The 1,153,433-nt window shown below is 36.9% G+C and overlaps 1 protein-coding gene, 1 long non-coding RNA gene and 6 pseudogenes across 2 annotated transcripts; 4 read left to right on the forward strand and 4 right to left on the reverse strand.

Annotated features, from left to right (window-relative positions):
* Window positions 1–46,330: 46,330 nt before the first annotated feature.
* On the reverse strand, window positions 46,331–739,838 carry ADGRL2 (adhesion G protein-coupled receptor L2). Its single transcript, XM_030825138.1, has 30 exons — window positions 739,502–739,838; window positions 718,321–718,379; window positions 629,726–629,906; window positions 599,047–599,115; window positions 462,795–462,899; window positions 277,911–277,952; window positions 202,694–202,866; window positions 131,742–131,955; window positions 102,274–102,383; window positions 97,059–97,073; window positions 95,334–96,134; window positions 88,648–88,941; window positions 88,008–88,111; window positions 86,988–87,173; window positions 86,110–86,148; window positions 83,070–83,253; window positions 72,958–73,083; window positions 72,531–72,736; window positions 70,924–71,097; window positions 69,739–69,948; window positions 68,512–68,732; window positions 67,123–67,189; window positions 58,810–58,901; window positions 57,926–57,970; window positions 56,792–56,960; window positions 54,034–54,162; window positions 53,392–53,488; window positions 51,713–51,841; window positions 50,861–50,878; window positions 46,331–48,364 (listed from the first exon to the last, which is right to left on the reverse strand). The coding sequence occupies exons 7-30, from the start codon at window positions 202,764–202,766 to the stop codon at window positions 47,610–47,612; spliced, it is 4,458 nt and encodes a 1,485-aa protein (XP_030680998.1). The 5' UTR covers window positions 202,767–202,866; window positions 277,911–277,952; window positions 462,795–462,899; window positions 599,047–599,115; window positions 629,726–629,906; window positions 718,321–718,379; window positions 739,502–739,838; the 3' UTR covers window positions 46,331–47,609.
* On the reverse strand, window positions 239,652–352,301 carry LOC100596719 (annotated as a pseudogene).
* LOC100596390 lies at window positions 370,677–447,638 on the forward strand (annotated as a pseudogene).
* On the forward strand, window positions 485,501–487,546 carry LOC100596052 (annotated as a pseudogene).
* LOC101176868 lies at window positions 531,948–533,284 on the forward strand. Its single transcript, XR_179163.2, has 3 exons — window positions 531,948–532,324; window positions 532,453–532,527; window positions 533,121–533,284. It is a non-coding gene; the product is annotated as an uncharacterized LOC101176868 (long non-coding RNA).
* LOC115837668 lies at window positions 616,826–617,948 on the reverse strand (annotated as a pseudogene).
* Window positions 739,839–838,796: 98,958 nt separating the features above from the next.
* LOC100595699 lies at window positions 838,797–839,339 on the reverse strand (annotated as a pseudogene).
* Window positions 839,340–948,505: 109,166 nt separating this feature from the next.
* LOC115837544 lies at window positions 948,506–949,244 on the forward strand (annotated as a pseudogene).
* Window positions 949,245–1,153,433: the final 204,189 nt, after the last annotated feature.

Below are 1,153,433 nucleotides of genomic sequence, written 5' to 3' on the forward strand. Positions count from 1 at the left end.
ACAAAAACATCACCAAACTTCTAAAGAAAGACCAATACACCTCTAATATAAAACATTGAAATAAATGTAAATTATACATACACTTAAAAAAGATAAGTAAGAAACAGCTAGGATAATTATTTACTCAGCTATTCCCATTCAGGATTGTGGGTAGCCAGAATCTACCCCAGCAACTCAGGGTGCAAGTTGGGAGCCAACCCTGGACAGGATGCCATTCCATGGCCAGACACACTCATACACACCCACATTCATTCCTACTGGGACAAATTAGACATGCCAATTAACCTACAATGCACATCTTTGGAATATGGAGGGAAACCAAGGTACCCAGGGAAAACCCACGCAGATATTGGGAGAGCATGTAAATTCAGACAGTGGCCCCAGCATGGAATTGATTTTTTTTCCTTGTCTATGTTATAATGAAATGATGTTGAACAAAACAATGTTATCTTAAAACCTGCTATAATTCAATCTCAGTTCAAAGGCCTGAGAACCAGAGGAGCTGATAGTATAAAGCACAGTCCATGGGTAGAAGATGAGATGAGACGTCCCAGCTCAAGTGGTGAAGCAAGAAAAAAAGGAGAGAATTCCTCCTTCCTCCACCTTTTGCTCTATTGAGGCCCTTAACAAATTGCATGATGCCCACTCAACATTGGGGAGGGCAGTGGGCAATCAAATTTACTGAGTCCACTGATTCCAATGCTAATCTCATCCAGAATCGCCCTCACAGACACACCCAGAAACAATGTTTAAAATGGGCACCCACTCAAAAATTAACATAAATTTAACCATTACGGTCAAGGGAGTTGATGAGTTAAAGCCTTCTAAAGTATTTTATTACATGGAACAATGAGTAAAATATGAATAATTTTAGACTTAGTTAAGTCTACAAGTTAAAATAATTATGAAACCACTGAAGAAATAGATATAAAGCACACACCTTTCAAAGAAGGTAGAGAGGGTGTCTTAGTTCTTTTTGCATTCCTGTAGCAGAATACTTGAAACTAGGCAATTTATAAAGAATAGAGATTTATTTCTTATAGTTTTGGAGGCTGGGAAGTTTAAGGTAAGGGGCTGCATCTGTTCAGGGCATTCTTGCTGAGTCGGCTCATGGGAGAAGGTATCACATGGCAAGGGAGAGAGAGAAAGAAAGCATGAGACGGAGTGTAAGAGTGGGTGAGAGAACAAAAGGGAGCCACACTCACTTTTATAACAAATCCACTCTCAACAACATTTTCTCTTGTATGTTTATTTGTTTAAGTTCCTTATAGATGCTGGACGTTAGACCTTTGTCCATTGCATAGTTTGCAAACATTTTCTCCCATTCTGCAGGTTGTCTGTTAATGGTTTCGTTTGCTATGCAGAAGCTCTTAAGTTTAATTAGATCCCATTTGTCAATTTTTGCTTTTGGTGTCTTTGTCATGAAACCCTTGCCTGTTCCTATGTCCAGGATGGTATTGCCTAGGCTGCCTTCCAGGGTTTTTATATTTTTGGGTTTTACATTTAAGTCTTTAATCCATCTTGAGTCAATTTTTGTATATGGTATAAGGTAGAGATCGAGCTTCAGTTTTCTGCATATGGCTAGCCACTTGTCTCAGCACTATTTATTGAATAGGGAGTCTTTTCCCCATTGCCTGTTTTTGTCAGCTTTATTGAAGATGAGATGGTCAGAGATGTGCAGCCTTATTTCTGGGCTCTCTATTCTGTTCCATTGGTCTATGTGCCTGTTTTTGTACCAGCACCATGCTGTTTTGGTTACTGTAGTCCTGTAGTATAGTTTGAAGTCAGGTAACATGATGTCTCCATCTTTGTTCTCTTTGCTTAGGAATGCATTGGCTATTCAAGCTCTTTTTTGGTTTGATACAAATTTTAAAATAGTTTTTTTCTAGTTCTGTGAAGAATGTCATTGGTAGTTTGATAGGAATAACACTGAAACAACCCCATTAAAAAGTGGGCAAAGTACATAAGCAGACAGTTTTCAAAAGAAGACATACATGCAACCAAGAAGCATATGAAAAAAACCTCAATATTACGATCATTAGAGAAATGCAAATCAAAACCACAATGAGATACCATCTCACATCAGTCAGAATGAATATTATTAAAAACTCAAGAGGAGATACATTTAAACATAGCAGAGGAGAAAGATTGGTGGGGCAGTGGAGGCTACTGGAAACTCATCTAATACAAAATAAGGCGAAAAAAGGCATAGGAAAAAAGTAACACAAAAAAAGGGACAAATAGAAGGCATAAAATAAGAAAGTAGAAACAGTTCAAATATATCAAAATAAATTGCCTAAGCTCTTCAGATAAAAGATAAATATTATCATACTGGATTTTTTTAAATCCAGCAATATGCTATTTATAAGAGACACTCCTAAAACACACCAAAAGTAAACAGTCAATAAAAGAAATGAGAAAACCAAGTTCAAATAAGCTAAGTAATATGCCCAAGGTCACAGGTTTCTAAGGTTTTTTTTTTTTCTGATCCCATTGTTTGCCATTATGTTATGCCAGTTACTGAGGATAGAGTCACTATCTTATTCATTTTTATGTATCTACCATCCAGCATAGCAACAAAGCAATATCTGCTGAATTCATGAAATCAAAATTGTACAAGTGTGCAATTCATCAGAAACATGTTGAGCATTCTCAAAGAGAGCAGCAATATTTCATATAATTTATGAAGATTGATTTGCTCTGATATTTCTAACATAATAAATGAACTTTACTTCTCCCTAGAGGATAAAATCAAGGCATAGCTCAGCCTAGGATACATCTATATGTGTGGTCATTTTTAAGGTGACAGCCATGTCCATAAAGGATGGCTTTCACTCACTCATTTATTCTACGTATATTTATTCACCTGCTCTGTGACGGAAACTGCATAGGCATGGTGGATAGTGATAAATAAAATGGACACGACCCCTGCCATCTTGGAGAGAGCAGACTAATTGTTGAATAGCAAACTCTAATCTAAACTATTTTAATATATGAGTTACAGTTTAAATTTTCTTTTCTATTATATCACTTTTAAGAAATTTCTTGACCACAAAGTAAAATTTCAGCTTGTCTTAATTTATTAACTGAATAACCTTGGGCACATAATTCAGTCAGTTAGATCATTTGCCATTCTGAAGTTCAGTTTTCTTATTTCAAAGTTTGAAAAAGAATACCTACTTCTCACTGTGACAATTACCAGAGATAACATGCCAGGCATGATTCTGTTCAATAAATGCCAGTTTTTAAATCAAGTTCTTGCTACCATGCCCACATTTAATATATAACATATCCCATTTGTGAATATTAAGCATTATTCCTTCCAGGCATCAGGTTTCAGAAAAGGGGAGCTGTCTAGATGCAGCAAGACTGTCATTTATTAGAAACAGGTCTATCGAGGTCCAAACAGGAATGTAATGTATGCATATTTATTCATCTTTGTATCAGTACACAGATATTGGACTACCAACTATGTATTTACTTGTGAGAATGATCCTATTATATAGTCCATAGAGTTAACTCATATAATTTAGAGTATTGTCCTCCACCTCCACCCCCCAAAAATGTGTGATCTAATGAAAATTTACAAAGCACTGTTTTGACCATTATCTCCAATCTTGCTCTTTACATAAACAGATGGAAAAATGCATTATTGGATATGCTGCATAAAGCTAAAGACTTTGAAATTAATAGAGACCCAGTTGCCACAGGATACGACTATACTTAATGGGCCATTAAAAAATGATTAATATATGTCCCAATGGGCCAGCAAAGAGAAGGGTCATGATTGTGCATAAAAATGAAGAATTAATTTGACCTATCATGGCAACAAGAAGGGCTAGTCCAAGCTACGGAGCAATGACTGTGGGATGAGGCTTACAGCTTTGGCTGGCTTTATTAGCTTCTAAATAAAAAAACGATATTTTTGTAAAGAAAAAAAGCAGTTTACTAGAATGAGCTTTGTGTTTGGTCTTGCTGCAGTGGCTCAATCTTTCAATGTTAAGTGCTATTTTGCCTTTGATTCCCCATGTCAGTATGTTGTAAGTCAATTGCATGAGAGGGGCATTAAACAGTGCCTTTGGGAAAAATACTAAACTCCTAAGGATGTTGGGATGAAACATGCTTTGTAATTGCAAGAATTTATTATTAATTATTCTTATTCAGACTCTCATTTTCCAATATTTCCCATGTTAGACGAACAATGTAAAGCCCCATTTCTGCCTTCCAGAATGTAAACTAAAGATGCTTGAAATATTACAATGCCTTATGTCTTTACTATTCTGTGTTCAGGGCCTTATATGAATAGGTTATTTCTTTTTTCTCAGCAGCTATAAGATGAGCCATTAAATCTCTTAGATATTTGGATGTTTTAGCTGTTGAATGAAACATTACAAATTCAGATTTGCTTTTTATTGTTTCTTTTAAAACACTTTCTCTCTAGCTTCATTTTGTTTATTAACGATTAGTTTTTCATATTATTATTAATAATATTATTATTACATTCTAAATAGTGTCAGTCCAATAATAAACACTTCCAGAAGCCACACATGACAGAATAAGTTGTGGAAGTGACAAGAAAATTGATCATGACATTTGTAAAATTAAAAACATACTAATTAACTGTCTGAAGTAAATGACTGAAGATGGTTAAATACATTAGTTCTTAACTCGCCATTTTTGGAAATGGGAAAACCAATCAGAATTGATTCAAGCCTTGTAGATAACTCACTAAATCGCCAAGAGTACATTCAACTAGACAAATATTGCAAACCATCCTGAGAAAGAATCCTCATGGTGGGTAGAAAGACGGGGAGCAGGGAAGATTTCCTGAAAAGGCCAAATTACACATGCTTCTACTGGCCTTGTTATTTCAGCCTTTACCATGCAGATACAAATTCACACACTTATGTATTCACAGGGGAAGGAGAACTATACTTAATTTAATGCTTATTATGTACCCAGACACATGATATATTTATTGTATTTAAGCTTTACAAAAACTCTGGGAAGAAGATATTATTATTAGTCCCATTTCACAAATGTCTATAATGAAACTAAGAAACACTAAGTAAATTACCCAAAGTCACGTGGTTAATAAGTGATCAAGTTAGATTTCACACACAGATCTGATTGAGTCTAAGTCCAAACTCTTTCCACTGGTTTCACTCACTCATTCATTCGTTAATTTTATTGAATAACTGCTGTGTTCCTGATCCTGTACTAGGAATGAAAATACTTCTAATGTATAGTCGGTGCCTCAGGGAGTCGAGAGCCCTATCCTGGGATGAGAGTCAACAGGAGCTAGAAGTCTCTATGCTCCCAGGGAATGAGGAGAGAAAGAGGGCTAGTTAGAACAAATATTAGGAGAAGGTGAAGCTGAATCTGTCTTCAAAGATGAGTAGGCATGGCCAGGCAGGCTGAGAGGTGAGGCTTTGCAGATACAGCAGTACAAACAAAGGCAGTTTAGCCTGAAATTGTAAATTTAGGAATACAAGGTTCAAGGAGGGGTATAGGGAGTTGGGAGATAGGTCACAGGCTGCATTACGTTGTAGCCAAAAGTCTTTTTTTTTTTTCAAATGGAAACACTAGAAAATTCTCAAATGCCTTTCCCACATGAAAAAGTAAAATATTTACAAAACAGCAAAATCTGTATGAGAAAAAGGACATAAAATCACTCCTCCAATAAAATCTGTCAGAGGATGGCGTTAAAAAGCATTGTCTTTATGGGAAGCATGGAGCAGACTGACCTCCTCATAGTGAAATTAGATCTACTTACTCTACTTATGCAGTCTGTGTCTCTGGTCTTGGCACCAGCGTACCCTGTGATTTTAGCAAGAGTTGAGCTAGCTTTGGGAGAGCCCCTTGGAATTCATGAACACATTAATGGAATCAAGAAATACCCAGAAAGATGGCATATAGTGTAGCATTTCTATTTCTAGGCTTGAACCTACTTCTAAAGTGGGGCAAAGAGTAATTCCATTTCAGTGCAACACTAGTTACTCTGTGACATGCTCTAGATCCAGCTCCACACAGATTGTCTGAGGCAGCCTGTGGGACTTCCTCCTGGTCTTCTGACTTAACCTGTGTGTTGGCAGGTGATGGAAAAAAAGAATGAGGGTGAAGTATGCTGATTAGCATGATTTGAATGTAACCCTAGATTGGATGGAACCACCAACAGATTGACTCAAGCTGGCACCAGGCTCCATGGGATCTTTCCCAGAAGCAGCTGCAGCACTCTCTTCAAGCACCATGACTGCCAGCCGCTGATGAGACTCCCAGGGGCCTGACCAAGCAAGCCAGGGATTAGATAGATTTCACATTAATGAGCTGCAGCCTCTGGGTTTTAAGGTAAACCACTGAGCAATGTGCTTGATTCTGGGGCTGGGTGGCAGGGGGCTGCAGAATGAGCATCTTTTTCACTTTTCATTTTCTTTTTAAATTTTCTGCTGTGCAAATGAAGCCAAAGATGAAGAATGGTGAGTAAAAGACTGACATAACAAATTGCCCATAAAATGTATTTATAATCATATGATAACCAAAAACGGGAAGCAGGCCACCGATCATATTAAATTCATGCTACCTTGGCAAGGATTGTTAAGTGAAACTTAAAAGCAACAATAGTCCCTCCATAGCTCACCAGGAAGATTTTTGCCTTCCCTGTCTGTCCGTCCCCATCTCTGCCTCCTCCGTGGCCTCTCTCAGCCTGCTCTCCCTTTGTCCTTCTCTGCCTCTTTGGCTGTCTTCTCTGTTACTCTACTTTCCCTTCTCTCCTTCTCTTTGTCTCAGTTTATGCCTGGTTTCTCCAGAATTCTGCCTCAATCCTATAAGACGTGTAAACATCATCATTGGCATAATGGCTTCATTTGATAGAAAGGTGCCAAGAGGTTCTTAACCAAAGTAGGACATACACTCACTCTAAGAATTAAACTATTTCCAGCCATAAAATAAGCTTCCAACATCATTTCCTTTTATTGCTCTCTAATAAATTGAGGGAAATAAACAATCTACTACAATGAATTTTTGTATCAAAAGATAAAGGATGTTGATCAACCAATCAATTACAGAGTATTTTCATTTCTTTCAAGCAATATTTCTTCATACCAATTTTCTTTTGCTTTCTTTGGAAAGATGAAAGTTAGCAAGATGCCAAGTGCAGCTATTGTTTCCCACACGTGGTAAAGAACTTCTTCGAGTTGTACACATGCCATTAAAAAAAATTTTTTTTTACTTACCTCCTAAGCTTGATGAATGGACCCCATTATACTACTAATTCTGTACTTTCTTACAACCAGATTTGTAATGAACTATTTTATGCCCCTTAAATAATTTAAAATCCCAAAGATGCAGTTTTCAGCAAAGCCTTAGCATGCACATTGCTATGTGCTGCATGGATCCACTTATTTTACATATTCAGTCACGGATACATTTCAGTATTTTGATATATTCTGCATTTGTTTGAAATAGCTATTTATTATCACAGAGTCATCTCACCAGTAAATATTTATAGGTAGCTTTATTTCCAGTTTAGGATTTGAGAATTGTATCTTACAATACCTAAAACAGGCATTGTAGATTTGCTATTTTAGCTTTTGATAGAGAGCGTGTTTACGGCATGGCTGTGGCAGGTTTTGTCTTTAATAATTTATAGAATTACCTGCAGTAAAATCTTCACCTGTTCTTTGTTGTCTTAGCACCACAAAATTGGAATTACATATAAAATCTTTCCTCCAGGAGATTTATATCTACCACAGAAAGAAAATCTCCACTTAAATTTTTATGAAACATCAAAATTATGGTCCGCTTTAGCAAAACAATACAATGGAGCCTTTGCCTAGTGAGGACTATTTCCAATTTGAGGACATCATTCTTTATTTCCCATTTAATCTTTATGTTTGTGTGACAGCTTTTTTTTTTTTTTCAGTTTCATTGATTCCCTTGTTTGTATGTGCAGTGTGCTAATTTGTCTTTCATCACAGAAAGTTCCAAGTGCCAACCACAGAGGCTAACCCCAGCCCGAGGACAGCCCTCCCGGATAGCTGTGCTTTCTACAGCTTAATTTGAAATGGTTACCTAAATTAACTGATGTTCAGTTTCCTTCTTTTCCCTGGGACTGACCACCCCATCCTTGAAGAGGGCAATGGTCTCAACCTGGCAGCCTCAATTTAGCTGCACATAGAATGAGAGCAGCCCAAATGCTGTCCTTCACTGTGATTCAGATTTAGATCATTTTTATTGAATTATGTGCTTTAATAAAGGGTTTATATAACACCCACAGAGCAGTTATCAATTAATTACCCATGGAAATTTAGGGGATGTTACATGGTGGTAGTTATTATACCCAGGGCATTAGACATATGTTACATAAAAGATGCAGTCACCTTGAAATTATATTGGCAAGGCTACCTTTTTCCTATAGAATATTATACATACTAATGTGAAAATTGAGTTAAAAACCTATTAGGAGATGGGAATGGCATGTTCCAAACGGTTTAATGCAGGTTTATACACTTTTCCAATAAGCTCAGCAGAATTTTAGGAAATTATGCTCACTGGTTGAGAAATTTCAATAGTTCTTTGGACACTCCTGCCTTCTGTGGCTTGGAGCTTTGTATTTCAGAGAGAAAACTGGCAGCTCCTTTACAACCCTGACCCCCATTTGGCTCAACTCATGGATTCATCCTGAGCCATCTGCAGATACCACCTCAGGTCCAGGAGAGGTGATGTATGAAGGTGCATTCCTAAGGGCTGAAAGCTTTGCTCCACTGCACCAGCACCAGGATGCAGGGGCCAGAAAGGGCATAGTAGAGTGAATAATGGGAGAAGATATATAGATGACAATGGGGCCCCCGTATCTGACAGATGGAGAAGGGGAGGAAGGAGATCTTCCAGGTCCCAGAACAGTAGTGGCCAACATGAGGAATGGCAGAGGTATTGGGGCAGAGAGGAGACCTGACCAGTTTTCATGTTAGTTAGAAAGAGGCTGACATATTTAAAAGGGTTATCACTCTCTGTACCCACCCTGAGGACTCTTGAAACTTTTAGCCTCTAAAGAATTGCTCACTTTGGGAATGAAAGCTTATCTTGTTTGATTGGGAGCCTAAGGTATTATAGGTTGTGTTGTTTTTAAAGTCATCAGGAATCAAAATTACTTTCCTGCCTGGCTGAAGAAAATAAGATGTTGCATTAGCTATTTTTGAAGCTATAATCTAAAATATCAGAAAATCAAAATCATTAATTTGGGGCATTGTACTTCATTGATTTTTTTAAATAAAAATTACCTTCATAGTTACACTTTAATTTAAAAATATCAGAAATCTGTTTTCATTTAGCCAATCATTAAATGAATTGGAACAAGATCTAAGTCAAAAATGTATCCTAATACATTGCTTCTATAAAAACAAAAGTAACCCATTCATTCATTCATTCAGCCTTCATTTCTGGGCCTATCTTTCCCTGGAGTCATTGTCAGGGAAACATACACAAAGGACTCAAGCCCTGTCCTCAAAGAGTAAAGAGAGAGGCAGGAATAAGAATGAATAATCAAATCCAGGCTGATAAGTGATTTGCCAAGGAAGCATTAGAACATCTGGAACATCTGGAGGCATTAGTGCCTAATTCTACAAGCAAAAGCTATGAAAGAATGGTGTTGAGCCTTGGTGGACTGACCACCATTCAGAGGCAGAAGAATAGGAAGATGATACCCCATGGAGAAGACACAAAAATCACGTTGTAAATCCACCAGGGTTTGATCTCCCTTCCTAAAATTGTGATTATAAAAGGTATCTGCAGGAACAATTGGGTTGTATCTGGCTCATGTATCAGAGGGTGGCTAGGACAATGAGGAGACCCAGACTCTCTTGCCTGGAACCCAAAATTTTCTCTGAAAAAATCTACTGAGTCTAACTTGAGAGTGAATATTAAAGGGACCAGAGAACCAGGAATAGCATAGATTTTGCATGAAAAACTTTTAATCAAAGACCTCATTTTCCCTATTGGAGTTTTGGTCACTTGACTGCTGTCAAAAATAGCTTAAATGAAAGTTCAACCAGGTTCTTATGATGAGTTTTTAAAAGAATCACAATTGACTTATCAAATATGAAAGACATCACACTTCGAGGATGAAATAAATATGCTGGATGGAGAGTGTTCTGAAGGTAAGTACGTTGCATTTTGGTTTCAAAGATTAGCTGTCAAATGACAATAATCTCTATTATTCAATAGTACTATCACATTTTTTCTATTCTTAGAGCTTTAAAACAAAATCCTGGGCACCAGGAAGTCAGTTACTATTACTGTCATTTTACCATACAGAAAGGTTTTACCCAAAGCACCGTGGATTATCAATGGCAAAACCGCCAAATTGTCCCTATTCCTAAATCCACCATTTGAGCCATTGGACAAATAACAGTTGTCCAGAGAGACAGAACCAATAGGATATTTAGACAGAGGGAGACATGAGAGGGGATTTATTAGGAGAATTGGCTCACAGATTAAGGAGGCTGAGAAGTCCCACAACAGCAGGCTGTCTGCAAGCTGGAGACCCTGGGATGCCAGTAGCATGGCTCAGTTCAAGTCTGAAGGCCTTAGAACCAGGGAAGCCAATTACATGATTCTCAGTCCAAGACCAAAGGCCTGAGAATCAGGGTGAATGCTGGTATAAGTCTTAGAGTCTGAGGGCCAAAGTCCTGGAGTTACGATGTCCAAGGGCAGGAGAAGAAGAATGTCCCAGTTCCAGGAGACAGAGAGAAAGCAAATTTGCTTTTCTTCTGCCTTTTTGTTCTACCTGGGCCCCCAACCAGTTTGATGGTGCTCGCCCCCCACTGAGAGCAGATCTTGCCCACTCAGTGCACCAACTCACATGTCTACAGAGAGACCTGGAGGGAGGTGATTAAACCTTGGGGGTGGTTCCCCCATGCTGTTCTTGTGATAGTGAGTGAGTTCTCATGATATGATGGTATTATAAGGCAGTTTTCCCTGCTTTTGCTTGCTCTTCTCTCTCCTGCTGCCCTGTGAAGAGGTACCTTCCTCTATGATTGTAAGTTTCCTGAGGCTCCCAAGGCATGCGAAACTGTGAGTTAATTAAACCTCTTTCCTTTTATAAATTACCTCCTCTCGGGTATTTCTTCATAGCAGCGTGAAAATGAACTAATACACAGATGCACCCAGAAATGATGTTTTACCAGCTCTCTAGGTATCCTTTAATCCAGTCAAGTTGACACCTAAAATTAAACATCATAAACCTCTACACCGAGGTACACACATTATCAAAAAAATAAAACCTAGTAATGCAAATTTTAAAATATGATATAAATTGTTGTTTCCTAAAAAAAATGTACGCTATGTGAAAATAAAGATTATTCACTGACTTGATCTGCCTCTCCTCTTGTACATACAGGCTTAATAGTTTCTTGCCAGCTGCATAGCATGGAAGGACCTGAAATTGACAAGATAACTCAGAGCATGGCACTGTTCTGATGCTGCCCTAGAGATAGCTGGTAAACTCTTATCCATGACATTTAACAAAGATTTGGAAGATGGAAGGAAATTACTGCTTATGTTAAAATGGAAAAAATAATTAATCAACAGAAAATTAGAGGAAGTCAGAAAAGAAGCATAGCTCAAGTAGATAATAAATTTGAGTAATTTGGGCTACCAAAATAACCCACATATTCCTGGCAGCATTAATTATTCAGGTTAGTGTTTTACTTTGAGCTTATTGAATAATTGTAAAATTTGTACTTATTTTTGTTTCACATATTTATGGTTGATATTAATTGTGAATTTTAAAGCTTTATTTTTAACAAACTTTAAATATTACTTTTGGTTTCAAGGTTGATTATTGACTGGTATACCAATAATTCTGTTCCTTCATTCTGCATTTAAAAGATATGTGTATTTACAAAGTAAATTCAAACCAGCTCAAGATTTTCATGTGGCTCTTTAAAGATATTATAAAGATAACATCTTGTGGAGTACTAACTAAACAATAGCTTTATTCTTCTTGTCTTATTATTGTAACTTTTCATTTTTGATAGCACATTTTGCTCTTTGTGGTAATGACTGTAATCTGAATAGTTAGTTGTTAGACCTGAAAGAGTAACTGCCAGCAGAAATCCATGAAAGTGAATTAATTAACACGCTTTATAACGAAGGGGAAAAATTTCAAAACCACTTTTCTTTATGTATTTACATGGTCACCATACTAGTTTGTAGGGCGGCCATAACAGGTTAGTAGAAACAGTGGCTTAAAAGAATAGAAAGTCATTCTGTTGCGTTTCTGGAGGACAGAAGTCTGAAATCAGGATGTTAGCAAGGGCTTGCTCACCTCGAAGGCTCTAAGCGGGTATCCTTCCTTGCCCCTTCCAGCTTCTGATGGCCGGAAGCATTCCTTGGTCTGTGGTTACATCACTCCAGTCTCGGCCTCCGTCTCCATGTGGCCTGCTCTTCTCTGTGCATCTCTCCTGTGTCTCTTATAACGACACTTGTCATTGGATTTAGAGCCCACTGGGATAATCCAGGATGATCTCATCTCAAGATCCTTAATTACATCTGCGAAGATCCTTTTCCCAAATAAGGTCACATTCACGGGCTCGTGGGATTAGGACACAGACATATCTTTTTGGGGTGGGGCATCATTCAATCTGTTAAAGTCGAAGCTTTCTCTTCACATACCGCCCACCATTAAATGGCTCTTCTGTACTGTTACTGCAGGGGAAGGGGACTAGAACACTCTGTTATTGGTGGCATTTCAAAGTCCCATTCACAGTGACCATGTGACTGGGATGATAAAGTTCTGGAGAGTGACCTTTAACTTCCATATGTTATAGTTTTGTTGAGGAAGACCCAGTGTCACACTGCTGATGTCCTGGGGCATCAATTACCACTAGTTTTTTAGGAGTTTTACTAACTACATGTGTCTCTTGTTATGGAAGCTTCACCAGCAACTATCATGTCCTCCCTCTCTTGTTTCTCCTGTCTGCCTTGAAAACATCCTTCTTTTATTAGGTTATTTAAGAGGTTTTTTGAGTTTCTTATTTGTTTTGTTTTTCCATAAGTCTGGGCTTCTGTCAGAAATCAGAAGGCCTCCATTGTTCTGGGACAATGTGTTGAGTATCACCTTTTCAAATAACAAACCCTCGTTGGGAAAAAACCTACCATATTTGCTCCAATTTAAGATTTTTTCATGCACGTAAAGCAGGCAAAATAAAAGGGAGAGTTTCAACCCTTTTCACTTATGTAACTTACCACTGGAAGATTTTACTGCATTTTATTTTATACCTCAGGACAAGATTGAGAACTGATCCGTAAGATGGAGAACTGGTAAAGGCAGTCCCTATCTGCCCATGCCATGCCCACAAACAATTTTATTCTTCATCTATTTCCTTCTGAGCACTTAGCCAATCAGAGCCAAGGCTGGCAGATCAGTGAGCTCCCAGCTGAAGAATTAATCTTGCTGATATAAACCGAGTTTCAGTATGCCTATATAAGAGGTTAACGTATCCTTACTCCTCAGAGACAGGACAACAGAAGCTTCCAGTCTGGGACTCTCCTAGACCTCACCTGCAGTGATGCATGTGTCTCTCCCTTTGGCTGGCACTGGTATGTATCCCTTCACCCTAAAAAAACTGGAATGACAAGTATAGCACTTTCCTGAGTTCTGTAGATTACTTTAGTGAATTATTGAGTCTGGAGGATTCATGGGAACCCCTGACTTTGTAGCCAGTTGGAAAGAAGTGTGGGTGGTCTGTGGAACCCCAGCTTGTGGGTGAAGTGAGGTTAGCCTCATGGAGGACTGTGCCCTTAATCTGTGAAGTGTAGCCCAGCTCCAGGTATTGATGTCAGAAGTCATTGCAGCCCCAAATTCACTGCTTATTACCAAGTATTTCTTACAGTGAATTAGTTTCCTATTGCCACTGTCACAAATCACCACAAACTTAATGGCTAAAAACAATACAAATATATTATCTTACAGTCTTAGAGCTTAGAGGTCTAAAATGGGTTGATAGGTGCTGTGCTTCTTCTGAAGGCTCCAGGGAAGAATAGGGCACCTTGTCTTTTTTAGCTTTTAGAGTTTACCGGCATTCCTTAGTTCATCTTACCCCCTTCACTCCTTCTGTTCCTATTGACACATTGCCACCTCTGACTTTGATCCTTCTGCTGCCTTTTTGTAAGGATCCTTGTAATTGCATTGGGTCTACCCAAATAATCCAGGATAAGCTCCCCATCTCAAGATCTCTACCTTAGCCCCATCTGCAAAGCCTCCTTTGTTGTGTAAATTAACATAGACACAGATTTGGGGGATTAGGACATGGACATCTTTGGGGGACCACTACTATGCCTATTACATATGGCTTCTACCAATGGAAGAAGACTCAAAAAACAGTAGTTCCCACTACGGTTTTGTTCAAGACCAAATTCAAACTTCTGAAATCCTTTCAAAAGGCATAAGTATATTTTGCTTAATGTAATTGGTTTCTGTCCACATAGGCCTTTCTTGTTAAAATTTAATTATTACTACCCTTAGGGTTGTCTTTCTTTAATTTTTCTTTTTACTTCTTCTTACATCCCTATTATTATTAACCCAGATCTCTTACACTGCAAGTTTATATCTGAGAGTGGAGAATAGAATTCTAAGTTTCATTGCTAAATTCATTACATTTCTTCTTAAAATGGCTTCTGATCCTAACACCCTTATTTTCTCAATAGCAATATAGAAGTATAGCAATCATGGGTAGGTGTATTAGTCCATTTTCACACTGTTATAAATATACTACCTGAGATTGGGTAATTTCTTATTTTTTATTATTTATTTATTTATTTATTTATTTTTGAGACAGAGTCTTGTTCCATTGCCCAGGCTGGAGCTCAGTGATCCAATCTCGGCTTACTGCAACCCCTCCGCCTCCAGGTTCAAGGGATTCTCATGCCTCAGCCTCCCAACTAGCTAGGATTACAGGCGTGCATCACCAGCACCAGGCTAAATTTTTGTATTTTTAGTAGAGACGGTTTCACCATGATGGCCAGGCTGATCTTGAACTCCTGACCTCAGGTGGTCTGCCTGCCTCAGCCTCCCAAAGTGCTAAGATTACAGGTGTGAGCCCCAGCACCTGACCCCAAGACTGGGTAATTTTTAAGGAAGGGAGGTTTAACTGACTCACAATTCTACACGGCTGGGGAAGCCTCAGGACACTTGCAATCATGAGAGGAGGCAAAGGGGAAGCAACGCACATCTTACATGGCAGCAGGCAAGAAGGAAAGTGAAGAAGGAAGTGCCAGACACTTATTAAACAACCAGATCTTATGAGAACTCACTCATTATCACAAGAACAGCATGGGAGAACCACCCCATGAATCAATCATCTCCCATCTGGTCCCTCCCTAGACACGTGGGGATTACAGTTCGGATTATAATTTGAGATGGGATTTGGATGGGGACAGAGCCAAACCATATCAGTAGCTAAAAGAGCAGACAAATTGTATTTGAGTTACAAGTTTGGCTTCTCCATTTAACTAAGTGTATGCTCTTGGAGAAGCAGCTGAATCTAAGATTTGGTCTCTTTGTCCATCTAATGGAAATAACAGTATTGTTGCAATAATATTAATAATTAGATTGCTGTGAGAGTGAAACATTTATCACAGTGCCTTGTGCATAGTAGTTCAAATAATCCCCTTTTCCCTTCAGTTTCACCACCATTACAGCCCTTGAGTGGGACCTATCTGGTTTTTGTTTTGTTTTGTTTGGTTTTGTTTTTGAGACAGAGTCTTGCTCTGTTGCCCAGGCTGGAAAGCAGTGGTGTGATCTTGGCTCACTGAAACCTCTGCCTCCCTAGTTCAAGCAATTCTCCTGCCTCAACTTTCCGAGGAACTGGGATTACAGACATGCACCACCATGCCAGGCTAATTTTTTGTATTTTTAGTAAAGGCAGGGTCTCACCATGTTGGCCAGGCTAGTCTCAAACTCCTGACCTCAAGTGATCTGCCCACCTCGGCCTCCCAAATTGTTGGGATTACAGGCGTAAGCCACCGCACCAGGCTTGCCTGCTCTTCAGAGAACCAATTCACACAAGATCACAGTGCCGTATGTCCCACCCTAAGTCATATGTTCCACGTAAGCTCATTGCCGTATCCTGGTGAGGTAGGTCTGCTCCCAGTGTTAACATTGACTTGCTTTTATAAACCACACAGGTGTTCATTACCTGGCTGTGAGTGAAAAGATGAAATATAATATGAGATATATTATATGAGTTTTCTTGACTTTCCTTTTATTTGTCCAACTTCATCTCATTCTCCTTGGCAGCCAGCATGACTTCCTCATGGTTATCTAACATCTCCACAAGAAATGATGTCTGTCCTGTTGACCTCATCTCTCCAGCACCTGGCAGAATGGAAGGCACATATAGATCACTCAATAAATATTTGATAAGTTAATTGAGGCAACTACTAAATGCCTTGCTCTCTCTCGTTTTTTCACTGGACCATTTGCTCTGCCTCCATTCTCCATTGCCATTTCTTTTTCCCTCTGAACTATAGTTGTAATTTAAGGACCAACCCAATTACTACCCAGGGTTTGCTCTTTTGATAAGGTGTTTCTGACCACTTCGCAAAACCTGTTCTCACCTGCTTCCAAATTCCTCCAACATTCCTACTTGTCTGGGACTTATCTTGAAATGTATTCTTCACAACTATTTTGTAATACCTCTGTTAAATGTTAATTGAAAGTTCCCTGAGGAAAGATAATGTGTTATATACACACTTCTACTACAAGTAGTGCTACTGTGTGCCTGACACATACTAGGCACTTGATAAATGCTTCTTGAATTGGCTTTCCCCAACAGAAACTGCACAAGAGCCTGATCATGGTTATATTTATAACTAGTTTGATCATTTTGATGGAATTGACAAAATTGTTCAACCAAATTTCTTTTTTTAACAATATGGCTGATTGATATATTGAATTGATTAGACAAAATTCAAATGCAATTCATATTTGCAGTTTGCAACCATTAAGTGGTATTCGGTGGGAGCCATCAAAAATATTGCTGGGCTACTCATAGCACACCCAGGTCACACTTTAGGGAATTTTTGCCTCAAGTTTTGGGGTTCTTCATTGTGTCTTTTGTAATCACTCCAAGGTGTGTGTCAGGGCTGGAGTGTTATAGCAAATGGCAAACTGTGTTAATGGGAATCGGCAAGGAATTTAATTATTTTCCCAATTTCCAAAGGCAATGATGTATCACATTAATACTTTTCCTTTGCTTTTCCTGCATGCTAGTAGCTGAAAGTGAAATGATGTCCCGGTCCCCAGTGTGTCTGCAAAGGAGTCATAAATTACACCTCTGCACCTTTGCAATGAAAGAGCTGTTCTCTCTTGATGCTACTTGTCCACACAGACCATGGACAGAATGGCACAGTTATAAAAACAAAGTAGACAATGTGTTACTCCACTTATTCTAGGGGTCACTTTTTAAATCAGGGGATTTTTGTTAAATCATTTCTTTTCTTCAGGGTTGATGGTTTCTGCTGACAAAATCTTCTAAGGGTGTGATTTTTTTTATGAGCATGTTCAATAGATTTTAGGAGTAGTCGCAATACCTCTGAAATTCGGAAGATACCATACCTGCAACTTTACAATACTGTGATTGGACAAATCAACGTTTAATCTTCAAAGAATACAAATCCCTGGGGTAATTCCTAATGGTATGTGACTACGGCCGTCCAGTACTTCTGTGTCACTCCCTGAGCAGAGCAGATGAGGTGCTGTCAACTGAACTGATGATTCCCACTGTATGAGCCAACTCAACCGTGCTCTTAGGATATCAGACTATGAGACCTTGGGCAAAACAAGCCCTAAATGTAGGTTGTACAACTGGTAAGTCTTAATCTTCTATTTAGAAATGTTCTGAGAATTACTAGCCAAAATTCCTAAAGCAGTAGAAATTTATAAAAATGAAATTTTTGCCTAAATTCAAAATATTACCGTATCTATAATGTTGAGTATAAAAAGCCAGTTAAAAACAAATTTTCATTTGGGGAAGAGAAAAGGGGGAAAGAGGAAGAGATAGAGGGTGGAGTGAAGGGGAGGAAGGGGGAAGAGAACAAAGTGAAAGGAAGGAAGGTGGGGAGGAGACAAAATTGATTTAGAGGTGTTTAATTCTAGCTATTGAGATTTGTATCAATTTCTTTTCTTTTTTGGCTTATTTCTGCCTATTTTCTGTATAACCGTATACGACATAAGCAAAAAAAATTTATGAAAAAATTGATCTTTATAGAAATATCTATAGTACCAGAATTCTTATCAAATATTTTTGTCAGATCCCAAGATTTTCATTTGTTTAATTGCTCCAAAAAAGTAGTTACTGATTTCTGTTTAATCTTTTTCATGAAAAACTGACTGGAGAATAAATCTGAATTTTACTTTTCCACAATATTTATTTTATTAATCTATTCAGACACATCGACCTTATATATCAGATATGAATTGATAGTTCAACTGTTCTTCAAGCTATAAGAGGAATCAATGAATTCTTTCTTTTTAGGAGAGTTCAGCTCCTGGTGCCTTATGGCTACCAAAAATCCAGGTTTCAAGTAAACTAGGAAATGTTAGCATAGCAGTCATGTTGGTTCTGTTTTTTTGTTTTATTTTATTGTTGGGTTTTTCATTTTTGTCTTCGGAGTTTGGGAGGAGTTGTTTTGCTTGTTTTTGTTTTTCATTTTTTGCTTGTCTAGCTCTTTTGTTTCTCAATTAAATAACTGGAAAATAGTATGGTGACTTAAACATTAAAGTAGTGTAATAGAAAAAGAATGGAACCTATTGGTAATTGGAAATCCGGCCTCTCTTTCTGGACCTTCCAGTTTGACCGCCCACGTCTGAGTGGCCTGGGAAGGTAATTTCACGCCTCTGATGCCTTTATTTTCTTACCAGTAAAATAGGACTGAGAGCCGCCCTTCCTATTACTCGGGGATCTAATAAAAGAACATGGATAGTAAAAGTGCAAAATCTTATGTACATTTAACAAGCTATATTATCACCTGATTAATTTTTGGCTTCCAATTATTAGCTTGTAAAGACCCTATGATAAGCACTTTAGAAACATTATATCTTTTAATCCTTAAATGTGCTATAGAATTATTGTCTTTTTTTTTTTAATTATAAAACTCACCAGTTTGGTTTCTGCAATTAGCCAAGTTCTGCTCATTTGCCACGCTGTCTAGCTGGAGTGACTACAGCAACGGCTAAATGCTGCTCCTCCCACCACGGAGCTGGGTCTCAGCACAGCAGGGTAACATCAACTCAGCTCATGCTCTGGAGCTTCTCTGTTGTCACTGAGACCTAAGACGCTGCCACACCCAGGCAGATTTATATCAATTTCTTTCTTTTTTGGCTTATTTCTGCCTATTTTCTGAATAACCGTATATAACATAAGCAAAAAAAATTTATGAAAAAATTGATCTCTATAGAATGTATATTTAATGTATAAATCTCTGTTTAATGTATTTTTCTTTCTCCTGCTCCACTTTCCATACTGTTTGGAGTCACAATAGCTTCGTTCAGCTTCTCGGAAGATATTCTGAGAAACTGAGCAGTCAGCTGATCACAAAACTCCCATAAAGTATTAGCACTTATGCTTTTGCTTCAGGTTTTGTCTTCCAGAAAAGCCATGCTAAGAGAAAGCCATGCACACAGGGAAGCAGGCCTGATGGGCAATCACAGAATCTCGGCCAAGGATCTATTCTATTCAGTAGGGTGCCACGAAAGATCAGAAATCACGTATGAAGGGAAATCTCTGTCAGAACACTATTTATCTGACATAAATAATAATACATCATGTCTGCACAAAATGATATCAAAGAGTGAGAATAGCAGAAAATGCAGAAAAATACCAGTATCTTTCCGTTAGTCAGAATGGGCTATGTTCATGTGACAGTAACAAACTGTACTAAAAAACTCCGTTACTTCAAATATGGTAGTTCTTTTTTTCTCCTTTAGCCAATTCTCCAGAGCAACCAATCATCCATGGGATTACTAAGTGATCCAAGCTGCTTCAATCCTGTGGCTCAGGTATCTTGGTCTGTTACCTCCACCCTAGACAACGAAGGGATAGAGAAAGAGCTAGAAAAAATCATGCGGACGTCATATTCACTGCCTCACCTCCGAAGGAACACAACATTTTTAGTCACAGAGCTTCACCCAACTGCAAAAAGGCTGGTGAGAGTAGTGTTCAGTGGTCTTAGAAAAAGGGTAACTTTATATTGAAAAACACTGGTGAAGTCTACTATAATCTAATTTACACATATGAGGTGGTTACTGCCTGCTAATGTTTTATGTTTAAAAAATATGTCTACAGGAATATAATAAAAACAAATTCTGAAATGTTATCAGAGTTCACTGATGCTACTTAACTTAAAAATCTACCACACGAGTCAGAATAACTCAATTGCCAATACAACTGTGTGGCTTTGGGAAAGCCATTTCAGTCCTACGGGCCTTGGCTGCTTAATCTATAAATAAGACACTGGAGTCAATGGCATCAATAAGCGTCCCTTCCAGATCTCCATTTCATCATTTTTGCCTCAATTGCACTGGGAAAAATTGAAGTCCTGCAAGAGATGGCCCAGGGTTTTTTATTCGATCCTCTGCTGCCATCTCGCAGTCAGTACTGCAGGCACAGTAAGCCCAGGTTTTGAACCAGAGGATACCGCTTATTCCTATGTCAGAACTGAGGATGCTGAGGTCGCACCTGCCTGAGTTTCATGCTGTGCTACAGTAAGTGATTGAATGTCAAAGAAAAAGTTAGTCCACGGCTCTTAATAGAAAATGGTGCACTAAATTTTGTCATTTTTCCCACTGTTTTATTATCCTTACCTGTTGAGATAAAAGTGATTAAGCAGTGAGTGTTAGCTTTACTTGCAGAGTTAGCAGAAACAGTGCATGCTGGTAGAACGGCTCCTGCGCTATATGATTAGCTAATGAAGCAGAGGAGAGAGCACATGAGGCGAAATAATGACAGCAGCATCGACCAGGGGAGAATGGTCACAGTCCCAGTGGGACGAGAGGACAGACTTACTAGGTGGAGTTTTGTAAGACATATGTGGTTTTCATCTTCTTTTTCCTTTTTCTTGCTGCAGTTGCTGACCTCAGGTTTCCCTTTATGACCATGGTTCAAACCTTGCACCATAAAACACAAATATATATGCAGCCAGAAGATGGCCATTCCACACAACACCTTAGTCTGATTCCTAGTATCAGTGTAACAAAATGGTACCCACTGAAGACCTCATTAACAGTGCAGCGAGTCACATTGTGTTATGCTTACGCTTTTCTAAGTGAGTCAAATAGAATCAGTTTCCATTGTCTACATGCCTACATTTCAGACCACACAATATTAATGTGGTCAAAATAAAATTATCCAACCTGAGTGATATTAGAGCAAAAGCAAGCCTACTCTAAGTAAGCATTACATTATGTTTTGAGTTCAGCAGCTGTGGTTTTTGTGGAGTGAGCAAATAGCCTGTTAGAATAAAGGAGAGATTCAATATCACACACATTTAGTCATGATGGGCTACAGGGAGGAAGGAAAAATAAAAGAGATCTTTAAAGGCTATAAGGGAAAGCATTTGGCAAATCCAGGCGAGGAAACACTCCAGACACAGGGAGAGAAAGACATAAAGGTGTGTAATTAGAAGAAAATTAAGGTGTCTCCAGAATGAAGGAGAGTGGGAACTGAATGAAGGGCATAAAATTGAATTGAGTGGTGAGATTAGGATAGGAGGAGAGGGAAGAAAGGGTTGTGAGATCAGGATGCCAAGAATAACTAGAATGACTGGAAGAACGTGCACTCGAGAGGATAGGTTCTTATTAATTTGCTCGCACTACCAATCTGTGTGGTGCCATTTCCTCGTATGTAGATTTGGAAGTACTGATTCTCAAATTTCTTCTGTTCTTCTACTTTCTTGGAAATTACAAGCATCAAAATCCTGTGACTAGTGGTTTTGTCATTTGAACTTTCGATTAGATTCAAAAAAAGTTGCCCAGAATTTTTCAACTTTAAAATAATTGACTGTAGTGATCTGGGAGAAGTGTTCCCTTACCTGCTTGACTCAAGAAATATTTATTGAGCTAATCTATTTCATTAACTACCCAAATTGATTCGAATCTCTTTGTTATTTAGTCACATATTCAAAACTGTGCTTGGCTTTATTTTTTATATATTGAGAGATCTGGGGATTTGGCAGGATATTTAAAATCCCAAAAACAAATTAAAAACTTATGAAAGTTAACTACCAGAATAATCAATACATTTCACAAATTATAGTCAACTGTGTGTGGATACCAGTCATGAAATGAAATCCTACTTTTTAAAACTAAATTTATGAAAAGAAAATGTCCTCAACTTCTCTCTCCCTTTTGTGGACATATACTTAGCAGTCAAGCCCTGTAAATCCTTCTTCCATAATCTACCAAACTAAGGCCTCCTTCCCATCCCACTCTTCTCTCCTTGTTAATATCTGAACCATTCCAATATCTCAATACTAAATTCTCACCCCCAGCCCCTGTTCACCATTGGCATAAGAACTATGCACAATGCTGGCACATCTGTAATTGGTGATTCCTCATCTCAAAAACTCACAAAGGCTACCTAGATTAAAATACACATTACTGGGTATATACCCAAAGGACTATAAATCATGCTGCTATAAAGACACATGCACACGTATGTTTCTTGCAGCACTATTCACAATAGCAAAGACTTGGAACCAACCCAAATGTCCAACAACGATAGACTGGATTAAGAAAATGTGGCACATATACACCATGGAATACTATGCAGCCATAAAAAATGATGAGTTCGTGTCCTTTGTAGGGACATGGATGAAACTGGAAAACATCATTCTCAGTAAACTATCGCAAGGACAAAAAACCAAACACCGCATGTTCTCACTCATAGGTGGGAATTGAACAATGAGAACTCATGGACACAGGAAGGGGAACATCACACTCCGGGGACTGTTGTGGGGTAGGGGGAGGGGGGAGGAACAGCATTAGGAGATATACCTAATGCTAAATGACGAGTTAATGGGTGCAGCAAAACAACATGGCATATGGGTACCTATGTAACAAACCTGCACATTGTGCACATGTACCCTAAAACCTAAAGTATAATAAAAAAAAAAATACACACTTTTATCACAATGTCCTAAATCTCCCACAATCTGTCCTGAGGCTGTTTTCCAACCGGATTCCCCCCTAGTCACTTCATACCTCCACACTTCTCTTAACCATGCTGTGCCTTACTTTCTTCTTTTTAGAAAGAAATAATTATGGTACCCCCTTCACAGGGTTATGGAAACCTATGTAAATGTCTGGCACACAGTAAACATTATCTGTATTATTATTGTTGTTATTATTATTTGTGGCACTAATGTAAGCCCATTTTTTAATATATCGATATATTCATATATAATGAATATATATGTATACATACACACACACACACATATATATATATATGTTCTAATTCTCGATTATATTTTCTGCTAGTATGCCAAGTCTTCTTGCTGAGGTACCTCCTAATATGAGGTTCTGGGTTATGCCTTTTCATACTGTTAACTCATTTAATCTGCTTCACATAAACCCTGAGAGAATACCTACTTTTCACAGATCCCAAAGAGAGTTCTTTTGGTGGAGCAAATAACTTGCTCCATTCACTTGATCTTGCAACAAATCAAGTACCATGTGTAAGTGAGCCCCATAACATTAGAAGAATATTTTAGCCAAGAGCATGAAAGCTGGTTTTATTCAGCGGTGAGATCTATTTAAAACATGCTTTTTAAAAGCTGCGTTGTATAAAGTCTGGATTTGGAATCACAACTCTAAAGGAGTCCTTGAGGAAGATTTTCCGTGGAGCTTCTCACCTAAAACAGATTCATCTGAAACAGAAAATCTGTTCTGTTTTGTTTTTAAATCATTCAAAAAGATTTTCAAACTATCTTTCTAACTTACTAAAAAACTGGTGTTTGAGAATATCCAAAACATCTTTGACTGTAATATAAATTATCATATAAGATCTACTTCCTGTTTTTTCTTCTATAGAAATGAAGCCAATTAGTACCCTTTGATATAATAATAATTCTACTTTTACAGTTTTAAACACATCATTTTCTTGGATTAAATAAATACCAGTTTCTTTGAGTTTGCTGTGTAGGTCTTAATAATCTAATTATATCTGTATCTTTTCATGAACTTGTCCATAAATTTGCCACATAAATTAGTGAAGGTCAAAACAGTACAGAATACCCTGGTTTCACTATTGATAAATTTAGTACAAATAGTAACGAGGCTGCTTCAGTTAGACATTTTGCCATGATGTGGAATTGCCTGTTTTACTAACTCACCAGTTCTCCCTGGTAATAGTTTACATTTCTTTGATACCAGTAAACTTGAATATATTTTAATGCATTCATTGGATATTGCTTGTTTCATACTTTTTCATTATTTCTAGGTACAATTTTATGACTTCATGTGATCTAATCATTTATATCATGCCTTCCTTCATTGCTCCTATAAACATAAGATCTTTCTATAGATATAGATAACTTCATTATATTTCTTAACTTTAAAATGTTTAACTTTTACATTTAAATATTTAATGGTCATAATTTTTTTACTTGCCTGCTTGCTTTTTGCATGTCACTTCAGCTGAGACTCTATTTTCCTCTCAAAAATCAACATATTTCCTCCATTTGTATGATATTACTTTTTATACACTGACACCTCTTAAAGACCAAGGGTCTTATTTAGGAAAAAGTATTTTCAATCGGTCTCTGGGTCTATTTTATACCAGTTGTAAACAGGTTCAATAAATGTTTAATTGATAATTGATATTTTATAATAAACAGGAAAGTAGTCTAGATAACTTTCTTAAAATTGTCTTAAAGATGAAATTTTTCACAGAATTAGAAAAAACTACTCTGAAATTCATCTGGAACAAAAAACGGGCCTGAATAGCCAAAGCAATCCTAAGCAAAAAGAACAAAGCTGGAGGCATCACACTACCTGACTTCAAACTATACTAAATGGTGTTGGGATAACTGGCTAACCATAAGGCAGAAGATTGAAACTGGACCCCTTTCTTTCATCGTATACAAAAACCAATGCAAGATAAATTAAAGATTTAAATATACAACTTAAAACTATAAAAACCCTAGATGAAAATCTAGGAAATACCATTCTGGACATTGGCCATGGCAAAGATTTCGTGATGAAGACTCCAAAAACAATTGCAACAAAAACAAAAATTGACAAATGGGACTTAATTAAAGTAATGAGCTTCTACACAGCAAGAGAAACTGTCAACAGAATAAACAGCCCGCAGATGGCAGAAAATATTTGCAAACTATGTGTCTGACAAAGGTCTAATATTCTGAATCCATAAAGAACTTAAACAAGTTAACAAGCAAAAAAACCAAACAACCCCATTAATAAAAGGGACAAAGGACATGAATAGAAAATTCTCAAAGAAGACATCACATAGCCAACAAGCATATGAAAAAATGCTCAACATCACTAATCATTAGAGAAATGCAAATTAAAACCACAATGAGTTACCATCTCACACCATTCAGAATTGCTACTATAAAGAAGTCAAAAATAACAGATGTGTGTGCAGAAAAAGAAATGCTTATACACTACTGACGGGGATGTAAATTAGTTCAGCCACTGTGGAAAACTGTGGAGATTTCTCCAAAGACTTCAAATAGAACTACCATTTGACCCAGAAACCCCATTGCTGAGTATATAGCCAAAGACATTTCAATTGTTGCACTATAAAGACACAGGCACGTTTATGCGCACTGCAGCACTATTCACTATAACAAAGACATGAAATCAACAGAGATGCCCATCAACACCATCAGAAGTGGATTGAATAATGAAAATGTGGTATATATACACCATGGAATACCATGCAGCCATAAAAAAGAACAAAATCATGTACTTTGCAGCAACAAGGATGGAGCTGGAGGCCATTTTTCTAAGCAAACTAACACAGGAACAGAAAACCAAATACCACATACTCTCACTTATAAGTGGGAGCTAAACATTGGGTACACCTGGGCACAAAGAAAGGAACAACAGACACTGGGGCCTACTTGAGGATAGAGTCTGGGAGGAGGATGAGAATCAAAAAACTGCCTGTCAGGTACTATGCTTATTATCTGAGTGACAAAATAGTCTGTACACCAAACCCCCATGACACAAAATTTCCCCAAGTACCAAACCCGCACATATACCCCCGAACCTAAAATAAAACTTGGAAAGAAAAAAATTGTGGTAAAATATACATCACATAAAATTTAGTGTTAATTTCAATGGCATTAAACCATTCAATGTGGATTTACATTGCTGTGCAACCTTCACCACCATTCATCTCCAGAACTTTTTTCATCTTCCAAGCTGAAACAAATACATTTTTAATAAGAAAGAAGGCTGATGTTTTCTTTCTTTCTTTTTTTTTTTTTTTTGAGACGGAGTCTCACTCTGTCGCCCAGGCCTGAGTGCAGTGGTGTGATCTCAGCTCACTGCAATCTCCACCTCCCTGATTCAAACAATTCTCCTGCCTCAGCTTCCCAAGCAGCTGGGACTACAGGCGCCTGACACCACACCAGCAAATTTTTCTATTTTTTTGTAGAGACGGAGTTTCACAGTGTTGGCCAGGCTGGTCTTGAACTCCTGACCTCTAGTGATCTGCCCTCCTCAGCCTCCCAAAGTGCTGGGATTACAGGCGTGAGCCCAGATTCCAAGAACTGATATGTATTATTAGGAAACAGGAAACAGCTCTCCTAGACTGAAGCAAGACCAGGTAATAACAGGATCTCTTGTTTTAGTTTGGTGGGGTTCATGAGAAGCAGCAGTTTCCAGGACACACTGATACCATGGTTCTTTCTGACCTTATGGCCACAAAAATGCATACTTCTGGATAATGTATTTCCCAGATTGCAAATGCAATGTACTCTTGTCATTTAAAGGTTCTGTTATTTCTATACTGGATGAATTTAGAAAGAGAAATAAAAATGAGGATGGGTTTATTACTCGGGATGCATTTTTTTAAAAAGGCCTGAATATTAGATGATGAGCCCTTCAGTATTTTGAGTGGTTTCAGCATCTATATATTTAGAAAGTGACAACTTCTTACTATTCTTTCATGTAGGCAGGCCCTTTTAAAAACATTTAAAAACTTGAGATTTTCCCAGTATGAATCTGAGGTAAAAACCCACATGGAAACCAACTTGAAGTTATTAATTCTCAGGAGAGGTCCCTGGAAATTGTCTTCTAATTCCTGTGCCTCAGTACACCATGAAAACCAAAGATCACATTTTCCAGGTTCAGTAAATGCCCCGAGGGAAGAGGTAAGATATGGCTTCAGTGTTTCACTTAGTTTATCTTCTACAGGCTCCATCTTTCTCTTAGTTATTTACTTTACTTTCTTGCCAGCTCATCAATGCACCTTAAAATATTTGTTTAGCATTTTTAAGTGTATTCAGTGGGAGTTTTATACATGATATCGAGCCCTCCACTGCCAGAAACAGACGTTCATTCATTCATATATTTAATACATAGAGACATTTAATGTGTGCTTAGCATGTGTCAAGAACACTGCTACAAACTAGGGATACTGGGGAGAAAAGGCAGTCACGTTACATTCCCTAATGAGAATTATATTCTATTGGAGTTTAAAATTATGAACAAGAAATACAGGTATAAAAATATTTAATTTTTGTTTACACTGGGATAAAATGCCTGAAACAGATAACACTTGCTTAAAGAGTCCATCAAATTGTAGATCCTGGTGTCTGGAAATCAGAGAATCTTCAGAGAAAGGATGGCGGGTGGGATTTAGATAGATGGAAACATGCAAGAGCAAGGCTTGGAGTGAGACACTGAACAGCCCGGCTGGACTGGAAACCTAGTGGTGGACAGTAGTGGAAAGTGCATGTGAACAGGGCCCAGCACTTTGGGAGGTGGAGGTGGGCAGATCGCCTGAGGTCAGGAGTTCACGACCAGCCTGGCCAACATGGTGAAACCCCGTATCTACTAAAAATACAGAAATTAGCTGGGTGTGGTGATAGGCGCCTGTAATTCTAGCTACTCAGGAGTCAGGCGGGCGAATCGCTTGAACCCAGGAGGCTAAGGTTGCAGTGAGCCAAGATCACGCCACTGCACTCCACTGCACTCCAGTCTGGGCTACAGAGCGAGACTCTGTCAAAAAAAAAAAGAAAGAAAGAAAGAGAGAGAGAGATGAAAGAAAGAAAAGAAAGGAAAGAAAGAAGAAAGAAACAAAGAAAAGAAAGGAAGAAAGAAAGAAAAGAAAGGAAAGAAAGAAAAGAAAGGAAGAAAGAAAAAGAAAAAGAAAGAAAGGAAAGAAAGAAAGGGAAAGAAAGGAAAGAAAGAAAGCAGAAAAGAGAAAAGAAAACAGAAAGTGCTTGTGAATAGTTGGGTCAGGTGGGATGGGGTCAGGCCATGGAGAGCTTTGAATGCCAAGAATCAAGAATGAAGATTTTATTTTGCTGTCACTGGGAAGCAAGGGAGTGGAAAGAGGGGAGCAAAGTCTTGGAAAAAATAAATGTGGTGTTAATACAGTGTCTGTATTGGAGAGTGGAGAGAGAGCAGGACGTTCTATAGGAACTGATATGATGGAACTCACACCAAGGCAGTGGTAACAGAAACGGAAAAGATGCTGTCGATTTTAAGATGCGTGAATTGAAATAATGTGTTTAAGGACTTATCAGTGTGCCTTTGCAAAGAATAAACAACAGTTTTATCTTCTTTCATGGAAAGAGAATTAAACTGATGCTTGGCAATTGTCAGATGCAGGTGATGAAGAATGGGAAGAGCAGAGAGACCTCTGCAGCTGGACTCTTTATTATGAGTAGCTCTCCCTATCCATATAGCCCTAATTATCCACATTTTAACATTTTTTTACTCCTAAAATCCCAGTCCATTACACAGTAATTATTATTGATTCTGATATAAAGAGTCCTAAAATTTAAAATATTTAACAAATAAAGCAAAACCTAAAAGCCAATGGAATAATCCTTTGAAAATGTCTCAGACTGAATGTAGAAATAAAATTTGTCATCAACAACTACGATGATTAATTTTATATGTCAACTTGGCTGGAGTGCAGTGCCCAGGCAAGTACTGAAACATTATTCTGGATGTTTCTATGACAGTGTTTTGGGTGAGATGGGCATTTAAATTAGCGGACTTTGAAAAAGAATGAAATAGATTGCCCTCTATGATGTGGTGTGCCGGATCCAATCAGTTGAAAGCCTGAACAGAGCAAAAGGCTCTCCAAAGCAAGAAAAATTTCTTCAGCCTGACGGCCTTCAGACTTAAACTGCAGCCTCAGTTCCCCCTGGGTCTCCAGTCTGCTGCCCACCCTGCAGATTTTGGACTTGCCATCCTCCCTGGTTCTTTTTGTTTGTTTGTTTTTGGATATAGAGTCTTCTGCTGTCGCCCAGGCTGGATGGAGTGCAGTGGCATGATCTGGGCTCACTGCAACCTCCGCCCCCTGGGTTCAAGCCATTCTCCTGCCTTAGCCTCCAGAATAGCCGGGATTACATGTGCACACCACCACGCCTGGCTAATTTTTGTATTTTTAGTAGAGATGGGGTTTCACCATATTGGCCAGGCTGATCTTGAACTCCTGACCTCAAGTGATCCACTCAGCCTCAGCCTCCCAAAATGCTGGGATTACAGGTGTAAGCCACCCGACCTGGCCGAGCCTCCATCATCTTGTAAGCCAATTCCATAAAATAAATCTCTCTCTGTGTGTAGAACCATAATACAACAACATCAAAACATTAATTTCTCTCTAGAACCATAATATAACAACATCAAAACATTAATTTTACTAAGGAAAAATCCTTTCCTTACCTGAACTGTTAATTTAGGGCAAAGTTTATACTGGTTTCTGATAATCAAACTCAATTCTAGGATAAAATGGCCTCTCTAAGCTTTAGTGGGTGATAAAAATCCTCAAGGATATTCGACTTCATTTAAAACACTTACTTTCACTTCATGAAAGTAAATCTTCCTTACAATATTCTGTTAAGCCTGGGCCCGGGAACATTTAAACTGCATCAACTTGTTAAACATTCATATTTGCACGGCCAAGCAATATTGTATTTTAATACGAATTGCATTTGTAGGAAAATAAAAAAGGGTTGAACTTGCTGGAACGGATTGCATTGTTGAAAATTCCAAACTTCTGTAAAGTCCCCTCAGCTCTTTATTTCTTTCCCATATATTCTTACTTTTCCACTCTCATTGGCTCTGTTTGTATATTAGTCAATGTGAGTCAAGACGAGGATAATTAAATTTCACTCAAAGTTCAGAGACAACGTGATTAAATTTGAACTTAAATCTTTTTGAAATAGGTACCTCTCTTGTATTTCACAGAGGGGAAATTCTACTTGAGTATTAGAAGGAATATAATTATCTTGTTCAAGATACTAGATCTTTCAAGAAAAAATACAATATTATCTTGGGTGAAAGGAGGGTAATCAGAAATTCAAAGCAGGTTTTTCTCACAATTGTTTTACATTTGCAGGAAGTCACTGCATTTTCCTCATACACAGACATTGCCACAGCCAAAAGATAGGGAACTTCCAAGGAAGCCACTGTTTATCTCCCTTAATGTAAAAGAAGAAAGGGGAGAAAATCTGATGTCTCCACGTGGCAGGAAGAAAGATGCTGAGGCGGTCTAATCAGAAAACGCTGCAACAATAGCACAACGATGATAGCTGCAATTGGCTTTTTCAAGAAGCTGCAAGCAACAGAGAAGAGTGACAGCAGGGTCTCCCCAGGTGTGCTGGACCCTCTCCAGCATATAGGTCTAGTCCCTTGCCATTGGGTCGGGATGTGAGAGAAGGATGATCTTTACCCAGAATTGGGTGCGGTGGATAAGGATCCCTGGATTGTTAAATCCAGCTTTGTCCAGCAGCAATCGAATTCAAATTCACCTCCTAAATTGAAAGCTATTGAATTTCCTATTGCACTGCAACTTTAATTCAGAAGTCTCCCTTATCCTCCATCCAGCATTGATTAAGGAATCTGAATGCAAAAGTCAAAGTTGCATTACAAGCGAAGGCTGTGCATCAGTGCTGAAGTGACAATCATCCCCATTCTCAGTGTGAACTGGGAGCAAGCGCTAATTAAAATTATAAGTTGGGAGAACATGCATTGAAAAAAAGAAGCCGTCCCTAACCAATAATTCCGGGGATAAATCATACTTGATTTGCTAACATATAGAAGTGTCCAGGAACCATGATCTACAAATGTTTTGAATATGGTTCTAATCAATCTGCAGAACAATAATCAAGGAGGCATATAATTAGAAGAGGCTCATAACTACGAGGAGCACATAACATTTTCTCACCTTGAGACAGTGTAGAGCATCCTGCCTCACAAATAATAACTACTCCCAAACAGGAACAGTTTTTTTTTTTTCATCTGAAAGGAACCCCAACAGATTTCTGGCTTTCCTGGAAACACAGTTCCAGATTTCAGAGGTGCTCTGGTAAAGTTTCATTGAGCCTCCTGTTCTTCCTGTCCTCTATTTTTTTTTTACTCTGACTCCTTGTCACATCTGACACATGAATGTGAAAAGGATTCTGACCTGAGATGCCCTTCATGACAGCTCCAAACCCCAGCTGGCAACGTGTGATCAGTAGTGAAAAATAGCAGATGGGCAACTCTGAGAAAATGTAAGTTAAACACATTCTTACACAACCCACTGGCCTCCTCCTACTGTGTTCCCGGTTTCACCACCACCATCAGGGTAGGAGTGACATTGCAGAAGAGCAAGAGCAGGAAGAAACCAAATTTTGAATACGTACGACTTCCTTTGTCAGTGTTCTAAGCATTTATGTGCATCATTATACCCATTCCACATAAGAAACCAATGCAGTTGATTAGAAAACAACAATGCAGAAAGAGAAATGGCATTTGGTGTGGGCTAAAGGTGGTGTTCCAACCCATGTCTCTAGGGCTCCCAACCTGTACTTGGCCAAGGCCTCATTTCCCTCCACTTTCCTCCTTCTGATCCTTAAATATGCCAAGCTCATTCCTGACTCAGGGTGTTTTTATCTTTCTGCTTGCTGCTGCTTACGTTTGGGTCGTTCTCTCTCCAGATCTTTGAATAAATACCTCCTCTTTACTATTTGGGTCTCCAGCTCAAACATTGCCCCCTCATGGAGGCCTTTCCTAACAATCTGCCTCTCATTCTATATCCCTTTACCCTTCACAAATTATTTCACCCTTCCTAAAGGTGTGATCATGTGCGCAGGGCCTGCAGCCTCACTGTCCTCATTGGAACCTGGCTCCTCTCTTTCCTATCCATGGGACATGAGGCTGGGTACTTCAAGTCTCCACACTTCAGCCCTTCCTTTGTAAAATAAGGATCACAGGCAGCTGCTGTACGTACCACATGGATTCGTTTTGAGAATTACATGAAGTAATACAGATAAAGTACTCAGAACAGAACGGGACCCTCTGCAAAGTCAATATTCCATGCATGTTTATGAGTATCTTCCTCATAGCACTTATTGGGAACTTAAGTTATCTTTTCGTACGTCTGAATGTTTCTCAACAGGGCAGAGAATATGCTTTGTTTCTTATTATGCTCTTGGAAGCTAAAAAGGTTCTTGGAACACAATAAATTATTGTGTAAGTTATTGAGCAAGCACTAAATAAATTATTGTTGACTAGAGATTAAGTGATTCAAACCACATCTTATATTGCTGTTTAGCCTTTAGAATAATATGATACTAGACCAGTCTTAGTTCAGCCACTCTCTAGTTCTGTGATTTAAAACTAGTTTTTTAACCTATCCAAGTTTTGGTTTTGTCATTTTTGAAAGGAAGATACTAGTAAGGTCTTCAAGGCTGGATAAATAGTGTATGACATAGTCATCAATGGAATATTATACCACAAGGAAAAAGAGTGAACTCCAACTGCATAGGCCTGCATGAATGAATTTCACAAGCATTACACGGAAGAAAATACACTATACATAAAATATTATCCAATATAATATTTTGAATCTTATAAGTGCAATATCTACTTCTATAGTTCAAAAATAGGCAACGGTAAACTACAGGGTTAGTAGTCAGGTAGTGTTACTCTTGGAGGTGTAATGACTAGAAGAGGACTCAAGGTAGCTTCTGGGGTTCCGTATTCTGTTTTCCAATCTGGCTGCTACTTACACTGGTATGTTAATTTTGTGAAAATCCAGTGAATGTTACCTTTACAATTTGCATATTCTCAGTAATAATAATGATGATGATGATTGGAGCCTACTTCCTTGTATGGCTGTGAGAACCATTTCATTATATTAAATGAAATATTATTAATAATATAAATAAGATATGAAGTGTATCCAGTGAATGTTACCTTTACAATTTGCATATTCTCAGTAATAATAATGATGATGATGATTGGAGCCTACTTCCTTGTATGGCTGTGAGAACTATTTCATTATATTAAATGAAATATTATTAATAATATAAATAAGATATGAAGTATAGTACCTGGCATTTAAGAGAACTCACTAAACATTAATACCTATTTCCCTTCCCTCCTTCTGCCAGTGGGTATAAAATGGCAGACATCAGTTCCAGAACTCAAGGGATGTTCAAGGCCTCTCTCAATTTGGCCTCAATCTATCTCTCAGACTTTTTTGGTCCACCACACTCCGTCAGACAAACTATATTGTTCAAACCACACTGTACTTCTCCTTCAGATTATCTCATGCTCTGCCACATCTGTTTGCTTTTCACATAATTTATGGTATTTTAGAACACTAAACTTTTTTTCTATTTTATTTGCCTCGACAACCCCTACTTGTCCTTCAAAATCCAGCTCCAACACTGTCTCCTCAATAAAGCCTTTCTTAGTGCTCCTTTCACTGGCAGTCATTCTTTTCTTTTATAGGAAGTATTCTTTTTTTATTTTTTTATTATTATTATACTTTAAGTTCTAGGGTACATGTGCACAACGTGCAGGTTTGTTACATATGTATACATGTGCCATGTTGGTGTGCTGCACCCATTAACTCATCATTTAGCATTGGGTATATCTCCTAATGCTATCCCTCCTCCCTCCCCCGACCCCACAACAGGCCCCAGTGTGTGATGTTCCCCTTGCTGTGTCCATGTGTTCTCATTGTTCAATTCCCACCTATGAGTGAGAACATGTGGTGTTTGGTTTTTTCCTTGCGATAGTTTGCTGAGAATGATGATTAACAGTTTCACCCATGTCCCTACAAAGGACATGAACTCATCATTTTTTATGGCTGCATAGTATTCCATGGTGTATATGTGCCACATTTTCTTAATCCAGTCTATCGTTGTTGGACATTTGGGTTGGTTCCAAGTCTTTGCTATTGTGAATAGTGCCTCAATAAACATACGTGTGCATGTGTCTTTATAGCAGCATGATTTATAGTCCTTTGGGTATATACCCAGTAATGGCATGGCTGGGTCAAATGGTATTTCTAGTTCTAGATCCCTGAGGAATCACCACACCGACTTCCACAATGGCTGAACTAGTTTACAGTCCCACCAACAGTGTAAAAGTGTTCCTGTTTCTCCACATCCTCTCCAGCACCTGTTGTTTCCTGACATTTTAATGATGGCCATTCTAACTGGTGTGAGATGGTATCTCATTGTGGTTTTGATTTGCATTTCTCTGATGGCCCGTGATGAGGAGCATTTTTTCCTGTGTTTTTTGGCTGCATAAATGTCTTCTTTTGAGAAGTGTCTGTTCATATCCTTCGCCCACTTTTTGATGGGGTTTTTTGTTTTTTTCTTGTAAATTTGTTTGAGTTAATTGTAGACTCTGGATATTAGCCCTTTGTCAGATGAGCAGGTTGCAAAAATTTTCTCCCAATTCTGTAGGTTGCCTGCTCACTCTGATGGTAGTTTCTTTTGCTGTGCAGAAGCTCTTTAGTTTAATGAGATCCCATTTGTCAATTTTGGCTTTTGTTGCCATTGCTTTTGGTGTTTTAGACATGAAGTCCTTGCCCATGCCTATGTCCTGAATGGTATTGCCGAGGTTTTCTTCTAGGGTTTTTATGGTTTTAGGTCTAACATTGAAGTCTTTAATCCACCTTGAATTAATTTTTGTATAAGGTGTAAGGAAGGGATCCGGTTTCAGCTTTCCACATATGGCTAGCCAGTTTTCCCAGCACCATTTATTAAATAGGGAATCCTTTCCCCATTTCTTGTTTTTGTCAGGTTTGTCAAAGATCAGGTAGTTGTAGATACGTGGCATTATTTCTGAGGGCTCTGTTCTGTTCCATTGATCTATATCTCTGTTTTGGTACCAGTACCATGCTGTTTTGGTTACTGTAGCCTTGTAGTATAGTTTGAAGTCAGGTAGCGTGATGCCTCCAGCTTTGTTCTTTTGGCTTAGGATTGACTTGGAAATGCAGGCTCTTTTTTGGTTCCATATGAACTTTAAAGTAGTTTTTTCCAATTCTGTGAAGACAGTCATTGGTAGCTTGATGGGGATGGCATTGAATCTATAAATTATCTTGGGCACTATGGCCATTTTCATGATATTGATTCTTCCAATCCATGAGCATGGAATGTTCTTCCATTTGTTTGTATCCTCTTTTATTTCATTGAGCAGTGGTTTGTCGTTCTCCTTGAAGAGGTCCTTCACATCCCTTGTAAGTTGGATTCCTAGGTATTTTATTCTCTTTGAAGCAATTGTGAATGGGAGTTCACTCATGATTTGGCTGTTTGTCTGTTATTGGTGTATAAGAATGCTTGTGATTTTTGTACATTGATTTTGTATCCTGAGACTTTGCTGAAGTTGCTTATCAGCTTAAGGAGATTTTGGGCTGAGACAATGGGGTTTCCTAGATATACAATCATGTCATCTGCAAACAGGGACAATTTGACTTCCTCTTTTCCTAATTGAATACCCTTTATTTCCTTCTCCTGCCTGATTGTCCTGGCCAGAATATCCAACAATATGTTGAATAGGAGTGGTGAGAGAGGGCATCCCTGTCTTGTGCCAGTTTTCAAAGGGAATGCTTCCAGTTTTTGCCCATTCAGTATGATATTGGCTGTGGGTTTGTCATAAATAGCTCTTATTATTTTGAGATACGTCCCATCAATACCTAATTTATTGAGAGTTTTTAGCATGAAGTGCTGTTGAATTTTGTCAAAGGCCTTTTCTGCATCTATTGAGATAATCATGTGGTTTTTGTCTTTGGTTCTGTTTATATGCTGGATTAAATTTATTGATTTTCGTATGTTGAACCAGCCTTGCATCCCAGGGATGAAGCCCACTTGATCATGGTGGATGAGCTTTTTGATGTGCTGCTGGATTCGGTTTGCCAGTATTTTATTGAGGATTTTTGCATCAATGTTCATCAAGGATATTGGTCTAAAATTCTCTTTTTTGGTTGTGTCTCTGTCAGTGGCAGTCATTCTCTCCCTTTTTTTTTTTTTTTTTTTTGAGACAGAGTCTTGCTGTCTTGCCAGGTTGGAGGGCAGTGGCACGATCTCAGCTCACTGCAACCTCTGCCTCCAGGATTCAAGCGATTCTGCTGCCTCAGCCTCCCGAGTAGCTGGGACTATAGGCTTGTGCCACCACACACAGCTAACTTTTATAGAGACAGGGTTTCACCATGTTGGTCAGGATGGTCTCAATCTCCTGACCTTGTGATCCACCCACCTCGGCCTCCCAAAGTGCTGGGATTACAGGCGTGAGCCACTGCACCTGGCCTCTCCTTTGTGCTCTCATAATAGGGAAGACTTTACTTTATTGGGCTGTAATTATCTTTTAAAATATCTGTGTCTGTTTCAAGCCATGTCACTCGTATCATAATAAGGTCCTCAGGAATATAAGCTCTCAGGTGCCCCACGGACTAGATTTTTAATCTTCAAGAAGTTACATAATTTGCTAAGCCTCAGTTTCCTCCCCTATAAAAGGCAGATAATCATAGTATTTATGTTGTGAGATTGTTAAAAGAATTAGGGTTTTTAAAAATGAGATAATGTTCATGAAGGGTTTAGAGACACAGCTTAGCAGAGTAAGTGATCAATATATGTTAGTCATTACCATTATTAATTCAAGGACAGGGACATCCTTCATTACTGTGTTCCACATTTTTATACATGAAACACATAGTGGATAATCAATACTTATTAGATGAAAGAAAGATGAAACAATCAAATAAGTACAGCAAGAAACTTGCCTATGGCTTTGTAGGAAAGAAAGAGAAGGCAAAAGAAGGAAAAGAGACAATAAGGAAGTGGAAAAACTGAGTGCCACACTTCTCTACATAAGGTAAATATATTTGTTAAATTAGCTGAATTAATATTCTGGGAGACTCAGAGGCCTGCTCCCCCTTGCTCTCTTTAACCTGGATCACTGCATAAAGCTGAGGAGTCCTCAGTCACCGTCAGAAGCCCATCCCTGATCGGCCCGGGCCTGGTGGCCATAGGTGCATTGTTCATAGAAGTGTAACTGATATATCCTGGCCACATGGCTTCAGGAAGATAATGGCAATCCAGTTGAAGTCCTGATGACTGATTATTTTTCTAAAACCTAAAGTCACAGGATGTTTATGTTACAATATCTTCCTAAAGAAAAAAAAGCTACTGTCAGTTGAGAGCCTGTCACGTGCCAGCTACTGCAGTAAGGCACTTTACATACATTACTTCTAATCCTCACAGCAACCCTTGGCAAGGTAGCCTGATTCCAATTTTACGGAGGAGGAAACAATTTGAGAGAGGTTAAGTACTTTGCCCAAGAGAGAGCGGAGGCTTAAACCTGTCTATGTGAATCCAAAGTTTCCATAAACATAATACCAGTACTTCATTACATTATTTACAAGAGTATCTTATCATATAAAATGAACACTAACATGGGGAAAAATATATGAGATGGATATAAATATTCAAGGATTTGCTGCTTTACCTTCACTTTTATATTTAAATATGTGATAAATACATTAGATCCTATAATTATTGTATTGAATAATTAACTGAAGGTATATTTATTTTATTAAATCGATTTCTCCGTCAGCAAAAGACCTCTTATTCAGTGTGAATAGGACATTGCTGGGTTAATCAAATAAGTCAGTTTATGCAAGGTCAAAGATTTTTCTTTAAGCATGGGTTTGTTGGTTAGAGTCTGAAACTGTTTTTCTTACATATACCCTATCCAGAATGCAACACTTAACAATGTTTAGTTTCTCTTTCTTTAAAAGGACCCCAAAATCTTCACATATTTGTGGAGTGATCTAAGTGCAGATTCTTTCTAGAATTTTATTATTATTTTGTCTAAACCTTTTCAGCGGTTTTTTCCATGACTGACTTAGCGGCAAATTTCTAGTGTTTCATGCTTATTTTTTTGTTTCCCCTACACTCATTTAATCAGTATATAATATTTGTTTAAATTATTTAATGAGAATAGCCAGTACAACCATAAATGTGTTTGGTGAAAATAAAAATAATACAACTGACTCCTTGCAGACATATAACTTAGATGGTGAGAGAAGTAAGAGAGCAAACTAGTGAGCAGCCTGTGGGCTGGGCTCAGCCTACTAAGGGCTGTCAGTGCATTTAAAAGAGATTAGCAAGCTTAGGCTATTCTAAAAGATTGGTTAGTAACCTGGGGATCAGTTTGGAGAGCTTTTAAGGTATTAACATCGTCTTTAGTTAACAGACACATCCAAGGTTTGCAATTGGTTTTGTTTTAGATTTGTTATAACTGAAGCTCAAAGCAGTTGATATATGTCCAATGTCCTGCAGCATTTAATTGGAGTTCCTGGAACAGGAAGCCAGGGTTCCTTCAATGGCCACACTAGTAAGATGACAATGAACACAGAAAGTCATCCACCTCTTGAGACATCTATATTGTTCTAGCATAACTCTGAGGATAGGGACAGAATAAATCCCCACTTTAGTTCACCATGATGTGGGACCAACTTTAATAAGTTGTGCCTGCTCTTGTTGTTAAGACAGGCTCTCACTCTGTTGCCCAGGCTAGAGTGCAGTGGGGTGACCATGGCTCACTGCAGCCTTGACCTCCTGGGCTCAAGTTATTCTCTTGCCTCAGCTTCCCAAGTAGCTGGGCCCATAGGTGTGAGCCACTATGCCCAGCTAATTTTATCTATGTATCTATGTATCTATCTATCTATGGACAGGGTCATGCTATACCCAGGCTGGTCTTGAAACCCTGGGCTCAAGCAATCCTCCTGTCTCTGCCTCCCAAAGTGTTAGGATTACAGGCATGAGCCACCATGCCTGGCCTGCTATTTTAATTATAAAGTTTCATTAAATATTATGTAAACTGATTAAATGACTGTGGAAAGGAAAGCATTGTTAAGACAAGTCTTTTCAAAAGACCCAATAGGGATAAAACGCTAAAAATTTACTGCTGAGTTAGATGTGGGCAAGATAACAGAAAAGGATTAGAGAAAAATAATAAAAATGTCATTGTGAATGACACAGGACTAGACTAGACTTGAAATCACCTCCCTGTGTGTGTCCTGTTCTCCACCCTGCTCTTCTCTCTGGATTTCTTCTATATAGCTTCTAAAGCTTCAGGTGGCCTCCTGCCTTGCATGGCACTTGCACTACATGCAGGACTGAAATGCAGGAGACCCTTTTTCAATGCTACCATCTTTATGGCCATACCTCAGACTGACTGTTGAAAAAGAACATTCAGAGAAAAACAGAAAATAAAACACAGAGGGATCCTTTTATTTCTTAAAGAATGTAAAGGCAAAAATAAAAGAAGGAAATTAAAAAGTAGAATTAAAAAGAAATTTAAATATAAATAAACTTGTATTCCAATAAAAATTAAAGGTTAATACTAAAAAATAACATTATATGAGATTTTTTAAAAAGCATCTGAGGTCAGAAGACAATGAGATGAAAGAAGAAACTCACAGACTAATTATATATAGGTGTATATATATACATATATATAGGTATATATATAGGTATATATAGAGGTATATATAGAGGTATATATATATATATAGGTATATATAGAGGTATACATAGGTATATATATGTATGTATATATACACCAACAAGAAAAAAAAGCTAAATTCATAAAATGAAAAGATGATATATAAAAGTAGATGTGATTAAGAACTAGTTCTTAACATCAAATAAACATTTAAAAATCTGGAGAAAATTAATAGAAAAACAAAAAGCTTGAAGAAGAAAGAGAAAGTAAAGAATGCAGGAAGGTAGGGAGGGGCTGGGGACAGAAGTGAATGGCACCAACAGGGCCATTCAGACAGTCCTCAGGTGGAGTAGCCAGAAGAGACAGTGTGTGTCTTGGGCAGGAGCCTGGAGTACACAGACTCAAATTCCTTAGGGACTCTTCTTTTACCTCTGTGATGTCAGGACCAGCTACATCTGGAGCAGTCAGTGTGCATGGTTTTTTGGTGCTAATAACTGCTGTGGAACTCCTGGGGTCTCTAGGTGGACCAGACTGTCTCCAGAGCCAGAATTGAACGGTGTTTAAGTGTTTGGGATCAAGCATGAAGCTAAATTCGAATTCCCATCCCACCACTCTGTAGTTGGCTAAGTTGAAGAACGTAGGTACGTAGTTTCCTTCTGTGTAGTAATATGTACCTTTGAACATTGTGAGAATTAATGCAATAAATCATAAAGGTCAGCATAATGCCTGCCTTAGTGGACTACATTTCCAACCCCCTAACACAGGGAACCACTAACCAGCTTGTCTTTCTGAGCTTCCCCCTATAACTCCAGGGCCCTGCAGAACATATTTTGGAACAAAACAAAACAGTAATGCTATTTTAGTTCGAACTCTTCACTTTTCAGATTAGATCTCTGGCCAAATGCGAAAGACAGAGTTAAATTATGAAATTTAAAAGCCCTATAAACACACACACACACACACACACACACACACACACACACACACACACCATTTACAATTAAAACAATATTAACTTTTAAAAGAATGTAAGGAAACTGGCTGGGCTCAGTGGCTCATGCCTGCAATCCTAGCACTTTGGGAGGCCAAGGCGAGTGGACTGCCTGAGGCAGGGAGTTTGAGACCAGCCTGGCCAATATGGTGAAACACTGTCTCTACCAAAAACACAAAAATTAGCTGGTGTGGTGGTGGGCGCCTGTAATCCCAGCTACTCAGGAGGCCGAGGCAGGAGAATCTCCTGAACCCAGGAGGCAGAGTTTGCAGTGAGCCAACACCATGCCACTGCATTCCAGCCTGGGCGATAGAGTGAGACTCTCTGTGTCAAAAAAAAAAAAAAAAAAAAAAAAAGAACGTAAGAAAATTATAAAATTTTTATTTTTCAAATGGCTTTTTAAAAATTTTGCTGTTGTTATAGCTTAGTTGTACAGGGAAATAAAAACCAAATACTTAAATAAATTGATTCTCATTTTTTGAGGGTACTGTTCTCACTGCTGACTAGGTAAACCAGTATTCTTTTCAGCTGAAGATTAGAATTTGGAAGTCCTAAATCAGAATCTTTTGATTTTTCCCCCCACTACAAACTCCCTCCTGATAACCATGTAAGTTTCTCCAAAGGGGGACACATTAGTAACCAATAAACAATCAACTTTACATATGACTGCCACTCAATCTACTGCGTCCATTTCTGCTAAGATTTACCTTTTAGAGGTAAATAGATTATCTTTTACGAGGGGTTTCCTCTTCTGAAACACTTTGACTTATTTAAGTTGACTTCCTTACTTCATTTCCATTTTTCTCTATAGACTCAAAAGCAACAAAAAAACCTTTATGACTGGCAGCAGTGACAGAGTCCATGATCTATAAAGAACATTCTTGGAACTCCAAGTAAAACTAGAGGTGACATGTTGGTTAAATGCTCAAACTATGCAGTCAAAGATAAATCATTCTAGTGAAGGTTCTGCGATTTACCAGCTGTGAGACCTTGAGCAAACTATTTTCCTTCTTTGCAAAAAACAGATAATTAATACCCTACTCAAAGAACTGAGGATTAAGCGCAATAAAGCAACAATATTTAGTAGAGCCTGGCATATATTTAAGCATCTGCCAAAAGGTAGGTGCTAGCACTTTTATTTCTGCTGTACTGTGCAAAATTAGTGAATGGGACAAAATCAATTAGTCTGAGGTATCTTTAGAAAACTCGACAGCAATCCTTGTTTTGTAGCTCCTTTATTACAGTGGTAAAAGAATTTACTGAATGCTAGTACTAAGTTTTGGTTTAAAAGCCATCTATTTATTAAGATTGATATTTCAGCAGAAAAACGTAAATGAATCTTTCATCTAATCAGTACCGTTGATACCTATCATTATTGTTCCTGAGTGGTTCTATATAGTAGCTGTCAGCCTTTCTAAGAGAATATCAAACCATCCGTCATTTTTGCCTAATAAAATCAAGCAAGAAAGCCATGTTGCTGTGATTTCCACAATGCTTTTAAAAAAGCTTACTTCTAACGTGATTTTAAAATGCTTGTGAAAAACACATTCAGAAAACTATTCATCAGTTGATCATTCATCACTAGTCTCTTATGCCCACACAACATTGGCTTGCTTAACTGTGCCTTTTAAACATTTCTAAGAGATTTCGGTCTTACCGCTTTGATAAGTATATAATAGAGAAATGTGTGAAAGATTCATGGGGCAGTATTCTTTCCCCACAGCAGGTAAAGATTTTGGTGAGCTCAATTGTATTAAGTTACTTGTTTTTGTTGTTTCTTATCTCATTGTGATCCATGTTAAATGCCAGTATACCCAACAGCATTTCACAATGTTTTAATTCACAACATTTTCACCAGTAAAAACAACAGGACTTAAAAATCAAACTGGCTTCTGAAGGCTTCTGAGAAACTGAACACTCAGTAAAAGTAATGCCATCCGGAAAAGGAAGACTCCAGAGAAGCCTTATTAAGGGCTGAGGAGTGGTCTATTGCTAATATTTGAAAAATGCGTGTAGTACATTTAATTAGCCTAATTACACGGTGCACTTATAGCTTATTAATGCCCTCTGACAGAGATATGTTATGCTGGCCTTGAAAGCTCGGTGGCCATAGTGCCTTGAAATGAACTTGGATAACTTCCAGGAGTTCCCATTGGTCCCATACGTTGTATAAGGCATCAGTAATATGTATAAAGTACATTTTGGTTAAAAATGTGGTATCTTTCCTTTTTTTTTCTGTTGGGAGATGGAGTCTCACTCTGCCACCTAGGCTGGAGTGCAGTGGCATGATCCCTGCTCATTGCAACCTCGGCCTCCCGGGTTCAAGCAATTCTCCTGCCTCAGCCTCCTGAGTAGCTGGGATTACAGGTGCACGCCACCACGCCCAGCTAATTTTGTATTTTGGTAGAGATGGGGTTTCATCATGTTAGCCAGGCTGGTCTCAAACTCCCGCACTCAGATGATCCGCCCGCCTCAGCTTCCCAAAGTGCTGGGATTACAGGCGTGAGCCACTGCGCCGGGTCCAATATCCTTCTTAAACATTCAAAAATTTCTGCTTGGTGCGTTTAACTAACACAATGCATTTCTACAATCATTTGGAGAAAGAATAAAACTGACATAACCGAAAGTTCTAATTCCAAACCATTCAAATAATAATCAAGTCTGTCATGAATTAATCTCCAAACCCACTACTATTCACTCATTCATTAACACTAATGCTTCCAGTCTCCCCATACATGCTGTTTAAGGACTACTCCAAACCAACTTGGTGCTCACTAGCAGGAAGCATACGATATGGCATTTTCACCAAAAAAAAAAAAAAAAAAAAAAAAAAACATTTTATTATGCTGAGAAGTAATTCTCATCTACATTCAACACGCCAGTAACTTTTCATACTGACATTTGAGACTTAATGAAATAATTTCGGGGAAAGAGAATTAGCTGGAACACAGGATTGTGTAAACTCTAGGTACTAAGTTTAATTTGTAAAATACAGCAGGAAGGACTGCCTTTAAAGACATCAGTATGGAGAAAATACCAAGAGCTATTTTCATTTCAAAAATTCAAGTAGTGTGAATTTCTTCAAGTTTTTCTGCTTAGAAGGTTGTAACTTACTGAGTTAAAATTGTATACAAAACTCCCTGTCCCACAAGAGGACATTAAAAGGTCAGTTTTAAGCCTGAGGTTCAATGTTGAAATGAAGGAAAGATACATTTTCTCTTTCCTCATTGAAATAAATACATAAAGCATAGTAAACACATCCATAAAACAAGTGCATATGAATTCTTTTTTGAAATTTAGCAATAAATTTGTGCATGATGCTTCTCTTCTTTTGGGGAGAAGATAGTGATTTTCTGACAAATAATGTTTTACTGGTTTAAATATTATATGTCAGTGCCCTCAAATGTGGATGAGTGGAAATTGAGGACATATTTAAGTGATTTATAGATTTGTATGGATTCTCTTCCACATAAATGAATATAAACACCTCTGAGACAAAAATATATAAATGGATAAACTATAAGTGGGTCTTGTGTGTGTGTGTGTTTTGCAAATAGAACGGCCTTTTTTAAAAAACAAGAGGTCAATCTGGACTAACCTGTATCAAGTCACATCTAAAACAAATGAACACAAACATCCTTATTATGAATAGACTAATGCTGGGTGCAGTGACTCACACCTCTAATCCCAACACTTTGAGAGGCCCAACTGGGAGGACTGCTTGAGACCAGGAGTTGGAGACCAGTCTGGCCAACATAACAACATTATTATTATTATTATTATTACTATTATTATTATTTAATAAAGACTAACGGAGTGAATGTCCCTAGGAAGAACTATAAAAATGTGACTTTATAAGTTCACAGTTGTGACTATCACAAACAGAAACAATTAAGAATGTGAAAACTGTACATTCAGGTGAAGTCTGGGCAGACCCAAAGAAACTGGGTTAATAAGTACAATAATGCATCAGCATTAAAAGTCAGTAGTTTAGTAATTCCAAACCTAAGAAACTACCTTGTACTAAGGGAATCCTAGATGGAATTTAAGGCAACATTTATATATTTTTGAAAAGAAATGCTTTAAAAATGACTCTTCTTTTGATGCCAAAGATCAATGATGGCTTCCAAATTGAATCCATAGGATAAAGATGTTAGAGAACAGTAGCCATTTAGGTACGATGCACTGTTCATGTCTTTAGAGTTTTGAGAACTGCCTCAAGAGAAAGAAATAGGACTAACTGAATAATCAGTGTTGCCTTTAAAAAAATTTATTACTGAACCAGCCTGACTCTAGGTAGCTTGTATACTAGGAATTACACATCACACAATACTGTATGGTTTTAGGCATTGAAAATAAAAAGTATAACAAGATGGAAAATTAAAAATACTTGATTATCTAATGCCCTCCTTTAGCAAGTAAAGTTTATAAATCCCTGAAGAATTTTAGCCAAAGAAATGAGTACCATTCTCAGAGATGTTAAATCTGTTTGAGAACCTGGGAGGCAGAAATTGCAGTGAGCTGAGATCACACTACTGCACTCCAGCCTGGGACAGAGGGACACTCTGTCTCAAAAAAAAAAAAAAAAAAAAAAAAAAAAAAAAAAAAAAAAAAAAAAAATATATATATATATATATATATATATATATATGCACTTAATTTTTAAATCTCATTCCTTTTTAAATTCAATAGGCATGTGTGTGTCCACATAAAAGTGATTTATAAGCTAGTGGTAATACTTGAGAATTATAGAGAACCATTAAGCTTTAGAATAATTTTGTATAAATGCTTATGATACAAACAGAAAAAATCTATTTCTTGATATTCAATTATATGATTTTTGAACTTGGAATAAGACTTTATCCTATGGATTCAATTTGGAAGCCATCATTGATCTTTGGCATCAAAAGAAGAGTCATTTTTGGTATTCACAGCTATCAGTAGGGATATTTATAATCCTTAAAGTATGTTTAAGAAATTTCCCGATACTACTGAAAAATCACTTAAAAAAATCAGTTAAAAACTTTTTATGATACCCAAATTTGATGGCAGAACTTCCAACCCTTCTTTTTTTAGTCCTGGTACAATGCAACAAACATAAATGCTTTCAGAATATATCCCTCTTAAAACTTATCCAACAGATTTTGTGCATATGTAGTGGGTAATTGGAAGACATATATTCTTTTCAGCATAAAGAACAAACAGGCAACCTAATTGTATCCTCTCATATATCCATGGACTTTGGTACGACATTACTTAAACCAAGGTGGGAAGGGGTGGGAATGGACCAACATGTTAAAGCCAATTATGTATCATACATAAGAGTTCACATGTTAACTACTTGAAAAAATTCACATTTATTTACTGTCAAACCGTGTTAAACTTTACACTGGATATTAGTGATGGGCTCATTATTAACAGGTTTACACAAAGGGATGAAAAAAAAGCAGAATTTTGCTGAAACAATTTACATTTCATTAGAACTTTATCATAAAATAAATTAATTACTAAATATAGGCAGAAGGAATATGGAAGAGTAATATTTATGTTTTATTTTATTTTTTTAAAAAAGAATAGGCACCTTTTGTTCACTAGAAAGTTTGTGAGAAGTGCCCAGTGCCCTCTTTGCCCTCTGTTCAAGAATAAACAGGGGTGACACACAATCTTTTCTAGATTTCACCACTTTTGTGCAAGGCATGGCATAACTGGCTTCAAAGAGTTTGTTTCTCCCCATAAAACACGTTCTTTTGGCAATAAGAAATTTAAATGTAAGTAATAAAGACTAACTTCTCAAAGCAGAACACTGTACACAGTGGAAAAGAAGTGAAAATGGGTAGAACTTACCATGACAAAGTGTAAGAAAAAACATTTCATAACATGTGCAACCAAGAGCTTTTCACAATATTTTCTTCACTCTTTAAAATTATTTTAATGACAATTATATTTCAGTTGGACACAAATGTATTTATTTTACCCTAGCAATAGAACAAAATATAATTTCTTTAGCCATTTTTCATGAGAATAGTTCATTGTACAGTTGAGGAAACATATGAAATAAGGCCTGTGGCTTGATTGCTAGTGGTTAAGCATGTTTTCAATCTTTGCCTTAATGTAAAAGATTTGCAGTGAACTGCAAACTGATGCAGAATATCTCTCCTGCTTTTCCAAGTCTTGTCAGGAATAGTAAGGTACAGTAAATTTGTCCCACAGGATTTTAAAGCCTACGTCTTGTATATAATACAATGCAGGCCTACAAAAATGGTGCAGCCATATTTACAAATTCAGTTCACAGATTGCTGCAGTAAAATGGCTGGAAAGTTTTGTTTTGCTTGTTTCACAATTTCTCTAAACAGCAGCAGAATCTTAAAATACCTGGTTGGCATCTCTTTTCTTTGTAACAAATAATTCACTTTAGTATACTCTGTGTATATACAAAGTTTTTGTATGTTTTATAAAAATTCACAGAACTGCAAGGTTCAGTCATCTTTTTTACACTGGAGAACCACAGGTCAAGAGTCATCTCTTCAAGCCGAGTTTGAGGGAGCTGCGTTAGGCCAATGGTGTCTTTATTTATTAATACTTTCATGTGGCCCTTGGAATTCCTTAGCTGTATGATTAAAGACTTGTAACCAGCTGCATTTGTCCTTCTCTAACATCTCCTTCTGGAATACATCCTTCTTTGTTAATGGGGATTATATAACCATCACTATTGCCCCTGCTGATCTGGTAGCACATCTGAAGCTGATGGCCAGCCCCAAGATTTGGCATGCTTTTATAGTAAATGTCCTCATTCTCACTCCTCCTGGAGGGAGAGAGGTCTTCTTCCATGTCAGGGCTGCTCTCCGGATAGGGAGAGTCTCTAAGATTGGGCATGCTTGTATAAAGAGAGTCTCTGTTGGGGGACTGTAGGTGATCTTCAGCCTCTGCTGTCAGCTGGGAGACATAGCTGTCAGTTCCCTCAGACTTCACTTTCTTCTGGGGTTGGTACAGAAGGGAGTGAGTCCGCTGAGGAATAAGCGGTGCCTTGAGTTCTTTGTGATGGAGCTCCAGCCCTGGGTTGTCGCTGTGCATTAAAGATGAAGCATCTGCCACAATAGCATCATCTTCACTGCTGCTACCTCCAATCACAGGTTTGACTGGTAGCGTGAGCTCGAGGTTGTGAGTCTTGCTGCTGCCCCGTAAGTTGTTGTGCACTAATTCTGAAATGATCATTTTCTCAAAAGCAGTATCATTCAGACTTAGTCCACAGTCCACAACTTGCACGCTGTCATTATAATCACCCTTGCGCAGCGAGTAGCTGTTGTTAAAATTACCATTTAGCGGTAGAGTATCCATGGCACTTGTATCCCTGGCATTGTTCAGTGAATGTCCTGAAACCGAAGAGGGGGAGTTACCGTTACTGTCTCTGTTCCTTTCCACAGAAACTTTATTTCTTTTGTACAAAACTTTTTAATGTCGTTCAGGACAAAGTTGTATTTGAAAGCTAACACTTGAAAAGTGCCAGGCTTTCCCGCATTCCCAACTGTAAAGAGTTGCAACCCCTTAGATAACAGGAAAAAGTGTTAAAAATAATACTGTTTTCTAGGGAGGGAAAATGGCATACAGAATAATACTTTATCAATTTCGGGAGACAGTACTTATTAATTGATTTTGGTCAAATCTCTGACACAAAGAAGACTTCACTCCATGCCCTTGCATAGTTAATGCAAAGCAATTCATTAGTGACATTTACATTTTAAAGTACAAGACTATGGTTTATAAAAATAAAATTAATAACAGAATTTGTCCTAAACAACACTAAATTAAAAAGGAATAAGTCACAATACAAAACTGAAAGGCAAATGTACAACATAAACCCACGTAACTGGCAAGCAACTTTTTAAACAACATTCTAACATTTCCTTTTTCTGGAGATGAAGTAAAAAAAAGAGTGAAAACATGGACAGATACAAAGAAGTCATGTTAAACAAAGACAGCCATCTCTCATACTGACTGGACCAGGGGCCCACAAGCACCATCCAACATCACGATAGACAGCAGGTGGAATGACTCACTTTGGACAACTCACATCATGTCTGTCTGCTCAGGCTATCTGGCCTAAGAGTAGCTGATATATAAAAGAAAGTAAAATGATTTATTGTAACATGATGAAGAATTTCTAAGCTTCTCAGCAACTTAGTCAGAGCAAGGGTTCAACAAATTAGATTACCAGCAATAGCAGCCTTTTTTCATTTAATATTTATTATTTTGAGTTTTTGGTACTAATAATCTCTCTAATAGCAATGGCCCCAGGCTTCTAGTGGTCAAAGTTTGCCTGCAGCCCTGCAGTCTGCATCAGTCACAGTGACAGCACCGAATGAACCAGCAGAGTCCACTGTACAAGATAGGCCCACAGACACCATGGCCATGGAGGTCAAACGCAGAAATGTTAGAGATTTCTTAAGTATGGGTCACAGAAATTAAACCAAGAATAAATATTAACTATGGAATGGGAGAAGGGTGGCAGCCTTGGCTAATATATTTCTATTTCTAAAGGAATGAAAGACTGGATAAGTCTGCTGAAGACAGGAAAAGAGGTTTAGGAGGGGGAAAAAAAAACATGGTAACATGCTCTATTTGAATTAGAGTTGTATTTTCTACAGACACATAAACATGTAAACTAAGACATCACAGTGCTTCTCAAGCAAATGAAAAAAAAAGTCAAGAGAAAATTAAATGGTCTGCACCATGGAAAGTTAGGTTATTCATTCTCAAAATCCTAGAGAAAAAAAAATCACTGTCTACAGATAGGTCTGTAAAAAAAAAAAGAATGAAATGATGTTATTGAAATGAAACTGACCACTGTGAGGCTGCTGCATTGTATGCAAGGCTTGGAGGAGTTTAGGAAAAAATTTAATTCTTGGAAAAAAATACGAAATTTCCCGTTTTAGTGCTCACTCCACTCTTAAAGCTGCAGATATCCTAGAAAATGCAGTTTTCTTCAGAAAAAAAATATCTGTATCGCCTGACACAAACTTCATGACCAATAAATATGTGATCATTGTTGGGCAAATTATCATTAGCAAAAAAATGAGAAAATGAGAGAAGATTATATTTGTTAGTGATCTGTATTGTCTTAAAGACTATCCCAACTTCCACATTTGAAAAATTGACAAATTTGTATCATGTTCCATGTGCAACAAAATGAAATCGTGATAGTTATTTGTAAGGCTTCCTTTAACTTGGTAGACAATTCTCTAGCTTCATAAATTCATGTTATGTGCTATAATCTTTATAAGATTATTAAAAAAAAACATTTCGCATTTAAAGGTATGAGTGACACATGGCTCACTTGCTAGCATTTGTTTCCTCTGTAGAGGTTCACTGTTTTCAAAGATTTTCTTTTGTTTTATCATTGCTTGGTAAATATAACACTATATACTGGATATAATCCAAAAGGTCTTTTCTATGATATACTGCAGATTTAAGCCATCTTTGGTTTTGAAGAGGTATCTTTTTCTGCCCAAGTTCAGGTAATTCACTTGAAGATTTTCCACAGCCTGTAGCAAGATTACTGTGGGAATGCAGAAATGATAAATCAATTATTAAGCATTTTGGTTGACAGTACTTCAGGCTTTATAGAGCAAATTATTTCAGCATTGCGTATACTTAAGTATGGACAGCATTTGCTACAGACCTCCACTACTGACAAAAGGCAGTACAGATGGATGTACTGTTTGAATTTGGTAACATTTTAGTTGCAAATTGTGAACCACTTGCCCGCTGAGTCTACTTCATGACTGCTAGTTATGTTTTAATTGTGCCCGTTAAAAATCATGCTGAAAAAATTTACATTTGATAGGCAAAGTTAAGTTTTACTCCCATACTTGTCTCTCTGTAGGTTGCTAGAGGAAAGCATAAGGAAAGTGAAAAAAAACAAGAGAATGAAAAGAGAAGCTGCAGTTACATTAAAAAATAATTTTAAGAAAAAAATGGAAACGAAGTTCTGTGTTTAATTTAGTGGCAAATATTCATCACAAAGATTATATGCTAGCAGTAATTATGTGAAAACTTTACCAAAATCTTGAAAATTCTGTTAATATTAAATATATATATGCTTTCATTTAAAATAAGCTATTAAACAATATAGTAATATAGGATGGGTTAGTGACAATCTTTCCCCCTCCCCCAATTAAAAACTATAGGTATAAGCTAACTAATATTAACTTTATACTGAAATTTTTCTTAAGAAAAAAGAAAACTACCATAAAGCTGCACTATACTATAGTTTGGATATATTGATAAGCTGAATGTGGTTTTCTATAGCTAGGCATCCAAATTATCTTCATTAGCTAATTCATTCCAGAAGCAAATTTTGTCAGCAAGCTTTAGAATTAACTGAACAGTATATTATATAGATAGGATACCTCTAAATGATATAAATCTTGAAGATGGGCTCTCAGACCATGTGATGTCAGTCCTGTAATAATATATTAAGGTTTATGCCACCTGTGTTAAAAACATGGATCATTATTGTAAATACTATCATGACTGAGCTTTTACTATAATATAGTGCAGTTTTAGAAGCCTGGCATAGGCAATACCGTAATTTTTTTTAACTGAGAAATTAAGAATGTAATAATAAATATATGACAACTTGAATATTTTAGAAACAGGGCAAAGATCATAGCTCTGTTTAGCAGCAAAGAAAGGTAGTTTTATTTGTAAGTAAAGCACACCTGGTGAGTTAAATACAGGAGCTGAAGGGGCATTACATACAACTGTTTCGGCGAGCAATGTGTTATAGGGGTTGTTAGTGCCGTGGGGTCGAAGAAGAGGGTTTGTTAGTAGGTAATTGCCAGTCATTCCTAAAGTAAAAAAACAAACAAACAAACAAACAAACAAAAAACCAGAAAAAAGTACATCAGTTTCTTATCTTAGCGTTACAGTTGTAGTCAACTATTTTTTTATATTCATCAAGGGTAGTGGACAAGTTGGCAATGGAAAATCTGTTGAAATGTTCTGACTGTATTTGAACTACTAATTTGCAGGAGAGAAGGGAGAGGGAAGTTAAATTTCAGTAATTCACAGGTGCTTTCTAAATCCCCCACGTAAACACCTGCTGAGGATGACATTTACTAATTTATACAAAAGCACTGTTAAACAAAAATGGCAATTAAATGCATAGAGATCAACATTATGTTTCAAGATGTTACTGCTTAATATTAAAAACGTAACCACTGAGGCCCAGAAGAGGGAATCTCAAACTTTCGGAATTTACAGGTGTGGGATTATCCCTCATGAAAACATCTGTGTTAATACCAACTGAGCAGGAGGAAAAACACTTTCACAGACAGGTAGAAAGTATGACACATTGCAAAAAGCTTCTCTTAGTAAATGCAAAAGCACACATGCTGAGAAAAAAAAGACTATACAATGAATTATTGGATCATTCACAAGTTCTATATAACAAGAATTTTCATTATGTAATGTTACTTGCCAGGTTTCAAAAATGAATCATTGAATAATGCATTTAGTTTTTGATAGCCAACAGAATGAAGTAAAATACCAAAGCAACAGAAGAAATGCACGTCTTTCATTCTAACTGACAAATAACAAACTTTTAAATACTTACTAATTATGTTTCGCATAGCTAATGTAATTTGAATAAAAATATCTTAAAATTCAGGTTAGTATTGCTACCACACATACACCTTTTTTCGTTTTAAATGAGAATCTCACTAGAACAATGTCAACAGTTTAAAATGTCATTATATTTCATTGTAATAAATTCTAACTTGTATTACAAATCAATACATATCAAACTGAAAATAGCGTGATAAATTACCTTTCCAAGGATATATACAATACCATATAATTTTTCATACTAAATTGGAATGTGTTAAGCTTTTATTCAAGAATACGTGTGTGCATATACTCTTTTCTAAATTACTTCATTTACTAGCATATTTTAAGAACTATATTGATTTATCTGATAAATTTAAAGATGCCACTGTAGACACATCAAACAATATAGAAAAAAATTACTTTATAAACTTTCACGTATTTTTGTTTATGAAGATTTACCACACGTTTTTAGCATTTATTTTTCACTTTTTGAAAGAAAGGTTAAAAAAGTTCATAATTTCCATGGTACTGTTTCATGTGAATAGTAACTATTCTAATTTTATTAATGTTTTATGAAGAAAACCTTCATAAATGTCTTGGTCAGAAAGGATAAATCTGTACTCCCTAGGATATTTTCAATCTGTGGCAAGGTATATTTTCAATAATTACCTTCGAGCCGCATCCTGTTAATGCAGTTTAAAATTATATTTCTTACATTACATTATTGAATAAAAGGAACTTATATGTACTTTAATAAATGGTAATAACTCAAAATTTCCTGATAACTGACCTTGATTAAGTGTTGAAGTGCTATTGATGTCACCTGAGATAAAAGAAGATTCAGATTGTTTTCTCACAGTATCATTCCACATTCTTCTTATACGACTCTAAATACAAAACGGCAAGACAAATATGTTTTGTTAGTTTCCCCAAGCTCACCTTATTAAAGACATACAAAGATTTACCCTAAACAACCTATGTAGGATTATCTGGTGGCCTTTTAAAGAATGTGTGTTGTTTCTGGTCTAAAACTAACAATATCTATTGTTTACTTACTAAGCAACTAAGGGGTATTTAATCCTCCACTCTTAAAAACATGTTATTTTATTGTCTTTCTTTAAAAAGTGGAGATCACTGATTATTCAATATATGTTTATTGAGTGTCTGCTATGAGCATTGTGCTATATGGCCTTAGGCTATAAGACGATTATGACACACTTCTTAAATAACTCCCCACAAAAAAGGACGTTCACATATAAAGAAACACTGAAGAAATGTTTAAGAAGACATTAAAACCAAAATACTAAAAAAGCAAGTATTTGCTATCTAGATCATTATAATGAGGAGACAATTAGTGCATCTGAACAGAACATGTCTCAGTAGGCTTTCTATAAATAAGGTTAATTAAAGATGCTGTCAAACTCTTTGTTACCTGTGTGCCAGAGGAATAGCGAGCACTGGTTCTGGTGGTTGATGCCTTCACTGAACTGTGGGGACTCTCAGTTGGGAGGCCTCCACAGCAGTATGAGTGTCTGAAGCACTTGCCATATTCTTTTCGTACCTGCATTGAATAATCACAAGACCAAGGGATTAATATGAACACACTTGCTTCTCTCTCTCTAATTAAATGAACAGTGAAGACAACCGAAAAGAATTAAAGTTCCACTAAGACTTATCAGTGGAGAAAATAAATTGAACTTGCAAAATCAAGTTCAATTAAAATTACTGAAATAGTAATCAGAAAAGTATCTCTGTCCACTAGACTGGCTAGTAGAATCTTTAAAATGTGATATAAGATGTAGACATACTCTATATCCTGTTATTATTATACAAATCTTAGTTATCAAATAATGGCAATATATTTATAGTTTTATTCTCTTATATATTTAGTAACTCCAATTTTTTATGCTAAGAAAACGGGACAAAAAATTTAGTATTTTCCTTGCTTAATTACATTTAACCACTCTGTAATTCAGTCATTTGAGTTTTATATGCTTCATGTCCTCTTAGGTAGGTCAATACAGAAACCTCTTTTGCTGGATTGCATAGTTCTGCGGGTAACCTCTTTATAATGAAAAGACTACTTTGGCACAAGAATAAAGAAAACAAGTACTTTGATACATTTGCCTCTAATTAGGAAGGAATGTTTTCTTCATTTTCTGATGTGTCTAGCTTTAACATTTAGTGTAGAGAGTCTAAGGTGTCTATTCACTTCATTAGCACACAAGGGAACTATTTATGCAATTTCCATTCACATTAATGAGTTACCCATGTAATTTCCCTTTTCCCCTGAAGCTTGAATATATGAATGCAAAAAAAAAGTTGTTAGGTCTAAAAAAAGTTTCAACTAAACTTTAAAAAGTGAAGTCCGAACAACTGCTACATAATGGGGCCCCATCTAAAGCAGTGGTATAGAATTAAGAGGGAGAGGGTGCTGCTGGACTGTTGCAGCTATACTGGCATATACATGTTTTCTTGTGGGTTAGAGCCAGACTGTGAAATTACAAGACAGACAAGAAGAAACTGCATAAGAAAATATTTTTTCTAATGGGTTACAAAAACACTCAAAGGCTTTCCCTCAACTCAGAAGTCTGTGTGCAGTAACTGCCTGTAAAGACCATGACTTCGGCACTTACTCCTTGCAAAATTAGAAAATTAAAAATCAGTAGATGGCTTTTTAAATCTAAGTGCACTTGCATTTTCATCTTTTTAGCTTTATTTAATTATACCTATTAGAACAAATAACAGTGTGGCTGAGCCTTCAAAGCATTTTCTTGGCCTAAATATGCTCATTCAAGCAGTTAAAACCATGATTTTAACTTAACCATTTCATATCATATTCTTAACAACTCATCCTGGCGCACCCAACTGGATGTATCCGAGACTAAGTTATACTTCTTTTGAAGTACAACATGATGCATTTAAAATGTAATTGTTAATCTAGAAAGCGTAAGAGACTCTCCTGTTCCATTTAATACACATAACTATATGAGGAAATAATGACTACCTCACTCCTTTTCTGCTATGTCTATGATTTGTGTCAAAAATGTTTGGCACAACAACACAAAAATTTTGAATATACAATAATATGCCTGTATATAAAATGCTCACGTATGTAGGAAATATACAAAAGCCCTAGTAATTATTAATGTTACCCCTGTACAATGTTTAGAAGTTAAAGCTCATTGTTATTAAGTAACACATCATACCTCACAAAAAATTTCAACACATTTAATGGGTGTTAACTGCTATGAAATGCTGTATAACCAAGACAATGGCAATCAAAATGGTATTTTATCCAAATAATACCTTCCAGTGTTGGTTTTGCCTAATGCCTATATTGCTGTGAATGTACATTATCTGTCAGTATTGCACATTCCACTGTCATTATCTTAAAATTATAGCTTATTCAAAACTGATGGAAGTAACAACACTATCATCTTGTCAGGACTGAAAACATAATAGTTTTCACTTTCACAATTCTATTTCTCTGTTCAATTTAGTGACCAACTAGTAATAACAGAATAAAATGACTACATTAGATATGTAGGCAGAGAAAGGATGATATCCAGTGAAAGGTATGGAAATTTTATACTTAAATAGCACTTAAGTAATTCCCTTAGGTTTACACCTTCTTGCTGCAGATTAAAGCTTTTCATCTGTAAGTTTTGAATCATTTTTGCTGACTCCACTTAACATAAAATCAGGACAAAATAGTAAGATGTAAGGTACTAATTATTGATTTTTAGATCCTTCAAAATTACTCAAAAGGTAACATTAATTTTTTGTATGTCTGGTGCTTTAAAAATTAACATCATTTATCCTTATACTCAATTTCACTGTGAACCACTGCAATGCCTTTAGTGAGCAAAGAATGAGTTTTATTTAACCTTTTCTTTTACCCTGTATACCCTTTGTACCTAGCATTTTACAGACCCTACGAGCAAGGAAGAAATCTTAACCTAAGTATCTAGTTTATAACATTCCCAAACTGAGATACAAAAGATGACTGGTATTATTTTATAGGTGAAACCTAAATTTTCAGACAGGTATGAAAATTAACTTATAATTAAAAATATGATGCTCTTTAACAATATGCCAAATGTGACTTAAAATATTCTTTATTATATCTATTATATTCAAATCAAAGAATGAGTAACCTGAGCCCCTAGGTGTTTTCAATTACTTACTTTCTTTTGGAGAGCACAGTGAAAGATGAAAATGAACACTCCCTGGAAAGCATTAAATATGGTGAAGAGATATGCCATCACAATAGTCTCCTCATTAATAAAAAGCAACCCAAATGACCAGGTGAGGCCAAGAAGACACAGAAGAGCGAAAGCGCCAAGCACCCAAGACCTGGAAAAATAAAGTGAACTTCTTTAACAGGTTCAATGAGCAAAAAACACGCATCACGCTTAAATGTTAACATATCAGTAGTAGCAGTTGACTTTCTCTATGTTCACATTCAAATTCAACAGCATTTTGGCTTTAACCTTTACTGATTAAGAAAGAACAATAGCATTTAGTACTGCAGCCTCCAGTGAAAACAGCAACAGCAGGTATGACCTTTTCTTATTCCAGAATAAACAAAGTATCAAAACTATATTAAAATACAAGGTGTAACATATCCCCTATGACTTTGTCTTTTACGTGCATTTCGATAAAAGAAATTAAGGAGTGTATAATTAATTTACTCCTGTATTTTTATTCCTGTGGTGTAACTCGCATGACACTGAATAATGTGACACGTACAGAAAGGTTAAATGGCAGATAATCACTTGACACCTGAACTTCAGATTCTAATAAACTAGTCTTAAGTGAACCTAAGGTTTTATAACTAAAGCATGAAGAAGCCTAGCTGAAATGAGACAAAAACATGAGAACAACTTCAAAATAAAATAATTTTGGAGAGATTTCATCATGAACAGCTTAAGAAAAGAACTGTAGAAAATAGGATGGAATGAGAAGGATTTAAAGTCAGTGCATTCCATGTCTAACTAATGATCTTACTTGATAAATGGCTTATTATCTTCATAGCTAGAAAGCATTATAAGCAGAAAAGAGAAACAAAATTATTAGACAGAATTAAAATAGAAAGTAATAAGAAAGCATTTATATATTTTATAAATTAGTCAAAATTAAGAAAGTCAAAATGCAGAGGCAAGCAATTAAAAAATAAAGGCATATTATAGTTTAAAAATACTATAGCAAATTAGATATTTCAAAATAATTATAAAAATTAAGGGTAATTCATGATATTGACGGATTTGTAAAAAATATAAATCATGCCATAAATTTGTTAATGTAGGGTTCTACCTTACCCAGGTAAGTCCGTATTATAGTAGCCATCACAAACACGGTAATTACTGGTGTAGATGAGAAGACAGAAAGAGGAAAAGGAAGAAAAGAGAGAGATGCTAAAGATTAGCTCTCTCTCTTACCATGCAACATGCAATGAAGCTGGCACTAACCTATCTAAAACATCTAATTAAAAAAAAAATTTACCCTTTCTATAGATCTGCCATTTTTGACATTAAAAATACTATTTTTTACAATCACATTATAACCAACTTGAATAATACCTTCTCAAATTCTAAATTAAAAGGCTCACCTATTTTAAAGGTAACTCTGAAAATGTTTCCATAAGATGATTTAATGAACAACAGCTATCATTTTTTGTTAATTAGATAGCATTTTCTCCATTGACAGAATATTGCAGCTTTTATTCAACATTAAGATAAAGTAAATATTTGTTTAATTAGCATGAAAACAACAGATAATCTTCAAGTTAACAATAGTAATAGAGTAAATTCTCTTAGGAAAACAGGATTAGGAGTGGAAACTGCTCAGAATCCTTAAAGCAAAAAGTCATTTAACAAAACAAACTTAACATAATCATATCAGCCATGCAAATACGAAAATCATTTTGAACTGCATTTTAAATTCAAATGAAATTGCTACAGTGATATGGAATTTCCACGAAGCCACTGAAACAATTTATTAGCTCTAGATCAAGACAGCAATTATTATCTAATTTTTGACCAGTGTCGGTGATATAGTAACACTGAGATTCAACTTGAGGGCAGTAAAACTTCATTCTGAATAATTTCTACAGTTGATAGACGGTAGAAATCCCTGTGTTCCCTGTGGAGAGTATCTTTTAATTAGTTTGTCAAGTATTAAAATTAAAATACAAAATACTTACTTAATGTTTTCCAACCTGCTAGAATCTGGTTTCAAAGTGTTTGAATGCTTCACCATTTTGCACAATGTGATCACCAAGAAGATAATATTTAGCTGTTGTAACAAATAAAGAATTAGACCACAATGAACAAACAGCTGAAAAATGAATAACTCTTGCAAATGTATCAATCCATGTTTATATGGAAGATACTGATATAATTTTTTATGTATGCAATGATCAAATTGAGTCTACATAAAAAATACTCTGGCTATGTATGATCAATTATTTAATAGATCATTTGACATTAAATTGCAACCTCATTAAGTCAGTATTATGTGGTAATGATTAAATAAATTAGAACACCTAAATTAGTTTCTTTAGCTAGACGTACTTCAGGGCCTAAAAGCCATCTGATGGAAACACTAAAGTGAATTCCTTAGGAGCATTTACATAATGTACATCATGTAATCTACAAAATTGCTGGGTTTGGAACCATAAGTCTTAGTTGTGAGTCTAGCTCTTGATTTTGACTGATTAAATGAGGATAACATCTGTCCAATCTATTCATAAGGCAATTGTGGGGATCAAATGAAATAACATATGATAAACATTTGTTATATAAAGTAAGATGAAGTTTATATAGGTATGTTTTGCCATTTAACTGTTAAAAGCCATCAGTCCTTTTTTTCTATGTCTCTGTATTGTAAAGAAGTAGATACATTCTGACAAAAGGCTGTTTTGAGTCCTTCTAAACATTCAGCTATGCAAAGAATCTAGGTGCAAACAAAAGCAAAATGAGGAAGATGGAATCTGACAAGAAGGAAAATGAGTGGATTCCAAGAGGTCAACATGAGCTTGCTCAGAGGAAAAGGAGCTGTGTTTTGACTGAGAGACAAAGGTTGGTAATTTGCATTTGTTTCTACAGACACCTGGCAGAATGTTGGAAGAAGAGGAGGAAGTTCCATTTTTATGCTCCAAAAATAGAACTAAGCTACATTGTTCCTGGATTTTTTTTGCAATTTTATTTTTAGATTACTTTTTAAAAGGAAAAAAAAAAAGTCACTTTGTGAGCTTTACATTACTTAACAAAATGCCAGAAATAGTATATTCAGAAAAGGACTCATTTCACCTATTATAGGTAAGAATGAATTTAATTCCTTGTTGCAGATAATCAGCATAGCTGTGTTACAGTAACATGATCATTTTTACTGAGTCACAATATCACATGATCAAATGATAACACTATTTTATTCATCTTTCACTACTTCTGATTTTATAATTAGGAAAAGTGATATAGGGCAATAAATAAAAATGTCCAAGTCCTTCCAAATGATGAGTTTAGGAGCAGAGCTAAGGAAAGCTTTAATGTAGGCTGTGTATCTATCAAGTCATTTTGTCCACTGTGCCCTATGATTTCTCTTAGATGGAGAATTCCCTCTTAAGGGATAAATTAGGTCAATGGGCAAAATTTTACAAGTGTTGGCAGGTTACATTCTGTCCTTTGATGTTAATTACTTAAGGACAAAAACAGTTCTTTGTTTAAAAAAAATTTAATCATTTCTTAAAATACATCTAGAGAAAAAGTAAATACAATTATAGAAACATTATCTGGCTTGGCCGGGCGTGGTGGCTCACGCCTGTAATCCCAGCACTTTGGGAGGTTGAGGCAGGCAGATCACGAGGTCAGGAGATCGAGACCATCCTGGCTAATAAGGTGAAACCCCGTCTCTACTAAAAATACAAAAAAATTAGCCGGGCATGGTGGCGGGCACCTGTAATCCCAGCTACTTGGGAGGTTGAGGCAGAATGGCGTGAACCCAGGAGGCGGAGCTTGCAGTGAGCCGAGATCGCGCCATTGCACTCCAGCCTGGGTGACAGAGCGAGACTCGGTCTCAAAAACAAAACAAAACAAAACAAAAAAAATAAACATTATCTGGCTTAATTTTCCGTAACATTCTAGTTGGTCACAATATAAATAAATACTTGAATTTTCGGAGATGTTACAATATGATACATTTCATTCAACAAATATTTCTTGACCTTGTTCCGTACAAGGATGTGCTTGTCGTATTGTGGATGAGGTAAGACACAATTTCTGCCTTTGAGAAATTAGAGGTCCTTTGGTAGTATAGTAAATATCTAATTTTTTTTTAAAAGGCAAAAATTAAGAGTGTTTTTTTTAATTTTATGCAACCCTAGCTTTAATTAGTAAAATTCAAGAATGGTTAAAAACAAGAACTCTATAAACATCCTAAAAATAAACAGAGAAATCAAAACCCAACTAAACAAAAAAACTATAATAGGTAAGATGGCTGCTTTGCAGATTCACAACTAAAATCCTTTAAATCGTTCTCCCTTTGTTTCTGACCGTTTCTTTTTGAACGGCCTGATAAGAACAATTAACTTTCTTTTATCCCAAACTTCTGAACATAAGGGTTTTTTTCCTTGCTCTTCTTAAACAATTTCCTGAAGTGTACAGGACCATAATTTGGTGTTCATAATTTTCTAAGCATATTAATTATTCCCTTGGGAACAAAATATTAGTAGTACTAAAACATTCTGGAAAGAAAGAAGTTATTCATTATCCACTACAATGTATAAAATTTATAAGGAAACTAAAAAATGTGAATGTGGAAAAATGTGAACATATAAAGTATTATATTGCAAAAAGAAGAGGAGCAGAAAATGATAAAATCTTAGAAGTGAACTCAGAAGTATTTTTCAATGGCAAAAATCAGGGACAACTTTCCAATAAAACTGACATACTAAAATGAAATCTACTAATATAAAAATACAATTAAGACTTAAGTATGATAAAGTCATTCTTCCTAGTTAATACTAACCAAGGTGAATATGCCACAGAAAACTTATCTCAATTAATCCTTTAAAAACAGACTGTTCAATGCATTTCTCCTCTTTTGCTCCCCTCACTTAACTGAGGTTTTTTAACATTACATGTGTTTAATGCATCTTTCTAGTTACACATACAATATATTCACAATACAAGTTCAGAAAATAAAGAAAATTACAGAGGAAAAATACAGCTACAATCCTATATCCAGTGGTAGCAGGCAGCACTTGTATACCCATTTTACAAATAACTGAGATGTGTCCTTCCAAAGATTACTTAGCTACTATACTGTCAGGGCTGGGATTCAATATACTGTGGCCTGGGCTCTACAGCCCACAGACTTCCCATATAAAATTAACCAATTTATTCTGGGCAAAAAGATTAGAAGTCTCCTAACAAAGATATACTAAGTCTATATTAAAAGGTTCCATTTCTATAAAAACTAATCCAACTTAAAAATCACTCAGAGATGAATGAATTGAAGATAAATAAATTAACATATAAAGTACTGGCTCAAAGAAATCCTATTTATGTTATTTACATAATAGGTATGTTCATCAAATGACCTCTGCCGGATGGATTTGCCAGAATTAACTAATTCTCCATTTCCTTTGTAAAACACTACCATCCCACAATCAGCAACTGGCCACGCTTCTACTCCCACTAGTCAAGTTGCATGCTTAACAACAGTTAGTTGTATTTTTTCTAAACCTGTTTATGTCATTTATACTTTTACATAGCTAAATATCACATAAGCTCATAAATCCAAGTGCAAATGTAAGAATAAAATTTTTTAAAGCTGTTTCTAACATATTTAAAATGGAATGCTTTAAAAGATTTGAAAGTGAGTTTCTTTAAAGACAACTAAAAGTATTGGAAAAATAATCATAACTTTGAGGGATGGGCTCAAATTACAAGTGTCTGAATTCTCCAACTTGAAGAAACTGAAAATAAAACTTTTAGCTAATGCACTAATATCTACGTGTAAAGAAATTTATAGTTAAACCCAACACTAACTTAAGCCTCTGAAACACGACTTGAAGGCATACAAATAATGAGGCAATGGTATGTGGAAGCGGACAAAATATCATCATTTCAAGACAAATTAATTATGAAATAAAGCATATGACATATTATAAATCATCAGATGGCAAAATAATGCTGAATAAGATTTTTCTTTTTCCCAACTCAATAAAAAAATTTCACCAATACATATTATTTACTAGTCTTATTAGAGAAATACAAAAATTTTTATATCATTTTGATGCTCAACAATTTATGTTACCACCAACATATATGACAATAAAATATCTTCTGGAATTAAACAGAACATATACTGAAACACAGATACATTTTTTAAAATGTAGTTTTACAGTTATCTTATTTTCTCCAATGTTAAAAAAATGTAATGCTAAATTTTAGTTTGATAGAATAAATATTGTTGCTGCAATCTTTTTCAGGAGGCAATACACTCTGATAATTATAATTTTGCAGAGGAAAATATTCCAAAAATTTTTTCCCCTTTCTTACTTCTTTCTTGTTTTCTTAAAATACAACTGTGGAAATGAGAACAAGAGGCACAGGGGCAAATAAACACATCTATGATAAAAATCTGTAGTCATTTTAAGACAAAAAAGGTAGGTTTCAAATAAACTACTGGCTGCAAGTCTGAATTCCTTTCTTCTTTGCATTTTTCTCATGACATAAATGGCTCTTTCCAGCCATATACTTCTGTGCTTTCCCCCTCTCCCTTGCCCCCACCAATTATAATAAGTGATTTCTTTCTCCTCCTTACTTTTACTTTTGCCCAATTTATTTTTCTGCCTTTGATACACGTTTACAAAATAAATCACAACCATCACACATGGTATTTCCCCTATTTCTCAGTGGAAGGCAGGCAAAGAGGCAGGGAGAGAACAATGTCTCTACCATCCAATTGCTGCTCTTCTCCCTTGAATTCCAATGCAGCCACTCTTTGACCCTCTTGCTCTTTGTTTTTTCTTTTCAGTGTAAATACTACAGAGTTTAAACATAATATTTTGGCATAGGTTGAAAGGCTGCATGCATCAGTGAGAAAGGAAAAAGGTGGAGTTACAGCTGCGCACACAAACATTTGTCTAAACTTGGTAAGTACATGCGGTTACTCAATTATCCACACAGAAGCCACTACTAGTAAGTATAGGCTATTAGGATTGTGGTACATACATATGACAACCCACCAGGCTAAATGTCTATGCTAATAATTAATTCTGGAGATGAAACAACTCATTCAAGAACCAGATTTTAGCTTAGTTCTGGGCGTGTGTGTGTGTGTGCAGGTGTGTGTGTACAGGTAAATAGATGGCTATCTCTTAAGAGAAATCTGTTGAGTGAGAACAAATCGAGAAAAAAAAAAAAAACTCCTTATTCAGCCAAAAAGAGTAAGTCATCAAACTGGGACATTTTTTTTCTCTCCCACTGACAAAGATCATTCTTTTACCTTTCCCCAAAAAATAATTTCATAATTATTTATAACAATTTGCTGATATAATTTGCTGATAAAATTCAAACTGCTTAATGATATGGCACAGCTAAACATCACCCGTATTGATGAACATAAAAATACAAAGAAGTTTAAAAAAAGAAAAAGGTACCACAGATTATAGGAGTGCACAGTTTGTTTTATGGTCATCAACCTGCTCAATTGAATCACATCCGTCTGAGCTTAGCAGCTTAAAATTCATTCCACAGCTTGCAGTGCTGACATGGATATGATAAGACAGAAGAACAGAAACATCACTCTGAAGTAACCTAGCTGAACTGCACATGTTCTGACCCTTTTTGTCCTCCCTGGAGCTTTTGCTACCTGGCAAATGCAACTCTAAAGCTATACTTGTATCTCCAGATCTTTGCTGTTAGCCATGCAGAAACCTATTTCTCCCTGGGACTAGCAGCCAGAGAGGTGTTCTCTGAAGAAGACTTCTAAATGAGTGTGTGAGCTGAACTCTTACTGAACTGAATTAATTATTAACGATGCAGATGGAGCTGTCCAAATGATAAGAACAGCTCCTGACGTGTCATGATCCAAGCTTTCATTAAACCATTTCAGGCATACTAATAGTTTCCCACTGCTCATTACTTACCAGCACTTTTCTCATAGATATAATAACTCTAGTGCCTGTAGGCAAGACATTCTATAGAAATGCAGAAGTAGGAAGTTTTATCTTCCTTAGCATATTATTTTTCTTCACAGATTATTATTTAGAAGGTACACCTATTTAATACAACTAAGTGAAACAGTTTCAATTCAGAAAAACTGAAAACGCAAAGCTATACTTTCTAGGAATAGCAATAGGTAATTTTTGTTATGGGAATATTCCTTAAAAGGATAGTATACAATACAATCTATATTATTAAGATTTGTGCCTGAATTGAGTTTTAAATGTCTTATCATCACCAGAGGGAGATATATATGTATATATATTTTCCCACACACACTGTATAATCATATCATATCTCAATGTAAGTTAGATATTCTTTTGCAAGACGCTGTTTTGTACTCCTATACCACTCTTAATCTCTCTCTGTTGGGAAAATCAGAAAGCAAAGCAATTGCAGGACAATTCCAACAAGATCTGTACTGGGATTGCTACCTACTGGGATTTGTGTTTGAGAATGCTGTTGAAAAGGCCTTTCACATCTCAACCTGAAGGATTTGGTAGAGGACAATAATGACAAGACTTATAAAGTAATAGTGTGCTGTACTATAAATGAACAACATAATAAAATGTCCTTTACCCTTTTTTCTTACTAAAAGCTGAGTATGTTGAAAATTAACTTCTTTTGCTAATTGAAATGTTTTTTTAATGATCTAAAGTCAGTACTTATCTTCACAGGTATCAAATAAATAAAACTACAATATAAAAGGAGTAAACACATGGTAGCCTCATAGGCCAAATATCCCTAAAGCAGTCTTTACATTTTTTCAACATACGTGTTTGACGAAGGTCTTAGGGGAAAATGGAAGGTTATGTCTTCAAGGATCATGCCTCTCTGTGTCAGCCATTGAACTCTAGATAGGCTTAGGCTGTGTTAACATATGAACACCAAGAACAAAAACTTGGGCAATCATCAGATTTAATAATTCTGATGAGAAATCAGCTTTCCCAGGAATACCTGAGAATGTTTTACTGGTTTAATTCACACAGGCATTCATCTCAAATTTTCATTTCACTTTGTATAAGTAATTTTATAAAATAAATAAAATAATTAATTTTAATGACAAACAAATATACACTTGAAGTGGTTTTAAGTTTCCTTCAAGTACTAAAAGTTTTTCTCGATTTTATGAAACACTGCTTAATCATGAAAAGATCCAAAGGAGCTCATTTGTGTTACGTTTTTGAAAAAAAAAAAGAAAAACTTCTTAAAATAGGAAGTATTTATGTTTCCTTTTCAGAGTTAATAACACCATTTCTCACCAGAGTGCTACAACTGAGCAAGTTTTTTGTTTTTGTTTTTGTTTTTCTCTCTCTGTTGCCCAGGCTGGGATGCAGTGGTGCAATCATAGCTCACCGTAGCCTTGTGCTCCTGGGCACAAAAGATCCTTCTGCCTCTGCCTCCTGAGTATCTGGGACTACAGGAATGTGCCTCAACACCAAACTAATTTAAAAATATTATTGTAGAGGGGAAGTCTTGCTATGAAGCCCAGGCTAGCCTCTAACTCCTTGCCTCAAGTGATCCTCCTGCCTCAGCCTCCCAAAATACTGGGATTATAGGTGTGAGCCAGCATGTCCAGCCCTGAGTGAAAGTTTTAAATACCAAAGTCTAGATACTGTAGCTACACTCCTTTATTTCAACTATATCTCAAATGTGACTAAGGGTAATATAAGATGTTTAAAAATATCTTAATGTCATTATCCTTGACTTGTATCAAATTCATTTAAAAACAGTATTTCTTAAACTAGTATTTTCATTTGGTATCTTCAGTCTTATAGAAGTAATTTTATCTCTAATAAATTTTAAATTGATTTAATAGTCATTCGTTAATGCACGCTTAAACAACTTTTTATATACTAAAAAGAATTGAGGATGTGGATATTCATTTAAAATTCACTTAAAATTAATTCATTAGAATTACATAGTAATTCATTAAATTACTATGTGGAAACTAAGATAATAAAAATTAAGGTAATATTCTTTCACTTTCCTGACATATTCATTTAATTTATAACGTGGCCTATATGTAAGCATATTTTTTAGATTATGATGTGATATTTTAGCTTATTAAATTAGAAATGAGAAAAAGTACTTTTAAAGATTTTCAGAAATATTAATTCATAAATTTATAAAAAATATTTAAAATATGCTATTATCCTGTGAGACAGGCATATTTATAAATCTTTGTATAGATAGATAAACAAACAATAAAACAAATTATCCTTGTTTGAATAGCACTGCTAAAGCAGCAAGCTAAAAAGCAAGGGAAAACAGAATCTGCTTACCAGAATAATGAAGGTAACAGGTCCAATGAAGCTCCATATAAAGTAGTTATCAACATGAAGCCAGCAACTATTATGAAAAGAGAAGAATATGCATTAGTAGTTTATATGGAACCTCAACATCACAAGGAAAATAGGATTTTAAAAACCTAACAAACAAAACTATCTTTACATTTGCCTTTGAAGATTCATTTATCATGTGCAAGACCTCTAATAATTCTGAGTTGGCTTTGACTTAACAAAGGATAGTAATTTATTTACTTCAAACTGCTGGTTTTATATTTGATAAAAGCATACAAAATCGTGCTTGTATGGGGAAAACAATAAACACCACTCCACCACTGAATCCTTAAGACTTCTGACTTCCCTAAGAAAGACTTGAAACTCAATATTGCAAATTGTCTCATCATTTTAAAGTCCTACATAGAATTTTTAAAATTTGCCTTTCAGATCTGTCTGAGCTAAAGTGCTTAACCCTATGGAACCTAACAGAACCCCCAAAAACTGTTCAGATGTTATGTTTGTTGCAAAACAGTGTAGCAGAAATATAATACCTCCACTAGGAATGGATAAATGCTAGAAAAGGAAATCAAAGCACAGAACTCACATAGTATTACAGTAAATGATGCATAAACTTATTAAGACAGATTTTACTTAGTGGTTCATTTTTCATATAACATGGAATCCCCACTGAATTTCTTTTATTTGTCTTTCATCATCTGTACAGTCAAAAAGCTTTCTTTAGTCCAAAGAATCTTTATATAACTAATTTTATCAAAGGAAAAAAAATAAACAGAATTGGAAGGTAAATTCATGCCTCTAGCAAATAAAATCCTTAGAAACATGACTATGTCTAACTTCTGTCGCTTTCTGTAAATATCTATACTTTTATGAACGAAAGACAGTGACTTATTTTAATCCTTTCAAACTGCCTGATAAAATATTATCAAAGTAAAACATATTGGATGGAATGTGCTACTGTCACAATTCAGAATGAGAGTTAGCTATAGAGGGTCGGCTGCACAAAGAGAGCTAATGAAGCATTAGCTTAACACTGAGTAGTTAAACCTGTCAGATGCTTTAAGTTCAGAAGAATTTTTACTTAGTATCTCTCTAAGGCCAAAAAGTTATTTACTTTTTCAATTTGTTTCAGGTCAATCTTTTGTGTTAAAAAGAAAGTCCATAATTTAGAATCTGCCTTGCCAGAGTACAAATCCTCTGAACCCAGAAAATTACAAAAGACTTGATTGTAATTTGTGCACGGTATGCCCATTCTCTTACCAATAAAGCTTTCAGATGCTATTTTAATCTGTCAGGGACCCTCACTGACAGCTAACAGGCTTTAAAACATTATTCACTTGAAAAACACTCAGGTCGCTTGCAATTACTTACGCTTTTTCTGTTCCATAGCTCTTATAGTCAATAGCAGCTGAAACTCCAACAACTGTGGCAGGAAACAAGTAACCAGCAACATAGTAATATTTTTTCCTTGAATATTCACTTTCAAAAACTTCAACTAACATTAGATAGAGCTGCACACCTTCTAGGCACATCCAAGCAAAAGCTGCCAAAAAGAAAAAGTGTAGAAGTCCTGCAAATATTGGGCATGCAATCTACAGGGGAAAAGAACAAAAAACACAAAAAGAAAACTCATGAATAAAAATAGCCCACTCCAAAATTATAAAATACTCACTAAGAGAAATCACTATTATTTCAAAAATACATTATGCAGAGTAAACTAATGCTTCCTCAAAATACTCTTTTCGTAAGTGGAAACAAGCTAAAAACCCTGCCAAATCTGAATTTGTTCATTATATTCTGAACAAATTCTGAACAAATTCAGAACAAATCCGAATTTGTTCATTATACTCTGATTATCATGTTCACAGAGTATAATGCCAAGTGTGCTAGGTTTCATCAAGGTAGAGTATTAATCTAGAACATTTTTTAGTGAAATTAAATATCAAATAAGAAAACTTCATAATTTCTGTTTGTGAATTATCTGTTATGAAATCTGAATATTCCACTTGTAGATGATTTGCTTCACAAGTCTTTAAAAGTATTGTTTGCAAATATATTATTTTTATTTTTTTCTATAATGGAATTTTAAAATTTTGCTTTAATGACAAAATCCTAGCTCTAATTACCTAAGATTATTTTCCTGTCATATCTGGAGCATTCTTAAATTATCCAAGTGCAGATGAATATAGGGTGAAGCATTAACTAATTAAGTTCTGTTTCTGATATTAAGACCTCATGATGATGAATAAATTGTTCTGAATACAAAGAAAGGATCATTGGTCAGAATGACTATGTAAACAAAATAAGAATTTTTAAAATAGGATCTTTATATTTCTGTATCCCCAGCATTCTTCTATTAAAATTATGTCTTAATAAAAACACAGAAAAATTCGACTGCATCTTAATATACAAAATGAATTAATTCATAATATTAATAATTGGACAGTCTTTTAATTTACTACAAATTGTCTTTCAATATTGCCGTATCAATTGTATCAAGTTACAAGGTCAAACATTAATGTCAGTATCATATGTCACCTCACACCTACTAAAATAATTTTCAGAGATCTAAGGTCAATTAACTCAACTGGTGCTTACCGCATATTTTGTCTTATCAATGCCTATTAGGAAAATAAATTCAGCAATGAAAAGATTGATACAAAGGTTCTTGTGAATAGTATTTCGGTCGCTCTGTAGGCCACGGAAAAAGCAGAAGGTGAAGATGCAGATAGCCAGGCAAACAAGGGAAATGACAATTCCCACCCAGGTGATGACTGTAAGAAGTAATTCATGAACGCCATCTTTATACTGAAAATAAAAAGATGTGAGGAACATTAGCATTCCTGCATTACATCAACTAGAAGAAAGACAGCTTTCACATGTACAGCTCATCTTTTACTACTGAACTCTGAAGAATACTATTCATATGTGTTCAAAAAAGGTTCAATACCAAAAATAAATTTTGATCATATTGAGCATTCAATATTATTGTCTTTTATACTTAAAAAATGATCTGTGAGACAGGAAGATTTTACCTAGAAAACAATAAAAGAGCCTAATGATTTCAAAGTATGACTGAATTAACTACATAAACACATGGAAACTAGTTACATGATAGAATAAAGAATACTTATTCGTGATTAAAAACAACTGATATTTTAATGATTTTTCCAAGCTAACACATAAGCCAAGTTTTAAGTTTTTATTTTCTCCTTGGGGTTTTGTATGCTTACATATTGAGAGTTGACACATACAACAGATCTGAGACCGAAATCCTACACTTCTTAAAATATTTCTGTCTTCTGGCTGTCATTGTCTTAATCACAAGAAAGAATACTGAGACATATTCCAGAAGCCAGTTTGACTTTTCAAAAGATGCAGCTTTGCACAATGTGCAAAGTGGTTAGGAAACTTAAAGCAAATGTTGTAAAATTAGATTCAAACATTCAAGATGGGAAGGGCATGTTAAACTCGAGAGTCTTCTGTCTCTTTTGTATGACCTATTGCTGCTCATTATTTAAATCTTCTGTTGTCTCTACCAAGCTCCTGCCCCAAGGAGGAAAACTTACAAGTCTATAAAGTCATAACATATGATTTTGAGAAGTAACAATAACAGTGCCAAGACTTCTTAAAATTTACGGACAGTGTAGAAACAATTAGAAATCAACATTACTTTGTTTGCTTTTTAGTTACGAAAAGCACCCAAAGAATGGGACTATTATACAAGCTGTTTTGAATCTCTGAGGTTTTTCTCTGCTACTAATTAGAAGTGCAAATACTTACTGCAATTTCCCTGTGGGCCATGAGGATTGCAAAATTGGTTAGGTGGCTGCATGCACACGTTGTTCGAGTTTTATTAGTGTCAACCAGCTTGCAGCCCTGGGTAGACCAATATCCCATCATAGTTCTCTCTGAGTAGTTCCAGAAGGAGCAGTTTGCATTGAAATAATTGTCAGGCTGGGAAATAAAATGACAAGATAAAATTAGGATTTTATACTCTAAGATGGCAACAGCAATTGTTTAATATGTGTAAAAGGTAATTTAGATTAAACTTTGCATGTTTCAGACTATAAAGTTTTTCATCAGCAAAATTGTGGCCTATGTTATACAAGGCAGGTATCTAGCTTAAAAGGGGCTTTATAGTCCGAAACACTCTAAAGTGTACTCTAAATTACCAAGACCCATTTTACACAATTACAATTTCCATTTTATGATTTTACAATCGATGGTACATTAGAATCATTTTTTTTTTCCTTTCTGATAAAATTAGAGCCATAAATTTGTTCTGAGAAAATTCTATATGGACCAAATGTTTTAAAAATCCATGTTCTATTTTGGGCCCATTTTTGGTTAGTTCTAAGAGATACACTAGCAACAATGTAAATCATATTGTTAGTACCTAAAAGCTCTTAAGAGTCAATCCAATAGGCCAGGCACGGTGGCTCATGCCTGTAATCCCAGCACTTTGGGAGGCCAAGGTGGGCAGATCACAAGGTCAGGAGAACGAGACCATCCTGGCTAACACAGTGAAACCCTGTCTCTACTAAAAATACAAAAAATTAGCCGGGCATGATGGAGGACGCCTGTAGTCCCAGCTACTCAGGAGGGTGAGGCAGGAGAATGGCGTGAACCTGGGAGGTGGAACTGACAGTGAGCCGAGATTGCGCCACTGCACTCCAGCCTGGGTGACAGGGCGAGACTCCGTCTCAAAAACAAAACAAAACAAACAAAAAAAAGAGTCAATCAACTATAGCAGATATAAGTACTGTAACCACACAAATTTATTTTTCTTTGCCTATTTGGAGATCCACTTTTTTATCTGTGGGCATTTATTCACTCTACTTATCACAACAGCCAAACATTCTGCAGACAATCTTCCAATACAGTGTAGTTACATAAGTATCAACTCGCATTCTAAGGCACAGCAGAGGAATCACATCTCCTCAATTGTTTTTTTAAACACAATACTTGGTAACAGTTGTGTCAAATGTGATCAGTAAACTAATGAAAAAAATTCTGCCACACAGAAAGGCAGAGTCCTAAGAGTTAATACTCAGCTATCCTGCTGCTAAGTAAGGTAAGGGTTAATTTTCATTTGAAAACAAATTAGAGTCATTTACATTTTCTTGTTGATTACTGAATTAGCTTTCATTAAGAATACACTTAAGTTCTAATAATCACTGAACCAAGCTCATTTAATTTTATGTTCACAGACTTAAATAAACTTGTGTCTCTGACCTAGTCCAACATTTAAAATTCAAATGGAAAGGTCTTGTCTTTCCTCCCTCCCATCTCCCCAGTTCTCTCCCCATCCCCAGCACCTCAGTTTTGCTTTCCTTTCTTTCTGCTTTTATAACCTTCCATTACTTCATTAGCATACATTAACTTACATCAATGTGTGGCAGGGTAAAAAGCACAGGATCAGTCAGGTATACTCGGCTGGACTCTTTATTGATTGAAACTGAAATGACGTGAGAATTCACTGCAATGGTGCTATTACGACCAATAAAGTCAGCACCCAGTTTAATGGTTGCATTTTCTGTACTAAGGAACTGTCCCAGGCTCCGGTAAATGATGAACACCAACTTTGCAAGCCCTAGGAAGGTAAAAATAGTCACATGATGTACAAAAAACATGCTTGTTAATAAACTAAGATAAAATAAGAATAAAATGATAAAGTCCTAAGGCATTGTTTTAAATCTGCTTTTAAATGGTAAGCCATTTTTTTTGTTATATAAGGAGTCAAATACATTTTAGACTTAATAGGCTTTTGAATAACAACAAAAACTGTCAATTTTTAAAAGACTTCCATCTTACCGTTCCTGCTGTTCTGTTTGACGGTATTTGCAGAGAGCTGGATTGAGCTGCCTGCTCCTTTGATGCCCAGAGGAAATTTAAAGTCCTGGATTTGTCCTTCTGTACTGAGTACGGCAACTTCCAGGACTGGATGAGGGAAAAGATAAAGGAGGTGGGCATAAAAGGATTCTTTAGAGTTAACTAAGGAGGCAAATGATAACTGTATGGAAACTACTGTTTTCTTTTGGCTACTTAAAAAATTTTACTGTTAGGTTTCAACAAAAATCATGAACAAAAAACCAAATTACTCCAAATGATTTAAGTCTTAAATATTCACTTCTCAAAAAAATTTTACATTGTCATTCTAACACCTTCATATTTTTATCTCTTTTGTCATGAACTAATACCAATCTGTTAGCCTATAAGTATAAATAGTGTATGAATTAATACTACCTAATAACTTTCAAGGTTTTATATTTAAATCATGAAGCTAAAAAAAAATATTTCAAACTGATATTTTTTGGCTTTTTATGTTAAGTAACTTTTCAATGACCATTACTTGGCAGTGGTAAAACTAATATGAAGTACAAATTTGAATGTCTTTATGGCATCTAATATGATCCACTTTAATAAGAAAAATTACACAGGTCAAGTTTGCAGTAATACATTTTTTTCTCTAATTTCTAAAAATAGCCCAGAAGAATATATTTATGATGAAAATATCATTATGTTAAAACTTCCCATTAATTCTCACTAGTAACCATCAATCTTTACACACTCAAATTGGGCAAAATAGAACCTGCAGGCCAAGCCTGGCATGACATTTGCTTTTGTAAATAAAGTTTTATTGGAACACAATCATGCTTATTCATTTGTATATTGCCTATGGCTTCTTTAGTGCTACAATGCCAGTTAAATATTTGCAAGAGAGACCACCATGGCTTGCAAAGCCTAAAATATATACTATCTGGACCTTTACAGCAAAAGTGTGACAACCACTGCAATCTAAACCAAATTTCACAAATTCAAACCAAGTATCAAAATTGAAAAACACTTAAGGAAAACAAGTCAATACAAAACACTGAGAACATCTACCTGATCAACATGCCAATGCTAACTTCATTTCAAAAATATAGTTAATAGTAACCACTAACAATATAAATGTTTACTGTCTACTGGGAATCACAATACAGATTGTAATTATTTTACATCAACATTCATTTAGATTTTAAAAGGAATGGAAAAGTACATTGCTTTTACAGGAGTTAACTATCTTATATTAATAATTATAATATTTATATTTTATTGATGAAATCTAAGGAATTATATGAAAAATTCATTAATTTATGATATTTAAATTTTAAAAATAATACGTATTCTTTAAAAATGTTCAAAAAACACAGTCCACATTTTTTTTCTGAATGTCACTCTCTTTAATGTCTCTAATGTCTCCATCACCTATCAGCTATTCACCTACAATCCCCTTTTTATTTTTACAAAAATCATCTCATACCATTGTACGGTAATTCTTGGATACTAATTTTTTTAATCTTCTGCAACTTTGTTTTGTAAAATACATCTACATGTAGGTGTAAATATAATAACATTCATAAATTTTTATAAGCAATTAAACCACATGTCAAACCCTGAAATACAAATTTATAATGAGCATCATGTAACTGCTAAAATTCTATCAGCCACAGAAACTGGTTGATACACTTATTTTACTGATATATGTTTGGAAAGATAAAGCAGGTGGATAGATGGATGAACTGTTCTCAGACTCTGTGTGAGGGGCAGGGAGCAAAGAGGGAAAGAAGTTTGATGAAAGTAACTGATTCTTCCTCACATTGAAGAAGCTATCATATCTTAAAAACAAGAAACGATGAAAGAAGAAAATCCTCTGAGTTTTCATGAATCATCCCAAATATAGATATACATGTACAAAGAGTTAATTGCATTAAACAAATACTTACTTATCAAACTTTAATTTCATTAAACAGAAATTTGCTTATTAGAGTTTAAAAAATAATGTTCACAGTAAAGAAAAAACTGTAAATTGTTAAAAGTAGTAAGATCATGACTACAGCTCTCAGTAGGTATTTCAAGCTACTTAAGATATTTCCGTAAGAAAATGCAATAATGAACTTTGTAACAATAGATAAATTTATATCAATAAATTTTTAAAAGACAATAGAAACTTTCCTAGAAAAATAAAACTGACTAAAAGAAATTAAAAACCCTAATAGTTTATGACCATTAAAAAACTCAACTGATAAATATATACTGAATTTTAAATAAGATTTCTATTTTCTGTTTCAGAAAATAGAAAAAGATGTATCCCTAACTCATTTCACAAAAAATTACGGGATACTTTCAGTCATTAAAATGATGCAAAAAATCTTTAATAAAATATACACACATTTTATAATATCCTGGACAAATTAAATTTATTACTAAATTAAGTTAAAAAAGCATATAGAAATTAATACATTAGAAAATGTATTCATATAATTCATCAAATAGAGAAAAATGTAAAAAGTATTCACAGAAATAAATTCCAACATCCACTTAATGTAAAAAAAAATCTTTACAAAAAAATACGAATTAAAGAAAAATTCCTTGACCAGATAGAAGTTTTCTTATCAGATAAAGGCTAAACCTTTATGTATCCAAAACGTACATAGCAAACAATAGTGAAAAACTCTAGAAGCATTCCATTTAAAGTCAAAATGATCTCTATCACAGGTTTTATTTAGCATTGTACTAGAGGACCTAGCTTAATGCAGTAATTCAAGAAAAGCAAATAAAAGATATAAAGGAAAAAAACAAGTATTATTCACAGTAAACACAATTAACTACCTAGTAGTCACGAGGGACTCTAATGATAAACTATCAGAAATACTAAGAATTTAGCAAGGCTGCTATGAGCAACATCAATCGTGTTTCTATACACCAAACAATAAACAATTAGAATATGTAATTTTAAAAGTGATATTATTTATAATAAAAACAAGAAGAATAAATTATCTAGGAACAAATCTGATTTTTAAAAAGTGCAAGACACTAAAAATAAGAAAAATATGTAACTTTATAAGAAGACGTAAAAAAAATGAAGAATTACATAATGCTGTTATTTGGGAGAATGCAACAGTTCAATCTGGCATCTCTTTCAAAATCAATCGACAAACTCAGTCCAGTTCGAATCAAAATTCCAACAAGATTTTTGTGTCTGGAACTTGATTGATTTAAAAATTCATATAGAAGAGACATGCCAAAAAGCAGCCAAAGCAGCTCCTCGAAAGACTCAACAGGTATTAATATTACTGAAAAAACCAAAGCAGCAAATAATAGACACTGCTAACATGTAAGACATCATTACAAATCATTAGGGAGAGAAATGGATTACGCACTAAACGTACACAAGGAACTGGTTATTCATATGGGGAAAAATCAAATTAGCTGCCTCTCTCATATAATATAATTAAAAATAAATTTCAGGTAGATTAAAGACATAACTGTAAAAAGGGAGAGGTTTATCATTTACAAGGGAAGTATAAGATCCTTATAAACTCAATGGAGAGAAAATTTTCCTAAGTAGAAAGCCAAAAGGAAAATATTTCTTAAACAAGATACCAAGAGTACCAACCCTGAAAGAATAGATTGGTAAATCTGACTCATTATGTAAAACAACAGATTCCTTTTAAAAAGATAATAAGGTAAAGCCCAGACAGAATAAATACCTGTAAACTACATAATCTTTACAGGATTAGTGTCCAGTATACATAGAAGTATAAAGAAAAAAATCAAACAGGAGAAAGTTGTAAACAACAAATTCATAGGAGAGAAAACTAACATAGGTAATAAATCTGTTAAAAAAAATCAACATGAAGCAATCACGGAAATTGTAAATTAAAACAATAACGTAACCAATTCAACCTCATTAGATCAACAAAAGTTATGTCAATAATAAAGTGTCTGCAAAACTAGTAATGGTATTACCAGTGAAAAACTAAATTGGTAAAAGAAGGTAGAGAGCAATTTGGCAGTATTTAGTAAAGCTGAAGGTGGGTATGCTCTACCACTCAAAAATTCTATTTCTAGGGGTTGTGTATGTGTGTATGTATGTCTAGAAAGGCACACATTGGAGCAAGAAGACATACAGAAACTTTCATTACAGTTTTCCTTCTGTCAGGAAAAAAGCAGAAGCCATTAAAATGTCTATCAGCAGTTAATTCTGGTACATTCTTAGAAACAGATCAAATGAACTACAGATACACATGTCAGCATATATAAATGTAACAAATAAAATGCTAAGGGAAAATTATACAATTATGGCCATGTGCAGTGGCTCATGCCTGTAATCCCAGCACTTTGGGAGGCTGAGGCAGGCAGATCATCTGAGGTCAGGAATTCGAGACTTGCCTGGCCAAAATGGTGAAGCCCCATCTCTACTAAAAATACAAAAAAATTAGCCGGGCATAATGATGCATGCCTGTAGTCTCAGCTATTCCGGAGGCTGAGGCAGGTGAATCTCTTGAACCCAGGAGGCGGAGGTTGCAGTGAGCCGAGACAGTGCCATTGCACTCCAGCCTGGATGACAAGAGCAAAACTCCGTCTCAAAAAAAAAAAAAAAAAAAAAAATTATACATTTACAGTGTGAAATTAATGTTAAAAATCTGAAAAGTATTCAGTGTACATACTTACGAAGCAAATTTTTTAAGCTTATTAATGCTAAATAATAAAGATGACAGCTACCTCCTTCATGATATGATCAGGAAGGAGGCAATCCTGGGAACTTCCACACTATCTGTGATTTTCTTTTTCCAAAAAAATCTGAAGCAAATATGGTAAAATACCAGTATGTGGCTCAGCTGACTAACTGGTACACAGATGTTATGCTATCCTCTGTACTTTCTGTATGCTTGAAATAATATATGCCTTATTCAATAGATTTTCTGAACGTGAATACACTTGGTTCATTGGAGAGCCATTCAGAACCTCACTCAGCCAACACTGTAGACAGAATTTTAATATATTTATCTTATTATTTTGCAAATTCCTCAGCAAGTAGTGGCTGTAATGAGAGGAAAGAGGAAGAACTATGACTTCTGCCAGGAGACTTGCACCTTTATGGGCAGGAGCTGGCATCAGCCTGGGTCCCAGAATAAAAACACGGAGCAGAACTGAAGATGACAGGAAGCAGAGCTGAAGCCCAGCCTCAACAATTATGCAGCAGGAAAGAATAGTAAACCTCTGTTGTTGTAAGCAGCTGTGACTTTTCGGTTTTTGTTTCCACAATCTAACTAAGTCTAAAGTGATGATAAAAATCATGCTGGCCACTCAGCTCATTAAAACAATAAATAAGGCCAGGGGCAGCGGCTCACACCTTTAATCCCAGCACTTTGGGAGGCTGAGGTGGGTGGATCACCTAATCAGGAATTCAAGACCAGCCTGGCCATCATAGTGAAACTCTGTCTCTACTAAAAATACAAAAATTAGCAGGGCATCATGGCAGGCACCTGTAATCTCAGCTACTCGGGAGGCCGAGGTAGGAGAATCACTCAAACCTGGGAGGCGGAGGTTGCAGTGAGCCGAGATCATGCCACTGCACTCCAGCCTGGGCAACAGAGGAAGATTCTGGCTCAAAAAAAGAAAAAAGAAAAAAAAAAGACAATAAATAAAAGGGAATTTTACAATGGACGGATCAGGCTGATAACATCTAAACCACGGAACCAATCTGAAAATCACAAGGAAATAAAACCAAAGATTATGTGCTTGTTGATATGATGCAACAGAAAGTTCTTGTTAAATTAAAAAAACAAAAAGTTAAACCTAGCATGATCATGCCTTTAAATCTAACCATCAGTATACCAGGTAGAGTTAAACAATGCACTGTGGATGAAATAAGCCAAACCAAGAATGTAACAAAGTCTACAAGACAAATTACCCACCTGACTTCCTCAAGAAAAACAAAAAATGTTTAAAAAATATCTTTTTTTAGTATGCAAGGAAAAATAACATTTAATGAAAAAATACTTGGCCAGGCGTGGTGGTTCATGCCTGTAATCCCAGCGCTTTCAGAGGCCAAGGCAGGTGGATCACCTTAGGTCAGGAGTGCAAGACCAGCCTGACCACCATGGTGAAATCCCATCTCAACTAAAAATACAAAATTAGCCAGGCATGGTGGTGAGCATATGTAATCCCAGTTACTCGGGAGGCTGAAGCAGGAGAATCACTTGAACCCAGGAGGCGGAGGCTGCAATGAGCCAAGATCACACCATTGCACTCCAGCCTGGGCAACAAAAGTGGAACTCAGTCTCAAAAAAACAAACAAACAAACAAAAAAAACTCAACTGATATATCTATCAGATTTATTACTTGGACTTGTATCCTGGTTTCAACCAACTATTAATAAATTTATGAAAATGTGAACACGCTTTGTTATCTTTTGAAACGTTTTGTTATTTTTTTAAAGTGTGATAATGGTATTGTGGTTTTTTAAAGAGTATGGGATATATCCATATGAAGTTTCTTACAGTAATCATGACAGGATTTTACAATTTGCTTTAAAATATTACAAGAGTGAGAGGAGTAAGTGGAACAGGATTAGCCAGATGCTGCTAAAGCTCAGTAAGGGGAATTTTTAAAATCAAAATTAAAAACTTCTGCTCTTCCCAAGATATAAAGAAAATAAAGTCACATACTAGAGGGAAAATATTCAGAATGCATATTTCTGACAAAAAGGCTTACAACAAGAATATAAAAAGAATCTTTAGAATTCATTTAATGAGACAAACAACCCAATTAAAAATGGGCAAAAGATATGAACAAACACTTCATAAAAGTATATTTGAAAGGACAATAAACACATGAAAAGAGGTTATCAGCAAAATGTTACTTAGCAATCACAGAAATGCAAGATAAATCTACAATGAGATGCCTCCAAGAACCACTAAAAATAAAATGACTGCCAATCCTAAATATTGGTGAGGATGTGGAGCAACTGGAACTCTCATGTGCTGCAGTTCAAGTTTCATATGGTACAACCACTTGGAAAAATGGCAACCAAAAATGGCAGCCAAAAAGTGGAAAAAAATTCAAATGTCTAAGTGAGTAGATATACAAATTGTGGTATATCCTCACAATGGATAATACTCAGCAATAAAAAGGATTAAACTATGGACACTCCCATGTATATGGATAAATCTCAAAAAATATTCCTCTGCATAAAAGCAACAAGATCAAAAGGAGTACTACATACTGTACGATTCCATTCAACTGAAGATCTAGAAAAAGCAAAACTAATCTACATGGACAGAAAGCACATCAGTGGTTTCTGATGTTTTTAGAGCTAGGGTCAGAGGAGAATGACTGCAAAGGAGCATGAAGGGCCCATCTGAGGACACAGAAATATCACCATGCTGATGATTATAAGGGTGTACAATTGCCATACTCCATCAAACTAGACACTTAAAACAGTGTATATTTAATACACTAAATTAATAAAATTGTACTTAAAACAGGTGCTCTTATTGCATATTTTAAATTATACCTCCAAGTTTTTAAATGCACAATTAGATATAATTATAATAGACAAAATTATATCATTTTATGGAGTCATGTATTATAAGGGTAAATCATGCTATGAAGTTAAACCAAGAATTTAAGAAGAAATCACTAAGGAGGAAAATCAAATTGTTTTAATAACCTAAGACATTATAGCCATGTCCTCAAGGGAGTGGGAACATACAGAGATAATAGGCTATTTTAGTCCTCATGTCTGAAAAGAGAACAAGACAAGTCCTAGGAAAAAGGTGAATGTTTCCCTCACAGTAAATCAGGGCCCTTCTCCCCACCCCCAAAATTGTTTATACCTTGGAAATAAAAAAGACACAACTATTATTAGAATATGTAAAATGACTTTTTTTTTTTTAGACGAAGTCTTGCTCTTGTCGCCCAGGCTGGAGTGCGATGGCGTGATCATGGCTCACTGCAAGCTCTGTCTCCCAGGTTCAAGGGATTCTCCTGCCTCAGCCTCCCGAGTAGCTGGGATTACAGGCAGCCCCCCACCATGCCTGGCTAACTTTTTGTACGTTTAGTAGAGACTGGGTTTGGCTATGTTGGGCAGGCTGGGAACTCCTGACCTCAGGTGATCCGCCCGCCTCGGCCTCCCATTTTTTTTGTATTTTTAGTACAGACGAGTTTTCACCATGTTGGCCAGGCTAGTCTTGAACTCCTGACCTCAGGCGATCCGCCCGCCTCGGCCTCCCAAAGTGCTGTGATTGCAGGCATGAGCTACCACGCCCAGCTGTAAAATGACTTTCACATTGATAATTCTTGGGTAATCAGCATTTAGACTAGTAAATACCAAGCATTATTTTAGAGATGCCAGTCTCTCCATAGTGTTTTTTAATTAAAAATGAAAAAAGATCAATATGAAAAATAATCCTTTAGTTTCATTTAATTAAATTTTATTTATTTTTTGAGATGGGGTCTCACTCTATCATCCAGGATGGAGTGCAGTGGCATGATCTCAGCTGACTGCAACCTCTCCCTCCCTGGGCTCAGGTGATCCTCCCACCTCAGCCTCCCAAGTAGCTGGGGACTACAGGCATGTGCCACCATGTCCAGCTATTTTTTTTTCTTGGTGTATTTTTTGTAAAGATGGGGTTTCACCATGTTGCACAGGCTGGCCTTGAACTCCTGAGCTCAAGCAATGTGCCTGCCTCGGCCTCCCAAAGTGCTGGGATTATAGGCATGAACCACTGTGCCCAGCGAAAAATTATCCTTTAGAACTCTGAAAAACACAGGTACTAGAAAAAATGTATTCCTGGACATTTAATTGTTCAGAATATATCTCAAACTGGGATAAAAATATCTTGGACCTATAACTACAGTGTGTTCTATATATGTAAGGCTGATGGGGGCATAGATGTGAATCCGGCCCATGAAATTTTCTTACACAATTGAAGAGGTATAAGAAGGGAATTTTAGTGTTTTTTTTAAAATAATTTTCAGAATATTTAGAAATTGAGGTCATAATATGCCACTTCGGTAATTACTGATTTTTCATTCCCAAACCTCAAAGTAAATAAAAACAAATTATTTTTAAAATATTTCATTTCTTTTTAAAAATTCACTTATATAAAATATAAATTTAAGGTTATGAATTCAAATATAGGTGCTAATTTGATTTATGTCCATTTCTTCCATATACCCCTTTGATCTGCCTTTTTAATATAAAGTCTCATGACTTAGGCAGGCACAATAAGGCATAATTAGGCATTAACATATGGCATCCCAGATAGTTAAGTCTTCATTCAGTATCTGCTGCCCTAATGAAGTTAGCACTGCTTCTGGTAGAAGAGTAGTCTGTGTCCCTTTTGAGTTCTTCCACATGTATGCTTGGGAAGCTTTTTACTTCACTAACTAAGGTATACTGTTAACTTCATCTGAATTCAACCTCACTGAATAATTAACAATTCTAAATTGTTCAAACCTAAATTAATAAAATTTTACTGTATTTCTTTCAAATATTTTTCACAAGTGAACTCCTACCTCTCAGTGGTAGCATTTGAATTCTAAATTATGCTTCAACACTATCTGTAGCTATTCTGCAATCTATGAAGCATGGATGTTCTGCATTGTGGGAGATGTAATTCACTGACCACATTTTCACCTGAAGGCAGTTATGTTTAATATAAACATCTGACTCAAGTTCTGTGTGCTAAAATATCTGACTGAGAGAATGCATTCCATAAAATAAATTCATTAGGAACATATTATATAAAACGGTTAAGCATTTGCCACAGTTTCATAGCAAGTACTTTCATTACTTAAAAAATCTACATTCTGGTATTTAGGCACTCTTACACTTTTTTGTTAATGGTTTTTCAATTGGAAAAACACACACACACACACACAAAACCAACTTGTAAAACACAGGATAGAGTTTGGCTTTTGCATTAATTTTAGTAAGTGTGGTCAATAATTTCTCTTGGGAACAGACAAAAATAATTTGACAAAAAAGAAGTACAGCACTGGGAAATAATAGATACAGAATGGAAACATCACCCTCTTATATACGAATATTCTAAATCAAAATTAAACTTGACAGTAGATTCACTTACCAATATTTTCTGTGGGCATTGAGACCCTTGTTGGTTCTAAAAGATTGTCAGCTAGGACAAAAGCTCCTTCTTCCAATGTATCGAGTAACATTGTTGCAGTATGTGCTTGTTCAGAAGAATTCATATGTTTCCATGATTCCAAAGCTTCAGGTCTCAGAAGGTTGTCCACTGTGTCAACAATTGCCTGTATCCATTAGAAAACTATCATTAGTTTTGGCTGCTTTTAGAACCAAAGCGAGTTTCAGTCGCTGATGAGTAACAATTGTAATATTTATCTGTCATGATGATTTACTCTTACTTCAAGATGGAAGCACACCTGGACAACATATATCTGGTCCATTTTAAAATATACCTGGACCATTTTAAAACAAGACTGACTGAAGATTAACAGACTGCTATTTGATTACAAAGAGTAAGTACAGAAAGGTGGATTCTTTCTATTTATTTAATCACACCTCGATTGTTGACAGTTGACAACCACCTGTGTCAGCTTTTAATCTGAGACATTACTCTTACAGGTAGAGTCAAAACTACTAAAGTCATCCTATTTATAATCTCAAAACTTGAATATTCTAAACCCAAAATACTAATGTCTTTGGAGTAGATTAATATGTATGCTTGAAAATTAAACTATTTTTTTTGGAATCTCAACTAAAATAGTAACCAAATTTATTCCTTATAGACACTGTCTACTTATAATCATTTGAAATAAAAAAAACAAGGTGGCATTAAAGTTCGTAATTTATCTGTGAACATTTTCACTCTTCCAATTCTCTGTCCAGCTAAAAAACACTTGAGCATATACTTTAATTCATCAACAATGATCTGCTTTTAAAGGGATAAAGAAAGGAATCAAAATTAAAGCCTCTACTGATAAGTTAAAGAAAACAGGAAAGTAGAATCAAGTCTTCATAAACACCCAAGCTGTAAATATTCACATATGTAGGTTTAATTTATTGCTACACAAAATAACATTAAATAAAATATAACTCAGTTAATCAACTGAAGGCAGGATCTTACACTAGTACATTCTGTAGCTACGCACTGACTATGCTTTGGAAAGGTGAAATCACTAAGTTTATTTACTCTATTCCATTCACCCAGTCATAATGTGTCATTATGCCCATAAACACATCGTTCTGATCTACTGATAATTACTGAAGAAAAAGAACACACATTGTACAAAGAGAACAACAATAAAAATTGCTAGCGTGAGGTACTGTATGAACGGGGGGGAAGTTGTTTGAAGCTACTGTCAGAGTAAGATTAATTAGCTTAATCCATCTTAATATCCTCGTTCTGTCTGCCGTGTGAGCCACCACGACCTTCCTGGCAGGTGGAAGATACTTCCAAGTGGCGTTAAAGGCTTTTTTTCTCCCTGTAATGGGAGATAGAATAGTCGAAATGCTCACACTGATACTGCTGCAGCCATTAACTAGAGTGGAACAGAAATTGGTCTGCAGAGGCCAGATTCATTAGTCCCCAAGAAATACAGACTGGAGCCTCTCTCTAATCTAAGTTACAAATGAATCCTCTGTCACAAAGTGGGAACTTGCTTCATTTGCATAGTGTAAGTCAGCTTCTGATTTGTAATTTAAAGAGTTTTATTAGTCTTATCTGAACAGAGAAGCTCATTTGAGACATACTGAAAATGACACTGGTCAGAAATTAAGGTCATGCTGAAATTTACTCCATATACACATAACTTGCCAATGGCATGCTTTCATTAATTTGAAACACTCCTTATTTATTACTATTTGTACTTGTCTAGTGCGATCAAAATGATCATTAGCCTAAGAATATTCCCGAAGTAGTCTCTTTCTGCCAAAGGAAAAAAAAAAAAGCTATTCTTTTCCAACTGAGATGTATGTCCTGGGCAACATACCAATTATTACATTTCATACATTAATACCTTAAAGGTGAACTGAACACTGAAGTTTAAAAAAATTCTATAGATTTCAGCAGTTATTTCTCCGCCCCTATTAAATAGGCTAAAAGGGGACTTTCAGACCGTTATTACCTAAAAACAGACTTTCCTACTACCTTTTCTTGTAAAGTTCTCAAGTTCAACAATGTCCAATACTAACGAGTGAGACGTCATTTTTTTCTAGACCTTGCCAACCAAAATTAGTGAAGTCATGCCTTTTTAATACTCTCTAGTCTAAGAAACTACAAAAGTTCTTTTGTTTTCTTGTCACAATATATGGATTCGTTCTTCAAGGTTTGATTTACCACGGTTATGGTCCCCTGAAAAGTAAGGTTAGAAAGTAACTATCTCCCCAAAAGGAACTTCTAAAATTCACAGAACAAAACAAAATACAATTTGGTATTATTATTTTGATCTATCACACAGAACCAGTATGGCTTAATTCCACTGTTAGCCTCAGCATGTTTCCTATTAGTTGGATCTACCAGGGAGAAAACCCGGCTGGAATGGACAGGGATTCTGAGCTCAACAGTGGCTTTCTCTTCCTATTAGCTTGATAAAAAACAGTATGTAACATATACAGATATCACAGTCTAATTATTTATATTTCATTTTTAGTAACCCATCCCCATATTGACCTGATTCCAGAAATGACTCCTAAAAATTTCAGAATAAAGCCTATTTTATTTAAGAGTATACCACAAAGATAAGAAAGCAGTGACTTTTTCATGCACATACATTATGACTATACAGTCTTTGATATGATAAACTGCCGAGAATATATCATAGCTGTTTTACTCAAGTTGTTTTTTAATCCACAGAGATAACAACAGGAAACAAAGAGACTACATAATTACTTTCCAATTAAGAGGATGTTTCATTAAAATTCGTGTACTTTTGGATGAATGGAAAAACAGCAGAAATCATTAAAAGTAAATTATTTGCTTATTCTGAGAGTAATATACCTGTGAAAAGCCAACATTTGTACAGCTGATATGGGGCACATTATATAATTATCAAAGACTGAAATACATTGGATCATGCAGCAAGATGATAAAGCGTGGCAGGTAGCTGAAGAAGGGAGAAAGCAGGGTGACAGCACAGGAGAGATACCTTAAGGTAAGCCCTGCATGTCTTCTCTCGTTTTTGGAGCTTTTAAGTAAGAGAAAAGAAAATCAGAGGTTAGATTTTTATCTGCTGAAAATGAGGAAAGAAGAAATCCTCAAAAATTAAGCTGGTGTTCCAGAGCTTGAAGTTTATATGCAGTAGTCCTCTGGAGTCTGAGTCTGCACTGACTACCAAACCTGCTTATTTACAGTTTTTTATTCTATTTTACGAAGTATACTAATCTAAAATATGTTGACAAAAAGAGACAAAATATATACTGCAGTAAAAAAAAAAAAAAGTCAATTTTTTCACCAGGTAGAACCACATTAGGCACAGATTTGGGGTTCCTATGAACCTAATACAAACACTTATAGTGTGATGAAAAGTAGCAATCCAACTTTTGTCATAACAGGAAAAATTAATGGCACTGATAACAATATATTCCTGGAGACAGCAACTTGTCCTTCTTCCAAAAGCTGCCATTCAAAGAAATACTTCAGTGGCTAATATTCCTATATGTGTCAAAATTTTGCTGCAACTATAAGAGTTCCATGTATTAGCAAAGTATATCAACTGTATAACATATAATCTCTCCAAGTGCAGATAATGCATTATAAACTGACAGTATTGACCACAATCAGATGGATAAAGTTTGCCACCAACTAAGATCTCTCTCAGGTAATTAACATCATTTACACTTTTTTGGGAGGGCAGGGCACATTGCTCTTTTCTCAACTGTAATTCTTCCTCGGAAAAATCAACCAAATTAGAAATTTTGCTTCTAAGTATATGTCCCAGGGCCAAAGATTTGGCTCTCAACTGCTATAAGACAAGAGCTGCCATACCAAGTGTCTAATTCAAAATAACAGAAGAGTTCTCCCCACCTTGTTATAACTCCGTCCAGCTGAATCTTTTTCACTAGGCTTCAGTTCCTGCAGCTGTGCATCAAGGATGTCCACCAACTGCTCCATCAACCTCACTGAAGAACTCACATCCCCAGCAAACACTGGCCCTTTGGTATGTTTAGCCAGTTCATTGGCAAGACTAGCAGCATTTTCTCCACTTCTGATCTGAAACGACAATTTGTATTATCTCATTTAAATTTTTTGTTCTGTTTATGGCTTCTAGTTCTCCTTGAGTATCTTTATTGTGGTGAAAAAAATTTGCGAATGTTAAATTCTCCAACTAATTGAGACCGATAACTTTCTCTTCGTCTTAGAAGTTTCAAGGCTCTTAGATCATCAACACACAAACACACAAAATTCTGAACCAGGCATTTAAAAGAAATAAAAAGGAAAAGAAACCCTTTCTCAAAAATTTCAGCCAGTTCTCTCATTTCACTGCAACCATTTAAAATTGTTATTTTAAAGTCTTATTTATTCCAATGATCCAGAATTTAAGTCAGTATGTAATCAACATGATACTGAGGGTTATTATCTGATGTTTATTCCTCATAAAGGTAGATGAAGGACGAGAAAAAATGGCATTGCATTACACTGTAATATTAAAGTTACTAATGCCTTTTAAAGTAGTTTACTCGTTCTACCATAATCATGTGTGACATAAACATCTGCTTGCATTCGGTGGACTCAGTTGTAAACTTAATGATATTTTATTTAATTGGTGAATGCAGTTTGTCTTATGAACATCAAAAGAAACCGAACTAAATATGAATGAAATTGACAAGCACTACTCACTAAAAAGCTTAACATAGAGAACAGGATACCCCCAAATATATGTAACTTTCAATAAATAGTTTACAGACAAAACTATGCGTAATTTTTTTTACTTTTATACTGAACAAAGAGCAATAAAGCTGGTTTTAACACACAAAGCTAAATTATTTATATTACAAGTTAATGCCCTAAATCACCAATGTGTCATATTAAAAGGTTCCAACCAACCTTCTGAGCCAGCTGATTCACCCAGTGTGAGGTACAGTTGCTAAGATCGGGGCCCTTAGGGTTCCATGTTCCAGTGGAAATCATGCAGAGATATGAGGCAGTTCCTACAACAGATGTAGAAAACAACAGTGAAATTGAAACCATTTCTCTGCATGCATTCGGGAAATCATCTATGATGATCCTGCTCTGCGTGTTAAATTTTGAATAAACTCTAATGCAAGTATTTGATAATAAGTGACAAAAAGTAGGGTATAATGCAGATTATAAATGGTAAATATGAAGTCAGTATAGAAATACCATATATTTATAGCAAACAAACAAAAACCCTTAATTTTCTTGGGACTCATCCATAGTGATGCTTATAATGAGAAAGGCAGCTGTAAGGAAGACTCACTAGAGTCTTGGGGCAAAAATCGCAGGCTTGACCTAGGTCTCTCAAAGGGAGAGGTAATTTATAGTGCCTGATCTCAAATGACTTTTACAGTTTAAAAAACTTTGTCCATAGATGTTATATTACCAAAGTACAAAAATAAAGTTAGCTACTGTAAACATTGCTTTCTTCGAATAAAATCACTTCACTGTAATATAGAACCTACTTACTAAATTGAAAAATGTATGCATGGTTGTTTACAGAAAATACCTCTTGTTCCCTTGGGGCATGGTCGTTCAACCATCATTCCCCTTTGTGTCTGAGGCCACTTTATCCCCTTGGAGTCTAATGCTTCACAGAATCTCTCTGGCAGGGGAAAAATATTTGTTACAGGTGGAATTTTGGTTGTAGAAACTGCTGGAGGTGGTTTTGTCCCTTTGCTTCCTTCCTGTGATCCAGCTACAGTTGTGCTCATGGGGCCTTTCTGTGAAGTAGTGCTTGTGGTTGATACTGTGGTTTTGAACAGCTCAGCTGAAGAAGTTATTGTCACAGCTGTGGTAGGCACTATGGAAAAAAGATGAGTATATTAATCTCAAACACACACTTGCACTCACAGTCATGCACACGTGGAATGTGAGCATGCACACACACACACAAAACCCTATCCATCTGTCTGCCCACAAACCAAGGAAATGAGAATTACTGACAATATCGCTCGTAAGAATAAATCTTTTCATCTATTCCAATTTATTTATACTGATGGCTAAGAGAAGGTAGGTAGTTTAGGCTTTACTATAGCGTTTGCTGTATGACTCAAGTTTATTTCTCAATGAAATATGTGACAGTACAGTTTAAGTATAATTTCATCACATACTGTTTAACAGGAAACGTGGGACAGTTTCATTTAGAAAAATTCTATTGTATAAACTCACACTCTATAAGCAATCAAATTCAAAGCATTAACAACTGTGGTGATTATATATAATTAGGACGATAAAAAAATTTAAAGTCACCCACTTTACATATTGCAAGAAAATAAATACTGTGACATCTTTCCACCCAGCAGCCGTTCTTGCCTGAGCATGATCAGCATGCCTGATTAGATCCAAACAGAAGATAAGCTTGGCATGCTTGCGCTGTTTTATTACGGAAACATCTCAGGCTTCGGCATCGTTACCTTGGAAAAGGTAGGTATGAGGAAGCAGCTAGTTCCAGTCAGAGGTGGAATCTCTTACCAAGATAAAGCATCAGATCAAATCATGCCTAATTCAAACCAACCCTTCATATCTTAGTGACCCTTAACAGAGAATATTTAGAACTACTGTTACACATTTAAAAGCAAAAATGTTTTCATTATTTTTAAAAGTTATTTTTGCCTTCCAATGTTACTAAACTGTTAAATCCACTGGGTTTAAGAAATAGTGGAGCTCAATGCTTCTTCCATTAATTACCATTGAATTAATTTAAACAACAAAAATCTGTCAGTAAAAATTTAATACTACCACACTTAAAAACTATTGGAGGAAATCACACGAAAGTTGTATCAACATTTACAGATTATTGGCTCTTAAAACCTTACATATATGATGCCTTAAATTTAAATTGTAGTAGAGCAAATGAAAAATAGCTATGTTTTCAAATCATCTTAATAAAATCAACTTATTTTACACTTTACCTACACATGAGATAATAAACTAGAATATTAGAATTTATTAGAAAACAAGTTCATACTATCACTGATATGTTTACTATTTTAAGTTCTGGTCCATCAATCTTTCTTTATTGATTCTGACACTACTGAGAGTAAACTACGAAAAAGTACTGTGACATGTTTCTAGCTCTTTAGTAGTTACATACTTCTTGCTACCAATAAGTACACTATACACGTTTTATTCCTTTTCCCCCCTCTATCTCAAGAGAAACTTCTAAAGCATGTGTTTTATTTCCAGGGCATAATTTATTGACCATATGAGAGATGCCTATGTACATTAGTCAAACATCATGCCTAGCCAGCTGCTGCAGAAACCTATTCAAACCTGTCTATCTTTTCTTTAAAGCACTTGCTTGACATCTTGTTAAACCTCTGTAATTTTCTTTTGATTACAATGCAGCCAGGCTTTCAGTGCTTTCTCAATTAACATTTGTCAAAAGCATCACAATCTTTTGCAGAAGTGTCAAATGACTGCTGCTGAATCAAGTCTTAAAGAGGAGTCGGGAATCAGAACAGAAAAAAGAAGGGGGCAGAGCAAAATGCTTGAGTGCTACACTATCTGATATATCCCTTGACACTGTACTAACTAGTACATATTTAATCACTGAAATATGTGTTAATACTACAATTAGTGATTTGTTAGCTAAGCATTAGTCGAGATTCATAAGAACCGAGTCAAGGTAGACAATAAAAGGACCTCAATTAAATGTGCAAAATTTCATGCCACATTCTACAGCCATGTTTCCTTTTTTTTTTTTTGAAAATTTATTTTTATACCTTTTCACCTTTTTGTTTTTTTTTTTGTTTTGAGACGGAATCTTGCTCTGTCACCAGGCTGGAGTGCAGTGATGTGGTCTCAGCTCACTGCAACCTCTGCCTCCCGCGTTCAAGCCATTCTCCTGCTTCAGCCTCCCGAGTAGCTGGGATTACAGGCACCCACCACCACACCCAGCTAATTTTTGTATTTTTAGTAGAGACGGGGTTTCACCATATTGGCCAGGATGGTCTCGATCTCCTGACCTCGTGATCCGCACACCTCGGCCTCCCAAAGTGCCAGGATTACAGGGGTGAGCAATTGTGCCCAGCCACCTTTTTACCTTTTGATCACCAAAATAGATTAAATGGAATCAACTTATTCTTCAAAAATAAATCAGTGAAATATTGGGATATCATGAAAATAAACATGATCATAAAGCTTAAGTGAAAAACTAAATCTTTTAGAGGTACACATAGAATTTCTGGGATTTTGAAGGTTTAAGTCTAGCAATACCGGAAGAAAAGCAACTTTTTTTCTCATGTGAAGGCTAGAAATGCAGATATATTTCTAAAAATTATTATTTATTTCCACTGGTGGAAATGGCCCCAACAGGGCATCTGGTAATGATAAAAGCATATGTTGATTTAGCATTTATGTGCCAGGTGCTATGCCAATCACCATTCATGGATAATCAGATCATCTTATTTAATCCTTATCACAACTCCATGAAGTAGGCACTATAATTATCTTCCTTTTACAGATAAGGAAACTGAATGATGAAGTTAAGTAATTTGTTTAAGGTCACTTTCCCATACTCTTAAATGCTATGATCTTACTTGCCTAGTTACAGATTTTCATAGACTCTAGAAAAATATGGCATCCAACAAGTAACCTTGCAGTTATCTGGGAACATTTAACTCACATGTTGTTCTGTGTAAATCTCTAAAAGAATAACAATTTGGAAGGAAAATACAAGACTAGAATAACAAACAATGAGAAGTTCCATAATGAAACATGGCAAAAGGTTCAAAACTCAAGAATATCCTATAAATAATAATAGAAAACACAACCCACAATAGAATTATAACTCTAATCCAAACCCTTTTTTATAGAGCTCTATTTATCCTGATGCCATATCATGCACTCATGCACTGACTTAGGATTCTACCTACCATTTATCATTTGAGTAGAAACAAAATACCTAAGAAATGATGCTAATAAACATGCTTAATAAGTACCCATGAAGATTTTAACTAACACATACAGAATGGTTCAGTTTACTCTGGTTATGTACTAAGAACTTCTATTTATTACCAGGGTTTTCCTCCATGAAAGGGTTTGAAGACAATAGCCATTTATGCTAAGGGTAATATTCTCCTCATTGAGGTCCAAGAACTCACCCTCATCCACTGTTCATGAAATGAACTCTAGAGTTTCTGTAGCTTGGTAAAGCAAAAACGAGCACCTATTCAACTTGCCCCTGTTCACTGTCTAAAAACACTGATCATCTTTTATACAGCATTCTTTATCAGTGAAAACGTATTTCCGGAAGTATGTATTCTATGCTATGTATAAACAAAACTGGCTCTCTTTATAAAAATTTTTTCCTGGTATTACAGAAGTGTATCACATCACTAATTAGTGTAACACAAATGTTGAGGAACTGCCAAAAGCCAAGTAAAAACACATCATTTTCTTTATAATATTTGGGATATCACATGTGCAGACAGATTAAGTAAATATAAAGCAATCCAGATTAAGAAATGGAAAAGACTTAAAACAGGACTGGAAAGGGTTTTTCCTAAGGCCATTCCAGAGAGGGAGAAGGTGAAAGAGGAAAACCAGACCTCGTTTAGGGGAGTGGAGCAAATGAACTATGCAGGGATCACATAAAGCTCAAAACTCACGAAAAAAAAAAGATTAGGGCACAAAAATAATATGCGTGTGCGTTTAGGAATGAAAAGGCTTGGATTTATAAATGGGAAAAAGTATTGAAGCTAATATATTATTAAACAGTCCACAATGAAAAATGATATGGATAATGAAAAAAAACAAATGGATAATTTCACAGCACAATTTATGCCTTGGCCATATATGTGATAGCAAATCCAGCACAGAGGACTTGAACTACGAATTTCAGCAAAATAAATCAATCACTATTTTATGACAGGCAAAAGACCTCATTTCTCTGATTGCTCTGTTCTATCAGTTTCTTGGATCTTGTTTCTGGAAAGCTGACAGTGGCTTATTGGTTTGACCTAAATTTGTGGGCCAGAATATTTCTGCAAGACCCCACCTACATGCATATAGGTAGCACACATCTTGGATGAGAGAGGAGACGGGAGTCTCTAAATGCATAATATAAATTACAAGGAGAGAGAGAGAGAGAATGAATATGGGTCAAACAGCAGTGAGAGAAATTTAGGTCAGATAATACTTTTCATCACTAAGGGCTGCATAAGGGGTCAATATGAATTTTCATGTTCTGGGACTATTTAAGAATGGCTATTTTGGATGACAAAACATAGTTGTAGGAATATACAGCTGCTACATCTGCCAAAGCTTCTCATTTTCAAGGCTGTTAACTGCTCTTTCCAAAAGCATCTAAACTATCAAAGACTTTTCATCTGAAATGGACCAAATTATTTGCTAGAATATATGACACATGTGGAGGATGACATTACTAACCATCTTTGTATTTGCTGAAGTACTTTGTGGCAAGTGGATGGGTAATGTTTTTATTTGTTGAAGTGAATTATACTCAACTTTATTCACAATTCTTCAGGTTGTTGCCTGATCATGAATTTGCAATTTGTAAAACATTTTTTTCTTTTTTTTTTTTCTGAGGATGACAAAAAATTTACTGCTACCCAAGACAAATCTAACAACTGTGAGACTAATACAGGCTACAAAAAGGTTAACATAAGGATCAATATAATTTTAGCCAATGCCAATACAAGTTTGTCAATGCCTTAAGTTTGCCTTTTGACAAACCTATAGGATAAAGAAGCACTACTGTAGTAGCAGCTTTTGGAAAAACAATTGAAATAGATGAAACAAATCAAACTGCTGCCTCATGAGCAAACATATGTATACATTTTTAAATAAATGATTCCAAGATACTATCAATAAAACTACATGCCCTAAAAGAAGATTTCATGTTATAAATTTAACAATGAACATTACTGCTACAACTATAAGCCAAAAAACACAAACATAACCTGATTTAGGGAAAAAGGGGCTGTACACTAAGTCAGTGGATCGTTATTGTTATTATATGAACAAAACTCACATATTTTGGTATTCTACAATGACTCAAATTAGAAATTCCATGACAAAGAGCTGTGACTTCTGCTTCTGAGGTCCTGACCGTATGACAATATTTAAAACTGATTAACAGCATATCTTAAAATATGTATGGGTATGTGTTTGTTATGAACATATTTAAGTGTGTGTACTTGCATTGCTTTAAGAGAAGAAAAAATATATTAGTCCCTACCCCACCCTATTGAAGATATTAATTTAATCACTCCAAAGAACTTTCTAGTTCCTAAAATTTTGAAATAATGCAATAATTTCAAGATTAACTCAGCAAATTAGGATATTAATTTAGATCTTAAACACACACTGTTCAAATAGAATACTTATAAACGGTGCAAGCTCTATAATAATACATTAACAAGTTATTCTTTCATCATGAGTATGAGATAATCTTGTTTTAATGAAGTATTCATTTATCATCAAAAATTATTTCCCACAAAACTGAACTCACTTAATAAACCAAAGTATATTTCCAAAAATTTAGCATTACTTTCTAAAGTCATGATCCTCCATAAAGAGAATACAAATCACGCAATGCTAGCATATCTGTCATCACAAGTCAACACTTGGGATCATTTACAGCTTGGTTCATGTGATTGTTAAAGTCACAGAAATATTGACTTAAAACTGTCACTAATTTATCAAAAAATAAAAACATGTAATTTTACGTGATAATCTAGAAAAATATTGGATGGCTCCCTCTCCTACTCAGAGAACAGACACCAAAACTTTAGAACGCATGTATCTGGCATTCTACATCAAGCCTAGCCATTCTCCTGGGACTTCCTAACACACGTTTCCTTTAACCACTGGCGCCAAGAAGTTAAAAGGTCTGCACATAGATTGTAATCAATTTAGCAGTCAAGTAGGGAAAAACAATCAAACAAAAAAACATTGCTAACAGGTTTCTGGTTAGTATTATATTTTTAGCAATGAAAAAAGTTTAAACTGACCAATAAATGCCACAATTTCTTGAAGCCAACATTAAAATGAAGAAATTGAGAAAAAGAAAACGAACCATAATAAGACTAAAATGTATCACAACATTGTCCTTTGTCCTTTAACTATGAAAAGGGGAAGAAAATAGGAAAAAAAATTAAGAAGTCTTTAAAAAGAAAAAATGCTTTTCACAAAACGACATAAGCATTAGCAAGTAAACATGCTTACCTTGGGCAGGATCAGGTGGACCAAACTCCAGAGAATACCGTAAAATGAAGTTATTGTTCCACACGTACAGTTGGTTATCTCTTGGATTGTAATCCACTGCAGCAATATACTGATACTGGTTGGGGAAGGGAACATCTACATATTCTCCTCGGTTTAATCGGGTATTATAAATGTAATCAATTGAGTTCTTGCCTGTTTCACTTTCATTGTCTTGATAAACTGACCTAACCACATAGAGGACTCCGCATATCATAAAAGCATTTGATGCGGCACGTTTGTCATATACAGTCTCCCACGTTGCTTCAAATCGAAGAGTGTATGGGTTCAGCTGGCTGATAACTATCATTCCATTGTTCTGTTCAGTGGCATAAATGACCCATAAGCCATTTTCATCAACTGCTAGGTCGATATCAGTCTTTCCTCCCCATCTGTATGGTGAGGTATCATGGTAGTTGGCATAGTTAATTATGGCCTCGCCACTCTTAATTCTAGTCCTCAAGTCAAATTTCACAATATTCCTCGTTCTTTCTTTGTTAAAGAAGACAGCACCATCATATACCACAAATCCAGTACCATCTACTCGATTTGGAAGTTTATATGTTGTTGTTTGGCGACTATTTTGGAAATCTTCTAAAGAAGCATATTCTATTAAAGTATCGGTACGATATGGAGTCCAGGGCATGAAATAAATTTTATCTGCAGCCTGAAGAGGGTCCTTGCACCAAGCACCCGCCTTTTGTTCAGCTTCATATATACATGGTGAGTCCACAATTGCTTTCAAGGTCCCAGGACATACAAAAACTAACAGTTACAGAGAAAAGACAAAAATTAAGCCAAGTTAAAAAATTACACAGGCAAACACGTTTCAGCGATCACAAATCAAAAGGGAAGAATTCATATTATTAGCATTCAATTTTACCAAAATTTATACTTAATACAAATACTGCCTTTCTTTTCTAAAGTTAGCATAATCAGTGTATCAGGGTACAAAGTAATTGGAGTTTATGTTTATTTTCACTAACAAAAGCCTAAGTTTAAGATCATTTATAAGTGGTTTGACAATTTAAATTTTTGCTGTGTTTTCATCTTATAATCTGTTAACCTATGTTTTAAAAGTTTGAGCTTTTGCACAACAGTATATATTTCATTTTATCACAAACATTATACTTTTCAACCCCCTACTTCACCTATGAGCCCCCAAAAGCAAAACCATGAAATAAGGCAAATAAAACAGAAAACCCAATGTGAAGACTTATTTAGAACTTTTACATAAGTTAGACTGAAAACAAAGGTGCTTCAATTTGAGGAACATAAATATTCGGAAAATGCAATTAGGAGCACAGAAAAGTAAATGCAAGAAAAGCAGTGATGAAACAATCAGAAGACCCTGTAACCATGGCATGCTATGGAGAGGGTTCTGGAAGCCAGGCAAGATGACACTTTAATTATAAGAAAATATCCAAGGGTGCCAGAAAAAGAGATAAAGGGTAGAAAAGAAACAGAGAAAGGGCAGTTCCCCCTCGCCGACTTCAGAATTTTTACCCCATCACCAGGTTTAGCAGTCATACAATTTCATTGTAAACAGATGACTTCCTTATAAGGTGGCATTTATGAGATCCTGCTGATTATTTTAATACAGGAGTGTTGTGGGGAGAGGGGAGGGAGGAGGTTAACATCCATAAGGCACATAACAGGGAGCTGGGGTTCAGACTGTATGTTATTTACCTTTTTGCTCCACTTCTATTTTAAGCATCGGGAAGAAAAATAAAAAAAGGTGCAAGGAAAAAAGAAAAAAGATTAAAATAAATTGACTATTAGTCTAAGACTGAATTCGTAACAGATGCTAAATATAGGAAGAATTAAGAGCTGTACTACTTTGGATAAAGAGAAACACACAACAGGAAAACCTAGCAGGAGAAAGATTCTAAAGTTACATAAAAGAACATGGATCAATCATTTTAAGAGATTAAGGAGGCAACACAAATATGCTGGCATGTTGCTTCACTTAGTGTACCTGAATAAATAATGAAACTCTTCACTAATGCATGGTATACATACTCTTGCCTTTCCAAAGTCACTCAGCATTCTTACCAAGTTTTACTTTCTATATGTATTCTATAGACATAAATGCATGCATAGGTACATCATCCCCATTTATCTTATGTGAACTCAATTATTAAACTAACTTTAGCTAAGCATAACAATAGAAAAATACATTTATAAAAATCATAACTTAATTTTGGAGTTTAGATCAAATTTAATTCTGATGTAGTTACATGTTTTTCATAGATATTTACTAAGAAATACATAATTATGCATCTCAGTATGTTTCAATTGTTTTTCTATTATTTTCTATTCCTAGATAAATTAATTTTAACCACTAAAAAAGCCTCCTCTTTAGGAATACATAAATATCCCCCCATCACCAGCAGAGATTTTGAAAAGTAGGGTAAGGTAGTACCTTTCTTCCCCACTAAGAATTAGTATATTTACTTAGTTAGGTTTACATATACATTTTATTATAAAATTCTTATTAAATTTTCTATATTATATATCGCAAACTTGTAATACTAAGTCTATAAAAAAAAGTAAGCAAAATACATACAAGGGAAAAGCAAGCACAGTAGGCAAGGAGAAAAAGGAAGAAAGAATTATGGTTAGATTATTATGACAATTCTACCATCATCAATTTACATAGAAAGCAAGCTAGCATGCAACAACAATCATACCGAGCATTCAAAGCAAATACCTTGACTCCACAGACCTTATAAAAAGTAAATGCTTTCATAAAACAACCCTGATTAGTAGAGTTATATGAGGAAAAAAAAAAAAAAACTCCTACAGTTTCAAGAAACAGATTATGTAGTTAGGAAGGGGGCTATGTAAGATCCTTGTTGGTAAACCATATTCTAATACTTATAAACCATAAAATACTACTTTACATTGTATATAGGTTTGAAGTATGTTGCCTAAATTTCATAAAATGACAAGACTGATGTCTGTTTCTCCCTTTTCTGTTGTTAAAATGCTTTAGGGTGTGCTAATACTGCATTTCCAAAATGTACTCAGACAGAGTAGTGCACATTTTATTAAGACCTTAGTTTGATTAATTTTTAAAAATTACAATAGTTCATCAAGATTAAATGTTGACCTTCTGAAACACGTATGGGAGAAAACGTCACACGAACATTTTTGCCATAGGAATGGCATACAACTTTCCACATTAAGCTACAGCTTTCCCCAGTCAACTTAGTCTATGTAACCACTTTCAGGAAACATACTTGCTCTATAACGTGTAATTCTGACTACATCTGAAAAACAAGAAATTCAACATTACTGTCTTGAAAACAACACTTTTGTATAAACCACTAGTCCTGAAATTACTCCTCAGCGAAGAGCAATATTATACCTGCTTAGAATCAATAACGGAAGGGCGTGGTGAGAAACTGAGGATAAGAGAAATGATTAGCGTTGTGAGTACTCAAACTACATTTACATACAGCTGTACGCTTTTTTCCCCTAAGGAAAGGATAATTTTACTGAAATAAATTAAATGTAAAGGATGGAAATAATACATTTTAAAATGTTTATTTAAAAAAGAACTTAAAACAAGTTCAATAAAAGATGTAGAAAGTGTATTTTGCTTTCCATTCATTGAAAATAGCTAAATTTTATTATTTGATAAACTAGAATTACAATGTAGTTAGTGAACAGAATATCAAAGTCTTTATTTACTTGAGATTTAATTGATATCACATATTAAAGGAAAATAAATATAAATTATATATTGTATATATTTTATAATTCTGTTGAAAAGTAAGTAACACTCAAAAGTAAAGACTTAAAACATTATAAACCTTTGATGATTAATGAATCATATAAGGAAAATATTGCTCTTTACAACAAAGTCCTTACGTTATTATTATGAAAATCAAAAGGACAGATATCTGTGAAACCAGCCAAAATTCCATCAGTAGAAGAGTACAAAAATACAATAAAATTAATATAATCAGTATTCTCTATCACACGCCAAATATATACTACAACTTGTCTTAAGAGCCGTATGAATTAACAACACACTTACTTTTCTTTAGACCAAACATACAAGTATATGACCCACGAACATCAGTGGAGGACTACATGGATATGCAAGACAAGAAATTAACCCAAACTAACTACACAGCCTACATACTCTGTATGTGAAGTGACACACTATTTTATTGAATAATCTTACATGTTTATTCATTAATAATGATTTAATCAATAATAACGGCTATTTTTCATATTAAATAAAATTTATGGCTAATATTATAGTAGTTTTACAATGATACTTTGAAATAAGAGGTACAAAAATCAAAACCAAATCCTGCCTACAGGATGCAAAATTCCAATCTGATTACTCTGCTTTATCCTCCAAGATCTTTATGACTTCTTTCAAATATAAATATATGCAATTCCTAACAGTCTGGCAATGACAATGGATACCCTGTATACGTACACTTTTGACATGGATATTAACTGGGCAAGTACAAGCATCACATATAATGCACGTGCCTATTTATAAACATACTAAAGTAAACAAAGTAACAGCATTTCTAATGTTCTCTGTTGAGCAAATTTCTTTTAAAATTTTCAGAAGTCATGAAAACCTTCTGAAATTGTTTTATAATAGGACTTAATTGGAATATATAAGATCCTGGAGGATTTACTGTGGATAGAAAATGTTATAAAGCCAAGTGGTAAAAAATACATAATAAATGTTATCTGATGGTGACAATTTTATCAACTAAGTAACGTGTAAAAGAGGTATGCAAATGTTACAAAATATAAAAACACTACTAAATCAAGGAGAAAGTGAAAGCTAAAGGCTTAAACTGAAAGAAAGTATAAGGAATGAATACAATGGACAGAGGCACAAAGAAACAAAAGGTGAGGAAAATGGGAAAAAGAGATAAGAGAAGACACTGTCCTACATATGATTAGAATAATCTAAGAAGACTCTTTGCGTTATATTTTAATATTAGTTGAAACCATGCAATTTATAGAGTGTCACTACTGTAGAGTATATAGGAATTATAATTACTTTTATTCTTTAGCAAGGAGTGATTAAAAAAAAAAAAACCCATCGACTTATTTCTGCCTCGTGCAAACGTCTAGAAAGGTAACAGCAAATTAATTACTGATTTTTTTAAATTAAAAGACAAAAACTAAAAGGAACAAATACTTCTCTGAGTATAGCTATTGCAAGTTTAGCGCACAATGTACAATACTTCTGGGGAACTGAAAAAGTAAAATTTTTCAAGTTAGATGTTCCAGAAGATATCCACACTTTCCTTTCTTAAACAGCACAAGAAATAGCTTATGAGTCTGAAAATAATATTTGCTTAACACTGTTCTTGGTCTATAGACTAGGTTACAGGAACTGGCTCCAGAAAGACAATTCTTGGCAGCTCTGACTGATTCCACTGTTTGGGAATGGATGCTGTATTTCTTCTCTAATTTGAGGACAGAAACCATGCTAAATCCAAGTGAAAGTGACTTTAAGGAACAAAATTTTGGTTAGGTCAAAAGAATACAATGTTCCTCTAGTGGCACAGGAGAATGATTACGTAAGCCACCAACACTACACAGGAGAAATGATATAAAGATCAGTGTACTCAGTAGGCTTCCAATCCTACAGACGGTATAGAAAATACTGAAAACATAAAAAGCATCCATTTCACAGTAACACAGGAACACAGAGCAGGGATGAAAAGATAATCTGTGTTTGGCCTTTAACTGATGACACAAAAAGCCAATTTGTCAAAACTGTGTCAGAGAAAAGATGGAGAGTGCCTTCACAGCATGAGTCAGAATGTATTACTACCATATTGGACACAGCAGATCTATCAGAGTTTGGCCCTTTGGTTTTAGAAATATTGATAGTTTGAACATATAAATCTGTCAGAACTAATGACCTAGCTTTTGAGGTTCTGGAAAGAGCAATTTCATTATTTGGCAAATCCTTTTTTTTTTAAAGGAGGAAAGTGTACAAAAACAGTCTCAAATCAGCAAAATTGCTGATAAAAAACATGTAATTCAAATGCCTATGAACTAACATGACTAAATGACATCTCTATCTTTTCTATAATTTAAAAAGCAAAGAAGACAACAATACTATCAAACTAGCTTGTGAAATTCAGGTAATATTCAAACTTAAGTTGTCTAAAATGCTAAGATTTTTAAAATGGAAAGTATAGAATACAATTTTGAAGTACGAACTCTGAGATTAGAAGGAAAACTACACAAAATTTGACTACTAGCCGAAGCCTACCTATAAACTTTTCAATTGAATTTTAAATATCCATCTGTAGGATCTTAAAAATGATGCTGCAAAATTAAAAATAGAACCATGTGCAAGGTTATATTATATCTATTTTATTTAGCATTAAGGTTTCATCATTGAATCCCATAAAGAAATGCTCCCTTAAAGACAATAGAACAAAAAGTAAAGCACTTGCCTCAGTTACTGCAATGGTAGCTTTTACCCAGCACCAAAGTTACTACAACAGCAGGTAGCCATTCAAGTAGCTCACGATTAAAATTGAAGTCAATTCCTTCTTTAGAAAACTGTGAGCCAAACCAATTTGTCAGCAACTGGTATTGGGCAAAAGTACAGATTTCTATCAGCTGTATTGAATAGCTAATTCAAGTTTGTTTTCTGGAAAAACACTAGCCTTAAAAGCCAAACACTTAAGAACACAGACAGACACTTGGCCAGCATCACACTATGGCTTCCTTCCACACTTCATGAAGCTAATTGGAGGCCCAAGTCTGTTAGTGCTCTGCATGCATAATGGTTTTGTAGGCCATAAACATATGCTTCTTTCACATGTGTAGTCTTTCAGCATCAACGAGTAATGCTGGGCAAAGTGTACAAAAATATAAACTGCATACTTACTGTAAGGGACACATTCATATTGGACCTCAAGGTATTTGTATGTTCCAGGACATGGATCAGGAAACACATCTGACCCAGTAATTACTATACACTGTGTTCGATTGTTGCACCTGAAAAACAAAATGTATCAAACTTGTGTAACATAATTTATTTGATTATTTTCACTTAAATATAACATAGAAGATTTTCCCATTTTCTTTAAGCAACTAGAAACATAAAACAAAAATTCAAGTGATGTTGTTACTCTACATTATTAAATACTTTATAAGAGTTTTGTTTTCTTTATGTTGTAATACAGTGTTATCATGGGTCACACTAAATTTTAACTAGAAGTAAAAAAAAAATGGCCAACAGTTTCCTATTATTCTGTTATACATTTTAATTTTTGATATATTCAACATGAACTGAACGACAACAAGAACAACAACAAATATCTTACTAGGATATTAGACATCATACTTAAGAATTAAGATTACAATTTTTAAAAATGGTCCCATAACTAAACAGAAATGTAAGAGTCAAAACCTGAATTTCTCAGCAGGAAGTTTTTGACAACACAAAACAAATAAGGAGCCAGGATTTTAATTTTATCCTCTAAATCCAGTTAGGTGTGAAGTTCTTTATTGTACATACTTTCTGGAATACCAAAAGCTAAGCTAGTAGAGCTCACCTTATATGCTATGGTCCACATAAATGATAAAAGTGCATTTAAAGGATTTAGAAAAATGTTCTGGCACATAGGTAATATCTAAGCATTATTGTTACTCTTTCTATTCATAGATCAATGTGCCTATATAATTAATGAGATGACTATGTACCTCAGTTCAACACCAGCACTCCCTAAAATATAACATTAAAAAGAATGTTGTACTAACATGATGCCTAGAATGTTCTAATTATTGTTATAAGGAATTATTTTCTTATTTTTGCAATGTCATTAATTCACCAAGAATATTAGAAATAGGTTAGAATTCCAGATAAAATGATATGTAAGTTCTATGAATTTGTCCAAAAGGTCTTTTCATAACTTTTGTAAAGGCAAGAACTATTTCTTTTATTTGAGTATAACCTAATGAATGGAATGTTTTCAGGGTTTTTATTGTATTTTCTGATAGCGCATACATTAAGAAGGCAAATCAAGCAGAACAAGAACATTATAACAACATTTATTTAACAGTTGGAATACCACATATTCGATAGTGCATAAAATAACTGAACTATAAAATAGCACTATAAAGAATTTTGAAAAAGCATCCCAGTTTCTAGCACCACTAACTAAAGGGCAGTAGAAGGTGAATCATGTTAAAGATGGGTAGGAACAGTCGTGTACTTTGGTGCCATTTCAACTCAAAACTAGGCTTTCTCCTTGAAGAGCAGCAAAGCCTGAAAACTACAGGATTAAATAGGTAAATTTTATAATTCAAAGTATACTACAATGAACTTCAAACAAGACTCAAATATTAAATAAATTATAAATAACTTTTATCATGATTATAATAGAGTATAGCAGTTTTTTAGAAATATACCATATACTGTAATTTTCAAGAAGGTAAATAATGTAAATGGTATAGTGTCACAGTCTTCTGTAACATATGTTTTCCTGTCATTATTCTGTATTTCTCTTAATTTGGTTCACTCATCTGAAGAAATTTGCCCGTGGTTCACCACTTAGTGTAAACGAATTATTTTAACATGAATCACAGAACCTATTTCACATCCTAAAATTCAAGACAAGAGGTAGGTTTACAGTTCCTCAATAGGTCAATAACTAATGTTCCCAACTAATAAACATAATTCTGATGTTTCATTTTTCTTCTTTTTTAAACTTTTGCAGCAACAAGACAGTTCACTGCTTTTTTAGTTTCTTGATCTGCCAGAAATCCTCAATCACTAACTTGGTCCCATTAAAAACAAAAGTCCTTTCATTTCCTTCTTTGTATTTATTCATACCTACAGTGATCTTCCGTTTATCACACCCTCAACCTCTCAGAAATGAAGATAAACAAACTGTGTGCTAGATATCCCTTTCAGATACTCCCACAGTATACATTTTATAACTACTCAACCAAACTGTTAGGTTTTGAATGGTATTTAAATATGATTACAAAAACCCCTCCAAATAACAACTTCTATTGTGAGTAAACTCTTCATTTAGTTTATCAACCTTCCCTTCTCACAAAAGGCTCCTCTCATATCAACAAACTAGCAACTGGTGGGAGAGAGAGGGAATTGTACTCAAAGTTGAAATGGACCAAGAACATGAAAGACTTTGCTATTAAGGTGAAGGAGAAAGTAACTCAAAGGATTTGGCAATTTATATATATATATATATATATATATATTTTTTTTTTTTTTTTTTTTTCAAAAATAAAGAATACATTGAAAATTGCCCAGATTTTTTCCACCAGAAGTAATTGGATGAATGAATATAACTAGTACAGGGTTAGAGATCTTTTACTGTATGTTTCTCAATGTCGTGGTATGTTCTGCAGGAAGTATATAATATAAGCATTCTGGTTTCCATTACATTTTGTTTGAAAGAGGACCAACACCATAATAAAAAATAACTGTCCATATTTACTCTCTTTCTGAAAAACTTTGCGGTAGTCCTCTGACCAATTACAGGTTCAAATTAATGTCAAAGCAATTATGATTATTTATACCAACCACATAATTTTTATTGATTTAAATAATCACATTACACAAAGCATCCACTTTAAGACAGCAAAACGTATTAATTCTACAACTATAATCTTAAGCAAAACTGATTTAATGAAGCTCCTGCAATAAAATTATTAAAAATTCTAGAATTCAGGGCCTCCCAAAATATAAAAAACATTCATTTTAAATTTGAAAATTTCGTATGTTTATATACACAGAGATATCAGAAGTGCAAGAAATTAATCTTCAGAAAAATGGAAAATTTAGAGCTAAAACAGTTAAGGGTCAGAAAGGAGAGAAACCCAACTGTAAAAAGTACAAGAAAATTAGAGCTTTGCACGCCAGTATCTTGATTCATGGAAATGAATCTCAGCTTTTAGAGGCCCAAATTACAGAAATAAAAATACAGGCATTTATATTCCTTTATAAAGGGTGCAAACAGCATTAAGTTTCCAAATAGAGAGTGAGGAGACAATAAAGTCATTGGGAAACACCCAATGTGAGCTATTAATACTAAGAAAAATCTGAAAATTCCTTAACAATATGCTGTTGGTAAGATTATAAAACTGTAAATTGCTATGGTTTAAAAAGATCCAGAAAGAAAGCAATTACTTATCCACAGAAGCAAAGTAAATTCCCGCCAAGGGCTCAGCTTCAAGTTCTCATACTAATGAAAGCAAAAAGGTAGAGTTAAGCCAAGAAAGAAAAAGTGTTTAGTCGTTTGTATTCTCAGTACTGGGCACAATTCCTGGCATGACTTTCTCTCTCTTCCTCTACAGAAGAAGATTTCTTTACCAATAAGGGTATCATTGTTTTAACAATCAAAATATCAGTATATTTTGGTAATACCATGTGGGTTTATTACGTTAATAACCTACACTTTTCTTACACATTAAGCATAAAAAATCGGCATGAATGAGAACAAGGCAAAAGAGAAAAAATAGGGTTTAATGAGTAGACCTTTTACTACAATTTGAAGGAACTACAATTACGGTTCATCATAAAGAAAGAGATACTAGAATATATTTTGAACACTTCAACTTTCAAATAACTGGTCTTATTTCATTTTATATTTATAAAGAGGAACAGATGACTTAAGATAGTGAAAGTAGTAGTTTTCAAAATGTGGTCCTCATACTAACAGCACCACTATCAGCTGAAAACTTGTTAGAAATACAAATTATTGGCCGGGCGCGATGGCTCACGCCTGTAATCCCAGCACTTTGGGAGGCTAAGGTGGGTGGATCACCTGAGGTCGGGATTTGGAGACCAGCCTGACCCACATGGAGAAACCCCGTCTCTACTAAAAATACAAAAATTAGCCACGCAGGCATGCATGGTGGCGCATGACTGTAATCCCAGCTACTCGGGAGACTGAGGCAGGAGAATTGCTTGAACCCGAGAGGCAGAGGTTGCACTGAGCCGAGATTGCACCATTGCACTCCAGCCTGGGCAATAAGAGTGAAACTCCGTCAAAAAAAAAAGAAAGAAAAGAAATACAAATTATTAATCTCCACCAAAAATTGGCAGGTTCAGAAACTCTGGAAGTGGAAACCCAGCCATCTCAGATTTAACAAGTTTTGCAGGTGATTCTGATCACTGCAACTTGTGTAAGAGCCACAGGGTTAAAACAAGATAGGTTTAGATACTTTACTAAAGAATAAATATGAATGGCAAAACATGATTTTGCTCTATAAAACTTAGTAAAACAAGTGAAACAGAAAACAAGTGATGAGTACAATTTATGTAAGAAGTACATAATACAGTTTACAATGTTAAGATGTCTTCTTGCTAATTCTAAGTGTGGAAATCAAGAGTTTTAGTTGCTCTAATTTTGAGCAAGCTATCTAGTTATTCATCAATTCTTAACATGGAGAATCGAAATAAGTGTAATATCTGAGTATACGTATACATCACATATGAACCAATTTTTTAACAGATAAGAAGTATAACGTTTTGCTAAAAATGTGCTAACAAAACACTAAAATTGGAAATAAAACTTTTGAGAATATGTAAAAATATACTATGTTCTACAGAAGTATGTCATGAAAAATAACAGAAAAACATGACCCATTGTAATCATTGCCAATTTTTCTATATTCAATCTTTGACTTATTTATTCAAAATAAATTTTAATAAAGTGGCTCAACTCTAGGAAGGCAATAAATACAGTTGTTTTTAGAGAGAACTTAGAGGCATAAGTAGGCCTTGCAAATAATGTCTAAACAATTTTGGGGTCAGGCGCTATTGCTCGCGCTTATAATCCCAGCATTTTGGGAGGCAGGAGCAAAGGGGCCAGGATCTTTTGAGCCCAGGAGTTCAAGACCAGCTTGGGTAACATGGCAAAACCCCATCTCTACAAAAAGTTAAAAAAAATTAGCCCGGTGTGGTGGTATGTGCCTGTAGTTCCAGCTACTTGGGGCAGACCAAGGTGGGAGGATGGCACCACTGAAGCACAGGCCAGGGAACATAATGAGACCCTGTCTCAAAAACAAAAACAAGGAACAAAAACCATTTCCAGGATATAATTCATGATTAAATACTAAGTAGAAAATAAACATAAAACTACATAAGCACTCAGTCCCAAATTCTAAACATATAATCATTTTTAGTATTTTTCTAGTCACATTTCCAAAATTTTCAAATTTGGCATATAAAGACAAAGATTTAATCATTATTTCACATCACTGGGTTAAAAACGCACAAAATATCACCTATATATAATTTCTGGTTGCAACTTTCTGACTACAATTTTAAAGACCTTTCTTACTATTCTAAAGTATATACAGTACAACACTCAACCTGAGAATTCCAAATATAACTAAAATAAACCCAATGATAAAACCTTTTAATATTATTAAGTTCAAATACCAGAATAAAAGTATTATTTCCGACATTAAAATTCGTAAAACTTAATAAAATCCATCAACCACAACAAAGAAAATCCAAAGTCTTGCTTTATAGGCCATAAACTAGTTTAAATGGGACAAAACACTGAATTTTGTTTGTTTTTTGGTTTTTTGAGACAAAGCCTCGCTCTGTCACCCAGGCTGGAGTGCAGTGGCACGATCTTGGCTCACTGCAACCTCTGCCTCCCAGGTTCAAGCAATTCTCCTGCCTCAGCCTCCTGAGTAGCTGGGACTACAGGAATGTGCCATGACGCCTGGCTTTTTTTTTTTTTTTTTTTTTTTTTTTTAGTAGAGACGAGGTTTCATCATGTTGGGCAGGCTGGTTTCAAACTCCTGACCTCAGGTGATCCGCCCGCCTCGGCCTCCCAAAGTGCTGGAATTACAGGCATGAGCCACCATGTCTGGCCCAAAACACTGAATTTTAATCATGGTTTAAAAACTCATCCCTGTAGTCTTTCTACCCTACAGGTGTGGGGGTGAGGGTTTCAATGGTTCAATTCTGGAATGAAGCCAAATATGCATCTGTAAAAGCTGAATTGTAACAAATAATTTCGAAGATTAATAGTTTATTAATTTACTTCCTACCAATATATTTGCTGATTACAAAAATTAGGGTAAGTATTTAAAGTTGGTGATATTGCCCAGGCTTGTGCACAACATATATTTCAAAAAAGATTTTAAGAAATAGCTAAGGCATCACTTAACCATCCCAATTTGCAAATGGCAAGGTGAAAGTATTACAAACAGTATATTTTATCTTCCAGATGTAATCAATGTTCTCAGGTCTCAATATTAACTTTTAAGACATCCACAGTATTTTTTGAAATCAAGAAAAATGTTCTCAAAAAAATGTGTGAAGGATGAAAAGGCATTTTGTAAAAGTGTATTATCATTAATTTACATACTAGTATATGGAAATTACTTAAAAATATCATGCACAGATTAACAGCAGTATTTTCAAGAAAGATTATCTATTTTTGAGACATAGTGCCTCATTACTAATGAAATATTAATGAAAACAAACTATTAATATGTTCCCTTTCCTTAATCTTTTAAAACTCTATGTGAAAGAGAGCACAATGCACACATTACTTATACTCTCAGAATAAATTGTATCAAAAAACAATATAGCATACTGTTTATCTCTGCTCAAAAGCAAAATCATTTGATAATTGGGAAGATTAGTGTTTAAAAGCAGAAGCTGTAGAATCAGAAAAAAATTGGTGTGTAAGTTCCAGGTCAGCTGCTTACTTAATTGTGAGTCCATAAGCAATGTATTAAACCCTTCAACCTTAGCTTTATCATCTGTAAAACGTAGTATCTTCTTTAGAAATTTGTTAAGGTTAAATGGGATAGTGCAGGCAACTCTCTGCACAATACCTGGCTAACAAACATCAAGAAATATAAATTACCACCACCACCACCAAAAATACCAATAATAACAATGTCCCCTATGTAAGATGAACAGATTTGCAAACCTTAAAGAAGCAGAACATCTTTTACTCTTCCACAGTAGTCCCTGCATTGTGCATACTCTTTCCTGTGTACAGCTTTAAAAACAGGCTCAACTATTCATGCAAATTTGTTTCCATTCCAACTCTAATCTTGAATTGTACAATGCCCAACAAATTGCGTTTATTCTTCTTTTGATTCTCTTATGCTCATTATTACACTTTACCAAGTGCAAAGTATGGAGATGAGATTCCATGTGTAATCTATTGTGATAGGTGTTTTAATCAATAGTCTTGTTCTGCTGATTAAGCAGGGGCTTCTGTTTTGGCAAGATAACATTAGTTTCTCCAGTCATGCTCCAAAAACCATTGGGAATCTTCAGCAGATCATTAGATATGCTACAATAAAGCTTTGGTGCATTTTCTTTTCTTCCTTAAATTACTTCTTCACTGTCCCATCGTTCCCCGTCACCAATGGCACTGCATTATTATTGCAGCTCCCCTGAAACTTGCACTAGAGCTATGTCTCCAGGCCATAGGATGCCATTTTCAATTGAAGCTTCTTCTTGAAAATATAAATTAAGAAAATTTCATTATCTCCTGCCAGGGGCCATTATTCACCACAGTTCTAAGGAAGATTAAAAATGCAAAATCTACCGCCTTGAACAAATACTCCAGCATTCCAACAGAAAAGCTCAGTATATCATGACAGAAACTAAAAAATTAAAGTTTGCTTAAATTTGAAATTATAGTTACTAATTAAAGAATTAGTTGAATCCTTTATTGAGTCTGCATCTTTGATGAAGATTGCTTCATCAATTTAAATATTTTAGTGGCTATTTATTTATTAAACTTCAATTACAAAATACTAGCAACGGTAAGACTTTTTTTTTTTTTCCTGAGTTACTTCCTGTCTCAGTTAAAAGTGCTCACTTTTTGGAGGTGAAATCAATGCTTCCAAGGTACCAAGGTATCATCTAATGATACTCCTTGTCATAGTACCAAGTATAAACAAAGCATACACAGGATTTCCTGGAAGAGCTTAAACCACGTCCTTAAGTGAATTGTATACGCTAAACAAACAGAATATCTACAGATGAATTCTTGCAATATGAATCTGTTCTTTAATTAATAGAATAGGAATTTTACTAAGTAAAAATAAATTGTATGTTAATAAGTAAATTACATTCTGTTCAGGTACACAAGTTTTAAAAATTTAGAAACTACTAGAAAGTGGGAATTTAAGAGAAAATAATAAAAGAAAAAAGAAGCTGCCAACTTACAAAGTCTTATTGGAGGTGATTATATGCCTAGCACATAAGAATCTGGTGTTTTTGAAAAAATTAAATAATGATTAATGATTATCTGGCTATTTCTGCTCATAAATAAACATGGTTAATAGAAAATACCAGACATCAAATTCTGCCTCAATCAGCCATACCTGATTCTCAGAGAACTCTGTCAATTTGAATATAGTCTTGTATCATGAATGCCAATAATAAACTCTTATGAAATAGATTACCTGTTTAAAAGGAAGGGGGGATAAGTACTCTTTAGCTACCAATCACTTCTCCATATACACTAGCAAATTCCAACTGACCTAGTACTCTAGCCACTGTCTTTTTTTAGTCCAAATTTAGAACACAATTTTATACACACCGCATATAACTTTAGAACATAAATAGGTAGGCGCCAATGCAAATAGATTTGCTCAGGCAAAATAATCAAGTGAATGGAGAGGGAATACAAAGAATTATGCTTCAAGATACAAGGTTACAATCAACCTCACAAATGCAAGAAATGGAGTTGAATGTTAAATCGAATCTTTTCAAAAAGTTTTTTTATTTTATAATGAAATGCTATTTTATCATCTAAATTTGTATTCTATACAGCTAGGGAAAGTGGGTCTTGCTTTCTTTAAATATTTATTAAAGATGACTTGTGAGCTTAACTAATTGCTAGGTAAACATAACATTAGGAAGCTAAATGGTGTGTAATTAATGTGGCAAAAAAGAGGTGTCCTGTAACAATGTTCCCATTTGTCACATAGCTATTGCTCATTATTTATTTAATAATTTGTGTAGTCTAGATTTCTAACCATCATATAGAATTTAATCCTATAGGTATGTTAGGATATTATACAATTTGCATTATAGAACACTGTGTTATTTATTTTGAAATCATTACTGTAATAAAGTTAGTTTCAGAATCTCTAGCATAATATGCATGAATACTGGTACACAGAGATACATATTTCGGAAAAATAAACAATATAATTTTTATTACATTCAATTTCCTACTTTTTTAAAGTTTTAAATATAATCCTGATTTTTTAAAATTGCACCTGTGACTAAATCCTTGAAATTGCATAAAAATTATTTTAAAATTGCATTTATTATTAAAATGATAATCATTAAGCAAAAATGCAAAATGTTTTTCTGTACTTTCAATGTGTAAACATAAATCTATTTGACTGAAAAGGAGTACAGTGTATAAGAGAAACAGAAAGTCATCACTCCCCAAGTAAAAATCAAGTAACTGGTGGCAAGTCAACAAAAGCTTGACAGTAAAATCCTACGGAAAATCAATTCTAGGAGGTTGTCGTGCTTTTTTTCAGTCAATGAAAACAGAATAACGTCTTCCCATAATCTTTGCATTTGAGTAAAATATTATGCCAGAATTTATAAGCACAAAGTATGCATACTTTAATATTTAGTTCATTTACAACTTAGAAACTCCAAAAATTTCCTTAAAAATACCACATTAATTACTAAAATAAGCATTTTGAAATGGCAATGCTGATTTTCTAAAAACAACTTTCTATGTTTTAGAAACCTTTGAAATTCCTTGCAGTTTTTACCGGACCTTGGGGTCAGTTTAATGCAAATTAGGCTTGACTCACTCAGAGCCTTATTAATCCAGTACAAAATCTCGTTTGCAGAAATGCACATTCAACATAAATGTGCTTGCTTTTATTAGCAAAATAAGAAGTATTTATTTACAAAGCATGCCACTGAGACTGTTTCATTCACAGGGTCGTCAGGTCTAACTACTTAATGAAACAAAAAATTTTAAATGGGAATAAAAACCATAAATTTTTGTAATACTTAAAAAAAAATGCTTCTGTTTCCAAGTTTTCAAAGCCTTCACTTTTAATAATTCAAAAAATATTACAACCTGTATCAATTAAGAGCAATTATTTATAAAAATGTTAACCTACTGCAGTTTGCACTTGCAGAAACTATCACATTTTTAACAAGGGAAATGGGAAATCGCTATGGGATGCCCTAGTTAGATTAAATTAGCAAGAAACTTGTTACCAGACTATATAAAAGACACAGCGTAATAAGACATGACCTTGCAGAGTCGTGGAGCCAATCTGTGATGTTTTTCCTTCCTATAACCCTTGCTAATTATCTGCAAAGTTACAGACTCTTTTGTCGTGGGTTATTTTTCTTCAAATTGTGAGGGGATTTTGGTTTCTAAATATTTAATTAGTCTTGTTGTGATATGAGTATTCTTGTACATGCCAAGCATTTCGATTTTCATACTATATTCCTTCTAATTATCCTCAGTTTTAGATTGGTCATCCCAAATCCTTTCCGTTTGTAATTATTTACTTCTTAAAGATCATTCAGTGAAGAAATATTTTCACCCTTATGGCTCTTCTTTTCCACAAATGGCTTTTCTGGTCCGTTAATTACCCGCTCAGAGGATTAGAGTTTGAAATAATGCAAAAGAACCTGCAACTAAAAGGAGTTTTAGAGGGCAGAATTGAGTAAAGTAGATTTGTGTTGTTGCTATTTTAAATTCACCTTAAAGATTACTCCCTTGGTTTAGAAATCATTTTGAAAAGAAGAAAATTATGCCATAAAGATTTTTTTTCTGACTCCTGAGATGTTTGATGAAATGTCATTTAGTCAGTATTATAAATCTCTGAATATAAAACAAACGATTTTCTATTCGAATTGATAACTAATATAATTTCCACTTTTACAGACCTCATTTTGATTACAGCATGGCAACAAATGCTGACAGAACTTCCTATACAAATCAAATTGAAAGTATAGAAATAAAATAACAAGACTTTGGAAGTGTGGCTTTAAAAAACGCATCTTTGTCAAAGTAACTGACTCAGAAACATTTCCCATTTTTTATTAAAATGACTATGTTCTGTAAGTGCTTACTTTTTTTTTTTTTTAAATCAAGAGGGAAGAAAGCACTGCTATTCATTACACAAAATGAATTATGGATCTTTCCCAACTTTCATGTTCACATACTGTATTTCTTCACTAAACTTAATTTTCAGCCAAATAAACATTTCTAATTATACTTTAATTTTAAAGTAATTTTTCTTCCTCTTGTAACTTCTAAATTATTTTGGCAGTAAAATATTTGATGTCATTTATAAACAAACTCATAGGATATTTTGTGTAGAAAGGAGTGAAAAAGAATGAGCAAGCAATATCTGAATATATGAACTGAATTAATAAATTAATGTTGGAGGGCAAGGGAAATACATAGTTCATTTTTCTCCAAAGGTTCAACAAAGTGAAAACTCTTATTCTAAAAGCAAAGCGCTACGTAATTACTCAGAAAGCCATGAATCTTTTTCTATTAACTACTGAATTTCAAATTTGATCTGTTTCCTTATGTCCTTCTTTCCCACATAGAAGGAATTCACTTTACCATCTACTTATTGAGAGTCTACCCTCATGGTCAAATTGTATCCCAACTCCCCTCAGGAATTTTCATACAAGTATTCTGTTCTAATAGAGGATGCTTCTCCCTTAATTTAAAAATGTTGTTAGCAAGTATGTGCTTAATAACAAATATGAGCATAAATTATGTATCATCATCAAATACAGTAGTACCAAATCAGTATCAGATTCTGGCAACACAATCTCTTTGCCATGAAAAATTTTACTTAAAAAATGAACAAAAAAATCCTGCTTAATTGAATGGATTAGAAATAGAAGTTGAGACAGGTCTGGAATTATAGTAGTGAAATTCGGCTCCAAACCCCTGAAAAATCCCTTTGATCTCTGCTCCCATATACCTCAATCGCCCCTCAACCTAAGGGTTTTCTCCAAGAAATCCAGTTTAAAAATCACTCATCTAATATAATTCTTCATTAATACAGGTACAGTATACTAAGGCCCAGCGAATCTGATTGACTTACTAACACCACATGCTAGAGGAATCGCTATATCTGAAAGATCTCTCTTCTAAGCATCTCTCTACTATATTATCTACTCCATAAGCATGGCTCAGTACTTGTCTCTACAAAAATCATCCTAACAGAGGCAACTTTTTCTATGTAGACTTTGAGAATCTTGATATCTATGTAATTTAAAACAGCTAGCACACTAGCAAATACCTCTGAACTGAGTTCTCACATAAACGACTATGTACACTTCTTGAACTATCTCTTCCTTAGTAAGAAGATCCATTTGAAGGACCATTAAGTCCCAGAGGTAGTAAATTATCAGAGCTTAGGATACTATGCTTCTAGTCTGAGTAACTGCTATTTTCCAGTTAGGATTGCGTGGTGCCTTCCACGCAATCCTAAAAACAGGATCTCCCTGTTATGAGGGAGGCACACACATATGCAGGAAGCATCAGCCATACAGATGGTACACAGAAAGCCAATACAAATGATGCTGACCAAACAGGATTATATTCCCTGACTACCTGAACCTGAAGTAGTCTTTTCCTAGAGCAGCAGCTCTGTATAATTAATTTGGAAGTTAATCACATTCTGCTTTATGGCATCTCCTATATTTTGCACTTTAGTTGCTGCTAAACTCACTAATTATTTTCCATGTCTAGAATTGCATGGTAAACTTCTTACGTCCTTGTTTATATTATTTCCCAAACACTCCAAGAGCGGTGGGTACTATTGTATCAGGCCTCACACAGTAATTTTAGTTGTGTCTGGGACTGTAGTTTCACTTTTCTGTTGTACGTCAGGCTTCTTTTCAATCTATCTCAATGCCTAGTCTTGTTTACGGCAAGAAATACTCAATTTAAATACCTTCTAAGTTGGAATTCTCAATCTTCCGTATTTTACTGACGGTTTTTTAATCAAAGGAACAATTCAAAATGTCTTCAGGTATATACTAGTTGTCATTTCTTTAATAAAAACTACAGAAATTTTGTGTAGATCTTTACCAAACTATTCTATAAGATGAGATTTAAAAAAAAAAAAAAAAAAAAAGAATAGTGACCGAAAGCTAGAGACATAGACTCTTGGGATACTCTGAGCAGTAGAGCAAGTAGGGAAGGCCAAAAACAATCCTTAGCACCTGTCACCTGAATATAAATAACCAAACTCAGCAGACTTTCATAAAGAGATGCCTACTTGTGGTTCATACACTCTCAGATTAATGAAGTCTCACCTGACTGATAAATATACGACAAATTTCACTGGCTTACTTCTGATAAATCTGAACCAATCTTTAATCATGACAAAATATTCATAATCTAATCCTTTTATCAAATTGACTACCACTGCAGGAGTCTCATGTGTTTGTACAATTAAAAACCCCATGTTAATTGTATATAATAAGGCATTACATTTGATGCAAATCCTTTTCTACTGAAATAAGTGCCAAGCTGACAGCAGGAAGTAGCTGATAAGAAAGCAACAAGGCATTGCTGATGGCATTCTCTTGATAACTGAACACCAACTCGTAAATATTCAGTCTACAGCCTATTACCCAATGAGCTCTTTCTAAAAAGCACAGATCAAGGGAAGTGTCCTTTTGCTGCATCTCGGTCACAAAAGCAAGAAATTATCTTTAAAAAGACAGACAGATAGATACATAGATGGATCAACTGATCATAGGTAGATAGGAAGGAGGAGGAAAGGAAGAAAGGCAGGGAGGAGAAGTATAATTTTATGTTTTACTTATTATAGAGATGGGGTCTCACTATTTTGGTCCAGCTGGTCTCAAACTCCTGGCCTCAAGCATTCCTCCCACCTCTGGCTCCCAAAGTTCTGGGACTATGGGCATGAGCCACTGAGCCCAGCCAGATAACTTTGTATTCATCTGTGATGCTGGTTTTAAAAAAAAGTGGTAGAAGACATTATGTGCTGTTATATCCTAAAGTGTAGAAATACCTGTAATTTTGGAAACATAGTAATACCATAAATATGCCACATCTGAATAGTATCTATACAGATAAAAATTAACAGATAAAAATTAACAAGTGAATATGAAACTGTATATTACTATTCTCTGCTATAAAAAGATTGAACTCCTTACTGTTTCTGAGTTAATATTAAGGACTCAAATCCTAGCGCTATTTTCCGTGCTGACATGACAGAGTTAAAAATAATTTTTTAAATATGATATTCTGTAGGACTATTTTCATAATTTTTGAGATATATATAAACACAACCTTTGAAAGATCCTTTCCTCCTTAGCTTAAGTGAAAGAAGGGAATTCACTCACAATGCCCGAAAGGAAAAAGAAAGCTGGCGAAGATGCTCCATGTTACAGAGTGTGAAAGAAAGGGGACAGAAGCTGAATAGCTCCCTGAACAGACCTCCTCAGTATCCCCTGAGCATACAGTATTTTTTCCCCTCTCAGGCCATAACTTACCGCTTTCCCTTCTCCACCAGTTTTTGAAAGTTTGTTACACTATAAGGGAGATCTGGTATCACAGTTATTTCTGTACATTATCTCCTGTTCTTCACCAGGCTACAGAGCCTTTGAGGGGTTAGTCACTGTTTTAAGAGTCTCTGAATCATATGCACTGCATAACACTCTACCTTATTCTAAAATGTATTAACTCCATAAACATCAGACTGTACTCTAACAAATATATTAATATATTCTTACCAGTTGTTAATAAATACTGTTAGAGTGTTTGGCACATTTGCTTCTGTATCTCAGAACCCAGTAATCATTGAGCAGCAAATCAATCAATGAAAGACAAGATATCATTTCCAGAAGCCAAGCATGGTTCCATAACCATATGATAGAAACCAAATTAAAATGTATCTGATTTATAGTTTACACAAGCAGTTTGTAGAAGCTTTTAAAAGTGACAATGAAAGCAAAAAGCCTCTATCCCCATATTATACTCCTAGCCTGAATTAGCTTCGTATCAGTAACTTGTCTGAAAGGCTCAGTTCATCAAAATCTATAAAATGTTAGACTCAAGTGCTTTAACTATCACTAACACCATGTGCAGGCTTGGGAGTGGAGGGCCGTGTGCTGTGAAGCAGCAAATGTTGTGCTCTTCTGAAAGCTAACATGCACTCTTATGCCACAGATATAAACAGAGTAAGCACATTAAATAATGAATGACTAGGAAAACAGCTTTATCACTGCAGTTTAAAGACGCACTATACGCATTATCATATTGTATGCAATAAAATCTATTAAGCAATTTTAAAATTTTTTACACGTTTTGCAGAAGTTGCAGCTAAACATATTAATAGACTGAGGGGGCATGTTTTATAGTAACAGTCTTAGAATTTTTTATTTGCAAAAAGTATTATAATACTTAAAGTAGTACACTCATATAATATTACATATTCTATATAAGGAATCATGGTCAACTTCTTAAGCATATTTGATATGACATTATTAAGAAAAAGAAACACTAGAAGAACTTGCTGCTGCTCTTATCTTTGACCCTTAAACTCTTCCATTTCAGCAACCTCATTAATGTCAAAATGCCATTAGAATGTCTGCCCACTTCTAAACCTCTATAGCCAAGGCAAGGCAAAATCTTTTGGATTCAATCAGAAGCACTTTCTTTTTGTATTCAGTTAAAAAGCTTAATAGAGCCACAAAGGTCGAAATATTACTTTTATTAAAGAAAAAGGATGACAAGACAAAGATAAACGTTTTGAATGCAAAAAGCCATTTTTAGACCTGAATTGGGCTTTTTTTGGTTGTTTTTTTCCTTTAAAACCTTTAGTTTTTATACTTAATTACTAGATTCCTATAATGTATATAGCCAGTATTTTTCCACTCAGTATTAGCACTTTTCTTTGGTTGGATAACAAGGGAAGTACAGATTTGAGGCAGAGATCTCTCAGAGGCTTATTGGGAGTGCTCTTAGAACTATCGTTGAAGCCATGACAGATGCAGGGTTGGGGAGAGTGAGAAGGTGAACTCCAGTGCAGTCGCAACAAAAGCCCAGCAAATTCTTCAGGGCGGGAGCTCTGGAGTTGGGAGAGACCTTCAGAGATGTCCCCGAAATGAAGCACAAGATGAGGAGGCCAATCCTTTGTACTCTGGCATTCATTGGGATTCACTGGGGGCTGCCTCTGGGGAGAAGAGTTTAAGATCCCTTCAGCCTGTGACAGTTCCTGTGGAGTGACTCAGCTGTGAGCCCATCAGCAGGCAACTCTCTTGACAGCTGGGAGAAACAGTGCCTGATCCTGAAAGGCGAATGTGGGAGGCACACCACAACACCAACCATAACACTAATGGTGAAGAGTTTTATGAACTGTTTTCAAAGACAGTTCTTTTAATACTACTTCTCATTTTCACGGTTTTTATTCTATTTTATCTTCTTGTACACACTGACATGTCAATCCTGTTTACTAAGCGATATTCAATGGGTTTCCTATAGAGCAATGAACCTTAACAGGCAGCTTTTAATTGGCCCACATAGGAAACCGCATTACTATTAATTCCACAGCTACAGCATAAAATAAAACCATTGCTTCTCAAACTCTAGAGCAATTAGACCTCTCGGCTATTTGGCTAACTCTGCTTCATGATACCCAATGCAGTTAATTATATTTTTTGATGTTAATAGTCTCTGTCAGTCTCAAGCATAACTTCTCTTTGATGAATATTTAAATTATATTTGAATAAAAAATAATCTTGGTTACATTTCATATTCAGTAATCATCACAGCTTAATAAAGGTCTACTCATCAAGGGTTGAAATAAATGACAAGATATATAAAAGTGCCTTGAATCAACTTATTAGATAATACATTTGTTATGACCACTACTCTCTATCTAATACACCTGCTTTTGTACATTTTCAAAGGTACAATCTTATTCACACATTTCACAATTAGATTTCAAAAGTTACTTACAAACATTCTTTCAAGTTTATATAGAATTCTATTAATTAATGATAAGAACACTATAGGATGTCATAAGATAATCAAATGTAGGAAAAAAAATTACCAAATTATAAAATATCATTAAAAAATCAGCATACATTCTATTCCTGTGTCATTTTTGTAAGTACCAAGAGTAAAACTTAAAAAAAAAAAAGGCTTTCATTTACTAAAATTTTTTTTTATTATAGATCTAACAGAAACACCATTACTAAGGAAAAGTAACTTAAATAATAGTTTTCTTCATATAAAGTCTGTAATGGGAATTGAGGGTGAGGGAAACTTCCAAAAATTAGGAGGAGAAGAAGGGGGAGGAGAGTATAAAAGCAAAGTATATTACTGAAATTTATTTAAAATCTGTTTATTCTGCCATTTAGTTTTGTCCATATTATAATAGGAGGGCTTTAAGCCAAACATTTATTTAATATAAACTGTGAAAATGGGTTATTCTAGCTCAAATCTTTTACTAAATAAATGTTTTAGCTTATAAACTTAAATAATGTCCTTTAAAAAATGAATTTGTTTAATTTTTAATCTTTCAGTCTCTCTTCTCCCAAATCCTAAATCTCTGAAATACAAAGAAGATATCTAAAGATACAAAGAAATATCCTAAAATGTACATATCAACCTATGATTGTCCAGTGGAATGCTATGCCAATTTCTTGAAACTATCACCTGATAAATAAAAAAGGTAGGCATGAATTCAAGTTTTGTAGGGTCTAAAGCTTGTAAAATTTAAGGGTCCTTCTATAAAAAACAAAATAGAAAAATTACATACAGAAAATTAGATACCAAAGTGAATGTTTATTTAGAAAAAAAAAATCACAAGAAATAAATTTGTAAAAGCCAACGAGAACCACAAGCAACAAAATCCAGAAAACTAAAACATTTTAATTAATTGCCTGACATTCCTTTCTAATACTTCAATATTTTTAGCGACAGTCTATGACTGTCTCTTCATGTAAAAATTTCAGTTTACTTTCTATAATGTTGCTTTTCCTGTGAACAGCTGATCCGAATTTTTTACTATTGATAGTTGTGATGCATAAAACATGCACCCACACTGCCACAAGAGCTCGTGCTTGCTACACTGCTCCAGCCTATGCCTTACAAACACTGGCATTCTGATAAATTCTATTTGATATTACACTCATCAAGAGGGGGAAAGTATGGTACATTGGTAATTTTAAGTACTACCCTTGTCATGTGCGCTGTGTACTCTACATACTCCACCAAGAATATGTAGGAGAAAACTTCTCTTTGGATTAGCTATCTATGAAAACCAAATGCCCCTTAAAGTTATATATACGTAATGAATGAAGGGATTTTTCCATAACTAGCTTCTGGCTCCATACACTACAAACATTATCTCTCTTCCACTACCCACATATCTCAGGTGTCATAGGACATATTTAAATTGCAATATGACATCTGGCTTTGCACATTTATGTCACGATCAGGAAGGAAGTATAATGAGTAACGGAAGTATTTCTAGAGGCCAATTCTTCACCAGAATAGTTAGCAGTAACAAAATTGTATACAAGTGTCTACAAACCATGTAAAAATAACTCCACTAAACCTAGATTGAATTTAACACCAACTGAACTTCTACCTAACTGCATCTCTAAATGCGCTTGGCTATTCCTAAGCCACCATAAATGAGGGGAAGTCTATCAGAAAAGTCAGAGAATGAAATCAAAGCCTTTAGACATTGTGTTTAAATATTGTATTTCTGCCAATTTTTACTATATATATTTGACCCCGTGAACTTGTTCAAATGCCTTAGAAGAGACCTATGCAAGTGAAGGGCTGTGATGTTTTAAGATTCATTACCTTCATGGGTTTACCATGAATCTATCTTTAGAGACAGAGTAAGATTTCCACAAATTACAGGTGAGTTCAATAACAATAACAGATCTGTGGTCTGCAAAAACAAACAGAAAGACCACTGGAATCATCTCAAGCCAACTTAAATAGAGCAACTCTCATTTCAGACACTTTCTTAAAGCCATGAGTAATGTAGATAGGTGAGTTCTAAAACTATGTCTTTCTTGGTCTTCACATATGACATGTTAACAAATTTTGAGAGAACTGTGACGTGTTAGTTTCACAATATATTTGATTTATTTATACAAAATTTAAATGTGTTAAAGACTACAAAATCATTTACTTCTATTTTTTTCATAACGAGATTTTTCCCTCTAACATCCACAAGAGATGTATTACCTCTAAAACTAATAGTGGACTAACAAACAGCACTAAAAAAATCTAACTACATTGCTATAATATACTTAAAGAAAATGCATAGCAAAGAACAAAGAATGGATCTTTAAAATATGCAAGGCAGAAAAATATGTATTAGTAAAATGCCATCAGAAGCCTAATTACTCACAATTATTCTCCTCAGATAATGTACAAAGTAGATACTGGTGTTTTTTGTTGTTGTTGTTGCTGCTGTTACTATCATAGTTTTGGTATGCAATTTCAGTATAGGATATATGGAAAATTAATAGGGCCATAATAAATGACAGTTTAAGATCTTTAAATAATTTAATATCCTTCGCCAGGAGTGGTTGCTCATGCTTGTAATTCCAGCACTTAAGGAGGTAGAAGCAGAAGGATAGCTTGAGCTCAGGAGTTCAAGATCTGCCTGGGCAACGTAGTGAGACCATGTTCCCCACAAAAAGAAAAAAAAAGACATATATATATATTTTTTTTCTCTTTCTCTTCATTCAATAAAATTAGTCAATACAATATACTGACTCATCATTGCTATCCTGTTCCTAACCTAGTATGAAAACAAAATATGGATTTGGGGTAAGCCAATTTAGTAAGATGTTTTCTCTATTAAATACAGATAGGCATTTTATTTACTTAGATATCTCCTTAAAATGTACAAGAAAAATTAGAATGGAAAATTCTCAATTTTGCCCCAATTATGTTTTCTATTATTTATTAAACATTAAATTAAAAGTATTAATAAACAGCATATTTCAGTGACATTATTCCAAAGTTTTAATAAACACATGTATTATTTTCCTAATAAAAATGCCAATAGGAAATTTTACAGCATACTAAAAACAATTCCAAATTCTTAAGTGACATTACACTTCACAACTTGTTCTTTTTTTAACTGGTAGAAAACATGCATTATATTACATTTCAGTAGCATTTGTTTATGAATTTTGGTGTCAAAAAAGAAAAAAACAGAAGAAAATGCCAAATTACAAGCAAAAACAGTGACTTTGCCTTGATGTGAAACCTTACAATAAAATTTCATTTCTATTTTTTACAACTGTAACTGAACATCTATTCTTATCTGTTCAAAGCATAACTTTTTAAAAAGGATGCTTGTAAGCAAAATTTTTATATTATTAGTATGACATCAACAAGCAGATCCATACTAAAAAGAAATCATACTTAGGAACAACAAAGTCCTTGAATGGGTATCTGAAAATAGTCTTATGAAAGCAGATCTCGTGGTCGTTTAGATAAATGTGTATTAGTAAAATGCCACCACGAACCTAATTACCCACAATAATTTTCCTTAGACAGTAAGTAAATACATTTAACACTTGATTGTTTAGTACATTTTAGAGATATCAGTCAAACACAGTTCTGTCAATTAACTTGTTTAAATGTCACACTTTGTAAATAGAAACCAACGTTTTAGTGTACAGGAAGGAATGTTCTAGGTGAGTGAAAAACTACAAGGTATGTGATGATATAGACACCACAGAAATACCAATGTCATCCCATCCATAATACTCTCCTTTCAAATGAGAAAGGTGGAATACATAATCCCTAAGGATATGAAAAGCACTATAAAAAGATCATTATGATCATACTGAAATGCAGAGGTCAAATGAAATGTTCGTGTTCACGTCTATTGATTTGGATCTTATTTCTTCATCTCTCCGCTTTGGTTTCAAAACTCAAAATAAAAAACTGAAGCAAAATCACCAAAGTTGAAATGAGATATGGCTTTGCTTTCAAAAACTAATTTCCCTTACCCTTATCCAGCCTACATCTGTTCAAAAATAAAATAAAATTCAAACTTTTAAAATATCTTTCAAGCTTCTGAATTTCACTGAATAATCCTTAGGGAATAGTTAAGACCACTAATGTAACGTCCTTATGGAAAATAATCTGGTTTCCTCAACCAATCAATGGACATAATATAAAAGGTAAAAACCCCCTAAATTGAGAAGTACCAGTGAAAATGACCCAATTCACACCTGTATTCTCAGTCTTCAACATCTAGTAGAATTGTTTTACTGATTCTCATTTTAAAAGGAAAAACAGAGCCAGGCCTGGTGGCTCACACCTGTAATCCTAGCATTTGGGAGGCTGAGACAGGCGGATCTCTTGGGTCCAGGAGTTTGAGACCAGCCAGGGCAATATGGCGGAAACCCTGTCTGTAAACAAATTTTTCAAAAATTAGCTGGGTGTGGTGGCATGCACCTGTAGTACCAGCTACTCGGGAGACTGAGGTGGGAGGATCACTTGAGCCTGGGAAGCTGGAGCTGCAGTAAGCAGAGATTGCACTCCAGCTGTAAGACCCTGTCAAAAAAAAAGGAGAAACCGAGGATCCTATAGGGCAGAATTTTTGATGTGACATTATTTCTCTTTTTTCTACATTTGATAAGAAGGGTCATAAAAGATATTTAGATAATTTATCTTCTAAACCATTTCAAAATTTATTAGTCTTTCTTGCACACTAAATGTGAATGTTAATATAGTTCATGTTTATTACTGCCAATAGTCTCCCCTTCCTATGAGTGCTTTGCTTTAAATGTCCATCAGTAAGTGACATGCAAAGTATGTGTCCAATTAGGTATACCAATAAGAGCTTTAATGGTTATTTATTACTGTACTAAAATTCAAGAATCTATATTAGTAGACTGGCCACAGAGATGTGCTTGTAATACCAGTTAGTTGTCTTGAAACAACTAGGCCACGAGTGAGAGAATTGGTAGAAATCCATCAACTAATAGAAAATAACCTAAGTAGATTGCATAAACATGATGGGTTAGGAGTGGCCGAGTTATTTCATTTCCCCCGTATGTATTTTACCCTAATGGACAAGTGGTGGATAAACCTGACATGTCAAGTAGATAAAAGCACTTGGGATAAATAACATAAGGGTAAGAATGCAGTTTCTAAGACATGGTAGGCTTAGATCCTATGAGAATGAGTAAGTATACTGAATGAATATGCTAAGCAAGAGTAACCCTGACTAGTAAGCATTCATAATAATTCAGGAATAAAATATACCAACCCCAAAATATTATGAAACACCGTAAGACATACTGCACTAATTTTTCCCTTTGAAAAATGCCATTAATGAGGAAGAAATATGAAGATTTTAGAAAGATGAGTTTACAGTTTATTGTTACCCTACAGGAAAAAATCAGAAAACAAATATTAATTAAATAAAAATATCTTTCATATAGCTCTGACTTGGATACAAAGCCTCTTTATGAAGAATGCATGATCAATGTAAAAAGTTGAGAGGATTGTACGTCAAGGAGAGTATACACAAGCCGAAATCTATAATCATGAAGTCTGCCAGAGTACACTGGCAGAACTGTGACTGCGTTTTAATGAATTTTCTTGATTAAATTCTGAGAGGCTTCCAATATTCACCACTTCCCATAGTAAAGGGGTGTGTGTGTGTGTATGTGTGCATTAAGTATCTCCTTTATTTAAATATTTTATATAAAATTAGTATCTATTAGTATATTTGAAAATAATAGACATGTTAAAAGTCTAGATAGCAAAACTGAACTTCAAAGTTATTTACAATTACATTTTCATGCCAGTAAGATATTAAATGAATGAGGTTCTAGGTACAGGTGATTTGAGGTTTCAGCCCCTGTGGAAAATAATCCAACCTTTTTCTAAAGGCTTGCAAAGTAAAAAGAATATCAAATTGCCACTCCTTCTCAAGGAGATTTTTTTAAAAGTGAGAATATACATGTAGCTATGTGAACAAAGTGTACCAATTATAATGACATCAATTCCCCAAGTGTAATTAAAGGGAATTAGAATATGATGAGCCTCAAGCTCCTCTGTAGCTCTAACAAGCTCAATAACTCCCTTAAAATAGAAGCCATGGCCTATAAACTCTCCCATCCCCTACAGAGAGTCCCTATTTATATGCCTTGCCTGGGCAAGAATGGGAGGTGTCATGGTAGAGGGTAAGATCATTCTGCTTATTCCAGACTAAGGCATACATGGTCCTTTCCATGTAGTCTTACTTCTAACTGAATGTGGAAGTATGCAATCAATTTTCCAGTCTCACTCTGCATCCACTGTAATGTAAAGAACCACAGAACAAAGTAATGCACATACATATACAACAACACATTCCTTCAAACCCTCTGGCACACAACAAGTTCTCACCACTCCATATGCTCTCGAGTTTAAAAAGGAAAATAAAGTGTAATTATTATACTTAGAGATAACAGGTTAGGATATTGATAAGTTTAGAAAAGGGAAATTCAAGAATAGCACAGTTACTGAATGGGGTATAGAAAGGGAATAGATTATTCTGGTGCCTACATTTAGAGCTTACTTCCATTATCCCAACCTCTCAGAAAACACTGAGCTTTGAAATCAGCTTTGCTGTTTATAGAGCTTAAGTTAATTAAACTATACCTAAAGTTCTAAAGCTACATTGTTTTTTCCTTTCTCGTAGAATAAAAATCCTAGAAGTTTATCCCTACTTTATAAATTCAGGTCTTATATTTATTCACTGTCTGGCTCCATGTGACCAGACTACCACCTAACTCCTGCTGGTCTATGCAAGGCAACGCTAATTGCTATTTCTTGATTTCTATCTTGAAACTCTCCTATCTTGAAAATTCTAACATGTTCTTTTATTTGAGCTGTCAAAATAGAATAAAAATCTTCAACATCATCAAGAAAATTAAAGTATCTCTTTTGTACTTTGCTACTAGCTTCTAAAACATTAATTCTCCCACGTCTGCTCCGTTTTTTTGATGGCAATTTTACCTCTGCTCCTCAAATGCAGGTGTTGTCTAGCAGGTTTTGCGTGCTCAAATTACATAATCTCTGTGGGTGATATCATTTATTCACCAGCAACTATTCAACTTCATGTTTACATTTGTTTCCCCTTTACATTCTTTGTTGACTACTCTTTCAGTGCCAAACCTGTATAAACAATGGCTTGCTGCACTATTTATTTACATGCCACCCAGTTCTGAAATAAACTTCAAGGAATTTAAATGGATAGCATAACAACCAAAAATATACTGAATTTTACTTATTAAGAAACATAGGCTGGGTGCAGTGGCTCCCGCCTGTAATATAAACACTTTGGGAGGCTGAGGCGGGCAGATCACTTGAGGCCAAGAGTTCGAGACCAGCCTGGACAATATGGTGAAACGCCATCTCTACCGAAAATACAAAAATTAGCTGGGCATGGTGGTGCACGCCTATAATCCCAGCTACTTGGGAGACTGAGGCTGGAGAATTGCTTGAACCTAGGAGGCGGAGGCTCCAGTGAGCAGAGATCATGCCACTGCACTCCAGCCTGGGCAAGGGAATAAGACCCTGTCTCAAAAAAAAAAAAAAAAAAAAAAAGAAGGAAAAAGAAAAGCATAATGTAAGTATGCTCTGAGGTTCTAGTCAGGTGCTACCTTTAACTGTGCTTAAGAAAAATTTTTTTGGTTAAAAGCTTTGAAAGAGCCAGGCTAGTTCCATAAATCTAGGCCATAACCTTACTTTCCTTGGGCAATTGCAATCCATCCCCCACCCCTGCAAAAAAATGGGAGGCAGCGGGCCTATTTTATACAAAATACACCTTATTACAATAGGGACTAACTGAAGCACATATTTGCACCATCTTCTTCACATGGTATGTAATACGTTTCGTACTTCTTTGTATTTACAAAGGTACATTCACATGTCTACGAAATGCTTTGCAAAAGACCTAACTATGCATGTGAAACTCACATTTAATACTGAAAAATAAACCAGTAAATATTTACATAACTACTTTCAGATCTCTAGGTCAAAGTGCTAAAAACTTGAGGTCATGTTATAAAGCATCATCCGAAGCAGCAAAACTACCCTGATAACAATGAGCAGGTTTTTAGAGTGAAAAAAAAACAGTTAAAATTTGGGAAGACGATCTTCAGGTATAATCTAGTGTATCACTTTAAGACACCTACTAGTTTGTACCCAGGTGCTGCAAAGAGACAATACTGGTAGCAAAATTCTCATTTATTTGTTAATCAAATACTTCAAAGTAATAGTAGGATTTTTTTTTCGGTTTGTTAATGAATTCAAAGTGTTATAACTTTTATATATTTTTAAGTTACCACCCCCAACAATTATTTTTAAAGAGTACTAAATGGTGACTGTTCCATAAAATATTAAAACAAATATCATTTTAAGAAAGCATTTCGTTTCTCACTTTTTAGGATGAGCCTCTCAGAATACTTAAGACAGTATACTATAATCAGTTACTACTAGAGCCTTTAGTTTCACACTTTTACATGAACAGGAAATAGAAAATGGAGAGTGAATACAATATTTTTACCATGTCCACAGCCTGAATTACAAGTGTATTTATTTACTTGATTCTCAACTGCTGAAGACGTAACAGTGGAAGAAAGGGAATGAAAAACAAAAGAAAAGAGGAGCAAAATGCAATGAAAACATATTTTAATGGTACTGAAATTTCTAAGCCCATCTCTATCATTACATGTAAAAAAAGGCGGGAGCTTCCAAATTTAATGGAAAAATTATAATGTTTTAATGTGAACTTTTCAAAGACAAACTTTCTACATTAAAGAAATAAACATGTCTCCCATCACTACATGACTGAATATCGCATTTTTTGAGGAATATAAAGGGGAAAATCTGCTAAACTATTAGGGTTTTGGGATTTTTAAGTTTTTTTTTTTTTTAAAGGACAAGTTATTCTATATAACCAATAATTATTTATACTATCTTACATATAGGAAAATTCTAATAAAATGCCCGGAGTACCACAATTAAAACAAAAAAAGAAAGATGCCAAGAGTTAGGTGTTTTGTATCTAATACAGAAAAAATGATATCCATTCTCAACAGTTTTCTGTATTATATTTATATGTGGGAAGGCAACAGTCCAGTTAAGAGGTATCATTTATATAGCTTTAAAGTTTATAACACATTCTCAAACACACCATTTTTAAAACACAAAATTAACCAATGATGTATTATCTACTTTCTATAATTAATAAACTGGGGTTCAGTGAAGAAAAAAATCTGCTCAAATTCAATAAAGTAGAAATTATCAGAGTTTACCTTTCAACTCAGGAATTGAGGTAGTCTATCATATTAGGACATACATATACTTTATATTCATCTCTACCTTACTCAATTGTACTATTTTTTTTTTTTTTTTTTTTGAGGCAGAGTCTCGCTCCGTTGCCCAGGTTGGAGTTCAGTGGCGTGATCTTGGCTCACTGCAACCTCCGCCTCCCGGGTTCAAGAGATTCTTCTGCCTCAGCCTCCCAAGTAGCTGGGATTACAGGTGCCTGCTACCACGCCTGGCTAATCTTTATATTTTTAGTAGAGACAGGGTTTCACCATGTTGGCCAGGCTGGTCTTGAACTCCTGAACTCAGGTGATCCGCCTGCCTCGGCCTCGCAAAGTGCTGGGATTACAGACGTGAGCTACTGCACCTGGCAATTGTACTATTTTCAAAGTGGCTAAACGCCAATTTATAACCATCTTTAACACTTTAATACAAACTACAGTACCTCGAACATTCAAACAATTAAGTCAAATTTTATATTGTCTTGAATTTGAATGATCCTGAATTTTGAATGTGGGCAAAATTTTCCTTAAATCTAAATTTAAAAGAAAAGACAATTGGTCTCTTCCTTATTTTTAAAATCATCTTGGGCAACACATAAGGTAAAAAAAAACAAGCAACGGTTTGAACTAGAAAGAATAGAACCTAATCAGAATGTGTTTACCTTAACTATCTCTATAGTATTTGAAGATGGCAGAAATTCCCACTTAATATTCAAAAACATACTTTCCATCTTGGCTTAACACATCTGTCATATTGATAGCCTTCTCTATGACTTCTCTAACCTATTGAGTAAAGCCAAATCTGCTAGGAAGAAAAGCCAGAAAGTGTTTAATCTGTTAAAAGGATATTTTACCTATAATTCGTTGAAGGATACAAGGAATTCTATACTTAGTTTTATGCTTTCTTAAGTTGAACTTGTTATTTAATTCTGTTTGCTTGTTTGCATGTTTTAAGTCTTAACTATACAAATGATAACTCTTAACTGGAAGGAATGAGAAAACAAGGCAAAAACTGGTAGAAAATATTTGAGAAAGAGATATATGATGAAGGACTGTTATCCCAAAATATACAAAGAACTCTTAAAACTAAACACTAAAAAAAAAAACCCTCAATTTTAAAAATGGGCTAAGATTAAATAGATACAAAAAAGATATACAAGGCCACGCATGGTGATTCACACCTGTAATCCTAGCACTTTGAGAGGCCGAGGCAGGTGGATTTCCTGAGGTCAGAAGTTTGAGACCAGCCTGGCCAACATGGTAAAACCCTGTCTCTACTAAAAATACAAAAAATTAGCCAGGCTTGGTGGCATGCACCTGTAGTCTCAGCTACTCAGGAGGTTGAGGCATGAGAATTGCTTGAACCCAGGAGACAAAGATTGCAGTGAGCAGAGATCACGCCGCTGTACTCCAGCCTGGGCAACAAAGCGAGACTCTGTCTTAAAAAAAAAAAGATATATATACAATAAGTAAATCGAAAAATGTTAAACATTTTATGTCATTAGGGAATTACAAATTACAACATCAATAAGACAGCAATACACACTTAATAGAATGGATTTCAAACACTGGCAACACCGAATGCTGGCAAGAATGTGGAGAAAAAAGAACTTCTATTCATTGCTGGTAGAAATGGAAAGTGGTATAGCCACTTTGAGCTAAACACACTCATACTATACAATCCAGCAATTGTACTATATTTGCCCAAATAAACTGAAAACTTATACTCGCAGAAGAGACTGCACACTGATGTTTACAGTAGCTCTATCCATAATTGACAAAACCTAAAAACTACCTATATGTCCTTCTGTAGGTGTATGCATCAGCTGTGTCTATCCAGACAATGAATATTATTCCATTCTAAAAAGAAATGAACTATCAAGCCAACAAAAGATATGGAGGAAATGTAAAAGCATATTACTAAGTGAAATAAGCCAATCTGGAAATATCTCTGGCTACCAGTAGTTAGGAGGATAAGAGAGATGAACAGGCCAAGGACAGAGGATTTTTAGGGCAGTGAAACTAGTTGTGCATCATTAACAAAGGGATACTTTCTGGGATATGCATTGTCAGCCTATTTTATCATTACACGAACAGCAACGAGAGTATTTAAACAAACTGAGATAGTAGAGCGTACTACACACTTGGACTATAAGGTACAGTCTATTGCTCCTAGGCTACAACCTGAATAGCATATTATTGTACTGAATTCCACAGGCAATTATAATACAATGTTACGTGTTTGTACATCTAAACACATTTAAAATAGTAAAGATAATATGTCACACTACGACTTGATGATGGCTAAGAGGTCACTAGGCAACAGTTCAGATCCATTAGCATCTATGGAACAACCACGGTACATGCCGTTCATCACTAACCAGAAAGTCATTATGTGGCACATGACGGTATTCTCAATGATACTACAATGGTGAATACATTTGTCAAAACTCATAAAATGTACAATGCCAAAGCCAATCCTACTGTAAACTATGGACTTTGGGTGACAATTATGTGTCAATGTAGGTTCATGGACTGTTAACAAATGTACTGCTGTGGGGCAAAGTATCTGCAGTGAGAGACACTCTGTGTGTGGATATGGATCATATGAGAAATCGCTGTACTTTCTACTTGATTTTACTAAGAACCCAAAACTGCTCTAAAAAACAAAGTTTATTAATTTAAAAAAAAAAAGCATTTCAAATTTTTGAAGCCTTAAAAACTAAGATTACATTTCAATTATTATTGCTTTTTATTTTGTTTATATAACACAAAAAGATATGTATTACAGATTCTGATACATGTTGAGCTATATTAGAATGATTTACATATTTGAATGTTGATGAAAATATAAAGTGTAGACATCAACATTAGTAGGTAAAAACCCAACTCAGTTTAATAAATAGGCTAGGATGTGGTCTATATCTATTCGCTTTGGAATAACTAATAATTTTTCTAATTTGGATACAATAGCTCAAATGGGACATTAACGCATGAATATTTACCTTTGAGTCATAATTTTGAAGGCATCGGGGAGGTAGCAGTCTGTATTCTCCATCTGAAATGGGTCAGCATCACAAATCTTGTCATCCGTCCGACCATAGTTAGCGCTCTCAATCATGATGACATCACTGCCCGGGCATCGCAGATCTATAGAATAACCTTCACAGGATAATTCTCGCCTCACCAGCCCAAATGGTAAAGCTGCTCTGCTGAAACCTTAAAATAAAAAAGAAAGAAAATTAAACTGTAACTCATTTATAAGATAAATTATTTTAGTAAAGCATTTTCAAGTAATATGATTCATGTCTATAGTCAAGAGATGTCATAAACTCAGGCATTTATTAAATAATTTTTTGGTTCTCTATAGTATGTCAGAAAATTATTTTTTATTCATCTTTATTTGGACTCTTCATCTTTGCAAAATACCCGAACAAATTACTTTCTGTATAATCAGAAACTAAATGGCTTTTTAAGTAAATCCAAATAATAATGACAAATTTAATCATGGATTTTATAAACGGTGACAAGTTTTACAAACAGAAAATATAACTACTAATCAAGAAAGAATTTTCATTTGTGCAATGGAATGAAAGCTCTGCTACACCCACTGGCCTTACTTTCCTATTTAATGTATACATATTAATTGCTATTGCATTATCTTAAAAAATACCTTCATCTTAGCAGTTTTTCCCCCACAACAACTAAGATATTTATGACAATAAGATACTTATGGCACAAAAACTTATTTCCATTTAAATACCCTTTATTTAAAACTGACACTGAAAGGAATCAGCAGATGGACATTCAAAGGAGCCAGCACTGCTCCCATCCAGCTCAACAAATTCAAAGACCCGAACATGATCTTTTCTGAGATGTAAGTATATTCTTCCAAAGCAGTACTGGGTGACACACTGGTATGATTTTAAAAAGCAGCAATTTTCAAATCTGGCTGAACTCTCAGTTCTTCAGGGAAAACTAAAGGTGTAACTGGACTGAAGAGGGAAGAGAAGAATACCTAACCTGGAACTCAGCAATCTTCAGGAGATTGTGGCAAACCCCAACCTTGGTAGGTTTTCACTAAAAAGGTTTATAGTATGTGGAGAGTACTGTAGTATATGGAGAGGTGCACTACTAATGAAGAAGGGCTACAGAAACAGAGCTGGGTAAATGTCAGGACAAATGGTACACAGGCCAAACTTCCAAAATATATTTCTTCCCCAACAAGTTCATAAACTTTTATATGTATGTACACACACACACACACATTGCTTTTTTCTCCATCTCCTGACCTTGTACTGTAATACCTATACAAATAATTCAGCTTAAACTAGTATTACCATATTTATTTTAATAGATAATATTTTTACGGCTTCAGAAGCTGCCACATTTCTGTGATAAAAGTTATGTGAAAATTCCAACAAATGACATCAAATAAAATTTTGAAATGCAACCTATTGTAAATACAGAGGCAATTTGCAATTATAATTCTTTTTTTTTTTTTTTTTTTTTTTTTTTTTTGAGACGGAGTCTCACTCTGTCGCCCAGGCTGGAGTGCAGTGGCGCAATCTCGGCTCACTGCAAGCTCCACCTCCTGGGTTCACACCATTCTCCTGCCTCAGCCTCTCCAAGTAGCTGGGACTACAGGCGCCCGCCACCACACCCGGCTAATTTTTTTTTTTTGTATTTTTTAGTAGAGACGGGGTTTCACCGTGGTCTCGATCTCTTGACCTCGTGATCCGCCCGCCTCGGCCTCCCAAAGTGCTGGGATTACAAGCGTGAGCCACCGCGCCCGGCCTTGCAATTATAATTCTATAATAAAACAGAATAAATCTATTATTAGAAAATGCTAGAAATATTGGAACACATTATTCAAAGACCGGCTTGGAGCCATACTCGCAATTCTTACTATTTTGTCAAAACATAGAACTGATTATGAAGCACTGTGGTTTTTAAAACCCAAGCCCTTTAATTTTTGTTGTTGTTAGTTTGCAGGATTAGAGTTATCATTCTAAGTGAATTTTCCTCTACTTTTGAAACCTATTTGGGAACTGGCATAGTGGAGTGTGTTACTGTTTTGAAAATTCAGGGATGGGAGTCTTAACTTTAGTCACAGTCATCTGGAAAAGTACAGTAAGGTCTGGCGCTGTGGTTCACGCCTGTAATCCCAGCACTTTGGGAGGCTGAGGCGGGTGGATCACCTGAGGTCAGGGGATTCAGGACCAGCCTGGCTAACATGGTGAAACCCCATCTCTACTAAAAATACAAAACTAGCCGGGTGTGGTGGCACACGCCTGTAATCCCAGCTACTCGGGAGACTGAGGCAGGAGAGGAGAATCATTTGAACCTGGGAGGCGGGGGTTGCAGTGAGCCAAGATCGCACCACTGCACTCTAGCTTGGGCAAAAACAGCCAAACTCCCATCTCGCAAAAAAAAAAAAAAAAAAAAAAGTATAGTAAGGAAAAAGAAAAGAAAGATCAGCGCACTTCAATAATTTAGTAGATTGCCAATACAGAATCTACTGGAGAAAAGAGATCACGGTCCTTGCTATCATTTGAATATGGCTTGTTCCCATCAAACTCAAGTAGAGGCTTAGTCCCCAGTGTGGCCATACTGGGAGGTCGTGCATTTAACAGGTGACTGGGTCTTTATAACTCTTTCTTTTCCCCCTGCCCCCACCCCGAGACACAGTCTTGCTCTGCTGCCCAGGCTGGAGTACAGCGGCAAGATCTTGGCTCACTGCAACCTCTGCCTAGCGGGTTCAAGCAATTCTCCTGCCTCAGCCTCCTGAGTAGCTGGGATTACAGGCACGTGCCATCATGCCAGGCTAATTTTGTATTCTCAGTAGAGACAAGGTTTCACCATGTTGGCCAGGCTGGTCTCGAACCCTTGCCCTCGTGATCTGCCCACGTCTGTCTCCCAAAGTGCTGGGATTACAGGCATGAGCCACTGTGCCCAGCCCCAAAGTTTTTGTTTTAAGACTGGGTTAGTTCTCAAAGGAATGAATTAGTTTTTTTGCATTCCCTTGTCCTTCCACTTTTCAACCATTCTAGGAAGCAGCATAAGGCCCTCACCAGATGTGACTGCCCACCTTCGACCCCAGAACCCCAGAACCATAAGCTAAATAAAACTCTTTTCTTTATAAATTACCCAGTCTGAGTATTTTGCTATAGCAACAGAAATTGCACTAAGAGCTCTTAATAGCAAATACCACTTTATTTAATCCTACGATGTATTTTGATTTAAATCATTAATGTTCTTTTCTAAATTCTTTCTCTTACCTGTTTCAATTAAACTTTATGCAGATATATTAATCTTTACTAATGTGCTTATTAACATGTGATATAGTGCATATTCACTTTTAGTATGTATGTATCTACCCTGCTAGACTGTAGTAAGGCTCTTAGTTATAATCTCAATGCCTACAATAGCACATGATACGTAATTCTTATAAATGTGGAACCAAATTGTTGAATTAAACTAGTGATTGTTTAATGCAACGTAAATTGCAATGTGCTTTCCTTTGTAATGTCTATTTCCTTTGGTAGTGAAAACAAATGGTGAACATTAAAAACAAGGCAAACTACTTATCAGTGAAAATGATCTGCCATCTCCCCCCCAAAAAAATATTTAAATTGTCAATTTATTATTATGTATGTATCACTGGAATTGTCATAAGACAGATGGGTTACATATTTATACATTTCTCTTTTCTAAACTCTGTATTTCCAACCAAATATATATGTGTATATATACATAATGTGTATATATATATATTCATTAAAAAACAAATATGAAGAGAGAAATAAATATTACTTGCGAAGCAATTACAATTTGCTGGCACTGGCTTAAATGCTTTATATGGATCGCTTTGTTTTATGTTCAACAACATAGAAAATAAACAATGGAATAGTTGCTGTTATAATACCAATTTTACAGAGTATGAAACTAAGGCATCAAATAGTAGTAAGTTTAGGGTCTCAATCTTACCACACGTTAGATTCTAACCCATGCAGGGAGCTTAGACTCCAGAACCCTTCTCTGATCAACTCTGACTACTCAAGCCATTTTGTTCATAAAATAAGAAGATTTATTTTATAAGTCTTCATATAATCTGAAAATCACCAAAGAATATATTAGTAAAACCGACAGGAAATAATTATTGTAAAGGTTCACAAAACTACATGAATAGTAGTGAAAATCGTATTTGTAGAAATGTAAACATGTGTACCATAAATATAAAGACAGCAAATGCTATACTGTAGGTACACATGGAAAGAGCACTGAACACTTAAGTATGAGTATATGGGTCAGTCTTGTGACTTTGGGCAAAGTCATTTTACTTATCTGGGTTTTAATTAAAACCTTTTCTGAAGAATTAAAGTCATTTCAAAGTCCTATAAAATTTCCCCAATCTGTAAGTCTAAGCAGGCAAGCTCCTTTTAATCAAGTACACATGCTATTCTAACATTTCAAGTGATCGATAATTAATAAACAACTTGCTGTTTTCTTAAAATATAAACATAACAACATTGTTAACATGGATGTGCTGTGCACATCCATATAGACTGTGATGTACTGTCAAAATAATTTTCAAAAGTCCATGTGACAAACTAAGCAGGGTTCACACAAATCACAGGAAAACATCTTCCTAGGTTAACTATTTTAATCGATGACTTAGTGGAAAAGAGAAAATAAACATGAATCAATTATGGAAAAGTTCTCTAGTTGTGGCCATGATGGGAATGGGTGGTCAGACATGCCTCATTGTACTGTCCTTTCATTGGAATTCTGGCACAGCTGACTATCCTTAACATTAAAACAGAGACCTTAAGACTGACAGAACTGCCCCCCACCCTTTGTTTTCTGAGATGGAGTCTTGCTCTGTCACCCATGCTAGAGTGCAGGAGAGCAGTGGTGCAATTTTGGCTCACTGCAACCTCCACCCACTGGGTTCAAGTGATTCTTCCACTTCAGCATCCCCAGTAGATGGGACCACAGGTGCGCACCACCACGACTGGCTAATTTTTGTATTTTCAGTAGAGATGAGGTTTCGCCATGTTGGCCAGGCTGGTCTCGAACTCCTGACCTCAGGTGATCTGCCCACCTTGATCTCCTAAAGTGCTGGGATTACAGGCGTGAGCCACCACGTTTGGCCAGAACTGCCTCTTTAAATCTGATAAGAAATATTTCCAATCTATTCTAATACCTGCTACCTAGAGGCTTCATCTGCATAATAAGAACCCCGGTCCCCACAACCCCTATCTTAACCCAGACACTTTCTTCTATTGATTCAGGTCTTTATTAATAGACAAACCCTTTCAACCAGTTGCCAATCGGAAAATCTTTGAATCTACCTATTACCTGGAATCCTAACTCTACCCTTTGGGTTGTCCTACCTTTCCAAACTGAACCAATGAACATCACTCATGTACTGATTGCTGACTTATGTCTCCCTAAAATGTATAAAACCAAGCTGTAGCCCAGCTGCCTTGGGCACATGTTGTCAGGAGCTCCTGAGGCTGTGTCACGGGCATTTCCTTAATCTTGGCAAAACAACTGATGGAAAATAAAAAGTTTACATAAACTTTTAAGAAAAATATAAATTGTCATGCCTTCTTTGACCATTTTACACTACTTTCCTGAAAACTTCAAGGGATATAGCTCAACCTCTTCCACTAACAATGCTGCTTCAAAGAATTTTGAAAAGCCTTTAATAAAATTATTGTAATTACTATCAATTTTTAAAACTCAACATTTTCACTAAATAAATCTTATGAAAGACATAAAAACCCATTCCTGAAAACATTTATTTACTCCTTTATTTATATCACATTAATGATCTAGAATACTGACTCATGGGAAGAAATCATCAAAAAAATATATATATATATGTATTTTAATCCTTTGCCAAGTTTACATAATTGATTCCCAAATATGGTTACATCAGAATCACCTAGTAAACTTTTTATAAAGATAAATCTTGAAGCTCTATCCCAGACCTACCGAATCACAGTCTCTGGGTCAGGTGAAGCTACACTATCTGTAATTTGTACAACAAAATATTAATTTACTTATAGCACATTGGTATAATAACTAAGATGTGCAAAGAATGTCTCTAAGGCCTTTGAAAAATAGTTTTTTTTCTCTATCTGACTACGTATTTGTTGTCATTGTCATCATATTTCCTCTTAATTCTCCAAGATAGTTTTACTTTGATTTTTGAACATATTTGTAATAGCTGCTTTAAAATCCTTATATGCTAAATCTAACATCTGGGTCCACATCAGAGGCAATTTCTATTTTATGGATCAACTTTTCTGTTTCTTTATGCATCTTATAAATGTTCTGTTGTTGAAAACTATACATTTTAAATAATACACCATTAGCAACTCCGGTTTCAGATTTCTTTCCCCTGAGAATTGCTGCTGCTGTCGTGGTTTCTTTTTAATATCTCGCTGTATTTAACATGCAGAATCTCTGCCCCCACTGTGTGTGGCTGATTATGTCTTTGCTCACTGTTTTATTTTAATTCGTTTGAATTCTTATTTTTATTTTTTAGCCTCGGCTCCTAGATATCACCTCTGTCTGCATGGCTTAGTGGTCAGCCAATGACTGGGCAGAGACTTTGCACAAAAACCATGGGCCCATTATTAAGTCTCCATTCCTTGCTGATGTGATTGTATGTTAGAAAGAATATTAAAAGTTCAAGCAGTTCACAAGTCAGACTCAGTTCTTTACTTGCTGCCAAGTCCTCTCATGTCTCCTCTGTACACGTGTTTAGCTTCCCAGTTAGTTAAGAATGCACACAACGTTTATGGCTGCTTCATTTCCAAGATTTCCCTGTTAACTTTCAGAATGGTTTCCAGTCATCCCAACTGGAACTACAACCAAAGGATAGCAGAGCTACAGGTTTTCCCCATTTTTTTCTTTTCCCTACAGTGTTTACTTTCACTGACAACACTGCTGGGCATGAGTTTCCACCCTCTACTCCAAATCGTGTCAGCTCTTCATGGCAGTAAAGCCACTGGTTTTGAAGGCCAATCTTGCCCTGATGGAACTTCCACAATGACATAGTTAAGGAGTAAGAAGAGATGGAGGGACTGCGGGGGATAAGGAGCAGCCCCATGCTAGAAGGCTTTAAACATCTGCTGTTCGTAACAGAAGTTCTAGTAGATTTTCATAAATAATGTTTCCCCGTTTGTTGTTTGGCTTTGGTTACTTTGCAGCTCCCAAAATGGTTGTTGTTGACAATTCTAATTTTACACTTGTTTTAGAGTGAATTTGCCACCCTCAGAAGTCCCTCTAATTTTATATATATAAATATATAAAATTATAAATATTTATAAATATTTATAAATATTTTATAAATAAATATTTATATTTTTATATATATATTTATAAACATATATATATTTATAAATATTTTTTTATAAATATTTCTTTTATAAATATTTCCTGATTATGAATTCTCAAAACAACCATACAAGATAGGTAACATTATTATCAACATTTTACAGAGGAGGAAATTGAGGCAGAGAAAGATTAAGTTTTCTACAGTTACATATCCAATAAAAATGAAATTAAGATTTCAAACCCAGTAATTCAGCTCCTGGGTTCATGTTCTTAAATGGTACTTTAATGCCTCTCCAAATGATGATGGCCATCAGCAGCAGGTTTGGGGACAGTTGTAAAGAACATCATTATGGTATGCTGGCTGCTACTAGTGTTGGGGGAAGAAAAGGAACAGGAAAGGAAACTGTGTCTGATGGTCAGGGAAATGGCTTGGTGAACATAATCAATATAAAGAAATCCCCAAATTAAAGCCTTTTAACCACACTATTACTGTGATATTCATTCCAAGCCGTATTTTCAATCTATTTCTATTTCAACAACAACAAAAAAAATAAGCATCCCAACCAACAAAATGTAATCCAATCCATCTTGCAACCCTGACAATTGAAGAGAGAACTGGTGGGAGGCCCTGTGAGCAAAAAATCAATATTGCAGCTTTGTGCTGTGCAAATGTGAATACCACCAAATAGCGGTGCTTAGAGTAAAATGAACTGTTTTGCTCCATTTTCTCCTCTCTGAACAAATGATTCTGAAAAGACAGTTTTTCCCCCAAAGCTATAAAATGTCAAGCAATAACTCTCTGTGCTTTAGGCTAGTGATTGGAATAAATACCTCCCGGCAACAGGTGCAGCGACTTAAGACTGAAATCATTCACATTCAGGGGTAACTCCTAATAAACAGATGCACTGCTACCGGATGGGAATTTGTAAGACCAGAATGGAAATTCTATCATTAAATTTGGCATCATTTATAAGCATTTCTGCAAGAAAATATGCTGCGCTGACAACAAACAGTAGCCTTTATTGTGATAAACTTCAAGTGCTTGTTGAGGAACATTTGCTTTTCTAAAAGTCTCCATTAACTCTGTTCCTTAAAACATTTCTGTAAAATCACACATTCCCATAAAAGTGTTCTGACTACGCTGTACTATAAATTCAACTTTTCTTGTACTGTTTTTCTTAATTACTTTGAACGAAATACTGTCATGTTTGCTACTGCTCATGCTGTTTGAGGGTCCCAGGAAGCACCATGCTTTTTGATTATCAGGGACCTGTATGAGAGTGAGGCTGTGACTCTAAGACGTGCTGAAACATTAACTCAAGCCACGGTCTATTACCAGTGCTGGCATATGAAATCTCTTTAGTATCCCTGTTCATATATGTTAGCAAAATGTCTTCCTAAAACGGAAATGAGAAAAATACTTAAGGAGGAAGGGACATGATTTCAACCAGGCTGAAGCGAAATTTAGGAGCATCCAGAAAGCTTATTTCAATTTCATCTTAACTTAGATGAAAATAGTGTTAAAAATAAACCTAAAAGATAAGTTGTCACTGATAGTCCAACTTTTTCACTCATCTCTGCATATTCATGGAACCAACTAAGAACAATTTTTAAAATCAAGGATGCATAATAAAGCTTTTCTATTCCACAAGGCAGAATGTTAAAAACCTATTTTGTGTAAATTTGTAGAAGATCCATTTGTTTTAATTATTTAATTAGATCCACTTTAGAAATGCCTTTATCAATCAAACCCTAAAACATCTACTTTTTTGTGCTTACTTATATGTAATTCCTTTCACCTGTCTGTATTGTTACAAAGCTAAACTATGACATGTGGAAAGTAAAAAAGACCTACCTACTTTCACCTTTGAAATTGTTCTTATGCAAATAATTCAAAAATAAAAGAATGCAATGTCATTTTCCAGAATAAGCACACTGGCCTAGAAAATGTTGCAATTTGTATATAAGTGGGGTGAGCATGAAACACCCAACAAATGCTTACAGAAATATGAAACTGTTGCAAAAGAAAGTGTTCCAACAATTTAAGATCATATAACTACACAATCATCAACTCAGTCCAAATAAGAGATATGCCTTAGCTTTATGTGTCATTTTGGTTTAGAAGCTGTTTTTTTGTTTGTCTGCTTTAAGGAGAGAGTCTCACTCTGTTGTCCAGCTGGAGTGCAGTGGTACAACCATAGTTCACTGCAGCCCCAAGCTTTTAGGCTCAAGCATATGGGCTCGAAATCAGCCTCTTCCCCACTCCAGAGTAGCTAGGACTGCAGGCTCATGCCACCATGCCCAGCTAAATAAGCTGTTGATTATTTTGGAAATATTTTAAATAATGAAATACTTCAAAAAAAAATTTTCTAAGAAGAATGTTTACAGTTTATTTGAAATCTTAAGTAAAATCAACTTAAATACAAAATACTGTTACACTGAAAAATACACCAATATTTTCTAACAAATACATGCATAATGAAAATACATATTTAAATCCAATTATGCAAGCTACAGGGTAAAAATTTTCAACTTGGGGATTTGCTAAGAGTCACAAAATTCTGGACACTCTAGATGCTGTAAGGTAAAAATATACTTTTAGAAAACCATTAGCTGATAGTTTCAAATACTACTACTTCTGAAAAGCCTTTTGACATTTTAAAAAGAAAGTACACATTATGAGTCAAACACACTGTGGGGTTAAATTCCTTACTAGAAAGAAATTAATTTCTCCTACCTAAAAACTTCTAAATGATCTACCACTAATTAATAATTCACAAGTACCATGAAAACATATTTCAGTTATAAAATATTATGTTTAATACTTAAAGAAATTCCTGATAAGCACATCTGTTAAAAATAATATATAACACAAAGAGATGCTATTAGTCTCAGTATATAGTTACAACTTCTAAGTTCACAAAGGCAGAATACTTTTATTCTGATCTGCTTTAAAATAAAAAGTGACTTTCACACTAAGCTTCAATATTACCCAATTATTCAGTGTCTCTGTTTAAACTATCTCCTCCGCACAGGATGCTCCACTCATTTTTCTGTTAGGCAACAATTACTCTTCAACACCCAGTTCAAGACACCAGGTCTTGACAACAGGGAAAGGAGAACCTGAGCTTAGGTTAGGGTCATTTGTTTTGTTTCTTTCAATTAACATCTACTGAGTACCTACTATGTGCCTAGCACTCTTCTAGACACTTGGGATACAAGGAACAAAAGCACAATAATCCCTGTTCCTGAGTAACAAACATGGCGGATGAGACCGCCTTCAGGACAAGTGTCATTTATCTGGTTCACTACTATAACGCCAAAACGTAGTAAAGGACCGGTTTATGGTGTTCTTCATAGAGTGACAAAATAAAGATGTTAAATAAATGGATATATGAATGAATGAACAATTATGAGCTCCTCTATCAGAGCAGGTAACACATTCTAAGGGTCTTTGTACTTATATTACCTCCTTACTGGACTCTGAGCTTTTCAACAGAAACTGAATATTATTTATTCAGGGACACAGTAGGCATTTTATTTTTACTTTATTTTACTTTATGCTTTATTTACTACTATAATTCTTATGTACCAGAAGATGTTAAACATACTCAAGAACATAAAAGTTGTTTTAAGAGGAAAAGAAACAAAAACACTACAGTTCTATCTTTTATATATATATATTAAAGTTTTGAGTTTATAAATTTAAGACATGAACATCATCAGAAAATGTTTTTTCAAAAATCCAGATATCAAGAGAGAAATATAAACAGGACAAAGATGACATTTTCATCAGAGTCCCCTAATCAGTGGGACTCAACTATGAAAATATGCACTTAAATGACTGACGAGTTCATATTTAGAGTTCAAAATCATTCCAGAGTTTCCGCCCCTCTCCCACCCCCCCAGGGAAATAGGAAATACTCTTTACAATTATTATTTATTTTTTATAACTAGTTAAAACCAGTTTAACATGAATAAGTTTCTAGCAAAAATTTAATATCTCAAGTCATTCGCATTGTCCCAGCTAATTAAAATTCTTAAGTAACTCTGTATAATGTATTCACTGTCAACAAAGAAACTAGCAAACAATTACAGAATAAGTAAAGGACAATTTCATCATCTCCTCAGGTATAATTTATTTCCAACTCTATGTTATTTAATATAATCTATCTTATAATTTTTACTACCCTTTTGTTATTAGAAATTTCATTAATTCACTCCCACCTCCATCCAGCCTGAGTATGTATTCATTCTTAAAAGTAATTAAATAAGAAGCAAAAATGCAGAAATGAGCTATTTGTTCCCATAGCCAGTGACTCACTCCAACCTTGCTAGGTAAAGGTTTCCGCTCCTTTTTTGTCACTGATGCTAAAACTCATTAGGGTGGAGACTTCATTTAAAGTATTTCCCAGGCAGGTTTCCCAGATCAAACAGAGTAAAACTTTGGATTTTAAGTCTTTTTAGTTAATACATTGTTGTATTTAAATATAAGCAATCCTTTTAAAGCACTAACACAAAAAAACCTCTTAACCAAAATTTCCTTTTTAAAGGGGTACTTTTAGGTCTGGGGCGGTGGCTCACGCCTGTAATCCCAGCACTTTGGGAGGCCAAGGCAGGCGGATCACCTGAGGTCAGGAGTTTGAGGCCAGCCTGGCCAACATGGTGAAACCCCATCTCTACTAAAAACACAAAAAAATTAGCTAGGTGTGGGCGCCTATAATCTCACTCAGGAGGCTGAGGCAGGAGAAACGCTTGAACCCAGGTGGCGGAGGTTGTAGTGAGCCGAGATTGCGCCACTGCACTCCAGCCTGGGCAACAAGAGTGAAACTCTGTCTCAAAAAAAAAAAAACAAGGTATATTTAAATTGAATCACGAGTGACCACAATGTAGATGAATGAAATATTTCCCTGCCAATTTTTATTGTATTTCCATATTAATTTTTATTAGGCAACAATAAACTCTAAAGGTATAAAGTTACTGTGTAACAACAGCTTCCTCTTCAAAGGTTTCTATAAGGGGGCTAATTAATACCAACTCTAGAACTTATTTGGGTTAACAACATTGAAACTGCACTGAAACCACCCACTCATTTCTCTGAATCCCAAGACAAATCCAAAGGTGACCACATGCAACCACTGCTGACTCAAGCAAGTGTCTTAGAAAGCAAAGACACTATATCCCCATATATATTCTTAGGAGGTATTTATTTTTCTCACTTTAAGTGGGAAAGATTAACACACTGAAACTAGTCGCACGTCTTGACTTTCCACAAATTATTACCCATGCTAATAATTCAATCACTTAAAAAGTATCAGCCATGTAACCTTTTACCCACTTAAGGCTGTGATGTCATGTCTTTCTTCCTGTGTGCTTTAAAAAAGGAAGTTTTCCTAAAACTTCAAAAGGCTATAAATTAAGCCTTTTCTTTTTCTGAACACACTAATTCTATTGGTAATAATAGACACGCTTTTCTGCTGGAGTAACAAGGCATTTTCCAACAGGTTTCTAGAGAAAAAGAAAACATACTGAAATAATTTCTCATCCCAAAAAATAACTTATACAATCAAAGTTGTTTTTTTTAATTTCTACTCTTTTTCCTTTAAACAATGTTTCATATTTGATTCTCAATGATGCTACATACATGAAATTTCTAAAATATACAGTCACTACTAACAATAGATGACTCTTTTTTAATAATTGAAGATTATTTTTATCTCACAGATATAAAGATAAATTTCCAAAAGATATATAGAGCTTGTGGGAACAACTAATCAAGTGGATAATATGATATATACAAAACAAACAAAAATACTCTAGTGAATGCTGTGACTATTGTCTATTACTTTTCTCAATGAATGCTCTTGGACCAATTAAAAATTGCAAAATAGAAGAATAAATAAAATAAAATGCAGTAAGGAACCGACTCTGTGAACTCTACCTCAAAACACAATAGATGCAAACTGAAAATAATTTAAAAAAAAAAACACCACCAAACAGAAAATAGCACTTATTTCTTGCTTCATTCATTATGTATCTGTGTCCTTAACACATTGGAATTCCTCCATTAGACAATGCTGGAATAACCAAAAGAAACTAACAATACAAGTTAGCGACAACTCCACCACTTCCAGAAACTACAGACAGTCCATCCAGTTGTAAAAGCTCTTCCTGAAGCAAAGAAATGACTTATAGAAGTAGTCTATTAACTGTGATACTATGAGTTGGACAGAAAACAATTCCCAAAAATGGTATGAAGGTTATAAAGTCATTCCTTAAATGACAATGTAATGACTTTGATTTCGTGGTTGGTTTCAGTGTTACCATTTTTGTGTTTGCTATTGAGGTTTGTTCAATTTTAATGAAATGATAACGTTTTTATTAAAGAACACAAACTATTTTCCAATCTTGTCAACACAACATTTGGGGAAAGCGGAAAGCAGGGAGTTTATTTTAACATGTAAAGTTACAAAATGTTACCTTAAAAAAAGAAGTAATATTACTTTTCTGCAGTTAAAATTATATCCTTCCTTGTATTTAACTGCAAGCTGAACATCAAGGGAACTAAGGAACAGCACGGTAGCAGATCCAATGGTATAGGCCCTGCCCCTACACACTACAGCCCATTGTAGTCTTTCACACTTGTTCCCTACAGGTACCAACAGTGCAGAGGAAACAGAGCAGTTCCAACTTCTGGATACACAGATTCTGACAAATTACAAGGAGTTGCAGGAAAAAAGGCTCATAGGAACCCTGCTTGAGAGCCATTGTTGCTATGCCCTGGTGTACTACTCTAATGCCCCTTCCTTGGTACTTTAAATGTTTACTTCCCCTTACAACCTCAAATACTTTTAATTTCATCCTTAAGAAGCTGAATGTTACCAGATAAAAAAGTTCCTGTATTATTCAAGAAAAAAAGAAAAATACAAGACAGGACTGATAATAGTCACAAAAACAAGCAAATACTTCTTATCAGAAAATGAGAGTAAGTGTAGGTGAATCTGATTTATAATGACAGGCAGGTTTTAGAAAATTACATTTCCCAAATCTGTGCAGCATCATGACTAAGAACTATGTAGAAGCAGGAACTCATCCAATTCATGCCAGTATGCACTGTGCCTATCTCCATGCCTGGCACAGAAGATATAACAATGAACACATGAAAGAACCCAGGCACTGAAAAATGGGTAAGATTTTGAATTCTAGTTCTGCCATTTACTGACTGGGCAAAACTTTAACAAGTTTCTTTACACATGAACTTCAGTTTCCTCAGAAAACTGTGATGTTAATTTATATTTAATATTATTATAGAGTAAATACTCAAATGTTTTACAAATGGAATTCAAATCTGGTCTACCAGATACCCACAATAGTCCCTTCTAAATAAGGGTTGGACTACTAGTTTTCCCATGGTCCATTTACATTTTTTAATGTTTAAACAAAATCAAAAGAACAATATTTCATGACACATAAAAATGTATGCAATTAAAATGTCAGTGTCAAGTAATAAGATCTGAATATTGTCAATAAATGTGTTGGATATTCATTTCTCTCATTATATAAAAATCTATATAACATCCTCAAATTTGGCCTACAAAGTCTAAAAAATTTACCATCTAGCCATTTATAGAAGACAATTGCTGACCACTATTCCAATTGGTTTGGACAAAATCAGTGAATAGACTACAGTCTCCTCTTGTCAATGAATGTTTTGATATTGAATAGAACAGATTAAAGATAGTAAAACACAATTCTTGTGGCTTATCACAGTGCTAATGAAATAAGAACACAATCTTAGAATATAATTCTCTGCTTATGAAAATCCTACAGGGAGTGTGGTGGGTGGGGAAATAATTAGGTCAATAACTACATTTTTTAAATGCTCCCTTTAAGTATTACTTCCCCCTAAGATATTAATTTAATCTCTACAGATGTTATTGAGATCAAACTACTTAAATCTGAAGTGTTTAATTCTAAAATGGGTAACTATTTTATAGCAAATATAATTCTGGACAAGGAGTTAACTGACTTGGCTTGGAATCCTTGTTCTATCCCTTAAAGAGCTCTGTGACATTGGATAAATCACTTCAAATATCAGTCCCCAATCTCTTCATTTGAAAAGCAGGCATGATACTAAATTAATTCACAGTGTTGGTACAAAGATCGATGGATACAAAAATGTATCTCAACCTAAAAGCACTACCCTAGTAGAAACTGAAATTCATCATAAATTAAAATAAAGCAACTCTGAAATAAAACGACACACACACATACACACACACACACACACACACACACACACACTTATTAGCCACACTTACTATGTTCTGCAAAGGACTAAGTTCTAGTTACAAAAGACCTCCAAACATAAATAATTCAGTGTTAGAATAACAATAATATTTCAGTGTTAGAATAACAATAATACTAACAAGAAAATATGGGTAAATCTGATCTCAAAATAGCAATAAATTCGGATTCATGAAATAAAAACCACCAAAAGACAGAGAAATCAATCTACCTCAAACTGAAGCATTCTATATTGAAAAGCCGTGTAGCGGAGCAAAAAAAAAATCAACTGTCTAAACGAGTAACTCAAGGTTAAAAGTGCTTACAAACAAAGAGTACCAATTTCAAAGTAGGTAAGAAATGGAAAGGGAAAATGAAATAAATATAAGTAGGAAATAAACAAGTAATGCTCAATTTAATTGGCAAGGACAAAAAGGCATCAAAAAATTAAAATACGGTGACATTTTCTCCTATCAAATTACCAAGGATTTGTTTGTATGGCTGTTTTAAAACAGACAGCATCATATATTTCTGAAATTATGAGGCGGTACAGTCTTTCTGAGAAGAGCTTTACCAAATCCCATTTGCAAGAACACCATACTCTAACAATAACCAAAAAACTTGACAAAGACTTAGATAAAATTTATTAATAAAAATGTTGAGACAAAGTAAAGGTCCAAAGAAGTATTTTAAAACTATATTGACAAAATGGAATATGATGCAAAACATCATAAAACAATTTAATAAAATAAAAAACAATATAATATTAAATATAAATACAGTAAAAATAAATATTAGAAATAATACTATAATAATATTTAGTGATTTGGGAATGGGTTCCCAGAAAAGTATGTAAAAGACTAAAATTATACTTCTCTATACATGCATGGGGGAAATAAAAAACAAAAACAAGAAACGGAAACCCTTTTTGGAGTAAGAGTGCCCAGTTCATCTAAACCAACTAGGCTCAGTAATAAGAGAGCTCATGAAGATGGCTACCAACCCTGAGGTACCAAGAAACAGGGCTTGGGTTAAGGTGAGTAGATGAACAGAAAGGCACTCGGCCCAGGAGAATAACAGAAATTCTGCCCCCTTTGTGGGAACAATCTAAAAACATACAATTTCTCACCCTGAGAACCAAAGAGAAGATACCAAGATTTCTATAATCTTACTGGTTCAGAGCTACCAGACTGTAGACCTAGGTGAGCATGGAGATGTGCCAGTTTTTTCAAAGACTGCGTGTATTTCTGCGCCCTACACCACAGTTCCCTTATCACAGCTAAGATACATTTCCCCTGGGTGACGTGTGCCCCAACACATTCATTCAGTAAGAGATATTTTGCTCAAGCAAAATATTCCCATATATTGCGTACATTTTTCCTAATCCCCACCTCTCCCAACTCTTAATTACCTTTTTGCTGTTTGTTCCAAATTCTCCCTGACCCCCAACTCAGTCCAGGTTTCTTCCCAGTATCTCCCATGGCTAGCACTTGGCTGTTGAGTTAACCCTGACATGCTGAAAGGTACGATGGATGAACTATTTTTCTGAAAATAAATTTTCTATAAAAGAAACAAATGGTACCTGTGGCACCAAGGTGCTATAGTAGAAAATTCCAAAATTAACTTTTTCCATATAATTTATTTAAGTAACAAAGTTAATCCGTTTACACTATGGAATTGAGTCTTAAAATATTCACTATATAAAATCTGGTATGTGAATTCCTGTCTTTGTAGCATTCTTCACAGTATTCTCCCCACTTGGAATGCCCTTCTATCTGCTCTGCTTCTCCTATAGGGATCAAGAACTCCCGCCTTTTAAAGCCTCCCCTAACAGAAGACACAGCATAAACTATATCAGGAAACTATCAAAAGATTCAATTCAGAGACAGGATGACAAGTTTAGTGCTTGTAGAAACTATGTGCGTAAGATCCCAAAATTCACACTAACAAACGTTAAGTTTTTCAAAGAGAAGTAATTTATTGCCAGAGATGAGGAGCACTAAAGCACAGGAGACTGAAGTGACCCACACATACAATCCTTGTACACTGAGTCTTGATAAAAAGGCAAAGAGAAGGGCGGGTACATCTGTATACCTCAGGCTTAACATAATTCCTAATGGCCCAAGGATTTTTGAAATGGTAAATGAATATTAGCTTCAACTTAAAGTCACCAGCTGCATTAGCCCCTAACAAGACAGTCTATCCTTTGAAACTTTGAAGCCAGACACTGACTTCTCTTCAGCTATGAAGAGTCCCTAGAGGGCATCTTCTTCCAACAGAATGCTGTTTTGTCTATATTTAAAATCTGTTGTTTAGCGTAGCCACCTCCATCAATGATCTTAGCTAGATCTTCTGCATAACTTGCTGCAGCTTCTATATCAGCACTTGCTGCTTCACCTCCCACTTCTGTGCTATGGGAACAATGGCTTCTTTCCTTCAGCCCCATGAGCTAACCTCTGATAACTGTAAACTTTCCTCCACATCTTCCTCACCTCTCAGCCTTCATAGAATTGAAGACAGTTGGGGCCTTGCTCTGGATTATGCTTTGGCTTAAGAGAATGTTGAGACTGGTTTGATCTTCTCTCCAGACCACTAAAACTTTCTCCATATAAGCAACAAAGGCTGTTTCACTTTCTTATCATCTATGTGTTCACTGAAGTAGCACTTTTAATTTACTTCAAGAACTTTTTCTTTGCATTCACGACTTGGCTAACTGGCACAAGAGGCCGAGATTTCAGTTTATCTAAGCTTTTGATACGCCTTCCTCACTAAGCATAATCATTTCTATCTTTTGATTTAATATGAAGAATGTGCAACTTTTCATTTCACTTGAACATATATAGGCCGTTGTAGGATTATTAATTGGTTAATTTCAAAATTTTTGTGTCTCAGGGAATAGGTAGGCCTGATGAGAGGGGGAGAGATAGGGAAGGGCCAGTTGGTGGAGCAGTCAGAAAACCTAACATTCCTTAAGTTCATCGTCTGGAGTGGGCATGATTCATGGCACTCTAATTATAATAATACACATCAAACAGTTAAAATAATATCAAAGATCACTGATTACAGATCACCTAACAGATATAATAAAAATAATATCAAAGATCACTGATTACAGATCACGTAACAGATATAATAGAAAAACTTGAAATATTGTGAGAATTAACAGAATGTGACACAGACACATGAAGTGAGCACATACTGCTGGAAAAATGGTGCTGATAGACTTGGGGGAAACAAGGTTTCCACAAACCTTCGATTTATAAAAAATGCAGGCCAGGCACGGTGGTTCATGCTTGTAATCCCAGCACTTTGGGAGGCCAAGCGGGGTGGATCATGAGGTCAGGAGATCGAGAACATCCTGGCTAACGAGGTGAAACCCCGTCTCTACTAAAAATACAAAAACAAAATTAGCTGGGCATGGTGGTGGGCGCCTGTAGTCCCAGCTACTCGGGAGGCTGAGGCGGGAGAATGGCGTGAACCCAGGAGGCAGAGCTTGCAGTGAGCGAGACTGCACCACTGCACTCCAGCCTGGGCGACAGAGCAAGACTCCACCTCAAATAAATAAATAAATAAATAAATAAAAATGCAGTATCTACAAAGCTCAATAAAACAAGGTTTTCCTATATGCCAGACTCATTTAAGTCTTTCAACATTTCACATACATTTACTTGGGCATTTTGCACAGGTATTGAAAGCTGTTCCAGTATTTCCAAAATACTAAAGTGAAACTCAATTCGTATGTTGTATGAGCACTGTCAAGCTAGCTAGTTTATTTCACTGTTTATCAAAAAAGGAGTTTCTATGTTTATAGCTGACCTTCTGAAATTCTTGTGACTTACTGTCTCCATACCTTGAATTTTTCTCTACTTGAGTTCAACAATCACATTACTACTTTCATCCTTCTAAAAGGAGAGCTAATCCTAGCAGGTTGAATGGGTTTGACAGCTTTCCCTGGTCTTTTAAGATAAATTCCAAATGCCTATGTATGGCATAGAAGGCCTCTTGACTATCTAGCCACATCCAAAGAATCCAGACTCTTTCCCTGAATTCCCTATCCCAAATGAATGAAATCATACTCATCTTTAAAGGATGTACTCTAGTATTAGTCATGAGGTATTTTCTGGGCCTGACAATGAGAACTAATCATTTGTTTGATATGCTCTCAGCAATTTTGCACAGGCCTAAATTATCACACATAGCAATTAGGAATAATTACAATTTATATAGGTATTAGTCTCTCAGAATATCGAGTCTTGCACCTTTCTCCTTTTTTTCTCCCAAAATGCATCTGCATGTGACAAATTCTATTGAAATAACATAATGATATAATGCTACTTAAGGAAGAGCTACATGTTTAAAATTTCCATCGGGAATGTTGGAACTGGGAGAGATTTTTAGGATCATGCAGCCCGGTGTTTCCTTTTGTATATTTTTACTACGTTCCTTAAGTGTGACATGTTATATCAAAACACTGTACCCTTAAGATATGAACATATAATTAATGCAAATTTCATGAAATAATACTCATTATATAAACTGTACTCTGATATTTGCTCTCTTTCATAAGTGATGATTGTAACCCACTAAATATTGTGCTTACAAACTGATAATGGGTTGGAAATCACAATTTGAAAAGCACTGATTTAGTCTAAACTTTTTAATTAAAAAACTGGAACCAAGGATAGTTATGTGGAGTCCTCAAGTTTCTTCAACTAGTTCATGTTAGGCACTATATAGAAACACACTGATCAAACTACCTGGGTGGCTGTTCTGCACATTCTCAATACACATTTTGTATATTATACAATTGGTTCAGTAAGAAATTTGAAGCTTCAAGTGACACTCAAAGCTCTCTTCTCACCAAAGTAGTAATTCTTCTCAAATCGTATTTAGTATTAGTGTATAATTTACTTATAATATTCCACAGTAAACATACAACAAAATATATTAGGAATGTCTATCTTTAGCTAATTACACTAAGGGGCACTTTTTAATATCTCTAGACATCGGGCCTAAGCGCATCTTTCAGAGAAAATGTGTCACATTCCTGGAATTTCAGAGCTATGGTCTTTTAATCCATTACCAGTTTTCTACCAAGGGATTACCCTCTTGTTTTTCTTACATTAATTATATATAGAATCCTCAGGCAGACATTCTGACAGAAAGAATGTAAACTAGCTAAGCAGACACTATTTTAATTTAAAAGAGTATATGAAAACACTCCATTTTAAATAGAAATCGAATACAGGTTTAAAATTATTTTATTTGAAAGGTTTTGTTTAAATAAAAACCATAGGTTGAAAAGCCTATCATATTTTATTATTAATTAATGCTGAATAAGTAGTCAACTGAGTTACATCTGCAAAGGTAAAAAGCATTTCAGGAATACTTGGGAAGAAAAAAACATAAAATACAAAATTACCTAATGGTTAACTCACTCTAGAAGGTGAACTTTTGTTTTCTGGCAAAGAATTATCTGATTACAAATACATTTTATAAACTATAATTTGGGCGATATAAAAGGTGTACCAGCTGGGCATGGTGGCTCATGCCTGTAATCCCAGCACTTTGGGAGGCCGAGACGGGCGGATCACGAGGTCAGGAGATCGAAACTATCCTGGCCAACATGGTGAAACCCTGTCTCTACTAAAATACAAAAAATTAGCCAGGCATGGTGGTGCATGCCTGTAGTCCCAGGTACTTGGGAGGCTGAGGCAGGGGAATCGCTTGAACCTGGGAGGCAGAGATTGCCTCCACTGCACTCCAGCCTGGCGACAAAAGCAAGACTCTGTCTCCCCGCCCAAAAAAAGTGTACCATTAAGTAACTGCAAAGAAATAACATGTGTATATCTAAAATGATACACTGAAATACAAATCAGGTATAAATTACTTAAAGCTGCTTTCAACAAAAAAGATAAAATTCACTTGTTACAACCACGCTGCTTTGAAGATACCCAGGGAGTCAATGTTATTAAGTTACTAGTAAGCATTGATTACCGTCGCCCAACATAAGATCCAGTTAATTTCAGTTAAATGTTATCTAAGTGACCTGTCTAAATTTTCAAAGAACTACATGGTAAGCCTAATTCGTCACATTTTGGAGTAACATCAGTTTGAGATTATTTCAGTGTACACATAAACAACAGTAACAGGGTGCTCAAATTTAGAAAAGACAGACTTCATGGAAATCTCAACCCTTAATTAAATCACAGAGTGAGATTTTCAAGTAGTAAATAATAAATAGCAATGAATCCTCAATCTGGTTGTCAAGGTAACTACTTTGCCTCTGCCATAATTGCTGTGATCCCCATCTTGCCCTTTTTGACACCAAGCCTTATCATGCATTCTGGTTAGAGACTGAGAAACTAGCTTTTCTGTTCCTCTCAGGCAATCATGTAACATGCACTCAGCGTGACTGAACAGGGCCATGCAGCGATACAAATGCTGAATTAAAGGCCTTTCCTGTTCTATCTGTGAGCAGTAATTAACTAAGTAAGCAGTAGTATATTCTTGTCAAGCCCTGGATAAGAAATGGAACCAAGGTGCTTTGGCAGGCCTTAGCGGCTGTGTTTATGGGAAGTTTTTACTAATGTATTAATTTATCATCAGAAGACTTGTTTTTGAACCACTAATCGCTAATGTCTAAAGTTAAACATTTTTTTAAATTCCCCTGAAAATAGAGATGAAACATCAGGTTAAAAGAGTCATATATAAAATAAACACAAATATTTACACTAATATGTTACAGTTAACATTTACAAATCAAGTATTATAAGCATAACAGTAAAGACATTGCCAAATAGATGATACCAGCTAAAAATAGTTTTCCTTCATTTTCTCCTCCTTACTTCTATTTATTCATATTGGTCGTTTTTCAAATAATAACTATTATAAAACAAAATCAAATAAATTGGCAATTGTATGTCTCTAACTCCATACACTGTTTCCGCTGCTTTATATTAATTATTTTTACTTCCTTAACTAATCCATTAAAGACACTTGTTTTCCAACATAATTCTATTTGTTTTCAAAAGTCCTCCTTTAGTTCATTTTGCTATATGTTATTTTGGAACACTCTTTTACAGATCACTCAATTATAAATTTATCTCTACTCACTTCAACTACTATATAATATAAGCAATATTACCAATATAGGTTTCATTCTATCAGTCTGTATCAAAAATCAAAATGATCTTCTTCATCAGCAGGAAGGGTCATGATTCTATATATTCATTATTTCTGTTTTATTTACTTAAACTCAGTATCCGGTCATATTGACATCAGGTTCCTCTAGAGCTGGTCACTTACCTAGTATATTTATAAGCCTATCTCCCCATCTTATACAGAAAATAGCCCTGATTATGTCATAAGAGTTTCCGAATGTTACATGAAAGAGCAGATACTGTTTTGCTTTGTTCAATATATGTTTAGTCAGAAAGCATTCAATACCACTTTTGCTTTCAACATCATTAGCAATTTTCCCATTTTCAATTTAAAAATAAAATACCGGGCAGGAAATTGTCCAATTTTGGAACAACAGAGCAGAAAGTCTGGTAGACGTTTAGTTTAAAAAAATCAACAGTATCTTTTAGGAAACTATATTCAGTCAACATATAATCCCAAGCAGAAAAAAAGTAGCAAGATTCTTTAAAAATCATTCACTAGCACAGGTTGTTCTCATGGGCTGAGCAAAAAGGAAGGCAGTTTGGGATGGGCGCGGTGGCTCGTGCCTGTAATTCCAGTACTTTGGGATTACAAAGCTTGAGCTCAGGAGTTCGAGACCAGCCTGGGTAATGTGGCAAAACCCCGTCTCTACAAAAAGTACAAAAATTAGTTGGGAGTTGTCGCACACGCCTAAAGTCCCGGCTATTCTGGGGGCTGAGGGGGGAGGATCACTTGAGCCCAGGAGATCAAGGCTGAAGGGAACCAAACCACCGCACTCTAGCCTGGGTGACAAAGTAAGACATGTATCCTTAAAAAAAGTTTTATACAAAAACAAAGAAACATTTATTCTTAAGAATCCACAACACTTGAGTGTACAAAAAGCTGGCAACTAAGCACTTTTTCTCTTAATATTTGCAGCACATCAGTATTATGGCTACTATTCTAATCTCAAAAATACCATATATCTTAACTTTTAAAACTGATAAAGGAAGACAGTAATAATTACAAAAATCCAGATAGAGTGTTAGAAACAGAAAAACAATATAGTTGAACTAATACTAGGAAGACGAGGATGTAAAACAAAAGTTCTGTGCAGTATCAGGAGAGAACCCAGGGTAGCTTACTGGGTTTTAAAGTAACCAGGACACAAAAAATCTCATGGTATGAAATTTATTGCTTAAATATCTTTCCCCCATTTTTATTTTATTTTAAATAAATGGATTCGCTTATATTCTCTTAGAATTAGTAACTACAAAGTGTCTTGGAAATAGGAGGAGGATTTCCTTCAAAAATCTACATCAAAGCAATAGTCAAAGCTTCATTATCCATGCAAGTAGATGTGAGAAGAACATGATCACAAATGTTCCTACTGGCCTGTGTTAATTTGACATTTACACTGAATGCTAATATTTGATTTTCGTGGTTCAAATAATAACAAAGTATTTTTTGTAGCACTTTAGTGCTCAAGTAATGTTAGAATGTTATAATTTTTTAAAAAATTATCTGCTTATGTTCTGTCATATAAAATACACTATACTGAAAATAAACTGGATTACTTCTCAGACTAAAGAAACATACCCCCCAAAATTCTTTGTCTTCTAATGAAACAAACCATACCTTAACTGGGGAAGTTAACTATATGCCTGGGTTTCACAAACCAACTGCTGTTGCCAGCTGCATTCTAAATAAGAGTAAATAGAGACAGTTTGAGCTGTCAAGAAAAGACATAATTAAGTAGGAAAAATGCTGTCAATAAAACACAGCTACATTTAAAACTTTAGAAAACAAATAGGGCCAACCAGATTTGGACTGTATTGTATAGGCAATACATTCTTAACCACTAAGTAATTGAGTCAAGTAAAAATAATCTAGAAGGGTTAAGGTCTTCACACATATACGTGGCAAAATAAGATTCTGTTCAAATAGAGGTTAAAAGAGATTGTATAGCCTTTCTCAACTAGGGTTCCACGAGAAAATAAAGCCCCACATAAAATTATTTGAGGGCTATTTCACAATTCTGCTGAATTCTAGATGCATTAGAAAAATTATTCATTACACACAATGAATGTGTTAGGTCTTAATTATCTACCAGAACTGGTTGAGAGGGGACTGTGGAGCATCTTATGAACTATGAAAACAGATTGCATATTTTTCAGTTTGAAACATGTCATGGATACAAAAGGCATTCCATCCCTCACTCTTCTAACCATAATGTTAATGTGTATGTTCTTCAAATTGCTTTCACATTTACTGTGTCATCATCCATCTAAACAGCTCTGGTTATCTGGACACAGTTTGCAGAAAGCAGATTTTTTTACTCCAGTTTTTAAGAAAAAATTAATTTTTACTCTGATGAATACCAAAAGATCCTAACTATGTGGGACATTTAAATTACTAGTAGTATATTTGGCATAAATTAAATTCTTCAATAGGTCTGCTAGAAAGCGTTATCTCTTAGTTACGGTAGAAAATAGTAAATTCTGCAAACTTCAAACGATTAAGGGAAAAAAAACACATCTGTAGCACCAAGCTGATTTTTTATTTAACCAACTTTCACATTTCTAATTGGAACATATTATGAATCATCATTTCTCTATGTCCACATTTTTCTTCAGATACTTAAAAACAAGAAACAAATTGTACAAATTCTATATACAGACTTTTGTAGTACATCTATCTTGGCATACCAGGAAAGAAGAGAGGCCCATTAAAAAGATAGACTCAGGAAAAAAGGGGGGATGGTGTGTGATTTCTAGCAATTTTCACACTCAGTGAAAGGAAATGGAGAAAAGGAAAAAAACAAATCAATCTAGTATTCACTGAGCACCACTCAGGTGCTCTAACACATTCTTAGGAAGATTTAGGGAAAGATTAAACAAAATATTGTCTTCACCTTGTATAGTCTGAGGTCTACGGGGGAAGCAAAGAAACAGATGAAACATCACCAATCCATACACGGAAGGATATATAAGTAAATATTCAATTATGTGGTGCAGACTGTAAGCGGTGTAGGAACTGAGAGTAAAGCAAGACTAATGAGAACTGGAGCTGTAAAATATATTATGAAGGAAGGGAGATCTCAGCTTACCCTGGCAGGATGAGCAGACAGAACAGAGAGGATAACCACGAGCAAGAACAATCACAAGGGCAGGTTTCTTTCCTTTTTCAGTACTATTTGTAACAACTTGGAAATAAAAGCATTTTGATTAAACAATTTCAAACATGAACATGGGATTAATATTTGAAGTACGGCCAGGCGTGGTGGCTCACACCTGTAATCCCAGCACTTTGAGAGGCCGAGGCGGGCAGATCACGAGGTCAGGAGATCGAGACCATCCTGGCTAACATGGTGAAACCCCGTCTCTACTAAAAAATACAAAAAATTAGCCGGGCGTGGCAGCGGGCACCTGTAGTATCAGCTACTCGGGAGGCTGAGGCAGGAGAATGGCGTAAGCCTGGAGGCAGAGCTTGCAGTGAGCCGAGATCGAGCCACTGAACTCCAGCCTGGGTGACAGAGCAAGACTCTGTCTCAAAAATAAAATAAAATATTTGAAGTACTCAGTGAATTAATGCCTTACCAAAAATATATACATATAAAGTTCTAGCAATCATTTTGAGTCCCAGATCTACCAATTCCCCTACCATTCATAACAATATATAATTTCACACTTCCACATATAAATCTGTTTATCCTGTATTATGCAATATGAGCATACTGACATTTCAAACAAATATATGAAGAAATGGGCTGGGATGAGTAATAATGAGGGCTCTTATAGGAATACTCAAATGATCACTCTTTGAAAAAGGCAACACAGTAAGACATCGCTTTAGACACAGTGAGATAACCAGAAGAATTATAATTTCCATTGTTCGGATGAGGATCCAAAATACAACTTATTTATTGAGGATCCAAAATAAAACTTATTTATTTATTCATATTTATTTATTTATTTAGATACAATGTCTCACTCTGTTGCCTAGATTGGAGCACAGTGACAAGATCTTGGCTCACTGCAACCTCCACCTCCCGGATTCAAGTGATTCTCATGCCTCAGCCACCTGAGTAGCAGGGATTACAGGTGCGTGCCAACAAGTCCGGCTAATTTTTGTAATTTTAATAGAGACAGGGTTTCACCACATTGGCCAGGCTGGTCTCAAACTCCTGGCCTCAGGACTCCTGGCCTCAAGTGATCAGCCCGCCTCGGCCTCCCAAAGTGCTAGGATTACAGGTGTGAGCCACCGCACCAAGCCCATACGACATATTTAAACGACCTGTTCTTGTTCACAGTGCTAGTAATTAGGAGGAATGCAAATCGAATTCAGATATTTTGTATTTGGGTTTCTATTATTACTTGATTTTTTTCAGAAAAAGAATAAATAATATTATAAAAACTTCCTTCTTTCTCATTATAAATCTACCTGGCTCACTTAGGCAAATGTATTTTAAGTTTTTTGTTTTTTTTTTTTTAATTCTGGATTAAGTAATTCATCACCAACCAAATAGTTACAACACTTTTAAAAAAGGACTTAAGAGTTGTCTAAACCAACTTGGTAATGTTCTAGTTGGGGAAATGATCTAAGTGACTGCCCAAAGATACACAGCAATTCAGTGGCAGAGAAAGGTCAAAACAAATAATTTAAACTGTGATGATTCTAGTTCTTCAAACACTACTTCTAAGTATTCTTAGATTTTTTTTCCTGAACTTGCTCGCTAATTACTCTGTGTTTTAAGCATACTTCAGTTTCTCCAACTTATTGCCCAATCATGTGGGGCTCCAATTCTACTCATTTATATGTTGCATTTCTAAATGTACAATGCTACTTTCAGTCTGGTCCTAGTATTAAAATAATTCAATAATCTCTAAACTAATCTTTTTATCAGAGTTACAGATCACTCAAAGGGGTAAAGGAAGGAGATACATTATTTTCATATTTGGTTTTCATTTCATTGTTTGCTAGGCTAACGTATTTGTTTAAGAATATATTCAAGGTATTTTTAAATGTCTTGGGGGAAGTATCTTCTTTCAGAATGTATATACGTTTTAAAACAAATACTAACTTTTGATATGAACTAATTAAACTAGAATCCAGTACAACCAAAATACTTCCGTAGCATAATTTGTGTCTTTTTAGAAAAGAAATATTCCTAGTGTGTTCAAGACAAGACTATAAACCATTACACTGTGTTTATTTCATATTTCCCATGACACCATTTACTCTAGCTTTTAGCCTTTTATGTGACATTGAGCTATTTTACAGTTACAAAATAGTTGAAAAGAATGACCTGTTAATTTGAAAGGGACACATTACAACATCTCTCTCTGGTGCTATAATATTTTAATTTCTTTTCTGAAGACAAACCAGTTGCAAAGTGACCATCTGCTAGTGTGTTAGTATTATTTGGGCAAAGTAATGAATAACTGTCCTCCTTTGCAGTAAGAATAAGATGATTAAATCAAAGAAATCCAGGGTGAACAACTGAAACTAACAGATTGATTCAGTGTCACATAAAATGCCTTTTTCATTAATTGTTTACAACTCAGAATAATCTTAAAACATGCATTGATAGTATAAATAAATCTTCTGAAATCTACTTTTTACAGTCACCAAAGAAATATATTACAAAGCAAACAATTAAAAATAAAACTTTCTATCAATTCTTCTCATATAATTTCTTCAACATGTATTCAAACATAGATAGGCTGTCCCCATCATAAATACCTTACAAACATGTAATTTCAAAAATGTAAACACAGTAACTTAAATTTCTCAGGTTGCTATTTTTTTTCACGTTTTTTGAAACATTTTCCAAAAATATATGCCATCCACATTCAATGAGTTAAGAGATACTTATTTACCAATAAATTATTACAAGAATGTCAAATCAATTAATAAATAGATATCTGATCTTAATTATGGGTAATTTCCCTGTATATACAATGTGGATCCTACAGTAAGTACATAAGCTGGGTACCTAATGAGAAACTTCTTCATGTTAGATATGTTAAGGGAAAAGAGCAAAGCATGCCACTGAAATAGTCTTCTTGTGCCTGAGGGAAGTGCTTTGAACGTAAGAGATTTGCATACTTGGAAAGCTATGGCTTCCCTGAATCTCTTGGAAAGCTTACCAGATGAGACTAAACTCACGAAACTGTAGTCCAATTTTTAGGAGCAGAAACTATAAATGCTTATTCATTACAACTGCATAGTATTCTAATATAGCAAACAAATGGAAAATCATGGATTTTTATAATAAACATTGCCAGCCAGTTTTTTAAAAATCTGTAAACATGATTTACAGAGATTTTTCTTTCTTTCAAATAAGATTTAACTGGCTATGTCAACCCTGACTTACGATTAATATCTGGTAAACATTTTAAACGGATTTAATCGCTATTAAGCAGATAAGTCACACTCAATAACTTCTAAAGGTAAGGTATCCATATAACTACCTATAAATGGCAGTAGCTAGATTTCTTTTAAGGTCTATGTCTAACTTGCCTTCCCAAAAACATCAAGAGCTTTTATTTTTTAACAAAGCAAGGTTCTTAAAGCAAACAACCCCCCCCCCCCCCCAAAAAAAAGCCACGTATTGTTCCTAGGTTTAGTTTCAGTAAAATGTGGCTCTAAAAATAAATGCTACATATTTAAATATTCCTGGTTCATTCAGGTCAAACTAGGAATGTGTGTTGTTCTTGGAGTATCTCCAGAACCTCAAGTACACACACATTAAAACACTGAAACAATTTACTGGCTCCTTCTATGATTTAACACTGATGTAGCATCTTACTATATACATCAGGCAAGATTCTTAGTACTTTATGAATAATATTATAATTACTTTAATCCTCCTAATAGTAATATTTTAATCCTCATTTTAAAGATCTGTAAAAGAAAGCACAGAGAGGGTAAGTGGCCCAAGGTCATGAATAGAAGAGCTATGATTCAGACTTATTCAGACTAGCTCTAGATTATGCTCACAGCACTATGTTATGCCACCTTAGTCATGTCAATTGCAGCAATAAATTTTAATGCACGGAGATGAAGGCAAACACTCTTAAGTGGGAAAGTCAATCCAGAGAAATATACACTACTTTATGCCACCTCGAAGTGAGACTATCTATTAAAACAAAATGTTGTTAATTGATGGACAATTTAATACAAAACTATTAAAAAGGATGGCCAGGGAAACAGAAATAGGAGTTAAGGCTCAATATTGTAGAATGAGCGGTTGGGCAGGAGTGGTTAAGAAGAGCACTCAGAGAATCCTGGCTCAGGGAAGGAATTTGATCTACTTTGAATTCCACTACATTAGAAAACCGAGGTTGTTAATAAACCTCAACCACAGTCCACAGCTTGGAAACTATGGCTAAAACTTTTTGAAGCTGAACTTCCACAAGTAGATTTAGCTGTGTAAAAGCTGAAGGTAGGGAATAACAATAAATGTCAAGAAATCTTAATAATTTTTCTCTAGTCTGAGGATTTGAGTTACCTGGATTCTGTCACTAAATTACTACCTTACCCTGAACAAAAACATCAAGTCTTGAACTACTCTGCATCTGATCCCTCGAGTCACAAATTAGGGTGTTGGATTATTAGCTTCAGAAAGTCCTTTCTAACTTCTACAAGTCTTTAACTTAGTCACTCTAGTTAAGTACTTATTGATAGCCAGGTAACTGTACTTGTTAATACATGAAAAGCTCTGTTAAGTACAAATCAGGGATTTCTCTAGTGGTCTGAAAGGATTTAATAGAATCAAAGGAAAAAGTAACTTTATAGCACATACGAATGAGTGTAAAAGGTCACATATTGTCTAGTATTATTAAGAGGTTTATAGGAAATTAAAATACTACAGATTACAATGTAAAGATATATCGTAAAAACAAATGTTGGGATTCTTAAGTATTATTTCATGACAGAGTATATATAAAATTGTGATAAAAATAAATGATAAAAGGTATTTAACTTACAAGTATCCGCTTCAAAAAATATTTCAGAAACACATTCAAAGCATATAATAAAACCAACCTTAATTCCACTTTTGACCAGGCATCAAAAACTCTACATTTTTAATGTATTTATTTCATATAAAGTCCTACGTGGAAAGCACTGATAACTCTTTAAAAATATTCTAAAAATTAGCTCAAATATGGTAACTTTGGTAAAATGTCCAACTTTTTACAATACCTTAACCATTTATTGAAAAACAAAAACATGATAATTCTCAAGGTCCAGACTCTTAGAAAAAGACTTGTTTTACAAGCACTTTCTATACAGTATTCTCCTTATGCACTTTAAAAAGCTGAACTACTATAGCAAATGCATAATTGATTTATAAGGGAGAAAGTTCAAGTGAAGGACATACCGTTAACTGTGCATTAGAGAGACGGGGTGGAAGAAAATGTACCTCTCTGGAACATTTTGAAAACAATATTACAAAAATGCAAATGCCAGATATAGGTGATGCTCTCCATTTCACAGCAGCACCTAAATCATACATAAACCCTAAGCCCCCTCCAAAAACAATAACAAAAGGACAGACTACATATCAAGCTACAAATAAAAGGCAAGTATTTTTCCATTATGGACATGTAAGAAGAGTGCTACACTTAACTAGTATTTTAAAGAGTAAGATTTAACTGTTGTTCCAAATTTACACAAGTACATCAAGAATCTGGCCACAATATGGTGCAATATTAAATAGATTCAAATATATCACAGTTAAAAATCCTATATAACAATGAACAATGCTATTAACAATGTAATAGAACGTAACATACTCATAATGTTTCTGTCACTCAAAAGCATTAAAAGCTGCTTTAATCAAATTTTGCTTCCTAAATTCTGTATTTTGTTAAATGACAGAAATAGATCTTTATTTTCCTAAATATTTTTCATCCCAAACCCATATGAATAACTACTCCAGCCACTCAGTTTTCAACCGAACACTAGAAGACAAGTATTATTAGGGAAGTGGGCCGGCAGTTGTTCACTCTGTCATATCCCTTTAATGCAACTCTGATTTGCCTTTGTTCTGACAGTAGCAAACAGCTACTTATAAATGACCCACCATCACTGGGCTGCCTCCCATTATTCCACACTTTTGTCTGACAAGGTCACTTGCTGCAGGGATTTTGGGGATAAAGAGTGCGCAGCCTATAGAAGTTAAAAGTTTAAGACACAGGCAACCCAGCCATTTTTCCTCTGGCAGCACAAGCAAATTAAAACTTAAAAAAGAAGGTCAGGTACGATGGCTCATACCGGTAATCCCAGCACATTGGGAGGCTGAGGTGGGTGAATCACCTAAGACCAGGAGTTTGAGACCAGCCTGGCCAATGCGGTGAGACCCCATCTCTAATAAAAATGCAAAAATTAGCCGGGCACAGTGGTGTGTGCCTGTAATCACAGCTACTAGAGAGGCTGAAGCAGGAGAATCACTTGAACCCAGGAGGCAGAGGTTGTGAGCTGAGATGGTGCCACTGTACTCTAGCCTGGGGTACAGAGCAAGACTCCATCTCGAAAAAAAAAAAAAGAAAAAGAAAAAAAGAAAGAAGAGAAGAGAAGAGAAGAAAAGAGAAGAGGCAAGACAGGACAGGACAGGACAGGACAAGACAAACAAGACAAGACAAGACAAGACAGACAGAAAGAAAGAAAATTCAGATCAGGAAGAAAGCAAGTGGAGAAACATTTCAGAAAAACTCAAGGATACACTTTCAGCTTTATCTTGGTTTTAAGTTTCAATAACAATTTCATTTATGACTAATTTCATTAAGAGGAAAAGAGGGCAGGTACCTCTAGGTACCTTCGTAATCCCATCAACTTCATAATTCCATCAGATGTTGATTGTTACTTTTGATAAATTTTATACAATATATAAATCAATCTGAAACTTGTTGGTAAAATGTTTAATCAATATTCCGCCAAGGTTCCAAAAGGTACAACTGACACTATAAAGCAAGGATCCCCTTTAATTTTCAGCTTGACCTATGATCTTCAGAAGGGCTTAAAGCTACATTATGACAATTTCACACAATTCAGTTGTTTCCAAAGGGAGCCATGAAGACTGAAATGGCAAGCTTTCAATGCCACGGAAGAATGTGAAGAAGGAATGTTGGAGTCGCTACCCAACCAAAACAAATCATGATTTTGTGATTTTGAAAGTTTATGAATGGGAAAAGATCTAAGAAACTCTTTACACATTTTTAGGATAAAACTTCCTAAACATGACATAGAAATCTGGAGTTAAATAGTGACAAATACTTATCACACTCCATCTTTTTTACCTACATATATAATTAGAGAGCTTTGTACATTTTTCATCTAGATATATGCAACCATCAGAAGGAATATGAGTCAATAGTAAATTTCAATACTTTATTAATGCTTAACTAAAATAAAACAAATTATTTTCAGCAACTTTGGCACTTTAGATGTGTTTGTTGGTAAGAATTAGATATTTCCATATGTGGGGTGGGACTAAGAATCAAGTGATTATACCTTAATTGACCTCATTCTCTATTCAAAGATTATGATAATATTCATAGAATATACTATCCAAGTTTTCAAATAATTTCCAGCATCCCGCCACCTAACATGATCAGCAAATTTTACCAGTTCTTGTCTCATGTGGAAGGAATTTCAATTCTAAAACCGTTCTGATTACCTTAGCTGGGTTGATGTTATATACCTTGTAAGGGCTACTCCATTTTCTGTAATTCTTAGCCATACACTCTGATCTATCATTTATAATGTTCAAGTAAAATGGGTTTTCTACATTTCAATCAGAATTACCTCTTTACTGTCAAAGCACATTTACAAATTACCAAATTTAGAGACATAAAGAAATAAGTATTATAACTAAACAATATTCAGATTATCCAGTGCTAACAAGTATTCACATAGCAAAAAAATAAAAAGAGGCTAATGGTAATCCTTTATGACAGTCTTCACTTTCACTCAAAGATTTAAACACTCTAGTACTTCACTATTAAGAGTACAGGACAGAAGATTTTCACTTTCATTTATATTCAAAGCAGAGAAATCACCAAAACTCTTTTACATCTCTCCATTTTCCTTAAGGCATGTTAACAGCAGGTGGTCTACACCATCTTGGAAATAGGTAGGTGGCTTAAAATGCCTTTACATGTCAAGAGCCTGAATTAGAAACAAATGTGAGCTTTAACTTCCTTTTCATTTTAATCTACATTCTATATACTGATTTCATACTATAAATTTGCTCATTTTAATCCATGTTCTTCAGAGAGTTAAGCATTATTTAAGCTGATATAGCTGAAAAAAATAAGCCAGTAAGAAATTGTAAGTGCTTCTGATATTCATATTTAACTTTACTTATTTTTGCACACAACAAACTTTTTAGCTTTCCTTTATACTGATGAACACTAAAAGACATTAACACCATCACAATAGGAAAATCATGATTATATTGTTTATGTATTAGTCCTTAAAAATCCAGAAAAATATCCATGTAGGTATGTATAGCTAAGTGCCCTCTCTTGGCAATGACTTTTTAGAAAAAAATGATCTAAAATAATTAAAATAATTTCCAAGGACATATGCCTCCTTCTACTTAGTCTGACATGTGAGTATTACAACAGCCAAACTGAAACACAAAAGTCCAATCAGGACCAACACTTGATTAATCTCTCTCTGGTTATCAGAGAGATTAATTTGTGTAGTGACAATACCTAAAATCAATAAGAAATGAGGTATCACCTGTTGAAATATGTGAACTGAAAAGTATAGTTTTATTTTTCATCTTCCAGCAATAATGTAGTCACTTATGTTTACCATTTGACTAGACAATAAAAACACTGTTTTCAATCCTTAGCCAAAAGAACAAAGCTGGAGGCATCACGCTACCTGACTTCAAACTACACTACAAGGCTACAGTAACCAAAACAGCATGGTACTGGTACCAAAACAGAGATATAGACCAATGGAACAGAATAGAGCCCTCAGAAATAATACCACACATCTACAACCATCTGATCTTTGACAAACCTGACAAAAACAAGAAATGGGGAAAAGATTCCCTATTTAATAAATGGTGCTGGGAAAACTGGCTAGCCATACGTAGAAAACTGAAACTGGATCCCTTTCCTTACACCTTATACAAAAATTCATTCAAGATGGATTAAAGACTTAAATGTCAGACCTAAAACCATAAAAACCCTAGAAGAAAACCTAGGCAATACCATTCGGGACATAGGCATGGGCAAGGACTTCATGTCTAAAACAACAAAAGCAAAAGCAAAAAAAGCCAAAATTGACAAATGGGGTCTAATTAAACTAAAGAGCTTCTGCACTGCAAAAGAAACTACCATCAGAGTGAACAGGCAACCTACAGAATGGGAGAAAATTTTTACAGTCTACCCATCTGACAAAGGGCTAATAACCAGAATCTACAAAGAACTTAAATTTACAAGAAAAAATCAAACAACCCCATCAAAAAGTGGGCAAAGGATATGAACAGACACTTCTCAAAAGAAGACATTTATGCAGCCAAAAGACACATGAAAAAATGCTCATCATCACTGGCCATCACAGAAATGCAAATCAAAACCACAATGAGATACCATCTCACACCAGTTAGAATGTCCGTCATTATAAAGTCAGGAAACAACAGGTGCTGGAGAGGATGTGGAGAAATAGGAACACTTTTACACTGTTGGTGGGACTGTAAACTAGTTCAACCATTGTGGAAGTCAGTGTGGCGATTCCTCAAGGATCTAGAACTAGAAATACCATTTGACCCAGCCATCCCATTACTGGGTATACACTCAAAGGATTATAAATCATGCTGCTATAAAGACACATGCACACATATGTTTATTGCAGCACTATCCATGATAGTAAAGACTTGGAACCAACCCAAATGTCCATCAATGATAGACTGGATTAAGAAAATGTGGCACATATACACCATGGAATACTATGCAACCATAAAAAGGATGAGTTCATGTCCTTTGTAGGGACATGGACGAAGCTGGAAACCATCCTTCTCAGCAAACTATCGCAAGGACAGAAAACCAAACACCGCATGTTCTCACTCATACGTGGGAATTGAACAGTGAGAACACTTGGACACAGGATGGGGAACATCACACACCGGGGACTGTAGTGGGGTCGGGGGAGGGATAGCATTAGGAGATATACCTAATGTAAATGACGAGGTAATGGGTGCAGCACACCAACATGGCACATGTATTCATGTGTAACAAACCTGCACGTTGGGCACATGTACCCTAGAACTTAAAGTATAATAATAATAAAAAAAAAGAAAAAAACAACAGTCTTCAAAAAAAAAAAGGAAAGATTAACATCTACTAATGCTTTAGGTAAAGAGTAAAGAGTACAAAGTTTTCAAAAAGTAGTTTTATAGAAATAATACCAACCACTATAAACACTAAAATTTTCATGAGCAGAAAAATAGAGAACCATGAAAAATAAATATGTTTTTGGTTGTTTTAACCATGCTAACATGTAAGTGAATAAAATACAGGTAAAATTCTTTTTTATTTCAACACTATTAATGCCAATAAAAAACAAAAGCTTGGTTGTTTCATAATACTTTTTGTCTGCAAAAAATAATTTCATTTTAGGTTCTGACAACTTACAATGTAGTTTATATTCCTGTATTTTGAAAATAACTTCCTAGGCCCATCATTTTCAACTATGTCAAAATTAGATGATCACTATTGGTATTACTCAAAACATGAAGTTTTAATGTGAAACTGACTAAAAGTTTCCATATCTACCTTGGTTTTATTTTAAAATTGATCCTTGCAATTTCAAGTGTGACCTTATTAAGTTTCATATTCTGTTCCCATATATCAAAATGCTTCAAGAAAGAATAAACAGGAATATTTCGTTTTGATTTTAGAAAATTTAAATGTATGAACGGAGGAGGATCACTGGTCATTCTTGGTGTCTGGACTGTAGATGTGGGAAATAAAATTTAGGGAATCAGGTATTTCAATTTATGTAATTAGGAGTAAATTAAAGGTGTTTTGTTTTGTTTGCAAATCATCTATTTCAACAAAAGTTAGACTATCAAAAAAATTATAATAAAATAATGACACTTTATTCTCCTTTTATAAAAACTCTCATGAAAATGTATAACTTTTATCTGCAGATACATACGCTAATATGTACAAACTTAACCTGAATAATTGGTTGTAACAAGCTAAGTCTTTAAGTGTTACTTTGTTGTTGCTGTTTCCTAAGGAAAATGTGCATTTCCTACTTTTTAAATTTTGACATGATACATAAGCACTACTATTTAAGATGCACAGCCATTAAACATATTTTACAATGTAGATCAAATAGCTAACAAGTTCTCATAAAGAGATCTGAATACTTCAGTGAATACAAAGGAATTCAAAATTACACTTGACCACACTGAAGACTCAACTTAAATATAAAAAATTTTAATTAAAAAAAAACTTAACACGTCTACCTAAAGTATGCATCTGAACATATAATATATATTACTCAATTTTGAGTCACAAATTATATTTTATTTTTTACATACATTTAATCAACAGTTTTGATGATCAATGTGACTGACATTCACTCTTCATTTTCAGAACAGTGAGAAACTGGAATTATTTATAAACTGTGAAGAGACTAAAGTATTCAAACTATACACATATATTAGTACTTTCCTATCATGATGTTTTTATGTGTCTACTTAGTTATGTTTACAATGGCTGGAAGTCATTATACATGGTGCTCTAATATTAACAGGTGGCCAATATTAAGTGGATTTCCTGAAGAAAGGAACAGCGAGATTACAGCCTCCATTAAGAAAATAAACTGATCTGTGTATCTGTATACTTTGTAGTTTAAAGTAACGTAGCAAGGGCCTTCTAGTCTATTTTTTAAGTGAGTTTTTTAAAATCAGAACTTTGATCAGGTAATAGGTCTAAATTTTTATATTCTTGACAGTCTTTGAAAATAGCTAAAAAGAAACTTCAAAGGTGAAAAGGAAAGAAAAAAAAGACCTCGAAGAGGACCCAAGTGATTTATAACTATACCTTAACAATAATTTGGTCCTATTCTATCTCAGTCAACAACAGTAACATTCATCCAGGTTGCACAAGCCAGAAACCCAAGAGTAAGCAATCCCTGACATCACTTCTCCCATCTCCAAGTCTGGCTGATTTCAATGTTTCATCTCTAAACTATTTTCTTTACACTATCTCTACTGTAGCAAGATAATCCACATATTGATCATTTATTCTACTGCTCTCACAACATCCTTTCAAATCCCCTTCACATATACTTTATATGCAGTATGAATATCCACATTACACATTCCAGTGCATCTTTGGTTACGGAATACGGACAGTATCCTACCTGCGAGTGGCTGAGTAAAACAAAAACAGTATTTCTGCCCAGATAGAGCCAACATTCTAGTGCAAATAACAGGCACCTTTCAAAAAAAGGTGTAAAATAAACAGGTTCATGTTTGTAATAAGTACTAATGAAGAAGCAAAGTTAACAGAGTTTTGTAGGTATGAATGTTGTAGGGGAAAAGGGTGTTTTAATTGGGCAGGTAGCTTCTCTGAGATAGGAAAAATTAAATGTCGTTCTAAAAAAGAAGTTATCATAAGAAGAGGAGGAGACAACGATCCTAGGCAAAGAAACTATAGATGTATAAAGACACTGAGACATTTAGAGGAACTAAAATAAGAGCAGTATGGCTGAAGCCAGGAGAGCTTACCAAAGGGTAGCTCCATGGGAAGCTGGAGAGAGGATCCAGGGCCAAACTGCTTAGAGTTGTGTGCCTACTGAGGCCACTGAGAGTTTTTGATAGGAAAAGTGATCCAATTTATATTTCACAAAGTTCACTTTGCTAAGCTATGGGGAATAAATGGAAGAAGAGGAGGACAAAAATGAAAGTAGCCACCGCAAAAAGCAACCACCTTTGTAGAACATACCCTATTTGTAACTTAGTCAATGCATGTCTCCCCAACATCTTAACCAAGTATAAGTTCCATGGAGGCAAGAACTTTGAGTAGTTTTGTTTCAACAGTATTAGCACTGCTTACTGCAATGCCTAGCACATACCAGTGGCACGGATTTTAACAATAAAATCTCTACAATGTAAAAGGAAAATAATTTTTATCACACACACACACACACACACCCCACACACACACACATCCCACACACACACACACAGCCTTGCCCAAAGTGGAGCTTTTTTATTAAGTGGATTACAATGGCATAATTATTTGTGTCCATATTGGCCTACATATTTATCTGGGAGGGTTGCCCGGCTTTTGTCAGATTCTGCAAAGAGTCTATAAGCTCCAAATTTTTAAGAACAACTAACACTGTAAGGTAGAGTTATCATAAGATATAAAGAGATAATAATCTAAAATAGAACAGAAAATGAAATAAAATCTAAGTTCTTCATAGATGGATAAGTTAACTCATTATTCAAATACAGAGTATCTTATGAATTAAAATTTTTTTGAATATTACTGATTCTTGACTTTGCAATGAAGTATTTGGTTTTCCTTTATAAATTTATTTCATTTAGGTACTTAGTATTAGCAATTCCATGTAAACAAAAGTAGTTCACAATCATCTTTTTAAACATCTGATGTTTGTAGATAAGAATTAATCTACAGATAATCAGATATTATTTTGCACAGTAATTTAAACATTTTCAAGTACAGAAATATAAAACTCATTCATCAGCTTCAATATTGTTTTTTCTCTCATGTAGCAGTAGAGCTGCCTCCTAACTTCTGACTTGCTGATACAAATCTGAAAAGAGCCACATGGCATAGGCCCATGAGCACACAGCAACAGCAGTCAGAATACTCCAGGGAAGAAGTTTGGTTCGTTTTTATAGACACCCAGAACAGCACTCCTCTTTTCCCATGGGGTTCGACAACAATGCTACCTTGTTCAACAGTATAGCAAAGCACTTTATATACAGGCTTTTTTGGCTGTAGTTTTGGGAAAGTAGACATTTCAAAACACTAAGATTTTAGTAATCAAACACTAATCAAAAAAGTAATTTATTACCCAAAAGCAAGTAAGATGACTAAGAACATTAATAAGGATTTTTTATACTACCCACTTTTAAAAGTAACCACTATTTTAAATAACATAGATCTCGAATTCTTGTGTCTAGAAACATAATGCAATTTTTATAACTCTGTACAATTTATTTGTAATCACAGATAACTTATATTCCAGTAATGAAGCACTTACTTGCCACTTTAAATTCTGTGCTTTGAGCTCACTCTTGCTTAATGTTTGTTAAAAGTCACCTAAGATTCCTATGCATGTTATGGACAAGATCCAGAGAGTACCTATTTTATGCACACACCCCAAAAAAACCCCATACATCCCAAATATCAGAGATTAGTTTCTTTGGGGTAAGATATACAATGAAGTTAATAACTGAATCATTAAGATATGTTTGCAGAAATGAATCCTATATGAATAATGGAAGATTATCTTGCATTTTGCAAGATACAAAATTACAAATGTCATCTCAGTAAAACACCATTTCAACAAGAATTTCCACTAATTTTCAGGGAAATTTATATATAACTTATTTCTTTAAAATAACTTTTGCCTGCCACAGTAACAACTCAAATTTAAAACTGAAGGTAAATTTTTAATTATTTCTTTTAAACATTCTTTGACGAAATAGTACTTATCTCTATTACTTAAAAGGATGCCAGAATATATAAAAAGTTGTATTCATCCATTGAACCAATAGCTGCCTACTATACTAATATATGCCAAGTACTATTCTATGAAACAAAACTTTGAACAAAAAGGAAAATGACAGGTCCTTGTCCTTTATATATAGAGTTTATAGTGGGAGAGACATAAAAATAAAGTATTTACAAGTACTAAGAATGTTAAGAAGAAAATAAATAGGATGATGTAATTGGGAGGTGCTTTCCATATAATGGCTATGAAAAGCCTCTCTGGGGTTGACATTAATTAGAACCAAGACCTAAAGGATGCGAAAAAGTCAGTGATGTGACAAGCCTAGGAGTGAGTTCCAGAGGCAAGAAAAAATGTAAGATGTTTTAGAAAGAAGAAAAGAGCATGAAATGTTATTTCCTTCCTATTCTGCTATGAGCATCAAGGCTTAACAGTATAAACGACGGACTTGAGAAACGAAGGCTGGATTTTAATCTCAGCACTAACTTAACAGTTATGTGATCTTGGGCAGTAAGTTACCAAAACATTTTTAGCCCCCTTTTTCTAATCTATTTAATGGAAAAAATAAGATCCCTATTTTATGATTGTTGGCACAAAAAGTTTTCATCACACAGAAAACGCTCAATTCCTTCTTCAAAACTGCTGTCACTTTTATCTTTCTTAACTTAAAAGATACAAACTGTTTTCTCTTTAAATTTCACAATTATGCAGAACATTTTTAATAAAACTATTTCCAACAAAATTTTCAATGCTGCTTAAAATGATCAAGTTTTCATGGACAATTGTGATGTAAGCCCTCTCCTCCGCTTCCCTTTAGTGTGATGAATTGTCTCCCTAAGTTCTCCTTGTCTGCAGGGCAAGTAGCAAAGGTTACTAACAAAGGCCACTTCACCCCCTGGGTATCTCTCAGAAGAAGTGTACCATCGGCTCAAAACTAGTAATGAAACTACTAATCTCACATGAGAAAATATAATAAATTAAGAATTAGAGACAATTTTTTCTTTCTACAATAGGTAGGCTCCTCATCTATGGTGATAAGTGAAGACGATTTTTTTTTTTTTTTTTTTTTTTTTTGAGACGGAGTCTCGCTCTGTCGCCCAGGCTGGAGTGCAGTGGCGCAATCTCTGCTCACTGCAAGCTCCGCCTCCCGGGTTCACGCCATTCTCCTGCCTCAGCCTCTCCGAGTAGCTGGGACTACAGGCGCCCGCCACCACGCCCTGCTAATTTGTTTGTATTTTTTTAGTAGAGACGGGGTTTCACCATGGTCTCGATCTCCTGACCTCATGATCCGGCCCCGCCTCGGCCTCCCAAAGTGCTGGGATTACAAGCGTGAGCCACCGCGCCCGGCCGAAGAGGATATTTTTTAAAACCTTAAACATCTTTAAAGTAGATTTATGTGAACATTCCATATCCCCAAATAAAAGTGACAAAAAATAGCTTCAATGTAGTGAAAGCTGCTAAAATACTTCCAGTTCTAATATTTCACATTTACCTTTATATCAGTAGGAGTCTGACTGGAGATTTCAGACATGGCTGTCATTCACCAACTCTCAATAAAGAAAATGTTGGCCAGTGTCACAACTAGTTTTGTCAACAGTTGGAACTACATTAAATTTTAGAAAAACAAAATAAAGTTACAGCTTTGGGAATGTAGAAGAAACCTGAAAAACAATGGGGTACTTGTGCTAACCTTGTCTCTGTAAGAGTAAAGCCTATTTGTTTAAATAGTGAATAGAGAAAAAGGGTAGAGACATCAACATATACAGACAATCTGCTACCTACAAAGTGGTGTACTGGAAGCTGTCTAAGTTTTTTTTGTTTTTGGGGGGTGTTTTTTTTTTTGAGATAGACCCTCGTTCTATTGCCTAAGCTAGAGTGTAGTGGTGCAATCTCGGCTCACTGCAACCTCTGCATCGCGGGCACAAGGTATTCTCCTGCCTCAGCCTCCCAGGTAGTTGGGATTACAGGCACCCACCACAAGGCCCAGCTAATTTTTGTTTTTTTTTTTTGTTTGTTTATTTGTTGTTTAGTAGAAATGGGGTTTCGCCATGTTGGCCAGGCTTTTCTCAAACTTCTGACCTCTGGTTATCCGCCCACCTCAGCCTCCCAAAGTGCTGGGATTACAGGTGTGAGCCACCATGCCCAGCTTCGTAACTTTTAGAAATAAAGTAAAATAGAAAAATCAAATCCAAGGAGGTGGGGAAATCCCATTTTCCAACTTCATTGTAAATATATTTATGGTGATTAAAACTTTCATATAACAGATACAAATGAGGCTATCAAATTAAATAGAAACAATGCAATAATCACTTAATTTTTTAAAAAATTTATCCTTAATATGTCATTGGTCAATTCATTCTCAGGTGCAATATTCTGGACATGTCAATAACAGCTATTTGGGGGTGGGGAAAGGATTCTTCTAGACACTGTTTCAATGTTGTAGAAATTACATTCAAGTTTTTTCTAAATCAGAAATAGGTCCTCACGAAATATACGTATTTGCCAGCTGATATGCTGACTTCAGACACATGACTTGGCACTTAATTCCCCATTTAATAAAAACTTCTTGCTTGACAATTCTGAGGCTCACATCGAGTCTCTTATAATAGATGGATATACAGAATTAAGCCGTGAGATATACTGAAACTTACTAGAACACTTATGACTGTTGCCATAAGATTGTTGGCCCATATCTATGCTAAATATATCCACAATAAAGTATAAAATTAAAATACCTGAAATGCTAAAAATTTAATGTGGTTTTCATAATTTTAGTGTCCGTGAAGAAAAATTAAATTCTAGCATTTTTAGCTCTTCCTCCACAATAGATTACCACTTAATATCAGAAAATTGTAATTATTTTTAATGTTGTTCCAATAAACACTTAAAATTGTTGAAAAATAAAGTATCTACTGCTCTTCAGATTAATTCAACTCTTGGTACTAAGGAATTACAAGAGTCTATCTAGGGTGTTGTAAAACTTATGACACATAATTCAGTAAGTTTGGGTCAGATGTATTGACTTTAATCTCTTTCTGCAGCTAAATATGTACAAATCACTACCTATCTTTGTGAGAAAACATGCTCTTTTATTCTGTAGCTTGCTCTCAATATATGATAACCTGGTTTCTTGAGTTCACCCCTTAATTAGCCATAAAACACTTAAATCTCACTTTATACTAAATCAAATTTAAATAGCAGCAAGATCCTAAGGTTTCCCATCATCTGCCATCTTTTCATCAGCTCACTACAACCCACTCTCAGCAACTTAAGAATAATCACAGGAGGGAGCCACTGCTATTTAGGGCAGAGAGTCCTCAAGTTACGGGGGTAGGATAGTGGAGCAAAGAGATTGCCAACCGTGATTTTAGAGAGTTTTTTCTGTTTCTGAAGAAGGATCCTTTCTGGGACCATCATAAAGCCTGACATTCCTTGGGCAATATTATGCAATATTTAGGAGGCAACAGAGAAATGCCACAACCAAGCAACCAAGTTCCAACAATGGCTGTGGTTTGGGTAGCTCAAAAGCTTGCAAGACAGTAATGAAGATGAACCTGAGCTGTCTGTTGCCCACCCTCAATTCATGTATGACAGGGCCCAAAGTGAGAAGGCAACCAATCCTGCAAAGATCAACAGCATGGGAACCAAACAACCAGGTTTCTAATTCACGTCTGACACCAGCTAGCAGCAGCTATTAATCACAACCAAATCATCTAACTTCACTGTACTGTTAGACCCCCCCCCATAAAAATTTTAAAAACCCTCGTCTTTAAAAAGTCTATACAGAATATTCCCTTGAAAAAGTATAAACATGATGCCAAAAATCATATTCTCAGCCTTCCAGTGTTTGTTCATTTTTCTTGACTTAGTACTTAGAAACCAGTATTATGCTTATATATTTGGTTTTATGGGGAATTTGTTTTTTCAAAACACATTTTGGTTTTGAAAAAGCTTTTCTTGTTTACAATAGTGTGAATTGGGGTAGGAATCATTCACTTATTCACTCCTCCAACAGTTATTATCTCCTCTGTATCAGATGTGTTTCGTTGCACAGGAGACACTGGTAGAGGCGAAAGTGGTAGTAAACTTGCTTGGTAAAAGAGTAAAAGTACTACAAAAAAACTAAATATTATTCTTCTTTCCCTAGAGTTTATAAAATACAAATCCAGCAACAAAAAAAATGGGCTTACTCATGTTCTATTAACATAGTCACCTGCTGGGAAATTCACTTTTTCTTTCATTCATTCATTCATTCATTCATTCATATATAGTGGCAAAGTCATGGTACCTGCTCTTATTAAGATACAACAAGGCTATGTAAGACTAGCTTGGAATCAAGATCTATTTGTTATCTTAATATTAGATATCAATACAGAGCTATTGGCTAAATGAAAAGAGTACTTACCTAATAACTGTCAGAGTTGATAGGGGCTAAAATTTATAGGCCACAAATTAAAAGGGTAGCAAGAGCTATGCCCTAAAAGGGGTTGGCTCATTATGAATCAGTTCCGTTTTTTTAGTTTCTTTTTCTGGGAAATTTACCCATAACGTAAAAACAATATGTCTAATCTATTCTTTAAAATTATCTATCTTTGAAATTTAAGAAGTTTTTTCTGTCTCATCCATCTTAGTCTCTTTTTTAAATCCCTTAATAACTAACATATTAGGTGTCCACATTATAATCTGACATTTTACCATATTAATTTTCTATTACCTTAAGTTACAAATTTTGCTTGTTTTAACTTCAGCAAGCAAAACAAAATCCCAGGGTAAACGTAATATTTGTTTTATTAAAAAGTATCTTCGGCTGCATTTTATGATGACAAAAAAGACGGATGTAATTAAGAAAAAAAATTATAAATTCTTCTACAACAAAATAACACATAATGAAAAATGTTTAAGGACTAAACCAAGCAAATTCATGTGTTTTTTGTTTTCTTTTGAGATGGAGTCTTGTTCTGTCGCCCAGGCTGGAGTGTGGTGGTGCAATCTCAGCTCACTGCAGCCTTCACCTCCCAGGTTCAATTCTCCTGCCTCAGCCTCCTGAGTCTGGGATAACAGGCAAACGCCACCACAACTGGCAAGTTTTTGTATTTTTAGTAAAAACAGGGTTTCACCATGTTGGCCAGGCTGGTCTCAAACTCTTGATCTCAAGTGATCCACCTGCCTCAGCCTCCCAAAGGGCTGGGAAAACAGGCGTGAGCCACTGTGCATGGCCCAGGTGTTTATTGATAAAGAACAGCATTAAATGTTAAAAGACATTTTAGAATTGATACTGACATAATAAAATATAAATTTCTCTTAGTATAACACTGCACAGTAACACCTTTTGTCAAACATATGGAACATATGGAGCCTGCCATGATATTCTGACATCTCTTATAAAGTGCTAGATGAATTTCTTCAATTAACATTATTGAAATCATTAAAACCTTTGCAAAACTAGCTATGATAAAAATACTTTGCTACTTTATCATCCAATTAAAATTATCAGTGAGGCCGGGCACCGTGGCTCATGCCTGCAATCCCAGCACTTTGGGAGGCCAAGGTGGGTGGATCACCTGAGGTCAGGAGTTCGAATCCAGCCTGGCCAATGTGGTGAAACCCTGTCTCTACTAAAAATACAAAAATTAGCCAGGCGTGGTGGCTGGCACCTGTATTCCCAGCTACTTGGGAGGCTGAGGCAGGAGAATCGCTTGAACCCACCCAGTAGGTGGAAGTTGCAGTGAGCCAAGATTGTGCCATTGCACTCCAGCCTGGGCGACAAGAGCAAAACTCTATCTCCAAAAAAAAATAAATAAATAAAAGTCAGTGAAATAAGTACATATCCTAAATTAATAAGGACATGTAACAAAAATTATCAAAATAGGCCAAAGTTATGCAATTGAACAATTGCATACTTAAGAACAATCACCTATCACATGCTGAAAGTAGTTTCATAAGATAAAATGAAAACAATAAAGAATAAAAAGAAAACTAAAGGCAAGAAAAATTTTAAAGTTAGAAGCAAATATTCTCCTATAGTACACTAATTTTATTTCATGGCTGAAAGTCAGCATAAATATTGGCCCCCTTCTAAAATAATTTCTTAATTTTTAAGATAAGGGAGCTTGAACCAGAGAAAGTAACTAACTAGAACCAAAGGTAGACTCAGAGAATCCAAAATCCCAAATCTTGGATTCCTAGAAATTACACTTCCCCAGAGTACCTTTTCTGTCACGTTACCATGGGGTATTTTTCCAATGAACAGAGATCTAAGTGACTGAACTCATACATTATATGATTATAAAATTTGCTAGCGATAGTGCGTATTTAAAACTTTAATGTACACTTAAAAAGACTTGAGGCCAGGAGCAGTGGCTCACACTTAGAATCCCAGCCCTTTGGGAGGTCAAGGTAGGAGGATCACCAGAGGCCAGGAATTCAAAACAAGCTTGGGCAACATAGAGAAACCCTGTCTCTACAAAAATAGGAAGTTAATAAATAAAACAAAAATAAAAGGTCTTTTTAAAAAATAATTCAAAGGAATTACCTGTTATTTAGTCTTTAAAATACAGAATACCAGTCAAGTGTTGTTTTGTTTTGTTTTGTTTTGAGATGAAGTCTCACTCTATTGCCAGGCTGGAGTATAGCGGCACGATCTCGGCTCACTGCAACCTCTGCCTCCCAGGTTCATGCGATTCTCCTCCCTCAGCCTCCTGAGTAGCTGGGACTACAGGCACCCGCCATTATGCCCAGCTAATTTTTTGTATTTTTAGTAGAGACGGGGTTTCACTATGTTGGCCAAGCTGGTCTGGAACTCCTGACCTTGTGATTCGCCCGCCTCGGCCTCCAAAGTGCTGGAATTCCAGGTGTGAGCCACCACGCCTGGCCCGTTTTTTATGGGGGGAAAAAAACAAAAACAGTGAAACATTCCAAGAGAACGTTAGTTTCTGGAAGTAAGGATTTCTAGTAATTTTTAATGTTCTTTCCAATTTTCTATGATGTCTGAATTTGCTTAGGATTTAATAAAGTCCTTAAAAATACTTTTATTTTAAAAAGCCTCATAAAAAATTAAAGTCTAAATGACATAAAATGATTATTAATTAAATAACATTAAAAATTTTATTTCAGGGCCAAGCACGGTGACACATGCCTGTAATCCCAGCACTTTGGGAGGCCAAGGTGGGTGGATCGCTTGAGCTCAGGATTTGGAGCCTAGCCTGGGAAACATGGCAAGACCCTGTCTCTACAAAAAAATACAAAAATTAGCCAAGCGTGGTGGTGCACACATGTAGTCCCAGCTATTCAGGAGGCTGAGGTGGTAGGACTGCTTGAGCCCAGAAGGTGGAGGTTGTAGTGAGCAGAAATCATGCCACTGGACACCACCCTGGGCCACAGAGCAAGACCCTGTCTCAAAAGAAAAAAACAAAAAAGTTTTATTCTATGGTCATTTTACTTATACGAGAATTTCTAATATAGAAGAACAAAACAAACTACAATATTCAAATATTCAACACTCAAAAAATACTACACAATAAGAGAGAAAATAGCACTGAATTGACACAATGATTTAAACAACACTATTTCTTTTCAAACAAATAAATACATGTATACAAAATCATGTCAGAACTGAAGTGGCAAATGTTTTAAAATAATCTGATGCTCAAATTATTAAAATGTAAAACTCAGCGACAAAATTTTCCTTTACCATCTTAAACTGTCCATTATTTTCAATCTTTAATAGTAGCATCTTCTTAATCTTTCTAGTTATCAAATAATTTGAATGTTCAAACATAATTACTTACATAAATTCTAAACAATTAATTTCATAGAGGTATATATCAAAATTACATTTACTCAGTCAACACTATCCAATATGTAGAAAAAATAAATAATAATAGCTGCCATACGACTATAAAATGGCATGTTAACATGCCGTAACATAAAAACTCCATAGTAGACTGAAAATAAACCACAGCCAACAGGAAATAAGCACTCTAAATTACAAATGGCACACTTTATATTACATCTGGGAAAAAATGGTAAATATGTCTACATTTCGGTGTCTTTTATGTTTACATTTTGCAAATGATTTTTTTTCAGGACCTTTATACTTGCTATCATTTTTACAGTGTGCTAAATTTTCACAGTCCCTGATGGAAGTACTCAACCCCAATTCTGATACTTTAAGAAATAACACCAAGTCAAATATTGACCCTGTGCAGTCTGTGGAAGCTGAACATCTAAAGAGGTAAGGATGTGTCATGTTTAGGAAGACAGCAAAAATAGGAAAGAAATACACTCTCTTAAGTCTTAGTTCTAAACATTTTTATACCACCTTTGTTCTTGCCCTAAGAGGAATTTTACAGGAACAGTAAAATGATATTCATTGTCCTCAGTCTCAGTTCTTCGCACCACCAACTACCAAAAAACTTGCATTTAGTAAAAACTGCAAAAACATAGTATTTGCTGAATGAAATAACAAATGATTTCATGAATAAACCAAATCAAGGAATAGTAGTACTATGGGCTCAGTTATTAATTATGTGTCCTATGTGTTATTGGATCTGGCTTTCCTTATTTTGACATACCTTTTATAGAATTTCAAATTTTATGTATGTAGCCTTAATCTAAACCAACACTGCTATTATCCCCAAAAGAATAATACTGAGTTTCAGTGGCCAGAACTAACTGCTTATATCTCAGAGTGTTAGAGATTATATAATATTTAACTCTTATCCTCTATGATTTCTAGTCTTACCTCCACTGGTCCAAATGTAGTCATTTTTAACTTTTCCTATTTCCCTAATCGCAACTAACAATAAATTTTAATTTCACGTTTGAAATAAAATACATTCCCATATATTTTCAAGGGCCATTCTAAAAATATCAATATAACAATAAAGATTTGGTTGATAGCAGTAAGTATAAAGAAGATTAATTGCTGTATAAATAAGATAAAATTCCAAGATGATTATATTAGTGGTATACACGAGGCAATGATATTCTCTCCAAAAATGCCAAAAAATGGATTTTTAAAAATTTCTTCGTGTATGTAATTTTTTTTTTTTTTTTTGAGAGGGAGTCTCGCTCTGTCGCCCAGGCTGGAGTGCAGTGGCGCGATCTCAGCTCACTGCAAGCTCCGCCTCCTGGGTTCACTCCATTCTCCTGCCTCAGCTTCCCGAGTAGCTGAGACTACAGGCAACCGCCAACACACCCGGCTAATTTTTTGTATTTTTAGTAGAAACGGGGTTTCACCGTGTTAGCCAAGGTGGTCTCAATCTCCTGACCTCGCGATCCGCCCGTCTCGGCCTCCCAAAGTGCTGGGATTACAGGCGTGAGCCACCGCGCCCAGCCTTAATATTGTCTTATATCAAGAACCGAGAAATTTAAAATAAGAAGTGTTATATTCAAATCACAATACAATCTTTCAATTGCATATTTATAGATCAGGAACAAAATCCTTTCTATACAGAAGCTGTCAATGGATGCTGATTTGAGAGAAGAAGCTAATATGTGAAAGTTGCCACCAAAAAGAACCATCTGTGGGCTGATAAAGGCTTTTCTACTGAGGTAACTATGCAATGCCAAAATATCTAGTCAATGCAATTATAACAGAGAGTTAAGTAAGATGTCTGGCATCAGGCCGGGCGCGGTGGCTCACGCTTGTAATCCCAGCACTTTGGGAGGCCGAGGCAGGCAGATCACGAGGTCAGGAGATCAAGACCACGGTGAAACCCCGTCTCTACTAAAAATACAAAAAATTAGCCGGGCGTGGTGGCGGGCGCCTGTAGTCCCAGCTACTCGGAGAGGCTGAGGCAGGAGAATGGCGTGAACCCAAGAGGGGGAGCTTGCAGTGAGCCGAGATTGCACCACTGCACTCCAGCCTGGGCGACAGAGCGAGACTCCGTCTCAAAAAAAAAAAAAAAAAAAAAAAGATGTCTGGCATCAAAGACAAAAGCATATGTTGAATGCAACATCTTCCACTTTCTCAGTTGGCTGTCTGCAGTAGACCTAGCTCAAGTGTGAACAGTGCTTATACATTTATAAACTTTTAAAGTCATTTCCTTTTTACATATATATGCGTTGCTAAAATTATGCATGATTAAACCACAAATACCACAGTATATATATCTAGAAATATGCCAAATCTAAAAATAAAAATGGATTTCCATTATTATGCAAATTGAAAGCATCATGAATTCTGTGTCAGGCATACCTGGGAATGAATCAATCTCATCACTTCATTATTCATTTAACCCTGCCTAAGTTATCTAACTGTGCATAAGTTTCCTTGGCTAAAATGTAACAAAACAACATAAACCTCACAGAGCTGTTGGAAACATTATCCAGGACAATGAATAAAAAGCATCTACTACAGTGATTAATATCCAGTTAAGGACTGACAAGGGCAGTCATTATTTCTAGATTTAAATTAAAAGTACAAAATGAGAGAGACATTAAAATCTAGTTATTTCTATGTATCTATAACAGAAGTTTCCCAAACTTTACTCATGTTTATTATTTAATGATTAAACATGTTTATTATTTAATGATCAAAGCAAGCCTCACATTAAATGCTTGTTATAAATCATGGAATATTAAGGCCCTAATTTTTTTTAAATTCTGTAATTAAGTATGCCCTACAAATAAGCGTGGCTAAGTTTTGGCATATTACTAATATTAATTATATTGTTAATGGCAGTAACTTCATTAAACTAAGCTCACAAATTAGCCATCAAATCCATTTATCTTGTATTTCTTATCTTGGTGAATTCTTGATCCGCCTTGACTCCTGACATTCATCACTCACCAGACCTAGATATATTTAATAAATCACCATTTTTGCTGGTGCTCAGTTTATTCTAACTCAAATGATCTGCTGATAGGCACTGCTAAAGAGGCAAAGCCACCCTATGAGACCCTATCAGCAATCAAAAACAGCTGATCGAAAAAGACATGGTTCTTTGACTCAAGGGCAATCAGTCCATGATCCTGAGACCAATGTAGGCTGTGGCTTCATACAAAAAGAAGAAGCCCATACGTTTCTGTTGTTCTCAAGAATTTGAACTGGGAAACATGAAGCAATTACAGAACTAAAGAAAGAGCTGCAGCTGACAGGGTGGCACAAGACTGGGTGAAGTACACCAGATATCCTCAAACAAAACTGCAAGGGGGAAAAAATAAAAAGACTGAGTTGAGGGAAAGAACAGCTAGTTGCTATTAGGCAGAAGCAGGTAGATACAAAGGGAATCCATGAGCCAAACAACTAAGCAAGTAACCACAGTCCCAAAAGCACCTGCTGCTTCAGATTATGGATCTGTGCTATATATGACCAGTTTCCACACCACCTTCCAAACTCCACAAGGACCAGCTGGGCAATATGACCTCCCCTGGATGCCTGCAAGAATTTCCAGTTTACTTTATTCCCAGACATCAGCTTCTGTCCCTTACCATGAACAAACTATATAAATCACGCTTTCCCTCATCAGTGATCTGCCAAATTGCCTCACTTCTACTGTGAATATGACTTCTGAAATTTCATCAATTCATTCCTTTTATCTACTCTCATTCAATTTTTTTTTCTAGTCTCTCATTCTTTCTTGCTTGGATTACTCCAACAATCTTATTTTTTAAGAAAAAGGGCACAAATGGGCAGACCACAGGATGAATTCAGCTCACAGGTATATTTCATTTGCCCCCTCAGTGTTTGTTTGAATTAGTTGCCAACATTTCAAAATATGGGGATGTAACATTCAAATCCAATGTCTGACTTTTCTTGGGGAAAAAAATCAGCTCAACTGACAACATATTCGTATTGAAAACGTATCATAACTTCCTGCTTGCAAGGAAAAAATATAAAAAAAGTAAAAAAAAGAAAAAGAAGAGAAAGAAAAAGTATCAAAATACTGATAAAATAATCACCTGAAGCTGAATAGCACCTGCCTACTTGATTTTGTTTTAGTTTTTTTTTTTTTTTTTTTTTTTGGCTTTTTTGAGACAGGGCCTTGCTCTGTGGCCCAGGCTGAAGTGCAATGGCACTATCATGGTTCATTGCAGCCTTGAACTACTAGGCTCAAGTGATCCTCCCACCTTAGCCTCCTAAGTAGCTGGGACCATGGGTGCATGTCACTATGCCTGGCTAATTTTTTTAATTTTCTGTAGACACAAGGTCTTATCTATGTTACCCAGGCTGATCTTTAACTCCTGGCCTCAAGTGATCCTCCCACCTCAGTCTCCCAAAGTGCTGGGATTACAGGCATGAGCCACTGCGCCTGGCTTCTGCCTACTTTAGACAAGCATGCTCTTTCCAGTTTTGTATCATTTCTTTATATCCTGTCTACTTCACTTGTTTATGTTAATTCCCTGGTCCCACAGGAACTTGTTCAATATTCTCACCGCTTTCAATAGTCAACCCCATCCAGCCTAAAGAAATATTTCTAGAATAAAAATCTATAATCACCTTTGAAATTTTTCAATGATTATCTCTCACCTACATGATCAAATTCTAACTCTTCCACGAGTCATCTGGCTCCAACTTCATCCAGAGTTATCTTTTGTCACCCCTCACCTTCCGCACACATTGACCTATTTGCAATTCACCCCATTTCTTAGTGGCAATATTTTTGCACACTCTCCTGGAGCTCAGAAGAACTTTTCTCAGCTGGTCACCTCTTGCTCATTCAGATATCTCTGCTGTTTGAGTTTCAGCTGAGTATGCCACCCATGCAGCTCTCTCTGGATTCCCCTTTAGGTGTCATAAGGTACCACCATTACTGTTAAGTTCCTTAAAGATAATACCCACACCTAGCACACTGCACAGTCTGAGCACATGGCAAATGTTCAACAATCACTGATGAATAAATGTTTAAACATTTCATTTCTAAGCATCAACAGTTCTAAAATAGAGGCATTTTCTCAATTTTATAATAAGTAAGAAAACCCAAGTTAAATAACTTGTACAGGTTCACATAGTTGGTAAGAGTCAGAATTTGAACCACTGGACATTACACCAAAACTTGCTGCCTTTGAGTGTATTATACTTTCTGTCTTTCCCATGAGATACTCGTACAAATGTAATTTCACTACAGGGTATGTTGGTGAAAGAAAACAGAGACCAAATCAATACAAATGACTACGCTGCCTAATCCTAAATCAAAGCTGAAAGGATAAATCCAGTGGTTCAGCAGTATCACTGTAATGTGAGTGGCTGTAGAAATGCCATGACAACTTTCAGAGTCCAAGGAAAACTATAAAACATTTTCATAAAATCTTCATTTTGAGCACTTAGCATTTATCTTGCCATAATGCAAAGATGATTAGAAAACAGGAACAGAAAATGCAACCTACATTGGGAAATGTATTAAGAAAATTCACTGCCCATAGAATAGGCAAAAGGCAGGCCATAAACTCTTTTAAAATATATTTATCACAAAAAAAAAACATGATTAACAGAACTAATTAAAGGATAATTCTGTGATCCAACTTATTAAATTTCAAGAAAAGTAACAGTTATAAATGCTTCAATTTGAGCCTACTGCTCAAATACCGCTTCAATTTGAGCCTACTGCTCAAATACCGCTTCAATTTGAGCCTACTGCTCAAATACTGCTTTAATTTGAGCAGTACTTAGTAACATCTTGTGATATAAATTTATAAAGCATAAAATTCTCAATTTTGTTCTCAAACATCATAGTATTATATTATGAAAGAATTTCTTAGAAAAAAATGACAGAAAAATAAAAACCTTAACCTTATATCATGTGATAGTAAATCTTTCCAGTAAGACCACAAAGCTTGAAGAAACAAACATCCTTAATATTTCTTTATTAATACTTTATTTGCTTTCATTTCTTACAGTCTTTGAAAATTTCACTGCTTATTCAAGTAGGTTGCAAATCATAAAGTTTTTAAAGAGATTCAAAGATAAAACCTAATAAAATGTTCCAGTTTTCTTAAAAACACCAACCTCCACTTTTTTGCCCTCACCAGGATCTCTGGGCCAACAAACTACTGACAAGTAGCATTCTCAGGACATTAGGGGGTAAAACCCTTGAAAGCAATCATCTTTCTCACACAGATGGATATAGGTGTTTTCAGTGTTCTGTATGGCATCCTCTTGCCACATAAGCACCTGCAGTCTTACACTGTCCTGCTAGGTATTCCTAAAAACACCTGGGCAAGCTGTTTACTAAAAAAACTACACATTGGAAGAGATGAAGGATAATTAGCAAATAAAACTATTCCTGGCACTCTCTCGATTAGTGGAGAACCAAGTTCCAAGCCAGCACCTGGTGAAGGGAACTGCTAGATGTGATAATTCCAATTTACACATTCAGCACAACATTCTGTCTGCCTGTCAATTTGAAACAGTTTCCTATTCAGTGATAACAGATACCCCAAAAGAATGCAGTGTCAAAATGCTGACATGTATTTTTTATGCACCAACTAGACCCTCTCCTCTGGACCAGCTGCATCTGCCTCTTCGCTGTTGGAATGAACTGACAGTTCAGTTTGTTTTTCCACTATACCAAAAAAATGTTGATTTTTATAGGTTAAATTTAAAGTATCAGATCTTCATACAGATCAAATACCAATAAGATTTTTCTTAAGCACAATTAAAAAATAATTTAATAAAGCTAAAAAGTTCATTATGTTGCTGTATCTTTATTTACATAGTACAGTACTTCTCAGCTGTCAAAACCATGAAAGTATGTATTTCTAATAAACACAGAACTTACTAATTTTTTTTCTAAGTTGACAGAGAGGATGAGAACAGAAATAAGCTAGCGAGACACACAGCTAGAGACAGCATGGCACATCAGATATACATTTGCAAATGCTAAATAAAAAGGAAAATAAATTTTTACTCAAATCCATGGAGGTTCATATCCTCCAAGTGTTTTCACATTTTCATTTCATAATGATCATACTTTGAAGAAGTATTATAAAAGGACAATTAAGTCAATGTTGTATCAGGGGAGAATTTTCTTACTCTCTTCATTATTAAATGACAAACATAGCAACTATGCTTACAGAATACAGCTTTTTTAAAAAAATTTTTCCCACATACATATCAGATTAGATTCATAAATATCTCTTCCCAAAAGAAGCTATATCTTTCCATCTTTCTCTTACCGGGGGGTTACCTGGAAGGTTTTTCATTTGTTCTAAGGATGCAGCAACACTCCTCTTCTATTTGACTTATCAAACAGCAATACATTCTTTTCAGTTACTTTCACTGGTGCCAAACTTTTATTTTTAAAGTGGACTGACTTTCTAAAACAAATGTAAACCATTCAGGAATAAAGTTTGACAAAATAATGCTTTCATTTGAGAGATATCACTATTGTTTTAAAACGAGGTGGTAATGAACTATTAGATGTTAGGATTAGAAACTAGCACTTCTGAAACCTCAAATCCATGCTGAATATGTCAATGAAAAATTCTTAAGTTTACTGAGCGAGCATTTTAGTTACCAAGGACTTGAGGCTAGAATAGTTCATCATTGTACAGAATATAATAATTTTTTAATTCGCCATTCTAAGTCAGATGCTTTCCTCTTCAAAATTAATATACAAAAAAATCCTACAGTTGTACTGTGTATTTACCTCAATTTCTACTAAATATAGAATTTGCTATTTCTTTTTCTAAATTAGACACAGAGACAGAATGGTAAATCAGAAATTCATTTGCAAACGTACATAGAAAATAAGAAATTCTGACAGCCAGAATACATACACATACACATACACACACACACACAAATTTAAGTGGCATTTTATGACAATTTCCCCAAAAAAGCTATGAATTTTTATATATTACAAGTAAAGTAATTAAGAAAAAGAGCCAAAAGTCATTAAGAACCAAAAAAGTAACATATTTTCAGGTGTGATGTATAAATCTATATAAAGTATCATTATAATAAAATACATCATTACCCATTATGAAGATAAAATGTCCTCCTTATATTTAAGCTAAAATCACAGAGGATTTTCTAGTTACTAAAGAATTCACAAGACAAGATCACAAGAATTTTCAAAATGACTAGAGATATTCATTACTCATCATTTTTAACTGATGCCTTCATAATTACTTATATTCTAAAACATATTCTCAAACCATAAAAAGCAAATGGCAATATTAGCTGGGTTCATCAATGGATTTTAAGAAGGAAGTTCCATATTTAGGGAAGAGAAGCCAACGTTAGCTGACTTCAGTGTAGGTTATTACCATCCAAATAATTTAAACAACTATCAAAATCTCATAATAAGAATTAACTAGGGTTTGCTATAATTATTAAAATATGCTTAAAGTACACTTAGCTGTTAATCCTAAGGACTAAATTCCTGTAAGATACACACTATGCAGGCATGGACACTCCTTTGTTTTCGATATTCATAAACTAACCATATTGTTTTTGGGTGATCATTAGTGAAATCCCTGCCCCGTAAATTAAGTATATATTTAAAATGTTGCTTTGGTACTAAGTCTCTTTGAATGTGCTTCTCAATCATTTAAAATAGTTTTGAATGCCTAAGCACTATGAAAAATACAGAAATAAATAAAACACTGTGCTTAACTTCAATGAATTAGCTAAAACATATAAAGGAGGTGTAACAGATAACAACCGCAACAACAAAGCCTTACAGTTAAGAAGTACCTATAAAATTGCTCTGAACAATAAAAATGTATTTTCTTAGTCACATTAGTCACATTTCCAGTGTTCAATAACTACTTGTGGCTTACTGTATTGGACTGTGCTGCTATATAAATTCAGAGGATTCCTGTTTAGATTAGAAAAAGCCTCTTAAAGGTTACTAGCTTTCAAAAAGTATACTAAAGAACAAAAAGGAACTGAATAGATCAAAGAATGAATTTATTGGCATTGTTTTCAAGAAGCAGTTATATAGCTTGGTTTGTGCTATGGGAGGAAAACCTCACTTTGAAGTCAAAAAGGTGAGGTCTGTGAACTTTACACCATGCCTTTTGGATTTTGTTTCACTTAGTGAAAAAGAGGTCGTAGAATTGACTAGCTTAAAGGAAATAATGAAAATATCAAGTGTGAAAAGACAATGACTCACATGTTGTAGATATTCAAAAACTGAAAGAAGGGGTAAAAGATGAGGAGGGGGAGAAAGAAGACAACGAAGAGAACTTAAAGCAGTGCTAAGACAAGATATAGAACAGAGTTGCTGCCTCTTCACTCACTACAACAGACTGATATTAGACAGCTGTAAGACTCCAATGAAATGTTATGGTTAAGCCTCAAAATGATCTATGGATGCTGGCTAATGCTTTTTTTAATATTGTGCTCCAGCACCAGTAATTAAGTTTAAAGTAGCTTTCATTCTGGTAAAGGTGTTTAAAATTAATGTGGCTGTTTGTAGTGGGGAGGAGTATTTCGGCAGGACAAGTCAAACACTCAGTCTGTCCACTGACTATAGCACAGTGTCAACCACATCGTGTCCTTGTACTTCTTGGTATAAAGCATTTCAAATCCATAAATGAGCCTCTGATCTGTGTTCAACTGAAATGTATTCCAAAATACAGAATTAAATAGGTACTAGTCATTCACGTTATTTATATGTATTTCTCTTCTAAATCTATGTATTTAAAGCTGTCAAACTGTGTATCGAAGATTATAATGCAAATAAACATTACTTAGCAAGGTGTCCATCCACTGTGACAAATTTGTCCTCACCTTTAAAGTCTTACTCCTTTACCAGAACATGCAATCTTACGGCATTTTTATATGCTTATCAGTATTACAAGAAAGTCAATTGTCCTAAAAGACCAAAATACTATTTAAAATCAAACTTAGATTAATCTTTTTTGGACAAAATTACTAGAAACATTTGTTTGGACCTTGTCAGAAGGGTTTCAATTTTACATCATTATGTTTTAACTTGTCTAATCAGTTGAACAAAAGTACTTTATGTAAAATGATTCTTTTAGTTGCCTTAGCTACAAATCCCTGCAGGATACTATAATTGAAATCTACTCACGTAAGTTAGGAATAATTAGGGCCCCAAATTAAGCCAAACACAAAGTTAATTCAAATAGTCAGCTGCTGTCATTTAAATGGTTACAGGGTTTTATTGTTGCTTAACATTTCTGAATGCTTTTAAATATACTTTGTTCTTCTAGGCTGTATTTAGTATTTCAGTGCAAACAGAAATAGGATTAAGAAGCAAAGATTCACCAGCCTTTCAAACGGACTCACACCTATATCCAGTCTTTTGTCGCTGAAGGTTTTCCACTCAATCAGTGCTATCGGTCAATTAACAACACTGTGGAAAGAATGGAGTGACAGCTCTCAAAGGCAAGCTTTCTGGTAAATAAAGCAAGATCACACAATCTACAGTGAGTGCCATTAATGCAACAAAAGTAAGAGCTTTTGAAAGCTAACAGGGATGGTTTCTATTTGCTTAACTCTAAAACAAAGCAAAGGATTAAATGAGCTTCCTGTTGTAAGCAAACAAAAGGGAAAAGATAATGTCCAAAACACATACCTGAAGGAGGGGCCCAGGAGGAGCCTGCCTTTTAACTGTTTTAATGATGACTGATAATCTGTGTGGACTGATAACTAAACATAGTTAAGAGTCACAATTCTTGTTATAATTGTTACAGGTTTTCAGTGTTCTAACAGTTAATAGTTCTCAGCAATAGCTGGTAACTTCAAAGACAAATTGTGCTTTTTAAAAAATATATACTTATGGCTGTAAACTTTGGAAGATTATTTGAAAGTTGAAGTGTTAGCATGATTGGTCCTCCTGTATATACATAATTTTCACTAAAAAAGTAAATCTTAACATAGTTATTCATCTAAAATGGTAATAAACATTAAGAAAACTGCGACATAATTAGCTCTTTTGATAATTACCATTAAGTAATGCAATGTTAAGCAATATAAAGTATACTTTAAATATTCTTGAGTAACAGCCTGCTGAGATAGGAAAATATACTAATGATCTGAAGCTAAATATAAAGTTCTACAGCAATAAACCTGGACTGGCAGTTAAGTAGAGCTTGACAAAGGAACAATCTGCAGGCCTTCGTTTCTTCATCTGTAAAATGAAAAATTCTACACTGCTAATACCCAAGCTGTGATTCAAAGTCCAAAATTCTTTAATCCCACCAAAAAAAAAAATCAAAATAAAAACACTTCGACCTCTCAGGTATCTATATAGAACTCTCTATATTTAAAATTTGCTACTAACTTACTTTTGAGAGGTTTAAGAGCCTGAAGAGTCTAATAAACTTCATTAAGAAATAAATTCACTTTATAATTGGTATTATTGTAAAATTAAAACAAATCATATCAGTACCCTATATCTTTGCCTCTGAAAGAAAAGGGAAAAGGCGATTGTGTCCACTAAGGAGAAAATCTTTGATTATATACAATACTAAAAAGTGGAAAAATCACTAGATAACCTTAGGCAGATAAAATATATTTAGCCATTTTTAACGACCAGTTAACAATCAAGTACTTCCATCTTATACTCTTATGGTGCTAATAAGTCAAGGAATTAATACTCAGGCAAAAACAACAATTATTAGTTGATTAAATAAGTTGACTTTGAAAAATGAGTATAATAAAAATAAACTTTTTCTAAATAAGACAAACATACACTTTGCATTACATGACTTTATAGTGTTACTTTAAATAATAAAACATTTGTATTAAAATGCTGTTAAAAACACTGTTTCTGTGTATGACAGAATGAAAGTAGGACAGATCAATAGGGAACAGAGGGAAATATTAGGGAGAAAGGGTCAGGCTGCATTGTTACTCAGGGATTTTTCAAAGCAACTCACCAGATAAAAGGTCAATAGAAAGCATATAAAATAGGATTAGAAGTGCAACAAAATATAAAAATGTTCAGTAAACTTTCAAGGTAGCTTAGTTCCTTTTTTAATAAAACAAGTTATACAATGAAAGTGATGTTATTTCTATATTTCAACTATGGTTGTTTGGGTTTAAAACAAACCTCGATTTTTAAGAGCGGAAGTCACTGTCATGTAAAATCTCATTTTCTAGACTAAACATTTTAATAACCAAAACTCCCTAATAAAGACATTCTCTTACAGACCAGCAACCTCAGCATCACCTGGGCGCTTATTAGAAACGCAGACTCAGAAGGTCCACCCAGATGACTGAAGCAAGAATCTACATTTCAACAAGATCCCTGAGTGATTGATATGCACATTAACTTTTGAGGGGCACTATTCTAGATAAATAAGATGTTTAAAGCCCAGCATGACCTCCTCCGTCATCTTTCTTCTGTGGCTGTACACATCTCTTCCTGAATCTTTCCTCTCTCTGGGTCCTAATACACATTCTTTACTTCCCTGAATGAGCCTTCCTACCAGTGCAATGGGTTCCATTTCCCTTCCTTCCAACTGGAGAAATGTTCAGGTATTCAACATATCTACCAAAAGCAACCAAACAAGAAAACTGTAAAAAAAAAAAAAAAAAAAAAAAAAAAGAAAAACACTTTCCTTAAACAAGGAAATAAACTTAACCTACAGCACCTGTCTCCTTCACTTTACTTACCAACTTTTTAAAAAGCCTGTCAACATCGCCTCATCACAGCATTGTACCATATAAAAGTGGCCTCTTAAAATCCAACAGGTTTTCTATTGTAATGTGTAACTAAAATAAGGAAGTCTCTGACTTGTATTAACCTACTATATTGCCTCTAACCAAAGCCTGAACTTCATATAGGCATATCTACCACCTGGCTTAGATTTTAGTACTACAAAGAGAAAAAGAAGAATCAGTAAGGTAAAAGAGAACTAATTAATGATTAACACACACAAACACACAACAATTAGATACAAAGAGATGGGTACAGGAATAGTAAGACGCACCCTGTAAATATGCAACAAAATAAGAATTTTACTTGGATCCTTTTTTTTAGATTAAATCCCTGTGCAAAACTTAACCAGGCTTCATATGAATCCCTTCTTTTTTTTCCAGGAAATTCTTTATGTTTCTTGAAACTCCAAAATTCCTAAAATGCAGAACTTCATCTTCATGGTGGGATATTTTAATCTATCTCTACAGTCATGCTTTTGCTTCTCTCGGCTGTTTAACAACAACATAAAAACTCTTAAAAATAAACTTTATTAAATACATGGGATACAGAAATGATTTAAGTAGAGAAGAACACTGATACATTACTGGATTCAGAACAGTGACATTTTCATTCACAATTCAATCTGTGTAGATATAAACAGTGTTTATTTCTATTCTTTTTCTTTTTTGTTTTTTCAACTATCATCCATCATCCATTTTTAATTCAACTTCAACTACCGTGTTGGTTAAAATTTAATTCTTACCAGTTGGTTTAATGTTAGTTCACTTGATTTTAAATTAAATGATCAAAGACCTTAGATTTCACCTTATAAAAACGTTAATTCCTGATGGATTCAAAATTTAAATAAAAATATTCAAGAGCTACAGGGAAATGTAAGTGAATAAATATTTAACTGAGATCAAGATATACATTTTTAAGCATAAAATAATGGAAGATCTCACAAAAGAAAATAGCTACATAACAGAAAGGAAAGAAGGAGTGCAATAATGCAAATGTAACAGTATCTCGACAATTGTTAAACCTGCGATTAGTGTTATACTACAAATTTCTCTCTTCTATTTGAAGTTTTCATTAAAAATTTTAAACAGTGTAAATTAAACTAAAAGGCAAACAAATAGGTTTTTATAATAAAAATGAAAAAAGGGGATTATCAATAAATTGTAAAAAAAAAAAATCAGAAAAGTATTAGCAATACAAACAGAAAAGCTGGCAAAAGCAGTGAACAAAAAGTTCATATCAAAATGACAACTGACCAATAAATAAATCTACAAAAAATGTTTTTGTCCTCAGAAGTATCCCCCAAATTACAAATTTAATTCATAATCAGATACCCTTTTTTACAAATCAAAGTGTTAATTCTTTTTAAAATTTAAAAGCATTGCTGGTAAAGTGCATGGATTTATATACTGGTCATCAATGTGTGCACATAGGTTTAACCCTTCAAAAAAGCCAATTTGAAAGATGTCTATATCTCCAGTACAATTATCAGAATTATAGAATTCTAGCCTCAGGAAATAACCAGTTGTGAAGGAAAAATAATTATATAGATATGTATTTTACTTGAAAGAAATTAAGTACAAATGGCTGGCAAGTAGAAAAGGAGGATTAAATAATTGGTATTAAATTTGTATAATTAAATAAATTACTACGCATCTGATAACGTTCATAATCTAAATATATAATGGCATAGTAATACTGTTTCTGATAATTAAAAGTGAAAATATGAATAAGAGTATATGTAGATGAATAACCTAATTTTGTATTTATACATAATTTGGCTTTATCCATATGAAGTATGGGTATACGTGGAAAAACAGAAAAGAAATGTGCTGCGGCATAAGAAAGTCACAGAATTATGAACCTTCTAAAAGTTTTATCTTAATTTTTTAATTTTCTCTTTTCTCATGAAGATATATACATTCAAAATCAGAAGAAAAAAACCCTGTTAAGAAAAATAAGCCCTCAAAGCAAGAATTATGGCAGACATAAAAGTCAAACTCAGGAAGAGTCCCATGCTGACAAGAAGAGATTATAAATGTTGTTTCTGCTTCCTGAAGTGCTGATACGTATTCCCTTCTCAGCTTTACATTTTAGCCAAGAGATCCCAAGGCTAGGACTAGGTATTCTCCTGGAATCACTTCTGTCAAGTTGACAAAAGGAGTTCAGGAACAGGGTTGAAAGATGCCATGAGATATTCACTAATCCAAATTGATGTCTAATCTGTGTAGCCTGCATGGCTGTCATATGTCATTCTTTGTCTTGCAGAGGAGGGGAAAAGAAAATAAAGAGTACCATGGGGTATCAAGCATATGTTTTAGTAAGACACTCCCTTAGTAATATGGCAGATAAATCAGTTTTTTGAGACACAGCACGTTCTACAAAAGTCTTTAGATGTGTTCTTCAGATGTGTTCAATCACTTATCTTATTCTCTAATATCACAAGCTATAGTATATTAAAAAATTAAAAAGTGTATTAATTCAAAAAATGAAGAGCTTCATCAATGCTGAAATTAATGAGTAATGAGAAATTAACAGAATTACAGTTCCACAAAATTAAGGTGCCTTATATGCCTCCTGTGCTTTTAATTAAACTACCTGTAATACACTATTGGTTCTTTCAAACTATAAAAATAACTGTGTAAATGCCTAATATGCATGTAAAATCAGTATTTCTATAATTTACTCTAGTATGCACAAGCTAATAACCTTTTTACTTTTAGCAAATTATTATTTAAAAACAAATTTATTTACTAAATATTTGATATGGTCTTTTCTGTCAGAAAGTGGAGGTTTACAGAAATTAAACAGCCACGCAATATAACGTTTTTGAGGTCTGCTGGGTGACTGTTGTGAATGACATACACATTTGCAATACTTTTTCCGCCAACAATAGACCTATTGGTGAATCAACAAAGATTGTGGATAAACAAACTTTTTCCACAAATGAAAAAGAGGCAAAAGAGGATGGAATCAAGAAGAAAGCATGAGGAAAAGTGGGAAGAAGAAAAAAATCGACAATCAAGCACTTGAACTTTATCTTCATTTATGAAACATGGCATATTCTGACACTAAACATTGGTATATAAGATGACCAAAGTATAATTCAAATTAACTTCTGAAAAGATGCCGGTGTATCCGATTAAGCTTAATTTTATTTTCGGCAACTTTGAGTCACATTTGGAACATATTTACCTTCATCTTGAATGCTGATGGTAATACTACAATAATTTGATTTTTGCAAGAGAAGAAAACAACATCATATAATTTGTAAAGGCATTAAGATTTATATTTTTAAGACTGAATTATCGCTACCTATGGAGAAGAAAGCTGCTGCAATCAAATTACAATATACTGATGAAACAAAATAAAGAATATCTAAAGTGTCCTAAAAGCAATGCAGTTAAGTATTTTCTTAAATAAAATCATTTTTTTGGCCGGGCACGGTGGTTCACGCCTGTAATCCCAGCACTCTGGGAGGCCAAAGCAAGTAAATCACGAGGTCAAGAGTTCGAGACCAGCCTGACCAACATGGTGAAACCCCGTGTCTACTAAAAATACAAAAATTAGCCAGGCGTGGTGGTGGGTGCCTGTAGTCCCAGTTACTTGGGAGGCTGAGGCAGGAGAATCGTTTGAACCCAGGAGGCCAAGGCTGCAGTGAGCTGAGACTGCGCCACTACACTCCAGCCTGAGCAACACAGCAAGACACTGTCTCAAAAAATAATAATAGTAATTTTTTAAAAATTCATTGCTTTAGATGGGTGTTAATTTACATAATTTGTGAATTTAAAAAATAAAGTTACAGTTGCTATGCAGCGGGCACAGATACACAATTCCTATTAATTTAATGGGAGTTGTGACTCCCATTAGGTTTACAGCCAAATCCCCAAGTACCTTGCTGAAAACTGACCTCCTGGACTTCAACTAATCAAATATACTGAAATGAACAAAAGTAGTCAATTTTGTTAGATTGGGAAATCTGAAGTCCCCACAGTAAGTCAATTCAGTGTTATCATAGCATTGGCCATGTAGTTATTCTCAACAAGAAAAGAACTAGGATATTAGAGTGAAAGAGACAAATTGAAACAAGAGTTTTAAGAGCTCTACTAAACAGAGCATTTATCCCTAAGAGGAAAAATATGTTTTTTTCCAATTTGGTGTAAATTTTTCAAAATTTTTTTCTGAGTATACTGTTGAAAAGAGCAAAAAAGGCCGGGCGCGGTGGCTCACCCATGTAATCCCAGTCCTTTGGGAGGCCAAGGTGGGTGGATCACAAAGTCAAGAGTTAGAGACCAGCCTGGCCAATATGGTGAAACCCCATCTCTACTAAAAATACAAAAGTTAGCCAGGCGTGGTGGCAGGTGCCTGTAATCCCAGCTACTTGGGAGGCTGAGGCAGGAGAATCCCTTGAACCCGGGAGGCAGAGGTTTCAGTGAGCCGAGACCATCCCATTGCACTCCGGCCTGGGAGACAGAGCAAGACTTCATTTAAAAAAAAAAAAAAAAACACAAAAAGAAAAAAAAATCCTTTTCTGAAGACTAAAATTATTCCCAAGAAGCCTAATCAGGGGAATAAAGAACAATCTGCAAAGAAACAGACACTAACTCCCAAGAAACAACTGGTTACTAACTTCCGAATCATGATCAATCATCTCATCATTTTTTCCAAAAATACTTTTGAAAAAGTTGTACCATGTCTACACCCATGCACTCCTACCCTCACCCCAACCACCCCTAAGCACATACAACACGCAGTTGCTCTTACAGTGTGATGCTGAGCAGCACCATCAGCATCACCCTGCAATTTGTCAGCAATGTTAACTAATGCTTGGGCCCCACTGCAGACCTTCCAGGTGATTCTGCTGTATCATCACTTCCAGCTACAAGAATTTCCTAACATACATGCAACCATCCAACTATCGCTCATCCCAATGCCTCTGTGAATATCATCATTATGGCACTTATCGCACTCTTATTACAACTGCTCATTGTCTTTTCCTTTACTATACAGACTACGAACCTCTTCAAAGATTTATTCTATTTATGTGACAGCTATGGATTGAGTGCTTACTATAAGCCAGGCATTGTTCAGGCACTTGAAGACATCAATGAACAACAAAATACCCCTGCCCTTGTAAAACTAGCATACTGCATGTTGTGTGTGTGCGCGAGTGTATGTGAGTGCACATATATACACAAGTATGTGTATATATGTACAGATTTTGTTATATGCGTGTATAAATCAAAGAATGAAAGAAAAAAGGAGGAATGAATATGGTAGTCTGAATTATATTAATCTTTCTTAAATTTAACCTTGGAGAATAAAGTTACTAATCATTCCACCAAATTCAGACCATTCTGAAGGAAATACCCATATGCCAGAAACGGTTTTCACTATTTCATATTTAACCCCTAAATCTGCCTTTTTTTCTTCTACCCAAATAGTGAAAAGACCCTACAGACACATACTTTTTAGAGAGATAACATTAACTCAAGTCATTATAAAATGTACTTAGGGAACTTAAAAGTACAGTAAAAACTGGCAAGAAACTATTTCTACAACTGTCATATTTTCTTGATTTATATAAAATAAATACATAAAGCTGTTTCTGACATGTCTAACATTTATACCTGGCGTAACATTTTTCTTTGAAATAAGGATAAGCAACAATGTAATTTGAGGTAATTAAGTAAAATTTTGACTAATAAAATCTAATTACATATTCACTGCATAAAGAATTCAACCTGAAATCTGTTTACTGATTTTGCTGAAGAAGTACTATTATTTGTAACTTATCACTTGAGCAAGCCTTCATGTGTCTAACTTATGCTTGCCAAGGCTCCATTATATAGCATAATTTAATTCTCTAGGACACAAAAATTCAATTTATTTTCTACTTACTGATACATGATTCCACAGTGGGTACTATGCTTATAAAAACTGGCCAAAAGAATCAAAGCATACCAGTCTCTCAACAAAACTGACTTTTCAAGAATCTGAGATTAGTTCTCTAGAAATAAAATCAATTATAAGAAAAATTTACAAAATATTTTGCAAGTTTGGTCTGTATAAAATCATTTTTATTTGGAAATTCTAAATATAATTTTCCCCAAAATACGTTGTAGGAAAGGCTTAGAGAATATGTAAAATATTAATCCTATTTTACAGAAACAGGTAAATTTTAATGAGTAAGACTTGATTCTTACACACACAGGTAAATTTTAATGGGTAAGACTTGATTCAAAATAGAGATAGGTAGATATAACAATTAAACCTTTGTATAATTAGCTTTTGCCATGTTCAAACTTTAAAAATGCTTAGTGATTTGCCCTTTTATGTGTACACAAAATATGACATTTATAAAGTTTGCCTGAACACAGAGTAAGTCCTCATGAATTTGGAAATGTATGTCTCATTACGTACCGACGTAAAGCAAATCCAAAATTATGTGAAGCCTTTAAAATCGTGTACCAAGGTAAAATACAACTGTAACATGAGGGAAAAAAAAGATCTAAAAAGAAAGGCATAACCCATGGCTATTCTATGATATACACGCTTGTTTTTTAAACAAAATCTTAATTAGTTGCCATTACTTAAAAATCCTAATGTTTGATTTCTACTGAAAGTCAGAAGACTGGAAAAACCAAGCTAAATACTGGAACGGTAATGACAGGTCCTCTGACAAGCACTTTCTTGTCTAACCTCAAGTCGAATGTCCTCAAGGCACCAACAGGTATTTAAGGTTTCAATCCCTGCACAAGACCATGAGCTTCTCAAGAGTAAGAATCGTGCCTTCATGCATGGTTACAGCAGCCACGATTGCAAAATCGTGGAACCAACCCAAATGCCCCTCAATCAACGAGTGGATAAAGGAACTGTGATATATGTGTGTGTGTGTGTGTGTGTGTGTATTTATATATATAAATAGACATAATATATATCATATATATGATATATATAATATATATAATATATTATATATAATATAATATATATAATATATAATATATATTTAGATATTATATTATATATTATATAATATAATATATATTTACATATATTATATTATATATTTATATAATATATAATATAATATATATTATATAAAAATAAATATATATCTATAAAATACATATATATATTATGGAATACTACTCAGCCATAAAAAGGAATGAATTAACAGCATTTGCAGTGACCTGGATGAGACTGGAGACTATTATTCTAAGTGAAATAACTGAGGAATGGAAAACCAAACATCCCATGTTCTCACTGATATGTAGGAGCTAAGCTATGAGGACACAAAGACATAAGAATAATACAATGGACTTTGGGGACTTGAGGGGAAGAGTGGGAGCGGAGCGAGGGATAAAAGACAATATATATGGTGCAGTGTATACTGCTCAGGTGATGGGTGTACCAGGATCTCAAAAATCACCACTAAAGAACTTACTCATGTAATCAAATACCACCTGTGCCCCAATAACTTACAGGAAAATAAAAAATAAAATAAACAAAAAAAGAACCGTGCCTTATGCATTATTTTTCCTTGTGTATTTTTGAATCCTAAGCATGCAGCTCAATTTAATCACTAAATAAACGAGGAAAAAGAGAAGAAACCACTCAGGAAAACTTATCTGAGTTTACCTGCAAGAACCTAGAAGCTGGTATAAAAAGAAGTATAAAAAGAACTAAACTGTGTAAGATGTTAAAAGGTTACAATCATGTAAGGGCCCAAAAGAAACTCAATGGCTGAATGGTTTAATTCATATCTGCCTTCCTATGCCTTCTTACCTAACGTTGATTGGCTTTCTCTATAGATGTTCACAGAGCATTATCTGCTTTCTGGCAATAAAGGACTATCATGTCATGTAAGACTTTCTAAGAGAAACCCATGCAATACTAGATCAATGTTCTAACAGTGTGTATTAACTCTGTATACTCTTACAATTAGCAGTTAGCAGTATGGGTTCGTCCCAGGTTCTTTTTACCCGTAGGAGGGAAGTGCTTCAGAAGCAATACCCCCTGGCCTGATGAGCCAAAAATGAAATTTCTCCTAACAGCAGATATGAATGCTGACCTGATAGATGACACTGAAAATAAAGCTGCAGTATCTCATGAAAAAGGTCTCTGTTTGCTAGCCCCCCCACTGAGATGAGCTACTGTGCAAGCAAAGTGATCTCTAACTTGATTAGAAATTTTTTCATTAGGTGGACTAATGAGCCATTGGTCCACACCTGGAATCTTTTTTAAATGTATAAAAACATTCCAACCTAACAGCAGGAATTCAGTTAGGTTTTTTCCCCCAAAAACGAGATATAAAATCATCAGACTACACACAAGATTTTCACAACAATCCAAGCCAGAAATCTATATTATTAAACACAATTCCTGTTCACTGTTGATCATGATAGTATTATTCATTCACACAGATTACATATGATGTTAGATATGATGCAACTTAAATTCTAAAGCAAAGAGCAATGTCATCTGAAAATAAAATATTAACCCAAAGATTGTAACTTCCAAGTGTGATTAAATCCAGGTGAACACTATTTACTTTCTGAATACAGAAACTCTTATTTTAAGTATTTCTAAATTTGTTACTTATTTAAATTACATTATATCAATATATTGAATGTAGGGGACTGGAGGGACAAGGAGAACATGATAAAATATAACTTTGGAACAAGCAATTCAAGTAAAATTCTTTCAGCAAAATTAAAACTTTAACATTTTGAAGCTTATTACAAAGACAATGGAATAATAGACTTCTATTAGTTGACAGTATGCCCCTTCTCCACCTATAATTTTAATAATAGGTATAAGTGAGATCACTTAAAAGTACATATAAAATCAATTTTTTAATTCTTAAACATTTTTTCAAGAATATTTAATTGGAATTTTTTTAAATCCATTACAATTTATATGCATTTCTCAGAGATTTTATACCCTTCACGAACTTTACAAGATTAATACATTTTCATGCCAATAACTGCCACTATCAACTAGCTATAAAATTTATACATCTTAGCTGCATATTACCTTCTAGCCTGCTCTAAAAAACACCTGCATGTGTGTTGTTTCCATATGGAAATAATATTTAAGACTAAGAAAACAATGGATCCCAGAAATCTATATAGTTAATAAATGATGGTTCCAATTATTTCATTAGGCTTCAAAAGTATATTTATTTCTTTAAAAATCAGGTCTGTCTTGAAAAATACACTCATCACTATTCCTAGATTTAAAAAATGTTTAATGCAATAGTGCTGAAGAAAAATTCCACATCTATTTTTAAGTACAAAGAGTTATTATATTTCTGCAAATTTAACATTACAAAGAATATACATATACACACACATATATAGCTAAAGATAAAAACAACATAAAAAGATGAACTATTATTAAAATGTAAGTTTTCATAAAAGACTAAATATTTTAACTTAGGAGTTTTAGAATTATGCACACACTCAAGCAAATGTAACTAAAGATGAAAGTTTCCACAAAATACTTTCCATTTTACTAAAATAAACGTAGTGAATAAATGTAAAACGTATACCAAAACAGAGCTTTCATTTAGTTCCCTCGGGATTATTTAGAATGATTATATTTCATAAATGCACGTAAAATATAAATTCACATATCTAGCACTTTCTATATCATATCTGTGTTATCAAAAGAACTCAACCACCTAATAAACAACTCAATATTTAGGAAATCATTTTAACACCTATTTTTAAAATAATAAACAAATATTCTAGGTACTTCCATATTAAGAAGATTGTATAGTTCAAGTTCTCCTGGATTTAAAAAACAAAATGTAAACTGGATCTTACCTTCTGAATTCGGTAAGAAGCTGATTACAATGATAAACCACAGACTTCGCATTCTGCAACCAGAAGACACCATTATTGATCCCTTTAAATATTTTCTTTGTATTCCTTAATGAATCTAGTTAAAAATGCCCAGCTTCATCAAAACCATCAGTCTGCATCATTGATCTTCATATCTGAAAAGCAAACAAATCCATCACTTACTCTATGGTCTTTCTACATAACAAAAAAATGCAGAAATGACAATGCTCTCTCTCCGTTCCTCTCTCTCTCTCCTGAATATAAAATATATTTTGATTCTATGTCCACTATGGAAGCTGCTCCTATACACTGGATATCTGAATCTTACATTCTGAAAACAGTCAAAAGCCCAAAAAGGTTGACTGCCTTTTTGACAGTCAAATTGCCAAAATTTGTACATGGCAAAATAATGCCATATACAAAGGGATTCTGAAAACGCCACATTACTAATCACCAAATCAAACTTATTTCCCTGACTGCTAGGTATTCATAGCCCCTATGGATCCAGTTCTCCAAGCTGGAGAGTGTACAAAAACTTCAGGAATATGACTTAGTATTTCTCGGCTTCTAGGATCACATGAGACCAGGTCATTTGCTGGGTTCTGCCCAAATGTTTTACTTCTTTCTGAGGTCATGTGAGGAATCACAGCAAACGTTAGCCTTACAATGCACATAAAATGAAGGCATTTCCCAAATATATCCGGCCTCCTCATTTAGCCTCTGAGGGAAAGGAAATTACAAACTTTTCTTTTAAAGGAACATCTTACAGTTTCTTCATGTTCGTTTCCTATTATTTTATTCTAAATAATACTCTTACACCAAGTTTTCTCCAGTCATCCTTAACTTGCTGCAACTAAAGAGTTTTACAAAGTGCAGCAGTGAGGGAACTCTTCCCTCCCTTTCTGAGGTTGCATATATAACTCAGTAAAACACGCGGTGGCTCACGCCTGTAATCCCAGCACTTTGGGAGGCCGAGGTGGGCGGATCACGAGGTCAGGAGATCGAGACCATCCTGGCTAACACGGTGAAACCCGGTCTCTACCAAAAATACAAAAAATTAGCCGGGCGTGGTGGCGGCACCTGTAGTCCCAGCTATTTGGGAGGCTGAGGCAGGAGAATGGCGTGAATCCGGGAGGCGGAGCTTGCAGTGAGCCGAGATTGTGCCACTGCACTCCAGCCTGGGTGACAGAGCAAGACTCCGTCTCAAAAAAAAAAACTCATTACATCATTTCGACGCTGTCACTAAACCATAGAGAAAATTTAGCAAACAAAATTTTCCTGTTAACTTTTGACTCCTTGCACCTTATCTGACCTACTGTGCACTTACTACATGCTTCATGTAGCGTATCACACGGGATGCTATTAGCAGTACACTACATTCTAGTATCAGTTCATTATAATGTAATCTGAATGGAAAAGCAGGCAGATGTTAAATGGTTTGAAACACTTATTACCTATAAAGGTACTATCTTGCTTTATTAAGAACACAACAAAAATAATGTATGAAATTAATCTGAAATCATTCAGGCCCATAGTTTCAAAGATGTAAATGCTTCCCTAAGGATCCTTCTATGACCCAGAATTGGCCCAAGTTTTAGCTCTCTCTGAAAGCACTGAAGACATCAGTATTACGCCATTTAAGAACACCTCAGATGCTTTTCTGTCCAAAGAAACAAAGGAAAATGCAAACTTCCTCAAAAAGAAGAATGATGTATCCAAAATTAATCGATGGAGACACATGGCACACATCCCTGCAAAACTAGCTGGCTGGCTCTGTACATTTTTCACTCTGAGCTCCCATAGACTAATCAAAAGTAACCAAAACCAAAAGTGAACCTGCAGTTTACAACTGCTGTACCAATGTGCCTGCCTTAAAACTGAAAATTATTCTATATAAAACATTTTAAAAAGTCAGATAATCTCATGGCTTGTCACATTCAAAAGGCCATCAATGAACAATTTCTTATATCCTTACAGTCTGTTTGATGATCTGATCAAGCAATCAGAATAATTTAAACGCATAGATGAAGTGCTGCAAGTAAAATTAAGTCAGCCTTTGGACCACTCCAGATTCCAAGCAAAGAATTTTTACTGTCCAAGTTTTCATTGTTTAATTTGAATGAGCTAGTGCCTACAGGCAGCTTGCCCACATGCTCAACTTTTGCACACATTTCCACTTTCTTAAAGTGATCCAAGATCAGTCTGTCTTCAGTCATCCACTATTCAAAAGAGCCCTTGTTTGTGGGAAGGAGGAGGAAGGAAGAAATCAGGGACTGATGACTGCCTTGTAGGAAACAGCTGCCGAGATAGGAAAACCTCTGTTGGTGAAGGGAAAAAGGAGGAGGAAACCACACAATCAAGACCTCTATTGTGGTCTTTGGCCAGGAAAGAATACCCTAAGAAAAATTTTATATACTAAAAATTCAGTGTATTCTGAAGGTTTGAGAATGTGAAACACAATTTTAAAAGTACGTATCATTCAATTATGAGACAGTGTAAGTGGTTGTTTCTGACAAATGGAAACAGGTTCTAAAATGTATAAAATCATGGCTTCTTTTATGAAAATAAAGCTTAAGTCAATCTGCCTGTGTAATGAATAAGTTAAAAAAAAAATCAAATTTATTTTTATCATTCTACAACCTGTGCCCAATCACTTTTACATCAAATAAAATTATTTCCAAAACCTCAAGCTTTAAGTGAAATTTGGAAACTAAATCAAAAGATTTTACTGCTGTGACCCAAGTTTTAAACAACCTTCCATTAAACAAATGTTAATGAAAGTTGAAATACCTAACTAACCACAATCAGCTAAGAATAGAACGAATAATCAAATATCATGACACTAATCCCAAGAAGGCATTCCTTCTACATCATATTGGAGCCAAACCACTGGCATAGATAACAGCTAACATTTGTCCTTCAAATTCTGTAACTGCAAAAAGCTCAATAACAGCATTTCACAAAGCAAAACAAAAACAAGTAACAAAACCAGAAAAGGTCTATTAAATTTCCTTTCAACAAACAGAAAAGATTACTTCAAATGATTCCCACATTAATAACTTTCTTTTGATTTTTAGAAAACCTTCTTCCAAGAACATCAAAGAGCTTAGGATGAAGTGGGGGAGGAACTGGGAGAGTAGAGGTGTAGTGCATGGTGAAGCTCCTGGTAATGCTTGCTACGTAATAGTTCATTTCTTAGTAAAACAAGATACCACAGATTTCTACTTAAACTATAAATTACTATGACTTTCAAAAATCCAAACCACTTCTAACGTACAACCTACTCCCATCTCTGCTTTTTCCTTATTCTTCAAATAAGATTCAAACAATTTTATCCTAATCTTGTTCCTATAAACCACAAACCATTGTCTACCAAACCTCTGTCATTTTTTTTGATCTAAGTATGCTATTACTCTGCCATGTAAAAAGTCAATTAATGCGTCATTACTACCAAACCTTCCAAAGCTGAGCAGTGACTTCCAGGAATATGCTTCAGCTGTGTATATCCCAACAGCCCTCAACATTTTACACACGTGCAATGTACAGTGAGCTGTAGTCTTTCAGACAGTAACCTGCTTCCATTTATTAGCTGCATTAAATATCCCATGCCTAAAATTGTCAGCAAAATTACTTAAAAGGACAACACCGCTAATTTTAAGTCACATATTTATATTACATTACCAGGAAATCACATCTAGCCTTATTATGTGATGAGGCTTATTTAACAAATATAGAAAAAATAAAATGTTTATTAATAAGCATCATTGAAAGAGAGTATAACAAGTTTCAAATTAATAAGGGCAAAAGAAAATCAAACTACAATTTTCTAAAACTGCTTAACTAATGTTGATATTCTACTAGGAGCAAAGCCACCATGAGGAGTTCTATCTAAAGCTTTATTTTTGCTTTCTACTCATGGACAGTGAACTACTGCGAACACTGGATATTAAGCCCAAAACAATTATAAGCATGAAGAGAACAGGAAAAGAAAAGAGCCAGCTAAGCATGAGAACTACCAAAGTCACCCATCCTTGTTATTATGCACTAATGCTGTGTAAAATGAAACATTAATGTTTTAGGTAAGCCTAAATTCTACGTACTAAATATATGTCAACTCTAAATGAAAACTGAAGTTAGCTTTACAAAATCAGTCTCGGATCTTATTTGCATCATAAAATTATAATCATTATGCGACAGAATTTACTAACAAAAGCCGCTTTTCTGTATTTTACCAAAACAAACACAAAAAAGGATGACACTAACCCAACTCTGCCTTTTCATTTTCTATGCAAAGGCTTAGAAAATAAAAAAATAAATTACAGTTTTATTTCACTTTAGCTGAACCTGAATCAGGTTATTCACTTTTCAGAAATATTTTATGTGTAATCTTTACAGACTAGATTTCCCCTTCTTAACATCAGAGAACACATCATTACTCCTGGGAGTTTTCCTTCAGTAAGTCAGCTAAGCAAACCCTTGCTATCCCTAATCAGAAAGGCTTTCTTAGAAACTTCAGACATTCAGCATTCTTCGGGCTTTGAGTTTATTTTCTTTTCTTCACATGGATAGGGCTGGGGCTGGCAATGCTCACAGAGATTTTAAAACCACGTGGCCAACCACTAGTCACCACCCTCTTTCTTCATCTTCTTTCTGCAGGCACTGCTATCAAGTCTAGAGGACATTAATTAAACTATTTATACAAAAGTCCCCTTAATATTCATCATTGGTCTTACCCTTTACTAAAATTTCTTCGTTTCGCAGACAGAGTAGACACTCAGGAAATATTTCTAGTCATGGTACTTGTAATTCAATTCAAAAAAATTGCATGAGGACTCTAGACTATTAGAAAGTTCAGGCCGGGCACGGTGGCTCACTCCTGTAATCCCAGCACTTTGGGAGGCCAAGGCGGGCAGATCACGAGGTCAGGAGTTCGAGACCAGCCTGACCAACATGGTGAAACCCCGTCTCTACTAAAAATACACAAAAAATTAGCTGGGCATGGTGGTGTGTGCCTGTAATCCCAGCTACACAGGAGGCTGAGGAAGGAGAATTGCTTGAACCCAAGAGGTGGAGGTTGCAGTGGGCCGAGATTGTGCCACTGCACTCCAGCCTGGGTGACACAGTGAGACTCCATATCAAAAAGAAGAAAAAAGAAAGTTTGGAAGAAATACAATGTCTTAAAATTGGAGAGGACTGCCATTTAAAAATAACTTTTTCTTTACCTCAAATTGGGAAAAAGCTAACTTCTGTGTTGTCTGAAATACTGTATCAGATACATATCACTAATCCTTACCAAAAAAGCAGGATAAGTATTATAAAGGTTAGAAATCTGAGGCTCAGAGAGGTAAAATAACTCAACCGAAATTACTCAGCTAATAAGTTGCAGAGCTTAGATCCCAATCAAGGCTAACTAGAAAGCCATTCTTTCCACTATTCACCAAATTATTCCTTCAACAAATATTTACTGAGCACCTATTACATATGTTGTGTACTGAGGAAAAAAAGAAACAAAATTTCTCATCCACAGGGAGATTACACTGTACTTTAAAAATAACTCGTCCTAATAAAAAGCTGTAACTGCCTTCCACGCAGTTAGGCTCCCAAAAAAATTACAGCTAAACTAGATAGATAACAGTGTGCTTACTCTTTCATGTAATTTTCCCAACAACCTTAAGAAAGATATATTACCTCCATTTTATCTTAAAAGCAGAAAGCTTAACCTACACAAGGAAAGTAAGCAAGCAGAAGGGCTGAGAAATAAGCCCATGTTCTAAAATCACTACTGTCACTAATTACGTAGACCGGATAAACTTATTTTACTATCTTTTCCTTTAGAATAAAAAAATGAATACGGAACAAAATCATCTTGAGATATGAAAGTGAGGAAATACCAAAAGAATAGTGAGTTGATTTTTAAAATGTTTACATGAGCAAAACATCCCTTAGGTAATAATAGCTAAATATTAACTTAATTTTTACTATTTCCAGATGAGCTATCTTAATTTATTCATTTATATTACTAAAGTGCCTAAATTATATAAGTTAACTAATTACTCTACACTGATAAATTTTATCAACGAAACTACCAGAGAAGTTGTTCATAGTAAGTCAAAGAATAAATATATAAATATTTCCTCCAATATAACTAGCAATGCATCTTTAACAGTCATGGAACAAATGTTTTAATATTAACATCTACAAGATTATGGACTAATCATCATTCAGGTAAGTATAACAGAAAAAACTCAACGTGGCTCACTCATAAGATGCAATCTTATGTTTGGCTCACTGCACTGGATCCTTTGTTCATAAATCACCGTGACTAGCCATTCCCTGAATCAATTTTCAAATTCTCTCTTGGTCTATATATACAACCACTAAATGAAATAATAATGACCCAGGATCTGTCACATATTAGATCATCAGTATCACCATCAGAGGTTTCTTAGAGGTAATGAGGTAATCTGAGTAAAATACATCAAATGATCTTAAAAACAAACATGAAAAATTGGCTGGGCGAGGTGGCTCACGCCTGTAATCCCAGCACTTTGGGAGGCAGAGGCAGGTGGATCACCTGAGGTCAGGAGTTCGAGACCAGCCTGGCCAATGTGGCGAAACCCCATCTCTACTAAAATACAAAAATTTGCCAGGCGTGGTGGCGGGCACCTGTAATCCCAGCTACTCAGGAGGCTGAAGCAGGAGAATCGCTTGAACCCGGAAAATGGAGGTTGCAGTGAGCAGAGATCAGGCCACTGCACTCCAGCCCGGGAGACAGAGCAAGACTCCATCTCGAAAAAAAAAAAAAAAAATATATATATATATATATAAATATATATATGAAAAATTAACTATAAAGAATACACAGTAAGAAGCTGAAGAAAGTTTTGTGAGGTGCTATAGCACACTGCCTTTTTAATTAATAAATGATACAATTCATTTGCAAACTATGTCAATATAGTATTATCTAAACTTACATTTCTTGCCTTTAACATAAAGTAGATCACATTAGCACTATAATTTCATGTATGTCCATTCAAGTCAACGAATATCCAGTGAGTACTTCCTAGACATTTTTAATGGATATCCAGTGCTAAAACGAGTGTTATTCATTAATTGTTTTTACCTTATGTATTAACTGGTCCTGTGTTAGGTTCTAAAGGTATTATAAAACAGATCAAGATATAGCTGCCACCTTCAAGAAATTAATAATCTTATGAGAATTAAATATGCAAGAAAATGACCAAGATCCAAAATAAGCATTAAATAATAATTACTAAACCTCCCAAAACTTAATGGTAATAAATGTGATGAGAAGAGAAGTAACTAACAGCAGTTTCTGGATCTGTGTTTCCTTGAGATGTGTACCTAGATCAATCAGTCATCCTAATGAAAAGGTCAAGATTCAGATCAAGAGCACACTATAGAATTGTGGCTCGACCTGCCCCTACAAGGACTGCAGTAATTAGCAAGCATCTAGGTCTCAAGTTCAGCAACTATATACGGGTAGGAAGAGATTATAAATCTATGATTCCATCATTTTCCAATTTTCCCAATGATAAATTTATGGTCCTGATTCTACCTTAAGTAATGTTAAGGAAGCCATCTGGGGGCTTCTGCAATACGTTTAACTAAGGACTTGTCTCTTCTATCAAAGTATGTCTTGGCAATTATTCTAATTCATATCTTAAAAACAAGCAACTGTTTCAGAAAATCTTTGTTTTTGAAATCTACTTAAAGATTATTATATTGACAGGCATAATATAATAACCTGAAACATTTAGCTCACATATTTCACACTCTCCCTTCCTGGGAAAACTACAGATAATCAAAATTCAAAACAACATCAGGACTTCTTTAAGAAAGAACAAGTTTCTATGCCTTAGCTGGGGTTAGTCCCGATTATGCCAAATGTTCCATACCATTTATATCTGTGTCTTCAAGTAAAACTCAAAATAAAAGGATTTTCTTGAGTTGTACAGAAAAGGAATATACCAATTATTTCTAAATAATTAACTTAATTAACAGTACTAAAGATAAAGCTAGAGTCTAAGTGAATGAACAGAATAGATTCTTTGGCTTCCCATGTCGGCCTGAAACTCTGTGTTTGGTGTAGCTGATTCCTCTAAGAATATTAGGAGATTTATCACACCTGTAATCTCAGCACTTTTGGAGACCGAGGTGGGTGGACTGCCTGAGGTCAGGAGTTCGAGACCAGCCTGGCCAATGTGGTGAAACCCCATCTCTACCAAAAACACAAAAATTAGCCAGGCGTGGTGGCAGGCGCCTGTAATCCCAGCTACTCGGGAGGCTGAGGCAGGAGAATCGCCTGAACCCAGGAGGCGGAGGTTGCAGTGAGCCAAGATAGCCACTGCACTCTAGCCCGGGCAACAAGAGCAAGACTTCGTCCCAAAAAAATGAAAAAAAAAAAAAAAAAAAGAGATTTAGATGAGACAGTAAGAAAAATATTCATGGACACAACTATTAAGAAACAGTAACAGACTGTGTCATTTTGAGTGGCTGTTAGGTATGAAAAAATTAAAAGCCAAAACGTCTTCTATTAAATTAAAATTTATGTTTTAGTGCTTCTTAACTACTCAAACATGGAGTAGGAGAGGTATGTGGTTTTTAGAAAAGAGCTTTTTCAACTTTAAAATATAATTTTATAACCTATTAAAATTTCAAATAACATTAAAGTAGTAATAAAGCAGTGATGTTTAATAAAAAAGAAACACAGGTTATAAAAAGCAGAGAAAAATGACTAGAAGCTTGAATTACTTGCCAAGAGTCCTTCATGTGGTAACAGACTAATGTATTTTTGCAATATTTTAATGGCTTTTAAAATGTTTCAATTCAGAAAACTTTCAGGAAAAATATCACTTATTATTGCTACTCCACATATAAAAGAAAAGCAAAAATCTGCTTAAAAAAAACATTTCCAATGATGATAAAAACTATTGAATTTTCAAATCTCTTGAACTTAAAATTATCAATTATATTCCATTACATTTGTAAAGATTAGAACCAACATTTTATGCAGATTGATACAGTCAGATCAGAAGTTAGGTAACTCTTTCTATGGAGGACCAGACAGTAAATATTTTAGGCTTTAAGGGTGATATGGTCTGTGCCATAACTATGTATGTCTGCCACTGCAGTGTGAAAGGTGCCACAGGCAATGCATACCCAAATGACATTGGCTGTGTGCCAATACAACTTTACTTACAAAACTGATGGCTAGCCACAGTTTGCCCAACCCCTGTTTATAGATGAACAATCCTAAGACCAAGATAACTGGATGCAGTTCAGTCACATAATGAACAACTATTCATGTCTGCCAAAATAATCAAATCAACTTTAGTCTACTATTTTAAGAAATTAATTTAAATGTTAATGTAAAGGTAAATTAACCATACTAGCATGAGAAAAACAAAGTAGCATTACTTACTGATCAAAACAAATTAGAGTTTCAGGCCAGGTGCAGTGGCTCACACCTGTAATCCTAGTACTTTGGGAGTCCGAGGCCGGTGGATTGCCTGAGGTCAGCAGTTTGAGACCAGCCTGGACAACATGGTGAAATCCCATCTCTACTAAAAATGCAAAACTTAGCCAGGCGTGGTGGCACCACCTGTAATCCCAGCTACCCTGGAGGCTGAGGCAAGAGAAATGCTTGAAGTGGGGAGGCTGCGGGTGTAGTGCGCCAAGATCGCACCACTGCAATCCAGCCCAGGTGATGAAGAGATTCTATCTCAAAAAAAAAAAAATTAGTGTTTTCAGTGTGTGTATAACAGAGCCATATGTATACCTTAGAGTGTTTGGGGAGAAATTCTAGAAAAGAAAACAAAGGACATTACCACAGTAACTTATCTTACTACTTTGGCATGAGAGTATATAAAACCAATCAAAATATTAAGTAATGGAGAATGAAAAGTGATGAGGTTTGGACAAGACCCCTGAGGTATTCTTCCATTAGCATGATGGGTTTCAAAGAGCTGCTGGTAAAAGTGGCTTCAAACTCTTGAAATTCCTGTCACCATAGCTACTTACCCATATGAAATACTGGATATATCCCAGATCCACATAACATTCAACAAGAAAATGCTAAATTCTAATTTGCTAAGTTTCTTGTATAATGCTAAAAGTTCTACAAGGCCAACATCACCAATCTTATTCCAAATAATTATGAAGTCACAATAAATGCAAACATTTCTTTGAAACGTATATTTAGAGCTTTCCAATTCCCTATATGCAGACTCCCCTCAATGAAAATACCCTGATTGTTATTATTACAGTAAATATTTTTTATTTTTCTTAAGTCTACTGTTCCTTAAAATTTAAGTCAAACTATAACATATCATTCGTAAAAGTAACATTTTTAACCTACAATTAACAAGTATCACATTAAAATAAATCAAGGCTAAATTTTTCTACCAACATTATATATGTAAGACAAAAGAGTGGAGAAGGTTACAAATTTTTAATAACATTATATTATGGTAGTAATAATCTAGGTGTTTGACTGGAAGTGAAGTGGATTACTGTAAATGAAATTTTAAAATGTCCTCTCCATTTTACAGATAACACAAAATGACTTTTTTTCATGTCTCTGGCGATAAGGATAAATTTGCCACACATTTAAATGGTGCCTTCACCCTTCCCATCCTAGCTCATGAATTAATAATTCAGTGACATTAATACAAGAAGATAAATGATAAAAAGGTTAAGGCGCATGGGCCAACCATACACACATACTTCTTTTAGCACAGTTAATACTTCTCTGCCAAATTATAGCTAAAACTTTTTAACAGTTTTCAGTAGCATTTTTACAATCTAAGTTGCAGCTTATGCACACACAATTTCACACAATTCAGGCTTAATAAATCTCCTGCTGGTACCAAACAGTCATTCTAGGGGATTAAAGTGCAACATCTGTTAACATTAATAATGTTTTATATAGTCATATGTATTAAAGAAGCCTCTACTCCATTATTAGTCTCCTGAAAAACCTTCTAGACCAACATACTAATTTAGCATGAATTATACATATAACCTTCAATTGCTAACTTACAATAACAAAGAAATGCATTAGTGTGAAATGGTAAAAGAAAATCACATCTACTATGAAATAACAGATTTTCTTTAAACCAAGCTTACTAAATATACATGTGCATGTATGCATGGATACACACACAGACAAATGAAATTAGCCTAGTCTTGAATAGTTTTGAAACCAAAAATCCTCTAGAGTATTATTCATCTTAAGTTTGGGTAAAATACAGCTCTGTCAATACAAAAGGTACTTCATTTTAAAGTGGTATACATTCACTGTTCTATTGATTCTTACCCTGAAATACCTTAATCCTCTTCCCATTGCTTTCAATCCCTCTGTCCTAACATCTTTCTTTCTGAACATCTGCAAAAATCTCAAAGCTGATTTATCGCCTTCCATCCATCTTGCCAGCCTCTAGTAATCTTCCTAATTTCACTCTAAACCATAAATGTGTGTAAAACTGGAACAAACCCTAAAAATAATTTTATATGGAAGAACATACTTGGGGTTCTGACTTGACAAAGGTTGATCTCAGAAATGTTTCTAAAATGTCTCCAAAGTACATCTATTATTATTTCACTCTAACTTAGCACAACAAATTTAGCATGTCTTTTTTTTTTTTTTTTTTTTTGGAGACAGGGTCTGGCCAGGCGCGGTGGCTCACGCCTGTAATCCCCGCACTTTGGGAGGCCGAGGTGGGTGGATCACAAGGTAAGGAGATCGAGACCATCTTGGCCAACATGGTGAAATCCTGTCTCTAGTAAAATACAAAAAATTAGTCAGGCATGGTGGCGCATGCCTGTAATCTTAGCTACTTGGCAGGCTGAGGCAGGGGAATCACTTGAACCTGGGAGGCGGAGGTTGCAGTGAGATGAGATTGCGCCACTGCACTCCAGCCTGGCGACAGAGCAAGACTCCGTCTCAAAACAAAGAGAAAGGATCTTGTTCTGTTGCTCAGCTAAGAGTGCAGTGGCACGATCATAGCTCAATGCAGCCTTAAACTCTTAGACTCAAGCAATCCTCCCACATCGGCCTCCTGAGAGTGGGGACCACAGACATACCCACTACAACAAAAAAATTTTTATTTATTTATTTTTGATTTTTAGTATTTCGTAGAAACAGGACTCTATGCTATCCAGGCTTGTCTAGAACTCCTGACCTCAAGTTATCCTCCCGCCTTGGCCTCCCAAACTGCTGGTGTTACAGGCTTGAGCCACTGTGCCCAGCCCTATTGTATCTATTTTAACAACAAGAAAGTTGCAACTGGGGCTGGAATAAAAGGGGAATGGTAATTGAAAATCTAAAAGACAGAGAGAGAGAGAGGAGAATTAAAAAGCAAAACTGGAAACAGAGCCCAAACAGATCAAACTTCAAAAATACTTAATTCAGCACTGTTTCTGTCAAACTTACTTGCTCAATATTTCTGAATATACCTCTGAAACTGACTTTTACTCTAGATTTTTTATTCACATTGAAAACACCTTTCCCCTCCACCTAATAAACTTCAGAATAAACTTGATAGTTTAAAAACCATCTGTGCCATAAAGCCAACCTGACTGCCTCAAACTGAAAAATAAGCTCTCCCTCTCTAGATTCTTACTGCCATTATCTGTTGTCATTTGTACAGTAATTGCTATTGGATTATATTGAGTCCTCTTCAATTAAGCTTTTAAACTAGTTTTAAAATGTCTTTTGCAGCCAGGTGCGGTGGCTCATGCCTGTAAATCCCAGCAATTTGGGGAGCCAAGGCAGGAGGATGGCTTGAGCCCAGGAGTTCAAGTCCAGCCTAGGCAAATAAAGAGAACTCCATCTATACCAAAAATAAAAAAAAATTAGCCGGGTATGGTGGCATATGCCTGTAGTACCAGCTTCTTGGGAGGCTGAGATGGAAGGATCGCTTGAGCCCAGGAGTTCCATGCTACAGTGAGCTATGATCAGGCCACTCTACTCCAGCCTGGGCAACAAAGAGAAAGACTTTGTCTATAAATAAATGAATAAATAAAATGTCTTTTATTGAAATTTTCTATGTTTATCTTTCTTCAAGACAAACCTTTTCAAACCAAGCCTAAAAAATTTATTGGGTACATACTTTGTTCAAGGCACTGAGGCTTAAACTGCAAGCAATACGATGATTCAGAAGATACAGAAATGACACAAATGCACAAATAATGTCACAAATTTATGTAATGTAATTAAGAGAGTAAGTGCTCCTTATGGACCATGACTTTTGCTTATCACTTTGTGATTTTGATGACTAGTATAGTATCCTGGTAATTAAAAAAACACATCAAATATATTAATAAACTTTCTGGAAAATATTTAAATTTTTGAAAGATTTCTTTTTTAGCAAATATACCTAAACTTGAGAAAGACCATCCTTTTTTCACTTCCTGGTTTTCTTTTTTAAATATTATGTAATTTGCTTTTATGTTCTTGGGTCATAGAAGCTTACTCTCACTTCTATACCTTTCTTGGTATAGTTATACTGTTCCTTCTGCCTGGAATCTCCTCTGCCACTTGTCCCTTGGCTAACTACTGTTCCTTTTCCAGGACTCAGTTTGGGTCCATCACTTGACTGTCTAACTGACTGGTTCCCTAAACCTCCACCACACATCAGGGGTACAGTGTCATTTTTGTCCATAGTACAGAGTGCTCATCCCTATCACAATGTAACATTTTCAAAAGATGGTGAGCTAACTGAACACAGTTATGATGAAAGATGGCTTTCATGTCTATCACTTCAGTGCTACCTTACCAGTGAGTATAACCCCATGCATAATGCCTGGCAAAGAGCTAGCACATAATAAATGTTTTTGACAATAAGAAACACAGGAGGGAGAGAGGGACGGAGGTGGGGGGGAGGAGGGAGACAGGAAGGGGGGGAGGGAAACACGGAGGGAGGGAGGGAGGGAAGAAGGAAGGAAGGAAGGAAGGAAGGAAGGAAGGAAGGAAGGAAAAAATGGGAAGGAGAGAGGGAGGCAGGCATGAATAAATAAACTGAATTATGGAAAGTAACATGAATAGTGGAAAGAATAAAGCAAAGTGGGTGGAATTCAGAAACTCGTGTGAAACAGAATTTTTTAAAACTGGAAACTTTCATCTTTGCTTGTTGGTGTAAGAAAGTTTAATTTAAAAAAAAACAAAAAACTGGGAACTAACTCAGAGACCTCCTAAATAGAGATTTTCAAGATTTTTTTCTATGCAAGACTATTTTTTAATTAAACACTTAATTAAATATTAAAGAGTGTCAATCTATAAGGCAGAAAACAAAAATGATTACTTCTTCTGGAAGTTTTAATTTATCATTGTTTGACATACAGTACCTTATCATTTTCATCATTAAACCCCTCGAGAAATAGTTTTTAAAACCAGAGCCTCCTCATTATAAAAATAAAGAAATAGAAAGGTCCATAATTACTGCAGAAACAAAATCTGCAACTCAGGCCCAAATCCAGTAGAATAATTCCTCCATGAAGTTGTCTTTAAAATACTTAGGAATTTAACGGTATCTACAAAAACAATTTATAATAATTTCAAACTTATCTCAAAATGTGAAATTATATGAAACTATATTAAATATACTTGCTAATTTTGCTATTAAATAAAAACTGTGTTACAAAGTGTGGTGGCGCAGGCCTATAGCCCTAGATACTCAAGAGGCAGAGGCGGGAGGATAGTTAGAGCCTAGAAGTCTGAGGCTGCAGTGAGCTATGACTGTACCACTGCACTATAGCTTGGATGACCGAGCAAGACCTCATATTAAAAAGAAGTAAAAATAAGTAAAAGTTAAAAACTAAAAATAAAACCCAGGGATTATATAAATGTACAAATTGGACATTTTCAAAGTACACTAAAAATATTAGAATTTTAATATTAAAATATAAAAATTAAATTATAAATTAAAATATAAAAATTAAAGATTTTTTTCTTGCACAACAAGGTAGCCTTCCACATTTACATATCTCCCTGGCAATATTTTGAACTTGAGAAAACATCGTTTCCATCAGCAATATCCTCTTAACAGTGATTTTTTTCTAACAGCGGGAAACGTGTAGAAAACACTTTCATCACCTTTCAAAACAAAGAATGTAAAAATTAAAATCCGTATTTTATTTTTTCCTCCAAAATTATAAGACAGACAACGGCACTCCAGTTCAACAGCCAATTGTGGGCTATCTCACCTCTATATGAAAAACCAATAAATTCCACACTGGCAATTAAACTTCAGCTATGCTTTGCAAAAAAAAAAAAAAAAAAAAAAAAGTTTCTGATACTACCTATAATGTACACTGCATTGCAGGTTATTTCTTTTTAGTATTAATGATTTACAGAGGCTACTGAAAAAAACATGGCTACTTTGAAATCCTAACTTGCCACCATTCCTCAAATCAGTATTTGCAACTTAATGGACTTTACAAATCAAACAACATTGACAATAAATCTCAGCAACTCATTTACGAAAGATATCTGAATATTAACTGTGAAATGTAACATGCTTTAATAATTAGACTGTGTAAATATGTTTCTTTCCTAATTTGATAAGATGCACTTCTCATGTAATACTCCTCAAATTAAATATAAGAAATTGTTCTGGCATTTCACTAAATTAAAGTCTTGAGACCCTACAGCTTGAATGTATGAATTTAGATTTTATTTCTGCTTTAAATTAAACCATAGATATTATTGTTTCATATAATGCAATTTATACTAGTCTTCTGCTGTGAATGCAAGAACACAATGATATTTTAATCAGATCTTAATACAAGTCACCAGAAGACATTTTGGAAGGCAGATAACCAGCTCCCCCACCAAAAAAAACACTATCATTTCACCATTAAAAGATAAACATAATCCACCTGTGATATGTAATCACCAACTAAAGAAAGGAACTGTGGAGGAAGAGCTCCCTGCATATCAGAAAATGTCTCTAACGCTAAAAATTTGGGCCACCTTTGCTAAAAATGTGTACAAAACATTAAATGCTATTGCTTCACTTAGGTTGCTAAGTAACTAGATGGTTACACAGCCTGGTAATAGTTTGACAATGGATTTGTTAAGATTGTCAAAACTTTCTTTACGTATTTTATCTTATAAACATTAAAAATGTCTTTTTAAGGATGTCATATTTTTAGTTTCCTTAACTAGTTAAATAAAACTCACAACTGCAGTATCGACAACCATATTTAATTAACTTCCCTTTATTTCATGCTGATTACCTTATGCATAGCTATGTCTTCGGCATGACTGATCCTTTCATAAAAAAGAAGCAAGCCATCACACACCAGGACAATTCTGACAAGGATCCTCTACTGACTTCCTCTTAAAGCTGTTAATACATGGGCGGATCCTAACGCTTGGCATGATTTGGGGGCAGGGATTATGGGCCACAGAGAACTACAAAAAAGATTCCTACTTGCATGTTTTCTGTGTGGTTATTTCACCAGGCATCAGACTATAAAAGTAAAACAAGGAAAAACTACTGATCTTTTTTACATAATTGCCCAGTGAAAGTGTAAGCAGAGTATTGTGTTTTTTTGTTTTTTTCAGACAGACAGGTCAACATCAACACTTCCTGTTTTCAATATCAGAACATCAATTTTGATAAAAACCAGTCAGCTCGCTACTGATTTATCATCTAAGGAAGGTAGCAACAATAATAGAAAATTCTGTAATTTAAAAAATAGAAAATCTTGAGCAGTATTGAAAAAAAGAAGAGTCTTCCCCCCAAAAAATGAGAGAAAAAATATCTGAAGAGTGAAAACGGATACCAAAAGGGCCACTTAAATATGTGAACTAATATTCAGATTCAATTTACACCAATAATGATAACAATAAGCATTTACTGAGAGCTTTCCATGTATGAAGCTTTATTAAGCACTGTAACTGCATCACAAAAATTTTCTCTACTATATGGAAGCAAGAATACTTTCAGATTAGGACACACAACTCAGTATTATAACACTTTAATTGTAACTCTTATCATTCTTATATCCAGGCAAGGAATCTATAACTGGTTAGGTTCCAGCACAATTTATTGTGATCTTCATTATAATCGATGATAAGCATTTATTCAAAAAATACATAGAGAGCCTACTCTGAGTTAATCACTGATGGATAGGTGCTGATAGATGCTTTGGGTTGTTGTTCAGGCTTGTCACCCATAATTAACATGACACAAAGGATCAGCTATAAAACCTAAGAACTATTGCTGGGTATGAAGAGCTGAAAAGCTATTGAGGAAATGATTGTTACTCTTTTAAAGAACAAGGTGAAGCAGGGAAATTTCCCCACGTACCAATAAAATAAATACATAATATCAGAAGTTCATGGTAACAAAAGAGAAAGCTGCAGTGAAGATAAATTGCAATGAATTTTTTTAAATCTTCGAAGACATAGATATCCCTAAGCTTTCTGAAAAGGGGCAGGCTGGTATCTAAGGAAACCAAAGAATATCAAATTACTTGTTTAAAGAGCTGTTAAGAATGTTACTAAAATGGCCCTGAACAATGAAGAGTATCTCAACAGGTCTAATAATGACAAAAGTATTCTTTAGCAAAATAAAGATTTCTAATCAGATTACAATAGCTGACTTTTATACAGTCTTGATTACCTACTAGAAATCTCATCTAAAATACAAATAAAAACCTAGATCATGTAGCCTGAATATCACATAATAAAAATTTTCACTTTGAGTATTTAAAAAAAAATTAGTATCACTTAAACATATGCAGTGTAAAAACATATGCAGCTATACACTTGAAAACATTTCAAAACATTTAAAAGGAAGAAAAATATATTTTTTTTACAAATACCACATTTAAAAATATACATACCAACTTAAAGTATCAACTTTCTCAGCAGCTGGTACTTTGGACTTTTAACGCATGCATCTCAAAGTATCATCAGAAAATGGGCTCATTCCTTCTCCCTTCCACTAAAGCAGGCTAATGGAATACATAAAAGACTTAGCTAGAACCTTGGTTCTGAGCTTTGATTCTTAGCTCCTCCTTTACCTCACATTCAATCAAATGCCAAATTCTAACCCACCATTACAAAACTTTTCCTATCTGTCTACTGCCATTGCCTCTCACCAAGGACTGTCGTCCACCCCTTCTAATTAGGCTCCTATTTCTTTCATTAGTTCCCCACTCTAGTTCATTGGATACACCACCTTGAATGCTATCAAATAAGTGTAACATGGCCGGGCGCGGTGGCTCACGCTTGTAATCCCAGCACTTTGGGAGTCCGAGGCGGGCGGATCACGAGGTCAGGAGATCGAGACCACGGTGAAATCCCGTCTCTACTAAAAATACAAAAAATTAGCCAGGCGTGGTGGCGGGCGCCTGTAGTCCCAGCTACTCGGAGAGGCTGAGGCAGGAGAATGGCGTGAACCCGGGAGGCGGAGCTTGCAGTGAGCCGAGATCGCGCCACTGCACTCCAGCCTGGGCGACAGAGAGAGACTCCGTCTCAAAAAAAAAAAAAAGAAAAAACAAAAACAAATAAGTGTAACATGTTCTCAACTGAAAATATCAACAACATTTTATGGCCTACAAGAGAATCTTAAAAGAGCAGGCTGTTTACAAACTAACATACCCGTTTCATCTCCTACTTTCTGTGCACTTCACATTCCCCCTAAGGCACTATATTTTTACCTTTCCTGTGCCTTTACCTCTGAACTTTTCTCTTCTTCAAAAAAGACTATATAGGCTACAATCCTCCTCTGCCTTCAGTTCTAAATTAATGGGGTCTCTTTTTCCATACCACTCATTTTGAATTTACTCTACCTACCCTATATTTTTACAACCTTTTCTCTGCACTTCATTTTGGCATGATATCGTAGTATGACTTTTACAAGAATTATTTGTGCAAATATTTCGCAACCTAGTGAACCTAGTGAGCACAGTCCTTACATAACAGTACAGTTTTCCTGGCATGGCCTTAATAAATGGCTGTTGATCTAAACAAAATTAATAGAATTAAGCCCAGAAGTAATGGCAAGGTAGATGTAATATGCTTATAAGTAGGATCGTTCTTGGGAAGGATAAAATACAATCAACATTTCAAAATACAGCCTTTAAGACCAATGCAAGCAAATGCGTATTTTTGGTCTGGTAATTTTGGCAAACTCAGTACCAGAAGTTCTGTCAAATTTTTAAAACCACACGTGCTGCCACAATAACCTCTGTGGCAGTGTAGGAAACCAAAAATTACATCTTGAATGTAAAATCCAAGACATTATAAATGCTGTGAATTATTAAAGTAAATCCAAGACCTTATCTGTAAAAAAAGGAAATAGCTGCTCTGAACTACAAAAGTATAACATACTTCAAAAGATTGTACCCATATGAAATACCTGCTTTTTCAAAGGATAATTTGATTGTGATTTTTATTTTAATAGGACTCTCAAGAGGAATTTTTTTTCTTAGAGGTCTGTTGCCCAGGTTGGAGTGTAGTAGCAAGACTGTAGCTCAATGCAGCCTCGTACTCGTGGGCTCAAGCAATCCTCCCACTTCCCGAGTGGCTGGGACTACAGGCACGCACCACCCCGCCGGCGATTTTTTTTTTTTTTTAATTTCTGGTAGAAACGGGTCTTGCTATGTTACCCAGGCTGATCTCGAACTCCTGGCCTCAAGTTATCCTACCACTTCATCCTCTAAAGCGCTGGGATTATAAGCATGAGATACCGCACCTGGCCAAAAGAAATCATTCACATAGCAAGAATTCCCTAGTGCTGTGCATTTCAATAAAGTAATAAACTAGGAGTGAGAGGTAGATAATGGTAAAAATTGAATCATTCTGGCTTGGTAGTATCTTGTGGCCTTGGGAAAACTGTAAATGCACAACACGGAATGGTAACAAGGCTGCCAAAAATCAAGATTTTACTCATTCAAATTTAACTTTATGATTTTTATTACACCCTATAAATAAAATGTTGGTTCAAGGAGTATTAGATTAATATAGTCTTGAATTCCAAAGACTGAAACATCTGCCTTTCAGCTAAACAACCAAATACATTATTAGATATTTGTACTATATTTTTAAAGATCAAGACAAATTTCTGATTTTTATACTTAGAATTGAGAACAATTTTCAATTTTTTTAAAAAATTATATTATTTACATATACTAACCAAAAGCTGCACTGTTCTAGACTTATTACCAAATTCATGATCTCTTGTGCTGACGAAGACTCAATAAAACTCAAATTCATAGAAAGGAAGCTCACTACTAAAGATAAGACTTAGCTTCTGATTTCCACCGAATTTTTATATTTTTCAATCTATTCATAAATCTTACCCAAAAAAAAAAAAAATGGGACGGAAGGCCTACCTTTAAAGCTGTTTGTATGCCATCATTTCAAAAAATTTTAACTAGGAATTTGACACTTAAATTTTACCAATTTATTTTATATGCTACAATGATGAAAAATACTTAAGACATACAGAATAGAAAAACAGACACTGGAGAGTACAAAAGGTAGGAGTGTCGGAGAAGTGTGAAGGCTGAAAATTACTTAGAGGGTATAACGTTCATTTATTATGTGGATGATGGGTACACTACTATAAAGTACATGCATATAAAAAGCCTGTGCTTGTACCCCCTAAATATACTTGAAAAGAAAAGCCCCAAAAAACTAAGAATTCAACATTCATGAGATACCATTAACAAAATAAAGGAAGAAAATGTTGAAGCTTTAATAAGTGCTTGGCAATACTGAATACTGAAGCTTATTAAGGACTCGGTAAAGTACATGTAATAAAGTTTTATTTTGTAGGTTGAATAAAAGTAGGCAAGCATAAAAAGAGCATTCATAGGTTACAATAAATGATAATCAGACAAAATATTAAAAGAATCTTTGGAAAGAGTTGAATAATGCCAAACATGAAAGTACTGTAAATATCTTTTTAACTATGGAGGGCTTAAATACACATTAAGTCACATGAAAACACTCCAAAGAACATCACAATATAATAATTCCACATTAAATAAAAAAACCGATACGCTGATACTAATTACTAAATTTATATCCTGGTTCTCTTTAGGAGATCAAATAGCAGTTTGTATGTCAAGTAGTGAAAAATGTTTTTTAAAAAAGAAAAAGGCCCTCAACCATCAATTCAGAAATGAATAATATCAAACTATTAAAACATCTGAAAAAAAATTCTATAAGAGGAAATATGAAAAGTATAAAGCAATATAAAAAATACTGAAAAGGTATTCTTAAATAGTGCAAAAATGTCTAGTAAAATCATCAATTGTACAAATATCTGATAACATCAATTTTATATATACTTAAGAGTTTATGGTGATTTATTCTTTATAAATAGGAAAAACTGACTTGAATAAAATAAGCTGACAAATCAAAGTTGTATTTTCATTTATTTTCAATTAAAAGCTAACATTGTGGTGAATTAACTGCAACCTTGATATGCTCCTCTTGATTTTCACAGAATTAACAAGCAATAAGGAGAATGAGGCCATTAGTGTATGTAATCTACAAGATTCTCAATATTCTAAAAATACTTAAGTGATGCTTGCACTACAAGCTATTCAACTTAGCATTGTTCTAAGAACTCATTCTTACTCCCTAATTTTTTTTAGAAATACTCTTAAACTTATTAAAAATCAATCCCAAATGTTTTTAAGAAATGCAACTCCAGAAAATGTGAATTCTAAGATACTCATGCTTCGTTATCGGATGTTTTAATCATGTAATATTAACCTAAATAATCACTGTTTTAAATCTATTCTAATTTTAAGAAACCAATGACAGGTTTCCAGGCTGAAATGTCAGAGGACTTAGGTACTTCTTCTTAGTAACACTAAGAAAATTAGTAAAAAATAAAACACATGAGGTATGAGGGAGTAACTAACTACACTATTAAAATACGTAAAGGTTATGTTTGACTATCAAGTTCATTATAATTCTATGTCACCCTATTTGTACACTGTCACCATAATTCTATAAAATATTTTAAGCACTAATAATCCTAATAAGGACTCTGATAAGAATCAACCCTGAATTCTTACAGAGAATACAATAATAGAAAAGTGCTTTTGGAATGTATTCTTGAATACCTTACTGTGTTGTAGCTGTTATCTGAATCCCATACAGCAAAGAGAAGAAACAAAGATTTTCTGGAGGTGAAATTCAAATACTTTCAAAAGTACAGGTATTTTTGCATTAGCCAAAGCTATTGTGGGCCACTAACTACTACTAAGAGATAACACAGCATGATGCCCTGTCAAATGGTAAAATGTTGGACTAAGTCTTTTCCTTGAACATAGCAAACTTTTTAGTTAAGGCCTCTGACATGAGTATTAACAACTACCTTTCTGCTTTGACTTATATTTGGTCAAAATAACAGTATCTTTTAAATCAACAATCTGATTTAAAGAGCACTAAAAATTAATAAATTTTCTACACTGTGACATAAAAACTCAGTGATTAAATAATTTTAACAAATGAGGTTTTCCCTTCTTAAACATGTATCTCAAAAAAATTAGTTTTAGCAATCACATTCCTATTAAAATGTATAACACACAAGTATTAGAGACAAAGTTACCCATGAGTAGAAAGCAGGAGTATTTTTGTTCTGAATTTTAGGGATTTCCTTAGATGTTGTGTTTATTTTAAATAAAGGTAATGCTACTGTGTTTAAATTTTTGAAGAAAATGTACAAAATTTTATGATTTATTCTCGTTTTAAAATAACAAACTTGATATTCTAAGATTTTAACATTTCTCTTTAGTGCAGCTTTGAATTAACAACATTACGTGAACACCACAAAATCTACTACATACAGTGTAGATAATAAAAAGTATCTTTTTATACCTTTGTTAGATTTCAATTTGAGAAAATCTTTATTAAATAGGCAAAAGAAAATGGCTGTGAAACATACAACAGGCAAAATGACACTAATATTGTTTATTTTTGTTCCTAAAATAAAAATATTAATTTCTAAATCCTGGGACTAACAGGGCAATTTAAAATAATTTTTTCCAATACAGTTATTAAAACATGCAGGTTTAAAATTTTGCATTCTAGACTCTTCATATACATATATAAATTTTCTAATCTTATTTAGGGTTTATCATATTCTTTGGTAACTTCCATTTAAAATGTTTAACGTTCAAATATTTGACTCCCATTCTTATAAAATTTATATTTAAAATATTATTTCAAATCTATCCTCTTAATACATAATACTCTCATTTGGAGGACTATTCTTCATAATATATACTATTCATAATAGTTTATTATTTTAAAAACCAGTCTGCTCACACAGATGCAAGAACGATTAATACATACACATCTATGCTTCAATAATATATATACAAAGAAGCAGAGATGTTTTATCATAAATTCGTATTTTTTATTAATAATTCAAGAATATGTGATAAAATTTCTCTGATAATTTACCAAGATCATGGTTACTTTAAACTGAAAATCAGTTACCAGTTTCCTTGTCATAAACATCCCTAATAAAATACCAATACTTTTATGAGAACAATTAATTTGATTAACTTTTCAGTACAATTTCTTTTCAATGGATTCAGATTTCAGTATTTTAAAAATCACTCAGTAGTCTACCTTCAAATTTAAGACAAAACAGGTAGAACTTACCCTAGCTGCGCCTTTCCAATAACCTCACAGAAGTTATGCACTCTGTGACAGTTACTGTGCCTCACATTACCATTTTCCTGGAATGAATTCTCCAGTAACCCTTACCTCACTGTGAAGGAAGCTGTAGTATTGGGGGAAAAAAGGTAATGAACTATAACATCAGATCCCATTTTGCAGTGCCTATTATATTAAAAACCAACTATGATAAGAAATATCTTTTTATCATATTATTTAAGACAATGACATAAATTTGGCAGTAAAGAGTATCTATCAATAATTCTATGGAAGAGAAGCAGAAGCATTTGTATACTTTTGTAAAACATACCATCTTAATCCTATTGAAATATAATTGCTGTTGCTAATATTCTTACCCTGTTATAAAAATGCTCTGTATAAATGTGGCACACACTTGTTAAGATAATACGGGGCCACGCTGAGAGAATAATACTTATAAAAAAGCCCATACCAGTACCATAAATCTCTTTATTAAACAAGTTTCCTTACTTAGAGGATTATTCTTTGTCACAGTAACAATCTGACTTTTCACATTAGTAAAGGTTAGCTACTAAAATAATAAATCTAAAACAAGGAAGTTCATTAAGAAACAAAGCTTTTTAAAATGCAAAATAAATATTTTTGTCATATTATTACTTGGTAAAATAAGAGAAATGAACTATGATGTCTCTTTCCAAAGACACATAATGGATAATAACCTTTCTATTTTTTACCAACCAACAAGCAAATTCTAAAATAATGTTACTATGCCAAAATGGAAAAATGAAAAGACTGGAATTGATTTTTTAATAAAATGTAATATAACATCCTATCATAAAATTTCCTGGCACAAGTAAGTGTATGCAGGCAATATGAAAAATTCTACTCACTAAAAAATATCCAAATGCCCCTAAAAGCTTATCGCCCCGCTTACCTAAACACCCAAATGAAAAACTCTCAAGTACTTCTAAGTATCTGGCTTACAATTCCTTAGAAGTTCAGCTGGCACAGAGTCATAAACAGAATTCAGGTTTCAATCAAGTACCGTCTATTCTCCCTGCATTCATTTTTTCCCCAAGTTAGTCAGCAGTTTTCTAAATCATGTAATAGTAGGTCCTTACTAGTAGTTCCCGTGTTTTAATGTCATTGAACTCACGTCCATTATTGCAAGTAAAAGTCATTAAGCCAAAGCGATCATTTTTGTGTTTAGAAAAGCACGTATGCAACTCATCTAATCCGGTCTATTAATTAAATGTAGAGAAATGTAATACACTGTGATATGTTTAGTGGTCATTTAATAATACGTTACATATCTGGAAAATTACCTAAAAAGCTGGGATCTCTCTGGTAATAACTACTATGCATTTAAACAAGACAGTTCTGCAGTCATTCTCCCTGAGCTTTAGACAATCATAAATAAAAATTGTAATTTCAAAATGGATCTGTTATCTTTATTATATTTTAAGTTATTTTTAATCAAAATATAAAAAGGCACATTTGTAATCTGTGAATAAAGGAAATGATAAACAGAAGGCCTTTAGTACATTAAATTGCACTATAATTTGGCTAATCTCAAAATGCCTTACTTTCCTTAGAACAATTTTTTCAAACAAAAATAAAAAATATTTTAATAAAACATAACTTTCAAAAGGAAACTGTCAATTTATACTGCTTTGATTATTTCATCGCATATAGAAGCTCCCTCTGCAGGTAATAACAAGGTTTAGCAAAAATATTTGAAACATGTAAGCAGTTACCTTAGTAAAAATGCAAATTACCATTTTATAGAAATATTACTCTAATATCCAGCATTTTTCTCTCTTCCTTACCAATTACCTGATTAAAATAATTGCTTTTGAAAATCTGTGGTTCAACGTGATTATTCTTGCCCTCCATCCTGGCTAAGATGACAACTTGAGCAGACAGGATACACAAACTTTTCACAAAGTCACCCAAGAACTACTCAGACAGTGCATTTCAAGGAAAAAGAAAACATTACCTTGCTTACACAGCACCAGCCTGAAATGATAGACCACTCCAAAAAAAAAAGCTGCCCGGCCCATTTATCTGATTCATTTTCTGAACACAAAGTAAACAAAGGTAGCATCTTAGGATCAATTTAAAATCAAAGATAAAAGTTCAATTTTAAATGAATGCAGTGATAACTGTATTTTCTTCTTATTCTGAATAATTCTAAAATTTACACCTGGAGAGTATTTATGAAAAATCTATTTTCATTTCAACTAAAAAAAAAGAAAAACTGATCTGGGTTGCTAAATGCTCTTTACCCTTCTGTAATGTTTTCAGAATTTGTTTTAGATTTGTTTACACAATGTGCTCTTCTGCCATATTCCTTTCCACAAGTATACAGAGATATGATGTGATGTATCTCTGCCAACGGAGCAAAAAACAGAAAGTTAAGAACAGTTTCTAAGTCTTGGGGGCAACGTGTTATAAAAAACATGTTGCTGCAGAATGTTGATGCCCCTCTCCCTAAAAATGTCTCCGTTCCAACATACACACACCACCTTGGTAACATGTAAATACTGACTGGAAATTTGAAGCAAAGCCTGTTTGACTTACCTAGAAATGAACTGACAGGCTTATAAAAAGTGATTTTTTAAAACTAAGGTTCTTATTGAACAAATGAAAATTATAAGATATGCTAAAACATACAAAAATATCATACTGAGGTATCAGTTACATCTTTTCCCAATGAAACAAATGAGGTAAGAGGAACAGCAACAGAAAATCAGTAGTGTTTTTTGTGGGGTTTTCTGCTTAAGAAAAAGTAATCAAATTTTGTTTCATGTATATTTTTAGATATTCAGGTTGTAGATCTAGTTTAAAACCTGTAACAATATGAAAAGTCATTTTCGTGCAGGCTATGGGTATCATAGCACTCGTAGCAGAAAAAGCAAAGTGGGAGAACATTCCTATTTATTCATCTATTGAGCTATCAAGAGGAAGCACCTAATATTCAAACATTATCTTCTTTGTGACACAGAGAACTCTGAAAAGTGCAAAGAAGTTAAGTGTCCTTAGTAAAAGTGAACATGTCTAGGACATTATAATTTTAGTGTAATTTTTATTTGTTGATGCGTATGAGGCAAAGTGAAGTGTTTTAGAATTATGCTAATCTCTTTAATATTGGAGAGATGTATTATTTTCAGTACATGAATCTTCAGTGTATCTTCTGTCATTTAACACATTAAGCCTTCATCAAAGTAAAACAATATGTACAATTACTAGGACAAAAATACATAAGCATAAAATATTATCAAAATTAATGTTTCCCAAAATGTCTTAGATTTTAACCATAGGAAAGTCAGGAATTATAAGAACTAAAATACACCATAAGCATCCTGACATTAAGAACACAAAGACGAGTGGAGAAAATGGTACATAAGAAATGTGTTCTGCAATTTCTAATCAATAACCACAGTAGCAAACACTATAAAATGGTAGGCTTTTAATGCAGAGAAAATTTCCATATGGATGGTACCAGTTTAATAAAGGAGTAATAATTCCACATAGAAATACTTTGCTTCAAAGTAAAGACACAGGGAAACTCATTTTCAACATGATTATTTGTTATGTAAATTGAAGTTGAAAACTGATTAAGTAAATGTAGTTTCTGCATAAAACAGAAATATTGTATCAACTAAAAATTTTATCTAAAATCTTGTAATGGTTTGCCCATTATATGGAGAACTGCTGTCAGAGTACTTACAATGTTAAGAATAAATGATTAGAATTAGAACTTACTTTATGGAAAAAACACAATTCTCTTTTGTTCGCTCTATAAATAGACACTATTTACTATCATCTTCAAGAGAAAGCATTAGTCAAAACAAGATCACCTAACCCACCCCCAACAGTCAAGTGCCATTTTTGACAGTAATTGAGGTTAGATTATTCTGTCATCTAAATCCAGAACAATAACTAGCTTGAGGTGTGGACTGATGTAAAAATACCTATAAAAGGAGGCAAAGTGTGGATAGTAGAAGCATTTCTCAGTCCACAGGCAGGAGATATAGACATATTTGACAGCAAAACAGATATTTATGTCATACCATTTTCAAAATCAGTTTTAAAAGAGATACCCTAATCATACGTATTTCATTTTAAACTTCTTAATTTTTAGCCAATAATAAACAACAAGTATTGATATATACAAAAGAACAGACTATAAAATTGTGTGTTTATGTATGTACATATGTGTGACCAAGAAAGGGGTTAACAAGTACTACCTAATAATTGAAAACAGCAAAATTAAGCCCATTTTTATTAGGAACCGCATGGTGCATCCTTCTTCACTAGTATGATGGCTGAAGATTTTTCTTATTCATCCAGAAAAAAAGACAGGATTGTACCTGATTTTGTTCTAACAAATTAACATGTGCTTGAATTGATGCTAAGTCTAAAGTTAACCATCTTTTCAACTTCTCCCATCTCTCATAGCCAAGAACTAATAGTTCATTTTTATCTCCATCTCTTTTTTTCTATCAGATTTTAAAAAATATATAAATGTTACTTAATGCATTTTAAAACAGAATTAAGACTTGGTCACATATTTCAGGAAGTTAACATCTGCTTAACCTACCCAATTTTTAACCATATATTTCTGTTTTTATTAAAGTACTAAATCTACCCCAAAAAAAGTCCTCCAAAGACTTTTCAGCCTTAAATAGGCTTCTTTTAAGATAACTAATTTCAACACTGAAATTCAAAGATTAAGGTGTAATCCCTGTGTTTGAATTTTAATGATTATAATGTACTCCTCACAGATTGGAAAAATCAATGACAAAACCAACAGGGGCCCCGTTTTGCTCAGCATACGTTTTCTTGTCAGGTCGTGATTAATGTTGTGCTCTGTAGAGGGAGACATTACATCCGGGCTAAAACAGACCTAAATTTTACCCTTAGGCAGAAATCTGATTTAAACATCTCTATTTAAAGTGACATTTGTCCTCCCCTTTCAACTATTTTCCCTAGAAATTCCAGGAAGTTGACTTCATGACCTAAAAACAGCCCGGTGGCTTTGAGTAGCGGTTGTGCTTGTTCCTGCACTTCCGTAAATCTGGGTGCCAGAATTAATCAAGGTGGTAATAAAACAGGTGCCCAGCTATCTGCTACGATGAATCCCATGCTACTTTATTGCCACAAGAATTCGGGATTTAGAATTCAATGTAATTCTAGAGTCAGTAGTAAGAATTGCCAAAATGTATTTTGGTTGCTGATAATAACCTATTTATATCTTACAATGGAGTAGGCTTCTTTTGATTCTTAAAATTACACCTGATATTTCACTAATCTAAAATATCAGCTGATTATAAATCCAAGGAATATGGAAAAGCAACTACTTAAAAACAAACCTCTAAAATAAATGAGAATATGCCAGTGGAAGTAGTTTCTCGCATGTCATGCAATAGCTTTCCTAAAAACAAAACAAAAATGAAAAGCAAAAAGAAAAAACTCTGCATCTAACAGAAGTCACCAAGAAAACAAATGTATGCATATTAAAACAGGCGCCAATATCCTTACACTGTGAACATGGTAACTTTTGATATTATTAAGCAATGTAGACATTGCTGGCAAGTTCCTACAAACCAAGGTAACCTAATTTCTGTTGTTTTTCAACCTAAATAGATTTTTTTTTCTTTTAGTCATTCTGGTAATTGAACAAACTTATGTAAGTGTGATGGGATTTTACTTACTACCAGACAATGCATAAAATCATCTGTGAAGACAAACTGTATTACTTCATAAAACTGCATTTTGGTTGTAATTAAACAAATTGTATTTAAACTTGCTTTCTGCTTCCAAAGCAATCAATAGTATTTTGCTATAAGCTGCACTTTACTTGCAGGTGTTAAGCGCTTGGTTCCTTTATTCAATTTACATATTTTTCTTTTAGATAATGTTTATTTGTCAAATATAGGAGGTTTTTTGTAAAAAAATAAAATAAAATAAGCTTTTAAAAAATTGTTGGATAAGAATATATCAAAAAGTATCCACAAATCATTGTCTACTTAGTGCAGCAGATATATGATCTCAGGAAAAAAATGTTAAATATTTTTTATTAGGATCTCCCTTTTCTCATGACACGGTGACTCACAAAAAAAAAAAAAAAAAAAAACTTACATCAAAACAATCAAAACATTAAGCAAATTTCTATACTTAACATGCTTAACAAAACCTATATACTACACTCAAAATACCAAATTAAAGTCCTGAGTAAAATTTAGGGTTGACAGACCCTTGTTACTCCTTTAGAAATTATCACACTAGGTCAAGGAGTATAATTCCCTAATTCCAATAATTAACTATTCATCTCTGTGTTAAAGAAACTATTTCCTTAAGCTTTTTCTTAAAGCATTAAAAAATATAATCACTACCTGGCCAATCTTTGAGAGCATCTTAAGCAGCAAAAAGATTTTGGAGAATAGTCTCAATTTATTTTTGTGATAGCATCAAGCCTAATTACAATAATCTGAGTGATTAAATACTTTTCAATCTTTCAACCTTCAATCAAGAATTACTTGAAGAGATGACTATTTGGGTGGGGCTATAGAATAATTAGTCTTATGTAAGAGAGAAGTAAACTAGCCAACCATTTTAATCTATCTTGGAAATAGAAATGTTCTAATCTTTGTTAAAAATAGAACAAAAGTTATCAATTTAGGTTACATTAACTCATATTTAATCCATAGGAACTGATATGACCAAAACATTCATAGAACTTCAACTCCTTTTCAGGTCTAGTAGCTAAACTTGCTATTTTTAATGCTTTATCTAAATCTATCAATTTGAAAAGTTTTTAGCTAGGCATTTTTGCAAATAATCTTGAGGAACCATTTTTTTGTAACGATGCATTTTATTTGCAAAATATATTACCTTGAAAATAATTGCACTTATTTTTTACATAAATCTTTTCTGCAGAAAAGCAGACAGACGTCAAATGCGCATCTCTCCCTTCAAGACTCAAAATCAGATACGGTGAAACAGTAAGAGGCAAAAGTGCTACAGTCTTTGAAGAAACTTTTGTAAAAATAGCACCTTATGTGAAACTAAATTCCTCCATTTCCAAAGCTATCTTCCATTCCTAATCTAAGTAACCCTAATCTATGTTCTTAAATATCAGCATTGGGGAAGCGGTATGGATTCTTGTTAAAATGAAAACAGATTTCTCTTAGGTAGGTACAAGTATGTTTAACCTACATCTTAGAATACATTGTAATGCTCTCTTCATTCCACCTACATCTGTCAATAAACTGAGTGTTATCTGAATATTTACTCACAAAAGTGAGGTCAAATAAATATTTTGATAGAAAATAAAGCAATAACATTTTATTACTATGGTTTGTAGATTTCTAGTTACCTCTTGACCTTCATGACAACTCAGTCTCAATTCACATATTCTTATATTAAGATATAAAATGCTATTTTAAATTTAATGAAACACAGAAAGCTTCAATAATGATCAAATAAAGATTAACCCTAAGTAAACCTTAGTTTTAAAGCTCTCTTCTAGCTCATTTCAAAAAAGGAAACACCCAGAAGCCTGGTGTTAATGTTTCTGCTGATTGTGAAAATTGCAGCAATAAAAACCCCAACTGTTCGTCTTAAATTGAGACTTGTATTACTGCATGTGAGATCTGTATATTTATATTAGTTTTTATAACATTTGGAAGTTCTGTTGACTGCTTTGATGTTAGTCCATTAATAAAGCAGACAGTCAAAAGCCTGGAAAAAATTATACTTATTGGAAATTCTCAAGTCAAAACTTGAAGTAATTGGTTTGTTCTACCCCACATGATTCAATATTCTGATTTCCCCAACTACCTGCTCCCAGAGCTATCTCCATTTCTAAATTCGTTTTCTGTTGCCAACACATAGTAACCCAGTGATTGAAAATGGCAGCTGAAGTGCTTCTACAACACATTAATTTTTCCCTAAGTAGTCCAATTTTGTCATCTAAATGTTGAAAAATCTTTTCACTACATTTTGCACCTTCAGAGATTTACTGAATTCAAGATCACCCTCATATAAAGTGAAGAGCAATGTTTTCAAGACAATTTTTAGATTATCACTAATAGCTCTAAAGGATAATGTTGTTTATAACACTCTGCATTCAAAGCAGACTAGTTAACAGCAACTTAAGTGCAATAATGGCAACTACATCAATGTGGCCTTTTTTTTTTTTTTTTTTTTTTTTTTTTTTTACCACTAAAGTACTTCCTAGACAAGTGAAGGGATCAGATAAATAAACTACCATAAAATAATTTCAGGGTAATGATGCAATGATATACAATCTCAATGGCACAAAAGAAAAAAAAAAACCTAATTGTAATCCAAAAAAAAGTATCATCCTATTACACTTAAGCTAACAATGTTAGGCAATTAATGAAAGTTTTTCCCCTCTGAAATTGTTACATTGGAATTCATTTTCACTATTAAAATAAAAGCAAGGAGTTTGAACATTAGTAAATGAAAGGTTATCAATTCATATTCAAAAGCAACCAACCATCTAAGGTAAAACTATAAAAAGTATGAGTTTACATCTCCAAAATAGTCTCCCCTGAAATTCATTTCCATCTTAGAACTAAGTTTTGTAAATTCTTAAGTCAAATAAATAAAACTAATTCTTCCCAAGAAATTGAAGATAAAAGTTCCCCCTTGATTTATCTGCACTTGATAACTAACCCAAATGACCCAAGCACTTGTTCTTGTTTTTTTTCATTCATGGATATTGAATTGTTAAAAGAAATTCAAAGATCTGTTCTCTCTGTAACATAAAAAAGCAAGAACAAATAAACTATATTTTTTAAAATAAACCAACTGAATACTAGAGTTTACTGTTTGACAAGATACAAAAATTTTGAAACAATATTTAAACAGAATTATCTCTATTTAAATAGAATTCACAAAAATTTGAATCTTCACTTAAAAAAACTTTTCCAAGCTTCTATTTGCAACAGAAATTGTGTCAAGTTCATTTGAGGTTTTAATTTTCAACATCCTCCGCTGACTTTTTTCCTATTTATTTGGCACATAAAAAACAAAGTTTCCTACGTGTACAAATGAATCTTTTAATCACAAAATTTCTATTGTTTTAGAGACTAATTAAACACTAATTAAATGCCCTTTTCATTTTACTAATAAAACAAAGTGTAGTTCCTAAAAAAGCATTAAGTTAGAAGGAAAGGCTTTCTCACTCTCTCTTACACTGAAGGGACCCCAAAAGACAGGCAACAGTGACTATCATAAAACAAAAGGTCACTCTTTTTCTAGGAACAAACCATTTATCAATAGAAAATAATTGTCTTGCCATTTGCAAGGGCTCCACAGCAATAGACAATATTTTTGGCTCACATAATTACAAAACAGTAAAAGTTCAGAAACACAGCCTGAATCCACCTCCCTATTTTTACCCTTTACAATTCTCATTGCCCTTTGGGCCTCCGCTTGGAAGCAAAAGGAAGACAGGCTGAAGTTTTCTCAATTGAGCTAAAGCTAAGAAACCTTTGATATGCTAATAGTCCCCTTCAAACGGTAAGAATTCACACTTGCATTAATTCAAACAATTTGTGCAGAATGATGTGAAATGGCACCTCTTTTAGAGGCAAACAACAAAAGGAGAGAATCGGAATGTCTGAAGAAACTAAACAACAGAACATTTGTTCTGTAGTATTCTTTCTATTATGCATAAATTTATGGAAGGGTGGAGGGAGAGACAACAAAAAGTTCCATAACACACCTGGACAGAAGTAAATTTTCTTTTAAAGCGTTTCTCAAGCATTACAAGGATACAAAATTTTAAGTTACAAAGTACCCTTAGTTAGGTCAAAACAGTCCCATCACAAGCTGGAATGTTGCCACAGATGAGTACCAAAACTATTCTATTTTTCTGCTCTGGACGCATATTGCCTCTTTAGTGCCTATTTTCTAAGGTTTGCCCAAGATCAAACCTGACTTAGCAAGAAGACATCCTAACAGGTAATTATTTACCAAAGGATGTGACTTTCTTCGCTGTGGAACTTCGTTGAGCAAAGAGCAAACTCGGTGGGGCCCGTTCCAGACATAAATAGTGACAGGGAAATGAATGAATCAACTAGGTCCGTTAAATCTATGCCTCTGGAAAGGGGAAGAGAAGTGCACGTACTGAAAGAATGCAGAATAAAATCAAAGAATTGAGGGCGGGGTGGGGAAGAGAGTGCCTTAGAACCTGGCCTTTGTAACGGGAACCATATGGTTGGTAGCTGCAGCTCAGACGCTCCCAGGCTGCTTGGGAGAAGCTGCTAAGCAGCCTGACACCTTTCAAGAAACAGGAGGAAAACATTTCCTCGGTCGGAATCTGAGACAACAGTTTGTATCGGGAAGAACGGAATGGGGGGCGGGGAGAGGGAGAAAAGATGAGGAGGAGGAGTCCCTAAAAAGAGAAAGGCTATGATAGATACCGCAGGACTTGTCCCTCCCAACTATGCTTTGAGAGCACAGAGTGAACAGATGATTTGAGGGGGAAAAAAAAAAGCCTCCACTCAGCGACACTTTGGCATTAAGTAAAGCTTCCAGCATTCTCCCCTCACCCCAACCCCGCAGTCTGGCGAAAGGAATAAACTTTACGGGTCCCAAGCGCAGAAGTCTCGCAGGCGCACCTCCACACTGCTGGGGCGCTTCCATGGTTTGGCTCGCCCTCGCCCCCTCTGCCTGAGGGTCGCCCCAGCCAATCAAGGAGCCCACGCTCGGGCAGCGTGGGGGTCTCCCCTTCCCTCGCGCTCCTCCCACGCCTTTCTCTCGCCGCCACTCCCCAGTGGCACCCCCATCCTACAAACCAGGCTCCCGAGGCTCCCTGCCCCACAGCCACTCCAGCAGCATACACTCCGTAACTTCTCCCGCAGGCCCAACGCGGCCCGCTGCTGCCCTCTCACTGCGGGTCCGGGAGGCTCTCTGCCCTCCCCGTGGCCCTCCGGGTCCCCGGCCCCTGCACCCTCCCCCGCCCCACGAGGTCGCCCTGGCAGCAGCAGCCCAGCCGCTCCCAATCGTAGCCAGTCCCGGCGGCGGCCCGACCACATCTGGCTGCGCTTTGCTGTCATCCTCGCCTCCCCACACACCAACGAGAAGGAACAGCAACCCGCAAAAACTCGTCCAAGCCCTCCCCCACCGTCCACTTCCCCCGAACTCGCTCCAGCCTCTCAGCCTCCCCATTCCACTTACAGCCCGGGACGGGAGGGCAGGCGGGAGAGACGCTGGGGTGGCCCCGGGCCCCAGCGCCCGGAGCAAATAAGCCCCGCCGAGGACGCGCTTCACACTCCTCCTCCCCAGCCCGCCAGTGAAAGGACGGGCGGAACCTTCCGACCCCAAGCTTTTATGAAATTAAAAAATGCATGGCTACGGGAGCCTCATCCTAACCCCCCTTGCCAGCGCCCCCGGCAACTAGACTGATGCCTGGAGAGCGTTACAATGGCTCCACGAGAAAAGGAGAAGCCGGCTGGACCGGACTGAGAGTTCTGCGGATTGATTTCCAAGAGGTTGAGGGGCGGGAGCGAGCAGCCCGAGCGAGCGCAGGTCTCCCCCTGGGCCGGCCGAACAGAAACAGCCGAGCCCCATTAACCCGCGGCTCCCTCCGCCTCCAGCATCCACCCCCGGACTGGAGGCGCAAAGCAAACAGGTCTCCGAAGCTGGGCACAGAGGCACATTGTTCGCTCCTGCGGCTCTTACCTCCGTCTGCGAGCGCGCCCCGGGGGAGGGCCGTCTGGCGCGGGGGCCGCGCGGGGACAGGCGCGGAGGGCAGCGGCGACCCCGGCCGGAGAGGGCCGAAGCCGGCCTCGAGCGGGTCCTCGGCCGCCGAGTCCGCGCGGGAAGCAGCGCCGCGGCTCCCCGGCCGGACACGGCGCCGCGGCTCGGCGCGTCCTCCTGCTCGGCCGCCGCCGCCTCCAGCCGAGCAGCCAGCGCCGGGCGGCTCCTGGGGTTAAGTCAACATTTTCCCGCAGTTTCCCACACGCCGCTCTTCGAGAGAGGTCTTTCACACACACGCACACACCCCCAGACCGCACGCTCCCTTAGGGAAAAAAAAATCGGGAATCAGAGCGAAAGGGGTGGTGGAGGCAAAAGCCTGACAGAGGTGCGCAGACTTGGGAGTCCCTTCGAAGCGTCGGGCGGGCGCCGGCGGCGCGAGGCCAACTCAGTTTGTCAGGCGAAGCCCCTCAGCCCCCCGAGCGCCGGGCCGGAAAGGCATCCCTCGCGCCGACCCTGCAGCCTGGGGCGGGAGGCGGCGGCGACCCCTCCTCACATTTCGGATCTCCGGCCGGGGCTGAGCGGTGGCTGCTGCCCCAAGGAAGGCTGGCGGCGCAGACTCGGGCTCGGGGAAGGAAGGAGGAGCCGGGAAGAGCCACGCCACACACAGCAGCGGAGGGGAGATGCCCCCCAACAATCCCAAGGAATTCTCTGGTAAGCTCCCGATTTCGCCCCAGCACCTCTGCGTGTGTGTGAGCGGAGAGAGAGTGAGAGGGAGCGAGAGGGAGAGAGAGAGAGAGAGACGGGGGAATGCGAAGTCCTGACACAGACTCTCCGCGAGGTCTGAACTGGAGTCACCTCCAGCCTCCTCCTCCTCCTTCCCCCAAATCCGCCCTCCCCGCCAGTTGGGCTAATCATATAAACATACTAGCGTGTACAGCGGCAAAGGACAAATCTCTCCCTCCTGATTTTTCCAGCAAGGGGCTCGGGCAAACTCAAAAGAAGATTACAGGCAGCTAAGTACAAAACGTGGAGCAGATAATCTATAACTCATTGCCGCCCAATGGCCATTTTCCACTCCATTTGAGCAGCTGCTGCGGCCGTGCGCCCAAGCGGCGGGGAGGGGGAGCGAAAGGGGATACTTACGGGCTCGAGCCGTTCGGACGGCGGTGGCGGTGGCCGAGCAGCCGCCCGAGGACCAGGCCGGCCCCGGCTCCGCCGGCGGGGCGGCCGCAGGGCTGTCCGGGCGGCGGTGGCGGCGAGGGACGCGCGCGCACGGCCGTGGAACGCGCCCCGGAGGCGGCCTGCGCCAGTTCGCGCCCCTCCCCTTCTCTCCCCTCCCTGTCGGCTCGCGCTTCCCCTACTCCCAGGTCCCCGAGCTCTGCCTCCAGCTCCCCCCATTAACACACCCATTCAACCACTAACCCCTAGCCCACCCCCAAACTCCACTCACTGCGCGCTGGGTCCTCCGCGCGCTCCGCCGGCGCGCGCTCTCCATCCTGTCCACACACATGTACTTTAAAAACATTTATTTTATTTCTGGAGCGGGTGAAGAGTATTTGGGTGAGCGCCGCGAAGCGCGGCGCTCGGAGGCTGGGCGCAGGGGAGTGACCAGCGGCTCGGGGCCCTCTCCCCTCTAAGCCCAGGAGCTTGCTCCCGGCCTGGACTTCGGAGAGGCGCCCGGGATGCGTCTTTCACCCACCCCGTCTCCAGGTTTTCTGTTTTCTCCACGCACGGAGCCAGAGGCCCCGAAACTTTTAGTTTCCGTAGCCCTCCTTTTGTGTAACTGCTTGGAGGAGAAAGAACGTCTGTTCGCCGCGGCTGCCTCCGTCCGGCTGCGGCGCGCGGGGGACGCTCCAGGGTTAATGCGTCTTTGATACCTGAGATTTCCGGCGCGCTCGTTAATGAAAGTTACATTTTTTTAAATTGCGATGATTTTTTCTTTGTAGTTACGTAGAGCCAGCTAAACTTTGACTTTATTGACTATATTTCACAAGAGCGTTTTGTTTGTTTTTGATTAAACTCACCAGGATAAGCAAAGGAAGGAAAGGAGACTACAAGGCTCTTTACTCTCAAGTATAGTCACAGAGCTGTTAGGTCTGTTTCCCTCATTTCCTTACATTGAAACTGCCTTTGCTCTTGTCCTCTGAACACACTTCCTTGCCCCTCTCCGTTGGCAATGTCAGCAAACAGCCAGGCAGAGCCAACGATGGACCTAAGCTGAAAGGAACGGAGCAGGACAGGGCGAATCACGCTGGAAAAACGTTTAAAAGCCAGTTAAGTGTCCTGTGCATGCCAGAAAATTCAAACATGGATTTTTTTTTTTTATTACAAAATTTCTGAGCTGGAAGCAGCTATGTTTTCAGATGTATTTGTAAACCACTGATTCTACTAATGAATGCAGCCATCAATTAAATAAGCATATTTACCTTGGTTTTCAAGAAAAAAATGATTCTCTAATATTTAAAACCTAGAAAATAGGATAAAACTTAAGCTGCTTTGCTTTCAGAAACAATATGTACTTTTTGGTGCTGCATGAATGTTGCAAGCATCATACTTCAGGAATCATTCCAAACGATGTTATTAATATGTCAACAGCAGATTGTTCAAAAGACATGAAGATCCTAAATACCTATCAGTATTTTGTCAGAAAGCCAGATAGGTGTAGTACTAAAGTAAATCCAATCCAGCTACTGGTCAAGTTTGTTCTTGACTTGTAGGAAATCATAGGTTAAATGTACATGTGTCCAAATAACTAGAACATGTTCTTTTGGTGGGTTCATTGTAATTCTCAGATTAAAAAAGAATCTTTGATAATCTAATTTCTTCTACCTGATGTATTGATGTTTTAATATTCTCACTATTTCAAAAGATAAAAAGAGCAACTTAGAGCATTGGTGCTTTAAACTACATACACACTTACATCTGGAATTTCTTACATAATATAATTCAAATATTAACCACGCAGGATATAAACTAGTCTGGATAAAGTACACTTATGCAGAGCTCATGCGAAACCTTATAACGTACCTACGTTTTTACATATGTCAAAATACATACATACAACAGATCTACCTAGCAAAATTAAATCAGGCTACTTCAAGTCGTTGAAAAGAAGGCAGAATTATCTAATTCTCAGACCTCAGAGGTAATTTTATGATCTCCTTAGGAATATAAAATTATTTCATTCAGGATTGCAAAAGAGAATATGTCAAACTAATAGTAACTTGCATTTACCAAAATATTTTAGCCCTTTCTTTTGTTCATCTTTGAAGGTTTTCACTCATCTGGGCACCATTCACAAGAAGCCCCAATGAGTGCATACATCAGTCTAATCCTATTTTCTTTTGGGAAGCAAAACTTAGGCTGAAGTTTTTATTTAGTGAGCTTAGTAAGTAATCAATAGACATTTTTGCCTGAATTAAACTGGCCATATGTTGGCTCATTTACTTATTTATTTAACTCTCAGAAATAATCTCTGGAAAAACCCATTATCTATCTGCATCATATATTTGACATTCTTTGATGCTCAGGACATAAGTGAATCACTCTTCACTGTATTCTTAAAGAGATAATATCACAAAAAAGGAGGATAATTGGAAGGGGGAAGAATTTATCAAAAGTGAATTAAAATTATACAAACTAGAAAAATGCCCCATAGAAGTTTCAAATTTTATTTCATTAGGATGTGTATTCTATAGAGTTCAAAGGGTTCCACACTTTTCTCCTAAAAATATAATAGACTTGCTATGTTTTAAAATTACATATAAGAATACTGCCTGTGTAAGACAATGTTTTAAATATGAAAGATTTTTAATTATTTCTTTATTCTTTAGAGGTAAAACTTCAACCTTCTTTGTATATCCACAAAGAAGAATTGAAATAGTGTTTAATTATATTGCTAGATTGAAGATTAAGCTGTTAGCCACAAACCTGCCATTACAAAGGAACACTTAAAAGGCGCACACCATAGAGTATATCTACATTCAGAAAACATAATTTACCTGGCACTCTCTGACAATTCATAACATAATTTATAACAATACAGGTGTTACGGTAGAAAAAAATGAAATGAGAAGCTTAATAATATCTACAGATGTGTGCAAGTTAAGGAGAGTTGGAGTATGTTATACATTCCCTGCAATCCAATCAATTTAATTACTCAATCTAAATTATTATTTAAGTAATGGCAAAATCATTGACTTGTTCATAATAGTTGCTAATTGTTTTTTAAAATAAATTCTACAAAGGACAAAGGAAACACCCATTTCCATTTGTTTTATGTTAAATCAACATATAACCACTCATGGTGATTTCATTCAAAGAAAACAGAAGGAACTCATTAGCTTATGTGGTTAGAGAGATTGATGGGCTTCAAACATTTTAACCATACATGTTTTTTCCAACTGTAGAAACTCATGTTTTTAATTTAAGTAACCTTAAGAAACTGAAGATTATTTTATTCAATGGGTTCATATATTTCTGGTACAGAAATTATGCGAATTTTTAAACCGACATTTATCATCTAAGTATCTTTGTTTAGAGGGAAGTGATCAGGCACTTGTTAAAATATACATAAGAATAACAGTAGTTTGAGTAACAAAGAATCTGAAATAGTATGAAAATGGACATAGGTGCAGAATATTGTGATTAGCATAAGCCAGTAGAACACAGTATCACTTTCACTGCCCTACTCTGGCAAATGGCTATAAGCTAAGTCACTTCTAAAAGGGTCAGGGTTGAAGGGAAGAGGTATTGAGGCTTGAGAGTAGGCCAAAAACTGCCATTAAGTTTGAGCAACACAGTTATAGAAAACTATTAAGGAGGGAAGGTTGTATCTATTATGGGGAGCTTATTTTTGCCTGTGATTAGAGTTTGTGAAAGTTCTCAAAAGAAACAAAAAACACGTGGAATGACTCTCATTTCTAATTCAGAAATAGAAATAAAATTAGCTAGATTGTATCCTAAACCTAACTCAGTTCCATTTTCTTTATCATTACTTGTCGATGATGCTTGGTGCTGAAACTAGTTTTTCCTACTCTAGAAAATAAACTACGTTAAAGCTCTAGAGCAGATCAGAGCAATATATGAATGCCAAACTTAACTAGAACTTGTTGAAAGTTGCTAGCTTTGTTTTCAATTTTTGCCTTGCCATGCATGTAGGCTGAAAAGAAAGCAAAACTCATTTTCCGTAAGAGCAAAAACATATGAAGGCATTTGGCAAAGCCAGTAAGGTTTTAGCTATTCTCCCTGCTCTATAGGCTTAGCAAATTTTGTCCAAGAAGGCCAAACCCTATCCAAAATGTAGAGATGCAGTCTCCAAAAGTAATGACAGTTTAAAGTATAATATAAATATAATTAAGGCATATTGTGTTTAATGGTACAATTTAGAAGTATATAATCACGTATTATTAATAGCTGTCATTTGGTAATTAATACTTTAAAAAAAAAGCATCCACTAGTTCAACTGCTAACATGACTTTTTCTGTGCACTACGTGTTAATTAATATATGCATAATTATATATAAAGATTTAGGAAATTTTTATGTCGTTACCATTATGATAATCGAAAGTAAGCAAATTTAAAAAGATATTCCTCATAATTATTGTTCCACTGAGTCTTAAAGTTTTTCTTTCCCATAGATTGTTCCTATAAACTCTCATTAATCTCTGCATCTTGAGAATTTTCTATAGTTGGGTCTTATAGGTCTTTTATCAATGCTTCTGTCAGATCACAAAGTGTAAGCAAAAGAACACTCATTTTATACAAAGCTGTCTATAACTTCTAATAATTTTGTCCATCATAAATACTCATAACCGTGTTTTATCATTAACAGTACATGGTTTAAAAAAACACCTCCTGCCGTGTGCGGTGGCTCACGCCTGTAATCCCAGCACTTTGGGAGGCTAAGGCAGGTGGATCCCAAGGTCAGGAGTTCAAGACCATCCTGGCCAAGACAGTGAAACCCCGTCTCTACTAAAAATACAAAACTTAGCTGGGCACGGTGGCAGGCACCTGTAATCCCATCTACTCGGGAGGCTGAGGCAGGAGAATTGCTTGAACCTGGGGGGCAGAGGTTGCAGTGAGCCGAGATAGTGCCACTGCACTCCAGCCTGGGCATTGGGCAACAGAGCGAGACTCTGTCTCAAAAAACAAAACAAAACAAAACAAAACAAAAATAAAATACCTCCTGATCACCTTTTAGTGCATACAAACTTCCACCACTGTCAACGATGAATTAAATTTATTTAAACTTTTTTTAAAATTGTTGAAGGTAAACTAAGGATAATCTAAAATTACAACTCTTTGGGCAGTTCTTGATAAAGTATCATGTATTGCTTAGGTGCAGAACAAAAGCAAAGAGATGGTTAACAGTAGAAGTAACTCTATCAAACCTAAATCCTTAAAGATAAACAAGTAGCAATTTCACAGAATAGTCCAAATTGAATTTTTAGTGCCTCTCGAATATGACTGATTATTCATAGTTCATTGTAGTATGGCAAAACTTGCAAAGGCTTTTAAGAGTCAAGAAACAAACTCACATACACCTCTCTGCATTTTAGAAAGTGAGTCAAATATACAATTATATAACACTTAAAATGTTTTCATATTGTTTCAAGTGTGTATAACACTTAGGATGTTTTCATACATTAAAGTTTTCATAATTATACAGCATAAAATAATTATACTCTATGATCCCTTAGTATTTTTGAAACACAAAAAAACTTATTTTTATTTTTATTTTATTTATTTATTTATTTATGTATTTTGGGACAGTGTTTCACCCCAGCTTGGGCTGGAGTATAGTAGCACAATCATGGCTCACTGCAGCATTGACCTTCTGGGCTCAAGCAATCTTCCCGCCTCAATCTCCCAAGTAGCTGTGACCACAAATGAGTGTCACCACACCTGGCTAATTTTTTTTATTTTTTTCTAGTGACGGGGTCTCCCTATGTTGCCCAGGCTGGTCTTGAACGCCTCAGTTCAAGCAGTCCTCCCAAAGTGCTGAGATTACAGCCGTGGACCATCGCTCCTGGACCTGTTTCATTTCTGAAAATCTTTTATAGCATAACATTGTATAACATGAGATGTTTGACTTTGACTTTGGTTGATCCTTCTGATCTATAAATTAACTCTTACTAATGTTTTTCATGACTTTGTTCTCTAATCAATATAACTATGATCTTTTACTCCACTTTGCTGCTTTATTTTTTAAAGGCCTTTATTTGCCATGCATATTTTAATAAAAATAAATATGTCTGAGCATCTGGAAAGTAGAACAGCAGTTTGCAAAGTAAAATAATGTGTTATAAGCCTAATTCCCATCAACATAGTTTCTTAATAAAAGAATAGTATCATTGAGGTTTCAATTTACTGAAACTCTTTACGATGCATTCTTAAGGTCAGTATGAAATCAATCACTTAGATCCTAGACCAAACAATGATGTAATAGGCATATGCTTTTGTGATAGAAAAGAATCAGTTTTCTTTCAAATTAGCATCCAAATTTAGAATCATATTAAAATGTCATTGATATCTCAAAGGAGTACTGAAAGCATTCAGTAATGATAAGGTTTTGTTAAGTAATATTTAATGAAAAATTTGGGGAAAAAATTTGTTTTAGGTTAGAAATACAAACACATAAATAACCTGTCCAGTTATTGTACATTAAAAAGATGTTGCTAAACCATCACCTGGATAATATATTCTTTGAATGGTTTTATTTTAGTGATGGAAATGTGTTTCGCTGGACCATCCACACTCTTAGTCAATTGTCCTGGTTACCAAAATCACCTATCTACAATATAACTAACGATGATTATTAATGCATTAAGAGTGCCCCCTTCATTACGGGGGACAACTTTAGTTGTCCCGAAAATGATGCCAACTTAATTAGTACTGTATCCTTACTGCCCTAATTAATAGCCCAAATTCAAACTATATATTTTTAATTGTTCAAACAATGTAGAATATACAGCAAGAAAAGCTAATTTCTTATTTATTATCTAATGACAATTGAAACACAATAATTCATTATAATACTGGGTTACTGCTATATATGAGGAGACGTGTCAAGGAAAGAGGTAATGGATATAACATAAAAACAATTTTTATAGTTTGTTAAAATAAAATTAGAGAAAAGCAGAGTAAAAATGCTGACTATGAAATGTAAATGTTTGAGGAACCCAAGAATGTGAATTATTTTCAAATTATCTGAATCTCAAGAAGACTATCATTTATCATTTAAAAATAAATTTGTGGGTAATAAAACAAAGAATCTGAAAAATATTTAAAAGAATGAATTTTGACATTTTCATATAATTATTTAATATTTACTTTCCAATGCCCTGTTGCAAAATGATTTTAAACTTGATATATGTATAAATCAAAATACTTTATGCAGGTGTAGATTTGAGATGATAATGCTGGCCTATTTGCTTATATTGAATATTTCTGTACAGGAGGAAATCATGTAAGGTCAAAAATAGATACTAGATTGAATATTTAGAAAACTGTCTTTCCTTAAGAATATTTACAGCTTATCAAAATTTGGAAGTAAAATATTATACCTTATATACTGAGGGAAGTCTGTCTTTGCCTGAATTTTTCAGTTAATGAGAGAAGTGTTTAAATACTCTGAAGTTAGATTATTAACTTCTACAAAACTGAAACAGATGTGTGTCTTAATATGCCATTAAATTTATGATTTACATAGAACTCTTGCATAGAGCTGAGCAGAGGCCGATGATTCTAATTTGCTCTAGATTTACAATAACCTGATCTGGTTTTTGTAAGTACTGAAATACTTTAAACAAAATTAGAAAGCAGTTGTGCTTTGTGTGATTAAAGATGCAATTCCCTTTGGGGTAATGAGAAAAGTTAGAGCATGTTTCTTTCTTTATGGATGTTTCTATTATAAACAAGAGTGCTATACATTACATATTTTTGTTACTATGATTTTCTTGTTTTTAATTATGAAATAAACCAATTGAATTTCAGTAGAGTCTAAAATTGAAACTATGCCAAAATTTCCCTGAAGAATGTGTACTGAGCCTTATAAAAATCCTTAAAATTTTTCCCAGGGTCATAAGGTCTTGTTATATAAATACTAGTTCACCATCATTTTCTAGAGCAAAACATCTTGTGATTAAGACCTATGTAGCAAAAAGACTTGAGTGCAGAATAAATTTTAAGCCTAGAGAATGACCTGAGTAAAATTGTTCAGGACTAATGATTACTAGGTTCATATAAATTACAAATTTAAAAAATGGTCGGTTTTATCTCATTACACAAATAATAACATTTACAGCACTGTTATTTAAACTTTCTCCTTTGCTTTGGTGAATTATGCTTCAGCTGCTAAAAATAAAATCTCTACAAACACTTTATTTTAAATTTTGTAAATACTGTTTCCTTAAAAATCAGCCAGGAAATGTTGATATAAATATCATCATAAGCATATGTGTATATGTTTATGTATGTAGAAAATAAGCACACAAGAAACTAATAATTCATTAAAAGTTTATCTCTCATAAAACCTTTATTAGCCCTTGAAGTCTTTGCCACTTCATATAAAATGATTTATCTTTTGAATAACAAGGTTCCATTAATCTGTTTGACAAAGGAATTTTTAAATCATTTAAATAATTTATTTGAATGAATTATTTAAATTCTGTAAAAAAATATATATGCACATGTATATGTATATATCTGCGTCTATATATTTGTGTTCTGGCACAATATCACATAAGAAATACAAAATGGAATTCAGAATACATTGTCCTTGACATCACCGGTGTGACCTGGTGTTGCTGCTGATGTGTTCTGTGATCACCCACTGTTTGCATAGGACCCCTGTTAGAAGGCCATTTGTGCTACATTTGGCACAACAGGGTAATTTAATGTCAGGGGAAACTCGCACATGATTTTCTATATTCATTTTTAATTTTGCGTTTTTACTGAAATTGTAGGCTGACATATTTTTCAAAATGTAAGGATAATAAAGGCAATTATTCAGCAGTCATAGAAACCTGCTTTCCTCAATTCAGTGCTCTAGGTGCTGCTGGAGAATGGTAAACATACTCCCTCCCCAGAGAAATAAATCATCTGTGGAAACAAAGGAGAAATACGCATGGAAAGGAAACAAGAATATACAAAACTATTTATAAGTTAATACACAAAACTAATTAGGACATAAGGATTTATAGACTGCTTAATATGCATGGCATTCTGAAATTTTAACTATATACTATTTCTTCACAGACTATTCACAAAATTTTCTCTCAAATACATTTTATTCTTGTTTCTTTTTCCCTGAAAATGCACTTTTACTCAGAAAAATAATGAAAACGATGAATAATTTTCCAACTTTGGTGAGGTTATAGAATAAATTTATGACAGGTTATCAATTTTATTTTTAAACCTGTAGGGAAATTAGCTTTCACTTAAGTATATCCTACACAGAACATAATAGGTAATATGTATCTGGTTTTTTTTTTTTTACCTGCTCATTTCCTTTTTTTTTTGGAAATTGCATCCAGTTTTTTTTCCTGTGTGCCACTGTTCCACTGCCCCATTATATTAGGTTTGAGTGGATTCATTCAGATTTTATTTCAATTTTGTTACCCCTCCTATCAACACATTTCCTTTGGCATTAATTTCCTAAAGAGGACATAATTTCACACATAATAATATTTCAATCTGTTTTTGTGGCATGTAGTAAACTTTGAGCCTCCAACTTCTTCAGGTCTCTCACTTTTATCCAACCATCCACAAACCCAGCTAAAACACCGTGCCATTTTATCCCAATTACCCACAATACTCAAACCGTGGGAGGCAGGTATGAGAAGCTCTCAGCAATCTAATACAATTTTGTAAAGTCTCTGGTCTACCAAAATAGCTCATGACTCTTGCGGAGATAATGGTCTTTTAAAAGTTCCTATTTTTAAAAGATGCCTTAAATTTTAAATTTTAATTAAAGAGAAAAAAGACGCCTCAAACTCCTTTCTAGAACTTAGAACTTCCTCTTAGGAAGCACTACCCTCCCTACTCACATTCTTTTTTTTTTTTTGAGATGGGGTCTTGCTGTGTCACCCAGGCTGGAATGCAGTGGTGCCATCTCAGTTCACCATAACTTCTACCTCCCTGGGCTCAAATGATCCTCCCACCCCATCCTCCACAAAGAAGCTGGGACCACAGGCATGTGCCAGCAAGCTGGGTTAGTTTTTGTATTTTTGGCAGAGACCAGGTTTCACCATGTGCCTAGGCTGCCTGCTCACATTTGTGTATCTAGAAATGGCTCCCAGCTTTGTATGGTATAGGAAGTATTATACTATTCAGAATGGTATGCACCAATCAGACTGAGGTAATTTTGAAACATTTCACTTATTCTCAGAAGCTTTTTGAAGAACAGTGACCTTTTCAGTGTCTAGCTGTAGTTGGCTGATGGAAAGTATTTCTGGAATAAATGAGAGTTAGATTCCTATAATGATGAATACCATTGTAATATTTAGTTCAGTATATTGTCCATATTCTGCAGCACTGCTTTTGCTGATATAGATATTGCAAGTTGAATAACCTAGAAATCTTATATAAATGTACTCACCGTATATAAACACACGAATTTACAAAATAATAAATTTGTTTTGTCAATTAATTGAAATATTTTTGTAGGCCATATGTAAACAAATTTTAGTACCTGCATAAATTAGTAATTACAATGAAAATTTGAGTATTTTCCGGAATAACAATGTTTGTGTGTGTGTGTTAAGTAAAAAGGAACAAAAATGTAGACAAATTGTCAAAGGAGTTTCTAGTACTACTAATCATCCTTTTGAGTGTGTGCTTTTTGTGTGTTCGTGTGTGTGTGTGTGCGTGCATTAGATAGGTGGGAAATATCTCAAGGAAAACAGGAAATTAACGCATGTGAATTATTGAATTCAGAAAAGCTGAAATGTTGGTTGTCAATCACATTTTCCCTAGAATACTCTTCTCCCTTATACCTTTCCTGTCCCAACAACTTAGATGAGATAAAGATGTGTCCAGGGAACCTCAGAAATTAGAATCAACAGGACTTACATTCAACTTTTCAAGGGTTATGTTTTGCACCCTGGTATTTTGGTTTTATTCAAAGGAAAAACGTCTTCAACAAATTATACATTATGCTAAAAAGTACCATATTTCTATCGTAGCTCACTTATGACTCACTAAGTTGTCAAAGCCTGGAACCCTACCTCCAACAACCAAAAAGCCTTTTTAACCAATTTTTCCCTGACAGATCACCAGAAATTTTTTTATTAATATTACCTAGAAGAGTAAACTAATAGAAATGTCCAAAAAAGGAGATGTTTGGATTTTTTGCTGACACCTTAAATGCTGTTTCTTTTTGTTTACGTTCCTGTTTTACATTTCTGCTTTTTTTTTTTTTTTTTTTTTGAGACGGAGACTCGCTCTGTCACCAAGCACTCACTGCAACCTCCACCTTTCAGGTTCAAGCAATTCTCCTGCCTCAGCCTCCAAAGTAGCTGGGATTACAGGCGCCCACCACCACAGCCAGCTAATTTTTGTATATTTAATAGAGACGGGGTTTCACCATGTTGGCCAGGATGGTCTCAATCTCCTGACCTCGTGATCTGCCCACCTCGGCCTCCCAAAGTGCTACAGGCATGAGCTACTGCTCCCAGCAACATTCCTACTTTTAAAAAAAGTTTCCCAAGTATATTAGTACAGTATTTTGCTATCTAAGAAAATTATACTAAATATCATTTTATCTTTCTTAGATGTTATGGAATTTTTCAGTGTTGAAGGATCATCAAAATAAACATTGATTATCATAGAACTTATTACACATCACTGTATTTGTTGGTTTATTTGTCCTCTTCCCCACGTGACTGTAAGCTCCTCAGAATCTCTCTAAACTTTATATGCCCAGCTCTTAGCAAAGCATAAAATAGAGGTCTCAAACTGCTGTGGCCTGTAGAAAATCTAGCCCACAAATGTAGTTTGTTTGCACCATAGACAGTGGGTCGCACTGTCTTTGGTTTTGTTTCATTTTTTAATCTATCATCTGTCAACTCTTAAAAATTAGGAGATTTCCATAAAATTATGAATTTCCAGACCGGGTGTGGTGGCTCACCCCTGTAATCTCAGCACTTTGGGAGGCCAAGGCGGGTGGATCATGAGGTCAGGAGATCAAGACCATCCTGGCTAACACAGTGAAACCCCGTCTCTACTAAAAATACAAAAAAATTAGCCGGGCTTGGTGGCACGTGCCTGTAATCCCAGCTACTCGGGAGGCTGAGGCAGGAGAATCGCTTGAACCTGAAAGGCAGAGGTTGCAGTGAGCCCATATCGTGCCACTGCACTCCAGCCTGGGCGACAGAGTAAGACTCCATCTCAAAAAAATATATATGGATTTCCAACTTCTGAAGAAAAAATGGAAAGATCTGGCAGCATTTGGCGTATATTAGCTCATAGCAACATCCAGGAGGAGAGGCTTTACCTTCTAAACAACACATGCCTTCTGTGTTAGTCTGTTTTGCATTCCTATAAAGGAATACCCAAAACTGGGTAATTCATAGGGAAAAGAGGTTTATTTGGCTCACGTTTCTGCAGATTGTACAGGAAGCTTGATGCTGGCATCTGCTTCTGCTGAGGGCCTCAGGAAGCTTACAATTATGGTGAAGGCAAAGGGGGAGCAGACTTGTCACATGGAGAGAGAGGGAGCGAGAGAGAGGGGAGAGGTCCTGACTCTTTTCAACAACCAGATCTTGCATGAACACACTACTGTAGGGAGGACCCCAAGCCATATATGAGGGATCCTCCCCCATTACCCAAACACCTCCTACCAGGCTCCACCTCTAATACTGGGGACTACATTTCAACATGAGATTTGGAGGGGACAAAAATCCAAACTATCACCCTTTCTTACTCCCTGTATTCTCTGTCATTTCTTATTACCTCCTCAAAACCAAGGCAAAGTATCTTGTGCCATGAATCACTCCATTTGTGTAATGTTTTATGTTCTATTTTAATGGTGGCATTAAAGGAAATTGAAATGTATCATCACTCATATTTCTATAAAGTGGAAAATAGAAGATAGATCAAGAGGACTATATCTTTCACCCAGCTGCCCTTCACCCATTATTTTTCTTCCTGGCCCCTATAAACATTTTAATGTTTGAGCTCTGGTGGTCAATAATTTTTATGTAGAAAAAAATGTGAATTATACTGTCAATATACATATGAAGAAATATATTGAATAGTAGTAATAGTGCTTTACTTTGTTCAAAGGATTTGTATATGTATTACCTCATTTGTGTTCTTACTTCATAGGTCATATTGAAATTATATTGCCCCTTTATTTGTACTGATTGACTTAGTCTATTCTCTATATTCACTTTCACCAGTTTTCTTTTTTCTCCCTACCTGTCACCACTTCCCACCACTCTTCTATTGATGTTTTATCTTACACTTTTCTTTTTTTTTTTTGAAACAAGTTTCTTGCTCTGTCACCCAGGCTGAAGTGCAGTGGTGCAACCCCAGCTCACTGCAACCTCTGCCTCCCAGGTTCAAGCGATTCTCCTGCCTCAGCTTCCCGAGTAGCTGGGATTACAGGCGTGTACCACCACACCAGGCTAATTTTTGTATTTTCAGTAGAGATGGGGTTTCACCGTGCTGTCCAGGCTGGTCTGAAACTCCTGACCTCAGGTGATCCACCCTCCTCCTTTTCCTAAAGTGCTGGGATTACAGGCGTGAGCCACCACACCCAGCCACTTTTATGTGACTTGTTCAGTTAGTTTCCCTACATGGAAAGGTGCCTTGACAGAAACAAATAATGATTTTGATTATTTTCATATTACCTAATATCCCATAACTATACTTCACCAAGAAATGACACATGAAATAAATCAGACTGCATTAGTCCGTTTTCACTGTTTACAAAGAAATACCTGAGACTGGGAAGGAAAGGAGGTTTAAGTGGACTTACAGTTCCACATGGCAGGGGAGGCTTCAGAATCATGGCGGGAGGTGAAAGGCACTTCTTACATGGTGGTGGCAAGAAAAAATGAGGAAGATTCAAAAGCAGAAGCCCCTGATAAAACCATCAGATCTCATGAGACTTATTCACTACCACGAGAACAGTATGGGGGAAACCACCCCCATCCCCGTGCGTCAGATTATCTCCTACCGGGTCCCTCCTACAACACGTGGGAATTATGGGAGTACAATTCAAGATGAGATTTGGGTGGGGACATAGAACCAAACCATATCACAGACTTTTTCAATCAAACAAATGGAAGTAAACAATCTTTTATGAATTAATATACAGTTTAATAGATGTAGTTAAATAAAAACACAATATAGCAGAAACCGCCAAACATGAAATGTTTTAAGGCAAACAAGCTAAGCCTTCACTAAAAGTTACCAGATGTAGTTGATGGCCCCAGATATGTTTAAAAAATTCTTCCTTAAGATTATACTTTTCTTTTTTTTTTTTTTTTTTTTTTTTTTGAGACGGAGTCTTTCTCTGTCCCCCAGGCTGGAGTGCAGTGGCACAATCTCGGCTCACTGCAAGCTCCGCCTCCCGGGTTCACGCCATTCTCCTGCCTCAGCCTCCCAAGTAGCTGGGACTATGGGCGCCCGCCACCATGCCCGGCTAATTTTTTGTATTTTTAGTAGAGATGGGGTTTCACCGTGTTAGCCAGGATGGTCTCGATCTCCTGACCTCGTGATCCGCCCGCCTTGGATTACAGGCTTGAGCCACCACACCCGGCCTCTAAGATTATACTTTTCAAAGAGGAATATTTGCTTAAAATTGGAATGACTTCCAGAGTTTAAGAATTTTTAAATTTTATTTTTATTTTATTTATTTATTTATATTTATTGAGACATAGTCTCACTCTGTCGCCCAGGCTAGAGTGCAGTGGCATGATCTTGGCTCACTGCAACCTCTGCCTCTCGGGTTCAAGTGATTTTCATGCCTCAGCCTCATGACTAGCTGGGATTATAGGTGTGCATCACAACTCAGCTATTTTTTGTGTTTTTAGTAGAGACAAGGTTTTACCATGTTGTCCAGGGTGGTCTCAAACTCCTGGCCTCAAGTGATCCACCCGCGTCAGCCTCCCAAAGTGCTAGGATTATAGGCATGAGCCATTGTGCCTGGCTAAATTAAGAATACTTTTTAATGTGCCAAATTTTATGCTATATTTCTTATTGGTGGGTGTTATTAGTATATTATCATTATTCCTAATTTTCTTTTGTATTTTCTATCTTCATATACAAATTTTTAGTATGATTATAGGCCAACACATTTTCCCATGGAATATAACTCTTTATTTAATTTAATTTTATTTTTTGGAGATGAAGTCTCCCTCATTCTCTCGGGCTGGAGTGCAATGGGGCTATCATGGCTCACTGCAGCCTCCACCTCCCAGGCTCAAGCAGTCCCCCAACCTTAGCCTCCAAGTAGCTGGGACTACAGGGATGCACCACCACACCCACCAATTTTTTTTTTTTTTTCCTGTAGAGACAGTCTTCTCTATTTTGTCCAGGCTGGTCACAAACTCCTGGGCTCAAGTGATCCTCCTGCCTCAGCCTCCAAATCACTGGAATCACAGGGGTGAGCCACCACACGCAGCTTATAACTCATTTTAAATTCTCATCTCCACAAGATGAGAATCATCGATATTAAACATGCTAGTTGGTTTTGGAAGGATTTTTTGTTGTTGTTTTTTTAGACACGGGGTCTCACTTTGTCACTCAGGCTAGAATACAGTAGCATGATCATAGCTCAAGGCCTCCTGGAATTCCTGGGCTCAAGCAATCCTCCTGTCTTAGCTGCCTGAGTAGCTAGGACTACAGGTGCACACCATCATGCCCACATGATTTTTAATTTTTTTGTACAGACAGGGTCTCCCTATGCTGCCCAGGCTGGTCTTGAACTCTTGGGCTTGAGCAGTCCTCCCACTTCAGCCTTGCAAAGTGCTGGGACTACAGGTGTGGGTCATCACACCCGGCCTAAACATGCTAGTTTTAAAATTTTCTATAAATTTTATCATTTGCATAATATTCTTTATTATTAGCTTAAAATCCTAAGTAATATATAATTTCTGAAAAGACCCTCTGTGCACATTGTCGTAGTCTCATTGAAATACTCCTCTCCTTTTTCTAACAGTTTTATACGTCTTTTAATCAACTGTAATTTTCTTAATTTTGTCTTAGGGCACACAAACTCCTGCCTACCACTTTATTAAATAATTATCTAAGCAGCTTTACTATTAAAACTTTAGTAAAACAAATATTTGTCAACTGATGGAATAGACTCCGTTTAAATGAAAATCATCACAAATAATTCCCTGTACAACCTGGAAACTAATGTTGGCAAATATGATTGGATCCCCTTCATAATAGAAATTTTCTCTTTTTTTTCCCACTAAGCAAGACACTTCTAAATGAAAAAAGTAAAACTAAGCCTCTCGTATTCATAGTATTTAGCTTACAAAAATTTTGTCTTCTCTCCCTTTTTACTTCGCCAAATTGAAAGATAAAAGATATAGCTAATTCATAAAATTGGATAATTAACACCAATTAACTTAATCTGTGTCCATACTAAAAAAGAAATATTTTTACTATTTTTGGACCCTTAACAAAACACATACATTGAAAAGTGGAATTTTTTTTCTTGATGCTTAGTAAGCATCCATGAAGCTGCAATTTTTTTTTTTTTTTTTTTGAGACAGGGTCTCACTCTGTCGCCCAGGCTGGAGTGCAATGGCATGATCTCAGCTCACTACAACCTGCACTTCCCGGGTTCAAGTAATTCTCGTGCCTCAGCCTCCCAAAGAGCTGGGATTACAGGCATGCACCACCATGCCCTGCTAATTTTTGCATTTTTAGTAAAGATAGGGTTTCACTGTGTTGGCCAGATTGGTCTCGAACTCCTGGCCTCAAGTGATCCATCTACCTTGGCCTCCCAAAGTGCTGGGATTACAGGCGTGAGCCACTGCACCTGGCCAAGGCTACAATCCATACTATTCATAGCTGTAATCTTTTATATTCACATCTTACTTAAAATTCTGCAGTCAAGAATACGGTAAATACCATTTGAGATTACTTTGCTCTGTAAAAGTTTTTGAAACACCACTACTGAACACTTGACACATGCTTTCAAAGAAGTCACAGATACTACTTTTTTAAAGTAAAAGCTATATTAAAGATTAATGTTTTCTTCTCCATTACCTTGAAAACGATCTGTTGAAAAGATCTGAAACGTCCTCATAAAATAAAGTGTAAGGTCACTTAACTCTGGTTAATGTTAATATTAAGATGCTTTTTTAATTTTATTTTTAGAAAAGCAACATAACTTAAAAGCTTGGAATTTCATTGAGACTACCCAAGTTCAGATCTCAGCTTCATCATTTTCAAGCTGTGCATTTTTAAGCATGTTATGGAAGCTCAACTTTAAATTAACTGTTTTTTCTAATTTATAAAATGGGAATGATCATTACCTGTGTCTTATAATGTTGTTGTGAGGGTTATATGAATTAATACAGATAGTACCTGGCACATAACAACTCTTCAAATATTTGCTATTATTTTAGTATCTTTAATAGCATAAAACAGTATAATAGCCTAAAATAGTTGACAACTTTTATAATGCTGTTATATAAATACCTAAACTTATATAAGCTCATATGATACAATTTTGAACATTCTGTCTTACTTCCTGCGTTGTATTATAGCAAAGAATTTTGTAAGTACATTTTGAAATATATAGCTTTATATTGACTACATAAAAGTCCTATCATCATACATATGCTAGTATAATTGTTTGTACTTCTAATGTTTTAAATGATCATTTTGAAGGATCTACTCACTCTTAGTTATGTTTATAGAGTTAATTATTTCCTTATTTATTATTTTCTTTCATATTTTAAAAGGGATTTAAGGAGATTTACAAACAAGAAGAGATAAAAATAATAAGAATGTAGAGGCAAAGAAAAAATTAAAAAGCAAATAAAGAGGCCAGGCACAGTGGCTCACACCTGTAATCCTAGCACTTTGGGAGGCCGAGATGGGCGGATTGCCTAAATTCAGGAGTTCAAGACCAGCATGGGCAACACAGTGAAAACCCGTCTCTACTAAAATACAAAAAAAAAAAAAATTAGCCAGCATGGCAGTGTGCACCTGTAGTCCCAGCTACTCAAAAGGCTGAGACAGGAGAATTGCTCGAACCAGGGAGGCGGAGGTTGCAGTGAGCTGAGATCGTGCCACTGCACTCCAGCCTGGGTGACACAGCTAGACTCTGTCTCAAAATAAATAAATAAATAGCAAGAAAGGTGAACACAGGCAAAGTATACCTATATGCATACTGGACATAAGCCCTTAATTTGCCTTTAAGCTTTCTAAGAGCCACACAAAGAGAAGAGCTATTACAGATTTCCAGTGCATGGCAAAAGCATCACCTGATCATGAGGCCAGAGAGAACTCACTAAATGGTAAAGCCAGCCAATTACTTTTCCTTCCATCCCTTCCCTACTACTGATCCTTCCCTCTGCCCTGTCTTCTTTGATACTCAAGTAGATACAGTCCTGTTTTACTTTGGCTACAAAGATGTCCTTCCTTCTAAACTCTGTTGTCCCAACCAGTAAAACTCTCCAAAGGCTAGCTGAACTTTTTTAAAAAAGCTAACTTACCTAAGAAACCCTACACCGACTTCCAATGCTCGTTCTGGCAAAGATTCTTAACAGGAAGGAGAATATCAAAATCTCTGGAATGTCTTGGGGAAGTGGAGATAAAGACTCAAGTGGTTGTGATAGAGTGGTCTCCCTTTCCACTATCAACTCCAGAGAAACAGGGCTTCAAAGCACCTGAGAGAATTAATCCTTTCCTGCAGGGAAAATGGTAAACTTAGAAGAGACAGAGAATAGGCTCATTGAGTGTAACTAACATTACTACTAGTTAACAGCTGGGTTCTAAGTCAGGAAATAGTTTATAATTAATTTTTTAAAGTAAACCCATTTTACTATAGACCAAAAAATGAATTCTGGCATTAGAAATTACCCCCTCATTAATATATTATTAATTATATTAATTAATTATATTAAATAACCTAAGATTGACTTCTTAGGTTATTTGAAGATGTGTGTTCTTGAATTTACCATTTTTTGGTTTTACTGGATTTAATTCAAGAAGAAGAAGGAAACAGGGTAGGGGATGAACATTAATCAAGCACCATTTATGTATCAGATACTGTGAGGACATTTTAATGTTACTTTATTTTAAGGCTGGCATTTGGCTGGCAGGCACTGGCAGGGCTTGCTGGTAGTTTATGACCAGCATCTGTTCTGATTTATTGGTGCCCAAGCCCAACCATTTACACATTATTAAATATTTTAGTGTTACCCTGCTTTAATCTTCAAAACAAACCTGCAGAAATATGGGAACGCTGGGAGCTGGAAGCAGAGACACTGTTCAGGGACCCATGGCTCTGACTTTGTCTGCTCTTCCCCATCCTGCCTGCAGGAGGTTTTATTCTTTGTGCCAATTTGGTTCTACAAGTGGGAAAGCCCTATATGTGCAAATATTTCCTTGCATGGAAGTGCCTAGGCTGTGAAATATAAATGCTTCCAGAGTAACAAATTTGAGTTTTAAAAATTGTGTCTTTCAATGCTGGCAGTAGTGTCTCTGGCAATTGTGTGGCCCAGAGGAACCAGAGGAAAAGAAAAATCAAGCCAAGATATGCTTTATCTGCATGCACCTGCTTCTGATACCCGTGGTCACCTGGATCCAAGTTCTATATCCTTGGCTAAATACACTGGGAAATGGCAGGTGTGTATGTGATATCTTCCTTCCATCTGTAACCAACCTGAAATGCTATCAGTCCTATGATAACAAGGAAATTCTGATACAGAGATGTTAGTTGGCTTAAGGTGCCTAATAGTAAAAGAAGTATTTAAAGCTGCATTTTTGAAACTCCTTTTAAAGCCTGGATTCTGTTTAGCTACATATCTCATTTCAATCTTTTTTTTTTTTTTTAGCTGAAAAACCTTTTCCTCTGAAAACAGTTTTACATATTAATAAGGAACAAGTATGTCTGCACTGATTAAAGCAAGATAGGGGGCAGAATTAAACTTCAGCTACACCCTCGTCACTACAGCAGGTCCTGCAGCACCTCCACAAAGCTCAATGTTGTAGTCTTAAGAGTAGAGATGGGAAAACATTGACCTACAAAATGCTGCCACCCTCAGACCCATTCCACGTTATTCACCTTGGTAAATAATTCATTCAACAAACATACTGTGTAGCTGTTGAGTGCCAGACTCTAGGAATACAAAGATAAACAAATATAAATAGTGTCTGGCATCAAGCAGCTCATAGACAGCGGGAGGAGGAAAAGAGAAAATAAATAAGTAAAACAAAAACAGCCGCTGATATTTAGCTTTTCTCTATCGATTCTCACAACTGTAAGATAGAAATATTTAACCCTTTAACAAATGAGAAAACTAAAATCAGAAAGGTTGAGAGGATGTATTGTCATGCATCCCTTGAATAACAGAACAAGGATTACCACCCTGGTCTTAGGGATGCCAAAAGCTCTTTCTTCTGTGGGGGGACATAGCCTGCAATTTGTCGTAAACCTACAACAAAGTAAGCACATTTCAACACAGATTAATATTTCAAATGCATATCACTTAAATGAGAAGGAAAAAGTCCAGGAAACCTACAGATTAAATCATTAAAATCATTATAATACCACCTTACACAACCATTATCGTTATATATGTATTATCTCACAACAACCCTATAAGGTAGAAAGGGCAGATATTATTATTCCATTTCATGGAAGTAAATCTTTGGGCTATTAATGGAAGATAACATTGGGATGAAACTTACTGACCTAAGGAAAAGAACCCTATCTTGCAGTCATGATACTATCCCCAACTAGCTGTGACACTTTAAGCAAGTCAGTTAACCTTTTAGGCCACAATTTGCTCATCAGTAGATGAGTAGAGGGTCCAGATTTTTCACCATTAAGGGTCCTTCAGTTCTAATACATGATGAATCTGCAGCTTGTAGGAAGTCTCCCAGCTAGTACATGGCTTGGTCAGGAATAGAATCCACCTTCCATCCCAAAGCTTTCTACTATTTCATGCTGCTTGTTAATATTAAACTGAAGGGGAATGTTCTGGTTTTCTGGGCATAGAATTTGGTCATACAATTAATTTTTAATCCAATTTTAATTATAATTCAATCAAGCTGATTGGAAGACAGGTATGTAGTCCTTGCTGGTTAAAAGTTATGAACCTACATGTAAATCCAAGAACCTGTAGGTGGAGGAACACTGGAGAAAAATCTAGATGAACATAAAATGAGAAACACAGAAGTGATAGCACTATGTGACTGCACTACAGACTTTCTGGTCAGAAGGAAAGATAGGATGTTTTTCTAGTGCACACCTCAGATAATGTTGGCAGAGCTGCAACATATCTTAGTGTTAGGGATTTAAGTCTCCAAGTATCTGCAGAAACTTTCATACCTCAGAAAGCAAAATAGTGACAATTTCTTGACCGGTCTTGCTGATAATTTCATTTCCCAGAAGGCAGAGTAAGCATTAAGGGGAACTCCTGCTCAGGACCCATTCTGACACAAACCGGTAGGTAAAATGGAAATGATTGGAACCTTGGGGAAAAGCAACCATACGCTCTTAGAGTTTGATTTAAGCAGTGTTCTGCCTATGCAAACACAAATGATTCTAATAAGCAAGAAAATGGGGAGGAAACTAAAGAAACCAGTGTGCTGCACAGGGACTCACTGACAGGCTCTGAATTTAAAACAGCATGTGCCAAAGATGGGAAAAGGGAACACATAATCAAGCATAAATATATGAAGGTGGCATAGACCTATAAAACTTTAGCAAGACTAAAGCACAGAATGAGCTATGGCTTGTGAAATCTGCTAAAGAGAACCAAAAATGCTTTTCCTTAGTATGAAATGAGGAGGGCGATCAATAAAGGAATGGACTCATTTTTTTTAAGTTGAAGACATAAAATTCATTCACGAGAAAGAGAGAGCAAAGCATCTTTAGTCTTTTATGTTTCTTCCTGTTGGTTCAGTCATATCTCTGGTCATATGTCACCACTTCAGAGAGGACCCTGACCACCCTTTCTAAAAGAGTTCTCTCAGACTTCTCGAACCCCTTAGACTTTTCATTCTTCCCATCACTGATTACCATTATTTTACATACTTCAGTGTTTTTGTTTTTGTTTTTTTTTTCCTGTAGTGGAATGTAAGCTCCATGAATGCAGGTACTTTGATTTGTTCACTACTTTATCTCTAGGGCCTTGTATGTACCAAGTACTACTCAATAAATATGTGATGAATGAAGTCAAGACCATTGGACATTAACTAAAAACTGAAAGACAAAATAAAGGGATTATAATGTAGATAGCATTTACTAAGGATAAATAAGCATATAAAGTATATACTAAGTATATGCACTTGTTCACTTAATCATCATAGTAACCCTATAAAGCATATGTTACTATTTGGTTGAATAAGTTGCCCAACATCATACAACTACAAACATGTAGAGCTAAGATTTGCAGCAAGAACGTAGGTACAAAGTGTGAAAACTTCACCTGTATGCCCTACTGGGGAAACTTGACTGGTATAGCTGCCAAAATGTCTCTTGACCTCTATGAATTATTACAAGGAGAACTTCTAAATGAGATTATGAAATATTCAACTGATTACCTTTGAAAAATGGGGAGGAGGGAGGCATTGGAGAGGAATGCCTTATGTTCAAAAAATCTCAGTCTGCAAACTTTCGATCCATGAAATGGATGTTGCTTGGTGGCAGTGAGGGGTGGGGAATAGCTTATATAATATTTATTATAAAAGACGATGTCATGAACATTTTTAAAAGTGGTTATTAGGGAAAAGTCTAAATTCAAAAAGAGTAAGCTATTCAGCCTACTCTTAGATGTTCTTTTCTGTCAAGAGTTAAGCTTGTATATCAGAACAATAGATATACAGATCTCTAGATTCTAGCAAAGCATTTAATAAAGTCTTTATTTATTTCCTTGTGAACAAGATGGAGAAATAAATACAGGTTTAGGGATAGTATTTTTTTTTTTTTTTTGAGACGGAGTCTCGCTCTTCACCCAGGCTGGAGTGCAGTAGCGTGATCTCGGCTCACTGCAAGCTCTGCCTCCCGAGTTCACACCATTCTCCTGCCTCAGCCTCCCAAGTAGCTGGGACTACAGGTGCTCACCACCATGCTTGGCTAATTTTTTTTGTATTTTTAGTAGAGACGGGGTTTCACCATGTTAGCCAGAATGGTCTCCATCTCCTGACCTCATAATACGCCCTCCCCGGCCTCCCAAAGTGCGGGATTACAGGCGTGACCTGACCTAGGGATAGTATTATTATGTGTGTTCATAACTGGTTGATGATTGTACCCAATGGCAATGTTAATGAATCTGTGTCAGTCTGGAGGAGGGCTTTTCAAGAAGTATACCACAGACCTTTGTCTTTGGCCTTGTCTAATGTGAACATGTTTATCAGTGACTGAGATAAAGCTATGAGAAGGCATGCCTATTAAAAATAGGTCATAGGTTACATGAGCTAGGGAAGGTGAGAAAATACATTAGATGATAAAATCAAGGTCCAAATATCCATTTTAAAATTTTTGTGAAACAGAGTCTCACTTATCACCCAGGCTGGAGTGCAATGGCATGATCACATCTCACTGCAGCCTGTGCCTCCTGGGCTCAGGTGATCCTCTCACCTCAGCCTCCTGGGCAGCTGGGACTACAGGCATGCACCATGACACCCGGCTAATTTTTTGTAGAGATGGGTTTTCACCATGTTGCCCAGGCTGGTCTCAAACTCCTGGACTCAGGCAATTCACCTGCCTCTGCCTCCAAGAGTGCTGGGATTACAGGTGTGAGCCACCATGCCCAGCCAAATGTTTTAACAACAAAAAGATGAAAGACTCTAAAAATACATCTTTTGGTTGGAATAATTGTAGAGTCTTGCCTTGGGACCAAAATACCCACTGCCTAAATTTAGTTGAAGGGATATGTGACTTAGCAGCAGTACTCCTGGGGGAAAAAATGAGGAACTTTACTTGGCAGTGAATCAGTGGTATAATACAATTACAAAAGCAAACAACAAACAAAGAAGTGGTTTAGGCTGCATTAATAAATTTAGGATGTGTATAGAATAATGGAGAATATAATCTAACTCTATTTCAAATTGTTTAGATTACCATGCTTAGTTCTGAAAGTAATATTTTACAGAAGATATAGATGAGAAGAATATAGAACTTCTAGGAGTTAGCAGCCTGAATGGTAAGATGACTTAAAACTATTTCATGTGGGCCGGGCTCGGTGGCTCACGCCTGTAATCCCAGCACTTTGGGAGGCTGAGGCGGGTGGATCACGAGGTCAGATCGAGACCACGGTGAAACCCCGTCTCTACTAAAAATACAAAAAATTAGCTGGGCATGGTGGCAGGTGCCTGTAGTCCCAGCTACTTGGGAGGCTGAGGCAGGAGAATGGCCTGAACCCGGGAGGCAGAGCTTGCAGTGAGCCGAGATTGCGCCACTGCACTCCAGCCCTGGGGGACAGGGTGAGACTCTGTCTCAAAAAAAAAAAAAAAAAAAAACTATTTCATGTGAGAGAAGGCTGAAAGAATTGGGAATTTTTAGCCTGAAAATGTTTGTATTTGATGATTATATCAGAATAGTATGCATAATAATTTAATCATCATTAAGAATTTATTATTTACTAGACACTGTGCTAGCCACAGTGTTAATTACATTAATTACTGCTAGCAATAAGCCTAAGAAGTAGATTCTAAGTTATTTTAATGTTATAGATGAGAAAAATGAGTCTGAGAGACATAAGTAATATGTCTAAGGCAATAAAAACCAGCAAGTGATAATGCTTGAATTGGAACCCAGGTCAATCTTTCTCCAGTGCCTGTTAACTTATCCTCTATAGAAGATTTCTCTCACCAGCAGGGAGCTAAGTTGTATTGTGTATGTATATGTATGTGTATGTTTACATATGTGATGACAAAATTATATAAAATAACAAAGAATCAAAGCAACACATAGTAAAAAGACTAGAAATATATTTATTACAATGTTAAGAGTAGTTGTACTTGTGTACTGGGAATATGGCAATGTTTTCTTTACCTGTTTCTTTAATTTCCAAAATCCTCTTTACTACACCTATTTTAATTTTATAAAAATCTTACTGGCCAGGCGCAGTGGCTCATGCCTATAATCCCAGCACTTTGGGAGGCCGAGGCAGGCAGGTCACGAGGTCAAGAGATTGAGACCATCCTGGCCAACATGGTGAAACCCCATCTCTACTGAAAATACAAAAATTAGCTGGGTGTGATGGCGTGTGCCTGTAGTCCCAGCTACTCGGGAGGCTGAGGCAGGAGAATTGCTTGAACTCGGGAGGCAGAGGTTACAGTGAGCAGAGACTGTGCCACCGCACTCCAGCCTAGGCAACAGAGTGAGACTCCATCTCAAAAAAAAATGCTTTAAGGTACTGTGAGGCACAGTTCAGTTTAAAAACACAACCACTTATAGTCAGAATTTTTCAGAGGCAATATCATGATAGAAGAAATAGTGAGCTTCCCATTCCTGATGATGCTAACCCAAATTTGGAAGCACTGATCGTAAATCATTACTTGTGGTCAAGATTATAATCTGAAAGATCCAGAATGTTTAAAATACGTACCAGAAAAAAGTAACCCAAGGACTAGGTAGTTAGTTCATATATCACTTCATACTGAGGTCTTTCAGACAGCTAAAAAGACCTTATTTTAGAAAAACTTTTAATATAATACTTGTTGAATGAATACATGAATGTATACATTTAGAAAAGGAGAAGTAGCCCAAGGATAATATTTAGTTTCTGTACCAACCTTTTTACAAGGTATGCATGGACAGTAAAGACTGAACTGAAATGTCATGCTCATTTGCTTGCTCAAGTCCCAGAGTGCTCCTGGCTGTTGACATCTGAGCACAGAGTAACTGGTCCCTCCAGGAAGTGTCATTTGGGCATGACTTCTTCTCACACACTCTACCTCTTTGCCTCCATTTTAGGTTCCTGTAAACATCCCACTTTTTTTTTTTTTAAAACCAGGACCTCTATTACCCAAGCTGAGTGCTCCACAAATGCAAGAATCAGGTCTCTTTTGATCTCCCCAGATTATATAATGTTTGGTATAATAGATTCAAAACAAATATGTATTGAAATAATCACTTTGGCAGATATATTCAGCAACCTTTCCTTTTGTTGTCTAAGTATAGTCAGAAGATCTGCCTTTGATTTCAAGTACAGCACAGACTACAGCAGAGTTTATCTGCGAGGACCGAATGCCATTATTTGTTACCCTTTTCTAGGATCATGCTTTCCTCTCTATGAGTGGCCACAAAGACCCACTGCTTCAGCATTGGAGACATTTTATATTTAAAGTAAGAAAAGGAAAAGCAGTATGTTTTTTTTTTTCAGAGTATAAAGTTGTCAATTTTTATTAAATGATAAGCATAAATTGAGCTTATAATATGGGGGACCAGATAAAATTTCAGACATTACCTCCTCCTTTTCCAAGGTGAACTGTATGTTGTCTTTTACTTGTGGTCTTACCACACAATTTGTATCAATATGAATAGCGTTAGGCCACAAAACAACTACAAGAGAAATCAATGTTTCTGCCAGCTTTTTCTAAATTTTATTCACTTAATTAGGGACATATTGAAGGGGACATCCTAGTGCTGAAACCTACTTATCAGTTTTATAGTAAACAAATTGGGTAGGTGTCATCTTTTGTTACTATTATACATATTAAAGCATATTTGTGACATTTTTATAGCTTCTGATGAGATGGGATATAACATAACCTACCATAAACATAACTTCAACAAGAAAATTACTGAACTATGTAATAAATGTAAAAGAATCACTATTTTACTTCAAAAAAGTGTAATTAAATTTATTATTCCAAAAACTACTGTGATAATGGATGACATAGTACTAAACACTGAGCTAACAATGGTGGAAGACACTGTCCCATGATTATTAATAAAAAGATGGGCAAAAATAAACAACGATGTATACTGCTCATAAGATCAACTTGTGAACATATTAAAAATACCAATATTTTAGCCCACATGCCTACAGATTCTGATTCAATAGACATGGTCAGGAGCCTGAAAATCTGTAACTTAAAAAATGCCACCCAAAATTCTGATGCACAGTCAAGTTTGGGAACCATGGACTCCATCTGGATTAAGTAGACAGTGCAAAGCACACCTTGCTCTCAGCAACCTCACAATCTAATGTGTTTGCCATCATGAGTATGAATGTTTTATTAGAATGAAGAGAAACTGAAGGTTACTGGAATATTTCAAGTAAGACAAATAAAGCCTAAAGTAAGATAGTAATGGAAGGAAGAGAGAGGAGAGCAGACATTTGAAATGTATTTTAGGGTTTGATTGGCCAGCCCTTCATGATTGACTAGTACTGAGTAAGGAGAATATATATAACTTAATGTAGTCATCTGCTAGGGCTGCCATAGCAAATACCACAGACTGGGCAACTTAAACAACAGAAACTAATTTGCCCCCAGTTTTGGAAGCTAAAAGTCCAAGAGTAAGGTGTCAGCAGGATTGTTTCTTCTGAGGCCCTCTCTCCTTGGCTTGTAGATGGCCATCGTCTCCCATGTGTTCACATGTTCTGTGTGTGTCTGTGTCTTCCCTTCTTATAAGGACACCAGTCATATGGGATTAGGGGCCACCCCGATGACCTCATTCAATCTTAGTGTACTCTTTAAAGACCTTGTCTCCAAATACAGTCACACTCTGAGGTACTAGGTGTTAGGACAGCAACACATGAATTTGAGAGGACACAATTCAGCCCATACCACTTAACTAGAAAATAAATTTAAATCGACCAACCAGGTACCTAACATAGAGTAAAATGCTCAATAATTATTATATTCTACCCCTAAATGTCAGTCCCTTCCATTGCTTTTGAGGTCATGTGAACGCTCAAGTAGAAAGTAATTGGAAAATAATATTATATCCAGGAAGGTCTTCCTAATGGAATCTGTCTAGATACAGAAGCTTAATTGTCAAAATACTGGTGGTCCTAACCTTACCATAAGAAGTAACTGTGGGCAATCCTTTTTCCTTTGACTTGCCTCTGGAGTAAAACAGAGGAAGGTGGTACACTCTAGTCAAGGCAAGGCTTCAAAATAACTCACCCAGAAACTCTTCCCAATTCCTTTCTCTTTTGGTGGAAAAGGTATTAAAGGTATTATTAATTCATTGTCTTCTATGACTATCAGCATGTAGGAAACCATCTCAGAATTTAATTTTCTTTATATAAGTGTAGTTATCAGGACCATTTTGGTTGCAAGTTACAGAAACTCAACTCAAATAAGTTTCAGCACAGGCAATTTACTGGTTCATGGATCCCTAGGAAGTTTAATAACTGGAATTAAGGCTCAGAATCAGCCTTGCTTGGGATCCATCAATTGATATATTCTCCTTTTGCCTAAAAGTCTGTTTCACAATTCTAGTTTAAAAAATTATAGGGACAGACTACAATTAGCTCAGCTTTGGCCCACTGCCCAGTATAAGCACCATCAGGGGCTTGGGATCAAGTGAGAACACAACTCCTTTCTAAAAAAATTTCAAAACAGAAATATAAAGTTGAAAGCCCTGGAGATTTGGGCAAAAATGTGCTACACAAATAAAACATATTCTAATAATGTATAATATGTATCATTTTTAGTATTGTGCTAAATGGTTTCTGTCTACAAAAATATTAAAGTTTGAAAACAAAAATATTAAAGTTTATAGCTATGTAATAGCTATAAACATATGTTTTACTATCTTTAATACAATATTTACTTGTTTGTTTAAGCTAAACAAGAAAGGGATTATTCTTATTTCTACTCTTTTTGGCATGGAGTCTCGCTCTGTCTCCCGGGCTAGAATGCAGTAGTGCAATCTCGGCTCACTGCAATCTCTGCCTCCCGGGTTCAAGTGATTCTCCTGCCTCAGCCTCTCGAGTAGCTGGGATTACAGGTGCCTGCCACTATGCCCAGCTAATGTTTGTACTTTTAGTAGAGACGGGGTTTTGCCATGTTGGCCAAGCTGATCTCAAACTCCTGACCTCAGGTGATCTGCCTGTCTCCACCTCCCAAAGTGCTGGGATTACAGGCATAAGCCACCACACTCAGCAAAGGATAAAATGTTTTAAAATATAGTTTTACATGCAAAAAGGATTGAGAATAAAAAAGCAAAACGGCAAAAAAAGAATGAAAGAATTCCAAAGTTTGAAGTCTTTTATGAGTCTGATTCTGCACCGAATCTTCTTTCATCTAATTCTTGCTCACTTACCCTCCCTTTTTTTTTCCAGTGTGTTTGTGATTTCTAACTGTGGGCGTATACTCCTGGAATTTTATCTGTGAGAATTCTTAGAGGGATAGGATAAGGTTGCACTCTCCTGGGGGGATTTTCTTTGGATTCAAAAGGCACAGCTGAGGACCAGTGTAACTAGATTCTTATCTTGGACTCTTTAGACCATTGAGAGTGTGTGAATTCTTGCTGAAAACACAGTAAGGTTGGTTTATGATCATGAATTTTCAAGAGAGAATTTTTTTCCTCTTTAGTGATACATTGAAGTAAGACTTGCAATTTTCCTTGCACTCCTCTATGCAATGCATTTATTTGTACATAAGGTTAATGGTAAGGATATATCTATTTTGCATGCCAGCACTAAGCCCTGGGCTTTGTGACCTTCCCCCTATGCTAGCAGGGAAATGAAAACTGAAATCAGATTCACCCCATTCAGTAAATATCTTTAAGGTGAAAGAGGATGCTCAGCAATTCTTTGTGAGAAAAATTATATTAACTTCTAAATCAGTGTAGGGAAAACATTTGATAAAATTCAATATTTATTAAAGATAAAAACTCAAAGCAAACTAAAAATAAAAGAAAAATCCCTTACAACTTGATAAAGGATATCTACAAAAAACCAACAACTTGATGGTGAACTGTTCAAACTACTTTCTTTTAAAAATCAGGAAAACACAAAGTTTTCCATAATCATCATCTCTATACAATACTGGACTAGAGGTCTAGTTACTAGAATATGTAAGAAAAACATGAAAGTATAAAGGCTAGAATGAAATAAATTGTTAATATAGGAAATCCAAGAGAAAATACATGTAAGTTTTGAGAATTAATAGGAAAGTTTATGTTTCCCAAATAAAAATAAAAATATAAAAATTGTATTTCTATGTATGGAAACAAACTCTTTTTAAAAATAAATACACATATATGATTTAAAAATATTTTGTAAAAAAGGTATTTAAGAGTAAATCTAACAAATTATGGGGGAATAAATACTTTCTGAAAAACATTATTGGCCGGGCGCTGTGGCTCATGCCTGTAATCCCAGCACTTTTGGGAGGCCGAGGCAGGTGGATCACCTGAGGTCAGGAGTTTGAGACCATCCTGACCAACATGGAGAAACCCTGTCTCTACTAAAAATACAAAATTAGCTGGGCGTGGTGGCGCATGCCTGTAATCCCAGCTACTCAGGAGCCTGAGGCAGGAGAATCGCTTGAACCCAGCGGGTGGAGGTTGCAGTGAGCAAGATCGCGCCATCGCACTCCAGCTTGGGCAACAAGAGCAAAACTCTGTCTCAAAAGGAAAAGAAAAACATTGGAAAAAGGCATCCGGGCGCGGTGGCTCACGCCTGTAATCCCAGCATTTTGAGAGGCCGAGGCGGGCAAATTACAAGGTCAGGAGTTCAAGACCATCTGGCCAATATGTTGAAGCCCCATCTCTACTAAAAATACAAAAATTAGCCGGGTAGGGTGGCAGGCACCTGTACTCCCAGCTACTTGGGAGGCTGAGGCAGGAGAATCGCTTAAACCCGGGAGGCAGAGGTTGCAGTGGGCAAAGATTGTGCCACTGTACTCCAGCCTGGGCTATAGAGCGAGACTCGGTCTCAAAAAAAAAAAAAAAAAAGGCTGGGTGCAGTGGCTCATGCCTGTAATCCCATCACTTTGGGAGGCTGAGGAAGGTGGATCACCTGAGGTCAGGAGTTCAAGACCAGCCTGGCCAACATGGTGTGAAACCCCACCTCTACTAAAAATATGAGAATTAGCTGGGTGCCTGTAATCCCAGCTACTTGGGAGGCTGAGGGAGGAGAACCACTTGAACCTGAGGGGTGGAGGTTGCAGTGAGCTGAGATCGTGCCATTGCACTCCAGCCTGGGTGACAGAGCAAGACTCTGTCTCAAAAAAAAAAAAGAAAAGAAAAACATTACTGAAAATCTAAATAAATGGAAGAGTTGACCATATTCTTGTATTGAAACACTAAAAGTGGTAGGAAAGATGTAATTTCCCTTCAGAGTGATCCGTACATACTAACAAATTTCAATCAAGTTTTGTGAGTGTAGAAAGAAGCAGTGACAAGCTTCTTCCAAGATTTGTATAGAAGAGAAAAAGGCCATGGTAGCCAAGATATTGCTGAAGAAGAGCAAGAGAGAACTTACTAGATATTTTTAATTATTATATAATTACAATAATTTAGGCAGTATAATATTGGTAAAGGGATAGACAAATTGACCAGTAGAATAAAACAAGGAGCCACAAATTAGGTTATATATTTGGAAACTTGATTCATAAAAAGTCTAACTTTGAAGATGAGTAGGGAAATACAAACTATTCAACACATGGTGCTAACACTATAGTTTCTTGTTTTTAAAATGTATTACTACTCACACCATACACAAAAAGCAATGTCAAATAGGTTAAATACTTAAATGTAGAAATGCAAAATGCTAAAACACAGATAAGGGAATGCTTTCTTGAGTAGGAAATGCAGGATACAAGCAAAAAAGAAAAGTTTATGAAGTTTAGCTACTTTAAGATTAAGAACTCTGTTCATAAAAGGGCACCTTAAAGAAATGAAAAAACAATGCACAAATTAGAAAGAGACATTTGTTACAAAAATAAAAAACAGTAGATTAGTACAGATATTACCTACAAATCAGTTAGTAGAAGACAATTCAGTTTTTTTTTTTTTTGAAACAGAGTCTCACTCTGTCGCCCAGACTGCAGTGCAGTACCGCGATCTCTACTCAGCAATCTCCACCTCCTGGGTTCAAGTGATTCTCCTGCTTCAGCCTCCCAAGTAGTTGGGATTACAGGCGCACGCCAGTGCGCCCGGCTAATTTTTGTATTTTTTTTTTTAGTAGAGACGGGGTTTCACCATGTTGGCCAGGCTAGTCTCAAACTCCTGACCTCAAGTGATCTGCCTGCCTCAACCTCCCAAAGTGCTGGGATTACAGGCGTGAGCCACCTTGCCTGGCCTAATTTTTAAAATTAGTTAAAAAGAAGGCTGGGTGCTATGGCTCACACTTGTAATACCAGCACTTTGAGAGGCTAAGGCAGGAGGATTGCTTGAGCTCGGGAGTTTGAGACTAGCCTGAATAACATAGTGAGACCCTGTCTACATAAAAAATTTAAAAATTAGCTGGGCATGTGGTATGCGCCTGTAATCCCAGCCAGTTGGGAGGCTGAGGCCAGAGGATTGCTTGAGCCCTGGAAGTTGAGGCTGCAGTGGGCTGTGATTGTACCACTGCACTCCAGCCTGGGCAACAAAGTGAGATCTTATCTCTAAAAATAATAAAAATAAATACATTTAAGTATCTTACAATATTAAGTGCTAGCTATGATATAGAGAAATCATAATATTTATCTTTATACTCCTAGTAGGAGTGTAACATTGATACTGTGTACAACAGTTGTGAATTATCTAATAAATTAGAAATTTTTCATACTCCATGACCCAGCAATTTCTTTTTTTTTTTCTTTTTTTTTGAGACAGGATCTCACTTCATCCAGGCTAAAGGGAAGTGTTATGATCACAGCTCACTGCAGCCTCCATTGTCCCTCTCACCTCAGCCTCCCAGGTGGCTGGGACTACAGGCACTTGCCACCATGCCTGGCATATTTTTGTATTTTTCATAGAGATGGGGTTTCACCATGTTGCCCAGGCTGATCTCGAACTCCTGGGTTTAAGTGATCCTCCTGCCTCGACCTCCCAAAGTGCTAAGATTACAAGCGTGAGCCACCATGGCCAGCCGCAATTTCATTTTTCAGTAGTCATCTAGAGACTGATCTTTTAACCTCATGCTATTAACATTTTAGGCCAGATAATTCTTTGCTTGTGGGGCTATCCTGTAGTTTATAGGACGTTTATCATTAACTGGGGACATTTAGTAGCACTTTCTAGTTACGACAAGTAAAAATGTTTGCAGATATTGCCAAGTATTCTCTAGGGAGCAAAATCATCCCAGGTAAAGAACCACTGCCCGATATAAATTTTTGCACATATCTACTTATAAATTTGCAAGACTGGTCATAGAAGCACTGTGTGTGATAATAATAATAAAAACAAAAAACTGAAGGCAACCCAAATATCCATTAGTGTTAAAGGAAGACTAATAAATCATACAATAGAATACTATACAAGTGTAAACTAATGAATTATAGCTATGTGCTTCAAAGGGTTGAAACTCAAGAACTTAATATTGAGTAGAAGAGTCATAGATAAATACAACTTTCTATTTACATATTCTTGCAAAACATAAACAACAATTATATATTTCAGGATGCAAATATATGAGGTAAAATTATAAAGAAAAGCAAGGGATAGAGAAAATTCAGGATAATGTTTAGCACGGATTAAAGAAGGGTTAAAGAACTGTAGAAGGGTACACTGAAAGCTTGAACGGGTATTATAATGTGTTTTTCTTAAACTGGTTGGTGGTACACAGGTATTCATGATCTGCATTTCTTCTTCTTTTTTTTTCTTTTTCTTTTATTTTTGAGACGAAGTTTTGCTCTTGTTAACCTAGGCTGGAGTGCAATGGTGCGATCTCGGCTCACCACAATCTCCGCCTCCTAGGTTCGAGTGATTCTCCTGCCTCAGCCTCCTGAGTAGCTGGGATTACAGGCATGTGCCACCACGCCCGGCTAATTTTGTATTTTTAGTAGAGATGGGGTTTCTTTATGTTGGTCAGGCTGGTCTTGAACTCCTGACCTCAGGTGATCTGCCCGCTTCGGCCTCCCAAAGTGCTGGGATTACAGGTGTGAGCCACCATGCCCAGCCCTGTATTTCTTATATATGTATTAGAAATTTTATTTTTTTAGCTACTAAATATTTTTTAGAATTTTAAAGGAAGTAGTTTAACCTTCTAAACTATGTAATACAATTCAATAATACATCAAAAATATCTATTTACTTTTAAAATATTTTGATTTGTATATTTGAAGATATAAAATGGCAATAAATCATTTCAGAAGCCAACTTATGATATTGTTTAGGAAAGCTGGGAGAATAAAACAAAATGGGCTAACCACTCATCAAGAAAGATATTCTGTCTGCAAAGGCAATGGCTGCTAACAGATAACATATTCAACTAACTGCTTTAAAAGCGAGACCATTAAATAAATAAATAAATAAAAACAGGATAATGTAGTGGCAGTAATCAGCACTCAGAGTGAACTCCCTCTTGTAAAAAAGCTCATCAGTTGTTTTTTTGCTAATTAAAATGAATATTATTCCTGTGAAATGAACCAAAAAGTTGTATGAAACCGGAAATCCCAAAAGAGAACTATAATCTACAAGAATAATTGCATGCAATTTTAATTGAAGGAAAAGGAGAGGACTGTTTTTATCTTTGCCTTTTTCACTTCTTAAAAGTAATCAACCTGTTGGCCAATTAACAATTCTTTTATATTATTATTGTCTGACCTAAAAATTGACACTTGATAAATTGGAAACTTGTGAAATTTTAAGACTAATGACAAAGTGACTATTGGCTATAGCTGACTATAATGTGGAGCTTTTGTCCTTAATGAAGTAAGGTAATAAATCATTATTAACATTTTCAGAAATAAAGTATGTTTTACTGTTGTTCATTGAAGTGTATATATCATGACTATTAACATAAATATGCATTCAACCTTTATTCATTAAGTACAACCAGAATTGGAAATGAGAGGATCTATTTTGTTGAAGGGCAAATTAATTACATTAAATTTTTTTTTATTTTCTCATCAATATCTTATAAAAAATTGGAATGCTGAAGATTTATTCTGTTTTGAAGTTCAGCCTTAATAATACATGTCAATAAAATATATATTTGCATTTCGATTTAGTTTACATAGTATTCAGAACTTTGTCTGTTTGGTTAAATTAGCACACTTACAGATCAGAAAGAAATAGTTTGAATAAGCAGTATTTTATTTATTCAATAATTTGTTACATTGCCCCTGATTTTGGTTATAGACAAGAGGTTAATTTTGTTCATTTTTCTTCTAAAATGTCATGATATGTTGGACTAAAGAGTTTACCGAGTAGATGCAAAAAAGGAAATTATATATTTAAATATTTGATTTCCCAGTATAACAAATTAGTAATTTGGCAGTCTGAACCTATTAGAAATATAAATTTCCATATACAAATCTGTGTGAATTTGGCTTCCCGCTCTTTAGGAAAGATTGATACTAGATTTTATTTTATAGGTCATTTACAATGTTATCTCATTCAGAGTAAAGTGAAAAAATTCAGGTTAAATTTTTTGGTACATTTAAAAAATAGTAATATAGAAGGAATATTATCAAAATACACAATATATAATCTCTTATTTACACAATACAATTTGGAAAAGACTTTCAGCGAAATATGGATGAGACTTACATTTATGTGAATTTTACAAATGAATGAAATTTACCCCTTTAATCATTACAGTCTTTTTCATTCTAATGACTCTAAGTCTCTCAATGTTATTTTATGCTATGTATATTCAGTTTAAGGATATGTAATTTTATTGTAAAATTCTTGGTCTAGAAAGAAATTTAAGATTTTATTTTAAAAATCTTATAGTATAACCCTCTACTTTAACCACTCAGGAATTTTAAACCTACATATATGATGTGTCTTACTGAAAATTATACAGCTAATCTTGGTCCCTCAATTCTTACTGTTGGTGAATAGCTGAAAATACCCTTTAACTCCTCAATGCATTCCTCCTAGTCTCTTCTAGGTTTTATAGTAATCCTTCTAGTTTGTAGCTACATAATTAGAGAAATAATTCTGTTATAATTTTATGTAAACTGATAACTAATATGATGGAAAGAAAAACTTGGGAAGCATTTATGTGAACAATATTAGATGCATGCTAGAGACTTTTTTCCTAAATTTCTTCTAAAATTTTTGGCTTAGTTCTAGAGAGCTAAAGTGTCAAGACAGTAAGATATAACTAAAATTTATATATTTATGCTAAGTTCTGCCCTATAATAAATTGCTCTTGAGCAGAATTTTTAATATCAAAAATATTCTAATAGTGCCATTTATTATTAATATAATAAATGATTTATTAACATTATTTTAGGTTGAAAGCAATTTTTTGATAAAATTTCTTTATATTTGCCTAGTTATCTACTTTTATTTTTTTTTTTTGATGGAGTCTCACTCTGTCACCCAAGCTCGAGTGCAGTGGTGCAATCTCCGCTCACTGCAACGTCCACCTCTTGGGTTCATGGGATTCTTCTGCCTCAGCCTCCTAAGTAGCTGGGACTACAGGCGTGTGCCACCAAGCCTGGCTAATTTTTGTTTCTTTGTGTTTTGTTTTGTTGTTGTTTTTTTTGATACAGAGTCTCACTGTCGCCCAGGTTGGAGTGCAGTGGCAGGATCCCGGCTCACTGCAACCTCCGCCTCCTGGGTTCAAGCAATTCCCCTGCCTCAGCCTCCAGAGTAGCTGGGATTACAGGCATGCACCACCACACCCAGCTAATTTTGTATATTTAGTAGAGATGGGGTTTCACCATGTTAGCCAGGCTGATCTCGAACTCCTGACCTCAGGTAATCCGCCTGCCTCCGTCTCCCACAGGTGCGAGCCACCGCGCCCGGCCCCTATTTTTTATATTTTTAGTAGAGACAGTGTTTCACCATATTGGCCAGGGTGGTCTCGAACTCCTGAACTTGTGATCTACCCACCTCAGCCTCCCTAAGTGCTGAGATTACAGGCATGAGCCACCACACCCGGCCCCTTTTTTTTTTTGAGACTCAATCTTGCTCTGTCACCGAGACTGGAGTTAGAGATGGGGTTTCACCATGTTGACCAGGCTGGTTTCAAACTCCTGACCTTAGGTGATTCACCTGCCTCGGCCTCTCAAAGTGTTGGGATTACAGGCGTGCGCTACCATGCCCAGCTGAAGATTTTTTTTTTTAATTGGTTATCCAGTTGGCACAAAGAGGTGTTTCCCAATTTTATATATACGTATTTATATAATAATAAATATGCTCTTTTGAATAGCTTATTATTCAAATAATGTTTTTGTTCTGGTTATAAAAATAATATCTATTTATTATAGGAAATGCAAAAAATGAAGAATTAAGACTATGAAACTACTTATATTCCCATTCTTTTGTGTACCTTTTGTGTCTTTTTTCCTTATTTATTTATTTATTTTTTTTTTGAGATGGAGTCTGGCTCTGTCACCCAGGCTGGAGTGCAGTGGCACTCAGCCCACTGCAAGCTCCGCCTCCCGGGTTCAAGCCATTCTCCTGCCTCAGTCTCCTGAGCAGCTGGGACTACAGGGGCTCGCCACCACGCCTGGCTAATTTTTTGTATTTTTAGTAGAGACGGGGTTTCACCGTGTTAGCCAGGATGGTCTCGATCTCCTGACCTCGTGATCCGCCTGCCTTAGCCTCCCAAAGTGCTGGGATTACAGGCATGAACCACCGCGCCTGGCCTTTTGTGTCTTTTTTCTAAGCCCAAGATATACTCTCTCCTCTGTCTATATAAGCACACATGCACACAACATGTAATGTATGTAGTTCTGTACCCTGCTTTTTCACTTAACCTAACACTTTGATGTCAAAGTGATTTTTTTTCTACAATGAGAAATTCCTTCTTTTTATAGGGAATACTCTTAAACCACTGGAAAAATAAAAGAGCATCATAGGAGACAGTAATAACTTCCTAGGAAATATCATCTTACACTGACCTTTCCCGTATAATAAGATTAATTTTTAGTATTTGAATTGTAAAGAGGTTATGATAAAAACTAAAACTAAATATTTCCTGTTTAAGTCATAAAAATATAAAGACTACAAAACTATATGTTTAACCAAAATCATATAGTGGCTAGCTTGCCTAGAAGTTATGATATATACTTTTAGAAAATAAATATTTTAAAATTCACAGATGCTGCAAAGCCCCGGTCAAACATAAATTACAATCAGTTTTTATGTAACAGTAACAATTCCAAAGGACTCTTACCAGCTCTCAATTTGTATCACAGATAACGCTTTCTTTTTCTGCTCGTGGAATGTAAACCACATTTATTTCTATATCTGTGTATATTTTAAAATAAATTACCCCAGAAAACAAAATGTTGGATATACTATGTTCAACTGCAATCCAACAGAGAAAGCAAAACCTTGTATTTCCTGTAAAAATTCTGTAGTATATTTGGCGAAAATTTTGGAATAATTATAGAATTTGAATACAGCATCCATTTATTTGCAAAAGTATAAAGTACATTATAATTATGAGATGACTCAATACATTTAGTAAATGATACTCCAATTTTATTATAACAATTCACCTTTTCTTGTTTGTGTTCAGTACTGTCAAATACAGAAAGAACTCTTTACTTACCATTCTGGGAAAGATGAAATTTTTCATTGTGCCATAAATACCCTGGAAAGTAAAGAAAATATTATTATTTATTATACCTCCATCCACAGGGATCCTAACTGCCAAATGTAATGCACCAGCAGCAAAACAAAAATAAAGTAAATCTATAGCAGAAAACACAAATCAGTGTTCTAAGAATTCTTGAACATATGTTATATGACTATGGACAGAGCTACCATAAGATTAAGCAATTGCTTTGAAAAGTACTTTCAAATACAGGAATAAACTATTTTATTTTCCACAAAAGAAATATTGTAGAATTAGGCGAACATTGTCAATATGTTTTTTTTTCACTCAGCCCTTTAGCTCATTTGAAGTTTTTATTGAAAGGGATGAGACAGCTATACCTAAAACTCTTTAAGGGAAAATATGCTTTTCTCACATCCTGATAATTAATGCTATTAATATTGATCAGTTTTTTAAAGTACAATAAACCTAATTTGGAGAAAAATACACTGAGATCATATCTCTCTGTTAAAACTATATAATGGCTAAGGAAATTTTAATAGATATATATGAAGGAGATTTCCTTGAATTTTCTCAATAGTGATATTTCAGACCTTTAGAAACTTTTTCTATTGAAGTAATTTTGAATAAACATTATGATGTGTTAAGATATCTTTGGACTCATTATTCCCAAGAAAGATATTGTTTCTGTAAATGAAAACTAGCTAAAATTTCAAACTATAAACCCTAATGTTCCTAAATTAAAAAGTTAGTTTTTGTTGTTGTTTTTGTTGTTGAAGAATAAAATCGGGATTTGAAGGATGTCCTACTTAGATTTTCACATAGAAAATACCTTCTTTTTGAGACAATTTTTCTCTTAAAAATTTGAATACTAAATATGGAAGTCAAATTCTGTAATGATTCAGGAATTCTCCCTATGACAATAGTTTCAGGAAATTATTAGTTTGTATTTAATTATAAGTATTAATAATTCCTTTCAAAATTTTATATGTATTGATTTTTAATGCAAGCTCTTAATGTAAAAAAATTTAAACACAGAAATACTTTATTTTATATGGAATTTATTCCTAAAGAATTATCAATACAATTTTGATATAACTCATATCAATCTGCTAAAAAAAAAAAAAGTATTTTTAAGCACCAGCTCCTGAAGAGGGCAGCACGTTCTAGATATTATTGAATTCTAAGCTCAAATGTGACAGCTTTGGCTTTAGTATACTTTTTTTAAGAACTAGAGGGGAAAACATTGATATTTTTTATAGATGTCAGTCCCCATGATATAATAAACCAGCAGAAAGTCTAGGCAGACCAAGGTCAAAACTGTATTTGATTATTAAAAGAGAACATTCAAATTAGACACCTAAAGCAATGTATTTAGAAAAGAAACAAAATACTAGTAAGGAGACATTCCATGAGGAATGTGTTTTATCTTAATACTGTAGATAACTTTTTCTATTGGCAGTGCATTGACTGTCAAAACTACTAAAGGGGTTAGATTTAATTATCTCACTTCTTGCACATTTCATCTCAATTGCTATGGCAACATTCAGTTGCCTCAGCAGCTATGCACACTTTAATCAGATATTTCCTCCTCATTTCTCTATGAGCCAAACTGTGTAGTCAAATTTACAACCAAGTCCTGATGAATCTGATAACACCTCTTACAATTTAATGGGCAACTTGCCTCCACCCACACATATAAATGTTTTCAGAGAGGCTTATAGCTATTGGACAAGTATAAGACTTGATAAGAATATATGTTTGGACTTTCCTACTTCATTGATTTAAAAAAGAATTTTTTTTGCTCTTTTCTCTACCATTTCTTTTTTTAGGAAGTTTTTCACCAATTTGAAACTCACTCCAGCCAGTCACTACCTTGGGTCCCCTATCCTCACTAGGAGAGTGCATGAGTAAAGAAACAACCTCCAGTGTTCAAATGTCAATTCTCATCAACAAGTCTATTGAATTATTTACCTTTTATCTGAACATACTTGGAACTGGCACATCAAAGAGCCATTTTTTATTTCTTGAATACAAGTCAGAGAAGGAAGGAAAATAAAGATAAAGCAAAATCTGATACAGGAGGAAAACTGTAGAATATTATACTTAAACAGATGTCCAAGCATGAAGGAAATTTGGTCAAGCTTCAGTAATACAGCAGTTTTAATGAGAAGTAAAAGCATAATGCGTTAAGTTGTTGATGACACTTTGGTGAATATTAAACATCTACATTGTTGGACAAATCATCACTTTAGTATTTGGTAAAAGACTAGAAAAAACTTTTGTGGGCATATAAGGAATATTCAAACTGTCCTGAATTCTGATTTAAAATGTTAGTTAATTATACTTTCATAAATGTTTTGAATTTTGCAAGTAGTAACTAAATTTTAATTTGATACTGTGTAGTAAACATTTTTTAAACTCTAAGAAGCAAAGTGATCTAAGGTCTTTCTAACAGTTTTAATGGCTGCTAAAATTTGTATTTAGATAGCAATCATTTTTATCCTGAAGTTGTGATAGTTCTCTGGTGAGAAGTTTGACTCCAGTAGCTGACAGTAATATTTCAGCATGTTTTTTCAATCACCACTTGGTAGTTTCTAGTAATATTTTCATTAAGAGGCAACCAAAAAGATGCTTTCTGTAGCTGGATTTATCACTGTGATGTGTAAAGAGCAAATTCTAGATTACGTCTTATGTATTACAGATGGCTAATTACAGCAATCAAAATCTAATCAAACCTTGAAAAGATTGTATTTAAGCGCAGGTCTTATATATTTTTCACTATAATTGAGGTCAGTATTAGCAGACTGTATTCAAAATGTGGTTATTGAAAAGCTAACTTCTCATTAATGATACCGTTTGGAAGCCCTGTAACCTTAGGAGTAGCAGAAGGAATAAGAGAAGTTTAATTAAAAATATATATACATATAAAGGAAGCATGGAACCTATCTTCAAATATTTGAAGGTCTTTTTATGTAATGGAGACAGTAAATGTCTTAGAAAACTAAGACAAATGGTAGGAGTTCCTAAGAATTGGATTCCAGCTCTGTATTTAAAACTTGAAAACACTCCCATTCACAATTGCTTCAAAGAGAATAAAATACCTAGGAATCCAACTTAAAGGGATGTGAAGGACCTCTTCAAGGAGAACTACAAACCACTGCTCAATGAAGTAAAAGAGGGTACAAACAAACGGAAGAACATTCCATGCTCATGGGTTGGAAGAATCAATATCGTGAAAATGGCCATACTGCCCAAGGTAATTTATAGATTCAATGCCATCCCCATCAAGCTACCAATGACTTTCTTCACAGAATTGGAAAAAACTACTTTAAAGTTCATATGGAACCAAAAAAGAGCCCGCATCACCAAGTCAATCCTAAGCCAAAAGAACAAAGCTGGAGGCATCACGCTACCTGACTTCAAACTATACTACAAGGCTACAGTAACCAAAACAGCATGGTACTGGTACCACAACAGAGACATAGATCAATGAAACAGAACAGAGCCCTCAGAAATGATGCCGCATATCTACAACTATCTGATCTTTAACAAACCTGACAAAAACAAGAAATGGGGAAAGGATTCCCTATTTAATAAATGGTGCTGGGAAAACTGGCTGGCCATATGTAGAAAGCTGAAACTGGATCCCTTCCTTACACCTTATACAAAAATTAATTCAAGATGGTTAAAGACTTAAATGTTAGACCTAAAACCATTAAAATCCTACAAGAAAACCTAGGCAATACCATTCAGGACATAGGCATGGGCAAGGACTTCATGTCTAAAACACCAAAAGCAATGGCAACAAAAGCCAAAATTGACAAATGGGATCTCATTAAACTAAAGAGCTTCTGCACAGCAAAAGAAACTACCATCAGAGTGAACAGGCAACCTACAGAATGGGAGAAAATTTTTGCAACCTACTCATCTGACAAAGGGCTAATATCCAGAATCTACAATGAACTCAAACAAATTTACAAGAAAAAAACAAACAACCCCATCAAAAAGTGGGCAAAGGACATGAACAGACACTTCTCAAAAGAAGACATTTATGCAGCCAAAAAACACATGAAGAAATGCTCATCATCACTGGCCATCAGAGAAATGCAAATCAAAACCACATGAGATACCATCTCACACCAGTTAGAATGGCCATCATTAAAAAATCAGGAAACAACAGGTGCTGGAGAGGATGTGGAGAAATAGGAACACTTTTACACTGTTGGTGGGACTGTAAACTAGTTCAACCATTGTGGAAGTCAGTGTGGCGATTCCTCAGGGATCTAGAACTAGAAATACCATTTGACCCAGCCATCCCATTACTGGGTATATACCCAAAGGACTATAAATCATGCTGCTATAAAGACATATGCACACATATGTTTATTGCGGCACTATTCACAATAGCAAAGAGTTGGAACCAACCCAAATGTCCAACAACGATAGACTGGATTAAGAAAATGTGGCACATATACACCATGGAATACTATGCAGCCATAAAAAATGATGAGTTCATGTCCTTTGTAGGGACATGGATGAAACTGGAAACCATCATTCTCAGTAAACTATCGCAAGGACAAAAAACCAAACACCGCATGTTCTCACTCATAGGTGGGAATTGAACAATGAGAACTCATGGACACAGGAAGGGGAACATCACACTCTGGGGACTGTTGTGGGGTTGGGGGAGGGGGAGGGACAGCATTAGGAGATATACCTAATGCTAAATGACGAGTTAATGGGTGCAGGAAATCAACATGGCACATGGATACATATGTAACAAACCTGCACATTGTGCACATGTACCCTAAAACCTAAAATATAATAATGATAAAAAAATAAATAAAACTTGAAAACAATTAGAATAGCTTAAACAATGGCATAAGCCATGAAGCAGCTATTCCTTTGCATAGGCATATTCCATGAAATGTTAGCATATGAACTGTTTATTTTCCGTTCTTAAATTCTGAGACAACATTGTAGAAACGGTGATAGAACCACGCCACAGATTTAGATGTAGGAATTAAGGTGAGCCACTTCTTAATGAATTTTTCAAATACCAATGCTTTATGTTAGTATGGAAACCTAGCAATGAACTGCAAACAGCATATTTAGCAGCAAGTTGGCAAATCCTACTCTGGAGAAACAGACTAAATGAGAAAAACAAACAGGTCTTAGTGAAGTTATCTAAAACCTCCAAGGAGACATATAAATCAGCCCTAATTGGCATTCATTCAAGAACCTCAGGAGATGCCAGGGAGTGAGTAGAGGTGAGGAATGAGTTCCCCTTTCAGTCTTGACTTGGCTCTTGTACCTAAAACTGGGGTGCCGCCAGACAACACTTATGCTGCTGCTTATGTTAGACTTGTTCTCTGGATGAAAGGAAGATTTTGGCACCATCCTCAAACTCTGTGTTCACTTAAGAAATAATAATTGCTCAATGAAGGGCCCAGAGCTTTTCTTCTGTATCCAGAGGAATTAAAAGTTGAAGACAAAATTGCACTTCATGTAGGAAAGCTCATCTTCAGCAAGAATGCTGAATAAGATAAAGGAACGTTGTAACCAATTTGAAGGTTATAAATATAAAGTAGTTGCTGATTCTTGAATCAGAGTAATGTGCATTTTTCATGTAACATTAGATCTTGTAAAGTTCTAGTTTATGTTCCTTGGAAATCGTGTTTTTACTTAGTTTGGTTGTGAAGTTTCCTTGTGTGACTCCACTCCTGAATCACACTGAAGGAACCAAGGGGCTTACTGCCTGTCTTGCACAGTATCTAATCTTACTGTACTCCAGTGCCGCCGCTTGGAGCTTGTGCCCTTTCAAAGACTGGCTATCTGCCTAAGCATCTGTTTCTACCTAAAGAGCTGGTGAGTAGTTTTGCAACAAGAAAAGCTAACTTTTGATAAAATAAAAACTTCAGCCGAATTAACTTTAAAGTAGTTTAATTGAGCAATGAACAATTCCTGATTCAGGCAGCCCCTAGATTCACAGCAGATTCACAGAGACTCCAGTGTAGCCACGTGACAGAAGAAGATTTATAGACAAAAAAGGGAAATGATGTACAGAAATTGGCAGTGAGGTACAGAAACAGCTGGATTGATTACAGATTGGTGTTTACCTTATTTGAACACAGTCTGAACACTTAGCAGTCTATGAGTGGCTGAAATTTGGTCGCTGTGATTGGCCAAGACTCAGTTATTGTTACAGGCTCATACTCCTAAGTCAGGTTTTCAATTTTGTCTGACTATTAATCTAGGTTACAATTCATCCACAAGGACTCAAATATAGAATTACAGGGTCCTTCTCAGGCCATATGTAGTTTGCTTTAACACTTTTATTTTTACTATTAAAGAATATGGGATGTTACATACTTCATTAAGTATTTTATTTCCCCTGCCCCTCCAGACCCTTTCAAATCAAACCTTTACATTAATTTAGGTTGGTTAAAATTCCTCCTGCTGAGGTTTCGCTAGCAAATGGTCATGAAGCTTGTTTCCAAATGCTCACCCACAAAAGCTTTTACTGGCCAATTCCATTTGGTTGGCTGTACTCCAACACAGTCTCTGGTGATAGCAAACATTAGCTACGGAGAAACAGAAACTTCCATGGCACCCTGGAGGAACTTTTTGATCCAAAAGACACTCCTAGTAAACCAAAGTGTCACTACAACTTCATGAACGTTTCCTTATGTCATGAATAACAGTAGGAGGAAGGGGCGGCTGCATTTCTGAAATGGCTGTTCCACGTGTGTAAACCTAGTCCCCAACTTGAGATCAAAGAGTGTCTTCAATCAACAAGTATTTATTTAGTGCCTATCATGTCTAAAATTTAAGGAGTCAGAAAAGGACAAATAGGAGCTATTTTAAAATTCTGTTATTTGTTGAATGAATGGAGAAGGACATATTGCTGGCCTATAAAAAAATCACAATTATCTGCAGGATGGAAAATTAACATGAAACAATTAAAACACAACATCTCTTTGTCATGTCCGTAACAGTTAAAGTAGTTCATCTGTGTCAAACTACAAAAGATTTTAATATATTTTAACAGTATTATTTCCATTAAGTAGTTTTAACAAAAAAGCACAAATTATGTGGCTTTATGCAATATGGTCCTGCACCCTCACATCTACCGACTTGTACCTCTTGCCTATGAAACTTAAGACATCTCTACTGAACCATGATCCCTCATTGGGAACTGACAGAGTAGGGAAAGTCTTGCATTCTTGTTTTATTGTGGCCAATGCAACAATGTCAGGTAAATAATCATAAGCATTAAGAAAATGCATATTCAATGAATAATGAATGAATGATAAAAGAAGAATGGAATTGTTGTTGTCCTAAGTGCAAGAAATATTCAACAAGATTAGTGTACTTTGAAATGGTCTTAGTTTCATGGAAGATAAGAGACTTTTCACCAGTCTTCAAGAATGGATGAGAGTTAGATAGTAGATGTGAAGGAAATAAGATATTTCCAGTGGAGTTAAGAGCATGAGCAAAGGGATTGCTTTGGATGCAGAGAAATTAATGAAAAGATTTAATTCTTCTTGATAAGACTGGGTTGTATATGGATTAGTGATTTTGCTTGGTTTAGATTAAAGGATATTGTAAAGAAATGTTTCTTAAACTCGAATGTGCATACCTGGGGACCTTGTTAAAATGAAGAACCTAATTTAATAGGTCCGGATTGAGGTGTGGGATTATTTATTTCTAACAACTTCCCAGGTGATGTTGGTGCTGATGCCATACTGCAAATTGCAAGACTGTTGAGGATCCTTGAAGCTAGATAGAGTCATTTGGGCTTGATACAGCAGGCATTCAAAAACCACTCTATGTCCTCTAGCAGTTACAGCATGATGAAAACTGCACTTTAGGGAGATTACTGTGTCAACCTCATGAAAAGTATGCTAAAGAAGAGAGAATGTAGAATAGGAAAACCAGCTGGGAGCCTGTCTACACTTTCTCTGCATATTTCATAGATTTGGTGCTCAATTATCTGTTGATTGATTAGTTTGTGTGGACATGGTCAATTCAAAAGCAGTTTCTCAGTAAAATAATGGTGGTCTCAGTGACTTTGAAAACAAGTCAAGTTTAGGTAAAACACATGGGGAATCCATGAATGCTCTTTCCCTCCTCTCCATCTGGAAAAACTGTATTCATTCTTTAAAAGACTTGAAATGTTAACTCTTCTGTTCTTATCATAGTATAAAATTATAATTATGCCCTTATATGTATCTCTCACATATATAATAATGATAATGATAATTAGCAATAGTAGCAAACTAGTGCTTTGAGTGCTTATTAGTAGTGCCAGGCAAATTGCTAAATAATTTTTATAATGAAGTCTTCATTCCATTGCTGTGACAAATACTACAATTATCATCCCCATATATGAAGATATATGTATGTACATATATCTTCATATATGTATTTAAATATATATATCTTCATATACGTATTTAAATATATATATCTTTAAATATATATATATATATCTTTAAATATATATATAAACACACATATATATCTTTAAATCTATTTTGAAAGAGAACTTGTGTGCCCTAATATTCTAATATTGTGTTGGGTATGTACCAGTAAATATATTTATTCAGAGAATCATCACAATGTGTTCTAAGAAGTCACAAATTTCTTAGTGTAGCTTCTATTTTTGCTTGATATTTACACCTTTGTTCCTTATCTCCAATAATTATAACAATGGCTAGCAATTAGTGTTTCCTATCGCTCAGGTACAAATTTAAGCAATTAACACGCGTTGTCTCATTAAATGCTCATAATAATTTGGGTGTTATTATTACCCCCATTTTATATATGAAGAAAAAGAGGCACAAAGAAATTAGTATGTCTAAGTTTCCAAAGCTACAAAGTAAGAAAGTTGGATGTTGAACCTACTACACTGTGTTATTGAAAGAAAGAAAAAAAGAAAGAAAGAGAGAGGAAGGAAGGAAGGAAGGCAAGAAGGCAGGAAGGGAGGAAGGGAGGGAGGGGGAAGGAAGGGAAGGGAAGGGAAGGGGAAGGAAGGGAAGGGAAGGGGAAGGAAGGGAAGGGAAGGGGAAGGAAGGGAAGGGGAGGGGAGGGAAGGGAAAGGAAGGGAAGGGAGAAAGAAGAAAGAAAAAGGGAGAAAGAAAAGAAAAAGGAAAGAAAGAAAAGAAAGAGAGAGAGGGAGGGAGGGAAGAAAGAGGAAGGAAAGAAGGAAGGAAAGGGGAAGGGAGGGGAGGGGAGAAGGGGGAGGAGAAGGAGGAGGAGGAGGACGAGGAGGAGGAGAAAATAAGTCGGCATGGTGGCTCACGTGTTGTCTCATTTAATGCTCATAATAATTTGGGTGTTATTATTACCCCCATTTTATATATTAAAAAAAGAGGCACAAAGAAATTAGTATGTCTAGGTTTCCAAAGCTACAAAGCAAGAAAGTTGGATTTTGAACCTGTGTTATTGAAAGAAAGAAAAAAAGAAAGAAAGAGAGAGAGGAAGGAAGGGAGGGAGGGAGGGAATCTACGAAATCCAAAGGAGGGAGGGAGGGAGGGAGTCTGTTAAGTCCAAGAAGCCTTATTGTCATTTTTTAGTTTCTATCAGCACACCACCATGACAGATCAGGAGGAAGTACCTGCTGGCTGGCCGATGTGTAGTCATGGGATAAAATATTTTCCATGAAGGACCCCGCCCCCCTTGTCTTCTCTCCAGTGACACTCCAAATCCCTTAGACCACAACTCATTCTCACAATAGACTAAAGAATATTCCCTCAAAACATGCACCATCATATATTCAAAAGATAGTCTCCTTTCAACATTTGCCTTTACGGAAAGACATTCAGCTTCTGGGATTCCTTGCTGGTATTAGGAGTAATAATGACAACCTTCCAGATATTTGAAGTGTTTGATATGATAGAAATTGTTACTTGACTGATCAACTAAAAAACAGATCAAAACCAAATAGAATATTTGTTTATTCCACTTCATGAGCTTACATTCTAATCTAAATTTTTAATATTTAAATTCCAAATTGACAAACTGGATATTCTAATATCATAATTTCTGAAATTATGTACTTTTGTATTTTGCTTTAAAGAAAATTATTCTATTTTCTCAAACATATCAATATACTTTTGGGCAAATAAATCTTCGATAGTATATTCAACCCTACTCCATAAATTTACTTGATGCTCTAATTTTACCTGTGTTTGTTACATATTGATATGGTTTGGCTCTGTGTCTCCACCCAAATCTCATCTTGTAGCTTCCATATTTCCCATGTGTTGTGGGAGGGACCCAGTGGGAGATGACTGAATCATAGGGGCAGGTATTTCCCATGCTATTCTCATGATAGTGAATGGGTCTCTCGAGATCTGATGGTTTTAAAAACGGGAGTTTCTCTGCACAAGCTCTCTCTTGCCTGCCACTATCTACATTAAGATGTGACTTGCTTCTCCTTGCCTTCTGCCATGATTGTGAGGCCTCCCCAGCCACGTGGAACTGTGAGTCCAATTAAACCTCTTTTTTTTGTAAATTGCCCAGTCTTGGGTATGTCTTTATCAGCAGCATGAAACTGGACTAATACACACACCTAGATATTGATAACATGAATAGATACAGCGATGTCTTCGGTACCATTCTAGCACATTCCTCATGCACGGCCTGCATAGCCTGTTCTTGTTGGAATTCACTACAAGTTTACACAGCTAGGAAACAATGTAATCCATTATTTGCTGTGCTCTTTTAAAATAGTTGTATTATAGCAATGTAAGAAATACAAAAATGTTACCTGTCCACATATTATTTCTACTAAATTTTCTTTCTCTAGGGAAGTATCATTTTTGGTTTAAATAATATTTGTTGCTATTTTAATACCTACTGTGGCTATTTGGCTTCTTCATACTAAAGGACGTATATTAAAAGGCCTTTAATATAAGACAAAAGAAAACAGAAAACCAACTGGGCACAGTGGCGAATGGCTGTATCCCAGCAACATGGCAAAACCCTGTGTCTACAAAAATTAGCCAGGTGTGGTGGCAAGGACCTGTAGTCCCAGCTACTCAGGAGGCTAAGGTGGGAGGATCACCTGAGCCCAGGGAGGTCGAGGCTGCAGTGAGCCGTGATCATGCCAGTGCACTCTGTGAGACTCTTGTTTCAAAAAAAGAAAGAAAGAAACAGAAAACCATTACCATAACTATCAGTACCAAATGTCTAAGAGATCATAATTGTTTTCATTGGAACTGTCATAAAGTATATATACTGCCTTTTTTCTTTCATTATTATAATGCTGTAGTTTTAAAGCGTGGAGATGGAGAGAGCCCTCTGCTTTCTACACCTCAAAATGCGTCTTAATCTATTTGGGCTGCTATAACAAAATGTCATCAAATGGGTGACTTATAAACAAGAGAAACGTATTTTTCAAAGGTCTGGAGGCAGGGAAGTCGAAGATCAAGTGCCTGCACATTCAGTGTCTGGCAAGAGCTCTTCCTCTTGGACTTCCTCACAGAGATAGCTTCCTTCTCACTTTAATGTCACATGGTGGAAGGGGCATGGGATCTGTCTCTTTATAAGGCAACTAAGCCCTTTCATTAAGGCTCCACCCTTATGACCTAATCACCTCCCAAAGGCCTCACCTCTTAACCATCACATCTAAGATGAAGACTGTAACGTATGAATTTGGGGGGGAACATAAACATTCAGGCCATAGCAAACTGTATTATAAAACTTTGTAACATATAAAAGACTTTTCTCTAAACTAATCTGAAAACTATTCCAGGATTATGACAACATGTCATGGAAGATGTTGAATTTGAATACAATTTTTTTATTTTCTTATTTTGAAACAATCTTAAATCACAAAGCTGTTGTAATGACAAATCACATTTTTTCAGAATTATTTGAGAGTAATTTGTCAACATGATAAGATACTTATTATTCCCAAATACTTTAACATATTTTTTTCTACAAACAAGGATATTTTCCTTTATAACTGAAATACAACCACCGAAATCAGAAAGTTAATACTGATACATCACTATAATGCTCAGATCCCCTTCAAATTTTGCCACTTATCTTAATAATGTATTTTATAACAAAATAATCCAGTCCACAATCAAGCATTAAATTTAATTATTATGCATTTTCAGTCTTTCGGTCTGAAAGATTTCCTTAGTTTTACCATGGCTTTCATGAATTTGACAGTTTTGAAGATTGTGAGTTAGTTTGTTTTGTAAGATGCTCCTTGTTTACGTTTCTCTTTTGTTTTCTCATTATTAGATTCAGGTTTGGCAGAAAAATCACAAAAGTGATGCTATGTTCATTTCATAGCAATCTATCAGGTGGCACATTACTCATGATGTGAATATTGATCTCATGATTAAGGTGATGACTGTATAATTGCTCTTTTCCTCCTTTTTATAAGTATATTGCAGGGAAGTAGAGTAACTTTCTACTTATTTATTCATTTATTTATATATGTCAGAGTGGACTCATGGATATTCCTTTTACCCAATAGATTATAATCTGCTATTACTATTATTATTCACTTTGATTTTCAAATTGTCCCAGATATGGTCAGTATGATCCTCTTCTGTCTGACCTCTTTCTTTGACATGTCCCTGGCATTGTTTTAATACTTCCATGTTTCAGCACAGTAATATATTCCAGACTCATTTTGTATTTTTCATGCCCCAGCCCTGGAATCAGCTATTTCTCTAAGGAGCCTTAATTTCTTTTAGATGAGGTCGTTACTGAGAAACCAAGATCTGGGATGTAGGTGTGCCCATTGTTTTGGGGCTGTCATTGTTCTCAGGATCCAGAACCAAGGAGATATATACATATAAAAATCCATTTATCTATCCATCCACATATTACATTGATATTTATTTCCATATATGTCCATATCTATGAAACACTGCTTCCTCCATTTCCAAACCAGCACCACAGGGTCCAGTGTAGTTTCTCTCTCTGTTTTTTGTTTTTTTTTTTTGAAATGGAGTCTTGTTCTGTTGCCCAGGCTAGAGTGCAGTGGCACCATCTTGGCTCACTGCAACCTCCACCTCCTGAGTTCAAGCAATTCTCTGCCTCAGCCTCCCAAGTAGCTGGGACTACAGGCACCTGCCATCACGCCTGGCTAATTTTTTGTATTTTTAGTAGAGATGGGGTTTCACCATCTTGGCCAGGCTGGTCTTGAAATCCTGACCTTGTGATCCAGCCCTGTCGACCTCCTAAAGTGCTGGGATTATAGGCGTGAGCCACCTGGCCCAGCCATAGTTTCTCTCTCTTAATATTTGTAACAACTTGTCCGACAATGAAACAACTGTCTCCTGTTATTTTTAATATGTTTACTTTTTGATCAACCATACTAAGTGTAACCAACATCCTATTGCTGTTAAGCATCTGACCCTTCCCATTCAGATGCTCTGCTCAGCCTATTTGAGCTCCGACACTGTTGTTTAGGCTACTGAGGATCTCTGTTCACACATTACCTAGAGATTTCCACCTTATTTGTCCCAGCTTCATAGGTTAGGTGAACAGAAAGATAGAAAAAGAAGAGAATGAGAAGAAACTGAGATACTTTTGAAAAAGCTTGTCTGCTATGTAGATTCTAATGCTATTGCATATCACATATTTAATTGAAAATTTTTCTTTTTATTTGAGAAACTAAAAAAATTCTAACTAGACTTCACATATTTGACAAATATTTATTGAGTGCCTACTCTGTGCCAGTAAAATAAATTTTAGTAAAAACCCAATTAACTGCAGTTCTCAATTAATCAATATATTTTACTTACTGGCTTGTTTCTCAGGGAAATTGGCCAATTATAAGCAACTACATTCAGACTGAAGATGTATTCAAAACAGGGTCAGTCATGAAGTCAGTATGAATTTCACTCTAATTCCCATACTTATATATTACCTTATATGATGAGAAATTACATTCAAAATTATGAACCTAAAAAAGACGATGAAACTCACTATTGAAATATTGCTGTGCTAACTACAGACATTTTAGAAATCTTTTCAACAAATATAGTTTTATTCAATTAACCATAAAATTATATTCTCAAAGCATCCAATTTCTAGTTTATGTATTCATTTAACAAACATTTATAGTACATCAATATATTCCAGGCACTGTTCAAGAAAATAAAAATCTCTCAAAGTTCCTGTTCTGATGGAGCTTACCATCTAGTAACAGGAGAAAAGACAATCAACAAGCAATAGCAATATGTGGTATGCCAGGTTATTAATGGTACTAGGAAGGAAAATGAAGAAAAATGAGAGAACAGAGCATGAACAAGTAGAAGTAATGGTAGATGTGCTGTCTTCAATGGTTAGTTTAGTTTTTTTCATGTCATCAGTTTATCACTTATTTGGTAAGAGTCTCTTATGATGAGAAATATGTTGTTCTCATATTTGTTTGCTGTTTTTCTTTCATATGTTTGGGTCAAATATGTAGCAGACTCTTAACTGTCTAAATCATTTTGTAAGGTCTGGAAAGATAGCAATCAAAATGGTAAATTAGGGAAGGTAGAAGGGAAAGAAAGAGTTAGTTGAGGTAACAGTTTGAGTGGAATTTTTAAGGTAAAAAAGAAAATGTTTTATATGGATTGGATTTTCCATGTGCGTTACATTATCTTCATAATTTTAAAATCTATTTTTATTTTTAAAAATATTTTCATTGTAGCTGTTCTGCTTCAAACAGTATGCTGGAAGAATTCAAATGTCCTAGAATAAGAATGAGGCCAGGCACAGTGTCTCACCCCTATAATCTCAGCACACTGGGAGGCCAAGTCGGGTGGATCACCTGAGGTCAGGAGTTCAAGATCAGCCTGGCCAACATGATGAAACCCCATCTCTACTAAAAAGACAAAAATTAGCCAGGTGTGGTGGCACACACCTGTAATCCCAGTTACTTGGGAGGCTGAGGCAGGAAGATCATTTGAACCCAGGAGGTGGAGGTTGCACTGAGCCGAGATCATGCCACTGCACCCCAGCCTGGGTGACGGAGTGAGACTTCATCTCAAAAAAACCAAAAAACAAAAAAAGGAATGAATGAAAAATAAGAGACTGAGATACACAAAAAAAGTTATCATTCATTAACCACTTCTCAGATAAATATGTTTCACTAACTCCCTCAAATAGTGACTCTATTTAAATAATTTAAATTGCAGATATGGTCTAAAACTCTTCTATTGTTTTCTTTTTCTTTCTTTCTTTTTTTTTTTTTTTTTTTTTTTTTTTTGAGGAGGAGTCTCCCTCTATTGCCAGGCTGGAGTGCAGTGGTGCGATCTCAGCTCACTGCAACATCTGCCACCCGGATTCAAGCGATTCTCCTGCCTCAGCCTCCTGAGTAGCTGGGACAATAGGCACGTGCCCAGCTAATGTTTGTATTTTTAGTAGAGATGGGATTTCACCATGTTGGCCAGGATGGTATCGATCTCTTGACCTCGTGATCTGCCCACCTCAGCCTCCCAAAATGCTGGGATTACAGGCGTGAGCCACTGCGCCCAGTCTCTTCTATTATTTTCAAACAAAAATTGGCCATTTTAGTCCTTAGCTTAATAGATGTCTACCTGTTCCAATGATACCATTATAATATAAAGAATTGATACTATTAGTTAAAAGAATAGAAAAGTAAGAATGTGAAAGCGGTTAAATTCTAGGATAGATTTGTAAGAAGAAGTTAGTAGCATCCATCTGTAAAAGAAAGAGCACCAAACAAGGAATTTTGAAACCTGGCTTAAAGTCTTCCTAGTTCTTGTTATGTAATTTTGGACAAGCTACTCCTACTTTCTTACACCTAGTCTTATTTTTGGTAAAATGAGGATAATGTCAGCCTTTGTCTAAAGTCAGCATTTAGAAATAAGATTCCCAGAATTAAATGAAAAAATCCAATAAAAAGAAATCTACCAGTCTTATGTGTTTCTACACAAAACTTTGTCTCTTTCTGTCTCCTTCTCTCTCTCTCTTACACACACACACATAAACATTAAAGGAAAAATTATTTTTCAGTCAAATAAAGGACTATGTTGAATACATCCTATATTATCATTTTCAAATAAATAATGTTTAAAATATAATTTGAGGCCGAGCACGGTGGCTCACACCTGTAATCCTCACACTTTGGGAGGCCGAGGCTGGTGGGTCACCTGAGGTCAGGAGTTTGAGACCAGCCTGGGGAACATGATGAAACCCCGTCTCTACTAAAAATACAAAAAATTAGCCGAGCATGGTGGCATGCGCCTGTAATCCCAGTTACTTGGGAGGCTGAGACAGGAGAATCACTTGAACCTGGGAGGCGGAGGTTGCAGTGAGCAGAGATCATGCCATTGCACTCCAGCTGGGCGACAGAGCAAGACTCCATCTCAAAAAAAAAATATATATATATATATATATACACACACACATATACATATATGTATGTGTATATATACATATGTGTATATATATACACATTAAATATATATAATTTGAATTAGTATACTAATTGTCAGAGAGAAAAATGGCCAAAATAATGGATTTATTATTTAAATTATTTTAAAAAGAATCCAATAATACACATACACTTATATATGTATATGTATATATACATACACATATATATGTATATGTATATATACACATATATGTATATGTATATATACATATACATAATATATACACATATATGTATATGTATATATACATATACAATATATATACACATATATGTATGTGTATATATACATATACATAATATATACACATTATATGTATATAATTTGAATTAGTATACTAATTCTCAGAGAGAAGAATGGCCAAAATAATGGTTGTGTTATTTAAATTATTTTTAAAAGAATCCAATAATATTGTTTTAGTAATTATAATAATACTTTGATTTTATGTAATATTTATTCACAGGATAAAATAATATGAATTATAAACATATCATTTTTCGAGTTCATTCTCAAAGGCTTTTTATAAAATATAGATTAAACAGCTTTAAATATATTTGTTTCAGCTGGGCATGGTGGCTCATACCCAGTAATCCTAGTACTTTGGGAGGCCATGGCAGATGGATCCCTTGAGCCCAAGATTTCAAGACCAGCCTGGGCAACATGGTAAAACCCCATCTCTACAAAAAATAGAAAAATTAGTCAGGTGTGGTGGTGGGCATCTGTAGTCCCAGCTACTCAGGAGGCTGAGGTGGGAGGATTTCCTGAGCCTGGAGAGGTTGAGGCTGCAGTGAGCTATGATCACACCACTGCACTCAAGCCTGGGCAACAGAGCAAGACTCAGTCTCAAAAAATTAAAAAATACATACATTTTTATTTTACTAAAATTGCCTCCATAATATTTGGCATCCTATAACTTAGTTTAATACATTATTCTTTTAATATATACCAATTTAATATATAATACACACGTATTTTCAAAGGCACAATGTCTAACGAGGAATTTACAAATTATTTTAGAAATAAAAATCAAAATGAAAACTATCCACAAAATAAATAGAATGTACAAACAAATATCTCTGAAGGTTCCTCTTATTTATCCCCATGCATTATAAGTTACATTTTATTTATTTCTTTTTGATCAAGCAGTATCTGAATCCATTAAAAAATCTCTTCTGACATATTGACATGCTTTTAAACCCCTCTTTGAATTGACAAGCCTAGCAATACTCATTCTTTTGGCCTCGAGTCATTTTATAAGATAAAATCACAAGAGTATTTACTGAGACCTCACCTACAAAACTAGCCAACTACCCCCTGGATGGCAAATTTGGATGGGAGGGAGAAGCAACCCAAAGAATTTACAAGCTAGCTAATAAAATATTCAATGAGCAGCCTAGAAACCACATAACGAAGCATTATATTGCAGGGTATTTGTTGTAAAGCTACATTTCCCCCCTTATAAATCCATAAATGATATTTATGCTTTTCACATAAATTTATATTCAAAGGTAGAACCCTATTATCTGTCACAGTGTTATTGTGAATGAAATGAGATCGTATTTACGTGAATAACACTGAGAGTGTACTAACAGCTAGACTCTGTTTTTGTACATTGGTCCATTTAATCCTTATGACTCTATAGGATAGGTATTAGATTGAATCATATGAAATTGCCATTTCTGTTGACTATCGGCAAAACTCTGTTTCAACCTAATACCCACTATTTCTCCCATTTTATAATTGAGGAAACTGAGTAACTTGCCTAAGAAGAATAATTGTTTTTCCTATCTTACAATTGAGGAAGCTGATGCTCAAGAAAGCATACGTGACTTTTCCAAGGATGCACAGCTGTGTGCTTCTCAGAGAGAAAGATCAAGAGAGAGACTATCTGCAGATGCACTTCGTAAATTTCATTGTGCTATAAAAAAGTTAAAATATTTTTGTTATTATTAAGTCTTTTCTCCCTAACTCCACATTGGGTCTTTTATTGCTCAACAGCCAAGGATTACCAGGGAATGATGCCACTAGTTATCAAGACAGAAGTCTCTCATATTTGTCATCTTCTGAGATGATTCCCTCTCTGAAATGACATGGCGACTTGCAATCCCCCACCCCTTGTTTTTCTGTTGTCAACTCCGTCCTCAATGATGAGGCACTGGAGTACTTTGGTTTGTTCTCAAATTATTTCCTTCTGTGCTTGGAACAAATGAGTTGCAAGGGCTATTGGGAATAATATTTTAAACAATGAAACATTGTCATCTCTCAAGTAGTACATGAAACATATTCTTCAAACATAATTTCATATGAGCTTATTTGAGCTGGAAATAGAGGCAGTTTAGAAAATATACACAGCAAAAGAAAGAGGAACCTAAATACGGACATCCAGTTGTTCTGTTTTGCTCTTCCACTCTATTTTCACGAGTGTGTCATCTTCTCCCGTGTAGTAAGAGGCACTTTGATACACTAATTTTGAGCAGTATTTGGTGCACTGAAATAAGTCCAGGAGAGACAATCTTCAGCCCTGGAGTAGAGAACACTAAGATCTTTCTCAACTTCTCACCATCTGCTGCCTTTCCAAAGAAGTACTTAAATACTATTGCTAGTTTATTTATAAAAATTCCACCTGCAACAGTAACATTTTATCCTTATGGTTCTCCAGGACACAGAGGGCATAGTGGTTACCAGTGCCCGAATCAGGAGCCAATCTGTGTTCAAAATCAGACACAAACTGTTTGAAACTTCTGTCACTCACCTACCTGTGTGACTTTGAGCAAGTTGTTTTATATCTCTATTCATTGGTTTTTATTTGTAAAATGGGGATTATATTAGTTCCTACTCCATATAGTTTACAAGTACTTTAAATGGGATAATGTAAGTAGTGTTTAGAATATTGCCAAACATGCTCAATATTTTAATGGATAGTGATTTCTCATGAAATTGTGAGCGTGTCTTAATTTAAGATTTAGAAACACAAGTGTTTTTGTCTGCTCATAGAATGCTTAAACATCTATCAGGAGTTTAGGTTCATTTCCTTAAAAATTGATTCATCACACTCTTTGCAAGTATCTTATTCTCCTTTATTTCCTAGGTATATCTTTAGCTTCCCACTTCCCACCATTTATATCCCATCTTAGTTTTCCCACAGTGAATACATTTGATCACCAGCTACATCTATCCTTGTCCTTTCCTTTCCTTCAACGTTGGCATGCATTTAATTGCTTATCTTTATCACTTATGATAACTGCTATATTACAAAAATAGACATCAAATGCTGACATGGGTTAGCAATGCTGGGCACTTTTCAAAGCACAGAAAAACTGTGCCCTACAATTAAAGCTGGTGAACTAGAGACACATAGAAAAACAAATTAAGATCCACTCACCACCACATATATGTGGTTACGACAATGGAAAATTGCATGTGAACATCATACACGGTAATAGGGGAGCTTTGCATTGGAGAAAAAAGTAAAATGTGAGTTATAAGTCACAGTAGGTTAATAGACGACTGCTACCTCTAATTTGCTCATTTTCTTATAGAACCTTTAATTACTTCATTTCTAAAGCACTTACATTTGCCAGTAGTAGTCTTTTTTATTCTTCTAATAATAGTTCCTAAGGTACATCCTATAAATTATCCCTTTCCTTTTCCTCTCTTTCCTCTCTTTAAACAATTCTGAGAAATGGAGAAAAAAAGTGTGAACTGTAATTTTAAATAACTTCTTTGGATTAATACACGTGCCAAAAAAAACCCAAAAAAACAAAAACAACATTCTGTCATTAGCACTCTGCTTTCCTGCCCCCATAAGAATGTCCCTATTCTTATACATGCCAATTTATCAGCTGCAGCCATTGCTGCTGACCTGCCGTTTTCTATTAAGGCACCAACTCTAGACAAACAAGCCCTCTCCATTCATTCCCTACATTCTTTACTTCTTTAACTTGTTCTAATTCCAGGTTTGCTCTAAGGACCCTCAATTTCAAAACCCTTCATTAGGCTGGAGGAAAGTACTTCAAACTTTCTGTTTCCTTTTACTCTGTAAAAGGCTAGCTTTCTCCCTAAACTCATTTGTTCAGTTTTGTCTCTTAGCTTCCTTACCTCTTACATCACTCTTTTGCAAGAATGGTGCCTTAAAAAAAATTCTCTAAGCCCTGTCCCTCTTATCTTTAAGATGCTTCTGCAAATCTCACCTCTCGATTAAGTGGAAGAGATAAGTGTTAGTACTGAACTTGCCCAACAATTTAAGTGATGACTATTCTATATTTGATAAAACAGCAACAACTCACAATTTAGAAATTCTGGGAAAAGCAATGGCTTGGAGACAGAGAAAAATTTGTGGTAAGACTGACTCTGTGGCAAATATTAATAATTAAATATAAAAAGAATAGAATTTTTTTCTTGCAAATATAGAGACATTCATTCAGTTATGCATTCATTCATATCATAAACTTTCCTAATCTGTTAGTATGCTAGGGGCTGGAATGATAATAACAATCACAACAGGAAAAATGTCTCTTTCTGGAGTGTTCATTTATGGAATAAGTTTTTGTTTCAGTTCTTTCCTTGCATTCTTAACTCTTCACATGATGCCAAAAGAAGGAATTTGCATCTTTTGAAGGCAAAATATACAAATAAGACATAACACACTTGATTTTAAATGTTGAATTCAATGTCATCACTCTCAAAATCTTTAATCAGAGTAGTCTGAAGTATGATAGTAAAAGGATGGATTTGAAAATTGAAATGTTTTCTTCCCTCTTTTTCCTTTTCTCTTTTTTCCACTAATGGAAGAACAGTACAAGAGTTTAGCAATATGAAGAAAAGAGGGATAGCCATGTATTAGATAACAGACCTTTAATGAGTGAAGTTGTTTATGATTCCTAAGGAAGCTACACTTAAACAAATTATGTTTCATATGTTTTTATAGATTTGATTTAAAACATCCTTTTATGCCTGGCGAACTAGGTAGGAAACATACTATTCCCAGTTTAAAAGAGAAAAAAATTTAAAGAAATCATACGGCTAGTAGACAAAGCCAGGATTGAAGCTAAAACAGGATTTCCAAATCCTGGACTGATATTTTCCCCACTATAATACATACTACTGCCTTTTAAAAATGCACATGCTAATGTAAACCTAGGGCAGAAAAACTTCAGTCTTTTGTCATACAAATAGTAAAATATACACCACATTCACAGTTAGCTTATGTTTTATATATTTCATAGATAATAAGATATTTGAAAACAAATTAAATTTTTATCAAAATCCTTGGCGAAGTTTGCAGTTTCCTTTTTGTGTGTTCAATTTTTTGATAAAATTTTAATATATATTTTATATTACAGTAGGAAAAAAGCATGTATACCTTGATTTCAAAGTCAAGTGAATTTTGAAATTCTGAGGCATGGCTCTGACATCAAAAATATTCAAATAATCACCACACTGATAACATTAATTTGATTGAATATTGCAGTCCTCTTGGTTAGAAATATTTAAAAGTTGTCTTTGGTCGATTTCTCTTAGTAAGAAAAATATATCTTCCAAAGGGAATTCTGTCAGGGGCTATTACTGCATTTGCTTTTAGAGGAAAAGTAGATAGATTTGTGTAAAATTTACATGTACCTTTAAATTTTAAGTGCAAGAGATCCCAAGCCTTATAAGAAATAAAGGTAATACTCTATGAAATTTAATTGAATATATCCAATTATGATGTTCCAGTATGATCATTACTATGTTAAAGTTGATCTCAAGATGTGAATGTTGAAATGTAAAGACTAGATCTGCGTGAACTATGTTTTAGTGGTTAGCACTAAAAATGTAAAATGTACTGCCCAGTAGGTTTGTTTTCTAAAAATAAGATGACTCTAAATTCATAGGAAATCATAAAATTATTTTTTAAGTTCTTTTCTTTTCCTTATACCTTCTTTTACCATGTTTTGTTTTGTTTTGTTTTTTGTTTTTCCATTTCCTATATCTATTTTGACCTCACTCTTCAAGTTCATTTTACTCCAGTTTTCTTTACTCTTATTCTATAATCTGTCTTTTTTTTTTTTTTTTTTAGAATTCCCTTGTCTCATCTTCACTATGATTAGCCTCTGGCCTATAATACACAAAAAGGACATAAGACCATTCAGTATACTGAAAACATAACACTCTGGTTTATAATATTTCTTTTCTCTATGAGAAAAAATAATTTCCTTTCTTCCTGTGGTAATAGAATCCTTTAACCATGTCTTTCCCCATTCTGCTCTATAATCCATCACTCTGCTTTTCCACACTCAACTTGCAGTCTCTGACCCTCCTTCTCTATTACTTTCTTTGAGGTCTGAATCTCTTTCATCTCTTTTGCTATATTGCATACATTTCTTCTCTCAAAAGCTTCCTATTTCCATTCATAGCAGCCAAGGCTCTAGATATTCCATCTGTGGAGATAATGTAGAGGAGAAAGCACACCAAATGGTTTAACTTTCATATACTAAATGTTGGCTGGAGCTCGGATCAGCAAGTCTATATAGCACAAACAGTAAGCACTATGGGAGCTCAAAATCTTTGAGGCGTGTCCCCATGTATGACTGGATTTTATTTCTGTGTCTGAATAACCATGTGCTTGCCTCAACCTTGTTAGGATTATTTAGTGCAATTGTTTAGGCCAGAAAGCATTGAAGCTTTCACAAAAATGTTGCCAAGTTAAACTTAGCTTCACAAAAATAACAACAAGTAAAAAAATGGTTTTAAGCTCTATTTGTTAATGGTCATTACTTGGAACTCAAGATGTCATTTCAGACATGGCTACTAAATAAACTAGAAATTATATTCAAGGATGCCAGAAACTTACTGTGCAACTAAACCTTTTAAAGGGGATATGCATATAGTAGTGATATGTACTCGGTAGGCATTTAATAAACCTTTGTTTAATGAATAAAAACAAAATAATCAGCATTTTGTAAAATAATTTGGAACGAAAACGCATGCACAATCTACCATCTTTTCTTAAAAGTGACTTCACCCCAGTATTAATTTCTTGGATATTACTTTCCCAGATGTGGGCTAACAAGTGAGTTTAGCCAACCCTCATCTTCCTTTGACATCATAGTACCTATTTCCTTCCAGAAGGCCTATTTCTTGAACAATCCATGTGATTATATTGCCACAGTGGCGGTTCCCAATCTGGATTGGTAGCACTTCTCTAAAGGGACTTCAGAAATGCATGTACATTTGTGTATTTATGTGTTTGTGCATGTATGTGTTGTGTCAGGCATCTGGTATTATCAGAATAACTGAGGAATGCTATTGGCATTTAGTGGGAAGGACCTAGACACGCTAAGGCACCCGTAATGCCTGGAACAGCCTGGATAAAGAAAGGGTGTTATCTTATCAATAAAGCCAAGAATGCCCCTGTTTAGAAACACTGTAGCATTGCGGAGATTTGCTTAGCATGCCGGGTAGACCAAGTCTAACTTTGATTTTCGTAAGGCCTCTGCTGAGGCAGGTATCTCTTGCTCAATTTATCTGCTTTATTTTAATTATTTAATATTTAAGTCATTGTTACCAGGTTAGGCTAGTTTTCTTTGCCTACCATAGGATAAGTCTGGGGTAGAAAATAGAGTAGCTTATATAATGTCCTAACATAAACAGTTAATAAGAGCTCACCTTGGCTCTCTCTGCCTGCTCCAGGCCAGGGCATTTTCTCGAGTAAGCTGATGGTGTTGTTTCTAAGGTATAGGAAATGGGCCCATGGATTCTGTCAAACCACGAATAATTTATTGGGTAATTACTATATGCCGGTACTGTTGTAGATGCATACGTGTATAATCTCATTTTTAGCTTTCCAACATATCTATTCTCTTTTCACAGATGAGGAAACTGAGGCATCAGTCAGTTAAATAATTTGCATAAGGTCACACAGCAAGTTATGGAGCTGAGGCAGAACCCCGCAATTTGACTCCAGAGACTGCAGCTTAGCAACTAAAGTTGTCCTAGGATAACTGACTTAATTAATTCAACTCTTGTCTAAAGTTGTGGTTTTGTTTTGTTTTGTTTTCTGCCTGCCAGGCTTGCTTTACTGTTTGGTTCCTACTGAATAGATTGCCTTGTCTACAGTTACCAGCACAAAAGCTTTTTGTGAAGCTTTCTAAAAGCAGAAGCACCCAGCATTATCAAGAGGGCACTAGGCCACTGGTCCCTGGGGTAGCAGGCAGAAAGAAGCACCCAGTGGGATGAATGACAACAGAAGTAGCCCAAGTCCTGCTGGCTGGAACCTTATAACCAGGTTAATTGTTGTGAAGGTAGAATCCAGAGAAATGATCACTTAGGTCACCAGGCCAAGGGCCTCAGGTAAAGAGCACAGTTCAGAGGCTGAGGTGAGGCCAAGAAAGCATGAAGAAAATGAGGTCAGCAACACAGGTGTTAGAATGCCAGACTGCATCCGGAAAACGGGGGTAGGAAGATCACGCCACATTTCAGGCCCACTGTGTGGAATAGGGAGAGGCCAAACTGGCCAATGCATAACAGAAAAAAGGATACCCCACTGCATGTAGAGGGGTCTCTTCTTCATCTCACCTGAACTGCCATGTCAGCCCCTTTGTGCCCAGGCTGTCCACTTTTTCTGTAAGGTCCTGACAATAAACACTATGATATCATGACAGTAATGTTTACTGTCACTATGTCCCAGTCTTAGTATTAGGTTCCTAAACTGGTTGGGCTACCTCTAGAAATTTGTGGAAACGTTTCATTTTTCCCTCTGCTGCTTCAATGACCTTCCTTGTTGTTGAGCTGTCCTTGCACCAGAGCAATCAGATTGAGACTGGAGAGCTTCTTCAATAGTTGCTGAGTGTAACACTAGAAACCATTATAAAGGGATGAAGTCTCGCTGAGAGAATCTGCCCTTCTTCCAGTTATGAGAATTAGGACCCCAGGAAAGGGAGACATTGGTTGGTGTATTGCTTATCACTTAGCACAGGACTCAGTCTTGACCTACATCCGGATCCTGCCAAATTGTATGGCACCATGAAGACATAATCAGACAATATTGATACATTTTTTGTAATGCAGGATACACAGAGTGTGTTTATTTTATAACTTCATTATTTATGTAAATTTAGGTCTGAGGCCACTGTGGTCTGTCTTACCACACTGTATCAAATTTTGAATTCTAATTTGGGTTTCAGTCTGTTCACAAGTCTAGTTATATCCAGAGAATCAAAGGACAGTTGGATAATTCAGCAAAAGTATTTTATGGGGTAAATGTATCTTGGCTGTCTTGTAGAATCTGGACACCTTTTGTTTTTTGCAACTATAAATTAAAAAGAGACGTGTGTTGTTTTAATTTTAAAGGCAAGACCTGAAAGGTTCTACTTGCCAGGATGACTTCAGAAGTTCCACAGCTACCATTCTTTTGGTTATTTAATCAACTTTTATTTGCACATTCAGATGATACTGACAATTCTGTAGGCTCTTGAGGTGATAGAAAATAAATATATACCCTGACCTTAAAACATATAAATATACGAAAATAATCTAAGCCGTAAGAATATTCCCTTTTATGGTTCAGACCTGTAAGTTAGGAAAACTGAGCTCCATGAACATGACTGATATGGTTTGGCTCTCTGTCCCCACCCAAGTCTCATGTTGAATTGTAATCCCCAGTGTTGGGGGAGGGACCTGGTGGGAGGTGACTGGATCATGGGGGCAGATTTCCCCCTTGTTATTCTTATGATGGTGAATTAGTTCTCACGAGATCTGGTTGTTTAAAAGTGTGTGGCACTTCCCCCTTAACTCTCTCTTTCTCCTGCTACCATGTGAAGACACGCCTGCTTCCTCTTCACCCTTCTGCCATGATTGTAAGTTTCCTGAGGCCTCCTAGCCATGCTTCCTGCAGAACTGAGTCAATTAAACCTCTCTTCTTCATAAATAACCCAGTGTTGGGTAGTTCTTTATAGCATGTGAGAATGGACGAATACAATGACAAAGATTAGTAGTTGGAGCCTGGTAAGAGGTTAAGATTGAGGGAGTTGGCCGGACATGGTGGCTCATGCCTGTAATCCCAGCACTTTGGGAGACCAAGGCAGGCGGATCATGAGGTCAGGAGATCGAGACCATCCTGGCTAACATGGTGAAACTCCACCTCTACTAAAAATACAAAAAATTAGCTGGGCATGGTGGTGGGCACCTGTAGCCCCAGCTACTCTGGAAGCTGAGGCAGGAAAATGGCATGAACCCGGGAGACGGAGGTTGCAGTGAGCTGAGATCGTGGCACTGCACTCCAGCCTGGGCAACAAAGTGAGACTCAGTCTCAAAAAAAAGAGTGAGGAAGTCTCTCTAGGGCTATAAATGGAGAAAAGCCAAACCTTATAAATAGATGGGATAAGAATGCTTATGTAAAATTCCAGGTGGCATCTCGGTCCTCATTCCTTATCTACTTATCCACAGTGAACACTTAGGCTCTGCTCAGGATTTCCAGAGTGAAAAACAATAAAGAAGCAAACCAGGAATCATATTTTGGTTACAAGGCATAGAGATCTGGAGCTAAGGGAAAATCAAGGTTAAAAACTGAAATTGGCCTCTTAGGTCCATGTCAAGGAAGAGTACACTCCTGTCCAACATCAAACTACAGGTGATACTGGGTTCAGCTCTGCTGAATAATAATCCAATAAATAAATAATCCAATAACCCAATAAATAAATTAGCCAGGAAATAAATAAGAGGAACCCCATTAGGAACAGGATGGTTAGAAGAGAAAGATACGGGATGATGCTGGTGCAGGGATTCCCTATAATACCAAGGGGAGATACCTCTTCTACTTACTGCTTGTGCTTCTCTGTAACTGCCTCTAAGAGTCACTGTCTAAGTTCAATGAAATGAATCATTTAAGCACAAAATCTTTAATTCATTATAGCCTCAAGATACTCTTGTCTGCCAGTTCAGTACAGCATCATAGAATGACCATAACATAGAGTCAAACTGATTGTCAGTTTGACTCTTTTTTTTTTTTTTTTTTTTGAGACCAAGTCTTGCTCTGTGGCCCAGGCTGGAGTGCAGTGGCACAATCTTGGCTCGCTGCAAGCTCCACCTCCTGGGTTCATGCCATTCTCCTGCCTCAGCCTCCCGAGTAGCTGGGACTACAGGCGCCCACCACCATGCCTGCCTAATTTTTTGTATTTTTAGTGAGACGGGGTTTCACAATGTTAGCCAGGATGGTCTTGATCTCCTGACCTCGTGGTCTGCCCGCCTCAGCCTCCCAAAGTGCTGGGATTACAGGCGTAAGCCACCGCGCCCAGCCACCAGTTTGACTCTTAGCTTGACATTTATTATTTGTGGTAACCATAGATGTTTACTTACACCTTTTTTTTTTGAGATGGAGTCTTACTCTGTCACCCAGGCTGGGGTACGGTGGCACGATCTCGGCTCACTGAAACCTCTACCTCCTGGGTTCAAGCAATTCTCCTGCCTCAGCCTCCCAGGTAGCTGGGATTACAGGCACCCACCAGCATGCCGGGCTAATTTTTGTATTTTTAGTAAAGATGGGGTTTCACCATGTTGGCTAGGCTGTTCTTGAACTCCTCACCTGAAGAGATCTGCCTGCCTCAGCCTCCCAAAGTGCTGGGATTACAGGCGTGAATCACCATGCCTGGCCAACTTACATCTCTTTAAGCCTCAGTTTCTTCATTGATTAGAGGACTTAAGGGACAACATATACCAAAATAATGCCTTGTGCATGGAGGTCATTGGTATGTGGTAGGTGTGTTTATTATTTTCCAGTACCAATAACTGTATTCGTTTCCTGTGGCTACTTTAACAAGTGATTACAAACTGGGTGGCTTAAAACAACAGAATTTATTCTCTCACAGTTATGGAGGCAAGAAATCCAAAATCAAGTTGTAAGTTTTGTTTCTTCAGGAGGCTTTGATGGAAAATCTGTTCCATGTCTCTCTCCTAAGTTTGTACAACTGTTAGCAATCCTTGGTTTTCCTTGACTTGTAGAGGCATCACTCCAATCTCTGCCTCCATCTTCCTATCACCTTCCCCTCCATGTTTTCTTTCTTTTCTTTCATTATAAAATTAAAAATTTTATTTAAAGAAATGGTTTTTAAATTTTTTTTTTCTTTGAGATGGAGTTTTGCTCTTGTTGCCCAGGCTAGAGTGCAATGGTGTGATCTCGGCTCATTGCAACCTCCGCCTCCCCGGGTTTAAGCGATTCTCCTGCCTCAGCCTTCCGAGTAGCTGGGATTACAGGCATGCACCACCCCATCTGGCTAATTTTGTATTTTTAGTAGAGACAGGGTTTCTCCATGTTGGTTAGGCTGGTCTCGAACTCCCGACCTCAGGTGATTCACCCACTTTGGCCTCCCAAAGTGCTGGGATTACAGGCGTGAGCCACCGTGCCCGGACTTTTTTACCGTTTATTTTAAGTTCAGGGATACATGTGCAGCTTTGTTATATAGGTAAGCTTGTGTCATGGAGGTTTGTTGTATAAATTATTTCATCACCCAGGTATTAAGCCTTGTACCTATTAGTTACTTTTCCTGATCCTCCCCCTCCTCCCACCCTCTACCTTCAAGTCAGCCCCAGTGTCTGCAGTTACCTTCTTTGTATCCATGTGTTCAAATCATTTAGCTCCCTTATTCCAAATAAGGTCACATTCTGAGGTTCCAAGTGGACAGAGCTATTAGCAGGGGGGTAGAAGGACACTGTTCAACTCACTACGACATCCGTTATGGGCTAAATTGTGCCCTGTCCCCCGCATTCATATGTTAATACCTTAACTTCCAGTACCTCAGAATGTGACTGTATTTGGAAACAGTGCCTTTAAAGAGGTAATTAGTTAAAATGAGGCCCCGAGGGTGGGCCCTAATGTAACCTGACTGGTACCCTTATAAACAGAGGAATTCGGACACACTGAGAGACACCTGAGGTACGTGCACACGGAGGAAAGACCAGGGGAGAACAGTGAAAGGCAGCCATCTTCAAGCCAAGAAGAAAGGGCTCAGAAGAAACCAACCTTGCCAGCACCTTGATCTCAGACTTATAGCCTCCAGAACTGTGAGAGATTTCTGTGGCTTAAGCCACCCAGTCTATAGTATTTTGTTATGGTAGCCCTAGCAAACTAATACAACACATACAATTAACGATTGGTCTTCTTTCTTTAGTTTCTTTAGGTCTCTCTGGACAGCAGCTTATACATTGAAGCTGACTCTTCACAATGTGGTAATGAACCCTTGGTTGCAGTGACCTTACAATGTCAAGGGAGCTCAGATACTACCTGATGCACCAGCCAATATCACCTTTTGTAGCAAACTTTTGTTTGATTTTCTTGCTGAAGTAAGTGAATTATAATGAATATACTCAAGAAGCTTGATAAATGCAATTCTACAGTATCTCAGATCATCATAGTGAATATTATGATTATTGTAATATATAGAAGGTATAGAGGATTTAGATTAAGAGTACTTGAAATTTCTTCAAAATAAAAATCCTTATCATAAGCTTGTTTTCTTATGGTCTATTTTTTTTACAAGTTAAATGTAAAAAAATTGGTCAATTGACAATTCTGCCTAAGAAAATCAAATAAAAGTCTTAAGACATATATATAGTATTCCATCCATTTCAACGTAGCCATTGTGATTTGAAGACAAACGTTAGGTCACTTAGTCTACTATCCTCCATTGGCAAATTCTAAAAGCTAGTTTTCATGAGCATGAAACGTTGCATCTTTTTATTTATGGGCTTCAAAAAACCCTTAAACTCCTAAGTGTTATCTTTTTAAACTAGTTTATGATTTGCACAGCTGTTATTTCAGTTTGTTGTTTTATTGCTTTTGTAAAGAGCTCTGAGATTTTTATGAAGGTGCTTGTAGTGTATGTTTAATCACCATTTCAGTAATCATTATCTTTGTCATTTAAAACAGCACCTCTGTAAGGCTGTGCTGGCATTAAATAATATACATAAGCAATTAACAGTAAATGTTAATAATGATATTGGTAAACTCTAAGACATAAAGGAAGAACAATAGAGTTTAAAAAGCATATGTAGTTCCTTCAAGCTTTTCTCTAACAAGTATAATTTCAAATATATGTATTGTTGAGATATGTAGCTGATATATTTCTTACAGCTGGAATACCTAGAGATTTTACAGCAATACATCAACTAGTGCACTAGGGGTGGATCCCACACTGTACTCTCTTAACAATAGTTGGCAGCAGGTAACATTCCGTTCTTCTGTGTCTACTCTGACCCGCTCCAAGGTCAAGACAATGAATATGTGATTCACTACTCACTTCCCTTTGAAAATGTATGGATTTCTCACAGTTATCTACCTGTCCCTTGACTGTGTTAACAGCAATAAGTAGGTTACGGAGAAGAGAAAAAGGGACAGGGACTAGTGATACTCTAGTCTCTGTGGATAGTGTGAGCATCGGAACAATGTTTGGATGGTGTAATGGGTCAAGTGCCTTGAACAGGTTGTCTTGGTCCAGATTATCAACCCTATAGCTGAGTCTCTCTCTTTTTCTGATGTATCTCAAGTGCTTAGCACAGTGCCAGGAGCACAGGAGTTGATCAATCCATAATCTTTAATGGGTAAATTAATGAATTAACAAACCACAAATTGCACTGCCACTCTTCTTTGGGAAAAATTTGTTAGTTGCTTAGTCAATAGTGATAAATGGTACTGAACACTGTCTGGCAAAATTTAAAAAAACAAACAGGCCATGTTGCATCAGGCTGAAGCAAAGCATTATCAAGATGTAGAGAGCAGCAAGCACATACACACATCTGTGAAATACGGAAGTAACTGCAATTACCAAAAAAAAATTTGCAAAGCATAAAGCAGTTCAAACTGAATATATAATAAGCAAGATATATATGCTGCAACAAAAACAGATGATAGAACATTTGAAATCTAGGGAGTCTCTAGAGGAAGTGCAAAGTCATGGCATTTATTCTGAAAAGTTCTTGAAGGAAATAAGTTTTGAATCAGATTTTGAAGAAGGTGAGAGTTCTCATTTGATATAGATAAGTACAAAATTGATAGATTAGAAAGCCAGTGTAGGAATTTAAAAAGCCTAATGGAATTAAGGGAAAAAAAGTGGGTGGGAAAAAAATTTTAATGAACTCAAGTAACACAGAAACACTTAAATAGGAAAACCTAACATAGTATATGCACAAATGTTCTAAGAATGTATTAAACATAATACACTGGTTCATTTCTGTAAATAATATCCCTGGACCCTAGCAGAAGGGAGGCTAGCTCAGATAATGGCTTCCTGACGTCAAATGATTGTGCCTGCCTACACAGCCTAGTTAATACTCTTTTCAAAATGTAACCACCATCAGTGAGATGCTGAGGAAGTAATAAATAAACTATTTTACTGCACCTCAGAGAAATACATTCATAATTTTATCTTACCTGTATCATGGGAGAGTAATTGTGATACCTTAGACATGGCATCCTATAAAATTACAGGTTTTGTCTAAAGTAGCTAAAGTAGATAATCAGGTTGATCAATAATGTTAAGTAAAGAATAATGTAACAAAAAACTTCTTCCTCAATTATCTGAATTATTAAGGTAAGAGTGAATTTTATAACAAGTATATTTTCTGGATCAGTGGTTCTCAACTTGTTTGAAGCACTGAGGACTATTTTTTTTTTTTTCTTTTTGAGACAGAGTCTCACTCTGCCGTCCAGGCTGGAGTGCAGTAGCACAATCTCGGTTCACTGCAGCTTCTGCCTCCCAGGTTCAAGCAATTCTCGTGCCTCAGCCTCCTAAGTAGTTGGGATTATAGGCATGTACCACCACACCCAGCTAAGTTTTGTAATTTAGTAGAGATGGGGTTTCAGCACGTTGGCTAGACTGGTCGCGAACTCCTGACCTCAAGTGATCCACTCGCCTCGGCCTCCCTAGAGATTGCAGGCATAAGCCATTGTGCCCGGCCCTGCACTAAGCACTATCTGTTGACTGAATAAATAGCATGTTTTACACTTATTTCTTTGAATAAGTGTGTTATTATAATTAGTAAATTTAAAATTTATTTACAAAGATTTCTAACCTCAAATATAGGACAAGTGGCCACCTCTATAGGAATGGGAGCAATTTTCAGAGAAAAGGGGTAAAAATGTTAAGGCAATATGTAAAACATCTAAAATGGTATTTGTTACAATGTGCCTGGTGTTGGCCATTGTATATGCTTTTAATAAAAGTGCAATTCTTCAAGGATGTTTTTTGGTATAATACAGGTTTTCTAACTAAAAGAAGTTAGGGACCACCGAGCTAGACAATTGCTTAGATCTGTGCTGACAGTTGTGACTTCCTAGGATCACCGGATTAAAGAGCATCGTAGCAGCTTTGACATCTTTGGCTGTCTTAGTGATTGATGCTCATCACGGTGGTCTGAACCATGATGAAACTATCTCTATCAGTCATTAAGGAAGGCTGTCATGTCATGCATATTGCCACAATTTGAGGATATATCTGAATAAGAGAAGTAATGAAACTGCAAGATGACCAATCCCGTAAATGTAGCCACGTGTCATATATTGCAAGACCCAGAGTATATGGCCAGAATGATAGATATTAATGATGGAGATGGCTTGATTTAAATAGTTTATTGTTCATAGGTGTAACTTAAACGTAATTTATTTTCTTTTTCCTCAAAAATCACCCTAGTTAGAACTGGAAAGATTAACTGTCAGAAATTAGTTAAATGAGAAATAGAAAATGATTTAATTCATTCCATAATAGACTTGAATTGCAATGGAATTGGGGGGAAATATAAAATTATGAAATGCAAAGAAAATGAAAAAGATGGAAAAAATATGTACGTCATTAAATCACTAATTTAGATGAATCATTTTGCTTAGTATAGAGAGCACAGTTGTAATGGATTATCTCAAAAATGCTTGAAATGTGGCATTGCAAGAGGTGGTTCTGTTCATTTATTTAATTTTTGCAGAGTCAGGTAATTTTGAGAAAAACAGTACTGCAAGAAAGTACTAAAATTGCAAGATACAGCAGCTCAGTTAAAAATAACTAGAAATAAGAACCTATACTTAGTAGAACAAAAAATAAACTTTAGAAAATTGTTTTTGTGGAATCAAAGATTTCTGACAGGGACAAATGGCAAAACACTTAAGTTGAAAAATAAATACAGTGAAACTTAGCAATAGGATTAAAACTAGAGTTTTAGAAACCGCTGATTATCATACATGACTTTTAAATGATGGCTGGATGATTATTTAAATTGTATACTCAAGTTGGATTAATACATTATTATATAATAATATAATAAATATTATATAATAATTCTACCTATATTTGTATCCTAGCATCTAACAAGTGAAGGCACATTGTGACATATGCCTTCTGGGATGTTTATCAGATCTAACCCCTCTTCTTTAACTAGTCCCATATCAATAGGGCATCTTTGCTCCCATATTTGAAGTAGGGGATCCTTCCCTAGGGTTATAGCAGATTGGGCTGGAGAAGAAGGACAGTTACCTCCCCAAGAGAAGTGGATCTAATTCTCTTATTCGGAACTAGAGCACAGTTAGTTAAGTGCTTGAATGGGAAAGGGATCTAAAGTCAGTGCAGAACCATGTTTCGGCATGGACAGGCACTGCAGCAGAGAGAGAGGAGAAAAAGAGAGACAGAGAGAGATTGAGTAGGGGCAAGAGCAAGAGAAGAAAAGCAGATGCTCGGTGAGAGGAGACAGCCCCATGAGATGTTGGTGTTCTAGGTCCTAGTTATAGTTCCACATGAGATTTGACTGGATCTCCCAACGTTGGCTTATTTGCATTTTCTCTATAGTTTTTATAATAAACTTCGATTGTGCTTATGTATTAGACTATGAGTTACATTTAGGGCATGAAGAAAAAAAGTTCTGCAGAGAATAGAGAGAGCTAAATATTAGGCCGGGTCATCACAGTTCTCTAGGTTTCTCTATTTGGTGATTTAGTAAAACACAAATACCTGCATTTAAAGGCTTTTTATATGTTAATATGTTATGAGGTAAAGTAGGCTTAGTGACTTCTCTAGTCATATAATTCCTTAGTGGACTGAAATATGATTCCCAAACACATAATCCTGCTGGATTTTGCTTAGTCAAAATTTTAAGATTTTGAGATATTCAGCCAAAATCAGGCTACAAGTTTCTCACCCTATAGAACTTGTTTTTGCCTAACTAAGCATGATTGGACACAATTTGTACTTCTGGAAAAAGTAAATAAGTTAGAACAAAAGCCATAATGAGATACCATCTTATGTCTACAAAACTGAAAAGAAAAAAATATAAATCTCAAAGTTGATGAGAATTTAGGGAAATGGGTCATCTCATACTTGGCTGTTTGAATTATGATGAGTATATTTTTATATACCAATAGTCACTTGCTCATTGAACAAATATTTATTAAATATACTCTAAGTGTTAAACATTGTCCTACACACTGGTATTTAGCAGTAAACAAAACAGACAAAAACCTTCGCCTACATGGAACTTGTCATTTCCAAAATCTTTAAAATGTTAAAAAGAAGTTCATATCCTTTTTACCTAAGAGTTGTAGTTTTTAGATATATATATATATATATATATATTTTATTCACACAATGGAATACTATGCAGCCATTAAACATGATGTTTTTAAAGACCATATGATTACATAAAAATTAAGTTTTCAGCCGGGCGCGGTGGCTCACGCCTGCAATCCCAGTACTTTGGGAGGCCGAGGCAGATGGATCATGAGGTCAGGAGACTGAGACCATCCTGGCCAACCTGGCGAAACCCCGTCTCTACTAAAAATACAAAAATTAGCTGGGCGTGGTGGTGCATGCCTGTGATCCCAACTACTTGGGAGGCTGAGGCAGGAAAATCACTTGAACCAGGGAATCGGAGGTTAGGGTGAGCTGAGATCACGCCACTGTACTCCAGCCTGGTGACAGAGCAAGACTCCATCTCAAAAAAAAAATTAAGTTTTAAAGGATTATCTATAGCAGGTTCTCATCCTTATACAAATGAATATAAGTACTAATATACATATACTTTTTAAAGAAATATGTACTAAAACATTAATGGTAGTTGTTTCTGTGTGATGGGATTATAGATAATTTTTATTTTCCACTAATTATGTCTTAATATTCCTAAATTTTCTGCAATAAACCAGGATTAATTTGGTCTATTTCGTTTCAAGTCTAACATGGATGGTGTCTCATATTTTCACAAAATTGAGAATTAGAAGCTCAGTGATGGCAAGAACCCTGTCTGTCTTGGAAACTTGGTTGAATCAATGAATAAGTCAGCATCAAAGAGAAAATTTGCATACTTCAGTTAAAGGAGAACATTGTAGTGCAATTGTTACTGTACATGTTTGACATCAGCAGTATCTATAAACTGATCACTACTTTGTCATTCAGTTATCTGTATTAAAAATGCCACATGAAATTTAATGTAAACTTGGTTCCATATATGTCATTTAAAATATCCTCTGAGGCCGGGTGTGGTGGCTCACGCTTGTAATCCCAGCACTTTGGGAGGCCGAGGTGGGCGGATCACAAGGTCAGGAGATCGAGACCACGGTGAAACCCCGTCTCTACTAAAAATACAAAAAATTAGCTGATCGTGGTGGCGGGCACCTGTAGTCCCAGCTACTCAGGAGATGCTGAGGCAGGAGAATGGCGTGAACCCGGGAGGAGGAGCTAGCAATGAGCCGAGATCACGCCACTACACTCCAGCCTGGGTGACAGAGCCAGACTCCGTCTCAAAAAATAAATAAATAAATAAAAATAAATAAATAAAAATAAAATATCCTCTCAAAGATGAACACAGTGTACATAAAAGAGAATTCAATTAAAAGCGGTGAATCCCTAATGATAGCTTAGGATGGATTCTTATTCAGGCCTGAACAGTTATCTATCCAAAGTTCCTACTGTATGCATTCTAATTAAGGAAAAACAAAGCATTAGAAAAACTGTAGGTAACATGATGTGAGCTATATAATGTGAAATGAAACTACCAGTCAAAAAAGTGTTAATAAAAAGTTGAAGTTTTGGCCGGGCGCGGTGGCTCACGCTTGTAATCCCAGCACTTTGGGAGGCCAAGGCGGGCGGATCATGAGGTCAGGAGATCGAGAACACGGTGAAACCCCGTCTCTACTAAAAATACAAAAAAATTAGCCGGGCGTGGTGGCGGGCGCCTGTAGTCCCAGCTACTCGGAGAGGCTGAGGCAGGAGAATGGCGTGAACCCGGGAGGCGGAGCTTGCAGTGAGCCGAGATCGCACCACTGCACTCCAGCCTGGGCGACAGAGCGAGACTCCGTCTCAAAAAAAAAAAAAAAAAAAAAAGTTGAAGTTGTAGAGTACGTATAGTGAACATGTGTTACTTTTACCCCTTGGCATCTATATTTCCCAATTCTGGTAAAATAGGACCTCCTCCTCCCAAAACCTTTTCTTTGGGGAACGACTCCTCAATCCATGTAATATAAGTAGGTTTGACTCCCACTCTCAACTCTAGTGCTGTCCAATACAGTCATGGCTATTTAGTTTAAATTTAACATACTTAAAAGAAAGTCTAAATTTTAGTTCCTCAGTTGCCTTAAGCACATTTTGAGTAATCAATAGCCGCACATGACTAGTTGTTACTGTACGCGACATAGTAGATTATAGAACGTTTCCATCATCACACAAAGTTTTCTTTGACCACGCTAGGGGTTTCAGTAACCCAGTATTAATCCCATGTGACTGGCCGCAGGGATGAGTCCAGGGAAGAATGTACGACCCAATTCAGGTAGGTAAGAGCCAGGCTGAGGATTTCTGTAAGGGTTGTGAGAGAGACGTTCTCATGACTATTGGAATAAAAGATGGGCAAGGAGATGGAGCTGCTGCAATTTCCCCAAGGGACAACCCTGCTGAGAGTGGACACTGTACAGAAGAGAAAATACCTACAAACAGAAAACAGGTCATTGAGATGCTTTCTGAGATCATGAATCAACAGTGCCTAAAGACTACCTGTGGATTGTTTTGGTTTTGGGGTTTTTGTTTTGTTTTGTTTTTTCGAGACATGGTCCGGCTCTGTCGCCCAGGCTGGAGTGCAGTGGAGGGATCTCGGCTCACTGCAACCTCCACCTCCCAGGTTCAAGCAATTCTCCCACCTCAGCCCCGCAACTAGCGGGGACTACCAGCGCGCACCATGTCCAGCTGATTTTTGTATTTTTTGGGGGGGTTGAAAATTAAGAATGTATTTTAGATTGTGGAATTTAAAAATCTAAAAAAGCACAGTACACATTTTCAGAAGAGGAATTTTACTATTACTCACTTATGGTGATATTTGCAATATTAGAATATAATTAGGTTAAATAAATCAAATAAGGAATCCAGAAGAAACTGTTTTTGAGTTAAACCAAGTACACATTGGCAATTTTGAGAAAGGAGAACACATATTATTAACATAACACACAAGCTCAAATGCAAGTTTGTTTGTTTGTTTGTTTGTTTATTTTGAGACGGAGTCTCACATTGTCACCCAGGCTGGAGTGAAATGGCATGATCTCGGCTCACTGCAACCTCCACCTCCCAAGTTCAAATGGTTCTCCTGCCTCACCCTCCCAAGTAGCTGGGATTACAGGCGCCTGCTACCACGCCCGGCTAATTTTTTCTATTTTTAGTAGAGACGGCGTTTCACTATGTTGGCCAGACTGGTCTCAAACTCCTGACCTTGTGATCTGCCCGCTTTGGCCTCCCAAAGTGCTGGGATTACAAGTATGAGCCGCCGCGCCTGGCGTCAAATGCAAGTTTATATGGTGAGTGTTTGGTTTTTTTTTTTTTTTTTTTTTTTTGAGACAGGATCTCGCCTTTCGCCCAGACTAGAGTGCAGTGGTGCCGTCTCAGCTCACTGCAACCTCCACCTCCCAGGTTCAAGCGATTCTCCTGCCTCATCCTCCCAAGTAGCTGAGATTACAGGCACCCGCCACCATGCCCAGCTAATTTTTTGTATTTTTAATAGAGACAGGGTTTCACTATGTTGGCCAGGCTGGTCTCAAACTCCTGACCTTGTGATCCACCTGCCTCGGCCTCCCAAAGTGCTGGGATTACAGGCGTGCGCCACTGTGCCCGGCTGTGGTGAGTGTTTTTAAAGGATTTTAAAAGCATGCTCCATCAGCGTAATAGCTTTTTCTCATTTACGGAACAGATGCATTTCTGTCTGCTTGTGTACAGCAAAGGGTTAGAACCTGAATAAACTTATTTATGATTCCAGAAATGTGCTATTTTAGAAATGTACTCCATAGAATTTACTTCACTGCACTACCACTGATTCTTCAAATAACCAAAGTATGCAAGGTCTTATCCCATGAAAATGTTTTTAAGCACTAGCACTTTAAATTGAAACATTGTTAGAAACGTAGCAATGTCAGGTACAATGTCTATACTTAGTCTTATTTAAAATAAGAATTGAATGCACAACAGAAAATTTTCATTTTCTTTATCGTTGGAGGGGAGGGAAAGAAAGCAAGCAGAGGTGGGGGGATGATTACACTATTTAAGGAACAGCTGAATACAAAGACAATGAGTCTTTCATAGTCTCAACAACTCCACAATGAAGAACTGGATTATCTCATTTATAATTCACATTGGATCAAAAAAATTGGTTCCCCTCTGTGCATATCAATTTAATTCAAACCTTATTATTTTCAAAATACAAAGATGAATACTACAAGATAAACTCTAACTCCAATAGGTATTTTCTAAGTAGAATACAAAACAACAAAGGGAATCCCTCTTTCCAGTGTCTTTTGATATGACAAGATCTTGCCAGAGTGGAAGTCTAACACTTAAATAAGCATTCTCATGGCCAAGTAAGAAACTACAGTTGTTGTGGGTATTACCCTACCATTACTCTATGTATTACATATTAAATTAAACTCAGCATTAAATATGCTTGTATAATTATGCCGTTAATGATGATAGCAGTGATGATGCTGGTGGAAAAAGCCTATCTTTAGCCCAAGAAAAGTAAGGGAGAAAAATGTAACAGACAGAAAGCAGACACAGAGTTGGGCATTTTTTGACTAGGAAAGAGAATTTTAAGCATAGAAATATAAAAAGAAAAGTACTCCCTCATTTCCCCTATGTGGAAATAAGATGAAACATTTATTAGATATACTAGACAAGAACAGAACTAAGTACTCCAATTCTACTGCAGCATTACAAAAAAAAATCTCTTCACCACAGGGTGAGATTTAAGGGCAACCTGCCCAAGGATGCATGTTATATAAAACACAGCAAGATTGCCACTGCCCTGCCAAGTACTTCCAGTCTCTACCCAGGTCCTACTGAAATACTGGTGGTCACAGTTAGTTTTACTGAAATAAATATTTAAAGAAAAGGATAAAGCATTTAAAAAGACAAGCCAAAATGCTTCAGAAACCACATATCCGATACAAAGTTTATCCTCAAATGAGTTATGTTTGCCTTGCACTAATAAACTTTTATTTCACTCAAATTAGAGCAATAATTTCCATACATATCTTCCCTGCCCAATAATTCAAAGGAAAAAAAATCCAAAATGATTAGTAAAGAAAAATGTAAGAATTAACAGACCCTTTAAATTTGTTTTAAATATTTTTAAGGTTTAAAAAGTGTTTAAAGTTTGTCATTCCTAGTAGGAAAACATTATCTGAACGAATACCCTAATGGCAAACCACCGTAAAATGCTTCAGTTACATTTGGGGGAGAGAGGTAGGGATTAATTCCTAGTAGGAAAACATTATCTGAACGAATACCCTAATGGCAAACCACCGTAAAATGCTTCAGTTGCATTCGGGGGAGAGAGGCAGGGATTAATTCCTAGTAGGAAAACATTATCTGAATGAATACCCTAATGGCAAACCACTGTAAAATGCTTCAGCTGCATTTGGGGGAGAAGGGTAGGGATTATCTTCAAAGCACCCCAGCTCTCTTGATGAGAAGGTCAGAGGTACACTGGTTTGTATTATTGCGACAGCCATAAGGTAATCTAGGTTGCTTTTCCTTCAGCAAGGGCTTTATTTATCAGAAGGGCATTGTACTTGACTCCCAATTGGCTGACAATTTACTGATAAGATTCATAACCTTTGGGTTGCTCTGGTATGTTGACAAATTTGCTGGGTTCTGAGCCACATCCTGGAAGGCCACCATAACTTCTGGATCCTGCATGTCTGCAAGAACCTCTAGATCACTAAGAATTTCATTGAGTCCAGGCATTCTGGCCATTCCAGACATTCCTCCGGGAAGATTACCAGGCATTCCTCCAGGAAAGCCACCTGGAAAAGAGCCATACTGAGCTTCTGACTGTGGTCTGGCTTATTCTTCCCTCTGGCTGTCTCATGCTCTTCTTGAGCCTTCTTAACTCTTTCTGTTCTTTGATCTCTGTCTCTTCACGTTTCGCTCATACTTTCTTCTGCAATTTCCTGTGCCCTAGGTTGAACTTCTTTCAGCATTGTACTAGCATCTTCATCGTAATCCAATTTACAGGCAAGGGCAAGATCATGGGCTACATCTTCCCAGTGGCCTAGGGGTCTGTGTACTTTCCCTCACCATTTGTAAGGCTGAGCTGAATCAGGATTTATTTCAATGGCTCTGTCACAGTCTCGGATGGCAGCATTTGGCTTCTGTAATTTGACGGAAACACTGGCCCTCTCGGCATACAAAAAGGCCAAGCGCAAATTCAGCTTGATGGCATTTGTGATTAAGTCAATGGCTTTCTGCAGTTCACCATCATTTAGGGCTTCAATAGCAGCCGCTTTCTTATCATTTGCCCGATCTCATATCCTCTGTTATCTCTGCTTTTTTTTTTTTTTTTAGACGGAGTCTCGCTCTGTCGCCCAGGTTGGAGTGCAGTGGCGCCATCTCGGCTCACTGCAAGCTCCGCCTCCAGGGTTCACGCCATTCTCCTGCCTCAGCTTCCCGAGTAGCTGGGACTACAGGCGCCCGCCACCGCTCCCGGCTAATTTTTTGTATTTTTAGTAGAGACGGGGTTTCACCATGTTAGCCAGGATGGTCTCTATCTCCTGACCTCGTGATCCGCCTGCCTCTGCCTCCCAAACTACTGGGATTACAGGTGTGAGTCACCGCGCCTGGTCCTATCTCTGCATTTTCATCTCCCATTTCTTGAGGGGCATCAGTGTCTGGTTCAATCACCCATTCATTATCAATTTCTAGATCACTTTTCTCACTTGATGGTTTGTCTGCCTTTAAGTCTTCCTCCACCTTCTTACTATCAGGGTTTTTTTTCCCTTGGTATTTTCTTCTGATTTAGCTTTCTGAGTAGCAGGTGGTACTTTACCCCCATGCTCTCCATCCACTCCCTCAGGAAGCACATCTCCTCGGTGTACAGAATGCTCGGATCCTGCTTACACATACTCACAAGGGCCTGCTCGTTCACTTTGCTGGGTCCATGGTCAGGAAGCAGTGGGCGAAGCTGAGGAGCTGCAGCCCGGTTCCAGGCCCAGGTGCTGGCTTGGCGTGACCTCGCAGAAGCAATTTTTGTAATTTTTTGGTAGAAACTGGGTTTTGCCATGTTGCCTAGGCTGGTCCTGAACTCCTGGGCTCAAGAGATCGTCCCATCTCAGCCTCCCAAATTGCTGTGATTACAAGCGTGAGCCACTATGCCCGGCCTACCTGCAGATTTTTAACTTACAAAAGCCAATAAATTTCTTTGTTGTTCAAGATTAATTTGGGTCTATTGTTTGGATATATAACTAAACTAGTATTAACTGAGATATATAATTGAAAGTGAATGAACTAAAAGCAGTGTGGTTATCTCTTTGATACCATCATAAAGCCTCAAAAGTGACTCCAAGTATATTAAAATAGGTTTTGAGTTAAATTTTGATTGTAATTCAAAGATGAGAGTGACATGTAATTATACAGATAAATGTATGCTGTTGCCATTTAGCAAAAAGAAAGCTTTTAAATCTGGCGGGGTGCGGTGGCTCACACCCATAATCCCAGCACTTTGGGAGGCTGAGGCAGGAGGATCACTTGTGTCTGGGAGATCAAGACCAGCCCAGGCAACATAGCAAGACCCCAGCACTATTAAAAAAAAAAAAAAGGAAATTGTTTAAATTTTATATAGTTTATTTTCTGAAAAGCTGTTATCAAATCAGTGGGAGTAGGTTTACATAATTGATAGCCCCTTAGAATCCATGAATATTTATTTATTTATGTTAATATATAAAACATATATAGTATAATATATAAAACATAAATATATGTTAATATATAAGTGAGCGTTTTTCCCCAGTTCATCAGACTCACAAGTTATCCAGTTTTGCTTTATTGATATATAGGTGTTATATAATATTTTCTTACACTACTTAAAGTGACTTATGGTTGATTTTGGTGTAGCATACTTCCATCTAATAGCTGCAATAGCCTTTTTATATTGAGTAGTACTTCCTTATGATGATATAGAAAAAAATTGTATAACTGAAACTTGTATTACTAAAATTTTGTAGTTTCATATTTAATTTTATATTTCTTTTCTCTTGCTTCTCACCCTCAGTTTTGTACCTACTGTGAACTAGTTTGATGGTCAGAAGGAACAGTTTAAAAAAATGAATAGTTGAAGAAAATATAAAGACCTCACTTGTTAACATTAAATAAAGAATGCTTTGGCCGGGCGCAGTGGCTCATGCCTGTAATCCCAGCTACTCGGGAGGCTGAGGCTGGAGAATCGCTTGAACCCGGAGGCAGAGGTTGCAGTCAGCTAAGATCACGCCATGGCACTCTAGCCTGGGTGACAGAGCAAGATTATGTCTCAAAACAAAATAAAAGAATGCTTTTAATGTCAATGCTGACCTTTTCAACTACTTTTTAAAAAATATCTGTAGTACAGCTAGAAGAATCTCCATTTTCACTCTGGCAACCTCAGCAGCAATTTGTCTGCATATGCTACCATTACATTTTCATAATAAAATATAGTAAAACAAAAATAAAAATGCCAATAAAATAGATTTGTTTCTAAAAATGGCAGGGGGTGGAATGTGGTACCTGAACATGTTTTCTAACACGGTCCACAAAATCATGTTTTCTCCCATATCACATTTTAAAAATAGACTACCAGGTAGAGGACAGCCCACTTGCAGAAAGGCTCCCTCAGGCATCAGCAGGAGATGTTCAAAAAACGCTCTGAGTCAACATGCTGACAGTGATCAGAAAAAAAGACAAATTCCACTAGCATTGGGCTGTATACAAAGACCCATCATATCCCAGACCTAGGGGATGATATATGATGCACCTGGAAAAGTGCATTCAGTTTGGATAAACTCAATTCCAGAAATATGCGGAAGATTGGAGAGAGTAAAGAGAAAAGAAAAAAAAATGATGAAGTGACTGGGGAGGTGAGGTTGGGAAGGGGGCTTGGGAGGAAAGATTAAAGCAACTGGCTAAGTAACTTAAGATTTGACATGATAACAGCCAACAAATATTTAAAAATAGCAAATACTATAAAAACAGAGAAATTACTTGGGATGGTAAAAGAACACAGAGAAAGAAGCAGGATTGAGAAACCTGATGTTCTGCCTATGTGTAGAGGAAGATTAAAAAACTGAAAAATATAGTAACTTTTGGAATATTGTCTTAAGGAGTCTGTAGGAAGCTTTAATTTATAGCCAATTTACTATTAAACACAAAGAAAGCCATGGATATTGGAAGACAATGATTGTAAGGAACGGATGGTGGCCTATATGACTAGAGATATTCTTTCTTACTTAGTAGTTCTATAAATCTATTGTAATATGAAAACTCTAATTTATGTTGAAAAAGGGTATAGTCCTTGCCATGAGGCAAGGTTTAAACCAAACTTTAAAAAAACCCGTTATTACACAGTTTGCTCTGGGATCTCTGACTAACACAGGGGAGAAAAGTGTTTTTAATCTGCAGTTTTCCAAAACCAATTCAATTAAAAATAATAAAACATCTGAAATCCTGTCCATAAGGGTTAATAACTACAGAGGTGTCCAACAGATATTCAATCACAAAAATTCAAATGCTCTTTTCATTAAGCCTCTGGTGTCTTTTTCCATAGCTAAACCAAGATAATTGTTTTGGGGCTAATTTCTGAGGCTGTTTAATAACACCTCCTGCTAGACTTCTCATGTAAACACAGCAAGAGGAAACATCCAGAGTAATAGAAAAATATTCTGTTCATTTTATAGCTCAAATTCATACTTTTCTTTACAAAAGAGATCCTGCTGTTTGAGTTTGGCAACTGCCATACCAACTGCATTGGGGAAGATTGGATTAGAAGGCAAAGCTGACTATGCAGTAAAGTCTCCACTCTCCAGCAGGATTTTTATGTAAATTCCATTACAATTCATACTTTTGTAGATAATTAAAAGGATACAAAACACTTTAAGGTTTCCAAGTCAGCAAAATAATGAACAGGACAGTCCGCAAACCACTTCACTACGTTTTTGACATGTGGTCACTCATGTAAATGGGCCTTGTGTCTGTTCTTTCACAGAGGATTTTTTTTTTGATGCTACATTCTAACAACTCATAGCTCCACAGGTTATTGCTAATGTGTCAACATGACCTACAAACAGTTCACCATACTTTTAATTTTAGTAACTGGCAGATTTTGCATTACGTTTCCTTAAGAAAATATGGACAATCTTTTCTCCCAAAATGCGGTGGCTCATGCCTGTAATCCCAGTACTTTGGGAGGCTGAGGCGGGCAGATCATGAGGTCAAGAGATCGAGACCATCCTGGCCAACATGGTGAAACCCCGTCTCTACTAAAAACACAAAAATTAGCTGGGCATGGTGGCGCGTGCCTGTAGTCCCAGCTACTCAGAAGGCTGAGGCAGGAGAATCACTTGAACCCAGGAGGCGGAGGTTGGAGTGAGCCGAGATGGCACCACTGCACTCCAGCTTTGCCACACAGTGAGACACACATACCTTATAGACTAATGGCAGTGCCAGAGAGGTATGCTTTTATAATTAACCAACCACAAAATTAAAACTATATAGATTGATCTATAATTATTATTTTATGTAATTTGTGATGACATGTAAAGGTAAAAGTATGTTTTCAAAAGACTAGCCTCTAGAGACAATATGTTTTTAGGTTTCCAAATGGATCTTTCTTAGCAATAGTCAATGACTATAACAGAAACAGTCAAGAAAATATTCTGTAGCACAATGTAAAAAATGTACTATTTTCCTTCTGCTATTGTCATTTTAGTTCCATATATTGTCTTGTGCTGGAAGGTGAAATTCCCATTAGTGTCAATGGGGAATCCAGGCATGGAGTAAAGGAAACCCAAGACTTAGGCAACAGTGACACAATTCTCCAAGTGAAGCAAGAATGTGAACAAAGTATGCATTTGAAATATAAAATATTCTGGTGATCCATGATCCCATTAGTGGAGTTGAAGGTTTCAGGGATGTATGCTCATCTTTATTCTGGGATGACTAACACACATGTAATATTCCCTTTGGTATATTTAATAATTTCACTCAAAATAGGAAGACTATTGACATTGCACTTCATTGCCAAATCAAACAAGATTAGTCATATGAACTGTGTCTCACTGATAGATGAATTTTGATGGTGAAAAGTCAAAACATGATGATGCATAGCCTTTGACTTGTAGTTGGCCTTTTGGGAGCCATGCTGTGCCTCTTTCCAAAGGAGAGAAGCCCAGACTGGGTTCCTGTGGACTTACCCAGAGAATCATATATATAACTGGCTCATGACTCTTACACTCTAGAATGCTTCATTCTCAGGGAGCTCTCAAGTGCATTTAAATGTTCCAGAAGCAGACATTCCCAAGCCTTTGCTTTGGGAAGTCCTGATAATTTAGAGAAACAGCCAGAAGAGAAAATGGAGACAACATGACCAACCGATGCTAAATAGAGGCAAAAGGCTCGTGTATGCTAATAACAAGATTTCATCCTTAACGCAGGATTTTAGTGATTGTTCTACATGCAGTATCCCATATAAGCCTCATGACAATCCTATGAAGTAAGTCTGTTATTATTCCCATTTTTGGATGAGAAGACTGAGGATCAAAAACTAAATAGCACTTTATTTCTTTGAAGATCAAATGCTATATAGTGGAGTTGCATTTGAGCCCATGTCCAGATTTCTTAACCACTTTAAATATGACTTTAATCTTCCTTATTACAACAACACACACACACACAAAATGTAATTTACCTTCTCTCCATACTTTTCAGAATATATATTGATTTTTGCTTTACCGTTTAATGCTCCTTTTGGTGGTTTCAAACCTGGATTAATCTAGTTCTTAGATACTGATTTTGTTGTTGATGGTGGTGGTGGGCTGTAGCTCTTTTATGCAACCCTGACGAATCACAGGTGGTTGCACTGCTTTAATTTCCTTTTAAGAGACTTTTCTCCGAAAGTGCCAGCCACACAGGGAAGAGGAGGTAGAGATTACTCAGTTTGTTGTTGGTCTATAAGGTTATGACTGTAATAAAATGTAATTTCTGAGAAGAAAATTATATTTTTAATGACAACAGCAATACTCAGTGAAAGAACACAAACTCGTGCAGGCCCTGTACTAGATGCTTTGGGTATAAGAACTCATTCACTACTCAGAATAACACCGGGGAGTAAGTATTATTGTAACCATTTTACAGATGACAAAATAGAGCTCAAGTAATCTAAGGAAGCTGCTTAAGGTCATGCAAAGTCTATAGCAGAACTGATCAAGCACACATCTCTCTGCCTGCAGGGACTTTGCTTTTTCCTTTACCACACTGCCTGCCATATCCAGAAATATGAACTGTTCAAGCTACTTTCTTTAAGGCTAGAAATAAACTTTTAAGATTTGACAGACTGTGTTAGAGACCAAGTGAAGGTCATTAGTATAAAAATATAATAGTAAAATGCCTTTCTTTCTTCTCTATCACTTGAGTCTTTCTTCTCTCTGCCCTTGCCCCATTTTCATATGAAATGATATCATATATTTCAGTACCTTGAGCAATTACGATGCTGTGGGGCTTTGAAGAGGCAAACCATCCCTAACTTTAGCATTGCCAAGCTTAAAGATGCCCGTGGGAACAGAACATCTTGCCTTTCTTGATCTGGTTGGCCTCAAAACCTCAGCTATTAATTATAATCCAGGTACTGTACAGGGGACCTAAGAACTCTACTTCCTTTGACTTCTGTTCCTCATTAGGTTCTGTGACCTTGGTCTCATGAAGAGACAATGGAAAAAAAGCAGGGGCATAAGAGATATTTCCCCCTCAGCACTTGGCCATTTGACATGTATGCAGAGCTATATTTGTCTCTGTCTCATCCTTTTGAAGGTAAGCTTGTGGGGAGTACCAGGCATGTCATGTCGCATTAAGTGCTCAGCACACTCTTACTCCACGCTTAACATAATAGCTCTCATATTCATTCATGAGAAAAGCCTCCTTTTCTTATGTCCAGCCAACTGAAAAGATTCATAAGGATGATTTTAAAAGGTTGAAGGGCAACTTTAAGCACAAGAATTTACAAGATGCACATACACACTAACAGAAAAATCTCACAGTGGTAAATTATACTATTTGAGCTGGTGCTTCTTCTCCTGTTTAGACCTAATGTCTGCATGAAATGTTTGTTCAAAGCTGGTACATATTGTTTTACTCAAGAATATATATATATAATATATATATATATATATATATGTCTCTTTAGAATTAAAAAAAGGAAAAAAGAAAAACCCATCTGTTTGTGAACAAATGTGGCTTTTTCTTCTGTACATTTGAGTGGCCTGTTTGGTTGAAAGCTTACAGTACCTATTTTACACAAAAAAAAAATTTACTAAATTAGCTTCCTCTAGAAAATAAATCTGGATATGATCAGGAGCAGCCAAAGCAAGAAGCAGTAAAATCCAAAAATAATGTCACAAACAGCTTAAGTCACTTAACTTTATGTAAATCTACCGAGGAGTAAAAAAGAAAAAAATGGAGCAGAAAAAATGTCTGAACAAAGCAGGTTAAAAACTGGGAGGAGAGACCTCTTGCATCAAAGAAAAAGAAACAAAAGAAATTATAAGCTATTCTTCTTTTACTGGAAAGAAATTAAGGACTTACACCTATGATACATTGAGTAGAAGCAACTACAAAAGAAAAGAAAACAAAAAAAACATGCCTAAACCTGTACTTGAATCAAGGTGGAGTGACTACCTGCCACAATTACATAAAACTGTCTCAAGTTATTGTTACAGGATTATTTCTGAAATAGGAAATATTCAAGTATGTAGCACACTTCTCAAAATTCTCTCCCCTTGATCAGTAAGTTATAATATTTCAGCACATAGTAAGTGCCACATTCATTAATTTCTAATACTGAATTAGGGTTTTCTAAATCTTCTTTATCCCCTTTAGAGTGTTGTGCCTGACTTCTATTATACTGTGTATAAAAATGCATCAAAAAGATGCATGTTTTTTACTCTATAAATTGCTAGGTAAAAATTATTTCTTGAGTATTAAGCATACATATATGCCTTCTCCCTGCCCTGCCCCATACTATAAAAGATTGCTTGAGGTGAAATGATTAGTCAATATTTTAAAAGAAATACCTTGATGCATATATTTTTAAGAAGTTTGATACCACTCATCCTCTATCTTTGCCTAATAGTAAAGTAACTATTTATTCCTTATTTTCTGAGGCAATCTTAATTTATGTCTCTTGCTCTGGCACAGTTATTAATAGTATCTGCTTTTACTTTCAAAAGTATCCAAATTTAAATGATAAATTATATAGGTATCTGATATGGTTTGGCTGTGTCCCCACCCAAATCTCATCTTGAATTGTAGCTCCCATAATCCCCACATGTCATGGGAGGGACCTGGTAGGAGGTAATGGAATCATCGGAGGAGGATTATCCCATGCTGTTCTGGTGATAGTGAATAAGTCTCATGAGATCTGATGGTTTTATAAAGGGCAGTTCCCCTGCACACGCCCTCTTGCCTGCTGCCATGTAAGAAATGCTTTTTCTCCTCCTTTACCTTCTGCCATGATTGTGAGGCCTCCCCAGCCATGTGGAACGGTGAGACCATTAAACCTTTTTTTCTTTGTAAATTACCCAGTCTCTGGTATGTCTTTATTAACAGTGTGAGAACAGATTAATACAGTATCTCTACCTAGTATCAAGGCAGCATGGCATGGAATGATCTAGGGCTTTTGAGACAAGCCCCTCAGGGTCTTTGAGTATTTCCATCATTTACTTACTGTATAAAGTTGGGCGATTACTTATCCACTCTGAGACCAATTTTTCGTCAGCAGCATATGGATAATAATAGCTCACAGACTTGTTGAGATAACACAAATGCATAGTATTATGTCTGGGTACATACACAAATGGGGACAATAAGATCAACTTACAAGATTGGTGTGCAGTTTACTTAAGATGATGAAGTTATGCATAGTGCTCAGCACATGGTAGATACTCAAAAAATATCATTTTCATCACACTCATTCTCATCATCATCACTATCATTGGCCATTAGTGGCTGTTTGTAAATATTAGAGTTAATCGTTTCTTCCCTTCTAACCTTACCTCTCTGGTACATGCTGATGTCACATCTGTGAAACATGCTTAGAAATGTGTATTATACCCACAACAATCAGGAATTAGGAGCAATTTTAGACTGCTTTGCATACTAACTGAACAGCATTTGGTCTAGTTACTGGGCAAAACACATTGGTTTGTCTGACGTAAAAATGCATGTCTCAGAGTGTATCTCAAAAGTTCCCTCAATGCAGAGGACTATGAACTCTGACTCTTGGATGCTCTAGGAAGATCCTAGGTCCTTCCCTCTCAAGATGGAATGCTTTGGAAGTCTCCATCTTCAAATGATTTTCATTCCATTTCATTACATATCTGGGTGTTTTAATTTAAAAAATATTACAAGAATCCTCTATCAAGCCGGGCATGGTGGCTCACACCTGTAATCCCAGCACTTTGGGAGGCCAAGATGGGCAGATCACCTGAGGTCAGGAGTTTGAGACCAGCCTGGCCAACGTGGTGAAACGCTGTCTCTATTTACAAAAAATTAGCTGGGCGTGGTGGTGCATGCCTGCAGTCCAGCTACACTGGAGGCTGAGGCAGGAGAATCACTTGAACCCGGGAGGTGGAGGCTGCAGTGAGCTGAGATCATGCCACTGCACTCCGGCCTGGGCAGCAGAGTGAAACTCTGTCTCAAATAAATAAATAAATAAATAAAAATAAAAAATCCACTATCCAGGTGAACTGGTGCTCCAGCATGACAGGCAGTGTGTTTTCTGAGGCTTATCTTACACCTGCTATAACTCTGCCTGTTCCCAGTTATATATATCCCAGTTTGAGAAAGAACCGGGATTTCCCAGTTAGACACAGCCGGCTTAGAAGCCAGTTCTGCACACTGTGTGCTTTTGTAACTTTTGGCGTATTACTTAACGTCTCTGATCCTCAGTCTCTTGGTCTTAAATATGAGGATATTATGATACCCATTAAATTGTTTGGTAATTAAATGTAATCATATCTGTAAGGTCACCAAGTCATATGTTAGGAATTCAATCCATGTCAATAATTTCACCTTTTTTCAGTGTTAGTTAAAATAGTTGAATGACATCATGTCAGGTCACACTGACGAAGACCGATTTGAATTTATTTCTATTGGGACACAGAGCCCAAAAGTACTTGAAAGATGACATCTGGCTTACCACATACGAATGTCTATGCGATACAACATGGAATCTCATGCAACTATCCAGGTCCTTCCTTCCAAATTCCCATAGTAACTCAACCTTTAGTGGTAATTGTTTATTAATGGCCTTACTTGACTGGGCATATTTTTTTTTAATCCAGTTGCCATATAGAAACCACATGGTTGAGATGTCTTTGGACTGTAGAAAGCATTGGTGAAATGAAAACAGAAATCATATTCCCAGGCACAGGATTCGATTAGCCAAAGACTTCCTTCTTTACTTGGCTGACACTTGGGTGTCCTTCAGGATCACACTCAGATATATTTTCCTTTAGAGTGCTCTGAAAATATTTTTTTGCTTTCCTCTATCACTGTACTTATTACAAACCACTGAAAATTCATGTTCATTAATCTGTCTTCTCCCTTAACCTTTGAATCTCTAGAGTAGGCTCCCAAAGTGAAGTCAGCAGATCCTCTGGGGTCCCTGGACCCTTTCAGGAGGATTTATAAAGTGAAATCTATTTTCAAAATCGTATTAAGACATTATTTGCCTTTTTCACTCTGTTGACATTTGCAATGATGATAGAAAGCACTGGTGTATAAAACTGCTAACATCTTAGCATAAATTAAAACTGTGGCACCAAACCATATGTAGCACTATAGTCATATTCTTAACCACCTCACACTTGCAATAAAACAAAAACAACACAAAACAAACAACAAACAAATACCAATTTTAAGGATGTCTTTTTAAAAACAATCATTGTTAATTTTATGAAATCTAAATCTCTGAATATACATCTTTAATATTCTATATGACAAAATGGATGCATGCAAAAAGCACTTTCGCAGACTACTGAAGTCTGACCGTCTTGAGGAAAAGCACTTATGACATAAATGTTTGAGTTGTAACCTGACATAGCTGCTCTCTTCATGAAATACCATTTTTACTTTAAAAAGCAACTGACAGACAAACGATGGTTATTCAGATTTAGGTGCTGTGCAGATATTTTTTAAACAATGAATGAAAGCAAGCCAAATCACTTCAAGGAAATAATCAGTAGTACTTATTGCCAATGATAAAATTCAAACATGCAGACAAGAATTGTAACCTGAAGAACAATTTATATCTGTCACTGTGAACTTGACAGCTTCGTAATATGTAAAGACTTTTCTGATAAGCTTGGTGGTGATATTAACAGTGGTGATTCCTTTTAAAATGTTTTATGAAATATGCTGACATATGGGAAATCTACATAACTCAGTGAAACAATACTTTCCAAATGACCAAGGCATGACGTTACAAAATCATGCATGTAGTATATTAGCTAAAGATCTATTCAAAATATAAGATTAACCAATGTGTTTTAATGCAGCAGATTTTTAAATGTTCATTGATACGGTTTCAGATTCCACCTTGCAACTAACCTTTAATAAACTATCTGTCAAAGTTTTATTCAGTATCAAAGAAGAATAGCCCATTTATCTGAGAAGGCTAGTAAAATATTCTTCCTTTTCTTTGCATCTAGTATCTGTGCAAGGCTGATTTTCTTCATAAATATTGAATTAACGATTAAATATTTAAAAATTTCTCATTTTAATTTCTAATGTGGTAAATATTGAGAGATATAACTCACAAAAAATAAAAGTTCTTGTTTTTTTTTTTTTATTTTTTGAGCAGAGTCTCTCTCTGTCACCCAGGCTGGAGTGCAGTGGTGTGATCTCAGCTCACTACAACCTCCACCTGCCAGATTCAAGTGATTCTCATGCCTCAGCCTCCCGAGTAGCTGGGACTACAGGTGTGCACCAGCACACCTAGCTAATTTTTTGTATTTTTAGTAGAGATGAGGTTTCACCACGTTGGCCAGGCTGGTCTCAAACTCCTGGCCTCAAGTGATCTGCCCGCCTCCCAAAGTGCTGGGATTATAGGCATGAGCCACCATGCCTGACAAGAGTTCTTAGAATCCTCAATAATTTTTGAGAGTAGAAATGGGTTCTTAGCTTAAAAAGTTTGAGAAACACTGCTATAGAAAGCAGCACTGTTCTCTTTCTGTCCAGAGTACTTGAGACTCGTGAAGTGCTTCATATGGGTTTATTTAACAGATGGATGAGTGATGAGTAAGTGAATATTGCCTATAATGCCAGAAGAATCTGACACGTTAGAAAATATCTTGATATGCAATATGTGATGAATCAATTAAATTGCAATTTAATATTTCCCCCTAGCTTTGTTTCTTGCCTGGTAACGCCTATTTCCAAAACAGGTAAGGAGACACACCACAGGTGATTAGTTGTTCAGCCATTATTAATCAACTAATTAAATCAAGTTGAGCTGGTGAGGGGGACGGGGAACCAGTTATTTCTCTATAAGTCCCTTCTCTGATAGCCAAACAATTGACTTTACTTCTTTCATTATCGGTGTATACATTTTACAAGAATTTGTTTGGAATAGGATAGTTTTTAACATGTTTTGAAAATTTTTTTAAAGCTTGGTTGGCCATGTTTTAATATTGTTTTATAATGATATTTTAAGGCATATTTAGTACCCACCTCAAAATTTCAAATGCCTCTTAATAGTGTGGAGAAGAGAGACTGATGGGCAGAAAAACTGAGAACTAAGGAGACAGTGAGTAGGGAAATAAGTGTCAGCTAGATCAACCCGTAGCCTAAGGACTCACAGAAACAAGAATAAAGTTTAAATTAAAAATAATAATAAACTCCAAACACTAAGGTTTTTTTTGTTTTTTTGTGTGTGTTTACTTTTTTTTTTTTTTTTGAGACGGAGTCTCGCTGTCGCCCAGGCTGGAGTGCAGTGGCGCGATCTCGGCTCACTGCAAGCTCCGCCTCTCGGGTTCACACCATTCTCCTGCCTCAGCCTCTCCGAGTAGCTGGGACTACAGGCGCCCGCCACCACGCCCGGCTAATTTTTTTGTATTTTTAGTAGAGACGGGGTTTCACCGTGGTCTCGATCTCCTGACCTCGTGATCCGCCCGCCTCGGCCTCCCAAAGTGCTGGGATTACAAGCGTGAGCCACCGCGCCCGGCCGTGTTTACTTTTTATACTACTATTCTGATTCCTTCAAGCCAAAGTCATCTCTTTTGAAAGAGAAAATATCTTCTTGATAACTCTGTACATGGGAAACAGCAGAAGCAATTTGGAATCCATGGTACATTTTTTCAGTCTCACTGAATAGAGGAGATAGTCTCTTGCAGGAAAGGAGCACCATTGAGTTGGCTAATGTAGTTAACATACTATACCCAAGAGCTAAAGCTCTCTAATTATTCCATAAAGCCTATTTTATCCATTGTAAAATGGATCTTGTCTCCCATTAGGTTGATGCAAAAGTAATTGCGGCTTTTGCAGTACTTTAACGGCAAATACTGCAATTAATTTTGTACCACCCTAATGACTTCTCTGAAATAAGGATAACTTGTTCAATCAGTAGTATATCATAGTTTCATTGGCAGAGTTTTAGTGTTTCTTTTTAGAATATAAAATAAGGGTACATCTTACCATTGATAGCATCTTAGATTCAATGAAATATAGTAACCTAGGAAGAAAATGTTTGATTCTATAGTTATATGGTGAGACCATATTCAGAAGTGTGGTCTCTAATACTTTGTCTGTTTTCCTTTCCTGTCTCTTTGGAAAATAATGGACTCATCTAATGAGCAAGTAAGTTGACGTGTTTCAAGGCAATAAGCGAGTTTGAATGGCACTGTTTGATCCCTAAGAACTTTAGAGTTTGGTAGAAAGCTTATACAAGCCCAAAGCAAAAAATAAAGGAAACTGTTTAGCTGAAGTATATAAATAAAATGTGATCACATAACAGAGATTTCTATAGAAGGAGTCCATCCTAATTTTTATGCTTCAAAATATTAAACATTTCCTCAGCTTACAATTTAGGATATATATATATATGTGTATATATACGTAAATTTTAATGCAAACAATAGTATATGTAATTACTCTTTGCATTACCCTTCTCTTCTGAAGTGCCAAGGAAAATGTGTGCAAAAACATTTATGCCTACATCATTATCTGTGCATTGGCTAAACAATCAAAAGTACTTCTGCAGATGCATGTATGAAAATTAAGAGCATTCCCACTTCCTCATTCAGTCAAGACAGTCATGCTGTTCTGGCAACAGAGACGCATAATGGAAACAATATTGCTTTAAATAATCAAAATACACAAAGGCACATTTTTCTGAGTGATTGGAAATAACCCTGACAAATGCTTGCATTTGGTAAATTATGAGCTAGCCCAGTTATGTTTGCATAAATATAATGAAAAGCATTTTTGAAAAATTTAGTAAGCGTATAAAGCAAGGCATTCTCTTGGTAATGATTTCTTTGACGGATAAACCAACAACCATGCAGGGCAAGTTTATGAAGGTGCCTCCTTGAGTGCTTTAGAATGTGTATGTATGTGTGCGTGTGTTTGTGTATATGTACACAAATATATGCACAAAAATAAAAAGTTTGCAAAAATTATGTAAGTGGCAGAGATATTCTTACAACTAAAAAGAAATAGAGAACAAGCGTAGGCATTTAAAATAGCTACTTATATTTGAAAAGAAGAACACAAGCTAAGTGCAATTGAATGCTTTGTTAATATGGTACATGGATAATTCATATTCCCCATACATAACTCTTGGATAACACAGAGATTACCTGTTAGGTAAAAACATTATTATATTCTCTTCCAGCAAGCTAGATATCACACCTCAGCTGCACTTTTAAACAGGTATCTGTATGTAGTTGAAGAGGAGTTGTGGGTCGCTAATAAAAAAGTATTTGAATAGGCAAAAATAATATTCTACTCACAGGTAATATGGTGCTATTTGTTATCAGATTGCTTTGGGTAGACCCGAGCACTGAGCATCCAACATGTGGATGCAACAACAACAACAATAATATACATTCAAGCAAAGCCAAGGAAAGATATACATTCATTTAGGATTGTCCAGATTATCATGGTTTTTAAAGTAAGCATAATAAGGTAGGGAGACTGACCACTGAATTTGCTACATGGATAGCAAAGCTATTGTGAGAATTCTATAGCCTTTAAAAGTCACCAGGAGCCAAGGAACACACTTTCACGTGAAAGGATTATCATCAAGGCCTTTTCCTATGGGCAGGCCATACAAAACAAGAAATTTGCACATTCTCCTATGAGGATAGACTGTATTCAAAAAATAAAATAGACCATGAACAGTGGGTGGAGTGGAGATGATATTCTTAGGGGAAAATTCCTTTAATTCCTAAGCATGAATTGTAGGAAGAGCCTGATTGTGATTTATGGCCTTAGTCATCCTTTTTTTCCCCCAGATAATTGTACACTGTAATTTTTCTTTCTGATAATTAACCTTAGTCATCAAGTCTTTCCCCATTAACTGCCACCCACCTTCACTTGAGGATGGGAAGTAACAGCTTGAGAGAAACCAGGATTACAACAGGCCTCTGGTTGGGTAAAATAGCGCAGCAGACCAAGTTGAATTTGTACTACTTTCCTTACCCTTTGAGGTAGTCCCTATTTCTTATCTTCTGTTCCTCCAATTTAGGGCTAAACCCCTAGAAAGCTTAATGCTTTGCTTTTGTTTCAATATTAAAATACATTAGAGCCATTTGGTAAGCCCTTATCACCCAGCTTATGACTTCTCTTCCTATGAAGAGAAATCTTTTCATGAAATTTCTCTCCTGAAAGTCATCCATGGCTAAGTCATTGTGACAGCTAATGTTCTCATATTCCATCTTCCTTGTCTGTGTCTCCTCCTTGTTGCCTGATCAGGCCTTGCTTCCAGAAACTCTCCACCCTTTCTTCCTTTCTTGGGACATTCTCAGTTTTCTTTTTAACTGTGTGACTGCAACTTCTGTCTCTTTCCTCTTTGCATTCTACGTGTATGTGATCCTTAGCCCTTTTCTCACCTGTTCTCTCTTTTCGTTGACAATCTCACCTATGCTTTGGGTCCTGTCTGCAGAGGATGCCCACAGCTCTGCTGTTAGCCCTGCGTCTCCTCAGTGCTAAATACAGGTTTCCACCTGCACACTGCTCTTCCCTGGAAAGACAGGCTCTGGCACCTAAAACACTCATTACGTCCAAATTGGATTTGATATCTTCCCTCTCACATTTACATCCCCTCCTATGTTTCCTATTTTTTCCAAAATGTCATCACCAAGGTTTGAAACCTTAAAGTCAAGTATGACAGCTTTTCTGTCTCTCTCTGCAATAATACGCAAAACCCTGTCCATTTCTCCTCTAAGGTATCTTGACCATTTATATCCTCTTTTCCATCCCTTTTTAGAAAAAATTTTTTAATTTTTTGTTTTTATTTTTATTATTATTTTTTTGAAACGGAGTCTTATTCTGTCACCAGGCTGGAGTGCAGAGACGTGATCTCTGCTCACTGCAATCTCTACCTCCCTGGTTCAAGTGATTCCCCTGCCTCAGCCTCCCAAGTAGCTGGGACTATAGGCGTGCACCACCACGCCCAGCTAATTTTTGTACTTTTAGTAGAGACTATGTTGGCCAGGATGGTCTTGATCTCTCGACCTCGTGATCCGCCCGCCTCGGCCTCCCAAAGTGCTGGGATTACAGGCATGAGCCACCACACCTGGCCCCAAAATTTTTGTTTTTAAAGACAGGGTCTTGCTCTGTCTCTTACGCCGGAGTGCATATAGCTCACATGATCACAGCTCACTGCAATCTCTAACTCCTGGGCTCAAGATATCCTCCTGCTTTGGCCTCCTGAATATCTGAGACTACCCCGCCATGCTTATCTAACCTTTTAAATTTTTTATAGAGATGGAATCTTGCTGTTGGCTAGGCCGGTCTCAAACTCCTGGCCTCAAGAGATCCTCCCATCTCAGCCTCCCAAAGTGCTGGGATTATAGGTGTGAGCCACCACGCCCAGCCCATCACCTCTTTTCTATAGGCTGGCTTCCTGCTGTTCTTTCACAGGCTGACCTGGCTACAGGAATTTTGCCATTTAAGAGCCGCTCCCAGCAGGGCACGGTGGCTCACGCCTGTAATCCCAGCACTTTGGGAGGCAGAGATGGGCAGATCACCTGAGGTCAGGGGTTCGAGACCAGTCTGGCCAACATGGTGAAACCCTGTCTCCGCTAAAAACACAAAAATTAGCCTGGCATGGTGATGTACACCAGTAGGCTTTTCTGCATCCAAACAACATTATACATTGCTGCCAGAAAAATAATACACAGGGCTAGGCGTGGTGGCTCACGCCTGTAATCCCAGCACCTTGGGAGGCCAAGGCGGGTAGATCACAAGGTCAGGAGTTCAAGACCAGCCTGGCCAATACTAAAAATACAAAAATTAGCGGGGCATGGTGGCGGGTACCTGTAATCCTAGCTACTTGGGAGGATGAGGCAGAGAATTGCTTGAACACGAGGGGTGGAGGTTGCAGTGAGCCGAGATCGCACCACTGCATTCCAGCCTGGGCGGCACAGCGGGACTCTGTCTCAATAAATAAATAAATAAATAAAATTAAAAAAAAAAAAAACCACAGTTTTGTTCATGTTTATGTGCATTCCCATATCTACATGCATTTGCTTCAGACATTTGCTTTGCCAGTATTTTTCTTTTTCTGCAGAAGTGTCTTTTTCTGTCATCATCCTCTTTTCCTCTCTTCAGTACCCCTATGTCATCCAGTATTTGAGTTTAACAGTTTTGTCTTTCCAATAGATGATGAATTCCTTAACTAAAAGGCCTGATATGTTTATCTTCATATCTCCCACATACACTCCAGTGCCTGACATAAAGTAGCTCCTCAAGAAATCTTTGGTTTTGAATTAAGGTGAGTTTCATTCCTTTGTTTAAAAATCTTCAACATTCTCTATTTGCTACATGTTACAAATTGTTTTATCTGGTCAACAAGACCCTTAGACTTGGGATCTGGGAAAGGTGGGGAAGAGGAAAGCAGAGAAAGAGGACCAAAGAAGAAGGAAATTGGAAGCAGCAGCAAATGGCAGGCTGGAAGTATTCCGAGACCATTTTTGTGTTGTTCCTTTTCCTACTGATTACTATCTGGTCCTTCAAGGCCCAGACATCCATGTACCACTACCACCAGTCTCTCCAGGAATCTCAATGCTCAGCGCCCCTGTTAGACCATATCCAGACCCGCCGCTCCCAGGGGATGCCCTGTGTCCACTGGCAGCCACTTAGTGGCTGATGTGCTATGCTCTGTCTTCAGGCAGGAAAACCGGACTAGCCAGCTAAGCCTAAGAATGCACCTATCCTAAATGCTAATGGTAATTCCAGACGCATTAAGCAGACAGTCAGACTTTTAGGGCCTTCTCTTTTTGCCAAGTAATGCACAGGTATTAGATTTAACTGGTTTTTAGGAGATGGCTGCCCTGAATTTGGTGTTTCACCCAGGTAGTATGAGCCAACAGAAATCTGGGTTGTGTAAGAGGGGAAGTACAATGATGAAGGGAGGCCTAAGCATCCCCATACAGGCTTGTCTCATGTAGTTAAATAAATCCATTTACTGTTACCAGCAAGGCCAAAGATGAGCAGGGGGAAGGAGTAGCCCCAGAGAGGTGATGGGTTTTTCCTTAAAGACTAAGCTCTTTTGTGTCTTATTGGCCTCCTTTACTTCATATGCAGATATCTGCCCCACACTTCCTTCCTTAGTGTAGAATACAAGAGCACTAAACTAAAAATAAAACAAACAGACAACAAACAAAAAAACCCATTACTTTTGGTGTGCTGATATTGGAAAATGTAAACTTAGAGACTGTTAGGTAATCCTAAGTCCAGACTCACTACTCATTTAACCTTGGCACAAGTTAATGTTTAAGTGAAACTTTACAATAACCAGTTTCCATTTCTTCATTCTCCTTACATTTTTTTACCCATTTTCATTGTAAATTGTTTTACATTATTTTGCTCTTCCTTTTCTTCAGTATGAGAATAAAGTTGTTTTTATCTCTGTGTCATTTCCACCCTTTCCTATACTTACTTTCCCAGGAGATGATCTCAGCAGTGTCCACACCAGACCAAAGGCATCTGGCACATACTCTCATAACTTTCCTCGCCTCCACCTCAGATTTCCTGACACCATCCTCTTTTCCTGTCCTTCTCTCTTGGAATAAGACAACAACAACAACAACAGAAAACAAAAACTCTCTAGCTAGCATAACTACCTGGATTCTCCCCAACTCCTGTTCCATTAATCACACATTTCCCCTAACAACTCCAATTGCCCCTGCTCCACTAATTTCTTCCCTTCTACAAACATGGTCAAATCTCCACTTGCCTAAAACTTTTCTTGCTTACTTCTCCCACTTCACTTTCTGGGTACAGATTCCTCACATTTGCTATCTTCAATTATTCTCCCCTTCATTCTTCTCATGCCCTTGAAATATGTCATCTGTGGAATACGTATTTCGGCCCACAAATCTAAGGAAACAGTTCTTGTTGACCTAATCATTGCTGACTCACTAGCTGCTTTCATTCCTTCTATGGTTCTCACGCTGTATTAATCAGCGCAGTTGACCATCCTGAACTACCCCAGTGTGTTGTGCTTCTACACTGGGTTACATGCTTTCTTCATCTCTGTAGCAAGAGTTTTCTCAGGTTTCCTGAAAACTTTCTAGTTCCAGAACAAATTCCCTACTTTCTTCTTTACAAATGTATTATCTTTCTTTCCTATCCCTTAGTAGCTTCATGAAATTACTTGCATCATCTGTGAATGTGGTTCCTTTCATATATTACCATAACCCCATTAGAATGCATTTCTTATAGGCAAAAGCCCCTAAGATGTTTTTTAACTCTCCTTGGTAAAGATACCAGTAATCCACATAACAAACATTTTTTAATATTTTGGTCCCAGCAAGATGGTGTTTTCTTAATTCATACCTATTTTGGAAATTTCTTTTTCTTTCTTTTTTTGTTTTGTTTCCTAATCACGTGTGTCTGACCATGACAGAGCTATAAGGAAAAGTTGTTTGAGCTCAGGGTACTTGCAATTCATAGTTATTCTCTGAAAACCACTGTTCTTAAATTACTGTGTTGTACATCATGAAGATACCCTGGAGTTCTTTCAGCATCCTTGATTTTCTTCTTCCTTCTTGCATATTTGTGATATGTAGCATGAGAAGGTTATGACTACTCTGAAAGTGAAGTGGAAGCTTAGGTGGTATGTATGAGTGTTTTTATTGTCACCTTCCATCTTTGTACTTGTACATTGGCAGAGTTTTTAGAAAGAAGGGGTGATGCTGTCTAGCTGGTGTTCCTCAGCTGGTCATATTGAAAACACATAGGTAGATGCCTGCCTACTTTTGGTCAGACCCAATGGTGTAAAGTGCCCCATATCCACCTACATGTTGTGTTCACCTTTTTTCCTTGAGAAATGACTATTCTTACAGATATAGGCTTTCAGGGAAAGGTATGACAGCCTTCCTCTTCAATATATTCTTATAAAACTTTTGGGCTTGCCTGATAGACTCTTTCACATATCCTTTAAATTTCCATTCAACCCTCAAGACAGAGGTAGCTTCCTTCATCTTACACAAGAATAGGGTTGAAAGAATATCAGAGAGCAAGTCAGGCTCCCAGGACCATGAAAACTGTATTTATGGAAGGCCATAGATTCAAGTTTCTGTAATGTGGGCTTTCCCCCAAGGTAATGACTGCTAAAAACATGTATGTCCCAGGGAACTGAGTTAGGTTGCTTCCTGAGACAATTCCTGGGAGAAAAGAGATAGCCAATGCAGAGACTCTATCTATCTGACTTACTATAGTACATCCTCTGCTTTGCAGTGTCTAACAGAAATGGGCGCTCCATAAATATTTGCAGAACTGAAATGCATTGAAATGTTGGCAAGAAAACAGACAGCATTGATAGTAGTACCAGATTTGGGGAACTTGGGCAAATTCCTTATTTTTTTTATACCATTTCCTTAATAAATTATCAGATGTTCCTGGTGTAGTGATTTAGGCAGACTTTTTCCCCTAGGGTGTTGTCAAGGTAGTTGGGAATTTGGTTGAAGCTGATCTCTGAAAAGATTCAGTGGAAAATCTCACCGCAGGACATTTTAGGATTAGGTACTTTCACAAAGAAATCAGTTCTGCTGAAGCTTCTGGACCTAGCCAATGCTGACTACAAGATACTAGATTCGACAGACAAGTAGGCAATACAGCTGTGTCTCTCCCTTTGTTCCTCCATAGGATTTAATCATAAACTTATATTGTTTGAATATAGTTTCACTAATTATGAAATATGATCAGTTCGGACAATTACATGAAATGTCAAATAGAAATATCCCAGACCTGGCATCAGTGGTTATAAATCAGTGTTCTAGTAATGTTTAATGTACCCTCAACACTTTTTCAGAAACCAAAAACATTTTTAATCAAAAAGAAAACAAGGTATGCCACCGATGAAAATGACATACATATTTTTGTGCTTATTATTTAAAGAAAGGAGAAACATCTGAAATCTGTTTGCTAACTACAGTATAATACAAATTAGCCTGCAGGCACCGTGTGTGCCGTACCCTGTCTGCTTGCCAGCCCTGCTTAGTCCCAACGTATTAATGAGCAAGTGCAAGTATTTGAACAATCAGCATTTCTGCATTTGCATGCAAACTCCCATGCTGTGTAATTATACACAGAGCTGGCACTCAAATTAATTAAAGCTGATTTTTCTGTGACTGCAAACTGGTCATATCCTCAGCTTTGCCTTCGTATGAAGTCATCACTCTACATTCAACGTGACACTCTGTCCCCGGCATTCTTAGTAGTGCTAATGTTCGACAACTGTGAATCCGGCAATATTTTAGAGAGCAGCTGACAATGGCTGGGTGTTCTTATGCTTTTCCTCTCCTATCTTTGCCCCTTCTGGAGTATAAAGAACAGCTTTTGAACACTTGCTTTGTAATTATCTCAAATACTAATGCAAACAAATTACATATATTGTTTCAGTGGGTTCCCTCCCCTCTTTTATGACACCACCCACTTGATTAGAGCTTACAAACAATTCATCAAACTTTAAAAATTTGTTTATTTGATGCCAAGAAACAATTAGTTGTGATGGTTTTAGTCTTAATTTTGAAAAGGCTTTAACAAGTGATATTTTATTTTAAGAGATAAAGATCTTATCATTCAAAATCAGGGAGATTAGGAAAGAAAGAAGCAGCAATGACTGCTAGATTCGATTAAGACTTTTTGAATCCTCATCAAACATAATGGACTTGAAATGGAGACTATTATTTGCCAGAGAGATCCGTAAATGTTAACTTCTAGGACAGAAGGCTTTCCTCAACTCTTCCCAATAAAGCCATCTCCTTTGGTTTCTCCATTCCTCTGAAGGAAATGTTCCTGTGACAATTCTTTTGAAAAGACATCTTCAGAGCAATTAAGATGTCATTATGATTCTCTTTTCATAAATTTAAATCTCTGAATAAAGGTGGCTACTAAAACATCATCGTGTAGGGCCTCCGGAGATGAGCTGCTTTGACATTTTCCTCTGAAATCATCCGTTACCACACAAGCACAGCTCACCATCTTCCTCATTGCTCTGCATTTCATTAGCCAGAAACTGTACCGACAGCTATTGCAGGGGCTGGCTATCTCTTTTTAGAGCAGGCACCAGACAATTCTATCCCTCAAGTTCAAGATCCTGAAATACACTGGCAAGATTGCCCTAGTAATCTACATTTGAAAGGGAAGATGGAGTAGTAGGAGATTTCTTTATACTCTGACTTTAATGATCAAACAAAGAGATATAATTGCCCTTACCTTATCAGTTGTAATGCTGGATCCACATAGAACACAGTGATCAAGCTCCCTTCAAATTCCAACTGGCAAACAAGTGAGAAAAGAGTATTGAGCCTTTTCCAGAGAGGCTCCTGGGGAAATCACAGTCTCAACACTATTAAGATCCCAAGCCTGCCCTTCTGTGTTTCGTCAAGAATTTCCTAAGCAGACAGGTGTCATATTGGCATGAATTTTGTTGCCAGGTACATCTTAAAAGTTGGGCGTGGCTGTGATCAGGTAGCCAGTTCCACCTGTCTCTAAACCCTCATAACCTCCATTGCTTTCAATATTTTGCTCAAGTACCCAGTGACTTCATGATTTACCCACGCACTGGGCCCGGCTAACTGACGTGTGGGAACAGTATCGAGTTAAGCAGCACCGTCATTGTAGTACACAATGCTCATTGCTACTGGCAAATACCTATTTGCTGAATCAGGATTGGGCTGCAGTGAGCAGGACTGGGCTGTTCTACAGCTTTCTGTTTGTTTCCTTTTTAGAATCACCCTCTTCTAATTAAATCTAACCATTTAGCAAAAATGGGCTCTTTTTCTGTTCCTGCCTTAAAAAGATAGCTTTATTTAAACATAGAGAATGACTGTATTTTCACCTTTTCTAAAGCAACTGTTTGCAAAACAAAAGGCAGAGGAAGAAAATAAAATCAGAGTTCCTCGAACAATCAAAATGAACACCGCTGTGTACGTTGTATGTTGTACATTTTGCTTTTAAATTTTCTGATAGCAAATCAAATACATGTGTTAGTTATGATCCTTTTACTTCTTCTAAAAAGAAAAGGATAATAGGAGAAGCATTCTGTAAACTTATTAAGGAAAGGAAATCATTTTAGCTCCCTAAGGAGCAGTAGACAGTTAATTTATTTTATTGTTGATTGTGGTATTAAAAAAAAGTTGGTTGGCTACATTATCTCTTTATAGTCATGTATGTAAATGGAATTCAGGTATTGAAGAAGCAAGACAAGATTTTAGAAACATGCCAAAATTATATGTATTATTTGTCATGCAAGTATAACATGATCAAAACAAAGTATAAAAAATATAGGGCTAAATAGATGGAAAGGTCATGCATTTGACTTGTAATTTCAACCCATTTTGTCAATGTACTGTACTCTAGAGGTGGGATTTTAATTTTCTCAGACCCCTTGATTCCTTAAAGACATTTAAATCAAGCAAACTGTGCTATTTTTAGATTGATTTGGTCTCAAATACCAAAGTTTCATCCAATATCTCGCCCAAGCAAAAATTTCTTACAAAATATTGCCTTTGCTTCAACTTGCCCATCACATCTAGCACAAGATTGACATGTAATGAGTTCAATAAATATTTGCTCAGTACATGTTTAGAGGTACATTTATAACTACATATATGGAAACTATAAATTATACAAATCAACTAACCTGCAAACTCTTGAAGGCTTCTTTCATATATAGGATGTATACATGGTATGCACATACATGTGAGCAGTAATCATTGGCCAAGTAAATTAAAATTAAATAACTTTGAAGATAATACATTACTACCTCTAAGACAATCTAGTTTCATTTTAAATGAGATTATTTTTGACCAATACCTTCCTGAATTTTCTATTCTTTGGTATGAGCTTTTGCTAAAGCTTCTGAGGATAAATTTAATCCCCATTCCACATGAAAGTTATTCAACTATTTGAAAAATGGCTATCATTTTTCTCTACGTCTCCTCTTTCTTCAGACTGAACATTCCTTTAATCATTATAACATGATATGGCTTTTAATGCCTATCACCATATTGGAGAGATTCCAGTTTGTCCATGCCTTTCCTAAATGTGGCAGTCAGAACTGAATGCATTATTTGAAATGTGGTCTAATTATGCAAAATACATGGGTACTGATGCCTGCCTTGTTCTGGACTCTGTTTCTAATAATTTAGAATTTTGTGGAGGCAGGAAATGCACTCTGAGGAGAGGTTGGCATCATTATTATTCTTAGTGCTTGAACTTTTACAAAACTAAAACATCTAAATCTTTTTCATACCCAATTCTGTGGAATCAAACCTCTTACAACTTTTTCCATCCATTCTAGAGTTTATCTCTGGTACTGGCTCATTGTTCTAATTATTTGGGATATTTGGATTCCTGATTTTGCTATCCAATGTCTTGGTTACCACATTTCATTTTGTGTCATTCTTTAAAAGACATCTGAGCAGCTACTATGGGTCAGGCAATGATCATACCGAGGGCAAGATGACAGGTCCCTTTCCTGAAAAAGCACACAGCCTGGCAAGGAGCCTGACAATATCATTATTATGGCTTCCATGCTTTCCTTCAAATCATTGGCAAAAAAAGTGCTAGTGCATGTCTCAGAGACCTCTCTTCAGATTGGCAACAATCAATCAACCCTAGATAATGAGAATAAAACAACTCCTATCATTTTTATTGAGCACTTATTTAATAAGGTGTAAAGAGCACTTTATGTAAATTATGTCACAAGAAACACAGTATCCTTATGACATAGATAATTTTAATCCTTATTATAGTTTAGGGAATTATGGTTCAGGAAGCTTAGGCAACTTTCAAAAATTTTCATGGTTGATAAGGTACAGGGCTTCAATTTGAACCCCTAAGGCTGTCTGACTCCAAAGTTCATTCTTAATCACATTTAAAGAGATAATTCTGCCATTTTGGAAACTTCCTAACCATATTCTAAAGTATCTCTAACTTATCTTCTAGGAACATATGAGCATTTTGATTAAAATACTTGCAAAAATCCAGTTATATTCTCTTTTGAAGAGAAAACATAAACTAGTTTACTTGTGGCTGCTTTGTTCTTAGGGACCCCATGCTGATTCTTAATAGTCAGTGCCATTTTTCAGCAGGCTCACTTTTATTTTAATAATTGTCTAAAGTTTGCTAGAGACTGATATCAAACTCATTGGTTTGTTCTGAAGTTCTGGAGTTCTCAGAATCTTTCATTTCTGGTAAAATCGAGTTAACATCAACTCCTCTCTATTCTTTTTTGTTTTGTTTTTGTTTTTATTTTTGTTTTTGTTTTTGAGATGGAGTCTCGCTCTGTCGCCCAGGCTGGAGTGCAGTGGCGTGATATTGGCTCACTGCAAGCTCCGCCTCCCGGATTCACGCCGTTCTCCTGCCCCAGCCTCCCAAGTAGCTGGGACTACAGGCGCCCACCACCACACCCGGCTAATTTTTTGTATTTTTAGTAGCAACGGCGTTTCACCGTGTTAGCCAGGGTGGTCTCGATCTCCTGACCCTGTGATCCGCCCGCCTCAGCCTCCCAAAGTGCTGGGATTACAGGCTTGAGCCACCGTGCCTGGCCAACTCCTCTCTATTCTTGCCTCTGCCCCATTCTCCATGATATCTCAAACATAATTGTCAGAGTTTCCACAAGCACATCCGAAGTTCTTTCTTTCCTGAAGACACTAGAATTTATTTATGTAGCTATCTGCTTCACCTTCTTGGGGTTCACTTCCTGTGATGGGAGTTACTAGAAGTAAAGAATGACTTGTTCTGTATAAAGCTTTACATGGACAACACACTGTAAACATATTTTTGAAAAAAAAAATCTACATAGCTAAGAGGGAAAAAAAATTCTGCTATGCTGTTTTGTAAAAATGAAAAAAGATGACTATTTTTGCCTTCTTGGGAGGAGCAACACATGTATCACTTATGAATAATTCTTTTGTTGAGGAAAACAACTAGATAAATCTAGAGTAGACACTCAAGTTGAGAAAGTCTAGGTCCTTCTGGGTGTGGTCTGGTAAGCAGCACTGGATAGACAGCGAGCTACATTTCTCTGTAATAAATTACAAACAATGTGTCAGTCTGCAAAAGAAGACTTGGAAATGGGAAAAATGGAAGTGAGATACTGCCCAGGAACAAGGCAGAAAGCCCAGAACGCAACAGAGGAATACAGCCAGGGAGGAATTTCAAGGAGCTCACACTCAATTCTTTTTTTTTTTTTGAAACAAGAGTCTCACTCTGTTGCCCAGGCTGGAGTGTAGTGGCATAATCTCTCGGCTCACTGCAACCTCCGCCTCCCAGGTTCAAGCGATTCTCCTGCCTCAGCCTCCCAAGTAGCTGGGATTACTGGCACGCACCATCACACCCAGCTAATTTTTGCATTTTTAGTAGAGATGGGGTTGCGCCATATTGGCCAGGCTGGTCTCTTAACTCCTGACCTCAAGTGATCCACCCACCTTGGCCCCCAAAGTGCTGGGATTATAGGCATGAGCCACCATACCCAGCCTCACACTCAATTCTCAAAACATAGCTGCCTCAGCCGTGTGGCAATCCAAGGGGTGACACAGAAATAGCAATATAAGGCAACGTCCTTTCCTTCCAGATGTAAATATAGTCAATGATCCCAATTTAGTAAAATGAAAAATATCTTTAGAAAAGAAAATAGTGTCTATTTGGTAATTTTTACTATTCCAGTGCGAGTGGGTATTAGAAAATAATAAAGTATTATTATTTATTAAAATAAATATATTTATGATTTATTAAAAATAATTTTAATATATTTGTATATCTTTTTATTACATAGAAAAGCCTAAGATTATTTTTGGTAGGTAAGCACAGAATGAAAGGACGTTATGTTATCAAGAGACTGTCGAGTCCCCACTTGTGAGAGATTTTCAGAAAGTTGATTTTACCCTATCTAGAAGAGACTGAATAATCAGTTTCATCTGAATTTTATAGGAATAACCAAAGAATTAATAGGAAATAAAAGATTTTTGAGACTCTTCCAGAAGAATATTGATATTATTTTCAATATTCCTAAAATGTTCTTAGTCAAATAAATATATGTATCAATAAAAATAATCAATTCAAATGGAGAGTATAACACATACTATTAAAAGGGATGCATATATGTACATATGTATGTGTGTGCTTATTTAGGATTCACAATTTAAGAAAATGTAGGATTCACGATGTTCATCAAGGTTTGAAAGTTAATTTATTAGGCCAGGCGCAGTGGCTCACGCCTGTAATCCCAGCACTTTGGGAGGCCGAGGTGGGCGGATCACCTGAGGTTGGGAGTTCGAGACCAGCCTGACTAACATGGAGAAACCTCATCTCTACTAAAAATACAAAATTAGCCGGGCGTGGTGGTGCGTGCCTGTAATCCCGGCTTCTCGGGGGGCTGAGGCAGGAGAATCGCTTGAACCCGGGAGGCGGAGGTTGCGGTGAGCCGAGATCGTGCCATTGCACTCCAGCCTGGGCAACAAGAGCAAAACTCCGTCTCAAAAAAAAAAAAAAAAAAAAAGAAAGTTAATTTATTGCTGAGAATGGTTCTCACTGGTAATATGCAGTACTGGAAGCCACAGCACCGTAGCATTACAGTAATTCATTACAATGGGAAGACGATCCTCACTGAAAAATTCAAGAAACTGAACAGTTAGTTACAGAAGGGCAATTATGGGACCTGGTCTCATTTCATTATCTAAGATGAGTGAGAATAAAATGCAAAACTGACACATAAATGATGCAAGGCATATTAGGTTTGAGATTTCTTCTTTTGTTTTAATTATCTAAGTTTTTATTAATAAGTGCTTTGAATTATATGATCTTATTTTGATGCTGGCTATTTCAAAGAAAAATAGCGCACGGGCTCATACTAGATTATGTTATAGTAATGCTAATCACTAACTTTTTTTATTACTATGTACCAGATAGTGTGCTAAACATTTTACATATATTATCTCATCTATAACTAACCACATCAGTAGTTTCATTATCTATTTTAACAGAGAAGAAAACTGAGGCACAAAGAAGTTAAGTAACTTTTCCAAGATCACACTGCTAGCAAATAATTGAACCAAGATTGAATTCAGGTAGAATCTGGAGACTGTATATTCCTATTCATTTATTTTGCATCTTCTAGGCGCTTCTTTTCAATGCACATACTATATTCTCAAGTGTTTTTCATATGATCTATACCCTTAGGAAGGAGAGATCCATTTTCCAAATTTATTTTTAATGTTAAAGTCTTTAATGTAATCTTCAAAGTGAGTACAAAATATACTTGTGTCCCTTAGGACTCAGCTAACTGGTCAACTTACTTAGGTATCTTTTGTTGATTTCATTGGGCAGAATTAATTGTTGTCTCCTCTGTATCCCTCATATAATGTACAGATGCCCATAATATCCATTGCACCTATGGATTTACATGTCTGCTTACCTCCAGGGCCTAGCTCAGTGTCTGGTACACAACAAATATCAAAAAATGTTTGTGGGATGGATCAATAACTCGGGCCAGTCCATATCTTTTCTTCATCATTTTTCTACATATAATTTCCCCTGCCAGCCACTGATTTGTCTCCTGCTGGGGTAAAATGAGTAGTGCCTTCTCTGGACTTTGAATTAACGTTTTCCCTGTTTACCAAACTAAAGTGGTAAAGAAACTCATGTTCCAAGCAAGGAACATTTTTGATAAATAAATGAGTTTAAAATGCTGAATCCACAGTGTCATGCTGAACTACCTCAAAAAAGAAGTTGCCCAAACTTTGTCCACATTCCCTGGGATAGATGTGGCTCAATGCCATTCTCTTCAAAATCTTTATTGTGAAGTAATCTGACCCATAGTTTAAACAGACATGGAAGTCATAATGTGTCACCCAACACAGACCTTGGGAAAAAAGTAAATCCAGTGCAGACAAATGCATTAGCCTAAAACGACTGTATCCCTTCTTCATTCTCTTATTTGACATTTATTGAACAAATGATGAGTCTGAATAAATGATGGTTGAGGGAGAGGAGGGAGGTTGCAGATAGGCTCTGAGACAGCTGCAGAGAGCAGGGGAACTTTAAGTGGAGCACTAGGACTAAGGTTTAGTTGGGAGACGGGAGAGTGGCAGGTAGACAGGATGAAAAGCACGAGGAACAGCATCAAGCGTATGGGGACATGGGAATGCATGAGCTTTTGGGCAATTGGCAATTGTGAGAAGTTCAGGGGAGCAGAAGGCTCTTGGAGGAGAGGAAAGAAGGATGTGTTAGCCATACATCAGTTCAATGTAAACATTTTATGGTAAAAGAATACAAGCCACAGACCTGCACTCTAGGCCTACCTCTGTCATGAATTCAGGGCATGGCAGTATGAAAATCCTTTTACACCAGGGGTTCAAAAATCAAATGCCTAAAATGACCAAGCTAGTAAAGATTAATGAGTGAGGAGTGTGGGTATAAGACAATAGGAAGTGCTAATGTGTTGTCAGGGGAATATTGGCCCAGTGTCATCCAGTGGTACCAGAACTTTCAACTTTCTAGATAAGTCAGATATCTGAGTTTTTATGTGAAATCTCCAAATTTTAAACTATTGACATCTAATTCAATGTTTTATTAAATATTATACTGGCAAAAAATGCCTATTGCTGCTCTACAACACCTGATTTAACTTTCTGTTCTATAAAATGACTTGATAATACTTGTTCAATCTTCTTCAAAAGATTATTAAAAAGATCAAATCATCTTTAGATAAACACTTAGAGAATTACAATGTGCTATAGCAATTTATGCATCATTTTTATTGCTATTAATGTCACCAATTCTCATTTTTCCCACAAGCCTACTTGTGTCTTGCTTGCTCTTCCTGGTCTTTATTTTTACTTTATTCTAACAGTAATTCAAAAAAGAGCTTAGCATACAATGGCCTAATATCAAAGGAATTGGCTTAACACTGCCGGGTCAAGATGGGTTGGCATCTCTGTTATCCCACATAATTCAATCAACTTGAGTAATTGGATCTTCTCTTGGCAGTAGGATGGGTATAAACACTTTAAAAACACATTATTTAATTTGATTTATTTATTTTTTTTTGAGACAGAATCTCTCACTCTGTTGCCCAGGCTGGAGTGCAGCTAAGTTTTGTATTTTTAGTAGAGATGGGGTTTCGCCATGTTGGCCAGGCTGGTCTCGAACCCCTGACCTCAGGTGATCTGCCCGCCTTGGCCTCCCAAAGTGCTAGGATTACAAGTGTGAGCCACCACTCCCAGCCTAATTTGATTTTATACACATATATATACTGAGGAGAAATTGCTTTCTGTATACTATATGAAAATGGCTTATTTGTGCATGTGTGTGAATATATATGTATCATATATACTGTATATGAAAGTACATGTATATATATCATATATACTGTATATGAAAATAGCTTTGTGTGTGTATATAGATATATGTGTGTATATATCTATATACATACATACATATATAAATACACACACACACACACACACACACATATATATGCCATTTTACCTCAGCCTACACAACTCCTGATAATCAAAAGTCCTAAAAAGAGGGCCGGGCATGGTGGCTCATGCCTGTAATCCCAGCACTTTGGGAGGCTGAGGTGGGTGGATCACCTGAGGTTGGGAGCTCAAGACCAGCCTGACCAACATGGAGAAACCTCGTCTCTATTAAAAATACAAAATTAGCTGAGTGTAGTGGCACATGCCTGTAATCCCAGCTACTCGAGAGGCTGAGACAGGAGAATCGCTTGAACCCAGGAAGCAGAGGTTGCAGTGAGCCAAGATCGTGCCATTGCACTCCAGCCTGGGCAACAAGAGCGAAACTCCGTCTCGAAAAAAAAAAAAAAAGTCCTAAAAAGAAAACTAACAGTAGATATTACCCAAGCATATTGGTATATGCAATCAAAATACTCTGTATTCTTAAGTTATTATTATTTCTTTTCTACGAAGTAGAGATTCTCATGTACTTACAGAGGTTTTGGTTAATGCTTTATCTTTAACCAATTTATAGGCTTAAAAAAAAAAAAAACAAGCAGAACTGATACCAATGACTACTAAAGATGGGTCCCAGAACTAAAGATAACAATTAGATATTATCAGGCCTCCCCAGATGAAGTTGCAGAATCTCTTTCACTTTAAGCCTTTAAACAGGTTTATCTCATTTGTCTCAGATGATTTTAGTGTGGTCCTGCCAAACAGTGACCTCTCAAGTTTTCTGCACATGTGCTTGTGCTGGTTGACAGGACTGTACGATTTTCGTGCAATGTATTCAGATTCTCTGTGGCATGTGTACTCTTTTAAGAAACCAAAAATCTCATGTGAATCTCATAAATTTTCCCCTGCTGCTGACTGGAACTTCTTCAGAAGCAGTACCAGAACAACCAGGTCTTCTTTAAGTGCTTCTGTAAAGACTTTATTTCTGCAGCTGTAGCTGAGGCTTCCACTGCAGGCAGCCCAATAAGGTTTAGATTACAAACGGGAAATAAACCTGTTGAAGTCGTATTCTGAATGTACCTACCAGCAAGAGTGAAACGAATCACATGCTTCCTGTTGGTGACATTTTACTCTATAACTTTAGGAAGCTCAGCAGGAAAAGTGTAGGTTTGCCTAGAAAGGAGAGTAGGAAAAATTTACAAAGAAATGAATAAACTAGAAAAAAGGTAAGGCAGGTGGCCAATCCTGTGATTTTTAACTAGGAATATTAAAACACTGAGCCCTTTGTTTAGATAGCCAAAACAACCCTTTTACATTTTAGAAATAGGGCTTCAACCTCATTTCATCCTCTCCAAGATAGTCCCGGATTAAATGATGAATAGAAGTTGGATACTAAATTTTACAGTCTTCTTTTTTTGAGACAGTCTTACTCTGTCACCCAGGCTGGAGTGCAGTGGTGAGATCTCGGCTCACCGCAACCTCCACCTCCCGGATTCAAGTGATCCTCCAGCAGCCTCAGCCTCCCTAGTAGCTGGGACTACAGGCATGCACCACCATGCCCGGCTAATTTTTGTATTTTTAGTAGAGATGGGGTTTCGCTATGTTGGCCAGGCTGGTCTCAAACTCCTGACCTCAAGTGATCTGCCCACCTTGGCCTCCTGAAGTGCTGGGCTTACAGGTGTAAGCCACTATGCCTGGCCCTAAATTTTACATTCTGAATATAGCTAAGAACAAATAATACTGGGAAGATCAAATCGATGTCATCTGCTGTTGACAGTATGGGTTACAGTGAAAAAGAATTGGAAGTAGTCAATCCCTGCTTCTCATCAAATTATTTCCCTTTCTCTTTGTCCTCCTACTCCTGTGAGTAAGTAAGTTGGGGTCAAAGGAAAATTTGGGATTGAGTGAGAAGCACCTCAGATGTTGGGGAATAGAAGAAATAGTAACAGCGTCTGAGTTCCAGATTGGGAGAGAGAGATCTCATCCAAAGACTAGGTCTGGTCAGTGAAAATGAGAGGGTGTTGTGAAAACTAGGACTGTGCTCAAGAGAGTTGCAAAATCACAATCTGATGAGGCTTTAGGGAATCTGTAACAGCAAATCAGTCAAAATGCTTACTTAGCCTCAGTCTCAAACACACTGGCTCCTTCCTGCCTTTTGATGACCCTTCCCCCGATTCCACTCACGGGAGCCAATTCTAAAGTTCCATCGCTGCATTCTGTCACCCACACAGCCCCCTGCAGCCACATCCGCCGGTGGGTGGACGAAGACAGCAGAACAAACAGGTTTGGGTGTGGTGTGGTTCTTGTCATCTTGCCAAAGGGTCACAGTCATTTTAAAAAATCTTTTCATTTACATCTCAGAATGAGAGTGTGAAATATGATGTGAAAAATCTGAGGCCTCACAAAATGTTTTTTTCATTTTTACAAATAGACCATTTAGTTGCGTTTCTTTGCTTGGCTGAATGTCTCTCCCACAGGCTTGGGTCCTTCTTAAGGAGAGAGACTGAGTCATATATTTCTGAAATCCAAAAGTACCTCAAATATAACAGGTGCTTAACAGATCTATGTCGAATAAAGGAACAAATCTTTAGAAAATCTAATATTCTTTTAGGTGTTCTTTTAGCATGGCTATAGGTCAGAGATAGGGAAAGACTTATGATATCCTAGGGAAAGAATCTCGGCCAACTTAAAGTGTAAACTTTCCTAAGTCAGGCAGACTCACTATAAGAGGAAAGCTGACAAATGCTACACTTTATTTATAATCATTAGCCAAATAAACTACTGTGTCTTTGTTACATTAAAATAGTATTTGAGATTTCACCCTTCACCATGTCCACCAGAACAGGTGCTGGTGGATGCCTGTTCTCCACAGCTGAGAGACCCATAGATGGTTCACATCACAGGACTCTGTGCAGACAATCCCCGGTACCAGCCCGGAGCTGGGTAGACTTGCTGGGTGGCTAGACCCAGAAGTCACTGCAGTTTGGCTCACAGCAAGCCACATCTATAGGAAAAGAGGGAGAGTACTACATCGAGGGAACACCCTGTGGGAAAAAGAATCTGAACAATAGCCTTCAGCCTTAGACCTTCCCTCTGATAGAGCCTACTCAAATGAGAAGGAACCAGAATACTAATCCTGGTAATACGACAAAACGAGGCTCTTCAACACCCCCCAAAAATCACACTAGTTCACCAGCAATGGATCCAAAACAAGAAGAAATCCCTGATTTACTTGAAAAAGAATTCAGGAGGTTAGTAATTAAGCTAATCAGGGAGGGACCAGAGAAAGGCAAAGCCCAAACAATGGAAATCCAAACAATGACACAATAAGTGAAGGGAGGAATATTCAAGGAAATAGATAGCTTAAAGAAAAAACAATAAAAAATTCAGGAAACTTTGGACACTTTTAGGAATACGAAATGCTCTGGAAAGTACAAGCAATAGAATTGAACAAGTAGAAGAAAGAAATTTGGAGTTCGAAGACAAGGTCTTTGAATTAACCCAACCCAACAAAGACAAAAAAGAATAAGAAAATATGAACAAAGCCTCCAAGAAGTCTGGGATTATGTTAAACAACCAAACCTAAGAATAATTGGTTTTCCTGAGGAAGAAGAGAATTCGAAAAGCTTGGAAAACATATTTGGGGGAATAATAGAGGAAAACTGCCCTGGCCTAGCTAGAGACCTAGTCATCCAAATACAAGAAGCATAAAGAACACCTGGGAAATTCACTTCAAAAAGATCTTCACCTAGGCACATTGTCATCAGATTATCCAAAGTTAAGACAAAGGAAAGAATCTTAAGAGCTGTGAGACAGGAGCATCAGGTAACCTATAAAGGAAAACCTATCAGATTAACAGCAGATATCTCAGCAGAAACCCTACAAGCTAGAAGGGATTGGGGGCCCAATCTTCAGCCTCCTTAAACAAAACAAATGTCAGCCAAAAATTTTGTATCCAGCAAAACTAAGCATCATATATGAAGGAAATATAGTTGTTTTCAGATAAACAAATGCTGAGAGAATTCGCCATTACCAAGCCACTACTGCAAGAACTGCTAAAAGGAGCTCTAAACCTTGAAAGGAATCCTGGAAACACATTTTCATGTGTTTCTTCTTTAAAGCATAAGTCACACAGGACCTGTAAAACAAGAATATAAACTAAAAAGCAAAAGCAAAAAACAAACAAAAAAAAACAAAATACACAGGCAACAAAGAGCACAATGAATGTAACGATACCTCACATTTCAATACTAACATTGAATGTAAATGGCCTAAATGCTCCACTTGAAAGATCGGAATCATAAGAACTCACCAACCATCTGATGCTTTCAGGAGACTCACCTAACACTTAAGGACTTACATAAACTTAAAGGAGTAGAAAAAGGCATTTCATGCAAATGGACACCAAAAGTGAGCAGGGGTAGCTATTCTTATATCAGACAAAACAAACTTTAAAGCAACAGCAGTTAAAAGAGACAAAGAGGGACATTATATAATGCTGAAAGGCCTTGTCCAACAGGAAAATATCACAATCCTAAACATATATGCACCTAATACTAGTGCTCCCAAATTTATAAAACAATTACTAACAGATGTAAGAAATGAGATAGAAAGCAACACAATAATAGTGGGGGACTTCAGTACTCCACTAACAGCACTAGACAGGTCATCAAGACAGCAGTTCATCAAGACAGAAAGTCAACAAAGAAACAATGGATTTAAACTATACCTTGAAACAAATGGAGTTAACAGATATATACAGAACATTTCATCCAACAACCACAGAATACACACACATCCTATTCAACAGCGCATGGAACTTTCTCCAAGATAGACCATATGATAGGCCATAAAATGAGCTTCAATAAATTTAAGAAAATTGAAATTATATCAAGCACTCTTTTAGACTACAGTGGAATGAAACTGGAAATCAACTCCATAAGAGATCTTCAAAACCATGCAAATGCATGGAAATTAAATAATCTGCTCCTGAATGATCACTGGGTCAAAAATGATCAAGATGGAAATTTAAAAATTATTCAAACTGAATGACAATAATGATACAACTTATCAAAACCTCTGGGATATAGCTAAGGCAGTGCTAAGAGGAAACTTCATAGCTCTGAACGCGTATATCAAGAAGTCTGAAAGAGCACAAACAGACAATCTAAGGTCACACCTCAAGGGACTAGAGAAATAACAAACCAAACCCAAAGCCAGCAGAAGAAAGGAAATAACCAAGATCAGACCAGAATTAAATGAAACTGAAACAAACAAACAAAAAATACAAAAGTTAAATGAAACAAAAAGCTGATTCTTTGAAAAGATAAATAAAATTGATAGACCATTAGCAAGATTAACTAAGAAGAGAGAAAATCCAAATAACTTCACTGAGAAATCAAACAGGAGATATTACAACTGACACCACCAAAATACAAAAGATCATTCAAGGCTACTATGAACACCTTTACACACATAAACTAGAAAACCTAGAAGAGATGGATAAATTCCTGGAAAAATACAACCCTCCTAGCTTAAATCAGGAAGAATTAGATACCCTGAACAGACCAATAACAAGCAGCGAGACTGAAATAGTGATTAAAAAATTACTAACACAAGAAGTCCAAGATCAGAAAGATTCACAGCAGAATTCTACCAGACATTCAAAGAATAATTGGTATTAATCCTTTTGACACTATTCCACAAGATAGAGAAAGAAGGAACCCTCCCTAACTCATTCTATGAAGCCAGCATAACCCTAATACCAAAACCAGGAAAGGACACAACCAAAAAAGAAAACTACAGACCAATATCCTTGATGAACATAGTTGCTAAAATCCTTAACAAAATACTAGCTAACCAAATCCAACAACATATAAAAAAGATAATCCACCATGATCAAGTGGGTTTCATACCAGGGATGCACAGATGGTTTAACATATACAAGTCAATAAATGTGATATGCCACATAAACATAATTAAAAACAAAAAAATCACATGATCATCACAATAGATGCAGAAAAAGCATTCAACAAAATCCTGCATCCCTTTATGATTAAAACTCTCAGCAAAATCGGCATACAAGGGACATACCTTAATATAATGAAAGCAATCTGTGACAAATCCACAGCCAACATAATACTGGATGGGGAAAAGTTGAAAGCATTCCCTGTGAGAATGGGAACAAGACAGGGATGCCCACTCTGACCACTCCTCTTCAACATCGGACTGGAAGTCTTTGCCAGAGCAATCAGACAAGAGAAAGAAATAAAGGGCATCCAAATCGGTAAAGAGGAAGTCAGATTGTCACTGTTTGCTGAAAATATGATCCTTTACCTTGAAAACCCTAAAGACTCCTCCAGAAAGCTCCTAGAACTGATTAAAGAATTTAGCAAAGTCTCCGGATACAAGATTAATGCACACAAATCAGTAGCTTTTCTATACACCAACAGCAACCAAGTGGAGAATCAAATCGAGAACTCAACCTCTTTTAAAATAAAATACTTAGGAATATACCTAACAAAGGAGTCGAAAGACCTCTACAAGAAAAACTATAAAACAGTGCTGAAAGAAATCATAGATGACACAAACTAATGGAAACACATCCCATGCTCATAGATTGGTAGAATCAATATTGTGAAAATGACCATACTGCCAAAAGCAATGTACAAATTCAATGCAGTCCCCATCAGAATACCACCATCATTCTTCACAGAATTAGAAAAAACAATTCTAAAATTCATATGGAACCAAAAAAGAGCTCACATAGCCAAAGCAAGACTAAGCAAAAAGAACAAATCAGGAGGCATCACACAACCTGATTTCAAACTATCCTATAAGGCCATAGTTACCCAAACAGCATAGTACTGGTATAAAAATAGGCACATAGACCAATGGAACAAAATAGAAACTCAGAAACAAACCGAAATACTTACAGCCAACTGATCTTCAACAAACAAAAACATAAAATGGGAGAAAGGACACCCTTTTCAACAAATGGTGCTGGGATAATTGACTAGCCACATGTAGGAGAATGAAACTGGATCCTCATCTCTCACCTTATACAAATATCAACTCAAGGTGGATTGAAGACTTAAACCTAAGACCTGAAACTATAAAAATTCTAGAAGGTAACATTGGAAAAACCCTTCTAGACATTAGCTTAGGCAAGGATTTAATGACCAAGAACTCAAAAGCAAATGCAATAAAGACAAAGCTAAATAGCTGGGACCTAATTCAACTAAAGAGCTTTTGCACAGCAAAAGGAACAATTGACAGAGTAAACAGACAACCCACAGAGTGGGACAAAATCTTCACAATCTGTATGTCTGACAAATGACTAATATCCAGAATCTACAATGAACTCAAACAAATCACTAAGAGAAAAACAAACCATCCCATCAAAAAGCAGGCTAAGGACATGAATAGACAATTCTCAGAAGATACACAAACGGTGAACAAACATAGAAAAAATGCTCAACATCACTAATAATCAGGGAAATGCAAATCAAAACCACAATGTGACACCACCTTACTCCTACAAGAATGGCCATAATAAAAAAATCAGAAAACAGTATATGTTGGTGTGGATGAGGTGATCAGGAAACACTTCTACACTGCTGGTGGGAATGTAAACTAGTACAGCCACTATGGAAAACAGATGCCTTAAAGAACTAAAAGTAGAACTACCATTTGATCCAGCAATCCCACTATCTACCCAGAGGAAAAGAAGTCATTATTCGGCCGGGCACAGTGGCTCACGCCTGTAATCACAGCATTTCAGGAGGCTGAGGCAGGCGGATCACAAGGTCAGGAGTTCGAGACCAGCCTGACCAACATGGTGAAACCTCGTCTCTACTAAAAATAAAAAAATGAGCCGGGCATGGTGACGCGCACCTGTAATCGCAGCTACTCAGGAGGCTGAGGCAGGAGAATCGCTTGAACTTGGGAGGCGGAGGTTGCAGTGAGCCAAGATCGTGCCACTGCACTCCAGCCTGGGTGACAGAGCAAGACTCCATCTCAAAAGAAAAAAAAAAAAGAACTCATTATTCAAAAAAGATACTTGCACAAGCGTGTTTATAGCAGCACAATTCACAATTGCAAAACGTGGAACCAACCCAAATGCCCATCAATCAATGAAAGGATAAAGAAACTGTGATATAGATCACTATATATATATATATATACACACACACACACACACACACACATACATACACACACACACGTAATGGAATACTACACAGCCATAAAAGGGATGAATTAACAGTATTTGCAGTGGCCTGGATGAGATTGGAGTCTACTATCCTAAGTGAAGTAACTCAGGAATGGAAAATCAAACATCGTATGTTCTCACTGATGTGTGGGAGCTAAGCTATGAGGATGCAAAGGCATAACAATGATGATGGACTTTGGAGATTTGGGGGGAAGAGTGGGAGGGAGGCAAGGGATAAAAGACTACAAATATGGTGCAGTGTATACTGCTCGGTTGATGGATGCACCAAAATCTCACAAATCACCACTAAACAACTTACTCATGTAACCAAATACCACCTGTACCCCAATAACTTATGGAAAAAAATAGTATTTGAAAACATTCTGTATAAGGCAATAATGCTTAATATTTTGGGGTTTAAAAATACTTCTAGAAATCCAAAGAAAGCTATGGACTCTTTCCTGATAAATATGCACATTCGTGTCTATTCAGAAAACAAAACAACCCTTTTTCTTTTCTTCATTTATTTTTTATTTTTGAGATAGTGTCTCACTCTGTCACCCAGGCTGCAGTGCAGTGGCACTATCTCGGCTTAGTGCAACCTCCACCACCCTGGTTCAGGCGATTCTCCTACCTCAGCCTCCTGAGTATCTGGGAGTACAGGCGCCTGCCACCATGCCCAGCTAATCTTTGTATTTTTAGTAGAGACGGGGGTTTCATCATTTTGGCCAGGCTGGTCTCGAACTCCTGACCTCAGGTGATCCACCTGCCTCGGCCTCCCAGAGTCCTGGGATTACAGGCGTGAGCCACTGCGCCCGGCCCAAAACAACCCTTTTTCATGAACACTCTAAAGCACTTTCATGGACAAGCCTGTATACCAGGTTAAGAACTTCCATAAAGGCAAAGCCCTTGAATGGTGACCTTCAAGGTCCAGAAGAGGGCTTTCAAGAAAAGGTTTATTTTAAGGTTCAGAACAATAGACTCCTATATAGTGTAATCACACATTCCATCCATTCCAAGAGACTGAATTGAAAGAAGCAAATATGCACATGGAGCTGCCCCCTCTCTGTGGAGGTAATGGAATTTTCATGCACACCCCACAGGGTAGAAGAATTCAAAGGCGCTTGTTTAAGCCAGATGACATGCAGCCACGTTATGGCCAGACCACACTAGCCTCACATCCAAAGGGACACACACAGTAGGTTCACCGCAGTGAAGCAGATGAAACATAGCAGAGGTATGGAGTTTGTGCCCTTGAAGCTTAACGTCAATCTTAAGATAGTTCCTAAACAAATGAAAAGAGAAATTACTGTCATTAATCACTCTCTGATTCTTAACAATATTTTTGTCCTCAGTCCTAAAAGTTAAGCGGATTACCAGCCATTCCCTGAGATTCAAAGGACAGGGAAGAACTTGCATGAGAAAACAATGTGTATGCGTCTCAGTTGTCTTTTCTGACCCCTCATCTCCTCTCTTTCCAGCAACAGCTTCCTTCCCATAATACTTTCCTTCTTGCAATGGCAAAGAAAAAGAAAATATATATATATACACACACACACACATATATATGTATATATATGGAACTTTCTAACTGAGCCAACTTCAAATTGCCAAACCAAAATCTGGAAGGTTGCTTTTTAAAATGCTTTTGTAGCCAAACAGATGTATTTCTAAATTTTACTTCACTTCATTCACTGGCTTCTCCTCCACTATATTTAGGATTCATTGCTCATTTTCTTATCATTTTCCATTTCATTGCTTTTGTTTCACATTCGAGTAACTGCAGGTCAAATGTACTCCAGACTATTCTGTTAAAGACATGTTAAAATCAAATAGCAACTGTATGATTAACGATATGAATCACCCATTTTATAAAAAAACAAGAAAGTAAACAAGTGCTTGGCAAAGCCCCACCTGCTTTGCTGCTGTTGTGGTGCTGCGCATATGGTGAGGAAAACAATTCCCCCTTCTCAAGGCTGAACTAAAATTAGGCTCCACCTGCAAGATGTTAATGAAAACTTACACAGCTGCATTCCAGAAACAAGTTACCCAGATTGCTTTTGGAAAGCTCTGTGTAAAAGCAAACTTGTTAGCTGTTTGCCTAATTCCCAAACTGTAGTATTAATTTTAATGGCAATTATTAGCACAATAACCAACTGATAAGTAACCTCAAAATAGATCTGATATATCAGATAGGAAATACACTGGGACTTTATCCACACACATTGCTGAGTTTAACCCTTTACTCACACATGCATTCTTCCTGTCTCTGTTTTGGCACTGGCTTTCAAACAGAAGACAGGAGAACATGTGAAGTCACTGGAATGGGTCCCAAACAGTTCCAGTTCACATGGAGGCTCCCGTTATCCACATGCTGCTTACTGGGAAGAAGAATGAGAAGCACATGCTTCCTTTGCCCTCCATCCCTTCTGCAGATTCTCAAGCTTTCTTTGGTAAAGACTCAAATAGGAACCAAATTACATCAGACTCACATCCACCTTTCTCTTACAGATTTAAGATATAGAGGCAGCTGGTGAATTCTCACCAGAGCAAGCAGTCTCTCCGCTTCATTTCCAGGTCAAGTCTTCACAGCTCTGTTCTATAGGCCAAAGGGCTCATTCTTGATCCTCATTATTTTCCTAGCTCGTACTACAGTGCTTATCCTTGGAGGGAAGATGTATTATAGTTTAATTATTTAGTAAACTATGAGTGTCAAAAAATTCAAGAAGCTGCCATTGGGGGATGGAGAATCTCTGCCTTTTAAAAATCCCAGCCTTGAAAAAAAATTCTTCATCATTTCCTTTACTTGTAATTTCTTTAGTTTTATCAAGGAGCAGGAAATGCATGCAGTTGTTCTGAGTTGATCTATGTTCCCAACGTTGCAGGTGTCATTGTATAGATTCTTAATATTTTCATACTTGCCCCTTCTTTAAGGCTCTGATACAATTAAAAAAATTTTTTTCTAAAAGTCAAATAGGCTGAATTGGATCTCGAGCGGCAAATTCAATTCCTGTTAGAGATTAAATAATGGAGAAAACAGCAATGCTAACAAGTAGAAGGCTGCCTTTCATTATCCCATCTGATTTCATTAGCCTAATTCACGATTATTAATTATTGGTCTGATGAGATCATCAGTGTAAGCATGCCAGCCTCATGATGGTTGCATTTGGGGAATATTCAGTCTTTTTCAAGATTTCTACGTAGCTCTGAGACGATATTCTGGTTTCACTTCCATTTTAGGCTGCTGCCCTACTCAATAAATGTATCTGAACCGCCTATGAAATGAACATTGCTGGAATAAACATTTTGTTTACTACCCAGACCTGCTTTGCAACTGTCAACAAAGAAATATAAAAAGAGATTTAAGTTTTCATTCCTAGATAGTGAACTCCTGTGTGTTTCTACAATGCAAGTCATTACAGACTCAGCTGCCCCCTGAGATTGAGCAATTCTCATGCACACTAACAAAGGGCTGCCGATCTGGCAGTGTGGGAGTGGACTGGGCCACTTAGATAAGTTTCATTCACTGTAGGAGCCCAAGGGAACAGTGCATCAAGGCAGCTGTGCTGCCTCGGTTCATGGTGTAACTTTACACTATTTTCCCTTTAAGTCGCTACTAATCCCTTGAGTTTACATGTTTTTTGGGGCTGCATCAGAGAAAAGCAGTGTGAAATTGCCTGAAAGCCTCCTTATAAATAAGACTTACAATATAGACCAGCTCAGTTGATGAAAAGACGGAAAGAAATGCTCTTGAGGGTCCCAAGTACCATTTTACAAGGTCCCCACTGTGATTTTTTTGGTCTCTGCTTAGTGACTGCTAAAAAAAATTACTAACTAAATTAAAGTCTCATTTGCCCCAAATTCAGTAGTAAACAGATCTTTAGCATGAGGTACTTCCAGTCTACATATTTATTAACAAATATTTCTTGTTTAAACCCTATCTTCTCTTTCTAGAAAATATTACTCCTTTGATCAACAGAAAAAGGAGAAAGCAAGAAAAGCAAGAAACCCAGTATAGCAAAGGTTGGGACACTACGCTATGGTTCCAGGGACTCCTGGATTTGCTTCCTAAAACTGTGCAAGGCACTGGTAAGGACCAGGTATAGGCTTCATGGCTTTTAATTCTCAGCTCAACACTTTGAGGTATTATTGCTCCATTTTAAAGACGGGGAAAGCGAGGCTAGTAAATGGAAGAACTATTCATTTAGTATGGGAGTGTCTTACTTTAAAAGAATCCTGTTTTTTTCTCTTACTACCATCCAGAGAAGCTGGAAGACCTGTCTTCATTAGCCAAGAAGACACAGAGAGGCAAAAGATAAACACTCTTCCCTCTTTATTCCCCTGGGTTCTTCATTACCACCAGTGGATCTCTCATGTTGACTCTTAAGAGTCTGGAAATTGGCCTGACCTCCTACCCTATTCCCCTTATGGAAACACTGACTCCTCTCCCACCTCCCATTTTTCTTACACTCCATCCTGTCCACCCAGCCTGCCTCCCTGTTAGTTTTCCTACTCTCTGAATCCTCCTGCAAACAGCCATTTGGAAACAATTTCGAGGTCCACCTACTTTCCTGTGCATCTGTCTTTTGTAATTTAGAGGAGGGACTGTGTGTTTTCTCCTTGTCATGTTAATGCCTCATATTCTGTGGCTACCTAATAAATGCTGAATAATAGCAGCTTTATGACAGTGCAGAACCAGAAACACCGGTTCTGACATTTAGTATTTCATCACCAACAAGGAACATTTATTCACTGTCAGCACTATGCTAGGCACTAACTGCAGTTAATTACCAAGGCCTGGCTCTAACCTTTGCACACCAGGATGTTTGGCTTTTTTCTCTTATTTTCCCAACAAAAGAAAAAAATGGGACCACCTCGGAACCTTCTCATTAAATTAACAGCATCCTGAAGAGAGAGGCCCATACTGTTTAATAGAAGGGGAGACAAGATACAGAGCGTGCTGAATGCAAACTCTGAGAGGTAGTGGCAAAGTCACACATAAAGGTCACTTTGCTGTTATATACATTCCTGGCTTTCCTTTGTGCTAGCATGGAAAGGGAAGAATGGACAATCAGAAATGTGTATTTTCCAGGAATAACAAAAATACCTCTGTGTTCATGCTGTGTCTAAACAAGTGAATTAAACTTCAAAATTTAGGCCAAAGATACAGTTGCTTGTAATATCAACATAATTGATTCAGAAAGGTTGTTGTTTTGTTTTGTAGACATCCCTAAATAATTATCCAATTTCTGTTTCTTTTGCTTACCTGTGTAGACAGAGGCTACAACTACACTATGAAAATAAAAGGCCACTTTCAAATTTGGGACTTATTAATTCATGAGCTAACCCATTATAACACCATCTTTTTTTGTTGTTCTCATTGTTAATTCAGTAAATATCAAATACTGCCACATGTTTAGCTCTATGCTATACACTGGAGCTCGGAGATCAGAGTAGAGACAGACATGTAAACAAGTTACTAAAGAAATATGGTGTGGTATAATGGATATAATTATAAGTCCTACAGGAATGATAAATTCTTCCCATGTGCTCTGAGAAGGCTACATATGGGAGGTGACATTTCAGCTGTGTCTTAAAGATGAATAGTTGTTCACAGTCAGAGGGTGGGAAATACATCATAGGCAAAGGGAACAGCAAGTGCAAAGATAGAAGTTCAGAGAAAATAATAGTATATAGTGTATTTGTTACATAGGGTATATGATGAGAAATGGTAGAAGATGATGTTAAACTCCTTAGTGATGAAGTCCCTTGTGTGTCACTTTAGGGAGATTAAATTCTGTTTTATGGTCATCAGGAAGTCATCGAAAGTTTTAAACAGAAGGATAATGTGATTGCATTTATTCTCTAGAAAGAGAATTCAACATAAAGAATGGGTTGGCAGTAGTTGAGTCTTCAGGGAAGGGTGAATTACATGGTCATTATTTTAGTCAAGGCCTGAGGTAACGAGGGGCTTAATTTAGACAGTACAAAGGAAGACAAAAGGAAGAAAATATAATTGAGAGGTATTTAGGAGATAGAAATGACAGGCCTTGATAACTAATAGGACACGTGGGAGAGGTCAACTTGAACAGTTTTCTAGATGGTGATGCTTCTAAGGGAAAATATTACTATCATTTTGTTGCACCCCATCCCAAATATTTTAGGAGCTATACTGAGTTATTCCTTTATGCTAGTTTATTCAAATGTCACCATAGCAATATGACATAAACAATAGGTGGTTTTATTCCAGCTATATGAAGCTCAGGAAAGTTAAGACAGTTGCCCAGTCTCACAACTAGATCACAAGGAGTCAGGATTTGAACCTGAGTCTTCTGTTTAAAAATCCAGTGAGTTGGGCCAGGTGTGGTGGCTCATGCCTATAATCCCAGCACTTTGGGAGGCCGAGGCGGGTGGATCACCTGAGGTCAGGGGTTTGAAACCAGCCTGGACAATGTGGCGAAACCCCCTCTCTACTAAAAATACAAAATTAGCCAGGCGTGGTGGTGCATGCCGGTAATCCCAGCTACTTGGGAGGCCGAGGCAGGAGAATTGCCTGAAATCGGGAGGCAGAGGTTGCAGTGAGCCGAGATCGTGCCATTGCACTCCAGCCTGGGCAACAAGAGCGAAAATCCATCTGAAAAAAAAAAAAAAAAATCCAATGAGTTGGCCAGGCACAGTGGCTCACGCCTGTAATCTCAGCACTGCGGGTGGATCACGAGGTCAGGAGATCGAGAACACCCCAGCTAACACAGTGAAACCCTGTCTCTACTAAAAAATACAAAAAAAATTAGCCAGGCATGGTGGCAGGCGCCTGTATTCCCAGCTACTTGGGAGTCTGAGGCAGGAGAATGGCGTGAACCTGGGAGGTGGAGCTTGCAGTGAGCTGAGAACACGCCACTGTACTCCAGCCTGGGCGACAGAGTGAGACTCGTCTCAAAAAAAAAATAAAAATCCCATGAGTTCTGTACACATTTCCACAGTCTCCAGGTAACATGCATGAAATTTCCCCCTTAAAACCTTGTTATCAGGGCCCAGGATGGTGGCTCACGCCTGTAATACCAGCACTTTGGGAGGCCGAGGTAGAGCAATCGCTTGAGTCCAGAAGTTCAAAAACAGCCTAGTCAACATAGTGAAATATTGTCTCTACAAAAAATTTAAAAAAAATTAACTGGGTGTGGTGCTGTGTGCCTGTAGTCCTAGCTATTCGGGAGGCTGAGGTGGGAGGATCACTTGAGCCTGGGAGGTTGGGCTGTGATTGTACACCACTGCACTTCAACCTGGGCAGCAGAGATCCTATTTCAAAACAAAACAAAACAAAACAAAACAGGCTGGGCACGGTGGCTCACACCTGTAAGCCCAGCACTTTGGGAGGCCGAGGCGGGCAGATCATGAGGTCAGGAGTTCAAGACCAGCCCGGCCAACATGATGAAACCCCATCTCTACTAAAAATACCAACAATTAGCCAGGCATGGTGGCATGGTGGCGGGTGCCAGTAATCCCAGCTACTCAGGAGGCTGAGACAGGAGAATTGCTTGAACCTGGAAGGCAGAGGTTGCAGTGAGCCGAGATTGAGCCACTGCACTCTAGCCTGGGCAAGAAGAGCAAAACTCCATCTCAAAACAAAAACAAAAAACAAGACAAAAAACCTTGTTATGTGTTTTCGAATCAAAGCAAACCATGAATTTGATCAGTAAGTGTTAGGACCAATTTAAAACCTTCATTTTGCATGAAATCATTTTCTTAAAACTGTTTATTTGCCAGGCACGGTGGCTCACGCCTGTAATCCCAGCACTTTGAGAGGCCAAGGCGGGTGGATCATGAGATCAGGAGATCAAGACCATCCTGGCTAACATGGTGAAACCCTGTCTCTACTAAAAATACAAAAATTAGCTGGGTGTGGTGGCACATGCCTGTAATCCCAGCTACTCGGGAGGCTGAGGCAGGAGAATCCCTTAGCCAGGGAGAAGGAGGTTGCAGTGAGCCGAGATCACACCACTGCACTCCAGCCTGGGTGACAGAGTGAGACTCTGTCTTAAATAAAATAAGAAAAAAAAAAAAAGCTGTTTATTTTGCCAATGCCTGGACAAATTTCTTTGCTGCTAAAAACAATAACAAAAACCCAGAAAATAAGCTTAAACTTCTGTTAACTTATTTATAATTTAAAAAACAGTGACACCTCTTTGTTAGGAAAAAAATCTTTGCCACAAAGGAGTCCGTTAAAATTAAGGCCTCATACATGAGTAGAATAACCTAAGTTTTCAAATAGTAAATCACCTAGGTTTCAGCTCATTGGAGATTTGACTTTCAATTTTTCAGTATTACTGATTCTAACTACTTAGGAAGATATATTGTCAAATTAAAATATTTCTAAAGTTAACCGAGCAGAAGTCTCTTCTTTCCTAACAGCACCGTAGGCTTTTATTATGTAACAGGTTATTAGATGGAAACAAAAAAAGTTATGCTCTTTTGTGTTGAGACCTCCTAATTTTCCTCAATTATCTCTGCTTCTCAGTTATGTTATTTCGTTTCAGTGTGGTGGATGCTTTGTTTCCCAGGATCTTCTTTTGCCTTTGTACTGATTTGGGAGGGTATTCGTTTGCATGAGATACTTGCACTTGGCCTGAAATCTGTGAAAGGGAAAAGGATGAAAAAAAAGAAAATGACATGGCCTCCAGCACTTTCTTCTTTCTTTTTTTATTTTATTTTATTTTTTATTTTTCATATGAAACAGTTTCCTGCAAGGATCTTCTATATACAGTGAAAGATGCTTTTGATATGTAGATCAAGCAAAATGGTAAATACATAGCCCTCTCTTTTCAAATATTCCCTTATTCTACAATGTGCCTGTAGTGCCAATTTCTTTGATTTCCACGAGGCCTACCCTTGGGTTTGTATTGTAACTTGGTATCTTTCCATTGTCTCTTACCACAAAAATTCCTTTTAAGAAACTGCATTCAGAATTGAATCCATCAAACTTCAGCCGCTCGTTCTCCTCCTCCTTATGGAAGATTTAGTGACTAAGTCTTTGCTTTGATTTTCTCTCAAACTTTGAGGGTTCTTGCTTTCTCTCCTAATTGCAACAATTTGGTGTCCCCTTTTGCCTGGGCGTAAATAAAAACAGCAACAATTGGTTAAAAGATATGGGGGCACGGCCGGGCACGGTGGCTCACGCTTGTAATCCCAGCACTTTGGGAAGGCCGAGGCAGGCGGATCACGAGGTCAGGAGATCCACACCATGGTGAAACCCCGTCTCTACTAAAAAAAATACAAAAAATTAGCCGGACGTGGTGGTGGGCACCTGTAGTCCCAGCTACTCGGGAGGCTGAGGCAGGAGAATGGCGTGAACCCAACCTTGCAGTGAGCCGAGATCGCGCCACTGCACTCCAGCGTGGGCAACAGAGTGAGACTCCGTCTCAAAAAAAAAATAGAAGGCACAATTTCTGTTCTTCAGGGCTCACCTTCTAGTAGCATATATATGATAACTTTACAAATATTATACACAAAGCATACTAGCAGATATGCACAAATTCTATTGTTATACCATAGAAAAGTGAGACAATAATTCTGACTAGAGGAATACAGAGTTCCTGAAAAGAAGGAATTTTGTTGGGCTTTGAAAAAAGCGTAGGATTTTAAAAGGTAGGTATGAATAAAGATATATTGGTTACTTTAAGATCAAATAGAATTACTCTGTTTAAGTATGTCTTTTGTCTCATTGAAAAACAAAACAGATACAGTTCATGAAAAAGGTAGGTATGTGTGGCTTGAAATGAATTTTTAAATGATGGATATTCTTTCTTTAAATGCCGGAAATAAGATATTTTTCTTTCTCATTGTGTGAAATAAATAAGACTAAAAGCTGGAAAATTATAAAAGTCACGTGATTAAATGAGGCAAGCAATGCTTCCTAAAGGTTTCAACCCAGTGTACACTTTCCCTGAGGCTAGTTGGAATTAGTACACAGTCACATCATATGGGTGGCCAGTCAATGTGGTGCCAGCAATAAAATGTGTAATCAACTTTCACATGTTTTCCGACATTTCCAAATCACTTTGATCATGACTAATAAGAAAACTGCCCTTTCAGTTATAATCCATTAATTATCAAGGGCAAGTTCAGTTCAATACTCAGTATAATATTTCACATTTTATTTTTTTAACATAGAATAGGGCAATCTGGAAATATATATATCCTTAAAACACTAGTCAATTTTCCATTATGAAATCACAGTTCAATGTCAACATTTTTTAATTGTCATTTCCCACAAGTCCAAGTTGCTTTTGAAAACACACTTATTTTGGATGACATTTCATCTAGGTTAAATGAAAAGCGATAACCTTTATGACAGCTTTCAAAACTGCTTTTAGCAGTTCAACCTGTGGCATCATTGTCCTTCCTCATGCAGCTGAATTTCTCTCAATACAAGAAAAAATAGTTATTATGGCAGAGAAGACAGCAGAGTAACATTTCTCTATGCCAAGTGCTTTTTTAGCTTGTAAAGATGTTCCTAAATATGTGTCAGCTCCATACCACAGGACACTGTTAACTTGAATAGTTAGAAAGGTACCAGGAAGCAGCATCCATCCAGGAAAGCAACATATAAGAGCTTGTTGAAAGCTGAAAATGATTTAGGGAGGGAAATTTCAGAAATGACAGCTTTTTAAATCTAATCAAAAACTCTTTCTACACCAGGAGACATTTAGTCTTCCATTGGCTCTAATAAGTATCTTAGAAATCTGCAGAGTTTTAGAAGGCTACAGACGGCTGCTAAAGCAACACTTGAAAGCCCAATTCTAAGATAAGACATTGTGACACCACTGATAATGGATTAATATGAAGGAGGAATCAATATGAAAGGCTGTTGTCTGAGACATCATCTGAGACAAAAATCTTAAATAATGAAAGCTCTAAAAGCTGTCTTTTTAACTCATGCTGACATGATTTTTCTTTTTACTCTCATGATTAAAATTCCCGTTCCAAAGTAACAGTGTGTACACACACAAACATACCCATACTCAACTGACACCTGTAATATTCACATAGGCTTTGCTATTCAAAGTGTGGTCTACAGACCAGCATCACCTGAGAGCTCATTAGAATTTCAGAATCTCAGGGCTGGGCATGGTGGCTCATGCCTGTAATCCCAGCAATTTGGGAGGCCAAGTTGGGTGGATCACCTGAGGTCAGAAGTTTGAGACCAGCCTGGCCAACACAGTGAAACCCAGTCTCTACTAAAAATACAAAAATTAGCAGGGCGTGGTAGCGGGCACCTGTAATCCCAGCTACTCAGGAGGCTGAGGCAGGAGAATCACTTGAACCCAGGAGGCGGAGGTTGCTGTGAGCTGAGATGGCACCACTGTACTCCAGTCTGGGCGACAGAGAGAAACTCCGTCTCAAAAAAAAAAAAAGGAATTTCAGAATCTCAAGGCCCATCTCAGGCCTGCAGACTAAGTCTGCATTTTAACAAGATCCCTGGATGATTTCTGTGCACATTAAGTTTGAGAAACACTGATTTAAAAACAAGCTTTAGAAGATGCATAGCTCTCTCATCCTTAAAACCTATGGATCTGAATTTAAAACCTTTATGAATCTCCTCATTATCTAAGGCAGTACAGTTTAGTGAGTGGTTAAGAGCAAGTACTTCCAAAAATTTCCCGTCCAAATGGCCTGGAGCCCACTTCTAAGGCCAGCGTGGGCCTCTTCTCTGGCTCAGTTCTCCTGACCAGTGTGACTGTGTGGGGTGAGGAACAGGGGAAAGACGAAGGTTCGGCACATACTTGGGAGGCCCCTTCTCCTACAGAATGTTGCACAGAGTGGAAAGAGATTAGGGCTGGTCCTACGTTGGGGCCTCCATTTGCACTCTTGCCCAGGCCTCGCAAATGTTGACAGGTATGGCTTATTAAAAATCAATCTGTGAAGCCAGGTGTGATGGCTCAAGCCTGTAGTCCCAGCACTTTGGAAAGCTGAGGCGGGTGGATCACTTTAGCTCAGGAGTTTGAGACCAGCCTGGGCAATGTGGCAAAACCTGGTCTCTACAAAAAATACAAAAATTAGATGGACATGGTGGCGTGCACCTGTGGTCCTAACTACAGGCTGAGGTGAGAGGATCTCTTGAGCCTGGGAGGTTAAGGCTGCAGTGACCCAAGATCGTGCCATTGCACCCAGCCTGGGCAACAGAGCAAGACTCTGTCTCAAAATAAAGAAATATGTGGCTATACTAATGATTTTATGAAACAGAGTCTTTTCAAATGTTTTGAAAAAAATTTTTTTTGTAATTCCTTCTCCCTCTCCTTACTGCCTCTGATTGGTGGGTTAGAGGGTGCTGGTCCAGATGCCACGTCCTTCCTTTTCACCTATTTTCTCTTCCTCCATTCACACTACTGCCAGCGTGGCCCTGCTGGGAGCTCTGTTTCCTTAGAGACTCACATCTACACTCAGGCTTCTAGGCTTCGTGCCAGAGGAGTCCGTCAATGACACAGAGGGCAGTGTACTTTCCTAGATACACAAGCACAGCTCCTACTGCCATCAGTGGGAGTTCTACAATTAGATTGAGAGCAGAATACAGTCTAGGACTGGAAATTTGTCCTCAAGGTAAGTCAGCATAAGTGGCCTGGTTACAGAAGAGTCACACTCCACAATGAAATAGCAAATGCATTGAGAATTTAGAGAAGAGTCTCTCCAAGCTCTGGAAGGAGAAGCAGGTGAAAATAAGTTGAGCTACAATCAGTCATCAAAGAATTTTGTAATGTTTTTGAAAGAAAGTATATAGTAAGTGACCCATTTATTAAGATATTTTCAAAATTAGCCATCTCAACTACTTGAAAGATTCTGGAAATAAACAAAAAGTCTCTGAACACCACACACTTTCCTTACACACTGTTTCCTTTTTCTCACCTGCTTAATTCTACCCTTCTCCCAGGTCTCAGTTTAAATAGGAAGCCTTCCTAGATTAGTTCAGGTGTCCTCTTTTTTTTTTTTTTTTTTTTTTTTGAGATGGAGTCTCGCTCTGTCGCCCAGGCTGGAGTGCAGTGCCTTGATCTCAGCTCACTGCAAGGTCCGCCTCCCGGGTTCATGCCATTCTCCTGCCTCAGCCTCCTGAGTAGCTGGGACTACAGGCACCTGCCACCATGCCCGGCTAATTTTTTTGTATTTTTAGCAGAGATGGGGTTTCACCTTATTAGCCAGGATGGTCTCGATCTCCTGACCTCATGATCCACCCGCCTCAGCCTCCCAAAGTGCTGGGATTACAGGTGTGAGCCACCACACCCAGCGAGGTGTCCTCTTTTAAATGTTCTTAGAGCATCCTGCATTTTTTCTTTATAGCACCCATCTAATCTCATTAAATAGTTGAGAGTAATCATGTCTTTTATAATGTTTGTCTCTTCAGGTAGATTATAAGCTTCATGAGGACAAGGACCATATCTGTCTAATTATGTGACTGAAACACAGTAAGTACTTAATAAATACTTGTTCAATGAATGCACATTTAGTAGCCTAAATATATACTCCCATAGTCTTTGTTTTTAGAGATGGAGTCTTGCTACATTGCCCAGGCTGGAGTGCAGCGTGCTGTGCAGTCATAGCACACTACAGCATTGAGCTCCTGGGCTCTAAATGATCTTCCCACCTCAGTCTCTTCAGTATCTGGGACTATAGGTGTATGCCTCAGTGGTGGCTAAAAGTCTTATAGTAAAAGCACATCCACCTCAATTTACGGGAACTTACTAGATCTTCACCCAGACCTGTTTATATTACAGATGTAATTTAGGTGTATTTGTTTATCTATTGTCCCAAATTCCAACTTATGTCTGTTGGAATTTGGGAAAATAGATAAACAAATCCACTTGAAACTAGAAAGAGAAGGCAGGGAGGAGAATAAGGTAGAGATTAAACAGGCCAGCTTGACAGACAGTCTCAGAGCAAGAAGACAGAACACCACAGATAAAAACTAAAAGAACGTAATAATGTGGTGCTAATATTAGGAGCAAGATATTGAGGAGGGTATCTTTGTAACAAACTTGGGAATCCTACAGTTAGTGTTGATCATTATTAATCTTAGTTAAAACAAGCAGGTGGGCCGGGTGCAGTGAATGGCTCACGCCTGTAATCCCAGCACTTTGGGAGGCCGAGGTAGGCAGATCACTGGTGGTCAGGAGTTCAAGACCAGCCTGGCCAACATAGTGAAACCCAGTCTCTACCAAAAATACAAAAAAAAAAAAAAATTAGCCGGGCCTGGTGGCACATGCCTGTAATCCCAGCTACTCAGGAGGCTGAGGTAGGAGAATCTCTTGAACTCAGAGGCAGAGGTTGCGGTGAGCCAAGATCACACCACTGCACTCCAGCCTGGGTGACAGAGCGAGACTCCGTCTCAAAAAAAAACAAAAACAAAACAAAAAAACTCTACCAAAAACAAAAAACCAAGCAAGTGAAATTATATTCCATCTAAAACACTTTTGTATACTTTATTACATTTGATTTTCATAACATACAAAAGAGGGCAAGCTATAATAACCAGGAAAACTTGCTTTTTTTTTTCTTTTTTTGACAGTGTTGCTCTGTCACCAGGCTGCAATGGTGTGATCCCAGCTCACTGCAACTTCCGCCTCCCAGGTTCAAGCAATTCTTCTGCCTCAGCCTCCTGAGTAGCTGGGATTACAGGTGTGCTCCACCACGTCCGACTAATTTTTGTATTTTTAGTAGAGACAAGATTTCACCACGTTGGTCAGGCTGGTCTCGAACTCCTGACCTCGTGCGTGATCCGCCCCCCTTGGCCCCCCAAAGTGCTGGGATTATAGGCATGAACCACTGAGCCTGGTCGGAAAACTTGCTTATATGAAATACCTCATTCCATGGTGAAGCTAATAAATTAGGTGCTACTACAGTTTCTCACTAAATATTATTAGAAGCATTTAGCTTTGATTTTTAAAGATAATTTTTAGAGAAGAGATTTCATAATGATTTCAAAGAGTTTAAAAATTCAACACTGTTTTTAATAATGATTCACTGAGAGAGTTAGACATTATATTTAAATCAAGCTACCTAAATCTTACAACAGAGGTGCATAAATCATATAGATCTTATAAATATGCAATAGATGTAAATTTTATTATTTATAATATTTTAAAAGTAGATGTCTTGGACATTAACTTATAATTTTACATTAATTATACCTCTGTATTTTGACAATGCTCTTTAGAGAATGCTGAATTTAAAAAAAACTTAGATACACCCTCAAAATCATGCTCACTTTATTTCTTTTAATTTTTTATGCTTACTTTATACTAGAAATGCGAAAATATATTTTAATTTTTCAAATGGTGTTAGTATCCAGAATTATATCTAATTTTTTCACTGAAATAAAGAATAATGACAACAAGGTAAAAAGTACAAAGTATGTCAGAGGTGATAAGGAGAAATTGTTGACAGACGAAAGACATTCCCAGCTAAGTTCTTTAGTCAATAGCTGTTAGGTAGCACTATAAAACTGTCTTTATACAAAATGTTCATTTTATGGCTCCTTCTATAGAAGATCAAAAATTAAATATATTCGTAAACTATCGCAAGGACAAAAAACCAAACACCGCATGTTCTCACTCATAGGTGGGAACTGAACAATGAGAACTCATGGATACAGGAAGGGGAACATCACACTCTGGGGACTGTTGTGGGGTGGGGGGAGGGGTGAGGGACAGCATTAGGAGATACACCTAATGCTAAATGACGAGTTAATGGGTGCAGCACACCGACATGGCACATGGATACATATGTAACAAACCTGCACATTGTGCACATGTACCCTAAAACCTAAAGTATAATAAAAAAAAAAATTAAATATATTCAGGAACATAATTAGAGGATTAATGGACAAAGCCAATGTACAAAGGGAGAGATTTTCAGGAAAACAGTGTTATAAGCAGTTTTTTAATGACTGCTTTTGAAAACAAACGTGAATTATAACAATTGTTCTCTTGTTGTGTGGGAAGGGTCACATTAAATAACTCCTGTCTGATTTTATCCCCAACGACATCCACCTAACCAGGGACAGGTTTTGCTTCTTTGATTTGCCAATGTAGGGATTATTTAGCACACCCTTTCTTTTGTTAGAGTTATAAATTCATCTTGGTCTCAACAGGTAATCAGAGGCAAAAATATCCAAGGGCTTCTTTGTAATATTATAAAGAACCAAGTAGGTAGTTTTGCATTTTGAGTTCAGTGTGTGCACTATTAAATATAATAGATGTGGCCACTGTCTAACTCTTCCACTTTCCAGATCTCACCTACTGAACATTTTCTTTTGTTTTCAAGGATACGATGTATACCTTCTAAAAACAGAGACTTACTTTCTGCCATAATTAGAGGAGAATTGTTCAAATCCGATCCCTAGCATTAGCTTCTGTTTAATAAGTTACTGTAAAATGGTTGACCACAAGGCCAATGGTTAGTCACAGCCCTTGTGGGTTAGTTTGAGCCAGGAATGAGATTCCAGACTTCTGAGATTAACCATGGTGAGGCTTTCCAGGAGCTTCTAAACATTCTATCTGGTAACAAATAGTGAACTATTTCAACTCTAACCTGATTGTCATATGTTTTATTCATGGGCCATCATAGGAGCTGCCAAACAGATTATCATGTTTACATCAGGCCTCCTTAGAGAGAGAAATTCTTTAATAGTTGAACTAGCAGGGTCAGTCAGTACAGAGATGCCTGCGGGCAACCCAATAATAAATAAATTCATTAATAAGAGGAGAAGAAATGAAATCAAACACTGAGAGTTTAATGATGTCCTTCAGCAGTTACCAATCAATATGTTTTTATCTCTGGCTGAAAAGGTTATATTAAGGTTTCATCATTTTAGCAGCATCCTCCTTGTATTTATTTATTTTCAACAGGAGTGAGGAAATACAGAGGGGCATGGAAAAGTGCAGAGTCCACAGAAGGCACTTCACTGGAGTTGACAAACCTTTACAAATGTCTGTTTACGGTACTGCATCTTTTGAGCAATTTGGTCTCTTCCAGTAATCTATGGGCCACATGGAGTTGCTCTATTGTTTCTGTTGGAAATAAATGCACTTAAACAGATGTTGTGACAGGCAGTAGCATTTCCTTTCCTTGAGAGTCTATTGAAAAATTGATTTAAAAGGACACATGACATTTTGGCAGGGTAGGAGCTTTACTAGATTGTGCTTGCTTATTTATTTGTTTGATTGTTTAGGAAGGATTTTCCACAACTTTGCCTTAGTCCAGCTATTCAGCTTTAGGGAATAAACTTTGTTTTCTGATTGGAAGAAGACACATGACCTAACAGTTGCAATCATTCACGAGAATACCTTCCTTTCAGATCAGCAGTTATTATGCAGCATGTGGAGAATTACACGGAACCACCCAGAGTATCAGAGATACTCTGATAATTGAGAGTGGTTATTGACATAAACATCATTCTCTGAAGGTTCATAAAGGAATTTGTTACAGTCATAGTATCCTAGAAATGGAAGGTACCTTGAACATCTCCATGTAGACGGTTACCTACATTGCTGTTAATACTGGAGGCTTCTAGATATAGTCTCTCTCTCAGAGATTTATGAATTATAACATCTAGAGATTCTCATATAGAGATAATATAACATTTACCTAACATGCTTCTCAACAGGAATATTAACCTCCATTTCCCAGATACAGAGCCACGGAGGTAGGAGACCCAATGTCAACTCTGACTGTTCATTCCAGTGACAACATATAATTGTATGATAAATGACATTTAAAATTGGAGTTGGGATTAGTAATACCTTCATGAGAATTTATTGCCTATATTGCTTAATAAAGAAATGAAATGTACCTCAGTTTAGGTATTAGTTTATTAAAAGAGAATGGCCAAAAAGGAACAGACGTTTATATACATGGAAACCACGTAAGATATCAATTTTTAAAGGAAAATGCAACTGATATCAGGACACTTCCTCTGTGATTTCCAGGTACTTATGCTGTTTGTATAATGTATCTTTGCATGTTCTCTACCTCGAATGGTCTTCATAAACATGCCTACTTGGCAAACTCTACTAATTCTAAATGATCAGTTTATCCATCTATCTTTGAAGATTTTTTTGAAAATGCCATGCAGAGTTCATTATGAGTCACTTTCTTCTCTCTGCCATCACTGTGCCTTGATCAGCACTTTCTTATTGTCTGACCCACCTAGTATTTATTTTAATTGTTTCTTTACATTTCTCCCTTCTCTGACTATGAGAGCCACGTGGGGAGGGACAATGTCAGATTCATTGTTTGTTGTATTCTTCGCCTCAAGTTCAGTACTTGGCACAGCATAGTAACTCAATAAATATATATAAAATAAATGAGGGTGACCAAAACACACACATAAGTCAGTTTCAGTCTAAAATTCTACCCAGATATATATAATATCCAAATAAGATTAATTTAAGCAAAGACACAGTATTTTCGGATATCCTAGGACTATAGAGGGACGGAAAGAAGAAAATAATATTGCAATGCTATATCATTTGTAGACTAAAATAAAAATAGTTTCTTGAATTGTCTCAATTATCTTTGCCCTCAGATAGCTTTTCAGATTTTGGAAACTTCAGCGTGTGTTCTTTCTGAATCACTATCTGGTAAGCAAGACAATCACAGAAATTTCTTGAATCCGTGCCTGGGTAGGGAAACTCTTGAGAACTGAAAGAATTTGATTCACAAAAAGGTTTAGCACCATTCATGGAATGCATATTCTAATCACTTCATGCTGTTTTTTTAAGGAAATGCCACTGATTGTTTCAGAAGGAAGCACATCAACACTATTATGGTGAAACTAAAGTAGAATTATGGGTTTCTCTACTTGGGCTTTTAAAAATTGATTTTCTGAGGGGGTGTACACATGCACACATCTTAACATCCCCTTGAATTATGAGAATGTGGAAAAATATTCTTATTATAAATCTAGGATGTTGTTTACCTTACTATATTCTAGATGTCTGAGATGTATGTAAAGATACAGAAAATACTCGTCTTTTCATCTGTTTATTTGATCAATATTTCTTTGAGAATTAGTTATAAAACTTTCTGTTGGGCATGGAGGATACAAAGATTTTCCAGACCTGGATAAATTTAGAAATAAAAATTTAAAAAGACATAGTATATAGAAAGTAAAAAACAAAAACAAAAAAGCAATTGACAGCTGAGATATTTTATAACCTGTAGTAATACCAGAGGGCAGCAGGATATACAGTATACCAATGATCTTTCTAGCTTTGTAAACACATGATAAACCTCAAGCAAAAATGGTCATCCTTCCCCCTCAAAAACATAAACCATACTAAACAGCCTTTATCCACCGTATCTATTTACCGTACTTGAAAAAGTCTACAAATCGTATACAAGAAGTACTGTGAGAACAAGGAGCCAATTCTTAAAGGGCATATTCTCTTCCATTATCATGCTACTAAACATGACTTTAACGATTAGCATGGCCAGCAAATGCCTGGACCCTGCAAATGGGAGATTTAATAGCAAGACCAAATGGCCACAATGGTCACCACCTGCTCATTCCCTCTTGTAATCAATCAGGCCTAACCCAACAAAATGACCAAATTACAATGATTGGTTAAGAAGAACTGGACCAGCACACAGTTACCAAGTGACATGGAAGTAATTTTGCCACTGTAGGGGGCAAAGAAAACTTCCTCTTTGCACTCTGAAGGTTCACTGAAAATCAACTAACCTCAGGAAGATTAATAGGAGAAAAGGCATCCAAAGTTTATTAAAACTAGCCCAAGCATTCCCGAGAGTCATACAAAATATGAACTCGAAGAAGGGCCAGCTGATAGAAGCTTAACTACTCTATTCGTAGGGGAGAGGTGTATGGATCTGGGAGGTGGGAGGTGAGGGATGGAGCTGCCTAAGAACAAAGGTTGTCTTATGCAGACAAAGTCCGCCAGGTAATCTCCTGGTGCTACCCTCAGAAAAAGAGAAGGAAAGTCTATTTGGGTGTGGTGAAGACTCCTAGTCTCCTCTCTCTTGTTAGTTGATCTTTACTAGTTATTTGATCAGAGGGTTAAAGACAATTGCATTTCTCTTGGAAAGAAGCTTTCTTGGTCAGATAAGGAAATTCCAGAGTCCCTCCCTGTGCTCCTTACAGTGGTGGGAGGAGTAGTGGGGGGAATGGTGGGGGTGGGAGGGAGGGGTCGGGGAACAAGATAAGGTTTAAGTACCTTGATTCTAAGGCAGTTGGTAAGGCCTGTCAGCATTTCAAAGTGGCAGTCTCTGGGACATGGCTTTCTGAACCTCAACACCACCATTACTTGAAAAACGTTTAAGCTGTGCAGAAGGTGGGGATGGTTAATGGGCACAAAAAAAGTAGTTAAAAAGAATGAATAGGCTGGGCGTGGTGGCTCATGCCTGTAATCCCTGCACTTTGAGAGGCCGAGGTGAGTGGATCAGGAGATCAGGAGTTCAAGACCAGCCTGGCCAAGATGGTGAAACCCCGTCTCTACTAAAAATACAAAAAAATTAGCCGGGTGCTGTGGTGGGCGCCTATAATCCCAGCTACTCAGGAGGCTGAGGTAGGAGAATCGCTTGAACCTGGGAGGTGGAGGTTGCAGTGAGCCGAAATCGGGACACTGCACTCTAGCCTGGGTGACAGAGCGAGACTCTGTCTCAAAAAGAAAAAATAAAAAAGGATGAACGAGGCTGGGTGTCATGGCTCACGCCTGTAATCCCAGCACTTTGGGAGGCCAAGGCGGGTGGACTACTGGAGGTCGGGAGTTTGAGACCAGCCTGCCCAACATGGTGAAACCCCGTCTCCACTAAAAATACAAAAATCAGCTGGACATGGTGGCATGCGCCTGTAATCCCAGCTACTAGGGAGGCTAAGGCACAAGAACCGCTTGAACCCAGGAGGCAGAGGTTGCAGTGAGGTGAGATGGCACCACTGCACTCCAGCCTGGGTGACAGAGTGAGACTCTGTCTCAAAAAAAAAAAAAAAAAAAAAAGAATGAGACCTACTATTTGATAGCACAGTAGGGTGACTATAATTAATAATAACTTAATTGTACACTTTAAAATAACTTAAAGAGTATAACTGGATTGTTTGTAACTCAAAGGATAAATGCTTGAGGGGATGGATACCCCATTCTCTATCACGTGCTATTTCACACTGCACGTCTACATCAAAACATCTCATTTACCCTATAAATATATACATCTACTATGTACCCACAAAAATTATAAATTAAAAAAAAAAACACTTAAGTTGACTTTATTCTTGGGCACTTTTCTCTCCTGTACTCTATCGTAATTAAGTAATACTTCCCTGGTAGGCATTCAAAATGGTATACAGACTGTAAGAGGATATCCAGTGGGGATGGGAGTGCGGCGTTAGCGAGGCACCATCCTGTTGTTTTCAACACATTCACCCAGAATATGGTGAATACCTAGGGTGACTCTATGATTTATTGTCAAAACTTGGTGCTTTTCAAGTGAAAGGAAGTGCTATTTCATTAGTTAGACTAGACAGTTGGTGTAAACTGGAACCATCCACGGCAAACTGAGATGTATAATCAACCTGTGAATAATTAGCCATATCTAGACAGTTTTAAATGAGTTAAGACAGATGAGTGAAGTTAATTGTTCTATATTGACTGTGTAAGGTCATTTTTCAAAAAAAGTTTTGACCACACAGTTGATCAAAACTAGCCCTAGAAAGCATGTCGTTGATTCAAAACAACTTGTTCCACTGTATCTTCTATAGTTTAAATGACATATTTAGATGCTTTTTCCATGGAATAGTTAAGAATTCTTCACCTTTATTTTTCTATAAGCTTTGATAATCTAAAATTGTTCCACTAATACAATGTCCTGAGCAACCAAAAATGTGTAATGATTAAAAAGTACGATGCATAAGGTTTGAATCAAGGAATCTGGAATATTGCTTTGGCTGTAATGTTACTAACAAATTGGACTTAACTTCATTCTGCCTTCATTTTCTCATTGTTACAAAGGTGATAGTATCACTTGTTAATTTCCTAGGGGCACAATAAAGATTAATAAAAAAAATGCTTATGGAAATACTTTAAACACCTAAGATATTTAAATTTGAACATTTTCTTTCCTAAATCTTTATAGCAATAAAGAAGGTAAAAGAGGAGGTGTAAAAAGTCTTAGCATAGAATTAAACATAGTAGTTAAAATAATGCAAAGAAAAATTTGTTAATAAAAGGAAAGGAAAGTCTTTCTGACTGGGCAACTTTCAGCCCCTGACAATTTGCTAACAATTTCAGAAATCCTTCCCAAAATCCACTTCACCCTGAACTCTCCTCTGACAGTTACATGTTTTCTATGTTCCCTATTAGACTGTATGCCTTGCAAGACCCAACTATGCTTTTTCTGTCATATAATTGCACAATGTTTGACCTAAAGTAGGTACTCAAAACATATTTTTGATCAAATTCATTAATGTGTATCACAAATTTAGAGAAATAGAATAAGACATCTCTATTTGAATATTAACAATCTCTAATTTGGTCTTGCCAGGTTCTGTTTTCTTTTAAATTTTTTTGTTTGATCTTTTTCAAAGGTCTCCTTTGAAAAAGGAAAACCACTAAAACCTAGAAAAGGAAGCTTTTAAGAACTACTAAAAGTTCTATAAATTTTCACCATAGGATGCCTTTCTACTGTGTCACAGGAAGAACTGGTTTGGAGACTGAATGTGGATGTGGCTCTGTGCAAATCATCTATTTACTTTTGGAGGTGTTAGGTCAGTTGGTGAGAGGACAGCACTAATAAGGGTAAGGTTGCTGGTTTTATTAGCTTTATACAGAGAAAAACTGCCTCAGAGTCACAGATTGTACCTCCAACCTCAGTGAGTTGTCTTGGGTCACAAAGAGAGTGCAGATTACTCAGTACAACCTATTAACAGTTTGGAAAACAAGCAACTGATGGCAGATCTAATATACAAAAGACAGCACATGATTACTTTTTAGAGTGCTAAAACAAATTGAACCCATCAAACCACTGTAAACTTAAGAAGTGTACTTTTGTCATCTATCCCCTTAGACCTCTGGGTCTATTTTCCACAGCTTTAAATGGGCATATTTAGAAAAGGAAAGTTTAAAGCCTAATTCTTAGAATACACCCAGTTCATTACTGGAACCTCTGCTTGAAGGGAAAAAAACATGGCCATGTGGTATTGGTGATAGATTGTCAAAAGGGCAAAAATCAATAAGAAAATCATTAGTAGTGATCATATTTGGCATTTGGGGGGGTGATAGATTCTGAAAATATTTGTGTATTGAAATAATGGTTTTCTTTGCAAAATGTGCTTTTGCACACAAAAACAACATTTCATTATCTATGAAGCTCTGTTTTTTTAATAAACATTGAATCACAGCTCACTACTTAATGCCAAAAAAGAGAATAATTTAGAAATATTTTTGATAATACATTCGACTATGTTAAATTCAGTTACAGGGTATTTGATGACAATGTGGTAAACCAGTTGGATGCACTAAAAGAAAATGTGATAAAGAAGGTAATGGTGACATGTTAACAGCCATCTACGAGTCATTAACCAACCATGAAATGATACTTATTAAGTGTCTTTGCACAATATGGCAATGCTCTATTGTCATCAATGTTACACATCCTGTGGTCAATCCATTCTTTAAATGAATGTGTTCTCTGGGAAGGCTGATAGAAGCAACCAATTATTTTAACTGGGTTTTCAGATAAGAACAGGAGGAGAAACTCAGACAGGAAAGAAGCCTTATACTAAACTTTCTTGCAGAGTGGTTCCCCTCTGGGTTTATCCTTTCATTCCCATTGGCATGCTCTTTGGGTGACAGGTGCAACAAATATCCATTACTGCTTCCTCAAAAATGTAACTAGGACCGGACATGGTGGCTCACACCTGTAATCCCAGCACTCTGGAAGGCCAAGGCAGGCGGATCACTTGAGGTCAGGAGTTCAAGACCAGCTTGGGCAACATGGTGAAACCCAGTCTCTACTAAAAATACAAAATTAGCTGAGCACGGTGGCACGTGCCTGTAATCCCAGCTACTCAGGAGGCTGAGGCAGGAGAATCACTTGAACCTGGGAGGCAGAGGTTGCAGTGAGCCAAGACTGCACCACTGCACTCCAGCTTGGGCGACAGAATGAGACTCCATCTCTCCCCACAAAAAAGATAATGTTTATGTATACAAATAAACAATAAGATATGACTAGATACCAATGAATGGACTACATAATATATAGTAAAACTATATGGCAGTGAACCAATCAACAATATTCCTCCAGGTGCACATAAGCCTTTTGACTTGCCATCGTTTTTATTTTTATGCTTTATAAGTAATTTACGTGTCCTTATAATAGTAAAATAAGAACAAAAAGGTTCTATGATTGAAAATAATATGTGGTAATAGGATTACAAAAGATGTAATAGTTATAATAGGCTTTATGTCATTTTTAAAAATAAATTTGGTTTTTTGACATATCCTGTAGTTTCTGGTTATACTCACAAAACAGCTTTGCCTACTTACCAAAGAAAGGTACACAAATAGAAAAATGACATCAGGGTTTCTTAAGAATGCATGCAGAATATTAATGGGGTCTTTTCCATAGTAATACTTCTAAAAACTACACATACATGCACACACACACCCCTCTTGTAATTGACTCTGTTTCTCCTGGCAGGAGAAGTGAGATTTGTGGGCCTAGGGGCTCAGTGGGAAGGCAGCAGAAGTGTTACTTCTCTTAGGATATTTAACCATGAGAGAATTCCTTCATTAATATATGCCATGTGTCTTAGTTCGTTTGGACTGCTATAACAAAATATCTTAGACTGGGTAATTTATAAACAACAGAAATTCATTTCTCACAGTTCTAGAGGCTGCGAAGTCCAAGATCAAATTTCCATGAGATTTGGTGTCTGGTGAGGGCTCACTTTCTGCTTCATGGAGGGCACTATCTATTTGTCCACACAAAGCCAAAGGGATAAGCAAACAAACTCTCTCAGACCTCTTTTATAAGGGCACTAATCCCATTCATGAAGTCTCCCCTTTTATGACTTAATTGACTCCCCAAAGCCCCACCTCTTAATATGATCACGTTAGGGATGAGGTTTCAATGCATGAGTTTTGGAAGGACACAAATATTTAGACCATAGCACCATGCTATGAAATCAAACTTGTTCTATTACTGGCTCATATTGGAGCCTTGAATTGTCATCATTCCCTGATATAAATTGCATGGTTTTTTGAATTTTTTTTTTTTTTTTTTTTGAGACAGGGTCTCACTGCATCACCCAGGCTGGTGTGGAGTGGCACAATCATGGCTCACGGTAGCCTCAACCTCCCAGGCTCAGGTGATCCTCCCACCTCAGCCTCCTGAGTAGCTGGAACCACAGGCGTGTGCCACCACACCCATCTAATTTTTGTATTTTTTGTAGAGACAGGGTTTTGCCATGTTGCCCAGGCTGTTCTCAAACTCCTGGGCTCAAGCAATCCGCCCGTCTCAGCCTCCCAAAGTGCTTGTATTATTGGCATAAGCCACCATGCCTGGCCCTGAATATTTTTAAAACCATATGCTAAGTGACGGAATATCTCAGGATGCTGCTTTTTAGTACCTGTTGCTGAAGAAAATTCACAGGTTAAGATACCTAGAGTTTTTTTGGGAAAATGTAGATAGGAGAGTGAAAATTACATTAGCCAACTTTGACTGAAAGCCAGACATCTGGCACATCGTGTCTAATCCTAGGGACAGTGTTTAGAAGTGTGACTGTGACCCTTATAAAGGCAAGATTCAGGAAGATTAAATAACTTCCCAGATCACAGAGCTAGTTAGTGGTGGGCATCCATACTTCAGAATCTGAGCCAATCACATCTAGGTTTGAATTCTACTTCTGTCACTCACGACCTATATGAACTTGGGCAGACTTCTTAACTTCAGTGAGGTAGGTCTCCATTTGGCATATTTGACATGTAGAGGATGCCTACTACACAGGACTGTTGAGAGGTTGGATATTTGAGACAGGGTATGTTAAAGTGCTGAGCTGCCTGGAATAAGCAGCTACTCTGTGAAGTCCATAAGGTAGTTATTGCAGGAGACATTCTCCCCATAAGACTCTCTCCTCCCACCAAGTGTTAGAGATCTGGTGGGAGACAGAAGACAATAGTATATCATGGGAATGTGTTTAGACATTTACTCCAATATACAAAAGAGGTAAAAAGGGTATACTGTTTGAAGGAGTATGGGTACATATGAGAAGGACAGATTCACCCATTCAGCCTTTCCCAAATGCCTCTGGCAGTCCTGAACCTTTGAACCCTGGGGCTCTGAAAACAGTCATTAGGCAAGATGATCTCTGGGGGACTTTCAAATATAATGTCCTCCTGATTTCTACTGTAGATGGCACAAATATCTGCAGTAAAAGCACACACACACACATAAGAGCCATACGATATATGTCCATTTGGGCGGAGGGAGATCACAGCTGATGGTTTCATGGAAGAGGGAAAAAGAAGATCGAGGATGGTATCACAAAGAAGACAGCCTCTCATAGGAATGGGTAGAATTTCAAGAGGCTGAGATCACCATTGAGGAGGAAGGAGAGAAATGAAATGCATGTTAAGTGGAAATGTTTCAGGAAGAAAGGTAAAATAGGTAAAAGCAAAAAAGAAAGAAAAGAAATGAATCTCGGCCGGGCGCGGTGGCTCACACTTGTAATCCCAGCACTTTGGGAGGCCGAGGTGGGCGAATCACGAGGTCAGGAGATCGAGATCATCCTGGCTAACACAGTGAAAACCCGTCTCTATTAAAAATACAAAAACAATTAGCCGAGTGTGGTGGCATGCACCTGTAGTCCTGGCCACTTGGGAGGTTGAGGCAGGAGAATGGCTTGAACCGGGAGGTGGAGGTTGCAGTGAGGTGAGATCACGCCACTGCACTCCAGCCTGGGTGACAGAGTGAGACTTCCCATCTCAAACAAAACAAAACAAAACAAAACAAAACAAAACAAAACAAAACAAAACAAAGCAAAACCAGAATGAGCAGAGTAGCATTTATTGAGCAATTTTGCAGGTGAGGAGACTGAGGCAAGAGAGATTAAGGGACAGACCTGTCCAACAAATCACTTGTCATAGCACTGGTAAGACAGGGATTGAAATCCAGGCATTCTGGTTTCAGAAATTCATTATAATGAAATTCAGCCATTTACTTCATCGACTTAGACTACGGTGAGAGTTAAATGGGCTAACACCCTCAATATGCCTAGCCTAGTGTTAGGTACAGAGGAAGGACTCAATTGAATAAATATTAGCATAAAAAAGGCAGAGGATGAGGAGGCACAGGAAAAGTTTGAAGCCAAACCATGAAGGCTCTTGAATACTTAGGAGCAGTTTTGACATTTTTTAGTTGGCAGCTCACAATTATATGCAGGATTGCAACAAATTTGTGGTGTGATAAGAAGCTTAATTTAGAAAGATTGGTCTTTTAGGAAGTATGGGCTTAAAAAGGGAGCGAATGAGTGGAGACCAATTAGACCTTCACTGCAACAGTCATTAAATGGGCTTGAATAAGGGAGGTGGCAATGGAAAGGCTGAAGCATAGATGTAAAAGCTCTTGTAAAGACTGACATGGAAGGTGGAACAAACAAAAGATGACTCAAGGTTTCGAGGCTGGGTGACTGAGAGAACACTGCTGATGTCATTAATGGAAACAAAGGCATCAAGAAAGAAGCTGAGGCTGGGTGTGGTGGCTCACGCCTGTAATTCCAACACGTTGGGAGGCTGAGATGGGTGGATTACCTGAGGTCAGAAGTTCGAGACCAGCCTGGCCAACATGGTGAAATCCCATCTCTACTAAAAATACAAAAATTAGCTGGGCGTGGTGGCATGTGCCTGTAGTCCCAGCTACTTGGGAGGCTGAGGCAGGAACCTGGGAGGTGGAGGTTGCAGTGAGCCCAGATCACATCACTTTCCACTGTACCCCAGCCTGGGCAACAGAATGAGACTCTGTCTCAATAAAAAGGAAGGAAGGAAGGGAGAGGAGGGGAGGGGAGGGGAGGGAGGGGAGGGGAGGGGAGGGAAGGGAAGGGAAGGGAAGGGAAGGGAAGGGAAGGGAAGGAAGGAGCTGAACTTTGAGGGGGAAAATTGCTGATTGTATTTTTTTACAGGTAGAGTTTGAGATGATGACAAGTCATTTTAGGTGGAGATATTCAGCAGGCAATCATCTTTTCAGGATCTGAGCTCTACACAACAAATATGTGTATAGCAATAGTATCTAAACTTTTTTTCTCAGAACATACCTGTTGATTAAATATTGAAATATTTGCTTGAAAGCATGCACACATATATTTACAAATTCTTTACACACACTTCTGTACATTAAAAAAGAGACACATAGAAAAGAATGAAGAGAAATAAAAATTATATATTTTTTCCCTATGCACCAATGGATGTTTTTGATTACCCTCCGGTAGGTATGTACCCCATTGTGGATATTGCTGCTATATCTTAGGTCCCTTTCCAGTGTTGGGAAGCAGCCTAAACACATTTCACTGAATAAAATGATCTATTGTTTCTTCCATGAATGAACTTCTCCCCTTTTCAGGATCTCTTGATGGTGTACACAGGAGAAAAAGGACTGAAGAAGTCATTGTTCTGCAAAACTCTTGCTTGTATGCACAAAGGTCTCTATGTAAGAATGTTCAAGGTAACATTGTTGATAAAGGTGAAAAAAAAACCTAAAGGTTTATCAGAACGGGAAAGATACAGAAATTATGGTACATCATTCTATGGAATACAGAATTAAGATAAACTTGTATGTACTGAGTAATGGAGGAGGACTCTCCACGATATATTAGGTAAAAAAATAAGTTGCAAGAGACAATATCTTGATGCAAAATACCCTACTACTTATGAAGTATTTTGAATATATATGTATATACATACACTTGACATTGTATCTGAATACACCTGTAGATTAACTACCAATTTATAGGAGTTACAGAGACCAGAGGACTATGTTAGATAACACCAGGGGAATGCAGTTAATAAAATCTAGACTGTGGGATCTGTTCAGGACAAATGATCAAATGATTCACTTTAATTAACAAATTACAATGATAAAAAAAGTTAGAAAGAGCTGAAAGGCGAATATGATTTAAAGAGACTTAAAACATTCAAAACTGGCAAAACTAAGCCATATTATTCAAGGATGTCCTTTAAGTAACAAATCACCCCCTCACTCTGGGGAGAGGGAGAGGGCTTTGATTGGGAGAGGGCATCCGGAAGCTTGTAGGGTGCCCTGTGGTGTCAATAGTATACTATCATAAATTCATTAAGTTGCATATTTGTGTCATATAGTTTCTGAATTTGTGCTACATTAACAATAAAAAGTTGACATTTTTAAAAGAAAAGAAAGTTGTTACTATGACCTTATTTGAGAAACCAAATAAAAACACTAACATTATATGGTTTGTATATTTTTAAACTAAAAAATAAAAGGTCTGGAAGCATCAACAAATATCTAATGACATTAGTTATATATGAAATGAAGGCACAAGTAGATTTTTATTTCTATTCAGTATTCTTCTGTATTGTTTATTCTTTTTACATTAATTGTTCACATGTTATTTATATAACTAAATATATCATTAAAAGTGAAAAAATAGAAACAAACACATAGGGTGATTTGGTGGAATGAAAGTTCTAGGTCTATGTTAAAGTAAAAATCCCACTTACTGACAAAGCTGAAAATGGACTTACATTTATAAGGATGTTGTGTTCAGAGATATAGAATTAAATATTTTCAGCTGGGAAACCATAGAAATGTAGTTTATTTGGAGAACAATTGAAACAAGGTAGCTTTTAAGTTAGTTTTCTCTGAAATTGCTAAATATTCTTGCTGGTTTTTTTATTGGATTCTCAAATAGCAAAGATCATTTTTAATGTTTGATGTACTTGATTCTTGGGTCTAGATTCTAAGGTAGTATAACAAAATGGGCATTAGCCATGCAGCGAAAAGTTAACTACTGAGGTGAAAATCTCAGCTGGGCTGGGATGTGGTGCCTCATGCCTGTAATCCCTACACTTTGGGAGGCTGAGGTGTGAGGTTCAATTAAGGCCAGGACAACATATTGAGACCCCTGTCTCTACAAAAAAATAATAAAAAAAATTAGTTGGGTGCAGTGGCGTGTGCCTCTATTCCTAGCTATGCAAAATGATTGCTTGAACTCAGGAGTTGGAGGTTACAATGAACTATGATTACATCACTTGGAGGTAGGCCTAAGTGACGGAGCAAGACCCTGTCTCTAAAAACAAACACAAACAAACAAACAAACAAAATCTCCTGGTTGACAGGAGCATTCTGTTATTCTAACTTATACCAAAATATAAGGAACTGATGCCAAAGTATAATGAACCTCCTCTAGGTCTAAAGGATGATTGAGTTCAAGAGTGGTGAAACCCTACAATTACTAAGAAAAATAGTATTGTTTTGGCATTCTTTATTCTCCCGATTTGTTACAGGCCATTTTTTCAAGAATAACATTTTAATTTGGTTGTTTTGTGTACGTTCGCAGAAAATTTTGCTTACTGAAAGACCATTATAAGCAAGTGCCGTTGTTTTATTACACTTATCAACCAGCGTAGTGTTTGATCTGTGAGTAAGAATTTCTTGGTTTGTTAGCAAGACTCTGTCCCAATCTACTTTTAGAAACTCTTTTCAACATATTCTTGGTTTGATACTTAAATGCTATTAGAGATGATAGGAATCATACATTTTGATTTTTTTTCTAATTCTTGTAACTAGTAGAAAATGTAAACTGAAATGAAGAAAGAAAAAACCCAGTGTGCATCTTTCCTTTTCTACGACCAACAATTTCCAAGCTATTTTGCAAATATAGGACAGCTGCTTTATTGAGCTAAAAAAACACTGCAAAATCTAATGATAGCACTTTGGACTCTATTCTGATCTCCCTTAAACTCCACACAGCTTGGATTTTTCTGTAATTTTAATGAAAATGTGGCATGGCACATCTCTCTCATTTAAATTATGCACTGTCAGTATTTTCCTTCTTTGCAACTGAAGCACTTCTTGGGAAACATGCCAGGTACAAGAGGGAGGGCAAAAACTGCAAATAGAAAATGGAGGTGGGGGTGGGGAAAGAAACTGGACTAAACAAATATACTCTCCACAAGGCCAATTTTAAAAAGACTTGCAAATGTCTGGGAGATGGGGTACAAAAGTTCAAGTAGGATTAAGGTAGCACTAGCAAGCCTAAATGGTGCTAAATAGGTCTTTAAGTAAAAAATCTTAAAAATTTTGTTGACCTATTAAAATCTAATACAAGATTTCATTCATCTTAGCGTGATGTCTGAATACATCTTGCTACTACTTAGCTCCATAGGGGCTTGATTGTCACATGTAAAACTCATACCAGTGACGATTTTTCTTTTCTTTTTTTTTTTGAGATGGAGTCTCACTCTGTTGCCAGGCTGGAGTGCAGTGGCATGATCTCAGCTCACTGCAACCTCCACCTCCTGGGTTCAAGCAATTCTCCTGCCTCAGCCTCCCAAGTAGCTGGGATTATGGGCATGTGCCACCATGCCCAGCTAATTTTTGTATTTTTTTAGTAGAGATGGGGTTTTTCACCATGTTGGCCAGGATGGTCTCAATCTCTTGACCTCGTGGTCCTCCTGCCTCGGCCTCCCAAAGTGCTGGGATTACAGGTGTGAGCCACCAGGCCCGGCCCACAATTTTTCAATTAACAAAGCCTTCTTCCTTCACCTGCCATATTCCTTCTCTGTTTTCCAAGCAAAAGTCAATCATTCATTTATTTAGCAGAATTTGTTGAGAGCCTGAGTGAAGAACACGACAGAAAGGGTTCCAGTTTACTATCATCTATTACAAGTCCATCTTTTGTAGAATTCACATATACACTGAAATAAAATTCCCTTCAAGGAGGTGATTTTAAGCCGGGCGCGGTGGCTCACGCTTGTAATCCCAGCACTTTGGGAGGCCGAGGCGGGTGGATCACGAGGTCAGCAGATCGAGACCACGGTGAAACCCTGTCTCTACTAAAAATACAAAAAAAAATTAGCCGGGCGTGGTGGCAGGCGCCTGTAGTCCCAGCTACTCGGAGAGGCTGAGGCAGGAGAATGGCGTGAACCAGGGAGGCGGAGCTTGCAGTGAGCCGAGATCGCGCCACTGCCTCCGCCTGGCGACAGAGCGAGACTCCGTCTCAAAAAAAAAAAAAAAAAAAAAGGAGGTGATTTTTTTTTTTAAAGAATAGGCGCCATACTTTTATCACCCAGAAATAACCCCACAAACTTGGTATAATTGTATAAATTGATTTTACATTTAATTCTCACCTTAGCCCAGCATGATACTACTGTTATCTCCCTGTTTCACGGATAAGGACGGAGTTTTAGAAAGATTAAGACACTTAGTGATCATCTTTCCTTAGTGGCGGAGCTACAACTTAGATGTGAGCCTTCTGACAGGAGTCAGTGCTTTTCCATCAGAGGCAGTGGCTGAGAATGCGTTTGACTCACAGCTGTGCTCCTCATCATGACCTTGGGCAAATTACTTAACCCCTCCAAACCTGTTTTCTCTAAAATGGGAATCATGATAAAGCTCCCTCAGGGGTTGTGGGAAAGAAGGAGTAAATAATACTTGTATTTAGCACAAAGTCCAGACCCAGAAAGGGTTAACTGTTAGCTTTCCTGTAGACCTCTTTTAAAAATGAGAAGACAATCCAGTTGAGGTGGAGTAAAAGAAACAAGATATTCCAGGAGAATAGAAATGGAGATGGAAATCAACCATTTAGTGCACCCTAGTCAGTACAGGTGTTGGGAGTAGGTAGTGCCCAAGAAACCTAGGGCCTCAGCTCAAAAATAACTTCTCCACATTAAAAGATTTCCCTTGGGATAAGATAACAGACCTTTTAAAATGTAAGTCCTTGGGGATAGGAAAAACAAGTTGGTAGAGGCTCTCAGTGATTTCACCCTGTTACAAATTCTTTGAATCAGATAATCTCACTTGAGATCTCCTGCAGTGAAAGCAGCAAGAAAAGGTTTTTGGTCCACTTTGGGATAGGGTAGGTCTAGAAGAGGTGGGATTAAGTGAAAGGCGGAATACCTTTGACTGGGATGATAGAGGCCTTAGGGCTCTAGATACTTGGTTGAGGAGAGGTAGGGCATCCCAGAAGAGGGAAGAAGTCTGGAAAATGTGGGAGACTTCCAAAATGAACTTCCTTTCTTTGGGGATTTAGTTTGAGAATGTTAACTGCCTGGTGTCAATAAAAATGATCTCCTGGCTTGCCTTCGCCACCCCTGGCATGGTTTTAATGCCTGAGCTGGAATACTTGGTGTGGGCAAACCCTGGGATACTGCACAGCACTCTCTGGTTCCAAGTGTCCAAAGGATTCTGAAGGTAGACCTGTGTCCTGTGTACAGTATGCTGAGTTAAAGTCCCTGGGAGTGCAGAGCTGATATGCTCCCTGAAACCTGCTTTCATTCATATTTAAATTATACCTTTAAATGTCTTTTCTCAATTATTTCATGCTAGGAAGCCTCTTCCCCACTATTACCAAATGGGTTGGTTAGAATGAAATCTGAGGCTTTATAGAAATGTCACTATGTAACATATATGCTAAGAGCTGTGCGAAGCTAACCCATCCTTCAAGCAGGATCAGAAATTTTATTCTCTTTGGCACCCATGAACTCTTCAATCCCCTCTCCTATCTAGTGCAATCCATTCTCATGGCATTACATTTTAACTGTAATTAACCATGGCATCTGGGCATGATCTTGTGCCCGATGTTCTGGGAGAAGAAAGATACGTCTTTTCTTTGTTTCGCTGCAGTAAACGGAGAGGATTTATAAAGCATTAGGCTCCAACATGTCAATGCACTCAGTGGTGAAGAGCTGCTGCTGAAAAGGAGGTGGGTAGCAGAAGGCAACACACTGGGGCAGAGACCTCTGAGCCTAGAGTTGTGAGTTTGAATCCCAGCTGTGTCCCCTGTCAGGACTTCACTTTCCAATCTATAAAATGAGGGAGTCAGATTCATTGCCCTGTGGTTCTAATCCTCTGAGCTGGCATGAAACAGTCACTGCTGATAGAAAGGTGGTTCTTAGTTCAGCTCTAAGTTAACAGCCACAGCCTCTTGGTTCTGATCTCATTGCTGGCTCTTGGATATAAACCGGCATTTATTATAAAATCCCTCTCTTTCAGACTCTATTTAAAAGGAGAAATCCCAAAATACAATTATACATTTGGTTTTCTTTGCATTTTGCCACCTAGTGACCCACATCTAAATAGGTGGAGGTTGCCTGAAAAGAAAAAAGGCAGACAGTTAAGTCAGAGCTGAATTATAGATCAGTGTCTGCAATTTTACCCCAAAGCAGGGCTGTGCTTCTGGAAGGGCTGAGATGTATTGGTTTCAACACATAAAGATGTAAAATGTGCTGTTATCGCATCTTGCCAGAATGTGTACTGGCACCAGCCTGGGGAAACTGCATGGAATAGCAACTTCCTGTTTAGTCAGTTCTACCATCCATTTTGTAAGTCAAAATTCTGGTACATTACCCACCAATAGATGTTGTCTTGTTGAGACTGCACCTTAAATTATTATGTATTATGACTAATACAGCTTGAATATCCCTTATCTGAAATGCTTGGGACCAGAAGTGTTTTAGATTTTTGAGATACCTTGAGGATGGGACCAAAGTCTAAACATGAAATTCGTTTATATATCATATACACCTTATACACATAGCCTGTAGTGTGTAAAATTACCTGAAGGTAATTTTATTTTTCCGTTGGGGACACTGAATAAACTGTTGTGCCCCTACGTTTTGACTGTGACATGGCACATGAGGTCAGGTGTGGAATTATCCAATTGTGGGATATGTTGGGGTTCAAAAAGTTTCAGATTTTGGAGCATTTCAGATTTCAAATTTTCAGATTAGGGATGCTCAATCTGTGTTGATAATTATGGCTTAGATAACCTGCATATTTAAATAAGGCGAAATCTCATCACATTCAAAATTCTGCATTCAAACACAAGGTAAACTTTCTCTTTTGCATTCATTTGAGGTACAATGATTAAGTACCTACTATGTGTGATATGCTGTCAAAGGATGAAGGCAGATTATGTGCTGAAAAGAACCTAGATTTTAGATTCAGAAAGATTTTGTTTCAATTTTTTTTGCTAGTGCCAAATTTACACTGAGCATGAAACTCAACTTCTTTGAGCTGATACTTTCTCTTGGGAACAATAATATTTATTCTCACAAGATCTTTGTGACTATAAATATGATTTTCAGGCACATAGGTGCTCAAAATGTTGTTTTGTTTGTTGACTTACTTAATAAGTACAGCCTCCACTTAAGAGCTGATAAAAGTACATTGACATAAGACATAACATTTTAATCTCATATCGTCCTGTAAGGCTGGTGAAGGCATTTTAGCTTCATTTAAGTAATAAGAAAATTGAGGCCAAGAGAGGCTGGCATGGGAGGGCATATGTCAGACATTTCTTCAAAATGAATCCTGGTCTCAAAGACCTTCCTCAGAGGCAATATATTTGCTGAGGAAAAAATAGGAAGACCTCTATTATTCCAAGAAAGGACCTACTGACTGGTTGAGATGTCTGATTCCACACATAAACTTGGAAGAAAATATTTCTGACCCTTAAATATACAACAATGCCTCAATATGGCTCCTGTTAATTAATATGAATGAATTTTGTTGCAGAACTCTAGTATCTCATCTTCCCTCCACAGCCATACCACATTGCCTTTCAGAACAGAGCTTAGCGCATTTGCTACTTGAAGAATCCTCTGATATTGAGATTATTTGAGAAGCAATTAGCATAAACAAATGTTTTCTAACCAGAATGTTACGATTGTCAACCCATGAAGTCATTCCTAGTGGATCGTGACCAGGGCCTTTATTCAATAGTGTGATATCTGGAGCTGAGAAAACCTCCTAGACCCAAGAAATAATTTTTCTCTTATATGATTCTTTAAATTGCTGGTACACTGTCTTATTCTGCAATTAGAGATGAGGTTTGAAATGTAAATATCTGTAGGAATAGTAACCACTTGACTTAAATTTGCATTAAGACAAGTGATACCAGATTCTTTTCTGAGCAAACACTTAGCTATAGGGAAGAGCACTGAAAACAAACAACCCCACAAAGGTCATCAGGCCATATGGGAGTTGGGAAGGACACTGCGATGAGTGAGAAGATCTAGCACATACAAGAACCAGTGAAAATATGAATGAGAATAACATTTTTACTCCTTAGAGTGACTTAAGTTTTTGGGATAACATCAGGTATTAACTAGAGTGTGGAAATCTCTCATGCTTTGCTGATGGGAAGAGTGAATTGGTACCGTAACTATGGAGGATGAATTGGCAGTATATTAAAATTAAATTTCATCTCAATATCTGATGAAAGGAGAGTCATACATTTGACCAAAGAGATACATGCTAAGATGTGCAATGCATCAGTATTTATTAGAGCGGGGGAAATATGGAAAAGAAACCAAGTAAATGTCCAGCAAGTGAAGAACGACTCACAAGATAAGGTACATTCATATCATGACACACCACGTAGCAATTGTAGAGAATAAGGACAATCAATATACATTGTCATGGAAAGATAGCTAATAATTTGTGAAGTTAAAAAAAGACGCTTCTCTCCTTTAACCCCTAGGATAAACTTATATATGTTCATATATGCATGGACATGCATGGAAAAATTCTGGAAGGCACACTCAAACTGGATTATGATGATGGCCTCTACCTCTGGGATTGAAGGTAGTAATTGAGGAATAATTTAGGAAGCAATGCTGGAATTTTTTATTGTAATGTACTCGTGCATTTAATTAAAAAAAATTTTTTTTTTTGAGACAGGTCTCATTCTGTCATCCAGGCTGGAAAGCAGTGGTGCCATCATAACTCACTGTAACCTCCAACTCCTGGCCTCAACTGATCCTCCTGCCTCCACTTCCCAAGTAGCTAGGACTACAGGCACGCACCACCATGGCTGGCTAACTTTTATTTTATTTTTTGTAGAGATATATCTTGCTATGTTGCCCAGGCTGGTCTTGAACTCCTGGCCTCAAGCAATATTCCTGCCTTGGCCTCTCAAAGTGCTGGGATTGTAGGCATGAACCACCATGCCCAGCCTGTACTCATGTATTTAAAAAGAGAGAAAATGCACAGTACAACTATTAATACTTAATTGCTAAGACTTCTGAAAATCAAATATATTCTGAAAAAAATAAATAAGACACAACTAAATACCAATCAATGGACTACATCATATATGCTAAAACTATAAGGCAGTGAACCTATCAACAATATATGAATGTGAGAGCTACAAGGGGTCTAAGTGATTTTTGTTTTTAAATAAATTTTATTTTTTTAGAACAGGTTTAGGTTCACAGCAGAATTGAATAGAAGGCACAGAGATTTTCCATATACTCTCCTATACTCCCATATGTGTAACTTTCTCCATTGTTAGCATCCTGCACCAGTGTGGTACATTTGTTACAGCTGATGAACCTACCTTGATATATCATCACCTGGAGTCCATAGTTTACATTAGGGGTCACTCTTGGTCTTGTACCTTCTATGGGTTTGGATGAATGTATAATAATGACATATGACATGGAACATCTTTCATATGCTTATTTGCCATCTGTATATCTTCTTTGGGGAGGTGCCTGTTAAGGTCTTTGGCCCATTTTTAAATGGGATTTGTGTTCTTATTGTTGAATTTTAGGAGTTCTTTGTATATTTTAGGTAACAGTTCTTTATCTGATACATCTTTCACAAATATTTTCTCCCAGTCTGTGACTTCTCTTTTCATTCTCTAGCCAGTGTCTTTTGCAAAGCAGAAATTTTAAATCTTAATGAAGTCCACTTTATCAATTTTTTTCTTTCATAGATTATGCCTTTGTTTTTCCTTCTAAAAAGTTGTTTCCAAACCCAATGCCATCAAATTTCCTCCTATGTTATCTTCTATGAGTTTTATACTTTTGTGGTTTACATTTAGATTGATGATCCATTTTGAGTTAATTTTTGTAAAGGGTGTATGCTCTGGGTCTACATTTATTTTTTACATGTAGATGTCAGTTGTTCAGCACCATTTTTTTTTTTTGTCTTGATTAATCTTTTTTTTTTTTCTTGTTTTTTTTTTTTTTATTATTATACTTTAGGGTTTTAGGGTACATGTGCACAATGTGCAGGTTTGTTACATATGTATCCATGTGCCATGTTGATTTCCTGCACCATTAACTCGTCATTTAGCATTAGGTGTATCTCCTAATGCTGTCCCTCCCCCTCCCCCACCCCACAACAGTCCCCGGAGTGTGATGTTCCCCTTCCTGTGTCCATGAGTTCTCATTGTTCAATTCCCACCTATGAGAGAGAACATGAGGTGTTTGGTTTTTTGTCCTTGCGATAGTTTACTGAGAGTGATGTTTTCCAGTTTCATCCATGTCCCTACAAAGGACACAAACTCATCATTTTTTATGGCTGCATAGTATTCCATGGTGTATATGTGCCACATTTTCTTAATCCAGTCTATCATTGTTGGACATTTGGGTTGGTTCCAACTCTTTGCTATTGTGAATAGTGCCGCAATAAACATACGTGTGCATGTGCCTTTATAGCAGCATTATTTATAGTCCTTTGGGTATACACCCAGTAATGGGATGGCTGGGTCAAATGGTATTTCTAGTTCGAGATCCCTGAGGAATCGCCACACTGACTTCCACAATGGTTGAACTAGTTTACAGTCCCACCAACAGTGTAAAAGTGTTCCTATTTCTCCACATCCTCTCCAGCACCTGTTGTTTCCTGATTTTTTAATGATGGCCATTCTAACTGGTGTGAGATGGTATCTCACTGTGGTTTTGATTTGCATTTCTCTGATGGCCAGTGATGATGAGCATTTCTTCATGTGTTTTCTGGCTGCATAAATGTCTTCTTTTGAGAAGTGTTTGTTCATGTCCTCTGCCCACTTTTTGATGGGGTTGTTTGTTTTTTTCTTGTAAATTTGTTTGAGTTCATTGTAGATTCTGGATATTAGCCCTTTGTCAGATGAGTAGGTTGCAAAAATTTTCTCCCATTCTGTAGGTTGCCTGTTCATTCTGATGACAGTTTCTTTTGCTGTGCAGAAGCTCTTTAGTTTAATGAGATCCCATTTGTCGATTTTGGCTTTTGTTGCCATTGCTTTTGGTGTTTTAGACATGAAGTCCTTGCCCATGCCTATGTCCTGAATGGTATTGCCTAGGTTTTCTTGTAGGATTTTAATGGTTTTAGGTCTAACATATAAGTCTTTAATCCATCTTGAATTAATTTTTGTATAAGGTGTAAGGAAGGGATCCAGTTGCAGCTTTCTACATATGGATAGCCAGTTTTCCCAGCACCATCTATTAAATAGGGAATCCTTTCCCCATTTCTTGTTTTTGTCAGGTTTGTCAAAGATCAGATAGTTGTAGCTATGCGGCATCATTTCTGAGGGCTCTGTTCTGTTCCATTGATCTATGTCTCTGTTGTGGTACCAGTACCATGCTGTTTTGGTTACTGTAGCCTTGTAGTATAGTTTAAAGTCAGGTAGCGTGATGCCTCCAGCTTTGTTCTTTTGGCTTAGGATTGACTTGGCGATGCGGGCTCTTTTTTGGTTCCATATGAACTTTAAAGTAGTTTTTTCCAATTCTGTGAAGAAAGTCATTGGTAGCTTGATGGGGATGGCATTGAATCTATAAATTACCTTGGGCAGTATGGCCATTTTCACGATATTGATTCTTCCAACCCATGAGCATGGAATGTTCTTCCATTTGTTGGTATCCTCTTTTATTTCATTGAGCAGTGGTTTGTAGTTCTCCTTGAAGAGGTCCTTCACATCCCTTGTAAGTTGGATTCCTAGGTATTTTATTCTCTTTGAAGCAATTGTGAATGGGAGTTCACTCATGATTTGGCTCTCTGTTTGTCTGTTATTGGTGTACAAGAATGCTTGTGATTTTTGTACATTGATTTTGTATCCTGAGACTTTGCTGAAGTTGCTATTCAGCTTAAGGAGATTTTGGGCTGAGACGATGGGGTTTTCTAGATATACAATCATGTCATCTGCAAACAGGGACAATTTGACTTCCTCTTTTCCTAATTGAATACCTTTTATTTCCTTCTCCTGCCTGGTTGCTCTGGCCAGAACTTCCAGCACTATGTTGAATAGGAGCGGTGAGAGAGGGCATCCCTGTGTTGTGCCAGTTTTCAGAGGGAATGCTTCCAGTTTTTGCCCATTCAGTATGGTATTGGCTGTGGGTTTGTCGTAGATAGCTCTTATTATTTTGAGATACGTCCCATCAATACCTAATTTATTGAGAGTTTTTAGCATGAAGGGTTGTTGAACTCAGGATTAAGAAACTCACTCAAAACCGCTCTACTACATGGAAACTGAACAACCTGCTCCTGAATGACTATTGGGTACATAATGAAATGAAGGCAGAAATAAAGATGTTCTTTGAAACCAACGAGAACAAAGACACAACATACCAGAATCTCTGGGACACATTCAAAGCAGTGTGTAGAGGGAAATTTATAGCACTAAATGCCCACAAGAGAAAGCAGGAAAGATCCAAAATTGACTCCCTAACATCACAATTAAAAGAACTAGAAAAGCAAGAGCAAACACATTCAAAAGCTAGCAGAAGGCTAGAAATAACTAAAATCAGAGCAGAACTGAAGGAAATAGAGACACAAAAAACCCTTCAAAAAATTAATGAATCCAGGAGCTGGTTTTTTGAAAGGATCAACAAAATTGATGGACCGCTAGCAAGACTAATAAAGAAGAAAAGAGAGAAGAATCAAATAGATGCAATAAAAAACGAAAAAGGGGATATCACCACCGATCCCACAGAAATACAATCTACCATCAGAGAATACTACAAACACCTCTATGCAAATAAACTAGAAAATCTAGAAGAAATGGATAAATTCCTCGACAAATACACCCTCCCAAGACTAAACCAGGAAGAAGTTGAATCTCTGAATAGACCAATAACAGGTTCTGAAATTGTGGCAATAGTCAATAGCTTACCAACCAAAAAGAGTCCAGGACCTGATGGATTCACAGCTGAATTCTACCAGAGGTACAAGGAGGAACTGGTACCATTCCTTCTGAAACTATTCCAATCGATAGAAAAAGAGGGAATCCTCCCTAACACATTTTATGAAGCCAGCATCGTCCTGATACCAAAACCTGGCAGAGACATAACCAAAAAAGAGAATTTCAGACCAATATCCTTGATGAACATTGATGCAAAAATCCTCAATAAAATACTGGCAAACCGAAGCCAGCAGCACATCAAAAAGCTTATCCACCATGATCAAGTGGGCTTCATCCCTGGGATGCAAGGCTGGTTCAACATACGCAAATCAATAAATGTAATCCAGCATATAAACAGAACCAAAGACAAAAACCACATGATTATCTCAATAGATGCAGAAAAGGCCTTTGACAAAATTCAGCACCATTTGTTGAGAAGACTTTCTTCCAATATATTGCCTTTGTTCCTCTTGGAAAGATCAGTTGACTATATTTCTGTGGGTCTATTTCTGGGCTCTATTCTATTTCTTTGATCTATTTGTCTATTCTTTCACAAATACCACAGTGTCTTGATTAATGTAAATGTATGGTATGTCTTGAGGTTGGGTAGAATCAGTCCTTCAACTTTGTTCTCTTCCTTCAATATTATGTTGGTTACTTTAGAATCAGTTTGTTGATATCCACAAAATAATTTGCCAGAATTATTTTGACAAATTGAGATTGCATTAAATCTATAGATTTAGTTGGGAAGAACTGACATCTTGGCGATATTGAGTCTTCTTATCCATGAATGTGGAATCTCTCTCCATTTATTTAGTTTGTCTTTGATTTCATTCATCAGGGTTTTGTAGTCTTCCTCATATAGATCTTGTACATATTCTGTTCGATTTACACCTATATATTTAATTTTGGGGAGTGTTAACACAAATGCTATTGAGTTCTTCATTTCAAATTCCACTTGTGGCTGGGGATGGTGGCTTATGCTTATAATCCCACAGCTTTGGGAAGCCAAGGCAGTAGGATTGCTTGAGTCTAGGGGCTTAAGACCAGCCTGGGCAACATAGTGAGGCCCTATCTCTAAAAAATAAAAATTAGCTAGGCATGGTGCCACATACTTGTAGTCCTGGCTACTCAGGAGACTGAGGCAGAAGAATTGCTTGAGCCCAGGAGTTCAAGGCTGCAGTCAGCCATGATTGTACCACTGTACTCCAGCCTGAGCAACAGAGCAAGACCCTGTCTCAAAAACAAACAAAAACAAATTCCACTTGTTCATTGCTGGTATATTGAGAAGTGACTGACTTTTGTGTGTTAAGTGTTAACCTTGTATCCTACAACCCTGCTATAATCATTTATTAGTCCTGGGAAGTCTTTTTGTGTGTGCCAGTTCTTTTGGATTTTCTATATAGACTACCACGTCATCAATGAACAAGACAGCTGTATTTCTTCCTTCCCAATCTGTATACTTTTTATTTCCTTTTCTTGTCCTAGTGCTTTTCAATAAAAGCAGTGATGACAGGGGATACCCTTGCCTTATTCCTGATCCTGGTGAGAAAGGTTTGAGTTTCTCACCACTAAGTATGATGTTAGCTGTAGGATTTCTTTTTCATAGATATTCTTCATCAAATTAAAGAAGTTCCTATCTATACCTGGTTGACTGAGAATTTTTATAATGAATTGGTGGTGAATTTTATCAGATTTTTTTATGCATCTATTGACATGATCATGGGATTTTTCTTCTTAACGTGTTCATGTGATTATTATATTAATTGATTTTTGAATGTTGAATCAGTTTTGCATACCTGGAATAAATCCCACTTGATTTGGTATGAATTCTCTTTGTACATTTTGGATTTGGTGTGCCAATATTTTGTTGAAGATTTTTGCACCTTGGTTCATGTGAGAGATTTGTCTGTAGTTTCTTTTTCTTGTAATATCTTTCCTTAAATGTTTGGTAAAACCAGTGAATTCATCTGAGCCTGGTGCTTTCTGCTTTGGAAGGTTATTAATTATTGATTCAATTTCTTTAATAGATATAGGACTATTCAAATTTCTACTTCTTTTTGTATGAGTTTTGACAGGTTGTGTCTTTGAAGGAATTGGTCTTTTGTTTTTTTTTTCTTTTCTTTTTTGAGACAGAGTCTTGCTCTGTCACTCAGGCTGGAGTGCAGTGGCATGATCTCAGCTCACTGCAACCTCTGCCTCCTGGGTTCAAGTGATTTTCGTGCCTCGTTCTCCCAAGCAGCTAGGACTACAGGCATGTGCCACCATGCCTGGCTAATTTTTTGTTGTTGTTTTTTTGTTTGTTTTTTGAGACGGTGTCTCACTCTCTTGCCCAGGCTGGAGTGCAGTGGTATGATCTCAGCTCACTGCAAGCTCCGCCTCCTGGGTTCACGCCATTCCTGCCTCAGCCTTCCAAGTAACTGGGACTACAGGTGCCCACCACCACACCTGGCTAATTTTTTTTTTTTTTGTATTTTTAGTAGAGATGGGGTTTTGCCATGTTGGCCAGGCTGCATAGTATTCTTTTATCATCCTTTTAATGTCCATGGGATTTGTGGTGATGTACTTTCTTTTATTATATTTGTGTCTTCTCTCTTTATTTCCCTAGTTAGTCCAATTAGAGGCTTATCAATTTCATTGGTATTTTTAGAAAACCAGATTTTGGTTTGTTGATTTTCATACTAATTTTCTATTTTTAATTTATTGATTAATTTCTGCTCTAATGTTTATTATTTCATTTCTTCTGCCTACTTTGGATTTCATTTGCTCTTCATTTTCTGGTTTCCTAAGGTAGAAGCTTAGGTGATTGATTTTAGATATTTCCTTTTTCCTAATATATGCATTCAATGCTATAAATTTCCCTCTGAGCACTACTTTCTCTGCATCCCACAAATTTTGAAAACTTTGTCTTCATTTTCATTTAGTTCCAAGTATTTTTAAATTTCTCTTGACATGTCTTCTTTGACCCATGTACTATGTAGAAATATGCTTGTTCAATCTCTAAGTTTTTTGAGGGATTTTCCAGCTATTTTTCTGTTATCGATTTTCAGTTTAATTCCCTTTTGGTCTAAGATCAGACATATACTGTATAATTTTTATTCTCATAAATTTGTTAAGGTCTGTTTTATGACCCAGAATGTGGTCTCTGTTGGTGAATATTCCAATGTGAGTTTGAGAAGAATGTGTATAGTGGTATTGATGGACAAAGTAGCTTATGGATGTTGATTATATTTAGTTGATTGATGGCACTGTACAGTATCATCCTGAAAACCCCTACTGATTTTCTGCCTACTGGATGTGTCCATTTCAGATACAGGGGTGTTGAAGTCTTCAACTATAATAGTGGATTATCTATTTCTCCTTGCAGTTCTGTCGATTTTTGCCTCATATATATTTTTAAAAAGATCTCAATTGACTTTGTGATTCTAGAATCAGGCAACACTTCATTCCATAAGTAGAATTAGTATTCCAATGAGCTGAGAAGAAAAGCTTGGCTTTATAGATAGAGAAAGGCTAAAGAAAGCAGAAGCAATGAACAAAGAATATATTAATCCTTTCAAAGTTGTTTCTCCTAGGGCAGGAACAGGAAGACAGAACAATAGAAAATAACTAATTAGTTAACATCAGGTTACTTCCCTTTAGGCTACTGTTTTTTTGTAAGGACTAAAGCAGAGGAAACTTTATTTTCATGTCGATTGGAGATTTAAACTGGCCTATCTGGGAAATCGGCTGTGCTCTCTAGCTCCTGATTTTTGGAAGGTTGGATAGCAGTTTAGGTCTGGCAATGTGGAACTTTAGCATGAGTGACTTCAATTTTGATTTTTAGCCTGGTCTGTTGGGGCCTAGTATAGGAGCTTAGTCCAAAACAATGGGCTCTATAAGTTATTTATTTATTTATTTTTGAGACGGAGTCTCGCTCTGTCTCCAGGCTGGAGTGCAGTGGCGCCATCTTGGCTCATGCAACCTCCGCCTCCCGGGTTCAAGCGATTCCCTGCCTCAGCCTCCCAAGTAGCTGGTACTACAGGCGTCCGCCACCATGCCCAGCTAATTTTTTGTATTTTAGTAGGGGGAGGTTTCACCATGTTGGCCAGGATGGTCTCGATCTTCTGACCTCATGATCCACCTGCCTCGGCCTCTCAAAGTGCTGGGATTACGGGCGTGAGCCACCACGCCTGGCCCTATAATTTTTTTATTTGACAATTTCTCCCTTTTGGTCATGCTCATCTAGGTTTCTCTCACCCCAGTGAGAGCATGACCAAAATTTAGGGCATCAGGACTACTTTCAGTTACCATCATTTTGGGTTTCTGGTCTCAGCATGCCATTTATAGGCAATGGTGGCCTCCTCATTATCATGTGTTTTCTCTGAGTTTCTGTTTTTCCAGCTGGAGAGATACCATTTGACGTTAGGCAGATGGCTGTATGGAAACATTTAAAACTTTGAGAGGATACAGCGCACCAGAGAGACTACTACTATGATTATCAGGAGGATAATACAAAGAGTTTGAAATATGTTCCTTAGCCAGAGTCCCCATGAACCAAATCAACTAAAATCAAATGACCAGACGAGGAGTCTACTCATTTTAACCATGTCATCTGCTCTATAATACTCAATGTATTTTATTTACGTGCAAGAAGAAGTGCCATCAATTGCACAGATTCCTCCCTATTTAGTTAGTAGGTAATCTAGGATCCTGGGTTAAATTTAAGTGAGTATAAATAATCTGCAGAAATTACTGATTGTGAAATAGTTACCACAGCATTATGCTGTGAAGTGAAAGAGGTTGTCTCATATATTTTTACATTCTATTGTTAGGTGCATATATGTTAAGGATTGTTATGTCTTCTTGGAAAAAATAGACCCCTTTATCATTATATAATGCCCTCTATTTCTAATAACTTTCTTTGGTCTGAAGTCTGCTCTGTCTGAGATTAATATAGTTACTACTGCTTTCTTTTGATTAATGTTAGTGTCGTATACCTTCATCTTTTTTTTTTTTTGTAGAGATGGAGTCTTACTACATTGGCCACACTGATCTTGAAACCCTGGCCTCAAGCAATTCTCCCGCCTTGACCTCCCAAAATGTTAGGATTATGGGCATGAGCCACTGTGTCCAGCCTACATCCATTTACTTTTAATCTATATGTGTCTTTATATTTAAAGGAACTTTCTGGTGGGGCCCGGTGGCTCATGCCTGTAACCCCAGCACTTTGGGAGGCTGAAGTGGATGGATCACCTGAGGTCAGGAGTTCGAGAACAGCCTGGCCAACATGGTGAAATGCCGTCTCTACTAAAAATACAAAAGTTAGCCAGGCATGGTGGTGGGTGCCTGTAATCCCAGCTACTCGAGAGCCTGAGGCAGGAGAATGGCTTGAACCTGGGAGGCGGAGGTTGAAGTGAGCTGAGATGGCACCACTGCACTCCAGCCTGGGCAATACAGTGAGACTCCGTCTCAAACAACAACAACAGCAACAATAAAAGAAGTAACTTTCTTGCAGAGAACATAGAATTGGATCTTGGGTCTTGCTGCTTTTCTTTTCTTTTTGAGACAGGGTCTCACTGTCACCCAAGCTGAAGTGCAGTGGGCGATCATGGCTCACTGCTGCCTTGAACTCCTGGGCTCCAGCGATCCTCTCACCTCAGCTCCCCAAGTAGCTGGGACTATAGGCACACACCATCATACCAGGCTAATTTTTGTATTTTTTGTAGAGATGGAGTTTCACTATGTGCCCAGATTAGTTTTCTACTTGCTGCCCTTGTTCTGTGCCCCTGTTTTTGTCTTCCACTCTTTTTCTGCCTTTTGTGGTTTTAATTGAATAATTTTTATGATTCCATTTTCTCTCCTTTATGAGCAGATCAGTTATACTTCCTTTTAAAGTTTTTTTTTAGTGGCTGCCCTAGAGTTTGCAGTATACATATTTACAACTAACCCACGTCCACTTTCAAATAACATTATGTCATTTCTAGGGTAGTATGAGTTCATTTTAATACTAAGATAATTGTAATTTCTCCCTCTCATTGCTTTTACTATAGCTGTTATTTATTACACTTATACAAGTATAAATAGCCATATATATGCACATACACAATCAAATATGTTGTTGCTATTATTGTTTTGAACAAACTGTTATCTGTTAGATCAATTAAGAATAAGAAAAATGAAAGTTTTTATTTTACTTTCACTTATTGCTTCCCTAATGCTTTCCTTTCTTTATGTAGATCTGAGTTTCTGACCTTTCTCATTTTCCTTTTCTCTAAAGAACATTCCTTGCAAGGCAGGTCTAATGGTAACAATTTCCTTCTATTATTGTTTGCCAAAGGAAGTCTTTATTTCTCTTTCACTTTTGAAGGATAATTTTGCAGGGTACAGAATTCAAAGTTGGTGAGTTTTTTTTTTTTCTCTCACCACTTTACAGATTTTATTTCACTCTCTTCTTGCTTGCGTGGTCTCTGAGAGGAAGTTGGATGTAATTCCAGCCCCATTATCATCTAATGGGACCAACATGGTATATGAAGTCTGTCATTGACCAAAACACAGTTATATGGTGGATGACTCTATATTTAAGTCCCAATTCAAATTCAACAAAGAGTTTACCTAGTCAATGTCTACTTGTTAGTTAGACAAAAAAAAAAAAAAAAAAAAAAAAAAAAGCATACCTTTTATAGTATGCTTCCTTAGGCCCGCAAACTGGACATTCACTAGGTGTATGGAATGCTGAATTTTAAGTTAATATGTTCATAATTACTTCAGAAATGTGTATGATTAATCTCTTAAATCTTGCCATAGAAAAAATTTTCAATTTTCCATGTATTGAATCATGTGTGGACTGATTATATAGAGTGCATTCAAACAGAAATGTTCTGTTTCTTCAAAATTCCATGCAATTGTCTAAAAATAATTATTTCTAAGAATATAAAACAATATTTTACAAACAATAAGTAAAAAGAGCAGTTGACATGAGCAATCATTTAAAATATTAAATATTTATTCCCCACCCCCTTGGCTACTATCGTTATTTTTGAGAAGAACATCTAGAAATCTAGAAATCCTTTTCTCTAGTAGCTTCAGCAGAAGCTGCTTCTGAACATTTCAGGTGTTTTTCAGCTGTGCTAAGTGGAAGAAAGGGCCCTGGGAACCAGATCAACATGGTTTCGAATCCTCTTTCTGCTACCTACTAGCTGTGGAAGCTGGGTCAAATTATTTCACTTCTCAGTATTCTCTTCACAAATCGAAGATTATAATTCCTGCCTGGAAGGCTTTTTTGAAGATTAAAGGAATAATTATTCCTTTACCTCACAGGTATACAAGCTCCTATGAAAAGCACTTTGCAGGATATCTGACCTGGAAATGTGCTCAGGGCTGGAATACCATCCTATTCCTTTTGGGTCAGTGCAGTGTTTCCCAACTTGAAAAACAACAAGCCCGGTGTAGTGGTTCATGCCTGTAATCCCAGCATTTCAGGAGGCTGAGGCAGGTGGATCACTTAAGGTCAGGAGTTCGAGACCAACCGACCAAACTGGCCAACATGGTGAAACCCCAAATCTACTAAAAATACAAAAATTAGCCAGATGTGGTGGCATGTGCCTGTAATCCCAGCTACTCGGGAGGTCGAGGCAGGAGAATTGCTTGAAGGCAAGCACAGCTTGTGGTGAGCTAAGATCGCACCACTGCACTCCAATCTGGGCGACAGAGCAAGACTCTGTTTGAACAACACCAACAACAAACTCTAAAAAGGATTATAGGGTCAAATAAATTTTGAAGAAGAGTATATTACACAGTCTTTTGCTTTGGTATATGAAAATGCACATTAGCATTTATTAAAGGCTCTAAGGAGGTTTAATCTACTGTTTCCAGTCTTATTTGAGTACAGATTTTCGTTAATCTCTAGAGAACATAAATTAATGGTTCTGGTGAGCTCAGTTTGGGGAAAACTGGGCCAGAAAATGGGGACGTATGGGTAATGGCTTTAAAGCTCCCGAGAACAGGGTAAAAATTTAGAAAAAAAAATAGGGACAGTTTGTGTAGCCATCCATTCCCATTAGAGTTTCCTCCCTTTTCCAATTAGAGTATGGGTCCCTCCGAGGAAGGCTTTTAGACTTTCCCATCAAAGTAACCCTAAAGCAAGGGACAGTGAACACTTATTTTATCATAAAAGCCCATGAGAATCTCCCATGTTACTCCATAAGATCTGTTTGTTTAAATTTAAAAATAAAAATTTAATTATTAAAAAGTAAATGATTTAAGTGTTTCCACATACACACACACATACATATTCCTACACCCATACACAAATGTGCACATATATATACACTTTGTTTCTGATCAAATTTATGTTTCTAGAAGATATGTTATATTTTATGCTTCTTGGATACGTAAATACAGACTCTCTGATGTAACACCGAGCAGCCAGGCTAGGAGTACATGTACCCCACTACGAGAAGCAAGGCCTTAGGTCAGCCAGTCTACAAATGTTGACTGGGTCCTCTAGTCTGGATACTGTTTTAGGGGTTGAGCAGGAAGCCGAGAGACAGTCTGTGCCTTTAAGGAATTCTTTCAATGTTGTGTCTCATGACTGTGTCTGGGATGTGTGCTGAGTGTGAGGACGGAAGAAGTGAGGCAGCTGATACACTCATGGAATGATAAATCAGGTAACTTTTAGCACTGACTGATGCTATAAAGAAGTTGCAACAGGGATAGAGTGACTGATGGAAGCTACTTGAACCAAAGGCACAGGGAGCTCTTTAATGATGAAACATTCAGGAACATTCAGGTTGAAGCCCACTGCTGTGGTGTGAATGTGCCCCCCACAAATCCACACATTGAAATCTTATGCCCCAATGTGGTATCTTAGGAGGTGGGACGTTTTGGGAGGTGATTAGGTCACAAGAGCCCTTATTAATGGGATTGGGCCCTTATAAAAGGAGCTCAAGAGAGATCTCTTACCCCTTCTGTTTTGTGAGCACATAGCTAGAAGGTGCCATCTGTGAACCAGGAAATAGCTCTTCACCAGACACCAAGTCTGTCTGCACGTTGACCCTTGACTTCCCAGCCTTCAGAACTGTGAGAAACAAATTTCTCTTGTTTATAAGCTTACTAGTTTCTGGCATTTTGTTCTAGAAGCCCAAAGGGACTAAGACATCCACTGATAAGAAGATGACAAGCAAAGGTTTGAGAGAAGTGCTTTCTAAGTCGAAGGCAGAGCACCTGCAAAAGCTAGAGGCTGAGAAGAGGCTGCGCATGCGTCTTCCTTTGAATTTCTTATAATAGACCCTGAGATAAAGACCGAGTGCAGGTAGTTTATTCGGGAAGTCACCCCAGGAAGCACCAGAGAGGAAATGGAGAAGGCGAACAGGGAGAGAGAAAAGCCAATCAAGTGTATGTTATAAGTAAGTTACTGCTGTGGATGACGGAGGCTCATTTCCCCTGGGGCCCTGGGGCTCCTTTGATTAACCACTTGGAACTTAACTCTGGATCATCCTACCAGAGACCAAGAGGCTAGGCTATGTATCTACCTTCTCCCCTATCTCACTGGTTGAGTATAATTCTTGTGTGTTAAGCCCCAGCACTTCTAGATTGTGCCTGTGGAGGTCAAGCAAACCCTGAAGAAAGCCCTCAGGCAAACACAGAAAGAGACACAGTGCTAAAGATGAGAAACTGTCAGAATGCTGAAAACTCTTCAACTCCAGGCAGGATAAGGATAGGCCATCAACAGTGTGTGTCTTCTACAGAATCTAACTTAAAGCTAACATAGGCCAGGCACGATGGCTCATGCTTGTAATCCCAGCACTTTGGGAGGCCGAGGTGGGTGGATCACCTGAGGTCAAAAGTTGGAGGCCAGCCTTCCAACACGGTGAAACCCCGTCTCTACTAAAAATATAAAATTAGCCAAACATGATGGCATGTGCCTATAATCCCAGCTACTCTGGAGGCTGGGGCTGGAACCCAGGAGGCAGAAGTGGCAGTGAGCCAAGATTACACCACTGCACTCCAGCCTGGATGACAGAGCGAGACTCCATCTCAAGAAAAACAAAAAACAAAAAAAAAAACAAGATAGCTAACTTAAAGCTAACATAATTGGAGCATAGTGGGGGGAACACGGAGAGAGATAAATTCAGAGAGGCAGGCAGGAGCCAGATGATGTGTAACTTTGCCTTTTTAAAGTCCACTTGCAATGGGTAGCCATTGGAGGGTTTAAGTGGAGAAGTGCTCTGATATGATTAAGCTTCGGAAAGATCACTGTGGATTTTTTGTGGAAGACAGCCCATAAAGAGGCCTAATGAGAGTCAGCAAGATAGATTAGGAAGCTTTTGCAGTAGTCTGGGCAAGAGATTAATTGGGTTCGGTGGTTAATATTAGTCCTCATCTTAATCTATAAGAAGTATTTGGCACAACTGATCACTTCTTCCTTTTGAAACACTCTCTTGCCTTGGCTTCCAGAATACCACTTTCTTTTGATTCGTCTACTATCTCTCTGGGACTCTTACACAGTCTTCCTTCTTGGAGTGCTCCAGGGCTTGGGCCTGGAACATTTTCTCTATTTTTATATACTCCCTAGGTTATCTCATACAGTCTTATGGCTTTAAATACTACTGGCACCCACAAGTCTTTCAAATGATATCTCTAGCCCAGAACACTCCTTTGAAGTCCAGAGTCATTTATGTTACTACCGCCTTCATCATGATTTGGGTGTCTGGTTGACCTTACCCTTAGCCTTGCAAATGGTGGTAGAGATAAAGGTTGTAACAGTAGAGGGGGTGAAAGTGGTTAATTGATGCAACATTTTGGAGGTGGAACCAACAAGACTTAACGATGGATTAGATGAGGATGAGAGAGGAATCTAAGATGGCAACTCAGTTTTGACCTGAACAACTGGTTAGATGGTGGTGCTATTTACTGAAATCAAGAGGAGTAGATTTGGTAGAGAAAATCAGTGGTTCTCTTTTTTTTTTTTTTTTTTGAGACGGAGTCTTGCTCTGTTACCCAGGCTGGAGTGCAGTGACGTGGTCTCGGCTCACTTCAACCTCCCCTTCCCCAGTTCAAGTGATTCTCCTGCCTCAGCCTCCTGATTAGCTGGGATTACAGGTGTGTGCCACCATGCCTGGCTGATTTTTTTATTTTTAGTGGAGACAGGGTTTCACCATGTTGGCCCAGCTGGTGTTGAACTCCTGACCTCAAGTGATCTGCTAGCCTCAGCCTCCCAAAGTGCCGGAATTACAGGCATGAGCCACTGCGCCCAGCATGTTCTCTTTTTGACTACGTTATGTTTGAGATACCTGTTAGGCATCCATAGGGGATGTGTGAGATGTTTGAGCACTCCTTTTAAAGGAGAGATTACCTCATCCATTCACTCATATCTATATTTTAAAAGCCAAGGTAGAATTCTACAAAGATGCAGCCCATACAAAAGCTCACTGTTTCTCTCTGTATATTGGGACTAAAGAGTTGAAGAACAGTTATCTAACCATCAAACATTTGAAACGAGTGGAGAACCATCTGGTCTGATAAACCTCCTCTGTAGCATATCCTAAAATATTCACAGTCAGGTCAGCAATTGAAAAAGCTAGACAAACATTGTCAAATAGACTTTGGTATATAAAAAAATCTATTATAGCCAAGTCAATCCTTTTTAAATCCCTTGCTCAAATCCCTCCAATGACTTCCATCCCACTTAGAATAAAAGACCTTACTATGTCTGATCTGGCTGTCCCTAATCTGGCCCCTGCCCACCTTTTCACCTCCTAACATAGCCTCTTTGCTCCCTCAACTCTGCCCACAATGACTTTTTTTTTGTTTTTTTTGAGACGGAGTCTGTTGCCCAGGCTGGAGTGCAGTGGCACAATCTTGGCTCACTGCAAGCTCCGCCTCCTGGGTTCACGCCATTCTCCTGCCTCAGCCTCCCCAGTAGTTGGGACTACAGGCGCCCGCCACCACACCCGGCTAATTTTTTGTATTTTTCAGTAGAGACGGGGTTTCACCATGTTAGCCAGGATGGTCTCGATCTCCTGACCTCGTGATCTGCCCGCCTCGGCCTCCCAAAGTGCTGGGATTACAGGTGTGAGCCACTGCGCCGGGCCTATGACCTCCTTACTCTACCCTAAACACTCCAAGCTGCACACTCAGAGCCTTTGCCCTTCTTCTCTCTATTTGAAATTTTCTTCCTTCCAGATGTGTGTGCTTTTTCCCTACCCTCATTTTGGTCTTGCTCCAATGGTTCCTGCACAGGAGGTCCTACTAAGGCCATCCCATGTGAAATGTCTGACTCTGTCGCTCTTTATCCTTTTATTTCATTTTTGTTCATAATTTTTACCACTACTTAAGCTCAGTCTAAGTATGTGTTTGCTTTGGAGTCGTGTCTCTCATTAGCATACAGGTATCAATAGGCTAGGGGCTTTACTTTGTCTGTTTTGTTTAATGCCGTATCCCCAGATTCTATTACATTGCCTGACACATAATAGGTACTTGGTAAAGGATTTAATTGAATAAATAAATGAATGATTCTTTTTAAATGTATGCTATCAGATATTCCTTATGTGGCTATAGAATGCTATATAATAAATATTTGATGGGCAGGAGAAAAATGCCATGATAGGAAATCTCAGAGCCAACAATGTCAGAGCCCAGATTTAAAGATCCAGGCAAGCACGCACTATAATCAGCATCAAGGAAAACGTTCCATATTTAGCAGATCTTTACCAGCCATTCAAGGAAATGCCCCACTGTGTGATTTGGTGGGGGCCCAGGCAGGGGGAAGTGAGAATGGCAATAATCATGTCATGTAGACTTCTGAGACTAGATCACACACAAAGTAGAACAATCAAGGACCAAATTATCAGATCTGGGGTATACATTAAACCAATGTTTCTTAAACTTTGTTATAGATTAGAACCAACTGCGGAGTTTTAAAACTCTCCATGATCCATTGCACCTCATACCAGAAAAGTCAGAGTATCTGGGGATGGGACCTAGATATCGGTGTGTAATTCCAAATGCAGTCAAGTTTGAGAATCAGGGTACTGGAATTTGCTGTTCAAAATGTGGTCTCCTAGCTGGGCATGGTGGTTCATGCCTATAATCCCAGCACTTTGGGAGGCAGATTCCTGGAGGTCAGGAGTTCCAGACCAGCCTGGACAACATGGTGAAACCCTGACTGTACTGAAAATACCAAACTTAGCCGGGTGTGGTTGTGCACACCTGTAATTCCAGCTACTCGGGAAGCTAAGGCAGGAGAATTGCCTTAACAGGGGAGCAGAGGTTGCAATGAGCCCTGATAGGGCCACTGCACTCCAGCCTGGGCGACACAGCAAGACTCTGTCTCAAAAAAAAAAAAAAAAAAAAAAAAAAAAGAAAAGAAAAAAGAAAAAAATGTCGGTTGGTTACAAACTGTAAATAAGCTGGAGGTAGTGAGGGTGTTGGGGCCAGTGAGTGACATGATTAAATCTGCATTTTGGACTCATATTGGAAAGGTAGAAATTTTTGATGCACTCTTGAAAAAAACAATATGAGGATAGTGCAAGAATGAGAATAAGTGAGACTTTTTTCACTGTTCTTTAGTATTAATGTATTTCCACAAGTCTCATAAAGTCAGGTTTTGTAGCTTCATATTTTAATCACCCAAATATTTAAAACATCATTTAAAATTAGGAGACTATGTAGAATCCAGCAGTAGATTAGAAATTGTTTTGCTTGGTTGGCTTTGTTAAGATTCTGCTAAATTCTCTTCTTCAGAAATGTAACTTTTTATTTCCATATCAATAGCATAGTTGACAGGGTTTTTGCCACTTCATATAATTATTTTTGTGATTGCAAACTTTAAACTTGTAGCCTATTTTACATATTTTTGAAAAATATTGGTATATTTAAAAATTCCTTTAGGCTGCTAATCAAGCTCAATATATAACTCCACATGCATATCACCTCATTTTAAATGCATGTGCTGGTTTCATTGTGGAAAGTTTAAATTTCTAGGAAAACTGAGGCATAAAAGAAACTCGAAGGTCATATGAGGAATTTGATTTATGATGGAAATAACCACCTTTCCTATTACAAAGGGTTCTATCATATGTATTTCACCTTTTTTAAAAAATTGCAATTGTACTTTGATCTAGTAAACTATAATCTCTATGAGATTGGTTCAGACTCTAGGACTTCTCTCAGTTCTGGTCATGGAGTAGGTGCTCAAAAAGTATTCGATGATTAAATGAATAAAAAGTTATTAGCTGAGAGGAGTCAGCCTTGTCACTGCCCACTCCTCTGGATGGGGATTGCTCTTGGCTGATGGGAGCTGCCTTTCCTGGAGAAGGCTGGGAGGCTAGACTTTTGAAACCACAGCTTTGCCTTGCTTTCTCTCCACTGTCTTATTCAGCTAATGTCCCTGCCTTACAGGTGTCTCCTGCCAGCACTCTCTCAATATGTCACTAAAATCCCTATCTCAGCTCTGCTTCTAGGAAATTTGTCCTAAAACACTAGATATATGTATGTGCAATTATTATGTATTATATATGTATACATGTATGTGTATACATGTATATATGTATATATATACCTATATATATATATTCATATATACATATGGATATGTACACACACATACAGAGTTTTCCAAAGTTTTTAGCCTGTCCTACAGTAAGAAGTACATTTTATATTATGATTTAGTATAAAGGATTAATAAAAAATTAGGCCGGACATGGTGGCTCACACCTGCAATCCCAGCACTTTGGCAGGCTGTGGTAGGAGGATCACTTGAGGCCAGGAGTTCGAGACCAGCCTGAGCAACATAGCAAAACCCAATCTCTACAAAATATGTATATATACACACAAACACATGCACGCATACACATACATATGTATACATATACCTACATTTATACACGCACACATATATTTTATATATATATACATTCATTCATTCATTCATTTAACAACAAATATTCCTCTGTTGCCTGTTATGATCCAAGCACCATTCTATCTGATAAGGGAACAGTAGTGCATATGGAATTAACATTCATGATATAAAACTTTACCATGTGTTATGCAGGCTGATACATTCTATTTTATTCTAAACTTTTATTTTCAAAAATAATCTATTCCATTCATTTTTTGTAAAAAATGCTGCTCATGACCCACTAAATAGATTTAACAATGTGCTTCAGAGTTGTAGCCATTACCTTGAAAATACTGCCTTAGATAGTGTCACATCTGATTTTATAAGGTATAGGGATGTTTTTGTTAATACCTTCAGGCATCCAATATGATATAATATTTAATACTAAGGAAAAATATATTTAACTGCCATATGCATGGTATTATCGTCTTCCTCTTTGAAGGCTTTTAAGATTCAACCTTTATTTTTATTACTATTTCTTTTCGAAATACCCTTTTCATCTTCTTCAAGTAGAAGTCAATAAATGAAGCTTTTGCCCTATGTCTAAACTGTCAAGGTCTCTAAGAGAAATGTGCTTTAAAGATGTAGCAGTTAATGGTCACTCTTGCGCTATAAATTCTATTGGCAGATACTCTACTAGCTGGTAGGTATAAGGATGACTTTCTCCTTGAAAACTCTAATGAGACTTGGGAATAATATACAATCTGTGATTCAGGTACTATCCTCTAAATGTAAGAGCTTTTAAATAATCTTAAAACCGTATCTATAATAAATCACATTATGTCTTGTTATTTCTTAGAGAAGTAAAGAAATCTAATACAGTTCATAAGTATTTGTAAAGTAAAACAACTTTAGATTTTTTTCCCTAAAAAATTCATTCCCTTATTTGAGAAGAGGTTATAACATATGTATGCCATTTGATTGATTTAGAAGTGAGAAAGTTCTGTTTTCCCTAAATATTCTGCTTGGAGAGAGCTTGGAAAAGCCAAGACTGAAGCAACGTGAATGGTGGAAAGAAAGCATTCTCTTCAGTATCACTTTCATTTAAAAACTAATTTGCTGAGAAAATAGGTAGCTTAGGGCTTGCTTAGGGTTTCAGTTTTCTGATCTGGTAAATGGGATTATAATTTCAAGCTCCTCACAGGGTTGTTGTGAGAAAAAAATACGTTAACATATTGAGTGACTGGCTCATTGTCACTCAACAGACAGTTAGTAAATGTTGATTTATGCCAATCAAGAGTTATCCAGCCTGGACATTTAGTTAGCTGGCGAGAGATGCCACAGGACCATAAGAAAATACTACAAAGTATCCGCTGTAATTGCTTAACACACTTACTGGGACTTACACACCCAAATGATAGCTCTGAGAGGGCACATGTAGAGCCCAGTACTGACGTCCTCACTCTGAACATCTTCAATTCTCCACTTTTCAAGTTGCCCTCAGAATACATTTTCTTACTTTCATTTTGTGACTGATGTTATTTAGTATCAATATTATTTACCTAGCTGGCTCTCCACCTTTCTCATCAGGCTTAGATCTCAATGACTTTGAGTGGGTCCAAGAGTCTAATTCAACCTTGAAAGATTAATATGTGTACTTTTTTCAATGTGATGCAGGACCTGAAGGTGATATTGAAAGAGCAGCTCCAAAAATGCTGTGATTGGCTGCAATGAATATGACTGTTAGACTATCAGCCTGGCTCTTCAGGAAGCCAAGAAGATACAAATCACTGATGGTGATTCTTGAATCAGCTAGCCAAGGATGGCTCCTGGCTGCTCAGGATCTAAGCACAGCAGTGGGCCATGGCCAGGCTGTGGCATCTTGTGCTGAGCTGAGGCCAGGAATATCCAAATTTGGGAGCTTGTGGCATTCTAGAGCTTCAGAGGATCTCTCAAAGTCCCCTGCTCTGACTATTTTAGCTGAAATATGCCTGGAATTATAGTTCTGATCCAGTTCAAGCTCTCTGTCTTACTGTTTTCAATTTGCCCACACTTCTCAGTCTGCTTCCACTCAGAAAATGATACAGTTCCACAATGATCATAGAAACATTATTATATTTAATCTTTCTGAGCCTCAGCTTCTTCCTAGGGAAAACAGAGGTAATAATAGTATATTTTAGTAGGATTGTTGTAAGATTCCATAAAATAATGAAAATAAAGGGCTTAATGGAGTATTTGGCACATAGTAAACTTTCAGTAAATGATAGCTATTATTATTATTAGTATTCATAGCAGCAAATATGGCTCAACCTACCTCAGTGTCCAGCTCAATGACTTGGAAAGTCAGCTCAATTAAAGGCCTGTCCCTCTTAGATTTACCCAAGAGTTGATGCTGAACAACTCTTCTGGGGGCAGGGAACCGTTTGCAAAGTGTCTGCAGTTCAGATTATGGGAACAGACAGAGGCATGAAGGGCACCAAGTTAGTTGGATAAATCGAATATATACATTTAAGTATGTGGCTTTTTAAAAAAATGTTCATGGGCCTTTATACACGCATTTGCTATGGAAATATGATTTTGGTTTTCATGACTTCTGAACCCATTATCCATTTCTAGAATAACAATAATAATAATAATAATAATAATAATAATAATAGCTAACATTTAGTGAAAATTACTAGGGGCACTACAAAAACCTTTTGAAGTGGGATGTGTACCTGGCTTGGCATGACTATAGTGAATAAAGTATTGAAGCAAAAAGAGCAGATCTAGCCCCTCTCCTTATTTTTAACTCAGCTGTCCCCACCTACCCTCCACCCACGCCCCTTACCATTCTGGTGTTCACGAATGTATAAGACGTCATTAAACTCTAACTGCCAATATTCTCCTCCCACTGCTAAAGTACAGGTGCACATGCTTTTATTCACACATCAGAAATATTTATAAAATGCCTGCTCTGAGGCATTGGTCAAAGGACTGAAGTAGAACGTTCCTTCACAGATCATCTAGTCCAGAGGCCTCAGAGTGTCTCCCATGTCCGCCGCCCTGGTCAGTTGACTCTGTTACAGTGAATAATCTTTTCAGCTAAACTGCCCATGTGTGTTTTTACATGTTTTACATGAGGATAACACTTGTTCTGTTTTATAGCTTATGTGAAAGTACAGCGTTCAGGCCAGGCGCGGTGCTCACGCCTGTAATCCCAGCACTTTGGGGAGCAGAGGGGGACAGATTACCGAAGTGGCGAAACTTCGTCTCCAAAAAAGTACAAAAATTAGCTGGGTGTGGTGGCTTGCGCCTGTAATCCCAGCTACTTAGGGGGATGAGGTGTGAGGACTGCTTAAGCCTGGGAGGTTGAGGCTGCAGTGAGCTGAGATCACACCTCTGCACTCTAGCCTGGGTGACAGGAGTGAGACACTGTCTCAAAAAAAAAAAAAAAAAAAGGATAGAGTTCATTAAAGCAAAAGTTCATGTTCACTGATTGGTAGCTACACTACGATCTTTGTCTTTGGTGGTGTTTGTTGGTCTTTGATACTTCCCAGGCAGGGTGTGGAAAAGGGTGTAGTAGTTCTCGGGAAGTACTGCTAGGAAATCCAGCTGGAAAGCAACCAGTTCCTGATGGGGCTTTGTAACAGAGTGTTTAAGCCCCTGTGTTTTGGGTCTCAGGTTCCTGCAGCCTAACACAATTTGTAATCATTCAGGAGGTGTGTCACTTGGGATTGTTATTGTGTCACCAAGGAAAAATACAGCTGAGATTGCTGCAGGCTAGTCACTCTTCAAAGGCAAATGAAAGAATGAAAATTCCTCTCTGACAGCTTTTTAAAATAACGAACTTTTAACCCTATATAGTCCACAATTCAGCTTGTGCCAAGTATGCCATTATTTTTAAGTGTGGTTTGTTCTAAAGATGCTTACTGCCAGTGAGAAGTTTGGGTTGCTGGTGGAGCTTCTGTTTTAATGTAGACTATTTGATGCCGGTGGTTTTGTTTTTCAACTTTCTAGGTAAGAGCACCACAAAGAATGCAACTGTAATGTAAAGAAAAGGCAACATTTTAATACTTTGTTGAAGCATATTGGAAATGTCTCTTCTAAAGAAGTAAGACAGCTTAAGAATTGGTTTTTCCTAGAGAACAAAATGAGGCTCAACTCCCACCACATGAATTTGGCAGCCTTGCAGTTTCTTACCCTAAGTAAAACACCACTGATAACTGCTGCAGTCCTCAAAGACTGGAGAAAACTGACAGCTTTACAGAAATAATGGAGTATTTAACACAACTTTTCTTTACCCATTAACTCGCGGAAGAAAAAACATATAAGGAAGAAAAATACCTATTTTCCTGGTCACCCAACATACCCCTTATTTCTCTTTGTCATGTGTTAAATATTTTGTAATGAAAATCTATTTTTACAAATAAGGGCAAGGAAATTTAGAGGAGAGAGAGAGGGAGGGAGAAAGATATGGAAGAGGGAAAAAGGGAAGGAGGGAGAGGGAGAGAAGGTGATGTGTCTCTTGCTGCTGTTTCTATGTTCTTAGTATTTTCATTAGGTTTTCTCCTGATAAGCATTCTGTCTCATTCAGGAAATATATTACACTGAAGGAGCTTTTTCATTTCACTCTCCCGAGCCTTGGTTTCTTTATCCTTTAATGATGATAATGCTTGTTCTGTTTCAGAGTGAAGGTGTCGGGATTAATTGTATATTATAGATAAAAGTGTTTTGAACTCTCCCAGAAAGACACAGCACAAGATATTCCTATTGTCATGATCACCAAAGAGACTGTATTTTGCTCTTACTGCCTCTTAGCTTCCCAGTGTCTAGACAAAGTATAAGCTTAATGATGGATGTAAAATAATAGAGCTGCACAGCAACTCAATGCTTGTCTCATTCAGCCTCTTATTTTATACGGAATTGGAGAGTGGGGCTTAGAGACATTAAATGACTTTGGGGGATTGCCATACTTCACAGTCAGTTTCCTTAACTGGGAGGGGATTTCAAGGTTATACAGTTAATTCTTCTCCATATATGCCTATTTTCTTTATGGCTTGAACTATTTAAACTTGAACTACAGTTTTTATTCTAAAGTTTCTAAAATTGGCATCTGTATCTCTGACCAGTATGTTCTCCAATCTCATACTTCTATTTGTTTTCACAACGTCAGCAATTAGATAACTGTATTACTTTTTTATTTTTGGGGGGTAGGGCAGTGGCACAATCTTGGTTCACTGCAACCTCTGCCTCCTGGGTTCAAATGATTCTCATGCCTCAGCCTCCGAGGGTAGCTGGGATTACAGGCACGGGCCACCACGCATGGCTAATTTTTGTATTTTTAGTAGGGATGTGGTTTCACCTTGTTGGCCAGGCTGGTCTTGAACTCCTGACCTCAAGTGATCTGCCTGCCTCAGCCTCCCAAATTGCTGGGATTACAGGTGTGAGCCACCGCGCCCGGCCAGATAACTGTATTACTTTTAATGACAAGAACCGCAATTACTTTTGCACCAACCTAACAGTTTCCTAGCGCTTCCATAATAAATACCACAAATTGGGCAGCTTAAAACAACAGAAATGTATTCTCTCACAGTTCTGGATAACAGAAGTCTGAAATCCAGGTATCGGTGTCCCTTTGAGGTCTCTGGGAGACTGTTCTTCCCTGCCTCTTCTTAGCTTCTGGTTGTTGTGGACGGTCTTCGCTACTCCTGGGCTTACTGCTGCATTGCTCCAATCTCCGCCTCCATCCTCACATGGCCTCCTTCCCTGTGTGTGTCTTTGTGTCTCCAAATCTTAGGAAGATATCAGTCCCCACCTTAGAAAGATATCAGCTGGGCGAGGTGGCTCACGCCTGTAATCCCAGCATTTTGGGAGGCTGAGGAGGGCCAATCATGAAGTCAGGAGTTCGAGACCAGCCTGACCAACATGGTGAAATGCCGTCTGTACTAAAAATACAAAAATTAGCCAGGTGTGGTGGCACACGCCTGTAATCCCAGCTACTCAGGAGGCTGAGGCAGGAGAATTGCTTGAACCTGGGAGGCAGAGGTTGCAGTGAGCCGAGATCATACCACTGCACTCCAACCTGAGCGACAGAGCAAGACTGTGTCTCAAAAAAAAAGGAAGATATCAGTTATTGGATTTAGGGCCCATCCTGACCTAGTATGATCTCCTTTTAACTTCATTACATCTGCAAAGACCCTATTTCCAAATATAACCACATTTACAGGTACCTGGGGTTAGGACTTCAACACATCTTTCTGAGGGACACAACTTAATCAACAACAGTAACCTATTCTTACATTAAAATCAACATGGCTAAAATCAACCTCATCTCAGTCTTTTAGAATTGACTACATTTCTGTCTATAGCACCACTAATCTTGAAGTCTTCTAATTTAGGAAACAGAGATAATTTTTAAATCTTCTGTCACACTTATGCTCCATATTTAATTTGTCTTGAAGTTCTCTTGTTTGTTCTTTGAAATATCTGTCAATGTCTTGTAACTTTCATTGTTACTGCATCTGCCCTGGTCCAAACTTTCAGTTCCAAGTTATGGCTGTTGATTCTAGTGTCTCCCTTATATAGTCTCTTCCTACTCAAAGTATGTCCAAGTACCAAGAGCATCAGTATCAGCTATAAGCTTAGAACAATAAAGAATTGTTGCTCCACCCCAGACCCGAGTCTTATTTGGAATCAGAATCTGCATTAAGATCACTAGGTGATGTTCATTAAAATTGAAAATTCTAATGTGGCTCAGAGTAACATTGATGACCACTTAATAAAATTTCCCAAATGCCCAATATGTTGGACATTTTTACAGTTGCTTCAAATTCTGTCCCTTTCCAGATTCATTAAATGAATTAAATCATATATGTAAAATGAAATACCATGTCAGAATAGTAACAAAGGATTAACAATGATGTTTAAGGTCACTAAATAACTGGAAAAACATGCAGGATATGTTGCTAACTTAAAAATGTAGGCTTTGTTGTTGTTTTTAAGAAACAGGGTCTTGCCCTGTTGCCCAGGCTGGAGTACGGTGGCACAATTATAGCTCACTGTAACCTCAAACTCCTGGCCTCAAGTGATCTTCTTCCCTTTGCCTCCCAAAATGCTAGGATTACAGGCATGAGCCACTGTGCCTGGCCCCCAAAAACATAGGTTTGTTTTTTTTTTTTTTGAGATGGGGTCTCGCTCTGTTGCCCAGGCTGGAGTGCAGTGGCGCAATCTTGGCTCACTGAAACCTCCACCTCCCAGGTTCAAGCGATTCTCTTGCCTCAGGCTCCTGAGTAGTTGGGACTACAGGCATGTGCCACCACGCCCAGCTAATTTTTGTATTTTTAGTAGAGACAGGGTTTCACAACATTGGCCAGGATGTTCTCTGTCTCTTGACCTTGTGATCCGCCCGCCTCGGCCTCCCAAAGTGCTGGGATTATAGGCATGAGCCACCGTGCCCGGCCAAAACAAACGTAGGTTTTAAAGGACTCACGGTGCCATATTTTGGATACATATATATACATAAGACCAGTGGAATAATGGACAAAATTAGTGCACATTTCTTGTGCTGTTGAATTGGATGAGTCATCTCCATTATGATTTACTTCCTACAGTGAACACATAGTAGTTTTGTAATGATGAGAAAAAAAGTTATCATTAAAAAAATCCTAGCTTCTATCCTACCTATCCACAGTTTTATTCCTCTACTTTTTAAGATGCATTTGCTATGTTTGGAATTGGATAGGACTTCAAAATGATAACTGAAGAGGAAGAGGCTTTCAACCTACGGTGGAACCACTCATTATTGCAAGTCACCAGGGGAAAAATTGTAAATATATGATAAACTACAACTAGGAGCAGAGGAGGAAGTGAGGGAGTCAAGCTGTGTCTTTGATCCAGATAGCAGCATGACTTTGCCCCTCCATTTGTTCAGGCTAAAGTCAGATTATTAATTTTCTATTGCTGCATAACAAATCACTTCAGACTTAAAGAGGATTAAAATATAGAGGCATCTGTCATCTCACAGTTCTGCCGATGAAGAATCCAGGCATAGTTTAGACAAGTCCTCTTCTTAGGGTCTAACAGGCTGTATCTGGGTGTCAGCCGGGCTGCAGTCTCATCTGGAGACTCAACTAAAGAAGAAAGAATCCACTTCTAAGCTCATTTATATTGTTGGAAAATTCATTTCTTTCCAGCTGTGTAACTGAGAGCTCGGTTTCTTACTAGTTGTGAATTAAAGGATGCCCTGAGGCCTTAGGCACCACTTGTATTCCTTGGCACTCCTCTCTTTGTAGGGAGTTCACAACATGGCTTCCAGGACAGCAGGAAAATCTCTCTTTCCAGTCTTCTAAGATGGAAGCTTAGGTGGGAATGACAACCTACAACTTTTTCTGTGTTTTGCGGGTTAGAAGCAAGTCAGAGTCCTGCATATCCTCAAGGGCAGAGAGAGGTCATAACACTGGGGCATGGAGACCATGGGAGCCATCTTGGAATCTACCTACCTCACAAATCAAAATACACTGAGTACTCTCCAAGACACTGAAAAAGCAAGGAAGACAGACTCTATCCCCAAACCTAGTCCCCTCCCTCTCCAAGCCTTTTCAGACAGGGGCTGCTCATCTAGATGGCCAAAGAGAGGAAAGCACTTCAGCTTCCAGAAGGCAGAAAAACCTACAAAAGGACACAGCCACATATATAGCAAAAGCACCATGATATGGGGGAAAAAGACAACACTCCTGCCGCACTCCTGTTGAGATTCTGATGGAAAAGCCTGGAGTACAACCTTAGCATTTCCGTTGTTTCAGAGTTGATTCTGATGAGCTGCTCGGTACTTCCTAACACTTGGAAGGCTTTGCCTTTTCTATTCACATTTGGCCCTGCTCTGCTTCCGTGTTCATCGCAGGCCTTGTCTGACGATTCCAGTGAATACTAATTTCTTCCTATCCTGAACTTATACCTTTGAAAATCTACTTATCTATATTACCACACAGGTTAGTATGTTTTTGAGTTCTCTTTCATATGTTTTGGATTTTTCTCCTCAACTAAACTGTTCCTTTTTCAAGGGCAGAATTCTTCTCTCCTATTACTCTAAAGCAGATTGTTGGGTATATCACAGGTATATAATTTAGTTTCCTTAATTGGTTAAACTAAAAAATAGAGTCAGAGAACAGGTAGAGTTTTCATTGTGGTACCTGGATTCAGAAAACTATGTTTTAGATGAGACTATACTTGGAGATAGTGTGTTATGGTGGAGTGTTCCTGAATTTTAGATATTCATGTACACACTAATTAATTTTTTGCCATATTTGTGTATTACACGTGCTTTCATTTACACAATATTTTTCTTTAAATTTACTTTTTTACTTGACCTAAACCTAAATAATAGAATCCATAAAACCATGTACTTCATATGCTAGTTGTACATCTTACATTTTTTAATTTCACATGCAAAAATGAATTATGTATTATGTACATTCTACTTTTTTTTGTATTTGCATGTGAAATTGAAACATGTGAGACGTACCTACTGTACCTATGTACCGGTATTGCCTATGTATTGCCTACAATTATATCCTGTACCACCAACAGTGCTTATACAACTTGTTGGGAGTTACTTCTATGGTGCAAAACATTTCTAGTCTCAGAACCTGGCCCTCGTCTTTCAGATCTCAGCCCTCTGAGCCTTAAACCATAGTATAAGGATAATAATGGTAACAGCTAGTGTTCATTATCAAGTACTAGGTAAAGTTCTAAGTTCTTTGTATGTATTCATTTACTAAATCACCAAAACAACCCTGTTACTTACTATCCTCTATTTTTTTTAAAGAAATGGAAACTGAGGCACAGAGAAGCTAGGTAACTTGCTCAAGGTCACACACCTGGTAAACAAGGATCAGGGATTTGAACCTAGACAGTCTGACTCCAGAGTCTGTTTCCTTAATTACTTCATACACTGCTTCCCTGGTCTAACTTGGTATTGTGAGGATTAAATGCAAAACAAAACATCACACACACACACACACACACCCTTCTTTTAGCACCAGACTTAATTTATAGAAATAATACAAATTAATAATCTTTTTAGAAGACATATCAGTATATGTTATTTCATCCTTTCATGAGGATCACAAAATGATATTATATTACTCTTTAAACCCCAGACTGGGTAAGTCTGAGGCCTCATTGAGGCAACTAAGAAAACTTCAGACAATTTTTCAGTGGGGTTAGGGAGCAGAAGTGCATCTGATTTGTGGAATTTTACATTCATCCCTGACACAGGAAAGGTGGCTTAAATTGACCTTGCCGAAAGTTTGCAGGTCGTGAAGACCAATTAGTTGCTATGGTGTCAATAAGTGCAAATTGCTGTAGGTTGTTGGTGAATAGGGAAATCTCCACTGGGTCAGTGCCCAGGGCAATGAGGTACTAAAGGCATGGCAGGTGGTTTGAAGGCAGACACCTTAAAAAAAAAAAAAGCCACAACTGTGCTGGACTTTGGTGTTCCACCCATAAACAGTGATACGTTCCAGCTCCTTTCTCAGCCTCTGCATGTGTATCAAGGTGCTGATCTCAGCTGATACATCACTGTGTGGTCTGAATTAATATTATTCTGAGGATTATATTCTCTTTAGACATGGTACAGCAATTGAGATTAGACCAAATTGCTTATTCTGTGGAACTTTGGATTATCAGTAAAACATCAAGATTTGACTAATTAATGATCCTTCCAAACAATCTTCATTTTAAAGGATTCCATTTTAGAGTTAACAGAAAAGAAAAGAGATAATCTCTGAGTGGAAATGTGGAAACCAAATGTTCAGCCTTTTTCAAAACCCAATTCAGAACTCAACCTAGACATGCCATTATATTACAGTAACAGTGAAAAAAAAAAAAACCTTCTCCAAATTAATGATGCATATACTGTCAAAATAAACAGAGTTAACTGAGATAATTAAAAGTATTTTTATTCAGTTAATAAGATAAAGTGTCACAGTTTAGAATGATTACTGTGAACTTCTGCAGATAGCGTAGAACAGAACACCTTGTCTTTGTAGACATATAACTGTATCCAACAATTGCAACATGTTTTATTCATATGGTGTTTATGTCTGGATATGTCCAAGCTATTTGCTATGTGAACAGTCACACTTGATAGATCCAGGAGGGAATTTCTTGGTACAGTGAACAAAAAGAGCTATTTTGTTCTTATGCTCCAACCTCAGACCAAGGAAAAAAAACTGTCATAAAAATATGGTTACCTTTCTGCCTTTAAAACTGTGCTGGTGCCTGGGGAAAGATTCTCAGAATGTAAAAAATTTGGTGACATTACATGGGAAACTTTCTGTTCTTTCCCTGTAATAGTCAATCTTGTTTAGACAGAAGCCTCTGAGTGGACAGGGAACAGTGTATCGTGAGCTACGGCAAGGGATTCAGGTGCAATAGACCCACAAAACCATTACATGATGACCAATAACTGATTTCTCTACTAAAACTTTACTATTTAGCTTTGTTTCTGGAGGATTTGATATAGCTAAATGTCTATGTCAAGTGCCATAATACAAATTACCTATGATTAAAATTAAATCACTTAATATACCGATTTAATGATGTTTTACTTTCCCTGGCTTCCCAAGGCTGCAAAGACAAAGACACACTCCTTATAAATGGAAGGAAAAAAAAAAACCCAGCATAACCTTTAACGATAAAGTTTTTTGTTATGTAGCTGTAAAAATTCAGCAATTGAAAATAAAAGAGGGCTATAACCAAGTGGAAGGTCTATAGCCCTCTAAGGTTATGCCCTGGGGTATTGCTCCTTCCACATTTCAAGGGTAGCATTAGGTCACCATCAGAAATAAGAGTGGGTGGAATTTTTGTTGTTGTTCATTTTAGTTTCAATGACCCCAGCAAAGGGCTACTTACTGAAGCGTGTCTGTTTGCCGAGGTAATTCCACGGGGAATATTTTAGATTATGCCACAGGAATGGCGCTTGCAATGGAAAAACACCATTTAAAGAAACACTGACATAGCATCCAAGCTCGGCTGTCTTCCTGGTACAATTGAGAAGCCAACTCTTTTCCTGAAAAGGAAAAGATTCTGTGTGCGAGTAGTGTGTCCTGTATCAATGACGTAATTGTAAATCCATGGCTCTTCACATCCCAGGTGGAAAGCAAGTACTCAAAAGCAAAACAGGAAATGAAAAACTAAGACTATTAGCAAAAGTTGTGAAAGAAAGCTGCTCTGCTGGCAATTGGGGAGATTGCAACAGATAACCTAAGTGGAGGATGTGTGTGAGTGGTGTTGCCTGCTATTTTTCCAAGAGTCATCTAGACTAGCAGTCCCCAATCTTTTTGGCACCAGGGACTGGCTTCATGGAAGACACTTTTTCCATGGATGGGTGGAGTGGGAAGGGTGGGGAGGATGGTTTTGTGATGAAATCGTTCCACCTCAGATCATCAGGCATTAGATTCTCATAACAAGTGCAACCTAGATCCGTGGCATGGGCAGTTCACAATAGGGTTCGTGCTCCTATGAGAATCTAATGTTCCGCTGACGTGACAGGAGGTGGAGCTCAGGCAGCAATGCTGGCTCATGGAAGTTCACCTCCTGCCATGCAGCCAGGTTCCTAACAGGCCTCAGGCCAGACCGGCACCAGTACGTGGCTTGGGGGTTGGGGACCTCTGATATAGACTATGTATCATCATATAGACTGATGTTCAATGAACTTGCCCATGGAAGTGAATGCTTTACCTCTATATAAACTAAAACTGGGCTGGGCGCAGTGGCTCACACCTGTAATCCCAGCACTTTGGGAGGCCAAGGTGGGCAGATTGCTTGAGCCCTGGCGTTTGAGACCAGCCTGGGCAAAATGATGAAACCCTTGCCTCTACAAAAAATACAAAAATCAGCCAGATGCAGTGGCAGGTGCCTGTGGTCCCAGCTACTCACTAGGCTGAGGTTGGAGGATCACTTGAGTCCAGGAGGCAAAGGTTACAGTAAGCCGAGATTGTGCCACTGCACTCCAGCCAGGGCCACAGAGCAAGACCCTGTGTCAAAAAAAAAAAAGAAAAGAAAAGAAAAAAAAAACCAAAAAACTAGAACTGGATACTAATGAGTAGGTAGCCTCAGATAGAAAGTGAAAGGACTCATAGTGCTGAACACTTGGAATTAGTAAAATAGAGTACTTGAGGCAAATTGGCCTTAACGAATGAACAATCAGAAAAGCACAATCTTTCTGAAAAATATTCTACACTCACTGAGTTGAATGTGAAGGCTCAGTACCTGAGAGACAAAATCAAGCCCCAATAGGCAACCAGTGACCAGTAACAGACAGATTTTGCACAATTCCAAACATGGTGGATGAACTCAGATGGTTAGACCTGCCTCTTGTAGGGCAACCTAGGCAGCTCTTGTGGGTCCTGTGTGTGGTACTTGTTGATGGGGAGAGAGGTAGGGATCGTGCCTTGTTCCTCCTTTCTGAACACCATCAAAATTCTGTTTCAAAAGTTTCTGTCAGGGAGCCTGTGAGAATTGTCACGGTATGGCTTTCTTGCACGTTGTGGGTGATTTTGTAGTTCCTTGACTGGTTGAGATGCTGCAGCTCCAAACACTAGTAGGGATGGCTCTGCAGGTGATGGTGGTGCCAGTGAATGAGGCTGACTCCGTTTCAGGCCTTGACATTGGGTGGGAGTGGGGAAGGGTGAGGCTTGAGTGCACAGTGGCATAAAGCATGGATATAGTGAAATGATTGATACCTGCAGTCTGAAGCTGTCTGCTTCAAAACTCCCAATTTAATCAGGTGAAAGTGTGTCTATAATAGAATCACCCTCTGAGATGCCATTTTGGATATGTGGAAAATATTAAAGTACAAAAAACTGTAAGCACTGGATCGCTTCTCCCTAACCATTCATCCCAACTAGGTTTTAGCTTCCTGAAGATAGAGAGCAACTATTCTTCATTTTTCATTATTGATTTTTTGATTTTCTGTGGTCTCCAGAGCAGTGTCTATCACTTAGATGGGACCTCAAATAATGCTCCTTGAAGGGATGAATGGAAAAGCAAAATCTAGAAACCAAGATAGTGTGTCCGGAGTTGGTGGGTTCTTGGTCTCGCTGACTTCAAGATTGAAGCCGCAGACCCTCGCGATGAGTGTTACAGTTCTTAAAGATGGTGTGTCTGGAGTTTGTTCCTTCTGATGTTCAGACGTGTCTGGAGTTTCTTCCTTCTGGTGGGTTCGTGGTCTCACTGACTTCAGGAGTGAAGTTGCAGACCTTCACAGTGAGTGTTACAGCTCTTAAAGGTGGTGCGTAGACCCAAAGAGTGAGCAGCAGCAAGATTTATTGCGAAGAGCAAAAGAACAAAGCTTCCACAGCATGGAAGGGGACCCAAGTGGGTTGCCGCTGCTGGCTCAGGTGGCCTGCTTTTATTCCCTGATTTGGCCCCACCCACATCCTGCTGATTGGTCCGTTTACAGAGTGCTGATTGGTCCGTTTTACAGAGTGCTGATTGGTGTGTTTACAATCCTTTAGCTAGACACAGAGTACTGATTGGTGCATTTACAATCCTTTAGCTAGACACGAAAGTTCTCCAAATCCCCACCCGACCCAGAAGCCCCTGGCTTCACCTCTCAATATGAATGGTCTCCAAAATTTTGTTTATATTCACTGCTTTTTGGTTTACTGATATCTGTTTTTATTTTATTTTTGATACATGGTCTCACTCTGTCGCTCAGGCTGGAGTGCAATGGTGTGATCTCTGCTCACTGCAAACTCTGTCTCCTGGGCTCAAGTGATCCTCCTCCTTCAGCCTCCTGAATAGCTAGGACTACAGGTACATGCCCCATGCCTGGCTATTTTTTTTTTTTTTTTTTTAATTTGTAGAGATGGGTTTTTGCCATGTTGCCCAGGCTGGTCTTGAACTCCTGGGCTCAGGCGATCCATCTGCCTCAGCTTCCCAAAGTGCTGGGATTACAAGCGTGAGCTACTGCGCCTGGCCTGATACCTGCTTTTAGAGTTGCTCCTGCAGTGGTGACAACCTCTTCCTTTTTGTTAGACATGTCATTCCAATACACCCATGAACGCTGGCTCTGACTTCCTGCAGAACTGGAATCTAGGGGTAGAACTGCAGATAGACCTGAGAGATGGAGAAGCGGGGGTGACTGGCAAGCTTGAGAAAATGTCTGTGACTTAATGCATTTCCAGATTTACATGAAACAAAATCTTTGGACCACTGGGGAGAGACCTACTTTCTATGCAATAAAGAAGAGATTTTAATGCCATGCAGCCTGATTTCAGAAGCCTCTCTCCTCAATATACACACTCCCCAGTTACTATACCATGGAATGGAGAGATTGATTAGGTTTATCCATTAGGACATTTGTATTGAAGAGCACAGTGAGCAAGAACAGAGAGCGAAAACCCATCGATTTACATGTGTCTCATCAAGTAACATCTTTTTTGGACTTCATATATGTACCCTCGTAGGGGATTATATGGAGAGGGTTAAGGCTCACAGGCCCAAACTAGAGGGTCCAGGTCTTGCCCAAAGAGGAAGCATTTCTCTGTCTGTTTATCTTGTTCACAGATATGAACTAGAAGTAGGAAGGAAATTTCAAGGAGTTTAGAGGTATTATGCCAATAACAATTGGTGTATTGAACTAAGTGGAAGTGTTCAGGGAGGGAAGTGCCAGAGGCAGTGATGGGTCTGGTTTTATTTAGCGCATTTAATAATGATCTGGAAGAGGGGGAAAACACATTAAAATCACAGATTATACTAAATTGACAGGTGGTGTAAACACAAATGAGGGCAAACAAAAGGATATAAAGAATTTAGAACAGAAATGAGATTCCATCAGGAAAAAAATGCGCTCTCACATCTGTGCAAAGTATCTTAAATCAGCAATGGAAATTGTTTTAAAAGTCATTTAGCTCAGAAAATGTTCATAGGCATTGCTCACATTTATAAGTGCTAACCCCTCCCCACTCCTAGCTATTTTTATACCATTCGATCACCCTGTTTATCCCCATCATTTAAAAACACAATCTGATCATTCTATTTCTCTGAAGTCTTTTAAAGATCTCTGGCTTCCTATAGGATCTGACCCAAGCTTCTTAGTCCCACAGTAAGAGACCTTTTCTTCACTATTCTTGTCCATCTTCCCAGTTTTTCAGAAGTCTGTCTGCCCTGCACTCTTCATTGCTTGCAGGCTGAATTATTTGCAGCTCCCTGATTGCATCCCACCTTATTACTAACAGCACCATATGCTCAGAGCACCATTTCTTTCTCTTTTCTGGGTTATCTCTATATGACCTTCAAGATTCAGTTATGGCCTCACCTCCTTCCCAGGCTTTCATGCACAGAAACATCCCACCCCTGAGTTTCTTTTGGTGCCTTGCTTGGCATTGCCATCACACTCACTGGCCACTTCTAACACAACAAGTTGACAATGATAATGGCTATATTTATTGAGCACTTAATTATGTTCCAGACTCTGTGCTATGTATTTTACATGCATTATCTTTGTAATCATCACAACAACCATAGGAGACAAGTAAAATGATCTCAGTTCTATAGATAAGGTAATTTCATGTTAGGTTAAGTAACTAGCCCAGGACTGAACAGCTGCTAAGTGGCAGAACTGGGATTCAAACTGCTTCCAGAGTCCATACTTTTAAAATTATACTATTATACTAATTTGCTTCCTTGTCTCTCCCCTATTTATGTAGTCTTCTTGAGGACAGGGACCATGTCATGATCATCTAGCATTTATAGTACCCTTCATGGTACACAAATCCTAATAATAACAACAAAGATAATTAACATTTAATGAGTGCTAATTATGTGTTTTTATTAATAGTCATCCTGACAGATGTGAAGTGATAGCTCATTGTGATTTTGATTTGCATTTGTCTGATGAGCAGTATCGTTCAGCATTTTTTCATATACCTGTCGACCATTTGTATGTCTTCTTTGGAGGAAGAAGACATACAAATTAGCCCATTTCTTAATTGAGCTATTAGGGGTTTGTCTGTTTGTCGTCATTGTTGTTTTGTCCTTCTCTTTTTGATATATCATTTTGCATTCTCATCTGACAGAAAATAGGCATACTACCTCCATAGGGTTCCACAACAAACAATTGCCAACAAATTCCACCTCAAACACATGGGAGAGACTAAGTACTATGTGCATAATGTATGCTCTGCCAAGTACTATGTGCATAATCCTGTTGACCCACGTTGACTGAGCCATTCTCTTTAAAGTTTAGTCTCACAGAATATTGTTTATTTTTGTGGTAGATGTTATTTTTGGTACTTCATACTTTTGTCTGCACCTCTTATCTTGGCTTTTGCTATTGCTACCTATCAAGGTTTTCTTTTTTAGGAGGATTAGCAAGATCCAGGCCCTGATGGTGCCCAGGAGATTCAATGGAAGGCATGTTGATCCAGATTGGAAAGAAAGCTTTCAATGTAGTTGTGCTACTGGGTCAGTCACTTCTTTGCATTTCCATTTTCTCACCTACAAACTAGCTACTCAGGTGTTAGACTGCGGGCCAGCTGCATCACCGTCACCAGGTGAGTATTTGATAAATATTGATTCCTGGGTCCTATTCACAAGGACCCTGGTTCTGCAGGTGTATTCGTCCATTTTCACACTGCTATAAAGATACTATCTGAGACTGGGTAATTTATAAAGAAAGGAGGTTTAATTGACTCATAGTTCGGTATGGCTGGGGAGGTCTCAGGAAACTAACAATCATGGCAGGAGGTGAAGGGGAAGAAAGGCACATCTTATATGGTGGCAGACAAGACAGAGAGAGCACAGGGGAAACTGCCAGACACTTATCAAACCACCAGATCTCGTGAGAGCTCCCCCACCAGCACGAGAACAGCATAGGGGAAACTCCCCCAGGACCCACACACCTCCCATCAGGTCCCTTCCTCAACACGTGGGGATTACAATTTGAGATGAGATTTGGTGGGGGACATAGAGCCAAACCATATCAGCAAGTCTAGAGTAAGGCCTAGGAAATAGTGTTTTATCAAAGCTCCCCAGGTGGTTTTGGTGCAGTGAATTTTTGTAAAGATTGAGTGATTTCAGATTGAATCATTTTTAGCTAAGAGATAATGTGATTTATTATCCAGGCTCACTTCTTGAAGACACAGGAGAATATATTTTTGTTAAAATTGGTAATTATACATAGAAAAGTCTGTAAAATAAGGGCCTTACACATAGTAGTCTCAGTGAGTGGGTTTCATATTTACTACATTCAGAAATAAGGCTTGTGTTGTTGGGAATTTTTTAATAGTAATAAAAGTAGTAACAAAGATTATAGCAGTTTTACCCAGTTTAAAAAGTTTCACATGCATTATTCAATGTTCACTTTGTAGATTATTTCTCTGTTACAAATGAGAGAACTGAGACTTCCAGACTTGTCCAAAGTCATAGTGTGAATCAGGAGCAGAGACAGAATTTGATCCCATATCTTCTGTGTCTGAAGGCTTTGATATATCCCTTCTCTCAATAATTGCCATGTGGCCTGTGACTGTTCTAATAGGGCTTCAGGTCTTTATATGAAGAACTGCATTTCATTTTCGCAAAGCTTTTAGAGTCTTAAGAAGGATAGGATTATCAACTGCAGAACTGCTGAAAGGCATGGATAGCATGGTGCTACTGAAGGCTTTACTGTGCCTCTAGAAATTTCTACAAACTCTGAAAAAATTTATTTGCCTTAGTGGAAGAAACTGGCTTAGAATTTGTGACCTTACAAGTAGCTCCTAATATACATGTTGATGATCTCTTTGTATCATATTAATCCCCTGTTCATACCCTATCCCAAAAGCATGTATTTCCCTCAATCCTCTGCATCTTAGTAGCTGGTACCACAAGCAATCTAGCTGCAGAAACTCAAAACTAAGCTTTTGTTTTCTTTACCTTCATTCTGCCTCCTAATTTCTTTTCGTCTCTGAGTTCTATTGGCTCTATGTCCAAAGATATTCTTAATTTTGTTCATTTATTTCCACTTTCACTAATACCACTTTAAATCAGACCACCATAATCTCTTTTATGGACCACAAAATCTTCCTAAGTGGTCTCACAGATTCCTCTCCTGTCCACCTGCAATCTGTTCTCCGCACTCAGCAGAGACCTCTTTTAAAATATAAATTTGATGTTGCTCCCTTACTAAAAACTCTGCAATAAATTCCCATTACATTCGGAATAAAATCCAAGTTTCTTAACATGGCCTTCAGTGATCAAGTTTCTCCTAATATTCCCGATCCCCATCTGCTCTCCTTCTGATGGTGTCTCACTGCACTAGCCACACTGGACTTGTGCTGATTACTTGAACACATCAAGCTCACTTTTGCGTTTGAACCTCTGCACTTCCTTTTACCTCTGTCTGGAATGCAATTCACCAAAATATTCTTAAGTCTAGCTGCTCTCTAAACTCAGATATTGGCTTGAATATCTTTAGGTATCGCTGTGCCACTGTCCTTCCCCTAGAGACCTTCAAAAAAAAAAAAAAAACAAAACACCTCCAAGCCACTAACCTGTTTTGTTTCCTTTATAGGACTTAGAGAGGCCACACTGTAATTTACACAAAATGTATCAGAATAGATCTTATGATCTAAGGATGGGTTAGTTGACGTTGCACCCCTGGTGCAGCTAGCATTCTAATCAGGAATTCACTCCCCAAGAGGCAGGTGGGAGGCTGTTAGCTGACAGTGAAAGGCCACACTCCAGAGGAGGCTACTACAAGCAAGCACTTCAGCTATCTTTATCTCTGATAAAGATATTGCACTAATTAGCATAGCGAATGTCAGAAGTGGATTTTTATTGGTGAAATTAGCGCTCTGTTAATTAGCATATGACTGCTAGAAAAATTCAAGGTGGAAGTGTCAAAAATATTTTGGTTATATCCCCCAACCTGACATGAACAAGATATTGAGAGAAAACTCTTTATTCTTAGGACTGGAACACAAAGCTTGATCTATGAATCTTCCATGTGCAAACATTGGTTTACAAGACTCTGGATTGCCTGATGTTGACAGTGAGGGTGGCAGAATACTGCTTCTGGAATATTGTCACATCAGTCTTGAGTGAACCATTCATGCAAGATTGTGGAGGGAACACCTAAAAGGACAGAGAGGTGGCGCTCCATCCAGACACAGAACGGGTTTTATCAACTCTCTCATGCCTGTGAGCTAGTACGTTTTATTTAATAAAGTTCTTATGTGTGGCAGAATTTGTTCTAAGTCTTGCTTTTATCAAAAACAAGGTTGTGGGAGAGGAGCTCACTTTCTTCCATCTCAAAACATGGGATGATTATAACTATTATCTACCAAAAAGAACCCAAGAGTTACTTGTATCAAGTGGGCTTAGGTTTAATTTACAAGAATTAATAGATAAAATACACTTGTATATGAGCCAGGTGTAGTGGATCACACCTGTAATCCTGACACTTTGAGAGGCCAAGGTGGGTGGATCACTTGAGGCCAGGAGTTCGAGACCAGCCTGGGCAATATGGTGAAACCCAGTCTCTACTTAAAATACAAAAATTAGCCAGGTGTGGTGGCACGCAGCTGTAACTCTAGCTACTTGGTTGGCTGAGGCACGAGAATCACTTGAACCCAGGAGGCAGAGGTTGTAGTGAGCCATGATTGCGCCACTGCACTCTAGCCTGGGTGACAGAGCGAGAACTCTGCCTCAAAAAAAAAAAAAAAAAAAAAAAATCACTTGTACATGTATTTGCTTACTTATTTAGTTCTCCTCTCCATCCCGCCTCCTCTTTCTCAATGTAAACCTCTCAAGGGAGCAGAGGGCTTTGGTGATCTCTTCTCAGAGTCTTGACCAGAGCCTGAGATCTCGAAGGCACCTTACCAGATGCTCAATAGTAATTTTAAATTTCTAAAAAGAGAATAAAAGGAGGAAGAGAAGGAAGGGTGAAGGAATAGAACAGAGAAAAGGGCAAGTAATATTGGGGAGAAGAATGAGGAACAGGTGTGTAGAAGGAAAGTCAGCTAATGAAAGAATTCTTAGTCTCAAACAGGCAATGGAGAAGAGTAGCAGAGTTGTGCTTTTCCAAGTATGTTTTTTTTGAACTCTGGCCCTGAGAAATGCTATGAAGAAAAACATAGGGGCTAAATGCGTTGACTAAGGGATACTTAAACCTCTTTCTCTTAAATATCCACAATGCACATGAGCATGTTAAAGACTCCGAGAGGCATTTCTAAAGAACACACACACAAGCCTAGTTAATTTTGTTTCATCCAATATTTCTCAAACTGATTTGAGTATAGGGCTCTTTTTCCCTGTGATGTTTATTAATGAGATCTAAAGACTTTAGCAAAGTGTAACAGATATGGACATGAAACTAGCAAAGAAAATACCTGTGCCTTCATTATGCTGTGAAGCTGCTTCTGGAGCGAGAGTCTCACCTTCCCTTCCCGGGCGCCTCATGCACGAAGAGCATCTGCAGCTGGGTTCTGAGGGAGTCAGGGCAACAACTCTCAGGCTGATTCTACCCTCTGACCCACCCTTCACCCAGAGAAAGGAAGATGGACTGAACAGTGAACCTTCCTGAAGCAGAAACACTGAGAGATAACTAGGAGCAAATGCACTGAAAATCAGATATGAATGTGCCACTCAGTATAGCAGAAAAAATGAACCCACGAGAGTTGCCAGTACAGTGAAACCCACTTACTACATCCTTTTAAAGATCAGCCTAATGCTCACACATGCACAATGCTTCCCTTCCTTGGCCCTCAGAGAAATATTATGAAGGTGTTTCACTTTAGTAAGGTTCATGAGTTTATGGCCTTGAGAATGCCCTTGAGAATAAACTCTAGGGACTCAGAGAGAGGAAAGAAAGCCACTTTTAATGGATTTTGCCTCCATCACCTTTCCAGAATACTGCAACTAAAACATCAGAGTTAGTTAAATTTTCTAAACTCAGTAAGTACCAAAGGGAGGTCCTATTTTCTTTCTGTTATTATCTTTAATTAACTAAATGTCAAGTCATGTCAGGAAGTTAGGCAATTATACTTTGGGAGAGATTTCTAAAATATAAATATTCCAAAATGCATATAGTTACATAGCTAAATGTTTCAACAGTACAAGGGATATATGAATACATGAGGCAAAAGTTAAAAATAAACAAAGGAAAGGTGTTCTTTCTTACCTCCTGAATTTCATGTTTTGTCCTTTCAACTTGGAACTTTTTGGTCTCATCTTGGCCTCACTAATTGCCATTCATCCTTCCACATGCAGTTTAGATAACATTTAATTTGACAAGCCTTTCCTGAGTCACTGGCCTTGTCTAGGTTAGAAAAGCCTGGTTGGGTATTTCCATTGTAACTTTCTTTATCACACTTGGTTGTGTATTTAATTGCTGTTTTACCACTAGATTAAAAATTCCATGATGGCAGAGACTACATGTACCTCATTCACCGGTAAGTCCCCAGAGCCTAATGCATTTGCTGGCAGGAAATAGGTGCTTAATAAGTTAGTTGGTTAATATAGTTTTGGTTTAACTTTGAGTGTGTTTGATACCCAATGTTGCGTTTAGGGAAACTTACATCAGCATAATCATTAATTCTATGCCATACGTATACTAACAGTCATAGTAACTCATAGAAAGATGTACTTTTGGGATTGAGTCCAGGGTATTATAACCAGGATTCAAAGAAAAGCTTAGCTTAAGAGTTACAAAAATTATAAAATAAAGAGTTAAGAAATAAAGTTGGTGAAGAGATCTTGAGTTCTGAAAGTTCATAGAAATGATTTACTTCATGAAAGTGTTGCTTTTGGTTTTAGAGTCAACATTAAATAATCAAGAGGCATTTCATTCTCTAAAATGCTTGATTCATCAAAATGCACAACAGTTGACTTTGTGCTTTTATGGTCACATGATTGCAGAGGTCAAGTACTTATATGAAAGCCACAAATGAATAAACAAATAAATGAAAGGCCTAGGCCATAAACACACACACGCACACACACACACACACACACACACACACACACAAGTTGATCCTCTTGAGAAATTTATCTGCATGTGCTTTTGCTATATTTGGGTGTATGCGTGTGAGAGACAGGGATGAAAAAGAGAAAAAAAGGAAAGAAAAATAAAGACACAGGCAGAAAGGGAAGAAATGGAATTCACAGCCAAAGTCTTGGGTATCTGGTATAAATAGTTTAACCAAGCAAAAGCAAATACTTGGTTGATTAAACTAAAGTGTGGTGTGAGTGTGCATGTGTGTGTGTGTGTGCGTGTGCGTGCACCTGTGTATCTGTGTAGGGTCATTTGTTGGTAGTCTACTATGTTCATTGGCCTATTTAAAAGTTGTTTCAGGTGTCTGTAATCTTTGATAAAATTCACCACTATAAAAAGAAATACTAAAGCAATTTGCTAATGACCAAAATTTGGCTACGCATTACAGAAAGATCAAATGAACTGAAAGAGTTTAGAATTTTGGCTGTAGTTTGTTGCTGTGTAGCAAGTAAGTCTTTCGAGTAGAATCAAGGGAATAGGGAAGAATACAAATTTTTGAAAGTCAAGTCTCAGAATGCTAGTATGAGTTCACTACAAATTATCATCACTTCAGTCTAAAAAAAGCTGTTTGAGCATTTGGAGAGGTACAAAGAAGGAACAGAAAGATAGAGGAGCTCATGACAAGCTATAAATCTTGATGCTTAAATTGAATGGGGGGAGTTAAGACAGTACAGTGTAGTACTTGTTTAAAAAAGTGACAAATGGTGTTTCCATTTGCAAAAGTCATTTACAATTGGCCATTAATAAAGAGGTTGGGATAAGGAAAGCTTCTTGCAGAAGTTTTAAAATTTTAGTCATCAAATTCAGCCTGTTTCATTTAATTCCATTTAACAGCTTAGAGTTGATTTAATTCAAATATGTATAAGGTCTCAAATGGAAAACATTTTGGTAATTTGCATGACTATTTTCAAGACTGCAAAATCTAATCATCACAGACAATAGAACCAGACTGTTGGCAATGGAAATAAGGGACAAAAATGACTGATGTAAATCAGCCTTTGATGTGTTAAGTTTCTCCCAAGATAAACTAAATCATTGCAAGGTCCTAGCTCACAAAGTGGATGCTCATGGAAGTAGCCGACGGCATCATCAGAGAAATTCCAAGTCCTGCCTGGGGCAGTGGTTTACTCGAGGTACACACTCATGCTATCCTCTACCATGAGGAAATAAACCTTTTCATTGTGATGAAGAAGGGTCTCAACTTGTATTATTATGTGGGGGCTTAGTTTAAATTCCTTTTCCTTTAAGTGTCTTTGGTATGACTGTTAGATTTCTTGCTCTCTTGGTATCCTGGAGATCCACTGGGTACTATAACTATTATAATTGTGGGCCATAACTGTCTTGTTTGGGGGCCATCTGCTCTTCTCTCTTGAATAATACAGTTTGTCATTGGCCACACATAAATCACAAACAGAGTAGTTTTCTGTCTCTTGACTTGACAAACACCAAGCACATTTAGAATTCAGCCTTGTAATTAAGCAGGGCAGAATCTCCAGGGGCAGGGCTGATTCAAAGGAATCTGCAGACTGGGGGAAGGGCTCTTTATGTTGACCTTGGATGGCAGGTGTTATAGCATCTGAGGGAATTGCTGCTCCTATGCTGCCCTCATCTGTGACCCTAAATCATATCCTCAGGTCATGTGGTTGGTAGGACTCTGGACACTGAATTTGAGAGAAAAGACCTGAGCCATTATTTCATCTGTAAAGTCTCCTGTCTCGGAAGCTGAAAAGAGATTATGCGTAAGTGCTTTGACATCTAAAGAAGAACCAATGGTGGTAAAAATGAATAAACATAATATCTTTCTCAGAGTGTGTGTGTATGCATTTGTATACCTGCTCTCCGTGTTGTGGTTTAGAACAGGGGTACTTTTTCATGATCTCTCCTCCCTTTCCCCTATCTGAGAACCTAGAGTTCTCCAATGCAAACACACATGGCTCAGCTGAATCCTAATGTGCTGTGTTCTCAATGAGAAGATGCTGCTGCTACTGTCTGAGCACTGCAAGACAAGATTTGACATGGTACCTGGACTCTCAAAAAGGATACCCTTGGTAGCATGGCCAGCTCTCTTGATTTGCCCATGACTGTCTTGATTTTAGCACTGAAAGTCTTGCATCCCAGGAAATCTCTCACTTCTAAGGTTTGAAAGCATCTCAGTCCTTAGTACTTATAAAATCTCAACAATGTAAGACAGTAGCATGCAGTTGGCACTTGTGTCTGTTTCTCTGATAATTTGATTTGGTCTTATATTTACTTGAATCTTGTGAAGGCAACTTGCACTTCCCTTTGTGCTATGCTCTAAGCTGGAAGGTTTTCAAGCTGTAGCTCACTGGATTGCAGGAGTCCACACAATACCCCACATGGGGAATCGAGGATGAGGAGCTCCAGGCCTCCTCTCACTACTTCAACCAAAGTAGCTCATCTATATTCTGTTTAAGATATTGGATTCTTATCGGCCAGGCACAGTGGCTCACGCCTGTAATCCCAGCACTTTGGGAGGCCAAAGTGGGCAGATCACTTGCGGTCAGGAGTTCGAAACCAGCCTGGCCAACATGGTGAAACCTCGTCTCTACCAAAACTAAAAAAAATTAACCAGGTGTGGTGGCGTGGGCCTGTAATCCCAGCTATTCAGGAGTCTGAGGCAGGATAATTGCTTGAACCTGGGAGGCAGAGGTTGCAGTGAACCGAGATCATGCCACTGCATTCCAGCCTGAAGGACAGAGCAAGACTCTGGCTCAAAAAAAAAAAAAAAAAAAAAAGATATTGGGTTCTTATGATCTAGTGAAAGACTGACTAGTGAAAAGAGATTCACTTGATCATTTGTTAAACAAAGCTCAAGAACCATACCCCTAGGCAAGTTACTAACTTTATTTAGACCCTAATAAATGAGCCATACAATTTAAGAAAAGACAAGGAACAGGACTCGCCTTTAATGGCAGAGCCTTTGCTTCTTTTCCTTCCTTTTTTTTGGGCACAAAAGATGATGTGCAAATAGTCATATGTTGGTAATTATAAAATATTTTCCACAATTGTCCTTTCTTCCTGAGCTGTCTTCCTAGTCTTGCTGATAGCACAAGTTACCATGTGAGCATTATTCAGAATGTTGGGAGATGAATGGATGGCACCGTGAAATATAAGAAAAAATGTAAAAGTTTGCAGTTTTAAAATTTGTCTTAGTATGTCAGAACTTTCTGGCATCCTGTAGGTCAGCCTGGGCATTGACATACATACCTGATTTATATAGATTGATTTAGTCATGAAAGAGATTTACTACATAGCTATGCATCTATATTTTCTGGAAGATAAGTAATTATGTGTTGTAGTGCATGTATCATCACACACACATGCATTCAAACACACACACACATGCAAACACACATATACTTCTTTAGAAAGACCCAAATCTTGAACTAGAACCTATAAGGAAAGTACAAGAAAGTGCTGAGGTTAAAGAACAAATGGCCCACTGAGATTTATCGGGTTTGGGTTATGAGAGAAAAGCCGAATTTCAGGTTAGATTTGGAGAGAGGAACTACATATTTTAGGCCAAAGAAAAAATGTTTTAATGAAAATTCAAAGAATTAGGACTAGCCATTGAACACATGAGATGTGTGAGGGAGAGAGAGAAAAAAAAGAGAGAGAAAAGACAGAGTGATCTAGTCTTTGATTCTGTTGCTTTTTCCAGTCATTGACCTTCTACCATCACGTGCTAAGGTATTAACACCAGCCTTCCTCACCTTACCACCAGTGGTTACTGCACTCTCTCATGCTGCTAGTTTCTGCATGTATTGGACACTTTTATTTTTGAGACACAGTCTCGCTCTGTTGCCCAGGCTGGAGCGCAGCGGTGCGATCTCAGCTCACTGCAATCTCTGCCTCCCAGGTTCAAGCAATTCTCAAGCCTCAGCCCCCCGAGTAGCTGGGATTACAGGCGCATGCCATCACGTCTGGCTAGTTTTGTATTCTTAGTACGGACAGGGTTTTGCCATGTTGGCCAGGCTGGTCTTGAACTCCTGACCTCATGTGATCTGCCCACCTCGGCCTCCCAAAGTGCTGGGATTACAGGCGTGAGCCACCATGCCCAGCCTAATTTTTGTATTTTTTTTTTTTTTTTGAGATGGAGTCTTGCTCTGTTGCCCAGGCTGGAGTGCAGTGGCACTATCTCAGCTCACTGCAACCTCCGCTTCCCGGGTTCAAGCAATTCTCTGCCTCAGCCTCCCAAGTAGCTGGAATTCCAGGTGCCCACCACCACGCGAGGCTATTTTTGTATTTTTAGTAGAGACGGGGTTTCACCATCTTGGTCAGGTTGGTCTTAAACTCCTGACCTCGTGATCCACCTGCCTCAGCCTCCCAAAGTGCTGGGATTACAGCTGTGAGCTACTGTGCCTGGCCACTGGTCACTTCATTTTAATATCTCCAATTAACTGCTTCATGTGTTTTAATTTTTTTTTTTTTTTTTTTTTTTTTTTTTTTTTTTTAAGTAGCAGAACCTATATATGGAGAGAGGTTTGCTCGAAACTCAGGAAGGGGCAGGTCTTCATTTCTGTTTGCAGCTTCTAGATTGGAATTAAAATTCGGAATGGTGCCTGGCTGATGCTCTCAGGCTCTTCCACGCTCAGCCCTATCGCAGAAGCTCTCGATTTTCCCATAACATCATCTCTTGTATTGTTCTGCCTTCCTTTTTCTTTCATTCTGCCTCTTTCTTCTCCCTGTATATACTTTTCTGGCTCTGATGTTCACTAAACTGTTACAAAACTCTTCCCCTCCTGATTGAAAACATAGGTGGGACAGAGAGAAATTATTTCTGAAATATAAGAGGGTCACTACTGTCACATTTGTGAAATGACAAGAAAACATCTGAGGGAAAATCTGTGGAGGACATTATTAACTGGGAAGAAATTGCCCACATTCTCAGATGAATCTAGCATATTTTGGCGGCTTTCCTTGTGCTGTTTTTTGTTAGTTAAATTTTTTTCTTCTCTCTCTCTCTCTCTCTCTTTTTCTGAGGTGTAATCCTGGGCAGAAATAAAATTGCTTGAGTCAGGCTATCTTCCCACAAGGACATGGGGAAGAGGGGTTGTATGTGAATGTGCTAATATGATTCTAAGTGCTTTCAAACTGTTCCTTTTAATTCTCTCTGTGGCATGTAATTCCTGAGGGACATGCACCAAATTGATAAGATCAGTGCTAAAGTGAACTGTCTCTTCTGGTCCCCAGGAGCCTCTGACTGAAGTGTCAGAATACAATTGTGCATTAGTGGTGTTGCTGTCCTGTAGAAGAAACACTTCAGCACACTATTGACATCAGAAGCAAATTAAAAGACTCACCAAAGTTAATATTCTCACATTATAACAACATCTCCTATAAATTATTAAAGCCCACACAATTTATTACCCATGTTAGGGGGAAAGAAAAGCAAGTTGAATCATGAGGCATGCTACTTAATGATTTATTTTTTTTGGTCTTCAATGTGTTGAGGTTTATAAATCATTCTGCTCAACTCTGCACTGCGCCAAGGAAAACGCAGTTGCTAGTCATGCCCTCCTCTCACCAATGTTCACCTATGCACTGGATGGAAGCACACTCATTGCTTCAGTATCTATCAGCAGCTCTCTCCTTCAGACTGACTGTTCCTTTTCATTACTGTACTGCTTAAGCATGGCATTGAATGAATATGACTTAAGAGTTTAGATGATAGATCCAAGCCTTTCCAGAAATAAATATTAACTTCATTATTTAGGCAAGGTAGCCAAACTGACTTATATTCTCTCTCAAGGCTTTTAAGTAAATCAAAGTTTACTTAGAAATCTTGTGATCTAAAGTCTGGTCCTCCAGCCACACCACTAGTCTGTCTTGATTAATGTCATGTTTTTAAACAAACAAATATATTTTATTTCCCTCTGAGTGGCATGTTTTATCTCTCATTCTACCACTGAACAAGGGCAAGTCATTCAAATTCTGATAAACACATTTCCTAGTCTACTCAATGAGCATGTTGTATTAGTCTCTAAATTATTATCTTCCAGATATAGAATTCTGATAGAGTGCAGAACTGCAAATCAGGCAGCAATTTGCCCTGCTGCTGGTGTTCTTGAGAGCCCTGTGCATATTTGCCTGGGGCATCTCTCTGCGTTTGCCCTAAGTTAGGTCTAAGAGGCCTGGGGTCTACTCTAGGCCTGTCTGCCTTTCTTGTCTATGCTGGCCATAGAACAGAAGAAAGATTTCAAGAGGAAATGAGCTATATTGAGAAGAAGTTTGAGATGGATTGGAGCCACTGAGATTCTTCTAGAAATAATGGGCAAATGTTCTAACAATTCTAAAAGTTCCTCTGGGGTTAGTTTACAATTCAAGGCTTTGGCGTCCGTTTGGTCTGGTGGTCTTTGCTTAGTTGCACATGTGCCCTTAATGGTACAGTCCTATTACAGGCTGGACATCTTAAGTACAAACACTTATCTATGCTCCAGAACAGTCACCAGCATGTCTGATTTTGAAAATAGCATCACACATTACTGTCTTAAAGTTAGCAGAAAAATAAACGCTCAAGTGCAAACTAAAAAGGCATGTAAACACAAGTTGTTTTAATACAGTTTCTCTTGTAAAGGCAATTTGATACACATACTTCTTTGGAACAAAAATAATAGACATCAATAATGCATGGGCTACACATTTAATTTGCTTTGTAGAAGTAAACAAACATGCCCTGTATTTTTCATACGGAGTCTCAAAACTTGGGAAACATAGTTGGAACTTTTAAAATGTGTAATTTTAGATTACATCTGATAAGCCTGCGTTTGTATCCCTGTCTCTGATATCACCTAAATGGACATCACTTAAGTTTAATGAGCCTCGGTTTTCTCATCTGAAAAATGGAGACGGCAATCCTTAGCTGCTTCATAGGGCCAATGTGTGATTAACAATAGATGATGATGAATTTTTTTTAAAAAATAAAACTATGGAAAGATGAATTATTATGTTGATTTTAACTAATAATGATTAAACCCAATGAAATTCTAATTCCATTATCACTGGAATTATTCTTCATCCAAGAAGAAAGTTGGAATTTCATTCATCTACCATGAAAATCTTTCTCAGACAACATTTACACATTCCTTTTGCTTGAGGAGACTGTTGAATAGGTGGGGTAAAGGAGGTACTCACTTTTACCTTCTACTTCCAGGAACTGTACCACGTTATAGATATCTTAGAGTACACAGGGGCCAGGGCTGATAGTGCTGTTTCTTACTTGTTGGATTAAATTCAGCAAGCATTTATTGGGCTCCAACCATGTTCCAGGCCCTTATTCACCACAGTCAAATGGATGAGTGTACTAAGGGCTCACTACACATAGAAAAATGATTTTCCTGTGTAGGTATCCTTTTCCCAAAAATATGAGTGTTGGGGTGTGGTGAGGACAGAAAGGCATACTTGGGAAAATGAGGTTCAGGCATTGGTTGCCTAAGATCTTTGGACAAACAGACATTCGACTTATTGTAGAAGTTGTAGGATAATGCCCTGTTGCAGAACAAAGGCTTCAGTGGCCTTTGCTAAAATGTAAGGTCCACTCTGCTGATTAGATAGAATCACTGAACCTTATGCTACCCTGTATATACAATGGAATCCATAAGCACCCTCCCAAGAGGGTAGGCATTTAGATGAGATCTTTAAGACTTAGGTATTGTGTACCATGAATGAACATGAAAGGCTCGTGGCATAAATAGCCATTCATTCTGTCAACAACATTAATTGAAAACTCAGGGGTGCTTAAAGCCCCATTCTGGTTTATTGAGTAAGCCACAAGAATACCTTCACATCTGTATGCAAATATTTCACAACTGTGAAACTGAGGCGTGAGTGCCACTGATGTGAAGAGGCTGTTTAGCGATAACATACACATCAGCTGGGACTTTTCCACATAATGTTTGCCTGACCACTTGTGTGTCATAATTTTCTGCAATATACATGTCCTTTAAACGTGTTATGGCACTCGTAAATACAAAAATTTGTTCCAGTGTTCTCAGCAAAATACCACCAATTGGACTGAAAACCTTGGCAATGTATATTGGCAGAGTATTAGCATGTTTGCTATGTAAAGGTCCGTATATTGATATTTCTTTGCATTCTATAAAAGCTTCAGGTTTTGAATAATTTTATTATATGTACAGGGTGAACAAATCTCAATTATTGTAAGACCTTTAGAAAGAATATTTTTTTCCACACTTAATATATTTTCTCTTATCTATTCTCTTTCCTAACCTACACTTTGAGAACAAGAAATGACATCTATTTTACTCTATCAAGGAATCTATCCAAACAGCCAAAGACCTAAGTCCCTTCATGGTCTTGCCAATATTAGCTGCATAACTCTAGTTGGATAAATTGCTTAACCTTGTTGAGTTTGGCTAACCGAGACCATTCTGCCCCACCCGTCATTCACCTCTGCACCTTGAAAGCTGCTTACTCTGAACATCTGTGACTCTGGGAGTGCGGACTTTTTTCTGGCTCTGAGAATATGCTCAGTTTACCAAAAAAAATGCAAACCAGAAGTACACTACAGTTGTTACCTCTGGAGGCAGACTTCAACCAAAGATAGGTGGAGAGTTGGTAGATAAATATTCCAGCTTCTTTACCCCTTAATTAAGCTAACACTGGGCTGCATTGTGTACCAGTTTTCATAGCTCCCCAGCAGGACTGAACTGCCATATTGGAAACCACCTTGAAAACACATCTTCTATTGGCTTTCTTCCCTTCTGACTCATTCCACATTCCCTATCAATGTTTCTGGGGATCAGCTCAAGTAAAATACAAACAGTCACTGACTTCCAGTGGTTTGACTTAAGATTTTAGAACCTTTTGATGGGTTTATTGGGGGTATGAAATGCATTTCTGACTTATAACATTTTCAGCTTAAGATGGGTTTATCCGGATGTAACCCCATTGTAAGTGGAGGAACAATGGGATTTGCATTTGAATCTCTGTCTTACATTTCTGGGGTAACCCAGTTAAGGTATTTAATTTTCTCATGTGTAAAATGAAAACAATAATGCCTGTTCTACCTATCCACATGATTATTATGAGGATCAAATGAGATAATATATGTACACATGCTTTGAAAATTGTGAAACACTAAATAAATTCACATTTTTATCATTACTGCTGTTGCTATCGTGTTTTTTAAAATTTAATTCAAACATGTAAAATATTAGCAAATATATTTTTTCTTTATTTTTTCATATGCATTTTCTGCCTTTGTACAAAGAATTATATTTGTAGCAAATATAATTCATTGGTGGTAAGCTAAAGAGAGAAAATATCTGAAAGTAATATGTAAGATAGGAAGTTATTGACAAAGAGTAGAGAATCAGTATCACAGGATGAAGAGAACTTTTTAACTACTACTATAACACCACCCAACACCCACATAACCCTCTCCCCCAAATGACAGATGTCAAAGGCAAAGGATTAGAAAAGAGACGACTGGCTTTTCCCTATTGTTATATACTTTTCTCAGGAAGAATATCTTTCCATCTTTTCTTTGTTTGAAAGGTGCCTTTTCATTATCTTATAAATTCACAGGGCAGGGACTGTGCTTAAATCCTTATTTTGTAGACTTCTTTAAAAATTTAATCATGTTATTCAAATATTCAAAAAGATAAGGCAAAACCATCTTACTAACCAAAGACAGACAGATGGGGGACAGACAGATGGAAGAGTTCAAGAAGCAGCAGTTGTACATAGCCGTGTCCACTCATCACCCAAAAGCCAAGACAAATACTAAGGCAGAAAGCTGGAGACTACTTAATCCTGTGTGTTACCTCTCAAAAGCAAATGTGTGGGGAATTTTTCAGGAAAAAAAATTTGTTGTGCCAAAAGTTTCTGTTGCTTGATACATTTTAATTACCTCATTCAGAAACTTGTCCAAAAAAGAAAAAGTAAAATCCAGGGATTCTGGAAATAAAAATTCATAAATTAAGATCCTAGTTTCCCTCTTGGAGGAAGACACGGTCGTAGGTGGTGCGGAGCCCTCATCTGCCCGCTCCTTCTCCTGACTCATCGCTGTTCGCTCTTGCCAAGGCATAAGTCGGTCAGGGAGCTGAGCAGCAGCCGTGGCTTTTAAGGATACAGGAAAAACACCCTTGGAGCCAGAGGTGACAATTCACTAAATTCGAATCGCTCTAATGAGCTGCAATGTAAAAATCTCTGGAGAAGGTGTGAGCTGACTTGATCAGAGGAGGAAAGGAAAAGAATCTCATAGTGAAAGGACCAGTTCGAATGCCTACCAAGAGTTTGAGAATCACTACAAGAAAAAATCCTTGTGGTGAAGGTTCTAAGACATGGGATCATTTTGGGATGAGACTCCACAAGCGACTCATTGACTTGTACAGTCCTTTTGAGATTGTTAAGCAGATGACTTCAGTATTGAGCCAGGAGTTGAAGTGGAAGCCACCATTGCGGATGCTTAAGTCAACTATTTTAATAAATTGATTACCAGTTGTTAAAAAAAAAAAAAGAAGATCCTAGTTCCCACTGTGATGGCATTAGGAGGTGGGACTTTCGGTATGTGACTAGGTCATGAGGGTAGAGGCCTCATGAATGGGAAAAGTGCTCTTATAAAAGAGGCCCCAGAGAGCTCCCTCACCCCTTCTGCCCTGTGAGGACAAGGAGAAGACAGCTGCCTATGAACCAGGAAGCAGCCCTCACCAGACGCTGAATCTGCTGGTGCCTTGCTCTTGGACTTCTCAGCTTCCAGAACTGTTAGATATAAGTTTCTGTTGCTTATAAGCCACCTAGTCGATAGCATTCTGTTATAGCAGCCCAAATGGACTAGGATACTCAGATATAGAACTATTATTTAATAGCCCAAAGAGCTAAGCAAATGCTAAGGCAATACATTCATATTGCAGGCTCATGTAATTATTTATATCTTGCCAAACTAAGTAAGTTTTATTAATGGAATGAAGAGCTTGGCACTTCAGTTTTTGTGACATTGTAATTTTCTTAAATGTTAATCAATTTTGACCACATTTGCCCCAGTACTGAATATACTTAGGTGCAAATTTAGTTTTAGCATGTGGTTGACTGCCATGTTGAAATAATGATCTTTGGTAATTGTTAATGATTTTAATGAAGTTGAGTACATTCATAGCAGTTTTAGGAATGCCACTGCACAGAAATCTGTCATTACAGTCACAACTTACATCCTGCAAAAATACTCTTGAGATGTAAAAACAGGCACATTGTTCACAATCTTTCCATTCTTTAAATGTTATTACTCCCATGTTTACTGGGAAGGTACAGTTAAGAATTGTCCTCTAAATTTGTTCCCTCAAAGGCTTTTGTTTGTCTTCATTTATATATTGACTGACTTTCTTTGTAATCCTTGGTTCATAAAAAGTATTGCATTTCTCAATTTTAAACTGGATTCAGGAGGTTACTTCCCATCCCCCACCCCTTTGCTCCTGTAATACTTAGCTGGTGCTGCTAGCATAGCACATGTCACACTCTATTATAGATAGCTGTAGAGGTGTCTGTCACCTCCATTAGACTAGGAGTTCCCTGAAGGCAGTAACCACCATTTCATTTTTGCCTTCTTAGCACCTGTCAGTTCCTGACATCTAGTCAGTGCTCAGTAAGTGTTTGGTGATTGAATCAAATAGACACAATGCAGTGTGTTTATATTAAATGTGTTTGCTGCTTCACTTTACACCAGTTACTACTTATTCTATTATACTTATATTCTTATAAAAGGATACATTTTAAAACCAGAAAGGCACAATCACATTTGGATTGAAAATGATTTACTTTTTCAATGTAATTGTTTTTCAAAAGCTGTTTGCTGTCCAATGGCTTATCAATTTTTAAATATTTTCTTTCTGAAAGGTAGGATTTCAAAAGATTTCTAATTTTTAAATGGATTTTTACATTGTCAAGAAGACACATAATAGGTGAGACCAATCTTTCACCTGCTAAGTGTGAGAATTCTAACTACGTTATGATTTGTTCAATTCAAGCCACTGATTTTAAATAGGAAAAGGAATGGAATAAATGTTTTTAAAAATCCCAACTGTTGAAAAGTTCTGTAATATAATCTAAAATAAATATACTAACTTAACTTTTCCTTATAATAAGGAAACTGGTAGTTTCAAAAACCATCTGCAGGATAAATATTTATGGAGCAGAATGACAACTTGACTTATCCAAAGCACTGGCATGCATTTTCTTAGTTAATGTTTGATGAAGCATTTCCACTTTGAATTCTTCAGTGAACTAAAAGAGGAGTTTCATTAACTATTTTTGAAAGATAATGAGGCCATGATCCCTTTCCAGATGTTTCACTTGTCAAATAATTGTGATCTTTCTTCCAAATCTCCATGGTTGCTTGATTCCTATTTTCTTGTTTATTGAGCAGTGATTTATAAAGATGAAGAGAAGCAGAAGTGCCAGGCAGATGATGGGGATCAGATATATTTCATCTGTTTCCAACGTACAAAATCTTGTACTCTGCATTATTATACATTCAAAAGTATATTTATAAATCTAATAATTGGAAGCTTATACTCTCCTGAGCCAGTGTATATAAACATACAATAAACAATATTCTTTATGTGTTTCTACATACATACATAGTTGTCTATCCATGTGCAGAAACATATAGAAGCCTCTATTTTTGAACTCTCTGAAGCTTCTTGCTTGTGGTCAGCCATGCCAACAAACTTCGCATAATTTAGGCATCATTTTACCTTACAAAAAATTGGAGCCTCTTTAGATTCATTACTAAAGGATAATCATCTCAGATGTGGATAGAGATACTCTTTTTTAATGGTTTTTGCTTAGAAGCATAGGTACACTTTTAACTGTTTGTCTACAAAAGGAACTCAAGAATATGGCTTTTTGCAGAATTTTCCTTGCAGTCTAGGAAAGAGACTTGAAATTTGCTGATTGTAGACTATTCTAATTATATTTTCAAATATTTCAAAGTATAGGAACAAGAGGTAATAGGGCCCAAAACCCAAATTAAGGTACACTGAAAAAGCTACATTTAAAGAAGATAGTAGATAAGTGAGTGATCACAAATAACGGAACATCAACAATAACCAAGCCGATGCTCAGTGTACACTATGCACTAAATACTATTGTAAACGCTTCACGTATTAGTTCATTTTTGCCCACAGTGATCTCATGAGGTAGATACTAGCATTAACCCCAGTTTACAGATTAGGAAACTGAGGAGGCACAGAAATTTAAATATCTTACCCAAGTTTACAGCTCTAGTAAGGGATACCGTGGGATAGAAACGGAAGCAGCTGGTCTCTAGGGTGACTGTTATTACACTATTTAATAGTGAGCACCAGGTGATATGAGAACTTTGAGCTATTTGTGTTTTATCCTGCTACTGCACATGTTTCTTGTAATTGCTCCCCAAACTGTCATTCCATTCTGTTCACTTTGACTATGTTAGTTCTAGTTTTGACAAATGGGCTAAGAAAAGTGATAACACCTATCAAATACAAAACCAAAATGAACAGGAATTATTTTGCATCCTTTTGGCATTATTAATATTCTTTGTATTTTGACCATCCTATTTCTATTCCTTAGAAATTAATGAAAATGCTTCTAGGCCATAAACAGAAATGTAATTGGGGTAAATGGGTTGTCCCAAAGAAGGAATAGGAAAGTACCCATACCCAGCTACTTCCCTTCCCTGAGAAGGGAAATTGCTTTACTTGGGCCATTCCCCCACCCAGGCAGCCAACAGCCAATACATTACTGATATAAGGAATATGAAAGCTTTTCTTTCCCTGCCTGCACCCCCTTCCCCATGCCTACACCCCCTTCCCCACACCTACACACATACTATAAGGGTGAATTGACCTCTGGTGTTCCAGAGCTTCCTGTAGGACCAAGCTCTCACAGTTTTCAGCTGAACATACTTCTTGCTTAGCTTTCTTCCTTTGCCCTCTCCTTCCTTCCCCTTTTCTGAAAGTACTCCCTCAATAAATCAGTTTTATAAGAATCGTTTTCTTAGTTTCTGCTTTTAGAGATCCCAAGTCAAGTTGAATGATACTGGAAGGGTCCTAAGAAGCAGAGACTAAGCTGAGATTCGGGAGGTGGATGGCAATAAGGCTTTTATCACTGGTGGTAGATGCATTATTGTTAGTCCCTGGCATCATATAGCAGGGTGATTGTTAAAATCAGGGGTCAGCAAACTATGGCTGTAGGCCAAACCCAACTCACTTCTTTTTGTAAATAACATTTTATTGGAACACATTCATTTAACAATTTTTAGACAGAATTGAGTATTTGAGACAGAGACCATATGATCTCAAAGCCTAAAACATTTACCATCTGGTTCTTTCCAGAAAACATTTGCCTACCTCTGGCTAAAATTTTCACCCATGACAGCAAACTGGGTTGAGATATAGGTAGAAGAGGATGCAGTAGCTGATGCAATGTCTCTGGCTTTGAGAGGTATGGGGAAATTGGAACTCTAAAGATATGGCTAATTGTTGCTAAATATCACTGACGCATTGAAGAGATAAAATAACAGGGTGTATTAGATATCGATTGATTTGTCACAGATTATTACAAGTTAGGCAGCTTAAAACAACACACACTTATTATCTCCATGTTCTCATGGGTCAGGAGTCCAGGGATGTCTTAGTTAAGTCCTCTGCTTTAGAGTATTTTACAAGGCTGCTATCTGGGTACTATCTAAGGCTAGGGTGTCACCAGAAGGCTCAACTGGGGAAGTATCCACTTTCAAGCTTATGTGATTGTTGACAGGATTCAGCTCCTTGTGAACTATTCGCTGAAGGCCATCTTCAGCTTCTTGCCACATGGGGCACTCCAATAGGGCAGATTAATTGATCAAAGCCAGCAAGAGAGGGATTCTGGTAGCAAGAAGGAAGTGACAATCTTATGTAGCTTAATAATGGAAGTGATGTCCCATCACTTTTGTCATATTCTGTTGGTTAAAACTAAGTCACAAAGCCAGCCCATATTTAAGGGAGTGGATTACACAATGTCATGAATACTACAAGGCAAGGCTCATTGGAAGCCATCTTAGAGTCTGCTTAATACACAGACTCAGTTCTATTATTTGGCATTTAAAGCAAAATGTGAGAGTCAGAAAACCTCATTAGCATCATTTAAAGAGACATTCTTCCCTTGTAGCTAGAAAACAGACAGATTTGGAGATCAGACTCATGGCTCATTTGCAGAAGTGGAAGAACTTTAAAGGAGGCTAAATTCTCAGCCTAGGCAAGCTTCCTGTGCAAATTTAGGGCTCTGAAAAAAAGGAGTAGTAGCCTGAAGTTTGGGATAGGGATATCTGAGGAGATGAGCACCTGACAACTACATTGTCCCCTGAACATGTGTGGCTCACAGAAATGGCTGGTAAGCCCCCTTTTCTCTTGTTGGAAGAGAAAGCTTTCTTCATGAAGACTATGACAAGGTCTCAAATGAGGTAGGTGCCTTATAAGACAATCCTCAGATCTGCCTGTACTTTCCCTCATGGAAGTCAGACTGATAATTTGGGCCACATTTCAGCATGACCCAGCTAGAGAATCGATGGCCTGCTAAGAAAGGAAATGAGTTACACACTCCATGTGATATCTAGGACTTGACTGTATGTATGCTCAAAGAGTATGCCTGGGAGTGGATCCTGAGGGTTCTGGCATAATATAAAGCTATGTAATGGACAGTTTTCTCATATGGGGTTGTTCTGTTGTAACACAGGATTTAATACCTAGCAGAGTCTTATATGAAAAGTAATGTAAGACCGGGATAGCTCTTGGTAGCTTGGAAAAAGTAATGAGTCACATGAAATGAAGTAGAGATCCTGGCATTATAGTAATAGATTGTGGAGAAAGAAATAAACCAATAAAAAAACTGAGCATGCAAAAATGGGTTCATTATGGAAGATTGAAATATCCATATCTGACTATGTTCCTTAGGAGAGCTTGGAGGACACGCTGTTTATTAACATGATGAGGAATTTACTGATCAGAGAGATTCCAACATTGTGGAGAAGCACAGTCCTTCTTAAACCAGGGATAGAAGGACATATGGTTAAAAGACGGGTCCATTGTAGCAAGGGGGATGGTAGGATTCCTGATTAACAGGGGCCACAGGGAAGCACTTAATTGTCAGAAGCAAAGTGAGTGCAGTCACCACAATGGGAAACTGGGTTGAAATGGCTGCTGTGTGGTTGGGGGTGGGAACTGTCCTAAGGTATCCATGGAAATGGTTACTATGTGAAAGGGCAAGATAGATGAGTCACCAACAAGGGTATTGGTTCATACACATAATCAAAAGAGATAGAAAATAATGAGCAAAAGGCTGAGATCAGACGTCTCAATGGAAAGTCATAATTTCTTGCCTTGTCTTCATACCTGAGTGAGTTCTCTTACCCAGAAACTATTGACTGAAGGAGATGCTAGGTCTCCATGAGACAGGAACTGCAACATTATAGTAAGTGTGTGACTCCTCAGTTCTTTCCCAAAAGGGCCAAGAGTATTTACTCAGAAAACTGTACACTGGAACAAAGGGAATGCTCAGATCTTTTTAGGATTGGTAGATACAAGATATGAGTTGATGCTGACAGCACCATCACGGGCCGCTTGTTAGAGTATGGGCATGTAAGTGTCAAGAAATAAATGGAGTTCTGATCTAGACTTATTTCACAGTGGGTCTACTGGGTTTACACACTCATTTAATGATCATTTTTCTAGTCCTCGAATGTATAATTGGCAATAGCCAGTTAGAGGTTGATGAATTCTCCCATTGTTTTCTTGACCAACTATTGTACTATCAAAGTGGAAGTCTTTGAAACTATCCTCTATGGTCAAGTTAGTAAATCAAAACCAGTTATCACATCTTGAGGAAAATTTAACAGACTAGTGCAATAAATAAATAAATACTACTCTCAAAATAGATAGTCTCAAAAATTTAAAGGATACATAGGTGAAGATCCTCTATCTGCACATAGCTGAGCAATCTAGACCATACACAAATTAGATGGATCATGGAATTCTGAGCAGAGTACTGCCAACTGGACCAAGTTGTAGTTTCAACCACAGCTGTTACGCTGCATGTGATATATTTACTTGGGCAAGTTAACCAGATACAAGATATGTGGTTATTGTTCTGGCAAATGTGTTATTTTTAATACCCATTAGGGAGGGGGGATCAGAAGCAGCTTGCATTCATATGGATTAATAACAAGAGTCATGATCTTGTCCCAGGGTTATGTGAGTTCTCCAGCTTGGTCCAAATATAGTCTGTAGGGATTGGAACTGTATAGACATTCTACAGGGCATCATCTTTGTGGACCATATGGATAAAATCATGTTAATTGGACCAAGGAACTCACTTTATAGAAAAGGAGGTATGGCAATGGGCACATGCTCGTGGAGTTCACTGGTCCTACCACACTCTGGCCCAGTTATAGCACCAGCTTAGAGATGGCATCCTATGGGGTAAGTATTATCTTTTGGAGTATAACGTGCACTTTAAAGCAACAGATACTATATGGTTCTCTGTCCTCGATGATTAGAATACATGAGTACAGGAATCAAAGAGTAAAAATAAGAACTCCACTCAACCATCACTCTCAGGGACCCATTCCTGCAACTTCAGGTTTTGGGAGTCTAGAGGTCCTAAGTCCCACAGGAGGGAAACTTCCACCTAGGGGATCTAGGAAAAGTTTCAGTAAACTTAAAGCTATGGCTATTGCCAGATTACTTTGAGCTCCTTATGCCAATAGACTAGCTGGCACAAAAAGTTGCTGTATTGGCAGGATAAATGACCTGATTATCATGAGGAGGCAGAAATGCTGCTACATGTTAGAGACAGGGAGCAATGTGTTTGTCGCTCAAGTGATCTGTTGAGCCGCATCTTGGTATTCCCATGTCTTGTTTAACTGTAACAGGCAAGTTCAGCAACCATAACCAGATTAGGGCCTGGTAATCAGGTGCTTAGACTCCTAAGTTAGGAGAATGTGGCTTTTGCCTTCAGGCAATCCATCTAGACCTGCAGAAGTACTCGCCCATAAGGAGGAACATCTGGAAGAGTGATGAAGGGGTAGATGATGATTATGTTATGGGCTTGGGACACACTGCAGCAGTGGAAGCTACAGTTTGTTTTACTGATCTTTATCTTATACAGGAGCCCAGGACATGTGACTAACCAGAATACTGAAGCTGTTGTGCCTGAATGGAGTAAACTAAATGTTAGAAGCAAGTGGTTCTGAGCAGTGCAAGGGGTGGCCTGCAGTGGCTGCTGTTGGCATCCTTCTTGTTCCCCAGCGGCTGTAAGTGTTTTTGGCTGCTAACAGCTCATAGCTCTCTCCTTCCCAAAGATTAGCCCTCAGCTGAACCAAGCTAACTTACCTGAGAATTATCCTCCCTGGGGATAAGAGGAGCTAACTCTGTGGTACAATATATGCTCCAGAGCTCCCCAAAGGAGCAAGCTCAGCTAAGGCCAGTTTTCAACCTTCTTAGCTACCTTCTTCCCTGCTTCTGCCTATTCTGCTCCTCGTTTCCTTCTTCCCGAGAGCACTCCCTTTGTAAATCATTTTCAGAACAACTTTACTCTCGGGCCCTGCTTCTAGGGATTCTGACTTAGGCACCCATCTTCTACTATTAACTATACTGGAAACATATTTTTTCTACCCATATCACTCTGACCCAAACCTGATAGTATGCACGTGAAAGGTTGTATGTATTGAGGTTGCCAGTTTTGTTTTATTTTTAATTATACCTCCTAAACCTAAAATCCCTCCTTAATTTATTATCATAGCAAAGGCTCACATTTTTAATTCTCAACCTCTCTATAACTCATAAAAACGATTCTATTCTTGTCATTCTCCAAGCCTTCCTCTATACTAATGCCAGCTATTTTTTAAAACACGATTCTTATCATGTTACTCCCCTGCTTAAACATTTTGGTGACTTTCCACTGCTTCCTGGATGAAGTCCCTACTCTTTAGCATAACATACAAGGCTTTGTTTATTGGGTTGCAATTTGGAGCTGAATTATGATAGACTCTTCCTCCTACCACACAGCCTGTATACCATATGCTATAGTCATACTCAACAACTTCTTCTTCCCTGAATAAGACACGCTTTGGTTTGAATCTACATTATTTTTTCTGCCTGGAATGGCCACTTCTTCCTTTTCTGCTTGATGAATACCTACTTATACTTGAAGATGCAGCTTAATTTATTAACTTTTTTGTGAAATTATTATTCACCAATCCAGTACCTCTTTCCAAACTCAAAGAAGTGTTAACAACTCCCTTCTTTGTCTTCTCATAGCACTAAGTACACACCTGTATTATGACGTTTGTCATATTCTTTGTTACTGTTTATTAACACGTTTTTCACCTCCACACAACTTTGAATGTTCTAAGAATCATGTGATTTGTCTTTGTACATCTACTATCTCTCATATGGCTTAGCATCGTTCTTAAATAATGTATATTAATTGAAGGAAGAACTTGTCTTGTTCTTAGATAGCTTCGCAGCCTGACAAGTTGATTGGTTCTGTCCTTGCTCCTGTCTTCAGTCATTTTCCTCTTGTCGGCGATTTTGAAACTGAAGAGTCTCTGGACAGCTGTCTGTTCACCTAAGTCTAATGACACTCCACAGCGTCAGTCCATCATTGCTTGAATTATATAACTTTCCCTCTATGCACTCAAATACATTCATGCTCCCTGTGATTTGTAACAAAGGAGGGTTAAGAAATAAACTTTTAGCTTGGTGACATAAATGCAAGCTAACGTTTTCTCTCTCCTTGAAGATGGTAGGAAGTAAGGAGAAAGTGAGAGAAAATTGCTTGACAAGTAAATAAATCCGCACCTCCTTCATAACTTCTTCTCTGTGCTGTACTCACTCTGAATGCCAATTTAATTGGTCAGTTTTTCTGCTTCATCTAGACTTACATATAAGCAGAAAGTGATGCTTTTTACATTTTTAGCTTTTTCTAAATAAAATTATTTCTTTACATTTTTGAGGGGCTGGGTTGTGAATCTCACCTAAGGGAGTTCAAATAAACATATTTTTTCAACCCCAGTATATTATTAAAAGTTGTATTAGTGATCCTTGATTAAACTAGAAGGTAAAAACGACAATACAAAGGCCCTGCATTATAGCAAACCCAATGGTTAATGTGGCATAAAACATGGTTATGAGACTCTGGCCTGATAATATTCATTTTTTTTTTTCCTCCAGCCACATTCTCAGCCTCAGCTCCTTCATCACCCTCTGACTTCAAAGGAATCTCTGCATGAAGAGGGAGGGCGTACAATAGAAGAATTGGCCCGATTATCCCCTTCTGTTTGGAAATGGGTGAAGATTACAGATATGTTTTACTTCTTCCTGTGCTTTGGACTATATAATGTCAATTACCTCAAGCAAAACCCCCTACCCTGGCTAATATATAGATTTGGATTATACCAAAATTGCCTAAAATTGGAAACAAGGCATTAATAATAATCTGTAATGGTGTAACATAATAGAATACATGTTTATTTTCATTGGCTTTAGCTGGTATTAAAAAAAGGTAAATTAGTTTAGAGATTTAAATTGTATATTTATTATTTCCTGACCTTTTTGCTCATCCTCCACCACTTTATATTATGAATGAAGTAATTAAAAAGGGTCCACTTATTTTTTGTTCTGCTATAGCACATTTTTGCCCCCTTAAATGTGTTTGTGTGTATGTGAATGTGTGTGTGTGTGTGTGTGTGTTGTGTGCATTGATTATTTTAACCAAAGTGTGAAAATGAAGTTGTAATGCTAAAGGCCAAAGAAATGAATTAAACTGACCTGTTAATTAAAAGACCGTGCTTGAAGTATTAACCAGGAACCACTGTTGGACTTTTCAACCTCAACCCAAAATGAGAAGGCAAGCACAATAATCCCACATCACCTCTGGAAATGATGTCAGGAAATGTTTTCTCAGAGTCAGCTACTGGTCAAGACTTACATCAAGTTAAACAAAATAATGAAGGATCAGGGATTCTAGAAGGGCCAAAAGTTCGAACAGGAGACCTTTAGCCCCTTTGCCTGCAATGCATAATAATACTTCCTGTTTGTTTGATATGTCCTTGCCATACTCTGAAAGAACAAACACTTATAACTTCCATATTAGGGACTAAGTCTTCTGTCCCCACCCTTCCTGTTTAGGATTATTTTCCACAGAAGTGAATCAATGCAGTTTGAACTACAGAATGAATGTGACAACAAGAACAAAAACCCCAAATAGACCAATCTACCCAAAGCCATGTCTTATTAAACTTCCAGAATTTGGGAGTGTCCATACTATGAAATAATCACATATATATGAAATAATCACATATATATATGAATTTAACTAAGGTTGGCTTGAAGTTTAAAATGTCTTTAATAAAAACTCCACTTTCCTTATGTGAGTCTAGATAGATCATACAGTTTAAGATTCACCAACAAAAGCTTGTGGCAATACAATAGTGGGAGGCTTGACTTCCAAAAACAGCTCTTTCCTTTTAGCTATTTCTGCCCACAAATACAGATGATTGCAGGTAAGTAACATGTAAGTATTTTTATCATTACTAAAAGAGTTTGGACATATATAAAATATACAGGAATTTTAAAATTATTTGATTGTTGTGTTAAGCCTCCAGCTTTAGTGGCTTGTCATTAATTTCAGCCAGCGCTTAGGCTTTACTTCCTAATGCCCCAAGAAAATAGAGCAAGAAACTTGAACACAAACGTTTCCACCAGGTAACTCTAGAGTTTATAAGCAGCAATGAATGACATTTCCTCAGGAAAATCTTAGAAGTTATCACTGTTGCCCTTTTTATTAATCCATGTTTAACCTGAAGCTAGAAACTACGTCCCCTTTATTTCCGTCTCCAGAATTTGTATTACCAACTGTGCTATGTTGAAGTTTATATGACAGGCCATTTCAACACTTTTGTTTAGTTAAATAGCAGTGCATCACTTTTAAAGAAAAGCACGATTGCCAAAAAATATAAACAGCCCTAACTTTGATTAATATAAATATTTTAAAACCAGAACATTCTGTTACATCTTACAAAAACAATTCAGATGTAGCTGATGGGAAAGAAAAAGTGCTTTCGTACATTAGACAAATCCAACAAAATACAGCTGCAGACCAAATTTTAAGTAAATATGAATTGTTTGTCTTTTCAAAGGGCTATGGTATTTACTTAAATGGAGTTATTTTAGAGTACTTTATGTTTCATTAGTAAAAATGAAAGTTTTAAAGATAGTTTTATTTTTGAGGTATCCCATTTAAGTTCCAAGTCCTCTAATTTAAAAATACCATTAAAATTACTCCCCCTGCCCAGTGAGGGTTATTTGCTAATAAGCCACTGGACAAGAGATGTGTGAAGTGAATAGATGAAGAAAAACGTTGACAGCAAAAGGGAGGTCTAGGGGGTGAAGTTAGTTTATTAGGCCCTGTTTGTCACAAATGGCCCTGCTGCACATATAAAAGCAAATCCCTCTACCTTAGAAGATTAATTCTGAAGGAGGCACTCTTAGGTCAAAGTATACATAAGCGTGTGCCTAATCTCAGAGAAATCAGGCTATTTTCTCACAGCAATTAAGCAGAGGTCTGGGGTTTCACCCACAGTGTATTTAAACACAGGATACAATTAAACCCCAACGTATTAATATCTTTGCTCTGCAAAATTACCCAGGAAATAGATTTTGCCCTCTTTCAAATGAAAAGCAAGTCAAGAGAATAACTTGATTCTTAGCTAAGTTGCTTGAAATAAGACTATCGTAATTTCTTCTAATTGCAAATGTCTTATAGACAGAGGTAGTTCTTACTTTACAATAGGGTAAGAGTTATAAGCTTTCTAGTTCCTTTAATCTAAATAGCAAAACTTAGAAGTGTGCTTGAAAACGTATTGTTTTCAAACTGTAATTAAAATTCTGACACAACATACGTAAAAAATCAATTCATTATAAAAATCTGAGAACTCCCTATTTACCACCAACAAAATATCTTCAGTGGGGAGAAGCTTTGCAACCAACGTGAAGAGTAAAAAAAGTAAATGTAAATCTTAAGCAGTCAAGTGTTTGGAAGGGATTGCTTTCTATAGTTTTTCTTCAAGTTATTTTATTCATATAGCATCTCAAAGAGTGAACCTTCTAGGGAAAATTATAGCCAGTTTAAAATACTGCTTCACAAAGAAAAAATAAAAACAACAAACAACTTTTATTCATTGTACTCAGTTCCCTAAAGGCAAAATTTTTTTAATAGTATAAAAGTTATATTAAATGAACTACCACCTTTATTCAGATCTTGAACAGAATAACCTTTCAGGTACTAAAAGATTTTTAGTACAAATATTGTTACTTCTACGTATCAAGTTAATATTCCAATTTATTGCCAAGCCAAATTCTCTTTGGCTTTTTTAGAGGATAGTATGGGAAGGAAGTTGGTCTTGGAATAGGAAAGGATATAAATTTATAGTTTGTCCTTTACATGGCTGAATCAATAGTTTTTTCTTATATATAGGAGTTTCTAGTAAGACAGTCGTTGGTGTACGGTATAACAGAATATCCAGTGAGAAATCTTTTAACCCATGACACATGAGAATGTTCTTATACATTAATAAAACTGAAAGAATGAAGCAAAATAGGATGAATCAGATGTGGGAGCGAGTGGGTTGTGTGTTGTGTGTTGGGGGTGGCTGTGTGGTTGCCAAGGTATTTTCCCATCTAACACTCCACTGTTGCTTTTAAGAGGAGCTGAGTACTTAAGGTAAAGTGCACGAGGCAATGTGTCTTTGAAAGCACACTATAAATAGTTTAGGCACTTTTTTGATGTGTGGTGGGGTATGTGAGCAGGCGTGCAATCTGAATTTTATGAAGGATTGTTTTAATAGGACCAATGACTTTAATAGTACTTGCTGACATCATTGGCAAATTGGTCTATTCTGTAACCTTTAAAATTGCAGCATATCCCAAAATGAGTTACTTATTAAACAGATGTTCTTTTTTCTTTTTTGAGTGCAACTGACCTTTAAATGATTATTTCTCAGCACTTGCAACAAAGAATCTCACCTCTCACCTTTATACTTTTGATGCTACAGTGAGTGAATCCATAACCTTTTCACAACATGTAAGGAACCTGCCACACAACATGGAATTACAATCACTAATGAGCACTTTTTCTTTTAAGGGGGAGGCTTATTACTTATTATTAAATTATTGCAATACACAGAAGCCATGCAAAAGTACAAAAATAGTTATTTTGATCAATCTGCAACCATTTTAGAAAATATTAACTCCAAAAACACCAAAGAATAATTTACTGCTAATGACAAGTTTCTACTGAAGTTTTCTCCCCTTAACTTATTTTTAACTAAAAGAAATTTTTTTTTTGAGACAGAATCTCACCCTGTCTCCCAGCCTGGAGTGTAGTGGCGTGGTCTCAGCTCACTGCAAGCTCCACCTCCTGGGTTCAAATGATTCTCCTGTCTTAGCCTCCCCAGTAGCTGGGATTACAGGTGTGCACCACCACGCCTGGCTAATTTTGTATTTTTAGTAGAGACAGGGTTTCACCACGTTGGCCAGGCTGGTCTCAAACCCCTGACCTCAGGTGATCTGCCCACCTCAGCCTCCCAAAGTGCTAGGGTTATAGGTGTGAGCCACCATGCCTGTCCTGTTTCCTCTTAACTTCTGAGGCAGGTGTATGTGTGTGTGTGTGTGTGTGTGGTGGTGGGAGGTTAAATACCATCTTTGATTGGAAAAGCTTTGTCTTGAAAGTTCAGGCACTTAGGCAATATTTGTAGGCAATTTGGTTTAAACCTACATGCAACTAGCACAGTACCCCTTTCCACTAACCAGAAGGAAACGCTTTGAAACTCCAGAAGTATTGAAATATATATCATGTAATGTTAAAGATTTTAAGATTGTGCTTTCCTCAGAAACACACACATTTGTAAAGATGAAATGAGTATAATCAAGTCATGGTTATCCTTAATTAAGTGGAGATGGTAATTATAAACGTTATTCTTTAGGAATCAAATCAAATCTAACACATATTTAGAAGAGCTAATGCTTTCTGGGATCTTTTTACATTAGTAAAGATACCCACATTACTTTAAGTCCCAATGACCTTTTCTTGAGTAGATAACCTAGTTTACTCTTCAGTGGAGCTGCTGAATCTGATAAAGATTTCATTAGCTTAAATATTTTCGTGCTTAAAGAAACTGATGTTCCAATCTTGAAAAATTCCAAGGAAAAGTTTTTGATTTGAAGGACCAAAACACTGTAACAGGCTAGTAGTTTTTACTTTACATACATTTTACTATAACATTAATGTACAAACACCTGCTTATGTTCAAGAATAAACTGTTTTTCTTGCAAAGCTGACCTTATTTGTAAAATACTGTTTTAGAAAGGTGTTGGAGTGACTCATAAAATATTTAAATATCAACCCTCTACAGAATAAAAAGGCATTTTTCACTTGTGTGTTCTCTCTTTTTCCCACATCTTTTACAAAAGGAGCATATTGGAATGAATTACAGAAAAATCTGAGAAAATTTTTCTTAAATAATGAAAAACAATTGTTTGGAAGGAATGTTCACTCACGGTTTTCTTTTCGGCTCTGATTTGGTAATGTTTTGTAAAGCATAAGGACAGCCACAAGCCTTCATTGGAGAAACCAAAATCAATGTCCTTTGGAAACATTGGGCTCTAAAAGAAAAGGAAAATAATAACAGATATATGACATACTTGGCTCCCTTTAGTTTGATTTCGAAAAAGGCAAATCAGGTATTATATTGGCATGTAGTCACAGAGAAAAATGCACAGACTTAAGAGTGAACCGACTCATTGTCAAGACTTCCAGAGTCTTATTCATTCATTGTGGTGGCTGCTGACAAACAACAGAAGGAAATCAACAATGCTGGATAACATAATCATCAAGGGCTTCTATGTCTGTAAGCCATTTAAATTCTTGACATTGAATATTTATAGTGAGTGATACTCCTTTAACATAGACCATATTTCAGTCAGCTCTCAGCACTCCTGACCTTCTTTCATACCCACATTCCCCTCGGCTTCATCAAGGCCCCCTCTAGCATCACGCCTGTTCAAAAACTGGGCACCCAGCGTCACCGGCAGTTTCTCAAGCGCCCACTCATTTTTCAACACCCCTGTTTTCTCTTAACACCAGTTCAGCATCAATATACTATCTGCCCTTTCACAGGCAGCCCCCGAGACACAGTTGTGTTTATTTTGTACTTATCAATACAATGTAAATCAGCATGGGCTTACCTCCTTGGGGTTAGTGAACCTACCTTGTCTGTGAGCACAGACAGCACTTTGGTCACAGATGTGACTGGTTAACTGTACAAGCAAGGAGGATAAATCCACATCACAATACTTCATTCACCAAGGAAATCTGCAGTGGATTACGGCTTCTCTATGGTTAAGTCTGGTCTTAATTTACTGCTTTTATTCAGTTTTCAACCACAAACGAGCCCCTTATGAGGCATTCACTATGTAGAATTGACAACTCTTTTTATCTACTTGAAAAATATTTTTGGATAATAATTTATGGTTACGAAATATTTTAAGCAGTTTGAATAGTTATATTATATTCTTTCCATGCTTAACGATGCAGTATCCCCTGTAAAAATGGAATGCCAGGCAATCTGGTAATTTTACGTACAGTATTTATAACAACAGAGCAATTTGGCCATATAGAAACACAAACGTAAAAAAAAAAGCTGTGCATATTTCATAGGAAGTCTTTTAAAGACTTTTTTTTTTAAAGCTCTTAAATTGCATCTCAGGAGAAAATCAGAGTTCAGAACAGTGTCTAAAGGCCCTATATATCAGTAAAAAAATAATTTTGGCAAGCACTGTATTTTATTTATGGGTTATTATGCTTAAAATAGCATATTTTGAACACACTTCAGAAGGAAAAAAAGTTGCAGATGCCTCTGAAGACACAAGGGAGAATTCATATGCTGTTTATATTTTATACATGAAACCAAAATGTGTCGGTAGGTTTGTACTTTTTCACCATCAAATATATTCTCTTAGTGTATATTCTGAATTAATGCTGTCTTTAAAAAATCCATTTGAAAATGCTCATTATTATTGGGCATGGAGTAGTTTTCAAGGTCTGATTGCCAGTAACTGGAACTACTCTAGAAATCCCCGATAGGCTGAAAACACATAATATACCTGTAATAAGTAGGAAGTGCCAGGATCAGTTTGTCATTTTAGGTGCACATCTCCTAGTATTGCCAAGCAGTGATCTTGTAACTGGAAATGGAACCCATGTAAATAAGATGGAATGTGTTATACACATGGAGACAATGGAAGCAGCGTGGTTGATGCTCTTTGAGATGATAGAGTTCCTTTTGCATTGCTTAACTTAAACCATGGGTACACAAAGCTTTGTAACTTTCCCCTTGGTGGAATTTGAGCACTTTCAGACTCATTGATAGTAAGAGATTCTTCCCATTGCAGAATGAACTCCCCATAGGTAAACAAAGGAAAGCATTGAACTGAGGTACTAGCTGTGTTTTCCTCATTAGTGGCTACACTGTTCTGAGCAGGGAATGAGTGTTTGGGGAAAAGAATCCTTGGCATTAACAAGAAGGAGAGGACATTGCTTTTACAAGGAGGAACACTTTATATGATTTTCTAAAACATCTCTCTTCAAGTGCCATATGTAAATCATATATCTTTTAAAAAACCGAATTACGCTTGTGCTTCGGGGGGAGCTACATAAATGTGCAATAGAAAAATAACGAACTGTATCACTTTGGTTAGTTAACCAATTACTGCCTCTTTATAGACTCAGATGCTGTTTGAGTTGCATCATAAAAACAGGTGGGGTTTGTTGTTTGTTGTTTTCACTGGTTTGAAATTTTGCTCAAAAAAATTTTTTAAACACTATCATTCTTATTATTTTAGAACTTGGAGTATTCTGCTTTTTAATCTGGTAGCTAGGTTTCATTACCTTAATAGATGTTCTAATGAAGGTGTAAAAGAAAAGGTTAAAAAGGAGACAAATTAGGCAGTGGAAGCATCAGATTCAAATGCCACTTAATATAATTCCTAAATCATTTATATTAAAATTATTTCATTAACAATATTACAATCACCCTCTGTTCAAACACATTAAAATATAGATAAGAACAACTTTAGTAGTGGATTATAGAAGCTAGGAATTAGGACGACAGCGATGAGCTAGATTTGTCTGTCCAGGCAAAAATAGTTTCCAATCACTAGTCATGGATCAATGAACAACAGATTCCCTAGGCATATTTGGTACATTCTCTCTGATCTTCCTATACCTGTGTACTTGGATACCAGTCTCATTTTTCCTTCCTCTTTCTGACAAGCATTACATGTGAGATAAGAGTGGGAAGATCATTTAACAATGAATTTCCCTATTGTATAACTATTACAAAGCTATCCAAGCTAACTAACTTGTTGTTTTCCAAGTCACTGTGCAATTTCAAGGTTTTAATGGTGCTTAAAATATAATACCCTGTGTCATTTATTTCTTGAAATGAAAGCTAGCGCCAGCCTTTGGAATTCATGTAAAACAAGTGGTTCAATATGGTTTGGAGAGAGAATGAAAACTTGATAAGCAATTAATCTACTTTAAATGCTTTCCTAATGGTTTGCACCTTTTCTTACTGATTTTTAAAAAATTCAGATTTATTCAGAAGAAAATAAAATTAAACATACATCCAAATTTTTGTATAGCACATTTGTTAGAGTGAAACCCACACACAGAGTGAGGCAGGGAAGATTGACTATTTAAATAATTTGAAAATAAAGGTGTGCCTGGTTAAACAGTATCAACTTGAATTTTTTGCCTAGTGCTTTGAAACTATGGGAAATATTTGAAATGGGAAACTAGGTACATGAGCACAGAGAAGGGGCTAATTTCCTAACAATAATCCTGGGAGTGACAGTTGGTTTGGGAAAGGAAATTGTCCTGTCTGACTGCTGGTTTGCACAGGCGGAGGCTTAAGAGTTAGGACAAGCCAGAGGCATCACTGTGACTCCAAGGCACAGCTACAAAACAGAGCTGAGTCTGGTTGGTATGTCTGCCTGTCAGTGCATCACCAAGGAGCCTAGTGAGACATTAGAGAAAACTCACCAGCAATGTCATATTGTCTGAGAGACAATGCACACACAGAGAAGACCTTTGTGGGAAAACCATGTGAAACATACAGAATTAAGACGTAACATAGAAGGACTCAAGGAGAACAAGAGTAGAAGGGGATGAAAGCAGGGACTGCATCTCAATGGTGAGTGCGGCCAAGAGAACTAGAGCCCAGCCTAAATTCACGCAGGATATCAAGAGTCGCATGCTACTGATGAAAACATCATGACTTTTCCAACTCAGCAGAGATAGTGCCTCTCCCCCAGTCAGCAGTGTGGTGCAGGGCACAGATGACAAGTCCAAAGAGAGGAAAATCAATGAAAGATTGAAGAGTTACCAGAGTAGAATTAACAGGGACAGTAACAGAGTGAGAAAGCTTGCTCTTGAGTAAACGTGGAAGGAGTCTCAGGAGCTTCTGCAAGCAAGGCTCCTTCAAGAGATTGCTTACAGAAAAATGATAACCATGCTTGAGAGGACAAACATGGGATCCAACAACGTGATGTCTACGTCCCAGACTAGGACTGAGACTGAGATCGTGTCTTTCTATTTCTTAGTGAGAAAGTACTGGAAGTTAAAGAAAAACTTACCATAAACTTTATAAAAAACTCATAAAACTTATGCAATAAGTACGATAATTCATATACATATACATACACATACATATATATATGCAAATGCCTAAATTAATTGCTTGGTAAACATATTGCTTTACTGAAATTTTTTAGTTAAGAAGAAGAACACTGGTTGCCAATGTTGCAAGCTGCAGAACACTTATTCTGGTGCCATGGAGAGACACTTGAAATGTGGGTGCGCCGAACTAAACATTCCACCACATTTTTGGCACCTAGCAAAGACTGGCCTTAATTGAATCTGCTGCACACCCGGTAACCCAGATAAATACTACATGCATGTCTTCTGAATGGGGGTAGCCTCTGATTTGAGTATTGCCAAGTAACCCAATTTTAGAATAGCACAAGTTTTAATTATATGTTTCATTTAACTGGCACCTGTCCTTGGAGGCTGTCATTAAAATCTAAAAAGCTATGATGTGGGAACTATTATTATTTATGATTTAGAGGGAAGCAAAAATAAATAAAGGGAGAATGGAAAAAGAAAGCAGAAAAGCTGAGAGGTTTAGAGGAGTGGTAGAAGTAGAAGACTAAAAATTCCACTGGTGAAAAAGAGCAACATTTTAATTACCTAGAAAACTGATAGAAAACAAAAATCCAGATCATTGAATTTTTGGCGTTTGAGGTATGAGTTTACTAAATACCCACCTCATCCACCACTTCATGTTGCGTGTAGGGTGCACCCGTGTCTTCCTGGGTAAACTGAAAAGCAAAAACCTCTTAAATAAAATGCTTAATCCTGAGATAGAGATTTTATAAAATAAGTTCCATCAATTTCTAAATCCCATACTATTTCATCTGTTGAAGAAAAGAATTCTGAAGAGGAAAGGGGTTGAGATATAGATGAAACAAAATGGATAATGTGTTGCTAATCAGTGATGTTAAGTAGTGGGTACATGGGGTTTTATTATGCTATTCTGTTTAGTATAAATTTGGAATTTTCCATACTAAAAAGTTAAAAGAAATTCAATTTAGAGAAGCATTCAGATATTAGTGCATATTTATTTGGGTAAATTAATTCATTTTATACTGCAAAATTTGGCCACAAACACAAGAGCAGAACATCTTATATTAATTATATTATATTCCTATATTTACATTAATGATCTCACTGTAACTATACCAACTTCTCCCAAAACCAGGAAACAAAAAAAATCTGTATGTATTTTTCTAGTCTCTGAATTTACAAGCAGGCATTTTATAACAGTCCTGGGTTTCCAGACTAAATGCCAAAATATGCTTCCCGTTTAGATTAAATTCAACTTTAACTAAAAATAATTATCCCTTACTCCTAATTCTAATGGAAATGTAATACTCTTAACTATTCAGTGATAGTAGCACTATTAGATACTGCTGCTAACAGTGATTTATATGAAATGATTAGCGGACTGTTTCTCTTGTGGGTATGTGCAAAATTTCTCCTAAACCAAAGGCAAAACAATAATAAAAATTACTGCTTTTTAACCTTTCCATGAATTTAAATTAAAAAATGTGTACTGGAACTACACATTAATAAGACCTATTAAGCTTAGAAGAATATTTTACATTCATCTGTACTTCATCAGACAAGTTCATGACCTCAGTAGAATTACTATAGCTCCTGCAGTTTTTAAACTGGCATGGGGGAAGACACGAAATATTATTTTACAATCAGAAAAATTTACTAGAATTGACAGAAACAAGAAAACACACTTTGCCATTGAGTATGTGTTTTGAAATTAGTCCATATAAAACTAAAGGTATTGTATGGATTGACTTTCAATCCTCTAGCTACTTTAAACAGAAGCAACTAAAGAGAGGTAAGTATAATGCCATAGTTTTATGTTTAATATAAGAAATTTAGGCGCTAGCCTCTCCTTTGCAGCTGGAAGTACACACAGAGGGGAGCTACGAGCTTTATTTCACAATATTCTAAGGTATCTGGTAATGACAAAAGTATATAATGTTTCTCATTAAGATTTTTGTTTTCCTCGCTAAATGGCCTTTATTTTGGAAGTTTCCTAATGTTCAATTTTGTCCTGCTTTCCCTCAAATTTCCTGCTGAATGACATTGTGTGAAAGCTGTTACTATTCAGGGTATTGCTGCTAGGGAAGGTCCCACTAAAGCAGTGAAATGAGTCCAGTTGCATCTCCACCACGCGGCCTGAGAAAATTTTATCCACAGAGCTGATTCATGCTACTTCTTTGGATCTGCTACTGGCAACACAATAAGAGATGAATGAAATAAGCACTCAGCAGCTGAATGCCCTTAAAGACCACTTGGGAACTTTATTTGGTGCCAAATAAAGTGACCTGCCAGTGTCAGCTGCGGGAAGCATATTGTACTGGGCTCTGCAGTCTGTCCCAGTTGCCCATTCATTTCTGAGGAAATTTTCAGGTATTGAATTTTAATCCATGATGCCCAATTATAATTTGGGACCCTTTTACACTAGAGGCTGGGCTTCACCCCATTTGGCAATTAAGTCAGAGCTGCCTAATACATGATTTTAATTTCCGGAAAGCAGGTGCTTCCTTTGGTCAGTCACCAATCTCTGATTTTTCCTCCTTCTGCAGCTTAAACCACTTTCATTTTCATCCTCCCCCTCCCCCACCACCCACTTCTATAAGCATTCACTGCATGTTAGATAGTTTTCCTGCTTAAGCCTAGAGGAATTCCCTTAGGCTTCTTTTGAAAGTACTCGCAACTCAAAAAAAAATTCATTTTGTAGGTGTCTGTTTGATATCCACTTTGTAATAACTTACTATAATGCTTTTCCAACTAATCTGAATAAAGGCGTGTTTACAACTTTTTCTAACACTTGCAATTATGAAGCAGACGCCCCAGGAATAGCTACTGTCTGTATTAACTTTCTTTGTCTCCTATTTTTTACCAATTCAATTAGAGGCTTCTCTAACAATTGCAAAACTATTGTTGTCTGAGTCTTTGAGACTATGTGTCTTCTCCAACCGGTATTTAATCATATAAAATAAGACTTGATAGATCACCTTGTAATAAGAGAAACTCAAACATAAGGATTCAAATATGAGGTGCCTGACTTGGAGGCAAATATTGCACGAGTCAAATCCTATCTCAAAAGTTCTCCTCCACACACATGCACTAACATGGTGTGGGCTTACCTTTCAAAACCACTTTGTACCGGATGGAGCCAGTACCAATAGAGCCAGTAGAGAGGAAACTGGGAAATCAGATGTCAGTTTGTGCCAACAGGGGACAGCTTCTTTATCCCTTCCATTGCTATGAATGAGCTGCCTACTTCACTATTTTCATTCCCACACATGAATTATAAAATACTATTGCAATATTATTGCTGGGATAGCTATTAGTAGGGTTAAATTTAAATCTCTGGTGATCACAGACAGACCTATGTCATTGAGAAGGAAGTAAGTAAAAGGGAGAGGAAGCAAAGAAACAGAGCGGGAAAGGGAAAAATAAGTTATAAAGAAACAAGGAGAGGAAAAAAGTTAGAGGAAGGGGGAAAAAAAGAAGTGCCTAACCTGGGGACATCAGTTTGCTTCATCTACTCGTCTTTTGGCTGTCCTCTGCAAGCTGAGATCACAGATTCCTCTGCTTCCTATCTGGACTCTCCTGAATGCTGTCACATAATTAGCCAAGGATTAGCAAAACCTGATAGCCTTTAATAGGATCCCAGGGAAACGCTTCTTTAAAAAAGAAAAAATCAACTAAATTCTGAATTTGAAAGATATGAAATTAGAGAGCTTTGCAAAAATACTCTGTTGCATAACAAAAGGATTTATTTAATATTTCACTTAAAGAGTTAGCCCTCCTAGATTATAACGAATATGATTTGATTAAAACGTGTGAAATTGTTGTTGGTAATATTTCTCAAACTGTATTTGGTAGTATTTGTCAAACAATGTTCCAATAAACATTCATGCCCTACTAGATATTAAGTGACACTTTCTTTAAAAAGCATACCCTTATCAAATACATTTCAAAACACTGCAAATCATATTTGCCCTCTGAGTGAGTCACAATGCTTATTACCATATTATAAGTGCTGAAAAGTTCTACAGTGAAAAAAGAAATCTGTTTAATTTTGTTGAACCCAGCATTCTGCAAAATAATTTGGCCAGGAAACTTTTGTCTCCTTAAACCACTTTAGTAATTTGCATTTTCTGTAATATAGTTACAAAGCAGTATATTCCAGTAATGGTGTTTATGATTTTGTTGTTTTTACTTTTGTTTTGAAAAGTGGAAATAGCTGAAATGCACAGTAGGTGTTGTCTTTGGGACCTGTAATATGAAAGTTTAATACTTCTGTTTAATGTGAAGTTAATATACTTGGATATGAGCTTTGTACCTTATGACACTGTGCATTTTTACCATGCCTGTTTACTTTTCTGTATCCCCCATCAGCTTCCAAGCACCTTAAGGGCAGGATCCATGTTTTGTTTTCCATTGTATCTTTGAGAACTTACCTAGTGCTTGGCACATTGTAGGTGCTCAAGAAATAAATGAATAAATATTTGTTTGGATGAGTGAATGAACACTGTGGTAGATACAATAAGAGGTTTTAAGCTATAGATATAACCACATTAAAATGTGGGTTAAAAAAATATAATGCTTGGCCTCAAAGTAAAAATAACTGCAGTAAAAGTGAGAATGACTAAATGGAACTTATCTTTAATAGCTTTGTCAGAGGCCAATAAATTCTTCACCAATTACTCTATTGTCTGATGCTTCATTGCTCCTGTTAGCCAGTCTATTTGAAGTCAATGTTCATTCTATTCTATAATTTTCCAATTTGTTTTTAAGTCTTTATATCTTCAATTATCTTCCAATAACTACTTCTTACCTGCTATTTACTTTTTGTTGGATGACTTCTTAAAAGCAAAACTGACAGTGAACTTCAAGATGCCCCGAAAAGCTTATTGATGAGACAAGAAAAGGCAGCAAAGGCTGGGTGGTGTGGAGCATGTGGAAATTCATTCAACAAATATGTATCGAGTGCCTATTCTGTGTTGGACACAATAGATAAGGTCTAGAGAATTCAAGGTCAGCTAAAAATATGAAGTATTTGTAATACAGACAGAATTAAGAATTATCAAAATTTTATCCACCCTTAATTCTGTTTATTTTCTAGAATGACTTAATATTTTTAGAGTGATGATTTGATGTGTAAAATTTTTGTCTTGTCTATTATACTCTGTTTTTACAGAGGCTCATCTTTTCTATCTCGATGGTGCTGTCAGCTTTCCTAAAATTGTACAATATATTATGGTTCAGGACAAACAACATCATTCTGTCACATAAAATTTAAAGTCATTTTAGTTACCTGAAATCAAGATAGTTGTTCAAAAGTCCACCCAACTACTGAATCTGGCCTACTATATATATATATATATACACACATATATATATATATATACATATATATATATATATATACATATATACATATATATACACACACACACACACATATATATACATATATTTTTTTTCCTTTTTTTTTTTTTTGCCGGAGTCTCGCTCTGTCACCCAGGCTACATGCAGTGGCATGATCTTGGCTCATTGCAACCTCTGCCTATCTGATGCAAGCAATTCTCATGCCTCAGTCTCCTGATTAGCTGGGATTACAGGTGCCTGCCATCACACCCAGCTAATTTTTGTATTTATAGTAGAGACAGGGTTTTACCACGTTGGGCAGGCTGGTCTCCAACTCCTGACCTCAGGTGAACTGCCCGCCTCGGCCTCCCAAAGTGCTGGGATTACAGACGTGGGCCGCCGCACCCAGCCTGGCCTACCATATATTTTTTTAAATAAAGTTTTATTGGAATACAGTCATGCCTATTCACTTAATATTGTTTATGACTGCTTTGATATTCCAACAGCAGAGTTAGGTAGTTGCAACAGGGATTCTCTGGTGTGCAGCTGAAATATTTACTATCTGGACCTTTACAGACGTAATGTGTGAATGTCTTGCCTACACAGTGCTTGCTAATCTGTACTAGAGCAAAATGGTAATTTGAGTGAGAGCAAAATGATTGATAACTGAAAAAAATTAAAGATCTCTCTTTGGATATGATTTTGTTTCTGTATTTGAATATGAGGTAAGTATTATTCTAGGAATTTTATCCAATAAAAGTAATATCCAGGCCAGGCACAGTGGCTCACGTATGTAATCTCAGTACTTTGGGAGGCCGAAGCGGGAAGATCACCTGAGGTCAGCAGTTCGAGACCAACCTGGCCAACATAGTGAAACCCTGTCTCTACTAAAAATACACAAATTAGCCTGGTGTGGTGGCACACGCCTGTAGCCCCAGCTACTTGGGAGGCTGAGGCACAAGAATTGCTTGAATCTGGGAGGCAGCGGTTGCAGTGAGCAGATATCGTGCCACTGCACACTCCAGCCTGGGCAACAGAGTGAGACTCCATGTCAAAAACAAACAAACAAACAAATAAACGTAATATCCTCCATGTTAAAAATATGAATGAGTAGCAATTACAGTTGGATATAGCTTTTCAGTGCAGTTTCTTCATTCGGTAAGTACAGACCAAAAAACCAAGATTGTCTAACTTTTCTAATAATATATTTTGTGCTGGGAACATAGCCAGGTTCCAAGATGGTCCAAGTGATCCCTGTTCCTTGATACTCACTTCCTTGTGTGGTGTCACCCTACAGAGAATAGGGCTGATTTGTGTAACCAATAGGATATTGCAGAAATTTTGGAGTGACTTCTGAGGGAGTATGATGTTGTGACTTCTGTTTTGCTTTGAAAGAATCGGTTACGATGCATTGAGAGGACACTCAAGCAGCTCTTTGGAAGGGTCCATGGAGCAAGAAACTGAGCTTTCTGCCAACAGCCAGGGAGAAACCTAGGCACCCTGCCAATACCCATGTGAGTGAGGCATCTTAGAAGCATACCTTCAAGCCCCAGTCAAACCTTTGGATGGCTGACGTTTCTACTGACATCGTTTTTGGTTTAATTTTTAATTTTAAATTAAATTTGTTTTTAGAGACAAGGTCTGGCTCTGTCATGAGGGCTGAAGTACAGTGGCACAATCATAGCTCACTGCAGCCTTGAACTGACAGACTTAAGCAATCCTCTCACCTCTGCCTCCCCAGTAGTTAGGACTACAGATGTGCACCACCATGCCTGGCTAAGTTTTTTTTCTTTTTTGTAGAGACTGAGTCTCATTAGGTTGACTAGGCTGGTCTCAAACTCCTGGCCTCAAGTGGTCCTCTTGCTTCAGTCTCCCAAAGTGCTAAGATTATACAAGTGAGCCACTGCACCGGGCCTACATGCTGACATCTTGACGACAATCTCCTAAGAGACCTTGAGCCAGAACCAACCAACTAAGCCACTCCTTAATTCCTGACTCAGAATCTATGGTAATAAAAGTTTACTGTTTTAAGCCATTACTTTTTAGAATAATTTATTATGCTGCAATAGATAACTAGTATGGGTGTGGGTGTGTTTGAACCCTGGATCTACCACTTGCTAGATGTGTGACCTTGGGTATATTAATTTATCATGTAATGTAATTGTCTCATACAAAAAAGGGGAAAAATTGTCTCTGTCTCACAGTGTTTTTGTGAGGAATTCAGTGAGATAATGGATGAGGAGACTTTCTACCATCTAGTAATTGCTAAATAAAGAAAAAATTATTCACTTTTAATTATTATTAGAACTGAATCCCAGTACCCACCTAATAATTCTTTCAAACCTTTTATTTGAATGTGGGCAGGGGGTAAGGTAGGGAACTAAGTGGCTATACAGAGGAAATTTAAAGAATTTTTATTCTACATTTTAAAGTTTATAAAATTTGGAAGACCTAAAGTGGATGTGATAGATCAGCAAAGCAAGTAATTGAGAAGCTATTGTCAGTCTACCTAAAAATAAGATCTGTATTATTGCTACATAACACTATGCATTAACAGTAGAGGATGGAGAACAGGCTGCTATCCAAGAACACAGGTAAAAATGTTCTTGGGTAATCCTAGCCACAAATTTTAAAAAATGAATTGAATAATTCAGTTTTTGGTCTAATTTGCTAAAGCCTAAACCATACATATCATTTTTTTGGTAAAAATAAAAGATAAATAGCAAAATAATATGATTCTTTGCAGATTGTGTGAGTTATCTAACCCTTCTTTAATCCAAGGGATTATTGAACAAAACCAACGTTCATTCAAAAACACTTAGAAAATCTGTTGTGGATTACCAATATCATCAGCTAAACCTGTTTCAAATTTATTGCTTTCATTCAGGTTAAATAATAAAAGGGTACATTTTTCCTGCCACATGTATATACACGAATTTAGCTTTCATCATTCTCTACAAGTTTAATCCAGTGATTTATGTTTTTTAACGCATATTCAGAGAATCTGTTGAAGAAACTCATCCAGGCAGACAGAAGAGCTAGATGGGATTAATAGGATGTGTGCAGGGTTTAAACCTGGTTGATTCAGCTCAGAGTAACTTAAAAAGAGAAAAAGAATATAACACTGTAACCCTCCTTGAGGTTCTAATCATTTTAATGACTTTAGCAAAAGAGAACAGGCTAAGGTCAAGAAAGTTCAGAGAAAATGATCGCTCTTTCTAGAAATACATTGCAAGGAAGAAAAGCCATTCCTTCAGTTTTCTTTTTTTAACAGTGGAAAACACCACTATATAATTTTTTAAAGAGAAAATCTGCCTTCTATTTTAGCCATCATATTAATGGTTAATTTTGAGGTTTCAGAATTCTAGATTTTTTTTGAAGCCACTGTATTTCAACGCACAACCAACAGAAAAAATTAGAAAAAACCGGGCAAGCAGACTTAAAAAAATGTAATACAGTACTGCAATACATGTAAGTTCTCAGATACAAAGAAATACTATGACTTATCTTGTTATTTATGACCTTGAACATTTAAACACATTCAGTTTAAGTCTTGCAGGAATAAACTATTGGAATCATAGAAGGAAAAATATCTTTTTCCCAATAGAGTGAAGCCCATTCTACTCTATCAGCTAGTTTGTTTCAACAATATTTTAATCTTTACACACATTAAGAACTTCCTTTCATAATATTGTTTGTTTCATGTAAAAAGCATTTTAACATTTTTATGCTCTTTTCCACTTACTTCATTCCAAACACAGCGGACAAATGGGGACTTGATAAGTATATTTTAGTGCTTCATTGAACCTAATATATAATTCTCAGTATTTCCACCCCTAATTTTGTTGTAACTTTCATGGCTTAATAGAACATCTTCGGCCATGAAGTGTTTTATGTGTATTAACTTTCGAAGAGGAAGATAAGTTCTATCTTATTTTCAGCATTTCAGATAAGTATCGAGTGCCCTACAAATTTTCCTTATTTTTTTTTTTTTTTTTTTTTTTTGAGACGGAGTCTCGCTCTGTCGCCCAGGCTGGAGTGCAGTGGTGCAATCTCGGCTCACTGCAAGCTCCGCCTCCCGGGTTCACGCCATTCTCCTGCCTCAGCCTCTCCGAGTAGCTGGGACTACAGGCGCCCTCCACCACGCCTGGCTAATTTTTATTTTTTTTTGTATTTTTATTGGAGACGGGGTTTCACCGTGGTCTCGATCTCCTGACCTCGTGATCCGCCCGCCTCGGCTTCCCAAAGTGCTGGGATTACAAGCGTGAGCCACCGCGCCCGGCCCAAATTTTCCTTATTCTACCCATGATATGGATCAGACATAGGGACACACAAATGGGAGGGAGAATTCAGGGCTGTACACTAGCACTTTGTGTGATGATGGAAATGTTTCATACCTGTGTTGTCCAATGCTGTAGCCACCAGCTGTATGTGGCTATTGAACACTTGAAATGTGGCTAGTGTGACTGAAGTATTGAATTTTAAATTTTGCTTATTTCAATTCATTTAAATAGGCATATGTTGATAGTGACTACTATGTTGAACAGTGCAGGACTAGGTAATTTATGACTAGAACTTCAAAAAGAACAGCTGATTCCACAGCAATTATCTTAGCTGTTAGCTCATGCCACTCTGATCCCCACATTGTTAATAATGTCTAAAAAGATCAATCTTTATGTTATTTTTAAATGCTATAAGTATACTAGAGAATTTCTGCCCCTTGAAGTAATTTGCATATACAGATACTATGAGATTTATTTAGCTAGTTTGTGAAAAGTTGAGCTGCTCCAAGGAAATTTAATTTAATTTGTTTCAAATTTGTAATTTTTAATATAATTGAATGTCTTTATTGCCTTAACACCATGATTAATTATGAAATTTCTTCAAACTGAAATATCAAGAAATATTTTCAGAATAAATAAAATGCTATCAGATCATACTTTCCTATTTATATAAAATAAGTAAAATATTTTAAGGATAACATTTAGCTTAATAGAGTCACCAGCTAGGCTCAGAGAAGTCACCCTTTTCCTGTTCTCTCTTTCTTAGGCTTTCCTGTAAGGCCTATTCATATTTGCCTGGAGCAGAGGGAAGCTTTGTCCCAGGCAAAATGTACCTGGGAGATATCTAATATCATATTATCTTAAATATTGCCTACATGATGATTTCAGTTCCAAGTAAATTTGTGGAATAGAGTTCCATGTAAAGTAGGGAGGAAGTCAGAATATAATGAATGCAAAATTTTCAATAGACTCCTGCATTTTCAGAGTTGGCTAGAGTTTGACTTATTATGTTAATTTACATTTTAACCATATTATTCAAGTGTAAATCATCACTTTATTATTTTCCGGTCTCAACTATGATGTACTACTATAAGATTATGACCAGGCCATTTGGATTCAGGTTTTGTTTATTTGTTTGATTCTAGTTAGAGGGGTAATACCATTATTATCTGCTGTTAAGTTATTTTAAAACTATGTGGTGGACAAAAACTAATCACGAACAACCTAATGGCAACCAATACATGTTTGCAGGAACACGAATATTTTCAGAGTTTATAGAACACCCTGGAATTTCCTTCTTCTTATAACTCTCTGTATGAAAACTCCTTGTTTTGTTTGTTTGAATTTATAGATATATTACTAAAAATAGAATATGTGATTTCTGTAGTCTAAATTCTATATTTTCTTCCTCCATTTATAGTTCTCCACAAATTACTTCTCTGCTTCTGTACCCCTCTGCAAAGCTGCAATATCTTAACTATTCCAGTCCCAAATCTATTCCACACAGCCTGTCAATCACATCACCTTCCAAGGTACCTCACTGCACACAAATCAAGTTTGAGTCGTCTACTTCTAATCAATAGATCCTTATAGATTGTTTTAGTGTACCTAAATCACTTCCCAGAAAATATCTCGCCATCTCATTTCTAATGGGAAAACATCAGATGAGATTTCAATCTGGGCCACTAAAGAAGAAAGGCTAATGTGCTTTTCTGGTCCATCGGGGCCTACACTCCATGTAGTTCTTACACGATATGAGAAAATGTTTTCTCTCAAGTCAACGACACACACACAATAGGAACATTTTAACTAGGGGCAGCATGAAACGAAGGAAAATGGCTGAGGGAAGCACATGCTGCCAGAAGTTTTCAACGCGGCAGAAAGCTTGTGCATTGCCTCAAAACCTCTGCAGCGTGGTCAAGACAAGCAGTTCCAAAACACAAGTGCCTCTTTGAAACAAAACTGCCTGGAAATCCTTTTTTTCTCTTTAGTAAATCAACAACAAATGTGGATACTCATGGTGCTTTGAATACTGTTAACAACACAGTTTATTCATCATCCATATTCCAAAGATATTTATTGCTCTAATAAGATAGTGAAATAGCATGCTAAGTGCTGTTCTTAACATTCTATCCTGTTCTGTAGCCAAGGAGAGTGCAGACAAAGTTTGTATTTATATGTTGCACTTTCTAGTTAACAAAATCCTGTCATATACGTCATCTTATTTAAACTTCATAGTAGCACTGTGTCCCTGAATCACAGTCAGGAAACTGAGGCTCTAATAGGTTAAGACAACAGTTCAAACAGCTGTTGCCTTTGAGATGTATCTGTAAATGTGGTCAGAAGATTTCAGAACCCATCTTCTTGCCACTACCTTATATAAAAATAGTTATTTACATCCACTGACTTTTTTGATATTTTAAATGAAAATTTAATTCTGAAAGAAGTTAATTTTGTGCTAGATGACTCCTTATCAGAATTACAGCTTCTCTCAGGCAGTGCTGGAGGTTGGCATGCTCATTCTGGCTAATGTTAGGCTCTGCCTGAATTAGGATGGAGGCTACCAAAAGACATGCATTCAGGAAATTTTCTGCAGCCAGACATATAGACTAGAGTCAACTGAACATAGTCCTCGATATCCTCTGAGAACACTTTCTTGACTGTGGTGGGCGGCTTCTCAGGTGGCTCCCAGTGATCCCCTCCTCTTGGTATGCATGTATAATTCCCTCCCCTTCAGCATGGGCTGGACCTAGTAACTTGCATTTTTCGAATGAACAGAATATGGCAAGAGATGAGATGTCACTTCTGAGATAAGACTATAAAAAGACTCTGGCTTCTGTCTTGTCCACCCTCACTTGCTCTCTTCCTTGCTCACCCTGATGGCATCTAATGCCATTCTCTGGGTTGCCCTAAGGAGAGGCCCATGTGGCAAGGCACTGAGGGAGGCTCCGGCCAATGGACAATGAGGAAATGAGACCTTTACCCCAACAACCCACGAGGAACTGAATCTTGTCAACATCTATGTGAATAAGCTTGAGAGTGGATCCTCCTCCAGTCTAACCTTGAGATAACTACAACCCTGGTGGTCACCTGGATAGCAGCCTCATGAGAGGCCTGACTTAGAGAACCCAGTTCAGCTGTGCCCAATCCTAACCCACAGATAATATGTTTGTTGCCTTAAGCTGTTAAGTTCTGGGGGTAATTTGTTACACAGCCATGTGTCACTAATACATTGACTTTAACAGAATTCCTTTCGTCTGCCCTCTATGTACACAATGCCCTTCCCACCATCCAAACTTAATTTTGAAAAAGGATTTGACATCAGTGACTATGAATATATGCATAGTGGCTAGGATCATTGTTTTGGGGTTAGAAACATCTGGGCTGTGTCTGGATTTGCCATTTACTACCTCTAAGACAAGGAGAAAATTATTTAATCTCTTCAGTTCTCTATTTCCTCATCTGTAAAAGAATCTACTTACGCTAAACTACCTTATAGGGTTATGTGTGTTTTATTAATGAGTTGATGAAGACAAAACAAAACATTTAGTACCTAGTAGGCACTTAGAAAGTGTTAACTATTACAACTATGTGTCTTTGGGTGTAATAAAATTTTTGCTTATGCACATGCATGTTTGTATAGGGAGAGGAAATTCAGTACTTATATTTATATATGATGTTCCTGTTTTGAGATCTTATGCTTCTTATAGGCAGGATGGAGATTTAATACGAGAAATAGAGGAAATGTGTGCATCAGAGTTAGGAGACTTGAACTTTATTTTCCTTTTAGATCTTTCTTTCCTCACTGAAAAACAAAAAAAGAGTGAGTTTTTAGCTGTAAAAATCTCTTATTTTTCTGTCTACCTTGTAACTCACCAAAGTACATATAAAATAATGCCATCTACATCATACAGGCCATATTAATAAGCCAAATAAAACAAGTCCATTGTTTATTCCCCATTCTTTGAACTTCGGTTTTCTTTATCTCCTCTCTTTCTTCCTCTTTTAGGTAATGCTTTCTAACAAAGGAGGTTGGTAATTAACCCCAAATGTTGGCCTCTCCCTTAAGTAATCAAAGAACTCCATTAAAAATGGAAATAATAGTGACACAAACACCAGAAGGATGTCAAGGAACAGCAATAAAAACCATCCTAAAATATTTTACAAGACACAAAAATAATCTAAGTGCATGGTAATAACTGATGTGTAATGTCTTACAAATTGAAGCCAAGTTACAGTGATTTTCACTAGACGTTTCTCAAATCCTATGGGTGACACGAGCCCATTTCCTCTGTCACATTTCTGAAGAGATAATTGCAGGAAATACTGTAAACAGTCTAACATTCACAGGTCATATTGAGAAATGTTTATAGATATTGACAGTTAAATACAATGTATCACAGCACCAGGCACAATATGGCATCCACCTAGCAATAAGCTTTCACAAATCAAAGTCAAAAAAGTCAAGCTTTGGTAATAAAGAAATACAGACATATTGTTGAATGGGCGAATGAATAAATGAATGAAATGCTCGTCAAGATCATGGGTTTGTATGAAATACTATAGAAATAATAATGAACATAATTAATTTTTCTTTAGTATTTAAGGTTTTATATATTAATCCCTTGGATTTAGAAATTAAACAATGATTAATCCAAAATAGGGAAAGCAATTCTCTAAATACTAGACAGGTAGTAAATACAAAAAATATTTCCTAATAGTTACTGAATGTTGGTATCAATTTTTTTAAAAAAACTGCAAGAATCTCACAGTTTATAAAAAATAAAAACTAAATTTGCTAAAATTTTAAATAATAGAAAAATCTACTGGGAAGTAGTTGCAAAGAAACAAAGACTGTGTAATTGATACTTCCTAGCTGGGGCTATATAATTTCTTATTTTAGGCTAAGTAGAAACATAAAATTTACTTACATTTATAAGAACATTTTAAATTTACACATAAAAAAGTTTGCATTAAAATAAGGTTAATGTCTCAATCTCCATTTGATAGTAATTTAGTACATTAAACACACACAATCTGGGTGTAATTGTTTCCTAGTTTTCCTTTAAATGAAAATATGGGTGGGTGGTGTGGATTTATAGACATATTTGTCAGTTTACATATGGAACAAAATTACTGGTGTTTTTAATCAAATCACCTTTCTCAGCTACGGAAGAGCCTCAAACAATTTTAACTAATCTATATTTTAACTATCCACTTTCTTCCTTGAGGGCCTCTTTTTGCACAATTTAGTTCCCCCTCCCTACTCATATAATCCCTATCTTCTATTTATTATTTATAAAATTGTCCTTTTCCTTGCAACCAGAACTATGTATTTATGATTGTAAATGTTGATTGGGTTACTTGAGAAGCCATTTATGCCCTTGTCTTTTACCTTAAAAATTAGTTTTAAAGTATTTTAGCTTTTTAAAAAAAGATTTGAGGCCGGGCACGGTGGCTCACGCTTGTAATCCCAGCACTTTGGGAGGCCGAGGCGGGCGGATCACGAGGTCAGGAGATCGAGACCACGGTGAAACCCTGTCTCTACTAAAAATACAAAAAAATTAGCCGGGCGTGGTGGCGGGCGCCTGTAGTCCCAGCTACTCGGAGAGGCTGAGGCAGGAGAATGGCGTGAACCCGGGAGGCGGAGCTTACAGTGAGCCGAGATTGTGCCACTGCACTCCAGCCTGGGTGACAGAGCGAGACTCTGTCTCAAAAAAAAAAAAAAAAAAAAGATTTGAGTCAGGAGTGTTTTTATATAAATGATGCTAACTTTTGTTTTTTGTCAGTTGCCCAAAAAGGCATGAAGTTTTGGCTGAGAATAACAACGAAACAAAGCAGAATCTTGCTCTTCTAAGCTCTGTATGTTTGTTTTTTGCTCATTTTAGATGTGGGCCAGGACATAGAGCATTAATAGTTTAATGAAAATCCTATAATCAAAGTGATATCAGTGCAAAATGATTAAAACTGAAAGAAAAGGCCAGGTGTGGTGGCTCACGCCTATAATCCTAGCACTTTGGGAGGCCGAGGCAGGCGGATCACCTGAGGTCAGGAGTTCAAGACCAGCCTGGCCAACATGGTGAAACCCTGTCTCTACTAAAATACAAAAATTAACCGGGCACAATGGTGGGTGCCTGTAATCTCAGGTATTCGGGAGGCTGAGATGGGAGAATCGCTTGAACCTGGGAGATTGTGGTTGCAGTGAGCCAAGATCGCACCACTGCATTCCAGCCTGGGTGGCTGAGCAAGACTCCCTCTAAAAAAAACAAAACAAAACAAACAACAAAAAAAAAAAATTGAAAGAAAAAAATTATAGGCCAGGCGTGGTGGCTCACGCTTGTAATCCCAGCACTTTGGGAGGCCCAGGCAGGCGGATCACGAGATCAGGAGATCGAGACCATCCTGGCTAACACGGTGAAACCCCGTCTCTACTAAAAATACAAAAAATTAGCCGGGCGTAGTGGCGGGCGCCTGTAGTCCCAGCTACTTGGAGAGGCTGAGGCAGGAGAATGGCATGAACCCGGGAGGCGGAGCTTGCAGTGAGCCGAGATTGCGCCACTGCACTCCAGCCTGGGCGACAGAGCGAGACTCCGTCTCAAAAAAAAAAAAAGAAAAAAATTATAGCAAGAGAGAAAATAACATAAAAAAGAGAAATCTTACAGTAATATGTATTTAGCACCTATTATAGGTCATGCACTGTTCCGGGTCTGGGAGTTATTATATCAGTGAACAAAATCACTAAAAATCCCACTGTCTTGAGCTTAAATTCTAGTTGGGGAGGGCGGCTCAGATAAAGGGAGAGAGACAATAAATAATAAACATAATGAATATACGTGTTAGAAGGTGAAATGAGCCAAGGAGAAAAGAAAGTAGAGCAGCGTAAGGATGTTGAGAGTGTGTGCTGTGGAGGAAGGGTGAGGGTAACGGTGTTAGAGAGGAGGTAATGGTAGGTCTTAAGCTGAGAACATGACCTTTGAGCAAAAACTCGAAGGAGGTGAGGCAATCATCCCAACAAACATCTGGAGGAAAAATATTTGAGGCAGAGGGAATAGCTTCACTGAAATCTCTGAGGCAGGATTGTGTCTGGTGCATTCAAGGAACAGCAAGAAGGCAAAAATGGCTGGAATGGAGGCAGCAAAGGAGGAGTGAAGGGGGACAGGTCAGAGAAGAATGTGTCTGGAGGACTGGGCGGTGGTGCAGATAGACCATTTAGGGACTTGTAGACCATTGTGAGGATTAACTTTTACTGATTCCCGAATGACCAGTGTTTTGTCTTTGCCTCTTCTGCTGCCTGCTCCCCCTCCTCCTCCACTTCCTCCTCTTCCTTCTTCACCACAATCATCCTCACTGATGAGGCATTTATCTAACACATCTTGATTTGAACAATAATAAGATTCTAAAGTTTTAAGAGTGTATTTCCACAATTTTCTTATTCTCATCAGTTCTATTCAACAGAAAAAGATGTGTTGAATTCCCAACACATATGTGCAAAATTGTGTGTTTAGTCTCTATTTTAAAAATAGAGGCTGCTGCCTATTGGACGCTGACTATGGAATACGATGCTCTAGGCCACTATTGAACAGGATACAGCACTAAGCGTTCGATGTATATTAACTAATTTAGTCCTCACAGCCACCCTGTGAAATGGATGCTATAATTTTCCCATTTTACAAATGAGGAGAATGAAGTAGAGAAAGGATAAGTAACTCATTCAAGACACACAGACAGTGAGGCACAGAACCAATACTTGAACTCAGGTATTTTGGACTCCAGTGTCTGTGTTCTTGGCTCTTTGTAATATTGTCTTTTATTGTCATAATCCTTCACAATACCCATACTCTTTGAAATGTTTTGTTTATTCACTGTTAACTCATCAAGCATTTATTAACATCCTACTGTCTGTCATCACTGTTAGGCATTGTGAAGACAGGGTGGCTGCAAGCCTCTATGGTACCTTTGTCTGGATTAAAAAAGGTATCTCTTCTTTGAGGCCTTTTACTTTCTTCTGTCAGTAGATTATCATAATATTTTGATCTTTTAAGAAGAAGACATTCAGCTGCTATTGCTAAAAAACTGTCATAATAAATACACATTTTTTAAGTCCAAAGGTAGAGTATTAAAGATGTTTATTAAAGGTGTTTAATATTAAACTATTAAAGATGTTTATGATGTACATAATGCCCCTTAGATGTGGTGGCCGTGTGAGGTACTATATGACCTGAAGATGCTCCTGGCATAATGCCCCTGGATGAACCAAATAAAATATAATCAAACATTACTCCCTAGAGATGAAAAACATAACACCTGCATTGGGTCAGAAAATTACTTTTCTACAATACTTTTTTGAGTTTTATTGATAGACTCTTCCAAAACCTTTCTACATAAACTTAAACAACCCAGCAATGTTGAAAATTATTATTTGAATAATAATAAGACACTAAAGTTACAGGAGAATATTCCTGCCATTATTTAGAGTTTACATTTTATTCCTATCAATTATATTTGATTCAAAAATACATATTGAATTCTGAACAACTGCAAAACTGTGTGGTAGGAACATTAAAAAAAAACATGGAGCACAGCCTGTTGAGTACAGACCATGTGCTGTGACGCGTTAGAGACCTACTGAACTGTACATGATAGCAATTCTTCATCGTATTTACATCCATCACAACTGACACTAATCAGTTACCTAGAGGAGCTTGTTTCTCTCACCAAGATTAGAGTACACATATACCATTAATTTTATATTAATTAGTATTTATCCTTAAGATATTTTAAAGAAAGCAGGACTGGTTATTAATTCCATCTTTACAAATAAAGAAAAGGAAGTTCAAAGAGGCTAATGGTGAGGTCAGGTCCAAACTCAGGAATTTCTGACTCCAAAGCCCACCATGCTAGACTTAGCATATGGTGGGAAGATGACCAAATCTAAGTCTCCTTACAGAATGACAGAAAAAATCCGAGGTGAAGATTATAGGAATAAGAGAAAGCATACAACCAGAACACCAAACTAGTAAACATCCTACCTATGTCAGATTCCAGCTTGTTTATACCTGACCCAGACCAGGCACAATTCTTTATTGTTTGTGAGCCAATTCAAATGCCTGAACTCTGAACTGTAATTTTAAATGCATGACACAGTCCAAGAACCTGGTGCAAGTTTCATTATATCACTCTTCTTTTCCATCTGTACTTGCTTGAAAGGCTTAGATTCAGTGCCTTAGAAAAGGTAATTTAAATATATCAAGGGGTATGAAATGAGAGTAACAAACATGTATTGAAAATTAACCAGGTACCAGTACTATTATAAACACTTTATTGTATAAACACCCATTTAAGAAGTGGGAATCAAGGTTTTTTTTTTATTGTTATTTCCATAACAAATTTCAATAGCTGAGGCAAAATTTGGAAATATCTGGAGCTGAAAGGTTGCATGAAGAATGAATATGAAGGAATCTCTGCACTCAAATTATCCCATGTAGCAATATGGCCTTGAAGGCATCATCAACAAACCAGTAGGTCAGTGGGTGAGACATTTCAGCCACAGATATAAGGGAGAACATACTATGAAAGGTGTTATAATTTGATATGATTCCGACATTCAAATGACGGTTTATTTCTTACTGATTCATGGGGGAAATAATTTTTTTAGTATTATCACAAATAAACTATTACTTTCTTGCAGCTAATGAAAATAATTTTTGTTATTAATGTTCTTATATTTGTTCTTAGTTCCTTTTCTTCTTCTTTATAAAAAACCTATGTCCATACTGTTTTTCCCACCTTATTGTAAACCCTTCCAGAATAGGAGCTAAATTTTATGCCTCTTTGAGATTTCTAGTATTTACCTTCTACTTTGCACATGGAAGACATCGTTCGTTTATGCATCGACGATCTTTTTGAGCACCTACTGTGTGCCAGGCACTGAATTGTGTGATGGGGTACAATGGGAAATAGATGCAGTCCCTGCTGAAACTCTCACTGTTATGGAGAAGCCAGACAATCAACAGGCAATTTCATTACTGTATAAATATTATGTAGGGCAAAACAGGGTGCTCGCCAGAACAGAGGTGCGTCATCCTCAATGTAAGGTGATCAGGGAGGACTTCCCAGAGAATGTGACAAATATTCAGAGATTATAAAGAAAGTAACAGCTATGAGTGGGCTCCTTCCACGCCATTCCAGCCACAGCGGCTCCGCTAGGGGTTATGTTCTCTGGGCAGCTACTTGGGCCCCTACTGGCCCTCGCGGGACAAACTTCACTTCTTCAGACAGCTCCAGGTGCTCTGAGACCTTCTAACGGTACTTCGGCGGAGTAATTGGAGTCATCTTGCCGGGCATGCTTAACTTCTCCGGTGAGTCAGGACCATGTCAAGGGCACTGATCAGAAAGATATTCAAACTGGTATTGCTCAGTGTATCCAGAAGTTTCTGGATATTGAAAGAAACACAGAATGCTCTTTCTTTTCTTTTCCTTTCTTTTTCTTTCTCTTTCTTCTCTTTCTCTTTTCTTCCTTTTCTTTCTCTTTCTTTTTTCTCCTTCCTTCCTTCCTTTCTTTTTCTTTTCTTTCTTTCTTCCTTTCTTCTTTCCTTTCTCTCTTTCTCTCTTCTTTCTTCCTTTCTGTCTGTCTGTCTTGCTCTGTCACCAGAATGCTTTTTCTTACAAAAAAGATTGCAGTTATTTGTCCAGAAACCAGAGCAGGTTATCAAAGAGGATGTCTCAAAACTAAGGAATGAGTTACAGTGGAAAGAAGTCCAGAAGCACTTGACAAAGCTGAGCCACAGGCAGCAGGTGCTGGAGGACATCAACATGCAGCACGAAAAGCCGGCCAGCATTGGCATCCCTCGGGACTCCTTGGCCTACCTTGAGGAGGCGTCTGCCAACATCCCTGCACCTCTAAAGCCAACCTGAGCAACAGGCGAAGGTGGTCAGCCTGAGACTGGACTGCTGTGTGAGATTTGCTACACATCTCTTCTCTTTTTTTGAGACGGAGTCCACCTCCCGGGTTCAAGCAATTCTCTGCCTCAGCCTCTTGAGTAGCTGGGATTACAGGCACACGCCACCTCGCCCAGCTAATTTTTTGTGTATTTTTAGTAGAGATGGGGTTTCACCATGTTGGTCAGGCTGGTCTTGAACTCCTGACCTCGCAATCCACCTGCCTCAGCCTCCCAAAGTGCTAGGATTACAGGCATGAACCACTGCGCCCGGCCTACATCCCTTCTTGTAGACTTGACATTTTGGAAGAACTCTTTGCCAGAGAATGAGTCGATTTTAGTTTCATGATGTCATCGAAAAATGTTCCACTATTTTTAGAAGCTATTAATTTCTTGAGTACTTTATGTCTGTAGCTTGGATAAGCCAAGTAAAAAAGTTTTTTTTTTTTTTGGTCTTTAGCAAAGTTTAGACTGTTAGTGTGACAACACAGGTTCTTTTTAATGGTGGTTTTGCTTGTTTTTTAACTTTTGTATGACTTTTCATCTTTTTATGTGTGTTTTCCTTTGTTTGATCTGAAGGAAAAATTATAGGCTGGGCTCTGTGGCTCACGCCTGTAATCCCAGCAGTTTGGGAGGCCGAAGCAGGTGGATCACTTCAGGTCCGGAGTTCGAGACCAGCCTGACTAACATGGTGAAACCCTGTTTCTACTAAAAATACAAAAAATTGGCCGGGCGCAGTGGCTCACGCCTGTAATCCCAGCACTTTGGGAGGCCGAGGCGGGTGGATCACGAGGTCAGGAGATTGAGACCATCCTGGCTAACATGGTGAAACCCCGCCTCTACTAAAAATACAAAAAATTAGCCAGGTGTGGTGGTGGGCGCCTGTATTCCCAGCTACTCAGGAGGCTGAATTAGGAGAATCACTTGAACTGGGAGGCGGAGGTTGCAGTGAGCTGAGATCGAGCCACCTACACTCCAGCCTGGTGACAGAGTGAGACTCCGTCTCAAAAAAAAAAAAAAAAAAATACAAAAAATTAGCTAGGTGTGGTGGCAGATGCCAGTAATCCCAGCTACTCGGGAGGCTGAGGCAGGAGAATCACTTGAACCCAGGAGGTGGAGGTTGCAGTGAGCCAAGATCACACCACTGCACTCCAGCCTGAGTGATGGAGCGACTCTGTCTCAAAAAAAAAAAAAAAAATTGTGATAGCCTGAGAATCGGGGGATGAGGATTTTGGTTGTAGGCCTTTTATGATAATTACCCCTCAGGGGTGTGTAGAAAAGCATGTAAATTTGCTCTGTTTCAAGACTTCAAACTACTTCAGGAAGAAAAATCTAATACAATATTTGTAATGCTTCCATAGCTCTCAGAATGAGTATTTTTTGGTAAATAAGTCAGAAGAGGATTAAAATGTCTTGGGTTAGTGTAGTAATATTACAGTAGGATCCTTAGGTTGATGCTGACTTCTTTTGGGGGTAAGTATATTGTGTGTGGTGTTTACTTTTTTTTTAACAGGGATGTAGTAGGAGCAGTGATACGCTATATTTTGCCACGTTCTGCAGTAATGAATCAGTTTAATGGGGCAGACACTGTTTTCAGTAGCGTGACAATGAGGGTATAGGTGAGTTACAAGGGGCTAAAGCCTGCTCTGATCATCTTTTTCTGTTTTGAGTTTTGTTTGCTTGTATTATTTTTGTTTTACATTTTGGGAGGTTAAACATTTTCCGTTAAGGAAGGTTATTGCCAGTAGATTTGATTCCAAGAGACTGGGTGTCGCAGTGGGGGTGAGGAGGGGCTGCAGAGTGATCATTGCCTACTTAACCTCCACAAAAAGCATGTGACACCTCTGCCTTTGGGGGGATATTTTGATATCTTATTAGTTTTTCAGGTCTCCTCAAATTCCCTGTCGAATTGCTGTTAAGAAATAGAGACTATCAGGGCTGGGCACAGTGGCTCATGCCTGTAATCCCAGCACTTTGGGAGGCCGAAGCGGGTGAATCACTTGAGACCAGGAGTTCTAGACCAGACTGGCCAATATGGTGAAACCCCATCTCTACTAAAAATATAAAAATTAGCCAGATGTGGTGGTGGGTGCCTGTAATCCCAGCTACTTGGGAGGCTGAGGCAGGAGAATCACTTGAGCCCAGGAGGCAGAGGTTGCAGTGAGCCAGGATCATGCCATTTGTACTCCAGCCTGGGCAATAAGAATAAAACCCCACCTCAAAAAAAAAAAAAAAAAGAAAGAAAGAGAGACCACTGTTATTTGGCTCCCACTGGGTGAGGTTTTCTGAGTTTTATACAGCCTCTTATTAGATCTTATTAGATCACATCCCTTTACCCAGGACAAATGCTTCACTATCTTCTGACTGACAGTACTCCTGTGGCTCTATGCCTTGGCTCATTTTGTTTTCTTCAGCCTTGAAGGCCCCTTCCCACATGCACTGACATCCACTCGTGTGTCTGTTCCCTGGAGCCTCCCAGCACCCATTCTGCTGCATCCCAAGGGCACAGGACTTTTCTCTCTTCTACTGCCCTTGCTTGGTTCTCCCTTGTGGGCTAGTGCTTCGCACCTGTCTCTCTGCCCCTCACTAATTGTACACCTGTGAGAATCAGACATTATTCCCTTAAATATACAGGGGACATATAGTCTCCTTTTGTTGTGTGTATATATGGTATCTGGAACATGGACCCATGATTACCAGCCTGACACCCACAAATCCCCTTAGTTAGAATGTATAGGTTAAACAAAGCTTTTAAAAGCTCATATAATATGACCTCAAGGCTGTTAACCTGGTCGTCTCATGGTCATTAGAAACTCTGATTGGCAGCTTTATATTTCTTCACTAAAAGCCTAAATAAACTGAATACGTTTTAGGCATTCGTGCAAAGGGGTTCTCAGTGAAAATATTGGGAACTATTCTATTTGGTGCTTAGTGAAAATATTTTGCATTGATGTATGTACCAGTTATTGCCATTTCTTTATTACATTCAAAAGTTGTTTTTTTTTTTTTTGCCAAAAAAAAAAAAAAGAGAGAAAGTAATAGCTAAGAGGGGAAATAGCAGGACAGGTGAAAGGAGCTACATAAGCCAAGGCCTTGAACCCAGCAGCAAGAGCTCAGTCAGTTCTGGGAACCTCATGTATTTCATATGGTTAGAAGAATAGTGAGATCTTGACTGATGAGACTGCGGTGAAACCAGGAGACAACTCACAAGTGGCACTCTGCCAACATTTGGTTTTCATGCTGATGAGACCATTCACAGGTGCCATGATTACAGCTGGAATCCCTACAGGTGTGGCTGAAAAGAAAGTGTCTCCCGGAACCAGTCATTATGACAAACAACAAATACTTCTCATGTTCTCATTACAAGTTAATCCAGAAAATAGTGTAAAATGGGTGAAGAATGCGGCTGTCATCTGTTTTTTAACCTGTCTGCTGGAATTGTCAGAGGTTATTATTAGAAGGCAGGAGCAATCTGGTCAGTAGAAGAATATTTCCCATATTGTCCAAACTTGTGTGGATATCATCTACAGGGCCTTTAGATAAATGGAACCTGAAGCTTATAAACTACCTGCCCATACATAAGCAAAACAGTGTTGGTTTCTATTTGCGTTTTGCAAATGAAGCATCATCTGCAGGTACATATCCCACTGCTAGTAGCTTTTGCTTCTCTCTGGCTTTCCTGGCTTTAAAAGCATTTCTCCAATATGAGCAAGGTACTGAACTTTGAGGAAGAGTCCACTGTAATAACAGTAAAGTTTAATGATGCGTAACTTTGAGAGACTGACAAATTCCCAGCCAAAGTATTGATTCTTACAGAATTTATGAAGCACATGCTGTATTCTGTGTCATTATGGTCTTTTTTTGGCTGAAAGAATCATGTAAAATAGATTTTTAAATGAGTGGTAATAGCCAGACATAAAGAAGGTATTGATGTGTGTCATGAAGGGTGAAATAGCATGCCAGATTAAGGCATATAACAAATCAAAAACAACAGTACTCTCTACTACTACAAATGTCAATTTGCTTTTCCTTTGAATCACCCCTTCTATTTACCACTTTACACATTTACAATTTGCCTTCTATAGACCTCCTCTGAAGAGCATTAAAGATGTGAAAAATTTTTGCATAGCTGCAAATACTGCTTTGGGAGATGCTAAAAGTTCAAAAACTGGGTGCTGAAATTTGGCAAAGAAATTTGCTCTTATATGTAAATAACGCCCTTTGCAAAAATAATGCTAAAAGCTTATAATCTAATCTTTATTATATGCATATACAAATGGCATATATAGCGGATCAAGATTTGATATTTAAATTTATCAGTTCAATACTTTTTAAATAATACTGAAAATTTTTATGTGTTTTTCAGAAACACTAAAAATTTATTCTTCTTTTACAACTTCCAGCTAAGCTCTTTTCTGTTCCCAGATGATTGGGTGGAAGTCATCTCTACACTAACATGTTTTGAAAAAGTAGGGAATTTATTCCTCTGCTGTCTATAAATGCCCTCTTCATCTTAATACCTATTACAACTAGTTTCCCAAGAAACAATTGAAATGTAAGTCTTGGTTGTCTCCCAGTCATTTTGTTTTGACACACTGGGGGAAAGAGTGGCTTTCAAGAATAGTCATTTAAACTTTGATTTTATGCTTCACTTTGGAATACATGTTTATTAAATGTGTATCTTACTGACAGAGTAATCAATACAGATTGTGTAGTACATTACAAGAAAACCATGTCTGAGATTATTAGAGAAATTAAATGCTTTTAGTTTTGCTTACTTGAGCAATATGTGAAAATTAACAGTTTAAACCCTTTCATGTATCTGACCAGGCTTAGTCTTAGTCAGAACTCATGGTTTTTTGGGGGGTTCTTTTTCTTTCTTTTCTGTTTTTTTTTTTTCTAAGTAAAGTTTCATATACTCTACGTGGTTAGCATTCATCTAGTAAACATCAAATTACCTGAAATCCTAATTTTAAAGACTAACATTTATGGAGAGAGATCCACACTTAGATGGGAGACAGAAAGGAAAAGGAAATTGATTGAGTGGCTGCGGCTTTCCCTGAAAAGCAGTGCTGCATTTCCATCACATTCCAGAAACCTTTATAGAGCAAGAAAGAGAGGTCATCCAGGTCTAACTGTGCTAGGGACCAGTGGATCCCAGATGCAAATATATCTCTCATGCACCCAGAAACCTCATGAGAATCAGCCAAATCCTTCTTTGAACAGCTGCTTCTCAACAATTCAGGAGTTTATCTACCTAATAAAAAAGTAACTTGGCAGGAAGAAAAAGGCTGAGACTCTCAATAGACTCTTCTCAGGCCTAGTGGAGCCTGAAGAACTCTTGAAGGTCTTAGTCAACAGTGAACAGAGGAATTTGAACCAGCACACTCATCTATACCACAAACAAGCTGCTGCGAGAGCCAGAGAGGGGTCAATTTTTACATAAACATTTTTTTCCCAGGCCAAATAAAGGCAGATTCAAATAAAATAGGCCAAGCCCTAGATGGAAGATGAGAACAAAAACTCAGGGAACAGGAAAGTGATTCCTTACCTCCAGTACAATATCTCACAAGCAGTTCCCACTAAAACAGTTCAGTTAATCTGGGGAGTATTTCAATTCATGGGATCTATTTTTCATAAGTTTTCCAAATGGACATTTTTAAAAGAACAACTTAGAGTTTGATTGATTGATTGATGTGCTAGAAGAACTAAAATTTTAAAAAGCTATGTTTCAGAAGTATTTTTAAGAAGGTAGTCATACTCAAAGATATTTGAAATGCAGAGGCTGTTCATTCACACCTAGATCTTAATTTCCTATTTTTTTCAACTCAGACCCAGCATTCTTTAGACACTATAGGCAGACTATACACATACGATGTATGCATAAGTGCACATAATCACAGCATTTGGTTGTGACAAACTAGTTTTACTAACATGGAAGATTTAATAGATGAAATGAGGAAATATGTCAATGTAATAGCATATTAGATTTTGCAAATGAGCTATTCCTAAGGCAACATGAATTGCTTTGCTTTTATATTTCCACAATCGTTTGTTCATTTGACAACTAACATTCAGAATCCATCTTTGATCTTGGAGGACTTGTACAAATCAAAGTATAATAAATCCTTACACTTGGGGACTCAAGGTGACACTCGACAAAAGCTGTCTTCTGAAAGAGTCCTTGGCCTGTTGGATATACAGACCTTCCGCCAGACCTGGTGTCAGGGCTAGTCTTTAGCAGACTTGAAAAGAGGGAAAACCTGTCTTTAGGGCTTTCAACATTGCTGTGTACCCCATTTCCCATCAAGCATCTGGGACCCAAAAATTCTAGTTTCCACCTATTGAGGATTTATTATGTGACACGCACTTACATGTATTATTTCTGATCCTTACATCAGCTTGCAGGATCAGAATTTCATCCTCATTGCATAGAAAATGAAGCTCAATGAGTCTCAGTACATCTTCTAAGAGGCAGAGCTGGGTTTCAAAGCCAGGGTCTGACTTCAAAGCCCGTCCTGAAGCCCATGACATCATCATGTCTCAGCCTGAGGCTTCCCTGTGGAGTTCACACCCAAACTTGTTCTTCCTGTTTTGACTCTAGATTCCCTTCCTGGAGCTTTGGCTTGGGACACTAATCATCTGAATATGGGCAGTAATGAATTTTTTTTTTTTTTTCTGTAAAGAGAGTAGAACGGAAAGCATATATGCTCCCCCCTCTTCTATTGGCTTTTATTACAAATTCTATTTACTTTCTGATAGGGACATTTTGGAAATGATACCTTTACCCAGAGGAATTGTAGCAGGATAAATCTCGAACAGCATGCCATATTGTTGATCAGGCAGACGACATGACTGCCAACTCGGCGTGCTGCTAACATTAGCCATTTGTGTTGTGAAAACTCCTGTTAGCTTCTTAGAGCTACAAAGCCTGTGATGAGAAATTGTCTTTATTTTGCTTTGTGAATATCTGCCATTTGATTTTTCATTCTACAACATAAACTGACACCTCCTGGGCTTCTAACAGAATTTTTCCACTGTGAATAAGTCCCTGAAAGCACTCTGGGTTGGCAGAACAGCCCGATGTTCTGTTAAAAATCACTGGAAATTAATTTAATAGAAATTTAATTTCTATTAAAGACCTAGCTTTGAAATTTACTGTGTTACTTTGGGAAAGCCACATCACCTCTCTACACCTTCAGCTATAAAATGGCTGTCATGAGGATCAAATGAGATTCTAGCTTTACAAAAGGTTTTGCAAATTGTTAAGAATTATACAAAAGTAAGGGCATTTCTGATTTTGAATCCTATTCATTCCTTCCTGAGAAACAATCTTGCAATATAAGGCATTGACTTACATCTTCCATCTGTGCTATCCTTTGACCTTACCTTATGATACTCCTTGGATTTTCCCCCTAATTTACCTCTGCTCTGCCAATAATCAATATGGCAGGAGCTTCAAACATTTTCTCCTTGGATTTCCTAATTCCGACCAATGGCAAATCCTGAAGTTATTAGGTATCAAGGCCTCATTTATCAAATCCTTACAAAGAAGCTTTTCTTTTTGTAATTTTTTCCCTTTTCTATCAGTTAGTAGTTTATCTTTTGTTATCACTGATTACTGTGATTACTGTCTACTTGGGATAGAAGGCAGGGATTAACAGAACCATGTGAGGAAAGTTGAATGAAGATACCTCTCTCACTCATCCTTTCTTCCCATTTGCTTCTCACTTGGGGTAACAGGTACCTCTCATGCCCATTAGTCTGATTCTTTCTCTAAAAAGTACCTTAGTGCCCTCTACAGGTTGTGTGAATTTCTCATCCCATGATCTTGTTTACATGTTAGGCTTTCTCCCTTAGCTCTCTCCTAAAACCACTGGTGGCTCGGTTCTTCTCAATGGTGCCAGATTCCAGGAGGATTGCTTATTTATAGTATTCTCTGAAATGTATTTATCTAATGAGAGTATTGAAGAAAATGGTGATTTCAATCTTGTGTGCAATTTGAGGGAGAGAATTGATCCCAACTATTTGGCATGTCAGCAGTTACTAGGAGACCATTTGCAGGTGATAAGCTACAGAAGACATCTGCAGGTGAGAAATCTGAAACTGAAAAAGGTCAAGTAACTTTATAAGGCTGCCAAAACTATTTTGTGGTTGCAGGGCCAGAACCTAGGTCTCCCAGCATTTATTCGAGCATTCTTCCTTTCCTTTGTTTTGAATAGTTTCTTTTCCACATTTTCAAAAGTTTCTGTTTTGTCCTCCAGTTGTGTATCTCAAAACCTACCCCAAGGAGTTACTAATGTCATCCATTTGGCTTCAGTAGGTAACTGATGGATTAGGTCTTCCAGCATGTCAAAAGGATCTGCTTGGTAATACCTATCCAATTTGTAACCACATCCTGGTGCCATTGCAAATGTCTCAGAGTTCAAAAGTAAAATTTAGTGAGAACTAGAAAGTGTAGCAAACATGGGAGAGGGCTCATTTCTTGATTTACTTGAAAGTTGCCTAAAGCAAAGCACTCCAACATACAACCTTGTAATGAGCTTTGGACTGAAAGGCAGAAATCTGTTGGCTTTTTCTAGCCTTCAAGACCTGGAAATTCTTGAACACCTTCTCAACCTTCTGTTTTTTGAAATGTCATTCACTCATTCCCAAATTAATTGACATCATCAGCCTGGAGTTTATCTTGCTCACTCCAAGGGCAGAATGTCCACTGACTCAAATCCTTAATCATTCAAGAATTTGGGACTCATGAAAGTTTTTCTTCTTTGAAATTATTTAGAGATTTGGAATACAATTTGGATGAAACAATGCTACATTTTAATCTGAATCCTTGGGGAAAAATAAAAACCTTGGAATACAATTATGTCCTGCAGATCAAAATTAAGAGTGAAAATACCTAGATAAAAGTTCTGAGAGGATAACCCAAAGAGGACTTTGTGAAACTACTTAAAAATGGCAAGTCAACCACAAATCTATATTTGTTCAGCTTCTGGATTTCCTCTTGCTAAGTAATTTTAAAGCTACTTAACAGTATTTAATTGACATTTAACTCACTATTCTACTTGTTTCAAGTCTTTCATACTGAAGCGCTCACAATTATAACTTGTATATGAAAAATTACCTTAGCCTGATTTCCAAATGGCTAAATAGTTTGATGTAATTTCTACTAGAATTCTGTAATATTGATGCTGCAGATGCTGGAGCAGCATTTTTCAACTGTCAATTATGACCCTTTAGTAGGTCATAAAATCAATTTAGTTGATTGTGATTAGCATTAAAAAGAGTAAAAAAGAAGGGAAGAGAATTGCACAGAACATAAGAAATTGAGTGCAAGTTAAGTATTGTTATGTGAAACTCTTTCTTCAGTTATGTGTGTATTTGGATTGGGACATAAATTATATTTCTTGTGTGGGCTGTAGTCAAACTGAGAAACACTATTTTAGACTGCAGTGGATAAGAGAAAGAACTCCTTCCCGGCTGTGTGAATCATTCTGAGACTTGATTTTCCACTCTGAAAATGTGAGTAATAAGACTTTCATAACAGGGTTGTTGTAAGAATTAAGTAAAACATAAAATAACATTGACACACAGTATCTGACATAGTTAAGAAGCTAATATTGTTATTTTGGTGGGAGTTACAACAAGAATTATTTGAAATCGTTTGAGATAGTAAATCAAAGCACTGACACTTATCCCTTAAATCAAGTTCCCTTGTTGCAAACTTCTACCTCCCAAGCACATAGCCCCTGGGAAGGAGAAGCTGGGCATTCCCAAGATTAGAACAAAGAAGCCATTGATCAGTTTTGAATCTCAAAAGCTGGCTCCTTTGACTTCTTTGCCAAGACAATAGTCACGAAATTTGGATTGTAAGAAAGAAAAAGATTTTCTAAATTCCTTTATTTCTTCTTTAACTATTGAGAAGCCGCCAGACAAATAATACTGGAGAGTCTTAAATGAAATAACAATAATACTAGAGAGTCTTAAATGAAAGTGAGGAAGAAGTCGGGAAATGCCTGGCTCCTCAGTTCCCACTGGATTCTTGGTCGAAGACAGAGAAATAGGAGAACATTTCTCCAGCTTCTCTAGTTTTCACCAGTTCCTGGTGGTGGGGGTTGAGTGAGAGAAGAGTATAGAGATGTTCTAGAGAATTTGAGGGGAATGGTGAGGGGAAAGGGCCTTCTGCCCCTTCAAGAGGATGGGAAGCTATCGCTTTACAGGTTCCTTCTGCTTAACTACTGGGGGTTTTACATAAAATTAAATTCAGTGTCTTACTGTGGTTGTGTATAGAAAGATCTGAGTTTAACCCCTCAGAGTCTCCCTCAGCTCTTGCATGGTATGGTAGCTTTTCTGAGTGTCCTGTGAAACGAACCAGGGGCATCTGGCTGAAAGTAGGTGAAGGTCTTGCCTGGCAACTTTGCCAAACCAGGTGGTCTAAAGAAAATGAAGCCATTCATGGTAGATAAAGATCCAATTGGGAATCATTATTTTCAGCAAAAACAGAGATGGGGGCTTGATCAACAAGGGGAGATGGCTATTGGGGCCCTGAAACACTGTAAGAATTGAGTGAACAAAACATGAATGCCTTGGGGATGGACAAGTCCCTCCTGAGATGACCACCTCCGGGAGAAGACCAGACCGGGAGAACTTAGAGGACACCTCTTCAACTCCAGGACTCCACTGCCCCTAAGATTATGTGCACCTCACTCATTTCACATAATCCATGTAAATCCAGGTGGAGAGGCCGGAAATCTGACAAGTATTTCTCTTACTCATTGAAGCAGAAACTGAGTTACATAAAGAGATAAGATTGAATAAACAATGTAACAGAAATAAGTTTTCTAGACTGCCCAGTGGATGTGGAATTATGAAGAAGACCCAATCAATTAAAAAGAAACGCCATTTCTTGGCACATCTGGGCATGGTGTGAGCACGTCTGTGATGTTCCTAATTTATCATTATTATTATGCTATATCTATGGCAATGAAATGTTTCTGTCTTTATTCACACCAGTCTTCATATTACAGGGTATTCTGACTAATAACTCTTTAGATCCAAATTAACTATCTAATTGAGAAACCTTTACCCAAGAACCCCAAGTATTGAGCCAACGCTAAATGAGTATTCAAAAAGAAAAAAGGAGTAAGCTGGCCTTTGCGTTCCCAAATAAAATGCTGCCAATTCCATGTGTAACCCATAGTGCTGGGCAGAAAGATAATGGTAAAATTTTAATATTTGCAGAGGACTTTTCTGCTTTGGTAGTCACAATTGAAATTCAACTAGAATTCTAGCATCTTAAGCTTTAGAGTTTTCTTTCTTCCCCACAATTCTAGGGGCAGGTAGTGATGGTGGTAGTGGTGGATGGGATATAAATTGTTAAAGCAGGAAACAGTACAGAAAAAAATATATTTTTAGGAGCACTGATCCGTCCAGAGCTATTCCCTTCCCCCCTCACCCAGTGGCAGGATAAACAGCTGCTCCAGGCCTGCTGACAGCAGAGAGAGCAGGGGCTCACTGACACCCAAGGCTGACAGACCATCATGTAGTGATGGTCAGGGCCAGGCCAGTGTGTGCCCCGTGGCTTTTGTTTTCCATACCGCAGGAGGCAAGATGACCCACGAGGAAGCACTGGAGTTTATTGATAGTGTGGGGGTTAGGACCTTTCATCCCAGTTAGATAAAACTGGGCTCTAGTCCTAGAATCATCATTTACTAGCCATGTGAACTTTGGAAAATTACTTAATCTTCCTAATCTTGGTCTCCTGTTCTATATAATGGGGATAACAACTGAAGCTCCCCATAGGCCTATTGGAATTTAAATAATTCATGTAAAAGATGTGTTTCAGTATCTGGAACTTAGATGCTCATTAGAAGTCAGTCAGGCCAGGCTCGGTGGCTCACGCCTGTAATCCCAGCACTTTGGGAGGCCAAGGTAGGCGGATCACTTGAGGTCAGGAGTTCGAGGCCAGCCTGGCCAACATGGTGAAACCCTGTCTCTACTAAAAATACAAAAATTAGCCTGGCATGGTGGTGCATGCCTGTAATTTCAGCTACTGGGGAGGCAGGAGAACCACTTGAACCTGGGAGGCGGAGGTTACAGTGAGCCGAGATCACACCGCTGCACTCCAGCCTGGGCAAAAGAGTGAGAATCAGTCTCAAAAAAAAAAAAGTCAGTCAGTCTTATCGTTTTTATTCTTCTGGGCAGCTATAAGCTTGAATCCCACTACTTATATGATGTTGGGTAAAATATTTTAGTGTTTCAAACCTCAATCCCCTTACTTGTAAGGTGGGACTAACTCACATTATATGAGATTACTTAGAGATTTTAAGAAATAAATGTCGAACCCTTCTTTTTCTCTCCTTTCTCCCTTTGTTCTCTTCTGGTCAGAGTGTGTAAGAAGACCAGAAAGATGTCAAAGGTGATGGAACCAGGGATGTCTCATGACCTGAGTCTTTGTTGTATACCCAGGCTCTTGGAGAAGGAGCAGGTTTGAGATGTGAGTAGGTGGCCAAAGAGAAAGTAGATGAGAAACTGATGGAAAGATCATCACATAGCGGGAAATCAAGAGTTCATGCAGAATCAGAAATGAGAGTTCTGCTGACCTTCAGGTCATTTGATACATCACTGTCAGTGTTACCTTTCTAAAAATTCTGATCTTGCTTAAAAAAATGTAGTGGCTCACTATTGTTTACCACGAAAAGTTTAATTGCCTTGAAGGCCACCTATGATAGAGTTCCGGCCTCCCCTGTAGGATTACTGGCAGTTTTCTCTCTATGTGTGCCCTTCCTAGTGGGGAAGGAGGGAAGGAAATTAATGAGGACATTATTACTGAAACACAGTTGGCAGGGCTAGGCAACTTGGCAAAAAATTAATTTCAGGTACAGAGAAAGGAGTGATAAAATTAGAAAAAGAGAAGTCACAGATGACATTAGCCTTCTTCTTTTTACCAGATATTAAATTAACTCCGATGACAGCGAGTTTGGAAAAATGCAAGTATCCCCCGATTTATATTTCCTAGATTCGAAGACATAAGTAACTATAACAAACACCATAAATATTATAACAGGGAAAAAAGAAACATTTCATTTTTATGACACATTTTGATTTTAAAAACATATATAGAGAACATTCTTTTCTTTTTCTTTATTCAATAAATGTTTATTGAGAACCCAATACATGTTAGACACTGTTCTAGAAATTAGAACAACATCAGAGTAAAATATAATCTGTGCCTCCCTGCACTTTACTTTCTAGTTGGAGTCAGAAATAAACATAATAAATTACTTAATTTTGTAGCATGGTCGTAGATGATAAATGCAGTGGATCCAGGGAAAAGTGGGATAAAGGGAATCAGGGTGCCAGATGGGTTAGGGTAGAGGTTAGCATCTGAAACAGGTGGGTTGGTGAGAGCAGGTCCCACTGAGAAGGCATCACTTGAGCAAATGACTGGAAGGAAGTGAGGGAATATACCCTGTGGCTATCTAGAGAAGGCTCTGCCAAGCAGACAGAACACCTAGTATAAATATGCTTTAATGGAAGCATTCCTGGTGTATTGAGAAACTTTCAACAGACCTATGAAGTTGAAACCGAGCAGGCAAAAGGAGATGAGTTTAGAAAAACTCGAGAAGAGGGAGAGGCAAGAGAACCTGTGGCTTCTCAGGACATGGTGAGGACTTTGGCTTTTGTTCTGAAAGAAATGGGAAACTACGATAGGGTTCTTTGCAGATTTTTAAGGGGTGTTGTTGACTGCCTCTTGAAAATAGACTGTCAAGGGACAGGGCTAGAAGCAGGAAGATGAATTGAATTAGGAAGGCTATCGTAGTAACCCAGTGAAAGGCGATGTTGATTCCAGTTGGGGTAGCAGCAGTAGAAGGGGTAAGAAGTAATCAGAAATAAATATGTATTTTAAATAGAAAAAATATGTTAATGTATTGTCTTAGTCCATTCATACTGCTTTAACAAAATAATGTAAATGGGTGGCTTATAAACAGCTTTTTATAGTTTTAGAGGTTGGGAAGTCAAAGATCAAAGTGCCAGCAGATCTGGCATCTGGCAAGGGCCTGCTTCTTCATAGATAGGGCCTTCTCCCTGTGTCCTCACATGATGGAAGGGGTGAATAACTCCCTTGGGACTTTTTTGTAAGTTCACTAATTCCATTCGTAAGGACTCTGCCCTCACACTTGAATCACCTACCAAAGGCCCCATTTCCTAATACCATCATGTTGGGAATTAGGATTCTAACATATGAATTTTGGGGGAGACACAAACATTCAGACCATAGCATATATGTTCCAGGGTCCTATAGTCACATTAATTGTGGAAATACAGTCCTACATGCTAGATAACTTATCTTGAAGTTCAAAATAAATATTAGCATATTATTACGGCTTTGCAAAAACAGCAAAACCAAAAAAAAGAAAAAAGCAAGATAAAAAGTGTTTAACTTTGACCCAGTATATTCTAAACTTGTTAGCTAACATCAACTGTTGTTGACAGACATCTGTTAAGATTTCCAGAGACACCAGTTTCCCATAGAATAGTGGAAGAAATGTTGAGATAGGGGACTATGATTTTTATAAGCAACATTATTTGCTGAGAAGTAACTATTGTAAAATCTGAATAATCCATTGCTGCATTATAAATATCCTTTATATTTCTATTGAGCTCTGAAGTACTCTTATGTGGTTATTAACTAGGCACTCAATAGCAATAATGCCATGATTCTACTTATTGAATTGATAATCAAAATAATAGCCAGTGTATTCTTAGATTTTATGCCCTCTTCCCAGGGTGGAAATGTTATACAAGTGTTATTGACCTTACTATTCTGAAAATGTCTTGCAAATTAGAGCCTAAATGTTTAAATTATATCCTTACCCTTGCACAGGTTTGAAAGGTGGGTTCTAGATGAGAAAGCACTTTTATTCACCGCTGAAGCAATGCGCATTGGCTGTAACCATGCCTCGCCTAACAGCAAAAGAATGTTCAGAAGCATGCCCAGTTAATTGAAACTACAGGGGGCATTTACGTAGGCAAAGTGTTATTACTCAGTTAAAAATGTGTCCAGGATATCAGAATTACCATTCCCTACTCCTGCAAAAGGCACTCTGGGAATGGTAGTGGTCATGAGTTTCAGGCCTCTGGCATCCTTTTACTTTCCTCATTCCTGTCGCTCTTGACAGACTTGGAGAGATATACATATTACCATCCACAAGAACTGGGGTTACTGTTGTGAATGTGCAAGTCTGATGGTGTTCAAACCTGGGTACGGGGCGAGAACCCTAGGCCATGGGCATGAGGTTTTCACGTGAAGTTCTCCAATGCCAATAATACTTGAAAATTTACCTGAAAGAGTAATTTAAGTAGCAAAACTATAACCCCTTTCATCGAGGACCTTTAAGTCTGAGGCAAGTTACTTTTAGTTTATTCCTAGATATTGTTTGGAAAAGAGATTTCTTTTCTTTTCTTTTTTTTTTTTCGAGACGGAGTTTCGCTCTTGTTGCCCAGGCTGGAGTACAATGGAGTGATCTCGGCTCACCACAAACTCCACCTCCCGGGTTCAAGCGATTCTCCTGCCTCAGCCTCCCGTGTAGCTGGGCTTACAGGCATGCACCACCACGCCCGGCTAATTTTTTTTTTTTTTTTTTAGTAGAGACGGGGTTTCTCTATGTTGGTCAGGCTGGTCTCCAACTCCTGGCCTCAGGTGATCTGCCCACCTCAGCCTCCCAAAGTGCTGGGATTACAGGCGTGAGCCACCATGCCCAGCCGGAAAAGATATTTCTAATACAGTGCACTGATTATTTTAAATGAGATCATTTGCTACATTTGATCTTTCTTTCTTATTTGAAATTTAATCAGTTTCCTATAATTTCCAGAAAGCAAACACCCTATGTTTGCCATCTGTGAGTCTGTCTCTTAGGCTGAGGTGTTTGCCAATGTGGGTGTGTGAAAAGGCGAGAGTTCAGGGTCTCTGTAGGCAGGCGTGAGTGAGATCTTATCATACACTGGTAAAGTGTAAGTGGAGTGTTCTTTTAATCCTACCACCAGCACAATCTGGTATCTACTTCACATCCAAGAGCTTGCCTAAGTAAGAAAAAACATAATACATGGAAAAGAAAGAAATGTCCATTTGGACATTGGTTGCATCCTGGTACTTGCACAGGAAAATCAGTCTGTAAATATAAAAAGCAATAGCAGGATACAACACAGACATAATATTTAAAGTTTTCTTTTTTTTTTTTTTTTGAGACGGAGTCTCGCTCTTTCGCCCAGGCTGGAGTGCAGTGGAGTGATCTCGGCTCACTGCAAGCTCCACCTCCTGGGTTCACACCATTCTCCTGCCTCAGCCTCCCGAGTAGCCGGGACTACAGGCGCCCACCACCATGCCCGGCTAATTTTCTGTAATTTTAGTAGAGACGGGGTTTCACCGTGTTGGCCAGGATGGTCTCAATCTCCTGACATCGTGATCCGCCCACCTCAGCCTCCCAAAGTCCTGGAATTACAGGCGTGAGCCACCGCGCCCGGCGTATATTTAATGATTTCTACACACTCCCCTGTTAATCCAAAGACATAGGAGAAATAAATCACTTTTTATAAGGTATCAGAGAAGTTCTTATAAGATTATTGATATAGTTTCCTATTTGTTAGCTGTTCCCCCACAAATAAATTATAAGTTCCTAGAGGGCAGGGGTAATATATCATTCACCTTCACACTTCCATCTGGACATATGGTAGGACCTCAGAATGTGATTGTTCATTGATTGATTGTATATACCATTAGGTATAAAATTAAGCTTTTAAAATTGCACTTTATACAGGTATTTTTTTTTCTTTCTCTTATTACCACCCTTTGTCTCAACTGCCACCATTTCTCCCTGGATTATTGGTCTCTCTGCTTTCTCTTTTATTTCCTTCCAACAAAAGCAAAAGTGATGTTAGACTGATAGCTAATTCACATAATTACCTTTTTGAAACCCTTCATTGCCTTCCCCCTTTCCTGAGAATAAGTCTTAATACCTTCGAATTTCTTACCAGGGCCTGTCAGTACCTGTATGACCTGGCCTGTGTTTATTTTTTAATTTTTTTTCTCAGGTTCCTAGGGCCTTTATACAGGAAATCCCCCTTTGCCTGGAATGCTCTTTCTATCCCCACAATGTGCACAAGCAGCTCCATTGCTTCTAAGGCCTCTGGCCTTTGTGATCACCCTATCTAAAGCTGGTCACTTCTGTTAGTGTCTTGTTTAGACATTTGTACATTTCCTTCAAGCACTTGCTATGCATTTCCATTATTGTATATTTGTCTGTATTTTCCATGAGGGGAGGCACTGTGCCAATCTTGCTCTGCATTTTATCTTTAGTGTCTGATTCAGTGTCTGGCATGTGGTAAGTGTTCAATACATATTTGTTTAAAAGCATTATGACAAAAATCTAAAGTAAAATTTTTTTTTCATTAAATTCCATCTTCCTAACTTACTTTATAAAATTGGAATGAGTTCGGAAAAATCAATCACCTACAATGAACAGATTGCAAAATTTTTAGGAAAAAAAGTTTTAAGATTTAATCTAGTCATAACGATGTCCTGGCTATTATACTCTGGAATTGGGAAATTAGAAATAACCTATTCACCTCCCTTTTCTCATTTTACAGATGGAGAAATAATCATAGAAGTTAAATGACCTGCCTGAGATCTCCAAGCTAGTTAGCAGTACAACCAGAATTAGAATTTCTAGTTTGGGGTTCATTTCACCATGCCACCTGTTTGGGAGAAAAATACCTACTAGATTCTTAGAGTCATCAATCATCTTTAGTTTTAGAATCTCAAAAATAAAAACATTAAGTTCTAGAGTAAGGGATATAAGAGAAATTGTCTGCTTTTGGGATTTGCCTTTTAAGGAAAGAAAAATGCCTTTTTTTTTTTTTTTTTTTTTAAATCTTTTCCCATTTCATTGCTGGAATACAGATATGATGGCTAAAGCTAGAGCAGTCATGTTGGATCTCTGAAATGGAAGTCGTAGAAATTGAGAATGACGAGCAAAAAGAGAGTAGCGGTAAGGGTCCTTACGTTGTCAGTCTGCCTTCTTAGTTTTAGAACGCTGCGAGAACTTCTACAGGAGAAGAAAATAAATGTCTGTTCAGTTTTGGGTTCCTTTATTATAGCAGTTATACACTCATAACATGCCATATGATTTGGTACCTAAAAGTGAAATGCTGTCCTAAGAAAAGCCTAGAATGTGCAGCATCAGGCGATCGGGGGCAGTGATACAGATATTAGTGGCTGGAAATCTGAGACCCACGTGCGAACGTTGTGAAATGTTTGGTGATATTGTTATCTGCGGTATGTTGGAAGTGAGACCAGATGCTAACATGCCTTGTAGCTCTAGAGCTGTCCAATATGCGTTTTACAGTCCTGGTGGGGAGGGGTGGTGGTGGCGTCATTTTATAAATTTTTGTAGCTGTTTTTGGTTGTCATAGTAATTGAAGGAGGGAATTTAGTGGGCAGGACTAGAGGTGGTAATTGTGTTACAAAGTTTAGGACACAGTCTGACACAAAAATAATTTATCTATATCTATCATGACTTTCAAACTGCTGGACATTTCTTGATAAAAACCTGGATAATTTATAAATATGCACATCTAATTCTGTTTCACATCCAACACAAAGATTTTTATTTTGCAGTGATTTTTCCAGAAAAGTATATTAAGGGAAGATTTTATGTTGTCTTTTTCCTTTTTTTTTTTTTTTGAGACAGGGTCTCACTGTATCACCCAGGCTGGGGCCCAGTGGTGCGATCTCACCTCAGTGCAACCTCTACCTCCCAGGCTCAAGCTATCCCCCAACCTCAACCTCCCAAGTAGCTGGGACCACAGGAAAACACCAACATGCCTGGCTAATTTTTTGTATTTTTGGTAGAGACAGGTTTTTGTCAGGTTGCCAAGGCTGGTCTTGAACTCCTGAGCTCAAGCAATCTGCCTGCCTTGGCCTCCCAAAGTGCTGGGCTTATAGGTGTGAGCTACTGTGCCCAGCCCTTTATGTAGTCTTATTCCAAATTTTACTGAGTTGTCATCATTTCAGAAGATCGTCTACAATAATGCTGCCTATAATGAGTCATCAACATATCACCCTTGTATGAGGCCGTATTTATGGTTATTGTATCCAGAGATTCTGTGTATAGATGCAAGCATCTCACTACTCCATTTTTCTTCTAGTGTGATTGTGCCTGAACATCTATCATGAATAATTTCAGAAATTACATGTGTAAATTTCAGATTATGTCCTCAAAAGAAAGAAGCATGCATTTCCTTTCCTTTTTTCCCCCCTGCTGGCTAATGACAAAGATGATGGCTGGAGCCAGAGCAGCCATGCTGGATCAAGAGATGGAAGCCACAGTTGAAGATGACAGAGTTATTACACAGAGGGAGGCTGTGTATCTAAGATGGTACAGCTGCTGCATACCAACAACCCTGCCTATCCAAACTATTACATGAGTGGGAACTAACCTGCATCTTGTTTGAGCCACTGCGTTTCAGGGTTTCTATGTCATGATAACCCAACAAAATTCCTATCTAATATAGATGGGAAGAGCAAAATATAAATAAAACCTAGTAAAAGCCCCAGAACTTCTTGTTAAATACCCAAGCCCAAAACATTTTCAATGATAAATTTCTAAAAAGCATGATTATAAAATCAGCAATTTGAAAGGACATTTTATTTATATTTTTCCTATCTTTTCCTGTAATCAAGAAGACACGGCCAGGCATGGTGGCTCATACCTGTAATCCCAGCACTTTGGAAGGCCAAGGCGGGTGGATCACCTGAGGTCAGGAGTTTGAGACCAGCTTGGCCAACATGGTGAAACCATCTCTACTAAAAATACAAAAGTTAGCTGGGCGTGGTGGCAAACACCTATAATCCCAGCTACTTGGGAGGCTGAGGCAGGAGAATCACTTGAACCCGGGAGGTGGAGGTTGTAGTGAGCCGAGATGGTGCCACTGGACTCCAGACTGGGCGACAAGAGTGAAACTCCATCTAAAAAAAAAAAGAGAGAAAAAGAAAGAAAAAGAAGACAGGCCTAGCATACAAAACTTGGGAATTGGAAAAATAGCAGTACTCTTAGTAAAGATAAAATGCTTTTCATTAGAAATAGTCATACTGGGCAGGTGCAGTGGCTCACATCTATAATTCCAGCACTTTGGGAGGCCGAGGAAGGAGGATCATGTGAGGTTGGGAGTCCCAGACCAGCCTGACCAACGTGGAGAAACCTCCCCTCTACTAAAAAAAAATACAAAATTAGCAGGGCGTGGTGGTGCATGCCTGCAATCCCAGCTACTCTGGAGGCTGAGGCAGGAGAATTGCTTGAACTCGGGAGGCAGAGGTTGTGGTGAGACGAGATCATGCCATTGCGCTCCAGCCTGGGCAACAAGAGTGAAATTCCATCTCAAAAACAAAACAAAACAAAACAAAACAAACAAACAAAAAGAAATAGTCATACTGTAAGTCCTAACTCATAACTTTAAAAGGCACAGATGTATGTGTTTCTGGTATAGGATGATGCTTTTTTCTAGTTATATACATATGTAAATATACATATTCATGCCAACTTTTAAAATGTATACAGTGGACATATTCCGTAAATTTAAAAGCAGTAATTCAAAAACAATAAAAACAGGTCAAGAGATGTGAAATGTTTTGTGTATTTAACAAGTATTTATCAAAAATAAAGGAGGTCTTTGTATTTAAAGTTCACAGCAATATTCTTTTGGATAATTTTATTCTTACTTCACACAGTATTGCCTACTGAGAACCTTGTATTTTCATGTAATGACAGTTACATAAGTATGTTGTGATTTAAAGACCAAATACACTTATGCAGTGCCTTAGCTCGGTGCCCTTCACGCAGTAGGCACTCACTAAACACTTAGCTACATGAATTTCACATGATTATATTCCTGAATGATGTATGATTGTATTGGTTACCATTTTATCAATATATTGTTTATAGAACAGACCAATTTAAATATCTTAACAAAACAGTTCAAGAATTCTAACTAGAAGTCTGATCATGTTCGTTAAAAACAAAACAAAATAACCACCAAAGGAAAACAGCGACGACAAAGAAAGACACAAACAAACAAAAAACCCTAAGATCATGGAAACCAAGTGAGTTTCTAAGAGTCAGAGCAAATTCTGAAGATAGAGATGAGAACAGAAGTTGTGGTAGCTGATTCCCCATTTCAGTGCTTTGTTTTAGCTGACCACATTTCCTCCCTCCTTAGAGAAAATCGATGTACAATGAAATTATCTGTACTCATCTCTGGTAAATAAATAGGAGAAATCTTTCTTGTTTCAAGACATCAATGTGAAACGATTGTTCACATGAAGAATTTGGTTTGTTTTTCTTCAACGGCTCTTCAATTTTCCATTTTGCCAACTTAAAACCAGTAAAATATTTTATTAAAGTGAGTGAAGAGAGCCTACAGGGGCCAAATACAAAATTGAAAAATCATTTAGAGAAAATTTTACTCAAATACATACTTCACATATTATTCAGAAACAACAAATGTTTGGATGTTTATTCAAACTTGTAATTTATAAAGTTGAATACAATTAAAAATGTAAGGGAGATGAACAGTAAAGATAGCAATTTTCAGGTGGATGCCTATATTTTGCAGCTAAATGTATCACTTTTAAATGGCATATCTGAGATTCATGTGCTTACATCTGCACAGATTAAATCTGTGTAAATATAACTTTATTTACACTGTTTGTATGTGCAGTTAGGAAATTTTATAAATTATGTCTGGAAGTACATTTAGAATGTCCATGATGACATTTTTACATATTTACATGTTAGGTTTTTTTCCTGGGCATTTTATATCCTGCCTCTAATTTGTATTTAGATTTCAAACCTACTTTGCAGGAGCCATATCTAATTCAGTGTTCTTTGCACCATCGGGCATACTACTTGTACTAAATAACTGTTTATCATCATCGAGTATCTTAAAGTAAACACAACATTATTTCATCTGCCAAAATCCTGCTATGCATTTATATGTTTCTTTTAAAAACATATAACCCCAAGTAAACCACATAAACATGGTGTGCTATACAACTTGGGTCTGCTGTCTGCTGCTTTTCTCTTATTATTCTTCCAATGTTACTTTTGTTTCTACTTCCCCTCCTCCCTTCTACATCAAACCACTTTTACTACAAAATCAATTTTGAAAAGACAAGTTTTTAGTCTCTGATAAACCTTTACCATTCAGAGAAAAGGCTGAAAGAAAGGAACATCGGCGCACTCACACACTTACACACACACTCACACACACACACACACACACACACACGAGATAAGGGTCATAATCACCACAGCGCAACAACCCAAAGGTAGAGGCATTTAACTATGGAATGGTTAGCAATATAACTTTAATTTGAAAAAGATTAGAGAACCAAAGAGATATTTAAATTTTTTAAAAATCACTCTCACATCTTCCTTTGTTGCATCTTTTCAGTTCTCTCAAAGAAACTTGACAGCTCTGGGAAAACAAAACCCTTCAACATTTCTTGAAGCTTAGAGTCAGTCCTCAGAAAAGAACTCTTTCTACGTTGTACACACTTAAAGCCGACTTGGACTAAAGTACTAAACAACAGCTCAGTAGCAGCTATTTTAAATCACATAAGATTCACCAGAGATGCCAAAAAGCTTAGAACCAGCAGGCCCTGATTGTGGGTTAAAAAGAGAGGTTGGGGAGGAAGGGGAAGAAAGAGGGAAGGTACTTAAATGGATGTTCTTGTCATCGAAACAAAAATCACAATATTCACCTAGTATTTGAATTCACAAAGAATGTTAAAAATAACTTGCATTTGATTCTGTAACCTTTGAAAAAACTTGAAGAATAGTGGCATTATTCTGTTCTTAACGAGCCACCGAATAGTCTCAGACATAAGCCATGCAAAGTGTCTCTCAGATGGGCCATGATTCTTAGAATCATAGATTTATAGACATGGAAGAACCAGTGGGAGGTAATCAGAAACTAACTAGTTCAAGAATCAGAAAACCTTGCTAGGCATCTGTCTCAAATACTAATTAAATCTAAATTGAAAAAGCCATGTGATCACAGACTCAATTCCTTTATCTGTAAAATGGGAACAGTTTTCTTTGTCTTGTCTTGGCTCAAAGTTGTTGTGTAGCTCATATGAGATAACATGTGTGAGAGTGCTTTGATCTGGTAGAGGATGCTGCAGATAAAATGTATTTTCTTCTAAAATAACTTGTAATCAGGCCTGGTGCGGTGGCTCATGCCTGTAATCCCAGCACTTTGAGAGGCCGAGGCTGGTGGTGGATCACCTGAGGTCAGAAGTTTGAGGCCAGTCTGGCCAACATGGTGAAACCCTGTCTCTACCAAAAATACAAAAATTAGCCAGGCAAGGTGCCTCGTGCCTGTAATCCCAGGTATTTGGGAGGCTGAAGGAGGAGAATCACTTCAACCTGGGAGGCGGAGGTTGCAGTAAGCCAAGGTCATACCACTGCACTCCAGCCTGAGCAACAGAGCAAGACTTGGTCTCAAAAAAATAAAAAATAAATAGTAAATAAAATAAAATAACTTGTAATTAGCAGATAAACTAGATTATGAAGCCTATTTTGGTTAGGTGACACCCACATTTTAATAAACAACACAACCAGAATTCAAGTTTGGGTTGACGATAGTCTAGAAAAGGAGATTGTTCTCATATGTTCATAGTGAGGCTTTGGAGACCCCATGATCTAAACGTAGCGCAGGTGCTTTCCTTCTTTATGTTCTATTTTCTTTTAGGCTAGGAAGGCGTCAAGACTCACACAAATGGGCAAAGACACCCTGACCACCAATTCTCAAGTACCTAAAGCAGTGATTCACAGCTGGTGCCCCTTGGACTCCTAGTGTGAGGGTGTGGGTGGGAGGAGGGAGCTGGATATGGAGTTATTTCCAGAATAATGAACACTAAGCTCTGTAATAGAATAAATTATAGTTTACACACATTTGTATGACTATGCTTTCAATGCATGTAGCTGCTATTAAGATTGTTCAGATAAAATTAATCTAAATGCTTCTGGAATTCAGAGTAGCTCTCCGGTATTTTATTTTCTTTAAAATTAAAGGATCCTTAAGTATAACTCCAAGGAAAAGAAGCCTGTAGACTTTAAATATTTGGGGAAGATTTGGCCTAATTTCTTTCTTCCTATGCCGGAATGATATGAGTAGGTAAAGTGGAAGACAAATTCAGAGGAACATATTTAAGAGCAAAAGAATGTGAGAGTCCTCCCCTCAGTAAAAAGTATGTTAGAGTCCATTTTTATTTATTTGTTTTTCTGAGATGACGCCTCACTCTGTTGCCCAGGCTGGAGTGCAATGGCACAATCGTGGCTCACTGCAACCTCCGCCTCATGGGTTCAAGTGATTCTCTTGCCTCAGCTTCCCGAGTAGCTGGGATTACAGGCGTGCATCAACACAGCTGACTAATTTTTGTATTTGTAGTACAGACAGGGTTTCACCACGTTGGCCAGGCTGGTCTTGAACTCCTGACCTTAGGTGATCCACCCCCCTCAGCCTCCCAAAGTTCTGGGATTACAGGTGTGAGCCACACCTGGCCACCCATTTTTATTTAAAATATGATTATGCAAATAATAAAATTCTCACCACTCTTTAGTTAGTAATTGTTACAGAAGTATGTTCATTTATTCATTGGGATGGATAGATAGATAGATAGATAGATAAATAGATAGATAGAATTTTTTGTTGTTTTTTTTTTGAGACAGGGTCTCACTCTGTGGCCGACTACAGTTCAGTGGTTCAGTCACGATTCTCTGTGGCCTTCCTTGATCTCCTGGGCTCAAGCGATCCTCCCACCTTTGCCTCCCAAGTGGCTGGGACCACAGGCATGTGTCACCACATCTGGCTGATTTTTTACATTTATTTTTTGTAGTGGTGAGGTCTCACTATGTTGCCCAGGCTAGTCTCAAACTCCTGGGCTCAAGTGATCCTCTTGCCTCGGCCTCTCAAAGTGCTGGGATTACAGACATAAGCCACCACACCAGGCAGGCCTATTCAATGGTATATGTGGCTTTTTTTTTTTTTTTGGTTTCCAGATGCTAAAAAAAATGACCACTAAATTATATGATAAATTTGGTTTTTGTTCAGCCTGAAAAATTGCTTGGAATAACTTGGTGAAACAGTAATCTCTGCAGCTCAGATATTATTCATAAAAGCTTAGTGCTTATGTTTAGATTCATACTCAATGGATACTGAGAGAATAGAAGTTAAAAAAACAGAAAATGTATGTTCTGACTCTGGTACATAACTTTTGCAAATCATCATTTCCAGGATTCCTCCTAGCAGGATAACTAGAAAAGTAAAGGAAACGTTAGGGTAATCCTATTTATTGGGGCTGTGAGGGTTTATAACAAAATGACAATTATGTATAATATTTTGAACATGAAAAATAAATAGAATTATCGTTGGGCTAAGTACTGATAATAATGGAGCTCAATTTATTGAATTCTTACGCACATTTAAGCTTATACTAACCCTGAAGGGTTGTTATTGATATTCCCATTTTGCAGATGAGGAAACTGGAACTCAGAGAAATTAAATAGTATATTAAAGCCATGGAGCTTGTAAAGGCATGACTAAAATTCAAACTTAGTTTTAATTCCAAGCTTAGGATGCAGACTTCAGTTATTTGGGATGATGAAAAGGCAAGAGGGAAGTTCAAATCATTTTTTGTGCCACTTGGACCTAAGTATATGACCAGTGGTTTAGTGGTAGGTCCAGGTTTTATGGTGTCTAAAGTATATAAAATTTTAAGAAATTTAGGGGCTTATGCAAGTGAGGGGTCCACTGACCTCCCTGATAAATTCATCTTGGAGTTGGTTTCAGGAATCCAGCCAATAACTAATATAGGCCTTTCATTCTAGACACAATCCTAGCCCTAACCTGAAATCAAGAATGCCACTAGACATTTGTGCTAGTACAGTGGTCCTCAAACATCTCCCTATCTCTGGCTTTTTTCCCCCTGATCTAACTTATTAAAGATATAACAAAGTTCCTTCCGTAAGAGTGGCTCATTAAGACATGGGTTCCCAGCAGTAAATGTCACTGCTCTGAGTTGAGACTCACCTTGAGGATTATGAGAGTTTGGTTTTCAGGCCGGGCGCGGTGGCTCACACTTGTAATCCCAGCACTTTGGGAGGCCGAGGCGGGCGGATCACGAGGTCAGGAGATAGAGACCACGGTGAAACCCCGTCTCTACTAAAAAAAATACAAAAATTAGCCGGGCGTGGTGGCAGGCACCTGTAGTCCCAGCTACTCAGAGAGGCTGAGGCGGGAGAATGGCGTGAACCCGGGAGGCGGAGCTTGCAGTGAGACAAGATTGCGCCACTGCACTCCAGCCTGGGTGACAGAGCGAGACTCCGTCTCAAAAAAAAAAGAGAGAGTTTGGTTTTCTTCTTAAGATGAATACATTATTTATTCAGCACCCTAATAATTTATTGCCTGTCTACTATGAACTAAGCATGTGGCTAGTTTCTAGATTACAATAGAGAATAAGAGAGAGAATTCCTACCCTGATGGAACTTCTAATTCTCAGAATCTCTATCAGTTATATAATTTCTCAAACATAGTATATAGGTTCAAAAGTTGGTGTAGTCCATGACTTTTCTTTTTCCATTACCATACACGAATCTATTATTTTGATTTTTCCTGTGAAAACTCTTTTGATTCATTCCTAATTCTCCTTTTCTACTAGCAACAGTCCTTCTCTCCTCAAATGTGGATTATTAGAATATCTTCTTTAAAGTTTCTTTCTTCTTTTAACAACTATTTATTGCATACCAGGCATGCATCATATAGAGTGCTAGGCATTTATCTTTCTTTCTTTTTTTTTTTTTTGAGACAGAGTCTTGCTCTGTCACCCAGACTGTAGTGCAGTGGTGCGATCTCAGCTCATTGCAACCTCTGCCTCCCAGGTTCAAGTGATCCTTCTGCCTCAGCCTCCCGAGTAGCTGGGACTACAGGCGTGTGCCACCATGCCTGGCTAAATTTTTTATTTTTAGTAGAGACGGAGTTTCACCATAGTGGCCAGGTTGGTCTCAAACTCCCAACCTCGTGATCTGCCCACCTCGGACTCCCAAAGTGCTGGAATTACAGGCATCAGCCACCAAGCCCAGCCCAGGTATTTATCTTTCTAAACTCTGTTCTGTTTCTTCTCCAGCTCATCCTATGTACTAAAAATACTACACTGCTCGTGTCACTTAGAGCTTCTAGAGGCTTTGTCCCAGAGTAATAAGGCTGAACATGATGAAGCTGAGTATGATGAAGATCAAGGCCAGGTGTAGTGGCTCACACCTGTAATCTCAGCACTTTGGGAGGCCGAGGCAATCAGACCGCTTGAACTCAGGAGTTGCTGACTAGCCTGGGCAACGTGGCGAAACCCCGTCTCTACAAAAAATACAAAACAATTAGCGGACGTGGTGGTGCGCACCTGTGGTCCCAGCTACTCAGGTGGCTGAGGTGGGAGGACTGCTTGAGCCCAGGAGGCGGAGGTTGCAGTGAGCTGAGGTACTGCCTCTGCACTCCAGCCTGGGTGAAAGAGCCAGACCCTGTCTCAAAAAAAATACAAATAATAATAATAAAAAAATCACAGGAATGCTTTTGAATTTGTGCCACCTTGAGGAAGGGGCAGCTTGAGTTGATCTGAAATATGATGCATGCCTGAATGAACTGTATCCTGGGCCTGTACTGGTATGAAGATAAAGCTGAAGCCTGGAAAATGTGAGAAGAGGGTACCTTCATCCTCAACTTCCAGGCCTGTCACTACTAGATGGATGATCAGTGATCACTAAGTATTTAATTGATTGATCCCAGTGCATATTGAGTGACAACACTGTTCCTGGCATTCAACCCTGTAGCCATCATCTAGCCCAGACTTATGCCTTTTTGTCAGTGACCTTGGGCATGTTATTGCATATGCAATTTCTCTTGTGAGCCTCATCTCCTCCTCCTGCCCTAAAACAAATTTCATGATACCACAGGTTTTGTTCCTCAATAATATTTAGTGTCATTTAACCTTATTAACTACTTCCATACAGTAAATCCTGTATGGTGTGATGGTGAAACTGCAGACTTTGAGCTTTAGACTGCTGGGATTTTATTTCTGAGTCTACTGTTTACTGGCTTTGTTATGCTGGGCAAGTTAATTTGCCACAGTCACTGTTTGTGTAAGTAAACTGAGGAGAAATTATAGTACAGTCAGCCTTCCCCATCCATGGGGTCCGCATCTACAGATTCAACCAACAGTGGTTCAAAAATGTTTTTAAAATAACAATACAACAATAAAAAATAATGCCAGCATTTTGAGGATGTTCATGTTATTAACTTACTTTCTCTATATTTCCCATAGCCCCTGGCACAGTTGGACAAAAGATAAGCATTCAATAAGTACCTAATTGCACCCAGTATATATTGGACAATTCATGGCAACAGATAACACAATTATTCCCAGAAGAATGCCACAGGGCGCATCTGAAACATGCTGCTTATTCTTTCCGCAGTCCGTTACTACCACCAACTTTATCTTATTCTCCTGGCCCCTGCCTCTCATGCTTCATATTAAAAGTCACCAAATGCTCTGGATTCTTACTTTCCAGTTTCTCCCAAATCAGTTCTTCCCTTCTTTCCACTGTCCTTCACCTCTGCACTATAGCAACAGCTGCTTTGCTGCATGCACCTCCCCTTGTGGGGTCACAGCTCATACTTTCCTCCTTGGATTCTATCCTCCCACCACTGCCAGGTTAGCTCCCTCAAACAGCATTTTTCATCATGTCTTTCCTCCACTGCTCATTTACTTACCTAATAAACTCCACACTCCTCAGCTTAGTTCTTAAGGCTCTTCGTAAATCTTTTTTCACCTTTCCTAGTGAAAGGTGACAGCATGCTGGCAGTCCTCACGGCCCTCGCTTGCTCTCGGCACCTCCTCTGCCTGGGCTCCCACTTTGGTGGCACTTGAGGAGCCCTTCAGCCCACTGCTGCACTGTGGGAACCCCTTTCTGGGCTGGCCAAGGCGGGAGCTGGCTCCCTCGGCTTGCAGGGAGTGTGGAGGGAGAGGCGCGAGCGGGAACCCGGGCTGCGCGCGGCGCTTGCGGGCCAGCTGGAGTTCCGGGTGGGCGTGGGCTTGGGGGGCCCCGCCCACGGAGCAGCCGGCCAGCCCTGCTGGCCCGAGGCAATGAGGGGCTTAGCACCCAGGCCAGCGGCTGCGGAGGGTGTACTGGGTCCCCCAGCAATGCCGACCCACCGGCACTGCGCTCGAGTTCTCCCCGGACCTTAGCTGCCTTCCCGCGGGGCAGGGCTCGGGACCTGCAGCCCGCCATGCCTGAGCCTCCCACCCCTTCCATGGGCTCCTGTGCGGCCTGAGCCTCCTTGACGAGCGCCGCCCCCTGCTCCACGGCGCCCAGTCCCATCGACCACCCAAGGGCTGAGGAGTGCGAGCGCGAGGCACGGGACTGGCAAGCAGCTCCACCTGCAGCCCAGGTGCGGGATCCACTGGGTGAAGCCAGCTGGGGTCCTGAGTCTGGTGGAGATGTGGAGAACCTTTATGTCTAGCTCAGGGATTGTGAACGCACCAATCAGCACCCTGTGTCTAGCTATACATTTGTGAGTGTACCAATCGACACTCTGTGTCTGGCTGCTCTGGTGGGGCCTTGGAGAACCTTTGTGTCCATACTCTGTATCTAACTGATCTGATGGGGACGTGGAGAACCTTTATGTCTAGCTCAGGGATGGTAAATGCACCAATCAGTGCCCTGTCAAAACAGACCACTCGGCTCTACCAATCAGCAGGACGTGGGTAGGGCCAGATAAGAGAATAAAAGCAGGCTGCCCCAGCCAGCAGTGGCAACCAGCTTGGGTCCCCTTCCACGCTGTGGAAGCTTTGTTCTTTCGCTCTTCGCAATAAATCTTGCTACTGCTCACTCTTTGGGTCCACACTGCTTTTATGAGCTGTAACACTCACCACGAAGGTCTGCAGCTTCACTCCTGAAGCCAGCAAGACCACGAGCCCATCGGGAGGAAGGAACAACTCCAGACGCGCCTCCTTAAGAGCTGTAACACTCACCACGAAGGTCTGCAGCTTCACTCCTGAAGCCAGCAAGACACGAGCCCGCCGGAGGAACGACAACTCCAGACGCGCCTCCTTAAGAGCTGTAACACTCACCGCGAAGGTCTGCAGCTTCACTCCTGAGCCAGCGAGACCACGAACCCACCAGAAGGAAAAAACTCTGAACACATCCGAACATCAGAAGGAACAAACTCCAGACTCGCCACCTTTAGAACTGTAACACTCACCGTGAGGGTCCACGGCTTCATTCTTGAAGTCAGTGAGACCAAGAACCCACCAATTCCGGACCCACAAGCAACATTTAGGTTTTACTTTTGGCTCCACCGGCTCTTAGCACTAGCCTGGAAATCTTATTCATCGCCCTCTTAAAACACCCCTCTTACTTCTCTGGAGTTTAGCATCTGCTATTTTCCTCACTTAGAGTATCCTTTCCTGTTCTCCTCATTAATACAAATCCTGCCCATCCTTCAAGATAGAGTTAAAATTCTATTTTATCCGTAGGTTTTCCCTCTGCATCAGCCAACAATGAACCACTTATTTACTTTAATCCTGCAATCAATAGATGTTTATTGAGTCTTTATGATATGCCAGGAAATATTCCAGGTGTTCAGATTACCAATATGAATAAATGCCAGTTTCTTTTTCTTTTTTTTTTTTTTCTTTTTTTTGAGATGGAGTCGCACTCTCGCCCAGGCCAGACTGCAGTGGTGCTATCTTGGCTCACTGCAAGCTCCGCCACCTGGGTTCACGCCGTTCTCCGGCCTCAGCCTCCCGAGTAGCTGGGACTACAGGCGCCTGCCACAGCGCCTGGCTAATTTTTTGTATTTTTAGTAGAGATGGGGTTTCACCGTGTTAGCCACGACGGTCTCGATCTCCTGACCTCGTGATCCGCTCGCCTCGGCCTCCCAAAGTGCTGGGATTACAGGCGTGAGCCACTGCGCCCGGCCGGGTCAGTTTCTATTCTAAAGAATCTCAGCTACCTTCTATCTAATTCCTATAGCACTCATGGGATCACTCATTTTAGCACCAATTGTATCTTGCTTCTTTTCTCCAACTCTCTTAGTTCATCCAGGCTGCTCTAACAAAATAAGACTGGTTAATTTATAAATAATAGAAATTTATTTCTCACAGTTCTGGAGGTCGGGAGGTTGAAGATCAACATGCTGTCAGCGGATTTGTTTTCTGGTAAGGGTTCAGTCTCTACTTGCAAGAAGATATCTTTTTCTTTTTCTTTTTTTTTTTTTTTTTGAGACAGGGTCTCACTCTGTTGCCCAGACTGGAGTGCAGTGGCATGATCTCGGCTCACTGCAAGCTCCGCCTCCCGGGTTCACATCATTCTCCTGCCTCAGCCTCCCGAGTAGCTGGGACTACAGGCGAGTGCCACCGCACCCGGGTAATTGTTTGTATTTTTAGTAGAGACGGGGTTTCACCGTGTTAGCCAGGATGGTCTCGATCTCCTGACCTCGTGATCCACCCGCCTCAGCCTCCCAAAATGCTGGGATTACAGGCATGAGCCACCTCGTGCGGCCAGAAGTTATCTTCTTACTTTGTCCTCAAATGGTGGAAAGGGCAAGGCAACTCCCTCTGATCACTTTATTTTCTTTTTTTTTTTTGAGGCAGAGTTTCACTCTATCCCCTAGGTTGGAGTGCAGTGGTGCGATCTTGGCTCACTGCAACCTCCGCCTCTCAGGTTCAAGTGATTCTCCTGCCTCAGCCTCCTGAGTAGCTGGGATTACAGGTGACTGCCACCACGCCCAGCTAATTTTTGTTATTTTTAGTAGAGATAGGGTTTCTCCATGTTGGCCAGGCTGGTCTCGAACTCCTGAACTTGGGTGATCCACCCGCCTTGGTCTCCCAAAGTGCTGGGATTACAGGACTGAGCCACCGCACCCGACTTCGACCGCTTTTATAAGGACACTAATCCCATTCATGAGGGCTGGTTTAGGGGGCTACCTCAACTCCTCCCAGAGACTCCACCTCTTAATATTATCTCACTGGGGAGTAAGTTTCAACATATGAATTTTGGGGGGTTAAACTCAGACCACAGCTGCGACTGACAACACTTTGAGATGAGGGAACTGGTTGAGGAAGGCTATGTGACAAACTCAAGTGAGGAAATGATCTGCATTGTTTTTGTGGTTCCTAAGGAGAAGAACCAGCTTGGTATTTTATTGGTGATCCTAATAGTACCTGACAGATTAAACGCTGAATTCGACTTTATTGAATGAAAACATTCTCATTTTCACGTATAGAGTTTATATTTTGCTTTTGCAACTTTTGCAGCCAGATGCAATTTAAAGATCATTTTGATTTTAATACCACCCAAACATATCCATTAACCTGATAGCCACAGAAATACTGTAGGCAGAGGTGTCTCCAAACGGTCAATACTATTCCCTCAAATGAGGTTAATCAGGGCATCATAGCAGTATAAGGAGGTGCGCTTGTGTTAGCTCTGCCCTTGGGCGAACTTACTCTAGAATTTTAATAACAGACAAAAATATCTGATTTAATTTACAGTTTCCAAATATGGAGAATGTGTATATTCGAAATAGACTTTCCTCTGGGCATTACTGACACAGGTAATGGCAAGGTAGGCATATTTACATAAGTAGAAACTGTTTTTAAAGCAGAAAAAATACAAACATTCCTAAAAAACCAAAATCTCTGTCCCAGAGAAAAATCCCAGTAGAAGAGAATCCTAATCGGGGCTTTTAAAAGTTTAACACAGAATGATGTTAAACATTACATATCTCTTCTCTACATTCAAAGTAATTTCTTTTTGAAGATGTGTAATGACATTCTGCTTTTTCTTTATTTACATTTTTAAAAGGTTAACTTAATTGTATCTAAAGATATATATATATCTTTTTAAGTAGTTTGCTACCTATCAAGCTATAATATTGACATGAATTTGATATATGAATTTCAAGTGAAAGGAGGGTAATAATGTGAGGAAAATATCTACAGGGAATAGTTAAACTGCAAAATAGCTGATCAGGGTTTTTATATCATAACTTTTATTATTCCTAGGCCATTCTCACTAGACATTAATTCCCATAGGTTCAAAAGTTATTCTGCATGCCTGTATGTTGCAAAGTGGCTTTCAATTATTAATAAAACAGGCAAATATTAAATGAAATGCACTATATGATACAAGGAGACAAAATAAGCTTGCAAATCTGCTTAATTTTACTTCTTTAGCTTTTATGTAATTGTCTAAAAAGGAAACAGAGAAAATTCTTTGTCCAGTTAAACTGGGAAGACACAGTGAGTGGCAGCTCCATGATCTGATCTTGGTCTTCTCAGTGGGTGTCATGGGTTGTGCACCAAGACGAGGATACATTTTTAGTTATTAGCGTTCAACTCACATTATGCTTATCTTTCCTTATTGTGCATCTCTCATCAGCTTCACTGTCAAATAAATATCAACCAATGTTTTAGAAAAGTAATGTCAAGTAATTTGAAAGTTGCAAAGAAAATCATGACAAAAGTTAGAACATTTAAGCCAGTGGTGTGCTGGTCTTACTACTGGCTCCACCATTGCCCCCCACCAGTATAATAAAGCCCTGACGTGTGGCGTTTCCTATTTTCTTGGGGTAAATACTCTCACTAAAGTAGATTTCAAGCTAACAACACGATACCACTGAAAATGGAGTTAGGAAGACATTTTATACATTATGTCAGAAAGTACACTTTATAGGTGGGGTATGGTGGCTCATGCCTGTAATCCCAGCTCTTTGAGAGGCTGAAAGGGGCAGATCATTTGAGGTCAGGAGTTCAAGACCAGCCTGGTCAATGTGGTGAAACCCCGTCTCTACTAGAAGTACACAAATTAGCTGGGCTTGGTGGCATACGCCTGTAATCCCAGCTGTTTGGGAGGCTGAGGTATGAGAATCGCTTGAACCCAGGAGGTGGAGGTTGCAGTGAGCCGGGATCGCACCACTGCACTCCAGCCTGGGGGACAGAGGAAGACTGTCTCAAAAAAAAATAAAATAAAATAAAATGCACTTTGGAATGTCCATGTTGACATTTTTACTACACGCGTGGAATGTTAGGCTCCTTCCAGGTACTCTCTAATTTGTATTTAGATTTCAAGCCTACCGGTTTGAAGAGAGGTGAGCCACTCTCCCTTCAGTTAGAAAATATGTGCCTGAAACAGCCACACTTATGGGGTATGACTGTGAGTTACAAGCTAAGGTGTTTAAAATTTGTTATAATTTAGTTTATTTTTTGAATAGTGATGACCTCAAAAGTGGCGGGCGCTGTCGTCCCAGCTACTCGGAGAGGCTGAGGCAGGAGAATGGCGAGAACCCAGTAGGCGGAGCTTGCAGTGAGCCGAGATCGCGCCACTGCACTCCAGCCTGGGTGACAGAGCGAGACTCCGTGTCAAAAAAAAAAAAAAAGATATAAAAAGTTTGAGAAGTCTCTCTTTTTACCTCTGTCCCCTAACCACCCAACGTTCTTCCTTGGAGATAAACAACTTTGTTACTTTCTTGGGTACTTTTACAAAGATATTCTATACAAATGTATATATTCCATCCTATTTTTATTTTATTTTTTTAAGAGACAAGTTCTCACTGTCGCCCAGGCTGGAATGCAGTGGCACGATCACAGCTCCCTGTAGCTTCTAACTCCTGGACTCAAGAGATCCTCCCGCCTCAGCCCCCTGACTCTCTCCAGTAGCTAGGATTACAGGCCTGAGTCAAGATGTCCTCCCCACCCGCCATTTTAAAAACATAAATGTAGCGGCCGGGTGCGGTGGCTCACGCTTGTAATCCCAGCACTTTGGGAGGCCGAGGTGGGCGGATCACGAGGTCAGGAAATCGAGACCACGGTGAAACCCCGTCTCCACTAAAAATACAAAAAATTAGCCGGGCGTGGTGGCAGGCGCCTGTAGTCCCAGCTACTCGGAGAGGCTGAGGCAGGAGAATGGCGTGAACCCGGGAGGCGGAGCTTGCAGTGAGCCGAGATCGCGCCACTGCACTCCAGCCTGGGCGACAGAGCGAGACTCCATCTCAAAAAAATAAATAAATAAATAAATAAATAAATAAATAAATAAATAAATGTAGCACGCTATACATACTGTTTTGCATCTTTTTTTTTGGTTGTTATTGTTAATATAAATTGAAAAATGTTTAATATTTATACCTGATGGTTTTTTTTCTTTCATATTTGGATAAATATTACATTATATGGTTGTTCCATTACGTGTTTAAACTGTTTCCTATTGATGTCTTCCTATTTAGGTTCTTTCCTATCTTTTGTTTTTATACACACACACTGTATTGGCATCCTATATATATGTAGTTTTTCACATGTATGTGTATAATCCTAAATAGATTCTCAAATTAATTCCTAGAAGCATAATTTCAGTTTCAGAGGATTTGTATGTTTGTATGATTTTTATTTATTTATTTTTTGAGACGGAGTCTCGCTCTGTTGCCCAGGCTGGAGTGCAGTGGCTCGATCTCAGCTCACTGCAAGCTCCGCCTCCCAGGTTTATGCCATTCTCCTGCCTCAGCCTCCCGAGTAGCCGGGACTACAGGCGCCCGCCACCACGCCCGGCTAATTTTTTGTATTTTTTTTTTTTTTAGTAGAGATGGGGTTTCACCGTGTTAGCCAGGATGGTCTTGATCTCCTGACCTCGTGATCCGCCCGCCTCGGCCTCCCAAAGTGCTGGGATTACAGGCATAAGCCACGGAACCTGGCCGATTTTAAAAATTTATTTATTTTTTCTGCTATTGCCAAATTTATTTCTATGGAAGTGGAAGAGATTTAGTTTCTTCAAACCTTCACCAACATAGGGTGTTATCCAACTTTTGGATCTTTGCCAATCTGATACATGAAAAAAGTTTGGGTGATTTTGATTTGTATTTTTCAGATTATGAGTGAGATCAACCATTTTTTGTTTTATTTAAATGTATTTTCTTTTCTATGAGATAGCTGTACATTTCCTTTACCCATGTTTTATTGGGTTATTTTAAAAAATATTGATTTATGGTATAGATGAGTTATAGATTCAAATTATTGTTCTATCTCTCCTCTCTCTCTCTCTGTGTGTGTATGCATGCCAATATTATAATACTTTAATTATTGAAGCTTTATAGGATGTTTTAATAACCGGAAGATCTAGTTCCCTCTCGGTGTTTTTCTTTTTAAGACTTCCTGGCTCTATTTGATTGTTTATTTTTTCATATAAACAATTTGGTATCAGCTTATCTTGTTCTAGAAATACTTTGATTAATATTTTATATTAGTATGACATAATAGCTATAGGTAAAGTTAAGGATAATTGACATCTTTATGATATATCTTCTTATCCAAGAACATTGTATGGCTCTCTATCTACGCAAGTGTTTTTTGTTCTTCAGTAGTTTTTGAACTTCCATCATATAGTGTTTGCTCATATTTTTGTTAATCTTTTTTCCAGGTATTTTGTTTTTTTTGTATGCCATTGAGAAGCCATATCTTTAATTGTAGGCTCAACCACTTTACAATTCTTGAATTACATAGTTTGGAAACTAAATAAAAAGGATATCTTCTCTAGAACATATTCAGATATGAAATTCCTACTGAACCTTTGAATGTAAATAAATTACTAAAAATGAGCCATAGGTTTCTTGTTGAGTAAGAGTAAAATCTGTATACTCAATTTATTGGACTGGATAATGAATGCAAAACAATCAAGCAAAAGTTAGCTTTATCATCCTAATAATTTAAGAGATAAAATGTGGATTTTTATCTGTTGTATTAGAATTACACTTCACTGGTTTAAATCATTTTCAATGTTGTTTTTGTCCTTTTTCCTCTTAAAAAATCAGCAAGCAAGTACATATTAAAGACGGAAAAGGTACAGCTTAAACCACACATAGAACATAACTGCTTAAGCTATGCATCACCTATACTACAGGACAATCCGGGGATCTACACCTCCTTGATATGTGCTGCTGGACCTCCCAATGCCACATAAGCCAACTGTGCACGTGCACTCACCGAATGGAGAAGAAGAGCTCTTGAGCTGACATGTTATATTTATAATGTTCCTCTGGTAATGTAGTAATCCTAGCACCCTCAATATATTCCTTAATCACTTAATCACTATCAACCAGCAATTCTTTTTTCTCTTTTTTTCAAATTTCTGATTCTAACCATTCCATCAATTCCTAGCACTGATTTTATTAAATCAGTATATATAAAAGTATATTTAGGCCGGGCGCGGTGGCTCAAGCATGTAATCCCAGCACTTTGGGAGGCCGAGGCGGGTGGATCACGAGCTCAGGAGATCGAGACCATCCTGGCTAACACGGTGAAATCCCATCTCTACTAAAAATACAAAAAATTAGCCGGGTGAGGTGGCGGGCGCCTGTAGTCCCAGCTACGTGGGAGGCTGAGGCAGCAGAATGGCATGAACCCCGGGGGGCAGAGCCTGCAGTGAGCCAAGATCGCGCCACTGCACTCCAGCCTGGGCGACAGTGAGACTCCGTCTCAAAAAAAAAAAAAAAAAAAAAGTACATTTATTATACAAGTATGTATCTCATTTGAATGCCATGACGATAGCTTCTCAATAGCTTCTCAATGTCTTCTCAATACTTCCCATAGCAGACAGAGGTTAATATACACAGGAGAAGGACTACGAAATCATACTGTGTATTTTGTATACTCAGCCAAAACAAAAGAAGAATTTAATTCCTCCACATCATCTTTTCCCATGTCTCAGTAGCCTGACACCTTCCTCAATCACCTAACTAAAGTGTGGAAAGAATGAAAACTCTTTGAGAAATCAGTGACCCAGAAAGTTAAAAACCAAAAATTATGAAGCATCAAATGACAGGCTATTTATCATTTTTCTTCTACGTAAAATCCACCACTTACAGACTCTGCTTAGTGGCTATATATAAAAAGCTTCAGTGACTGAGTAGTTTATATGATTTTAATATGTAAGGTAAGTATATTTTTATTACAAAATGATTACTTCCTTATTAAAGAAGCCTTAAGAATAGAGAAAAGTAGGAAAAAATCTGTGATTCATTCATGTTCCTAAATTCAAATACAACCACTCCTTTGACTCTTTTGAAATCATAATTTTACCTGTATATATTATATAATTTTATCCTGTATAACATATTAGAAGCATTTTTCTTTTTATATTTTAATTGTGAATAGTTTTAAAGGATGGAAAATAATATAACATTTTCCACATCACTATATAGTATAATTAGCCACAAGAGACAGTAGAATATAGCAGTAAGTGCTATATAGCTTTAAAGTCAGACAGATATGGATTCATCAACTGCATGTGTTTCCCTCTGCATGTTCTTTACTTTTTTCCCCACTGATTGAATCACTGATTTTTAGCTGAGTACATGACCTTCCAGAATAAAGATGATGTTTCCTTGCTTTTCCTGCAGCTAGCAGTTCTATCCAATGTGATGTGAATAAAATGGTGTGTGAAACTTTCTGGCTTATTTTAAAAGTTAGGGCATATGTTCTTCTTTGCTCCTTCCTCCTTTCTGTTGGCTAGAATGCATACACAAAGGCTGGAAATCAAGTAGCCATATTGGTCCCTGTGGTGGGGACAGTCCTGAGATCAGGGAATGAAAAGCTGGAAAAGCTTAGGTCTCTCAGGACTTTGTGGAATGCCATATTTGTGCCAGACTGCCTATCATAGACTTTTTATGAGAGAGACTGTATTAGTCAGTTTTCACCTTGCTAAAGAACTACCCAAGACTGGTAATTTGTAAAGGAAAGAGGTTTAATTGACTCACAGTTCTGCATGGTTGGGGAGGCCTCAGGGAACTTACAATCACGGCAGAAGGGGAAGCAGATATGTCTAACATGGAGGCAGGCAAGAGAGTGTGAAGGAGGAACTGTCAAACACTTATAAAACCATCAGATCTCGTGAGAACTCACTCACTGTCACGAGAACAGCATGGGGGAAACCACCCCCATGATCCAATCATCTCCCTTCAGGTCCCTCCCTTTACATGTAGGGATTATGGGGATTACAATTAAAAGTGAGATTTGGGTGAGGACATAGAGCCAAACCATATCAGAGACTTTAAAAGGTGTTTAAGTTCAAGTTAGTATGTGTGTGTATGTGTGTGTGTGGTGGAGGGGTGGGATGGTGTTTCTGTGTCACTCACAGCTTTATCAAATCCTACCTAATATAATTGCTTTTAGTACTAAAGAGTAGATGAGTAGTGATTTATCCCAAAAGGATGTGTATTGCTTCTATTAAAAAACAAAAACAAACAAACAAAAAAAAAAAAACAAAGAAAACCCAAAAGGCAGCAGGCAATACCAGGGTAGCTTGTTGGCTAATTGCAGCCACTGGGGGCCTAGATTACTTTTCTTGTTTACTTTGTCATTCTCATCATTTGCTTCTAATCCCTTCATGATCCCAAAATGGCTGCTTCAGCCTCCATCATCATCTACTCTCTTAAAAATGTTCAAAGGCAAGAAAAAAGGGAGCAGGAAAAAAAATAAAATAAAATAAGGCTTGAGGAAGTGATTTTCAAGAAGCCCAGGAAAATTTATTCTTAAATCTTATTGACAAGAATTATACCACATGCCCATCCCTAGACTTACTACTTGCAAGGAGATTGGAAGTGCTCTTATCAGCTTAGACTATTCTTGATTTATCTTCTGCGGCTGGGTACCTTTTTTCTCAAGCAAAATCAGGGCTCCTTGGCAATAAAGAAGCAAGAAAGGTTGAAGGATGAGTCATTAGCCGTGTCTGTCACCCTGGGCACACAACGTTGGCTTTGGGGCATTATCTGTGTAGTGCGGTGACAGTAATGCCTAACTCTTAGGAAATCAAAAGAGATTCCATTTGAAAGGAGATAGTAAAATGCATTGCACATACTGTATGCTCAATATACAATAGTTATTATCATTTTCATTATTTCATTAAGTTGATGTATGAGAGTTTACTTAACTGACCAAGTATATTTAGATTATTTGTTGCTTCTTTGGCTATTATATATAACTCTAAATTAGTATATTTTGTTATACAACTTTTTTTTTTCTTTCACTGCTAAAGATTCTTTTCCTGGGTATATTCCTAGAAGTATAATTACTGGGTCATTCAATACTAATGGAATAAATTGTGATCCTTCTGGAATAGTACAGAAATTACATATGAGTCAGGAAGTCAAACACTTCATACACCTACCCAGACAAGTATACTGGATAATACCTATAGGTAGACTCAGCTTTTGGGAATCAGGAATACACATAAACAGAATCAACTGTGAGATGTGTTCATTTTGCCATGATTTCAAAACTTTTGCTTCCAAATATGTCAATGTGGCATAGCAGAAAGTTCATTGAATTTGTCTTCAAATATCTGGGTTTAGGTCTCTGCCTTGTTACTATCCATGTGACCTTGGACATAAGCATAATCTCTGTGACTCCATTCACCCATCTGTAAAATGGGCCTAATAAAAATGACCCACCTCCCTGAAATGAGTAAACACATAGGGAAATGCTTTGGAAATTGTAAAAAACTATAGACATATAAGATATGATTATTAGTATCTATGGAAAAGATCTGAGACAGAAAAAAATAATGCTTTAAACTTAATAAAGCAAACACTTCTGTGTTCCAGGCACAGTTCTCAGCTCTTGTTATATACCTCATTTAATCTTCACAACAAACTAAAGAGATAAATACCTTTTTTTTGAGACAGAGTCTCACCCTGTTACTTAGGCTGGAGTGCAGTCGCACGATCTCAGCTCACTGCAACCTCCTCCACCACGCCAAGCCTAAAAACCATTATTATGGTCACTTTACAGATGAAGAAACTGAGGCACAGAGAAGTTAAATACCTCTCCCATAGTCACTGTGGATTTGAAGCCACAGTTTGTCTCTAGAAATCATGAGCTGAACAATAATGCTACACTGTCTGTCTTATCAAATGTTGAGGATGAACATCTCTTTCCGCTATCTTAACATCAAGTCAGAAGACTCTCACCTGAGAAGCAGCCTGCGTAGTCAACAATGCCCATTTGTCTGGATAGTGGCTCCTGAGTGTAACCACATTGGGCTTCACAAAATGTGAAGCTTGAAGTGAGGTATAACAGAATATCAGGCACAGGTTGGGCTAGTTATCTATTTTGTGGTTTGGAGTGTTCAATGTGTATTAATACAGAGGTTTGCATGTGATCAGACACGATGAGGACTAAAGAGAAAAGAGCAATGAGATCTACTCCCAGGACACATTGTGAAAGGTGGTGTTTGTTTCTGAGGTGCTTATCTAATATTTGCTAACAGCCTCTACTGCCTCTCTGCAGCTTCACGCTGCCCTTCCTGCTCTTTATTTCCTTTTACGCGTCCCTACTCCTGCCTGCCTGGCTAGCGCCTGTCACGCAGAACTGAACTCTCCATCCTTCCTCGCTAAAAACCTAGTCTCAATTAATTTTCTCTTTAAGGGAATTTAATCAATGCATTTATTGGTTATCTAAGGTGTTAAGTACGGAAATGAAACAAGGTGCTAACTTTCCTCCCAGAGATATAGGCATTTTAACATATAGTGGGTGGTAGCTTAATTCACTGATGCTGAAATTTTAGGCATTCACAGAAACTGGTGGATGAGAATTATTGGGTAGGATTTGCAACGCCCCTCTAACTGTGCTAGCTGAGCCTACTCTGTCTCGAACAGGAAGCAAGAAAGAGAAAGAGGTATGGTCAGAGAAAGGAAAAAGGCATCTTTGGCAGACAGATTGTAACTCTGGTTTTCTTTAGAAAAGCAACTGCCCAGCTCTTTGTCTCTTCCTTGCAGTGGGGAGTGGCAGTCACCAATGAGATATTCACAGTCTGCTCTGGACTTCTCACCTGGGTGCTTCCTCTCCCTCCTGATCACTTCCTCTTTCTCCTTTCCTGAAATGGGGACATGGGGCTAAAGCAGTGGACAAAAGCAGTGGCAGTAGCCATATGTTGGTAGCTGACAGGAAACGATACATTAATCCGAAGCATCATGGTTTTGACATTCTTTTTTTTTTTTTGAGAGGGAGTCTCGCTGTGTCGCCCAGGCTGGAGTGTAGTGGCATGATCTCTGCTCACTGCAAACTCCACCTCCCGGGTTCGAGCGCCTCAGCCTACCAAGTAGCTGAGACTACAGGCGTGCACCACCATGCCCAGCTAATTTTTGTATTTTTAGTAGAGATGGGGTTTCACCATGTTGGTCAGGCTGGTCTGGAACTCTGGACCTTGTGATCTGCCCACCTCGGCCTCCCAAAGTGCTGGGATTACAGGCGTGAGCCACCGTGCCTGGCCAGTTTTGACATTCTTAAACCAATAACCACTAACAAGGTCCACCTCTGGATGTGGTGAAGGTGTAGGTGAAGAAAATAAGAATTATTAGTTTAAGCTACTCTTTTTTTGTTGTTACTTGTAGCAGAACATGATTCTTAATCAATATGACCTCTGGCTGAAATGGGCTAAAGGCATTTAAAATAGCCTTCAGTGAGTACCTTGCATCTTCTCTGTCTAAAAATAGCTAAAGTATTTACTGTTTATTAACCACCCACTGTATGCAAGTTAGTGTGTCTGCACCACTGAGATGGCATGTAGAGCATATAGGCACCCGACAGAGGGGGACATGAAACTTTGGCAGCTCGAGTCATTTGCTTGAAGTCATAAAGTTAGTGAATGGAGGGGTTGGGTGTAAACTCAGACCTTTTCCCACAGGGTCTGTACACTTCCACTTAGCTTTCCTGTCTCATCCATCTCCTAACTAGGGATAGAATGATTGCATTCCCTAGTTACTCACATTATTCCAATTTACTCCACAGGGACTTCACACATGATTACATTCCCAAATAGAAGTTGGCCCATGTTAGACTTACAAGAATTTTCATGATTATTGAAAACATTTCTTACAATTAAATATTATTTCGTCAGATGATCAGAGCTCACTATAAAACTAGCCTTATTCATGGAAAACATGTGGGGCTCTTACTATAGACTCTAAAAGTCAGGTAATACTTTGCAGGAGTGATAAGCGGTGTTGAGTAAGATGCAGGAAGAAAATGCAGGAATCTAAATCACAAAGAATCTTGGAACAAGACGTGCATTTGAGTCACTTTGTACTCTTCAGCATAATTGTCTTTCTTGGCCCCCCACTGTATTCTACATTCCCAACCTTCTGGACCTCTTGCAATTACCCTGACAAGGATCAAGTGAAGGTCACAGAAGCAGAGGCATACATCTATTGTCATTCTGAAAAAATAAAAAAAGTAAAGTGCATGCTATTTTTGTAAACATATTTCAAAAGCCTTAAAATGTTGACTAGTTATTTCACTTATGGGCATTTATTCTAAGGAAGAAATTATACACGTTGGCAAAGATTTGAAGGAAAGATCTTATTTTCAAGTATTGTTTATGTAACCAGTGTATTAGGACAGCGTGAAAATTAAAATTTTGAATTATTAAATTTGAATAATTATATTTGAAATTTTTGATGATTAAATAGTTCATTCTGACAATGGAATACCATGCAGTCATTTGAATAATTATATTTGAATATTTGATTTAATATTTCATTCAAACAATGAACCATATACAGCCATCTAAAATATAGCATATCAAAAAGGAAGATTTAAAAACATATAGCATAATCTTCTATTGCTCTATATTGCCACTGACAGTATGTGCTGTATAATCTCATATTTATAAAAAAAATGCAGTGCATGAATGTTTATGTATAAAATACAATGAAGGGACATATGATAGATGTAAATAGCAGTTATCTTTAGAAATGAGGCTTCAGAAATATTTTCTTCTTTTAGTTACGAACATTTTCTTATTTTCCACAATAAACATACAACATTTTTGTTCTAAGGGAAGAAACACTGAAAACAAGAATAATGAAAACTATAAAAGAGCCCACATATACAAGTCACACAGCAAAGTGAATGACCCACTACTATACTGTCTACATAGACACTGTTACAAATAAATGTCAGAACACTGTTATTTATTTTGTGCCAACAGAAGACTTTTAGACTTTTTTTTTTTCCTGAGGTTCCTGGCTCTTTAGGAACATGATTCTCCTCTCTGAGCTGATTCTGATTGGAAGGCACCATTATCATGTTCTAAGCAAAGGAAGAACCACATTATTAGCCTTGAACAAAGGGACATAATCATTTTAGAAACCTCTAAAATAGCATTAATAGCAACAAATGCAGATTCTTTTATACAACCATCCCAAAGACACTGATGCTTCAGTTTAAATGATTTATTTTTCCTCTTGCCTTTCCTCCTCCCAGTGTTGTCTTGGCTTTGTGGTGATGTGGAGGGACCCACTGACCAGAAGATACATCATTGCCTGCACGCTGGCAGGAAATGAAGAGCTGCCAAGTACCAACCAGAAACTAAACGGAGATTGTTGAAGGATGGAAGAAGAAAATTAGATATAGGCTGTCAGTGCATGTATTTTTTGCATTAAATTATAAACAATATGCTGTTAATATTTAAATCACAGAGGAATACCAGAATAAAAAATATGTATCCTTGTTTTTCTATCATTTCACTTTCTCCTCACCATGTCAATATCAAAAGTATACTGTGTCTTTGTACTCCATGTCATCAGGCATATGCCTATCTGCAAGGACACAACACTGTAGAGATGGTAAGACAAAAGCTTTATTAAATTTAATGCCTGATGCAGAATTTTAAATTTGTTGTCTTCAACTCAAATTTAATATTTTGGGGTTTTTGGTACTTATAAGCTTGACAAATCAACTTTATGTTCTTGAGTTAAAGGCAAATAAGCATTCAGAAAACTTCATAGAACATCAAATGTCAATTGCAACACAAGATTTTGATACAACTGTAAGTGAGTCTGAAACATATGGATTGAATTTTCCTTGCAATATTCTAGTGTTTGGAAGGAAAATCTGCGCAAAAAATGTGTTGTGGGTTTTCTGAAACCCCCAAAGTTGAAAAAACATTTTGATTTATTTAGATTCAGAAATGGGATAACCATTTTGCACCCCCGGAAACTTAATTAAGTACCAAATTCAGTTCAGCACTGCAAGGCACAGGGCCTGAATGAGTGAATCCACCTTTTCAGTTGTATTGGACTGTTTTAATTCATTCGAACTATGCAATCTAATCAGTGGAAGAGCCTAGAGGTTATTTCCGCTGCTGTAACTACCCCACATAATCTCTGAGAGCCTTCTGAGAGCCTTCCCCCAAGTCACCTCCAATAAATATATACTCTAAACAAACATCATATGCAATCCAAAACAACCATACCACCTGGGTAAAAACTGAGATTGCTATACAAACTAAGCCTCCAGACAAATCTCCCCAACCTACAGAAATTCCGTGTCTCCACTGAGTGAAGTGCATAGAAACCCCAAAGGACCTTTCTGCTTTTACTTTGTTATTTTTGGATCTTATCTCACACTTTGGTCCTTCAGCTTGATTTGACTGGATTACTTCCCAACCCTCAGTAATGCGCCATTGTGGGAGCCTGTGTCTCAACAGTTCACACCTGCCGTTTACTCCACTGGGTTGTGAAGATTCACAGAAGATGACAGGAAGAGGGGAGAAATAAGATAAAATAAACTTTAGAGGACGGCCCTGTTGCTGTGGCTCTCTGATCTTGGTTGTTGTCTATAGAGCTGTCCTTCAAACACATTGATATGCAGCTGTATTTTAGAAACATTTCCCCTTCCAGGTTAGGAGTCTTTTCCAAATTAAAGATTCAGTCAAGGGAATTGGTTTAGAACCAATTGGTTTGGGACTTCGTCTTCTTGCCTTCCTAAAAACCCTAAAATCTTTGCACATAAACATGAAAAAAAAGTGTAAGCTTTTGATTCAGGCAGTCTTGGGATCGCGTCTTGGTTCTGTTTCATTACTGGCTGTATAACCTGGAGTAAGTATCTTCTGAAACACATTTCCCTCTTTTATAAATATGGAGATACTAGTCCTTCCCTCACTGAGCCATTTCAAGAATTAATAAAATATACTGTTTACTTGACAGAGTGTTTTGTAAGTAGTAGAAGCTCAGTGAATATTACTTTCTCTCCTCCTTTCTTCTAATATCCTAGTATCTACATTTCATATATTTTGGTTCAAATCATAAAATTATTAAATAAATCATCAAGAACAAAGTAAGAATCAATCAAATTGTCAAAAACAACACCCATTTTCTATTCAAAGTTCTCCTAATTTTTGATGCCTAAGGATACAGAGTGATTACCAAGCATCTATCACAAAATCACAACTAATCCTCTAGCTTTGTCCTCAACAAATTGAGAAACAATTGAGGGATAATTAGAAAATGAAAAATCTCTCTCTGTCTTTCTGAAACCAGTAAGCATTAAAAAGAGAAATAAACATGTAAGTTTAATTAGAAATTTTAAAGAAGATGGATATCTTAATTTTTCACACACCCAATATAAAAAATATATATTTATTTTTTCAAGACTCACAAATACATTACAAAATTTAAAGATTCATGCATTTTTCTCTATCAGGTACCAAACATTGGCTTGAAAGATATTTGCTATTAGCAAGCGTTGGGGACTAGGTAAAAAAAAAAAAATTAGCCAAGAGAAAGCAATGATTCTGATTAAGTAAATTCCATTGAACTCTTTCTAGTAAGCATTATTCAGGTCATGAATGCTAATTTGTCCTGCAGGGGGGCTGTGGGTAATTACCCAGAAAAACTATCAGCTTTATTGAGTTGCTACAAAACAGTGTTACTGAATGGTACACTGTAAAGGAAGACAACTGTGATATGTACTCACAGAAAAGGGTATTTTTTTCCCCCTACTGGGAAGATTTTATAGCCTAGATAGAAATGATAATAAATGGCATTTTGCTTAGAAAAATAAAGTCACATTGGTGTCACTTCCTGTTTAATAGTCAAATAAGATTTCTGACATGCAAAGACCTGTATCTGAGAAGTGCCACTAAGATACCCAAACAATTTTAGCTTTCTGCATATTTAACGTGTAGAATCAGAACCATCTTAAAAATGAAGCAAATATGGCACATTGGCCGCATTCCAGCAACTACACAGAACTGCTGACGTTACTAAAATCTAGATAATTTAGCCCCATATGGGAATCCATACCACAATTATATTGTCCCTGCTCCGACACAGCCCTGATTTTGCACTCCTTTAAGCCCAGCTTTTTATAATTTTAATTCCCTTCACCAATAAAGCAATTTGCATTCACATAGTCTCCCTGTAAGAAAGAAAGAAAAAGAAATCTGTTACATGAACTTGGTCTCTTTAGAGTTGATTACAAGGAAACAAACTCTTCAAGTAACCCATTCTCTCATCTTTTTTTTAATTGATGTGAAACATCTCACTATAAACTGTAGAATACTGTGCATAGCAGGCTACAGGCTCACACATTAAAATGTAGACGTGTTTAAAATCTCATTTGCTCTTTTAGCATGATGAAGTAAAAGCCATACTAAGTTTGCACAGACATACATTATGGACAAACAGAAAAAGAGACAGCATTACCCTTTGGAATAATGGAATAAATTATTCCATTATTGGAATAAGCTATTATAAAATGTTGAGATTTTAAAAGGTGTTTTTACAACTTCTCACCCTTTACTGAAATAATTTGAAAAATGTGCTTAGTTGATTTACTAAGGCCTATCTTGACACTTCATAAGTATTTTTAAAGAAAAAAAATAATTTCCGGAACACTGTTTTCTCTATAATTTGGTCCAAATAGTGTCAAAGTCCAATATTCACATGAAACATGATTTGCTTTTGACTCACTTTGCCTGCGTTAAAAGGCAAAACAGCGAATAAGAAACACATGGAAAGTAGAATCATATCGAACAAACTCTGATGAAAAAAGTGAGATTACTAATTTAAAATAAAATGCTTTGGCCACTTCTTTCCTCCTACACAAAGAAAATAAACGTGCGAGTTACCCATAATTATTAACAGTAATAGTTTGAGAGAACTGACATATTAAAGAAGTAATCATTAATCTTACTAATCATTGGTATGTTGAGAAGTATTTGGTCTTTGCTGTTGGTGTTTTCTTGTATGTGTCTATGTGTGTGTGTGCGTGCTTTTTTTGTTTTGTTTTGTTTTTTGTTTTTTGGTTTTTTTTTGAGACAAGGTCTTGCTATGTCACCTGGACTGGGTTTGGAGCTCCTGGACTCAAGGGATTCTATTGCCTCAACCTTCCAAGTAGCTGGGACTACAGGTGCTTGCCACTGTGCCTGGCTTGTTAGTTGTGGCTTTAATTCAAAGAAAGACAGCATCCTCCAAGGTACCAGTGGCATTTTGTCTATGATTTCTTATTTTAGAAGGATTTTGTTCTATGTTCTAAAAAGTCAAGTAATAGTATCTGGTTGTAGCTAAATAAGATATTTCATATTGTTATAGATATAATGTAAATTTTACTTTGAGAGGTAGTAATTTGTATTTAATAAAAAATTTCCTCCAAGACTAAGAAATATCTTCATATTATAGTCTTTGTTTTCCATTCACATTCAGTGCTAAGATAGAGTTAAACTTTGAAGCTTTGATTATATTCAGAGTTAATATGATTAAGCTTGCAGGCCATGCTCTTCATTTACTTTCTTGTGAAAACCTGTGCGAACTTGTATATACTCACATATCAAACCAAGAAGGCTATTTTTTTCCTTGTCAAATAGTTTCTTAGAAGAAGCCTGGAAAAGGTACCAACTATGAAAAAAGACAACCCAATAATGGAGAGTTCAAACTGCTCATGTGTACTAATAATGAAATACACCGAAGGCTTTTTCGTTCTTTCTACACCTTGACAATGACAAAAAGGACCCTACAGAACTTTCTACCCCCTAGGGGATTAAAAGCAGCTCCCAGTTTTCACTGTAACTATAATCCATGTCTAATAATAGTCTTTCAGCAGATTTTTTTTAAAATCAATATTATCACCAATGCATATCTTCTCTATTTCCAACCTTGAGAATGTAAAATTGTTTTTTTTTTAATCATGGCTCATTTTAAGGGAAAATGAGTACCATATGTATTTCCTATATATATTTCATGTGCTACAGAGTTTGAATGAATGTGTTTGTCAGGTTAACACTTCTGGTTCTAATAAGGAATTTTGTTTTTCAGCCTTCTTTTCATTACTCACCTAGGACCTAATCTACCATCCTTATGATGAAAAAATCCCCTCTATTTCTCAAAGTTGGGCCACTGAGGTACTTGCATGTTCCTGTCAAATTTGCTTTAAACTAGAGGATATGAGCCTGAGAAATATTATTATTATATTCAGTTTTCACATTATCATTATCACTCCTAACACAGCTAGCTCTGTAAGTAATAATTATTAACATGAACGTTAGTTCAGTCTAATTTAGTTCATTAGCAAGATAACTCCTTTGATTAAGAAAGAGGCATCATGACACTTTAATCAGTGGGTAGTACCAGCCTGTTTATTACCATCATTCATTAAACTTTTTTTCCTAACAGCGGTATTTGTTGGATGAGCATAAACTAAACATATAACAAAGTTCCTTCAACTTTCTTTTTTGGACTTGACTGTGTTCAATGAAAGACTTGGACGTTTCCTTCATCTGTCACCCTGGAATTCCCTCTGTTGGGCAGACTCGCAAGGATTAAGAAAGCTGTCCTGAGCATGTATTTCACTAAATCCTCACATACCATTCAGAGTGGCCACTGCCTGAACAACTTCCTCCTGTTTGCACACAAGAAATGGCTGGTGCAAACAATTCAACAGAGCGCTTGCCTGGCACAGCGAGTCAGGGTGTCAGTTCAGCTTCATGCCAGTTGTTGTTAATCCATTTGCTTTACATAAAAGATGGAAAGCAGGGCTTTGTTACTTGAGCTAGCTCCTCAGGCTCTGCTTGAAGGGGCCTTTTTTCATTCATGTTTTTAACAGTTTCTAACATCATAAGCCTTCTTGTTAGGAATCTGGTAATATGATTCCTACCACAATGCAGGCAGGCACCAGGTTTACAGTAAATCCGTGTGAACGGTGTTTCAAAATGCTGCATATTCCACATCAGTTACAAAACATGGATTCGAATAGGGCAGAAGGTCAATAGAAGGTCCAATGGCAGATAGAGTGGTAAAAGGAATGTGCCAGGAAGAACCTTTTTTTTTTTTTTTTTTTACCATATCACTTAGGTATTTTTTCTGAAGTGATTCTAAGTGATTTTCCACGAATGGAAGACAGTATGTCTTGAGCAGAATGAGGGCTACATTGTCGCCAAGAGAAGCAAAGGCCACCAGACACTAAGATGCAGTTAACAGGGTATGGGAATTCCTAGCAGGCTTGTTGGCTTTGTGAGTTTTTGTGCATTGATCTCCAATTCATTGTAGCAGTAGAAGTACCATACTCCATTACTCTAGATTTTAATCATTCTGAAAAGCAGGGATTTGATGCACAAGGAATGTGGCAGTGGTTGAAAGGAAGGATGAACAGCAACTTTAATCAAAATACGATTTTAGCCTAAGAAGAGGGAAAGATGAGCTATGATGCTGCATACATTAAAAGACAGATGAACCATTCCATTAGTAGATCAACAGTTCTTTGATCTGAACCTAGAAAAGAAGGTCACATGGGCTGGGGACTTTCTGAGGTTAGTTGTTCTAACCAAGTCCTGAAGCAATTTTCCAACTAATAATATATATTCTTGGCAAATATTTCACCCTCTAAAGGTTATGTCAGGGGCACATCTAGAAAATTAATGAAGGAACAGTGTTGAGAACATTCCTTATGAGATGGCGGTACCCTCGTGTGTGATTCCTATGTTCCCTAATATGTATTGTGTAAAAAGATGGCAGGGCTGGCCTCATGGGTGTGTACCCTATGCACAGGGCTTCATGCAGGTAGGGCCTGGCACTTGCTTTCATGCAGTGCTGTCGCTACCTTGAAATCCTTAATCATTTTCTCTTTCAACTTGTGTTTGTTAGTGAAGTCTAATGGGACAATAGAGCATGCACGGGAGCAGAGGAGACACATGCAATATATGTGTCTATTGTTCCTTGTCTCCTCATTCACATATAACGTTTATAATGCCTCATGAGCACACTGACGGACCCATAATGACTGGCAGGTCAGTGAGTTTCAGAGTGAGTACAACGTCAGCGTGTTATGTCTGTGGCTGAGGTAGGGGTGATGATGATAACATAGAGGGTAACTAAAATATAAGGCAACACACAGCTCTATTCCCTTTAAGGTCTTCCTTACTCATCAGTAAGACAGAAAGTGAAGGTAGAACATGTGTGCTTCGAGAAGTCAGACAAAAACAATTAAGTTTTGTGTAGCGTTTTCACTGTTCTGGTAAGAATAAAACACATATGCATACACAAGCTACATAATATGAATTGTGTTATTTCAGTGATTCCATGTGCCTTAAATGCTCATATTTGCATTTGAAATTGGCATTGCACAATATAAAGCCGAGTGATAGAATTCATGCTAATAAATTAAATGTTTTCTTAGGATAATGTTAAATAGCAAATAAAAGGCAAAATAAAGTCAAGAGAAGGAGATTGGGGAGGAAAGAAAAAAGAAATGTTTTCTATTTTAGGACCTTTAACACTATTTTTTTCCTGTCTTTAAATAAGGGAATCTCATGTTTTCATTTTGCACAGAACCCAAGAGACAATGTAGCTGGCTCTAAAGGCAGAAAATACTTCTACCAGGAGAATGGAAAATGGGATGTGTCCTTAGGTAGTATAAGGTAGCATACACTTTCTACCTTTTCTAAATTATTCTATCTTTGATATCTCAATCACAACAATTATCAATGGAGCCCCTGTCTATGAAATCAAGAATTGAATCAGGCAGCAAACATGCCAGTCCCCTATCATCGTTCCTCTCAATGCGGCTCAGCAGCTTGATGAATCCTTTTCCGCTTACGACAAATGAGGTATGACCAGCCGCTCCCTCGCTCTGCTTCCCTCTTGAGGAGCGAGATAAACGGCCACCATATAATGTGAAATGGAGGACTTGAGAGTAACACACTTCCAAAACACGTGGTCATCATGCAAAATGTCACTAATTAGAGGCCAAGGAGCAAACAATTTGTAAATAAATTAGTAAATGAACAACACCCTAGGGGCCCCAAAGAGTTAATTTGCTTTTAGAGGATGAGCAATTTCCCTATCTGCACTGGTAAAATCGATCTCTTATTAGAACTGCTTAATGCTAGTGCCGCCTTGTAGAACTTTCTGTCGATATTAAGTCTCCTTCTGTGCAGGAGAAAGTGCTGAGGGGCTCCCTCTCTAGGTGGTGATTGCTCTCATACTCCCGGGGGCTTCCACTGGTCCTCCAGCAATTGATCAAATCAGCATATCTCACCTGTTCCTCAAGTGGCATCCTATCAGAGAAGCTTCCCTGATCACACTCTCTAAAACAGCAAGCTTTCCCCCTTGATATTAAAAAAAAAATTCCTCCATTGCACTCTTTTCTTTCATTTATTATATAAATGATTTATTTTCTGGTTTGATTTATCCATTGGTTTATTTTCTGTCTCCTCCTAATTACACAGTCTGCCAAAGGAGAGTTTTGTTTTCTTCACTGCTGAATCCCCAGGACCTAGAACAGTGACTGGCCTGGAGGAGGCCCTCTGTACATTTGTTATGTAGATGAATGTGCAGCGGGAGAGGAAAGGGGTTGAAGGTCAAACAAGTTTGGAAAAGACTGGACTAAGCAAAATTCAGCAATCTTTTTTGTTGCAGGCGTTAACAGGGCCTTCGGTAGCTCAACACTTTATTGTCTGTTTTTTTGTTTTGTTTTGTTTTGTTTTGTTCGAGACTGGTTCTCACTCAGTCACCCAGGCTGGAGTGCAGTGGTGCCATCACATCTCACTGCAGCCTCAACCTCCTGGCCTTAGGTGATCCTCTTACCTCAGCCTCCTGAGTAGCTGAGACCACAGGTGTGCAGCAACACACCTGGCTAATTTTTAAATTATTTGTAGAGATGGGGTCTCCTCCTTATGTTGTCCAGGCTGGTCTCAAACTCCTGGACTCAAGTGATCCTTCCCACCTCAGCCTCCCAAAGTGCTGGGATTACAGGTTTGAGCCACCGCGCCTGGCCAACATTTCTTGTCAAACTCCATCTGAGATACAGTGCATAAATCAATTGGACCACGGGATTTTTTCCCTCTACCCCTCCACCCTCATTTAAAACAAGCATTCTTCGGGACACATTTTGGGAAATGGCATCTTAAGTGGTAATTTATTGATCTCATGGAATTTTAAATGAACCTTTTATCAGTGTAAATCCACCTCTTTCCTCCAAGTTCTTAATATTTAATGAAGCAGCCTCTCTCGGTCTTAAAACGGTGCTACCACCCTGTCCCGCTCTTTCCAGTTTCAACATGTTCTTGAATTTCATAGGAAAATAAGTTTACTCTTGACCTGTATTTGATGCAAACACCACAGTTTTGGTTGCTCTGCCCATTTTGTTCCCTGCATTTCCTGTAATTTTGCATGCTCACCAGTCTGTCTCTTTGAGAACAGGAACAGAAACTCCTACAGGTAGAGGGAAAGGATCTGATTTATGTGCAATGATCTTTGCAGAGGATTTGGGCCCATCTTTTGCACAGTGTGGTGCTTTTTACATGATTTTAATGAAAATTGTGTAATGACATTGATCCCATTTTAGAGAACAAAAGCTGAGGTAGGTATCAGAAAGTAAAAACGTGTTTTTTTTTTAATAAAAACTCAGATTTTTCTCAATTCTAGGTTTCAGCCTCCTACTGTTACAAATGATGTTAATGTGGAAACATGCTCTGTGCCTCGATGAGTGAACCAGGATACAAACTTCATAAGGCATAGGACACATTTTCAGAACAGAATGTGAGCTCTTATTAAAATGGAATTTCAAGTCACAGCAGCTCTAAGCAGAAATAACTTGCATTGAACTCTCAACACACATAGGAGCTGACCCAGAGAGCTAGTAAAATCACATAGCAGAAATATTGCAGAATAGTATACCAATCAGTTGCTGGGAGGTACTTCTAGACAAATCTTCAGATGTCCTTGGTATAACGCATAAAAATGTGTGCATAGTTTGAAGGCTAAAATGCTATGTTGTGTATAAAGGTAAACAGAGTAAGTTTTATAAATCCGAGTACTTTTATACTTGCATTTCTCTATTAAAGGTATCAAATCTATCCTTAAACAATTAACATTGTGGCAGCAGCAATTTTGCCCCTGAGAGTTAGCTCTATGGTACTAATGAGTACTTTCTAGTCTTTAGGATAGGCAAAGGGTATGAATCCGAACACAGGAATTTTTGACTTAGCTTGAACATATTACCATTCAATTCGAGACCCACAATTTGGAGATTTGACTCTAATTGAAGTTTCTATGCTTATATTAGCTCTCCTTTGATAGAATTAGATGATTAGTTTTGGATATCAAATAGTTTCTTTGGAGAATGGGCTCTAGTTTTTCAAGAAATTTGATTTATCTTTTTTATTTTGGGAAAATATACATAAAATTTACCATTTTAAGCACTTTTAAGTACAAAGTTCAGTGACAATAAGTACATTTACTTAAGTACATTCTACAGTAAGTATATTGTTGCACGCCATCACTAGTATCCATTTTCACAACTGTTTCATCATACCAACTGAAACTCTGTACCCATTAAACAATAACTCCCCACTTGCTCTGGTGCTCAGTCCCTGGTAACCTCTTTTCTATTTTTCTTCTTTATGAATTTGACTATTCCAGGTACCTCTTATATAAGTGAGATCCTGCAGTATTTGTCCTTTGGTTTCTGGCTTATTTCACTTTGCATATCTTCAAAGCTCATCCACGTTGTAGCATGGGTCAGAATTGTATTTCTTTTGAAGAGGAATGACATCCCTTTGTATGTATATACCACATTTTGTTTATCCATTCATCTGTAGATGAACATTTGGGTTACTTCCCCCTTTTGACTATTATGAATAACGCCACTATTAACACTGTGGTACAAACATCTATTTAGATCCCTGCTTTCCATGTTTCTGGGTATATACTGAGAACAGGAATTGCTGGATCATATGGTAGTCCTTTGTCTAATTTTGCAGGACCACCATACTGTTTCCACAGTGGCTGCTCCCATTTTACATCCCCACTAACAACAGGCAAGGGTTCCCATTTCTTCACATCCTTGTCACACCTGATTTTGGTTTTAATAATAGCCATCTTAGCGAGGAGATGTGTTTTATCTTTTTGTTTCATAAATACTTTATCCTTTGCATTCCATACAAAACCCCGGCAATATAATTCCTAAGTGACTGACGCTGAGTTAACATTCTTTTTCTTTTTCAGTCCAAGGATATATCATTCATTCTTTCTAAACAGATCTATTAATTTTTTTCAAGAAAGCATAGTAATATTATATATATTTATAAATGGAGATTATTTATGTGTATACACATATGTACATATAAATATAAAATGTATCACTATCATTACTTGGTTTTGTTATATTAACAATACTTACTGTCATAAGAATAATGAAAGTGACTATAAAACGACTATCTGAATTACTAAAACAGGTAAGCCAAATACTTTCTTTTGACACCCAATTTTGCATGTATTTATAGCAGTGGTAAACTTTTGTTTTGGGGCTTGCTAGTGATGGAATCAATATATCTCTTTTAACTTTGTGCATTCAGGTTCACATCATGCTGTCTCACGTAAGCTTCATAAATACAGATGCTTCCTGCCTGTGGGGTTCTCACAAGGGCATAGATTCTAGGCTCAAATGATGAAACATTACCTTTGTTAGAACCAACACCAGCAAGATGCTCCTATTAAATAAGACAAACAGGTGGTTCAATGTTTTGTGATAATTTTAACAACCAGGTTCAAGTCCCATTCTATCTTCTAAATTAACTGCAAAGAGATCCATCACCCAGGCCAATAACTTACATGGCAGATTGTGTGGACCTCACCATATAGGCTTCTGTGATCACGTGTGTGAACCACAGCATTTATGCTGCCTAAGGCACTGGCCTGCAAAAGCAGAGCCTAGACCCAGCTGATTAAGCTGTAGCATAAAACAACACTTCAGTAGTCAGGAGCATGACAGCCCACAATGGTTTATTGGACCAAAGAGTGTAACATTGTAATTTACTTCTTTAATACATGTCATGTTCTCTCTTATTGTTTCCCCTTATGGAGTGAAATATGTAGGTAAGAGATGGTTGTACAAGCTTCATGTGTTATGCCCCTCCAAAATTAGAGGGTAACAAACTGTCTTTATTATCCTGTGCCTTTGGTAAGCTGCCACAAATCACAGAAACCACTGCAGGTGAGCATCTAGTGGTTTAAAAAGTCAAGGCAAACTAAAAGACTTCATGTCTCTGCCTGAAGCTATTTTTGAACTACAGTACACTGAGACGCAATTATTACGCTTCCTGGCCCTTCCTTTTTATTGTACGTTCCTAACAACATTTTTTCTTTCTTATTGACAGGAAACCAGGATTTATAAAGTCTGGCTCAACGCAAATATTTAAAGACTTAATTTTTTTCTTCTTTCCCCAAACATAACAATGTAAGTTGAGTGGTGTTTTGGTGAGTTTATTTTTCTTTTTAAACTGGAATTCATGGCTGTTCTCCAGCTGAAAACAGCACTAGTCACAGATAATTTAAAGAGAATAGCTTGCTTGTTTGTCAAGCAAACATGTGTAATCTGATGAAATTATTAATGTCATCGTGTTAACTCTCTTCTCATAAATACAGTTAACAGTGCTGACACTGCAATTATACTCAAATGTTCTGGCTCTTTGCTTATTCACTCAATCTGTCGGTCCAGTATGGGGGAGACAAATTGTGGTGGGCACTTGACAATGCACAAAAGAGATATAAACCTCTTCTGATTAAGCCTTGATGAAAGATTAAATGGTTCTGAATGCTTGCCAGATTCTTGTGATATGACATTTTTAACCAGTGGTAATAAAAAATTCTACTCAATCAACAAAGATTATAAGGATTGCGTATATATGTATATATAAATAATGTGTACACATGCATATATTAGATATGGTAAGAAAGAGCATGTTCACTTCTTACCTTGAATTCCAACTTTATAACAAGATAATTTCACGATACTTGCTAGATTTTTGCAGACATTTGTTCTGAGAGAAAACAACAAATACTTGATAATTACCAATATTACTGTCTTCTTTACCATCCATCTACCAATGGAATAGTCCTTCACAGTAGCTCATTCATAATGAGGGTTCCTACATTCATTTATTATTATTATTATTATTATTATTATTATTATTATTATTTTAGTAGAGACGAGGTTTCACCATGTTAGCCAGGATGATCTCGATCTCCTGACCTCGTGATCCGCCCGCCTCGGCCTCCCAAAGTGCTGGGATTACAGGCGTGAGCCACCGCAAATTTTTGCCATACCTATTCTGTCAGCAGTCAAGAATGAGTAGTGATCTATTGTATGCTTTAGCCTTTGAATTTTTAAACAGTTCACACCTTTTCACTTTTGGCTTTAGATCAAACAAAAATAGACCAGTTAATAATGGCTAACAATTACGTAACACTTCCTCTGTCCAAGTAGTGTTCTAGGTACTTCACATACTTTGCATCATTTCATTTCTTATATGAAGTATCTATTAGTAGTTTCCTCTTTCTGCAGATGAGTAAATTGAGGTAGAGAAAGGTTAAACAACTTGCTTAAAGTCACATAGCTCATAACAGGTAGTCCTAGGTTTTGAATCTAGATATATCACAACATAAAATTGTAATAAACTTTAGATTAAGAATCTGTAACTATTCTTATCTTCTTAGATTTATAGATTATTATAAAGCCTTTTTGTTCTATAAGATTAGACTTATTTCATCTCCTCACATATCCCACCCTGCATAAAGACATCCTTGAATGAACCTCATAAAATAATTATAGTCCATATTTTTTAAAAAAACCATAGCAACATGGATGTGTTGTAATTATTAGTCTTCATATTAAGAAGTCCACTAAATTGAAAAGTTTCTTTAAATATACAAACAAAGAAACCTCTTGCATTTCAATACGCTAGTGCCTGGAGCAAATGCATTTATTAAAAGTGAAAGGAAATGGGGAACCAAGACAGGTGAACCCAGCTACCTAGACCTTTTTGTTGACATATTTGGAGCAGATAAATAGAAATAATAAAGAAAACTGGCAGTTTTCTACACAGTGTTACTGCAAAAATCTTGCTGCACATTCAGGAGGAACCTATATAAGTCATTCCTGGCCCTTTTGTTCTCTTTATATTTGGTTACAGAAATTATGTAGTTGTGCTCTTTCTTTTCCATTATGTGGAGCTTGTGTGAGGAAAGATCATTTCAGGGAAATGAAAAGGGTTTTTAAGTGGTTAGTAGAAGAAAAAAAATAATCAGGTAGAAAGGGGAGGACAAAGCAAACCCAAAAAATGAAAAAAAAAAATATTGTTTTCTGCTTAAATTGTGTTAAACAGTTGTTTCCCATTTTGAAAGTTCATTATATTTATTTGTCATCAGGGTAATTGATCTACACTTGTTGCTAAGTCTGTTGCTTGCCTCCTGATGAACAGATTCATTAAGCTCATTTCTAATCTCTGTCTTCTAAATTCAATAAGCACTATAAAATTTCTTTCCTTGTATGGGAATTCTAAGGTCTTTTTTTTTTTTTTCCTCAACAGCTTGAATTCTTGTATTCTGATTAAGATAGATGAAGTATTTGCATTCTATCCATATTCATAATCTTCTTTCAGAGTCAACCTAAAATACCACATTTGTTGCCCAGGCAGACACAGGCAATGTGTTGGGAGAGCTCTGCAGCTTTTTGTTTAGATGATGATCCATCCCTTTTCAAATCCACATAAGAGGTGGTCACTAGGTGAATTCAGGCTGTTAAGACATCAGAACATCACAGTGTCTTTTGTGTGTGACAGAAACTGTAATTAATGATTTCTCCCCCTTTTTTGCTAAAGAAAAAAAGAGCGATTTGCAGTTGACAGACATTTTATTAATAGTTTCTGCCAACTTGCCATGCATAAAAGGTTTTATTGGTTGCAATGCCAGCGTAAGAAAAAGTTCTTTTTGATAAAACGTTCAAGATGCTTGTTTTATGGATGAAAAATGAAGGCAATCTGTCTACCGCCACTGAAAGTTTGGGTTTCAATAATAAAATTAAAACGATTGTGACATTTCCTATTGTGTTATGTAACTATCTGCTTCCTACTGGTCTAATCAATGATGGCATTACCTAGCTCTTCTCTACTTAATATGAAGACCTGCCAATATTGTGTCTCATGGTTAATTTATGAGGGAGATTTATTATTGATAAAGGTGTTTGCATATTTGGTAACTGCTATTCCTCCTCTAAAAGGGAATTCTTCTGTCTTGTGTTTGAGGGTTAAATATTCAATTTGACAAACAGCAATGGATGTTTGTACCCTCTCCATAACTAGAAATCTAGAAACTGTACAGGAGAACAATGAGAAATGGTTACCAATGACAAACTCCTCAGGTGTTTTCTGTGTAACTTTAAGTAAGCATCTGTCATTTTCTTGCACAGCATTTAGTTAAAAGCACATCTTCTGAAATATTTTCTCAACAAAAGCATGTTAAATTCCTAGTTACCTGAGTTGGAATTTTTCTCCTTTTAAAATTGTTTCGTGCAAGTTTTTCTATGGAGTTGATGTGCTGTTTCAATGATTTCTGCTCATCAATTAAGAGAGAGAAAAACACAGTTTGCCACATGGATTCACAATAAAACAATGAAGGTGCTTCATTGTAGTTTGCTTAATCAGCCATTATGAAGAGATGAGAGGGAGAGGGTTATTCAATATTTTAATAAGTCTTTGGATTTTGTTGCAGCACAAATGGAGTTTAATTAGAAATGTGAAACATTAGGTACTACTAATTACTGACAAACTTGAAAATATACCTGCTCTATTTTACTTATAATAATCATCATTATTAACTTAAACAACCTTTAGCATTTGCCCATAACTTTTACAAACTTCAATTTTTAAGTCTTAAATCATTCACATTTTGGGAAAAGGGAGGCAGCTGGAGATGAGCGCCTTTTGCACATTGATCTGCAAGTAGTCATTCATTATCTCTGGGAATTTTTATGTAAGCTCCCTTATTGGGAATATGCTAATGACATCCGCCATGATTACTGATTTTCTTTGAATCGTTATTCCTCTGTGGGCAAAGTAATCAGAAAGGGAGAACAGGAGATTTCCTTCTTGCTTGTGTTCCTTCTTCAACCATCTGCTCTACCCTGATTCATTTGAATTAGAGCTGCAGTTTTCTGATTCTTTACTCTGACATCCTAAGGCATTTGAAAGCTTAAAAGGAGTTAATAGTTATCTATCTGTGTCACAAATATGGTTCTCTGTGCGTTCTAAGTGCAAATTTGCCTACTCAAGGTTTACATGGCCGAATTAATTTTATTAAGTATAATATGGTAATGTAGGTTAGCAGCTTCATTATTTGGGATGTGTCAGCTCTGAATACTTTTTTATTAATGGCCTTTAGCACAGACATTTCCAAAAAGGGGAACTGATGTATTAAAACAAAAGATTCCAAGATGAAGAAAAAAGTAAAATCAAGTAAAATTGTAAAGAGAGAGAATTTGTAAAAGAGAAGTGTTGATGTCCACGTTTTCCAGTAACATTTGTAGGTGTGCCAACAAGAATGATGGACTGGTTGGTAATCAAGACTTCTGGGTATCAGGCCACACTTTGGCACCAAAGTGGTGTGTTCTTGAGGAAGTTACTTAATTTCTCAGAGTTCTGTTTTCTCAGTGGTGACATGAAATGAATGTCACAGGTGATCTTTAAGATTTTCTTCATCGGTAAAATTTTGTGACTGTATTATTTATCCCATGAAGCAGATTGCAGACGATGGGAAAGTTGCTTTAGCATGGGCATTTGACCTTGTCCAGGGAAAAGCCATTTCAAGATAAACTGTCCATCTTCAGAAGAAGGATAAGGGACTGAGCCTCCAGATTACACTTTTTAAAATGATGAGTATAGACCAGATTTTAAAAATGGGACACATTATCTTGTTTCAGTTTACATGGAATGGATAAATTGCTGAGAATGTTGCTGATTGATTGAAGCAAGCCTTACACTTCAGTGAGGGAAAATCAGCAAGATTCTGACACCCCTACTGAGACAGAGCTAACTTAATATGCAGAATTGGCATTTAGGCAAGAGAGTTTGCAAAACTTGGTGCTATTAGATCACTGAACATTGTCAAAACATGAAGGAAACATAAGTTTGTGACTGTTGACATTCTAGCATTCAGCTGATTTCAAAGTGAAGTGAGCAATTCATATTAAAATTGTTTCAGAAAGTGCCTCTATCTTGTCCTACTCACCCACTTTGCCTCTTAATTTTCTTCACATTGAGAATCAGACTGAGAACAATACAGCTGTCCCCACGTTTTAAATAATTACTAAGCCCTCTCCCCAAGTAAGCGACAGGATTTTTGAATAAGTGTATAGCGTCTACTGATCCAAACTTCTGATGAAACTGTTGGCTTGTGCTGCAAGTGACCACTGACCACTCCCTCCTGCCTTGTAAATCGAATTTTTTTCTTCTGTCCATTTTTTCTGGCAACCATTACTGATTTGTGTTCTGATTTCTGTTTGACAGTTCTGGCTTATTACAGACCGAGTGACAAAGCCAAGACTTAAATAGAAATTACTTCACTGATGTGTTTCAGCTGACCAGAGACAAACTCTTGCCCAAAATAACCTCCACTCCCTTCCTTCCAAATATCCCAACAAAGGGAAGAAACATACAGCCACTCTGTCTTCTTTTTTGATGTATTATACAAATAGAACACTTTTGAGAAATAGGCCTAAAAATAGGAGGGCACAAGCATATCTTAATAGTTAGTGAGATAAAATTTCAAGGGCCTGAAATTAAAGATAGGCAGGTAGCCAGTGATAGATTAAGATAAGTATTTATTGCAACCATGGACCTATGTTTGATGGACAGCAAATATGCTTTCCCTACAAGTTTGGCTTTTAGCTAGATTTATACACTGTCTTGTCATGCTGACATGCAGGGCAACCTCACATTGCATCTGCTGAGCTATCATGCTATTGCATTTAGTTTTACTGTGGGGCGGGAGTGGGGTACATTTGTTTGATAATTTCTTTGCTCCTGAAATACATTTCACAAACCTGCTGGAGGCTGAATGACTGTGCTTCTTAGAGCTATATCACATTTAGATACAAATATTTTTCACTAGTACTTGGATTGAGTTACATTGTTTTTTAAAAAGGAGTTTTCTTCTTTCAGGTTTTGTCTATCACTTACCTATAGTTTTATGTATTTGCTCCTAGATTTTAAAAATACTTATTACACATTAGATGTCAGAAGAGATCATAATTCAAGGTCATTTTATACCACTCACATACTCTTCTATTCTAAAACAAATGACCTTCCTGTTATGTTTCTGGATAGAGGAAGAAATCCAGAAAGGAAGTATACTCTATTCATCAGTCCCTACTTAGGCAAATTTCTGATTGACGTCAGTAGTAAACTCCACATCAGCAGATCAGAATAGTATCTGGATGGCAGTATTAAATGCCTTGCTGTTTAAAACTTCTTTCTGAACTTAGAATATTGAACATTATATCCAATTTTGAAGATGATTTTATTCACTTGAAATTAGTTTTTCCAAGTTTAGAAATGAAGCATTCTTAGTTTAAGTTTAAATATTGCACAGTGATGATTTTCAACAATTAGAAACACATTGTACTGTAGTATGTCTAGGTCCAAGTATTTCTCATTTATGCATAGTTTTTTCTAGCAATAAGCTAAGCATTTCTTTTTTATTACATTTCTCATTCCCATGTGATCTCAGTCAATAGTCTGTCGTTATCAGAATAAAGTTCTGTGCATTTAACTGAATTTTGAATTTTTGAAACAAAACTATTTGAAAATTGATATTTAAAAAGTAAGTAGAATTTGAGGTGTTTTTCACTTCATTGGTTATTTTACAAAAATATTTACATAAAATCACCTTCTCTTTTGTGTGTTCAATATTTACCCTTTGCTTTTCTTCTTTTTCATTAATTCAAACCACATATGCAAAGTCATGAGCGTTTTCTACATATTAAGTCAAAGAAAATAAAAAAGACTGAAAAAAGGATGACAGAAACATTACTGGAGATGGGCAGTCTTTATTTCCTACTAGAAAGAAACAAAGTTATAAATTATTGCACATACTCCTTTTAAAAAAAATTAAAAGAGCGGTTTTCTTCCTTTAATGTAAAATGCCAGAAGCAGGCAGTCCAGGGTGAAGATGAGGGCCTCTACGGTCATCAGAGACTCAGTTTCATTCTTTGTGCTTAACTACGTTTTGGCACTGGTTTCCATCTTCAGTCATCTCGTGTCATATGGTGACTGCAGCAATACCAGCTTTCATGGCCACATCACTTTGGACAACCCTATTTACAAGGAGAGCTGAAAAATGCAACATTTTGTGGGCACAGTATTGCGTAGAATAAATCTGGGGTTCTCTTGATTGAGAAAGAATGAGAGAAAAAATTAACAAGTGGATAATTAGCAGTGTCCACCACCGTAGAAATTGTTCTACTTTCTAGTCCTGGGTTAAAACGTTTTCTTTTAGCACCTTTTCTATTCCCTGTGGAAATAAGATTTCCTTTCTTTCTTTTTACTCAGCGTTGTCACTTCTCTTTCTGTCATCTTTTGTTCTAGGCTCAGTTTTTCTCTCTTCCAATTTGAGATGTTGGAATCCCTTCTGTTTGTGTTTTTAAAGTAACTCTTTCTAACATTTGCTTCATATTTTAGAATTACGTGTCTCTTCATCTCTAGGCTTACAAATATATAATCTTGAGTAGTCTTTTATTTTTTTGAAGCAGAGTATATATAGCAAAATCATAAAAGTATAGCTTGATGAATTTTCACAAAGAACACACCCATGTGAGCATTACCCAGAATGGGATGTATAGAGAATCTCACCTAAACTAGACTATCTTCCATATGCCTCCTTCTAGTTACTGTTCTCCCAAATGTAATAAAAATTCCAACAGATATCACATAATTTAGCCTGTTTTAGAGCTTTATTTAAATGAAATCCTATAGCATGTGCTCTTTTGTGTTTAGCTGTTTTCACATAACATTATATATTTGTCCACTACATTTCATGTAGCAGAAGTTTATTTTTATTGCTTTAGAGAAGTTATTCTCAAGGGGGTGGGATTTAATCCCCCAAGGAGACATTTAGTCGTTACTGCAAACATTTTATCACAACTAGAGAAATGCTATTGGCATCTACTGGGTGCTACTAAATATCTTAAAAAGTACAGGTCAGATTCTCATAACAAAGAGTTATCTGGCCCACAAGGTCAATAGTGCCTTACTTTAGAATACTTCACTGTTTTATTAATCCATTCTACTGTTGGTGGGCATTGTGTTGCTTGCATCTGGGGTTATGAAGAATAAAGTTGCTATGTACATTCTTGTGCATGTCTTTTAATGTGCACATGTATGCATTTATGTAAAGGATATGCTTAGGACTAAAATTTCAAGTACATTCCACTTTGGAAAATACTGCCAAGACGCCTTCCAAAATGACTGTGTGGTATGCTGAGTTGCAGTTGCTCCAGATCCCTGTACATCATTGGTATTGTTATTAAGAAATTTCTTTAAAAAACTATTTTGTGGGTGTTAGTAGTATCTCACTGTAGTTTTAATGTGCAGTTTCTTGCTGGCTAATGAGGTTGAGAATATTGTCATAAGCTTGTTACTATTTGGGTACACTATTTAATAACTTGCCTATTTAGTCTTTTGCCCATTTTTCTATTAGGCTGCTTCCTTTTTCTAATAATTTTTAGGAATATATTAAGTTGCCAGGCATGGTGGCTCATGCCTGTAATCCCAGCACTTTGGGAGGCCAGGGTGGGTGGATCACCTGAGGTCAGGAGCTTGAGACCAGCCTGACTAACATGTTGAAGCCCCATCTCTACTAAAAACACAAAAAGTAGCCAGGCATCATGGCGCACACCTGTAATCCCAGCTACTTGGGAGGCTGAGGCAGGAGAATCGCCTGAACCCAGGAGGCGGAGGTTGCAGTGAGCCGAGATGGTGCCACTGCACTCCAGCCTGGGCAACAAGAGCGAAACTTTGTCTCGGAAAAAAAAAAAAAAAAAAAAAAAGAATATGTTAAGTTGCTCAAATCACGTAGAAAACAAAAAGCAGATTTACAAATGGTTGTTACTATAATATTAGCTTTTATAATTGACCACATATTTACCTTTACTGAGATCTTTATTTCTTCATATGGCTTTCAGTTACTACATAGTCTCTCATTTCACCCTGCAAGACTCTCTTAAGTATTTCTTGCCAGGCAGTTCCAGGGATAACGAACTTTCTTAGCTTTTGTTTATCTAACCATCCTTTAATTTCTTTTTAACTTTTGAATGACAGTTTTGCTGAACATAGACTTCTTGATTGATGCCCTTTTGCTTTTAACACTTCGAATATATTGGCCCACTGCTGTTAGGCCTCTACAATTTCTAATGAGAAATCATCTGATAAACTTATTATGGATCCCTTGTACGCGATGAGTTACTTCTGTCTTGCAGCTTACAAGATTCTCTCTTTGTCTTTCAATAAAAAGTTTAATTATTATGTGTCTTCATGTGGGTCTTGTTGAGTTCATCTTACTTGGAGTTTGAGCTTCTTGGATGTACATATTCATGTCTTTCATCAAATTTGTGATGTTTTCAGTTATTATTTCTTCAAATATTCTTTCTTCTTTTTCCTGTCTCTCCTCTACTTCTGGGACTTCCACAGTGTGTATGTTGGTCTGCTTAATGGTGTCCCACAGGTCCCTTAGGCTGTGTATTTTGTTTGAATCTTATTTCTTTCTGTTCCTCAGACTCAGTAATTTTCATTGTCCTGTCTTCAAGTTTGCTGATTCTTCTGTCTCCTCTAATATGCCTTTGAATTCCTCTAGTGAATTTTTCATTTAAATTATCGTATTTTTCAGCTCTTGATTTTTTTAGTTTCTTTTTAAATTTTCCATCTATTTTATTATTATTATTATTATTATTTTTTTGAGACGGAGTCTCCCTCTGTCACCCAGGCTGGAGTGCAGTGGTGTGATCTTGGCTCACTGCAGCCTCCACCTCCCAGGTTCAAGTGATTCTCCTGCCTCAGCCTCCAGAGTAGCTGGGATTATAGGAGCACACAATGCGCCCAGCTAATTTTTGTATTTTTAGTAGAAACAGGGTTTCACCATGTTGTCCAGGCTAGTATCAAACTGCTGACCTCAGGTGATCTCAACCCACCTCAACCTCCCAAAGTGCTGAGATTACAAGTGTGAGCCACTGCACCCAGCCAGATTTTCCATCTCTTAATTGATATTTCCATTTTGTTCATACATCGTTTTATTGACTTTCTCTTTATCTTAATTCAGTTTTTTTGAATATCTTTAAGGTGCTATTTTAAAGTCTTTGTCTAGTAGACATCAGGTCTTTTTAAGGGATCATTTTATTGATTTATTTGCTTTGGGGGACAATTCTTTTCTGCTTCTTTGTATGACTCACGGTTTTTTAAATTGAAAACTGGACTTATTTTCCTCTTTTTTGAGACAGGGTCTCATTCTGTCACCTAGGCTGGAGTGCGGTAGCATGATCTTTCTTACTGCAGCCCCCACCTCTCATGCTCAAGCTATCTTCTCACCTCAGCCTCCCAGGTAGCTGGACTACAGGTGTGTGCTACCACATCCAGTTAATTTTTGTATTTCTTTCTTTTTTTTGTAGAGACAGGTATTGCCATGTTGCATAGGCTGGTTTTGAAACTCCTGAGCTCAAGCTATCCGCATGCCTTGGTCTCTCCAAGTGCTATAATCTCAGGCTTGTGCTACTGTGCCCAGTCTCCGGACATTTTAATCTAATAATGTGGTAACTCTGGAAACCAGATTCTTCCCTTTCCCAAGAGTTTGCTGTTTTCTGTTAATGTTTTTATTTATCAATTTTGTGATTTCTGTATTGTTGTAGGCACTCTCTGTGCCAAGGATCCACCTGAGGTGTAAATTTAACGTCTTTTCAGGACTTTTCTGAACCTGCTTTTTTCCCTGGACATACATAGTCACTTTCAAATTTTCCCCATATATTCAGTTGCTTTTGAAAGTCCTAGCCTTTAATTTCCTCAAAAGAGGAAAAAATAAAAATAAAGGGGAAAAATGGTGCTCACTCTTTAAATTCTCTAGAAGTCAATTCAGCCAGAGTCGGGGCGGGGCAGGGGTAGCGTGCAGTAACAATAGCCATTTCCTCTGCACTTCTGTGACTAGAAGTGGTCGTGATGAGAGCACAGACCTGTGATATTTGGAGGGCGGGGTGCCATGCACATATTTTTTACTAAACTAAATACATCACTAAATTGAATATATTATTATGTGTATCTAAGAAACCATCAGTTTCCAAATATTTGTGAGAAAAATTACAGTAGACTAACATGCTTGTATATATTTGTACATCTCCTCCTCAGCCAGCCCATTTTTCAAGTGAGTATTCAGATACAAACTCCATGGAGTATAACCTTAACATGGTTATGTAAGTTGACAGCATTATTGAATATACCATTTTAGCTTCTTTGTACTTCAGTAATATTCCCCATTTTCCATATTTTTCAATATCTTTTTTTTTTTTTTTTTGAGATGGAGTCCTGTTCTGTCTCCCAGGCTGGAGTTCAGTGGCGCCATTTCAGCTCCCTGCAACCTCCGCTTCCTGGGTTCAAGCGATCCTCTTACCCCAGCCTGCCGAGTAGCTGGGATTATAGGCACCCACCATCACACCCAACTAATTTTTGTATTTTTAGTAGAGACGTGGTTTCACCATGTTGGCCAGGCTGGTCTTGAACTCCTGACCTCAGGTGATCTGCCCACCTCAGCCTCACAAAGTGCTGGGATTAGAGGCATGAGCCACTGCACCCGGCCTTCAATATATCTTTAAATGGGTTTATATTTATATTAATTATGTAGAATTTCAGGTGTGATTTGGCCACTTTTATATTTCTTTTTCTTTTCCTTTTGTTTTTTTGAAACAGAGTCTCGCTCTGTCATGATGGCTGAAGTACAGTGGCCTGATCCTACAGCCTCTACCTCCTGGGCTTAAGCAATCCTCCCATCTCAGCCTCTAAAGGAGTTGGGACCACAGGTGAGCACCACCACACCTGACTGTTTTTCTTTCTTCTTTCTTTTCTTTCTTTCTTTCTTTCTTTCTTTCTTTCTTTCTTTCTTTCTTTCTTTCTTCCTTTCTTCCTTTCTTCCTTTCTTCCTTTCTTTCTTTCTTTCTTTCTTTCTTTCTTTCTTTCTTTCTTTCTTTCTTTCTTTTTCTTTTTCTTTCTTTTTGTTTTTGTAGAGATGAGGTCTCCCTATGTTGCCCAGGCTGGTCTCCAATTCCTGGCTCAAGTGATCCTCCTGCCTCAGCCTCTCAAAGTTCTGGGATTATAGGTGTGAGCCACCATGCCCAGCCCACTTTTATATTTCTTTGTTTTAAATTCATACAAGTAGCCTGCTCATTACTTCCGTCTGGTACTCTCATCACTTCCTGCTACATTTGTAAAGTCTTAGATACTTTCAAAAAGGTATGCACTTTGTTTAAGTTTACTTTTTACCTGATGAATCAATAATCACAAATTAGAATTAAAAATGAAAATAATCATTTGGAAACCTGTCAAACTTGAGGTAGGTTTTCTAACTTATATGTCCAAAGCATGAGAAATACATTTTCATGTGCTGTTCAAATGAACAAAGGTCATGGTGGAAGATCTCTCTAACTTTGAGGGCAAGGGACAAATTCAGAATCCATAGTTTCACTCTGGGAGTAAAACAGAAATAATGATGTATAGTTTAATACTCGTTTTAAATAATTCCCATCTACCTAATGGCACTATACAGTTTTTTTTTCAAGTTTTACCAACATATAGTAGATATTCTGCATTGGCCTATAAGTATTTAGATTTAGCTTTTAAAATCTCAGTATGTGTATATTTTTTTCCCAAAGTAGTTAGTACAAAGATGTCAATGCTTTGCAATTCTCTTTTGGATTGCCTTCAGAGACAATTCAGGAATCACACAAAAACATTGGCTCTTTCCAACCAGTGGGCAATGTGCTAGGAGTCAAAATAGAAAGATGAAAATAGCTTGGTTCCTGACCTTGAGGAGCTTATAGTCGAGTGGGAATATCGGTCTTGTAAACAGATGATGTCTATGAAATCCAGCAAGGACCAGAGAGAAAAATGTGCACATAGGGGTTTTGACCACACATGCATTGTCTGGCATATTTACTCATCTGATTTGCTAAACAAAGCGGCAAATAATTCTTGCTTGTTCTCAAAACCAAACTCCTCTTACAAATTACAATCCCTTCTTCTTGTGGATATTCAAAAGAAATATTTAAGTATGATTTTACAAGAATATGAGTACAGTGGCTTGCCCATAGAAGGTAATAAAAAATACTTTTGAAGCTGTAAGTGCACGCAAAGCATGAGGAGAGTGCTATATGTAGGGCAGAGGTGTTAGCTCAGTAGATGTCTGATCTTATGGAGGTTAAGTCCAAGTCTTTAGTTTTCTGTGCTGATGGTCTTTGATCCTCAGTCCTTCACTTGATTCATCATTTATACATGATTCATTGATAGGTGAATCCGACTGCACTGCTAATCAATGTTTACTTGAGTGGATCTGGCTCTCTCTTTTCTAAATGTTTATTTGTCTTATAAGCAGGGGCAGTGTTTCTTAGCAACCTTCCTAATGCAGAAAGGTCACAAGGCTCTTTGGTACCTGTGTGCACCCTACAGCAATACTGTCTAGGCACTGATTATTTCACTACGGAGACTTGGGTTCATTGTTCTTGAGGCATTCTAGAAACATCTTTTAAGAAATAAAGTATTGTATATTAAACCAAGGCACAGAAATACCATTTATGCCATATAAAGAAACGTTTTGCTGTTCATATTTTTATTCTGCTTTAATATCTGATACACTTCAAAGTATACCATTATAATATGTGACAGAAAACTTTTATCATAAACATGTTCAAAAAATCACTCAAAATCTTAAAACAGGGGCAACATGGAGACTCTAGGCTTTTTATTGGAGTTAATTATGCATTTGCAGGAGATCTTCTCTTACAGACCTCTACATTTTTCCCTCTGAATTTTTCTGATCTTGAAAAATCCCTAATGATTTTTATTTCTTTTCCCTGTTTCTGATTACTATACACCACTCAGACAGGTAATCTTTTTTTTGTGTGTGCTCTTCAAACACATATTTTTTCTTTTCAATTCCTTGCTTTTCTTCTTTAGACCTAATTTCCAAGTCTAAGCTGAACTAATATTCTACTGAGAGACATTTGAATATTACAGTTTGTCATAGCATTCAAAGCATACTGTATATTTATCATTGTATGAAACTTTTAGCTTTTCCTCTGAATTTGCCCTTTGAATCTGGTTTCTGGCTCAATTACTAAAACAAAGCAAAAGAAGCAAAATGAAAACAAAACTGGATTTTGTAGACACCTTATGGGTAGAATCTCTCATTTGCTTATACTAACTTCATGCAAATATTTTTTTATGGGAAGGGTACCTGAGGTATGTAAATCCTCCAGTATCAATGGAACAAATAAATGATATTTAGATATTTCAACATTTTCTTAGTACAGTACAAGGAAAGACAGAAAATCATTGTAATAGAATGGCCTTCTAAGACGGTGCTGTTTTTTCCATTTAAGAGACCTTGCTTTGTGCCAAGTTGTCCTGTTCGTGAACAAAGGACTAAAATGCTACCTACACTGTGTACAAGATAACCTAATATACACAGCTCATAACTGAAATAAAATTGAACCACATCATAGTTTAGGGAAGAAAACTAAAAGTGGCCCTTTCTGCTACTGGTTTTACTCAGCAGTAAAGAGAAATCCTTGCAAGTGTTGTTTACACAGTACGAAATCCTTGTAAAGTCATAGTGAAACAAGTCTGCTATCTGACCCAGCCTTCAGGGCTACTTAAACACCTGTGGATTTATGGAGTTCAGATGTCTACAAGGGTCTGTGTTGAAGTTCATTCAGAAACCTGGAGCCCAAATAAAATGATCTGTTGACATGGGCAAGCTGCTTTGTTCCTCTGTAGTCCGACTAGTTGTTGGAACTAGAAAGGAGATTCAGATTTAAGAATGTACTCTTTAAATAATTAGAATTAATAAGGAAATATGTACATATTTGTTTTCTATTCATTGTGGGATTTTGATCAATTAATGTTTGAATTTCATTCTTAAATTTTGATTTATAAAAGCAAGATCAAAAGGGATTTATTTACTCACATTATGTGTGAATAAATAGCCCCCCAGAAGGTATACGTACATCTGGTGACAGGAGCTGGTCTCTTTATAATGAAGACTTACACAATTTAAAACATGGAAACCTATGCCATTTAGAAATGTACACCCTTTAAAAATGATCAAACATAGCCACAAAGTTGTTTTAATTAACTGCATCACAATTGTTTTCATTTGAAGATTTGATTTAGTTTTTTGAAAGTCAGACACCATGATTTAGGGAATGTTCAGTCTTATCCAGGAGACTTTTGAATGAGCTTATGTTATAATTGTTAAACATATGTCTTCCATTTCCACATGTCTATTAAAAGTTTTATGAAAGGAAACATGCTTGAAAACACCTTGTTTAAGCTCAAACATAAAGTCACATCCAATGTAAAAAATAACCTGGCTAACATCTCTCCCATTTCTATAATCGAATCATGCTATAACTAGCAATATTTGGAAATGTGAAGACTTTCGCCATGCCCGGATTCTTGATTCTGTTTGTACATTGTTGAATCATTTTTAATTGCTTCTGGGGGAAATATATATTCCTATGCAGTTTTGGGTTTTATGTAGTGTTATTATTAAAATAATGAATTACTTGAAATAGAAGTAGCTATTTATAAGAATGGGCTCATCTATACATTGCTCTGCTCTCTTTTTCTTATTTAATCCAGTAACAGGAATATTCCATTATTTGTCAATATACTTCTATGTTGCTAAATGCACGAAGGTGCTTGAGCATTCATCTTGATTGCTTCATTTTCTTCATCTTGACTGGTTCATCTCTCTTATCTTCTTAGGCTATAACAACCGTGATTTTTGTTTTAAAGGGCTTAAGTAAGATTCATATAAAAGGCACTTGTCACTCTAAAACTGGAACTTTAAAAAAGTGTCCATTAGAAGCTATAAAACAGATACAGTTTGAGAAACAATCCCACAACATTCAAATTAGATTTGGGTTTCAGTTTCATAAAACAGCTAATGAAGAGTTGTTTTATTGGTGAGTCTGGGTTCTGAGGGTGACTATTCTTTCTTAATATCACGCAGTTGTCAACTTTCTATAGTATGTTTAGGAACAAATTAAATAAAAAAATAGCTCCGTAAACTTGAGTATATTCATACATAAATAGATTAGAGAGAGTAAGAGGAGTCATGGAAGGGAAAGTGAACATTCTAAATAAAATTAGTGTGGTGTACAGGATGTTTCTGTGTGCTCATTGTAAAATATAAGGATATAGCTAATATAAATATAATGTATAAAATATATGTAAAATTCATTCAATATATAAAACATATATAATGTAAAATGTAAGGATAGATACTGTTTTAATGAAGGTATAAGACAGAATGATAACCTGTAAGAAGAAATTATTTATCTCACATTTACAAATGGAACCCTATCTAATATCTCCTGTGTCTACAAACATAAAGATGTTTTTATGCTGCAATACATTTTAATGGTTTTATAATTACCACTATCTAGAATGAAACACTGATAGCGATGGAAACGCAGGTTAAAAGTAAAATATTTAGTGAGTTCTTATAAGAAATTTATGGCAATTAGTATATATCACTAATTCAGGCATTTTGGCTTTAAACTCAGATTTGCACAGGCAAAATGAAGTATCAATAGCTATTTGCCTTATTTTAAAATAACAAATTATATGTGTGGGTTTAGGACAAGAGCAAAGACATTCTTTTTTATTTTTTTAAATTGTTCTATAATAAACATGTATCACTTGGATGGCAGAAGAAAAATTACATTTTTAAGGACATAATGAATCACTGAAATGAATCCTCCATTAGGACTTTTGCAAGAGAAAACAATGCAGAAACATACAGTGCTTTATTCAAACTTTCTTTTTCATTGGCCGCAAACTGTATTTTGTTCTCTATGTCAGAAATAACTAATATCAGTTTCTACTAAAGCCCAAATAATTAATGAATGCAATCATAGCAGTGCGAAATTCTCAAACTGGTGCTTTAAAAGAGTCTAAGCAGTTGGTGGGTTGAATTTTTATTTTCCAACTTTTAACCTTGGGTACACATAGTCTGTTCAGACTGAAAGAGAGATTAGTGAGATCTGTTGGGAGACAAAGAGCCGTAGAGAGCAGTTGTGGACACAGTGTGTCGGAAACATCAATAGAGCACATAGATATGGGTGGGAAGGGTCTAAGGATGTGTTACGTTGGTAACGGACTTAAAAAAATGAGAAGTGGATCTGTGTGAGATGGAGGCAAAGAAACAGGGAAGGGCTACATATTTAAGGAGAGGTGAAGTTAAGGAGCAGGATGACAAGGAATTGACATAGGTGTAGCTACAAAGCAGTAGGATGTAATCTGCCATTTTCAAAGTGTTTTCTGACCCTCTTTGAAAACCAGCCTATACAGTAAATGGGGCCAAAAGTGGGTTAGGGAACATCGTAACCTCATTTCACCTTATTTAGCTATGTGCCAGAGATCTCAGCAGGTAGTTCAATTAACTTCCACTAGTTCAATGAGATGAAAAGGAGGTTACCCAGATTAACAAAACACGACTTTTGGTCTTCCTCCAAATCAGGGAGAGGAAGGTTCACAGCTGAAGCTGGTCCTGCCCCAGGCAGTTGCCCACCTGCCCGGGAGCTTCTGCGCTGAGGACCACATCTCATCCCTGCAATCTTACAAGAGACAGGGGAAACAACCTCAGATGGATGACTACAGTCCCAAGCAGAATGTTGATTATTGCATCCTTCTACTTTCTTTCTATCTTTCTGGAATCAATACATACCCCAAGTGGAGGAAACGTTCCCCATGTGATTTTACATCTGAGTGAATTTGACCGGGAAAGCCTTGTTTCTAAAGTTAAATTTTGCGGAATTATCTCCTTATTGATAGTTTATGGGGCTTCTTAGTTTAGAAATCTCAATTAGCTCCTCAATTACTTTCACAAACAATTTCTAGTATCTGTGGTTATTTTTATTATGTTTAAAAGGATTGTTCCTAGACACTGATGGAAATCATGGAAAAACATTGAACAACAATTTTTATTGTTATCCAATGTTCAAATTAAATTTCTTTAATTTGTATTTATTTTCAACTCCAATGAGTAGTTTTATTGATAATGACTAATTTTAACAAATAAATGACATAAATGCTGAAATATACTTATGATCTAATCCTCTAAGGATACAGAAGTTCAGGAAAATTTCTCCATAACTGTAAGATTTAAATTGATAAAAGTGTCATAACAAGTAATATTTAAATTATTTTAACACAGCATATATGGTTGAATGTGGGTGCTGAGTGGGGTAAATTCCTGTACTAGATGACCTTGCCTTTTTGCAATTCAGTTTCCTTATCTGGAAAATGGGTTTAATGAAAACTAGACATCAGATAACTCATTGTTAGGACACAATGAGTTTTCAAAAACCACTTAGTAGTTATATAAGTGAATGCTAGCTCATATGAATATAAATATTTGTCTATTATGACTATGAATCAGTAAATTTTTAAAATGTATACTTCCTTTCCCCAATACGGACAGCTATATCTTGTATAACTTAAAAAATATTTTCCATCTTTCTTATACAGAGAAAGGGTGGGCTTATGCTATATGTTCTGAAATTAAAACTTATAATGTGAAATATTACTCTGCTTCAGGACAAACTGTCAAAATAAACATCATATAGTTCTTAACTGACCGACTAAGAATATTTCATTTTCATCTAGTAATGCTAGACTAGGCACCTATATTTTTGGTATAAAGAAGAAATGAAGGTAACTATCATTTACTGTGACAAATACTTGACTTTTTACCTTATCTAGTCACAGTAATAGTCATGTGAGTTTGGTATGATTTTTATCTATTATAAATGATAAAACCAGTCTCTGAAAAGTTCATCCACCAGGCCAAGGAAAGTGGTAATAATGCTGGAAACGAATGCCTAAAGCCTCCTAGTTGCCCTTGTTTCTTGTTTCTTAGGAAGAAGATTCTGGTTGAAGGTAGGTCAGTCTAGAACTATTTAGCTGGTTTCCAGCCTTGTGCTGTATAACAGAGACTAGGCTTGAGACCCCCCTCTTCTATCATCAGCTATGTGACCCCAGCTCATGACTTAATTTGTCTGAAATTAAGTTTCCTTACCTACGAGAAATCAGAATTTTCATGAAAACTATATTAGATAATGTCCATAAAACTTCGGTTGCAACTTAAGGTATTATTTTGACTTAAAATGTTACTAATAAAAGTGTGATTTTGAGTTAAGAGAACAAATGAAGACATCTAAATTAGGAAATCCCATAAACTATCAATAAGGAAATAATTCCACAGAATTTAAGCTTTAGAAACAAGACTTTCCTGGTTAAATTCGCTCAGATGTAAAATCACATGGGAAATGTTTCCTCCACTGGGGTTATTTGTTAGTTCCAGTAAGAGAGAAAGAGAAAGAAATTAGAAGGATGCAATAATCAACATTCTTTTTAGTACTGTAGTCATCCATTTGAGGTTGTTTTCCCTGTCTCTTGTAAGGTTGCTGAGAATACTATATAAAAAGGAAGTAATTTTAATTTGAGTTATTTCATTCCTTATCTCCAAAATGTGGGTAACTGATGCCTACAGAGTGTCTAAAGGCATTTAAGAAGAAATTTCTTTTTTTTTTTTCAGACAGAGTCTCACTCTGTTGTACTCTGGAGTGCAATGGCACGATCTTGGCTCACTGTAACCTCAGCATCCTGGGTTCAAGCAATTCTCCTGCCTCAGCCTCCCGAGCAGCTGGGATTACAGGTGCCCGCCACCACACCCAGCTAATTTTTTTTTGTATTTTTAGTAGAGACAGGGTTTTGCCATGTTAGCCAAGCTGGTCTCAAAGTCCTGACCTCAGGTGATCCACCCGCCTCGGCCTCGCAAAGTGCTGGGATTACAGGCATGAGCCACCACGCCCAGCCCATAAGGAGAAATTTTTTAAAAAAGAAAACATATTTTAATCAAGTCTGCCAATCTTGGGGACAAAAGCCAAGAGATATACAAATGGTTACAAAATACATTAATAGACATTATTTTTACACAATACTTTCAAACACAATATATAATAAGATATTTTATAAAGAAATGAGTTAAATACTGATGTTGCAATAACTGTATGGAAAAACAGAAGATATTAAGTTTTCACATGTAGCTCACTGTGCAGTCTTGGATATTAGCACCCTGAGTTATTGAGAGATAACTGCAATAAAACAGAATGCATCTAGTAAGCATCTCATTTTTTTGTTCCATTGAAACAAGAAAAAAAACTCAAATAAATGCATGCAGATGCCAGTATTTTTCTCATAACTTACACTGATCAACAAGCATCACCAAAAATGCTAAAAGCAATCAGCACAAAAACTTTGAACCACAGAGAAATCATGATGCAGTGTAGCGACTTCCTTAATGTGAATAGCATTAAGGAGAATCTGAACACTGCCACTATTAATAAGACGACTACAAATTGTAGCTGATCAAACCAGAAGGAGCCTTGAATGTATTTGCTGGGAATTGCTTAAGGCTTAAACACCAGGGACTTGAAACAAACTGTTCTTATCACCTTTTTCCAAACAGAGATTTAAATTTACAATGAAAGTGCCAGCACCAGCTGCACTTAAAGAAAGCACCACATGTCTCGATAAGCTCCAAGAAAATGGAATGGAGCCCAGTTCAAGCTGGAGGTGTCGTCTAGCTGTAGCCAGCTGGGTGACACCAAGCTGAAAGTGATGAGGTGCTAATTAAAGTGGATGAACAGAGTCTCATTGTAGGCACCTGCCAGTGGCCTCTGCAGAATCATCTAGAGCCCTGGGCATATCGCCCAGCCTGTACGGCCACAGGAACTGAGCATGAATTCCTGCATCTCTTATCTGATACCTCACCTCTCCGATTTTCCCACTGTAGTTTTAGTTGGAGATAATGATTCCTCCTGCCCCTTGCTCCTATTTACCGACTCCCCCAAGGAATAATTATCGCTTGATGCAAAGTGTTGAGCACAGACTCTTTCTGAAAGCAGTATTTTTTTTTTTAAAGACAATACATTAAAGTGTATGTTTAAAGAAAACCCCCAAAAACAAACAATGCAAAAAAATTACTCTCAAATATACAAGAAATGCTCTCTTCAGTTTTGGAACAAGTGTGCCATTTGTTCCATTCACACTTTCTCCCCTCTTCCTTCCTGAGCCACACAAGATGATGCTGCAGCCAGAATGACATTGTAGTGATGGATCATTTAAAAATGTTTGCAGCAGCTGTGGTAGCTGCTTTTCAAAACAGAGAACACAACACGACCTGAAGCAGCTGAATCACTAAAATAAAAAAACACTTTCTTCCTATTTAAAATTCTAGCTTTTCGTTACCAAAGTGTTCATGACTTTAGACGGTTTAATACAAAAATATATTGATTATCTAACATGCAGTATATTTACTAAATGGCTGCACGCATCTATTTTGTTCTTTACAGGATTAATAAACTAACTACTGAAGAGCCATACTACAAACTGCAGCAGTGCCAGGGCATACTGTGAACTTTAGGAGTCTGTGTCATCTAAATGTTCTCATTATGCGAAAGATCCTTTTGCAACTGTCCTGTGTTGGAAGCCGTCACTCTGCCAAGAAACTTGTTTCTTTGCTATGTCTCTTAAGAAGTTCTTTGATAAATTGACAGAAATCTATATTCACGTAATTTCTCTTCACTGCTCCAGACCTGTTTTCTGTAGAAACATAATGAATCCACATTTCCTTATTTAGTTATACATGTTTTCTTCAGGTTGGCATGAAAATATTATTGTCTGTCAGGATAGTCAGGTGTTAGGAGTAATTCTGGTTTTACGATATGTCAGCCTAGTGGCCTTTTGGGCAAGTTACTTAAACTCTTATTGTCTCCATTTCCTTATCTGTAAAATGGGTATAATAATCCATCTTGGAGGGCTGGTGTGCCTATTATGTGATATGACACATGTAAACCATAGCACAGTGCATGGTGGGTACATAGTATTGGTTCCAGGGTGGGTTAGTGGCAATGGTCAACCAATCTGAGGAAAGGAAGGAAAAGTAGTTCTGTGAACAGAGAGGATAAGTTTTATTTGGGCAAGTTCAGCTATGTGTGGGACATCCGTGGATATTTCCACAGGGCAGCTAAAATGCAAAGCCAGTAATATTTAGGGTACCTGTGTGTCCGGAATTGGTGGGTTCTTGGTCTCACTGACTTCAAGAAGGAAGCTGTGGACCCTCGCGGTGAGTGTTACAGTTCTAAAGGCAGCATGTCCGGAGTTTGTTCCTTCTGATGTTCGGATGTGTTCAGAGTTTCTTCCTTCTGGTGGGTTCGTGGTCTCGCTGGCTCAGGAGTGAAGCTGCAGACCTTCGTGGTGAGTGCTACAGCTCATAAAAGCAGTGTGGACCCAAAGAGTGAGCAGTAGCAAGATTTATTGCAAAGAGCGAAAGGACAAAGCTTCCACAGTGTGGAAGGAGACCCAGCCGGGTTGCCACTGCTGGCTCCGGCAGCCTGCTTTTATTCTCTTATCTGGCCCCACCCAGGTCCTGCTGACTGGTAGAGCCCCGTGGTCTGTTTTGACAGGGCACTGACTGGTGCGTTTACAATCCCTGAGCTAGACATAAAGGTTCTCCACGTCCCCGTCAGATCAGTTAGATACAGAGTATCCACACAAAGGTTCCCCAAGGCCCTACCAGAGCAGCTAGATACAGAGTGTTGATTGGTGCATTCACAGACCCTGAGCTAGACGCAGGGTGCTGATTGGTGTATTTACAATCCCTGAGCTAGACATAAAGGTTCTCCACATCTCCACCAGACTCAGGACCCCAGCTGGCTTCACCCCGTGGATCCCGCACAGGGGCTGCAGGTGGAGCTGTCTGCCAGTCCCGTGCGGTGCGCTCGCACTCCTCAGCCCTTGGGGTGGTCGATGGGACTCGGCACTGTGGAGCAAGGGGTGGCGCTCGTCAAAGAGGCTCGGGCCGCACAGGAGCCCATGGAGGGGGTGGGAGGCTCAGGCATGGCGGGCTGCAGGTCCCGAACCCTGCCCCGCGGGAAGGCAGCTAAGGCCGGGTGAGAAATCGAGCGCAGCGCCGGTGGGTCGGCACTGCTGGAGGACCCAGTACACCCTCCGCAGCCGCTGGCCTGGGTGCTAAGCCCCTCATTGCCCGGGGCCGGCAGGGCCGGCCGGCTGCTCTGAGTGAGGGGCGCGCCAAGCCCACGCCCACCCGGAACTCCAGCTGGCCCGCAAGCGCTGCGCGCAGCCCCGGGTTCCCGCTCGCGCCTCTCCCTCCACACCTCCCTGCAAGCTGAGGGAGCGGGCTCCCGCCTTGGCCAGCCCAGAAACGGGCTCCCATAGTGCAGCGGTGGGCTGAAGGGCTCCTCAAGTGCCGCCAAAGTGGGAGCCCAGGAGGCGCCGAGAGCCAGCGAGGGCTGTGAGGACTGCCAGCATGCTGTCACCTCTCACCTGGACTAGGCAGGTAAATGTGAGTGATTTAAAAATACAGTTTAATCCACGGATGTTGATAAAATTTCTAAGATCAAGCATTTAGAATGGCAAATCTGAGGAGAGAATCTGAGAGGATATCTATAGTCAACGAAGGAGAAGCCAGAATGAGAAAAAGGTAGAATGACTGCAGAAAAGCAACAGTATATCACAGGTTAAATTGCACAATGTTATCTGAAAGAAGGTGTAATGGGACATGTTTAATGATGTACCAGAAAGTGGACACTTAGGAATCCTTTAAATAGCAACTTTGTGAGATTTCTATGGAATCCATTGAAAGGAATTGACAGGATAATGGGAGAAGGAAAATGGAAGGTAAGCAGGCACAACAATGTTTCAATAAATTTGTCTAGAAAGAGAAGAGAAGAAGGATCTGGGCATGAGGTGAAAGAGCACAGGTGGAGGAGGTGTTCACTTTGGAAAGGAGAAGGGACATTGTTTCTTTGGTAAATATAATCCATCTTTTTCTCTTCTTCTTGAGCACTAGGATAATATTTGGCTCATACCCAGTTTCTGATACATTTCCTACTCCTCACAATTTTTGCTGCTTTACTCAGACATTTTTGCAGCTTTACTTAGAGTACCTCACCAATCATATTGTCAAGTTCTCTCAGTATTTTAAGGTATAATAGTGGAGACCTAAAGGATGTGATCTAATCAAAAGATTGTACTTTCTTCCTTCCTTGTTTCATCCTTTTTTGCTTTCTCTTTCTTTCCTTTTTTTTCTTTTTCTTTCTGTCACTCATGCTCTTTCTCTTTCTTTCTTTTTTTCCTACCCATATATTTATTTTAAGTGTCTAGTGTAAAGGCTTTTCTCTTCAGTGGAAAATATGAATTCAGACGTAGGTTCCTCAATGTTGACATAGCTGGGATTCCCTGACACTTATGGAAGCGCTGCTTCCTTTGAACACTCACTGGTTTTCTTGTAGCAGAGAACTTTACCTTCTGGAATAGAAATGGAAATACATGGCACTTATGCCCTATTCCTGCTTCTTGCACCCGTGGCAGAGATAACTAACTACTCATGACAGCTTTCCTACACAGACTGTAATAGCCTCACATTTTTTCTGAACATCCTCCTCCAGGAAGGGCACTATTAACCCAAGTTGACACTTGAGTTGACATCAATTTGACATCCCTACTCTTTGTGTCTTTTCTATCATCTTGATCTGCTTGTCCCAGTCTTTATCACTTACAGTTTTTCTTGTCTTTTGTACTTCTCTGTCCATCTCCTCCCTGCAAATAATCCTTTTAGTATGAGAGATCATTGTTTTTCTCTTTAGAAAAGATGAACTCATTTACAAAATTATTAAAGGTTTTAGCATTCTTTTCCCCTCATCCATCAAATGATGGAACATCTTAGGCTAACATTAGTGGTCAAATCTTAACATAGTAAAATAGGTATTCCTAATTCTTTTTCACAAATTATTCTAAAATCTGCATAAATGCTTTAAAAATCTTTTGAGAAAGAGCTCATCTATGTCACCTAAAGGCTAGTAGATACCTTTGAGCAAAGATGTCAGACAGCAGAGAAAGAGGAAGAGTTGTCAAGCCTTAAACCATAGTAATAAAAACTGAGATGGTGAACCAGTACTCAGGGGAGAAGCTGATTACGCATGCATCTTTTTAGCTACGTTCACATACTCAGATAAAATACACCATCATCCTATATTTTGAAAGGCAGTGATGACTTATGCCCATGAGTGTCATTTTCAAAAAGTGTTTAGATACAAGTTTTCTTTAAAAAAAGAAAACTAGATATTTAGCATTGTGTTTTATCCTTATTGTTGATTTTGAGGTGCAACAATTGATGTCAATGAGCTCTAGAAAACCAAGGAAATAGAAGGCTAAAGACTTGGGGGGCCTAAGGAACAAATTGTGATGACTCTGATTGCTTTTAGGCCCTGGGTTCCTAGTGCAGTTGTCACATACCACTTACCAAAATGTTTTCTTAGAAAAGGTTAGGAACTATACTGGTGGCAGCATAAATCTTTGCCAGAGTTATGATCTTTCTCACTGTTACTTGAATCTACATAAAATAATGATGAAAAGTATTCATCATACTCAAAACTCAATCTCAAACAAAATGACCAGTAATTGAAAAAACAAAGGTAATTGGCCATGAATGATGGAAGAAATTTCATAAGGATCTTACTGACTGAAAAATGTTCAATAAGTCTAAAGCACTGGAAATATTTTAAGCATCACAAGCCTTAATATGAGTCTATTGGCAAGGAACATTTAAAAGAGTTCTTGATAGTATAGCATCATGCAGTGATTTGACTCTACTCTATAATTTCTAAAATGGACTGCATTTGCTGAACTGACCAGCAATCCCTCCCCTTATGTACCAGCTACTTCATGCTCATGAATGACATGGATCTTGCTTTTCTGAACACAAGTGTCCAGGTTATTGAACAGGCTAGACTCTGTAGGCATACCAGGAAGCATCTTTCCCCATCCAACTACTGCCTTCAATCATATCATGTCAGATTCATCTATTCATCCATTTAACCAATATTTATTGTACACCCACTATGGGCCAAGTACTATTTAAGGCTCATTAGAGTATGAAGTGGAAACAAAACAACACAAAGGATACACAACAATCCTATCTTCCTGGAGCTTAAATTCTAATGGAGGAGACAGACAATAAACATAATGATTATTTTCTGCCCCTAAACTCAGGCATATTCCATAGGTTTTCTAGTATTTTCCATGTATTAACAGTGTCAATTTCAGCTATTACAAAATCCCATTCTATCCAAACTCGAATGTTCATTTCATATCCAATTCGAAGCTCCTTTCTCTTTTCCAGCTCAAGCTTGCATACACTCGGAGACCTGTGATAGGGAGAGGGAAAGAGCTCTCTGCCTTCTATCTCCTTGCTCTCCCTCTTCTTCTCCTCATTAACTTCTGCTTCTGAGTCTTTCCAATTGCAAGAGGCCTAGGCCAAGTTATTTTAAGAGCTCTGTGGACACTCAACTCCCCATACCAAGGAAAAGAGCCTCCCAAGAGTGTCTGCAACCATGTGGACATCCATGTTGTATGAGGTGTCAGTTTCCTTTTCAGCTCTGCATCTACATCTAAACAAATGGTTCTCTTTTGAAGTTTATCTTGAAGTGGGGAAAAAAAACCTCACATCCCTTGCCCAGTGGAAATAAGATGCTGCAGTGCTTGATAGGCCTATAGTTTTCTTTTACAAAGCACTCTTGACTCTCCAGCTAGTCTCACAATATTAACCTGGACACGGGTGATGGGGTAAGCGTTAAAGCACCATTTTGCTATTTGTTAGCAAAGCCCTTCTGAATGGTGCAGTTCAGTAGAAATATAATGCAAGCCACATACATTATTTTGAATTTTGTGGTAGCCACATTAAAAATGTCCAAAGAAACAGGCGAAATTAATTTTAATAATATGTTTAACTGGATTAATCTACAATTTTATTATTTCAACATGCAACAAGTATTAATGAGATATTTCACATTTTTTTTCACACTACATTATTGAAATCCAGTGTGTATATAACTTCCGGAACATCTCAGTTCCACTAGCCACATCCCAAGTGCTCAATAGACTCTTGTGCCGAAAACCTACCATACAGAACAGTGCAGGGAGAAATTTTCCCTTGAAAGTGGGATAACAGTTACTTTTTATTCTTACTCACGACCTCTGCCAAAACTGTGAGACAATCGCAAAAGTCAATTTAACATCCCGAGCTTTCACAAACCTTTCTTGCCGATCACACCATCCCCTGTCACTCCCACCCACTCTCCATCATCACCTCCTCCTCCTCATCCTCCTTCTGCTCTCTCTCTTTCCCTCTCTCCTTCCTCCCTCTATCTCTAATTTGCTTACATTGATCCATCGAGTTCACATAACAGGCACTGGGGTCCTAATTGTGGAGAAAATTTCCATAAAGTGGTTGAGAAAGAAATGAACGGGTCCTCAAATAGACCCTCTTGCTCTCAGTTTCCTTCTTCCTTCCCTCCTTTTATTCCCTTCCTTCCTAAAACATTCACCATGTTAAATTATAATCTTATGTAAAATGTTGGCAACTTGCAGTATGTATGTGGAAAGCCAAGCAAAGAGAAAAGGAATCTTCTTAAAGCTGTCCTAAAATTTTATTTCTCATCCTAAAATTTCATTATGGTGCCATTTCGTTTAGGGAAGGGTTTGGAAATATAGGATTTTACTAGAGCATGTAACAAGAGATATACGGACTGAAGATTAAATGCAAGATTCCTTTCCCTTTCCCTTTCCTTTCCTTTTTTTCAGTCTCTCTCTGTCGCTCAGGCTGGAGTACAAGTGGTGTGATCCTGGCTTACTGCAACCTCTCCCCACCTCCCTGGTTCAAGTGATTCTCCTGCCTCAGACTCCTGAGTAGCTGGGATTACAGGCATGAGCCACCATGCCTGGCTAATTTTTTGTATTTTAGTAGAGACAGGGTTTCACTATGTTGCCCAGGCTGGTCTCGAACTCCTCAGCTCAGGCAATCCGCCTGCCTCAGCCTCCCAAAGTGCTTGGATTACAGGCGTGAGCCATGGTGCGCGGCCTAAATGCAAGATTTCTTTTAGGCTAGTGGATTTTCCAAGTTCTTTTATTCTTTATTTGGCTGAAACAAACAGATAGGTTCAATGATAAATATCTAGAGAACAAACACATAAAGCTGGAATTGGGGAAAAAAAATTCATCTAGTAAAGTAACATCCCCAGATAAAGATAGTATTTTTTCTTTATTTGTGTGTTTTTGAGGTCAATTTCTCCCTATTTTTCAAGTAAGTTATGACCCCCTAATTTCAAAGGAAAGATTTAAATTACATTTCTCTGTACTGGTATGGTGCTTCAAAAAATAATGAAGTTACTTGGTATGTTTAGGAAAAAGTTATGTACTGTAATTTGAGGGTTAGAGATTGAAGAGTAAATACCCAAACTTCCTATAGCTGATTTTTGGTAACATTTTAAATTATCTTTAATCAAATCACTAATAGCCAATATACTGAAGAAAATGATCTTAGAAACATCCTAGGTTATTTCTTCTCTCTGAATTACTGTCATAACTATGAGAAGGTAAGATACTATCTTTAAAATGAAATATAAAATTTAGGTCTTATCCAGTTTTGAATAATAAAGACTTCGTTGCTCTTTCCACAAGTTAAGTACCTGCAGAAAGCCAATCAGGGCAATTATATTCTACCTATATACATTTTTCTTCACAATTTTAATTCGATTCAGGCTTAAAACTGTTTCTATTCAACAACTGTTTACGCCTCGATGAGGTGAAGCATTTCAGCTGTTAGTGGAGTAAATTCCATAAATATTATCATAAAATTCTCAGAAACCCTTCAATATTAAAATGCCTTGCAAAGGGAGTACATTATTTAATCATTAAATAGGATAGTAGTGAGTCCTTATTAAACCTTCCAGATAAACATTGTATTGACATCTAGTGGCTACAGAGGCTGATAACAGATATACTATATTGGAAGCATATGGAGTAGCTTAATATGTTTTCCATGTAAAACATCTCCTGCATGAAAAATGGGCAAAGTATACATAATACTAAATAATGCTAAGGTATTGACAAGAAAATATAAATATCTTTGTATTGATATGTTAAATACATACATTTAACATATTTGTGGTAGTCTGAAGAAATAATATCAGAGCTGCCCAAGAAATGTATAAAATATACCCAGATATTTGGTGGTAGATTTACTAAGGCATGCAAATAATGATGTCAACCACCGTTTACAGAGTTCTACCTACATCCCGATCCTGCAGTGTGCTTAGCAGATCTTATCTTATTTAGACCTCAAAAATATCCTTGAAATAAAATATTATTTACACCTTGCTGTTACCAGTGAGGAAACAGACTATGAGAGGTTAAATTATTTGTGAGGGTTACACAGCTAGCCAAACTGCAGTCGGGATTTGAAACTGATCTGACCAAACCTGAAGTCCAAACTCAGGGAAACCAAGCTTCTTTCTGCCTTTGTGCATTAATGACTTTATTTGAAATTAATAAATTAAAAATAATTGTATTCTTCCTTTCAACTCACTTTGTGACATCTTCAGCTCACTATGTGACAACTGAAATTTGCTTTTTGATCTTTGAGCAATTACTCGTGCTGCACGTTAATTTGAACTTGTTTCTACATCCAGGACTTGACATCCATCATCATGTGACATATATGTGTGTTCAATAGCTCAGAAATACAACCCACCCACAAAGAAGATAGGGTTCTCTCACTGGTATATGTTTCTTCGACTTTAAAAAATGTTTTTGTGTGTGTTTCTTTGCCTCTGAAAGAAGATTTATTTGAAAAGCTGTCATAGAAAAGTGCCATGGCAAGAAGTAAATTTACAAGAGGAAGTTGAGAAAATTCAAGGTGGTGACCTGGCAAATGAAAATGTGGAACTTGAAAAAGGGCATGCGAACAAGAAAGGGAAGAGGAACAGCTGGGTGCAGGGAGCAGCTGGGGGTAGAATCTGTTGGGAAGGGAAATGGTGGGCAGGAGCACCAGGGGATAGAAGCAGAGATAATGATGGATTTTACAAAGCTCAGTTGATGCAGGAAACAGGCCCTTGATATGGAGGGCCAAAGGGCAGCAGCCACTCTTTTTATAATTGTTCAAATAAGTACATAATTTGCATAACTCGAACAAAAGAAAAACAGAACAGTTATAGATGTGTATAACTATTAGTCCTAGGTCTTACTTCCTGGCTCTTTGGATGATTCTGATGCAGTATCAGATGTGTGTGTTAGAATAAAATAGGTCGTGGAAAGGCAGAAGAACATGACTTAAGGAACACATGCGTTTCTAAGGCCTAAAGCAATTCCAGGAACCCTAGACAGACTCTTGGTCATCCACGTTGCAGAATCACCCTCTGCAGAAGCTCTTTGGTGCAGAAACATTTATTAAGCATGGCTATCAGTCCACAGGCTGACTCCTATCCAGACCCATAATTCTAGGGACAGCTTGAAACAGAAGGAGCCTATGAAAAGAGAATAAAGAGCTGAATTGCATAGGATGTGTTTAAGAAGCACACTGACAAGGTGTTCATAATGAGCAAGGGAAATGACAATAAGTCTGACAGTAGCATTTTGTACAGGAAAGTGATGAGCCTATTGGGAGAAGACAGATAGAAAACTAGAGTCTGAAACAGAAGTCCACTATAATGAGATAAAAAATCACTAAGGGTCTTAACTTAGCTCTTGGATGAAGATTGAAGAAAGGAATAGAGCCTGCCTGTGGTTTTTTTCAGATAAAGGGGAAGAAATAGGTAATGCTGGAAAGGAAACTTTTTCATGCTTAAACTGGTGGATAAGACACCAAAGATAGCTAAAGATAGGAAATTGAATAAGAGCTGAAAACTCAGGGGGATAAAAGTTGATCTGTAGTAATTTAGGGGATGAAAGAGTATAAAAGGGAAAATAAGAAAGAAGTTGAGAGTGGATGAGAGGCTGTAAGCGACTTTAACAGAAGCACTGGGTATGTTCATGTGACGCTTCTCAGAAAAGACAGCAGATCAAGGAGCTGTGTCCCTGAAATCAACTGTGAGATGGAGAAGCATTTTTAAAAAACCATGTACAGGATAGGACGTTGGTGCCTTTTCAGACCAAATTAGAGAAAACAGAGGCAGAAAGCATTTACAGAAATGGTTATCAAATTTTGCTGTACATCAAAACTTCCTGGACTGCTGATTAACACTAAGAAATCAGAGTGTGTGGGGTAGAAGCCAAGCCTTAGAATTTCTAAAAGATTCTCAGGTGATTCCAATTGCAGGAAAGTGTGAGAACCACTGACAGAGCATGCTTTAAATTTTTGGAGGGAAATTGAAGTACAGGTGCTAGGTGGATTGGTCAAAAAAGGACAGAAGTCATCTCGTGATGTGGGAAGTGTGGTTTATTAATAATCCACATCAAACCTAACACTAGCCCCTCACTGGATTGTACTATTTTCTTCATCCTTTCCTTCCACTGAGGCTCCCTCACAGTTTACTTTTGTGATTGTGATGCACTGGATTTTCTCTTACCATCTCAGTATATTAACATACTGAGCACACAGATTACAGAACTTTGTATGTCAATTGAAAAATGAAAAATGCTAGGTTGATGAAAAGTTGGCATAAATTAGTCACAACATATTCAAAAATCCAGCTTGAATGCTGAGCTACACACAGGATATGCATAAAAATCTGATGCAGTGATTATTTCGTGCACAGGTTATTGAATTTATGCTATCATCCTTTAAACATTAACAACTTACGAGGTATCGGAAATGCTTCCATTCAAATTTCTGAGGTGACTTCAAATAATATATTTTGCTCTTCTTTAGTTTTGCTTTTTAAAAACATGGTTTGTATTCATTGTTGTCACAGAAAACTTCTTTTCCATAAGAAATGAACTTTTATTTAAAAATTCTGACAAATGCTGGGGTCCATTTTATTTTTCTTCTTTGATTAGGCTTGTTTAATTCTGAATTATCTGCCTTTGCTTTGAGGCCAAACAAGATTAGAGTTTCAAGTATAGTATGCTAAATTTATAATGTGAATTTAAAAGAAAATTACTTATAAGAAACCAGTATCGGCACCTAGGGACAAAGCTGAGCTATTAGCATAATTTATACCAGTGAAGATACTACCCTAATTATTTGTGGCCAATTATCAATTACTGGTCAATGCTAGAATCACTCTCCGTAATTGTTTCCCTGTGGTATCTTCCCTAGATATAATGGAGAAGTTCATCATATTTTCTATTCCCTAGAAAAACAATACTTAAATTTGTTTCTATAGGATTTTCAATCTTCGAGAAAACCAAATCTAAACTTTCACTACTGAGAAATTCCCTAAAATTTTACATCTTTGAGTCTTAAATAGCTAAGGCAAAGAACTGAATATATCCATTGTCTACAAGGTATTTAGAAAAAAACATTTAAATTTCGCTGTTCCTATCCATATTATTTTTGACTAATTTCCTGATGTTTTTGAATTTGAAAAGATTAATTTATACTTCATAAATTAACATTTTTAACATTAATTCCTTTTCTTACATATATTGTTCTTTTCTATTAAAATCAATCCCAAAGCCTGCAAACATCAACCTTACATTTGAATTCCTAATGACTCCTCCTATTGTCTCATTTCTGTTTGAACCTGTCAATCAAGGGTGAAAAGTGCTAATCACTCCCAGAAACCCCAATCTTGCTCACAAAAGTACCAGTCACTGAAAAAATAATACCGATTGGTCATGGATGGGCAGGAAATCTCACTAGGGATCTAACCGCACAATGGAGTTTATTAAGTCCATTTTGCTCAAGTCCAGCTCTCCCTGCATGCAAGGGTTTGAGACTTTAATTTCAAAGTCAGCTAAAACCGGCTAAGGTAACTTATATTCATTAGCTAGGCTCTGACTGAAGAGCTGTAAAATCTCTTGGTTAGTGCTTTTGGCTTTCGATAATAGCAGTAGCACTTATTTTTACTCTTTATTTTCCTCCCTGTCTTTTAAAAGAGGGGGACGAGATTTAGTTGGATGCTAGTTGTTTTAAATTCTTAATTGGTCCATGTTCTTTTTTAGCTGCTTATTATTTTCGTACCTCATTCCTGTAAATGACTAAACATCCACAAGAAAGATATTTCTCATTAATTCTCCCTATGCAGCAGTGCCCCTTCTCAAAGCCATGGCTGCATTTATTACTGAAAAGCAGTTATGATGCGTATATACAGCATGGGCCATAAAGTATTGTAGCCTCAGGTCACAGAAGGGGATGAGGTTCAGCAGTCTTACTGTCCACATTATGCAGGACACCAACTTTCTTCCAGTCTTTTTTTTTTTTTTTTTTTTTTTTAACTGTAGCTTATTTGCTTTCTTAGAGGTGGCAGCTGCAAAGGGCTGGTGTGAAGGAAGAAAGGAAGACGGCACTATCATTAAAGAATAAACAGTAATTACCTTGTAGAAATCTCTAGAGTGATTGATTACCTCTTCAGTTTATAAGAACAGGCCTGGGAATATACAATAATTGATTTCTGTTACTTATGTGTATTTTCCTTTTAACTTTCCAAAGAAACAATGTGGTTTAATTGACTTTAATTTCAGATTACGCATTTTTATGACTTCTGGAGTTAGCTAGGAATTAAAATGAACAGACTTGCTAGCCCCATGAGCCATATTATCAATTGAAAACAAAAAGACATAGTGTGTATGTGTGTGTGTGTGAGAGAGAGAGACATGTTATATGTCATTACATGTCTTGTACTTATCACTGGGCTGCTTTTGTCTTTTAATGTAGGTAGTTGCTAGGTTTACATTGAGTTAGAGAAACTCCAGGTTTAATCAAAATGTGAGACTGAGAAGTGGTTATAGCAAGGTCTGGCATAGGCACAATAGAGATGAAACTTCTTCAATGCAAACCTGATGGGTATGTGCAGGGCAGTCACCGGAGCAGGGTCAAGCTGGGCATTATGAGACCTCAAATTGTGCTGCCCCTGCCGTAATGCCATGGTCTAGTCAAAATCCTGTAAAACTGCACGAAACCGAATTTATTTAACCTGTACCTCCAGCCTACACTTTGATATCATGAAAATCAGACATGTTTTTTTAATAACTGTATACCTTTTGCTGGCTGGGAAATTGAGGCATGAATTGCCACGTAATGCATCTGGGAGAAAAGGAATCAAATTAAAACCAGACCCTTGCACCTGACAACACTGACATTAGGCTTAGGCCATGTAATATTTTGCCATTAGACAAAGCAGACATAATGGTCTTCTCTGAAGCATTCTATCTTCTGGCTTCTTGCAGATTACTTTACAATACTTCTCTGACACATTACGCATGTACACATGTGGTACACTGTATCTTTCTCATTTATAGTACCTTTCATATTATATTGTAAATATTGGTCACTTGGTCTTTCCTCACTTTTTTGAAATAATTGCTCTGTTTTAAAATTTTCATTTTCCTTGCTTAGCCCAGTGTCTGGCACATTTCAGGTGACCAAAGATGTGTGTACAACAAGCTATAATGATGGATCTCTGCATGACTGATGATCATCTTTCAGGCAGACGCTGAGATTTTCATTTTTCCTTGTTTGGACAAAAGTGATTAGTATACCATTTATTCTTTAGTACTATAGACAAAGCAATGGTGCAAAATAACAAAAGATAGCAGAGCTAAACAGTGAGACAATATTTCTCTAAGTTGCGACACAAAGGCACTATAAATACCATTATAGGGACGTAAAACTAGGAGTTAGTGTACCAACATTTGCGGGATCTAGAAAAATTTTTCATTTTTAATATTACTTTGTACTATCATTTCAATAATGCAAAATCTACTAGATTACCAAGAATGATATTCTTAACACTTGCAGCTTAAAAACAAAATTTTTCTGAATGGAGATCATTTTTCCCCTTCTAAACATGGAACGAAATTAAATATTTAATGTAGCAAACAGATCCAAAATACAAATTAGTTTCTTTTACTTATTTATATATTATCTTATAGTGACAAAATCATGTGCCACATATTCAAAATAGTAATTAATTTCTGATATCTAATTTATACAATTCCCTAAAAATAATACACAAGCATTCTCAAAATCCAAACGTAAAAAGATCAGAACTCAGTAAATTGTCAATGAGTTGACACTGCTGAATAGCTTTCTATTGAAAGAATTACTGCTTTTATGTTGTTTAAAATATTTGTAACTATAGGAAATCAAATTGTGATATTTGAAGCTGTCATTTTAATAGTGAATGATTTCACAAACAATACAGTAGATCTAAACAATGCAGCTGAAATATGTGACCACCGACAACACAGTATCACTTGGACAATGCCACCAACAGCATGAGTGACACTTGATGGTGGAACAGTGGGCGACTGGTTCTTAGTGGCCTTGTGCTTTGCCAAGTATTCCTTTTTCTTTTCTTTCTTTTTTTTTTTTTTTTCTCCCTGGTGGCTATTTGTCATTCTCTGAAGACTACAGCCTTATCTTCCCCTGGACCTTTTTGAACTCTGCTGTCTTTGAATATCATGGATATTGCAAAAGAAACTATTTACTAGGCAGTAATTATATGCCACCCCTCATGTAAAGGTAAATGATAATGAGGTATGTGCAAAGAATAGGCAGTCCTGTCAAAAGGAAAAAGAGTGGCTTTTAAAACTTAGAGCCATACAAAATGCCTTATAGACTTGTTCTGGAGTAACTGTATCAATTAACCACGCTGAAAGCCCTAACTCAGATGGACACTGCACACAGCATGTCTACTAGTGTTTTATTATCAAGTCCATTATGATGAGTTCTTGTCCTAGACAAAGGAAGAACAGAGAAAGAATTCAGGCTGACAAATTAGACTTGAAATCAGTTTCATTTACATAACGACTGGAAGTTCATTAATAACAGAGTTTTAATTATTCATGCTCTTGTTTCACTAGATACAGCAGTTTTCCCCCTGCTGTGTGGGATGTCTGGATTAGCTAAAATGAACCTAAGCAAACTGATAGGCTGCCCAGATACTCAGACGCTTTTCTATTTTCACACTACTAGAGACGGATGGGGGTTGGGGGGATGGAGTGCGTGTACAAATTGGGGCTGGGTAATGAGGAGAGATAGGGAGAAGAAAAGGAAGGCACTAAATAGAGAGAAAGGAAGCTGGTCAGCATGATTTCTTTGGGGCTGTATTACATGTTTGCAGAAAAGAAAGAGAAGGAAAAAATGCAACTGTTGTACATTTGTATTTGATGGGAGCTTCCACTTGAGACGATAACACTTTAAATATCAATCATTTCAAGATTTCCTGCTGGGGCATACTACTAATATGATGATGTGTATGTATGCAATTCATTTCCTTTGGTATAGGAGCACTAGAGGGGTTTGTTTTTGTTTGCTTGTGTTTAAAAAAAAAAAAGAAAAAAGAGAGGAAGAAAGAAACTTTTTTCCTTCCATATTATCTGGACAAACTTGAGAAACAAGTTTAAAGTAGGCTTTAATACAATTTTCTTTTAATGAGAGTGGTGGTGATATTTTCATTCTTACTGGCAATAAATAATGACACCGAGGACACTTTTCTGCAAAGAATCTGAACGGTCTTTATACACATCAGTCTCCTGACCCAGCCTTGAACACGACCTTGTGAAGTAAGTAGTTGAGAGCCAATTGCTCAGGGGGTTATTGCCAGTCTGGTTCATTTGCTGTCATATGTTTTACTAATTTAGTTAACTATCTCACAAAAAGAGAATCCACGACACATAAAACAAGACCAAATTGTTCCCAACATCTTTAAAGTCCACTGAGGAGCGAAAGAGGCCAGAGGAAAACCTCTTTTCATTCTGAAATCTGACAATACTTGCAGCCTTGGGTTTTCAAAGATGTCTCTGGAACAGTTTTGGAACAAAAGTTCTCAATTTGGGGAACTGTCATCTAAAACAAATACCAGAAGTATTTTGAAGAAAATAATTTTAGCAAGGAGAATTTATATTTACCAAGAGCTGACTGAGTACCAAACACTCAGTCTAGAAGAGGGTCTACACTCTTCTGCTTGGTTTAAATGTCAAAAAATTTACGTCTATTTCACTGAGGAAGAATCTGAGTCTCAGAGAGACCACAGATGCATCTAGTAAACGAGGAAGGAATCCAACCCACATCTGCCTGACACCAACTTTCCCCTGCTACATACACATTTGAAGACCATGACCATTTGTATTTCCTACAAAGTTTACACAACTTGTTTTTTCTTTTCTTTTTTTTTTTTTTTTTTTTTTTTTGAGACAGGGTCTCACTCTATTGCCCAGGCCGGAACGCAGTGGTGCAATCACAGCTCACTGCAACCTCAACCTCCTAGGCTCAAGCAATCCTCCTGCCTCGGCCTTCTGAGTACCTGAGACTATAGGTGTGCACCACCCCTCAGGGCTAATTTTTGCATTTTTTTGTAGAAATTGGGTTTTGCCAACTTGCCCAGGGTGGTCTCAAACTCCTGGGCTCAAGCAATCCACTCGCCTCGGCCTCCTAAAGTGCTGGGATTATAGGCATGAGCCACTGCCTAGCCAACTTATTTTTCTGTCCTTATTTTTTTACCCTTTTTCTGATAAATGACTTTCTATAAAATAAATATAATGACCCAATTTAAAGAATATGGATAGCTTTCTTAGGTCTTGAATGATCAAAAAGTCTTAAAAAGTCATATATCAAACAGTTAATAAAATACTTGGAAAATCTCAGGAGCAAGATGTTAATGAGAACAAGGGCCAAGTAACAATAACTGAGTTAAAATCAGACTACACTACCTGGTAACTTTACATCACATGCATTGTTTGTAGGTCATGTAGGAAAAAAATTAATCACCAGAATCTGCCATTTCTTATCAAGTCTGCTTGTCTCCGTCCCTCCCTCCCTCCCTCCCTGATGTGTCCAGAGTTTGTTCCTTCTGGTGGGTTCTTGGTCTCGCTGACTTCAAGAATGAAGCCACAGACCCTCACGGTGAGTGTTACAGCTCTTAAATGTGTGGCGCAGACCCAAACACTGAGTAGCAGCAAGATTTATTATAAACAGCAAAAGAACAAACCTTGCACAACATGGAAGAGCAGCGGAGCAGGTTGCTGCTGCATGCTGGGGTGGCCAGCTCTTACTCCCTTATTTGGCATGGCCTATGTCCTGCTGATTGGTTCATTTTACAGGTGCTGATTGGTCCATTTTACAGAGTGGTGATTGGTCCATCTTACAGAGTGTGATTGGTCCATTTTTACAGAATGCTGATTGGTGTGTTTACAATCCTCTAGCTGGACACAGAACGCTGATTGTTGCATTTACAATCCTCTAGCTAGACAGAAAAGTTCTCCAATTCCCCACCGGACCCCAGAAGCCCAGCTGGCTTCACCTGTCACTCTCTCCCTCTTTCCCTTCCTTCGTCTCTCTCTTTCTCCACCCCCACCTTTCTTCTTTTCTTCCTTCTCTGTAAGACTATCAGCCATTCTTTTCTGTTTAGAAGAATTCTTGTGTACTGGCAGGTTTTAAATTTGTTTCATTTCATGCCTTTATTCCTGGACAGTTTTCCCTGCCTTCCCACACCCCACTCTGCTTTTTGGCCTGTTTTACAAAGCTATCTTTATATAGGAGATTTTGAATGATGAATTACTGCTTCAGAGTGATCAGAAAGTATCAACGTATTTACAACACTGTATCCTCTTTTTATCTCTCTGAAGTATATATAGATATTAAAGTACAAAGAGCTTGCATGACATGCCTAAGGGGGGAAAAGTGTTTCGAAAAGATAAAACAAGATCCTTTACTAGTGAACTACCTACCCCAAGCAACAAGCTCAGTTTGAGATTAAAATGCAATAAATGGACAGTTAACACTATGTAAAAGTTAGAATCAGTGAAGGTAACTGGGCATTACTGACACTTTATGATATCTGAGATAGCACTTTCTCAAAAATTGCCTAGTCAATAGGAAAATTAAGCTAAAAAGGACACTCTTCTAAATCTTTGACCAAGGATTACTACAAACATCCGATATGTTCTTGAAAAAGATAATGAAAATAAAACCTCTTAAAAGGCTAAAACCAAAAAAAAAAAAAAGAAAGAAAGATTTTACTGCTCAGTGGGTAATATGTTTGTTCCACTTTAAAAACATATTTAGTTCTATTTTCTGGGCTTCATTTCTCCTTTAAAAACTTAGAAATATCGCCGAAGGACAGAGAAAACAATGGAAGGTTGTATGGGGAAGAGGAAGAGTTGGAAAAGACATCTGGATTACGTTTGATCTGGCAGCTCTTTCCCTTACCCTGTTCAGTGGATGCTGCCCTGGGCAAGCAGAGGGGTCTGCCTGTACTAATATTTGATTTCCAGGTGCAAGTATTCACTCATCTAAATCCTGACCATATGCTGTCATACATCTGCATAAGTACTGCTGTTTCCTTTAAACATATATAAAATGTACACTTGACAGAGACATGCAGGATAGATGATCCTGAAAGGGAAAACTCCAGCAATTTTGCAAGGAAGACAGTCCATTGCAATGCTTCTTACAGTCTGTGTCCTTGCATGCCTTTTGCCTAGTTAGGAACAGTATTCAGAGGCAATTTGGTAGGACCCAGGAGATCAAAAGTTTCTAGTCTTGTTTCTGACCATTTTATTCCTTGTTAATAAAGTAAAAGGGGTGGCTCTTCAAACTCCTAGGAGCACATCCAATCAATGGGGAAACAGTAAATATACACAAATTCTGCAAGCCGTGCTGCCCAAGATTCTGATACTTTATGTCTGAACTCAGGCCTAGGGAATCAGAAATTTTAAAGAAAGTTTTAAGAGATTATAATATAACCTGTCAAAGACAGGTTTTAGGGATAACCATCCCTTTAAGGTAAAATTACGCAATTTTTTTAACTTTGAAAAATGAATCAATTCATAAGTTTTTCTTAAGTTGGCTGAGGTAAAGCAGCTGTTGTAAATTTTTTCTTTTTTAAAAATAAAATGAAACAAATATCTACTTTAGTTACGTGGTATGATATATAATGGACACAAAATAATATTCTGGAGATATCAACCCAATCACTTCAAACACTATATATATAGTGTTATATAATTAATATAAATCATTAATATAAAAAATTTACATGACAAAAATAAAAATAGACAAGTGGGAGGACATCAAACTAAAAAGTATCTGCATAGAAAAGAAAATAATTAACAGAATGAAAAAGCAACCTAAGAAATACAAATGGGCAACAGGTATATGAAGATATTGAGCATCACTAATCAGCAGGGAAATGCAAATCAAAACCACAATGAGATATCACCTCGCACCTCTTAGGCTGCTTATTACAAAAATAACAAAAGCCAAAGTGTTGGTGAGGCTCTGGAGAGACTGAAACCCTTGCAAACTGCTGGTAGGAATGCAAAATGGTGCAGTCGCTATGGAAAACAGTATGGAGGGTCTTTAAAACACTCCAAATTAAAAAAAAACTCCAAATAAAAAAATGTGTATATATATATATATATATATACACACACATACACACACTAAGTAGCAGGATATATATATATATGTGTGTGTGTGTATATATATGTGTGTGTGTGTATATATGTGTATGTGTGTATATATATACATGTATGTATGTAAAGGAAATAAAATCAGAATCTTAAAGAGATTATTAAGACTCTCATGTTTGTTGCCACATTATTCACGATAACCAAGATGTGGAGACAATCTGAATGCCCATAGACAGATGAATGGATAAAGAAAATGTGGTATGCACATACAATGAAGTATTATTGCACCTTAAACAAAAAAGGAAATTCTGCAATATGTGACGTGGATGGACCTTGAGAACATTATGTTATGTGAAATAAGCCAATTATGGAAGGACAAATACTTCATGATTCTACCTGATTCTACTTGAGGTATAGTAAAACTCACAGATGCAGAGTAGAATGCTGGTTGGCAGGGTTTGGAGGAAGGAGGAATTGGTGAGTTGTAATAGCAACAGGAGACAGACAGATTCCTAGACAGACAGGGATAGGTCCCTGGTGAAACCTGACCTTCAAGCCAATGACAGTTCAAAGCCTGAAAACGGAGCTGCCAGTTCTGGATAGAGTCCGCAACCAGAGTTAGAACTTCCTTGTTGCCTTTAAACCAATTGAGTGGTGCCTTTTCCAAGACCACCCATAGACCAATCAGCACACACTACCCTATTCTGAGCCCTTAAAAACCCTGGACTCAGCTGCACAGATGGCTATCTGCTTTTGGGCCCCCTCTCACACAGAGGGTTACCCACTCGAAGATCCCCTCTCCACTGAGAGCTTTCCTTCTGTCACTCAATAAAATTATTCTCTGCCCCGCTCACTCTCCGGTGTCTGTATACCTTATTCTTTCTGGTGGCGGGACAAGAATCCAGAACTTGCTGAGCTGTGGGCAGTGGGAACAAATGAACTGTAACACGTCCCTGTTCACTGAGCTGCAGTCAGCAGGAATGAGAGAGAGCTATAACATTTCCTGGGGGCTCAGACCTCAGGACTCCCCAAGCAAAAGCTGTAACACTCCTTGGGACTCCCTGGTTTCTGGCATCTCCTAGTTTTCAGGCGCCACCACATCCACCTCATCTAAACACTGGCGCCCAACATGGAAGCCACTTTGTGGCATGCCCTGTTCAGCCGTGGGCTGAGTATGGAGCTGTGGCAGGCACGGGATCTGGGCCGGTAGTGCAAGCTGAGTGTAGCCTGCTGGGCTGAAGCGGACGGCGTGAGTCCAGAGGACTGAGTGACGCCCTGGGCAGAGGTCATGTGGCTGCAGAGATTTCCCACTGGGAAAGTGGCACCATAGGAATCCTGTAACACTAACCCTCCCTCTGGCTGCAACAGAAGAGAAAAACGCGCCGGGCGCCATTCCCTCCCACTCACCAAACTACAAAAGCTGCAACAGTTGCTAATCAACATATAGAGTTTCAGTGATGCAAGATGAATAAATTCTAAAGCTATGCCACACAACATTGTGCCTATAGGTAATAACATGTTATTGTACACTTGAAAATCTGTTAAGAGGGTGGATCTCATGGTAAGTATTCTCACCACAATAAGCAAAACATCACAAACAATATTTACCAACCATTGGCAAATTGCTATTTTTCAGGTCTATTTGCCAAACAGAACAGTCTATGTGGTGTAACTACTGAGTTTGTCAATTTGGGCAACATTGCTTAATTTCCCTGATTCTCAGTTTTATCACCTGTAAAACAAAAATGATAATATTTTTCATATTGAGCCTTTGTAAGAACTCAATGCAAGTGAAAGCATCACAGTAGCTGAAAACATGGCAGTTAATATCTGATTGGAAGTTAGGATGCCAATTTTGTCCATTGGTCGTTCAATTCAAAATCTGAGGTTATGTAAATTCCGTAGTGGCAAATTGAAGCACACATGTAATTTGCTCTCCAGAATGACATCAATAATGATTCTAAAGCTCCTACTATGGCTCCTACTATGAAATGATGTGGGGCCTCCATTTGGAGAGTGTAAAAGGTACGGAGATGACCAGAAGAAGAAATTCTGAAAATATCGTAACTCTCGTATTTCACTTCTGGATCATTTTATATACAAACCCAAACTTTAAAAAAAAATTCATTTGGTTGGAAATCTTGTCAATTCCCACTTTTGAGTTTTAACATCTATTAAAGAGGAATTTGACAAAAAGTAAAAAAAAAAAAACAAAGTTTTTTTGCTAGTGACATTTTACTATATTTCAATTCTTTGGTTATTAGTCAATAATCAAATACTGTTTAATAGTGTTGTTTTAATAAGCAAAAACTTAATTCTCTGAAAATGGTAAAGAATAGATAATACTACTAAAAAAAGAAAAATTTTCAGAAACAATAAGCTGATTAGTATCGAGTGTCTAAATTTTCTCAGCATTCAAAAAATAAATTAATAAATAAATTAATTTTCCTAGTTCATTAAGAGTGGAGGTCCACATTTTCTTTTTGTAGTATATTGAAGTTTTTAAAAATAGGAAACAAAAAATATTCATGTACCATATTAACTTACTATGGAGCAAAGGTTTCTGTGGTCAAGAGACCTTTTTGTTATATTGTAGGGGAAAGAAAGGGAAAGGTTTAGGAAAAAAAGAAATTTTTCAGCACTTGGAAAACCATCTTCACTGAATTAGGCAGAATTTTTGTTTCCTTTCATATTTTACATCTTTCTTGTAAAGGGTGGAAAATGAATTTAGCACCATATTGGGGGATGCCTTCGGGTATTATATAAATATCCTAAGGATAAATAAAATTTGAGTTAAACTTACAACTCTGTGCATTGGGCTTCAGTTCAGGTAACAACATGACAAGGGAAGAAGAAGAGAGGAAGGGAGAAGAATCATGAAAATAAAGTAGAAGCTTAGGAAGGAATGAAGTTAGAAAAGAAAAAGAGGAAGAGAGCAAAGAGGAGGAAAACAGAAGACAAAAGGAGGAGCAGATAGGTGGGATAACAAGTTCTTTTATAAACTGCAGCAAAATCAAGAACTATTTTGTGGGAGGGCAGCTCAAAAGGCAGTTGCACAATGATGGTCAAACCACCTGTAATAAAACTGCCTGAAAATGTTTTCCTCTCCTAGATTGAAAACTGTAGCTTGTTTAGGAAAGGAGGATGTGATGAAAGTATAAATGAAAATTTCATAAGCAGATGGGGATTTATGGGGACAAATACATGACTAAGTTCTATGGTACACATAATTATGCAACATAAATAATGACTTGAATAAAAAAATAATTTGTGGGACCAGGAGTGATGGCTCATGCCTGTAACCCTAGCAGTTTGGGAGGCCAAGGCAGGAGGACAGCTTGAGGCCAGGGCTTTGATACTAGCCTGGACAACAAAGCGAGACCCTGTCTCTACAAATAATAATAATAATAATAATTTAAAAAATTAGCTGGATATGGTGGCACACACTTGTAGTCCCAGCTACTCAGAAGGCTGAGATGGAGCATCACTTGAGCCCAGGAGGTTGAGGCTACAATGAGCTATGATAGTGTCACTGCACTCCAGCCTGAGCAACAGAGATCCCATCTCTTAAAAAAGAGAAAGGAAAAAAGAAAAACAATTGTATAATACAAGCATTTGCCATTTCCTTAAATATCATATCCTAAGTAAACTGAGACCCACACTTGTTATGTAACACTTTGAAGACAATCTCAGCAATAAATTCTAAGGGTGCATTGATACTTAAAATTAATTACTAAGACCCTTCCAAATGTATTAGGCTTTTATGAGGTTATTAAATCTCATTTTTAAAATCAGAAAGTTTGAAACTTACAACTATGATTTCTGTTGATTTAAGAATTCATCCAATTTCTGGTGATCAAGCATTCACTCAAGATTCAAGAATCTAAATATCAAAAATTCACCACATCCTTTATAATATCTCACTATGACCTCATCCTTGATTCATCCTTTCCTATTTCCAGTCTTTCTAAAATCATCACTCTAACTCCAAGTCTTTCACGTTTCAAAGTCCTCTGAGTGTTTGACGCTGTATCTACAGTAATGCTGAACAGCATATATGTTTAGTTCTTTGTTTCAAATCCTGCTAAGAAACAGAACATATACAAATTTTCTTGTATGACTTCCCCTTTTCCACCTTTCAAAAATGACTTCTTCAACTCCTACAGGGAGAAAAAAAAAACAAATAAGCAGAACACAAGGCTTCTTCCTTTATGGTCTTCTAATATGTAACACACCTCTGTGTTGAAAACCACTAGGTGTTTCAATGGAGCCCAGATAACAAGCTCAGTACCAGGATTTCTGTGCATTGGTACGTTTTATTCTTATGAGAAGGAAAATTTTCACGGTTGACATTTTTTTAGGGAGGCAGTGATCTGCCAAGTGCCACACAGCACAATGTTGGAGGTGGAATAGAATTCAGGTCTGGCCAGTTCCAAAGCCTACATCCTTGTGCATCCTGCCTCCTCCTTATCTTTCTAAGACGTCCTAGTTTCCTTTCCACGTTCTGCCCACAGGCTTCTGAGAATAAGGTTCTCTAGGGAAGGTACCAGGTTATACTAATCTGTGCTTTGATACACTGACTGGCAGAGTAAGTTCACAAAATAACCCAGGAAAGAATAAAATGAGTCAAAGTTTCAACTTTATGATCAAGTTCCTCTTGAGCATTACAGAAAGTATTTGCTTCTCTCTTGGTTAGGTTTCTAATTGCCTAAACCAGGTCTGTATGCTCTGAGAATGAGGAGCAAGAGGGAAGCAAGTTAGATGATGAGAAACCTGGTCATCTAATGGATCCTTGGGCTTGCTGGCCTTACACCTATGGTCTTGAATTTGTTGTTTCGTCATTTCCACAAACAGGATGTTCACTCTGACTTTCTGCAAAGGAATCTCACCTATTGATCAAACCACAGAAGGGCACAGGCTTTAAAATTATGGGAACTTATCTTTGACAGTTTCTGTTCTAAAATGTATAAGCAAATCTGGCTTGGTGGAGCCAGAGGCCATAGAAAAGAAAAGGAAGGAGCATTCCAGATATGGAGGCCCGGATGATGAAAGGATCGCTCTTGGTATCTAAATGTTATGGGACATTTTCAAGTTCGTAGTCGATTGATTGCAATGTTCTTGCATTGCTCCCACCAGGTGTTTTTCAACAAAGTCCTAAATTTTTCCTGGCTGATTCCAAGAGGAAACCTTCAGGTAGGTTTAATGCAGAAGATTAAGACTGCATTAAGACTAAGTCTGAAATGTTCTGCTACCAATTAGCCCTCTAGTATTTCTGTAAGCCTTGAATTTTTGATGCGATCAATGACACCAGTGGAGCCATCTTCTGTGGAGTGGTTATTAAAGATATAAAAATCAATACAAAGATGATACTTGGAAATCTATATCACAAGATAATGAATCATCATGAGAGCAGACTAAGAAGAATGTCAGCAAACCAAACAGAAGGTTTGTGCATAACAAAGTATTTCATGCCAATAGAATTTAAGTTAAATTTTGCATGAGACAGAAATCTTCACGCTACACTTATGATACATTTGCATGACAAGGTTTTAATAAGATTAAGTCACAAGCCTAATCAGACAAATGCCTCTAGTGCATTAAAAAAGGAAGAAGAAAAAGAAAAAAAAAGAATGAGGATTGAGATGTTCAAGACTGAGCCAATAATGCCATGGTTTAACTTTAACTAATGACAAAAGAGCATCAAAACTTTCTCTGTCAGTAATCCTCATTCAATTTCTTTTAAACGAAACATTATTTGCCAGCACCTTAAGTCCATAAGTACTGATTGTTATTGGAGCTTCACAGAATAGTCCACATTTAATTTGAACTGAGGACTGATTTCGTTTCCTTCAAAGGAAGATTTTTTTTTCCTTCCAAAATTGAGCTGGTGCATGACTTTGCAAGCTCATTTTGGTTTTCTCCTTGACACAATAGTAAGTGACATGAGAACATTTATGTGTTTTGTCCTTAAGGGACATCGCAACATTGCTAATGATGCCACAAATGACTGGGAGCTGCTTTTTGGCTTTAGATATACGGATTCCCTAAGATTTTTTATCATTTGCTGCCAGGAAAAGCAAAAATCAGCAAGCCTGCTGTAGTCACCAGTCCACTAAACCATTGTATATTTAATACAGACAGAGTTTTATGCTTGAGATTTCCCAGTTTACAACTATGTAAATAAAGTTTTATAGACAGAGATTAAGAGAGGGTGTGTTTTTGTGTATGTTGGGTGGTGCAAAAGTCATAAATGTTTCTCTTTTCTTCTCTCTCTAGGCACATATGTGAGTCTCCCCATCACTAGAACTCTTAAGTGGCTGCTGTTATGGAAGGTCAGGCTCATAATCACTGCATATTAAGTCCTTAACAGCAATGTCTGGCTCTTCATTAATCTGTAAACTTACTGATTTACCAAGAGATGTCTTTGTTTTTCTCAGCGTTTTTTCATCTACTTCTCACCCTGGTGCCAACGCAATTGCCAGAAAATGAAACAATGATTAGTTTATGCTATTGCATATTAAGTTTGGTTTTCTCTGTATTTACATTGCATGTTTCAAAGGTTGACTTAATCAGCTGTGAGTTGTTATGCAGTTAGTCAGAGTGGAATTCCCACAGATTTTTTTACCCAATGTATCACATAACAATAAGAGAGCTAGACACACCTTGTGTAGTTTTAACAAGTCTTTGCAGTTTTACTTAATTTGTTTCCCTTCCCTTTTACCCCTGAGGCTCCCAAAGCAAATGAACCATTCAGGAGCATAAAACAAGGGGAATTAGTTTAGACTTCAATAAAACACAGACCTCTTGCTGGCAATATCTGCCTTGATGTAGAATGTCTGCATTTTAAAATATTGCCATGTCTTGATTGTCCTGACACCTTGTGATTCTCCTCTTGAATTCCCATTGCCTGAGGAACTTCAACACTCTCTCCCTGTTCAGGTCTCATGCTCCTTCTCAATGGTGCTCATACTTTAGCTTCCATGTCTTCATCTGCAAAATCTACTCGACTAATGCATGAATATACTTAGCGGTTTTCCGATAGTTCTAGAATTAGGATTCAACTTGGATAGTCTCTGATATCTCTTTTAGGTAGTGTGGAGAATATATAAGGTGCAAGAAATGCTATTCTCATAGGCAGGAGATTCAAAAGTGGCATTTAAAGAAACGTATTTTTGTAGAATGAAAGATTTTTGCCTCTTACTGAAGCTGTGAAAGTTTTTAGCCCTTACAAGTCAGTAGTCCTGCTTGCATGGGGATGGGTTTTCATATGTTGAATGATATTATTTATTCATTTACAAATAGCTAATGATGACAAGCCATGGGGTGGATGCTGAGGATACACTTTGTACCAGGGGAATTGAGATAAAGGTGTTCAGTAAAATTGTGTAAGGCTGTTTCTCCCATGAGAGTCACATTTTAATTGCTTTTGTGGGGAAAAATCGGTGTCTTTAAAAGTTTGGTTAGTAAACAAATCCAGACCAGATAAATGTCTAAACCTGGGCGGAATAATCAAACATTATTTTTAATAGGTGGAAGAAATGAGATGCATAGTAATTATTTGAGTAAAGTCTTTCCTAATGAGCTAAATGATAAAAACTTGCATCCCGTAATTGGACAGATAAGTCACAAGGAGAAAGTTAGGTTTTCACACAATGTATGTTCACAGGATAAAAAACAACAAAGTCTTGTTAAAGTAAGCTGGGGTGGAGGTGGGGAGGGAAGGGCTTTAAAGATCCCTTTAAAGGGAAAGTTGAACAAGAAAACAATCTTCCATACACTAACGTGAACCCACGGAGAGAAGACAGAACGCATAGAAGGTGTACACTACCTTATATGAATACAAAATAGTTTTTTAGATTTATAATTTAATTTAGAAATCTGAAAGACAGGTGTATTCTTTTATAATGCCATGTCTTTATAATGTAATATTCATATATTTTTCTAACTTCTATGAGATAAAATAGAGTGGTTTTAATTAACAAAAAATTAACGCATGATGGAAGCAAAGAGAAGAATTATTCAAGAGTTGCACATAAGACTGTATAGGATTTATATTTGTAAACAAGCCCAGAAATATGAATGCTTCTAGGCTTCTATGAGTCAATGCTTGACCGGGACTCTTAATGGCAAAATCTCCTACTGGTTACTTGGCTCTTATAAATCTAAGGAACTGAGTGAAACCAAATATTAAGTGGTCCAATTTTAGAGAAAAGAAAGCAGGATAAAAATGTATTAAGGCAGAGAGAGTTTAAGTTAAAACACAACCACATGTGGTGAAAATAGAAAAGGGCTAGAAAGAAATACAAAAAAATGTTAGCAATGCTCTTCTCTGGCATAAACAATGGCTTTCATTTTCTTCTTCGTATGTTTTGATATTTACAAATTTTCTACAATAGCATTTCTACTATAACCAGACAGAAAGAGATCAATGAAAAGTGCAATCTAACTGTTGAAATTACTGCTATATACGAAATGAATACATTTCACCGTTGGTAATGCCTTTGACTCTAGAGGAAAGATGATTTCCATAGAAGGACGGTAGTATTTTATATCTAATTAATTGGGAAGGCTTTGAGCAAAATCAGAACTTCAGATCCTAGAAGCTGAGTACAATAAAGATTTGAGAAACAAGAAAAAAGGTATGATCAATGGAAGATCTTCCAGACAGTGAGGGCTGTTAGCGAGTGTGTAAGAACATGAAGTATGTGAAAACAAGGTGAGTCTTATATGAAAGCGAATAATAAATGAGGAGATTAGGAAGTAAACTAGCCTTAAATGAGGAAGTAAAGAGCCATGAACAGGATTCTGTATTCCGAATGTCAAAATTAAGAAGCTCCATTGAGAAATAAGTTTATGGAATGAACAAAATCAACCTAACTTACAGTCAGATTGATTTTTACTTTGGGGGGACTCTAAGTCATTAGCATGGGGTCTGTTTTATTAACACTATAGCATTCCCTTTACTTCCCAGAAAAAGCACATATAATGCTTTTGCTTTTCATAATTCACTTCTTGCTCAAATATTCATTGATTTGTCTGAATCTATAGCCCACCTGCTTGCAAAACATTCACTGACTTCATGGGACTAAATAATAAGCATTGGTTGATTTTAATGTATATACATGCAATAAAACTGTCAACTCAGTCATCTTCCTGGTACCTGAGCATATTAGAAAAGCATCACTAGACAGTGAGGCAGCACTGTGAGAAAGGTAGTGTACATAATGGAAAGAGCACAGCCTTCGGCATCAGAGAGATGTGGGTTCAAATCCTGGCTCTGCCACTTGCTACTTGTTAATTTCATCAAAGTAAATTTCTCTGTCTATTTCTTTATCTTTAGACTGGGGCCAGTACTTCCTTCTAATATGAACTTCGTGAAAATTAAATGCGATATAATAAATTAAAGTGTATAATAGGATGGCAGCTATACAATAAGCTCTCAGTACCTAATGGTAGTATGATTATTGTCATTGGCATACTCATGGGTTTTCAACACAATACAACTTAACGTTTCAAGACCAATGTCAAATTTTGGTTTTCCTTCTGTGAGTCAAATTTTGGATTATTAATAAGAGAATGATCTCATTTCTTCCTCAGATGGCAAATGGTTTATTCTTAGAGCTAGGTATGGACTCATCTATACTCTCCAGCCTCTCTCTGTTAAAGTCACTGGTACCGACTTTCTCAACTGGTTAACTTTGAGCCTGGTTAGAAACCAAAAGAAAGCAACTTGATGGATTAACAGGGAGAGCTAGGGAAACTGACTCATCGGGGGTGGAGTGCTCGTGCTTGATAAACCTCAGAGACTCTGGTTTTCTATTCAGAGAAATGGGGTTACTCATCGAGCTTTGCACACAAGACCAACATATGGGTCTTAAAAGCCGTAACTGAGCCAGGCACAGTGTCTCATGCCTGTAATCCCAACACTTTGGGAGGCTGAAATGGGAGGATGGCTTGAGCCCAGGAGTTCAAGACCAGCCTGGGCAACATGGTGAAACCTTGTCTCTACACAAAATACAAAAATGGTGGTACATGCCTGTAGTCCCAGCTACTCGGGAGGCTAAGGTGGAAGGATCATTTGACCCTGGAAGGTCAAGGCTGCAGTGACCTGTGATTGCACCACTGCACTCCAGCCTGGGTGAAAGAGTGAGACCCTGTCTCAATAATAAATAAATAAAGTAAAACAAATAAAGGCCATAATTCAACTGTTGTAATTGTAGTTCTCTCTGAAGTGAATGAATTTTTTCTGCTCATCCTGGAATTCTCACTGTTGCTATATAAGAAGAAAGCTTCAGACTCTGGCTACGCTGGGGATTTTGGTGGGATGCCTATTGGTACTTTCACTGAATGTGCAAGAGTGAAAGACTTCCTAGGATTCACCTGCCTTCATAATGAATTACTCGACCCCTTCAATTATCCCTGTGTCTTACTTTTAGTGATCAAAACAGCCTATTATACAGACCCTGGATAGTATAAATCCATAGTATCACTGGTTATTTAGCCCTCAAAAGCACTATGTATCCAAAGTATTCATTATTGAAACCACATCTTTGATGCCACTTATTCCATCAGAATTCCTATAAAATTCATAATTTATTATACTGAAATGAACATATATGTATACTTTTTCTGCTGCTAATATTTATTTTTGTATATGTTAATTTTAATTCTATAAATAAACTGTAAAGTATAGGGGTCACACTTTATCTTCTTTTTATATTTCTTTGTTGTGGAAAAGTTTTGGGTGTAATATAGACCCTCCCCCTAGTAAAATTAGTTAGATGATAAGAAAAAAAAGTCTCCAAATATCTAGTGGGTAAGAATAAAAGTTAAACTTAGCTTTGACTTTTTTTGTGATTTAAAAATTTTTGTGGAATATGAGGAGGGTCCAATTTAAACTAACCCTTTCACTGTCTTTTTTTGTTTGTTTTTGTTTTTGTTTTTTTAATAGAGACAGAGTTTTGCCCTGTTGCCCAGGCATGTCTCTAACTCCTGGGGTCAAGTGATCCTCCTGCTTTGATATCCCAAAGTGCTAGGTTATAGGGGTAGGCCACCACACCTGGCCATGATTCTTGAAATGATGAGATCAGGGGGTGTACAGGCTGTATTATTTCATTCTCACTTTGCTATAAAGAAATATCTGAGACAGGGTAATTCATACAGAAAAGAAGTTTGGCCAGGTGTGGTGGCTCACACCTGTAATCCCAGCACTTTGGGAGGCTGAGGTAGGTGGATCACCTGAGGTCAGAAGTTCAAGATCAGCCTGGCCAAAATGGTGAAACCCTGTCTCTACTAAAAATACAAAAATTAGTTGGGTGTGGTGGCGTATGTCTGTAATCCCAGCTACTCCGGAGGCTGAGACAGGAGAATCACTTGAACCTGGGAGGCAGAGTTTGCAGTGTGCCGAGATTAAGCCACTGTACTCCAGCCTGGGCCACAGAGCGAGACTATGTCTCAAAAAAAAAAAAAAAAAAAAAAGAAAGAAAGAAAGGAAAAGAAAAAGAAAAGAGGTTTAATTGGCTCATGGTTCTGCAGGCTGTACAGGAAGCATGGCAGGATCTTCTTCTGGGGAGGCCTCAGGAAACTTAACAATCATGGCGGAAGGTGAAGGGAAAGCAAGCCACCTTACATGGCGGAGCAGGAGGAAGAGAGAGACAGGGGAGGCGCCACAGACTTTTAAACAACCAGATCTCCTGAGAACTGTATCGGGAGAACAGCACCAAAGAGAGGGTGCTAAACCGTTCATGGAGGATCTACCCCCATGATCAGATCACCTCCCACCAGGCCCCACTCCAACACTGGGGATTACAATTGAACATGAGATTTGGGTGGTGACACAGATACAAACCATATGAGAGGCATAGGTGTACATGTACATGTAAGGAAAGATAAATAGCAGAATGTGAATTTGTGCATGTTAAAATCTGCTAACCATTTTTGTTGCTTGGAAGTTTTTTTCTAAAAATCAGCCTTTTTCTTTGAGGTCCCTTCATCCATTTCTTCAAGTTGTATATCAAAAATTTTAGTCAGACAGATGCTAATTACTCAAGATGACTCAGAAAGTTCACATGCAGATTTGAGACTAGAGCCCAAAAATGCAATCCCTGCCATGTATTTTTAACAGTGACACTTTCCTGAAATGCTGGTTATAGGGAGTAGACATTACCCATATTTGCTTCTTACACTATCATAGCAAATAAAGTTTATTTATATCACAAAGATGCCAGGAAAATTATGCTGAAATATTTTAACATAAAACAATCCTGAATTTCTGAAGTATTACCCTAAAGCACTCTCTTAATATCTAATATTATCCCTTCCACAGTAACTGTTACTTGCCTTGCTCTCAATATATTATACACTTTTAAGATCTACTATGTTTACTGAATTATATTTTTAAAACAGGAAAAAGAAAAAAATTCACGTAAGTATCATCATAGGGAATGGTATCTATTATAATGACTTTTTTCCTTCAATAAATAACCTATTATTAATATATGTTCTTCACGATATCACTTCTACTTCACCAAAGTTTGCCCCCTTTAAATGATTTTAACAGTAAAATTTACTGTTGAGTAATATAAAAATGATAATAGTATGGTTAATTTTAAAAAGATCAAACTTCAGTTTAGGCCTTATATCTCTTTCTAATTAATAGTTTTTTAAGTAGCTCAGCAGATAGCTCATTTAAACTTTAACATTTCATTTTCCACATTTTAGTTATTAAAAGAAAAATATAGCTAAATAAATTATAACATTTGTAATAAATACCTAAATTAAATATAATAAATGATATCTCTACTTATGTCAAAATATCAATTTCACATATTTTCATCTTTAATATTACCTTTGGAAATAGAAGAGTGATATATCATTATGTAAATGTAAATAGGATAGTGACTGATTACATTTTGAAGATGAGAAAACGAGGTCAGAGAGTAGTTAGTGACCAATTTTGGATTGAACCCAGGTGTTCCAGGACTGTATAAGCCATTCCTGGGTGTTATTTTCTTTTCTCTAATTTGTTACCTTCCTCCTGAAAGAAAACTAGGGGATGGTAGAATTGAGAAATACGTTTTTGCTAGTGGAGGAGAGGGAAATCCCATGACTTTACACCATGGGTATGCTTCTTAGAAGAGAAGGATGAACGTGAGTGGCAACATGAACTATTGGCAAATCTACTGGGCAGATGAAGTCATTAGCCCCATATAGGCTCATTAAGTGCTAATGGTGATCATAATCATCCGTTTGTGATTTGGAAGAACTGTGCCTCCATCCCCCTGAAAGGCTTTTTGTTTTGTAGGTTCCTTTTTATTCTGCTTCCTGAAACTCTATGCCAATTGATGTTTGCATGTTTCTGAAATGGTGACAAGCCTTGTAATTGATTCTCCAACTACACTGTGCTGTGCGCTGAGCTGGCAGGCACCCCACTTTCAGGTCACTTTACACGTCACACCACCTAGAGTGAGCCAGGAACCCATTCAAAGGGCAATGCGATGCCAATTATTTTCTTTCCTGGCATTTACATGAAAGTATAGGAGAGAGGCTGCTAAAACGGAATTGAGAGTTTGGTTCCCTTAATAATTCCTATAGCCCCCAAGTTTGTGGACTATGGAAGAATTGAGAACCTGAAGCAAGTAAGGTGAGGAGGTTGAAAAATAGAGATTTAGTCAAACAATCCGTAAAGTGAGGAGATCCAAAAAATAGAGCTTTGTGAAACCAGTAAATTTAGTGCTTACTAGGTGCCAGGCAATATTTTAAGCATTTTACGTCTACTAATTTGTTTATGCTATGCCACAACTCTTGAAAGTAGGTATGACAATTTCTCCCATTTTGCAAATAAGAATGTGGAACCCACAGTCACATAGCTGGTAAATGACAGAATCACGCTTTGAATTTAGGTTGGCTCTGAAGGCTAGGCTTTTAATCATTTTGCTATAGGTGGAATTAAAGATTCTGTATGAGTCCACTTTAATATAGAATTCATAGCTTCTAGGAATATATAATTACTTAGTAATAACCAGGAAAGCAAATGATGACCATGATTCAGAGAAGTAGAAATATGAGGCCATCCTCTCTAAATGCCTTCAGCCCACACTTCCTCATCTAACACCACCACAGGATATTTTGTACCTCATCCTACTTCTACAAAGGAATGCATCCTAATAATTTCTGGCTTCATTTGTGAAAATAGCAACTTTAATTGATCTCTACTTGCCTGTGTGATTTGTGATACTCCAAGGCAGAAAAATGCCTAAGATCACAAGCATAATTTTGTAAGAAATCTGGATAGGTAGACAGCCAGTCTTAAGCAACACACAACGAATAACCTGACTCATGGAGAGAGGTAACCCATACATGTAGTTTCTTCTTCCCTCATCTCCACCCAGGATCATGATTTTATCTTCTACGTTTCATAAAAGATCATCCAATAACAGAACTTAGAAAACCACCAATAGATAAAGCAAATACATTTAGGCAGTGCTTGAATTCATATCATCATTGAAGCTATTATATCTTATTTTGAAATTAATCATTTACCTTATGAGTCTACGTAGGCTCCATACTCTTCAGAACCATTTGTGAAGTTTAGAGTAAGTGGTCTGTAACCTAGAAGGGAGACAAACAAATCCACAGTTCAAATTCAGCATGAAAAGATTATCAATGAAATTGAAAATGCATTAGCATTCGCATTAATTTTTTTATTAGATTCAAATGATGAAGGCAGTTACCAATTTGGAGATACAGAGAGAATAGAATTTAGGTGAGATGGATATTAGCGCTTGTGTCCCTGTGTTTTAAGTATCAGCTCAGACAAAAAAAGCAAAAAGATCTAAAATGATTCCTGGAACTGAACAACGTGACTGAACCCAGAGGGGAGGAGCAGGCTGCCACCCACCTGGGGAGACGGGTTAATAAAAAGATCAATTGCATTCTTATCTTGTTAGTCATTAGGCAGCCCATTGATGCCACCTGCTTACTTTAAATGTAAACGTGCAGGCCAACCACTGGAAAGCTGCCACCATTCTTCGGAACCCTGTTTCTTTCTGGTTTAGTGATAGGAGGGAAAAGGCCAAACTCTTGACTGTTAGGAACTGAGCATCTGTTCCTCCAGCAAATGCAGATGTGAGGGCAAATCAGAAAGCAAGTCTTTACAGGCAGAATAAATGAATATACCAAAATATGAGTAGTTTATAGAGTTAATATCAACACAAACTGAAAAAAACATTTTACATGTAAAAACAAAATGGCTCAGGGGATTTACTCTCCTGTTAGGTAATTATATCCCTTAGATCTGAAGTGGCCATATATTAAATATACTTTTTGTTTGTTTGCTTTACTGGTCTTTGTGAACCACTGACTCTTTTTCGGTAGTCAATTGTTCTTTCCCAAAGTATAAGGAAAGGTTTACCTGTCTTGCATTAGTATCCGTTGCCAGTGATCAAAAGGTTCAAAGGTAAATGTTACATATTTCCTAAGGCAAAGTAAATGCCTGCTCACCATTGGTAAAAAGGGATTATTATACATTGGCAATAGAATCTTTCCTGCGCAGCTATTGTCTACTTCTCTCAGCTTCTGCAAACTCCAGCTACAAGTGGGTCTCCCGCCCTTTCCTTGTCCTCTGACACTACTTACCTGGGCATCAGATAGATGCCTGATAAGAATACTTCATATCATCCCACCTTTGTAGCAGATAAATGCTCATTTTTTCTTCTAACAAAATGAGTATATTAGTTTATCTCATTTATTTTTATGATATAAATATTCATTATTTATTGATTATTACTAGTCAAGCAAGATTTGTCTAACAAAGAGTATCTTTCTATCTGCTTTGAGCATTCCTATTCTAGTAAAAAATATTTTGCAAGCAATAAAATACTAACTCAGGGTAGGAATGGTGAGATGCAGCAGTTACAATTTCTCAAAGCAGTGAGTTGGTGAAGCCAACTTCTGGCATGTTGACTAATTACTACACTCCTGCTCATTTTACTTTCCAAAAGTCAAAATATTGTATATAGGTTCTGAATGCTTAAAATGTACTCCTAACTAAGTAGTGTGTAGGTGGCTGGATTTCTATCAAGTGGGTCTCAAACCAGCAATAGAAAATCAGGCACTGTTTCTGACTTAAAATAGGAATAAGGTCAATCAAGATATGACTACCTATGAAAAATATCATTCAGTGAACTTTTTTTTTTTTTTTTTTTGAGATGGAGTTTCACTCTTGTCACCCAGGCTGGATTGTAATGGCGTGATCTTGGCTCACTGCAACCTCTGCCTCCTGTGTTCAAGGGTTCAAGTGATTCTCCTGCCTCAGCCTCCTGATTAGCTGGGATTACAGGTGCCTGCCATCATGACTTGCTAATTTTTTGTATTTTTAGTAGAGATGGGGTTTCATCATATTGACCAGGCTGATCTCGAACTCTTGACCTCAGGTGATCCACCCACCTTGGCCTTCCAAAGTGCTGGGATTACAGACGTGAGCCACCACGCCTGACCACCATCCAGTAAACTTTTAAACAGCAGAATTCCCAGATGGGCTAACCATTTATACATTTTAGAGTATAGATTAGTTATTAGTTGTTTCTTGAATTTAAAGAATTTGTAAGAATATGCATTTCTTACACTTGGTTACATGTTTAAATTACTAGTGTGAGAGCAACAGAGTAGGTTTTTGGAGACCAATAATTTTTAGTTTGTCAGCACACTGTAAGTTTGACATGAATTGAAACAGGGTAAAAAAACTACCTTGTGAATGCAAGGGATAGCTTTTGCTATCTATCAGATTTGTGAGTGAGGCTGTGAAAGCTGGCCTTAAAATGGTAGATGGGAAATGGACCTATTTTCTTCTACAATGTGACCTTCCTGTGCTCCTCTCCTGAGGGCTCATGGATAGGTCCTTGTTCTTGGCAAATCAGCATCAAAATGACAGTCCTTGGATGCAGTCCAAAGCAAATCTGACTAATACTGAATTTTGCTCCCGAGTACCATGTTAAAACATTGTGAGGGTCCAACATAACTGTAAAGGTTCTATGACAGGTAACAAAGGAAAATTTCCTAGATAGACCCATTTAGGCTTCACACCACTCTTGATTAATTAAGTACATTTACAGGTGGGGATAAAATCTAAGGCTATGGTTGAAAATGCTCAAAAAATAAAGTAGCCCTTCAGTTGTTTTCTTGCCAATTTCTTTATTTCATGATTAGGTAATAGATGTAATATTCACATTTCAAATAAATGGTGAACATTTTATTGTGTAATTTTGTGAAAGAGGGATATTTTCATTTGTAATAAAAAAGCTCATCTTTGTAGGAAGAATTAACATTGGCTATCTAACTGTGTCCGTTTTAAGGAAACAAAGGTAATTGAGTAATGGTTGATTTTTGAAGTTGTGGTAATAGCTTTCCAACTGATAGCCAGACTTCTTTTTTAAAAGGACTTTATATTTGAAAATGAAGCATTCAAGGAATTTTCAATATTTTCTAGATAGCTTAGGTACATAATGTAAGGTTCAATGTATACCATATTGAATAATTCTGGCACTTTGGGAAGTTGAGGAGGGAGGATTGCTTGAGCCCAGGAGTCAGAGACTAGCCTGGGGAACATAGTGAGACTCCGTCTCTATAAAAAATGTAAAAATTAACCAGGCATGATAGTGTGCATCTGCAGTCTCAGTTACTGGAGGCTGAGGTGAGAGGATCACTGGAGCCCAGGAAGTCCTGCAGTGAGCTATGATCGCACCACCACACGCCAGCCTGGGCAGCACAGTGAGACCCTTTCTCAAAAAAATTGAATATTCTAGGTTGGGAGTGGTGGCTCACACCTATAATCCCAGCACTTTGGGAGGCCAAGGCGGGCGGATCATGACGTCAGGAGTTTGAGACCAGCCTGGCCAACATAGTGAAACCCCGTCTCTACTAAAAATACAAGAAAATTAGCTGGGCATGGTGGCACATGCCTGTAATCCCAGCTACTCTGGAGGCTGAGGGCTGAGGCAGGAGAGTCACTTGAACCTGGGAGGCGGAGGTTGCAGTGAGCCAAGATTGCGACATTGCACTCCAGCCTGGGTGACAATGCGAGACTCCGTCTCAAAAACAAACAAAAAACCCCAAAAACAAACAAACAAACAAAAATGGAATATTCAGTGTGGGCTAGAGGTTTCATAGAAGTAAGTCTGTACTCTTAATTGAGGCCTTGTATTCTGGGATGTGGATATTAGACATTAGGTAATCGATTAGGAACACCGATGATGTTTGAGCAGGGAGTAAATTAACCAGAAATCCAATTTGAGTAAATGAAGTGTGTGCACTGTAGATCAAAACAAGGGCGAAAACGGATTTACTCAACAATGAACCTAACAAATAATTTTATCAATTTTTTTTTTTTTTTTTTTTTTTTTTTGAGACGGAGTCTCGCTCTGTCGCCCAGGCTGGAGTGCAGTGGCGCAATCTCGGCTCACTGCAAGCTCCGCCTCCCAGGTTCACGCCATTCTCCTGCCTCAGCCTCTCCTGAGTAGCTGGAACTACAGGCGCCCGCCACCACGCCCAGCTAATTTTTTGTATTTTTAGTAGAGACGGGGTTTCACCGTGGTCTCGATCTCCTGACCTCGTGATCTGCCTGCCTCGGCCTCCCAAAGTGCTGGGATTACAAGCGTGAGCCACCGCGCCCGGCTAATTTTATCAATATTTAAAATTTAACAGTACTATTTTCAGTAGCAATATGCCATATTAATAATATGCCATGTTCATACTATAATAATATTTAATAATAGTACTAAATTTACTAGTAACTAGTACTAAGTAGCACTATTAGGTGCTGAGGCTACAGAGGTGAACTAGTTGGTAAAAGTCTCTGATGTCATGGAGGGAAGACACAAATAAAACATCACACAAAACAGGGATTGAGAGAGGGAGAGAGAGAAACATGTGTTATGAATGTCTAACTCTAGAAGAATGCTTCTTGTTACGTTTAAGCTTTGTCTAAAGCTGTGAGGAAGATAGTAGGCTGTTGTTACAGTCCAGACAAGAAAGAGATTAATGAGAACCTAGGCTAGGCAGTAGCAGTGGGAATTAGAAGGAAGAAAAAGATGCAAGAGGTATTTCAGAGACAATCAATAGGAATTGGCAATTGCTGAGACGTGCAGTAAGGGAGAAGGAAGAGACATAGATAAATTAGAAACTTGGAGCCTCACAGAAGAAATTGGGTTGCTATTAACAGAGATACGGATGTCAAAAGAAAGAACTAGTTTGATGGGGTAATGAATTTAGGTGTGGTGCATTGTGTTTGATGTGTCAAGAAGTCTCTTGGAGATGGCAGTAAGTAGCTGGAACTGTAGGATTATAAATTAGGGGAGAAACTAGAGCTAGAAATTTTGGCATGCTTCCAACAGATGGGGTAGTTAAAATCTGTGGGATTGTCTAAATTCACCAAAGGTAAGGAAGCCTGAGAGTCTCATACAGGTGGGAATTATGAGAAATGGCATAATTAGGAGAAAGCTCAACCAGAGTTAAGGCGAGTAGGAATAATGTCCAACAGTTAAGTACTGATTCCTACGCAATCATCCTGCACAGAGCACTTCACAGAGGCGAATTTACTTAATTTTCACAATATGAAGTAGTAATAGCTACAGGAGGCAGCCAAACGCTTAGGCAGCTAGGGGTGGGTACCCGGTGAAACCCCACCTTCAAGCTGAAGTCAGTTTAAAGCCTGAAAGCCAAGCTACAAGTTAAATCAGCAGACTGTGTTAAGAACTTGTCTTCCTGTTTGGCATGCTTTCCTCTGATTGATCCTCGCCCTTCACCTGTTTTACATATACCTACCCTTTCCTAATTGGTCTTCTACACTGTCGTGCCCAGCTTTGAGTGGTGTCTTCGCTTTAGCCTTTTTTGCATACTAGCAAACCCAATCAGCATGCACTTCCCATCCTGTGCCTTTAAAGACCACAGACTCAGTTGGTAGAGGAGGAGACAGCCTGACTTTGGGGAAGAGACAGCCTTTAAGAGCCATTTTCATTTCTCAACAAAATTCTCTACCTTCCCCATCCTTCAACTGTTTATGTGACCTCATTCTTCTTGGACACTGGACAATAGCTCGGGACCCACTGAGTGCGGGTACCAAGAAAGGCTGTCACGCCAGCCCTTTGCCGTCAGTGGCAGAGGGCAGCCACCTCACATGATGGGGCAAGCGACCAACTGAGCTGCTAACACACCACCGTCTGTGAACGGCACAACTAAAGGAGCACTGTAAAACCTCCTCTGGGACTTCAGAGTTGTGGGCACCCTTACATGGGTGCTGCTGCATTCCCCTCAAGGCGACACACCTGGCCTGGCCATGGGCCCCGCACAGAGCTTGCCTCTGTGTCGGCACCGGGAGTGGCCAGACAGATCCTGCACTCACTTGCTCACGTGCTCCCTCCTGCAAGGGATTGACCCTGGCGTGCCTAATAGAGGGAGCACCCCTGCCGCGAGTCCAGTGAAGGGGCTGAGAAAATCCTGCGTCAGTAGGTTTCGTTATTAACTCTACTTCCTAAATTAGGAATAAGAGGGATAGAAAGGTTGCTAAGGTCACACAGCTCAGAAGTGGTGGAGTCAGGATTCAAACCTACAGTGCTCTGCCTCAGAGTTCCCATACTTACCAACCATGCTGTAATACCTCTTGGGTAGAATGAGTGACTTTGAAAATGAGAGTTTGCTCTTAATAAGATTGAAACCCCACAGATGAAAGTTAGTGGTTAGGATTGCAAAGCGGTTGTCCGTGGGCACAGAGTTAAACTTGGCAGTGATAACACATGAGAAACATGGATGAAAGAGGGGGTTTTGATATTAAGCAAACAACTATGTGCAAAATAATTTTGTTGCACTTTGACAAGTACAAAAGGTTCTCTGGGAGTTTTATGGGAGGTAAAGGGAGTTTCTATCGCAAAGTCTACCTTGAGAAACTGACATTTAAACAGAGACCTAAATAATGGGTAGAAGTTAGCAAGACAAAGAGGAAAAAGAAGAGCACTCCAGATTTGAGGGCCCTTAGGCAGATGGAACTTGGGGGATTCGAGGAGTTTAAAGAAATCTGGGGCAATGATAAGGGAAAAAACACCCTAAGGATTTTGGACTTTATCCTAAGAGTAATAGAAATATATTGAAGTGTATTAAGCAGGAAAATGACAAATTAAGCCGCAGAGAGTTTAAACTGCCCAAGTTCATATAGCTACTAATTGAGCCGAAAGGAAACCCAGGTCATCCCTGCTACAAACTCCTTTCTTCACAAAACCATGTTACCGTCCAGGGCTGGGCTGCAAAATGTTTACAGATCAGCTCTCTGGGAAAAAAAGCACTGATTTGTAGCATTTTCTGATATGGTGGTTTAAATACTATATTTAGCATTATTTACTGATATTCACCGTATTGGGTGCTAATATGATGTCACAGAATGCAGACTCGGGAAGAGATAGTCTATATTGTACCACTATGTGGTATTTCAAACATGTTGATATAATAGATAAAAACACCCTCAGCAACACGGAAAATAATACAATGTGCTAGAATAATTAGGAAGTGATGAATGTGTGTATGTATTACCTTTGTTTTAAGTTTAATTATTTAATTCTAAATTTATGCTATTTATTTATTAATAGTGGTTCTCTGGGGGAACAAACAGCTTGCCAAATTCCTGAAAAGTTAATAATGGGATCTCCTGAGCAGGTATAAGCTGGAGCCAGAACTCCATTGTTACCATCTCAAAGAGCCATTTTTGGTGGGTTCATTTTTATTATACTGTTTTGTTTTGGGAGATGGTTCCAGGAATCTTACATCAAAGCTCACTCATGTCTTTCTACACATTTCATTGTGTTGATCACGGGGCATATTCAGTGAGAAGGAATGGATACAGCTTTTTTTTTTCCCCCAAACAGGCTGAGAATAAAGAGAGACGGTAACTCCTGGGAGGCAACACTATATAGTGGCCTCTGTGGGGACACGGGTGACTAATAGTAGGCATTTGTGGCTGACTCCTCACCATTGCTTTCAGACAGTTGGGAGTACAAGTTTCTGATTTCAAATACAAGTTTAAAACTTGAATCAAAGCTAAATTTATATTCTCTGTATACATTATCATTTAGTTTTATTATTGTCATGCAACCTCCTCTTTAGGAAAACCACTGGACCCTAAAATAAAATGTTCAGAAACATGCAAATGAAAACAGCTTAAGCTCTCAGACTTTGGCAATGTTACTTGAGTTTTACTGTGGCCTCAGAAGGGACAATCATAATATTTTTCTGGCTGTCTTGTCTTGATTTATAATTTGAATCTCCATAAATGATAATAGAGAGGGCAATTATCAAAGAAATGGAAAGGGCAATTATCATTAAATTGAAAACACATCACACATCCAACAGGATGAATGACTGAGCTAAAAACAGATTTTGTGGATCTTGCAACTGCTCCAAAAGAACTTAATGGAAGCAACTTCATCTCCCCACCTCCTCCAATTAACCAGATGACTTTGGATCTATTTTTCTTTTTTTTCCTGGGATGATAACACAAGTCCTGTTAATCTAATCTGCCTGAATACTGACACTGCTTAGGACATGTAAATTTATGAGACTAAACCAGCTGCCGTTTGCCTAGTGTGAAAAAAAGTTTTCCTTTTTTTGTAAAAACAGTAGAGAAAAATTAGTTCTCTTGTTTGTACATTTGTGATTCTAGGAGACTGCAGACACCCGTCTCATGTGTTCTTAACCTTCATGATGAATCTTTTTAAGTGAGGCAGCAACAGCGATTTTGTTCATAACGTTAAATAATAGACTGGATAGTGAAATTCCCCTAAAAGACTTTTGTCTTGGTTGGATAAACTGAACAAATTATAATCCAAACTGTAGGCATTAGTTATCATTACTACAAATATGAAAGAAAAAGGTAAATGTTTATGAACACATTTTGTTGAGAATTCTTGCCGTCTGGATTTACTATTGTAAGGAGTGGAATTATAGACATTCTCTGAAAGGGGTAAGGTGTGGAAAGAAAAAAGGAAAACTCCAAATCACATTTGTCTGCACTTCTGTATAGGAAAAATAGCTATGGCATGAATGCCAATACTGTATCTGATTAAGAGATGAAGCCCTATATAATTGGATCCAATCAGGTCCTGATAGGGGACAACAAGAGTTTCTCCTTTTCACATAAGTGAGGTTCACTGAGCAGACCAGTCCCTGGCATACTGATCTTCCTAAAATGTATCATGGATCATAAAGGAACTAGAAGTGTAAGAATGGAAAATCTCAGATAAATTTATTTTATATTGATTTCATCTGGGCCTCTGCTTTCCCCATATTGGTTCTTCATGCAGGCTATCACCTTCCATTGATTAATACATAACCAGACTAGGCTTGTTTACTTGGGAACAAAGAGCCATAAAGTGATCCCAGCACTCATGGCTATACGCTTAGTCACAGAGGCCAGACATTATGGTAATGGACGAAAAAGCGAGAAAAAAAATAGTTCAAATGAAAGAAGAGAGGAAACCTAATATTTACTAACCACCTTTTGTCAGGTATGTTAAATAGATGTAATTTGAGTGTTGCTACCTATCTGGTATCAAACCCGTCAGTGAGTCCTATATTTGTAAGTCCCCTCTAGAACAAATTTTACCATGCTCTACCGTGATGTCTTCGGCAAGTACACTCTCCTTCACTTTGGAGGACTGAGCTGTGCCTGCCCTATGCTTCTTTGGTGTTTTGCTGATTGGAGAATTGAATACATGTTGTACTGTCTACCTGACAGCAATATGCAACTTTAGTGCTGAATACTTTCCTTTTGAAGATGTATTATTCTTTTTTATTTTTTTTGAGACGGAGTTTCACTCTTATTGCCCAGGTTGAAGTGCAATGGCATGATCTCGGCTCACGGCAACCTCTGCCTCCCAGATTCAAGTGATTCTCCTGCCTCAGCCTCCTGAGTAGCTGGGATTACAGGCATCCACCACCACGCCTGGCTAATTTTGTGTTTTTAGTAGAGACGGGGTTTCTCCATGTTGGTCAGACTGGCCTCGAACTCCTGACCTCAGGTGATCCGCCTGCCTCAGACTGCCAAAGTGCTGGGATTGCAGGCATGAGCCACTGCGCCCTGTCTGAAGATGTATGATTTTTTATTCATCATCCTTTTTTCTAGCTTCCGTCTTTCCCAGGTTCCAGAGAAATGTTTCAGTGTAAGAAATATTATTCAACAGTTTTTGCAAAGCAAGGAAACAGACAAAATTTCTGTTCAATGTATCCACTATGAATTTATATAAATATGTGTGTCTACCTATAAATTAACCATCTTGAATTAAGTATATATATTCCCAATGTTTTGAAAAATGGGTTGTTATATTTATTAGTTCATCTTGGCCTATAAGTTTATTTAAAAATACTAAGCACTCTAAAAAACAAAAAGTGGTTTCCCTTTTAAAATTTCTCAAAGTTCCAAGTGTTTTGAATTCATTGAACTCTCGACAATCACCATCTGGTTGATTAAGTAATTTACATTTGGACATCCTCACAAAGAGATTGGAGGTGGGGGAATTCCCCTTGAATTCTGGGAAGTTGTTCTTTGGACGTGATGTTTATTTCCTCTGATGTCACAATTTCTCTTGATAAACGTAAACATTTATTTTTAACATGGTTGTTAAAACGTAGTGAATATTCAGTTCCAGTTCTTTTGTCAGTTACTGGTGAAGCAGAAAGGTCAGTTTATGGGTCATTATACTCACAGCTTGAATGTTGAGTTAGTAAAAAGTAAATGTAATATCATTTTAATATTTTTTAATGTGTTTGGAAACATAAGTGGGGTTTTTGAAAAACAAAAACTGTAAAGCTGTCTAACTTAATATAGAGTGTAAGTAAAATAAAATTCATGTCCGTAAAGTTTACCTATTGTTAATACTTTTGGGGACTGGTACATTTTTATTAATTGTGTCCAGTACTTTTGTTGAAACCCTTTGTCATCTGTAGTTAATTCTCACAGGAGTCCCTTGCCGTGTGCCTTGTTGTCTGATGTCACAGATTTTACAACTCAGAGAAGTTAAAAAAGTTTTCATGTCACACAGCAAGCAAACAGTGGAGCAGGGACTTAAGCCCAGCCTTGTCAGATTTGAAGGCCTGTGAATGACCACCTGCAGCTTCCCAATTTTGGTTGCAAGGTAGACCTGGTCATATATTTTGTGCTTCCCCAGACAGCTGCCATTAAAACTGCTTCATATGAGAGACGATACTCATCCTAATTTTTAATATATTTAAATAAATCATAATGTCAACGTCTCTGCTTGTAATCCTCCCTCACTCCCAATTTCTACAACCAAACATCCAAGATGTTTGTTTCCTACAGTTTTGTATTCACTGGATTCATTCACTTATTCACTAGTTCACTCATTAATTCAACACATATTTATGGGACCCACATCAAGTACCAGACACTCAGAATTCTAGGCCCTAGAAAAGCAGTTCCTATGGTAATGAAGTTTACATTTGGGTAGGAGAGAGAGACAATAAACACATACTGATAGACATATATAAAAAACAAGCAAAGTTGGATGGTGATAAATGCAGTTGAAGAAAAATAAAATAGAATAAGTAACCAGAAAATAATAAGTAACTTTCATTGAAAATACATTACACGTGTGACACATTGGTCTAAGTACGTTACAAAGATTAATTTGCTTAATTCTCACAAAACTCTATGTGGTTAATACTGTATTTGTGGTAGATCAGGGATGGTATCAAATTATTTACTACTCCTCTAATTGAGATTGAGATGTGGAGTCTAATTCCTCTCCCTTTGAATCTGAGCTGGACTTACTGACTTGCTTGATGCATAGAGTGGGGTGGAAGAGATAGCATATTAGGTCCTAGCTTAGCCTTTAAATGAACTGGCAACATTGCCTTGTTCTCTTGGAACCCTGAGCTTCCATTAAAAAGTCAGACTAAGGCTTCCATGCTATGGGAAAGCTCAGGCAACATGGAGAGGCCAGGTGTCAACAGAGTCCCAACACAGCTTCTAGCCTACAACCAGCATGTGAATGAATCATATTGTGGGGCCAGTCCCCTGAAGCCTTTACATGACTTCAGTTCCTGCTGCTATCTGACTGCTCCGGAATTATGAACCCTGAGTGAGGGCAACCCAACAGAGTCCAGTCAATCCACGGAAAAGTGAGAGATAATAAGACATAATCCTTTCAAGCCATTAGATTTCAGGGTGTTTTATTATGCAGCAAAGAATAATTGGAACAATTATAATTTTCCTTTGACAAATGAGAAAACCAAGGGAAAGAAGGGTTAAATAATTTCCTTGCCAAAGGGTAGAATCTGAATTCAACCCAGACAGGCTGTCCTGCGAGCACCATTTTAAACTCTCCCTGAAACAGCCTAACCCCTAGAGTGAGATCAGCTTTCACAGGGTGCTCCTGACTAAACTTGGCAGTTGCTGACTAGTTCACATTTTATGTTCTTCATTGAATCACAGTGGTTAAAACTCAGGGCACACTTCTATTGGAATATAATCGCTTTCTCAAAGGGACCTTGTGGTGTCCTTGGCCCAGAAGTATTATGTTGCCTATGACCTTTTGTGGATTGGAATCTTAAGAAAAATAAGGAGGACATGGAGGAGATTGACCTGCACTAATCTATAATCCTTTCATTGTGTTGTAAAATTCTCAGAATTATTCAAGTGAAATAGGAAATCGCATGGCATTTTGATTAAATAAAAGAAAAAGAGTACAAAGTAATTCTCTTAAATTAAGAGCAAATAATTGTCACAAAATCAAATTTCTTGGCATACAAATATGTTACATCGCCTGTCTAAGGCAGATAATTTATATTGAGATGGGAAAGGAGTGACCGGATGTCTGTAGCCTGATAGCATTAAGCAGTAAGTTGTTCAGCCAGATGTTCCTTCCTTAGCAAGGAAGGACACATAACTACAGGGTACCAGGCAAGCCCAAGGTACATATTTCCACAGACATTTTTTCCTTAGGGTATTTACAGTTCAGTTTATCTCTTTCCACGTTGAAACTCTGTATACACAACCATAGAAAGGCCCATGATAGTACAAAGGAAAGACGTTTATAGATGCTGCACATTCCCCACGCCACCCCAAGCCTTCCAAGGGAAGCTCCTGGTACTCTTGAAACTTTCCTGTCAGACGATTATACAATCCAGTGCCTTTTCCAAGCAGGAAATATGATGTTCCAACGACAACTTGACCTCCTGTCTGAAAACGGGCTGGGGAGGGGAGCGGCGCCAAGGCGGGGGGCAGGAAGATGAAACAGCCGTGGTCTCAGTATACTTAATTCATAGACCCAATCACAAATACAAACAAGTTAATTTTGTTAAGAACACATGATAACATTTCACTTATGACAAAATCCCAATCATTTATTCTCCTCTGGAGTACTTCTTATGCATCCTTGAGTTTTTAAAAGTTCAAGTGTTGCATAAAAAAATCAACATAATTACAGAAAACAGTCCTTAAACAAGAATATCCTGTTTTGTTTCCTGCATACACACTGGGGTGGCTCATCTGAATCCTTGACAACATCCAACTCCAAGAAGAAAACATCAAGATGGCTTGCTGATCAAGGATTTTACATCCAGCTCTTCAGCAGTAGGGCTGTTGGCCCCATGTGTAAGCCGACAATCGCCCTATTGTTTACTCTCCAGTCAGAAAAGCAATGCTGCCTTTCTTCACTGCCTATGGTCTCCATAATCCTAACAGTCATGTTCACTCAGCAGTAAGCCCAAATACATGTTTCCCAGAGGAATTTCAAATACATGAGATAGATTAGCATCTCTGTGGCTTGATGTAATCTGTGACAGATTCAACAGCAATAAACATTTTAAAGTGTGGTCAGGACTAAATTATTTGTTGAAGAACAATTTTGTTCCCGAAGTAGACAAAAATTAGCAATAACTTTCGGGTAGTAAATACAGGGGCTGAGGGATAATATAACACCCCTGAACCTCTTGCCCTCCCGGCATTTCATTCTGTTTAAAGAGAGGTAAAAAGCCCAATTGTGTGGTGATGAATTAGAAAACTTCATGAACATTCAAGAAATACACATGCCACTACAAATTAACCATTAGCAGGGCAAGGTATTCATCCTTTCTGTCAGATTCTGTGGGAAGTATGCCTTATTAGCATTGAAGCCCAAAGAAGTAATCTATCAGTCCACATTCACTTATCCTACAAAAAAGAACAGGCAATTTGAGTTCTGGAAAAATAAATAGCATAGTTCTTCCCATCCCCATTTCAATCCTAAAATTGAAAATCACCAAATAAAATTCTATTTCCTCTCTGCTTCCAGTTTGTCTCTGTGTTTACAGCGGAATGTGGTTTTGCATTTTAAATCAGTTCCATCATAACCCTGAAAGTGATCACAGGGCTGCTAATTCTCTGTCTTCAGTTTCCACCCCTCCTCCACGCTACCACTTTGAATTTGAATGGGACCAGAAGATTCTCTAGGGGCCACATTTGTGGCCCTTCAGCGGCAGCCTCTCTACTTCTTTCAGCTTGTTTCCTGGCATGGTTCGTGGGGATTTGTGGTGAGTGGCAGCTCTGGAATCACTTTTCATCCTGTCAGGTTGTGGTTAGGCTTAGTGGGGTTTCTTTGTTATACTGGCCACTAGTAGTCAATTCCCTTGAAAATATCTGGTTTTCTCCTTTTCTCTTAAAGAAAAAAAAAAAAGCAGCTCCCAACTCCCCACCCTACCTCCAAAACACAAACACAAACACAAAGCAAACACGGATTTCCCTTGGAAATCTTAAGAGGAGACGGAGAACAGAGAGAGCCCCAGATGTTCTCAGCATCTCAGTTTAATTCTGATGTCAGACTATAAAAGAACTTTGGAGGGCCCCATTTCCCATACCTGTTCTGCTGACATGCTGTTTTATTAAAGAATCAGGGATAAATTTTACTACTCCTTTTTTATGTTAAAATAAAATAAAATAAGCCAAACATATAGAATGTGAATTTGGGGAACACAGTGCTTCTTTCACTTTCAAGACAAACTTGGAAAATAAGTAACTACCAAAATTAGTAAAACAAATCAAATAAATACTTGAGAGTGCATTAAGATGGAGTTTTCCATGGACACAGAGGGAGGATTGGCACTTTCTGCACGTCTTAAGCCAGCGCTTAGCAGAGTTTTGTATTTCATGAATCAGTTTGGGAAAAAAAGAAGAGAACAGCATACTGCTGCCAACATTTTATATTGCCAAGTTAGGCTATTAAAAACATCAACAACAACAACTAACTTGAAATCTTACATCATTTCTTAAAAGAAAGGACATGTTAACATCAGTGGGGGAGAGAGGAAAGACATCATCTCAGAATACAAGACAGCCTTTTCAAAAATGAAGACCTGGCAACTTTTACACCAACATGCCACAAAGGCCTTCAGAATAGCGGGTTCCTGAAACACACCAAGCCCCTTTTCACCTTATTGCCTTAGCACCGGGCCAATCCCATCCTCTAACTGGAAACAGATCCCCTGGGGCATTGGCAAAGCTCTCCACTCAAATCTAACCAGAAAAGGCAGGGCTTCTTTAGCCCTGTTGAAACCTCCTCTTTACAGACGCCATGTGGACAAGCCTTCCCCTTCTGCACCTCCATTTCTCTCCATTCTTTAACCTTGCTTTATTTTTCATCAGGCACTTGCTACTACATTGCTATCCATCATTTCTTTGCTTTTGTCTATTTCCCCCATTACAATATAGAGCTCATGGCCGGGTGTGGTGGCTCACGCCTGTAATCCCAGCACTTTGGGAGGCCCAGGTGGGCGGATCACCTGAGGTCGGGAGTTCGAGACCAGCCTGACCAACATGGAAAAACCCCGTCTCTACTAAAAATACAAAATTAGCCAGGCATGGTGGTGCATGCCTGTAATCCCAGCTACTCGAGAGGCTGAGGCAGGAGAATCCCTTGAACCCAGGAGGCGGAGGTTGCAGTGAGCCGAGATCACGCCATTGCACTCCAGCCTGGGCAACAAGAGCGAAACACCATCTCAAAACAACAACAACAACAAAACAAAAAAACAACAATATAAAGCTCATGAGGTCATGGGCTTCCCATCTTTTGTTCACCTCCTTTCCTCCATTACCCAAAATGGTGCCTGGCATATGGGAGGCTCTCACTACAGATTTGTTCCATTTATATATGTGTATCGTTTCAGACTGCTTATTTTTCTTCTTTTATTGTGGACAACAGAAAATGTCCACAGAGCCTGCACTGTTTGGTGTATGGAAAGCATTGTTTTAAGAAAGAGATTGAAGAGCCCCTAGCAGCATTCCTTCAGGGCAGAACTGAAGGAAGCAGGCATTTGGTTTGAGCATTCTTTACTGCAACCAATTTCAAATATCAGGAGACTCATGTTTCTTAGGACAGACAACCAATGGCTAGTGGGCTGAATCATGCCTGCCTGATTTAGGAGTAAGAAATATTCTTAAAACACAGGCAGGCTGTTCAGGAATATGGACCCTCCTCCTCCCCCCTTCAAATTAGCTAATTAGAGATTAGGCATTGCTTTTTAGCCTGTGGCACTTTTACACTGCGTGAATCGTGTATGAGAATGTTCACCTACTCTTAGAGTACAAGTATCTATTGGATATTTAAGTTTAAAAAAAAGGTAACAGTAGCCTCTAGGTAACTGCACAATGAACTGTTATCTCTCATAATTATTAACCAGGAAGTGGGAAAACTAGGAAGTCAAGTTCACAAACAAACCTTACTACCAACAAGAGTGGGTCGTTGTAAAAAAAAAAAAAAGCTGCTTTTGAAATGCCTCATGGATAGTTCACAAATATAGACAGTAGGTTTCAAAAGTGAGAATTTCAAATTTCTTATGCCATATGGGAATGTGAATAGGTGGTTCAGACTTCTTCCTGAAAAAATACTACTTCTAGGCATCGGGGTTCAGAACATTGTGGTAGCTCAGAAAGCACCACCTTAAAATATGGTACTTTGATATGCTGAGTACCTTGAAATAAAGAAGCAGCCTCAGAAACAAGGTCTCTCTGATCTTCTCCCACTCTCCCTCTCTCTCCCCTTTCCCTATCCTGGAGCACGGAGAGGTGCTTTATGTGACGTTCCCTCATTTGACCAAGGGAAGTTCTACCAGAAGAAACGCAGTTGTCTTGGGCCCCCTCCTTATAATCTCATCAGAGCAGAATAACGTGCAGAAAAGATTAGAGTTGACACCACTCTCCCAGACTCCAGACAAACTTTGCCTCAGGCTATTGTCTGTTCCTCAGGTCCATTCATCTCCCCTAAAAATCCTTCACTCTTCCTCTAAAATTGCCTGCATCCCCCAATTCCCTCTCTCTTATGAATGCGGGCCTTTAAGCTTCAACCATCTGGCCCTTGTTTGAATTTCATACTTGCTATGACTCCCATGCGTTTGCATGTTAATAAATGTGTACACCTTTTCAATCCTGTTGATCCGTCTATTGTCAGTTTGTCTTATACGCTCAAATTCTTGAAACTTCAGGGCGTGGAAGGAAAGTTCCTTTTGCACCTACAACATGATACCCTAAAATATAGCATCTTGGCATACTGAGGTTTTCTGTGTTTTTAATTTTGAGATTTTTTTTTATTTGAAGGTAATCTTAATGCTATTAAATTCACAAATGCTTATTTAAATACCCAATCCTATTTATCTAAAACCCACATTGCAAACACACAAGTATCTATTCTGTCCACATGTCAGCACCCATTCATGTCATGGTTTGGAAATGGGGAGAATAGATTCCCCTTAAATTGCAAGTCAGCAAGTGTTTCTTTACAGTTAACTTTAGCAAAATTCATACAAAATAGTAATTAACAATGATCTTGTTAACTCACAAGGAAACACCTTCAAAACTGCATTTCGTTGAAGTTTCTGTACCAAAATGTAGAAAAACTGAACTACACAATATTGAAAAGTTAAAAATTCCTTAATTTGTTATTCCTGGTACCACCACCACAATTTACAGGGCAATATACCTGATGAAATGAAAAGAAGAAGAAGAAGAAAAAGCTACCACAGATAAAAGACCTCAGGAATATACATCTAATTGACACTACATTGCATTAATCAATAGCTGAACTTTTTGCAAACTATGGCTATGACAGTCCTGAACAAGAAGTTTTCCTGTTTAAGCTGCAGTAACTTTTCTGACTATGGATCATTGTTCCCTCTTTGGCAGATTTTTAAAGTTCCTTTAATGCATTTGGGATGACTGTCTCAAAGTAACCTCCAGCTTTCCTGACAACTCCTCTCTCTCTCTCCTGCTAAGAACTGCAGCCCTTTTCTGCTGGTTTTAGAACCTTCTGCTCCTATATCCACCATGTCCATCACCAGATCCATAACCAGCATCATACGGATGACCGAGCTTCTTCCACCAAAACTGCCCCCTCACATGGGTCCATAATTTGATTGCTGTTGTCCACTATAATTTCCAAAATCATTATAGTTCCCACCACCACCAGTTACCACCACCAAATTTCCTCCATTGCAACCATCATATCCTCCACCACCACCACATCTACCGCCTTGGTTTCCATATCCTGGTCCACCACCACCATAGCCCCCTCTAATACTATAACCAGGGCCACTGCCATAGTTGCCACCATTGCCTCTAAATCCATTATATCCACCATCACCTCCTCCATAACTATTTCCACTGCCACCACCTCCACCAGCATAGCCTCCTCTTCCACCAGTTGCCACCATGGCCAAAATTACCTCCACCACATCCAAGGTTTCCTCTGCAACCCATAAAATTGCCAGATCCACCTCCACAATCTCTCTGTGATCCAGCAGACTGCATGTCTTGTTTAAAAAGGGCCTTTTCACTTCACAATTATGCCAATTAATAGTGTGGTATTTCTGAATAACAATGTTATCAACTGTATCATGATCATCAAAAGTCACAAAAGCAAATCCTCCCTTTTTCCACTCTGTCTGTTTTCCATAACTTCTAAGGTTTCAATGTTGCCATACTTTGCAAAGTAGCCTCTCAAATTATATTCTTCTATATCTTCTTTAACACCACCAAGGAAATTTTTCTTCACTGGTAGATGGGCACCAGGCTTTATCAACTCCTCTCTAGAAACAGTTCTCTTTGGTTCCAATAGACGCCCACCAACCTGTGTGGTTGAGCACATGTTGCTGCATCCACCTCTTCAACACAAAAGTAAGTCACAAAACTAAGCCACCTGGAACGTTTTCTTTGGGGGTGTCTCATTACCACACAACGTGTGAGTGTGCCCATTTTTCCAAATGTTCTCTTCAACTGTCATCTGTCGTTTCAAAGCTCAGAACACCAATAAACAGTTTTCTCAACTACTCTGGTTCCTTTGGGTCATGATCCTCTGCTCCCGGTGGCGATGGCCACAGCTGGAATCGGGCTTGGGGCCACTGGGCATCAGTTTTACCTCCATTTTGAGACTGGACTCACCTCTTCCAACTCGAGTTCACTATCTACTGAATATTTTAACCTGAAGGAAATTGAGAAAACCATAGAAGAAAGAAGGACCTGTCTAACTTTCTCTGTCCTTTCTCCCCTGAAACATGGTTAAAGGGAAGTTGTCTGACCCGCCTCCCCTGTAAATAGGTCATAAGACCCTCGTATGACAGGTGTCCTGCCCTATACTTGGAGGCCGAGAAGAATCTAAGCAAACCCCCTTTGCTAAATTCTGCCCATTTTATTATTAGGTCAAACCTCCCTTTTGTCCATCCATAATTCTACATGACTGTCTACTTTTCATCAAACTTGTCCATAAAAATACACAGTTTTCCTTGGGTCTTTCTGTCTCCATTTCTGAGTGACTCAGACCCCCCTACCTGCTCTAGAGCCCACAGTTGAGATCTTGAAGCAATTGACAAAAGCCGGCAAAAAAGTAGGAATTTATATTTTTTAACCAAGGTCAGTTCTCCCAGATCTCTGCCTGTAGTGCCTGGTGGAGAATGGATGGTAAATTTTTTCCTTGTCCCTTGCTTTCTGAATTCAGACTAGTAGGAGAAAAACACTTGTGTCTTTTGTTATAGGAGTGTCAGCCATGAAATTTGCCATGGGCCAGGCATAGGCATGTGGGGTTCATTTTGGTTCATATTTTTTCCCCTGAAAAGTAGAGTATAAGCCCAAGTGTACCTAGTGCATGTTTAGCACAGATTTTTTTTTTAATTGGTTCTGATATCTGCTCTTGCTGCCACACTTCAGAGTAGTAGTAACAGTTAACTACAAGATGGTACACAAATAAGTAAGAACTGGTAGTAAATGAAGAAAATGAGAGTTTAGAGTACATAAGTGCCTGTGTGTGTACACATGCATGGGTATGTGATTGTGTTGTGTGTATATATGTGATAGGGTCAACATATACTGACTATTATAATAATAATGATTAAAATAAGTGAAAAGGATGAAAGTATAGATCTTTTGAAATTTCTTTCTTTTATTCTCTCTCTGTCTCTCTCTCATTCTTTTATGCTCCAGAATGGAATGGAGCTAGGGGATTTAGAAAGCCTCTGCTGATGAATCCATCATATTCTGACAGCTGAATTCCCAGAAACAGAGTATTAGATTTTCACACAAGGTGACATTTTGACTGGAATCTTTTAAGTTGAAGCTTACAAAGTACTGAGAAGAGGACTGCTCCATAGCGGGTCTTCAAATAATAGTAGCTACTATTGTTATTAATTGCTCCCACGAAGAAACCAAGGATTTCAATGTCTGACCAGCCAATTCCACCATCTCAATACCGTTGCAACTACTATGTCAGAGAATGTTTTGAAAGAGGTCAAGTCGGAAGGTAACTGGGCAGACTTTTATACTGGAGGGTAAGAATAAAAACATTAAGTGGTTTAAAAAGTCAGGAGAGTGAGACTTTGGACCATCACCCACCTGATGAAGTGGTCTTATCTTAGGATTGTCTATCATGAAGATTAAAAATAAAGCCAAGGCTTAACCTCATTGATATTTGAAATAAAAATGTTCATTTTCTTTTAAAAACTGCCCAGGCACAATGATAGAGGCAGTTATTTTTGGTAAAAGTGGATTGCGGACAGAGTAGCTGGCGAAATGCTCTTCAGTATTCACGTAAGACAAAAACCTTCCTGGCACTAAGAAGTCTCAATTGGCTTTTCAGCTGCACTGTGGTTTATTGTGTGCTTTAAATCAGCTCTAAGACTACACTACATACCATTGTGTCTGTTAGAAAATCATTATGGTGCAATTAAAAGCAATGTTGTTTCACAGACGAACATGGAATTTTCCTCTGTGTCTGACGGCTGTGCACTTCCTTCGTGCCTCCTGTGATTATCTGCACTGGTGATGGTCAACAGATACAGCTGTCGGGAAAACACTCAACAGATGGCAGTTGCAGAGTGATGCATCATCCTTTTTGGGATGCTCTCTGACACTGGAGCTCGGGATTTCCATAAACGCTGGTGTATCACTGACTCCTTTCAAGCAACTTGGGCCTGGAATGTTCAGTGTCAAAATTAATCTTCCTCCAGAAATGAAGAGAAATTGAAGTGTCCTCATGAAATGAAGTGTGCAATATAATGCTAAAATGTATTGTCATTTGTAGCTTCTTAACTATTATAGATAAGAACAACCAACTACATAGAAAGCCTGATACGTTGGTAGATTGAACACTTTTTCTTCAGGATGAGAGTGAGCAAGATCGGTCAGTTCTTTCATTTTTGTAAAGCTCTTTAAAGATTGGCTTTATATCTTTTAAAAAGAGCAATTTAACCTTTGCTTCAGTAATGACATGGCTTGTTGAATGATGTTGTCTGTGATGAAATTCGTCTTAGTGGTGCAAGGATTGATTACGTGATTCCTTTTTACACCTCAGTTAACATTTTAACATGAAACACTGAAGCTTCTATCTTCATTATTTATACAGTATATATATGTGTATAACATTATTAGGGAAATAAAATAAGAGTAAACTGATTGACAACCATGTCGAACAATGCGCTGAACAATACTGTATAATAATTATGCTAGATTATTATTCAGTATTCAGAATCTGAGTTATAGAGTCCCTATGACTGACTCATTTTTCTTCCTCTCAGTTACACAGATCCTTTCAAGTTTTAGGGCCTCACTTAACCAGTGAACATTCTGGGCTGTCGCGATGTGTATATTTTAATACAATGACAAAACAGCATTGAACAGTAGGTATAGGTCCTGCATCTGTGTTCTAGAAAGTGTCCTGGGCATGCCTGCCTGCAGCTCCATTCACCCTCTAATGCCACTAAATGATATTTGGCTATCTTTAGTTTGACCTGAATATGAGCACAGTCCTATATAATCCTAAAAGCAGGTAACGTGGGGATAACCATATCCCATAGGGTTAAGTTTAATTTTGTCAAAATTGTTGTCTTTCCTTTCTCATGTTAGCAAAACTGTGTTCCTGCAGTTCGTGAAGATTTATATTTCTTCTAAAACATGACACAGTGACATTTTCTGTTTGTCTATTCATGTCCCCAAAGAGGTAACCACGTGCTATATATGTTTTCTGTTAATATATTTGCAAGTTGGTCTCAATGGTTGGTCTCTGAAAGATTTCCAGTGGATAAAGCACATGGAATGAGAAGCTGCAAAAGGAGCCTTTTTAGTAAATGCATAAAAGAGCAGGAAACAGCGTGGAGGCTGTAGGAAACATGAAACACGACACAGCATAGATTTGACATACATTGTATATGTTTTGGGTGAAAAACAAATATTTTGCTTATTCTAAAAGCTTTAATATATTCCAGGCATTATGATAAGTACTTTGTATGTATTATTTGATTTGATTTAATTCTCACACATATGTAAGATAGGTATTATTATTTTCAGTATATTGATGAGAAAATGGTGGCACAGCTGATAATTTGCCCAAAGTCAAACAATAAGATGGTCTTCCAGACTCTTATAATTTCTTCAAAGAGTATAATTGTTTCTTCCCTAAACAATAGTATGACTTTATGCATATAAGGTTTTCTGTGATGTCATACTGAATACAGGCATTAATTAATAAAGCAATGAAAAAATACATTTGGCTGGGTGTGGTGGCCCACACCTGTCATCCCAGCACTTTGGGAGGCCGAGGCGGGTGGATCACTTGAGGTCAGGAGTTCGAGACCAGCCTGGCTAACTTGGTGAAACCCTGTCTCTACTGAAAATACAAAAATTGGCCAGGCATGGTGGCATGTGCCTGTAATCCCAGCTACTTGGGAAGCTAAGGCAGGAGAATCGCTTGAATTCAGGAGGTGGAGGTTGCAGTGAGCCGACATCGCACCATTGCACTCTAGCCTGGGCAACAGAATGAGACTCCATCTCAAAAAAAAAAAAAATTGTTTGTATGATAAAATGCATCTTTATACCTCTTAAAATAATATAATTTATATTAAAAAAAGAAGTTTGAGAGATGTAAACGTGGATATTTTTTGGAAGGATTCAGGTATCTTTGTAATAAGTAGGACGTTAGTAAACCAGTTTTTCCTGAAATTTTCATGTTTTATGATTAATATATAAAACAATTTTATGATTTCATTTAATATAAATTAAAAGAAAATTCTTCAAGTGTTGAATAAAATAAGTCTGTAAGTAAAACTATTAAGAACATTTTATAGATCCTCTTTCAATGGTGTATAGAGGTAGTATGTTCCCAGCTGAGATGAGTGTGGGAATGACATGACAGGATACATTTTTAAAATAAGCATGCCATAAAAATGATTGGTAGAACATAATCTATGCAATTAAACTCTGTTTTCTTCCCAAATTTTGAATGCAGTCTGTTGTATGCCAAAAAGAGGCAACTAATTGGAAACCTAAAAGTGAATTCTAGATTTCCATTTGCTTTTTTATTGCAGGGCTATATATTCTGGGGAGGCAAAAAGAATATGTAGTTGAGATGTTGTGTGGTTACCTTCAGTATCTTGCCATGATAGTGGCATCTAATATGACACTGTCATGATAGCTCAAATACTCACGTGGGCAAGACAGATCCACAGTGGAGCAAAGCACCTTGAAAGCACATGCAGTATAAAGGTAAAGAAAGACCACTGTCTCATGGTAACTGCTTGCTGTTATGAGTATTCTACTATAAATCTAAGCCATGTAGGGAGTGGGATTTTATGGCTATCATTGCCACTTGAGATTATTCTGCTGCCTAATGCAAGTCGATGAAAGGGTCTAATTTTTGTAATGGTCTTGAAACACTATCTTAGGCATCCATTATTGTGCAATTTTAGTTTTGAATCAGTATGAGCTTTATCTCTAGTTATGATGTTCACATCCTCCATAAGTAAGATGAGGATCAATAGTAAAACAAACCTAGCAAATTGTAGGCTTTACAATAAATCTAAGGTATTAGGTGGACATAATTTAAACAGTTGTTTTTCTTCTGAAGAAGAATAAACACATAATAGGGCAAAAAAAATGAAGCTCTAAAGGGATTGTGCATTCCTAAATATTTTATGGCTGTGTTAAATGCAATGTTGAGCTTTAGTTCCACTGCGGAATATTTGCTGATGATCATTTACTCACCAACTGAAAACCCAAAAGATGCTATTTGAGGTTTTTTGTGTGGTTTCAGTCTTGGCCCTTCTGTCAGGGTTTCACTGCATGATTGTTAAGAGCAACTCTTTGCATGTGAGAAGACAGATGCTGGTGATTTAAGCAGGGAAATACACCACAGTGCTTTTAGTCAGCTGATATTTAATGATTTACCATTTAATGTAGTTCATCTTTCATAACCCTGAGTTCAAACAGAAGCAGCTGCTATTAGGGAGGCAATAATATTGAATTTCCCACCAACGACCTAGGAGAGCTTCTTTTGTAGCTTTAGCTACTGGACCCATCTGGCCTTTCGACCCTAAGCACGACAACTGAAGGAGAGAAACAGTTTACTTACCATCAATAGAGTACTGGGCAGAATGTATAATTATGCCAGATAAAGATTTTCAAAACAAGACTCCTTGTTTTAACATCACTGTGCAACTTTGAAGGATAAAACAATGCTCTTTACTCACTATCAAAAGAACCCTGAGAAAACTCAGAAAACGTATGAAAAATCATGCTGAGCTGAAATCAATTCAAAGGGAAGAAGTGTTCCTGGTTTCAAACATGAAAGATAAACATTTTCTTATAATTTCTATTTGCTTTCATTATTGTGGGGGCTTTCTGGTAAGGTATTTGTAAAGGCTTTTTCCCTCTAGTTTTAGAAGATATTTAGATATATGGATGAATAGATAAACTACTTAAAACAAAAACAAGCCTTTCAGAAAACTAAAGTGTAAAAGACAGACATCAAATGAGATTGAAGCCCTTGGAGGGAGGATGGTATCCAATATGCTGATGAGAATTGTGATATTAATGTTATCAAATAGAATGCTTTAAAGGCAATTTTTCCTATCAAAATCCTTTCCTAGTTCAATAATCTATTTTCACTTTGGCATTACTGATGAGGGATTGAAAAGTAGATTACAGGTTAGGTTGCCTCTATTTTTTTCTGAATTTCCTTTTTTTGATTAAATTTCTAACATCTGTAAATTAGGATTTGCAAGGAAAAGAAAGGATTATCAACTTTCATTACAATTACAGGCTTGCTGGACAAGAACTGTTGCCTAGTTATATCTAATCCTTTGACTGATTACAGTAGGCCAAAAATGTTTTTCTTTTCTAATAATATATTCCTAAGAGAGAGAAGGCAGTTAGACCAGATGTTTTCACTGTGAGAAACATACTTAGAGGTGTTCAGTCTGATGGGATTAGATGGACTAGGGTCTCCTATCCTGCGCTACAGCATTTGGGATTCTCAAAGCCAGGGCCAGACTTCTCCTCGAGGAATTTTCTGATTTAAAGATCCATTTTTTGAAGCATTGCCCATAGTACAAAAGCATGCATATTTACCTCTATGCATCATTTGAAAATACTGTCCTAGAGATATTTATGCATTTTCCAAAGTTTGATGATGCTTGATATTTGTCATTTGGCAAATAAGTAGATATTTGCATAATATTTATAATTAGGCAACTATGACATTTAAAAAGATAAAGAATGGCCAGGTGCAATGGCTCATGCCTGTAATCCCAGTACTTTGGGAAGCCAAGGCAGGCAGATTACTTGAGGTCAGGCGTTCGAGACCAGCCTGGGTAACTTGGTGAAACCCTGTTTCCACTAAAAGAAAACACAAAAAAATAGCCAGGCGTGGTGGTGGACGCCTGTAATCCCAGCTACTAGGGATGCTGAGGCAGGAGAATCGCTTGAACCCAGAAGGTGGTGGTTGTAGTGAGCGGAAATCAGGCCACTGCACTCCAGACTCGGTGACAGAGCGCGACTCCGTCTCTAAATAAATAAATAATAATTAAAAAAAGATAAAGAAGACTTTCTGTATAAGGTTGCTGAATAGGCAGTCCAGAAGTATAAATATGCTCCACTTTACACTTTATTATTGCAGTTATTGATAGAAAGTTCCTTCATCTATTCTGAGCTTTAGTTCTGCTGCTTGGTCTGCTACCACTCTAGTGAATTGCATTCCTGGATTCTTAGCCTCCTCATCATTTGTGGAAAAACCCTTTCAACTTTTACTTATTTGTAGCATCTATCAGAACTCCAGTGAGGAAATGGATACCTCAGCATAGAGAATTGTGTCAAAATAATCATGATTTCATTTAAAAAGGAATGATCAAAATATAGATTCTATTTTAACATGGATTTCGTTAGTTAAATCGCTACATATTGGAAATCAGATATTAATGCATCAACCTCAGCAAGTTAGAAAGTTTGATTTGGAATCTTATTTATTTGTTTGTTTTTGTTTTTGAGATGGAGTCTCGCTCTTTTGCCCAGGCTGGAGTGCAGTGGCCCGATCTCGGCTCACTGCAAGCTCCGCCTCCCCAGTTCACGCCATTTTCCTGCCTCAGCCTCCCGAGTAGCTGGGACTACAGGTGCCTGCCACCACGCCCGGCTAATTTTTTTTTTTGTATTTTTAGTAGAGATGGGGTTTCACCATGTTAGCCAGGATGGTTTTGATTTCCTGACCTCGTGATCTTCCCGCCTCGGCCTCCCAAAGTGCTGGGATTACAGGCGTGAGCCATTGCACCTGGCCTGGAATCTTATTTAAATTCATTTTTTAGGTCTGAATACAGACAGGTGAGATTTCTATTTTCCTGTTTGTTCAATTTCAAAATTTATAGGAGTTCTAATTTGAAACATGGCAGAAATGCCACCACAGAAACAGTGGAGGGTTTTTGCCACAAAATTTTATTATAATGATTTCCAGGCTCAAGGGCGTATTATCATGTGGAAGTGTGTATATTTTAAAATAGTGTTGCGATTTTTTTAGCCTTTTAAAACTTTAAAAATGAACATCTATTCCTTTTTTTTGTTTGTTTTGAGTGTGCAGATATTCTGGTTCATTCCATTTTGATGAGACTTAGCATACATTGGTAGTTACCATTGGACACTGTATTCAAATTAGCTAGAATAGATTTCAGCCTTTAGAGAGCTGGATTATTCAGGTGAATGTGGTTAGAGTACTCAATGAAACTGAACATTTCACAATTGCCTATTATTATGAGTTATTTTCAAGTGAGCCCCTTAAAATACATTTTTTTTAAAAAGAAGAAATATAATAAAAGTGGGTGTGATATTGTCATGCATGGGTGCCACATTTGACTGGAGGTGGTAGTTGGGGTTAATTTAATATCAGCTGAAATCTCCTAATGGAGCTTGGGCACTACTGACATATTTTTTAAAAATCGCCAGATCACACTATGATAATATTCAAATAATTAGAAAAGATTAGAAATATATCAAATCTTGTTAAAGAAATGACCTACCAACCTTAGAAGCAAGAAAACCGAGTCTCGAACTCAAATTATGAAATAACAAGCCAATGTTTCTATGAAAGAAAGGTGGACCCTAATACAACAAGTAGAGCCTAGTAATGTATTTTCTCTGTACCCTAACCTTAAATAATGTCACTGTGTTCACCACCTATGACATGGTGCCATATTGCTGAAAGGACTTGTACAGAGAAATAATCCATTCCAAAAAGGTAGAAATAAAGTATTACTAATATAAGAAGGAAAACATCACTTATCTTACTATTCTCTAAAATCATATGAAAAACTCATTGTGATCTAATAAAATATTTTGAAGGAAAAATTATAAAATAAAGTATTAAAGAAAAAGCACCTTGCAGGAACTTTTGAATAATATTTTGTAAAGTTAATGAACCAAAATTGTAAATTATCATTATAATGATTTACCAATTTAGAGTCACATAATGGCAATTAAAGTATTTTTCTTATGATTAAAATGTGAGTTTTTAAAAAAATCATATTTAGCACTCTTCATTTATTTCTACTCCATTTAAAGGGATAAAGAATTGTATAATAGCCTGCATGGGTCACAACAGATTTTATTGTAATTATAAGATGTAATTCAGGAAAATTTAAATTGTATTTTATAGAAAAATAATAAAGTAAAGGAAGACGCTTTTTGTGTGTAGAATATAGCATGGCATGAAATGAAAATTTTCTTTAAATTTTAAGGCAGTAATTCTTAAGCACGTTCTGAGAACTGCGTGCCTGAGAATTACCTGGGAAACTTGCTAGAAATGCTGCAAATTCTTGGGATCTATGCCAGGTCTACTGAGCCCAATTCTAAGATAGTTAATTTCAGAACCTGTTTTACTACATACATAATCAAAGATGCTTCTTAAGAATGGACAACTTTCAGTACCACTCTTCTAAAGGAAATATTTCACCTATACGACTACTTGGCACCACTGACCAAATTAAAGTAAACCCGTAGTATTAGGGAACTCTGAATTTGTGGAATGAAGAGAAGTTGACTATTTTCTGATGAATTTCTACATTTAGTAGGTTATCTTATAAATGATAGGCATTTAACCAATATATATGTTAGATGAATGAATAAATGGAATTTTATCAATTATATGAAGACAAATACCATTTGGATGCAAAATGTGAACGTTAAAATAGGAAATCACAACGAAGAATATTCAAAGGAAACTGATTATTTAATCTACTACATGTATTCAATAATATTTGGAATATGAGAAGATAAACAGATAATTTAAAATCAAGTTACAGAGGAGGTAGCACGCAGGGAACAAGCTGAAGTATAACCATAAAAACTCTTTAGTAAGTCTCTGTTAATGTAAGAGGTAGAGATGAATGTGCTGGCCATTAAATTTTGTGTTTTTTCTTTTCTTTTTTTTTTTTTTTGCAAGAAGGTTGTTTAGGGTATATACAGTACAGTTTCTACATTTAAAGAAAGAAATATGGGGGATAAATATATGGCACTTTAAAGATTAAGAATGTAACTGTTTTTACCCTTACAAATTTGCTGAAAGTAACATTACTTCTGTTTTAGCAATAAGAAAAAGGAGACTGGCCGGGCGTGGTGGCTCACGCCTGTAATCCCAGCACTTTGGGAGGCGGAGGTGGCCGGATCACGAGGTCACAAGATCGAGACCATCCTGGCTAACATGGTGAAACCCTGTTACTAAAGGTCTCTACTAAAAATACAAAAAATTAGCCGGGCGTGGTGGCAGGTGCCTGTAGTCCCAGCTACTTGGGAGGCTGAGGCAGGAGAATGGCATGAACCCAGGAGGCCGAGCTTGCAGTGAGCCGAGATCACACCACTGTACTCCAGCCTGGGCGACAGAGCAAGACTCCGTCTCAAAAAAAAAAAAAAAAAAAAAAAGAAAAAGAAAAAGGAGATACTGTTCTTCAAATGTTTATTCATGTATTCATCCACTCAGCAGGTATTTATTGATTTCCTGCTATGTGCAGAAATGCTGCCTCTATTAGTATTTCAGGACTAGCCCAGAAGGAACCACTCTCCTTTTTATAGCAGATGGTCACCCACTGAAGTCAGATGTTCTGATTTGGGTCATACTCACAGGGAGGATTTGTAAACCAAAGGCATTAGCATTTACAGCTAATTCTTACTTTGTTGAACCGAGCTGTCCAAACTTAAAAGCATGTACTCAACTGTTTACCAACCATCATTATGAACTGCAGTGATATTTCCCCTTCCTCTTATTGTATCTTTTGTTAGGGACCCCTCTCTTCCCCACTATTGTTAAGCTGGGTGTGTCTACATCCTGCTTCTTTTGTAATAATCTTTTGAACTTCTTTAATAAATTAATGGACTAGTCTGTAACTACTGAGGCCACTATTGAGTAATTTTATCAAAGACACACACACTGGTGTCTCTTAATTAAGAATGTGACTAGTAGATGAGGGTATTTGGCAGTAGTTGAAATCAGCAAGTCATTAAAAATTCTTCCGTGATACTACTAATTTGTTTATAATAGCCTTATAATTGCGACATATAAACAAAGACAAATGTGGGTTGGATTCTATGTAAAAAGTATCAATCTTGTCTTTTCTGCTTAAAAGTGTTATAATTTCCACTTCTGGTGCAGTTGAAATAAAAGCTATATCCCGTGGGTTTGGTTGACAAGCTTTTAATGTTCAGGTTCCTTTTCTGAAAGGTGGCCTTTCTTTATACAACACTTGTCAGTTGGTAGCATTGTGTAGTCTAGGAGAAATCACAGAGATGCAGGTGTCTTATGAATAACCAGATGGGAAATGGAAGATGATCAAACTTCTTCCTAGACCCTGTGAGTCAAATAGGAATGACAAAAGATTTTCCTCTGCAACTGGGTGGAGAGTGAAATCGAATTATAAAAAGTCTTGTATACAAATGACAATAATGTCTAACATAAGCCTCCTCCTTAAAGACAGGAAATCTGTTTTCTAAAGCTTTTCCCATCACCAAAATACAGCCAGAGTCTGCTATGAGACTCAGCAGCTGTTCAACAGTGCCAGAAACACTGATGAACGTCCAAGACATTTCCTTCAAGCAAAGTAATATCCTCCAAAGAGCACGTTCGGAGATCGTTCACACGGACTCAGAGGGGAGAGCGCCACCTATCGTATCACGGCGGCAGTGTCCAGGGCACCTGGCCATCCTTCCAGCCTCCCTTGCACCACCCACCGGCACATCTGTTCTGCCCCAGAGAGCTGATGGTAACGTTCTGAGGTGGTCTGAAGTTCACCTAAGTGTGCTCATATCACACTCTATCATGTGAGGAAAACACACGAATTTAAATCAGTTTTTAAAACAACCAGGCCTCTCTTCTCATTTACTAGAATGGAAAAAATTCACTTTTATTACCTCGAAGATGCCAAACAGTGCCATTTTATTACTGTGGGAAGCTGGAAGTCATTTCCGAACCCTTTTGGCAAGGGTGCTATGTAGAGCATCCAGTTCAGTCCTTTAAGTGTCTTCTGAGAACCACCACACAGACTGTGATTTACTGTCTTCAGGAGTTAAAGGGACTCTTTCTACCCTGAAACTGAAGAAAGAAAGGTGAAGTGTGTTTACCAAGCATCCCAGTGAGACTTGCAAGAATATGAGACAGCATAGAGTGGGGAGCCAGAGGTAAAGAATGCTTTGGTAACCCACATTTTTCAGCATCTACTTTTGCATTTGCCTTAAAAGATTATGTTGGCCGCCTTTAGCAGTTGTGATGATTTTTGTATTTGACCAATTGGTCTTTAGGCGACTTTCACAGATATCTACACATAGTGGCAATAGGACTCCTTCTCCCCTTCCTCTTTGACGTTTGCATCTTAAATAGATTTTGGTACACTTCCACAGTAAATGCAGTGCCATAGAGTAAATATGTATGTGTATGTGTATGTGTGTATATACAGAGATAGATAATACACCACCGTGAAAAATAATTACATAGTCTATCACATAAAAAATGAGAAGCTATCTGATAGTGTATAAGGAAATCGAATAAATTCTTTTTCTTGACAAAAATCAGTGAACTACTGACCTCAAGTAGAAAGACCAATCTTTATTTGCCTTTACATTTTTAAACCCTGATAAGTAATCATCCGAAACAACTCTCAAAGGAGGACATGACATTTTTTTCTTGTAAACAACCCCACATCTTTCATGGAGCAATGTCTCTAGCAATTACGTTCTTAATAGAATATTGTATTTATAAGCTATATCATAAGGGCATCCATAATGGTAGCCTACAGTTTCCATGTCTTTTTTTTTTTAAGTGAAATTAATGTTTTCTTACAATACTTTGGTTATCGATGACAAAAACATTTTTTTTTCCTGCTCTGCCTGCTGAGTAAATATAACACAATACTTGGAGTGGATGAATTTATTACAATATTGGAAATATTATGTGGTCTGTTTCTTTTTGGGGCCAGGATGATATATCTGTTCTGAAGTACAGGATTCACACTTGACAGTAGGCTTAGGATTTTATGCTGCTTTCATTGCTAAATCTAGTAGGGGTTCTAGAGGCCAAACCTTCAAGTAGCGCCTGCTAGGCAAATGGCTGAGGGGAGTGGAGGGCTACATCCAGGGAGTCAGGAATGCAGTGCATTCACTGCAGGAACTCGAAGGTAATTAGAGGAATAAAAGTCCCCTTTACTTAAGAGGAGTGAAATCAAGCCAAAAACTTTGATATATGCATAAAAGAAGTAGAGAAAACGTCCAAGAACAAATTTATCACCAGCTTACTGAGTCATCATTAATGGCCATTAAAATAAAACAATAGAAAAAAGAACAGTAATTAAAGATAAGGTAGAAAAATGACTGAATTTTTTTTAAAAAGTTCCTCTTTTTAGAAATACACCCAGGAAGCTCTATTTAAAACTGGCACACACATTGGACTGATTCATATGTTTCCTATGTGTATGTCACTTATTCTTTTATATTTCCATCCATCCATGTATTCATCCATCAATGAATCTAACCATCCTTCACCCAATTATCCATCTATTGCAACCAAGTATTTATCAATTATTTTCTTCTTTCATCCACTTGTAAATCCAACCTGTTTTAGGTGGCTGCTACATAACAAGTAATATTACTAGTGATAGAAAGACATAGAAGATGGAGTCTCTTCCCCCAGCGAGCTTAGAGTCCAAGTGGAGAGAAAGTTAAGTATATCGTTACTACACTATGTGATAGATGATATGATAGCACTACACTATGAAGATAGAAAGGCTTCTAAGTTAGAGAGGTGGATCTGGGAAGGCTAACATTAAAGTTGAACTGTAAGAGAAGATGGTGAAGAACAAAGATAATTCTAGACAAAAAGCATGGTATATGCAAAGTGTGTCCTTAATTATTGGTATTCATTTATATTCACAAAATCATTTAACAAAATTCCATTCCTGAAAACAAAACATGATGTAATGATTCAATTAATAATGACTTGTGGAGGCAATAAAGTTTCGTGGTTACATACACTGCCTTTGGAACCAGATTTCCTGGGCTTGAATCCTGGCTCTTATTCTGTCTACCTGTTAACCTAAGTGAAATTACTCAACTTTTCTCTGCATCAATTTCCCTTTCTTCAACCGGGGATAGTAACTGTATCTCTTATAGTGAGTATTATGTGAATTTATGCATAAAAAACTTATGTTCGTTTGGTAGAAATAATTTCTCAATACATGTTAAGTAGGATAATATTTTTCCCTTGGTTAAAATGATCTTACTGATGATCCTTTTTGAAGAGATGTCTGAGAGCTATCAGAATCTGAGACTTACTACATTCAGAAACCAAAGAGGCTTCACCTTTCTTAAAACATTTTTTTTTTTTTTAAGATGGAGTCTTTCCTTGTTGCCCAGGCTGGAGTGCAGTGGCGCGATCTCAGCTCACTGCAGGCTCCTCCTCCCGGGTTCACGCCATTCTTCTGCCTCAGCCTCCCAAGTAGCTGGGACTACAGGCGCCTGCCACTGTGCCCAGCTAATGTTTTGTATTTTTAGTAGAGATGGGTTTCACCATGGTCTCGATCTCCTGACCTTGTGATCCGCCCGCCTCAGCCTCCCAAAGTGCTGGGATTACAGGGGTGAGCCACTGCGCCTGGCCCTTTCTTAAAACTTTAAAACTGTTTCCAGTAGTGAGGAAAACCTCTAGAAATTCACTCAGATTCCTGAGTTCAACTTCTCTCTTTGCTACCTTCTAACTTTGAGGTCTTTAGCAAGGTGCTTAATGCCTGTGCCTCAGTTTCTCATCACAAATGTAGATGCTAACGACACCAATATTTCCCTCATGGGGCTGCTGTGTGGATTAAATGAGATGATGTGTAAATGTGACTGGCATCACCCAAAGGTTTGTTTCATCATCCAAAAAAGAAAAAAACCTCCTTTAAATTGCTATAATGGCTAATCTAAGACTTGTGAAAAATATCTTTCCCAAAATACTTTCTATAGTTTGAGAGATGACATATAAATATTCTCATCTGCATTTGCCAACTCTGGAAAGCACTCCTAAATGTTATTGCTGACTTTGATACACTGCCTTTGCATCTTTGCCAGAACTTGCTCTGGGTTGCAGCTATTCATAGAATGCCCTTGGATAATGTGATAGGTTGAATTTGAATTACTCCTCCAATCATTTTGGAGCCACTAATAGTGGCAACTAAAATGGTCATCTGGAGAATGAACTAAGTATGGACATTTTCCAATACAATCTCTTTCTATTTTTTGTCCTTAAAATAACTCAAAAGAAGATAATATGCTGTTTGAGTAAGTAAGCATTAAACATGCTAACATAAAATTAATTTTCTGTGTACACTTAATATATGCTTTAAAAGACCACTAATCTCAGATGGAATACAAATACAAAGCGACTTTTAAAAACTTATAATTTATAGCAAACCGATATTGCACTAGAGCTTTTCTCTTTTCCTGGAGTTAGTTTTAATTGCAATTGTTTTAGGGCTGAGCACCAAGCCCATCAGAGCACTATGTACAAACCGGCTTTAAATAAATTCAACATATCGTCATGTGCTAATACTATACAAATCTTTGGTCTCTCAAACATCTCTGCTTTTCTCCCACATATCAATTACCTAACACTGTTACATCTAAGGCCAGGGCTTGTTAGTCTGCCTGAAGGAGTACAGGAGCTCCAGGCTGGCATAGCTCCTATTTTATTAAATTTTTTTTCTTGCCTGCAACCTGATTTCTTCTGGTCTGACCTAATTCCTTTGATGCTTGGGGCTTGGAGGCCAGTGCTCATCTGCATCACGTATGTGTGGAGGAAAGGTAAGACAATTGGCAGAAAAGTAAAAGAATGAAAGAATGGTACCTGGGTGAGAATGCTCTTCCAGTCCGAAATAAGCATTTTGAAAGCAGGACATTTTTGTTTTACTGCATCCTTTAAAGAGGAACCTAAATTCAATGCAGGACCTAATACAAATTTCCCTTCTCTGTTAACTCTTTACTTTTTAAAGGTAGATAGCAAACCATTGTATGACTATGACAAAAAAGAATGGCAGAATGCTAATTGTAGCATCGTAGGATAAATCCCAATGTAAGAAAAATATCTGTTTATGAAAAATAAGTCATGCTCTAGATGTCATAATAATAGAAAGGGTTTGGGCTGACTTTCATGTAAAGATCAGGTGACAGTCTAAGCTTTGTTACTAAGCTTTGGAACGTGCTGATATTCAGTTTCTTAGACCTGTCCACTAACTTATTGTTTCTCTGGGTCTGTTCCCATTTTCTTTTTCCCTTTGGGAAGCAGGTTCTTCTTACTGCTCAAATATGCGTCCAACATCTTGTAGTCATTAATATACCAAAGGCAGGGGCTAAAAGGGCAGATTTTCAAAGTGTCTGTGCTGTCTTGATTTTGGATTACTATGAATCCTGGAGAAGTGGGAAGGTGAAATTTATCCTTTCTTGCTAACATATTGCACACTTCTTCTTTTGAGATGTTAAAAAGTTGTAATTTTGTTTGCACGGATTTACAAGAATAGGGGATGGTGTCCATTTGTGATTTGACTAATGGAGATTCATAAAGTCACCCTTACACCTGCTCCCATGAGAAGAGATGTACTTTATTTAAAGCAAGAAAATGATCAGTAACAGTAATTCTTTTCAATACAGGAGCACGCCTTGGTACAGTGATATTTTCACTTCACAGATGTTTGAAGTCACTGGGAGCTCAGCCTCCAAGCTTGTTATTCATTTGGCATCCAAATTCATGTTTCATAGCCATGTGACTATCTATCTTCTGTGCCAAAAATAGAAGGGATCCTCTGAATTTTAGAGCTATACCGTAGCTGCCTAACCTACATAGCTTCTGTGTTCCAGGATACATTTGCAGATTCAAAATATGTATTTCAGTGAACTGTTTAAAACCATTTATTCAACAGATATTTAGGGCTGCTAACTGGTACAAATGTGTGTGTTTTTTGGGTTCCTTCCAGAGGTAGGAGGTGTCTCCTTTATATTCTCCTTTTATTTTCACTTGTATTTTAGTAGTGGATACACCAGTGAGCAGGAAAATGATCACTACACAGATACTGAGAAGGAAAGAAAAAGAACAGGGGTTTGTAATCCAGATAATTCACAACATGGAAAGCTAACAGACAGAGTCATACCCAACAATAGATAGGACATTAGGTTATTAGGTGTGTGTGTGTGCTATATTTTAACACAAGCCCATGGAATCAGCATTTTTCACACTGAACAAAAATTTTGGCAGTTGAGGCTGAACATTGCTTCTAACAGAACTGGAAAGGCCATTTGAAAACAGTTTAAGTCCACACATCACTTCCTATTTGATCCAAAGAAATAGAAAATCATACATTGGTACAAACGGTTGCTACTTTATTTCTTTGGCCCCTCCCATGTAAACTAATGAACGCTTAAGAGCAGAAAATCCAGCTATAATTTAGGATCCCAAACCATGCATTATAGTTTTCTTTAGCAGAGATATCAAAAATGATCTCATATTTAGTTTATATTGCTCAGTTCTGAAATCCATTATAGTTTGTGCATTGGGCAAGTAAAGATTAATTTGCGTTTGTAAACGTGCACACCCTTGGGGGTAGTTGTATTTTATGCACGAGTGAATAAGGGTCTTTTAGCAGCAAATCTATGGAGCTGACATTTTTATGCCTTCTATTTTTTCTAAGTACAAGTCTAGGCACGCGAACAGCAGATTCCCAATTTTAAACTGCTTGTTGAACTCATCTTAATTAGTGTGGTTTGTATGCTAACGTTAGGTGTAAACTTTATATGCATATACAGACAAATATTTTCCTCAGACACAAAAACTTTTATCAAGTGCAGTAAGGAATGGTTTATATTTACTTTAATTAATACAGTGACCCATTTAATAAAGGATGCTACCTACTATGAGAAGAAATAGGAAGAAATTTTTTAAAAAATGAGCATTCCGTGTTACAGTGCATCTAGGAGAGATTCCTTATGTTTTTGCTGTAATTTTACAAAATGAAAAATTACAACAAATACCTATTAGATTAGCTTGTATAAGGTTTACTCCATCAAAATTCCTTTGCATCCTATTTTATTTATACAGAATTCTGATGAGCAATGTGTGGTCCTGAATTCCTCAAGCAAGCTATACCTAATGCTTATGATAATGATCACAGCAATTACAAACACAATAGATGTACACCGTAACAAATGAGATCTGAACTCCTGATTCAAGAAAGACAGGGCCTCTACCTTTTTCCTGTGTGTGTCTTGTGTAACAACCTCATTGTCTATAACTAATAGATAAAAATGCAATGAGGTGAGCCTGTAATACAACAGATAGTGAAACAAACAAACAAAATTGCTTGCATTTCTGCTTGCTGTGCTAACCCCTTTCTCAGATGATCTTGGCAGCTCTACCTTTTTCTGATTTTACTAACATCTCACAAACATGAAACAGCCCCCCCTCAACCCTCTGGCTCCTCCCTCTCCCTTCTTTTCTCCTTCGCGCTATTTCATTACATTTTCTTATGTGCATACCATCAAGTCCTCTTGGACACATAATCAGATTTGTGCCAGACTATGTTTCTTGGCTTTAATGGTTAGTTAGCTTTCCAGAATACACATGCTGCTTTATACATGCTTTTATTACTGACATCATGAGAATGCATCTCTCCTATGTTTACAATTGGGTGTTCACCCTTAAATAAAAGCCATGAGATCAGGTTTAAGAGAATCGTTGTTTAAGAGAATCTTTGAAAAGCAGAAAAACAGCTGTTATCTGCTTGAACCATTTCATTTTCTTTCATGATCTGAATGATAATGATGTGTAACAGTGGGCAGTCTCCAGCTTTCATTATACACCATACATCGGAGCCTCTTTCAGGATGGAACTGGGTCTCTGTCTCAGAGTTCCAACAGAATATTTTTAACCTCACTTCTAACAGGTGTTGGTGTTTGGGGGAGGGGGTGAAGGGAGAATAAAACACCTTTGCTTGTTCCCCCACTGACCTCTGGATCCAGGAGGCTGGTTTTCATTGGCAATGTGGGTTTGAAAGTCAAACCAGGTCCTTGCTGAAATCTCTCTCGCCAGAAACAGATTACAAATATTTCCACATGTTAGACAAATGAACAATAGGGTGGTCCTTATTAATCAAAGCTCTTCTAAACCAAGTACAGATGGTAGCAATGAACTTCTCTTTCATGAAGATTTCTGGAGACGGGAGGAAATATATCTCACAGAAATACACATTTCTTCCAGAGACACCAGACAAGGAATAAGGAGCTCAACCCAAATGTAACTCAAAACAAAATGAAACAGAACGATAACAAATAAATAAAAAATTTAAAACACCAGTATTCTCAATGATCCAAACCAGAAGGCTTATTGAGCTTATTTCCATTCAACACTCCCTCGTCACAAGCTGTTCCTGAGGATTCTGCAGCATTTGCCTAGAGACTGACAAGCTCAAATTGGTTTTAACCTCGAGAGTCCCCTTTTCATATCGCAGATGTTGCTGACTGGGGAGCAGAGTTGTGCTTTCCCCAAAGTCTGACTTCCAGGCTCTGGTGGCATCTACTACTGAGAGCATAACTCCTCTCAGACAACAATGTCATTTGTTATTTTTAATTAACAGAAAAATATCAATAGCAATGGTTGAAACTGCATTGTATTCAAAACTTGAGAGTGAAGAGAGTTAGGGAAGCAATTTTATTTAAAGAACAGCCCAGAGGCTGGACGGATGGCTGCGTTTCTCTGACCCTAGCTGTATTACCTAAGCCTCTTGGGTGGCAAAAAACTGGGTTGAGAAACCTCCTGGGAACAAAGACTCCTTGGGATGTTCTGTACCACCAGATGTTACTATTTAGGAAGAGTATATTTCAGATGTTTTAGCAAAATTGGTTTCACTTCTTCACTCAAGATTTGTGCCATTATGGTCCCATGTAGTCTGTCCTTCAAGGTGAAGGATCAAACGAAGCTAAGATGTCACTCAGTTCACGCCTTATCTCAAAGCGGTTTTTAAACCTATGTTGTATTTGAAAGGTGAAAATTCTATTGTGAAGCCCTTAACACAGAGGGTCTGTGATTTGCACTGATAAAACAAATTCCAGGATGTAAAAACTTTACTGGAGGCCATTTCTGTTTTTAGCCTAAATCTTTCATACCGCAGCTAAGAGTGTACTTCCTCTTGGTCTGATCTCAGTAAAGACAGCAATATTCAAAATACTTTAAGGTATGCTTTAAGATTTTTCAAAGTCTCTTCTCAAACTTTTTCAAGATAATTACAGTAAAGATGGGAAAGTTTTCTGCTAATAGATTAAGTATGTGCCTGAAACCTCAGATTAATTATAATCTTTTTCAAGAGGACTAAAATTATATCACTTTTTATGAGGAGATAACACTTTATTTGATTTTAAAAGGAAATGAAATATTCCTTTTAAAGAATATATAGGTATTATATATAAAAACAATTCCTTTACATGTCATAATTATGATTTCATAATGACTTTTTGGGGGAGGTGTGGAGACTGTTCAACTGATTTTAAACTTGTTGGAAAATAAGAGGCCTTATGAAAATAATCCCTATTATTATTTTGAAAATGTGAGATATTTTGTTCAATATATGAAATAGTATTTTTCTTTTTATTTCCTTTTTTTTTGGTCATGCAGGCTGGAGTGCAGTGGTACAATCACAGCTCACTGAAGCCTGCCTCCCGGGCTCAGGTGATCCTCCCACCTCAGCCTCCTTAGTAGCTGAGACTGCAGGTGGGCAATACCCCCATGGCTAACTTTAAAAATTATTCATAGAGATCGGATCTGGTCTTGAACTCCTGGGCTCATGTAATCCTCCCACCTTTGTCTCCCACAGTATTGGGATTACAGGCATGAGCCACCACACCTGGACTGAAATGGTATTTTCCAATATCACATTTGGGGTATTCAGTTCTCTGAATATGTAGCAGTACATCCAACTCTAAATTAATACAGAATCATTGCCAATGCCAAAAAAGACTTCATTCTTCCCATTTTTGTGTGTGATGTTGAATAACGGATAGTGTCTCAGTGAAACTGACTTTCCCTGAGAAAGTGAAAGAAAGCATGCTGCTGCTCAGAGTGGGCATTCCTCATGCTACACTTGCATATGCCTAAAAAAGCCTATTACAGCACCATCATAAAATTCAGGGCAGTATATGTACTCTGTTCCATAAGCCAACATAGTAACTTCCAAGTGGAGAAGACAAGGAAAGATGAATTTATGTATTAGAACCTCAACACTCTTGAGGAATACCTGAAAAATTATTCTAGAATGTCAACATAGCTTTTAGAATTTTTGCTAAAAGCCATATTTATATTCAATTCAGATATTATACAAATCTATAAATATTAATAGTCATCTTGATTTGTTTACTCTTCTATTGTAATTAAATTAAAGATAAGGAGATGCCACATATCTTTTAGGTGGAATTAATAAGAATGCACATGAAAGAAATGATAATTTTGATGGAAGAGTAAGAAATTAAGGAAAAGGAAGAAGAGATCTAAATCTCCACCTGGAGAAATATATTAGTTTGAGGAAATTTAAAACGACTATTTACCAGAATATGGATTAAAAAGTTAACTATATTGAAAGTAATTAACATTTTGAAACGCCTACAACCTATCAAACACTTTTTCCATTGCTTTATACTTATTCAAAGTTACTGAGTGAAGTGACTGAGAGCTTAAGTTCTGGCTTTGAATCTGAGCTTTGCCTCTTACTAGTTGTTTGTCTTGGCCCAATAACATCCTTACGCCTCCATGTCCTCATATATAAAATGTGATTAAAAACTCATTAAAAAACCTTCTTCATCGGTTTATTATGAAGATAAATTGATTAAATATTGGGAAGTTCTTGGAACAGTATCTGGGACATACTAAACACTATGCAAGGGTTTATTATAAAATATTCTCATTTAATTTTCACAGGAACTTTCTACGATACAAACATTATTTTCCTTTTAAAGTAAAGATAACCGGGGCTTCAAAGTTGATTACCTTGCCTAAGATCATACAGCTAGTAGATGGCGGCAAGGTGGTTGGTATGCTGTATATCTGATTCTGGTGTCACAGCTTCACCATGCTGTAGAGTGAACTCATATTTAACTACCAAGTAAGAAACCGTAATCAGATCTTCTGATAAAAATCAAAGACGCCCGGGTGAGGTGGCTCACGCCTGTAATCCCAGCACTTTGGGAGGCTGAGGTGGACGGATTACGAGGTCAAGAGATCGAGACCAGCCTGGCCAACATGACAAAACCCTGTCTCTACTAAAACTACAAAAATTAGCTGGGTGTGGTGGTGCACGCCTGTAGTCCCAGCTACTCGGGAGGCTGAGGCAGGAGAACCACTAGAACCTGGGAGGCAGAGTTTGCAGTGAGCCGAGATCATGCCACTGCACTCCAGCCTAGACAACAGAGAGAGATTCTGTCTCAAAAAAAAAAAGAAAGAAAAAATCAAAGACATTGGCTTTACTGACTACCATCTCTCTCTGTCATCCTAGGAAGAGTGGTAGATAAATGTACAAATATAGAAACATATACACTGCAGAATCTATGTAAATGTGCATTTTGACATCTTTAAATTTTAAACCTTTTTTCCAAGAGTACCCACTTATTATTTGATAATAACACTACTTTTGATATGCCAACCTAGAGGTACCATCATTAAAGAAAAAGTGTTATGGCCAGGCACGGTGACTCACGTCTGTAATCCCAGCACTTTGAGAGGCTGAGGTAGGTGGATCACCTGAGCTCAGGAGTTTGAGACCAGCCCGGCCAACACTGTGAAACGCCATTTCTACTAAAAATACAAAAATTAGCCGGGAGTGATGGTGTGCACCTGTCCCAGCTACTCTGGAGGTTGAGGTGTGAGAATCACTTGAACCCGAGAGGCAGAGGTTGCAGCGAGCTGAGATTGTGCCACTGCACTCCAGTCTGGGCAACAAAGGGAGACTCTGTCTGAAAAAAACAAAACAAAACAAAAAACAAGGAAAAGTGTTACGTACATTCCAATAGTCCCTTTTTCTTTTTATTGTTACTATTCTGGGATTAATTGTTGTTACCAAGGTCATCTCATCAAGGACATCTTCCAAGATTTGTCTGAGTAGGTAAAGACCTGTTGGTTAGGCCTTCTTTCAACTGAGTGAACCTTTCCATTCTACGCTTGTCACAGTTTTTATTATATATTTTAATAAAAGGTTGTTTGCAAAGTGAGTGTCTTCTCCACTATACTGAAAGCTCCATGAATGTAAGAATTATTTGTGGTTTGCTTATTCTTTTATCTCTGGCACCTAGCATGTTGTTCAGCATGAAATGAGATAGTTGCACAGTCAACGTTTGCCTTATTAATCCACAAAACTCTCTGGCTTCTGACAGGCTGTTTGCGAGTGATGGTGGGAGTTTGAATAAAGACTGGTGCACATGCATGGCATGTTGGAGGCTGTGAGAACAAGAATGCTCTGTGGACAATGCTGTTTCAGGGTCGTTTCAAATAGAAAATATGCACAAAAGATAATACTAAGAAAATGGAAGACAATAGGAAAAACAAGGTCAACTTAAGAGAAACCTGAGTTATTTTGTTTCAGAGGAGGGTAGGAAGTTCAGGAGGAATTTTTGTTTTGTTCTGTTTTTCACAGTAGTTGTAGCAGTTCTAAGTTGATTCTCTTTCTGAAATCTTATTAAAATAAGCTGGCTACGGTTAAACCTACAGGTTAGAATAATGTATACCAAGAGAGTTGATGGCAGCAGTAATATCACCTTTATATGGTGGATTCTCTTGGTATGTATCAAAGAATCATCACCCAGTGACCCCTGGGTGCAGGAACTTGTATGTGATTAATCACGGAAGCACTTTCTCTGTTGAACTCTGGAGAGAAGTTTCTGTACTCAGCAGGTGGAATAACATACTAGGGAGCCTGGCAGGCAGAGTGGCATATTCCCTCCTGACCTCAATTTCCCAGCCATGGTGCTGTCTGTTTGTGTGTAAGAGCACCAGGCTAAGAAAAACAGCAAGGATCCTATCAGGACCCCATAGTATAGGGAGATAGTGATCTTCTCATTTAGTCAAGTAAAGAGGGTAGATTTCGGTGGTATTTGAGAAAGAAGGAAGATAGACTAATTTGGCTACCTGTTTTAAAAGGAGGTATGCCATCTGCTAAATCTTTCCTTACCAATTTATGTCCATTTAGTTTACATCCCTTGGAATTGCAAAACAAACAAACAAACGAACAATTACTAATTTTAACCCTTTAGAGGGAAATCTTTATTCCCATTCTTTTCTTCTCTATGGCTGAACAAGTTATTATCTTTAAGGAGAGGATGTTTCTAGATATATAAACAGAATATACACATTTGAGGCCGGGCGCGGTGGCTCACGCTTGTAATCCCAGCACTTTGGGAGGCTGAGGCGGGCGGATCACGAGGTCAGGAGATCGAGACCACAGTGAAACCCCGTCTCTACTGAAAATACAAAAAAAAAAATTAGCCGGGTGTGGTGGCGGGCGCCTGTAGTCCCAGCTACTCGGAGAGGCTGAGGCAGGAGAATGGCGTGAACCCAGGAGGCGGAGCTTGCAGTGAGCCGAGATTGCGCCACTGCACTCCAGCCTGGGCAACAGAGCAAGACTCCATCTCAAAAAAAAAAAAAAAAAAAGAATATACACATTTGGGCTTATTTTATTTTGAAGTTAAGAGTTAAAAATGGGACACACTTATGTGGGTTTTATTCCTCTTAACAGATAACCCCCTAATGCCCAGTGAGTTTGAACAGGCATCTGGAAAAGATGCGCTTAGTGACTTCAGGGACAACTGAGACATTTCCTGAGGTTGACTGGCTGAAAAAAATTTCTTAGAAATCAAGCACTCTCATAAACATGCAAAATGAGGAGGACAGAGCAAGATGGTCAACTAGAAGCTCCTAGCACTCATCTCCCCAACAAAGACAGCCAAAACAACAAATAAACTATATTTTAATACAATAACTAAAGGACAGTGCCGGCATACATTAAAGAAGCTACAGAGAGCCTGGAGAGCACAGAAACTCAGCATGGCCACATAGAGAACAGAAGGAAGTACCTGGCCTCCACCACACATCTTCCCACAGCTGGGATCAGCTGGGAACCAGGAGGAACTTCTCCCTACAGGGAGCAGGTAAGCAAGAGGATCCCAGTTGCCCCAAGCAGCATCTTGGACAACTACAGTCTTCAACACTGGGGTCCCCTGCCCATGTGAACTCCAGGCAGCTGAGGGAGCTGCCTGGGTATGAAGCAGCACCAGGCATCCCAGAACAGTCTCATCCCTCCGTGCCTGAGCTGAAGTGGTACTGCCTCTTGGAGAAACAATACTATGGCCACCCAGAGCAAGTACGTTGGCCACCACCTTCCTGGTGCCAAAGCTGAAGCAGTGCCCTGACACAAGGAAGCTATGCCTTGGCTGCCCAGCGTGGCCGCAAATCCTAGTACCTAAGCTAAAGTAGCACCCTGCCTCCTGAGGAAATGGTACCTGAGCTGTTCAGAACAGCCACACTCCTGGGCCTGAGTTGAAGAAGGCACATTCTTCCCTGAGAAAATGTTGCCTTCCTTGGCCAAACTGAACAGCTATGCATCCTAGGGCTGAGCTGATGCAGTACCTCACATCCCTGGGAAACACAGCGCTGGCTGAGCTAAGACATCTCACCCTAAAGGCCAAATAACTCTAGTGCTCTACTTCCCTGGAGCTGGACCCACTTCCTAGAGTCTGAACTGCTGAGATACCCTTCTTTCTAGGGAGCGGAGTCATTGCTGTGCTGCTCCCTGGGGCCCAAAAGACAGCTGTGTCCAGCCATTCTGGGGTACTTGCTGCTGCTGCACCTGGACTAACAGGGTCTAGGATACAGCTGAGCTTCACTATTTCAGGGTCTAGAATCACCACTATGTAGCACCTCATCCCCTGTGACCCACATTGCCACTGAGACTTACTGGCTCAGGTTCCTCAACTACAGCCATACCCTGCTCCCCAGGCCCAAACCTCCAGAACACACTTTCTTCCCTAGAGTTGGCCCAGTACTGTTTCCAGTCTCCCAAGGGTAAAATCACAGTTACAATCCAGCTTCCAGGGCCTGAGCTTCTAGGCAGTGCCTTAGAGTCACAGATCCTGGCTCTGTGGGCAACCTACATTCATCTCTGCCACAGACAGCAAACTTGAATCCCAAAGTCCAGGTGCTACCATAGGTTCACAGACTCTTAGTCTTGACACGGGCCCCAAAGATGTTCCTAGTGCCTGCACCTGGAACCCAGCACTGCTGCAGTTGCTTGTAGGTCATGTCAGACCAGACAAGTGGCATACCCTAAGATAAGACTTTCCACTGGGGGGAAATGGGAACAGAAGGACCCCCCCAAAGCCCTTACCACTGAGGAACTTAATCACCTATGCTACCAGCACCGCTGCCACAGACTTCTATAGCCTAGACCACTGAGGCATGCACAGTTATTGTTAATGTTGAATATAGCTTAAGAACACCATTCTGTCTACCTGGAAAAATAGTCACTATACCTTTCCCAACCAGCAACCTAAAACCTAACTGCAAGTGAAAGTCATTCTCTACAAAAGCTGCTGTAGAAAGTGTGGATGAAGTTATTGCTCCACCAGATGCACAGACATCAACATCAACACAGGGCTACAGGAAACATGAAAAAGCAAAGAAGTGTAATACCACCAAAAATATATAATAACCGTCTAGTTACAGATCCAATGAAAAGGAAACTATGAATTGCTGGAAAAGGAATTAAAGATAATAATCTTAAGGCAACTCAACAAGATATAAGAAAATACAGATAGGCAATTTAACAAAATCAAGAGAACAATTCATAATATGAACAAGAAATGTAGCAAAGAGATAGCTATCAAAAGACCCAAACAGAAATTGTGCAGCTGAAGAATTCAGTGAATGAAATAAAAAATATAATAGAGATCTTCAGCAGCTGACTTGATTAAGCAGAAGAATGAATCTTTGAACTTGAAGATGGGTCATTTGAAATTACTCAATCAGAAAAAAAAAGGAAATAAGAAAGAAAAGTAGCGAAGAAAGCCCACAAGACTTATGCGATACCACTAAGTGAACAACTATTTATTAGTATTATGGAGTTTTAGAAGGAAGAGAGACAGAAAAGGGTGTAGAAAACCTATTTAATAAAATTATAGCTGAAAAATCCCCAAATCTCAACAGAGATATTGATATGGTTTGGATTTGTGTCCCCACCTAAATCTCATGTTGAATTGGAGGAGGAGCCTGGTGGGAGGTGATTGGATCATGGGGTGGATTTCCCCCTTGTTGTCCTCATGATCATGAGTAAGTTCTCACGAGATCTGATAGTTTTAAAGTGTGTGTCACTTCCTCCATCTCTCTCTCTCTCTTTTGCTTTGCCATGGTAAGATGTGCTTGCTTCCCCTTCACCTCCCACCGTGATTGCAAGTTTCCTGAGGCCTCCTAGTCATGCTTCCTGTTAAGCTTTGGGAACTGTGAGTCAATTAAACCTCTTTTTTTCATAAATTAGTCAGTCTCAGATAGTTCTTGATAGTAGTGTGAAAACAGACTAATACAGATATGGACATTCAGATTCGGGAAGCTCAAAGTTCCTCAAATAGATTCAACCCCAAAGATTCTCTATAAGGCATATTATAGTCAAGTTGTCAAAAGTAAAAGACAGAGAGAATTTTTCAAAACAGTAAGAAAAAAGTGTCATGTCTTGTGTAAGAAAATCTCCATTAGACTATCAGCAGACTTCTCAGCAGAAGTCTTACAGACCAGGAGACAATTGGGTGATATATTCAAAGTGCTGAAAGAAGAAGAAAAAGAAAGAAAAACCAACTGCTAACCAAGAAGTATACTCGGTAAAGCTACCCTTCAGAAATGAGGGAGAAATAAAGTATTTCCCAGACAAGCAAAAACTGAGGGAATTCATCACCACCAGACTAGCCTTGCAAGAAATGCTTAAGACAGTCCTACATATGGAAGGAAAAAGATGATAATCACACCACAAAAACATGCAAAAGTATAAAATTCACTGGTACAGCAGATCGATAGAGAAAAAAAGAGAAAAGAATCAAGCACTTTCACTATAGGAAACCACCAAACTGCAATGATTTAAATGGGAGAAAAGAAAAACAAATGAAAGATATAAAAACAACCAGGAAACAACAAAGTGACAGGAGTAAGTCCTCACCTATCAATAACAATCTTAAATGTAAACAAATTAAATTCCTTACTTAAAAGTTACAGAGTGACTGAATGTATGAAAAAACACGACTCAGCTATATGCAAAAAAACTTGTGTCACTCTGTAAAGACACAAATAGACTGAAAATGAAGGGATGGAAAAAGATATTCCAAGCAAATGGAAACCAAAAGTAAGCAGAAGTAGCTATACTTATATCAGATGAAACAGATTTTAGGTAAAAAACTGTAAAAAGAGACAAAGAAGGTCATTATATAAAGGGATCCATTCAGCAAGAGGATATAACAATTACAAAAATTTATGCACCCCGAAGCCAAGCACCCAGATATATAGAGCAAATGTTATTAGCCTAAAGGGAGAGACAGATTCCAGTACAATAATAGATGGGGACTTCAACATCCCACTTTCAGCATTGGACAGATTATCTAGACAAAAAAATCAACCAAGAAACCTTGGATTTAAACTGCATTTTAGACAAAATGTACCTAATACCAGACATTTACAGAAGTTTTTATCCAACAGCTGCAGAATACACATTCCTTTTATCAGCACATCAAACATTCTTCAGCATAGACCACATGTTAGGCTGCAAATGTCTCAACAAATTTAAAAGAATTGAAATAATAACAATTATCTAAAAAAGAAAAGACCCAAAAAAATAAAATCAGAAACAAAAAAAGAGACATTATAAGGGCTGGGCGCAGTGGCTCATGCCTGTAATCCCAGCACTTTGGGAGGCCGAGGTGGGCAGATCACAAGGTCAGGAGATCGAGACCATCCTGGCTAACATGGTGAAACCCCGTCTCTACCAAAAATACAAGAAATTAGTCTGGCGTGGTGGCGGGCACCTCTAGTCCCAGCTACTCGGGAGGCTGAGGCAGGAGAACGGTATGAACCCAGGAGGTGGAGCTTGCAGTGAGCAGAGATTGCACCGCTGCACTCCAGCCTGGGCAACAGAGCGAGACTCCATCTCAAAAAAAAAAAAAAAAAAAGAGACATTATAACTAATACCACAGAAATACAAAGAATCATTAGAAACCATTATGAATAGCTCTATGTCAACATGTTGAAGAACCTAGTGGAAATGGATAAATTCCCGGACACATAAAACCTACCAAGATTAAACCAAAAATAAATAGAAAACCTGACCAAATTATCACAAATAACAAGATTGAATCAGTAATAAAAATAAAAGCCCATCAAAGAAAAGTACAGGACCTGATGGCTTCACTGCTGAGTTATACCAAACATTTAAAGGAGAATGAAAACCAATTGTTCTTAAACCTTTTGAGAAAACTGAAGAGGAAAGAATTCTTCCAAAATCACTATATGAGGCTAGCATTACTAGGATATCAAAATCGGACAAGAACACAACAATCAGAGAACACTAGAGGCCAATATCCCTGATAGACATATATGCAAAAATCCTCAACAAAATACTAGCAACCCAAATTCAGCAGCACATGAAAAAGCTATTCAACATGATCATGTGGAATTTATCCCAGGGATGCAAGGATGATTCAACATACACAAATCAATAAACATGATAAATCACATAAACAGGATAAATAATCTCAATAGATGAAGAAAAAGCATTTGATAAAATTCAGTATCCCTTCATTATAAAACCCCTCACAGATTAGTTATAGAAGGAATGTACTTCAACGCAATAAAGACCATATATGATAAACCCACAGTTAACATCTGAACTGAAAAACACTGAAAGCTTTTTCTCTAAGAATTTGAACATGACAAGGATGCCCGCTCTCACCACTCTTGCTCAATACAGTACTGAAAGTCCTAGCCACAGGAATCAGGCAAAAGAAAGGAAACAAGAGCAACCCAAGAGGAAAAGACTAAGTAAAACTTTCCTTGTATGCAGGAACATGGTCATATATATAGAAAACCCTAAAAGCTCTTAACAAAAAGCTGTTAGAACCAATAATCAAATTTAGTAAAGTTGCAAGATACAAAATTAACATGCAAAAATCAATAGCATTTGTATACACCAACAATGAACTAGTGAAAAAAGAAATCAAGGAAGCAATCTCATATCCAATAGCTACAAAATCATTACCTGGGAATACATTTAAGCAGAGGTAAAAATCTCTACAAGGAGAACTAAACACATTGATGAAAGAAATTGTAGAGGACACAAAAATGGAAAGACGTCCCATGCTCATGTATTAGAATTAACATTGTAAAAATGACCATACAACCAAAAGTGATCTATAGATTCAATGCAATGCAATGACATTGCATAGGAAAAAATCCTAAAATTAATATGGAACCTCAAGAGACTGTGAATAACCAAAGCAATCTTGAGCAGAAAGGATTGCCAGAGCCATCACACTATCTGACTTCAAAATATATTGAAAAGCTAAATAACATGGTACTAGCATAAAAACAGATACGCAGATGAATAGAACAGGCTTGAGAACCTAGAAATAAATTCACATATTTACAGCTAACTGATTTCTGACAAAGTTGCTAAGAACATTTATTAGACAAAAGTCAGTCTCTTCAATAAATAGTCTGGGAAACTGGATATTCATATGCAGAAAAATGAAACTAGACCCCCATCCTTCACTGTATACAAAAGCTAACTCAAAATGGGTTAAAGATTTAAATGTAAACACTGAAACTATAAAACTACTAGAGGAAAACGTAAGGGAAACCACTTCAGGACATTGGCCTGGACAAAGATTTTATGGAGAAGACCTCAAAAACACAGCAAGAATAGACAAACGGGTTATATCAAACTGAAATGCTACTGCACAGCAAAGAAAGGAAACAATCTACCAAGTGAAGAGACAACCAGCAGAATAGGAGAAAATATTTACAAAGTATTCATCTAACAAAGGATTACTAACCAGAATATGCAAGGATCTTGAACAACTAAATAGCAAAAACTTGACAAACCCCCAAATAATCTCATTTGAAAATAGGCAAATGAGTTGAATAAGCATCTCTCTCAAAAAAAAAGACATACATGTGGCCAAGAAGTATAGGAACAAAATGCTCAACATTACTAATCCTAAGGGAGATGCAAATCAAAACCACAATGAGATATCATCTCACCCCAGATAGAATGGCTATTATCAAAGAGACAAAAAATGTCACACCTGTAATCCTAGCACTTTGGAAGGCCAAAGTGGGTGGATCACTTGAGGCCAGGAGTTCAAAACCAGCCTGGCCAACACGGTGAATACCCATCACTACAAAAAATATAAAATCATCTGGGCATGGTGGCTGGGCATGGTGGCACACACATGTAGTCCCGGCTACACAGAAGGCTAAAGCATGAGAATTGCTTGAACCTGGGAGGTGGATGTTGCAGCGAGCTGAGATCGTGACACTGCACTCTAGCCAGGGTGACGGAGCAAGACTTGTCTAAATAAATAAATAAATAATTAATTAATTTTAAAAAAAGAGACAAAAAGTAACAAATGCTGGTAAGAATGGTAAGAATGTAGAGAAAGGAGAACTCATATAGTGTAGCCATTATGGAAAACAGCATGCTGGTAAGAATGATAAGAATGTAGAGAAAGGAGAACTCTTATGTAATGTAGCCATTATGGAAAATAGCATGAAGGTTCCTGAAAAAAATTCAACTAGAAATACCATATGATCTGGCAATCCAACTACTGAGTATATATCCAAACAAAGGAAATCAGTATATTGATGAGATACCTGCACTCCCATGTTTGTGGCAGCACTATTCACAATAGCCAAGATATGGAATCAACCAAAGTGCCTAATGGCAGATAATGGATAAAGAAATGTGGTATATATACACAACAGAATAATATTCAACCATACAACAGAATAAAACCCTGTCATTTGTGGCAACATATATAAGCTTGGAGGACAACACATTAAATAAAATAAGCCAGTCACAAAAAGATAGATACCATATGTTCTCACCCAGATGAAGAAGCCAAAAGAGTTGATCTCACGGAAGTAAAGATAGAATAGTGGTTACCAGAGGCTGGGAAGGGTACAGGAGGAGGGGGGATAGACAAAGTTTGTTTAGTGGATGCAAAATTACAGCTAAATAGGAAGAATGAGTTCTAGTGTTCTATAGCACCATATAGTGACTATAAATAACAATTTACTGTATATTTTCAAATAGATGAAGAGTGGATAAGAGATTTGTCAATTAGTCAGACTCTATGATAAATAATAACACATATATAATAAATGATAAATCCTTAACAAGAAATCTGTGGCACCCATTATATTTGATAGGAGAAAGTGTAGAGCTACTCAAACTGCCATTTTCTTAAAAAACAGGCAACTACATATTGTAATTCCATTTTAAAATAGAAAATAGACATCTATATATTGATGTATGCAGTAAAACTCTAGAAAGAAGTGAAAATGTTTTATATTTTTCCCTGAAGGGTGTTAGGATCATGGATGATATCTTTTTTCTTGTTACCTTCAAATATCAGTAAATTCCACAATAAGCATGTTAATACTTTCATATTCAGAAAAACAATGAATTACTCTTATTCTGGGAGAAAAAAGCAAAAAAAAAAAAGCAAGACAATGGTATTAGCATAGTAGATGTTCAACTATTATTTGGTTTTTAAGGTTTATTTATTATATGGTGTAGATTCCTTGTTTATTATTCTCATGCATTTATTTGGCACAACCTTTCTTAGTATTAAACTTTGGCTAGGTGATTGTATAGGGGTCTTACATGGTAGCATCCTCCTACCTCTTGATTCACACATGCCTCTCGTTGGCATTTCTTCCCTGCTGCTAAATTAAAACAAGACAACAATGCTTAAGTAATTAAAAAGGGAGAGGAAGATTGTAGAATCTTCTCTTCTTACCAGAAAGTTAAGCTGGCATAGGATTTATTTAGAGAACAATAAGAACAGGAACTGTTAGCTGTAGAGGGCCTCATATATGAAGTAATTGGTGTTTTACTTAATGTTCTTGAATGCCTCTCATGAAATTCTACATATGTACAATGCTTTTTTTTTTTTTCCCCTGGGGCATGGAGTTTTGTGTGTTATCTGAATCTTCTACAAAACCAGGCTCTATTCACGAATCTCATCCCTACCCCAAAGTGATAGAGGCAACTGGGGATGTTTAAATGTCACTTGGTGAGAATTTCTGATTTCTAAAAAATATAATTGCTAATAGAATTTTTACCATACAATTTATCTCCTCTCTAATGAGAGAGTAGGGAACTAGTTATACTTTCTTTTTTCCTCTTTTCCTTTGTGATGTTAGATCTCCATTGGAGAGAAAAGAACAAACAGCTGGAACTGACAACCATTTGGAAACATCAACAATGTTGAAATTTACACTCTCATGTGCAGATGTTATCAATCAAAAAAGTGTGTACAAACAATGAAAGAGGAAAGGAATTTTATGGAAGTATGGTTTTGTTGGACGGGGCACAAAAAGTTACAATTATTATTTTTCAGAAAAACATTGTGAATCAATAAGATGAGATGGATTATATTGGAGCAAGACTTTGCAGGAGATTTTGTAACTCAGTGATAGATACAGCCTATACTAGATGACTGACTTTATGAAACAGGTATAGTTTTACCCACACTGCATTATATAAGAAAGTGAGGCTGAACTAATAAAAAGAAACTTTGCCAGTTGGCATTCTATTTCCCATTGGATTTCAAGATCATAGTCAAACACATATCTCCCTAATACTATTGGGCATGGTCTCTTAATAATATGCTTCCAGCAGAGAGGTTGGGCCAAGTCTTCCATTGCTAATTTATTTCCTGCTTATCTAATGGAGATTGGTTAATCCAAGTACGGCATTTTGGGATGTAGGATTAGACTAATACTACTCTAATATAGATAATTTTTTTTTCTTCCTTGGGGCTCTGTCAAGCTGGCTCCTTTGTTAGCATTAGCATGTTCCTTCAGCATAATTTAGCAGAAATTGGTAAAAATAGATGAGACTTAGTATCCATAAAGACCCTAAGGCGGCAAAGTTACATCGGAAGGCAGGTATAAAACATAAATATTTCAAATATATTCAAAACCTTCTTCCTGAAATAAACTTTATTTCTATTCATGGCATCTAGGCAGGAGGTTTCTTTTTAAGCTCAGAAAATGTTGCTTTTTTGTGTGTGTGTGAGGATGGAGTAGGAGGAAGGGTGAGAGGCGTATATTTGGTGCTTTTTTAAACATGGTGTAGAGATAGCAATATTATCCATATTTCAAAACACCCTTTACCTGTGGAGGCAGTACAGTATAATGGTTGACAGTATGGAAAATAGAATTAGACAGACCTGGACTTAAATCGAGCTCATTAGTTGCAAGTCGTATGATTTTGTGACTTACCTTCTCCCATGCTTCATGCTCCTCATAAGTAAACTGGAGATAATGCTTGTTACGGACGTTAGTCAGACATTCGTAACGTGGGCACAGTAAGATGGCGCCGGTTCTGGGTTCTTCACCCCCGGTTCCCGGTTCTCCACCCCGCGAGCCCGCCAAGAGAAGGCCAATCAGGGAGGAAGACCTCCTGCCTTTTACTCAAACCCCACCCCTAAGCCAATCACCGATGCCCGCGTAGCCCCACTGAGTATAAAAACACAGCGCCTAAGCAGCTCGCCCCTTCTTCCTTCTCCTCCGTGTGGTGTCGCCTTGGTGCCTCCAATAAAATCTCTTGACCGCGACCAGCGTGTCTTTGGTTTGAGCCCAATCGGGTCCGACTCTTTGAGTCGGTCCGACTCTTTCAACGGAAATTAAATATGACGGTACACATAAAGCACATAGTAGGTAAAGTACTTATAATTGTAAGGATTTAATAAATGGTAGTACTTAATATTTTTATTATATTAGATGTATGCATTTCAAAGCTTCATTGACCAGAGTGAAATACTTGTGCCTAGATAGCCTCCATTTCTTATTTCCAGAAAAGAAAGCCAGAATGGTGTCTCTTGACCAGAGAAAAGACACTAAGTAGCATTTAATGAGGCACAGGTTTGGGGAGTGAAGTGTAAGTGGCTAAATTGTCAGATGTTAGTCTGAAATTACCATAGACAGACATTTGCAAGGATAAACCTCTGCTGTGTTCAAAGGGCACATAAAGATAAATAAAGGAGCAGAGGACTTGCTAGAGAGGTAAAAATAGAAAGATAAATCCTTCCTTTATTTTAGAGAAAAAAATAATGTGAGCCACAGATAGGAAATGATTGGAAAACACATACCAACTGAAGTTTATTTGCCAAATTCTCTTTTTTTTCCCCTACAGAAAACAGTTCCTGAAAATGCCTAGAGAAGCACTGCATACATTGGTAGAGAGAGCAGCAGCTCTAGTTCATATTTTCAGTGTTTACATTACAATAGTAAAATCGCAGAGCAGCTCTCCTATGCCAGCACTTGCTACAGTGGTGTTGCAATTGATGTTAGCACGGCAGTCTCTAGGCCTTCTGTAGCACAAGTGCCACAAGCAGAAACCACATGTCACTCCTATATCAACAGTCCGGAGTACAGGATAAGTGCTCAAAAAACGAGTTTGCTGCATCAATGAATCAATTTTGGTGAGTTTCAGATAAGGGCATTTATTTATCTCATATGTTAACAAACTTGATTGCCTGTTACACTTCAAACAGCATATGCTAAACTAAAGCTTAAAATGAATTTCTAACTCAGTAGTTACCAAATGGTTTTAGTGTGAGGATCTTCTTTAAGTGTCAAAAGTTTCCATGAGTGTTTGTATTTGAATTATCTTTTGATTGAGAAAATACATGACACAGCAGCTGCAAAAGCAGTTCCCACATATACTCAAAGCTGCTAATGTAATGGGTGTGTGTGGCAGCATCTTTGTAATAGAAAAACGATTGAAAACAGGTTATGAAAACATAATGAATGTCCATCCACAGTGGATTGGTTAAATAAATTTTGTTGCATTCATATAATGAAATACTTTGCAGTACCAGAAAAGAAGATGGTAGATCAATACGTACTGATACAGTAACATATCCAAGGTATATTAAGAGAGAAGATCAAATTGCCATATGGAATGTACAGTATAATTCCCTTTCTGTATGAAAAACTACATAAATCTATTAGGATAGGTATGGAAAAATTCTGGAAGAATATACAATAAATTGAAACAAATGATAGGAGGGAGGGCATTTACTGTTCACATTATTATCTATTACACTATTTGAGCTTTCCTGTCGTAAGCATGAATCATTTGTATCTTAAAAATTAAAATTGCATATCTATGCATGTATTACATTTCTCTCTATCCATGTCTTCACCTTAATACCAATATGTTCTACCAATGGCTAATATTTGGTTCGTGCCTTTTTGTGCAGACCATTTGCAATTATTCTGCAGCTCTCCCAAGTTTCTTCAGTCAGTAGAAGGAACATTACTCTTACACAGCATTCATAACTCTTTTACGTTTTTCAACAAAACCAACTAACCAATCAGTGGGTTTCAAAGGTTTGCTACATGCACCATTCTTTGCTCATGCTCATAAAATATTAATATTATAAGAAAACTCAATATTAGAATGGGTAAAAGCAGAACTCTTCTGGTTGCCTTAAGAACGAAGTTTCAGAATTTCTCTTCTTCCTTGTTTTCCTCACTTCCAGCCTACAGTGAAGTGAGTGGTAGAAAGGTGAGGAAGAGGAATCCATAGAATATTTAAGACCATTACCTCAACCTGTATTATCAGATCTTTTGGTTAGGGGATTTATTCAAGCTCAAACAAGCTACAGAGTTGGGATTAAAAGTCAGATTAGCAGACATGGAATTTTGTAGATATAGCTTCTTTCTCTCTTTCTTTTTTGTTTTTTAAATTAAATCTATGTTTCTATGATGTAGTTTCTTTTTAGCCTTATAGTAGGTCCACACTGCAAGAAATGCAGGAACCATGCTTTGCTCATCTCTCCGACCACTCCCACCCAATGCCTAACAGAGTATTTTGTATTTTAGATAAACAACAAATATGCAGTTAATTAGTGGTATTTGTGGTTGAATTATATTGAATAGGATAGATGACTTTCCCAAGACCATTCAGCAGGTAAATGATACATGGGACCCATGCTTGAAACTCCATTCCCAATCCAGGCCTCTTTCAATAATACCCGAAATCATTCGTTGCCTGTGTCATTTGCCACCTGTCATTTAATTTAACTTTAATTTATCTATAACTTTAAATTTCTTTCTATGCTATTGTTAACTTTTTAAACTTCTTTGAAATTTAGGAAAAATATTAAGCCATTTTTCAGTATCTCCCTCTATGCATCCCTTCATTAATATCTCTTTCAGCTCATTTTCTAGAATTTCTTCATAGTTGTTATTATAACTCAAAATTATTTTGTCTTTTTATTTACTTGTTTTGGATATGACTCTGACTGGAATATAATCTCTATTAGGAAAGAGACCTTGTCTCCATTGTTTACAGGACCTCTCTTTTTAATAATGGTTACATTGTTGAATGTTGAGTAGTTCAGTAAAGGTTATATTATTCAGAGAGATTTTCATGCTGAAAACAACAAAAAATACTGTATTAAAAACGTTTTCTTAAGCACATCTAAGGGATGACAAAATACTAAAGTCTACAGAACAAAATCAGTGAAAAGGTGGGGATCCAGAGAAGCAAGTTGAGAATGTAGTGCTTAAGTTGCCTTTGCCGCAGGGGTATTTTTGAATTCTATCAGATTCGAGCTACGGTTTTGGCAGACTCTTTGGGGGTCTTCAAACAAGGGACTGTAAATGACAATCTACCTACGTTGAGCTGGGGCCCCAAAAAGCCCCAATTCTCAAAAGATGAGGGAATCAGTAATAAGCATATCTCTACTCTTCTATCCTCTGCTTACAGAGGATTGCATTGAGTATCGCTTGGTTCATTCGGGATGTGTTGAAAAATATCACAAAATAGTGCCTTATAAACAATAGAAAGTTATTTCTCACAGGGATAGGTCTGGGGAGTTCAAAATCAAGGTGCCCGCAGATCTGATGTGAGGGCCCACTTTCACATACACGTTTCCTCCTATCTGTGCCCTCTCATGTTGAAAGGGCAAATGCTCTCCTTTGGGCCTCTTTTACAAGGACACTCACTCATCACCTCCCAAGGCTCCACCACCAAATTCATCACCCTGAAGTTAGAATTTCAACACATTTATTTTGAGTTGGGATGAGGAGTGAGAAGATAAATATTCAGACCGTAGTAATTTGGCACATTGAAGAGCAAGAGAGAAAAGAGAGACAATCAAAGTTGTGGCTGGTATTTTTACTGATTTGCAGCCTTCACTATGCATTGTTTTGGTGGCCCAGGGATCTCTAATCTATGAACTTGATTTGAAAAGATTCCAGACAATTAGTGCCTCTAGGAATCTGGCAGAAATCAACATATATTCTCTCTGGAGGAAGGCACTTCCATGTTAGGCCTCAAGGAATCCTCCTGAATAAATACACACAAAGCACTATGTGTGAAAACCAGGAGAATCATCAGTCAAAAGAGACAGGGCTACAGATTTTAAATGTTGGAATTATCAGTCAGGGGGACTGAAACTATTATTGCTACAATTAAAGAATTAAAAGACAAGTTTGAAAATAGCTGCAAGAAACAGAAGCTATAAAAAGCGACAGAACATTTGAAAAAATGCCACCTTACACATTTTTAGAAAACTTCAGAAAACCAAATTACAACCCAATGAACAGATTTAACAAGACATAAAATGTTGATGATGGTAGGTCAGAGAAATCATTTAGAAAAAGCATTGAGAACTAAAAAGATGGAAAGAAGGGAGGAAAAGGTAAAAATACAGAACATAGAGTGAAGAATTCTAGTATGTGTGAGAGTCCCATAGGAGAGTTGAGATAGGATTAGACAGAGGTATTACTGGAAGAGAAAAGGACTCAGAATTTTTTTCAGTTGAAGAAAGTAATCCATAAACTCCAGAGGCCACCCATATTCCCAGGCAGAATTAATAGAGAGAAAGCCATACTACCTACATCATTATGAAACTGCAGACAGCGGAAACCACAGTGCCTATCATCTAACAATTGGTTGATGAATAACTTCGGATATATAGCAGTTAAAATTGAAGGCTTTGAGGGTAAACTCCCTTGTTTAGTTACATGACATAGGCCAAGTGACCTTTAGTTTCTTCTATAGAAGAGGACAATAACAGTACTTACCTCATACAATTATGGAAAGAAATAAGTATTTAAAGCATGTGAACAGTGCCTTCTATGGAAAACAAATCATATATACAATCTACCTTTTTGGTTATTATATAGAAAATAAAACGATTATTTGGGCAATTGAGCATTTATATATGAAATGTAAAAAAATTTTCCTAATTTTCTAAAAGTTTATGACAGAAGTACTTTGCTGGTGTAATCTGCTTCTCTGTGATCTGGAATTATTTTAGAAAAATATTGGTAAGTGAAATATCCTGCAAGGTTTGGTGCAGAGTCCAAAAAGCAGTAATGATGACAATTAATATTGGTATTTTGTTTTACAAGTCCAGGTTTTTTCACATAACATTCCTTGACTGGCTTTGCCAACACTACCGTCTTCTGTAGAGTAGGTAACTTTCTGCAGGATCTCAAATAGAAAGCAATACTAGCTAACATTAATTCCAAAATGAGGACCAACTCTCACTAAAGTTAGAACTACACTAAAGTTTTCTTTTAAAAAGCCATGATTGTCTAATATTTGTGACATATTGCCTAAACGTTCTTCAAAGTAGTGGCAAAAGCTTGGTCTCAGTTGTCCCCATACAATGTAAAGTGGATATTGATAGACACCTGTCATTTAATTTAACTATAATTTCTCTGTAACCTTAAATTTCTTTCTATGCTATCGTTAACTTTTTAAACTTCAAAGAAGTTTAAAAAGTTTACCAGCATTGAAAACAGGTAGAGATGAGGAGAGAGAAATACTTTTGAACTGAGGCTTCTCCTTTGTGATGGTACAGCATATGTTAACACATTTCAGCTGGGAAAAAAAAAAAGAATAGTAGAGATGATGTAAGATTTAATAGGGTGCAATTTGAAAGTATATTCTATTCATGAGAATGGCAGCAAGAGCTATATTTTATAATGACCATTAATTCAATGAACATGTATTTAGCACCAATTGTTTGCATCAGATTAGTAAAGGACCTTTTAAAGTTAGTACATACAGTACATGTCACACTATTTCTTCTAATGTTTTCTAGCTTGGTAATACATTCTTTTGTAAGGCCTGGCCACCAAAAATACAAGGTCCCAGGACAAAGGCAATGCATGATTCTAGATTGTTGCAGAGAAAAATCACTGTGAGTAACAGTATATTCATCTGGTATTGGATGCACATCTGTTACCATGTGACTAACAAATAGGGGAGGAAAAAGAAGCCTGAGGATGTATTGGTGCATAATACAAAAAACACTGCAAGAGAAAGCATTATGGAGGCTAGCGAATAAAACCAATTCAATTGTTACCTTACCACACACCAAGGAATGCTGGTCACCTTTAAAACCAAGGCCAAATCAACTACTCTAAATGGTTTCCTGCTTACTGGGTTTATTCTATTAGGTCCTTTATAAAAGAGACTGTGTCTGTTTTATTTCATTTAGATAGAGGAACAGTCAGACATGTCATTAGATTACCTTTGAATTTGACCTTGTACTTGTCATTTTTTGTGGTAAAGAATAGAACTTTTTTCAGGAAAAAGAAATAAAATTCTTTCAAGTTAGAGACATTGAAACCTAATAGATTGCGCTATTTAAACAGAAAACAAATGAGGATTGCGCTGAAGCCATTTTTTTTTTAATTAGCCACAAGTTCCTAAAGGACATTAGACAATTATAGAGACATATCGAGCTATGTGGTCTCAGACTTCAAGTTAACACTTATTTTCCTGGTTTCTAAAGACCTTTCATTTTCTTTAGGAATTATTTCAGGGATCTTTTTGAGTAAATCTTTATGTTTACTTAGCAGCAACTCTAGATTTGAAAACTAGAATTGTTTCCTTGATTTTTCTTCCAAGGATTCTTCTTGGTATGAATATTGCAGAGCGTCTTTAGTTTTTATGTTAGTTCTTAATGAAATATAGCACATAGTTCATTATCAATGCATCGTTAATTCATTTTAAAATTTTTTCTCCTAAATGATCACTATAGCTTTCTCTTATTCCAGGGCAGGGATTCCAGTTTCATTAAGTATTATCTAGGATTTTTTTTTTTTTTTGCCACTCTCCCCAAAACAATGTTTACTAGCCCTGTGTATTAGGAAATATTTCTATGTGCTTTACCTAAGTTACCCTCAGGTTTATTCTTTCCCATTAATACGTCACATGATCTGCCTTTCTCCTTTGATTTCATTTACTTGACAGTAACCAGAAATTGTGATAGATCAAATTTTCACAAATTTTCACATTTCACAAATGCAGTAATATGAACATCTTTCTAGCCCTCATTTTATGCAGCCTTTGGAACTTACAGGATCATCACTTTTATGTGATCATATAATAAAAGACAATGTGGAAATAGTATTGATAAAATTTAAGTATTCTCTCCAGGTGTGCAGAAGAACAAAGGAATGGAATACTATGTCCCCTTTTTATATATTCATCAAAGACTACCTGACTACAGGCAACATATGTAGAACTGACTACAACTTGATGTCTGGTTGGACAACTGTGAAGGTTATGGTGGCAATTAGGTAATGGTGTTCAAAGTGAATAGGAGGAAGATAAAGTCATTGTTTCATAAGCATTAACAATCAATAGAGAAGGTAATTTGTCTGAAAATTATTTTTAAAACCTTCTGTACTTAAAGTGAGTGGATAAAATTGATAACTTGGCTGTTCCTTGTACCCTAATCTATTACCAGGTACATAATGAAATGGCCTTTCTCAGTCACATTTTCAAGCATATATTAGTAATTGTGGATACGCTGTTGCTTATAGTGTTCTAAATGATCAGAAGGTATTCAAGTGTTTCAGGTCATATACCAGTAAAACTTCCTTAAAAACACATAATGTATAAAATTATCATGATAGTGGCTGAAATAGTACATTCTGATTTCACATCTGTTATAAACCTGTTATTTTACACAATTCAAAGAAAAATGATTCATTTTTTAAAGATAAATTTAAAATGGTGAAAAATTAAATGATAGGTAAAAGCACAAAGAGAAAAGTAGAAATATTTTTTCCTACCTTCACACACCCACTCCTTTCTATCACCCTCCCCAACCAGGTAATGAGTTTTAAGATTTTTTTCCTCCATATCTTTCTGGCAATTTTCTAGTCACACACATGCGTGCACACACACCCACAAATGCACACCTTTTTTCTATGTAAATGAGATTTACTATACTTCAGCAACCTACTTTTTAATTACCTAAAAACATACTTCCTCATGTACAGGACATACAGACCTCTCTCGTTTTTAAGGGCTGCATAACATGCCATTATATGAGTATATTATAGTTTCTCTAACAAGTTCCTAATGGACAGGTATTTAGATTGTTTCCAATTGTTTTCTATGATAAAGCCCCAATGTGCAGTTTGACATATATCTTTGCACATCTACAGAAAAGCATTCCTAAAAATGAAAATGGAGTGGAGTTTGTGCCTTTTTTAGTTTCGATAGACCTTGTTAGATTTGTCTCCAAATATGTACCAAATTTCTTCCTTTTTTCTTTTTTGAGACAGAGTCTTGCTCTGTCACCCAGGCTGGAGTGCAGTGGTGTGATCTCGGCTCACTGCAACCTCTGCCTCCTGGGTTTGAGTGATTCTCCTGCCTCAGCCTCCCGTGTACCACGCCCGGCTCTCTCTCTCTTTTTTTTTTTTTTTTGTATTTTTAGTAGAGATGGGGGTTCACTGTGTTAGCTAGGATGGTCTCGATCTCCTGACCTTGTGATCTGCCCACCTTGGCCTCCCAAAGTGCTGGGATTACAGGTGTAAGCCACCGCGCACCCGGCCATCTTTTTTTTTTTTAACTAGTAGTTTAGGAGAGATCTTGTTTTCCTAAGACTTGGTCAAGACTGAGTAATATAAAGGCCTTTAAAATTTTGCAGGGTGTATCTATTGCATACTTGTCTTAATTTGCATTTTTAAAATTATCAGAGAAGTTGAGCTTTTTTGACAAACTCTTTTCTAGAGAAGTTTTTGTTGTTGTTAAGACGAATATATAATCACCCGTGGTGGCTGAAATAACGACTCTGTCTCTCTCTCCATCTATTCCTCATTCCGTTCCTCCCTCCCACTTTATGGAATACTTACAACATGAAAGCCTTTTTTTACCTGTTCAATCTATCAATGTGAGTGCTAATTTAAAGCAAATTTTGTATATTTTAAGTGAGATATTACAGTGGAACCAGCTCAGGTCTATTACGTTGATACACAGGAAAAATCAGTTTAAAAGAAATATGAAAAGAGTTGAGTTTTCCATTTAAAATAACATTAGAGGAAAAAGCTCTTTTCCTTTATCTAGGCTTTCCTGTAATGTGGTTCAACAAAGACCACTGGAGCAGTGGATGGAAAGAGCATATGATGTGTGTATGAGAACAACAGTGCAAACTTGCGAACTTGTCTACCCTTGGGTATCTCCAAAGACGAAGGCAGTGCCTGATTTGTATGTGCTTAACACACACAGGCTGAATGAACACATGGACAATTGTAAATGCTAGGCATACAAGTAAAACAATTAGAGAGATCTTGCAGGAAGCATCTTGGAAGTTCTCTTTGATAAATAGAAACATTCCCAAATGTTAGTTAAAATCCTCATGGAGACACTCAACTTTTGTAACTATCAGACTTGCAAGATGGAATGTCTCTCTACACACTTAATAAAAATCTTCCATATTTTCTATTACTCCTAGTAATTCTGAGATCTGAAGATAAGACCAATTGTATCAATCAAAGTTTCTCTTCATCTGTCACTATTTATTTTTGGCTGACTTTCAGCTCAGGCGATGGAAACAGGGTCTTTAAATGCAGTTTTGTCTTTGATCAAACTCATTTCTTAGTTTATGTTCTTTATTTGTCTCTGCTTCCCCCACCCCTCCACGCTTCATAACTTTCTCTTAGTCATAAATTAAATGTTAAAGTTGCTTTTAAAAAGGCAAATACCTACACAATGGCGTGCAATTGAAAATAGTTCATTTTTATCTCTGGCATGTGTGGGTCACCAGGCACACAATATGCCTAACAAGTAGTTAGCTCACAGCAGCTACCCCTATTGTGTGTTGGTCCTTACTTAATGGGCATTCAGATTGTTATTATTTTAAACTCAAATAGCAATAGTAGTCTCAATAATAATGGAATACTGAAAAATCCCGTATGTTCAATCTGGGTGATTTTTAAATTTTAATCAGGCAGAGGAGAACAAAACCTGCATTATGGCGATGAATGTTGATGTGATTTGGTGTGAGGGCGAGGTATTGTTAACTGTTAGTGAACAACAGACTAACTCCCCTGGAAAAATACTATATAATTATGATTATATAATGTATGCCATGCTATGCTTAAAATTATTTGGAACCTTGAAGCACAGAAGGGTTCAGTTAGTCCAACACTTGGAAAGAATATCTGCAAGATTCTTTCATGTCGATAATTAGTGAAACATTGGAACAAATATTCAGGGAGAAAACTAAACCACTGTTAGACAAAGGAATCACAAACAATGAAGGGCATGACCTCCTTCAGCAAAAATCAGGCCAGGCAAGCTTAATTGTTTTTATATAGGATAAAAGAAGGTGAGTGGGGTTATGGAACAGGACTTCAGGGAAATGTTTGATACAACAATTATTATGTTTAAATTCTTGGATTATAAGTTCATCCTCAGAGTCTTATGAAAAATAATTTACCACAACCACATAAGGTTTAATTTAGGGAGAGAAAACATGATGCAATATTATAAAATCTATTCATCAAAAATGGCAAATCAATGTATTAGAAGAACATAAATAACATGTTTATGTCAAAAGTTACTGAGTAGGAGACAAAATTTCTGCAGACACTCTTCATGAAAATACTGAAAGAAATAGAAGGCTATTTTGCCATTTTTTTTCCTTTGAGACAAAATCTTGCTCTGTCCCCAAGGCTGGAGTGCAGTGGATCACAGATGACTGCATCCTCAAACTCCTGGGCTCTAGTGATCCTTCCTGCCTCTGTCCCTTGAGTAACTGGGACTACAGGTGTGCCACCATGCCTAGCTAATTTAAGAGGCTATTTCTTAAACCAGGGGAAGAGTTTCTAGTTTAAACCAACAGCCATTATTTAATGATCAAAATGAGGAATAAGATTAAGATCCCTACTATCATCACTAATTTTTACTATTATTTAGGGATTTCTGATCAACCAATGTAACATGAACCAAATATAGGGTATAAATTTTGGGAAAAGTTATCCCTGAAGAGTTTTGTAAAGTAAAATATCATCAATTTGACTGACAATATAATTATATTTAATATAAAGCTAGAAATATAATTAAAAGAAGAGATTCCAAAGTACCAACAAAAGGTAAGCAAGGAATAATCTGAAAAAGAAATTCTAAATCATATATAAAGAAAAATTACAAATATAGTTCCAATCTATACAAGTAACATATATAAAGAAAGTTTAGAATTTTATTGAGATCTATAACACAAGATGTTTGAGAACAAAACATAATTGTAAAGGAGATGATGGAACCTCATTTATTTATATATTTCATGTAGTTTCCACATGTATTTATGTGTTTCATGTAATTGAAATAAAATAAGAGTTTGGGAGAAATTTCAATTTTATTTTCCCTACCATTCATTTAAAAAGAATAAACAGTTAAGATTATCAAAGTAAATTTGAAACCACTACCACCACCACCACCAAACACATTATAAGCTTATAATACATAAATCTGCGGTTTTGGAATAAAAATAGACAGCTGAATGGAAAATAATAAATAGCTTAGATGTTATTATTTGTAAAAATTCCATATATGTTAAAGTCATTGAAAGTCAGGAAAATAGAGAGGAGAAGGCTTAGTCAAAAATGGTATTGGATAAATGGTTAGCAATTTGGAAAAAATCCATGTATTCCCTCACCTCATATTATATTCCAAAATAAGTTCCAGATGGATTAATGTTAAAATAAAATAAAAAAAAAAAACATTGTTAAACAACAACAAAAAAGAAGTAAATAGCTAGATCTTTGGTTAGAAGACAAATGTAAATTTGCAAAAGATTAAAAAGTAATCATAAAAATGTGAATAAATTTGGCTTTATAAACATAAAATATCCTTATTTCAAAAAGATACCCCATTCTACGTGTAATTAGGTGTTAAGAACTCTGTGATTTTAAAAAGCCCATACACATTAAAAGTGATAGGCACAGGACATGAACTGAAAATTCACAAAAGAGGAAATACAACTAGTAAACAAACATATGGGAAAACGTTCACTTCATTAGCAGTCAAAGAAATGCAAATTAAATTTAGATTGGAGAAAAAAAGTTCGAGTTTGTAGCTCAGGCTTCTGAAAGAAGGAGGGGAATAGAAGCGGTTTGAGTCTTGGAATTTTTTGCGTGTTAGGGAAAGTGAGAGATGAATTCACCAGAGAAGGACAGGTTTTACTGATAAGGGAGTGCTGGGAAGGGAAGGACGCGGTCCGTTTAAATGATACAGAAGAGGGGAAGGGGAGTGTTGAGTAGAGGAGGGCGTGGTCCCTGGCTACGGCTCTACCCCCAGGGACCTAGGTGAGGACAGGCACTTCTGCCTTTGCCCCCAAATGTTGTATTTTCCTTTCCAAGAGCACTCTGGTCCACCATGCCCCCATCCTGGGCCTATGAAAACTCGAGATCCTAAGAAGGCACAGACAGAAGCTGCTGGACAGCAAAAGAACACATTAGCGGAAGAAGACAAGAGGCTGGACTTGTAGAGAACATGGAGAGGATGTCGAGGGGAGCACGCTGACAAGAGCACACCGACAGACGCCAGCATGCAGGCAGGCCATCGCCCGCCAGGGAGGAAGTGGAGTTTGGCTGGGGCAATTGGAGGAGAGTCCTGGCCTCCAAGCAGTCTGACTCCAGAGGAAAACCATCTCCCTTCTGGCTCCCCCATCTGCTGAAAGCTACTTCTACTCAATAAAACCTTGCACTCATTCCTTAAGCCCATGGTGACCCCATTCTTCCTGTAACCAAGGCAAGAAATCCCAGGATAGAGAAATCTCTCTCTCCTTGTGATAAGGAAGGGGGTCTCATTGAGCCGACTAACACAAGCTGCATACAGACGGCTAAATTAAAAGAGCACCTTGTAACATAGGCCCACTGGGGCCTCAGGAGCTGTAAACATTCACCCTTAGACACTGCCATGGGGTCGGAGACCCACAGCCTGCCCGTCTGTATGCTCCCCTAGAGGTTTGAGCAGCGGAGCATTGAAGAAGCGAGCCACACCCCTATCACCCGCCCTTTGAGGGGAACAAGGGAACACTTCCCGTTTCAATATACAGCTGCTGTGTTCTGTGATTCTCTCCCATGAAGTTGCCCTGTGCACAGGTGGCTTGGTGCACAGGTGCACAGGTGGCTTGGTGGTGGGGAAGGAGGTAGGAGGAGCCTAGATAAAGAAGAAATCTGGCAAACATGATAGATCTCCTTTAGTTAAGTTGAAGTAAGAATGCTAATAAACAGCTGAGAGAGGCATTAACAAATATGGCAATCAAGCATCATCTTTCAATGATCACTTCAGCAGAAAATTTTTAAAAAATAGTAATAACATCTCTTGAAAGGAAGGGTATTGTAAACCTGAAAGTTTGCTATCTATAGCATCATTTATAATATTGCATTATTGGATTAAAGAGGGTTAAAAGATTAGGGACTACTCTCAACCATTAAAATGTTATAATATTTATGGAGCACTGTGTCCTGGGCATTTCAGGAAGCACTTTACATGGATTCTTTAATTTAGTTTTCCCAGTGAGGTACATGTTGTTATTGTTGTTGTTATTAGCCTCATTTTTACATGAAGAGAGATTAAGTCTTGGGGAGGTTACATTGCTAGTAGACAACAGAGCTACAGTTTGAACCTGGGCTTTTTTTTTTTTTTTTTTTTTTTTTTTTTTTTAGATACAAGGTCTTATTCTGTTGTCCAGGCTGGAGTGCAGTGCAGTGGTACAATCACAGCTCACTGCAGTCTGGAACTCCTGAGTTCAGGTGATGCTCCCATCTCAGCCTCCAAGTAGCTGGTACTACAGGCACACAAAGCCACGCCCAGCTAATTATTTTTTATATTTTAATTTTTTGTAGAGATAGGGTCTAGTTATGTTGCCAGGCCGGTCTCGAACTCCTGGGCTCAAGTCATCCTCTTGCCTCAGCCTCCCGAGTATCTGGGATTACAGGCACGTGCTACCACGCCCAGTGAACTTGGACATCTTGATGACAAAACCTGCTCTTTATCACTGCAGTACATGTAGGTATTGTGAACTACCATGGCATTCTTTTTTTTTTTTTTGAGACAGAGTCTCTCTCTATTGCCAGGATGGAGTGCAGTGGCACGATCTCAGCTCGCTGCAATCTCCGCCTCCTGGGTTCAAGTGATTCTCCTGCCTCAGCCTCCTGAGTAGCTGGAACTACAGGTGTGCACCACCATGCCCAGCTAATTTTTGTATTTTTAGTAGAGAGAGCGTTTCACCATGTTGGCCAGGATGATCTCAATCTCTTGACCTCATGATCTGCCCGCCTTAGCCTCCCAAAGTGTTGAGATTACAGGTGTGAGCCACCGTGCCCAGTACCACCCGTGGTATTCAATATGCACATTATTATTATGATTTTAAAAAGAGCATAAAATTCAAAATTAGGTACAAAATCGTGAGAGATGTGGTGTTAAGGTGGTAGGATAGGTAACACACTCTTTTTTTGAAGTTTTTTTAAAAGGGCATAACACTTTAAAAACATTTTTAAGTGAAGAATAATTCTCCAGCAATTAAATACATTCTCACAAATCATTCAATCATAACATGTCACACAAAGAGGAAACCTAACAATCAACCTGGATGTAGGCTGGTGACATGCGTAACATGACCCCTGCAGGAATCTCAGAGGTAGTATAAGCCTCCATGAATCTGAGGGTTTTTAACTCTATGTTGCTGCTGGGATAACACCTTTCCTGCCTTCTTAGTTTGAGTATGTACCAAACAGCAACCAGCCACTAACTGGATATGATTTTTACCAACACAGTTCCAAAGTTAAGATTTTGCTAATTTTGATACTGATAATAACTAAAGGATGAGGAGGGTAATAATGATCATGATAGTACCATTTACAGAGAATTAATTAAATGCCAGGCAATATATTGAATACTTTACTTGCATTTTTTGGAATATTCAACTTTTGGAGTAATCTCACAATATTACGGTTATCTTTATTTCATATACTGCTGATGATTGATGTTTTTTGCTAGAAATACTATTTGTTTCTTTGCTTTAGTTTGGTTGTTTGTTTTATTTTACCTTTTTCAGACAGTCTTTCTCTGTCACATGGGCTGGAGTGCAGTGGCCTCAAACTCCTGGGCCCAAGCGATCCTCCCAGCTCAGTCTCCTGAGTAGCTTAGGACTATACAGCTGCGTGCAACCATGCCCAGCTAATTAAAAAAAAATTTTTTTTGGAGAGATGGCGTCTCGCTTTTTGGCTCAGTCTGGCCTCAAAACTCCTGGACTCAAGTGATCCTCCCTACTCAGTTTCTCAAAGTGCTGGGATTATAGGTGTGAGCAACTGCATCAAGACTGGTTGTTTTAGATAAATACAGAAAGTCATGAATTTATCTTCTTGACCCATGCACTCTGCTATTAATGTTGGCAACCCCTGCCTGAACACACTAGCTTCCAAAAGTCTTGGCCCATTTTCAATCTGGTTGTGTCTCAATGAAGAGGCTGATCACCCCCTGGGGTGTGCATCTTCTTCTGTGATGCATGAGTTAAGTGGACCTCATGCCAAATCACAAAATATTGAGGGGTGGGTAAGAGATATGAGAGGGAGAGAGTGAGTAAAGAAGAAGAGAAAGGGAGAGAGGGATGGCAGGAAAGAAGGAAGGAGGGAAGGAAGGGAGAAAGGGAGGGAGGAAGAAAGGAAGGAAGGAAAGAAGGAAAGAAGGAAGGAGGAAAAAAAGGACATGGCGAGACTCATTGTATTAACCAGGTTATATCACCATTGTGTGGAATTACTTTGGGTTTAGTCAACCCAGTTAGGCATTTTGGAAACATTATGGCATTTGGGCTGCCTCCACAAAGCAGGCTGGAAAAGTTCCCAAAATACCAGGCCGCTAGGCAGTGTTTCTTTGGTTGGCAGCACTCTGCTGTTCCCTTCTCAGCTCTGGAAAAGTGTGAAAAGTAAAAGCGACCCCACAGGCAGCTGGGAAAATGCCTAATGTTTCTCTGGAACAGGTTAGCAATAACTAGTATGTCCAGCTTTGGATATTACAGTTTTGAATTGAACAAATAAGATTTTTTTCAAAGTTTGATAACTGACTTGTGAAGAAAGGCTAAGCATATATGTATTATTCAGCCCAGTAAAGGGAAGAGCCAACAGGGCCCATGCCAGGAGTGGCAGGGGTCAGCCCACCTAAGGGTAGATGCTGGTATATATTGCTATCTTGGTAATGATGCTGTATTTGTATTTAAAAAATTGAATTCATTTATTTTATTAAAGTTACTAAGTATAAGACCGAATATGGGTGCTTTGTTCTAATTAACAGAGAGTCAAAGGATGTATTCTTGCTTTTAAAAATAGCATCAAGCATTTTGAAAAAAAAAATCATTAAATCCAAGCAATGAACCATAGCTTAATTTATCCCTGAGGCCACTGCTATGTTATAGCTTGAATCTAGTGCAAGGTCCCATGGAGAGGGGCCCAAAAATTCCATTTACTAAGGGGATACTTTTGAACATAGTCAAGGAGTCATCCAAAATAAGATACTGGTAAATAATGTAAGATGATTCCAAGTACTGATATCCTTGCAGTATTCCACTTCAAAATTCCCTAATCCTAGAACCAATAGTAGAATGCTAGAAGCACCTAAAGATGGTAATGTTTCCAATGTTTGTAGGCAGTAATATGGTACTTATATTTGTATAAATGTGTTGAAAACACGAATGTTCACTTGATATTTCTTGCTACAATTAGTTCATTCATAGCTTCTTAACTGGCAAAATCCCTCTTCTTATTTATACCTATATATTATTGTAAATGATCCGTCTTGCTGCTGTTTGCTATCTTAAATACCTTTCAATGAACTTCACGGCCTTTCATAATTTGGTCCTGCCTTACCACTCCACTTCATCTTCTGGCTTTTGAATGGCAAAATTTTCTAGCAAACAACTACTTATCCTTTAATTTTGGGCTGCACTGACACCTTCTCTATGAAGTTTCCTTGACTCCTTGAGCCAGACTTAAGTGGTGTATGTTGCTGCCATTGCTCTTTGTATACACTTAGTAAGACAGATATTAAGCTAAGTTTGCTCACAGGTGCTCACATCTTTTTATTTGACTGAGGACAGGGATGATGTGTTGCTATTTCTGTGGGCCAGAAAACTAGCATGTTGTTGGAACAACACTCCATGATAACTGCCTCCCATGGAAGCCCTAAAGCAGACCGGCAAGATTGGTGCTGGGCATGGTATCCCACCCACCCGTGGCCTCAAATGAGAGCCATCTGGACAAAGGAGGGACATCCTGGACTCAGGAAGTCAGGAGGCAAAGGGTGGATCTCTGTGTCTTCAGTACTGTCTTGCATCATCTTCCTGGACAGGGCCAATGAAATGAATGCCAACTAATTAGAAGATGCTTGAAATAGCTGTCACTCTGCTGGAATTCTCAGTAAATCCCAGGATCCTAAATAGTTCTGATGGATACGTGAGCCGCAATGGACACAAGAGTGGATATGTATGCCAGAGCAGACAACTGCTACCATAGCCAGAAAGTGCACACACTTGAATTGCCCAGGACCCCCAGAATTGCCAGTGGATTAGCTAGGCAGACTTGCCCTACTCATTTCACTAGTCTCCTAGCAAGGCATCTTGGTTTTTTTTTTTTTTTTCTTTTTTGAGATGGAGTCTCACTCTGTTGCTCAGGCTGGAGTGCAGTGGCACTATCTCAGCTCACTGCAACGTCTGCCTCCCAGGTTCAAGTGATTATCCTGCCTCAGCCTCCTGAGAAGCTGGGATTACAGGTGCCCGCCACCATGTCCGGCTAATTTTTGTACTTTTAGTAGAGACGGGGTTTTGCCACGTTGGCCAGGCTGGTCTCGAACTCCTGACCTCAGGTGATCCACCCACCTTGGCCTCCCAAAGTGCTGGGATTATATGCGTGAGTCACCGTGCCTGGCTGGCAGCTTGTATTTTATGGGATTAAATATTTTCACCCCACTTATTTTGTCATGTTGGGGCATTATTGTGTGCTTTAATAGTTTCGAGTCAGTAATTGGGTAAATGGATGGAATACATATGTATCACATGTCTCCACATATCTGTATAGCTAAGCTTACGTGTTCATATATTCTTATCTATATTCATAAGTGTGTTTGTGTGTGTATGTGTATTTAAAGGTGGCCACAACATATTGTTGACTTCTGTTAAATCTATTGCTGCTTATCTGCCTTTCTTATCCACTGTATCCTTGAATCTAAGATTTATGTGATGTGATTAATTTTTGGACCTACTACATTTTTACATGATCACATTTATTAAATGTAACCTTTGCTTCAGTTCATTGCTTCATGTTGTCCAGATACTGCCAGATTCAGATTATGTCTCCTAAATCACTTGCTTTTTTCCCAGTTTTGAATCATCTGCAATTTTGGTGGTCCACCCTCTGTGTCGTCATTCAAACTCTTGTTGAAAACAAACATTTAAGGTTAAGTAATGAAGTGTCACACTTGTGCCACACCACTAGAGATGTCTTTCAGGCTGACTTCTGTATATTCATTCATTCATCATGTATGTAATTTTCTAGACATTGAACTTATTTTTTTCCATGTTTTGCAAGAGAAGTGAGGCTGTTTTGTGGTCCCAGATACTTTATGCTAGTTATATTTCCCTGATGAACCCTGTAAGTAACATCACTAAGGGAAAACTGCTGCCATTCAGGCTCTGTTTGTTCTTGATGAACTCACAGGAGTTTTGTAATTGCTCCTTGTCGTTCTCAGTTTTCATAACCCATCCTGTTAGTAAGCCTTTTTGAATCTTCCAAAGAATATATGTGGAACTCATTGGGAAAATTGAAGATGGAAATGTTTGACATTTCCAGTCCAGGTTTTCAGCTGTAAGTATGGTTTTGCCCCAAGGCTCATCCTGCTTAGGGTTTTTCATAGGCTAACATTTTGAGAAGTGGGATCAGGAGTTATTAATTATCTTCATCTTAGAGGACTAAAGCAGGAACAATCATTCACTCATTTATTCAATGTTATCAACATCTATTGAACCCTTTCTAAAAGGTTCTGTACAGAAGTAAGACTGAATTTCCACCAACTAGATATTTACCAGAAATTGGATAAGACAGAGGTCCTCCGCGTGTGACCCCCAAATTAGCAGCATTAGCATGACCATGGCACTTGTTGAAAGGGAAAATTTTGGGGTTGCACCAAGACGTACTGAATCAGAGACTATTGGAAGCTCTGTTTTAACAAGCTCTCTCCCTTTGAATAAATGTGATGATGCACATTAAAACTTGAGAACCATCGGAATAAGACATTTATGTAAAGAAATAATTGCAGTGCTACACTAAGTTGTTGCCAACACACTTCTGGAGAACAGAGGAGTGATTAAGCAAAATAATATGGAGTACATCATCAATCTGTATGCCTGGGTCAGACATATACGTAGACAGGTATAGTTTGGTTTCAAGGGTTTCCCTACAGATAGAAAAAGTCTAACTGCCTATTTATGTACATTATTTTAACAGAGGGCAAAGTTAGTTATTAAACCAATAGAAAATTCATACTTTAACATGTTTTTGGAATGAGATGGAGTAACAGAGAAAATAAACTAATCAACTAATTAATTAATCAAGAACCATAAGCAAAGGAAGCCAACATCTGACAAGGTAAAACTGTGAAACTTATTTATACTGAATTATAATCAATCGATCCAGCAAAAGATAAGCTTTCCAGGTTGTACAGGTGCTAGCAAATGGAGCCATGAGGGTACAAATGAGAACAGCAATCTTGACTGCACTGATATTTCCCCCTTGTGTTTGCCATCTCGGCCCTCCTTACATAACGTGCGATTATTTGGCATTGCTTAACATTTTTATATCTCAGAAGTAACATGGGTTTCTGAGCTCTAAGATGCACCAATATTCTTTGAATGATTTATGAAGACTTTTGTTCAATTTTCTCTCAGCAAGGTTTGACTTTGTCTTTATTCTCAGATGATTCATTAAAGTACTGCTGTAATAGTTTCCCTTTTAAAAAAAGTTGATTGATGCAGAATTTGTAAGGTTCTACTGACCTTGCAGATTTGAGAATGACCTCCTATTTCATGTGAACAATGGCCAGGTTGTTTGCTTCACACTGAGATGTGATATCTAAGATCTTTATGCTACAGCTTACTGGTCTCGGGATAGAGATCTCAGTGTTCTAAGCCTCCTACACTGACCCTTCTCACATGACTGCCTGTCAGCTGTACCTACAACAGACCTCCATTTTAGCACTTATTCCTTTTTTCTTTGTTTGTTTATACATCTGTTACTTTCATTGTAATTTAAGCATGCTAGATTTTCTGTTTATTTCAATATTCCCAGCAATTATCACAATACTCAAGACATGATTTGTTCAATAGGAATTTATTGAATAATGAATGAATGGTTAGATGGATGGATGGGTGAATCAAATAACCCATGATGAAGTGCATAATTTTTCTTGTTCAAAAACATGGCGTACTTTCTGAAAAATGGCCTCTATATTTCCCAGCAAACAAGATAAAAACAATCACAGAGATTTAAGGCTACACCTTTACACTATATGTCAGGTTACTTCTTGTATGTAATGCAAAGTTTCATTTATAAGGAAGAAAAATGATTAATTATGGAATACTTGTCCTATGCTGTGCCGAACGCTTTACATTTCTTATTTTATATTCACAACAATCAAGTATTTACAAGTGTCAATATTAATAGAAATGTGTAAGATTTTTAATGGGAAACATTAGTTTTGGAAACCCAGATGTCATTCCACAAACTCATCTTTTTTATTGATACTTTTCTTTCCTTATCATCCTACTCCCCATCTTTTATTTGTCTTTTTCAAGCTCCCATTTGTTTCTCTGCCTTATGCTATTTCAACCTTACTTGGTATATAAAAATAGAGTTGGTGCAAATATCTACCCTAATTTGCACAGAACACTGAGGTTTTGTTCCTATGGCTGTAGTTCAAAGTTCAAACAGGCATAAAAAGGGTGCGGTGGTTGGTTCTAGTTGCCTTGGCTCATGTAATGGTTCTGTGGATGGTGGAGACCCTAAAGATGCTGCTGCCTTTTCCACTGAAAGCCACTATTAATGAACTACAGAAAATGAGAACTTATTCCCCTTTTCAGTAATGTCTGCCTCACTCGGGTACACATGGCCTAAATCGATAGATTTTAAAAGCATTTTATTAGCACACTGAAAATTCCCATTAAACGCTAAACTAGAGAACTCACTAAGTCACACACGATATTGAAAACTGTCCTTCACAAGACTTCAAAGGATAGGCCTAATACGTTTTTCTCATCTCTAATATCAGTGATTCTATTATACTTAGTGTAACTTAATTCTTTTGGTATCTCCGAAATGAAAATTTATTACATACAAGTGAAGATTTTTAAAAGCACATGGGGCAAAATCATATTTAATGAGGGATGAGATGATTTTAAGTGCTGTGTTCCTAAAAGGATTCGAGTCATTCAAAATTTCTGAAGTACTCTGTCCTGTGCATTTTGATGGCAAGATAAGTTATCACTGTCTTCAGGTCTTAATACCTGAAAACTTTTTTATAGGGGAGGGGGTCTTCTGAGAATGAAATACACAAGTATTTTTAGGATGCCTATATTTAACTATAAAAGTATGTTATGGGTATAATTTTCATGTAGGAACAATAGCACTTATTTCAGTTTCTTTGGTATACAATATGGTTTTAATGAATCATCTTATTTAGAATTTTGTCTCAGAGAAAAGAAAAAAGCATTCCCCTAAATAAAATTAGGATCATTTTCTGTTAGCAACAAGCACTGTACTATTTTGTGAAAACCAACAAGAAAAAAAATCTGTCCAACAATGATTCAATCGTTTTGAATTTTATAAAGTTTTATATCTTTTCTTTACATTTCTGGGTCAATGCCAAAGTTCAATTTCTACTATACCAGTTGTATTCTATAAAAAAGGTAAAAAAATCAATTAAAGTTATATATTCTAGAGGAGCACCTAAATGTATGGAAACATTATTAAGTTAGAGCCTTTTTTTGTTTGTTTTTTCTGGCAGTTCCCCTCCAAATTGTGTCCAAACCACTTTGTTTCACTGTAGAATAAAGGAAGCTGTGTGTTTTCATTTCTTGGCAGGTGAGGTAGAACTAATACAGAGAGGAACTTCTTTGGTAGGATATGGGGCACTATGGAAACTTACTAACTGATGACATCACTCTATAAGGAAGAAACTCTCAAGGCTGTTCCACTGGCTTTGGAAATCTGTACAAGCTGCTATCCAGTTTGCAGTACCTCAGTTCCAAAAAGCTTAGTGATAATAAAAAATAAATAAGTAAAAATACCTAATTCCAATGCCAAATGTAGTCTAGTGCTTCCTGTAAGATTACAAGTGCTTCATGCAAATTAATGCTCAAACTCAATGATGCCTTGTTTTATGTAACATGTTTTTCTGCCATGGCTTTTCTGAGCCAAAGGTTTTTTTTCGTTTTTCATGTTCATAAGGAAATATAAATTGATTTAGTCTAGCTTTCTTTTGCACATGAAAAAAAAGGATACATGGCCTTTCAAATGAGCCAATCGCTTCAGAATAAGGTCATCCATTCGGCTGAAGCAAGATTGCTTTCAGAAGCAGAACAATAGACCCCATATAGAGAGGCATGCATTTTGCCAGAAGTAGACTACATCTGAATGTTTTGTGCAAACTCCATTAACCCTAACTCAAACAAAAACAACTCTGGAAATATTGCATGGTGGAAGGTGGCTACTAGTCTCAAGTAAGAAGTATATGTGTTTACATATAGACTATAGACTTGAAAAGAAGTCACTAAAATTCATTAGAGACTTTAAAAAGCTATGTATATATAGACTGTATTTTTTCAAGTCTATAAGTTTTGAAAACCTCCCAACTGCTGGGTTTTATGCTATGAATCCCTAAATACATGCTAGTGCATTTTCTCTTTCTGTCTTCATTTATCTTGTCTTCACTATGTATCACTGTCTCTCTCTCTGCGTGTGTGTCTCTGTCTCTGCCTCAATGTATCTTTCACTCTCCCAACCCTCCCACACCCACATGCATCCCTACAAACATTTATTTCCTTTTATTATTCCTTTTCACTTTATTCAAAAGTGAATATTCAGAAGGTCAACCACTTGTCACTTTGGATTCTTGAATAATACATATATTAGATGTAATAATGGAAATACATAGAATATTCTGATTTTTTAGAGAAGGAGGAGGAAATTGTCTTCCAGGATATTTGATGGTGATAGAGGAGATTTTATAAGGGAATTATGTAAAAAAAGGATGACAAATAAGAGCTAGCTCAAGTGTATGGTATGTGGAGATGTGAGTGAACACATTCATGCATCAGGAAATGGGATGGAGGGATGAAAAACAATGGTGTGATGGGGAAGTGTGGGCACAGAGGTAGTGGGACAGTCAGCCAGCATAGAGGTAGTGGGACAGTCAGTGAGCAGTTAAATACTGTAGCAGTGTAAAGTGTGAAGGACAGACATTAAAGGTAAATGTTGAAATCATTAAGGATTGTAAGGCACTGGGTATCGTATGCCATTTGGGGAGTTTTGGCTTTATCTCATACATGGCACAGAATAATTTAAAGATTCTCAACAATAGATTGACATGTCCATATGTGCATTTAAATCAATTATTCCAGCAGATATATGGCAAATATGAATGAGGCAAGGAGAAATACGGAGGCCTTAACTAAGGAAGTGGCCAGTGGAGGTAGAGATAGCTAACACTTTTGAAAGACGTTAAAGAGACAAGTTGACAAGACTTGGAAAGTGATTAAAGAGAAACGAAAGCCAGTTAAGAGTTACTGCCTAGTACATGAACAGACACTTCTCAAAAGAAGACATTTATGCAGCCAACAAACATACGATAAAAAGCTCAACATCACTGGTCATTAGAGAAATGCAAATCAAAACCACAATGAGATACCATCTCATGCCAGTCAGAATGGTGATTATTAAAAAGTCAAGAAGCATCAGATGCTGGTGAGGTTGTGGAGGAAAAGGAACACTTCTGTACGTTGGTGGGAATGCAAATTAGTTCAACCATTGTGGAAGACAGTGTGGCGATTCCTCAAAGATCTGGAAGCAGAAATACCATTTTATCCAGCAATCCTGTTAGTAGGTATATACCCAAAGGAATCAAAATCATTCTATTATGAAGATACATGCACATGTATGTTCACTGTAGCACTATTCACAATAGCAAAGTCATGGAACCAATCCAAATGCCCACCAATGATAGACTGGATAAAGAAAATGTGGTACATGTACACCATGGAATACTATGCAGCCATAAAAAGGAATGAGATCAGGCTGGGCTTGGTGGCTCACACCTGTAATCTCAGCACTTTGGGAGGCCAAGGTGGACGGATCACCTGAGGTCAGGAGTTCGAGACCAGCCTGACCAACATGCTGAAACCCTATCTCTACTAAAAATACAAAATTAGCTGGGTGTGGTGGCACATGCCTCTAATCCCAGCTACTTGGGATGCTGAGGCAGGAGAATTGCTTGAACCCAGGAGGCAGAGTTTGCAGTGAGCCAAGATCACGCCATTGTGCTCCAGCCTGGGCAATAAGAGCGAAACTCTGTCTCAAAAAAAAAAAAAAAGAAAGAAAGAAAAAAAAAAGGAACAAGGTCATGTTCTTTGCAGGGACATAGATGGAGCTGGAAATGGTTATCCTCAGCAAACTAACCCAGGAACAGACAACCAAACACCACATGTTCTCATTTATAAGTGGGAGCTGAATGATGAGAACACATGGACACATGGTGGGGAACAACACAAACCTGGGCCTTTTTGGGGGTCAGGGGAAGGGAGAGTATCAGGAAGAACAGCTAATGGGTGCTGGGCATAATACCTGGGTGATGGGTTGATCTCTGCAGCACAGCACCATGGCACACTTTACCTATGTATGTAACAAACCTGCACATTCTGCATATGTACTCTGGAACTTAAAATAAAAGCTGATAAAACAAAACAAAACAAAACAAGAGTTACTGCCTGGAAACAGGCTTGTCCAAGTGCATAGAATCTGGTGACACTGACCAAGATGTATGTGAAGAAGTACAGGGCTAGCAGGAAAGTTGCTGGATATTTTACATTTGTGTGACTGTGAAATATCCAGGTGGAACTGTTCTGTAACCAGTGGACTATATGAGTCTTGAGCTTGAGAGAAAGTTAATGGTACTAGAATTCATAAATTGTTAAGGATTCAGAGGGTGATTAAGATCATCTCAGGAAAGTATGTAGCATAAAAAGAGAATGTAGAACTCATGATAATCCACTGGGGATACAGCAATGCTTAAAGAGACAGGAGAAGAGGAGAGGTAGAAATGATCAAAGAAGCAGGAAAACGAAGAGAGACTCATCACATAGAATCCAGCAACTGGGAGGTTTTCAAAAATCATAGACCTAGAAAGAAGTAACTAAAATTCATTAGAGAATTTAAGAAGATACGTAGACTAAACTTGAAATATGGAGGCATTTCATACTATTTTATTTCAAAGGAAGATTAGCTAAATTCACAGTCTACATGTGAACTTCTGGCCAAGACAAGTTATTTCTATGTTAAAGCAAGGGCAGGAGAGTTTAAGAGATTAACAGGGAAATATCACCTTGGTATATATTAAGGAGTATGTGATCCTGGGTCAGTGAAAAGCATAAAGATAGCAACAGTAAAGCTAGAAAACTAGATAGAAACCTACCATTTGTATAAAATAAGTTCTGTGTTTAATTTTACAATTCTTTGTTTTACTACTCTCTGGCTACAGTGGTTTTGTAGAGTTTCTGGCATGTTGCTATAAATATTTGTGCACTGAGCCTGCTTCTTTCAATAAAAAAAGACCTTTTAAAAGAACATATCTTACCAAATTAGAATTACTTTTTTCCCTGGAGCCAAATGTGTCATATCTTGGTGGGTTCCTTAGTAAAGAGCTCATGAAGCGATGGAAGTGCCTAAGATTCCTTTTCCTTGCATGGCTTACTCTTAAACATTACTGTAGTAAACAATTTAGTAGAGAAACAGGAAATTCATCACTGAAAGAGCTACTCTCTAAAGATTTTCATAGATATTTTCAAGAGGAAGGTATAAAAAGAATGATAGTCTGTAAGAACCAACAGACTATCCCTAATATTGTCTCCCTTATTCAGCAGAAAAGAAGGAAATTCACTGGACTAGCAAAGAATGGAAATAAACTATTATTAAAAACCTATGAAGAGTCACGCCCTCTGCTAATAGTGTTCATATATGTTAATCGGCACATCTAGCCTTTAAAACAACACTTTCAGATACTTTACCCCATTTTTCATTGAAGAAATTAAGCCTTGGGAAAATTGGGTAATGTGTTGAAAATCAGATAGCCAGTGAGTAAAAGAGATGTCACTCAAGGATGAAGGACCCAGTGTCAATGGTATTAATACCCAGTAGATTTCAACTAAGGTTGAACAAGTGCTAATGTTGAATCAGGGCAGTAAAATATAGTTTCCATCCCAATCATGCTTGTGGGTATCGTGGTTGTTAAACGATGATCCTCCATTATCCTTCCCAACCAATATTATTAGGTAATTCAGTGCTGTGAAGAGATACCCTTTATGTCACAAAACTGTAGTCTCACTTATTTTGATTTAAGAAAGAAGAAACACACTTTATTTTTTTAAGTCTTGATAGAAATAAGCATAACACAAGTGGAGATAACCATGATGTAAGGAGGCATGATGGCATATAAGACCTCTGCTTATATCTGATTTGAGGGACAGTGTGGGATGTGTATTATACTGTATGTGAATGAAAGTGCAATACAAGATTAGGTTTCCATAAGTTCTATCCAGTACTTTCCCTACACTTTGGCAACTTTTTACCTTATGTCTCCTTGCTATTCTAACAGTGTTCGCTTTGGTTTCTACCTTGGTTCAGTGTGACTTACTGTCTCAACCACCATTTCATCTTCCAATTCCTGACTTCTAGCCTCACTTTTGGCTTGACTCTTGGACTGACATGACAGAAATTGACTTTTGGTTAAGATTTGCACTCCTCTTTGATGGAATGTCCTGACAGGAAGCCTAGTTAGTCTTGGACCAGTATACTCCCACTTGAACTCCAGCCTCAGGGCATCAGCTGTCAGGCAGGTTGGAGAAGCAAATGAAAGCAAGTAAATGCAGGGGACGGTTGGTTATCTCAATACAAGACTCAAATAAGTGGCAGACTTAAAATATTAATTACCGGCTGGGGCAGTGGCTCATGCCTGTAATCCCAGCACTTTGGGAGGCTGAGGTGGGTGGATCGTTTGAGCTCAAGAGTTCAAGACCAGCCTGGCCAACATGGTAAAACCCCATCTCTACTAAAAATATAAAAATTCGCTAGGAGACTGAAGCAGGAGAATTGCTTGAACCCAGGAGGTGTAGGTTGCAGTGAGCTGAGATTGCACCACTGCACTCCAGCCTGGGCGACAGAGCAAGACTCTGTCTCAAAAAAAAAAAAAAAAAAAAAATTAATTACCAATATCCTGTTGTTCCTGATTCCTCAAAGATACTACTGGTTGTGAAGAATTCTAGTGGTTGATTACAAGTGTACTGCTTACAATTTTTCAGTTCTCGCTAATTAATTTACATCCTCCCTCTTTTTCACAATAATTTTCATAGTAAAGTGCGCAGTTTTAACCTTTCGAGTACTCAAAGAACAGTTTTTATCACATTTCATGTTAGGAATGGTTGGGTTCAGACAATAGAGTTAACCTTCTGTACCTACCCAATTGAATTGTTCTATACCTGGGTCTATCACATTAAAAATAATCAGTGTTTTCACTCTTTCTCCGTCTTTACTTATGAAGTGATTATATAGGTTGAAATTTTAATTGCAGAAAATACCTATGAAGAACTGTACTTTGAACAGGAAATTGGTCATAACACAAATGGTGAGCTTTGACTCAGACTTAAATGAAATAAATGATCCTAGACCAAGGCAAACCCATAAAAAAAAGAATAGAAAACTTTCAAGGCTCAACCTTCCTCTGTCTTGCTCAAAAATTCCTCTCCCAATTTTTTTAGTCTGGCTTTCTATTGAATTTTAGAGTGGGGGTAAGGGGGAGTGGGGCAAATGCAAGTGTTGGGAAATGACTTAAATCCTTTACTATTACAGAATGTAAAAATTTATTCTTCCCCACAAAGAAATACAGAAGGATTTCAACAATATTAAATGCCCATAGAAAAGTCATTTGCAGTGTGGTTCACTTAAAGAATTTCTTTATTTCAAAGTAGAGAAAGGAACACATTCATACAGTAGATATTTACAGAAGGGCCTACAGAAAATACTATGTATGTACAGGCTTCCATTTTTAGATTGTTGTTTTCCAAGTGCAATGTATAGAAGCAGAAACTTGTCTCCCAATGAGATTATACAAGTTTCAGATATTTTCTGCAATCTTTTAACTTGGCAACTGAGAAAGTTCTCTTTCTTTATTAGGAAAAAAAAATCAACAAAACACAATCTTTTATGACAGTTTTGTTACACAGAGATGCTATTTTAAGTGAATTGATTTGTTAGCAGCATAGTGGAGGACACTTGTCATTTATTTGATGGTTAGCAGCATAGTGGAGGACATTTGCCATTTATTTGACAAATTAGTCAATTTTTTAGACCTAGGGCTAATATAACCTTGAATTCTCTGGTGACTACTTCTATCTGATAATTCTACCCAGTGGATAGTCCTGCAGTCCCACAGAGGGAGGATAATTCTGTACTAGAACACATTGTTTTTTTATAACTGTCAAACTTTCTGGAAAATTCGTTATGTATAGACACCTCTAGAGAAGAAATTATTCAACTAAATTACCATAGGATTGACTCATTAATAGCCTAATTTGAATAATGACTAAGTTACCCTTTCGTACGCTTGATTGTAGCTAGGGAATTGTTGAAATATCACAGAAAGCGTCTTTTTCCAAGATTAAATCAATGTTCCCTACTCTTAGTTTTTATGACTATCAAGAACATTACTAAATTTTAAGTCATCTTATTGTAACTTTTTTTATGTGACTAATTACATCCAAATCTTAAATGATTTAAGATATTCATTTTGCTTAATAAATATCTACCAGTATATAAACATAGTAAGTGTATACATACATATATGTACATAAATTCTGATAAGTAAAATGATAATCTATTTATGGTGAATACAATATGATATATATGCGTATCTGTCATAATCCAACAGAAAAAGTGCTAGAAGGTCCCATAGGCCAATAATCCCCAAACACAAGAGGCTTACAATTATTAAAAAGCAGAAAACAACCTGCATGTTTAAGATGTTAGGATTGGTTAAGTAAATCATGGGCTAACCACTGAATGAAATAGTACTTGATTATTTGAGAAGAGATTTTAATAACATGGAAAAGGTTTTATGTTTAAACAGAATATAAGGAAATGAAACAAAACATTAGCTATATGTGATCATTTTAGTGGTCAAAGGATGAGCATTTCTTTCAGTTAAAAAACAATAAGGACCAATACAAAGAATATTAATTCTATGCAGACAGATACTTTGTGGTCCTCATTGATCACTGCTATATTTCCTGCAAAAAGTGAAAAAATATACCTTATATTTTGAAATTAACTTCAGTTGTTAAAAATTTTACATATAAATTTGGAGGGCCTTATTTTCTTATTTCTTGTGGAGGAGTTACCATAGTGATAGAAGGGCAATGTAATCCCATACAATGACTAAAGTTTCTTTGCATTTCCAACTATGAGCTTTCTGATAGTCAAAGAAAAAAAAAATCAAAAGGCAGCTGCAAAAGTTATAAGATTAACCTTGAACATAATGAAAAGAGTTCTTTGGGAGAAACAAGGATTTAACCAGCTCTTAGTTTTGAAAAATCGTCTCATGTGACACTTCATAGGGAGAGAGGACGCAGAGGGATATAATGGGAAAAAAAAGTCCTCAAAAAAATTTCCTACATTAAATGTCAAGGTGAGAGTCCTATGGTGTTTTACTATAGGAATGCTTAATGAAAGCCTAGAACATCGTACCAAAGTGTCTTGGCGGAAGCAATCCCATGGAGGGCCAAATAAATGCTATCTAATATTTAGCACGTTGAGATGCCTTAATATAGGCGTAGTGTCTATTAAAGTTGAACAATATACTCTAAATACTTAAGAAAACACAAACCAAGAGGACCAAGGGCTTTCCAGGAATGGAGGGCAGCACAAACCAGGAATTTGTTTCTAAAAAAAAACCATAGTGTATGCTACTGGAACAGAGGGTTATTGAATGGGGGAGGAAAAAAATCTATAGATAGCTATGAGGCTTCATGGGGTTGTCTCTGAATAGATTTTCTTTGAGGACAGATTTCAAAAATTGCTCTTGTTTGTTCCAATACCCTGTATATAATAGGTACTGAATGAGCATTTCTTGCATAAAAAATTCAGGGAAAAGAAAGTGTTTATCCCTTTTGTACTTTAAGGAAAGTTTCTATTTCACTCTCTGTTGCTTAAAGTGGAAGCATCAGATTGTCAAAGCAGATTGCTTATTTTTCTAAGCAATTGAGCAAGAAATTCAAAATTAACATACTTTCACTTATTCATTCATTCACTTATTCATCTATTAATTCAACAAATATTTGTTGAGTGTCCTTTGTGATACCGGGATTTATAGCATAGTGTTCCCGTCCTTAAGGAGCACTTACTCAAGGACTTCCTCAAGGCTTTGACCACCCTGCTTAGAATAATTGAAGTTCTGGGCAAAGACTCTGATAGAATTTGTCAATTTTAAAGTGCTAAACATAAAGCATAAGAGCAAGCAGAGCCATCTTTTCTCAGCAAGAATGTAGCCCAAACCCCAATCAAGATAAGTTTGACTATTACTGAGAGACTACTTTTCTAAAAAGCACATTAGAATATCCCAAATGGCATTATAATATTTGCACTCAGCAGTCCCCAAAATGGCAGCTTAGAGACTTGGAAATCAATGGATCTCCACTCAGAGGGAATAATACATACTGTGAGAATGTAGCCCAGTGAATCATCTAACGAATGATGCCCAATAGAATAAACATTCATTTGAGTTGTAATTGTGGTTTGTTGTCTTTCTTTTTTCTGCTTCTTTTAAAATATAAGACTGAAGGGAAAAGAAGATAATGCAACTAACATTGCCCAACAGTGCAAGATTAGGGGCTTTCTTCTTATGGGGGCAGAGAGAGGGGAGTTTCCTCTTATCATTTTCATTTCTCCGTTATCTACAGATTTACTATTCAAATTTTCCACATAGATACTAGGTCGGAAGAAAGTCTTCTTCCCAGCATGTATTAAAATGCATTTGGAATGTTTCATGCAAAATATTTTTTTTTACATTATTTCAAGCTTAAGAAAGAATATAAGAGATAAAGGATGCCAACTTGTGTTTTTTGGACAAACAGCTGTGTATTTTCTTTTTCTTCCTTCCTCTCTTCCTTTTATCCCTCCTTCCTTCTTTCCTTCCCTTCCCTTCTTTCCTTTAACAAATATTTATAGATCACTTTCCTAGGGCCTGGAAATACAGACATGAGAAAAGATGGCTATGATGCATGTTCTCATGAGATTTATATTTTACTTGGCATAGACAGAAAGTAAGCACATTTTTAAAAATATAGTAAAAACAATGCATAAAGGAACCTGTATAAAATCGTAGAGAACAATTTGGATGAGTAAGATATTCATAAGGTGAGTTCCAGTAGCATACAATCTCTGTTCCAGGAGCATACACATTATTTTTTTCAGAAACACATTCCCTGTTAGTGCTGCCCTCCATTCCTGGAAAGCCTTTGGTCCTCTTGGTTTGTGTGTTGTTAAGTATAGAGAATATATTCTTTATTTTTGTGGCTGGGAAAAATCTCTTTGATGAAATAATATTAGAATTGAGAACTGGATGACAGAAGAAAACAATCAATTAAAGATCTAGGGACAAAGAATTCTAAGCAGAGGAAATAGCAAGTTCAAAGGCCGTGTTTGATTTGCTTAACAAATATTAAAATAGGCATAGTGAAGCTTATAACACAAAATGGAAGCTTTTCCAATACCATGAAATGAAGTGAGAAAACTAGGTAAAGAGTAGAACAGTCTTGAAGGCCATATTGGATATCCAGTTTCCATTCAAATGGGAAGTAATTGAAGCATTTTAAGTTAAGGACTGGCACAATTCGATTGTTTTAAAATGATCACCCTGGCTGCTGTGAGAGAATAGATTATTGCCTATTATAGCAGGTGAGAAAGGCTGTGAAGATAAATTCTGGAGGCATTTCAAAGGTAGGCCTAAAAGGACTTGCTGATGGATTGGATGTGGGAAGGATGAGGGAAAGAGAAGAATCTAGGATAGCTCATAGGTTTTTTTTGGCTTCAGAAAGTGAATGGTGGTTTCATTCACTGAATGTGGAAGACTAAGAGAAACAGGTTGGGGGTAAATGCATTTACGTAGGTAAATGTAAATTTCTGCTTTGGGGAATGTTAAATTTGAGATGTCTATTAGCTATTTAGGTAGAGATAACAAGTGTGTAGTTACTATATAATACTGGAGCTCAGGGGCAAGATCAAGGTAAAAATAAAAACTTAATCATATTGTAATGATGTTAGCAATGCCTATTATGTGAGTATGACTCATTCATGTTGACTAAGAAAATGAGTTAAATATTAATGCTATATACTGAATACCAAGTAAGTACAAAGTTGGCATTACTTATATGTAGTTGTTAAGGCACAGATTTCAAATAAAGCTAGTTTTGCCTCCTGTTCCCATATACCTCTAGGGATAGCGATGTATATTGAAGACCATAGGTACCCAAAGATGGATTGGAACTATAGACTGTAAGCTTTACATGGACAGCAGTCTGTCTTATTCACCACTCTGTCTCCAGTTGACCCTGTAGCATAATGCTTCACAATGGCAGGTGTTCAATAAACATACCAGAATGAAGTAATCCAATATACCTATTAGGCTAACAGAGTCATTTTTAAGGCTTGCTCATTTATTGTTCTTACTCAAGGATGTGTCTATGCCCAAGTATGATCTGGCCTCCATTTGCATGTTTCATGCTTCCATACCACCTCCCAACTACATAGATTTTCTTTTCTTTCTTTTTTATTTTTATTTTTTTTTATTTTAAACCTCTTTGTCAGAACCCAAGGCCCTTCCACAGCAGGACTTTTAAATATACTATTTTCCTTTCCCTGGATTCGCTTCTCTCTTCCAGCTCCTCTGTCCTCTTCCTCTGATTAACTTCTGACCAGTTTCCATATTTTAGCACAAACAACTTCTTTTTTTTTTTTTTTTTTTTTTTTTTTTGTGAGATGAAGTCTCGCTCTGTCGCCCAGGCTGGAGTGCAGTGGCGCGATCTCGGCTCACTGCAAGCTCTGCCCCCGGGGTTCACGCCATTCTCCTGCCTCAGCCTCCCGAGTAGCTGGGACTACAGGGGCTCGCCACCGTGCCCGGCTAATTTTTTGTATTTTTTAGTAGAGACGGGGTTTCACCGTGTTAGCCAGGATGGTCTCGATCTCCTGACCTCGTGATCCACCCACCTCGGCCTCCCAAGGTGCTGGGATTACAGGCGTGAGCCACCGCGCCCGGCTCAAACAACTTCTTTAGGGAACTTTCCTTCATCCTATGGAGTAGATCTCTCTCCTACCACCAGGTAATTCTTCTGTATAGAACTGATGAACATTTCTAATTATAAGTTTGTATAATCGATTAATTACTATCCTGCTTTCCTATTATAACTCATCTGTTTCACTTACTGTTTTATCTAGGTGAGGACAACAGTAGGTACTTAATATAAATCACATATTTTCATGATTTCCAAAGTGACAAGAATTTTGGAATCTCTACAGTGCAAGATGAAAAAACAAAGCTGTACTATTCAGGTTGATTTTTAACTGTACCAGTGGAAGTTAATCAAACTATAAATGAAATGTACACTAGAAAGAAAATTTCATATATGCTGTATCTCTGAAGAAATGGAAGAACACAAAAGTGGGGTTTCTACTGCACACATATCTGTTTTTGAATTGGGATTATTCAGGGGCTCAGACAGAATTTAATACAGCAAAAATCTAGGACACTATCAACTTCTGGAAAATCTAGATTCAATGCTTGTACTTTACCCTGAGCACACAGGGCATACAATGGCATCTTCAACTTAGTCATTAATGCATATTCATTCCAAGAGAGCCGAGGTCACCACTTTCCTTCACTGCACCTTATTCACATGATGTGGGAAAAATATTCTCATATCTGCTTATGAAAAACCCATCTTTTCCCACATTGCCTTGGAAATTCACCCTCTGTCACACAGTTTAAAAAGTCTAAAATCTACCTTGTTTCCATAAATTAGCTTTTGTGATTTTTAAAACAAATTATGTTGACAAGGGAATTAGAAGTCTAATTTTCACCCTGGGGGCTTGATTCTTGTAATAACAAAGGCTAATATTAATAAGTGTCTTTTAGTTTAATGTGTATAATGACTTATAAGAAAATGATTGTTATTCAGCATTTGCTAATTTACTTTATTATTACCCCCATATTCTTATAACATTTGAATGTTTATCAAGCACTTTCACTTATTTGATTTCCATAAGAGCATTCTGAGCTATGCAGAGATTAATATCCTCATTTTGTAAATGAATAAATTTAAGCTTAAAGACTTTAAGTAACTTCAGAGGCACGACAGTTTAGTGAAAATGGCATGCACATTAGAGCAAGGAGACCTGGGTTTATATACAGATTTTATTAGTTATTGGCTGTAGGACCTTAGGCAACGTATTCACCTTCCTACCTTCTACCCTCAACCCTGCCTGCCCCAGCCAAGCTTTCTTTATTCTACCTGTAAAATGGTGGTGTTAATATTATTTATATCATATCATTATTGTAAAGATTAAATAATAAGGAATTTCTGAAATTCTGAAAAATTATCCAAAATGGTGCTAAGATTTTTTTAACTGTTTAATATTTTTTTCCATGATATCACACTACAAAAAAGTAAAGAGGTAAAAAACATTGAGTTATATCCTAATACATATGCTGAAAACTTCGAAAGAAATGGCTGGTAAAAGAGTGAAGATGAATGACTTTAGTGGATATAGAGGGCTTAGCAAAGCAATCAACTGAATGTAAAGGAGCCTAGAATGAAAACTTACAGGTTGGGGGAGGCTGGTGTTATATATCCAGGTGTAGGATATTTACAGTCTAAACACTGAAGAGAGAGGGAATAGGAGCCTAATCACAAAATATTAGTTTTTCATAGCCTATGAACATAAATCGTGGTGCAAAGAGTAAGCAAGGCCTGAGAAAGTCCAAAGAGTCACAGTGTTCTTCCTTCAGTGTTTGCTCCTTCAAAGAAGCAGGAGGAAGAGGAGGAGCGACCCAGGATGATGTGTCTTGCTGTGTTTATGCTCTTTCTCATAAGGCCTTTGGATGTTAGCAGCCATTATCTAGGTATCCCTTGGACAGATGAGCTTTAAGTACCTAGTATCTTAGATGAAGGGAAATGTGTGATTCTTAATGAGCTTTAAAAGGAAACAACTTCTTTTTTTTTTTTTTTTTTGAGACTTAGTCTCGCTCTGCCCCCAGGCTGGAGTGCAGCAGCGCGATCTCGGCTCACTGCAAGCTCGGCCTCTCGGGTTCACGCCATTCTCCTGCCTCAGCCTCCCGAGTAGCTGGGACTGCAGGCACCCGCCACCACGCCCGGCTAATTTTTTGTATTTTTAGTAGAGACGGGGTTTCACCGTCTTAGCCAGGATGGTGTCGATCTCCTGACCTCGTGATCCACCCGCCTCGGCCTCCAAAAGTGCTGGGATTACAGGCGTCAGCCATCGCGCCCGGCCAAAAGGAAACTTCTTAATGCTCTCCTGAAAACAGACAGAAACATCCCACTGAGAAGATGCTTAGAAGGTTTCTGTCAGAAGAGTCTTGAGTACATATCACTTCATAATGCAGAGAAAATAATCAGAGATTCCTTAACAAAGAAGAGGATGAGACCTTCTCACTTCTTTTTTCTTAATCTTTCTTGCTTTCTAATTTTGAGTTCTCCCTCCCTTCCAAAAAAAAATTAGTTTCAGACTTAGTAATGTGGCTAAGGTCACATAGTAATCAGAAGACACAGAAGTTGATTCCATGTCTGGTGAAAAGCTCATATTGTTTCCATTGATCCACATCTTTTTGATGGAATGGAGAATCTTTTCTTCCCTGAAAGGAATTAGCATTTTGCAATGTATAACCTAAGCCTCAGTGAACTTTTATGTGGGTTTTAGCACCTTTAATTTTTTAACATTCCTGTTAGAGAAAACACCATGTCTCTTAGCTAATTTTAAATCTAATTGAGGAGAGAAATTGTATAAATATTAGAGGTGGGAGTGAGAGTAACATTTGAGAATTGTCCTCCAGGCCATCTCAGGTTTTTCTTATTTCTTCCCACTGGCAAATCATTACCCAATAGGGTAATTTCATGTCAATTGGTAGGCATTTGGTTGGGGTTCCTGAAGCTAACATTGTTCATACCCTAAGATAAAAAAATAATACCAGGAGGAAAAAAATATGTAACAATGGGAGTAAGAACACATTTTTCTTAATTTGGCACAAGATGAGGGTCTTAGGCAGTTGTCAGCGTTATCTGTATAAATGCAGAGCACTGGTCTAATCCAGGGGTTACGAAGACAGAGATAAGGTCATGTCTGGCTGGGAGGGAGTAGGTCACCATTCTCCTGGTAATGGCACATAAAAAGAGGCTCTTGTTGCCTGCAAAACACCTGTGGGAATTCAGAAGCTGCAGGCCCAGGGTGAACCTGCTTCTAATAGTCTCTTGTCTTCCATGCAGAGTTCTGCATGTTGGCCTCTGTAGTAAACTTCTTGTGCTGTAATGCTTTCTTTTCCAAATGGCAACAGGCATTGTGTTTCTTTTATGGACAACTATAAACCTTCACTTTTATTCAGGTAGGCACCTCAGATACTTGGTCACTTACTTTTTGTGCCATTAATCCAAAGAAATCTATAGATTAAGAAACTTTCTTGGATTGGCACAAGTAAATATATAGAATATATATACACATATATATGTGTATATGTATCTGTATGGAAATACTTGAAACTCTAAAAATTGTATGCCAAGTTTCTTTCTTTCTTTCTTTCTTTTTCTTTTTTTTTTTGAGACTGAGTCTCACTCTGTCACCAAGGCTGGAGTGCAGTGGTGCAATCTCGGCTCACAGCAGCCTCCATCTCCTAAGTTCAAGCGATTCTCATGCCTCAGCCTCCCTAGTAGCTGGGACTAACAGGCACAGGCCACCAAGCCCAGCCAATTTTTTTAATGTGTTTTTTTAGTAGTCGGGGTTTCACCATTTTGGCCAGGCTGGAGTATGCCAAGTTTCAACCAAATATAACTTGAAATGCATAAGACATAAAAGCTATGAAAATTGGGATTTATTAAAACATAGAAAAAGCCTGTCTATTGTAATGGTAAGTAGCAAAGAGCTTTACAGAGAGAGTAACTGAATGCCTGGCACGTATTTTTTTCCTATACAGTTGCTTTTCTGAAAGTCTATTTTTTACATCCTTTGAAATACGTCTGGAAAAGATGAAGGGCAGAACATTGCATTTGCGATGCAGCCATGGGTTAAATGCCATTTTGTATTCCCTGATTTTAATTAGTTAAATAAATCAGCAAACAATTACTAAGACCTATTTGGTAAAAGGCATGGGACTAGTTGACAGCGAGGAATACAGGCATATATTTCTGTCCTTGCAAGCTTGCTGCCTTCTTGTGAAGCAAAATATAAGAATCCAAAAAGAGAATTAATTATACAAGACAAGATAGAATACATTCTATGAAAGCGTCACACACGAATGCGTGACTACAGGAAAACGAGGCCTGTCTTTGGATGGGGTTGTCAGGGTAGCCTTTATGATGTGCATGAGAGATGAGTGATGTGCTGGTTTCAAATAAGTTTAGTGGGAAGGCATTTTGGGAGGGGATAACATGATGAGAAGAAACATGCACAGTTATCCTTCAACTCTTGTTCTTTCTTTCATTCAATAAATGCTTATTGAAAAACTAATCTGGTTCTGGTTGTGTATTAGGTACAAGAAAACACAATGTTCAACAAGATACACATGTTTTTGCATTCAAAGTATGGATTTACAGAGGAAGTTTAGAATGCGATTAGGAATTTTGGCTGTAGGGGAAGAAACAGAATATTAGTTTCACCATTAACTAGTTATGTGTCCTTGAGCAAGTTCCTAAACTTCTCTAAGATTTATTTTCCCTACTAGTGAGATGAGACGGGTAATTGTAGTTTTCTTGTAGGGTTATTTGTGAGGATGAAATAAAATGATGCATATATAATACTCTTGAATGCCTGGCTTATAGGAACTACCTATTAAATTAGACTCCAAGTCTGCTGGACTCCAAAGTCTATGCTGTTTATTGTCACCCTTTCTTACTTCCAAATTCTCATATCAGAGTTCTTTGGTGCTATTACTCTCCCTTTTCAGCCCTTCAGTTTCTGTGACACTCTGCAGATTTGTCATTTGATAGTCACCTATTAAATGCTACACTTCTCAAAGATTCATGCCTGAGCCTTTCTCTTATACTACACGTTTTACCTGGGACAGTCGTGCCCTTTTGCATGATTTCACTTACCTTTAACTCGCTGGTGACTGCCAACAGCTAGCCTGTCAAGGCTTCTCTTGTGAGATCCAGAGCCATAGCATCCTCGACACGTTTACACTATCATCCCAGGGCCACTTGAAATGTGGCATACTCACCCTTTTCTCCTTCTTCAGTTTTCTAAGTTTTTGAAGACATTGCTCTTCAATGAGCTTCCATGTGCCAACCTTGGAATCAGTCTAGATTTTTTTCTCTTCTTCACCTTTCTACATCCAATCAATCATCATATCCTGTAAAATCTTCTTTACAAATTTGTCTTTATATCTATTTTCCTTTTTCTAAATTCCTTGTTTTGGTCTTTAAAGCTCTCATCATCCCTGAAATTCTCATTTGCAGGTGTAGTGGAGCCCCCGAATCAGCATCTTTTCTAGGTTCTGGTGTGCTCTGAGGCCCAGCCATCAGAACTCTCACTTACACTCTTGTTCCTCTCCTCCCAAACTTGTTTCTCATCATTCTGTCCTTGATTCAGATAACAAGCAAATCTGGTTGTGGCCTTTACCTGCTCAAAAATCTTCAGAGGCTCCCTAATATTTATGGAATAAAAGGACCCAATCTGAACTGTTTATGTATCAAGCAAGGATCCGATTCTCTTACCTTTCCTGGCAATGCAGTCTCATTTACAACACTCACGCAGTATGGGAAGTGCCTACTTGTAAGGATCTGGAAGAGAGACTGCCTGGGTGCAAATTTTGAGATGTAAAGTGAGGTTAATCATAACACCCATTTATCAGATTCTTGTGATGATTAACTTACATATATATGCAGAATATTGCCCACAATGTAGTAAGCAAGCATTCATTATGCATTAGATATTGTTACCTCCAACCCTTTTTCACCCCCAACACTCAATTTATATTCCAAAACTATCATCTCTTTGAATATTTAAAAAAATTTGTTTTGTTTTTCTATCCCATTCCCAAATCCCTGCTTGACCTGACCTAATTAACTCCTTCAATAGAGTTAATTGACTCAGTGAGTTAACTGACTCTACTAGTCAAACTTAAACACTCTTTTCCCTTTGATTCCATTGCTACTGCTTTAACTCTACCTGATTGCTTATGTATATGTCTCCCTTCTACATCAAAAGTGTCTAGATGACTAAAAAGAATGGCTGTGAACTAAACAGGTGCACAAAATTTACCAAGGGAGCTTTAAAAACCACTTTCCTCTCTCACGTGGCATATCTTAAGTTGATAGGAAGGCCATATAACACTAACCCTTATTTAATTGCCATTGTCTTAAAGAATTGAAGCTAGAATTTTGAGGTACAGCAGAATTTTTCATTTTCCAAGATTATCTTGCTTATCTAATGTAGTATCCTCCAGAGCCCCCAGAACTAGCATACTGCCTGACCTAAGACTTAAACTATATGCAATTTCAGGCTGTTTAATTTCAAGTTTTCGCAGCTAGAGTTTAAACTAGTTGTGTAAAGTTATATTTCAAATACATCAGATGGGGGTATTTTGCTGGGTTTTGTGTCATTCTAATTGATTCCTCAGAGTTAAATAAACAGCAAGAAGATTTCAGAAACTAAAACTCAGGTGTGGCCCATCAGAATGTCCAGTGGTGTGTTGAGACTTTGTCCATCAGATACTTGGGATAATACAAATTCTGTTCTGTCACCCTCAACTCTTTAACTTGGGCATCCCGGCTCAAAGTTAAGTGACAGAATCACAAGCATTGTGGGTAAGTCAGGGCATGCTAGAACCCAGCACACGTGTGTGCACCTAGTGCAGATCTTTGCAGTGACTCCTTTGTCTATGCAACCTATTGAGGCTGTGCCTTTGAGGTTAGAAGCAGTACAAACCTTTGGAAAACATCTGTGTATGCCGGTATGACATCTCTGCTGCCATTCTCTGGCTTTTGTGTTTTGGCTACCTGCCACTGAAATGAATGGCTTTCAAATTGCTTGAAAAGTGAAATGGCACTTTTGTATAATTTTAGAACAAGGGAGCCACTCTTAATCTTTTTAAACTGACTTAGACACTTGTCAGCTCTTTGAAGGGGTTTATAACTTTGTCACCTATGTAGTCATTCAGGTTCTTAAAAAGCAAGTACAGTTGCTAACAGGAATGCTTTTTTGACAGAAAATGTAAGCACTAAAAACATTATTTAATTTGAACTTGATTCTGAGTATTAAGCACCTTCCATCTAGGGTTCAAACCTCCTTCTACACACTTGCTGGTTTGACGTGCTGGGTAAAATACATCAAGGACTGTGTTTTTTCTTTTTTTTTAACAATTAATCTGGAATCTTTTTTTCTTTGTACATTTGCCAAATAACTTGTCCATTTAATAGGGTTTCTTCAATTTGGTTTACTACCTTCAGATTTCTATTTCTTGTTGACTTTAAAATTTATTTTATTTATCATCCTTGTCATAATACACGTAAGAGATTCTAGAATCAAATTGGATTGACTTATTTTCATCATGGGGTGGGAAGTAAGTGTAATTCCCTACACGTTATATTTCGAAATGAAAGTATTTATGGCTCTGGTGCAGAACAAAAGCTTAAAGCTTTTAATTTTTGTGTGCTTTAGAAGTTACCAGCAGTTTTAAAAACACTTTCAGTGAAGCAAAAAAGAGAGGGTTAAAAAAAAAAAAGAAACAACCTCACACAAATAAATAAAAAACATCTGGACTGACAACTTGTATAAGTTCCAGGCTCCTGCAACTTTAAACTGCCAAGCGTTAAACCTCTGAAAGTCAAGATTTGTAATAGAAATGCTAAGTGACTCTTAAAAGGCTTAAGGGGACATTGTCAAATAATTTAGGGTCAAATTTTGATCAAGTTTTAAATCTTCATAATCTGGTGGGGTGGGAAATATGTTCCAGATTTTAAATATTTTTTATTTCTATAACTTTGCATTTATTCATGAAAATCAATAAAAACATGAGCATTGCATATTTAGAACCATCTCTGAGTGATAAGTCAATAAATATGAGCAAAATTCTTCTTTTCATGATCAAAGATATGCTAATATAAAACCCATGCTATTGCAATAATGTCAACATGTAAGTCACATTGTCTAATGCTCCATCACAGTCAAGTTCTCCGAATGCATGTGTAAACAAATGCCTACATGTAAAAAACCTAAAAATGTTAAACTGCATAATGTGAGGCATAAAATCTGTCAAGTATCACAACCCTGCTTTATTGTCATTAAATTTTGCTACTGAAAGACATTACGTTGGTAGACTGTTTCTACGTGCTTTCTTTATATTTCCATGAAATCTGTCCCCAAGTTCTGAGGGATTTCTATCTTTAAATCTTTTCATCTGGTTTCTCTTCAGTATCAGTTGTCATTACATTGGTTTGTTCACCCATTATTCTTCAGATTCAAATCTTAGCAATTCTTTTCAAATTGCCTCCAAAATGATTTTGGAAAATTTTTACTAAAATCCTTGAAGATCTAATTTAATCTTAGCTTACAGAACACAACTCTTTTACAAATGTTAATTGTGTCAATCATAAACCTCACTTTACAGTGTTATGAGCAGATTTCTCACAACAGTAAGCAGATAAATTATTGTCTGAACATTCTCAGGTAGAGTGAATCACTGTATCATTTAATACAGTGCATCCTATGATAGAGTCATATGAGACAAAGTTATAGCTATGCACTTATGAAATCAAAGCTAGTTATTTGTCATATAGTGTATTTTTTGTTTTATTCCCTAAAAATTCATTCCTAAAATCACAATCAACTCTTAAACACAGGCAAATCTCAAAACAAGAGGAATAAAGAAAGGTGAACAATAAATTGTAAGATTGCCAAAATATTTCATGGAACACTCAAATGACATTCGCAGTAATTATTTTAAGTTTGATATGGGTTGGGAAGGTGCACAGGAGAAAAAAAAATGATAAAAGAGCATGAGAGTAGAAGATTGTAAAGTGCTTTCTTGACTGGGGAATGAGTGTCTAAAGCAGGTTTGTAGAATGTATTTTTTTGTTGTTGTTTGATTTTTTTCCCTCCTGCCTTCCTAATGAAACATTACGAACTGGTCCCTCCCAGAGACAAAGTACAGGACTAGATAAATATGTGGTCTGATCTGATATGGCAAATTGGCTGTTCCTGTATTTTTCTTGTATCTGCTTCCAGTCAAGCATGGATATGCTGATGAGAGAATGCTTGGATTAAGTGATTCCAAAGAATGAATGCTGATGTGTGTGTGTGTGTGTGTGTGTGTGTGTGTGTAGCTCACAACACAGGTCTTTAACATCTCTATCTTTGACTTTTAAAAGAGATTGGTGCAAGATAGGTGGGGGTGGGGTAGAAGGAAAAAACTTTTTTAAAGCATTCTAAATTCAGAGCACCAACACCATCCCTACATTCCTGTGATCACTTAGTCTTAAGTTTCCATTTTCCCTTCTCAGATTTGCCTGTGTGCCAAGGTTTACTGGCTCCCAGGTTAAAATGAAATGAAAACAAACAAGAAAGTTTACACCATAAGACAACATGAATAGAAGGATCAGCTTGTGACTGAACACCATATAAACAAAGAAATTCCCTGATAAGAATGGCCACCTATCACTTAGCATTTGTCCAGCAGCACCTGGTTACAAGCAGACACCTCTTTAGTGCTGTAGAGTGAGGAATGCAGACTGCCCTGGTGCCAATATCCCCACCACGGTTTATTGGCTTTGCTTGCATTGATTTAAGCCTAAACTTAGCTCTTGGGAGGCAATTTTGCTTGGGTTCCATGATTCCATCCAAAACAATCAATAATTATGAATATACAATCATAAAACTTTTTCAATGAAGAAAAGCTATATATGGTTTAAGTGTAATCAAAAATCAGTGTGACTGAATCTCTTGGAGTATTACTGCAGATTACTTCCATTGGTGCAGCAAAAGGTCAAGCAGTTATATATTGTCTCTTAAAATCAGTGAATGCATAATAGCTTTTGCTACTCTGAACAGGAATCATTAAACAAATTCATAAATCAATGAAGCATGCAGATGCATTACTTTAATTATCATTTCTTCTCAGATGGTTGGTTTATATAATGTAATTGTTTACTATGTCCCAGTATTACATTGGAAAGGCTTGGTCAGCCATCTCGTATTTTATATCATCCTAATTTTAAAATGTTTTTATTTTTTAATGACAGCAAGAAAGAGGAGTCTTTGAAAGCTATTCATTGTTAGACCTTTCTTTGTTGTTGTTGTTGGTGGTGGTGCTATTTATTCTTGGTTTTGTTTTCTTTCTGTTTTTTAACATTTCTAAAGTCTGGCTCTCAAACTCAAGCATTTTCATCTCAATTCATGTTTCCTTTTAGCCAAGTTCAGATAAATCATCTGAAGCATTTAATAAAATTGTTTCCAACAACCCCCTCCCCATATCACCACTCCCTTTCTGGAACTAAAATATGAATTTTACCTTTTTTTGGTCAGAGAAGTGGAGCAGACGGGAAGGAGAAAGGCTACTGTCAAGAAGTAGATTCTGATTATCAGAGGATGAGTTTGTCATTGCCTTGTTTTAACACACCAGGAACATCTGAATTAAATCAGGGATGTGTGTTTGTACATAAGTGTGTGTGTGTGTGTGTGTGTGTGTCTGTTGGGGAGGTGCATTTTAGAGACTCTTAGCTACAGGAGAAGCTAAGATCCATTCGATGTTAAGACTTGGGAGTAATCCTCTTTGATCTGATGCTTTACTTTCCAGGCTTATGAGCTGTCGACGTCACCTCATGGCTCTGCAGTGCAGCTCTGCTTCTTCAGCTCTGTGGGGTGGCCCTGCTCACTTGGCCTCTGTGGTGGCTACCTGGTTTGCTGAAACAAAGGAGGAAGTAGCCTTGCCTTCTGGATCTGTGGTGGGAGTGACATGCCTGATGATTTTTTGATTCATCTTCAGTTTCATTCTTCCCTTTTCTGGGAAGTGCACATTCCCAGCTGAATAGCTTTAGGGTCTAAGGCCTGTAGAATCCAAGAAGCCCAATAGCCTTCTTGCATTTGTCCTGCTTTCTCTGCCCTTTTTAGTTAAAACTGTCAATGTCTCTGCTGGTCTATTCCATCTGTATTCCTGGCTTTTGCAGAGATGCCTGATTAAGTCCGTGAAATGCATCCATGATCTTTTTATCAACTAGTTGTTCAGCCACACCCTTAGTATTTTCTTTAAAACAAGCTTTCTCATTTTTTGCAATATGAAGAATTTTCTAAATATCCAAGTTCTGATTCCTTTTTGATTAACAATTCCTTCTTCACATTTTATTATAAGTATAAGGAGGACCCATGCTGCATCCTCCATACTTTGCTTAGAAATCTCCTCAGCTAAATATCCAATTGCATTGCACGCAAGTTCTACCACAAAATACTAGCAAACAATTCAGTCCAGCTCCTTTGTATTTTATAAGTATCACCTTTTCTCTGGTTTCCAATAAACTGTCCCTCATTTCTATCTAAGACCTCACCAGAAATTTTTTTTTATGAGACAGTTTCGCTCTGTCATCCAGGCTGGAGTACAGTGGCATGATCTAGGCTCACTGCAACCTCTGCTTCCTGGGTTCAAGCAATTCTCCTGCCTCAGCCTCCTGAGTAGCTGGGATTACAGATACACACCACCACACCTGGCAATTTTTTTGTGTTTTTTAGTAGAGACGGGGTTTCGCCATGTTGGACAGGCTGGTCTCAAACTCCTGACCTCAGGTGATCTACCCGCCTCAGCCTCCCAAAGTGCTGAGATTACAGGCATGAGCCACTGCACCCAACCCAGAATGGGTTTTAGTGTTCACATTCCTACCAACATTCTATTCATGACTATATCTTCACGATGAACACTTTCTCTTCAGCTCTCCTTATTTCCTTCTGAGCCCTCAACAGAATTGTGTTAATGTCTGTATATCTAATGTCGCTTCAGGCAAATCTAGGCTTTTGAAAGTTCCAAAGCCACTTTCACATTTTTAGGTATTTGTTACAGCAGCACCCCACTTCTTGGTATCAAAATCTTAGTCACTTAAGACTGCCATAACAAAATGCCATAGACTGCTTGGCTCAAACAATAGAAATTTATTTCTCATAGTTCTAGAGGCTGAGAAGTCCAAGATCAACGTGCTAGCTGCTTCAGTTTCTGATCTTTGTCTAAGTTCTCATCTTGTCTTTATAGATGGCTATCTTCTCACTGTGCCATCATATGGAGGGGTAGGGAGTGGGGAGATAAAGTGAGAGATCTCTTTCTCTACTTATAAAGCCACAGTCTTAATGAATTAGGGCTCCACTTTTATCACCTTAATTAATGTTAATTACTCACTAAAATCTCTATCTCCAGGTACAGTCACATACAGGGTTAGGGCTCCAATATATAAATTTTGAGGAGACACAAGTTAATAGTAGCTTCTGATGCTGACATGCTCAAATTTGGGATGTGGACTATACTGAGCTTAAAGATCATATTCTTGAGATAAAGATGGTTTACCAAATTATTCCTTCCGATTATGAGATTATAATGCCGTAGATGGGGTGTGGGTGTTCACAGCAGCCGAAAGGATTATAGCAATTGCAAAAATGTGACTCTGACCTATTTCTACATAAGCGTAATGGATAATTTTCATTTTGCAAATATTTTGAAAGCCTTTATAGAAAGTATTTTATTCTTATGTGAGTGTCTCCACCTCTTTCCCCTTTTACTTCATCTTCCGCTCCCCAAATACCTGTCAATATTTCTTAGTGTGCAACTTAGCTTTGGGTTAACAGATGGTACTTTTACAAACTCACTGTGGAAACTGCTATGGAAAAGCAAAGTATTGCTATTGTTGTCTTATATCTTGCCATAGAAAATCAAATATTAGACAATAGAGGCCAGAAATATTAAAAAATTATTTTATCATAAAATTCAGAATCCATAATAGATGCAACAAAAGCTCAAATCTTTTGAAATGGTACTTAGTTAAGTGAATATAATACATAATGAATTATTTCAAACTTCATAATATCAATTGAATATCTATATTTTGACTAATGAATTTTAAAATATGAATGAAAAATATTCTAAGCATTTTTACATTTTTACATATAGTTTCTTCCTTTCCACTTCTTTCTTGCCTTTCTCTTTCTCTCTTTTTCTCTCATTCTTTCACAAAATAATTCTGAATCTAGGACAGCTAGGATTAGTTGACTAAAAGCAATTCACCTGATTTTTCTAGATGCTGTACAGATTCTGTTGCATTAATATTTACAAAGTGAAAATTATTCTATATCTATATTTTTTATTTTGATATTAATGGATAATTTATCACTCCCCTTTCTTATATTTTAACAAAAATATGATTAATCTTCCAGTTACTTTGAGGAAGGGATTGATTTTGTGGTGATAAGAATAGATGAGACAATGTAGCAGAATGCATGGCTATCAGAAGTTATTTGGCCAGACGGGTTCTTTAAAATGCATATGTATCAATGGAATACTGGCAACTCTTCTTGAGACACAATGGCAATGTATCACCTTGGATAAGTGCAGCAGGAAGAGAGAGAGAGCGAGAGAGAGAGAGAGAGAGAGAGAGAATGCAGCCTAGGCTTGGAGGTGGCCCAGGCTTAGTGACTTGCATCTATTAATAACTAACCATTCTTTGAGAGCTGCCCTATATTTGGGTTTGTTTCATGAAGAAAGATGCTATGTGAGTTCTAAGGCTGGGTCATAAAAAGCATGTAGTTTCCACTGGTTCTTCCTCTCTTGGATCACTTAGAAGCCAGATGCCATGTAGCATTAACTCTATCAATAATGAAAAATATAATATTATTTATTATAAATTTTATACACCTATACTTCAATGTGGCTATTTCTTTCAAAAATTCATTACCAGTTTTTATAATTTTTCAACAGTGTCACAAAATCAGATTTTGAGTAAAGTTGATTTACTAGTCAATTCGGCAAAGAAGTCTGATGAATGAACGAATTTATTATTGATGAATGAATACAGTTCTGATGAAAATGCTGGTTAATATTTTTGTTTACCTTAATGAATAACACAAAAGTGAAAAAACAAAGACATACGCTGGAACTTCACTTGATCAATAGCATGAGCTGCTTCTTTGCCAAATTGGAAAATTAATAGTTTTTAAATATGATTTTTTATGTTACTGATGTTGTAACAGTTCTGCACAAAACACACTGTGTTCTTTTTTTTTTTTTTTTTTTTTTTGAGACGGAGTCTTGCTCTGTCGCCCAGGCTGGAGTGCAGTGGTGGCACAATCTCGGCTCACTGCAAGCTCCACCTCCCGGGTTCACGCCATTCTCCTGCCTCAGCCTCTCCGAGTAGCTGGGACTACAGGCGCCCGTCACCACGCCCGGCTAATTTTTTGTATTTTTAGTAGAGACGGGGTTTCACCTGGTCTCGATCTCCTCACCTCGTGATCCACCGGCCTTGGCCTCCCAAAGTGCTGGGATTACAAGTGTGAGCCACCGCGCCCGGCCAAAACACACTTTTAAATATAATCTGCTTTTTTTTTTTTTTTTTGGAGACAGAGTTTCACTCTTGTCACCCAGGCTGGAGTGCAATGGCATGATTTCGGCTCACTGCAACCTCTGCCTCCTGGGTTTAAGCGATTCTCCTGCCTCAGCCTCCTGAGTAATTGGGATTACAGGCATGCCCAGCTAATTTTGTATTTTTAGTAGAGATGGGGTTTCTCCATGTTGGTCAGGCTGGTCTCGAGCTCCCGACCTCAGGTGATCCACATGCCTCAGCCTCCCAAAGTGCTGGGATTACAGGTGTGAGCCACTGTGCCCAGCCTATAATCTGCTGTATTAACTAACATTTTCTGTATCACTTTCTTAAGTCCAGACAATTAACAAAACAAATTAAACCTGATTTGTAACATTTGCCATTTCTGTTTATAAATAATCACACCATGGTCAATCTCAGGCTACCAATGTTCTATCATAGAACATTGAATTACGGCGTGGTGATGTTGCCCCTGTAATCCAAGCTATTCGGGGGGCTCAGGCATGAGAACTGCTTGAACCTGGGAGGCAGAGGTTGCAGTGAGCTGAGATTGCGCCACTGCACTCTGGCCGGGAAACAGAGGGAGACTCTGTCTCAAAAAGAAAAAATATTTTTTTTTCTTTGTAATGTAATGACCACATGTCAATCTACTACGAAATCCATAAACCAGATTATTGGCAATAACTTACAGTTTATTGTGTTTTACTCCCTTAAACTACCACATAATTATTTGCCACCTTAGCTGTTATGGACTGAATGTTTGTGTCTCCTCAAAATTTATATGTTGAAGTCCCACTCCCAAATGTATTAGGTGTATGGTATTAGGAGGTGGGGCCTTTGAGAGGTAATTAGTTTCAGACGAGGTCCTGAAGGTGGAGCCCCAGCAATTGGGTTTAGTTTCCTTAGAAGAAGAGCAAGCACCAGTGCATGCTCGCTCTCTCTCTCTCTCTCTCTCTCTCTGTCACACTCTCTTTCTCTCTCTGTCTTGTAAGGATATGGTGAAAAGGCAGCCATGTGCCTTGGAAGGCAACCTCACCAAACACTGAGTATGCTGGCACACTGATCTTGGAATTCCCAGCCTACCCCACTATCAGAAATAAGTGTCAGTTGTTGAAGCCACTTAGCGTGTGATTTCTTATAGCAGCCTAAGCTCAGACACAAGGAAATGATAGTTCTGAATTGTGTGCTAATCTTCCATTGGCCCTTAAAACATATTTTTATTGTACACACAATTATAAATATAACAATTTATTGTTAAAGAAAGATTGTTGGGCAGGCCTGGTGGCTCATGCCTGTAATCCCAGTACTTTGGGAGGCTGAGATGGGGGATCGCTTGAGTTCAGGAGTTCAAGACCAGTCTGGCCAACATAGTAAAACCCCGTCTCTACTAAAAATACAAAAATTAGCTTGGCGTGGTGGCACGTGCCTGTAATCCCAGCTACTCAGGAGGCTGAGGTGTGAGAATTGCTTGGACCCTGGAGGAGGAGGGTTGCAGTGAACCGAGACTGGACCACTGCACTCCAGCCTGGGCAGCAGAGTGAGATTCTGTCTCAAAAAAAAAAGAAAAGAAAAGAAAAAAAAAGATTGTTGTATAATAACAGTAAGCATGAATTTATTATATTCTTTACGTATACATTAAAAAGATTTATTTTAGGAAAAAAAGTTACTTGCATACTTTTTTTTCTCAGAGTATCTATTGACAGATATTTCTAGAAAAACACAAAGTGCAATTTGGAAAACACTGGTGTTGGGATAAAGAGCTGAACTTTGCAAACAGAAAGAATTAAGCCCAAATCTAAATCCCACAACCTATTAGCTGTGTGTCAGAGGAAAAGTTGGCTAAATTTATAAGTCTTGATTTTTTCACCTATAAGGTGTGGAAATAATATTGACCTCATTATGCTGTTAAAAGATAAAATAACATATTAAATGTAAGATACTTAATATGTGTATTAAGAACTAAATTAACAAAAACAAGTTACTTAATGGAAAATTGAAATTTATTAGATTACTTTGATTTTTTTTAAACCTATTAGAGTGATTGACCAAAGTAAATTTGAATTCCACAGATACTTGGTTAAAATTATGACTAAATTGCCAGATGGAATCTTTTTCCAACTATCATTTGTTATAAAACAGTAGACTGACCCAAGAATCATAGTGATGGCATATCTTGGAATCATTTAGAGGCACAGCCAAATTCAGACAAGACCAACTGATTTCTTTCAAGATCATAAAAAACGCACAGAAAGTTGTCAAAGGTACATGATACAATTGGAATGGAGATTTAATTTGATTTAATTCGACTGTAACTCTAATTCCTCAGTATTTGTTGTAATTTCTATGGACTCAATATAGGATCTAAAACATATGGACATTTAAGTAATATTTTTAGTAGATTCATCTGGGCATTTATGACAATAATCTTACCAAGGGGAAATGTTCAGGCGGGAAATTTTGGTTGTTCTTAAAATGGTTATCTGTTGTTAAATACCTGTGCTTGTTATATTATGATTCTAGCCCTATAGCAGGATCCAAAAAAATCTTTGTTTCACAGGTTCAGTGTTCTGGAAATCTGACTGTCACTAACTCTAAGTCTAGTTCCACTCATAGATACAGTCAGTTTCACAGTCTGCATTGAATACATTTGTCTGAAAAATAGTAACCACTACCCATCTTCTATTTGTTTCTCAGGAAGTAAATAGTTTTCATTAGAATTTACACTTCCTAAAGGAAATATAAAAACCTAGAATTTGAATTTGTATTTGTTTAGTTCAAATTTTGATCTAAAATAAATGCAGTTACTAGCATTTACTAGAGTAATTGGTACTAATTCTTCATTAGTGTTGATGAGCTTTAGCAGGCAGGTACATCATAGATACACAAATATATGTAACTCCCAGTGAGCTCTACAAACATGTTTTTATAGAAATGTAGAACCATCTGGTAGTATGGTCACATGAGAGTAATGTAAGTATCACTTCCATTAAAATGCTTAAAAATCAGAATGAAATAAATAGTAAACTGTTACTTCAAATTTGAAAAGAGCTTGCTTTTATAAGGCTAATATAAATGCTTACTAGGTTGAGAAAACTGATGTTTGAAGAAAAACATTCTTAAGCGCTTAAGTACCAGGCAATAAAATAAAAGTACAAAAATAGGCCTACATAAAAAACAAATCAGTTTTCTAAAAGGTAAATAGCCCTACTGATAAATCATTTTTGTTTTGTCTGCCCTTTGTGAAGGGGCCACAGAGATGACATGTCTTTAAATAAATCTAGAGGCCTTTCTCTTTTAAACTATCTTTGCTGCTATATTTATTCCAAGAACTAAAATAGTTCCATGGCCTTTCAAAAAAATACATTTTTACTTCTAATAATCAATATTGAGTTTCCTTTTAAATCTAACATTTTAATTTTATTTCCTCTACACGCAAAGGATTCAGCACAGTTTTAAAGCTAGGCTGTATAATTTTGAAATGTCTTAAAGGATACATTTTGACCTCAACTCCATGTTATTCCAGGGATATGTTATCAAGAAATTATGTTTTCCACCATTCTTTGTAACTGTCGATTACCTTAGACATGTGATAGGTTTCAAACATGTGATTGGGTCTATGGCAAAAATAAAACAAAAGCCGTGCATGTCCACTGACGACGTGGAAAATGGGCTTGTTTTAGAGAAGGTTTCTCCTTTAAGATCTTTAGGGTTCCATTAAAAAAAAAAAAACACAAAACCCTTTGCTCCCTCACAACTTTCCATGAGAGAATGTCTGAGTGACTTGAATTTATTGGGCATCAACCTAAAAAAGGTTTGTTCTAGAAGGAAGTTCTGTATAGACTAACTCACTGGAGCATACATTTCCTCTCCTGTCTCACTGGGTATGCTTCTAAATTCTAAAACACCACTGAGAAAACCACTTTCTTATCTGGTGTGCCACAGACCAGCACCATCGATTTAATTTGGTCCTCACATTTTTATTTTCATAGAAGTGCTGCCAAACTGCCTCTTCTTTCTTACTTTTAATTTTAATCATAAATGAGTGTCGGAGATGGTTTTGGCCATAGATAATGTGTGAATGCTTCTTAGAATGAGTAATTTCCTTTGACACTTCAATTTAATTCCCTTCCTATTCAGCCAGGACCATGGAAAGTCCAATCAGATGACCCTGCTACCCTAGTAAAGAGAAAAAATTGCTTCTGTACCAGAAGCTCTGATGTGGACTCGTGACCTGGGGCAAGCACAAGTTGGGTAAAGGATTTTGACTCTTCAAAAAGCAGAAGCTTGGATATTAGTGATAAGGTTAATGTGTCCTGCTATTGTTAATTACACATTGAAAAGGCATAAAAAGACAGAATAAAATATTAATCTCCTTACATTAAATCTATATTTGAAGTAGAAATAACATACTGTTTGTTTATGCTATCTTTAAATTACTTTCATTATAAAATGACAGAATGTTAACACATAGCTTCCCAATAAAAAGCACCCTCTTGCAAATATAGTACTATTAAAAACATATTCTTCAGATTTCTCATTCATTCATTTATTAAAGAATTTTCCGAGCACACTTTCTGTGATACACTCTTCCAGAAACTAGGATACCAAAATGAATATAGCACAGCTCTTTTTGATAATCTCTTAAGGTCAAGAGATACAGGTAAATGTAATTGTAATATGATGCAATTCACAAGATATGCTACCAAAGAAACGTAGATAAGAACTACAGAGGAAGGAACAGATGAACTTAACAGAACTCATGGCTGAGCTGAATCCAAAAGAAAAGTTTAGAGTTTTTAGGTCAGAGAAAGGAAAGAAAGACATTCCAGGCAGAAGGTTCAGAATGTACAAAGGTATGGAGAAGGATAAATTCCAAGAGAGTACAGGTCCTTTGAATTTGGAAATCATGTGTGTAACAGGTGGGAGCTAATGCCATAGTGGTCAGTCTTTAGAGACTGAAAAGGCTAAGGTTTCAAGTCCTGGGAAACAACATAGAATAATTATCAGGTGAAGGACTAAAGGCAAAACAAACAAACAAAAATACCCCCAAGGAACCAATAAGGTACAATAAGAAAGATTAACAGAAGTTAAAATTTTATGCTGTATTTATTTGCTAGGCACTGTGGTAGGAACTGGGAATACAAAATAAAATAAACCACGGCTGACTCTAAGGTGCTTTCAGTAAAGGTGAGATGCAAATAAAGCAAGTACTGTGATTGTAATTTTGTGTGTGTGTGCATATGTATGGAACACACATATGGGTACGATGCTTAAGGGCAAGGCATTGGGAATCAGATTGTCTGAGTTGGAATCTTGACATTGTCAGTTACTATTAATTAATTAATTCTAAACTTAAGCCGTTTCCTTAATTGTGGCGATGTCCTAATATTCTTTCAGTGAAATGGAGTGCCTTCCCTATAGGGTTGTTGAAAAGATGGAATAAAATAATCCATGGGGAGGCCTTATCTCTTAATACATATCAATGCTCAACAAATATTAGTTATACAGATACACATTCACAAGATACTATGGGAATCTAGAGGTGGTACCTCTAAATTAGACTAAAAATTCAAGAGAGAGAGTAAACCATGAACTGAGTTTTGTATGCTGAGTAAGAGTTAGTGCCACAAGGCAGATGAAAGAAGAGCATTCCAGGCAATAATAATAGTATAATGAGACAGAAGAATAAGAAAAGTGTAAAACTTTCAAAACAGGGGGAAGAAGAGGGCAGTTGAAGACCCAGTGTCAAGAGCAGAGTTTAGTGAGAGGCTGTACCATAAACTTGTTAGGAGGTTGGACATTGAAGCCAAGCTGCCTAGGTTCAGTTTCTGGGTTGTCTGGAATTACTCCAATGGCATTATCTCCCTGTGTCTCAATTTCCTCATTTGCAAAAGAGGAACAGCAATGTTTTCTAGGGATAAAGAATCACTTAGAACATATCTGGTACATGGTGAATACTATGCAGTTATTAACAATTGTTATTAAATTTCCAAGTTTATGATAAAGTTAGCACAAAGTAACTTCTGCAGTTGTAAAGGACCTTCTTGGATCTTGTATTTTCTTTGTTCTTTTTTAGTTAACTCACTTAATTTCTAATACTGTGATCTCAATGTTAGACGCCATGTAATCATTGATCCTTGTGGTATCAGTTAATATCCTAGTTCCTGAGCCAGACTAGATACCAAGAAAATGTTAACTGCATGTATATTAAGAGTAGTTTTTTGTTTTGTTTTGTTTTTTGTTTTGTTTTGTTTTTTGAGTCAGAGTCTTGCTCTGTTGCCTAGGCTGGAGTGCAGTGGCGCCATCTTGGGTCACTGCAACTTCTGCCTCCCGGGTTTAAGAGATTATCGGGCCTTAGCCTCCCAGGTAGCTGGAATTACAAGCTCGCACCACAAAGTCCAGCTAATTTTTGTATTTTTAGTAAAGATGGTATTTTGCCATGTTGTCCAGGCTGGTCGCAAACTCCTGACCTCAGGTGATCTGCCACCCTAGGCCTCCCAAAGTGCTGGGATTAGAGGTGTGAGCCACTGCGTAGGGCCAAGAGTAGTCTGAATTGTAATAAGTCAATAACACTTTTAGCTTAGACAATTTATAAAATAATTGTATAAAATAAACGTGTATATTACTGTTCTACTTAGAGAAGGTTATTGGAAAAAATGGAAATTGAAACTTGAGAGTAATATTTTTCAGACCTAAAGACTCTGACCCTATTTGTACCCCTATTTTCAAATTATTTGACTGAAGGCTTCAGCAAATTCACAGAATTCAAAGTGCACTTAACAGAACCTCAAAGGGCTGGAACTGGTTAGTTGACACAATCCAATGCTTAAGAATCACTGAAAAAAAGAGTCTGCCAGGGTGTAAGATAAATGGCAACTCTCTTTAGCAATTTTTTGGTTGTCTAAAAATCCTGTAGACTAATGGAGGTCTTCAAAAAATGTAGATCTGGACAGTGAGATTAACTTGGTGATGAACTTGAAAGAAGACCATATACTAGCAACCATGAAAACACAGGGAAGACTTGGTCTCTTTTCACATAAAGCAAATGATGATTTCTCTGAGAGCTCTCATAATGCTAGAATTGGAACAGGAAATTTTTGTCTGATGCCTTCATGGTCTTCAAGAAGGGGGTGGCTTGTTTACTCAGCCCACAGCTCTCAATCCCTCACGGGACGGGGAGCACGCAGGTGAGTGAGTGCAGGAACTGGGATGAGCGCTTTGGGGCACCAGCAGGAGCAGGACTCTGTCCCGCACCACAGCAGCATCTAGGGGGATACCCACAACCCCTGGAGCCCCAGAGGGTGTGTGTTCCAGCGCGCTCTTTTAGCTTTGTCATCCGTGAATGGCTTACGTGTTTAACAGCTCAGTGTGACAGCCCTCTGTATCCCAAGCTCTTGTTCGGCATCTAGGAAGAATCAGGTTGCACAAGCAAATTTAAGATGATAAATGCCAGGGATTTTAGTGCTGTTGGAAGGTGGGAAGTGATGGAGAGCTGGAAAGGGGATGGAGTGGGAAGCTAGTCTTCCCCTGGAAATTGACTATCCCCAGCTGAACTCTTCTTTGAGGTCCCGCTGTCAAGCTGTCCCTGTGAAGTCAAGGCTGCTTCTCCCTGATGTCAAGCTCCTTCTTCTTTCCTTCTCTGCTGCTCCTCTGCCAGTGGAGCCTGGGGTTTTCATGGGTACAAGATGGGAGACAGAGCAGGCCAGGGTGGTTTTTGAAAAGGTAACATTCAAGTGGGAAAATGGGGAGGTAAAGTTCTCATTCTGGGCCACTTGTCCAGGCTTGAGGGTGGGGCCCTCACCAGGGACTGCCCTCTTCTACCCAGTATTTCCCTGCCTCCTGTTCATATGAGAATGACACATGAAAAAGTTTATGACCTCTTTCCAGAGGAGGATTAGGCCATGCGGACGCCCCAGCTGAGTCAGAGTGCTCTCCCTGCTCCTTTGGATTATGGTATCACCTAGAAACTTTGTGCACTGACAGCCATACATATATAGGTCTAGTGCGCTTCACATTCGCAATCCTCAGGAACCTGGGCAATCAGCACAGGAATATTACAAATGCAATTAAGGAACAGCCCTAACTCAGATGGAAGATCAAGGAAATGGACACAGTTAACTGGCTCCACCAAGACTTACAGTCTCACTTGGTTCTGTACCTGGCTAATATTTGAAATTAGAAAACTAGTCCTCATCAACATGAGTGAAATAGAGGGTTAAAATGGGCTACTGTGGAATCATTCCCTTTTCTAATCTTTGATTAGTATCGCAATCCGTTGCATTCATATTTTTATCAGTATATTTAGAAAAAGAAGCATTATTATAGCTTGCACAAAAGGTTTCCAGAAATCCTGTTCTGAGTGGTGCAGGCAAAAAAGGGAGGTGAAACATATCTGGAAGTGGCAGGCTGGCATAGTAGAGGAGACTCTCCAACAAGGCCACTGAATGTCAATCAGGAATGAGAAGAGTGGTAAGTGAAGGTCATCGCAATGGGAGTCTGATAATAATCTCCCTTGTCTTACAAACAGCAACACTTAAAGCAGCCTTGCACTTAAAATAGGGAATTGCTGAAGAGAAGGAAGTGTTAGGAAATTTTTGGAACCTAGATTCCAACTAATGTTGCTATTGATTGAAGTAGAAGTTTTCCACTAAGCACTGCAAGGGTTGGTAAACTCCATGAAGGAAAGATGGTGCTTTTTTTTTTTTTTTTTAAACACTGTAGCCCTACTGCGTGGTACACTGGAGTGTGGCTATCAGTAGGATTTAATGCATGTAGAATAACTAAAGGAAGGGATGAATCTCCAAATCAGTGAAAACTGACAGATGGTGAAAGAAATGCATACATTATATTCCTCCTTCCAAAACTGATTTAGATGTTAGGGAAAATGGGGTTGTGGGGAATGTTTGAGGGGCAGTTGGAATCATATATGGAAATTATGTTTAATCCTGTATTTGTTCGTCTGTACTCTGAAAAGGGTTAGTTCTTTTTTATTTCTCACACTAAATTATGTGTTTTTGTGAACAAGCATCACAGTTTTGGTTTGGCGGTGAGGATTTGGCTTGTGTAGACTTCATTTCAATATTGTGTATGTGTAAATAACTAATGAATGAAAATAGTGTAGTACACTGGAAAGACACTGGACCGAGTCAGAAATTATTGATTTAAGATACAACTCTGGCAATATGATTTTAAATTAATTGCACATTCTGAGCTTTCCAATTTCATCTGTAAAATGGGATAATGATATTCAACAGGATATTTTTGTGTGTATGTGTGGGGATTAGGTGAAATACTTCACAAAAAGTATTTTTAACTGCAGAAGCATATGCAAATATTAAAAAACACATATTTATCTTGTTATTATGAGATGATTCATAAGGCCTTGGAAGAATTGTAAGATTCAAACCCATTTGGTTTTATATTTTGGCTCTTTCATAGTTGCAACCTTGGGCAAGTTACTTAACTTCATTATTAAAAGGAGGAATTTGTGATGGTTAATTTCAAGTAAGGAAGGCTCATTTTTGGTAATAGAAAATATACTGCAACAAAGGAACATGTGAAGCCCTTGACATAGCCCACTGTATTTAATCAACACCAAAGACGCATTTACACCTTTATTTCTTTTTTCCTGAAAACACTTTTTCCTGCTCTTCAGCTTCTGCTGTCCTTCAAATATCTATCCTGTGAGGATTCTTAGTGTCCCTGACTGGCAACTAATTCCTCTAAGGTACTGACTGATAATCAATGTGTGATAATGACTTCAGGCAGAGGTGAGCAACTACTTTTTACAAGTGCCAATTCTGAGAAAATAAAAGTGTTAATAGGTCATACACAAAGAAAGAATATAGTAAAAGTTACCAGAAATCTCACTATTCATAGGCAGCCCTGTGTAAATTTTAACAAACCATTTTCATTGCTTTTTGTTTTCTGTTTTAAGGCCTTTGAAGAAATATATATTTATGTAACATCAATTTTAATGGCTAGAAAATCATAACTGTAAAATTGGCATTTTTAAAGCCACTAAAATGGTAATATCCTGATATATTTGGGAAAGTCGCAACACAGAAATCATTTTCTAACCTTTCATCCTAAAATTGGAAAAATGTTTAAAAGAAATGAAACTAATATGACAGAAAGACTGGATCATAGGTTATAATGGTAGTTAATAATATCTAACCCTTTTGAGAGTTTATCTGAAAAAATGTAATATACACATTATTGATTTGATGTCCATATGATGGCCAAGATGTAAGTATCATCTTTATAGAAGAGGAAACCAAGATATGGGGAAGACGAGCAACCTATGTAGGCTCACAGCTGGCAAGTGGTAGAACCAGATGAAACACAGGCTAGCTGGTTTCTGAACATGTGCTATTAACCATTATGCTATTCTGAAACTATCAGGAAAAGTCCTGTGTTGGTCTATTTGAACTGCTGTAACAAAATGCCATAAACTGGATTATTTGTTTTATTTCTTAAAGTTATGGAGGTTAGGAAGTCTAAGATCAAGGTTCCAGCAGATTTGAAAGGTACCAGGCTGAGATTGAAAGCAAACTCTTATCAAAGTAAATTGAATGAAGTTACCAATAATGTGTTTTGTATTCTTCTAGTGACCATACTCTTGTCAATATCATCACCACTACAACCATGCCACCACCACTGCATCATAGCAATCTCATCACAGTAATAATTGTGGACTCCCACAGAACACTGTAACTTTCCATTACATTTGGGAGTAAGTAGTTTTTTTTTTTTTTTTTTTGCTTAGGGAACCCCCCAGCTCTGGAAGGCTAAAAAGAAAGTCAAGGAGGCCAGGTGCTGTGGCTTATGCCTGTAATCCCAGCACTTTGGGAGGCCAAGGTGGGTGGATCACGAGGTCAGGAGTTCAAGACCAGCCTGGCCAAGATGGTGAAACACCCGTCTCTACTAAAAATGCAAAAAATTATCCGGGCGCAGTGGCAGGTGCCTGTAATCCCAGCTATTTGGGAGGCTGAGGCAGGAGAATCACTTGAACTTGGAGGGCAGAGGTTGCAGTGAGCCAAGATGGTGCCACTGCGCTCCAGCCTGGGCAATAGAGTGAGACTCCATCTCAAAAAATAAATAAATAAATAAATAAAAAAGTCAAGGACGTGCCCAGGATAAATGCAGCTAAACGGCTATGTCCTCTGGTTGGATGCTTAGGCTCTAATAAGGCACCATAAAAGGTGTCTCTGGTAATTCTACATTTTTTTCAGTCCACTTTCTCTAAGTAGGAGAGCAGATTTAGGATAGAAGCCCAGGTCGGCAATAAAAAGTCCAGGTCCGGGTATTTCTCTTTGGGTCCCTCTGTGTAGTGGTTACACTCTGGTAGATGCTAAGGAAAGCCTTAACATAAACACCTTTTAAATGATTTATTCCAATAGCCTCACTTTGCAACATTGTGAACAACATCTACAAGGTCTAGAGAGGTTTCAAGATTTGCCCAAAGTTATACGACCAGATGGTGGTACAGCTTATTTCAGAAACGAGTTTCCTAATTCCCAGGTCGCTGAACTTCCTAGTGCATAAACTTGAAACTCATTTCAGTGTAAAATATCACAGTCTTATTCTGATACATTTTTGTCCAAGGGGAAAAAATAAAACAAAGGTAGAGAAAAACATATACTTTTAAAACACAAAACAATAACACAAAAACTGAACTCATGCTTTCAAATTTCATATGAAATTCTACATCCCTCTCTCTTTTTAAAACTTTCTTGCTTTGATGTATTACTAGAGAAAATAAGGTGAAAGGCACATATGTTATGGGTATTTGGTTCAATTTTGAAGAAAAGTATTATCGTTGTACATTTCTATACATGTTTCCTCAGAGGAGTCCAATATTTTGGGTACATTTCAAGCTTGTGTAACTTTCAAAGGCCAGGTAATCATTCAGGTAATGGCAAACAAGAGCATCTACCTGGGATTAAATTGTATTTCCATGAGAAGGTTTGAATTTAATGTTTCCAAAGCTCTTGGAACATAGATACTGCTAAATTTGATTAATATAAATCAATTGCCCCCATGAGGTACTTATACAACTTGACTGGCATATAAAATATTTTATGAAAATTCTATAAAAGTTCTTATGTTTTTCTGATTTCCAAGATCTGCTAAAATATTTCTTTTACTGATCAAATATACTAATAATAAAATAGGAGACTCCAGAATTAAGGGCAGAAATTGTGTTGCCTATCAGAAAAAAAAAGAAGTTATGAGTATATATTCTAGAACCTTGAGTACATATATTTATTTTGATTACTCCTGTGATATTTCTGAATATAAAACTTAGGCTGTGATTTTTCGCTTCAATGAAAGGCATGGAGTTGGACAAAAAATGTTTTTTTTCTCTCATTTCATCTGTAAACCTTCTACCATGACATCTATAGCATAAGCATCCTTGTGAGTTGCAGAATCCATTTGTCACGTACAAACATCAAAATACAACTTGGGCCCATGGAAAGAGTTTGTGTTGTGTGTAAGTAGGTGTAATATTGATTTAACTTGTTCCCTAGGTCAACAGATACAACTTAACTGACATAAGTGACTTAATTTTTTTGTGCTTTCTAAAATTAAACACCTTTGTTTAAGTTATATTCCAATCTGATGTCCAAATAATTGGTTAATTTACCCTAGTTAAAATGCTCTCATATAATCTTCAAGGGTGTGATATTACATTTTACATCATAATGCGTACTAAGTTCTCACAGTTTTAACTTTGAAAAATATTATTAAATTATCAATAAATCTATGGCATGTAAAATGGCACTGCCAACATGGTAGCTATTTGATTTCCATACTTTGTCAAATATATGTACCTCTTAATTCAATAATCCTTAAAGGCAATGCACATTGTGGTTTCCCACCCACAATACCTGACCTTTCCTTAATGTCAAACATCATTTTCCAGTAGCGAGGGAATAAAGTTTATTATTTATATATAGCTAATAATTATTTGAGGAAAACAAATATAATACCAAAGCAGTACAGCAGTAATCATGCAAAAGATGAGCACTTATTTATTGCTGTATCATGCCTGTGACTTGATATATCACTGTCTATATTTCTACTGCCTGGATACCATGGTCCCAAAATACAAAGAAAACGTAACATACCCCCAAAGGGTCAAAACTTACCTAATCATTATTTCAGATCCTAAGTAATAACATAAAGTATTTCCAAAACGATCCTTTTTACTTGCAAATGTGAAACCTCTCTCTCTATCATCTTTTGCATTCTTGCATATTTCTTTTTAGTTAGAAAGTTTTACACTGTCTGATTTTTAAAAAGCAATTACATAGGATATGAGTATAAGGGAGTAAAGGAATCTAGAAGTGAAAAATTCCCTTTCCATCAGCTTGATGTTTTGGTTTGATGACGATGTAAAATAAAATACTCATTATCATCAAATATTTATTGAGAGCATTCAATTTACCAGGCACTGTGCCAGGCACTATGGGGCATGCAAATATGTTTAAGACATGGTTCCAGCACTTGTGAAATTTATGATTCAGTCACATATGTACTTATCAGCCAAATTAATCTGTTAAACTTTAAAATGTTAACAGTGATAGTTATTAAGATGTGTTCTGTGTTCTTCAAAACATCCATTGAGCAACGTTCATATTTTCTCAAATGCACCTGTCAGGTATCCATAAATGTGGACCTTAAACACTTTTTTGCACTTCTGCCTGGTGCAGATGTCAACCTCCAAAGGTGTCAAACATGTCTTTCCAGGACACAATTAGAATAGATTTGTTAACTGATGCATCTGTTGGCAGCTTGTAGTAATGGTGATTAAGTATGCCATGTGTTAACAGCTTTTGTGTACTTAGATGATAATGCCATGGTATAATAGGAAAGATCCATTAGTTTGGCTGAATTATAAAGATATTCCAGTTTAAAAGAATAATTCCTGACCCAAGGAAGTAAAAATTCTCCAGATAAGTAACTCCTGTAGCACACTTTGACTCTGATCAAGTAAGATACATTACATATTTTTGGATTGTAGTTAGAGAAATTGAAGTTTTGTTTTCTGTATGTTCCCCAGCAGTAGAACATTCCCCAAGGAAGTGTGCATACGTGTTGATATAGAAATGTGTGACCTTCCTTTTCTTTAATCAGATATGACCTGCAGATGTCATGGGCCAGGCAGTGTATCACATGTGTTTCATTCAGTGACATGTGACAGTTTTAGAAATCTGTTTGAATTAATCCTCATTGGGTCAGTATTTGAGATTATCTTCTGACCCCATTTTTCTGTAAAACATCAACATATTTCAGGTATTTTTGGTCATCCTCATCACGATGATGAGATGCTAACCATGGTGAGGAAAACTCATATTTTAATAGACGTTAATCTTGTGGTGTTCTAGTTTATTAGCATAAGGCAAATACCAGCTAGAAATGAAAAAGCCTCTTGGATGACCAAAAATATTGCCATTTACTTAAGAGCAATTTAATCAAAATAACAGTTTTCTTTCTATTTCACCTTTACTCAAATTAAAATCTGATCATCAGAAATGTGCAAAGCAAAAGAATTAAATCTATACCAGCAGAGCTGTCAGAAAATTAATCTATAAAGATTGTAATTTCTAGAGCAATATATTAATGTACTGGTAACTATAATGTTTCAGTTGAGGCAGAATAGGGACATTTTACAGCATGAAACTAGCAATTTTCCTCTCTGATTCTTTTAAGCTTTGGAAATAACAGTTGCTGAAACCTTAGACGCCTATCATCTCAAAGTTTCACAAGTGAAAAATAAATTGGCATCTAAAAAACAGTTGGTAGTTTGGGCAGTTTTGATGTAATCAAATTATTTTAAAATTGTACTTTATATTTAGAGCTTTCTCTTCTAAAGTATGATGCTACTCAGGCAGACATATGAAGCTAAAAGATCTTAGCTAACAGAATCCCCGTTTAGCTTTTGGAGAAATATTTTCATTAGATTTTAGGTCACAGGTCTGCAAAATGAGACACCTCAGAAGCATATTAAGGAGTAAATTTAGATTGTGGGGCAGAGACTATTAATTGTTCACCTAATATTTATTCTTCTCCTCTTCCTATGTAGCAGCCTTCCTATATTGTCAGAAACAGCAATATGTCTGTCTACAAAACTGTCTCTCAGCCTCCTTTCAAAATAGGGGTGGATAATGAGACATAAAGATGAGTCTTTGGATTGGTTGGTGGGATTGGGGGTGGGGTGTTCTGAGAAAAATGCAGTATGATGACTCCACAGGCCCTTACTCCCTTGCCCTTCCTATTGTTTGGAAAAGTGAACATAATGACCAGAGCTTTAGTGCTATCTTGCAAGCACTCACAAAAAATAGAGGCTATGCATGCTGAGTGGCAGAGCAGACAGACAATGGGAACGTGGATGGCTCATAATCGTGAAAACTCTGGACTTCTTTTGCATCAGGGAAGAATCCACTAATTGAATTAAGTTACTACTGTTAATTGGGTTTTGCACTAAAAGCAGCTAAACTCCATCCTAAAAAAGTTGATAGATTTTTTTTTTTGTAGATCATGTAAAACGTCCTTTACTGGCTAATAACAAAGGAAATGAAAATCTCTCTTAAACAGTCCAGTTAAAGGGCAGACTATAAAATGATAATTAAGCGCTTCTGTGCCCTTTGACGTTTTGATTCAATTGTGTGTCAAATAGCATTTTTCTGTGTGTAGGAGGAAGAGTGGGGTGGCTAGAGCTAGCTTATTTGTTGCATTAGGTGGATAAAGTTACTGGAATTGAGGTGATCCTTAGCACAGAGTACTTTAACATAGCTAACTATGTGAAAGTATCTGAACGTTCTCTGCAGTCTTCTTTATCTGAGTGGAAAGAAGCACTGTTTATCTCAGCTAATTAAATTATCTTTTTAAGGTATGACTCCCAGTAAAGTTCTGTTTCAATATTATGAATTCACTTTATAATAAATTTTCCAAGATACTATCACTGGGGTAGGGGTAGAGACAGAAAAAAAGAGACCTAATCAATAAGCTTCTAACCTAGTACTGAGGCTTATATTTTAGGGATGGGGGTTGTCTTGACCTTTACTTTTACAAATGTCTGACATTAAAACAGGTTTTATTTTTAGTGGGTAGCACAATTCGATGTTTCCTCTATGCTTTACTGATGGAACTCTTCTGGTGTCAAGGAAGATCTTAAACTATGGTTTCCTCAAAATTCTTCCCTCCAATGAAAATTATAAATTTACTGCTCTCTGGATTAACATTATAGCCACATACCAACAAACCAGTGAGTATGTAGTTGGTAGGAATTCTTCCCTTTTGAAGCTTACTGTAAAGAAATGTTAGCACTCAGTATCTTCTGAAAGGAAAAAGGTTTGAAATTTGTGGTACCCTATCAATCCTCCTTATGGCACTTTGAATGAAAGGCAACGTAGTCGTGATCTCTGGGACACTACTTTCTAAAAGCCTTTTTGTTTTTTGTTCCCTGAGGTTGTTTCAAAGGCCTGTAGGTTGTTTCAAAGAAGTGATTTTAGCCACCGTGGTGCAGGGTCGCCTGGGGGCTGTCAAATGACTTCTGTGGGTTATTCAAATCTAACGCTGAGCAAGATAATAGCTCAAGAAGCAACTAATGGGCCTTGTCCACGGTACTGAGATCATGTATCAGGATGACCTATACATTTTAAACGGTATTTAGTATTGATTCACAACTCTTTCAAAGTTTAAAAGAGGGCTAAGTTGTATACAAGAGCAAAGTCATAGAACAATGATCATTTAACATACAGAGGGCATGACATTTGATTATATCTAAGCTTCTTCAAATGCCAAGAAGAATCTGAAGAAAGATATTTGATGTTGACTTTTTAAAGGTCCACATAGATAAAATTAATAAATCTTATTAAAGTTTATTTTAGGGATATTGATTTTAAAGTAGAAATGCACCCACAAAGAAAGTCCCATGATAAAGGCTAATGTGTAAATTCCTTTAAAACCCGTAGTTACTGTAATTATATGGAGCATTTTACAAGCAACCAGGGACTGCTTTGGATAGATGACTGAAATTTAATCAGTTTCTGGCACAGACTGCCTTTCTTTCCACCTCAAATTTCCAAAGCACTATTTCTAGGGCAGACCTGTTCAGATAGTGAACCTTTATTATCACATTTGATCTGTCTTTGAGCTCTTTCCAAAGGAAAGGCTTCTGCAGATCTCCTAGAAGATAAAGGAATGGGATGATTTCTCTCAATAGCACATGTCCTTCCTCCCGTCCCATTCCATTCTCAGCAAACTTAATTCCGCTCTGCAGTCTGGATTTTATAATTACATGGAGCATTATGTATGAAATGCATAAAACATCGATGTGCTGATGTTGCCACCAGAGACTATCAGATAAAGAAGTAGGCATATGCTTTTGTACTCTTAGGACATAAGTGTATGTCCTGAACCTCTTTAAAAAACAACTCATTTCATTTCTAAGCATTTTGGGCTTTATTTGTATTAAGTGGCTTAGGCCTGCCGGTCCGCTGCAGGGAAATCTGAGTTTGATGTAGTTTTTGAAGCAAAGAGGAACTGGAAAAATAATCACAAATGATGAATGTGAAAATTAAGCTACCTCTAGAGTTTATGTTTTACAAGGATGAAATCGATCAGTTTATCTCCTAGCTGATTTAAAACATATCTGATTATTTCTGATGGTTCAAGATGTAATGGTCTGAAAGTCTAAATAGAATTCTTAGACTTACCTTTATTAAAACCTGAGGAACTGAAGATATAACTGTCTGGATTGATTACAGTATTTCTGCTGTGGAGAAAAATAACAGCCCTGAGTCACTTCTTGTTGTTCACATCTTCATTAATGTGCTTTATATATTTCTGTCCCTAGAGCAAATTAATGTGTTTTTTTCTTCTTTTGTATTGTAGTTCACTTAAACTTAGATTCTTTGAACATAGCTGGATTGCAGTGTGACATTTGAGTCCTAGAGATCAATTGATGGTTGTTAAAGATCATGAAGAATGGTCCATTAAAACAGTTAGTATATGACAAATAACAACGTTTGTGTTTAGTGTGGAAATTTATCAACTAGACAGAGCACTTATTACTGAGACCTGAATGAAAGTCTACTTGAACCAACTTATTAATCAGTCACTGCCCTAGTCTTACAGACGGTCTTATTAAAGAGCTCTAGATATATTAAAATTGAACTCTAATGCGATAGGTACTATTCCTGAGCTACAATCACAAAGCACACAATTATTACTGAAGACTAAAGTCTATGGAAAAGAAAGTAAAAGCTTTTTTTATTTCCGGAGGACTGGGATGCTTTGCCTCAAATCTCTGGCTCAGATTAAGCACAGTATCTATCATGGGATGCTTAGTTGTGTGGCTGATTCTTTCTCCCACTCTCCATATGTAATCACACATCAAGATATGACGAACTTAAACTTTCCACCTGTATATAGTTATATAGTCCACACTAAAGAATCTTCTTAAATTTCTAAAGAATTTTTTTTTTTGAAAAATTGAAGCACTACCAATGGGAAAAAAATAATCATTGCTTTGGCTGGCAAGTGGTATGAATGCTTAGTGAGCTCCTCTGGGCCTCTGGGCCTAGAAGAAATCATCATCATTTCTCATCCTCCACGGAGTTATTGGGGGTAGAGCCCTTCAGTACTGTGAGCCTTGGGGTTAAGCAGAAATGACAACTGAGTTGAATATCATCTCAAATGACTATACGTCTGTGGGTATTGATTGTCTGGGAGTGCTGGGTTGAGAGGGATGCTTGAAGCTAAGTTTAAGCACAACATGAAAGCAAACCATTATAAATTAAAGACTTTTGCATGAGGCAAGTTTAGAGTTATATTGCAAGAGAATTCTTGGCTGCTAACCTCTGTGACTCATTTGGGTGTGGGGCTGGCTGACCTTCATTTACCTGGGAGAGAAAGCGTGCATGGTTTTGTAAATAGCCAATAGCTGCTTGATGCAATCAATCGCCCTTCTGGTAGAAAGGTGTGAGGGACTTGCCCAATAGCAATCAACAGTTAAATGACTTACCAAACACCTGCAGTGACCTATGAGAGAATCTTCTGTTTTCTCAATGTCTTAAAACTTGATAGCTGAAATTCAACACAATAGTGTTGAAAAAGACTCCAGTTCAGTGTTACACACAGTGCAGACATCTTTTAAATACAGGTCGGGTAGACTTCTGACTCTGCCAGAAGAGGTACTGTGAGGGGAAACTTACCCTCTTCTAAGGCAGGTTTCTGGACAGTCTAGTTTTTTAAAAACAGTTTTTTCGTGGACTGGGTTGAAGTGCACCTCTGTGTAAACTTGACATTTGTGGCTGTGGATCTGCTCTTCTACAGAACACAAAGCAATTCTGGTCTCTTCTACTGGACAGTTTACTAAATATTCACTCAAATAATATAAAAATAGTCTATCCAGTTTCTCAAATATACTATGGCCAAAACAAGGCTTTTAAACTTCTGGTTTAAAGTTTCGGGCTGGGCATGGTGGCTCACGCCTGTAATCCCAGCACTTTGGGAGGTCGGGGTGGGTGGATCACCTGAGGCCAGGAGTTTGAGACCAACCTAGCCAACACTGTGAAACCTCGTCTCTGCTAAAAGTACAAAAATTAGCTGGGTGTGGTGGTGGGTGCCTATAATCCCAGCTACCTGGGAGACTGAGGCAGGGGAATTGCTTGAACCCAGGAGGCAGAGATTGAGACAATGCATTCTAACTTGAGTGACAGAGCAAGACTCTGCCTCAAAAAAAAAAAGTTTCCTCACTGCCCTCTTAGCTCAGGGAGGTTACTCAGACCAGAAAAATTGGGTCTTGCTTGGCGTCTTACTTTCTTTTCCCAGTCCATCATCAAATTCTCTTGATACTACTTCCAAAGTGTGTGTGTATATATAATTTTTAACATATATAATTTATATATAACATTTTAATATATAATTTTAAAAATATTATACATATATAGATAGATAGATTTTTTTTTTGAGACAGGGTCTCATTCTGTCACCCAGGCTGGAGTTCAGTAGCGCAATCATGGCTCACTTCAGCCTCGACTTCCCGGGCTCAAGCCATCCTTCTGCCTCAGCTTTCCAAATAGCTGGGACTACAGGCACATGCCACCATGCCCAGCTGATTTTTGTATTTGTTTTGTAGAGACAGGGTTTTGCCATATTGCCTGGGCTGCTCTTGAACTCCTGGGCTCAAGTGATTTCCCTGCCTTGGCCTCCCAAAATGCTGGGATTACAGGTGTGAGCTACTGTGTCCAGCCCTAAAAAATATTTTTAATCTCTCTTTCTCATTCAATCTCCATCTCCTCCGCTTGAAGCCTAATGACCTTCATCTCTGTCTTTCCCACTACAGTAGCCTCTTAAAGGGCTCTCTCACTACCTCTTGCCTCCTTCCAATACATTAGACAGACAAAACCAGAGGTATCTTTGCAAAAGGGAATCTCCCTGCCTCACTCTGCTTAAATTCTTCTGTAGCTTCCCCTGGCACTTTCAATAGTAGCCTGAACATAGCTTCAAAGAGCTACAACAATCTGGCCTCATTTTCTTCTCACAACATTCTCTCTTGATTCTTTGTGATGCTCCTCTTTTCTGTCCTCTTCTTTGTCCTCAATTTTACCAAGCTCTTTTCTACTTTAAGGGCCTCTTAATTATGAGGTTTGCATATGCTATTGTCATTGCTTGGAATAACCACTCTCCCCATATCCATCTTTATTAATTTGATTTAAATGTCACTTCTTCAGAGAAGCGTTCCTTGACTATATGCTCTATTCCAATTAAATCTGACCAGCTTATTTATTTTTTAGTTGTAGCTTTTCCTCTTTATCACTATTTGTTATCAAAGGTTTATTTGTGTGATTATTTAAAGTCTATCTTCTCCTCGAATATAAAGTCCATTTACAAAACAATAAAACACCAATTTCTTGGCTGGGTGTGGTGGGTCATGCCTATAATCCCAGCATTTTGGGAGTGTGAGGTAGGAGGATTGTTTGAGTCCAGGAGTTCCAGACCAGCCTGGGCAACATAGTGAGACCCTATTCTCTACAAAAAAAAAAAATTAAATTAGTCTAGTACAGTGGCTCCCACATGTGGTCTCCATTACTCTGGGGTCTAAGGCGGGAGGGTTGCATGAGCCCAGGAGATTTAGGCTGATGAACCTTGATTACACCACCACACTCCAGCCTGGGTGACAGAGCAAGACTTTGCCTCAAAACAAAAACAAACAAACAAACAAAAAAAACAGAAAAATTTTCTTTTCTATTTTCTGTGTTTATATCATACATAAGCACAGTGCTTGCCAAAATGGCAATTAATATTTGTTTATAGGCTGGGCACAGTGGCTCACACCTGTAATCCCAGCACTTTGGAAGGCCAAGTCAGATAGATCACTTGAGATCAGGAGTTTCAGACCAGCCTGGTCAACATAGCGAAACCCCATCTCTACTAAAAATACAAAAATTAGCTGGGCCCGTGGTGGCACAAGACTGTAGTCCCAACTATTCAGGGGGCTGAGTCAGGAGAATTGCTTGAACCCAAGATTGGGAGGTTGCAGGGAGCTGAGATCACCCCACTGCCCTCCAGCCTGGGCAACAGAGAGAAACCCTGTCTCAACAAACAAACAAACAAAAAACATCAAAAGAAAGATATCCATAGTGATCCATATCCATTGTTTATGATATCTCCCTTTAGTCTTCTTTTTTCTAGCTCAACCACTTGGTTATTTTACTATTCCCCATATGACATGGTTTTTAAAACTTTCTTCAACTTGGCCCCATATTTTTGATATACCATGTTTTTCAACGTTCTCCCTTAAATGTATAGAACTAATTATAATATGCCAGATGTGATCTAATAATTGGAGAATGTAATGAGATCGTTCTTTCCACTGTCCTTTTTACAATGTCTATTAATCTCGCTTAAGGTGGTGGTATTCTTTTTTAGCCGTCCTATCACCACTGGCGCATATTAAACTTATGATTAATTGAAGACCGTAAATCTTTTTTCTCCCTAACTAAAGTTCCTTGCTAGAAAACCTCATTTAAAATTGTATATTTCACGTTTTTAACTGATGTACATCATTACGCACTTACCACGTCCTGTTACCTTTATTCCTAAATATCATATATGGTATCTTTTTGAGGTTTGTTTCATGTGCAATTTGGCTAAGCATATTTACTTTGTTCACATTCAATGTATAAAAAGCAAGGTGTTGCGGGAAGTCAGGGACCCCAAACAGAGGGATCGGCTGAAGCCATGGCAGAAGAACGTGTATTGTGAAGATTTCATGGACATTTATTAGTTCCCCAAATTAATACTTTTATAATTTCTTATGCCTGTCTTTACTGCAATCTCTAAACACAAATTGTGAAGATTTCATGGACACTTACCACTTCCCCAATCAATACCCTTGTGATTTCCTATGCCTGCCTTTACTTTAATTCTCTTAATCCTGTCATCTCATAAGCCGAGGAGGATGTATGTCACCTCAGGACCATGTGATGATTGCGTTAACTGCACAAATTGTAGAGCATATGTGTTTAAATAATATGAAATCTGGGCACCTTGGAAAAAGAATAGGATAACAGCAATGTTTAGGAAACAAGAGAGATAACCTTAAACTCTGACTGCCAGTGAGCCGGGCAGAACAGAGCCATATTTCTCTTCTTTCAAAAGCAAATGGGAGAAATATCGCTGAATTCTTTTTCTCAGCAAGGAACATCCCTGGGAAAGAGAATATGTGCCTGGGGGTGGCCCCCTTCGGTGTGGCCGTCTTCTATGGTCAAGACTGTAGGGGTGAAATAAACTCCAGTCTCCCATAGCGCTCCTAGGCTTGTTAGGAAGAGGAAATTCCTGCCTAATAAATTTTGGTTAGACAGGTTGCTCTCAAAACCTGCCTCCTGATAAGGTGTTATCAATGACAATGGTGCCCAAAACTTCATTAGCAATTTTGATTTTACCCCAGTCCTGTGGTCCTGTGATCTCGCCCTGCCTCCATTTGCCTTGTGATATTCTATTACCTTGTGAAGTACGTGATCTCTGTGACCCACACCTATTTGCACACTCCCTCCCGTTTTGAAAGTCCCTAATAAAAACTTGCTGGTTTTGTGGCTTGTGGGGCATCACGGAACCTACCGACATGTGATGTCTCCTCTGGATGCCCAGCTTTAAAATTTCTCTCTTTTGTGCTCTGTCCTTTTATTTCTCAAACTGGCCAATGTTTAGGGAAAATAGAAAAGAACCTATGTGACTATCGGGGCAGGTTCCCCAATAGCAAAGGCCAAAGATAGAAATTTGCATTTCACCACCACGTAGGGTCAAAGATTCACATTTTTTTTGTTTATACCGTGTGTGTGTGTGTGTGTGTGTGTATGAATTAGTCCTGTACCTTTAAGGACGAACATTGAAAAAAATGGTATGGCAAAAATATATGAAGAATACGTATTTAAATAAACTTGTTTTTTAAATTTCAGCATTTGCTTTTAAAAATGTTAGTAAGAGTTGTGGTCTAAATAATGTACACGTGCCTCATTTTATTGTGCGTTGCAGCTACTGTGTTTTTTTTTACAAACTGAAGATTTGTGGCACACTTTGGTCCAGCAAGTCTATTGGCATCATTTTTTTTTTCAACAGCATGTAACCACTTCATGTCTTTGTGTCACATTTTGGTAATTCTCACAATATTTCACACCTTTTCGTGTTTATTATATCTGTGACAGTGATGTGTGATCAGTGATCTTTGATGTAACTATTATAATTGTTTAGGAACACCATGAACCACACCCATGTAAGACCATGAATTTAATCGATAAATGTGTGTTCCGACTGCTCTGTTCACAGGGTATTCTCTGGCTGCTCATCCACTGGTCTCTCTCCCTCTCCCCTCAACCAGGCCTCCTTATTTTCTGAGTCACAACAATATTGAAATTAAGCCAATTAATAACCACACAATGGCCTCTAAGTGAAAGGAAGGGTTGCCTCTCTCTAACTTTAAATCAAAAGCTAGAAATGATGAAGCTTAGTGAGAAAGCCATGTTAAAAGCTCAGACATGTTGAAAGATAGGCCTCTTGCACCACTTAGCCAACTTGGGAATGCAAAGGAAAAGTTTCTGAAGGAAATTAAAACTGCTACTCTTGTGAGCACATGAATGGTAAGAAAGCAAAATAGCTTTATTGCTGATATACTTTTAGTCGTCAGGATAGAAGACCAAAATAGCCCCCAAATTGCCCTAAGTAAGCTAAAACCTAATCTAGAGCAAGGCCTTAACTCTCTTCAATTTTATAAAGCTTCAGAAGAAAAGTTTGAAACTACCAGAGGTTGGCTTATGAGGTTTATAGAAAGAAGCCATCTCTATAACACAAAACTGCAAGGTGAAGCAAATGCTGATATAGAAGCTACAGCAAGTTATCCAGAAGATCTGGCTAAGATAGTTGATAAAGGTGGCTATGCTAAAAAGATATTCAATGTATTCAAAACAGCCTTATATTGGAAAAAGATGCCATCTAGGACTTAACTAGCTAGAGAGGAGAAGTCTATGCCTGGCTTCAAAGCTTCAGAGGACAGGATGACATTGTTAGAGGCTAAATCAACTGATGACTTTGAGTTGAAGCCAATGCTCATTTCCCACTCTGAAAACATTAGGGCCCTTAAGAATTATGCTAAATCTACTCTAGAATTATGCTAAATCTACTCTGTCTGTGCCCTATAAATGGAATGACAAAGCCTGGATGACAGCATGTCTGTTTACAGCATGGTTTACTGAATATTTTAAGCCCATTATGAAGATCCACTGCTCAGAAAAGAAGCTTTCTTTCAAAATATTACCATCATTACAACGTACCTGGTCAGCTGAGAGCTCTGATGAAGATGTACAAAGAAATGAATGCTGTTTTTCTGTCTGCTAACACAACATCCATTCTTCAGCCTGTAAATCGAGGAGGAATTTTGACCTTCAAGTCATTTGATCTAAGAAGTACATTTAATAAGGCTATGGCTGCCATAGATAGAGATTCTTCTGAGGGAGTCTGAGCAAATTAATTTGAAAACCTTTTGGCAAGGATTCACCATTCTAGATGCCATTAAGACATTCATGATTCATAGGAGGAGTCAAAATGGCAACATTAACAGGAGTTTGGAAGAAGTTTACTTCTACTGTCATAGATGACTTTGAGGGGTTCAAGACTTCAGTGGAGAAAGTAACTGTAGATGTGGTGGAACTATCAAATTGACCTAACTGGAGCCTGAAGATGTCACTGAATTGCTACAGACTCATGACAAAACTTGAATGGATGAAAAGTTACTTCTTATGGATGAGCAAAGAAACTGGTTTCTTGAGATGGAATCTATTCTTGGTGAAGATGCTGTGGACATTGTTGAAATGACAACAAAGGATTTGGAATATTATGTAAGCTTACTTGATAAAGCAGCAGCAGGGTTTGAGAGGATTGACTCCAATTTTGAAAGAAGTTCTACAGGTAAAATGCTATCAAACAACATTGTATGATAGAAATCTTGCATGAAAGGAAAAGTCAATCAATGCAGCAAACTTCACTGTTGTCTTATTTTAAGAAATTGCAACAGCCACTGCAACCTTCAGCAGGCACCATCCTGATAAGTCAGCAGCCACCAACATGGAGGAAAGACCCTGCACCAGCAAAAAGATTATGACTGTGGAAAGCTCAGATGGTTGACCTAGAAGGCTGAGAAGACAAAATGGTCAATGGGTCTTATTTTCCTCTACAATTATTGCCTTGTTCTAAGAAGTGAAATTAATGAATGCAATAAAAACTCATGATAATTTGACTTACAATTATTTTAGCCTTTATAGAACCATTCACTAGAAACATTCATAATTCCAGTTCCATTCAGAAAACATTTGTTGAGCCCCGCCTCTATGATCAGCTTTGTAGAAATGCTGTTCTCAAAGACAGGTTTGACCCATAGGCCCATTGGGATCACTGGGAGAGAAAGGTAGGGAATTCTCTTAGTTTGATGACAAATCTGCATATTTCACAGCCTTTCTTATCTATGATGCACCCTGTTGAAAAAAAAATCTGGGTTTGTATTTAAGATTAGCTTGCTCTGTTGAGCCACAGCAGGACATGGAAGAGTAGGAAAAATGCTGTTGGATATATTAAAGAAGTATAAATCTGGAATTTGCTCTAAAATTCTTTCAAACAAACAAGTGAGCATCACCATAGAATTGATGGAGGATAAAGCCAGGCGCGGTGGCTCACGCCTGTAATCCCAGCACTTTGGGAGGCCGAGGCAGGTGGATCACTTGAGGTCGGGAGTTCAAGACCAGCTTGACCAACATGGAGAAACCCCGTATCTACTAAAAAAAGAAAATACAAAATTAGCCGGGGTGGTGGCACATGCCCATAATCCCAGCTACTCGGGAGGCTGAGGCAGGAGAATTGCTTGAACCCAGGAGGTGGAGTTTGCGGTGAGCTGAGATCACACCGTTGCACTCCAGCCTGGGCAACAAGAGTGAAACTCCATCTCAAAAAAAATAAAAAGAAAAAGAATTGATGGAGGATAAAATGACTGTTGCATGCAATGAAAAAATGAAAGTAGAAGAAAGAAGACAGAGATGATTAAAGTAGTTGAAGAAAGGATTCATTAAGAGAGGTGAGTTTGCTCTTAAGCATCAGCAATGCTGAATTTTATGACTCCAGTAAGAAAAAAACATACCAGACGATCTCTTTTTATAAAACATTTTTCCAAAGTAAATTTAATTTTAAGTTGTAGAAATATTATTAGGTATATTTTCCAGATTACTAAAGAAACCCTGGATTCATGCTGTCCCATCACTGTAATTATTACTATCATGGTTACTTTTGCAACTAGTAGTATATTAGTAATAGTCACCATTTATTCAACTACTTTATGTGCCTGTAGGCTGAATTCTTTTAAAATATCATTTCATTTGTCTATGAAACAACTATGTAAGGTTGCTATTAGTAGGTATCAGTATTGCCCCCATTTTACAGATAAACATGAGGCTTAGGGAATTAAATAACTTGTTTAAGGTCTCACAGCTTCTAAATGGCACAGCCTGACTTTAGACTTCACTTCTTCTTTATGAAGTAACAAAAGGGAATAATATTATCAAAATGCAGAGTTATAAATATTACTCTTAAAAGTGTAACAATTGATGTAAAATGTAATCTTGGCCTCATTGACTAATATGAATCAATAAACTAAATTATTTACTTATTCAGTTGTACAGGTGTATTTTTATAATTTGATACTGTTATTGACCATATTCATAACATAAAATACGGAAATCAGGAAAGCATGAAACAGAAATGACAGTGATTTTATTAAAGGTGTAGTGTCTATGTTCTTTAAAGGTGGAGAGTGTGTTTTTCTATTTTATTGCAAATATAATATTTGGTATCTTAAATATAAAGTCAGAGTTTGAAAAATTTAATGATGTAAATATAAAGATGCTTCATTTGGTTATGTGTACGCATTTATGATACAATCATGGAATGTCATCATTAAAATGTATACCTATTGAAATTATGTGCATATGTACACACACACATCTATACACACACAATCATGCCATGTTTCATAAACATATAATTATGTTTTGAAATAACATGTTTCATAAACATATAATTATGTTTTGAAACATATTCAGCTGTATAGATATAAATAAATATGCAGACAGACCCCCTACTTACAAATGATTGTTCCAAAAAATTTTAAGAACAGTTATGTTTTCAGTCCACCAACTATGATTTACTTATTTATCCCTCAATTCCTGAGATAGTATTTTAAGTATAATTTAAGCTAAACCCTAACACTCTGTACTATGCTGTTTCTAGAGACAAACTTGACTTTATTCAACAACAAATCTCAACAGAGGAGTTACTATGTTCCACAAACTATGCAGATGTTAGTGATACAACATACAACTCTCAAAACATTTATGGTCTAGAATGGGATATAGAAAAGTCAGTCAACAGAGCTCAGAGGGATACAGTGGGATGGTAACACCAAGGAATGCCATCGCACTCAGACCGGTCAGTGGCACTTTCTTGAATGAAGTGATGAGTGCCTGGAGAGTTCTGAGGGATGAAAAGCAGTGAGCCAGATGCAATACGGGATTATGTGGGGTTGAGGGTTGGGGAGAGAGATACAACAGAGTTGAGACAGAGTGAAGAAATACCTCCTTCTGTGCTACAAGAAAGGGTTTTTATCCTCAGTACTATTGGCATTTTGGGAAGAATTAGTCATTGTTGTGGGGGTTGTGTTATGTATTCTAGAATGTTCGGCAACATATGTAGCCTCTACCCCACTAGATGCCCATAGTACCAGTACCTCCCCTCCAACCCGAACCAAAAATGCCTCTCAAAATTACCAAATGTCACCAGGGAAGCAAAATCATCCCTAGTTGAGAATGACTGTTGTAAAGAAAAAGACAGACAGATAGCATTGGACCCTAGGATAACTTGCTAACTTTTCATTGACAAAGAAAGGTCAAATTCCATTTGCACTTTCCCAACATTGCTCCCTAGATGCCCTAAATTGGGGTGGATGAGAGACAGTCATGTATGCTTTTTAATGTATACCTGGGATCTGGATATTTACAATTCAGAGATTGCTTCTTTCTAGGCATGAGTATAAGTACATACACATACATATGTACACTGCAAAGACATAAATCAGAATGTCTCTGATGTGGGTATAATATTTAATAATCATCCAGCTTTCATTTCTATATCTTGTCAGCAAAAAATTTTATAAACTTTCCAGAATATAATAGTGCCTTCTGTCAGAAATAGGAGTTGAATCAACCTTGCATATACCATGTTAGTGTATAAATTCCAAGAATCTCCTTAAAGGGGAACATCTGTTTAGTGAAGTTTCATTATTTTCCTCTTTAAAGAAAGAATAAGCTATGAAAATGATAAAATATGATTGGCCTAAAACACAATATATCCAACTTTAATCATTTCCTAAATCCAAAGATATTTTTAGATGAAAGCAAAGGAGGTCATTTTCAAATCATTTTGTGAAACTTAAGCCTACCCAGAGGAAAGGTAATTTTGTTTGATCCTGAACATCAAGTGAATTTGTTCACCAAACCATTTATTCCAAAAGGTAATTAAAATAATGTAAAATTGATCCAGTATATGTTTAACAAAATTAACTAATTATAATCTGCTTAAACCATTTAACCTTTATAGTTCCTTTAAAAGTGTTTGATTTTCTTTGGAAAAATAAACAATGTACTTTAAAAAGGTGGTGCCTCCTTGTCTACCTTTCTTCTTTTTTTTTTTTTTTCTTTTGGTAGATGATCCTATGCTAAGATGCCAATATAACAAATAGAGCAGACAAACAGCTAAGGGAAGAAAGGAAGATTTCCCCTTAAGTCAAGGGCACACATGAGAAGGAAAATATAAGATGAGGAAATAAATGTGAGTTCTGTTACAGTAAGTATTGATGTTAATGTCTCAGAACTTATGCCAAACTTCCAAGTGAAATGTGTATCAATTATCTTCCTTCAGATATTCAAGTTGACTTATGGACAAAATATATACTGCAACTTAGCATTTGTTTATTTTCAGTTGCTTTCCATTTATTCAAGTCACTGTCAAACAGACATATTTTAAAAAGTCCAATAAATCAAGAAAAGCTAATTGCCGATCACTAGCTACATTGATTTTGAACTTATCTATTCTAATACTGAATAGATGTCAAAATTCCAAAGGGTTTGCATGGGCTCTTAGTGTCCGTGAGAGGTAGAAAATAGTGACGTAAGAGAAGAAATATGTTGTGACAGCTCCATCCTTCAAAAAGAGTGTAAGAACTAGGAACTACCTCAGGGGAAAAATCGTAGAAGTAACCATAAGCCCTGAGGGACTTTCTAATCTATATCTGTCTATTATTAATTCATTATAATTTACTATTTTATTTTGGAGATAAAATTGTCATTATGTCATTTCTAAACCAAATGACATTATAAAAGACCCCCAGTGGTAAGAGGTATTAACTGAAGTAACTGTCACTGCTACATAGAGTAAAACAAGTTAAACATTGGGAAAAAAGCAATCTGGATGTGATTTTTTTGATGGCAAAGAATCAGGTCACCCTTTATACTGAGGTTAATTTGTTGACTCATATTTCCACTTATCCAATGATATTGTATCACATGAACAAATCTCTACCTCTAATCAATTTTTTATTGAATTGTGACCTTTAATCCACCTTCTTTTTTGATTATGAATGACAGTGACCTTTACGTAGTTTAAAGCAGACACTCTGATGCAAAATTATGCAAACTACACATGTAAATTCTGAATCAAACTAAAGATGTGCATAATCTACTGGTGAGAAATTATTTCAGAAGACATTTATATTAAGGCTGAATGAGGTATCTGAGTGCAAGTGAATTAGTCAGCATACAAATGGTTGGTTGGAAGAGTTGCAAAGACCAAATGCTGTTTATATTTTCTCAGCTTCTATTTAGAAAACTGAAATGTCAATATATGTATCAATTTTTATTATTTCACTCAGCATTTTACGGCATTCAGGAAATGATCACAATGTAATAAAGTCAGACAAGATTATTTTTCAGAGGAGTTGGCAAACTGTGCCTGAATATTCAATTCATTGTCATTTCTATTCATTTTCTGCTGCACAAAAGCCTGGTGAAATTCTGCCCCAGCATGTGCAACATGTTGACTTCCTGACACTGTTTTATCTCATTAAAGAGGAACTTTATGTCCAATAGCGTCTAGCAGTCAGCAGTGTTTCTAGGATATATTTAGAAACTACTATCTCAAGGAAAAAAGTTAAAGAACAAAGGAAGCATGTTTGTGTTGAGAATCGGATGAATATCCTGTTCCAGACCTACCTCCTGATTCTCCTTTTTTCTACTGACTCTTTCTTTTTTTCTGTGGATTAATACAAATGGTTCTGAGCTGATATTACTGAGGGCAAACCCAGCTCTGGGTACAAACTAAAATGCGGCCTAATCCTATAATCCACTCTCTCCTTTCTCAAGCCATTCCATTTTACACAGTGCTGTCAATGCAAACTGGACATTGTTGCTTCTCAAATTATACTTTGTCTTCCATACACACAAAAAAAATGCCAAAATGTAAGTACATCACACATGCTTAAAACACATAATCCACAGTCTGCACTTTATGACATAGATACACATGTATATGGGTTTATATATGATGAAGATTACATCACAGAGGTAAGCCATTGAGTGCATTTCACTGTCAGAACCGCACCAAACAGTGCCTGGCACAAGCATGTACTTTCATGATTAACACCAGGGGTTGTCAGATTGCTATATCTGAAATAAACAGATTTACCCTGACAGATAATCAGCATTTTGCACTGCCTAATACATGTTTATCTTTCACTATCGACATAATTACACTAAAAGTGCACTTAATATAATCTTTCATAGGAAATTAAACAGGTTTGAATGATATGCTTATAATGGATTGGGGACAGAGTATGAAGGAGAGAAATATCAATACTAGATGTTTTGGGAGAACACATACATGAAGCAATGATGAGGGAATCAATGAACACCAGAAAAAAATCAATGGCAGTCTGTGTTTAAGGAATTCATTTACATAGTTTCCAAAGAAATCAGAAAAATCCTACAAAGCTGTGAAATGTCCTCTTGATTTTTTCATGTCCTGATGCTTCTTTTCTTCTGACATGTGCTCTGTGCTCTCCTCTCACACAGAAAAAGCTAAGAAGGAGAGTCCTCTTAGAATGAATTTTATATTTGTCTGATCCATAGTCAACTCTTTCAAAAGTTTGCAATCTGGCTTTTGAACTTTGGTACTGGAAACGCATAGTGGCCTGCACAGATACCACTTTCAGAAGGAAATTCGGCAAGCTCTGAACTAGCACCTATCACCCGAGTGGCTAAGAGCGGAGACAGGCATGCCATTTTAAGAGCCGTAGAAATTAACACGTGCTGGTCCATAGGCATCAGGCCTTAAGGATATTAAATCAAGACCTGAGAAGCAGAATTAGGTGAAAATATTAATTTAAATCAACATTACAAATGTGACCCCCAGCATAGGAAGCATCTTTCTTTCAGGATATGCTAATTTACATCTGTGGTCTGCTCACTGCCTATGAGAAAACCTAAGAATTTTAAGCCTCACTTTGTTAGTAACAGGTTAGGATCAGCGCTTTGATGTCCCATAAATCTCCTTTCTTTTCTTAGCTACAAAATAAAATGAAGTCATGAAACATTTAAATACTTATGTCTGTGAGTGGGATCCAGGGTACTAAAAATTTGATTTTGAACAGAAAACAAAATGAGGATAGTGAGGAACTTCAAATGTCTTCAGTGAACTTAGTATTGTTTTGGGCATGTAGCAGACTTATTTTATTTCTTTACTATGAAGCTGAGAAATGGGTATTTTTTCCATTTAAGGAAGCTGAAGCTCAGAGATATTCAATAGTACTCCCCGTATATTGTATTCCAAATCAGGTCTGTCTGTCTGAAACTAGTACTCTTTTTGTTTCATTATGTTTTCTCTGTAAGTTCAGTTTACATGATTTTTAAATGTCTTTGGTTTTTGTTTTCCAACGAAGAATGCAGAACTTTAAACCAAGGTCCTACATCCCTCTCATCAATTAGAAATACATATCCACAGTCACCTGTAGACTGCTCCATCCCTCTCTGAATCCGATAATACCCCAGAAGCCAGTATACAATGGCTTTTCATTTGCTAATCAAAAGGATTTCACAAATACTCTTAACATCTCAATGGCTAAAGGCTGAAAAAATGAAATGACTAAGAGCTGAGAAACAAAATGCCTCTAGCATGTGGTTAGAGTACCTCAATAGGTAGAAAACCCATATGTTTAGTTCCTTTACCTACCCCGAATCTTTGGAGCAACTGGGACCTTTCCCCTGGGCCCTGGCACCCAGAAGGGGATAGAAAGTTCTGCTTTCTATCCAAGTTGGTGGACCGCAAACTGCTTTTTCTGTTTGGCTCCTGCCAGCACTGCCTCCTGAGGTCCACATCTCATTGTTTCAAGAGCATGCTGGCTGGCAATCATTGTACCTTGGAAGCTGCCCTGAAACCCACTTCTCTGACAGGCTCCACCTCCACACTGGTTGGATGATGGTGTCTGCCTGGGTAAAACTGGATTTGCAAAATTCCTTTTAGAGCCTGATTTATGGTTGTAAACTCTTTCTGTAGGTTTCTTATTGGATTGACTATTCCATAGTTTGCCTTAAAAGCCACCTTACATTCTCTTTGCTTCCATCGTTGCTTAGGACCCTAACTCCTCTTAACGTATTTATTCCTGGGAAGCCAAAGCTTCAGGACGAAGAATAATTTCCTTTAAGATTAATTATTATTTCTATTTCATTTATAGTGTCTGAAGATTTAGTGACAGAGGTTTAAAAGCTGAAAACCGAAGTTAATAAAAAATGCCAAAGTCTGAATTCTTTAAAATCTCCTAAACCCTCTTCTCCTCATCTCTCTTCCCCATTCCCCCACTGTCTTCTATATTTCTGTATTTTTTTCTTTGTCTTTCAGTCTTCTTCTTTTCTTAACTTTTCACCTTGGTTCTTTTACCAGTTGCCTCTCCTTTTAACTTCCAAAAAGAGAAATCATAGTATATATTTTTTTATCCATTGGAATAATTTCTTTTCTTGTTGCGATTTTTAAAATTAAGCATGTGTAAATTTTAATATGCTGTCAGAGAGCGTAGGCTCAGTATTTGGAATATAAGTCTTAAGAAATATGTTGGATGGGTAGATGTTCCTCTCATTGCTCCTGAAACAAATTTTTAAAAATATATAACGTAAGCTAACTCGATTTTTACAAAATTCAATCAACCATTCAAATGCATAGGTATCTGAAGCACTCTAGTCTTAGTGCTGAGGCTAGGACTGTGAAGGACACAGATTAAGTATGATTTTCACCCTCAAGTAGTTTACAAACTACTGGGAATACAAGAATATGTCCCATGAAACAACCTGGGAAATATGAAAAAAAAATGCAATTAGTGGCTGACTTGTGTGATATAAACTCCAGGCATTGAGAATAGACAGAAAAGAGATCTCAGTTGCAGAAAGGGCACTTGATTAATTTTTCTAGGAGAAGATAGAAGGAACTATATATAACAACAACCATAAAACAACAACAACAGTAACAAACAGACTTTCTAATCCTGGTACATCTTATCTAATGAAGTTTTGCTTACCAAAATGTACATCTTATCTAATGAAGTTTTAGTTTTGAGCTTGAATATGTTAACTGTCCAGTCTGAACTGATTGCTAATACATTTCAGAGTTAAGTTGTTTAAATATTTTTGCACACCTTCCTCAGTGAGAAAAATCCCTTGGTTTTATATTTAATTTCAGGAAATTGACATCTTTTTAGATAGGGAGCTCAGTATTACAGCCAAAGAATTTAGTAATGAGGGACACGTTCTTCAAATGGTTGTAGGTCAATTTTAACTCCATTGAATGTTTCTATCAACATAGACTCAAAATCACCATCCTCTGTTCTCTTCTCACCACTCCTCCTTTTTTTTTTTTCTTTCAAAGAGAGAATATCAACCAAGTAATGGAGAAATCAAATCTGAAAAGAATGTCTCACAGGCTAAGGGACTCACTCAGCAAGAGATGATGGCAGGGTTAGCTCAAATTTAAATTAATTCTCAACCTTTTCCATACCAATGGTCGACATCTAACTTGGCTAATCCGGGCAAAACTGATATATTAAAATAACTTTAAAGATACGTTCTTGGGCTTTCTGCCTGCCAGCAGATAGAGGTTGTGGATATACAGGGCAGTCCATCTGCTTGATACTTCAAAGAAGATCTAAAAATAATGCTGGTATCACAGAATACCATCAAAATTGTTTTTCATTTGTTACTTGAGAAATGTGTAGCTTGCTCAATTGCTACTGACCCATGTTCTGCAAACTTCTGCCACTTGATTATGTGTTGATGATGTTTGGGTTTTTGTTTATATTAGATGTCTGATATCCACAGGTCAAATAAACACAGTCTTTGAATCAGATACCTATGAGTTACATGCATAATAGTTCATCTTTTCACATTGGGAGGAAAGAAAGTGGGAGACAATTAAAAGGCTATCCCAAATAAACAGACAGAAATAAGGCCACAAATGCTGCCCTGTATAGACCTGTTCTTAGTCAATTCTCCTTAAGGAGATAACAACTACTGACACAAGAACAGATAGTCATATTCAATGTTTCACCATCAGACCATTTAAACATGCATTGCTACTTCATTTGTTTTCTTTATTTGCTTTTCTAATGTGCTGGTGTATTTTGGCTGGGGAAATTTTCATTCAGATGCATCCAGTGCAGTGAAAGGTAAGGAAAAGAGCCACTACAACCAGAATATTTTGAAGAAAGGCATGACAAGACAGAAAAAAGTATTTTTTCTGATGTGAACAGTTGTTTGCATCAAAATTTTAATTGTTATCAGAACTTCAATGGAGTTGCTAGGAAAGGTAGTTAGATAAAGCCTCAGGTTAATTTCCATCATTACTGAGCACTTTACACCACTGACAAATTTTAAACCTATAAAGAGATGTCAATCTTGCTCTTTAGACAGAAAAACAAGGTGGGGAGTGGTGGCTCTTCAAAGGCTGTCAGTAGACAAGTCAGTCAATTACAGATCTGATTTAGTTCTTAACTCCTTGAGGTAAAAGACAAATGTTCTGTAAGAGTAACCATTCCTGACATGCATTAAATGAAAAAACTTTTAAAAACTATGTGATCATGATAATACAGATTGAGGTGAAGAGCTTTGAAAAGAGTTGGAAAATCAGAATCAGATATTTGAATCCAGATGATAAATGGGTAAATCGGAGCACTTTTGCTATTTGTGGGGGGTGGAATGTCCCTACTTTTAGTCATCAGAGATAATTAGGAAGGCATTATTGTGTGAGTTTTCAAAGCCAGGAACAGAATAAACGGGTTCACATCCCAGTTCTATCCCAAATGTGTGGCCTTAGCTAAGTTACTTAACCTCTCTGTACCTCTCTTTATCTTTGAAATAGGGATGATGGTTTCACTGACCCCATAGTGGTGGTGTACAAATTTAAGTTATTACCTATAAAGCAAAATCTGTTGGGTTTTCACTTAATATCATAATCAATCTGTATGCAGCAATAACTTCCACTATTTAGGAAATATATGGTATTATAGAATCCTTCCTGAAATTTGAAATATTTACAGATGATATAGGCAGTGAATGTCTGCTGATGACGCACTTCATTTCCCCTTAAGCAGGGTTGCAAGTTTCTATGGCCCCAGTGAACACTCCTGAAGTTAGATAGAACTTATTAACACCTTCCATAGCATCCTTTTAAGATGATAATTTATCTTTTTAACTGTACTCAGTAAAAGCAGCAGCAAAGAGCCAGGTGGGAATAACAACATGGTATTATATATAGCCATAAAGTTTACCAGTTCTACAGATTCTGCTGCAAGGCACACTAAAATGGAGCAAAATGTAACTTATCTTGAACAGTTGCTTGAATGAGTTACTAGAGGAATGGCAAGTTTACAGATGAGGCAAAAGAAACCCAAGGGAGTTGAAGGCTGTGACCATTTTATTAGGATGCATAGTTGCAAAACCTAACTTAAGGCATACAAGTTAGGTCTTTGGAGAGTTTTCTCAGAGGTTTTCAAACAAATGCGAAAGTCTAAAAAATATGTGCTTTTGAAATAATTCTCTGTGAAATGGTGGTTTGAGATTCCATGGGGAGTGCCTTTATACCTGTCAAACCCTGGTAATTTGGTTGAAAAGAGAATGCCTGGTTGTTTGCATTTTCTCTGTCCCCAAAAGATCTCCTTGGCCACTTTTTATATCTATCCTCAGCTTGACTGCTGACAGAGTATTACATGGCGTTCCTTTGTTCTGAAAGGGCATCCTTTAGTTTCACACTAGTCTCAAGTTCACATAATCAGGCAATCCCACGCACCTTTCCATCTGTTAAGGTTTTCCTGTGTAGGGTGCTGTTTTCAAACTCATTTTAAATATGAAATTGTCATCCTTTACTGTTAGTGACAAATCCTTTTCTTTCCCTGTAATGCTGAAGGTGTGAATGGAATTCTCCAGCGACAGCGTCTGGGAAGAAGATATTCATGGACAACTACATGGCTCAAATAGATAAATTCAATTAGCCCTTCCTGGAAAGCCTCAGTTTACTTTACAACTCAGTATTTCAAAGAATTTTAAAGAAATTCTAATTACTAGGTAAGAAATAAGTCAAATTCCTCTTCTCTCACTGTGAAGGGCTTTTATTACCCACTGCTATAAAACATATATCTTTGTTTTTTCGGTTGCTGTCCTAGCTGAGTAGCTTGCATACCAATAGGATCACTAAAATGCCACGAAGCAGAACATGCTTATCTGTTAAATTCTACTTACAGTAACCTAACAAATGCCAGAGACAGAAAGATTGCCCTCTGCACAGTAATACTTGTGTAGATGTCTTCTTTATGCTAACAATGACAGGGCTTCATGCCTTGTACTGTACTCAAAAATCGGGGTGCATTTTTTTTTCAATAGAAGACTCTGTATCAAAAAGAAAAAGAACTGCACATCTTTGGCATTGAGATATTTTATGTGGATAATAAATTTTTTTCCTTCGAACTCCACTAACTACAAGTATCTACCTAGAAGATGAAATGTAAGATTTATGTCATCAGAACTATTCAGTATACCAGAGGATAATTTTTTCTTTTCAGGACTGTCAACTTTGTTTACTGCTTATGTTCAATTCTATCTTATATAAGAGATTAAATAGCCTTGTCATAGCCACATGTCAAAGACTTCTTAGAAAAATAAGGTAATAAATACAAAATTATACTAATAAGGAGTACTTTCAAAGACATATTACATTTATTGAAATCTAAATTGTAACTGGAATGTTCTAATTATATTTGTACTAGTCAAGAAGAGATTTTAAAGTCTATAATGTTATGACATTTTAGTATGTTTTAAAATTGATATCACTAAGGAATGATTAAAATATTCTAAGTAACTTCAAGGAGACACATATGAAGTAACGTAAGCCCAGGAATTGCTTACGTAAATCACCATGTGTATTGTCAAATCTGCTAGCCTCTTACATGCATTTTTAATCCAAACTTAATCATTTGGCTATTGAAATCATTCTTAAAATTTGATCTCAAACAGTGTTATACAAACATTCAGGTTTTTTAAAGCCTTGCTACATTAAACTTTTCTATAACACAATTTCAATCTCAAAACAATAAATAATCACATGGATAATAACAGTAACTGAATCCTAACTAATTGTAATACTTCTGCATAGCCTAGTAGCAATTTAAAAATGGTGAAGAATAAATCTATCTGACAGGCCTGTTAGGAATAAGGCCTTCAGCTTTTTGCTTTGCAGCAAAATGAAGTAAAATCTATTATTTTTTTGCTGTTGTTAAAAACATTTCAACAGTTAGTTATTTTTCGCAGAAAATGCTGCAGGAGGGCTCCAGGTTAAAAAAAAAAATTCTGTTACGGTAGAATTTTACACTTGGCTATTATTGGCCAGCATACATAATAAGTTAAAACATACTGAGAAATTAATATTTTTCTAAGAGGGAAAACTTGATAGAGGATTATATTTCTACATTAGAGAGTGGATACTCTAATCTTTCTGGCATTGTAAAACTGAAGCTGGCTGCAGGGAAAATAAACATTATAATACCCGGCACTTAAACAATTCTACCTACACGGTTAAGTAACAAAAGCGTTAGGCACCTGGAATCACAGTATTTGTACCTAATGCCGGCAACAATATAAAGCATTCAAGTGACATTTGATAATGAGCAGACAGTGGAGGCATTACACACGTCTTTAGAAGAATCAGACTTCCTACCTTGAAAAGACAGATGGAGGTAAGTTCCTTTACAAAAAAAAAAAAAGTTGTAAGTAAAGCCAGGCAGCAGTTGCAGTAAATTGAGTCCTTTCAGTCACTGTATACATACAGCAGTTCTGCAATAAGGGGAAAAATGTAATGGGAGGAGCGGCTGTGAACGAGTGACCTCCTCAAGCTGAGTCCTCTCTGTGAACCAGGCATTGAGAGCCACGACTCCTGATTTGCATGGATTATCTCCACTTGAACAGATACAGAGCAGATACATTTAAATTGAGCTGGCACAATGGCAAAAAGATGGAAGAGTGCATGAATGAGGGACAGCACAAGAGAGGGAGAGAGAAAGAGAAACAGACATGAGATCGGAGAGCGTGGATAAGCTGGTTCTTGCAGAACTGTGTCTCAGAAGAGCTACAGCTCCCTCTTCATGTCACAGTTGTAAGATAAGAAATGTTGTCATTAAGAACTGGTTAATCATAGAGAAAAATATACTCAGATTAGCTGATGTTTGATCCCATCCGATTTTTATGAACATTTTATGATTATCCCTATTTTGTCATTAGGATTTTAGACAGCATACCAAAAATCTTTTATTAGTGGCCAGGTAAACAAATTTGGATGAAATTCTGAGTTTTGAATGCGATCGGTGTTTTGGCTTGAATGGCGTAGACAGCAGTGAAAGAACACAGACAATTAGTTAAGTGGAATATTTATTTTGAAAGAAAATTAATCCCTGTTAACTTTCAAAGAGTCAGTGATATATACTGCAATGTAAATAGAAAATAGTACTTAAATATTTCTTAATGATTAATTATCTGAAAAGAACCCAATTGTACTACTGAATGGGAGCTTTTTAAAAATCTCTTTAAGTTGCTATTTTTGTTTTTCATATTGCTTCTTATTGGCATTTCAGGGTAAGAGAAATCCCTCTCTTTGTACAATACAGATGTATCTTTAAATAAACAATGATTATTAACTTATTCATTTAGCATCTTTAGAGCTTTTCTGGGTTGTTTTATATTCATATTCTTGTTTTAAAAATGAGAAAGAGGAGAGGGCATATATGATCATTTCTCTTGCCAACAGCCACTCAATAAGTCCATAGCAGATCTCAGAAGAAAATAATAACCCTCTTTTAGCAAGCTAATGTGAAGCCTGCCTTCTCTTTGTGTAAAGGTGTCTGCAGATCCTTGAACAGCCCAGCAATTAGGTGAATTCAAAGGAAAAATCAGTCAAACCAACTAGTTGACTGAATTGATCATAGCCTTGTAGGAGCTAGCATTAACTTGGTGTGAACCGAATGATGTAGGTTAAATATATTTCAACAAATGGCATTAAAACTCTCAGCATAAACATATGAGCATATTTGCAGAGAGTAGTAAGGAGTTCAGTTAGATTTTTGCTGCTATTGGGACTCTATAGACGGTCAGGAAAGATAAAGAATTTAAACACACTACACTTATCAGAACTCTGACTTGATGGACAGAAGTGATACTTTAAAAGAAAACTCAAGGAAAACGCCAACACACATTTCCATGAGATTTAGCGACGATCTGGAGTTTCTAAAGTATGCAGACTTAGTGACTATAACAGTGTTTAGGAAACAATTGCCTGAAAGTAAAACGGTGAAGACAATAGTTATTTTATGTCTCTGACATTCAATAGTCTGATTGCTCTCTAAGTGGATGGGTGACTTCTCAGGTTTTTTTCTATCTATTTGGACACAGCTTGTACACAGGTTGGACTTGTAATGTTACTGAGGTGTTAATATTACTTTTCAGGTTGTAAACTCTTGAATCAGGGACCATACGATTTCCTCTAAAATATCTCCCCAAATATTTTGAAAGTGTCTTTTACATATCGTAGATGTTTCATAAATTTTTGCAGAAAAAATATTGAAAATAACAGCAAAGTGTTTATATTTCCTATACCAGTCATTTAATGTAAAAATTGGATTCAGCAATTATGATGTATTCTGTACTCTCATGAATAGAAAAGGAAAGGTAAATATAAATATCTTGTCATATAAAGGAAAGTGATAATAGTACCAGCAGTGCTAGATTGTATATTGACATGTAACCATAATTAGGTGCCCCTTATTTAAACCAGGGGATGCCTTCCAGATGGCATATTTAGGGGTCTGAGTCATAACTTTCTGGGCACCAGTTTTGTGACTCAGACATTTATCTGTTTGACCATGGGCAAATTAGCTAACTTCCTTATAAAATATGGATAATAAAATAACCTTATTTTATGGTTGGTATAATAAATAAAGGAAAAGGCTTAGTATAGCACCTGGGTAAACACTTAATCAGTGTAAGGTATAATTATAATTATTACAAATCTGTTTCCATTGAACTTCATTGTCTATCTTTAAACCAGGAAGTGTTATTATGGTGTCTACTGAATGTAGAACAAAGATGACTGTTTGTTATTGGATTTTTCTGGTCATTGTATGAGAGGGGGCTCCTCTCTGTTCCCTGACAACCAGAAAGAAGGGTGCTTTTACTTTTTTATAAAAGACAAAAATAGAAATACTCTTCTCAGGAGAGCCGGAGAGTGTTGTAGCAGCAGATCCAACCTTCTGCACAGGAATGGAAATGGATTGTGTGGTACAATGTGAAGGGCAACCAGAAGCACTCTGGTCCAGAAATATCTTCCCATCTGTCTTCTCCTATTTCCTGAAATGCCACCATTAGGGGTTCATTTCTATGTTTTACTGGGTTCCCAGTCTCTTTTTCAATTCACTCACTACTGGTAAAATTAGCACGTGAACAAATTTACACTTAGAGTGACACATGAATTCACAGTTGTTTTAATTATTATTAGCAGAGATGCTTTTTTCTAGTAACTGGTTGAAGATCAGCATGCCAAGGAAAGATCAGATTTCAGTTAAGGTAGAGAGAAAGCTCCTTTGGCGTATGTGGCGCTGTGTGGGGGTAATGAGGATGGCGCCCCACCTGTGCTGCTAGTGTGGGAGGGACCCTGTAGCAGCAACTCAGAGAGTGACTGTGGAGGTGCTGGCCTCCTGGTTCACCAGAATGAGGAGGAGGGATTCATTCATTCATTCATTCATTCAATAAAATGCAGTGTTTTGTCAGCAAGAACCTAGGGTATATATATGAAAATGTATCGTCCTTGCCTTCAGTTTTTAGCGGAAGTGATGGAAACAGATATGTAAACAGATTGATACTAATATTGGACAACTGTACAAAGGAAAAACATTCAGAGGAAAGAAAGTAAAGAAGGCAAAACACAGTTGGGGGTAATTAAGGAGTTCTCTATAGACTAGATGATGCTTCAGGTGACTCTTGACGACAGAGTAGGAGCTGTTTGGGCAAGTGAGGGATGCGGGAGGAGAAGGCCGGGGTGAATGAACACGAGGACAGAGGGCAGGGCAGCAGGAGAGAGCGCCACGAGTTGGGGCAATCAGTGGCATATGCTCAGAGCATAGAGTAGAGGATCAGTGGGAAATGGAGACAGATCAACTGGAATATTAGGGCACGCCTGGGGAGCAGGTCACAGAAAGGAGAAACACTGGGCATAAGCATGATGGATCGTTTGTTCCTCCCGGGCCTCAGCCTTCGGCTTGCACATGCGTTCTTCCAGGCTCCCCAGACCTGGGAACACACACATAAAGACAAATTTAAATGACAAGGAGTGCTGTCTACTGTGACAAAAAGGGGGATACAGTGCCAATTAGATTAGAGATCTAAGTATTTAGGGAGTGGAAATGTTCCAAAATTGTTTGTGAGTATCTGCCACCCCATTTCCTAACCCAAAATGGATATATTCTTACATGAATTAAAATTAATTGTATTTGGAGACTTCGGGTGCATCAAATCAAGGTGGGAATGGCTGCTGGAGTCCTGGAACTCTTTTAGCTTAGAAAAAATATCGCACTTTGAAATCCTTAGTGAGATGGATTACCGGCATTGATGCCATTAATGCTAATGATGGGTAATACTTAGAAAATTATATTTATAAAAAATAATGATAATCGAGTCAAACCAAGTAGCAAACCTCCCAAGTCTAATATAAGACACTATATTATGAGCTTCCCCTTCTCTTCTATTGCTTGAATTTTAGTTATTTTGACATATTTATCCAGAAAATATTGAAGTTTCTATACTTAACCCAGGAATGACAAATTGCTTCTTGTAAATATTACGCTTACAGTAAAATTCACTATAAGATAAATGATTACATAGATATTGGACCCAGTAGTGGGAAATACATTTGAATTCTAATAAGGACTGGTTCAAGCTTAAAAACAATTAACAACTGTCAATTTCCCATAAACACAATGACAAGTAAAACCTCCAGAAAGGGCACCCAAACCACAAACGATTAAAAAATTATGCTGATTAACAGAATGATTGAATATATTAGGATTATTTTAAATTATCTTCCGATTCTCGTCCTCCCTCCTCACCCCCACTGGCTACAATGGAGGTTGAAAGAGTGGTTTCATTCAACATTCCACTCTCTCCCAAATATTTTAAAACTATTTAAAGTTCCATAGCAGCCAGGGAGGTATGCTATTTGAGTTTCCCTTCAATAAAAACCTTGTGGTTCTGCGGCAAGGAATGAAGTTAGCTAACAGACGCCACCTTCGGAATTCACCTTATCAGATAGTTCTTAGATAATGACTAAGCTTAATGGGGTTCTTTGGGCCTGTCTGTTTCCGCCCAGTGCAGGATTCCTCTCATGGGCAGCTTTTATTCCTAGTTCCCTTTGGGTTGGTTAAGACTGTCAGATTTGCACTGTGGTCTGAGGCTTACCTGCTCAACCCTTGACTTTTTCCTCTTTTGATTTTCAGAGGTTTGGGTCCCTGACCAAACCCTTAAGACTCTTACATCCCTGTTCCCTTTCAGTGTTTGCTTCCCAGCAGACACAAGTTCCTAACAATTAACAATTTTTATGTGATGCAGAAACAACTCTTTTTTCTCGTTCCTTCCCTTCAATGTCCACAGAACTGGTCTGGCTCTCAGGTATCCATAGGACTCCTAGACGGCTCCACAGCCATTTCTACTTCCCAGATATTCTTATTTTTGGAACAATATTCTTTGCAGAGGTAAACATTCTCCAGGACTTGCTCCCACTGAATTGGTTCTCAGATTACTGCTTTGTTTCCACACCTCTGGTGTACTGAGTACAAAACATAAGCACTCTACCAAACGCAGCATTGAATAGCCCAACAGACTGATTAGACTAACTGCAACAGGCAGACAGGCAGCACAAACAACAGGTTGATGTACTTAGATCAATAAGGCTCTGGAAGACATTCAGGTTCAGTGCTGAAAGAAGTTCACATTAAGGAGAGTTTGAAAGATCTAAGAGAATCTAAAAGGATCTTGCTGGTAGGTAGCGTGAATTATTTGTGATATAAAGTGACAGAGAAAAATGGATGAAGCATTAGGAATGAAGTCGTTAGTGAAAATGATTGGGCACTGGGATTTTAAACTCAATTCCTAGCTCTACTACCAAGGTACTTACGTGTTTCCATTGCAAAAATGATAATAACTTGCCATTGTATTCCATTTGTAAAACACTACCTGTTTCCCAGACAATGACATTGCTTAACAATAAAGGCATATCACTATTATAGAATCCTTTGCATTTTAGATTCTAAGATGAACATCAATAAGGAGGAAAAGAATCCTTTTGAAAAACTTTGGCGCCTGCAAGGCATTCCTAAAGAAAGACAGAAAGCCAAGTGACTTATCAGAAGAAGGTATCTACCTGAACTCTGAACCCTAAAAAAAGGGTCTACCTAACACCTGCTATCACTGAAGAAGTAAGTATATTATTAACTTGTGTATACAGATATAACTATTCCAAGGAATACTGCAATAATTTGTTGTTCCAGGTTAAGTAAGAATCCAACACCCTTAAAAATTTATCCCAAATATTTATAATGTTTAAAAAATTTAAAAAATAATGCTTATTTTGACAATTTCTTGCATACGCCCATCCTAATTCTGATCTTTGATTCGAAGCAATAGTTTGCCCCATCTGCAAATACAGGTTACAGATACTAAGTGTAAAAGGATTCTGATGCGTATGTTGAGAGAATGGAGGAAGACCAAGAGCTCATGGCATTTGCTGACTGAGCTGTATTTTCATTTCTCTTCCAATCAGTTCTTTCAGTTATTCTTTCATTCATTTATTTCTTTAGTAAATATGTATTCAATGTCTACTGTCTAGGGATACAGTGGTGAACAAAGAGAGACTTGTTTCCTTTCCTTGTGGGGTTTGTTAGCTAGCAAGGAATAAGTAACTATATTAAATGATATGCTAGATTGCAAAACCTGCAACAATAATTGGTAACTTCTGTAGATGAGTGGAGTCTGTTTTCTCATCTCTTGATTCTGGACTGGTTTTGTGACTTGCTTTGACCAAAAGAATTTGACAGAAGTTAAATTGTACCTGTCTTCCAGGGATCTTGTAGCCTCTGCTCACTCCCTTGGAACGCTTTGGCTGCTACATAAACAATCCCAGGCCAGCCTGTGGAGGATGAGAGACAACATGGTGAAAGACCCCAGTCATCTCAGAAATCTCAGGTTAGGGCATCATAAATTATTCAGTCCCTGCTGACCCCATAGCAAATTGCAGATGCGTGAGCTTGTCTAGCCTAGTGGCCAGGCAAAGCCTGTCATCAATCTGCAAAATCATGAACTAAATACATGTTTTTTGGTTTTTTTTTCTGGTTTGGTTTGGTTTTAAGTCACTAACTTTTGGGGGCTTCTACAAAAGCAAACTAACACAAATGACAAAAAGAGCCATGATAGGAACAAACTTAGGGCACAGAGCACAGAGATATGTTAATCCAATCTATTGATGTCAGGGAAGTCTGCCAGAAGGAAATGACATTCAACCTGAGATGGATGGAGCCAGAGTGGCAGCTAGCTAATGACCTTGACCTCAGTGATGTAAAAGCTTTATAGGAAAGAAGGCATTCCTACCATATACATCAGAAATAACTGCAGATATTCAAGCCAAAAACCTTGAAATTGCCCTTGACTCTACTTTTACTTCTCACATAAAATCCTCTGTAAATTCTGTCATTTTTACCTACAAATATATCTAGGATCCAGCCATTTTTCACCATCCCTACTACTACTCTTCAGATACAGAACACATACTCACCTCAATTAGCTCCTTACATCCTATGGTCTCTGAGGTAGGAAAGACTTCCTGCTTCCCTGTAGTCTACGTCCACCACAGATACTAGAAAAAGTCAGCTAAACCACAAGTTAGATGTTGTCATTCCTCTGCTGAAAGCCCTCTGTAGTGAGTTGAATTGTCCCGACCACCCCAGAAGGTATGTTCATATTCTAACCGCTGGAATCCGTGAATGTGACTTTATTTGAAAAAAAAAATCTTTGAAGATGTAATTAAGGATCTTAAGATGAGATCATCTTGTATTATACAGATGGGCTCTAAATCCAGTGACAAGTGTCCTTATAAGATCCAGAAGGAGAGGATGCAGTGACACTGAGGAGAAGGCCACCAGAACACAGAGGCAAATATTGGAGTGACATAGTCCCAAGCCAAGAAATGCCTGGAGCCATGGGAAGACAATTGAGGTACGGAGGAATTCTCCCTTAGAGCCCTCGGAGGGAGCACGGATCTACTAAAACTGTGAGTTTGGACTTCTGCCCTCCAAGAGAACTATGGGAGAATACATTTCTGTGGTTTTAAGCCACTTAGTTCTTAAGAATCTATTATGGCAGCCCCAGGAAACTAACCCATCTTCCAAAGGTTTCTTATCTCTTTCAGAGTAAAATATAACCACTGAAGTCCTAACATTGGCTCACAAGGCCATGCCTGGACTCCCTGCCCCTACATCTGACCTCTCTGATACTATACGGACCCCTCTCCCTACTCTCAGCATGTGAGCCTCTCTGATCTTCTTACTGTTCCTCCATCACATAAGGTATACTGCCTTCTCAGAGCCTTTGTATTTATTGTTCCTTCTGCCTAGCATGGTCTTCCCCTGGATATTCTACTTGTCTGACTCTTTCAGAATTTTCCCCAAAAATGTCTTTCATGTAGTGAAGACCTCCCTGAACACCCCATTAAAATTCCATCCATTGCCCACTAATTTCCATCCTTTGCCCAGTCCTCTCCATCTTCTCTGCCTTACTTCTCTCTACAAACCTCATCACCTTTGACTCAATATATGTTCTGTTTATTCATTTGTTTGTTTAGTGTCTTCCAAACTAAAATCTGAGCTCCATGAGAGAGACATCTTTGACTTTTCCTCACTGCTTTATGTGCGGTATTTAGGATAGATGCCCAGTGAATAACTGTTCATTTTAATAAATAATATGCTTACAATGTAAGGAAATTATTTATATGGAGAATCTGGAAACTGTTGACTTTCTCTACTTCTTCTGGGAAACAGTTCCAAATCTCTCTAGAATTCCTGTTAACGACTGAATCGAACTCATGCTGCTAATTCTCTGGAGTAAAAGAGCACAGATGTTCTAATTTTACAGGACAATGTCACTATTCTGTTATGGCAAGAGGATCATATACAATTTGTACTTTGAAGCCCCTTGGTTTTAACTTGTCACTTTACATTTGACTTCATGCTAGGCTCTAGAACTCTGAGTGAAATAGTAATGAGGGAATAGCAGCAGCACTAGCAACAGGTAATGCAAGTTGAAATTTAGGGGCTTTTTAGAAGTTTCGAAGGGAAAAGGATGAAAAAGACCGTAAAGCGGTCTTGGGATGAGGGACAGAGAACCTGTGCCCTTTGCTGATTTTCTTTGATGGGATTTCAAAGAATGTAGGGCATATGCTTAGAGATTGATAGCTTCTAAGCCTCCATTACATGTATGTGTGGAGTATAAACACACAGAGTTTGTACTAACCTTTACAGTTCATGCTTTCTATATAGGGGACTAAAAGCCCAACATCAAATGTATTTGGCGATTAAAATGAGTATATAGATAGATAGATAGATAGATAGATAGATAGATAGATAGATAGATAACATGCATATATATGTCCTTATTTCTCCAAAATAGATAAGACAATATAAATAAAGCATTATAAGGCATCTTTTGCACCATGCTCAGTCATCAGAAAAGGAAAATGGATAAAACCGAGAGCTTCAGAAGCTCCTGTCACCATATCCAGGCTATTTGGCTTTAGTATGCAACTTCAGAGACGTTTGCATAGCAACAAAAACTGGGACAATACTTCTGTCCTTTGAAAAGCAAGAGGAGAGCTGAAATGAAATTATAAGCAATCAGCAGGAACATAAATGAGAGGCTGTATTCCAGAACTGGAATTAGTTCAACTAAACTAAAGTCTAACATAGTAAAGGGGTTTACAATGTTGTGGTATTTTAATTAGGGCTGGAGTTTGGGTTAGATTCAGATAAAAATCCTCAACTTCTTATCCCTGGCATACCAGCACTGCCCAAACATCTTGGTTTGCAAAATTAGGCTGGGAATAGTGCCCAAACAGGATTTCTGAAAAGATTCTTGGGACTTTCTTTTTTGACTAAGGCTTGAAATTCTGCAAAGATTGCAACAAACCACCCCGCTTTTTTTTTTTTTTTTAATGTTTTGGCTAGAAGCTGGGAGTGAAATAACATAAAATGTTTATGTGTACTTGCAATAAAAGTTACCTACACTAGTTTATGTATTAAAACAAAGTTTGAGTGAATTTTTTTTTATTTTCTCAAGACACATACTACAGAAAAGCAGACTTAACTATATACTTCAGTTTGATGACAAAAGGTAATAAATGGATAAGCATTTAAATAAAAACTCCAGTAAATCTGGAAATTGGTCATACATGAGAATATGAGGATTTCAATGAGAATTAAAAAACACATTATAGCATTAAAAAATTTCCTGCAGTATTGTTCTCTTAGTGCTTTGTAGTGAAAAACAGTGGTTGAAATGTCTCTTCCACACTTTTCTCACCTAGTAGAAAGTGGTCTTGGCAGGGGGATTTTAGACTTTTAAGTGAAATGACTTGGAATTATATGCAAATTTGTTACACAATTTCAAGGAAATGTTGTGACAAAAAGAGAAAAGTATACATCATTCAACAAAACTGTGTTAAGCACTTTGATTTTGAAAATACAATGGACAAAACAAACCCCAGGGAGGTTGCAGTGAAATGGTCTAATAGGGGATGCAGACGTTAAAATGGAAAACAGCCATCTGTCTGCATATCTATCTATCTATCTATCTATCTATCATCTATCTATCATTACCATCTATTTAATTATAGTCTGCAATATGTTTTATGACGAATTCAACTTGAGTACTCTGATGTAAATGAGTTGAGGGCTGGAGAGTATACAGAGAGTGGCCAAGGAAGATTTAAGATTTAAGCAGAAAACAGAAGAGTAAGAAAAAGTCACCGTGTGAGGTATGAGGAAAAGAACATTGCAGGAAGGGGAAACATCATGTGTGATACCTTGGTATGGGAAAATATTTGGCATACTTAGGAACAAAAAGAAGGTCGGGGTTGGAACTTAGAGAGGGAGGAAGGAAATGGCAGGAGGTGTAGTTGGAGAGGCAAGACTGTGGGAACACTCAAGCATCCAGAGGCATAGTAAAGATTCTGACCTTTGTTCTAAATAGAGTATAAAGACTTTAGAGGGGTTTGCATATTGCTCCAGGATGGGGCAGGGGTAGGGTGCCACAACTTTGTTGCGTTTCCGTTTTTAGATTGCTCTCAGCTGCTGCGGAGGATGGCCTGGACCGAGGCACTAGTGAGAGTGGGGAAACCAACGAGGAGGTCACCACCATCAGAAAGACGGAGTACAAAGCGGGATAGTAAGGGAAACAAACAGGAGTGGTAGAAGGTAGAAAAATAAAAGGACATGGTGATGGGCCATGAGGAAAAAGAAAGACTCAAGAATGACTTCTAAGTTTCCGGCTTTAGCAATGGGTAAATGATATAACTTTCAGAGATGGGAAAGGATAGGCGAAGAATTAGATTGGAAGGAAATGAGAAATTTTGTACACGTTATGCTTGCGAGACTCATGGTACCTCCAAGCAGAGATGTAAGGAACATAAGTGGTTGGATATAGGAATCAGGTGCTTAGAGCAGCCTGGCCTAGCAATATAAATGAAGACATGTGATTATAATGAAGTACCCTCTCTGCTTAAACACCCTCAGTGGATTCCCACTGCCACAGCATGCAGTTCAAGGTCTTAAAATTGTTATTGAAGCCCTTCTACCATCTTACCTTTACAAACTTACATGATTTGTTATACGTACAATTATTTTCTGGATTCTAGTACAAGTTAAAATGTAAAGCGACAAAAAGCAAGATGCTCAGTTCTGCAAATGATCCTCTCCCTTCTACATGATAGTGTCCCCTGTGTATTCACACTTTGTTTTTACCTCAGTAATAACACTTAATAGATGACAACACCATTTATCTATTTATAGTTCTGTCTACTCTACTGGAAAGTGCATTCATCAAGGACAAAATAGTTTTTATTAATCTCATTATACTCAAGGCCTAATACTCAGGCCCCAAAGTTCTTGACACATAGTACATGCTTAATAAATCTAACTGGTAATGCATATTAAACAGAAAAAGTAATAACTAAATGTGCTTGGGGAGTGTTATAGACTCTGTGAGCTCAATTCTGGAGTACTGTTGAGTAGGGACTGGGAATTCCATAAGAGAGTAAACTATCTGCCCAGATATGACATACGTGATCTTCTGTGCAGTGTTAAATGGGGGTATGTAGTAGGTCCTGTGTTTGGTAGTGATAGTTTTAAACTCGCCCACCATGCTTGGTACTCAAGGGGCAACTGAAGGGAGGAGATGTTATAAGGAAAAGAAACCCAACGTCCTTTTCTCCCCCTCGTAACTTAACCCTCACAATGCTGCCATTAATAGAACAAATAGATGCTATTTTCTTTCCACTTCTAAACATATTTAGGCTGCTCCTCAGAGATTTCTTTCCCTTTTCAAGTCTGTCTTGGAAGTGAATTTTCGACTGATTCTATTTCTATAACAATACACTTTGGAGCCAAAGAGTACATTTTATGACATGTTGTGGCTGGGCTCCTCATTCTCTAGGGATGACCTGGCCTAGCCATGGGTACTCTCCCAGTACAGCCTGGCTCTTCTTCAGGAGAAATTAAAAAGATCTCCAGAACCCATGTGGTCTTTAGTTGGCAACAAGCTCAAGAACTCTGCAGCATCTAGTTTCTTAGGTCTAACCTATTTTGAATGGTATAGTAAGCCCCAGAAAACTCGGAAGTTTTAGAACTGCTTCATAATTCAGAATGTGAACAAGGCAATGTCTGGGAAGACCTGTGCATCAAAAGAAAAAAGGAAATGTGAAGGTGGCAGCTGGAGCTTTTATTTTAAGAGGGTTTTCCTATTGTGTGGCAAGAGACAGAAACTGTAAGAGCCTGGAATAAAGGTTACAAATTCAAGCGCCATCAGAAGCCAAGAAAGCAAAGTGCAAGAGTGAAGCAGGCCTGGTATTGGACAACGGAGCCAGCATAGTGAACCATGGCCAAATGGAAAGTGCATGCCTGCCCTGCTTGAACCGAAAATAGATACAGTAATTAAAACAAAACAAAACAAAACAAAACAAATAAAAAACATGAGAGAGTGAGCCTTTAGGCATATACATCAGATCATGCTACTCTTCTGCTTACAACCCTTCAGTGCCCTCCCATATCTCCCAGAGTAGAATGTAAGGCTCTTCCATTGCCTTGGAGGCCCTACTTGGACTGGCACTTCTCTGATCATACCTCTTATTATCCTTTTCTGCTTCTAGCCATTCCAGCCCCTTGGCCTCCTCTCTGCTTCTTGAATGCAATCAACATGTCCTGGTCTCAGGCTTCTCTACTTCTTGCATCCTCTGCCTGGAATAATCTTCCTCCAAACTGAGCATACATTCCATCAGTTTTGCCAAGTGTCTACTAAAATGGTGCCTTATTATAGATGCTGTCCCTGATAGCAATCTGCCTTCATCAACCTCAAGCTCCGTTACTCTGTATTAGTTTTATTATATTTATCACAATCAGACATCTTATATTTCTGAAAACATTTGAAGCGAATATAAAATATTATTTCCATAGCCACATTTTCTTAAATATGAGTTTGTGTTTGTGTGTGTGTATTTTACCAGTGTACCTTGGTTTTTTCCTGAGTAGATATTTCAATGTATGTTACACTGAAAAAGCTGTACATTGTGGGGTTTTAAGTCACAATTTTATTCTTTTCCTCAATTTTCTTCTAAACAGCCTCTTTTGAAATGCTTTTCCCTTCCACTGTATGAACTCTTGGACATATCTCCTTATATTCCAGGTCACTCTCTTTAAATAACACAATTATTTTCCAGGTTTTAAAGTCTAATTTAGCATACTCTGAAAGTTTCATTTGCTGCTCTATCTTAAACCTTCTTCTGGACCACCAGTTTGGGACTGACTCGGCTGAGTCAATGGCAATGTGGAGAGGGTTATGGCTGGCTTCTTCATGCTTTCTCTGTGTTACCATTCTACCTCTTCTTTTCTTCCGCAGCAGCGTTCTGTCCTGGCTCTTCAGGTGCCATTGTAAACTGAAAGAGGTGCCCTCTGGGTGTGGCAGATGCCCCCGTGTTAACTATTTCACAGAGAACTTTTGTAGATTCTTCAGAAATGATCCATCTGAGGGTTTCCTACTGGGCTATTCCTTAGCTCTGACTGAATGCCTAAAATGCCTCATTAGCTTCTGCATACAGTGGTACTTTCTCCCTGGATTTCCCTTTAAGTCCTTAAATTGACTCAAGACCAGCTTTCCTCTGTGGGTCTACTTGGCCCAGAAGAACATGTCTTTATTCTTGCCCTACACCACACATTCCCCCCACCTCCTTCGGTGGAAGAGCAGCCTTCTCTCTCCGAAGGCACTACTACTCTTCCTGCTCTGCTAAGCCAACCTCTTTCTTTTAGACTTTTCCTTAAGCCTGTTCTCAATCTCGAGAAGAAACATGCCAGGTGTTTTGGATAGCTATTGAGAGCTTCCTTCATTTGGCCCATCTGCAGCAATCTTCAAAGAAATCGTTTCCCTATAAACCTCTTGACTTACTTATATCTGCCCTAAGGTATAGTCACTAAGCCATTTTAAAATATCCTGCATAAATGGTCTAGCATCTGCTAATCTTAGCCTTTGGAGCACTGAACAAAACTCTAGAAAAAAAGGGAATGTCATACTTAATATTCCACTGCACATACATTAAATGCATAATTTATATGTTACATTTGCATCATATTAAAAAGGTAGGCCTTTTTAATGGCATGGCAAAAGCCCCACAACTCAAAGAAATGCAAAATGGATCATTAATCCTTAAAAATATCCCATAGAAATGAGTAGAATCCTGTGAAATATAAATGTATATATATTTTAATGGTGTTTATATATTTTATTTATACAAATGCAACACATAGATTTAATAGTTATTTAACATGAAGAAAGATCAATGGCAATATCTGCTAATATATTTGAAATTCCATTAGAGCGAGGGCATTATTCTAAGGGAAAAATACAGTGGAATGAGTTTAAGGCAATTCAGACAAGATTATCTGCAGATCTTTTCAACAATTTGTCTGTAATGACACAGAATTTGTGAACAATATCAAAGAGAATAAAGGAGCCTTCATATTTTTGCAATAAATAACCTTTTATTCCCACCTCCCTTTAAAAACAAAGAGAGACAATTTTAGGGAGAATGTTGGTGAAGCATTATGAAAGTAATGGAAAATGCGAAGGAGCTATTTCTGTGCCTCATTATACATCTTAAATTGCTGTTCCAGTATCCTAGATTTGCTTAAACAGTTAACTACTGCCAAACATAGCAGTAGTTGACTCTCTGAAAAAGAAAAAAAACTGATTGTACTGTCTGCTTGTGGAACACGGAACAAACCAATGCTGATGGATGCCCAAACAACATGGAGGCCCTGTCCAGACTGAGCCACATGCCTAGGGATGGGGGCACTGGAGAATCAGGACTGTGGACAGTTGAAGTTTGAATTTGCCAAACTTGGCAATGGAGTTAAACTGCCACCTTTACACAAAGCCCAGGACAAAGAAAATCAGGGCACCGAAATGCACAAACAATGTAAGCTGTAAGATAATATAGAATTTTTATTATCCTTTGAATGTCACTTCTACATAAGAAAATAGCATTGTTCAGAAATGTGGGGCTATCTGAATCATCCAGGCCTTCTTCATCTTTCCCAGTTCTATTTGGGTTTTTAGATGAGAATGTTGGGTATTGACAGGGTTTGGCTGTGTCCCCACCCAAACCTCACCTTGAATGTAACTCTCACAATTTCCACATGTCATGGGAGGAACCTGGTGGGAGGTAATTGAATCATGGGGGCGGGTCTTTCTTGTGCCGTTCTCATGATAGTGAATAAGTCTCATGAGATCTGATGGTTTTAAAAATGGGAGTCTCCCTGCACAAACGCTCTTGTTTGCTGCCATGTGATACGTGCCTTTTACCTTCCACCATGATTGTGAGTCCTCCCCACCCATGTGGAACTGAACTCTAAGTCCATTAAACCTCTTTCTTTTGTAAATTGCTCAGTCTCTGGTATGTCTTTATCAGCAGTGCAAAATGGACTAATACTGGCATAAATCCCACAACACCTCATTTTTTGAATAATTGTTTACCTAGCTGCTGGAAGAGTGGGGCAGAGGGCCAGCTTTGCCATCCAGGGTTTTGTTTATGAGATTGAGGCATTATAATGGGCTGAAGCCATTAGCGACTTAATTATTTGAAACAGATTTTAATCTCAGAATATGAAGTGATTCTAGAGGGAAGAAGCACATGCATGTTCAACTATCATGGCCATTAATAATAAATAAATACATATTTTCTGTTTTTTTCTTGGATGGTCCTTATAAATTTAAAATTAGGAAATTGGCTGAAAAAAATGAATTTCGTATTTACTCATAGTCAGTATATATTTATATATCCCATACCCAGAAAAATGCAATACTAACATCAAATCTCTGAAATCAAAGTGAATTATCAAACATTTAAAGAAAGGCACCAAGAAATGAAGATAAATATTACCTTTGCTGTAGTTATCTTAATAGCTCTAACCACAGACAGTATTGTGTACTCTACACCAACCTGGAGACACGGTGGGAGCCCATGAGACCCCGAGGACAGAGATTATTGAATATTTAGACCTATGGGAACTGTAGCTCAGAAGCTTTAAGGAGAGAAGGCTACGTGCTTAGGGCTGCATACGTGATGAGGCAAGGTCCTCTCTATTTCTATCTGCTTGTCTGTCTTTTTCTCTCTCCTCCAATTCCCACAATAGATCCCCAGTTTTATAGCTAAGTAGTCAAGAGGAGTCCAGCAGAATTGAGCTTCAGTTCTGTCTTCATTTCACATCTATATGATGGGGGGAATTTAATTTATCTTTCCAAATTTCAGATTTTTTTCATCAATTTTATCTGAATAATAACAGTATCTACCAAGAGTGTTAATGACGTGAGGTTTAAAATACGTAGTGGATAGTTTGACGTGGAGTAAGTATTCAACATATGTTAGCCATCATTATTTTTTCTTTTATGCCACTCATGTGTGGTCTGTAATGGCTTACCCAGCCATGAAGATTATATAACTTTTAGGCTTAGTTCTCCATAGCTAACTAACTCAGTAATTTAGTTGCTCAATTACAAATTCCCAAAGAAGGATGTTTTTGGGGGTCACGCCACAAGTCCTAAGCCACTACCATGTCCATGGAGTGACTGCCTTTTCATCAGGTATCCATCCCTGCCAGAAAGAGTTACACCTGGGGGAACATAAGAGGAAATTTGGAATCAAGTGGTCCACAGTTCACGTAGCAGGAGTTGTGGAAAGGCAGTTTCCTTTAGGATGTATGTGTAGGTAGAGGAGGCAATGATAAAAATTCCTAGTAAACGGATTCCCTGTTTTACTGATATAATATAGATGTAGTCTCACTCAGTATTGACATATCATGTAAGTGATTTAGATCTCCAAATCTAGTTTAAGGATTTTCTGAATTTTCAGACTTTTCTACTATTGTCCAAATATATCGGATAATTTTCAACTCTCCCCTTCCTTCCTTCTGATGATATGAGGTAGAGTCTGTATCTAAATATGAGAAATAACTGGTTGTCAACATGACTGAATTGGTCAGTATTGTTTGTCATGGCAGGTCCTCACAATCAATCCAGAAGTGCCATGATCCTTCTACAATTGGGATTGATTATTATGAAAGCCAGCTGTGGCTCATCTATTTTATTGCAGATGGCCACAGCCTTTGATTCTACTGAGAAAAGTAATTTGTCACCAAAAACTCAAATGCTGCCTTCACAGTATTTTACTTTCAAAGACATAGGGAGGATAAATGACCATATGGAACTAAATGTGGATTTGTCAAACCTGTTACTGAGAGTCTTTTCTGTGTTGCAAGTGGGAAAACGGGGGCTCTTCGTTTCCAGTTCTAAAGCTTCTTTGCATAAACAAATGTCCGTGGATTTAACTGGACATAATTTTTGCTCCTTTGCCTTGCACACATGTGACTTATGTCTGGGTTTGCAGCTTAAGAAGTTCATGTAACTCCCTATGAAAAGACAAATGTATCACTCCAGTCATAATAATAAAATATAATAATATATGAAGCTTCTAACAAATGGTTTTATTGTTGCACTTATTACTTTCCAATTTTGATAAGCATTTACGTTTCCATGCAAAATTACTTTATTCATTTCAGTAATAAAGAAAGAAATAGATGAAATAGAAGTTTGATTTGAAAGTCTCTGTTTTGCTCGAGATAAGCTGGTAAAAGGACATTTGTTGAAGTTACTAAGGACCATATTTTTAAAAGCTCACTGTTAATTTGAACCCTATCAAAGGAACACACATATGTGCACCGATTTTTCCATATAAATCAGGAAAGATGAATAATTGAAGTGCTTTTGTGTTTTAAATTTTCATTAAATGTAACTCTAATGCTCATCCTAGGCCCCAGTCTTGTATCGAGTTTACTTTAGGAAAATGAATTAAAGATATAATGGACTAAATAAAACTTCCCATCAGGAAACCTATACCAACTGAGCAAAAAAAAAAAAGTTTAAGAGAAGTAATGGATTTATTAGACTCCTCTAAATGTATTCTTTTATAATTTTTATGGGTATATTATTCTGGTCGTCCAAAGAGCTGATCTTCACTACCTAGATGAAATCATATTGGTATTTGGTGTAACAGACTCCCAAAAGAATGAAAAGACACATTTCTTGGGAAGAATTCAAGAACTCTTGCTTAACAAATTGCTGCTGCCAAAACTTGAAAAAGAAAATAGAAAAGAAAATAAATGGCAGTAGATTTTTGTGACACAAACCAAGTACTGAATTTTTGGTATGTTATTTGATAATTTAAAAAGCATATGTAAGTCACAAGTCACAATGCTGGGTAAATTATGTATATGGTGTTACTGTATTCATTCTACATTTTAATTTAAAAGGAAACATATCAGTTCGGATTTTATGGGTAGGCTAGAATGTTAGCCTCTAGGGAAGCTTGAGGAATTTGCATGGTTAGACAGCCTTGGATTCTGAATCTTTCTACAACCATGTCCAGTCATCAAATAACTAGAGATTTCCTTTATTGCTTGTCCTTCACCTATAAAAAGAAGGAAATGATGATGTGTATCAGAAACCTCTGTAGCAGATGGAAGAGCAGCAAAGATCAATAGGTTAATATTTATAAACCACAACTGAGGTGATAAAAAGTCTGTGAATGCATAAAATAAACATTATACTAATGATAGACTATTGATCATAATAAATTACTTTGCTCCAGGATAATACCTTTCATTTGTTCTGTAGATTGCATGCATGTTAGTCTCAGCTAGATACTTAGTAATAGTAATAATGATCATTTAATAACCCCAAGACTGATGTGGAGAGCAGACGTCTCAGTACACTTTCTAAAGAAATTTTTTTATTATTATTAAAGTTTTGCACCTGAGACATGAAAAAATGAAAACTTTTATAATGCTATCCTAAAGCTAAGCATTCACCGAGACACCATAATGTACCCTCCTGTTCTAGCTTTGCACTTAGAAATTTTATAAATAAAAATTTGAAAATAATTTACATTTTGTTGAGCATTTTTAACTTTTTCAAAGGATTTTCTATATTTATTTATCATTTGCTACTTATGACAACCAAATGAAATATGTGAATATACAGATGCTTCTTGACTTAAAACAGGATTATGTCCCAACAAACTCACTGTAAATTCATAGTGGATTGATCCTAAATTGAGGACCATCTGTATAGGAAGTTCAGAGAAGAATTACTATTCCTCATTTTAACTGATGATATTAACATTCTTCTAGTCATCTAGATTCATAACCTCAGTTTAATCTCCTTTTACCTCCTTGCTCACTGCCTTGAAATCAATTTTCAGTCTCATATATTTCTAGATCAAAATATCTCTTGCACCTGTCTTTCTATTTGCCTACTACCTGGCTTAGGTCTCACTTTTAAGAAATCTGTATCATTGTCCTAATCCTCCAACTGGCCTTCCCACCACTGTTTCTGTCTTTCTTAATCCATTCTTCATTTTATTTATTTATTTTTTGAGACAGGGTCTCACTCTGTTGCCCAGGCTGGAGTGCAGTGGTGCTGTCATGGCCCACTGCAGCCTCGACCTCCCAGGCTCAGGCAATCCTCCTGCCTCAGCCTCCCACGTAGCTGGGACTACACACGCATGCCACCATGCCTGGTTATTTTTTTAATTTTAATTTTTATTTTTATTTTTATTTTTTGTAGAAAGGGGATTTCACTTTGTTGCCCAGGATGGTCTTGAACTTCTGTGTTCAAGTGATGCTCCTGCCTCGACCTGCCAAAGTGTTGAGATTACAGGTGTGAATCACCACATGCAGCTACACATACATATTTTTTTTAAAGTGAATTTTAAATTTCAGATTAGTTTCATTTTTACAGAAAAACTATGAAGACAGTACAGAAAATTTCCTTACATCCAGTTTTTCCTATTAGTAACATCTTACCGTGATAATGACTGTGAATTAAAGTTTGTAGTTTATTCAGTTTTCATTATTTTTTACTGAATGTCTTTTTCTATCCAGGATACCACATTCCATCCAGGTTTTGTGTCTTCTTAGAATACTCTTGCCTCTGACAGTTTCTCAGAAGTTCTTTGTTTTTGATAACCTTGATAGTTAATTTAATACCTGGTGGAGACAAGTAATATGAAGGAAAACAGGGCTGGATAAAAAGCGAGAGAGGAAAGGGGGCTGCTATTTCAGATGTGATGGCTAAGCAAGACACTTTTTGAGGAGACAGCATTTGAACTAGTACTGGAATGTATTGAGAGATCAAGCCAGGAAACTATCTATGAAAAGAAATTTCTTGGCCCAGGAAACACCAATAAAGAGGGCCTGAAGTGGGGCTCTGGTGGGTTTAGTAAATATAGTAAGAAAGCTACTATCGATGTAATTAAGTGGCTGTCAGAAAGAGTGATAGATACTGAGGTCAGAGTGGCAGTCATGGGGATCATGTGGAAAAGGTCTTTGGTTTTATTCTGAATGTAATGGAAAGTCCTTGGAGCATTTTGAGGAGATTCATATATATGTTTTGTTTGTTTATTTGTCTGCTTTGTTTTCTGAGACAGGGTCTCACTCTGTGCCCTGGCTGTAGTGCAGTGGTGGGATCATAGCTAACCGCAGCCTTGACCTCCTGGGCTCAAGCAACCCTCTTATCTCAGTCTCCTGAGTAGCTGGGATCACAGATGTGTGCCACCACGCTCAGCTAATTTACTTATGTTTTATTTTTTTGCAGAGACAAGTTTTTGCTATGTTGCACAGGCTAGTCTTGAACTCCTGGGCTCAAGTGATCCCCCATCCCTACCACCAAATTACTGGGATTACAGGGATGAGCCATCATGCCTGGATATATACATATATATATACACACACATACACACACACACATATATATATACATGTATATAACACACTATATATATGTGTGTATATATATATATATATAAGTGTGTGTGTGTGTATATATATATTTACTTATTTTTTGAGACAGTGTCACTCTGTCACCCAGGCTGGAATGCAGTCGTGTGATCCTGGCTCACTGCAACCTCCACCTCCCAGGTTCAAGCTATTCTCCTGCCTCAGCCTCATGAGTAGCTGGGATTACAGGGGTGTGCCATCACACCCAGCTAATTTTTGTGTTTTTAGTAGAGATGAGGTTTCACCGTGTTGGTCAGGCTGGTCTCAAACTCCTGACCTCAAGTGATCCTCCCACGGTGGCCTCCCAAAGTGTTGGGATTATAGGCATGAGCCACTGCACCCAGCCTGACACATATATTTTTAAAACAGCAAAAGTATATACATAATTTTGCATCATATTATTGTCATAATATTTTTAATTATTAGCCATATACCATAACCTAGAGCTGATCTGGATTACTAACCCAATCATGTTCCAGGATCCTCAGTCTCTGGCTCGTATTAATGTTCTCTTTGCAGGACATGTTTCTGTCATTTTTCTTTGTCAGAGTTCTATTCAGTCTCAAGTTCCATCTCAAACATCATCACTTTCAGGAAATCTTTTCCAATCCTTCTGTCTCGGATGCATTCTTTCTCATGTGTGATAGCTTGGGGGAAATGACCATGTAGAAATATAGCATTTGGAATTGGATGGGCTTGTGTTTGAATCTAGTCTTCTACAAATTATTAGGTTATTCTGAGTTCTTTACATGCAAAATGGAGATATTTTGTTACCTTATGAGTTGCCTTCTGGGATACATTAGAAGCTAAATAAACACTATTCAGAGTAAATTCTTTAAAATTTTGTGATGACATTTACCCAATCCCTCCTTTGATAATAGGTGTTAATATTTTCATATACTTAAAATATCATCTCGCACCTATTATGTGTAACGGCTTTCTCAAACGCTAAGGGTAAGAACAGGAGGTTAAAAGAAGAAAAAGATTATGATGGAGTCCCTGCATTCCAAGGAGCTTTTACTTGGGTGAGAGACAAGGCATGTACACATATATTACAAGAGAGTAAATGCAAGGAGGAGAAACCTGCAGAACATGGATTGAGAGTGGAAAGGATCATCCCCAAGTTTCTGAAAATGGATCACTGGTATAGGTGTTTACATCTGTGCTACCATCAAAAGCCATCTGGAATCACTGTCTCTCCCCTGCATAATTCCTTAATTGCACTGAGTGCTCAATAAATGTTAATTGAAATTCCTAACTTTATAAATGAGGACACAGGCACAGATTGTTAAGATGTGGCATGCCCACACTCGTAACACCACCTAGAAAAGCTGGGCTAGGAAGTAGCTTTGCTGAGGCCTGGCCTGTGAGTTACACTCAGTCCTTCTATCAGAAAGCCAAAGGGCTCCCTATGGTGGCAAAGTTACTCAGAAGATTCCCTTAGCAGGAACTTAATCAGATCTGTGGGCCCTAAGAACTTCTTCATAAATAAATGACATAAAAACATAGATAATATGACTATGAGAAAACTCAAACCAGGCCAGGTGCAGTGGCTCATGCCTGTGATTCCTGTGCCTTAGGGGGATCACTTGAGGCCAGGAGTTCAAGACCAGCCTGGAAAACCTAGTAAGACCCTGTCTCTAAACAAAACAAAAAAATTAAGAAATTAAAAAAAAAACAAAACTAAAACTACGTCTGAATATGTAGTTTGACTGAGTAAAGCTAGCCAGTTATTTTCCTAAATCTCGATACACAGTGTAAAAACGAGGCATGGTAAGTAACATTTGATAATGACCCAGCTTTATAACAACTGAAAATTCCTCCTAAATTTTTGCCACATTTTCATGAACATCAATCAGTTAGCAGTCAATTATTGAGTGCCTTTGCTAGCACATGCTAATACTAGCTGCTTCCTTCTGAAGCATGTTTGTTGAACAAAGTAATCATTTAGGTTATGCTGGTATTTTTACCTGCCTCAAATAAACTGTCAACAGAAGGAAGCCCGCCACCGTGGCATAAATGCCTAACAATGTCCTGTACTGAGAACGGCCTGTCACTATCACAGCTAATCATGGAGGTGGGAATTTACCACATACAAAGCGCTTTTGTATTGACTTCTTAATTTGTTCTTTACAATAACACTGAGGTAGCTTTTTCTGTTATCTTTTGTTTTAAAGATGGGGAAACTGAGGCCAAGTGGTTCTTTGAGGATAGCTAATAGGACAGGATTTGAACTTACATAACCTCACGCCAAAGCCCAAAGTCTTTAACAAGAAGTTAAAAAAATATTAAAATGAAATAACAAATATTGGTGCAGGAACACATAGAATAAATATGTTTACCCACATATAAAACCAAGTATAAAATGAGCCAATCCTGACAGAAAATTCCTGATGAGGCTAGGAAAGACAGTGCTTGTGATCCTTTCTGGCTTCAGTGTTATCCATTCAATGAACTTGACAGAAAAGCCCTGTGCAGTCATTACTTCTCTTGTTTTCTAATAGCAGAGTGAGGTGGCTTAGTTATAAAGGTCTTGAGATGGCTCAAATGCAGTCCTCTGATCACTGGTGGTGGATGGGGTCAGATAGCAAACAAGACAAAGTTTGGCTTCAACACTAATATTTACTATCCAAATTCGTCATTTGTATAGAAGTACCTCTGTATCCTATCTTAAATCTCAGAAGCTCAACGTCTTCATATTGTCTTTCAGAAGGCCAACCCCTCTGGAGTCTCACTAGGCTCTGTCCTGCAATCCAAATGCCTGAAATACTTTGATCCTTTTATTTCCTCATGAAAGCAGCCCCTTGGTGCCATCCCAGAAAGAACTTTGGAGGAAAGCAAGCTCATGAAAAAATTCAGGCCACTAGTTGAGTGACTGTTAATTTTTATTCTTTACTTTCATACTGAAGGAGATTCTCCTCTTCATTCATTAGTTCATGCATTCTTTTGTTCAAGAACTATTTAGCAGCCAATTATGCACCAGATATTGTGCTAATTTCTGTAGGTAAAGTAGTGAACAAGGGAGACCTGGATCTTGACTTCATGAACTTTTATTCTAGCAGTGGAAGCCTATTAAATAACTACTTTTGTGACAAATTAAATGTAATTGTAATTAATGTAATGATAGACAAGTACAAGGTGTTATGAACATGTATAATCTTCCTGAGTCTGGGGGTTTAGAGAAGATTTCTTGAATAAATGATTTGTAAGCTGAGATCTGAAGATGAATAGAAATTTGTAAGATAAAACAATTATTGATTACACAATGAGAAAGTACAGAAATAGACTTAGTAAGAAACTTGAAGATAAATTACACACGAAGTCCGAACCCAAGGAATTTTAAATATAAAGGGTAAGATTAGATTTATCTATAAATGTAGTTGAAGATGGTATTATGAGAAAAGTATAACAAAGTTTTATGGGAATTCAGAGGGAAAATGAGGATATTTTCAGCTTGGAAGCACAAAGGTGGAATTTGATGCAGGCTTTAAGCGATAGTGTAGTGGTTACTGTGTTGTACCACACAAATCTCCCTTTGAAGTAGTCTCTTTGAGTATGATTGAGATATTCATTCTCTGAGATCCTGTGAGCATAAGATGGTAAGGGCTCCATAACGGCTTTTTTGACATAAAGGAACATGCCACCTCCAAGTTTATGCCTCCCCCCGGAGGTAGCCCTCATCCAGTGAGTAGTTAATGTGGCAATACAAAGATCTGGCCCTTGGTCTTTATTTCGGTTACCTCTGAAGGATCATCTCAGCTTCAGAGATTCCAACGGGATGAGCTAAGTCTACACTTACAATTATATCACATTTTAATTTCCTCCAATCCTTCTCCCCTTGCTTTTTTCAGAGTTGTTCCTAACAGCACTGCCCAATAAACCTCTGCACACAAATCTCAATCTCAGTATCTGTTTACTGGGAGAGCCCACCTTGAACTAGTTGATATTGGGAGTGGTGTTAGGAAGAAGACTATAAAACAGAATTCTGGAGCTGGACAAATCAGCTGACTATGACCATCACTGTTAGTGGTTGGAGTGTGGCTATCTCCTGACGTGCCATAGCAAGGCAAGGATAAAACTTCCACCAGTGGGGAATTGGACTTAGAATAGGATGCTGATGGAAGGAATGTACTGCTGGGAGCAGTGTCTCAGGTGTTTGAGATGTTTGAGGAAAATTGTAATTACAAGAGTCATGGTGTGCCAGGTGTGATGGCTCATGCCTGTAATCCCAGCACTTGGGGAGGCCAAGGTGGGAGGATCACTTGAGGTCAGGAGTTCGAGACCAGCCTAGGCAACATGTTGAAACCCCCTCTCTACCAAAAAAATACAAAAATTAGCTGGACGTGGTGGTGCCCACCTGTAATCCCAACTACTCAGGAGGCCGAGGTGGGAGAATCGCTTGACCTTAGGAGGTGGAGGTTGCAGTAAGCTGAAATTGCACCATCATATTACAGTCTAGGCGACAGAGTGAGACCCTGTCTCAAACAACAACAACAACAAAAAAAGTCATGTCACTGGATGGCTATTGCCAAGGGGGAACCTATATACACTGGAGAAAGTCAATGGAAGGCCGAGATTAATTACCAATTACAAGCTAAGTGTGAAAGCCAGAGGGCCTACTGGATAACATTAAAAGGATTTTTGTCTTCTATGGTTGGAAAGCAGATGTCAACCCAGTGCTTAATCATCCAAGTAACAAATCTCCAGAGGAAGTTGCATTTTCCATCTTAGCAAGCCTGCCATGTCCAGGTGAGAAATGGGTTAAGGACATCTAACTTGATGTGTTAAAATTCTCAAATCTTTAGATACTCTGAACTTGCTGGGATTGCAGTAGTGGCCTACCCTTCCTGGTTAAAGGCTACTGCTTAAAGATGATGCAGAGGTCTCTGTTTTGCCAGAGAACATACAGAACCTCTGTATTTAATTCTACCTTCCTTCCTCATCACCAGATGACAAAATAGGTTAAATCACAACAAAAAATCAGGCAGATAAGTGCCAAACCTGCTAAGAGGGGGAAATAACTCTGCCCTCCAACAGTTGGAATAGTAGGATCCTAAGATAATAGGCACTTTAGAAGCAAGGTAAGATGTGACGAAGGCGAGTTTGGAGTGGCAACCAGGATGCGGGGAAATGCTGATCTGCGGAGAGCAATGGAGATAATTAATAGAATATCTTATTTCTAGGTAAATGGGGAATCATCAAGTGTATTGCTTATCTATATAGTTTTTAAAAAACAGGAGGCCAAGGGTGACTACCATAAATAAATAATATTTGTATTTCTATAACTGAGACTATTTTCATATCTGAAATCATTATTGACTAAAGAATAAGTTCTAGGACTTAAGACCTTGCAACATTACAGCAAGAAAATACACCAACTGTTACCCTAGTTCTTCCCGCTAAGGTATTTCCGGGCCGTTCCACATTGGGAAAAGGGGGATTGCTCAGACATTTTTGAGGACTGATGGATACAGGGTTTCAGTTGATCTTGATATCAAGGGTAGAGCTTTAGAGTGGACATGCATACAGTCCAAGAAGAGACATATTTGGTATCTGGTAAAATCCTTACATTGGTTTCTTCACCCAGTGAGGAAGAGCTATCACAGGCGAAGCCAAGCAGCAGCCTTCGAAAGTGCTCCCCTCAAAATTCAGTCAAGATAGTTAATCAAGAACAATACTGCATCCCGAAAAAAAAAAATGACAGATATTAGTACCATTATTAAAGACTGGAAGGATGCAGGAAAGATGGCCCCCATAGTACCTCCTGTTTAATTCACCAGCCTATGGAAACACAGATGGTGCCTAGATGATTACAGCCGACTTCTCCTGACTCAACCAAGGAGTAGCACCAGTTGAAGCTGCAATGCCTAACATGCTGTCTTCGCTTAAAAGATTAATGAGGCTTCAAGCACATGGTATGTTACCACTGAGTTGAAGCATGCAGTCTTTTCTATCTTCATCAAGAAGGAGGACTCTAAAAAAGTGAGTTATTATAAGGTAGAAAAGAGTGTACATTTATTGTCTTGCTCCGTATCTTGTGCTATCAAAAGATAATCAGAAGAAGGTATCTGGACCTTATATACATGCCACATATATCTCATGGGACTACTATATTGATGATGTTGTTAATCAGACTAGATGAGCAAAAAGTAGCCTGTATACTGAAGGCCTTAGTACGTATGTGTACGCCAAAGGGTTGAAGATAAAAATTTTCAAAGATTCAACGACCTGACTAATCAGTGACATTTTTAGGTGTCTAGTGCATGCCAGAACATCACTTCCAAAGTAAAGGACAAATCATTGCAACTTATACTTCTACAACTAAAAAGTAAATATGGTGTTTAGCAGGCTTCTTCAGGTTCTGGAGGCATCATATTCCACATTAAGAATTACTGTTATGGCTGGATGTGGTGGCTCATGCCTGCAATCCCAGCACTTTGGGAGACCGAGGCAGGCGGATAACCTGAGACCAGCCTGACCAACATGGAGAAATCCCATCTCTACTAACAATACAAAATTAGCCAGGTGAGGTGGCCCATGGGTGTGATCCTAGCTACTTGGGAGGCTGAGGCAGGAGAATCGCTTGAACCTGGGAGGCAGAGGTTGCGGTGGGCCAAGATCATGACATTGCACTCCACCTTGGGCAACAAGAGTGAGACTCTGCCTCAAAAAAAAAAAAAAAAAAAAAAAAAAAAAAGAATTATTGCTCCAACCCATTTCCTGACTGGCACAGAACAGAAGTCTGCCACCTTTAAGAAATACGTTCTTGTATAATCCAGAGTACAATTCAAGGCACCTTGCCACTTGGGCTATACAATACTTTATGGTATTACGGTTATCTATGGTGGGTAAAACCCTAAAAAGAGTATTTGCAACATAGATATGGAGCCTGTCATGCCCTTGGCAGCCCAGAGTTATACACTATTGAAATAAACAGCTTCTTTATTATCTTCTTTATCTCAGTATGTCACTGAGTTCTGGTAGACATGGAGAATCTAACTGTGAAACATCAAATGTCATGGGGCCAGAGACGCCCACCGTGAGTTGTGTTCTGGCAGACTCACTGAATCATAAGATGGGGCTGGCCCAGCCACAGACCATCATGAGATGGAAATGGTTCATCTGAAATGGATTGTGAGTAGAACCATAAAGTACAAGGAAGAGGCTTGAGAAGGTTGCTCAGGACACCATGCTCTGGCATATCAGTGTTGCACTGGAATCTTTCCCTTAGCTAACACCTATGGCCACACAAAGGAGAGTCCCTTATGACTAGGCGATGAAAGAGTAAAAAGGTTGAATGTGTTTTACAGGTGGGTTAGCTTGGAACATGGGTATAGATACACTAGAGCTCAGGAATTGTCTTAACAAAGTATAATAAGGAAAAATTCCTCTGTTAAGCATAGCTTTGTTTAGTATACCTAATCAAGCACTTTGTGTGGAAAGAGAAGTGGCTCAAACTAAGAACATATATGGGCTCCTGGACACTGTCAAGTGGTTACGCTTGTTGGTTAGGTGAATAAAAAGGACAAAGAACAAAATATGCAGATAAGGATGCCTAGAGAAGAGGCACGTGAATAGACCTATGGGAGTGTGCACAGAGTGGGGCAAACTTTGCATTGCATGTAATTTCCACCAGAAAGCACTCATTGTGGAAAAGTTACTAAACACTCAAGTAGATCACTCATACAGTTGATATCAGTCAGCCTTTGTTATCAACCACCTGAGTTCTGGCAAAAGGGGCTTATGAACAGAGTAGTTATGGTGGAGTGTAGGAGCTCCAATGTACGACTATTTCCTTACCAAGACTGATCTTGCTAATATTGTTACCTAAAGTTCATCATGTCAGCATACAAACCAATGATGAGCCCCTGATATGTCATCAGCTCTCGAGGAGACCAACCACCAACTTGGTGGCAAGCTGTTTTCACTGGCTTCCTCCTACTCTGGAAAGGGCAGTGATTGATATTGATGGAAATCATCATATATTCCTGGTACGAGTTTCCACTTCTGGCTTATAGAGCCTCAGCTAGAACCACTGCCTGACAGTGTTTGATCCACCAGTGTAGAATCTTGCCTAGCATTTTCTTGGATTAAAGAAGCCACTTTATAGCCATGAAGGTATGATGGCAGGTGCGTGAGCATGGGATACACTGGTTCTGTCACATACTGCACCCCCCAGTTGTTGTTGGTTGAATAGTCTCTTGAAGGTACACGTGAGGTGCTAATTTGTGGGTATAGGTGCTAGCCCATGGAATGCAATACTCAAATAAATGACTATAATAGGATGCTATATCCTTAGTAGGTAGAATTCATGAGTCTGGAAATATGGGGTAGAAATAGAGGAGGCCTCACTCACCATCATTTCCAGTGACTCACTTGGGGAATTTGTGCTTCCTACATTTGTAACTCTAGGTTTTGTACGTCTAGAAATGTTCTTAGATGAGGAATGGTGACCCCAAGGGATATATCCTGAATTCCATTAAACTATGTTATGGATCCCACCCAGTCATATCAGATTCTTTTGACAAGAGACCAATAGGCAAGGAGAGGAAAGTGACCCTGGTAAGCTAATTGAAACTTATAAGCAGGAAAAGAAAGGGATGCTGTTACACACTGAGGGCACAGAAGAACACAGTGGGCTCCCAGGTGAGACACTGGGGTATTTCTTGGTACTGTCTTATACAATTTGATGGTAAAAGGAAACATAGAGCAGCCATGATCTGAGAAATTTATGGTGACCCAGGGATCGGAATCCTCAGAAATTAAGATCTAATTTTCCCTACCTTATAAACTACTTACATCAGCAGAGGTGTTAGACTAGGGTTAGGGGAATCAAAAATGGATAGTGGAGGAAAGACAATGAGTATCAGCTGTAGTCTTCAGCTGTACTTTGTTGCACAACTTTCCTCTCCTGAGTGGCCCCAGGGAAAGAGACCAACCAGAATTCTGGCATTTTTCCTATGCGGGTGCACCTACTTTATGAAACAAGTGGTTTGAGTGGCACAAGGGATTGGCTGAAGTGGATGTGTTGTACTGTGCAGGTCTGCTTTCAGAACCTGCCAATTTGAGCTACTTGTGACTGTTCATAGCTTTCTTCATCTCTCTCCTACCTCCAGTTGAAGAAAGATGGCTTGCCAAAAGTTATATCCCATTTCCAGGGCAGCCAGCCTCCAATGACTGGTCGATACAGAGGTACGCAGACCTGTCTGACTGCTTTACCTGGATTGGAGGCATCTCTGAAAACTTTTCTCAGCTTCAGGGCTCTCAGCAGAATCAGTAGAGTCCATTGTTGCAATTTTATCTGAGTTCAACTTCAACATCTTCCTTCCCGAACAATCCTGTTTTGTTTTGTCTTTTGGGCTTACTGTCTCTTACGGTGTGAAAGTTTGTGTCCCCTCCAAATTCATGTGTTGAAATCCTAACCCCCAAGGTGAGGGTATTAGGAGGTAGGGTCTTTTAGGGGTGATTAGATCATGAAGGCAGATCCACTCTGCCCTTCCTACCAAGTGAGGATACAGATAGAAGGCTTCATCTACAAACTGGGAAACGGGCCCTCACCAGACGCTGCGCCTGCTGGCACCTTGATCTTAACCCTTTCAACTTCCAGGACTGTGAGAAATAAATTTCTGTTGTTTATAAAAGCTATCCAGATTTTAATATTTTGTTACAGCAGCCTGAGCAAACTAACACGCTCTCTTAGTTCCACTCTAGAGAGCACTACCCAATTAAACCCCGTGTACATGCTTCAGAGTCTAGGAGTCTTAGGAACTGTTGTATGACACCTGAGTAGGAGGAACATATATTTTCTGTAAGAAAACAGCTTGTGTAAAGTCACAGAGGCAGAAAGTGATAGGTATGAAAATCTAGTAACATTGTTGAAGTTTAGAAAGTTTTGGGGAACATGCTCGGAAGAATGATTGAAGCCAGATAAGAAAACATCATTAACGTCAGGAAGATTGCCTCGAATGCCTAATTTAATAGACAATGTCGAACCTTCATGGCTTTTAGAGTAGGCAACAAAAATGATCTGAACTTTCCTGTAGGAATATTGAACCATGTGTAAAATGCATTGAAATGGAAAGAGTTCACACTGAAGAACCTCCTAATGGAGGAATCATATCATTGTTTCTGGCAACAGTGGCAATGATGGAAAGGGTAAGGAAAGTTCTGAGTCAAGAAGAGTGTAAAGGTAAAAAAAAAAAAAAAAAAAAAGCACACACACGCACAAAACAAATAAACAAATTAGCAAAATTTCTGGAAGTTTGAGGGGATATTTTGTGGCCATTACAGAATTCTTTAGAGGAACCAGAAAGTTCCAGTTGCCTGGGTTTCCCAGGAGGTATTATTCTAGAAATCTTCAGAAGGCAGGAGGAAGCTTTTTGGTAAGCAGTTTCCTATTATAATCTTTTCAGCTGACTGCAGAAATGTCTCCTAATCTCTTTCCCAATCACTGTGTACCCATTTTCTCCTCAGATTCATCCTGTCCCATTCATTTATGGTTTTGTTCTCTTGGGGATTAACTAGGCCAAAGAGGTGCTTCTCAGTGCCACAAACTAGGGCACTCATTATATAAGCTCTGTTTAAGAGCAAAGTTTCTTAATGACCCTAAGCTTTGACTTAATTATTCTTATTATAGTTTTACTTAAACACGTTTAAACATAATAGGTATAAACTGTGTGCTTGTTGGCTTTATATAATTATGTATAAGAAAAACCATTTTACAAGTTCAAGTCAATAAAAACTACAAAACTAATAAAATTTACATTAGGATCATTAATTTAATGGACAGATGAAGTTGTTTTGTCAAAATCAAATTGCTGTTCACCACATAAATGACAATCAGGCTGTTTTCAGTTTTTACGCCAGAGCTATCTTGTCACTTGCTATGACAATTCTCTCAGAATTTTCTACAGTCGAACTATAGAGCAATCTTCATCAGGATTTCAAATGATATTGGTTACCCTTTACTTAGCAGGTACACTTCATTTATCTAAGAAATACACTTCTCATTAGCCTTAGACAATAAAGGGGTACAGCTTGATCCAGTGATAACCTGAACCTAGATGTGTATTGTGAGCCAGAAGTGAGTTATATATAGTATTTGGTTCATGAGTTGTTATCCAGATAATCTGCAGTATGATTATGGACAAACTTTTAGGCTACCAACATACATCTAATTTTTTAAGAGCTCAGTACTGAAGCAGATGTTTGAAAAATTGTCCCTTGGCCCAGTGATGGGCTGTGAACTGTTGCAGTGGTGCTAAATTCTTTCTTTGGTTCTTTAGGAGCAATGACATGTAATTCCACAGGATATTTTCTTCGTATACAATTAAAGTCTGGTTACTAGTAAAATACTATGTAATTTATTCAGAGTTACAATGATTTAATGTTTATAAGGCAAATTTTGTTAATACTAGGTTTGTAGGATTTTCTTTCTTCCTTTCTTTACACTTGCTTCCACAGGATGCTTGGTGATGCTGAGAAGCTTGCAGATGTGAGTGGCACTTCCACCATCCTCAGGAGAGCTGCTAGAATGTTGTGAAACTTTTCTTATGCTGCTGCTCATTTTCAATTGTTACTGTCCTTGGCTTTTATTTATAATTTTCTTCTCATTTAGTCTCACCATAATGCATTTTGTCTTCTGTTGTTTAACTCTATAGCGGGTACCAATGCTTAATTTTACCACTAATTTTGTCTTTAAATCCTTTTTTTTTTTTTAAGACAGTGTCTCCCTCTGTCACTCAGGCTGGATGCAGTGACACAATCATAGATCACTGCACAATCAACTTACTGGACTCAAGTGATCGTTTCACCTCAGCCTCCCAGGTAGCTGGGATTACCAGTGTGTGCCAGAACATTCAGCTAATTCAAAACAAAAATTGTTTTTGTTTTTTTGTGGAGATGGAGGTCTCGCTATGTTGCCTAGGTTGGTCTCAAACACTTGGGCTCAAGCGACCCTCTGCTTCAGCCTCCCTAGTGTTGGGATTACAGGTGTATACCACCGTGCCTGGCCCGCCCTCTAATCTTATCATTAGTGTGTCTCAGATGTGTGTTGTGAATCATATGCGCATCATCTATATCATCTATCTCTAACCTCCTCCTCCAAATTTATTTGTACAGTGAGTGACCTTTCATTGCTATTATGAAATAATATTTCCAATGAAAATTGAGAATAGTCCAAGTGTTTTTTAGGGTTATTTGCCATGTTTAAATGGATATTGGTTAAAATAGTTTGAGAGCCACCATTCTAATTAGCAGGAGGTCCAAAATCTGGCTATTTGTCTTTGTCTCTGACTCACTCTTCAGAAAGTCACACCTAGAATTGTGTACTTTAACTTAATTATCCTTATGTAAGCTTAGTTTTCATAGTTTGTTGCTTAAAATTCCAGGATGACAGCTCACAGTTTTAATAAGAAAGGACTTGGAATGGAACCTTAATGTAATTCTAGCCATAATAGGTCAGATTTGGTATAAAACTAGTGTATGTTGGATGAAATCCAGATGGGTTCATTACCAAATGACCCAGAAGGATCTAATTATAGCACTTTCACATAGAACATGGTCCCATAGAATGGATTTCAAGGATAGCATGGTGAGAATGTAGTGCAAATGAAAAACGAGATGGATAGTTCTTTTGATGGATGAGAAATGTAGGCAGGAAAAGGGCTAGAAGAAATATCCTGGGGAACACAGATGAGGATGATATAGAAGACCTGAATCTGGAGTTATTTTAAGCATTGGCCTTGGGGTATGAAAGGCAAAAGAAACAAAAAGCCAAGTCTATCAAATTTAGTTGAATGTCAGAGAAGTCCCTGGCTAAAATCATTTGAAACTGTTATTCCAAAATCAGTTCAGTATGTTCGATATTATTATTATTTTTACAACTAAGTTATTTATTTTAATACTATTGAGCACTATAATAAACCACACCTCTCAGAATATTTTCTAGTGTTTTCAAGAATGGTTCCATGCATTTTCTGCTCTCTGGGTTATTTAAGGCCTTCTGTTGTCTACTCTACTAATTCCTCTAGGTGTATAAGTACGAAAATATGATTTTAAGATAATAAGGGAAAAGCTTAAGTGTTGTTTTTTGCTGTTTTTGTTGTTGTTTTAGAGAAAGCTGCTGAGGGTTATGGGCAGCCTAATAGAACTTTGTCATATTTTATTTTATTTGTATTTCCAATGTGTTCCTTTATTATTTGCGTACAATTAAAGGCCTTACCCATGAGATATATAATAGACTTTGGTAAGTACAAATCAATGGCAATACTTTTGAAAAAAAAGCTTAATGGTTACTTGTGGCAGGATTTGCAGCAATGCTGGCTTTTAAAAGATTTCTTCAGAGTGAAACAGACAATGTGGACAGTGACATATATAATGGCAACACTCTTCCTTGAAAACACAGGAATTGCCAGGATGGTCTGTGTATACAAATCTATTTCTGAATCTAATTTCTTAAATTATCTTAAAGACACAACTAAGGAGTTTCTTTTTCTCTAGTTATTTATTTTTCTGTGGAAATCTACACATGTATAAAAATTACAGGGTGAATAACTGAGGTTGTATTAAAACAGTTTTTTAACCCTGCAGTATCTTATTCAAAACCTTACCTTTTCATTTTAGCTTCCACCTAACATGTGCATCTGAAATGATGTTTTCTTAAACTCTTAATGGCAGTTATTTAGGAAAAAGCTTTTGATTAATTCAGTGAGTGATAACTCACACTCTGCATTACCTCGCTGCACTTTTTTAAAGCAGCATGGTAACAGCTATGTCTAGAGTATTGAAATTCCAGGGCATCAGGACAGGTGAATGTGTGGATTTTAGATTTGGGAACTAGAAGTGGTCAGTTTCAGCACAATTTTGTCTTCTCCAAGTTTGTATACTCCCCATATGCCCCTTCAACCATGACTAGCTGTTCCCATACAATTTTTGCCTCTGGGATCTTTTCTGTTTATGCCCCGTCAACCATCTCCTCTCTTGCTTGCCAACTATGTCCTCCCATTGGTCTATTTTTCCACTAGAAGACGTTTTCTGGTCTTTCTCAGTGACTTTCTCAGTGACTATGTATATAGAAAAAAAGGAGACCATTTTGAACAAAAATGTATTTATATATTTGTCTCCTGAAAATCAGAAAACGTTTCATCTCTCCTAGACTTAACATTCTTCACATGTAATAACAAGGTCATACACAACTGCATTGTCTTTGTGCATATAAAAAACTTCCGAGAATTTATCCAGGCTTTTTAAAAGTACAGTAATTCATTGGTTATGTCTACATAATGCACAAACATCCTGCTAGAGACTTTAGTGAATCATCAGTTGTTTGGTTGTTATGACACAAAACATTTAGATATGTTTGATTGGAAGATAACAAACAACTGTTTCTTAATATCTGTATAAATGGGCATTGTTTGGATAATAATATAGATATCTTTTTTTTTTCCATTTAGCAATTGTGGTTTCAGGAGATGTAGCTTTGTGAGTGCAATTAAAACCCAGACAATAATTTATGTACTATAAGCCCATTACTGATACTTTTTTCTATAATCAGATTATAGAAAATAAAAATGTTAGTTTCAGTTTAGCACACAAGTTCATTTTTATACTGTTTCCCAGAATTAACAAACCTTTAAATATGTGTATATATGTGCACACATACTGTATATATAAAGTTATACGGATAATTCACATGATTCAGTTTTTACAAACTAAGAAAAATTTATTTTATTATGCAGTAATAGACCAAGATAGTAACTAAAAAATTCATATTTTATTCTCTCAAAAAATGTGCAAAGTAATGGATTTAGCAAGGAAAGGGGAGAGACAAAAGAAATATTTACCTAACCTACACTTGAAAAGTTACTATTTATTACATGATAAGTATCAACACACTTTTGTTTTTGTTTTTTTGAGACAGGGTCACCCAGGCTGGAGTGCAGTGCTGCCATCTTGGCTCACTGTAACCTCTGCCTCCTGGGTTCAAGCAATCCTTCCACCTCAGCCTCGTGAGTAGCTGGGACCACAGGCATGGGCCACGATGGCTGGCTAATTTTTGTATTTTTAGTAGAGATGAGGTTTCACCATGTTGCCTAGACTGGTCACAGACCCCTGAGCTCAAACGATCCACTTGCCTTAGCCTCCCGAAATGCTTCGATTACAGACGTGAGCCACGAAGCTCAGCCAACACATTATTTTTGACAAATGAATACTTATTTATTTGTTTAATCGATTTTTAAATTCCTTTCTTCACTTCTTTCTTCCTTCTTTCCACCTAGGAAGGCTTCATTCTGAAGGCTCCCCTGTACAACATGTATATGCCTTAAATGAATTTGAATGCTTTGGCCCACACATACTTCCAAGTCCTTAACTTGACTAGGCATTTTGCACTAACTTAACCTGGAAATTAATTTTCACTAAATTAACCTGGAAATATATCCATATTTTGTTGTAGATTTTATTTTATATTTCAATGTATTTTTGATACTAAGTTTTCTAAAATTTTCCATTATAACTCCATTATATTATATAACTCCATTTTGTTTGAATTAAAAATAATGATGGAATCAAACAATTCGTTTGGTTAATTGACCAGCTTATCCTGTCATAGTTACGGAATTTCTTGGTCACCACAAGTTGAACCACTTATTGACTCTTTTTCTCCTTAATTCAATTTAACGAGTGTTCATTCAGTACCCGTCTTGTACTTGAGAAGATATATGCTTATAATAGATCGCTGACTGAACTAGGCTCAGTGTGGTCAAAACAGATCTGTTAATTTAAAAAATACAGAAATAACATGTATTCTTTTGGTTTTTGTGGTTTTGTACTTTGTCACCCATCATTACCCCTATGCTTTCTAAAATGTACTTTTAATGCAAAAAAGTCTTACTCATAAAAAATGACTTAAAAATAGTTATTGGTTCGTAGCTATTATTGAATAACATACAGCTTAAAATTGTGATATAAGTAAAATAATTAGGATTTAAAATAAGTTGATATACTAAAAGCCAGAAAATTTTATACATTAAAATCTCCACTGTACAAATAAAATTATTTTAATTCAATATGACATAGCAAAATAGTTTGGAAGTTGATATTCTTTTCAAAAATTCTTTTTAGTTTCTATTCATTGCCCATGTTATGTGCATATCAGAATATTTGATAATTACTTCATTAAATTTAGTCTGTACTAAATTGTTATAATTACTTCAATGTTTATTTACTTTATATTGTTCCTTCCTTTACGGATTTAGCAACATTTCTAAAGTACCAGAAATATAGTTGCTTCAACTGTGTGTAATTTGTGCAGTATTATTGGCTCAAATTGTGACAAGTCTTTGAAGATAGAGGAAATTGTATACAGAATCTAGAAGAGCAATAATTAATTCACAATACATTTATTCAAGAGGTAGATTTATCTTTGTCTCTGACACTAGGCATCCAAATATTTGTAGATGTTATTTACACACACATACATATACACACCCATACATATACATACATGAGTGCTTACATTTTTGGTCATTACAATTGGTTAAACAACAACAAAATGGAAAAATACCTCCCCAAATTATATGAATATTATTTCCTTAATATTTCCAAAATAACACCAATAACAAGAACAACAGATTACTGTGCTTAATCAACACTGTAAGTTTCCTCTTTTTTTAGCAAAAATAATAAGATGCTCATTTCTTAATGAAAGGAGAAAGAGACAAATAGTATGAAATGCTTAACCAAAGCAAATGAGTTAAATGAGCACATATTCGTTAATGAAAATAAAATGAAGATTTTACCAAAATAAAAATTCACTCTTGCTGAGAAGGAATATTACACGACCTCCCATCTTTAGGACTTCAGTCAGAAGGAGCTTGAGCTTGGCTTCCCACTGTTAGTGCTAAAGAGATTAGTGATGTAACTGTCATTGAATCTGATGTCCTTCTGAAAAGAGAGCTGAATTTGAAATGCAAATCAGAATTTATTGAATCTTTTATGACACAGAAAGAATTAAAGGACTCTGGTTTATGATGAGAAGAAATGAATGATAACTAAGTAAGAGCTATGTTTTTAGCAAAGTAACAAAATGAAATAAGCAATGAAATCAGACCCTTTGAGGTTTCATTTTAATATGCAAACAGATTTTTTTTACTAATATGAGGCAATTAAAAAATTTAAATATCATTTTCTAGACATGTAATAATTCAGACAACTACTTCTCTTTTTCCAAGCCACTTAATGAGCTCAAATGAAATCCATGTACAAATATTAAATATTTGAAATTCCCATTGTTAACAGTAAGATTTGCATGTATATAAACGTCATGCCTAATAATTGTAACTCTTAATTGTGCCAATAATAGTAGACATATTTGTTTTGGCTTCAGGGAATTGAAGGAACCTGACATTTTCAAGAATCTGTATGTATATTCTGCAATGCGACATTAAGATATAAAACCTGTTTTGGAAAGGCTGCAGTAGAGAGGAAAACACTATAGAATCCTGGAGCTTGTTGGACTCAATCCAAAGAATTTTAGTGTGTAAAAATGCATTTTGTAATCCAAAGGCAGAATTATATAGTCACCATTAAAGGAACATCAATTGTTGTGTTTAAGAAAAAATAACAAAAAAACAAACAAACAAAAATTCAAAAAAACAAAGTAGGTTTCTGTTGAAACAATGTGGTTCTCTAACTTGACCAGGAAAAATAAAGGATGTCATAAGCTATAGTTCGTTAACTCTTTGGATTCTGTGCGTTAATTGTGACATGGATACAGCATGCATCACATGCCAAATCTAGGCACAAGAAATGTAGCAAGCTGTCCCCTTCTTCCAGCAACTTGTATTTTTTGTGTGTGTGGAAGTAAGAAATCTTTGGAGAATATACACGTCTTAAACTGTGATTTGGGGTAAAAGGTCAATATGAGTTAAGAGAAAAGAGAAATCACCTTGGGCTGGTGTTCAGCTGAACTATGAAGAAAGTATTGAATTTACAAAGGCAAGAGAGAAAGAGAAGGTTATTTCAGGCGAGTGGCATAACATGTTAAAAGGGAAAAATTTGAATATCAACATTAGGTTGAATGACAATAATAATAATAGCAAACATTTATTGATTACTTGAGAAAGATTCTGTTCTAAGCACTTTATATCTACTACCTCATTTCACCATCAATCTTTGTCTTACGGATGAGGAAATGGAGTTACAAAGAAGTATGTGGCTTGCCTATGGAGGCGCTGAGATCCAGGCCAAGGTCACCTTGCAGCCAGTTTGCTTTCTGGGGTGCAATGACCGAATGTAAAATTTGTTGTTGATTGTGGGAAAGAATCAACTTATTGCTGATCCAGCATAGACATCTTAGTTGGTTTTATTAACTAATGTCAGGCGTGACAATACTCTATTTTCAAATCAGATTCTTGGACTTCTCTGGCTTCAGCCACTGGAAACTCCGATTCTAATATTTGTGAAAATAAAATTCTGGTCATATGGCCAAAAGTGAACAGTACATAGCCAAAGTGAAACACTATTTTGTAGTCACTTTTAGTTTGTCTATTATACTGTGTTTCTTTATTGCCCCAGAGAAAATTAAATTGGTCAATTCAGTGGAGAAAAATCATCAACACGAAGGTTTGAAATGACCAGTTGTTTAACTAGAAAAATGGAAAAGTCTCAATTTGTAGACACAGTCTAAATGTGGAAAAATCATTAAACACTAAAACTCGAGGCAAACTTTACAAGTTCTCTTTCTAAATTAAAATCACAATTAATATTATGAGTCATTACACTATAGAGCTAGATATAAATGTAATTAATTGATGTTAGAAATATCATACAATTTAATAGAATTATTTTACTAATAGGCTTGCAATTGAGACTCCTTACTATAAAATAAGTCATTTTGATGGACTTTTTAGGGGGGAATCCTAATAGACACAGTTAATACGTATTATTTATTCCCAGCAATGTTTTTTATTATGCACATGGGCCCAAAGGCTGAAGCAATGGGCAAGAATTTTTAAAAATAAATTGAAAGAATAAATAAATGAAATAAAATTAAAGCCACATGTCACTTTTTTTTTTTTTTTTTTTTTGGTGGGAGGTTGCAATTTGACTGTTTGCTACTCCAAGCTTGTTGGGTCTGGTTTCAGGTAATCTTGCAATTAAAGGCCTATTCCTCAAATAGTCTGGGGAAGTCCCTAGTGGCATGTAGAGAAAGCAATAAATGAAGACTCAACTTCGGTAGATCCCCAAGAATCTTTTTTTTTTCTTTTTTTTTCTGTTAAAAAGTTTTTATTTTTATTTTGAGTCTTTATTATTATTATTATTTTATACTTTAAGTCCCAAGAATCTTAAACACAGTCCACACAGCCCTTGATAGCTGTGAGGCATCCTGGCAGTTTAAAGGGATACCTTCCCCTGAATAGGTAATTTTGAAGAGGTGTTCAGTACAATATTAGACAGTTTGTATCATCAGACATGGATTTATGTAAGGTTCTTGACAATCACAAAACATGAAAAAAAAATGCGGACCAATAGAATAGATCATTTGTTAAGAAATTGTCCAGAAAAGGCATCTTGAGACAATTCTATCCACCTTTCTCTTGAGCATTCAATCTAAGGGAAGAAGGAAGAAAGAAGATGTCTGGAATGCAATGTGGAATTTGTTTTAAAAAATGCTATTAAGGATTTACTTCTAATCATTCCTTGACTGTATGATTATGTATTATAATGATGTCACAACACCAATTTTTTGATGGAATGTCAGAAACATTTCACAAGTCTATGACTCCCTGAAAACTCAAGTGCTTTTATAACTCCTTAAAGTTACTATAATAGGCATTATTCTTTCTTTTAAATGACTGTCAGAGGGACCTACTATTACCTTGATGCTTATATTTGAGAAACTTTTGCTCGAGCTCTTATACACCTTCATGGCAACACTCAATTTCCAGCCTCTTTTGTGGCTTCCTCTTTCTGCTTCTCATTATGTCGAACCAGCTGAATGTTTTGTCTGTTTTGATCAGCAAGGTTAGAAGTGAGCCGAATTCTGAACATTTTTCACACTGTTTTTTAGTTCTGCTTAAGAAATATTTACTGAAGCTCTGGACCCATAAAAATGAAGTGGATTTTGAGACTGTATTGATGTAATCGAAGAGGAAGTGTTGTCCATTGTTACTATATCCAAAATATTTCAGAAGTACAAGCAGAAAAATATGTCGCTATCATCAGAATTTAATATGAAATCATGTTCTTTTGTCATACAGAAAATTTGTCATAGATTTTATCTGCAATAAAAGCTATGTCAGTGGTGCCACATAATACATTTGTAAAGGTTAGAGACATTTTAACCCTCATCTGTGACCAGAATTATAATGGTAAGCAACCCACTGAAGCACCAACGGCAGATTAAGAGTGTAAAATTTTTCTGCAGACATTAATGCAAAACAGCGTAGGAATCCACACATTGTAATGCAGTGTGGTCATTTTGAATAATGTCCTTGAAATTACAAATTTATTACATAAGTAAAAATATATGATTACAAATTCCATCAATCTTATGTCCTTGTCACGGATTTGTGTTTTTAGAGTCCAGGGAGATTATTCTGTTGTACTGGTTAAACTCTCAAAAAGGCCTGTGAAAACATAACAGTCACATTATTTTAATGACTTCCTTTTTGAAATGTGTATTGTTATAAATCATGCATAAGAAACAGCGAATTCTCAGAAATACAGGTTTTACTTATATGGATTTTAATTTCCAAAGTTTATATAATTTTCTATTTTTGAATTCTGTTTCCAAACAGAATTTACTTTCTCCTTTAATTGCACATTATATTTTTATATTATTTTATATTAAGAGCTAAATTTCAGATGCTAAAACTTTTCCATCAGGCAGTTGAGCAATTGCTGAGCAGCCACAGAACATACATTTAAGTCACTATACTCACAATTAGTTCACAAAAGAACTACAATTCAGAACCGGTAGAAAAATAAAATATATATTTAGGTTTTTTCCCCACTGGGTGTGCACAAGAATCGAATACAAGTTTTGTTTAGGAAAATCCAAATAAACACTATTTTGTTTGAATAGCTCAGACAGTGGAATTGCCTCACACTGGCTTCTGGTCATTTTATTCTAAAGTGCCAAATGTATTTTGAATACATGACAGTTTAATTTAGTTGGTTTAATCCACAGTTTCAACTTTTGCCTTTTCTTTGAAAACAAGTTTCATAAAAGTATCTGCAGAAGTCTTGTTTTGATTACCTCTTATCCTTCAGCCTTAGATCAGTATCAGCTTTTTTCCTCTTGCTCATAATCCATTATAGAAAATACTGTAGCTTTCTACAGCACGACCAAAACTCCACATTACGTTTGCAATTTTCCGTAATATTTGTATTGTATGAAGTAAAAATGTTTGCTTTAAGAGACATCTGCTGTAAATAAAATGACAGTGTAAATTTTCAAGATTGCTGCACAATCGCCATAAAGGCTCAAAACATGAACCTTCTAGAGTCGGTTCCAGCACTTAGTGATTTTCCAATGGGTCAACCGTGTTCACCTCGATGCTCTTGAACCCCCACCCAACTCCTGGTTCTCCTCACCTCCCTCTCAGACCCCGACATTACAATGAAATTAGCCTGTAATGCTTTCAACGCCCTTGCAGATCAGCTTTCGTTATCAGGGAAACATGTGAATGGCATTAAAATATGCTTCCCATTCTCACAAAATATTTCCTCAAAATACTTTAGAAACTCAAACCAGTTCCTTCAGATTCTGATATTATCTTTATTGAAAAGCATTGGCCAGCTTGAAAGCGTTGACCATCCAGGTCAGAGAGAGATATATATATATTGTTTAAGAAGTTTCCAGAACTACCTATCATCTGCCTCAAGTGAGATTTGTTAGGGAGGGCAGAGACAGACTTGCATTTCTTTATCCAAATTTTCCTGTCAGTCTTCTTTAAAAACAAGTAACTAGAGTTCCCATAATATGCTCTTTTTGTATGACAAAATGTTTTCAGTTTCCTGAAATGAAGAGCTTCATGGTGATTGTTGTCAGAGATTGAATTGAGACATCAATGATTAAGAATGACAATGATGGGCCAAAGATGTATTGAAGTTCAGAGGAAAGCAGGGACAGTTTATTTAAAATGGTTACTGAAGAATATAAGGAAATTCATTTAAAAAGTCTTCATTGATGTCATTTATATATTTTTTAATATAAAAAGTTAAATCAGAGCACTAAATAGTACTTTAAAATTCAAAATATAAAATTCTGTAGAATAACAAATATATTATATTCGAGCTTTGACCTTAATAAGGGCTTAAGGGGTTGATGGAGAAATATGTAAATTAAGGCTCATTGTTTTTTGATAACAAGAAAGGAAGTGCAACTCGTGTGAATATTTCTTCATTTATTTGCTGCATATCTAGTGTGAAAGTACTTTTCAGTAGTTATAGAAATATATTTTAAATTGCTTTTTCATTATAATACCCCAAAGACAAAATTATTTTATTGGAAAATTGATTTGCTATCAAATAAAATAAAAATAAGAGTTTAAAAGATCTAAACTAAACAAATGATAGAAATTTATTTGGCTCACAAACATTTACCAGATGTCTTACTATGTATATAGCGTATAACACACACACACACACACACACACACACACACACACACACAGACATACAAAATATATATATATTGTAAACCTTCTCATATTTATTGTTCTCAAAAATGACTTTTTATAGTAATGGAGAAAATGTTAGCTTGCCACTTTTTCAGACAGCAAGTCCCCAACGAACATAGAAATTACGTAAATTGTTATGACTATCAAAACCAATTGCCAAATTTTCTTTTACAAAATACTTCCTCTTCTATAAATAGTTTAATTTCCCCTATCTCTTTGAGTTTTTTTTTAATCTTTTCCAATGTCCTACCCTGAAATATGTGTGAAATTCTATCAAAAGCTTTCTGATATTACCATAAATCACTGTGTAAGCAGAGCTATTGCTTATCTGTCAAGCGGACTTTTTTTCCTTTCTTTAGCAATTTTCTCCATTTCTATATGTGTGAAAGGTTTTCCCTGACTTTTTTTTTTTTTTTTTTGTGAGGACTGTACCTTAAAGGTTTTGACTTTTAGTGAGGGTCTACGATAGAAACCTGTTTATAGATTAACCTCATGACACAACAGAGTCCAAAGAAAAACATCTCTTTTTCTAAAACAAGTATTTAAAGAAACTAATTTCTGTATAGTAGGCCATATCCCTATGTTGAATAAGCAAACTGATTGTGTTAATGTGTTTTTCTACCATTTTAAAGTTCATTTTGGTTGTATATTTTACATGCGATGAATGTTTATTATTTTTCCAGTTATTTATTTTTAAATCTCTTACAATTATGTTTCATTAGTAGTACATGGTAAATGTTAATCTTTTTATAAGAAATATTTTATGAGGCTCTACTGTACCTTGTTAGTCATAATTTTTGACAACCATGCAATTATCTTTTTTATTGTGAGCATTCTTAAAAATATTCGAGTTTAATTGGATGAATATTCTGCTTTGGAAAGAAGTTATGATGATATTATATTATGGACTGTGTAATCTGGGAAGAGGCTGAATATTGGGTTTGCTTTATTCCTGCCACAGGCAGGCAGGGATGAACTGAAATTTCTATTTTGGGTAGTGCAGGGAAAAGGTCACTCTGAGGATCCAGACTTGGAAAGATTGTCATGATAATGGAACACCTAGAAACTACTTTAAAGAAGAAAATTATAAAGCCCTCTGCGTTGTGCCTGGGGGGCTCATCAGTTGACTGGAATTTTCTGTTTCACACTCAATGGCTTGTCCTGCCATATCTCTAATTTTACATAAATGGCACTTCAGGTATATTTTAAAATCCTTTACAGAAATTAGACAATCAATTCTTCCCTCTACAGCAGACATATATTAGACTTACAAATAGACTAAAAAGCGAAATAAAAAAGATATGCTTTTGTACCTATCCATATTGAAATCTGTGCAGCACTTTTAAAAGTTCATGTTTGTCACCAAAAGACCATGTATTTAAGTTGTTCTCAAAGCAACAACAAAAATAGTAAACAATGACAACAAACAAAACCCTGGGACTGTCAAACTTCATTCTTGAATGGTAATTTTCTTTTTAGCACAACTACTCATATAGATGCATTCACTCTCTCACCATATATCATAAAAAGAAGCTCTCTTCTTATTTTTATTTTATTTTATTATTTTATTTTTTGAAGACAAAGTCTTGCTCTTTCCAGGGTGGCATGCAGTGGCCCGATCTCTGCTCACTGCAACCTCTGCTCCTAGGTTCAAGCGATTCTCCTGCCTCAGCCTCCCAAGTAGCTGGGATTACAGGCATGCGCCACCATACCTGGCTAATTTTTGTATGTTTAGTAGAGACAAGGTTTCCCCATGTTGGCCAGGCAGGTCTCGAACTCCTGACCTCAGGTGATCTGCCTGCCTTGGTCTCCCAGAGTGCTGGGATTACAGGCATGAGTCACCGTGCCCCATCAGAAGCTCTTCTTTTACCAAGCTATATCCCTTGTACATTTAATGTCTTTATAGTGTGTAACATGGCATAATAATTGGGAGTGCTCCTTCTGGAGATGATCCATTCTGGGTTCCACACCTGCAGCTCTCAAGTAGTAGCTGTGTGAGCTTAGTAAAGTCACCAAACATGGATGGGTCAGTTTCCCCATCTTCAAAATGAAGCTAATGATAGAAATTACATCAAAGTGCTTTTATGGGATTAAAAGGCTAATATTTTAGCTAGTACCAAATTAGTAGCTAAATACATTTACTTATTTAAATTAATAGATTACTTTTTGGAGCAATTGTAAATTACAGAAAATTTGCTTCAAAAGTACAGTTTTTATGTTACACCCACCTGCCCCAAACAGAAATATAATTTCTCTCATTATTAACATCTAGTATGGCACATTTATTAAAATTGACAAACCAATATTGATACATTATTGTTGACTGAAGTCCATAGTTCACATTAATGTTCATCTTTTGTGTTGTACAGTTCTATGGGTTTTGACAAATGGACAATGTCATGTATTCCCTAGTATATTATCACACAGAATAGTTTCACTGCCTAAAAGTCCTCTGTGCTCCATCTATTCATCCCTTTCTCTTCCCCTCCAAACTCCTGGCAACCGCTGATGTTTTTACTCTCTCCATAATTTTATCTTTTTCAACATGTCACATAGGTGGAATCATATAGTTTTTAGCCTTTTCAGACTGGCTTTTTTTTTCACTTAGCAATATATATATATATGTGTGTGTGTATATATACATACATGTGCATATATATATATTTTAAGTTTCCTCTATGTCTTTTCATGGCTTGTTAGCTCATTTCTTTTTATCACTGAATAGTATTCCATCGCATAGATGTACTACAGTTTGTCCACTCACCTATTGAAGGACATCTTGGTTGCATCCAATTTTTAGCAATTATGAATAAAGCCACTATAAACATTTCTGTGCAGGGTTTTGTGTGGACATAAGTTTTCAACTCATTTGGGCAAATTTCTCGGAGTGTAATTGCTGGATCATATGGTAGGATTATGTGTAGCTTTGTAAGAAAGTGCCGACGTGTCTTCCAAAGTGGCTGTACTGTTTGCATTCCCATAGCTGTGAATGAGAGTTCCTGTTGCTCCACATTCTCACCAGTATCGGGTGTTGACAGTGTTTTTGATTTTAGTCATTCTGATGATATGTAATGTTATCTCACTGTTTGATTGGTATCTTGTTTTATAAACATTTATCAGCTTTTATGTACCAGGCAATGTTCTCAGGACTAGGATTGCAACAGTGAACAAAACAGTCAAAATGCCTTCCGTGAAGCTTGTATTCTAATGAGGTGGAATCTGGGAATAAACAAATTAGTGAGTAAATAAATATAATCTATCAGATGGTAATAAGTGTTATTATGGAAGAAAATGGAGGAAAGAAGACTGTTGGGGTGGGGGCAACAGTTTTAAATTTTGTAGTCAGAGAAGCTTCATTGAGAAGACAACATCTGAGGAGAGGGTGAAGGAAGAAAGAAAGAAGTCATGAAAACATCTGATGGAAGAGTTGCAGGTAGAGTAAATATCAGGTGCCGGCCAGGTGTGGTGGCTCACTCACGTAATCCCAGCACTCTGGGAGGCCGAGGCAGGTGGGTTACCTGAGGTCAGGAGTCCAAGACCTGCCTGGCTAACATGGCGAAACTCCATCTCTACTAAAAATACAAAAATTAGCCGGGCGTGGTGGGGGGCACCTGTAATCCCAGCTACTCGGGAGGAGGCTGAGGCAGGGGAATCTCCTGAACCTGGGAGGTGGAGGTTGCGGTGAACCAAGATTGCACCATTGCACTACAGCCTGGGCGAAAGAGCGAGACTCCGTCTAAAAAAAATAAATAAATAAAATCAGGTGCAAAGGCCCAGCAGAAGAACTGTGCCTGCCTGGAAGATATAAAGAACAGCAGGCAAACCAGTGTGAGCAAGTCGGAGGTGTTATAAGAGAGGTCACTGGGGCTTCTTTATGGAAGACCTGGTAGGACATGGTTAGATCTCTGCAGTTTACTGTAAGACAGAGGGAAAGCTATCCAAAGGTGTTGATCAAGAAAATGATAGGGCACATCCTATCTTCTTAACCATAATTGAGCAGCTGTACTGAAAATAGGTTGTAAGGGGTGAAGGGGAGAAACAGATAGACCAGGTAGGAAGTACTATAATAATCCAGGTAAGATTTTGTGTTGCTTGGATTAGGGTTGAAGGCAGCAATTTCTATGTATAAAGTGCTTGTAACATTGCCTGTCACATAGTATTATAATTATTATTTTTGTCACTAATATAAAAAATACAAAATATCCTTTTTTTCTACATCATGTTTCCAACAATTATGACATCATAGTCTGATGTTAATTATTCACTATGTTCACTAAAATTATAGCTGAGTTATGGCTTCTAAAAAAATTCGACTTCTTCTATTTTGAAAAGTTAAAAGAGTTCTTGTTGTGATTAGATTTTCATGACGTTGCCTGGATTTATCTTCTAAAGAATTTTCCCCTTATTGCAATATATTTGGTTCATTTAAAATATAATTAGGTTCCAATTTGCAATCCTTCTAACTAGGAAGTCTGTTGTATGAAATAAAGGGAGAGGCTTGTTAAAGTTTTGGGCTCTTAAACATTTTTTCTTTTCCCTGGGAGTGCAAAATTAGGAGGCGGAGTGTGGTTACAATAGTTGTAGGATTCTGAATAGCAGGCACTTTGGTTGAAGGTTCAGATCTCTCTGAAAGTGGGGCTAGGGTGGGAAGACTGTGAGAAGATAACTCTTTTTTAGGAACAAGAGATTAAATATGGAATGTTAAATGTTCAGCCAGCTGTGAGTGGGAGAAATTGAAATCAACCCTGTCATTCTTCTGCTTTTGCCTAAACCAGAATACTGTCACTGAGTCTTAGGATGCCTACGAAAGCATCAAGTGTACTTCGAATGAGTAAGAAGAATTCTAGAGATACCCTCCAGTAACTGACCACCTGGGTGTAGCATTAGGCAGTCCTCTAAATGGATCCCAGTGACGACCTAAGTATAGATGCAAATGTAGACATGCATTCACTTAAGAAATATTTATGAACACGATCTCTATACTAGGAGTTCTGATAGGGACTGGGGGATTCAGAAATAAATAAAGGTTCTTGTCTCATAGAACTTACATTGCAGTGGTGAAGACAGCCAATAAACATTTAAGCAACTGAACATATAATATAGTGCTACACAGTGATAAGTGTGAGGCAGAAAAACACAAAGGGTAGAGGAATGCAGAGTGACAGAATGTGCATTTTGGATATGCTGTTTAGGGATGAGATCTCTGAGGAATTGGCATAAGAACAAGACATAAATGCAGCAAAGATGCAAGCTGCCATGTATATATTCCTGGGGAAAGCATTCCAGGGAAAGAAAATTCCAAGCGTAAATCCTTGAGGTGGGAACATTTCTGATGTGTTCTCAAGGAGCAAAGGAGGCCAGGTGACTACCACCGAGGGTGGGAGGAGAGAACGGGAGGGAGAGGAGGCTGAGAGGCAGTTAGTGGACAGGCTGGGAAGAATGTTGAGTTTCTGTGTCATGGGAAGCCAGTGATAGCTGAGACAATCAAAGTGTTGTGATCTGATTTTCATCCTGGAAAGATTACACTGCAGAGTAGTGAGGGGAGGGAAGCACAAGAGGAAATAGAAAGCCCAATCACGTAGCCATTGCAGAAACCCAGGGGAGACCAGGACGTGGACTAACTTCCCAGTGACTGACTTTGAGGTGTATTTTTGTAGGTAGAGGTGACAGTGTTTGTTCATGAATTGGATGTGAGATGTTGGATTAAAAGAGAGAGAGAGAGAGAGAGGATTGGTGCATAACTAGCTGTGTAAATGGTGATGACATTTTACCAAATGAAGAATGCAGAGTTGAAAGAAAGAAGTTGGAGTACAGGGAGGATTTTCTCAGAGTAAGAAAGAGGTGTTATCTTTTTGAGTTCCCCATAAAGTCTGCAAGTTCTGAGAAATTAAAAACAATTTTGATCGTAAACAACATACTTGAGATAAGATAGATTTTATTCCCTTTGAGATGAGCATGATATTTTCTATAGCAGTGAGTCTCAAAACTTGTTCTGTGGCCTGTTAATGCACTTTAAGCTATCCCCTGAAGAATCTCAAATTGATTCAAATGTATAGGTGTTCCCCTTTATTCTTAAGGAAAAGTTGGGTTTTATTCCATTGACTTGTCTTATTCTTATCTTTATCTATAACTAAGATTTCACTTTTTTTTTTCTTCAGAGATGGGGTCTTGTATGTTGCCCAGGCTGGAGCATGGTTGCTATTCACAGGCACCTATCATAGGGCATTACAGCTTTGAACTTCTGGCTTCAAGCGATCCTCCCCTGCCTCAGTCTTCCTAGAAAATGGCACTACAGGGGCACTCCACCATATCCAACTACTAAGAGGGTTTTGTTTTGTTTTACTAGTAATCTAGGATATTAACATTTGTTATTTATATACCCAAATTAACAAGCTGCTAGAGCATACTGAAGACTAATTCAGTTTCGCATCCAGAAGTGTTTGACAAAGCTTGACAATATTCCTTCAGTTTTAGGGGAGGACAATTTGTTACTAGTGAAACGGAAACGTCTGTGTTGGCCAGGAATTTTAATTGCTGTTATTCTTGCTTGTTAATTATAAATTAATTTTAGTTTAGCTTAATTATTACCATTTTATTTTCTTATGGGATGTATAACTAAGCTTACAGTGTGTAGCCATGTATATTTGGTCCAATATTATTTCTGGATTGTAATATCCCCAAAGCATTGAATCCCAGTGTACTAAATTTGTATATGAATTATCCATCCCCCCTATTGCTAAAACAGATGTCTACATAATTTCCTTCCTTCATTCCTCAACTTGCTTAAGCAGTGACACTTTATCATTATTACCGAATTCCTTTTCCACTGGAAGAAGTGATCAAGTAGAATAGGTAGATTATGGAGTCTTTGCTATAATATGATCAAATAATTGAAAAACTATTGGTATACGTTCAAATATTCATTTCTTCTAATTTTTCCTCATTGTCAGGAGGCACATTACTGATAAGTTTTAATTTTTTTTCCTCTGCAATTAACCAGATATACAGGCAGCATAGTAGAAAGACATTCAAAATTTGGGGAATCGTCCATTTCCTTCATTTAGAGTCAACTAGGTTTGCAATTAAGTTTTGACTGCCCCAATCACTAGCTGTTTAATCATTGACAAGTTACCTAACTTCATAGCCTCAATTTTTTCATTTGTAAATTGGGATCACAATATTTTCTAATTTATTAGTCTATTGTGATGCTTGAATCAGATGATAGTAGTAGTGATGGAATAAATGAACTTTATGACAGGTCAGGGACAATTTAAAGTACCTTACAAACATATCAATGAGAAGATGATAATAACAATATTAGCCAGTATTTATGGTGCAAGATTGAAATAATAGATGATTTAAAAATCATTCTTTTTTTTTTTTTTTTGAGACGGACTCTCGCTCTGTCACCCAGGCTGGAGTGCAGTGGCGCAATCTCGGCTCACTGCAAGCTCCGCCTCCCGGGTTCACGCCATTCTCCTGCCTCAGCCTCTCTGAGTAGCTGGGACTACAGGCACCCGCCACCACGCCCGGCTAATTTTTTGTATTTTTAGTAGAGACGGGGTTTCACCGTGGTCTCGATCTCCTGACCTCGTGATCCGCCCGCCTCGGCCTCCCAAAGTGCTGGGATTACAAGCGTGAGCCACCGCGCCCGGCCTAAAAATCATTCTTGTTGGGCCGGACACAGTGGCCCAAATCATGCCTGTAATACCAGTACTTTGGGAGACGGAGGCGGGTAGATTGCTTGAGCCCAGGAGTACAAGAACAGACTGGGCAACATGGTCAAACCTCATCTCTACGGAAAATACAAAAATGAGCCAGGCATGGTGGCATGCACCTGTAGTCCCAGTTCCTGGGGAGGCTGAGGTGGGAGGATGGCTTGGGTCCAGGAGGGGTTTGCAGTGAGCTGGGATGGTGCCACTGCACTCCAGCCTTGCTGACAGAGCCAGACTTTGTCCCCCCCCCAAAAAAAAAATCATTCTTGTCAATGCTAATAGAATAATTTTAGTGAGACTGACAGGTTGAACCTTGTTATCAAAAGTATCACTTTTGGATGTAAAGAATAAAGAATTGATCTGGTGTAGAAAAACATGAATTGTAGAGTAGAGTGTCTTTCCATTATATGCGATAAGACTAATTACAAAGACTTCTTTTATATGAGAGACTGTGCTAATGACCAAAGATGAAATTTTGCATTAAGAATTTATCTTTTTAAGTGGAGTAAAAGCCATTTACTTCTAGAGATATAAATGGTTAAGGCTAAATGAATCTGTAAGTATATCCTAGTTATACACTGACTTGAAATGTTATTTTCTCCCTGTTTAAGCAAAAGAGACTACAATTAATTTTGACAGATGTGGTATTTATCTGATAACCGCCAGCTTATTTTCATACAAATTACCTGATGTGGTTTGGCTGTGTCCCCACCCAAATCTCATCTTGAAATGTAACTCCCATAATTCCCACGTGTTGTGGGTGGGACCAGGTGTGAGGTAACTGAATCATGGGAGAGGGTTTTCCTGTGCTGTTCTTGTGATAGTGAATAAATCTCACATGATCTGACAGTTTTATAAAGGGCAGTTCCCCTGCACACCCTCCCTTGCCTGCCACCATGTTAGACATGACTTTGCTCCTCTTTCACTTTCTGCCATGATTGTGAGGCTTCACCAGCCATGTGAAACTGTGAGTCCATTAAACCTTTTTTTCTTTATAAATTACCCAGTCTCAGGTATGTCTTTATTAGCAGGACGAGAACGGACAAATACACTACCCAATAGCAAGATTATTTTTGATGATCAGAAGTCTTGTCTGAAAAAAAAACATACATCAAGTACTAAGGGGAATGTGATGCTAATCTGGGAACCATATTTGCCCTAAGAATGGAAGGATTGTGAACAACTATCTGTGAAGAAATGCAGCACAGATGAAATCTGTGAAAAAATGCCAGGCAAGGTAAGGAGAGTCTGGGAAAGTGCAAAGAAGTAGGGAAAGAAAACAAAGAAATGGAAACAGAGATTGTTTATACCTGAGTCCTAGTACATAAAGACATTATTATTAACATTTCCACACTTCTTTCACTTTGTCTTAGGCGCTTACAATATAACAATGAATTTCAAGATGGGACCAGGAGGGTAGAGATGAGGGGAAAGGTCCAAGTTGGCAAAGAGTGTTCCAGATTGCCTTGACTCTTATTGCCAAGCCCAGTTTTTCCTCTAACTCCCACAGCTCTCCTAAGTCCTCTTGGAAAGGAAACTGGACTGTGATTTTTGCCTAACATTATTTCTTCTTATTCTCTGCTCCCTTGGATTGTCAAATACAGTGCTCGTCCTCTTCCCCTCCTGCCCTGACAACTGGCTTGGCCAATAATGTCAGTATAAGAGTAGAAAGGGATGCTGATAGGAAATCCCAATGTTTATCTCTAAGCAGTGGTTTCACTAACTAGAAAGCCTCCAAAACGTGGGCAAGGTTTTAAACAGGGCACAAACTATTAACTCAACTTGGTGCATGAGTCAATAGTTGTACAGGGATATAGAATTCAATATGCCACTTAGTGTCATTCTAATGTGGGGCTCACATATTTGTTGGTGAAACATCGCTCTTTGTGGTAAAAATTGGGTAATTATTTTCTAAAGTTAGTATCATATTTTAATAAGTCTAAAAAGTGCTCAAGAGGGCCGGGCGCGGTGGCTCTCGCTTGTAATCCCAGCACTTTGGGAGGCCGAGGCGGGCGGATCACGAGGTCAGGAGATTGAGACCACGGTGAAACCCCGTCTCTACTAAAAATACAAAAAATTAGCCGGGCGTGGTGGCGGGCGCCTGTAGTCCCAGCTACTCAGAGAGGCTGAGGCAGGAGAATGGCGTGAACCCGGGAGGCGGAGCTTGCAGTGAGCCGAGATTGCGCCACTGCACTCCAGCCTGGGCGACAGAGCGAGACTCCGTCTCAAAAAAAAAAAAAAAAAAAAAAGTGCTCAAGGTATTCCAGAACTTCAATGAAAAAGATAAATATTGAGGTTTTTAGAAGCAATTATGTTAGGAACCATTGCTAGGAGATGTGAGGCTAGTTGTAAAATGTATTTCTGAAATCATAAGTTGAAAGTTATAGGTGAAACCCAGCGCAGGGACAAAAGGATTGGGCTCTGTTGGTAAGTTTTAGGACATCTGGTCATTCATATTAAAAAGGCCATTTTCTTTCTTTTGGCCCTTACTTCATCTAAGACTTTCGAGAAACTTAGGAGGTTCTCTTCACACCACTGTGAATAAATGTAGCCACACTTATGTAAAATGAAGTGCAACAGCACCAGAAGTGGTTGGTTTTGTGATGCTCCATGAGCCTGGGTCTTATCGGGTTGAGGGTTAGGAAATAGTCCATGTCCTAACTGTGTTGGTCATGTGGTTGGAACAGGCATTGCTGGAGCCCTGCTGGTATATTCCTGAATTGCTGCCTGATTCCTGAGCCTCCTGATTTGTAGCCTGGGGATGCTGCTGTCTTGAAGGACTCTGGGAGGATATTTAGGAAGCAGTCAAGTCTGTATAGTTCCCTTTATTTGATTAATCAGAGATCCTTCCTATGACTTTTTCATAGAAAGTATTTGCATTACTATTTATAGTAATGTTTTCATATGCCACTTTTCCCCCCCAACAATGTCTCTTTTGAAATGACAACATAACAGGTATCATAAATGTATATACTTTACCTAGGGGGCAGCTACACCCAAAGAAAACTTTTTTTTTTTTTTTTTTTTTTGAGTCGGAGTCTTGCTCTGTCGCCCAGGCTGGAGTGCAGTGGCGCAATCTCAGCTCACTGCAAGCTCCGCCTCCCGGGTTCACGCCATTCTCCTGCCTCAGCCTCTCCGAGTAGCTGGGACTACAGGCGCCCGCCACCACGCCCGGCTAATTTTTTGTATTTTTAGTAGAGACGGGGTTTCACCGTGGTCTCGATCTCCTGACCTCGTGATCCGCCCGCCTCGGCCTCCCAAAGTGCTGGGATTACAAGCGTGAGCCACCGCGCCTGGCCAGAAAACTTTTTTTAATAAAGGCTAAAAATTTTTCTCTAAAGTCGTGTGATCATGAAGTTCTGAAAATGTGAAGGGTCTCAGGACAATGAAGTCCCTACATCAGAGAGGGGTGCAGTGCCACCACTGTTAGTGCCACTAGAAATCCCAGTGTACTACAGGTACTGCAGAAAGGGAGGCAAAGCAAAAAGATTCATGTGACATCTAATTTGTTTGACTACTTACAAGTTAAGGCTTTGAGAATCAGAATTATCAGAATCATTTAATTAGATCAGTCAGGTCAGCTTTGAGCCATTTAAGCTGCAGAACTTGCATCTAAGACGAAGGCTCATTAAGCAGACTGCAGAGCTAGAATGTCTGCATTTGAATCTCTGCGGCTCTCTACTAGCCGTATGACCTTTGGCAACTTATTTTATCACTCTGTGTCTCAGTTTCCTCATCAGTAAAATGAAGACGATAATGGAATCAACCAAATGAGGTAGATTATAAGAGTTAATATATGGAAAGTACTTAGGAAAGTGCCCAGTGCCTCAACATGGTACATATTATGTGAGGGTTAGCTATTATTATAATTGACCAGTTCTTTAAGACTACATCTTAAGTTCTACCACATCTATCGTCCCCAAATTGCTGAATTGCCTACTTGTCTAAGGCAAGGCTTCTATAAAATAAGAGGAAAATAGAGCTTCAATCGTAAGCTTAGTATCATGGTTACATATGAAATATACATATCAAAGCCAAATAAGTGCTTGTTACTATTTTCATCATTATGATTTTGTTACAACCTCAAAGTATGTGACATAGTGTTATTTTTTTTCCTTTTGGCATATGAAAAGTGGGACTATTTTAATTCTTTAGTATCATTTAAGGAATTCACACATTTGCTTACTCTGGAAAGCCTGCAATTGTGTTTACTAAAACATATGGATGTTTACTATAAATGCTTCATTCCTAGGATTTGCTTCCACATGTGCTATCAGGCATAATGGTAATATTTTAACTCCGGTAAAGTAATGCATGCTATAGAAATGTGTATAATGTGCCTCACAAGATAATTTTCATCCTCATGTTAATTATTTGAATAAAATGCAAACATTCAATTGAATGTAAAAATTGATCCTATACATATTTATTTGCTCTATTTTCAGGGTAAATTCAATATGACTACTACGAACATAATTTCAACTGACTTCTATGAAGAAGATTTCACAGTCACCTGAAGCAACAGCCTGCAGCTGTCATTATGGAAAGCTCCCAAAAGGAGCTTGGAAATCTTGGGAGGATTTCTTAAATCTTATGAAAAAAGAGAAACAAATAAAGTAAAAGGAGATTTCTTCTCAAAAAGAAATCTGAAAATATAGCATTAGAAACCAAGGAGGGCTTAATCTGTTGACATTTTAAACTCTTACTACCCAGATTTCTCATTCATTGTTCATTTTACATTCTTATGAGCTTCATTTCAACAGTGCTTAAAAATTGCTGCATATTCTTAAGCCACTAAAACAGATGCAAATTGAGATGTGGGATTTCTGGGCTTTAAAAGTAGCTGCAAAACTGTTTTTTAGAAATGGATCCCATACTAACAAGGGATAAAAATCAATGCATCAAGAGAAACTAGAATACAATATGGTGTGGCTCACAATTAGAAAATATGAGTTCACTTCATTTTGTTTCTATCTAAATCAATCCTGAAAACTTCACTGATAGCATGTCTGTCTTCTTTTCAATGTATCCTTTAAAGGGCAGACACATTGATGGAAAATAAATGGACCAAGATGGGCTTTGTGAATCCCAGATCTTACTGTTGGTTTGTTTATTAACACTAGTATGTGAAGGTTACAGTCTAGCATTTATTTTTGCCCTCTTTAGGATACTGTGAGTCAAAATATTTTACATAAAATGTACTTTCTTGCTCTGGTTTTCTATATTGTTACCTTTATATTATACTGTATTTTTGGCATTATAGCAACTCAGTGTTTGCACCATTAAATCTGACTATAAAGGGCCTCTGATACTGTACTTTGTTATATTTGTTTTTAAAATATAAAAACAATGTACTCTTGAGGATAAATAGAAACTCAGAATTGCACAATTTCAACTCATTGGCAATGTGGCTTGTTCAACATTACATATAGTACACTTACATCACTCATAAAACACAATGTTTACAATTCTTGTACTACTTGAAAAATCTCAAAAATGCGTACCATTTGCATTTCATGACATCTTAACAAAATATGGAGTCTTAATGACCACCTCCACTAACCTAGGATTTTCAGGTAATTTTTAAAATTTTAGACAAAGACAAGAGAAATAAAATGACTTAACCTGGAGTCCTTTACATTATAGACTTTTATTGGTTTTGGGTTTTTTTTTTTTGAGCTGTTTGCAGGTTCTTGCAGGGGAGCACAGCTACTCTTGACAGGAATAATGGTCTTCCTCTATCAGGGGAGGTCATCCTCTTTGACCAAACATGCAGCTTCAGGAGGGATGCAAGGGATGCCCGCCTAGCCAGCCACATCAATCTGAATCAAACTTGGTGATCAATGGGGTGACAGATGTCGCAGCCAGATCACCTTCACATCTGGTTTTTGAATTTTTGAAGAGTGCTCAATGAATACTTACCTATCCCCGATTTTCACACACACAAAAATCAATTTTTAAATCATTATCCTTGTATACCCTTCTGGACCTCCTTGAATGGGTTCTGGTTACTCTTGCACCCAATATCAAATGACTCATACACCCTCACACACATACATACACACACACTCACAAACGGCACTAACTGAGAAACACGAGAAAATTAATCTGAGTTGCTGCATTTTCTGAAAATACCTGAAAGATAAAGAAAACCAGACAAAAATTTCACCCAGCTGTGGAAAACGTCTCCATATTTTCCATGAGTTCTTCTATCCATCAATATTCAGCAAAAGTTGGAAATAATCATCCCAAAAAATCTTCTCAAAGAAAATCAATCATTTAATACAATCTCCATATCCCAGGTATGTCATTTCTCTCATTTTAATGTCAACAGTACTTTCTGTCTCCCTTTTGCACTCAGAAGGTGAGTTCTGCTTATGGTCCTATCTAACTACCTGTGTAATTTTAAACAAGCCACTTAACCTCTCTGAACTATTGTTCGTTAATTTCTAAAATTTGTATGAAAATATCTGGCTTGGTCTATCATACTGGGCTGTAATGAGGATCAACATGAAAATCTTGAAAGTGAAAGTGTCAAGTGCTACTAACATAAACTATAAACATTTATGTTTAGTATAGACAATCTTTTTTTTATTATTATACTCTAAGTTCTGGGATACATGTGCAGAATGTGCAGGTTTGTTTTATACATACACACATGCCACGGTGGTTGGTGCATCCATCAACCCATCATCTACATTAGGTATTTCTCCTAATGCTATCCCTCCCCTAGCCTCCCACCCTCCAACAGGCCCTGGTGTGTGATGTTCCTTTCCCTGTGTCCATGTGTTCTCATTGTTCAACGCCCACTTATGAGTGAGAACATGCAGTGTTTGGTTTTCTGTTCCTGTCTTAGTTTGCTGAGAATGATGGTTTTCAGCTTCATCCATGTCCCTGCAAAGGATGTGAACTCATCCTTTTTATGGCTGCATAGTATTCCATGGTGTATATGTGCCACATTTTCTTTATCCAGTCTATCATTGATGGACATTTGGGTTGGTTCCCAGTCCTTGCTATTGTGAATAGTGCTGCAATAAACATACGTGTGCATGTGTCTTTATAGTAGAATGATTTATAATCCTTTGGGTATATACCCATTAATGGGATTGCTGGGTCAAATGGTATTCCTGGTTCTGGATCCTTGAGGAATTGCCATACTGTCTTCCACAAAGGTTGAACTAATTTACACTCCCACCAATAGTGTAAAAATGTTCCTGTTTCTCCACATCCTTTCCAGCATCTGTTGTTTCCTGACTTTTTAATGATCACCATTCTAACTGGTATGGGATGGTATCTCATTGTGGTTTTGATTTGCATTTCTCTAATGACCAGTGATGATGAGCTGTTTTTCATATGTTTGTTGCCCACATAAATGTGATCTAATTAAACTAAAGAGCTTCTGCACAGCAAAAGAAACTATTATCAGAGTGAACAGGCAACCTACAGAATGGGAGAAATTTTTTCCAATCTATGCATCTGACAAAGAGCTAATAACCAGAATCTACAAGGAACTTAAACAAATTTACAAGAAAAAAAAAAATGCATCAAAAAGCGGGCGAAGGATATGAACAGATGCTATGCAAGCAATCTTTAGCTAGACAGATAGAATTAAATCTGAATATTCCTCCATTCTGAGAGTTATATGTGTCTCTAGCTTTTATAGAGACTTGTTCCTATTTTATTTATTTATTCAGCAAATTTTGAATATTACCATTCTGAGTGACGAGTTCATAATCAAGGTGTGTGTAGGGAAACAGGTGTAGTGTCTGAAAAAAGGAGGAGTATGGATCTCACTTTCTATACCTGCCCTTGCTATTGAGCTTCCTGAGACCTAGGCAGGAGTGGCATGAAATGGCTCTGCATGGGGGTGCTGGCACAGTGTTTCTGGTGGCTGGAGGGATGATACTGAGCCTCCACTCTTCTTGTTGGCCCATGTGCCCTGCTGAGAGAGGTGCTGTGTCTACTTGGAACTAATTACTCTCTTTCGCAACCTGCAAAAGTCAAAGTGTGGGTTAACCCTGTGTCTCTCTTCCTTTGGCATCCCTACTTATCTCTTCAGGCTGAAGAGGATCATTCTTAACCTTCTAAGAAATGCCAGCTTCTTCAGGTCATATGTTAAATAGTTTTTCTGTATGTTCTAGCCATTTCTCAGACTATTATACAGGAAATTTGCCTGATCATGTTTTTCCAACAACCCCACAAATTCCACCATATAAGAAGTACCATAGAGATAAAACTACATCAATATGATAGAGTGTAGCACCTATAGATAATATGACATGTCATTTATGCCTTTGAAGTCCCTGTGCCTAAGCTCTTGGGGTCAAAAGATAACACATATTTCCTAGACTTTCCTACCCTCATTTTTGCAGTTTTACTGCATAATATTTGGGTTGAAATTCTCTGCCATTTCTTCATACTTCAATATAATTAGTGTTCTGAAAGCATGCTATTGAAATAATTTGGAAAGTCTTAAATCTTGAATGGTACACAGAGAAAAGTTAAAATTTTAAATAGGAATGTCCAATTAATCTACGAAGTGAACTTTAAATATTCCCATATATTTTGTCCTCAAAAATCCTTATTTTTCATTCATGCATAATCATTACACATTCCAAGAATATAGAATTATTAAAGCATACAAATTCTAAAACTTGTGGCTTGTTCCTGGAAATTACATTGATTGAGGCACTGCATATTTGAAGTAGAATGTTTTTGTGAGTTGCTGCAGGAGAAAACTCTTAGGCTTCATAAATCTAAATTGAGTGACTGAGAAAAAAAGAAAAGGTCTATAAAGCTATGAATACCTATTCTAGTAAAGGATGCAAAAATTTCAAAAAAGAAATAATTGGTAATCTTGAATTCAGTGACAGAAAATTATAAATCTGTCTCTTTTATGAAGTCTCTTGTGTGAAATATGGATGAGTTGAGGTTATAAAAAAGCATGTTTACCAGCAGGAGCCTAAATCAACTTCTTTGAACATGATAATTCAGAAAGTAGCAGGGAGCCGCTCTTCCTGACATAGGCAACACTGACATTTATTTATTTAATTTTTAACTTTCCGACTGCAGCCATCCCTTCTCCTGCCCTGTCCCTCCCTACATTTGCTCTTGGTTAAAATAAACCATTATAGCATTAAATCTGTCTATCACAGTTAATTACTTTAGTCATGTGCCAAAGCATTTAGTTCCAGCACCTTCTCTCTACGGGTTTTGAAGACACAGCTTAGTATTAGGTTGTATGGTGGTTGCTGCACATCTTCAAACCATAAAGACGATGTCAAGTGCTCCAAGGAATAATGAAATATTAATTTCCAGACAAAAAATTAAGTGGTTTAAAGAAGAAGCTGTTGCCTTTCCCAGGAGCGGCTTTTAAGACATTGATATCTGTGCTTTGAACACATCTATTCTTAGCCATTAAAACCACACGTAATGTTCCCTAAGTAACTGTCTGCCTTCAATCGAGTAGCACAGATTGAAACCACCAATCCCTTCTTCTGTCAGATCACCACTATGAAAAAAGGCTCCCCTTTTCTTTTCCACACTCTTTTATTGTTTGACAACATTATGCCAAGATAAAAAACCTGTTACTGTTTTGTAAACACTGGAAGAAAAAAAAATCATTCAATGCTTAAAGGAATAGCAACACCCAAATATGTTGTGCATATGGATTTGGTCATGCTGCTCCATCCTTATTTCATTAAATACTTTATTTGTTTAGAGAAAACCACAAATGCCAAAAGGAAACCTTTTCCTCATGCACCCACACACCAAATATTTATAAAGTAAATTTTTTTTTTTTTTTTTTTGAGACGGAGTCTCGCTCTGTCGCCCAGGCTGGAGTGCAGTGGCCAAATCTCGGCTCACTGCAAGCTCCGCCTCCCGGGTTCACGCCATTCTCCTGCCTCAGCCTCTCTGAGTAGCTGGGACTACAGGCGCCCGCCACCACGCCCGGCTAATTTTTCTTGCATTTTTAGTAGAGACGGGGTTTCACCGTGGTCTCGATCTCCTGACCTCGTGATCCGCCCGCCTCGGCCTCCCAAAGTGCTGGGATTACAAGCGTGAGCCACCGCGCCCATCCTATAAAGTAATTTTTGTGTGTCAGGGTTGAAATGTAAATGTTCCTATCCAAAATTTAAAAAATGATTAAGAGAAAAATGGATAGAAATAAATTGTTATAAAACTGACTTCAATAACACTAGTGCTCAATAAATATTGAACAATGATGAAGTAGTTTCAAGAAGTACAAAAAGTAACAACTTATTCTTAGCAGCAAGATAAGAGGATGGTGGAGAAATATCGTTTAATGAGTAAAGGCTTAAAGGGGTCCCTTTTCTCATCAATAATTGTATAAAATATACATGGTCCACATGGATTATACATAAACATTATGTTGAGGGACATGATGTCATAAGAAATCTCTTTTCTGTTAATGTTCCCAGAACTCTTTGATAGAATCAATACTCATAGTCCTGATTCATTAAAAGAAATACATCTGTCTCCAATACAATGAAGGCTTGTGGAACCCAGGTTTTTAAGGCTTTTGTATTTACTATTCAAGAGCTGGATGGCCAAATAGGAAAGAAATCTTACTGATTCATGAGCTTAGCAAGTGCCTGCAGCACGCTGTATTTAATACTCAGAATTGGTATTCATACTACCATACATACTTCATTTCTAGAATTGCTACTAGAAAGATTCACCATTTGACTTTACAGAATCAGCATGTTTATAATCTTATGATAGCCCAAAAAAGCCTAGGCTATTCAAGCATTTATTATTCCTAATTAGCATCTCTTTTAGATAATTTAGTCTGCTCTTAAGTCTCTTTGTATTTTCTTGCACTAGAATATTAGGATTTGTTTGGCTTAAAAAACAGTTTAATTCATTATAAGAGTTTCGAAATGACAAGTTCTATTTTAATTTCTCTGTAGCGCTTCAATTTCAATAGTCTCACTAGGAAGCAGATTGAGGAAGCAGGGCTTGAATGTTGAAATGATTACATCTGGAATTTTGTCTACCTATAAGTGGTAAGTACTGCCAAGAGTAGAGGGAGGAGAAGTCTCAATCATGGCTGTGCTGCATCTCCAGCATTTACCCCTGGTGAGGCATTTGCCAATTTACCTCTACAAATCAACTAGTGCTTCTGTTGACACTTTCATGCGCGTCCCTGTGAAGAGACCACCAAACAGGCTTTGTGTTAGCAACATGGCTGTTTATTTCACCTGGGTGCAGGCGGGCTGAGTCCGAAAATAGCGAAGGGAGATAGGGGTGGGGCCGTTTTATAGGATTTGGGCAGGTAAAGGAAAATTACAGTCAAAGGGGGTTTGTTCTCTGGTGGGCAGGAGTGGGGTCACAAGGTGCTCAGTGGGGGAGCTTTTTGAGCCAGGATGAGCCAGGAAAAGGACTTCCACAAGGTAATGTCATCACTTAAGGCAAGGACCGGCCATTTACACTTCTTTTGTGGTGGAATGTCATCAGTTAAGGTGGGGCGGGGCATATTCACTTCTTTTGTGATTCTTCAGTTACTTCAGGCCATCTGGGCATATATGTGCAGGTCACAGGGGATGCGATGGCTTGGCTTGGGCTCAGAGGCCTGACATTCCTGCCTTCTTATATTAATAAGAAAAATAAAACAAAATAGTGTTGAAGTGTTGGGGCGGCGAAATTTTTTTGGGGGTGGTAGGGAGAGATAATGGGCGATGTTTCTCAGGGCTGCTTCAAGCGGGATTAGGGGAGGCGTGGGAACCTACAGTGGGAGCGATTAAGCTGAAGGAAGATTTTGTGGTAAGGGGTGATATTGTGGAGTTGCTGGAAGAAACATTTGTCGTTTAGAATTATTGGTGATGGCCTGGATACAGTTTTGTATGAATTGAAAAACTAAACGGAATAAGAGAAGGAGAAAAACAGGTATTAAAGGACTAAGAATTGGGAGGACCTAGGACATCTGATTAGAGAGTGCCTGAGGAGGTTCAGCGTAGTCCTGCCAGCAAAGATTATTTATTTACTTTAAGAGTTAAGAGTGGCGGTTTGGGGATAGCACCAGGAGATATCAGCGTGATGGCTTGGAGAAACAGTGTAAACCGGCAGCGTAAACAAGAGCAGGGCATGTATGAGTAGTTGAGAATGCTGAATAGGAGTATGACTAGACAGAAGATAGTAGGGATGACAAGATTTTGGGGGCACAGTCTAAGTTGGTCTGGTGTCTGGAATGAGACTGGGGCCTAATAAAAAGGAGTGTCTATACAGGAGCTTAAATGGGCTGTATCTTGTAGCATTCTGAGGACAGGCCTGAATTCAGAGAAGCGAAAGTGGTAAAAGTATTGTCCAGTCCTTTTTAAGTTGGTGGCTGAGCTTGGTGAGGTGTGTTTTTAATAGACCATTAGTCTGTCACTGAATACTAAGAGTCTGAAAAACTGCTTGGCTGATTTGACTAATAAAGGCTGGTCTGTTATCAGACTGTATAGAGGTGGGAAGGCTAAACTGAGGAATTATGTCTGACAGAAGGGAAGAAATGACTGCGGTGGCCTTCTCAGACCCTGTAGGAAAGGCCTCTACCTATCCAGTGAAAGTGTCTACCTAGACTAAGAGGTATTTTAGTTTTCTGACTCAGGGCATGTTGAGTAAAGCTAATTTGTCAGTCCTGGGTGGGGGCAAATCCTTGAGCTTGATGTGTAGGGAAGGGAGGGGGCCTGAATAATCCATGAGGAGTAGTAGAATAGCAGATGGAACACTGAGAAGTTATTTCCTTGAGGATAGATTTCCACGATGGAAAGGAAATGAGAGGTTCTAAGAGGCGGGCTAGTGGCTTGTACTATAGCATAGCCTGCCTTTGCCGATGTGTGGCGATTAGGCCTGGTGGAACCGCCATCAATAAACCAAGTGTGATCAGGGTGAGAAACAGGAAAGAAGGAAATATGGGGAAATGGGGTGAACGTCAGGTGGATCAGAGAGATGCGGTCATGAGGGTCAGGTGTGGTATCTGGAATAATGTGGGAGGCCGGATTGAAGCCCGGGCCAGGAACAATGGTAATTGTGGAGACTTAACAAAGAGTGAGTACAGCTGAAGGAGCCGGGGAGCAGAAAGTATATGTGTCAGGTGTGAGTAAGAAAATAGATTTTGGAAATTATGAGAGCTGTAGAGAGTGAGTTGAGCATAGTTTGTGATTTTTAGGGCCTCTAAAAGTATTAAAGCAGCTGCAGCCGCTGCATGCAGACAAGTGGGCCAGGCTAAAACAGTAAGGTCAAGTTGTTTGGACAGAAAAGCTACAGGGTGCGCGGTCCTGGCTCTTGTGTAAGAATTCTGACCACACTAACCATGCCTAGGAAGGAAAGGAGTTGCTGTTTTGTAAGGGATTGAGGTTTGGGAGATTAACTGGACATGATCAGCAGGGAGAGCACGTGTGTCTTTATGAGAATTATGCTGAGATAGGTAACAGATGAGGGTGAAATTTGGGCTTGACTGAAGTAATGGGAGCTGTCTGTGAAACCTTGCAGCAGTACAGCCCAGGTAATTTGCTGAGCCTAATGGGTGTCAGGGTCAGTCTAAGTGAAAGCGAAGAGAGGCTGGGACAAGGGGTGCAAGGGAATAGTGAAAAAAGCATCTTTAAGATCGAGAAGGGAATAGTGAGTTGTGGAGGAAGGTATTGAGGACAAAAGAGTATGGGTTGGGCACCACAGGATGGATAGGCAAAACAATTTGGTTGATAAGGCGCAGATCCTGAACTAATCTGTAAGACGTGTCCGGTTTTTGGACAGGTAAAACGGGGGAACTGTAAGGAGAGTTATAGGTTTTAGAAGGCCATGCTGTAGCAGGCGAGTGATAACAGGCTTTAATCCTTTTAAAGCGTGCTGTGGGATGGGATATTGGCATTGAGCGGGGTAAGGGTGATTAGGTTTTAATGGGATGGTAACGGGCATGTGATCGGTTGCCAGGGGAGGAGTACAGATATCCCACACTTGTGGGTTAAGGTGGGGGATATGAGAGGAAGATGTGAAGGAGGCTTTGGGTTGGGGAGAAGGGCGGCAATGAGATGCGGCTGTAGTCCAGGAATAGTCAGGGAAGCAGATAATTTGGTTAAAATATCTCGGCCTAATAAGGGAACTAGGCAGGTGGGGATAACTAAAAAAGAGTGCATAAAAGAGTGTTGTCCAAATTGGCACCAGAGTGGGGGAGTTTCAGGGGTTTAGAAGCCTGGCCGTCAATACCCACAACAGTTATGGAGGCAAGGGAAACAGGCCCTTGAAAAGAAGGTAATGTGGAGTGGGCAGCCTCCGTATTGACTAAGGGGATGGACTTAACTTCCACTGCGAGAGTTACGCGAAGCTCGGCGTCCGTGATGGTCTACGGGGCTTCCGAGGCGATCGGGCAGCGTCAGTCTTCAGCCGCTAAGCTGAGAAGGAGTCAGTCAGAGAGCCTTCGGCCAGAGTTCCAGGGGCTCTGGGAGTGGCTGCCAGGTGAGTTGGACAGTCCGATTTCCAGTGGGGTCGCACACAGATGGGTCATGGCTTAGGAGGAATCCTGGGCTGCAGGCATTCCTTGGCCTGGTGGCCAGATTTCTGGCACTTGTAGCAAGCTCCTGGGGGAGGAGGTTCTGGAGGAAGGCCTGGCCGCTGCGGTTCAGGTGTTTGGAAGTTCTTGTGTGCTGGAGATGTGGCTGGGGTTTGTCTCACAGTGGAGGCAAGGAATTGCAACTTTTTTCTATTATTGTACACCTTGAAGGCGAGGTTAATTAAATCGCGTTGTGGGGTTTGAGGGCCGGAATTTAATTTTTGGAGTTTTGTTTAATGTCAGGAGCAGATTGGGTAATAAAATGTATTTTGAGAATAAGATGGCCTTTTGACCTTTTAGGGTCTAGGGCTGTAAAGTGTCTCAGGGTTGCTGCCAAATGAGTCATGAACTGGGCTGGATTTTTATATTTGATGAAAAAGAGCCTAAACGCTATCTGATTTGGGATAAAGAAAAAGGAGCATTAACCTTGACTATGCCTTTAGCTCTAGCCACCTTTTTAAGAGTAAATTGCTGGGCAGGTGGGGGAGGGCTAGTCACAGAACGAAACTGTAAGCTGGATCAGGTGTGAGGAGGGGAGGTGCTAAAAGGATTATAGGGTGGAGGAGCGGAGGCTGAGGAAGAATTGAGACCTAGCTCGGCCTGGCGAGGAGCAGCCTGGGGAGGAGGGGAGAGGTCAGATGGGTCTGTAGAAAAGGAGGATTAGAAAGACTCAGCGACGCTTGGGATTGGGACTGAGGGGACAGACGGGAGGGAAAGAAGGAGGATTTGGGGCGAGTTGCACTGGGCACAGAGACTAGGAAGGGACTGATGTGTAAAGGACTGCCTGGACGTCAGGCACCTCAGACCATTTGCCCATTTTACGACAAGAATTATTTAGATCTTGCAGGATGGAAAAATTGAAAGTGCCATTTTCTGGCTACTTGGAACTACTATCGAGTTTGTACTGGGGTCAAGTGGCATTGCAGAAGAAAATAAGATGCTTAGATTTTAGGTCAGGTGAGAGTTGAAGAGGTTTTAAGTTCTTAAGAACACAGGCTAAGGGAGAAGAAGGAGGAATAGAGGGTGGAAGGTTGCCCATAGTGAAGGAGGCAAGCCTAGAGAAAAGAGAGAGTAGAGACACGGAGGGAAGGGGTTCGGGGGTTCTTACCTTCCAGAAAAGCGGGAAAGGGTTTGGGGTGCGGATATAAGGGGTTGGTGCGCAGAGATAAGAGGTCGGGGCATGGAAATAAGGGACTGGGGCGCAGAGGTAAGAGGTTGGATGAAGAAATAAGGGATTGGGACACAGAGATATGAGGTTCGGGTACTTGCCCCTCCTCTAGAAAAGCGGGACTTGCCGCTCAGGGAGAAGGAGAAGGGGTTGGGGGTTTCTTGCCCCCTAGAAAGGCGGAGAAGGGGTAGAGACACGGAGAGAAGGGGTTGGGATACTTGCCCCTTCCCCAGAAAAGCGGGACTTGCCACTAAGGGTGAAGGACCAAGGCAGGCGTCCCTGCGTGGTCTGACACCTCTGAAACGTGGGTGAATAATCAGAGAGGCATCCCTGCAATGATTAAACACCAGGAGAAAGCTGCCTTCCCTAGTCCATGACCGGCGCCGGAGTTTTGGGTTCATGGATAAAACGTGTCTCCTTTGTCTCTACCAGAAAATGAAAGGGATTGAAATTAAAAGAAGGGAGAGATTGAAGTGTGGCGCCAAGATTGAAAGGAGAAAGTGGTTCAGGCAGGTTGGAAAAGAGAGTAAAAAGAGGCCACTTACTGGATTTGAAATTGGTGAGATGTTTCTTGGGCTGGTCACTCTGAGGACCTGAAGTCGTAGGTGGATCTTTCTCAAGGAGCAAAGAGCAGGAGGACAGGGGATTGATCTTCCAAGGGAGGTCCCCCGATCCGAGTCACGACACCAAATTTCACTCGTGTCTGTGTGAAGAGACCACCAAACAGGCTTTGTGTTAGCAACATGGCTGTTTATTTCACCTGGGTGCAGGTGGGCTGGGTCCGAAAAGAGAGTCATCGAAGGGAGATAGGGGTGGGGCCGTTTTATAGGATTTGGGTAGGTAAAGGAAAATTACAGTCAAAGGGGGTTTATTCTCTGGCGGCAGGAGTGGGGGTCGAAAGGTGCTCAGTGGGGGTGGTTTTTGAGCCTGGATGAGCCAGGAAAACGACTTTCACAAGGTAATGTCATCACTTAAGGCAAGGACCGGCCATTTACACTTCTTTTGTGGTGGAATGTCATGAGTTAAGGTGGGGCAGGGCATATTCACTTCTTTTGTGATTCTTCAGTTACTTTGGGCCATCTGGGCGTATATACGTGCAGGTCACAGGGGATGCGATGGCTTGGCTTGGGCTCAGAGGCCTGACACACCTTTTCCAAGTTGTAACTTTTAGCATCCCTTCTGTGTTATACACTGAACGCAGTATGTTTTCAGTAACTAATTTAGTATTATGTATTTAGCAGCCCTGAAAGATGACTTGTCTCTTGAAATAATGCATTCTAGCAAGACTTGAGACTTAAGCTAAAAATGGGATTTTTGACCCAGAGTGTTAAAGGATTCAACACTTGAGCGTCATCTCTTTTCACTAACAATAAGGTATATTGTAACAAAGGTGCCACTTTGGTGCAGGCTGTTGATGTTTGTGGACAGTGTGGCATATGGAAACTTTCTGCACTTTCTGTTCAATTTTGCTGTAAACATAAAATTGCTTTAAAAAAGTATTTAAAAAGGGATTGAGTAAATACTCAATTTGTACCAATAGAGACAAAATATTTATATTATTTTTAGGTATTTGGTTTCATGCTTCAGGTTGATTTTATATTTGTCCTGACTTACCTGTTTATGATTGTGCATTCATAACTTAGTGAATTTAAGAATCTTAAGCCAACTTTTTCTATTGGTTGTCTGCTGAATGCAGCTTTCTCTAAAGTTGCAATCACCATGCGGAAAATCTTAAGAATATCATACATTATTTTTCAGCCTAAGCAGCTGAATCAGTGACTGGAATTGACAAGATTTTGAATTATAAAGATGGCAGTATAGCTATACAGAATTCTTGCCATTGATATTTTTGCATATGAGCTGGAATATGGAAAGAAAATGAACTGAAGACTAAAGTGTATGAGAAAGGAGGATGATAGAATAAGTGAGAGATCCACCTTATTGGAAAACAACCTTAGCATTGAAGACATAAAATTGAAAGATAAAATGCGTTATTTTTCTCTCTTACACATTCATTTATCTATTCTTTTGTTCAGTTTATTTTGGTAATGAATACATAATCTTTTTTTGGCTATATGGTGATCTAGAATATACCAAATCTAAAGCAGAATGAGATGCAGTGTTAGAGTTTCGGAGAAGGTATATGTTGAAAGTGTATTTGATAAAATGTAAATCAAACAATTTAACTCACTCATCAGAAAAAAAATGAGCATGGATATACTTGGGTCACACTCACTGAAAAAAGCACACGCCTTACAAAGAGTAAGAACTTATGCAGATGGAATCATTCTAATCTCCATCCACATGTATATTGCATGCAACCACTCAGGATGTAGAAACCAGAAAAACAGAATTTACAATGTGAGACCTGGTGTTCAGAATGTTGAACAAAGAATTTGACACTGTTCATTGCTTCACAAACAGAATTTTCAGAATCTCAGACAGCCAAAGCCACACTCTCTGCATGGAATGATAGGCTTGGATCTGAGAAAAAATTTAAAAGCATAGTCTGTTTTGATGTGATAGCATCCTACATGGCAAATTAACTTCCCCACCCACAAAAGTTCAGTTTGTTTTCCCAAACTATAGACTTCTTTTACACCCACTTAAAATAGGTAGATTTGGTTTTTTATCAGTTTTGTTTTGTAGGGTAAATGATTCAATCACTCAGACTGTCAGCAAAAGCAGTTTGAGCGATTCCTTAGTGTTAAAGGTGCTAACTTGCCTCTTGTGTAGTCGAGATTCACAGAGAAAATTAGATTCTTCCACACTAGGGCAGAGGTGTTGGTTTTAAACAACTGATGTGCAGGGCAGTCCCTCTTTCTCTCCTTTCTGGCTCTTTTCCAAATAGGTTAATAGTAAAAGTTGGATTCAGTGAAGAAAGAACTAAATGACAGCGAACTGAGACTGCACTGAGATATTTAGCAAATTGTAGGCGCAGCTTGATGCCCTCTGTATTCACAATAAAAGAAAAGTGTAGCAATAACTGAAATATTCTTAAAAATGTAGCATTCTATGGCTTTGAAGCTGGCTGCTCATCACTGAAAAAGAGAACAAAGCATGGGCATGTTTATATACACACAAACTGAAATAGAAGACCTCAAATACAGAAAACTAAACCATAGAGAAACAGAAAAAGGGATAAAGGGAGAATCAATATGTAACAGTGCAAAAGAAAAGTTTGGATCTAAATCTAAGCTGCTAAATAGCAGACCAGCAGGCTCATTGTTCCCTGGAAAAAGATTGCTACTTAAGCATTTAAAGTGAAAATATACTTAAGAAAGCCCTTTCAAGCTTTGCTTATTTCCACGCTATCCCATTAAAAGGTACCGTTTACTAATGAGAGTAAACATGAAGGAAGGGGAAATGGGGGAGCTGAAGGAGGGAGTGGGGGAGAAAGCTAGAGAGAGAGAGAGATCAATCCTGTTAGTACATTTTTTCTTTTTTCAAAGAGAGGTTAGAATTTTGAATTTCTGCAAAGCAGAGTTCTCAAACCACAAAAAGATTCTGCATTTGCTGTTTTTGTTGTTTTGTTTTTTAATTTTAATATCAGTAGTAGCAGTCCCAGAAGAAATCTCCCAGTGACATTTTAAATAAGAATTCAGATAGGCTGTTAGAGGAAAAATGAAAGAAAAACAACAACAAATGTAAAACAAAACCAAACTAAATATGCTAGCTTCGTCAATCAAGGTGAGTTTGTGTTTGTCTGATTAATTCCACCTTCTCTGTAACAGCCGAGTTCTCACTGCAGCTGCTATTCTCAACTGCTTGTAGCATTAACTTTTAAAACTTTAATTTTCCAGTCAGATGCCAAGCATACCTGAGATCATTTATGATGGGCATGATTAGCCATGCTTGTTAGGCATAGTAACCGTGGGGTCTTTTCTGCAATGAGAAATTAAACTTTAAAAAGTCATTCTGATTTACAACTATACAAATTCTCACAACGTGGTAATAAAGAGGATACATGATGAAACCTGACAGGATGTTAAGCTTCTTGCACAAGTGTGGACAGCTGAAGAGGCAAGAAATAATACAGTTGTCACTGGGCTGTTTCACTTCAACACTGAGCAAACAAAAAGAGTGATGTTAATCAGTTCAACTCTTCAGCTGGATAATCCTAAACCGGTAATTGATAAACGGGAAAAGCAGACGGACTCAACTCTGTGATTCATAAAACACATGAATATTCATACCATCTCCTTTGGTCAAGAAGCCTTCTACATGCTTCTAAGGCAGGGTTTGAAAGAGAAATACAAATAGTTTCTTGCTCAGCAGTAAAATACCGCTTCCCGTTTAAGGCCAATTTTCTCCTATTAAAAGTGAAGTTTAGCAATACACAGAGGACAGTAAACACAGTAAATGTAGGTAAGTGACAAATGGTTCCTCATGAAGTGCTGCACTTCAGCTTTTTCATACAGCTGCATTTGGAGAAATATTAAATCTTTAAAGGAAACAGAATACTTATAATACCAGAGAAAGCGTGGCAGCAATCCATTTTCATCCTGGAAATACTTAATCTCTGTATTTATAAGAATAATTTATTTTTCAATAAAACCTTATCACTGAATTTCTGATATGCTGGATACAAATAGTTTGGTCTGTGGATGCCATTGTGGAAACTCTTAAAATAGTTTTTAAACAATGTTGATGTAGAAAACTTGGCAGCATATTAATAAAATCCACTTAAAATACTCAAATATTTATAGTATCTGTGATAATTAATTTTACCTTTAGAAAATGTATCTAAGGTGAAATAAATTCAATGTACCTATCAACCCGTTTATCCACTAAAATATATATAACAAATTGTTAAAAATGGAATTATATCTTAAGCACATCTGTAGTTAGAGATATTGTGGGAAATCAGTTATATAAAATGAAGAATTTGTTCAGTTTAATCTCTTGTAGAAATTGATTTTCATATGTGATTTTTCCTTAAATCAGAACACCTGTTGTTATCCTCATCTATGATCTAAAAATCATCCATTATTCCAGACCTCAAAGATAAAAGCAAAGGAAGAACCCACAATTAAAGAAAAGAGTGATTTATTTGGCTATATAAAAATATCAAAATATTCAATATAAGAATTATTCATCAACATTATTTGAATGCTAGTTAAATGCTGATCAAGCATGACTGTCCACAAGAAAGGATTGAAAAAATAAGATATGCCTATATGATGGAATTCCTGGCAGCAATTAAAAGTCATAGCTTGAAAATTACTTAATAAGTTCTCATGTAATACAGTATTTATAAAGTGGATTGAAAATCACATATGCAATACGATCTTGATCTTAATTAACATTGGTTGTGACTGTTAAAATGTTTTTGAGGATTTCTTAATTCTCAGGCCATTCCCTGCAGTTTTCTTTAAATATTAATTCTGTCTGATCTCTCTACTCAAGTCCCCTTCTCTCAATTTTTATTTAGCGAGGGTTTGGTTTTAAATTGTCTCTTCTTTCGTTATGTTAGTTTTGTCTCTCTGACTGAGTCACCTGTAAATTGAAGATAAAGTTACATGAATATATATATTATAGATATAATATATATATATTCTTCCTATGTTTCCAACAGTGTACTGCACATAATAGAGTTTCTCTCTTTTTTTTTTTTTTTTTTTTTTTGAGACGGAGTCTCGCTCTGTCGCCCAGGCTGGAGTGCAGTGGCGCCATCTCAGCTCACTGCAAACTCTGCCTCCTGGGTTCACGTCATTCTCCTGCCTCAGCCTCCCCAGCAGCTGGGACTACAGGCGCCCACCACCAGGCCTGGCTAATTTTTGTATTTTTAGTAGAGACGGTGTTTCGCTATGTTAGCCAGGATGGTCTCAATCTCCTGACCTTGTGATCCGCCCGCCTCGGCCTCCCAAAGTGCTGGGATTACAGGCGTGAGCCACTGGGCCTGGCCAATAGGGTTTCAATATACCCTAACTGTGATTGTTGTTTAAATTTCCTATTTTTTGGATCCTAATGAAATTTAAAAAGTCATTGCTCTAGGACAACCCAGGGACAGAAAGAACCTCACCAATATGATGGGCATAATTTTCCTTTTCATTCTTCGTCAAAAAGATCCAGAATTTCAAAGCAGTTCAGTGATCCATTTTCTGTTTTACTGGTAAAGTTTTCTACAAATATTCTTTCACATAGAAAATGGAAATAATTTTTCCTATCAGATAACACAAGCTTTTTCATAAAATAGAAATAAACCTGAGGAAGTAAAGTTTCCTTATAATTCTTATCCTTGGCAGCAATAAATAGTAGTTGGTGTGTGATTACTAGACTGTACTTAATTGTATTTAAAGCCCCCCTCAACATTTTATTATAAAAATATTCTCTTTCTTTTTTTTTTTTTTTTTTCCTAAGACAGTGTCTCGATCTGTCACCCAGGGGCTAGACTGCAGTGGTGTGATCATGGCTTACCATGGCCTGTACCCCCTGGGCTCAAGTGATCTCTTACCTGAGCCTCCGAGTAGCTGGGACCATTGGTACATGCCACCATGCCTGACTAATTTTTTTTTTTTTTTAACGTTTTTTAGAGACAGATTCTTGCTGTGTTGCCTAGGTTAGTCTCAAACTCCTGGGATACCCACCTTGGCCTCCCTAAGTGCTGAGATTTTAAGTATGAACCGCTGCATTTGGCAAAAATTTTCAAATATGTAGAAAAGTTGCAAGTATTGTACAGTAAACACTCATGCCCACTACTGATATTCTAACTTAAATTTTACGATTTTGTATCTTAAGCTTTCTAAATGTAAAAAACAAAGCATGCTTGTTATTTTTTAATCTTTAAAGTACCTTTATTTCACAACCATGAAGACTATGTGATGAAACGGAATCCTTCCACAGGAAGAAAAGTATCATTTATATTTTTTCCTGATTCTCTGAGGACTTCAGACATGGAGTGAAATAAAAGCTTGGAGTGAGAGAGAATGAAGGCTTGACAGAAAGTGAAATCCCTGTCCTGTCTGTTTACAGCAACCCAAACTAAAATCAAGCAAACGGCAATGCTTTCTATGTGTTCGTAGATAAACTAGACATTTGTTGATTAATTTACTGTCTAGTTTTGTTTCCATAAATGTCGCCAAAACCTTCTGTTATCTTCTAGGTGCAGCCCTGAAAGGATGGCTTGTAAGTGCTGCAAACACTATATCCAGTTCTATCACAATCAGGTACAGAAAGCAGTTACAATGTTCTACAATTGCTTATGTATGACTTTGCTGCCACAGATTTGTCTGCAAGTTGCATAACAAATCTCCAAATTAAATCCAGGACAAACATTCTAGAACTCTAGAGTGAAGACTTAATAGCTTTGAATTTAACCAATGAGAGATAGTTACATAGAGTAGGCAGAGAAATGGCAAATAATAAAAAGGTCTTTGATTGTGAATTTAGCACAGCATAGCACTTTAAAACCAAAATGGTCACTAAACCTCAGACTTCTTATCTGCAAAATAGGGATAACAAAGTTACCATCAAAAGCGTATTTTCACCTTGAAATAAAATAAAACATTTAAAGCCTCCATTATAGTGACTGGCATATAATAAATATTAGTACTGTCTTCCTAGTGCCATTCTATTTTTCAGAAAGGGTTAAAATGACAATTTGCTGTGTTTATATTGCATTTCTACAAAATAAATAACTACATGGATTGTATATACATATAGAAATATATGTTTAAATTATTTAACCTAAATATATAGGTATATTTTCTGATTATAAATATTATAAGAGCTCTAAACTACGTTGAGAATCAGTCTATATATGAGAATGCAATGTCAAAAATCATCCTTACACTTTGGAGAGAGAGAGAGGGAGGGAAATTCACATGCAAACACATTATCCTTTCATTCAGCAAGGAAAGTGATTCGAATTCTATCAAGGCACTGGATATGACAGGTTTATGAACAAGGTAAGACGTCAAAGATGTGAGAATTTACTGTGTACCATGGAGGTTGTATCCTACCTTTTGGAGTTATCAGGACCTGCTGAATTTAGGAGATTATATATGTATGTGTGTGTGTATATATATGTGTGTGTGTATATTACAAAGTCCTCATGAATATAAGTTTTAGTCCTATTTTACAATATAATCCAAATACAGTCTTTCAGTGAATGACAAATTTTTTTTAAAAATAATTTACCCTTTAACAATCACTCTGAATGATTGTTTTAAAGTAATGGCAATACAGTATTTAAGAGGCACTTTTAAACGTTTCATAGTTTTAATCCTTTAGTTTTTTTTTTTAGCTTGAACTTTTCTTATTCTTTCTGATTTAATGGATGAAGAGTGAACATGACCCCCTGAAGTTTCAGAAAATTACAAGTACTCTTCCAGCAAAGCTTATGAACCCATTGAGAATATGCTTAACTTTTAGCGATGAGGATTTAAATAGGTGTGGTAAAAGATTTAGGTACATAACTGGTAGAAAGCTTTAATATTGAACTTTCAGACATTTATTTACTAAAATTATAACAGACATTATTAACTGACATTTAATGTGAATAACTCTGGGCGGATCCAGAGCCAGCCCTATTTTTGTCTGTCAACACCTTGCTGACAAGTTTAATGGACACCTTTGTAAATTATTTTAACTGGTATTAACAATACCAATTCTTAAGCCCCTTCAAACATTATCCTACAGATTGACTTCTAATGGGTTAACTGAATTCAGGAGATGAGAGCTGCTAAAGCTTCACCATTTCTTTACATTTCAGTATTGGCTTAATGCTAAGGTATCAATGTTTACTTTAAATCAAAATCCAATCTTTGAAAAATGTTTACACTTCATGTGCCAATAATTTTGTCTAGCACTGTAGCACAGGTAATTATAACTAATGGAAATCGGCACTAATCGACTCGCTCAATAATATAGCTCAGTGACAATAACAGTACATGGAACACACGCTTTTTCAATTCATTATTAAAAACATCTGATACATCTGTGAGAACTGGAGCGTTTCCTTCCCCCCCTCGCTAGTGTTCTAAGTACTGGGAACAGTTAAAACTACAACATTTTAAGAGGCTGATTTTTTTTTTCTTCACACACACACACACACAAAACCATGAAAGAAGCTTTTACAGGAAGTAACAAATACTCCTAAATGACATTTCATTAAAAATGTGTTCCCTTGGAAAGCGGACAGAACTAAAAGCCATGCTTTTACTTGGCAGAAAAAGTGGTACAGCAGGCAATGTGTGAAGCTAAGAAGCATCAAAATCTACTTTGCCATGGATGTGAGCAGCATTCTGACCTAGAAAATAAAAAGGCAAAGGAATTTTCATGTGCTTTGATTTCTTCTAAACTAAAATTTCAGTGGAATTTCCATTTTGAAGCTAAGACCAAACAGAAAATGCAGACAATTGTATATAAACTATGGTTAGAACAAAACTGCCAGATACATTCTTGCTTTCATTTTTCTGAAATCCCACATTATAACAATCAAACATGTTATTTTTGTTGTTTTTTAAAAAAGTAATTGGGGTATACATGTACACTGAATATGTCAATAGGCTCGGGAGAGATTAATGATATGCCAGCTTTTTATTTGTATGTTCTTTTTTTTTTTTTGTCAAATGAGGTATTGTTAAAGATCCAGAACATATGAACTGTTTCTGATTAATAGAAAAATAATTTAAAAATTGTAGAAGTTGTAAACACAGTGGCTAAAGGTAATATTCTAGGTCATTCTTGCTTAGGACATCTGCTTTTTGCTTTTCTTACCCCGAGGGTCGATGATTAATCTCAATTGTTTCCTCCTATTCCAGATAGAAGCATGCCCAAGTCATCCTTCCCCTTGTCCGCATCTAAGTCCTAAAAGAGGAGATTAAAATTGTCATTGAAAAATCTGTCTGTGATAAGCTTTAACACACTCAGTAAAAGAGTTTGCAAAGTGGAGTTAAACTCTTCTGGGAATGGCATTGCCAACTTGTTTTTCAAGGTTACTTTCTGTTCATTAAAAAACTCTGTAAAATAATAATGAAGAAGAAACTGCTTCCCATTAAGGAAAGAATAAGATCACTTGTTGGTTTTACAGCTTCCCTACTCTGACTTTCTTTCGGTTTAAGGGTAATTCTGGCTCATATTCTGTAAGAATTCTTTGCTTCACATTCACTGTAAACAGAAAAGAGCCATAATTACACCATATTTGATCCATATCAAAGCAACTGATCCATGTATCGATTTACATAAAGTAAAGCACATAAAACATTTTTGCTCTTCACCTCTACTTCACCAGTTTCTAAGGAAAGTTTCCTTTTGCATACTTCATTTGAACACAAAACCGTCCTGTTGAAATTTGTGATGTTAAACAAACCATACCAGTCATTCAACTTTTTAATTAAGGATTCAGCGTTCCATCCCTTTTCAGACATTAAAATTCAGGTGCAGTCATTAATCTTTCTAAACGAATTCACCTGTGGCTAATACTGATGTATTTTCTATGAGGCTTGTCATGTGCTGCATGCTGCATGCATAACCACTCTACAGTTAATTACACAGGGGATTATCGTTAGTGTCATAAAGATAAAGCCTGGCTAGCAGCATTGTAGGGAAGTTTCCTTTTCTTTCTCTTCCCTCCCTTCTTTTTTGAGCAATGTCCTATTTCATTTTTGTTACCATCCACATAAGTATTTAAGAATAAATCATCGTGTTTACCTAAATGGCATGCTGAAGTGTAAGTCAGGGAATAGTTAGCAGGTAACCATGAAGAGATGTCTATTTTACAGTTTTACTATGAAAAACTAATTTGCAATCTACGGCTCAAACCCAAAAGAGCTGGGAATAATATAAATGACATGTACTTTTTCAGTTTTAGGCACCTTGAATAAATATATGAAATAGATATTTTTCTAAATTTGTGAATTGAATGGTGGACATACATCTGCATTCAGAAAATCGAAAGGAAAAGTTTTGCCGGTTTTAATAAAGAGACCCGCTGAGATAAGTACTGGGTAAAATTTACAGACAACTTAAAAAAATAAACAGCATACAGTGTCTTCATAGGCTAACAACAACAAACAATAAAAAACAAAAAATACAGGTGAGCAGATTAGATGAATATATGTATTTTAGACGGAGACTAGCTCTGTCACCAGGCTGGAGTTCAGTGGCGCGATCTCGGCTCACTGCAACCTCTGCCTCCCAGGTTCAAGCGATTCTCCTGCCTCAACCTCCCAAGTAGCTGGGATTACAGGCACGTGCCACCATGCCCAGATAATTTTTATATTTTTAGTAGAGACGGGGTTTCACCTTGTTGGCCAGGATGGTCTCTATCTCCTGACCTCGTGATCCGCCCACCTCAGCCTCCCAAAGTGCTGGGATTACAGGCGTGAGCCACTGCGCTTGGCCTAGATGAATGTGTTTTACTTCAACAACTTAGACTAACCATATACAACAATTGTAATATATTTATACATTAGTAGCAGTAAAATCAGAATGATTCTTCATTTTTTTATAATCACACATTGAATGTTAAATATACACACTCTAATTGCAATTAACAGATAATTTTCCCTGAACTTGTTATCTATAGTATGGTTATATATTCACAAGGAAAAAAATTGTAAATATAAAATATAGATGAAATTAAATGAAAATACAGGAAATATACAACCTTAAATTCGAGACAGTTTAAAATAATCTTAACAAGAAGTCTTAGTTAAGGAGTCTGAAATCCCATCCAATACATTCTATTCTTTTAAAAAGAAATATTTTAAAAGTAAGCTGCCATCAAAAGGATAGAAATTGTAACGTTTGTTTTCAATTTGTTTAATGTAGTTTAAATATATTTTAATTTGTTAAGAAAATAATGAAAAATCCAATCCTTAGCATATCTTTTAATAATGATATTTTATTTAGAAATAAGAACTAATTATTCTTGTGAGAAATTTAGGCATTTCCAATATATAGGCAACTGCCTATATATATTTTTCTATTTTTACCCATGGTCAGCAGCAAGTAGGCATAATCATATTATTTCTCTGGTTTTGGATAATAAAATGAAACAACTATTTTTTTAATTACCTAGAAGATGATCAGCTTAACTGGTTACTTCAATGAATAATCAGTTTCTTTGGTTTCAAGTAGACACACATTGATTGCCAAAATTATTAAGATCCTTAAGAACTTTAAAGTATATTGAATTAATATACTTTCCCACAAAATTTCTAGTTTCTTTACTCAAAATTTAAAGTGCAAACATTTAACTTCATGGTTTTTCAAAGTTAATACCCACCCACTTTAAAATTATGATTTTTTTTTTGGTGTTTTTTAAAGCTCTTGGAAGACATTTCTAAAATAAATACTAGATCATTAAATTTATGCATGTAATTGCATTTAAATTGATTATAACAGTAAAGCAGTCATGCTGTGGTAGACACTGAGCCTGTCCATGGACAAATCTTTTATTAGCATCACTGCCTTTGTCATGCATAATATGAAATGAAACTCAATTTGACATAGGTCAGATTTGTCTCATCTAACCATTTGGTCACTAAAATATGTCAGTGCCACTATCTCCCCCATGCAGATGTGATTGTGATCAACCAGGCTCCATGATGTGATTGTGGTTCCTTGTTTTTTTGATGAGGTGCATGGTGACAACTTAAGTGGAGTCTTTTCTATGACTTCCTTGTGTTTCCTCATGTTTTACATTAATGTGCTCTGAAGAACGGCCGATGGTTTCATCCTTTGTGCATGAAATGCTAACGAAATCAAATTAATAATGCAAGCATCTGTGAATATGCAAAACTTTTGCTTAAGGACAAACTTTTTTTTATCCACTCAACTTTTAAAAAAGCATTCAAACAAATATGATGGGAAATATTTAAAAAATCAGATTCATGTCCAGGTTATGGAAACATATTCTCAAAGCCCTGGTATGACTTTTTAAACCATTCCTAATGTGGTGGGCATTTATTATCCTTTGAAATATTAATTTATACCAGTAGCTTCTATCCATTATTTTTTAGAAATAAAGTGTTTTCCTGAAACAATCTTTACAAAAAAAGAAGGTTTTGCTTTTCTCCCTTAACCTTTATTATAAAACTTCTTACTCTCTTGATACAACTTAAATTTGAATTAACCTGATGAGGGAAATAGAGTTGGTATAAGAAGATAAGTGTGTTTGGATGGGGACATTTTCAAATTTTTCGTATTTATTGTTTTCTTACCCCTATTAGATTTAATACTGATTGTAGCTATATGTTTAAAGAATTAGGTTTCTTTCTGTTTTAACATAGGTGATTTAAATTTACACAAACTTTATAATACCATGTTTTATTAAACAACTCTTTTGGATTTTTAACTCTTCTACCCCGTCGTCACCCATCTTTAGAATACTTTTTTTTGGTGAGTTTTCGTGTGTGCATTTTTCCTCTTCATCAAACCTGTTAAGAATGTAACAAATTGCAGAGAAATAAGCAAATTAGAATGATAGCTGACAATTCGTTCATTCTTACTGCACTATTCTGTATAAGATACATTGCAGCTCAACTAGTGTGACTATTATCCCAGGATGCATATGTAGGTTTCTGAAATTTATAGAAGTAGCGTCAATGATGGAATTAAATTTTAGGATTAAATATTGGCCTTCTTTAGGAGTGTTACAATAATGGGAGCTGCAAAGGATGCTAATTTTATGTGTTAAATGCAATAGTAGATATATTTTGGCAGTTTTCAAACTACATTTGTGGCCCATGAGGTGAAAAGTTGATTGGAAGGATCTAAAGCCACAAATAGTTAATAATATTTTCTGCTTAAGCATCTAGGTCAGTATTCACATTGATCTATAATATTGCAAACATTTTAAAACTTTGAACAGTGTCTTATGAATAAAGATAGCCAAACTGACTCTCCTATGAATTGTTTGGAAACTCTGACAAGTATCTGCTATAATGCCAAAGCTAATTGTTTTTGGAAATATTAGGTTGCAATACTTATACAATTTTGGTTCGCATTTACTGTCACGATTTTATCTTAAAGACTAATGACATTACATATATATGTATATTTATATATGTACATATATGCATGTGCATATGCCAGAGTATAGGAATGTGTTATATGAATTCAGAGCGGAGAAAAAAATACAATGAGGTAAAATCAGTGTAAATAATATCTGAGGATACTCTTGTAAATTCTGATTTTAAAATTTTGGAAAGTAAAACGCTGGTAAGACTTTTTCTTTTTTAATGGAAAAATCTTATTTCTCAATGTTTTTGATCAAATGAGTAATAGATAATTTAAAAAACACTGCGCTAGAGGAGAAATTTTGTATACACACAAGTTTCCATGTAAACCTCACTCTAATACCTTAATTAAGGAAATAGAGTAGGGTCTTATTTTAAAAATGTGCTCAATTCCTTGGATTGGAATCAATAATTACAATACCAACTATAAATTCCAGGAAGCTATTTTCAGGAAATATTTTAAAATCATTTTCAGGCCATGACCTTTTCTTCTTTTAAAATTCCAGATACTGGGTAAATCTGTAATTTGAAATGGCTTCCAGTTATTCAATTCAAAAGCATTTAATATAAATTCAAATTCATATATTGGAAACAGAGTTTGGCATTGTGAGTTAATGAGATTACCATTGATCTCACAATATTTTCCTTAATCATAATGCTCTTTTCCAGTTTTTGCTTATTGTGCATATTCCTAATCCTTTAATGCAAGATCTTGAATTCCCTTGTTTATCAATATCTCTGCTCAAACTGAAAACATATTTCTTAGCCTAACTTGTATTTACCAAAGTAAAACAACATTCCATCTACCCCTCATGCTGATTACACATAGTAGACATATGCTACAGCCCTAATAGTCCCATACCATGTCTTCAGTTTTATGGCAGACAGCTTGCAAACCTACTGACAGGATACAGTATAAACACACCAGGCTTTATGCACTTGCAAGGTTAATGTAGCATCTGTGATGCAAATCTGCGACCATTCTAATAGCTCTATTGGTAGACCTATGCCATTTCTCAGATCTGCTCCTGAGTTCCATTAAGCAGTTTTCTAGTCACCATTAACTTCAAGTATCATTTACACAGAAAATATATGAATCTATGGAAACAAATACCAGAAGTGTAACCCATTTACACACCACAGGATACTGTTGAATCACAGAAGCACCAACCGCATTTAGAATATCCCGGACTGACAGCACATTCTGAAACCTCACTTTGCATTTCTGGACACATGTTCAATTTCTGCTCATGAGTAAGCTGGTCACTGGGCTGATGCATTTGCTATGAAAGGCTTCATTTTTCTCATTTAGAGGTTCAGTAACGTGTCTTGCTGAGGATATTTATAAGATGTCATACATCCTAAAAGCATGGGATAGGCTCCGGAGTCAGGAGCAAATTTCACACAGGACAAGCTTTCTTTTTTTTATCTGTGAGCACTAGGGCTGAGAGCCCAGCAGGATTCATCTAGTCCACAAAAGCTCTTCCACGCTGCACACAGTGTGTGCTTAAGCCAGAACACCGACACATCATGCTTTCTCTCACCAAATGACATTTTCTGGCTGCTCACTTCATATTTGTCACTTGTATTCAAAGTGTAATGTGTAAAGAAAGCATCATCAGCTTGCGCATCACTAATCTCATTACTGTAATGGCTCTGAAAACATGCAACAAATAAGTAACTGGTAAGCCCCTCCACATACGCGTGCCATGCTCAGCATGTACCTCATTGAAATGTGCAATTCACCGGCTGCTAAGAAAGGCAGCAGTCAGCAGTTCCAATCTGACTCCTCACTCCCTGCTGCAAATGAAGAATAACTCCTCAGGCCTAAATGAAAGAAGTGCTGACAGGACTATCTACCTTAACGAGCTATCAAGTACGAGGATGCCACATAACACACACCAACCTTTAAAATCCAATTGAATATTTCTCTTTTTGGAGACAGAGGCAAGGGCGCTCTGTCTGTCTATTTAAAGTTTTCTTATTGTCATTTATTCTCCTCTTCACTTAGAATATGACTCCTTAGACTTCGGTGTGAAGCCTATCAAGACCTAGATTACATCATTACCGTTATGTGGTATGTTACACACTAATCATAACCATTATGGCTTACAAGTCTACAGTTTCATTCAATTAGCTGCCTGACATGGATTTTTTAGTTAATTCGTGGTGAAGGTCGGCAGTGGTCAGAGTGGCAGGTGCATTCTGCTACCTTTTTGAATGCCAATTATCAGTCTTGGGTAATTAGAGTGACTCGTATAGACAAGTTAATCAGAGAGATCAAAAGCTAAGGCATGTGGCTTACGGAACTGTCCGATACTATTAAAAATCATGTGGGATGGTCCATGTATTTAAATAAATATATGTCCATTAATTTACTTAAAAGTAAAATCTCTATCATTATGCTTGCTTTCTTTATTCTTATTATAAAACAGAAAATGTTCATATCATGTATATATGGGTATACTCCATATATATGGTCAATTTTGATAGGCAATAACAAATCATAATATACGTTTTTGAAAATATCATTAGTGATACTTCCAAATACCTTTTGTATCAAGTTTGTGAGCTAAATCGCATTTATAGTTTAGGACTCTTTCCCTCTTTCAAATAAATTGTCTTTCTTGAAAAACTGGAATATTTCTTCCTGATAATTAGAATTATATATCACGTGGAACTCCTTTGTGCTGTGCTTATCAAGAAGCTCAGAGCTAACCTTGGTGTTCATTCAAAATATCTATATTAGTTGCATCCTTAGCATATTGCTTTCTTTCTTGATTCAAGAACTTCAATTATTTTAGATACGTATTAAGTGATCTCAAAAAAATAAAAATAAAAAATATATTTTTGAGACACCTCCAGTCTCAAATACTAATTATATCAATATATTTTAAAGTCTTTTCCTACTGAAAATGTAAAGCTCTGAATTCATAAAATATTGAAAGAATTCGCCTAGTGCCAGGCACTTTGTTGGCTAGGCAATAGGTGTAAATAGTGACTTAGACAGACTTGGTTCCATACAACATTGAAGCTAGAGTCCAGGGCTAATACAGGCAATATATAGTAAATTCAAATGTATTGTAATGAAACTGAGATGAAGAATGGCAGAATGATAACTGTATATCTAGTCGGCAGTTACATGGGAGCTCAGTGTACTGTTCTATTTTGAGATATTTGGTGGGAACTAAACCCATGCTTTTTGAAGGTCAATGAACTCTTTGTGGAGAAGTACCTTATCAGCTCAGGCTAAGCTGGAGTTTGCCAAGTGAAAGCATGTGTGAGGATATGAGTGGGGTGGGAGGGGTGTTACTATCTCAGGCAGAGACAAGAGCATTCTCAGTCACTGGAAGTTAGGAGGCACATGACACCTTCCAAGCAATGAACAGAATATAATTCCAGATGAAGTCATGAGAAATGAGCCTAAAGCAAAGCCTAAATCACTAAGGGTTTCAAATCATGTCATTAAGCTTTGACTTTATTCTGAAAATAGCTTGTCTTGTCTAAGACTGAAGTTAGTAAAACATCATATGTTATAAGATATATGTACTTTTACAGTAACAACTGCATTTTCAAGGAGTTAAATCAATACTTTGGGAGTGATGTTTCTGAAAACAAAAATGAAACAAAATTTCAGAGACTTTGGAAAACATGATACAAGAAGTTAAAGACACTTTATGAGAAAGCTAGAGAAACAGTTTAATCTGGCCTTCCTAAATATATACTCTTTCTGTTGTTGTTGAGACAGAGTCTCTCTCTGTCACCCAAACTGGAGTGCAGTCGCACAGTCTCAGCTCACTGCAACCTCCACCTCCTGGTCTCAAGCAATTCTTGCACCTCAGCCTCCTGAGTAGCTGGGACCACAGGTGCATGCCACCATGCCTGTCTAATTTTTTGTATTTTTGGTGGAGATGGGGTTTCACCATGTTTCCCAGGTTGGTCTCGAACTCCTAAACTCAAGCAATCCACCGACCTAAGCCTCCAAAAGTTCTGGGATTACAGATATGAGCCACCGTGCCTGGCCCTAAATATATACTTCCAAAGCCAACATTTAACACTTAATTTAGTAGAGATTACAGGACATTACAAAGTCACATCTCATGAAGATTTATCAGAGTGTAAAGGTGCAATGAATGCTGATTGAAACAGCCAGTTTGCCAGATATGTGAAAGGCCACATAAACCAAGTGGAAGGCTCTATTCCGGAGCAGTCTCCTTTAGAGACAACCACAACCAGAGACAGCCAACTATTCAATGGTCTTCATAGCTTGAGTTTATACTAAACATTAAGCAAAGCAATTATGAAAGAACAAGATAAAAGGAATGTTTACTTAGGAAGGTGACCAACATTTAATATGTAGAGTCTTTCAACTTTTCAAAATTATATTTGTAGTTGTTTCTACCAGTCAATGCTGCATTTTATTGATGATTTTATTTCCTCTAAGTTGTATTCACATTCCAAAACCCCAAATCTACAAAAATGTTTAGTCCACACAATGACAATGAAAATCCTTCTGAGCATCCTTTAAAAGCATCAGCTTGATGATTATACTTTATAGTTTAACTCCCAAAAGTTGTGAAAAATATTCAGACACCAAGAGAAGTAAATTTGCATAAACTATTCTTGTCTCTAAGATACTTACTTTCTGTCAGTACAAAATGCTTCAGAAAATGACCTTAACAATTTCTAAAAGGTAACACAGTATTTGAGAAAGTATTACTTTATAAATTTATTAAGCAGTTAAGAGAAGAAATCTAATGTCTGAATTAAAGACAACTTAAAAACTTAGTAATTTTTTATATGTTTAATGTCTTTTGCAATAAGAAATCCTATTCAGTAATGGGATCTGAATAACATCCTGTTCAAAAATGAGACAGACACAAGTATAGACATTTCGGTTCATAAATACCTGATGGTTGCAGAAACTTGACTCTAAAAGGATCACCTTGATTTACTTTTTCTTCTGAAAAGTGATGATCTATCTTTACATTGAGTGGGTATCTCCTCCATTTGAAAATATAAACCACCCACCAAATGTCAATAATAAAGTGATTTTAAATATATTGTTAGAGAACTTCTGTCATTTTACTTCTCTTGAAAGAAGTAGCAAACAGTTTATTAATCATAACATTGTTCAAATTATTATTATGTCTACTTTGACAATGTAGGCTGTAGCCACATAGAAAAGTGCTAAATGAGTTATTTTAACACATTTTTAAAAGTTCAATGTAGTATTAAACATTGGAACTTTTAAAACATTGTAAAATAGTGCCTGAATACAAGATAATATTTTCTAAGAGACTCAAGAACATAAAATATTATTATCACAGGATCCTTATGGTGTTGCTTCTCCAGCCAGAATCCCCTATGTCCAGCGGCACTTTTGCCCAAGTTTTGCTTGGGCTGCTGGGCTCATTCTGCCCACTCAGCCCATCAGGCTGTGCTTGGCTCATGCTACTGGCCTGGATCCCACATCTGTGAAGGACGAGCCAGACGTGGAGTGGCAAGGGGTGTGTGAGTGAGCACAGGGTCTGGCCACTGGGCATAGTCAGGTGTACTGGCTGTGGCAGCGCCAGCATAGGCACTGACTGCCTGTGAGGCTGCGGCTGGACCAGGCATACTGTGAGCAGCTTCCACTGTGAGCATTGGGAACCTGGTGATGTCCAGAAGCCTGGCGAGGCCAGGAACCACAGAGCCCCAAAGAGGGTGTCATAGGCCTGGCTTGGGGAGCTCCTAGGTCTGGGCTCTCTGAAGGGCCACAGTTCTTTGCTCCTTCTCTCTTACCTCCTTCACGTTGCTGGCAATGGGGCAAGCGGGGTCATGTTTCAGACCTGTTTGTGTTACAGCTGTTTCAGTCCTGCCATTTGGTGGCTCCCAAGTTCTTGTCCCACATCCAGGAAGAATCAGGTATGCAGATTACTGGCGGGTGAGCAAGGTGGAGAGGAGCTTCATTAAGAAACAGAACAGCCCTGAGGAGACCTGTAGTGGATAGCTCCTTTCTGCAGCTAGGTTGTCCCAATGAGTTGAGGACACCTGAAGTGGGTAGCTCCTTCCTTCCTGGCAGCTGGTAGTCCTGACATCTGTGTGAGTCTGGCTGAGTCTGGGTTTTATATGGGCTCAGAAGAGAGGAAGTGCATGCTGATTGGTCCATGGGCGGCCATGGGCAGCCATGGGCGGACCTGGAAAAAGCACTGTAAATTCTCGTTCTGGGCAGTGGACTCCACCTGGAACTGGCAGCCTGGCCCCCAGGCTTCCTAGCTTGAAGGTGGGGTTTTATCAGGGACCTGCCCCTTTCTGCCCAGGCACCTATCTGCCCCCAACCATCAACATGCTGTCCACGGAGCCCAGGCTGTTGGTGCCAAGGGGCACCTGCAGGCCCGTGCCAAGCCACCCTCAGCCACCTCTGGCCTCCCTCCCACACTTGTCAGCACCTGAAGTCCAGAGGGAGTGCCCCGAGGAGTTAGGGGGCTGGCGTGTCAGTGCCACCCCAAGCATGCATACACCCAGCCGAGTCACAACGGTGCCCAGGCTCAGCCATAACTTTGCTCTGCACTGGAGTGGGTGCCAGGAGTTGGGAGAGGCGAGACGGCAGGAGCAGGCACTTTGGATCCTGCAAGGGCAGGAGCTTCCCCTGCCCCTGAGAGTGAAGGGATGCCTGGGTCTAGAGCCATGGCTGGGTGGCTGCAGCTGCTCCCAGAAAGGGGCAGAGCTCCTGCCTGTTCCTGGCTCCATGGGCCCCATGGAGTGTGTAACCCTCGCTGCACCTCCTGCTGCAGCCAGTGTCTTCGCAGTGGCCACTCCAGAGGGGCCACTGCTGCCATCATTATCTTTGAGAAATAATATAGGAAAAGGAGCCTTAAAGCAAACCCAGTCATTTTTATGAAGGAAGAACTATTAACTTATATATTAATTAGGATTCTATTTTTGTGATAGTAATTTGTGGGCTTGTTATTAGAAATTTATAGATAGAATCTGGACCCCAACTGCAAAATGTGAGATGGGCAAAATTTAAATATGCAGTTTTGGTTTATGTAAAATATTGTAATTTATTCTAACATGTATGAAGAGAGTAAGTGCTTGAGGTGATGGATACCCCATTTATGCTAATGTGATTATCGTACATTGCATGCCCGTATCAAAGTCTCTCACGTAACACATAATATATACACCTTCTATGTACCCACAAAAATTAAAAATTAAAAAAATGAGGTTAATATGTTTGCCCAAAGTGAAGAAGAAAAATAAAAAGAGGGAAATAGAGTTTGTAATACAAGTAATTCTGTTTAAGTGTATTAATTTTCCCCTACTCAAAACATCAGTCCCTTTTTGATTTTTACCAATAGTACATAATGTCTGGATTAAGCCAAAGGCTTAACATGAAACCTAGATAATTGCTTCTGGCTTTCATGTGTTTTGCAATAGAAAAAAAAACAGTGTCTTATTTAGCAATGGGACATATGTAAGTAAATACATTCAGGTTACAAATGTCTGATGGTTGCAGAAATTTGACTGTAAGGATTATATTGACTCAAAATGTATATTTCATTTTATTGTGGAATAAAAGGAGAGGTTATGTAGATGTAGAATTGACATTTTGCATTTCCTGACAAAATATTATATACAACAAAGTAATAGTAAATAGCATTTTGTAGTTAAGAAAGGAAAATTCCTGTGTTAATGGACTATATTACTCAATTATGATTTTATTTTTCATGGATGGTGATTAGCTTGGGAATGATTCTTTAGTGTCTTTCATGGGAAGTAATTTGATTTAAACTTAGCTGCAAAGGGTCTGAACTTCTTGAAAAATTTAACATTATTCATAATTGCTTTATTAATTATTTTAGAAGTTTGTAAAGGAGAAGCTTATTAAGAAATGTAATTTGATTTACTTATAAAATTTGCCTTTTCTTTTTCAAATCATATTTAGATTTACATTAGGAGCAAAAATGACATTCTATCTACAGAATTTTCTGTGTATCTGGGTTCCAATAAAATTAATATCCATATAAAATAAATTATTCAATACATATTTATTATGCATTTACTACAAGTGAGGCACTGTACTAGGTACCAGTTTGCAAAAATAAAGGTTTATACTTGATAAAGACTTTTAAAATACTACTGGTGACAACCAAATGAAAAGCTGTTTACTTAATTTTTTAAAAAAATTTCATTTATTTTCTAATATAGCACAAATATGTATTGTGCTTAGTAGAATTCAAAATAAAAAAACTTCGCTTATGCTATAACTCAATCTTTGGAATTCTTCAGTAAAGGTCACTAAATCAAGAAGTTATATGGAAATCAGAAAGAGCTGGAACATTTTATAATGGCTAGGAATTAGCTGAACAAACTCAAGCTAATTCTGCAAAATAACACAGTGACAAAAGGGTTACCAAAAGTCATTCTACAAGGATTAAATTTGCAATGCTATAAATCAAATCTTTCTCTTTTTCTACTAGATTGATGAAAACCCCAAATGCATTTTGATTGGCTTTTAGAATATTTAAAAATCTTTTTCAGACACTTAGAGATAACAAATATTCCTAGTAAAAATCCTGAACTGGGACAATTATTTATTGTAATTTAAAAAATGATCAGTTACAAAAATGTATTTAATTACAATTATTATATATAACATTGAATTATGACATGTATATATATCACATGTAAATTAAAAAACAAAGCAACTCACAATTAAGCAAAATATGTAATGTGTTTTATAGTATATGCATTTATCATATTTAAAATATATTCTATCAATCTAACTATATAGTGATAATATATTTATACAAAGTATTGTGTGCTTGTACTCTATATTAATAATATGTATTATGTAGGATTAAATACTGTGTGTATGTGTGTGTGTGTGTCTGTGTATGTGTATGAAAGCAGCCACACATTTTCCAGAAATATAACTTAAATGCTTCCATAAATTGCTTCACACTGGTGTGTATGTTGCATAACTAATTTACCCTAGATCTCCAGAAGCATGAATATATTTTATAAGAATCTTCCACTGTGCTTTCTGAATATTCTTCAATATTCTTAAATGTAACACAAAATGTATTCGATATGGGGATGCTAATGTGTTAAATTTTAATATTTTTTAGCAACATAGAGCATAGTATCTTGTACCACAACTCATCTGTGACTGTTTCACCTCTAAGTTACTATTTTCAACTTTGTATTGTACAGTGTGGTCTCAAATCTATAAATATATATAAATCTGAGGTTGGGTGACAAAAAAATGAATGCCATGCATTACAGAGAAACCCTTCAATTTACTTCGTAATTTTAATAGTTTTGTTTATTATTATTTCTGATTTTTAAATAATTTAAGCAGGAAACAAAGAACACTGATGGGAAATGCAGTTGTTATTGGTTTAAATCACAAAGAATTACATTCCACAGAGGAAGGCAATGTCAAGTCATGTGGCCTCGTATAATAAGGCTTGTGTCTCTGACAATTACTAGTTTCGTTATCTTGGCTGGATGACTTCTCTCTGCCTCTCTTCTCAGTTGTAAAATGGGAGGGTAAACAGAGAAGAGAAATGAAATAATCCACAGCAAATTCTGGAAAGTCAGAAGCAACTGTTATTAGTAATTAATAATTACTAATAAACACTAGTATTATTAGTGGTTGTTACTCTTTACCAGTGTACTTAACACGTTTTAAATCGACACTCTTTCCCTTCACTCTGGTAATATTATTGACAAAGACAAGGAGAAAATGTAGATGTTCTTTAACCCACAATTTCTCTGAAAATGATCATCTTTTTGGTGTAAGTTGCCAAGTTTGACTGGTACTAAGGATTTTTTAAAAATGATAAAATACAATGAACATGCAGATTAACCTAGAGAGAACAAAGAATATCAGAAGCACAATGCATGATTTGCTTTTCTCTTCTAGTTGGGCCCTATGAAGTAAAAGGTGTAACAAAGTAACTTTTTATCTCTAAAAAGAATGATAAATCTTTAGAGACTTTTTATCTCTAAAAAGAATTATTTTATTCAATTTTATATCATTAACAGATGACATAAACTACTTAATTCACATTAAATAACCAAACATTTTATTTACATTTGGGAAATAGAAGCAGAAAATGCCATTATAATTAAAAAACATATATTAGGCAACTCTATTTTCTTGGTATATTAGTAGGGGTTTTTCATTGCAAAATTAAACTATTGGTCCTTATGCTTTAAAAGCATAGAAGCCCAAAGTAATATTATTGATAACAAATATTCTAACAACTTAGAAACAACTGAAAAAATAAGGAACTAATACCAATGAAATAAAATTCTTACTTTAAGTGCACACCAATGGGATTAAACATTTACACTGCGAACTGTGATTGTATTACCTGCAGAACTGGGTGGGTGGGTAATAATGTATGCTCTGTATGCCAGCAGGGTTCAAAAGTTCACCACCTTCTTTTTACCTGGGGTTATGTCTGCCTATTTGGATCTTCCTCCAACCTCCCTCTCCTGCAACGCTGCATGTTTGTGCGTGCACACGCACACACACACACATTTTGTAACTTGTTCTTATCTCCTTAGATCTGCACTTGAATCTTACCCATGGCACATATATTAACTGTGATTGTCAGTATAATTATTTATGCTTCATGAGCCTCAGTTACCTGGAATTCATTCATTCATTGTAATTGTAATTAACTCATACAATTTTTTTGTCAATGATTTGATCAGTAAGTAGGTAAAGTATTTGTTAATTTGTGAGGGTTACAACTTTGCTTTAAAATACTTTTATTAATCCAATAAACCTATATCCTCCTACAGAAAATGCTCAGTTAGAAAGGATCTTTATGAAATTCTCCAAATGTGAGACTTCCAAAATAAGTATTTTACAAACACGTAGTATAAAATGCCTCTACCAATGCAAAATGTTACTTCGAAAGACATTTCTGAATGCATTGAAGATGTGATTAGAAGCAACTTCTTTGGGAAACTACTTGGTTTGTAGAGGTGACATCAGTTTTCTTTCTACACTCAGAAATTTGACAACACTACTTAAGTATCCTATTTTTTTCCTATTTCTCAGAACTTTTGTGGCTCATCTGTGTTTTCTTTGTTCTGTTATCTCACTAGACAACAAAGCCCCTCATGCCTGAGAATTTTTTCCCTTTCGATCTGCTAAATCAAGGCCTTCTGCTAGTTTGCTCTTTGGGCCTGCTTCTCTGAAGTTTGCAATATGCACTAGATAGAATATCAGTGCAGCAACAATAGGCACCCTGGATATAGACTGATAAATAATAGATGGACAGATAGAGAGATGGTAAAAGCTATCGACTAGTTCCTTACAAAGTTAAAAGGGACTGAAGAATTAGTAGGAAAGATGAATGGGGAATGGAACAAAAACTAGTCAAACGTTTAACTCTTGAGCCTTTTCTTATATTCATTAATACTTATATAATAATCATAATCAACAAATATTTCTTTTTATATGTAGAATTAATACATTTAATAAGGCAAACATAAATTAATAGGTCATGTTTCAACTAAGAAGCAGAAATAATAGAAATTTACAAAAACAAACTGAATTTAGATGTTAGTATTTCCCATTTATAAAACCAATACCTCCAGATAAAAGAGTTAATACTGGGTATATACCCATAGGATTATAAATCATGCTGCTATAAAGACACATGCGCACATATGTTTCTTGCGGCACTATTCACAATAGCAAAGACTTGGAACCAACCCAAATGACCCTCAATAATAGACTGGATTAAGAAAATGTGGCACATATACACCATGGAATACTTTGCAGCAATAAAAAAGGATGAGTTCATGTCCTTTGTAGGGACACGGATGAAGCTCGAAACCATCATTCTGAGCAAACTATCACACACCGGGGCCTGTCGTGGGGTGGGGGGAGGGGGGAGGGATAGCATTAGGAGATATACCTCATATAAATGACGAGTTAATGGGTGCAGCACACCAACACGGCACATGTATACATATGTAACAAACCCGTACATTGTACACGTGTACCCTAGAACTTTATAATATATAAAAAAAAGAGTTAATATTTATATGGCGTTTACTATGTCCTCAACAAACTAATCACCGAACTTGTTAGTTTGAGTCTGAGTTTCCTCAGTTTAGAAGCAGGAGATTCCAGGTATAGACACTGACCATTTGATGCCTCCAAAGACAGTGCTCTATGCCTTTATGGCAGAAAACTTGACCAACAAACAAAACTGGCTTGAAAAGCAAAATATATTTTACAAAATTACAAAATAAATTCTGATGTGAATGGCATTGTTTTATGTTAGAACATGATTAGCCAAATGTAATTTTCTGTTAAGTTATTTCTGAATCAAATTTCTTCCTATCCAAAAGAAGTTTTAAAACAAGATGTTTCTTTGCTGGCATGCAGCCAATTTAAGTAATCTGTTAATAGATATTTCAGTACAACATTTTATTTCATGTATGTCTTGTAACATTTATTTCACCTCTGGAAAAGAAAAAGTTTAGAAAAGATTTGGATAAAAAATGTATTTTAAAATATCCTTGATACAATTGTATTCGCCTATTCACAAGAGAAGCGATCTTTTTCTTTACATGAATCTAATTGGGGTAAAATTAAGTAATGTTTTTATTTTAGCTAAATAACTTGTTTAGGAAGTCATCTTTTGATTGAGCACCGTCTCATTTTTTTATCACCACAATATCAAATTGTGTTTTCCAAACTTTGAAAAAATATATTTTTTCCTTTCCTATACACACAGGAAAAGACATTCTTCACAAATTAAGATTGGCATTGCATATATACATACTTATATATACTACATGTAAAATGTTAATAATATTATTTCTAGATTAAGACAAATGTTAATAGTTTCTATTAAAATTGAGCAGCTCTGGGTTCAAATTTATAAATTATCCAGTCAGAAGCAAATTAGGAAACTCAAAATAGTATGTATCAAAAAATTTTTTTGGGAAATTTATCCTGAGGAGAAAGAAACTCTCATTTAGGTGACATAGACTCAGAATTTATTGGTAACATTAAAAGGATTTAAGAATATTTCAACTAACTTTAAAAATCTCCTTTGGGAAAAAGAGAGAAAGGTCTTACTGCTTTCTATTTTCTAAGCGTTCAGTTTATAAGTCAATCTCCCTCTCTCCAACACACACACACACACACACACACACACGTACGTATACTTTAAAATATATATCAACTTAAAATTTAAAAACAATTACGTATTTCAAATAACTTAAAATTTAGCAAAAACCACAAGCAACTAGGATTCTCTGATGAATGCTACCTGGGATGCTTGCTATGTAAGAAATGCCACGCTTGTCAAATTCCATTGCAAAAACATGCAGGTTCCCAATCTCTCAAAGTCTCTTTTGGAGACCTTAACCAAAACGGCATTTCAGATATGAAGAATATTAGTCTCCAAAGGATATGCCCTGCTGACTTCTTTCCCTGATAACAGTATTAAATTATCTTTGAACAGAAACCCTTTATAGTTTATCACAGCCTGGCAGCCCAAAGGTACAGGTAACTTTTGTTTCTGGTCATTCAGGTAGGGCACTCCAAGTCATTGATATATATATATCGATTTCTCTATTGTAGTTTAGAAAGAAAAGATTATCTGTTTTCATTTTTGTTCATAATGTAAATATATATCCTCCCTTGCTTTCCCCCAACCACTCTCTCCCCATCCCCAGGGGAAATTCTTAGACCCTGCAGAAAAACAAAAACAACAGGAAGCAGCCAAAAAGGAAACGCAAACTAAGGAGAGCTTTTGAAGGTTTTAATTTACTTCCCATGTTGCACATCCTCTATCACCAATTTGGATTGTGACGTAAGGATCAACTAGTGTTAGGCGGATGGTTAATGTAAAGTGCTGTTGCCTCAGTGACTTCTTACATGAACACAAGAACACGTCTGGGTGTTTCTATGTCATAGTCCATCAAGGCAAACTTTACATGGAGTTCATTGAATATCTCCACTATACATGATTAGGCCGGTTGTTTATTTCCAAGTTAGGTCAAGCTCCAAACTAAAGTAAACCAGTTGCATTTGTTTGTTTAAAAAAGAAAAAAAAAATGACTTTTTTTTTTTCAGAAAATTGCCAGAGAAAATGACAATTTTTCAATTTGGTGATTAATCAATTATCAAATTGATACAAAACAATTGGAAATAATAGAAAAATATAAACATTACATTTTTATTGAGAAAATGCTTTAAATTAACTTAAATGTAGCTACAATTAAATAAAAATAATTTATAAAGTGTGGAAGAATTGTTCAATAAATTTAAAAAGTTTTACTGGCAAAATGTGCTTTATTCCCTTTGTTAAACAGCAAATTATTATTATTTTTTCTTTTATCCATTAAGTGCAGATAAATTAGGCAGCCAAAAAGGTTATTTTGGGTACAAAAAAAAGGGTGCAGAAAAGAAGAAATATTTTTTCCAATGTCATGAAAAAAGAATATATTTGATATAAATTTAATAAAATTAACAAATTCTGAACAAAAATGTAGATTGCTTTGCTCATTATTTTCCTAATTTTGTTTACATTTCAAAATCAACAACAATGAAGTAATTCTAGAGTATCCTTCTTGAAAAGAATTGAAAGAGTGGTTTCAGTGGGACCAGAATTTCCATATTTGAAGTGAGTACAGCTAAAATAAAATTGTTCATTTTAGCTGAAATCATTACAAAAGAAATTCATTGCCCCTATTAAACTTAGGCAATCATTTGTACTGTAACCTGAAAAACAGACTAGAGTTTCAGATGAAGATTTTTGCTGCTGTGCATGTTACTTCCTCATATATATGTTTTTAAAATTTTTATTTTAACCCTGAGAACAACAATAAGAGATTTTTAAGGAAAAATAGAAATTATCTTCAGATTTTAAAAGTCCTATATAAACAAAGAGACTGGAGTTTAAATTATCTGAACCTCTTCTAGTTTTGTGTGAATTCTGGCAAATTAGTTAAGCTCTGTGAATCTCAGCTTCTTCATCTTTAAAATGGAGAAAGTATCCATCTCACATGGCACCTGTAATGATTACATGAAATTCTCTTTGTGAAAAAGGCCTAAATTGGCAGAGACATCTATAAATAGTAGCAGTAGTAGTATATAAAAAGTAAAGAACACTCAAAATTGCACATAACATTCAGATACGTAACTTACAGCTGCAAGGAGAAAGAAAAGCAGCAATAGGTAATACAGTACAGTTTAGGGTTGGTCTGGGTGGTCTGGGCCTGTGTCTTCATCTTTGTCCCCTTCACAGTCTCTGACTCTCTGTCTTCACCTCCATCTTCTCTTCCTTCTCCTCCTGTTCCCCCTTTCAGATGCTTAATCCCATCAATCTCAGTGCTAGTGCATTCATTTTATCTCACTTGAACCTCATGACAACTCTATGGAATTGGCTATCATTGTATCACTGATTGTGCTATAAAAAGCACACTAAAAAAGGAATATGCATGCTCAAACCCTCATTTTTAGTTGATGTGCACTTTTTTCTTTCAAAGTTTCTCAATCCACATAAATTAACCTAATTCTAGGTGAAAACAAATGTATCTTCTCTGCATTGTTCCTCTTTAAATAGTTTTAACAATTATTTGAACCACATTTATTGCTTTTTCTGATGATAAGGAAATACATAATTGTTGCAAAAAATCAGAAAATATAGGAAAGCAAAATGGAATAAAATTATGACAACACCCAAATATATCTAATGTACATTAGTTCTCTTTGTTGGTATAGACGAGGAATAAGAAGAAAATTAGCAGTTGAAACAAAAAAGAAGCAACACTGTCTACTTACTGTGAATGTGGTTAGTCCCTATGGTAGGATGGGCTACTACCATGTTCCCCTAGAGGCTAAAAATTTTTTTGAAAAAGGAAACACCAGAAAGAGATCATAACTTATCAGAAGTAATAATCAAACATGAAAGATCAAAAAAGTGACCAATAACTCCGTATTTGCAAGCCTGTGCCAAGACAGTCATTATTTCTGAGAATTTTTAATTTAAATTTCTATCTGATCTTTTATTATACATGTATTTGTGCCTGTGGGCAATTGGAGTGATCTGAATGTGTTCCCCAAAATTCATATGCTGCAACTTAATTGCCCATGTGATAGTATTTAGAGGTGGGAGCCTTTAACCCATTTATGCCTGAGGTTGCAATTTTTTGAATTATTGTAATCAGACCTTAGTGATGACCTTGAGCAGTAGGATATAAATAACTCATACATGCTTAGAGTTTCAATAATGGAACAGTAGGCATAAATAGGTTTTAAGAAGTGATTAATGAGAGAAGAGCCCTCATGGATGGGATTAGGGCTCTTATAAAAGGTCTTAAGGAAGTGAGTTTGTTCTCTTCTGCTCTTCTGCCATGTCATGACACCTAGACTGTGCCATTTTTGAGGAACAGGTCTTCGCCAGACACCAAACCTGCTGGTGCCTTGATCTTGGACTTCCCAGTCTCTAAAACTGAGAAATAAATTTCTATTATTTATAAATTACCTAGTCTGTGGTGTTTTGTCATAGCAGCACAAGCAAGCAAACTAAACAGGAATGAATCTCAAATTCTTTAAAATTTTTTTTGGTGTAGGCAGGGTAGAAACGACGTATGTTTAAAACGACACAAGGTCATTGGATTAATTTTTTCCATGTATCACACTGACGTTTTGATGTATTACTGGTATAAGTGGAGCACTCTATAATTCTCTTCCTTATATTAATGTATTTGGTGTCTTGACATTTGATTAAAAATTAAGAAATAAACTTTATTAATATGATAATTTTTACATAGATCGAGTCTGTAAAACAATTTTAAAGTAGTATGAGTTTTAATTTGGGTTAGTGTGAAGTTTCTCACTTATAGACTCTATCCGCAAAACCTTAAAAGAGGGAATACACTTAACATATATATAGCTTATAAATAATCACTAAAGCTCATATGATGGTTCTGAATTATATGTTTGTCTGTTCTCATAGAATAAAAATTTCTGCCAACTCTTGCCTTCATTTTCTGTTTTATAGTCACAAAGACGTATCTTTCATCTGAGGGGCCTCAAGCTCCAGTCGTTAGTAACAAAACTGCAATCATAAGTAAAAAAATAAGCACAGAATTATGTTTCCTTTTCTACCTTGTGCCTGGTAACATCAAAAGTTAAATAATTTGAGGCTTTTATGATGTGTGCAATGGTACCCAAAGAGCATGTTACAGTCCACTTTCTCCATTTCTAATCTTACTATTGTTAATGCTAACAAGACATACAGGGTCTTTGAACATTCTGAACAATACACCTTGAAGCCTCAGTAAGTCAGCAAGGTCTCAAAGGTTGTACCATGTAAAAGTCAAGTAATTAAACACTGATTACTTACTGCTTAAAAAAAAAAAAAGGCGGCTGGGAAAAGTTGGATTCAGAAGGTCTAATTTCACGCAGAACATTTCAGTGAAAATTAAGCCTTTAACTATATTCTGCTTGACTTGATTTGAAAGAAAAGGATAAGAAAAAAAGATTATAAAAGCTATTCAGTAATGTCTTTCTGCAACAGAGCTTTGGGAGGTGACAAACAGCCACTGGTAATTCATTTAGTCATCTTTTCCCCAAACAGCATTTGGATTCCCCTTCAAAATTTGGCTGCAACTCTTTAGTTTCATTCTTCTTTCAAAATACAAAGGCTCCTCCCTTCTCTCTTGGCACCGGTTGAAATGTTTTAGCTCCCTAGAAATAGCTAATTTCTAATAAAGTTTGCAAACATAGTAAACCCCATTTTACCCGATGCTGTTTCATTTCCCATACATGAAAAAAAAAAAAAGGGAACTCTTCCCCACAGTTTTAATTTTGACCTATTTCAACTTTGTAATCTTTTAAATCAGAATAATTAAAATTCAGAAATATTTAAGTTGTTCTTCCTTCTATCACACCCTACTCTCCAATTTATCTCAGTGGCTAGTATGTAGAAAAATGCCAGAGATGACACAGGTGCTAAAATTATTCTGCTGAAAGACATCACAGGTTGTTTTTTTTTTTTGGTAGCAGTAGAATTTATTCAAGTGTGCCTTAACATAGGTGCTGAGGCTTGCCCATGGTGCTCTTGATATATAAGGCCAGGACATTCTGCCAGTTTTTCTTGAGCAATGACACCAAGAAGTTGACAGCCAGGTGAATGTTCTACACAAGCTCATCTTCTGTCATCTTCACGTGGCCAACAGCCACAGCCAGACATAACACACCTTCTTCATTTGGAACTTGAAGGTGGACTTCACCTCATCTGCTTCGGCTGCCATGTTTTCGTTGTGTGTGAGCAGGGAAGGGAACTTTCCTGCCTTATTTAGGCCTGGGCCCAGGATTTGTGGGATCCACTTGATCAGAGGCTCTGAGGCCAGAAATGCATCATACTTCTTGGCTAGCTTCTTGACCAGTTTCTTATTTTTGTTGAGTTTTTTCAGCACCTCGATGTCCATGTGGGGGATATCCACGGCCTTGGCCTCGTCACAGTGTTGCTGGTACCCCGGGACGCACACGGAGAACTTGGGGCGGGGAGTGGACTTAAGCCTGACGGTGCCCGAGAGGCGCTTGTCCTTCTGGGAGTCACAGTTCCTCAAACTAATCTGCAACTCCACTGTCTCCAGACTTGGGGCCCTTGTGCTGGTTCCCTTGCAGGACTTTCTGCACCGCCTCTTACAGGGTGTCGCAAGAGACTTTGCTGCTCATGGCTTCTCACACTGAGCTAACCGGAAAAGAGACACATCTCAATTTTTTATACCTCTTACTCTCTCACTCTTCCTGTGATAGGAAGGCATTTCTTTCCTTTCCATTTCATGGATGAGATTAAGGATTATCTAACAGAAATAATTATACTGCTTGTTAAAATTTACTTAATTCATTTCTTGGAACTTTCACTATCTGTTCACAAGAACATATAAGATTATTTATTTTCTTATTTGTCTGGAATTACCTGTGCCAAATTGATCAAATATTTCCTTACTCAATTGTTTCTAAGAAAGAATTTCTACCTTACAGAGAATGAATCAGTTTAGTTTATTAATCCCTACTGAAACACAGACATACATATATGAACTTATTTATGCCTACTAAGGCATAATTATTTCACTAGGTTAGATAGTATTGGGGAAATTTTCTGTAGCAAGGACTAAGAAGAAAAGGACAGTTTCAAATAATATATGAGCTACATAACAAACATCTTTGAAGATGCTGCTGGTGAAATTTGTTGCAGTTATAAGGAAAATTTTGATTCCTAAATAGGTAATATTAAAATATGAGGCCTTTTCTGCTTACTTTCCTTAATGTTGCTGCTTTAAAAAAATTGACAAAAAAAATTGCATATATTTATCATGTACAACATGATGCTTTGAAATATGTGTACACTGTGGAATGGTTCAATCCAGCTAATAACATATGCATTACTTACATACTTATCATCTTTTGTGGTGAGAACACTTAAAATCTACTCTCTTTGTGATTTTCAAAATAGAATACATTGTTATTTACTGTAGTAACTATATTGTCCAATAGATAACTTGACCTTATTTCTCCTGTCTAATTGAAATTTTTTATCTTTTAACCAACAACTCCCCAGTTTCCCACCTTCCAGCTTTTGGTAAACACCATTGTAGTATCTGTTTCTATGAATTCAGGTTTTTAGATTCCATATATGAAGAGATCATGTGGTATTTGTCTTTTGTGCTTGGCTAACTCACCTACAGGATTTCCTTCTTTTTTAATGCTGAATAGTATTCTGTTGTGTATGTATACCGCATTTTCTTTATCCATTCATCTGTTGATGGACACTTAGGTTGTTTGTATATCTTCCATATCTTGGCTATTGTATATAATGCTGCAATAAAGGGAGCAGGTATCCTTCTAACATACTGATTTCATTTCTTTTGAATATATACTCAGAAATGGAATTACTGGATCATATGGCAGCTATATTTTTAATTTTCTGAGGAATATCCATACTGTTCTCCTTAATGATTGTACCAATTTACATTCCTGTCAATAGTGTGAAAGGGTTCCCTTTTCTCTACTTCTTCTCCAAAACTTTTTATCTTTTGTCTTTTAGACAATTGCCATTCTAACAGGAGTGAGGAGGTATCTCATTATGGTTTTAATTTGCACTTCCCTACTGATTAGTGATGTTATGCATTTTTCACATACCTGTTGGCTATTTTCATGCCTTATTTTGAGAAATGTCCATTTAGGTCCTTTCCCCATGTTTAATTCAGTTGTTTCCTTGCTATTGAGTTGTTTGAGTTCCTTATATATTTTGGATGTTAACTTCTTACCAAATATGTGGTTTGCAAATTTGTTTTTCCGTATCCTTTATCTCTTCACTCTGTTGATTGTTTCCTTTGCTGTGCAGAAGCTTTTTAGTTTGATGTAATCCCATTTGTTTATTTTTGCTTTTGTTGCCTGTGCAGTGCTACTTTTTGGTTAGTTTTATTTTAATTTATTTTCTCAACATATGAGAAATGTTGAGAATTATAGTTGAGTCCAAGGTGATTTTAATGGACCTTAGTTGCTAAACTTGTTTATTTTAATAAAAATAAGATTATAAATATATAATTATAAAGTAATATTTTTAAAAGGTGATATTTTAAATGAAACTATTTTAAATACTGCATAGTGTTAGCCACAAGCATAAATTCAAAACCCATCCAATAGTTCCCTTTTCTTCTCCTTTGTGTTAAGCTTATTACACCCTGGCTAAGAAATCACTTTTCAATGGTAAACTCTCCCCCGAAAGGCAAGTGAAAAGAAAAATGGGTTCTTTTGTGAAGAAAAAAGATAGCATCAGAGGAGTATTAATATAGTTTTCCAAATTATTAGTGGAAATACATCCTGTGCCAATAGACTTTTTAACTTAGATTCTTTATTTTGAAGGATTTGGATCTAACTTCTGTACGTTTCCAGAGATTGTGGATTTCAGTGTTCCCAAGGGTGTCACATGAAAAGGAGAGTAAGATATTGCTTCTGTGATGTGCAAAAGTGGAAAAGCGACCATTTTCTAATGAAGAAACGCAACCCTTGGTTTCACCAAGAAAAACAATGTGATCATAGATAGATTTATGTTAGAGAGAATTCCACTGGAAATCCTTTGCCTGAATGACCTTCAGAAAAACAGCAGCAATGTGGGTGGTATCTTTGCTGCTTTTCTGGCATAAAGAATGGAACAGGAACTAGGAGTCAGAAATACTTCATTTGGTATAGAATCCTAATCTTATCTTCATTCTGACAGCATCTCCTTTTACTTGTTAAAATAAAAATAGTGATCCTAAATTTTAATATAGTTCAAAGGGACTATATAAAGATGAGGACATTTCCTCGGCTTATGTTCTTTCTGCTTTTGATCCATCTATGAATGCACAAAATACCTTAATTATTTTATTCTTGAAGTTAGCATTAGCTAACTTGGTAATGTGGGCCGGTAATACATAAAACGCACACACAATCAGGAGGAACAGTTTCCATGAAAATGCCAGTTACAGTAGCTATGCAGTCACTTAAATTTCTTTTAAAAAGCAGGCTTGCTGATGATTTCAGCCTTGGAAGCTTATTAAACATTCATCAAAAACAAGAAAAACTCAAATGCTGGTGACTTTCTTTGTAAATTACAATTGTATTTTGCCAAGAGTGTTTCTCTGAATATGTAAAACAAGGTGGTATAGTAGGGGAAACATAATCATTGACGGGACTCATTTTTGTTCAGCATCAAAATCTTCATGTTAATTCATATCTAATTACAACACATCTTTTCAGCTGAAAAACTTTCCTTTTCTTTAAGTTTTTATAGTAAATATAGCAAATAACATATCTATAATATGTTGAAAGACAAAAGATTTCAAGTTGCTAGGTAATCCACCAATTTGAGGAATGAGATTAAATTTGTGAAACGGTTTCTCATAGTGACTTAAAGATACCAGACTCACAGTAATATTGTCCTTACTGGATAAAAAAGAACATATTCTGGCTATAATAACCAGATTACTTGGGCAGTAGTGGTCGAAACAAATAGAGATTTATTTTACTTTTATTACAAAAGTCTCAAAATTGCTGGTGTTGGCTGAGTAGCTGAATTATATCAAGGCCAGCATTAGACTTTCTCTCATGGTTCTTAGATAAAAGTTTCAGTTTAGGAATGAAGTTTCCATTCAAGCCTGGAAAAATAGATGGGTGAATAGAAGATAAAGACTACCAACAGTTATCAGTCTTTCTTTTCAGAAGGAAAGCATGTTTTCTCAGACATATCCCAGCAGATGTCTGCATATGTCTCATTTTCCAGAGCTCTATTGCATGGTCATTGCTTCCTGCTTTGGAGACTGAGAGAGAAAGGCTCTAAACTGTGTTGAGCTCCCTCAGTCTCCAAGGTGAAGGCAAGCAAGAGAGAAAAAGTTGAAAATGGGTGTAGGCTTAGCTTCGTGTGTGACTTGACGCATGTATTTTATTTTTCTTCCCTTAAAAAAATTATAAAATAATAAAATGCCCAAAATTGGCAAATGGAATAAAAAACTCACATTTCAATAAAATAGTAATTAATGGGTGTATTTCATTCTAAGCCTCTATAGTCACATGTTTTTAGATCTGGTTATAATCACACTATGTTACAATATTACAATTTCATTGTCTCTTTTATTTTACAATGTACAGAAAGGCTTTTCAACATTTGTAAATAGCCTTTTAAACCAACATTTTTAATAGCTATTCAATAGGTAGACTTATCCTTGTGTTCTTAGAAATCTCAAATTGTCAATGCATGTAATTTTTACATTTCTTCATATTCGCGTTGCTATTGTTAACAAAATTTTAATTTAAGACATATTAGAGACTTCCTGAGTTCTGAGTTCTTTCCACGACTAAGGAGTATCTTACAGATGTCAGTGAGCAAATATGGCAAAGAGCCGGAGGAGGGGTAGTTAAAATGCAGCCAGATACACAGTGGTTAAACACTGGGAAGGCTTTCTGAAAAATAAGAGCCGCGAAACATTGAAGTATAGTATTGCGGAGGGCAGAGGAGTCATCTTTACAGAATGTTCTCTAGAAAACTGCTATACAGGGTGATTTAATTTCGTTAAGACTGGAGTTGGGAGACTAAACTGGATGGTTTATCAAAGTTCCTTTAAAGCCTGTGGATCTAGGGTCATGTTTCATTTATTTATAATTCTTGTTTATATATTATGAGTATCTTTTAGAAAAAAATGAGTTTCTTATATCTAAGGGTTCTTAGAAGTTGCCAATATTATGATCTACTACAGATTTTATGTTAAAATAATTATTTTTGATAAGTCCTTAGGAGCATTTAGTTATAAAAGAAAATAAATCATCTATATCTAAGCTTATATAGCATTCATAAAAGGAAAAGCAGTTAAAAATGATTAAAAATACAAATTGAAATTAAACACAGTTCTTCCAAAATTACACACCAAAGGATTTCACTAACTTGAGAGTTACAAAAGAAAGTCATGAATAGAATGTAACAATTTGATATTATTTAAAATAATTCCTACTTTAAATAATAGGCTAGATGAAACCCATCAACGGCATTGTATGCAACCCTGTGGGAAGGTTTTCTATAATTCAGCTCCAAGATTAGATATATATGGAACTATTACCATGGTAACTATTTTCAAGGCTAACAAAAGTGTAACAAATATGAACTAAAAAATAACTACAAAACCTCCACCAAGACAGTAAATTTTCCCATCTTAAAAAAGTTGTTGAAAAAACTAAAAGCCCTCAGGCCTATAGACTACTTTGTTGTCATAGAGAACACTTGTTTTCAGCTAGTTTATTTTGTGTGTGTGACATGTAAAGCTTCCCTTCAGGGTAAAAGTGAGATTTATCCTGATTCATAAAGGGAGGAAAGGGGTTTAGTGAGAGTGAAATTTGTGGAATGCACACACTTTTAAAATATAGTTTCTTTCCTAACCTAAGCATAAATCATAAACAATTTCTATTGTTCCCGCCTTTCTTTTAGACCAGACCAAACCATAATGCAGTACTGGCAGTTTATAACTACTGAGAATTAAAAAAAAACTTTTGTAATATTTTTCTGAAAGATTCCCTGAAAATTATTTTATATCTTATTTTTCTTTTAGAGGGAAAATATGCTCTTTTTATGATACCATTTAAGAAATAAGTGTTAATTGCCAGGTGCGGTGGCTCACGCTTGTAATCCCAGCACTTTGGGAGGCCGAGGCGGGCGGATCACGAGGTCAGGAGATCGAGACCACGGTGAAACCCCGTCTCTACTAAAAATACAAAAAATTAGCAGGGCGTGGTGGCGGGCGCCTGTAGTCCCAGCTACTCGGAGAGGCTGAGGCAGGAGAATGGCGTGAACCCGGGAGGCGGAGCTTGCAGTGAGCCGAGGTTGCGCCACTGCACTCCAGCTGGGTGACAGAGCAAGACTCCGACTCAAAAAAAAAAAAAAAAAAAAAAAAAGAAATTAGTGTTAATTTTCAAGTAGAGCTGTAAAAGGAATAGAGATGGGGATTTATAATGGAAGACACATTTTACAAGTAGTTTGCAAGAAAAATTGAAACCTTCTCAGTCCACTGGATTAATGCCTCAAATCACTTCAGAAATACTACCAATCAGATATTATTTCACAAAATGGAATGTAGTATCTTGATTAAGCAAAGGGAATGAAGGCTAAATATAAAATAATTCATTTCTCATTCCTTAATAGAACATTTATAAAAAGTTAAGTGTATAGTCCACTGAGAAGTAGTAGTTTCCATCCTTCAGTGCTGCTAGTCTATTGGTGGAGTCATAGACAAAAACACTCAGTCTTTCTGTTATTTTTACCAGCATCACAGAATCTTTCTTCTTCATTGTAAAAGCTTCTCAGCATGAAGCAGGTGGTTCTTGACCAGGCTTCCTCTTTAACCAATACACACTGCAATTCAGATTAAAACAGATACATTGGGCTGCCTATTGTGCAGTAAGAATAATTGCTGAGTTATTCAAGCACAGTGGGCAGAAGGCATACAAGAATTTTGCACGGCACCCCTTTAAGCCCTGTGGCATCGATACAAATGGCCTGTAAAGGATATGTTAGGTCACCCTGACATAAAATAAACAAAGATAAGGGATCACCCATTTTCAGCACAAAATAATGAAGTGGAGGGTGTGCACCATGGCAGATGCTACCCCATAACAGAATTATAGAAAGTAAAAAGATTTCAGTCTGTGTGTCTTGTTTTAATACTATTTGAAAAAAAAAAGTCAGACTGTCATCGATGGCTGTATTAGTCCATTTTTACACTGCTTAAAGATATCACCCAAGAGCGGGTAATTTATAAAGAAAGAAGTTTAATTGGCTCATGGTTCCATATGGCTAAGGAGGACTCAGGAAACTCACAGTCATGGCAGAAGGGGAAGCAGTCACCTTCTTCACGAGGCATCAGGAAAGAGAAGAGTGAGGAGCGAAGGGGGAAGAGCCCCTTATAAAACCATCAGATCTTGTGAGAACTCACTCACTATCATGAGAACAGCATAGCAGAAACTGCCCTCAGGATCCAATCCCCTACCACTGGGTTCCTCCCTTGATACATGGGGATTATGGGGATTACAATTTGAGATTAGATTTGGGTGGGGACACAGAGCCAAACCACATCAGTGGCATTATGCCTTCATTCGCAGATATTTATTTATACCTAGGATTCTAGGTACTGTGCAGTGGGATGTACACTGGGAATGCAGTGGTGAGTGATACAATGTCCCTGCCCTCACAGAGTATATAATCATGTGAAAGGAGATACAGGTTAAACAAAAATTCATTATGTTAGGATTCTAATAAAGAAATTATTATTTGCTGTTTAATTAAATCACAACACAGTTACCAGATGGTATCAACATTCCCATTTTACAAACAGATAAAATGAGACTCAGAGGGAATTTGTCACAGATCTGTGTAAAATAGAGCCAGAATTTGAACTGAATTTTATACAACTCTACAGACCATACTGTTTGTCTGGCTGGCTGGCTGTATGTCTGCCTATCTAGCTATCTTTTTTGTAAATATTTTTCAAGAATATTTCTTTGCCTCTAATGGGAAAACACAGGTAAACAGAAAAATCACCATGAAATTAATAATTGTTGCATTAATAACTTAAAGTATAAAAACTCAAAGAAGATGGATTTAGGGGTTCAGGAAGGAGCTACTAAGTGGGATTGAAAAGTCAGAAAGCTTTCATAGAAGAATGATTGGGCAACTCTTATTACTGTCACATGTTAGAATTTCTTTATAACTTACACTATCTTTATACTAATTTTGGAATGAAAGTACATGAAAGACTCAATATTTTCATTGTTATGTAGATATTCAAACAAATAAAATAAAAAGCACTGATTCCAATTTTGCATAAGAAAGTTTTGTCAGGTTAAGGAAATAATAGCTATGATTTCCGTGTACTTACTATGGCCAGCCCAACTACTTTATATTCAGTCCTTCTAACAACCAGATGAGGCCAGTATTATTGTTAACCCTATTTCTTACAGGAGGAAACTAAAGCTTAAATCAATAAGGTAACTTGTTTAAGGTCACACGCATAATAAGTACAGGAGTTGGGGTCCAACTTGGATCTGTTTACCTATGCTTTAGTTATCCCACGATCAAAATAATTTAACCAATTTCATTTTGACATTAAAGAGAGCTAAATATATTTTTGACAAAATTAGGGATTTATTGGTTTGGGGGTTAACAGACTTGATTTCATTTCCCTGTTAATTTTTTCCCTCCTGAGGCATCGAAAAGTCTCCTTTCTCTGGGCACACAAACTACACTTTTCCTTCATGAAGTGGAGACAGCCGTTAGTCTCATTTCTCACCTGCCAAATCCCTACTGTCCTCTGCTATGGGAAAAAAATTACAAATTTTAAGTAACTCACATAGGCCAGAATAAGAATTACATTTTCCAGTGGCCTTTGAATTAGACATGGGCTTGCATTTCAGCCTTGCCATAGGATCATGGAATGTAATGTATGCCACTTCTGGGTCTTGACCTTCAAGAGAAAAAGCATGCACATATACACCATTCCACCCATTGTTTTCATTTCCCACTTGCTAGAATGTGGTTAGGAGCCATTTCGTACAAAGTAGAACAGAACAAGCTTAATGGTGGTTAAAAAAGAAACCAGCGCGAGCCAGTGATCCTGACCCTGTGGTCCCAACATCATAGATCTGATCTGTTCCATCTGGACTGTTACATTAAAGAGAAATACACTTCTATAATATCTTCAGAAAGTAACTGCTAATTGGGGTCTTCCTATCTAAAGCCATCCTTTTATTCTGCCTATTCAAGTGCATACCTGTGGTAATCCTATTGTCTTTTCTGTATCATCAGGTTTTTGCTCTCAACTAGAATTTCTCCATCATACAAACATGGTGTTATTCCTACTATCTTAAAAAAAATCTTCTCACAAACCCACTTCCTCCTCCAACTACCCTTTCTGTGATGCTCTTTATGGATAAGCTCCTTGTTATCTCTGCTTCATGTCTCCATTCCAGTCAGGGTACTCCTATCAATCCCCCAAAGTTGCTGTTGTGAAGGTTGCTAATGAATACCATGTCGCTAAATCCAAGAGTCACTTTACGCTTCTGCCTTAGGATGTTTGCCTTCAATTTCTTTCTGCTTTGAACAGTTCTTTCCTCAGATATAATTACACTCCCTTCAGTCTTTTCTCCAATGTCACCTTCCCTGTGAAGCTTTCCTTAACCACCATATGTAAAGTCCTTAACCCTGCTATAATTTCTAACCCTCTTCACTGTCTCATTTTTCTCCATCACATTTATCATCATCTACAGAGTAGTTTATTCTATTTATTTACTACTTAGCCTAATACTCAATAAGAAAGTAAGTGCCGTGGGACAAGCATTTTATCTGTCATGTTCATTGTTGTATTCCCAGGACCTAGAACATATCAGGTTATACAGTATGTGCTGAGTGACTGAATGAATGAACAGATGCTTGTTGAGAATATATTAGGTGCTATTCACCTTGATAGGTGCTATGGGTACAAAGTGAACAAGATAGATGGAGTCTTCTCCTTCAAAATATTTGGGATTTAGATCAGAAGAAAGACATTAATTCTCTCAATTTCTATACAACATGAAAAATGCTGTTAGAAGTAGTGTGTAATAGGAACATTCAGAAGAAACAATGAACCTAAATTTGAGGGATCAAGGAGGACAGTGATATCAAACTAAGAAAGAGGGCGATAGTAATCTTGGAACTTTGAGTGGAAGTTATCCTTGAGAGGTGAATGGGATGGGGAGAGGGCATTTGTCCAGACAAAAGCAGTGGGTCAAGTAATGGTATGCTGGAAGACCTTTAAAAATTCAGTATACAGTGTAATGTGAGGTATAAAATAAAAGTAGTGAGAGAAGAGATGCAGTTATATATAAGTTAAGGTTAGGGACTCAAATGACAGACTGCTTGAATTTGAAGCCTCACTGTGCCATTTGCTCATCCCTGTACTGGGGTGTGCTATTTAATCTCTCTGTGCTTCAGTTTACTTATCTGTGAAATCTAGATAAGGCTTCCTGACTTGGTGTTTTGAATATTCAATAAGGTATGAATTAAAAGAAATTGGTATAGGGTCTGATAAACAATAAGTCCTCAATAAATACTAGTTGTGGTTGTTGTTTGACTTGTGAAATAAACAGGGAAGAGATCATTATGATTCTTGCAGGCACGTCAGGGAACTAGATACCCCATCCCCTCCTGGCAGCCTTTGAGACATTATTATTGCTAGTTTAATTATTTTTCTATCATTATTATTATAATGAATACTTTCTTTTGTTTCCCAGAATCATATTCATGATATTGAATAGAAAATTGATGTACTGGCCTCATGTCAGTTTAAGGAAGAGTCGGGGGTCAAGGAGGAAGAGGAGAATTGTGCAGTTATAATTAAAGCACTTTTTGAAAACACAATTCATTTTATCTACAGAGACATATTTTAGGGGTATATTTGTGATAAAATATACAACAAAATTAAAAGATGACGAGCAATGAAAATAAGACAATAAAGCATATAATCATAAATAAACATTTTAAATTATATTTGAACATATATTTTTTTGGAATATATATGTTTTTAATGGTCACCTGATGTTTGTTAAAATGAAATTCTTGGACAGTATTACAACGTTTCTCCCTCATCTCCCACCCATAGCTTTCACCTGTTCTAGGAAAGAGACAATCTAAGTAATTTAGTGCTTTTGGGAGTCTGAATCATTGGAATAATTACCTTAATTCTCCGTTAAAAGAAAGCTATCTTAAAAAGGACCTTCTTTGATTGACATGTGTCTGCATTTTTTAAAAAGATAGACAAAAGAGGTATTCAGTGTAATTATTGACTTTCATTGCCTTTTACAATATGGGGTGATAAAGGCCAAAATCCCAGCGATGTGGGATACCTTAGTGCACACTGTTTTCGGGTCACTTAGTAGGCAATCCTTATTTACCATTAATTAAATGTCAACTGTGCAAGTAATCAGCAGTGAAATTGAGCATCTATTTGTAAGAAGGGTTATTTTTTAGTTTCATTAAATTCTTTGTGCTTTCTGTTGTTCATTTGTCGCATTGTCTGCTTTTGGCACGAAAGTGTCAACAGGTGTAACAAAGTTGAAATGGATGTGGGATGCCAACTGCTTCTCTAACTCTGGCATGAGAAAGGACCTCCTGTAAGAAGAGTTGCCTCCTGAAGTATTTTGTTAGCTGTCATTGGTTGGAACTCATGTCATAGTACAAGAGAGCAGCCAGCATATGAGTAGGCAATCTGCCATCTAAACAGATGGGTACGGGTTTGGCAGCCAAGGGGCCAAGTATATACAGCAAATATAGGTATCCGGGCTTCATTTCCAACTGAGATTGCTGAGAAGTCTGTTTGTCCTATTATCATGTAAGTTGCCATAACAGTTGTGATCAGTTTTTAAAGGCATACATGACAAATACTTATCGTAATAAACATTTCAGTACTTTATTTGATTAGTTATTGAGGACTTAACAAGAAAAGTGGAAAATAAAACTGGGAAAACAAATATTAAAAAAAAAACTAAGCCTAAAATGTTGGATTTCACATGGATATGCTATATGTTCATGTGATGAAGGCAAAATTTTTATAATACCTTTTTATTGCCCCCTTAGAACATAAATATTCTGAGAGCAAGAACTTTGAGGGTACATTTATGATCAAGCATGCAACAAAACTCAATAAATTACAGGCAATTTAAAAATAATGCACATAATGCATTTACTCTGTAAATAAAAGTTCTATGAGGGAAGCGGGCATGTAAGTCTTATTATTGCTGCTTCTCTCAGTGCTAAATAAGTGTTCAGTAAATGCTTGTGGAAAGAATGTATAGTTAATGTAATTATCTGGGTACAATATAACATTTGCTAATCATGTTAAATAAGCTCAATGTAATGTAAAATTTAAGATATTTTAAATAATGAACTCAATTGAAACTTTTAGTGAATCAAAGGATGCATATCAAAACATCATGTTGTTCTCTTTAAATATATATAATAAAAATTAAAAGTTAAAACAAAAAAACCCTTCAAGTCTAAGTGTACAAATATTAGAATGAAATCTGTGCTGACTTAAAATTTGCATGTGGAAATGTTGTCAGAGTTAGAGATATCACACTGATCTCACCTTTATTTTAAATATATGCAGGCAGGTAAATACAGAAATAACTTCAGACACAGGTTAATATTCACACATATATTTTCTAGGTCTGTCCACTGAGATGTACTAAAAGCAGTGACACCCCAGTAGCAATAAGCACACCTAGCACCCTAATCTTGGTTTCTAAACACCACTTTCTAATAAAAGATAAAATTTCTTAGAGAAATGACTGATTTGAGGGATGGGGCAGGGAATATACAAGATGAGCCTGGTGCAGTAAGGAAGTATATAAGAAGAAAAAAAGAATAGGGTAATGTCAAAAGGACATTTGAGCCAAACGGAAAGAGACACCAGTGGCCAAAGCTGCAACATTGTGGGCAATAAACAAATAATGATAGTATTGGATTATATGCTAGGGTTTGAATGGATTCCCTTCAAAATTCAGGTGTTGAAACTTAATGACTAATATGATAGTATTAAGAGGGGACATTTTAAAGATGATTAGGCCACGAAGTCTCCTCCCTCATAAATGAGATCAATACTTTTATAAAAGAGTCTTCATGCATTATTCAGCCCTTTTGTCCTTTCATCTTTCTCCATGTGAAGACACAGCATTTCTCCGCTCTGGAAGATGCAGCAACAGGGCACTATTTTGGAAGCAAAGAGTACCATTCACCAGACATCCAAACTTTCCAGTGCCTTGATCTTGGCCTTCCCAGCCTCCAGAATTGTGAGAAAATAAATTTCTCTTTTTTATGAACTACTTAGTCTACAGTATTTTGTTAGAGCAGCACAAAATAGACTAAAATAGATTATGATGCTGGAACTCACAAATTCATACTGATATAAATGAGTAATAAATATATGGTGGAGAAGGATACATCTTCTGCACAGAAGAATTCCAAGTAATAAATGTGCAATAAATTAGGAAAATAGAATATCACAATTACAATACCATAGAGTAGGCAAAACCTTAGAGTGGGGCAAATTTACTGATGAATGCCAAAGTTAGTGGGTAGAACTTTAAAGAAAAACAGGATATCGCCATAGCCTCAAAATGTCTACCTTCAAATATTTGTTAATTATTACAAGTTATTTGGTACTCCTTCCTCCAGGAGGGGGGAGCTTACTTCCTCATTCCTTGAGTAGGTACTGAATTTAGTGACTTGCTTCCAAAGACTAGCAAATGGAAAGGGAAAAATCGTGGAGAGACCTGGTAGACAGTACCTTAACTAAGTGATAAAAGTTAATATTTACCAGAAAGAAGTCATTTTGCTATCATGTACATCATGTTATGGTGCATTGTTCTCCAAATTCATAAGCTCAGTCTAATCATGAGGAAACATCAGACAATACAGTAATATTCTACAAAATATTTTACCTGTACTCTTCACAAGTGTCAAGGTAATGAAAAATGACAAAAGACCAAGAATCCATCACTGTTTTGAGGTATTTAAAGACACATGATAACTAAATACAATACAGCATACTGTACTGGATCTATGAGCAGAAAAGGACATGAGTGGAAAACCCGGTGAAGTGTCTAACTCAGCTAATAGTATTGTACCACTGTTAATTCTTAGTTTCAAAAAATGTTACATGGTTATGTAAGATGTTAACATTAAGAAACCTGGGTGAAAGGTATATGGGGACTTCATTTTGCTATCTTTGCAGCTTTTCCATGAATCTAAACTTATTTCAAAATTAAAAGTTAAGAAAGTTGTATTAAAAATATCAATTTACTAACTTATAGTTTGACTTAGATTTAGAAACAGGGAATAGAATGTAAACACAGTTTTATTTTTATCATTTGCTTTTTTGAAACAAGAATTCTCTGTTTTAGTATTATGAAATTAAAGTACCTTGCTAAAAACTGTTCTTCAAATACGTATGAGAAAACATTCCAATTAGGATTATCATATGCAGATCAAGCTGTAATACTAGAAATATGGTAACGAACTATTTTTCCATTCTTCAAACACAATCAACTTTGTAGACTTCGGTTTTACCCACAAACTGTTACAGATGGTCATGTAAAAGTCACTGTTTTCTTTCCTGAATATAATTCACATGAAAATCTAAGATGGGTTTCAAAACCTAATTTAGTCTTGAAAAGTTTTCCCCCCAAAATAACTGCAAACATATCTACTTACAGTGGAGTATCTTTTTACAGCTAGTGAAAATTGATTGTTTTAATAAAATAATTTCAAATCGCATGGTAAAATCCCCAAATGCTCTTCAGGTCCCACCTGTGAACCTACCTAGAGTAGATGGTGGCAAGAAAAATACATTGTTACAGATCACTGAAAAATGCACAAATCTCTGAACAGACCACTTCAGAAAACTTGAGTTTCTTAGAGGTTTTTAGAAATGATAATGTATACTGGGTTTCTTGAAGAGTGGGGTTTTGACAATGAACCCATAGAAAAGGCTGAGTGTGTTCCTAGTGTAAGTTCTTCTATTTTTAAGCACATTGAAAATTACAGGAAAAGCTTACCAAAATTCTCAAATTTAAACTACATTTTTCAAGAGCAACCATGTATTACTAAAAGGAATTGATGAAATTTTTAAAAGTAAATTTTCTCTATTTTACCATATTTCACCAAATTGGAAGTTTGGGGTAAGTGGGAGATTCAGTGTACTTGGATAAATTCAGGGAAATGGGTTGACTGAGGAAAAAAGGTATCAAAGAAGAAAATTTCAGTATTCTGGATTCAAACTTCTTTAATATTCAAGGTCTTTCTAGTCTGATCCAAGTTTATTTTTTAAGTCATTCAGGTTAGAAAGTATTTTGTTGTAAGGCAAATAGGACTGATCAAACTAGCTCAACAAACAAACAAGATTTGTTTGGAGGGGAGAATTAATTTTTAAGACCACAAGGACTCCATGTAAGCAATATAGGCGGAACTGGAAAGTGATGGTTTAATGATAATAACATGCAACATTGCTTACCAGGAGCCTGGCATAGTTCTAAATGCTTCCTACACATTATATCATTTAGTTCTCACAACAATGCAAAGGTAATTACTGTTTGTATTTTATCTTCTATTGTACATGGAGGTTTAGTAACTTTCCCAATATTACCTTTCTTGTTAAAGGAAGCTCTGGGATTGATTCCTGGTGGCTTAGTCCCAGAGACTACCCGTTTAGACGTTCTACCATGTATTTCTCTGTATGTTTGGCTCCATTTCCCATTGCATTTAGATTTCCTGTGCAGGACACTTCCTTCTGCTTTCCTATAATAACTACGGTTCACACATGCCTTTAGTTTGCTGCAGCACTGACTTTGGTTCCACGTTCTTGCTGTTTTGCTTCCCAGAAATAAGTGGCTCAGTCACACAGTGTTCCTGTTCCAAGTTTCTGGAGCAGATAATCTGATTCATTCACGTGTTTTGAGGTGTCCGCTCCTGATCCGATCAGGTGAGGGAGGTGGAGAAAGGGAGAAGGGCAGGTTTGGGTCACCCTATGCAAACAAGGTTGGTGAGAGCTATCCCTTTAACAAAGACATAGAATAGATTGAGAAGGTGCAATATGCTAGATGCAATGGCTAGCATCTTCCTTCACCTACTTTTCTATCCTTTTTTATACTTGTTCAACAAATCCTTTGCAGTTTTCAGACAGATGTATTCATTAGTCTCTGAATATGTTGAATGAATTTCCACCTCAGTGCTTTTACTCCCTCTATTTTTCTGGCCTGGAATTTATCTGTCCTTGTGATTCAACCCTTCTGATTATTAGCAGTGTTTCAAGGCCCAAACTATATAGTGCCTCCTAAACCTGCCTCCACCTCTGACCTCCTACAGAGCTTGTCTTATCATATGCCTGCACTTTATCAGATTCTCTCTTGCATTTTTATTTTTATTTTTTGTTTTTTATTAGTACTTCATGTCTTTTCTCCTCAACTAGGTCAATTAATCAATACATAGGCTTCTTGAGATCACAATCTATGTATTTATATTTGTGTTCTAGCCACAACTGTGGCAATTTTGTACATTGATTAATGTACCTATTGATTGAAAGAAAGAAAAAAGATCCAAAAAGCACAACCGGAACAGAAAGTGGAGGCTGCTGGGCTGAGGGGAAAGTAGAGATATTTTAAAGTTAGGTTTTCACTTTGTTTTGCATCACTTTTTAATTTCTTTATAGGAATTAGTACAGAATTTCAATGCCTGATGAATAAAGGCTTTTCCTTTCACTTCCCTAGCCCCATCTATTTCCAGGTAAATGTTGGCTTTTGATTAATATTTCAGTGTCTGACTAAGAAACAAACCTTAACTATTTAGGTTATTCTTGTAAATTGAGTTAACTTATGGACAAGTAAAGTATTAGGTTTTCTTAAATGTTCTAATGCTGATTATAAACAGTAAAATTTTAACTTGGGATTATAATGTAAAACACAAAAATATATCAATTATACATGTAACACTGGAGTCATGATCTAATCTGGAATCCTAGATCAAATCCTCTTAAAAATTATAAACAATTTTCCATGATGTGCTTATTTCACACTGCGTGCCTGTATCAAACATCTCATATACTCCATAAATATATATACCTACTCTGTACCCAATACAAATATAAACAACTAAAATTTTTTTGTTTCATTATTTTCATTTATTTTTGTATATATTATTTTGCTAGATTAACATACATTTTCTAACTAATTTTTTAAAAGCTATTTCAGGCCGGGTGCGGTGGCTCATGCCTCTAATTCCAGCACATTGGGAGGCTGAGGTGGGCAGATCAGGAGGTCAGGAGATCAACACCATCATGGCTAACACGGTGAAACCCCGTCTCTACTAAAAATACAAAAAATTAGCCAGGCGTGGTGGCGGTCACCTGTAGTCCCAGCTACTCAGGAGGCTGAGGCAGGAGAATGGCGTGAAGCTGGGAGGCGCAGCTTGCAGTGAGCCGAGATCACACCACTGCACTCCAGCCTGGGTGACAGAGCCAGACTCCATCTCAAAAAAAAAAAAAAAAAAAAAAAAAAAAAAGGAAAAAAGCTATTTCAAATAATTTGGTCTTATTTCCCCAACTCAATTTCTGGAAATTATTTTTTATTGGCTAATATTGTTAGTCCTACCTGAGAAATGGTAAAGACTAAAAATGTAGAGCTATAGAGCTCTAGGGAAAATTGCCTCACAATCCAAGTGATTAGGTTAAATTTGTTCTAGTGTTTACTTAGGTTTAGTTCTGAGTTTGATTTGAAGTAACACTAGAGATTTTGGGCGAAATACAACCTTCCAGGGTTTTAGCCATTCATTTGTTCAAGAAAGATTTGTTGGGCCACTAGTTTGTGTCATCATTCCAGGCTTGGCCCAGAGCAAAATTATCATGTAGACCAAGCTTGTCCAACCTGAGTCTCACATTCTGAAGATGGCCCAGGGCGGCTTTGAATGTGGCCCAACACAGATTTGTAAACTTTCTGATTTTTTTCCTTTTTTTGCTCATCAGCTATTGTTAGTGTTAGTGTACTTTATGTGTGGCCCAAAACAATTCTTCTTCCTCCAGTGTGGCCCAGGGAATCCAAAAGATGGGACACCCCTGCGCAGTACTTTGCCAAAAGATTGAGAATCTTTATCAATCTTTTCACCCCTCTCATTGTGACAAAATCACTTCATAGGCCGCCAGTGCTGTGTCCTGATAGAACTACCCCTATGATGTGTCTCCACGCCTTGACGTTCTCTCACTAGGAAGTGCTCCGTAGTATTCTTCTTGGTTCGAGCTTAGACAACATTTTTTTTTCCACAAGAAAATTCCAAAGATATGATACTTTATTCTAATAAGGTTTTTAAAGTGTGAGTATCTCTGCTCAGAGTAAAAATATATTTTATATTGTGAGGTAATAAGTACATGTGTTTTTCCGAAATTAGGGTTTCATGAAAGAATACTTACCCTTCAAAATGCAACAAAGAGGCCGGGCATGGTGGCTCACACCTGTAATCCCAGCACTTTGGGAGGCTGAGGCACGTGGATTACCCGAGGTCAGGAGTTTGAGACCAGCCTGGCCAACATGATGAAACCCCATCTCTACCAAAAATACAAAAATTAGCCAGGCGTGGTGGCAGGCGCCAGTAATCCCAGCTACTTGGGAGGCTGAGGCAGGAGTATCACTTGAACCTGGGAGGTGGAGGTTGCAGCGAGCCGAGATCAGGCCATTGCACTTCAGCCTGGGGGACAAAAGCTAGACTTTGTCTCAAAAAAAATATAAAAGAAAAGCAACAAAGAATCACCTAGTTAATATCAAATATGACACTATCAATAATGCAGTGCAACATTATATTTGATTTCATTTTCTTAAAACGCCAATCAGAAACTGCTAAGTTTACCTCCAGACCTATTAAAAGGTCATGCACAAGAACTTTTAGCATTGTTTTTTAGTATTTTTTTTTTACTGGAGGGTGATTGTGGCATGGGAATATCTTTTATACATACCTCAAATTATGCAAAGGAGAGGCTTGCTGCTCCATACTCACCCACATTTCCCAGCATTTCTACTTAGTGGTAAGAGGGTCTTCTGAGTATAACAGAGTTTCGGCTCAAGTGAAGGACCAGATAAGGGAAGCTTACAGCCGTAAGATATCTTTTAATTTCTTTTTATCATTTACACTCCACAGGAATCTTGGGGGAAAGCTTCACTGAGCAATTAAACACTGAGAAATTCATCTATATATCCAAATTTGGAAAAGTGATGAATATGCAATTTTGCCGCCAGATACAGCTCCAGACTCCTCCTTCTACCAGTCGAATAAGTGGATGCTTATTGAGTGTCTCCCACAGTGTTTTTAAGTTAAGTTCAAGTAGGCGTCATGACACAAAAAGTTATTTCTTTCGTGCTCAAGAGGGTTGTGTAACATCTAATGTGATCAGACTCCTTACTGAGCAATGAATATGGAAATTAGATGATGGGACTACAGTGGATGGTTAAAATGAACTCCAAGAATTTAGATAAATAAGGCTGAAGAATGTGGGTAAGTTTGTGTGTCTAGGAGTGAGAGTGGGTGGTAATGGTCATTGCTGGGGAAATATTTTTAAAAAATCTAATAATTCTGAAAACAATTGTTTTGGGCTCTTATAATTAAATACCGCCATGAACAGCTTTTACCATAATAACTTGAGAAGTACTCTGAACTTGACGAAAACTATTTCTGCATTTTACCCAGAAATCTTAAACAGCTATATTTCTAATTTGGGAAAATGATTTGGGAAAAATGTCTTCTAACACCCTTAGTGTAAAATAGAGACCTGCCAAGGCATTTCCTGCTCTATGACTAATTTCTTCCAATTTCAACTCCTCTGATCCAATAAGCCAAGTTTAACCAAGCAGAGAGAGAACAACATTTTTTTTTTCCTTTTTTGAGACGGAGTTTCATTCTTTCGCCCAGGCTGGAGTGCAGTGGCACGATCTCGGCTCACTGCAACCTCCACCTCTGGTTTCAAGAGATTCTCCTGCCTCAGCCTCCTGAGTAGCTGGGATTACAGGCCCCTGCCATCATGCCTGGCTAAGTTTTGTATTTTTAGTAGAGACGGGGTTTCACCATGTTGGCTGGGCTGGTCTCGAACTCCTGACCTCGTGATCTGCCCGCCTAGGCCTCCCAAAGTGCTGGGATTACAGGTGTGAGCCACGGCGCCTGGCCACAAAGAACATTTATCGCCCTGCTGTGGGCACTTTCTCTTCTTTTTTTTTAATCCTTTGAATTTCTACTTTTCTTGATTTCTTCTTATGTTGATTTTGTGTGTATGGTTTCTGGTTATTGTTATATAAGCGGGAGACATTTAGTTGAATATATACTCTACTTTCATTAGATAATAACTTTCTTATGGAAAGGAGTTAAATTCTTTATTTTATTCACAATGATCTATAGCCCCTAGTGTTCTGTTCATAAATATGCTCAAATGCTGCTGATATGCTGACCAACTGTTCATAAGTGTAATATTTTACAGAATCTTCCCAGAATAAGGGTTCAAGAGGGTCAAAACTTAATTAACCTTCCTATAAAACCTTTCTAATAAAGCTAAATTTGAATTTCAATTCAAGTCAGATACTCAGGGGTGGAAGGAAGGTTCTTTGAAGTCATTATGCAAAACAACGTACTGAACTTAAGTATCTTATATTTGAGTTCAGTATCTATATCTAGTGGATAAGTATATGTATGGAACACTTCGATCAGATATATTGCATTTAGGAACAGCTTCAGAATTAGTTTCAAATTGGCAGAATGCAGAGCATAAAAATGTCTCTGCTCTAATTAGTCTAAGTGCATGTGTAAGGATTCAGAGTTACACACACACATACTCACACACACCAGGTTAATAGAAGAGTGAGAGAAACTGAGAAGTTAAGCTTAGGGGCATATTTTAATAACCATAATCTACCTCATAGGACCCAAGCTCAATTTCTCATTTCTAAAAGAGCATAAAAAATGCAAAACTAAAATATTACATATATGTATAATATATATGTTTATGTGTATACACACGTATCATGTTAATGTCTCTAATATATTCTGCTCTTGAAGAATCTAAAACTTGTTAAAGAAAAAAAAAGATTTTTTTTGGCATTCTCTTAACAACTACACTAAAAATATCTTTTTTTTCTTCTTTTTCTTTCTTCTTTTGGTAATTGGGTAGCTCTAAGAAAGATAGCCTTGTTAAGTTACATACACACACAAAAAGAAAGATAGGAAGAAAAAGAAAGAAAGAATGCTATTTATCTTACTTGAAAATGGGAGTATTATATCAGAAATGTCCACAGCATCATGAAACCTGAGAAAACTCATAAAATGCATAATATTGAAACTGCAGAGAACTGTTTTTGTTAATACTTTACAGGTACATTTTATTATACAGGTAAAATGTACATAATATTTTATATACATTGTTGTATTTATTCAACTTATTTATTGTCTGAACTGTATTCATACACCATGTACTGTATCACGCGTATTATCTTTCACACCAAGGCTTTAAAGTATTTTCACACAAATTATTACTCACTATGTCTCAATATTTACTCAATATTACTCAATATGTCTACCTTCAAAGGTAGACACCAGCTTGAGAGATAGCACAATACATACAGTACCTCTAAGTCTCAAGTTCATCAAATTCTAAATCTTTCGGAATGTAATAATGAAGATTGTGTACTAGAGACAGTGTGGTCTGCAGGAAATGTCTTCAAACTGGTGGAAAGTATAAACTTTCTAAGAGATCTGCATGCATAGATATTTTTAAGGGGGTCAGTTTTCAGAACCTCAACTTCCATACACATCCTTTTTTAGAATTGATTATCCAGAGAAGAAACCTGAATACACAGTGGTTTTTTTCACTTTATAAGAGAAACACATGTCCCGTACCGTGATTTGCTATTATGCCTTATCCTGCAATATAAAGACCTCAGGTATTTCAGTGAAATATCTAGTGAATATTCAAGGCATTTTAAACTGTAAGACTTCCTACTTTTCTCAACTTTAAAAATATTTCTGTTCAGAGTTAAGCTTGATGTTAGCACTGGGATCTCAGGGCCCATTTGGGAACGTTCTGAATTTGTAACAGCCAAAGCTGCAGAGATTAGAGTCAATTATTTTCACTGTAACTGGAATCTTCTGTGGGACTATCAAAATTTTCAAGATACATCAAAAAAGTTTATTCATAAATGTTTGTGCCTTTTTTCAGATTCAGTGCCTTTTAAAACTTATTTTATCAAACATGACTTGAGTTATTATTTATTTATTTTTTTTGAGATGGGAGTTTCACTCTTGTCACCCAGGCTTCAGTGCAACGGCACGATCTTGGCCCACCACAACCTCCGCCTCCCGAGTTCAAGCGATTCTTTTGCCTCAGCCTCCAGAGTAGCTGGGATTACAGGAATGCACCACCACGCCCAACTGATTTTGTATTTTTAATGGAGACAAGGTTTTGCCATGCTGGTCAGGCTGGTCTCGAAAACTCCTGACCTCAGGTGATCTGCCTGCCTCAGCCTCCCAAAGTGCTGGATTATAGGCGTAAGCCACCATGCCCTACCTGAGTTATTTTTTATTTTGACAAAACACTACCTTTTCTTTTATCTCTTAAGGATCTTATATTTTCTATTCCTTATTATCAGAAATAAACTTACTTAAATTTATGCTAAAATGTTAATTTGAAGACTGCTCTCTAGGACTTGCTGTTGCAATGAATGGAGGGATAGACGTTAAGAAGCGTAGCAAGTTTCTATTTGTTTTTGGAACTGGGTGAATGGGAGTCTGTCAGTATTGTCAAAAGAACCCCTTCAACTCCTGAGGAATCCAATTCCACTTCTCCTAGCTCAGGGCAGTCCCCTATGCCTCTGCACTCCATCCTCCCAGAATATTCTTTTGTGAGCAGGCTCACTCTGCAGGCCTGGGCTTGAGGAATGGGACGAGAATTCTGTTACTAATTCCCCAGGAAGACAAAGAGGAAAGTCTTCCGAGACAGAAAGTTTGGCTGCTCTCTTTGTCTGAGGTCACTGCAGAAAGTGCCTCTCATTCTCTCAGCCAAAAATGAAATCAATAATTTTTCCCATTTTATTTGGCAAAACAATAAAAAATTTAAATAAGAATAACTGAATTTGAATAATAGAATTAAAACAATGTCAGTTTTCTTTGTATTAATTCTATCTACCCATGGATTCAAGGCTAAAAGTTGGAAATTGCTCTTTTTTACCCACTTCTTCCTCTTTAGCTGTGATACATCACTGAGCTTTGTTTATTTTACCTTCAAAATGAATGTCTAATCCATACCTTTCTCCCCATCTCTACTGCAACTGTACCTCTTAGGCTAAGCCACCATCAAGATTCCCCATATAAAATATAGCCTAAGAGTATGTCTCTCTGGCTTTAATCTTGCTCTCCGTTAATCCACTATTGACATAAGAGCCAGCATGTTCTTTTAAGAATCTCTATCAGGTTGTGCTGCATTCTTGATTTCTCTTGAATTTAGAAACAAGCAGTTAAAATGCGCACATGTTTTAATGAGACCTTTCATGATCTGCTTGCTTCCTATTCTCCAAATCCATCTCCTTCTACCTTGACTTCTCTCCAGCCACACCCATGATTTTCAGTTCCTAGAATTTCACCAGGTTCTTGATTTTTGCATGAGCTGTTCTAACTGCTTGCATTTCATTCCTTCTTCCCCAACCGGGTCCTTTGCGAAGAAACCTGCCTAGATTAACCAATCTAAACTAAGGCTTCCTCATTACTCTCTCCCACTGAGTTTTATTCTTTTCTTCTTCCCAGTTATCGGTATTTGCAATTACACATTGTTTGTTTGCCTCCTTCATCAAACTGTGTACTCCAAGAGGTCAAAAAGCTTCTCCAGCATTGTAACCAACACCCAGCACAGTGTCTGAGTCTGATTAGGTATTATCTGTCAAATGAATTAACTAATTTGTATCAGATTAATAAACAATGTAATTAACTGATTATGCCATATTGATAAATTATAGTATATAGTCCAGATATAAATTTTTAAGTCTCTTCACTTAAGGAATTGGAATAGGACCTTAAGTACTTTTATGGCATAGCTGAGATTACTCTTCCAAGTATTATGCAATGTCTTGTGGCCCTATTTATTAGTCCTAAAATTGATTTTTTTATCTTTCAAATCTAGTGCTCTGTCTAGCCTGATGTAGTGATTACCAGTCTCCACTTTATCATAATTTAAGGAATTTTTTTTTTTTTTTTTTGAGGCAAAGTCTCACTCTGTTACCCAGGCTGGAGTGCAGTGGCGTGATCTCAGCCCACTGCAACATCTGCCTCACGGGTTCAAGTGATTCTCGTGCCTCAGCCTCCCGAGTAGCCAGGATTATAGGCGTGTGCCACCATGCCCAGCTAATTTGTGTATTTTTAGTAGAGACAGGGTTTTACCATGCTGGTCAGGCTAGTCTAAAACTCCTGACCTCAGGTGATCCACCCGCCTTGGGCTCCCAAAGTGCTGGGATTACAGGCATGAGCCACCGCGCCCAGCCTAAGGGATATATTTTAAACTCCTTTTAGAAGGAAATCTCTTTCTAAAGGTTATCCAAAGAGGAAATAATCTACCAATTGGTGAGAAATATGGAAAGGCTATTTTCAATATAAAAATACTAAACGTGTTTCTTCAACCATAACTCTTAAGATAACTTGGTTTAACTATTTCTTTTCTTTTTTATTTTTATTTATTCATTCTTTTTTTGAGACGGTGTTTCGCTCTTGTTGCCCAGGCTGGAGTGCAGTGGTACAATCTCAGCTCTCCCTCAACCTCTGCCTCCCGGGTTCAAGCGAATCTCCTGCCTCTTGAGTAGCTGTGATTACAGGCTTGCACCACCATGCCTGGGGAATTCTGCATTTTTAGTAGAGACAGAGTTTCTTCATGTTGCTCAGGCTAGTCTCGAACTGTCAACCTCAGGTGATCCGCCGGCCTCAGCCTCCCAAAGTGTTGGGATTACAGGCATGAGCCACCATGCCCAGCTGGTGTAACTATTTCTTTCTCAATATCCTCTCTGGCATTAGAGCTGGTGAGGGTCTGATGGAAGCAACTGCTTGGGCAACTTATTTACGTCCTGCCCAATCAGTGATGACTAGTATAAAGGAGGAAATTGCCTTCAGACTGACTGAATGATCCTTGAACCAGCATCTTTCCAATCCATGCAACTGGAACTACTTAACAGCCAAGTGGCAAATTATGTGCTATCTCTGGTTCTTGGAACAGTCTTCACAAGGAAAGGAAATTTATCTTCTTTAGTCTGCTATGGCTATTGGAATGAGCCAAAAGATAATTTGTTACTAGTCCGCCTTTGATACAGGATTGACTTTCTAGATCCCATTTTTATTCTTATGACGAAAACCTCCTGAATCCAGATCCATTCCCCAGAGACTTGGAAATGGCTTTCTTCCTTGGAATTTTGGTAAACTTTTTCTGTACTAGGGGCCCTTTTCTTGACACATAGTATTTCCGAGCTTGGGCTCTGGGGTCAGCCAGGTTTGGATGTAGATTTTCAATGCCCACTCCTGGTTTTTTTTTGTTTTTTTTTTTTCCCACAATGCATGTAACCTCTCTAAATCTTAATTTTCTCATCTGTATAAAGAATACGATAGCAGCGGTTTCCTTATAGCAATGTTGTGAGAATTAATTGTGATTAGGCATATAGTGTGCTTAGTACTCCTTTAAAGGTAGCAAATTTTTTTTTTTTCCCTAAAATTGATCAAGCATGGCTAGAGGTTTATGTCGACATCATCCTCAAATTGGAGAGGGCAACCCCATTTCAACAGGCAGAATTCTTGTTTTTCCCATCTTTCTAAACGTCTCCTCCCCCACTGTTTCCTACTTCAGTTAATGGGTCTATCATCTACCAAACTGCTTGTATACAAATCTCAGGAGCTATACTTGATTCCTCTATTTCCCTCTCTCCAAAAACACGATACATCAGCATGTTTTTTGGACTCTATCTCAAAGCACTTCGTGAACATGCTACTTCTCACGATTTTCATTCTTAACAACCAAACTTAAAGTTACTGTCATCTTTTTTTTTGGACTATTTCTGTAGCTTTTTGATCTCTCTTTTAGTTTCATTTCCCTAGGGTCCTGCTTTAACATATCAACAAACGGATATTTTAAGTATACAAACCCTACCATAGCATTTTTTTTTTTTTTTTTTTTTGGCTTAAAACTATACAAAGACTTTTGGATTGAATAAAATCCCATCTTCTAATTTAGGTTTTCAGGCCCTTCTAATCTGGCTTCCAACGAACTCTTTGGCTTCATTTTCTCTATGTCTTGCAATTTGTCAGCTTTCTCCCCATCTCTCGTTTCTTCACATATGTTAAGCTTGTAATTACCTCTGAGCCTTTGCATTTGGTTCCCTAGGTCTGGAAAACTCTTTTGCTAGAGCTTTGCCTGGCTAACTCATTCTTATCATTCAGATGACAGCCTCAATGTTACATCTTCAGTTACCTTCCCTTTTTAAAGTAGGATTCCTCTCCTACCCAATCAAGCTGCATCATATTATTATTATTAATTAACTAATTAATTATTAAATTTTTTGAGAAAGAGTCTTACTCCACCACCCAGGCTGGAGTGAAGTGGTCTGATCATGGCTCACTGCATGCCTCAACCTTCCGGGCTCAGGTGATTCTCCCTCCTCAGCCTCCTGAGCAGCTGGGACTACAGGTGTGTGCCACCCACGCCCAGCTAAATTTTGTATTTTTTTGTAGAGACAGGGTTTCGCCATGATGCTCAGGCTGCTCTCAAACTCCTGGGCTCAAGCATTCTGCCCTGCTCAGCCTCTCAAAGTGCTGAGACTATAGGCATTAGCCACCATGCCTAGCACTATCCTATTTTTATTATCAATTCTCTTCATAGCAATGGTCACTACAGACATAAGTCACTTTATTGCACTTTATTGTCCTTTGCAAATAACTTTTTTTTTTTTAATGAATTGAAGGTTTGCGGCAACCCTGAGTTGAGTAAGTCTATTGGCGTCATTTTTCCAATAGCACGTAATTATATCATGTCTCTGTGTCATGTTTTGGTAATTCTCACAATATTTTACACTTTATTATTATTATATCTGCTATGGTGATTCCAGCATTTTTCTTCCTCTCCTCAGGCCTCCCTATTCCTGTAGACACACAATATTGAAATTAGGCCGGTTAATAACCTTATGTCTCTCACTTTAAATCAACCACTAGAAATGGTTAAGCTTACTGATGGTGGCGTGTTGAAAGCTGAGACAGGCCAACGGTTAGGTTTCAAGTGCCAAACAGCCAAGGTGTGAATGCAAAGCAAAAGCTCTTGGAGAAAATTAAAAGTGCTACTCCAGTGAATGCATGAATGAAAACGAAACAGCCTTATTGCTGATACAGAGAAAGTTTTAGTGTTGTGGATAGAAGATTAAACTAGTCAAAAAATTCCCTTAAGTCAAAGTCTAATTTAGAGAAAGGCCTTAACACTCTTCAATTCTATGAATGCTAAGAGAGGTAAAGAAGCTGCAAATGGGAAGTTTAAAACTAGCAGAGTTTGATTCATGAGATTTAAGGAAAGAAACCGTCTTTCTAACATAAAAGTGCAAGGTAAAGCAGCAAGTGTTGCTGTCTCCCTCACCTTCTCCAAGGTGAACTGTAGCAAGTTCTGTAGAAGATCTAGCAAAGATAATTGATGAAGGTGGCTACAATAAAAAACAGATCTTCAGTGTAGACAAAACGGTATTGTATTAGAAGATGCTGGCTAGGTCTTCCATGGGTAGCGTGGAGAAGTCAATGCCAGGCTTCAAAGAACAGGTTGACTCTCTTGTTAGGGGCTAATGCAGCTGGTGACTTTAAGTTGAAGGTAATGATCATTTGTCATTCTGAAATCCCAAGGTGCTTAAGAAAATGCTAAATCCAGTCTGCCTGTGCTCCTGTATTCTATAAATGGAACAACAGAGCCTAGATGACAGCACATCTGTTTACAGCATGGTTTACTGAGTATTTTAAGCCCACTGTTGAGACCTACAAATCAGAAAAAAGATTTTTTTTTTTTCAAAGTGTTACTGGTCAATGACAAGGCACCTAGTCATAAAAGACCTCTGATCTAGATGTACAAGGAATTAATGCCATTTTCATGTCTACTAACACGATATCTATTCTACAGTTCATAGATCAGGAGTAATTTTGACTTTCAAGTCTTATTATCTAAGAAATACGTTTCGTAAGGCTATAGCTGTCATAGATGGTAATTTCTCTGTTGGATTTGGGCAAAAGAAATTAAAAATGTTATGGAAAGGATTTCCCATTCTAGATGCCATTGAGAACATTTGTGATTTATGGAAGCAAAAAAACAACACTAACAAGAATTTGGAATAAGTTAACTCTAGCCCTTATAAATGACTTTGGGGGGCTCAAGACTTTAGTGAAGGTAGTAACTGCAGATGTGGTAGAAATAAGCAAGAGAACTAGAGTTAGAAGTGGAGCCTGAAGAGGTGACCGAATTGCTATAATCTTGTGATAAAACTTGAATGGATGAGTAGTTGCTTCTTATGGATAAACAAAGGAAGTAGTTTCTAAAGATAAAATCTACTCCTGATGGAGATCCTGTGAACATTGTAGAAATTACAATAAAGAACTTAGAATGTTATATAAACTTAGTTGATGAAACAGCAACAAAGTTTGAGTGGATTGATTGCAATTTTGAAAAAAGTTATACTGTGAATAAAATGCTATCAAACAGCACTGCATGTTGAGACTTCCTTTTGTGAAAGTAAGAGTCACTTCACATGACAAACTTCACTGTTGTCTTATTTTAAGAAATTGAGGGGCCGGGCACGGTGGCTCACACTTGTAATCCCAGCGCTTTGGGAGGCCAAGGCTGGCGGATCACGAGGTCAGGAGATCGAGACCATCCTGGCTAACATGGTGAAACCCCGTCTCTACTAAAAAATACAAAAAATTAGCGGGGCGTGGTGGCGGGCGCCTGTAGTCCCAGCTACTCGGAGAGGCTGAGGCAGGAGAATGGCGTGAACCTGGGAGGTGGAGCTTGCAGTGAGCCGAGATCGCGCCACTGCACTCCAGCCTGGGCAACAGAGCGAGACTCCGTCTCAAAAAAAAAAAAAAAAAAAAAAAAAAAGAAATTGAACAGCCACCTCAGCCTTCAAAAGCCAACACTCTGATCAATCAACAGCTATCAACATCAAGGCAAGACTTTCTACCAGCAAAAGGCTGAGCTGAAGGCTCAGGTGATTATTAGCATTTTTGAGCAATAAAATGTGTTAAATTAAGGTATATACGTTTTTTAGACACAATGCTATTGCACACTTAATAGATGACAGTATAGTTTAAACATAGCTTATATGCACTGAGAAACAAAAAAAGATGTGACTTTCTTTATTGCAATATTTGCTATATTGCAGTGGTCTGGAACCAAACCCACAATATCTCTTAGGTATGCTTGTATACAATTCACAAAAGAAAATAGAAGTAGCTAATTACTCTGTAAATAAATGTTCATACTTCCTAATAATCAGAGAAACTCAAATCAAAATAGCAAATGCAAAGCCAAGTATCAGCTATAAAATTGGGGAGCTATATTTTAAAATTATAATCAGAATTTTTTAAGCTAGAGATTTTTAATTTTAATTTCTTCCAACTTTTATAATCCGGGGGTACATGTGCAGGTTTGTTACATGGGTAAATTGCGTGTCACTGGGGTTTGGTGTACAAATTATTTCATCACCCAGTTTGTGAGCATGGTACCCAAAGGTAGTTTTTTGATCCTCACTCTCCTCCCACCTTCCACCCTCAAGTAAGTCCTTGTGTTTGTGATTCCCCTATTTGTATCCATGTGTATTCAATGTTTAGCACCCTCTTCCCTCATTTAAGTCCTTGCTGTTGATGGGCATCTAGGTTGAATCCATGATTTTGTTATTGTGAAAAAGGCTGTGACAAACTTACACGTGCATGAATTTCTACGGAAGAATAATTTATATTCCTTTGGGTATATAAGCAGTAATGGGTTTGTTGCATCAAATGACAGTTCTGTTTAAGTTCTTTGAGAAATCTCCAAACTTAAGCTAGAGATTTTTTATTTTGTGATTAATAAAAAGCAAAATTGGCTATCACACTATCCCATACTCTATACCACCATTTACCAGAAGAAAGGGTTTTATATCAGACTGAGTCATTAGGCAGAAATAGCAAAGACACGTTCATATCGTTCTTAACATCTTATGTTAGTCACGCCTCCACCCTGACCTTTGTACATGTTTACCTCATAGGCAAAGTGCTATTAATACATATGTAATAGACTATAGTATAGTGTAAACACAATTTCAATATGCACTGGGAAACCAAAACAATTGTGTTACTCACTTTACTGTGATACTCAGTTTATTGCAGTGGTTTGAAACCAAACCCACATTATCTCCGAGGTATGCCTTTATCTGAAATCCTTATATTTTCCATCTCACTTCTGCATTTCCCCAAAATATACACTCTATTATATCAAGAATCCTCATTTCCCATAGTATCCACAGTGTGTAAAACAGTGAAGGCATATGGTAGGAGCATAATATATATTGTATACATCATACTCAATGAGATTTGTAAGTCTGCACTTCTTTGCCTTGCTATTTCATGCGAGAAGAAATGTGAAAAAGAAAGCCTAAAAAGAAGTTTGTTCTGCATAAGACTTTTGCCACCTTTTCAACACCCATGCAAAAAATGGATGGCAGTCCCTGGAGACCTGATCTTTTTAAGGCGCACCTACAACTGAAAGGTCAGCCTTCATTATGTTTCCAGCATACCTGTGTACTTAATAAGAGAACAGTTAGCTATGAGAGCAACAACTAAGAAAAAAATGGTAAGAATACTTTGACATTTAACAAACCTCTTTTTAGAATTGTTGATAATTTATGTTTCTCTCCATTGGAGAACAAATTCTTAGGGGAGATTTAATAATTAAAAAATGCGAAAATGGGTATGATTAGTAAATACAATCGTGGATTCTTTTCTAATCTCCATTTTCTCTCTTTAAGATTTACATGCCAAATTAATTACTTTATAAGCTCAATGAAGGAAGATTGTTTGGTTATAATAGTTTAGGTACATTTTTCCCCCCCAAGGAGAGAAAGCAGTTGAAATAATTATTCTATGTTATTACGACTAAATATTTTTGTATTCATCTTAGAGAAGAAAGTTACCGCTTGTCAGTGGAGATACTGTGAACAATGGCATATAGTTAAATCTCACTTCAAGGTACATTGTCCCCAGTGTCCTGAAACATTCATTTTTGAATAGCTGAGGAGCAAGGACATTATTGATCACAAACAAGACTAAAGAGTGCATACAAATATGACCCTTAACTTTCGTAAATATCAAAGTTTAGGTTTGGATAGACAAAAGAGAGTCCAAAATTGATACTGACTAATGAATGCAGTCAATACGGACATCGCAGTTTACCTTAGAACATTTGATTTATTCTAAAGCAAATTTTCAAATCTCTTTGCTATGTTCTTTGTTTCCAAAATGACAATAATAAAATAATAAATATAATTTTTATCTATTTAGAAGATAGTATATTTGTATAACTTTGGAGCAACAAAAGAAAAATAGATAAAAAGATTTATAGAACAAAACTGAAAAAAAATAGAAAATTGGAGGCGGGTGATGAATTCATTTATTAACTAAAGGTGAAGTAGATGTTACATGGATTTTAGAGAAAAGCCATGCTTGAAAATCTGCCTTTTTATACATATTTGTAAATGTGTGAATTTTTACTCATGTATCAGAATATGCACATAGATAAATGTTCTTCATTTTACAGCAACACAAAAGCTGGAAGTTCCTACCTATCTTCCCTGTCGCACACACACAAAAATCCCCAGACAACAAATACAGAACAACATTTTGTCCAAAATAACTAAAGGAAAGCACAGGGGAACAGCAAAAGAGTAGCAGAAAGCCTGCCGAGCACAGAAACCCAGGATGGCTGTATAGGAAAGGGGAAAAATCCACTTTGCTTCTGCCACCCCTTCCTCTAGTTAGGATCAGCTTGGAACCAGGAGAAATTTCTCCCTATGGGAAAATAAATAAGAGGAACCCAGCAGCCTCCGTCACTACTGTGGACACTTGCTGTCTTCACTTCACTATACTTCACTATAGGAGACTTCTGCAGTCCTCACAGGCTCTGAGCCCGGCTGAAGGACTTCCCCAGAGTCCACACATTGTGCTATCCCCAGAGAAGTAGCTGATGCTATACCCCATCACCCTATGGCCTGAGATGCTGTCCTGGAGCCGGAAGCATTGCTAGAGCATGTCCTGCTCCAGGGTAAAGTAGATTTTACACCTCTAAGGGTGCACCCCTGAGGCTTTGTCACCATGGCACCATGCACCTCTGGTAGTGTGCCATCCCTGAGCCATGCTGAGGCTATGCCCTCTTCTCTGGGTCCAAGCACTGCAAAGCATTCCATCTTCCTATTCCTTGCTGATGTGCCCTGCCCTCTGGGGTTCAAGCTGAATGGGCACCCTGCCTCCTTGGGGTCCCGAGCCTTGACACATTGGAACAGTTGTGTCCCTGGTGCTGAAAGCAACACAGTGTCACACCCCCCAGGGACTTCAGGCTTCTGGCACACCAGAGCAGTCATGCCCTCTAGTACTTGAGTTGACCCAGCACTCTGTCCCTTGGGAGACTCTAGACCTTGGAACACGGGAACAGTCATCCCCTTGTTATCACAGCCAACATGGTGTCTTATCCTCTATTACCTCACACCCCGGTACACCAGAATAGTCACACTCCTGGTGCTCAAGCCATCATGGCACAGCACCTCCTGTGGAACTGGAGCCTCAACTGACCTGTGTAGCCACGCTTTCTGGGGCTGAGCAGATGCGGCACCTGATGTCGAAGGGAACGAAAGCCTTCCTAAGCTGAGCCATTCTGCCCTCCAGGTTGAACAGTCAAAGTTACTCACCTTTCTGGAACTGGACCAGCCCTGCACAGAGTCTGAGCTGCTGAGGTGCTTCACATTCCTGGGAAGTAGAGTCATCTCTGTGTGGCTCCCTGTCCCCCAAGGTGCAAGCCACACATGCAGCTTGCCATTCCTGGGTTCTTGTTGCTGCTGTTCAGGCCTCACAAATCCTGGGCTACTGCTGTGCCCCATCATCCCAGTGCCAGAGTCACAGTTGCATAGTAATTTATCTCCCGGGGCCTGAATTGATGCTATACCCTGTTGATTCTGGGTCTTACATTGCAGCTGCACTGTTATGGTTTAAATGCATCCCCTCTAAATTCATGTGGTAGAAACTTAAATCCTGATACAACAGTATTTAGAGGTCAGGGTCTAATGGAAGGTGTTTAGGTTACAATTAGATTATTAATGCAGATATAAAAAGAACTTGTGGGAGTGGGTTCTCTCTTTTCTGCCCTTCTGACACTTGAGGACTCAGCATTCATCCTTTCTTCCCTTTCTGTCTTTTGCCATGAGAGGACATAGTAAGAAGGTCCACATCAGATGCTAGTGTCTTGATCTTAAACTTCCCAGCTTCCAGAACTGTGAGAGAATAAATTTTTGTACTGTCTGTGGTTTTAGGTTATAGCAACACAAAATGAACTAAGACATGTGCCATGCTCCCCAGGCCCTGAGCTTTCAGAGCACCCCTTCTTGGAGCCATGCCAGTGTCCTGGCCCACAGAGTCAGAGCCACAGCTAAATCCCTGCTCCCTGGGCCTGAGCTGTTGAGCAACAGAGCTGTGTGGGATAAATGAATCCAATTATGCCATGAAGAGTAAACCTGAACCTCAAATCCCAGGTGCTATAGTAGTTTTGCAAGACCCTGAGCCCAGGACCATGACTCCACAGCTGCTCTGAGCACTTGTGCCCTGGATCCCAGAACTGCTGCAGCTGCTGGTGGGACATGTCAGACCCAACATCAAGAGTGATTCTCTCAGTTAAAACTCCTCAATGTGGGGAAGACAAGAAAAGGAGGGTCCCTAAATCCCTTGCCACCAAAGACACTTATAACCCATACTGCCATCACTACTTTCACAAACTCATACAGTCTAGACCACTGAGGCACCTGCAGTTATTGCTGACATTGATCACAACCAAAAAAGTTGCACAGAGACTACACCATTGTGCTCATTCCCAAACCAAAGGCCACGTGCCCTCCTCAGCTAGCACCTTTAGTCACATCTGCAGGTGAAAATCTTCCCCTACAAAAGCTACTCTGTACAGTTTTGAAGTTGTGCCTGCTCCACCAGATGTGCAACCAATATAGGGACACACACAAAAACATGAAAAAGAAAACATGACACCACTGAAGGAACACAATAATTTTCCAGTAATTGATCCCAAAGAAACAGAAATCTATGAATTGTCTGAAAAAAAAACCTGAAAATAATGATCTTAAGGAAACTCAGTGTGATATAGGAGAATACAGAGAGACAATTCAATGAAATTAGAAAAATAATTTATAATCTAAACGAGAAATTCAGAGAACAGATAGATATAAAAAAGAATTTGACAGAAATCTTGCATGTGAATAAGTCAATCAATAAAATAAAAAAATGCAATGGAGAGCTTCAACAGCTGACTAGATTAAGCAGAAGTAGGAATCAGTGAACTTGAAGACAGGTTTTTTTTTTTTTTTTTTTTTTTTTAAATCTCACTCTATTGCATAGGCTGGAGTATAGTGTTGCTCACTCTTGGCTCACTGCAACCTCTGCCTCCCAGGTTCAAGTGATTCTCCTGCCTCAGCACCCGAGTAGCTGGGATTACAGGCATGCACCACTATGTGTGGCTGGCTAATTTCTGTATTTCTAATAGAGGGGGTTTCACCATGTTGGCCAGGCTGGTCTCGAACTCCTGGCCTCAAGTGATCTGCTTGCTTTGGCCTCCCAAAGTGCTGAGATTACAGGCACGAGCTACTGTGCCCAAAGGCAGGTCTTTTTAAATGACTCAGTTGGGGGGAGAAAAAAAGAATGAGAAAGAGTAAAGACAACCTACGCAGTTTATGAGACACCATTAAGCAAACAAATATTTGTATTATTGGAGTTCCAAAAGGAGAAAAGACACAGAAAGGGACATAAACATATATAATGAAATAATTTTTGAAAAAATTCCCATGTATTGGAAGAGATATGGACATCAAAATCCATGAAGTTCAAAGGTCCCCAAAGAGATTCAACCCAAGAAATATTCTCCAATGCACATTATAATCAAACCATAAAAAGTCAAAGTCAGAGAAATAATTTTAAATCAGCAAGAGAGAAATGTCAGGTCACATATAAGGGAATTCTTATTAGACTATTAGCAGATTTCTCAGCAGAAACCTTGCAAACCCAGAGAGAATGGGATGATACAAAGTGTTGAAAGAAAAATATTGCTAGTCAATAATAATATACTCAGCAAAACTGTTCTTCGGAAATGAAGAAATAAAGTCTTTTTGAGACAAGCAAAAAGCTGAGGGAATTCATCACCACTAGGTCTACCTTACATGAACTACTTAAGGGAGTTCTTTAAGTAGAAATGGAAGGATAAGAATTATTACTCTGAATTAACATAAAAATGCAAAATGCACTGGTAGAGGTAAATACATGGTCACATCTAGAATACTCCAATATTGTAATAGCAGTGTTTAAATCATACATACTTCCAGTATGGAAGACTTGTAAGTTAAATGGTCAAAAATGGTGAAAGTCATAATAAGTTTTTAAGGAATACACACTATAAGATGTAAATTGTGATATCAAAAACATAAATGGGGAGGGGTGAATAAAAACCTAGAGTTTTTGTATGGAACAGAAGTTGATATCAGCTTCAAGTAGTTGATTATAAGTATAAGATGTTTTACGTAAGCCAAATGGTAGCCACGAAAGAAAAAACTACAGCAGATATACAAATAATAGAAACAAGGTATCAAAGCTTAGCACTACAGAATATTATCAAGTCACAAAGGCAGAAAACAAGAGAAAAAGAAAGGAACAAAGGAACATCAAAACACCAGAAAACAAATAACAACATGGCAGCAGTAAGTCCTCCTTGTGTATTGATAATAACCTTAAATATAACTGGATTAAATTTTCCAGCTAAAAGACACTGAGTGACAGAATGGATACAAAAACAAGGTTCAACTATATACTGACTATAAGAGACCCAGTCTACCTTTAAGGATACAGGCTGAATAGAAGAAGATATTCCATGCATTTGGTAACCAAAAGAGATCAGGGTAGCTTGACTTACATCTGATAAAACAGACTTTAAGTCAAAAACTGTTACAAGAGACAAAAAAAGTTTAATGATAAAGGGGTCAATTCATCAAGAGTACATAACAATTGTAAATATATCCGTAGCCTACATGGGAGCACCTAAATACATAAAGCAAATATTAGTGGACATGAAGGGAGAAATAGACAGCAATATAATAATAGTAAGGGGAATTCAGTACTCTACTTTCAACAATTAAAAGACCAACCAGCCAGAAAAATTAATAAGAAAATATTGGACTTGTGTTGCACTTTAGACCAAATTGACCTAAACAGACATATACAGAATTTTTCATCCCAAAGCAGCAGAATGCACATTTTTCTCTAGTATATATGGAACATTCTCCAGGATAAACCATCTGTTAGGCCACAAAACAAGTCAATAAATTTAAGAAGATTGAAATCATATCGATTTAGGCCACAGTGGTGTGAAACTCAAAATCAGTAGCAAGAAGAGTTGTAGAAAATTCACAAATATGTAGAAATTCAGTAACATGCTTCTGTGAACAACCAATGGGTTAAAGAAGAAATCAATATGATACATCATATCAACAGAATGAAGGGAAAAAATCATGTGATCATTTCAATTGATGCTGAAAAATCATCTCATAAAATTCAGCATCCCTCTATGATAAAAACCCTCAAAAAACTGGGTATAGAATAAATATACTTCAACATAATAAAAGCCATATATGACAGACTCACAGTTAGTGTTTTACCAAATGCCAAAAAACTGAAAGACAAAGTCATCTTTCCTCTTTGCTCTCCTCAAGCAGAAGGAAGGAGTCACTTTAATTGCTGTCAGCTATGCTGCCTGGGGTTGGGGGAGGAATGGCACAAGCTCTCCTTTAGCTGCCCTGGCTTGTGTCTTCCTAGGTCATGTGCCACCCTTGTCTACTGGCTCTGGAATGCGACAAGGATGCCTGCTTTCACCACTGTTATTCAACATAATACTAGAAGTCCTAGCTAGAGCAATTGCACAAGAGAAAGAAATGAAGGTCATCTAAATTGGAAAGGAAGAAGACAAATTATCCTTATTTGCACATGATATGGTCTTACATTTGGAGAAACCTGAAGACTTCAACAAAAAACTTTTTGAATTGGCAAACAAATTTAGTAAAGTTGCAGGACACAAAATCAACATACAATAATCAGCGGCATTTCTATATGCCAACAGTGAACAATCTAAAAAATAAATTAAAAAAGTATTCTCAGGCCAGGCGTGGTGGCCCATGCCTGTAATCCCAGCATGTTGGGAAGCTGAGTGTGGATCACTTGAGTTCAAGAGTTCAAGACCAGCCTGGCCAACATGGTGAAACCCCATCTCTACCAAAAAATACAAAAGTTAGCTAGGTATCATGGTGTGGGCCTGTACTCTCAGCTACTTAGGAGGCTGAGGCAGGAGAATCCCTTGAACCAGGGAGGCAGAGGTTGCAGCAGTGAGCTGAGAACACGCCACTGCACTTCAGCCTGGGCAACAAAGTGAGACCCTGTCTCACACACACAGACACACACACACACACACACACACACACACACACACACACACACAAGAAAAGAAAATAATCCCATTTACAATAGCTATAAGTAAAATTAAATACCTAGGAATTAACTTAGCCAAAGAAGTGAAAGATTTCCATAATGAAAACTATAAAACACTAATGAAAGAAACTGAAGAGGACACAAAATATTTGAAAGATACTCCACATTCTTTCATTGAAAAAATTAATATTGTTATCCCTATCAAAACGCCAATGACATTCTTTACAAAAACAGGAAAAACAATCTTAAAATGTATATGGATCCACAAAGAACCCAGAATAGCCAAAGTTATCCTGAGAAAAAACAAAACTGGAGGAATTGCATTACCTGACTTCAAATTATACGAGAGCACTGTAGTAACCAAAACAGCATGGTACTGGCATAAAAACAGACTCGCAGACCAATGGAACAGACAACCCAGAAATAAATACATATATCTACAGTGAACTTATTTTCAACACACGTGCTGAGAACATACACTCTGGAAAAGACAGTCTGTTCAATAAATGGTGCTGAGAAAACTGGATATTTATATGTAGGAAAACAAAAGTAGGCTCTTATGTCCCACCATACACAAAAATCAAATCAGTATGGATTAAAGACTTAACTCTAAGACTATGAAACTACTACAAGACAGCATCAGAGATACTCTCCAGGACACTGGTCTGGGCAAGAGGACACAAAGTAGAAGATATATAGAATGAACATAGTGCTAATGTACAATATGAGGACTATAGGCAATGACTGTATTGAGATTCCTACAAAAGACTAGATTTTAACTTTACAACAAGACTAGATTTTAACTTTACAACAAGAAACCATAAAATGGATAACCATGTGGGCAGACGGATATGTTCATTTGCCTCACTATAGTAACAATTTTACTATTTATATGTATCCTTTAGTATCAAGTTGTACACCTCAAGTGTGCACAATAAAATTTGTTTAAAAACAAAAAACCCTAAACTAATCCACACTAACCAATGTACACTTCCTAAACATATGACTATAAAGCAATGGAAGAGGGAAGAGATATTTTAAAATTTTGATTTATATTCAAACGTTTGATGTCTTTTAGGCCCTGGGAATGTGCTGATTTTCTAGCCACCTAAACTATGTATATTTGAGACAGGGTCTCTCTCTGTTGCCAAGGCTGGAGTGAAATAGCACAACCATAGCTTACTGCAGCCTCAACCTCCTGGACTCAACACAATCCTCTTAGCTCAGCCTCCCAAGTAGCTAGGAATAAAAGTATGTGCCACCACACCCAGCTATTTTTGAAAACTTTTTTTTTTTTTTGTAGAGATGGGGTCTTGTTTTGTTATCCAGGCTGGTCTTAAACTCCAGGGCTCAAGTGATTTTCCCATCTTGACCATCATCCAAAGTGCTGGGATTATAGGCAGGAGCCACTATGCCCAGCCTAAAATATCTTTAATGATTTCCACATGCAGTATTCCCACTCTTGTGCATAAAGTATCTGGGACAGTGTCTCCAAATGGTGAGCTGCAGTACTAGTGAAGAGGTAGGTGAGTGATTTCTGAAAGTTACTCTGTAGTTGGGTGGTGACTAGGGAAACGAAGAATGTTTCGAAAGACTTAAGTAACATTGCTAAGATTGATGAAGATACTCACTTTATGTTAAGTGATAAATGTATTAGAATATGACAATGAAAATATAATTGTTGAGAAGACACTCAGCCTATATTCTTGATGTTGATGGAAGTACAGTCAAACGGAAACATCTTGAAATCCATAAACTGGATGTCAAAAAGATCTGAACTCTAAAGCTTATTCGTCTACCATGAAAAATGTCCATTATGTTACATAGGAGTTACAAAATCTTTTTTAAATAAAAATATGTAATTTGAACAGTCTGTACCATTTAGTTCTCATTTAATATAATATTTTAGAGGATTAAAAGTAGCCACCCTAAAAAGGGGTTAGAGGTAACTTCAATGACTAGTGAACCATGTGATTTGGATAATAAGGGGAAAATCAGAAAGCTCTGAAATATATACCAGGGAACTCAAAGAGCATGGTATTTTGAACCCTTTTAGTGCAAGATCACACAGCCTTATATATTTCTTTTCTTTTATAAATGTAATTATCTCTTTAAAAATCAGATCTATTTTAAAAATTTTAAGTCCTTTGAGGCAGGGTCTGAGTCTTTACAGTTATATCTCACTGTGAATATAGCAACTGACACGTAACAGGAGCTCAATGAAGTCCTTGCTATTATCTTTCAAATTCTAGGAAGAATACATTTTCTCTCTTTGTATATCTTTTTATGTAACTATTGACTTCCACATATTTGGAAGCCTGTTCCATGGAAGTCTTTATCTAACTTCCATTAACAATGAAGTATATTGCTAATAAGATACAACATGGCTTATACTCAAGAAATAGTTTCTAGCTGAAGATGTGCTGTGTAGCTTGAATGTACAGTAATTTCCTTTTTCAATAGCTTTCTATGTGACCTTGAGCAATTTATTTAATCTCGCTATGAGATAACTTTCCCTTTTGTGAAGTGAGAATACTGCCACTTGCCTCCTACCTACTTCACTGAGATAGTATTTCCACACCTAACGTAATGGCTATAAGTCATTTGAAGCTCATTGGAATAAAGCACTGTTTAATTACAATTGTTATTACTTTTTAGAGAGAGTTAATGATGATGAGAGGAGGAAGATATGCCATCCAAGATATGTATAAATGCATCTAGGCTAGAATCAAAACACACAAGCAAAATGAGAAAAAGAGAATAAAACTAAAATTCCTACTAAAATAAAGCAAACTAAATTATTTCTGCTTTGGAATTACCAAAAACTAATATTTTTTTTTCTGAAGTGGCAAAGAGAAAATGATAACATAAAAAAGTTGAGAATAAGAAATAATTTTTATTTTTATCTGAAAAAGTATAAACATAAAATAATAGGAAAAATTAGCAAGAATGAAAAGTTTTAATAAGATTTCTAGTTCACTTTTTAGAGACAAGTTCTTGGTTAAATGTTTGTGGCTTATCCACTTGCTGTACTATCCAGGTTAAATCTGCACCCCTGGGCAGATATCTCCCTTGTCTGCATGTTTCTGGGTCAAGTCCCTCTTTCTGTGCCCTCTCCCTGAGGCAGTTTTTATGCCAAGGAATGCAAACCAATTTTAATATTAGCCTAAGGTAAACATAATTAGGAGGGCAAATTTTCTGCCAAAAGAGAGGAACTTACAAAATGCACTTTAAAATCAAATGTAATTTTTGTAAAAAAAAAAATGCCTTATACTTCTCCAAAATATTATCTCAAAGAAGCCCAGGGTTAGATATCACCCATAAACCATAATCATTTGTCTAGTGAGTAGAGTAGCTTTGAAGAAAAATTTTTAAGTTTCCCCAAACTGTATTTCTTGTAAAATATTCAACAAATCCCTTCAACTTACCAGTGAGTTGCAAAACCATAGATAAATATATAGAACTCTGTAAATATTCCGTATCTATAAGGTAAAAATCAGAAAAAAAATGTAGAAAAGGTAAATAGGGAAAATAATTATAATTTAATAGTGGGATGATTTAATGAATAGGGATAGAAAATTGGGCATCGGAAGTGTAGGCATGAGCTACTTGAGGACAAAAACCGTTTGCCTTTTTTATCATTATATTCCCTTAACAAATGGAGAAAGGCTCATTAAAGTCACTGTAGAATGGAGGGTAGGATAGGATAGGCAAGAACTAATACAAGGCTGAAATCAGTAACACAGTACAAGAAAAAAAAAGGAATGGAAGACAGAAAAAGGTGCAGGTGGATGAGTACTGAAAACCAATGTTATTTAATTTTGTAAAAGGCTGAATAAAAAAAAATCTTGTAACTTTCAGGCCCTTGGGATTTTCTTGGTTATTTTCTACTTTTTTTCTATTTTCTAGTCAAACTAGTTTTTATCTGTAGTGTCTCTAATTCATATACTTGTATATGTTCTTAGTCCTGAAGCTTAAGCCTAGGAGAGACGAATGATTTTCTGATTAGCAACAAAAGGATTACCAATCTAGATGACAGTTGGGATTTTAAAAATATATTTTATTTTTTAATTTTTGTGGGTACATAGTAGATGCTTATATTTATGGGATACATGAGACATCTTGATACAGGCAGGAAATGAGTAATAACCACAATATGATAAATAGGGTATCCATCCTCTGCAGCATTCATTGTTTTTTTAATGGCTCAATAGTACTCCACTGTGTGCGTGTGTGTATATGTATCTATATATATATATCACATTTTCTTTATCTGTTCATATGTTGATGGACATTTAGATTGCTTCTAAATCTTGGCTATTGTGAACAGCGGGGCAACAAACATGGGAGTGCAGATATTCCTTTGCTATACTGCTTTCCTTTCTGGGGTATATACCAGGCGGTGGGATTGCTGGGTCATAAGCTAGCTCTGTTTTTAGATTTTTGAGGAAACTCCAAACTGTTCTCTATAGTGGTTGTACTAATTTACATTCCCACCAACAGTGTACAAGCATTCTCTTTTCTCTACCTCCTTGCCAGCGTTCGTTATTGCCTGTCTTTTGAATATAAGCAATTTAATTGGGGTGAGATGATATCTCGTAGTTTTGATTTGTATTTCTCTGATGATCAAGTATGTTGAGCACTTATTCATATGCCTGTTTGCTGTTTGTACATATTCTTTTGAGAAATGTCTATTCAGATCTTTTGCCTATTTTTAACTGGATTATTAGATTTTTTCCTATATAATTTTTAGGAACTCCTTATATATTCTGATTACAAATCCCTTTTCAGATGGGTAATTTGCAAGTATTTTCTCCCACTTTGTGGGTTGTCTCATCACTTTGTTGATTGTTTCCTTTGCTGTGCAGAAGCTTTCTAACTTGATGTGATTCCATTTGTCCATTTTTACTTTGGTTTCTTGTGCTCTTGGGGTATTCTTAAAGAAATTTTTGCCCAGACTAATGTCCTGGAGGATTTCACACATTTTTTCTTGTAGTAGTTTCATAGTTAGAGGTCTTAGGTTTAAGTCTTTAATCCATTTTGATTTGATCTTTGTATATGGCAATTGATGGGGTCTACTTTTGTTCTTCTGCATATGAATATCCAGTTTTCTCAGCACCATTTATTGAAGAGACTGTCTTTTCCCCAGTGTATGTTCTTGGCACTTGTGTTGAAAATAAGTTCACTGTAGATGTATGCGTTTGTTTCTGGGTTGTCTGTTCCATTGGTCTGTGAGTCTGTTTTTATGCCAGTACCATGCTGTTTTGGTTACTATAGTGCTGTCCTATAATTTGAAGTCAGGTAATGCGATTCCTCCAGTTTTGTTCTTTTTTGCTCAGGACAGGTTTATCTAGTCTGGGTCTTTTGTGGTTCCATATACATTTTAGGATTGTTTTCCCTGTTTCCGTGAAGAATGTCACTGGCATTTTGATAGGGATTGCACTGAATCTGTAGGTTGCTTTGGGTAGTATGAACATTTTAACAATATTGACTCATTCAATGAATGAACATGGAATATCTTTTCAATTTTTTATGTCCTCTTCAATTTCTTTCATTAGTGTTTTACAGTTGTCCTTATAGAGATTTTTCACTGCTTCGGTCAAGTTAATTCCTAGGTATTTAATTTTACTTGTGGCTATTGTAAATGGGATTACATTTTGATTTCTTTTTCAGATTGTTCACTGTTGGCATAAGAAATGCTACTGATTATTGTATGTTGACTTTGTGTCCTGCAACTTTACTGAATTTGTTTGCTGGTTCAAATAGTTTTTTGTTGAAGCCTTCAGGTTTTTCCAAATACAAGATTATATTATGTGCAAACAAGGATAATTTGTCTTCTTCTTTTTCAATTTGGATGCCCTTTATTTCTTTCTCTTGTGCGATTGCTGTAGCTAGAACTTCCAGTACTATGTTGAGGTACTTGTAGTGTTCCAGAGCTAAGAGGAAAAGCTTTCAGTTTGCCCCCATTTGGTACAATACTACCTGTGAGTCTGTCATATATGACTTTTATTATGTTGAAGTATGTGCCTTTTATACCCAGTTTCATGAAGGTATGCTGAATTGTATCAAATAATTTTTTCAGCATCAATTGAAAATATCATATGGTTTTTATTCTTCATTCTGCCAATATGATGTATCACATTGATTGATTTGTGTATGTTGAACCATCCTTACATTGCTGGGATAAATCTCACTTGGTCATGATGAAGGATCTTTTTAATATATTGTTGAATTTGGTTTGCTAGTAATTAGTTGAGGGTTTTTGCATCAATATTCACCAGAGATTTTGGCATGTAGTTTATTTATTTTTATTTTTTTGACATGTCTTTGTCTGATTCTGGTATCAGGGTAACACTGGCCTTACAGAACGAATTTGGAAGTATATTCTCCCTTCCATTGTTTGAAATAATTTGAGTAGGATTGGAATTAGTTCTTTAAATGTGTGGTAGATTTCAGCAGTGAAGCCACCAGGTCCCAGGCTTTTCTTGACTGGGAGAGTTTTATTATGGCTTTGATCTTATTACTTATTAATGGTCTGCTTAGGTTTTGGATTTCTTCATGTTTCAGTCTTGATAAGTTGTTTGTGTCTAGAAGTTTCTCCATTTCCTCTAGATTTTTCAGATTACTGGCATATAGTTGCTGATAGTAAACACTAATGATCCTTTGAATTTCTGCAGTATCAGTTATAATGTCTCCATTATCATCTCTGATTTTATTTATTTGGGTCTTCTGTTTTTTTCTTAGTCTGGCTAGTGGTTTTTCAATTTAATTTATCTTTTCTCAAAAGTTAACTTTTCATTTCATTGATCTTTTGTATTTTTTTCTTCAATTTCAATTATTTCTTCTCTAATCTTTATTTTTTTTTTCTTCTACTAATTTCGAGTTTGATTTGCTCTTGCTTCACTAGTTCATTAAGATACATCATTCAGTTATTTATTTTAAGTTTTCCTTGTTTTTTAATATAGGCACTTATAGGTCTAAATTTCCCTCTTAGTACTGCTTTTGCTGTATCCCATAGGTTTTGGTATGTTATGTTTCCATTATCATTTGTTTCAAAAATTTTATCAATTTTCTTTTTAATTTCTTCATTGACCCAATGGTCATCTAGGAGCATGTTTTTTATTTTCCATGTGTTTGTATAGTTTCCAGAATTATTCCTGTTATTGGTTTTTGGTTTTATTCCATTGTGGTAAGAGAAGATGGTTGATATTAACTCAATTTTTTTTTGGAATATTTTGACACTGGTTTTGTGACCTAACATATGGTCTCTCCTTGAGAATGATCCATGTGCTGAAGAGAAGAATGTGCATTCTGCAGCTGTTGGATTAAATTTTCTGTAAATATCTATTAGATCCATTTATTTAATAGTGCTAATTGAATTCAATGTTTCTTCATTAATTTTCTGCCTGGAAGATCTGTCCAATATTTAAAGTGGGGTGTAAAATCTCCAGATATTATTAATAATGATATTATTAAAACAATAATATGCACCAGTGTTGGGTGCATGTATGTTTACAATTGTTATATCATCTTGCTGAATTGACCCCTTTGTCATTATGTAACAACCTATTTTTCTCTTCTTACTGTTCTTGTCTTGAAATTTATTTTGTCTGATACAAATTTAGCTACTCCTGATCTTTTCTGGTTTCTGTTGGCATGGAATATCTTTTTCCATCCCTTTGTTTTCATTCTATGTATGTCTTTATAGATGAACTATGTTTCTGCAAAAGATCATTGGGTCTTGTTTTTTAAATCCATTAAGTCACTTTATGTCTTCTGATTATATTATTATTGATAAATAAGAACTTGCTTTTTCCATTTTGTTGTTTGTTTTCTAGTCTTCTTTGCTTCCTTCCTATCTTTCTTTTAGAGTAATTTTCTCTGGTAATATGAGGTAATTTTTGCCTTTTTGTATCTATTATTCGATTCAGGTTATCATCAGTCTTGTAAATACTGTCTCTTATAACCTATTATTTTAAACTGATGACAACTTAAGACTGATCACACAAACAAATACGCAAAAAGAAAACTAAAACTCCTCTATGCTTTAACTTTTTGCTTTTTAAGTTTTTGTTGTTTCCTTTTATGTCTTATTGTAGAGTCTATATCTTGAAAAGTTGTAGTTATTATTTTTGATTGGTTCATTATTTAGTCTTTCTACTTCAGATAAGAGTAGTTTACATACCACATGGTGTTATGATATTCTGTGTTTTTCTGTATACTTACTATTACCAGTGAGCTTTGTGCTTTCAGAAAATTTTTTTATTGCTCATTAATATCCTTTTCTTTCAAATTGACAAAGTCCCTTTGACATTTTTTGTAGGACATATCTGGTGTTGATGAAATGCCTCAGGTTTTGTTTGTCTGAAAAACTATTTCTCCTTTATGCTTGAAGGATATTTTCACTGCATATACTATTTTAGGGTAAAGGATGTTTTACTTCAGCATTTTAGTTATTTATTATATATTTATTTTTGAGACAGGGTCTCACTCTCTCACCCAGGCTGGGGTGCAGTGGTGTGATCACAGCACACTGCAGCCTCAACCTCCCAGGTGCTCTTCCCAACTGTGGCTGAGCTATACCTAGGTGCAGTACAAAATCCCCTTTACATTTCCCTCTGCTTTTCTCAAACAGGAGAAATCTTTCACCATAGCCACAACACCTGGGAATGTGCTGGGTGTCAAGTGAAGCCAGTACTTCTCGGAATCTCACCCAAGGTCCATGACGTACTACCTGGGTATCACGGTTGATTATTCAGGGCCCAAGCACTCTTTAGTCAGCAGGTAATAGATCCTATTAGGACTGGATCCCTCCCTTCAAGGCAGCAGGTTCACTTCTTGTCCAGGGTGCATCTAGAAATGTTTACGAGCTAGTGCCTGGAATGAGGGCCTCTGACTCTTCCCAGTGCCCCATCCTGTTATGGCTGAGCTGGTATCTAAAATGCAAGACAAAGTCATCTTTACTCTTTGCTCTCCTCAAGCAGAAGGAAGGAGTCACTTTAATTGCTGTCAGCTATGCTGCCTGGCGTTGGGGGAGGAATGGCACAAGCTCTCCTTTAGCTGCCCTGGCTTGTGTCTTCCTAGGTCATGTGCCACCCTTGTCTACTGGCTCTAAGTCCAACCTAGCACTACGACTTGCCCAGGAATTATAGTCCTTGTGTCCTAGACTGCCTCTCAAGTTTACCTAGGACTCCAGAGCACTTTAGCCCATGGTGGTGAGGCTTGCTGAGAAACTCAATTGCCGACATCTGGGATGAGTGATTTCCCTCTGCCTAGGGCTGGTCCTAATGCTCATTCTGTGGGTTGGTGCTAGCTGAGCCCAGTATGACTTTTTTCTCTGCTGTGACAGGGCAGCACTGAGTTCAATGCCAAGTGCCCGTCGCTGTGCTCTCCTTCCCCCAGGTGCACAGATTCTCTCTCTGCGCCATGTGGCCACTGCTGGGGGATGGGGAGGGGTGGTGTCAGCAATTCGAGACTATCTTTCTTACCCTCTTCAGTGCCTCTTTCAGTGATATGAAGTTAAAACCAGGTAGTTTGATTGCTCACCTAATTATTGGTTCTTACGACGGTGATTTTTGTGTGTAGTTTTTTGTTAAAATTTGGTGTCCCTGTGGGGAAGATAATCAGTAGAGGCCTCTATTCAGCCACCTTGCTCTGCTCATGGGCAGTTGGAATCTTAGTAAGTGCCTTGCCAAGTAAGAGTGATTCCATTTGTAACCTCTGGGCTGATGTGCCCACCTCTGTCCAATGCCCTGCTAAGCCAGAGGATGCTAGCCTCCTGGGCCAAAAGAAGATGGTAATTCCAAAGCACAAAATGCTCACTGGACAAGGGTAGATAAATTCCATAAATTTTAAACATTTTAAACGTTTCTATCCCACATTTTCCCCTATTGGTGTTGATTTTCTCTTGGTGTAACTAGTTGTAAACATGAATTCCACTAATGCCATTGGTTAATCTTAAAATATTTATAGTTACAGAGTTGACTTGTTCCCCTTTCCTCAATAACTCTCATCTCACTTTCTCTGCTAACATAAAACCACATGGTTTTCTGAGGCAATCTGAGAAGAAAGTCAATACTAAAGAGTAATTTCATGTTTTACTATTAGAGCTCACAATCTAATTGTTTTCTGGGATAGACAAACTTGGGGGGTTTATAAAGAGTTTGGCCTTGGTGGGGCACGGTGTCTCACGCCTGTAATCCCAGCACTTTGGGAGGCTGAGGCTGGTGGATCCCTTGAGCCCAGGAGTTCGAGACCAGACTGGGCAACACAATGAAATCCCGTCTCTACAAAAAAGGTACAAAAATTAACCAGGTGTGGTAGCACACGCCTGTGATCCCAGCTACTCAAGAAGCTGAGGTAGGAGGATTGCTTGAGTCCAAAAGGTGAAGGTTGCAGTAAGCTGAGATTGCAGCACTACACTCCAGCCTGGGTGACAGAGTGAGACCCCATCTGAATAAAAATAAAAATAAAAAAAAAAGAGTTTGGCCTAGTGTTCTTTTTAATCAATAGCTTTGATTTTTTTTAATCTACCTGTTTTAAAGAAAGGCTAAAGTGTTTCAGTGATTTGAAGTGGCAAAGCTGGAGCCACAGATTCTAAGTGTACAAGACACACTTCTGAGATGTAGCCCTTCATGTAAAGTAGTGCCGCAGCATCACAGCTCTGGATCCCATCGCTGGGTGCTTCTTGGAGGAAGAGGGTAAATTGCACAAGCAATTTCTGGGGAAAAAATGACCCCCACCAACAAAATTTTTTTTTAAAAAAGCAAACTTGCTTGTGGAGGAATTTAATACTGGGTCCTTTGACCTTAGTCTACTGATACAAATGGATCCGCAATGGTAATGGGGCTTTTATGGCTATGAGGCATGGAAAAGAAACCAGCCTCCAGCGTGAATTGAAGGAAGAAGGTCCATATTTATAGGATCTTTGAAGACATGAAAAGTCTGTCAACTAGCTGATCTTGCCCACCTATGATTATTAATACCTTTCAAGATTTCTGAGCTTGGCAGTATATTGTTCCCAACATTTCATATTATTTTGTCTGTTTATATCTCCCTTGTAACATACACACCACTTTAAATAAGAAGCCCTTCCAGAGAGATAGCCTCAAAAGATTCTATTTATGTGTACAAGGCTTGAAATAAGACATATTCTAACCTTTAATTATGAATTACTACCTAAGTTTCAAGGAGTATATAAAGTATATAAAGGGTGGAAAAGCAATGATTTTTTAAAGATGAGGTTGACAGGATTTCTTTGACTTTAAAAGTCATATGCTGGAAGCTCTCGTTAAAAAAAGATTGGCACAGGTGACATTGTCAAGGATAAACAATCATTCTTAAATCCTTTGTTTCAGTCCACAGTGAAACTTAATCCCTGAGGTGTTACTGTCTCTCCATGCCTGCATGTGGATCTCACCATTCCTCTAGTCCTGGTGCTTGCTTTCAACACAGAGCTCTGAACTGCAAGGCATTTGATTTCTGGTAATTAATCAGCTCATCATACACGCTGTGTTTCTCCCCCAGGCCCAGCTCAAGTGAGTGATCCAAATCTGGCTTCAGGAAAAAAGAAAGTGTTTATGCTCTGAGTGCACAGAATGAAACACTGATAAACAGTTCTTGGTAAAACATTGAATTCAGATGGCATTATTTTTCTTTTCAAGTCATAAGTCATTGTGAAAAAATACACATAGCAGAAAAACCAAAACCAAAACAAAAGCCAAACAAAAACATGTTGGATGCCCTTTAAACAGAAAGCATTTTGTCCTATTAAAAAGAGTTATCAGGATTTGCTGTTATTTGTGTATCTGGTGCCTTTTAAAGTGTTTGCCTAGAATGTGAATGTTCATTTTTTAAACATCTTTTTGTTTGACTCTTTATCCACAGTACTTTATCTTATGGTTTCTTGTTTGTCTTGTCTCTGTAACAACTCAGATACTACTAATTTTATCAGTTGTGAAAAATCTGAACTTATATTAGTAATTATTCATGCCTAGAGACCTGGCAACTTCTATTCCTTTCAATTACTTACCTGTCTGCCTCAACAGCCATTTGTAAAGTCAGGTTTTGTTATTAGGACTGAGAATAGTCTCATATATTTGTCTTGCAGGTAATTTTGAGCCCCCTTGTTTATATAAATAATGTAGTCCTATAATGGGTTCCCTTTTCTTGCCAATTATTCTGCTCAAAACTGAGATTAATCAATCAATCAGTTGTCAAAAGCATTTCTGAGTTGGCAGTGTTTGATTTATAGAAGCTACACATGAAAGTTAAGCAGTGGGAAATATGGTGTATCCAAACTATAATAAACTTTAATGATTTTGAAGACAGTGTGAATTTCAAGTAATGCCAACCCACATAATTTTCTCCAAGTCTGGCAATATTACTCATTGTTATGATGCAATAATCCTATCTTAAAGAATTATTTCCTCTAGACATCGGACTTCCTGTCTTTAACAATGGTAGGTTACTTTAGAGGTCCTCAGGAGATTTTGTTTCCTGGAGACATTTAGCAATTTGGGAGACATTTTTGATTATTATAACTAGAGAGGAGAGATACGTCGGACAACTAGTGGGTAGAGGTCAGGAATATGTCAACATCCTGCAATGCACAGGAAAATGCCCAGAACAAAGAATCATGTGATCCAAAATGTCCCTAGGGCTGGTTAAGGAATCCTGGGTTACATATGTTAATACATTAATGTATAGATTAAACACATTTCAAAAACAGAATACATCTGTGTAAGTAACAGCAAGATCAAGAAAAACAAGATGATCAATACCTTGGAAGCCCCCCACCTCCCGAGCTCCTCTCCACCCACTATCCCTGCAAGATAACCATGAGCCTGATTTCTTAGGGCGTCTAAATGGAATCACAAAATAAGTTGCATGTATGTTACACGTAATTTGTATAGACACTTCTCTCTTTCCATTTGAATCCTAACTTTTATTGAATCCTACAAGTTGGAGATAGGACTTATCAGACTCATGGAAAATTGAAGAACTTTGAGTCTACAGTGCATTTTATGAGGATTGTTATTTATGATTACTTAAGCATTGAAAGCACCGTTTTTCTTGATCTTGCTGTTACTTAATTGTTATTTCGTCCTTCTCAGACCTCCTGTTGCCAGGTGATGGAAAGACACCTAGCCTCTGTTCAGGGTCAGAGGCTCTGTCATGATGGGAAAAGGAGACCTGAATTCATACAAGAAAGCAGCTAGGGGCTGGCCAAATAAAACAAAGAAGCATTCCCTAAGCTTTTGTTTGTTTTACTTCAAACAAACTCACACACAAAGAGAGAGCCCTTGAAGCCACAAGTAAATGATGGAGACTCTTAGCCAAATGGGGAAAAGTGCCTTATATGTCATGTACCCCTGTGCTGTTTCTAATTGTTCCTGCTCCTTAGTTCTAAGCATACCATCCACATAAGTAAAATAAACCACATTGGGCTAGAGCTTAAGTTAAATATCAAAATCACTGCATGCTGACCGTCAAAACTCACTCATGCTGAACATTTGTGGGTTATCAGGATCAAAGAAGACTTCGATATTTATCAAAAAATTTAGCCCACCGTGGTTTAGCCTTCGTTAACCTGGTATGCATTTGAAGAATTCAATAGAGTTAATGCAGGCCAAGCCCGAAGTAAATTTTTTCGACTTAGGAAAACACTTATCCTCCTAAAAAGATAGATATCAGTTTTTAAATATTGGAAAAGGGCAGAATAACATAAGGTCACACATGGTTGTCTGAATGTGATGAGCTCACTATAGGACTGAATTAGGCTTTGTACACGAAGAGACACGAGAACAAACTTGTCTTTTATATAATGCTCCTAATACAGATTTGAGGTACTATGGGAATTCATACTGAGTCTAGACGGCACAATTTTTCTAGTTTAGATCTAAAATGAGAAATTTAAATGAGAACAAGCCTCGTTGCAAAATCATAGATTGTTGCAGGCACCCAAATAACCAAAGAAGATTCCTCCAGCAAAATTTCACTTACACATTTATCCCCGTCGGAGGAGTCCGGATGATGAAGTAATCTCTCCTGAATTAGAGACAGGAGATGTTTACTTTTTTAAAAAAGTGCCTACTCATTTGTGGTATCATTGCTTTTCTGCATAAAAAGTGGTTAGATCTATCATTTTGTTTAAAAATTCCAATATTATGATCACTGGTGTGTTTATTGCCACTTACTATGCCTATATATTTCTTGCATGAAAGCAGGGATATTGCATTCTTCGCACCTGTTGGGGAATGGCAATGCTGTGGATGACAGTGAAGTGTGGGGTAAGAGCAAAAAGAAAAATAAATCATTTGCATCAAAAGGCTAAAGAAATTTTTCCAGAAGCTCTTAGTAATAAGGAAAATGCTCTGAATAAGAGAACAGTAGCCAGAGACAGAGCAAGAAACTTGCAAATTTAAATCAGGAATCTAAAATATTTTCAGGCAAATACTTATCATAGCACCTGTTATTACATGATTTTAACTATGCCATCTTCTTTTATATAAAGAAGTAAAATGTAATGAAAATTCTAAGAAAGAGACTGCTTAGGAAAAATCACTTGCTTTTTTAGACTTTGCTTCTTTTATTACATTCATTATTTGTGCAACAAAAATAGAGATTTGCCATTTCCCCCACAGATATAGTTATAATTCTGTGCTGCATTCTTTCAAGGTCAGTTTCTTCTTCCATGCTTCTGAAAAGCAATTTTTTTGGTATAGAGTCACCCATGCATAAAAATTATACAATACTATAGTTATTTCAAAATATAAGTTAATTTCTATAAGTATAGAATAAATGATCAAATCAAAACTTAAAGTTAGACAAATTGTCCTTGTGTTTTTTCTGTTGGTCTAGTGTAAGGCATTCCTTGTAAACTACAGTGCATATAGCTGCAAACAGTTCCAGGAATTGGTCATTGCAAAAAATGTTCACATTCGTCTTAAAGCAACGTTTCTCTATGTGTGGTCTGTGGATCACCTACGTCAGATTTCTTGGGAAGCAGAGAGTGTTGGGTAAAAATGTACATTCCTGGGCCCCACCATAGTTCTATTAAGTCAGATATCTGAGGGTTCTGCCTTGCAAAATTTATTTTAATGCAATTATGAGTAATACATAGGTACAGTAAAGTTTGAGACTAACAGATACAGAAAATGTTGATGTCCTTACATCATCTTCAAAACTATAATTTTTCCAAGAAAAGGAGAAGTATTTTAAAAAGCCTACTAGAAAGGCATTCAGAGAGGAGCAAATAGCTTTGGTAGAAAATATCTAGATGTGAAATCATTTCTGAAATAAAGAAAACTTTTCTCTTTTAAAAAATGTTGCTGATGTTTCAGTCTTAACACATAAACAGATATCTGGATTTTAAAAGATAATTTTAAAAATTCATAGAGCTGACATAGCCATATAGATAAGCTAATCTTGAAGTAGGGACTCTCATTATCCCATTCTGCAATTGAGGAAACCTAGGCTCAGAAATGTGAAGTGACTTAGTCAAGGTCTCACAGAAAGTGAACTGGAGCATCCCAGGCAACTTGATGCAGCTTTACACAGTGTCTTTTGCATTTTTCTACTTAGATTTTAGAGAATGTTGACTCTTTTACCTAGGTTAGCGTCAAAGCTGAAAAGAAAAGGTGCTAGGTAATCTCTCATTCCACACCCAGCCCTGTCTGACATGGCAAGGGCACTGGCACTTGAATTCCCTTTTAGTGTAGGGCATCGCAGACAGTAACCAAGCTAAGGCTGCTTTGCTGTTCCTCCACCTAAGGCAGGCCACCTCCCATGCTGGGTGTAGACAGCCCACTAGCTTTTATTCTGGAGCTGAAATCTTGAACTCAAAGCTGAGTCACGGCTCAGCACTGAGGAAGCTCTACCAGGCTGCCTAAAAGGCACACTTGTAACCTGTGAGAGTCAGTTACAGGGACAGTTACAGCAAAGAAGACATTGCTAGTCAATACTGGCCAAAGAAATACCAACATTCTGCTCTTCTGTATACCAGGATGCTTGCCCTCTCTCCCTTGTCTCTTTTCCCTAACCCAGCATCACAAATGGAGGTGGGAAGAGGGAGGCATGTAAAGTGCAAAGAATGCGTCTATCTCCACTCTTATTCCTCAAGCCCAGAAGCTCAGCCTCTGCTGGAAGAGGAAGAGATCTGTGAAACAGATACATGACCAAAGTTTTAAATCAGCTCAAATGGAGTTATAATTGTTACAGTGCCCAGAGATTTGGGGAATATCTTCCCCTCTTTAAAGGTTGAAGCTTCAAAATTTAATACAGCATGGCTCATAGAAATAATTTAGAAAAACATATTTAGATCCCCCTCCCTGATTGACTTCTTGATAAGCTGTTCATGAAAATTACATGTTTTGAGTAGGATTCTTTATTACAATCCCCAAAGTTTGTATTGAGAGTTCATACAAAGCAGTCCATATAGAACTGACATCCTGTAAGAACCTCTAGATAGTTCCTAAAGGATATTAGGCTGGTGCAAAAGCAGTTGCGGTTTTAGACCGTGAATTTTAAACCATTATAACTAGGCTCAAGGACATCTTTATTAATCAAAATAGGAACTATTACAATCAACATATTTTTGCCAATGAGAAATAAGTTTGTTTATTCCTGTAGTGTAAAACTCTGTGTTTCTGGATTTGATGAACTCTTGGAAAGCATTTTTTTGCATGCTACTGGTTGTGGAAGCATTTTCCCTGCAAAATATTGTCGAAATGCTTGAAGAAGTGGTAGTCTGTTGGCGAGAGGTCAGGTCAATATGACAGATGAGGCAAAACTTTCATAGCCCAGTTTGTTCAACTTTTGAAGCGTTTGTTGTGTGACATGCAGTTGGGCTTTGTTGGAGAAGAATTGGGCCCTGTCTGTTGATCAAGGCCGGCTAAAGGTGTTGCAGTTTTAGGTGCATCTCATCGATTTGCTGAGCATACTTCTCAGATGTAATGGTTTTACTGGGAGTCAGAAAGCTTTAGTGGATCAGACTGGCAGCAGACCAGTGGCCTTTTATTTTGGTGCAAGTTTGGCTTTGGAAAGTGCTTTGAAGCTTCTTCTTGGTCCAGCCACTGAGCTGGTCGTTGCTGGTTGTCATATAAAATCCACATTTTGTCCCATGTCACAATCCGATTGAGAAATGGTTCATTGTTGTGTCTTCTTTAGAGAAAACGACACTTCAAAACGGTGATTATTTTGATTTATGGTTGGTCAGCTCATGAGGCACCCATTTATAGAGTTTTTTCACCTTTCCAATTTGCTTCAAATGCTGAATGATGGTACAATGGTCTTTGGCCACTTGATGTGTAGTTGGAAGAGGATCAGCTTCAATGAATGCTCTCTGTTGGTCGTTGTCAGCATCCGATGGCCGGCCGCTATGTCCCTGATCTTCAAGGCTCTCTTCTTCTTTGCAAAACTTCCTGAACCAGCACTGCACTGCACATTCATTAGCAGCTCCTAGGCCATATGTGCTATGGATGTTGCAAGTTGTCTCCACTGCTTTATGACCCATTTTGAACTTGAATAAGAAAATTGCTCGAATTTGCTTTTTGTCTAACATCATTCCCATGGTCTAAAAGAAACATAATATAAACAGCAAGTAATAAGTCATTAGCAGAAAAACATAAAGTGAGAAATCTCCATTAAAATGATGCATGACGTAACCACATTTATTTAAAATTGTATTCCAATACCAAACGTCAAATTCCAACAGTGCAAAAACTGCAGTTACATTTGCACCAACCTAATAGAATGCAGCTCAGAGAGCTGAAGCATAAATGTGAACATATAATGGTGGGAAGCATCTGAAGGGACTGGAATTTTCTTTAAAATTGGAACAAAATTTATTTTTTTAATTCCATTTATTTTGATGCCAGTCCTCTTCTATCACAAACATATAAGCTTGCAAATAACTGTTCATCTCAGGAGATGGGTCCTGGAAGCAAAGCCTCTCTCTTGGAACCTTGTTATATTTGCTTCAGCAAAAAGCTTTTTATAATCAAGCCACCGTCAAGACCATAAAATCATAATTCTTTTTGAGTTGTATAGACTAGTAAGTATTTCGTCTTTATCTACCAGCACGATTAATTTAAAATGAACCTTGGCTGGGCATGGTGGCTCACGCTTGTAATCCCAGCACTTTGGGAAGCTGAAGTGTGCAGATCCCTTGTGTCCAGGAGTTCAAGACCAGCCTGGGCAAAATGGCAAAACCCATCTCTACAAAAAATACAAAAATTAGCTAGGTGTGGTGGTGCATGCCTATAGTCCCAGGTACTTGGGAGGTTGAAGCAGGAGAATCGCTTGAGCCCAGGAGGCAGAGGTTGCAGTGAGCTGAGATTGCACCACTGCACTCCAGCCTGGGCAACAGAGTGAGAGCCTGTCCCAAAAATAAATAAAATAAAATAAAACAAAATAAAATAAACCAAACTGAAGAGAACTTTGCACCAATAGCTTTTTAATATCCAGAAGTGAGGATACCACAGCACCATACATTTTGAATGCCTCTCACACAACTCCTCTATACATTGACTACTGCTGTTTGGATTTCTAGAAGCTTTCTACTAGCATAGAATTATTACTGCAAGAACATGACAGTGGGTGCACAAGTGGTGCCACATTAAATGACAAACATTAAAAGAATCATTCAGGCTTGGAATGGAAGACAGGATAGCTTATCTGTGTATTAATGCTGCCACTTAATTCACTTGCTAGTGAGGAAGTTCATGACGTTCTTGCCAGTAGCTGACTCATATTTCAATACTTGATACTCTAGAAAAAAAAAAGAGGTGCTACCTTATCACTCTGTGAAATGTGCAGAGAATAGGAATGCTTGATGTAAAGCCAGTTGAAGAGCCTCTGATTTATGTCACCATAAATACTTTATACACATGTATGGTTAAATTGCAGCTTACATATCATTCGCAGCACAGAGTAGAGTTCCAGTACGAAGAACCAGCAGGCCACCTGTCTTTATTGAAAATGACACATTGGAATGTATCTGCAGTTGTTTAAATTGGGAGAGTGGGCCAAATTGTTTTACCAGAAATCCTCTCCTGGGGATGGAATGTTTGCATGTGTACATGATAACATCACTCAGGGATTGATAGAACACTTCGCTATTGTTGGAGGCCTGTCTCATCATTCAAAGAATGTGTCTGGCTGGCCATACGGGACATCTGATCACTTTATGGAAGACTTATTCCAAAACGAAGCACCAGGTCCGAGTGAGGCCTTGCTTATTCATTTTACTTCTTGCTATCTCTCTTTTTTTGGAGTGTGTGTGGGAGGGGATACTTTTCATCTAAGAAGTCAGTAGACAAAATTCTTTGCTGATAAGCTTACAGGAGAGCCACATTTTGACCTACAGGCTCTTGGTCGTCTACAATGCGTTATCAAAATATGAATGCCAAGAGATAGATCACAATTGAATGCTATCAAGTGAATCGGAATCATTTGTCTATTAATGGGGAGAAAAATGAAAATGTAGTTATGGTGTTTTTGAGGTGTATCATATGCTTAAGTCCAGTACAATTGTTAAATATTAGGTCACAGGTTGACAGCAACTGCATTCTTTTCCTGGTGTGATCCTATGAAAAATACTCTAGATGGTAAAAATTACAATAAAAATTAAAATAGAAACATAACATTTATACATAGGATTTTTGTTTTGTTTTGACTTCTTTTTGCTAAGTTCACTGCTTAGTGTTTTATGAGCAGTGTTTCTCAACTGCAGCACTATTGCACTATTGACATTTTTTTATATAAAAGATGGGGCCTCACTGTATTGCCCAGGCTGGACTTAAACTCCTGGGCTCAAGTGATCCTCCCACTTCAGCCTTCAGAGTAGTGGGACTAGAGGTGCATGCCACTGTACCCAGCTTAGCACTATTGACATTTCGAACTTCATATTTCTTTGTCGTGGAGACTACTCCCATGACATTGTACATTTTTGTGCAATTGTAGGATGTTCAGCAGCACACCTGGCCTCTACTCTCTAGATTCTAGTAACACCTGCTCCAGTCTTGAAAGACAAAATGTTCCAGACATTGCCAAGTATCCCCAAGAAGGTCAAGTTGCTCCAAATTGAGAATCATTGTTCTATCAGTATTGTGTAGGGATGTATCATCATTAACACACTCAGTATGTTTGGCAAGATGTAGTGATAACATTGTAGACGTTTTAATGTGTCACATCCTTTTGAACATTTTCAGAGGCAAGCTGTAGAATTTTGGTTCATTATCAAATGCATTTGATATTTTGCCGTATTTAGAAACAGTTTCTATTACCAAGGGATATACTAGCTTAGATTTCCATGGCACATTCATTTAAAAGCAGTTATTCAACATAATCTTAGAAGGTCATATGTGCCATGATAGGTCAAACTGGTTAATCATCTAGCTGGTCTATGATTTGGCCTCCGATGCTCACCTAGATATATTTTGAAGCTTTTAAAAATGCTTTGCATAACATCACATTCCAAAGGAATCCCAAGCATCTCTCATTTGATTACAACATCCATTTTAAAATAGTTGCACCAAAAATATATTTAAAACTGTTTTTGAACCCACTTGTACATGAACTCTTTATATTTAAGAGGAGATACATTTCTAAATTTTGGGAAGCTGGAAGGCATTTCTGCAACCCAGCCACAGGGCCCGTCTCGTACTGGATTCTTCTTCACTCTTTCTCACTGTAGGCTGGCAAGGCTCAGTGAGTTCAGTTTTCCTCTCTTTTTGATAGCCACTGCCGCCCATTCTATCTTTTGGGGTTTCGTTATCCTCCAGAAAGGAAGGCAGAAGCTTGTGAAGTCTTGCCAATTTGACCTTTTATTTACCTACCTCTGACAGAATCACACAGACCTCTTTTGTTTTAAGGGTTTCACTGCTAATTCCTCTGGGGAAAATACTGAAGAGATAAAAATAACAAACGTGGGAAAGTGATGAAAGTTACAGACGCTGACAAAGTTCTTACAGTCTTATTCCCTTGTTGATGGTTCATTGCTCTTTTCTGGAGACAGGAATTGGAAACTTCCCTTTGAATCTTGTCCTGTTATTTTATTTTTAAGACTGGGGCTAATCCAATGTCACTTGTCCTCTGAGCCATCTACGGAGTAGGTGACATGCAATTTTTCTCCTTGAGGGCTCCTGGCTCACCATTGGAAAGGTTTAAGGCAGATGCAAATTTTCAGGCTCTCTCCCATTAAACTATTCTCTATTCACACAGGAATTACACCTTTCAGACACTTCTTCACAATGTTAAACTCTGCTTTCTAAAGTCTTGATTTCTTATCCACACCAAATAGCGCATGTTATTTTTTTCCAAACATCAAGGTGTATTTCCTTAGTGTTTTATTTTTTAATCATAACCCCCTCACCGCCTTACATATTTTCATCTTTTCTCATTTGTAATTATATCTACCTTAATTGTTTCTCTTCTTAGAGACTTTCTTGAATGTGACATCTGGGAATACCAATATAATTTTATTTTGGTAAAAGGTCAGATTCTTCTGTTTAGCAAACATGTATTTATTAGCTAAAGAGTGTCAGGGACTCTTGTAGAAATTAGACAAAAACCTGCCCTCATGAAGGGTACATTCTAGTGATGGAGACAGTCAGGAAACAAAAAAATATAGCACCTAGGATGTTAAATGGTGATAAGTGCTACAGAGAATACAAGGCAGGAAAGGGGTAGAAATTGCTGGTTTGTAGGGAAGTCTTTATAATTTTAAGTGGAGTGGGCAGGGAAAACTTCATAGAAAAGAGATATTTGAATAAAGACTTTAGGAAGGTAAAGAAGAGAATTATGTTGATTTTCAGAGAAACAAAGTGAGAGAATCATCAACCTAATTTTTACTAGATAGAAGCAAAAGCCAACACAAAAGCTCAGAGGTGGGAATGTGCCTGGTATACTTGGAGATGAGCAGTATGTTTAGTTGGGTGGGGCAGAGCAAATGAGAAAATTTGAAGAAGACGGAAGAAATAGTAAAGAAATAATACCTGTTTGCACCTCTATGTTTACTATTCTTCCTAATTTATGCAGTGCTTTATAGTTCATTTTGACAATATTAAATTTAGTGCAATGTCTTTAAAGATATTTTCAAAGACATTGGTCCAGGAATTTCTTATTATTCAGTCGTTGGTTATCAAAAGTGCTAAATATGTTTGAACCATTGCAACAAGTTATAAAGATGCTCTGATATTTGTCCAATTGTTGGATTTCTTTTAGGCAATCACACCAAACCAAACCAAACAAAACAAGCTAAAAACTTTGGCAAATCAACAAACTATTTGATCCTTTGTGGCTCTGTAGCTGAGTACCAGTAGGATCCAGGGAGTTCAAAATGTATGCCAGGTACACTTGGTACAAGGGGCAATTCATTTTGCTAGTGCATCTCAGGGCTATGATTCTCAGGGTTATGAAAAATAGAACTTTAGATTGTATTGACTCTAGGAATTTATAATAATCACAAGTCTGTTACTTCTAAGAACATAAAATCCACATTCAATTGGCTTCACTAATAAAGGGAATTTATTGGTTCACATATAACTGAAACAATGGGAGGAGTCAAATTTCAGGGGTGGCTTAATACAGCAATTTAATGATAGCATCAAGAACTTCTTTTTATTGTAATTTTTTCCCATCTGAACACTCTGGCATCTGTGGGGTTCGCTTCACCTTAAGACTAGCTGTCCTCAAGATGGAAATATGTCTGCTGGAAGCTCCAAGGACTTCATAGTCACATGACGCTGCTGAGTGTGAAGAACCAATGTCTTTGTCTCAAAATTCTCAGCAAACTCTCAAGGTTCAATCAGATTGGGTAAGAGTAGTTGAGCAAACTGTTTTGGCCAGGACTCCATGTAATTGAACCCAGGAGATGATACCAGATTCTGCCGAAGATCATACACTAAGTTGGGAGTAGGACTTGGTTTCCCCACACTGAACTGGGGTAATGTTGCACTAAGAAGGAAGAGGATACAAAGCAGTAAGAACTATGAATGTACCAATGGTGATGCAATACAAACAAATTGCCTTTGTAGTCTCAGGGTCTTGTACTATGTCTGATATACAGTAGATTCTTAGTTGATTGCCTTAATGAAAATGCATTTATTGAATGAGTAAACATTTCTGATGAATATAAACTTAAAAAGGGCATAATAACTTTTGTCATTGTATATTTTGTAGAAAACTCTGTATTCTGAAATCTGTGTTGAAATCCATGTATGACAGCTATACTATTTCTAAGGAATGACCTTACCTCTGATTTTACCTTTGAAACTCTCAGCAGAAAATTTGGAGGCTAACATGAAACTGTTTGGGGAAAGAATTAAGGTTTTCTGAGAGGGAAGAATTTCACACTCAGAGAAGTACAGTAAAGTTCAAGTAAATGTTCTTTGCATCTCAAAAAAAAATAGAGCAACTTTTCATTGCCTTTTCCTCTGTTAAGTCACAAGTCAAGTTGTACTTTCAAGTAAACCTTTCTCTTTGAGAAACTTCTCAGGTCATCTGGGAATCAGAGGCTATTGCAAGTTGTGGCTTTGCACATTGCTAATAGCGGATATCTGTTATTTTATTTAATTCTTACAAAAGTCTCATTAGGCAGTGTAGAATAGTGGTTAAGAATTCAGATATTAGATTCAGACTGCCTAGTATCAGATCCTGGCTCCTTCATCTCCTAGCAATGTGACCTTGGGCAAGCTATTTAATCCTCTATGCCTCAATTTTATCATTTGTAAATAGGGAGATAATGTTTGCCTCTCAGGTTTGTTGTAAGGAATAACTGAGTTAAAATATGCAAAGTACTACAGAGCATGCCTGGAACATGATAATCATTCAATAAGTATTATCCATCATGATAATGATGCTGCTGCTTCTGCTTTTCACACATGGGAAACTGAGCCTCTGAAAATCTCAGTAGTCCTCCTATAGTCCCAGAGTAGCAATGTCATAAAGCTGAATTCAAATGCAAGTATGTTTGACTTTGATCCTGCAGCTCTTCATACTACAGCCTGCCCCTTTCAACCTTTGTCTTTTTACTGAGTTCTACATACAATATTTTAGTACTAAATTGCCATCTGGGTAAAATCTGGGCCTATGAATATTTCTCATAAGTGCCACAGGATCCTAGCACAGGGTTTTACACCATGTGGGAGTTCAATAAACACAGCTAATGTGATCAGAGATATTCTGCAGGGAATCCTAGCTCCAGGTGGCATTAGAAAAGACACTATCACTGGAAGACCTCCTTTAAAATACACATCTTTACTTGGGAGGATGAGACACATAAGTCTCCATCGTTAGTCTTCTTTCATAACTATCATGCCCTAAAGTGTCTGCCAGTTGAATTGCTTGTTAATTTAGGCAAATTGGAAAGGCATAGAAAGATGACTTAACAGAGCAAGACTAGGAAATACATGTAACATGGTATCATGTGCCATCTTACATATGGGCACCAAAACTCATGCTGAGAGGCCGGAGTTTCCTTATAAAAATGAGCGTTATTACTCTTCTATCCATTATGTGCTCAGAATAGTTGTAAATAAAGACGTCCAGAAAAGCTACTTTCAAATGCAGTGGTGGGAAAAAAGACATCAAAAAATGCCGACAGTGATGAGCAAAGGATTTTAGCTATTTTTATTTCTTATCTCTTCTCCATATTTTTCTTTTGTGATATAGGTATTCGTCCATAATAAAAGAAATTTGTGTTTAAAAAATACGGTAACACTGAACTTTCTACCCCACTTAAATTGGTCAGAATAAGTTTGAAACATTTCAACTTAGGAAGTTATGTTTATCTTGGTCTATGTTGAGTTAGTGATGCTTTTGAGGAATTACACTGGCATAAACTGCATAAAAATGATGTTATACATCAAATAGACATAACTCTCAAGAATTCTAAGATGCATATTCACTGGGGCCACAGAACACACACACAGACACACACACACCACAAACATCAAACATACTACAAATAAAAAACAAAAATTCAACAAACTCAAATCCCCAGGCATTTGCCAAATAAACAACTTACGTAAATATATCTTGTCAATTATATAGAATTGCAGAAAAAATTTTCAAAGAAAATTGAGTCATCTAACAGATGAAAACACAGAACATTAAAACATATTATATTGTTGGTCTTAAAAGATTTTTTTAGTAGAAGAGATTATTCTCTCTCTGTATATATGTGTGTGTATATATATATGTATATGTATATCTTTAGGTGATTTATGAGTTATCCAGAGTATATTTAATATTATGTCACAAGACTTGGAATTAATTATGACAGATTGCTATGAAATTATATTTCATAGAGAGCATTTGATCTCCCAGTCCATGTGTTTTCACTATCAAATATTTAGAAGAGAGTTTAAAGACAAAGACATATGGAGGATGCTTTTATGTGTGCAGTTGACAGAGGAATCCTGCAATTTCGTAAGACCTAGAACATTTTGCAGTAAATGATCCGAAAGGAGAACACAAGATTAGTCTGATCTCTCACTGTGCTAAGCATGATCAAATTAAGCTGCATAACTAACTCAAAAATAGCAGCAACAGAGAGGGGCAACAGGATAAAACATCAGAAAGGAGTAAAGAATCTCCAGAAGAAAAAAAGGTGTGACCCTTTTTGTCTTTGGAAGTAAGTAGGGCTCCTGCCAAAAGAAAAGACTGCTTTTGAACAGAATCTAATTCAGAGGATTGAGCCCCATCCAATCCCTTTGTCAGCACTTTAGCACTTTATGCGTTTTGTCTATAAACAAAAAGGGAATGGAACATCTTAACGCTTTTCCAACACTATACCAATATGTAAGAATTGTTTTTACTTTGTTTTCTTTTGGAAACAATACCCTGGAGAAAAATGGTAAAAACGAAAGGCTAATGCAGGTCATGATTTGGTTTCCACCTGTTTTCTTTGGTCTTCTACATACATAGATTTACAATAATTCTATTTTTAATTCTCAGGAACTTTGCTTCATAGTGCACTATTCTTGTAATTCTCATGCTCTAGTTTCTCTTCAGTTTGTATAAATCTTTCTCTAATTCAATTGAAAATGATGAAATGTGCTGATATTTATAAATGCTGAATATTCAGCCAGAAGACATGAAAGACAGAGGTTATAAGAGGAAAAATCCCACAGGAGTAACTAAGAGTATAGGGCTTTCTTATGGCCTTTAGCGCAAACTGTCAGGATACACTCTGGTTTTTTGATTTCTGGAGCTCTCAGTGAAAAGGGGAGCTCGGAGCACACAGAGAGGAAATGGGTCCCATTCTGGGTCAAACCTAATAAATTCTTACTTTGAAGAAATTTTGGAAAACATGATTATTTTAAGCAAATATTTCATTTCTTGTTTTACTTATTTGAGTTAAATCAGAACGATGATTTGCCTTGACATGGAATTCCTAGGATGTGGGATTCCTAAAGTGGTCTGCAACTGCCCTGAACTATGAATGTTTTCTGCCACTGAGTAATATGGAAGAACTCTGGTGTACACTGGGGTCATACAAGCTAGAAAATTAACCTAGAATTTAGATATATGGACCCCATTTTGCTTGGTGTGTACTGAATTGGTGAATAAATTCTGTGTCTCTATTGCTCTGAGCTTGGGTTGTCATTGTCATGCAACAGGGTTGGCTAGAATGACACAGAAGCAAGTATACAGTAAAATGATAAAGTATTCATGTGGTCTTGTTTTTTTTTTCCCAGCCTAGTTAAAAATATGAAACAAACAAGTAAGAAAGGCAGATACACTTACTGTGAACTACAGTCTCAATCAATATTCAATGCTTGCAACTCTCTCATCTATTCAGCTTTTTGTCTCTTCTCTGCATTGTTATAGCTTTATTTAGTTGTTTACAGCTACTTTATCTTCACATTTTTCTTATTCAAGACAAATTGTATTTAAATGTACTCAGCTAATCACTAAATGTACTTTATGGAAAAGAAAGACCAAGTAGGTACATCTGAGGCAGTGACAGGAGAACAATCCAATCGTTTATTTAAATGAATTAATCTAAATGTTTTATGCATAAAAAGTTCAGTAAGTTATAAATCTCAGAAGTTTGCCTGTGTTTATCAGAATTTTAAAAACCTTTTATCCTCTGCAAAATATTTCTATCTAAATCATGGTCATGACATTTCCTTCACAATAAAAAGAAGGTTCTGAAAAATCTCCACAATTTTCCTATTTGTAATCAGGAATACTGATTAACTCAAGTTCAGTTTTCCATTATGGGGCAATAGAGTGATAAGATAAAGCTTCAGTTTCAAGGTTGAAATAATACTGCTTAATTCTACTGTGTTTTCACCTTGAATATTTTGTTTTTAACTGGAATAGTTATATTCCATGTAATTAAGATGCTGCAACTCTCTCTGAAGCTCAGAGAATCTAATCACTTATACAGAAAAGGTTTTCTTCCCCTAAGTTAACTGTTGGCAAGTGCAGATGTTTTTGAGCAATCTTACATTCCAGAGTTCTGCCCCACCTCCTGACTAAAGAACGGGATAAACTTTGCTTCTTAGTGTCCTCTACAATTAAAAAAAACCAAAAAAAAAAAAAAACCAATAAAAAAAGGTTCACTTTTAACTTCACTTACATTTTAGCCCCTAAAGCATGCTGCATATAATAAAATGATTTTTATTAATTATTTTTTCATGGAAGGGCAATGCTTTCTAAACATCAAGTTCCATTTTTTTTTTTTTTGTCAGAGAAAAATAAGGATTTGTAGCCATCCCTACTCAGGCCTGTTAGCCTGGGCAGCTCTCTGTTCACATTTTTCTTTCAAATAGATTCAACAGACCAATTGCTAAGCTGAAGTTCATGAGCAATCTTTCCATTAACATTCCGCAATGCCTTCTTGACATTATTTTTTTTATTAAACTAGATTACATTTCTTTGGTTTTTTTTTTTTGAGGGCAGAAATCTAACATTTTAACCTCCTTGAGTTTATACAATGGAAATATTTTCATCTGTGACAAATAGATAGTAACAATTAACAACCAAAGAGAAGATGATTAAAAAGCAGCTTTACAAGTGACACCTGAGGGACTTGAGAGTGTGATGGACAACTTTACAATGTATATGACCGTTTCTCACAGATTCCAGAAATAACAGAGGGACTCTTTGAGGTAGACCTTGAGGATTGCCTGATATTATACACAAGGGAATTGCCCAGGTCAACAGACTTGGAAATATAATCTCATATCAAAACAGGTATTACTCTTATAGTCAATGTGTGAAGTATGTTTATGTTGATGCTCTGACATTTGATATTTGGCCGTCGCTTGACACAAGAGAATTTGGAGAGACGTTCACTTCTACCATTCAAATAACAGTTAAAGCAGATTGGACAAGATCCTAAACCAACGCATCTACCTCCTCCTTGGGTACAGTTAACCCATTCATGCCTGAAGTTGCAATTTTTCGAATTTTTGCCATCACACCTTGGCAATAACCTTGAGCAGTAGGATATAAACAACTCCCACATACTTAGCGTTCCAATAATGGAACACTAGCCATAAAAGGGTTTAATATCCTATGCAGGAGTCTCCAACCTCTGTGGCTGGTGGGTGAGCATTGCCGCCTGAGCTCTGCCTCCTGGCAGGTCAGTGGTGACATTAAATTCTCATTGGAGCCCAAGCCCTGTTTTGAACTGCACATGCGAGGGATCTGGGTTGCATGCTCCTTATGAGAATCTAATGCCTGATGATCTGAGGTGGAATGGTTCCCCAACTTCCATGGAAAAATTGTCTTCCATGAAACCAGTCCCTGGTGCCAAAAGGTTGGGGACCACTGTTAATTGCAATGAATACATTACTAAATACTACTACCAATAGTTTGTTGACCTGAAAATCACCAGTGAACTCAAAAGTGAAATAGTGTGTTTTTAGTGGTATCCACTTACGATAGTCTTCCAATATGTCATTATGATGACAAGTTAAAAGAAAGAAAAGAAAAGCACCAGTCAAATCAAATTGAAAGCAATCCTTTGATGGAAATAAGATTTGGGACTGCCAGACACTTACAATATTATAAAAATTATTAAAATTACAATTTTTTATATGTCAGCTCTGATTGTCTAGATCTAAAGAACTGGACAAAAGAAGAAATTAAACTTTTCACAAAAACTCAATCTCCTGTTGGAACAAAAGTTTCCTTGTTACCAGAATAGATGAATATGTAACGTATTTGTTGAATGCAAGTATGTGTTCATTGAGTGCACGAGTGATTCAATGAATGAATGAGATAACTTAACGTGTTCCTATGGACATCATCTGCAGTATTCAATCAAGTATGTTCTTTTATTCTCAAATGGAACATTGGAACAATGTTGCCCTCAAAGTTCATGCAGCTAAACCCTTATGCAATGGCTATGTATATAATATTATGTTTATTCTACTTGATGAAACCTTGCAAAAGCCTGAGAAAGTTTTCCTGACTCAATTTGAGTGGTGTGAAAGGATTATATTTGTTTTTTTTTTTTTTTTTTTTTTTTTTTTTGAGACAGAGTCTCGATCTGTCGCCCAGGCTGGAGTGCAGTGGCGCAATCTCGGCTCACTGCAATCTCCGCCTCCCAGGTTCATGCCATTCTCCTGCCTCAGCCTCTCCGAGTAGCTGGGACTACAGGCGCCCGCCACCACGCCCGGCTAATTTTTTTGTATTTTTAATAGAGACGGGGTTTCACTGTGGTCTCGATCTCCTGACCTCGCGATCCGCCCGCCTCGGCCTCCCAAAGTGCTGGGATTACAAGCGTGAGCCACCGCGCCCGGCCGAAAGGATTATATTTGAAGAATATTTTTTACTACTTCTGTAACAACGACCCGGTGATATTGAACACTGGAAGCTACCAACCGTTTCATAGGCTATACATTTGACCTGCCATTTAACCATCATCCTTGCATGCATAGCTCAATTATCTGCAGGTCCTTAAAGAAAAAAAGCTTTCAGTGAGTTCGCAGGGCAGAAAGCAAAAGAAACAACAACTTACAAAAACCAAAGTGGAGTATGTATAACACAAGAGATAAAAATGGAGGAGGTAGTTGGGAGTTTCACTTTCAAATTCTGGTATTGCTGACACTATAATAAAACTAAATCCACATTTTATCAGAAGAGTTTTGAGAATAAGGAATACTACATTTTCAACATTGTTCTGTGCAAATGCTTGAAAACAGTGCTTCAAAATATATCAGAACTGTTAATTACTCACTACACTATTGATCATGGACCTCCTGCTTTTGGACTTGGCAGAAGGGATGAGCAGGCTATTTTTCATGTGATTCTGCTTTAGATAATGGTCTTCGTGAGAAGTCTAAGTAGAAGTAGAATCATGTAATTTGCTTCTTTTATTATCTCCATGAAGAGCTTTGCTTTGACTCTGGAAGACTGCAGAACAGTCCTCAAGTTGCTGGTCTTCTGTATAATCAAAATATTGGCCAGGCCTTCAACATTATGGCAAATAAATTGTTGACAGCAACTGATAGGCCAAATATCACCCGAGCTGCCAAGGATAGATTCCCTCCAATGTGTGGGTGAGATAAGCATAACATTTTAAGCTTTCAAATTCTGTACTGACTCCCTTCCAAGGAGCTCAGGGTACGTTATAGACATTGTATCACTAATCCTAATACATCCCAATATGGCTCCAGCCAAGTAAAGAGAGGAGAAAATCTTCATCATGCATTATGTTGAAATTCTAGTATCTCTCTCAGCTCAACTAAGTAACTTTGATCATAGGTGTCATAGAAATAATTAGTTGGATAGGTGGAAAGATAGATTAAGATCTCACCAAATTTTATGTCTGTTATTATTGAGGATCCATTAACCACCAGTTTTCCATGTTAAGTGTTTTCATTGTTTTAAAAGCCTCCATATTTTTAGTGAATGCCTGATAATTTTCCAGGCACAAGACATCACTATTTCCACTAGAAGACAGTAAAATATTTCTGAACAAAAGAAAGAGCGGAGACTCCCATGTAATGGATTCCTATTTATTTTTAAAGTAATCAATAATTGTTTGCAAGTAATTGCACCGTGTAATCTGTAAGTAAGGTAAGACTGAAAACACACATCTGAGTATTCACATGGTCTAATCTGTTCAAATGGACAGATTATAGATGATCCTGAGACCTCTAATTTTGGTAAATTGTCATTGTGACCCTCACACGGCTGGCTTTGTACTGTATGTTCCTTGTGAATTTCAAAGGAAGAGTAAACTTCCTTGAACCACTCAACTACTATACTGATTGAAGTTAAGTACTGCGTTGTCTATAGAAATCAATGAAGCTAATCACACAAGCACAGCTCAACATATCCCATTCAGCAGTCTTGAAAATACTTGAATATCATAATTGGTCTGCAGCTGAGCACATTTTAGTCTTCAGATCCAAGGAGGATGCAGTATCCATCTCAGTTCACCATACACAAGTGAATAATGAAAGATTTAAAACACAGAGTGTTGTTTTTATTAAAGAGATTACTCTTGAAATAGTTTCATAGGGCTAAAAAGTCTCTTGTTTCTACACCTTTTAAAATGAACAACTGAGCACTGCAAATATACTAATTATTTTCAAGCAAACAATGCATTTATAAGTGGAAATTTATCTCTTAGGAAAAAAGAAATGTCTTTTATCAGCAAAAGGAACTTGTTAAGAATAAAAAGTATTGGTTTCAGAGGACATATGGGGTTGAAAGTTTGTACTAAACACCTAACCCAGCATGTACTCTGAAAACAATAGTTATCATGTGAAGAAAATATTATTGCTGTCTCTATTTTGCAGATGAGAAAACTAAGACTTAGGCCACCTATCCAAGTGTACAGCCAGAACTGTCTGAATCCTATAGACTTGAGTTTAGATATGTAATGTCTATATTAAGCTGGTGAAACAGAATTATAGTTGAGCAAGTGTTTTGTTCGTAGGAGGGCAGGAAGGGTATATCTTTTCTCCATTGCTGCTTATGGGAATAGCACGGTCATGAAGTATGCTGGGGAAAGCTGAAAGCATTGATTTCTGGTTTATGCCTCTAATTACAGTGGTCTGCTAGTGTGAGCAAATCTCTATCTTTTTCCTTCCTTAATTTGTTTTTAATCTACAGAGTCAAGATGATGTCTATCTTCCATATATGCTGCAAGAATACTGGAAATATTTATTGCACTTAAACAACATATATGAATTCATTGCTTTGACTATTTTGAAACAGTGTTTCTGAAATAGGGAGTCCAATTCTCCTCTCTGGACAATCTTTGCGCTGATATTATTAGGGTGGCCAGAGGCATGGAAAGTGGCCATTCATGCACCTTTTAAGAGAAGATAAAACGAAGGATAGTGTGATAGTTTTTATAGAATGCAGTGTAAGCCCCCTGACTCCAAGTAGCTCTAAGTAAAGTTCCGATTACTGCAATTGCTGCAATTTTCCAATTGCTGCAGAAGATGGAGTATTTGGGAGTCCCATGATATCACAAGCAAAGTCAGTTCCACCTGCTGTCTGTCTACTTAGGGAGAGACTCACAATACTACGCTTTCTAACCACAACTGAAGTTCAGTGGGGGCATTTTTCACAGCTTGTAAAGACGGCCACAAGGCAACTAAATTGCCTTCTTCTTCTTCTTCCTCTTCTTCTTCTTTTTTTTATTTTTTGGTACAACCAATCCATGTAGTTACAAACAGAAGAAGTGTCTGCTATAATATATTTGCTGTCAATTCCCATTATCTCTACAAATCAACTCCTTCCTGACTTGCTCAACTCTCAGAGTGACACTTCCATCTTCCAGTCACCAAGGCTCAGTAAATTAATTCATTTTTCAACATATATTTATCGAATGTTGTCTTTATCTCTTCTCTCTCACTGGCCCGCATATCCAATTAATTGCTAGGTCAGCCATCTCAAATCCCTTTTAAAATAAGGTTAAGGCCGGGCGTAGTGGCTCACGCCTGTAATCCCAGCACTGTGGGAGGCCGAGGCGGGCAGATCATCTGAGGTCAGGAGTTTGAGACCAGCCTAACCAACATAATGAAACCCCGTCTCTACTAAAAATACAAAATTAGCCTGATGTGGTGGTGCATGCCTGTAATCCCAGCTAGTGGGGGGCTGAGGCAGGAGAATTGCTTGAACTCGGGAGGTGGAGGTTGCAGTGGGCTGAGATTGCACCATTGTGCTCTAGCCTGGGCAACAAGAGTGAAACTCAGTCTCAAAAAAAAAAAAAGATTAAGTAAAAATAAATTATGAAACAGACAATATCCAATCACAAGTGCTGTAGAATCATCCTCTCCAGCAATTGTGAAGACATCTCTTTCTGCCTATTCCTCTGGCGTTATCATTATATGAACTTTGCAAAAAAAAAAAAAGAAAAAAGGTAATTATGAAAAGACTATTACAGTTCTTAGAAAATTCTTTTTTACACTGCTTTCAATAAACTTCTCAATAAATTCTTATGCTCTCCCCATTTATCATTTACCTGTACTGACCTCTTCTCATCTCTGTGAGTTCCATGAAGCTTTTCTCAATTTTCCCAACTGAAATAATTCATCCTTCTTCTGAGTGTCGATAGCATTTTATCTCTACTTGTCTTCTGGTAGCTTTGTTTTTTCTACTTGTAATGAATTATGCAATTGCCTTATTATTGCTTTGTAAGATTCATAAGGGCAGAGATCAGAGACTACATCACAGTAGAAATTTGGTATTTTAAGATTAATGTTTTCTATTTAACAATTCTTTATCAAAATGGAAAGGTAAGTAATCTGATTGAATAAATTTTTACTAATATGTAAATGATAAAATTATAATCCTTCAGGAAGTGCTTATATTTTAAGGAAAATATGCAGTGGACATTTGTTGTCTGGCTTTGAATCATGTGCTTCTTCTTGTGGTAATGGCACCTAAATTTCCTTGAAGAAGTCCCAGTTCTCCTAGATTATGTTTTGGGTAGAGTTCATTCTTACTGCTTCAATTCTAAGAGTAACATACAATGTGCAAATTTGGTAAATGGGACTTTTAAATTGCTTTGGCCTTAATGACTACATCAGAGATGGGCATGTTACCTAATCAGAGCCAATAGGATTCACTGAAGCTTTTGCTGGGATTGCCGAGGAGTGGCAGCCGGTCTTCACCACAGGACTGGAGCCTGGGAATGTGAGAAGCTGGGCTGCCACAGCCATCTTCCACCATACTTGAGGGTTCAGCCAAGATAATGAATGACAAAGCAGAGAGTTGCATTGGGCTATGTTGTTGAAGTCTATGAGTTTCTGGACTCATTCTGCCTGAAGTCACATTTACATAAGGGTGTTTCAATTATGTTAGCCAGTAAATTCCCTTTATAACTCGGTATGGTTTATGTCAATATTGTTCATTGTATGAAAGAAAAATCACAACATATTTTAAGCAGAAGAAAATTTAAAAGAGTGAATTAAATATTTGCCAAATGATTGGAAATCCTGGAGGACTAGGCTTCTAGAATTGACTTCCAGAACACTACAGAATTGTCCTGCCAGGGAAGCTATAACCTTGGGTACATCAGAAAGTGTGGCGTAGGGAAGAATTGTGTTCAGCAACACAGTGCAAAAACTACAAATCCAGGAATAGGAATCCGGATCAGGAAGCTTCTTACTCCAGAATCTTCTTTTGACATCATCAAAGCTGGAGTCTGCACAGTGGAGTCAGGCTGTTCATTCTGCCACAATCCGACTGCCTCCTAACACCCACATCGCTAGCAGTGACACAGTGGAATGCTGAGGCAGAGAAGTTCTTCTTCGTGACCTTGCTGGCCGGCAAAAATGACAAATGTTAATAGACACATGGACTTTTTTTTTTCTCCTTTCCATCTTCTCAGCAGCTTTTCAGTACCACTAATTGGAAGAATCTCTTTTTCTCATAGAGATGCTAAGGTGGAAGGAAGTCTGGGAAATGTAGTTTTTAGCATTTCAGTCATTACTGTAGAAGAAAATGCACTAAGAAAGAAGTGGGAATGGAAAGTGAGTGCCAATTTATCTCAGAGAGTTTGAGAAAGATTTCATTAACTTGAAGTCAAAAGATTCTTGATACAGATGTCTCTGGCTTAACTTAGGTGAATTTCTAAATGTTGGAATCTCAAACATTTTAACTTAGTGCAAACACTTTTACAAAATAGAAAAAGAATCAGGAATTATCTGGGGTCAATTTCCTAAAATACAATATGAAGTACATCATAAGCCCTTAGCTAAATATTTGTCGAGACTTTTCAATGAATGAGGATTATCTTGTTTCTTTCAATTACATCTTCTTTTCATCCAGTTATAAATGTACAGATTTTTCAAAATTCCCAAGTTTCTTACCAAGTCTCCCAAGGCAGGAAAAGTGATATGTAAGTTAAATATTAGTATCATTTTAATAAGTGTTGATCAGTTTATACCATTTGTATCATATCTTTTCCAATATAACACCCTTAAACATTAAAACAATTTCAGACTCCCACATGTTTGTTGCTGTACTTCTAGTATCATTAAATTGAACATGCAAAGGTAGGTGTAAAAAGATTTGTATTGAAGTTCTTTTTTTAGTACAACAAAATAGCTGCTACATATATTTTATAGATAAAAATATACACAGAAAAAAGAGTGTGAACAAGACAGACATGTTCAAGACATTTTATTCGGTTAGAAAGATTTTCTAATACATACAGACAATGGATAGATATCAGTAATCTATACTGGGGCAGAATACTGATTAATATAAAGGGGCCACTATAGTATTTTAGTTCACTGGATGAATTAATAAAGTTTTTGAAAGTACTGAGAAAATTTCATGAAAGCTAAGCATTTGGCCTATGGCTCATGTAATTTCACAGATGTAGGACAATGTCTTCTAAAGATAAGTTATCCAATATATATTTGGATAATGTTATAAGCTCTACATTTACAAATATTTCATCAATTATATTACCTCCTCAAGGTTTAAAGAAAAATATAATTTTTATATATTTATGAATATCTGTCAAAATTTGAAACCATAGCCCACATTAGCAAAAAATATTTTAGTTAAATGTAAAGAAATGACTAAAGAAATGAGTAATAATGTGCCATTTATCGCTGGCTCATATTTTTCCAGATAAAATAAGCTGAAATGTGACTGAAATATAGAAAATTCATATAAAAATGAATATGAAAATGAAATCTGCCAAATAAAAGTTGAAACTCTGGGATAGTTTCTTAGTGAAATCTTAGAACTGTAATTATATATAATGATAAGAAACTATTTTCCCCACTCTCCCTGAAAATACATTTTAATATAACTGTAATTTGTTTAGTTTCTTATTCTTATATTTTATAGTATTAAAATGTTATGAAATGCAAATGCAAACCACTTCTGTCACCTATCATCATGTTTGATTAACAAATCAACACAACCTAATATGATACTTCAACTTAAAATTGTTTTTCATTATATTAAATGTTTTACCTAATAAAGTGGAAAAAAAACCATTTTATTCATTAGAGGCTTATTTTCAATGGAAAGTGAAATAAGTGAATCACGAAACATGCATAGATATGAAATTCACACTAGATAAGTGGCATGTTAGGATCTGTGAAAATGAAGTTTGTAAGCAAGAGGTTGCCTGGAGTATCTGAAGATTCTAAGACAGTACCAATCAGATGGATGAATTTCCTGCTTCCTTTCTCCTAGAAATTTTTTGAGCATCAGAGGAGTGATTTTTTATGGGTAAAAAAGATCATGTTACTTTTGGTGTCATAGTAGATTGAAAAGGTTTATTTCATTTTTTTTTTCATAACCACAGTGAGCACCTTCCTTGAACAGACCCTTATACCACCAATATTGCTTGAGATACATGGATGCAATATTGTAGACACGATAAGAGTGTTGAGTAATACATTTTCATTTATGTCATAGTGCAAACATAGTTAAATTATGGAAGATGTTTATAGTTTCAAGGGTTCAGTAAAGAGCCTCATTGTTCCATGCCTGAATTCTAAATCACTTGAGAAATAAGACCAAAGGGAAGGGCAATTGGAAGAAAAAATATTTGCTTAATTGTGAATATTGCTCTCAGTTGCCAATGTGAATTATATCTAAAGATAAACTAGCTTCTTGATATCAAAATTCAAAATTGGGAATAATTTTCAGCACAAGATACAATTTATACCGTGAGGACTGGGTTTTCATGGCCAAGCTGATTATCTGAACATAGCAACAGAGAACCCATACTCTTTGTGGGTAGTCCATTCTTGAAAGAGAGAAGAAGGGGCTTGGCCTAGGAGGATCAGTTTTCATTTCAAAGTCTTCAGTCTAATTAAGAACTCACAGGTGAGGAGGAGTAAATGAGGGGGTGGGGGGGCCAGGAATTTGCATAAATAGAGCTTTCTTCACATAGAAGAAAAACATCATGATGAGGGAAAAATGTTTCTTCCCCAAAATGGATACTGCTCACATTTTATGCCCAAAATCTAAGTAATAATTTAATCTTAAACTAGGCAGAGTACAAATACATGTGTTTCTAAATAAATATACATATAAAAATACAAACAAAAACTCAAATCATTAATTTGTGTAGTCAATTCATATTCATTGAGTGTTAAGTACATGCTAGGCACTGGGAATTCAAAAATGGAATTATTGTTTTCTGCCTTCAAGGTATTTCTAGTCCAGTAGAGAGAGAATTTCAAGCAAACCAATAAAGCATGATGTTAATTGTCAAAATCAAATTATGCACAATATGATGCTGAACTTTCGAGGGGTAACCCCTGAGTCTCAATGGCAAAGTCAGGAAAGACTTCTCGTAGAAAGCAGCATTTGAGTTGAGACCTCAAAGGTAAGAAGAAATTTGCCAGTTGGATAAGTTAGGGATAAATATTTTCTCTAACCTGAAGAAAAGCCTGATGTTCAGGGGCATAGGTGCATGAGAAAGGCTGGGGAACTTCAAGTGGCTGGATTGTAAAATGACGTTAATAAAAATAGCAATAACCCAAAACTTACTTTGTGTTAGAAAGTTTTCTAAGGGTTTTGTGTGGATCACTTCATTTCTTTCCATAACAACCCTGTGAATTAGTGAATGTAACTATCTTAATTTTACTGGAGGAATATAAGGCTTGAAGAAGGTTGATGATAAGCCTGGGATGCAATCTCAGGTAGCTTGCCTCCAAAGCTTGTGGTATAGCTGCTGTGCTATTTTGCCTCTGAAATGGGACTGATAAGGAATGAAAGTAGACATGCAGGTGGAGACTACATCCTAAAATGACTTACAGCTCATGATTAGGAATTTACATTTTATCCTGTGATCAACATGGATATATTTACATTATGATGGACAAAATCTTCATAGAATATAGAAGGTTATCCTATAGTGATGCTTTTCTCATAAAATACTTATTCATAAATTTATAAATTAAAAAAAAACAAACACATTTGCAGTTTTAAAAAAGCCAGTTCCCACATGCCTATCTGAATCACAGTGCATTTACTGCACCTCTTTTCTTTTTGTTTTTGAGACGGAGTCTCGCTCTGTCACCAGGCTGGAGTGCAGTGGCGTGATCTGGGCTCACTGCAACCTCCGCCTCCCGGGTTCAAGCAATTCTCCTGTCTTAGCCTCCCAAGTAGCTGGGACTACAGGCACCCGCCACCACGCCCAGCTAATTTTTGTATTTTTTGTAGAGTCGAGGTTCACCATGTTGGCCAGGATGGTCTCTATCTCTTGACCTTGTGATCCACCTGTCTCGAAGTCCAAAAATGCTAGGATTACAGGAGTGAGCCACTGCGCCCAGCCTATTGCACCTCTTAATACAATTGACATTGTCCAAGGATTCATCTAAAGAGAATGTCACAATTGTAGATACTGTGTGTATTCTTATTCTACACAACTGAATACAAAGGTCAGTAGCCTTTAGTTGAGAAAACTCCCAAATCACTTCACTTGATCAATCACATACTAAGCTGAGTTATTAATGTATTATCAAATATTTATTGAGTTTATAATATGTGAAAGGCACTGTTTTAGGCAGTGGGGTTACAGTAGTAAATGAAACAGACAAAAATTCATGACTTCATGGAGCTTACATTCTAGTAGAACAAGACAATAAAAACAAATAAATATGTAAAACATGGATGTTGTCAAATGATAAGTGGTATGGAGAAAATAAAGAGAATGAAGTAAACAGGAAAGGCTAAGGGTTATAATTTAATGTATTTTAAATTTTAAATATGGGTAGGTGTCAGGGAAAATCTCATGGAGCAGGTGTCATTTGATCAAACACCTGAAGGAGATGAGGAAATGAGCTGTGTGACAAGCATTCTGGACAGTGGAGGTCATATAAAATATATACAAAGAAGAGGAGTAGTGGTGATTGTCCTCTAGAAGTGTGTAAGACTAAATACATTCTAATAATTAATTACAAGATAGCGTAAGAGGCAGTATTACGTAGTGCGATAAAAGCAGGCTCTGGTGTCCACTTACCTTGGTTTGAATCCCAGTTCCTCTTGCCCATTGTTTTAGCACAGACAATTAACTTAACCTTTCTGGTCTATTATCTATAAAATATGTACAACAGTATGAGTAGTAACTACACGCTAGACACTGAGAATTCAAAAATGGAATTAATGTTTTCTGCCTTCAAGGTATTTCTAGCGCAGTAGAGAGATAGATTTTAAGTAGAGGAGTGATGTATGGAAAAAAATGTGGTTAACAACCATAATATTATTATGAATTAGACAGAATAGTCCTGGCGTATTATAATTGCATGGGAAATGCTAGTTCAGAAGAAAATTATCATATGTTACATTCAAATAAACTTTATTATTTTCAAAGTACCTTTTTAGACATATTACTTTGAAATTGTTGTGGAAAGCAGTTATTAATCTCATTTTAATAATGAGGAAATGGAAGATCAGAGGGTCAAGTGACTCATTCAAGGTCATGTTATTGCTGTGTGAGAGTGCTGGAACAAAAATGCAGTCTTTCTTTCTAGTTTCTAGACTTTACCTGTTTTCCTCTCCAGAACTACACTTCCCGGAGGGCGGGCTCCATTAATTCCAGAAGCTATGTGGATGTGGAGAAATCCTTCCACAGCAAATTGAATCTGGAAGGTTGACAGAATAAAGGGTGACAGAAAGGGGAAGGTGGGTAGTGGTCATTTCAAGCATGGAGAATGATAATCAGCATTCAGAAAACTCATGGAATTTTTTACTGGGGGCTATGGAAATAGAGTGAGGGGGTAGCAGTAATTAGATCACTTAGAAACAGAGGATTTATGTTTAGACGTACAGGGAACTAGGCAACAACCATAGGCAAGTTGAGGCCAGATGGCAGAGAACTTTAAATGTCAAGCTAAGGCATTTGAGCTTTATTTTTGGCATAGAGAAACCATTGACAGTTTTTAAGTAGAAGAGTGATATATGGAAAAAGTGTGCGTTTTTAGGAAGAAAATCTGGTAGAATGAATAGGAGATAGGAAGGAAACAGAGAATTGAAGAACCATTCAGAGAATATTAGAAGTAATCCAAGGGAAATATAAAATAATTAGAAGTACATACTAGGATATATTAATCCTAGTTAAAATTAAATTGATTTAAATACAGAAGCTTTCTATTTTGTTAAAGCAAACTACAAACTACATTATGTTTAGAAGTTTAGTTATTTCCAGGTGCCTCAGGTGGGGTGTATATGTGCAATAGTCTTATTGGAACGTTTGCCTGTGTGCTGCTCTGTGTTTCAGATAGTGACAGTTTGAGTGTGATATCTTGCACATGCTGCTTTGGAAACATATAAGGAAACATCAAATGCACGTGCCATGCAATGCATAACTTAGAGTAAGGCAGTTTTTTTTTTTTTTTTTTTTTTTTTTTTTTTTGCTTAAGCAGCTGCAGTTAACACTTTTGTGAAATTTGATATGTCCCCAGTATCTCTTCTGCTGGGTGCAGTAACAGCAGCCCCAGAGAAACACCATAGCAGTTGGCCATGTAATTCCCAGTGTGCATTTAAGGAATGCAAAGCTACTTTATGGAAGGGAGAAAAGTGGTCCACTGGGAGGCAAAGCATAAGTAAGGAGAAAACTAATATCCAAATGCAATATGACGTGTGTATCCGTTTGTTCTCGCACTGCTGCAAATAAATACCTGAGACTGGGTAATTTATAAAGAAAAGAGGTTTAACAGGCTGTGCAGGAAGCATGGCTGGGAAGGCCTCAGAAAACTTTCAGTTGTGGCGGAAGGCAAAAGGGAAGCACACAGGTCTTACGTGGCCCAAGCAGGAGGAAGAGCAAGAAAGGGAAGGTGCCACACAATTTTAAACAACCAGATCTCATGAAAACGCACTCACTATCATGAGAACAGCAAGGGGGAAATCCACCCCCATGATTCAATCCCTTCCCACCAGGTGCCTCCTCCAACTTTGGGGATTACAATTACCCGTGAGATTTGGGCAGGGACACAAATTCAAATCATATCAACCTGTAACATTCAAGATTTACCCAGATCGTCCTCTCCGTACCCCTCTCCACCCAACTCTTTTAGTTAAATGCTTACCATAAAATGAAACAAAAAACAAAGGTATACCATATTTATGGCCAAATAGTAGATTTATTAGCCATCTTTAATCATTTCTTGGTGTGTCCTAGTGCCAAATACGGCATTATTTACAAAGGTGACTACAGAAATAAATTATTTTACTGGACTTATAAAAAAATACCTGTTAATTAGCTTGAAAAAGAAAGTCTTTTTCAGGCCTGCAGCCATTCCTTGTCAGGTTGGAATCTCATTAACTCTGACCAGCTAAGTAAGGTTTGACCTTTCAGCACATCCTGGAAAAACTCAGAAGCTTCCTTAAGCAGCATTGGAGGATACTAAATCTCTCTGTAATGATGAAAGAATCTGAATTGCTAAGGTAACAATGTGACCCCTTTCACAGGTAAATTCATACTGGGGTAAATACAAACCACAGTTATCTGTGCTCAGTCTTTTAATTCTTAACACAAGAAAAGCACTTATTATGGGTAGACACATGTTTTCTGTCTTGTCTGTTTAAGGCATGAAACTAGACTCAGGATCACAAGTAAGCCAGTTTCACTACAACTTGGATAGAGATTGTTTTCTTCCATAAGCAACTGATGAAATTTCAAAATCTCAGAAGCCACTTTATTCTGAGAGTAAGCACAAATGGCAGGGTATGGGGAAATTACTCTGAACATAATTCTTGAATAATCCAGTGTACAGATGCGAATTTTCCTGACTGGCTTGCAGTGTAGCGGATAGCTTATTTACCTTTGGAGTACATTTCCATTTAAAGTAAGGGAATTAAAAATAAAAAAGCATCCAGTAGGGAGGAAGAAGCGAGAGAGAAGAGAGAGCAAAAGAAAAACAAATAAAGAGGAAAATGGCCAGGAGACAAGAGGAGATGAGAAAATAATATGAATATGAATAGAAGAGAGGAGAGTAAGTGTTTATTACAGGGGATACTGAAATACTGAAATACTCTCAGTATCCCAACTAAGCTGGCACTTAAAATTTCTTTATTCTTAGAGTTTAAATAGCTGCATGGCTTTCCTGTTATCATAATTAGTGAACAACAAATTGTCATCAACATTTAGTTATTCTGGATAGCAGAAGTCATTTGGTGCTTCCACTGGAGATTACTTAGAACGATGGAAAATGACAGGTTAGAGTGTTTTCATTACTTTGTGAGTTATTTATAAATCAAGTAGAACATACAAGTTGAATGAAACTCTGCTATTTGTACTTACATTCCTCTCATAAACGTCTCCTCAACCGTATGATTTTCTTGGTCTAATATGAGGCCCCACTGGAATTTCTGTCTCTGACTCTCCAAGTCATCACAACATTGCATCGTGATGCCTGAAAGAGAGCTCTGGAGGTCAAATCATACTTTGGTCCCCTCCAGTCATTCATGGAGTTGTTGCGGTCAATGGAATTGTCCTCAGGATGACAGCCAGAGAACGTGCCTAGGCCAAGATAAATGCATTAGAAAGCAAAAAAGGAATGCAGCTCAATGGGCAGTGAAAATCAATGAGAGCAAATTGGCCCATTTTTGCCTCACTGACTTGTACTGTCCATTAAGCCCTATTTGCTGGTTCCTGGTTGTTCACTTCATTTACTTTCTAATCCTTTTTTTGCCAGCTTGGCGCATCTCCAGGTTAGTGCAATCCTGTTAATTGCCGTCACCTGCTACTGACTTACTGTGACAGAGGCCTTATCACCTCATTACAGGGATCGGACATGAAATTCTACACATGAAACCCAGCGTGAGGCCTGGTTTGTTTAGGATTGGGATTTAAATCAGACGTGATCTCACAGCTTCTCGGGAATGGAGATTTTCCATGTCCTCATGCCTCCAAAGGAGCTATGATTTCCTTTAGCTCATTTGACTTTTACGTAGTCTCATTGCTACTGTGATCACTTCACTGCTTTAGACAAGAAAGTGGAAGAGTGGAATATTCAATGATGGGAAGAGGTTTTGGGAATTTTTTTTTCCATATGGAATCCAAGCCCCTTAAGCACCAGGGGCAAGGGTGCATTGGTGAATTTATTACATTGTGTTGTAATTGCCAGTCTGTTTGTTTTTTTCACTCAAGGACAGGAACACGGTGCGTTTTTATTTTTTGTTCCCATCGCCAATAACAATTTGCTGACTGAATACACAGTATAGCACTTATTGAGCACCTGCCATAAGCCGATTTATTTTTAAAACAACCCTATGGGGCTAAATACTATTATTCCAATATTCTTGATGATGAAACTGAAGGTCAAAGAGGTTAGATTGCATGTCTATGGTGGGCAAAGCTGGAATGAAAACTCAGAATGCCTGCCTCCAAAGTCCTCAGCATTTTTCCTTCCATCTTATATTAAAGAGGCTTAATAGACTTGATATTACAATGAGACCATTAGAACATGAACCATATGCATCAAAGGATCTTCTGGAAACTGAAGATGAATTACAAAACTTTTGTGATCATAAAATTGCTAAATAAGTTGAAATATTGAAAAATATATACAAATCTTATTTTATGGCATATCTCCTTTTTACTTAATAATTCAAAATAGAAAAAAAAAAACGCTGCTTTTTTGAGAACATTTTATTTTAGTCCTCCTTTTCTTTTCCCTCCGCTTACATGGTATACTTGGTTACTCAAGAAGAGATCAGCTTGGGGCAGGACTTGATATTCAGTAAGAAAATTCAATCTCTCAAAAAATATCTAGTGGCTTTGTTTTATGAGTGGGAATCACTATCAGATGACTCTTGGTCACTGAATAGTGATTGGGACCATAATAGTCTCTCATTTAGTTTCTGAGTCAAAATATAATAGACTCCAGAATCTCCTCCTCCTTGTATGGAGATACACAAGTGTGTTAGCGTTCCATAGCACTTATACATGTGTATAGGACTCTGTTATTCCATACAAAGCCTCTGTATGCAATTTCTCCAAACTTTATATGATGAGCTCCACATGGGTCTTGCTCTAGTTTCGGTATCCTGGACAGACTCCAGTTTGAATAATTATTTTTCTGTCATCTCAGTTCCTTCTTCAGTTTCAACGGATATATTCCTCTTCTCTTTGTGTCTCAAACTCTTCCACAGTGTTGCTTCACAGTGTTTGATACCAATTTTTATGTGACTTATTTTTTTGGTCAAAATAATTAAAATACCTACTTTTAAAAATGTATAACAATTTGGACTTAAAAAATAGACTCAACCAGTACTACTTTTTTGTCATTCTTATACAAATTTTGTGCACCAAACATATATTTACAAATATTTCCTAATCTTTTTATTTTCACCTTCTTGCAAACTCACTTTCTAAAATACTCTTATTCATTATTCAACTCCACACCAAATTCCCAACTGTGAAAAAAACTCCTGTTATTTTTAAAAAATGCAGTTATTCTTCATTTTAATTCTATGTCAGCTATCTCTAAACTGGTTGTTCAAAGTTATGTACAATGCCTCCACCTTTTCTTATTTTTTGGTTTCAATGGCGAACGTCAAACCTCAGAGGGGCAAGATGATAGCTGGCAATGTTTATTCTGCAAACTTCACAGTATTCTTTCACAATATTTTAATTTTTGCATCTCAAAATTCCATTGACTATCATTGAACAACTTCCTTTTGCTTTTACAAAAAAAGAAGTGCAAAGGTGTACATAAAAATCTCTGATCATTTTTAGCACTTCTGGCTGTATGTAACTGGGAGCTTTGTGAGCCTGTGGTTTCTCTCCTCCTTGGTAAGCCTATCCATCAATAGGTGATGTGTAGTTCCTACAGTGAGGATGTGAAAAAAGAGCGTGACAAATATCCTGTGAAAATAAAACTTTGTCTCCTGTGACCTTGAGTATTTATTTACCCATTTGTTCAACAAACTTTTTATTGAACATCTACCAAAGTCAGCCTCTCCCTTGCAATTTCTTGGTAAACACTGTTTATTTCAGACCATTGATGCCTGACATTTGAATTAGTAATTTATTATTTAGTTGAGCCTCAGTTGCTTTCTTAATCCCACAAGCCAAACCTGAATATCGAAGTCTCTTTTCCTGAAAACCCCTTTAACTTTTGCTGAAGATTCCAGTTCTTATGCTCAGTAGGTAGAATGATTTTCGTCTGAACATAATACAAAGGAAACATTTTAATGATATCTTCACTATCTGATATGGCGGTCTCAGTTCAGACAGCTTGCTTTTGCAAGCACTCTTGCAAATTGAAGGCATACACCTGTGATAACTTTTCTTTCAGCCAAAATACATGCATAATGTTCAAACTAGATCAAGTCTTCTAAAGTGAAATGGAAGCTAGTGTTGTTGCTAAGCAAATGCTGTGCCATCAACTGAAAATAGCATTCCTATTAAAGCCAAGTGAAAAGTTTGATTTCTATTACTTAAATTGTACATTGGGTTATAGAACTCTAGGCTTAAATTCTGACTATATGATTTTATGTTGTTTTAAACAGAAATATTTTAGTTAAGTGAGCAACTAGTGAACTGTGATATTCATATTCAAGTACATGCACATTTGCATGGCATAAGAAGGGATATAGACAGGGCTTAAATCTTTTAAATATAATATTTATAAGTAAGATGCTCATAATTATAAACCTTAGGAGCAAGACGATCCCTAGAGGTAAATGCAAGAAAATAATTATGAAAAGTAGATGCAGAAAGATCCTCAAGGGAAATATTATTCATGACGTATTTTAGTTCTCTAACATATGTTAAAATGAAAATAATATTGCTGGGGTAGAATTCAAAATGATTTATAAGATCAGAATTTTAGTTTGATTTTATAGTTAGAGGAATATTTATTGGTTGTGTTAGTCTGTTTTCACACTGCCATAAGGAACTACTGGAGACTATGTAATTTATAAAGAAAAGAGGTTTAATTGACTCACAGTTCTGCTTGGCTGGGGAGGCCTCAGGAAACTTACAATCATGGCAGAAGATGAAGGGGAAGCAAGCCATGGTGGAAGGAGAGAGAGAGAGATCAGGGAAAATGCTGCACACTTTTAAACCATCAGATCTCATGAGAACTTACGCACTATCATTAGAACAGCAAGGGAGAAATTCGCCCTTATTATGCAATCACTTCCCACCAGGCACCCCGACACATGGGGATTACAATTCCAGATGAGATTTGAGTGGGGACACAGAGCCAAACCATATTATTTGTTATTTGATTTCATTTCAGATGATTTAGAGAGCCAGGATTTAGAAAGAGACATAGAAAGTAAGTGAATCTAACACGTTATTTTCCCTTTGTTTCTAAGCAAAAATAAGAAAATGGTGTGACCAAACATGGATATTTCCACACACAATTTCCATTGTTTTATTTAATTTTAATGCCTATCTCAGAATTATAATAGTTCAAAAAAGAATAAGACAATTAAGGAATAAAAAGGGTCTCATCTACATGGAAGCTTGTGGAATAAGAAAAATCCTGCTACCAGCGACCAAGAAAATCCTTACTTAAGTACTACAAAGAAATAAAGACTAAAATGAAGTTATAAAGTTATGGTACTTTCAAGAGTTTTTTACTCTTCTTGCAACTTTAAGGTTAACAAAATCAAAGACTCTAAACATGCGCCATTGTAATTTTTATAAATGTGCTTATGAATACATTTACAGCTTTAATTACAATATACATGACTCATAAACAGGTTGCCAAATACTTTCTTGAGTTCAGTAAATCCAAGAATTAAAATTAAAGCTTAAAGCTGCTTCATAATAATTAATTTGGTTGAATTTAGATATTTTGCACATTGTAATCTTCAAGTAAGAAGCTTTAAGATATATTAAAATTGCTTTTTCAATAATTATTAATTTTCATATTTAGTGAATTTGATGATTAAGATTTTTTGGTATTTTAAAATACAAACACATGAAAGAAATTATTTTAAAGTCTATAGTTAGTTCAGCAGACATCAGGAAGTTAGGACTAATGAACTGTGATATTTTGTGACATTTCATTAATAAGGCTTTTTTCTTTATTCTTAAGTAGTTTTTGTATACTTAGCAATTTTCTGCCAAGTTATGATCAACTAGCGACTTATTTCCTTTATCATCCCTTTCCTCAAGAAATGTGAAATGCCTTTGTGTCATAACCAGCAATGGTCTTTTGTTAACTTCTTTAGCAACACTTTTGTCTTACGTTATTCAATAGAGGAGCAGGACAAAAATATCCTGGATAAATTGGTCTAAATATTTGTGTAACAATATTTGGTGGGATGACGATAAAATCTGAGGGGTCACACACATACAGCCTTCAATCAAGAAGATTATATCCCACAATGTTTAAGACTCTTTTTGATCATGTTATGGCTAAAACATTTTTATTTAAATAATTTAATTGAATCATATTTCAGATTTTAGAGCTGTTGGCCAAAACTTAAATAATCTATACTGATAAATTATTGGGAAAAATTGACTGCTACCTAAAATTTCATGAAATTACATTTCTATCATAATTTATAGATGCTGAAATTTCTCATTTTACTATAGTGGAATCAAGCTACAGATTCTGAGCATTTGTTTTTGCCAGTTGTTCTCTTTTCTACCAGCAGTCAATTTTATACTGCTTTGTACAATATAGGCACTTGATCAGTATTTGTTGCTGGGCTGAATCTTCATGATTGCAATGAAGAGAAAATATTCTTTTTTTATTTTTCAATTTTCTAATGAAAATAAATAGGGTAAAAGTTGGTGTTGAGAAAAGTGTGAAGCTCAAGGATAATGCTGAATTTTAAAATTGGAGTTTTGGATGGACTATTAAAGCTTTGCTATCGTCCCATACCATTGCTCAGTCACAGTGAGGTACGTGAATGAACACAGCTGTCCAGCCCCTGAAGACTGATTGGAGCTGAATCTCTGATAAGAAAGCAGGGTCCTGTTTTGATTGGTCAGTTTTGATGCTCTATTAGCTGTTAAATGTTTTGACCATCAGTCTGTATGTAATAGATTAGAGGGACAAAGATTATTTTTAAACGTCTTTAGATGGCACAAGAAAATAATTGGAGGCAGAAAGGAAAAGGAGAATTACATTTGCCTAGCATCTACTATGTGTTTATTGCTGGTTAAGATTTTTTATTTCTTCACAGAATCTCCATTATAAAGATGAGAAGATTGAAACTCAGGGTTTAAGATGAAATAAAATCACAAAAGTAAAATACCTAGATCAACCTTTCTGCCATTTATAACCATTCAAAAATCTTAACAGATTCATAAGCCTATTTCCTGAAGTGGAATCTGTTGTAATTTGCAAATCCTTTAAACCAATTCTTGCTAAATGCCAGTGATTTACACATATAAACTGCATAGTGCTATCACGAACTGACTTACTTTGAGGGCAGTGACAGATTGTAAGAGTGGGAAGTTAGCTTTTTATTACATAATCTAACCTTTTGGCTTTGGGAAGCTGTGAAGACATATACCAAAAAAATTATGACTTTCTCAATTCTGGTACTGGCAAAGGTGGAATTACAAATTCAACTCTATTTCTATGCCTTTATACTATTCTATATTACTACTAAATTAGATGATTGTAAGCTACTTGAAATAGACACCATGTCATCTATTTTTTAGGCATTTTTTTTAGCACGAATATATGTTCAGTACAAATGTGGCATTTGATAACTATTTGGTTTTCTAATTTATTCAACAAATACTCTTAAGCCCTTTTCATAAGATAAATGCCAATATGGTTTGGCTCTGTCTCCCCACCCAAATCTCACCTTGAATTATACTAATCCCCAGGTGTCAAGGGAAGGACCAGGTGGAGGTAATTGGATCATGGGAGCAGTTTCCCCCATGCTGTTCTCCGATTTTACAAATTGTTCGGATAATCGAAAGAAGTATTGCAAAGTATTTATCACTGTGTCTCACATCATTTAGTGCTTAATAAATGGTAACTGCTATAATTATTATTTACTATTATCATCTGTGATTATGCACAGATTATGACTTGTCCCTCTGAGAAAATGTTCTTATTTCCTTCACAGATAGAATTCAGCCATAATATAGACCACTGTTGTGGCCCAGTGTAGACACCACTGTCATAGTCCAGCATAGACACAACACACACACACACACACACACACACACACACACACACAGTGTAGCATTAATGGGAAGAGGAAAGAGCATGGAATTTGGATTAAAATAAAGCTTTGGATCAGGTTACATCACTTTCTAGCTGCTTTATTCTTGGAAAATGTCTTATCCTCTCTGCTTTGTAATTTCTTCATCTGTATAATTGGAAAAATAATAATTTTCTTACAGGACCACTGTAAAAATTGGATGAAGCAACATCTATTTAAAGGGTTGCACCAGCACTTATTAAGTTTAGTAAAAAAGTATATTTGCATTTATTTATCTTCAGGGTTAAACAGGAAAAATGCAATCATGGCGTTTTTTAGTTTTAAATACCATTTTTTCTATTTTCTTTTCTGCCTGTGAAAAGTTTCCTGCTAGACTTAAGTGTTGGTGTCAGCAGGGAGCCAGCTTGTCTCACAAAAATATAAGCACAAACAACAAAATCATTTTCAAGGGGTTTTTATGTTGGATGTGGGAAAAGAGAATAACTCTAAATAGATGAGCCATGTGCTCACCATCAGGGTTGGCACTGCCACTGGTATCTCGCGGGATCTGGTGGAATTCAACGTGTCATTACATTTTGCTTTTATTCTCTTTAATCCAGAATCAAATGTCAGCTTTAGTCTTTCAATAGTCTCATTTACCTCAGGGAGCAACTGCTATGTCCCCAGTGCAACTAGTTTCCCTTGAAAACTCCCCCTTTTATCACTTGGTACTTGCTAGATTTTCACTTTTAAATAAAATGGTTAATAATTTCTCTGGTGTATTTGAGATTTTAAAAGAATTTTTTTTCAATCTAGTTTAATCTGTGTTTAATTTAATATATTAAATCTTAATTTAATATTTTACAATTTGAGCTAATATATTTAAAATGCATTACATCTTAATTTTATATATTCAATCACCGTTTAATAAAGTTTCCTTTTAACATCTTGATTAAAAGGACTGTTGCGCAGTAGTTACGCCTTTCAATTAAACTCTAAGCACTGTTGTCTCAGTGGGCTTCAGCATTCCATCAAGGGCTTGAAGCCTGAAGTCCGAAAATGGAGAAAGAAGTACCAGTAGAAAAATGCAGAAACTTTATTACTGATGCATCTTTCTGAACCTAGTGACTTCTGCATTAGTAAGGATAACTCTAGTTGCTGTGCAAACAAGTTCCCAGATTTCAGTGGTTTAAGGCAATGGGAATTATTCACATAATCTACCAAATCGGTATTCCTGATCCGCGTGTGGTTTGCTTCCAAATCATGATTCAGATACTCAGTCTTGTTCCATCTTGCTGACCTATAATTTTTAATACTTTTAACAAGATCATCCTGGAAGGTAAAAGAATGCTGAGGATCACATGGGATGAATTTTTATGAGCAGATCTGGAAGAGGCATATATTCTGTCTATTTTTATTCAATTGGCCAAAACTTAATCACCTGACCATTCCCAACTACAAAGGGCAATTGGGATTCTAGTTTAGCTGTGTGCAAAAGAGAAAGAGGAAACAGGTTTGTTCATATTCTGAATGTTATTATTTGCACCCCAAAGTACCTAAAACATTGGTTAGATATTTTATTTCCAGAATCACTTCCTTGCACCTGGCATCATGAAATTCAGTGCCTCTGAGGACATCAAGATAGCCTTGACTGAAAAAAGACTGCTATTTGAGAAAGAAAGCTAACAGAGTATGTGGGAAATGTCTTTACTTTTGTACATCTGATAACCACACTCTGCTTTTAATCATAAGCTTTGAACACTGAAGTAAATAAATAAATAGCAACAAATCATAGCATCCATCAAAAATACTTTGAGGGAGATACCTAGGTCTTTTTGTATTTTAATAATTATAATTTTGAAGAGCTCCAACAGAAAGGGGCACTGGGTTTTCAATTATTCAATGCAGAGGCATGTACCACTGATGATAAGGAATTAAAAAAAAAAAACACATTTTGAACTCCCCTGACCTTAAAAAAAAAAAAAAGCCCTAGGGAATTGTGATACAGAACCACAGATTTTCATTATGAATATAACATTAAAATTTTGCTAACAAGCATATTTTGAGTGATTTGTTAACAGCTCATAATATATGGATGACAAATAAACACAGAAAAATTCTCAACACTATTAGTCATTGTGGAAATGCAAACTGAACCATGAAGGGATCCACTGCTCACCTTTTAGAATGGCTAAAATTTAAAAGTCTGACCCTCCCAAGTGCTGGTGAAGAAGTGGAGAAACTGGATCTCTCACCCAGTTGGTGGATGTAAAATTGCACAACTACTTTGGAAAAATATTTGGCAATTTCTTAAAATGTAAAACATACACTTACCATATGATTCATCTATTCCATGCCAAGGTATTTTCCCAGGAAAAATAAAAGCATATGTCCACACAAAGTCTTATGCATGAATGTTCATAGCAGCTTTATTTTAATAGTAAAAATGTGGAAACCACCCAAATGTCCATCAACAGGTGCCAACAACTGTGGTATACCATGCAATAGAATATTCTCTTATAAAGAGGAATAAATGTTGACACATGTTACAACATGAATGAATCTCAAAATAAGTAAGTCAAGTGAAAGAATTCAGATAAAGAATAGTGCATACTGTATAATTTCATTTATATAGAAAATGCAAACAAATATACAGTGACAGAGAACAGATCATTTGTTATCTGGGATTGGGAGAGAAGGCCTGAAGCAGAGGTATAACAGAGGGCTCCAGGATCATTTTGGGAAAGTTAAGGGTATGTTTATTATCTTGATTTTGGTAACAATGTATACATAGGTTAAAGCTTACTGAATGCTTTAAGTATGAGCAGTTTATTGTTTGTCAATTATACCTCAATAAAGGTGTTTTGAAAAAAACAATAATGTACAAACATGAAAGTTCAGCATTATTTCTGTGATATTCTTGTCAAAAAGATGTAACCAGGATTGAAACCTAAACTGAAGGACATTCTACAAAGTGATTGATCTTGTTTCTTTAGAAGTTTTAAAGTCCTAAAAGGCTGAAAAAGAATGAAGAAATGTTGTAGATTTAAGGAAACTAAAAATACATGGCTATTACATAATACCTGGCTATACGTGATTCGGAACTGAATTTTTATGCTTTATGAGACATTATTGGAATAATTGGCCAAACTTACTTGGGTAAGTTCTGAACAGTACATGGTAATAATGTACAAATGTTAATTTCCTGGATTTGATGGATGTGCTGTGGTTATGTGTGATAATCTCTTCTGTAGGAAATACACATTAATGTATTAAGAGGTGATGCAGCATCAGGTTGACTACTCTTCAATGGGTGAGGACAACTGTGTCTTTGTATACTTCTACAAAGTGTTGTATAAGTTTGTTATTGTCCCAAAATTTAAAAATTTTAAACAAAAAATAGAGTCTCAATAAGAAAAGAAAAAAATTAAAGGGAATGGGCAAAAGATTTGAACAGATACTTGACCAAAAGTGATATCTGAGTGGCAAATAAGCATATGAAAAGATGACCTCATTAGTCATTAGAGAAATGCGAATCACAACCAGATGGAAATATGACTGCACATGTATTGTAATGTTATCAAATGGAAAAGATTGGCAATGTCAAGTGTTGGAAGATAAATTATAGAAACCGGAACTTTCACACAGTGCTTTTGAGAATATGATATGATACGGCACTTTGGAAAACAGCTTGGCAGTTTTAAAAAATATACTTCCACCAAATGACCTAGTCATTTTACTTGTAGGTATTTGTTCAGGAAAATGAAAGCATATGTCCATGCAAAGACCAGTAAACAAATGTCCATAGCAGATTCATTTGTAGTATTAAAAAACTGGAAACAACATACATGTCTATTAACAAGTAAATGGATAAACACATTGTGATATATTTATTCAATGGATTACTACTCAGCAGTAAAAATAAGTTGATCCCTGGTATGTGTAACAACATGGATAAACCTCAAAATAGTTATGCTGAGTGAAAGAAGCCACACAAGAAAGTTCATACACTGTGATTCTCTTTATATAAAATTCTAGAAAATGAACATTAATCTATAGTGACAGAAAGCACATCATGCATTACTTGGGGACAGGTGAAGATGAGGACTAGAGAAAGGAATAAAAAAAGGGGCACCAGGAAACTTTTGAGAATGATGGATGTGTTCATTCTGTGATTGTGTTGATGATCTCACTGGTGTTTATATAAGTCAAATCACATAAAATTGTACATTTTAAATACGCTTAGTTTATAGAATGTAAATTACACCTCAAAAGGCTTTTAAAACAAATGAAGGCAGAAAGAAAAAGGCTTCGCCGAGTTCCTAATCAGTTTAGGTAGCAAATAATGCAAGCTTCTATCTCTGGTGAATGTCTGGACCACAGCAATTTATACATATCTACCCACTAGACAGTGAAGTTGGGATTAAGGTTTACATTTTTTGAGGTGAAAACTGAGGAACCTAACAGAATATCTGGGAATGGATCAATAGAATCTCCTTGAGCAAAACTAGGGCACAACTCAGAAAATGTTTTCTAGCTGCTTCACCTTCCAAATGAGTGATTATTAATGGTGTTTTATTTCCTAATGTGGAAGTATTTCACAGAGAAGCAGAAGTTCCAGGATGCCAGGAAAGTACCAGGAACACTCAGTTTCCCTGTGGGGAATCTCAGAGACATAGGACACCAAAGTGCTGTCTCTACCAGCATTAGGATATATGCTGGCAGGTCAGTTCATGGAGCTGCTATCGTGCAAGTGTCAGGAAGGAGACTGATACCAATACCAGCCTATATGTCCTAACTAATCAGAATTTCAGGTAAAAAAGCCAACGTGATGTGCTACCTTCTCCTTCCTTGAATCAGCAACCTTTGTCTGCTAGTCTTCCAGGAAGGACTGATTCCTTAGGCTAAGTTGCTAGAAAGGAATCAGGTATTTGGAACTCAATGAAGCAGTCCACAGAAAGCCTTCAGGCAGGCCAGTAGTGAAGTGCTGTGGCAATCAATAAGGTGTTCATCAAAGTATTTCTGGTTCTCCCTCCTCTAGGACATATGTAGAATTGTACTTCCTGCAATTGGCATGCAATCTACATAGCCCCCTCCCCCTGCCCCTTGAGGCTATGTGACTACTTTTGGCCAATGAGCTCCGAATATGTCATATCTAGGCTAGAACATTTTAATTGCTCCCTGAAGCTCTTTTTCCATGGACTCAGGAAGTGGCACTGCTGGAAATAGTGGCTCGTCATTCAGCCTGAATCCCATATTGTGTATAATGAGCAAGACACCCCTTGCCTGCTTTCAATAACATATAGCCTGAACAAGAAAGAAGCTCTTCTTGTTTGATGACATTAACATTTTAGGGTTGTTTGTTACTGCAGGACAGGCCTAGCCTATCCCGGCTCATTACAAAAAACCCCTGCATTTGACAAGATATAGGCACTGATAATTCTTTTCTTAAGGTCATTTGAACATGGACTGAATTAGAGGTACTGATTGATAGAAGCAAATTGATCCAGAGTCCACAGTCAGCATCTAGAATTTTTCATTGCATTAATTAGTTTGGAACATGGGAAAAAATTTCCCACGTAGTCAACAATTGTCGCATTACAATGTTTGCATTAAATTCTACATCTTCAGCCATAGAAGCCATAGATTGCATTGTTCTAGACCTAAGATTTGGTCAAGAAACTTGTAAGCACAAAGATGATATTGGCTGCTTAGGATTAAACATTCATAGTTTGCATCTAATACATAAACTGACATATATCAAATTACCTGTGGCTAAATTGAAAGCAAGGATAGTAGCTCCTAGAGAAGATAAGTGAGTGCTTGGCTATCTGGACTCAAGAATAAGGGAGCTGCCTTAAGAAAGGAAGAAGGCTACTATGACAGAGATCCAAGCAAATCTTTACACACTTTAAAAAGTTTCTTTGTAGTGGTATTTGTCCACCTAATTGTAGTAGTTAACAAAATTCACAAAATCTTTCAAAAAGATACTAAGGCAGGAGAATAGGGTCTGGAGGCAGGAAACATAAGGCCGATTCATGTTGACTTCCCAGAACTAAATCAAATGGAAACACTTCAGCTATGACAGCAAATATCCTCTCCATTTACAGAGGACGCAAACCGAGTAAATGACTTTGTAACTTTACTTCAGCCTCTTCATTTACATAGGGCGCATACCAAGTAACCAATGGAAACTTCTAGAGGATATTTAAACCCCAGAAAATTCTGTAATGAGGCTCTTGAGCCCATACTCTCAGGTCCGCTCCCACCCTGTGGAGTGTACTTTCATTTTCAATAAATCTCTGCTTTTGCTGCGTCATTCTTTCTTTGCTTTGTGCGTTTTTTCCAATTCTTTGTTCAAGCCGCCAGGAACTTGGACGCCCTCCACTGGTAACATTGCCCTGAGTTTTTGTTTTTTTTTTCTCTCTATTCTTTATTGAGGCTTGGTGTTGCAAATGCTCCTTTCAATAATTTGGTAGACTCAAGCTTTGATGCAGAGAAAGTGTCTGTTAGAAAACATGGTAATATTCTTCCTACTTACGATTCTTTTCAGTCTAAACCACTGTCTCATTTCTGTTGTTAAACCTATCCCTTGAAAGCACAGAAAACACAATGATGAGATTTTTGAAGAAAAGAAATGTAAATATCACCCAACACCTCCCAGCAATGGGAAACGCCTTCCTCTATCTACTAAAACCAGAGATTTTTTTGTTTTCATAAACAGCATGGATTTGGTCCCTACCACAGCTTTACCAAAGTGGAAGCTTGCAATACCCAGCCAGAAATAAAATTAAAAAACACACATGAGTCACTGCATTTTAGAGAGGATTTTAATATCAAAGAAGTTATTGACTGAACCAAAACCACAAACTGTTCCACCTCAGAAAGATTAATAACTGACAACAAAAGTAATGTTCCAGAAATTAGACTGGACATGTATGGTAAGGACAGAAAACTAAATAGAAGACCAGGCATGTTTCTAATCCTCTTAATGCTACCCAGCTGCCAGTATCCAATAATTTCAATTAAAAAAATCAGATTTTTTCTGGCTTTTTTGCTCTTTCACAGCCTGAAGGAATTTCCATGTCCATGAAGTTGGTTTTCTCATCAATTACAATTTAAGAACTTAAAATGACTAAGCCAGAAAGAGGTAAAAATAAATTATGTCTTCCTATTATCTAAAACTACTGACTTACAGATAATATTTAGCAAGTTCTGGAAAACAGTGCATAGCTTCTTTGAATACTGTCATCCCTCTGGACAAAGGAGTCTGGTAATTCCAGGTAACTGCTCCGTGCCTTTATCAGAGGAAAATTCTGCAAATTCTTCTGCACAAGGGTTGAGAGGATGAGCTCTGAACAAATGCAGCAAATGTAAGGGACTTCATGACATATGGGGAACACAAACTATGAACCCAGATCAAAGGCCAAGAAGAAAAGTCAGTGAACATGGAGTATGGATGCTGTCTTATTTTTCTATATGTGAAGACTTGAAGTCAGAAATATCGGTAGTTTAACTGGTTCCCTGGTTTCACTCCCTCCTACCCTATCACCCATTCCTTCATAACCTAGCTCAAGATATATTCTACACTCAGCAACCAAAGTCATTTCTTAAAAGTATATATTGGATCACATTGCTTCTCAGCTGAAATTCCACCGGTGACTTCCTGCTAAAAATAAAATGGAACTTTCCTTGTATTTGCCTAGTTAATTCAACCCCTGCGTAATCAATCCTCCTCATTTCCTACCACTCTTCCTTTGTTCATTATGCTCCCATCACAATGACTTCCTTCCAATCTTGGAACACACCAAACTTGTTCTTTTCTTGGGCATTTGTGCTTGATGTTGACTTTGGGGGCTGAACCTCCCTCCAAATATCCACATGTGTTGCTTCATCTTTTTTGTAAGTTCTCAGCTCACATCTCACCTCTTCAGAGAGGGCTTCTGAAAAGTTATGTGCCCCTCAGTCATTCTGTCTTTTTATTTGTCATAATTATAACTATATTTAATTCTTATTCTTTTGCCTATTTTGATCTGCCCACACCACCTCAGCTGTAAAATGACAAGTCCTGTGGCAGAGAAACGTGGATATTGCCTTTTACCATTACCCAGCTCATGAAAAATATCTCAAACACCACAGATACATAATTTTATTTTTTGAATTAATTCAAACGTCTTTTGCTCAAGTTGTGTTCAGGGAAATCTACTAAAATCTAGATCAGCATAAAATGAAGTTGGGAAATTAATGAAACAGCAAAGTAAGGAAATAGAACATTTCATTAGGGAAAAGTAATTGTCTTTCTTGTTTCAGCTTGGTTACATGTGAGGTTTTCTGTTTCACGTTTTTCCTGTTTGAGAATCAAAAAATTAAGTACATATGAAATAAAGCAAATTGGCAGTTTTCTTCAAAATTGCCTGGCTAGTGAGGGACAAGCAATTTAAAACTGGATATTCTCATACCAGGCAAAATTCTAACTCACATGTCATAACTCAGATTTGTAAAGTAATTCCCTTGTTTTTCTAAAGAGGACTTGCCAGCCTCACCAGATACAGTACTTATTCATTTATGCACATGTTCTGTGGAGGTGATATTGGTGGAAGAGAAATTGAGGTTTGGGTACTAGTGAGGCCACAGATGGAGTCTCATTTAATTTCACCCAGGGAAAAACATTTTTGTATTAGCCACAGGCAGAGTCTTGCTAATAAGAAAGCAAGCTTGGACAGTTATGTACAAAAAACAGCTCCCTGATCACAGGGTGGTTATCATGCCAAAGAAGGAAGAAAAGTCACTAGTGACTCATCACACTGACATGGACATCCTGATCTGTTAGGATATTCTTAGACAAAAGTCAGAATTTGTGTTGAGTTATTTGCAAAGACAAATAGACATTACTTTAAGTAGTAGATATAGAGGTCTTGAAAGAATGCACACTTTTGTTAATAAAGCTCTTTAAAAATATTAAAGATGATATTTATTTATATGAAAATTTCAAGGAATTCTTTCCCAAAGAAATAGACATTCTGTAAAATGGACAGGAGTTGCTTAAAACACCCCCTGAGTGGGTCAATTTTGCTCAAAGGTAAGCAAAGGTGAGACCAATCATAATGGATGAAGTTAGTATCTGCAGTCAAACAGAAGTGAGAAGGAAGATAGCCTTAAAACATATTTTAGTATCTTTAAAATGATTTTTATTTAAAAATGTTTTTAATTGACATATAACTGCACATATTTATGGGGTACAGTGTATGGGGTACAATGTATATTTTGATATAAGTATACATTGTGTAATATTTAAACCAGGGTATTTAGCATATCTGTCACCTCATATTTATCAATTCTTTACGTTGAGCACATTCAAAATCCTCCCTTCTAGCTATTCTGAAATATACAAAACAATATTGTTATCCATAGTCATCCTACTGTGTGATGGAACACCAGAAATTATTCCTCTCATATAACTATAAATTTGTACCCGTGGAATCTTTTGTTTTTTTTTGAGGCAGTCTTGCTCTGTCGCCCAGGCTGGAGTGCAGCAGCGTGATCTCCGCTCACTGCAACCTCCACTTCCCGGGTTCAAGTGATTCTCCTGCCTCAGCCTCCCAACTATCTGGGATTACAGGCATGTGCCACCATGCCTGGCTAATTTTTTGTATTTTTAGTAGAGACAGGGTTTCACCATGCTGGCCAGGCTGGTTTCAAACTCCTGACTTCAAGTGATCTCCCTGCCTCGGCCTCCCAAAGTGCTAGGATTATAGGCTTGAGCCACCACACCCGGCCTCCTGTAGAATCACTTTATGACTAGGTTCTATTACTGACATACACAAATATGTGAAATTATACTTTGATGTATATGTAACTTAGGTGTATATCCTCTAAAGTTTATTTTGATTTGGTACTCTTAGGTCATAGTTGAGGGTCTCCCTCCCCCATTCCATTTTGGCATTTATTTGGGTTACCTTCCCCATCGGTGAGGGGTCTTGGGTCCAAAGAGATCTGCTCACCCAGCCTTTGTGTACCCTTCTAAACCATGGTACAGGGTCCACAGCTCCTGAGTTTCCAACCCATGTGTTTTTGAACTTGTTCCCAAATACTGTGTGCGCCTTTTCCCACGCTATGGGCTATTGCTGGTGAGTGCAGACTTAGATGTGGGAGATGTGGATAAAACATGAGAAGGCTGGCTAGAATGTCCTAATGTATGAGCATGAGGCATTTTTGAGTGTGTCAGAAAGATAGCAGTGGGAAGATAATACCCATCAAAGTTGGCCTGAGACCTGGGCCTGGGAAAGCTCTCTCTGCTCTGTCGTGTTCTGATGAAGAACTAAACTTTCAAGTCTTAATGAAGACTTATTTGTTAGGGCACAAGTTAGAGCATATTTTGTGTAATCGTTTGGTAGCATGTCTTATAACTTTTATAATATGTGAGCCTCCATTTGTATTCTTGACTTAGCCTTGTAAATGTTAGAACTGTAAGAATTGAGCTTGAAATGTGTTTGGAGATATGTCATTAGGAAGCTGTATGTCTTTCCACCAATCTGGAACTCTCCACCGTGTCTGCTCACCATACCTTGATGAGGTGGTGTATGTGAAATGTGCATGTTGCTGCCAGAAAGTGATCTGGGGGACCCAGAGAAGCTTGGTATGTTGCAGTGGTGTAGATTACATTATTAAAAATATTTGCTGTTTCTCTTTGGGAAAAGATTATACTATTTCACCCCACTGAAATTAGACTTGGAAGTTCATGTGACTTCTGTCAATGAGATGTAAATTAAAGGGACATAGCACTTTCTAGCAGAAACTTTAAGATCCATTATGTGGCTCCATCATCTTTCTTTTTCTTCTACTATGAGTTGGCCAATCCTTGATAGGAGCCTCTCCTTCAGACTCTAACCTTGAATAAAAACCAATGTTGAGGGGAAGGGGACAAGATGGCTGACTAGAGGCAGCCAGGAAGTGCTGATCTCACTGAGGGAGACAAAAATATTGAGTAAACCAATATAATTTGAGCAGATAGTCAGAGAGAAAACACTGAGAGTGGATGGAGAGGCAATGCAGACTCGGGGGCTGAAGAGGGAGGAAGCTGGAAACACTGAATGGAGTATTTGAATGCTAAGACTAGTTCCCAACCCCAAACGGCTCCTGGGGAAGGGGTGAATGAAGGGACTGAGTCACAGCTCACTCTTACCATGTACTTCTGGGATCCTCGCTACAGGGGACTCCACATTCCCCATGGACATTTGAGCTGGTAGGGGGCTCTACCCAGAGAGTAGGCAGAGACAGGTTTCTGCCAATGTGGACCATGCCCAGGGGCTTTGCTGTGTAGACAGCTCTGGTGGGATGCAGCCATAGGCACTCAACTTCCATGGCTCCGCATTTCCCTCTGAGAAGCTCTAGCTCCCAGCTGACTGCTGGACTAGGAGACAGTGGGGCTGGCTGCTCTGTGGGACGGGGTATATTTGTTCTATAGGCCCTCCTGCCTGCCAGCCCTTCAGGGCCCCTGCCTGGCTGTCCTGCAGGAGTGGTGCACAGTGCAGCCTCCACTGTCCAGCCTGGGTGCCTTGCTCCACCTAAGCAGTTTCCCAGAAACCTTGGAGACCCTAGGATACCCCAGTGCAGCTGGAGCTGTACCCCAAGCTGCGGGCCGATCCCTGTGCCCCAGGGCTGTGGCACACAGCTTGGTATGCCAAGCCAAGATCTGTGCTCAGCACTTAAGCAGGGTAGAGTCCCGCACTCTCAGGGCACTGAGAGGGGTGAAACACAGGGGTTCATGGGCTGGCATGGAAGTGGAACGTGCTTCTCTCTGAAGGGCTGGTATGGAAAGGATGTGGCTTGTTTTCCTGCTGGGGCCTCTTCTCAAGGAAGCCCCACATCGTGGAACACCTAACAAAGAAATGTGGGCACACCTTCCGGGCACGGTGGCTCACACCTGTAATCCCAGCACTTTGGGAGGCCGAGGCAGGTGGATCACGAGGTCAGGAGTTCAAGACCAGCCTGGCCAACATGGTGAAACCCTGTCTCAACTAAAAAAATACAGAAATTAGCCAGGTGTGGTGGTGGGCGCCAGTAATCCCAGCTACTCGGGAGGCTGAGGCAGGAGAGTTGTTTGAACCTGGGAAGCAGAGGTTGCAGTGAGTCAAGATCACACCACTGCACTCCAGCCTGGGTGAGAGAGTGAGACTTCTTCTTGGGAAAAAAAGAAAAAAGAAATGTGGGCACACCAGCAGTGATTGGAGGGAGCTCACCTGAAGCCCAGGAATGAACTTGGTGAGGTGGTCATCTCGTTCCCTTACACTGCAGAGCACGCCTGTGAATGTGAGGAAATACAAAAGAGCTGCATGGCTAAGAACCTATCTGCTAGCCATTACTCTTAAGCATCATCTACTGGATTGCAGCCCAAACTACAACGCCAAAAAATATTCTGCTAATATACACCCCTGTGGAACCACAGACAAAATCTAGCCACAAATCCAGATTATGTACGGAATCTTAACCCTCTGAAAACATCCAGAAATGAAGCCAACTGATTATTGTCAACTTTTGTTACACTAAAGGAATACCATACCTTTCAGAGAAGAAAGGATTAATGCAAGAACACTGGCAATAAAGCCAGAATATCCCCTTACCTCCAAACAAAGCCACTAGCTCCCCAGCAATGGTTCTTAACCATAATGAAATGACATGCTGAATCACAAATTTAAAAAAGTTGACATCATACCAAGTACACTCTTGGACCACAGTATATTGAAAATAGAAATCAGTATCAAGAAGATCTCTTAAAATTATAGATGAAAATTAAATAACTTGCTCCTGAATAACTCCTGGTGTGCAATGGAATTAAGACAGAAATAAAAAAATTTGAAATTAATGAAAATAGGGACACAACTTACCAAAGTTTTGGGATACAGTCAAAGTAGTATTAAGAGGAAAGTTTATAGCTCCAAATACCTTCATCAAGAAGTTAGAAAAATCTGGGGAAGTGGGGGAAAAAAAAAGAACAAACCAACCTCAAAGCTAGCAGAAGAAAATAAGTAATTAAAATTACAGATGAATGAAATTAAGTTAAGATGCAAAAATTCATACAAAAAATCAACTAAAAGTTGGCTTTTTTTGAGGGAATAAATATGATTCAGAGACTGCTAGTTAGGTTAATAAAGAAAAAAGAGGATCCAAATAAGTATAATCAGAAATGACAAAGATTACATTGTAACCAATCCCACAGAAATACAAAAAAATCCACAGAGACTATTATGAATAGCTCTATGTACACATATTAGAAAATCTAGGGGAAATGGATAAATTCTAGGAAACACACAATCTCCCATGATTGAACCAGGAAGAAAGTAAAAACTTGAACAGGTGAAAAACAAGTCTTGCAATGGAATCAGTAATAAAATATTTACCAGTCAAAAAAGGCCTGGAACAGATAGATTCACAACCAAATTTTACCAGACACATAAAGAAGAACAGGTACAAGCCCTAATGAAACTATTCCAAAAAATTGAGGAGGGTGGGCTCCTCTCTAACTTATTCTGTGAAGCCAGCACCAGCCTGATACCAAAATCTGGCAGAGACACAGTGAAAAAAGAAAACTTCAGGCCCATATTCCCGGCCAACATAGATGTAAAAATCCTCAACAGAATACTAGCAAACTGAATCCACAGCATGTTAAAAAGCTAATACAGGCTGGATGCAGTGACTCACACCTATAATCCCAGCACTTTGGGAAGTAAATGCTAGGAGGATCACTTCAGCCCACGAGTTCAAGACTGGCTTGGGCAATGTAGTGAGACCTTGTCTCTACTAAAATTTAAAAAAGTAGCTGACCATGGTGGGGTGTGCCTGTAGTCCCAACTACTCAGGAGGCTTACATAAGAGCATCATTTGAGCCCAGGAGGTTGAGGCTGTAGTAAGCCATGTTCATGCCACCACACTCCAGCCTGGGTGACAGAGAGAGACCCTGTCTCAAAAAAAAAAGCAAATACACCACAATCCTGGGGTGCAAGACTGATTCAGTATATGCAAATCAAACTCGATTTACCACATAAGCAACGGTGAATGGCAAAAAGCCCATATGATTATCTCAATCGATGCAGAAAAAGTTTTCAATAAAATCCAACATCCCTTCATGATAAATACCTTAACAGACTAGACCTCAAAAGAACAGATCTCAAAATAATAAAAACCATCTATGGCAAACCCAAAGCCAACATAATACTGAATGGTCAAAAGCTGGAGCCATTCCCGTTGAGAACTGGAATAAAACAAGGAGGCCCCACACTCACCGCTCCTGTTCAATATAGCACTGGAAGTCCTAGCCAGGCAATCAGGCAAGAGAAAGATATAAAAGATATCCAAATAGGAAAAGAAGAAGTGAAACTATCTCTCTTTCTTGATTATATGATTCTATATCTAAAAAATCCTAAAGACTCTGGCAAGATGTTTCTAGAAATGGTAAATAACTTTAGTGAAGTTTCAGGGTTTAAAATAAATGTATTAATGCAAAAGATGGTAGCATTTCTATATATCAATAACATTCAAGCTGAGACTCAAATCAAGAACACAATTCCATTTACAATAGCCACAAAAATGAAATAACTAATAATACAGGTAATCAAGGAGGTGAAAGATCTCTACAAGAACAAATACAAAACTCTGCTGACAGAAATCAGAGATTACACAAAAAAGTGGAAAAACATTTCATTCTCATGAACTGGAAGAATCAATATCATTAAAATGGCCATACTGCCCAAAACAATGTACAGATTTAGTGTTATTTCCTTCAAACTACCAACATCGTTTTTCACAGAATTAGAAAACAACTATTGTAAAATTCATATTTAACTAAAAAAGAGTCTGAATAGCCAAAGGAATTTTAAACAGAAAGTACAAAGCCGGAGGCATCATACTACCTGACTTCAAACTACACTGCAGGGTTACATTAACCAAGACAGCATGGTACTCATACAAAAACAGGCACAGAGACCAATGAAACAGAATAGAGAGCTCAGAAGTAAAGCTGCACACCTACAACCATCTGATCTTCAACAAAGCTGACAGAAACAAGCAACAGGTAAAGGACTTTCTATTCAATAAATGGTACTTGGATAACAGCCTGGCCATATGCAGAAGATTGAAACTGGAACCCTTCCTTACACCATATACAAAAAGCAACTAAAGAAGGATTGAACACTTAAATGTAAAACCTAAAACTATAAAAATCCTTGAAGAAAACCTAGGCAATACCATTCTATATATAGGATCTGGCAAAGATTTTATGATGAAGACATCAAAAACAATTGCAACAAGACAAAAATTGACAAATTCGACCTAATTAAACTAAAGAGCTTCTGCACAGAAAAACAAACCATCAGCAGAGTAAACAGACATCCTACATAATGAGAGAAGATATTTGCAAAGTATGCAACTGACAAAGGTGTAATATCCAAAATTTATAAGGAACTTAAATTAACAAGCAAAAACAAGACAACTCCATTTAAAAGTGGGCAAAGTGATGAATAGACATTTTTCAAAAGAAGACATACATGCGACCAACAAGCATATAAGAAAATGCTTAACATCACTAATCATTAGAGAAATGCAAATCAGAACCACAATAAGATGCCATCTCACATCAGTCAGAATGGGTATTAAAAAGTCAAAAACAACAGATGCTGGTGGAGCTGTGGAGAAAAGGGAACACTTATACACTGCTGGTGGGAATGTAAATTAGTTCAACTGCTATAGAAAGCAGTTTGGAGATTTCTCAAAGAACTTAAAGTAGAACTACCATTCACCCCAGCAATTACATTACTGAGTATATACCCAAAAGAAAACAAATTATCTTAGCCAAAAGACACATGCACTCACTCATATGTTCATTTCAGCACTATTCACAATAGCAAAGACATGGAATCAACCTAGGTGCTCATCAGTGGTTGACTGGATAAAGCGAACAGTACAGACACACCATGGAATATGATACAGCCATAAAAGGAATTGAATCTTGTCCTGTGCAGCAACATGGATGCAACTGGACACCATAATGGTAAGTGAAATAATGCAGGAACAGAAAAATAAATACTGCATGTTCTGGCTTACAGGTGAGAGCTAAACATTGAGTACACATGAGCATAAAGATGGGAACAATAGATACAGCAGACTACTAGATGAGGAAGGAAGGAAGGGAGTTGTAGGTGGAAAAACGACCTATTGCGTACTATGTTCACTAGCTCGCTGACAGAATCTGTACCCCATACCTAAGTTTCATGCAATATACCTACATAACAAACCTGCACATACCCCCTGTATCTAAAATAATGTTGGAATTATTTTTTAAGAGGTTTTGAAAAGGTTGATGTTGAATAGAACTGCTTTTGACCTTCAATGAATATGCAGCAAGAACAAGAAGTAAATATTTGTTGTTATAAACAAGTATGAGTTGGGTGTTGTGAGTGTAGCATGACTTAGCTGATTAATAGAGATGTGTGCAACAAAAGCACACTGTGAACTTCTTGGTCACAGGCCACAAAGATCACGGATGTCAACAGCAATTGCCAGAGCATGATGATGCATGCCAGGATTAGCATGTTGACAACAGTGGAGAGCAGGAAGGTTAGAGGATATCGTCATGTGGACCAGACTCCTCTCACCTGATGCCAGGACTATAATTAAGCACTAGAGATGAGGGTATGCAAAAGGAAGGGGAGTGAAAACCTTAATGAACTGAGTCAAAATCCTCAATTGAACTCAGTAAAACCGGAAATGACAATTGAATTGATGAGCCATTTGCCTATAGCTGAAATAGAAACTTCAGAGTTATGTTAACTTTAATTTTTAGGGCCAGGTGCAGGGGCTCATGCCTGTAATCACAGCTACTTGGGAAGCCAACGTGGGAGGATCACTCAAGGCCAGGAGTTGGAGACCAGCCTGGGCAAAATAGCAAGATCCTATCTGTATTTCTTTTTAATTAATACTTAAAGGCAAGGAAACATTACATTTTTGTACATCCAAGCTTGAGACTGAGAATTTGTACCTATTACAATAATAGTTTATTGCTAATATGTCTAAGCACTTAGTACTAACAACAATCTAATCTAAGAGTTTCTCTTACCATGTCAGTTTTACGGAAGGGTAAACTGAGGTGCATTGTGAGTGTTACCTTACACTAGGTCTCATAGCCCACGCCCACAGACACATCACCATACCTTATATCTAGACTTCATTTCTATTTCCTGATTTGCCAAACTCTGAGATAGCCTATTCACGGCCTGGAAGCTGACATACAATGTTCTTACCATCCAGTTGGCTGAATTTTTCATATGGGAATGCAAGGAAGATGTGAAGGGAGAACGCAGTAATCACTCCTTACATTTGAATATTGCTTTAATCTTGTCTTATTTCATAATAATGCACATTTATGAGGTAGGCAAGGTAGAGATTATTACTCTACTACTCAATTTTATAAATTAAAAAAGAGCTTAAACAACCTACTCAGAATCATGCTACTTGTGCTAGTGGGGTGAGCACAGGGGCTGAAAACATGTTCCTGAGAATCATGTAATCTCCTGAGCGTCAAACAATTTGAGGAAAGGGTAGTATTTTCCCTATTTTAAGACTACAGACGAAGATACTGCCGTATTCACCAAACTAACAGAGATTTTGGAATTTCTGTTTTAAATCATTGCTAAAACCTCACTAAGAAAATAACTGGGGCGCTCTGTGATAAATTTACTGACAGAGGGAGTCTCTTTAGAATCCTGAATGTAGGCTTGGCAGTAAGTAGGTAGATGCTCACCAGCAGACCCTTGTGGAGATGACTCCTGAATCCAACCGCTTGCACTTCTCTCTCCCCATAGCATTAGCATCTGCATTTCTAAAAGTTTCCACTGCAATTCTTCCTGGATACCTTGTCAGCCCTTAAAATCAACTGGACCAATCTTGTTCCTACAACCTGTTTCTGCACCTGACTTCATAGGTTCTGTAATAGTAGCAGAATTCTCTCAGTTACATACGATTAAGTGCGTCGGGGTTATCTTTAAGTCTTCATTCTATCCTGCCTTAATAACATTTAGGTACATGTCTGTAGATTCTATCTATTTTATGTATAAAAATCTATTCCTTTCTTTTTAATCCTACTGACATAAGGCTAGTTCAAGCCTTCATTATTTATCTTCTGGGTCATTAAAATAATCCCTCGGCAGTTCTCCTCCATGACTATACTGCCTCACTCTAGAAGAGCATAGTTACTATTACAAGACTAATTTTGTTTCTAAACCCAACTCTAATTCTACTATTTCCCTTTTCAAACCTAATTGGGTGTCTATATTCTATGAAATTAAATGCCAATTTTGTTTCCAAGTTTTAATTCAATAATAAAGCAATATTTCTTTCACATAACTTTAAACTCTCTTTTTGTTTCATTGCTCTGTTTATGTACTATCATCTCCAGGAAAATAGAACTACTTATACGGTAAGATCCCCTACTTTCCCACTTCTATTTCTTTTGTTCTTGCTATATTTTTTCCATAATGGGAAATCCTTTTTAAACATCTATCCTAAATGCCTTTACCTTCATGAAGGCAACCCTGCTTCTCTCAGGCAGATTATTATCTTCAGAAAATCATGAAAGATTTGTATCTTCATATATCATCCTTGATACAGTCAAAATTTTTATTATCTTACATAATCATGATTGATGTATAAGAAGAAGTTTAATTTTAGATTAAGCATGTGAAATTTAGCTATAAATACAGACAGGATACATTCTAACTTTGTACTACTACCTAGGCCTACAGCCTACAGAATAGCGTTAGGTCCTAGAGGGGAAAGTTTGTTTTTATCCAGCATTTTATTCTGTGTAATCTAACATACCTAGATTGTATGTGAGAGGTACTTGAAAACTATTTATTGAGATGAATTAAAGTAACCAACAATTGTAGTATAGTTTCTCATTATCGTGGAGATACTTGAAACTGCTATGTTACTCACTGCCAATGAAAACATAAGGTCAGAGACTTGGAGGAATAAAACATTCCTCAATAATTGCATTATTTCATTAGTTTAATGATATATATTCTGCATTAATAATGAAAAGATAATATTGATATTGGATATCATCATATAAGGAGGACCATTAAATATTATAGATATCTTTTGTTCTTGTTGTTTTCCTATGACTCTCATGAAAATTTGAAACTGTGTTTTATTATCCTCAAATCATTTATACAGGCCTACATAAATTTTGGTACTGGAAACTTGCCTAGCATAGCACAAAGATCAAGGGCTTATTTTCTATTAAATTAGAATTCAGATCTTTGTATCACAAATTTATAAATGTATGCTAGTATTAGCCACAAAATAATCTGTCATCTGGTCTTTACATTTCAACACTGGGTAAAATGTAAACTGGGTAAAATGGAAACTTAATTAGGATATTAAAAAATAGACCTATGAGGGACATTCAAAATAAATTTAGACTGGATATGTTTATAGGGTGAACTGTAATTGTCCACAAAACTAACTGTTTAAGGAAACATCATATTCCCTATGCTACCCCTTTCAAAAGCTATAATATTTAATAAATATGCTGCCAAATTGATTAATGTTTAGAATGTACTTTTTCTACAGCTGCAGAAAAAATAAGAATATTATGGTATTGGGCCAAACAGGTCATAAGAGTTGCTGAGAAGAAAGGTATAATCAATTGAGAATAAGAGATGAGAGGGTTATATAAATTGAGCCCCCATAGGAAGAAAGATAAAGCTTCGATGATTGCCTCCTAAGGGCCAGGCAAGTTAGTAACAATTCAAACAAGGTCTTTGAGCTGAAGTTCAACCTAGTGAGTGGTGCCCTGGATGAGACAGTACAGAGTACAGTACTGTTCAGCCATTGTGATGAATGTACTGTATGAAACATTGCTAGCTTGGTTAGCATTCTTTTTTTTTTTTTTTTTTTTTTTTTTTAAAAATTTTTTTTTTTTTTTTTTTTTTTTTTTTTTTTTTTATACTTTAGGGTTTTAGGGTACATGTGCACAATGTGCAGGTTTGTTACATATGTATCCATGTGCCATGTTGATTTCCTGCACCCATTAACTCGTCATTTAGCATTAGGTGTATCTCCTAATGCTGTCCATCCCCCCTCCCCCCACCCCACAACAGTCCCCGGAGTGTGATGTTCCCCTTCCTGTGTCCATGAGTTCTCATTGTTCAATTCCCACCTATGAGTGAGAACATGCGGTGTTTGGTTTTTCGTCCTTGCGATAGTTTACTGAGAATGATGTTTTCCAGTTTCATCCATGTCCCTACAAAGGACACGAACTCATCATTTTTTATGGCTGCATAGTATTCCATGGTGTATATGTGCCACATTTTCTTAATCCAGTCTATCGTTGTTGGACATTTGGGTTGGTTCCAGCTCTTTGCTATTGTGAATAGTGCTGCAATAAACATACGTGTGCATGTGTCTTTATAGCAGCATGATTTATAGTCCTTTGGGTATATACCCAGTAATGGGATGGCTGGGTCAAATGGTATTTCTAGTTCGAGATCCCTGAGGAATCGCCACACTGACTTCCACAATGGTTGAACTAGTTTACAGTCGGTTAGCATTCTTTAAAGTCCATGGAAAATTCTAGATTTAAAAAAATGCCATGAGGACCAAATGTATTAGTCCCTTCTCACACTGCTAATAAAGACATACCCAAGACTGGGAAATTTATAAAGGAAGGAGGCTTAATTGACTCACAGTTCAGCATGGCTGGGAAGGCCTCAGAAAATTTACAATCATGGGGAAAGGAGAAACAAACATGTTCTTCCCCACATGGCGGCAGCAAGAAGAAGTGCCAAGCAACAGGGGGAAAATCTCCTTATAAAACCATCAGATCTTCTGAGAACTTACTCACTATTATGAGAACAGCAGCATAGGGGTAACTGCCTCCAAGATTCAATTACCTCCCACTGGGTCCCTCCCAGAACTCAAGGGGATTATGGGAACTACAATTCAAAATGAGATTTGGGTGGGGACACAGCCAAACCATATCATCAAACAACAGGGAAACATTGCCTTAAACACAAATGTAATTATCAGTGAAAGATTTCATAATCAGATTTTAGGTTATTGCAGAAAAAGGAATCTGTGGACCATATCTAGTTGGTTTTCTAATTTGTCTTTGACTGTACATTGCAAAATATAAGAAAGCCACAGTATAGATACGAATCTGTAGATATGCTTCTCTACTTGCTATTTTCATCATTCAAAATATTCTCTTTCATTAGAAAAGAGAATTTTTTTCTAGAAATTTGTAATTTGCAAATGCCTGTTTTGTAATGTAAATAAATGTCTTGGTTAAAAACCAGGATAGTTAGAATTGATAAAATGTTTTAACTGTTTACCTCTTTTTAAAATAAGTATTTCTTCATGAAAACTATCCTAAAATTGTTTTTTGGTGGCCAGTAATTGCTTGTCAATAGAGAGCGAGAGCCTTTGTAGATGCTGATAGATAAGATGCAGGAAGTGGAACAGGGGACATATATTTTTCCATTATTTTGTAGCAAAAATAAAGACCAATATATTGTTCAATTAGATATGAGACCTCATTAGAAGAACTAAATTTGATTCTAGGCATTCCAATTAAACTGTAAAACACAAATTTAATACAATACAATTTTGGCTATGGAGCTACACAACCAGTTCAATGGATCCTCTCAGTGAAATTGAATGCAGTTTGTTTTCTTTTGTTGTTGCTTAAGAAAACAACAGATTTCAAGAAGAATAATTTAAGTAAAAGGTAAGCCATAGTAACTTAAAGGTATCTCTTCAGTCAATAATACACATCCTTCAAAGTTCGTCTTCTCAATAAATCCTTCCATGACTACACAAGGCCTCAAAAACTATGTAAGATGCAAAAAGTTAGTTTCAATTTAAATGTCAGTAGTTGTAAATAATTTGTTACTAATGACAAAAATCAAGAAACCTTAACATGATACACTTTAAGAAGAAAAAAACTATGGGAGATCTGAATCTATTTCTATACTGACGATGCTCCCATTTGCTCACATGATAACTTTATTATTTTTTAAAAAAAAGGTCGGGCCCGGTGGCTCACTCCTGTAATCCTAGCACTTTGGGAGGCCAAAGCAGGTGGATCACCTAAGGTCAGGAGTTCAAGACCAGCCTGGCCAACATGGTGAAATCCTGTCTCTACTAAAATACAAAAATTAGCTGGGCATGACCAGTGCCTGTAATCCCAGCTACTCAGGAGGTTGAGACGGAAGAATCACTTGAACCTGGGAGATGGTGGTTGCAGTGAGCCAAGATGGTGCCACTGCACTCCAGCCTGGGCGGCTGAGCGAGACTCCATGTCAAAAAAAAAAAAAAAAAAAAAGCCTCTTTTCTGGCTGGAACCATAGAAGGTGTTGAAGAGAAGAAAAAGAAGGTTCCTGCTATGCCAGAAACCCTTAAGAAAAAGCGAAGGAATTTCGCAGAGCTGAAGATCAAGCACCTAAGAAAGAGGTTTGTCCGAAAGATGCTTCGAAAGGCAAGGAGGAAGCTTATCTGTGAAAAAGCGAAGCACTATCACAAGGAGTATAGGCAGATGTACAGAACTGAAATTCGAATGGTGAGGATGGCAAGAAAAGCTGGCAACTTCTATGTACCTGCAGAACACAGATCGGTATTTGTCATCAGGATCGGGGCACCAATGGTGTGGCCAAAAGGTCCGAAAGGTGTTGCGGCTTCTTCACCTTCGTCAAATCCTCAGTGGAACTTTTGTGAAGCTTAACAAGGCTTCAATTAACATGCTAAGGATTACAGAACCATATATTGTATGGGGGTACCCAAATCTGAAGTCGGTAAATGAACTAATATACAAGTGTTGTTATGGCAAAATCAATAAGAAGAGAATTGCTTTGACAGACAACGCTTTGATTGCTTGATCTCTTGGTAAATATGGCATCATCTGCATGGAGGATCTGATTAATGAGATCTATACTGTTGGAAAACACTTCAAAGAAGGAAATAACTTCCTGTGGCCCTTTGAATTATCTTCTCCACGAGGCGGAGTGAAGAAAAAGACCACCCATTTTGTAGAGGGTGGAGATGCTGGCAACAGACAGGACCAGATCAACAGGTTTCTTAGAAGAATGAACTAAGGTGTCTACCATGATTATTTTTCTAAGCTGGTCAGCCAATAAACAGTACCTGCTCTCAAATTGAAAAAAAAAAAAGACAGTGCAATGTTTTTTAGTGAATAAACAGGAGTTGTACATCACCCACAGTGTTTATTCATTGGAGTGTATGGCCAGGTGAAATTCCTATGTTTTTCGTGGTGATAAAAAGCCAAGAAACGCTGATAGGGCAGTTTTGTTTGTGAAGGGTAGAGTGTCTACTTTTCAATTAGACTATAAATTCTTCCAGGGAAAGATCCATGTCATCGATTTATTTAAATATCAAGTACAGTGTAGGCACATACTTAGTCCCCTAAGAAACAATAGAACCAGGCCAGCTAGTGTAGTGACTTGTTAATTGCTACCAGAAAAGCTGAATTACAAATAAACTATTTTTTCAAGCCTGGGGGGAAAAATCATATATATATAAGTACTGGAAAATAACAGGAGGTGCTGAATCTAAGAAAAGTTTCTGTGATCTCAGGAAAAAAGTTAGAAATGTAAATTGGTTGAATAATTGTAAAATGCAATTGGTAAATATAAATTGCCTGAGAAAAAGTTCACAGAGAACATTCAGGCTAAACATCTAAATTTTTAAGTTAAAAGTAATAGTGATTATTCATAATTATATATATTTATCCAAAATAATTTTTAAAATAGCTATACATCTAGAAAAGCAGAAACTGACTGGATGATTGTTCATAAAGCTGCAGAGTATAGCTGTTAAGGGCACAAATTTTGAGTTCAATAGCCATAGTGTGTAACCCAGTGCCACTTCACATCAGTGTTACCTACAGTAAGCAAAGATAGGGTATTCTACCTCTCTCTTACTTGTTTCTCCTCATTAGTAAAGTGGTGGAACAGTAGTACTTAGTACTTTTGTACTTAGCTCAGGCCTTAATAGTACTTAGCTCATTGAGGTGTTGTGAGGTTGACGCTAGTTGGTAAGTAAGGAAGCACTTAGAAGAGTGCTAGGCACATGTTAAGCTTTATATAATGTTCACTGTAATAAGTATTTTCTTATGTCACCCTTTGCTTACTATTAACCAGTGACTGAATAAAGTAGTCAACACGTGAATATATGAATATATACCTAATATATAAACACACATACGCATATATACATATATAAAATCATGACAATTTAATTAGATGAAAACGGCTGTTATCAGTGTGAAGCATACATCTTAAGATCTTGCAATGTAAAAAGTCAATGCTGATAAGACCTATATAAAACACTGAATTTTATTTCACTTGATGTAGGTGTGCCCAAAAGTTTATAGAAAAAAAATATTACCATAGTGAATCTTACTTTCACTGAATTATCAACTTTTGATTTTAGAGATATGCTTTCCCCTAAAATGTGTTTTTGACAGTAACATTCTTTTATTTTAGAATGTTTATTTTTGCCTTAACTAACACTTGTTATTATATGCTGTAAACAGATAAATCTTTCTTTTCTTCCAAATCCTTTCTGAGGGAAATTGGTAAATGTTAACGTAAATGTGTATGTTTACATTTATTTTAAAATATGCATTTTTCTAAATGTAGTCTTAGGGTGAATACCAAAATGTTAGCAGTTAACAGTGTTTAACCCTGAAAAAGGGCATTAATTTTTTTTTTTTTTTACTATTTTGCTATTCTTTGTGTTTTTCTTTATATTCTGAAATGTTTATTATAACATTCAATTTCTTCCATAACCAAAACAAAATATTTTGTTTTAGAAGACAGTAATTGTTGTCAAACCAATATTTCATTCAATCTAACATCCTCAGAAAATATGGATGTGGCTGCTGAGCTCAATCAACATTAAAAGAATATAATATTTTCTCAAATTATTAATTTTACTTATGTTTCTTTCACATGGTGCATTTATTTAAACATTTTGGGAAATGATAGTTTTAGCTTGCACTAATACTTAAATATATAAAATAAAGATATAAAACACTTGGGAATATTTAGTACATAGTTTCATGCTATACTTTCTTGTTATTTAATATTAGCAATGATTCTATTAGCTTCATCAGTATGCTACCAATTGGGTCAAGAGGTCTAGTTAGTTTGAGATTTAACTCCATAGTTTACTGTCTACATTTTAGTATTCCAAGATTTGATGATGTTCTAGAAGTTAAGCATAAACCCCTCCTAGACAATTCCTTTAGGGCTGGAGCATCCGCAGTCTGGTTTATTAATTGGCCCACCAAACTGTTAACTCCCTGGGGGACTGGAACTATGCCTTGTTCATGCTTATGCACCTATCAATTGGAACTGTGCAAGGCATATAGTACCCACTTTATAGAGTGGAAATTTTCATGTGCTGGCCTTCCTAATGTATGTCCATCAAAACCTGCTCCATCCAGTCTTCCATATCTCAATTAATAGCAACTCCATCCTTGTATAGACACTTAGGCAAAAACCTGTGGCTTTATCCTTAACTACCATCTTTCTCTCACACCCCACAACCTCTCTATTATAAAATACTCAACTCTACACGCAACTCCTTTACACTCAACTCCTCATTACATTCAGAATCCAACTGCTCATGACATTCACTGCAGTCTTGACCTCATAAAATCTCACTTGTATTACTATTATACAATGGTCCCCTGTCTTCCTACTTCTGTCTCTGTCCCTCTACACTCTATTCTCAATATTGCAGCCAGAATTATTCTCTTGAAATGGAAATTAGATCACATTGTGCCTTTTTCAAAATCATGAACAGCTTCTATTTCTCTCAGTGTAAAAAGCCAATGGCACACAAAGGTCTACCTTATCTTGCCCATAACTTCTCTGACCTTTCCACCTACTATTGTCTTCATGGCTCCCTCTTCTTCAGCCATCCTGCCTCCATTCTCTGAGTGAATACTGCAGGTGTTTTAGAGTCTTTGCACTCTGTCTGAAGATCTGTATGGCTAAATCCCCCACTCCATTCAAGATTTTACTCCAAAGTCACCTTCTCAAAGGGCTTACCTTACCCATCCTATTCAGAATGTCAGTCTCCATATCCTTCCTTGTCCTCGTGGCTCCCCTTTTCCTGCTCCACTTTTTTTTTCCTACAGAACTTATAAACTTCTAGTATATTTTATATTTTGCTTATTAATATAATTATTGTTTTTTTGGTCAGCCACAGCCTGTTAAAATATAACTCCTCCAAAGCAGGAATCTGTCCCTTTTCTTTCCTGCCGATTTATCCCAATTGTCAAGTAAAGTGCCTGAAACATTTTTGATAAATGATGCATTAATTACATTTTCTTCATTGTCTTAAAGTTGCTCTTTTCTCTATTATTTGTAGTTTGAGTATGTTTTTTATTAAGGTGTAATTCCTACCTTATTTTGTATATGCCTGTATTTTGTTTTATTTTATTTTATTAAGGTGTAATTCCTACCTTATTTTGTAGCTGTATTTTATTTTAATGAAAGCTGCCTTGTGGGACCAGAATATTTGTGCAACCACGCGGACTGTATCTTTGCTTCATAATAAAGAATATACATGTTAGGAGAGTCAGAGGGACATCATTGTTGAGGCAAAGATAATCTTTGAATATGCTCTAAAAATAGTTTTGACAGCAATGTGTTTCTTGATATAATGACCGTCTAACTGATAAAATGAGATACTAGGTTCTTAGCACTTCATTGAAAGAATCTGCTTTTAAGGTTAACTAATCAGGCAGGAATTACTAACATTGTTTTAAATTCACTTTTTTGAATGACAAGAAATCTTCAAAAACATGGTTGATTACAAAAATAAATTGTTTACTACTAAGATTATTTTGGTTGGTAAATCTGACCCTAAACAAAGTATTTATAACAGTTAAACTGTATAAACAACTGAACAAATGCATAAAATCACAAATACAGCAAATATTTTTATATAAAGGGCACACTCATGTTAGATGGTGACAACATTTGCCTTTCATGATTATAATGTAATGAGATGTTAAATATTCATGTTAACTAATTTTAACAAAAGGTATAGTGTAGCTATTAATCCATTTTCAGGTAAGAAAATGAAAGATTTCTGTCAATTTCCTAAGTAATGAACCAGTGAAATCTGTATGCCTTTTATTGCCCCTTCTTTCTTTCAAATTTGCCAATATATTTCAAAAACTCTCTTCCATACGTTCCTTTGATGAAATAATCCCTCCCTTCCTCCCTCCCTCCCTCCCTCCCTTCCTTCCTTCCTTCCTTCCTCCCTCCCTCCCTCCCTCCTTCCCTCTGTCTCTCTCTCTGTCTTTCTTTCTTTCTTTTTCTTATTTTTTATTTTTTTGAGATGGAGGCTCGCTCTGTCTCCGAGGCTGGAGTGCAGTGATGGGATCTCGGCTCACTCCAAGGTCCGCCTCCTATATTCACACCATTCTCCTGCCTCAGCCTCTCGAGTAGCTGGGACTACAGGCGCCCGCCACCACACCTGGCCAATTTTTTTGTATTTTTAGTAGAGACGGGGTTTCACCATGTTAACCAGGATGGTTTTGATCTCCGGACCTCGTGATCAGCCCGCCTCGGCCTCCCAAATTGTTGGGATTACAGGCGTGAGCCACTGCGCCCGGCCTTTTATTTTTATTTTCAATATTTTCTGATGATCTCTCAGATGTAGTCCCACTTTAATGGATGACTTTAGTCTTCATAGGACACAAGTTTATGTTTTTCTTTTCCAGTCCAGATCTTGTCATACTCTGTACAACTACAGCACTTAAATTAGTGATTATCATCAAAATACAGTTTCCTTTTTATTATAGCTTTATTGAAGTACAACTGATGCAGATTAAAATGCACATATATAAAGTGTAGTATTTGATGAATGTTGACATGTATATATTTGTGAAACTATCACAATCAAGATAATGAATATATTGCATTCATCAAGCCCAAAAGTCTCGTTGCGTCTCTTTGGAATACTATTCCCCCCTTCATTCCTCCCATCACCCAAGAGAACCACTGATCTGTAACTATAGAACAATTTGCATTTTCTAGAATCTTACAAAATTAAGTCAGGCAGTATTCATTCTCTTTTTCTCTCTCCTTTTTTGCCTGCTTCCTTTCACTCAACATAATAACTTTGAGATTCATCTATATTGTGGCATGTAACAATAGTTTACTTCATTCTATTGCTTAGTATTATTTCATTGTATGGAGAGATGACAATTTGTTTTCCATTTATCTGCTGATGGACATTTGGTTGTTTCCAATTTTTGTCCACTACAAACGAAACTACTATGAATATTCACATATAAGTGTTTGTATAGACATATGTTTTCATTTTATTGGGTAAATACATAGCCTGAGTTATAGGATTGGGTATGTTTAATATTTTAAGAAATTGCTTAACTGTTTTCAAAATGTTCGTGGCATTTTACAGTTCTATGAGCCATTCATGAGAGTTCCATTTGCAACACTTTGTATGGTCGTACTTTAACTTCAGCTATGTTGGTGTATGCATAGTGACATCCAACAGTGGTTTACATTTATACATAGTGACAATGGTACTGAACATATTTTCATGTGCTCACTAACATTTACACAGTTTTTGGTGAAGTTGCTGCTCAGTAATTTTGCTCATTTTTTCATTGTATTATCTTGTGACTGAAATACGTGTTCTTTTATATTCTAGCTGTGTATCTTATGTTGGATATATGTGATGTTTTGCAATATTTTTATCTTTGGCTTGTCTATTCTTTTTCATAACAATATCTTAACAGTGTCTTTTGAGTGGCAAAAGTGTTTCATTTTGATACAGTCCTATTTATCAAGTTTTTTCTTTTATAGGAAGTATTTTGATATATTTAGGAAATCTTTGCCAAATCTAAGGTCAATAAGATTTGCTCCTATGTTTCCTTCTAGAATTTTTATAGTTACAGCTCTTACATCCTGTCTATGACTGTTCCAAGTTAATATTTTGTATATGGTAGGAGGCCATGGTCAATGTTTTTTGTTTTTTGTAACTGAATTTTTCCTGCATCATTTCTTGAGAAGATGATCTCTTTCCATTGAATTGCCTTGGCATTTTTGTCAAAAATCAATTGCATATATATGTGTGGGTCTATTTCTGGACTGTCTTTTCTGTTTATTGACTTATTTATCTAGTTTTATGCCAATACTACACTGTCTTGATTACTGTGGAGTTTTAAAAGATCTCAAAATCAGATATTGCCTGTCCTCCAACTTTGGAAACTGATCCTTTTGAGGCTTTTTTGTTGTTGTTGTTTGTTTTGTTTTGTTTAAAATGGTTAGAACACAGTAAACTTTCATGTACGGCTGTTTTTTTTTTGGCAAATTTCTGAGGCAATCTCCTGACTATGCCACCCTACACCCTGTGAATTAGGATGTTTCCTACTGTGATTAGTGAGCACACGGACTGTTCACACCCCTGTAGATCTATACATTTTTCCTCTCTTCTTTTGGGGTAGTTCTCCTGAGCATAGGTAGTGTCCTCATATACATGTGTTGAGTCAGCTGAAGACTCAAATTGGAGTATCCGCAGATTTCTAGAGTTTTTCTCTCTGTGTATTCAGTAACCTCCTCTCTGGTACCCTCCTTCACAACTCCAGTTTCTTTGGACTCTCAACCTCTTTGTTCTCTCTCCTCAACACAGGATGATGGCCAGCTACACCTGGGTTCTTCCTCTCTTTGCTGCAACCTAGATGCTCTTTCTAATGACAATCACAGAACTCTGCTCAATGGTGTTCTTTCTCTTAGAAATCATTGTTCTGCACTCTCTACTGTCTATTATCTGAAAACTGTCACTTCATATATTCTGTCCAGTTTTTTAAAAATTTAGGTCATAGGATAAATCTGGTTTCAGTCATCCCATCTTGACTGAAAATGGAAGATCTCTACAGAAGTTTTTTAATGTCCTCAAATCCAAAGGTTTAAAATCCAAAGCGATCTAACTATACTACTCTATTCAGAGCTGGAAGGAACTTAGTCTCACTTGAAATCATACTAGCACTCTTATGTCATCTCATATTCTACCCCTTCTTTACCCAATTTCTTTACTTCTCAGTTTTTCTTCTCTTTCAGTCTTATGCATTTATGACCTGTGATCTCTCGACTCCCACTGATAACCCCAGTGTGTTAGTATCCTTTCATTTCTGTATTCTTCCTAATTCTCCCTGGATATCAGTTTAGCTAATCTCTAATCAGAGAAAAATTCTATTACCATATTTTTGTTTTTCTGTTTCTGATTCCATAGACTATAGTTTACTAAATCTTGCTAGAAAATTCTCGATATTATATCGTTGATCTGTCTAAAATGAAGCCATATACATTCTTTAAAGATTGAAATCATACAGAAAGAATATCTTCTCTAAGCACAATGAAATGAAGCTGAAAATTTATAAAAGAAGGGAAACTAAAAAATTGATTTATATGAAGAAATTAAACAAGACACTCAAACACAGTCTCAAAGAAAAAATACAAAGAAAATTAGGAAATAGAGATGAAAGGAAACAAAAGCACGACATATTAAAGCTTATGGAATGTAGCAAAGGTAGTGCTTAGAGAAAATTTTATATCAATAAATGCCAACATTAAAAATAGGAAGAAAAATCTCAATTCAATAAGCTAAATTTGTACCTCAGGGAAATAGAAAAAGAGCTGCCGGGCGCGGTGGCTCACGTTTGTAATCCCAGCACTTTGGGAGGCCAAGGTGGGCGGATCACGAGGTCAGGAGATCGAGACCACGGTGAAACCCCATCTCTACTAAAAATACAAAAAATTAGCCAGGCGTGGTGGCGGGTGCCTGTAGTCCCAGCTACTAGGAGAGGCTGAGGCAGGAGAATGGCGTGAACCCGGGAGGCGGAGCTTGCAGTGAGCGGAGATCGCGCCACTGCACTCCAGCCTGGGCAACAGAGCGAGACTCCGTCTCAAAAAAAAAAAAAAATAGAAAAAGAGCTAACTAAACCCAAAGCTAGTAGAAAGAAAAGAACAATAAATTTAGAGTGGAGATAAACACAATAGGGACTAGAAAAGTAATAGCAATAAATTAATGAAACCAAAAGTTGGTCTTTTTGAATCAATGACATTTAGAAACCTTTAGCTAGACTGATGAAGAAAAATAGAGAAGAAACAAGTAACTAAAATAAATGAATTTGGGAACATTACTATAGACACTGCAGAAATAAAAAGGATTCTAAGAGAATGCTATGAACAATTGTACCCCAACAAATTAGATAACCTAGATGAAACGGGCAAATTCCTAGAAATACACAAATTGAGGCTGAGTTGCTAGAATTTCCTTCTTCTGCCATAAAGCAGGGTCAGCAAACCAGGGCCAGTGAGTCAATCTTTAGTCCACAGCCTGGTTTTGTTTGTGTGTGTATTTTACAGCCATAAAACAGAATGGTTGTTCTGTGTTTAGAGGATATTAACAAATGAAAAAAGAGACTAGATGGGAAAGAGGCTGTGTGTGGTCAGCAAAGCCTAAAATATTTACTCTCTGACCATTTACAGAAAATGGTTTCCTACCCTTGTTTTAGAAGGAAAAGCCTGAAAGCTTTGGGAGATATGAATTTTGGAGGGAAACATTTTATTTTCATCTACCCCAGATCACATTTCCCTAGGATGTCCCAGAGAACGTTTCCTCTCCAAAGGTTTTACGAAAGGCCTTGGATTGCCATTCTAACTGGTATGAGATGGTATCTCATTGTGGTTTTGATTTGCATTTATCTAATGACCAGTGATGGCAATCATTAAAAAGGCAGGAAACAACAGATACTGGAGAGGATGTGGAGAAATAGGAATGCTTTTACACTGTTGGTGGGAGTGTAAATTAGTTTAACCATTGTGGAAGACAGTGTGGCAATTCCTCAAGGATCAACCAGGAATAATTTGACCCAGCAATGCCATTACTGGGTATATGCCCAAAGGATTATAAATCATTCTACTATAAAGACACATGCACACATATATTTATTGCAGCACTGTTCACAATAGCAAAGACTTGGAACCAACCCATATGTCCATCAATGATAGACTGGATAAAGAAAATGTGGCACATATACACCATGGAATACTACACAGCCATAAAAAGGATGAGTTCATGTCCTTTGCAGGGACATGGATGAAGCTGGAAGCCATCATTGTCAGCATACTAACACGGGAACAGAAAACGAAACACCGCATGTTCTTACTCATAAGTGGGAGTTGAACAATGAGAACACATGGACACAGGGAGGGGAGCATCACACACCAGGGCCTGCCGGGGGTTGGGGGGGTGGTTGGGGGATAGCATTAGGAGAAATACCTAATGTAGTTGACGGGTTGATGGGTGCAGGAAACCACCATGTCACGTGTATACCTATGTAACAAACTTGCATGTTCTGCACATGTATCCCAGAACTTAAAGTATACTTAAAGTATAATAATAACAATGATAATAATAAAGAAAGGCCCTGGAGAAGACACCACCACTATCCTCTATAGGCTTTTGGAGGCTGTCTTTGGCTGGATATAATGGTGGGAGATGAATCATGAAGAGGAGGGGCCATAGGGTGGCCCTTATCTGGTAGAGACAAGAAAGATAAAGGGACACAATGAAGATCTATGGTGGCGCATAATTGATCACAGAGTTTATAGGAGTTAAAATAAGTGAACCACACTTTATGTTGTTGCTTAATATATATGGTTTATGTTTGGTGGGCTAAATATCTTTTGTTGGTTTAACAATACAAAAGGTTATCATTTTTTTACATCTTCATAAACCCTCCCTATCATCAGATTATAAAATATTTGCCAATTTGATAGATTGAAGACAATATTTATTATTATTTTACTTTACATATTCTTAATTAGTAGGATTAACACCCTGTTTATTGGCCATTACATTTCTGTTTCTGTGATTTGCCTGTTCACAGTTTGCAACTATTTTTTTTCAAATGAGACATTTGCCTTTTTCTTACAAGTATTTAGGAGTTAAAAAAATTATTTTGAGTAATAAGCTATTTATTTGACAGAATCCAAATATTTCATTAGAAAACATAGTCAAAGCTACTATTTTTATTTGTTTTACTTTTCCAAAAATTAATTTTACACATTTTATTAGTCTCGTAATTGTGTGTGTGTGTGTGTGTGTTGAAGTAATTCTATGCATTCATGGCACAAAGATATTCTATATTTCTCTTAATGTGTTTAATGTTTCTTTTTCTCGTTTAATACTTTAACTTATCTGGAGTTGTTTTTGCTTCTGTTTTGAAAAGTATAATTTAATATTTTCATATGTAAACAAATTGCTCAGCTATATTTTTCCTGAAGATTTTCAGTGGTCTGCCAAAGTCCCATACATATTTTGCTCTGTTTCTTGATTCTTGATTTTGTCCCACTTATCATTTTTCTATCTCTATGCAAACATAAAATTGTCTTAATTATTATAACTATACAAATCTTCATATCAAGTAGTGAAAGTTATCTTTCTTGTATTGGTATTGCATATCTTTTATTGTTATTTTGACACTTTGCTTTTATATATGATTTTTAGAATCAATTTTTCAAGTATAAAAAATCTTTAGTGATTTCTATTGGAACTGCAAGAAATTTATAGATTAATTTTATAAAATTTGACATGTCTTTGATATTATGCCTTCGCTGTTATAAATATGATAAACTTTTCTATTTATTCAAATATTCCTTTGCATCCTTCAGAAATTTTACATTTTTTTTAAAGTTTTATACATCTTTCATTAAATTTATACTGAAGTACTATAAAACTTTTGCTGTTATTTAAATAGCATGTTTTCCACTATATTTTCACATAGTTAATATGGGTAAATAGGAATGCTCTAATATTTCTGCATTGATTTTCTTTCTGAAAACTAGGGTGGAACTCTCTTATTGGTCATAAAATATGCCTATAGATTCTGTTGGATTTGATATATAGAAAATTACTTTATTTTTATTTTGTTCACAAAAATAATAATATCGTCACTTCCAATCTTTATAACTTGTATTGATTTTTCTTGTCTCAATACACTGGCTAAAAATTCCAGAAATATATTAAACATTATAATTAATATCTGGAATATTTCTCTTGTTCCAATGTAGAGTTTAGTATTAAATTTGGTGTTGTCTGATTTTGTTGTTAAATTAATCTTTTATTCCTGGGCTTCTAAAAATTATTTTCCCCCCATTAATTAGTTAATTTTTAAAAATGTTAGCAAAATGGTATGTTCTATTCTTTTTTTTCCTTTGAGAGCGAGTCTTGCTGTGTTGCCCAGGCTGGAGTGTAGTGGCGTGATCTCAGCTCACTGCAACCTCTGCCTCCCTGATTCAAGCAATTCTCTTGCCTCAGCCTCCCGACTGGCTGGGATTAGATGTGCATGCCACTATGCCTGGCTAATTTTTGTATTTTTAGTAGAGACGGGGTTTCGCCACGTTGCCCAGGCTTGCCTCGAACTCCCAACCTCAGGTGATCCGCCTGCCTTGGCTGCCCAAAGTCTTGGAATTACAGGCGTGAGCCACTGCGCCCAGCCAGTATATTCTATTCTTTAGGATGAATTGCAGTAATACATTTATGAGGTTTAAATATTCTTTCATTTCTGAGATAAAATTACTGGTTAAAATTCAGTGTTATTGTTATTATTCTTTTTCAATGTATTATTTTATGTGTTAAATTTTATTTGGGATTTTTGACCTATATAAGTAAAATTGATGAATAACTTTAATATAATTGTCCAGTTTAATTTCAAGTTAATTTCATTTCATTAAAGAAATTGGTTGATGTTTTTAATATATTTTTTCTTTTGGAACACTACTATATGTTAAGAAAATTTGCTCCTTAGAATTTGACAAATCTTTTTTTCAAAACAATTTAAGCTTTCTGTGTTCCTTGTTGGGAGTTAGATTAGTGATGTTGGATTACTAGTATAATATCTTTAATAGTTACTAATTTATGCCAGTTTTCTATTTATTACCTGTCAATTTTCAAATTCATATCTTCTACAAAATTGTCCAATTAATTCTTATTTTCATTTTCTAACAAACATTTATATGCAGTTTTCTTCTATTATATGTTTCTAGTTATGTTTCTTTCTATGTTTTCGATAGTGATATTTATACCTTCTTTCTATTTTATAAAATTAGTTTTGCCTGAGGCTCATTTATTTCATAATCCTTCTGGGAATCAACATTTAAGTTAATGGAGCATCTTGTTTTTTGTATTTTATTTAATTTCTGGCATTACCTTTATTACCTACTTTTATCACCTTTTCATAAGTCTGCTTTATTGCACTTTTTTTCTGGATTTCAAAGTTTAATATTTATCTTATTTAGTTTTAGGATCTTTGTGGGGAGTGGGACATAACAAACTAAAGCTCCAGTTTTCTTATATCACCTTAGCTTCATCCTACAACTTTTACCATATAGTGAATTTTGTGTTGTCTAAGTCTAAATATTTTATAATTTTTAGACATATGGTTTATTGATCTTCTAATTAATTGATTTCAAGTGAAATTTTATTGTGGTCAGAAAAGGTGGTGACTATAATATTGATTCTAACAATTTTTGAGATTTCTTTTGTAAACAGCTAACTGGTCCATTTTTTTGCAAATATATATACGTATACATGTATACATGTGTACATGACAGACTCTGTCACCCAGTCTGGTATGCAGTGGCACCATCTTAGCTCACTGCAACCTCTGCCTCCCGTGTTCCAACGATTCTCCTGCCTCAGCCTCCCGCGTAGCTGGGATTACAGGCAAGCACAACCACACCCAGCTAATTTTTGTTTTCAATAGAGACGGGGTTTCACCATGTTGGCCAGGCTGGTCTTGAACTCTTGACCTCAAATGATCCACCCACCTCGGCCTCCCGAAGTGCTGGGATTACAGGCCTGAGCCACCATGCCTGTCCATAAATTTTGCAAATATTTTGTTAGTGCTTAACATTCTGCTTGATGTATTAGTTTTTGACAGAGGTTTATTAAAATCTCCAAGTATAATCATATATTTGTCAATATTCATTTTTAAATCACTAAGTTTTATATATCCTTTTGAATATCCTTTATGAATATTTAAATTCATGCTGATTATTTTTTCCTGATGTATTATTGCAGTTTTCAATATTAACATCCACTTTATTTCTATCATTGCATTCACTGTTAGAGTATGTTATGTCTAAAATTAACACTGTAGTGTAAGCTAGCTTTTTTTTGAATAATATACCCATTGAAACGTTTTCCATCCCTCTATTTTTTGTGTTGCTATGATGTAGGATGTAACTTGATTAAACACACACACACACAACACACACACACACACACACACACCTCAAACATCTAAATTTTAATGTATAAATTTAATCTATATAAATTAACTTTGGTCACTTTGTTCTATCACTTTACATAATGCTTTTATGTTTGGTTCTATGGCTTTTGCTTTCTTCTTTCTTTCCTTTGAAAATATCAAACTACCAATGAAATTCTTTACAGAACTAGAAAAAACTATATTAAAATTCATATAGAAACAAAAAAGAGTCTGAATAAGGCAATCCTAAGCAAAAGAACACAGCTGGAGGCATCACACTGCCCTACTTCAAACTGTACTACAGAGCTACAGTAACCAAAACAGCATTGTACTGTAACAAAAACAGACACATAGACCAATGGAACATAATAGAGAGTTCAGAAATAAGGCCACACACCTACAACCATCTGAGCTTTGACAAAGCTGACAGAAACAAGCAATGAGGAAAGGACTCCCTATTCTGCAAATGGTGCTGAGATAACTGGCTAGCCATATGCAGAAGACTGAAACTCGGCACCTTCCTTATACCATATACAAAAATCAACTTAAGATGGATTAAATACTTAAACGTAAAAACCAAAACTATAAAAACCCTGGAAGACAACATAGGCAATACCATTCCGAACATAGGAACAGACAAAGATTTCATGATGAAGTTGCCAAAAGCAATTGCAACAAAAGCAAAAATTGACAAACGGAATCTAGTTAAACTAAAAAGCTTCTGCACAACAAAAGAAACTATCAACCAAATAAATAGAGAACCTACAGAATGGGAGATTTTTTTTTTTTTGCAAACTATGTATCTGACAAAGGTCTAATATCCAGCATCTAAAAGAAACTTAAACAAATTTACAAGAAAAAAACAATCCCATTCAAAAGTGGGCAAATGACATGAAGGACACTTTTCAAAAGAAGACATACATGTGGCCAACAAGCATATGGAAAGAAGCTCAACATTACTGATTATTACAGAATACAAATAAAAGCCACAGTGAGATACCATCTCACACCAGTCAGAATGACTGTTATTAAAAAGTCAAAAAACCAAAAAATGCTGACTATAACAGGTTGTGGAGAAAATGATATGCTTATATACTGTTGGTGGGAGTGTAAATTAGTTCAACCATTATGGAAAGCAGTGTTGTGATTGCTCAAAAGCTAAAAACAAAATTATCTTTCTACTCAGCAATCCCATTACTGGGTATGTACCCAGTGGAATATAAATCGTTCTACCATAAGACACATGCATGCATATGTTCCTTGCAGTACTATTAACAATAGCAAAGACATGGAATCAACCTAAATGTCCATCAGTGGTAGACTGAATAAAGAAAATGTGGTAAATATATACCATGGAATACTATGCAGCCATAAAAAAGAATGAGCTCACATTCTTTGCATTAGCCTTAACAAACTGACGTGGGAACAGAAAATCTAATACTGCATGTTCTCACTTACAAGTGGGAGCTAAATGATGAGAACACATGGACACATACAAGGGAACAACAGACACTGGGACCTATCTGAGGGTGAAGGGTGGCAGGAGGGAGAGTATCAGGAAAACAACTAATGAGTACTTGGCTTAATACCTGGGTGACAAAATAATCTGTACAGCAAACCCTTGTGACATAAGTTTACCTTTATAGCAAACCTGCTCATGTACCCATGATTATAAAAGTTAAACAAATTAAATGAATGTTAGATCATTTCATATTACCACAATTCTCATATACTCTTCTTTTTATTTTTTGTATTCTCTTTCTTTCTGGCTTCACTATGGGTAACTTTTGACCTGTCTTCAAGTATACTGATTCTTCCTTCTGTCTTATGACACTTATAATGCTACAATGAAAAGAAATCTCTATCCCATCTCACTGCCCTTCTGTTTTCTGTATATCTTCTATCTTTATCTCAACTATAAAAATTAACTTCTAACTGATATTAATTCACCAACTGTGCAAATATTAATACCTTATTCTCTGATGCATTGTTCACATCACTCTTTTCCCTTGCCCAGAAACTGACAGTGATTTTCTATTGCCCACCTAATTATTTATCAGCTCTGTTGACTTGTATTGAACATCCTTCACAATTTGGTCCCAATTTATAGTTTTCTAGATCATCTCCTATTGTTTATTTATTTGTTCAGCATATACTTATTTATTTTAATTTGTGGTTACATAATAGGTATATATATTTATGGGTTACATGAGACATTTTTATACAGGCATACTATGCATAATAATCACATCAGGGTAAATCTGTCACCTCAAGCATTTATCTTTTGTGTTACAAACAATCCAATTATACTCTTTTAGTTATTTTAAAATGTACAACGAAATTATTTTTTACTATAGTCATCCTGTTGTGCTAGCAAATAGTAGGCCTTATTCATTCTTTCTAAGTATTTTTTGTACCCCTTAGTGCTCCTCATTTCCTACCCACCCCCACCACTACCCATCCCAGCCTCTGGTAACCATTCTTCTTCTCTCTATCTCCATGAGTTCAATTACTTTAATTTTTATCTCCCACCAGTAAGTGAGAACATGAGAAGTTTGTCTTTCTGTGCCTGGCTTATTTCACTTAACATAATGACCTTCAGTTATATCCATATATGCAAATGGCATAATCTCATTTGTATGGCTGAATAGTACTCCAACGCCTATATGTACCACATTTTCTTTATCCATTCATTGCTTGGCAGACACTTGCATTGCCTCCAAATATTGGCTATGGTGAAAGAGTGCTGCATTAAACATGGAAGTGAAGATATCTCTTTGATATATTGCTTTCCTCTCTTTTGAGTATATACCTAGAAATGGAATTTCCAGATCATATGGTAGCTCTATTTTTAGTCTTTTGGGGAACCTCAAAACTGTTCTCTATAGTGGTTGTACTGATTGACATTCCCAGCAACAGTCCACGTGGGTTCCCATTTCTCTATATCCTTGCCAGCCTTTGTTGTTATTGCCTGTCTTTTGGATAAAAGCCATTTTAACTGGGGTGAGATGATATCTCATGGTGGTTTTTGACTTGCATTTTCTTTGATGATCCGTGATGCTGAGCACCTTTTCATAAGCCTGTTTGCCATTGGTATGTCTTCTTTTGAGAACTGTCTGTTCAGATCAGACCATCTTGCTCCCCTCCTTCAACATACATTTATCAAACACTGCTAGGCACTGAGGAGCAAATAATAAACAACAACAAATAGTCACCATGGTCTGAATAATTGTGTTCCACCAAAATTAATATGTTAAGATCCTAACACCCAAGGCAATGGTATTAGGAGTTGGCGCTCTTGTGGGTGGGGTGACTAGGTCGTGAAGAGAAAGCTTTCATAGACGGTATCAGTGTCCTTATAAAAGGGGTTTCAGTGATCTGCCCTATCGTTTCCACCATGTGAGGACACAGTGAGAAAGTGCCCTCTTTGAGGAATGGCCCCTTACCAGACATGAAATCTTCCAGACCCTTGATCTTGGCATTCTTAGCTTCAAGAACTATGAAAAATAAATGTTTGTTATTTATAAGTCACCAAGTTTGTAATATTTTTGTTATAGCATCATGAATGGATTAAGAAGTAGACTGTCCTCAAAAATGACATAAACTCTGCTGGTTAAACCATGCATTAATATAATGATCACAGTAAAAAAAAATCATAAAATTACAACTGTAATTTTAGCAGCAGACTTTCATGGTGCAATAAAATAACATATCAGTAGATTCTGACCAGATTAGTAGAGCTGAAAATTCTCCTCTGCAAAGTAATGATTCGTGTTGAGAAATAAAAATGAGCGTGAAGTGAACTAAATGAAAAAAGAAGGAAGAATTTAGTGCAAAAAAAGCACACCACTTTCAAAATCTCTGTGGCAAAATGTAGGGTGAATCATGTAAGGAACTAAAAACAATCTCACCTGAATGCAGAGAATGAAGGTATCCAATTCTGAGATAAAGTTACATACATAGATTGAAAACCAGGTATGCAGTGTCCTGTAGGATTTCAGATTTCACTTCAAGGTCAGTGGAAATTCATCGAAGATTTTTGAGTAGAGGTGCGATATGATCAAAAGTATGAGCTGGTCGCAGTGGTGGCTCAAATATAGGTTGAGTAGAGTTATGATAGTTATGATGGTTGGAATGATAAGGTTATTATTTTTTGTAAATTCTTGGATAATAATTCATTTAGGCAGGAAGCCTGTTAATGGGGGTCGGCCTCCTAGGGATAATAAAATTGATAGGATTAGGGATGTTAATCATGTTAATTTGTTTCAGGCATGGGATAGTAATAGGGTTTTGGTGCTTGAATCCAGGTTGAGTGCCAGGAATGCAGTAGTTGTTAGGATAAAATAAATAATTCGGTTAAAGATGGTGATATTTCGGTTATGTATTGGTACTGCTATTATTCAGCCTAGATGGGTGATTGAGGAGTATGCTCGGATTTTACACAGTTGCGTTTGGTTAAGTCCGCCTGTAATCCCAGCACTTTGGGAGGCCAAGGCAAGAGGATCACTTGAGGGCAGGAGTTCAAGACAAGCCTGGACAATGTAGCAAGACTCCGTCTCTACAAAACATTAAAAAAAATAGCTCGGTGTGGTGGCATGTGCCTGTAGGCCCAGCTATTCAGGAGGCTGAAGTGGAAGAATTACTTAAGGGCAGGAGTTCAATGAGCTGCAATGAGCTGTGATTGTGCCACTGCACTACAGACTGGGTGACAGAGTAAGACTCTGTCTAGTGTGTGTGTGTGTGTGTGTGTGTGTTAACATGACTATGACTTCTATAAAAATAGAGTAGATAAACAAGAATGGATATGTATAGTGCAGTTGTAGCTCAGGCTACAGACAATGAGTATACACTAGAATAGTTACTATGGTTATGTAGTTGCTATGGTTTTAAAGATGAAAAAATAAACTTGAGAAATGTGTAGGTAAAACTAACAAATCTTTTTACTAGATTTGTTATGGATGGATTATGTTAAGTCAAGGATGTTTCCTAGGGTTTTAGCTTATTTAATTTGATGGAAGATGGAGTCATTCATTGCAGTAATAAATCCTGGGGAAGAAAGTCCATCTTTGGTTTGGTTTTGGAAATATGAATTCTCAGTTACCTTTCATTTTTCCCAAATGGAGATTACAATAATGCAGTCGAGGTCCACAATTTAGAGGGGAGGTCTGGATTAGAGGTATACATTTTGGAGTCGTCTGAATATAAGTGGTAAATAAAGTTGTGTGTAGATGAGATCATCTAGGAAGAGGGTATGGAATGAGGAAAGAATAGGACTAAGGAAAAGTCTTCAGTTTGCTCTGTATTTCATCAGTGGCTAGAGAATGATCAGCCTGAGAAGATCCAGATATAAACAAGCCAGAAAGGTCAGAGAACAGCTAAAAGTGTGCATTATTCAAGAAGCTAAGAGGAAGATACTAATTCCAAAATGAAGTAAAAATCATATCAATTTAGATACAAACCAAATATTATGCATTAGATCTGGTGATTTTAAAGTTATTGTGATCTTATTTAAAGCTATCTCAGTGGAATAATTGTGTATGTCTGATTGAAGGAGTCGTGTGTTCAAAAGAATTTAAAAGAATATAATTTTTTAAGTTAGAACAAAGAACAGCATAGTCATAATCAAAGCCTCTGAAGAAGAGACCCAACAAAAAGAAATAGATCACATATTTAAATATGCAATTCATGAAATCTTTCTAAAATTAGAAATTAATTGCATCTACATAATAAATGAGCACATCACATTCTGAGGAACATATTTGATATTGGCTCTTAATACAAATATACTTTAAAATAGTAACTGTATTTCTAAGATTAAAAGAGTCATTTAAGCAAACATGGCAAAAGATCATCATCTCTTGTTTTGTGCCTAAACTCAGACACTATAAAATGCAGATAATTTATGTGTATCATCTGATAATGTTTGACAAGTTTATACACATGCAATCACTACCCCAATCAAGACACAGAATATTAGAACCTAAAATTTTCTCATGCCTCTTTCTAGTCAATACCATCCACAATAATTACTGTTTTTATTTTTAATCACCATATAGCACTTCATATAATGTATTTATACAGCACATACCATTTTGTGGCAGATATTTTTTACTCAACATGTTATATTGGAGGTTTATCCATGTTGTGGCATTGCTAAGTGGCATTCCATTGCATAAAGATATCAAATTAGTTTATTAGTTCCCCTGTTGATCGACATTATGTTGCTTTTAGATTTTGGCGAATATGAATAAAGCTTCCATGAGTTCTAGGACATCTCTTTCTTGTTCTTAGGTAAAGACTTAGGAATGGAATTGATGGGTCACGGGGTATGTACACGTTGAACTTCAAGACAGTGTCATCCCTTTCCCAAAGTGGCTGCTATTTTAACCTCCCATCAGCATGGTGGGGATATGAAAGAGTACCAACTGAATCACATCTTGACATCATTTGGTATTTGGTCAGTCTTTTAAATTTTTTAGCATTCTAATGGGTGTGTTGAGTCCCTTTCCTCTATTTTTCTAGAGTCAATATTTTTATTGTCAGTTACTAGAAGTGTATTACTTAATTAGAAAATATTAAGTGCCAATTTAAAACATCAGCATAGTTTTAAAAAATAATATTTTATAAAATTTTAAATAAAAATTGACATTTTAACTACTTTTAACTGTTCAATTCAGTGGCATTAAGTATATTCACACTGTTGTGCAATCATTACCACCATCCATATCCAGAATTTTTTGTTTATCCTGCAAACTGAAACTCTGTACCCATTGAACCAAAACTCCCCATTCCTCCCTCCATCCAGCCCCTGGAGATCATTGGTCTACTTTCTGTTTTTATGACTTTGACTACAATAGATACCTCATATAAATGGAATCATACAGAAATTATCCTTTTGTGACTGGATTATTTCATTTACAGTGATGTCTTTAAGGTTTATGCATGTTGTAGCATGTGTCAGAATATTCTTTTTAAGACTGAATAATATTCCACTGTATGTCACTCACTGATAGACACGGGTTGATTCTACCTTTTGGCTATTGTAATAATACTGCTATGAACATAGGTGCACAAATGGTCTGAAGTGGTATCTTATTATAGTGTTCATTGGTATTGCCTTCATGATAGTGATATTGTACATTGTTTTAGGTACTTATTGGCCATTTGTGTATTTTTTGGAGAAATATTTATTCAAATTTCTTGCTCATTTAAAATCAAGTTTCTGTTATTGCTTATAGAAGTTCTTTATATAACAGGGATATAAACCTATATCAGATATATGATTTGGAAATATTTGTTGTCACTTTTTTTTTTTTTTTTTTTTTTTTGAGGCAAGTCTTGCTCTTTCTCCCAGGCTGGAGTGCAGTGGCATGGTCTCGGCTCACTGCAACCTCTGCCTCTTGGGTTCAAGCAATTCTCTGTCTCAGCCTCCTGAGTGGCTGGGATTACAGGCACCCACCACCATGCTTGGCCCATTTTTTTGTTTGTTTGTTTGTTTGTTTGGTTTTGTTTTTTAGTAGAGATGGGGTTTCACCATCTTGGCAATGATGGTCTTGAACTCCTGGCCTCATGATCCACCCACCTCGGCCTCCCAAAGTGCTGGGATTACAGGTCGTCACTTTTAAGAATAAAAAGTTTTGTTAGTCTAAGATTTCTACAAAGGAACACTCACTTGAGTAAAAATACAATAAAATACTCAAGACATCCTGGCAAACAAAGTAAAGCCAAGAATTTTTAACCTGTCAAGCTGCCTTCAAGTGTATACATTATAAAAATGCCAATATTAAATATACAAGAATTCAGACAATATTGTTTCACCACAGTATCATAAAGAATCAATCAATCAATGTATTAACCACCGTCAACCAATAAATGACTGTGAGTAAATAGAAAAAGGATGGGTGGTGAGCACAGACTATATTTAACTGTGGAACTGGATTAAAGCAAATGTAGACATTAGAATGAAAAAGAAAGGAAAATTTTGTTTTAAAAAATAAAGAGAGATCTAAATAGAGTCACTCATGGTAAATTTCCACATTACCAAACTGATACCGAAGTTGTTTACTTACAAGATCTGAACTTCCCAGAAATCAGGAGAGAAATGATAGGCGAATTCTATTAAGCTAACAAAATTTTACTTACATTCCAATAAGGACAGTAGCTTTGAAATTATCAAACTGCTATTTTTTTCCTTGTTCCTGCTTTTCTCCATTTTTTTCTTCTTACAAAACTCACCCACTAATGGGAGTTCCTTCCGGTTTCATAAATTGGATGCTGTCCAGTTCATGAATCACTAATAAAATCAATTAGATCTTTGAAAATCAATTTTTTGATAATTTTGTCTTTGATAAGTTTTATATTCTTTCAATGTAGAAATAATATAGCACAAAAAACTAAACATTAGTGAAAAAAGGTAGAAAAAATAATAGTTGCATTGATGACATTATTTGAAAAGCTCAGCTGAAGGACATAATTTCAAGGTAAGTAATTTTGTTGAAAAAACTATAAGTACATTCAATGGTGGAAAAATAAACCGTTGGAAAGTTAATATATTCAGGGGAGAGCTTTATATTAATTAACATTTCAATATTCATTGTATGCTTACTTAGATGGAAGATCAAAGCCTATATGAACACTAGAAATGCAGAAATTGAAAGAAAGGAGAAAAACAATACAAGTATTTAGAATAGATAACAAAAACAATAAAACAGCATTTGACATCTAAGTGGATTTAGTAGTAAAGCACAGTAAGGGAGAGAAAATAATTTTAAAGGCTTTTCTTGGAAGGTTGATAAAAGAACGAGGAGGCTTTTTGAATTAAGGAAGATTAGCATAAAAGGATAAATGAAAGGAAAAGTGAATATTTCTTATTTTCTACCTTGGTGTTGATTTGGTTATCACCTGGGCTACTGGCTCTGTGAATTCCAATTCAAAGTGACTGAGAGCAAGAGTATAATACTCAGTTGAAAGTACACACTCGAGGGACAGATATTGATCAGCTTTGTCTTCTGTTTACTTGTAGAAAGAAATAGTGTAGATGAATCTCCAGAAAATGGAGACAACTACAGAAAATGAAGGAAAATGGGGTGTGTGGTAGGTGTGGGTAGAGTTAACAGGTGTCGGGGGTGAAGGAAGGCTAATTAGGTGGAATTGAGTCCTGATTCTTCTATTTCTAAAAAACAGCAGGAGACTGGAGCTACGAGGGGACTTAACTTTGTCTTAAGAAAAATAAATGACGTCCTTTTTTTCTTTGCTAAAGTAAAGAGTATATTCTAAAGGATATATATCACAACATGTCAGGAAATATTTTTAAGCTATAAGAATAAAATTGATCAAGCTAATAATATGTTATAAAATAAATTAGAAATGATTTCAGGAAACATTTGAGGAACATAAAAATAAAGTGAATTTGTTATTATCATAAACTCAAAATGAACTGTGTTTAACATAATACTAAGGAAGAATATGTATACATATAATTCTTGATGTATAATAGCAACTAGCTATACGCAATGAGAAAGAACACAGGTATTATCTGCTTGTGGTGTTTTTATTAGATTTAAAAGAAGCGCATCCAGACTTACATGCGTATTTTTGGAGCTTTTATAAAGATAGACAAATTTAAAGGAGGCAAATAACTCTTTTAGAAGACGAGGATAAAAGGGATTTTGATAAAAGAGGAATAACTTACAGAAGGATAAAAACTACTGGCAAAACAATAGGTAGCTGTTCTCCATATCTACTGAGAACAAAACAACAGAAAATAGGCTTACATTGTAGACAAAGAGATTTAAATTGTATGCAAGTTAAAACTTTCTAACGAAGAGAATTTTGAGATACTTGTTGGATATCTTTTTTTGGCTTTGTTTGGAAAATTATTAAGTATAGAATAAAACTCCCATTGTGTTTTTAGCTATGCCAAAATTACATAAGGTTGAACTCTGTGAAAGTTTGCTGTTGCATCCTTAATGTTAGTGTTTATGTATAACCAAGGATACTGACCAGTTTATCCATATCAATTTTAAAGACGAGAGCAAACAATTGCATCAGGAGAGTGGGGTTAATTATAGAGAAGAATTTCCTGCTGGAGAGGAATGTTAAGCATCAAAATAAAATTTTATGGGACAAAGTAATACTGGATAGAACCCAAGTGTACAAGATACAGTGAAACAATGATTAAGCAGGAATTTCATTGTTGAGCTTGTGAGCCAGGTGTGCCCTGGGAATCTGGTTAAAACCCCAATCCACTGGAACGGAGAGCAAATGAGAGTGTGGGGCCTTGTCGTATTATGGCCATGAGATGAATTTAGTTTTGGAATTGCCTCAAACCTTTCAAGCCCACAAGAGACTAACTTGAACCAGTCAAGGGCTAATGCTATTATGCTCACTTTGTACAAATTTCTCTGCAAACCAGGAAGGCTTCTAGGATAGCTGAGTGTGGAATAAGAGTTATTCATTGTTGACCTCGGTGTTACAGAGTAAGTCTAAGTGCTTTTTAAACAATATCACATGCATTATCTTATTTAATCATTATAAGAAATCTAGGAAGGAAGATGAAGAAGGTATTACTTCAATTGGCACTTTACAGTTGAAGATATTAAGATTTTGGAGATCAAAATTTTACCCAAATCCTCACGGCAAGTGAGCAGGTCACTCTAGAGACCATATTCTCAGTCAATATTCTACACACTGATTCAATTGTATTTTGAAAATTCAGCAGATATTGTTAAGTATGAACTAAACTATTAGACTATATTAATTTGTTTACCAAGTTATTTGTTTAGAAAATTATAAATGTTTAGAAAAATGTACTTTCTCATTAATAAGTTATTACATGTAGTTAATGAAAAAAGGTCTAATTTCTTTTTGACGTTTTGCTAATTGCAGATTTTTTAAAGGCTTATTAAAATGCATCATTATTTGCTAGAGTTAAAAAGATTAGTTGCTCCCCCTTATGCATAAGAAAATGGAATAATCCTTGTTTCTGATAATTTTCTGGAGGAAAAACAAATTTCAATCATATAAAATTTGCCTTTCAATAACACATTTATGTCCTTTATTTGGCCTCCAGTAAAATATTATTATATTAGATCACATTTCTTTAGTTATATACAAATTAGGCATATTGCACAATGTCTAGGAATTACTTTCCTAATGTTTCACAATAACTGGAATTAATTGAAATCCTTTAGGGTATATGAGGCCGGAAGTGTGTCGTGTTCATGGTATAGTAGGAAATAATTAGATATGTAGTGGAGAGACACTCCCAATTAAATCTTTATGGGAAAATGATTTTGAAATTAGCTTTAAGAAAATTGAATGGAAGCAGATCAGAGGCAAATTGTAACACTCCAGCATAGTATTAACAAGTATATTTTATATCTATTCATGGAATCTGAGTTGTCTCCCTTAGAGTTAGAATATAATTTGTGTGACATGTTTGGCAAACTTAGGTCTATACCAGATGAGCTAAAAAAATCATGGAAACATATTTTCATCACAATAGGAAGTTTTTTTTATAGCAGTAATGCCTTACCTTTAATTATTAGATTTATATATAAACCTTAAAAGAGAAAATAATGAATGCATGTTAATAGCCTAAGTTCATGTGAGACAGACACAGACTAATACAGAAAAAAATCTTCTTAGTTAGATTCTGGAAATCTGATATTTATTTAATACATTGTTTATTAAATCACATGGAAATATTATATAAGATCTTATATCATTATTTCTGTTTCAATTTAGAAAAATTGTTATGAATTCACATGAAACAAGATACATTTTGAAAAAGTTTGAGGTAATCCTATCTATGTAGACTCCCTAATTCTTGTTTTACTGCCTTGTTTTGAAAGTTCTAGTACAACACTTTTTTATTTTATTCATTTCTAACAACATTTAAATAATATAGTTTCAAAGTAAAAAATGTTTATGTAATTATTGATGGAGTTGAAACACTTTAGATTTGGGAGTAATTTCCATAAATAAAAAAACCCTCAGATTCAGGGAGGTTAAATAACTAGCCACACAAAAATATCTAATTGTTAGTGACACCTTTGGAACTAGAATTTTACTTCTAACCTGGACCAAACATGGACCAAAATGTTTCCAGGGGGTAGTTGCTTGCTTATATTTCTCCATACTTGGGCAAATGTTCAGTGCACAATGAATAGAAACACTTTTTAAAAGTTAAATTTGCGGACATTTGTACTCATGCTGAGGTGCAGCTTTAAATGTTTTTCGGGATCATTATTGACATTCAATTAGCTCGTGGAAAGATTGTGGCCTCTAGGTTTTTGCCATAATATTCCAATTATAATTTACATAGTGCTTCAGTGATTGGCAAGAAGGAGACTGCAGTGTTATTCACATGCAGAATTTCAGTCCTCGATGAGTAAGCTATTATGTATAAAAGGGAAGCATTTCAAGCAAATTGATTTTCTGTGTAGAGCTTTAGCCCAAAAGGACTTCTTTGTGCAAAAATCAAGATCAATGGTTCTATGCAAAGTTAAATTGAATCATGTCACTGCTTCAATTTTATAATAGTTGTAATGTACAACAAATAATAAACTTGCTTTGGAATCTTTCTTGTTGGTTGTCCTAATTTCAATAACAATAAGTGCATATTTCATTACACCACTTGCTGTTGACACCAGAACCATCAGTAGAATTTACAGTGGAGGAGGCATATGTTTGCATGTCAACCAAAAGCAGGATGCTTGACGTGTCTTGTAATTTATTTAACCAAAATGCTGGTAAAACTCAACTCTATTATGATAATTAAACTCTGAATTTATGAATATCATGTAAATAAATTAAAATGAAGAAAGTAATTCCTGCTAGTATGGAGGAGTTGGGGACAGAATTTGGTAGCATATGTTAGTGCATTAAATTGTGACTAATGATAATATTTTCAATGTAGGAGATCTGGTACCTCCAAAGGGAAAGAGCCACGAGAGGATTGACATGATTATTCTGACAACCCAAGCTTAGACTGCACATTTGTTCCAATAACAGAAATATTTGGGGAGAGATGGGCTGATGCAAATAATTGTGTAGGTGGAAAAAGGCAAGTGAAGTAGCATTTGTTGAGTACTCCCTGTATGCCAGGCAGTGCATATGTTGTCCTGCACATTCACCAAACAAGACAAGTATTTTTCAAATTCTTACTATGCCAGGAGTCAGATATATAATAATGGACAAGAAAGATTTAGTTTATACTATCCTGGAACTTACAGTCACCTTGCAATGGGTATCTAAGTTGCCCTAATTTAGGATGAATAAGAGCTCGGAGAAGTGAAATAATTAGTTCAATGTCATATTGTCAGGAAATGGCAAAGATAGGATCCAAACCTAGGTCTGTCTCTCTTCAAAGCCTGGGTATCTTAGGCCATCAGCAAATTCAGCTGAAAAGTGAATGCATGCTCAGGTATATAATAACAAACATGTGCCTATGCCTATTCATTTGGTAAATTCCTAGTGCCCTGGATTTCTTTGGGTTAAAATATATATATATATATAAAGCATATCGTTTTTCAGATCTTGGCAGGAGCTTATGTCTGGGCCTGAGTCATTTCATTACATTTGACTGTCACACATAAAAGCTTTTCTTAAAATGGTAATTTGCACGTATTTTTGAAAATTAATTTAATAAAATATTCACTGAAAACAAAGATTAATTACTCCAGGTTTGTCAGCCAACACAACCAAGTGATGACTGTGGCTTTCTTTTTTGAAACAGTTGTTACTTAGACAGAAATTATGATGCATTTTTGGAAGATAATTCCTAAATTCATATTAACTGCTTCATAAATCATAGACCAACTGAAAAATTAATGAGAACATTCTCACATGTAGGTGTGTATAAAAACAGGCAAATCTAAGGCTAAAAACAAATACAACTCTCAAGCCTTTTATTTCTTCAGAAATTAGTTAACTCCACCATTGGTTTCATTGGGAAGTAAAATTTTAGTTAAGAAATTTAGGTCATAGGAAGTTATATAACTATCTAATTAAAAAAACTAGTTTGAAAATATTTAAGCATGAAGAAATATTTAGCATTTTTTAATCATAGAAAATTGTATAATTAACCCTCTCTCTATATATAAAACCAGATAAAAATTTTTAAGCATATAGATAATGTTCAATATAGGTTTGGGAAATGAGTGTTTTAAGGATATTTGAGGCTGGGCGCGGTGACTCATGCCTGTAATCCCAGCACTTTGGGAGGTCATGGCCGGCAGATCACTTGAGGCCAGGAGTTCGAGACCAGCCTAGTCAACATGGTGAAACCCCATCTCTACTAAAAATACAAAAATTGGTCGAGCGTGGTGGCACATGCCTGTAATCCCAGCTACTTGGGAGACTGAGGCAGGAAAATTGCTTGAACCTGTGAGGCGAAGGTTGCAGTGAGCTGAGATCATGCCATTGCATTCCAGCCTGGGCAACAAGCGTGAAACTCCGTCTCAAACTAAATAAATAAATAAAAAAGGATATTTGAGAGACCCTATCCAGATATGGACCCTGAGCATTTCAATTGCAAAAACAAATTTCCTCTATTTAGTACTTGATACATACAACTATTTTTGAACCTCTACTATATCCTAGATATTATTTCTGGTGCTTGAGATGTATTAATGAACAAAAAGAAAAAAAAAATCACTTTATGGTGCTTACGTGTTCTTCTTCCCAGATTTCTGCAAATTATTCTCCTGATTTCCTTCAGTTACTCTCCTTCCTGCCAACATTCTTTAAATGCTAATGTTCTCTGAGGTTTTATTAAGGTTTTTCTCCCTATGTACTGTATTTGTATATAATATCATTCTTGCCTTCAACTGTCTCCTATATGTTGCTTTAAAATCTGTATCTTCCACTTTTCTCTCCTATACCAGTTTCATGTGTCTGAGTGCTTACTCAAGTCCATCTGGAAATCCCAGTTACTTCACACGTAATGTGTCCTGAATTAAAGCACTATTAACCTCCACTTCCCTTCCAAAGAAATCTTTGCTTTCCTTAGTTTCTTTTCCTTTCTATCAGCATCTTGACACTGATCAAGAAGTCAACCAATGTAAATGTCTATAGTGTAAGTGATTAATGGTTCAGATTTCTAGACTCAGACTGCCTGTGTTTCTATCCCAACTTTGTCGATAATTACCTTAGTAATATTGGCAACTGATTTAACCCATTGGAACCATAATTTGCTTAGCTGTAACTTGGGGATTTGGCTGCTAGAATGATGGTGATAGGATTTTAGGGTTTAGTACATAGTAAGGTGTAAATAAAAATTAGTTTTTGGTATTAGTTTTGCTTTTATTATTATATTTTTATAGCTACCACTACTCAGTCATCTTAAAGTGTGCTTGGGAAAGTCCTAGTGTGTCACAAAGCTTTGGGGGCTTCCTCTGCCTTTGAGTCTGAAAGCTACGGTTCCTGATTACCCTGTAAAATAACTTCGGCTAGAAAAACTCTGAAGTTGGCCGGGCACGGTGGCTCACGCCTGTAATCCCACACTTTGGGAGGCCGAGGTGGGCAGATCACCTGAGTTTGGGAGTTCGAGACCAGCCTGACCAACATGGAGAAACTCCGTCTCTACTAAAAAATATATATATAAAATTAGCCGGGCGTGGTGGTGCCTGCCTGTAATCCCAGCTGCTAGGGAGACTGAGGCAGGAGAATCGCTTGAACTCGGGAGGCGGAGGTTGCGGTGAGCTGAGATAGAGCCATTGCACTCCAGCCCGAGGGACAAGAGTGAAACTCCATCTCAAAAAAAAAAAAAAAGGAAATCTCTGAAGTTATCTGTTCTCTTTACTAGAGTTCAGTTTTGAATTTTGATTGAAATGGATTCTACTGCTGAATATAATTTTATCAACCAATAACGTAGCTCTAGGGATACCACTTTGTTTTTCTATTCAAATCTACTTTTTCAAATACTACACTTGATGAGCCAAACTTTCCACTTGGCTGTGAATTTTTCCTTAGTTCAAGGCTTTAAGTGTCTGCATTTGGCTCAGAATCCCTATCCTCCAGGATGAATTCTCCTGAGAAACTATTGTAAGAGGTAGACAAACGCTGTCGAATATAAGGAGGGGTGACATTGCTGGCTCTTCCTGATACTGATCTGGTTAGATCAAGTTAGAGCTGTGCCATTAATTAAAAGAAGGCTCCTTTCGTCTTTAATGTATTACCCACAATTGCAATCTACTGGTCTCCAACAAAAAAGCACACTCCAAAAAAAAAAACAAAAAACAAAAGAAAAATCTGCCTGCGTGAAGAACCAGCCAAGAATAGTAATTAGCTTTTTGACATATTGTTTCTAACGAATGTGTTATTTATTTTAAAAAACCAATAGACTGTCTATTAAACTAAAACCTCCAACTCTGTTTCTAGCATACCCACATCTCTCCATGTAAAATTATGGTATTCAAACCCAAGAATTACATGCTATATTGAACATGAACTTATAGACAGATAATTTTGAATAGCTGAAATGAGTTATAGGCAGCAAGTAAGTGGTGTTCATATATATATATATATATATATACAGACAGAGAGAGAGAGTACAAATTTCAGTCAGAAACATGTAAATACAAATTGAACTTTCATTGTTTTTCTGTTACTAAACATAATTTATAACTTGAGTCTGTATTTTCAACTCACTTAAGTTTCTGTCACGTAAACCCAGTTGAATTAGCGTTACTTAGTAATTTCTGGTTTTTACTCAAAGGACATCCATCTCTTAACCCCAGATTGCACTTAAGTAGGTCTAAGTGCAAACCACATGTCTTAGATGGGCCCTGAAAGGCAATAATGCAGTCTTGACCATGAGCACCCACTGGCCTCTTCAAGACCCTGCAGAGATATAAATTATGATGTCAGGTGTTTGATTATGAGTTTCATTTCCTACAGCATCAGTTACCTCCATTCCCAGTAGACCATAGCTCTAACTTATATGGTCCATGCCACATACTCTAACAGTGTCCCACAGTCATCACAAAGAGACCTTTGTCTTGTGTGGTAACCCTCTCTCTTAGCTAATTGTAGTTCCTTCTAGACCTCTAGAAGGCCTGGAAAAATTCCGACAAGTTATGGGCATATGCCTAGAGCTATGGAAAATTTGGGGAATTGTTTTAGATCCTGTCTTCGAAATACATTCCCTCTTGTTTCTGCCTTCTGTTGAGGACTCATGCTGGTACGGGAAGCTTTCCTCTTCCTTTCTCTTTGGCTTTCTGGTTGTGCCACCTCTTCTTACCCCTCAGGTGAAAAAAAAATGGGTTTATTGCTCCCAAGCTTATGCCATATTATCATCATCAGGCCATGCAAAGCATCTCTATTGGATAGTTGATTTTTCTCTTATACCTTGATTCCTACTCCATTTTTCCTTCTTTTAATAGTTGTCCCATTAATTGTGTTTGACACATATCCTTATATATGCATCTATCCTGGTAAGATATGCAGTATATTTTTGTGTATGTTTTTACTTTATTTAAATGAAGATCATATATATATTTATATATATATTTACATTAAGTTTTAAGATATATCCATGTTGCTGTAGGAAGATCTTGATTTTTTTTTCTGCTCCATAGTATATGTCTACCACATTGCATTAGGTTGAACTACATGAAATTGACTTTTTTGTAGTAAAAAATGGTCAAAAATTCACAATTTCATATGGTCCAACTTAAACTTTTTCATTTCCCTAGTGACAGAAAAATAGACTGTGGCCAATTTTTTGCAACCATGGCAATGTATCTATTATCATGCTTGTGTATGCGGTTTATATATTATGCTCAGGAATGAGATTGCCGGGTAGTGGAGTATATGTTCATTAAATTTCACAAATAATGGTCACACTGTCTTCTGAATGGCTACTCTACCCGGAGCCTCCTCCGTAAGCCCTGGTGCCATCTCAGAAATGACCAGGTGGCAAGAAAGAAGCCCCCATTGTTCTTGGACCTCTCCGAATCCATTTGTTGTTTGTTCCCTTTTCTCTAAACGCGGCTCAGCCAAAAGGGAGGATGCCGTGCTCTCTGTTGATGATGAGAGGCCTGTGGATTGGCAATGACAACACTGAAAAATTGTATCCCATGATGTGTTCCTTCATTTGGAAGTCTTTCAGTTCTAAATGTCAGAATCTTAACACAAATTATTTTAGTCAAAAAGGGAAGTTTTTGGCTCACTATCCAAGGAAGGGTTGAATGACCAAATCACAGGAGGACAGCTGCATTTGGAACCAAAAATATTAGGGGCTGAAAAGGTAGCAAGGCGTTTTCTTCCCCAGTCCTTGCTACTTTCCACATGATGCTCTCTCACTGTAGACCAGCTTTCTCTACATGATGGAAAACACAGCGGCTGGCAGGTTCTGAATTTTATGCCATAAAATTCTGTCACCTGAGAGAGATCACCTCTGTCACTCAGATTCATGTATAAAATCCTAGGGAAGTTCCCTGATAACACTGGCTCGCATCAGTGCTTATTTCCAGATCATTCGGCTCCAGTCAGATTAGGAGTGGAGTTAGGGATGAACTTGCTAGCTTTGAGAGGCCGTATGTGTGGAGAGAGAGGTTCCAAAAAAGGGGATGGGCAGGCTACTTGGCACATTTAGATGCTGATGAGGAAGTAGCAGTGTAAGCTATAGTGTAAGATACATCATGTACCCCCACTTTCCCAGAAAAATACTTACTAGGCCATTGCTCCTTGAATGATGATTCTGCCAATGCATTTCTCTTGGCCTATGGTCCTCTTTATTCCTCCCAGCACAACTATGAAACATCTAGGAGAAAGTTTCCTGGAATCTCTCCCTGGTCCAAATAAAACCAGATACAGCCTGAAATGTGAAAAGGGCCTCTTTTTCTGCCCTTCATGCTGCGTAAACCACTGTTAAAGAGGAAATCCATAAAAACAGTTTCCATCCCTAAGCTTTCTGGAACAGTTAATACAATGACTCTGCATGTCAGAAATTGTCTTCTTTGGGATTTCAGAGGAATATCTATTTTCTAATCACCAGAAAGACTTTAAAGTGGACAAATCCTAATGCCGATGACATGAGTTACATGTAGAAATCCTTCAGTCAGATTTGGTAGGGCAGGTGATAGTAGGGGAAGGCAGACAACAGCTATCAGTGTACACAGGTTCAATTCCTGGCTATAGTTAATAGCACAGGTGTATAAAAGAATTGTAGGTTCTTCCGTATGTCTTCCCCCAACCCCCGCACCCCCCCGCACCCCCCCGCACCCCCCCGCACCCCCGAGGCTCTCTTTTTATGTGGCTCAGAAGAACCTCCTGTGGCCAATTGTGGGTTGAAGATAATTAGCCTTTAATTATCACCAGTTATATTTTCACCTGTTCCACTTGCAAATCCCCAGAACTTCTAGTTTTCCAATTAGCGTATTCATCCTCCAACAAGCAAGTGTGGGGAAACAGCCTTTCCCTCTGGGAACTAACCTCTTCCCCACTAACCTTTCAAGTTATATTTTAGCTAGTGTAAGAACACCCTTGAGAGGATCAACTTATTTTTATTTGCAGTATATATCTACAGAATCTCAGATCAAATGTGTGCTCTCACTGCAGTAGCCGAATCTAGGTAGACACTGGTAATATCATCTCTAGAGAGACCAGAATAATGAGTGTTACTTGAGACAAGAGCAGATGAATTAAATTCACTCAAATAGGCAAAACCTTATTTGCAATCTAAAGAAGAGTTTTCTTTTCTGTTTTCCTTTTTGGTTGCATATGGATAAAAGTCAAATACAAAACATTAGAGTGGGAAAAGAATTCTGATTTAGAGTATTTTTTTTTTTTTTTACCATCTATCAGGAGACTGAATCTTTATCCATTCTAGCAAAGATAAAAAGGACCTTTGACTCACACTAAGGAACGTGACTGTGGTGTAATCTTGGAAGCAATAAAATAAATAAATATATAAACAGGCAAAAATCCCATAGAATTAAGAAAAACTCATTAGTAATAAGCTGGCAAATTTAAAATAAAACATTCACTAATCCCCAAAAGCATATTAGAAAAAAAGGATAATTTACTTCACAGACCTTTTGAGGTTTTATATCTTTGTATCACATGGTATCATATATACTTGATAGTAGAACTATAGAGAAACATTTGGAAAGGCTGTTCTGAGAATGCATTCTCATTAGCATGCAAATCATTTATTAAGATGCAAATAATTTAACGATAATGTGGCCAGAGTCCCCAGACTAAATAATTTCCATTTTCATTACTGTATATGATATAAATACCCATAATGTTTTCCCTGAGAATGAGAGTACTTATTTAGTACACTTTGATCCGACTACATATTTTGTCTCATTACTCCTCACTTTAAAGCAGGTAAGTGAAAGGGGTTATTTTGCCAGCTCACAGAGGAAGAAATAGAAGACACAGGGTCAGTCCAATCATAGGATGAGTTTAAAACATATGGATATCCAGGGTTTGTAAGCAACTGATATGGTTTGGTGCGTTCACTAACTCTTCTTTGTGTGAATTTTAATCAACTAATTACACTTCTAATTGTAGGAATTAAAAAAAAAAAAAACATGGTCAATGTGTTATTTGGCCCAGTATCAAATAATGTAGTTTTAAAATTTAAGATCATAAATTGAAAAATACAAATCTCACCCCTTGCAGTATTCAAGCCATTGAGACAATTACCTTGAGAAACTCTGCTGTGCAAAGAGTTATGTGTGATATTCCTTTTGAAATGGTAGGGTTTACAAACTGCACACAACAAACTAAGTGATATATTTTAATACTCCCATTTTCAGCATTTTTATTCCTAAGTTATGGGGAATGAATAATATTAAAGAAAGAGTAAATGGGAGTAAAGAAAAAAACTAAAAGATTAAAGAAGGAAAAATTGAATGATATCTATTTTTACCCTGCTTAAATTACTTGCTTCGCCCATTTAACCTATTAATCTCAGGTGGGACACTAATTTACCTGTCTGAGGAAATCGAGGACTGAAGATGATCAGTTAATATAGTTATTATTATTTACATTTGCAAATGCTGCAAAGGTGATCGCATTTTGTGGGCCTGAACGTGTCTCCGATTTCTACAGTACTTCCTACGTAGACTATGTATGTTTCCTACATGGCTAAGAGCATGTTTGTAGTTTACAGTCACCCTGGATTGTTGGTCCCTATTTTGGGCTTGATAGCTTACCCAATACTTTCTCATAAACAAGAGCGATCTTTCGCTCATTGCTATGTATCCCATTGGGCTTTCTGATGCTTTTACTTTCCAAAAGCAAATGACTTTGTTGCCTGTCGTGATCTTTTTAGCCAGTCTTCAAAGCAGTATTTCTGGAGTGTATTTTGAGAAATGGTCTAACTTTTCTCCCATTGCATCCAGAAAGTCTTAAAGTTCTCCATGCAAACAGAAACCAGAGCAAATAGAGATTTATTTTTTTCCTACATCTCATGCCTCCAAAGAAATTGACCAGTTCACATTAAGTATTCAGTGATTTTAAGCCCTTTTGGGTGAGACAGACTGCTATTTTCTGCTTGAGGTGTGTGAGTGACTGGTACATCTTGTCCAGCTGACAGCACCAAAAATTTAGCTTGGGAAAACAAGGGCTTGTATTCCAGTTCCTGATGTCAGAAAATACTCATCTTCTGAGAAAGTGATTGTTCATCAAACTGAAGTGGGGCAAACAAATTGAGAGGAATACTACTCACACTAAATGGAGAGTGGATAGGACCTTTAGGGTTTTACAATACTGGGAGTAATCTTTGCTCAGATTTACAGGGTAAATCCTTACAGGGTAGGTAAGAATTAAAACATTCTATTAGGAGAGCATTTCTAATGGGAGAGTAATCTAAGAGGAAGATTAAGAAGAAAAGAAAGAAAAATGAAATAATAATTGCACAATGGCAAATCCGACCATGAGTTAGAAGCAAGGAATGTTCTATACGTTTATACATTTCTCTATCTAAAGCCTCTTAAAATTAAGTGGCAAGTTAGCTTGGGGTAACAGTATCTTTGTAGTATTGTATTTTTGTTTGCCATACTGAGCATCTGATCCCAGCACCTGCTTTCAGTTTTACATTAATGTACATATATCTGTATGTGTGTGCAGTGGAATCCATTAAATATGGTGCTTCTAATGTGATGCTATATATTATTTATGACACATAAGAATAAGAGGAAATAAATAGGAAATACACTTATTTTGTATTTTCAGAGACAGAAATTGTTTATAGGGAGATACTCTTTAAAGTGTTTTCAAAAATTCACAAAATTATACTTCTAATAACATCTAAAACTTATTGATCATCTGTTATATACCAGCTACTGGCATTTATTATTTACATTTATTGTCTCTTTATTATCATAATGTTTCTGAAAGTTAGGGCTGTTGTTTTCAAATGTTGCATCAAGGCAAAATCAAAAAGGTGAAGGAGTATTCTTCAGGGAATGTCAAAGCACAAACCTGTATCTCAAGGTAGTTCACAGTTTTGACAAAAGAGTGCTACAATAACATCATATCTTTGGGAAGTTGGATTTTCTGCAATTACTATAATAAGAACACAATGCCACCCAAAAGTCCATACGGAACAGGAAATGATGGTGGCGGTGTCCTGTTTGATTCTAAGATTTGAGAAGTTGTTCCATGTCCAACAGGCCACTAAGTTGTTAGGATCTAAGTATGTATTAAGTTTTGGACTTAACTAGTTAATAAATGGAATGTACTAAATATTACTTTTGGTCTAGGAGTGCTGTGACAAACACTAAATGCCTTCAGCGGAGAATATTTGTGTTAGTATGTCAGTTAGTAGTAATTCTTTGGCTACAAGTAACTTTCTAAATTGTGGGAATTAAACAAAAGCGATTATTTTTTCTCGTATCTTGAAGTCTGCAGGTAAGCAGTTCAGTGCTGTTGCAGCAGTTCAATAAGATATTAAATGCTGTCTCTGTTTAACTCCGTGCTTAGCATGCTGTCTCATGATTTCACTGTCAAAATATGACTGCTTCTGCTCTGGGTATTATATCCATGTTCAAAGCAAGAGTAGGGAGAAAAGGAAAGGCCAATGACATCTGTGTCTATGATAAAGAAAACAAAGCCTTTGCCATTGGCTGCCCAGCAGATTTCCATTTATAGCTTTTTTATTTTTTTTTTTGAGATGAAGTCTCACTCTGTCGCCAGGCTGGAGGCTGGAGTGCAGTGGCGTAATCTCGGCTCACTGCAACCTTCGCCTCCCAGGTTCAAGCGATTCTCCTGCCTCAGCCTCCAGAGTAGCTGGGACTACAGGCGTGCACCACCACACCCAGCTAATTTTTGTATTTTTAGTAGAGACGGGGTTTCACCATGTTGGTCAGGATAGTCTCGATCTCTTGACCTCGTGATCTGCCCTCCTCAGCCTACCAAAGTGCTGGGATTACAGGTGTGAGCCACCACACCCAGCCTATTTATAGTTTATTGGCCGTCTCTGTTTGCATAGCCATCTCTCCTTACGAAGGCGTCTGGAAAAGGGAGTGTTTAGTGCCTGTAGCATCCTATAGTAAATCCTGTAAGTAAAGGAATTGGGAAGGGTGTTTACTTATTTTGAAATATCATCTACCTCAGCTAAGTATTGTCATCTCCAAAGTTACGCTGCCTACTTAAGCAAAAGTTAATCCTACTAAATGTTTGGGCTGGGATTAAACTCAACTTTCTCTGTTTCCTACGTGCATGCTTTTCCTATTATGGTTAGGTACCACATTTAGTTTATTTCATATCTCCCTTTTACATTGGCCTCTTCTGCCATAAATGCCTAATGAGTTCTTGGGACACTGAGGAGGTCCATGGGGCTGAAGAAAGGGGTACATTAGGTAGGATCACAGGAGCTCCAAAAAGCAAACAGGAGAATTGTTTTTTTCTGTAACAGGAATGAAGAAGAGATGCTGTTTTCTGAAGTGAAGACTGTATGATAAAATCAGTGTACAAGAAAAGTTAGGCAAGAGTTTGAGTGTGGTCATAAATATGTGAACATCACTTCTTTGAGACTGTCTCTTGGCACATGCACAGAATCTGGACTCCTCTAAGCATTTGTGAATGCTTGCCGATTCAGTGGCTGTGCCAAGAGATAGCCTCAAAGCTGTGGAGGGTTCTGCTTAGCAAAATAAGAGATTAATACGATGAATTTTTACTTCCTTTTCTTTGTCATTAGGATAGGAAACATTTCTGGAGATGTATTTTATGAATGAAAATGATAACAAAATATGTTTCAGGGCATGGGCATTTTGTGAGTAGATACCTTTCTAATCTGGTTGCTCACAAACAAAGATGACAGAGAAATCATAAATAATTATCCTCAGATTCTTCCTATAAGAAACTAATGCTTATTATTTCAAAAAAATGAGGGAGAAGGGAAACGCTTTCTATAAGAAACTGATGCTTATTGTTTCAAAAAATGAGGGAGAAGAGAATAACTTAAGATCTGTTAAAAACAAAAACATTTATGCTACCAACTTTTCGCAGTGTTTCATTCCAAATATAGTGACATTAGACTCGCATCAAGTGTAGGATGCAGAATTACACTTCTTCAAGTATTTCATTTGGCAGCAGCATAGAAGAGAATATAATTTGCCAAGCATTGCTTCACTCTGTCTCCCTTAGCAAATGGAGAATTCATTATCAATAGGAAGCTGTACGGGAGATCTATTCGCTTGGTTACTGTTAGGAATCTGCCCAATTTTTATTATATGTCCTTCTTTCTTCAGGTTTTAAATTTAGACATGAATATTGAGGAAACTATAAAAATTGGAAAAATGAAGATGTTTTTGTCTTATGTTTCTGTACCTTGAAACGGCCTGCATTTTTCAGTGAAAAGCAAAGGCTTTTATGGCCTAGAATATTTTCTGCTTTAAAGAAATACACTCTGCAGACAAGTCATAATATGACAATATAGGTTTTCTATGTGAAGAAAAAAATCCATTACTGTTTACCATTATGCTTGATTAAAAATATTTTTAAAGTACTTATAAAATAATAACTTTAAAGTAAATTATTTTTTAATTTAATGTTTCTCATCACTTTAGATACCATAAGATAATTGGTTGATTATGCCTGTACAATTCATAAAATGATGTTTCATTAATCAAATGTATATTAATTAAAGGCAACAATATTTAAATATAGAAAACATGGTGATTACACATATATACAAGCTACATTTGGGAACTGGAGATTTAATGCCTTCAAATTTACAGTTGCTAACTTTTTTTTTTTTTTTTTGGTCACAGCATCATATTGTCCATCTACAGCCCATAAGGAAGCCCTTAGAAAAAGAAAAGGATCCATCGATAAAGTTATGTCTTTTATAAGGGACACGGATTAGCATTGCTTATGTTTAATATTAGCCATTTTAATAGTGGAACTAGATGACACACAGGCTTATGTATTTTTAAAACAAAAGGCAAGAATTAAAATGAAGGTTATTCATGATGTCAAATTATTTAAAAATTTATTAGCTATTTCAGAAAGCATTTTAAGATGAATGATTTTTCAAACTGGCAAAACTTTGCAATTCATTCATACAGTTTAGATTATTGTGTGTTTACCTTGAGCCAGATACTCTGCAACTTGCTGAGTAGATCTTGTTGAAGAAGGTGAACACAATCTCTATCTGTTTTGAACTTTCATTATAGTGAAGGGAATAAATTGTGAAAAATACTGAGAAGGGAAAGCATGGGGAAGTTGGGTAATATTGAAAAAAAAAACCAGTAACCTAGTCTAGAGGGACTTGTGGGGACAGTAAAACCTTTGAGGGGGAAAAATGGAAGCCTGTATCACAAATTAGCCAACTGAAATGTGTGTGTGTGTGTGTGTGTGTGTGTGTGTGTGTGTGTGTGTTTAGGGTAGGGGGATGTGGGTAGGAGTGGAGAAAAAGGAGAGTGTAGGGTGAGTCATGAACATAGCTGAGACTGGTAAGTTTGGACAAAGAGCACATTGGTTGGCATTTGAAGTAATCCAGGTTAGAGATATTGATGATGACCTGGGGTATGGTGACAACTAGAAACATATTCTGTGGATTACGTGTGAAAGGCAAGAGGGAGTCGCTATAAAAATGTGGTGGATGGTGCAGATAACTGAGTGGGGCCAATCAGTGAGACAGAAGACAGAGGAAGAGCAAATTGTAGAGGGGTGAAATGGTATGTTCAGTTTTGGATTTGTTGAATTTTAGAAGTTGAAGTCCTTTTAGAAGTAAAAGGACACTAACAGAAGCTCAGAACAGATATCTGGGCTGGAAAAATACGCTGGGGAGTTATAGTATATGAAGATGTCATATATACCCAAAGAAACTTTCAGAGAGACTGTATGGGCTGAAAAAAGGAAATATGCTAGGGTGTAACTTGGATAAACATGAACATTGAAAAGAGTTGGTGGGAAGGCCCTAGTAAGGAGACTGATTTGCAGTAGCTAAAGAGACTTTTTTTAAAAAGGTATTACAAAATCTAAGAAGGATTGAAAACTTTTTCTGTAGAAGGCAAGATAGTGAATATTTTAGGTTTTGTGGGTCAAATGGTCTCTGTCCCAACTACACAATTCTGTCATAGATTCCAAAAGCAACCACAGACAATGCATAAATGAGTATGTGTGGTTGTGTCCCAGTAAAACTTTATTTACAAACATGGGGAATGAACTAGATTTGGCCTGTGGGCTATAATTTGCCAACCTCTGAGACACAGTATCAGGAAGACAAAGAAAAGAGGTTGTTTGACTAAGGTGAAAGTAGTCAAGGCTGTTAAGTGGGGTCAAAGGATAAAGTTCGATGAGGACTGACGAGTATTCATAAAATTTAGCACAAAGCAGTCATTGGGGATTTGGGTGAGGGGATATTTTCGGAAGCATGGGGAGTGTTGCAGCATCTGGAGGGGTGAATGGAAGGGGAGGAAGCGGAAGCAGTTTGTAAAAGAGAACTATATGAAGATATTTCCAGGAGAAAAGATAAATTGTAGCCGGGGGAACTTGAGGTAGAGGAAGATTTTAATTTGCTTTCTTTTTTGTATGTTTTATAATATGAAAGAGTCCTCAGTATATTTAAATGCTAAAGGGCAGGAGCCAACAGAACTGGAGAAAAGATTCAGTTTTCTGAGCAGGCAGGAAAGGTGATACCTGGAGCAGATACAGAGAGATTAGCATCAACTCAAGGGAAGACACATCCTCATTTGTAATAGGAAGGAAGAAAAAAGGAAATCTTGCTATTTAGTAATGAGATGTAGAGAACATTCCTTAGGGAACATTTCTATGGAGTAGGAATCTATTCTTCTGACAAAATAAGGGGAGAAGTCATGGGCCCAAATCATGAAGACAGAGGAGAAGATTTAAATTGAAGCAGGAAAACATGAAAGAAAGACCTATTAGAGTCTGAAGACAATATAATTCAGAATGGCCAATCAGCTGGATTGTGTGGTTATGTTTTCCCCTGTAATCCTCAGCATCACAGGTGCAGATAGGTATGAAATGAATAGTTGGACTGGAACAGGGGGGGCTTTCACCAGGCAGGCATGATGAAAGGAATTAAAGGTATTGGCAAGAGATGGTTGAAGATGTGGACCAGAGAATACAGAGAGGGAAGAAGAGAGGATTGGCAGCTCATGTATTAGACACACAGACATGTGTATTAGGATGATTTTCTTGTAGAAAATTACCTTATCTGCAATGGATTTTCAAGCCTATCCTTTAAACAGTACTGTCCATCTTTGATGTCCCTGGAAGTAAATATTATAACTCATACTTTTCATCATATAATGTGAAAATAATTACATTCTCAATTGCATCAAAGTGAGGCACACTTTTATAATGTATATAATATATGCTAATGCATACAATTATGTTAATGTATATAATATGTAATATATGTATATTTCCAATAAGGGCAATGTCTATGTATTAATTGAGTTACGGGTTTTTCCATTTCTGAAATTCTCATGATGCATTAGGAACTAGGCTAAGTGAGACAGACCTGAAGTAAATAATACAAGTTCTTATTCTAGTAGAACTTAAACATCGACTATAATAGGCAACCACCTCTAGACATAATTATACTGCACCACAGTACGAAAGGAGTTATCTTTTCTTTCTTTAAAATTTCCTCCTAAAAAGTCTGAGTCGTATTGAAAGGACTTTCTTCTAGAAAATTTTTCATTTTTAGTATCTGATCATCAGTTTTAATTATTATATCCAAATGCGGTGTTAATATTTGGATTTGTTGGTGTCAAGTTTCAAGCCTGACATTTTAATTTTCTTTTTGAGTGTACCATGTGGGCTATCTAAAAGTAGTTCCTCGGAAAGACATCAATTACTTGCATTGAAGGAGAACTTGAGTATTTACTAAAAGACTTAGATAAGCAGTTAGAACAAGACAGTCACAAAGCAGTTAATGGTGGTTACACATACTGGTTCATCAATTACATCATGAATGATGAGAATATACTCTTGGAATTTCTGTGTCCTTATTGGAGTAGCAGGACTCATGATAAGGAAAGAGACAAAGAGAAAGCCACACAATGCTTATAGAAGAAATAGACAAATATTTGAAAGCAGTTGTCACTACCTGTGAGAATACTGAAGAGCAAATGCCTTTTACTCTACTTTTACTTCATACATTTGAAAGCGATAACACACTAACTACTTCGTTATGGAAAAGCTATCTAATATATCACAAATAGGTATTTTGCTGGGGGGAGGGGAATCTGAGACACTTCTGTCACTACTAGACAAAACATGAAAAAATCAACATCTGGCATTTCAGAAAATTAAGCAATTTGGGAAAAAATCAAGCAGATATAAATGTAAACAATACCTAAGAATACTTTTAAGGAAACTAATATTAAGGCATTTGCTATATTTCTACTAAAATATCTATTTGAATTGTTCTCTTCTTTTATACAGGTAACTGAGTTCTTTTTCTCATTTGAATTCACAGCATTGTATCACCTTCTTGACTTTTTAAATGCCTCATCTTGTAATTATTTGGTTCCCAAGCACTGAGAGAGTATTAGCAGAAGGTTGACAATGTCACTGCAAAATGTTTGAAAGTCGTTCACGTTCGTGATATTTCAGATTAAGAGAAAAAAATACAGCAAATTAACCCTCTTCTCAAATCACACAAACAGAAAATTTTTATGTATGTGTGTGTGTGTGTGTGTATATATATATATATATATACATAAATTTATTCAATTTTTAAAAAGCATTATTTTTTCCCTGGCCAGAAAAGGATTATGCTTTTATTGAGTCCTCAGTTCACCTCATCTCACTTTTTTCTTTTCCCTTTTATTTTCACTCCTTTAAAAAATCTAAGGTACAATTTAATTCTAAATCACAATGGAATAAGTTAATGGAAAGTATTTGAGAACAGATAACCAAATCCTTTTAAAAATAGTTAACATGAACGAAGAATATTCAAATACGCAACATGAATTTCTAAGAACAATATTATTTCCATCAAGTATTTCACCTTTGAAACAGTGAGTGTCAAGGGAAGTTTTAGCCGTCTTGGTCCTTTCTTTGTGCATGATTAATATAGTGACTTGAAAGATGATTTACTGGCTGACAAAATGTCGAGTTATATATTTACATTTCCTCAGTATGAAAAGCAGCTATAACACTTAGGGTTTTAGTTTCTAGTTTATTAACCTGCTGAATTTCACACAAAAATGTTTTAAATTACTAATCATTTGGTGATAACATGCAGTGTGCCTTTAAGAACAAAATTTAATGGCTTTTAGCACAACTTCACCACCTAGATATTATTTAAAATACAGACTTGTGTGTTAATTTTGAATATGGTCTGGTCTTTTATTTAATTATTTAAGGGCCAATTGCAACCCCATGTTAACAGTTTACTTCTTTCCAACAAACCCTAAAAGCATACTTATTTTGAATGAGTACATGAGAAAAGCACATTAATGTTCAAAGTAATAATTAAACGGCCTTTGTTCTGTCTACAAGCTTAGCCTCATTATAAATAAAGACAAACAAGTGCAACATAAAGAACATTTATTCGTTTTTAATGGACTTTTAAGAGAGTTTCTCAAATTGTTGATGAATGTAATAAAATAAAATTAAATTAAAAGAAATGTCAAGAAGAAAACAAATTTAAAAATTAACAAAGCCCACAATAAGTTTGCAATTACATGTCCATTAAAGGTTTTAAAGGGGGTTAATCTTGGCAAAAAGAAAAAAAAATCGATGCTGTTGGAGCTTCAGCAGGAACAATTATTATCATTGCAAACTACTTAAACTATTAAGCTGCGAATAATTCAGAAATATCATTAGCAGTCAAATTACTGAAAAAACTTGTTTTCTTTCCCCCTTTGTTTAATTTAAACTTAATGTCTGCTTATTCTCACACAAGCAGAAAATGCTGATAAATAATTCCAGAGCATGCCTAAACATCTCCCTTCACAGCTAGCTTCTAATTTGATCTCTGGAGACCCTTCTCGGTAGCTGAATAAAATATTTTCATTTATTCTAGGAGAGCCTCCACCACCATACGTTTCTAATGTCGAGTTGCTTGGTAATGCCTCTAGATGAGGTCCTCAGCAAATCATTAAACTTGTTCAATAACAACATTACAAAACACAGGAGACCTGCCGTTAGTGAAACAAAGAAGTTTTTCAAACAGGGAAAAAAAAAATCTTTAATAAGCCAACTTCAGTTTCTAGGGCAAGTTTGAGAGATTATTTAACATTTTAAACTTTCTGGCAGTCACAGTACAAGAAGACTTCGAATTCACGGTGTCAGAATGTCTCACTCACAAGGGCCATACTTTAAGTTACAGAAACAGAGGCAGTGAGATTGCTTTGCTGATAGAACGCAGCAGCTGTCCAGGTCCCCAGCACGTGTCGTGCACACAGTCTCAGAATGTGCGCAAGACCTCAGCTCTGGAAATACATGAAGCCCTGGACTATCAATTTGTTTGTTCTTAATAAAAATAAATGTTCTAGTGATCTGATAATGGAAATTACTTTACCCAAAGTGTCGGAATCTATCAAGATGAAATTTGATGAAAAGAAATGAAAAACTTGTTAATTTTTCTTTCTAGGCTAGGAATTCATGATAAGCACTGAGAACTTAGGCCAATTAAGAAGACACGTTAGTGGAAGGAATTGACTTTTTAATATATTAAGGTATCAGATTCCACACCAGGATGGAACCTGATTGCTGGGAAGGACTGGTCACTGGGGGCGTCTAACAGGTTTAAATCCCAGGAGCAAGGAGGAGGAGAGACTCCTGTCTGGTGACAGCTCATCAGTCTTGTTGTGTTGCTGGATTATTGTATTTTTATATTAGAAAAAAACTTAGTCTGTAAAAAGTTTGTTGAGCCTGTTGTACAGAAGAAAGTGGAAATAAACAAGAGTATAGAGAAGGTATTTTTTAAAATAAATCTTTAATTTTCTGCTTAAATTTCCAAGGCGATGGATTTTTTTTTAAAACAGTTCCTGCTTTGAAAAAACTGTATTTTATTTAACCTTGTTTTCATTTCATGTTCTTGTGATTTTCTCTGCTACCAGAGTGTTCTGTGCTCTTGAATTGCAGAATTGATTACCTGGTCTCTCCTCTCATCAGCTCTCATCATCTTCTTAACCTTCAGTGTCTTTTCTCAGTCTCTTCCCCTAACAACTCCCTAACTTTCCTTCTTCATATGGAATAGAATTTCTAGAAGTTAACATGTATTAGAGACAATGGGGGGCATACAAGGGAGCCATCTATTCGAAGAGTGATCAGTTCCCTTGACCATTGCAATACTTGATTTAGGAAGCCAAGGGAAGCTAATGTTCTTCTTATGTATGTGTTCTGAGCTAACCTGGCAAAGTAGCATATAAAGCTATTGTTAGACCTAAAATAAAAGTTGCATTGGCTGAGTGTTCAAAACAGCATACATTCATACTCAAAAAAGGAGGCATATGTGAGTAGAAATGGAGAATTTGCACTTTACCTTTAACAAAGCTTGAATAATTATAACTTTTTCTTTGCTCTTATGATCTTTAGCAGTATTAGGTTTGGTCACTGTCTGGGCATATAAATCAGAAAAATGCTCCAGAATAACTATACTAGAAAAAACATATAGCCAATTTATACCACTGGCCTGGCTAACACTTTCAAAAATACATTCTAATACAAAAGGACTATGATTCTACATTCCTTTAAGACTCAGAAAAGATATAATGCTGTGCTAATTAGTACTTGAATTGCAAAACATTGCCTTCTTTATGATTGTTTTCTGGAAGTTCAATTCTAAGCCAGAAAATGCCCACAGTTTCATTCACATTATATATAAAACTTTTCATTTGTTCCTGCTGGTTGCGGTGTTTTCATGTACTTTGAATAAAAAAATCATGAGTAGTCATTCGCAGAAAAAAAACCACACTAATTAAAGGAAAGTCTGTGTGTACTAGGGTGAGAGGAAACACAAGTCACTTTCGGGGCTGCAATGCGTAGAGACAAGGAGCCTGAAGCCTTGGGGGTTGTAATCTAGGTTAGGGATTAGGGATCCAGGTTTTGGAGTCACCCTGCCTGGGTTTAAATGTAAATCTAGAGGATAATACCTGCTTGACCTTGAGCAAGTTACTTAATCTCCCTTTATCTTAGTTTCCTCACCCAGAAAATGGTGAGAGTTGTGCTGATTCTAGGTTGCGTGAATTAATTGAAGAAAAACACAAAAATACTTTCATGGTACCTAAAACCCTGTAAGCATGCAATAATGGCTCGTTATTATTTTTATTGCCATTATGACATGAAGACCAAAGTGACAGGACTAGATGGAGTCCATTTGTGATCATTTAATTTCTGTTTCATGTAGCACCACAAAAATATTTTGTCATTTGCCTACTGCGTCTTCCAATCATGCACCATCAAAGTCAGGTGCCTTCCTCTTCTTTGACTAGATTTCATTGTCAATAAAGACTGTTGAAGCTGAGGAAGAAAAAATGCTTAGTTCTTAGGAGCATCTGCACTGGGATCACACTGAGGCCAATGTGAATGCCAGCTCCACTACTTATGGGGCAGCATGGCATAGTGGCTAGGCACCTAGATGCCTACTTTGCCACCTGATAGAAATGCCACTGTAAACTGAAAATAATAGTACTTACCTCATAACTCTACTACAAAGCTTAAATTAGTATTTGCAAACAGCTTAGAATAGCTTCAAGTGTATAGTAGTGTTATGTATTTGTTTCAGGATAGTCTTTCCCAGTATGATATTGTGCCTCTCTGAATCTGTTTCCTTGCAAGTAAGATCAAAATATAATTCTTCCCTCAAGGGTTATTGAGAGGATTAAATGAAATAATACATATAAAACACTTGACATATAGCAAGGACTAACTATCAATACTCCTAATTCTTTAGCATGATTTTCTACCACTTCTTAAGACAAATCCTGTGAAGATAATCTCTTAAAACATTCCTATGGTAAAGGTCTATTAATTTCAATAAATATCTTCTTTTCTTTTCCCTATGGCATATCATTCTTGCAGGCCCAGCTTCATTTTCATTTCCTTCAGGTCTACACTAACATACTAACCTATCTCTCCTGTAACATGCTGTCCAAAGGGTTTCACCTAACTTATTGGTGTTTATCAATATTGACTCCTACTTACAATGGAAAGCACATAAGCTACTTCATTGGAAGACCTAAGCTTCAAGTCATCATGTACTAGATGGACCGCTGAGTTGGGAATGATACTTCTCTCTAAAGCTCAGTTTCTTCAAACAAAAAAACTACATTGTATGTTATTTACTGGGGGCAATCATCTATCCAATACATTTTGTCTCAGGTCTTAGCAGATTGGTTTGACCAAAGATATAAGCAATTTCCCAAGAAAGCCCAAATCAGTGGGGGGGACTAGTTAAGTCAAACATTGAAATATGTCAAACTTGGAATAATGCCATATGTTTTGTACATTTGAGTTTACAAATTCCTTAAAAGAAACATTTAATACTCTTTTTGCCAGATGGAAAGCCATGGCTCTAGAAAGTTAAAAAGCTCTAGACAATCACTCCAATGATTACTGCTTATTGCTAATTTTACTTCACCTTGCCACTTCCCATCGGGCAACAAGAAGCCCAAAGTGTGAATGAAGAGAGAAACAGTGTCTCAGCAATTTTTTCTGGGGCATCACAGGGAAAGTGATAGGAATTAAATTTATTCTAGCATAAACTAAGTCAGTGCTTTTTGTTTAACTTTCCACATTCATGTGTCATGCCAATCTCAAGTGGTTGAAGACTGACACATTGATTGATTGTACCCCAGAGGACAGTCATAAACAAGGTCTATTTTTTTTTCTTAATGTTACTTTTCAACTGCTTCTGACGACTCTTGAAGTGTTCACCAGCCTTGCTCTTCTATTATGGAAGTGAGATTTTATTTTTCTATATTTCTGCTAGCATTCTTATCCATTAATCTCTAAAGCATGAGGATAACATAGTCAAAAATATCTTTAGAATTTTCTTCTTGGTTTCACTGTTGGAGGTAGAGATCTTTGCCCTCCCTTGTTTATTCCATAGGGCCTGATTCTCAAGACATTTTCTATGGTAAGATTGGGACATAACGTGTTGCAATGTATCACCTAGTTTAAATAACAGCAACCACAATTTATTTTTTCTTCAGTAATATATTAATCAATGTCATCTGTGATGTTATTAATAATATTGCTGAATGGCAGTAACAGTGATCATTTGCTGCCATGAAAGCAAATCAAAGCTACTTCTTTTTTTGTTTTTCACTGTAGTGATGGTATTCTTTCTCGTATATATCTTTATGTCTCTCCTCTTAGTTCTGGTGATTACAAACAAATTTCTATTAGGCTTTAGGTATTGAAAGTGTTAAAACCACATTTCCTTCAGCTTATCCAATGTAATTTTAGAAAAATAGTAAGCATTTTCATTTATGTGGGACATGTCAGAGCCTTCATTATGATAATGCTCATTGTGACTCTTTTCGCACTGTTCAGTGTACTTTGTTTTGTCGTTTACTATTGTTTTTCTTTTCTCCTCCAGTAGCATCACATGGGCCCAATGGCTCAAGAAACATCCTCTGGGAAATATTTTAAAATGTAAAAAAAAATAATTGTTTTCATTAAGATTAACTTTTAGTAAAAATAGCCTCCATTAAAATTGAAGTTGATTAAAAAAGTAATAAATCTTGTTTGTTTATTCAATATTCAATAGGCACTTACTATATATTATTGTTAGATCTAATTATCTTTGCTCTGAAATTCAGAAAAATTAAGTAAATTCTTTAAGGTCAATTAAATTAGTGGTGCTGAAATGTGAAGCCAAGTCTCTCTGTCTCATACACTACATAGGTTTTCCCCATGTCTGAGATTTGTAGCTGCTCAATTCATTTTTCTGCAAATGTTTGGGAAGATCATTCCATAAGTTGTAGATGCAAGTATAGATGTAGGATAAAAAATTAAGGTCATTGTCAAAACAAGTCCAAGCTTGGGGATGGCAAGGGAGACATGGATAAAATTTTTCTTACATGGGAAGAATCATGAGATAGAATGAGCAAGCAAGAGAAACAGCAAGAGAGACAGAGAGAGAGAGAGAGAGAAAGAGAGAGAGATCCTGTTGAGTTTTCAAACTCGTTACCTGAATTAGAGATTCTGTCATTTATTTGCCTTGGAAGAAGCAGAAGATTCTTCTGATTCAATTGTCTGGGAGATCAGTGTGACTTTTAACTATTGAGATCTCAGCATGGAGGGCAGTAAAAGATTTCTAGCCTTGGATCAGAATACTCTCTAATTCGCCTATACAAAGAAAAAATAACAATGAATGGCTACATTAATAATTAAATAATAAATATATAAATAACTGAGAACAAAGTACTCCTTTTAACGTCTATATTTATCAGCCAACTTACATTTTCCCTCATTGGCACTTCCTCTTTAAACGATGATTTCAGCTGTTTCATAATCTTTTAAATAACATTTTAACATAAAAATATGACCTCTTTGAGTTTTTCTGTAGTTCCTGAACTATTATAAATGATTATCCATATAGCGTCTGTCAGTTCCCCAGATGAAGTCGACAATACCTTCTAAATGTCACTAGAATGCAAGCTCTCTTAACCACCTTTATAATCTCACTCTGTAACAGCTCTGTAAATCAAACTAAGTCATGTTCACAAGCACTGTGATAGGCAGAATTCTGAGATGACCCTCAAGATTGTAACCCCCGATATACATGTCCTATATAATCCTTTCCCTTTCTCTATGAGTAGAACTGTGACTATAATGGATTTCACTCCAGTGACTACATTATGATATATGACAAAAGTGAAGTGATTTTGCAGATGTAATTGAGGCCTCATATGAGTTGACTTTTAGTTAATTGAAAGAGAGATTATTCTGGGTAAGAGTGAGACCTAATCAGGTGAACACTTAAAAGAAACTGGGCCTTCCTGATGGGAGAGATCCTCCTGCTGGCTTTGCAGAAACAAGGAGCCATGTTGTGAATCACTTGTGGAGGCAGCCCAGTAGCAAGGGGTTGAGTGTGGTTTTTAGGAGTTGAGAGCAGTGCCTGGTGACAGCTCACAGGAAAACAGTGAACTCAGTCTCGCAGCCACAAGAAAACAAACTCTGCCAACACACAATGAGCTTTGAATCAGATCTTCCCTTTGTGGAGCCTCCAGATGAGAATGTCTTGATTCTGGCTTTATAGGACCCTGGCCAATGTCTCGATTTTGGCTTTATAGGACCCTGAGCAGAAGATTTAACTAAATTGTACCAGACTTTTGACCGGTGAAGCCTGTGAGATAATAATTATATGCTGCTCTAACCTGCTTAATGTGTGGTAATTTGTTACACAGTAATAGAAAACTAATACAGCTACAAACGCTGGTGGCTAGACCACATGCTACTAAATTCATACCATTGGGTTCCTTCCAACTGAGGTGTGTGAGTGATGAAGATCAGTTACATTTGTTTCCAGTGCTGTTTATGCTTTTTTTACTTTGTTATAGAAATCAAAGAAATATGAAAGCGTAAATCAGAGAATAGTTGTTTCTACAAAAAACAGAATATTTCGGACAAAATTTTGACTTTAGTGAAAGCTGCTTTAAGTAAAATTGTAGGTAAAAACTTTATTTGAGGTAGAATTTAGGTTAAAAGACTTTCTGTCATATTAATTATAGATGAGTCAGCTGTAAAGATTAGGATGGGAGGAAAATTCCCTAAATCTAGAAGGAATCTATAATGAAATATGCTCTCATACACCTTACATCCCTCTTTGCATTCTAGTGATATAGACAGACATATACAGATATAGATACAGATGTGTATATATGTATATATAGAGAGATACACCTTTTTATGTTTCCTCATTTCAATCAATTTTATTTTATTAGCTGTATGGGTATAAGGGAGATTCAATTTTTTATAAAACCACTTTCAATATTTATAGAAATACAAGTTAAGACAGCTGTTTTGTGTTTGAAACTAGAGTTCTAGGTTCAAGATATGCTCAGCTTCCCAAGCCTGGATAATCCATTTCAGCATATCTGTACAGTGATGAGTTGCACAGCATTTGTTACTAATATATTAAGAAACCTTTTAAAGTGATAGGCTATTTTATATATTAAATGCCACATATACAATAACATCACCAGCCGGGTGCGGTGGCTCACACCTGTAATCCCAGCACTTTGGGAGGCTGAGGCGGGTGGATCACCTGAGGTCAAGAGTTCGAAACCAGCCTGACCAACATGGTGAACCCCATCTCTACTAAAAATACAAAAATTAGACGGACGTGATGGCACACACCTGTAGTCCCAGCTACTCAGGAGGCTGAGGCAGGAGAATTGCTTGAACCCAGGAGGCAGAGGTTGCAGTGAGCTGAGATTGTGCCATTGCACTCCAGCCTTGGAGACAGAGCAAGACTATCTCAAAATAATAATAATACTAATAAAATAACATCACCCTTCTCTTCCTCTGTTTATAACTCCTGCCTCTCCACATCTTCCACTCCCTCCCCCTTCTTCTTTGCATTCAGTTATACTCTCCTTACTAGGAAGTAAAAAGTTACTGCTTGGATATAACTCAAATGCCTGTTTTAATTTCACCAAAAGGACTCTATCAAGTATAAGAATTTACCAATCATGTTCAGTAAGTAGAAGCAGAAATATACGTGTGTGTATCTGTATCTCTATGTATCTACTTCTAGCTATCTAGCTACCTGCCTACGTAGATAGATATGTATGATTGCCACATTCAGTGTGAAATGTGTGGACAACTAATTCTATCCTGCATAAAATGACACAAACACATTTACACACAAATCCTTAGTTATATTCACATAACTTTGTCTATTTGAATTTGAGAATTCCTTCAAATCCTGGGTACAACCATAATTAGGAAAGAAAAAAGAAAATTATAGGATGACAGTGAACATTAATTCTTAGAACTTTATTATAGAATACTTACAATGAGTGAAACACTTTACATTACAGTGGTTCTCAAAGTCTGATCTGTGGACTGGCAACACCCAAAACACCCGGGAAGTTGTTGGAAACGCAAATTATTGGGTCCCACTTTTCACCTAATGAATCAGATACTCTGAGGGTAAGGCCAGAAAATCTGCACTGTAACAAGCTCTCCAGATACTTAGGATGCACCTTGAAGCTCAAGAACAGCTGCATTAAAAATCCTCTCATTATATGTTCAGTATTATTATTAACTGCATCTTACAGATGAAGACATGAAACAGTGGTGTGTAAGTGTAACTGTCAATGTCCAATCAGGGAAACAAGAATCTGGATGTATTGCAAAAAGAAGGAATTTTAATATAGGCAATCAATTACCTAAATGATAAGAGAACTAAGAACCATCTTCAAGTCTAGAGATACAAAGCGAGGGAGTACCTTTGTCTGGGTCTGGAGCCATCTTGCAGAAGGCAGAACCACAGTGGGTCTATCCTGTGTATGCCCAATGAGAAAGTGGCTGTCCAGGGAAGAATCTGCCAGAGGGCCTACATGAGAGAGGGAGGAAGGGAGAGACATACCATCCTTCTTCCCCTTCATTCTGTCCTCTAGTTTTCTACCGTTTCTTCCGCTGGCTGCACTTACCCAGAAAATCAGAAAATAGAGGAGCCTAAAAAAATGTAGCTTCCTGCAATAGAAAAGCAGACTAAGAGCAGAGTAGGAAATGAATCTGAGGACAAACAGGCAAATGTTCACACAAATGGTTAATTCCGTTTTCCAAAGTTAGCTAGTAAATGGTAGAGCTGGCAGAAAGTCAGTAAGCAGGAAGCTTACTTGCATAATTCCAGCTCTCCACCACCCACAATGAAAACAGAAAATACTACACATTCAGCAATAACTGAAAACGTTACAGAAAAATTTATGGAAAGAATATATTACACAGCTCAAATATTGAGATCCAGCTGGCGTCTAGAAACATACAATCAATAGTTTATGCTAGTTAAATCCTGCATTTTAGACGTCCTTTATGTTCAAGTCAGTCATCTTGGCCTGTTTACAGAGAAGCAGGTTAGACAGAATTCCCATGATGACTGTAATAGAAATAGGAAGTGATCAGATCCTAAACTGGTGTATGGCGTGGGGTGATAATCAGGGACGTGGTCTCCAAGACCGACATTTTGTACACTTCGATTGATGTCTGTAGAATCATCTGTGGGTGTTAATTCAGATGAATGTGTGTGTGTGTGTGTGTGTGTGTGTGTGTGTGTGTGTGTGTGTTGTGCTGCTAGCACACCTTTTAATTGTTAAGCTAATTGGCCTTGCTCTTCCTGAATTACTTTGTAAAGAGACCATGTTGTAGCAGTGTGGTCCTACAAGAGAATTATTCTTGTGTACCCCTTAAAAGAAACCTGGCTTGTTGAGCTGTTGTTTTTACCCATCTCTCTCGCTCCCTTTCAATTTAGAGAGAACTCTCAGAGGTAAACCATGGGAAGACTCACACAGGAAAATTCCCTGAGGTCAAAGCTAGTAGCCGTGCCAAGTTGGAGACTCCAGGCATATGACAGCGCTTTGGGAGTTAGGTCTTACAGTGCCTGCCAAATGGGAATTTGAGATAAGCAAGGTGAACATTGGGCTTCTTGTAACTTTTTTTGAGAAGGTGAAAGATGAAGACGCTTCTAATTAGCAACAATGGTTTGTAACAACGGTTCGAATTCCAAATCCTGTGGCTGGTAAAGCATACATATGGTAATATAGTTAAGTTTAGTTGCCAAAATTTACAATCCATTTCCTTTCTGCAATATTTGAATCCATATGGGTATTAGGAAGACCCAATTATTGTCAAAGCGCCTTCCATATTTACAGGACAAGATAGTTAAGCTTGGGCACCTTTTTAAGATATGTACAGGTTTAGTTTCAAAGTCCGTAATCCACTTAGGGAAGGCAGAATACTAATAGGTGACTGTCTCTAGGCAATTTTTTTTCTTTCTTAAAATATGATAAAAATTACATTTTAGAGTATTTTAAAACAACTTGAGAATAAAATTGTTAGGTACTCCAGAGGAGGTAAATTTTTACATTGTTTTTAAATTTTGGCAATACTTTTACCAAAAAGAAAGACATAAGCCAGAAAAATAAAGATCTGCCTTTTCGATATAATTTTGGTGTAATAAACACAACATGTAGATTTGTGTAAGTAAGAATGTAGCAATAGTAATTAAATGTATGAGTGTCTTTATTGGTGAAGGTTTAAACTATGAGTCTAAATCGGATTAATGTAAAGTTATATGATTTTATACATATAAAAAGTGACATGAACAGTAGTAACATGTTGGAAAAAATAGTATAAACACATCATACTTTACTTAAGGTTTTTTGTAATACAGAATTTTTAGTTTGCAGTGTTTCATTACCCACTACAGTTTTCGATATTACATATTATTTTCAAAACGGAAAGACACTTCACAGTAAGTGAATATTACTGCAGTCACTTTGTATGGTTTTGTGTGAATATTAGTAAATACAACACATAAACATATCTGCATTGATTTGTCTTTTCTTTTCAAATATTCAATCATTGTGAATTTACAGTAGCCTTTATAAATTTGAATATACAAAAATGGTTTGCATACCTTTTAAAATTCAATTACAATTTTACATTTAAGTTGCTATATTTGTAGAGATTTGTATTTTCTTAGTAATACCTAGTTGTTAGTGATTTGACTAACATAAAGAATAGTGACTTTATGACTATGTTAAAATAAAGAATAGTGACTTTATTCTTTATAAAGAATAGTGACATAAAGAATAGTGACTTTATGACTTTGTTAAAATCGACTTTCAGTATACCACAACGAACATGAGCGATGACATCTTCATCTATATAGTTAAATTTGGGGTATCAGGTATATAAAGACAACCCTCAATAACTATTACTCAAATTTTCATAATTAACTCTTTTAGCCCATTCGGGATCATATTATTTGGGACCAATTCAGAGTTTTGTGAACTCATTGCTGTATTTGAAGTACACAGTGAATGGTAAACTTGTAATTGGTAATGAAGGAGTTGTCCCTATGTTGCAAGTAGGTTTCCATAGGAAACAGATTCTGAGTTAAAAACACATGTACAGGAGGTTTGTTAGGACATGTCCTTGTTATCATCATCAATGGGAGGAAAGGGAAAGAAGCAAAACTGGGCAGAAGGAGAAGCTGGGCTGCAGTGCAGTCTCAACAAAGTCCTCAGCTGACTCCACTGTGAACTCTTGAGGCTAAGACGGCCATTCAATTGAGAAAACTGGACTGAGGCTTTTTCTCCTCATATTTGTTAGTCCTTGGATATGGGCTGCTTTGGAAAGAGGGCATCCCCTTGGATGAGGCGACTCTCTTTAGACAAAGTATTGAGTTGGTGCAAAAATAATTGTAGTTTTGGCAATTACTTTTAAATGGCAAAACCACAATTACTTTTACACCAACCTAATTCCTTTTGCACCAATGTAGTAATTCCAAAAACACTCACAGTAGAGGTCTGTCTGCCTGAAAGCAATACTTGCAGCTGGGGGAATATGTCCATCCGTCTTGATGCGGTATCTGGTGATACATCATGATGGCACCACAGCCTTCTGAAAACTTCCTGTATATTCATCAATGAAATATAAACGTGTTTGAAGTTAACCTATAATTCATTCCCTCCTTTATTCATTCACCAAACATTTATTAAATATATTTCCGGTTCCTTAACTCAGTATTTGGCACACAATAAGAACTCAATAAATACTTATTGAATGATTACGCATGTAAAGATTATTACAAAGGACAGAAAGCATTTTTTCTTTGGACTAAGAGGTGCTCAAAGAGGCAATGAGTGCTATTAAAGTTTAGACTATTAAAGCTTAAGAAATAACTTCAATCAATTTTGATTATTTTCATTTCTTTCTTCACTTGGGTGTTTATTTTAAGAAGGTGATAACTGCCTTTTCATCTTTATAACCACAGAATCTAACAAAGTTTCTTCCTTATAAAATAAACATGTAATAATATTTATTGCACTGGTGAAACAGGTTTATGATGATATTTCAATGTTATGTCAATAGAGGTGAATTTTATCTTACTGATAATGGAGGGCTTGTCACTGAAAAAAAATTAACTGAGTAACATTAAAAGTTTAAAGGTCCAAAGCAGTATGGAAGGTGTTTTGGAATACTGAGGGTCAAAAACATGGAGGCCAATGGGTAGATTATTCCAAGAATTCAGGCAGGAATGAAAAGTCTGATTCAAGGTAATGAAAGTGAGAAAGTGAGGGATAAGATGGTAAGGACTGAGTTGTTCATTGATAAAAGGTTGGACGTGTACTGGGGAGGAAGATCCAAAGGCAGAAAGGAAAAAGGTTTTTTTAGGATGCAGTAGATTTAAGCATCTTCATAGGAAAAGGGAAAAAATTAAGTGCTGGATTAAAAAAAAAAAACAGGCTTCAGTATAATGACTAAGCTATCATTATTTGGGTTAGAAGTTGTTGTAATTTCCTGCCCCAATCTGCTCACTTATCACTCCTTCTCCAGCCTATAATGAAATACAGCTTTTCAGGTCGAATTTTCTAGTAGGCCAGAATTTAAGAGCATTGTCCAGTAAAATTTAAAGATCTGGCATATTTGTTTCAGGAAGAAATGAAAAACTAACTACAATTTTCTAGAATTTTAAAATCCAAGATTCACCACTTTAGTGCCTCTGCTTCTTATGGTATGTTGTTTTGGAGAATGACACAGTCAACCTCCTATGCAAACACAATTAGATTAATTAGCTGTTGTCTCGCCCTCTCTTCCCCACTTTTTCCTTTCTTTTCTTTCTTCTTTCCTTCTTCTAGCCCTTCTTTTCTTCTGTACTCACTTTTCCCCTTCTTTCACTAAACAAGAAATTTGGAATTTAATATTCTTCTTTTACTTTCCATTTAATGTGCAAATAGCATCATATTCTAAAGTAGATGAACAAATGATGGTCCAGATTAATTGATGATTTATTTCCCCAGCAAGCAGTGCTTAAAAATGCATACTTGTTAAGACATAACAAATTGGAGAACACAAAAGCAACAACAATAATAATAGCAGAAAAGTAATAATAATAATAATAATAAGGGGAAATTGAATTGAACTTTCCATTCAATTCAAGCCTGCAGTAGTGAACCCTAATTGTTTTGGTGCACCATGTGACCTATTTTTGGTGTACTTTTGCTTTATTTAGACTTTATTTCTATTAGTAGATGTAAAGCCACTGAGAGAATATGGGTTTAGGATAAACTCAATGCTCACTTTTGATCCACTGATTTCTGTATGAAAATATGGCTGTAAATATTGCATTGAATATTAATAAATTCTTATATAACAAATGTACATAAGTATGATGTTTCTGCCATGGTAATTACTTGGCTGAAAGTAATTTCCTAAAACATTTAAAAATTATGAAACAGGGACTGAAGTTTTGGCTCATGCAAAATACCATATGTGATGATGTAGTCATGTAATGAAGTGAAGAAACAAAAACAAAAACCGAAAAACTAACGTGGCATTTCAGGCTGGCTGTTTGTTTGCTTTGTTACCCATCAAACTTTTAACCCAAGATACCCCTGGGTTAAAAATTTATGTCACATGTTCTAGAAAATAAAACTTTAAATTACTTCATATTGTGTGTTCCTTAATGTGTGTGTGTGTTTGTGCGTATGTGTGTGATACCAAGTTGCTGTTGTTTTTTTTTTTAACAAAACAACTTTTTAGTTTGTTTCCCTATCCATGGCTATATAACCATACTTGAACAAAGTATAAGAACAAGTTTATAAGATTACTCATTTTTTAATTTGTTTATTTTGGTCAGGATATTTTCTGAAGTAAAATTTCGCAGAAAACAAAATTTTATTTTACATGTACCTTTCATCTCTTTAAAGTCAAGTTAGCTCTTTAAAGTCATGAAGGGGATATTATACCAAATTTAATCTGTCCATTTTCATATTTGTCTTCTCTGTTTTAGGATCAAAGAAGAATTATAAATGAAATAATTCACACTGCTACAATTAATAATTTTTACCTACCATAGCTAAAATGTAAAAGGATTTTGAAATTTTTCCTATATTTGGTGTTTTAAATAGAAATTTGGCATATATTACCTAGCAATTTAGTTTTAAATATTCTGCAAATTATAGAAGTTAACATGGGCAATACGCATAAAAATTAAACTGTTTTTCAAATGTTCTTATAATACTAGGTTATAAATGACTTATTCCCTTTGACATTTATTATGACAGAAATGTTTAAGTAATTGTTTTATAAAATATTTTTTCTTAGTCAGTACTTATTGAACATTTTTATTAAAATATATGTTTTGCAAATTCAAACATTGACAATTCTGATATTCATGTCTAACAGTATATAAAAGCAAGATAGTAAATTAAATGCATATTTGCCCTGAATATTTCAATGTCTGTTCCTTTAATCAGGTTGCTCCATTTTTTCTATGAACAGCTCATATTCACTTCCGATTTGAAATGTTCTGTGTTCCTTCTGCCCTTCTTTTCCATCCAAAGACTACCAAAATTTTAAAATTCAGCTCAAGCCCCACCTGAACTTCCTTTCCTATTATTTAGCTTACATTGTATTTCCCATATCTCCGAACTTTCATTGAAGTTATTATTTCTAACTTGTTTTAGTCCTTAAAATTTATTACCATAAGGAGTAATAATAACTGCTATAGTGTATTCAGGAGCTAATATGGGGCAACAATGAATCTAGTTTCTCTCATAACTAATTCTGAAATATATGAAACATCCTTCTGAGGTAAGAATTATTTTTCTTTGTTTTACAGATGAGGAAACTAGGTTTCAGAGAGTTATTTGCCAAACTCACACAATTAGTGAGTGTTGGAACCAGTACTCAACACTAGGCCTGGGTCCCAAACTCATGTTTTTTTCATGAAAAACATAAAATAGCATGCATTTTTCAGCTCATAGAGATGGTAAGATATTGAAGTCCAAAATCCAAGTTTTAATAAAAAAAAAATTAACTTCTCACTTTGGTAGGCTGAGGCGGGCAGATCACGAGGTCAGGAGATTGAGATCATCCTGGCTAACACAGTGAAACCCCGTCTCTACAAAAATACAAAAAAAATTAGCCGGGCGAGGTGGCGGGCACCTGTAGTCCCAGCTGTTAGGGAGGCTGAGGCAGGAGAATGGCGTGAACCCGGGAGGCGGAGCTTGCAGTAAGATGTTTTTGAATTGAGACTTGGAGGGAATGAGTAAGTCACATGTTCCTGACTTATTCATTCCCTTCAAGTCTCAATTCAAAAACATCTTTAGAAGCCTTCTCTGACTACCCAACATGAAACAGCAACCAACTCTTTCATCTTTCCCTGCATACCACTTCCCTGTTGTATTTTTTCCATCCTGTTGATATCATATAATTTTAATTTATTGGTTTATTTTCTGAATATATTCTCTAGAATATAAACTCTACAAGACCAAGCACATTTTCAGTTCTGGTTATTTATATATAAAATAATATATATGCTAATTGTAATTATATATATGTATATCTATATATTATATATGTGTATATTGTGTATATATGTATATTATATATGTGTATATATATGTGTATATATGTACATTTTATATATTTATATTAGTTTGGTAGTGTCTCCCATGTTTAATTGTTTTCTTATGAAACACAAATTTTAGAAGGAGGTATGCATTATATTTGGATTTTTGGAATAGCGTTTTGACTTCAAATGTTTCCAGTAAAATCTTTAACACAATTATTTGGCTGGCAGCTTCTCTGTTTTTGGAAACAGACCCTTTCCACTCTCCTTCTCCCTGCCCCCTAACTTCTTTTGGAAGCTGCTATCACCTCCCATGCAAGTCTAACCATTTGTTTCAATGAAATTAGCCACATCCACTCGTTATCCTGATCCCCTAGTTCATTGGTCCAGAGTGACAGACTCAAATTAAATCAGCCAGAGTCTTTCCAGTGTTTTAAGACTAGAAAAGAGAGAGAGATTTTTTTCCTTTCCTGAATGATAAACACAAACACTATTGGCAGAAAGATGGCCTGAGTTAAGAAACAATAAGACAGATAGAGACTGAGATATAAGAGGTCTTGGTGGGATTCAATCCCTTGACTTCAGCTGTGTCCATGTCCTTTCTGCAGATCAATTGTTCTACCTATTCTTGTATTCTGGACTAACAAAGTTTCCTCTTGCCAACTTAGTTTGCTTTGGGTTTTTATTATTAGCAAATACAAAATTTCAGATTAACATGTCTACAGCAAATATTTACCAATGATGTTGCAATTCCTTGCTAATACAATTTCAGCACTTACGATATCTAGTAAGAATATAAAAATAGGTATAAAAGAAAATCATCTACAGTTTAAAAAAATTTTAACTGTTGAAACTTTTAGAAACACTACGGTCTTCATCATAGTACAGGGAAACAGATGATCCTTAGGGAATGGGCCATCACAACCTGTGTGCTCCTGATAAGGATCAGGCACTTGTCACCATGGCCTACAACACATATTTGAGCAAAGTTCCTAAAGAAGGGCTCAATTGGTAGAGATATAACCTTTTTATGAATCTGACCTTTGAAACCAGCATAGTGGGCAATAACCATTAACAGATCAAATATGAGAAATGTCAGGTGTGGAATAAGCCCTGACAGAAAATATTTCATCAGCCTAAGCCCTTGAACAATCACTGCCAGGACCTTGGAGGCCATTCTGTAGGCACCTTCTCCCTTACACGCAGTGATAAGGATGATGGGTTACTTCTTTTAGCACAGTCCTCCTTAGCTAAATGTTCAGGTAAAAGGAGATCAAATTGACTCAAGTGTACTATAATTTTGAGAAAATTGCCATTGTGAGGTGACCCAATTTTTTCACTGTTGACACAGAGAGGGAATCCTCATAGAGAAATAAACTTAATATCTTTAAGTACTCGCATCTGTGTTTTTCTAGGCTGTGTGTAGTACATAATGGTATTGCTTTTTTTTTTTTGCCAGAGGCATCTTCAGCCAAGTTCCCCAAATCTACTTTTCCAATTGTTAAGTACACCTCACAACTTCAGGTTTAAGATCACCGTGGAACTTGTCACCGAAAGGCAGATAAAAATAGTTATTGGTATAGTATGCACAGAGTTACTATTCTACTACATTTTGTTCACCATATTTTGACTTAGTGTTGCTTCTTTTGATGCAACTGTCAATTAACCAGTCTGGTTATGAAATAATAGTAGTATGCCTACTAATACAATTTTTTAAATGTGGCATTATATTTGCATTGGCCTTTGCTATTGTCAAAGTAATTCCCCCAACATAGGTTTATTACCTGACTCGCAGCTAGACTTGCTAAAGATCTGATTGCTGCTGAAATGAGAAATGCCATTAGTGATACGTTCATGAATGTCTTTAATACGAACCTTGCTTCTGAGTTGTGGGAGGAAAAATCACTGGATATTGATGTCTGTGGCAATGATCCCTGAGCTCTTTTAGTAAACAATCCATCAGCATCCACAGAAAGGAGGGGAACATGAATTGCATGCATCGTCTAGCACGCAATAAACACTAACAAGTAATAATAAGAAAAGTTGAAGTGCAGGTTTGTAACTGGAGGGAAATAAGAATGGGTACTAAAAGGGAAGGAAACATTTGGATTTTCTTTGTAATAGCTACTTCTGTCTGCCTTCTTACTTATGAAGTTTTATTTCCTTTGCACTCTTGTACTTTCATCCTGATGACATTGCTATTATTTTATAGCAGTTTCAAGCAGTTAATTAATGAACTGCACACAAGTGACATGACACCACCTTGCCCAATTATCTCTAGTATCTATTTTTACAGTACAAAGCACTGCCGCTTTGTGAATTGTCTCGCTCGCAAATTGGCTCAGGAGGTAGTTACTGTAATAGCCAAAACAATGCAACAGTAGTGCCACACGGGTGACACAGAGTAATTGTAAATCACCATGTGAGATCTCATAAAGCTCACCATAAAAGCCTGGTGATATCATGTAATAAAAGTGCTCTTTGCTACTGAGTTAAGCAGCTATCGCTCAATTTACCGTGTAATCTCAAGAGCCCCAGGCTCATTAGCTCAGCCTGGATGGGATGTGATATGAGGGTATGGTGATCACATATAACCAAAGAATCACTGACGCTTCTCTCCTTTTTTTTATTTCCTTGGTATGTTTCATAAAATAGAGAAAACTATATTGTCAGGTTATTTTGATTTTTTTCAAGCTGCTTCGTCTTCACACTGCTTCTTTCTAATCCAACTGTCTTCCCTCTCTGGTCACCAGCGTTCTTGGCCTTTTAACACATGCATCCACAATCTTCGGCTGCTCAATTTGCATGTCCATGTAACTACATCGATTTTCTTTTAGAGTTTGTCACAGCAGTCTTTGTTTAATTAAAAATCATCTCAGCTGGGCACGGCAGCTCACGCAGGCCTGTAATCTTAACACTTAGTGAGGCCGAGGTGGATGGATCCCTTGAGCTGAGGAGTTTGAGACCAGCCTGGGCAACACGGAGAGACCCCATCTCCAGAAAAGAAAAAAAAAAAAAAAGCCACACATAGTGGCACATGCCCGTGGTCCCAGCTACTTAGGAGGCTGAGGTCCCAGGATTGTTTGGGCCCGGGAGATTAAGGCTTTGGTGAGCTGTGGTTGTGCTGCTGCACTCCAGCCTGGGAGAGAGGGTGAGGCCTTATTTCAAACAAACAAAACAAAACAAAAACAGAAGCGCAAACACACACAAAAAAACGGTCTCAGGTATAAAATATTACCAATGTCGACTCCAGAAACAAAATGTTCTTTTTGAGTAAACCAAAGGTAAGTTTTATAACTTAATTTTTGCATAAACAAAACTCGTCATGATGATAATATACTTTCCTGACACAGATCATGAAAAAGCATAGGTATGTTTCTGTGGTGGATATTTTTAATGGAAGCGTGTTCAGTGTTCACCTGCGCACTGTAAGGGTGGCCATTCTGCTACTAATATTATTAAGAACTTCAAATTTAACCACCCCAAAATGACACAACTAGTTGTATTTGTGTAGTTTTTTGCCATTTGCTATACAGTTTTAAGCTATGCTTGTACTTCTCCACTGAAGTTATACCTGTAGGACTAAAATATTTCATAATATATTGTTAAGATTATTCTTCACGAAGCTAAATTGTTAACAAAGTATGACGCCTGGAATATAACTTTCTACCATTTACCAGACTACTGGTAAAAACTAGCCACACGTGTCATAATTAGTTCAAACTGCTTGTTAGTCACTCAATTCTTATCATTTGTGAATATTTCTGCCTATTCTCCACTAAGCTCCCTAAAAGGGCTTTTCTATTTTTTTAAAACTCTACCTGTCTACCATGGTTATTTTGCTTATAATAGCTATTTCATAGATGTTTATTAAGAGTTTCTTACAAGTAAAACTACAAAAACTTTTCTTTCTAAATACTTTTTGTGTTTTTAAGGAATCACTATGAGAGACTATGCCAGTAATTTAGTAAACTTTGGAAAGTCCTCTCTTGAACTTATCTTTAGAACAATTTTTAAGACACATAGAAAAATAACTTTTGTTAATTATTCTATATTCATGATTAGTTTTTATTTTTAAAGCCAAACAAATATTAAATGCCCCAATCCTTCATATAGCCACTGACTCTTAAAGGATTCTGGCTAATTCTAAAACAGTCTACTGGTAAAAAACAACTGAGTGTGAATATGTGACTATGCCAAGGATTCTGATTGTCAGTCAAAGATGGGGTTGAAATGACCACTGCCCAGGAATAAATGGACTGCTTAGCAGGAAAAGAGCTCTGAGATGTATAACAACTTTCTGTTTCAGTTCTAACATAGTTATAAAAATTACTCAGAATCATAATTTTATGGTAACATTTTGAATAACAGTTTCACCAGGAAGCATTATTATATAGTTTAATTACTTGATTAAAGAAAACAAGTGAATTAAGACTATATTTTTATAGGTTGCAGAATAAATGAACATTAAAAATATGCACACTTAAAACATTATGTAATGTGTTTTATTTGCCCAGAAGCCATTAGGAACAAAGAGGGAAACATGGATTACTTGGTAGATAATTTTACACAGAATTCCAAATCTACTGTGTTGCACAAAAATATGACTTTTTTACCTGCTAAATATATGCCTAAAATTTTAACTTATAAGTTATTTAATCATATCCTAGTAAGTGCGTACAGGTGTGTGTATTTTTAACTCAGTTGACCCTTACTATCTAAACTGTTATATTAGATATATAATGGGCTGCTGATGTTTTATATTTTTCCCAGGCAGTTTCCAGTGGCAGCAGATGATAGCTTAAATTGAAAATAGTTTGCTGATTTATTATGCCGAAGTCACATCTAGTATTAATCTACTTGGCCAATATAAATGTCAGGAAAGATAAACACCTAATTGGTTTAAATACATTGACAACTGATTATTAAAGGAAGATAGATTGCAGGAATAGGATCCATAAAAACACACATTATCTTACACATTTTCGGAATCTAATATAGATAAGTTTCTATGCCGTGGTGTACTTTTTGTATTGCCCTTAGAAAAAAAGTATTACAGGAATGGTGATGCCGTAAAACGGTGAAAGGAGATCTTGTAACTGTCAAGGATGGTATATATTACTTGTGATTTGCACACTGCTTGATTCAGAAGTAATATATTTGCAACTATCAGTCATAAAAACAAAAGTGGGCTCAAAAAGTAGGGCCTTGGATTAGAAAATTCATGTGAATATACAATTGCCTGAGTTTGAAGCATAATTGAAGGTTCAAGCAAACATGAGAAACCCAGGCAGGTTACAATTATGAATACATGTGCTAGAAATCCCGACTAAGAATGCAATGTGGCATTGCAAGAGAAAGAATAAACTCACACATATGTATAGTCCTGCTAGTAGGTTTATGTTCATAGTCTGTTGTCTCTTCCTAATTCTCTTTGATTGGGTTCATTCAGCAGATATTTTCAAGAAGTTATTCCAGGCAATGTTCTAGCCCTTGGGAAGTCAGAAACTTAAACCAGCAAGATTGGTGGGGTTTTTGTTGTTTGTTTGTTTTGTTTTGTTTTTGTGAGACGGAGTCTTACTCTGTTGCCAGGGTGGAGTGCAGTGGCGCGACCTTGGCTCACTGCAACCTCCCCTCCTGGGTTCAAGCAATTCTCCTGCCTCTGCCTCCTGAGTAGCTGGGACTACAGGCTCACGCCACCATGCCCAGCTAACTTCTGTATTTTTAGTAGAGACGGGGTTTCACCATGTTGGCCAGGATGGTCTCGATCTCTTGACCTCGTGATCCACCTGCCTTGGCCTCCCAAAGTGTGTGGATTACAGGCGTGAGCCACCACGCCCAGCCAAGGTTGCTGTTCTTATGGCTTTACATGAGAATTTCTCAACCTTGGTACTACTGACACTTTGGGCCAGATAATACTTTGTTATGGGGCTAGCTTTTCCATTTGCAGGATGTATAATAGCATCCCTGGCCTCTACCCACTAGATGCTGGTAACACCCTACCCAAGTTGTGACAATCAAAAAATCTTTACAGACATTGCTAAATGTCTCTTAAGAGACCAGATTGTTCCCAGTTGAGAACCACTGAGTTTGACAACAGTAGGGAATGATAAGCAGTGATTCATTAAATAAATAAATAAATAAAAATAAATAATGTAACTTCAGATAGTAAGAAACACAATAATGAGATAGAGAGTTACTGGGAGTAGTAGTGGAAAGGACAAGATTTTTTCTGGAAGATACACAAGCTGCTGGAGAAACCTCTCAAGGAAAGGAATCTTTACAAGATACTGTATGATGTAAAGATATAAATGAAGAGGTTAGAGGCAGGGGAATAGCAATCCCACGGCCTTGGCTATGAAGAGTCTTCGGCCAACAGAGGATTCTTTATCTGCTCAAAGTTATGCTGAGCAAGGATGCAAGTCAGATCTGTTTGCTTCCTGATGCTGCATTCCTTGTATGACCTTCCATTACTTTATCTACAGTCAAGACAACTGACACTCATATATCATAGAGTGAAAATGTGGCAAGTTCTGCAGGTGAAGCAATGATCTGAATCTATTGCCAGGACACATTAGTGATTGCTTACGGTTAGAGGGTTTGAGAAGGGGATAAAGTTGATGATATTAAAGGAGGTATAGTCAGAAAACATAAATTTCTCACTACAATAACTAGAAAATTAATACATGAAATACTAATATAATGATCTAAGTCCTTTCCCTTTTTCCCTTCCTTCCTCAGAAATATAAGCTTTCAAAGACATATTTTTTTCCAAAGAATAAGTCTTACAGGAAACCACGCTGGTTGGCATAGTAATATGAAATTGGAAAGGAAATCTTTTTATCTGATAGTAATTCATCCAAAAATACAGTATATCTCTGACACTATGAATTAAAATACGTGTTAACAAAGAGATATTGCCTTTTATACTAGGTAATATACTTATTATGGATTTATGGTTTGTACATAATATTAAGTGGCCCAGACAGAGAGATTTCATTGAACTCTTGGGAAAGACTGTAACTTATATTTCCTGCTGACTTCTGTTTTCCACGGTTCCTTATTAAGATTTATGGAATATTTAGTCTTTGATTCTTTAATTATAATTGCCAGGTGTCCCTGAAGCTGTAAAGCAATTAGGAAGCCTATAGTTATTTTCTTAAAGCAGCACCACTGGTGGATTTGATTTTTCTAAGGTGTTTATCATGTCCTATTGCCTTTCATTTATCATACTAGACTGGATGCCTAAAGGATAGCATACAAGCCGTGACCAATAATACCTCAAGGCACAGATAAAAGTAAGAAACCCAGAGACTATACAGGCAAGTTTATTGCACATGGGATTTGACCATTGGTGGTAAAGTTTAACACCCTACAATAAGAGCTTGTCTATATACTGTCTCTATAACTGGAAGCCACGTTGTTGTTGTTTTTCATTTGTTTGCTTGTTTGTTTTGTTTTGAGACAGAATCTCACTCTGTCACCCAGGCTGGAGTGCAGTGGCACCATCTCGGCTCCCTGCAACCTCCCTCTCCCGGGTTCAGCTGATTCTCCTGCCTCAGCCTCTAGAGTAGCTGGGAATACAGGTGCACACCACCACACCGGGCTAATTTTTTCTATTTTAATAGAGATGGGGTTTCAATTGTGTTGCCCAGGCTGGTCTCGAACACCTGAGCTCCAGCAATCCGCCTGCCTTGGCCTCCCAAAGTGTTGGGATGGCAGGCATGAGCCATCGTGCCTGGCCAAGGCCACCTTGTTTTTAAAGCAACTACAAATTTAACTTTGTGAATACTTGAGGCTATTATTTATCCAGAGATAGTAAAATGTCCCACAGTTTAAAAGCCCTTAAAGTCGATACGCTTCTTCCTACTTTACAGAATTTGTAGACATCTTACAAACAAACAAAAAAACAAATCTATTCCTTTGGCTAACTCTACAGAGGCCCTTTAACTCTTTTTATTTTTAAATTCAGGAGGGATTTGTATAATCCTCAAGAAGTCATTACATTTAGATGCTTTCTTTTCTAGAAGCAAAAGATAGCTCAATTCCTCTTTTGTAGTACTTGTTATTTTTATCAATCTTTTAAATTGGGTAATATTTGACATATGCTAAATATTCTCAATGACCTATTCATGTATTCAATAAACATTTATCACTCTACTCCTATGTGCTAGGTACTGGATATATATTGGTGAATAAGTATATGGTCCCTTCCCTCATTCAGTTTACAATCTAGCAGGGACATTTTTACTCATTTATTTATTCAATAAATATTTATTGTATCAGGCTTGCTTCTGTTTGTACAATGATAAATAAGACAGGCAATGTCTTGAATTTGTAAAGTATATATTCAGTTGAGAGGCATTAAAGCATCAACAAATAAATACATACCATAATACAGAAAAATCAAAGCAAGTGGGTTATGGCAAGCAGCCTGGTGTCTTAACTTCTATAGCTACTACCTTTCTGTAAGTTTACGTGTTATATAAAATCATTTTCATTTTAAAGAGTAAATACGAAGTATAGAAGTAGAAATAAATTGTCTCTAATATTTAGAGCCGCTTGACTGTGAAGAGGAGAAAAGTGATAGAGACATTGCCTGTCTTATTTATTACTGTACAAACAGAAGCAAGCCTGATACAATAAATATTGAATGAATAAATGAATAAAAATTTCTCTGGTAGATTGCAAACTGAATGAGGGGAGGGATTATATGCTTATTCACCAGTATATATCCAGTACCTAGCACATAGGAGTAGAGTGATAAATGTTTGCTGAATAAATGAATACGTCATTGAGAAGTTTACATATTATATAAAATCATTTTCATTTTAAGGGGTAAATGGAAGTATGGAAGTAAAAATAAATTGTCTCTAATATTTAGAGCCATTTGTGAAGAGGAGAAAAGTGATAGAGCGATATAGGAGGTAGATACATGGGATCAAGTAAAATATTTTAAATATGGAAGATCCTCAAACGCATTTGAAGGTGAGTAAGAGTGAGACAGCAGGGAGGGAGAGATTGAAAATAAAATAAGACAGAGGTAATTCCTGGAGGCCGGATCCTTGAGAAGGCAAGAATTCACAGAGATCTTAAGGTGCAGGTGTTCATAGGAAATGTCTTTCATCCATTTATTCATTCATGCATTTAATCATTACACATTTTATTCAAATATGTATTAGGCAATATGAAAAAATAAATACTATCTCCACCAGTGCAGAACTTACAATCTAATTTGTAAAATATGATATATGGCTGAAAAAATCTCATTACTGGGTATATACCCAGAAGAATATGAATCATTCTACCATAAAGACACATGCATGTGAATGTTCATTGCAGCATTATTCAAAATAGCAAAGACATGGAATCAATCTAAATGCCTATCAATAACAGATTAGATAAGGAAAACATGGTACATATATACTATGAAATATTACGTAGCCACAAAAAAGAATAAGATCATGTCTTTTGTGGGAACATGGATGGAGCTGAAGGCTATTATCCTTTGGAAATTAATGAAGGAACAGGAAAGTAAATATACCGCATGTTCTTACTGATGTCCACTGAAGTGGGAGGTAAATGATGAGAAATTATGAACACAAAGAAGGAAACAACAGACTCTAGGGTCTACTTCATGGGGGAGGGTAGGAGGCAGGAGAGGAGCAGAAAAGATAACTATTGGGTACTGGGTTTAATACCAGATTGGTGAAATAATCTGCACCACAAACCCCCATGACATATGTTTACCTACTTAACAAACCTTTACATGTACTCCCAAACCAAAAATAAAAGTTAAAAAGATATATATGGCTGAAAAATAACTAAACATACATAATGGATTTTAGTAACAACTACTGCTATGGGATTTCAGAAGAAAAGTTCTCCACAGGATGAAGCTGTAATTATAGAGTGCTGTGTACCTGGTGTTCCTGGCTTTTCATAGGCACTTGATGAATAGGGGCTAGAGTCATTATTCACAGCGGAAGCTGTACCAATCTGGCCCTTGAAGAAGTAATTGTGAATATAGCAAGAAAGGGCAAAAGGCTTCCAAGTTTGGGGAAATAGCATGAGCACATGCAGAAACAGCAATAGTGTTTTTGACATTTATGTTATAGGTTAAACTGTGTCTCCTCCAAAAGATGTGTTTCCAACCGTGATCTTGCTTGGAAATAGGGTGATTGCAGATCTAATTTGCTACAGTGAGGTCATGCTGGAGAGGGATCTTAATTCTACATGAACAGGCATCCTTATAATAAAAAGGAAAATACACAGGGAGAAGACAGCTGAGTGGCGACAGAGGCAGAGAGGGTAGAGATGTATCTACAAGGCATGGAATGTTAAGGATTGCCAGCAAATGCCAGAATAAGGATAAGAAAGGATTTCTCCTCTACAGATTTCAGAGGGAGCATGGCTCAGCTAACACCATGATTTTGGACTCCTAGCCTCTAGAACTGTGAGATAGTAAGTTTTTGTTGTCTAAGCCACCCAGTTTGTGATACTTGGTGACTGCAGCCCCAGGAAATGGATCCACATAATCTGTACAATGCTGTAGGTATTTCTTCAGCTCTATTTAAAATGTAGTAATGTTATCTTTTTAAAATTTTCAATATTTCTTATTTCTTCTGAAAATACATTCTATCTGAATAATAGGAAGAAACTTTTTGAAACTCTGTTATGTCACATTTTATCCTAGTAACAAGAAAAGAAGTACCTTTAAATTCAGTAATATTATTATGACAAACTATGTGATTGACTTTTAAACCTATGGTTACAGTAAATATTTTAAAATACCAAGAAAAGCTTATAACATAATATTAAATAATAAGGACCTATAGAAAAATACAGATGTTGATTGTATTCAGTGTATACACCAAAACTCACATACACATACAAGAATGGACATGGATGAATAGGGAGATACAGACTGGAAGGAACTATGACAAAATAATGAGAGTGGTCATGGTTCTTTTGTCTTTTGTGCTTGAAAATAAATCTGGAATGATTTCATATTCTTTGGGAGAAAAAGCTTCTCACCAATTCAAAAAGAAAATATTAACTCTTTTTGTTCATAACCATAAATTAGTTGCTAAGGTAATTTAATGTATGTGTGCTAAAGCTGAGCTGATCCAGGAAAGACTAGGAAAACGTACTTATTGCATTTGACCTCGTATATATTATATTCAGTAATAGCTCAATTAGCATTGGTTTTCTGAAAACAAAACAACTTCCCTTTTACAAAGGCAGTCTGAGTTCAGAAGTGCAGAAAGCACTGGGAGAGTTTTGGTGTCCTCAGAGTTGGGGGTCACCCAGCTATAGAGAGGGACTCAATACCAAGCAATGCTCTGCTGAGATATCCAGGAGAAAGTAATGTATGTTTTTATTTTTTTATTTATTTTAATTTTTTATTATTATACTTTAGGTTTTAGGGTACATGTGCACAACGTGCAGGTTTGTTACATATGTATCCATGTGCCGTGTTGGTTTGCTGCATCCATTAACTCGTCATTTAGCATTAGGTATATCTCCTAATGCTGTCCCTCCCCCCTCCCCCCACCCCACAACAGTCCCCGGAGTGTGATGTTACCCTTCCTGTGTCCATGAGTTCTCATTGTTCAATTCCCACCTATGAGTGAGAACATGCGGTGTTTGGTTTTTTGTCCTTGTGATAGTTTACTGAGAATGATGTTTTCCAATTTCATCCATGTCCCTACAAAGGACATGGACTCATCATTTTTTATGGCTGCATAGTATTCCATGGTGTATATGTGCCACATTTTCTTAATCCAGTCTATCGTTGTTGGACATTTGGGTTGGTTCCAAGTCTTTGCTATTGTGAATAGTGCTGCAACAAACATACATGTGCATGTGTCTTTATAGCAGCATGATTTATAGTCCTTTGGGTATATACCCAGTAATGGGATGGCTGGATCAAATGGTATTTCTAGTCCTAGATCCCTGAGGAATTGCCACACTGACTTCCACAATGGTTGAACTAGTTTACAGTCCCACCAACAGTGTAAAAGTGTTCCTATTTCTCCACATCCTCTCCAGCACCTGTTGTTTCCTGACTTTTTAATGATGGCCATTCTAACTGGTGTGAGATGGTATCTCACTGTGGTTTTGATTTGCATTTCTCTGATGGCCAGTGATGATGAGCATTTTTTCATGTGTTTTTTGGCTGCATAAATGTCTTCTTTTGAGAAGTGTCTGTTCATGTCCTTCGCCCACTTTTTGATGGAGTTATTTGTCTTTTTCTTGTAAATTTGTTTGAGTTCATTGTAGATTCTGGATATTAGCCCTTTGTCAGATGAGTAGGTTGCAAAAATGTTCTCCCATTCTGTAGGTTGCCTGTTCACTCTGATGGTAGTTTCTTTTGCTGTGCAGAAGCTCTTTGGTTTAATTAGATCCCATTTGTCAATTTTGGCTTTTGTTGCCATTGCTTTTGGTGTTTTAGACATGAAGTCCTTGCCCACGCCTATGTCCTGAATGGTATTGCCTAGGCTTTCTTTTAGGGTTTTTATGATTTTAGGTCTAACATTTAAGTCTTTAACCCATCTTGAATTAATTTTTGTATAAGGTGTAAGGAAGGGATCCAGTTTCAGCTTTCTACATATGGCTAGCCAGTTTTCCCAGCACCATTTATTAAATAGGGAATCCTTTCCCCATTTCTTGTTTTTGTCAGGTTTGTCAAAGATCAGATAGTTGTAGATATGTGGCATCATTTCTGAGGGCTCTGTTCTGTTCCATTGATCTATGTCTCTGTTGTGGTACGAGTACCATGCTGTTTTGGTTACTGTAGCCTTGTAGTATAGTTTGAAGTCAGGTAGCGTGATGCCTCCAGCTTTGTTCTTTTGGCTTAGGATTGACTTGGCGATGCGGGCTCTTTTTTGGTTCCATATGAACTTTAAAGTAGTTTTTTCCAATTCTGTGAAGAAAGTCATTGGTAGCTTGATGGGGATGGCATTGAATCTATAAATTACCTTGGGCAGTATGGCCATTTTCACGATATTGATTCTTCCAACCCATGAGCATGGAATGTTCTTCCATTTGTTTGTATCCTCTTTTATTTCATTGAGCAGTGGTTTGTAGTTCTCCTTGAAGAGGTCCTTCACATCCCTCGTAGGTTGGATTCCTAGGTATTTTATTCTCTTTGAAGCAATTGTGAATGGGAGTTCACTCACGATTTGGCTCTCTGTTTGTCTGTGATTGGTGTACAAGAATGCTTGTGATTTTAGTACATTGATTTTGTATCCTGAGACTTTGCTGAAGTTGCTAATCAGCTTAAGGAGATTTTGGGCTGAGACAATGGGGTTTTCTAGATATACAATCATGTCATCTGCAAACAGGGACAATTTGACTTCCTCTTTTCCTAATTGCATACCCTTTATTTCCTTCTCCTGCCTGATTGCTCTGGCCAGAACTTCCAGCGCTATGTTGAATAGGAGTGGTGAGAGAGGGCATCCCTGTCTTGTGCCAGTTTTCAGAGGGAATGCTTCCAGTTTTTGCCCATTCAGTATGATATTGGCTGTGGGTTTGTCATAGATAGCTCTTATTATTTTGAGATACCTCCCATCAATACCTAATTTATTGAGAGTTTTTAGCATGAAGTGTTGTTGAATTTTGTCAAAGGCCTTTTCTGCATCTATTGAGATAATCATGTGGTTTTTGTCTTTGGTTCTGTTTATATGCTGGATTAAATTTATTGATTTTTGTATGTTGAACCAGCCTTGCATCCCAGGGATGAAGCCCACTTGATCATGGTGTATAAGCTTTTTGATGTGCTGCTGGATTCGGTTTGCCAGTATTTTATTGAGGATTTTTGCATCAATGTTCATCAAGGATATTGGTCTGAAATTCTCTTTTTTGGTTATGTCTCTGCCAGGCTTTGGTATCAGGACGATGCTGGCCTCATAAAATGTGTTAGGGAGGATTCTCTCTTTTTCTATCGATTGGAATAGTTTCAGAAGGAATGGTACCAGTTCCTCCTTGTATCTCTGGTAGAATTCAGCTGTGAATCCATCAGGTCCTGGACTCTTTTTGGTTGGTAAGCTATTGATTATTGCCACAATTTCAGAGCCTGTTATTGGTCTATTCAGAAATTCAACTTCTTCCTGGTTTAGTCTTGGGAGGGTGTATTTGTCGAGGAATTTATCCATTTCTTCTAGATTTTCCAGTTTATTTGCATAGAGGTGTTTGTAGTATTCTCTGATGGTAGATTGTATTTCTGTGGGATCAGTGGTGATAACCCCTTTTTCATTTTTTATTGCATCTATTTGATTCTTCTCTCTTTTCTTCTTTATTAGTCTTGCTAGTGGTCTATCAATTTTGTTAATCTTTTCAAAAAACCAGCTCCTGGATTTATTAATTTTTTGAAGGGTTTTTTGTGTCTCTATTTCCTTCAGTTCTGCTCTGATTTTAGTTATTTCTAGCCTTCTGCTAGCTTTTGAATGTGTTTGCTCTTGCTTTTCTAGTTCTTTTAATTGTGATATTAGGGTGTCAATTTCAGATCTTTCCTGCTTTCTCTTGTGGGCATTTAGTGCTATAAATTTCCCTCTACACACTGCTTTGAATGTGTCCCAGAGATTCTGGGATGTTGTGTCTTTGTTCTCGTTGGTTTCAAAGAACATCTTTATTTCTGCCTTCATTTCATTATGTACCCAGTAGTCACTCAGGAGCAGGCTGTTCAGTTTCCATGTAGTTGAGTGGTTTTGAGTGAGTTTCTTAATCCTGAGTTCTAGTTTGATTGCACTGTGGTCTGAGAGACAGTTTGTTATAATTTCTGTTCTTTTACATTTGCTGAGGAGAGCTTTACTTCCAACTATATGGTCAATTTTGGAATAAATGTGGTGTGGTGCTGAAAAAAGTGTATATTCTGTTGATTTGTGGTGGAGAGTACTGTAGATGTCTATTAGGTCCACTCTGTGCAGAGCTGAGTTCAATTCCTGTGTATCCTTGTTAACTTTCTGTCTTGTTGATCTGTCTAATGTTGACAGTGGGGTGTTAAAATCTCCCATTATTATTGTGTGGGAGTTTAAGTCCCTTTGTAGGTCACTCAGGACTTGCTTTATGAATCTGGGTGCTCCTGTGTTGGGTGCATATATATTTAGGATAGTTAGCTTTTCTTGTTGAATTGATCCCTTTACCATTATGTAATGGCCTCCTTTGTCTCTTTTGATCTTTGTTGGTTTAAAGTCTATTTTATCAGAGACTAGGATTGCAACCCCTGCCTTTTTTTGTTTTCCATTTGCTTGATAGATCTTCCTCCATCCCTTTATTTTGAGTCTTTGTGTGTATCTGCACGTGAGATGGACTTCCTGAATACAGCACACTGATGGGTCCTGACTCTTTATCCAGTTTGCCAGTCTGTGTCTTTTAATTGGAGCATTTAGCCCATTTACATTTAAAGTTAATATTGTTATGCGTGAATGTGATCCTGTCATTATGATGTTAGTTGGTTATTTTGCTCGTTAGTTGATGCAGTTTCTTCCTAGCCTCGATGGTCTTTACAATTTGGCATGTTTTTGCAGTGGCTGGTACTGGTTGTTCCTTTCCATGTTTAGTGCTTCCTTCAGGAGCTCTTTTAGGGCAGGCCTGGTGGTGACAAAATCTCTCAGCATTTGCTTGTCTGTAAAGTATTTTATTTCTCCTTCACTTATGAAGCTTAGTTTGGCTGGATATGAAATTCTGGGTTGAAAATTCTTTTCTTTAAGATTGTTGAATATCGGCCCCCACTCTCTTCTGGTTTGTAGAGTTTCTGCCAAGAGATCAGCTGTTAGTCTGATGGGCTTCCCTTTGTGGGTAACCCGACCTTTCTCTCTGGCCGCCCTTAATATTTTTTCCTTCATTTCAACTTTGGTGAATCTGACAATTATGTGTCTTGGAGTTGCTCTTCTTGAGGAGTATCTTTGTGGTGTTCTCTGTATTTCCTGAATCTGAATGTTGGCCTGCCTTGCTAGATTGGGGAAGTTCTCCTGGATAATATCTTGCAGAGTGTTTTCCAACTTGGTTCCATTCTTCCCGTCATTTTCAGGTACACCAGATGTAGATTTGGTCTTTTCACATAGTCCCAAATTTCTTGGAGGCTTTGTTCATTTGTTTTTATTCTTTTTTCTCTAAACTTCCCTTCTCGCTTCATTTCATTCATTTCATCTTCCATCACTGATACCCTTTTTTCCAGTTGATCGCATCAGCTCCCGAGGCTTCTGCAATCTTTGCGTAGTTCTCAAAACTTGGCTTTCAGCTCCATCAGCTCCTTTAAGCCCTTCTCTCCATTGGTTATTCTAGTTATCCATTCGTCTAATTTTTTTTCAAAGTTTTTAACTTCTTTGCTATTGTTTTGAATTTCCTCCCACAGCTCAGAGTAGTTTGATCATCTGAAGCCTTCTTTTCTCAACTCGTCAAAGTCATTCTTCATCCAGCTTTGTTCCATTGCTGGTGAGGAACTGCGTTCCTTTGGAGGAGGAGAAGTGCTCTGCTTTTTAGAGTTTCCAGTTTTTCTGCTCTGTTTTTTCCCCATCTTTGTGGTTTTATCTACTTTTGGTCTTTGATGATGGTGATGTACAGATGGGTTTTTGGTGTAGATGTCCTTTCTGTTTGTTAGTTTTCCTTCTACCAGACAGGACCCTCAGCTGCAGGTCTGTTGGAATTTGCTAGAGGTCAACTCCAGACCCTGTTTGGCCGAGTGTCAGCAGCGGTGGCTGCAGAACAGTGGATTTTCGTGAGACCACAAATTCAGCTGTCTGATAGTTCCTCTGGAATTTTTGTCTCAGAGGAGTACCTGGCCAAATGCGGTGTCAGTCTGTCCCTACTGGGGGGTGCCTCCCAGTTAGGCTGCTCGGGGGTCAGGGACCCAGTTTAGGAGGCAGTCTGTCCATTCTCAGACCTCCAGCTGCGTGCTGGGAGAACTACTACTCTCTTCAAAGCTGTCAGACAGGGACATTTAAGTCTGCAGAGGTTCCTGCTGAATTTTTGTTTGTCTGTGCCCTGCCCCCAGAGGTGGAGCCTACAGAGGCAGGCAGGCCTCCTTGAGCTGTGGTGGGCTCCACCCAGTTCAAGCTTCCTGGCTGCTTTGTTTACCTAAGCAAGCCTGGGCAATGGCAGGCGCCCCTCCCCCAGCCTCGCTGCCGCCTTGCAGTTTGATCTCAGACTGCTGTGCTAGCAATCAGCGAGATTCCGTGGGCATAGGACCCTCCAAGCCAGGTGCGGGACACAATCTCCTGGTGTGCCGTTTTCCAAGCCCATTGGAAAAGCGCAGTATCAGGGTGGGACTGACCCGACTTTCCAGGTGCCGTCTGTTACCCCTTTCTTTGACTAGGAAAGGGAACTCCCTGACCCCTTGCACTTCCCGAGTGAGGCAATGCCTCGCCCTGCTTCGGCTCACGCACAGTGCGCTGCACTGACTGTCCTGCACCCACTGTTTGGCACTCCCTAGTGAGATGAACCTGGTACCTCAAACGGAAATGCAGAAATCGCCTGTCTTCTGTGCCACTCACGCTAGGAGCTGTAGACCGGAGCTGTTCCTATTCGGCCATCTTGGCTCCACCGAAAGTAATGTATATTTCATCACTCCTAGGTGCAGAGCTCCAGGTATTTTCCTGTGCAATTAGAGAAGGGTGTGGATGGCAGAACCCAGTTTACCTTGAGGCAAGTATAATAGATTATATACATGTGGTGCTTTTCTATGTTGTTTTTTCTACTTTTCTGTGTTATCTCTTGGTCTATTAAGGAGGTTTCTGAGAATAACACTGTACTGAAATGTGTGGTAACACTCCACATACAACACAGCTAGACACTAGTTAATTCCAGAATAAATAAGTTGTGTTTTCGTAAATTTCCCTTCATCTAGCTGGCTTAGTAATGGATTTTGGCCTATATAACATGTTACTAAGATTTTAAAAGTCCGGAGTTAAAATAATTATAGCCCTAAGTTAAATTCTAAGTGTATTCAAAGAGTAATTTGGTTGTAGAGGATGAAAAGACTGGATCTTTGAACTCATCTGGTGGACTATATTTCACACATGATATACCTGAGGCATAGGGAGGTAAAGTAACTCCTTAAGTTTTCTTAGAAAGTTTATGTCAGATCCAGGATGGAACAAAGGCCTTCTGACTCTCAGGTGACGGGTTCTTTCCATTATATCATGCTCCGCGATGATGATCTGTCAGAGATATTCAAGCACAGGCACAATGACTGTCAGTCAACCTGAACGTAATCCACTAAGTTATGCTAATTCCCATAAAAACTAAGATGACACACAGCTGAAGGAATCCCCACTAGGATTTTGTTCATATAAATTTGCCCATTTATGGCAAATTCATCCTGCTCTTTGGAATCTCTTTTGTTCTCTTTATGCTATTCCTATTGTCTGTAGGATTAAAGGAAGACCAAATGAGGAAAATTGGAACAAAAATGAAAGGGGTGCCCTTTTCTACATGAGCTAGTCTTTCTGTGATAAGTATCCATACCAAATGCAATGGATAGATGAGATGACATGCCCTGGCATCCAATAAGTTTCATTAGTATCGGTGCTAAATGGAGAGAGAGTCTGCTCTTAAACAGGTCAGAGGAAAAGGAAATTTGCTTGTAGTATAATCCTGGTAACAAGGGCTTTTAGTAGAGTCTAAAATAATTTAGCAAATGGAAGATTATCATGTACTCAATGAGGCTTAAATGTAATGAAAATGTGAAAAATAATCTACTGTTTTGAATACCCAATAACTGTTATTCTTATTATTTTAAGATTCAATTTTTTAGAAATGCTTAAAAATACTCAAAGATGACAAAAATCCTTGGTTTTGTTAAGAAAATTTTTTTTTTTTTTTTTTGATTAGCAAAGGTAATACCAGGGAGAGAAATTCTATGGTAAGAAGCTGCTATCAAACTGCCAGCTGAAATATCTGAATAAGTAGGGTCTTTTGTTTAGTAAGCAGAGGAGCAAATTTAGGAATGAAGGAAAGGAGGCAATTTGGGTAATCTCTTGGAAAAAAAAAATGTTCCTCAGATGTTTTTTTCTTTGGTCTGGAGACTAAAGTTGATGTAGGAGTGTTTCCATCTAAGCCAAATTTCGGCCAGAGTTATTTTTTTCCTTGATTATATATTTCATACATAATGTCACCATTTAAAATTCTTCTGTGAGTGTGTCTTTTAAAGAGAGACTCACAGATATTTAGAAGCTTAAAATTGTCAGTTTGCAGTTCCAGACCTGTGTCACCATTCAAGGCTTCTCTTCCCATGGCCACCTAACATTTGAATTTCATACATGAGAGACTCCTGTTGCCCTTATATGCAAAGTGCTCTCATACTTCAGTGCCTTGAGGCACACATAGTTCTTGCAGGCATCCCCTTCTTGCAGGCTTTTTTTCTACCTAGTGACACATTTTCAAAGTACTGCTCAATTGTCTACTGTGGAACCTTCCATTACCCATTCAGAAAAGTCTTTCTTCCTCTGTGTGTTTGTAACATTTATACGCATCTCTGTGGATAGATCCTGTGACAAAAGACCAGTTTTGTCTCTGTGAGTGTAGCCACCAGCTCAATGCTTGACGCTTTGTAGGTGGTCAATGGATGCTTTAAGAATTAATGAATAGAAGAACGCATACGCTTGTTGAAACCCAACCCATACTCAGAAAAATATTCAGAAGTAGGGGAATGCTGTGTGCTTTCCCAGTGGATATTTGTAGATTTTTGTAATAAGTGCTATTAAGCTAAAGGCAACATCAAAGGCAGCCTCAAAATTAAAAAGAAGTCATACCTGAAAGGAGTATTAAGAAAGTAGAAACAGCTTTCTTGCATCTTTGTCTTGAGCAGGATTCCATGGGTAAGACAGGATTATGGGATGACTGTTTGCACTTGACCCTCAGGCCTTTTTAAAAATCTCAAATCTCAAAGGCAATTGGTATAATCGTCTTTTTGGGGCCATTATGCTTCTTCTTTACCCCCAAATGGCTCAAACCTCTAAGTTCCTCCCTAGGTTTATTGACCCCGATAACTCTTTTCTAAACTTGTTCCACCTATAGAGAAGTGTTGTTGATTCTACTAGAATAATCCCTCAGGAACAGATAATGTAATTAGACCTAGTATCCAAAAGTCTTTCTTGCTAGGTGAGCACATAGAATTGTTTTGCCCTGATGACTGCCTAAGACACTGAAATTAAATGATATCATTTGGATACCTTTTCCTTCAAGTAATAGAATATCTAGCTAAAAGTCACTTTACTAAATAGGGATTTATGTATCTCATATGTGAAAGAGTTCAAAAGTAGGCAAGCATTAGTTTGGCTGTTCAAATATGTCAGAGACAAAGCTGTCCCCCACTTTTTTTCATTGCTGTCTTCTGGGTGTTGGCTTTTCATCCTGACCTCATTGCTTTACTCTGTCAAGAAGCTCCTTCAGGTATCATGGCTGCTTTGGAAAGCACGAAACTGAAATATTATTTGTCTGTGCTAGAAATAAAATCTGCTTATTGTTCCTAGCTACACTAATCGACAGCAGTGCCGTCATCTGCTGGCAGCTTCCAGAAGTGTAGACACAAACCTTGAAGACAGACATATAGAGAGTTTTACAAATCATTGTATTTCTGTTATGGTTGTAGCAAAATGAGGCATAGAAATCTGGACTTCTCATACCCACACTAGCATGGGGCCTTAAAGAGAATAGGTCTATGATAAATGTTTTTATATAAGTTCATTTTCCAACTATAAAAGATAATACTGGCTGTTGAGATGAGATGATTTAAATTTATTTTGAAAAGCTGAAATTAAATATCAGGAGAGATTTGTATGTAAAACAAAAGTTAGGTTTGAACTGTTTGTGTTACTACGACAAAAGTATCAGGAAATTTGTTTTAATAAAAGTTTCTAAACATCTTATATCTCTTTTCCAGTTTCAATTTTCCAAATCATTTTCAAGATCAAAATCTAAAGTCACTAGTTACAATAAAGTAAAATGAATCAATAAAAGTGCTCAAGGATTTAGTACTCAAATTTAAAAAATTTCCTTTTCATTTATTTTATGAGAGGTTTCTGGGACTACTAACACAGACTGGAGGAGAGTGCCTTTAATTTCCCCCAGTGTAAACATGAGGCCTCACTTTACTGCTTCCCCTTTACTCTAAGAAGGCATGTTTGTTTTTTCCTTCCTGCAGAGACAAAACCGAAAGTTAATGGCTGTTCACAGCTTGAAAGAACAAGACCATCACTACTTCGTAAGTCTTTCCTCCCCAGAGGTAGCCTCTTGGTTTAGTAAATTGAAACTTTAACCCTCATGATTTTTTTAGAATTTGGTTCAAAGGTAAAGGGTAGAAAGGCAAAACGTGATAGGCTATAATATTTTTATATTGAGATATTATATAATTATAAACATATATTGTAGTAGTGAAAGTTATTCTGTTCCCCATAAACAAAATCATAGAAAGATGATAGTAAATATTTCATACTATATACTCATTGTAGACATTTTTAACATTTCTCATTAAGAAAGCTAAAACAAATATACTTTTATAATGGTGAATACTAAGGCATTTAAAAATCAATAGATGAATTTGGGAGGCCGAGGTGGGCAGATCACAAGGTCAGGAGATGGAGACCATCCTGGCTAACACGGTGAAACCCCATCTCTACTAAAAAAAAATTAAAAAATTAGCCGGGCGTGGTGGCGGGCGCCTGTAGTCCCAGCTAGTCAGGAGGCTGAGGCAGGCGAATGGTGTGAACCCGGGAGGCGGAGCATGCAGTGAGCTGAGATCGCGCCACTGCACTCCAGCCCGGGCTACAGAGCGAGACTCCATCTCAAAAAAAAACAAAACAAACAAACAAAAATCAATAGATGAGGTCTATGACCCTTGTCTTGAATCTGGACTGGCCTTAGTGATTTGTTTCTAACTCAAATAATGCTACAGAAGTGATCCTGGATGACTTTCAAGGCAAGATGAGAGGAGGTCGAGCAACTTCTGCTTGGTTCTCTTGGGATGCACACTCTGGGGAAATCCCGCTGTCATGTAAGAAATATAACTACCTAGAGACCTTCATCCTGATGGGTCACATGTGGGTACTCTGGCCAGCATCAACTGTCAGCCACGCAGGTGAGCCATCTGGACATTCAGCACAGTCAAGCCTTCGATGATGGTAACCCCAACAGCTGACTACCAATACATGAGGGGCCTGAGGTGAGAACTGTCTGGCCAATCCCTTCCTCAATTACTGACACATATCTCATGAGTCCATTCAAATACGTGTCTTAAGTTACTAGTTTTAGAGTAATTTGTTCTGAAACAAGGCCATTAAAAAGTTTAGTTGTTTAAAAATCAGTTCTATAAGAGGGACAAGTTGTACATCTGTGGCAGATATTGTTTTTGGATGTACAGTTTAATTTCAGGGGAATATTAAATCTTCAAAGTAGTTGTAATTTAGCCATAAGAAAGAATATTTTCTGCTTTTTTGAGTATTCCCTGTGTGAGATAAGACAGGGCAAATGTAAACATAAACTCCCATGAAAAGAGTCTTTTTTTTCTTTTAAAGCTAATTGATATAACTTATTTTTGAAGTTTTTGTCTAACTTCAGATATTGTGAGGCAAAACATAAAGTTGAGCACAAATTCTAGAAAAAATACTAGACAAAATGAAAGGCAATGGAACTTCTTAGGATGTAGAGCATTATGAAAGTTTCAGAGTCATTGGTCATAGAAAGAAAGATTTGTAGGTAGTTAGAAAGGAGGAAATCAGAATTAATGATGTAATTCTGTGAATTATCAGAAAAGTATGGTCAAAACCATAAAAATAAATAAATTCTTCAAAGAAATAAATAAAAAAAGTAGATGATGATCAATAAACATAAATCTCGGTAGGGATTTAATAAACATTGGTTTAGGATGTCAAAGATTGAAGAGAGCTCTAAAAAGAGGGGAAAATCTTGGAAAAAACCTTTTTTGTGCTTCTGTAACATTTCTTTTTCCTTGTTTTCCCTTTGCTTCACCTCACCTCCTTGTCACTGTGAATTCCCTTTATTCTACCTGTTCCTTCCTGTTTTTCCTCTTTTTTTTTCTTTAAGCACATCCTTTCTGTATGATCTTATCTCTACCATTGCTACACTGATGACTCGACACTGATAACTGTGTCTCACACTGTTTCCTTAACTCTGTGCCATATTTTTAAGCCATTAAGTTGCAGGATCTTAATTTCAACAGGTCAAAATTCAAACTTACTAGCTTTTATTTCAAAGGTTTAAAAACTTGTAACTTAAAAATCTTGACTAATGGTAAAATCGATTACATGATCCCTTGTATTTTTCAGCCTCTTTTAATTGTAAGTGACAGAAAATCTAACAGTATATAAAAATAGCATATTAAACAACACATTAAAAATAAGGGTTTTTATTTAACTTCCTTGTCTCTCATATAATGGCAAGTCTGGAGGCTGGGGCTGGAGCAGCATGTCTAGCGTCACCAGAACTCAGTCTCCTCTTAACTTCCCCCTCTGTCATCCTTCACATTTGGCTTGCAGCCTGATGGTCACAAGACAGCATTTCACTGAGAGATTTGATTACATCAATGCTCCTGTCTGAAGGAAGGTGAAAGGTGAATGTGAAGGGCAAACTTGCAAGGAGAGCACGTCTAAGCTGGAGCTCTTTAAAAAGCATCCTAAAATCCCACCCAGTAGATGCCTGTTGACAAAATTTGGCTATATGAATAACCCTAACTACAAGAGAGACTTAGGAAATAAGCAATGTTGTCTGGATACAAAATCACCCTTTCCGAACTGGAATTCTGTAGTTGAGAAGATGATGAAAAAGGATACTCACAGACAAAGAACAGTTTCTTCTACCCCACTCAAGGCAGAAATCTGTAAATCCTTCTTAAATTTTCCATCTCCTTTAAATCACCCACTTGCGATACTTTTTCTATTCATCCATTATTCAGCAGGTTTTATCAGTCCCCTATCTGCCATTCTCCACTTTCTCTTTTCATTATATTCTGTAGTGGATTGAATCATAGACCCCAAAAGGTATGTCCATGTTCTAACTTCTGGAATCTGTGAATGTTATTTTATTTGGAAAAAGGGTCTTTGCAGATGTAATTAAGTTAGGGATTTCGAGAAGAAGAGATCATTCTAGATTATCCAGGTGGGCCCTGAGTCCAGTGATCCGGGTGTCCTCATAAGAGACACATGGGAAATATGACAGGCAGAAGAGGAGAAGGCCATGTGAAGATGAAGGCAGTGATTGGAGTGATGTGACCACAGTCAATAAAGCCAGCAGCTATCAGAAGCTAGAAGAGGCAAGAAACAGAGGCTTCCAGAGTCCCAGTGCCCTGCCCACACCTTGATTTCCGAATTGCAACCTCCATAACTGAAACAATTTTTTGTAGTTCTTTGCCATCAAGTGTGTGGCAGTTTTCACAGCAGGCAGAGGAAAGTAATACAGTTGCCTTAGTCTGCATTTTTTTTTGTTTGCCTGAATTTTTGCAACTGTACTAAATTGTCCCCTTCCTTCCATCCTCTGCTACTCCCATCTGTGCAGTCACTAGATTAGTCTTCTTACAACACAAATCCGATGATTACTTTGCCTTAAAACTTTTCAATGGCTCACCATTGCCTATAGGATAAAGTTTAAATTCCTTCATACATCATATAAATGCCTTTACAATCAAGTCCTTGTCTATCCATACAAATTTATCTGCTTACACTCTGAACTTGAATCATATGGGATTTCCTGCAGCGCTGTGAATTCCCCCCACCATACTCAACTTCAGTTCTGCATACATCATTTTCTCTGGCTGGAATATCCTCTACCCTTCTCTATCCAGCAAGCTTCTCTTTGTATGAATGTAAGTGGTTATTCTGTGATTCCATGGTACATAATATCATAATTTTTAATTCAGTTTGTCCCACTTAAATGTAAACCCCTTAAAGGTCTAGCAATGTTTGAATTTTGCCATGCTAGGAAGTGGCAGCTGTATAATAAGTACTTGACAACATTTTGACTATTAAAGAATTACATATATTGTAGTCATTAAAATTGGATACTGAAGAGGGTAAGTTCATTGAAAAGAAAGAAAGGGACATTGACTTTCACTAAAATAAATGATTAGATATCTTAGGGATAGAGGTTTGGGTAAAGATTTGGGTACTGATGCTGAGTGCTGGAAATTAAAAATTAATATGTGTTTAGGAAGTAAATAAAGTGACTATAGAATTTGAGTTCCAGAAATCTGGCCATGGAAAAAAGGAAACTTATATTTATCTAGCTTTTAATTTGCTTCTGATATTGTATTTTTTTTTTAAAGAGCATATATTATGATTTGTGATACTGGACATGTATTGTTATTGCTGTTGTTTTTGCTGGCCAGTATTTATTCCTTCTGCCTTTGCTAACAGCACTCGGCTTTTATTAAGAAGAATTGTCTCTCTCCTATTTTATTTAGTTTTAATGAGATTGAAAATAAAGATGTCCTGACTTATACTAATTGAGGTATGATATGTGTATTAGTCAGGATTCTCTAGGGAGGCAGAACCAATAGGACGCGGATGGATGGATAGATAGATAGATAGATAGGGATTTATTAGGGGTGTTGGCTCATATGTTTATGGAGGCTGAGAAGTCCCTCAGTAGGCTGTCTGAAGCTGGAGAATCAGCTTCATGGAGGCTGGTAGGGTGACTCAGTTCAAATCCTAAGTCCTCAGAACCTGGGAAGTTTGGAAAGTTGATGGTGAAACCCTCAGTCGTGGCCTGAAGGCCTGGGAGTGGGAGGTGGGCTGCTGGATGTCTTGAGTCCAAAGGCTGCAGAACCAAAGGCTGGATGTCAGGTCCAAAGGCTGGAGTTCTGATGTCCAAGGCCTGGAGAAGAAGAATGACTCCACTCCATGCCAGGGAGGGTGAATCTGCCTTTCCCCTGTCTATCTGTTCTTAAGTGGGCTCCTGGCCAATTGATTGGATACTGCCCACCCATATTGAAGGTGGATCTTCCTCACTCAGTCCACCAACTAACATGCCAGTCTTCTCCAGAAACATCCTCACAGACACATCCAGAAATAATACTTCACCAGCTATCAAAGAATTCCTTAATTCAGTCAAGCCAACACCTAAAATTAATCATCATAATATGTGATTCAATTTTGGCCAAAATATTTTTATAGTTGGTACTTTGAGTCTTGAATGAATTGATAGAGGAAATGACCTCACTGTATTCATTCCAGTGGGGTTCCTTGTTGGATATTTGATGGCTCCTAACACTTAAACTTTCAGAGTTGACCTTGTTTGTACCTTTGTGTTCTCTGTTGTGTTTATCTTTTTATTGATTCTTGAAACTACCTGTTACTCTTCCAACAAGCTTTCCTGCTTATATAAGCCCTAATCAGCTTCTATAACTTATAACCAAAGAACCCCAACTGCCATAACTGATAAATTTGTTTATCTAAAAGTTTTATTGACATTAATAAATGTGAAACAACTTTGGGACCACTAGCAAAGGCAATTGTTTAGTGAAAACTAAAGCTAATATTTACATTATGATTACTATTTTTATTAGGTTACTCAATGGCCCATATTAAGAAAAAAAGTTGCCTGTTCTGGGACAAATTGAAAGTGAAAGTACTTTTTAAAAAATAATTATATTTAAGTCTTTAATCCATCTTGAGTTAATTTTTGTATAAGTTGTAAGGAAGGGGTCCAGTTTCAGTTTTCTGCATATGGCTAGCCAGTTTTCCCAGCACCATTTGATAAATAGGGAATCCTTTCCCAATTGCTTGTTGTTGTCCAGTTTGTAGAAGATAGATGGTTGTAGATGCATATTTCTGAGGCCTCTGTTCTGTTCCATTGGCCTATATGTCTGTTTTGGTACCAGTACCATGTTGTTTTGGTTATTGTAGCCTTGTAGTGTCATTTGAAGTCAGGTAGCATGATGCCTCCAGCTTTGTTCTTTTTGCTTAGTATTGTCTTGGCTATATGGGCTCTTTTTTGATTCCATATAAAATTTAAAGTAGTTTTTTTCTAATTCTGTGAAGAATGCCAATGGTAGTTTGACGGGAATAGCATTGAATCTACAAATTACTTTGGGCAGTATGGCCATTTTCACAATATTAATTCTTCTTATCCATGAGGATGGAATGATTTTCCATTTGTTTGTGTCCCCTCTTATATCCTTGAGCAGTGGTTTGTAGTTCCCCTTGAAGAAGTCCTCCACATCCCTTGTTAGCTGTATTCCTAGGTATTTTATTCTCTTTGTAGCAATTGTGAATGAGAGTTCATTCATGATTTGGCTCTGCTTGTCTATTGTTGGTGTAAAGGAATGCTTGTGATTTTTGCACATTGATTTTGTATCCTGACCCTGCTGAAGTTGCTTATCAGCTTAAGGAGTTTTTGGGCTGAGACAATGGGGTTTTCTATATATAGAATTATGTCATCTGCAAACAGAGACAATTTGACTTCTCTCTTCATATTTAAATACCCTTTATTTCTTTCTCTTGCCTGATTGCTCTGGCCAGAACTTCCAATACTGTATTGAATAGGAGTGGTGAGAGAGGGCATCCTTGTCTTGTGACCGTTTTTAAAGGGAATGCTTCCAGCTTTTCCCCATTCAGTATGGTATTGGCTGTGAGTTGGTCTTAAATAGCTCTACTCCAAACCATAAAAACCCTAGAAGAAAACCCAGACAATAGCATTCATGACATAGGTATGGGCAAAGGCTTCATGACGAAAACGCCAAAAACAGGCCAGTCATGGTGGCTCATGCCTGTAATCCCAGTACTTTGGGAGGCTGAGGTGGGCAAATCACCTGAAGTCAGGAGTTCGAGACCAGCCTGGCCAACATGGTGAAACCTTGTCTCTGCTAAAAATACAAAAATTAGCTGGGTGGGGTGGTGCATGCTTGTAATCCCAACTACTCGGGAGGCTAAGGCAGGAGAATTGTTGAACCCAGGAGGCAGAGGTTGCAGTGAGCAGAGATCATGCCACTGCACTCCAGCCTGGGTGACAGAGCCAGACTCCATCTCAAAGAAAAAAAAAAAAGGAAAAAGAAACCCTCGAAAATGCCAAAAACAATTGCAACAAAAGCCAAAATTAACAGATGAAATCTAATTAAAATAAAGAGTTTCTGCACAACAAAAGAAACAATCATCAGAGTGAACAGGCAACCTACAGAATGGGAGAACATTTTTGCAATCTGCCCATCTGACAAAGATCTAATATACAGAATCTATAAGGAACTTAAACAAATTTACAAGAAAAAAACAAACAACTCCATCAAAAGGTGGGCAAAGGATACGAACAGTCACTTCTCAAAAGACATTTATGTGGCCAATGAACATATGAAAAAAAATTAACATCACTGATCATTAGAGAAATGCAGAGCAAAACCACGGTGAGATACCATCTCACAACAGTCACAATGGTGATTATTAAAAAGTCAAGAAAGAATACATACTGGCATGGCTGTGGAGAAATAAGAATGCTTTTATACTGTTGGTGGGAATGTAAATTATTTCAACCATTGCAAAGGACAGTGTGGTGATTCCTCCAGGATCTAGTATCAGAAATACCATTTGACCCAGAAATCCCATTACTGATTATATACCCAAAGGAATATAAATTATTCTACTATAAAGACACTTGTACACATATTTTTATTGCAGCAGTATGTACAATAGCAAAGACATGGAACCAACCCAAATGCATGTCAGTGATAGACTGGATAAAAAAAATATAGTACATATACACCATGGAATACTAGGCAGCCATAAAAAGGAATGAGATCATGTCCTTTGCAGGGGCATGGATGAAACTGGAAGCCATCATCCCTAGCAAACTAACACAGGAACAGAAAACCAAACACAGTATGTTCTCACTCATAAGTGGGAGTTGAACAATTAGAACACATGGACACAGGGATGGGAACAACACACACCGGGGCCAGTTGGGGATGGGGGGCAAAGGGAGACAGAGCATTAGGAGCAATAGCTAATGCATGCGGAGCTTAAAACCTAGATAATAGGTTGATAGGCACAACAAACCACCATGGCACACGTATACATAGGTAACACACCTACGTGTTCTGCACTTGTATCCCAGAATTTAAAGTAAAATATAATAATTAAAAATAATACTACTAATAATTGTAGAAGTCTTTGTAAAAGATAAATGTCATAGATTCATGATTATTCAGATTTACACAGAGAACTACTTAGAGGAGGTCAACGAGATAAAAACTGTGATGTTTGTCATTTCTAATTCCAGTAATTAAGTGCTGCTCTTCTTCTACTTGAAAAGGCCACTATGGGATTATACTAATGGCATAATGGAGAGTCAAAGAAAAAAATCAAAACTATTATGAAAAAGAATGGTATTGAAAAATTCATGAGTTGGAACCTTCAGAAAAAGGAGAGTGTTTATGGTGATAGCTGATCAGGATTACCGGAATGGCATGTGTTCTTTTGTCCAGAAGGACATGCCACCTCTTATGTTCCTAAAATCTGCAGAATGCATTAGAACCATTCTCATCAGGAAGACTATAGTCAAGTGTTTTAACTAAAGTTCTTCCATTACTATCCCACTACTTACTTTTTTCTTATTTCTTATAGTAAAGGATTATTTCTTATTTTTGCTTATTTCTTCCCCAAATGACAGCTGCTTGATTTTCATTATAAGTTGATTATTTTTAAAGGAATAAATGTGATCATTATGACCAAAAGTTAATACTTTATAAATTTTGGATATGAGAAAAGTATCCTGCTTGGGCCTTGAATATGTGAATCTAATAAGTGGGAGTTATCATTTGCCTGTATTAGACTGATTATCTGCCTTCATCTGCTCAGATACCAGTATTCTAACTACTCCATCCAGCATGTTGTAACAGGGGCATCTAGAAACCTAGAGGAGAAAGGTCTGAAAGGGATTTCAAAGAAAATGATTCAGAAAGCTGAAATAAGCCTGGGGAAGTCGTGCTTGCATGACCTGCGTCAAGATATTTAACTTCTTTATGTCTCAGTTTCTTTATCTCTAAAATGGAGATTATTGTACTTAATCTGCTTATCTCATGGAATTACTGTGAGGAAAGAAAGTATGAGAAAAATTTTAACAAAAATAGATTCAATGTAAATGCAAAGTATTTATTAATTGAATCATATATCATATTACATAATAACTTACATGCAGTGTGCTTTTCCACAAACAATAAGATATATAAATGTGTTAAAAATCATAAAAAAGTATTCAAATAAAACATATACAACTTTTAAAGTTATTATTTACACATGCTATTAAAGAAAGGCCAAATGCATTCATCATGTACATCCTGGGATAATTCTTTTTTAAAAACAAAAAATCTCTAGCAATATTAGTAACAATATGTAGTAAGATGTTTGGTCTTTTCAAACTTTAATATGAGATTTGCCTTGTGTCTATGGCGTATGTTACCATGGGCTTTTACTCCTAACAAACACTCATCCATTTTGATTAACCATAGTACAGATGCTGTCATATAAAACCTCAAATCCTTTACTCATCGATGTGGCTTTTTTTTTTTTTTTTTTTTTTTTTAGACAGAGTCTCACTCTGTCACCTAGGCTGCCAGGCTGGAGTGCAGTGGTGTGATCTTGGCTCACTGCAACCTCTGCCTCGCAGGTTCAAGCGATTCTCCTGCTTCAGCCTCCCGAGTAGCTGGGATTACAAGTGCCCACCACCAAGCCAAGCTAATTTTTCTTTTTTTTTTGTATTTTTAGTAGAGACGGGATTTCACTATGTTGGCCAGGCTGGTCTTGAACTCCTGACCTCAAGTGATCCACCCACCTCAGCCTCCCAAAGTGCTGGGATTACAGGTGTGAGCCACCGTGCCCGGCCTTCTATTCTTATTCTATAGCAAGTTGTAATGCAGAGGGTGCAATAGAATATGGAAGTGCATATTTATCAAGACATACTGATGCATTAAAAATCTTCCTGTGGTAAGCTATGTTGGCTGCTACTGAATGTTTACAAAATACAACCTATTTCTTTATAATTACACTTTAATTGAGACATATATGGCATAAGAGATAACCGCATATGTTTTATCTACTTGAATAATATTTGAAGGTACATCTTTAAATTTTATTGGCTTTATTGACACTGTTACTGTTTGTGATTTCCCCACAGCTGTTTTTATTTTGTGAATATCATTCATCCCATGAGCATGACTATAGCTCTGAGCATTTTATAATAAATTGTTATGATCACTAAACACATGTAGTTAAGGACTTCTTTGCATCCATTTTCTTGTTCTTAGTTTTAATTTTTCATCATCTTTATTAATTTTATATATCAAATATAATTTTTAAACCCCCAAATTAACAAGCTACGTATGCTCTGTCTGTGCACTGAGAGCTATCTTTGCACATCGCTCCTGCACACATCGCTCCTGCACACACATCTCTTTCCTGGTACAGATTTCTCAGCAACACTCTGGCTCTCTTCCTGCTCATGTTGTTGATGGATGCCCAGTCCTGCCATATACTGTGGTCCTTGGTGATTTTCCGTCTTCCTGCTACATCATCACCTGTTCTGGTCTCCCAAACAACGTTCCAATCACGTCTCCAGTGTAGCTCCCCTGATCATCTCTGTGCCTTGCTCCTTCTGTCTTTTTAATGTAATGCCTGTGATTGTCACAAGATATTCACTTCCACAGTTGGCACTGTTTATTACCCATTCATTCATTATTTATTCCATCCACAGGCATCTCTTTAGGGCCTACTCATTAGTAGTGCTAGAGACTGAGGTTACAAAAGATGAGTGAGAGACAGTCACTTACTTCCAGAAATTTAGAGTTCCATGTTCTAGAGGGAGATTTCAGAATTTGGAGACCTGAAACAATGGCCTTCATTTTTAAAATTTCTGGATCCCAAGCAAATTTGCTCTGGAAAAATGTCTATTATGAGATGCATCTTCCTTCCGTAAATTCCTAAATGCAACAGAGGACGTAAAATTTGCTTTGGTGGGAGACAAAACTTCACAAAATTTCAGTTCAAGGCTATTGACTATTGGTGTATAACAACTTTCGAGTAAACACTAGTCATTATTTCATGTTGTACATCATACTTCTGGAAAAATTAGTTCCTCATAGTCAATGAAAACAATACTGCAATTTCTGTAGTAAATAAACCACCACAGTTCATGTTAGACTTGTGTTAGTAATTTAGACAATTAATCTGTGGCTTTACTTGACACCAGACCATAAAGCTGTATAAAATTCAGTTTTTTTTTTCCAAAAGCTTAAACAATTTATTGTACTAGGTGTCCCACAGGATGGCATTTCTAAGGCAATTACAGAAGAAGCTGGACCCCAGGAACTATAAAGATGTGTAGACTCAGCTCAATATAAACAAAATATAAAACCGAGACTAAACAACAAAATCCACAAACAATAACAGTAGCAATTATGCTTTGAATTTCCAGAAGGGGAGAATTTTCCCTTCTTCTGAATCAATTTACTCTTACAAAAAATAAAATCCTATTTCATAGATTATATACAGTGATCCCAGAGATCCTATAAAGCACACACACAGAATGAGTATTCAGTAGGTGAAACAATGTCACTCAAAATCTAAGTCATATTTCTACTTACTATGTTTTTTTTTTTTTTTAATGCCAGATGGGAAAGTTTTCCGTGATAGTATTGAGGGAATTCTATCCTTGCTGGGTGCAGGAGTGGGAGTGAGGGAGGGGATGCTTTCGATTGTAAATGTCTAATTATAAGACATTATAATTTGAGAAAAGTCAAATTACATGGATGTGACAGAAAAGCCACTGTGGCAGAACACATAATATTTTTAAAAAGGCTAAAAAATTAATGCAGATGTAGGCCACAGCAACACAAATAGTGTCCAAAACAAGACAACTAATAGTCCCAATGAACTGTGCTGTGTAATATGAAGGTTTGGCTGACACAATTCTCATAGACTCTGAGAAAATACAATGCACCCAGGGGCAGACAGGCAGAATGGCAAATATTCTGAAAAACTCATGTCTTAGAGGAACAAAGAATTATTAACTTGAAAAGGAAAATATCCTAAGAGGATTTCATGAGCTGTATTAAAATATTGGAAAAATTATAATCTTTAAGCATGTAGACATATTATTATTTTTTTCCAAGTGGAAAGAAGAAAGAAATCAGTTGAAAGTTTTACTATGGCAGATTTCAATTTGCCATTAAGAAGATTCAACTGTTAGAGTCATCAAGAAGAATTTCTACAAAGCAGATCTTGTTATGGCAGGCTCTGCTGGTTCCTGGGTGGGGGTCTGAATGCTCAAAGGCTGAGGCAAACATTGACATACGAAGCTGTGTTAAGTAGATTATTATCTGCCCAGCTAAAACTGAGAAGGCCAAATAATTTGGGCAAGTCAGTAAACAATTACTAAAAGCTTTGGTTAACAGACATGTGACAGTTCATTTTTTAACCTTAAAAACTCTTCCTGTTTCTTTCCTTCTTGCAATTAGGATAAATTATGCATATTTGAAGTTTGATATTTTGGGTTACCTATATTAAGCTGCATGAAATCAAATGCTAATTTTGTCGTATTATATATCACTAATGTGTTTAAAACAACAAATTTCCACGAGACTATCAATTAATCAACCAACAAAAGAGACAGTGAGTCAATTAAGTAGGCATTAAACTTCTCCAGTTATACAATCAAGCTCTTGCCTTTGAGAAGCTCAAAATCTTATTGCATAAAAAGTACTACACTCTTAAAGCAACTAAAAATTACTGTAATTGAAACTGTATAAACAGACCAGTGGTTTCTTCTGTTTGTTTTTAAGACTGTTATCTAGAAGTTGTTGCAGGGTAGGTTTTCCAGAAGCAGACACTGAGCTCTGGGAAGAAGTTTGACATGGATTAACAATACCTGTGGAAGGGAGTGGGAGGAAGCAAGATTTGGCAGAAGCAGCAGCTCAACAGTGATGTAGGCCAGACAAAGCCTTCCTTAAACTCGTAAGGAGCTCTGCAGCATATATGGCCTATCAAAATTGTCCAGCAGTGGATACAATTGCTGGGCCTTTATACCTCGTCCTGGAATAGTCACTGGATGTACCCCTGAGAAAGATATGCCTGTGCCCAGAGTGACTCTTTGCAGCCAAGGCAAACTTTGAAACCTTGATCTGGGCCCATGTCTACCAAAAAAAGTTGGTAACTATACAAATAAAACTGGAGTTTCTTTGCTTGAAGCTGGGTTTAAGGTCTAGAACCTCACCCTGGCAGTCATCAAAGTCATTCAAAAAATTCCTAGAACCCAGAACAGTAATAGATTATAGTTACACAGTGATGGAGAAGGGCTACACACCCTTCTAAGCGCTTTGTATGGATTAACTCTTTGAATCCTCCTAATAACCATGCAGCGTATTTACTGCTTGCTCCGTTTTATGTATAGCAAAACAGGCACAGAGAGGTTAAGTAATCTGCCCATGATTACCCAATCCTTTTGGCTCTGGAGTCTGAACTCAACTACTAGAATGTATTCTGCGTACTTGTAAAGTCTTCATGTGAAGTGTCGTAGATCAATCTTCTGGTAGAGTTTAAGGAAGAAGGTATGCTAAAGAATGTGCCTGAGGGACTTGTAGTATGTGGTTTGGCATAGCCCTGGAGTTAATAACCTGGGCTCATGAAGACTTATGAGACTCTCGTGGGTCTACGGATTCCCCACATTTTGTAAAATTAGTGTATATATGCTTATATGTTTTTCTGGATTAGAGGCTTGTAGCTTTTATTAAATTTAGGGCCTCATAAGTTAAGAATCACTGTTACAAGGGAAATGAGAAGAGCAGATGTACAGGTTAATAACAAACTTTGTATTCTCAAGAAAGTAAAAAAGGAATACTTGCTAGGAATGGAGTTTCACATTTAGGATGAGTTTAGCAATCCATTCCACAAATTTTTTTTTTTTTTTTTTGCATATATTTTGTGTGCTAGGCACTGTTCCAGAGAGACAGCATAAAACCAATGATGATTTAGTTTAGGTTCTTCTGGAAGCAGACCCTGAGAAAAGCATTTGAATGCACGTAGTTTATGTGAGAGAGGATCTCAGGAAACATAATAGGAGAGTGGGGAAGTGAGACTGGGAAGGAAAGAAAGCCAATAAACATTGTGTTGTCAGCCAAGTTACCATTACGGGCAGCTGGAGCTTAAATCTACTGAGAATCTTGGGACACATTGTAGAAACAATTCTCAGAGTTAGCTCAGGCAAGGAGTATGGGAGCTAGGGTATTTATCGTTCATCTTCCGCAAGTCTTTGGTTGAGAGCTGTCCTCCAATGGGGAGAAAGCTATTAGTTGGAGAGTATTGGACAAAAAGCCAGACTGGCTTTTACTTCTTGCATTTAACAAGATATTACAAGTGTCTCAGCTCAAGCAAGAATTGTCCAGCTTAAGAGAAGAGATGAAAAAGAATAACTTGGAGTTCTTTGAGACGAGAAATACTGACTTTCCAGGCTTTTGATTGTACAAGAAATAATATTAAAACAGGTTTTTGAACAACAAGAGCTCATTAAGATTTCTCACTTCAACAAAGGAACACCTAGCTCAGCCAAAATCAGATTAAGGGTGTTGCCTTCTTATTCCAGCTTATTTATTTGTGTTCTCATCTCAGTTGTCATTAGGTTGTGAGAGAGAAGCCTTGTGATGGGAAAGCAACAACAACAGGAAAAACAAACATCAGATTTAAGAACTGTACATTAAGAAAAGTGTTGAGGGAACTGAATTTTCCAAGAGACGCTGAGATCTGCCTGAAAAAGCCTGTGACTGTAAGGCAAGCTGGAGACCTCTAAACTTTGACCACCAGGAAGTAGGCTGGGAAAGTTCTATGGTCCTCAAAGAGAGCATCCTCTTCAATTCCCATTTCAAACCTGATCACAGAGGATGAAGTACAGGTAGAACCTCCCACAGGCAGAACAGAGGCTAAACTGAGCAAAAATAAAGTGTTCTCAGGAAGAATAAATTCAGTCTTATCATGGATTTCTCTTTTCTAATGACATAGGGCATTTTAATAATGCCCTTTTCTGATAATTTTGTTTTTTGTTTTTTCCAGTAACTGCTGTGTTTTTTTCTCTTCTTTAATAGATTGTAGTTATATTGTGGCTATATCATCTCTGTGCCATCATTGGGTGTGTATATAGGAATGGTGGCAAAGAGTACCAGTCTTTCCAGATTTTTGATCATAGGACAATGAGGGTCACATTGGGCTTCGATGGAAAGGACTACATGTCACTAAGATGTTCTGGAGTTTTATCTGGATATAGCAAGTCAGAACCTCTTGGGGAGGGAGAGTTTTAGTTTGTTTCCTAAACAGAGAAACAGGTACAAATGTTGATTAGAACAGCATAATTTGGCTGCAACAGTTAGGTACATACCAGAATCTCCATGTTAGTTTGAGTCCTGTGAGAAGCACACACCAAGATGAGAGTAGACGTGCAAGAGATGCATTGGGAAGAAATAACAGCAGAGGATAAAGCAGAGGAAACCAGGGAAGGTGGACAGAGCCTGTAGATTTGACCCTTATGACGGAGAAGAGGAAGAAAGCAGGATTAGGTAGGAAGAAACTTAGAATGCAGTGCAGTTCTGAGAAAGATTTGGCCAGGCCAATAGGGAGTTCTCAAGCCAAAGTCATTCGTAGGAGGAGTTCTGTGTCTCACAAGAATAGGCCTGGCATCATATCCTGACATGCTCAGTCACTGGCTAACAGCAGCCTATCCAAAGTGTTGCTTCAGTACAAATACAGCGGTGCACCCAGAGGGACAGCAGCTGGGGACAATAGTGTATTATGCTCTCCACTGTGGGAGGCCTGAGCAGTGAATTTTCATGACTGCCACCATCTATTTCTTCTTAGTGAACATATACAGCTGGACTCTATTTCTCTGCCTCCTTTGTTGTTAGGTATGACAACTGAGTTCTTACCAATAGAATGTGAACACAACTGAGGTACTAATTCCAGGTATGGTCAGTAAGGATTTACCCCTCAAAGTAATTCATTTTCTCTTTCGTATGTTTAGAATAGAGACTTCTTCCATGGCAACCTTGAAAGCCACATATAGAAGATGATGCAATCCCTGCTATCATAGGACTGCATGGAGCAGAGCTGATTTTGAGTGAGAAATAATTTTTTCTCATTCAGATGAGTATATGTCTTGTCTACTTGATACTGCAAGCTAGTGTACCCTAAGTTAGATATTCTTTCCACTCAGAGAGTTTTGAAATATTTCTAATATCATTATTACCTGCAGAGAATGCTGCTGTCATCCTGACCAGGACAGAGACTCTTCCTTCACCATGCCGATTGATCATTAATATTTTTTCTTTGGCGAGGGTGGACTACAAATTATCATCAGTGCACATATGTATTATTGTAGTGCATGTAGCTAATTATGTGTTTGGGAGATGCTATACATTAGACCCCATCAAAATGATCAGACTCTTAAATTCAGCATGCAGAGGTTAGGTAGGTACAGGGGTAAAACGAATATATGCCTGGCAGTGTCAACAATTCAAACACGTTTCAAACGGCTGGCTGCCAGGCCCATGCTGGTCTCCGTGAGGGCCATGGGCAGAGAAGCATAAGGGTAAGTGCTGGGCTGGTAAGCTCTGCCAAGCTGAGCCTGCCAGTTGTGCTTTGGGATTTGCCAAGTTTCAAATTGTTTTACAAAACAGTTGGGTCTAGCTGAACAACTCGAAATTAAAATAGAAAGGCCTGATCTTTTTCATAGAGTACTTGTAATAAGTCAATAAAATGATAATTATTGTTAATACTGGACTATAATTAAATATGTTATATTTACTTAAAAATATTTATTGAGTTTTTACTACGTGCCAGGCACTGCTCTGGACACTGGCGAGATAGCAGCGAACAAAGCAGAATAACAGCACTAACTATTTAGTTCCACTCAGAATTGAAATCCAAGTGGGTTGTAATAATAGTGATGATTTTTTTTAAACTGTTAAATAAGGTGGACTCTCTTTGACTTAAGATTTGGAAGTTCAGAATAGGTAAAAAGAGGAATGAAGCAAACCTTAAAGACAGCTTTCTGGGAATGCCTCGCAGTATTGGAGTTTTAGTTATCTGCCTTGGAGCTGACTAGCAGCCTTGAACCATTGAGAAGCAGTCACAGAACCAAGGCTTTATTATGCCTCGTAAGGTGTAACTTTTGAAAAAAGCAAATAAAATTTAAGAAATAACTGAGATACATGAAGAAAAAATACATACTGGTATTTTTTAAAATGACTTTAATATTTGGCTTGAAACAGAAATCAGAACATGCAAAGGAAAAAAATGCATTGAAAAAACAGACTGTTAAGTATGATGAAAATAATTCATGGAAATTCTAATGAAAACATTACAAAACAGATTACTACATAATTTATAATAGAGGTATATTTTAAAATCCATACATATGCACAGATTAAACTTCAAATGTGTAGTCCAATTCATAAATTTGGTTTTCATGTAATATAACAATTAGCATGACTCTGTAAATTTATCTGTAAACATTGCTTGTATTGAGCATCACTGTGAGATCAAACTCCTCACAAATGGGAATCCTGCCAATTTAATCAAGCATTGGAAGGTACACATGGCTCATGTATGTTTCTGATTCACTTCACACATTAGCAAACCTGATTCTTAACACTTTGCTGTATGAATAAATCTAATTCGTACGGAAGTTAAAAAATGAACTTTATGCCTTTCCCTTAGATATGCTGCAAGTGACACAAGGAAAAGCAAACTGCTCTTTTCGGAAAGGCTCATTTTCACCCAGAACTACTGCACTCCAACCTAATCATACTAATTTAATTTAGTTTTACCTAAACTTGAAATTTATAATTAGCACCTGGATAATGCCTCCTGTACCAATAAGACAACTCTCCACGAAACATCCTGTTAAAGCATAAAAACTACTGATAAATGGCAAGCTTTGTTGCGTGCTACCTGTGCTGGCTTACAAGCAACTCCAGATAATACTGGAAGTAGTCAGAACTTGTGCAACATTTGTCACTCAGATTGAATTTACTCTTCCGTAATTTGGTCTGGAAAAAATAAAAATGATACTGATGGAAATTCTACAGAGACAGATTAATTCAGGAGTCAAACAATAACAAAATAGGGAAGAGAAGTTAATGAATCTTTACCATGTGAGGCAATGCACAGAAGGTCCTGGAGAATCCATAAGCCTGGTGAGAAAAGCATGAGTAGTTTGTTAATGACATGAGGGCTTTGAAAATGAATTTATCTTGTATACTCAGCTGTTTGGGGAGTACATCATTTATAAGTCATTCTTCTTATTAATATTTTCCATTCCATAGACCCTTTTGACAAACTATATACTTTTTCACCACATTAATTTTAAACTTTAAACGAACATCTGGTAACTGCATTTATTCATCTGGTTTGCAACCACTTACCCTCTCTGATTTTCTACTCATGCATTTCTAAATAGCCAAAGGAAGAAACAGAATTTGAATACTGTAGGTATAAAGTCATCAAAAGCTTATAGCTCAGATTAGAAAGATGATAACTCTTTCCTTCAATCATTCAGTTGATCAATCATTCAATCAACACATATTCTGCTGACCATACCTTTAGTCCAAAGACAACTTGCTTATCTTATTCCAGTGTCAGGTGACTCTTCTGTATGCCCCCAGAGCACTGTTCATTGTTTTTTTTTTTTGGAAGTTCTCTCAAAAGCAGAAGCTGAGACAAGATTTGATGCAGCTAGTTTATTTATGGGAGAAGGAAAGGAAAAAAAGAGTAGTAAACGGAAGAAAGAAAAGCTCATGTGAGTGTACATTATTGACATTGCCACAGAAGGCAACAGGGGCTTCATTCTTTTGAATCTCTGAGAAGCATGGAAAATGGTCCTAGAATTGCCCATTGGAAGAATGGAGGATGAAGCTGTACAAGCTTCTGCTTCTGGGGAGGCTTCAGGAAATTTACAATCATGGCAGAAGGCAAAGGAGAAGCAAGTGTGTCTTCACATGGCTGGCAGGAGAGAGTGAGAGAGAGAGAGAGAAGTGGGGAAGAGCTACACACTTTCAAACAACCAGATCTTGTGAGAACTCACTCACTATCATGATAACAGGAAAGGGGAAATATGCCTCCACGATCCAATCACCTCCCACTATGTCCTGCCCCTAACATTGGCGATAACAATCCAACATGAGATTTGGGTGGGGACACAGAGCCAAACCATATCACTCTGTCGCTCAGGCTGGAGTGCAATGGCTTGAATGCAGCTCACTGCAGCCTGGACCACCTGGACTCCAGCAAACCTCCTGCCTCAGCCTCCCATGTAGCTGGGACCATTGGCATGCACCACTACACCCAGTTAATTTTTTTGATTGTTTTATAGACATAGTGTCTCACTTTGTTGCTCAGGCTAGTTGAATTCCTGGCCCCAAACAATCCTCCTGCCTCCCAGATGGACCACAACAATGATTATTAATGTGATGGCGAACTTTGTATTCCTTTTTTCTTTTCTTGTTCAATGTTTCGATTGAACATTTCTGAGACACAAAGATATCTTGTGTTTTAATAAAGGTTTGCTTAATGCATTTCTATAACTTTAGACTACCTTTCTGGAGCTCATTTATTTTGCATATGTGAAGATCTCTATTGCACTTAGTAGAGACTGTATTAAAAACTCTGCTACTTTATACATCTCACATCAAGTACATAGGTGGCTCTAAGCAAATTCTATGCAATTTTTGAAAAACTTGCTTTATCTCCAAACTTTTAAATCATATTGAAAGAATTAGCAACATTATCAGTGATAATTAATGTATTACCATTTGAAAAATTGTCAGCATCAAAAAGGCTTGGAATATTTTCCTTTTTAAAGTTTATCGATCTCTTGCAAGGAAATGAATGTGTTTATTAATACACCTGAAGCTAAGGTCCTGTTCTCTGTATATTAGTCATTTGCAAGTTTTTGGAGGGTTTGTTTGTTTTTCGCTTCGTTTTTTAAAGTACATTAATCTTGCTTTTTATTTTGTCACAAGCCGATATCACAGCTTGAATGTTTTACCCAGTTGAATTGTTCTTTTAAAGTAATATTTTTCCCTAACCCACAGCCCTGTTGGCCCTGCCCTGCAGCTCTGTGTTTCTTCTTTAGTCCCTTCTCTGGATGTTCCAGGGTCATCCTAGCTATGTCATAGATTAGTCAAAAATAACTTAACGGATAAACCAACTATTACTTGTTTTTATACAATAACTTAGTCCGATGGCTCCAAGAGGAGCTGTTTATGGGAAAACTATGGCATCTTTGCTGTCTCAATACCTATTTAATCTTCATGAGGAAGGCAACTTGTGTAGTGATATAGAATGTAGGTTTGATAGGCAAATCTTGTGACTTGGCAGCACATTTTTCAATTTTTCTAAGATGCAGTTTTCATGAAGATAGGAAAATAATAAAAGTACTAAAATGATAAGGTGTTTGTACTGATTTTAAAAATCATGTCTGTAAAGGATTCAGTAGAGTTCTAGGCATAGTTAGGTTTCAAAATGGGATCTATAAATACAACTATTATCACTACATCAAACAATGGCCTGGAGTATGGTTGTTTCTGAGTAACTTTGAGGAGAATAACATACAATAGGTCCTTGAGTTCAAATACAAATTTTAACTTGATTGATTCCTGGGGTAGCCCTCTAAGGCAAGAGATTTATCTCATCTTACTTTCAGTTTTCTCAGCTTTAAAATGTTAAAATTAACATCTTACATGGCTATTTTAAAAAATAAAGAAGATAATATAATAAAATACTTAATACAGTGCTTGATTACTCAAACAATAAAAAGTTTTACTTTTATTTTATGTAGCAGTTGCTACTATTCAGTAATATATCATTTGGGCAGATTCAGAACTTTCAGAATATCATAAAATTTTTTTTTTAGTATTTTATTAAAAGGATTCAGATGCGTAAACTCACAAGATTAAATTAAAAAATACAAATTACAATTTGGATAATAATAAGTCACTTATGCTATTTTCTTTCATTAAAACACAATTATTAATAATACAAGTTGAAAAGAATAAAACAAAATCCTGTTTATTAATAGTTTCCTTTATCAAGTGCAAACTTTAAAGTTTCATTTCTTCTCTTTCCCTGTGGGAAAAAAGGAAATAAGAGAAGTATAATATGTTTGTGTGTGTGTAATATATTTTAAGTAAGAGTTCCTTAGAAGAGGCTACAGTATTTGTTTCCTTATTGGAATGTCTGAATCTCAAACCCAATAAATCCAGTGGTAATGAGATAAATTGTTCATTTGCTTGCTTATTGCACTAAAAGCCATCTATAAAACAGAGGAGGGTCCTATTACTCTGACTTATCCTAAGGGTCATTACCTCTGAGATGTACTGTCATGGTGAGGGAGGTAGATTCTACAATGGAAAAATACTTTCGCTTGGCTGTTCATTCCCTTCTTTTCTTTGAAAAAAAAAAAATAACTCATCTGAGTTAGCACGTATTGCACATTATATCTATTTTAAAATTTTTCAATGTTGTGTCAGTCATACCAGTTCATTTAAAAACTTTTTCTCAAAAGTTTAGAATGGTATTTTAGCAACAAGTTAACTTTAATTAGCTTTAAAAATAAAAGGTGGAAAGGCATTTTACAATGCCTTTAATTATTTTATAAATGACCTACGTTAAAACATTTTCCTCTGGCATCATATTTAACACTCATCTTAGGTCTAAGATTTAGGTTCCTTTATGATACTTATTTTAGATAGAAATATAATGAGAGTTGAAGAATTTAAGCTGCTTGCCTGAGGTCTCTTATCTGAGAAGGGGTAATGTCAGCATACAAATATAGGTTTGGTTACCTCCAGAGTTTTTAAAATCTTATGCCGTGTGGTCATGATTTTAGGAAATGTTGTCTCAAAGATTTGTTTATTTAAAAATAAAAATAAGGTACGTTATATTTTTTATTCCAAAATATAAACATTGCCCAGAACTTATTAGCAACTGAAATTCTCTTGTGGAAGAATATCAAAAAATAACTCCTCACGTACATCTTTGTAAATTGGGTTTTATTCAAAATCATGTTATCTCTGAAATGTTTAAACTTTTGGGAAGTTAAGAGACAATGAAGATATCTCACTCAAGCACCATAGCAAATGACAATCCAGAAATCATAAAAGACCTAAACAAAACAAAACAAGAAAAACCCCAAAATACACATAGGAATGTCTATTTTTTTAAAAATTTGAATTTTATTGAGTGTCAAAATAGTAAAACATTCAAATTGAAAAACTGTTACTTAATTATCAATCTATCTTCAGACTAAATCTTCTCCAAGTCCAAATGACTCCTAAATTAATCTCTCTTTCACTGAGAACACAGGGTCAATTATAGGAAAGAATAGATAGATAGACCATCCTGTTAATGTATACCAAGGATTTGCTGAGACTGTACCATTTCTACAAAGGGGATTGGCTTCTTCAGATAATTTTCTTAAGTGGAGTGTTGTTGTTGTCTTAATTTTCACGTGTACTCCGTTATGAGGCTTACTTTATTTATGTGAGTCGTCTACGTGTTTTTTCACTGGCTCCTAGTTAGCTCCTAAGTGCAAGCTGGTTCCACTGAAATATTGATTTTAATCCATACAGTCCTCTATGGTCGGGGCACTGTCTGCATTTACTAATTTTACTACTTCCCAGAAGCTGAAGTGGACTGAGAGCTGTCCCCCTTCTCTATGTACCTATCAATCTATCTATCTGTCCATGTATCTATCTTTACCTGTGTCTATATATCTGTATACCATAGGGGCAGGGGCAGATCCAGGTTTCTTGGGACCTGAAGCTTATGTAATTGTGAGGCCCTCTTTAAAAGAAAGTTCAATTACAATAACAATTATTTATGAAAATGAAAAGGAAAGGAAATCATGAAAAACTATAAATTTTTACAAAGCAATCATGAATATCACAAAATCCAGAGAAATAAAAATATTTTTTAAATTTATAAAGTGCCTTTATATACACTTGTATTACTTATTTTATGTACATTTTCCCCAACATTTGGCTGCATACCCTTTGATCACCTCTTCATATGACAGCATTTTGTACCATTTTTTTTTTCAGAAATAAAAGTAAGATAATTTGATCTTTCTCAGAGAACTCAATCTTCTGTTGATTGAAATGTTTTATTATTCATAGTTTTTAGAAAAGTTCCTCTCAGCTTCATACCTTATTGCTGGTAATATCAAATAAAGTTTTAAGATTATTATCAAATTTGGAAAAATTTCTTTCAAGATTCTTTCATATATTAGCTGTAATACCAGGACGCTTAAAGAGTTCTCATTCAGTAATTAGTGTTAAATATTATGTGAAATGTACTCAAACCTACAGCCACTTAACTGCTGCTGTCAGATGCCATCACACACATTCACACAGCTATCCCATATGTGACCTGGCAGCATCAGTCACAATCCCAGTGGGTCAGCACTGGGTGGCAGAAGTACTCTGAAGACATTCCTACATCTGGATGGATGGCTAGCAATCCCTGAACTACATACAGAACGTACTGTGAACCACCAAACCCCAAATTAACAGATTTATAACTCACCTTTACTTTAGTTCTGCCTCTGCCACACCAAAACCAAGAGACAAGAGGTGAAGTACAACCAAGGGGATGTTAGAGTGTAAAGGAATAAATAGTAAATACATATATACAATTGCAGCTAAACGTCACACATCTGCAAATTTTACCGAAACGTATAGCCTTGTGAACACGTCGTGAAAGGCTATGCCAGGACCTTGGAATTACCTTTGCAAATAAGGGTTTACCTCTCCCTAGGAGACCAATGATCGGAAAGCCATTTACAAATACGACTTCCCCCCATTGAGGCAACCTATCTTACATTTAAACATAGATTCAGGTGACTTCAGACTTTGATAAACCCTAACATTTTATTCAAATTTTGAGAAAGACAGCTCTGCTTCTATTTAAAACTTTTGCAGTATATTCTATCGAAGAGAAAAAGAGTAGGCCACAACAGTTGTGGCTGTGACAGTTTCAACTGAGTATACTTTGAGATAGTATTTTCCACGCCTTTAGTCTTGTCTGGATACTTGCCTGAACACAGTTGAATGATTTCAATACAATTCAGGCTAGAATAATGTAGAGGGATAAGCAGTAGAGTTTATAATGGATCACCCAATACTCTCTGCTGTCTAACATCTCATATGGACAAGTAAGGGCCTATATTCATGTCTGGGTATGGTCCTGAATACCATCATCCAGACATATTTGATACAGAATAAGTTAAAAGTGCAAAGTGGTCTTACTTATTCATTTTGTCTTAGTTTTTAGTGGCTGAGAACTGGAAATTTTGCATATTCAATGTTATTTTTCCGTCTCTTACCTTGTAATTGTTGGCAAAGGAAAATTGTAAAGAAAAAAATGGAAAACAAAATAGACACATCAATCTGCTTTCTCTTAAGTTACAATTGTAGCTTGCATCCTATCCATTTCTACCTAAAGTCAGCTTTCTTGAGAACATACTAGGCAAGGGTTTTCAGAGAATGCAGATGAAAGCTGGCGAGAGTCAAGAGAAATGTGAAAACTCATGGCCCAAGCTTTAGAACACTTCTCTAAAAGATGTGACAGTCAATAGGACACCAGGCTGTGCTGGGTGGTTAAGGGTTCCAGTAGCAAGGGAGCCAAGCAAGGTCAGAAAGATTACATGAAAACTGAGACTACCAGTCTGTGTTCTTGCTGGAGGGTGTGTCTTGTTAAAGGACTAGGCGCTCTCTGAGTCCTGGTCTGACAGGCTCAGTGGTCTTAAGAGAAAAGCATTTTTGATGAAATAAGGCAAAAAGAATTGAAACAAAAAAGCATTGGTAAGCATGGAAACTTGCTTAATGCAACCAAGAAAACACAAATCCTACAGAGATTAATGCTGGCAGCACCAATCACAAAATACAACCTAGTAAAAAGAATCTTCTGTTTTTCGGATTAGGCTGAGAAAAGTGTCTTCTGGTATGCATCATCATGCACATACAAATATATAAAGCCACACAGAATAGGCAAATGATAAACAAGGCACAGTGGCAATAGTTACTTCAGAAAGCCTGCTACATTAGAAATCGAACTTAAGTGTGCAAAGGGGGAGAATGCTAAGTAGATAAATACTTAAGTAATAGGCTGTTCAATAGGCCTTTCCCATTTAGAGCGCTGAGACATTTTCTCTTCCCTCTCTTTGTGGGAGAGAAGGGAGGTGCTCCAATGCAAATCAAACCAGGGAAGAAGCTAGAAAACCACTTGCAGGACAGTAAAATGCTCACCAGAAAGGAAGATTGACATCTTACTTCACTGGGATGCTTTTCATGCTTCAGAAACTCAGGCCTATCTCTGGGTGTTACCAGAGCAAAGAAAAGTGCAGGAAGGCCGGGCGCGGTGGCTCACGCTTGTAATCCCAGCACTTTGGGAGGCCGAGGTGGGTGGATCACGAGGTCAGGAGATCGAGACCACAGTGGAACCCCTTCTCTACTAGAAATACAAAAAATTAGCCGGGCATGGTGGCGGGCGCCTGTAGTCCCACTACTCGGAGAGGCTGAGGCAGGAGAATGGCGTGAACCCGGGAGGCGGAGCTTGCAGTGAGCCGAGATCGCGCCACTGCACTCCAGCCTGGACGACAGAGCAAGACTCCGTCTCAAAAAAAAAAAAAAAAAAAAAGAAAAGTGCAGGAGATTTTCAAGAACTGATCTTTGTCTGAAGTTTGAGTTTATAGGGACTGGCTCTTGACTTTTACTTTGAAAGGCTAAAGGAGAAAGGCTGGCTAACATTGCCTCAGAAGAAAGACAGTAGGAATGGCCTGTATTCCCAGAGTTTGTTAAGTCTGGGTACCTGTGGGGTAGGATGGTCAGTAAAGGAAGCAGCCAAAGCCAGCCTTCTTGAAAAGACCACACTCAGAAGGTGGCTGTCACCGTGACTCACTCTGAAAGAAATGGGCTGTTACAGGAGTAGGAGTTAAGAATGTCAACTATGTAGAAGTCAGCTGAAGAGGCATTGCCCTGTCAAAGAATGCTGGGTAAAGTTTTCTATGAGAGTGCTGTGCCAGAGAAATAGCTGATATTTAGGTGTCTGCCACACAGTTTGCAGTGAAGTTGTATCACGGCAGCCCCAATTAAGAAAGATCTTGCTATTTTCCTCATTGTTGATCTTCCCATCTTCCTTTTCATCCTTGGAGGATGAATGATTGACTGCTTCTCCCTTATCCAGTGCTGATAGACATTTGAGATCCAGGTCTTAGCTTGTGGAAAAGGTGAAGTTTTAAATTAGAAGTGAAATAAAACTTTTGTTCAGTTCTGATTGGACTTCTTAATACCTGAAAATACTGCTTTTCCAATACCCGAAGGCTGGGAGACTTGCAGAAGATACTATCCAGTGGGTAGGAAAGAAGGCATAAAAGGAAAGCAGTTATAGGAGAAAAATAAAGATGTGTCTATTTTATTCTTTTCTGATACGTCTGATTACATAAATAATCCAAATAGATAATACCCTAATTCTCCTGAATCAACTGCCCACAAATCTCTACAAGTTTCCCTGATGGATGGTGAAGGCATACGCAAAAGAAAAGAGGGCAAAGCGCTCTGTCTAAGAAATGAAAATAAGTTTTGGTGGGTGGGAGGAAACAAAAGAGAGGAATGCAAACACTTGAGCAGAAATTAATAGTAACAAGAATAGAGAACACTTTGATGTCATTCTTTAGATGGGAGTGTCCTGGTTTTGGTCCTTTGGGAATGTCATGCGAAGAAGCCTGGACATTTACTGAAATATGAGAGAACAAATGACCCCCTCGGCCCCACCGCCCCAGCCAAAAGCCAGAACCACCTACCAGATACATGGATGATTTGACCTTAGATCATTCAGTTTCAGCTGAGCCAACAAATGATTGCGGCCACATGAGTGATCTCAGGGAGATCAACAGAATAATTTTTCAGCTGAGCCCAGTACAAATTGCTGATTTGTGGAATTGTAAAAAAAAAACCTCCGTGATTTAGTATCAATGTAGATGCAACCACCCATTTCAGTCACAATGCCTACCCAAGGATTTCACCTAGTTAAATCCTTCAGTGGAGTTTTCTAATAGAGGCATGCAATGAGCAAACACGTGGGAACCTACCTTGACTTTTGAGTATGAAGCCCAGTGGTACACAAATGGTGCATATGCAGAAACTCTGCTGAGCTGAGCCAAAGATACAAAGATATTTCAAAAATTACCTATCATTTAAAAAGGAGATTAGTTTGTAGGTTTGATGACAGCAATTCCTGAAAGTTTTCCAAATAACAATTCTTAAAAGAACATTGTTGAAAAATGAAGAAATTCTTTCCAGACATAACAGTAAAACGTTCTCTGAAGTCATCTTCTTGTGCACGTGTAATAATTCAGAGGGATAGCGGCAACTAAAATATAGAGGCATATCCAGGTGGTATAGTTGTCTGCATTTTGGCCTCTCTCGAGGAAATTGCCATTCTGATCACAAACAATCTTTTCTTTAAGTTAAACATTTCATTCTCTTGGGTGTTTGTTGCTAATGGAGACAAAAATACCACTCTCATCTGGATTTAATACATTTCACCCACATATCCATCAAGTACACTATTTCCTCAGCAGAAGTAGAATTTTAACAGTTTTTTGTGACTTTTGACACATCATCACTTGCAAAAGACCTTCCTTTAGTAGCCTGTGCAGACAGACCTGGTGCAAAATTTGGCTTTGTCTTGTTCACAAATGGATAAACAGATGTCACTGATAGCTTTTTACTAACAAAAACCAGATGACATCATGCAAAGAAATTGTCACAACAAAGTCTGTCTTGTTTTCTCTCTATGCTCACCATGTTATATTTGACTTGAACACACATCAGAATGCTCCCATTACCTCCTCACTTTTTGCCAGTAAATAAGTATATTGAAATATTTTGGAAAAATTGTGTTCTTCACAATGCAAAGCACCACTTAGAGAGGATTAGTAAGCCTAAGAGTTGCTGTACTACTCCCACGTCCCCATTCCGGGATTTGTTTTTCCGAGTTTTAATACATGAACTCGCTTTATAGAAACAATGAGCACAATAATTGCTGGTGAATTAAAGCACAACAACTTGGAGGTGTTGTAGACTTTATTATTGAAAGTCATTGCAACATAGTAAAAAGAAAATGGCCTTCAGAGCCAGACACATTTGGGTTTAGCTTTATGTGTGGGTTTTCATTCTACATTGAGTTCAGCAGGTTGGCCAGAGTAAGGCACGTAGGCGTTTTGATCCTCTGTTTTCTTGCCTAAATGATGGGAGTGAGAGACCTACCTTGAAAGTTTTATTATGCAGATTAAAGTCTATAACCAAGAAAGAAGCACCTCTGGCATTCAGTAGATGATCGGGAAATGTTAATTACCTTTACCACCTTGAAAGCAAATAGTTGCTTAATATTAGAAAATAATAATGAAAGCAATTATTTTCATTCTTTCTATAAGCTAAAGTTATATAACTCCAAAAAAAATATTCAACCACTATCATTGTCAGTTTTAAAATGGCATATCTCCATTTGGTCTTTCTGTCACAACCTGCACGCTCTGCCAATATGTAAGCCTCTGTTAACCATCTTGAATGTTTCATAGTGACTAGAAGGTGTTTGGGCCAGAGCTGGGCCTGCTGTTTGGCACACCCTTCTACACTGTGCAGTAAGCTGGGGAATAAGCCAGCTCATATGCTGCTCAGCTACTGTGTGGCAAGGGCTAAACTAGAAGCTTTCACGTTTCCAATCTCACTGAATCTTTGTAACAACAGCAGAGGCAATGTTAACCCCCATTTATAGTTGAAGACAATAAGGTTCTGAGAGGTTCAGCAACTTGCTCATTATCACACAGATCATATTTCAAAACCCAGATAATTTTCTAAATTAGTCTTTTGTTCACAGAAGCGGGGTATGTTTAACAAAGCTTCCAATAAGCAAATTATTCCTAAGGATTAGCACTTGCTATCTCCTAGTATCATGGTGCATTAGATGTGCAATGATTTTAGAAATAGTCCACATTACCCTATTGTTTTATAATTGTAATAAATAAGACAGTAGATGGGTACTAACTCAGGATTAGATTAGGGTTAAAGCTGATCTTACAACTCCCAGAAAATATAGAAAAAAAAATAAAGCATATGGTGTAATTTTTCACTTTCCTTAATTTTATTGTCTGTTTTACAAAAAAGTATCTCTGCAATAATTTGGGATTTTTGATTGATAGAATCATAGAATGGTAACTGATGTTATAGATATTTGGTGATCATTTTTTAAGTGCTCTCATCTTACAGATGTGAAAATAGAATTTCTAGTTAGGAAAAGTCACTCGTTTACATCATCAGGTAGGAAGTATCATGCATAGCAATAATACCTTTTAATTTCTAGTCCAGTGCTATTTTTACTTCACTATCCTATCTCTTTCACTAAGCCCTACAGTTTGGCTTGTAATGCAAAGACCTCATGGTAGCTGAAGTCTATCAAAGCATTTTCTTAAACCTCCACGAGATCTAACAGTCTTTGAAGGAAATAGAAAAGGTGACCAGAAGCCAGAAAAGTGTCATTTAGGTCTGCACCTCTTTCACTCTTTTAGTTCAATTATTTTAGGTCAAAGAGTTAGTTTAAAATGTATAACGGCTCAAATACTGTGGAAATAAATGTCTTTTTACATAATAGTTCAAGATATTTCTTTCTTTCCATTAACAGTACAAGGTGGATGGCAAGTGGAAGTAAAGGGAGTTCAGGAGGGGCTCAGGTCCATTTCAGGGATCCAGGCTCACAGCAGCTCTGCCATCTTTAACACAGACCTTCCAAGGTCCCTGTAGAGCTTGCATCCTTCCCCTTCAGCCAGAGGAGACAGGGACCTAGGAGGTCATTGTGGGCAAAGCTTGGGAATGCAACTCACCACTTTCTTTCTCATTCCATTCTCTAGAACTCAGTCACATGGTCACATCTGCAAGGGAATCTGGGAAATATAGTCTGAGTGTGTTCCCAGAAGGTGAGGAAACAGATTTTGATGAACACTTACTATATTTCTGTAGGGCTCTTTCCAATCTAAGATTTTTTTAAATGGGAATATGTCTTGGTTTTGCTTTTTGATTTTTCTGATTATGTTTGTTTCTCTGAATTTTTATAAGTCTCTTCGTATGTATGTGACTTGCTCTGTCTGCTCATGGGTACCTTTCCCAATACACGTTTGAATCATTTTCAGGATAATATAATTCTCTCCACATGGGCATATGGCTTTTTCTGTGTCTATGTTAATATACAAATGCAGCTCATTTTGATATATGTGTTTTCTTCAATTTGGAAAAATAGGCTTTTGTTAAACGCAGGAAGCTATAGGAATTAATTGATTGTTAAACTTTGACTAAATCTCTAATAATACCTAACCAGCATTCATAGACTGTTGAGGCATTTCACAGATTTCTCGCCTAAATTTGTTGCATTTTAAGCATTACAAAACCTGTCTTTTGCTGATAAGAACTCAGTTCAGCTCATTTGTATAGAGAAAATAAATACGCATTTAATTTGCACATTAAATTAAAAAAAAAAACAAACATTTCCTATGCACACTGAGGGAGGCTCTAAGTTGCCCAAATAAGAAACTGTAACTCAAAGACAACCAGAAAAGCCCATGGATATACAAATAGGACTAATTGGTATTTGGTTTATAGCTACATGCTGACAACGATTAACTTAATTATAAGGCACTTGGTGCTAAGTTACTATCTTTTTCATACGTTTTCTGTAACAGCAAGAACCCCAGAGAGGTTCTGGTTCAAAGTCTAGTTATTCAAATCAAGAAGAGTTAAAATCATTTCCAGGGTTAACCGGTTAACACATTCCAGTACAATTAATGCAATATTCAAAAAACCATTACATTTTATAAAAAGGAAATGAAGCAAAGACACATTCAGTTGGATAAATGCTGACATAGTTTTCAAATGTTTTTGCAATATTTTGGTCCTGAAATACTGAGGTGTCAATAATGAGTTCCAACAAACACTTTGAGAAAAGGTAAGAGAAATTTTGTTCTGGAAACAATAGGGCCAGTATCCACTGGCTATATAGGAAAGAAACAGGAATTGATGCCACAGGCCTTTGGTTCTTTCAAAGAGAGCTGGATCAAAAAAAAATAAATAGTTGTAGATGAAGATTGTTTGTAAATTAAAACATTGTGTTACGATGTAGATAAAGTTGTCCTTTGAGCTCTGGAGAGTAAGACTGAATATCAGCAAAACCCTTGTTAGTTTTCAAACTTTGAGAAGTTCGTTCTCAAGTTATTAGTCCATTCCATTCTTCTCTCTCATTTGTATTTATTGAAACCATATGTGAATTCAGATCTGTTCAAACTAGTGAAATTTACCAGAAGCAGAAGAGGAAGAAATTGTTTCTCTAATGCGTTTTGGGATGCAATGTTTTTCTGTAACTGAGTCACTAGTTTTACCATGTAGTAACTTCCTTCCAATGGACATCCAGAGCTAGGCCCTCTGTATTATATAAATATCTGAGCATCAAGACTAGTTATGCACATGCATAGTATGAATAAAAAGCATTGCTGATAAATGACTTACAGAGTATAATTGAAAGGGGCTGTAAAACATAGTCTTGTGGATTCAAAAAATTTATAACCTTCATAGCCTTTCCTTAACTTCTAGCATATTTTTTCAACCCAAAGTGATCATTTATAGTATCTGATGGCAAAGAAATTCAGAATTTTACATAAAGACGTGCAAAAGGATTAAGAAAAACATGATGGAGAGTCCCCAGTTTCCATAACCTTCAACCCTTGCCTTCTTGAATTTTTTCATTGCCTCCCTTGTCTTTCTATTCTCCCCCACTTTCCCCCTCTTGAACCTTGACCAACTAACAAACCACAAGGCTTGCAAATAACAGCTCTCAAAATAAGTATCCTGGCAGTTATAGGGATGGAATTGTCCCAATGATACTGAACGAGAAGCAGGAAGAACCAGAATAATCTCCAGCTGTTGTAACTACAATTTTCAGAGCAGTTAGAGGCAAAAAACTGCTAACTGAGCCAAACCACAAGGACTTGTACTGCTCTGTTTCCCACCCCCCTACCCCCATAAAGCTCAATTTTGCTTCAACTTGGAGAATTACCTGGCCTCCAGGTGTTCTCTCGTGCACATTGACTAAATAAGGCCTTCGACCTCTCTTTGAAGCACTTAATTTATTTTCTTTAGGCAGATGATCAGCCTAAAAAGACACTGGGGGAAAATTCCAGACACTGGAAAATTATGTAAATTTTTTTTTCATTTTTTTCCTTTTCTTTGACCCTTGCCCTTCTTTATTTAAGCCTTGGGCCCTGCAGTCTTGTATGGTTAACACTATTTATAAGCCAGCTTTAAATTTGTGTGTATTTGTGATTATTGAATCATGAATGTTGAAACTATCAAAGTGTAATTTACCTATATAAGAATGGTAAAATACCGGTAAGGTCATAAGAATTCATTTATTGTTACTTTAATGCTACTTGAGTATTAATTACTCTATTAGGAAAATTTTAAGATTTCAAAGACACCACCAGAAAAAAATCTGGATTAATTAAAACACATAAAACAAGACCTAGTGCATATCATTTTTATATCATGAATAAAACAAACAAACAAAAAGTAATCTATTTCACTCATTAATAAACCTATGTAAAATACATGTGGGAAAATATAGAACTAAACTTTGGCAGCAACAAAAATTTAGCACTTATTTTGCTTCCAGGAGAAAAAAAAGAAGTAAAAGTTAAGGAAAAAGACTTACAAAAATATATTTTGCACAATAAAGTTCTAGCCCTAAAGCAGAATGATTATTGGAAATGTGCCTCATAATTTTATACTCTTTGATTTGGACCAGTGTGGGAACACTTAGAGACAGTCACGAGTGGTTACTGGATGAAAGATATTTACTAATGGTTAACTTTCATTCTAAAAGATATGGACAAGTCAAAAGCGATAACTCACAGCGAATCACTAGTGCAAACTCTGTATCACACAGAGATAATGATTTATAATTGTTAATATTTGATATACTTAGTTTGTCCACATACATACCTTGCTCTTCAGAACAAAGCAGAAATGATAGATGCTATTATTCTCATTTGAGGAATAGGACAACTGAAAGAAAGGGATGTTAAATGGCTTTCACAAGTCACCCACATAGTTGGTAGGGGAATTAGTTCTAGAAGCCAGATTTTCTGACAATATTGCAGACGTACGATTCCACTCTTAAAACTGAAAAGAAATAAAATATGAAAATAGACAATCTTAACAACAAATAAATTATTTTAAAAAATCATGTAACTTCTTCACTATCAAAGTTTTTATATTTAAATCCATTGCAAGTATCAGAATATAAAAATATATGGTCTGCCAAGAAAACAGCCAAGTTGGACATACTCTCCATAAAATCTACTCCATAAAATTTGGCAAGTTTTCGAGAGGAAATATTACCTAAATGTAACATAAGCTTTACATGCTATCTGCTGGTATTATTGAGAATATAGTCTGACAAAATTTTCTACTATTAGTATAGATGAAAATCATATAAGTATGGTTTATTTCCTTTTGCTATTCAACCACTTATATTGTGTTCTAGTGCACCATAGAGAGACACTAACAGAAGAATTCTCATTTGACAGTGTGCTCAGATGACATGCTAGTCAAGAGTGTATCTGAGTTAGAACACCTGGCAAACCCGAATAGATTCTAAAGCATACCTCCAAGGCATACTTACATCTCAGAACAAATAACAATGAGCTTCAATTCCCTGGAATGCACTCTTTGGGTGACTGGATCTTTTCTATTGCCACATACTTAAGCAAATTAAATTAAACCTCAAAATTTTAATGGTGGTAGAGGTGGAAAAGAGAAATTTAAGAAAGGATTACAATTAATATTTAAAATTTGCTCATGCAAAATTTTTTACTTGATTTCTTAGTAACATATATTAGTATAATTTTAGACATCTTATAGAAAGATTCCACTGGAAGAGGGGCAGTGAATTCAATAATAAGGTCCTCAGATTGTCTGTATTTGTCAATACAGGAAGATCTGTTAGTTTTTATCCATTTCTCTATGTTCCCATTTATAAGCATACTCTAAGTAGAAAATTTAAACTGGTATTAGACAATTAGATGAATAGAATATAATATATTTATGTCTTCTAAAAAATGAACTACATCACTTCATTTTATGGCTATGATAAATCCTACCAGTGGTTATGAAAAGACCACATTTAGGAAACCCAGAATCTAGTTTAAGCCAGGCTAGAACTTACCAGCAAAAATTTCATTTGAGTATAAAATTAATGGATAGTACTTGCATTGCTTGTAGGAAGAAGAAAAAGTAGTCCTTGGAGGTTTCAAATATCTGGAATTTCTTGTTGTTTGTGTATTTTCTAGATATGCTTGGAGGGGGGTATTGATAATCTCTCCACACCCATTCCTCTATCAGTGGGAGAAAATGGGTATAAAGAACTGAGTTCCCTGCCCTTCCATATTAACCAGAAGAACACACATTAAAAGCGAATATATCTCTTTTATGATTCAGGTAGGCCCAATGGGGTAGGGCAGGAAAGAAATCAAATGCTTCTGCACACACTAATTGGAGTCCATTGACTCAAAGAGCAGACAGGCTCCTCGCTAACTGGAAAAATAAAAGTTTTTCCCTTTCTCAGTATGGATTTAGACCAGAGCTGAAGGGTAAATTAATGTCTGTACTGGATAGATGTGCTTACTTTAATAGTTTCATTTATTAAAGGACAAAGCTGACCAGGATCGCCCAGGTGAGAATGTTGATTAGGAAACGTTAATAGTGTGCTTTACCTCCTTCATCTATGGGGCAGATATTCATAGTAAAACTTTGTCACTGGGTAGTGATGGACATCATTGTCATTTGGGCAGTCCCGAGGAAGATACTTGAGCTTATATGACTCAGACATGAGGCAATGTATGTGGATAATAATCACAATAAATATAACAAAAACATATTGTGTTTATTACATGACAGAAACTCTTTAAGCATTTGTGTATAATAATCTGCTCAATCTTCACAAGTATCCTATAATATAGATGCTATTGTTATATTCACTTCACACATAAAGAAATATGTTATAGGGAAGTTAAATAAATTGCAGATAGCTGCAGGGTGGAAAAGACATAATATTTGCCTAAGCAGTTTGGAGCCTTGTCTGTGCTCTTTACAATGTGAAACATAACAATATAATAATGGTGATGACAACTGTGATTAGAAAGAAGAAGATGATGGTGATGGTATGTATTAGACATTCACTGTGTGCAGGTACCTGGCTGAGCCATTTGGATATGGTAATTTATTGTGTCCTTATAATAACACTCTTAGATAGAGCTGAAGAAAGTGAAGCAAATATTTAATAAATCCAGAGACTGAGATTTTGCCATATGGAGAGGACTGGAGTTTTTCTGAGGGACTGGGAGTGAGATGTGAATCAGGGAGATTCTTTGAGAAGGGACATGCCCCTATGAGAGAAGAAGAAAGTGTAGATTAGAGGAAGTATCCACAGAAGACTTCCTTTTCTATGGAAGCATCAGTATTTCGATTCCTCCATTATTTCGACTCACAAAAAATTCAGAGTTGGCTAGAAATTTAAGATTTTCCAGCTTGTATGGAAATTTCCTCCTGAAGTTATATTAACCCTTCAGTAAAAAAATGTACGTGCATATCAAAATCTTGTGTGCCGTGCTTGGGAAACAAAGGAAGCAGTTGAGCTCTGCTTTATATCTTCTGAAAACCAAGCAAAGTGCAACAGCAGCCTATCACGTAGACCATGAAATGAGGTTCCGCTGGTCATGGGTGGGAGCCAAGGTCCACTACAGGGTCGGGAGATAGGAGTTGAGGGATAACTTTAGTGAGCAAGCACAAGAAGTAGCACACCAAACCTTTCATTTTTTTTCCAAAGATTAGGGAAACGAGGGAAATTCAGAGGACATCTGGGCTACGCAATTAGGTAAATGTGTTACACGGTATTTTTTGCTAATTCAACTACACAGTATGAGGTGCTAGTAAAGGAGCTCATCCGGTATTTAGGTATTTTTAGGAGTTCTGGTAAAGAAGAGCAAATACATGCTTTAGAAACACTCTCTGAAATTAATTACCTGAGCATACTTATTGAAATGTTCTATGTATGTTTTATAGAATTAATTAATACTTTACTATATATTAAATGTAGGTAATCCTGTACGCCCTAACTACTCCACAGAGTTGAATTTAGTTTTGCTTTGTTGAAATTCAAATGAGGATCATACAGGCAATAGGCAATATAAATGGCAATAAACTGGAAATACTTGAGGGATAATTTTACTGCTCTTCATTGGTGGTTATTGATATGCTCACTTTGAACCTAAATACAAGAATTTTCTTCTTTGAACCAAGGTTATTTTGGACGTACAAGTAGAATATCACCTTTGTTTATCCAAAATAAAATCAGTTATTTAGAATGGTATTAGGTTACCTCATTAAGCACAAGAAGGGCCAGGCTTTCTAAGAGATGGACCAGGAATCAAAAAGCTCCAGGAAGGGTCAGAGCTTCTCCTTCTTCTGTTTCTCTGCTATCTACTTTGAATAAATACATGGCAAGGCCCAATATGAACCAGGTCCTTCCATCAGATTGTCAAATCTAGGCTGAACAATGCCTTTTATATTTAATTTAAAATGAAAAGATCATTTGATTGGCCCAACTTGTTATAGATATTACCTTCTGGTGAATCAAATATGATGAGTGGGAAGGTGGGAGTTAGGCAGTGTGTAATGTCATATTGGAGAAAATTGATATAAGGAGACCATCCCTATTCATTAAGAGGCAGCACTCGGCCAGGCGTGGTGGCTCACGCTTGTAATCCCAGCACTTTGGGAGGCCGAGGAGGGCGGATCACAAGGTCAGGAGATTGAGACCACGGTGAAACCCTGTCTCTACTAAAAATACAAAAAATTAGCCAGGCGTGGTGGCGGGCGCCTGTAGTCCCAGCTACTCGGAGAGGCTGAGGCAGGAGAATGGCGTGAACCCGGGAGGCGGAGCTTGCAGTGAGCCAAGATTGCACCACTGCACTCCAGCCTGGGCGACAGAGCGAGACTCCATCTCAAAAGAAAAAAAAAAAAGAGGCAGCACTCAGAAGAACATGGGGTAGGTCGTGGACTGAGCAAATCTTTTGAATGACAGCGATGTAATCTAAAAAATATTTCTAAAAGAAATCTTTCTTCTTTAGACACACATACATATAATCATGCACAGATATGCTCATATTGAGCAGAAATGGGATTAATTTCATTAAAATAGCTGAATGTTTTCTTTTTCAACCTGACTACAGATGCTCATTTTGAACCAGGCATTAGACATCTCTCAATGCAGACTCAGTTTACAGTTGCATTTAAAACAATAACAGCTGCCTGTGACAGATTAAAATTTTGTTCTGCAAATATTCACTCTGTCCCTCTTTATCTTCTTCCTATTGATGCTCGGTTTGACCATGTAGCTTATTTTGCAATAGGATGTTAGCTGACAACATATGAACAGGGGCTTAAGGTGTGCTTGTGTGTGTAGGTGGGCTTGCTCCCTTTGCTCCTGCCTTTGACTGTGACAAGCTCATACTTTCGGTACCCAGTGGTTCAGGGTGATGAGAGACATGTAGACCCATTTCACTTCTGGAAAGCCAGCCTGGAGGAGGAGCCCAGCTGAGATAGGCCAAATCTCAGGGTGCTACAGACAGGTGAGCAAGAAATAAATGCTTGTTACTGATTATTATGGAAATTTTGTGGGGCATGTTATTCAACAACAACAATAAATGACTGCTACACAATCTGCTTGTCTTGTAGTAGGCATATTGTTTTATTTTGTTTACTACCCACCTCACGCTGTGAAACTTATGTTAAATGTCCAGATTTTTATCACATAATATCTATTTTGTTGGGTGTTAATTTATCTTTTATAAAAACTGAATGCATTCAACTCATCTGTATTATATTTGTTATTATTTGCATGGCCACTCTTTGCTTCTTCTTTTTAGACTGACTAAAAGATACTCTGAGTTAAATTCTCATTAATTTTAAGAATTGGAGCTTACCTTATTGATAGCTAAATATGAATTCAACTCTAATTCAGAATTCTTAAGACACATATTTTTCCACATTGATTTCAAACACTGAATATTTCATACCATTAGGGATAAAGTTTGGAAATACTGCCAAAAAATACAAATATAATAGGTAAAGGGAACTTAAACACTTTTTTTGGTGATTCTTTCTCTACTTCCTGATTCTTAGTTTATGATTCCCTTCAGTGGTTAAATTAGATTTCTGTGGTAGCTGAAGATATATTGATCTTCAGTGGTGGAACCATTGATCCACCAGTTTTATGTTTCATAAATAATTTCTAAAATGCCTTTCTGAGCAAAGCAATTTCCAAAATCAACTGTATTAAAAATAATTTTGTGGAAAGATTTTACATATACAAATTAGATCTGTAACTGGTTCAGTGTAACTAAATAATTTTAGGCTATACCGGATTTCTGCCTGATAAAGAAACAACTGAAAGCACTGCCTAGGGTGGCTAGGTAATTATAATATCATTTGGATCCAGAAACTTTTTTAGCATTTCATCTAGGAGAGTAACAATAACAATTAATGAACATTCACAAAAAACTATGCTTCTGTAACAGGCTTCAAATGACCACACTGAGTTTTCTGTACACATTAAGTGCACTTTTGTGAACTGGATATTTGGAAATCTTTAAAGAAAATAATTTGAATTGGGTATTTAGAAAAGAATGTGAATTGCCTCATTAAGGAAAATAATATCAATTTTTTGTTTTTAAAACTTAAGGCTGATGCCGAAAGTATTTAAAAAGTCAATGCAGGAAAAAACAGCAAAAGTGCTTTACAATAAGTATTATTGATAGCATACATATTCTGTTCTAAATGAATTCAATAGAAACAATGATATTTTTATTTATTCATTTACATGTCCACCCAACCACACATGAAGCTATACAGATATATGCTCCTAAGAGATCAATTCTTAACATCTGCGTCTTTCCAACACTATCTAACCATTAGGGAGCTACACTCCCTTGTAGTTGCTGGGGAAACAATGACAGAACTCAAGCCAGGAATCAATTAAACTAAGGAGACTGTTCTATATCTTTGTTTTCTGGGAAGAGAACAGGTGTTTAATAATTTACATAAATTATGCAAAATCTAAAGCATTTACAGTAACTGGACACTTAGCAACAGACATGAATGAAGAGGTAAATTGGCTGATTACGTTTGGTGTTATAGTGGTGCCTGCTAGCACTGCTATTGTTATTGGTCTGTCAGTATTTCCATTATAAACACTGTTTTTTGGGGATACATATTTCAATATAAAAACCTGCCTTAATTTTTAAATTTTTTTTTAAAGATCATAGTAGACATGACACTTGCCTGGTAATGTATCTTATTTGTAAACTAAGTATTTTGTGTGTGTAGAAACTAATATAAATTACATTTAAGTTATTGAAACAAGATAGTAATGAAATTTGAACTTAAACTCTTTCTTTAGCTAATACTCACAAGTGACTCCAACTGAAGAATGTGCTTTTAAAGAATGAGTGATTTTGAAGAACAGTTAAAATCTGCAATGTGAATTTGAATATTTGTATAATATTAGATGAACCGCGTTGAGGGCTTTATTTCAAGATAGGAATATAGGACCTAAAACAGTAAATCTGATCATTTTAATCAACAGAGATTTTTGTTTATTAGGTTTTTTTAAGGGAATTTTCCATGTGCTCTGTCATATGCCAAATGCAGTAGAGAATAAAATGAATAAAACACAGTATCTGCCTAAAATAATGTCATCCTACTTGGGAAATTAAACATAGACACTTCTAACAACAAATGAAAATGACAGCTGTATATGTAGCTACATTTTATGCTGACACAATAGAATGTTGAATTGTCATAGTAAAATGCACTATCTCCATATAGTTTTCCTCCCTTGTAAGTACCTTTCAATAGTCGGCCAATATATGAACTTTTAAAACTCAGTTTTACAATTAATACATGCTGCTGAATTCCTGCCAGATACATGGGAGCCTTAAAAATCCTTTGTAAGTAAGCCTTTGTGAATAAGGCACTTTTCTTCCCTGAGATGATACCCAAGAGATTTAAAATTCCTTTAACAATACATATTTTAGACAAGTTAAACATATTCCGTGTGTCCTGGAAATTTTCAACTCATTCGGCAAAGCTAAAACCCTAGGTAAATTCAACTTCCCACCTACTCTGTACTTGTACCTGTGCAGCTACACATAGTTGAAGGAAAACATACAACCATGAAGACTAGTCTCATTTTAAATTCATGGCTGTGAACCTCAAGAGGATACTTAATACAGCTCATCATCACGTTGTGCATCCAAAGCGTCTTCTCTTTCCCACTTTCATGACTATTTCTCATTTCTCTTTTCCAGCCTTAGTACCTACTCCCTCATTTCACTCTCAGCTAAGGATCTTGCTTCCTTTTTCATTGAGAAAATGAAGGCATTCGGCTGATAATTACCACCCACCACAGCCAACCTTCTGCACTGTTTCCGCACTCACAGTGCTGCTTTCCTACACGGTTCTGTAAATGAATAACATTGTCACTACTTAAGCTAATCCCTCCCTGTATATACCAGATTCACGTATACTATACACAAAATATTATTTCTGCCATAAAAAATCCAAAACTTATTTTTTGATTCCTTTTCTGCCACAAGCTTTTGCACTGTGTTCAAGAATTGTCTCAAACCACCGCCACCCTTTTCCTGTTCTCTGTTAATTGTAAGTGAATAAGGCACTGCACTCTGCCACTCCACCAAAATTGCTCTCCTGTATGTCACTACTGGCCTCCTTGCTGTCGAGTCCAATAGCCAACTCTTGGTCTTAAATGCAACTTTCTAAGAAATTTGGTCCAGTTGATCATTTCCTCCTTCTTGATACAGTTTCTTCATCTGGCTTTCAATATTCCACACTCTCTTGGATTTCCTCTTCTCTCACGTCTTTATCATGCTCTCTGGTTCTTCCTTTTCCTAACCTCTTAATGTTGAAGTGATTGGTACCTGATTATCTTCTCTATGTCTCCTCATTCTCTTGTTGGTCTTATCCAGTTTTCGAATAAAATCTATATGTGGGCCAGGCACGATGGCTCATGCCTGTAATCCCAGCACTTTGGGAGGTGGAGGTGGGTGGATCACCTGAGATCAGGAGTTCGAGATCAACCTGACCATCAAGGTAAAATCCCGTCTCTGCTGAAAATACAAAAATTAGCTAGGGGTGGTGGCAGGCACCTATAGTCCCAGCTACTCAGGAGGCTGAGAGAGGAGAATTGATTGAACCCAGGAGGCAGAGGTTGCAGTGAACCGAGATCGCACCACTGCACTCCAGCCTAGGTGACAGAGCAAGACTCCGTCACAAAAAAAAAAAAAAAGAAAGAAAAAGAAAAAAGAAAAAATATTCTATATGTGGCTGCTGTCTAAATTTATAACCAGCCCAGAGCTCTGTCCTAAACTCCAGACTCATATCCAGCTACCCACTCGATTTCTCCATTTGATTCTCCAATAGACAAGTCAAATTCAGCACATCCAGGATGAAACTCTTGATTGTCCTCCAACACTTAGAATCCTCACAGCCTTTTCCATTTCCCTCCACTTCCTTGGGCCAAAACTGTGAAATCATGCTTAATTCTATTTCCCTCACACCACACATAAAATTTCAGAAAACCCATTTTGCCCTGTCTTCAAAATGTATTCATAATTTGACCACTTTTCACCACTACTACTTTTTCATTCTTATCACTGTGGGGCAAGCCACCATTATTTCTTAGCTGTACAACTGCAATCAGCCTCCTAATTGGCTTCTATGTTTGCCCACTTGAGTCAATTCACAATACAGCTGCTAGATGAATCTTTTAAAAGTGTAAGTTAGCTTGAGGGGATGGATACTCCATTCTCCATGATGTGATTTTGTCATATTGCATGCATGCCTGTATCAGAACATCTCATATGCCCCATAAGTATACACATCTACTATGTACCTTCAAAAAATTTAAAATAAAAAACACAAAAAAGCATAAGTTAGATTATGCCATTCCTCTGCTCAAAACACTGCAAAAATTCTCATTTTATCCAAAGAAAGGCCAAAGTCATTAAAATGGTATGTGAGATCCTACGTGATTTGTTCTCCACCCCCTACCTCCCTTTACACTTCTTCTTTTTCACTCTTTCCACCTAGACTGGCCTTCTTGTTATTCCTGGAAATTAGTTCGCCTGAGAGTAGGGCCTTTGCATTGGCTATTTCTTCTCTTTGGATTTCTCTTCAAGCACTTCTACACAAGACTCATTCCCTCATCACCTTGGAGCTTGTGCTCAAATCTCACTCTTTCAATGGAGCCTATCTGACCTGCTAAATGATGGCCTCCACGTCTAATATTCTTGATTTCACTACTTTACCTTTGCTTTCAACATAGCACTTATCATCCTCTAATATGCTATGTACAAGCATACCTTGTTTTATTACTCTTTGCCTTATTGTACTTTGCAGATCTCTTGTTTTTTTAATAGCAAATTGAAGGCTTGTGGCAACCCTGTGTCCAGTAAGTCTATTGGCGCCATTTTTCTAATAGCATGTCCTCACTTTGTGTCTCTGTGTCACATTTTGGTAATTCTTGCAATATTTTAAAATGTCTCATTATTATTATATCTCTTACTATATCTCTTATGCATCAAATAGCACTCATAAGCGCTCTTTGATGTTACTACTGCAATTGTTTTGGAGCACCACAAACTCTGCCTATATAAGACAGAGAACTTAATTGATAAATGTTGTGTGTGTTCTAACTGCTCCACAGTGATCCCTCATCTCTCTCACTTTCCTCTGGCCCTCCAATTCCCTGAGAGAAAACAGTATTGAAATCAGGCCAATTAATAACCCCACAATTACCTCTAAGTCTTCAAGTGAAAGGAAAAGTCACATGCCTCCCACTTTCAATCAAAAATTAGGAACGATTAAGTTTAGTGAGAAAGGCATGTTGAAAGCCAAGATAGGTTGAAAACTAGGCATCTTATGCCACATAGTTAGCCAAGGTGTGAATGCAAAGAAAAAGTTCTTGAAGGAAATTAAAAGTGCTACTCCATTGCACACATCAATAATAAGAAAACAAAACAGGCTTACTGCTGATATGAAGAAAGTTTTAGTGGTCTGGATAAAAGATTAAATCAACCACAATATTTCCTTAAGCCAAAACTGAATCCAGAAAAAGCCTCTAACTCTCTCCAATTTGATGATTGCTAAGAGAGGTGAGGAAGCTGTAGAAAAAAAAGCTTGAAGTTAGCAGAGGATGTTTCATGAGTCTTAAAAAAAAAAAAGCCATCTCCATAACATACAAGTATGAGGTGAGGCAGCAAGTGCTGATAGAGAAGCTGCAGCAAGTCATCCAGAAGGTCTAGCTAAGATCAATGATGAAGGTGACTCCACTGAATAACCAATTTTCAATGTAGACAAAACAGCTTTCTGTTGGAAGAAGATACCATCTAGGACTTTCAAAGCTAGAGAGGAGAAATTAATGCTTGGCTTTGAAGCTTCAAAGGATAGACTAAGCTCTTGTTAAGGGCTAATGCAGCTGATGACTTTAAGTTGAAGGCAATGATCATTTACCATTCTGAAAACCCTAGAGATTTTAAGAATTACGTTGTATTTATTCTGCCTATGCTGTATAAATGGGCACAGTGAAGCCTGGATGACAGCACATCTGTTTACAGCATTATTTACTCAATATTTTAAGCCCATTCTTAAAAGACTTACTTCTCAGAAAGACAAGATTTCTTTCAAAATATTGCTCATTGACAATTTGCCTGGTCACCCAAGAGCTCTGATGGAGATGCACACAAGAGCACTTATGGAGATGTACAAGGAGACTAATGTTGTTCTTTTTATTCCTGCTAAAACAACATCCATTCTGCAGCCCCTGGATCAAGGACTAATTTTTATTTTCAAGTCTTACTGTTTAAGAAACACATTTTGTATGGCTATAGTCCCTTAGAGGGATTCCTCTGATGAATCTGGGCAAAGCCAATTGAAAACCTTCTGGAAAAGATTCACCATTTTTGATGCCATTAACTATATTCATGATTCATGGGAGGAGGTCAAGATACCAGTATTAACAGGACTTTGGAAGAAGTTGATTTCAGCTCTCATGGATGACTTGGAGGTGTTGAAGACTGCAGTGGAGGAAGTCACTGCAGATGTGGTACAAATAAGCAAGAGAAATAAAATTGGAAGTGGAGCCTGAAGAGGTGACTGAATTGCTACAATCTCATGATAAAACTGGAATGGATGAGGAGTTGCTTCTTAGGGATGAGCAAAGAAAGTAGTTTCTAGAGATGGAATCAATGCTGTGAATATTGTTGAAATGACAACAAAGGATTTAGAATATTTCATCAACTTAGTTGATAAAGCAGTGGCAGGATTTCAGAGGATTGACTCCAATTTTGAAAGAAGTTCTACTATGAGTAAAATGCTATGAAACAGCATCACATGCTACAGAGAAATCTTTTGTGAAAGGAAGAGTCAGTTCATGTGGAAAACTTCGTTGGTTTCTTATTTGAAGAAATTGCCACAGCCATGCAGGCTTCAGCAACCACCACCCTGATCAGTGAGCAGCCTTCATCAAGGCAAGACCCTCCACCAGCAAAAACATTATGACTGCCAAAGGCTAACGTGATTGTTAGGATTTTTCAGTAATAAAGTATATTTTAGTTAAGGTATGTACATTGTGGTTTTTTTTTCTTACATATAATGGTGTTACACACTAAATTGACTACAGCTTTGTGTTAATATAACTTTTAGATGTACTGGGAAAACAAAAAAATCACGTGACTCGCTTTGTTGCAATATTTGCTTTATTGCGGTAGTCTGGAACTGAACATGCTATATCTCTGAGGTATGCTGCAAAAATCTCACTTATTTTGGATATTGAGAATAGATCTCTCTCAATAGGATGTATGTTCCTTGAGGATAAAGGTCTTTGTTTTATTCACTGATGTATTCCAAATTCTCTGATATAGTAATATCAAGTCACATTATAGATATTCAGTAGATTTCTGTTTGAATCGATGAGGAAATTGACAAAGACACTAGGACAGAGTGTCTGCATTTAGGATCACACATAGTGCGACTCAAGTAGCCTAGAACTGCCAAAAAGTATCCTTTGGTTCATGAAGAAAGAACTTGCCTGAGAATAAAACCACCATGGGAGAAAGCTAAATAGGAGCCACATCTCTGAGGGCATTATCTGAGCACAGCTGCCTAGCTGTACCCAAAGCCCAAAGTCTCCAGGGTACATTGAGATAAGTGAAATTCTAACGACTACTTCTCTTTCTCCTCCTTCTCATTCTCTCCGTCTCTTCCTTCTCTTTTTCCTTCTTCTCCTCTTCCTCATCTTCCTCTTATTTCTTGTTCTCCTTTTCTTCTTTCTCCTTTCGTTCTCCTTTCCTTCTCTTCCTCCTCCTCCTCACTTTTCTCATTTTAATTGGAGATAGCTTTCTGTCACTTTTGTTAAGACACAATTTTCAAAAACAGGTAAAAGAATGACTAGAGATACAAAAATGACCATAGATAAAATATTTTATTTGACTAATTTATAAGAAAGCTACTGAGGTGTTATAACCAATTCAAAGGAGAATCCAAAGGATAAACACATTTATAGACTGGGAATATTAAATGTGTAGATTGAGGCAATGTTAGCTCTTTCTACAGTAGGGGAGGAAAGTTAATTGAAACTGTATAGGACAGAACAGAATTTGCATGTGCATAGACAAGAATTATATTGCATTTCTGTTATCTAAACTTTAGAGCTGTAAATTAGCTACTGTAGAATCAGAATCAGAGAACCTGGGTGGATATGTAATATACAGTGCAGTTGTCTATTGAGACATAAATTTTTCCTACATTTCCAAAAATATCTTAAATATTTGTCACGGTGATAAAATAGATTAATTTTATATAATAAACACTGCAGGTTAACATATTAGTTTTCCATTGCTACTGTAATACATTAGCACACACTGTGTTTAAACAATACAAATTTTTTTTTTTATAGTTCTAGAGGTCAGAATTCCAAAATAGGTCTCACTGGGCTAAAAATCAAGCTATTGGATTCTGCAGGAGATAATTCATTTTCCTGATTCTAGAGGTTACCTGCACTCCTTGGCTCATGGCTCCCTACTCCTCTGCGTTAAAGGACATTTGTGATTGCCTTGGGCTCACTCCGATAATCCTGGATAATCTCTATATTATAAGGTTAGCTGATTAGCAACCTTAATTCCATGTCCAACTTTAATTCTGCCTTGCTGTGTAACACAATATATCACAAATTCTGGACATTAAGATGTGAATACCTTTGGTAAACATTATTCTGCCTACCATAACATTTGATTAGAAATTAACTTTTTAGAAATTAATTTTTAGAGATTTTATCTAGTTAAGATTAGAAATTTTACAGTTAATTATGATCATACATAGATACATTTTATTATTGATAATTAATTCCTAAAATGAAAAAAGAATAGTGCCCCCAGATTTATGTTAATAAAATGCAATTTTTGTTCTGCTACTTTAAGGAAAAAGCTCGTTTCATTTGCACCCTTGAAACATACACACAAAAATTAATTGCCAAACCATAATAATTTATATTTACTCTGTCTTCAAAAATAAAAATGCTCTTATTCTTTCAATCCCTTGCCCCAATGTTTGGATTAAAATACAAAATAAACCACTTTTCCAGCTGAAATTTCCATGTAATAACTTCCGTTTCTGTCATCTAATGGTGCAGCAAAATGTCCATACAAGCACTCTTTTGCAGTTTTAGGAATTTTCTCAAGGTTGCTTGAAAGAAACTGCTTGAATTGGATGCTACTTTTGTTACCAAACAAACCTCAAGGATTCACAAACATCATTCAGTCAATTAGGGCTAATATAGGTGGAATAAACACTGAGCTCTCAGTGAAACAAATGGTTTCACGTGCAATTTCTTGAAAGGTGAAAAGGGAAAATACTGTATGAGTCTTTTCACAATTCCAAATGCTGCTCTTGAAATACAGTTTGGCCAGGCAAAGCAGTTTATTCCTCAAACCCTAATAACACCCATAATGGAGATTTTTTATAACCTTCAGCAATTTCTGACTTTTGCAAAGTCATATTGCTAGCACCAAAGCAAATTGTGGTTAGATACGTGCTTACAATCTGCAACCGAGTTTCTCTAAAACTTTAAAAACAAGTTAAGGGTAAGTGACATTGAATTTAAACTTTTTTTTTAAATGAAAACAATATAAGGGGAGCAACACCAGTCCTTTGTTATACTAAATATATTCCTTTCAAAAACATAGTTTTAGTAATTTTCTATCTAAAGCTAGAAAATACTATCTCTTCGCTCTGAAGATTAAGAAGGACATATGAAGATATTTTGTACTTTGTTTCTGCTGAAGCTTTAGTGCATCATCCCTAAATTTTCAAGACACCAAAAACATTTCCTAGGAAGTACATCTCAATTCCAAACTGATATTTTTCCCTCCATTCTCTAGAAAAAAAAATTTTTTTTGAGCCATTATAAGCATATTAAGTAAAACAAAAATAAAAAAGGTCATCCCCACTTCCCAAATATATATGTCAGTAGGCAGTAAGGCAAATGCAGGAGAGGAAAGCCTCTTTAACAAAATTACCTTTAAATAGCAGAGTGATCAGGAAACTCGGAATTTACGTCAGTCATTGCATTAACACTGTCTTACCTGTCTATTTCTTATTCTTCTTATTGTTTACATTATGAAAAATGATATCAATAGGACTGTTGTAATAGTTCAGCAGGAGAGTAAGAACTTAAAAGTTTGTAGGTACTAGTCATATTGGCCTTTCAGCCTTCTCAAATCTGTTCTGAAATATGGCAGGAAATAAATAAATGGTTACCAGTAAAAAATATCCTAATCTTCCTAAGTAAAGAAGAGTGGCAGTGAGAGCAAATGATAACCCTTCTAAAGCCTTTGCCCAGAAAAAGAAAAATAACTGAGAATATTTATGTGATTTTGTGGCATTCTTAAGGCTGTACCATGCTCAATCTGCTGACCTAGTCTCTATCTACCTTCAAATTGACATAGAGTTTTCTACACCTATGCTTTGTAGCTGGCTTCCATTTCTTTTATTCTCCTCCCTTTTGTAATTTCACCCATTTTTTTTTTTTCAAGGTTCATTTCAAATTTTGCCTTCTCTCTGAAGGCTAACTGTGTTAGGTGGAGTTTCCTTTGAAGTGGACCTGAGCTATGTATTGAATGGAAGGGCGTTATTTGGGAAGGGGTCCTAGGAAGTAGCTGGCAAGTGAGAAAGGGAGAAAAAAAAGGGAATGGAGCTAAGGCAGGGGATGCTAGTGAGCAGGACCTCTGTGGGCAAATGAAGCTCAGTCCCTCTGGACTTATGGGAAACTGCAGAGTGTCCCTTAGAGTTGTTCATGTAGAAAGCTAAGTCATTTGTTAAGCACTGCTGGAAGGTGGGGAAGAGATCATTAATTCCGCAGTGCATTTGGTTTCTGTAGCCCCACCTGAGCAGCACCATTGGCCAGACTGGCAGCCAAAGTTGCTTACGGTAGGGAGCTATGTGGGAGGGGATATGGGGCATGATTTCTGAGGGGATATGGGGCATGATTTCTGAGGAGATTTGGACAGAGAATTGTGGGCATGTGATATGCCAAATAATATCCCCATTTACTTGCAAGTATATCCATGGTGTGGCTTATAGAAACACAAGTACACACAACCGCGTACACATCTTTAAGCTTTCCAGCTGATAAGGCCAGTTCAGTATAGTGGTAATGCCTGGGGCATGGCTTTGTCACATTGTCTTTATTCAAACCCTATTCAACAGTCTGCGTTGCCTTGGGCTAGTTGTTTAAATTCTCTGAACTTTAGATTACCCATCTATAAAATCTGAATGCACCACTTATTTCCAGGTCATTGTGATGATTATATGAAAATTATGCAATGAAACACTTGGTAATAGGTAGGCATTTCATAAAGCTGATAGTTCCCCTTTAATCTCTTTCTTATGCATTCTTCATAGCGTTTTGGTCTTTTCTTTTTTTTTGTTTTGTTTTGTTTTGTTTTGTTTTTGAGACGGAGTCTCGCTCTGTTGCCCAGGCTGGAGTGCAGCTCACTGCAACCTCTGCCTCCCGGGTTCAAGCGATTCTATCTCAGCCTCCCAAGTAGCTGGGATTACAGGTGTGTGTCACCACACCTGGCTAATTTTTGTATTTTTAGTAGAGACAGGGTTTCACCATGTTGGCCAGGCTGGTCTCGAACACCTGACCTCAGGTGATCCGCCCACCTTGGCCTCCCAAAGTGCTGGGATTACAGGTGTGAGCCACTGCACCCAGCCACATTTTGGTCTTTTCCAAAGTTGATTGTGTCATGCATGTGTTCACATACATAAGAAAACATGTACCTCCATTCACTTAAGCATGTGTTTCTCCCTTCTCTTCTCCACACTACCCCTATCACTAGCTCTCTCGCCCAGCTCCTGTAGTTTAGTTTTTCTCTTCAATCAAACAGAAACATTTAGAAAAATAATCTAACCTTATAGATGTAATTGAATAACTTTTTTTCTTCTGATCCACTTTTTTTTAACCGCTTGCTTAATTCTTCCTACCCCACACACATAGAATACCAACCTCAAGGGGACGAAGAGAATAAAGTAAGGAGAATGCTCTCTTTGTCCTGTTTTAAAACTCTTGAAGAACTTTCTTTGGTTATAGACTCTCCAAATTTCCATAGTGTACATGTGGTAGGATAGCTTTGGGGTTTTCTTGGAGGCCCTAATATACTTAGCAGGTAAGAATGTTGAAAGTCTTCCAGGGGTCTTGTTTTTCATAGTGGTAATCAGTCTGTCAGCGGCATGTTGTTTCTGTTGACCATGGTTTCTCAGGTCCATTTTGCAAAGTGTATAATTCTGAATTTGAATTAAAAGTCTGAGTATATATCCTGCTACTTTTCAAAGCAGTGAGATGTTGAGAAAGTTTCTAACATTTTAATTTGTAAAGTAGGATAATGGTATTACCTGGAAGAATTGTTGCAAGACTAATGGGAGATCACGTGCAAAATTCCCAGCATAATACATAGTAGTAGGTTCAAAATAAGCGTTGGTTTTCTTCCTACTCAACTCTTAAGGTTGCTTCTAAAACATGTAATAACACCATTCTTAAAGCTAATTAAAATACAGGAGAAGCAAGAGCATCCCTCTAGCTATGGAAGTATTTTTGTTTGTTTCTTAAAAACTCCAGTGTTCTCTGGTGAATTTTAGCATAAAAAAAAAAAAAAAAACAGAAATGTCTGAGTGGTAAGCACCATATGCTTTCCTGGATTTTATTTCACTTTATTTTTCAAAGACATCTCTTATCACATTAGTGCAAAGCCTATTTCAAAATGCTTCACAGAGCCTTTTTCAGCCTGTAATGAATTGTTAAAAAAAGGTTTAAATGAGCTATTAAAAACGGGAGTTTGTTGAATTGAATAAAAGCTATTCTTGGAAATGTGGTGCCAACTGAAAAAAAATATATATATACACACCGAAGTGTTTACTGGTAAAGCTTGTTTGATTAGCCCCACCTAATGTGTCTCACCCCATGATCACCACAGGGTAGATTATATAATGTACATTGGTTTTGAAAATATATAATCCATTCTCCTTAGCTACAGTGCTTGTATTCCATGCTGACACATTCACTAAAACCCTGTCTGATATATCAAGCTCTTTAATTGGGCTTCCTTGATGGTCTGGGAAAGGAAAAAGGACATTAGTGTCTCCTTTTTTGCTCCCTTGGGTACCTTTTAGAGGAATTTCTTTTCAATAATGGACAAATAACTTTAAATATATATATATGTGGGCGTATGCATATGATACTTCCTTTTTTTTTGGTCTCGGATAACTATTCCACCCAATTTTCAATTAATGAAACAATGTGCTGTACTCTCTCATAAGTAATGAGGTATGTGTTTGTTCTTATCTATAACAATAGAAGATGCCATCATTTCTAAATCTTTTTCACTTGTGTTTGCTTTCCATCTCCACCTGGGCAGAAACTCTGCCTTTTACTCATCTTACATTGCCCCAACATTACTTCTCTGTAGGCACTTGGCAATTCAAGTTGTTCTTGGCTTGTACTAAAACAAACGCTTAATATTGTGGAATATGTAAAGCAGAATCAATTGAATTGCCACTCGTCCAGCCTGAATATATCTGAGCGTGTCATTGATTGTTCAGGATCATGGTAGCATTGATTCGGTTTTGGCAGCTCATGCCAATTAGAAAAGTTTTGGACATGGCTATCAGAGACATGATTCAGTCTTACTCAGTGATTTTACAAATGTGACAAAAATTAATTAGTTACATGGATAATAAAAACTACAGTCTCAAATTAGTTGAACTGAGTAATGGATATAGAAATAAAGTTGATTTGTTTGGAGCCTCTAGCAATAGAATTCTTCCCTTTGTATAGACATTAAGAATGTTTACTTTTACCTGAAAATTGATTAGAATTACAGCTTTAGTAGGACACAAATAAAGTGATGAAGAAGAAAATGATGCCTATGGAACTGGCCTGATCAGTTGCATCAACCATGGTGATCAATGGACCTGAGATGTCCCAGGCAGATCACATTTTCTTCTGGAATTTATTCCAAGCATTGAGCAATGACCTGGTAAGGGAAATAGGCACCATTTACACTTATCAGCAAAGGGAGAGAAATAATCCCATGCCTGCCACTTTTACATAACAAATTGTGTCAAAGTCATCTCCTCAATCTACTTTGGGAATATGGAAACACCTTGATGATATATTCATAAGTTATTATCTTTAGATTATCTAAATTTCTTTTCAAAAGGAGCGTTTCTGCATTAGGCCTATTACTTTGCAATTGGTGGTTGTGAGAGCTGTTTGTGTTGCTTCTTTTATTTGTTACTAGATTACATGGTTTTCTATTCTCTTTTTCCAGACAATATATGTTAGCCTATATATTCTTTCTATTGGATATAAAGTGAATTTGAGGTAATCAATTGTTTTCTTTGTATCCTCTTTCTTCTCCATTTCCTCATATTAGTACAATGCTCAATATAGAGTAGATTCAAAAAGTTGTTCACTCTATGAATCTATTCTGTCTGGATAGACAAAATGTCACAAGTTTGAAACTGTCAATTGCTTTAAAAGGCTCTCACTTTCACAGTCACCAGCCAAAAGATTCTCGTTTAAACATTAAGGAGTCCTTCTTGCTTGATGAGTATAATCTTGATGTGCTGAAGGTTTCCTTGGACATTTAGCTTCCATTTGTATGACAATACTGTTTTCCAGGCAGGGCGCAGTGGCTTATGCCTGTAATCCCAACACTTTGGGAGGCTGAGATGGGTGGATCACGAGGTCAGGAGATCGAGACCATCCTGGCTAACATGGTGAAACCCCGTCTCTACTAAAAAAATACAAAAAAATTAGCCAGGCATGGTGGTGGGCGCCTGTAGTCCCAGCTACTAAGGAGGCTGAGGCAGGAGAATGGCATGAACCCAGGAGGCGTAGCTTGCAGTGAGCTCCACCACTGCATTCCATTCACTGCGCCATTCCATTCACTGCATTCCTTTTACTGCGCCATTGCAGTAAGATTGCGCCATTGCAGTAAGATCACGCCACTGCATTCCAGCCTGGGCAACAGAGCGAGACTCTGTCTCAAAAAAAACAAAAACAAAAACAAAACAAAACAAAAACAAACAAACAAACAAAAAGACAATACTCTTTTCCAGTATTATTTTTTAGAATATATTACACCTCATGGTTATTCATTGCATTCATATTCACAGTCCCTGTAGACTTCATATTACAAACTTTTTGAGCATTTGTGCAATAAGAACTATTACTTAAATACAATACCAAACATTTCTGGCAAACCCAAGCATATCACAGATAATTTTTGTTAGTTCCTATAATTGTATTTTTTTGTATAATTCTTATATACAGGGTGTAAATTTTATATGAACTTTCTGCAAAAACGTGGAAAACCTTAAATCCCTAATTCTTTCCCTTTTGAAAGAGATTCTTTCGATACTCAAGTTGGAAGAGAGAGAATATGAACAGATGGCTGTGGCAAACAGCACGTTGCAAATGGGAAGCAGAGTACAGGTACTAGTGAATATGACATTTGGTATTCCATAACAGTCTTGAAAATTAATTTTAAATTAGTCTTCAAAATCATAATAAAGAGCAACTCATATATTATTCATTTCTTTATTCTGAGGGCTAATGTTTAGCATTAAGTACAATATATGCTGAAAGAAAGTAAAGGCGATGTGATTTTCAATTAAATACATAAAATATGTTTAAAAACCACTGGCATGACCTTTGTTATTTTTCTAGGATTATTGCATAACTTCCAATACCCTTAGACTTTTACCTGTAAAGACTACTTATCATTAAAAGAGAATATAAAGTTAAAGTTTGTAGTAAAACTATTTTAAAAGTTTTAATTTTATATTTTATGCCTACTCTGGATGTATTTTTGAAGGTAACTAGTTGGTCAGATGCCAAAAGTGGTAAATATTTTATACTTGCTCATGGAAACAGGTAGCTGGAATGTCAAATTTGTACACATCATCAAAAAGCAGGCAATTATCATCTATGCTAATGTATAGATGGCTGCTTCTGGGATTCACAGGTAATCAGAGCTTTTATGAATACTTCAGCACATAGTTCTATTTCTATTTAAAATAAATATTGCAGTCTGAATAAAAATTTTTATTTTTTTGAGGAGCTGCTAGGGGAATGGTGGTATTATGATAGAAAGTTTGGCTGGTTATATTATTATTCCTTTGTGTCACCAGTTCTGATTATCTCAGTGGTATTGCAAGCAGAACATTCTTTAAATTAATAGAAGCTTTTCTAACGAAAACATCCCACATTACATTCCTTTTAACAAGAGAAGATAATTATGTAAAGTAAAGAAATTAGCAAATGAGAAACAGGTCCATGAACATACAGATTTCTATACAGGCATGCATTATTCTCATGGCATTGATTAATATCATGTGGATACATACATACTGCATGTATGTGCATGCACATACATGCATTTATCTTTAAAACACATGTGAATTATTTAGGGGCTTGTTTAACAATTGTGAGGCTGTAGTGGGTATCTTTTCTGCCCTGAGAAAATCTCCTTTAGGGGCTTGGAGAGAATTATATATCAAACAGAAGGAGTGTTTCAAGATGGAAGCAATATGGATGTTAGTGACCAGTAGACCTATGCTGAATCTTTTCTTTAGCATCTACCAGTTATAAATCCTTGTTTGCAGTTATGTAGACTTTGTAACCCTCATGTGTGAAAAGAGGATATCAAAGATGGAAACCTTACAGTGTTGTTGTAGGGATTATTTAGGTATTGTATATAATTAAGATATTTCACCTCTTTTTATTGTTATACTTCTGTGTATCAGTAGAACATACACATGGGGGTTATGGAAATCTAAAATGAAGAACTTAAGTTTGATCAGCAGTTACTTACAGAAAGCTGAATGTGCATCAGGTATTGAGATCAGCAACAAAATCATTTATACTTTTCCAACATGGCAACATTTGTGTAGGGTTGTAGCATGGATTATCTCATTGGGTTTTCATAACATCCCTGATATTAGAACGTTAAGGAAAGCCAAAGTAACTTGCCTAAGATCGTACAACTTCTTCATGGGAGATCAAGGCCTAGAATATAGCCTTAGACCACTGATCTAGAAATTGTTTCATTACACCCCATGGTCTCCCAGTTAAAGTGAAAATTATCTGTCTCTGATTGAAAGAGAAAATTCTCCTGCATTCCCTGCTGTCCAAAAATTATCTCATCTTATTTATCATGAGTGCTTTTGTGATAAACATGTTAATTGTTTAAAATGACATTTTACAAATGTGACTCCTCTTCCTATTGATTCTGTCAAATTAAAGGCTAAACTTCATGTAGAGAAAACCAAATGTATAAGACATAATTTAATTGAAGGAGACAAATATTTATTACATGCTTAGTATCTGCAAAGACACGGTCTGTGCTAGATGCATGTTGGTAAACTTGCATTCATGTGTAACCCCTAGGTTGTACCTATCATGCCTGAGAAGGAAAACAAGTTTCATCTATCACCAGAAAGAACTCAGTGCCGCTATTAGTTGATTACCTGCACACGTGGTATTTAGAGGATGTTGCATAAATATTTTCCATCTCAGGCTGGGATACAGCATAATTGTGATGTATGTTTAGGAGACCCACCATAACGGTCTTCTTCCTTCTCCCCTCATCATTCCAGGTTCTCTTGGTCTTTTCTTTCACTCTGTCTCCTCTTCAGGGCCCTGCCTCCATTCTGGAAACACACAGCTATGTAATGCTTTGATGATGGTGGCAGTATGTGAACTAGAACTTCCAGATTTTTTCAAAGAGGACTATCCAATAGTCCAATAAATCTTTTTATTATAATGACTTCTTCTTAAATCATATTATTTTTAAACAAATAAAACTGTCTTTTTTAGGCAGTAAATGTTAAAAATTTAAGAAGATGAGTTAAAAAGTTGTTATATTTGAATCATGTCTCTGTGCCTATGAGCTGTGTGATCATAGCAAGTTACTGAATTTCTTTGGGTCTCACTTCTTTACCTGTAAAGTGGAGATAATAATAGGACATCATTCTTGTGGTTTCTGGGAGGGTTATATGAGTTAATACATATGACTCATATAATATTGTCTGGGGCTTAATAAATACTCAATGTACTGGCATTATTAATATTATGATTTTTTAGTTATTATGTCTTACCAAAAGCTTATTCATTACTAGGTTGAGAAGAAAATAGTGAGGGGGAAAAAGAAACCTAAACTATATGTATCTATATTTATTGATTAATTAAATGTTTAAATAAAATATTTAATATTTGAACATTTCTCAGTCTCTCTTACCCACGAACCTCACATAACACACACAGGCATACATACAACAATAACTGCCTGGTAGTCCTGGCAGATATCTACAAGAATGTGCATTTCCTCTCCCTGCCATTTTTTTATACTTTTTATTATCTTATCATATACAGGTAGGTAGAAGAATGTAAGGAATTCCCATAATAGTGCCATAAGATTGTAATTGAGTGATTAATTTTATTTGGTATAATGAGTAATGGAACACATTTGAATCTTGATCTTAAAGGATGAGTAGGGTTTTGTCAGTTAGGTTGGAAAAGGACATTTCTAGTTAAACAAAAAGTTCATTCTGCATTTCTACTTCAACGAAAGTAGGTCATCGCCTTTCAAGCTTCCAAGGCTAACGTGACAGCAGGTTAGCACTATCTCACAGGTCCTTGTCAAGAGTTTGCTACCATGGGAAAGAGTCCTCGTGTCAAGAAACTCTCCCTTAGCCAATTTCATGCTTCACCCGACCCCTTTCCTTGATTGAGCACCCTGAGAATCTTGTTCCATGCAAAGTCCCCTGGCTCATGCCGGTACCTGACACCTACGTTATGCAGCTTCTCTGGTGTTTAGTTCACCTTCTTCTGCAGCAGGCCCAGAAAATCCCCGGTCAAAGTTATGCTGAGATTGACCCTAATTATTGTTCTGGTTGCCAGAGGGGGAAATGAAGGTAGACTTTGAGCGGGGCGAGCTTCAAGGTCTTGAGAAGGATTAAATCTTAATTTCCTGTGACTTAATTATAGGCTCAAAAGTTACTCCTATTTACCACTGTTTCTTAGGTTACATTGACAGGTTTCTAAGGCTTAATCATTATTACAGCAAAAGGCAGTGGAGGCAAACGCCATAGAACAAATCTGAAAATGCCTATTCACTAAAAAATATGGCCATTGTGTCTTTCATTTCAGTACCAGCATGTTAGAAACAGATGTCTTGGAGGCAAAGTAAAATTTAACTGATTTTACATATAAAGGAGGAGGAAAAATCTCAAACAAGAGCTGCTTTAGCAAACACTTCTGGTTCCTTCACAATATCATTGTTCTTTCTTGCTAAAATAATCCTGATATTTATTCTATGTTGCCCCCTAGAAAGGAGACCCCATTTTCTAGCCGCCTTTCCAGGTATGTGGAACCACATGGCTAAGTTCTGAGTAACAAGAGGCAAATGAAAGTGGTATATGAGACTTGGAGAATCCTCCAAAAAATCCTGGGGGAGGAGTGCTCAACTTCTCTCTCCTTCCTTTTTCTTGGGACACAGGAATAATGTCTAGAGTTCTAGCAGCTATTTTCAAGGGGATTTAATGTTTGGGCTTAAATTTTGCACTAAAAATTTGATAATTATAGGAGGCTTTATATTCAAATGATATTTTATTATTGGAATATCTCTAAGTTGACATCTTATTGTTGCATTATTTGCATTATCTGAATGTTTTTATTTGATTTTATTATAGAAATTCTGGACTGCTTATTTCTGACAACTTAGTTGAACATGAGGAAAAGAGTACATTTTCACCTTTAGGTATAAATTGACCTTCGGAGTTCATATACACTTTGGGGTTTAATATACTCAGTAATCAATTTCAGATCAAAATCGGTTCAGTCCTAAAATCAATTGGGACTCTAATCTTTACTGTCCACTAGAAGTTACAAGAAGATACTCAAAGGGAATGGAATTGAGAGAATGGAGTCATGAAGGTAGGAACAGTGCTGTCTTGATGGACTGCCAATCTACTCTCCTAAGGGAAGTGGAAAGGAATGGCCACTGACCCCAGGAATCCTTAGGTTTAATGGTTAAAATCAGTGAATTAAAATAACAAAATTATTTTAACAATGTTGGGAAGCATTAGCATTGCTTACTCTCCGCTCTGATGTTTCCTTTTATGTTGCTGAAGCTTCATGGGCATAACGCTCCTGGTCTCTCTCCTCCCTCTTTCTCATTCCCCCCGGTGGAAGCAGAGTGACATCTGACTGGGGATAGCGGAGGGAAAGAACATGCATAGACCAATCCCTTGCTCTCTCTTCTCTCTTGTGAACTGCCTGAAGGATGTACATGCTCTCAGTGCTGAATGTAGTACTTTAGCACTCTCTCTGCCCAGGTAAGTCAATCTTACTTGGTAGTTTTGAGAGGTCCACTTGACTACAATATAATAGAGTACCCAACATAAAACACGCATTTTAAAAAGTACATAATACAAAAAAAGTATATTGAATTATAAACACCTGACTATTGCCAAATCAAGAAATAGAACATTACAAGCAACCAGAAGCTCTCTGTGGCTCCTTTCTGGATCTCAACTCCATTCCTACAATAGCAGCCCTAGCAAACTAATACCAATTTTTGTAGTTGTTTCCTTTGCTATCGGACTTCCTGTGCACAGAAATTTTGTGTGATTCATTCATGGTGTTGTATATAGCCGCAGTTCATTTTAATTGCCATTTAATTGCCAAGACTATATAAGAAGGTAGAAGCTTTCTCTATAGCTCTCCTGTTTTCTTTATAAGCGCTTACCAGAATCACCTCTAAAATATATATTTCTATCAACAATCTCTTCGAAGCAATCTAGGCTTTTTCCAACATGTGCCTCAAAACTCTTCCAGCCTCAGTGAAAAGCCACTTTTACATTTCTAGTTATCTGTTAGAGTAGCATCCTACTTCTTGGTACTCAAATCTGTATTTGTTTGCTAGGGCTACCAGAACAAAGTACCATAGATGGCATGGTTTAAAAAAAAATAGAAATATATCTTCTCACAATTCTGGAGACTAGACATCCAAGATCAAATTGTTGGCAGCACTGGTTTTTCTGGCTTTTAGATAGGTGTCTTCCGCTGTATGTGTCTGTGTCATAATCTCCTATTCTTATAGATACACCAGTTTTATTGGATTAGGGTCCCCTCTCACCTTATTTTACCTTAATCGCCTCTTTAAAGGCTCTATACACAAATACAATCCTACATTCTAGGACTGCATCATACGAATTTGGGGGACAGGGGACACAATTCAGCCCTGATATGGTCTGGCTGTGTCCCGACCCAAATCTCATCTTGAATTGTAGCTCCCATAACATAATCCCTCCACGTCCTGGGATAACCCAGTTGGAGGTAATTGAATCATGGGGATGGGTTTTTCCTGTGCTGTTCTCGTGATAGTGAATAAGTCTCACGAGATCTGAAGGTTTTATAAAGGGCAGTTCCCCTGCACACACTCTCTTGCTTGCTACGATATGAGACATGCCTTTGCTCCTCCTACGCCTTCCCCATGATTGTGAGGCCTCTCAAGCCATGTGGAACTGTGAGTCCATCAACTTTTTTCTTTATAAATTATCCAGTCTTGGGTATTTCTTCATAGCAGTATGAAAATGGACTAACACAAGGCCATAGTACTACGAACCAAGTTGACTTTTTCCTCTTCCCTCAGCTAATAATCAGATATATGATTAACCCATAAGTCTATGAGTAATGAGAGTTTTGTTCAACTAAGGCCCATAACTATTGTAGTTGGAATTTAACTTTCTTTGAATTTCAGCTAATGGATTAAGCTAATGGATTAAGCCCTGGGTGGGTTTAATTCTCAGCTTTCTCCTCTCTTCCAGATAGAGTTGGTAAGAGCCTCTTTGTATGCAACCCAACAGGCCTTGGGGGTTTCACAACTGGCTTTGAATTGCCAGTTCCTTGCCCAGAGCTACTCATGATATTTTTGTAGAGCAGTCATGGTGTTCAGCAATAGTCATTCAGCACCTCATAGCCAGTGCTTGCTTTAAATGTCTCCAAAGCCTGATACAGGTGCATTCTCTTTCACTAGCACGCCCTCTCTATTCACTGCCAATGAAAGTTTTACAATATGATCAACACCTGTGTGCAGGGGCTATTTGTGTGTCACCTACCACTATTGATGGGTCTCCACTGCCAGCCAGGCAGTGAAGATGTAGCCTCAAATCCTACCTTGTCAGTTACTTTATCAGACCGCTTCTTTTTTTTTTTTTTTTTTTTTTTTTGAGACGGAGTCTAGCTGTCGCCCAGGCTGGAGTGCAGTGGCAGGATCTCGGCTCACTGCAGGCTCCGCTCCCCGGGTTCACGCCATTCTCCTGCCTCAGCCTCCCGAGTTGCTGGGACTACAGGCGCCTGCCACCTCGCCAGGCTAATTTTTTGTATTTTTAGTAGAGACGGGGTTTCACCATGTTAGCCAGGATGGTCTCAATCTCCTGGCCTCGTGATCCGCCCGCCTCGGCCTCCCAGAGTGCTGGGATTACGGGCGTGAGCCACCGCGCCCGGCCTATCAGACCGCTTCTAACACCAGCTGTCACATATTGATTTCTCCAGAAACAAGTGCTGAGATGGGTCTTGGTGTGTGCAATGCTTTGTAGGAACTAACACCTGTTAAGAAAAGGGGGCTGGGGCAGGATTGGGCAGGAAAAAAGCTGAACTGAGATAAAGGCCCAACAAAATCTTTGCAAACCTGGCAGACAGGTCTAGGCAAGTAAATAAGGCTTAAACGGCCCGGCTCTAAGAGCTAGGCCTCATTCAGTAACCTGGTATGAGCTGCTGCCCTTAAGAGGGATGATCTTCATCAATGTAGCTCTCTGCAGCTGAGGCTGACCACAAAGGAGTTGGCAGCTGAAGGCTGTTGGCCGACTGCATTCACTGCACCTGGGCTGCAGGTCCTTCCTTGAAAGAGGGGCTTGGAAGCAACTCTTTATGCCCGGAAAACGCACGTAAGTCTTCTGAGTGTATGCCTCGGGAGTGGAGGTTCTGGGCGATAGAGTATGTGTAACTTTCACTTTAGCCAACAAACTCTTTTCCAATGTGGTTGTACCAATTTACACTCTTAAGGGTTTAAGAGACTTTTAGTTGCTTCACTTCTATGTCAATACTTAGTATTGTCTTTTGGTTTCATTTTAGCTTCTCTGGTAGGTCTGTAAGGGTGTTATATTTTGGTGTTTATTTGCATTTCACTAATTACTAATGTAGTTACGCTGTTTTTCATGTGTTTACCAATGTGGAAAAACTTGGAGAAGCGGCCATTTAAAGATTTTGGCCCTTAAAAAAATGGTGTCGTATTGTGTATATAAGCTCTTTAGTTGTATATGGTGTAAGCGTTTTTTTTTCTTTGAGGCTTTTAATAGTATATTTTGATGGAGAGAAGTTTTAATTCTTACATAGTGTAGTGCAATGTTTTAGTCTTTCTACAGATTTTCTTTTTGTGTTTTGTTTAGAAAGTCACTCAGCATCATAAATATGTGCTATAATGTCTGCTAAAACATATTTTTGTTTTGCTATACACCTTCAACTCACTAAGAATTAATTTTTGTGTATGATGTGAGGTAGTGAAGAGTTCTAAAAATTCTTTCCCATATAAAGCTACTTTTATTTTAGCATAAATAACCAAAAAGACTACAGATAATATCCCTACTGTTATACTGTGCAAACTCATAGAATTCAGAAAATATTAAGATTTTCTGTAACAAATATCCCCCAAATTTAAGCATCTCAAAAACCAGAAAGTTTATTTCTCATTTACATTTGTTTATCATGAGTCGGCATTGGCTTTATGTCACAACCTCTATCTGGAACTTTGCTGGTCTTTGTGGCAGAGGGGAAAGGAGAAGGCAGGCAAGCTCTTAAATCTTTTGCCCTGAAGTGATACTAACTTTTGCTCATATTTTATTGGCCAAAGTTAGTACGTGGCCAACAATTCAACAATTATGTATACGTATTATTTGTGCAGAGAAGGCTGGCAAATTTTGGCAAATGTTAATGCATTCCATCACACAACTTTACAATGAAACAAGTGTCTATATATACATCAGGAAGCTTCTTGTCTTTCTATTCATTTCCAGTCAATCTTTGCACCAATGTCATACTATCTTAAGTACTAGAACTTCATGCGTTTAAATGATCAGTACAGTAGTCCTTTCAGCTTGTTCAAGAGTATCTTTTTTTTTTTTTAACCTGTTGCGGTTGTATTTTAAAAAATATCTTAACTTGGACGTTTTACAAGGGCAAAAATAACGGTTTGAATTTTGATTAGAATTTTATTGGCTCTGTGACGTCATGAAGGTAATAATTCATTTTCCCTCTATCTGGGAAAGATGATGGAACATCTGCATTGACAAAATTACCACATTCAAAACATATATATTATGTGTTACTAAATAAACTGGACAGTGCCCTAAGTACTGAGATTTACAGTGAACATGGGTTCCCATCCTTTATGAAGCTCACGGTTTGAGGGACAATTTGTAAAGAACACAGTTTGATGGCAGAATATAGCAAAATTCTTATTTGGTTTCAACAAATATGACTGAGCATGTACTCAAATCACTTGTCTAGGTATTACAGGATCCCAAAGTTGAGTTCTGAACTCTAGAAGCATCCAATAAAAAGTACAAAGTGATAGAATCCTGAACTCTAGAAGCATCTAATATAAAGTACAAAATGATAAATGTCTTGAAGAAGCAACAGATGTAGTTCTGAAAAAATAAGAGCGAGAAAGATTTCTTCCTGTCCTGAAACAAAATTAAGAAGTGAATGGGAGGACATTGAAGGCCTTGTGCCCGAACGATGCCTCATCACTATTTCTCATGGATTCATATGGCTTCTTTCAGGACTTTTATACTAAAACGTCTGGCCCTTTAAATCATGAAATTGATTTTTATTTCAGGTGACAAATTTTAGGAAAGGGAAAAGTATAACAGCTGCATTTATTATAATGAGTACAAATTCATAAAAGGATACATAATAAGATATTTAAAATTTTGCTCACTGAATTTCAAACTATACATTCAGAGAAAACCAATTACAAGTGAATTATGAGTTTAAAAATGTTTGCAGAGCTTTTTTATTTTTACATTTATTTTTTTGCTAAGGAAGTTAATTGCAAAACCTTATATTAATAGAACGTTAAGGGCAAGCTTTCTAACTTTAAGTCAAAAAATTTAAGTGTAAGTCAAAAAATTCCAAGTTACGTTTCCCTTAGTAACTGTAACTAATCTTTTTGTACACATAGTGAAGCAATAATAATAATTTTGTGCAAAATGTATATAAGAGCTGGGTTGTAGTCACTGTATGGTAACCATCATTGCATTTAAAAAATCGGTTGTATTTTTAAGTTCTGACCTGAAATTTGAATGGCTGTTGGGGAAATTTTATAGTGTATCTTCATATGTAAATGACTTTAATTTATTTAAAAATCACTTTTAAAATTTTAATATCACTTCAGTAGATTGTTTCTGAAATTTAATATACTATTGAATATTTAAGACACTTTGTACATTTACCTAAAAAAATTTCAGACAGGACAAAATTTGTTTTCACATTGGTCATATTAAGAATTTGGGGTTATAATTGAGGTGCATCTGCGGATATAGCTCTCTTTATAACATAGATGTTAAAAATGTCTTGACTGAAAACCAGAGTCTTCAGCACTTAAGACAGCAGGTTAAATCAACTTGTTTGTTGATAGTTTATAGATTCAGTTCCCACACAAACTAAATGGAGTGCTTCAGTTTTACAGCCATACTTTGCACAGCTACCAGGGCAAATATTTTACCAGTGTTTTCCATTGCTTTTAATAGGAACTAGAAGCTGGATGTGGTGGCTCACACCTGTAATCCTAGCACTTTGGGAGGCCAAGGTGGGCGGATCACCTTAGGTCAGGAGTTTGAGACCAGCCTGGTCAACATGGTGAAACCTCATCTCTACTACAAAAAAAAAAATACAAAATATTAGCCAGGCGTGGTGACAGGTGCCTGTAATCCCAGCTACTCAGGAAGCTGAGGCAGGAGGATTGCTTGAACCTGGGAGGCGGAGGTTGTGGTGAGCCGAGATAGCGGCAGTGCACTCCAGCCTGGGCGACAGAGCAAGACTCAGTCTCAAAAAAAAAAAAAAAAAAAAAAAAAAAAAAAAGGAACTAGCAAGAGAGCCTAGAAAATTCAATGAAATATATTCTTATTAATAGGCAAAGCCCAACATAAAGTATATGGACTAGTACAGGTGTTCAACAGAATCATTTTTATATACAAAGAAAATTCATTATTAGTAGTACAAAATATCATTACAGTTAGACACTGGGGACACACAAAAAGGAATCACAGGCTAAAATATTTAAGAGGCAATACTTTTTTGCTTGAAATACTTAATTTTGTCTTTCTTGCTTTCTGTGTTCCTGCCTGGTTTTGATAGAGTTTAACCCCTTTTTAAATGCCTTTTGATGCTTTTGTATATTCCATTTCTAATCTGTTTTCATCCATCTTGGTTCCTTACACTTTTCTGTTTACCTAAACTTTATAGTCCAATTACCCCTTTTGTTTATCTTAGGCCTGTGTTTGTCTCTTTGCTTTGATTTGTGTATACTTAGTTCTTGTTGTCACATCTGTCCTGAATTAATGTCCACAGATGATATTCTAATAAACACTTACTGGCCGGGTGCAGTGGCTCACGCCCGTAATCCCAGCATTTTGGGTTGCCTATGTGGGTGGATCACGAGGTCAGGAGACTGAGACCAGCCTGGCCGACATGATGAAATCTTGTCTCTACTAAAAATACAAAAATCAGCCAGACATGGTGGCGTACATCTGTAATCCCAGCTACTCGGGAGGCTGAGGCAGGATAATTACTTGAACCCAGGAGGCAGAGGTTGCAGTGAGCTGAGATCGTGCCACTATACTCCAGCTGGGTGACAGAGCTAGATTCCATGTCAGAAAAACAAAACAAAACTCACCTGATGATTGCAGCTTTGGGATTTGCCCTGTGCTTCTGTGTGATGGTTCATTTTTTTATGTCAACTTGTCTATGTCACTGTACCTACATATTTGGTCGAAAGTTACTCTAAATGTTTCTGTGAAGGTATTTTTTTAGATGAGATTAATAGTGGAGTCAGTGTACTTTGAGAAAAATAGACTACCCTCATAATGTGGGTGGGTCTTATTCAGTCAGTTGAATCCTTAGAAGAAAAAGACTGACCTCTCTGGAAGAAACGGAGAGGGAATTTAGCCAGCAGACCACCTTTGGACTCAAACTTCAACTCTCCCCTGAGCCTTCAGCTTGCCAGTATACCCTACAGATTTTGGACTTGTTAGGCCTCCAAAATTTAATGAGCCAATTCGTTAATTCATCTCTGTCTCTCTCTCTCTGCATATACACACACATACATCTATAAAATATACATATATACCATATAATATATACTCAAATATTATATAAAATATATACTCATAAATATATAATATATACTCATAAATATTATATATAATATATACTCATAAATATTATATATAATATATACTCATAAATATATATAATATATACTCATAAATATTATATATAATATATACTCATAAATATTATATATAATATATACTCATAAATATTATATATAATATATACTCATAAATATTATATATAATATATACTCATAAATATTATATATAATATATACTCATAAATATATATAATATATACTCATAAATATATATAATATATACTCATGTATAATATATACTCATATATTATGTATAATATATACTCATATGCTTAATTAATTAATATATAATAAATATATAATATATAATTAATTATTATATTAATTAATATAACATGTATATATTTAATATAGTGTATTAAATATATACATGTATATATTATATATAGTATATACTCATATTTAATACACTATATTAAATATATACATGTATATATTACATATTATATATTGTATATATAATATATAATATATATACATATATATGTATATATAATATATAATATATACTCATATATGCTGTCATAATATAGTTATATAATATAATACATATAGAGATTATATAAGCATATTATACATACAGAGAGATTTTATGTACTATATATTATATATAATATATACTCATATTTAATATACTATATATAATATATAGTTGTATATATTATATAATATATACGAGTATATATATAACATATACAGACATATACATATATGTATATATTATATATACATATATGTATATATATATACTCGTATATATTATATATAGTATATACTGTCATAATATAGTTATATTATGTACATATAGAGATTATATAAGCATATTATACATACAGAGAGATTTTATGTAAAATATGACCAACGTAAAAACCAACTTTATCCTCCCTGAAATTATTTTACGTAAAATCTGTTTAGATGTATATAATCTGTTTCTCTGAAGAACCCTGACAAATAGATCCTGATTTGATGGAATCTGAGCCTTTGTTCTGCTCTCAACCCTCAGGGCTGAACAAGTGTTCATTTGGCCCAATGCTGTGAATACATTCCCCTTATTCGGACTTGAGGCCTTTGGCTAGTCTGAAAACCTAGGCTGTGGCAAGTAATACTTAGAAAGGTAGTATTAGGCTTTGCAATGTTTCTATCCTCTCAATAGGAACAAGCAGAATTACATGACACTATCTCCATCTATGTCCGTGTCAGTGCCTATGTCATTGACGCCTTTTGTGATGCAAGCAGTAGAAGTTCTTACAAAAAGTGGAGGTTAGGGATGCTCAGGCACAGTGGCTCATGTCTGTAATGCCAGCACTTTGTGAGGCTGAGGCGGGAGGATCTCTTGAATTCCGGAGTTTGAGACCAGCCTGGCCAAAATGGTGAAACCCCATCTTTACTGAAAATACAAAAATTAGCCATGCCTGGTGGTGGACACCAGTAATCCCAGCTACTCAGGAGGCTGAGGCAGGAGAATTGCTTGAACAAGGGAGGCAGAGGTTGCAGTGAGCTGGGATCATGCCACTGCACCCCAGCCTGGGTGACAGAGTGAGACTCTTTCTCAAAAAAAAAAAAAAAAAAAAAAAAAAGGATTCGAAGATTGATTTATTCTCTTAAATAGCAAAACTGGAGGTAAGATCATGTTCGGGGTTGTCTATGACACAGTTCCATGCTATTTTTTCACTCCATCATCTTCTATTTGTTGGCTACTTGTTGCTTAAGTTTCATGTTTGTTACCTCAACGTTGCAAGATGGCTGCAGTAGCTACAGGGAGCCATTCGTATTTAAGCCAAAAAAAAAAAAAAGTGGGGAAAGATTGGTACTGTCTCTGTTCTTTTTCTTGTTAACATTGTGCTTAATTATCTCTTCTTTGATGTGCTCATATATAGATGTTTTAAAAAGGGTAACTGTACAAAGTCAGAGATCTCCTGGTTCCCAAATAAACACTAAAGCAAAAGGCTGGGAAAAATTCAGGATACCTTTAGTCCACTCTTTCCTTTTTTAACAGTTTTATTTAGTGTTAAATCCAACTGTTATATGTATATAACTGTTATAATTTGATGACTTTTAGTATTTTAGAGTTGTGCAATCATCACCACAACTGGTATTAGAACTTTCTCATCATCCGCCTTCCCCATCCACAAATTCCTCAGGCACATTTGCAGACAATCTCTATTTACATTCCTGCTTCAGACAACCACTGTTCTATTTTCTGTCTCTATAGATTTGACTTTTCTGAAAATTTTATGTAAATGGAATTATACAAATAGTATTTAGCATTTGATATCTTTCACTTTGTATGATGTTTTTTAAAGTTCATTCAGGTAGTAGCATATTCCAGTAGCATTTGTTCTTATGGCTGAGTTCTAATGTATGGATATATCCTATTTTGTTTATCCATTTCCAAGTAATTGACTATTTTATACATTTAGGCTGTTATGAATAATGCTGTTATAAACAGTTATGTATGTTTTTCTGTTTACATACTTTGTTTCTCTTCAGTATATTCCTCGGAATACCACTGCTTGAATTGCATAGTAAATTTATGTTTAACCTTTTAAGAAATTGCCAGTCTGTTTTACAAGGTGGCTGCATCATTTAACATTGTTACCAGCAATAAATGAGGGTTCCAGCTTCTCCAGATTCTTATCAATCTTTGTTATTGTCTGTCATTCTGATTATAGTCATCACAGTGGATATGAAGTGGTATTAATTTCACTGTTTTAATTCACAGTCCCCTAATGGCAAATATTGCTAAGTATCTTTTCATGTGCATTTTAGCCATTTGATTATCTTCTTTAGTGAGATGCATATTAGATCTTTTACCCATTTCTAAATTGGAAGTTTTGTGTTCACATTGAATTATACATGTTCTTTATATATTTTGGATAGAAGTCCTCTGTCACATATAATGATTTGCAACTATTTTCATTCATTCTGTGGCTTATCTTCTCATTTTTCTTAATGGCATATTTTGAAATAGAAAGTTATTATTTTGACGAGTTCTGAGTTTTTCTTTTATGGATTAAGCTTTTGGTATACTACTTCAGAACTCTATGACCCAAGATCATGAAGACAATGATGATCATGTTTTCTTGTACAAGATGTATGGTTTTTGCTCCTACATTTCGGTTTACTTTTTACTTGCAGTTAATTTATATAGCATGAAATAAGGCTCTTTATAGTTTTGGATATCACATTGGCAAACATTGTTGAAAAATCTATCCTTTCCCCCGTTAAATTGCCTTGGTACATTTTGTGTAAGATAAATTGACCATAAATATTCTGTTCCATTGATCCATATGTTTATCTCTATGCCAGCATCATCTGTTTTGATTATTGTAGCTTGATAGCAAGTATTAAAATTAAAAAGTTCATACCCTCTAACATTTTTTCCTCAAAATCATTTTGGCTATTCTGGAAACTTTGCATTTCCACATAAATTTTAGGGTCAACCTGAAAATTTCTGCAAAGGAAAATCTACTGGGATTTGGATAGAAATTACACTGAATCTACAGATCAGTTTGGGAAAAATTGTATCTTTATAATGTCTTCCAATCCCTGAACATAAAATGTCTCCCCATTATTTAAGTCTTATTTAATTTCTTTCAGCAACTGTATAAAACATTTTTACATTTTTTGTTAAATTTTATTTGTAAGTAGTTTATTCTTTTCAGTGTTCTTGTGAGTGAAATTTTTACCTGAGTTAATTTTTAGATTATTCATTCCGTCACTTATAATAGTTCTACGTACCACAACTTATGAAGGTGTTACATACCAATAAACCATTGTAAGTTAAAAAACATCACAAGTCAAAAATGCATTTAATAAACGTAACCTACTGAGCAATGCAGAGTAGCCTAGCTTGGCCTAAATATGTTTGCAACACTTACATTAGCCTACAGTTGGGCAAAATCATCTAACGCAAAGCCAATTGAATAATAAAGTGCTGAATATCTTATCTAAGAGTATTGTACCACATATTGCTAGCCCAGAAAAAGATCAGAATTCATAATTTCAAGTACAGTTTCTACTAAATGCATATCATTTTCACGTAATTGTAAAGTTGAAACATTATAAGTTGAGCGGTAGTAAGTTGGGGACCATCTATGGAAGTACAATTCGTTTTCCTTTTTGATATTACTCTTGGATTCTTACATCTTGCTGAACTTGTTTATTAGTACAGTCATAGGCTACATAATGTTTCAGCCAAGGACAGACCATATATAGGAGGATGGTCTCATAATATGAGCTGAAAAGATTCTATTGCCTTGTGACTTTGTAGCCATCATAATGGCATAGTGTAACACATTACTCACATATTTGTGGTGATGCTGGTGTAGAGAAACCTATTGTGCTGCCAGTTGCCTAAAAGTATGACACGTATAATATATACAGTACATAATTTTTAGAAATTATAATAAATCACTGATATTGGTTATATATTTATTATACTTTTATCATTATTTTAGAGTATATTCCCTCTACTTATAAAAAAATGTTATGACCAGGCGTGGTGGCTCACGCCTGTATCTCAGCACTTTGGGAGGCTGAGGAGGGCGGATCACTTGAAGTCAGGAGTTCAAGACCAGCCTGGACAACATGGTGAAACCCCATCTCTACCATAAAATACAAAAATTAGCCGGGTGTGGTGACATGTATCTGTAGTCCTAGGGGAGGCTGAGGTGAGAGGATTGCTTGAACCTGAAAGATGGAGGTTGCAGTGAGCCGAGATCATGCCACTCTACTTGAGCATGGGCAACAGAGTGAGATGCTGTCTCAAAAAAAAAAAAAAAAGTTGCTTGTCAAGTAGCCTCAGGCAGGTCCTTCAGGAGGTACACCAGAAGAAGGCATTGTTGTAAGAGATGACGGCTCCATGTGTGTTACTGCCCCGGAAGACCTTCCAGTGGGACAAGATGTGGAGGAAGAAGACAGCAATTCTGACCCTGAGGAGGCCTAGGCTAATGTGTTTGTGTCTTACTTTTTAACAAAACAGCTTAAGAAGTAAAAATAAAAGATAAAAAGTTAAAGAAAAAAGCTTATAGAATAAGAATATAAAGAAAATATTTTTGTAGCTGTAAAATGTATACTAAATGTTATTATAAAAGAGTCAAAGTTTAAAGGTTATAAAGTGAAATTAGCAGTAAGCTATAGGCTATAGTTAATTTATCATTGAAGAAAGAAAAATGTTTTTGTATAAATTTAGTGTAGTATAAGTATACAGACGTCCTAGGCCTTTGCATTCACTTACCACTCATTCAGTGACTCACCCAGAGTAACTTCAGTCTTGCAAGCTATGTTCATGGTTAAGAGCCTTATACAGATATACCATTTTTCATTTCTTATACTAGAGTTTTACTATATCTTTTCTATGTTTTGATATGCTTAGATACCCAAACATGATTATTATAGTTGCCCATAGTATTCAGTATAGTGACATGCTGTATAGGTTTGTAGCCTAGGAATAATAGGCTATAGCATATAGCCTCGGCTATAGCCTAGGTCTATAGTAGGCTATTCCAACTAGGTTTGTGTAAGTGCACTCCAAGATGTTCTCATAAGAATGATACTGCCCAAAAACGCATTTCTCAGAATGCATTCCCATTGTTAAGTGACATGGTTATCGTTACTAGTGGTTTTTGTTATTATTATTGTGTTTGGTTTGGTTTGGTTTTGGTAGGGATTTCTTTGGATTTTCTATAAAGAGGATCATGTCATTTGCTAATAGATTCTTTTCCTTTTAGAATCTGAATGCATTTTTTTTTCCAGCTCAGTTGAACTGACTAGAACACTGAGTGTAGTATTCACCGGAAGTGGCACGAGCAGATGCCCTTGCCTTGTTCCTTATCTTACAAGAAAAGGATTCTGTTATTCACCATTAAATATGATTTTAGGTGTATGCTTTTCACAGCTTCCCTAAGGTTGAAAAATTTCTCTTTTATTGCTAATTTGTTGAATTTAACTCATAGATGAGTATTACATTTTGATAAATGCTTTTTTTGCATCTATTGTCATGATTGAATGTTTTTGGTCGTTTATTTTATTAATACGGTGTATTAAATTAATTGATTTTCAGATGTTAAACCAACCATGCATCGTAGAGATAAATCCTACATGGTCATGGTGTATCTAATCATTTTTACATATTGGTGAACTGATTTGTTGCTAACATTTTGTTGAGGATGTGTTTTGATGTCTATATTCATGAAGAATATTGATCTTTAGCTTTTTAAATGAATTATGTGGCTGGCTTTTGGTATCAGGGTAATACTGACTATAAAATAAGTTAAGAAGCATTGCCTTCTCTATTTTTAAAAAAAAGCTTATGAAGGATTAGTATTATTTCTCCTTTAAGGATTACATAGAACATCTTTTTTGGATCAAGCCATTGAGCTCTGGGCTTTTCTTTATAAGAAGATTTGTAATTAATAATTCAATCTCATTATTTATTAGAGATCTATTCAGGCTTGTTCTTGAGGTAGTTTTTATAAATTTTTTCTTTAAAGAAATATAGTTCATCAAAGTTGTCTTAAGTTGTTGAAATATAGTTTTCATAACATTCTCTTACAATTCTTTTAAAATTTTTCAGTTGTGTAGTCTAGTTCTGTCTTCTTCTTCATTTCTTTATTTTAAAAAAAAAAAGATAGGGTCTTGCTATGTTGCCCAGGCTGGTCTTGAACTCCTGGGCTCAAATGATCCTCCTGCCTCTGCTTCCTGAGTTAGCTGGGACTACAAGCATGAACCACCATGCCTGATCTCCTCTTCCATTTAATATTTAAAAATTTGATAATTTGTGTCTTCTTTATTTTTGTCATGGTCTCTCTAGCAAAATGATTCTCATATTTTTTGATCATTAAAAAAATTATTGGTATCACTGATTTATTCTACTGTTTTTCTGTTTTCTACTTTATTGATTTTCACACTAATCTTTATTATTTTCTTTCTCCTTCCGATTATTGTGAAAAATGCTGCTCTGAACACTCATGTTCAAGTTTTTGTGTAAAGGTATATTTTTAATTTTCTTGAGCATATACCTATGAGTGAAACTGATAAGTCATATGCTAATTCTGTTTACTTTTTTTAACAACTGACAAACTATTTTCACAGTGGCAGGTTATTGATTTTTAAATTTTTCCTAATGTAGATATTTAAAGTTGTTAAGCAGTGCTCGAGTTGTATCATAATTAATAGGTTGTGCTATGGTTTGAATGTGTCCTTCGAAAACCATGTGTTGGAAACTTAATCCCCATTGGAATGTTAACAGGTGAGACTTTTAGGAGGTGACCAAGCCATGAAGGCTCTGCCATCGTTAATGGGTTAATGCCATTATGGAGTGGGTTTGTTATCTCAGGAGTGTATTCCTTATAAAAGGATGAAGTTGGCTCCCTCTTGCTATCTCTGTCTCTCTCTCTCTTGCCCTCTTTTTGCCTTTCTGCCACGGGATGACACAGTTAGGAAAGCCATTGCCAGATGCCAACCTCTCAATCTTGGACTTTGCAGCCTCTTGAACTAGGAGCCAATCAATGTCTGTTCATTGTAAATTACCAAGTCTGTGGTAGTAGTATTACAGCAGCACAAAATTTAGACATGTCGTATTTTCACTGTCATTCAGTTTAAAAAACTTTCTAACCTGTTATTGTTTTTCATTGATCCATCAGTTTTTATGTGTGTTAATTAATTTCTAATTTTTTTCTGCTGTTGATATGTAACATGATTATATTACAGTTGAAGTATATACTTCATATGATTTCCATCCTTTTACATTAGTTTTGCCTTGTTTTATAGCCTGGAGTGTTAATTACCTTGGGGGATTTTTTTGTGATTGAAAGGACGAGTATTTTGTTGCTGGATGAAATGTTTACTAGTTATCAGTTAGGTCCTATTTGTTTATAGTGTTGACTCTTCTATATCTTTGATAATTTTCTCTCTAGGTGTTCTATCAGTTCTTGGGAGTGAGATAATGAAGTCTGTATTTATTATAAAATTGTCTAATTCTCTTCTGTCAGTTTTTGCTTCATGAATTTTGGGGCTCTATTTTTAGATGTGCTTATGTTCATAATTGTTACATTATTGATTAACACTTCCATTATAAAATGTCCCATTTTGTCTGTAGCGACAGTTTTGTCTTTAAAACTATTTGATATTAGTATAGCCACTCTGAATCTCTTGTGGTTATTGTTGGCATGGTGTGTATTTTTTATTTTCTTTGAACTTATTTTTGTCATTAAATATGAAGAGTGTCTCTTGTAGACTGCATACAATTACCTATCCTTTATCCAGTTAGACAATTTCTTTATATTTAATCAATAGGCATTTATTACAATTATTGGTATGATTATGCCTGCTATTTGTCTTCTATATGTCTCTCTTTTTTTTTTTTTTTTTTGCTATTTTTCTGTTCTTCCTTTAGTGTCTTGTTATGTGTAAAGTAGATATTATTGCCTGAACAAATTTTGTAGTCTTTCTCTTGATGTATGGCCATGGATGTCTCTGCTCAGATATTTTTAGTGGACTATTTAAATTCCTTTTTGGGTTATTCTCCTATAAAGTTGTTTTCTTACTGGTTTCTGTAGCAGTCATTATATATATCTTAGTACATTCTACTTTGATTAATGCTTAATTCCAGTAAAATATAGAAGCTTTAGTCCAAAATAGCTACATATTCTCCTCTATCCTTCATGATAGCATTGTTCTATATATTTGTCTTTTAATTTATAGTCCTAAAATTTCATTTTAAATATTGTTTTATGTAATTTTTAAAAAATGAGTTGATAATAAAATTAATAAAATAAAGGTATGCTGCCTTTTATATTAACTAGACAGTTACCATTACCATTCTCTTTTGTTTCTTTTTGTGATTTGTGTTACCATCTGATGTCATTCTCTTTCAGTTTGCAGAAATTCCTTCAGTAGAAAAGAAATTTCTTTAGGAGAAAAGAAATTCTCTCAGCATTTATCTGAAAATGCCTATTTGACCTTCATTTTAAAGAATAGTCTTCCTTAGTATCAAATTTTTAGTTGACTTATTTTTCTTCGTTTTAGGTCTTTGATATGTCATCCCAGTGCCTTCTCCTCTTCATTTATTCCTAATGAGGTGCCAGATATTTTATTGTGGTTCTGCTCTGTGTGGTAAATCATTTTCCTTACACTTCTTTCAAGATTTTGTTTGTTTGTTTTTGAACAAATCCATTGATTTGATGCGTATAGGTATGGATGTCTTATTTATCCAATCTGGAGATTGTTGAGCTTCCCAGATGCGTAAGTTGATAGTTTTCCTCACCATTTGAACATTTTTTGGACATTATTTCTACAAAGTCTTTCTAGCCTTTTCTGCCTTTCTTCACCCTCCTTTACTCCCAATATGCATATGTTTATGTGTTCGATGGTGTTGCACAAGATTTCTGAGGATTGCTTGTCTTTTATTTTTAAAAATTGTCCGTTTTTCAGATTAGAGTCTCCTATTGGTCTACAAGTTTGTTGATTCTTTTGCCAGCTCATGTCTGTTCTTGACCCCTGAGTTTTATTTTCATTTCAGTTATTGTACTTTTTGATAGAAGACTTTCAAATTGGTTCTGATAATTTTTCTTTATTGACATTCTCTATTTGACGTGCCACTGTCATCATTGTTTCCTTTAGTTCTTTGAATATATTTATAATTGTGACTTCAGAGTCTTTATCTTCTAAATCCAACATCCAGGCCCCTTCAGAGACAATTACCATCAACTGCTTTCTCCCCACTGTGTATGTGACACACTGTTGTTTCTCTGATTGTCTCCCATTTTTGGCTGCATAGTAGATGACTTGGAAAATGTACCATAGTAAATCAGAATTCTGATTTCTCTTCTTCCCAGGGGTTATAGTTATGGTTTTTTGTTGTTGTTGTTACTATTATTTTGCTTCTTATTTGTTTAGTGACTTGCCTGAACTAATTTTGTAGAGTCTGTCTCTCCCTCAGTGTGTGGCCATGGATGTCTCTGTTCAGGTTTTTATTTCTTTTTAAATTTTATTTCTAAGCCTGACATCTAGAGATTAGTTAGTGTAACTAACTGATCAGATAGTAATTGGTCAAAATTATACTTACACACTTTGAGCCAATAAATCTTCCTCCATTTGCCGGTAGATCTGGGTATGTGTTAAGGAATGCATTCGAAGTTCAAGCAGTTGACAAGTGTGTTCTAGTTTTTACTTTTTTGCTAGGCCACCTCATGTCACCTCTCTGCACTAGGACTCACATTCAGTCAGAGACACATAGGTAGCTAGCGCCCTCTCTGGTATCTCCTGAGTATGTACTCACTCTTATGCTTATGTAGACCAGCCTTCTAGACCAAAGAGATATGAGAAGCATATCCAGACCCAGTGTAGTTGCCTTATTTTCTGGATATTCCTATTAAATTTCTGGCTAGTGTGCTAGTCTGTTGCTTAACACAACCTGTATCACAACCTCAGACTAGTTGTGAGGTTGGTTTCTTTGAATCATTGCAACCAATATTACTATTGTTTCAACAACACTGCTGGGGATGAGCTTTTCTCCAAATCAAGTCAGCTTCCTCTGGCAGCAGAGGTGTTCTCACAGCTTGCGCCTCTCTGGTTGAAATATTGGGCTAATGGGGCTGAGGGTAGGAGTGGGATGGGAGCAACCTTAGGCTGAGACACCATTCACTGCCTTCATAGAAGTTTTAGTAATTTTACTTTAATTAAATCTTCCAATTTGTTGTATGCCTTTAGCTGACTTTTGGAGCATGGACATTGCTGTTTTTAATGATACTGTCCACTTTTATTATTTCTTTTTGTGGAGAGAGTTGGCTCAGCTTCTCATTCTACCAATCTAGGAGTTACATTATTTTTATGAGAAAAAGCGAAAGTTAATGTCTAATTATACTTCATTGAACAAAGCTGTGTCACATAACTCCTTGGTGCGAGGGAAACTGAAGTCAAAGAGAAATTAGCTTTCATATCCCCTATAATGAAGGCTGGCTAGTGAGAAAATGTGGACATAGGTTTGAGGTCAGACAAACAATAATGCTCTACCCCTCTAGCTCTTGTTACCGTAAGTATAAAATGCAAGTATTTGTTTTGACACTTAAATATTAGCAACACTATTCCAAAGTTAATTGGACATTAATTTCATTAGGTCTCAAGTTGAAGGATGTAGAGAAAAAGAAATCTGGTTATTTTGAAAGGCATACACACTGAGGTTAAACTACATGAGTTTTACACTAACTGAATCATGTATGAACACGGTAACCTTGGGCAAGTTACAGACCTTATCTGTCCTTTTGTTTTTACGTATGTCAAATGTGGTTAATAATTATTCTTTAAGGGTTGTAGTAAGAATTAAATGTGAAGCACTTTGCCGGGAGTCTGGCTCACAGCTAGTGTCTAACAAATATTAAGTTCCCGTCCTCATAAGTCGCTTTCTAGAAAAACCAGTTCAACTTCATATGGAAGTCTTCCTTTGTTGCCACAGAATATTTTTCAGTGATGATAAAACTGGAAGAAAGATGCTTTAATTTTTATGTCAACCATGGAATACTCTAAGGACCAGTAAATATGATATTTCATGTAGAGAAGTGTCTGGTTTTCAGTGAATGAAACTGAACCTAGGCAAGCTACCAACTGATGCTTGGTACCTTTCCTTCTAGTATTCAGTCATGGAACCAGCAACCCCAGCTTGAAAATAACAACATTGTATGAAAGCTGGAGAGATCCTAGGGAATTATTTACTACTTAGAATATGAGGTGGAAAGGAAGAATAGAAATGAACTGATTAAATAATATTTTTAAAAGCATATTGGCAGTGTTTATTACCATAGTTGGCCCTTGAACAGCAAGTTTGAACTTCACGTGTTCGCTTATGTGTAAATTTTCTTCTGCCTCTATCACTCCTGAGACAGCAAGACCAGCCCCTCCTCTTCCTCCTCTTTCTCAGTGTACTGAACTGTGAAGATGAGGGTAAAAAAAAAAGATCTTTATGATGATCCACTTCCACTTAACAAATAGTAAATATATTTTCTCTTCCTTATGATTTTCTTGATAACGTTTTCTTTTCTCCAGCTTACTTTATTGTAAGAATATTATATATAATACATATAACCTACAAAATATGTGTTGATTGTATTATCAGTAAAGTCAATGGTAGTCTATTAGTAAAGTTTCTGAGGAGTCAAAAATTATATGAAGACTGCACAGGGGCTGATTTTCCTAACCCCTTATGGTTCAAAGGCCAACTGTATATGTGTGTATACATATAAATGGTATATATTTCTCATTGTGATCAAATACAGAATAGATTTCTGATATTATGAAATGACAGTTCACTTATGGATAATTGGAAAGGAAATGAGAAATGAGATACCTTGAATATACTGAGAGTAACTAGCAGTAAGAAAAATAAAATCAGCATATAGATATATATGTTATAATACAATTTCATTTTCAATCAGTCAAAATTGATAAAATTAGTTATAATAAAAGTAAAAGTCTTTTAAAGGTAATACATTTTGTATTCATAATGAATTAATGACCATTGGTGATATCTACAAGTAATTATAGATTTTTATAATTTGAAAAAATTTTGGTCATATTTTAGAAATAAAAAATATGTAGTGGCACAATACTATCCAGAAATCTATTACAAGGGGCCAGAACTTTTGTGATGAATTGGGAATGGAAATAAGCTACTTCTATTAGTTTCATTTAAACATGAAGCAATGTGAACCATCTCTGTTATGATTATTGCAATTACCACAGTTCTTGCCAAATTTTCCACCCACTGCTTATTATCTCATTTCTCCAGAGAAGCAGTGCCTGAATATATCATTGCTGACGATACAGACAGTGTGAATACATTTGCTCTTTTATGGGGGGGAGGATGGGATGAGGGCAGGTGCATTGTGTGCACAGTGAATAGCTCTCCACTGGGATGACAGTGATAATATTTTTATAACCGGTCTCCTCTGAAATTTAGGTCACTGTTAGTGCTCTGTATTGCTTTTATTTCTCTGAATTTATCCCTGGAAATTGCTGACCACTTTTTCATTGCATCTTCCTACCTCATAATAGCTAAACTACAACTGCTCTGTTTCCTGATTACCCGAAACTGAGATCAGAATTGGTACCTAATAAATCCTCAAACTCTGTACTAGCATTTGTGTAGTCATATGGTGATTTCAGAAAGGCTTGTCAAAGTATATGAAAGGTAAAAATGTACAGACCTTTCAGCAAAATTCATTACAAGAAAAAAAGTCCTTAGTAAGACACATATCAATTGTTTCATGTTGCTGTGATTCCATTGTGTAGGAAAGGCAAAGGTATAATTCTTATTTAGACAAGTTGAGTGGGGGATTGAGAAACGTCCTATTCACTCTTAGGTGACCCTTTCAGACTTTAAGAGAGTACACAGAGGCTATAAAGAAAAATCAAAGAGATGACAACTAAGGCTGAAGTTACACAATGGAATAAGAAGAATGAAAATGATGAGAAGGACTGAGAAAAAGAAATTCTAGATCTGAAAACAGTATTCCACAGCAAGAATAAGATGTGTTGTACTGTAAATGCCTTGCTGTGAAGCACCTTGCAGTGCTATGAACTTAAGTCTAATGTCAAGATCTTTGCATGTGGGAACTCTCAGGAATTGGAGAATTTTTATTTTTTGTAGATTTCTGCTACACTATAGATTCTATCTAGGATTATTATATTTTATCATTTCAACCTGAGGAAAAGGATTGATTAAAGATTATCTGCTATTCCCTTGCATATATAGACTATACGTATAGTAGGACCACAATACACCAAATGCCAGCAGAGTATGGCAGTTAATTGTCAGACTCTGGAGCCAAAATATGTTTGTTTGAATTTCAGTTCTAGTATTTATTAGGTATGTGATCCATGAACATGTCATTTTGCCTTTATCTGCTTCAACGTCCTCATCATTCATTATGAATAACAGTATCCAATAGGATTGCCCCAGAATATACTGTTTCTAATCCAAAATTTTTTAAAATATAAATAATAACTTTAGCAAAGGGCTTTAATTTTTTCAGTGTGCAGGTGTCCACCTGAAAACACATTTACTTTTGTCAAGAAGGTGGAATATTATGACAGGTTCAATTTGGATCAAGTGCCTACATCTTGATTAATCAACTGGTACAACTAGTGGTCTGCAGTTGCATGGCAACTCTAAATCAGATTTTAAGATTGTGATCAAGAAATATTTCCCACAAAGATTAGGGTACTAATTCCCTTATTGGACAGACAGATTAATGAGTTTCTACTCTAAGATTTGGATTGATTTAACTGAATGTTATAAAGAAATGTATGTTACCTCTGTTCGAAATTCCTGAGGTGAGCCTGAACATTTTGGTGACTTACAGGCTGCAGTCAGTGGTACTTCTCATCAAAATACCATCATTCTCTTAATCAGGCACCATTTGTTTCCTCCTATTTTGTTTGTTAGAAATACAAATGTACAGTGAATTTTTTTACTTTTTGTAACTAAAAAAGATTACTTTTTCTAATCTCTCCTAATACAATAGGTTGATATTTGATATATACCTGGGTTCACAATAATGTAATTACTATTTTTGGTGAATTGAATATATTTTGCTTTTACACAAATTCAGCCTAAATAATAGTTTCCACAATTTTTTTTTTTTTTTTTTACAACTTTTCGGTGAGATTTCTGCTTTTATATGCTTTTGTGTTGTAGCTGATCATCTTTTCATTTCAACCTGAAGAGCTCCCTTTAGCACTTCCTATAAGGCAGATCTGTTGTTGATGAAATTTCACAGTTTTTGTTCACCTGGGAAAATTTTTTTCTTTCCTTTATTTTTAACGGACAGTGTTGCTGGACAAAGTATTCTAGGTTGCAGGTTTTTTTAAAAAATCTTTCAATACTTTAAATATATTATCTCACCTTCCTCTGGCCTATTGAGGCTCTTGTGGAGAAATCCCCACTGATAGTCTTCTGGAGGATCTCTTGTGTGTGACAAGTTGCTTTTCTATTGTTGCTTTCAAAATTCTCTTTCTTTACTGTTGACAGTTTTATTATAATGTGTCTTGATACATATCTTTTTGGAGACAACCTATTGAAGACCTTTGGGTTTCACAAATCTGAAGGCCCATTTTCCTTTCTGGATTTGGGAAAATTTCAGCCGTTATCTCCTTATGCTTTCTTCTCATTTTCTTTTATTCCTCTTGTCTTTTCATAATAATATACTGGTTTACATGATAGTCCCTTTATTCTTTTTCATTCTTCTTTCTTTAAAGTGTGTTAATGTTGAGTTACCTGTCTTCACATTCACTGATTTTTTTCTTCATCAAATCTGGGGTTGAGGTTCTATAATGAATTTTTCAGTTCAGTCATTGCATTGTTCAGTCCCAGGACTTCTTTTTTTGTTGTTTCTTATAATTTCTACTTATTGAACTTATTTTGTTTGTGTACTATTTTTCTGATTTCATTTGAATGCCATTTAGATGTCTTGTAGCTCGTAGAGCTCATTTAAGACATTTAAAGAAAATTCTTTATCAAGCAGTTTATGGCTATCCATTTCCTGAGAATTGGTTACTGGAGCTTTGTTACCTTGGGGGTTGTCACATTTGCCTGACTCTTCATGATCCTGTGGCTATGTGTTTGTGTCTGTGCATTTAAAGGAGCAGTCGTCTCTTCCAGTCTTTACAGACTGGTTTTGGCAGATAAAGACCTATCCCTGCCAAGCCCAGACAAGACTTACTCCAGAACCATGACTGAGCAGACCTAGGGACACATCATGGGGTTTCTTCTGTACCCACAGTCAGGCCTGCAGTTGGTAGACCTGTTAATAGGAAGCACAAATGGGCATGGCTCCTGCCTAGTCCTCAGGCAGACAGAATTGCACTGGGAACTTCAGTCTAGTGGCACTGGAGCCAGATCGTAAGTCTGGGTCCGTTCAGGTCTGCAGTCGGGTCCGTTCAGGTCTGCACTCAGGTCCCTGTGGTCAGCACACCAGTTATCAAGGGTGTAGGTAGGTGTCACTACTGCCTAGTTCTTGGATGGATGTGACTGCCTCCAGGACTGCTTACAAGTGGGGATGGAGAAAAGTCCACAGTGGATGGGACTGCTTCCAAGTCTGTAGCCATATCCTCAGTGGCAGGCTTGCTACTGGAGCATGGGTCTGCCTTCTCAAAGCCACTTTCCTTGGTCCAGGGCTGTAACAGGGTGTCACAATTGCCTACTTGGGTCCTGAAGTTCCCACAAAATACAAATTTTTTTCTTGGATGGTTGCCAAATTATTGCTTCGGGGAGGTGGGGGAGATGAAGGCTGTAGACATTCTATTCTATCATTTGGCTGGTGTTACTTTCCCAGAACTTTTTAAATAGCATTGATAATATAAACAAAACAGATTACTTCTGAGCCTTTATGAGCTAGAACAAGACACCTGACATATTGGTAGTAATTAAAAATCATTATATAAATGGAACAGAGAAAAATTGATCCTGTATGTTCTTTTATCTTTAAAAGGGTTAATTTGTAAATAGATAATTTTTAGAGGGAATTTTATTTCTATGATTCACCACAGTATCATACCTGAATTTTGGTAATTAGGTCAAAACATAAAACATAAATGCCCATGGATGGGCCTTGTAGGAAGCATATAAATATGATTATATTATTAAGCCTGTTTTTCTAGATTATTAGCCTCTTCTACTAAAATACGTCATTTTGAATTAGGAGAAATACAATATTAACATTAATTTTTGAGCTGTACACATTTTAAAAATTACAAATTTCAGCATTATCATGTGTTCATTAGACAAATTATTTTACACTAATAATTTTATGCATGGGTAGGCATGTTTCAGATAATTGAACATAGTGGAATGTAAGCAGAAAACTGTAGGTGTAAATAACAGTTCAGCATGTCAGCCTACCTCTTTGTATAGGCACTTGAAAGCAGATATGTTTCCAGTTCATCCATTTGGTATTTGAAAACATACATAGCATTGCCAGAAGTAATGTTGAATAGATATTTCCAAGAGTAATGAAATTAAACAGGATACAGTGTGTGAAGTTTCAAACCTAATATTCAAATTAGCGAATAGATGATTATTATTTTTTTTTATTATTTATTTATTTATTTTTTTGAGATGGAGTCTCACTCTGTCACCCAGGCTGGAGTGCATTGGTGCTATCTCGACTCACTGCAAGCTCCGCCTCCTGGGTTCACGCCATTCTCTTGCCTCAGCCTCCTGAGTAGCTGGGACTACAGGCGTGCACCACCATGCCCGGCTAATTTTGTTTTTGTATTTTTAGTAGAGACGCAGTTTCACGGTGTTAGCCAGGATGGTCTCAATCTCCTGACCTCGTGATCCGCCCACCTCAGTCTCCCAAAGTGCTGCCATTACAGGTGTGAGCCACCGCGCTCAGCCTAGATTATATGCTTTGCAAAAACATTTTGTAGCTGAATATGATAATGTTATGATTTATGCTGGTTTAGAAATCTTTTTCACCATTCATTCAGCAAACTTTCATGGAGTGCTTACTATGTTCCAGGAACTATGGTTCCCAATGGAGATGAAAAAAAGGTGCAAGGTATCACTCTTAGTGTTAAAGAATTTACATTTATTAAGCAAAACAGACACAAAAATATACTGTATAATTAATCCTATATTTCATAAATTCTTTTAGGCAATTGGTTTCATAGAAATTTTCTGTATCCCATAGCTCTACTTCATCTGACTCTCCCTGCCTATCAGTACTTCACATTACAGAAAAAAACTTTTTTTTTTTTTTTTTTTTTTTCAGGAAAAGTGTATCTGATTGTGGATAATTTATTTCTCTGTTTATGTACAAGGGCAGAACTTTGAAAAAGGCCAGCAGGCACTTTCAACTCTACCTTGGTCTAATCACTCTCTTGTTTCTCTCCTGGCAATGATCCAACCTCTGGTAGATGAGGCTGAAATTTTTTGGTTTCCTTTTTTCCAGAAGAACAGAGCCCTCACAGCAACCTACTTGGCATACTGTCTACCCAATATGCACACATAGCAGAAATACATTGTAATTTTGTCAAGGAAGAGAGAAACTTACATATTATGTACAACAGCAACACATAGCAGTGATACATTTGTAATTTTGTTGAGGAAGAGGGAAATTTACACATTATATACAGCAGTCATAGTATTTCCTTGTATGTAACTTTTTATCTCTTGGTTAGAGAAGTTTTTCTACTAGGTTTTTTAAAGGCCTCTCTTATCTTTCAGTTTGTCTTTCTATCATACTTCCATCTACCATATTAAAATCTCTAATTTTTAGATACCTAGAAACACATAAATATGCAGAGCAGAGAATCTAAAACCTTATGAGCATGAGAATGACATGAAGAGCTTGTTAAAGCACAAAGTCCTGGGTCCTACCCCAGGTACTGATTTAGTACATTGGGGTGGGAACAGGGGCGTTAATTGGATTTTTAGCCTCCTAGATCGTACTTTACTTTTTCATGGACTACACCTTCAGTAGAATGGTAACAGTGATTAAAATATTATAACAAAAATATTCAGTGGAGCCATAAAATAAATGATCAACTTAACCTAGTATTTTTAGAAAAGCAGTCAAAGAAGAGAAACTACTTGATTTGAGTCATGAGTAATGATTAGCTATTTTTTCAGGCACATTATATAGAAATGTGGACATACCAAAAAGGACGTTTTAGCATGTTAAGCAGGGTAAGTGTGGGCATAAAATAGCACATTAAAAAATTAAAAAAAAAACAGAAAAGTTTGCATGACTGGAGTGTCTAAAGTATGGGGAGAAAGGTGAAGTTGGAGGATTAAGGCCAGAGCAGAAAGCAGGGGGCCAAATTATGGATAACCTTCTGACATACCTTAAATATTTCTTTAGGTAATGTTGTAGGAATTGAAATAATATGACAAGCATTACTTTTAGAAAGATTATTTGGCATTAATATATAAAATAAAGCAAGACAGTACAGACTCGATGCAGAAGAAACAGAAGAAAATGATTGAAGCCATCCCAGCGAGTGATGATAGGACTTGCACTAGAGTAAGGAGTGGCAGTGAAGCTAGAGTAATAAACCAAACAGCAGAACCTCAACATGATTTTTAAGATGCAAGCAATGTTGTCTGCCTGGTTTTAAACACTATTGGCACAATAAATTGAGATGACAAGATAATTATTCCAGGGGAAATGACAGGTTTAATGGCAAGAGGGGAAGGAAAGAGTTGATGGATTCTGTTGTTGAGATGTGGAATATGTAAAATAGGCAATTGCCTTTATAGGCCTAGAGCCTAGTAAAGGCATCTGAGTTAAATGTACACATTTTGGGGTCATTTAATCATTGTATAGTTGTCTTTAGGATAATAGGATTAAATGAGATAATCCAGGAGAACATGGAGAATCAGACAGGCTCTTAGGAGAGAAGATCTAAGACACACTAATAGTTAAGGAATAGCCTCAGAAAGATGTCACTGTCGATACAGAGAAGGTTTAATTAGAAGGATAGAAGGAGAACTGAGGAAACATTGTCACTAAGCCAAAGAAAGAGAAGCTCAGAGATGTCAAATAGCTCACAGTCACCAATGACTCACAGATAACAAATATTTTGGGTACTGAAAGGAATGTACTGGATTTGGCGATTAGGAGATTATTGGTGACTCTGGTGAGAGTTCTTTCAGAGAAGTGATGAACATGGAAACCTTATTTGAGTAGGGAAAAATACTTAAAAGGTGAGGAATATGACATAGAGTACAAACTTTTCTCAGAGCTTAATTAGGAAGCAAAAAAGACTGTGTCTTCTCTCGATTAAATAAAACCTTAAGTCAGCACGACAACCTATAAGTTGGTACCAGTAGATAACCAAGACTGGGGACCAATCAGAGGTCAACAAAAGGACACCATGAGCCTGATGTAGAAGACTCACAGGAAGAACTAAATCATAAAGCAGGAAGGAATGGCTGTCAGGGAGGTGGAGAGGAACCCCCAGCAAGCAATGGCTACTTCTTCTTTTTTTTTTTTTTTGAGACGGGGTCTTGCTCTGTCGCCCAGGCTGGAGTGCAGTGGCGCGATCTCGTCTCACTGCAAGCTCCGCCTCCCGGGTTCACGCCATTCTCCTGCCTCAGCCTCTCTGAGTAGCTGGACCTACAGGCGCCTGCCACCACGCCCGGCTAATTTTTTGTATTTTTAGTAGAGACGGGGTTTCACCGTGGTCTCGATCTCCTGACCTCGTGATCCGCCCGCCTCGGCCTCCCAAAGTGCTGGGATTACAAGCGTGAGCCACCGCGCCTGGCCTACTTCTTAACTAATTTCAAACACATTCAGCTGAAAATAAGTGATCAAAGATTCTGAGAACTCTGTCTCAGAAGTTTGATTCTGCTACCACAACTTGGCAATTAGTAGCTGAAAACCACATTTATTGTCTAAAAACCATCCACGGGTACTTTGACATTTATTATACATAAGAGGATATACAACCCTAATCTGAACTGAAATGAAGGGAAAACACAAAGTTATTTGCAGTAATTCAATCATGTTTCTCCAAACATCAGACTACTGAGTGATATTGCCAAATCCAATAAATAATCTCGAGTAATAGTTCATTGCATTTAAACAAAATCTGTCCCAATTTTATGTAAATGTATGTGTTTCACTGTCAAGAAACCAAAATCGTAACTGCTGAAAATGGCTTTACTTCAGTAGGCGTCCCAAATTTGGAATACTTAAACTAATTTGTACAGTTGCTCTTTAAGAATTATCCTTTATGAAATATAATGGATAAGAAAATTTTGAGTGTGCCTGACATATTGAATGCAGGTCTGAGAAAAGCATAGTGGTAAATCCTTCGAGAGAGAGAGAGATTGAAGACCTAGTGAGAAAAGTAGAGAAATAAAGTATTTCTTATTGAAGAAAAAAATTACAAATAAACTTGTCTAACTAGCTGTAATCATGTCATATCCTGGTTCAAAAATTTGGTACTTCCATTGTCTACTGTAGGGTTTCATAAACTAGGTTCCTTAAATTACTAGTAGTCTTTCAAGCATTAAGAAATGATCCTTGAAAAGGGAAATACTGCGTACTATAACCCCCATGTATTAGTTTCTTAGGGCTGTCATCACAAATGACCACAGTCTGGGTGGCTTAAACAACAGATTTATTTTCTCACAGTTCTGGAGGCCAGATGTCTAAGATCAAGGTGTTGCCAGGGTTGGTTCCTTCAGAGGGCGATGAGAAAAGCATCTGTTCCATAAGTCTCTCCTTGGTTTTTAGATAGCCATCTTCTCTCTAGATCTTCTCACCCACTTCCCTCTTGGATGTGTCTGTGTCTAAATTTCCTTTTCTTGCAAGGACACAAGTCATATCGGATCGGGGTTACCCTAAGGACTTCACTGTAACTTAATTACTTCTCTTAAGACCCTATGTCCAAATATGATTACATTTTGAGGTATGAGGGGCTAAGACTTCAGCATGAATGTTGGTGGGAACAAAATTCATCCCATAATACCTTGTCTTAAGCGTCTCTTGCTTCATAACAATGTCACCACAAACATAGCAGCCTAAAACAACACATATTTATAATATCACGGTTTCTGTGAATCAGGAATCTATGCATAGCTCAGCTGGATCTTCTGCAAGACTTCAATCAAGGCATCACTAGAGGTTGTAATCTCATTTCAAAGCTCTGCTGGAGAAGATCTGCTTCCAAGTTGACATAGTGGTTGGCAGAATTCAGTTCCCTGTGGCCTGTTGGACTGAGGGCCTCAGTTTCTGCTGACTGTCGGTCAGAGGCAACTTTCAGTACATTGCTATGCAAATCTCTGGAACATGGCCAATTTACTTTATAAAACCTAGCAAAAGAAAATTTCCCTCACTAGACTTTTGTTATAATTTTATATAGAGTAACCATGGAAGTTACATCCTATCACCTTTGCCATGTTTTAAGGATTAGAGGTAAGTCACCTGTCCTGCCTACACTCAAGAGAAAGGGATTACACAAGGATATGAATACCAGGAGTTGGGGATCATGGAGGTTGCCTTAGATTCTTTATGGAGTTACAATGGTTTAAATATACTAAGAGCTCTGAGAACACCATATGGGAATATCCTCTTAGGCTATTAGGATATAGTATATTCCTTATCTCACTGTATAGGACATTCCACAATTTACTTCCAACCTACTTTTCTAGGATGAATGTCATTATATTGTTATTATATATCCCTTATATACCATATAACTCAGTGCATTGGATAGCTCACTCTTTTCTAGGTATACCCTACATTTCCACATCAAACTTCACTAATTTACCTTTCTAAATTCTTCATATTCTTCAATGATTAATTTAAATTTCACTAGCTCCATGAACATTTTCTTGAACATTTCCAGGGGGATTTATATATTCATTCATTCAGTCCCTCATTCAACAAGTAATTATTTGAGAATATGGTAAAATGCTAGGCATGAAATTTATAGCAATGAAGAAATCAGACATGGTCCCTGTTGTCTTGGAATTTACGTTCTAAAGAAGGAGGCAAGCATAAAAATGTAAAGAATCAAACAATTATGTAACTGCAGATAGAGATATGTACCATGCAGGAAAATAACAGGGTGCTCTTTAAGAGAAAAAGAATATTAGCCTAATTTAGTCTGGGATGATTAGAATAAATTCAAAAGAAATGACTCTGAGCCCTCAAAGGTGAAGGAAAAGTGATACAAGGGTTCCAGGCAGAGAATAGCCTGTGCAAAGTCCCCGAGTTTATGTAGACTTTAGCATTCAAAAAAATGAAGTAAGGCTGATTTAGCTGAAAGGTAATGAGTGTGCAGTAAATGTGAAGAGGTCAACAGGGCTCAGATGATCACAGGCCTTGAAGTCCACTTCACGGTTTTGTTTTCATACTAAGTACAATGGGCAAACAGCAAAGGACATTAAGCAAGTTAAAATACTGCTCATGCTGTTATTTGTGAATGGGCTGAATATAAAGAAGCAGATAGATCAGTTAACATTAAGCTTCTAGTGTATATCCAGAAATTAGTTGATGGTAGTAGTATGATCTTGACCAGGAATTAGTGGGTACAAACCCTATAGTGACCTGTCTCATATGGCCCATAGAATGGTTTTCACATTTTTGAAAGTTGTAAAAAAATAAGCAAAGAAATGTGACAAACTGTATATACCCACAAAGCCTAAAATATTTATAGACTTTTATAAAACAAGGTCGTTGACCCTTTATTTAGACAAATAGTAATAGTGGATGTGTAAACAAGGGGATGAAATTGAGATATATCTGGAAGGACAGAATTTGGTTAATGGATTAGATGTGGGTGTGAAGAAAAGGACATTTAAAGAAAAATGTTTAAGTTACTGACTTGAACAACTGAATCAATGGAAATGCCATTACCTAAAATGTAAGAGACTGCAAGTGGAATGACTTGTGGAGAGGGAAATCAAAAGTTCCGTTTTGAATACTGGCACAATCTGTCCTATCTCTGTCGGCTCAATACCTTTTCACAACCATTGCTATGTTCGGGACAGTTTTCTTTTTAGTAAATTCTGCCTTCCCAAGGAAGAAGCCCCAAATACCCTTCTCAGCCTTTTTTTGCAACTTGATGTTATGTCTGTGCGTAACATAAACCTGTGCAAGGATTCACTCTGCTAATGTGGTGGTGACAGTGGGCTCCGCCTACCAGGAATAGGGGCCAGTGATTGCAAGATCATCTTCCTGGGTTAAGCCATCCGTGCTGGGGGTCAGTTGTGGAAAACTTAAGCTTGTGGCACCCTTGTAAGCAGTAGTTTCTAGAATTTGGTAATAGCAGCGGCTGCAGTGATTATCCTAAGAAGCCAATTCTGATTTGTGGTTTTGATTATTTTTTCTACAAATTTAGCTTTGAACCTGGCTTTCTAACCCTCACAACAATTCTGTGAGCTTCTCAGTATCTTTTTTACAATCTCTTTTTTGATTTTTCAGCCAGTCCATTTCTGTTGCTTGCAACTAAGAACCATGACTGATAAAGACATTTAATTTGATACACTTGTGGGACATTCAAGTAAAGACATTAAATAGAGAGCTATGTAAGTCTGAAGCTCAAAGGAGAAGTCTTGGCTGGAAGGGGAAATTTGGGAATTGTTGGTTTATAGATGTTATTTAAAACTACAGGAATAGATAAGATTGTTTAGGAATACAGTGTCAAGTGAGGACTTCGGATTGAAAATAGAACAATTCAATATATAGTAGTAGGATTGAGAAGGAAGCTTAATTTTTAGTCTTTTGAGGTCCCATAGCATTTTATGCCTACGATACTTAATATAGTCTGCCTCATATTACGGCAGTTTAACTGCATAAAAATAATTTACCTGATTATATATATAATATATATCTACATATATACAATATATACATATATATCTACATATATACAATATATACATATATACACATATATAATATATATAGATATATGTAATGCTGTTTGTTTACCTGTGTGAAAATAATTTACCAGGCTTTTTTTTTTTTTAAATAAATGGCTATTTGGTCGTCTTCTTCATGTATCCTTCAGTAGCAGGCATGACTTTTCATGTGAAATATGGACTTAGCATATTTTTTTACTTGAAATTAATTTTTCAATCTTATTTGATTTTCCCTCCTTGAATCTGTTTTAAATACACGTCTAGGAGTAAACTATTTTTGCAACAATTGCTTTCTATGTTCTGTGGGTTGTCTTTTGGTCTGTTGACAAAACACTTTATAAAAATAATTGATTTTTTTGTTCCCTTAGGCATTTCCTAGACCAGAGGATGAGCAATTGTTGAATGATTTTTTTCAGAATTATCTTTGGAAGGATCAATTGCGAAATCTTTGACTTTTTACATTTTACATATTCTATCATATACATATAATGATCTCTCACTTCTAGAAAGATCCCAGAGATTGGACAATTTTCCAAAGTATGAAATACCTTCAAATACTCATGGTTAGATAGTTTGATCACCCTTGCCTCTGTTCTATCTCTATTTTAAATGGACACATTGACTACTGTTAATATTATTCACATTTATTTAAAATTTTCATTGAAAAGGTTATGCCACCTTTTTTTGCTGAGAGGTTAGTATATCATATATATAATATTGAGGAAATTATTTTATTTAGTTGACATTGAACTTGCAATACTTTATGCATATGTCGAAAAGTTGTGTCGAGTATTAACTCATTTAAAATCAATTATGTAACTAAAATGAACCAAGCACTTTTCTGTTTTGAGAATACAAAGGGAAATAAAAGAAAGCTCACAAAGAATTCACAGTCAGCTGTAAATGACACTGGAAGACACTTGATTTTTGTGGCTTATTATTACCTATAATAGTTTTATTTATGAAATGGATCTTATAAACCTCAATTGTTTACCTTTTGTTTGATATGAATTTATATGTGGAGAAAAACTATTTTTTGAAACTTTATGAAATATCTCATGAAGCCTTATGACATTGTTCAACTAGAAGAGTAAATATCAGCTGAGTTTCTGAAGGACACAGTAAAATGGGCAATTAATTCACTATGTACACCCCAAATTATTGTCATTCCTTGGGCCTGAATGGTTCTCTATAGATTTGGCCTTTTATGACTTATCCCTAAACAAAATAGGGACGCCATCAGGGCCTCTCCAAGTCATTGCCTGGGAAATCATTTTATCCCCCCATTCTTGCATATTGTCAAAGGACTTCCATACTCATTGCTTCATGTGATACTAGCAAAACTCGTAAAAGACTGAATAGGTATTATGATCCCAATTAATAGTTCCAAGGTCACATGGATAATGACTTACTTTACTAGGAATAGAAATGCAGTCTTCAGGCTTTCATTCCTCATCTTTTCCCTTCTACACTCCATAAGCTAAATAAAGGAAAAAGAAGTACCAAGAGATTACTAGCTACTAAGGATGATCTTAGTTGTAATATGCAAATCAGAGATTGTGAGTTGAAAAATTTCTTTGAAATATTAGAATTTCTGGACATAAAATTTCTGTCTTTCAATAATATACATTTATTATAATTACGTGTCTAGGGGAGATAAAAGAGGATAGCATGCAGAAATGTGGAGAAGCACTGGAGACTGATAGAAAGATAGATAAAACATCTTTGTAAAAGGGTACTCTGCTATTTCAGGGAAATGACAATGCAAAAAATATTCTTGTATATCTAATTATAGAATTATGTAAGGTAAAACATCTGTATAACTAGTGACTTGTCTGTTTAAAATCTTTGGATAGTTCTTGTTATGGTTTTGAGACAGTGTTTTTTCTTCATCAAAACTCAAGTTGAAATTTGATCCCCAATGTGACATTATTGGGAGCCAGGGCGTAGTGGGAGGTGTTTAGGTCATGGGGACAGATCTCTCATGAACGGCTTGATGCTGTTTTCACAATAGTGAGTTCTAGCTCTGGTGAGACTGGATCAATTCTTGAGGGAATAGATTAGTTTTCACAAGGGTGAGTTGTCATAAAGCCAGGATGTCACTGGGTTTTCCTTTCTTCACATATCCACTTTCCCATTGACTTTCTTTGCCATGTTGGAAAACAGCACAGAAACCTTCACCAGGAGCCAGGAGTATGCCCTTGAACTTCTCAGTCTTCAGAACCGTGAGGTAAATAAACCTCTTTTCTTTATAAATTACTCAGTTTCAGGCATTCTGTTACAACCAACAAAAAAGGACTAAAGACAGTTCCTATTGCCTTTTCACATTTCTCTAACACATTTAAAGATATTACAAAGTGTCTTTTGATCAATACTTGTGGCTGACTACAGGGAGGATATATATAGTGGGAAAGAGACTGATGTGCTCTTCAAGTGTGACACATGTATCCTCTGAGAATCGCGGGGCTGCTAGCTTAGTGTGGAACCCCCTCAACAGAGCTGTCCTGACTTATATCACCTAGCCCATTTTGTCATTTCAGTCTCATGTACTGCCATCCCTTTTCAAGGTACTTGTTTTAGCCACATCTGGCTGTTTGCTCTTTCCGGAATTTACAGCTCAAATGAACGTCAGTCACTTCTATTGCTTCAAGACTCAAACTTTACCACCTGTGTGTGGTCGTTCTTAACTTCTCTCTTTCAGAATGCTGAAAAATTTGTATCTCCTTCTTCTATATCCTTAAAATCTTGCACAATGCCTCAAAACACAGTAGATAGATCTTTAAATAGTCAATGAATAAATGCAATGTATTTGACTAAAGTCAGACTTCTAGTTGATATCTGCTAGAAAGAAAACATTTAGGAAAGTCACTGATTGTGTCTCTGCTTATACCTTTCATAGGTGAGTAAGAAATTCTGGCTTGATTATAGACCATGAAAATTGTTTGAAAAATTTTGCATTTCATATCAGATAGCCAATTTATCAAATAGCCTTATGATAGGGGACAAAGGAAACTGCTTGTTAAATCTTCTTTCTAGGGGAATAAATATTTCTTAACCTCTATATACTATTTAGAAGATAAGGATTCATTGCTTAGAAATTTTCCTTGCTACTTTTTCAAACCCCGACATTCTATCCCAAAGAATAGGCTATACCACATTATTACTGTCTGTTCAATAGCTGTTCAAGTGAACCACTTACCATGTCTAAGGGAAAATCTTGTCTTCTAGGTTGAAAACACAATTAACTTCTGGCTCTTTGGGGAGAATAGAAAAATAAATAAATAAACCTGTTTCCTATGTAATTATGCTACCAAAAGAGTCAAACTACTCTCTACCCTTTACACATAGGTCAACTGGAATAATTATTAGTAATAATGCTTGATATTATGTATTTTATGCCTTTCTCTCAGGAGATCAAAATGCTTTACACACATTATCTCATTAATTCCTACTCCAATGTTGTGAAATAGAAGTAGGCTTTTTATGTTTGTATTAGAGTGTTATTCCCTCTCTCATATGTAGCAACTGGAGCCCAAGGAGGTTAAGCAACTCACCCAAGGTCATACTCTGTGTCAACTGCTGATTTAGATCTTTTTATTCTTAACTCCTGTGTTTTCTCCTCTAAACCACACTGGCTTCAGAAACAGTCCCTTCAGGCTTCGTTGCATAGTATACTGACCCATATCAGGGTTGAATTTTATTAAGTAGCACAAGGTCAAGCCCTTTACAAAAGAGGCCCTGAGTCAACAGGGAGTGCATTGCATCTTTGTTTTGTACAAGGCCTTCTCCATATGAATGAACTGTCAGAATAATTTTATAGTACATTGTTTTTTCAAGTTTAGAAATGGCATTCTTCTATTTACTGGTGAATGGTGAACATGTAAATTATTTTAAGCTATAACAATGAATAAAACAAGATCCTACTGTCAGAATTAATATTTTTTCTTAACTGCATTACTGTACTACCTTAACACTCTGTGACTTTGATGCTAAGAATGTAAATGAAAGGGAACAAAATCTAAGCTGTTTGAATCTTCTAAATCAATAGCAAACATTGTTTGAATATTACATTGAACAGCTGTAATACTAGTGTAATTTTTCAGCCCTGGGGCTGCAGCCACTAAGCCTAAAGAATGACGGTTCTAAGTCAAAACAGTATTTTGAAAGGCATTTCACTGTCAGTTTATTTCAAAAAGTATTTCTTACTCTGATGAAATTTGATATACATTGATGAAAGAATTAAACTCTCATTTGTAATCGAGAAGCCAAGGACAGGCATACTGTAGGGATATTTTTCTTTTTCTTCTGGACCAAAAAATTGATATTTAGCTGGGGGCAAGTTTAGAAAGAAAAGCAAAAACATGATTCTAGAACACTTTAGGGATAACAAGGCAACATTGTCTGGCTATGGCTTTAGCCAAAGGTTAGGCAAAATATAATAGGGACTATCCTCAATATGGAGTCAGTTTCTCAGCACTGTAACTCTACGGGAAAGCTTCCTGAAATCTGTCATTCTGCTCCAAGCAATCTTTGACTCTTTTGGGTAATTAATTCTTTTCACTGAAATATGTTGTTCAAGCCCTGCTATATATTTTTGTCTACATCTAGAATTCCTGGAGAGTAACAGAGAATAAGGCACTGTCCCAATGGTGAGAGCCACTCTTCAAAGATAAATATCTTCTCTGTTTTATGTTTTGTTTAAATTGGAAAAGAGCAGTCCAACAAAGCCTGCATAGTGTCAGTGTTTAAGATTGAGTTGTTATGCTCTTGATAAAAAAAAAGGAGAAAGGAAAAACCATGCACAGTAGAAACCATGAACCTGATTATGTGACTGCCTATTTTACCAACTGACTTAAAATATTTTAGAAGCATGTATTTTTATAATTTGGAAGCTCAGTACAAACTGTAAGTAGATTGTAATTAACTCCTAAAATATGAAGTCTTTGATGGAAATATCATCTGACTCTTAAATCTTACATCGTAAGTATGTTAAGTTTAACACATGGTATGCTTTAAAAATATCTAGGGATTTTAGAAAAAGAATAGAGAAATACAAAATTATTATGGTAAAAATTTCATCAGAAGACTATTCCCTTATTGATATTTTGCTGATAATTCACTGAGATTTTTCTGATTCCTCTTGTATTTCTATAAATTTCATAAGTGTCTTCACATTGTAATCAGTCATTAGTTTTTTGCTTTGCTTTTTTTATTCCATCTTTCTGTTATCCAATGAAGCTAACTTCATATAGTTTTATTTTGATAAATGGAAACGACTTCCAGATTAAGTATAGCCAGTTCTTAATCAGCAGTTTGTTGTAAATTTTAGTAAGGTTAATGGTAACATGAGTTTTGTGGCCATGGGGAAACCTGCAAAACAACTCTGGGCCTCAGTTTTCTCATTGTGCAGTAGGGATAATAACTGTGCTTATCTCAGTAAGCTGCTTTGAAGGTTAATGACTGAATGTGAGGCAAGTGCTCTGTCCTTTTATTTGCAGAATTATTAGCATTATTTTTCATGATTTCTCTTTTGTAATGAACTATATTCATTTTATATTTTTTAAAAAATAAATAAATGTTAGTAGTGGAAAGAGCACTGGACAGAGAGCCAGAAGAACTATGTTCCTTTTACTAGTCATGAATATTTAATTAAGGTTGCTTGAGAATTTTCACTTCCTCACTTCAGGTTTTTAATTTCCTTATTTTTTAAAAAATGAAGGAGCTAAACCAGAGTAATATTTTCAAGGCATTTGGAAATCAACGTGTAAATTAAAAATCAAATAAAGGACCAACGTGATCAGTGGTCAAATCTTTATTTTATCAAGGAAGCACATTATAAAAACCACAATACACGATTACTAGGATTTTACAAAAAGATAAACTTGTATACCAAAAAAGGAAGAAAGACATCATCTCAAAATAAAGAGAAGTATTTTTCTTAAATTAACTTTATGAAAAACTGATGACAGTATAATAAAATAGATATTACTATCAGTTTCAGCTGAGGACTCAAGACAATTGATGCCACATTCTAAGTTGAGTTATGAGACCACCGTGAAGGATTTGCAAAAGAAATTATGGAACCCAATTTTATGAATCCAAATATTCTCCACCATTTTAAAAGTATAAAAATATTAAAAGTGGAGACAGTAAAGGAATTTCTGGAAAAAGCTATGCTTTTAAGTCCCATTTGATTTCCTCAGATAGGAGGTTTTGAGGGTGTAGGTGTCTGTCCCTCACTCCCAAAAACATTGGTGAAAGAATGTTCTACAGAACCACTTTGAGTTTGAAATATGTACCCTGGAGCTTGGGAGCCATAATGTACTGCCGATTGTGAATGCCTGGGACATCAAAAGAAAAGCAGAACAACAGACAAGTGCTCTCTCTGGGCAACATGTGACCTCCATGAGGCAAATAAAGTGTAGACTTCCCATGGATCACATACGGGCTCTATGAGAATACACCATCACAGATGTGAAAGAGCCAACACAGGCCATCTTAAGTCCTATTCAGGGGACTGCCTGTGATTCCAACATCATGGAGTGAGGTAAGGGGCTGATGAAAGTGCCAAAGTCAGGAGTGGGAAGGGATACATTTGCCCTCATCAAGGGAACGGCAAGTAAGAATTTGTTAGGGATGAAAATGTCTAAGGAAATATGTGACTATTCCACATTAAAGAGGTCAATCTAAACATCCGACTGATCTCTGGAACATGACTCCAGTTATGGATCATGGTAGATATAACTACAAAGAACTTCTTTATTGTTTTCTTCTGCTCCCCCTCCCGATAAATCTAAGTTAGAAAATCTCAGTGAGCAAAAAGAAGGAAGAAGGGGTAAAAAAGCAAGGAATGGAAGAAGAAAATGACAATTACATTCTACACCTTCAATGCAGGTGCTTAGTGTGAGTCAGGTTCACGATGGTAAGGAGAAAGAGGACCTCTCTTCAAATAAAATGTGAAGTTTTTATTCTTACATCTGTAGATTATTATGGTCAAAAAATTGTTTTTACTAAGCGTAAGCAGTGGGCAGGAGAACAGGGCCCATAGAATCATGTTAAAAGGAGTGAAGGGATGAAAATAAAATGGCTTTAACAACACATCTCACAAGCCGTGCATTTCAAAGTAACTCTTGGACTCACTGCAATGCCCTTATTGAATTAGATGTGTTTCTTCTTCCTAATTTTTAAAATATTTTGCTGCAGACTCTCACATTGGAACATTAGGTAACTAGGGAACCAGTTGACTAGATAAGATCTGTGTTCTCTTTACCCGATACAAATAGATGAGAAAATGTGGAATACTCATTTAATTTTAATTCATCTTTGAAGATCTAGCTATCACTATTTAGCCTTTTATTATATAGTGAAATTGTAACAACAATAATAAAAACCTTATGTTGAGAACCATAAGTAAGTTATTTGGCATTTATATCAACATATAAGAAAATGCATATAATCTAACTATAGTATTAGAAGGCACTTTATAAAGTCACTTTGGTCCCTAATTTACAAGGCAAGTTCTCCTGAAACTGCAGGTGTCATCACAGACATAATTTCAATTTTGCATAGCAGGAGAGAAGATAGTTTGGGGTGACAAAGTTGTACTTATACCAATATAACAAGACCAATAAGTCTGTATGCCTGCTGTACAGTAACAGACCAATACATGGAGACAGCATGGTTTGCAGGAGAGAAAGAGTTTAATGATTGCAGCATGGCTGAACGAGGACATGGGAGGAACCCTCAAATTCGTCTTCAAATGGAGTGCTTGGATGCAATTTTTAAGCATATTATGGAGGACAAGGGGCTGGAATATTGGGGTTATTGCTTGGTTATGATAAGGGGGATAAAATCATCAGGATATAGAAACTAAATTCCTTGGTAAGTCAGTTCCTTTTGGGGTGCTTCAGACCAGCTGGTGTCAGTGGTTTCACCTGTATGCAAGACCTGAAAGAATATCTCATGAAAAAACAGTTTCACAATGTATAAGATGTTATCTAGAGAGAAGTTGAAGGGAACTATAATTTTGTAATGGGGTCTACATGATTCTGAGGCAAATAGGCAGTAAACAAACAACTATGAGGAAGCAAGTCAGAGAGCAGGCTGACCTGAATGTGCTGCAATCTTGGTTTATTTTTGTTTCTCTCCTTTCCTTCTTCCCTGATGAATTATAAAGTTTATAAAGACAGTTTCATTGATGGGTTCTAGAGTTAGATTAGCCTACAAATTGACAAAGAAAACCAACATTAGTTGAACAGCTATCATTACCATGTCCCAGGAAGTATGCTAAGTATTTTACATATAAAATTTCAGGCAATCCTTATAAAAAAACTCTGGGAATGGTAATTATTGGCCTGATTAATAAAACAAATGGGGAAATTGATGACATATACTTAAGTTAACATTTCAAGGTCATAGAGTTACTAAATGGCAGGATTAAAATTTTAAATCAAGTTTAACCTATTCCACAGTCCACTCTCTTTCCATTATACCCTGTGGAAGGGTCCTCATAAAGTTTAAGCTGGATATGTTGGAAAACATCTATTATAAAACTATTTCATTTAACTGAATCACCGGTTTCGCATTTTTATCTAGTCATCCCACCTCTAGTCTCAGACCTTCTAGATGCCCTGAGTCCTTTATGCTTATTAGTAGGCATTTAAGCAATAGTTATTGTACACCTACGTTTAATCTATTAGATTATTTGGTTCTTAAGGCAATGACTACTTCCATCAGTTTTTGTTCGTATAGTTTAGCATATTGACGGGAATCTAGTAAATACTCCATAAATATTTGTTTTTATAAATGATAGTGAACAGTGCCATCATTTATTCCTTTATTTAACACATATGTATTAAATGCCTACCAAGTTCCCAACACTGGTAATTCTATCAGTGTGAGCAAGCTAGAGAACTTCCCTGCCAAATAAATTTTGTAGTCTAGTGGGGAAGACCTAGAGTTAAGCAAAAACAGTAAAGAATGGTAATTGATCCCAGTAAGAAAATCGTGAATACTGATAAGCACATAGCTGGATTCTCTAGTGTGCCTGGGTGCTTGTGAGTGAGGAGAGCAGCGTGTGGTCAAGGTTGTTTTCTTTTGATACTTCACATTAGAGGTTTAAATGTGGTACAGAATGAGGTAATATTATTCTGCTATTTCTTCAAGGGAGGGGCAAAAAAGGTATAAAATTAAAATGGAACCAGTATTGCCCAAGGTCCATCTAGAACCAGAAAGAAAAGCAGATGGTTGTAGAAAGAGTTATAGTATAGGTGGTTGAGCCATTAAGGAAACTCACAAGAAAAAATTTTACCCATTGAGCAGAGAACAAACTATGCTCCAGACGGCTAACTTGCCTTTTCCTATACCATGCCTTTGTCAGGAAGCATTCCCTACGTTCAAGTCTTAAGCATTGTTTCTTGTGTAAAATCAGTCTTTAGCGTCTCCCAAAAGAGCTATCACTTCCTTCTTTTACGAACTTGCTGTATCTTGTCTCTTCACTTTAGCGCCTAGTACATTGAGCTAAAATTATTGGTTTGCATTCCTCTTTTACTGTAAGAATTTTGCTTCTTGAAAGCCACAATTTTTTTTTCTATTTCTGTATCCTCAATACCTAGCATGGTGCTTGTTTTACAGCAATTTGTATACAAATATTTGTTAAATATTTCATTATAAAACGTGCTGATGAAAATTAAAATTTTATATTGTTTATGCAAAAGGCCCAGCTACATAGAATCAGACATGAGGATATTTGAGTTATGGAATTTTCCAAATTTTTGTCTGGCTGTTTGGAAGCATGTATATAACAGTTGATTTTTGTCTGTTTTTAATGATTATAGCATATTAAAAAATTAATAATATAGGTTATTGAGTTATACTGCCACAATCTGATTCTAAGCTTTATACCTTTATAGACTTTATGAGTTTGTCTGCCATGATTTCTTCATCTATAAAGTGGGTATAAAATGTGTACCTAGTTGGGTGGTGGGAAATTAATGACAATGCAAGGTGAAAGTGGAAAGCAATAGTGCTTTGCTTAGTCCCTGAAACAGAGTATGTTCTCAGTGAGTATTAAAAATCATAATTTGTATTTCATAATTTAGTGTTTCCAAAACTTAGTAGCTGTTATAGGTTGGATTCATTGGAAGAGGAGGCTAAAATGGAGCCTGTGGGGCAAGTTAGTTATAAAATTCCCATCTGTGAAGGGAAGAAGGAAGAAGCAGTCTGGCGCAGACGAAGAAGGTGAACTACAATGCCAGGCCACAAAGTCTGTACCACACTGGAAGTAAATATCACTAGGCAGGGCGTTCACCCTCAGGTAGAACTGGCTGGGCCTTTATACCCCACCTCACTCAATCACCACGTGAGGGTTGCTCTGGAAAGCAGGGCAGAACTTCCAGCAAGGTAACATTTTGCAGCAGAACCTGACATTGCTGACAGCTAGATGCTCTCTGCTGTCCTTGAAGGACGATCCACACACCGAGTGGTAGATCTATATGTCTGCTGTGCCCACTTCGCATGCTGTACTGTGAGTGCAAGTCACACTGCATTGAAGCAATGAATTTCAGAATTCTTTCCATTTGTTAGAAGAGAATTTAAACCATTGCCTTTTGTTTTGTTTTAGTATTTCTAGTTCTATCTACAGAGGTATACGTCTCTGTAAAAATCTTTTTCCTTCCTCTTTCTTTACAAAAATAATGACTAACAAGAATCCAAAACAAGAATATTTTTTACACACCTGTCTCCACCTGTGATGACGTAGATGGTAAGGATTTTCAGTGATCAAGAAAACCCAACCAAACAAAAAATGAAAGCTTTTTTTTCCCTTTTTTGGCTCATTTTGCTTTATTTTTTCCTCTGTTCCCTTTTCATTCCTTTCCTTCCTTTCCCATCTCTCTTTTAAATTTTTTTCTTTTATTCTTTCCTTCCTTCTCACCCCAGTGCCACCATCTATTGTAATTCTATTTTGACTAGTTCTGCACATTTTTAGTTTATTTTCTCACAAAAAAAGAAAATATCAGAAGGCTCCATTTTGTACTGAGTTATGTGGCTGTCAGTAAAATTGTATTTAAGTTTCAGTCAATTCACCTTGGAGCTAGTAAGTAACTGAATTTGTGGCAAGGTTCTTTTTAACAGCAGCAACAAATTTGTGTGTGTGCGTGTGTGTGTTGGGGGTGGGGTGGGTGGTGGCGGGAGAAGGCCCGAAAATAAGCAAAAGAAAAAGTACTTACCTAGAAATGAACAGATTTTGGAGACTAAACCTTTCTTTATGCTGCATTTGTGTTTTGTAAAGTTCAGTAGAAATTATTCAAAGTTGTTTTCTACCCAGATCTAACATGATTTTTTTTCAGTGTAGTCAAGTTTTTAGTAAATTTTTCTATAAAGACTGTCCAAGGAACATATTTTTAAAAGCTCTATGTAGATGTATGGTTTTGATTGGATTGCATAGATTAAATCTAAGAACTATTTTTCTAGGATAGAAATACCATGAAAGTGATTGCATTACCCCCAGAGGCTGTTTTTTCTTAATACTTGCAAGCTGAGAGTAAATTGTAAGCACATCTCCACCCTGATTTCAATGCTCTTCTCTGAAAACACAGTATTTAGTGTATTTCTTTGGCAAGTCAGACATACGGGGTTTAATTTATAAATATTTTTCTATAAAACTTAAATTATGGAGCTAAAAAACAAAATAAAATATATAAAACCACTTTCTCCCAAAAGATCTGCAAAAATTACTCCCTGAAACATTGGACTACAAGAAACATTTGCATTTACTAAGCTGCATTATTTATAGATACAGAACTGCAACCTCTCATCCCCGTCTAGTAGTTTATTTTAAATCTATAAGATTTACAAAACAAAAGTAAGAGAAACATGTGTCGAGCAATAAATAAACACTGCTAGTGAGCCTCTGTATTCTTTTAGCATTACAGTATTTTCATCATTTTTGACATAAAGATGTGTTTTGTAGGGAAGGAAAAGCACGTTTTGAAATAACTAGTTAAGTAGGGGATGAAAAACGGGTAACAAAAAAGAAGGGAAATGGTTTTGATTTCCGTTAAGCTTAAGGTCATATGAAGGTCATATTTAACAGATTCCATTTTCATATATTTTAATAAAATCTGTATGGGAAATTTAGGCAACAGCTGTGGAAAGAATTTGATCTAAAGGGGTAAAACTATCACTTTTAACATTAACCTTCTAGTAATGAATAAGCAAGCAGAATGAAAAAAAGAATATCTTCTCAAAATCAGAAGGCAGAAATATTTGTGCCCTAGCTACTGATGCGAAAGATATATTTGATAGGCCTTGTAACAAGATGTCCTGGGTTTGGGGTTACACCATGGGTACTTTAAACACTAATACATATATGTTACTTAGGCACTCTCGCCATAATTGAGGAGAAAGAGTTAAATGTCACGTTGTCCTGTCCTTGGAATTTTTGAAAATGGTGTGGCAGGAATTAAAGCTGTACCAATCACTTCTTACTTTGCATACTTTTCCAGAGAGACAGCATCTATTCCTTTATAACTTTGCTGTCATTCTTGGAAGAAGAGGCTCATCTGGGTCTTACTTGTAACTCTGTCTCCTGTTCTTGTGCTTTTTAAAGACATATTGCATTTCTTTCTATAATAGCTTATCATGCCAGAAAGAGTATAATTGCAACTTGAAGCACAATTTCAGGTTTCAAAGATGAAATCATTCACATTTCACTTAGACATAGCATTAAGAATCAGCTTTCTTTCCCTTGGGTGGTATTCTGCTTATTTCTCTAATTTACATGGCTGTTTCCTTTTGCATTGTGTGAAATGTAAAATAATTCAAAAGAGGCTCTGAGTGAACAGCACAATGTCTGCTGCCCAACTGCTTGAGTCAGTATGTAATAATTGGCTTGAATATATAGATAGGCCATTATGGGGCTTGTTAAAGTTTGTGTCAGGTTCCTGCGATAATTATTGAGGGCCTAATTCAGACCAGCTTTCCTCTACAAAATTAAATAAAAGAGGTACTGGATACACCATGCATTGAAGGGATTAGTCAGTTCTTTTTGCACAGCAGTGACCTTTGTATCCCCTCTGTTAAAGAGTGGGAAAGATTTAACTGCACTGCACGTGCCCTTGTATTTTCTGGCCATTATTTAAAACATGTCAAAACGAGTTCAGTAAGTCTTCAGTCTTTTTTTAACCTCACCTGTTCCTCAATCAAGTATTTCAACCCTCATTTTTTCTTTCTCTCCTTCCTTCCTTCTTCTCTCCTCTCCTTTCCTTTCTTTTCCTTTTTTCTCTTTCTCTCTTTTTTCTTCCCTCCCTCTCTTTCTTTCTTCTTTCTCCCTTTATTAAACCAGAGCTACTTGAAGTTTTTATCCTGCATAATTATGTAGTAGTCTTGAAATTGCACACCACTGAAGTTCTGTAAAATAACTGCATTGCTTGTCAACTAGGAAGTGAATATATACACTGATACTTTCCGTAGAGGTCACATTGTGTGTAGTATCTTGTGATTTAATTGCATACTGAATGTATGTGTGAATCTGTTAGATAAAAGATGGATGGAGACTTGATGAGGTAATCTTTTACCCTCCACATTGTATTTCACTTAAGTGATAGTCAACATGCATTCCTAATTGACAGTCAAATCAGAACTCTGCTGACTGTAGCTAAATGCATATTGCCTAATTGTGTAATTCACACAACTTCATGCAAAATTCAAGGTATGAATGCATTTCCTAAGGATGGGCTCATTGAGTATAAGTCAATGACTTTTTTTTAAATCTTGAAAAGTTCATTTATTCATTGGCCTGTGATTTCCTGGGTCAGTTAATTACTAGATTTCAGAGTTAATTAAGTTAATGGACATATAAGAACTATAATAGACATGGAATCAATTATTTTAATGTTTTCTAAATATAGCTCATTTTTGTTTTTCAAAGTTACAAATAACTTTTTAAAATCCTTGCTTGCATAAATCCAAGTTATTTTCTTGTCTTGCCTTCAAGTTAATTTCTTAACTTATTTGTATTGAGGGACATTTGGTAACCATTTTTCTAATATATTTATTTTTGAAATTTTAATTTAGAGGAGTATTTAATGAATTTCAAAATTCTTAAATCTAGTTTGTATAGATGATTGAAACCCAGTGTTCAAAGAATCATCAGATATTGTTTAACTGACTTTCTCACTTAAAGGAAGAAACTTTTTTATAACACCCTTATTAGGCACTTAACTAATCTCAACCTCTTAGTTCATAAGAACCTACTCATTTTGGGGGAAGTCCATTATATTTATTGTCATCTCTAAAAGTTTTAAAGTTCTTTTTCATATTTAGTCAATGTCTGCCTCTCTGCATCTTCTCTCCAGTGGTATAATTCTGTCATTGAGAATCCCAGAAACTAAGTCTAATATCTTTCAAATGACAACCACTCAAATACTTGCAGTCAGTTATCATGTTCTTTCTGTTGGATCCTTCAAACTAGACAACCCCAGTTTCTTTTGCTAAGCTGTAGAACACATACTTTTACAGAGCCTTTTACAATTCCGGCTACCCTTCCTTGAAAATTTTCCAGTTCAGTTAACAGGCTCCCAAAATAGAACAGCTTGTTCCACGTGTAATATGAATAACACGAAGTACACACAGTCTGTAAACGTCATCATATGTCTATATAATTGAATTAACTTAGGCTATTTCATATTAGTTATTTTATGGACTTAATGTAAAATTGGCTTTTTGTAACATAAAAATAAATAAAACACTTAGATATTTCTCCTCCAAATTGCTGACAATCCTTGTAAAAAGTCAGGACTCATTTATGCATAGAAATGTTAAACTCTAATTTCGACACATTGAGATATTTTGAATCTTGATTGGTTATATGGTTCAGAGCTTTCTTCAACTTCATATCATTTATAAATTTGATAAAAATTTCTTTTGAATCTTTAACCATGTATTTTATATTTATTTTTTAGTTTGTGTGACTAAAACTGCTAGGTGAAATACTATAAAAAATAAAGATTGGGCTGAGGTGGATGGATCACTTGAGGTCAGGAGTTCAAGACCAACCTGGCCAACATGGTAAAACCCTGTTGCTACTAAAAATACAAAAATTAGCCATGCATAGTGGTGCACGCCTGTAACCCCAGCTACTCAGGAGGCTGAGGCATGAGAATCGCTTGAATCTGGCAGGCAGAGGTTGCAGTGAGCTTAGATCATGCCACTGCCTTCTAGCCGGGGCAACAGAGTGAGTGAGACTCCATGTCAATAAATAAATAAATAAATAAAGACTGATAATCTGTATCTTACCTCCCCATCTCATCCTCCAAATTATTCCCTAATAGAAGCTTTAAATCATGTACATAGGAACTCTTATAAAACACAGATGGAAATGCAATATATGGGAAATAAAAAGTGTGGTGAAAATTCACAAGAAGAAAGTTAAGGGACAAATTTCCAAATGCTTTTGAAATGTATGACCTCATTAATACTCACAAAAAATATTTGAAGAAGATATTATTTCCATTTTACAAATATGAGAAAATAAGGCCGGGAGGGTTAATAGCTTGCCAGTAATTGCATAGTTAGTTATGAAGTGGTGAATTTAGGAGTTAAGCAGTGCTGTCCAACTAGAAAGCTAATGCGTAATCTACAGCACTGCTTAATCAGTGAAAGTTATTTTGATAAATAAGAATGAGAAAAAGAACACTTAAGACAAAGAAGATTGTAAAACAAAAGGAAGCATAATGTGTATTCTAGAGATGGTGACATGTTTGAATACAAGGGAAAGTGGTGGGTCATGAGATCAGGAGATTAGAAATAGATTTGTTTTTATCTAGAATAAGGTCAGTGATCTACACATAGGGAAACTTCTGAGTCATTTCCTGGAAGTTAGGACCCAGAAGAACTATGTTAGAAATTGCTGATATTAAACTATTAAAATGTTAAACAGACTCAGAAAGGGATACCCAGTCTGGTGGCAGTCCACTAAAGATCTCCATCAGGTAGATACCAGAGAAGTTACTTCTTCACCTCCCTCTATGTATACTTTACTGTTCATAATTTGTAGGAAGAAATATTTACTGATTGTTTTATGCATGTCATGTTTTATGCTTTTCTCTGGGATAAATAAGATAGATCACTAGATCACATTCTAGTGACGGAGACAGAGATGGAGGAAAACTACTAATTTAAATACAATATGGTATGCGTTATAAAGTATTTCTGCCCAGGATGCTAGGGAAGGGCTAAATTCAGTTACATGTAAATGGTGTTTTGAAAGATTAATAAAGTAGTCTGGGAGGAAAAGGAATTGAACAATCTAGTAATGGTAGACAAAAGAAGCAAAAGCTCACTGTGGGGAAAGAGCATGGTGGAACAAGGAAACTATTTGGAATGTATACTTGTATATGAATTAGGAAGGGAAGGTTAGAAGGAAGTCTGAAGAGGGCGAGAGTCTGAAGAGGGCGAGAGTCTGAAGAGCTAAGCAAAGTTCAGACCAGAAGACCTTGGATGCCATGCTTAGGAACTTAGATTTTGTCTTGTTACAACATTTTGTCTACAACGGTGTTAAATACTGGATACTGAAGTGAGAAACTAGAGATTGTCAGGCCAGTGAAGAATGTACTGTGGCTAGACATATCTGCTTATAAGATACAGTCTAGTTTAAGTAATTGGGGGCTTATTACACGGGTATACATGTAAGAACAGGAACTGTAATTGATACTATGGTAGATCTCAGTGGCAAAATTTTCCAAGGGTTCACTGAAATGCCTTACTTAATAACTCAACTTTTCTTCAGTGTTTTGTTCAATATATATCTCAGTATGTCTATTCTTGTCTCCAGAGGTTTTATCACCTTCCACTCTCTTTATCCACTGCCTCATGATTTCTCCATTTTTGTAACATTGGGCCACTCAAAGCTTTAGCTTAGTAATAGTCCATCATGCCATCTTAGGTTTTTTCTATATTGATAATCTTTTAGGTTTTGCTTCTATAGCTGATATTGTTTGGCTATGTCCCCACCAAAATCTCATCTTGAATTATAGCTCCCATAATCCCCATGTGTCTTGGGAGGGACCTGGCGAGAGGTAATTGAATCATGGGGATGGGTTTTCCCATGCTGTTCTCATGATAGTGAATAAGTCTCATGAGATATGATGGCTTTATAAAGGGAAGTTCCCTCGCACACACACTGTCTCTTGCCTGCCACCACATAAGACGTCCCTTTGCTTTTCTTTCATCTTCTCCCATGATTGTGAGGCCTCCCCAGTCATGTGGAACTGTGAGTCAGTCAAACCTCTTTCCTTTATAAATTATCAAGTCTCAAGTATGTCTTTGTTAGCAGCGTGAGAACGGACTAATATACCACGTGTCATGGGAGGGACCTGGTGGGAGGTAATTGAATCATGGGGACGGGTTTTTCCTGTGCCATTCTTGTGATAGTGAATAAGTCTCATGAGATCTCATGGTTTCATAAAGCTCAGTTCCCCTGCACATGCTCTCTTGCCTGCCACCATGTAAGACAAGCCTTTGCTCCTCCTTCACCTTCCACCATGATTGTGAGACCTCCCAGCCATCTGGAACTGTGAGTCCACTAAACCTCTTTTTCTTTGTAATTACCCAGTCTCTGGTATTTCTTCACAGCAGTATGAATATGGACTAATACAATAGCTTACTGACTGATTCTCTTCATAGTCTTCAATTCCTTTACAATGATAATCTGCATGAGTCAGTTTGAATGTGGCTTTCCACGTTAAACCCCCTTATGTGTATGTGTGTGGCATTTTTTGCACTGAGGTTGTATATTCCCACTAAGTCAAATCAAGCATAGTCAGAGGAAACAAGATCCTGTATATCACTGCACCGAGCTTCCCCTTTATAAGAACAGTTTGCCTTAGAAAAAGTGATAGATATAATAAGTATAATTAACTCCTTTCTTATGAAACGTATCATGATAATGTATACAGCCTAAGAAAGTAAGGGCACTTTTAGGGAAGTGGCAATGGAGATGTGGTCAGTAACTACTTAAAAGATCAATCTATCAATCTGTAGGTCTTTAGTTGGATTATGAGAGAAAAAAGAGACAAAGATTCCAATAATTCTGAAGGGGTTGATTTATTTGATGCTAGGCAAAAAAATTGAGGTGGGAAATGATGGAAAGAGAAAACTTTTGTGACTGGGTAGGGGGAAAATTAGGGATGTAGTTTTGAACACATTAAACTTGAGTTGCCTGTAGGTCATCTAGAGGGATGAATGATGTCAAAATCTTCCAGGAAGCCAATCGTAAAGAGAGCATTGGGTGCCTACATAGATCAAATAGTTTCCCAAACTAGAAATGTGAATGACATTGGCATTGTAGAAGAAGAAAAGTTATGCAAATTTAAAAGCAATAACATCAGAAAAGCAGACAGATAAGGAATACAATACAGGACCTGCAGAGGCGCTTTCAGGAATATTAAAAACATCAAAAACAACAAAAAAGCATGGTGTCAAAAGAAAACTAAAACAGAGTCTTAAGAACTTTTCTCAACAGTGCCAAAGCAGCAAGATAGCTTAAAAGTGTCTATTTTACTTAGCAATTAGATGTCCTTGATAGTGTTAGCAGAGTTTTAGAGATGTGCTGGAGTCAAAGCAAGATTGTTGCTGGCTAATGAGTAGGTAGAAGGTGAAGGTGTAAGAACTTAAATGTGGGCTACTCTTTTGAGATTCTTGATGAAAAAGAAAAGGACAATAATGAGATAGAAATACACTATCAAACCATATTATTATTTTGCATTTTTTCTTTTGGGTGAGAGAAATTTGGAAATGTGTGTATGCTGAAAGGAAAGATTCAGATATTGAGTACAACTCAAGTGATCAAACTAGGAGACAAAAGGGAAAAAGTGAGAAATAGAAAGGTGAAAGGTTTTGGAGGGAAGAAAGAGCTGTGAAGCAGAGAAGAAAGGAGAACCAATATGAGGATGTATAATGAGGTTGACTATGCTGTGGGTGAATAATGCCTCAATTTTGTCAAAGTGTGAGATACTGTCTGAAATGCCTCTCAGGGCCACCTGTGAGCCTTTTCTCATTGGTTCCTGTTGCCCAGTGGTTAATGTTTTGCCTCATACAGGTTAATCCTCTGAAATTTTGGGTTGTGTCTGTTTGGGTGACAAATCAATCTTTATAGCATCCCACAAGGTGAAGGCCACAGAAAAATTCTAGTATGAGAGATAGGAGTGTCTGTTACAGACCCAAAGGAACGTACACATACCCATACAGAGTTGGTCATTGCAGACATAGCTGAAAGGAAAAACATGAAGTCAAGAGCGTCTGAAGTCATGCATTATAAATATAGGATAAAGAAAGACAGTGGAATTAGATGTTAAAGTCATTGATGACCATGTTCATACAGTCTAAATCTATCTTATCACTAAGAATTATATAAGAAATAACAGAGGATTTCTTGTCAAAAGCTAATTAAGTATTCTCCAGTATTCATTGGACTGCACACTAGTAACTCTATTAAAAAGAAAATATTGTTAACTTAGTGTGACTTATTCTTCCGGACATCCCTGATTGTTATTAATGACTTCCTTTATTCTTAGTGTACACAAATAGTGTACATTTGCCTAATAACTATATCATAATATTTTTTCACCAAATCATAATAAATATAGTTGCCCATAATTCCTAGAATCCTGTTTTCCCCTTGTTTTTAAAATATTGGACATCTGCCTATAAATATAAATATATATATATATATAAAACTCCCATTCCTTATGATTATTCATAGATTATTTGCAGTAGTTTGCAATAACCTTGCTAATTCTAAGCCTCCTGGAAGTTTTCCTGGATCTGAAAAATAAACTTACTTAAGATCCTTAGGTATTTTCTATCTATCTTCCTACATATCCTGGTGTCCTATGGCCTCTTAGACATTCTTGTGGACTACATATTATAAAATAAATACTAGCATCTGAATTAGAGCAGAGCATGTCTTCTTTTTAATTTGAATTCTAAATTGATTTTTACTTTCTTAGTTCTTATGAAAATATATATTAATTTTCTTGGATTAAAACACATGCTTTCAAGCTAAACTTGTACCCATGAATGCCATTTTAATACATCCATATTGGTTGTTTATGTTAGTAAAAATATATAAGCAAAAAATATAACTAAAGAATAATGTTAAAATATCCTGAAACTTTGCTGAAGTTGTTTATCAGCTGAAGGAGCTTTTGAGCCAAGCCTATGGAGTTTTCTAAGTATAGAATCATGTCATCTGCAAACAGGGATAGTTGACTTCCTCTCCTCCTATTTGGATGCTGCCCTTTATTTCTTTCTCTTGCCTGATTGCTCTGGCCAGGACTTCTAATACTACGTTGAATAGGAGTGGTCAGAGAGGGCATCCTTGTCTTGTGCCAGTTTTCAAGGAAAATGCTTCCAGCTTTTCCCTATTCAGTATGATATTGGCTGTGAGTTTGTCATAGATGGCTCTTATTATTTTGATGTATGTTCCTTTGATACCTAGTTTATTGAGTTTTTAACACGAAGGAATGTTGAATTCTACTGAAAGCCTTTTCTGTATCTATTGAGATAATCATGTGTTTTATGTCTTTTTCTCTGTTTATGTGATAAATCACATTTATGGATTTGTGTATGTTGAACTAACCTTGCATCCTGGGGATGAAGCCTATTTGATTGTGGTGGATAAGCTTTTTGATGTGCTGCTGGATTTGGCTTGCAAGTATTTTGTTGAGAATTTTTGCGTCAATATTTATCAAGAATACTGGCCTGAAGAGGTTTTTTTTTTTGTTTTTCTGATGTCTCTACCAGGTTTTGGTATCAGGATGATGCTTGCCTCATAGGATGAGTTGGGGAGGAGTCCCTCCTCCTCAATTTTTTGAAATGTTTCAGTAGGGATGGTACCAGCTCTTTGTACATTGGTAGAATTTGGCTGTGAATCCTTCTGGTCCTGGCCATTTTTTGGTTGCTAGGCTATTCATGACTTATTCTATTCTGGAGCTCATTATTGGTCTATTCAGGAAATTAATTTTTCCCTGATTCAGTCTTGGGAGGATGTATGTGTCCAGGAATTTGTCCATCTCTTCTAGGCTTTCTAGTTTGTGTGCATAGAGGTTAATGTAATAATGTGATTTTATCACATAAATAATCTCATTCTGATGTCTTCCTCAGACTCTTCAAGACCTAAAATTTAAAATGGCTATACTTGGCCGGGCATGGTGGCACACTCCTGTAGTCCTAGCAACTCCGGAGGCTCAGGCAGGAGAATTGCTCAAAACTGGGAGGTGGGGGTTGCAGTGAACTGAGATTGCACCACTGCACCCCAGCCTGGGCAACAGAGCGAAACTCCGTCTCAAAAAATAAAAACAAACAAATAAATAAATAATAAAATGTCTATCTTCCAACAGCTAATTTGATAAGTTACACTAGCCAGATTGTCTATTAGTATGTCAGATCTGCTCTCTTTTTCTGAGATAGCTAATGAGTGCAGATTGACTTTATGTTTAAAGAGGGAAAGTTCACCCAAGCTCATTATAGAAGCCAAGCAATGGAATTGAAAGAAGGAAGGGTGAGGTGGGCTAGAATAAAATACTTTGTCGTGTATTGTAATCCAACTGGCATTGGCTGACCATACCCACAATGGGTGTTGAAGTGTGTCCATCTATCCGTTCTTTGAGAAGAGACTATGACCACATGAGGACCACTGGATTTCTGAGATGCAGGTTTTAAAAAGTACATCTTGGTTCCCATGACTGCAAATTACAATACGTTTGTAAATGATGCCTTGAGTTTAAATTCATATTCCAGAGCAGACATAGCAGTCAGCATGTTTTACAATATAAGCATTTAGGTGCTAGCCAGTTTAGATGTATTACTCATCCCATTGTCTGCTGCAAAGAGTTGAGATAATTGATGAAGCTATTTTATTAGCAGTACTACATACTGAGTGCTCTTCCGAAGCCTCTTAATTTTTATTTCATTTACTTATTTTTTGAGACGGAGTCTCACCCTGTCACCCAGACTGGAGTGCAGTGGCATGGTCTCGGCTCACTGCAACCTCTGCCTCCCAGGATCAAGCGATTCTCCTGCCTCCACCTCCCAAGTAGCTGGGACTACAGGTGCGTGCCACCACACCTGGATAATTTTTGTATTTCTAGTAGATATAGGCTTTCACTATGTCAGAGCCTTTATCACGCTTTAAAAATCGTTCTTTAATTTAACAGCGATATTAAGAGGGCTCTTTCATTCAGTCCAATTATCTGGAAGCAACACTCATTTGTTTTTAGGGGGTTAATCTTTAGGGATGAACCAGATTATCAGCTTTTGAACCAATTTAAGTAGAATCTCCAGAAACAAAGCCAGGACAAATAATTATTGGCAGTTCACAGAAGGCATTCTGTGCCCACTGCTCTGCTGGATTCCGTTAAAGTCAGCTTGCTTGTCTTAATGGGAAACACCTGTGGTCCGCAATGTAAGAAGACTAACTGTGCTTTGAGACACTCAAACTAAATTATGGAAATAAAAATCTCCTCGTCTCAGCATCACCAATGTCCCTTTCTCCCTTGAAACAGATATTAAAGAGAGGCTGTTTTGAAAGTATTTATTTCCCTGAAGCATTCCAGTACTCTCAACGTTGTCAATGAACACATCAGCCAGAACGCTACAAGTCCCCCAGACTCCATGGCTATTATTTCAGTGGCACATTAAATAATTTTAAAGAGCAAGCTTGTAAAAAATAAATGCAAGTTATTTTCATCTCAAACTTGAGGAATTATTGGTATTTCAGAGAGGCACAGAAATTATTTTCTCTTCCACTTATTACAGGTAAGATGTTTTAGATAATATGACTAAGAATAAAGGATGTGTTTACTTTTTTATTTTTTGAAATAGCTAGAGAAGTGGTAGAGTTGGCATGTGATCTGATGAAAGGGTGATGATATCTGTAAGATACCTTATAATAAGTGTGATCATAATGATAAATTTCTGCATTAATGGCTGCTTAGAGGAAACTCCAAGGATTAAAAGGAGGTCTTTGAAAAACCATATATAGAACCACAACAAAAGAAGAGGCTCACTTGTTAGGGCAGAAGTGATGCTATTTTTAGCCTAAAGGTAGATTTTCTATTTTGCTTTCACATTCTCCTGGAAGAACAGCCGTCAAACTGGACATTGTAGAATATAATTTATTCAAGAAAAGAAACATTTCCCTGAGGCTCTAAAATTTGCGGGATACTAGAAAGGAATTATGGAAACCAGAATTTGATTATTTTTCTGGATAGGCATGAGAAAAAGGAAAGAGGAGGGACCCTCTTACCTGAAGCAAGGTTTATGAACTCAAATGTCCATGGAGGAAGGTGGAGATGGTGGTTGGCATATAATACAAATGAAGCCATCTAGGTATCTGAAAAATCTTTTCCTCAGGTTTTTTTCTCATAAGTCATAGCATTACACTGTTTTATCTTTCTTTCTTTTGATAGGGATTTTGATAGGGATATTGGTACTTAACTCGACAATATGTAAAGCAAGAAATAATAAATATGAACATGTAGTCTAAGTGTAAAAAAATAAGGCTATTTTGACATCATGGCAAACTGGAGAACACATATGTTGTCTAATTGAAGCAATCCAGATAATGACCACCACTTAGGTATGTAGCCCAGTGTTGCCCTGTCCTCCAGCTTTACAAAAGGAATTGGTTGGGAGGCTGAGGTGGGCGGATCACTTGAGGTCAGGAGTTCGAGACCAGCCTGGCCAACATGGGGAAACTCTGTCTCTTCTAAAAATACAAAAATTAGCCAAGTGTGGTGGCAGGCGCCTGTGGTCCCAGCTACTCGGGAGGCTGAAGCAGGAGAATCACTTAAACCCGGGAAGGGGAGGTTGCAGTGAGCCAAGATCATGCCACTGTGCTCCAGCCTGGGCGACAGAGTGAAACTCTGCCTCAAAAAAAAAAAAAAAAAAAAAAAAAAAAAAAGAGAAACTGAAAATCCAGATTTAATGAAGAGTTTTTTGATTTTTAAGTGTTGTCAATTTACTTATTCATTACTTATTAAGTTCATATTGTGAAAAAGATTCATCTTCAAACATCACTATATTTGTTTATTTTTTTTAATAGCACAAAATTAGTGAACATATTTATGGGCTAGATAATTTCTGTTGGTGACTGTTTTCTCACAGCAAACAATGGGTTATTGAGATTGGGTTATGGAACTAAATGGGGGTAGAGGGGGAAATTAAAAAATAAAGAAGGTCTATATGAGATACCCTCCAAAAACCTGGCAACTATCCACTTGAGAAACTTCTAGAAGACCTGGATTGTGAAGACTTGCTCATTAGGTAGTGCAAAGAAACATAGTAGTTAGCATGAGAACGGAGTCTAATTTCCCCCCTTTTCTTGAATATGTTCAACTTTTATGAGATCAGTTAAATCTCATTACTAAGGAACTCTCTAAATATTATTGGGGATTTCATGTGCTTTCATATTGGAGAATGGCAAATGATGCCAGATGTAGAATAGGTAAAACAAGTATACCCTCTGTCCTTGATCATTTAAGGGTAGTAGCAGAAACCCTCTGTAAACTTCTATGCTCCCGGGAGTACATGCATTCAGGTTCAACTGAAGATGCTATACTTCTCTTATACTTCCTACACTCCAGAACATACTTGGAGAGAAATAAACAAAATACCAGAAGGGAAGATTGTTCTCAAGAAGAAGAATGTGTTGGGTTGTTCTGTTTATAACATGACTGTGTGTATCCCCCTTTTCCCTGTGAATGAGTGAGGCCCATTCTGTAGCATGAATTGACATGGTTTAATAAGTTGCTCCCAATGACACTGCAGGAAACTGACTTATACATCTGTCCTAGAAAATGTGTTAGTATTTATGATATATTTCCTGAAATAATCATGTTGGGTCAAAGATTACACACAATTATAATGCGTAATAAAACAGCATCGAAAGAGACAGTGACATTCCCTCTCTGGTGGCCAACAATAGATATTATCCACATATTAAATATTTGCCAAACTAATGCCTTAAAATGGCATTTTACTATTTTGGTATCCAGTGAAGTTGAGCATCATTTTCATGTAAAGTTAATTATTACAGTTTGTAAGGAAATTATATAGTGCTCATTAGAAACTAATAAATCTTCATTTAACTTTTGTGGTGAGATCACTTTCAAAAAATCAAGAAAATGTGAACAATGTTTCCAAGTACTGGAAAAAAAAGTTTACAGCATTTACGTTGAATTTAATAACAATGATCTGTGACTTGAATGATAACATATTTTAGTGGATAGGCAGCTGCTAGAAAAAACAAAATGCCCCATATTCTAGTGATTACAAGAGCCTAGCAAAATGGCAATACTGGTAATTAGGTATTTATTTTACATAGTATTAAAAAATAAGGTCTTCAATGTTTATTTTAAAATATTGAAAGATATTTAAAACATTTTAATATAAAAAGTGAGCACTAAAATATAAAGTAAAACAATGGATGTTATATAATGTGTTCTCATTTAAAGCAATTTTAGTAGATACAATTTATAGAAATTTAAATAGTATTAAAAACACACTGATCACCTCATAAAAACAGACCAAATTAATGAACCATACAAACTGGAAAGTAAATATTACTTGACTTTATTTTAAAAGTGCTCTTTCAATACGCAAAGTACATCAATGGTGTTATCATTGATTCCCAAGTACACTTCTGGGCAAATTTTTTCATTTTGCTGATGAACTCATTTCTGAGTCTATACTAGCCTGAGGAAGGTAAGGAGATATTTATGAGCTAACTTCATAAGTTTCTTCTGATGTCTTCATCTTTAAATAATCCCATCTCTTATTTGATAACACTAAGAAATCTTTTTGGAAAAACTTACTGCTTTTTGGCAGGAATGGATAGTCAACCACAGGTTTGATTTGAAAGACACTATTTCTAGTTTGTCCCAACCTTCTTTAGTGTTCATGATGTATATGTGAAAATTCAGATACAGAGTTCCCTGAATCATCTTTAAGACTGTCATGTCCACATGCTGCTTGTTCAAAAAGTCTTTGAAACAGAGTAAGAATTATACTTGGCACATGAGCTTTGCTTTGTTTGTTGTAATTTGCTTCCTCTTCTTGAGGATTTTGAGCTATACTGAATACAAAATTTTAATACAGTGTATAAATCTCTTGAGGATGTGTGAAGAGGGAAATGATTCTATTTTCGGGTTTTACAAATCAAAAAATGAAAGTTTTGCATCTGTTGATATCTACAAGTATCATTTTCTGTACTTTAGAATATCTGCACTTCTGTATTTGTAGATGGGTATAACACTGGCTTAGTTGTTGTGGCAGATGATGCTTTGTTCTGTCCTGGGGAACATTAAGAGAAAATCAGTCTCTCATAATATAAGAACTTTATAAGCTGCTGTAATTGAAAGCTGCTTGCTAAAAGTTGTGATAAACTAAAGTTGGGACAGGGAACAACTACATTTAATGTTTCTGAAGTGACATTAAATGTTTACCTCTATAGGTTAGAATTTAAGTTCCAAACCAAGATGAAATAGGATAAGTATAAATGTAAGTAATCGGGTATTTGAGTTTAAAAATGTATAAATGTAAGTAATCGGGTATTTGAGTTTAAAAAATTAGTTTCAGAGTGCATAATGACGTTAGCAATTAACACTAAAAAATAGAGTGAGCTACAAACGAATAAAATGAATGCAACAACTATTTAGTTATTGGAATATTATAGCCAATGGTAGAGTCACAAAATTCTATTGTTTTCTTCAGATTGCATCACTTTAACTGTTTTTTGTTGTCACTGCTGACAGCAACATACACCAGACTGGCCACTTCCTGGAGAGCCAGTCTATGAAAGGTGTTAAAAATCCATTCTTTGGAAATAGTGAGAAATATGGTTCTAGTTAACTCTGGTTTGCTCCAGTAACTGCTAACATAACTGTCAAAATAGGAAAATGATCCAGCTCCAGAGCATTTAAGAAATCTCTTATTTGAAATCCGGACATGTGAAAGGAAAAAGTCATTTATAATCTTCCATTGCTTTCTAAGACTGGTGTGCTGTACTAACTATAGGGTCTTTTGTTTGCTGAACACTCACACACAAAATCGTCATCTTTATCCTAATGGCGTCTGGCACTCTTAAAAACGGTAGTGGGTGGGGGTATAGGGTGTTGGAGAGTGAAGCAAGACAGAACTAAATTGCTTTGACTAAAAAAGGCGGGGGGGGTTTAGGAGGTAGAGGACAGGAATGAAAAATCAAGCAAAAAAAAAGAAGAGCCAATGGCTAAAAAGCTAAATAATAGGGTGGCCAGGGTTAGGGGCAGGGGAGGTTGATGGAGGACTCGTATAGCAAGGCTAAGAGAAGACTTTCTAATGGGGGATTTTGGAAGAAAATGCTCTGGTATATTCAACTTATGTTCTCTTTCATTCTAACAAGTACATATTTGGAAATTTCAACACTGTTTTTGGCAAGTGAAGGTTATTTTGGGGAGAACCCAAAGAAGAGGATACGGGGACAATTGATATATATTATTTCCAAATATCAAAAATATAGTTCATATTAATTGGCAATATATTTCTCCCTGTCTCACTAAATAATGTTGATCAATACAGAAAAAAATCAGGTGACAAATTATAGATGTGCCTGGAGCAACCTGTACTGATGGTCACACTGTAACAGTAGAATATTGATAAACTAGAAAACTTTTAAAGGAGGGCTGCCCCAATAGTGTAGGGTCTTGAAATTAGGGTAGATGAGGATGTATTGTAGTGAAACCTGACAGTATAAGAATAAGAATTGAAGGTGTACATTCAGGGTAAGGAGAGAGAGTCCACACTGGTTTTGTGTTACCCTGTATTGCAACAGGCAGAACCAGGAACAGCAGAGGTCAGTGATAGGAGAGTTAGACTGGTTCTAATATAAGAAGGAACTTTCTAATAATAGTAGTTACTTCGGGAAGTCACTGATACCATTCAGCAAATATTGGGTATTCATTTCTTAATTGTTATATTAGATCTATATATCTCATCTGCATAGCCTCTACAGTTAGTAGAGGTGGAATTCTACAATTATGCCTTTGGTTGGTTGTTCTTTCATCAAGTAGTGGGTTTGGCCAGTTCCTTCATACTGCGGTTCAATTCAGAGAAAATAAATAATTTGTGTATCATTGGGTTCTCTAAAGTAAAAAAATACAGTCTCACATTTCAACCAGTTATATTAGCATTATTTAAATTATCATAATTTCCAAAATTGAACTCACCTCTTACATGTTTTGAAAATGTAATTCACAAACATAAATGTGATTTAAGTTACAATTAACTCCCATAAATAAGGGGAAACAACAAAAAATCTCATTTGAAATATAATTTCAGAGTTTTGAAAATCAAGTTTATTCTTAGAAACATATGTGAGGAAGAAAAGCATGGGAGAACAGATAAGAGATAATGCAATAAAAAGGAGGAGAGAGAGGAGGAGAAAAGAAAAAGAAAAGAGGAAGAGAAAGGGGAGAGAACGGGGCAGGATCAAGTGTGAATATGTGTGTGTTCTATTTCCCATTCCAGTGCCTTTCAACAGGAGGACTGGAAGAGCAATGAGAAAAAAAGATTTATTTTTTAAACATGTACAATTGTGGAGAAAAGGCCACGACATGCCAAAATGTTGAAAAAAAGCAGCCCCTGAGCTCTGACTACAAGGATTATGAAACTCCAAAAATACACCAGACTGTGAGAACTACCACCTACATTTGCAATGTTTTACAAGTTAAAAATGTCACAGTGCATAAAAATAGTTTTTTTCACCCCTATGGACTGGTGGTTGGTGGTTTAACTTGAGAACCAGACTGCTGCGGTAGTTTGAATAGCCTGAATATGCATTCACAGCATGGAAATAAAATGAAAAATGGCTTTCATCAGACTTTTCTTGTGTCCAGGAAACATATTTAGTCTTCTGTTTCCCTCAACGTCTTTTTGGAGAGGGAAAAAAAAAGAATATCTCTGTTTTCAAAAATGCTTGTAATCAATCCTTTCAAATCCAAAGTGATTGTGTCAGTTTTTGTCATGATTACATAAAGTTCTTTTCATGATTTTTTAAAAAAAAAACTAAGTTGGCTAGGAAAAGTAAAATATGAAACAATGCCACACAATTTCTTAAGAATAGACTGATTTCTAAAGATATGCTGTGAAACCTGAACAGGCTTATTTTAAAGGCTTAGTTTTTCTATGTTCAGCACAGTAACTCACTGTTGAAAAGCTTCCAGCTTTGATCACATACACACAAACAAAAGGGGCTCTCTTCCAATCTCCTTGCATTCTCTGTTCAGACAGCTCTAGTTTTCTCTTGTGGATCTTCTGCTGCACAGTCCTGGGGCATTAGTAAACACCAAAGGTGTCCCAAACATATGGCTAACCACAAGGTTTCCGTGTGGGGTTGGCTTTCAGTGTATCTGATGATAACACATTTCAAGCAGCAACTCAGTCGGTGATTCCCTGAGCCTAGCAGGTCTCCATTTGGCTCCAAATGATCTGGGAGTGGATTTTTCTGTTTGAGGATTACCCATTTCTGTAATGGCCCAGCTTCTGTTCCTTTGACCCGTTGGTCACCTCTGTATCCTGGTGATCAAGCTGCAATGATAGCTCATTCAACTGTTCAGCTGCAGCCCCTGGTAAGCAAGGTGGGCCCACAGGAGCAAGTGAAAATGACCCATTAGTAGAAACAGAAGCTTTAAAAAAAAAGAAAGGCTCATATGTTTAATTCACCACTGAAGGCTTTTATTTCCCCCTTGAATTTATTTTTTTAACCTGTGGTTTTCCTTTTAACCCTGATGTTGGTTCATATAATCAAAAAATTATTGATAATGGAGAGTTGAAGGGCTCGTTTTTTATTTTGCATTCTATCAGGGAAAAGCTAAGAAACTCTTTGAAGTCGTTAAAACATCTGGGGTAGCATAAATGTTTCCACATAGTATAATTGAGGAACAAGTTATCTTGCTTTATCCCCCCCGCCTTTTTTTTTTTTTTTTCCTCACTTCGTCTTTGAAGATATAGTTTTCTCTGCCAGGAACATTCTTTTACTCCTTCTTTTGCTAAATTCCTTGAGAAAACTAATCAAAACAGATGTCCTGGAGTTCATTGTATTTCTTTTGTATGCTATTATAGATTTGGACTTCACATAAGTCCTATTATACTTACAATTAATTTTTAAGTATGTAATAATTATGCAGGGGTTATCTATTTAGTGTCCATCTCCCTCACACTCCAAGTGGGTTGAGATGGGCGTTGATTTTTTTTTTTCATGTACATTTGTGGTTAGCAGAATTCCTGGCCCTTGTTGGAGGCACTCAATATTTGTTGAATTTAAAAAATGATTAAATATATGAATTAATGAAGGACAATCTCAGTAACCTTTTTCTTGGCTTTCTAGATTATTTTTTAAAAGTATCTTTCTTGGTGAATTCAATAAACTTTCTATATACATTGGGCAAGTACTTTGGGCAATCTAAAGGCAGGATCAAGAGACATCAGATCTTATTTCTCTGAGTTCCTGCTTTACCTCACATGCCATACTCACTGTGGCCAGCTCAGTTTTTTTGTTTTTCCTGAGACAGTCTTGCTCTGTTGCCCAGGCTGAAGTGCAGTGGCATGATCACTGCTCACTGCAGTCTTGACCTCCTGGGCTCAAGCAATCCTCCTGCCTCAGCCTCCTGAGTAGCCGGGACTATGGATGCATGCCACCACAGCTGGCTAATTTTTGTATTTTTGTAGAGATGGTGTTTTGCCCTGTTGCTCAGGCTGGTCTCGAACTCCTGGGCTCAAGCGATCCACCTGCCTCGGCTTCCCAAAATGCTGGGATTACCAGTGTAAGCTACTGTGCTGGGCCCAAACCTCAGTCTTTAACTCTTATTTTGGTACCTCTGAGAGAGCAGAAATAAGGGAAAACACAAGCAGATGGCAGTGACAAAGAGCAGAGGAGCCTCAGGGCTAGAAGAGAGTGGAAAGTGAGCCGAGGTGGGGTTTACTGTTAAACGGCCAGGTTTGACTTTAAATTAGAAGTTGCAATTGGTTGAAGCACACCTTTCAATCTCCCTGTTTTCAAAAAACGTCTGAGATTTTTTTTCCTTCTAAAAGGCTCTTTGTCTTAACTTCTAGATTCAGTGATGACCTCCTAAAAAAGCAGCGTGTCCTCTGGGGTATCTCAGTCCTTCAAAATGTCTGTGCTATACCAAATGTCTCTGCTGTGTCTGAATACTGAGGGGCCTGCTCTTCCTAGAGGGCAAACTGAAAGGAAATTAGGCTGTAGAAGCTGAGTATCTGGATTTGAGTCCTTACTTACTTGGCGAATTACTTCACTGCTCATGCCTGCCTTTTCTCATGTGAATGTCCACATCATCTACTTCATATTTTGTTGTAAGAATAAGATGAGGTATTGAAACATTTTATAAATCTTACACAAATCCATTCTTCCTCCTTCTTCCCAATACAGGATAAATATGCCCTAAGATATTACCAGATAGCTCTATTTTATGCCATCTACCATCTTCTGCAAGCAAAGCCTGAAAACCAGGCTACTTTTTTTTTAAATAATAAAACATCAGCAAAAGCTACTGTTTACTAAATGCCTGCTGTAGTGAGGTGATCTAAATAGCAGTAATCAAATTTGAATAATTATTTTATAGACTCAAAGTTTGTGTGGCTGCATTTTCAATCTAGTTCCGAGTAGAAACACCATTTTTAAAAATCTCTATCCACAATGAAATCTTTCTTTTAAGAGGAATTCATTGATTTGTTGAGAATTTTAGATACTTGGATAGATTTGTGGGGGAAATATTAAAAGAGATGGGAGTCTTTAGGCTTCCAAAAAGTTCTTAACTTTAAACTCATGTTTTAAAACTGCACATGTGAACAAAATTTACGTATAATTTCATGGATTGTATGAATTGCCTTAAGCCAGTTCACAGATCTTTGGCTTAATAATCCCTGCATTAAGGTATAATGAGCCCCATGACATAAAATTCCTTTATAGTAAACAGCTAGTTTGGGACTCTGAGGTCAGAAGAAAGCTAGTTCAATGTGGCACACATACAGCAAACCAGATTTTTCATGGGCAGCACATATGACATTTTGAGACCTTATAGTTGTTTGTTACTAGGTCTGTCCTGTGCATTGTAGGATGTTTCCAACAAGCATCCTTGTCTCCTTCACCCACTAGGTGCCAGTAATTAGTGTACCCTACTCCCCAGTTGTGAGACTACAAATGTCTCCAGAATTACCTACCATTCCCTGGAGGCAAAGATCTCCTCCAGTTGAAAGCCACTGAGCTAAACTCAACTGGGTGCTAAGGCAGTGTGTTTAAGCATGAGCCCCTACCAGTTGATGTTTGAAGTTGCTGAATTTATGAATGTTTGTGTTTATTGAGCCATTAAAGCTTCACTTTCAGAGTGGGGTGGGGGTCCTTGGCAGCTGCCAAGCTGATTAGTTTTGCTTTTCTCCCCAAGGGAAAAAAGGTAAGGGGTGGTGGTGAGTGCAACTGTGCTCCAAAATGCTTCCATCTCGCATTTCACCACTGAAAGATTCCTTTTAGTTAACAAACTACTTTTTTGGAAAGCAACCTACCCTCCCCAAGGGAAGATTAAATCATATTTGCACCTAATTGTGATTTTCCTAATTAGGCCTTAACTTAAAAAAAAAAATGTTTAATGTTTGAAAGCACTAGGCATCAGTTCAAGCCATGAAGACAAAAGTTGGGAGTGTCTAGAACCTAGGGTCACTGGGTTTCTGAGGGGACTGGAATCTGGAAAGCCACGGACATCACCTGCTTTGTAATCACGGGCAGTGTCCTGCCTACAGAAATGACTGAAAGGAAGATAATAGTGATGATCTGCAGCATCTCTCCTTTCCCTGACCCCCCACCCCACCCCAAAATTTGTATTTATTTTAAGTAGAAAAGGAGTTGGGCAGGGAGAAACAGGAGTGTGTGTGTAAATAACGAAACAACAGGAGTGTGTAGTTATTTGAATTAATCTCATTTACTACTCGTCTCAATCCCAGCAGTGAAATTTCATTTGATATTTAAAAATAAGGCTCAGAGATACTAAAGAACTTATCTAACTTCAAACATTCATTAATTGTTAGAGTTGACGTCTGACTCCATAGCTCCTGCTCTTCTCTTGCCTCCATCCTCTCCGTTCCCTCTCTTCATCTTCTCTCTTTTCTTTCTTCCCATTTTGTTCCTTCCTTGACTGTCTGGATAAATGTATATGTAAAATATACAATATAATAATAGGTTCCCATGAGCCACTATTCAACTTAACAATTAAGACATCGCAAAGGTCATTGTGTTTACTTCTATGATTCTTTTTTCTATATTCCTATCTTTCTCTACAGATAAGCATTATCTTAAATTTAGTGCTTATTGTTGCCTTGGCTTTTAAAACTTTACACACACACACACACACACACACACACACACACACACAGTCATCCCTCCATATGAGCAAGTATTGGTTGCCGAACTCCCTGTGGATACCGAAATCTAGGGGTGCTCAAGTCCCTGATATAAAATGTGTTTGCATATTACTATGCTTATCCTCTCATATACTTTAAATCATCTCCAGATTACTTATAATACCTAATACAATGCAAATACTATGTTAATAGTTGTTACGCTGTATTGTTTAGGGAATAATGACAAGAAAAAAGTCTGTGCATGCTCAGTACAGACACATCCTTTTTTCTGAATATTTTTGATCCACAGTTGAATCCATGGATGTGGAGCACACAGATTTGGAATGCCAACTGTATTGCGTATATGAATACCTGAATGACACATAATCAGAAACAGCTAGAAACCTCTGGCAGAAGCCATTCAAATACATGGGTAGGATAAGTCGAATTACCAAATTTAAGTGAAATTCTCTCAGCCTAAAACAAAACTCCCATCTTCAAGCAAGTACCAGAGAAAGACACACAATCTATTATTTTTAAAGGCTGACAAATAAGACAACCCAATATTGTATTCCTAGGAGTCATCTATGTTTTGGCCTGTAGCTAAACGTCATTTATTTTTAAAGCTCTAAAACATACTATCTTATGACTGTGTCATATTTATTTAATAATTTTTTCCATCACTGGATAAATGAGTCCCCTTCACAGTTTTTCTATTGTAAATTGTGCTACTATGAACATTTGACTATGTTTCTTGGTTCAAGACATCTATCCACAGGTGTATCTTC

The sequence above is a fragment of the Nomascus leucogenys genome, chromosome 12 (genome assembly GCF_006542625.1).
Source record: "Nomascus leucogenys isolate Asia chromosome 12, Asia_NLE_v1, whole genome shotgun sequence".
NCBI classification, from domain to species: domain Eukaryota; kingdom Metazoa; phylum Chordata; class Mammalia; order Primates; family Hylobatidae; genus Nomascus; species Nomascus leucogenys.

Coding starts and splice junctions, on each gene's coding strand:
- ADGRL2 (XM_030825138.1), bottom strand. CDS start 202,766: ATGGTGTCTTCTGGTTGCAGAATGCGAAGTCTGTGGTTTATCATTGTA. Junction 73,084..83,069: donor AATGCCCACAGAAAATATTG/GTAAGTGAATCT, acceptor TCCCTCATCCAG/TCCTGGAAGTTGCCGTACTC. Junction 51,842..53,391: donor CACTTCAACACTTAATCAAG/GTCAGTTATCAG, acceptor TTTTTACTTTAG/GAATGACTGGCAATTACCTA.